Source organism: Schistocerca gregaria, chromosome 1, assembly GCF_023897955.1.
Source record: "Schistocerca gregaria isolate iqSchGreg1 chromosome 1, iqSchGreg1.2, whole genome shotgun sequence".
Classification (NCBI taxonomy): Eukaryota; Metazoa; Arthropoda; class Insecta; order Orthoptera; family Acrididae; genus Schistocerca; species Schistocerca gregaria.
The window spans coordinates 113,207,167-114,360,599 of NC_064920.1; the positions used below are offsets into that span (position 1 = coordinate 113,207,167).

General features: G+C 42.9%; 3 protein-coding genes, 2 non-coding genes and 1 pseudogene across 10 annotated transcripts; 5 read left to right on the forward strand and 1 right to left on the reverse strand.

The window, feature by feature from the left end:
• The first annotated feature begins 85,164 nt into the window (after nt 1–85,164).
• Nucleotides 85,165–887,837, forward strand: LOC126334712 (microtubule-associated protein futsch-like). 5 transcript variants are annotated; one of them, XM_049997227.1, is made up of 26 exons: nt 85,165–85,265; nt 222,057–222,114; nt 297,713–297,751; nt 474,062–474,139; nt 604,076–604,377; nt 612,628–612,832; nt 622,491–632,531; nt 634,642–636,763; nt 760,056–760,226; nt 769,200–769,454; nt 774,314–774,511; nt 777,768–777,821; nt 778,440–778,595; nt 783,187–784,449; nt 785,314–785,442; nt 790,234–790,401; nt 792,700–792,863; nt 855,489–855,566; nt 860,278–860,353; nt 861,679–861,804; nt 872,889–872,951; nt 873,040–873,099; nt 880,202–880,277; nt 885,492–885,621; nt 886,232–886,383; nt 886,783–887,837. In XM_049997227.1, the coding sequence occupies exons 4-26, from the start codon at nt 474,080–474,082 to the stop codon at nt 886,904–886,906; spliced, it is 16,173 nt and encodes a 5,390-aa protein (XP_049853184.1). In that variant the 5' UTR covers nt 85,165–85,265; nt 222,057–222,114; nt 297,713–297,751; nt 474,062–474,079; the 3' UTR covers nt 886,907–887,837. The 5 variants fall into 5 exon arrangements, with proteins under 5 accessions (XP_049853184.1, XP_049853213.1, XP_049853221.1 ...); XM_049997256.1 differs by lacking the exon at nt 785,314–785,442; XM_049997264.1 differs by lacking the exons at nt 885,492–885,621; nt 886,783–887,837 and having other exon boundaries at nt 886,232–886,341.
• On the forward strand, nt 301,664–301,778 carry Trnal-caa (transfer RNA leucine (anticodon CAA)). Its single transcript has 2 exons — nt 301,664–301,701; nt 301,733–301,778. It is a non-coding gene; the product is annotated as a tRNA-Leu (tRNA).
• Nucleotides 565,793–565,910, forward strand: LOC126289708 (5S ribosomal RNA; annotated as a pseudogene).
• Trnat-ugu (transfer RNA threonine (anticodon UGU)) lies at nt 632,692–632,765 on the reverse strand. The gene has a single exon. It is a non-coding gene; the product is annotated as a tRNA-Thr (tRNA).
• Nucleotides 887,838–966,857: 79,020 nt separating the features above from the next.
• LOC126334738 (transcription elongation factor SPT4-A) lies at nt 966,858–995,421 on the forward strand. 2 transcript variants are annotated; one of them, XM_049997298.1, is made up of 4 exons: nt 966,858–967,097; nt 967,203–967,309; nt 994,986–995,041; nt 995,146–995,225. In XM_049997298.1, exons 1-4 carry the CDS (start codon nt 967,029–967,031, stop codon nt 995,202–995,204), a joined length of 291 nt encoding a protein of 96 aa, XP_049853255.1. In that variant the 5' UTR covers nt 966,858–967,028; the 3' UTR covers nt 995,205–995,225. The 2 variants fall into 2 exon arrangements, with proteins under 2 accessions (XP_049853255.1, XP_049853245.1); XM_049997288.1 differs by having other exon boundaries at nt 966,862–967,097; nt 995,142–995,421.
• A 61,430-nt stretch (nt 995,422–1,056,851) lies between these two features.
• On the forward strand, nt 1,056,852–1,070,966 carry LOC126334732 (charged multivesicular body protein 2b). The gene is made up of 5 exons (XM_049997275.1): nt 1,056,852–1,057,012; nt 1,057,223–1,057,314; nt 1,065,752–1,065,868; nt 1,068,468–1,068,648; nt 1,070,586–1,070,966. The coding sequence occupies exons 1-5, from the start codon at nt 1,056,976–1,056,978 to the stop codon at nt 1,070,798–1,070,800; spliced, it is 642 nt and encodes a 213-aa protein (XP_049853232.1). The 5' UTR covers nt 1,056,852–1,056,975; the 3' UTR covers nt 1,070,801–1,070,966.
• Nucleotides 1,070,967–1,153,433: the final 82,467 nt, after the last annotated feature.

Sequence of the window (1,153,433 nt, forward strand, 5' to 3'; positions counted from 1 at the left end):
TCTAATTAACACCAAGTCCATAAGAAAGGTAAAGAAGTCAGAGGAAAGGCAAACAAAAAGAAGAAACCTATGCACAAACCTATAGAAACGAGACAGTCAGATGAAAACTTTAAGAAGAGTAAAAAAAATTGAAGGGACAGAGTAAACTGGTAATGTCAACTGTGTAAGTGACATCGAAAACAAAACATGATTCAGTGTATGAATTGTAAAGGTTGTGTGAATGACCTATGCGCTAGAGTGGAAAGTAAAATTAATAAATAGTTCTATGATACCTCTGTTCAAGCCAGTTGATTTTTGATGTGCCAATTTAAGCAACTGAATTTGTAAAGAACTTATATTTTGTTTCTTATTTGTAATTTCATTACCTCTAACTAAGGAAGTAAAGTCATATTTATAGTTTGTACTTCATTATTGTGTCGTTTTCTTACATTATACCATGGATTTAGTATGTCGTCGCTGTCTTAGTATCCTAAGTAGGACTTAGGCTATATTGGGTACGGATTAGGAAACGCCGGCGCGTGTGGCCGTTTGGTTCTAGGCGCTCCAGTCTGGAGCCGAGCGACCGCTACGGTCGCAGGTTCGAATCCTGCCTCGGGCATGGATGTGTGTGATATCCTTAGGTTAGTTAGGTTTAATTAGTTCTAAGTTCTAGGCGACTGATGACCTCAGAAGTTAAGTCGCATAGTGCTCAGATCCATTTGAGCCATTTGAGTAGGAAACCAGGTGCCTTAATCGCACCGAAGACACAGATGTGAAAAAGATTGTATATCCATTTTGAAAAAAAGACTTTTTTTATTTGTGAGGAAGCTCGTTGACAGCTTAAAAATAAAGATTCAGCGTACGCAAAGCAAAATGTATTATTTAAATCAACCTACCAAAAAAATTCTCCATTAAGGGTGCGATTTACCTTACGTCGTTTTCATAACACTCGCTCCCAAGGGCGAGGTAATAACCTACGTTTTGTCAACGTCGCTTATGTAAATGCATTTCTCCATTTTCCGTCCCTATCATCGACAGAATGATTCGCTTTTTGTCTTTTCTGTGCGTATACATTTTCCTTTACCGCGACACCAGAACGCGGCACCACCAGATGGCATTCACTCTCGCGACGAGCACTTATAATGTTTTGCCTCACCAGTTTATCTTGCTGCAGATTTGCCCTTACATGGGATAACAAGTACAGTAGTTCAAGGTCATCTTGTCTAAGAGTGTACATTTTTAACCACATTTACAAACATTATGGGTTGAAAATTCGCACTGGCCTTTCTGAAAAAGCTCTGGCGTACTATTGCCATGAATTAACAAGTTACAAGATTCAGATGTGTTAACATCTGAGATATACAATGTCTTAGGAAGTAAACCAACAACCAAAAGTTATTATGCTGGAAATCATCAGAGCATCCATTTAAAGTACCTTTGTATTCCACGCGTGTGCAGCGACCACTAATAGGATTGGCAGTACCCAGATTCCATGTTTTATTCATGGCACAGTGTTCGCAATTTGTTACGTTTTCCCTAAGGTATCACCTACACATGTCGCCGTCAGCGACTAAGCGATCGCATGCTAATGCAGCCTCTTGTGACATAACTGCAGCAGGCCGGAACAGCATCTGTGTGTGCCTTCAGTCGGCATCACGTCCTTATGCTAATTTCTCATTGTTCGTAATGAATGCCTCAGTCGCCGCCTTGTTTGGCAGAGAAGCGAGTGCTCTTTTGCGGTCAGAATATCTTTGGTGCGGAAGCGACTCCATAGCGCAGGAACGGAGGTGGAAGGCACAGCACGCTTGGGAGATGAAGGAGGGCAAGACACAGTGGCGTTCATTATCGTGACGAAAGAGGTACGCGAAATGCATGTTTCAAAATTATAGCAGTATTCTAGTAACTGTGGGTCATCCTTCTCCTTATACCAACTCTTATTGCACTATCACTATTCCGTACTTACAGAATGAATTACAGTAAGTTTCAATAAAGAAAAACAAAGCTTCTATGCTACTCAGTCAGCGTTGGGAACATTATGGGACAGTGTGGCAAAGGCTGAGCCTTTTACACTACCTAAGCGATTATAGTGAGAAGACGTGATGATAAACTATATCCACTACCACAAAAAATAGTTGTTTACACGAGGAGAACTTCCGTGCACATCCAAAACTGAATTTGACTAGAGAAAAGTTCCGGGATAAGACTTTTTTTACGATTTTAAATTGTAAACAAGGTAAAGATCGGCTTAGAAATGCATTTGACGAAGAAATCCCATCTAAAGCAATGATTTAGAATTTGCATGGAAAAATGAAAATTGACGGGTTTTTAGTTACAGATGAGTTTCGTAAAGAATGTCCCAGAACTGCTATCACTGGTGAAAATATCGCTGCTGTTCAAGCAATGCTTGAAGAAGATTGACGGACATCTTCTGAATTTATTTCTGCGACATTAGGCATTGGTGTGAGTCAGATCCAAAATGTTTTACATCACCAGTTAGACCTGAGAAAACTTTGCTGTAGACAGGTTCCACAGAAACTGTCCTCCGATCAAATACAACCCATTGATTGGTGCAGGAACACTCAGGAAATATTCCAAGCTGCCACATCAAATTTGGTTTGGAATATCGTTACTCGTGATGAAACTTGGATTTATTGTTGTGATCCTGAAAACAAAAATCAGTCAGATCAGTGGGTCTCTCAAAGAGAGACTAATCCTACAGAAGCCAAACGAATTCGCAGTGCTCTTAAGAAATTGGTTCCTAATTTTTTTTAAGTGTGATTTTTTTCATCAGTCTACTGACTGTTTTGATGCGGCCAGCCACGAATTCCTTTCCTGTGCTAACCTCTTCATCTCAGAGTAGCACTTGCAACCTAAGTCCTCAATTATTTGCTTGACGTATTCCAATCTCTGTCTTCCTCCACAGTTTTTGCCCTCTACAGCTCCCTCTAGTACCATGGAAGTCATTCCCTCATGTCTTAGCAGATGTCCTATCATCCTGTCCCTTCTCCTTATCAGTGTTTTCCACATATTCCTTTCCTCTCCGATTCTGCGTAGAACCTCCTCATTCCTTAACTTATCAGTCCACCTAATTTTCAACATTCGTCTATAGCACCACATCTCAAATGCTTCGATTCTCTTCTGTTCCCGTTTTCCCACAGTCCATGTTTCACTGCCATACAATGCTGTACTCCAAACGTACATCCTCAGAAATTTCTTCCTCAAATTAAGGCCGATATTTGATATTAGTAGACTTCACTTGGCCAGAAATGCCTTTTTTGCCATAGCGAGTCTCCTTTTGATGTCCTCCTTGCTCCGTCCGTCATTGGTTATTTTACTGCCTAGGTAGCAGAATTCCTTAACTTCATTGACTTCCTGACCATCAATCCTGATGTTAAGTTTCTCGCTGTTCTCATTTCTACTACTTCTCATTACCTTCGTCTTTCTCTGATTTACTCTCAAACCATACTGTGTACTTATTAGACTGTTCATTCCGTTCAACAGATCATTTAATTCTTCTTCACTTTCACTCAGGATAGCAATGTCATCAGCGAATCGTATCATTGATATCCTTTCACCTTGTATTTTAATTCCACTCCTGAACATTTCTTTTATTTCCATCATTGCTTCCTCGATGTACAGATTGAAGACTAGGGGCGAAAGGCTACAGCCTTGTCTTACTCCCTTCTTAATACGAGCACTTCGTTCTTGATTGTCCACTCTTATTATTCCCTCTTGGTTGTTGTACATATTGTATATGACCCGTCTCTCCCTATAGCTTACCCCTACTTTTTTCTGAATCTTGGAACAGCTTGCACCATTTTATATTGTCGAACGCTTTTTCCAGGTCGACAAATCCTATGAACGTGTCTTGATTTTTCGTTAGCCTTGCTGCCATTATTAGCCTTTACTTTTCCTAAAGCCAAACTGATCGTCACCTAGTGCATTCTCAATTTTCTTTTCCATTCTTCTGTATATTATTCTTGTACGCAGCTTCGATGAATGAGCTGTTAAGCTGATTGTGCGATAATTCTCGCACTTGTCAGCTCTTGCCGTCTTCGGAATTGTGTGGATGATGCTTTTCCGAAAGTCAGATGGTATGTCGCCAGACTCAGATTCTACACACCAACGTGAATAGTCGTTTTGTTGCCACTTCCCCTAATGATTTTAGAAATTCTGATGGAATGTTATCTTTCCCTTCTGCCTTATTTGACCGTAAGTCCTTCAAAGCTCTTTTAAATTCCGATTGTAATACTGGATCCCCTATCTCTTCTAAATCGACTCCTGTTTCTTCTTCTATCACATCAGACAAATCTTCACGCTCATAGAGGCTTTCAATGTATTCTTTCCACCTATCTGCTGTCTCCTCTGCATTTAACAGTGGAATTCCCGTTGCACTCATAATGTTACCACCGTTGGTTTTAATGTCACCAAAGGTTGTTTTGACTTTCCTGTATGCTGAGTCTGTCCTTCCGACAATCATATCTTTTTCGATGTCTTCACATTTTTCCTGCAGCCATTTCGTCTTAGCTTCCCTGCACTTCCTATTTATTTCATTCCTCAGAGACTTGTATTTCTGTATTCCTGATTTTCCCGGAACATGTTTGTACTTCCTCCTTTCATCAATCAACTGAAGTATTTCTTCTGTTACCCATGGTTTCTTCGCAGCTACCTTCTTTGTACCTATGTTTTCCTTCCCAACTTCTGTGATGGCCCTTTTTAGAGACGTCCATTCCTCTTCAACTGTGTTGCCTACTGCGCTATTCCTTATTGTTGTATCTATAGCGTTAGAGAACTTCAAACGTATCTCGTCATTCCTTAGAACTTCCGTATCCCACTTCTTAGAGTATTGATTCTTCCTGACTAATGTCTTGAACTTCAGCCTACTCTTCATCACTACTACATCGTGATCTGAGTCTATATCTGCTCCTGGGTACGCCTTACAATCCAGTATCTGATATCGGAATCTCTGTTTGACCATGATGTAATCTAATTGAAATCTTCCCGAATCTCCCGGCCTTTTCCAAGTATACCTCCTCCTCTTGTGTTTCTTGAACAGGGTATTCGCTATTACTAGCTGAAACTTGTTACAGAACTCTCTCCTTTTTCATTCCTTGTCCCAAACCCATATTCTCCTGTAACCTTTTCTTCTACTCCTTCCCCTACAGCTGCATTCCAGTCGTCCATGACTTAGATTTTCGTCCCCCTTTACATACTGCATTACCCTTTCAATATCCTCATACACTTTCTCTATCTGTTCATCTTCAGCTTGCGACGTCGGCATGTATACCTGAACTATCGTTGTCGGTGTTGGTCTGCTGTCGGTTCTGATTAGAACAACCCGGTCACTGAACTGTTCACGGTAACACACCCTCTGCCCTACCTTCCTATTCATAACGAATCCTACACCTGTTATACCATTTTCTGCTGCTGTTGATATTACCCGATACTCATCTGACCAGAAATATTGTTGCTATATCTTTAGAAGCTACGCGTACCGTCACTACCGATTGGTACAAAAATGTTCTCTTATAGCCAATTTTTGGAAAAGTTTGTCAAAAAAAAATTCCTTCAAGATACCGCATCGTCGCGCAGAGCTGATGTAAAAACTGAGTATGTGTATGCCCGACAGGTCAGCGCCATGGATTCTCTGCCATACAGCCATGAAATAGCATCTTATGATTTCTTTTTGTTTACAAAAATTAAATACAAAATGTTTGGAACCACTTTTTCGTCATCAGATGAAGTAGTGGAACATTATGAAAACCTGTTTTCTGAAGTGTCTCAGAAAGAGTGGCACCATTGCCTTAAGTGCTTGTTTCATCGAGTACAAAAATGTACTGATGTTAAAGGGAATATTTTCACAAACTATAAACTCATTTAATTTCTTGTAAATTGAACCTTATTTTATTTTCTAAAAGTTTTCCGTGTGAACCTCGTACGTAAGCACGTTCCACCTTTCCTCCTAAACCACTGGATCGATTTCAATCAAACTTTGTACACATATCACTTACTACCTGGAAAGAAGCGCTGTGGGTATGAGAACCATGTATCCCCCGTATGTGAGGGGCTGGTATTGAAGAGGAAAGTCTGGAGCAATTTCAACCAAATGCTGTGGGTGTAATACATCCCTGCCACGCCCAGTTATGAGGGTGATGGTTGAGAAGCCGTGACAAATGAAAAGAGTCGATGACGACCGATATCAGTGTCTAATTCGTAGTTTTCAGCGTCCCTAGGCTGATTGGAGGGGGGGAGGGGCAACGGATGCAAACACAGTGGACATATCAGCACATCTCTGTATATCCGGAAGAATGTTTGCCAAACTTGTCACACGTAGATCTTATTATCTGGAAATGTTATTGCGTTGAAAGAGACTGAAGAGGATTGTCATGGTAAATGCATGACATTAGTTGAGACACTGTGGGAATACCAGTGCTATGAACAGAGATGGGGATGGGGACGAGTAGATCTCTAAAAATATTCGAAAATGGCGTCAAACCCTCAGAGAATGGTTCACGAGCCAAACGAGAACATTGGGTTTCGGTGTATTGTCTGAATTCTGAAGAAAATGTGACTTGCAAAATTCATCGAATTTTCATTTAAACGCCTATTCTTGCGACAAACAGCTTTTTCAAAGAAAGAGAAATAATATGAGTGGACGTGAAGACATGTGATGAAAAACTTATCCTGTTACATTTTTTTTTAAATGTTTGTTCGATTTTCATACCTAAAACGCTGAGCCATTGCCCACGACTTTTGCAAACTCCCCTCCCTGTTGGAACTACGAGTCCCCTTAGGTCTCAGATGAAACCAGGGCAAAATCAGCTACAGACACAGACAAAATATGTGTACAAATACGTGTGAAAAATGTTATATGCAGTTGAAATATATATGCTTGTAAAATATATGTGACATATGTTTAAGCCAGAAAAGCGACAAACAAAAAGCTACTGTGGAACGAAGTGCAATGTTATACATATAACTAATTGTATACCGTATACAAACGTTAATTTATTTATAACTCATATTTCTTAAACGTGTATTTCTTCACTTTTGTCTGAAATGCACAAGCGACCAAACACCCCAAAGCTTGAATCTCCACAACAGCAGCTGTCTATACTGAAGCGACTGTAGCCAAGACGTAAGCAGCAGACATCATCTGCATTAAGGACGTCCCATTATTCAGTATTCTAGGGCTCAGCGTTCAAATTGTCAGCATAAAAAAATGGAAGGAGTCATAAAGTCTACGCAGAAAGCAATGATCACTTTTATTAATATTATTACGCTGTTTCGAAATTTTGTAAATACGTATTTAACGCTACACTAATTCCCGCCTTTGGCACCACACACCACTTGCCTGCGACCACACGCGACAAGATCATTGTACCAGATGTTGACATATGGGATGATCTCATGAAGACAAAAACTAGTAATTTATGAAATACCGTATTGATCTAAAAGCCAGTATACATTTGAAAACTTAATCAACCACGGAATGATGTAGATAGAGAGGTAAAAATTGACACACATGCTTGGAATGACATGGGGTTTTATTAGAACAAAAAAAAAGTATTGCTAGGCGCGTGAATGATCTCTTGCGCCCTTCGTTTGGTGATGATCGCGTGGTCAGCCGCCACTTTCGTCATGCTTGTCCTCCCAGGTCCCCAGACCTCAGTCCGTGCGATTATTGGCTTTGGGGTTACCTGAAGTCGCAAGTGTATCGTGATCGACCGACATCTCTACGGATGCTGAAAGACAACAGCAGACCCCAATGCCTCACCATAACTCCGGACAGCTATTGTTGAGGTATGATGGTAGACATATTGAGCATTTCCTGTAAAGAACATGGTCTTTGCTTTGTCTTCCTTTGTTATGCTAATTATTGCTATTCTGATCAGATGAAGCGCCATCTGTAGGAACTATTTGAATTTTTGTATTTTTTTGGTTCTAATAAAACCACATGTCATTCCAAGCATGTGTGTCAATCTGTACCTTTCTATCTATATCATTCTGTGATTTATTCAGTCTTCAAATTTATACTGATTTTTTGATCACCCGGTACATTTAAAAAATGATCGCCATGCACACTGAATTTAATAATAAACAAAATAATGAATTTCATATTCTTTGTGATGTATTATAAACTTAAAACAGAGATGTTTCGACAATTATAAGCCAATCCACAAACCATTTCTTAAAATGGAAACATACAATCTGTAAGCTGATGATCAACATGAAATCTACTGGAAAACTGTGCTCTTGAAGCACAGACAGCTCGCTAGCCAGTCGCTATCTGGCCAATATGAGTTCTCGTGATTGGTAACAGCTCCAACTTGTGCTCTCACGTCACAATAATCAACGTATATCGCGAAAGTGTTACGCGCTGCACGTCCTGTCTACTCGGGGAGGATTACCTTACTGACATACACTCCACAGTTCCATGTTACGTGCAGTTTCCCGCCTTGGAACTCTAAATAGTCCATCACCTTCTCTACAGCCATAAAAACGCCACCAAAGATTGATGATCCATGCTGCAACTCTCACCTACAAAAAGTTTGTGTTCCCGAGCAACCGAAACGTGCATGATGTTCCAGATAAGGTGTTCCTCCCGCAAAGTAAAAGGTTTAATGGATATAAGTGCAGATATTATTTATGTGGTACCTTAATAATTACACATATCGATATGTCGATTGTTTTTTCTCTGCACAGAACAGTGTTCCCACAGACGCATCACAAACCTTACGACCTGATGATTTCTGCTTGGCCATAACTGCACCACATAGTGGTCTACGCCTGTCTGTATAGGTAACCACTTTGAGTCCCCATGTTCACCACCTGACCCATGGGAAAATAAGCATTAATGCCTTGCTCTCGCGACATATATTTCCAGGTACTAATCAGCCTAAAACCATACTAATATCTATAAGTATTAGTCTGCAAATGAAGTAAATGTTGATGTAATGTTGTTCGGTACTTCGTCTTCAGTCACCAGGAGAAACATCTGAACTATACACGCTACATGTTGTACCTTTAGATAGCTAAACGTAAAAGATCCAAATGGTTCAAATGGCTCTTAGCACTATCGGACTTAACATCTGTGGTCATCAGTCCCCTAGAACTTAGAACTACTTAAACCTAACTAACCTAAGGACAGGACACACATCCATGCCCGATGCAGGATTCGAACCTGCGACCGTAGCATCAGCGCGGTTCCGGACTGAAGCGCCTAGAACTGCTCCGCCACAGCGGCCGTCTGGAAAATTTCAATTTAAATTTCCCGCTATGTCGTAGTTCCGCAAAAGGCTTACTTCAAAGCCATAGGCGTCTAGTAATCAGTGACGACCTCAAAATGGCGGAGATGCTGGGGACAAGTGCGAAGTCCAACCGAAGAGCCGCGATTATCGAAAGTCTTCGCGCTGGGCGTTTGGCCACTCAAATGCAGTAGTTCGATTCTTTGGCTACACGAAATCAACTGTTTACGATACCGTTGCCAAGTATAATGGTCCGGAGAAGTCTGGGGTTCACATCCTAGGTGTTGTGTCCAGTGAGAGTGATAAAAAGCCCCCACATTTCTTTGAAAATGACAAAATGACAAAATTTTTGACAAACGTCGTGAAACTTTGTATGGTAACTGTGGCCTCGGGAAGACAATATGTTTTTCAACAGGACTGAGCAGCACCTCATACGATTCATTTAGTCCCAAACTGGCTCTCGGATTGCGTTGACATGTTGTGGTGAAAGGAGTTCTGGCCCACGAATAGACCGGATTTGAACCCCATCGACTATTACGTTTGGAGCGTAGTCGAAAGAGTTACCAATAAGACGAGGAACCCTAATGTCGTATCTGTAAGCACTGCTATCGAATCAGCATTCGCGAATATGGACAGCACTGTTTTAAAGAGTGCGTGCGATCAGCTCAGAACGAGACAGGAGACTGTCATTGCGGCTGATGGTATATCGAGTAATGTTGCTCTTGAGAGATACCACTACTTACATGTAAAAGGATTTTCATTTCTGTTTTAATAAATTTGCTTTAAATTTTTTTTTCATTAGTCCTCATTTAAGCGCCGCACGGTGTATGTACTGGTGTAAGCAACCTGTTGAAACCACATTTTTATTTATTTAGTTAGATATGCATTTGTTTCACGTTGCATGATAATCGCTTTCAGTTCCCCTATCATACGAGGGTTGGAACTTAAGTAGTGGCAACTATTTATCCACAGCCTACACAAAAGAGTTACATGTTTGCACCTCTTGCTGTCCTTCAAAGTAGTCACCAGTGTTGTGTAGAAACCGTTGCCAGCGATGTGGAGGGCGTAGTAAACGGTTAGCAGAGCCTGTTCTGTTGATGGTGCGAATAGAGCGGTCTACTGTCTGTCGAATCTGTGGAACACTTCTGAAGCGAATGCCACGAAGCAAAAACTGAAACGCCAATTCAGCGAATGGCGTAATTATGGGTCGCCGCGAAAGCGAAAGTCCAAAGAGCGATGAAAGTTACGGTGAGTCTCGGTACCACTGTGATGGTGTTATCCTAACGCATTACGTTCCTCCATGGCAGACCGTCAATGCACAGTGTTACTGTTCGTTTTTGGAGCATCACCTGCGACCAGCTTTGCGAAAGAAGCGGCGACACGTCCTGCACAACCCACCCATCATTTTGCACGACAAAGCGCGGGCGCATACAGCGCAAGCTGAGGCTGCTCTGTTCGGTCAATGGGACTGGGAAGTATTGTACCATCCACGTTACTCCTTGTGACTTTGATTCGATTCGCTTCAGAATTGTTCCAGAGTTTCGAGAGGCAGTAAACCGCTCCAGTCGTACAATCAACAGAACAGGCTCTGCTAACGGTATATTACGCCTTCCACATCGCTGGCAACGGGTTCTACAAAACACTGGTGACTACTTTGAAGGACAGTAACAGGTGCAAACATGTAACTCTTTTGTATCGGTTGTGAATAAACAGTTGCCACTATTTAAGTTCCAACCCTCGTATCTAACTTCCTCAGTGAATAAATACTAAAATTTTTTTGGTACGTGAGAAGCATATAATTATAAAAATATACTGAGTATATAGTGCATTATATAATAATAATAATGATAATATGCATAATAACGGCACCAAACATCAGAATACTTCTACTTGCTGTTGAAATAATGCAATCCAGCCTACTACCAATATACACTCCTGGAAATGGAAAAAAGAACACATTGACACCGGTGTGTCAGACCCACCATACTTGCTCCGGACACTGGGCTATACAAGCAATGATCACACGCACGGCACAGCGGACACACCAGGAACCGCGGTGTTGGCCGTCGAATGGCGCTAGCTGCGCAGCATTTGTGCACCGCCGCCGTCAGTGTCAGCCAGGTTGCCGTGGCATACGGAGCTCCATCGCAGTCTTTAACACTGGTAGCATGCCGCGACAGCGTGGACGTGAACCGTATGTGCAGTTGACGGACTTTGAGCGAGGCCGTATAGTGGGCATGCGGGAGGCCGGGTGGACGTACCGCCGAATTGCTCAACACGTGGGGCGTGAGGTCTCCACAGTACATCGATGTTGTCGCCAGTGGTCGGCGGAAGGTGCACGTGCCCGTCGACCTGGGACCGGACCGCAGCGACGCACGGATGCACGCCAAAACCATAGGATCCTACGCAGTGCCGTAGGGGACCGCACCGCCACTTCCCAGCAAATTAGGGACACTGTTGCTCCTGGGGTATCGGCGAGGACCATTCGCAACCGTCTCCATGAAGCTGGGCTACGGTCCCGCACACCGTTAGGCCGTCTTCCGCTCACGCCCCAACATCGTGCAGCCCGCCTCCAGCGGTGTCGCGACAGGCGTGAATGGAGGGACGAATGGAGACGTGTCGTCTTCAGCGATGAGAGTCGCTTCTGCCTTGGTGCCAATGATGGTCGTATGCGTGTTTGGCGCCGTGCAGGTGAGCGCCACAATCAGGACTGCATACGACCGAGGCACACAGGGCCAACACCCGGCATCATGGTGTGGGGAGCGATCTCCTACACTGGCCGTACACCTCTGGTGATCGTCGAGGGGACACTGAATAGTGACGGTACATCCAAACCGTCATCGAACCCATCGTTCTACCATTCCTAGACCGGCAAGGGAACTTGCTGTTCCAACAGGACAATGCACGTCCGCATGTATCCCGTGCCACCCAACGTGCTCTAGGAGGTGTAAGTCAACTACCCTGGCCAGCAAGTTCTCCGGATCTGTCCCCCATTGAGCATGTTTGGGACTGGATGAAGCGTCGTCTCACGCGGTCTGCACGTCCAGCACGAACGCTGGTCCAACTGAGGCGCCAGGTGGAAATGGCATGGCAAGCCGTTCCACAGGACTACATCCAGCATCTCTACGATCGTCTCCATGGGAGAATAGCAGCCTGCATTGCTGCGAAAGGTGGATATACACTGTACTAGTGCCTACATTGTGCATGCTCTGTTGCCTGTGTCTATGTGCCTGTGGTTCTGTCAGTGTGATCATGTGATGTATCTGACCCCAGGAATGTGTCAATAAAGTTTCCCCTTCCTGGGAAAATGAATTCACGGTGTTCTTATTTCAATTTCCAGGAGTGCATATTATTCCTCTTCGAGGCGGGAACATACTATTAAACTATTGAATATATAAGATGTGTATTTAGTTTGAAGGAAACTTCGGACTGATATCAACAATTCTGCCAGATATGGCACTATTTTCCTAATTTTCTTCTCTTGGCACTACTTCTTGTGGTTTGCCGCTGGAGTGATTCTAGAGCGGAGGGAGTATTTATATATTTCCCCATTCCGCTCGCGTCTGCCCTGCACAAACCCCCCCCCCAAATCATGAGTCCGCTCCCTGTGTCGGTGTGTCGGTGTACGCAGCTCGTGGTCTTGCGGTAGAATTCTCGCTTCCCGCACCCGAGTTCCCGGGCTCGATTCCCGGCGGGGTCAGGGATTTTCTCTGCCTCGTGATGACTGGGTGTTCCGTGTTGTCCTTAGGTTAGTTAGGTTTAAGTAGTTCTAAGTTATAGGAGACTGATGACCATAGATGTTAAGTCCCATAGTGCTCAGAGCCGTTTTGAACCGTCAGTTTCCCCCCCCCCTCCCCTTTCGTGTTTCCTCTCCTCCCCCTTTTTCCCCTCATCTGTCCAGGTCCTCCCCTCCCCCCCCCCTCCCCCAATCTGCCCTTCACTGTGGTGTGTGATCTTCGTGCCGACTTTTTAGTGTAGTGTCTCCAGTGATAGTTAAGTGTTGTGCGTCTTTTTGGAAGTGTTGCGAACGGACATCATATTGTCGCTGGGTGTGATTTTTATATCAATCGCGAACAGAAACCAGACTGTCGCCGTGCTTTTTAATTTACTATTTTACCTGTCTGCTTCCTGTGTATTTTATTAGCTTCGCCCGCCCTGTGTTTTATGTTTTAATTTTCCACAATTTTCCACTGTTTTACAATTTAAGTCGCCGTTTTATCTCCTGCTTTTATTATTTTTTATCTTCTTACGTTTTAAAAATTCTGTAGGTTGAAGAGCAGCGTACTAAACTGCTGCCAGCCCGCCCCCGTCGGGGGAAATCGAAATTTAATAAAGGAAAAAAATAGAGCTATAAATTTAAGTACTGATTTATTATTAGAAATTCTGTTCATCAACAAGCTAGCAGCCTGCCTATCGCCCTTAGAGCAAAGCTGAAAGGAAAACAATGCACGTTCACGCTTGATGATAACCACTTTACTAACAGTGGTGACCTCTTGTAAGTTTCACAGTAAAACGTGTCCGATGGGTCCGTCGTTCGGTTTCGGCACATATCGAATTTGTCCGGAACGCTTCACGTCGGGTTCCCCGTTTTTTTCCTTTCTGCCAACGCCAGTGACGTAGCAGTTGTAGTTCCAAAATAGCGTGGTGAGGCTAAATGTTGCAGTTCCTGTTGGTAGCACAGATTACGCTAGCATTTCCCCTCTCACATTTCCGCCCACAGCAAAGACCGATCTTGTCATTCAGATTTTCGTCCATCATTTTCGGCAACTATTTTTGAAGAATGCCGATGTGAATTAATAACACAAACGTTCGTTTTGGATTGTAAGACAACAGGTGTGCCGTTTCCTCCCCAGTGCAATCCGACTTGTTCTTTGTGCCACCTATCTTGCTGCACGCTATCAGAGAGAAGGACTGGACGTGTTGAAAGCGGAAAAAGTAGTAAGACTCCTTGACACAGTGAAAGTAAAATTATGTTCTACTACAATTTCAAAAAAAAGAACTTCAAATATCTATGGATAATCCCCTAAACGTATAATATGAAACAAAAATATCGGCACTCGTTATCGCCATTTCGAAATCGATAAAATCGATATATGGATGAGTGCAGGAATTAGATATCACCGAGACATGTCGATATTTTTGGGAAAGAATGGAGATTTACCGACATATCAATATTTATCAACAGTCCTAGGCATATCACAATCCTTTCAAAACCTCAAGCGCTCATAGTAAAGAGGTGGCGCAGATTAACAATTAAATCTCACATTAAACCTTGTAGTGACTCAACGGAATTTGATTCATTTGCCACACATGTCAAAGATTCAGGCCCGTCCAGGGCGATATATAGTGCCCCACAAAAAGCAGTCATGACAAAACAGGTCAACATGGAGGCAAATCCCTGCCATCGCCAGTAAATTTGGGATAATCCAACGCCATACTCTGTTCCCGAAGCAGTCACGCAGAGTTCGGACGTGTCCGAAAGAACAGATACCATCTTCATATAGCTATACACCTGCCCGGTGCGATGTGGTCGGGCCTGCTTTTGCACGAACCACTCGCTGGTGGTCGATCTTCCAACGCTTGCTGCGTTCGAGAGTTACCTGTTCTCGCATGAAGAAAGGGCGCACGCATCTCGTGGTCGTGCGGTAGCGTTCTCGCTTCCCACGCTCGGGATCCCGGGTTCGATTCCCGGCGGGGTCAGGGATTTTCTCTGCCTCGCGTCTGGGTGTTGTGTGATGTCCGTGGGTTAGCTAGGTTTAAGTATTTCTAAGTTCTAGGGGACTGATGAACATAGATGTTAAGTACCATAGTGCTCAGAGCCATTTGAACCATCTGATTTGAAGAAAGGGCCGATAGTGCTTCTGCTGAACACCGCAGCCCAAACAGTAACATTGAAAGAATACAGTCTTCTCTCTTCACACAAATGGGAATTGTCAGAACCTTGAGTCACTAGTTTTGTTTATTTAGGAATCCGTTCAAGTGGAAGTGTACTTCATATGTGAAGCAGATTCAGTAGTTATTGCCAATGATTGTGAGAATCTGGTTCCCAAAGTCAACCCTTTGTATTTTGAATGGAAACATGTGCAGACTATTTCTCATCATCGTGTGCTTACTGGGCCGCTTTAAGCAAGTCTCTGATGCACTTCCTCGGACGGTCTTCCTAGGATTTTGCTGAATAATTCCGGAAGCTGTGGCCACACTTAATAGAAGTGACTACAGTTGGCATTAGATCACCAGCTGCGTCGCCTGTCCTTTAGAATTCGACCAAGGGCTCGAAAATGGCTTTCGCATCGCATCTTTTTGGAACGTTAAATTATGTCTGAATACAGCGTTTTGTTGCTGCAATACTGTGTTATAAATTGTGATATTCAAATACTAGGAACACTCGTTATTCTATGGAATGCATAATTTCAACAGCTTCCCTCGGTGTGCTTCCCTCGTTTTTCATTTCAGTGGTGGAGTTTATCACATCGCAGTATTGTTTATAAGCACTACGCATCTGTTCACACTTTTTGTAACTACTACTTCGACATTTCTATGGAAAGTTCTTACAGATTTCACAATAAAGTACCACTCGTTACATTCTTCTACAGGTTTTTGATTTCATGTTATTTAATTTTTGGTCAAATGCTTGAATGAAAAGAAAACAAAGATCCCCTATAAATTACGCAATGAATTTTTGTCCGAATTTTCACATCCAAACGATGAGTGGGAAATGGACTAATGGGGTACCCAATTGACCCAGCTTGAGGTCTAGTTTTGTTAAAAAGGGTTTATTTGGTTGAAAGTAATAATGATAATCAAGAAAAACTAGTGTGATTTAAGGGGAAATTCTTGTTTTTATTTTCAAAGTCAAATTAAAAGTGGGAAATGAACAAGTGGGGTATCAAATTGACCAGTGAGAGATCTAGTTTTCCAAAGAATATTGAATTTCATTAAAGTAATCAAGGAGCTAAGGAAAAAATAGTTAATAATCTGAGGAAAAATTCCACAATGGATTTTTATCCAAATTTTCATAGACAAACGAAGATTGAGGTATAGATGAATGGGTTGTCAAACTGACGAGCGTGAAGTCTAGTTTTGCAAAAAAAAAAATATTTAACTGCTTGAAATTAACCTGCGTAACTAAGAGAAACTGATCCGAGGGAAAACTGAAAGTGATCAGGGTAATTAAGAGAAAGTGGTTTGAGTAAAAATTGAAATATTTCACGAGCGTCTTTTGCTAGCAATGTAAATGAAGTGTCAAAAAGTTGATTTCTTCAAGACATAGTTTTTTTGCGCATAAGAAGCTTCGTTACTGTTCCCTGCACATCAAGTACTACATGTCAAAAATTTCCATATCAGACACACTACGTAGGCGAAAGAGGTATCACAAGTTTCAGTTCTAAGGCATAGCTAATTTACTCATAAAAGGGTGCATTGATGTAATATTTAACTCTCAAAATGGCTTCCTACGAATCAGATCATTTGAGAAGACGCCGCAACATGTTTCCCTGGTCGCACCCGTGTTTTGTTGGAGACATTTTGGTCGACCTATGCTGGGCAGTGTCTCAACATCACGCTTGCAAAGTGGCAGGATTACTTCATCTTGTGTACTTCTTATTCCTCGATGCTGAGGTCAACTTTACTGCTAATCTTACTTCTGCTGCTCTTCATTACTTTCGTCTTTCCTCGGCGTAATCTGAATTCATACTGTGTACTCATTAGACTGTTTATTTCATTTAACAGATTCTGGAATTCTTCTTCAGTTTCATTCAGGATGCAATGTCAGTAGCTAAATTTATCATTGATATCGTTTCGCTCTGGACTTTAGACCCACTCCTGATCTCATGTTACCGTCTCTCCTTCTTCGATGTACAGAAGGAACAGTAGAGGTGAAATATTGCATACCTTACACCCGTTTCAATCTGAGCACCTCATTGTTGGTCTTTCATTCTTGTTTTTATATATTGGTTGTTGTATAATGGACAGAACGGATGTATGGCGCCCTTCCCACCCGAATCACTGTGTGCATCCAGGACCAAAAGGATGCAAAATTCAAACGCCAAGAAACGAGGAGTACGTTCTTACTGCAAATTTCGGTCTTTGTGAAACTTTATTTTGCTGTATTGTAAACCCTCGCTGCGTATGTTTCATTTCAGTTGCTCCTCTCGTTCTTGGAGGTCCACGATAAACTGCAGATGCGCAACGAACTAAAGGTGATACAACACTGGATCAGTTTCGTTCTGGTATTCTGATTACACCTAACAGCGGCATGTAGCTCGTCGCGTCTACGTGGCTGGCTCTCAGGGCGATCTTACTTGACGTTCCGGCCCACTGACGCATCGTCATGAGTCAGATGCAACAGCGACGACCTGGCTGACGATTTCACGGAAACCGTCTGTCTCTCTGCCTGCTGCTGCCAGCAGGTGGCCTTGCGGTTGCCGGAGGAGCGTGCGCCCCAGTTTCGCAAACGGCCGCCCTCCCTCTCCGTATAGACGAATGCTTCAGTACTAGAAGAGACCTTGGCACTTTTACTAGTTGCTAGTAGCCCTCCAGACGCTGCTCTGGCCACAGTAGTTTTACCTTTCTCTGATATTCAGATAGGAAATACTCAACGGCTGGAGTAAAGATTCAGAGCGATGCATCAACTGCACAAACAGTAAAGTAAAGCTGTCATCAACCCATATGTTGGATTGACCACCACAGAGCTTCACTAGGCTTGACCCTATAAGAGGTTGTTCAAATGCAGTGTGTGAAACCTTATGGAACTTAACTGCTAAGGTCATCAGTCCCTAAGCTTACACACTACTTAACCTAAATTATCCTAAGGACAAACACACACACCCATGCCCAATGGAGGACTCGAACCTCCACCGCGACCAGCCGCACAGTCCATGACTGTATAAGAGGTCGTATTTCGTGGCCTTAATCCTAAGTCAGAACTGGTTTGCCAGACAGTTACAGGGGGACCTACATTGTACTGTGCATTCTGAACCATGTTCTATCAGAAAATGAGAATTCTCCAGTTAATGTCATACATTTATAGACATTTAGGTACTTACTAGCGAAGACACCCAGCATTGACCACGTTTGTAATTACAGCTGTGTGTCTACGCCAGTACCATGTAACTTCTATCCTTCCACTTAATATTTATGACGTCATATTTACTGAACTATGTGCCGTACGACGATATAATAATGTAGGTGTATAGAGTGACATTTATGGGCACTGCGATATTTATTGAGAATGGAGTTATTAGCAAAAATGTAATAAATTCAAACGTCGTACATAATGCAGGAAGTTTTCACGCATCTTATTGTTTATGACGTTATATCTCCTCAACTATGTGTTGTACCGCCAACGGCCTTGCCGCACTGGTGACACCGGTTGTCGTCAGATCACCGAAGTTAAGCACTGTCGGGCTGGTCTAGCACTTGGTTGGGTGACCATCCGGTCTGCCGAACGCTGTTGGCAAGCGTGGTGCACTCAGCCCTTGTGAGGCCAACTGAGGAGCTACTTGATTGAGTAGTAACAGCGGCTCTGGTCTCGTAAACTGACATACGGCAGGGAGAATGGTGTGATGACCACACTCCCGTCCATATCGGCATCCAATTACGCCCATGGTCTGAGGATGACACAGCGGCCGGTCGGTACCGCTGGGCCCTCATTCCCTGTTAGGACGAAGTTTAGTTAGTTATGTGTTGCACCATAATTTTTCAGTTTCATTCAGTGGTATACGTGAAAACTACCTGTAAGGAAGTGATAAATTATAAGATCATGCCTCCTTGGTGGTTTTAGTGCAAGTGTTGGCCGTGGTGGCCGAGCGGTTCTAGGGGCTTCTGTCCGGAATCGCGCTGCTGCTGCGGTCGCACGTTCGAATCCTGTCTCGGGCATGGCTGTGTGTGATGTCCTTACTTAGGTTTAAGTAGTTCTAAGTGTAGGGGAGTGATGACCTTAGATGTTAAGTCCCATAGCGCTTAGAGCCATTTTTAGTGCATAAGCGGAAAAGTAGTAAGTGATTAACATTTTTCTTTTCATCAATTTGCAGGAGCAAGCCGCTAAGTGCTCTCATTCTCAATTAAAGCCCTTCTCCCATACCTCAGAAAACCTTTTAAGTGTAACATTGCAGGACCGCTTTTTGGGTGACTGACGCTTTCCTGGGGAATACAGAAGGTGATGTACGGCGAATGTAACAAGACCGTTACAAACTCAAGTAAACACCAGCCATGAAAGCCTGCACGGTACGATTAAAAATACGGATGCTTTAAAGGAACTGTGTTTAAAGATAGCGATCTCAAAAAAGGCAAACAAGGCTCATAGCAAATAGCAGGTTTACTCCCACACTAAAATGTGAATGTGTTACAATCTACAAATTATTTATACATTGAATTTTTCTATAATTATAATGTAATTATGTGAAATTTTATAATGTGTGTTGTAAAACATGAGAAAAATTGAAAAGTGCCAGACTTCAAACCCAGAGGCCTAGGGTTAGTCCCCCAGTCAGTCTGGGATTTTTCTTTTCCCTCTCATGTTTCGCTTCTTCACTAATTTGTGGCAATGATCTGTAAATGTGAATGCCGCGCGGAGTGGACGAGCGGTTAGAGGCGCCATGTCACGAACTGCGCGGCTCCTCCCGTCGGAGGTTCGATTCCTTCCTCGGGCATGGGTTTGTGTGTGTCTTGTCCTTAGCGTAAGTTAAAGTAGTGTGTAGGTCTAAGGACCGAGGACCTCAGCAGTTTGGTCTCTTAGGAATTGGCGCACATTTGAACATTTTTGAATGTGAAACATGAGGCTTTCTCCCGTGGTACTTAATCCACGGTCAACTTCAAGTATCTGTTTACGTGTCTCGATAAATCAAATATAAAGTTATAACAGCGTGAAAGAATCCCACGTTCAACAGGACTGTTGTGACCAGACGAAACTACTTTCGTCCAGTCGTACCTGTGGGTTCTTTGAAGAGTGAAGTGGCAAACCAAACTAGCGCTCATGAAATATTAGTTGACTTTCTTAGGTGTCACATCAAACTGGAATAAAAGAAATATCAGTTCATTTTATTACATTAATGAATAAAAGAGTTACATGACTTAGACGCACTTGTTTGCCACAGGACCGGATAATTTTCAACGGTCATGGACTAGCAAAGCATCAACTAATGCACAAATTAATGAACTGTTCTCTTGAGGTACAATGTTCAAAATTAACAACAGTACAAGTTCATTCGAAACTTTAGCTACTCGTTGGTCCCAGTGGGCCCAGACGATGATGTCACTTGCTGTGTCTGAGGTTGTAATGGGGGCTAAGCTCCTGCATTCTTCACACTGTAATGGCCTTACCGTGAGGGCAATGTTGTTGCTGAGAGGGTGGCGCCTACCATATGTCGTTGCGGACTGCAGCCAGAACATCCGTGATATCGACTCGCATTTCCGCCTTTGGTGTGGCACCGCGATCTCTGGATTACGCCTCAAGGACCATGCCTTGTCAAGCACTGCGGTGTTCAATCCAACCGTCACAATGAGAACAGTTTCACTTTTTTATGTAGAAACCAAAATCATTTTTTTTTGTAAAGGTCGGTTGTTTACGTGGCTGCCTGTTTAATACAAGCAAAATGTTTCAGTACAATGCAACTAGCCCGCGCCAATAATTTTTTTCTTGCTACATACAAAAAATACATTTCGTTCTACTCAATTTAATTTTCTCGCATTCCGCTTAAACACTAACAATATTTCTATCACTTTAAATTCAGTGCTGATCTTCAAACCCTTCCTTCAGCTTTTGATATTTTCAGCCTCTTAGAGAACAACATCTCTTTATATCCTTCTAAACATTCAGCCAGTCTTGCACATAATTCACTGTTATGAATTTGATCGTTTTATTCTCATGCATTCAAAAGATAGCTGTAGATTTAAGACAATTTTCTTCTCCCCGAATGAGATTTTCACTCTGCAGCGGAGTGAAAATCTCATTCTGGAAACATCCCCAAGGCTGTGGCTAAGCCATGTCTCCGCAACATCCTTTCTTTCAGGAGTGCAAGATCTGCAAGTTTCGCAGGAGAGCTTCTGTAAAGTTTGGAAGGTAGTAGACGAGGTACTGGCAGAAGTAAAGCTACGAGGAGCGGGCGTGAGTCGTGCTTGGGTAGCTCAGTTGGTAGAGCACTTACCCGCGAAAGGCAAAGATCCCGAGTTCGAGTCTCGGTCCGGCACACAGTTTTAATCTGCCAGGAAGTTTCAATTTTCTTCTCCTCTGCATTTCTGTACCCTCTGAAGCGTGCACAAATACGACAACATCTGAAGATATTTGTATGCAAAGAAAACCTTCTGACGAAAGCACATGCTCTATCCATTATTTCAACTTACCGCGCTTTCTGTGCAACCGGAGAAAGTCGAAATCCAAGAAATGGCGCGAAGCCTCAGGCTACGGAGAATTCGTTCTGTGACCAACATTGAGATGAAGTGTAGGTGTAGCTTCAGTCGACAAAGGGAGAGAAATTTTCGCGTAATGACGAAAAAATATGAGGTGAGTAAGCCAACTTTTACATTCACCAATGTCAACCGTAACAAAGATACAATAAAAGCGACTTGAGTAACTTCCATGCAAACTGCAGCCTAGCGTATGCATAAGCTTTATGAAAGTTTGATGGTTGTTAGCAGACAGCTTGTGCATTGCTATGCTGATCCTTTTTGAGTGATGTAATCTTGTGTCAGTTATCTCAGAAAACCAGCGGACACAAGGTCCTATATGAGCATCGTCACAGAAATCGGATTTAGTAGCCGAATGTTTAACAAATTTTGTACCTTCCGAAACGACGTATACTATTCTTTCTCCTTCGCCGTTAAAACCATGAGAGGACGTGTGTACCTGATTGTATCTGATAAAGTCTGAAGTTGGTGCACGTAAGTGCCGAAAGTGGTAATTACAAAATGGTTCAAATGGCTCTAAGCGCAATAGGGCATCTGAGGTCATCACTCCATAGAACTTAGAGCCACTTAAACCTAACTAATCTAAGGACATCACACACATCCATGCCCGAGGCAGGATTCGAACCTGCGACCGTAGCGGTCGCGTGGTTCCATTCTGAAGCGCCTAGAACCGCTCGGCCACCTTAGTTTTTGATCGAGATTTCTCTAATATATTACTTGAAAGGTCACAAAAACGTTTCAAACATGCTCTACACCACTAGACTTCGAGGCCAATTCATAAAATATAAATGAAAAATATTATCACTGCCAGGCCACTACGAGCGCTACTGTCATTGCCTTTTTCAGTATTATAACATCTACAGTGCATTTCTCACATTTTCGGGTTCTGAGATCATGCCACACAGTGAGCCAGAATCCTGAAAAATGGACCGTAAAATAAAAATAAAAATGTTCGGATGTAAGAAGTTCCGTTTAACAGGTTGGCTAGAGTAATGTTGGTAGTATTCAATCCCGGTCTTAGAAGCGATCAGCTATATCTTCCCAAGGTTGAATTTCATGTCCAGCGCAGCATTCATCTGTTAGCCGCAAGTCCAGCTACCTGGATTGAAGAGACACTGCGTCCTAACGGTTGAAATACATACATCAAAAAATAGTTTTGTATCACCTCGGTTCCGAGAGTCTGGAACCTGTACAAATAATTGGAAAAGAGAGATCAACATAAACATAATTTCGGCCCTTTCTTATTGCTCACGAAAACCACACGTTGCATGTTGTACCACCATACAGCGAGACTTTCAGAGGAGGTGGTCCAGATTGCTGTACACACCGGTACCTCTAATGCTCAGCAGCACGTCCTCTTGCACTGATGCGTGCCTGTATTCGTCGTGGCATACTATTCACAAATTCATCAAAGCACTATAGGTGCAGATTGTCCCACTCCTCAACTGCGATTCGGCTTAGATCCCTCAGAGTAGTTGGTGGGTCACGTCGTCCATAAACATTTTCAATCTATCCCAGGCATGTTCGATAGGGCGTATGTCTGGAGAACATGCTGGCCGCTCTAGAGCGATGTCCTTATTCTGAAGGAAGTCATACACTGGATGTGCAGGAAGAGTGCGCGAATTGCGTCCATGAAGACGAATGCCTCGCCACTACGCTGCCGATATATTTGCACTCTCGGTCGGAGGATGGCATTCACGTATCGTACAGCCGTTACGGCTCGTCCCATGACCACCAGCGGCGTACGTCTGCACCACATAATGCCACCCCAAAACAGCAGGGAACCTGCGCCTTGCTGCACTCGCTGGACAGTGTCTAAGGCGTTCAGCCTGACCGGGTTGCCTCCAAACACGTCTCCGACGATTGTCTGGTTGAAGGCATATGCGACGCCCATCGGTGAAGAGAACGTGATGCCAATCCTGAGCGGGGCGCTATTCGGCTTGTTGCTGGGCCTATCTGCATGGTTTAGAGAGTGCAGAGATGGACCTCGCCATGAACGTCTGAAGTGAAGTCTCTGGAGTGAAGTTGCGCCTATTGTGCACAGTTTGAGTCGTAACACGACGTCCTGTCGCTGAACAAAAAGCATTATTCAACATGGTGGCGTTGCTGTCAATATTCCTCCGAGCCATAATGCGTAGGCAGCGGTCTCCACTGCAGTAGTAGTCATTGGGCGGTCTGAGCGAGGCATGTCATCGACAGTTACTGTCTCTGAGCATCTCCTCCATGTCCGAACAACATCACTTTGGTTCACTCCGAGACGCTTCCCTTGTTGAGAGCCCTTCCTGTCATGGTTGAACTACAGACAACACGAGACGTGTACCTCCTTCCTGGTGGAATGACTGGTACTGACCGGCTGTCGGACCCCCTCCTTCTAATAGGCGCTGCCCATGTATGGTTTTTTACATCTTTGAGCGCGTTTAGTGGCATCTCTGAACAGTCAAAGGGATTATGTCCGTGATACAATATCCACAGCCGAAGTCTATCTTCAGGAGTTCTGGGAACAGGGGTGAAGCAAAACTTTTTTTGATGTGTGTATTTTTGCTCAGAGAAATTAGACTGATTTTTTTAAAATGGAGGGTTTTCCAGTAAGCGTGTAACAATTGCGAACACTTATTATTTTTATTGCGACTGGTTCTGGTGCTGCAATGGAGGTTTTGATTCATTTCGTGATACCGTCAGCTGCCATTCTCTTCATTTTATGTACGATTGTACATAATCGCCATAGGCCATTTTCAAGTGCTGAAACGGGAGCGCTATACATAGGATACATTATGTTACTTGTGATTTCAACATTGGAACAAGTCATGTCTTCAGGCATACTGGTCGCATTGTAACTTACTTTATGGACGATTGTTTACTGGTGTATTAATGTCTTTGCTCCTATGACTGCTTTAATTGTCATAAAATAAATTAGAAAAGGTTTTTCGCTATTTTAGGAGCACTTTACTTTCGTGTAGTTGTTGTAAAGCTCTTATATATAATAGCAGAGGTACCGTAGGGAGATTAGAATTATTATACAGAAATTTGTTAATTAAAATATATATGTCTTTGTTCTTAATTACATTTAATTATAGTTCATCATTGGTGTAAATATGACTGTACGTTATTTCTTTAAAACAGTATGTAAATATATGTTCTGTAATTATGAAAGCACGTCATTTACCAAAACTCGTAACAAAGTATACAAAGTATAGTACACATAAAATCGAGCACAGTGCTCTAATGAAACAGTACTGGAAAAACAGTGCTGGAAACTGTGTGAATAAAGTGAAACCTGCTTTACGGTTCCGTGATCTGTCGCATTGCAGTCATATTTATTAATGAGAGTAGCAATGATTGTGCATTCTATGGTTCTGTAATATTTTGTCGTGAACTAATAAAAGTTGCGTAGGAATTTTCCATTGAGCAGGTCTTTTTGATCATTTAAAAACTCTGTCTAACTGGTCTTTTAGATCATTACAATTTTTTGCATTACATCCACTATTTTCCCTTTTTGTAAATAATATAATACAAGTAATTCACTTATATTATGTCGTGGTCGGTGTCTCTCAAGTATACAGCAAAAGTAGATGGGTTATTGTTGCTCATTATCGTGTGTGCTTTAAACCGCGTGCTAACTTTATTTCTTGTTTGTCCAATATAAAATTTTGAGCATTCTTCACAGTTAATTTTGTAGATTTCTGATTGCGAAAATGGCTCTGATGTACGTGGTATGTGGCTCAATAATCGTTGTAGATCGTTAGTGCTCCTGTAGCTTAAAATAGCGAAAAATCTTTTTTAATTTATTTTATCACAGGTACATGCAGTCACAAAAACAAGGCAGTACATGGCATAATGTACCACTGACGAATCGTGCATAAAGTAAGTTACAACGCGTCCAGTGTATCGAAAGACGTGACTTGTTCCTATGTTGAACACGCAAGTGACACTAATTTATGCAATGTATGATGCATCCGTTTTAGCACTTGAAAATGGCCTGCGGCCAAAATTGTACAGTCTTACATAAAATAAAGAGAATGTCAGCTGAAGGCAGTTAATAGTTTAGTAGTAATTCGTTTTTGTTAATTCTTCCACGAACAATAAGAGACTGGAATAGAAGGGAGGACCGATAGAGGTACTCAGGGTACCCTCCGCCACACACCGTCAGGTGGCTTGCGGAGTATGGATGTAGATGTAGATATAGAATGCAAGCAAAGAAATAGCAAAACGCCAGCGAAAAAATGAGGGAAGTTTTAGATCCCAAGACATTCCGCCTTCTACATTCCGTCATTAAACATGTGCTATTTACCTTGACGAATCTGACTAAAAATCCAACTACTAGCCACAACTCCAGCTTTGAGCCAGTATTTTAGCGACAGTTACGAAATGCCATTATTTGCACCGAGATAACTGAATTGAAAATTTTACTAAAATACGAATAATACACATATACACACATAATAATACAAGTGTTATTTCGACAATATTGCTATTAAGCTACTACAAAATAAAATGTAATTATTACAATTTTACCAATATTTCAGCTGTCGGAAGATGTGCAGGAATCAATAAATAATTAAGTAAGGCAATATCGCCCAGGCTTTGGCCGAAAGTCTTCTCACGTGATGGAGGATATGTTTCGGAGACTTCCGACAAAAAACAATCCCTGTATTTCTTCTTTGCGGAAACCATGTCCAAGGAAAATTAAATCTTTGTCGTCGAAAGCCGTTGCCCTCTTGGTACCTGCTGCATAGGATTACGAGAAATCAGATGCCGGGGGTAATTAGGAGGATACTTATGTCGGCGAGGAAGAAGGTGAAGAAAGAGGACGAAGAAAGAAGCACAAGTGGAAGAAAATTAAGCAGACATACAAAAATTTCAATTTTTGTTACTAATATACTCTAGGACATAAAAACGACGTACTGGAAAGGAGTTACGCAAATTGCTCAGAAATTAGTATTCTTTCAGGTATCGAAGGACAATCCAAAACTGAACATTCTGGCGGGTGATGGATGAATGTGTGGCACTGCAGCGCAATTTCACCGCGCATCTGGAAAGGGTAGTAAACAGGGAATATGTCAATACCAAAGTCTCTGAGAATTACATTCCGTATACTTAGTTGGACAACAAATATACCTCGCAGGCAGGCGCTTGTGCAATTTACACAGACGTCCACCTTTGACAGAAGACGTACAGTTCGGCTCAGTCGGCTGGTGTAATCGGAGAATCGCTCCACATCTGGGTAGAAGGGATGTCACTATTCGACGATGCTGGCAGGAATGATTGAACCCTGGCAGAACGCGGCGTTTAGAAGGAAGCAGTCGAGCTAGGCAGACGACAGAATCTGCGGACCGAACCATCGCCAAAGTGGCACTCGGAGCCCCTTGCTCATCATGATCGTCGATCCGACGTGCAGCTGGTGCTTCAGTGACGAGAAGAACCATTAATAGGTGTCTCATAGAAAGGGGGATGAGCTCACGGCTCACGGCACCATTGGCCCCTGTACTCCAACAAGCCCTTTTGCATCGGTGGCGGGCACATTCTGCCTGGAATCTTTTTGCCTTTGGTAGAACTGTCTTGTGTGGTGAATACCGCTTCAACTGAGCCCCGGGTGACCAGCGTGTGGAGACGCCCCAGACAGCGGTGGAATACCAACTTGACTTTCGCCGCCACAGACCACGACAACCAGGGTTTTTGGTTGTCATCCGCGGCGCCCTTGCAGCACAGTGGTACCTCGCCGATATTCTACGCCCCGCTTGGTTAACTTTCATGGTAAGCCATTGTGGGCTTACATTTCAGCAAGATAATGCCCGTCCTCACACGACGACAGTTTTTATTGCTTGTCTTCGTGCTTGCCAAACCCTACTTGGCCAGCAAGGTCACCGGATCTACATCTACATTTATATAGATACTCCGCAAATCACCGTAGGGTGCATGGCAGAGGGTACCCTGTACCACTACTTGTCCTTTCCTTTCCTGCTACACTAGCGAATAGAGCTACGAAAAGCGATTATTTCTATGCCTTTGAATGAGCCCTAATTTCTCGTATCTTATCTTCATGGTCCTTACACGCAATGTATATTGCCAGGCAGTAGAATCGTCCGCCAGTCATTTTCAAATATCGGCTCTCTAAATTTTCTCAATACCTTTTCTAGAAAAGAAAGTCGCCTTCCCTCCAAGGATTCCCATTTGAGTTCCCGCACCATCTCCGTAACACTTACGTGTTGTTCGAACCTACCGATAACAAATCTAGCACCCCGCTTCTTAATTGCTTCGGTGTCTTTATGCAGTCTCCCTTTGCAGGTAAACAAATCTTTCATAAAATTATGCCTATAAACCGAAGTCTACCTTTCGCTTTACCTACCACAGTTCTCACATGTTCGTTCGGCCTCATGTCGACTGAGAATGTTTGGAGCATTACTGGAAGGGATGTCCAACCAGCTCGGAATTTTGGCGATCTAAGGCGCCAACACAGTTTGGCACGATATCCCTCAAGATGATATCCAACAAATCTATCAATCAATGCCAAGCGGAATAACTGCTTGAATAAGGACCAAAGGTGGCTCAGCGTTTTATCGACTTTTTCAATTTGTGAAGCCTATTCTCTTGAAAAAATCTATCCGTTTTTTTCTGAAATTGTAGCCATTTGTTTGCCTGTACGTGTACATTACATCTACCGATTTCTGTCCCATTGGGATAATTCCTCCGCTGGTCGTCTTATTTTTGCCTTAGAGTGTACTTTATGTAATAAGGACAATGTAAGTGTAAATGTGTGACTAGGGCCTCCCGTCGGGTAGACCGTTCGCCGAGTGCAAGTCTTTCGATCTGACGCCACTTCGGCGACATGCGCGTCGATGGGTATGGAACGATGATGATTAGGACAACACAACACTCAGTCCCTGAGCGGAGAAAATCTCCGACCCAGCCGGGAATCAAACCCGGGCCCCTTAGGATTGACATTCTGCCGCGCTGACCACTCAGCTACCGGGGGCGGAATGAAGACAATAATAGAGATAGATTTGTTACAAAATTTTCCATTAAAATTATAAACGTTGACCGCAAAAATTTCTATGCCGACTTCATTAATTTTTCCAGATTCTTTTCGCCATATTGGATCCACCATTTTGAATTATTCAGTTTTGATATAAAAATTGATATCAGAACGGTCATGAAGCCCATTTTACCCATTTCTGGCCAGACTGGAGCAGATATTGAAGTTTTGTCCACGGCGTCAGGATTCTGGCCTACTGTGTGTCGCTCCGCAGGCAGCCGAGTATCATAACTACGCCCGCATCTCGTGGTCGTGCGGTAGCGTTCTCGCTTCCCACGCCCGGGTTCCCGGGTTCGATTCCCGGCGGGGTCAGGGATTCTCTCTGCCTCGTGATGGCTGGGTGTTGTGTGATGTCCTTAGGTTAGATAGGTTTAAGTAGTTCTAAGTTCTAGGGGACTGATGACCGTAGATGTTAAGTCCCATAGTGCTCAAAGCCATTTGAACCATTTGATTTGAAGAAAGGGCCGATAGTGCTTCTGCTGAACACCGCAGCCCAAACAGTAAGATTAAAAGAATACAGTCTTCTCTCTTCACACAAATGGGAATTGTCAGAACCTTGAATCACTAGTTTTGTTTATTTAGGAATCCGTTCAAGTGGAAGTGTACTTCATATGTGAAGCAGATTCACTATTTATTGCCAATGATTGTGAGAATCTGGTTCCCAAAGTCAGCCCTTTGGATTTTGAATGGAAACATGTGCAGACTATTTCTCAGCATCGTGTGCTTACTGGGCCGTTTGAAGCAAGTCTCTGATGCACTTCCTCGGACGGACTTCCTAGGATTTTGCTGAATAATTCCGGAAGCTGTGGCCACACTTAATAGAAGTGACTACAGTTGGCATTAGATCACCAGCTGCGTCGCCTGGCCTTTAGAATTCGACCAAGGTTCGAATCCTGCCTCGGGCATGGATATGTGTGATGTGCTTAGGTTAGTTAGGTTTAAGTAGTTCTAAGTTCTAGGGGACTGATGACCATAGATGTTAAGTCCCATAGTGCTCAGAGCCATTTGATTTTGAACTATGACTACAGGCAGCTTGACAGTGGGCGAGCGCTTTGCTCGCTTCGGCAAGGCAGTCACTCACCGCAAGAGACACACCTGTGGCGCCACATATGCAGATAGAGGTCTCCGCTAATGGTGACGCCCACAACGCAGCTAATAGTATTCTGCCGGGCCTCCTTGTAAGTCGGCACACGCAGAGATGCGGCAGAAGGCACGACGAACCTTGGAAGACTGCCATCCGCGCCTGCGCCACAATCGTCAGTTACTACAAGCGACCTGTAAGTGAACCAAGGACAGTATTCAATTAGATGAGTAATTGGAGATGCAACAGAGGGCGTTACGTACATGAGTTATTTGCTTTTGTTTACTTGGCTACTTGTAAATGTTGTAAATAATATTGTGTAAATTTTAACCATGCAATTGTATGTCTTTGCGTATGTATATCGAAGGTCTACCTCGAACCCACCTCCTACAACAGCAGACACAACAGAAATTTTCAAATTTTTCCAAGTATACTGTGTAAGTTGGCTATAATTTCGCACCTTATAAGAACTCATCCACATACCTTGCCATGATCTATAAACACAATTAGGTATCATGTCATAGGCTGTACATCGCATATATGAATATATAAAGGAGACTGACATTCTCACGTACGCCTTGTAATTAACTGTTAACGCTTATTGCATGAAAGGTGACGGAGTGTCTTTATTATCATACCAGTAGGGGAACAACAGTGGAAATGAAATGGCAGATGGAACTCAAGTCCTGAATGGAAGGCCCACACAGTTGTGTTGGTCCTGCTTAAACACAGGAAGTAGCAAGACGGACGTTGGGACACCTGAGCGCTGAGGCACAATAGAGTCGCGACCGGCCGAAGTTCTAGCCGTATGGGAAGGATTATACTTCGGAAAGTAGGAAAATCTTGGACGCAGGTGAGAGGAACGAAGAAACGTCACCTCATAAACCACACAGGCTGGGTTATTTCCAAGGATTTTTACTCAGAAGCGTACCATAGTACGAGTATAGGTTTTTCGTTGCAAAATTTCCGCGCTGGACGACAAAAGACTGAAATATGGTTGGTCGGCGCCCGGAAGAATCTGTAGAGAGGGAGAATATTCTGTGGTTTCCGGAATATGATTCATTTTTGCAATTACGAGGGCGGGGAGCCGAGCCTTGCTCTTAGGCCAACGGTGGAGAGCCGAGGTCTTCCGTTGTGAGCGCCTATGTGTGGCGGTCGCTCGATATCAGCTTTGTTGGTACGGACGGACTTGCTGTCTTTGCTCTCAGGAAAGTCAGAACAGTTCGGAACTGTACTGTTGTGAACCTATACGATTCTGGACTTCACCTCCGGGTTGGAAGTGGTCATTGAGTACGCAGCGTTCAGTAATTGAGAGCACTTCCTCTGCCTATACTTACGTTGAGACGTTATCTGAACTCCGTCCTTGTGGCTTGGAGTTCGCGTATCTCGTCTGTAGAACACAGAGATGAGAATACAGTAGTAGAGTATATTAATTAGAGGAACGCCGTCCTAGTGTTTGAAAGAGTTTATTTGTGGCTGGAGTTCTTCCATCGTCACAGACGAGTACGAGAACCATCACTTCGACGCACCAGACGCAGTACATACGGTGAAATAGCAATTTGCTTCGGATTATTAGGGCTGTAAAAGTTAAACAGCTGTGATCACGTTAGTTTATTTCTGCTGAGGTTCCACACCACAGTAGATCATCTTTGAAAGTAGCGTCTTCTATTGTTCGGTACCTAGATGATGTCAGCCATTTCGCGTGATTGATATTAGACCGTAGTGATAATAAAGGGCAGACTTGGGCAATTGATCAGTAATTAGGAAATGTAAACTTTGTAATATAAAGGTTTTTTTTCTACAATAAATATACAAGCTGGAACAACTGGGTAGGATTAGATTGTAATGTATAGAATTAAGAGATCCTAAGACTGCTTCAGGGGAGTAGTCAAACGGGGCCAAATCTTCATTTTAGCGTTTATTATCTTCTGTTGCACACATTCATTTTACACCCGCCTGGAACAGCAGCATGGAACTGCGAACAACGTAATAACCAGTTGGTAATATATCTACATCTTTAACATTCTCAAAATATATTCAAAAATAATTGTGTACTGTATGCAGTTTTGGGCCAAAATCATTTAATTAAATGAAAATAATAATTTATCATATTTAACTGACACACTAGACTTTTTTTCTGTCCACACTTCAATAAATTTGATGGTAATGGTTTTGTAAAGTTGTGAAAAGATAATAGAAATGTGAAACAAAGTAAAATGAAAAAATTTTTTTGATTGATCATTGTATCTTTTAAAGATTGTGGTTGCGGATATTCAACTTGAGGAGGAGTACACTTAGAAGTACTCCAAAAAGTAATCTTCCATGAGGAACGAATTCTATCCACATTGCAACACCGTAATGCTGGAAATGTGTAATGAGCCTAGAGTTGGATCGACTTGGAGCAAGGCAACTTTTTTGCAGTGCGCTGTAATCAATCAGCTCGTTGTAGCGGAATGCAGCTTGATAGGCATTCAACGCAACATTTGTTTGGTTTCTTGCACGATTATTCAGATTCATTGCCGCATGATTGATTTCTACAGTCTCATTCGAGGCATATCGTCGTCGTTTGCATTTTCTCTTTCTTCTCTCGTACGTGTTCTAAGAGTTTGTGATAACTGATTACGTTCAATTTCATTTCGCTCTTCACGTCGCTCTGTAGTTCGATTGGACAGAAAATTCGTTTGGTCTGTAGTTTTGCCGAGTTCTACAACCCGAGTTGCTCCGTCTTGTTGGCGACACAGCAGTGGCATAAAATTCTGTCAATTCAATTAAACTGTGTTGATCGCGACACATCATGTGATGCGCATAATCACAGTTGAATTGAAAATGGACAATTAATTCAATATTTTGTTACTGTATAAGCGTTAGTCACTTCAAACCTCACACTACGTCGTGGGGAAATCTGCAAATTTGTTTGAGATACAACGACGAAATCTAATTCATTTCAGGAAACGACTGCCATGAACTTACAACGCAATCACAGTTCCACTAAAAATAAACAACTGAATCAATTTTTCGTCACTATGTTCCCGACTGACTCGGTTCGCAATTTAACAATCATTTTTCAAACGACATTTTCGCACGTAGGAGACAAACAAATTGGAATTGGAATAGAAATAAAATAAGCAGATTTGTTGGACAGATCGCGAAACAACGCAAAAGTAAAATTAATCGTACTTTCATTTTAATTCAGGCTGGAATTTGTTTCTCCAAATTTTTCTCAGCTGGCCGCTAGGACCGAGCGGTTATAGGCGCTTCAGTCCGCTGCTGTGCTTAGAGCCATTTGAACCATTTCGAAATTTGTCTCTACACCTTCCATATTCTTTATTTAAACTGAAAACATTCAACTGAGTTATTTCCATCCTGAAAGTGTAACGAAGAAAACAGAAACAGAATCAACCAAATATGTCTTTCCTGTCATCAGTTATGTGCTTATAAAATTTTTCGGCTTTTTTTCGTGATTGTCCTTAATTTTTTCCTCGCTAATTTCCCAGGACCATAACGAGAAAAAAGAAAAAAGCTGTTCTCAATTTTTTCCCTAAAATTCTTGTTCGGACTATTACGAATATTTCCAAACAAGTTAGCGAAATTGGTCCAGTTGTCCTCAGTTGATGCGCTTAGTAACGAACAACATTTAAATTTTATTCATGTAGATTTAATTTGCTCTCACAGTTACATATAACCTTTAACGGTGATTAGTTTTTGCAAATAAAGTTAAGGATCTGCCAATCAGTGATGACATGCTACTAGCGTCATTTGACGCAGTATATCTGTATAGAAATTTATCGATAGGTGAAAGTATAAAGCCGGCCGGGCTGGCCGAGCGGTTCTAGGTGCTTCAGTCGGGAACCGCTCGACCGCTAAGGTCGCTGGTTCGAATCCAGCCTCAGCTTGGATGTGTGTGATGTCCTTAGGTTAGTTAGGTTTAAGTAGTTCTAAGTTCTAGGAGACTGATGACCTCAGAAGTTAGGTCGAATAGTGCTCAGAGCCATTTGAACCATTTTGAAAGTATAAAAATAATAAGAAAAATTTTGTATTCTATCCCGCCATTCGAAAAGGCGAACTGATATAATATCATGAATTATTAAAATTTGGTCTCACTTGAAATTACTTTGAAATTGATGGGATAATTATACGAACAGAAGCATTGTTTGCCTTGGCCAATGGCCTCTCTGAGTTATCAGCAAGTAAATTTATTAGTAATGTTAAGACAACGATTTATTAAAGCAACCCACTTTTGTCACAGGAGGTACTGTAATTAGGTACAGATGCTACGTGGATGATACATTCATCGTAATAATGATTCGATGAGGAGTGTTTGCACGACCTCCATATGACTTCTAATCGGTGTTGCATAGTATTAAGTGTACTTTAGGAAAAGAGTAATTAAAATAAGCGTAATTTCGCAAACCAATAGATGCAATAATGAGGGATGACTTCAGCTGTCAGCCACACCATAGAAGGGCGTATTTGTGTGCTGTGGTGGCTCACTTATGTAAGGTCTAAACTTCCGTTTCATGAAACAGAAATGCAATGAGATTTATGCATACTCAAAGAGATAGCAGTAGCGAATTGCTTCAAGAGACCATTAGGTACGCAAACACAACCGCTCGAAGGATAAAAGTTTATTGCACTCAGACTCGAGAAAATGGTAAGAGGCAAGGATGGGGTAGATATCGATGTAAACCAATGGTGTGGAAGGAAACTTTTTGGGTGATCTGCGAGATCCGCGCCCCATTTTGGTGTCCGCCATATTGGATTCAGCTCAAATTTCTTCAATGGAAGAGTGTCATGTTTTAGTGTTTAAGTGTAGAATTTGACGGTAAACTCAGTAGTGAAGTCCGTTTTGTAATACCTTTGATATGTGAAAAGTTATGCATCATGTGTTATAGCATGTTTACTGTGTCATGCAGCATGCTCAAACCTGATCACGTTTCGTTCCTGTCGTTACATGTGTGCCAGTTATGTGAAGGACAACATGCCACCGACCAGAGGAGACAGGATCGAAGAACTACCCTGCTCGCTGGTGGACGGAGTTCCACGACAATTACCAAAGGACTTCAACCAGCGACACCCCGGCAGGAAAGCGGTCACGGAAAGTACCGTCAGGAAACTTATTAAAAAGTTTGAAGAAATATGACCGGTGGCAGACAGGCCCCGTACAGGCCGTTCCCGAACAGCAGCTGATGAAGCTACGTCCACGGCAGTGTTAGCGTCAGTGGCCACAAGTCCCATCCAGGGTATTAAGCGACTCGCCCAACGGGTATCACGGTATAAATATACATATGTAAGTGGCCACTTATTACGGTATAATTACTTAGTCCAGTTGCGTCGAGTCCGTGCAAACTTTCTGCGACGGAAACGGAAATGTCTATAGGTATACTACGGACAACATGTAGAATACATTCCGTAAACTGCACCTTGTTTTGCAGTCTGCTGCGTACCCTTCGTGCCACGATTCATGGCGAATTACACATGTAATGACAAATGATGCATAACTTTTTACCTATTAAAAATTGCGAAACTGACTTCACCATTGCGTTTCTCCTCAAATTATATCCTTAAGACAGGTATTATACGACCCCCTTCTATTGAAGAAATATGAGCTGAATCCAGTATGTAAGATACCATGATGGCTGACAGCCCTCGCAAGTCACCCAGATAGATTCCCCCCACCCCTCTGCCTATATCAGTATCCATCCCCTCCTTCTCTCTTACCATTTCCGGGATATTTAACACTGTCCCGCCTTTTAGGATACCCTGTATTATGGCTGCATTACTGGTAAGTTAGCGTATACTTTCCCTGAGCATTTCGGTGAGCAGGCCAATTGAAGTTTCAGCTAAGACGAAAAACCGTAGGAAAGTATTACGCATCTGGCGTGTGAGATTACAATGAGGAATGTGTAATCTTTTTATACAGACCAAACTGATTGTAATTTTGTTACTAGATTGAAAGGACACATCAGCTGAAATGATAAGACTGCTTTTGGCTATCACGTAGTAAATAAAAAATCATGTAGCGTACTGAAAATACTATGGAAATTTTACATGTAGAAACTAATGGAATGAAACTGGTTATACTTGAGGAATGGGAGGTATATAACTGAAGCGTGAAGGAGCTGGTCAAATTGACGAAGGAACAGTCCGAATTTAAGTACAATAATTTTTATTCGTTTTTCAAAAATTAGTTATGATTAAGTACAGAAATCAGCAGGAGGCGGTAGCTCTGGGTCTTTTAACAGTATAACGTGACTGCACTTCATTTTACTTTATAATATCTAGAATGTTTTGAAAGGACAGCACTGTAGTCCGTATAGCAACGACGCGGCGTTCAATAACGTGCAAATTGCAGGCGTCAAGGGGGGCGAACGCTGACGCTCGCACGATCCTTGCATTTCCTGGAGCTGAACACTACTGTAAAGCAGTCAATACGCAGTGATTATATCTCCAGTACGACTGAATACACCACAATCAGATCACAGCGATGATAAACAAGGAAGTACGTGCCAACATACGTGGTGGCTCTCCCACACTAGCCTTGAAACGTCGACCACGAGTCGCATCTGATTGTAACGTATAGCTCTCTAACGAAGAATTACGAAACGTGACATCGGATACCTGACGCCGGATAACTCACGCACACTGTTATAAATCTTAATCCCGTATCAGTCACCGAGTATCCATCACCGTATATTTGCAAAACATACTGGACAAACTTTCAATGCCAGTCTCATTTCGATGGCGATTAACCAAAGAATAATTTCTTCCAGTCATCTGGAAAATGATGAGCTGCGGAAAATTCAGTTTATGTCACATATCTACATCTAGATATATAATCCACAGGCAACCTTACGGTGCTTGGCGGAAGGATACTGTACCATTTCTAGACATTTTCTTTCCCGTTCCACTAGCAAATCCATATAGCAAGGGAGAAACGACTGTATGCTTGCTTCCGTGAGAGCCATAATTTCTCTTATCTTGTCTTCGCGGTGTTAACGAGAGATGCAGGCAAGTGGCAGCAGAATCGTTCTGCAGTTAGCCGCAAACACCTGTTCTCTAAATTTTTTATCACTGTTTCGTGGAAACTTCTCTCCTCCGGCCATTCCCATTTGAGTTCCCAGTGCATTTCTGCAACACTAGTGTAGTGATAGAGCCGCAAGCCGGAGTGGCAGTGCGGTTCTAGGCGCTACAGTCTGGAGCCAAGCGACCGCTACGGTCGCAGGTTCGAGTCCTGCCTCGGGCATGAATGTGTGTGATGTCCTTCGATTAGTTAGGTTTAATTAGTTCTAAGTTCTAGGAGACTTATGACCTCCGAAGTTCAGTCCCATAGTGCTCAGAGCCATTTGCACCATTTGATAGAGCCAGTCGGTTACAAATCTAGCAGCACGCCTCTAAACTGCTTCACTGTCTTCCTTTAACCCGAACACGATTGCTTTCTTTTTCTCCTTATTTGCACTAACTTACATTTTCCTACATTTAGATCAAACTGCCCATACGAAGGCATATTCGATATATATCATTACGATTGTGAGGGTAAGAGGACTCTGTGACCTTAGTGGCAGTAAATTCGGAGGTCATCTCGCACAAAACTCTGTAACAACCGCTTGTGAAATCCAAAATTCTGCCTACATGCTGTACTCAAAAGGTGACAAGAACGAGTTAGAATGAAGACTGGAAGAAACCATAGATAGCTAGAGGCAGACATTAAAGGCAGACCTGGAAGTGTATGGGAAATAGTGCAAATTCGGGATAGATGGCCATGATTATTTTCAAAAGCCAGTTGCATAACCTAGTACACAAGAACAACTTGAAACTTTCCATAAATGGCTTTTCCAGTGGATAAAAAAACAAAAGTTGACTTCGTTTACAAAGATATACCAAATTTCATACTAGCTACAAGTTCTTAAATAATGCGTAACCCTTGGCCACCTTACCTGAGTATCAGTGTTAGATGGCCAGACATGTAAAGGATAGATGGCCATCAGACAAAACACTTTAAAATTAAAGAGAAAATTATAAAAAGTTTTTAACACTTTAAAAATGTTTTATTGAATCTCTCAATGTAAAAAATATTTTACAACGATATTAATTTTAGGTAAATTATAACTTAAACAAAACCTCAGTTGTAAAAAAGATTTTACAATTCTTGAATTTTTTCAAATTTTTATTAACCCATAGGAACGTACCACTTGTATGAGAAAAATAATGAGAAACCGTGTCAATTATGCAGTTAGTTTAATCTAGAAATATCCTTATTTTTCAACAGGAATGTCTTTTTTTAAATTGCATTACTACATCGATGACACCCATCAACATATGATGTGCACGATTCATGTAACCAACACTTACACCTGACTCACTAAATCCAAACACAGGCTTTATATGTTTTTTAGTAGTCTTCCCCACATCCAACGCACTCGTCCTCTTCTTCAAGGAGTTCGTCGATTGACTCTTTCTTCGAGTGAAAGTCATCTGACTAGTCTGAACTGTCTGAAGTACCTTTATCCTCACTGATCCGAGCTTTTTTCACTGGTTTTCTTTCATCAGGGTGAGTTTTTTTTTTCTCTCCTGTCGCCCCAAGTTTCAATCTTCACTTTTCAGTTTTCTCTTTTGACGTCTAGTTCACAGCTTTAATTTTTATAGGCCTACTTGTGTTCATTGTAGGTTCGGATATAGCTGGTGAAAGTGAAATATTGTTCAGAATTTTTGTAAGGGTGACTTAGGTCGTTTCGTTTGAATTAACAGGTCTTGTAGACCAATTCTTGGTGTAAGACTTCGCAAAAGAAACGTAAGGGCCGCTACTGAGAGACGACATGCGTCCGTTGTTCCTTAGTACAAAACGAGGTCAAGTAAATAAATGTGCAGAGGCCCATAACAAAAACACTGACAAGCGTAAAACATGTTCACACAACGAGTCACAAGGTCTCCCACTTTAAAAACCAGTCAAAATGAACACCAACAATTCTGAGACAAGTCATCCTCAACCTACAACAGGAATATACGAAACTAATATAAGGAAAGACGACGGCGAACCCTTAAATACGCCGGCGCACTCACGGGTAGGAATAACGAGATCATAGCAAACTAAAATCCAACCAGATAAGTACAATACTATGTCAGACACATCGCTCACAAACAACAAGTTCACATATCCCGCCACTAAGACGACATCTAACGAAAAATGGCTCCTTACTTAGCTTGCATTTATCGCGAATCTCTTGCCCAACGGAAAGTCCCGAAAGACTGGAAAAAAGCGCAGGTGACGCCTGTATATAAGAAGGGTAGAAGGACGGATCCTCAAAATTACGGACCAATATCCTTAACATCGGTTTGTTCCAGGTTTCTCAAACATATTCTGAGTTCGAATATAATGAATTTCCTTGAGACAGAGATGCTGCTGTACATGCATCAGCACGGCTTTAGAAAGCATCGCTCCTGCGAAACGCAACTCGCCCTTTTTTCACATGATGTCTTGCGAACCATGGATGAAGGGTATCAGACGGATGCCATATTTCTTGACTTCCGAAAAGCGTTTGACTCGGTGCCCCACTGCATACTCCTATCTAAGGTACGAGCATGTGGGATTGGTTCCCAAATATGTGAGTGGCTCGAAGACCTCTTAAATAATAGAACCCAGTACGTTGTCCTCGTTGGTGAGTCTTCATCGGAGGTGAGGGTATCATCTGGAGTACCCCAGGGAAGTGTGGTAGATCCGCTGTTGTTTTCTATCTACATAGATGATCTTTTGGATAGGGTGGATAGCAATGTGCGGCTGTTTGCTGATTATGCTGTGGTGTACGGGAAAGTGTCGTCGTTGAGTGACTGTAGGAGGATAGCAGATGACTTGTACAGGATTTGTGGTTGGTGTAACTAATGGCAGCTAACTCTAAATATAGATAAATGTAAATTAATGCAGATGAATAGGAAACAGAGTACCGTAATGTTTGAATACTCCATTAGTAGTGTAGCGGTCGACACAGTCACATCGATTAAATATTTGGGCATAACATTGAAGAGGGATATGAAGTGGGACAAGCATGTAATGGCAGTTGTGCGGAAGGCGGATAGTCGTCTTCGGTTCATTGGTAGAATTTTGGGAAGATGTGGCTCATCTTTAAAGGAGACCGCTTATAAAACACTAATACGACCTATTCTTGAGTACTGCTCGAGCGTCTGGGATCCCTATGAGGTCGGATTGACAGAGGACATAGAAGCAATTCAGAGGCGGGCTGCTAGATTTGTTACTGGTAGGTTTGATCATCACGCGAGTGTTAGGAAATGCTTCAGGAATTCGGGTGGGAGTCTCTAGAGGAAAGGAGGCGTTCTTTTCGTGAGTCGCTACTGAGGAAATTTAGAGAACCAGCATTTGAGGCTGACTGCAGTACAATTTTACTGCCGCCAACATATATTTCGCGGAAAGACCACAAAGATAGGATAAGAGAGATTGGGGCTCGTACAGAGGCATATAGGCAGTGGCATTTGAGAGTGTAACAGGGAGAAAATATGCTAGTTGCTAGTTGTGGTACGAGGTACCCTCCGCCACGCACCGTATGGTGGATTGCGGAGTATGTATGTAGATCTATACAGCAGGAAGAATTTTAACCGTGGACTTGCAGTGCACATCCGACTAATCCCTGTTCGCACCTCACATTAGAACCACTCCCCACACAGCTATACTCGATTCGCAAACCCACGACACAAAATAGACCAGAAACACATAAGCCTTTAACTCTTCTTACCAAAGCACACCGAGAATTTCGTGTGATTATTGTTAATATCAGCCAGCTACACTGTTCTTTAAATGGTTTTTGTTTTATACATTATTAACAAAGAGCCCATTTCGACATATTACCATCTTCAGGTGCTCCATAAATATAATGTTCTGTAACTGTGATCATAGAAGTTATAATAGATCGTTTGGTGTTTTACCTTGCATGTAATATCGTAGCTATCAAATGTGTATCTGATTTTAGCTGGTTTTTATGTTTGCAGTTGTTCTTGACAGCTTTGATGACAGTGGATCAGTGATATTACATGTTTACATAGTTAACATTATGACTAAGTAATGGATGCAAATTCGGTAACATTTTTATTACTTTTATAGGTTTGGTTCTAATTATGTTTTTTGTCTGGAATTTGGTTTTGGTTTTTTTGAGATATTCATTTTATACTTTTATTTTTTGGTAATGGTTTTGTTATTGTCCATGATTTATGTTGGTGCTCTGAACGTCTTCATTTGTCTTTGCTTTAAGTTTATTTGGGTTACATACTAACCGCTGTATCTTTGTGCTGAATAAAAATGGACGCATGTTATATGGCATTTTTATTGCAATGTATCTATACTGCCACCCCCTAAAATACTTACTATTCTTCCTGAAATACCCTGTATACCCCTAATGGCAAAAAAAAGAGCTGATCTCTTTTAGGCATCTATCAGATACTACACTGAATTTGCTGTTGAGTTAGCCCATCTTCTAACGATAATCTATAGTTGATCTCTAGAACCTAAAACAGTGCCCAATACTTAGAAGAAAGCACAGGTTTACAAGAACGGTAGTAGAAGCGATCCACTAAACCACCGTCCAATATTCTTGACATCAATGTATTGCAGAATTTAGAACATATTCTGAGCTCAACAGCCGGCCGCGGTGGCCGTGCGGTTCTAGGCGCTACAGTCTGGAACCGCGGGACCGCTACGGTCGCAGGTTCGATTCCTTCCTCGGTCATGGATGTGTGTGATGTCCTTAGGTTAGTTCGATTTAAGTAGTTCTAAGTTCTAGGGGACTGATGACTTCAGAAGTTAAGTCACATAGTACTCAAAGCCATTTGAACCATTTTGAGCTCAACTATAATGAGGTATCTCGAATAGAATGACCTCCTCCACATCAACCAGTATGGAATCCGAAAACATCGTTATGCGAAACCCTACTTGCAATTTTCTCACATAACATAGTGAAAGTTTTGGAGCAAGGCAGTGAGGTAGATACAGTATTTGCGAAAAGTAATGACTCAGACCACACCTCCGCTTAGTATCAAAAGTACGATTATGTGGGTTTCAAGTGAAATATGCGACAAGATTGAATATTTTTGGTAAGGGGGAAGCAGCATTGTTATCTTCAGTGGAGAGTCATCTTCAGACGTAAAAGTAATTTCGAGTGTGCCCACGGATGTTCGTTGGGATACTTGCCATTCATGTTATACATTAATGACCTTGAGAATAATATTAATAGCAACATCAGACTTTTTGCAGATGACGCAGTTACGTGAAGTGAAGTACAGTCTGAAAGTAGCTTCATAAATATTCAGTCATATCTGGACAAGATTTCAGAATGGTGCAAAGATTGGCAACTTGTTCTAAATATCCAGAAATATAAAAATGTGCTCTTCAAAAAGGGAACAAAGGTAGTATCCAGTGACTATAATATCAACGAGTCACTGTTGGTATCGGCCAAACACTTTGTAGGGGTATGAAATGGGATGATCACATGAGTTCAGTAGTGGGTAAAGCAAGTGGTAGACTTAGGCTTATTGGTAGAATACTGGGCGAAGTGCAATCAGTCTACAAAGGAGGTTGTTTTCAAATCATTCATACGACGAATTCTGGAAAATGGTACAAGTCTGTGGGAACAGTACCAAAGAGGAACTGACAGGTAATACTGAACGTATACAGAGAAGGGCAGCGCGAATGGTCACAGGTTTGTTTAACCCGTGAGAGCGTGTCACAGAGATGCTGAAGAAACTGAACTGACAGACTCATGAAGACAGACGTAAATTATTGCAAAAAAGGCTACTTACAAAGTTCCAAGAACCGGATTTAAATGATGACCCTAGGAATATACTACATCCTGTTACTAATCGTGAAGACAAGATTCGATTAATTACAGCACGTGTCTTTTCAGGTACGTATGGTCAGCTACTAAGGATCTGGCAAATTGGTTGAGCTCTTTGAAGCATCCTTTAATTCCGTTCCAAATACCTTCTTGGCATCTTTCACTGCTTGGTCAGTATACACAATAAATAAAATTGGTGAGAGGCTACAACCATGTTTCACTCTCTCTTCAACTACTGCTTCTCTTTCCTGTCTTTCGACTCATTAATTGCTGTCTGATTTCTGTACACGCTGCAGCTTCTCGCTTCATGTATTTTACCCCTTTACCATCAAAATTTCAGAGAGCGTTGTCTAGTACAAACTGATAAATATTTTGTCCAAATCTATAAATGCTGTGAATGTAGGTTCGCCTCTCTTCCGGTTATCTTCTAAGATCAGTCGTTCGATTAGCTTGGCCTCGCTTGTACCTACATTTCTCCCGAACCTAATCTGATCTTCCCCGAGGGTGCCTTCTAGCAGCTTTTCAATGCTTATTTAAATGCAGGACTATGCAAAAAGAAGAGATAGATTTCAAACATTTATTCCTTCCAAACTACGAAGGACAGAAACACAATTTCAAAGTTCCTGAAAAGATAAAAGTTCAAATTTTTATGCATTTAATGTGAGCACCATGTGTTACACGATAAATATCAAAGTGGCGACTCATTTCCTGCCACACACGAGGCACCTGGTCTCTCGTTATCGAATTCAGAGCTTCAACAATGCGATGTTCCTGACTTTCAAGAGTGTCACTCACAGGGGGGATAAACACGTGGTCTTTCACGTAACCCCACAGATGAAACTCACAAGGTGTGAGCTCTGCAAAGCTAGGCGGCCACCGGCAATGAAGTTCATTTTCTACTCCTCCTCTTCCAATCCAATGTCCTGGAATAGTGTCATTCAGCAAACGTCGGACGTGCTTACAGAATTTCTCTAAGCTAACAGATGCTAATAACTCTACAAACATGCAATAAATATGTACTGTCTCACCATAAATTGCTAAGCGACTCGAAACCGGTAATGGTAAATAAAAATTGAAGGATAAACGAAAGATGAGTTGTTGCAGTAATTTCTAGAAACCTTTATTCATCGCAGCCCCAGTATTCACATCGATTATGGATAAAAGTTAATTAACAAGAACAATGTGGAGATAACTAATGAAGCGATGTTAGTTGGAACGTTTGCATGAATGACGTAGTGGGAAAAGTGCAGCTGGTTGCGGTCAGTTCTGGTATTCTTGTCAGGCGGAAGAAGGAAGTGGCTTCCTTATCGTGTAGGATTGACTTACGAAACTAAAGCGTTCCAGAAGAAAGGCATGCAGTAGACGTATGCTTTACTTCCACAATTGTAAGAACACTGTTCGTATTTCCAATTCATCAACCTGTATCTAATGTAAAGTAAAATATACAGGATGACGAGGCTGATGGTAGGAAAAAACATTTCTTCATATTTCAGTACCTATTACGGTTTACAGTTTTATTTTCCCAACATTGCCCACAGGAGCTCAAATATTTTCATGCATGTTGGTACAGTTTAATGTGGGTAGCTATTCTAGCTCGATAGATATCGAAATAGTACTCCACTTCTCATCACATGTTCATAAGCATGCCAGATGTTGTGGCGTCGACTGTGGCTTAGATTCGTTGTTTGTAATCTACCAGATCTGAAACCTTTGTTCCGCAAACACCGTCCCTGATAAACTCTCATGCACTGAACTCCAGCGGATTCACGTCGGGAGGCCGAGGGAGCCAGGCAGTGGGAACACCCTTCCGAACGAACACTCACGAAACGTCTCATCGAGAAATGTGGTAACTTCCCCATAATAGTGGGAAGAGCGGTACCGTTCTCCTGGAACATTACATCGGGAGGTATCTGTGGAACTGCACAGATCGCCAACATGTCGAGATACGTGAAGCCTGTAACTGGCGCGCATGCACTGCGAGACTTTGCGCTGTTCGTGAAGTAGGCAGAATCACAACTCGGAGAGTGTCTCTACCGATTTACCCAACAACGTAAGATGTCGAGTTCTTTCGTTATATGAATTTCTTTCTGTATACCTCTAGCTCAGACCACCTGTATATACGGTGAAAAATGGCCCTCACAAGAAACTTGTACCTAATGGGTCTGACTAACGAGGTAACAGGTAGAAAAATAATGGAACTCTTCACTGGCATCACACTAAGTAATCTGTATGCTATTATGTCAACTCAGAAAATATGCGAAACCAGTGAAACAAAATACATTTAGCAAACACTTATTGTTCTCTGTAAGGTAGTAATATACAGGCCTGTACCTCCTTGTCCAATTTTGCTTTCCTTCCTCCACGTCGCCATTTCCGAATAATGCTCTCGAGTTCAACAACCCACTTGGCACCTGAAAAATTTGAAGCATCCTCATTATCTTCTTACAAAAATTTTGCAGTGATAGAGGTATTCAGATTTAAGGAAGGAAATCTGTTGCTGATTACCTCGTAACTGCCTTGAGAATGGACTGTGGATTGTCTGGAACTGAGTTAACAAATCTGGCATTTTAATTTGCTACACACATCAAAAAAAAGTTTTGCATTACCTCAGTTCAGAGAGTTCCGGATCCAGTACAGAAAATTGGAATAGAGATCAACATAAACATCATTCCCGCCCTTTTCATTGCTCATGAAAACGACACATTGCATGTTGTACCACCATAAAGCGAGACCTTCAGAGGTCGTGGTCCAGATTGCTGTACACGCGGGTACCTCTAATGCCCAGTAGCACGTCCTCTTGCATTGATGCATGCCTGTATTCGTCGTGGCATACTATCCACAAATTCATCAGGACACTGTTGGTCCAGATTGTCTCAGCCCTCAACGGCGATTCATCGTAAATCCCTCAGAGTGGTTGGTGGGTCACATCGTCCATAAACAGCCCTTTTCAATCCATCCCAGGCATGTTCGATAGGGTTCATGTCTGGAGAACATACTGACCACTGTAGTCGAGCGATGTACACGAAGGGGGGCGCGAATTGTCATCCATAAAGACGAATGCCTTGCCAATATGCTGCCTATATGGTTGCACTATCGTTCGGAGGATGGCATTCACGTGTTGTATAGCCGTTACGACGCTTTCCATGACCAACAGCGGCGTACGTCGGCCCCACATAATGTCACCCCAAAACAGCACTCGCTGGACAGTGTGTCTAACGCGTTCAGCCGACCGGGTTGCCTCCAAACACGTCTCCGACGATTGTCTGGTTAAGGCATATGCGACACTCATCGGTGGAGAGATCGTGATCCCAATCCTGAGCGGTCCATTCGACAAGCTGTTGGGCCCATCTGTAACGCGCTGCATGGTGTCGTGGTTGCAAAGATGGAATTCGCCACGGACGTCGGGAGTGAAGTTGTACATCATGCAGCCTATTGCGCACCATTTTAGTCGTAACACGACGGCCTGTGGCTGCACGAAAAGCTTTATTCAACATGGTGGCGTTGCTTTCAGATTTCCTCCGAGTCATAATCCGTAGGTAGCGGTCATCCACTGCAGTAGTAGCCCTTGGGCGGCCTGAGCGAGGCATGTCATCAACAGCTCCTGTCTCTCTATATCTCCTCCATGTCCGGTTTGATTTACTCCGAGACGCCTAGACACTTCCCTTGTTGAGAGCCCTTCCTGGCACAAGGTAACAATGAGGACGCGATCGAACCGCGGTATTGACCGTCTAGGCATGGTTGAACTACAGAAAACACGAGCCATGTACCTCCTTCCTGGTGGAATGACCGGAACTAATCGGCTGTCGGACCCCCTCCGTCTAATAGGCGCTGCTCATACATGGTTGTTTACATCTTTCGGCAGGTTTATTGACATCTTTGAAGAGTCAAAGGGATTGTGTCTGTGATACAATATCCACCGTCAACGTCTATCTTCAGGAGTTCTGAGAACCGATGTATATTCAAGGGTAAAAATTTCCTACATCTTGGGAAAAATGATAGTTGTACCTAGACTTCATGAAACGCCGCAGACGACCAAACCCAAGAAAGGATGAAGCAGTGAGCCTGACTCGTTAAAAACATTTTGTAGACAATGCTGAAAGGTTCCTCAACAATTTAGAAGCGGTAGTGGACAAAGTAACTTTACATGAGCCAGAAAAAATATTGGCAGTTAAAGGATGCAAGCAAGTTGGAGCTTTGACATCAGCTGCACGTGGTGGTAATGCTTCTATTATTGCATGTATTAATAGATTTGCCAACAGTTTGCCACTCTTGTTTATATTCCCAAGGCAGAAATTTAACACCCGTAAGTTGAAGGATGGACCACTTCGATATCAACCGATAGAGGTACTCAGGGTACCCTCCGCGACACACCGTCAGGATGGATGTAGATGTAGATGTAGTATCTAGGGTGTGTGCATCCAAATGGTTGGTCCAACAGCAGTATTTTTCTGAAATACTTGGGACACTTCACTGTCCATATGAAGCCAAACTAAAATGGAAAAGTGGTACTAATACTTCACAATTACGTAAGTCAAATCACTGCGGAATGTGTCACTCAAGCAAAGAAAAATGGTGTAATCTTACTTACATTGCCATCACATGGTAGTCGCAAGAACAGAAATTTATGATGTTGTTGAAACTTCACGTCGAACGTAGCCATTATAATACACACCTGTGGACAATCGAGCTAGATTTCGACCAACACGAATATGGCTCCTAAATCAGAACATATTTCAAGATTATAAATTCCTCATTTCTTATGTGACAGATTAATAAGAATCTGATTTGAAGACGGAAAATGCATTGAGAAAAGGATAACTAGCAGCAGCAGGAGAATGTGGTATTTCTACTCAGGGATCAGTTCAAATACATTCACCCCCAATAGAATCGCTACATCCCTTACCGAAAGCTCTTCCACGAAGTTGTGGACTTATAGAAGGGGAAGAAAACGTGCCGTTCATTATGACTTTTGACAGACACAGCTAAAAACAAAAATAATCAAGGCATACTGCAAGAGAAGAAGGATTCTTCAGCTGCTGAAATGAAATTATTTAGGTGACATGCAAAATTAAGTAAATTTAAGAAGAAAAGGTAGATGACTGTGTTTCAGGCAGTGATTCCAGTTCACTTAATGTGTGTCATAACAGTTACAATGGAATTAGTTTGAATGGTTTTCTACTGCAAATTCAGGCTGAAGAAAATAAACCAGGTGATATTTCATTTAATACAGACACAGAGTTTAGAAAACACAACGTTCTGGAAGTGAATTTTCGTGATATATGAGACAAAAGAGACAAGAAAACACATTCTGGGAATGACTGCTCTTAAAATTATGTGAGGATTCTGAGAGATGGAACATTTTTATGGCCTTTAGTAGATGTTGTAAGTGAACTTTTGCAAGAAAATGTTCTCATATAACTACCAGAATTATCACGAAGGAATGGTGAAATGAGATCCCTTCATCATTTCCATTCCTCCAACGTCAATTAATGCCTAGTATTATTACTATATTTGTAAATTAATGAATTAAATATGTCAAGCAGAAATGAACAGAACGTCGTAATAGAAAAAAAACACAGTGGTAACAGAAATTAAAAATATGGAAATTTTACATATTCTTAATACAATGAAGGTAATTTGTTGCTTTCATTCGTCTATTAATGCAAATTTTAGTCCTATTTTTTACGCCAGTAAAGTTGTTTTTATGTGTATCTATCAGAACGTTCAAATTGCTACCCTTTTTCCGTTCAATGGAAATGGGAATGAGCGTTTGGCGTCAGTGGCCAGGAGGCCCCTTGGGGACAGGCCCGGCCGCCTTCGTGCAGGTCTTAAGACATTCGACGCCACAATGGGTGACCTGCGAGCCGGATGGGGATGAAATGATGCTGAAGACAACACGACACCCAGTCCCTGAGCGAAGAAAATGTCCAAAACAGCAGGGAACTGAACCCGGGCCCGTAGGACGGCAATCCGTTACGCTGACCACTCAGCTATCGGGGCGGAAGGTTCAATGAATTACATTCATATCTTATAAATCACTCATTTTATGTTAAGGATCATTTTCCCTTGACCCAATCACAAAATTCTAAACATTTATCTCTGTGGTCACGAAAGTTAAAAAATCAGTCAAGAGGGCTAAGAGAGTGTTTCTGCTAGAAAGAGGAGATAAGCAATTGTTACCATCCCATTTGGACAACGAACGGCAATCGTTTGGTTACAAAATGTTGGCCATAGAGGCATTATGGGCAAATATTAATAGATTGTAAATCGTACTCTGGACAAGTATGTGCTAGTAAGTGGATTAAGGACGGAGAAGACCCACAACTGTTTAGTAACGAATGTCGGAAAATGATGAGGAATCAAAGGCTACTGCACTCTCAGACCAAAACAGGAAGCGCAAATGGCCACATACAAAGATTAGTAGAGATTAGTGCGTCTGTGAAAAGATCTATTCCTGAAGCATACAACAGCTACCACCATCACACCTTAGCTAAAGATCTGATGCAGAACCTGGAAAAGTTTTGGTCCTACGTAAAACCGCTAAGTGGGTCTCAGGCTTCCTTTCAGGCAATCTTTGACCAATGTGGTTCCGCAGTAGAGGATAGCAAAATCGATGTTTAAGAAATCGCAAACGTACTGTCGTTTGACCATCGCACAGAGTCTTGTACGCGTGACATAGTAATAAGTATCCCTGACGTAGAGAAACAACCGAAAGAGTTAAAAGGAAATAAGACGCCAGGTCCGGATGGGATCCCAGCTTGATTTTACAAAGAGTACTCTTACGTCATTAGTCCCTTACTATGTTTGTATTTATCGCGAATCCCTCGAACACCGCACAGTGCCAAGCGACTGGGAAAAAGAGCCGGCACCTCCTGTATATTCGGAGGGTAAAAGAACGGAAAAGCAAAATTACAGAAAAATATCCTTAACATCGGTTTGATTCAGAATACTAGAGCATATTCTGAGTTCGAATATCATAAATTTCCGTGAGACCAAAAAGCCTCATGTCCACGAATGAGCACGGCTTTTGAAAGCACCGCTTGTGTGAAACCCAGCTTGCTCTTTACTTACACGACATACCGCGGACTATGGATGAACGCCAACAGCGTGACTCCACATTTCTTGATTTCCGAAAAGCATTTCACACGGTACCCCGCTGCTGACTGTTTATAAAGGTAGGTGCATACGGAATATGCTCCCAGATATGTGGCTGGCTCTAAGACTTCTCAAGTAATAGAACCCAGTTTGTTGTCCTCGACGGCGAGTTTTCATTTGGCACAGGAGTCAGGAGTGCCCCAGTGAAGTGTGGTAGGACCGTCGCTATTTTCTGTCTACGTAAATGATATGCAGACAGGGTAGGCAGCAGTCTGCGGTTGTTCCCTGATGACGCTGTAAGGTGTAAAGGAAGTTGAAACTTCCTGGCAGATTAAAACTGTGTGCCCGACCGAGACTCGAATTCGGGACCTTTGCCTTTCGCGGGCAAGTGCTCTACCAACTGAGCAACCGAAGCACGACTCACGTCCGGTACTCACAGCTTTACTTCTGCCAGTATCCGTCTCCTACCTTCCAAACTTTACAGAAGCTCTTCTGCGAACCTTGCAGAACTAGCACTCCTGAAAGAAAGGATACTGCGGAGACATGGCTTAGCCACAGCCTGGGGGATGTTTCCAGAATGAGATTTTCACTCTGCAGCGGAGTGTGCGCTGATATGAAACTTCCTGGCAGATCAAAGCTGTGTGCCCGACCGAGACTCGAACTCGGGACCTTTGCCTTTCGCGGGCAAGTGCTCTACCAACTGAGCAACCGAAGCACTACTCACGTCCGGTACTCACAGCTTTACTTCTGCCAGTATCCGTCTCCTACCTTCCAAACTTTACAGAAGCTCTTCTGCGAACATTGCAGAACTAGCACTCCTGAAAGAAAGGATACTGCGGAGACATGGTTCATTCTGGAAACATCCCCCAGGCTGTGGCTAAGCCATGTCTCCGCAGTATCCTTTCTTTCAGGAGTGCTAGTTCTGCAAGGTTCGCAGAAGAGCTTCTGTAAAGTTTGGAAGGTAGGAGACGGATACTGGCAGAAGTAAAGCTGTGAGTACCGGACGTGAGTAGTGCTTCGGTTGCTCAGTTGGTAGAGCACTTGCCCGCGAAAGGCAAAGGTCCCGAGTTCGAGTCTCGGTCGGGCACACAGCTTTGATCTGCCAGGAAGTTTCATATCAGCGCACACTCCGCTGCAGAGTGAAAATCTCATTCTGGAAACATCCCCCAGGCTGTGGCTAAGCCATGTCTCCGCAGTATCCTTTCTTTCAGGAGTGCTAGTTCCGCAAGGTTCGCAGAAGAGCTTCTGTAAAGTTTGGAAGGTAGGAGACGGATACTGGCAGAAGTAAAGCTGTGAGTACCGGACGTGAGTCGTGCTTCGGTTGCTCAGTTGGTAGAGCACTTGCCCGCGAAAGGCAAAGGTCCCGAGTTCGAGTCTCGGTCGGGCACACAGCTTTAATCTGCCAGGAAGTTTCATATCAGCGCACACTCCGCTGCAGAGTGAAAATCTCATTCTGGAAACATCCCCCAGGCTGTGGCTAAGACATGTCTCCGCAGTATCCTTTCTTTCAGGAGTGCTAGTTCTGCAAGGTTCGCAGAAGAGCTTCTGTAAAGTTTGGAAGGTAGGAGACGGATACTGGCAGAAGTAAAGCTGTGAGTACCGGACGTGAGTAGTGCTTCGGTTGCTCAGTTGGTAGAGCACTTGCCCGCGAAAGGCAAAGATCCCGAGTTCGAGTCTCGGTCGGGCACACAGCTTTGATCTGCCAGGAAGTTTCATATCAGCGCACACTCCGCTGCAGAGTGAAAATCTCATTCTGGAAACATCCCCCAGGCTGTGGCTAAGCCATGTCTCCGCAGTATCCTTTCTTTCAGGAGTGCTAGTTCCGCAAGGTTCGCAGAAGAGCTTCTGTAAAGTTTGGAAGGTAGGAGACGGATACTGGCAGAAGTAAAGCTGTGAGTACCGGACGTGAGTAGTGCTTCGGTTGCTCAGTTGGTAGAGCACTTGCCCGCGAAAGGCAAAGGTCCCGAGTTCGAGTCTCGGTCGGGCACACAGCTTTAATCTGCCAGGAAGTTTCATATCAGCGCACACTCCGCTGCAGAGTGAAAATCTCATTCTGGAAACATCCCCCAGGCTGTGGCTAAGCCATGTCTCCGCAGTATCCTTTCTTTCAGGAGTGCTAGTTCTGCAAGGTTCGCAGAAGAGCTTCTGTAAAGTTTGGAAGGTAGGAGACGGATACTGGCAGAAGTAAAGCTGTGAGTACCGGACGTGAGTCGTGCTTCGGTTGCTCAGTTGGTAGAGCACTTGCCCGCGAAAGGCAAAGGTCCCGAGTTCGAGTCTCGGTCGGGCACACAGTTTTAATCTGCCAGGAAGTTTCATATCAGCGCACACTTCGCTGCAGAGTGAAAATCTCATTCTGTAAAGGAAGTTGTCGAAGATAAGTGATTGTAGGTTGATACAAAAATACCTGGACAATATTTCTAGTTAGTCTGATGAATGACAGCTGTCTCTTAATGTAGAGAAATGTAAGTTGAGTGGATCAGTCGAAAATACAAACCCATAATGTTCGGATACAGGGTTTGTAGCGTCCTGCTTGACTCAGTCAAGTCGTTTAAGTATGAGGACGTAACGTTGCGAAGCGACATAAAATGGAGCGAGCATGAGAGGATTGTGGTAGGAAAGGCGAATGGTAGCTTCGGTTTATTGGGAGCATTTTAGAAAAGTGTGGTTCATATGTAAAGGAGACCGCCTGTAGAAGGCTAGTGCCAACTATTCTTGAGTACTGCTCGACTGTTCTGGATCCGTACCAGGTCAAATTGAAAGAAGATGGCGAAGCGGTTCAGAGGCGAGCTGCTAGATTTGTTACCGGTAGGTTCGATCACCATCCAAGTGGTACGGATATGCCTCAGGAGCTCAAGTGGGAATGGCTGGACGGAAGAGGACATTCTATAGTCTTGTACTGCAATGCAGCAAGCGAGAAGATGTTTTTGTGGGTGGCCAGTATCCTCTCTCTACAACGTGGATTAACCCGGTTCGTTATTTACATGGTTTACTTAGCTTTGAATAGTGTCCATGTATTGTGGTACAAGCTTATCATTAATAGTCCTCTAGCAGACAATATCGGTAATCTTGCTATTACAAACTTTGATTGCACTGTTAATCCCGCGCTATAGGCACTACCTTCGTGCCGGCCGCGGTGGTCTCTAGGCGCTCAGCCCAGAACCGCGCGACTGCTACGGTTGCAGGTTCGAATCCTGCCTCGGGCATGGATGTGTGTGATGTCCTTAGGTTAGTTAGGTTTAATTAGGTCTAAGTTCTAGGAGACTGATGACCACAGATGTTAAGTCGCATAGTGCTCAGAGCCACTACCTTCGTCGCTATACACGGTGGTCCATTGATAGTGACTGGGGCAAATATCTCACGAAATAAGCGTCAAATGAAAAAATTACAAAGAACGAAACTCGTCTAGCTTGAAGGGGGAAACCAGACGGCGCTATGGTTGGCCCGCTAGATGGCGCTGCCATAGGTCAAACGGATATCATTTGCGTTTTCTTAAATAGGAACCTCCATTTTTATTACATATTCGTTTTGTACGTAAAGAAATATGAATGTTTTCGTTGGACCAATTCTTTCGCTTTGTGATAGATGGCGCTGTAATACTCACAAAGTATAAGTACGTGGTATTACGTAGCATTCCATCAGTGCGGACGGTATTTGCTTCGTGATACAATACCCGTGACAAAATAGACTGTTTACCAATTGCGGAAAAGATCGATATCGTGTTGAAGTATGGCTATTGTGATCAAAATGCCCAACGGGTTTGTGCTATGTATGCTGCTCGGTATCCTGGACGACATCATCCTTGTGACCGGAGCGTTCGCCGGATAATTACGTTATTTAAGGAAATAGGACGTGTTCAGCCACATGTGAATCGTCAGCCACGGCCTGTAACAAATGATGGTGACCAAGTAGGTGTTTTAGCTGCTGTCGCGGCTAATCCGCACATCAGTAGCAAACAAATTGCGCGAGAATTGGGATTCTCAAAAACGTCGGTGTTGAGAATGCTACATCAACATCGATTGCACCCGTAACATATTTCTATGCACTAGGAATTGCATGGTGACGACTTTGAACGTCGTGTACAGTTCTGCCACTGGGCACAAGAGAAATTGAGGGACGATGACAGATTTTCTTCACACGTTCTATTTAGCGACGAAGCGTCATTCACCAACAGCGGTAACGTAAACCGGCGTAATATGCACTATTGGGCAACGGAAAATATACGATGGCTGCGACAAGTGAAACATCAGCGACCTTGGAGGGCTAAAGTATGGTGCTGCATTACGGGAGGAAGGATAATTGGCCCCCATTTTATCGATGGCAATATAAATGGTGCAATGTATGCTGATTTCCTACGTAATGTTCTACCGATGTTGCTACAAGATGTTTCACTGCTTGACAGAATGGCGATGTACTTCCAACATGATGGATGTCCGACACCTAGCTCGCGTGCGGTTGAAGCGGTACTGAATAGCATATTTCATGACAGGTGGATTGGTCGTGGAAGCACCATACCATGGCCCGCACGTTCACCGGATCTGAAGTCCCCGGATTTCTTTCTGTGGGGAAAGTTGAAGGGTATTTGCTATCGTGATGCACTGACAACGCCTGAGAACATGCGTCAGCGCATCGTCAATGCATGTGCGAACATTACGGAAGGCGAACTACTCGCTGTTGAGAGGTATGTCGTTACACCTATTGCCAAATGCATTGAGGTTGACGGACATTATTTTGAGCATTTATTGCGTTAATGTGGTATTTCCAGGTAATCACGCTGTAAGAGCATGCGTTCTCAGAAAGAAGTTCACAAAGGTACATGTACCACATTGGAACAACCGAAATAAAATGTTCAAACGTACCTATGTTCTGTATTTTAATTTTAAAAAAACCTACCTGTTACCAACTCTTCGTCTAAAATTGTGAGCCATATGTTTGTGACTATTACAGCGCCATTTATCACAAAGCGAAAGAATTGGTCCAACTAAAACATTCTTACTTCTTTACATACTACGCGAATATGTAATAAAAAATTGGCGTTCCTATTTTAAAAAATTGCAGTTGATATCCGTTTGACATAAGGCAGTGCCATCTAGCGGGCCAACCATAGCGCCATATGGTTTCCCCCTTCAAGCTAGACAAGTTTCGTTGTTTGTAGTTTTTCCGTTTGACGCTTATTTCGTGAGATATTTGGCCCGGTCACGATCAATGGACCACCCTGTATACTGTCGTAGTCTGAATGAAACAATTAGGTCCTCCGGTCAGCAGTGGCGGCCTAAATACATGCCGTCGAAGGGGCGTTGGCGGGGTGTTGCTTACGAGTCTGTCTCTGGCCTGTCTGGTGATAGGAACGCTTGATCCAGCCCCTGCTATCGATCTTCGCGCTTCATCTTTGCCGACCAGTGTGCTGGCGACAGCTTACGCCAGCACACATTCATTTCGAAGAACAAAAGTGGTTCAAACGGCTCTGAACACTATGGGACTTAACATCTGAGGTCATCAGCCCCCTAGACTTAGAACTACTTAAACCTAACTAACCTAAGGACATCACACACATCCATTACCCGTGGCAGCATTTGAGCTTGCGACCATAGCAGCCGTGTGGTTCCGGACTGAAGAGCCTAGAACCGCTCTGCCACAGCGACCGGCTCTAAGAACACTACTGAGAAAGTTTAGAGAACCGACATTTGAAGCTGAGTGCGGAACAGTCCTACTGCTCCCAACATACATTTCTCGTAGGGACCACAAAGCTAAGATACGAGAAATTAGAGTATATACGGAGGCAAATAGACAGTTGTTTTTCCCTTACTCTGTCTGGGAGTAGAACAGGAAAGGAAACGAATAGGTGTGGTACAAGATAACCTCAGCGACGCGCTGTACGGTAGCTTGCGGTATATGTATATACACTCCTGGAAATTGAAATAAGAACACCGTGAATTCATTGTCCCAGGAAGGGGAAACTTTATTGACACATTCCTGGGGTCAGATACATCACATGATCACAATGACAGAACCACAGGCACATAAACACAGGCAACAGAGCATGCACAATGTCGGCACTAGTACAGTGTATATCCACCTTTCACAGCAATGCAGCCTGCTATTCTCCCATGGAGACGATCGTAGAGATGCTGGATGTAGTCCTGTGGAACGGCTTGCCATGCCATTTCCACCTGGCGCCTCAGTTGGACCAGCGTTCGTGCTCGACGTGCAGACCGCGTGAGACGACGCTTCATCCAGTCCCAAACATGCTCAATGGGGGACACATCCGGAGATCTTGCTGGCCAGGGTAGTTGACTTACACCTTCTAGAGCACGTTGGGTGGCACGGGATACATGCGGACGTGCATTGTGCTGTTGGAACAGCAAGTTCCCTTGCCGGTCTAGGAATGGTAGAACGATGGGTTCGATGACGGTTTGGATGTACCGTGCACTATTCAATGTCCCCTCGACGATCACCAGAGGTGTACGGCCAGTGTAGGAGATCGCTCCCCACACCATGATGCCGGGTGTTGGCCCTGTGTGCTTCGGTCGTATGCAGTCCTGATTGTGGCGCTCACCTGCACGGCGCCAAACACGCATACGACCATCATTGGCACCAAGGCAGAAGCGACTCTCATCGCTGAAGACGACACGTCTCCATTCGTCCCTCCATTCACGCCTGTCGCGCCACCACTGGAGGCGGGCTGCACGATGTTGGGGCGTGAGCGGAAGACGGCCTAACGGTGTGCGGGACCGTAGCCCAGCTTCATGGAGACGGTTGCGAATGGTCCTCGCCGATACCCCAGGAGCAACAGTGTCCCTAATTTGCTGGGAAGTGGCGGTTCGGTCCCCTACGGCACTGCGTAGGATCCTACGGTCTTGGCGTGCATCCGTGCGTCGCTGCGGTCCGGTCCCAGGTCGACGGGCACGTGCACCTTCCGCCGACCACTGGCGACAACATCGATGTACTGTGGAGACCTCACGCCCCACGTGTTGAGCAATTCGGCGGTACGTCCATCCGGCCTCCCGCATGCCCACTATACGCCCTCGCTCAAAGTCCGTCAACTGCACATACGGTTCACGTCCACGCTGTCGCGGCATGCTACCAGTGTTAAAGACTGCGATGGAGCTCCGTATGCCACGGCAAACTGGCTGACACTGACGGTGGCGATGCACAAATGCTGCGCAGCTAGCGCCATTCGACGGCCAACACCGCGGTTCCTGGTGTGTCCGCTGTGCCGTGCGTGTGATCATTGCTTGTACAGCCCTCCCGCAGTGTCCGGAGCAAGTATGGTGGGTCTGACACACCGGTGTCAATGTGTTCTTTTTTCCATTTCCAGCTGTGTAGATGTAGATGTAGATGCAGCCTTTTAATATGCGGTTCGTTGTGATGCATATAAATAAGAAATATAGCAAGTAATAAAATGCTAAGAGAATCAAACTATTATATCAAAAATCCAATTATTGCGTCTGCTGTGACTGTCCAAAAACATATGCCCAAAGATGTCCCCCATGTCTCAAGCAGCCCAGTTAGTAAGAAGTGTAGTTCTATTTTTCATGCAGACATTCCATAGCTTCAAAAAAGGCACAGCATTTTCTTGTAATTCTGAAAGTTTGCGTGAAGAAAGTCCTGTGGAAAGCAAAACCTGATGGCTTCAAATCTCATAACTGTTGGCATGTTATGAACATGGAACTAATGTTTACTGTTCTCTGCAGGAAAACACGCCGAGACAGCTATTTTATAGTAGTCATACTGTTGTGTATGAACATAATGCGCAAACACATAAATCCACAGCTAATAAACAAAGGCCGGCCGCGGTGGTCTCGCGGTTAAGGCGCTCAGTCCGGAACCGCGTGACTGCTACGATCGCAGGTTCGAATCCTGCCTCGGGCATGGATGTGTGTGATGTCCTTAGGTTAGTTAGATTTAAGTAGTGCTAAGTTCTAGGGGACTGATGACCATAGATGTTAAGTCCCATAGTGCTCAGAGCCATTTTAAGAAACAAAGTAGGGTGTTAATAATGGACTACAGTGTATCATCTGTAAATTCCAATACAGACTCTTCAGCATACAATACTTTACGGTGCTAAAACTGATCACTTGCGCCCCTTCTCTTTCTGTGTCTCTCTGTACGTGTTTTCTTCTTTACACACTAAATTAGCAGTCACTGCCGTTATTACCACAGCATGTTTCATTTAAAAGATTGTAATGCTAGAAACCAAATGTGCATTTATAAGAGTAGGAGTTTTAATATCGGAATGTGGCTTGTATTCCGTAAATGCTGATTCTCTGTAGACTGGGTGACGTCTGACGAAGGTGGCTGGCCGTACACGTCTAAAAAGCATCAGCCATCGTTACCAGTATTTTAAGATATCATCTCAAGGGCTCAGAAAACTGGCGGCGACAACTACGTGATCCGTGTCTGGCACAGAGCGGAGACTACTCTGTAGCGGAGATCCAGAGGTGTCGAAGGCAAAGTTTGTGACGTATTCCTAAAATCGCTCCCGAAAACCAACGAGAAGATAACAGTTAATGGAGGCTTAATTACATTCATCTTCGAATTGAGCAACTCTTTCTCATCTCCCCAACGCTGTGTTTTCCTTTCTTCTGTTCAGATAGTTCCCGATTTCTTACTTCTTCTGCTTTGAAAGCCTTCGGAATTTAGTACTTCATTATCAAAATGGCTTCTTTCTGCTGTGTCCCATTCTTTGATGTTTCTTTCCAATGCTTTTCTTATTTCTGTAATCCATACTACCGTCAGTTTCTTTTTGCAGAAATACAGAACTACTTGTTTCTTTCGCATGTTCCCATTCATTCGGGAGAAGAGCAAAAGAAAGTCAATCTTTGCATTGCCGTTACTTCTGATATTTTCGTAGATCTTCTCGTTACTTCCCATTTTCCAGCCATCTGCACATTGCACCTATCATTTTTCTAATAATCCGTTTTTCAAATACTTGTAATCTGTCTAGCTTACAGTGCATTGTTAAGCATTCACAAGTGCTGGTCTTATCACTGTGGTATACTGTCATGGCTTTGTTTTTCTAGATATGCTTTTCTTGATTTAAATAATTTTTTCAGCCCATACGCTTTTGCTATTTTATTAAGTTACATCCGTCGCCAATTTTTGTAATTCATTTTGCTCCGGCATAGCGGTAGAAGCAGTACGGGCCATGGCGGTGCTCTCGCTGCCGCTGGTTACTTTTCGTGTTTTACTGTCCCTGTCAATACTATTGCAGTGAACCAATTTGGGACCGTTCTATCGAACGTGAACGTAAATTTTCGCTTTAAAAAACACTTTGCTTCTAACGGAAAACAGACCGTCACTTTCTATCTACTTTGGACGTGGTATGTAAGACTTGATGAACAGTATTTGTTGGGCTGACTCCAGCTACGCATTTCAAAGACAAAATCACACATATCTGCGGGAACACCAAAGAAAATTCTCCTGACGACTCTCATGAGGGCATCCTGTATAATCTTGAGAGAGCCAGCCGTTACATGTCTGTTGTAACTGGTACATACGGTACACTATGAAGGGGCTCTGAGCACTATGGGACACATCTGTGGTCATCAGTCCGCTAGAACTTAGAACTAGTTAAACCTAACGAAGCTAAGGACATCACACACATCCATGCCCGAGGCAGGATTCGAACCTGCGACCGTAGCAGTGACGCGGTTCCAGACTGAAGCGGCTAGAACCGCACGGCCACACCGGCCGGCGATACACTACGTGACCAAAATCATCCGGACACCCACAAAAACTTACGTTTCTCATATTAGGTGGATTGAGCAGCCACGTACTGCTGGGTACTCCATATCAGCGACCTCAGTAGTCATTAGATATCGTGAGAGAGCAGAATGGGACGCTCCGCGGAACTCACGGACTTCGAACGTGGTCAGGTAATTGGGTGTCACTTGTGTCATACGTCTGTACGCGAAATTTCCACTCCCATAAACATATTGAAATGGAAACGTGAAGGGACGCGTACAGCACCAAAGCGTACAGGTCGACCTTGTCTGTTGACTGACAGAGACCACCGACAGTTGAAGTAATAGGCAGACATCTATCCAGGCCATCACACAGCAATTCCAAACTGCATCAGGATCCACTGCAAGTACTATGACATTAGGCGAAAAGTGAGAAAACTTCGATTTCATGGTCGAGCGACTGCTCTGCCGGTAAATGCTACACGACGACTCGCTTGGTGTAAGGAGCGTAAACATTTGGCGATGGAACAGTGAAAAACGTTGTGTGGAGTGACGAATCACGGTACACAGTTGGCGATCCGATGGCAGGGTGTGGGTACGGCGAATGGCCGGTGAAAGTCATCTGCCAGCGTGTGTAGTGCCAACAGTAAAATTCGGAGGCGGTGGTGTTATGGTGTGGTCGTGCTTTTCATGGAGGGGGCTTGCAACCCTTGTTGTTTTGCGTGGCTCTATCACAGCACAGGCCTACACTGATGTTTTAAGCACCTTCTTGCTTCCCACTGTTGAACAGCAATGCGGGGATGGCGATTCCATCTTTCAACACGATCGAGCACCTGTTCACAACGCACGGCCTGTGGCAGAGTGGTTACGCGACAAAAACATCCCTGCACAGAGTCCTGACCTAAATCCTACAGAACATAGAGCACCATTGGGACGTTTTGGAACGCCAACTTCTTGCCAGGCTTCAGCGATTGACATCGATAGCTCTCCTCAGTGCAGCAATCGGTGAAGAATGGGCTACCATTCCCCAACAAACTTTCCAGCACCTGATTGAAGGTATGGCTGCGAGAGTGGAAGCTGTCTTCAAGGTTAACGTTGGGCCAACACCACACAGAATTCCAGCATTACCGATGGAGGGCGCCACCAACTTGTAAGTCAGTTTCAGCCAGGCGTCCGGATACTTTTGGTCACATAGTGTACTTGAGTCAGGCAAAATTTTCTCAGATTTGAAAAGAATGTAGTAATACCAGTACCAAATAACGCAGGTGCTGAGTGAATATTATCGAACTATCAGTTTAATGAGTCATGGTTGAAAAATAGTACCATGAATTACTGATAGCAGAAAGAAAACGCTGGTAGAGGCCAACCCCGGCATAGATGAATTTGGGTTCCGGAGAAATGTAAGAGCACGCTTGGCAAAGCTGACACTGCGACTTGTCTTGGAAGAAATGTCAAAGAAAAGCAAACCGACATTTATATCATTTTGAGATTTAGGGAATGGTTGTGGCAATGCTGAGTGGACTGCACGCTTTGAAATTCCGCTGGTGGCAGGGATAGAGTAGCGAAAGGTTATGAACAACTTTTACAAAAACAAGACTGCAGTAGTAAGAGTCGAAGGATATGAAAGTGAATCTGTGATTGTGAGGGGGTGAGACCCTGTTCTACCGAATCCCTGGCGTTATTCAGTCAGTACACTGGGCAAGCAGTAAAGGACACCAGGGGTAATTTTGGAAAGGAAACTGAATTCGAGGAAGGAGGTATATATACTGTGAGGTTTGGCAGATGGCAGTGTAATCCTGTTAGGGCCTGCAAATCATTTTGAAGAGTAGCTGAACTGAATGGACAATGTCATGAAAAGAACTTATAAGGTTAACGTCAACAGAAGCAGAACAAATATAACGGAATGTAGTCGAACTACACTGAGGTAAAAAAAAGCATGGGATAGGCATACGCCAATATACGCATGGTGGTAGTACTGCGTATACAAGGTGTAAAAGGACAGTGCATGGACGGAGCTGTTATTTGTACTCAGGTGATTCATGTGGAAAGGTTTTCGGCCAGATAATGGCCGGACTCTGAACGTGGAATAGTAGTAGTTGGGGCTAGACGCATGGGACATTCCATATCGGAAATCGATAGCGAATTCAATATCCCGCGACGGACAGTGTCAAGAGTGTGCCGTGACCACATTTCAGGCATTACCTCAAACAACGAACAACGCAGTGGTCGACGGCGTTCACTTTGCACAGAGTTGTCAGTGCTGACAGACAAGCAAAACTGCGAGCAGTAAGCGCAGGAATCAATGTCGAACGTACGATGAAAGTATCTGTTGGGACAGCGCGGCGAAATTTGACAATGTGCTATGGTAGCAGGCGACCGACGCGGGTGTCTTTGTTAACAACACGACATCGCCTCCAACGCCTCTTCTGGACCCAAACGGTGTGGGTTGTACCCTGGACCACTGGAAAGCCGTGGACTGGTGAGACGAGTCCTGATTTCAGTTGGTAAGAGCTGATGGTAGGGTTCGAGTGTGGCACGGACCCCACGAAGCCAGGACCCAGGTTGTCATCAAGGTACTGTGTAAGCTGGCTGTGGCTCCATAATTGTGTCAGCTATGTTTACATGGAATGGATTCGTTCTTCCGGATGTTCGGCTACTTGCAGACCATTTGCAGCCATTCATGGACGTCATGTTCCCAGACAACGACGCAATTTTTACGGAAAATGATGCGGAATATCACTGGACCAGAGCTGTTCGCGATTGATTTAAACAACATTCTGGACAATTCGAGCCCAGATCGCTCGACATAAATCCCATCGAACATTTATGGGGTATAATCGAGGTGTTGGTTTGTGAGCAAAATCCTGCATCGGCAATACTTTCGCAATTATGGACGGTCATGGAGATAGCATAGCTCAGTATTTCTGCAGGCGAATTCCAGCGACTGTTGAGTACTACGCGAAAGCAGGTTAGACATGATATTAGAAGGTATCCCACGACTTTTGTCACCTTAACGTTCATCAGACGATAGTGACGAACTTGATTAACGACTGAAACGCTAAAAGTAGTAGGTACGTTTTGCAGTTTGGTCAGCAAAATAATTGACGATGGTCTAAGTAGAGAGGATATAAAATGAGAGCATTTCCAAAAAAACAAGAATTTATTAACATGTAATGTAGATTTAACTGTTAGGAATGTGGTATCGATAGCTACGATGCAACGGCGTAGGTGCAAAGTTCGTAGGTTGGCACTACGACACCGACCCAAACGACAGCGCCCTCTAGCCGGGGCTGTGCAGCTCAACGAGCTTCGCTCCAGATTGAGCCCATTTGATTCCGAGGAGACGACCAAGCAACATTGATTCTACTTCATAGGAGAGGGGGGGGGAGCAATTACAGACTGTGTTACTTCAATAATAGTTTGTCCAACTACTCGTAGCTGTTAGATTTGATGGATGAACGGCTTCGCACCTACGTGCTCATCTGTATGCAAAGTAAAAGAGTTATAACCTAATTGCAGTATCAAGCATTTAACATTTTCCTGCTCCTACTCACTTGCTACATTTGGCCTACCCTTCAGTTTACAGAAGCAGACAAGCGCCGCCTTCCAGGCGGAATACAAAAAGGAAGTTTCTTCTGAATGTGTTTTTCTGGTCTGTATGCCTCGTACAGAAGTGAAACGTGGATGATAAACTGTTAAAACAAGAAAAGAAAAGCAGCTTATGTAATGTAGTCCTACAAAACAATACCGAAGATTAACTTTTTGGACTGACTAACTAAAGAGGAAACAGAGAATCAGATTGGTAGACAGAGAAGTTATAATGTAAAAGGAGGGATCAGTAGATAGGCCACATTCTGAGGCAGCAAGGAACGTGCAGACCGTGGTGGCCGAGCGGTTCTAGGTGCTACAGTCTGGAACCACGTGAGCGCTACGGTCGTAGGTTCGAATCCTGCCCCGGGCATGGATGTGTATGATGTCCTTAGGTTAGTTAGGTTTAAGTAGTTCTAAGTTCTAGGGGAGTGATGACCTCCGATGTTAAATCCCATAGTCCTCAGAGCCATTTGAAGCCATTTTTTGGGGTATTAAAATCCATGCAGAAGAAATAAGAACTTTGTGATTCGCCGACGACATTGTAATTCCGTCAGAGACAGCAAAGGACTTGGAAGAGCAGTTGAACGGAATGGATGGTGTCTTGAAAGGAGGATACAAAATGAACATCAACAAAAGCAAAACGAGGATAATGGAATGTAGTCGAATCAACTCGGGTTATGCTGAGGGAATTAGATTAGGAAATGAGGTTTGCCTGGCCGAGTGGATCTAGGCGCTTCAGTCTGAAACCGCGCGGCCGCTACAGTCGCAGGTTCGAATCCTGCCTCGGGCATGGATGTGTGTGACGTCCTTAAGTTAGTTAAGTTTAAGTAGTTCTAAGTTCTAGGGGACTCATGACCTCAGAAGTTAAGTCCTATAGTGCTCAGAGAAATTTGAACCATTTTTTTAAGCAAGGAACGTCAGTTTCATAGTGAGTAGAAAAATGCAGTAAACAGGATGAAATGAGTATGCGTTGCAATAGAGATGAAGAAGAGTGCACCGGCTAGAGCAGCAATGAGAGGGACTTCAAACCTGACTTCGTACTGAATATCATAACAACAACAACAACCTATGTTGTATTCTACGGAGCATTTAGTGATAATTACAGAGTTTGAGTTGCGTTTCCTGGTAGATGTTTAATTTACTTTGCGACTGCCTGTCACAGTTGAAGGTAGCACGTGCGCAGACGGATCGAAGTCATCGCAGGCTGTCTTCTGCTGTATAGACGGGGCAGGCGGCGTTTCGTTGCCAGAGCGGCGCTGTGATACAGATCTCAGCCTCATTGGCCGCCTCCTTTTCCCAGTTTGTCAGTCGGTGTGCCCATATGCAGCCGCCGTCCTAACAAGTTGTTGTGTTGTGCAACGCTCGCCAGGCGCTGGCGGGCGTACGCGCCGCACATGACAACTCCGCCCGGCGAACCGGAAATAGCACGGCGACGCTCTGACATCGTGACGAGGCCGGTTACGGCAGGGGAAGGCAAAGCAAGGAAAGGCAAGGACGCTTTCCTGCCCCGCTGCTGGGGCGTGTGTCACCGCACGCCGGCACCACGCGGGAGCACTGGCTCCTTACAATCTTTAAGTTGTGCGCCACTGTTCTCAATAAGGCCTTTCTTGATACACCACCAAAACAAACTTATAAATGTTTTACGGCTAACTAGCCTTTTCGCCGCTGATTTATGGCAAGTTGCAGACATCTGTTTCTCCTCCCTCTCTATGTTCACCTGTTCTTCCCTCCCATCACTCCCCACCTGCTCATTCCCTTCTCTCTCTCTCCACTTCCTCCTCCCCCTCTCTTAGTCCATCTCCTCTATCCTATCTCCGACCACATCTCCTTCCCCCTTCGTATATATCCTACTCTCCTCCCTCTTGCCACATTCTCTTGCCGTCTTTCTTTTCCACCTGCCCAATATTAGTCTTTCCACCTTCCTCCTACATCTCCTCCCTCTGAACATACATCTCGGCCTCCCCATACCTCCGTCTATACCCAAGTACCCAAAATCTCTGTCCATGTCCTCTGGCCACTCTGTCTGCACATCTCCTCCTCTCCCCTTGTCTATCTAGCTCATTCTACCCCACTCTCACTATCCATCTCCTCCCTTCCCTCTTCTCTCAGCCATGACTGTTTGCAGGTGTAGCCCCTGTACAGCCTGTTGCTGCTACCGATATAATATGCCTCCTGCGCTCGCACTCTCTGCCTCTTCCTCCCCAAACGTTTTGTCTATCTCATCATCCCCCCGCCCTCTCTATCTCTCTCTGTCTTTCTCTCTCTCTCTCTCTCTCTGTATCAATCTCCTCCACCCCTCTCTGTCCTTTTCTTTGTCTCCATTTTCTCCCTCTTTCTCTTCCTCACTTACTAGCCATCTCCTTGGCAGTTACGGTCGCAGGTTCGAATCCGGCCTCGGGCATGGATGTGTGTGATGTCTGTAGGTTAGTTAGGTTTACGTAGTTCTAAGTTCCAGTGGACTGATGACCTCAGAAGTGAAGTCCCATAGTGCTCAGAGCCATTTGAACCATTTGTAGCCATCTCCTTCATCTCTCTGCTCAGCCATGCCCACGTGGCCCTCACAAAGGAGGTCGATAAAACAGGCTTATATTACTCCCACACAACGCATCTGTCAAGGAGGGCAACCTACACTTTGGGGCTGGAAAACTGTTTTTTTGTCCCTAACGTGTAGACCGCACTAGAAAGCAGAGCACTAAGGCAAGCCAATACTGTTCCCACATAACGTACCTGTTGTGCAGGGTAGCCTACATTCCATGGGGTTGGGAAAAAGACGTTTTTGCCTATAACTCCGCTCCTATTGGAGATAGGAGGTTATAAACTCCTGATGTGGAGCCTCCAGATTCTGTGGCAAATTTGGCCGAAATCAATCGAACGGTTTGGGAGGAGATTCTCGACATACATTCACACATATACACTCAGCCTCGTATATGTGGTGACAGACATTGTTTAAACTGTCATTAGTAGATGACAGACTATAAAGCTTAAGACTGAATATTTTATCTGAATAAAATAGTTCTGGGTAATGGACAGTGTAATTATGAAACACTAAAACAATTAAAATGCTACTGTTTCGACCATTGGAGTGTTCCTCTTCAGGGCGACTAACTGTTGGATTGTGGAGATGGCCTTCCCTCGTATACACTCTGATTTCGTTTGTCAGTTGGCTACCGACGTCACATTCTTGGACGTCATTGTATAATTCGAAGTAAATATTGCTATGGAAGGGTGGCTGCACTGTGGGCTATTGGCTGTCCTACTCTCGCAAGTGACTGCTATACAACAACGGATCGCCAGCTTCTATCCATGTTGTTGAGTTTCCCTGCAGCGAGACTTTAATGCTGCACAGCATGCTGTAGAACCCAGGTCCTGTGGAACAGACGCCTGGTGAACAAATGTAGGCCTAGGGACTGGGATCGATGGTAGCCTACTCGTCAGCAACTTGTAACCCCCCCCCCCCCCCCCGCTTCATGCTCTTTGGGAGTTTAATTAGTTCGAACGCCCCTCTTATTTTTCGCTACTTCATCCACGGCTGCAGCGCAAGTATACGAGGTTCTTGAAAATGAGTCGGTCGGCCACAGTCCCAGTGGTTTCCGGGCACAGCTGATCCGTTGCCCCAGTCTCACATAGCGTTCATGTCCTGACACACAAGTGATCATTCGTCTCGACGGACTTCGTAGACGTGTGCAGTGTGCAGATCATCTATGGAATCCGTGCGTCTCACCAGATCTCGGACATTGTATCCTGGAATATCGGTTTAATTCCTTCTTAGGCGTCAGTCTAAGTGATGTGCCACACAGTAGTTAAACCTATATCCCAGATCCGAGATCTGGTGGGGTCCACAAAGGATTTTGTTGATACTCTTCGTGCTGCAGGCGTCTACGAACTCCGATGCGAATGTGGCGAAGTGTACATAGCTGAAACTAGGAGACCGATTAGCACTCGGAGCATGAACTACGTTCGATTTATTTGCTTCTCAACTTCACATCTGATCACTTTATTGTCTTTATTGCATTGTCTTCGTGCCTTGTTATCTTTAATATTGACTGGTGTACTAAAATTTGAACAAACTGTATTTTGAAAACACTGCTGCTACGGTCGCAGGTTCGAATCCTGTCTCGGGCATGGATGTGTGTGCTGTCCTTAGGTTAGTTGGGTTTAAGTAGTTCTAAGTCTAGGAGACTGATGACCTGGGATGTTATGTCCCATAGTGCTCAGAGCCATTATTTTGAAAATTATATTGTGGATATGTGAAATCCAGGCCCAATATCCGGCCATATGAATGCGGAAAACCTTCCAAAACAATCCTCAAAGTGGCCAGTGGATCTGACAATTAGTAGTCTAGTACTGAACAAAGATGATCGTCGTCTAGCTAGTTTGACACGTTATGCTAACGAGACTGCAGAGTTCGTAACTATATGACTGCATGCTGTTGTGTGTTGCACCCAGTACAGATAAGAAAACCCAAATCACGCAGAAGACATCATCTCTACCCTGAAATTTGACGTGTTTCTTGCCCGTTTCTTGCCCATCTTCTTGCCCGTCGACCAAGTATGTATAAACATCCTTCAGCATTGCATGATCGTGTATTTCAGAAACTACTTTGTTCTACCACATAAACCTCAACGTGACGTCAGCAAATCTTGCAGGGTCATCCGTGCTCCCAGGCAAATGATAAAAAATTGCGCATAGGGGAAAAGGAGATGTCCTTGTAGGAAATGGCAACGGATGTGTTCCCATTTTGTACTGGTAACATTATCGCTGAAATCCACGAAGCAGAACTGTGCGCTTCCGCACCTCTGTGAGTGCCGTATGAGGAAGCTACAGAGAAAATATGGGAATGTTATGTAAAAGTTAATATCAAATGATAGCCAAAACCGCTGTAGCGCCATTGAAATGATATGATAAAATTCACCGTGAATAGCCTCACTTAAACAAACCCAAGTTACGAGTGCGCGCCAAGGCCGTGTCCCTTTGTTTTCGGGACTTTTAAAATGTTGCTTAATAGAGTCACAGAAAATCATTTCCACAAATGCTTGGTATATCTACATTTAATACAAATTCTACACCTGCAGAATCTGGCAGGGCGCAAGTGTCCCCCACGTGCCTCCGCTTGCGGATGCCTATGAAAGTAGGTTACATAGATGAATACTAGCAGCAGTGTTGTAAGTCAGCCATCTGGCACACTTTCTATGCTGGAGTACACTCCTGTTCAGAAAAAAAACAAGACACCTTGAATGAGTAGAGATAGGACATGTATTACAGAAATGATTAACATTTTAACTATGTCGGCCCACAGATTTAACGTCAAAACCGTTATCGCCTGCCGATCTCGTTGTCACTATAAACCGAAGGTAATGCACCAGTGTGACTTGAGCTGACGTGCAAGATGCTTCGCAGACGTATGCGCGAACCGTACCGTCAAATCAGTGAGCTTTAAAGAGGGCACATTATTGACATGAGAGAATGTGATGCATCCATCCGGGAAGCTGCTGATGGTGTAGGACTAAGTGTTTCGGCAGTGCAACGGGTGTGTGCAGAATGGTCCACGGAAGGCCATAGAACACGAGTCAGGTCAAACCATCCAGATCACCCCCCAAGAAGATCGGCACCTCATCCAAATGGCATGAGGGGACAGATTTGTATCCTTCTCTGCTCTGACACAACAGTGTAATACATCGTACACTATCGGGGGTGAGAGTCTATCACCATTTATTACGGCTTGGGTTACTTGCGCGTCGTCCACTTCGCCTATCTTTGAGAATGTGCAGAAACATGTTGGAAGACAATGGTATATGGAACGACGTCACTGTGGACAGGAATATAGGAAGCATATAGTGTTTCCGGACGAATCCAGGTTCTGTCTGGCCGAATTTTGGTTCTCCGGAGACAGGGGAAGCGGCACCACATTGACTGCATCCGCATAAGACATACAGGGTCACTCGAGGCCTTATGGTGTGGGATGCTTCTGGGTGCAACCACAAATCACAGATGGTGCGTGTGCAAGGCACTGTGACCAATGTGACGTACGTGGATGACATTCTGTGACCCGCAGCCATACACTTTCAGCACAACACCTAACAAGCCATTTTTCAGTAAGACAATGCACGAGTCTCAGGTTGCTTCTCGAATACGTGCCTTCTTGGTATCAGAGGTTGTCAGTCTTTTGTCATACCACATGACGCTATTCGCGCCTCATACGCGTCGATATCACCACGCGTGGGACAAGTTATCAGGGCCCATGGCGGACCCTCTGCCTACTAGGCAACAGGGGACATGCTGGACCGAGGTGACTGAAATGATAATTACTTCTACAGAACATACTAATGTACATGTCCTGTGAATATGAACGTAATATCTCTAGTCGTTCAAGGTGTTCTGTTTTGTTCTGAACATGACTGTAGTGCCCTTTTGCATTAAATTGTTTGGAAAGTCATTTCAGTCATAGACGACTACAGATAGTATGTTCCTATGGGGAATCTAAGCAAATTCGTGACAGGATCAAAAAATTTCCTGACATTCAGGTGCAGTAAGTTATCCTGGATGGACAGTTATCTGCAGACACTGAACTAATATATGGTAGCCCCTAGGGGAGTGTAATAGGTCAATCTCTGTTAATTTTCTACATTAATTGCAACGAATAATATCAAATAGAATCTCAAAATATATCCAAATGTCACATTTATCAATGAGGAAGTTCTACCTGGCACAAATTACAGTAATACACAGTTAGATATACAGAAAAGCGAAACCCACATTTATGGCACTTCTAGACTTACAAATATCGTGCGACAGTGTTGACTGAAACACTGTGAAGAATTTAGAACTTATAAGAAATAAAAGACGGGGAGTGAAATATTATTTGTGACTTATATAGAAACCAGACTGCAGTTGTTAAGATCGAAGGACATGAAAGGGAAGCAGTAGTTTGGCTACGGGATGAGACAAGGTTATTGCCTGTCCCTGTTGTTATCCAGTATGTACACCTAGCAAGCATTAAGCAACTAAGGAGAAAGAAAAGGAAGAAAAGGTCAATGAGAAGAAATTAGAACTATTAGATTTGTCCGTCACCTTGTGAATATCGCACAGGCGGGAAAGGACGTGGGAAGATCAGTTGAAACGAATGGATAGTGTCTTTAAAAGGGATTATCGGTTCAATATCAGAAAAAGTAATACAAGTGTAATGTAAGCGATCTTACATAGAGTATGCTAATGAAATTGAACCGTCTGCCGTATGTCGCTGGAGGAACGAAGTGATTGGTGAAAATCGCACGGCTTTCTCGTGACGAAGAGGGGTCGACGAAAAGACGCACACAACCTGTATCTCTGAGGTCAGTCTACGGCGTGATCCTCTATTGCGTCCCTGTACTTGGTTTACTGGTATTCTATCGGAGAAGGCATAAGATTAACAATATTAATGCTACATTACACTCTGTTGTACGCCACTACATAATTATATCCTACTTGTTCATACACAAGCTATCGTCTCTTTCAGGTCTCACGAATACCTAAAGACAGGGTCATACACTGGAAATTTATCAGTATACTCGATTTTCAGATACAATGGGCGCGTGACAATTGTACATAAATAGTGGAAGCAGGAGAAAGGCAGGTAAGCGACTTGAGACGTCCAAACAATAAACGGAATGCATGCGAAGTTCTTGCACACGTCTTCTGTTGCTCACCAGGAGGGTGCCTGTGTGTACATGTGTGTGTGTGTGTGTGTGTGTGTGTGTGTGGGTGGGTGTGGGTGTGGGTGTGCGCCTGTGTAAATAATGACAACTGCATCAGAATAAGAAATTATTTCTGTAAAAAGAAAATTGTATTGTATAAATAATGAAAAACCTATCATAAAACACTGATTCAATTTTTTGCTATGGGAAATTTGGTATATAGATTTTTCTTTAGTGGTACTAAGAAATAAATAGTATCTCTCTAAATATAACAAGTATCTATGTGCCTGCTAGTATTTGTTTAAAAATTTAAACATGATGGTCGGTAACAGTCTTAAAAGCTTGTAAGGGTGTTGTTGGGTAGGTTGTGCTGTGAAGAGTTCACAACGTTGCACCGTTTCCGAGTTCATTAACGTTATCCACTGAGGCAGCTGCGCGCAAATACAAGCGGCCCGCCTGAGATGCTATCGCCAAACAAATTTATTTTCCTAAAACCGAAAAACTGAGTGATACAAAAATTAAACATGGGACGGTAGCAATGACTGAACCTGAGCCAAAGACAGTGCAGTATTGTGCTCTATCATCTACGCTATGAGAACAACTGACACTAAGTATATATGAAAGGCTACTTGAATCTTCACATACAATGGCCTGATAGCCAAATTTCATCGCTAATTCAAAAAATGGCTCTGATCACTATGGGACTTAACTACTGAGTCCCCTAGAACTTGGAACTACTTAAACCAAACTAACCTAAGGACATCACACACATCCATGCCCGAGGCAGGATTCGAACCTGCGACCGTAGCGGTCGCGCGGTTCCGGACCGAAGCCCCTAGAACCGCTCGGCCACTGCGGTCGGCCATTGCTAATTAACTCAGAAATGAGCACCCTGTATATGTATATAAGTTTTCTATTCAAAGAAAAAAAAGTTAACAAATTCCATGCTATAAGATATTGTAAAACTGTTAGCGATAAAACAATCTTAGCAAAAATTTATTACAAAAAACCTTTGAAAAATATTGTCAGTAAACCATAAATTACAAAAAGTAATATACAAACTGTGAAAAAATATTCCTGATACACCAGAAATTAATTTGTTATTCACTTGAAACTTCCTCGCAGATTAAAACTTTGTGGCGGACCGGACTCGAACTCGGGACCTTCGCCTCTCGCGTGATCTACAAACATTTTTTTCGTTATTGATCATTGTACACTCCTGAAAATGGAAAAAAGAACACATTGACACCGGTGTGTTAGACCCACCATACTTGCTCCGGACACTGCGAGAGGGCTGTACAAGCAATGATCACAAGCACCGCACAGCGGACACACCAGGAACCGCGGTGTTGGCCGTCGAATGGCGCTAGCTGCGCAGCATTTGTGTACCGCCGCCATCAGTGTCAGCCAGTTTGCCGAGGCATACGGAGCTCCATCGCAGTCTTTAACACTGGTAGCATGCCGCGACAGCATGGACGTGAACCGTATGTGCAGTTGACGGACTTTGAGCGAGGGCGTATAGTGGGCATGCGGGAGGCCGGGTGGACGTACCGCCGAATTGCTCAACACGTGGGGCGTGAGGTCTCCACAGTACATCGATGTAGTCGCCAGTGGTCGGCGGAAGGTGCACGTGCCCGTCGACCTGGGACCGGACCGCAGCGACGCACGGATGCACGCCAAGACCGTAGGATCCTACGCAGTGCCGTAGGGGACCGCACCGCCACTTCCCAGCAAATTAGGGACACTGTTGCTCCTGGGGTATCGGCGAGGACCGTTCGCAACCGTCTCCATGAAGCTGGGCTACGGTCCCGCACACCGTTAGGCCGTCTTCCGCTCACGCCCCAACATCGTGCAGCCCGCCTCCAGTGGTGGCGCGACAGGCGTGAATGGAGGGACGAATGGAGACGTGTCGTCTTCAGCGATGAGAGTCGCTTCTGCCTTGGTGCCAATGATGGTCGTATGCGTGTTTGGCGCCGTGCAGGTGAGCGCCACAATCAGGACTGCATACGACCGAGGCACACAGGGCCAACACCCGGCATCATGGTGTGGGGAGCGATCTCCTACATTAGCCGTACACCTCTGGTGATCGTCGAGGGGACACAGAATAGTGCACGGTACATCCAAACCGTCATCGAACCCATCGTTCAACTATTCCTAGACCGGCAAGGGAACTTGCTGTTCCAACAGCACAATGCACGTCCGCATGTATCCCGTGCCACCCAACGTGCTCTAGAAGGTGTAAGTCAACTACCCTGGCCAGCAAGATCTCCGGATCTGTCCCCCATTGAGCATGTTTGGGACTGGATGAAGCGTCGTCTCACGCGGTCTGCACGTCCAGCACGAACGCTGGTCCAACTGAGGCGCCAGGTGGAAATGCCATGGCAAGCCGTTCCGCAGGACTACATCCAGCATCTCTACGATCGTCTCCATGGGAGAATAGCAGCCTGCATTGCTGCGAAAGGTGGATATACACTGTACTAGTACCGACATTGTGCATGCTCTGTTGTCTGTGTCTATGTGCCTGTGGTTCTGTCAGTGTGATCATGTGATGTATGTGACCCCAGGAATGTGTCAATGAAGTTTCCCCTTCCTGGGACAATGAATTCACGGTGTTCTTATTTCAATTTCCAGGAGTGTATTTGGTCGTAGCGGACGTAATATTATATCTATTGAAGTTCGCCAGCCGCGGTGGTCTCGCGGTTCTAGGCGCGCAGTCCGGAACCGTGCGACTGCTACGGTCGCAGGTTCGAATCCTGCCTTGGGCATGGATGTGTGTGATGTCCTTAGGTTAGTTAGGTTTAAGTAGTTCTAAGTTCTAGGGGACTAATGACCACAGCAGTTGAGTCCCATAGTGCTCAGAGCCATTTGATTCTTTATTGAAGTTCGTTGTTGATTCTTTCATTGAGATTATTTATTGCAGAGGCCAGGAAGCTCTGTGACCAAACACGCTGAGCCACCGTGCCTGCGGCATCTCAGCTACCCAAATAAGACTCACGTCCCGTCCTCACAGCTTTACTTCCGCCAGTACCTCGTCTAGCTCTCCTACGAAACTTGCAGAACTAGCGCTACTGGAAGAAAGGATATTGCGGAGACATGGCTTTGCCACAGCCTGGGGGATGTTTCCAGAATGAAATTTTCATTCTGTAGCGGAGTGTGTGCTGACGTGAAACTTCCTGGCAGATTAAAACTGTATGCTTGGCCGAGACTCGAACTCGGGACCTTTGCCTTTCGCGGGCAAGTGCTCTTTCATCGGAGCTACCCAAGCAAGACTCACGCCCCGTCCTCACAGCTTTACTTCCGCCAGTACCTCGTCTCCTACCTTCCAAACTTCACAGAAGCTCTCCTCCGGAAGTAAATCTGTGAGGACGGGGCGTGAGTCGTGCTTGGGTAGCTCAGATGGTAGCGCACTTGCCCCCAAAAAGTAAAGGTCACGAGTTCGAGTCTCGCTCCGGCACACATTTTTAATCTACTAGGAAGTTTCATACCAGCGCACACTCCGCTGCAGAGTGAAGATTTCATTCTATTACATACTTGTCATTATTTTTTTAAAAATCCCCACACCCCGACCTCAACCAGACTTAGTCCTTTCACTACAGAGCACTGAGCACAAATGGTGAGGCACATGCAATTCCTCTAGAGAGAAAAGGGGGAGGGGAAAGAGATATCTCGCCATTTTGATGTATTCCTATCGGTCTGGAGAAAAAAGGTTTGGGGTGGGGTCTCCCACGTTTTGTAAGCCATCCTACTGGCCTAGATCAATGGTGGAGGGCAGTCTTGATTTTGGCTCCAGAACTGGCACTGTAGGTGGGTCGTGGATTTGCCCTAGAGCCGTGGGTATGGAGGTTAAATGTACTACATACGACTGCAGTAGAGATGTGGCTGGGACAAGTGACTGGCATCAGGTTACATCCTGTCCTTGAACGTATCTCACTCATTTGCCCGAGATGCGTGGGTGGAGGGTAGAAGTTCCCCAGGAGCGTGGTCGTGACCTTAACGTAAGATTGTTATCTGGCCTCGTGCCCGCACTGATTAACTACCACGGTGTTACGCTACCGACGACCTGCAGGGCTGATATGAACGGGTATGTCGTTGATTTCGGCATTGTTCAACGACAGTGCGTTAGTATGTGAGCAGAAAACAGTTGTAACGTGGTATTTCTGAAAGACGCGTCTTATCTTCGCCGTGAATGCCACGGTGTACAGCACGAAAGCAATGGCAATACTTCGTCCCCATTCCTTCAGAGTATCAGTGGTGTGGATGTGGCACGTAAGGCTCGTCAGATCGGCCCTTCAGTGTAGCTGCTTGTACCGTCTGACTGGCTGTCTCAACTTGACTGACACTACTAGCGGATTCCGCATAGACCGCGGTTTCATTCACACAAACATCAATTTGACGGTGGAGACTGAAGTGGCCGGTGAATTCCCGTTTCTAAACGGCGAAGAGGGTGGAGAATAGAACTTCGAGCCACAGTGTATACATTTAGGGATTTCTAAAAGTAAATTGCAAATGTCGTCCACGCAAACAAGGGAACTAAAGGCAATCAGATTTTCGCAATTTTTTATGTTTATGGTACGCGAAGGTGAGAACTGAAATATCAATGAGCAAAAATAGTTAGACGCAACTCTCAAAAATTCTTGAAGAAATACCTTTTGAACTTCTCTGATCGTCTGTAATACGTCAAAGTAAGAGGATTTTTTTTCGACAAGTAGCATGGCTATGTGGTAGAGCATTCGCCGGTCATGTAGGGGACCTGGGTTCGATATCGAGTGACTTTAAGTTTTTGAATAATGGTGTATGTTGTAACCAAATTTCTGTGTCGCTTAAAATATGTAAGGGTCGAAAAAAATCGATAGCGCTCGAGACTCAGTTGGAATAAAGGTAATTTAATCTTAAAATTCATCAAATGAGTGCTAAGTAACACATATCTAATTGTTATTTTTGTGAATGTCTTCTTATTTCTGATTACATAATGCACACGAAAATTCATAGTTTGTGATAATATAAATTCTCAGTTACCGATACTGTATAAAAGATCTTTAATCAAAGGTGTTTTATTTTTAAAAAATGACACAATAATTTTTTCCATATTTATGTATTTCACGTTACATGCAAATTCTCGTAGAACATGCAGCTTTGTTCAATAACGTGAATTCGTCAAGAATTAAAACTACGCGTCTAATGTGGCAGGCGGGCGATCTACCACACAGCCACGTCGCTTGCCGAAAGAACGACCTCTAATATTGACTTATTAAGAGTGGTCGGAGAACTTCAAAGTCGATTTTCTCGATAATTTTGGCACCGAATTTCTTAAGAAGATTCATCTTTGAGTTATGTACTTCACATACAACAAATGCAAAATAATTCATAAATCCGATTGCGGTGTGGTGTCCTTGTAAGACCATTGCACACGAACAGCGCATTAACATAATGGAAGAAGCAGGCCTCAGCTTGATTTAGCTGCTGACGTCTCAAATCCAGAAATTGGTTTGGTGCAGTTCTCCGTGCTTGTTGGTCTTGTGAAAGCCTTTTCATCCCTACACAGCTAATGCAGCCTACATAAGCTTGAATTTATTTACTTTATTCAACCTTTTGTCTCCATCTACAACTTTTACCCCACGTACTTCCATCCATATCAAAACTGACTAGTCCTTGATACCTCTGTCTGTCACCCCCTTCTCTTAGTCATGTTGGGCCAAAAGGCTTTTTTCTCCTCAGTGTTTCCTTGGTTATCCGATCCACCCACATAACCCTCCAAACATTTCTGTAGTATCACATTTCCGACGTTCCTATTCCTCTCCTGTCTATACCGTTTACCTTCCATGTTTCCTTTCTGCCTCATGCAAATATTTTCGGAAAGGAGCTCCTAGGCCAAAATATACATTAGATGTTCACCAATTTCTTTTTTTACAGAATTTTTTTTCTTTGCTTAGTCAGTTTGCAATTCGTATCATCCTTACCTCTGCTGTCGTCAGTTATTTTGCTCCCGAAATAGCAAAACTTCGCTAAAATTTTTAGTTTCTCTTTTCCTAATCTAATGCCCTCAACATCACCTGGGCCTGGACTCTTACTACACTGCGTTACCCATGTTTTAATTTTGTTGAGTTTCATTTGACGAGGTCGTGCTGAAAGGTAGCGCGTCCAAATTTTTATACGAAAATTCTTAAAGCTTTTTAAACAAAACAAACATTATTAACATTCTGCACCTTAATTCCTCATATCTTCATATTTGTTTCTCTACTTAGTCACCCTGGCGACGAATACATTTCTCCCAACGAGAGATCAGCTTGTTGTCAGTTTGTTGCCACAACCTCACTTCTGCTTGAACTACTTTACCACTATGAAAGTGGAGACTTTTTTCTTTGTTGTTGTTTCATCCACCACGCCCCAAATGGGCGGTGGGTGAGCTATCAGCGGTACAGTACTCCGCTCGTCAGCCAAGAGTGTTCATAAAAGATTGTAGGTGACAGAAAAATAAAAATTTGAGGACTGTTTAGGTCGATGACGGATAGCTAAAATTACGAAGAATACATACAATTTAACAACACAGTTGCAATGAGATGAAATTTTTCTATGAAAGAGCACTGCACTTTAACTTTACATCTGAAGGATCACCACTGGGTGAAAAAGTATTCTGAAATGAAAGAATATGTTTCATAGAGGTTCAGGAGGTGTTGCGGATATGGAGATAGGAGTTTGTTGGGTGGGGAAACTATGGAGATAATAGGTAGGAGGTGAAGCAGGTAGTGGGAATACAGACAGTGGAAAGGACGAAGGGTGAGCAGGATTAATGATGTGTGAGGGGCACAAGCAGATATGGATGGCGTTGCGTCTAGAGGGAGAAGGAGAGAGGAGCCCTGGTGTGGAGTGGGAAAGCCGAGGAGGTGTTAAAGTTGGTAGGAGGGATAAATAGCTGGACAGATCTCATTACCTTGAAGGCGCAGCTGGTTGAAGTTGCGTTGGAATAGGATACAGAATGTGTGTAGGTTTAAGGATGGAGGGGTTTGTTTGTGAAGCTGAGGCAGCATACCAGCTTTGGTGATCAGAGGACTTGACAACGGTGTTATCGGAATCTAGTGTAGGAGATGAGGTCTCCGATGGGGTCAGAATTTGATCAGATGGTAGAGGATCCATGTGGGGGAAGGTAAACAGATCCAGAATGGGAAACAGAGCGCATGGCGTTCAAGGATCTGGAGCGACTTACAGAAATTTGGTGGAGCGGATATCCAAGCAACACTGGCAAGACAGAGGATGGGTCAGTTCATGATTTTGTAGATGTGGGAATAGTGGAGGGATGTTATTCCTGAGTTCGGTCTGTTAGTAGTTCTAAAGTACTATCTGATTCTTGTTGAATGGTTAGTAGGTGAGATTCCTGTGTTAGCTGCTGATCGAGAGATAGTGCAAATCAGTTAGCTGCATAGGAAGGTCGTAAATGGTAAGGTAGAAGTCATGGAAGCGGAAGGTGTGCGTGGTTTGTCCTATAATTATTGCCTGGGTTTTGGAGGGATTGATCTTGAGGCACCATTTGTTACGCCTGTAAGCTAATTGAGGTGGGTTTGAGGGATCATTAGAATTTCTGGAGTGTAGGATAGAGGCGAGGAAAGAGATGTCATCAGCATACTGGAGAAGGTGGAATGATGGGGGTGGTCTGGACATACCAACAATGCAGTGGAGATAAATGAGAGGAGACTGGACAAAATCTTGAGGCACTCCTGCAGTGGAAAGGAATGCACAGTAATTGGTATTGTTAACAGTGACAATGGATGGGCAATTAGATGGACATACATAGTTAATTGGAAGCACATATGTCTGGAGTCTAAAAAAAGATTGAAATACCATACACGATTTACTCTTTCTCTAGGTCAAGAGACACAAAAATAGCAGATTTCTGGGAACAGATCTGGTAGGATAGGAGATTGGTGGATGCAGGGTCAGGTTACTGGAGGAGAAACTGTAACAGAAGCCACACTGGTGAACTGGAAGAAGGTGTTGTTGGTTCAGCTGTTGATGAACACGTTGGGAGATTGGAAGATCTTGCTGAAACCTGAGGTGAGGCAGATGGGGCAATACAAGGAGGTATCAGTAGGGGATATGTGTGGTTTGCGGAATAGGAGGATTTTGGAGGTTTTGTAAGCTCAGGATAATAACCTCTGGAGAAGACAGTGGTACAAAAGGTTGTAAGGGTGACGAGAAGGGAGAGGGGCATTCTTTAAGGTGCCAGAAGGTGATGTGGTCATGTCCAGGGGATGTGCTGCATTTTCTGTGCAGTACGTTTTGTGTCATGTGCTGTGATTGGTGTATTTAATTCTGTATTTGGTATGTTGCCCAAGTAATGGAAGCTGATGCCAGGGGTGGGACAGCAGTGTTGGTACTTTTGTGAATGGTAGGGAAAAGCGAGTAATCAGAATGAGGGTAATCAGGGATAGAGAAGACATCAGAAAGATAGGATACAATGGGTCAGCTTTGCTCAGGTTATCATCTATGGAATGGTTGTGGCGGAGAAGCAAGTATTGAGTTGATGGAAGCTTTCCCATACTTGGAAGAGTTGATGAGGAGTGTAGTGTTGAGTCTGGTGCACGTCTGGCGCCAATCCTGGCATTTTTTGCATTTAATAAATTCCTGACACACCTCAGTATTTGTTGGTGGCATGTAAGTGTGCCCTGGCCAAAAGTGCGTAGGAAGGAGCAGTGCATATGACACAATTCTCAAAAGAGGAGTAAGGCCTGTGGAGGTGGGTGGCCCAGTGAGGATATATTGTCTCAGTAGGGATGTGCTTGGAGATAGCCTCTGACAAGGTCTGTTCCAGGAAGGATGTGGCATGAGGGGTATCATCAGGTTGTTGTAAGGTTTGGGGGTAGCTACCCATCTGGGTTTCTATGAAGTCCTAGTAGGCATTCCAGGTGGTATGGGAGTAGTATTGTATAAGTCTTTAATGGAGATTGGGATGGGATGCATGGGTATAAGGTTGTGTGCAGTAGATGGTGAGGAGTATACATAGGTGATAACTTCCAATCCAATCAAGGGCTTCTGCCATAACGTCTCCAAGGAGGTTGGGGGTGTTAGGATGACATTGAGGGTGGTGTTGATGTCAGGATGAGTGTGGTGTGGGATGGGAACAATGTCACCTTCCAGGGAACTGATGCCACCACTGGCGCTCTGCTGGGGATCTCCTATGGATGTCAAGATCAGTGGCAGTAATATTGGCAGAAAAGGTGCGATCTGAGTGAGCGAGGAAGTCATAAGGGATGGGATGATTACGTCGGATGTTTCTGGTTACTCAGGCAATAGTTAAGGTGCGAGGATAAGGTGTTTGGTGGGAGTACTGTACAAGGGTTGTGGCCAAGCAGGGACTTTTTGTGATGGCTAATTGCAACTCCATCTCTGGACAAGGGAAGGGGGCTATTTGTGCAGTGAAGAATATATTGGATGGTGTGATAGGGTTGGAAGAATGTTTCATTAAAGGTATGGAAATTGTGTTGTGGAAGGGTATGTTTCAAAAGACTTATGGGTGGATGGGGAGCGGATGTTATGGTACAAGACTTTGTAGTGCTGTCACGCCATTACAAGGGACAGTAACAGTGGTGCTTGTGGGTGGGGACTAGATGCACCTTATGCTAGTGTGTCGAGGCGAGTGAAGAGAAAGTGGGTCTGGTGGTGGGAGTAGGTAGCTTGGATGTTTACATGAAAGACAGAGCGATTAACAGGTGAGATTCGTCGAAGGGTCTGTGAATGTTGGAATTAATGAATATTTTGGAGAACAGCTGTTATGAATATGATGATGTCTTCAGTACTGGAGGTTGGGTGGAGACAAATGCTGGGTTGAATGGGGGTTTCAGTAGGACAGATAGAGTTAGTGAGTTCCACCTTGATTGGATGAGGATTAGCTTTGCATTTCATGTAATAGGTGGAGTGGGAGTCTTTGCGGGTGTTGTAAGCAGGAGAGGAAGCTAGGGATTTGGAAGGTTCGACCTTGTGGCAGTGGTGGTATATCAGAGCTCCCTCTTTAAGGTGAAGGTTAATGGTGGAAGTAAATACACTGACAATGTGGTTGGGTCTGTGATCACTGATGATACGAAAGTCTTGTCAGACTTCTAAATTCGGTGTGGTGTTCGTTTCGGATTCCTCTTCAGATCCATGGTGATCAGTGCAGTGAGGGAGAGGGGACGGTGAGGACGTTGGGGTTGTATGGCACAGGTATTTAGCAGGCTTAGGACCAAAGGCAACATGAAGGATTTTGAAGAGGAGATCACTGTGGAAATTGCTGAGGGACTTAGATAATAAAGGCACTTTCCTAGGGATGATTTGTTTCATGTTAAAGCTGAGTAGGTATTTTTTGATTTCGAGGGTGAAGGATTTGGGTTTGAGGAATTTTTGATCTGGGTTTGAGAAGGTGAGTACAGTGGGGGGGTAGGAGTTGTCTCCATATGCTGGGTGTCGTCAGGATCAATTAATGGATTTTTTTGTGTGGGAGCAAGACTGATACCAGTGTTTTGTCGTTTTGTTGGTTTTTTAAGAGCTTTTGTGGGGAAGAATGGTTGTGGGATGGAGGGTGGTGAACTGTGACGTCGTTGAGTGTTATCTTTGAGCAATGCAGGTCTTTTAGTATTATATGCATCAGTTGGTGCAGTGAGACTCGATGAGGCGAGTCTCATATTGTCATCTGGGGCAATTGTTGTTCAGCGGGCTGTCACGCATGTGGCAGTGGTGGATGTTGTGGCTGATGAGTCTTGGCTGAACGGTAAACTATAAGGGAAGCTGCAGAGGAAGAGAGATGCTTGGGTTATGGTTGTGGTGGAAGAGGTTACTGTAGGTAAGGGAGGATAGGTGTAGGAAGCTGATTGTGCTACATGTGGTGATGGCGGCAGCAGAAGAAGTTTAGATGATAATTGTGAGATGATCCATGATGGTGGACGGTGATGAGCAGCGTTGAGTGGGATGAGCGGCCGCGAGTGATGATAATGTCTCCAGTGTGATGCAGTGGCGGCGAAAAACAGATGGCACCCGCGGCGGCGACAAACAGGAGATGAGACTGCGGTGACTGGCTGATGGAGGCGAAGACTGGCTGCCATGACCAGTGGCAAGGCCGAGGTCGGGATGCGACGACGATGACTGTCAGCTTAGGAAATGTCAGGTAGTGAGTACTGGCAGTGAAAGCATTGATTGGCAGTGTAAACTCGCAGCAATGGAGAGGGCGACGGCGATAACGATAGGGTAGACATCTGGAAACACATCCATATCGGAACTGGAAACCTGAGAACAGCCCAAGCAGTTTTATTTACGAAATGAATAGGGGTTCCAGCCCTCGAATGTGACCAAGTGAAGTGCTTGGAGATGTCCTGTAAGTCTTGGGGCCTCTATGGAGGACGATCGATGACAGCGAACTCAAGGCATCGAATTACTGTATTTGTCGCAGCACGCTGCTTCTTATCCACCAACATAGTTATGGTACACATTGCCATGCTACACGCTACAATTCGGAGCTCTCTAGTGGCAGAGATCTGCAAGTACACTGCTAGAAAAAACAATTAGAACACACTTTTAGAGGTTTCCACTTCATTCTAGATTTATTGTTGCAACAGTGCAAATGGAGTATAAGAAATCATTACATGTGCAGATCAGTAGCCCAAGCGGGTTCCCAGGTACCAAGTATCAACCCATGATGAAACGCCCGTATTAGTACTTCGTGTAGCTTCCATGGCTAGCAAGGCAGGCGCTGACTCTGGCATCCAGGGGATCATACAGATAGTGAATACTTCTCGGGTTATGTAATACCACACATGCTCCTCCTGTTCATGTAGTTCTGTAAAACTTGATGGTTGGTGACTTAATGTCCCAGAAGTGCTCGATTGGAGACAGATCCAGAGATCATGCTGGCCAGGGAAGTTGCTGCACATATTGCAGGTCACCTGGAGTTTCAGGGGCAGTGTGTGGGCGAGCATCATAGTGCTGGAACAACACATCACCTACCTGTTGCAAGAAAGACAAAAGAATGGGTATAACAACTTCTGCTGGTTGGCGTCCTCTCCAGAAACACCAAAACTGTAGTACCCCAGACCACAAGGCCTGGAGGAAGGCCTTTGTGTCAGACAAATGGACTCTATAAGACAGCGCTCACCACGTCTATGCTGTAAGCACAAACGACTATCACTGGCATGCAGGCAGAATCTGCAATAATCGCTGTAGGCCACAATGCACCATTCCATCTTCCTGAGATATACTCTGACGGCACCACTTGAACCGTGCACGTCGATGTTGTGGCGTTACTGGAGGACGCTGCTCATAAACAGCTCGCAATAGTTCGTGTTGACACGTCTAGGCTCACAAGCCGTCTTACCTGTGCTGTGTTAACTGCGCGATCTGCCACAGCTGCCCTTACAATATGACAATCCCGGCGGGCGTCTATGCTGCATGGATGTCCAGAACCTCGTCTACGAGTGTCTGCATGTTCACGTGAGCACTGATGCCAGCACTGGCTCACAACGTGTGTGGTAATTCTCCAACAGGACCATCGCGTCGCTCTGAAGGCCACAATTTGACTCCTTTCAAACTGCTGAGTTGGCTGTAGGAAAAACGAATGTGTCTCACTGGCATTGTTATCTGCTTGCTTCAGATGTTTACACCACACTGAACCTTCTAGTTGTAAGCATTCCCTTCTAAAAAGCAAACACGGATGGCTCTCTGGAAGCTATGTTACTAGCTTGTCTGTTGGCGGACGACGCTGAAACCATTATCATTACATCTACCATCCCACAGGTGGCATATGCCGTCATCGGATAAAAGTCTTTCCAGGCGTACCAATTTTTTTCCGGCTGTGTATCTGGACGTGAGTAAAGAAGTAGAATCGTAATAACGTTTGTTTTATTTAAAAATCTTTAAGAGTTTTGATATAAAAAATCGGAGGCATTCTTTTCAAGCAAGCCCTCTCGTATAATCTCTTTTCCAAACAGTGTCCATCCGCTCAGCTGAATCTTCCAAGTCCTGTGCCATCTATAATTTATTTAATAAAATTGCAGCCAAATATCCATATACAGTTACTTTGCTTAACATTTTACATTTACATTTTACATTTTTGCATATTCATTTATAGATTTCACTCTTAAACTGCACAGTTCTACATGATATCGTTCACAGGCTTCGTTACACAGTTCACACACACAAGTTTTGAATTTGTAAGTTAGATAATGAAAGCCGTTAACAGATAATCCAGTTACGACGTGTCGCAATTTGGTGCTGCCCATGAGCGGTTCTTCATTGCTTCGGTGTCATAGACCTCCAGCCATACTTTTTCTCGTTTATCCTCCATGATCTTCAATTGATTTCTGGAAGACCTGGTGTGTGGCGTCATATATCGAAGCTTGATGTCTTCAATTAGGAATGTCTCTCTCGCTAGCAGGTACACTAGTCTAGATTCTTTTGTCTTTGAGAGACCTAGTGTTCTTTTTACATAAGTGGAATTTACTTTTTCTAGTGTTTCTAGATTTTTTCCTGTCAGGTGGTTCCATATAACCTCCATCCCATAGGCCGGGATTGGCAAGATTTTTGTGTTGAATAATTTCATGGCCGTTTCTAGAGTGAGTAGGCGGATGTTTTGATATCCTGTACTGCTATTGCATTCTATAATGGTAAACCGTAAAGTTTTCTATACTTTAAAAATAGCTGCACAACAGCAACGGTTTCACGTAATAGAATTATAAACAGCCGACCAGTTGCAATGGATAAAGAAATTCTTTACCTAGGTATCGACAAATATAAATTTGTCTTCTTCAGAAGGTAACAATTTTACATTAGTAAGGACTAATGTACCATCGCCGTTTTTACTATTGTAGGCATAGATCCATGTGTCAAAATTAAAATATAGACCTAGAATTAGGGTTTGTCACTTTAATATAAAATAGCTCATGGATCTTGCAGAGCTCACAACCGACTCTGCAAGATCGATGAGCTACTTTATATTAACGTGACAAACCCTAATTCTAGGGCTATATTTTAATTTTGACACATGGATCTATGCCGACAATTGTAAAAACGGCGATGGTACACTAGTCCTTACTAATGTAAAATTGTTACCTTCTGAAGAAGATAAATTTTGTTTGTTGAAACCTAGGTAAAGAATTTCTTTGTCCATTGCTACTGGTCGGCTGTTTATAATTTTATTATTGTAAAGCTTTCTTTTTTTCTCCTTGAATTTTAATACCCTTTCCAAACTTGCCATACGGCTAACTAGAAAAAGAAATGCTGTATATTGTCACAATTTAGAATTATCAAGTGACAGACGATGACACAGAGACTCATCCTCTCAGATCACTCCATTTTCTGGAGCAGAAGGTAGTTCCTGGTACTAGCGTTACCCATCGGAGAAGCTGAGAGACCAGACGTGCGCAAAAATCAGCAGCCGGTCACAGCAGGTCCGAGAAAATGCGTAAAGGGCCGAGCGGGTACGTATTTCGCAAGTGTCGGCGCCGCAGCGCGTGCCGTGCCGTGTGTACCTGTAAGGAAAGCGGCGGCCCGCGTGACGTAGCAGTCACGTGACCCGCGGCGGCGCGCCGGCCGGAGCGCCCGTGGCCGGCACTCAGTGTCCGGCGCTCGCTCCCCACGGACGTCACCGCCACAGCCTCACAGCCGCACAGCCGCTCCTCACACACGCCTGCCGGGCCGCCCGGTAAGTCCGCCCTGCTACCTGTTGCGAACCTCTGCCCGCCTCCCTGAGCTCGCGCGCCGACGCCCACCGACGCTGCACTCGCCCACCGACGCGTTGTAAACAAACGCGCGAGCAACAGGTGGGCGGCGCCCGGAGCACCGGGGCGGGAAGTTCGAAAGCGACGGCGTGGGCCGCTGTGGCGAGCAGCTGATCTTGACAGTCACCGCCGGCCGCGTTTCGCCTTTTTCTCTCCCGCTTTACCTCATTTCGTAATTAGCTCTCCAAACTCTTTAACCTCCTCTTTAATCTCACCTACCTTTCCACCGATGGTCACGTATCATGCTTACCGCGTGCAACAGTGAAAATGTAAATTCCATTCAACTAGCTAATTCTTACCATTTCAGTTGAACTGATAACTAATGTCACATACAAAACTAAAACTTAGCTCTGGTTTTCTTTTTGCAAAGATTCTCATCCACAAAGGAAAACAGAGGAAATTTGTTGCCAACTTACGAATAACTGTTACATATGACAGGAATGAAACAATATAACAAAAATAACATCCACCTCTCGAGTCCTACCAGTTCAGTATACTACATCATTTAGTACTGTAGTCGGCAGTAACTGTAACTTATCCTCGCGGTTTGTTTTGAAGTGTTTTTTTACAACTCATGAAAAATTTTGCAAAGATAATTAATCATCAACGCTAGGCCCATAAACACTTGAGGGAAAAATTACAACAATTCAGTGGATCGAATTCGATGCTGGTAAATTGTTTGGCCTACAAATTCGAGGGCTTGCCAGATACGAGCAAGACGATGAAATGTTACAATGTGAGGAGAAGGTTCCCTACGAAAATTTTTATAATGTTTGCTAGTTCGAGGCAATACACAAGTTATTGCTGCAGTGGTTAACGGTTTCGGCCTGACGCTCCCATCCTCAAACCACACACGCTGTTATCAACTGAAACTAGTTATACAACAGGGTGCAGAAAGGCAGCAGTATCTTTGTACAACAATGTCAAAACTGTGAGCGACAAATACTCACATTGATAAAAGAGCCTATGTGTGTACTTTAACAGCCGTTCACTTATGTAATAAAAAGGAATGCTTACAGGTGTCCTTTCGATGTTATTTATTATGTGGCTACAACTTTCGGTGATTAAGTACATCATCTTCAAAGCTTAACTGAAGCTGAGGGGGTTAACTCCAATCGTAAACTCCATGAGAAACCAGTTCACAGTTCTTGGCCACTGATGGAATCGTGTGTACTATTGGAGTTAACCCCCTCTGTGTCAGTTAAGACCTAAGGATGGTGTACTGCATCACCGAAACTGGTAGCCATTTAATAAGTAACATCGAAGGGATGGTTGTAGGTGTTCCATTTTATTACACAACCAAACACATCAATGAGAGTATTTGTTGCTCAGAATTTGACTTTCTTGTACTAAGCTGTTCGTGCTTTTTGCACCATTTTACATAACCAGTTACGGTTCATAACAAGGTGTGCGGTTTGAGAATAGACAAGTCAGACCGAAACCGGTAACCACTGCAGCAATAAACTGTATGTTCATGCAAATGAAAAAGACAAAACAAGAAAAATATAAAATTTTCCTTAAAAATATTTGTTTTTTACTTCTTAGCAAATAAGAGAGCACAAAATTATAACGAGGTGGTGATGAACTGTTGTCATACTATAAAATGTTTGGTGATAATATTTCAAGCATTTTTCGATTTCGTTCCTAAAAACTGCGATTCAATTTCTGACGAACACGGCGAATGGTTTCATCCAGTTATTACAGTCACGAAACATTGGTACACAGGGAAGTGACCTCCTGCTATTTTATAGGTGGAACATCCCGACGTAGCTTATAAGCGTGAGACAAGCGGAAACGCGCAGCCCATTTATATTTTGATCAAAAATTCTTCAAAATGTCAGATCAGAACATTGATGATGGTAAAAGTGTTGACAGTTGTGAAAGATAGGCACTCTAGAGGTGCCTACTGTCATTTCTTCGTTCATTATAAATTAACGGATTATTTTTATATGTCTGATAATTTCTATAAGGAACTGTAAAAAAATTATCAAATTGTTTTGGTTTAGTTTAATAGTTTTTTGAAATGAAGTTCATTGAATTTCATAAGTGCAGGTGTTTCCCATTACTCAAGTGACTCTTCAGGTCAGCGATTCATAATTGTTGGTAAATTACGTATAATAAACATTTTGTTGTGTATTACTACTTTAATAAATATGTATATTGGTGGCAGAGAGCTGGAAATAATTAGTTGTTTTGACGGACTTTTTTGTTCTGTTATGTCTAAATAAAGGTAAAAATCGTAATAAAAGAAATATACAAATTTTCAACGAAGATTGTTTGCACAGTGCTACTGGTCGCATATACAAAAACGTGGGTTATATGAATTACTGCTGGAAATGAGATATTTCTTATGCAGGTGGTAACAGCAAATAGGAAAAAAAGGGAACTTGCAGTTTTTTGTTTAAAGCACAATTTTAGTGTGTTCCCAGTGCGTTGAGAAGTTCGCGCACTCATCGAAAATCTGGAGGACTTTCTGATAGGGCAAATTTAAATCTGCTCTTTGTGTGCATCTAGGCTTCAATCAAAAGAAAATTATTAATTTAGTATTTCAGTTGCTTCTATTCTGAACACCACTTCCATTTTCAATGGTTATGCCATCACTATCAGATAGATTAAGATATTTTTGAGTCGTGGGATTAACTTTTGTCATGTCGCTGTGTTGTCTGTTTATCAGAGAGCGATGTGGCAAAATGACTGTATGTCGTCTTGCAACATTCATAAAATACTGTGATACTGAAATATGTAGTGACCACATATGTAGTATACTATGCCAGCATACAGGAAATGTATTCATCCAGATATGTAGGCAAGAGGATACACAACATTCTTTCCTCATCACAACCCGAAAAATGAGATGACGCATGTGCGTGTCTCAAATAAATCCCTAGATATGGAAATATGTATCGCATGATGATGGAATTACCACCGAAACGCTTCCTGGTCATTCAAATAAAAATGAATGAAGCTGTAAGTCCTTAATCTTTTTTGTGTGTTATCTAATCAACTGTAGCCGTAGATAAACAGTCCATTATAGACGAAGTATTTTGTATATCATTCGCGAAAGAAAAGAGAAAGAGGGGTGGGGATGAGAGAGTGTTACCAGAAGTACCTTCCACCACATACAGTTAGTTGGTGTTCGGAGTATGATGTATTTATTCCTGTTGGTCGTTAAATGCATTTTCGTTGCTGTACCTAAACACCATTGGTAAGACGGCTGTTGGAGAACTGCTCAAACGATTCGTAGCTCATACAAAATTCTGCAGGCAGAGTGTGACTTAATATTTAAAAAATGCTTTTCAAATTTTTGTTTTTTTAGTGTCAATTTTACGAAAGTGTTTCTCGAAAATGCACCGACAGCTACTAAATGAAATTCTTTACTGTGCTACCAGTCTCAATTCACAGATCGTAATCGGACTGTGAAACATACTTCATTCTAAACTCAAGCGTAACTGGCAGAGAACATCTGTAATTCATGTTTTGTGTGTGTTCAAACACAGAGTTAACATAATGTTCTGCAACAATTACGCTTATTTTGAGGTTAGAGTTAAGAGTTTTCCGCAGCTATATTGTTTATGGCCTGGTCAGTGAAATTTTAGTACAAGAAAAGAGATTTATTGGGCAACTATCTGCGAACTTTAGAAAATGTCTTTCACAAAAGGGTTACAGCAATGGAGCACCGCCTTTCTAAACCGTTAATGTTCACTGACATATGTCCATATCTAAGATACTGTCTCATAGGAAATTCCAGCCAGTTCATGTATATAAAATTAGGTTCATTCCACATTTTATGATTGTTCAAAAAGCATCTTAAATAACGTGTTATCCATATGGTCAAACACATTTCTTAAAGGCTGCAGATTCAGACGAAATACACAACTGGCTTCTTTGTAACGACGAAGTTAGCGCATTTGTCAAACTGTTAACATAGAATGAACGTAACCATTTTTATTGATTCCCGTGCATTACAACAGTTTCACATTTCGAATGTTCCCAATGGCCGTATCGAAAGTGACTCATTTATTTATTGTCATTGTCTTTTCTTTTGTCAGACATATCACCACGTTGATAGACTTGTAATTAGAAGCGTAGCGACAAAATGGTTTCGCCTTTTGCAAATTAACGTTTTAATATTTACCTGCATTTATCTTAAATAATCAATACTGAATTTGAATATTGATACCTCGAGTTCGATTTGAGCCTGAGTAACCACCAGACTGAAAGCTAGTGTTTCTGTAGGTGCCACCCGTCTCCGTTTCCATGTTTGTGCTCGCTTTTAGAAATTGTAAAACAGTGGTGTCAATAATTCTGTGTAACCAACTGTTTCCCAGATTGGGTACTCAATATCTGCAACGATGATCAACAATCATCCAACTGACATTCAACGACATTAATTCTCAGTCTACGTTGGACTGCTAGCAGTAACTTCGTTAGGAGCTGTTTACAAGTTTACGAAAACCTGTTTGCGACGAGAAAGTACCAACGACGGTGTGCGTATTTCTCGTTCATTAATCCATCGGAGATTAATTACGGTAGGTATTTACTTCTTCGCTGAAAGTTAACGGCCACAAAACCAAGCAAACAAACGTTAGGTAATGACGAAATAGTGTAGAGGATCATTTTCTAGCAATAAAATAACTGCGAAAAGTGAAAATAATTACTGTTACCAACCAGACAAACTGCACAATAGGCACCATGTTGTTGGAGATGACAAACTATCCGAACAGTTGATCAAAGTCCTACAAAGCCTAACAGACTGGTAGCTAAGGTAACAGATTTCAGTACTTAAATAACTGTTTTAGGTGTAATTTTCAGTGGCACGTGTTGTCGCGAAAATCTTGTATTTTCAAGTATCAGTAAAATAAGAACACATTGATGATGGCATAAACGTGCTGATGGATAATTTTGTAAGAGAAGTAACGCGAGAACAATTTGTTATTTACAAACAAAGGCGAAACTCGGTCCCATAAATTCTTATTCAAAAGAGGCGAAATTCAATCGTACAGAACCATCTTCTTCTTCTTCTTCTTAATTGAAATCATCTGTCCCTGGGTCGTCGTCTCTTTCCAACTGGTTTACAATTGATAACTTGTTTGACTAATCTGTCTTCCCTCAGTCTGTTGATGTGTTATCCTATGAAGTTAACGTACATTTATTAATTCCTCTGAAACAGTGCGAACTCCCTCGTGCCCTTCCCAGTAACACACTACTAACGTGTACAGGATATGAGTGTTGATTAAGTATACGGGTAGATGTGACGGATGGCTTGTAAAGATCTGAGCGGATTTCCCTCACTGAAATGAGGGCACAGCTCTTTGAAGAATATCCCAGTGGCGAAGACCAGCTGAACCTTGGGCCCGTGTTTACCCTGGCGTCAGTTCAGCTTCTTGCCGATCGTAGGGGCGTTTCCCAGAGCGCCGAAGAGGTGTACGTTCCTGACGCCACCAAAAGAAAGAAAGAGGCTCTACCTCACAGATCCGAGAACGTAATCGGCTTCTTCCATAAATGGAAAAAACAACGTAATTAAAATAACGTCGCGATCCCCAGGATAAGTAGCTTCTTGAAAAAAAAAGTAAGTGTTCTACTGAGTACCCTCTCCGACAACATGCTATTACCATGAGATCCATAAAATAAATCAAGTTATTGCACTTGACATAGAACGTGACGCCAATAATAAAATATAATCTGTGTGGTCCTTTTATACATTTTGTTATTGACGGCCCAGTATCATCTATTCTAAGTATACTGACTTAATTTTTTTGTAAACCCTACGACGTTCTGCGGTAGGGAAATTAGCGATCAGCAAACAGTTTTTGTTCAAGCTGAAGGTTATCCTCGTTATCATGGCGTTCTTTAAATATTTAGAAGCTGTGGGGCACCATTACATAAAATTTGCAACGAATTCAGATCGTGGGTTGTTTCACGATACCGAGGTTCGGTGATTCCGTCGGTAAATACTATACCGCGAGGTCTCCATTGCAGTGTGTTAGTCGCAACGCATGCAGCCTCCATTTTGCAATATCACGTAAAATGCGAGCGAAACTCTCGTAAAGTGCATGTTGATTCCGAGCGGTGTTCCTATTGTAAGCGATCTGCATATGAAGTGACAAATGGTCGTACGACTCAGTAAGGAAGCTGCTGCAAACACGGTACCTTTCCGAACAGTACATTTATGTTTTGCCACTTTGTCTAGAACACTACGTCGTTTCCCACGTTCTGTCTCACATGATTCATGCTCGCTATGTTGCAAAAATTTATCAATTTTTTCTCTTCCACACTTCAGGTTTTAAGCATTTGCCTGTTTCTTGTCCTTCCCAGACTTCTTTGGCACACCGGATTATAATTTCTGGCATTGTAATTTAGTCTGACACTCTTCCTTCTGTCGAGAGTTTCACGCCATTTTCACCTGTTCTCTTCGATTTTGTTTCTTGCGACACATTTGTTTAATTTCTTCTTAATGCCCCTGTTTATTAATCTGTCTACTCTCTTACAGTCTTTGACAGCGGTCAGAACTCTCATTTCACCTGCCTCGATCTTTGTCTCCTGTTGTCTGTAAATGACCCATAACTCACTTTCGTAGGACACTGTGGAGACGGACATTGATTTATAAAATTTCAGCCGTGCTGTTGTTTGTGTCTTGTTCCTAAAGCTGCTGTTTATTGTTCCATATATGTTTTAATATTTTGCTACTTTGTTGTCTATATCTTTGTGGTACTCGCAAGTGATATCACATCTCAAATAATTAAAATGGCTGACCTGTTCTGCTACTGTGTTGATCACCACCATTTTTTGTTATGGGTTCCTGACCTATAAAAGCCACTGTCATAGTTTTCTTTATGGATATAGTCATATTAACACTTCATACATCCAAGCTGCTGGCAAGAATAACATACAGAAGAATGGAAAAGAAAACTGAGACTGTGTTAGAAGGCGATCATTTCGCCTTTAGGAAAGGTAAAGGCTCCAGAGAGGCAGTTCTGTTGCGGGCGATAATGGAAGCAAGGCTGAAGAAAAATCAAGACACTTTCATAGGATTTGTGGACCTGGAAAAAGTATTCGACAATGTAAAATGGTACAAAGTGCTCCAAATTCTGAGGAAAATAGGGATAAGCCATGGGGAGAGACGGGTAATACATAATGTGTACAAGACCCAAGAGAGAATAATAAGAGTGGATGACCAAGAACGAAATGGTCGGATTAAAAAGGATGTGGTCTTTTGCCCCTACTGTTCAATCTGTACATCGGAGAAGCAATGATAGCATAGAAGAAAGGTTCAGGAGTGCAATTAAAATTCAAGGTGAAACGATTATCCGCTGATGACATTGCTATCCTGAGTGACAGCGAAGAAGAATTACAGGATCTGTTGAAAGGAGTGAACACTCTAATGAGTAAAGAATTTGGACTGGCAGTAAACCGAAGAAAGATGCAAGTAATGAGACGCAGTAGAAATGAGAACAGCGAGAAACTTGACATCAGGATTGATGGTCACCAAGTAGATGAAGTTAAGGAATTCTACTACCTAGGCAGCAAAATAGCCAATCATGGAAGGAGCAAGGAGGACATCAAAAGCAGACTAGCACTGTCAAAAAGAGCATTTCTGAAACAAGAGAAGTATGGTAGCATCAGACATTGGGCTTAATTTGAGGAAGAAACTTCTGAGGATCCACGTTAGCATTTTATGGTAGTGAAAACCGGAACAGAAGAGAATCGAAGCATTTGAGATGAGGTACTACAGACGAATGTTGAAACTTAAGTGGACTGATAAGTTAATCAATGGTTCTGTACAGAATCGGAGAGGAAAGGAACGTATGGAAAACACTGATAAGGAGAAGAGGCAGAATGACAAAAAAAACCTGTTAAGGCATCAGAAGATGACTTCCATCATACTAGAGGGAGCTGTAGATGGTAAGAGAACTGTAAAGAAAGACAGAGACTGGAATACATCCAGCAAATAGTTGAGGACGTAGGTTGCAAGTACTAATCGGAGATGAAGAGGTTGAAACAGGAGAGGCATTAAAAAAAAGGCTCTAAACACTATGAGACCTTACATCTGAGTCCCATAGACTTAAAACTATTTAAACCTAACTAACCTAAGGACATCACACACATCCATGCTCGAGGAAGGATTCGAACCTGTGACCGTAGCAGCAGCGCGGTTCCGGACTGAATCGCCTAGAACCGCTCGGCCACAGGGGTCGGTGAGAGTAATTCGTGGCGGGCCGCATCAAACCAGTCAGAAGACTGATAACTCAGAAAAAAATATACGTTTTGTTATCTTCGGCTATTTTGTTTGTTAAAATTTGGGGTTCAATATTTATGACACGAAGGTGGTATTCAAAGAACTCGATAGTCCAAGATGTACTAGTAGGCCTTTATATCGTTGATAATTGATTTATTGTTGCTATGTGTCATGGATCGATACAAACGTCGATTAACATTACATTCGTTAGTTCGAATAGTAGACGGTACTGGCCACGACGTAACCAGTCTTGCATTCACTTATGTGTCACCAAAAAAAAAAATTGAGCGGAATCCCAGAAGGTGTGATCAGCAGGCAGGAGGACCGCCCACGGTGCACCTACGTACATGACCGACGAACCAGCCGCCAGCCTCCAGCAGCCAGCTGCGAGCCGCTCACCTTGGTAACGGCGCGAGGGCCTTCGCCTTGGCCGCCACTTGCCGCTCGGTCCACGAACAGTTTCAGGCGCTCTGCATTGACAGCTACACGCAGGTTTGTTAACGAAGTGCGGATCCTCTGTACGTTCAACAGGACGGTCGTGAATATTCGGTTTAACGATTTATTATTAATAGAGACAGCAAAACATGAAAGCTTGGTTCAAATGGCTGTGAGCACTATAGGACTTAACACCTGAGGTCATCAGTCCCCTAGAACTTAGAACTACTTAAACCTAATTAAACTAAGGACATCACACACATCCATGCCCGAGGCAGGATTCGAACCTTCGGCCGTAGCGGTGGCGCGGTTCCATACTGAAGTGCCTAGAACCGCTCGGCCACATCGGCAACTTACCAGTCCTCTAGTAGCGACTGAGTAGCGCTGCAAGGTGGTAGCAGACAGTGCGCCGCCGAGAAACACACGATATCTACATCTGCATCTACATACATACTCTGCAAACCACTGTCAAGTGCGTGGAAGAGAGTGCTTCCCAACTGTACCAAGTATTAGGTTTTCTTCACTTTCATTTGCGTATATACACTAAGATGGCTTGCTACAGACGTGAAATTTAACCAACAGGAAGAAGATGCAGTGATATGCAAGTGACTAGCTTTTCAGAGTTTTCACACAAGGTTGGAGCCGGTGGCGACACCTACAACGTACTGACATGTGAAAAGTTTCCAATCGATTTCTCATATACAAACAGCAGTTGACCGGCGTTGTCTGGTGAAACGTTGTGGTGATGCTTCGTGTAAGGAGGAGAAATGCGTACCATCACGTTTCCGACTTTGATAAAGGTCGGATTGTAGCCTATCGTGATTGCGGTTTATCGTGTCGAGACATTGCTGCTCGCGTTGGTCCAGATCCAGTGACTGTTAACAGAATATGGAATCGGTGGGTACAGGAGGGTAATACGGAATGCCGTGCTCGATCCCAACGGCCGCGTATCACTATTAGTCGAGATGACAGGTATCTTATCCGCATAGCTGTAACGGATCGTGCAGCCACGTCTCGATCCCTGAGTCAACAAACGGTGACCATCTGCACGAACAGTTCTACGACGTTTGCAGCGGGATGGACTATCAGCTCGGAGACTATGGCTGCGGTTACCCTTGACGCTGCATCACAGACAGGAGCGCCTGAGATGGTGTAATGGACGACTAAGCTGGGTGCACGAATGGCAAAACGTCATTTTTTCGGATGAATCCAGGTTCTGTTTACAGCATCATGATGGTCGCATCCGTGTTTGGTGACATCGCGGTGAATGCACATTGGAAGCGTGTATTCGTCATCGCCATACTAGCGTATCACCCGGCGTGATGGTATGGCTTGCCATTGGTTACACGGTTCGGTCAACTCTTGTTCGCATTACGGCACTTTGAACAGTGGACGTTACATTTCAGATGTGTTACGACCCGTGGCTCTACCCTTCATTCGATCCCTGCGAAACCCTACATTTCAGCAGGATAATGTAAGACCGCATGTTGCAGGTCCTGTACGGTCCTTTCTGGATACAGAAAATGTTCGCTTGCTGCCCTAGCCAGCACATTCTCCAGATCTCTCACCAATTGAAAACGTCTGGTCAATGGTGGCCGAGCAACTGGCTGGTCACAATACGCTAGTCACTACTCTTGATGAACTGTGGTATCGTGTTGAAGCTGCATGGGCAGCTGTACCTGTACACGCCATCCAAGCTCTGTTTGACTTAATGCCCAGGCGTCTCAAGGCCGTTATTATGGGCAGAGGTGGTTGTTTTGGGTACTGTTTCCTCAGGATCTATGCACCCAAATTGTGTGAAAATGTAATCACATGTCAATTGTAGCATAATGTGTTTGACCAATGAATACCCGTTCATCATCTGCATTTCTTCTTGGTGTAGCAATTTTAATGGCCAGTAGTGTATGTATATCTTTAAAGACAATAGTACATGACTGCACTGCAGAAACGGTTACGTAACAGCAAGTGTAATAAACAGCCAACCAGTTGTAATAAATGGTGATTTTCAAGTAACCTTTTTCCCTAGTTCCGATGGATTTAAACCCGTCTTCCTCAGGACAACTTTCATACAACGCGATAACATAACTTACAACCAAATGTCATGGACCAATATTACGTGTCAAACAGAAACTACTTTCTACAAAAAGTACAGCAATGCCAAAAACAACATGATGTGTATCAATACAGGACAAGTCAAATAATGGAAAATCCAGGATGGAATGTAGCAATGTAATGAAAATGATAGTTGCTGCTGACCATATAGCGGAGATGGTGAGTCGCAGAAAGAAGGGCGAGTAGTACTTACAAACTTCACATTATCAATCAGTTAGTAAAGCTGTCTCAGTATGATGTGTGTTGGCAACAGTCTCTTTGTCCACGTATAAAAGTGAAAGCCCCTAGAATCAAGAGCTTGTCGCATCAGAAAAACGAATCTTTTAAAATAACAGACCATGTTGATAGCTACATGCCGACTGAGGGGAATGGAGAGCGTGGGTACCAGGAAAACAAAACCTGAGGCGCACGCCCATTCCTTGTATCGACGCTCTCCACTCTCCCTCAGTCGGCATGTAGCTGTTAACATGGGCTGTTATTTCAGGAGATTCGTTTTATTGATGTGACAAGCCCTTGAGTCTAGGAACTTTAACTTTGACATGTGGACATATAGACTGTTACCCACACATGTCACGTGGAGACAGCTTTACTGACTGGTTGCTAATGTGAAGTTTGCAAGTATTACTTGTCCTGTGTTGCTATACATCATGTTGTTTGTGACATTTCTACATTTGCTGTAGAGAGTAGTTTCTGTTTGGTACGTAATATAGGTCAAAGACGTTTTGATGGTAAGTTTTGCTATCGTATTGTATGCACATTGTCCTTCTGAGGTTTAAAACCGTAGAAACAATGGTAATGATTATTTGAAAACCAGCATGTTATCTATCGGTTGTTGGCTGTCTATTACAATAGTCTGCTACAATAGAGTCTGCTGCGACAGAGTGGAAGTAGGGAATGGTCCCCCTACCAGTGTTCCCTCCAGTTTCACACGTCAAGGACCACAAAAAACGCTTAATAGTGCTAATTTGAGAACTTGTGCCCTCTGGCTTCACCTGAAAAGTGCAGATGTGAGTGGAGGTTGGAGTGACTTTGTCAGGACAGAGTAGTGCTTGGAGGAGTTGGGTGAGAGGCGCAGGCACACGAGGCGGCAGAGGGAGGGAACCTGGGGCTGCCTGAGATAAGCCAGCAGCGGCGTGACAGCGTGCGGGGCGGACGTGGCCGGCGGCCGCCCACGCCTACCTACTGGCGCTGCGGCCTCTTCAAAAGGACAGTCGCCGCCGAGGCTGCCCCCAGCCCTGCCGCACCCACGGCTGCTTTCTGTTGTGGGGGAGGGGTCTCCGTTGGCTACCATAAAATTCAACCAGCTGCTGAAGTTTCGTGACCTGTCCGAGGCGATTCATTGTGTGGATCGTGGCGCTCTTTTGTAAAAGCTAAAATTTTACATAAGTAATAATTTTATGAACCAGTTAAGGAAAAGAGGCCACGTTTTTGTGCCGAGTGATTTTTTAAAAAGTGCTGGGCGAACCGAAAAATTTAATTACTGAGAGAGAAAATAAAAAGGAACTTCCATAGGGCTCAATGTTTGGTCCACTCCTTTTCCTTTATTGTGTGAATGATCTTCCACTCTACATTCAAGTGTTTCTTGCAGACGACACTAGCGTTATACACAACTTTGTTATAGAGAAAGCTGTTGCTCTTGTTGTGGTCTTCAGTCCTGAGACTCGTTTGATGCAGCTCTCCGTGCTACTCTACCTTGTGCAAGCTTCTTCACCTCCCAGTACCTACTGCAACCTACATCCATCTGAATCTGCTTAGTGTATTCATCTCTTTGTCTCCCTTTACGATTTTTACAATTCATGCTGCCCTCCAATACTAAAGTTGTGATCTCTTGATGCCTCAGAACATGTTCTATCAACCGATCCCTTCTTATAGTCAAGTTGTGCCACAAACTCCTCTTCTCCTCAATTCGACTAAATACCTCCTCATTAGTTATGTGATCTACCCATCTAATCTTCAGCATTCTTCTGTAGCACCACATTTCGGAAGCTTCTATTTTCTTCTTGTGCAAACTATTTATCGTCCATGTTTCACTTCCATACATGCCTACACTCCATACAAATACTTTCAGGAACGACTTCCTTACACTTAAGTCTATACTCGATGTTAAGAAATTTCTCTTCTTCAGAAACGCTTTCCTTGCTTTGCCAGTCTACATTTTATATCCTATCTACTTCGACCATCATCATTTATTTTGCTCTCCAAATAGCAAAACTCCTTTACTGCTTGAAGTGTCTCATTTCCTAATCCCTCAGCATCACCCGACTTATGTCGACTACATTCCATTATTCTCATTTTGCTTTTGTTGATGTTTATCTTGTACCCTCCTTTCAAGATACTGTCCATTCAGTTCAACTGCTCTTCCAGGTCCTTTGCTGTCTCTGACAGAATTACAATGTCATCGGCAAACCTCAAAGTTTTTATTTCTTCTCCACGTATTTTAATACCTACTCCGAATGTTTCTTTTGTTTCCTTTACTACTTGCTCAGTATACAGATTGAATAACATCGGGGAGAGGCTAAAACCCTGTTTCACTCCCTTCCCAACTACTGCTTTCCTTTTATGCCAGTCGACTCTTATAACTGCCATATGGTCTCTGTACAAATTTTAAATAGCCTTTCGCTCCCTGTATTTTACCCCTGCCACCTTCAGAATTTGAAAGAGAGTATTCCAGTCACAGAAGAAATTATTAACGCTGTTTTCTCAGAGAAATAGTTATTGGTTCTCTGAAAACAGATTTTACCTTAATCCTGGAGGGGGTAGGGGGTGGGGAGGGGGTGACGCAGTGTATTCACGTCTGTAAAATAAATAGGATAACACCACCAATGAATGCAACATATATTCAGGCGTCACTAAACAGGATACAATGTTCCAGAAACTGAATATAAAAATAGCACTGAGTCGCTTGAGCAAATAATTTCGGCATCTGTTGTTCTTAGTGTAATTGCTAGCCTTGCAAACAAACAAAAATGAACACATTATCATATATTGCTTGTTTTTATTCATTAATGTCACCTGGCAAAACTTTCTTGGATGACTCATGAGTAGTAATAATAATGCGTGGGGTTGCCCATTTCTCACATTGTAGACGGCTCTTCAAGAATGTTGGCATTTTAGCCATTCCTTCACAGTCGATCACATTCTTAGTGAAGTTGTGTCGTACATTTCTTTCTTCCAATATTCGAGTCCACAACTCCTCATTCGTTACTCGATTTATCCATCTCATCTGCAGCATTCTTCTGAAGCACCACATTTCAGAATTTCGTGTTCTCTACTTGTCTGAACTGTTTATGACCCAGTTACACTTCAGTGCAAGGCTACACTCCCGACAAACCAGAAAAGATTTTCTAAGGTAAAATTTATATTACAGATAAACAAACCGCTCTTTTCCTTGCTATTGCCAATTTGCATTTTACACCCTCTCTACCTCGGCCATTATCGAGCATTTTACAGCCAACATAAGAAAACTCACCTACTAGGATACTTCTAGTGTCTCATTTCCTGAGCATCGCCTGATTTAATTCTACTACACTGCATTCCCCTTGTGTTTTACTATTGGTGATGTTCATCTTATAACCAGTTTTCAACAAACAACATGTTCCATTAACATCTAACATAGATTTAAGTGTTGAGAAGTATTTTCTGAAGATATTTGTCCGGGGAGTAGCTATGTATGGAAGCGAAACATGGACGATAACCAGTTTAGATAAAAAGAGAATAGAAGCTTTCGGAATGTGTTGCTACAGGAAAATCCTGAGGATTAGATGGGTCGATCACGTAACTAATGAGGAAGTATTTAACAGAACTGAGGAGACCAGAGATTTCTGGCACAACTTGACGAAAAGATTGGATCGGTTGTTAGGACACATTCTGAGACATCAGTGGATCACCAGTTTAGTATTTGATGGAATTGTGTGGGGGGAGGGGAGAGAGGGGCATAGAGTGAGACCACGAGATGAATATAGTAAGCAGATTCAGAAAAATGTGGATTACAGTAGTTATTCGGAAAAGAAGAGGCTCGCACATGACAGAGTAGCATGGAGAGCTGCATCGGAATGAAGTCCACAACAACAAAAACAACATAGTTCCGTTCAGTTGCTTTGACAGAATTACCATGTTCTCGTCAAATTTCAGGATTTTATTTCTTCTCCCTGAAATTCAGCAACCTCTCCATTTCTTTGTGGCTTCCTTTGCTGCTCGCTCAATGTACAGGGTGAATTACATCGGATGGCAACATATAGCAATAAAATTACTATCTGACAGAAAAAAATGAAGCACGCTGAAGAGATGGTGGAAATGAAAAGAAATATCACGAGCTGATACGGTATGTGATGTTATTTCAGTGCTTACACGATCTAGTTGTGTCTGGTAGTCGTTCTATCTGTCAGAGAGGTTTACAACTCTAATAATTTACATACCCACCGGTTGTGTGCGTGTAACAAGCTGCATTAACATCCGATCATGTCTTCTGGATGTTTCACATTTTTGTCAGGTAGTAGATTTTAACACTATTCCTGACGCCTGCTTCTGCATGTGGAGAACACTTTGATCCCGATGTGGGTGGGAGTACAGTGTAATATTTCGGTAGAATTCCTTACAGTTGTAGAAGAAATTCTGTTGTAGTACGTCGAACAACGTTTTTTAACGGTAACAGTGGCAGAATCACTGGTTCAACATTCCATTAAGTCCCGTAGTGCTCAGAGCCATCAGAGAAACATTCCACAACATGAAGCCGTCTAGAACCCTAAATTTCATGGAAACTGACTTTCTCCAAAAAAATCCTACGGAACCAAGAACAGTTCAATAATTTTGAACTGATCACTGTATTATTAATGTAATTTCGGGCTTCACTTCTCCTGTCCTGGGTATACAAGAGTCAAAACGTACAGTTATCAGCCACACCAGCAGGTTTAAAGACGTTTGATTAACTTAATGAAAACAGGAATCGTAGTCTTCGGTCTGCCCCGGACAGGTGCAAGTACATGAGCTACTGGGGACAGGCCAGAAATCGGCACACTAAAAGGCCGACCGTTGCGCAAGCAGCAGGCGAAACGCCCAGTGTTTGCTGACAGCTGAGCGACGAAAGCCTGAGGCGCCAGCGAGTGTTTGGCTTACGCGGGCACTGGTGAGTGCTAGCTAGTCATGCAGCCGGCTGCACGTCATCCTCGTTGAAGATCAGCTCAATGGATACGACTACCTCCACCCTCGTCTTTCTCACTCGCTTACGGTCATTTTTCTCAATAGTGTAAGAACGTGTTCAGATACTATTCATTTTCGCGAAAGTCAGATATTCGACGAAACCTGTTTTTGCAGAGTGTCGAACTAGGCTAACGTGCAATGCAGAGAAACAGAGATAACATACTGCTACAATATACGAAATTTGTTGACACACGTATTGCGAGATAATCAGCAGCGTCCTGTTAACAAAAACAGTGTTATTCATCATGGGCGCTGTTTGTGACTTCGTGTATGTCAGTACTACCAGCTCACGAAATTATTGTACTTGTTATTCCGTGGCTGTTGACGGAAACATGCGCTGTCCTTACAGCAAACAAGTACAACGGTGACTATGGAAAACACATCACACTGTGAATGGTTTCAAGACGGTTGTGCATATACTGTACTATCTAGTGTTTCAGCGTTTCTTCGGGAAAGACCGCCATACAAACTCGCTATAAGCCGACCGGAAGGTCATCACTCCCAGGTCCAATAATAATGTGGTTGACTAATGCTTGCTTGCAGTTCATTGAAGTTGCTGACAGAGAAGACACCACAGCGTCCAGCTTTGGAAACATGTTCAATGGGTTGCCTGTCTGCAGGCGCAAACTTATTCGACTCGACAATATGAAGCGGACGATCAATCAGGCCTGACCCAAAGCGAGTATTACGAATCCCACCATGGTATGTCTTTGGATGTCTTGTAGTTCTGCGTAGTCGTCTTCTGGAACTCTGGTGATACTTATGAATAACCCTCCTCAGAATGAGATTTTCACTCTGCAGCGGAGTGTGCGCTGATATGAAACTTCCTGGCAGATTAAAACTGTGTGCCCGACCGAGACTCGAACTAGGGACCTTTGCCTTTCGCGGGCAAGTGCTCTACCATCTGAGCTACCGAAGCACGACTCACGCCCGGTACTCACATCTTTACTTCTGCCAGTACCTCGTCTCCTACCTTCTAAACTTTACAGAAGCTCTCCTGCGAACCTTGCAGAACTAGCACTCCTCAAAGAAAGGATATTGCGGAGACATGGCTTAGCCACAGCCTGGGGGATGTTTCCAGAATGAGATTTTCACTCTGCAGCGGAGTGTGCGCTGATATGAAACTTCCTGGCAGGTTAAAACTGTGTGCCCGACCGAGACTCGAACTCGGGACCTTTGCCTTTTGCGGGCAAGTGCTCTACCATCTGAGCTACCGAAGCACGACTCACACCCGGTACTCACAGCTTTACTTCTGCCAGTACCTCGTCTCCTACCTCTTCATTCACATCCGCATCTGTACTTTCCAAACGACTGTTTAGTGCCTGGGGGATCGGCGTACCATTATCAGCGATTTACATTCCCATTCCACTCACGTAATGAAGCAAACGACTCATTTCCTTTTTTTTATCCCTGCGGGAGTTACACGTTGGCGGTAGGAGAATTTTTGCGAGCCTTCCTTGAACAGTGGTTCCATAAACTTACTCAAAAGGGTTTTGCGATAGCGATGTTGCCTCTCCTCCAAGGATTCCACTTCAAGTTCCCCGAGGGCGTTACCCTTAATTTCGAACTGCACTGACCTGTAACGACCCTAACATCGAGGGCTTTGAACTGTTTTGATTTGTGCTGTCATGCATGCTTCAAACATCCTCCAAACTCTGCAACATTTGTCTGTAACTGGCCACACTACCGTCGTATTTACGATTTCCTTTACAGATGCGCCAGACTTTTTCAGAACCCTTCCAATAAATATAAATGGTCTGTTAGTCTAACGTATACCACCAGTCCATATGGCTAACTGCCGCACTCACTAATGGAGAAGATGCATCAAGCTGTTGTGTAGAAAGACCTTGTCTCCTACGAATGCGATGCTTTGTTAACTCTATAGAAGAAGGTTTCGGAATGCAATTATTTTTCGCTTGGAACCCTCGAAAATCTCCAGTGTTGTTTTTTTTGTATAAACGAGAAAAATAAACTGCAAATGTAAACTCATGTCCGAGACCGTCATCTACTGAGGCAACAGAGCATCGCATTCATAGGAGACGAGGCCCTTTTACGCAGCAACTAGCTCCATCCTCTCCAATGGCGATCGTGGAAATCAGTCTCGATCACTGAATAACAAACGGTATTGTGGGACATTCCGCCTGTGGTCCATCACAGTAAGTAGTTACGCCCGCCATCAATGTGGAGCGCTTATTGGTCTCACCGCGGAATTCTAGTACTCAGCCACACACAACTGATATCATCAAAGTGTACGATCCTTAATATAGCATTGACGCAACCTCGAAACTAACTACTGGCCATTAAAATCGCTACACGAAGAAGAAATGCAGATGATAAACGGGTAATCATTGCACAAATATATTGTACTAGAATTGACATGTGGTTACATTTTCATGCAATTTGGGCGCATAGATCCTGAGAAATCAGTACCCAGAACAACCACCTCTGGCCGTAATAACGGCCTTGATACGCCTGGGCATTGGGTTAAACAGAGCTTGCATGGCGTTTACAGGTACAGTTGTCCATGCAGCTTCAACACGATACCACAGTTCATCAAGAGTAGTGACTGGCGTCTTGCGACGAGCCAGTTGCTCGGCCACCGTTGACCAGATGTTTTCAATTGGTGAGAGATCTGGAGAATGTGCTGGCCAAGACAGCAGTCGAACATTTTCTGTATTGCAGCGAGGCCCGTACAGGACCTGCAACATGTGATCGTGCATTACCCTGCTGAAATGTATGGTTTCGCAGGGATCGAATGAAAGGTAGAGCCACAGCTCGTAACACATCTGAAATGTAACGTCCACTGTCCAAAGTGCGAACAAGAGGTGACCGAGACGTGTAACCAATGGCACCCCATACCATCACGCCAGGTGATACATGGCGATCACGATTACACGCTTCCAATGTGCGTTCACCGCGATGTCGCCTAACACGGACGCGACAATCATGATGCTGTAAACAGAACTTGGATTCATCCGAAAAAATAACGCGTTGCCATTCGTGCATCCAGGTTCGTCGTTGAGTACACCATCGCAGGCGCTCCTGTCTGTGATGCAGCATCAAGGGTAACCGCAGCCATGGTCTCCGAGCTGATAGTCCATGCTGCTGCAAACGTCGTCGAACTGTTCTTGCAGAGTGTTGTTGTCTTGCAAACGTCCCCATTTGTTGACTCGGGGATCGAGACGTGTCTGCACGATCCATTACAGCCATGCGGATAAGATGATTGTCATCTTGACTGCTAGTGATAAGAGGCCGTTTGGATTCAGTACGGCGTTCCGTATTACCCTCCTAAACCCACCAATTCGATATTCTACTAACAGTCATTGGATCTCGCGAGCAGCAGTGTCGCGATACGATAAACAACAATCGCGATAGGCTACAATCCGACCTTTATCAAAGTCGGAAACGTGATGGTAGGCATTTCTCCTCCTTACACGAGGTATTACAACAACGTTTCACCAGGCAACGCCTCTCAACTGCTGTTTGTGTATGAGAAATCGGTTGGAAACTTTCCTCATGTCAGCACGTTGTAGGTTTCGCCACCGTCGCCAATCTTGTGTGAATGCTCTGAATATCTAATTATTTGCACATCACAGCTTCTTCTTCCTGTCGGTTAAATTTCGCGTCTGTAGCACGTCATCTTCGTGGTGTAGTAATTTTTATGGCCAGTAGTGTAGTAGTCAAATAAATATGAAATCTTAAGTGCAGCTGGAGGAGTTTTATTTTTAATAAAAAGATATACAGCAGTACAAATGTTGTATGTGTGATGAGAATGAAACGACTTGTATGGGCCGATCGTGACGCTCTGATTTTCATAGTTTCATAGTTTTATTCTGCGCGGAAGAAGACCACTAGGTACAGGGGAAAAAACTGGAAGTCAGAAAAGTCGTAGCAGAAAGCAATAAATGCAGTCCAGTGGAAGAAGAGTGTCATAGCGGCAGGCTCTCCTCAGGGTCTGTTCCCTTAAGGTAAAATAAGTTTTACACACAGACAAACAAAGCTCGGGCTCTGCAGACAGATAAGTTTATTTGACATACAAGTTTTCTGAGTGTGGTACCGCGTCATAATGTATAAAACTACTGCTGCTGGAGAACAACCAACGTTTCGTCCTCCATCAGCTGAGGGACTTGACCCGTAGACCCAGAAGAAGGCAGCTGCAACCGTGGACGAAACGTTGGTTTTCCTCCAGCAGCAGTAGTTTTATAATTATGACGCGGTACCACACCCAGAAAACTTTTATGTCGACTGACTCTGGTCGCTGCGCGGGATTAGCCGAGCGGTCTTGGGCGCTGCAGTCATTGACTGTGCGGCTGGTCCCGGCGGAGGTTCGAGTCCGCCCTCGGGAATGGGTTTGTCCTTAGCACAATTTAGGTTAAGTAGTGCGTAAGCTTAGGGACTGATAACCTTAGCAGTTAAGTCCCATAAGATTTCACACACATTTGAACATATTACTCTGGCCGCGGAAGCTTACGCAATTTGATTAGTTTATTGTTCGTTTCTACGTCTTCGTTACCATGGCTGTCTTGAAGGACGAAATGAGCGACGACGGAACGATGGTGTCACTCTGGGAAGACGCCAGGTAGCAGTCGGCTGCCTCTGCACCCACCCACTCACTTTGTCCTCTGGAGACGACGGCTGCCGCAGGGGGCACATCTCTTAGCACAACGAGCGCCGGAGGACAAGTGGCTGCGCCCTGCCCTCCCTCAGCTGTTGGACTGCCTGCTGCGCCAGTCGCCTCCTACGAACGACCTCCCAAAACGAGCCACGCCTTATGAGTCGTAAATCGTGCAGAGCGTCAGAAAGTTACGCGAGGCACGTAGCTCCGACAGGTGAAACTTTGGCGTGCTGTCCAACAGTGCTCAGGTGTTTATGCGCCTATTGCCTTTGTTCTTCCGACCTTTCGGTACTCGCGTGTGCCTCTTCCAGGTCTCCATATGTATTACAGAACAGAGTCTGCAGTCCTCTGGAAAAGAACGTCTGCACGCATACAGACACTGGAACTTTCTTGTGGCTGGCATCCTTTCATGTTCGTGAAGTATCAGTGAGCGTACTGCCCATAATTGGAATGGGGAAGGCAAGCGATCTATCTGAGTTTGATCGAGGGCAAATTGAGACGGCCCGAAGGCTCGGCATGAGCATTTCGGAAACCGCATGACTTGTCGGGTCTACGAGAAGTTTCGACTTAGAAAAAGAGTTCAGCTATGTAAGCTGTCGCAATATGTTCAATCTTCTCAGAAAAAGAGGTGTGAGCTGTAAGAAAAGATACAAACTACACCGTCTTCAGTCAGAACATTATGACCACCTACCTAATAGCCGGTATTTCCACCTTTGGCAGGGACAACAGCTGCGACACATCATGGCATGGAAGCAATGAGACCTTGATAAGCCGCTGGAGGAGATTGGCACCACATCTGCACACGCAAGTCACCCAATTCCCGTATATTCCGGGGAGAATGAAGATGAGCTCTGACGCTACATTCAGTCACATCCCAAATGACTTCACAAGCTGCGACATCGTCGTGAAAAACACAGTGACCCGTTTATGTAATAAGTTTCCTTTAATTTACGTCTATGGTCAAAATCTTTTCTGTTTAACAGATTACCGGTTTCGGTCTTTACGCAGATCTGATGATGGTCATTAAAGACCGAAACCGGTAATCTGTTGACAGAAAAGATTGTGACCATAGACGTAAATTAAAGGAAACTTACCAAATGACTCCTATCGGGATCAGATCTGGCGAGTTGAGGGGCCAGCACATCAATTGGAAATCGCCACTGTGTTCCCCGAACCACGCCATCACACTCCTTGGCTTGTGACATGGCGCATTATCTTGATGAAAAATGCCACTACCGTCAGGAAACGATATCGTCGTGATGGAGTGTACATGATCTGCAAGCAGTGCACTTCTTGGCCGTCATGGTGCCTTGCACGAGCTACTCTGGACTCATAGATGCCCACATGAATCTTCCCCACAGCATAATGGAGCCGCCGCCAGCTCGTCTTCATCCTACCGTACAGGCGTCAAGGAGCTGTTCTCCTGGAAGACGACGCTTTTGCGCCCTCCAATCGGCATGATGCAGAAGGTGTCGGAATTCAGCATACCATGCAACGCTCTGCCACTATACCAACGTGCAGGGCCGATGGTCAAGTGCTCATTTCAGCCGTAGTTGCCACTGTCGTGATGTTTACATTGGCACATGCATGGGTCGTCGGCTGCGGAGTCCAATCCTTAGGAGTGTCCGGTGCACTGTGTGTTCAGACACACTTGCACTCTGCGCAGTATCAAAGTCTAATGTTAGTTAGGACACAGTTTGCCGCCCGTCCAGTTTCATCAGTCTGCAAAGCCTACGACGTCCGGCATATGTAACGAAGGGCCGCCCCACGCCACGACGTCTGGACGTGTTTTTACCTTGGTTTCCCCACGTGTTGAAGACACTCACCACAGCACTTCTCGAAGACACGACAAGTAATACGGTTTCCGCAATGCTCGTGCCTTCCGTCCGTCACAATTTCCCCTCGATCATACTTAGATAGTTACGTTTGAGTACATTGTGGGAGTGAACAGTGATCAATGTGTTACAAATATTTACTGTCAAAAACAGTCTTGATCACAATTTATTTATTACGGTGACCGGTTTCGACCACCACTGTGGTCATCTTCAGACCAATGAGTAAGAACCTCCTTCAGATGGTAAATCTTACTCATTGGTGTTCGAAACAGGTCACCGTAATAAATAAATTGTGGTCAACACTGTTTTTGATAGTAAACTCAGATAGATCGCTTGCCTTCCCCATTCTACTAATGGACAGCTTGCTCACTGATACTTCATGAACATCCGTTTGTCTGACTTGCAGTCATTCCCTCGCCAGTGACGCTGCTGTCGCCTCGACAGGTTTTTACGATAGTAAGCCGGTGGTCCTAATGTCCTAACTGATCAGTGTACATTATATACAAGAACCAAGGCAGAGCATGAAGAATGGAAGACAGTAGTCCTCTGATAAAAAAGGACGAAAGACTTTCTCTCCAACTGTTCAGTCTATGCATCGAACAGGTTACAGCAGAAATGAAAGAATGAAACAGGGGGGAGGGGAAGCGGGGGGGGGGGGGGGAGAACATTCAAAATATGTGTGGTATCACCGCCAGAAACCACACCCACACTTGCTAGATGGTTGCCTTTAAATTGGCCGCGGTCCGTTAGTATACGTCGGACCCGCGTGTCGCCATTTTCAGTGATTGCTGACCGATCGCCGCCACGCAACAGGTCTAGTCTAGAGAGACTCCCGAGCACTCGCCCCAGTTGTACAGCCGACTTTGCTAGCGATGGTTCACTGACTACATACGCTCTCATTTGCAGAGACGACATTTCAGCATAGCCTTCAGCTACGTCCTTTGCTACGACCTAGCAAGGCGCCTTATTCAGTTACTATGAATGTATTCTGAACAGATATTGTGAATCATTTACCGTCAAGAGCGACGTTCGTCATTAATGAATTAAAGTTAAGTATGAAACTAATTACGCCCGCTTTCTGAATTCTAATTCCCTGTCATGTTCCAGACCTCACGTCAGTATAGTTCTTCCCTCCTCACGCCAGCCTGCGTAAGCTAAAACGCGTGCATTTCGGCCTCCACTAGTAACACGGTGTTGGCTCTTCTGCCAACACAACAAAATGTGCCAGTGATAACATTCGTTGAAGAAATTGCTATCCTCTATGATGTTGAGAATGTATTACATGACGTGTTGAATGAACAGTATAACGAGCACACATTATGGATTGAGAATATACAGAGCACAGATTGAAGTAGAGAGGAGTAGCAGAAACGAGAATAGCGATAAACTTAACTTCATAATTAGGACCACATGGACTAACTGAAGGAATTCTCTTTTTAAAAATTGGCGTATTGTGAAATGGAAGCATGCCGCCTTACAAATGTTTTTGTAACAATTTATTATGTCACATGATGGAATTCTGCTATCTTGGAAGCAAAGTAACACATGACAGACTAGGTAAGGACGATATAACACGTAGACTAGGCTGGCAAAGAAATCATTCCTCACTAAATGAAATCAACTAGTATTGAATGTTGGCCTTAGTTTTAGGAAAATATTTCTGAGGATGTAAATCTGTAGTTCACCACTGTGTGTAAGTGACTGTGGGAAAGCCGCAAAAATAAGACATGCGAAGCGTCTGAGATGTGTTGTTACAGGAGGACGCTACAAGTTAATAGGAATGATAAGATGAGAAATGAGGAGGTTATTCACAGAAAGTCAAGTCACCGCTTCCTAGAACATACCGACAGAATCCTGTTTCCCCAGGTATCCTTGGTAAATCTTGCTCACCGTCACGGCTGAATCAACGCACGTACTCGTACCGACCTCCCCACTAAGTTCTCTAGTGTCCACTTACCTCGTCCAGTAACCCTAACTACACTAATCTGCGAGACTCCGAGTGAGAATTAAAAACTCGCAGAAAGGATGGCGATTAGCAAAGGATGGCGATTAGCACGCAGCGCTCCAGTGAGGGATCTGGTGCCGAACCCTGTCGCTCTTTACGAGGTCTCTCTGGAAGTGTCGTAACTGCAATTAGATTTACGCCGATAGCGAAACACAACTCACTGATGGCTGCAATAGATAGTTCCATGCACTTCTAACATTTCATGGCCTACGTGCTCCTGTTCGCTAATGTTACTTGACTTTCAAATGCAAACTTGCGAACAGTGCAGTTTGTATCTGCCAAGGAAAGGGTCTGAAATAGACCAGAGACGTCGAGGTCTGAAAAACGTTCGTTATGCCGACAAGGGAGATTAGTCTTATGATGAGTGAAAGTACAGCATACAGGCGAGAATGTTCTGCAACGTTTTCTTTTGTTCAAAGTATCAACAGCGTCCTGTTCTTCTCCCTCCCCCCCTTTATTCCTTGTTGCATGTTGTTGATTCCTATAACAACATTCGTTCAGCTAAGATTTTGTTTCAGATTAAATGTGTGTGGGTACGTGAGATAAGGTCTCTACTCCTCTGCGAAGTTAATCACTCCTCGTGCCAGAATTTCATATTGCGTCCTATTCCGTCCTTGACATTTGGAAGCAGGTTATGAAGCCTCTTGCCAATTTGCCGTATCTATTGTAGTTCGATCTCATCCCAGACAGCTACTTCGTGCTTGCTCCTGATTCTTCGCCCTGTGGGCACTACTTCATGACTTTAAGAAGCGGCTTCTACGTTCGTACATCGCATCCCGCTGTACAGACCAAGGCGGAGGGTATTTCGAATCAGTATCGTCAATTTCCTGTGCTATTCCTGTTCCGAGGCACGAACCATTACGTATATCCGCCTGTACACGCCCTAATTTCCCATATCCTATTCTCACGACCCTTGCGATGGATGTGCTATGGTGGCAGCAGGATTCTGAGCACTGTCTTTTCGATTACTGGTTCTCTCAAGGTACTCAACAGGGGTTTCGTTAGATTAACACTGCATCTCTTTCAAAGGATAGCATTTCAGTTACCAAGAACAACACCGATACACTTTCATATAGTCTACACTGACCACTTACGATGCCAGCAGCACACTTCTATATTTATTCGTTGTCTGAAGTCGTACCTTCTTGGTAACGACTCCAAACTGCTAAGAACAACGCCTGACAAAAATGGGAAAACAACAGACAAGGGGAGGAGAAAACGAAATGAAAATTTAAAGCTTTAGAGGACATGTGATATTATTTCAGTAATTAAAACAGTGAGTAGGATTATAAAGAATTCTGCGGTGTAAGCACACTTGTTAGTATGACATTCCACCCACTCATGCTTGGATAGGTCGGGTTGGGAAGGGAGTTTACGTATTGTCATTTGGACGTAGTGAGGGTAGCCTTGGACGCTAGAAAATTGGGTTCAAAGTGGAGAAAGTGGAACATTTTTGACATATTCCTCTGTTTGAGGTCATAAGAAGGGGTGACAGCGGCGAGCGCAGCAGCAAACATTTGCGTTGCATGAGGGGATAATGTAATTGGACAGAGCACGGCAAGGAAATGGTTTTCCCGTTTTAAGATGGATCGTTTTGACATTAGGGACTGTCCACGTTCAAGAAGATATTTGGGGTTGATGAAGACCGTCTAGACGCTTTAATCCACAGTGATTCACGCCACTGTACTCGAGAACTGGCAAATGTGATGACTGTGATCGTTCCACCTTCGTACGACATAAGCATGTGATGGGGAAGGTTCAAAAATCGGGTGTATGTGTACCGCGTGCTAAGCCAAAATCACAAAAATCAGTGTGTGGTCATATGTGCATGTCTGCTTGCTTGTCATCAATTGGCTCGTGGACAACACCGACCATTCCTATCCTTTATCGTTACTGGTGACGAGAAATGGTGTTTTTACGCTAATATAAGGAAAAGAAAGGAATGGCTGAGCCCAAACACAGCAGCAACTCCCTGTACTACGACCTCGAGACATCCACCAAAGATGATGCTATGCACTTGGTGGATAGAGACGGTGTGGTGTACTGCCAATTGCTTCCCTGAGATATAATCATCACTGCTGACATTTTCTGTCAATAACTCGATTACCTCGAAGAATTCGATTTATTGACACATATTCAGGACGGATTCAGAAAATATCTTCCTTGTGAAACACTACTAGCTCTTTACACTCATGAAGTAATAACTGCTATCGACAGGGGATATCAAATTGATTCCATATTTTTAATTTCCAGAAGGCTTTCAACACCGTTCCTCACAAGAGTCTTCTAACCAAACTGCGTGCCTACGGAGTATCACCTCATTTGTGGGACTGGATTCGTGATTTCCTGTCAGAAATGTCACAGTTCGTAGTAATAGACGGAAAGTCATCGAGTAAAACAGAAGTAATATCCTACGTTCCCCAAGGAAGTGTTATAGGCCCTCTATTGTTCCTGATCTATATCAACGACTTAGGAGACAATCTGAGTTGTCGTCTTAGATTGTTTGCAGATGATGCTGTCATTTACCGTCTTGTAAAGTCATCAGATGATCAAAACGACTTGCAAAATGATTTAGATATCTGTATGGTTACGCGATAAGTCACACAAATCTGCAGGCTGTAAATTCAGCTAAATACTTAGGGATTTACAATTATAAATAACCTAAATTGGAACGTGGGTAGATCCAACCAAAGACTGCGATTCATTGACAGAACACTTACAAGGTGCCACGGGTCTACTAAAGAGACTGCTTACACCACGCTTGTCCGCCTTACTCTGTAGTATTGCTGTGAGGTGTGGGATCCGCATCAGGTGGGACTGACGGATGACATCGAAAAAGCACAAAGAAGGGTAGCTCGTTCTGTATTATCGCGAAATAGGGGAGATACTGTCACAGACATGATACGTGAATTGGAGTGGCAATCATTAAAACAGGCGTTTTTCGTTGCGACGACATCTTCCCATGAAATTTCAATCACAAATTTTCTCCTCCGATTGCGAAAACATTTTGTTGGCACCCACCTACATAGGGAGAAATGATCACCACGATAAAATAAGAGAAATCAGGGCTCGCACAGAAAAATTTAAGTGCTCGTTTTTCCGCGTGCCGTTCGAGAGTGGAACGATAGAGCGACCGCTTGAAGGTGGTTCATTGACGCCTCTGCCAGGCACTTTATTGTGAATAGGAGAGTTAACACGTAGATGTAGATGCAGATGTAGAACTGAGCAGACGCTGTCCAAGAACAATGACCAGAAAGACAGCCTGAAGTGGTGCTACTCCACGGCAACGCCCGCCGTCAGTTTCCTAAACTGTCAAAAGCCACACTGAGAGGGAAATGGGTTAAGAAGTCATTCCGCGCCCACCTTATTTAGCTAATCTTGCGCCCTCTGCTTTTCACCTTTTCCGCTCTCTATCGAACAACTTTCAAAGAACTTGCCAATGTGCTCCGAGTTCTTCGCCTCAGAAGCATGTAATTTCTTCAGTCGCGGAATCCAAAAATTACCCCAGCGTTGGCAGATTGTTGTAAATAGGGAAGTCTCTGTTATGTGTAATTGCTGTTCAAAATGGTTCAAATGGCTCTGAGCACTATGGGACTTAACTTCTGAGATCATCAGTCCCCTAGAACGTAGAACTACTTAAACCTAACTAACCTAAGGACATACACACACATCCATGCCCGAGGCAGGATTCGAACCTGCGACCGTAGCGGCCGCGCGATTCCAGACTGTATTTGTTGTGTTTATTAAACTTACGGAAAAACGCTACGAACTTACGCACCACTTGAAACATGATCAAGTTGGAATCACACTCTCTCACAGACCAGAACAGCCACAGTGACCAACAGCTGTGATGACACTTCTCGAATGAAAACGAAACAGCTTGCATCATTCAAACGATATGGCAGCAGATAATGCCCCGTTAGTAGATCATTATAATTGCAGCCGACATGTCTACTAGAAGTTTCTGCTTCTGATCTGAGATCAGCATGGTGTAAGATTTTCTTCACTGTACACGCGGGTCGCTATTATGTGTCTGGCTTGCGCTGTTGTAGCGCGGCGCTTCTAGCGTTCGGCAGGTGCGATGGCCACGGGTCGAACACGCCCGGCGGATTAACGAAGAGGGCCGGTGTGTGGATCAGCTTGGACATGTTTTTTAGGCAGTTTTCCAAATCCAACTTGGTGAATACCAGGGTTTTACCCAAGTCCCGCCTCATCCACGTCATCAGTGACGATTTTGAATACGTTCGCACTCTTTCAAGAGCATACACGATTCCTCCCCAGGGTGGTAACGGGGTGGTGACATCTGGCCACCCCTTAAATGAAACATGCCAAGTCCAACAGTAACCGTGCAGACCTCTCGTCGATGTGGGACGAAGTCAAAGAAAATGAATATTATATATGGGTGGGTACTGGCTCAATGGAAATTGTGTCCTTTGCTTTACGCATCACGTAATTTTCTACTTTGTCCATGCTTACCGTTCTGTCGAAATCGAGAGCTCAATCTAACGGAATTATAAATCACTATACTTGGCGCCGGCCGTGGTGGCCGAGCGGTTCTAGGCGCTACAGTCTGGAACCGCGCGACCGATACGGGCGCAGGTTCGAATCCTGCCTCGGGCATGGATGTGTGTGATGTCCTTAGGTTAGTTAGGTTTAAGTAAAGTTATAGGGGACTGATGACCTCAGAAGTTAAGTCCCATGGTTCTCAGAGTCATTTTGAACTATACTTGGCGATTTGACGATTATAGCGTCCCATTTCCTTCTACGCACCGATGTCTGCTTCTTCACCACATGATAACTGTTTTCCGGTTGGCAGTGTCACAATGATGGTTTACCTACCCAATAACCATTGTCACAAATGGTGTCTGTTACCTGTCTGGAGGAAAGGCACCTCCGCACACACTGACACCACACAGAGCAGGCTGCCTTTCTAATGAACTCCACCCGCTACCACCTGAACCTTTGATGTCTTGTTATATACTGTTCTCCCGACATCAAATGCCATACCATTTGACTGAATTTGTCATTAAACTGGATCTCGTAATACTGTATACACAATGGGCACAACTATTCCAACCGACAATGTTAATTTTCCTACAAATTTCTTATCTTTATACTGATTTGCACTACACTATACTACTTGCACCTTTCAGCCTTCCATTGTTTGCTTAGTACGAGCTTGGCATTGGTACACTTTCTTCTGTTTTCTCCGAAGGTCTCTCTACTTTTCCTATATGCTCTATCTGCTCCTGTATTACATGAGTAATTTTGCATGTTCTTCCCTACTCACTATGCTTTCGCTGATGACAGGCAAACGCAGACTGAGAACCTTACTGCCGACACCTGGACCAGTGCTTACTTCACTGAGGCACGACCAGCAGAAGGAGAGAGGGAGAAATCGAGCGAGGTCAGTAGAGGAGCAATAAAGGGCCAGATAGCGTCGAACGCGGCCAGCCTTGTTACCAAGCCACGGGCAGATGCCGGACTGCAATGGCACTGTTGCCGCTGCAGCTTTGTCCCCCTCTGGAGAGCAGACCTGCCGCTTGCGAGCAGGTCGGTGAGTCTGCTACACGGACCAGCTGCTCTAGTCGAAGCTACCTTGTTAGATATTCAGCATACCAATGTCGCATCTCCATTGCAAACTGCGCGAGACGGATCACTTGCAGTGAGCAGTGTTCGTAGGCCGGTAGTGTCCTTCCATTACTGCCACAGAGGAGATACGGATCAAGCTAGTTCAGAGGCTAAACCACCAGACTCCTACTCAAGATGCTCGGGTTCTGTAATTCCACAACACACAACCTGATTTCAGATTATGTGAGAACATGCAGTGCTGAGCAATGAGTCACTGATGAGAATGATACACAAGCTGTAGATCTCTGACAATTCTACGGAAATGTTTAAATTGTATTTTGTTATTTTTTTGTGAAACGCCGAAAGTTGACCTTGTACCTTAACTGGAACTGAAGTGAAACTGTTCTTCTGATATGATTTTTGCATACAAAGAAATATACTGAAGTTTAATTACTGGATTCTTGGGTCATATTCGTATGTCTTTGTTTGGGAGTGGCAAAATTATCGTTCCATCACTTACAATACAGTAAGGGCTCATGAAGAACTTGGTAAAGCTACTCAGAGTCAGATGATTGGCATTACAAGTGCAACAAGAGCCCAGACTTGAAGTCTTTCTTCGGAAGACGTCATGCCGACCTCCCTGTTCTTTTCATTTCTGCAAACGACAGCGACCGAGCAGTTGTAGTGTCAAAATTGCGTGGTGAAGTTGAACGTTTGGAGTTTCTGTTGGTAGCGCCGAGCCCCGATTACGTCAGCCCACCTGCAAGGACCAATTTTGTCATTGAGACTTTTGTTCATCATTTTCAGCAACTATTTTTGAAGAAATAGCACGTTAGTTGCGTTAAAAATTGTTTCTTTTTTTAACGCAACTGGTGTGCTATTTCTTCACATCGGATATCTTGTTCCCACTCGCCCCCTCCTCCTCCTCCCCCCCTCCCCCTACTCCCAGGGCAATCAGGCTACTTCTTTATGCCACCTGTACTTGCTCCACACAGGAGGTGATGAGAGCTCAAGAAGTAGTAAGACTCCTTCACATAGTGAAACTAAAATTATGTTCTGCTGCAATTTCAAAAGAATAGTTACAAATATTTACCGAAAATAGCGAAAAAAATACAATATAAAATAAAAATACCGGCACTCGTTATTGTCGTTTTATATCGATTCATTGATATATCGAGGAACAATATACTTTAGAGATATATCAATAGTTTCTGATACAGTTTCGGTATATCAATATTTTATCAACAGCCCTAGTTCCTTCTTCATTCCACATTGTATAACACATCTTCGCTCAGCAAATGTGAAATGGGAAAGTAAAGCTTTGGCTCCAAGAACCAGGAATGTTACAATATGGCTTTACTGGCCAGAAGTTTATTGAGGTACCCCGTCGCAGCCAACATGGCTTTATACCATGAAACGCCGAGATGCGGCAAGTATCTGTATTGTTCGTGTTGGAAGTTGTAGATACTTTACGATAGAACATCTGGCCTCTTACTTTAATGCCTCGACTCTTTTATGCGTATCGTGTAGTCTTCATGGGACAGAGCTATAAAAGGCTTGTACCATGCAGCCACCATTGCCCGGGTTTCTGGCTCTGAGGATGGCAATACATACTGCCGAAACTAGTAATATAGTAATTTTGTTTACGTAGCGATCTTGTCAAGTAAACTGGTTTTCAAAAGAAAGCGACAATACAGAACTATAGATCGTCTCCTGCACTGACCGTGTCAGGTAACCATAGTTACCTTAGCAACTATGCGCTGCTACTGTTGTGAGTGATCACCAACACTAGCAGCGGTAGCAGCAGCGGCAGAGCCGTGCTACCTACCTCACGCGTTCCTGCAGTAAGAGTGTCCCTAATGGCTGGCGCCGGTCCTGCCCTTCTGGCGGCGATAAGGGCCTCTTGCGGCCGCCCTTCAGTGCGCCGGTCCCCTCTGGAAGTGGCCCTCGCGTAGCCGTGCCCTGCCGTTGGACTGCCGCAATGAACCGCGTCTGGCGTACATCTCGCACATTTTCATGTGGTGTAGGACGGACAGAGGATCGCGTCGCAAATACTTTCACTAACCGCCATCCCTACCATTTATGTAAGGGCCCGGTTTCTTACATGACCCTTCAGTGACACGCTGGTATAGCCGTTGTGAATCGCAATGTTATGCTGCGCATTAATATAGAGCTAAGATTCAGAAGGAGTACCATGAAGGATGGTATTTCAACAAAGTCTTCGAAGATGAGAAGGAGTACAGATTCTTCTTGTTCATTGAACTGCTTGGTTTTAGTAGAAGGATTGTACAGGCATTTGTTCAAAAATGGTTCAAATGGCTCTGAGCACTATGGGACCTAACATCTGTGGTCATCAGTCCCCTAGAACTCAGAACTACTTAAACCTAAGTAACCTAAGGACATCACACACATCCATGCCCGAGGCAGGATTCGAACCTGCGACCGTAGCAGTCGCGCGGTTCCGGACTGAGCGTCTAGAACCGCTAGACCACCGCGGCCGGCAGGCACTTGTTATGTCACTTTTATTGAATTAAGCTGTTTACACGACATGTGGCTCTTCTAGCTTCTCACTAGTATACATCAATTACTTCTTCAGAAGAGGCGCAATCCCTTTTTCGTAGAAGATATTCCACCATGTCTTAGAGCCGTGAAAATTACACTCGCATTGTAGAAAGGCGGACAGCAGAACTGTTTCTCTTCTCTTCAAAGTTCAAATGGTTCAAATGGCTCTGAGCACTATGCGACTTAGCTTCTGAGGTCATCAGTCACCTAGAACTTAGAACTAATTAAACCTAACTAACCTAAGGACATCACACACAACCATGCCCGAGGCAGGATTCGAACCTGCGACCGTAGTGGTCGCTCGACCCCAGACTGTAGCGCCCAGAAGCGCACGGCCACTCCGGCCAGCTTCTCTTCAAAGTCTAACCATCAATACCGTGTCTATCACTTGCATACGAATCGTTTCTTTCGCAGAGCGATTAGGGTACAACCTATAAAGGTTACGTGGACTGTTCTTCAGTACCGTCCCCTCTCGGTGACTGGTCGAATTTTTATGGCGGAAATAATTACGTCGGTATCGACTGTGGTACTGTGTGTCAATCCTCGTGTCACTGGCGTCAGAGAAATTACCTCCTTGGAGGGCAGGCACTTCCGGCCTTACTTGAGATGATCTTACCGAAAATTCACTATGTTTGACAGTCATACTGCTTACTTTTTTCTTATAGATGCCAGTGTAATCTCACTTAGCGGCACAGTAAAGTTGGAGTGACGACTTGTGAACCCAACGAATACGTCTTTGATCAAAATAATCTCATTTGTCCCTTAACGATCATTACAAACCTTACGCGAAAAAATATTGCCACAGACTCGCGTTATTTTCCAGATTGAAGTTTTTGACGTTATATAGAGTGGGACACAATGTCATGTATGTAACCATATATAACCCGTCCCGAGTTCGATTCCCGGCGGGGTCAAGGATTTTCACCTGCGGCGAGATGACTGGGTGTTTGTATTGTCTTCATCATTTCATCATCATTCATGAAAGTAACGAGACTAGACTGGGCAAAGATTTGGAATTTATACGGGCGCTGATAACCGCGCCCCACAAACCAAACATCATTATCATACATAACCCATAATTAAAAAGCCCTCCCCCCATGAACCATGGACCTTGCCGTTGGTGGGGAGGCTTGCGTGCCTCAGCGATACAGATGGCCGTACCGTAGGTGCAACCACAACGGAGGGGTATCTGTTGAGAGGCCAGACAAACGTGTGGTTCCTGAAGAGGGGCAGCAGCCTTTTCAGTAGTTGCAGGGGCAACAGTCTGGATGATTGACTGATCTGGCCTTGCAACATTAACCAAAATGGCCTTGCTGTGCTGGTACTGCGAACGGCTGAAAGCAAGGGGAAACTACAGCCGTAATTTTTCCCGAGGACATGCAGCTTTACTGTATGATTAAATGATGATGGCATCCTCTTGGGTAAAATATTCCGGAGGTAAAATAGTCCCCCATTCGGATCTCCGGGCGGGGACTACTCAGGAGGATGTCGTTATCAGGAGAAAGAAAACTGGCGTTCTACGGATCGGAGCGTGGAATGTCAGATCCCTTAATCGGGCAGGTAGGTTAGAAAATTTAAAAAGGGAAATGGATAGGTTAAAGTTAGATATAGTGGGAATTAGTGAAGTTCGGTGGCAGGAGGAACAAGACTTCTGGTCAGGTGACTACAGAGTTATAAACACAAAATCAAATAGGGGTAATGCAGGAGTAGGTTTAATAATGAATAGGAAAATAGGAATGCGGGTAAGCTACTACAAACAGCATAGTGAACGCATTATTGTGGCCAAGATAGATACGAAGCCCACACCTACTACAGTAGTACAAGTTTATATGCCAACTAGCTCTGCAGATGATGAAGAAATTGAAAAAATGTACGATGAAATAAAAGAAATTATTCAGACAGTGAAGGGAGACGAAAATTTAATATTAATGGGTGACTGGAATTCGAGTGTAGGAAAATGGAGAGAAGGAAACATAGTAGGTGAATATGGATTGGGGCTAAGAAATGAAAGAGGAAGCCGCCTAGTAGAATTTTGCACAGAGCACAACTTAATCATAGCTAACACTTGGTTTAAGAATCATGAAAGAAGGTTGTATACGTGGAAGAACCCTGGAGATACTAAAAGGTATCAGATAGATTATATAATGGTAAGACAGAGATTTAGGAACCAGGTTTTAAGTTGTAAGACATTTCCAGGGGCAGATGTGGACTCTGACCACAATCTATTGGTTATGACCTGTAGATTAAAACTGAAGAAACTGCAAAAATGTGGGAAATTAAGGAGATGGGACCTGGATAAACTGAAAGAACCAGGGGTTGTACAGAGTTTCAGGGAGAGCATAAGGGAACAATTGACAGGAATAGGGGAAAGAAATACAGTAGAAGAAGAATGGGTAGCTCTGAGGGATGTAGTAGTGAAGGCAGCAGAGGATAAAGTAGGTACAAAGACGAGGGCTGCTAGAAATCCTTGGGTAACAGAAGAAATATTGAATTTAATTGATGAACGGAGAAAATATAAAAATGCAGTAAATGAAGCAGGCAAAAAGGAATACAAACGTCTCAAAAATGAGATCGACAGGAAGTGCAAAATGGCTAAACAGGGATGGCTCGAGGACAAATGTAAGGATGTAGAAGCTTATCTCACTAGGGGTAAAGTAGATACTGCCTACAGGAAAATTAAAGAGACCTTCGGAGAGAAGAGAACCACGTGTATGAATATCAAGAGCTCAGATGGCAGCCCAGTTCTAAGCAAAGAAGGGAAGGCAGAAAGGTGGAAGGAGTATATAGAAGGTTTATACAAGGGCGATGTACTTGAGGACAATATTATGGAAATAGAAGAGGATGTAGATGAAGACGAAATGGGAGATAAGATACTGCGTGAAGAGTTTGACAGATCACTGAAAGACCTGAGTCGAAACAAGGCCCCCGGAGTAGACAACATTCCATTAGAACTACTGACGGCCTTGGGAGAGCCAGTCATGACAAAACTCTACCAGCTGGTGAGCAAGATGTATGAGACAGGTGAAATACCCTCAGACTTCAAGAAGAATATAATAATTCCAATCCCAAAGAAAGCAGGTGTTGACAGATGTGAAAATTACCGAACTATCAGTTTAATAAGCCACGGCTGCAAAATACTAACGCGAATTCTTTACAGACGAATGGAAAAACTGGTAGATGCAGACCTCGGGGAAGATCAGTTTGGATTCCGTCGAAATGTTGGAACACGTGAGGCAATACTGACCTTACGACTTATCTTAGAAGAAAGATTAAGAAAAGGCAAACCTACGTTTCTAGCATTTGTAGACTTAGAGAAAGCTTTTGACAATGTTGACTGGAATACTCTTTTTAAAATTCTAAAGGTGGCAGGGGTAAAATACAGGGAGCGAAAGGCTATTTATAATTTGTACAGAAACCAGATGGCAGTAATAAGAGTCGAGGGGCATGAAAGGGAAGCAGTGGTTGGGAAAGGAGTGAGACAGGGTTGTAGCCTCTCCCCGATGTTATTCAATCTGTATATTGAGCAAGCAGTAAAGGAAACAAAAGAAAAATTTGGAGTAGGTATTAAAATTCATGGAGACGAAGTAAAAACTTTGAGGTTCGCCGATGACATTGTAATTCTGTCAGAGACGGCAAAGGACTTGGAAGAGCAGTTGAACGGAATGGACAGTGTCTTGAAAGGAGGATATAAGATGAACATTAACAAAAGCAAAACGAGGATAATGGAATGTAGTCAAATTAAATCGGGTGATGCTGAGGGAATTAGATTAGGAAATGAGGCACTTAAAGTAGTAAAGGAGTTTTGCTATTTAGGAAGTAAAATAACTGATGATGGTCGAAGTAGAGAGGATATAAAATGTAGACTGGCAATGGCAAGGAAGGCGTTTCTGAAGAAGACAAATTTGTTAACATCGAATATAGATTTATGTATCAGGAAGTCGTTTCTGAAAGTATTTGTTTGGAGTGTAGCCATGTATGGAAGTGAAACATGGACGATAACTAGTTTGGACAAGAAGAGAATAGAAGCTTTCGAAATGTGGTGCTACAGAAGAATACTGAAGATAAGGTGGATAGATCACGTAACTAATGAGGAGGTATTGAATAGGATTGGGGAGAAGAGAAGTTTGTGGCACAACTTGACTAGAAGAAGGGATCGGTTGGTAGGACATGTTTTGAGGCATCAAGGGATCACAAATTTAGCATTGGAGGGCAGCGTGGAGGGTAAAAATCGTAGAGGGAGACCGAGAGATGAGTACACTAAGCAGATTCAGAAGGATGTAGGTTGCAGTAGGTACTGGGAGATGAAGCAGCTTGCACAGGATAGAGTAGCATGGAGAGCTGCATCAAACCAGTCTCAGGACTGAAGACAACAACAACAACAATTAAAAAGCCACACTTCTGTCTGCTGAAGATTAGTAACAATCGAAACTGGAAGCAATAATGAAGGTTTTAATGTTTCCGTAGGATATAACGGTGGGAAATAACGGAGGTAAATAACGGTGGTAATTATTTTCGGCAAATACATTTAATCCTAACCATTTTCTCATCCCATTCGTACTATAAACACAAAGGCTTCTATAACATACCAACGATACTGGAGCACCTTTCTGATGCACAGGAGCCCTCCGACAAAGTAAGGCAAGTTGAGGCTGTGGAGGAGCCAATTTAAACTCTGGAGCGTCCTGCGCGACATGGAAAGTTACAGCCTCCTTATCGCTGTCTTAAAACGCCGTATAATAAGTGGTACTAAACCGTGTCCGCTTCGTCTTTTCAGATGCGAGCTACACAGCGGAATCCGTTGAAACTCGACAACATAGTCCGTAAGTGTCCTTCCCACGAAACGTGAAGCAAGAGAGGCGACTTACAACGAAGTGTGTTCCCTCGCATTCTGGTATTCTCTTTTTCACGAAAGCATCCCGTAACTGCGTCGTCGTTCTAGGCGTTCGATTCCGTCAAGTTCCGTTTTGAAGAGGGATAATGGGGCAACGGAAAGAGCTTCCGTATAGAGCTACAGTGGACATTGTGCTACCCAATGCACACTACATCTGCTGTTGCACTGTGTTTTATACAAAGAAAAAAAAGCGCAAACAAATTTTGCAGATTTATCTCATTTTCTCTTGGGTCATACCACGTTTGCAGATGTAGAGATAACGAAAGACACACATCAGTGATTGCAACGCCGTCATCGCTTACCCGTCGATAACTCCGGTTTGGTGGGAAAAGGTAAACGTAAAGACGTAACGTAACGTAGACACATTAGTCCGGTTCGTACAAGGCAGTACGAGGAACGATAAATAATCGTGGGACATGTGATCAGCACGTGGCCAATTCCTCCAGCCCTTTATTGGCAGTAGATGAAGCCTGTTGATGCCGCTGCTTCCTTATTCAAGTAGCCCCTCTTTTGAACTCACAAGAGCTGATCGGACGCCGCAACAGACCTCACTACCTCAGAACTGAAGCCTGAAAAGGTACTGGGAATCGAACCCAGATGCTTCGGCAACAAAGGCAACGATGGTAACCATTTTTAAATTTTTTTGTTGTTTTAGGTCTCTATTCACTACCACAACCTGTCCTTGCACTCGTCAGGTTATGCCTTCATTGGCCGCCTTTCTTCAGCTATATTCGTATTTTCCTTAATGAAGTAAATTCTTTTCCTTTAAAATGAACTAAAACGTCTAGTTCCTCTTACAACAACAACTTTCTTCTCAAGTACATGTTGTTCTTTAATTTCTTGAATATTTGAAGACTTAAAAACGCAGTATATTCTTACTGTATTTGATATTGTGGAGCTGAACTACACTTGTACATGAACTCCAGACTTCTTCTTTTGACAAGTGAATTTTTGTGGTTTTCTTTTTAAATTTTCCTTCTGTTTATTAGAAGTTGTATGAATGGACCAAAATTTTCCATATTCCATTTCCAATTTTATGCCTTTCTTGATTCAAGTACTGTTTGAATTCACCATGCGGCTACAGAGGCAGTCAGTAGAACAAAGTATGACCAATAATTTCGTGTTGCACCGATTCACGACACATACTTGACTAGAAGAAGGGATTGCTTGGTAGTAGATATTCTGAGGCATCAAGGGATCACCAATTTAGTAATAGAGGGCAGCGTGAAGAGTAAAAATCGTAGAGGGAGACGAAAAGATGAATTCACTAAACAGATTCAAAAGGATGTAGCTTGCAGTAGGTACTGGGAGATAAAGCAGCTTGCACAGGATAGGGTAGTATGGAGAGCCGCATCAAACCAGGCTCTGGACTGAAGACCACAACAACAACTTGCTTTCGTGGAGAGCCTGCTGATGTGGCTGATCAAACTCCAACGTCCACGGTTCTGTGATAACAAGTAACAACCTGAAAAATGCTGCCTCGTAAATCTGAAAAAAGAACATTTGAAAGTCAACCTTTCCATCGCGCACACACTGCAACAGGCAGCTGCAAAAGCGACTCCAGAAACAATATCGGAATTGTTGTGCACAGATTTATGAGCAGATACTGCTGAAACATCAGTCTGAAGTGCGAAATAGCACAACGATTTTCTCCAACTTCTTTCCAACTCCCCTCGTAACTTGCCTCTTATTATTCTCGGTTAAAGCACTATGTTTACTATTATTATAACTATTATTATTATTGGAAGTCAGGGTTAATTATCACAAATATTATAGCCGCGCGGAGTAGCTGTGCGTTCTAGGGCGCCTTGCCACGATTCGCACGGCTCCCCCGTCGGAGGTTCGAGTCCACCCTTGGGCATGGATGTGTGTGTTGTTCTTAGCGTATGTTGGTTTACGTTATATTAAGTAGTGTGTAAGCCTAGGGACCGATGAACTCAGCAGTTTGGTTCCACAGAACTTGCCACAAATATCATAAATAACAACATTTTGCTGTATACCTGTCACGTTCTGCCAAGCATCCCCCTTGCGTACTCCGCAGATGATCTGACACTCACAACGAATTTCCATATTAATTTAATAATTTTCTCTCAGTCCTGTATATCTGTGTTTCATTTTGTTCCCATTCTAGCGCTTACTTCATTCCCAGCCTTTCTAACGATTCTTAACACTCTGGCGTTCCTTCGTGTATTGTCCGTTACCACAGCTGTCAGTCTTCTTTTCAGGTCAACTTCAAAATCCATAATTTCAGTCCATAGCATAGACTAGATTCCACTATTGGCTGCTCACTCGTTCCTTATTTTTGTTGGAAAACCAACCTATTACTTTTTTGCTATGTTGTAGTCCGTGATTTACTTCTGCGGGACCCACTTCACGTTTCTCAGTACATGTCCTTACATATTTAAATTTTCCTACCTGCCTCATAACTGCTCCGTACTTCAAATGTAGTGTCACTACTCAGTAACAGATATTCGGTTTTTCTTATGCTCCACTCCAGTTCCCATGTGTCATATTCCTGATACTAACGTCATATCGCAAACTCAAGATCGTAATCATCTTATACCAGAATGGCTTGTTCATGAGCAAATGTTAATGAACACACCTATGTATCATTAACGGCGCTTCCGTTCCTCTACAGTTGTTCTTCGATCTTCAGGGAGCCACTTCCTCATAGAGCAGACTATCTTATCTAAGAAATTCTTCCTATGTGGCATACAGCAAACCAGTGCTTAACAGTATTGGTTAAAAACAGTCTTGGTTGCAATTTTATTTTTTTATTTTTCAATGACGCGTTTCGCCTTATTTAGACATCTTCAGGTTATCTTTTCTAGATGGACGCGTTCCCGTTCACAGGATAGAGTAACAGAGTTAGATGGAGGCGCAGGTAGTAAGCAGTAGTACCTGAGCCCTCATCTAACTCTGTTACTCGATCCTGTGAACGGGAACGCATCCATCTAGAAAAGATAACCTAAAGATGCCTAAATAAGGCGAAACGCGTCGTTGAAAAATAAAAAACTAAAATTGCAACCAAGACTGTTTTTAATCAATACTGTCTTAACTAAATTACTTGCAGTAATAGGCGAGAGGGTTTGCGTGCTTCGTTGAAGATAAAGGCTATGCCAGAGGCAGCAGCATAGCTACCAGCGGGGACCAGGGCTACCCAAGCCGGACCGGCCTCAGCTAAGTAAAGGTCTCATTAGGCTCAGTGAAGCCAACCCTACTGGCGTCGGATCTTGTCGACGATGTGGTCATTTGAGACTGAGCACAAGACCTTTCAAAGGATGGATCCTGGCATTTGCCTTACTCGATTAGGGTAATAGCAACAAACTCCTGTTTCTACATAAATATCGTTGTGCGAGACTTCGTGCACAACAGTAAGGTGTGGTGCAGCAGCTGCCTTCGAAGTGAAGCTGGACAAGCCGAGAAATGATTAGCGAACACACAAATACAGTAAACGGAAGTTTACTTAACTTTTAGCTTTCCCCAGGCATTTGAGAAGAAACTTTGCAAAAGAACAAAGAGCAATAAAATCCAGCTATTATAAGGAGTGTCGTGCAGTGTGAAGCTCCCACTACTAATGCACGAGCAAAGTGTCGAAGGCTGACTAAGACCGAAGACTGTCGGATACTGCGACTGGGCGTGTAGCTGCCGCCGGCCATCATAAACCGCGGCGGCAACAGGGAGCGCTCAGAGTCGGCGCCGTTAAAGGTGTGGCGCAGCGGGCGTGCATCATTGGTTTCGCCAGGTCCCCGCGCGACCGCTATCGGCGTGTATCGGAAATGTGCATTTCCACTGCTAACTCTGAGGCGCCAGTACGAGGATGGTATCGATCTCTGATTCCGCAAATCCAATACGCAACTTAAAGAAGTTTGGAATGTGTCTTGGATGGTTTTGCAGCTTGTGATGCTCCCCAGAAATATAGGATGTAAAGTCATCTAGAGTCGATGATTAGTGGACTATGAAGAAGTGCACAAAAGTCCCGTTACAATGTGTAGCTGTTGTGTTTTGTACTTTGGATAATGGTTGCAGGTGTGATAGAGTCCTTCACTGTTATGGTAATCGCAACGGTTCTGCTCATAAAGGCTGTTTTTTTCCTGGTCCAATACAAGATTCGTATTTTGTCTCCGTAAAGAAGTAAGCTTCCCACGAACGCAACCACGTAGCAATGACGACAATGTGGGCCGGCTTGCAGCTTAATTTTATTGCGTCCTTCCACAGTAGGGATGGTCCCGCTGACGACGTCGTACCGAGTAGAGCATAAGCGTCTGAGTTATGGTTCAATTGGCTCTGAGCACTATGGAACTCAACTTCTCATGTCATCAGAACTACTTAAACCTAACTAACCTAAGGACATCACACATATCCATGCCCGAGGCAGGATTCGAACCTGCGACCGTAGCGGTAGCGCGGTTCCTGACTGTAGCGCCTAGAACCGCTCGGCCACTCCGGCCGGCTCTGAGTTATGCAAGCGCGACTCACGACTCGCCCTGACAGCTTTACTTCCTCTACTGCCACTTCTCCTACCTTCGAAGCTTCACAGGAGTTCATACCTTGTGGAACTAGCACACCTGGCAGAAAGAATAATTCGGAAAAACGCTACATCTGCAGTCTAAAGATCTGTTTACAGAATAAATTTTTCTGCACCTGATATCGTTCGAATCCTGGTCATGTAAACAGTTTTAACCTGCCAGAAAAGTTTCGTAGCCGGCCGGTGTGGCCGTGCGGTTCTAGGCGCTTCAATCTGGAGCCGCGTGACAGCTACGGTCGCAGGTTCGAATCCTGCCTCGGGCATGGATGTGTGTGATGTCCTTAGGTTAGTTAGGTTTAAGTAGTTGTAAGTTCTAGGGGAGTGATGACCACAGCAGTTAAGTCCCATAGTGCTCAGAGCCATTTGAACCATTTTTTGTCCTAAGGTATGTAACTTAATTTATATGAATACATGTTATATAAGTGGAATCCAAGCCCACTTTTATAGTGTTTTCTGTCCTCCCTAGATCCGATGATGGCGGGTTTAACTTCGCCAAAACCGGTAATCATGGAATCATGGAATCATGGAATTCCTGCGATCTTGGGTACCAGTTAATTGTTTTACAAGCATCTAGATCGCTCCCACATGAGGTCAATGTGCCCCCTACAAAGTAGTTTTATAACATGATCTGGGTCCTGTGGTCTAACTTCAAGGCAGGTAGCCGAATACTTACCTCGAATAGATTCCCCAATAGTGTTCATCACGTCATCCCAAAGCCATGGCACTGGAGACCGCCTTCTACTCGACAGGGCGAGCTGCGCGAAGCAGACAGCAAACAGTCCGGCGTGCGTGTCAACCCACGTGAGACACGTGCGAAGCGACAGGTGCAGAGCTAGCTGGGGCGTGTCCCGCTCTCCACCTCGGCAGCTCAGCAATGGGCCATCCGCGGTTCGCATATGGATTGCCCTACCGCAGTCGGGTCCGCCCACGACTGTTTCGTGTTTGTATCCAGCTTTAATTTTCCACCCAGTCCGCAACGGAGCACTGCCTTAAGGGCTTCAGCACAAGGAGAACCCTTGACTGAGTACACTGAAGATGTGCTGAGCTACCTGCATTCCATTAACTGGCGAGTAACTCTGAAATTCCGAGTTAGTCTCCTGAAGTCCGTAGGGTGCGACGAGTTACCGAAACCTGGATGGAGCAATCGGGACAGGTGGCTGTCAACTTGCCGACTAGTGCAGTCTGTCCGGATATTTCCGAGTCTGCGCTAACGAAACTGGAAAGTGTTACACCAAATTGAACGCTGGCCGAACGCTATCAGACTGATCACGCATGCGAGTGATATATGTTTACAAAAATTTGATCCTTTATGAGAGCTTATATTCGGTACAGAAAAAAAACACTCCTGTAGATAAAGAGTTGTCTTATTGCAACTTCTCAGCTACACATTGAAACATAGAATTCCGTAGGACTGTTACGTGTACCTTGTTGCCATATTTCGGACTTTCAGAAAGGTCGAATCATGGGCATAAGGGATTTGGGAGCAACATATGGAGATATCTCACAGCCAGTTGGATGTAGCACAGTGACAGCAGAACGATGGGCGGCTGCGTGGCAAGTAGAGGAGGCACGGGTTCTGCACCTTAGAAGATCATAGGATTGTGTCAGCACGAATTGTCGAGAACAGATGACTGGTAGCCGCGTTAATATCGCGGTTTGGCACATGTCTGTTACTGCTGACACGATATCACAAACAACAGAGACTTCCAAGCTTTAAAAGGGCCACACAGAGTGCGATACTATGTGGAATACTGTATTGCTCAGCGATGAGTCTCGTTTCTGTTTATGGCCTTCATATCGACCATGTGTCCGCATACGGCTTTTTGAAAATTCACACGAAGCAGCGACTCCGTGTCTCTGTCTCTTATAATGATCTCACACGTAGCGTTGATACTTTGTTACTACTGATAATACTCTAAATTTATTTATTGACTATGTACAGCTATTTGTAAAACACTACTTACTTATCCTCGAGATGACTGGGTGTTGGTGTGTCGTCTTCATCACCATCATTCATCCTCTTTACGGTCGGAGGAAGGCAATGGCAAACCACCTCCACTAAGACCTAGCTTACTACAGCGGTGCGGGTCTCCCGCATCGTCCCCTACGCTCCTCGGAGTATGGGACCTCATCATCATCACATATTTATACACAGGAAGAATCTCTTAAAACTTCCACCGCATATATTGCAGAAATGGTAAGGGCTATTGATCTACCGTTTTCACAGAATACATTGGTATTCGTATTCTTAGCCAATACGTAGATTATAGACATACTTAGAAAGTGTATTTTTTGTGCAAACATACACTTTTTTAAATGGAACAATGCCTATTGACTTAAAAAAGCTACGAGTAGGATAAATTAGAATGTTAGTAGCGCTTGTTGCAAGTTTCTAGTTCGAGTCGATTACGAGATACCTAGTGTGGAAAGTTCCCATAGCGGCTCTTGTACGGTACCTGTGGTCGCACACGCTAAAGAACAACACAAGTGCATACATTAGTTATGTGGATTCTGACCAGCATCGATCATCACAGATCGGGTTCAAAATGACCAGCAGCAGCGGCAATACACGCTTCCAGTCTGGTATGGAACGAGTGCTGCACACGTGCTAGAATTTCAGCGGAGAGGTCCGAGCGGACTGCAGTATTGCGCCGTTGAATATCATCGGGTGCAGTTGGTATGCCCTTGTTGATAGCGTGTCCGGGCAAGAAAAAAGTCTACAGGCGTCAAATCCGGGGAACGGGCCGGGCAAGGTAAAAGTCCTCTGCGTCCAATCCAACGATTTGGTATCAATTTGTGAAGACATGCAGTGGCACTTTGTGCACTATGGACTGGACAGCCATCACGTCGGTACCAAAGGTTCCTCCTAGTCGGGGAGCAACGCCTCCTAGCTTCCGTGGAAGATGGTCTGTTAGGAGTCTGCAATATTCTTCAAAATGGTTCAAATGGCTCTGAGAACTATGGGATTTAACTTCTGAGGCCATCAGTCCCCTAGAACTCAGAACTACTTAAACCCAACTAACCTAAGGACATCACACACATCCATGCCCGAGGTAGGATTCGAACCTGTGGCCGTAGGATTCGCGCGGTTCCGGACTGAAGCGCCTCTCGGCGCAATACTTGTGCACTTTCAGTGTTCTGTCTACCAGAAACGGCCCAATGAGCTGATGGTTCACTATCCCACATCACGTTTACGCTCCATTGACGCTGACGTTCCGCCTGCTGAAGCCAACGGTGATTGTCAACAGAGTTTCGGCGGTTTACCTGGCCATGACTGGTAAATGTGGCTTCGTCACTAAACAAGATACATGATACATCTGGAGTATCCAGTCTTAATTCCCAGATAAAGAAATTATCATCATCCTCATTTCCATGGAGCTCTTGATGAAGAGGTACATGACAGTGATGGAACGTATGTAGATGGAGAACGTGTAGGTCACTTGCCTCAGGCTACTTCCTCGTACGATGCGCAGGACTGTTGTCATTTCTGACACTTTTCATTACTTTCGTCTTTCTTCGATTTACTCTGAATCCAAATTCTGTACTCAGCAGACTGTTTATTCCATTTAGTGGATCCTGTAATTCTTGTTCACGTTCACTGAGGACAGCAATAACTCACGCCAATTTTTCTTAGAATTTGGAATATCTTGCACCATTTAACAGTGTCGAACGTTTTTTATAGGTTGACAGATCTTATGAAAGTGTCCTGATTTTTCGTCAGATCTGCCTCTCTGATGCATTTACCTTTCCTGAAGCCAAACTGATCGTCATCTAATACAGACACTGTCACTCTCATCTTAATTTTTTCCTTTTGGCCCATCCATTCCGCTTCTGATAATGCTAAACATAGCTACTAAGTTAATTTATACTATTCTGAATGGTCTTTACTATTATTATTATTGTCATTTGTTATTATTATTGTCATTATTATTGGGAAGGTTTTGTAATATGTTTGGTATGTGTTGCTCCTGGTCAGAGAGCCTTATCATCATAAACTAAAGGCTGTGCCTCGTCGATTTAGCCACGTCTCTCTCTCCATTGTCATCCTCTTCTATTCTTCATACGATTTTATCCCCATATCTTCTTTGATGTTATTAAAATACGTTCCTCCTGGCCTGTCTTTTGGTTATTTTTCCCCTAAAACTTTTCCTTCAAATACATTCTTTAGGAACTGGTTGTGTCTCATTAAGTGCCCTATCAGTTTTTATTTTCTTCTTCCTATATGATTTAGCAGCGTTCTGTACTCATTCACTTCTCTTAAGACCTGTTCATTACTTTTTCTATCTACCCAGCTTGTTTTCGTCATTCTTCTCCATATACACATCTCCATTTCTTCCAGTCTCTTTTTCCCTGCCTAGTGCCCTATCAGTTTTGATTTTCTTCTTCCTATATGATTTAGCAGCGTTCTGTACTCATTCACTTCTCTTAAGACCTGTTCATTACTTTTTCTATCCACCCAGCTTGTTTTCGTCATTCTTCTCCATATACACATCTCCATTTCTTCCAGTCTCTTTTTCCCTGCGTTTCCCAGAGTCCACGCTTCACATTCGTATGTTAAGACACTCGAGACAAAAGTTTTGGCAAACTTTTTCCTACTTTCTAGGCTTATATGATTGTCTGTTATTAAATTCCTTTTATTTTGGAAAGCTTGCTTTCCCAAGAGTACTCTTCTTTTTATATCTGTGATACATTTATTGTCGTCAGTGATTGTGCTCCCCAAATAACAGAAGTTCTCAACCTGCTCTAGAATATCATCTTCTAGTTTAATATTGACGTCACCATTTTATTTTGTCTGCCCTACTACCATAGTTTTTGTTTTCGTCTTATTTGTTTTTAGAGTAAATTCTCTTAGGATTATGGCAAATTTTAGCCACATGAACTCCCTTTACTGAATCAGCAAGTACTACTATATCATCTGCAAATCTGGTCAGGCTAAATAAGCAATAAGCATACAAGTAAAATCATCCCCTTGCTACGTAGGCACATCAGCTGTCAGCAAGAGGCTGCCCGCTGGTCCGGGAACCCGGCGCTGCAAGTAGCGCCCGGTGTGTGCTGTGCGTTGCACTCCGGCCCGAACGCCTCATTGGAAGCGCACGCACGCAGCTCGCACACAGCTGCTGGGCTGCATCCCTTTTGGAAACCTGCCTCCCTCTCGCCCTGCGGAGGGATTTATGAAGTACATTCCGCGCCGGCGGAATCGATACGTGACGCCGCCTGTCGCGGCCTTAAGCGCGTAAAAAATGTTTATGCGCCGGCCGATAGAGTATTTAGACAACTCTGTTGCGCGGATCGTGGAAGCTGTCTGCCGTATACAGAGCGCCCCGCTGGACCAGTTTCTCCTTTATAGGCTCGTGAAAGCCGCACAGCGTCGGTCGGAGAGTACCTTATGTAACGGCGAACGTGGGCAAGTGACGTGTCCCTGCCGGCAGGATTCATTTGTAGGCGGCGTGATGTCTGTGGTTACTGCCTCGGCCCATACTTCACCGGCCGACTACTGCAATTTTCCCCGCCGGCAAACAGGTCGTCCGCCGCTAACAACGGCAGCAGTATTGCGAGGTGCCACACAGAAGACGCCTGGCTGTATCTAGGTTTAGGTTAACTACACCAGCCCAGTACCCACTTTCACGGCGTCGTTAAGATGCAATTACAGCAACTCACTATAAATGTTTCTATTGTTCGGAGACAACTATCACACCGCCTGCCTACACCCACTTTCATTCCATTTTCATTTCATTATCACCCTCATCTACTTCATGTGCTAGGTTATTCGACCTGCTGCGAAGTTCAGACTTGATCTTTCCATTTCTCTTAATGGGAAGTTTACTATCTTCGGCCCTAAAAAAGCATGTTCTTTGAGAATTATTTTCAAGGGATGTGTTACAGATATCAGGTTCAAATTTGGTCAAAATGTTTATTGATATTTCCTCTACAAACTGGACTTTTACTATCGTCGGCCCTAAAAAAGCATGTTCTTTGAGAATTATTTTCAAGGGATGTGTTACAGATATCAGGTTCAAATTTGGTCAAAATGTTTATTGATATTTCCTCTACAAACCGGAATTTTTCTATCTTCGGCCCTAAAAAAGCATGTTCTTTGAGAATTATTTTCAAGGGATGTGTTACAGATATCAGGTTCAAATTTGGTCAAAATGTTTATTGATATTTCCTCTACAAACTGGAATTTTACTATCTTAGGCCCTAAAAAAGCATGTTCTTTGAGAATTATTTTCAAGGGATGTGTTACAGATATCAGGTTCAAATTTGGTCAAAATGTTTATTGATATTTCCTCTACAAACCGGAATTTTTTCGACTGGAAATGTCTAAGAGCAAAGGTGGAAGTGCCGTCGGAACGAAACAAAATGCGATGTACACCGCCACGCGCGGTGTGTCACATGTCATCCGGCTCGTCTGAAATCAAAATTGAGTTGATGTTAGCGAGGTGTATAAGATTCTTTAGGAGTTGTACCTCGCTTAGTTTATTTGGACCATAGGAAACAAAATGGCGGCTATTTGGAAAAAATAGGGTTTTTTTCGTCGATCTTTCAACTTCGTCGGCCAAGTAAAAATATTTATAGTTAGCTTCGTCAGAAACAAAGAATCATGCCAATCGGTTCAGTAGGTTTGAAAAGTTACCACACCGCGCGATAAAAAGAAAGTCATTTCGAGAAAAACGCGTTTGAAGTTTGAACTATATATAAATGCAATATTATGCAACGTACGTTCAATCTGCTATTCCGGGTCCATAAACTAGTCTTTCCTCTTCCTCACAGAGGGCGTTCCGCTCGATCTGGGCCATCCTGCGCTGCTCCACAGCCGCTCGCACGGCCGGTGACAAGCGGTTTTCCGCCGCTTGAATCCAGCGGTCGTCCGAATGCTTGGCGAACTGCGTCGTGTAGAGTCCCAGGGTGACGTCCATCGTTGTCATCGTCTCCAGAATCGCTGAATACCCTTCGTTGAAGCTGGTCACTGCCTGGAAAGTTGCAATCTCCACAGTATTCGCACCAGAATGCAAATGCTTCGGGGCTATCTTCCAAACACACGCGTTCAAACTTTTATTTGAATTTTGTGCGTTTCCACCTAATCACCGGTACAATTAACTCGTCCTCCGAAAGAAAAAAACTGGTTCATGAAAAAGGCCGATTTCAGGCAGGTGCATTTTTTGTTCAACCACGAATAACAAACATTTCCGTTCCGTATTCAGAAAAACCGTTTCAGGGGTGGATTCCAAACACTTTTATGGATCCAAAAATGCAATTTTAAAAAACTGATTATTTGAAGCAAAAGATAGTAAACCTCCCCTTATGTAACCCCAGTCTGCGAAAGCCTCTAGGCTAGTGGGTCCCAACCTGGGGCTAAAACGAACTTTCCTGAGGGTTGAAAGATAAGCGATTCGATTCTGTTTCAGTCATGAAACTAAATTATTTTCAAAACGGCATTACTATTATCACCATGGTGTAAGACTCTACTACTGATTATATAAGTTATCAATAATTAATTTTTATCAATTGTAGCGTTAATACGATGGAGGTTACAGGTCCATCACTTAGTCCACCCACTACAAACATATGTTGTGCTTTGTCCCATGCAACACTGGTGATAAAAGTGAGACATATACGAAAAAAATGCTAAATGTGTCAAGAAAATATCTTCTCCAACTTGTAGATAATACCTGCAGTAATCCAGAAATTGCTTCATCACACGCTTCAAGGTAGATAATTGAATTTATTGACAGCACGACACAGCAGTAACTACATAAGAGCTTCTATAATGATGTACACATTATTATCATTAGTAGTAGTAGTAGTAGTAATAGTAGTAGCTGTGGATACACACAAACCATTTACAGCCTGAGGGTTTCAACTTTTGCCAGTTCAGAAGTAAGAAGTGTACCAGTCAAGTGATTTACAAATAATAAGTTTAGTGCACACATTTTAACTTGGTTCATTCCAAATGGAGTTACAGCGTGCAGGCCAATCAAAAGCTGCAGCGGACAGCAGTAAAGCAGGGGAAGCATGTTTCGTAATAAATGTGTACCTCAATGTGGATAGCTAGCTCTCTTATCTGCGACAGAGTTGTGAAGAGCACTTGCGATGCACCACGAATTCCTGCGTCATTCATTCTAACACAAAAAAAAAACACACGCACACACGCACACACACACACACACACACACACACACACACACACACACACACACACACACACACTTAATACGATTCATCTTTCATCAATTTAAAAATAAAAGTGCTCCAAGAAAAGTTTTTCATTCTACAGTTTAGTTAGGTACTTAAAGTAGGTGATATTTGGGAGAGGGAGACGTCACAGACGGCCGTGGGGGTTGTGTAATAGCACTCAGGGGTAATTGTCTAAGACGTTCATCTTTCGTCCGATCTACATGGCATCTCCATTTTCGATTATATTGTGAGTTTTGTCATTTAAGCTGTGCAACGTTTAGGGTAGAATAGGATAACTGGTAGAAGCCTACCTCAGAGAAGATCATTTTGAGATAAATGCAGGAACACTGAGGCAATATCGATCCTACAGTTTGTTTTAGAAGACAGACTAAAGAAATACAGCATTTGTAAAATTAGCTTTTGACAATGCTGACTGGAATACACTCTTCTAAATTCTGAATGTTACACGGATAAACTGCAGGGAGAGATAGGCTATTTACAAATTGTGCAAAATCAGACTGGAGTTACAAGAGTCGAGAGGGATGCAGTGGTTGAGAAGAGAGTGAGACAGGATTGCAGCCTTGCCCGCCCTGTCATTTTATGCAATGATAAGCCATAATAGTGTGACCAGCTACTTACTAACATGATGACATAGCTACAGCGGCTACATACTTGGAAAGGACTACCAGTTGATATGTAAGCCGTCCTTGTGATGTCATTTATTGTACGGCTACCAATTTCAGTGCTTCAGTACACCATCTTCAGGCCTCAGCTAGTTGTAGCCACGATGTTGTCTCTCCAACCATCAAATACCAACGTTGATAGTTGATGGTTATAAAGACATAATTGCGGTTACAGGTAGTCCCCATAAACCAATTATAGATGTTAGCCACGACGCATCGTGTATACGGATGGTGTTAACCCCTTCAGCATCATCTAAGGCCCGAAGATGATGCACTGAAGCTCCAGATCTATGTATCCATACAACAAATGAGGTAGCACGGACATACAATAACTTGTTACTTGTTGGATTTCCTGAAATGTACGATACCAGATGTCTGCGGACAGGTTCCGTAGTGACGGCCCGGTGGTTTTTTGGGTGAGGAGGTGGCGCACGATAACGTCACAGATGTGTTCCCTCGGGTTCAGATCTGGAACATTCTGTGACCAAGTCATCAACGTGAGTTTACAGTCACGATCCCCAAAATAACGTAGCATGATTCTGGGCTTGTGGCACAGACAGTTGTCTTTTTAGAACATCCTATAGCTGTCGGGAAAGACGTCAGACGTATAGGAATGCATCGGCGATAATGTTCAGGTAATCTACAGCTGTCGTGGTGCCTGCATTACTACCACAGGTCCTATGGAGTCCCAGGTGAATGTCCCCCTCGCACAATGATGTCCCCTCCAGCTTGCCTCCGTAGCGCACTGTGTTTTGAAAATTAGCTGCCTCGCTGTAATAGACTGGATGTCTGCTTTAGTATCTGCAGAAATTAAATAAAGTATGCAAAACGTTCATCCACATCTACATGGATACTCTGCAAACCACATTTAAGTGCCTGGCAGGGGGTTCATCGAACCTATACAGGATTTATGACACGTGAGCAGTGAAACAATTAACAGATCTGGAGCAGACCGAAAAAGGCTCGATAGTTTATGCATCAAATACCCCTGTTGCAAGAACCTGCGAACGTTTGGCACCCGTTACTATGTCTGCATCTCTTTCATCTTTGAAAATAGTGTTTGTCCGCTGTACACAATGGAAACTCGTCACAGTGAAGGAAACATCATAGAAATGCAGCTCGTCATATTTACTATTTAAACGTCATCTACACATAGGGAAGCTGTAGCATATAAGGTATCTTAATATATTAAGTCAGATGGCGAATACAAGACTTTTATTTCATCGAGTAAACAACGGTCAATGAATGATGCAGAGAAATATAGGTTGACTCTTAGAGAAAAGATAACAGCAACCATCTACTTTTCAGAATGCTATTCATTTATTGAAATAGCGCCGTCACCAATTTTGAACTGACAGGTTCACCTTCAGACCGATCATTCACTTTTAGATACAGTTTACATTAGCTTTCACTTTTTGTTTTCCCAAATGATGAACTTTCCTTGGGGTAGTGCTGCCCTACAACCAAAACAAGATGAGACTAAATGTCATTTTAACAGTATTTGTGCCTCGCAGCGATTTTAAATGAGTGAAGATGTTTCGGTTGCTAGCGTTGAAAAATCCGCGCCATTACATCCCAGTGCTGACTGCTTGCTATCATACAGCAGCGAAGACTCTATGAAGCACTTTCTTTATGTATATGTATACATATAATCTAAACCACAGCTCACACTACAAGACGTTTCACCTTATGGAAGTATGTATACATAGATGGCGATATCACAACCATGACGTTGCCAAAAACTTTCTCTTTCAGACATTTCGGTATATACATGGATATGAGTGTAGTGACACCTTATAACAAACTGGGTCCTTTATTTATTTGTATTAGTTTTAATCACTTCTCTTTTAATACCAACAGTAAGTAATGGAATATTAATAATTTGTAATTACTTTTGCAATACATTGTAAGAGTGAACAGTGATCAACGTGTTACAAATATTTACTGTCACAAACAGTCTTGATCACAATTTATTTACTACTGTGACCGGTTTCGACCACTACTGTGCTAATCTTCAGACCAATGAGTAACAACCTCCTTCTGGTGGCAAATCACTACGAAACCGGTCACCGTAATAAATAAATTGTGATCAAGACTGTTTTTGATAGTAAATAATTTGTAAATTCGTACTGTCTTTGGCATTCTTACGGTTTTAATATCCCGTAGACGCCAAACACTTTGTCGCCTACTCGTAGTTTCCCCATTGGTCAACCAGTTTTCCAGACGCTGGGCTATAACAATCTGCCGTTCATTAACTCACTTATATCAATAGATTTCCTCGTCTGCGACTCATTTGTTGCTAGAATGAGTTCCTATTTGTCTCATCCCCACTTAGAAACTTTCCATGTTATGTACCCTCAACATTAACCTGTGGCACTCAGTGAAACAGTGGGTAGTTGTCTTAGTGTTTTGGTTGGCCATTGCACTTACGCAGTAACTTTGGCCTTTTGGTTTCCTGTATTCTAGTTACAAGCTCTTTCCAACTGCTGCTATACTTCGTTTTCATTTCCATTAAATTAGTGTTATTCTTTCCTGACATCATGGTTTCTCTTCGTATCAAGCTCTCAAAGTTTTTATCTCTGCACTTAATATTCTTTTGATCCGTTGTTTAGAAAGAGTCGAACATTTACATCCGTAAAATAATGTTGGCCCTGCCATTATTACATACAGGGTGTAACAGGTATAAGCGCTGGTATGCCTATTTGCGACTGAGGACGTTGCACTCAACATTACATAAGTATTCCCGTCATTTGCAGATCAGTAATTACAGCTACTATACGTTGTGTGTTCGTAGGTTGGTTAGTACCTCCACCTACATATGCCAAGAGCAAGCATTAACTCGTGTTTCCTCCTGGGCAGCAGGTCAGGTGTTAAACTATGATCACGTGGACGCAAAACAGTTCGTCTGTACTGACAGGCGTAATCTGCTTAGTGGTGCAGTAGCACTGTGCAAAAACTTCAGCCTGTAACGATCGTAACGCGCTTGTGGATCGACGGGCTGCCAAAGAGAAAAACAGCCAATACACTAATATTTGTACGTATTAAGGTTCCACAATAAAAATATCTGCACCCTGTTTAGTGGACGCTATCTTCAACTGCTTTAAAATTCCGTTCGGTTGTGCTACATTGATACTGGAGTATCTGTAGCTTTGTGCTCACATCAACGTTTGATATGAAAGTAACATCACACCCAAAGTAAAGTAGTGTGTTCACGTGGTCTAATGCTTTGTTATTAATTACTGTTTTCGCAGTAATCTGTGCACATGCTCTGAATGCTGTCACGTTTATTTTTGGTGCAGTGGTCGGTTTTTCTCCGCTCGACATTCAAGAGCTTGCAAGTTGCCCATTGTATTATATGCACTTGTAATGGCATTTTTGACTGCTCGATTAAATTTAGCGATATAGTCGCAGGATTGTGGTATGCCTTTGGACACTTAAAGGTTCCCCAGCACTCGAGTCTGGTTTGCTTTTCCGTCATCCGGGATCTACATGGTAAGTGCGTCGCTCGGTGCGGTAGTGTGCACGTCCGGTTGTCAACGGCGTACTTCAGCGAGGCGGACACGGCCCACTGCAGTTTGGGGACGCGTAGGAAAGGCGGCCTCTCTGCGTGCGGCGTCAGAGGCAGCAGAGGGAGCAGGGGACGGAGGCAGGGCGGCGACTGCGCTGACCTTGGTTCGAGTCCGGTTGCCGGCGCGGCGTGCCGGTGCCCGCGCGGTAAGACACGCCGCCTGCGGGGAAAATAAAAGGCGCGCTCCAGCCGGCAGAAGAGCCGGCCCGGCTCAAGGCTAGCCGCAGACGGCGCAGCCGCGCAGCCTGCGACTTCTCGCCTCTGCCGGGCGCAGGGGACGCGAAAACGGCGAGGTGTCGGCGCGCGCTGTCTTCGCACGGCGACCGTTTTGGAGTGACTGGTTTGTGGTGGACGGTTACGTATTGGCGTTCTCTTCATTCCCACTCGATTTAACACTACGATTTAACGAAGGCTCTGTTCCAAGTCAACTGATAATTTTGTCCATTGCTATCAGTGATGCTTCCGTCACTGTACTTCCTTCGCCGGCCGTTGTAGCCGAGCGGTTCTAGGCGCTTCAGTCCGGAACCGCGCTGCTGCTACGCAGGTTCGAATCCTGCCTCGGTCATGGATGTGTGTGAGGTCCTTCGGTTAGTTCTGATTAAGTAGTTCTAAGTCTAGGGGACTGATAACCTTAGATGTTAAGTCCCATAGTGCTTAGAACCATTTGAACATTTTTTTTTACTTCTTTCGTAAAATTAAAGACAAACGGTCTTCACCAGAAATCGTGTTTTACTTTAATGCAAGCTCATCCATCTGTTAACATATGCTGCTAGGAAACTCGATTCACTGCTCTGAACAGTAGCATAACTTATTCTTTTTTCTTTCGCTAGGTAGTAAAGCTCAGTGGCGACCGTATTATACAGTATTTAATTTATTTACGTCATACTCCGGCGTTACCAGTGGGCCGATGCTTTTCGAGTCCTGGTGGCTTATCGTCAGGTGCTTCATCAGTCAGCATTTTCCGAGTTAAGGTTACTACTGGCCCTGTTAAGCTCTGTTAAGAGTACACAGGTATATTAGAACGTGGCTCATTCTGACTACAGTTATTACAAAACTAAGGCAACACCAAAATGTCACTTACTGTTCCCAGCAACAGTTACTTGGTTTTTACGCACAGTGTGAACAGCTATATTTACATACATATACACACTTTTCGTTCCACAGTACATTTGTAAGGGCAACTGAAAAAAGTCAAAGAATGCCGAACGGTGGAAATGTAGCATTACATTTGGATATTCTTTAACTGTTTTGCATGTGTTTACGAACGGGCTGCGGGACGAAAATTGTGCATATGTCTACAAATACGCCTGTTCTTTCTTTCTTTCTTTCGCTTACGCCATAGTCCAGCAGCGATCACAGGGTTGGCGTGGTTAAAACGGATTTGGCAGTGTTAGTTTTAGGGATGGCCGAATGCCCTTCCTGCCGCCACCCAACATCCCCCAGGACGGAATCGGTGTACTCCAACTGTCTGTATCTAGTAGAAATCGTGAAATAGTGCGGACGTGGTTGAAATGTCTGCGACGCGTGTAACTGAGGCGAAACGAGGGGACCAGCCCGGTATTCACCTACCGGGATGTGGAAAACAGCCTAAAAACCACATCCAAGTTGGCCGGCACACCGGCCCTCGTCGTTAATCCGCCGGGCGGCTTCGATCCGGGGCCAGCGCGCCTACCCGAGTCCAGGAAGGAGCGCGCTAGCGCCCTCGGCTACCCTGTGTTTAAAAGCTGTATTACTAGTGCTGGAAAGAGTAATTGACTTTTTAGTGTTTTCTTAGTTTTGCAAAAATTGTAATCACAGTGTTCCACTTGGCAATATACTAATGTACTTTTAACAAGACCGGCACTAACGTAAATTCGAAAAATGATGCAGAGTGGGGACGCACAACTGGCGACTATAGAATACGACAGAAATAAATAGAAGCATTTTTAGATATAAAGTAATAATTGTAAAAAAGATTACACTCTGTAAAGAAAACTTTAGCTAAACTGACACGTCCTACATAATTACGAAAAGTTGTATTTACGACCGCAATATCAAATGGTTCAAATGGCTCTGAGCACTATGGGACTTAACATCTGTGGTCATCAGTCCCCTAGAACTTAGAACTACTTAAACCTAACTTACCTAAGGACATCACACACAACTATGCCCGAGGCAGGATTCGAACCTGCGACTGTAGTGGTCAAGCGGTTCCAGACTGTGGCGCCTAGAACCGCACGGCCCTATGGAAGAAGTATAAATGTAATGCAAATTAAATAGTGTGCAACAGAAATGCCACTAGAGGCTTTACTACTCTGGAAAAAAATAAGAATAAGTTATGCTGCTACTCAGAGCAGCCAATCGAGTTTCGTAACTCGCATTGGTTACCAGCTGGGTGAGCGTACACTCAAGTTGTGTCAGGTACGGTACAGATTCCCTGCAATTAATTTAAATAAACATATTCCTTCGTACTGAGAGGAACATTCTAGAATTTGAATCCGCGTAGATACCCGTCCACGTGTACTATCGCACTCCTGTAGAATTTTTACTCATCCTCGGCTGTACTCATCACCCAGTCTCGTACAGCACCTAAGGCGCATCCTTATTCTACCTGACCGCAGCGAAGGCAACAAACAGCCCTTGCCAGTGACTTCAGCGAACTGGCGTCCGCATTGTACTCTAGTGCTGAAGATTACGTAGGGGACAAATACCGAAGAGGCACTGAATCTATTCGCGCAGAAACGAAATTTATGGCACAGTTTGACTAAAATAGGAAATCGTTTGATAGGACACATTCACCCCTATCAAGGATTATTGAGTTTTGTTTTTTGTTTTATTCGTGATAGAGAGCGTCTTCCTGCCAACATAGTAAACATCTTGTTATTAATATTACGAATGTCATAAAGCAGCGTTATGTTTCCCTTGTATCGCTGGCACCATTCGGGATTGACAAGCGGCTGGCGCTCTTTGATTTTTTTCACGGTTGCACTATCTTCTGAAGTGTGCCCTGACATCAATTTCCCAAAGCAGTATGACGCATTTCGCTCTCCCCCCCCCCCCCCTCCAAAAAAAAGTCGACTTTGATGGTTGGAGGATTTCCAGCCACTGTTGAGTACAAAGCTTCCGCTAATGCTGTGATTATTACGTACAGGACGCTCAACTGCGATGTCATGAGCACCCTTACTAAGATAAATGGAGACAAATGTGGTGTATTGTAATCACGAAGTATCCATTTCGAATCTTTTTAGTAACGATCATGTTTTAAATTCTATATTTATTATCAAATGGATGTGTTAATTAATATATAATAAGTAATAATATAAGTATTAATATTTTAATAAAAATACATGTTTTCTTTTCTAGTTACCAACCGCATGAAAATGTATATATTCACTAGAAATTAAACTTTGACTAAAAAATGCGAAGTACCAAATAGAAAATACAATAATTCATTTCTAGAGATTCGACCGCTTTTATTGATATGCATCTATCCATTAGCCATTTCGCATGCCTGTATCAAATTTTACTATATTTTCGTACGACCAGTAACTAAAAATAAAAAGAAGTAACTTTTTGTTAAAAATTCATGATTCAGTATTTCTTAATTAACATTTCCATTTGGTAATAAACATGCAATTTAAAGAAAAGAAAAAATGGCTCCTTACAACTTTCGAACCAGCAACGTGGTGATTGCAAAACTTCTACTCTACGCAAATAGCTACTGGAGACTTTTCTTTAACCAAATATTTTACTGAATTGATATAAAATGAATTAGAATGTTCAAAAAATGTAAATCCATAGGGTATCCATTACCAGTGCATCCTTCAAATTATTTACATAAAAATGAAATTAATAATATCACAATAAAAAGGCTGTACTTCTTTAAATTTTACCAACTTTTTAGTTTAAGAGAAGTAAATGATATATTTTGCATTTTAGGTCTAATTTCATTAAACTGGCACACATTTCACTGTTAGAGAACCTTTTGAATGCAGAGGAACATATTATTTTAAGCAATATAAACTATTTTCACTACTTCTTGCTAACATTTCCTTTATGCTATGTTTATGTTCTCTTTACTATTTTAGGTGTAATTTTGAGAAATTAAATAACAGAATTGCAGCAACAGGAATTAAGTTCTCTTCGTAAAATAAAAATTTCACTTGCATTAAAAGATAATGAACAGCTGATATTTATATTAATGATATGAATCATTTCTTCACTTTATGTAGGTAAACGTCATCCGTCCAAGCATAATGAAATGTGTCCCAGTTTAATGAAATTAGCCCTAAAATGCAAAATATATCATTTACTTCTCTTAAACTAAAAAGGCGGTAAAATTAAAAAAGGTACAAGTTACAGCAAGGAATGATTTGTTTCTGCTGCATTCTCACATACTGCCTCATCAGAAGTACCTGGAGAACCCTACATAATGCGGAATTGGCCACCCATGCCCATGGCAGGATTCGAAACTGCGACCGTAGCGGTCGCGCGGTTCCAGACTGTAGAGCCTTGAACCGCACTGATGGTGAGATATCGGTCTTCTTGTGGTGTTGTACACTGTGGACGTCCCGTATTGTAGCGCCTGGACACGTTTCCTGTCTGCTGGAATCGTTGCCATAATCTTGAGATCACACTTTGTGGCACACGGAGGGCCCGTGCTACGACCTACTGTATTTGACCAGCCTCCAGTCGCCCTAGTATTCTACACCTCATAATGTCATCAACAGGTGTTCTTTGTGCCATTTTCAACACACAGTCACCATTAGCACGTCTGAAAACGTCTGCACACTTACTCGCTGCACCGTGCACCAAACACACCTCTGCGTATGTGGACTGCTGCCAGCGCCACCGTGCGACAACCGCAGGTGAAATGCACCGCATGGTCACACCCCGAAGAGATTTAAACCCGCAAACCGCCAGCCAGAGCGTTGTTTCACCATGTATCAGCATTATCCTTACTTTATGGAGTGCAGATTGGTCGAAAGTTGAGCGAAGGGTAGCAGTTTGAAGGACAGAGTAAACAAAGTGCCACGGCAAGAGCCAAGGGAAAAAAAACCTCTGCTATAGTCGTGTCGGGTAGAAAGAGCAGTGGCGGACTGCTTGCTGCCTGCGACATATCACGCAAAGGTTAGGTAAGTTGGTGGTGGGTATCATGCAGGCGGATACCTTTGACGTTGTGAGGCGTTGTTACTCGGTGGCCGCAGCTTCTTCTGCTAGTATCAGCGTACCAGTAACAATTGGGTTCATCACCGTTTAGTGTTCGATAGGTCATGAATCGGATTTACAGTGTAGGGTAGTGTTGGCGGTTTGTTTGTGCGTTAGTGTGCGAACTTGTCTGCTTCCCTGCTGTTGCCTGTCGGTCGACTGTGGTAGTTGCTGGAATACATAGCCAATGTTGCTGATGTGCAGGCGCTTGCCGATGCTCTCGCTTGTGAGTGTGGGCTAGCTCGCCATGGGTGGTTATGTCTTTGTCTTTGGTCGCTTGTGCTTACACTTATGGTTGGCTTTTAGAGTTTTTATGAGAACTGCATCGTACTGGTTTAGAAAATCGATGTCTGCGCAGTGAGCTTCGAATTCGATAATAAAGAAGAAAATCGAAGAGCACCACTGAGCGATCCTCCGCCCCCCCCCCCCCTCTCCCTTGTGAAAACAAGTGCATATCTAATGCAAATATAGGCCAGAGTCCCAGTTCATCTGAATGCACGTTCGCCTATATTTCCTGCTAAATTGATGGATATATTCCAATAGAATATTCAACATAATATAGTGCAATTATTCTGGAGAATTTATGACTTACTTTTGTGTTGAGATTCCGGTAACGAATAGTTTTCTTTGACGACCTGCGGTGAAACCTAACAATTCTTCCTACAGGAGGAGCGTTCAAAAAGTAACGGTGAATTTGTAATTTTGCGTGTGCGAATCAACTGAGTTTTTTGTCACTGTGTTGGTAAACATGTCTGAAAAGTATTTGTACAATGTTAGTCGCATCGCGTATGTAATCCTGTATCAGCCGTCAGAAAGCTGTTGCACAACCCGCTTTATAAATTAAGTGTGCCTTGCGTAAAAACCCAGCATTAGCTTCAATATTCGTCATTATAACCCTCATGCTTCCTTTAAGACTGCCTCTGATGCCGTCAACGCCAGGACCCTGCCATCATTTTCTGTACGTAATGCTGTTGTCCACCGAAGGTGCACTGATATAAAAGAACTTTGTGCCTTGCTGTCTTAATTATCTTACTTGTATCAAGCACGTATATCGTTAGTTAATAACGTCAGTTCCCTCCACCACAAATCTTTTCTTTTTTTTTTTACTTATAGATCACTTGCAGATAACTCAAAAAATGTTCAAATGTGTGTGAATTCCTAAGGAACCAAACTGCTGAGGTCATCGGTCCCTAGACATACACACTTCTTAAACTAACTTATGCTAAGGACAAAACACACACACACACACACACACGCACACACACACACACACACACACACACACACACACACACACACACACACACACATGCCCGAAGGAGGACTCGAACCTGGCGCGGGAGGGGCCGCACAATCCGTGACATGGCGCCTCAAACCACGCTGCCACTACGCGCGGCTACAGATAACTCCAATTTCATGTAGTGTCTTATGCCAAACATCTTCATGCCAAGGAATTTTGTTTTGTTTTACAGCAATAAATGAAACAGTTTATTTTTAATGTATGTATAAGGTGTCTATCGTTTGTGAGTTACAGATTCTGTTAAGTATCAAGAACTATTGATTTCCTGCCAAAATTCTTAGCGCTCTTTCTTGGAGATGCCAGTAAACCATACAGTGTATTTTAGCTTTTCTTTCTAATTCGTCCTATTGTGGCAAGGCTGACTTTTTTAAAAGTTGTTTGATTTGGACTGGCAATTTTAGCACAGTTCTTTTTATGTCGCCTCTTTAACACAAACAGTAATTACGTTAGAGACGACCGAACGCTCATTACACCACAAAAACCTCTGTATTGTCATTTACTTGAGATGAAGTATTGGAATCCATCCGTTCTGAATAACTAAGCTTATTGCGCAACATAAAAACCAAACTGAGAGTCACTGTAGCTACAGAGGGTTCCAAAAAAAGTATGCACTGTTTAAAAGTCCATAACTCGCAAACTAATTGACGGAGTTCTCTCATCTTTGGTAGTGTAATAGTTTGTAGTTCCGGCAATCGCCACACAAGCTTTGTATTGCGTTTTTTTGTTTTGTCAGATGACAGTCGCCAGATAGGCAGTATTTTGTTCTTAGTTGCACCTAGTTACTCAAGTAAACATGGCTGGCGCAAGGCTTACATACGATGAAAATGGTTCAAATGGCTCTGAGCACTATGGGACTCAGCTGCAGTGGTTATCAGTCCCCCAGAACTTAGAACTACTTAAACCTAACTAACCTAAGGACATCACACACATCCATGCCCGAGGCAGGATTCGAACCTGCGACCGTAGCAGTCGCACGATTCCGGACTGCGCGCCTAGAACCGCGAGACCACCGCGGCCGGCTACATTCGATGAAAGGAAGACAGTTTTGAAGTGGTATTTTAGGTACAAAAACATTAATGAGGCTCAACGGCAATGGCCAAATGAGTATCAAACAGAGTCACCGATACGTTTAACGATTTGTCGCATTCGAGACAAAATTGAAGCCGAAGACTGTGTTAAAGATGTACGCAAACAACGATCTGGACGACCTGTAAGAGTAACAAGTCCAGCTAACTCCCGTCGTGTGTTACAACAATTCACTCGCTCACCACAAAAGTCTGTGAGACAGTGTGCCCGTGAACCTGGAGTTAGTCGCTCAAGTGTTGGGCGAATTTTGAAGACAGCAAATTAGAAGTGCTACATCCCACGATTGCTACACGCAATGAACGAGTACGACCCAGATCGTAGAATGGAGTACTGCGAGTGGTTTACTAACATGGTGCGCAACGATGAAGAGATGATTGTGTGGTCTGATGAAGCACAGTTCAAACTCAATGGTACAGTACATCGCCACAATTGCTGAGCCGCCGAAAATCCGAACGTCCATGTAGACTAAGCCGCGGGTTTGCTGGAGTAAATGTGTGTTGTGGGTTGTCAGCCGCGCGGGATTAGCCGAGCGATCTAAGGCGCTGCAGTCATGGACTGTGCGACTGATCCCGGCGTAGGTTCGAGTCCTCCCTCGGACATGGGTGTGTGTGTTTGTCGTTAAGATAATTAGGTTAAGTAGTGTGTAATCTTAGGGACTGATGACCTTAGCAGTTTAGTCCGATAAGATTTCACAAGCATTTGAACTTTTTTTTTTCGTTACCGGGGCTTGATTGGGCCATTCTTCTTTCACGGCATAGAGACCGGTGAGGTGTACCTTGAGAAGCTTCAGATATCCATTTTACCTGCCATCTTGTATGGAGACGAAAGAGTTTACTTTCAACAAGATGGTGCCGCAGCCCACTACCAAAATCGTGTTAGGGTGTATCTCAACGAGAATTTACTAGGAAGATGGATAGGCCGTAGAGGTGCTGTGAGTATCCACCAAGTTCCCCAGACCTAACTCGTCTGGACTTTTACCTGTGGGGTACACTAAACGACGTCGCTTATCAACAAAAGCCACGTACATTGGATGAACTTCGAGAATCCATCGTACATTCATGTGCAAACATCCGACTGAACACGCTGCTGTCAGTAGTTCGTGCTGCAGTTCGGCGGCATCGTTTGTGTACGAATGTTAATGGTGGCCATTTCGAACACGTACAGTGATATCTTTAAGTTGGACTTAAGTCTCCATATTCACCAAAAATGACTCAACTCCGTCAATTAGTTTGCAAGTTTGTTGCTGTTGTTGTGGTCTTCAGTCCTGAGACTGGCTTGATTCAGTTCTCCATGTTACTCTATCCTGTCCAAGCTTGTTCATCTCCCAGTACCTACTGCAACCTACATCCTTCTGTATCTGTTTAGTGTATTCGTCTCTTTGTCTCCGTCTACTATTTTTAGCCTCCACGCTACCCTCCAATACGAAATTGGTGATCCCTTGTTGCTTCAGAACATGTCCTACCAACCGATCCCTTCTTCTAGTCGACTTGTGGCACAAACTTCTCTTCTCGTCAATCCTATTCAATACCTCCTCATTAGTTATATGATCTACCCATCTAATCTTCAGCATTCTTCTGTAGCACCACATTTCGAAAGCTTCTATTCTCTTCTTGTCCAAACTATTTTCGTCCATGTTTCACTGCCATACATGGCTACATTCCATACAATTACTTTCATATACGACTTCCTGACACTTAAATCTATACTCAAAGGTAACAAATTTCTCTTCTTCCAGAAACGCTTTCCTTGCCATTGCCAGTCTACATTTTATATCCTCTCTACTTCGACCATCATCAGTTATTTTGCTCCCCAAATAGCAAAACTCCTTTACTACTTTAAGTGTCTCATTTCCTAATCTAATTCCCTATGAATCACTCGACTTAATTCGACTACATTCCATTATCCTCGTTTTGCTTTTGTTGATGTTCATCTTACATTCTTCTTTCAAGACACTGTCCATGCCGTTCAACTGCTCTTCCAAGTCCTTTGCTGTCTCTGACAGAATTACAATGTCATCGGCGAACCTCAAAGTTTTTATTTCTTCTTCATGGATTTTAATATCTACTCCGAATTTTTATTTTGTTTCCTTCACTGCTTGCTCAATATACAGATTGAATAACATCGGGGAGAGAATACAACCCTGTCTCACTCCCTTCCCAACCGCTGCTTCCCTTTCATGTCCCTCGACTCTTATAACGGCCATCTGGTTTCTGTACAAATTGTAAATAGCCTTTCGCTCCCTGTATTTTACCCCTGCCACCTTTAGAATTTGAAAGAGAGTATTCCAGTCAACATTGTCAAAAGCTTTCTCTAAGTCTACAAATGCTAGAAACGTAGGTTTGCCTTTCCTTAATCTTTCTTCTGAGATAAGTCGTAGTGTCAGTATTGCCCCACGTGTTCCAATATTTCTACGGAATCCAAACTGATCTTCCCCGAGGTCGGCTTCTACCACTTTTTCCATTCGTCTGTAAAGAATTCGCGTTAGTATTTTGCATCCGTGACTTATTAAACTGATTGTTCGGTAATTTTCACATCTGTCAGCACCTGCTTTCTTTGGGTTTGGAGTTATGGACATTTAAACAGTGGATACATTCTTTTGGACCCCTCTGTAATATCAGACGAACAGGATCGACCTAAGTCACTGTATCCTGCACTGCACTGGTAGACAGGAAAGGTGCATCTGATTTCGGGTGTGCCTGTAGAGCAATTGCAGTATTCTTCCGGGAAAGCCACTTCCCCCCACCAAGAGCGCTGCTCGCTCATGAGTTTGCCGACAGGCTACATCGGTCGTGCTGCACAGTGGTGGCAGACCTGCTCGGTAGTTGAAGAGGAGCGAGGTAAGCGCACCGGGTTCTTCCAGCTGCGTGCTGCCGGGCGGCCGGACTTTAGGAGCAGGAGAGGCGATAAACGGAGACGGCCCGGCTGGCCCCCCGCTGGCTTCCGCGGGTCGACGCGGCCCGGCTCGGGTTCAGCAGCGGTGGGTGGGCGGGCGCCACAGGCGGCAACTCGAGAAGGCGGGCGGGCCGTGGGGCCGCCGCGGCTGGCGTAACCCGCGGAAAACCGCAGCCCGGCAGAGCCCAGGCGGTGCCGGCCCGTGACTTCCTCGAAGCGAGACCGCGACGCGGGCCCTCCTCCGGAACCGGGTGGCTGCGCCGCGGCGCGACACCTGGACGTCCATTCACAGCGTAAACATCACGCAGCGCAGTGGGACGTCACCGCCGAATGGCAACACGACGAACGTGAAACCGAACGTGGACGTGCAATTTTTGTGATAACACAACGTGGAATTTCACACTGCGGAGCAATCTCGAGGGTGAAAAACAGAATCGTGAACGTGAGATTTTGGTTCATCATGGAGAGGAAAGTGGCGAATGAGATGCTAGATCGCTTGCTACGTCACAAGAGGAACTCACCGAACACCATCCTTGACTGTGTCGTTTCAGCTGAAACCCGTATTTAGTTGCTCTTATACTACAGCTTGCGCAGGTTAGCCGGGAGCTCTAACGCGCTGCTTCCTGGACTCGTTTAGGCGCGCCGACCCCGGATCGAATCCGCCCCGCGGATTAACGACGTGGGCCGGTGTCTCGGCCAGCCTGGATGTGGTTTTTAGACGGATTTTCCACATCCTGCTAGGTGAATTCCGGGCTGGTCCCCACATCCCGCCTCACTTATACGATACGGAGACATTTGTAACACTTCCGCAGTATTTCCTGGTTTACTCTAGACGCAGACAGCTGGGGTACAGTGATTCCGTCCTAGAGGGTATGGGGTGGCGGCAGGAAGAGAGTCGGGCCACCCCTTTAAATTAACCTTGCCAAATCCGTTGTAACTACGCCGATCCTGCGAACATTGCGGGACAAAGGCGCAAGCGAAAGAAAGAAGAATACTATAGCTTGCGTGATTTGGCTATTTCCAGTTTAATAAGTGCCGGCACTTTGAGGAGCTCTCGAAAACGTCTCGTTTTCTGACACGATTTGTTAAAGTAAGGTAAACGAAATATTGGTGGTTAAGGACTTTTCGTATTACACTGAAGAACCAAAGAAACTGGTACACCTGCCCAATATCGTCTAGGCCCCCCCGTGACATTGCAAGACTCGAGTAGTGCTGGAGGGAACTGACACCCCGAATCTTGCAGGACTGTCCATAAATCCGTAAGACTAAGAGGGGGGTGGAGATCTCTTCTGAACAGCACGTTGCAAGGCATCCCAGATATGCTCAATAATGTTCATCTCTGGTGAGTTTGGTGGCCAGCGCAAGATTTCAAACTCAGAAGAGTCTTCCTGGAGTCAATCTGTAGCAGTTCTGGGCGTATGGGGTGTCGCATTGTCGTGCTGGAATTGCCCATGTCCGTCGGACTGCACAATCGACATGAATGGTTATACGTGATCATGCAGGATGCTTACGTACGTGCCACCTGTCAGAGCTCCAGCTGCACACACCCCACACCACTACAGAGACTCAAATGGTTCACATGGCTCTAAGCACTATGGGACTTTACATCTGAGGTCATCACTCCCCTAGACTTACAGCTACTTAACCCTAACTAACTTAAGGACATCACACACATCCATACCCGAGGCCGAATTCGAACCTGCGACCGTAGCAGCGGTTCCGGATTGAAGCGCCTAGAACCGCTCGGTCACAGCGGCCGGCTTACAGAGACTCCACCAGCCTGATATGCAGGGTCCATGGGTTCCTGAGGTTGTCTCCATTCGCGTACACGTCCATCCACTCGATACGATTTGAAACGAGACTCGTCTCGCTAGGCAACATGTTTCCAGTCATCAACAGTCCAATGACCAGTGACGGACCCAGGAGAGTCGTAACTCTTTGTGTCGTGCAGTCATCAAGGGTACACGAGTGGCTCCAATAGCCCATATCGATGATGTTTCGCTGAATGGTTCGCACGCTGACACTCGCTGATATCTGCAGCTGTTTGCTGAAGGATTGCATTTCTGTCACATTGAATGACTCTCTGCAGTCGTCGTTGGTTCCGTTCTTGCAGGGTCTTTTTCCGGCCGCAGCGTTAGCCCTATCGGAGATTTGATGCTTTAGCGAATTCCTGATATTCACTGTACAAAATGTTCAAATGTGTGTGAATTTCTAAGAGACCAAAGTGCTGAGGTCATCGGTTGCTAGATTTAAACTAACTTATGTTAAGAACAACACACACACACACACACACACACACACACCCATGCCCGAGGGAGGACTCGAACCCCCGGCGGGAGGGGCTGCGCAATCCGTGACATGGCGCCTCAAACAGCGCGGCCACACCGCGCGGCTATTCACGGAACACTCGTGAAATGATCCTACTGGAAAGTCCCCTCTCTATCACTACGTCGGAGATGCTGTATCCCATCGCTCGTGCGCCGACTGTAACACCACGTTCAGATTCACTTAAATCTTGATAACCTGCCGTTGTGGCAGCAGTAACCGATTTAACAACTGCGCCAGACACTTGATGTCTTATATAGGCGTTTCCGAGCGCAGTGCCGTATTCTCCCTGTTTACATATCTCAGTATCTGAATTCGGCTGCCTATATCAGTTTCTCTGGTGCTTCAGCGTATAGCTTACGTGCTTTGACTATTTCCTGACTGAAAGCGGCTGAGGGCCTCTGGAAAGAGCATTGTTTTCTGGTATCATCTGTAAAAGTACGGTAAGAACGTATTGGTGGTTAAGAGATTTTCGTATTATAATTTGTGTTTTATGGAAGTAGAAGGTACCCCTCCCTCCCCTCATATATAAAAAATGGTTCAAATGGCTCTGAGAACTATGGGACTTAACATCTATGGTCATCAGTCCCCTAGAACTTAGAACTACTTAAATCTAACTAACCAAAGGACAACAAATAACACCCAGCCATCACGGGCAGAGAAAATCCCTGACCCCGCCGGGAATCGAACCTGGAAACCCGGGCGCGGGAAGCGAGAACGCTACCACACGACCACGAGATGCGGGCACTTCATATATAAAACAACTTTAAACAACAGATTGCTAAGAAATCCAGACACGAGTAATTGTAATAATTCCGACGTTGGAATATTAATCATTTAATCTGCGCTTGTTCCAGCAACACAGAGAACTATTCCTTGCAAAGTTGTGAAAGTGTCGGGTACCATTCGCTAGAACCAGATTTTTTCATTGTTAAACTCACTCAGGCTTGCTATACAACTTCTTGCGCAACAGGGATTCCATTATTGTTCCTATCCGCGTACACCATCATAAGACGGCGGTGTATTAACCTCGTTGCTCCGTCCCAACACGCCCATCCTTATTTGTCGCAGTATCATTGTACCCATTCCTGATCGTAGCGAGTGATTTGAATAGAAGTTTAGAATCTGCAGGAAGTAGGCAACATCTCTCATAGTTAAGAATAAATAAATAAATATAAGCTGTTTTTAAGGTTCTACAATATTGCTACTTTCAGTTAGGAGTAACTCAAAAGTTATGTTCCATTGTGACAGCACACTATCGTAGTTGTGAGGCCATCGTACGTGAACAAATTAAATCAAACAGTATGCAAACAATCTTCCTCATGGTCGCATCCGTCCTTCACGATGTTTACCATTATGTAAAAATATCGGTTACAAATAGCATACCAAACGTTTTTATGACAAACTACGCCTCTGTCATTTGGAGACGACTGTGAGTACCAACGCATGACGGTGACCCTATGAAACGATCGAAAACCGTCGCTGAAAAACATAAATATGATTTTGGCTGATTTTGAAGAAGCACGTTAAGAAATGAAACCTTGGGTTCGTCATCGCGGTCACAAGTTATTCTACCTGCCGAGTGTAACGCAACCAATGGGCCAACAAACAACCTAGCCAGGACGCCACAAAGAACGTGACATATTGAGGCCATTCTGTGGGCCGACAGGCTTCCTCATGTTAGCGGACAAGCCAGATCGCTGGCCACCGAAGGTATCGCGATCGACAAACAGCGAAAGGCTGCCACTCGATTCTGACTCTGAATGCCTCACTCCTGTGGAATATACAGGTGCTGCTCTGTCACAGATAAACACTACTGTGTCACCCTGTCAGACAGGATCTCCCCGATAGCTAGCGATCTCTCTCTCTCTGTCTCTCTCTCTCTCTCTCTCTCTCTCTCTCTCTCTCTCTCTCTCTCTCTCTCTCTCTGTCTCACACACACACACACACACACACACACACACACACACAAAAGGCGCCAGGACTATATTCTGTTTGACGTATTTGAGTAACGCATTCCCTCAACCTTAGGACGGTCACTGTACTCATCTATCTCACCTGCCCACATACGGTTACACTACTACTGTGCAGTTCGCACTTACAAGTTTGCCAGACTGTTCATAGAACCACTTTGAGACTGCTTCTCGAGCGTTCAGCGAACGTGTAGCACGTGGGAAAAATTAACACCCAGTCCTTTCTCTGCGAGCTTTTCTTTCTCTTATTTTATTACGATAAAGATGGCAGTCAACAAAGTATATTTCATATCAGGAGGAGAAATTTAGTGGCTGAAATTTCGTGAAAATATTTCGCCGCGGCGAAAAGCATCTTTATTTTAATGATTACCACCACCATTCGTTATCATATCCGTGCACTCTCTCCTCTGTTTCGCGACAACACGAAGGCAGCTGCCCGTCTTTGAACTTTTTCGATGACCTCCGTGAGTCTTATCTGCTACGGATGGCAGACCTTGCACCATCACTCAGCAAGAAGACGGGCACGCGTAGTGTAGGCTGTCTATTTAGCAAATTTGTTACACCTTCCAAGAATTATGCCGGTAAAACGCAATTTATGGTTCGTCTTTCCCATAAAATTTTCTGTGTGATGGTTCCAATTTTTAATTTTATATGTTCGTAATTGCAACCCCTAGATATTTAGTTAAATCGACAAATTTTAATTTCGTATGATTTATCGTGTGATCAAACTCTTTCTTTTTTTTCTGCTCATATGGAGGTCCTCAGACTTCTTATTGTTTAGGGTCAACTGCCACTTTTCGTGCTATCCAGATATCTTGTCTAAATCATTTTGTAATTCTTTTTGATCTTCTGATGCTTTTTCGAGATGGTAAAAGAAGCGGTATCCGTAAATAACCTAAGACGACTGCTCTTATTTCCCCAGAAATAGTTTATTTAGATTAAGAACAGCAGAGGGCCTACAACAATTCCTTGCTGAACCCCCGAGATCACTTCTGCTTCATGCGATGACTTCCCGTCACTTACTACAAATTGTGTCATTTCTGACAGGAAATACCGTATGTAGTGGCGCATTAGACACTGTACTCCATAGGCATGCAGTTTGATTAGAAGCCTCTACTGGGGAATTGTGTCAAAAGCTTTATTGATATCTAGATGTATGGAATCAACTTGAGACCAATTTCTTTTCACAAGAACGATATCTTCTGAATCCGTGCTGGCTATCAGTCAATTGATCGTTTACTTCGAAGTATTTCACAATGTTTCAACACACAATATATGTTCCAAAATCGTACTGTAAATCGATGTCAGTGATATGAATCTATAACTCCGCAAATTAATTCTATTTCCCGTTCTATGTACTGTGGCGACCAGTGTAACACTCCAGTCTTTAGGTGCGGATCTTTCGTTGAGAAAGCGATTGTATCTGATTGGTGAAAATGGAGCTCTTTAATTGGCATTTTCCGAAAGGAAACTAATTGGCGTACAGACTGGAACAGAAAACTCACCTTTGTTGACTTCTTTGTTGAGGCAGTTTCTTAAAACCGTGTTTAGTAACATTTCCTTAGTGGTGGTGCACTCAGTAAAACTGATCCTCTTACCGCACCAGCCGAGCCGTGCACGTCGACGCCGTGGCGTGAGTGAAGACGGGCTCCAGGTGGGCGTACCCGCAGTGCCCGTGGTTCGTAAACAGTTCGTGTTAACACGTGTGGGCTTATAAGCGCTGTGACACATGTACGGTCTGCCACTGTTGCCTGCTGATTACGATGATCGCAGCGGGCGTCTGTGCTGCGTCGACGTCCAGAGCCTCGTCTATGTCTGTGAGAATGTTCACTTGACCATTGATACCAACGTTGTTGCACAACTGACGTAGCATGTCCAACGTGTGTCGCAGACCATCCCGCCACTCGGAAGGCTACAATTTGACCCCTTTCAGACCCGCTGAATTGGCTGTAAGAAGCACGAGTGCGTCTCCGTGCCAACCTTGCACCACACTGAGCCTTCTGATACAACTTGGCCCTCTGGTAGCTATGCTACTATGCTATCTACTGGTGACCGACGTTGAAGGCATTATCAGTACATCAACTATCCCCCATTTGGCATATGCTGTCATCGGATCGAAATCGACGTCGTCTTTCCAAGTGTGGTATTTGTTTTTCCGGGAGCGTACCTATCAGTAAAGGAGAACAATCTAGTATTTTTCCAAGAGAAAAAATACTGTACCTTTTAGTGAGAAAGAAAAGAGGGTGCCTGTTCCAATACTAAACACTGTTTTTATACCATTTCTGTCATCAGGCGCCCCTTCTGGGAGCTCTGACTGAAGGAAGGAACGTGTTTACGAGCTAGACGCGCGACCCATGTTTAATCGTAAGCTGGGAGCAAAACAGGTGCAACAGGAGGGACGCACCGGTTGTTGTTGTGCCCACTGCCCTCGACTGCTGTGTCAAACGCACCTACTGTGCACAGAGCGGTAACCGCTGGCCGTTTATTTTGGTTTGAAGGAGGCCGGGTAAGGCCCCGAGCTCAGTGACTGTACACTGCAAGCGGTTGTTATGGTAACTCTCTGCCTCCATCCAGCCCTTAAGGAGAAGCTGGCTGCCGGAGACTGCCCTTATAGAGGGGCCGCTGCCGCCCACGCAGCTCTGGCTGAGTAAACAAGTGCCGCACGCGCACCGTTTAGGCCAGCAACGGCTTTGCAGCGCCGAGGCGTCGTTTTCAGACTCGCCGATATAAGTAGCGACCGATCGACTAAGGTTGCCGCAATAAAATATCTCGACTGACACTCGACCGTACATTTCACATGGAAACCGCACCTGCCAACCATCCAACACGGGTAAAAGTGCTTATCAGCCCCACGTGGGGATTGCATATCTCTAGCAAACTTCACGTCTTGTTGTTGTTGTACTCTTCAGTCCAATGACTGGTTTGATGCAGCTCTCCATATTACTCTATCCTGTGCAAGCTTCTTCATCGCCGAATAACTACTGCAACTTAAGCCCTTCTGAATCTGCTTACTGTATTCACCTCTTGGTCTCCCTCAGCGATTTTTACTATACACTTTCCTCCCATACTAAACTCCTTATCCCTTATCTGTGCCACAAATTTCTCCCTAGTTTTGTTCATTCCTTCCTGATTAGTTATGTGATCTACCCATAATCTTCAGCATTCTTCCGTAGCAACACATTTCAAAACCTTCTATTTCTTCTTTTTTAAACTGTTTATCGCCCATGTTTCACTTACATACATACCATACAAATACTTTCGGAAAAGGCTTCTTAACATTTAAATCCATTACTGACGTTCAAAAATTTCTCTTTTTAAAAAAAACGCTATTGACAGTCTACATTTTATATCTCCTCTACTTCGGCCATCATTAGTTATTTTGCTGCTCAAATAACAAAATTCATCTCCTACTTTAATTGTCTTGTTTCCTAATCTACCTCACTATTACCTGATTTAATTTGAGTAAATTCGATTATCCTTGTTTTGTTGCTGTTGTTGTTGGTGCTCATCCTGTATATTCCTTTCAAGACACTGCTCATTCAGTCCAACTGCTCTTGCAAGTCCTTTATCGTCTCTGACAGAATTAGAAAGTCACTGGCAAATGTCGAAGTTCCACCTATAGAACCTTAATCTGATGAGCCCTATGTAACGCCAGTGCCGCCTGGATTTCCGTTCTTTCGTCGCAGTTTTACCACGCTGTTTTATCACACGGGTCCAGAAATAGGCAGCCTAGCTACACTGTCGATAAGTGTGGATCAGTGGGATGGCACTACTAGCCTCGGGAAACTGGAGGAAGCGATGCCGTTGGCGGGCCTTGCCTCCGAGCATCGTCCAATAGACCACAAGCAAGTAGCAGCTGCCTACACAGCCGCGACGAAATAAGCTAACACCACGACTTTTGTGGATGTGAACCAATGCCCGCTGTCCACGTAACACCGATCTACGCCTGTCTACGGCCTTGGACTTTAAAACTGATCCTACCTGTTCCTTTGTTGTGGACCCTGTGAGTTTACTTTATTCTCCATTGTCGTCGACCGAACTCGCGTACGTTTTACTGCTCTGTGAGCATTTCATGCTAGCCTGTGTAGCCGAGCGGTTCTAGGTGCTTCAGTCTGGAACCGCGCGACCGCTACGGTCTCAGGTTCGAATCCTGCCTCGGGCATGGATGTGTGTGATGTCCTTAGGTTAGTTGGGGTAAAGTAGTTCTAAGTACTAGGGGACTGACGACCGCAGATGTTAAGTCCCGTAGTGCTCAGAGCCATTTGAACCAAGCATTTCATGTAAACACTAATTTGCATGTGAGCTTCAAACCAAATGAAATGTAGTTCCTTGGCAGCCACAACACTCCATCCAGATCCTCGAACGCTATGCAGTTCGCTCGTTCCCACTTGCATCACGTATAAGCTTATTGATTTTCCCTCTCTCTTCTCCTACCCCACTGCACATCTTTGAATTTCCTACACTTCCCGCCTATCTGACACCAAACCCTAGCGTCTTTATGAATCCTTGTATTCTGCTACGCTTTTATCAACACTTCACCCCCAACCCAATGTTTCGACACTCTCCACATCCTGTACCAACCAAACTTCAACCGCGTCCCCCTACCTGACCATGAAATCCCCCAAAGAGACCTCTACAACTCCTTCCAGCTTCACCACAACACTCCTCTTGCTCTCCATGTCACGGCACCCGTTCCTTCCACTTCTTTCCCTCCCTTTCCAAGCTCCTGGTTCGAAGTCCCTCTCCTCAACTCCTCCACACCACATCCTTCAGAAAATCATTTCCTCTGACAACGTTCTACTTGTACTAGCCGCTTCCTGACCTGCAGTAAAGTGCATTATTCCATTTCTCTAAAGGCTATCCCAATTGCGCTGTGTTTTAAAAACGACGCCGATACTGTAATTCAAAATTTCAATGTAGGGGCCTACAATGTCCTCTATTAATCATTTTAAAAACATGTATGTATTTAACATTTTCAATTTTTTTTTCGAAACTGTTGTTGTGGTCTTCAGTCCGAAGGCTGGTGCCATGCAGCTCTACATGCTAGACAACCCTGTGCAAGTCTCTGCGTAACTGCTTCAACGCCCATCCATTTAACCCTCGCACTGTATTCGAGTCTCTGTCACCTTCAATTTTTGCACCACTCACTTCCCTACAATACCAAATTGACGAATCCTTCATGTGTCACGATTAGTCCTATTACTCGATCCCTTCTTTTCGTCAGCGTATGTCACAAAGTTCCGTCATCACTTATTTTGCTGCCGAACTATCAAAACTGCTCTACAACTTTTAGTGCATAAATTCCTAATCCTATTTCCTTAGCATCGCCTAATTTAATGCGAGTACATTCCACAACCCTCTATTATTGTATATGTAGGTCTTATAACCCCGTTTCAGAACATTATTCATTCTGTTCAACCGCTCTTCTAAGTCCCTTGCCATCTCTGACAAAATTATAATGTCAAATTTTATTTCTTCTCCATGAAATTCAATTTTCTTCTTAGTTCCTTTACAGCTAGCTCAGTGTGCAGATTAATTACATCTGGGAGAGACTACGACTCTTCTGACTCGCTTCTCAACTTCTCCTTCCCTTTCACATTCTTGTGAAACGTAGCAAAGCAGTTATTTTCATTCTGTTAATGTTAACTACCTTGCTAAAGTAAAAGGTATAACTATTCAAGTGCTACCAGATGAACGAGATTCTTCCCCTTTTGCCTTGTCTCTGAAAGCATTAAAATGACTGCAGAAAGTTATACATGTCGTCCAACGCTAAGACCATTGTGCAACAAGACTGGCGCGCGATCAGAACAGGTTACAAGTTCCGGATTTCCTATGAACACAGTTCTGCTTCGGTTATGGATAACAGGTACACCACAGGGTGCGAGTGAATGACAGGCACCTGTAAACTTACTCACATAGCTGCAGTACTCGGGACGGGACGATTCTTATGGACAAAACGTGTAAAGAGAAGAAATATTTGCCGTGAAATTCTGGCGATATAGGGTCATTATTTGCACCCGCTTACTTTTAGTGCTGTTTTGCAAGCTTTTTGTGTATCTTCGTTTTAGATTAGAAAATGTGTAAAGATTAGAAATTGAGCGTAGCGTACAACCAAGAATCTGACCCTGGCCGCACAGACGCTGGTGATGATGCTGGGAATGAAGGCCACCGACGACAGTGTCCAGGCAATCATTCAAGGAAGCTGAGAGAACAACTGGGAGAAAAGAGATTTTCCAACGATGAGCACCTCACACGGCAGTTCTGCAACGGCTCCGTGAGCAAGCAGCGGATTTCATCGTGAAGGGATTTGACGATTGGCAGAACTTTCCGATAGTTATTTGCAGAGACGTTGTTGAAAAAAAAAGTCATATATCCAATGTCTAAATTACTTTTCGCAGTCCAGTTGTATCTTTTAATTTAGCATGGACTTGTTTCACATTAATAGAATGAAGGTCTGTTTGCTGTAGAAGTTGCAAATAATCTTCCGCTCTGTGTATTTTAACCCTGCTGCCTTGAAAATTTCAAAGTGTGTTGAGCAGTCAACATTGTGAAAAGCTTTCTCTGATTCTACAGATGCTATAAACGTAGGTTTGCCCTTCTTTGACCTAAGCTCTAACATAAGTCGCGCGATCAGTATTGCCTCACGTGTTCCCACATTTCTCAGTAAGCCAACCTCACCTTTCCCAAGGTCGGCCTCTGTTACCGTTTCCATCTTTTTTAGAAAATACGGTTGTATATTCCATTCGCTTTGCCAGTCCCTCTTCGCTCTGACAGGCGAGGAAAAGAAATAACAATAAAGAGGAGAAAAGACCAAGGCGGCAGGTTTCCAGCTCAACAAGCTATCGCTGCGTCGTATACCCCGGTCATCGCGACCTCTCCATCGCAGCCGTGGTTAGCGGCAGTTGGGATGCGCGATCGACTCCATTACGTCATGGCGGTGTGACCTTCTTCTCAACATTCTGGCACGCTCCATAGTGTTCTTCCGGGAAGCAGGATTCTGATACTGGTGTAGAATGTTACAGTGCTCCCTTTCCTCGCTCCCCCCTCCACCCTCCTTCCCCACTCACATCCAGCCGGCCGGTGTGGCCGTGCGGTTCTAGGCGCTACAGTTTGGAACCGCCCGACCGCTACGGTCACAGGTTTGCATCCAGCCTCGGGCATGGATGTGTGTGATGTCCTTAGGTTAGTTAGTTTTAAATAGTTCTATGTTCTAGGGGACTGAAGACCTCAGAGGTTAAGTCGCATAGTACTCAAAGCCATTTGAACCATTTTTGGTTCTACAGTAAACAGCTCAGAAAGTTTGTATGAGTGGTGGGGCGCCAAGTGGGGAAACAGGCTACCCGCTTCGTTTTTACCCACGACTCGTTAACTTACGTCCGAAAGATATTGCTTTACTAGTTAACCCTGATACCAGTCTTGTTTGTGTTTCGTTGTTTGACGTTAATGGTCTCCTTGTTTATTTTTTATGTTCAAAACCAATGAGATGGAGGAAAATTCTGGTGAAACACGCATGCAGATATCAAATCAACATTATAAACAGAATCGGACGAGAAAACGCTGCCATTGGGGACGTTCTAACTGAATGAAACGAAACATATATCTTGACGAACGAATTTCAGTAGTTGCACACGCGGTAGCAGTATTAATTAATTATTGATACAGCAGTTTTTGATACCGTGTACATACAAATGGCAAAATTTCATTTTGGTTAGGAAGTAATAGATATGTAGTCCGATCTCATATAGTTTTTCGTTCAAACTTCTTCAGGTCGGTCACAGTTACAAGATTGGCATAACTACATTCATTGAAATAAGTTTAGAACACTGCGTACTAATCTCTCTAGACTACGTCACGAAATACACCCCAGTCTGCTGCTGGCCCCTGTCGCTAAAATCGTCCTCAGCTTCGTACAGTTCTTTCGCGCCACATTTAATGCACTTTACCATATTTAACGCTGTTTTCCTTAAAAAACTGAAAGTGGAAGGTAAATTCAGAAAACTTATATTGGATAATAGATAAGTCACTGGCGATTATACTGTTCCACATTATGTACTTATACCGTACATAAACTACAAAAAATGCAAGGGAGGGGGAGATACTACGTACTGGTGACGCTTCCCTAATAATGTCGCAACCAAAATGATGCAAACTTCTGATTTATCTGTATGCAATAAACAAAAGTGTTTTTCAGTCTTATCTAGCCTGCTCTCAAACAACAGAATGCATTTATTTGTTCCTTTCCTATTCCGCTATCCATCGAGGGGAAGCTTGTCGAGTCGCAATTGTGCCTATAATTTATGCTACCCTCAAAGCACACTAATTCATAGTTTACATGAAGGGCTTATTTCAGTAGTGGTACAAGTTCATTACCTCCACTTTTCTGTCTATAAGAAAGGCGTGGTCTACCGGGACCATCCGACCGCCGTGTCATCCTCAGTGGAGGATGCGGATAGGAGGGGTGTGGGGTCAGCACACCGCTCTCCCAGTCGTAATGATGGTACTCTTGACCGAAGCCGCTACCATTCAGTCGAGTAGTATCACGAGGCTGAGTGCAACCCGAAAAAATGGCAACAGCGCGTGGCGGCCTGGATGGTCCCCAACCAAGTAACGACCACGCCCGACAGCGCTTAACTTCGGTGATCTCACGGGAACCGGTATAGCCACTGCTGCAAGGCCGTTGCCTTTTTGTCTATAATGCTTCTGCAATTAATGAGCCAAACAAACAGAAAGAAAGGTTCATCTCTAGCAAGAAGCCATATGCTTGAATATTTCTGGTATCTCAACTGCAGATATTTCAGCGCTCGTTTAACTTTAGGACTCTGTATCTCAATATGAACAAAAATGGACTTGTTCCACTATTGAAATAAGCCCTTCACCTGTGCTTACGAAATCTAGATCTGGAAATGGGTCAGAAAATACATTGTATTGATCTCCAAAAGCGCAAAAAAGGTTTCAGATGACAAATTCTGAGAAGACCACTTTTACTCTCCGTATTCAGTAAACGAGGAGCGAACGATCCAAGCAATTTTACTTTCTAGATGGTTACAGAGTACACCTAAAGTGCAAGATACGCCAAAGGAATAGAGAAATGTGAAAATATGTTACACGTAGTGTTCTCAAAGACGTAGGAGGTAAAGGACAGGTCCTCGGGGTAATCTTACATTTAATATTAAATCGTCGACCAAATGAGAGACAGTTTTATTTGGTTTGAATACATAGTTTAAGTAACAAGGATTCAACTTAATTTCATATACAAATATATTTACATTAAGAATAGAAAAGTATTCTTGTACCAACGACAAAAAACCGTATTTATTCAATTATTATTTGTGTTATCACGAGGTGAAGCTATGTGCATCAGTTACATAAAAGTTGACTGAGACTAAACTTGTACCCACGATGAAAATCGGATAAAGATATCAACGCCACGTAAAATATCAAAATGATCAACAATATATGTCACAAAAGTAGATCTGCCTCATCTGGAGACACCTCAGATATCAAAATATTTTGCGCGAGAGGCATTCCACAGCTTCAAAATACTTAAAAACACCATTGCATTCTCCCAAAAACTGCTGCGTTATCTACTTTATTTGTTGACAGATAGACAATACAGTGGTTACTGACGGAATAATGACTTTTTTAAACCTCATAAGTTCCCGAAACTGTCGTTAACCCCTCAGTATTTCAACCTCTTAAGTCCTTGTTGCTTATGCGTGTACTTACCCTGTTGCGCAAAGGTCTGTTGTATATGTATTGTCTAGTTCCCTTGGGCTGAGTACTGAACAGTCATTCACTGTGTAAGATGCTATAAGTGACACCTCTCAAAAGGTTTTTATTATGATCACTGCTGGAGTCCAGATCAATGCACTAGTAAACTACTTGCTCTGATGTCCCTGCTGCACCACACACATGTCTTCTGTCTGTTTATTCTCTGTGAATAGGAGGTCTATGCTGCGTCAAAAAATTTGGAAGACACCTATGGCTGTGTGTGCTTCATTTTGCGCCGCGCGCCAGTAGTCAAAGTGTTGCCATTAATGAGAGTGCAGTTTCTTTTTTCATTACCGACTTATACTGTATTCCCTGAACGTGGGGTACAACTGTTGCTATTAGCACATTTAAGCAGTAGTTGTTTTTAAAAGCTTGAGTCCACAACCGAACTGAATTCCTTGTGAGAAGTCAGCTTCCAGGATTAGGGCGTTTATTTTAATCACTTTATTTAATTGACGATTTACTAATTTCGACATATTGTGCAACATCTCGTAAAAGTAGGCATAAAAAATGTTATGACCAGACAATAATGTGGAATATGTTGTCATGGCACTACGTCCCATATTACCGTCGGATACGGTAATATCCTAGGGTCACAGACCCAGGTTCTGTCTAGAGCGAAATAGTGGAATCCACTTTCGCGTCTAATCACCGTGCAAACATGAACACTATACAGCATAGTACAATAATTTGGCATGAATTTCTACGATCTCTGGAACACAACCTGATTGTGAAAGACGTGAAAATTCGACATGATGTGTACATTGGACCAAATATTACGGCTTTTCGTAATTTTGGCACTACGGTTCCGTTCCTTCTCTCTTAGACATCCATGTCATTTGCTCTGAATACATGGACCAAACTGTGTGTGTCTTTGTTTTTCTGTGAAGTACATGGTCAGTCGATCAGATGCTATTAGCGCGAGAAAAACATTGGAAGTTAAATACCACAATAGTGTATTAAAAATTACTTAGCAACAGATCAACAAAAAAGGGAAAATTATCGACATGCTCTTGCATGGTTACCAGTGAAATGAGATCTAACATTTTCCACCAACTCATTCCTATAAATTCTTGATTCTTTACGTATTACACCTCACTCCGCCTTTAGTTCTCAGTAGTATCGGACATAACGGATGATTCTTTCTGCATACATATGAGTGTAGTCTATTCCTTGCACAAATGCCTCAACTACGTACATCGCATGTCTCAAGTCGTCTTCTCAGTGGGTTGAAAACTATCATTGCAGTGCATGTCGTCGTTTTATGCTTACACACAGCGAGGAAGTGCATACTGCTAGAGATATTAAAACTGACAGATGTTAATACCGAGTGTCAAAGATGTTGCGTGTGCGACATTCCGTTACGAAGGCCACGGCGTATTGGAAGCAAACAATCTACGCGTTGGGACGGTACTAGATGCCTGTCTGCCGATTCATGCAGTCATTGTGCGACATTTTTCTTGGAAGCGAACTGAAGAGAGGACCAGATTTTAGGAGAGAACTGCTCTTACTCCAGATTAAACCATCTGCTACCAGTGTTTCCAAAACACCCTTGCTATATATGAAAATATGAATCTGCCATTAGCAAACGCGGACTCTGATTCTTTAATACCTAAACATGTTTCGGTGAAATTTCACCATCGTCAGTTGGTTCATGTATTTCCTGTGAAATAACATATAAAAATTGTGCATGGTAAGCGACTGACATCAATAGGCGGAAAATAGTTAATATCGTTAAAGCTGTTAAGCTGTTGCATGAGAAAGTTGGCTAATGAAGATGTAATTGGAGTGGAGGTGGTCTGCTTGCCTGCGTGTTACGCGATAGCAAAGGGCAAGATTACTATGAGGACTTGACAGAAATACACACCGACGCACTGGAGAGTAATCACAACTGTGGGTGTCAACATTTCTGAAGAAGTGAAAGACAAAATGGATGTGCAGCACGATTCCTAAAAATAGCTCTAACAAGTGTGCTACGGAGTAGTGAGAACCAAAATTAGGACAATATTAAGCGGATTATTACAACCGCAGTTACAGTTCTAATACGAAACTAACGAACGATTATACAGTGACTGAAATAGAAAGTGCTGCACCAGTCTGATATTTATAAAACATTGCTCAGATGTTCATTAGGTAATGGCTATCAAATGATTAAACATTAATTCCCTTCGGAACTGACGTTCATCATCAACATCAGTATCTAGTTTGACCCCCAGTGGCATAAATTTATTCCGGTAGTCGTTGAGGGGTGGAAGCAAAGAGCCTCCACATATTATTTTGAGGAATTTCTTGCACATGCCAGAAACGCATGAAGGTTTCTGGCAAGAAAGTGGTGTGAAAGTATGTCTTCATGTCTCATCCTAGATAATCTTTATGGGTGACAAATCAGGGCAGCAGGCACGCCATTCAACGATTCGTGAATTCAACAAGGCGTTTATGGTTGAACCGATGTATGGGGTCTTCCATTATCCTGCTGGAATATGGCATTTGGTGCCCTGGTCATTAATGGTACGACGACAGGATATAAAAATCTAATCACAAACTGGTGAACATTCAGAACTCCTTAAAACGTAATCGAATCAGTTTTGTTGTCACAGACAATAAATAGATCCTCACACCATGATTCCAGGAGATGGAGAGCTATGGGTATCGGGAGTTGCGGCTTCCTGTATTCATCCACCTGGTCGTCCACGGACACGCTGGTATCGATCTGATCGCAACAACAGAAACAACACAGAATGAAACTCTATATTCTAGTTTATTCTGTCTCTACACCAAGCAAGTCCCCGTTGTCTGTGGCGACTCGTCTCTGAACACCACAGAATGACACTCTATGTTCTAGTTGATAATGTCTCTACACCAAGCAAGTCCCCGTTGTCTGCGATGTGCTATCAGCGATAAACGAAAGGCAGCTTTCAGTAGTCTGTACTCGAAGGGTTTCGATGACCGTCTGCTGGTAACGTCGACCGGATTTGAGCTGTTGTCATCCTTCTATTTCTGCGATCCAGGCTAACAATCCGGCGATCTTCCCGTGGCGTACTCCTTCTGCAAGTGCCCGTGCCATTCTTCTTGCCACGCTGTTGTCCTGAGTACAACTTGTCACCATTAGTTTTGTATCCATTTTCTTTACAACCAACAGTCTGTGCCATCTTTCGGTGTCATGCTTTCGTATCAGTCATGCCAATCATTCTACCTTTCTCAGAGTCTGCACATTGACGATAAGCAGCACATGGACGTCCTTCGGGCATGCGGTGTTGCGATCTCCACCTGAAGAGTTCCAGAAACGTTAGACGCCATCACTCGCACCATTCTTCATCTGTAGGAATGACTTGTTCTGTACTGTAAATAAACTCACATAAGGATTAAATCATAATCAACATATTCCGCAGGCAAGGAAATACCAGAGTATATTTGGTAGCAATCGATCAGGGTTTTTCAGTGAACTGGTTGTTGTTGTTCTGCTGTTTAGCCCAAAAACTCGTTAAATGCAGCTGTGCATGCCACTCTGTAATGTGAAGTGTCTTCGTCTCCGCGTAAGTGCTGCTACCGACGCCCACTTGAACCTGTTACTGTGATCAAAAGTTGGTCTCTCTCTCTCTCTCTCCGAGCTTTTCTCCTGCCTACCCTCCATCAACTATCCCTTAATGAAATGATAATTAAATGGACACCCTAGCTGCAAAGAGGCGTTGATATACTTCACTGGGGACGTTTAAACCCGGGATCTCCTGCTTGCATGGCAGACGCTCTATCCACCTTTATTTTATTTTAACGCCACATTGGACGACTTGCGCGCCGACGATGAGGATGAAATGATGGCGAGGACAACACAACACCCAGTCCATGAGCGGAGAAAATCTCCAACCCGGCCAGGAATCGAACCCGGGCCCGCTGTATGGGAGGCAAGCACGTTACCACCCATTTTTCTTTTTCTTTTTTGCTTTTCTTTTTTCTGTTTTTTCGCTGTTTTTTCTTTTTGTTCTTTTTTGGTGTCCATCTGAGCCACCGAGAGCACAGAGGATAGTGCGACTGCAGGGACATCCCTTGCACGCTCCCCGTGAGACCCACATTCTCAACACTTCCACACCACTACATTCGCAGTGCGCCTAATAGATGTTTGCCCATCATACTCTTTACTCGTGACCGATTAAGCTACCAAGTCCCTTAATGCATTCACTCGAAGGTATAATGTAACCCACAAAAGGCGAATTTCAGTTAGCTTCAGGAAAAAGATAACATTACAATTGAGCATTTCTTTATTCATCTTTATCCGTCGGCCTGTGTGGCCGAGCGGTTCTAGGCGCTTCAATCCGGAACCACGCTGCCTCGGTCATGGATGTGTGTGATGTCCTTAAGTTAGTTAGGTTTAGATAGTCCTAAGTCTAGGGGGCTGATGACCTCAGATGTTAAGTCCCATAGTGTTTAGAGCCATTTGAACCATCTTTCTCCGTTTTAGCTCTGTTATTTCCCTCGAGAGAGCAGGCTCCAGTGCCCGACACTCGGTGGCAGCAGCGCTCTCGCTGAAGAGGACGGACAGTGCCCGGCGTGTGGGGACCGCCTTGTGCACCGTGTATCACAGATAACGAAACGACGGCGTCTCGGCCGCTGCGTTTTTGCGGCTGTGGCAGAGCGATGCGTCAGCCGTTGTCTCTCCTGTCGTGCTGCCCTGCCGCGGCTGTGCCGTCCCTCATTGTCTTCCTGCCTCCCCCCCCCCCTCCCTCACCCCCCCCCCCCCCCGCTCCCTCCACGAGATGAGACGTTCGCCGTCTTGCATAGTAACGCGTCGCCGCTAAAGGTCGCGGTTCCATAGCCGTCTGCCGTCGCAATGGCACAGGTCGTTCCGGCTTCTTCCACCCACTTCAGGTACAGGCAGAAAGCTTTCGTAGATGCGCTCGCTATGAGTGTTCTAAAACAGCACTTTGATTATCGTCAGAGGTCTACATCTACATCTACATGATTACTCTGCAATTCACATTTAAGTGCTTGGCAGAGGGTTCATCGAACCACAATCATACTATCTCTCTACCATTCCACTCCCGAGCCGGCCGCGGTGGTCTCGCGGTTCTAGGCGCTCAGTCCGGAACCGCACGACTGCTACGGTCGCAGGTTCGAATCCTGCCCCGGGCATGGCTGTGTGTGATGTCCTTAGGTTAGTTAGGTTTAAGTAGTTCTATGTTCTAGGGGACTGATGACCACAGAAGTTAAGTCCCAACGAACACCTAAACCTTTCTGTTTGAGTTCTGATTTCTCTTATTTTATTTTGATGATCATTCCTATCTATGTAGTTTGGGCTCAACAAAATATATTCGGAAGAGAAAGTTGGTGACTGAAATTTCGTAAATAGATGTCGCCGCGACGAAAAACGTCTTTGCTTTAATGACTTCCATCCCAAGACGTGTATCATATCTGCCGCACTCTCTTCCCTATTAAGTGATAATACAAAACTAGTTGCCCTTTTTTGCACCCTTTCGATGCCCTCCGTCAATCCCACCTGGTAAGGATCCCACACTACGCAGCAATATTCTAACAGAGGACGAACGAGTGTAGTGTAAGCTGCCTCTTTAGTGGACTTGTTGCATCTTCTAAGTGTCCTGCCAATGAAACGCAACCTCTAGCTCGCCTTCCCCAAATATTATTTATGTGGTCTTTCCAACTGAAGTTGTTCGTAATTTTAACACCCAGGTACTTAGTTGAATTGACAGCCTTGAGAATTTTACTATTTATCGAGTAATCGAATTCCACGGTCTGCACGAAACGGAGATATCCACAGCAAGTCCATGCTGATGTGGATATCCACACGTATATCTGTGGGTTTCCACAGTAACAATTGCTTTGTGCTTAAAAAGTAAAGGATAGTGTTAATATTTATTTATGGTCATTATTATTATAATTATTATTATTATTATCACTACTATTTTCTTTTCTGCTCGGATGGACCAACTAATGTTCAATTCCTTATTCTCTTTTCTTTTCTACCAGTTATCATCTGTTAACTACGGTTTTCTTCCTGTCTTCTAACCACGTCCGACCAGTTTTGTTTAACTCTGCAACTTTGGAATCCATAAATAGTTCAGTCAGTTGTTTCTTTAGCTTTTTTTTCTAAATCCTTTTCCTTAATCTCAAAAATGACATCGGCAGGAAGTGCAAAACGGCTAAGCGGGAATGGTAAGAACACAAATGTAGGGATGAGGAGGCTTACCTCTCTAGGGGTGAGAGAGATGCCGCCTACAGAAAAACTGAAGAGACCTTTGGAGGAAAGAGAACCACCTGTGTGAATATCAAGCTCAGATGGTAAACCAGTACTACGCACAGAAGGGAAAGCCGAAAGGTGGAAGGAACATATGAAGGGTCTATACAAGGGCGATATTAAGGAAATGGAAGAGGACGTAGATGAAAATGAGATGAGAGATATGATACTGCGTGAAGAATTTGACAGCCTAAGTAGAAACAAGGCCTCGGCAATAGACATCATTCCGTTAGAACCACCGGTACGCTTGGGCGAGCAAGCCATGACCGAACTCTTCAAACTGGTGGGCAAGATGTGTGACACAGGCGAAATATCCTCAGACTTCAAAAAGAATATAATAATTCCAATTCCAAAGAAAGCAGGTGTTGACAGGTGTGAAAATTACCGATCTATGATTTTAATAAGTCACTGTTGCAAAATACTAACGCGAATTCTTTACAGACGAATGGAAGAACTGGTAGAAGCCGACCTCGGTGAAGATCACTTTTGATTCCGTAGAAATATAGGAACATGCGAAGCGACACTGACCCTACTAGTTACCTTAGAAGCTAGTTTAAGGAAAGGCAAACCAGCGTTTATGATATTTGTAGACTTAGAGAAAGCTTTTGACAATAGTCTCTTTGAAATTCTGAATGTGGTAGGGGTAACATACAGAGAGACTATTTCCAATTTGTACAGAAAATGGTAGGCAGAAGAGTCGAGGGGCACGAAATGGAAGCAATCATTGAGAAGGGAGTGAGACAGGGTTGTAGCCTATCTTTGGTGTTATTCAATCTGTACATTGAACAAGCAGTGGAAGAAACCAAAGAAAAATTTGAAGTAGGAATTAAAATCAAGGGACAAAAAATAAAAATTCTGTCAGAAAAAGGAAAGGGCTTGGAAAAACAGTTGAACGAAATGCACAAAGTCTTGAAAGGAGGATTTAAGATTAACATCAACAAAAGCAAAACGATGATAAAGGAATATAGTCGAAATAAATCGGGTGATACTGAGGGAAATAGATTAGGAAACGAGACACTTAAGGTAGTAGATGAGTTTTGCTATTTGTGTAGCAAAATAACTGATGATGGTCGAAGTAGGATATAAAATATAGACTGGCGATGGCAAGAAAAGCGTTAGTGAAGAATAGAAATTAGTTATCATTGAGTATAGATTTAATAGTCAGGTAGTCTTTCTCAAAATATTTGTATGCAGTGTAGCCATGTATGGAAGTGAAACACAGACGATAAGCAGTTAAGACAAGAAGAGAACAGAAACTTCTGAAATGTGGTGAACAAGAGAATGCTGACGATTAGATTAGTAGATCACGTAACTAATGAGAAGGTACTGAATAGAATTGGGGAGAAGAGGAATTTGTGACACAGCTTGAATAGAAGAAGGGATCGCCGGCAGGAGTGGCCGTGCGGTTCTAGGCGCTACAGTCTGGAGCCGAGCAACCGCTACGGTCGCAGGTTCGAATCCTGCCTCGGGCGTGGATGTGTGTGATGTCCTTAGGTTAGTTAGGTTTAATTATTTCTAAGTTCTAGGCGACTGATGACCTCAGAAGTTAAGTCGCGTAGTGCTCCGAGCCATTTTAAGAAGGGATCGTTTCGTAGGACACATTCTGAGGCACCAAGGGATCACCAATTTAGTACTGGAGGGAAGCGTGGAGAGAAAAAATAGTGGATGGAGACCAAGAGACGAATACAGTAAGCAGATTCAGAAGGATGTAGGTTGCTGATTTTTTTTTTTTTCAGAAATGAAGAAGCTTGCGCAGGATAGAGTAGCATGGAGAACTGCATCAAACCAGTCTCTGGCTGGAGACCACAACAACAACAATTATTATTACTATTTCTTTTCTTCTCAGATGGGTCCACTAAGGACCTCTTGTCAATTTCAGTTCCTCTTCTCTTTTCTTCCAGTGCTCTTTCATCTATTCACTGTTTTTCTTTCTGACTTCTGACCACAGCAGACCAGTTTTGTTTCACTCTGCATCTCTGGAATCCTTCGATATTCAATACTTCTTCCTTAAACACTTCTATCAGTTGTCTCTTCAGCTCTCATATTTTTTTTAGAAATGCTTTCCAAATTTTATGTATCCAACGTGTTGTTAACTAATTATTTCACAAAGATTTGAAGATCTTTTTGGTTAATCTACTGTCTTGCATTCAATGTCTTCTTTTTCTCTTTACTTTTGATGCGTTCCTACGTTTAGATAAATGTCACCATCACTCGGTAATTTCCTATCTTCCGTAGGTTTTGTTGGGCCTAGTATTTTCCTAACAATTCGTCTTTCTATTCTTTCTAATCTATCTAACTTACAGTTCAATGCTACATATTCGCTTACATGTGGCTTCCCTACTGTATTGTAAAGCCTCGTTTTTGCATTTTTAGACAGGCATTTTTTGTTGTACAAGTCTTTAGTATACCATACGCCCTTCCCACTTGATATATCCTTTCCTCTATAATAGCCTTCAAATCATTTTCTAGGATTATCTCCGCAAGACATTGATAATTTTTAAACTTTCCACTGTGGCCAGTAGCTGTTTTCAGAAATGTCCATGTGTTTTTAATGTTTGCAAAAAAATTTTCTGTAGGTATTCTTAAGCCAGTCGTACTGGCAGCTTCTTCTAAAAGAAACTTCCTAGTATTGTTTCGAAAAGTTAGCCTGTCTAGAATTTCTGCATTCGTAGCTTTAATTTCTTTTAACTCCTTTTTCACTTCCCAGAACCAACTGATTTGCATTTTGCCATTTTATTCGAAATAGTCAAACACTTTTAAATCATTTTTCCTGGTTCATTCGATGCAAGTAACTACAAAACGAAACTCTCCTGTTCGGAGCGAATGAGAAATGATTCGGTGTAGATCTCTTTATTATATCTTCTCATCCCCTTACTCCCATCTTTTCTTGAGTATTTTGTGTAGTACCTGCCTTTCCTGTTTCATTAACTCTTCAGTTTTTCCCTTTTTTTTTTTTTAAGGACTAACCACTCCGCTCAATAAAGACACTCCGGTTTTATGACAGTGTTGCACTCTTGTGCTTTTGTTTTTACTGAGAGTGATTTTTTTAATTTTAAACGTCCTTCATTAATTGATAAGACTTTTCTGGCGCCTATCTCTGTTTGCTTCTTTATCCGTTCCGAAGCATAATTTCTTCTAAGTAATTAAATTTATTCACTCTGTTGATTCTACTGTATTTTGTGCTTTGACATTTTGCAGCATTTTTAATGTTTATTACAATTTCTGTATCCTCGAAAAAAATTTCTAATCCACACTTTTCCGCCGCCTCTTTCAACAGGTTGATTTGCTCAGTTGCGGCATAGATGTTTAAGGAATATGAAACAAGAAGATACAAAAATAAATTTAGTTTAAGATGTTCTGGCAAAAAATCTGAGGCTCGCATAAATTTACATTATCATCATTAAATAGCACGCAAACATGAAGTAATAACACAAACAGTCCGGAGTTTGTACAGATGTAGAAATACACTGCCTTGTGAGGTGAGGAAGCGTGACCAGTTTACACTGCGAATCTGTGCAGAAATTGCAGGGAGCACCCAATACAGCTTGAGGATCAGAGCACACATCGAACTAGATTTAAGGAACGCATAATGTCTTGATTTTTCTAACGTGAAGGTCTCCTTATCAAGCGCTTCGTGAGACCCGCCTGTCTGGTGTCTTTACCTGTCTTACATACAATCATCACTAACAGATTTTGCGTTGTATTTTCCACACTTAGATATGTAATTCTCGTCATCAGCTTTGATGCATAGCTCTACGTCCATTCGAACGTCGCTTCTGAAGCTACACTACTGCCCATTAAAATTGCTACACCACGAAGATGATGTGCTACAGACGCGAAATTTAACCGACAGGAAGAAGATGCTGTGATATGCAAATGATTAGCTTTTCAGAGCATTCACAGAAGGTTGGAGCCGGTGGCGACACCTACAACGTTCTGACATGAGGAAACTTTACAACCGATTTCTCATATACAAACAGCAGTTGACCGGCGTTGCCTGGTGAAATTTTGTTGTGATGCCTCGTGTAAGGAGGAGACGTTCCCGACTTTGATAAAGGCGACGTTTGCAGCAGCATGACTATCAGCTCGGAGACCATGGCTGCGCTTACCCTTGACGCTGCATCACAGACAGGAGCGTCTGTGATGGTGTAAGGTTTTGTTTCAGTATCATGATGGTCGCATCCGTGTTCGGCGACATCGTCGTAAACGCACATTGGAAGCGTGTATTCGTCATCGCCATACTGGCGTATAACCCGGCGTGATGGTATGGGATACCATTGGTTACACGTCTCGGTCACCTCTTATTCACATTAACGGCACTTTGAACAGTGGAAGTTACATTTCATATGTGTTACGACCCGTGGCTCTACCCTTCATTCGATCCCTGCGAAACCCTACATTTCAGCAGGATAATGCACGACCGCATGTTGCAGGTGCTGTACGGGCCTTTCTGGATACAGAAAATGTTCGACTGTAGCCCTGGCCAGTACATTCTCCAGATCTCTCACAAACTGAAAACATCTGGTCAATGGTCGCCGAGCAACAACTAGCTTGTCATAATACGCCAGTCACTACTCTTGATGAAGTGTGGTATCGTGTTTAAGCTGCATGGACAGCTGTACCTGTACACGCCATCCAAGCTCTGTTTGACTCAATGCCCAGGCGTATCAAGGCCGTTATTACAGCCAGAGGGGGTTGTTCTCGGTACTGATTTCTCAGGATCTATGCAACCACATTGCGTGAAAATGTCAGTTCTAGTATAATATATTTGTCCAATGAATACCGGTTTATCATCTGCATTTCTTCTTGGTGTAGCAATTTTAATGGCCAGTAGTGTACATTCGTAGTGACCCAGCTTGCTTTGTATAGACGGTCCTGGCGCAGTGCGTTTATCCTGATTTCACCTGCACGGAGTCCTTTGACGATGAGTTGGAAGTAGCAATGAGGATGTGTTCTGCTTGAACGAGTCGCTACTCGGGACGCCCGCAGCTGACGACGTTCCACTGCGCTACATACGGATGTAATGAAACAGCGGCCCCTACAATTACCACCTCGTCCACCCTTTGCCTTCGGCTCCGATCCTCGGCTAAACTGTTAGCAGTCGGCTTCTCTGATCTCCCTGTGTTCTCGATCGGCATTGTCATGGTGAGTACCAAGAGACGCCCCACGGCAGCCGCCGTAGTCCAGAGAGAGGGCGCGGCCCGCCACGGGAACAATGGGAGCTGCGGCCCGTCTGGCTGGGTCCGGCTTCGCAGCCCGGAGGGACCCGCCGACATGCTGACGTCACAGCTATTCCCGCAGGTTCCGCTCCACAGCGCTGACGCCGCGTACTTCGTACGATGCCCTTGTACAGCTGCGTCTGTACGGCTCTTCCAGCGCACCGCCGTGCGAGGAATTTACGATACGTCGATGACGTAATCGGGGTATTCTCGAGCCAAGGAAGACAATCACAACGACGGCCGCCATTTAAGTCTTTACAAACACAATTAAAGAAAAAAATGTTTCTTACTAATCACTTTATTGTTTATAAAAATATCCTCCCTTAAAATTTACACATCTTGCATGCATTCGAATCAATTCTGGAAACATTTAATTCACTCCGTCGCAGGTACCTCAAATAGGTGGTTTTGGAAGGATTCGACGGCTGTGCCAGGTGAAGAAAACTACTGTCCACGCACATTTCATTTGACATAAGGGAACAAAAACTAGTCGTTAGTCTATGAGTCAGGTGAACAGGGGCAATGCGTTATTAATTCGATGTTTCTCTGCGTTAAATAAGCAGTTGTTTGAGGCGCTGCTTGGCATCTAACACAGTCATAATGATGATTAATACGATGTTCTCGATTGTGTTTTTAAGGTTTCATCGACTGCAAATTGTCGTTAGCACTCAGCATTGACCGTGTGAGATATGCATACATATTATTTTGGTCACTCTCAAAATTCTGTTTCTTACCTAAATATCGCTATGCATAGGTCACAGAGAGCAAAACCATGTAGCTGAGTAATCTGTAACTATTGCTACAATATCTTTAGATGGGTAGATCACATAACTAATGAAGAGGTATTGAATATAATTGGAGAGGAGAGAAATTTGTGGCACAAGTTGACTAGAAGAAGGGATCGGTTGGTAGGGCATATTCCGAGGCATCAAGGGATCACCAACTTAGCATTGGATGGCAGCGTGGAGGGTAAAAATTGTAGAGGAAGACCACGAGATGAATACACTAAACAGATTCAGAAGGATGTAGGCTGCAGTAGGTACTGGGAGATGAAGAAGTTTGGGCAGGATAGAGTAGCATGGAGAGCTGCATTAATCCAGTCTCTGGACTGAAGACTACAACAACAACAACAACAATCTTTATGTGTTGCTACATCCTCTATGCCTGAGAACATTGGCAGTGTTAAGTAGCAGACATATTTTGAAGAATGGTCAGGAAATATTTTTTATAAGTGTTATACGAGAGTGATGGAATAGACGTGTGAATATTTTTGATGCAATTATGAAGAGAGAGAAGCTACGGACATTATTTTTGAGTTTTTCTGTAATGTTGAGAGATCGAGGTAAGCACGCAATCACGTTGCAGTGTTTTGGGTTAACTGAGATTGTAACAACTAAACTCAGATAGTAAAACTGTTATGTGGATTGCTGGGATAGGAAGCTGACATACACCTTGCTTAATGTTACTTCTTGAAGTCATGTTATGTAAATACTGGTGTCAACATAATTTTTAAATCATTACATTTGAATATAGAATTTCACTCGAATTTTGTCAGAAGTCTTTTCTTGCCAATTAAAATTCCCATCCTTCATTCAGTTTATTACGTAGGTGCGCACATTGCGCTTTGTAGCACGAAATTTTCAGTCATAGCTTTTTAATGTTGCTTTCCTGCCCTACGCTGCTTTTGAAAAATCTGCAATAATTGTCAAAACCGTGAAAATGCAAGTAAGGATCAGGAATTTCTTTGTAAATTCAGTTCTCATTTATTTAAGAAGTCAGATTATATTCTGGGTAGCATTTCTTTTTCATAGAAATAGTTAGCAAATTGTAGACAGTGTTGAGAGAAACATATTAAGTCTTTGTATAATTCAGTATATAGTCAAAGTTTTGCACAGTACAGGAGTTTAAGTTAGGAATCAGTTAGTTTGGTAATCTTTTTTGAGAAGTTTTGGTAGACATTTTTAGGAAGATACACTGAGCTACAGAGAAGCAGACAAGCGGTTATGTTACAACTGTTCATCGGTCCTCTATAGCTGTCGGCGATTGGTTTCTTGATGCCGCTGGAGTGTATGAGGAAATGTCGTCTCCGAGCTATTTTATTACTACACCGAATGACTCCAATAGAATTTGTGTTTGGTATGATGAACGTCAGCTTGCTCCGAATGTGGGAGAATGTAAAGTAATGCAAATGACTAGGAGAAACGGTTCTGTAATGTTGCATTACGGTATTATTGGCGTTCTGCTGGACAATCTCACGTCGATCAAATAAACAGGTGTAACGTCGCAAAGCGACATAAAATGCAACAAGCACGTATCGTTGAGCGGAGGGATTGATTTCCGTTTATTGCAATAATCCTGGGAAAACGTAGCTCATCTATAAAGGCGACCGCAAACAAAACACCAGTGCGAACCCTTCTTGAGTACTTCCCTACTTTTTGGGATCTCCATCAGGTCGGATTAAAGGAAGACATCGAGTCAGTTGAGAGGTGTGCAGCTAGATTTATTAGCTGTAAATTCGAACAACAGGCGAGTATGAGTATTACGGAAACGATGCGTCAACCACAATGGGAATTTCTGGAGGGAACACCTGCTTTTTGCGAAACTCTGTTAAGAAACTTTAGAGGACCGGCATCTGCATCAGACTGCCGTTAATCAACAAATAGAAAACAAATGCACGGTCTACGACAAAGAAGGGTAATATTATTTATCCAACAAAACAGCATTTTTAATTAAAATACTTAAGCAAATTTAAATGAAGAATTCCAACGATTGTACTACCACCAACGCGTAAGGACCGCGAAGACAAAGAAAGAAGTCAGTGTTCAAAATGAAGCACATTCTGTAGTTTTTCCGTCGCTCTGTTTGCAAGTGGAACGGGAGAGGGAATGACCAGCAGTGGTATAAGATACCCTCCGCCATGCGTTGTATGGTGGCTTCCGGAGTGTGTATGTAGATGGAGGAGTGGTGCTGGAAAATCTGTTTACGGCAAACATGCCCCTACACATTCTAAATGGGAACAACACGTTGTGTTTGATGTACAACAATTTAGAAAAACTATACCAACGTAATTTCAGAACCTGGAAAGTTTTGTTACTTGTTACTCAGGGGTTCAATGTCACAGGCTGAATGGGCATACAAGCCCGGTAGCGCTTTTCTAATTACTGTCTCCTATGCTTGCGTCAGTGAAGGCCTCATCCCGTACATCCCAACCGTGTTACGTGGGTGTGCTTCATGGGCGCTCCGCTGCCTCGTGTGTGTTTACCCAAGCGCTTGTCTGGCGCAGTTGCACCATGTGCCATGCTCACTCATGAAAACCTTTCTTATTTGATTTTACTTTATGAACCAAAACTAAAGTGGAATACGATCGAAAAGAATTCACTGATGAAGAGAATGAAACTTTTACATACACTACTGGCCAATCAAATGTATCACAAATTCAGTAAGGAAGTGATAAACTACACTACTGGCCATTAAAAATGCTACACCACGAAGATGACGTGCTACAGACGCGAAATGTAACCGACAGGAAGAAGACGCTGTGATATGCAAATGATTAGCTTTTCAGAGCATTCAAACAAGGTTGGCGCCGGTGGCGATACCTACAACGTGCTGAGGAAACTTTCCAACCGATTTCTCATACACAAACAGCAGTTTACCGGCGTTGCCTGGTGAAATGTTGTTGTGATGCCTCGTGTAAGGAGGAGACGTTCCCGACTTTGATAAAGCTCGGATTGTAGCCTATCGCGATTGCGCTTTATCGTATCGGGACATTGCTGCTCGCGTTGGTCGAGATCCAATGACTGTTAGCAGAATATGGATTCGGTGGGTTCAGGAGGGTAATACGGAACGCCGTGCTGGATCCCAACGGCCTCATATTACTAGCATTCGAGATGACAGGCATCTTATCCGTATGGCTGTAACGGATCGTGCAGCCACGTCTCGATCCCTGAGTCAACAGATGGGGACGTTTGCAAGAAAACAACCATCTGCACGAACAGTTCGACGACGTTTGCTGCAGCATTGCTATCAGCTCGGAGACCATGGTTGCGGTTACCCTTGACGCTGCATCACAGACAGTAGCGCCTGCGATGGTGTACTCAACGACGAACCTGGGTGCACGAATGGCAAAACGTCATTTTGTCGGATGAATCCAGGTTCTGTTTACAGTATCATGATGGTCGCATCCGTGTTCGGCGACATCGCGGTGAACGCACATTGGAAGCGTGTATTCGTCATCGCCATACTGGCTTATCACCTGGCGTGATGGTATCGGATGCCATTGGTTACACGTCTCGGTCACCTCTTGTTCGCATTGACGGCACTTTGAACAGTGGACGTTACATTACAGATGTGTTACGGACCCGTGGCTCTACCTTTCATCCGATCACTGCGAAACCCTACATTTCAGCAGGATAATGTAGGAACGCATGTTGCAGGTCCTGTACGGTCCTTTCTGGATACAGAAAATGTTCGACAGCTTCCCTGGCCAGCACATTCTCCAGATCTCTCTCAAACTGAAAACGTCTGGTCAATGGTGGCCGAGCAACTGGCTCGTCACAATACGCCAGTCACTACTGTTGATGAACTGTGGTATCGTGTTGAAGCTGCATCCAAGTTCTGTTTGACACAATGCCCAGGCATATCAAGGCCGTTATTTCTCAGGATCTATGCACCCAAATTGCGTGAAAATGTAATTACATGTCAGTTCTAGTATAATATATTTATCCAATGAATACCCGTTTATCATCTGCATTTCTCTTTGGTGTAGCACTTTTAATGGCCACTGAGAAGGAGCAGGCTGTGGATGGATATGCCCGGCGTATCCAACTGAAGGGTTAAATGGAGCAGTAAGTGTGATTCCCTTGTCTGACAAGATACGTAAAAAAAATCCCAGCTACCAATTAAGTCTCTATCTTACTAACAATGGACATCGGCCTGTGAGAGCTTTTTACAGCACGCAAACTACCAACTCACCGAACCACTTGGCTGCAGTGGAGGAGCCAGTAATTAGCTGGTGAGAGGGCTCCAGTCTTGCGTACAGGATAGCATGTGGCGTAGAGATAGAGCGGCCTCTGGCCATTAAGCCAAGTCTTGTGGTGTGGGAACCCGGCAAGAGACAGGCCCCAGACAGACGGAGGGGACCGCTTTGATGTGGCCGGCGCGCGTAGTGCATCTGCGCGCGGGGTCAGGGCGGTGATTGACTGCCAGGTCAGCCGCTTCAGGTCCTGCTGTGTGCAGGCGGCAGCCGCGTGTGTGTGCACATTCAGCGCTCACCAGTCCACTCCGCCCTCGTTCTCTTGTTCTTCTCCTCCTCCTCGTCATCTAGTCTTCGGTTGGAAAGGGGGCCGGGAGCGTGCTGAGTGCCCTGAAGCTTGCTCTGCAATTCCAGCTTGCTAATTCCGTGGTACAGCTGTCCCTTGCATTGCGTCACTCGTAAATTGATCTGAAAGCAAGGGAGAATTATAGGGTGTACTGATTTGAATGGTCAAAACACAGAATACGAATCGGGAGTAAACCGATGAAAGACGTAAGTAACGACGAGTAGCAGAAATTTGACTAGCGAGAAACTAAATTTCAAATTGTGGGCCACGCAGTGGAAATGAAGGAATCCAGAGTAATCAATAACGGACGGAACAAGGAGAATATAAAAAAGTAAACTACCACGGGCAAAGAAAGCATTCCTGCTCAAAAATAGTCTACTTTTCTCAATTTGAGGGAGATATTTCTGAAGAGGCCAGTTCTGAGCACAGCATTCTGTGGTAATGCCAATGGTCTTGCCCCCGCAGTGGTAATACCGGTTCCCGTCGGACCACCGAAGTTAATCGCGACGGGCTTGGCTAACACTTGGATGGATCGCTGTCGGGGTCTGTTGGCAAGCGGGGTACACGCAGCCCTTGTGAGGCAAAGTGAGGAGCTACTTGCCTGCGAAGTAGCGGCTCTGTCACGGCAACTGACAACGACCGGGAGAGCGATGTGCTACATCTACACTCCTGGAAAGTGAAATAAGAACACCGTGAATTCATTGTCCCAGGAAGGGGAAACTGTATTGACACATTCCTGGGGTCAGATACATCACATCATCACACTGACAGAACCACAGGCACATAGACACAGGCAACAGAGCATGCACAATGTCGGCACTAGTACAGTGTATATCCACCTTTGGCAGCAATGCAGGCTGCTATTCTCCAATGGAGACGATCGTAGAGATGCTGGATGTAGTCCTGTGGAACGGCTTGCCATGCCATTTCCACCTCGCGCCTCAGTTGGACCAGCGTTCGTGCTGGACGTGCAGACCGCGTGAGACGACGCTTCATCCAGTCCCAAACATGCTCAATGGGGGACAGATCCGGAGATCTTGCTGGCCAGGGTAGTTGACTTACACCTTCTAGAGCACGTTGGGTGGCACGGGATACATGCGGACGTGCATTGTCCTGTTGTAACAGCAAGTTCCCTTGCCGATCTAGGAATGGTAGAACGATGGGTTCGATGACGGTTTGGATGTACCGTGCACTATTCAGTGTCCCCTCGACGATCACCAGAGGTGTACGGCCAGTGTAGGAGATCGCTCCCCACACCATGATGCCGGGTGTTGGCCCTGTGTGCCTGGGTCGTATGCAGTCCTGATTGTGGCGCTCACCTGCACGGCGCCAAACACGCATACGACCATCATTGGCACCAAGGCAGAAGCGAATCTCATCGCTGAAGACGACACGTCTCCATTCGTCCCTCCATTCACGCCTGTCGCGACACCACTGGAGGCGGGCTGCACGATGTTGGGGCGTGAGCGGAAGACGGCCTAACGGTGTGTGGGACCGTAGCCCAGCTTCATGGAGACGGTTGCGAATGGTCCTCGCCGATACCCCAGGAGCAACAGTGTCCCTAATTTGCTGGGAAGTGGCGGTGCGGTCCCCTACGGCACTGCGTAGGATCCTACGGTCTTGGCGTGCATCCGTGCGTCGCTGCGGTCCGGTCCCAGGTCGACGGGCACGTGCACCTTCCGCCGACCACTGGCGACAACATCGATGTACTGTGGAGACCTCACGCCCCACGTGTTGAGCACTTCGGCGGTACGTCCACCCGGCCTCCCGCATGCCCACTATACGCCCTCGCTCAAAGTCCGTCAACTGCACATACGGTTCACGTCCACGTTGTCGCGGCATGCTACCATTGTTAAAGACTGCGATGGAGCTCCGTATGCCACGGCAAACTGGCTGACACTGACGGCGGCGGTGCACAAATGCTGCGCAGCTAGCGCCATTCGACGGCCAACACCGCGGTTCCTGGTGTGTCCGCTGTGCCGTGCGTGTGATCATTGCTTGTACAGCCCTCTCGCAGTGTCCGGAGCAAGTATGGTGCGTCTGACACACCGGTGTCAATGTGTTTTTTCCATTTCCAGGAGTGTACATCTACGTGATTACTCTGCTAATCACAATAAAGTGCCAGGCAGAGGGTTCAACGAACCACCTTCAAGCTGTCTCTCTACCGCTGCACTCTCGAACGGCACCCGGGAAAAACGAGCACTTAAATATTTCTGTGCCAGACCTGATTTCTCTTGTTTTATCGTGATGGTCATTTCTCCCTATGTAGGTGGCTGTCAACAGAATGTTTTCGAAATCAGAGGAGAAAATTGGTAATTGAAATTTTTTGAGAATATCCCGCCGCAACGAAAAACGCCTTTGTTTTAATGATTGCCACTCCAATTCACGTATAATGTCCGTGTCACTATCTCCCCTATTTCGCGATAATACAAAACGATCTGCCCTTCTTTGTAGTTTTTCGATGTCATCCGTCAGTCCCGCCTGATGCGGATCCCACACCGCACAAAAATACTCTAGAATAGGGCGGACTTGCGTGGTATCAGCAGTCTCTTTAGTAGACCTGTTGCATCCAACTGTTCTGCCAGTGAATCGCAGTCTTTGGTTTGCCCCACCCACAATATTATCTGTGTGATTTTTCCAATTTAGGTTATTTTTAATTATAATCTCTTAGTATTTAGTTGAATTCACATGCTTTAGATTTGTGTGACTTATCACGTAATCGAAATTTAGCTGATTTCTTTCAGTGCTCATGCGAATAACTTCACACTTTTTCTTATCAGGGTCAATTGCTTCTCCATATCTGTATCAAATGACGGCTAACAGCTGAGGATGACACGGTGGGCGGTCTGTTCTGTTGTGGCTTTCGAGGCCTGTTGGGACAGAGTTTAGTTTTTTATTGTATGATAATGAATCATGGAGGGTGGTGAAACAGGAAGAAAGAGAAACGAACCGTTTTAAATGTGGTTCTACAGGACGTTGAAAACTTAGGTGGCCTGGTAAGTTAAGAAATGAGGTGTTCCGCAGAATCGACGAGGAGAGAAACATTTGGAAAACGCTGTCGGGAAGAAGGGACAGGATAATAGGACAGCTCTTAAGACATCAGGGAGTAATTTCACTGGTATTAGACTGAGATGTAGAGGTCAAAATACTGTAGGGGGAGACAAAGATTAAAATATATCCAAAAAGTAATCGAGGATGTTCATTGTGCATGTTACTCTGAGGTCGGCAGAGAAGCGAACGTCGTGGCCCGCCGTACTGAACCAGTCAGAGTACTGATGGAAAAAAAACTGTGTATAAGAAACGACGTACCCAACCCCAAGACCTGCTAATAAACTCTTCTTTATTCACAAAGCCATTTATAATAATTTTTATGGTAATATTGAAACAATGCCTACAAATAGGCTTACGTCGTCCATGTTACACAGTGTTTTGGAAACTGCAACTGTTTATGGCATAAAACATAAATTAAAACAATTAATTGTGTAACCCATTTTTTATTCTCTTCAATGACGCGTTTCAAGTGCTTACTCTCTCCGTGTAACCCGCTGACCCGCCTGAACGTGAGGTGTAAGTCTTAGAAACGCTTCCTGGAATAAAATAAAGTGACCGACACAGGTAATTATTTTATTTTTCATGGCGTGAAATAGCACAAATTCCTTCCTAAGTCATTAGGTCCAATAATAAAACACATTACGCTGACAATAATAAAACATGCGCAAACTGTTAATCGTTTTCTACATTTTACAGTCGTGTGGAGATACCCTAAATAGTGTCGATAACACAGTTGATTTATGTTTCCTTAGAAAAGTCCTACAACAGGTGATGTATTACTGTTTGGGAGTGAAAATTTATTTCCTACATAAAAATCCCTGCTCCGAGGCGGCCACTGGGGCCGAGCCTTTCTAGGCGCTTCAGTCCGGAACCGCGCTGCTGCTACGGTCGCAGTTTCGAATCCTGCTTTGGGCATGAACAAGTGTGATGTCCTTAGGTTAGTTAGGTTGAAATCTTCCTGTCCTCTCTGTCTCTTTTGTTACGTAACCTTCCCTTCTACAATAACCTATGAAACCTTCCCTTAGATATCTGTCTCTTGCTTAATAATAACAAATGAAATTGTCCCTTTGCAATTAATTCTCTTTCTCAATAATAATAAGTGCCATCTTCGCATACAAATTTAAATGCTGTTTATTAAGAGTGATTTGCTGAGTATTTCAACGAAACATAGAATATGTCGTCGTCGTGACCCTCAGTCGTTACCTGCGATAACCCAAAACTGTTCCTTACCTTTTTTACTGTTACTGGATCGCCATCTAACTGCTACATCGAACTGCGACATGAATATACTTACTCTGTTTTACTATGCTCTATTAGCTCCTGGTGGGCTGTCATAATAAGTGGCAATATTTATTACCAAAGCTGACGTTATTCTGTAATAGCAAAGCTGACGTTATTCTTTAATTAATTTAACTGAAGTTACGTAAGTCATAGTTAAACTTTTTCGTGACAACAATAAGATTTTCTGAAGTTTTACGTTGATGGTTTTTGAGATGAATTATAATCAGTAATGCAATATTGCTGGCAAAATTAATTATATGCTGAATGAAGTGATTTTACAAACGTTCAAATGGGACTTGCTTTTTACAATAATCTTACAACCAGCATTGCGCAAACATAGCTTCAGTAGCCTTGAGTTTCTCAAAAAAATAATTCGATAATATTAGTTCCTCTTATGATAATAGTTAGCTGATGTCTCTGTACATCGGTTTATAATCTCTTGTAAATCATAGCTAGTGGCTGGCAGGCACACCGCTCCTCTCAACCTCTCGCTTCAGACCTGCTACCGACTCGCTTCACATCTCGCTTACTGCTGACTTCCTACGAACGCTAAAGTGCGGTCTCTCTCGCAAACAATGCTTTCTGGTGCAGACAATCCCTGCTACCATTACAAAATGTATCAATGCGCGGTCTTTCGCGCTCTTTTCTTGAAATGTATCCATACGCTCTCTCTCCCGCCGTTTTTAATATTATATCAATGTGCGGTCTCTCGTGCCAACAATACTTTGGTGCAGACATTCTCTGTTAGCACAATTATTTCCAACATGACAAATATTAATTATTCCTACTTAATCCTATTAATAAAATATAAACATGTTTCATAAATTGTGGTTTGACAATAGACAATAGAAATATACACGTCTTACAAGGTTTACGTAGTACTAAGACTAGGGGACTGATGACATCAGATGTTAAGTCCCATAGTGCTTAAAGCCACTTGAACCCTGCTCCGAAATGAAACACACTGAGCCTTACGCCGAAACTTTGTACTGATTATAGAAAAGAACATCTAGTTGACAGAGCCGTGTAGAATGGTGTAGAAGCACGGAGAGACGAATCTGCTGCATGTTAATCCAGATATTTGTCAGCATCTGACCAAAATCCACCACTCCGCTGCCATACTTGACGACAACGGATGGTATTACGTGACTGCTTGATACCACTGCCATCGGTGGAGATCACTTAACCAGTTGGTAACCACTGCTATTCCATATAGAGCGCTCCGAACCGACTACTGTGCCCTGTTACCGGGTGTGACTAATATTTTACCCGACATGCTCACCACTCCATCGGAGGTCTAGCTTGCACAGCACCTCAGCCTGTGGAAGAGAGAAGTAGACTTGCGGTGGCGTGCGGACGCGCGGCTCGTCGGCTGGACAGCAGCGCTGGAACACAGTCCAGGTGACGCCGCGGTGTCAGGAATGCGGAGCGCGCCTTGAATTACGAGCCGGCGGCCGCCTCAGCAGAAAACGCCGACTCTGACACAGATACGAGGCGTAGCCGCCCATGTTAAGCCCCCGAGGGCTCACAGCCGAGACACATGTCACTCGGTTGGCTCGCAGCTCTCCGAGCGCCACTTGGTTTTAGGGAGACTGTCTCCACCGCACCCCGTGCACAATAGTCGGTGACCTCTGCAAGTAGACTGTCCCTTAACATGAAAACACTATTTTATTTTCTTTATTTTTATTTTATTTTATTTACACGTCAAGTTCCGTAGGACCAAATTGAGGAGCAAATCTCCAAGGTCATGAAACGTGTTAGTACATGAACTTACAACATAAAAGTATTAAAAGATAAAAATAAATGTTCATGAACCTGAAAAGAAGTCAGTCCATAAGTTTAAGTAAACGCTGTCAGCAATACAGTAAGAATCAGCTTAATTTTTCAAGGTATTCCTCGACAGAATAGAAGGAGTGACCTATGAGGAAACTGTGATGTCACCGCCAGACACCTCACTTCCTAGGTGGTAGCCTTTAAATCGGCCGCGGTCCGTTAGTATACGTCGTACCCGCGTGTCGCCACTATCAGTGATTGCAGACAGAGCGCCTCCACACGGCAGGTCTAGTCTAGAGAGACTCCCTAACACTCGCCCCAGTTGTACAGCCGACTTTGCTAGCGATGGCTCACTGCCTACATATGCTCTCATTTGCAGAGACGACAGTTTAGCATAGTCTTCAGCTACGTCATTTGCTACGACCTAGCCAGGCGCCATATTCAGTTGCTATAATTACTTCAAGAATGTATTCTGAACAAGTAATATTGTGACTCATGTACCGTCAAGAGCGACGTTCATCATTAAATGGATTAAAGTTAAGTATCAAACTAGTTATGTCCGCTTTCTGAATTCTCATTTCTTGTCATGTGTCAGCCCTCACGTCAGTATAGTTCTTCCCTTCTCACGCCAGCCTGCGTGAGTTAAACGCGTGCATTTCGGCCTCCATTCGTAACAGGCTCTTCTGCTAACACAACAGAAACTCTTCAGTTTCGATTTGCGCGTGGATTACTTCTAAGATTCTTGAATTCGAGTGGCAGCTTATTGAAAATGGTTTTAGCAGTATACTGCAGACCTTTTTACACAAGAATTAAGGGAGTCCGATCAAAATGTAGGTTTGATTTCTGCCGAGTATTAAGCGAGTGAAAGCTGCTTATTCTTGGAAATAAACTAATATTGGTAACAAGAAATGACAATAAGGAATATACATATTGAGGTTACTATATTCAGCGCCGCACAGCATACACAGTGAGGTGACAAAAGTCAAGGAGCCGGCCGATGTGGCCGAGCGGTTCTAGGCGCTTAAGTCTGAAACCGCACGACCGCTACGGTCTCAGGTTCGAATCTTGCCTCGGACATTGATGTGTGTGATGTCCTTAGGTTTAAGTAGTACTAAGTTCTAGGGGACTGATTACCTTAGCTGTTAAGTCCCATAGTGCTCAGAGCCATTTGAACCAAAAGTCAAGGGATAGCTCTTAATATCGTGCCGGGCTTCTTTTGCCCGGCGCAGTGCAGCAACTCGACGTGCCAGGCACCCAACAAGTTGTCGAAAGTTTCCTGTAGAAATATTGAGCCATGCTGCCTCTACAGCCGTCCGTAATTTCGAAAGTGTTACGGGTGCAGGATACCTCGCACGAACAGACCTCTCGTTACGTTCCATAAATGTTCGATGCGATTCATTTCGGGCGATCTGAGTGACCATTTCATTCGTTCGAATAGTCCAAAATCTTCATGAAACCATTGTCGCCGTGTGACATGACATTGTCATCCATAAAAATTCCATCCGTTGTTCGGAAACATGAACTCCACGAATGGCTGCAAATCGTCTCCAAGTAGCCGAACATGACCACTTCCTGTCAGTGATTCGTTCAGCTGGACCAGAGGACCCAGTCCATCCCAATAAACACAGGCCACTCCACTATGGAACCTACACCAGCTGGTACAGTGCCTTTTTGACAACTTCGGTCCACGGCTTCGTGCAGTGTGTGCCGTAATCGAAGCCGTCTTAACATCTGGAATCGGGATGCATTGGACCAGGCCACGGCTAGGCTCCAACCGATATGGTCACAAGCCCAGGAGAGGTGCTAAAGACGATGTCGTATTGTTAGCAAGCCGGCCGCTGTGGCCAACCAGTTCTAGGTGCTTCACTCCGGAACGGTCGCAGGTTCGAATCCTGTCTCCGGTGTGGATGTATGTGATTTTCTTAGGTTAGTTAGATTTAAGTAGTTCTAAGTCTAGGGGACTGATGACCTCAGCCATTTGAGCTGTTAGCAAAGCCACTCGCATCGGTCATCTGCTGCCACAGCCTGTATTGTCTCTTGGTGCTCAGGTGTCCAGACTCTGAATCACCACACCTGTGTGGGCCTTCCACCTAGGGCTTAAGTTCCTTCTGCTGTTTCATTTCCACTGTCGTTCCCACCTCTACTAGTGTAGGCAATCATTCATTACGCCGTTCTGGTAATAAAGACACGCCGTCACCTTTCATACAATAAGCGTTAACAGTTATTTACAAGGCGTATGTTACAATGTCAGTCTCCTTTACCTATTCATATATATGATGTACAATCTACCACATGATACCTAACTGTGTTTGTAGATCACGGTTAAGTATGTGGATGGGTGCTTGTAAGGTGTGAAATTATAGCCACCTTACAATGGTTGTCCGTGTTTCTGACAGGTGGTCGCATTAATGTGACCGGACAGTGTACTTCCTGTAGGAATATACTCACTTGTTTTTAAACTCCCTATGTGTAGATAGATATATAGATGGGAAGAATGTTTAATATACGAAACAATAAAATGTACATTTTGCCACACGCCCCCATGTGGTTCGTAGAGTATGTAGAGCTAGTTCCTCGGAATTCTGTATTTACATAACTATTAGCAGTGTAGAGTGCAATTACTGTCACCAAAAACGCAGTAATTACAAAAAAAATGCCGTTATGGAACATGCTACGAAGTTCTCCATGTGGTAGAGACGTTTTAGGTCGTAGCAACTAGTCTAAGCCTCGCCAAAACTCCACTGGCTATCCGGTTGCGACAGTAAATCATCGAAATTCCATCCGGGTGTCCGACCTCATCATGCCAAGGCTGCGGCGATGTCACACTTTGATTCCCAAGCAGCTTTCTCGAAAACAACACAGACGCCGTTCAAGGACTCACTTCCTTAACGGGCAGACACCTCAGTGAGCCAACGGTTTTTGTCTGACTCACCGGCAACGCCCCCTAAACGGAGACGCAAAAAGCTAAAGAGCGTTCATTGTAAAATAAGAGGGGTTCTAGGTACGACGTCTGTACAGGGGAATGACGTGTCTTAGTGGATGCAGTTCACTGCCCTTTTAGTGTCGCTTTTCCATAGCTAAGAGCTTCAGTAAGACGGGAAAACACTTCTAATATGGCGGACAATCGTTGCTCCTTTCACACATCGAATCAGCTAAGTCTTCCAAGTGGAGAGTGAACGTTGGTATTTCTCGAAAATAACGGCTGTACTGTCAAAAGTAGCTAAGTTCCAACAGGGAAAAATAAATAAAAATAATTTTAAAATACTAAGATGGGGGTGTTCTACCACCCGTCAACGGCATTTATCTACTGTACCTTTCATTTGCGTATAGTCGACGTTCATAACGAGTCTAAAAGCTAAAGAAGCATAAATCGCAGGAAAAAACAGAACCGTGTAACGTACAATTATGTGCAAAAGATTCAGTAGATTCACAATATGTATTATTTGGCAGAAAAGAAACATTTGTTTGAAACGATACTACGCTGTTAGAATTAAGACGTGGAAAAACCAAACACACAACACATCTCCATGCCTAGAACGGTGTAGGAATACCGTTGGCATTCAAAACTGATTAGTCGACATGTCTTGTATGTTTTTCAAGTGAATGTGCTAAGTTCAAAATGGTTCAAATGGCTCTGAGCACTATGCGACTTCTGAGGTCATCAGTCGCCTAGAACTAATTAAACCTAACTAACCTAAGGACATCACACATATCCATGCCCGAGGCAGGATTCGAACCTGCGACCGTAGCGGTCGCTCGGTTCCAGACTGTAGCGCCTAGAACCGCTCGGCCACTCCGGCCGGCGCTAAGTTCAGGTACGATGCTGGAGGTGGATAGTGATGACGCACCCTTCTCTCCAAAAGAGGGCACAAAGATTTAATAACACTGAGATCTGGTTACTGTGGTGGTCAGATGAAATTTGACAATTCATCTTTGTGCGCACAAAACGAGTCCTGGAATGTGCGAGCTGTGTAAACAGGGGCCCTATCGTCTCGGAACGCAGCATCACCATTGGGGTACAGGCATCGTATGGCGAGATGGACCTCATCAAACAAGTGGTCACATAATCCTTGGCAGTAAAGCAACCTTGCAAATAGTCATGGGACCCATGAAATACCACGATATGGCGGCGCAGATCATCACCGAACCCCCGCTATATTTTACTCTTGGGACATTAGCTCGGCCAGAAGCTGGAAACATGTCTACGTAGCGTTTTAATTTACGTTCTAATTCATGGATAGCAGAGCACTGTGGCAGATTTGCCCGCACAGTACAATGTTGCTGCCGGCACAAGTGTTTCGCAGCACTCCGTTCATCACACATTACTCAATAGCAGACTTCCCCTTACGTCTTTCCATGTGGAAACATTACAGTTGCAGTGGGCACAGCATCACCGAGATTGGCTCGCAGATCTGTGGAAACGAGTCGCTTGGTCGGACGAATCACGTTACTGTAGGTCGATAGTTCTCTCCGGATACACTTCCATATGTGCCAACGGCTGTTCGAAACGTGCACAGCGGCACGCTCTCCACCGGTCACTGTGAAGTGGAGTGAACAGTGTTACAGTGGTCTGAGGAGCATGATATTGAGCTCAAGTTGATGTCTTGGTCACCAAATTCATTTGATATGCACCCAATGGAACTCGTCTGGGACAGTATATGGCGCCAATCCCGCTCCCATAATCCACCAGTCCTTAATTTATGGGAATTTCGTGACTTGTGTGAGACATCTGGAACCGCATACTTCTTGAAATCTAGCAAAGACCTGTGCTTCGTTACAGGATCGTTTAGTAATCGCGAAAGAGTTACGGAAATGACATATAAACTCCATTGGAAGACTCTGCAAAAGAGACGTTCAGTAGATTGATACGGGCTTTTGTTGAAATTTCTAGAACATACCTTCACCGAGGAGTGGTGGTGGCGGTGGTTAGTGTTTAACGTCCCGTCGACAACGAGGTCATTAGAGACGGAGCGCAAGCTCGGGTTAGGGAAAGATTGGGAAGGAAATCGGCCGTGCCCTTTCAAAGGAACCATCCCGGCATTTGCCTGAAGCGATTTAGGGAAATCACGGAAAACCTAAATCAGGATGGCCGGAGATGGGACTGAACCGTCGTCCTCCCAAATTCGACTCCAGTGTGCTAACCACTACGCCACCTCGCTCGGTACCGAGGAGTCAAGCAGTATATTGCTCCCTCCTACGTATATCTCGCCAAGAGACCATAAGGATAAAATCAGAGAGATTAGAGCCCACACAGAGGTATACCGACAATCTTTCTGTCCACGAACAATACGAGACTGGAATAGAAGGGATGACCGATAGAGGTACTCAAGGTACCCTCCGCCATACACCGTCAGGTGGCTTGCGGAGTATAGATATAGAAGTAGATGAATCTATGCCACGCAGAATCGCTGCCGTCTTGCGTTCCAACGATGGACTAAAACAATACTAAGGGGAACTATGTGGCTGTATTTTTAATAATTCCCCTTTCGAATTTTACGTCACGCCCTTCCTCTCCTATGACTGTATACAGGGTGGTTACAATTAAAGTTTCGCTACGAGAGAGCGCCCCCCTGAGAAACAAGTGACCGTAGTACAAAAAATCTGTGGAAACATTTGTAAGAACACGCTAAAGAAAAACAGCAAATAAACCATTGAAAGAAACACATTTTAATTTGCACATTAGTGGGTAACATTTGTTAAGAGTGTGCCATGTTTACGCTCCACGTTACAAACGTCGCTCACTGCATCCACGATATCCTGGAATAGCATTAAAGAATGCTCCGCTGCTGCCAGAAATATCTCAGATGGGACGTCGGCTGTTTCCTTCGCTGTGCTCACCTTTAACCTCGTTTTTGTATTGGTGATAAACGCTGTCCTTCAGGTAACCCCATAGCAAAAAATCACACGGGTTCAATCTGATGATCTTGGTGGCCAAGCAGTTCAGAACGATCGGCCAATGATTCAGTTTTCTCCAAAAGTGTTACGGAGTAATTGAGTGACTTCACGGGCAATGTGAGGTGGAGCTCTGTAGTGCATCAAGACAGCTGACTCCAAAGCACCTCTCTCGCATGTGGACACCATTTGGCCGCACTTTTAGAATGTTGGACCGTGGAATGTTCAGCTGTCGTGACCCAGACCGTGCACTGCTTTGAGATCACTCACTGTGCCCAGCATTCTCACCTGTGGCAACAGTGACTTCTTCAACAATTTCTGGAGCAACTGGCCGTCTGCCTCTCGTAGGAGCAATTCGCTAACCGCCAGCTAATTCAAGATTCCGAATCAATTTCTTCAACCCCGGTGCAGAAAGAGGTCCTTCCAGTATTCCTCGAATGCGCCGGGCCAAACTATACGATATTGTCAGGCCAAAAAAGTGTAGAGCCGCCGATAAATATACAAAAAAAAAGTTTTAAGCTAAAACACATTAGGGAGTATTAACTTGAACTAAGTTATCTCAGCAAAAAGCTTTTAAACTCCAAAAACGTTACAACAAAGGCGATTTCAGCTGAAAGACGGAAATATGAAAGGAAAAATAACATAGAAACTAAATATGCTGGAATAGCTTGGAATGTGGTGTAGTGATGTTCTTTCGTCTGATGTGAGAACAGCGTGGTACAAGGTAGTCAGTAACATCATCAGCACTAATGAGCGTCTTTTTACTATCGGTTTAAGTGACACTAACCTCTGCAGCAATTGCAACCTCGTTGATACTGCGTCTCATCGTTACACATGTGGAGATCGGATTATCAACTGAAGGTGGACCAGGGAGAAAATTACTCAAATAATAGGAACTTCAGCAAACAATGTACCAACTAACATTTTCTTCAGACCAGATGAAAGTTACTACCCTCAGGCAAAAAATAAAGCAGTGATTTGGTTAATGGGCAACTATGCAACTTATGTTTTTAACAATGTTGAGAGCGATGAAAATATTGAATACAAGATGTATGTGGAAAATGAATTCGATAAAATACTTAAATATCAGAATTACAATAAGAAATATGGAAACATGCTCCATATTGTCTTCAACAGAATGGATATAGGTTAGGAACTGGATTCCTAGTAGAGAGGGGATGGGTTGGGTCACGTTCCCGACCCTAACCTCACATATGAAAAATAAATCAGTAGTACACCAGATACAAGAATATGACGACAAACATCTGGTGTCTGATATAAATTCTTGAACTCCTTATGGATGCGTTTAGGAGGCTGCAACTGACAAAAATATCAAGACAGTGACGGATTTTGCGATGTCGCTGTTCGGGACTGCTCTTCTGTCCATGTAATTTACCCTGAAAGCAACACACATCAAGGTTTTACTGAATGATTAATTTGTGTCTGGGACTGATGACCTCAGATGTTACGTCCCATAGTGCTCAGAGGCATTTTTTTTTTTTTTTTTGTAATGCGCCGGTACTCTTGCTGTTATTTTGATCAAACAGCTTTACGAGTAAAGCACTGCTCACCTTGTCCAGATCCATGTTGACTGTCTGCAACTGTAATGCACACCGATGCTTGTTTTTCAACCCTACGTCACCGTACCAGTACCAAACCCTAACAGCAAGTCATGACGCTAACACTATTAACGACGCAATCCTGCAGCGCACACTGTAAATAGCTTTCCATCTCCACTTGCTTAAGTAGCGAAAGTTAAATTATAACCAACCGGTGCAGCATTTTCCCAACAGCGTGAAAGTGTGAGTGCATAATAAGAGTCCCGTGATATAATCAGGACCAACAACGTCCTTTCCTGGTCCTGAACCGTGAAAGTCGGCTCTGCTCTCCCGTTTCCGGGATTTACAACGCCATAAACCTCCCTCACGCGGCCCCCAAATACCCTGTTAGCGATGCTTATCCGGTGACAGGTCGGCCGACGTGACACATGCTGTAAACAGCAGCGCACTACCGCAAAGTGGTTTCCTCCCTCGACTTGTGAGGGCACTGACCTCATCTGCAGTTCTTGTAGTGGGCGGTCGCCCAGCACTTTGTGTGCTACTACCACAACAACTCTCTGTACTCTGAGAAATGAGTCTTTGGCACTTGAAGGTTCGATGCCGGTGTCGTATTACTGTTGTGGTGGGTGACGTCATTCATCAGAGATTAAACAATATCTTTGGTTCCTCTAGTAACGAGCAAAACCAGTGATTACAATCCACATGAACTTGGAAGTATTTACGAATACATTTTCCTTTGAAAATAAAAATTTTTGCCTGGTGTGCTGCTTGCTCTGAGACACTGTGGCTCAGTTTGTAGTTTATCATGATATGAAGTTATTAACCTTTTGTTTTATTTCGATACATTTCGTTAACTGATAGGATTTTCTGCTGTGTGTGTTGGCATCGCTTTTTGAACTTTTGTACTGTTCTTGGTTTTTGGTTTTTCGTATTGACATTGGTGTTTTAAGTTGAGCTATGTAGCTCAGGTGATGTTTCGACACCGCATTTCGTCAGTTCTCGCGATTTTTTGTATTTCTATCGATTTTTTTCGTAGATATCGGTCTTTTACGTTGAGCTGTATAAGTCATGTGATGTTTGTTTTCGATACCTGTCAAGGTTGATTCTCGCTTATTTTATGTTTTTTGCGTCTTTGAAACCAACCATTGTATCGCGTTTGTCTTGTTGTTTCGTTTTGTATACTTTGCCCGTATCGTGATTTTGCCCAAAAATCCCAATTTCCTGGAGTTGTCCCGATAGTTTCAACATCTGTAATTAAGAATGCGTACAATTCTGTATTTGATGTTTATGTTCGAATGGCTCAACTTTAACCTGTGGCATACAGTGAAAAAGTTGGCAGTGGTCTTGGCGTTTTGGCTGGTCAGTGCACTTACACAGTAACTTCGGCTTTTTGGTTCCCTGTATTCTAGTTACAAGCTCTTTCCAACTGCTGCTATACTTCATTTAAAAAAAAAATGGTTCAAATAGCTCTGAGCACTATGGGACTTAACATCTGAAGTCATCAGTCCCCTAGACTTAGAACTACTCAAACCTAACTAAACTAAGGACATCACACACATCCATGCCCGAGGCAGGATTCGAACCTGCGACGGTAGCAGCAGCGCGGTTCCAGACTGAAGGGCCTACAACCGCTCGGCCACAGCGGCCTGCTTGATGTTTATATCTCGGCGCAATGGTGACAGACAGTGTAATCGGTCGCCATTTTGAAATCATGTTTGTGTTGCATTTTGAAGCTTGTTAGGGTGTGATTTGTCAAAGTCAACGGATGTTACTGTAGGCTCTGGTATATCCGAGTCAGGTCCGCGAAAACATGTGATTGGTGACGCAGAGAAAAGGAAACTGGCGAGAAGTTCTTTCTTAACCTACCCTAATCTAATAGCTGCGAACATAAGAAAAAACCCTGTTGTAGAGAAAGATTTGCACAACAAAGCTACAGGCACCAGGAAGTCGCAAGGGACTGCTTTGGACAATTTCCGTCATATACAGATAGGTCGGAAACAGTCTGACACGCTTATAAGTGTGTTGCAGGGTAGGTTATGCTGAGAAATAATTGTTAAGAGAAAAAATTGATGTGTTGCACAGGATCCGAGTTAATTAGCTAATCAAGGCGTTGCTCGAAGAATTTCAAGCGTCGCGCCACACGCAGTCAGTGTCAGTTGTTCTCATAGTGTAGATGACGGCGCACGTGACTGCCCAGCTTTTGGCTCGGGTTCGATCCTTACTGCCATCCCATGCACAATTTTTGTATCGTTCTCATGTTCGGTTTTAGGAAACCAAACGAAGAACAACTTCAGCGACACGATCTCTGACGGGCCGCTTGAATTTACGCTTGCAGCGGCCCGACTGGGTAACTTAACACAACACAAAAACGGCGCTACATATCAACTTTTTTCGTAACAGTTATTTCTCAGCACGATATATCCTGCAACATCCTTACTAGTATTTCAGGCTGTTTCTAGCCACCCTGTATATAATGACCACACGAGAAAACAAAACATTCTAAGCTACTCGTGTCGAGTGTACCGTGAATATCAAGACTCCGGTAAAATATCAAATGTCGGACATCGCTGTGGCCGAAAAAAGATCCTGCAAGAACGGGACCAACGAGGACTGAAGAGAATCGTTCAACGCGACAGAAGTGCAAACGCTTCCGCAAATTGATACAGATTTCACTGCTGGGCCATCAACAAGAGTTAGTGTGTGAATCATTCAACGAAATACAATCGATATCGGCTTTAGGACCCGAAGGCCCACTCGGTACCTTTGATGATCATATAAAGTTGATTGTCGGTAAAGCAGATGCCAGACTGAGATTCATTGGAAGAATCCTAAGAAAATTCAATCCGAAAACAAAGGAAGTAGGTTACAGTACGCTTGTTCGCCCACTGCTTGAATACTGCTCAGCAGTGTGGGATCCGTACCAGATAGGGGTTGATAGAAGAGATAGAGAAGATCCAACGGAGAGCAGCGTGCTTCGTTACACGATCATTTAGTATTCGCGAAAGCGTTACCGAGATGATAGGTAAACTCCAGTGGAAGACTCTGCAGGAGAGACGCTCAGCAGCTCGGTACGGGCTTTTGTTGAAGTTTCGAGAACATACCTTCACCGAAGAGTCAAGCAGTATATTGCTCCCTCTTACGTATATCTCGCGAAGAGACCATGAGGATAAAATCAGAGAGATTAGAGCGCACACAGAAGCATACCGACAATCCTTCTTTCCACGAACAATACGAGACTGCGATAGAAGGGAGTTCCGATAGAGGTACTCAGGGTACCCTCCGCCACACACCGTCAGGTGGCTTCCGGAGTATGGATGTAGATGTAGATGTAGATGACAGCATGGCCCCGTCAACACCGAAAATGGACTGTTGATGATTGGAAACACGTTGCCTGTTGGGACGAGTATCGTTAGGAAAATTCTATGTAGCGACTTGACAGAAAATCCTAGGAAGTTCTGGTCTTACTTTAAATCAGTAAGCCGGCCGAAGTGGCTGTGCGGTTCTAGGCGCTGCAGTCTGGCACCGCGAGACCGCTACGGTCGCAGGTTCGAATCCTGCCTCGGGCATGGATGTGTATGATGTCCTTAGGTTAGTTAGGTTTAACTAGTTCTAAGTTCTAGGGGACTGATGACCACAGATGTTAAGTCCCATAGTGCTCAGAGCCATTTGAACCATTTGATATTGCGGTCGTAAATACAACATTTCGTAATTATGTAGGACGTGTCAGTTTAGCAAAAGTTGATGATGGCTTTGTAACAGAGGATGACACGCGTAAAGCTAAAATACTTAACACCTTTTTCCAAAGCTGTTTCACAGAGGAAAACCGCACTGCAGTTCCTGCTCTAAATCCTCCCACGAACGAAAAAATTGTTGACATCGAAATAAGTGTCCAAGGAATATAAAAGCAACTGAAATCATTCAACAATGGAAAGTCCACTGGACCTGACGGGATACTAATTCGATTCTACACAGAGTACGCGAAAGAACTCGCCCCCCCCCCCCCCCCCCCTACCTAACAGCCGTGTACTGCAAGTCTCTAGAGGAACGGATTGTTCCAGACGATTGGAAAAGAGCACAGGTAGTTCCAGTTTTCAAGAAGGGTCGTCGAGCAGATGCGCAAAACTATAGGCCTATATCTCTGACATCGATCTGATGTAGAATTTTAGAACGTGTTTTTTGCTCATGTATCATGTCATTTCTGGAAACCCAGAATCTACTCTGTAGGAATCAACATGGATTCGTGTGAGACCCAACTCGCTTTATTTGTTCATGAGAACCAGAAAATATTAGATACAGGCTCCCAGGTAGATGCCATTTTCCTTGACTTCCGGAAGGCGTTCGATACAGTTCCGCACTGTCGCCTGATGAACAAAGTAAGAGCCTACGGAATATCAAACCAGCTGTGTGGCTGGATTGAAGAGTTTTTAGCAAACAGAACATAGCATGTCGTTCTAGGTGGAGAGACGTCTACAGACGTTAAAGTAACCACTGGCGTACCACAGGGGAGTGTTGTAGGACCATTGCTTTTCACAATATATATAAATGACCTAGTAGATAGTGTCGGAAGTTCCATGCGGCTTTTCGCTGATAATGCTGTAGTATACAGAGAAGTTACAGCATTAGAAAATTGCAGCGAAATGCAGGAAGATCTGCAGCGGATAGGCACATGGTGCAGGGAGTGGCAACTGATCCTTAACATAGACAAATGTAATGTATTGCGAATAAATCGAAAGAAGGATCCTTTATTGTATGATTATATGATAGCGGAACAAACACTGGTAGCAGTTACTTCTGTAAAATATCTGGGAGTATGCGTACGGAACTATTTGAAGTGGAATAATCATATAAAATTAATTGTTGGTAAGGCGTTTGCCAGGTTGAGATTCATTGGGAGAGTCCTTAGAAAATGTAGTCCATCAACAAAGGAGGTGGCTTACAAAACACTCGTTCGACCTATACTTGAGTATTGCTCGTCATTGTGGGATCTGTACCAGGTCGGGTTGACAGAGGAGATCCAAAGAAGAGCGGAGCGTTTCGTCACAGGGTTATTTGGTAAGCGTGATAGCGTTACGGAGATGTTTAGCAAACTCAAGTGGCAGACTCTGCAAGAGAGGCGCTCTGCATCGCGGTGTAGCTTGCTGTCCAGGTTTCGAGAGGGGGCGTTTCTGGATGAGGTATCGAATATATTGCTTCCCCCTACTTATACCTCCCGAGGAGATCACAAATGTAAAATTAGAGAGATTTGAGCACGCACGGAGGCTTTCCGGCAGTCGTTCTTCCCGCGAACCATACGCGACTGGAACAGGAAAGGGAGGTAATGACAGTGGCACGTAAAGTGCCCTCTGCCACACATCGTTTGGTGGCTTGCGGAGTATAAATGTAGATGTAGATGTTATCGAGCTATGGGCGTGTACGGATATGGAGACTTGGAGTGATATGGGACCCCTGAAACGTCTAGATACGACTCTGACAGGTAACACGTACGTAATCAGCCTGTCTGATCACCTGTTTCTATTCATGTCCAGTTTGCATTCCGACGGACTTAGGAAATTCCAGTAGGACAATGCGACACCCCACACATCCAAAATTGCTACAGAGTGGCTCCGAGAACGCTCTTCTGAGTTTAAACACTTCCACTGGTCACCAAACTCCTCAGATATGAACATTATTGAACATATCTGAGATACTTGCGACGTGCTGTTCAGAAGAGATCTGCACCCCCTCCTACTGTTACGGATTTATGGACAGCCCAGCAGGATTCATGGTGTCAGGTCCCTTCAGCAACACTTCAGGCATTAGTCGAATCCATGCCACGTCGTGTTGCGGCACTTTTGCTCGCTCGCGGGGGCCCCACACGATATTAGGCACGTGTACCAATCTCTTTGGGTCTTCAGTGGACTATAGGAATGGAAAAAAGGGGAATGTGATAACTGTTACTCCAGTTACGCAAATGTATAGCTCAAATAGTCTTTGGACCCGACGATGGTATGATCCTAGACTGAAATCGATCGTCTGTAATATAATATAGTGCTATTGTAGTTCTTAACACTCATTAAACCTTTACAATCCTACATCGTTCTCGCGTCCCACTCCCGGGTTCCCGGGTTCGATTCCCGGCGGGGTCATGGATTTTCTCTGCCTCGTGATGGCTGGATGTTGTTTGATGTCCTTAGGTTAGTTAGGTTTAAGTAGTTCTAAGTTCTAGAGGACTGATGACCATAGATGTTAAGTCCCATAGTGCTCAGAGCCAACAATACATCAAAAAAATATTTGTAACAAATGACTTTAAAATAGTTGAGAACCAAGACACTAAACATTTGTTTCCAATTTTTCGACTTCATATAGCCTGTTCCAACTAGTAATTGTAAATAAGTTCACGTGTACGCATACGACCTGCATGTTTTCTTGTTATTTGCTTAAGCCGACACTGTATCTACCTACGCCACACCCGGCAACATGGCCAGCTGGCTGCGTGAACTATCAGTACCAGTGATTCGCGTCACAGACGAGACAGGGGGGGGGGGGGGGGGGGGGGGGGCGTGCATTATTGCCGGAGCCCATGGCTCTGGCCCTGCGCCCTTATCAGCCACACAGGACGGTGGCACAGCCGTTCCCACGAACTCCGACCTCGCCTACGGCCCAAGAGGACGTTTTAATTACAGGATTATAGCTTACGCAGTTTCCGCGCACTTCCTTTTGCTGACAACGCCGCTATTACTCCGTACGAAAATGCTCATTCTTTTATTTTTACGTTTCGCAAGCTCGAAATTACGGAGCCATTTTTTACGGAATAGGTCACCAGATTGGCTGCGCATGAAACGTAATTTCTCCCAAGTTGCTCGAAACTTATTAAAGTCTGAGGTATCGTCGATTAACCCCTGAGGAGAAATTTTAACCTGCAACGGTACAGCTACAAAGCGTCATAGTAGTCCGTCTGTCGCATTTTAAAGCATTGTACGACAGAACGTTTTACAACTTAATGCCGGCTAAATGCAGCATTCCACTACGTTCGTATGATTATTACCCTCTTTAGTTTGACTGGCAATCGAACCTTAGGTTACTGATGTCAAAATGCGTCCTCCGTAATGGTAACAGTGCTGGAAGAAGTCGGGCAGGTGTCTGTCTATATAAGAAGCTTTTCGAAAGTGTTTCATTAAGAAGTTATCAAGAAATAAAATAATATACATGGGTAGAAAAATTTATAAATGAAATATGAGAAGGAAGACCCATGGTTATATTTAAAAATGTGTCTTAACAAACTGTCAAGACAAGTGCCAATATTTCAAAAATTAAGAGTATGGAACGTCCCCTTACAAAAATTACTGAAATGCTGTGCAGATAAGCCCCTACGTTATTTGATATTCAAACAGCTGAGCAAAACTTAACGTACTCAGACATTACTCTCTTTACTTATTCTGATCAACACTAAACTGACACACAATATTTCAAAAATCCCTACAAAAGAACGGTCCTGACTAACAATAACCTATACCTTTCATGAATCACTTACCGCACAAAAATCTTTGGTACTCGAACTATTGCAATGCAGCAAGCGCCACTACTGCCAGCTAAATAAAGGATTCTAACTACTGAAGGCACTAACTACTGATAGGCATAGTTAGCAAATGATAGATTTTGATAGAGAATAAACAGCGTATTTACTTTAATAGTGTTCCGGACAGAGATGGCGGAGTTTTGAAAGCGGACGATCTGGACGTGTGTCCATAATATATATATATACTACAATAGCGAATATTCCAACAATACAAACCAGCCACAGACTGCGCTTCGTGGCGTTACCAACATAAAAACCTACTTACAAAGGTGATCTTAAATGACTGAGGATGGTAAATGAATAACATGAAACACTTTTCTAACGTTTTGCAAAATATTAATTATGGCCATGAACCGGCTTTTGGCTTCTTAGTTCATCGTCAGATGACAACTAAGTGTCACAAACACATACAAAATGACATGCAGTTTCCACATGTATTGCTTATACAGAAGATGCAAATAATAGTGACACATATAATGTTTACTAAGTCAAATATTACAGTTTTAAGTAACTCAGAAATAAAATTACATTCAATCAAAATTAAATCTTAATTTACAATTGTAATGTAATAACTGTATAAATGAAACTTGATTTAACACAGGAAGAAAAAAAATTACTGTTGTTGGAAGGGTTCTGGGAAAATGGGATGCACCAATATGAAAAATCGCTTACAGAATGCTAGTGCGACAATTTCTTTCTGTTTATATTTATTTCTACACTCATGGAAATTGAAATAAGAACACCGTGAATTCATTGTCCCAGGAAGGGGAAACTTTATTGACACATTCCTGGGGTCAGATACATCACATGATCACACTGACAGAACCACAGGCACATAGACACAGGCAACAGAGCATGCACAATGTCGGCACTAGTACAGTGTATATCCACCTTTCGCAGCAATGCAGGCTGCTATTCTCCCATGGAGACGATCGTAGAGATGCTGGATGTAGTCCTGTGGAACGGCTTGCCATGCCATTTCCACCTGGCGCCTCAGTTGGACCAGCGTTCGTGCTCGACGTGCAGACCGCGTGAGACGACGCTTCATCCAGTCCCAAACATGCTCAATGGGGGACAGATCCGGAGATCTTGCTGGCCAGGGTAGTTGACTTACACCTTCTAGAGCACGTTGGGTCGCACGGGATACATGCGGACGTGCATTGTCCTGTTGGAACAGCAAGTTCCCTTGCCGGTCTAGGAATGGTAGAACGATGGGTTCGATGACGGTTTGGATGTACCGTGCACTATTCAGTGTCCCCTCGACGATCACCAGAGGTGTACGGCCAGTGTAGGAGATCGCTCCCCACACCATGATGCCGGGTGTTGGCCCTGTGTGCCTCGGTCGTATGCAGTCCTGATTGTGGCGCTCACCTGCACGGCGCCAAACACGCATACGACCATCATTGGCACCAAGGCAGAAGCGACTCTTTATCCCTCCACGATTCCTTCTATTCCATCCTTCAATAAACAGTCCCTCCTCAAACAATGTCCAATCGAGTTTCGTTTTCTCTTTCTGATAAATTCCAGCACGTTTCTTTCTTCTCCAACTCTTCTGAATACTTCTTCATTCCTTACTCGGTCTTCTCATTTCACTTTTTCCATTCTTCTCCATATCCACATCTCTAGTGCCTCTAGTCTTCTTTCATGTCCCTTCCTCAATGTCCAGGTCTCGCACCATATAGTGCAATGCTCCAGATGTAACATTCGGCAAGTCTTTTCCTCAGACCTTTGCTTAGTGGTCCACAAAGTAATTTCTGTTTCCCCTTGAATCCTTCTTTTGCCATTGCAATTCTTTTCCTTAATTCTGTTGAGCAATACATATCATCCATTATTACACTTCCCAAGTAATTGAAGTTATTCTCTTGCTTTATTTCCTCTCCCCCTATTTTCATACTGCATTTCTCCCCTTTCCTACAATTACCATGCTATTCGTTTTCTTCTTATTTATCTTCATTCCATATTCTTCTAATTTTGTGTTTAAATCATCTAACATTTGTTCCATCTCTCTTGCACTCTTTGCCATCACAAACATGTCGTCTGCAAATTATACACACTCCACTCTCCGACCCCCTGTACAAACTCCTCTCCTTCCATCAAAACTTTCACTAATAATTTCCTCCAGATATATATTGAACAGTGTTGGTGATAAGTAACAACCTTGTCTTACACCTCTTCCCAGTTATATTTCTTCACTCATCACACCTCCTGTTCTTATTCTTGCTCTCTGGTTCAAATATGAATTTCTAAATAGCCGTCTATCACTCCAGTCAACTCCATGTTTCCTTAGGATTTCCATCAGTTTGCCCCATCTGACACAGTCAAAAGCCTTTTCAAGATCAATAAACACAAGATACACCTTTCTTTTCTTCTGCATGTACCTTTCCCCTATCACTCTCAGTAGCCCAATGTCATCTCTAGTTCCCACTCCTCGCCTGATACCAAGTTGTTCATCTCCTATTACGCAATTCAGCTTTCCATATAGCCTTCTGTAGAGCGTCCTCAGAAAGTCTTTGGCTGCATGCGATATGAGGCTCAATGTTCTATGTTCGTCGCACTTTTTGCTGTTCTTTTTCTTTTCTATGGGTATTAAGATACTTTCTGTAAAGTCCTTTGGCCATTTTCCTGTCATGTATATTTCATTACACAATTCAATCAACTCCTATTCCCCTTCTTTCTCCAATGACTTTAACAGTTCCGCAGGAATCTCATCAATTCCCATTGCCTTCTCAATTTTCATCTCCTTCATTCTTCAATCTCAATAGATAGTATTGCATTTCCTTTGTCATCATCTGCAACTTTATCTTCTTCTTCTTTCCCAAGGTGTTCTTACTTGGTCGGCTGTCTGCAGCATATAGCAATTCTATATATTCGTCCCATCTTGCCGGCCGCTGTGGCCGAGCGGTTCTAGGCGCTTCAGTTCGGAATCACGCGGCTGCTACGGTCGCAGGTTAGAATCCTGCCTCGGGCATGGATGTGTGTGATGTCCTTAAGTTAGTTAGGTTCTAAGTCTAGGGGACTGATGACCCCAGATGTTAAGTCCCATAGAGCTCAGAGCCATTTGAACCTGCCCATCTGATGCCTCTACTTCCATTAGTCCATTGTTGTTTCCCTTTTCCCTGAATGTCAAATCCATTGCTTTTTGTACATCAGATCATATTGTCCTTCTTTCTCTAATTTCTCTATCTTTTCACACTTTTCTGTCAGTCATTTCTCGTTTTTTCTGTCTCCCTTTTTAATTCATTAGCTAACCTCCTGTAGTTGCGCTTCCCTTCTTCTGTGTTTGCAGTTTTCCTTTTACTGCGATCATCCATCTTCTCCTTCCTTCCTTTTCCACTTTCCCTCATCTCTGGAGTCCTCGTTGTATTCCCCTCCCGGAGAAACGATTCAGCGGAAGCTTTACCTCCGAAATACGTACGTCGAATAGAGTATATGATCACTCATACTGGCTGTGACGCTGGGACCGATGGATGAAACGGGAGGTTCCTGTGTTCGATGACAGAGGAGTTAACGAAGTGAATGTGTAGCCAGAAGCAGAGTTCAGAGTGTAGCGAAAATCGCAGTGGATGTACGCAAACAGCCCTGGGAGCCACACAATCGAAAAAAGTAAACGTAGGCTAGGTCGATCTATCAATCACTGTACCATCAATGGCACTTATCGAAGGCTTCGGAGAATAGCGAGGAGTGCCGGACTGCGGCATTCCCGGATACAGTCGCGTAAGTGGACGGGCCCACATCGATACTCCGACTGGCCGGGGAACATAAATCACTAGCAGATCCTAAGCAATTGTAGAACATTCTTCCTGTGTTTGGAGAACTCATCAGACAAGCATGACAATAGCCATAAGTCTAATTCACGGAAGCGCTGCTAAGGTGTAACAGGTAAGTATAACCCACACGTAACTGTAACAGAAATGCTCGGGGAACTGAAATGGGAGTCCTCAGAAGAACAACAACGTAGTTTCTGTGAAACCCTGTTGGGTAAATTAAGAGAATCTGTATTCGAAGGAGACTGCAATCACTGTATATTTCGCATACCGTACTTTACGGTCTATAAGACGCACTTTCTCCTGTGAAAAATTGCCTCCAAAATTCAGATACTTATTACACTCGATATCAATATTAAAATGTACTCTATTTGATTTAAAATTCCCACCAGTCTTAAAAATGGCCAAATATTCGATGCCGACAGTGGATTCAATGGTGGCAACAGTGCACCGATGAGACGAACCACAAGTTCGCTAACAATGTAACAATGTGTCCCACCCGCGCCGCCATCACAAACCCGGAACACTGTCTAGCCCATGATGCGTCATTGCAGTCTACGATGCCATTGAACTTGAGTTGAAAGTGATTTGTGCAATCGGAAACAGTACAACATTTTTGTTAGTAGCTAATTTCGTAATGGAAAAGAATAAAAGGCGTTCTTATGATACGGGCTCTAAATTGAAAGTAATAGCATATGCAGAAGAACATGGAAGCAGAGCAGCTGACCAGCATTTCGGCTCTCTATCAACAAAAACAACCGCTCTTGATTTGCGAAATAGTAAAGAAGAAGTGAAAAAAATAAATAAGGCGAAATGTGCAGAGGACTGGATGCAACATGGGCAAAGCTAGAAGATGGTGCATTGAAATGGATTCGAGGACACCGTCAAAACGTCATTGGAACTAACACAAAAATTGTTGAAATAGACGCTCGTAAACTGGCGCTACAGTGGAACTTAACAGACTTTCAGGGTGGAGGTGGCTAGTGCCACGGCTTTATGAAGCGTCATGGACTTAGCATGCGAAGCAAAATCAAAATATCTCAGACAATGCCACAAGAGTATAAAGAGAAAATATTATCTCTCCATCGCTTTATTTTCAACAACGAAAGAAAACCAATGTGGAACTGAGCGATATAGCGAACACGGGCGAAACTCCTCTGACATATGATGTGCTGAATGACACGACGGTTGTCATGAAAGGTAATAAAACTGTAACTATAAAAACAAGTGGACATGAAAAAATGTACTACACTGTTGTCCCCTCACGTTGCACTGACGGTACTAAACGTAATGCGATGATGATTTTTAAGCGCAAAACTGTTGTGGTTGGCAGGAGAGCCAACCGTGTAACTGAAGGAGTCCGAAATGCACGCGTTCTAGCTCACGAAGGCTGGCGTGAGGTCTGGAACATGACAAGGGAATTAGAATTGAGAAAAACGGACGTAGCTGGTGGAATACTTAACTTTAATCCATTAATGGAGAACGTCGCTCTTAATGGTACATGATTCACAATATCAATAGTACGGATACTGGCGCCTTGCTAGGTCGTAGCAAATAACGTAGCTGAGGTCTATGCTAACTATCGTCTCGGCAAATGACACCGTATTTTGTCAGTGAACCATCGCTAGCAAAGTCGGCTGTACAACTGGGGCGAGTGCTAGGAAGTCTCTCTGGACCTGCCGTGTGGCGGCGCTCGGTCTGCAATCATTGATAGTGGCGATACGCGGGTCCGACGTATACCACCGGCCCGCGGCCGATTTAAAGGCTACCACCTAGCAAGTGTGGTGTCTGGCAGTGACACCACAAAAACAATGCCAAAACCTTCTGAAATATCACCAGGTGTTGGTTGGTTGGTTGATTCGGGGGAGGGGACCAAACACCGAGGGGTCCCACTGGATTAGGGAAGGATAGGGTAGGAAGTCGGTCGTCCTCTTTCAAAGGAACCACCCCGGCATTTGGCCAGGTGCTGTTATTCATGTACATGACATGGGTTGGATGGACGAGACTAGTATGAAATTATGGATTAACAGAGTGTGTGAGAGAAAGAAAGGTTTCTTATTGAAGAAGAGTTCTCTTCTTGTGCTAGATCAGTTTAGTAGTCATCTGAAAAAGTCTGCGAAAGATAAATTGAAACAGGGAAGTACAGAGCTTTCAGTTACTCCGGGAGGACTTACTTCACAACTGCAACCTCTGATGTCTCGACAAATAAACCATTTAAAGCGTACATGAGAGAGGCATGGAACAAATCGATGATGGATGAAGCCCAACATGAATTCACGCCGAAGGGAGCTATAAAACGACGTACAACCACACAAATGTGTCAGTGGATAAAACAGTCGTGGTCTAGAGTAAGACAAGACATTATTGTTAAACCGTTCAAGAAGTGCGACATAAGTAACGCTCTCTATGGCAGTGAAGACCATCTTATATATGAAGAGGACAACGACGACGATAAAGAGGAAGAAAAACAAGAAGCAGAAAAAAAGAAGAAAGTTCTTATGACGATTTTCAGAGATTTTAAAGGTCTGTTTGGTTTTATAAACTAAGATTTTTTTAAATATAACTTTATAATCTAATAATAAAAATGGTAAAAACGTTATTTTTAAAACTGCTTAAAATTAAAGTGCTTCTTACAGTACGCTGAGAAAAATATAGAGAGATTAGGGCGCCTATTAAGACATGCAGACAGTCACCTTTGCCTCGCTCAATATGCGAGTGGTAAAGGAACGAAAATCGATAATGTTGGTTCTAAGTCCCCCTGTCATGCGCTGTACTTTGTGTTTTGGAATACATCTGTAGATGCAGATGCAGGTCTTTACCGCTGCACACTGCAGCTTCCCCACCTTCTCCATTATGATCTCAAGGTGAACGTGGCGTGTTAATAACCAACGACTCTTAAAGAGCCAGATCTCATAAAGATCTTTTATGACGGCCACTGCCTCTGTCGCAAAGACTTCTTCCGAGGGATGAAGAATGAACCTTCTGCTTGAAGATTAGAACGAAAGAAAATCCTACTCACACATGGTCGATTAGTTGATGAATATATAAATCACATCTGGGTACTGAATTCGCATGGTTTTCTGCTTGTTCTCTTCTTCTTCCATTTCAAGGAGCGGCTGTTGGCCCGTTCAGAAACCAAATGAATTTAACAAAGCTGTTGCCTCCATCTCTTCAATGGTCGTCCTACATTCCGTTTTCGAGTTTGGTTGAAATGTGAAGCTTGCCATGTCAGGCGCTCATTCGGCATCCTTTTGATGTAATCATACTGTTTTTTGTAGTGTCTAATCTATTCCGTCATTGGTTCCTAACGTCTGCATCTTGTTTTATATCTGCACTCCACACACTGTCTCTTAGCGTTGGTCCAAGAAATGAACTCAGAAACCTCGTTCGAGCTGGTCCAGTTCTTCGTTCGTCTCCTTTTCTTAGAATCCGGTTTTCCTCCTAACACGTAGAGCAGGCTTAAATACCACGTTGAGTACCCTTAGCGCTACCTCATTCTTTATAGTTCTGCCAAGATAACGTTCTTATACAACTGCTTTTTGCATTATATTTCTGTATGTTCTGAACCACGTCTGAGGTAGTTTTGTATATTGATATCTTTGTCCCAAGATACTTAAAACATTTTATCTGTTCTATTACTTTATTGTTTATCAATATTTTGGCTCTTCTTATGTGTTTCTCTTCCACTTCCTTACTTTTGTTTTATTTACAGTTATAACCATTTGCTAAGTTTGTAAAACGTTACTCAATTTAGACATATTTTCTTGTAAAGCACATTCATTGATTGCCAGGAGAACTTGGTCGTCTGCAAGTACACAATGATTCAGATTTTATGCGACCTACAATGCCTTCAAAAATCACACACAAGATTTTCATATTTTCTTGTTCACAATGGGAAAACTAATAGTCTTATAGAAAAAAAATGAGCAGAATTTTAGGATCTTTAATGTAGTTAAATTTTATACTTACATACGTTTTTTCTAGAAGTCACAGATTGTGAGTTATTCAAGAAAAACGCATTTGGAAGTCACTTTTGTACGTTTTCCTTGAATAATCCGAAAACTAAGGCCTCTAGCAAATGTATCCCAAGAAGGTCCTGTTCATTTTTTCTATAGGACTAACAATTTATATGTAATGTGAAAGAGAATATGATAACCTTGTTTGTGGTATTTGAAGGTGTTGTGTTTTGCATAAAACCCAAAGGGGCAGCTGAATCACTGTGTATAAGAGTGTTAATAATTTTTTTCCTTGCACGTAAATCATAGGATTTTTAGAATTCCATTATTCTATAACTTTGGTGATTTAGACATCCATCGGTGACAGGCTGCATCCTTGTTTTGGCCCTGGTTTACCGTCAGTAAGTCATCGTTTATACTTATTTTAGTGATTTAATGGCATTCAACAAATTTAGACGTACATTTTAGTCACTGAGTATACCAATAATTTCATCCCCGCTACCTTATCACGGGCCTTTTCAAAGTCTAAGAAGAGCAGAAATAGTGGCCTGTTGAACTATCTTCTCTTTTCTGTCAATTGTTTCAAAACAAATTTTGCACCTACACGGAACCTGCCTTTTACGAAGTCCAGATTGCTCCTCTCGTAAAAATGATTCAGCTATTGGCAGAAGTTTCCTTTTAATAACATATGAATAGTTTTTACAATCAGCATTTAAAACGAATATATCCACGTAATTTGAACAATTTTTTACATCATTTCTTGTGAATAATTCTCGCTACCTTCATTTGCTCTGGAATGCGTTTTTAATGTTTGGCATTTACATTTGGAGAGAAGGCACATCTTGGAGGATGCGAGTAGGGGAAAAGGGAATGTGGAAAAACTCCACTGCAGCCATTACTCGCAGTGGGGGATCTGGAGGGAGTCTGTTGTGGGAGGAACTGAAGACATCGCTTTGCGGCTTTGCAGGTGTTGCGGCGCTGCATTCGCATTCATCTCTCCCGTTACCAAGACGGAAATCATGATTTCGGGAAGGACCGGGCAGTTGCCATGCAGACTGCAGGCTGCGAGCGCGTTGTCCGGAATGAGTTACGCGTAAAGCTGCGGTCCGCTGAGAATTTCAATGCGCTGCGTTTGGCAGCACACGCCGCTGCGATCAGACCCGCAACACGTCGCCGCATAATCACAAAACCGAGAGTATCGAGAACTCAATCCGTCCTCTAATCCCATTCACGCCTGTGAATTTATTCCGGATTTGTCAGTTTTCTCATACAATCTACCGAAGAGTCTGTGATGTGTCATAACGTTCAAACATGTAAACTACAAATATGTGCTCTACGTGTGACGTGTTAGTGATGAAATACTACCCATTGGGCAGAAAGCTTTTAGGTATACCGAGGAAAACGTAGGAAATTCAATTATATCAGCCAAGAGGGATTAACAGGCAAATACCTGATACGTGAAAAAGAACAAGAACATGAATACTTTATAATATCCTGTCCACATACGCGCATGTGTATTCACGCACAATTGTACAGTAATTTTGCAGCAAATATTTTTTTCTTTTTTTTTTTTTACAACAAGAGGTCAGCCACTACTTTCAGTAGGAGATTTTTGCACTTTCTTATACAAAGTTCGCATTTCACATGTTTGAAAATTTCCGCCACTGAATATAGTGATATAAAAACAACGATCTTAGCGTTTTACTAAAAACTGAGACTCATGAAATAATCTTCATCTTATGTGGAAGGCTATTGTAAACGTCCATCACACTATTCGCTAAGGACATTTTCAGAGCTGATGTCCTTACTGACTAGACATGTAACTTCCCTTTTTTCCTTGTATCATGTTGATGGATGTTGCAGAGCATTTAATTGTAAGGAGGAGACAAATGAGAATGAGACAGATGGAAAAAAGTAAGTTAACTTTTCATTATCTCAAAAGTAGTCCACATATCTGTCAATACATTTATCCCACTGTGAGATAAGACGGTCAGTGCCTTCATGGTAAAATGTCTGCGGTTGCCTATCGAATCATGATTGAACCTAGGCGTACACCTCTTCATCAGAAGACAGTTGACAGCTACGAATGTCTTTGCTCAGGGCTCCAGATGACTGTGTAAATCACACGAGGATAGATCGGGGCTGTGTGGAGGATATGTAATGACTTCCCACTGAAATTTCTGCTGCGTACTCGAAACAAGCTCACTGTGCTGCATAAGTTTCATTGGAAAACTCTTATTCAGGGTGGTCAGAAAGTCTGAAAATCTTGTAAGTATGTTGTAAGATAAGTTATGCTGGGAAATAACTGTTTAGAGAAAAATTTGTTGGGCCGGTTCCGAGTTAATTAGTATTGAAGTTAGCCAATCAGACCTATGCGCAAGCAAATACAAGCTCCCGCTAAATAGAAGTAGCATGTGTAGTTCTAATTACGTAGATGATAGCGCACGAGACTGCTTAGCCTTCAGCTCTCGTTCGTCCCCTTACTACCGTCGCATGTCTAATTTTCGTTTTACTCACTTGTTCGGTTTTAGGAAACGAAACGAAGAACGCGTTTGGTGACACCGTCTCTGGCGGGGCGTTTCGATTTACGCGGCCTGATTGCCTAACTTCACTGCTTATTACTCCGGAAACGGCGTAACTTATAAAATTTTATTCTTGAGAACTATTTCTCAACACAATCTACCCTGCAATATCCTTACAAACCTTTCAGGCTGTTTCTGACCACCCTGTATAAGGGGCGATCGAAAATTTTCCATTTAGGAGCCTTGCTGCAGTGTATATGCAACCCCGATGCGGATCACCCTTATACGAGGGTTGGAACTTAAATAGTGGCAACTCTTTATTCACAACCGATACAAAAAAGTTACGTGTTTGCACCCGTTACTGTTCTTCAAAGTAGTCACCAGCGTTGTGTAGAACCCGTTGCCAGCGATGTGGAAGGCGTAGTATACCGTTAACAGAGTCTGATCTGTTGATGGTGCGAATGGATCGTCTACTGCCTGAGGAAAAATGGCTCTAAGCACTATGGGACTTAACGTCTGAGGTCATCAGTCCGCTAGACTTAGAACTACTTAAGCCTAACTACCTAAGGACATCACGCACATCCATGCCCAAGGCAGGATTCGAACGTGCGACCGTAGCAGCAGCGCAGTTCCTGACTGAAGCGCCTAGAACCGCTCGGCAAGACATTGCGCGGGCGCGTACTGGGCAAGCTGTGGCTGCTCTGTTCGGTCGATGGGACTGGGAAGTACTGTACCATCCACCGTACTCCTCGGAGTTAAGTCCTTGTGACTCTGATTTGATTCCGAAAATTCGCTTCAGAACTGCTCCAGGATTCGACAGGCAGTAGACCGCTCCACTCGCACCATCAACAGAACAGGCTCTGCTAACGGTATACTACGCCTTCCACATCGCTGGCGACGGGTTCTACACAGCGCTGGTGACTACTTTGAAGGACAGTAGCAGGTGCAAACACGTAGCTGTTTTGCATCGATTGCGAATAAATAGTTGCCGCTATTTAAGTCCAACCCTCGTACATCCTCCGTACAGTGCCGATCTCTCCCCTTCGATTTATATTTTCCAGAGGCCTCAGGAAAGACATTTTTGGCCGCCGACGTCTTTCGCATGAAGGGATTGCGCGCCTGGAAACAATCCTGTTTCCATAGGCAACCGCAAACACTTTTCCCCGAAGGCTCTGACCGTCTTACCTCACAGCGGGGTAAATGTAGTAACAGTTACGACGATTACTTTTGAAATAAGAAAGAGTTTACTTTCTTGTTTCCAAGTCGTTTTCATTTGACTACTCCTCAGAGGAACATTACAGACAGAAAAATACGGCTAGCTTATGGCCAAGCCAAGGTAGACATTTTCGTAAACAGTGTGTGTGGTATCAAAGTTCGATACAACACTTGTCAGGGGTTGCAGTTGTCGACCGCGGTCCGTATTAGTATCGTTGGACTTGCGAGTCGCGATCAGCGCCGCTCCGCGGCTTGTATCGAGTTTCTAGCGAGCTCTCGTCCACTCTTGCTCGGGACGTCCAGTAGTTAAGTGGCACAGTCTTCAGTTGATAGGAAGCAACCTCTAACAAGGCTCTTAGTAACGTATGGCCTAAGTGAGGCCTCAATAGCTATCTGTTTATAATTATATTCGTTGCAGATCCAGACCATGCAGCCAGCACCTTATCGACGTTACTGAGAAACCTGCTGTGATTTACATGTTTCTATTCCCCATTGGCCACCAGCCAACTTTGGCGACGACTCGTTCGTCGTCGTCATACCAGTGCGATATGCGAGTCACAGCCGACAAGTGCCGCTGGAGAGTGCTGCGGTCGCAAATCGCGATGAGGAGCGCGTCCCGTGTAACACATCATCTCCTCTAGGAGTGTACCAACCAAACCGGAGACCACGTCCGAAGCAGTTCACGTCGAGAAACGCGCCCCGTGTGAGGTCGGCACAAGTTGTCTCGTAGATCGTAGATGTAGATGTAGACGTAGACCCACCATCGACAGCTAACAGTGACGGATCCTGGAGAACTGGAACTCTTGCGCCACGGCTATTTTTAGGCGGGGGAGGACAGCAGCCTGCCGTAAGCTGAGAGCGAGGCCCGCGGCTGCGGTCGCGGCTCCGCCATTTTCCGACCGTCGCCTCCAGCGCCACGTTACGTCAGCGCCGGCTCGGCTGGTCTTTCAGCAGTGCGTCTGCACACTGGGTCTCTTTCCGCTTGTGCACTCTGCCAGCCTGATGTCCCGCTCACGGGGAGCGTCATTCACGTCTTGATTGCCTCTTACAAGGGCCGTTTTCTTGTTGCAATCGACTACTAGAACAAGTGTGTCCCCTGCAGCGCCCTTTCATTATATTCCTCTACCGAATTTCGTCTAATGAGAATGGTCATTTTCTTTTACACGACAGATTGCGCATGTTGTGAGAGCTGCTGTGCAGTTCGCCATCTGGACTATGAGAGTTAGGCTATCAGGAGCCACTCTTCTTACGAAGAAAATGGGAGTTCTTGACAAAGGTCGCATTGCAAATTCTCCACACTCCTGAGGACTGAAAGAATAGGTAAAGTCTCGCCCAAACATTCTAAAAAAACCTTCATTTCTTTGGTCTATAAAATATATCAACTACAATAACTGACAAAAAAATTACCAGAGTGAAATTTTCACTCTGAAACGGAGTGTGCGCTGATTTGAAACTTCCTGGCAGATTAAAACTGTGTGCCGGACCGAGACTCGAACTCGGGACCCTTGCCTTTCGCGGTCAAGCGCTCTACCAACTGTGCTACCCAAGCACGCCTCACGACCCGCTCTCAAAGCTTTAATTCTACCAGTACCTCGTCTCCTAACTTCCAAGCACTTGCGCGCAGAAGGCAAAGGTCCCGAGTTCGAGTCTCGGCCCGGCACACAGTTTTAATCTGTCAGGGAGTTACATACCAGCGCACACTCCGCTGCACAGTGAAAAAATCTCATTTTAGGTTAGGCTTTACTGTGACGGTTATTTGACCTCGAATGAAACAACAAGTTTACAGTTAGCAGTGATTGTTTATTTATCTTCACGACGCGTTTCGAAGGTGTAAACTTTGTCATCTGGTTGGTTGGCTGATTTGGGGGAGGGGACCGAACAGCGAGGTCATCGGTCCCATAGGATTATGGAAGGATGGGGTAGAAAGTCGCCTGAAGCGATTTAGGGAAATCACGGAAAACCTAAATCAGGATGGCCGGACGAGGGTTTGAACCGTCGTCCTCCCGAATGCGAGCCCAGTGTGCCAACGACTACGTCACCTCGCTCGATGATCATCAATTGGATTTACGTTTATTAGTATGACGTATGTGTGTGATGTTACGATTTCTGGAGGAGCTTATGGCACTGGTCTAGTGGAGGAACAAAACACTATTTCAGTACATAGTTTTGGCGGTTTTCTGACAAAAAAAAAAAAACCAAACGTATGCCTTACGATAATAATAAAATAGGTACAGTAGAATACGTCCAGTGGCCTCAAGTTCCTTCCACTATCGTAACACATCACATGAATACCGTCATTTTTGTACACACATACGGTGTCAACCTCCCCCCATGAACCATGGACCTTGCCGTTGGTGGGGAGGCTTGCGTGCCTCAGCGATACAGATGGCCGTACCGTAGGTACAACCACAACGGAGGGGTATCTGTTGAGAGGCCAGACAAACGTGTGGTTCCTGAAGAGGGGCAGCAGCCTTTTCAGTAGTTGCAGGGGCAACAGTCTGGATGATTGACTGATCTGGCCTTGCAACATTAACCAAAACGGCCTTGCTGTGCTGGTACTGCGAACGGCTGAAAGCAAGGGGAAACTACAGCCGTAATTTTTCCCGAGGACATGCAGCTTTACTGTATGATTAAATGATGATGGCATCCTCTTGGGTAAAATATTCCGGAGGTAAAATAGTCCCCCATTCGGATCTCCGGGCGGGGACTACTCAGGAGGATGTCGTTATCAGGAGAAAGAAAACTGGCGTTCTACGGATCGGAGCGTGGAATGTCAGATCCCTTAATCGGGCAGGTAGGTTAGAAAATTTAAAAAGGGAAATGGATAGGTTAAAGTTAGATATAGTGGGAATTAGTGAAGTTCGGTGGCAGGAGGAACAAGACTTCTGGTCAGGTGACTACAGGGTTATAAACACAAAATCAAATAGGGGTAATGCAGGAGTAGGTTTAATAATGAATAGGAAAATAGGAATGCGGGTAAGCTACTACAAACAGCATAGTGAACGCATTATTGTGGCCAAGATAGATACGAAGCCCACACCTACTACAGTAGTACAAGTTTATATGCCAACTAGCTCTGCAGATGATGAAGAAATTGAAGAAATGTACGATGAAATAAAAGAAATTATTCAGATAGTGAAGGGAGGTGAAAATTTAATAGTAATGGGTGACTGGAATTCGAGTGTAGGAAAAGGGAGAGAAGGAAACATAGTAGGTGAATATGGATTGGGGCTAAGAAATGAAAGAGGAAGCCGCCTAATAGAATTTTGCACAGAGCACAACTTAATCATAGCTAACACTTGGTTTAAGAATCATGAAAGAAGGTTGTATACGTGGAAGAACCCTGGAGATACTAAAAGGTATCAGATAGATTATATAATGGTAAGACAGAGATTTAGGAACCAGGTTTTAAGTTGTAAGACATTTCCAGGGGCAGATGTGGACTCTGACCACAATCTATTGGTTATGACCTGTAGATTAAAACTGAAGAAACTGCAAAAATGTGGGAAATTAAGGAGATGGGACCTGGATAAACTGAAAGAACCAGAGGTTGTACACAGTTTCAGGGAGAGCATAAGGGAACAATTGACAGGAATAGGGGAAAGAAATACAGTAGAAGAAGAATGGGTAGCTCTGAGGGATGTAGTAGTGAAGGCAGCAGAGGATAAAGTAGGTACAAAGACGAGGGCTGCTAGAAATCCTTGGGTAACAGAAGAAATATTGAATTTAATTGATGAAAGGAGAAAATATAAAAATGCAGTAAATGAAGCAGGCAAAAAGGAATACAAACGTCTCAAAAATGAGATCGACAGGAAGTGCAAAATGGCTAAACAGGGATGGCTAGAGGACAAATGTAAGGATGTAGAAGCTTATCTCACTAGGGGTAAGATAGATACTGCCTACAGGAAAATTAAAGAGACCTTTGGAGAGAAGAGAACCACGTGTATGAATATCAAGAGCTCAGATGGCAGCCCAGTTCTAAGCAAAGAAGGGAAGGCAGAAAGGTGGAAGGAGTATATAGAAGGTTTATACAAGGGCGATGTACTTGAGGACAATATTATGGAAATAGAAGAGGATGTAGATGAAGACGAAATGGGAGATACGATACTGCGTGAACAGTTTGACAGAGCACTGAAAGACCTGAGTCGAAACAAGGCCCCCGGAGTAGACAACATTCCATTAGAACTACTGACGGCCTTGGGAGAGCCAGTCATGACAAAACTCTACCAGCTGGTGAGCAAGATGTATGAGACAGGCGAAATACCCTCAGACTTCAAGAAGAATACAATAATCCCGATCCCAAAGAAAGCAGGTGCTGACAGATGTGAAAATTACCGAACTATCAGTTTAATAAACCACGGCTGCAAAATACTAACGCGAATTCTTTACAGACGAATGGAAAAACTGGTAGATGCAGACCTCGGGGAGGATCAGTTTGGATTCCGTCGAAAAGTTGGAACACGTGAGGCAATACTGACCTTACGACTTATCTTAGAAGAAAGATTAAGAAAAGGCAAACCTACGTTTCTAGCATTTGTAGACTTAGAGAAAGCTTTTGACAATGTTGACTGGAGTACTCTTTTTCAAATTCTAAAGGTGGCAGGGGTAAAATACAGGGAGCGAAAGGCTATTTATAATTTGTACAGAAACCAGATGGCAGTAATAAGAGTCGAGGGGCATGAAAGGGAAGCAGTGGTTGGGAAAGGAGTGAGACAGGGTTGTAGCCTCTCCCCGATGTTATTCAATCTGTATATTGAGCAAGCAGTAAAGGAAACAAAAGAAAAATTTGGAGTAGGTATTAAAATTCATGGAGACGAAGTAAAAACCTTGAGGTTCGCCGATGACATTGTAATTCTGTCAGAGACGGCAAAGGACTTGGAAGAGCAGTTGAACGGAATGGACAGTGTCTTGAAAGGAGGACATAAGATGAACATTAACAAAAGCAAAACGAGGATAATGGAATGTAGTCAAATTAAATCGGGTGATGCTGAGGGAATTAGATTAGGAAATGAGACACTTAAAGTAGTAAAGGAGTTTTGCTATTTAGGAAGTAAAATAACTGATGATGGTCGAAGTAGAGAGGATATAAAATGTAGACTGGCAATGGCAAGGAAAGCGTTTCTGAAGAAGAGAAATTTGTTAACATCGAATATAGATTTATGTATCAGGAAGTCGTTTCTGAAAGTATTTGTTTGGAGTGTAGCCATGTATGGATGTGAAACATGGACGATAACTAGTTTGGACAAGAAGAGAATAGAAGCTTTCGAAATGTGGTGCTACAGAAGAATACTGAAGATAAGGTGGATAGATCACGTAACTAATGAGGAGGTATTGAATAGGATTGGGGAGAAGAGAAGTTTGTGGCACAGCTTGACTAGAAGAAGGGATCGGTTGGTAGGACATGTTTTGAGGCATCAAGGGATCACAAATTTAGCATTGGAGGGCAGCGTGGAGGGTAAAAATCGTAGAGGGAGACCGAGAGATGAGTACACTAAGCAGATTCAGAAGGATGTAGGTTGCAGTAGGTACTGGGGGATGAAGCAGCTTGCACAGGAGAGAGTAGCATAGAGAGCTGCATCAAACCAGTCTCAGGACTGAAGACAACAACAACAACAACGGTGTCAAATCTATTAGGCGAAGGAGCATACAGGAGAAAAGAAACTTCATCACAAAGACTATCCATCACAACAACATGATTCATAATAAGTTTTAAACAATTCTGGAGATTTTTGTATTCACGTGTTGAATACATGCTTTGTTTCGGATGGTATATAAGTATGATTCTGTCAAGTTTATATATCTTATAATTAGATTTATATACCACCTGAAACATTAATTCCAACGCATCTATTCAACAACTCAAAAGAAAATCCTTTAAAATGTATTCCGTATAATGTTGTTACAACGTATATTCTTTCTACTTTGTGATGATGTTTCTCTTTTCCTAAAAGCTCCTTAGGCCTACTAGTTTCCAGATACCATACGAGTTTACAAAAATGACGGTATTCGTGTGATATGTTACGATAGTGGACGAACCTGTGACGATTGGAGGTATTCAATTTTAATTATTTTGTTTTTGCCGTTAGATATATGTTTAGGTTTTTGTCAAAAAACCGCCAAAATCATGTGTTTCTCCACTAGACACTGTAACGAGTTTGTCCAGAAATCGCAACACAGCACACACATCTCATATTAACTAATGTAAATCCACCTAAAGATGGACGTTTAAACCTTCGAAACACGTCATGGAGACAAATAAACAGTGACTAGTAACAGTAAACTTGTTGTTTCATTCGATGTCTGCTTGTTGTTGAAGTATACCCATGGCCAACAAGATCCCCTGATCTACCCCCCATAGAACATGTGTAGGACCAGCACGGACATCACCTCCGTTCCAGTGTATCAAAGACCAGCTGTGGGCAGCTTGCGCCAGGAGATGTTATAACGGTCTTGTGACACCTTTACCTACAGAATAAGTGCACGTATCCAGGCCAGAGGGGGTATAACGCGGTACTTATAAATGGTTGGTAAATCTGTCTCAGTTTTATAATCACTGAAATAACGTCACATACCCTCTCAACATGTGAAGTTTCACTTTGTTTCCTCTTTTCCTTTTGGATGTAATACTCTTCTTGTCACACGCTGTAGTTACAAACGTAGAGGCGTTAATCTGAGCTTTTTTACTTTCTCGTTTGTATCTTTTTTCTTTCTGTTTTTTATTTAATTGTATGGTGATTTTATACAATACACAGTTGATACAAGACAAGTAATTTTATACAATAAACATATGCTGCGCGTGAGAGAAAACACGTCGTCGGGAATTCCAGGGTATGAATGAAGTGGACAGCGTTGGACTAGATGTTCAGTTGTCTGCTCTTCTTGAATACTTTCACACATTGGTGAACTGATCCAGCCCCATTTGTACCTGAAGTAGTTACAACAACAACCATGTTCAGTCCTCAACCTGTTGAGGCAGCACTAGAGGTTCCTCGGTATGTCAAAACCTTTTGGTTTCTTTGTGGGATCAAGGTGATGGGCTCTTGTTCCCAGTGTTTTTGTTGACCATTCATGCTTCCAGCTTTCATTTAGATTAAAACCATCCGCGATGGTCTTCTTAATCGCAATCGTTGCTCTGGCGGATTACAGAATTCCTGGTGCAGTGGTAGAGAGGGTGATGCAGAGATTTTCTTGGCCTCCCTCCGCCTTAAGTGAGATGGAGGGATGTGACTCAGTACAAGTAACCAGTGGCATGGGGTTGATACGATGGAACTAGTAATGCATCGCGTTGTGTCGTTCAGTTTTGTGCCTACCTTCTTCACATGCACACTTTCCAACCAGACAGGTGCGCAGTACTCGTCAGCAGAGTACACAAGACTGATGCCAGTTAAACGCAGACAGTCAGCACAGGTTCCCCAGGTGGTACCACTGAGCTTATGTAGTATGTTGTTACTTGCACCAACTTTATGAGAAAGCTCGGTGATGTGCTCTTTGTAGCTCAGGGTTCTATCTAGAGTGATTCCGAGATATTTTGGGAAATGATTGTACCTCAACGTTTGTCCATTGAGCAGAGGTCTTAGTTAGTAGTTCTCAGCACGATTCGCTAGATGGAAACAAGACACTTCAGTTTTTGATGTGCTTGGTTTCAATCTCCAGGTCTTAAAGAAAGTTGACATCTTCTCCAGATCCTCCGTAAAAATTCGTTCACCATCTTCGAAATTACTTCTCTGTGCTACCAGGTGCCAAATAATACTGAAAACTACATTTTTCCTTCAGCAGATCATATTTTTCATTTAAAAGTCTTAGCTATACATTGTGCAATCTTTTTTTTTTTTTTTTTGAAGTATTGTAAAACGTAAATATCTTTTTGCTTTCGGATATTTCTGGCGGAGGAACACTAGAAGGAAAAATACCAGGTTGACAAGCAACCTTTTTAATATGTCACGAACAAAAACAAACTAAAAAGTAAAAGTCAATAAGACACAAAAGCACAAAATTACTATCGTAACAGCAGTGAGCTCAGAGAGAAAAGGTCAACCTCCGATATCAGCAGGTGACGCCACCGTCCCCTGTTTCTGTTCATGTGCAATCTGCAGCATATTCAAAACCTTATAACTCCACACCCGGCGCATTCAGTTGATTATTGACGTCACTGATCTACTTGCAAAGTTGTTGTCGGTCGATATACCGTAATCACGTGACGCACGCCCTCAGCGAATAGCCAGTTTTTACGTGAAAGCCGCTCGTATACAAGGGGCTTTAGTGAGATACACTCGCTTTGAGCAGTACTGTCTCATGTAGGTATATGTGACGCTTCTTTATTAAAAACTCTGTAAATAATATAACTTCTGGTGCAGTTGACTACCCGACATACGAAAGCAGATAGCTGTAAATGAACAACACAATCTTTTCTGTTTCAGATGCAGTCCTCATTTACGTCCAAGCAGCTGTGACTCTTCATTCTGAAACGCATACGCCGTGAGTACTAGTAATTACAAACATTCTTGGCAAAGCGAGTAGAGAAATTCATTTTATTTTTCGTGTGTAGACAGGTACACTGGGCCGACTGTAGTAACTTACACGAGAAAAATGTTCCCATTTTCCTTCGCCTTCATTTGACAACTGAGTATTTATAATCGCTTGCGATAATTTGTAAATGTCAGCTTTAATCACTACAAATCCAACATTTTTTAAGAGGGACAGCTGACAAGGAATACTTCAGTAAAAAGTTCAGCACCCCGTTCCTTCCTTATTCTTTGCATTCACAACAACCACTCAACGGAATTCCTAGACTATACTGTAGAACTAATTGGATAACTGTAGCAAGTTATGAAACTTTATGTATGTTTGCAGGTAGGGATATTCAGCCGCCACACACTTGTTAAAATTGATGGTGAACCTTCAGATGTCCTTTATTTTGCACAATTCGCTTTGCTACTAGTTTCGGTCAAATGACTATTATCAAGCATAAGCCTAAACCGAACATAACAAATCAATAGAGATTACACAATTTACAGGTAAAATATAAGGTTAAATAGTGTATCACTTACTAGTATAAACGGCTGGAAAATTATACCGTAACAGCAGTATTTTGCTCTTTTTAGCACACCACAGAAGTTTTTTTTTGCTGTAATAGCAGGGTACAGTAGTTTTCGTGAAGAAGCGAAGTTCACAGTGACAGTTAGTAACACACTCACAGATGTAATCAGTCAAAACATTCAAGGATACAGTCAAAGACAACACCATATCAAAGACAAAAACTGCAGTACATGCTAGCAATAGCAGTATCAACTTAACAACAGATACATTATAATCTTTGGTTCCATGTAAACACTGTTCATTAGTGAGGTACACTAAATACGTACAAACGCAATACATGCCATACTGGCGATGTTTGTAATCTGGCAGTACATCGTAACTCCCGAATAGAAATCGCCTTAAACTATAGAAAGCCATCTATTGACATCAGATAAAGGCACATTGGCGAATTTTGTACATTACAAAACAGTCCGCTAGGACATATTATTGGGCTAAGATTTTGCTAAGTTAACAGAAACCAAAATATCAGCTCACAAAATGATGCATCGTAAAATTACATGTACAGTGTCAATAACAACAAAGCTAATCCCACATAGAGCGAGGTGGCGCAGTGGTTAGCACGATGGACTCGCATTCGGGAGGACGACGGTTCAATCCCGCGTCCGGCCATCCTGATTTAGGTTTTCCGTAATTTCCCTAAATCGCTCCAGGCAAATGCCGGGATGGTTCCTTTGAAAGGGCACGGCCGACCTCCTTCCCTAATCCGATGAGACCGATGACCTTGCAGTTAGGTCTCTTCCTCCAAACAACCAACCAACCTAATCCCACATACCAAACTACATTATGACAGTAACCTGCAGTCCTATTGAACAATGAGATTAAAACTTCAGCACACTTTCAATTCTATACACCCACTGGAATATGTGGGGGGAATACTTTTTTTTTCTTTTCCTTTTGACCTATGGCAGCGCCATCTAGCGGGCCAACCACACCGCCATCTGGTTTCCCCCTTCAAGCTAGTCAAGTTTCGTCCTTTGTAGTTTTTTCGTTTGACGCTTATTTCGTGAGATATTTGGCCCGGTCACGATCAATGGACCACCCTGTATACATATGGGCTTCAACTGAAAGCCAATATGGGGTCTACCGAGTCTGTATTAAGGAGTGATGGCGTGCGTGAGATGTAGGTGGCGTTCTTCCATCTCATTGGTCTACGTTCAAATGCACGTTCAGAATATCTGACATGCTAGGCATTTCTCTGCCTCTCCGAAAGACTCCCCAACGTGCTTTTTCCACGCTGTGACGTCAGAAACTCGGCACGCTCAACGCTCCACGTTCGAATGCACGGTCCCTTTGTCGACGGCTATAGCATGTTGGATTTGTATAACGTTGAAAGTAGCGATAACCAATACAAACATTGCCGAGCCGAGGCGCTTTACTGAATTCTGAAGTCGTAAAATTCATCAGCCCGGAATGCCAGTGCAAGTTTTCAAACGTGCATAACATTTCGTCGTTCGATCCTTCGACGTGACCACCGTTCCTTCGCGAGTTTCTCGGCTGATCTCCTCCGACACCATAACAGAAGTAAATCAGCTATTTTACGCGAGTTCGTTTTCGGTAGTGTGTCCGGATACAGCCGACAGCTGCCGGTGGAGTGCGCAGCTGCCTCACGTTCCGTGTGAGGTGCAGCGGCTTGTTTCTAAGCGTGCACCAACTACCTTGAGAACCACCTTCAAAAGTACTTGACGAGCCGTGCGAGGACGGCTTTACCTGCGAAGAAGGCGCGGCCGCAGAGCTTTAGTAGAACTCGCAGCGGGGCGGCGCTTACCTGCTGGCGCCGCTGACGTAAGCCGCGTGTGCCGGCAGCCACAGCGCTTGCCCCTCCCTCGCAGCCAGCTACGGCCGCCGCGGGGCGACAGCCAAGGGCGTCGTCTGTTGGTAAACACGACTGCGGCACTTGCATACAACACCGAAGTCTCTCTTTACCGACGCAAATTTCATTCTGTGAGGGGCGTTCAATAAGTAATAGCATTTTCTTGGGCAGTTTCGTTGGAAAAAATGCGGAATATGTTGTGGGACGTCATGTAATTTTCCCGCCTCAGCCTCTATAGTTTGCTGAAGTCCCGATAGGTGGCGCTGTTATACGTAACATTCAAAATGGCGTCTGTTATGGATGTACGTTGCAAGTAGAGAGTTGTCATTGAGTCTCCTTTGGCAAGAAACCGGACCGCCGTATATATTCAGAGATGCTTGCGGAATGTATACGGACACCTGGAAATGAACAAAAGCACGGTGAGTCGCTGGGTGAGGTAGGTGTCATCATCGCCACAAGGTTTTGCAAACCTGTCCGATCTCCTGTGTGCCAGCTGGCCACACATGGTTGCGACGCTTGCAATTTTGAAACATGCAGACATTGTCATTCGAGGTGATCGGTGGTTTACAATCAAATACCTCGATTTTGTTTCGATATATTGATACATGCATACTTTTCGAAACTATATAGCTGTATATATGAGATATTTTCTCCCAGCCAATATATCGATATCAAAATTACAATATCTGCTCCCGATATTTTTATCCCATATTGTATTTTTTCACAATTTTCGGTCAATATTTGAAGTTGTTCTTTTTCAATTGTAGTAGAACATAATGTTACTTACACTGTGTGAAGGAGTCTTCATACTTTTTGAGCTTTCATCACGTCCAGTCTTTCTCTTTGAATGTGTGAAGCAAGTATAGTTGGTACAAAAAAAAAGAAGTCCGATTGCACTGGATGGTGGTTGTGGTAACTTCCTATGATACCAGACTGCTGTGATCATCCGTACCTAGGCTTAAACACTACGTAATCTAACTGTAACTAGCTTATGCTAAGGACAACACAAACACCCATGCTCGAGGGACAACTCGAACCTGCGACGGGCAGGGAGGGGGGGGGGGGGGGGGGGGAGAGGTGGGATTACGCTGAGGAGTGGCAGTGTGAATGGAATAACAAGACTTACTTTTTTTACGTAACTAGTGTGCTACTTCTCTGCACTGGCATTCTTCAAAAACAGTTGCTGACAACTATGAACAAAAATCTGAATCACGAGGCTCGTCTTTGCGGTTGGCGGAGCTATATGACGGGAAACATAAACTGCAATGTTTAGCTTCGCCACGCAGTTTTGACAATACAACCGCTAGGTCGCTGACGTCCGCAGAAATGAAAAAAGCAGGGAAGTCGAGATGAAGAGTTCCGCACAAATCCGATATGTGACGAAACCGACCGACGTACCCATCGGACAACTTTTACAGAGCCATTTACATGCAGTTACCATTGTTACCAAAGAGGTTATCGCCGAGCGTGAACGTGCGTTGTTTTCCTTTCAGTTCTTGCTGTAAGGGGCTAGGCAAGATGCTTCCATGTTGAAGCACAGAATATCTAATAAAAATAAACTAAAACCGGCAGTATATTTACAATGTGCAGCCGATACGTCGACATTTCTTCTGTCGATGTCTCCCTATACTGATACGTTTCTCGATGCCAAAAGAGCACATAAACACATTTTTTTTTAAATATCGATACATAGGGTTTCCGTTAATTTTAAAAATAACGACAGTTCTGGTGTTGACACAGTCGTCCACCAGTTGAGATAGTGAAAGGTATGTGCCCGCTCGTTCCTCGGCGTCTAATGGATGGTCTCGCACCTTTCGACTTCCATCTGTTTGGTCCAATGAAGGATGCACTCCGTGGGAAGCCTTACATAGATGATGAGGAGGTTATTTATGCAGCAAGACGTTGATTCCGGTGTCTACAACTAGAGTGGTACCATGCTGCCACACAGACGCTGCCAATAAGATGGCTTAAGACCGTCGCACTGAACGGAGATTATGTTGAAAAACAGGGTTCTGTAGCCAAAGGAGTGGGAAGTAATATGGTGTACTGGAATCGTGAATAAAACAAAGAAACAAAATTTGCTGAATTACTTATTGAACGCTCCAGCGGAAAATGCTCCTGTAGGAGTACAAAAAACGAGACTACGGTCCTGTTTGTTAAAAGTCTCTAACTGAAAATTGGGGTACCAGCTCCTCATTCTGTCTTCCTCAACACGTTTAAAAATTTTCCCAAAAAATTTTTACATGTGAACATACCGCGCTCTTTTTAACTTGCAGCCGGCCGAGGTGGCCGAGAGATTCTAGGCGCTTCAGTCTGGAACCGCGCTACCGCTACGGTCGCAGGTTCGAATCCTGCCTCGGGCATGGATGTGTGTGATGTCCTTAGGTTAGTTAGGTTTAAGTAGTTCTAAGTTCTAGGGGCTGATGACCTCAGAAGTTAAGTCCCATAGTGCTCAGAGCCATTTGAACCATTTTTTTTTTTTTTTTACTTGCATCTCACCTTTACTTCACACAAGCTCCCCTGACAGTAGCTCGCCCACTTCCACCAGTCCTTCACATTAAGTTTTTCTGACTGTCCATCTCCTGTCTCATAGCCACAGTCTCCTTCTTTCTGTTCTACTACTACTGTCTTCTCTCATCATCACTGTCTCCTACTTGCTCTCTCGTACTGCTCTCTCATTCATTCCTTCTCACTGCTCTTGTCTCATTGTTACTACCTGTCTCATCCTCGTTGTCACTGTCATAGATTCACAGGCTCTCACTCACTTACACTTTCTCCTTCTCTTCACTCGTTTACTCTCTTCGTAGCAATGTTCTCTCACTGCCAACTATGTTCCACAGCCTGTAGAGTTGACACAAAACCTTAAAAGCTTTTGCCCACATGCTGTCATTGGTACATGTAAGCCAACTGAGGGCAGGTGTGTAAACTGGAAAACGGCAGGACGTGCACGCTTTACGGCACCGCTATCGCTCCGTCGCTCGTCACCAGAAACCCGACTTCCGCTTTCCCACTGCCACACCAGACAGCAACGTCAACACTATTCTGTGGCTACGTCACCAAGGGTCCAGCCGTCGCTCGCTCACCGCGCTGCAACACGTGATCCCAGTCACGCACGCTTGTCAGATAGGTGGCGGTCAGCTGTTGGTGTCTGCCGATAAGACACGTGTATTCGCTAATCAGACAGCTGCTGCTCACACTGCACTACTTCGTCCTGGTGGCCTTATATTCGAAACGTTAGTCGGCACACATCTGGAGCTGACATCACTGTGTCGCCTTTCGGACAAAAAGCACTGCATTTCTAAATAGCGCACATGGTATCTTGCACCTGTTTCAGTCAAAAGTGAAAGAATAATTCGCGGGTATACATTACTGGCCGAAAGTTAAGGCAAATGAAGAAACTGCAGCACTGTTCTGAAAGTGTTGTTTGCTGTCCCCTGTCCGAAAATTGGCTTGATGTAGCTCTCCATGTAAGTCCAACTCTTTGCAAGCCTGTTCACCTCGAACAACTACTGCAACCTATATTCAACGGAACATGTTTATGGTAAACAAGCCTCCGTCTCCCTCTACAACCACAAATCCCACTCCCCCAACACTTTCCTTTCTCTCCATTACCAAACCGATGATTCTTTGATGCATCAGGAAGTGTCCTATCAACCTACCATTGCTTTTAATTCACTACTATCAATATCAGCCAGCTAACCTGCTCTTTAAATGGTTTTTATTTTTTAAATCGCTCACGATGAGCCCATTTCGGTATACATGTGTCTAAGGTATGGGGAAAGTACAGGGAGGCGGGAAAAGTGACTGTTAGACCTCGCAGTGGTCGTCCTCGTATGACAACACCGAAGCAGGATCGTTTCCTCCAGCTGGAGCGGCTCGCAGGCGCCCAATATCAACAGCCAGAAACATTGTCAGTGACTTCTCCCACGCTATAGGGATTCGTATCACAAACCAAACAGTGCGTAGAAGAGTGCATCAAGGTTGCCTTCATTCTAGAAGACCAATGAGAAGTTTTGCATTGAATCGACAGAACCTATGCCATCGAAGGAAATTGTCTATTGCGCAACAACGTTGGGCCACTGCAGAATGGAGTGATGGCATGTTTTCTGAGGAGGACAGCATTGGTTTGCGAGAGGACAGTAGACGTGTTAAGGTTTGGAGAAACGGTAGACGACACCTGGAACGCCGAGATATTCAGGAAGTCCGTCCGTTTGCAGGAGAAAGTATGTTCTGGGTGGGAATAATGATGGAACAGAGACCCCTCTAATTCCCATCTATGATTGGTCCCCAATACCTCCAAGAAGTACTACAAACGATTGTAAGGCCCTAGAAAAGTGAATTTAGGTTTCATCCTAGTCGATGACAATGCAAGACTATACCGTACTCAAGCAGTGTCTCGGTATGTTCAAAGATTCAGCATCAGCCGAATGCATTGACCAGCTTAGTCCCCAGACATGAATGCATTGACCAGCTTAGTCCCCAGACATGAATGCATTGACCAGCTTAGTCCCCAGACATGAATGCATTGACCAGCTTAGTCCCCAGACATGAATGCATTGACCAGCTTAGTCCCCAGACATGAATGCATTGACCAGCTTAGTCCCCAGACATGAATGCATTGACCAGCTTAGTCCCCAGACATGAATGCATTGACCAGCTTAGTCCCCAGACATGAATGCATTGACCAGCTTAGTCCCCAGACATGAATGCATTGACCAGCTTAGTCCCCAGACATGAATGCATTGACCAGCTTAGTCCCCAGACATGAATGCATTGACCAGCTTAGTCCCCAGACATGAATGCAACTGAGCACGCATGGGACCTCTCGAGGGTGTCCGAACCCACGTGACAGTGTGCTGGGCCTCACTAAAGTTGCCATTGAGGAGTGGGACCTCGTACCACAACATAAAGAGTTAATGTTCTCATCCAGAGCATGCCTTGCAGAGTGGAAGACTCATACGTGTGCGGGAAGGACGTACTTACTACGAAAGACTGATAATCATCATCATGAGTTTCAGATTTTCACTGGGTTTTTTTTCCATGTTCTACACTTACGAGACTGCTTTTGTTTTGTAATGACTTTTTGTAACTAACCAAAATCTTTCTTGTTTTCAAAAGGAATTACGTTTAGTTTGTTAATAAGGTACTGTACACCTCCCTGGGTGTACTATAAGAAGTCATTGTAGTAAAGTCGACATTCCAACCTTTTGTTGAGGAGTGTAGCACACAGAGTTGTCCACTTCCGGCAACAACGACAGCTCCAACCCAGCTGAGCACTGAGTCAAGCTGAGCATGGATGAAGGACACGAATATGTCATTCAGTACTGCTTCGACTCTCTTGTTACAGTTCATCATCCGTAGCTGCTGGCGAGTAGCGGCGTGCCTGTCTGCCGGTAACCCGAGACGAGAAACTTTCTGTGGGTGAGAGATCTGGAGAACGTGATGGCCAGGGCAAAGGTCGAAGATGCTCTGTTCCCAAATAAGTCAGGGCACCACGGACAAGGCGTGGTATTGCGTTATCTTTTGTGAAGATAACGTCACAAAGACGTCAAAGGTAGGGCATAGCCGGCTCTGTGACCGAGCGGTTCTAGGGGCTTCAGTCCGGAACTGCACTGCAGCTACGGTCGCAGGTTCGAATCTGCCTCGGTCATGAATGTGTGTCTTGTCCTTAGGTTGGTTTAAGTAGTTCTAAGCCTAGGGGCCAGATTACCTTAGATATGAAGTCTCGTAGTGCTTAGAGCCATTTGAACCTTCTTTTTGGTAGGGCATACGCGTCAGAAATGTAACGGTTGCTGTCCACCTTAGCGGCTATGGGAACCAGAGGTGAGCATGTTGTGTACCCAGTGGCACGCCATATCGTCACGCCAGGTACTGGGTCCGTAAACGAATGCATTGCGGGAGCGTTCATTCTCCTCGGAGCCTCTACACACGGATATCCCCCATTGTGTTGCTGTGCGTACAGCCAGGATTTGTCTGAAAAGACGACCTGGTGCCTCTCGTGTGGCCATTGCTGTCGCTTAGCGCACCTTGGTCGGTACACTTTTCTCTGCTGCCACGTTCGGCAGCAATAGCAGTCACCATGCTGACAAACGGTGGTATTCCAAATGTCACTGTACTGTTCGTGTGAATACTTGTGTTCCCTTAAACAAGCTCATTTTCGGATTCATCTTACGCGTTGTGGCTCTGCACGGCCTAGCGAAAAATGTGTCTGTCCTCTCGGGCACTACTGTAGGCGCGTAGCGCCATTGACATCCCGTATGCCGTTAAATATGGTCTTCCTCGATTCCATATTCGCTTGACAGTCGTGCGGTCCCAATGAACGCGAGCTTTAATATCTAAAACTAAAACTAAACTCTTCGTTTAACCATTATGGATCATGGGACAACGGCTGGCGTGAACTTCTTGATGCAATAATTCACCAACAACCGTATGTATTGTAGAAATTTATTTTATTTTATGAACTTCTCTGTGCTACCAGTTTCGGCATTATATTGATGCCATCTTCAGGTCCCACTCGTCATAGTCGTATTCCGCTATACACGGAAGGACACAGTGTCGCCTGGCCACCAAGAGCTGTTGCAGGACGATTTGGTTCACGGATGCAGTTATATGGCTCCTTCCGTATACAGCGATTTACGACTATGACGAGTGGGGCCTGAAGATGGCATCAGTGCAATGCCGAAACTGGTAGTAATAGAAGTTCATAAAAGAAAATAAATTTCTACAATGCATACGGCTGTTGGTAAATTATTGCATTAAGAAAACTAAACTCCGCCTGAAGAGGCCATAGAGGCCCGACACTACCAACCGACCGCCGTGTCATCCTCAGATGACACACGTCTCTGGATGCGGATATGGAGAGGCTCTAAACATTCATGGTGGTGTCTGTTTGTTCTATATCGTGTCTCCCTACCACTTTCGCGCAACGACGCTCTGAGCGTGTTTTTTAGGGAATTAACTAGTTTGAACCTGGGACCTGTTGCTGGCAAGGAGACGCCAGACCACACATGACATGTACAATTCAGAAGAGTTCAGTGAGACTAGCGATGATATAACCAAATACTTAATGATGTCAGCGTCAGCTCCACTGCACTCCCTGTAAAAGAATCTTAATACTAACTAAATTTAGTGGAAGGGGTTCAAGGCTTTCCTATTTTTAGTTAGCTGGTAAAATAACGTCGAAAAAGCAGTTAAGTTTACCCTTGGAAATTTTATTCTACTCACAAAACATTGTTTATAAATTGCACTATTGATAAAAGGAGATGTTTTAATACAGGATGGTAAAAACCAACTGCGTTCAACAAAAATGTGAACGAATATTCCCTGAATGGGTTTCCAAGTTCTACAATCGATCGAAGTATGACCTATACCATATCACATCTATAATCTAGGTTTAATTTAAGTTTCACAAAAGAGAAAACTATCAAAATGGTCTACAGTGACCCTCAATTATCTTTAATTACTTATCTAACTTGCCGTAAATTACAGTGGCTGATGTGGCTTCTCAATAACGTTTCAGATCTGTTCTTCAAGTGGCACATGTGAACACCATGAGATTTAATTAACGATCGACACTAGTATTGCGCAAAAAGGGGGTGTAACAGATGAGTCCTCTGCAGTTCTGAGTGAAGCCTTATGCGCTCAAAAATGCGGCATCGCGTGCGTTCATTACCTTGTCGGTGTTTAGGCAGCGTCAGGGCGACAGCGGCCGGCGCAGCAGCCATCCAGCTCGCCGTCTCGGAACTAACTCTCTCCTTACTACTCCTTACTACAATTTACCGAAGCTGGTTTAAAAAAACTATCTGGCTGTGTTTTCATCTGACCAATAAGGGTCTCAAATGTTAACCTTAAGCTCCGCCTATCCAATGAGAAACGTTATACTTTTCGTGGTGGGGCAATGTTTTTAAAGTTTGCAACGTAACAGAGACGCTAAAAAGTCTCACTCTAAAACCTGCAACTGGTGTGGTCCTTTTAGCGTTATCGTAAGATCTATACTGTTCTTCTGGAGGGCTCTATCTTTTAACATGGGCTGGGGGGTGGTCCTTGACGTACCTGAGACGCGAAAAAGTCTCACGCTAAAACTTGCGGGTGGTAGTGGCCCTTTGTGTTATCGTAAGATCTATACTGTTTTTCTGGAGGGCTATAGCTTTTAACATGGGATGGGGGGGGGGGGGGTCCTTTACGTAACAGAGACGTGAAAAAGTCTCACGCTAAAACTTGCGGGTGGTGTGCCCTAGTGGTTAGCTGGCGACGTGGGTGTCCAGTCTGTCCCTTATCGTAGGGCCTTCTAGCTTAACACGGTTCTGCTCTCGGCTTCTGTTCTCGTTTCTCCCCTCGGAACTACGTCGGTCTCACGGTGGGAAGGTACGACATGCATTTAGGCATTCTTGTGTTAGTCTGTGGTATTCCATTTGCTCACTCGTTACTCGTATTACTTTGGTTAATTTAATGTCACGATTTATTCGGGGCTATGTGACATACTACTGGATTTGCTTATCATGTCAGGGTTTTCATGGAAGGTGTTGGATTTGCCTGACACCTTACAGGGCATGTGGTCCGCACACCGTTCTCTCGGCCGTATGTCAGTTTACGAGACGGTAGCCGCTACTTCTCAATCAAGTGGGCCCTCAGTTTGCCTCACAAGGGCTGAGTGCACCCCGCTTGCTAACAGCGCTCGGCAGCTCGGTTGGTCACCCATCCGATTGCTAGCCCAGTCCGACAGCGTTTAACTTCGGTGATCTGACAGGACCCTGTGTTACCACTGCGGCATGGTCGTTGGCGAACTGAAATATCGCGGAGCGATAACCAATAAAGGGCTCGTAGAAAAATATGAAAACATCACGCGAAATGAATGCTTGGACTTAATTGCACATATTAGGCAAGCCTGTAGGTTGTGATATTGTATTTGACCTCGAACGAAACGTGTGAATGTTTTCAATAAGTTGCAAGGGCCAGTCGAACTCAGAATAGTATTCTCTGTAGTTGTGAACGCATTATGTCGGACCAAAGTGAATTCGAAATTGATCGTGTTAGTATCACGTGGGCTCCGTAGCCAAGGTAGCAGAAGTGTATGATGTTTCAAGAGGCACCATACCGAAGATTCATAGAGCATACAGGGAAGACGGAGAAACATCATCCTCCAGGTCACAACGCGGACGCAGGTGTCTTTTGAGTGATCGTGACAGACGGTCATTGGAGATGATTGTGACGAAGAATAAAAGGACAGCTTGTCGCAATCGCAAATCCTGTCGGCATCAAAACAAGACGAAGGCAGCTCCATAAGAAGGGAATTGCAGGTCCTGGAGAAATCGCAGAATCACTCGTCAGTGACACGAGAACGTACTGCAGAAACCTTAAATCCTGGACTATACAGCAATGACAGACAGTCATTTGGCTGGATGAGTTCTGTTTCACACTTTTCCCTACTTCTGGCCCAGTTTTCGTCACAGGAGTGAAACATGGCGGGCGTTCGCCGATGATTTGGGCGTGGACCCCATGGTTACTCTGCAAGATGTAAGGTCACATTACTAGCAACTATTCTTTGACCATTTTGGCTAATCAGGTCCACCTCATCGTACAATGTGTGTTCCCCGACGGTGATGCTGTGTTCCGCACCATCCAGGACTGGTTTTTGTGAGCATGAAGAAAAATTGTCGTATCTCCCCATGTCACCACTGTCTTCAGATCTCAATACTATTGCCTTTGTGATCTACTTTGGAGAGATAGGTACGTGATATCTATCCAACTTCATTGTCGTTACCTGAACTTGGCACTGTTTTGCAGGATGTATGGTATAGGATTACCTGGAAAACCATACAGGACCTGTATTTGTCCATTCCGAAAGGACTTGGAGCTGTTTGAAATGCCATAGAATTTCCTACATCATGCGGGTAATGTACGAGTATGACTTCTTAAGTAATAGAACCCAGTACGTTGTCCTCAATGGTGAGTGTTCACCGGAGGTGAGGGTATCATCTGGAGTGCCCCATGGAAGTGTGGTAGGTCCGCTGTTGTTTTCTATCTACATAAATGATCTTTTGGATAGGGTGGATAGCAATGTGCGGCTGTTTGCTGATGATGCTGTGGTATACCGGAAGGTGTCGTCGTTGAGTAGCTGTAGGAGGATACAAGATGACTTGGACAGAATTATGATTGGTGTAAAGAATGGCAGCTAACTTTAAATACAGATAAATGTAAATTAATGCAGATGAATAGGAAAAAAATCCTGTAATGTCTGAATACTCCATTAGTAGTGTAGCGCTTGACACAGTCACGTCGATTTAATATTTGGGCGTAACATTGCAATGCGATATGAAGTGGGACAAGCATGTAATGGCAGTTGTGGGGAAGGCGGATAGTCGTCTGTGATGATGCTGTGGTATACCGGAAGGTGTCGTCGTTGAGTAGCTGTAGGAGGATACAAGATGACTTGGACAGAATTATGATTGGTGTAAAGAATGGCAGCTAACTCTAAATATAGATAAATGTAAATTAATGCAGATGAATAGGAAAAAAATCCTGTAATGTCTGAATACTCCATTAGTAGTGTAGCGCTTGACACAGTCACGTCGATTTAATATTTGGGCGTAACATTGCAATGCGATATGAAGTGGGACAAGCATGTAATGGCAGTTGTGGGGAAGGCGGATAGTCGTCTTCGGTTCATTGGTAGAATTTTGGGAAGATGTGGTTCATTTGTAAAGGAGACCGCTTATAAAACACTAATACGACCTATTCTTGAGTACTGCTCGAGCGTTTGGGATCCCTATCAGGTCGGATTGAGGGAGGACATAAAAGCAATACAGAGGCGGACTGCTAGATTTGCTACTGGTAGGTTTGATCATCACGCGAGTGTTACGGAAATGCTTCAGGAACTCAGGTGGGAGTCTCTAGAGGAAAGGAGGCGTTCTTTTCTTGAATCGCTACTGAGGAAATTTAGAGAACCAGCATTTGAGGCTGACTGCAGTACAATTTTACTGCCGCCAACTTACATTTCGCGGAAAGACCACAAAGATAAGATAGGAGTGATTAGGGCTTGTACAGAGGCATGTAGGCAGTCATTATTCCCTCGTTCTGTTTGGGAGTGGAATAGGGAGAGAAGATGCTAGTTGTGGTACGAGGTACCCTCCGCCACGCACCGTATGGTGGATTGCGGAGTATGTATGTAGATGTAGATGTAGATGTTTGTGGTCCAAACCCTATAGTCTCGTCATCAGGCCAGGGTCCCGACGCTGTTTTGGTAGTCGTTTCTTCTTCCAGAGATACTGACACGATCTTCTACGCCCAACCAACATTCAAATGTCTTCTGAATGAAAAATTCGCTATGTAATCTCTCCTCGTATACAGAAGACATTTCTCCCTCCTATATTGCACAACTGCACTGAAATGCTATTCATATGCATGTCCCACTATATGATACACTACATGCCAGTTTGGCGTTTTTTGCCACCGCCTTCCATGACAGATCAATTCTTTTTCCTGTCACAGGTACATTGTCCCGAAAATTAAGTACAAAAGCAATTTCGAGTGATAACACGGCCTTCATTCCTAATGGTTTTCGTTACGCAAGAGGTGTAAAAGTCGGAGTCTCCTTCCTGTCCTTCTGCAGATTGCCTGAGGCAAGATCCTTTGTCTAAGATCTGCGTTGTTAAGTAACCACCCAACAGTTTAGTTTTCATAACCCAAAGTGCTAGGTGGACGTTTCTATGGCTGCGAGCGCAGACGCAGATGTAAACTCGTAAAAAAGAAAAGTGTCCCCTCATCATCTTGCGAGAGTCTCGCTAAGGCGAATATTGACTTTCTCAGAGACAATATTTGCGAGAATTTACTGCTTTACCACGAAAGCAGGAGACTTCACAAAGGCAACGGCGTCTCATCCACCCAGGCATGCATCACCCCTTTGCACAAGTCAGCCGCCTGCAGCACCCAAACTGTTAATTTCCTCCTTGAAAAGACCTGTCACGGTAGACACCAAGTGGAGGACGACTTCAGTTATTAGATGTTGTGCCTCATCTTTCTTCACCAGGGGACTTAATTTATGAAAATATATCTTAAAAATTCCGAAGCTACGGCTCTTCTTAAGCAACATACTCCGCTGAAAGTTGACAGTTTTGAGACTAAGGTATGGTAGATTTTCACAAAATCGATGAGATGATGCTACAGGATTCCAACGTGACGACTTCGTAGCAGTAACCTTGGTTGTAAATAACTGAATAGTAAACTTAATTTTTCATGAAAAATGGATAAGTCAGAATATCACGAAAGAAGTCATTATACTGAATCACACTGCTTCTTATTAGTATGAAACATTTTATCCCGTGAGGGGGTAGTTGCCTTGTGAGGCAACAGCACGCAAAAACTACTGTACTCGTATATCTATTCCACGCTGCTACATGCCTCGGCACTTGGTGACCACTACAACAGAACAGCGTAAATTTCGTGAGACACCCGTAAAAGCCAAGGGAGCGAAACTAGTTTATTATCAAACAAATAAAACGTATATTTCAAATAAAATATAGCATAATGTAGGAAAATGATCACTTTCGGCATATTCTTGGTTTATCTCTTGAAAAAAAAAAGAAAGGCTACATAGAAATTTCTAGTATCAGCTGCGATATTGTGCTTAATTTCGAACAAAAAAGCATTAGCGAGTGTTCACCAACACGTCTGGCTTCCTATGAGTGTACGGAACTATCAATCACAGGTATCCATTTTGTAAGATATACTCGTATGTCAAATGACTACGAGGTTGTGGATAAGCTCTTAGACTAGGTTATGTTGACGGTTATGTTGAAGGTTCTACTCGAGGATGCAGTCCTGGGTGGTTTTCATTGAAAAATTCTGCACCTATCTGAAAGTTCGGCTGCATTTCTACAGACGTTACACAGTTTGTGAGAGGTAACAAAACAACCGCTTGTGGAACTTTTACATTTTAACACATCAGTACATGATTTTTGGGACCACTTATGCGTGTGGATCACGGTACATATCACTCGAGGTTATTAAATTTAAATATCGAGCCGAAGTAACCGGTGAACATTTAAGTAAACTTGTGCGAAATGGACTTACTAGTTGGCAGCCAGATTTTAAACAGAGAACACTCTACAAAGAATGTCACTGAAGTAAATTTTTATTCCTCGATGTGTAATGAACAATGTTATTTTTAAAATCTCTTCGAATGAGTTCCATAAATTTTGCTCCTCCTAAAGATAAGGCTGCTCGCCACCGTTGTCACATTACGATTAACACGGATGCAGTGTGATGTGCCTTGTTTGTGGAGGAAACACGATCCTTCCTTCGTGAAACCGAACAGGAAAATCCAAATATCTAGAATTTAAACGGGAACTGTTCACATATCCGAAAGCGGAGCTGGTTAATGTTTCCAGATACACACAGTAAGGCGGTGCTTCCCACCACACATTGCTCACAGGACTTGGAGTCCCTTCATTTCTAAGTGTGGCCAATAGACGATTTTACCGGCAGCAACAGGTAGAATTATAAAAGCGTTTACGACCATTCTTGTTTTCAGTCTTTCTCAAACTTTTTGAATAGTTTCGCTTAGGACAAGATTACATGAAAACGGATTCATGGAAGCTAAAGTGAGTAGACACTTGTCGTAGCTTTCAATTTCCAGCGTTGCCTATCGACACAGGATGAGAAATAACAAACCCCAGCTTGGATACGCGATATTTGGGGCACTCTCAATGTGTTAACAGAATGTGAGACTTCAGTAATTTAGTTCTTTTGCTCAGAATATCAGCGTTCCGTTCGGGTACGAATTGAAATATTGAAAAGGAAAGGTGCGTGAACATCGACCGATATACAGGGTGACAAGTATGAACTGTGTGAAAAAACGTAAATTAGCTACAAACTACGGCATGCACACACTTTATTCAACATGTAAACTCCACTGCAGATATTGGAATCACGACATGTTCAATGTACGTGCCATCATTGGCAAAGATGTGGCGTAGACGAATAGCGAAATTCTGCATGACCCGCTGAAGTGTCGGAACATTTATGCTGTCGGTCACCTCCCGAATGGCTGTTTTCCACTCCGCAGTTGTTTTGGGGTTGTTGCTGTACATTTTGTCATTAAAATAGTCCCACAAAAAGGAGTCGCATGTGTTCAGATCCTGAGCATATGGCGGCCAATCGAGGCTCATGCACTGGCCTCTGGGGTACCCCAGAGCCAGAATGCTGTTGCCAGACTGCTCCTCCATGACATCAAACACTCTCCCGCTTCGGTGGTGTCGAGCTCCGTCTTGCATGAACCACGTCTTGGGGAAATCAGGGTCACTTTGGATAAGGGGGATGAAACCATCTTCCAGAACCTTCACGTACCGTTCGGTAGCCACTGTGCCATCAAGGAACATCGCTCCGATTATTCCGTTACTGGCCATTGCACATCACACAGTAACCCACTGAGGGAGAAGAGACTTCTCGGTCACGAAATACGGATTCCCAGTATCCAAATGCGCCAATTTTGCTTACTGACGGCCCCATCCAAATGAAAGTAGGTTAAACCAGACCACGCGCATACTAATTCCCCTCATGCCCCGAGGCCAACCGTGGAGTTTGAACGTCCTAACGCAAATCGTTCGGAAGTTATGGCGATTTTATTTCATATACACTCCTGGAAATGGATAGAAGAACACATTGACACCGGTGTGTCAGACCCACCATACTTGCTCCGGACACTGCGAGAGGGCTGTACAAGCAATGATCACACGCACGGCACAGCGGACACACCAGGAACCGCGGTGTTGGCCGTCGAATGGCGCTAGCTGCGCAGCATTTGTGCACCGCCGCCGCCAGTGTCAGCCAGTTTACCGTGGCATACGGAGCTCCATCGCAGTCTTTAACACTGGTAGCATGCCGCGACAGCGTGGACGTGAACCGTATGTGCAGTTGACGGACTTTGAGCGAGGGCGTATAGTGGGCATGCGGGAGGCCGGGTGGACGTACCGCCCAATTGCTCAACACGTGGGGCGTGAGGTCTCCACAGTACATCGATGTTGTCGCCAGTGGTCGGCGGAAGGTGCACGTGCCCGTCGACCTGGGACCGGACCGCAGCGACGCACGCATGCACGCCAAGACCGTAGGATCCTACGCAGTGCCGTAGGGGACCGCACCGCCACTTCCCAGCAAATTAGGGACACTGTTGCTCCTGGGGTATCGGCGACGACCATTCGCAACCGTCTCCATGAAGCTGGGCTACGGTCCCGCACACCGTTAGGCCGTCTTCCGCTCACGCCCCAACATCGTGCAGCCCGCCTCCAGTGGTGTCGCGACAGGCGTGAATGGAGGGACGAATGGAGACGTGTCGTCTTCAGCGATGAGAGTCGCTTCTGCCTTGGTGCCAATGATGGTCGTATGCGTGTTTGGCGCCGTGCAGGTGAGCGCCACAATCAGGACTGCATACGACCGAGGCACACAGGGCCAACACCCGGCATCATGGTGTGGGGAGCGATCTCCTACACTGGCCGTACACCTCTGGTGATCGTCGAGGGGACACTGAATAGTGCACGGTACATCCAAACCGTCATTGAACCCATCGTTCTACCATTCCTAGACCGGCAAGGGAATTTGCTGTTCCAACAGGACAATGCACGTCCGCATGTATCCCGTGCCACCCAACGTGCTCTAGGAGGTGTAAGTCAACTACCTTGGCCAGCAAGATCTCCGGATATGTCCCCCATTGAGCATGTTTGGGACTGGATGAAGCGTCGTCTCACGCGGTCTGCACGTCCAGCACGAACGTTGGTCCAACTGAGGCGCCAGGTGGAAATGGCATGCCAAGCCGTTCCACAGGACTACATCCAGCATCTCTACGATCGTCTCCATGGGAGGACAGCAGCCTGCATTGCTGCGAAAGGTGGATATACACTGTACTAGTGCCGACATTGTGCATGGTCTGTTGCCTGTGTCTATGTGCCTGTGGTTCTGTCAGTGTGATCATGTGATGTATCTGACCCCAGGAATGTGTCAATAAAGTTTCCCCTTCCTGGGACAATGAATTCACGGTGTTCTTATTTCAATTTCCAGGAGTGTAGTTCAATAACAGTGAACCTGTAATAAAAGCTTAAAAGGGAGATCGCGTTCGCCGTTGCAAAGATCTTAGATAATAAGCTCGCTGTCCGCAGCAGTAGCTGCTATCTACTTTAGGTCAGAGATAAAAACGTATCACTCGGAAGCTCTTTATTAATTCAGTAGCTTTGAGTATGGTCTCGGGTTTCAAGCAGTTCCACCCATGAATCGAGAAAATAAAATGTAGCTTGTGTCAGCTGCTCCCGTTTGGCGATATTTTTCTCTCTTTTGGACATGCCAGGGCAGTTTATCTGCCAACACTGTAACAGAGCGTGACGTATACACAGTGGAGAACACGTGTCTGACCGCTGCTGCGCAGCCATTAGTCTGACGGGTTGTACGTACGCAGTGAGTGAGTCAGTGCCACAGTAGGTGATGGAGCACCGTTCACGCGCGTTCAGCCTCCAGTGACAGCCGGAGAGCTTGATGCATGGCCGCTCTCCAGCGTTCAACGCGAACGTGATCGTGGGATCGGCTGGCGGCGCCCCACTGGCTTTCTCCCGCCATTGCACTGAGAATGTGAATTGCTGTACGAGCTCAGGTGAAGGATAGCTAGTGTCCCTCGTCATTTCAGTAGACACACTATTGGTAAACAGACACGCATTTACAGCGTTTGTAGTTGTGCAAAAAAGGCTTTCTGCTATGTTGACTGGAATATACTCTTTGAAGTTTGGAAGGAAGCGAAAGGTGATCCACAACTTGTACGAAAGCGACACTGCATTTATAAAGGCGCAAATACATGAAAGGGAAGATGTACTTCAAAAGGGAGTGACACTGAGCTGTAATCTCTACGGTATTCACACGGCAAGCATTAACGGAAGCTATGGAGAAGTTAAAAAAACTAAATTTTTGGGAGACGGAACTGAGATTCTGCCAGTGACGGAAAAGGACTTCTTCGTTCAGTTGAGCGACACGGATTTTTTTCACGAGAGGAGATAGGCTTCAACAAAAGTAATAAAAGCGGAATGGGGAGCAGTCCAGTCAGACCGTGCTAGGAGAATAAGCACAGGAAACGGGACGCTGAAAATACTGGTCAAGTTTCACAACTCGGGCAATAGAACCACTGACGGTACCATAAATTAAAGAGGATATGAAATGTTGTCTGGCAACTGCAGTAAAATCTTTTTTTTGGGGGGGGGGGGGGGAAGAGGATTGTATTAAACAGTTTTCGATGTTGCTGAGCAACAGTCATACAATAATTTTTAAGCGAACACACCGCCATTTGACAGCACTGTTGTTTATTTAAATATGTCCCAGTATCGGCCTTTTATGCTATTGAGTTTACGTCACTAATATATATTGTAGGACATCAACCCCAAAATTGCCCATAAATTAAGGAAAATAGTGGTTCCCCACTTTACACTGGCATTTCGTGAGAAGCCAATGTTTTCCTTAATTTATGGCCAATTTTGAGGTTGATTTGCTGTAGTATATGTTAGTGACGTAAACTCTGTCACTTTGAAATGTCATAAAAGGCCGGAATACGGGTCTTAAGTAAATAAACAACAATACATAGAGCGTGTTCATTAAAAAAAATAACTGCATTAACATCGAAAAGACATTTAAAAGATAGGAAATACTTACTGAAATTGTAGCATTACAATGCAACAAACGGCGCTGATTACGTATTTGTTTATAGGTTCAGTTGTGCTAACAAAACTAACGTGGTTCCATTTAAAAAAACATACTTCCGTGCATTTTTGTATGGTTTGTATTAAACAATTACACTAGCCCCTCTCCTCACGTTCGGTCTGTGGAATCGGTTCGTCAGTATTTGATATGTTTTACGAAATATATCCAGCGGTAACGTTAGGTGACTCACCCTGTATATTGTATAACAATGACACTACGTAATGTTACTGAAATGTGTAAAAAAGCGATGAAAAATTACAAAGGAAGCTTTACTTCACGTCTCGTCTGCGGTAGAACAAGCACAAATTGTGCGAAGAACGAGGGAGGAAACCAGCTAGGGCCTCTCGTACCTTTCCGGCGTTTTCGTTAGCGATTCAGGGAAAAACCTAAATCTCTACGGTCAGAGGGAGATGTGGATGCCGGCCGCGGTGGCCGTGCGGTTCTAGGCACTTCAGTCCGTAACCGCGTGACTGCTACGGTCGCAGGTTCGAATCCTGCCTCGGGCATGGATGTGTGTGCTGTGCTTAGGTTAGTTAGGTTTAAGTAGTTCTAACTTCTAGGGGACTGATGACCTCAGATATTGAGTCCCATAGTGCCCAGAGCCATTTGAACCATTTGAGATGTGGATCACATCCTGTTACGTGCGAGTCGAGTGTCTGGCCATCTCGCTCTGTACTACGATCACAGAACCGGGAGACGTCAGTAATACTCAGCAACGAAGTGTCATAGAAAATTTTCTACACCTGCTACGGCACTGACATTTTATTTCGGGTGTAACAGGAAACATTTGTTCCAAATAGGTACGTAAAATTGCTCCTGTGGCGAAAATAAGGTGTAAATCACGTCTTGTTCTCAATGGAAATTAGAAAATTGGTAAATAAGATTTTGAGCTTCCGTTGTGAGCTACTAAGTTGCCCAGGGACACAGTTTATTTCCAGTGTAGTAAAAGTTTACAGGGTTGCACACAATCACTTAAGTAACATTGGAATTAACGTATTATGGAGAAACTTTTTATTATATATATATTATAAACTCATGAAATTGTGTAAAGCGACTGAAGCCCGTAACGAAATGATTGAGAACTGAACGTCTACTTACCTATATGGACTAGATATTCAATGTAAAACACTGGTAATTAAACAAAAATAAAATAGGAAAATAAAAATAAAAGTAAATAAAGAATAATAATAAAATAAAATAACAGAGAATCAGAAGTAATACCAAAGTGAAGATTAATCTTCTTTGAATAACTCTACCGCATGAATGAGAACAGGCTAACGGCGCAAACATTCCTGTACTTCGGTAAAAAGGAATTGATAATACTACGAATTACAGAATTAAGTAAAGAAGTTGAAAGAAACAACATCAAAGACAGGGAATTAACAAAAAGAAAACTTTCAAGGCAGTGAAGTAGAAAATCGGGAACAATGAGGACAGAAGAAATGAAAAGACAACGTGGAAAGAAGATGGAGTACTAGAATAACAGAAAACAGCAACAAAGTAAGAAGATGATGTGAAGATGTTAGGTGACCCAAGATGGTCAATACGGCGATAAGAAAAAGAACAGAGAAAACGCATCCGTATGACGACTACTAAGTCAGACTCCAACGTTAACCACGTAAATGAGGATAAATGGAACACACTCCAATTACGAAATTCCATTTTACAGGCAGACGTAGCTATTGTGCAGATTATTTTCCGAGTACAGCGATAAGCCTGGACCAGAATATTAGTTGTGTATTTGTACAAACTAACAGTTTTGAAACGAATAGAAAAACAACGTAACCAGCTGATATTTTACGTTCTAGAGAGGCATTCCGCCTATCGCTATTTTACCTCATTTTTTGTACTACTGTACAATTGGGCCTTAGGTCATTTCCAAGATCTGGGCATTTGTAGGCGCTATATTCGTCAAAAATTAGCGACGGTACTTCATGCTGTATTAGTCTCTTGCACATGTTTTATACGAAGCCAGCCACAGCCACTATGGCGTTATGACTGGTCTAGTATAGTATAACGCGCCGCCGCTTATTTTCAAAAAGGATTCTGTCTACAAATGTTCATCAACTTAAAAAATGGTCAAAAGTGTACATTTGTGAATATAGAAAAAACAGTTTCAGGCGGAATCCGATCATTTAAACAATTTATCACAGTTCTAGGCCTAAGTGGATTGAAAACCTTCGTTTCTTCCCTTTCATTTGGGAACAAGAAAATCAGGATGGAAATGGAAAATATACTGGGGAATTATGCTCAAAATAGCAGTGTCTTTTATCTTTGTACTACGTAAACGAGATATATTCTGTCGTAAAACGCTTTTCCGGAATACGAAGAGTGTTCAAAACCAAAGTCGTAAAAATACTTAAGAATAAATCAGTTTTATGTTCAAGGCTGTGAGATTGTATCTTTTTGTGGTATTAATCCCAGTGCTCCAACTAGAGGACGTGAAGCACACTTGGAGATAAATTGAAAACGCAGCTGGTCACGTCGCAGACGGCATTACTGCTGCAGTACAGTGCTGTTGCTATCTGTTGACAGTTACATTACCAGAGGAATGTTTCTAATAGCAGAGGCTGATGAGGTGGTGGCTACAAGAAACCGGCATCGAACAAGGAGCACTTGTAGGCAATTAGTCTGCTGTCAGGTTTTCACGTTTTTAGGAATGTAGAGTGTAGTGGCGAGTTCTGCCTGCTACGTGCAATTGGCACCTGAGTAAATTACAATTGCAGCACAGTACCGGCATAGTGGGCCGCTGTGTTCGTAATTTACTTGGCTCTCTTTCTCGAGAATCCGGCAGCACGTACCGGCCCAGCCATGTTGATTTAGGATTTCTTTTGTTCCACTGAACAACTTCAACCGAATACCAGATCTGCTCCAACGAGACTATGATCAGAGCCTCCTCACACCACTGTGCAAGTTCTCCGTCCCCACGGGACATCATAACGTAAAGCTGCGTTGACAGCGGACATATTTTATGGTAATGTGAGGGCGAAATTCACTGAGTTGACAAAAGTCATTAGATAACAATCTGCACATAGAGATAGTGGAGATGGCGGTAGTGTCACGTACACCAAGCATAAAAGGTCATTGCACGGGCGGAGCGTCAGATGAATCATGTGACGTGTGGTATCGATAGCTACGATGCCACAACGTAGGTGCGCTCTGCTAGGTTGGCACTACGACACCGACACAGCGCCCTCTAGCTGGCGCTGTGCCGCTGTACGAGCGCCGCTCCGGATTCCGAGTAGTTTCTATTTCCTAGTGGGCGAGCCACTACAGATTTTGCCTTTGTAACTTGATGTACAGCTTCTCACCTACGTGTCCATATGTGCGCACAGTTACGTGAAAGAGTTATAACCTACATTGCATACATGCTCCTCCTAGCTTCCTACATTCGGCCTACCCTTCAGTTTTCAGGAGCAGACCCACGCGCCGCCTTCCAGGCAGGATACAAAATGACGGTTTCTGACCTGATTATGGCCGCACGAAGAGAATTAACAGACCGAACGCTGAATTTTATTTGAAGCCAGACGCAGGAGACACTGCATTTCGGAAATCTTTAAGGAATTCAATATCCCGAATCCACAGTGTCCCGACAATATCAGATATCAGGCATTACATCTCACCACCGACAGCGCGGTGGCCGATGGCCTTCAATTAGCGACCGAGAGCGGCGGTGTTTGCGCAGGGATGTCAGTGCTAACAGACAAGCAACACTGGTTTAAATAACAGCAGAAATCAAAAATGGTTCGTATGCCTCTAAGGACTATGGGACTGAAGGTCTGAGGTTATCAGACTTAGAACTACTTAAACCTAACTAACCTAAGGACATGACACACATCCATGCCCGAGGCAGGATTCGAACCTGCGACCGTAGCAGCAGCGCGGATCCGGACTGAAACGCCTAGAACCACTCGGCCACAGAGGCCGGGTCCGTAGAAATCAATGAGTGCCGTACCATGGACGTATCCGTTAGGCCACTACTGCGATATTTTGCGTTAACGGATTACGGAACCAGACAACCGACGCGAGTGGCTTTGCTAACAGCACGACATCGCCTGTAACACCTCTCCTGGGCCGGTGACCATGTAAGTTGGACTGTAGACGACTGGAAAACAGTGGCCTGCTCACATCTGTCCCGATTTCAACTGATAAGAGCTGATGGTAGGGTTCGGGTGTGGTGCAAACCCTACGAAGCCAAAGACTCAAGTCGTCAACAAGTCACTGTGCCTGCTGGTGGTGGCTCCATGTGTTTACACGGAATGGACTGAGTCCTTTGGTCCAACTGAACCGATCATTCTGGAAATGACTATGTTTGCTACTTGGAGACCATCTGTAGCCATTCATACACTTAATGTTCGCAAACAACGACGGAATTTTTATGGATAAAAATGTGCCATGTCACCGAGCCACAATTGTTCGCCACTGCGTTGAAGAACATTTTGGACAATTCGAGCGAGCGGTTTGGACACCTCTATCGCTTGACATTAAACCCGTAGAACATTTATGGGACATAATCGAGAGGTCGGTTCGTGCAGCCCTCATCTCGTGGTCATGCGGTAGCGTTCTCGCTTCCCGGGTTCGATTCCCGGCGGGGTTAGGGATTTTCTCTGCCTCGTGATGGCTGGGTGTTGTGTGATGACCTTAGGTTAGTTAGGTTTAAGTAGTTCTAAGTTCCAGGGGACTGATGACCATAGATGTTAAGTCCCATAGTGCTCGGAGCCATTTTTTTTTTTTTTTTTTTTTCGGTTCGTGCACAGAATCCTGCCGCGACAATACTTCCACTATTCTGGACGGCTATAGAGGCAGCATGGCTCAATATTTCTGCAGACGTCCAACGACTTGTTGAGTCCACGCCACGTCGAGTTGCTGCACTATGCTGGGCATAAGGAGGTCCGATACGAAGTTAGGAGGTTGGAAGAATCCTAAGGAAATGCAATCCGAAAACACTTGTTCGCCCACTGCTTCAATATCGCTCACCTGTGTGAGATCCGCACCAGATAGAGTTGATACAAGAGCCAGAGAAAATCCAACGGAGAGCAGCGTGCTTCGTTACAGGATCATTTAGTAATAGCGAAAGCGTTACGGAGATGATAGATAAACTCCAATGGAAGACTCTGCAAGAGAGAAGCTCAGTAGCTCGGTACGGGCTTTTGTTGAAGTTTCGAGAGCATACCTTCACTGATGAGTCATGCAGTATATTGCTCCCTCCTACGTATATCTCGCGCAGAGACCATGAGCATAAATTCAGAGCGATTGGAGCCCTTTCCAAGAACAATACGAGACTGGGATAGAAGAGAGAACCGATAGACGTACTCAATGTACCGTCCGCCACACACCGTCAGGTGGCTTGTGGAATATGGATTTAGGTGTAGATCTCATGACTCTTGTCACCTCAGTGTTGTGTCACCGTCAACCTTCCTGCAATGTGGCTGCAATCTACGGCAATATTGTGGTACAGCCGAGTGAATATGCCTGAAGCAACAGCCTGTTACAGGTAGCTGTCAATTGTTGTCCACCAAAGGTGAAGAATATTTGGAAAGGCGGGACTTATCTACATCTAAATGTATGCGCTGCAAGCCACGTTTATACGATGTTTGGCGGAGGAGATTATGGGCATGTCTGTAACTCTGTAACGACGCTCTCACGCTTGGTAAATGATCACGTGGCGAAACGTGGCTCCATTCGTTTGACCTTCACTATCTCTTCTGTTAAACCTGTGTGGTAAGCAGACGTCACCTACGTGTTTCTGAGTTGGCTCAGCCACATCGCCGACCCATGTGGCCGAGCGGTTCTAGGCGCTTCAGTTTGGAGCCGCGCGACCGCTACGGACGCAGGTTGAAATCCTGCCTCGGGCATGGATGTGTGTGATGTCCTTAGGTTAGTTAGGTTTAAGTAGTTCTAAGTTCTAGTGGACTTTTGACCTCAGATATTAAGTCCCATAGTGCTCAGAGCCACTTGAACCATTTTTTTCAACCACATCCCAACCAAAGGTGGAGACTATTTGGAAAGGTGGGACGCATCTACATCTAAATGTATACGCTGCAAGCCAGCTTTATACTATGTGTGGCGGAGGGTACTTTTGGGATCGCTCTTAGTTTCCCCTTTCTCTGTTGGGAATATTGTGTAGAAAGATCGTCTGTAAATGAACTTCCGTATAAGCTCTAAATTCTCTTTTTTACTGCCTCGGTCACTTTGTGAGACATATGTGGGAGGAGGCAATATGTTGCGCAATTGTTTTTCAAACACACGCTGTCGGGATTTGAGTTGTAACCTTCTCCACGATACGGAACGCTTCTCCTGTAGTGAACTGGGCGACTGGAGTTTATGGTCATGTCTGTAACTCTGTAACGACGCTCTCACGCCTGCTGAATGATCACGTGGTGAAACGTGGCTTCATTCGTTTGACCTTTACTATCTCTTCTGTGTGGTAAGCAGATGACACCTACATGTTTCTGAGGTGGTTGAACCACGTCGTAAATTATTACTACCGCATTGGGCACGAGATTATCGGATTGGACCTTGGATCAATCGAAAAGTGTCACCTGGCCTGCTGACGAATCACGTTTGTCGCTACCTCAGGTTGGTGATCTGTCCGCATACGCTGTCATCCTCGCAAACGTCTGCTCGTAACACGCACTACGCCACAGGCGAGCTATTCCGTGTCAAATCGGACGAAAAATGAGAAAATTGAAATCCTATGTTTTTTTTTTAATTCACGTGTGAATTACTGTAAAAGAAATCAAATTTTTCACAAAGTTATCTGTCGAATGCTTGCTAGTTGTCGAGTTAAAATGCCGTCAATTTGACTCCCACACAGAGGCATACCGACAATAGCATAGCGCAAGAACCTTATTGGATTTCAGTGAACTACGATCAATTTTAAAGCTGAATGCCTGTTCTATAACAATAATTAATATAATTTTTGTGAGTCGTGCTTGGGTAGCTCTGACGGTCCCTCCAATCAGGTCGTCCACCTAACCCGACTGAACAAAAGTTCCCCGAAGTTCACTGTCGTCATGTACGGCGCGCGGTGTTCGCCTGTTACCTTGACACGAATGTTCAATCTGTCTGGTACCTAACTGACAATGGTAAGCAAATCAGCCAATTTCGCCTTCATCTTATCCACCTAGCCCAATCACCTCTATGTTCCACGAGTGCCAGACAATGACGAACATCGGTTTGTTTGCGGACCGGCGGCGGAGGTTTGGCACTTGATTCGTCTTATTGTGGCTTTTCTAACGCGGGACATTCCGGATCGGATTACTCCCCTTTCATTGTTATTTCCGGAACGTGACTATTTTCCTCGGACAAAGACCAATGCTGTGAATTGGATTCGCGGACATGCCATTCACTACCTATTTGGACAAACTGTAGACTCTGTACTCCATTTTTGGACATACCTCAATGACCGTCATTATGTCGTTGTCCGACACCCAATATACAGACAATTTTTCTCGAACTTCCTTGGGAGTGCTTTCCACTACCCGCCTCGCAGCTGGAATGTGTTAAGCCAAGAGAGAAGAAGGTTTCCTGTTTGAACCAATGTTCATTTCTGAACAATTGAACAGAACACATCAATTTCGAGAAGACGTGACTCAACATATTACCAGCGGCGCGCAGAAGGCCTCTGATCAATTACACAACAAAACTAAACAAAAAACAAATAAAAACAATAAAAATAAAATTAGGAAAAGGAAGATTTTGTTTTGTTTGTAAGGATAGCCCTAACCTTGATTTCCCATATTTCCCCTGGTATATAGGCAGCTCTCTGGGGTAGGTTTAGTCATGAGCCAACGCTTAAAAAAATTTTTTAAAAAAGACTATAGAGCACTTGCCCGCGAAAGGCAAAGGTCCCGAGTTCGAGTCTCGATCCGGCACGCAGTTTTAATCTGCAAGGAAGTTTCACATCAGCGCACACTCCGCTAAAGAGTGAAAATCTCATTCTGGATACCTTTCGCTTTCTAGATCTGGCGTCTTACGTGAAAAACAACGTTATGTTATGGGGAGAGGGCAGCCCTGTTAAAAGTAGGAGTGACACACTTTCGGATACCGCAGAGGAACAAAGGCGCTGTGTAGACCGGATTACTTTGCGGGGCCGCTGTAAGCCACGGCTCGCTGTCGTAATAGAAGAGGCGGCAGGTGTCTGCAGGTTTCGCGCTTGCCGGGCGCCGCCTGGCGCGCACAGCACGGCCGTCCCTGACACGCTCCCCTTGTCGGCGCCGCTGACACCTGTTGGCGTCGCGACGCCGGCGCCCGCCTCACCGCCGGCTGCAGGGGCGCCGCGCCCGCACGCGACTCGCCAGCGCCGGAAGCGGCCGGCGGGGGCGGTCTGCGGCGCGTCGCGACGCCCCCGCGACGCCACCTGCGCCCCCTGGCGCCGTCTCCTCTCGCACCGTATCGTATCGGGGCCACCGCCTGCCGGCCGCTCTCCTTGCGAAACGTCTCGGCTCGGCTCTGTTCGGCTATGCTTGCACAACGCCCACTCGCATACCTGCCGCTACCGGCTCCACTACTGCGACTACTTCTCTACTAAAACGTCCTACATGTTACGTCACCGTGACTTTGACTTTCACGTGACGCATTCACTTGGTACCATACACTGAGGTGCCAAAGTCGTAGGTTAGCGATATGCACGTATACAGATGGCGGCAGAATCGCGTACAAAATGTATTAAAGAACTTGGCATAGCAGTCATTTTTTACTCATGAGATTCCGGACTCGATTGCGGCCGCACGTATGGAATTAAAATACTCTGAATGTGGAATATCAGTTGCAGCTAAACGCATGGGACATTTCACCTCGCAAATCGTTAGGCAATTCAATACTCCGAGATCCACAGTATCAAGAGTTTGCCGAGATTATCTAATTTTAGGCATTACCTCCCACCACAGACAACGTGTAAGGTGCCTCTTACGTGAGGAAGACATTTTTACCAGTTTTATTAAATTATTGTCTCTTATTGATGTATTGACGATAGTTAGGAAGTGCTGTAGTCCGTAGCCGGCCATGAGTCGGACAGCATTTCCCACGCTGGCTGGCTAGGTGACGAAGCGACCATATGTCGCGCGTAGTGGGGTGGGGCTCGGCGCTGGACCTTAGGCCAGTATTACTGTGGTGTGCGTACTGTAAGACCTTCGGTACACACACCATCAGATTATTTGACTTGTCGCTCTAACGAAGCAGGCGAGTGTCAGCAATATGTCTCGTGGTCTTATCGTGGTGTGTTTATCTTCTGCCGTTAGTTCAAACGATAGAAATGCCACTTGCACGCTTAGAGTAGCAGATTGACGGTGACCAACTTAAAACAGAACTTGATTAATTTTCACACACATTTATTAAAATAATAAAAAGCATAGACATTACGTAACTTGATTCTGGATGCTGTTTACAATTGACAATCTGAAGTTCCTTTGGTCTTGGTACGTTAATCTTATTCTCACACATTTCTGATACTTGACAAAGTGTCTATTCATTTATCTTCATGGCTATGTACAGGAATATAGTAATTTTATTAGGCGCAGACTGAAACTTGACTATAGACTGCTGGAGACAAATTCAGACTGGTACAGACTAATGCAGACTGACTAATCGGAGGTTTGTACACTCGTTATAATACTTCGTGCATTCATGAATCACTGCGCGAGTGTGATCCGCGAGCAGAAAAGGTTCTACGTTAGCAGCAATCTCATTGGCTGCGTTACATATTAATACGTGGATCGGCGGAAGCAGAATTTGGTCCAAGGCAGCCCCATCTCGTAGTGAGAAGACGGACAAGCGCTGCACCTGCGCTGTTGTGCTTAGCGGAACGTGCTCTAGTGGGAAAGTTGTGTAAGCGCTGACTACGTGGAACTATGTACACAACAATTACACTGTGAAATTTCTTTGTCAAATATCTTTGTCAAAAATCTTTGTCAAAGATATTTGATGGTGTAATTAGGAACTTTGTCAAATGTCGTCCAATATTTGATCAAATCTAGGGCCTCGCTGCAGATTTGATCAAAGAAATCGCTTGTCTTCTGTTCACTGCTATGTGACATGTTACCACATGGAGCGCCCGCATCGCTGCAGCGTTCTGTCGTCTGTAGTGGTAGTGTTTTTATAAACATTGCCGGTTAATACAGTTGGTGTGTGCCGACAACTACAAAATTAATAGAGATGTATGAAGCTGATGAGGCGTTTTACAACGTGAGGCACCTTGAATACAAAAATAGATTAAGAAGATTGGAGACCTAACCTAACCTAACCTAACCTAACTCAACCTAACCCTCTCCTGTAGCAAGAAATCGGAGTGTTACAGCTAGCCGGTCTTCTGCAGATGTAGCAGTTCTTAAGTGAATACTGTTCAAATGGTTCAAATGAACTATGAGACTCAACTGCTGTGGTCATCAGTCCCCTAGAACTTATAACTACTTAAACCTAACTAACGTAAGGACATCACACACATCCATGCCCGAGGCAGGATTCGAACCTGCGACCGTAGCAGTCGCACGGTTCCGGACTGCGCGCCTAGAACCGCGAGATCACCGCGGCCGGCTAAGTGAATACTGTGCTTTGTAATATGAGGATACACTTCATTGAACACATACAGAAATATATGCTCATCCATTCTTAAGAAACTGATGTACGACTTGACGTCCTCCACTGTAAGCTCACGTAACAAGTTTTGTTGAATGTTTTTATCGTGTCGTCGTAAAACCCACGGCTTCACCCAGGTATGTTTCCTTTTTTCCCCGCTTCTCTTCCGCATGTGCACACAGTGCAATTGTGGTACAAGCAACTGCTGCGGTTAATAACAAGTTGTTGTTGTTGTCAGCCATCTTGAACTTTGACGAAAAATATGACGACAGTGTAATGCCCCTTCTAGCACCACGTCAAAGATCTTTGTCAAATATATTTGACGGAATACTTGATCACATCTTTGATCAAATCTTTGACAAAGAAATTTGACAGTGTAATACCGGCCTTAGCAACGAGCGTCAGTCTGGGAAATATAGATGACGGGAAGTACCGCCTTCTTGGAGCCAAGTTCACCGATTTTGTTTATTTATATTTATTAATGAAAGTCATTTATGACAACATAAATACTAGGAGGAGCCTCTGAATGTTTAAAACTATTTATCATAATTTTGCCTCGTTAAAATTCACACCCGTTTATTAATAAATGCAAGTAAGTACGAACTTGATCGGAAATCCACGAACTGTGACAAAACTAGTAAGAGATATGGACTGCGCGCCAAAGGCGGCAGTCGGCGTTAAGAGTTCTTCCTGTCTTGTTCTATAGTAGCCACGCTCTCGGTTACGAGTAGTTCATGACATGAGTGTTTCATTATTGATCTAATAGGAATAAAAGTGATATTACGGCATTCTGAATGTTAATTTCGAGTAAATAGGTACCCTAAAGTTGATCGACAGCAATTTCAGATAATTAGCTTCCACCGACAGAGACATCCAATGCACCAATGAAGAACCTGCACGGGATGACGTTTACAAGAGCTACACCGCGCACAAGTAGGAGGAAATCCGCCGACACGACCCACCTATCCTGACCAGTTATACTGTACATCACATATACCACCCTCTACGGACTCGCGGCTAAGCTAATAACAGTATCAATTTCGAAGCGACGGGATCTTGCAAACGGAGTGGCCGACGGGCTTCACTTAACGACCGACAGCAGCGGCGTTTGCTTACAGTTGTCAGTGCTACCAGATAAGCAACACTGCGTGAAATAATCGCACAAATCAATGTGGGACGTACGACGAACGCAGCCGTTAGGACGGCGCGGCGAAATTTGACGTCAGTGCGCTATGGCAGCAGATAACCGGCGCGAGTTCCTTTCTGACAGCACGACATCGCCGGACGTTACATGAGCGTGCGACGCAATGCGAATAGAGTCAGGTGTATTTGAAAGAGTGCGTGATTCACTCCGAAGAAGGGCTGCAGGGGGGTTCAGGACTTGTGGTAACCACATGCAGCACTGCCTATAATGTATACTGCTACCTAACGGATAGGATTGTGAGAATAGATTGGCCCATATGTCTACAGTTATTGGTTTCCCCACATATCATTATATGAACTTTTCTGCAAGTGTTGTCATATAATACTACGTCCTGTATGAATAAGTGATTTTTTTAGCGCCATGCACATACTGACGGAAATGGAAAGTGTGTCAATCCTACATTTATCAAACTCTGTGGAGATATAAATCACATAACGGGCAGTAAATCATTTAACTTTCATTCTATTCGGATTTGATGCCTATGGTTCAAATGGCTCTGAGCACTATGGGACTTAACATCTGAGGTCATCAGTCCCGTAGAACTTAGAACTACTTAAACCGAACTAACCTAACGACATCACACACATCCATGCCCGAGGCAGGATTCAAACCTGCGACCGTAGCGGTCGCGCTGTTCCAGATTGTAGCGCCTAGAACCGCTCGGCCACCCCTGCCGGCTACTGTAGAACCGTCGGCTACGCTCCGCATCAATCTCTCAGCGCAACTTTTATTGCCTATAGCCAACATTAGTAACAGGTGTGAGATCCACTGGCACGAATACACTCTTGCATGCTCTTGTATTCGTCGTGGTGAACTGAGCGAGATGGCGCAGTGGTTAACACGCTGGACTCACATTCTGGAGGACGACGATTCAAATCCGCGTTTAGCGAACCAGATTTAGGTTTTCCGTGATTTACCTAAATTGCCACAGGGTTCCTTGAGAAGGAGCTTGTACTCTGTTTCTAATGACCTCGATGTCGACGGAAGAGGGTATGGGGCTAAACCCTATCCTCCCTTTGTTGGTGGTGGCGTGGAAACTAAGAGTCTCGGAATGCCATCTTGGGGAATTTCTTTCTTCCCAGCCGGCCTGGATGGCCGAGCGGTTCTAGGCGCCATAGTCTGGAACCGCGCGACCGCTACGGTCGCAGGTTCGTATCCTGCCTCGGGCATGGATGTGCGTGATGTCCTTAGGTTACCTAGGTTTAAGTAGTTCTGAGTTCTAGGGGACTGATGACCTTAGAAGTTAAGTCGCATAGTGCTCAGAGCCACTTGAACGGTTTCCTTTCTTCCCAAGCCTGAATCACAAGCTCGTGAACATCCGTGGCAGGAAGCCGGTGTAAAAATATATTGTTCAATCTTAGATATCCAATTCCAGTCGCCCTGAGCTTTCCGGACAAAGGCCTTGCTGGATAACTTATCGCTGTAATCAGTAACTGGAAGTATAAGTGTTCATACAAGTGTCTTTTTTAGATCAAGACGGAACAGCTTTTTCCTGTTTTGTTTGGGCTTGGAGAGATGCTGATGCATTCTTCCACATTATAGTCATGTGCTGAGTGCAACTTTGATTTTCCTTTGTTATTACTCCTAGACTCTTTGCTGGAGGATAGAAGTTCATAATTGTCTCATTCAGGATTGAAGATAGTAGAGATTCCCGATATTTCGGGCTAAAAAGCCTGGAATGGCCAACCACAGCCACTTGGATTTTGGATGGGCTGAGATTTAACCGTATCCTACGTCAGTTTTCATAGTGCACACATAGTGCACATTCCCGATAGACGTATTTGCGTTTATTGGTGACATATCAGGTCATCGACACGCCAGTACAGTACTGAAGGTGACAAGTACTTCTGGGGTCTTGCATTACCCTGTTGGTTCAAATGGCTCTGAGCACTATGGGACTTAACTTGTGAGGTCATCATTCCCGTAGAACTCAGAACTACTTAAACCTATCTAACCCAAGGACATCACACACATCCATTCCCGAGGCAGGATTCGAACCTGCGTCCGTATCAGTCACGCGGTTCCGGGCTGAAGCGCCTAGAACCGCACTGTCACCGCGGCCGGCTACCCTGTAGGATTATGTCATTTCAACTATTACAGATGTGAGAATAGCTTTCGGCATTCTTCCCACATTCTGGTGAGCATTCAGCCTCCCATCAACAGTTGCGAAATCGGCTCATTTATGTCCAGTAGTTCTCCACAGCGTGATTACAGGAATTGGAGAGGTCTGTGCCTCTTGAATTGCTGCTCCCTGCGACCTTTACAGACGCACTGACGGTTTGTCTACCACAGACAAAAGTGAGGCTCATCGCCGAACACAGCAGACTGTAACTCAATGTCCCAGTTTATACTGGCTGTAAACCATGCAGGTGTTTGCTGTCTGTAAACATCGCACGGTAACCAAGCTTACAGTAATCGATTGCACTCGCTAACCTGTAGCCTCTGCACGGATTTCAGCTGTTGCTATCCGTCTGTTGATCAGAGCAGCGTGGCCAATCTAACGATTTTCTCGTGTGTACTTCCTCTGGAAGTGCTTTTCGTGTCAGACCGTCGTCCTAAGTCAATCTCGTTCTGCAGGCATTACTGCCAACTATGCAATCTGTCGTTATGACGCTCCTGCGACCACTTTGCCAATGCTTCGGCCTTTCTCAAATTCGGGAAGATGGCGATAAGCTGCACTTCCACGTCGTCTCCTGTGTTCGCGACCAGAAACGTTCGAGAAACACGTGACTAGCACCATGTACTCACACTTTCTCCAGTCACTGGAATGGGTTCTTTCAAGTATGAATATACTGAGTATAAGTTATCATAAGGACGGTACGTTAATCAACGTGTCGCACTGGCACGGAAATACTGGTGGAGTTCCGTCAAGGCGTTCTTAATGCAACTGAGTTTCTGTGAACGTAGTCGTACTTGCATTACGTATTCAGTCCGAAGAATCGTTAGAAGCAGGCAGGGTGCAAGTCTATTAATCTCCGCATAACTTCCGCTCCCGAAGTACGCTTGAACCTATTACTTTTGTCAAGCCTTGTCTCTCCCTACAACTTTTATCCTTCAGCTTTCCTTCCATTACCAAATTAACTATCCCTTAACGTCTCGGAATATGTCCTACCAACGTATCCCTTGTTTTAGTCAAATTGTGCTAAATGTTCTTTTGTCTGTAATTAGATCCATTATCGTCTCGTTAATTACCCAATCTAACAATCTAATCTTCAGTACTCTCCAGTGACAGAAGACTTCAACAGCTTCTATCGTCTGTACTGTTCTCCCTCGTCCACGTTTTACTTTTACGAAAGGTTACGGTTCTGACAAATACTTTTAGAAAAGATTACCTAACACTTAAATTTTATTATACGTGAAGACATTTGTCTATTTCCAAAATTATTCTCTTACTATTGCCATTTCGCCTTTTTATACACTCTCTACTTCTGCCATTGTGCAATAATTTGCTGCCCAAATAGTAAAACACATCTAGGACATTCAATGTCTCGTTTCCTAATCTATTTCAGCGCCGTCTAGCTATATATGAGTGCCCTTGTATTACTTATCTCAGTATTCACCTTCCTAGTGCTTTTCAAGACACTATACATTCGTTAAACTGATCTGCAATGTCCTTCGCCGCCTCTGACATAATTACAATATCATCAGCGAACCTCAATTTTTTTTGGTTTCTTCTCCCTGAACTTGACATTGATACCATACATGAACTGGGGTGAAATCAATAAAACAAATGCTAGGGTGGTTCCTCTGAAAGGGTACGTCCGATTTCCTTCCCCATCCTTAACACAATCCGAGCTTGTGCTTCGTCTCTACTTACCTCGACGTTAAACCAAGACTTCCTTCCTTCCACACCTAATGGAAGAATTTCTGAACTTATAGTAGTGTTGTCCATGGAACAGGAAAACAGCCAACTAGCTAGACCGTGTACACAGGAGTCAATGGGACAGCCACTTTCACCTGGTTACGTGTTTTTACGAGGCTCGCGTGAGGGAGAATTGCAGACGGTTGGCAGTATTTCGCCGCCACTTGCTACCTCCCTCTCTTTTATTTTTCCAGGTAATGATAGTGTGTCGCTTGCGTGGGATGTGCGTGTCCCATTACGTCTTCTTGTGCCGGGGCATACTTCTCTCTCGCGCAACAAATTACTGCCACCTCCTCCTTCCGCAGAGTGTCGTTCCTACGACCCGTTACCCCGACGCGTTACTTCCAGTGCCTTGCTCCTGTCGCTATTCTAACAACGCATCCCGCTGAGGTCAATTGCAGCGAGTCTGACTGCAAATTGCAGCGAAACTTGTCACTCTTGTTTGGGCGGATGTAACCCATAATTAACTAGGCATTGTGTTCTAATTATCTGTTCTGCTAAATATTTGGCAACCAACTAATCAGTAAGAATGAAGGCTTTCACTACCGGATGACACTGCTGCTGGTAAACCATTCGGGGTGCAAGATCGTGGCCCACGAAACTCTTCTGTTCCCAAAGCTTCGTCCATAACTGCTTTGGACATCTTCAGAGACGTTGCTCTTCCGTCTAATCTCGTCGATTGACTGGGCGGACGTCTGAGAGCAATAAATATATTCTAGAAAAGGGGGCGTGGCCGGTCATTAAAAGCCTTGCCGATAGAGCCAAAAGGATTTACACGCCATAATACCGGTACACAGAATTAAAACATCTAAAGTTGGCTTTCGAGAAAAGTGGATACTCGGGGAGAGAAGTGAACAGAATTCTGCGATCAAATAATGGAAGGCCGAAGAAGTATGAAGCACAACGATAGAAGAATACTGTTTCCCTCCTTTGTATTAAAAAAGTAACAGATCAAATCGGAAAGATTTTGCAGAAACATGACATTAGACCGGTTTTTAGACCAACAAGGAAAATAGGTCAAGCTCTCCGATCTGGGAAGGATAAACGTTCTCCTCTGTCGGCATGTGGCGTATATAAAATTCCGTGAACATGTGGTAGAGTTTATACTGGAACATTCCAGAGAAGTGTCAATACACGGCTAAGGGAATACAAAAGTCTTTACCGACTGGGGGAATTAGACAAATCGGCTGTAGCAGAGCAAGCTCTTCAGCCAGGATGTCACGAAGTTTTCTGAAACAAGAATTTTATCTACGGCGACGAACTATTATTCACGGCTACGTAGAGAGGCCATTGAAATATATAAACATACAGATAATTTCAATAGGAAAGAAAACATATAGACAGTAGCTCCACAGAATCGCTAAACCGCTTTTTATCTTTGACGATAGTTGATAGTTTAGTTTTATTTTTGACAAGGATCATCTCTGCTTATCATGTGTCTCTCTGGCCACGCCCCTTTTTCTACAGTATATATGTCGCTCTTAGAAGTCCGACCCGTCAGTTGGCAAGACTCAACGGAGAAGCAACGCCTCTGAAGATGCCCAACGCAGTTCTGTGTGAAACGTTAGAAACGGAAGAGTTTCGTGGACCAGAACCTTATATCCCGAATGATTTAACAACAGCAATGACCAGTGACAAGCAGCGAAACACTTGCTCCCATAACCCGACAAGCGCCAACGACCTTGCCTCGTTAAATACACCGGTTCTCGTCAGATTACCGAAGTTAGGCAACGTCGGGCGTGGACAATACTCGGATGCGTAACAGCCTGGGTATGCAACGTGCTGTTGGCTGCTTTGGGTAGGTGGTGGCGCAAAGTTCCTGACCACCAGATTTTGCGCCAATGTCCTGGATTAAATTCCAAACCTCTTACATACTATCATGAACTGAGGGCATGTCACACTGTTGATGGTGATGCGTCGAATACCGAGTTAAGCTCGGCGGATCCCTTGCCAGTTTTCTCTTCATTATCCAAAACAAACATAACAACCACACGACGGTTCAATCCCGCGTCCGGCCATCCTGATTCAGGTTTTCCGTGATCTCCCTAGATCATTTCAGGCAAATGCCGGGATGGTTCCTTTGAAAGGGCACGGCCGATTTCCTTCCCCATCCTTCCCTAATCCGAGCTTGTGCTCCGTCTCTAATGACCTCGTTGTCGAAGGGACGTTAAACACTAATCTCCTCCTACATGACAACCACACTACACACACCCATTCCAGTCACCTGCACGTACCAGATACACGTAAACACATAACTCTCACCCTTCATGAAGGTAAGGTGCAATTGTGTACGAAGCACAAAAAAGAAAAAAGAATCTTTCCAGTTAGGTGGCTAAACTTGCCCTCCCAGCAAACAATGTCGTACGATTTCAAAAAGGAAAGACCACGAATGGGCGAGAATTGCGAGAGTGTTCACAAATTTGCAAAGCAGCCGGCATACAGATACGTTTCGAAAATGAGGAAAAGTAACTGGATGGCGTGATGCATTATACTAAAGTTACTGTTAGAAAAGGTAAATAATCGCTACTAGGAACTAATTTAGTTTATTTAGCAAGTAGTGAAAAAATTACTGAGAAACCTTACGCTGCAAAGCAGCAGAAGAAAGAAGTTCCCCACCAATACTTTACATGGTCATGATGGAAATCCGCTGTAAACTAGAAAATGATGAAACATTTATCTTCCACATGCCGGTTGATTTCATGCCACTAACAGTTGCGGAATTTCGTCACATCATAGAAAGACACGGGGAATTAATGTGAGAGTGAATGAAATCAATTCCAGAACTTCCCACTTCGAGAAAACGTAGCTCCAGAATCGAACCTCTCATGTCAGCACCCAGCCACGATAATCACTAAGCAATTTCACAATAAGATAGCTGTCTTTGCTATTGTTATCCAGTATAAATGCTTCAAAATAACTCCTGCCGTTGAAATCACTGATTTCACGTCTTTCAACTAGAACGAAGCTAGAAAGTTTAAGGTTTAACGTCCCGTTGACGACGCGGTTATTAGAGACAGTTTTATCTAGCTCCGTCAGGGCCGAACTGGCCACTATACACGGTGATTCAGCTGTCCCTATATTTTGGTTTTATGCAACACACAGCTCTTCCGAACCCACGCGCGAGATTTTCATTTCTCTCGCTGGCTACATGAAAACTATCAGTCCTATAGAAAAAAAAATGAACAGGATCTTTTCGTAGGAAATTTCATAGACTTAAATTTTGTGCTGGGATACGTTTTCGCCGGAGGCCACAGTTTCGAGTAATTGAAGAAAAAAAACTTCGAAGGTAACTTATGTATGTTTTTCTTGAACTGCAGTCTCTGGCGAAAAAGGATGCCAGTACAAATTTTAGCTACATTAAATTTCGTACAACAAATTCCTGTTCATTTTTTTCTGTAGGACCGAGAGCTTGCACGTAGCGAGTTAAAGGTTATGAATATCTCACACCTGGTGTTTGAAGGCTTTGAGGATTGTTAAAATCCATGGGGGCAGCTGAAGCAGCCTATATAATGGACCAGGCCATTATATTTGACTGTAATTCGAATTATCTGTGGCTAACAAGTAGTGTATGGAAACAACATGCTGTGCTGCACTTCGTCTCTTAAATCACTGTCAAGAATTTCCTAAAAGATTAGTTCGTAATTCCACGCTAGGGAAGGCAGAAGAACACATATGACACACGCAGTGCATTGAAGAGTTCGTGCAGATGGAAAGAAAGTACGATTTCATCTAGATACACTAATAAATTTTCAGAACAAGAGAGCCTATGCTGTATAAAATTTTTCCTAGAGCACAGACATTTATTTAACGAGGAGCTTCCTTGCTCAACCAGCTCTTCATCATACTAGTGATGAATTACCCAGCTGTGTAAACATTAATGTGTCGCCTTTAGCGTGAGAATCATAACTCGAAAGATGAAAGCAAGTCTTAGCAGTTTTCCCGCCTTCTGATGACATCAGTCTCTTCAATTTCACAAAGCTCCAAAATGCTCAAATTCTTGTTTCATTTCCGCTCTTTTTAGATCTCTGAAATTTTTGCCTTCGAAAAAAAAAAAAAAATGCTTCAAATGGCTGTAAGCACTATGGGACTTAACTAAGTCGGCTAGACTTAGAACTACATAACCTAACTAAGCTAAGGACATCACACACGTCCATGCCCAAGGCAGGATTCTAACCTGCGACCGTAGCGGCCGTATGGTTCCAGACTGAAGCGCCTAGAACCGCTCGGCCACGGCGGCCGGCACCATCCTGCGTTACTATAATATTGGATTACAATTTATATTGACGATGAAATACAAAAGAACTCACTCGGACGCTAATTTGACAGAGCTGTCGTCACATTAGGTGATCGTTGAGTTACAGGTCCATGACGAGCTGCAACGTCTGTGGATGATAGTGTAAGTGCTGTACCAATATTCTTCGAACAGTTGAACTATGTCATTGTAAAAACGATGGATTAGTAAAACAGTCAAGACTGTGGACTCTATCATTTATTAAAAAATTTTCGTAAATGGGATATTCCGTGATCTTGACTGTTTTTAGTAACTGATCATCAAGAACAGATCTCTGTTACTTCCTTAATGTTGGTCAAAATTGTAAATACGATGCATGACGACGGAGTGAACAATGTGGGCTTCTTACTCGTAAGCCAGTTTCCGTATTTTCCTGTATACGAACGAGTCGCACACGGCCTGCAGATTCTCTTCCACAACTGAACCTGTTTTTTCCAAATTAAGTAACCACATGTTGATTGCATGTGGGGATGGAACGTGATTGTGGCGTTTTAAATTGAAGAAACGTTGAAATTCTGAACCCAAAGACTTAAATTTTTTTAAAAATAGGGAAAAACCGCAATTTGACTATTTCTTGTTTATTTAAGTACAATCCAGGTTTCAACCTTTTATGTTGTTTTCAAGCATTGGGTTTTATGTCTTTAACATATATTGCAAGACACTTAACGTGTTGTCAAGCTAAAAGTTGACAGCATGTTATGTGTCTTGCGACATATCTTAAGCCAAATACTTGAAAACGGCGTAAAAAGCCGGAATCTGAGTTCTACTTAAACAAACAATAAAACAGTCAAAGGCAGTGTGTTCCTTTAAAAAATACTGCATGACTGTTCGTCAGCAACATCAAAAACTGTTTCCTGCACGTTGTCCCTATTTTCGTTCAAGCTCAAATGTGTGTGAAATCTTATAGGACGTAACTGCTAAGGTCATCAGACCCTAAGCTTACACTCTACTTAACCTAAATTATCCTAAGGACAAACACACACTCCCATACCCGAGGGAGGACTCGAACCTCCGTCGGGACCAGCTGCACAGTCCATGACTGCAGTGCCTGAGACCTCTCGGCTAATCCCGCGCTGCCCTATTTTCGTAAAAACTTGGATGACAAAAATAAGTAGTTCATCCAGATTTGCACGTCAATTAAATGGCTACCAACACATATATCAAAATTTCCGATTTCTCTGAATCACCTTGCATAACGTGAACAGCAGCGGTTCTACTTCTCCCCCTCTGGGCACACCATATATTGACTTCACTACCTGCAGACGATTCTCCATGCGGGATAAAGTTGTGCACCCCACCCGGCAGGAAATTTTGGACCCTGTCGCAAACAGATGTGCTTCGCAATGCGTCACGCCAACTTTCACGCGGGTCACTGCCAAAGAAAGGAAACGAGGAGGTGGAGGAGGGGGGGGGGGGGGGGGGGAGAGGAATCGGAAAGGGAATGGGATCTCAGACTGCGGTCCGGCGCACACGTCTGACAGCGGCGCCCAGAAAGGAAAGCAAAGCCAACGGCGGGCAGCGCGCGCAGCCACACATCGCCGAGCCGTTGCGCAAAACGCGCTGCAACACACGAGTCACACATGTTCCCCAAATCGCGAGTTTCCGCGACGACCGCGCTGCAGCGAGCAACCTGCGCCGACGATGCGAATTCCGTCGTCAGAAAGTCGCGCCTTTGCTTCAACAATTACATTATTCTCACAAAAAAGAAAAAAATACATTGCAACTGAATCCGATTCAGAGAATTGTATCCATTATGGATACCGCAGGACTTCGTGACTGTTTCTTTATAGGGTGTAGAATAAGATCCGCTACAATACACAATTCAAGGTGACTGGTTTCGAGCTTGTTCCCGTCTTCATTTTATGTTGACGTGACGTGTTGAAAATGTATAAATAGCTCGAATATCCAAATCGTAATAGCATATTTATAACATTTTTTACAAATTTCGCCACTTCTAATACCTTCAGTTGGGCTACTGAGTCAACATCAAGTAATGTGCCTTTTATTTAAATTGCGAACTCCAACATTGAATGTGAAACATAAAATGAATGTATAATCACCTGAATATAAGCACAAGCCCGAAACCTAGCGTGTCTTAAATGAAGCGTCTTCAACTGTGATTTGCAATGGATCTTAGTCTACACCCTACAATTAAGAGAGTCAGTCATCAAATCGAATGTGAGTGCGATTCGCTCTCCTGCGTTGTCGTAGATGACACGTAAATGTCTCCCTTTCTATCTTTCTCTACTAAGATTGATGTCGTCTACCGTTTCTACCTGTGAACGAACGAATCAAAACCGAATTGTTTCTAACAGCAGGCGAGGTCAACCTGTAAATCGATACATCCAACCGGCTGTGATACTCCCTGCAGACGGTCAGTTAGCAAGCCTGTCCACATTGCTCAAATGACTGAAAAATATCCTGTCCTTAATGACAGCGTGCAATTCGTAAGTTTTCGAGACTTCTTGTTTTAAAGGTACATTTCTCTCCGCAAGTTAGCTGATAAATTTGGAACTACACCTATGTTTGAACATACTCTGAAATATACTGATATAAGCATGCGTATTCAAGTACAGAGATATATAAACAGGCAGAGTACGGCGCTGTGGTCGGTAACGCCTATATAAGATAAAGTGTCTGTCGCAGTTCCTAGATCTATTACTGCTGCTGCAATGCAGGTTATCAAGATTTAAGTAGGTTTGAACGTAGTGTTATGTTCGACGCACGAGCGATGGGACACAGCATCTCCGTGGCAGCAATGAAGTGGGCATTTTCCCGAACGACTATTTCACAATTGTACCTTGAATATCAAGAAACTGCTAAAACATCATATCTCCGACATCGCTGCGGCCGGAAAAAGATCCTCCAAGAACGGGACTAACGACGGCTGAAGACAATCGTTCAACGTGACAGAAGCCCAAACCTTCGGTAATTTGCTGCAGATTTCAATGCTGGACCATACACAAGTGTGAGGGTGCGAACCATTCAACGAAACATCACTCAATATGGGCTTTTGGAGCCGAAGACCCTCTCGTGTACCATTGAGACGTGCACTACGGAATGATTTATGCCTCACTCGGGTCCGTCAACACCGACACTGGAGTGTTGATGACTGGGAACATGTTGCCTAGTAGGACGAATCTCGTATCAAATTGTATCGAGAGGATGGACGTGTACAGGTATGGAGACAACCTCATGAATCCATGGACCCTGTGTGTCAGCACTGTTTAAGCTGGTGGAGGCTCTGCAATGGTGTGGTGCGTGTGCAGTTGGAGTGATATGGGACCCCTGATACGTCTAGATACGACTCGGAGACGTGACACGTACATGTGCATCCTGTCTGATCACTTGCATCCATTGATGTACTTTGTGCATTCATTGGGAGCCTTGCCACGGTTCACGCAGCTCCCCCCGTCGAAGGTCCGAGGGCTCCCTCGGGCATATGTGTGTGTGTTGTGCTTAGCGTAAGGTAGTTTAATTAGTGTGTAAGCCTGGGATTCCCGCGCCCGGGTTCCCGGGTTCGATTCCCGGTGGGGTCAGGGATTTTATATGCCTTGTGATGACTGGGTGTTGTGTGATGTCCTTAGGTTAGTTAGGTTTAAATAGTTCTACGTTCTAGGGGACTGATGACCATATATGATAAGTCCCAAAGTGCTCAGAGCTATTTGAACCATTTTTTTGTAAGCCTGGGGACCGATGACCTCAGCAGTTTGGTCCCATAGACCCTTAGCACAAATTCCCATTCCGACGGAATTGGAAAACTCCAGCAGGACAATGCGAGACCCTAGACGTCCATTATTGCTACAGAGTGGTTCCAGGAACACTCTTCTGAGTTTGAACACTTCCGATGGCCACTAAACTCCCCACACACGAACATTATTGAGCATATCTGGGATGCCTTGCAACTTGCTGTTCAGAAGAGATCTCCACCACCTCGTACTCTTGAAGATTTACGGACTGCCCTGCAGGATTCATCGTGTCAGTTTTCTCCAGCGTCAGTCAAGTACATTCCATGTCATGTAGCGGCACTTCTGCATGCTCGCGGGGCCTCTGCACGGTTTTAGGCAGGTGTACCACTTCTTTGGCTCTTCAGTGTAAAAGCTCTTACTGATTTTTTTCGGGGGGGGGGGGGGGTGGAGGGGAATGTGAGAAAGGGGGGGAGGGAGGAGGAGAGTATGAAGCGTCATGAACCTAACATGGAGCCGCACGTGTCCCGGGAAGAGAGGACAATAATTGTGCGGTAAACTGTACGCTGCGCATTGCACGTAGGTCGATCGATGAAACCACTTAATACGCCGAATTAGCAAATACACTCGTTTGCAAAACTTAAGAAGGAAAGTAAGTCTCGCACGGTGTGTCACTGCACAATAACACAGCTCGACGAAACTTCGACCACACATGGAAAGAACTGCTACAGTACCGGCACAGTATAGTACAGCGCAGTGCAGAAGGTAGCTGAGAGAAATACGTAATGAGAAGAACAGAAATGTCACTGTTATTCAGAGACAATAATTATGTGGAAGTCGCCACCATTTATGATGGTCCCGTCTACATTACAAGAGTTGGGACATGGTCCTCAATAGAGTGTGTGATCACCACGGACGACGATGAATGCTGTGCTCCCATGATGGCCACCAGTTTAATAAGGACTTCTTGTGGGAGAGGCGTTCCTTTCCTCCAACAGCCCAGTTGACGACTGCTAGATGGTCGTTGGTGTAAGTGGACGTGCTGCTCAAAACATACCACTTGTGATCGATGAGAATTAAATCGGGGGAATAGGCAAACCATTCCATTCGCCGAATAGCTTCTCGTTCCAAGAGATCATCCACATGTACTGTTCAATGCGGTCGCGCATTGTTACCCATAACAATGAAGCTACGGCTGAATACATACTTGAAAAGACGGACATGGGGTAGGCTTATAATATCGTAACAGCCGTGACCGGCGTGTGTACTGTTTTCAAGGATTAGGGGGCCATTGGGGCAATGCAACATTGTGCCTCCCTAGACCGTAATGGTTCAAATGGCTCTAAGCACTATGGGACTTAACATCTGAGGTCATCAGTCCCCTAGACTTATAACTACTTAAACCAAACTAACCTAAGGACATCACACACATCCATGCCCGACGCAGGAATCGAATCTGCGACAGTAGCGGTCGCGCGGTTCGAAACTGAAGCGCCTCGAACCGCTCGGCCACACCGGCCGGCGCCATAAGAGGGTACGCCCACAATTGTCCATGATCATTATTTTGGACGACCAGATATACATCTACATCTACATCTACATCCATACTCCGCAAGCCACCTGACGGTGTGTGGCGGAGGGTACCCTGAGTACCTCTATCGGTTCTCCCTTCTATTCCAGTCTCGTATTGTACGTGGAAAGAAGGATTGTCGGTATGCTTCTGTGTGGGCTCTAATCTCTCTGATTTTATCCTCATGGTCTCTTCGCGAGATATACGTAGGAGGGAGCAATATACTGCTTGACTCTTTGGTGAAGGTATGTTCTCGAAACTTTAACAAAAGCCCGTACCGAGCTACTGAGCGTCTCTCCTGCAGAGTCTTCCACTGGAGTTTATCTACCATCTCCGTAACGCTTTCGCGATTACTAAATGATCCTGTAACGAAGCGCGCTGCTCTCCGTTGGATCTTCTCTATCTCTTCTATCAATCCTGTCTGGTGCGGATCCCACACTGCTGAGCAGTATTCAAGCAGTGGGCGAACAAGCGTACTGTAACCTACTTCCTTTGTTGTCGGATTGCATTTCCTTAGGATTCTTCCAATGAATCTCAGCCTGGCATCTGCTTTACCGACGATCAACTTTATATGATCATTCCATGTTATGGTGTTGGGAGACATACTATTGCTGGGCTGTACTAGCCTCGAAATATTTGAACACCGAACACTTACTGGTAGACACTGCTGTGACGCTGTACTGCTTCCCGATGTGCATCTTTTCAGCTTTTCATTCGACCCTAATGATGTTTTGATTAATGGCAATGCGCGAACGTGTCGAATATCGCAGGTGAAGGAACTCTTGTAACGAGACAATACTCGGGAAACGCATTGGCTGGCCTGTTCCCCTTATTTACACAGTCCAAAAAGTATTCGTCTTTTGGAAAATAAAGTCTGTGTGACATGAAAAGAAATGTACACAAAATCTAAAGAGCCATAAGAAGTACATCGGTAAGTCATTTTTGTTGAAAAGCAAGGAAAGAAAAACATTCAAATCGACAGCAAGGTTAACAGAATAGAAAATGTATGAGGGTCACTCCAAAAGAAATGCACGCTATTTTTGTAAACATACAGTTTTCATTCTGAATGTGTGAAAGTTTTACATTGTGTAAATACATCCTTCCCACTTGTTTTCAAACTTAGTTCAACCTGTTTCCGTGTGTGGCACCGTCACAGCATGTCTTCAAGATGGCTGCTACACTGGACGTTCGTCAGAAGCAACGTGCTGTCATAGCATTCCTGTGCTGTGAAAACGAGACAGTGGGAAATATCCACAAGAGGTTAAAAAAGGTGTATGGAGATGCTGCTGTCGATCGCAGTACAGTTAGTCGGTGGGCAAGCAGGTTACGTGATGAAAGCGGGCACGGCAATATTGAGGATTGTCCTTGCCGCGGCAGGCTTCGTACCGCACACATTCCAGACAATCTGCAGAGAGTTAACGAATTGGTGACTGCTGACAGACGCATCACAGTGAACGAATTGTCACGCTACGTTGGGATACTGGAAGGAAGTGTTTGCAGAATACTGAAAGTGTTGGCATAAGAAAAGATTTGTGCCAGGTGGGTTCCTAGGATGTTGACAGTGGCTCACAAAGAAACAAGAAAAACGGTACGCAGCGAACTTTCGAAACAGTACTTGAATGGTGGGGATGAATTTCTTGGAATAATTGTGCCAGGTGATGAAACATGGCTCCATCATTTTTCACCAGAGACGAAGAGGCAAACAATGGAGTGGCATCATGCAAATTCACCCAAGAACAAAAATTCAAAACCACACCTTCTGCTCGAAAAGTTATAGCTACGGTGTTTTTCGATTCCGATGGACTCTTGCTTGTTGACATCACGCCAAGTGGAGCCACCATAAATTCTTATGCATATGTGACGACACTGAAGAAACTTCAAGCTCGACTGAGTCGTGTTCGACCACATCGGCAAAAACGGGAGGTTTTGCTGTTGCACGACAATGCATGACCACATGTCAGTCAAAAAACTATGCATGACCACATGTCAGTCAAAAAACTATGGAAGCGATAACAAAACGCAGATGGACAACACTGAAACACCCGCCTTACAGTCCTGACCTGGCTCCATGTGACTATCATCTCTTCGGGAAACTGAAAGACTCTCTTCGTGGAACAAGGTTTGAAGACGATGACTCCCTTGTGCACGCTGCCAAACAGTGGCTCCAACAGGTTGGTCCAGAATTTAACCGTGCGGGTATACAGGCGCTGGTTCCAAGATGGCGTAATGCACTTGAGAGGGATGGGAATTATGTTGAGAAATGAAATTATTGTTCATAAAGGATGTATCTACACACTGTAAAGCGTTCAGACATGTAGAATAAAAGATGGATATGAAAATGTAGTGAGCATTTCTTTTGGAGTGACTCCCTAGTACAACAGCTAGTTCATAAAGTATTCGTCCACCATCTAAACATGCAGAAATTCTGCGTGCAGTGATTAAACCATAACGCTGACCCATGGCACACACTATAGTCAACTGTACGCGGCCCCACTCTGTCGCCTGTTGTGGTTCTAAACGGCGCCGATACAGTGCAGTTAGCGCCATGGGTCGTAAGGGTAGTGAGACGACGCTGATCGAAAGGAAACTTATTCTACGCTTACATAATGAGTGCAAATCTTCCTACGAGAGTGCTAAAGTAGTCGTTAGACCTATAACGACAGTTCAGTCGACAATAGATCGATTTTGCGCAACAAAATCATCAAGAAACCAACTACGTACCGGACGCTCTCACACTTTGACTGATGCAGACGCGAGATTGAAGTGAAGGGGAAACTTAAAATCAGCACTCCTAAGTTGGCTGTGGAGTTAGAGTCTAGGTGAAAGGGGGTATGTGCCAACACAATCAGAAATACCTTCAAAACGTATGGGTATCACGGCCGCGTAGCGCTCAAGAAATTTTGTGTCAGTAAATAGAATCGAAAGAAACGTCTTCATTTTGCGATGGAGCATAGATTCAAAAAGCAAGACTTCTGGAACAGAGTAATATTTTCTGATGAGAGTAAATATAACGTATCCGAGTCGGATGGCAGGCGAACGGTGTGTCGTAAGAGGAATGCGGAGATGTCGCGTAATTCTGTGCCAACGGGTAAACCCAGTGGTGGCTCCCTCATGGTGTGGGGCTGTATGAGTGCTGCAGTTGTTGGAAAATTACTTTTCACAGCAGGCACAACAAAAATAGTTCAAATGGCTCTGAGCACTATGGGACTTAACAGCTGAGGTCATCAGTCCCCTAGACTTAGCAGTACTTAAACCTAACTAACCTAACGACAGCACGGACATCCATGCCCGAGGCAGGGTTCGAACCTGGCCGGCCGTAGTGGCCGAGCGGTTCTAGTCGCTACAGTCTGGAGCCGAGCGGCCGCTACGATCGCAGGTTCGAATCCTGCTTCGGGCATGGATGTGTGTGATGTCCTTAGGTTAGTTAGGTTTAATTAGTTCTAAGTTCTAGGCGACTGATGACCTCAGAAGTTAAGTCGCATAGTGCTCAGAGCCATTCGAACCTGCGACCGTAGCAGCAGCGCGGTTCCGGACTGAAGCGCCTACAACCGCTCGGTGAGAGCAGCCGGCTCATAGAAGGTACAGTGGATCACCGTATGTATAACAACATTTTAAAGGACAGTCTGAATCCTAGCGCCGAAAAATTAGGCCTGCAAATAAATTACATTTTTCAACAAGATAACTATCCAAAGCGTACGGCTCTAAATACAGGGCCGTGGCTCCTGTACAACTTAACACCCCTCCTCAGAGCCGAGACATTAATCCTATTGAACACCTTTGGAAAGTACTGGAAGATAGAATCAGGAGAAGACATATTTCTAACATGAGAGACCTAAACGAAGCACTTCAAGACGAATGGGACAAAATTCCACCCTCTGTGATGTAAGACCGCTACAAGCAGTAATAACTGCCCAAGGAAAACCCCACTAAATTTTCGTAATTGAAATCATTTTTTTTTTCAAAATATGAGAGGACGAATACTTTTTGAAGTAGCCCTTGAATAAATTCTCCATTTTGTCAAATTTGTTATCGCTTTGAATGTATTTATTTCTTTGTCCATCTAGAAAAATGGCTTACCAAGGTTCGTTGCGTATGACTGGATGTTCACATTTTATGTTCCCTTCCTTTCACGTGACATATCTAGTTTTTAAAAAAATTTCAACTACAATACTTTTTGGGCTCACTGTAAATCCCATCGAGCACTTGTGGAATGCGTTAAGGGAACGTATTGCAGCACTGCTACATCCATCGACGACCATCCAATAGTTGTCATCCGCGCTGGTTGAGGGAAAGGAACGACCCAGCACAAAACTCCTTGACAACCTCATCGCCAGCATGGTAGTTCGTAGCAGAACATGAATTGCGTCCTTGGTGATCGCACACCCTATTAAAAACCACATCCCACCTTTTGTAAAGTTCAGGGTACCATCATAAATCACGGTGACTTCAGTGTAATTATTGTCTTTGAATGAAAGTCTCATTTCTGTTCGTTTCGCGGCGTATTTCTTTCAGTTGCTATGCTGTAGCTCTTGTTCCTATGTACGGCCCAAGTTTCACCGTGCTGTGTTTTCTTGACAGTGACACATCACGGAAAGTTACTTTCGACCTTAACGTTTTGCAGACCAGTGTAATTAAGTGCGTAGCGAACCGCATGCTCCGTGGCTTTTAAGTCCCGCCCCATTAACAGACGAATTGAAATCAGCACACTGAGCGTCCGCTTCCATCTCGCCTCGTTAGGTTTTCTGCCGGTGGTTCTGGAGGCAGCAATTTTGCGCCAGCCGGCTGTGTAAACAAGCCGACGGGACTCCTCGAGACGCTCAATTAACGGCGCGAGTCGAGTCGGGTCGGGTCGCCGCGTAGCCAGACAGACGTAGCTTTTTTCTGACTCCCCGCTCAGCGCCCGTCCAGTCACTGGATACTCAGCCGACGCTGGATGGACACTTGTCGGCGCTCTGCGAGTCGCCTGCAGAGTGACGTCTGCGGCGTCAGCTCGTCACACTCGCTGCTGAAGACGTCGCGGTCCGAAACGTGATTAAACTACGGAGCGGGTGAAAAGCGTGCCTTACACAAGGTGACATATATTAAACCCTCGTCCTCTGTTTGTTGTTACGTGGAGGGGGGGAGGGGGGAGAGAGGGGGTGGAACACATCATATTTTCGACAGGACTGAACTGTGGTGTGCGTACTGTAAGACCTTCGGTACACACACCATCAGATTATTTGACTTGTCGCTCTAACGAAGTAGGCGAGTGTCAGCAATATGTCTTGTGGTCTTATCGTGGTGTGTTTATCTTCTGCCGTTAGTTCAAACGATAGAAATGCCACTTGCACGCTTTGAGTAGCAGATTGACAGTGACCAACTTTAAGCAGAACTTGATTAATTTTCACACACATCTATTAAAGTAATAACAAGCATAAAAATAACTTAACTCGGTTCTGGATGCTATTTACAATTGACAATCTAAAGTTCCTTTGGGTCTTGGTACGTTAATGTTATTCTCACATCTCTGATACTTGACAAAGTGTCTAGTCATTTATCTTCATGGCTATGTACAGGAATATGGTAATCTTATAAGACGCAGACTGAAACTTGACTATAGACTGGTACAGACAAATGTAGACTAGTGCAGACTGACTAATCAGAGGTCTGTACACTCATTATAATACCTCGAGCGTTCATGTATCACTGCGCGAGTGTAATCCGCGAGGAGAAAAGGTTCTACGTTAGCAGCAATCTCATTGGCTGCGTTACATATTAATACTCGGATCGGCGGAAGCAGAATTTGGTCCGTCTCTAAGTCAGCGCCATCTCGTAGTGCGGAGACGGACCAGCGCTGCTCCTGCGCTGTTGTGCTCTGCGGGGCGCGCTCTATTGGGAAACTTGTGTATGCGCTGACTACGCGGAACTATGTTCACAACATGCACTATCCAGTCATTTCGTGAACGAAAAGAAAAAACACGAGAAATACATTATCTTTGTTAGCAAGCTGTGATGCTGCATTAACAGTAGTGCTGCAGGCTGATCTTTTCGTGTACTTCGGACGAAAACTCCCAATCATCCGGTTGAGCAAAGAGGTAATTCGAAATTTTTAGGCACCTCTACTTCACTATAGACAGATTTTCGTACCATAAAGATATCTTGTTTCGCTTTGTCAAATAAGCACTGTGGCGTCGAACACCAAGGTGACAAGAGTCATGGGATAGCGATATGCACGTATACAGATCGCTGTAGTATCGCGTGCACAAGGTATCAAAGGGCACTGTATCGGCGGAGATGTCATTTGTACTCTGGTGATTCATGTGAAAAGATTTCCGATATGACAGAGGCTACACGACGGGAATTCACAGACTTTGAACACGGAGTGGTAGTTGGAGTTAGACGCACGCGACATTCCATTTTGGAAATGGTTAGGGAAGTCAGTATTCCGAAATCCGCAGTGTCAAGAGTGTGTCGAGAATTCCATATTTCATGCACTGCCTCTCACAGCGGCCAATGGCCTTCACTTAACGACCGAGAGCATCGCCGTTTGCATAGAGGTTTCAGTGTTAACAGACAAGCAACAGTGCGTGAAATAAGCACAGAAATCAATGTTAGACGTACGACGAACGTACAATGCATTGGCCGACGGCCTTCAGTTAACGACCGAGAATAGCGTAGAGTTGTTAGTGGTAACACACCAGCAACATTGTGTCAAATAACCGCAGAAATCAATGTCAGATGTAGACGAACGTATCCGTTAGGGCAGTTCAGTAAAATTTGGGTTAATGGGCTATGGCAGCAGACGACCTCTGCTGACACACGACATCGCCTGTAGTTCCTCTCCTGGGCTCAGGGCCATATCGGCTGGACGCTAGATGACAGCAAATCCGTGACTGGATCAGTTTATGTAACATCTGATGGTCGAGTTCGAGTCTGGCGCAGACGCCCACGAAGCCATGGACCCAAGCAGTCAACAAGCCACTGAGCTAGCTGGTAGTGGCTCCGTAATGGAGTGGGCTGCGTTTATATGGATGGGCTGGCTTCTCTGCTCCAACTGGGTCCCTTACCTGGAGACCATTCATGGACTTCATTTAATAGATGTCATGTCCCATGTCGTTGGGCCACAGTTTTTCGCAATTTGTTTTGCAAAACATTCTGGAAAATTCGAGCGAATGATTGGCCATCCACGTCGCCCGACATGCATCCCATCTAACATTTATGAGCCACAACCGAGACATCATTTCATGCGCAAAGTACTGCATCTGAAATACTTTCGCAATTTTGCAAAATTGCAGCATGGCTGAATATTTCTGCTGGGGACTTCCACCGGCTTGAGGCCATGCCACGTCGAGTTGTTGCACCATGCAGGGCGAAAGGAGGTCCGGCACCCTATTAGGAGGTATACCATGACTTTTCTCAGCTCAGAGTACAACAGTGAACAGCGTCTGAAGGCGACTATGCTCTTTAACTTAAATACTCAAGCTAAAAACCTCAAACATCTCTTAACTGATTTACAGACCTTTTCAGGCACTCCTTTACGGTAACGTAATGTGACTCAAAATTACTCAGTGATAACGATTAGCTTTCGTAAGCACAATGTAAAGTTTTTTTTCAGAAGAAAACATATTAGTTTATACTCCCAGAGAGATTTGCAAAACTAATACACTCTTAGTCCAAAGAAGTTCGTGTTATATAGAAACACTCGTGCATGCATATCTCTGTGCAGTCTCTGGAATCTAAAATGGCGGTGAAATCTGAATTCTCGTGATTTTTTCGGCAGACTTCATGAGAGAACTGACCTGAAAATCGAGCTGCCAGCGAAACTGCATTTATCAGCAAACTGCAACACAAGCATTTCCCGAAAAACTGGAAGACTGCATAAAACACGGGAATAGCACGTAGCGCTACAAAGCGTCCAATTTAAAATCACAGTTATAGCTGAACGTCAGCTACGTGTACTGTGGTTGTAAAGGCCTATTTACAACCACAAATGATTTTATCATCTATGGTTGTGTTCTCTTTGACATTTATGCACTTATCTGATTGACAGTTGTAACTGTGATTTTAAACTGGCCCGACTACATGTTGCGCACTGATACTTGTTTGGTTCTGTAGATATTTCACAATTCAGATGGGGCAGTAATTATATGATTTGATATACTGATACTATATGCTCTGATGTGTGGTTGAGATTTGATCTCGTATACCATGATGACTAGAGACCGGATTATATGCATTTGCATGTTGCATGTGCATTTGCATATCTGGCTCCTTTTCACCGGTTTGTTCATATTTTAACTAAAAACTAGTGACGATTCATATTTTCGCTCTCTGTTTACAATATTTTAAAAATTTAGACGGGCGGCTTCTAACTCGGTTGTTTCAATGTCTCACAGATGGACCGCGACCTAGAACTGCCTGCAATCTTTATCGAAGTAGCAACTGCCTAGCGAAGCCATTACGGAAGAGGAACGGGAACAGACAAACGGAGTTAATGTTCCTGCGCCCGCGCGCCCGGTGAAACCCTTCCGCTCTCATATCGTACGCGTCGGCAACAATTAAATTAAACTACGGAGCGACTAGTCGCACGTCCATTGTTTCAGTTTAGCAATCTATTTACTTGTACGCAGTTGAATGTGTTTACGACGTGTAGTGTGTAACGTATTGTGTGCCATGCCACCCGAAAATAGAAACGCCGGTTCGTGGATAGTTCACCATTCAGGAACATTTCCATATGACGGAATTTCTTTATATTGTCGAGTTTGCAAGAAAAACATTTCGTGCAAAAAAAAGTTTCAAATACTCCAGAATGTCAAGAGAAATCTTCATATTGTAGGAATGCAGAAGAAATGCCACGACAACAACTTCTGACAACAGCAAGTTGCAGTATTTAGGATTTGTCCAAAGGTAACCAAAAATGTCGGTTTAACATGGATCTCTGTGAAGCATTCTGCTCATAAAAATTTTTTGAGTGATCGAAGACACAATGTTATTACCAAACATTTGGAACAGTACTTGGTCTTCTATGTTTACAATAGCAGGAAAATGTAAAATAAATTGTAAATGATGCTATGGTCCAATAGTGTTAGTTAAAAGTTAATACTCTTCGAAAAATTCATAATTTTAAATAAAATGCTACGGAGTTTTTAAGCGTGACCCTCTGCGTGCGATATATCTCGAAGTCGGTCCTGTCAATATCGACTGTTTCGCTGCGACTCAGTCGTATCGCATCCCCTTGTTACTGAAAACAATAGCAAAGAAGGAACAATTCTTGACACACTGTATCCGTCCCCATCTTGTAAATCTTTAGAAAATAATCCTACAAGGCCCTCTTCCTAACCTCTACCAGAAAGTATTCAGAAAATGATATCAGCGTTTTAAATGTACCAATTTTTCGCGTGGCTGGCGCTCTTCCTCGTAATTGATAGGCACAGGTTCGGCTTTGAGATATAATGCACGCAGTAACTACCATGTTATTTATTATTTGATCTTGCGTGTTTCGACACTTTTCATGCATTTTTAAGCATTTTTCATGCATATTTGCATGCATCGTTTAAGGTTTTAAGATGGATAAAATCCGGTCTCTAATGATGACAGTTTAAACCGAAATCGATAGTTATAGTAATCAGTTATAACCGTTGAGTCTCGCGCATATGGGAATAAAAGTAATAGGCAAGGTTCAAAAAAATGCAGCATGCATTCAACTTAGCTTTACCTAATGGTTAAGAAATTAAGGACAAAGATGTCGAGAAGTAGTAGAGAGGGGAATGACGCCATGCTTAACATTAAAATTTGAGACTACACAGTTATGGAAGAAAAATAAATCTCATACTTAGGAAGCAGAATTACACAGGCTGTCCGTAGCAAGGAAAATGTGAAAATCAGAGCTGTGTTGGTTGATATCAGATACTGATGTGGAAAGGACGATGACATTCCTCGAAGTGTACAACGCCGTGTGGTCCATTGGAAACTCGGAAAAAAGAAACTGGAGGAATCGTAAAAATAAAGTGGATGAAGGGCGAATGGAATAAGTAGTAAAGAGAGTGGGAAAGGAAATGAGGTTGTGAGAAAACATGGAACAGAGTGAAGGGACTGGTTTATGGGACACCTTCTAAGGTATTCCAAGACTAGATTACTCGGTGCTGAAAGAAGCATTAAGAGGGCGAAAAGTACGGAGGTGAGGAGGGAGGACAAACACCGCGACGTGGAAAACCCAGCATAGAGCTAACTGAGTGAAATGAGCATTCAGACATGAAATTGCACTGACAGAAAAAGTCGCATCGCCAAGAAGGAGTTGTGGGAATGATAACCACGAGAGTGTTTCTGCTGTCATACGAAATCACACCCCAGACTATAACTCCAGATGTACTTCCAGTGTGTCTAGCACCCAGACAGGTTGGGTGCAGGCCCTCAACTGACCTACTTCTAACCAACACACAGCCAGCATTGCCACTGAGGCAGAACCAACTTTCATCAGAAAACATAACAGAGCTCCACCCTGCCCTCCAATAGGCTCTCGCTTGCCGTGTCTGATTTCAAATCTGTACGCCAGTCTTGTGGTTCGACCTGTTGAGCCGCCATTCATGAGGGTAATTTTCAGCAGGATAACGCTCGTCTACATACCACTGTTGTAACCCAACATGCGTTGAAGAGTGTCGACATGTTGCCTTGGCCCGCTCGATCACCAGATATGTCTCCAATCGAGCACATATGGGACATCATCGGACGAAAACTCTAGCATCATCCACAACCAGCATTAACCGTCTTTGCATTGACCGACCAAGTGCAAGAAGCATGCAACTCCAACCCACGAAATGACTGCCGGCACCTGTACAGCACAATGCATGCATGTTTGCATTCATCATTCTGGCGGTTACACTGGTTATTAATGTATCAGCATCGCACATTTGCAGTGGCTTAACTCGCGCTTACGTTAACCTGTGATCTTGATATGTCAATAGCTTAAATATGTTACCTATAATTTCATTACTCCACATTAATTATTTATTGGTGTTGCGATTTCTTTTTCCGCCAACACAAGATCGCGAAAGATGAAGAACAACATAAAACGAGTCGAAAGAACGACGTCAAATGAATTCCCATAGCATCTCTCGAAACACAGGGCACCCTCAGACGCAAGCAGAATGGATGAACACTATGGCCGAACTGCACTAATCATTTCCGACTGATATCAACGATACCGACCAGTTAACTGAGTAAAACCACAGTGAACTGACCACTAAGGTAGTGAATAAATAGTAATATCTTCCAATGTGGCAGGACTAACGTCCAGGTATCTCGCTTCCCGACAGCTACCATTACGGTTGTTCGTATTTCAGCCAGCAGCCGCTTCGCCACCGTACTCGGCGATCCTCGGGTAATAACTCTGGCGAGCTAGTTTGCCGCGTTCTTCATCAGCGCTGCTTCATCATTATGCGCAGGCAGCACTGCTCCACATAGCAACGGTCTGCCTGAACAACCGGCTCCCACCGTTTCGTCCGCATTACAGTCTGATCTCCTTACATGTCTGAGAGCGTACAGGTATATGTCCACAACGACTCTCCAGGTGATTCAGTCGCCTCACTACAGTCTTTGCCGCAAAACGTGACACAGCGCTGCGGGCACGCTATTTGATTTATTCAAATATGACTTTACTTGCGACCCAACCCGGCTTCGCACGGGCGGCATTAAGACTCTACGGTCAGACGACTTGCGTGGCGTAGCTCTCATACACTACTGTCCATTAAAATTGCTACACCACGAAGATGACGTGCTACAGACGCGAAATTTAACCGACAGGAAGAAGATACTGTGATATGCAAATGATTAGCTTTTCAGAGCATTCACACAAGGTTGGCGGCCGTGGCGACACCTACAACGTGCTCACATCAGGAGAGTTTTCAACCGATTTTTCATATACAGACAGCAGTTGACCGGCGTTGCCTGGTGAAACGTTGTTGTGATGCCTCGCGTAAGGAGGAGAAATGCGTACCATCACGTTTCCGACTTTGATCAAGGAAGCCTATCACGATTGCGGTTTATCGTATCGCGACATTGCTGCTGGCGTTGGTCGAGATCCAATGACTGTTAGCAGAGTATGGAATCGGTGGATTCGGGAGGGTAATACGGAACGCCGTGCTGGATCCCAACGGCCTCGTATCACTAGCAGTCCAGATGACAGGCATCTTATCCGCATGGCTGTAACGGATCGTGCAGCCACGTCTTGATCCCTGAGTCAACAGATGGGGACGTTTGCAAGACAACAACCATCTGCACGAACAGTTCGACGACGTTTGCAGCAGCATGGACTCTCAGCTCGGAGACCATGGCTGCGGTTACCCTTGACGCTGCATCACAGACAGGACCGCCTGCGATGGTATACTCAACGACGAACGTGGGTGCACGAATGGCAAAACGTCATGTTTTCAGATGAATCCAGGTTCTGTTTACAGCATCATGATGGTCGCATCCGTGTTTGGCGACATCGGGATGAACGCACATTGGACGCGTGTAATCGTCATCGCCATACTGGCGTATCACAGCGTGATGGTATGGGGTGCCACTGGTTACACGTCTCGGTCACCTCTTGTTCGCATCGACGCCACTGTGAACAGTGGACGTTACATTTCAGATGTGTTACGACCCGTGGCTCTACCCTTCAATCGATCCCTGCGAAGCCCTACATTTCAGCAGGATAATGCACGACCACATGTTGCAGGAAGTGTACGGGCCTTTCTAGACACAGAAAATGTTCGACTGCTGCCCTTGGCAGCACATTTTCCAGATCTCTCACCAACTGAAAACGTCTGGTCAATGGCGGCCGAGCAACTGGCTCGTCACAATACGCCAGTCACTACTCTTGATGAACTGTGGTATCGTATTGAAGCTGCATGGGCAGCTGTACCTGTAAACGCCATCCAAGCTCTGTTTGACTCAATGCCCAGAAGAATCAAGGCAATTATTACGGGCAGAGGTGGTTGTTCTGGGTACTGATTTCTCAGGACAATGCACCCACATTGCGTGAAAATGTAATCACATGTCAGTTCTAGTATAATATATTTGTCCAATGAATACCCGTTTATCATCTGTGTTTCTTCTTGGTGTAGTAATTTTAATGGCCAAAAGTGTGTAACTTACGCGATGTAAGCAGCGTCTGGCACAGAAGTTGTCTGAGGGCATGATTGTTGTAAGACGGCTATTTTTTGATGATGTCGTTGGATGTGTTAATATTTGTAAAGCAAAATGATATATTTGGAGAATTGTGGTCGAGAAGCAGTTGCTAGGCAACAGCATCTGTGTCTGCGATGGCAGCACTGTGGAGTCGTAGAATCTTTGACAGTCAGAAGAGGATAACTGCGGTGTGCAGCAGGCGGACGTTTCGTTGAGGGTACAGTGTAATGCATGGACGCATTTTTGCGACTATGTGAGCTCCAAATTATTACGATCATTTAATCTAATAACTTTCATGTCACAGTAGATTAACTCAGAAGATTATATATATATATATATATATATATATATATATATATATATATATATATATATATATATATATAAGTTCCTTCCTAATCGAAATTTCAGAACGTAACGTTGAGTCAAGTACTCTATGTAAACGAAGCAAAGCTGCTGGTGTTACCTGCAGCCAAAAAATAAAGCACTATCTATTTTGGATTCGTATGTGTTTGCACTTTATTATTATTCTCAAAAATTGCAGAGAAAGTGTCGGTTAAAAACATTTCATTATTTCAAATTGTAAGTCTCATATCGCAGCCTGATAATGAGGTAGTTACTTTTTCGTTATTGGGCGTATTTATTACGATACCTCAAAGATAACTCGCTCATTGCCCATTATCCGAAGAATCTGCAGTGAATTAAGAGCGCAATTGTCGATTGGTAATCTGAGGGAAGTAATAATTGGCAGTCCCAAATTGTCACATTTCGAAATGCGTTTGTCCACATCACTGAGAAGTGAACGCTAGCTTAAAAGGCAGAATCTTTTGTTCACCGAAATACAATGATTTACAATGTTTTACGTACGTTGATACAAAATTAATCGCTATCAAACCATTAGATTACCACACCAAATTTGAATTATATCTGTTTGCTGTGTTCTCGAGGCACTGCTGGTCTCTTGGGTTATGGGGGCCATTCGTTAGATGGCAACGGCATCGATTTCACAGCTTAACTTCAGTTCATCATAATTCAGAGAATTCGTATGAAATATTTATAAGAATGTGTAGTGGATCCTTTTCTATGAATCGATGTATCTATTAGTCAATTCCTGAGAATAACCTGCATATGCAGACAGAGGCGAGGAAGGGACTTATATATAGAGAAAAGAGGAGATGAGATTAAAATTGCCTTGATAGCTCTGAAAATAGCGACAGAATATAACGAATAAGGATGTTTGTCTCACATTTTCTGTTCAGCGATTTCTGTCAGTCAGCAATTTTTTTTCTTAATTTTCATTAAGTTTCACAGATAATTTTTATGTCATTATTTTTAAATGCCTTGTCAGTATTTATGTGTTTCCATTCGCATAGAATGCTAAAGAGTGAGATTTAAATTCGTGACGGAAGATATCAATAATAAGATTCGATGATGACATTGCTGTCCTCAGTGAAAGTGACAGGAATTACACGATGGGTTGAAAGTAAATGAACAGGCTAATGAATATACAATATGGACTGGGAGGAACCGAAGAAAGACGAAAGTAACGAGGAGTAGCAGAAATGAGATTAGCGAGAAACTTAATATCACAATTGGGGACCACTAAGTAGTCAAAAGTTCAGGAATTCTATGACCTCTGAAGCAAATAATGTACAGCAAGGAAGATATAAGAAGCAGACCAGCATCGGCAAGAAGGGAATTTCCGACAAGAGAAATCTGTTAGTATTAAACATCGAGCTTAATTTTAGGAAGAACTTTCTGAGAATGTAGGTTTGGATCACAGAACTGTTCGGATTGTGGGAACACAGGACAAGAAGAGAATAGAATCGTTTGAAATGTGGTGCTATAGAAGGATTATGAAAATTAGGTGAACTGATAAGGAATGAGAAATAGTTCAAATGGCTCTGAGCACTATGGGACTCAACTGCTGTGGTCATCAGTCCCCTAGAACTTAGAACTACTTAAACCTAACTATCCTAAGTCATCACACACATCCATGCCCGAGGCAGAATTCGAACCTGCGACCGTAGCAGTCGCACGGTGCCGGACTGCGCGCCTAGAACCGCGAGACCACCGCGGCCGGCTAAGGAATGAGAAAGTTCTTCGCAGAATGGGTGAAGAAAGGCTCGTATGAAAAACACCGAGAAGAAGAAGGAACAGGATGATAGGACATGTATTAAGACATCAGGGAATAACTTCCACAGTACTAGAGAGAGCTGTAGTGGGTAAAAACTGTGTGGGAAGACAGCGATTGGAATGCGTCCAGCAAGTAACTGAGGACACAGGATGCAAGTGCTACCCAAAACGAAAAACAACCTACTAACGTACTAGTGCGCCCTCCACAGAGTTAACTCGACTCCTATAGATGTGGCGTAGAAGCGGGAACAGCAGTTCGTGTTGTGTGACATATTTGCAGCCGTGGCTGTGAGATACAGCCTTGTAACACACCGGATGAGCACTTCCTTTTTCATATCTGTGCATTTTTCAGTTTTGTGTTTAACAACAGCTACTGCATTTTTATCTTCAGCTTATTTTTAATTTCGATGATGACTGCTTTGCAGCGGAAACCTGTCAACGTTTTCACTGTATTAAATGCGATGACGTCAATTTTAATGAAAGCCTGTGCGGACTTTTCCACCGAATCGACTTGCATGTCCGTGCAAAATGTAGCGAAGTTGCGCTAAGTCACGGTCCGTCTCACCTGCAACCGGGTATATACATCATGAGAATCACAAAAGCTACACATACGTACGCCAGCCGTGACTTGCTCTTCTAATAAATTTCAGAGGAGAGATTTTTAAGGCTTTTTTCTCCCACTTATCACATCTTCACCTAGTAATTATCTGTCACTGTGAAAAATGCGATGTTGTACTGTGAGCGATACTTCGAATGAAAAGTGTTCTGGTAAGGTGCAAGTTCTGCTGTCTGTACTAATATATTCAGTTTGCGATGTAGACGCATCTCTTATTGCGTTCTTCCCCTTTACATTCGGCTCCTTTGACAGTGGCGAAATCCCGAAATCGGTATGGAAGAAATTAAATAAAATATTTTGTGGTCGAGACGAGAGGTTCGTTAAAAATTGTACCGCTTTACCTCTTCGTGTGTAGATTATGAGAGAAATTTAAATTTTTAAAGTCGCTCAGTAATTACATAAGATAATGAAAATCAAATTTGTGTGGTCCCTGGAAGTTGGTAGACAGACATCTGGGCAAACCTGTTCACTGATTTCGTCTGACGTGAATCACACAAACATCTCTCAGCAAAATTGTTAAACATTTCGTGTTGCTCAAAGGTCGGGTACATGTCTTTCAATTGGGCGTCATTTTGGTCACTTGCGTGTCCCTAACCTACCCCTGTTACCCAACCATAGAAAGGGGACCCACAGCTTAACGTGGAATCCGAACCAGGAGCTGGTAATGGGGAACCTTCACGTCACTAGGTGTGAAAGCTACGTTCAATGCAGACGGCAAAATTACCATGGTTTTACCAGGATTCGAATCCGCAGCTTTTCCACGCGCTTTACCACTTTTTTTCTACGCCACCAATACCTTTTAGAAAATTTGTACAAATGTATAAGCATAGTTAAGCAGTCAGCGCTATATTCTCCTACGAAGGCAAACAATTCAATAAGATTAAAAACCTTTAATACGGAACCAATTTTATAGGTCCTGCTACTTGAAGACAGTTTCACTAAAGACATTAGTTCTACAACTTTCGGACAAAAGTAGACTTCAATAATAAACAATCATTGATAAACCTCCTTTTCTTTCTTCTCGGGTAGGCCAAGTAGGAACTACGTGCCACTTTCGACTTCTTTTTGTTTTTGTTTTTTGTTTTTTTTCCTTCCAGTACACTTTCATCTGTTCGCTATGTTTTTTTCTTGAAATCAGTCCATACTTTCGCCCTAAACACTCCTCTATCAGTTGTTTTTTCAGCTTTCATGTTTTTCCTGACAAGTCCTTTCTTACTTCGTGGATCCAACTTGTTGATGCTTCTCATCCAAAAATATTTCAAACTCATTTTGGTTACTCTACTTTCTTGCACTCGATATAAATCCCCAGAAAACAACGGTTTTCTTTTTCTCATTACGTCTGATATGTTTTCTTTGTTTAGAAGAATTTTATCGTTACTTCGTAATTTCCATCTTCCATAGTTTTCCGTTATTCTGATATTTTCCTAATGTTTCGCGCTTCTAGCAATTCTAATTTATTTCTAATTTATTTATATTATAGTTTAATATTAGGCATTCCCTTGCTTATAGGCATTCTGATTTCAGTACTTTAATGTAGTTCCTTATTTTTGCATTATTGTTGTTGCATTATTACTATTATTATTTTAGAAACAAAGTGCATCGCGTCTTAATGGGAAAAAAATAATTTCTTTGAAAAAGGAAAAGACGTCTTTCTCCTACAACATTTTTACATACAATTTCCAAGCGCACATTCCCTTTCCACACTTGGGAACACAAATTCTTTCATAATTTCCATGACATATTTTTCCAGCCCTGTCTTCATGAACATAAAGGAGGAGAGCTTGGTGCATATCGACTGAGTCATTATTGAGTCAAGGACGATCGTCCTTCGTCTCTAAATGAGCTCTGTGCATTCAGTACTTTGGTCACCGTTTTCTGAGTCCCATCATAGTTTTTCCTGGAATGTTTCAAGAATTTTTCCCATACATGTTATCGGGTCGAGCATATTGGTATCACCCGTTCAACTTTCGGATTCGGATTCGTCTTGTCGACTCAAGCATCTGTGTACACGTTTTTTATTTTTGTGCGTTCCAGAGTTATATTTCAGATGTCTTTCACAGTTTTCAAGAGATAGCACAATGGATTGTAGATTGCTGAGACTTCCTGTAGTGAAAGTTCCAAATAATGATTATTGAGGAAATATTGCACCTCTTCGGTTGTCAACAAGGATTTCCTGTACATCTTTATTCCGCGCACAAATATTAGCTGCACCATCGAAATAATAAGCGCGTAGAAACCCTTTTTCTCGTGAGAGTCTTAGAAGTATGCATTTATTGGCCCTTGATTCCGGCTGACTTTATATATAAAAAAAATTACTGAGTTATTCAAAAATAAGTAACAGTTTTCAAACATTTATTGCTTCCAGACTATAAAAGAAACACAATTCCATCGTTCCCGGAAAGAAAAAAGTTCAAATTTTTATCCATTCAATGTGGCCTCCCGTCTCCAGATCTCTCACCTTGTGACTTTTTATCTGTGGGGTTACGTAAAGGACCGCATTTTTATCCCCCCTACTCCTATGCATGATGCTCTTGAAAGTCTGCGACATCGCACTGTTGAAGCTGTGAATTCGATAACGAGACACCAGTTGCTTCGTGTGTGGCAGGAAATCATAGAAAGCATAAAAATTTGAACTTTCTCCTTCCAGGAACGTTGGAATTGTGCTCCTGTCTTTTGTGGTTTGGAAGCAATAAATATTTGAAATCTGTTCCTTATTTATGAACAGATTTGTAATCTGTAGTGTCACGATTGTGGTTGTTCAAATGTGAACAGTACTAATTACTTTTAACTAAACGACAGGAACATCACGCCAACACTTTCTCGTTAACGAAGAAGAATCTGGTGGGTTTTTTGTCCCTGCTGAAGCCGACACCATCTCCAATTTACACTATCGTCATAACGGTTAGACTTTTTTTAGACGTTATGGTATCGTTGACGCTACAGTCGGATAGAGAGTGAGCTGTGTCGGTTGCTGCTAGATGTCGCGCCACCCCATGCCGCTGCCGTGCGCTCATCACGCCGCGTCAGCGCCAAATATGGAAGCCGGCGTGGAGTGGTGCCGCGAGAACTTTCTGCTGTCGCGGACAGATGGCGCGCAGTGCACCTGAAGCTTTATCGCGGCGCAAGCGCTTCACTTAATCTCCGATTGCTGTCACGCAAAAGCCGGCATCTGATAGTTGAGTACAAAATATCTTGTGCTCACGGAAAAAATTATGAGTTGTCTCACAAGAAGACATACACGTCTTTTTTCTATTGTCTGGGGCAATGGACAACGTAAGATCTTAGAAGATACTCAGAGCACATACATTATAAGTTATGTGGACCAGAATTACCTTAATTTTGCCAATGAATATAAATCTCGAAAACATTGATCATGCAAAAATCAACTCCCGCTTTTCTCACTTGTAACCTGTAGAGTTATCAGTCAAGGCAGTCATATCTTGACTTCCAAACCGTTTCTGAACCACTACCACACCAACGTTTATTGACTGGACAGAATGTGTAGATATGGCCTTGCTGCGTACTGTGCTGTTTGTATTTTAATCTGACACATTTACCATTTCTGTTTTATTCGTGCTGCAAGGTTAATGTTTTTCGTGTTTTCAGTACTGAACTTTATTGAATTTCGTATGTGCTCATTTGTGCTGCGACTGTTAGTGTGTCGAATTAGTGATATTTGGCTGAGGTCAAAATTCCTGTACTGTGTTTGGCTGATAGAAGCAAACCGAGCAGCCGCTATGTAGATTCAAGTGTCTGCGAAGCTAAAATGTCATATTTGATGGTTTTCGTATTTCAATTTGCGTATTTAAAAAAAGCTGCAGTTTCAGTGATACACCGCATTAAAGACGTTTCCAAAAAGCATCACTTTTAGTGCGGTTTGTTGTGATAAAATTTTGGGAAATGCGACGTCAGTGTATTAGTACAATATGCCATGCCGTTCATTTACATGTTTGTGATCGTACAGCACTGAACACATAAAACGGTGTTAACTACGTAAGTCTCACATAAATCTGAATTTTAAAACTAGCTACACAGTTGCAGTGCAGTATGATTCTGATTAATATTTTTCAGCCACAAAACATAGAATCCAGTTTCCAATAGCTAATTGTTTAAATGTTGTTGTTGTGGTCTTCAGTCCTAAGACTGGTTTGATGCAGCTCTCCATGCTAATCTATCCCGTGCAAGCTCTTTCATCTCCCAGTACCTACTGCAACTTACATCCTTCTGAATCTGCTTAGTGTATTCATCTCTTGGTCTCCCTCTACAATTTTTACCCTCCACGCTGCCCTCCAATGCTAAATTTGTAATCCCTTGATGCCTCAGGACATTTCCTACCAACCGATCCCTTCTTCTGGTCAAGTTGTGCCACAAACTTATCATCTCCCCAATCCTATTCAATACCTCCTCATTAGTTACGTGATCTACCACCTAATCTTCAACATTCTTCTGTAGCACCACATTTCGAAAGCTTCTATTCTCTTCTTGTCCAAACTATTTATTGTCCATGTTTCACTTCCATACTTGGCTACACTCCATACAAATACTTTCAGAAACGCCTTCCTGACACCTAAATCTATACCCGATGTTAACAAATTTCTCTTCTTCAGAAACGCTTTCCCTGCCATTGCCAGTCTACATTTTATATCCTCTCTACTTCGACCATCATCAGTTATTTTGCTCCCCAAATAGCAAAACTCCTTTACTACTTTAAGTGTGTCATTTCCTAATCTAATTCCCTCAGCATCACCCGACTTAATTCGACTACATTCCATTATCGTTGTTTTTGTTGTTGTTGATGTTCATCTTATATCCTCCTTTCAAGACACTGTCCATTAAGTTCAACTGCTCTTCCAAGTCCTTTGCTGTCTCTGACAGAATTACAATGTCATCGGCGAACCTCAAAGTTTTTATTTCTTCTCCATAGACTTTAATACCTACTCCGAATTTTTCTTTTGTTTCCTTTACTGCTTGCTCAATATATAGATTGAATAACATCGGGGAGAGGCTACAAACCTGTCTCTTTCCCATCCCAACCACTGCTTCCCTTTCATGCCCCTCGACTCTTATAACTGCCATCTGGTTTCTGTACAATTGGTAAATAGCCTTTCGCTGCCTGTATTTTACACCTTCAGAATTTGAAAGAGAGTATTCCAGTCAACACTGTCAAAAGCTTTCTCTAAGTCTACAAATGCTAGAAACGTAGGTTTGCCTTTCTTAATCTTTCTTCTAAGATAATTCGTAAGGTCAGTATTGCCTCACGTGTTCCAACATTTCTACAGAATTCAAACTGATCATCCCCGAGGTCGGCTTCTACCAGTTTTTCCATTCGTCTGTAAATAATTTGCGTTAGTATTTTGCAGCTGTGACTTATTAAACTGATAGTTCGGTAATTTTCACATCTGTCAACACCTGCTATCTTTGAGATTGGAATTATTATATTCTTCTTGACGTCTGAGGGTATTTCGCCTGCTCCCGGGGCCTTGTTTCGACTCAGGTCTTTCAGTGCTCTGTCAAACTCTTCACGCAGTATCTTATCTCCCATTTCATCTTCATCTACTTCCCCTTCCATTTCCATAATATTGTCCTCAAGTACACCACCCTTGTATAGACCCTCTACATACTCCTTCCACCTTTCTGCTTTCCCCTCTTTGCTTAGAACTGGGTTTCCATCTGAGCTCTTGGTATTCATACAAGTGGCTCTCTTTTCTCCAAAGGTCTCTTTAATTTTCCTGTAGGCAGTATCTATCTTATCCCTAGCGAGATACGCCTCTACATCCTTACATTTGTCCTCTAGCCATCCCTGCTTAGCCATATTGCACTTCCTGTCGATCTCATTTTTGAGACGTTTGTATTCCTTCTGCCTGCTTCACTTACTGCATTTTTGTATTTTCTCCTTTCATCAGTTAAATTCAGTATCTCTTCTGTTACCCAAGGAGTTCTACTAGCCCTCGTCTTTTTACCTACTTGATCCTCTGCTGGCTTCACTACTTCGTCCCTCAGAGCTACCCATTCTTCTTCTACTGCATTTCTTTACCCCATTCCTGTCAATTGTTCCCTTATGCTGTCCCTGAAACTCTGTACAACCTCTGGTTTACTCAGTTTATTCAGGTCCCATCTCCTTAAATTCCCAGCTTTTTGCAATTTCTTCAGTTTTAATCTACAGTTCATATCCAATAGATTGTGGTCAGAGTCCACATCTGCCCCTGGAAATGTCTTACAATTTAAAACCTGGTTCCTAAATCTCTGTTTTACAGTTATATAATCTATCTGATACCTTTTAGTATCTCCGGGATTCTTCCATGTATACAACCTTCTTTTATGATTCTTGAAACAAGTGTTACCTATGATTAAGCTATGCTCTGTGCAAAATTCTATCACACGGCTACCTCTTTCATTTCTTACCCCCCCCCCCCCCCATCACTATTCACCTACTATGTTTCCTTCTCTCCCTTTTTCTGCTCTCGAATTCCAGTCAGCCATGACTATGAAATTTTCGTCTCCCTTCACTACCTGAGTAATTTCTTTTACTTCATCATACATTTCATCAATTTCTTCATCACCTGCAGAGCTAGTTGGCATATAAACTTGTACTATTGTAGTGGGCATCGGCTTTGTGTCTATCTTGGTCACAATAATGCGTTCACTATGCTGTTTGTAGTATCTTACCCGGACTCCTATTTTTTATTCATTATTAAACCTAATCCTGCATTACCCGTATTTGATTTTGTGTTTATAACCCTGTAGTCACCTGACCAGAAGTCTTGTTCCTCCTGCCACCGAACTTCACTAATTCCCACTATATTTAACTTTAACCTATCCATTTCCCTTTTTAAATTTTCTAACCTATCTGCTCGATTAAGAGATCTGACATTCCACGCTCCGATCCGTAGAACGCCAGTTTTCTTTCTCCTGATAACGACGTCCTCTTGAGTAGTCCTCGCCCGGAAATCCGAATGGGGGACTATTTTACCTCCGGAACATTTTACCCAAGAGGACGCCATCATCATTTAACCATACAGTAAAGCTGCATGCCCTCGGGAAAAATTACGGCTGTAGTTTTCCCTTGCTTTCAGCCGTTCGCAGTACCAGCACAGCAAGGCCGTTTTGGTTAGGGTTACAAGGCCAGATCAGTCAATCATCCAGACTGTTGCCCCTGCAACTACTGAAAAGGCTGCTGCCCCTCTTCAGGAACCACACGTTTGTCTGGCCTCTCAACAGATACCCCTCCGTTGTGGTTGCACCTATGGTACAGCCATCTGTATCGCTGAGGCACGCAAGCCTCCCCACCAAGGGCAAGGTCCATGGTTCATGGGGGGAGGATTGTTTAAATATGACACTAATAATGGCTCATGCTATGTACTATTATCCAAGACAGAGGAACAGACGTCAGGCATGTATAAAAAATTCGTATTGAAGCAAAAAGTTAATATTCATTGCAATCACTGTAGTCCGAAATTAAGTAGGCAATTATTGACTGTTCAGTGTTCGCCCCCGGTAGCTGAGTGATCAGCGTGACGGAATGTCACGAACTGCCTAACAGTGCACATTTGTGCACATGTTCACTTTTACGTGACATGGTTCCACAGCCTTGGAAGTACATAATTCTACTGACTGACCGCAATGCAAAGGCAAGACATGTAAATAACCGCAGACACTATATGGATTTTACATAATCAGATTGTACATTTAATTTCATTTTATTTAAAATTACAAATTTCTTTGAGAACAGTACTTTAACGCTTGAAACTATACTGATTTTTATGTAATAAGAGTTTATACACGTCTACAAATTTCCTTTTTACAGTAATCACTATAGATACACTCCTGGAAATTGAAATAAGAACACCGTGAATTCATTGTCCCAGGAAGGGGAAACTATATTGACACATTCCTGGGGTCAGATACATCACATGATCACACTGACAGAACCACAGGCACATAGACACAGGCAACAGAGCATGCACAATGTCGGCACTAGTACAGTGTGTATCCACCTTTCGCAGCAATGCAGGCTGCTATTCTCCCATGGAGACGATCGTAGAGATGCTGGATGTAGTCCTGTGGAACGGCTTGCCATGCCATTTCCACCTGGCGCCTCAGTTGGACCAGCGTTCGTGCTGGACGTGCAGACAGCGTGAGACGACGCTTCATCCAGTCCCAAACATGCGCAATGGGGGACACATCCGGAGATCTTGCTGGCCAGGGTAGTTGACTCACACCTTGTAGAGCACGTTGGGTGGCACGGGATACATGCGGATGTGTATTGTCCTGTTGGAAAAGCAATTTCCCTTGTCGGTCTAGGAATGGTAGAACGATGGGTTCGATGACGGTTTGGATGTACCATGCACTATTCAGTGTCCCCTCGACTATCACCAGAGGTGTACGGCCAGTGTAGGAGATCGCTGCCCACACCATGATGCCGGGTGTTGGCCCTGTGGCCCTGTGTGCCTCGGTCGTATGCAGTCCTGATTGTGGCGCTCACCTGCACGGCGCCAAACACGCATACGACCATCATTGGCACCAAGGCAGAAGCGACTCTCATCGCTGAAGGCGACACGTCTCCATTCGTCCCTCCATTCACGCCTGTCGCGACACCACTGGAGGCGGGCTGCACGATGTTGGAGCGTGAGCGGAAGACAGTCTAAGGGTGTGCGGGACCGTAGCCCAGCTTCATGGAGACGGTTGCGAATGGTCCTCGCCGATACCCCAGGAGCAACAGTGTCCCTAATTTGCTGGGAAGTGGTGGTGCGGTCCCCTACGGCACTGCGTAGGATCCTACGGTCTTGGCGTGCATCCGTGCGTCGCTGCGGTCCGGTCCCAGGTCGACGGGCACGTGCACCTTCCGCCGACCACTGGCGGCAACATCGATATACTGTGGAGACCTCACGCCCCACGTGTTGAGCAATTCGGCGGTACGTCCACCCGGCCTCCCGCATGCCCGCTATACGCCCTCGCTCAAAGTCCGTCAACTGCACATACGGTTCACGTCCACGCTGTCGCGGCATGCTACCAGTGTTAAAGACTGCGATGGAGCTTCGTATGCCACGGCAAACTGGCTGACACTGACGGCGGCGGTGCACAAATGCTGCGCAGCTAGCGCCATTCGACGGCCAACACCGCGGTTCCTGGTGTGTCCGCTGTGCGGTGCGTGTGATCATTGCTTGTACAGCCCTCTCGCAGTGTCCGGAGCAAGTATGGTGGGTCTGACACACCGGTGTCAATGTGTTCTTTTTTCCATTTCCAGGAGTGTATTTTAGTATTTATTTTACTATATTAGAATCATATGAAAAGCATATTAAGTACATTATAAGGGGTGAACATTAACAAAACTGCAAGGACGAATTCCTGACAGGAAAAGGACCAGAAGTGGAGGAAAAGAGGTCCTATGAACATATGTTTGGGAATGCGTCGTTGCTACGGAAGATGACTCTGACGAATGAAAGTTTCTCTAACTATGTCTGTAACCCACAGATGACGATTATGCACACTGATAATGCCAGTTCTGGTAAAGGGTGCTTCGTCAGTAAAGAAGACTGATGACAGAAATCTCATAACTGTGTTGGTCTGGTGCAAAATACATTTGCAAAATCCGCAGCTGATAATCCTTGCACTCTTTGCAGTTGATAGGGATAGTAGCGGTTGTCACGCAGGATACACATAATAGTACTTTGGCTTAAATTATGTTGGAGGGCCACTTGCCTGGAGCTTGTTGTAGGGTTCGCCTCAGCATCTTGTAGAACCTGTTCTTCCAAATCTGCGGTACGCACATCCCGCCGTCTCCCTCCACGTTCGTTGGGCGAGAGGTAAGGACACACGATGACACAAAACGCCCAAAAAGAGCTTGAAATGTTGTATGATGTGGTTGGCGTCTATGAGGGTACGTGTTATGCACAGCCGAGCTGCCTCTCGACCGTTTGCATCTGCTTGGCCACACACAAACACCAACTCCACTCGTTCCCAACAAGAACACCCGACCATTTTGCTCCTAACAGTACGCTGCGTCAACCACACAGCCTGCAAGACACTCGGAACACTCAGCATGTGGTCACAGGAACTGTAGTTCGTCAGCGCCATCTGCCGTGGCAACGATGCATTACCGGACACATGTTCATAGGAACTTTTTTCCCTCCATGTCCAGTCAAGAATCCGTCCCTGCAGTTTGTCGGTATTATTAATCTTCACCCCCTATATAATAAACTTTACATATGGCAGTTTACAACTGAATAATTTACGTATTTTTGAACAACTCCACGAGCAGCGAGCACGTCACTGCAACCTTACCAAGTATGACCTCTGGCCAACAAATTTCGAGTGCACACTTCGCCAGCTATGAACCGTATACAATTTAACACTTATGGTGTTTCTTTTTCTTCCGTTCTTCCCAGTACTTCTTCATTTTCTAACCAACTGCTTGTCTCTGCTCATCTGTCCACACTCTCTTGGGTCGAGGTTTTGGCTCATCTTCTTCATAGTTTGCGTTTTCCTGTCACGTATTATTTCTTCTGTAACACCTATTTTGTTGGCGTCTTTCTTTACTGCTTCTATCTATCCTACAGTTTTTTCAGCTTACTAACGTAATTAAAAATGTCCATAAAATTTTAGCCGTCTCTTCATCAGTGTATCTGCAAATCTTTTCTGTATTTTTGTATAAGTCTTCATTTCTCCTTTTAATCCACCTATTTTCCTTGTTTTTCTCAAGATCTAGAATTGTTCTCAGTATTTTTCTCTCTTTTTTTTCTAGTTCTCTTAATTCGCCTTTCTAATTCAATGTTATGCACTGTGATCCATACGTTGCTTGTTTCCTAATAACTGAATTATAATGTTTAACCCTCGCTTTTATGGATATTGATTTCTTATTGTAGTAGTTTTGTGTTAATTTATATGCAAATTCTTTTTTATTCTTTCTTTATTTGTTGTAGTATCCAGTCCATTGGCTTGGATCCACTCCCCCAGGTATTTGAATCTATCAACTCTTTTAATTTTTCCATACTTTGGTTTCATAAACTTTTCTGTATTATGTATGTGTTCTATATACTCGGTTTTTCATAGGATATTTTTAGCCCAGTCTTTTCAGAAATCTCGTGTAAGAGACCAAGCATAACTGTTGCGTCTGTTCGGTTTTCAGTTATCAGTGCCATATCATCTGCAAAAGCTAAACATTTCACTTCAAATTTGTTCTTTTCTTGGCCCATGCTTATGCCCTTTGTGCCTCTGTTTTTTAATGTGCTTTCACATGTTTTTGCTATTATATATATATATATATATATATATATATATATATATATATATATATATATATATGTATGTGTGTGTGTGTGTGTGTGTGTGTGTGTGTGTGTGTGGGTGGGTGGGCGGGTGGGTGGGTGGGTGGGTGGGTGGGTGTGTGGGTGTGTGGGTGTGTGTGGGTGGGTGGGTGGGTGAAGTCATGCTGAATGTGCATAACGTCAGTCAGTTACCACTCAGAAATAGTATTCTGTTATTTGTTGAACATATGAACATATAAGTACTGTCAAAGACGTTGTAATTTGTCATTAACTTGTCATTTGTGCTGCACGCTCTCACAAACAGGTTGCCCTCTATTTCTCCCGACGTTGCACTAAAGAGGTTTGTCCGAAACTTGGCACATGCGAAAATGTAAATTTATACGAAACATAGACAAAATGTTCCTGTTTCAGCCCAACTGAGTCAGACGTTTATGCAACTGGTGTCGGGCAAAATTCTACTGCGAATGATCGCGAGCATAGTGAACGTAGAGAAGGCGGTTCTGCCGGGACACTTTCATCCTGAGTGGAGAGCTGCTTATGTGGAAAGCAGCTGCGGCACGGACTGGTATGGCACATTTGTGTCGCATACGGCAGTCGCAGAAGCTGGCACCGCCAAAAGCGGGAATGAGTCCCAGGCGCGGCGATGTATAAAACATGAGGCGAGGCAGCCGCCGGTACTCTTGCTCCCGTGCTGGGCTGCCCATTAGCGGCCATGCGAGGAAAGTGGTCCCATGTCCCGAGTCCTGTAACTGATACCGATGCCGGGGACTCGGCCGCTACTGTCAGGGTCCCCCAACAAGCTGCGCATATACGTAAATGATGTGGCAGACCGAGTGGGCAGTAATCTGCGGTTGTCAGCTGATGATGCCGTGGCATGCAGCAAGGTATCGAAGTCAGGTGACTAAGAAATGTTCAAATGTGTGTGTACTCTTATGGCACTTAACTGCTAAGGTCATCAGACCCTTAGCTTACGCACTACTTAACCTAAATTATCCTAAGGACAAACGCACACCCATACCCGAGGGAGGACGACGCAACGACTGAGGTTAAGGTCTTACGGTTTTCTGTCCTGTCCAATTTCTTGCCTCAGATTTTAGGGAGAGGATTTTAATGTGCTGCTGGGTGACTGGCTCACCCAGGTTTTAGGTAAGAGGTCCGCCAGTCACGATTACCTACTTCTTTCACTTCGATTTCTGTTCTCTTTCCCTTGGGTTTCCTTTCCTTTTTTAGTGCGTTTCTTCTCCTCTTGTTTTGCCTCTGTATGTGAGACCGTCCTGTTTAGCGCCCGAAAACCTCAAACCACACACACACACACAACGACTGATTCATGTCACAGAGCTTCCTCATAACTGTTCAGTATGCAGTTATCTCAGTGTTAATTAGACTGGACAGTTTCCTAAAATGGTTACACATACATAGGAAATCAGAGATAAGAGGTGTTTAAACTTTTTGCTGTTAGATCGAAGATAGCTGGTCAGCTATATGTGGGGATGCGCCTTCTTTACTCCTGCTCTCATAGTTGGAACCATTGTCTATCCCCCTCCTCTATGAAACGATGGCAGATTAAGGCGGATTGTGCAAGATCTCTCTTTCACCAGGTAGCAACAACTGAGCCAGATCCTGTGTGTTTTCTTCCCTTTTTTTTAGTACGTTTCTTCTCCTCTTGTTTTGCCTCTGTATGTGAGGATTTGGAACTGCGTCAGGTTTGTGCCTCTTAGCCGTTCTCCTTGTTCGCTGTCCGTCTTCGTCCCTTCACCGCATGTGTTCCTGTTTCTATGCGTTTGGACGCTGATGACCATGCTGTTTAGCGCCCGAATACCTCAAACCACACACACACACACACACACACACACGAACCTCCGCCGGGACCAGGTGACACAAAACGACCTAGACAAAATTTTTACTTGATGTGATGAACTTAGAAGAATGTAAGTCAGTGCGTATGAATAGAACAAACAAACCCGTAATGATCGAATACAACATTAGTAGTGTTGTAAGGCGGCTATAATTTCGCACCTTACAAGCACTCATCCACATACTTTGCCGTGAACTACGACCACAATTAGGTATCCTGTGATAGGTTGTACATCGTTTATATGAATATATAAAGGAGACTGACATTGTCACGTACGCCTTGTAAGTAATTGTTAACGATTATTGCATGAAAGATGACGGAGTGTCTTTATTAACAGAACGGCGTAATGAATGATTGTCTATACTAGTACAGGTTCGAACACCAGTGGAGAAGAAACGGCAGGTAGAACTCAAGCTCTGGGTGGAAGACCCGCACAGGTGTTGGTCCTGCTTAAAAACAGGAAGTATCTAAAGGAACGTCGTATCACCTGAGCTCCGGAGCACAATAGGCCGGCCGCTATTGTAGGACCGAAAGGATAACCGGGAACTCTGCAAATCTTGGACTCAGGTGAGAGGAACGAAGAAGCGGCACCTTGTATACCACGCAGGTTGGGTTATTTCCAAGGATTTTTACACAGAAGCGTACCATTGTACGAGCATAGGTTTTTCCTCGCAAACTTTCTGCGCTGGACGACAAAAGACTTAAATATTGTCGGCGTTCGGAAGAACCTGTTGAGAGGATGAATATTCCTTGGTTTCGGGAATATGATTCGTTTTCGGAATTACGAGGGTGGGGGAGCCGAACCTTGCTGGGAAGCCAGCGGTGGAGAGACGAGGTCTTACGTTGTGAGTGCCAGTGTGTGACGGTCGCTCGGTATCAGCTTTGTTGGTACAAACGGACTTGCTGTCTTTGTTCTCAGAAGAGTTTATAGTTAGAACAGTTAGGCACTGTACTGTTGCATACCTATACGATTCTGGACTTCACCTCCAGGTTGGAAGTCGTCGTTGAGTACGCAGCGTTCAGTAATTGACAGCATTTCTTCTGGCTATACTTACGTTGAGACGTTATCTGAACCCCATCCTTGTGGCTGGGAGTTGGCGTTTCTCGTCTGTAAACACAGAGAGGAGAAGACATTATTAGAGTATATTCTGCCGTCCTAGTGTTTGAAAGAGAAATCTCGTAGCGCCGATCTGCGAACTGTCTTGCACCTGTTACAGGTATCTTTTTATTTGTTTCAGGCTGAGGTCGCAGCAGGCGTCTAACAAGATTCCGAGAAGGTGAGTTAGCAAATTACGTTCTTCATACGTCATTTACTTGAGTTCTCTCGAAACAAGGTAGACCGCTTTAGGTTACAGGCTATGTACAGCCCTCCACACTTTATTTGCTTGTGTGCATGGGCGCGCACGAGGGTGTATGTGTGTTATGCCTTCGCACGATACTAAAGAGCACAACGGGTTAAATTTAATTAAAACGAACTTACTACGCTTTTGTTATCACTCATGTTACAAGCGAAACACAAAGTAACAAGAAACGTAGCACGATTGTTAATATACTACAAATACTACCACTATTTCCATTAAATATTTGTCTATACAGCTGAAGGACTCGTGCAAAAGAAATTATTTCAGATTTCATTCAATGTTCTCTGCTACCAGTCAAACATTATCTGTTACTGGACAAATTATCAAAGATTTTTGTGGCTGCGTATCTGATTTCTCTCTTGAGGCACAACTCTTCTAATAACTACCGGAAATCTTTGTTTTCTTCTAGAGTTGTAGTCAGGACCAGTTCGAGATTATTTTTCCACACAAGCGACTTACTGTTTGGCGCCATTCCCGCCCCCCCTTTCATCCCCCTTTTCCTTCATACACTTCAATGCATGTTCATTTCCGTTGTTAATTGTGGTACGTCCTGTATAGAAATCTCACAGACGCTTTGGCCGTAAACCATCCCTGGCTGAAGTCGTGGCAATTACTACTCTTCTCAAATTGCGATGGATTGTTTATAATGAATTTAATTAACAAATGTACAGTATGTATATGTTGATCGTGCACACTGAGAATAAGTATTATCAATATTTCGAAACTGAGTTTTCACCAGACATGTTTCACCTAATCGTGTGAGGCATCTTCAGTGATCTACAGATATGTAGGTGTGAGGTCAGCAGTGTTTGGAGAAGACACTTAAAAAAATTCGGATACAGTCGTAAGAATGTCTAGTATAATAATATAAGGGACATGTTTGGAGTAGCAACTGAGACGAATGACAGCATTAATTTCTCTTTACTTGTGTTCTACCTCTACCACTTAAGTAGACATCCTGTCATTACTGTCAACAGATGAAAATCTCCTCTCCTGCCTCATTTAGTTTGTATGAAAATATCTTTCCAACGTCCAATCTCCAGATAAAACATTTCATCTAGCAATGCATGTTCGTTTTTTAACTTCTTTGTTATTACTATATAGCGTTATTATATGCATGCACTGGCACACACATTCAAATATACAGGATGTTTATAAATTAGTTACATAAAAGTAACCTTTGATTGTGAAAAAGGCAAATATCTTACAGATATCATTGATACAGCCCTGAGTGCAGTATATCTTGAATTTTTTTACAAGTGATCAATACGTGATACGACAAATTTTTTACCTATAATCAGTTTACTGCCAAATCCTGTGAAGCAAATCTTGCTATATGGCAGCAACCGCTTCTGTTAGCTGTAAACGGAGGAACAAACTGTCTGTCTTTAATATAACCCCATACACAGAAGCCCATTGTGATTAAATCAGATGATAGTCATATGTAATACACAGCTAGATTCGGTGAAACAATTGCACCAATTAATAACAGATTGTCTTTGAGGTGATTGTTTGGGACATAATAATTCCGAATTGTTTCTGAACTGTAATGGCAGAATTGGAGTCATCAAATAATACACAACACTCCGTACACACTGCACTCGATGATGACTGTTGCATTGACATACTCACAGATGCCACCTAGCGGGAACGTCAGGAACTAACAGTGTCAGGCAGGAATAAAACTTAAAGATCAAACTTTTTTTAAGCTATTTACCCTTTACGCAATTAAAGGTTATTTTTGTATAACTAATTTATAGACACTCACATAAAGAAAATGCTCATAACTGGAACAGACATAATAGAAAACACAAAAACAAAACTAAAGTAAAATTGTATCTTTTTATTAAACTCTTAATGTGAAACAGTTCGTATATAAGTTTTGTTAACAGATTTTCGTATGCTGTGAGAATACATAAAATTTGGAAATATTGAAATGTATTTTTGCGTATAATTTTCATTTTCTAGGTTAAGTGGCCTGTCTGAGTAATGGTCCATGGTGAGCATCCGGGACTTTTCAGCCAAATGCCAGAGCTGGTAGTGGTGTATAGACTATAGAGAGTCCCAATTCGGAACAAATGGGAAGAATCACCAGATTTGCATTTAGCTTACAACAATGTGAAATCCCCATAGAACCTTAAGTCGTGGGAAGTTGTAGTTTCTAGTTCTTTATTGACAACAACACACAATTATTGCAATGACAGTTAACCGAGCACCGGAATTACACAAGGATGAGAGAACGTTAATTGAAGAATAGAATTCCACGTGAGTCCGATCCAATCATGTTCATTATATTATTGTATTACACGTCTTTTGCACTGCTGATGCACAAGTCAGCGAGGTTGTCTTTTGTTGTGTCGTTTAGCCTACGAAAGAGTTGTAATCATTAATTTGTTTCGCCAGATTAAAGGAAGAAGCTTTTCTAATTTTATATTGTCTGTGTCTAGTATGGCCACTCTGAATTTATGGAAATTGGTGGTTATAATAATGGATATTACTTTCTGTGTGTGAAGACTCTGAAAATTCAGAGCTCTGCAGTAAATAAATACATTCAAGATGCCCGGGATGAAATGCGTAAGGCCGGACTGACATGAAATGTTCACATGTTTCAATGGATCATAGCACGTCTGATTTATTTTTTTGGTGAGGGCCGATCGTATATTAAATAACCACTTAATGAAGTCAATAAGCTATGTATTTAAAAATGTCACTGCTTCTTATTTTTACTCGTGCAGCTCTGTTTACACAAAATAATGTCCATGTAAATTTCCGTTCACATGTCCCATAAAGTCAAAAAACTCGGTGTCATTCCTTTAAAATGAACCACTAACCACCTAGGCTCTATTTACACACATTCCTCATAGACAATTAAACTTCGATACCCTAGGGCCTAGACTACAAAATTCTAGAGCAGTGAACAAATATCGACAAGCGCTAATGCAACCTCCTCTGAAAACTGGTTGTTCTTCGATTGGTCACATACCATCTGACCTCTATTCGACGCATTCCACCACACAAAAGAACCGATATCATCTCTGCCAGTCCAGCTTGGTAAACCCATTCTTATAACTTATAACTTTATCCATTTTCACTTCACTGAATTTACGTCTTCACTTTCTATCCGGGCATAGCACCTCATTACAAAAAAAGATATGCGTGTACCAAACTTTGCACAAACATAATTTATATATCTCAGGTAACATAAACAACATTGCTAGTAAGATAAGTACTTTAAAATATAAATAAGCACGAAAGGAAAATGCCGACTCAAGTTGCCCAAAATATTAATTTTAAATATGCTACTGACGACATTGCAACATGGTTTTCGGCGGGCTGCAGTATGCAGAAAACAAGTGTATTGCTGCATAGTGAATACTTCTGACTTTGTTATTTAAAAAAGTCTGATGCACGTGTAATCTTCCGCGTTTTACCGGCATTCAAATGCGAATGTAAAGAAGATTGTAATCGTAATGCGCAAGTCTTTTTATATTCTGCAGTAGCACTTTTCACTAAAGCGGAAAGGAGACGGATTGCTAAATACGAAGGCCAATATAGCAACCAGAGCGTAATTTCACATGCTTCGCCATGTTCGACATGATAAACCATTGTCATGGTTAATAATTCACCGAATGGTCGTCAATAATGCGTTCAGTCGTCTAGTATGGTCGTTGTTCTGCACTAGTATTTCATTAATTAGTGGGTCGCCATATGCCGGACATTATTTTTATCTTTTTGTTAAGACGTTCTATAGGTTTGCAACACAGAGAAAATTCTACAGAATGGCCGGAATGAATACTAGTACCGTTAGTAGAGAAACTAACGCTCGTTGTCAGGATGGCCGAGCGGTCTAAGGCGCCAGACTCAAGGTTAACCTTGCCCGCTCAGCGGGTGTGAGCATTCTGGTCCTCGTCTGAGGGCGTGGGTTCGAATCCCACTTCTGACAAAAATTTTAACATCTCTGCAGGGAGAACTCGTGTCGACTGAAGTACTCTGAGAGCATTCCTAAAAGGTTAATCATCACAGGAGCGGCAAATGCAATATGTGACAAAATGTCATTTAACCATCAAAGGGAGCAGATACGTCAAATGCTGCACTTACACCAAAATTAACCTTTAAATGAAAATCGACTACGAACAAACTTTATTGTTTTGTAAATAATGATAGTAAGAAACTGATTTAACTTCATAATGCGACAGGTTTAATAATTAGAAAGATCAACAAACAAATGAAGATTCCTCGTGACTATTAATGTTTCTTAGATCGCTGATGAGCATTGTGCTATTAAACACAGTGACCGTTATAAATTAATGTTTAGTATATTGCCACACGCAGTGTTGCTTGTTTCGATCTGCCAATGAGAACATCTGCGGAAATTCACTGCCTATCAGGGCCATCTTTAGACTATTGGAGGCCCTGGGCACTTTATGATAATGGGACCCCTACGGCCTTGTCAGAGCATTATTCTGTTAGAACAGACAAAGAAAGCAGATTGGCGAGGTTCTAGATATATTTTTTATTTCCTTGCAGCCACATTAAATGAATAGATAGTGTAATACAATCCACAAAAGTAACTCTTTCAGCATTCACAGATTAGAGCTCAAAAATCTACCCCTCTAGATTCGAGATAGGCAAAATCGTTAATCACTTCTTCAAAATCCACATTTTTGAGCTTATCACATTTTATGGACATCGGCGGTAAACTAGTTCATCTCTCTTGAAATACTGTACTTCTTAATTCAGTTTTTGTTCTTTTCAATTTGGAGAAGGTGCGTTTCGCACTGCAGTTGATTACCATCATGCTTAAAAAGATTCTCAATGCGATTTCTACATGTGGAAATGTGTTGTCTTCAATTTTGTTTTCTTTCAAAAGGTGATATATTTCCAATGTACTATTAGTTCCCCCATTTTTACTATGAACAATTTTTAAGTATTCTGTTAACTGCAGACAATCCGTTGCCAACTCTTGCTCGTTAACGTCTTCATAATAAATTACAGCAAATTATTTGCAACTTTGTCTCATCTCTTCGGAACTCAGAGTTTTGAAGCGAAAAATAAACCAAAACGTGAACTAACGTTCTCATACAAACTTAATCGTCGTTTTACATGAACACTCAGGGAATCAACAACAAGAAAAAAGGTTTTTACTTTGAATTTCTTTTTTAAATCCAGTTGGAATGACGGTGCAGAGCCATAAAAAAAACTGGCGTGAGCTTCTACGTTTTGTTCTTTGAACTGGGTCCTTGTAATCAGATTCCGGGTTTCTTTCCTTGGAAGACGATTCGAAGTCATCGAATTTATTCCTGAGGTTAATGATAAAATCAAGTGAAGCGAACAAATTAGTTGCAACGTGTAATGTTATTGTTTCTTTCTGAAAATAATTATTTGTTTTGTCTATTCTTTCCAATATAGAGCTCCAAATTTCCGTTAGTATAATAAATTTTAGCTTTCCCATTTTTATGGGGAGACCAAGGGCTTCGTTTCTAGTTTATCTTGCGTGTTCTGTATCTTCTGCGATGGACATCAAAGTTTCTGTAATTTATGAGCTTCGTGCAAGACGCTAACTGCATCATCTCGGGCTGACCATCTGGTTTGTGAAAGACTTTCAACAACTTTTTTTTGAACCTAAATGTTTTGTCAATACACTCCATCGGTGGGTAGAGCTCGACAAAAAGTTGCACATTTTCTGAACCATTTTAAAAAGTCTGTTGCCTCTGATACACGCCCAGCAGCTTGGATACCTATAATTTTAGGAAATGTCCCGCACGTGGTACAAAGGTGGCAAACTCACATTCCTTGACCCTTGCTTGCACACCACTATACTTCCCCGACTTTTTGAACCATTGTTGTAGCTTTGACCTCTGCAATCTTTTAAGGGAATATCATGATTCTCAAAAAATTCAAGATGCTTTGCGCTAAATACTCAGATTTATCGTATTTAATATGAATGCACTAAGCAGATTCAGAAGGATGTTGGTTGCAGTAGGTACTGGGAGATGAAGAAGCTTGCAAGGATAGAGTAGCGTGGAGAGCTGCATCAAACCAGTCTCAGAACTGAAGACCACAACAACAACAACAACAACAACAACAATATCGTCTTTAATAGGTATAAATTTTAGGAACCTTTCGACAGGAAGACGGTCTTTTACGTGTCGAATTATAACAGTTAGTTGGTCAAATGAGACAAATTGGGCGTACTGTCAAAGCTAATGGAAAAATATTTTGCTTACTTAACTTCATTTATAATTTTTTTGGACCTGTTTTCCCATTACACCAATAAAAGTATCACAGATATTCGCTGATAAATGAGAAATTTTACCTTTTCCAGGATTTCCAAATTTTTGTAAGTGATCTGGAAGAAATGGATCGAATCCGCTCAATAATTCCACACATCCCTAATAATTTCCATTGTTAGGAGATCCGAGGATTTCACTGTCACCGCGAAATGGAAGCCCTTTCGATGCCAAAAATTTTAGAACAGCTACAATCCTTTGAAGTACGTTCTCCAGTAATCCACTTATTTTTGATGTTGAGATGGTAAGTATGTATATATCTACCAACCGCTTTACTTCGTGCCAGATAAACCATCATAGATTGCCTGTGTGCTGGGCTATTTTCATGTGTTAAAATTATGCGATTAATGTGCTTCCAATCATTACATCCAGTCTGAGAGCATAGTTTAACACCATAGTTTAACACTAAGTCAGCTCGCTTGGTGAATGTTTTCGGGAGTCGTGTAACGATTTGTTTCTCGTAGTTCTTCATTGCCTTCACTTTCGACAACAGTGTTAACATACGCTTATTTACCAGTAGAAGATGAAGGACTGTAACCATTGACTGGTTACAGCCATTGATTTCAGTTTTTCATATTTTATTGCAAAGAGTTACAGTAGGCAGTAACGGCAAACGTGCAAATTCGTTTGGTTTGTTGCGTTCGGCCACACTGTTGCCTGTATTTTGATCAAAGCTGTGTTGATGTTTACTTCAATTTGTGAGCTTTTGTGTTCACCGCTCCAGCTAGATTCAGAGCCATAATATCTAAAGAAAAGTAGCCGTAAAATATTTAAGTTTTGTGCGGAACGATCCGAAATTTCTTTGTCTGATACAACCCGGACACATCATCGTGATAATTTTTCATTCCATCTTTATTACTTGGGTTATACATTGTCGCAGCCTAAAATACAGAGAATAATAATAAGAGATCCAATAAAAAAATTTTACTTACTTGCAAACAAAACTCGACACTACAGAGTTAAGTTCGTGCACCGACATACTCACTGCGAACAGAAGACTTGTTGCCACTCAGAAGGCACTTTTGTTTTGATTCAAAATCGCATGAGTCTTTGTACCATGCAGTCCGCTGTGTGATGCTACCCGAACCTCCTGTGTTTCTAGAGTTTGTAGCGAACAATGTCGCAAACGAGACAGTTAGTTATGTCGACTACAGAAAAACGCGGCAGCTCGTGTAGCCATTGAGAGGACAGTTTTAGGTAACTAATGATAGCAAAAAGTTTGCTTTCAATGGTGAAAATACACTATTTCTGCCTTGAATTTGCTCGTAGAGGTTAGCTTTTTACCAGCCGTGAACAAGGCGATTGTGATTTTAGTTATGCCGCAGGTTGTTGACACGGTTTTCTCGGATGCATTGCACATCATGAGATTGTGGTTAGCTTAGGACATACTTTAATTTCAGGGCTACGAAACGCGTCTCGTGCTGCAGATCAGTCATTGGTCACTGAAAATCAGCTGTCGACAGTTGTTGTTGTGGTCTTAAGTCCAGAGACTGGTTTGATGCAGCTCTCCATGCTACTCTATCCTGTGCAAACTTCTTCATCTCCCAGTACCTACCGCAACCTAAATCCTTCTGAATCTGCTTAATGCATTCATCTCTTGGTCTCCCTCTACGATTTTTACCCTCCACGCTGCCCTCCAATACTAAATTGGTAATCCCTTGATGCCCCAGAACATGTCCTATCAACCGATCCTTTCTTCTAGTCAAGTTGTGCCACAGACTCCTCTTCTCCCCAATTCTCTTCAGTACCTCCTCATTAGTTATGTGGTCTACCCACCTAATCTTCAGAATTCTTCTGTAGCACCACATTTCGAAAGCTTCTTGTCCAAACTATTTATCGTCCATGTTTCATTTGCATACATGGCTACACTACATACAAATACTTTCAGAAACGACTTCCTGACACTTAATTCTAAACTCGATGTTAACAAATTTTTCTTCGTCAGAAACGCCTTCCTTGCCATTGCCATTCTACATTTTATATCCTCTCTACTTCGACCATCATCAGTTGTTTTGCTCCCCAAATAGCAAAACTCATGTACTACATTAAGTGTCTCATTTCCTAATTTAATTGCCTCTGCATCACCCGACTTAATTCGACAGATCGTCTCTCATTTCCGACATTGCTCCGCGCCACACATTAACAGCATTTGTGAAGTAGTTTGCCGTGTTTGTTTTTTTACCTATAACAGAGCTGTTAGAGTAGCATGGAGAGCTGCATCAAACAAGTCTCAGGACTGAAGACCACAACAACAAACAGAGCTGTAGCCGGCGGCCGATGTGGCAACACTGTAGCGGCAAGTGACAGGTGTCAAGTATCAACTAATTTTAAACGGACTATAGTAAAGAGCATAGCATCACAGCTTTACTGATCTATGATCGTGTATTTATTCGTGCGTTTTACTAAGGTACCTGAAGAAGAAAGAATCCATTTTTGAAATCGATAGCGTCTAAAACCTTCACTAGACTATACAGTTAAAGGAAAACGAAAGAAAATGTCTTTGGTCGACGTAGAGAAATGGGCTGGGACAAGAGAATGTGAACTGTATTTCAGCGAAGGCCTGAATCTTTCCCAAGGTCGCCCGTAGCAGAACACGGCGCACCAAGTTCGAGCCACGACTCGCAGCAGCCAAGGCCACTGGGCGCCCCAGGCCGTCCGAAAGAACGCACGCCAGTGGCGAATGCCGAACTCGTACACGCGTTGGAACGAAAACGAAATGGTCAGGCGTGACGTTCTCCACCCGGCGCTTCGAGAAGGGTGCTGCGCAGCGCCCAACGGCTGACCTATTCCATTCCAGCCGGTTTCCTCCTGTTTGTTTTGGTTTGTGACGTCACTCGCAATCGTGCAGCGCGCTGCCACGTCATTAGATTAAACTGAGCTGGCCTCTTCTGTTTAATGGCTTCACGCGGTGCAGCCATGGAGCAGAGATATCTGCGGAGTGAGCAAAGAGTTCTGGCCTTATGTAAATATATTTTCCGTACTGATAACCTCCAACATTACTGCAATTCCAGTGACCTGAACGTATCAATGCAGCCGTCGCTATGTCTTCACTGTTTGGATGGCCGCAACACTTGAATGTATGCGTCCGCAAGGGAAAAGAGGGGGGGGGGGGGGGGGAGCACTTTCCTCCCCTTCTACGAACATCTACATTCACATCTAATCATACTTCGCAAGCCAAGCCACCTAATGGTGTGTAGAGGAGCATACTTTCGGTATTACTATCTGATCCCTCCAACGCTGTTCCACCCGTGAACAGTGCATGGGAAGCATGGTTGTCGGTAAGCCTCTGTATTGGCTCTAATTTCCCGAATTTTCTCCTTGTGATCAATACGCAAGATGTTTTTGGGGGGGAGAAGTATTATGTTGCTAGACTCCTCCTGAAAAGTGCTGTCCCGAAACTTCAACAGTAAATCTCTCCGTGATGCACAACGCATCTCTTACAACGTTTGCCAGTGGAGTTTGTTTAGCATCTCAGTAATGCTCTCTCGCCAGCTAAACGATACCGTGACGAAACGCGCTGCAATTCGTTGGATCTTTTCTATCGCCTCTATCATCCCTACCTACTCGTACGGAGTTTTTATTTATATATTGAACGCATGATTATCAACATTCTGGAATGTAATAAGTTTCTTGTGTCACCTATAAAATGGCGCAACTGACCAACTCACTTACATCAGAAATGACAATTTTAGAGCCGCAGAACTATCAGTACCCTGAATTTAATTCTACCTGCTTCACATTTCACTTTGTTGCTTTAATTTTTACGAATGAATTAATATTTCTTTTTTGCTGTAGTTATTATAGTTCACAAAATGTATGTTCTAATCATTTCGAAGACCTGGTTTTCGCATTAAATTTAAGACTTCTTGTAACACGGATATCGTAATGAATGTAATGTGAAATACACTACCTGAAAAAAAAACTGCAGCTACTAGAAGGGAGGAGGAAACGAAATGAAACTTCACCGGGTTGAGACAGTGTGCGATGTTATGTCAGTAATTACAAAATAGCGTCCAATTTACAAAGAATTTGGCAGTATGAGCCCACTTGTCAGAGTGACGTTGCGCCTGCTCTGGCCTAGATGTATGCATTGATTCGATTGAAAGGATGTCACACAACCTTCCTATCTCGAGTCAAGCTAGATCACACGAAAAAGACGATCGTGTGAAACCCAGCTCGCGCTATTCGTCCACGAGACTCAGAGGGCCTTAGACACGGGTTCACAGGTAGATGCCGTGTTTCTTGACTTCCGCAAGGCGTTTGACACAGTTCCCCACAGTCGTTTAATGAACAAAGTAAGAGCATACGGACTATCAGATCAATTGTGTGATTGGATTGAGGAGTTCCTAGATAACAGAACGCAGCACGTCATTCTCAATGGAGAGAAGTCTTCCGAAGTAAGAGTGATTTCAGGTGTGCCGCAGGGGAGTGTCATAGGACCGTTGCTATTCACAATATACATAAATGACCTGGTGGATGACATCGGAAGTTCACTGAGGCTTTTTGCAGATGATGCTGTGGTGTATCGAGAGGTTGCAACAATGGAAAATTGTACTGAAATGCAGGAGGATCTGCAGCGAATTGACGCATGGTCCACGGAATGGCAATTGAATCTCAATGTAGCGAAGTGTAATGTGATGCGAATACATAGAAAGGTAGGTCCCTTATCATTTAGCTACAAAATAGCAGGTCAGCAACTTGAAGCAGTTAATTCCATAAATTATCTGGGAGTACGCATTAGGAGTGATTTAAAATGGAATGATCATATAAAGTTGATCGTCGGTAAAGCAGATGCCAGACTGAGATTCATTGGAAGAATCCTAAGGAAATGCAATCCGACAACAAAGGAAGTAGGTTACAGTACGCTTGTTCGCCCAATGCTTGAATACTGCTCAGCAGTGTGGGATCCGCACCAGGTAGGGTTGATAGAAGAGATAGAGAAGATCCAACGGAGAGCAGCGCGCTTCGTTACAGGATCATTTAGTAATTGCGAAAGCGTTACGGAGATGATAGATAAACTCCAGTGGAAGACTCTGCAGGAGAGACGCTCAGTAGCTCGGTACGGGCTTTTGTTAAAGTTTCGAGAACATACCTTCACCGAAGAGTCAAGCAGTATATTGCTCCCTCCTACGTATATCTCGCGAAGAGACCATGAGGATAAAATCAGAGAGATTAGAGCCCACACAGAAGCATACCGACAATCCTTCTTTCCACATACAATACGAGACTGGAATAGAAGGGAGAACCGATAGAGGTACTCAGGGTACCCTCCGCCACACACCGTCAGGTGGCTTGCGGAGTACGGATGTAGATGTAGATGTAGATGTTTGTTGTAACTGGATATCGATAGCCTAGATATTGACAATGTGACGGAGTTGGCGTCCGAGCTGCTTCCATACATGTTGTATCGAGGACAGAACTGGGAATCTTGCTAGTTATGAGAGTACATCATCACGCAGAGCATTGACCTATTGAAAAACGGCAGCACGATACTATCACATGGAAATAAATCGAAACCTAGTCTCATAACATTTCTTACACGTGACAAAGAAAGTGTAACATAAACTTACAACCAAACTGACATAATGCTTATGGGCTTATGCCTCCCGTTCTTAGGCCAAGTGGCTGGCGCTGTCAGAATTTCACCCTCTATTGGTTGTTGCTGACTGATCACCGGAAATGGAGTCTGAAGTTTTGATAATGCCTGCCAGTCGTGCTGACAATACGTCAGAAAATCCGTCAAACAAACGTTGACTAACCAACGAGAGACAGAAGCCAACATGCAAAATGTCGACAAGTGGCCACTACAGCCCCAACAGTCCTGTATTAGAACAAATAATAGAAGTATTTCCTGTTGGTGGTGCCGTATGGTAAGAGACAAGTTGATTCTTTGTGAAAAGTGCAGTAAAGGTTCAGATAAATCTCATACATAAGATACTTCAAGTGCATCCATCGTCAGTTTTTGGTAAGCCATTGTCTTAAAATGTTACAATTTTATTCTTGAAAATACGGCAATGGGTACTCAACATTTGGTAGCTGCAAACTGAGTGCGCGTAACATGGGTTAGCATTGACTTACAACTGTTTGCTTGCTAGGCGAATTAACGAACATTGCCGTGAAACCTCTGAAAAACACAAATTATAAAGTCGAAATTGTTTCCGTTCATGATACTCTGGCTTGAGCTACAAATTTTTGCTTTAATAAGTATGACAACCTTAAAAATTAATCTTTGATTCAGCACAATAAAAAATTAAGTTTATAATGCAGCACGAGAACAATGTTAATTGTGAAGCAACACATTTCTGCCATCACATAAAATTTACGTGCACTACGGAAAAGGGCACAACTTAACGCTGTTTATTTGCTTAAATAGTTATTCCCATTTACGAGATGAGTAACATTTTTTAAAGCGCATTTGCGTTCAGAAATATATTCAGGATTTTTACCTCAATCGTACTTATCCATACGGTGCTCGGATTTATACAAGTCGTCCCTGAAAAGAACTTTCCTAGCACGAACACGGCACTTGCCACTGTTTACATGCACACATCCTGACAAAGTTGCCATTAGTGATAACCGGAAATGAGAGAAACAACTGCCATCTATCCGTTTGTCACGGAACTATCAACTAATATGAATAAATCACATCACGTACCATGTTTTACACACAATAATTGTGTTTCTTAATGACAGTCCCTTGCCACTGTAAACAGCCGAAGTCTTCGTATGAAAAAGTGAGCGAACGGTAATGGTCCCTCACAATACGGAGATTAGCTGACGGAGGGAACACTTTGCAATTGGATTTTTGTATTTTTTTATAGTATGGTACGTATACACTAGAACTCAAATACCAGCCAGCAAAAGTAGTTCGATACAACTATTGAAAATACTCGAAAAATATCTTCTTTGGATTTTTCGAGCATGTTTAATATGCTAAAGCAATATTAGTTTTTCTGCCAAATTTTAAAAAAAAGGTGCTTGTTCCATGAACAATTCCATGAAACGTAAAACAGATAAGGATCAAAAATAGTTTAATTTGTAATGTTTTCTTTTTAATTTAAACAATCTTTTATAAAATATCAGTCATTAAGAATACGCTTTTGCAATTAGTTAGCATATGTTGACGAATTTTATATTTAAATGACATAGGCATTCGAACCTAACGAAAAGAAAAACAAAAAAAATAATGACTTAATCTAGACTTTAACAGCGATTACCAGTCTCGAGCGTTACTGATTTTTCCCACTGTTTTCACGAAATTGCTAGTAGGGCACTCGCGGCTCTCTAAATAAATTTCATTAGTCAGGATCTAACCTAAAATCCTACGTGGCATGTGAGAATTCTACCACACAGCCACCCGGCCTCTTGAGAAAAATCGATCTTGCTTCAGCATATTCAAGACAATCGGAAAACTTTAAAGTCGATTTCCTCCAGAATTTTTTTAGAGTTACATCAAACTTTTTTTTTAAGGAGGAGTGGAATCGATATTTGATTTCTGAACTTCACGTACCACAAATACGGGGTGCGGTACGTAAAACCGCTCCGTAAAATCAACACATGATCATAAAATGAAATGTAAAGTATTGAATGTGATTAGTGACCCTCACAGTCGGTGCTGAAAGTGTCCTCCGATCCGCACACATGTGAGCAAGCTTGAGGAAAGTCATGTACACCCTTGTCAGTTCTTGTGTTGAGATGTTATTGATGACATCCTGGATCTTGGTCTTGAGTTCTTCAATTGTGTGTGGGTTTGTTACGTGTGTTCTTTCCTTTAACAGCCTCCACAAGTAAAAGTTACAAGCGAACAAGTCTGACTGGTGACCGGGGAGGTCGCAAACCTTTGTTGGTCGATCTCTGTGATGTAAACATCTCATGCGCACGAGACAATGACGCAGTTGATGTATGGCATGTTGTACCGCCCTGCTGAAGGTAACACAACTGACGCACCTCTTGTTTCAAGTTTGAATGAAACGCCTCCAGGATTCCCAAAACACGTCACTGTTGTCTCAACGAATATGTGCCCCATAACGCGTTTGGCGGAAATGGCACACCAAACACCAATCTTATCGTCATGCAAGGGTACCTGGTGGATCGTGTGTGGATTTCCTGTCGACCAGTACCCGTTCTTTTGGGAATGTATCTATCCAGATAGGTGTTACCACGCCTAGTCACTCATGATGAGCCTTAGTGGGTCCAAGACGCGACTGGCAACATTTCTCAACAGCCACGAACAGAAATGCACTCTCTTCTGCAGGTCAGGCTCCTTTAGTTCTTGCGCAACTTATCTGCTACGGTTTTAACTTTAGTTCCCTTAAAACATGTCTACAACTTCTCTCGCCCGCATGAACCTGTTGACTCAATCTCCTGGGTGCCTTACGAGGACTTCTTGTCATTATCTCCTGAACCTGCCTCTTTAAGTAACGTGTGCAGACAGGTGGTGGTCTGTTCCTGGGAGCATTTAGAACCGATCCTGTACGCCCCCATTATCCAATCAACTCATGTATGGTGATTTCTGCTGGCACTGAGCGTCCTTGAAAATTCTCCAGAAACAAATTCTTTGTTTCCACAAATGATCCAATGTGAATGATCGCTTCAACAATGGCAATACGCTCGGGTAACGAATACGGCAGTATCACACGTTCACACTAACCCCGCTTCACATAGCGAGGCCTTTTTCTCAGCTGGTTTCGACGCGTTTCACTGGCTGCTGCTGCAGCTGCCTTACACAACAAAGGTCCGCGCAGAGTAGGTACATCAGAGGAAATGGTTAGTTCATGCGCGACTGTCGAACGGCGTTTCTCGTTTCCCACTATTGTTGGCGCACTGGAACATTATCGTTGCGTACGACGGTCCGGCTCCATGTGCCGCAGCCTGTATACAAAATTACAAAAATCCGATAGCGTGTCGTCCCGTTGTGGGAGTCATCCATCCCGCGCGCCATCTGCGAATGGAACAGGGAAGGGGGAAAATGGTAGTGGCACTAGAAGTACCCTCCACACACACCGTAAGCTGGCTTGTGGAGAACTGAGCCAGATGTAGGTATAAACAGAAGAGCGAGAGGGCAGGACGAGTGTTCCGGCCACCCGCCACTAGTTGTTTTCCTACATGAAGCAGGTTGTGCGCCACGCGCCCTCCGCGCTGCCTATGTAAAGGTAGCCAGTAGGGCCCAGGAACCTCCTCCGTCGACTTAACTGCCGTAAAAATGGAGCGGGAGGGTCGCAGGTCAAGGCGGCGGAGGCCTCCATACCGCTTTCAGGGACACGCCCAGGCCGTGCTGAGCTAACACCGACTCAAAGGAAAGCTTCGGCGCTTGTTGGTGACGTCAAGTCAGCTGGGCACGGCGAACGCCAGGTCCGTTGCAGGCAGAAACGCCTGGGCGTGCTTATCACTATAAATCTCTCATTTTTGGCCAAAATGTTTGGTATTGTTTTGGGTTCTGCACTTTTATTTAGATGAAACATTTTCTCACTATCGTAAAGCTACAAATGAAGATCATATTACTGAATCCTGTATAAACAAACGTAGATCAATATGAGAAGATGCTTTGCCCCATTGCAAAGTTTCGGAAATTTTACATTCAAGTAACTATATTTACTTGATCCATTTTGTTATCGAAACTTACCCCAACCCCATTCCAATGAACTCGTTTCTTTTATTTACTTATTTATTTTCGTTTGACATCGTCACTGGAAATGTGAACTAATTTACATGTGTAAACGTCCAACTGTTGCCCGTCATTAGATTACAGTCGTTTTCAAGGAAAGGAATTCTAAACAGGAAACAAAATAGCTTCATACATCGAAAATACTGCTGAGCTTAAACTTTTTTAAACATGCACATTAGAATAGACTCTAGCAACTGAAAGGAGAAACTTTATAAGACAAAAAAATTTTATTTGTTAAAACAAGTATCTCTCTTTTGTCTCTTCTTTTGTCTCCCACCTCCTCCCCTAACGTGTACAATCGCAAGATATTTCGTTAACTTTCAGTGCTCCTCACCTCATAGTCAACCTAGATACCTAAAGAAGAGCACCAATACGCTCATAGTTTCTTGTAAAAGCAACCCAGTAGAAACGTAACTTCCTCAGATTTTAAAAAAAAGGTAAAGAAGCACGAATTCTGTTGCTGCTGGACCATGAAGTTGTTTTTGTATGTCAATCCTTAAAACAGGTGGAAATTTAAGTTCAGATGTACACTATTTGTTAAGAAGTGTAATGAATTGCACAATTAAATGATTGCAGAAATCTCTCAGAACAATGTGTGTTGGTCAACTACCGCCAATAGTTTCACATTTTGCTGTGTCAGAGAGGGAGACACCATCATTATGAGTATGCCTGCAACAGACCTGGCGTTCGCCTTGCCTAGCTGACGTGACGTCACGAACAAGCGCCGAAGCCTTGCTTTGAGTCGGTGTCGGCTGAGCCGAGTTTCAGCTGCCCGCTGCTGGTCTGTCTGTGCAGACGGGGCACTCGCAACTGCGCAACAGCCGCTGTGTGGACCTGGCGCAGTCTTTAACACACACGGTCGCGACACTTCACCCATCAGTTACCGATTTAGGAAAACCAAGGAAATGGCCGGAAGGGAATCTGAAATATCGTCCTTGCGAAAGCATGTCCGCCTGCAGTATACCTACACTCCGCAAGCCATTTTATGGGATGGAACGGAGGGTTCTTTTCCACCTCTTCCCCCCCCCCTCCCCCCCCTTCCGCCGGTTTCCCTGTTGGCACCCGAACTTTCCTACCAGGATAAGCTAAATTTACAAACATGACGTCATTTTGACGTCACACACGCTCATCGTAGACCGCAGGAACTGAGCCGTTCTAGGCGCTTCAGTCCGGAACCGCGCTGCTGCTACCGTCACAGGTTCGACTCCTGCCTCACGCATGGATGTGTGTGATGTCCTTCGGTTAGTTAGGTTTAAGTAGTTCTAAATCTAGGAGACTGATGACCTCAGATGTTAAGTCCCATTGTACTTAAAGCCATTTTTGAACAGCAGGAACTGCTATCGTCTTTCGTTGACATACGATGCTGCATGGGTGGGAAACACCACATTTGTCAACGTATTTTCGTGTCGTAACTTGCGTGCTGCGGAAGTATGACATTTTAAGAAAATGGCGCATTGATTCCTGAGCTACTCTTATGGAAAGGAAGAGCTTGCAGGAGAGGTTACACTACTTTATGACACCAAAGTACACCCAAACGGATTATTTACTGGCAACGTCCAATTCTCACAATCGTTCCACATTAGACGCTCTGTTGAGAAATACTATCACGCAACCTCTTGTAGAGCCCTCGCAGGCAAACGTGGCGAAACTTGCTCCTGATTCTGTCAGCTTTTAACGAACCCTACAAGGTAACCGAGAACACAGCTTCAACACTTCGATCAATCAGTCGTGCTGAGGTACGTCACCTCATTAGCCATGTGATGTCACGTCTACGATAAAACCTCGGCCAAGTAGGCCTCTGGCCTGAACGTAGCGGTTTCCGAACAATGACGCGAAATGCGCTGTGCGTAAATTTGTGGCTTATGTCTGCTGAGGCAACAGCTCAAACCAACCCAATGTAAATGAGTTCCCGTTTACGTGGTTTTAGCAATCCTGCGTATACAAAATTGCACAGTTGGTTCAATGCATGCCGTAGGTTTTCTGAAAATTTCGGGTAAACATACCTGCGGAATAATCATTTCTTGGAATTTTAGCTCTTCTTAGTTTCGAGCTTGCACAGAAAAAGTAGATAAAAAATCCGCCCTATGTAAGACACCGTGCGATTAGTCTTGTTTTACCTACACACATTTCAGCACTTCCTGTGCTGTCTTCATATGGATTTATTTGGTATCTCGATCTAAAAAAAAAAAAAAAGGTTCAAATGTCTCTGAGCACTATGGGACTTAACTTCTGAGGTCATCAGTCCCCTAGAACTTAGAACTACTTAAACCTAACTAACCTAAGGACATCACATACATCCATACCCGAGGCGGGATTCGAACCTGCGACCGTAGCAGCAGCGCGGTTCCGGACCGTAGCTCCTAGAACAACTCGGCCGCTTCGGCCGCCTATCTTGTTCTAGCATGATGTCTATTTATTTTGGTAGTTTTGTATTTACCAAGAATTCTACAGCTTTATGATGCAAGACTACAGAATCGGGAACCATGACGCTTTTGCACATTACTGTGTTCTTCTCTAGTAGACGTGGAAGTGGACTACACCTTGCATCAGAGGCCTATGGCCGTTATATCGATAGTACTAAGAAATAACTAGAACAATAAAGGAAAAAAGCTGCAAGGAAGAATGTTTATACAGTGAAGTACGCCATTATTTGATGGCAGTACTGTCACCGTATTAATGAGACGCAACTGCAATCTGAAAATTGTCAGGGTCTTACGTTGTTACTGAGCTTACTTTATTGTCACATTTTCCTACCGTACATCTAATGTATCTGTCTGGAGAAACTTGTAAAGTAGACCTTAAACCAGATATATTTAGACGTATTAAATTCTACTGTCAAGCATTTAGATAAAGTACACTCGTCAGTTTCGAAAGCTAAGTTGTTAACTGAGGTGGGTGAAACAGTTTTTGTCCAATGTATGCTGTGAATACTAACTTATGGCTGTGAGAATGGACATTAAATGAATTCATTGTTAGAAAACTAATAATAGCCCAAATAGGAACGGCAAAATCAGTGTTGGACTACACAAAGAAAGACATAAAGGAAGCAACTGCCATCAAACCGCCAAAACAGGTAAGTGACAAAATGCAATGAGTGAATATCTCGAGATGACAATGGGCTGGTGATGTCGCTCGAAGAAAAGATGGCAGATGGTTAAAATAACTTATAGACTGGAGCCTGATATACCAAAAAAGACCAAGGACAAGACCACCGGGCAGACGGGGCAGAGATTACATAAGACTGCGGGACTGAAATGGCAACAAGAAGCTTAAGAACGGCATAAATGTAAGAATCTGCAGGTTTCCTATGTTGCACGCCAAGTCAAGGAGGTCTCATCAGTAATTAATCGAACTGGATGATGATGAAGTTGATGAGATCGAGTAATTCCTTTCAACGCTATTTCAGGAGTCTTTTCTTTCCTTTTCCTTTTTTAGCGTATCTAGAGATATAGATTCACAATTGCATTTTCTATAGTGTAGTTTGGCATCGTCTGAGTTTTATATCTCCTATTCTGTGTGTCTTTCACACCTAACATTTGCTCTTCCTGGAGTACAGATCGTCCACATATTTATTACAGAAGTCTCCTTCAACTTTAGAAATGACTATCTAGACTTTTCGCAACCTCAGGTTTAATTTATACTGGCATTAAGTTCCGAGCATTATCAGAAATATTGAGGCCTTCGCAAACGCTACATAGTTTAGTTTTTTTGCTGGTCGTAATATTCATGGTAAATTACGTCGTGTCCTTTCCCTTGGCGGTGGCACTATCAATAATAATGTTTTCTACTTAATATTTTTTATATTTTTTAATTTTCAGTCACCCTAACATTATTGATGATAAAAATTCCTTTCTGAGTAATCTGTGCTCTTATTTGGTAACGTATTGATCATTATGTTGGATAATCGGTACATTTAATGATACGAAACTATGATTTCAACACAAAAAGTTAAAAATGATGACGTCAGTAATTACATTAATAGTATAAAAATTGGTACTTAGTATGCACCTATACCACTGATGCATGTATGCGTGTTAGGTGTCATAGTAATCTAATTGTAATAATTTTGAATATAATGAGCTTCAAAAGATATGATTTTGCGAGAGCAATTTGACAGGCCGCTGAAAAATCTACGCCGAAACAATGCTGCTGCAGTAAATTACATTCCCTTAGGATTACTGAGATCCTTGGGATAGTCAACCAGGCTGAAACTAGTGCGACTGACGTGCAAGATATATGAGACTGGCAAAATAAACTCAAACTTCAAGAAACTTCCATTTCCAAAGAAGGCAGCTGCTCATGGGTGTGAATATTTGTGAACTCCCAGTTTAGTATGTCATAATTGCTAAATACTGAGACGAATTACTTACAAAGGAACACAAACGCTGCTAAAAGCCGACCAATCTCTAAAATTCTGATGGTAGCAGGAATAAAATACCGAGAACGAAAAGTTAGTTACAACTTGTACGGAAACCAGACTGCAGATACAAGTGTCGAAGGAGATGTAAGGGGAGCGCTAGTTAAGAGGGGAGTGAGACAGGGTTGTAGCCTCTCCTCAGTGTTGTTCAATCCGTACGATGAACAAGCTGAGAAGGAAACCAAGGAGAAATTTAGAAAGTGAATTATTGTTTAGAGGGAAGAAAGAAAAATTTTGAGATTTCCCAACGGCATTAAATTCTCTCAGACAGTAAAAGACTTGAAGAGCACTTGAACGGAGTGGATAGTATTTTGAATAGTGATTATAAGATGAACATCGACGAAAGTTTAAAAAAAAGTGCAATAGAATGTATTCGCATTAAATCAGGCGATTTCGAGGGAATTATGCTAGAAAATGAAACTAGTAGATAATGATTGCTATTCAGGCAGAAAAATAACCGATGATTGCAGAAGTAAAGAGAACGAAATTTCAGAGTGGCAATATCGAGAAAAGCATTCCCGAAGAAGAGTACTCTGTTAGGTTCGAATATAAATACTATTACTACTTTGCTGAAAGTGTCTTTGTGGAGTGTAGCTTTCTTGGAAAGTGTAAAGTGGGTGATATGCAATTTAGACAAGAAGGGATAAAACCTTTGAAATGAGGTGCTTCAAAAGAATGCTGAAGATTATGTGGATGGATCGAATACGCATTGAGGGAATACCGAATAGAACTGAGGAAGAAAGAAATTTATGGTATAACTTGACTAGGGCAAGATTTCGGTTGATAGGACATATCCTGAGGCGTTAACGAATCGTAAGCTTGGTGATGGAGGAATGTGTGGAGGAAAAAGCAATAGTTGATGGAGGCCAAGGACTGAACACAGGAAACAGGTTGAAACGGAAATAGGATCAAGCAGTTAATTAGAGATTAAGAAGGTTGCATAAAATAGACCAGTAAGGAGAGCCGCACCATATCAGTCTTCGCACTGAACATTCCAACAACAACAGTAATAGGATTGTTGTGTCTTTTGGAAAATATATTTCTGGCGGCATGACACATATTCAGACTCTCTGACTCAACTGAGTAAAAAAAAGGCAGTGTTAAAATCTCGCTCCTCAAAGCATACATTTTCATGGGAGCCTGTGCCTCTGAGTCACTCATCTATGAGCGAACGCCTACAAAGCCGCCCAAGATACAGCTTCCACACTCTGATCGATCTCTCGGGGTAAGATACGTCATCTCATTAGCGGTGTGACGTCAGGTTTGCGGTTAAACCAGCACCTGGCCCGGTTGTAACGGTTTTCGAAATAATGACGCCGTTGCGAAAGGACACCCTACCGAATGCAGTCGGCTCGCTTTGAAGCTCGCGATCCTAAATCAGGCGTGCCTCTTTGGGAAAGCAGTGACGTGGTTCGCTGTCCGTATACGGAGCGCCAAACTTATTGTCCTTTCACGCGGAGGAAAGCGCCGCTTCGCTGGTTTCGCCAGGCGCATGCGCTTACACATCTGCCTCTGTCTGATCTGTGCCCGAATATGTCGCACACGTCGCCATCTTCTTTTTTCGTGGAAAGCGTACTGCGGCTTCCTGCCGTCGTGGTCTGTACTGCAGCTCACGAGAGAGAAAAGACAAAGTTGAGCATGTTGGAGGCAGTGTTTTAGTGAAGTAGAAATACTTTATTCTGGTACGATTCTATACTCCTAAGGCGAAATACTTGCTCCCCTTCAAGAGGCTATTTATCGTACGTCGCAGAAGCAACGGAGGGAAACTGACGAGTGTAAAAAGGCTCAGGTCTTTGTTGTTTCCAAGATGGTCCGCAGCACAGACGCACATAATTATAGGCCTATGCCGCTGACATCCACCTGCTATAGATTTACGGAACACGTTTCATGCCCACGTCTTACAACATTTTTGGAAATAGAGAATCTTCTCTGCAGGAAACAATACGGTACCTGCCTAAAGAGATCTCTGTTCGTGCCTCGCCGTAGACAAGGCGCCGCGTTACCTTTCTCCCGGAAAGCATCCGAAACACTTCTATACTGTCGCTTAGTGAACGGCATAAGAGCTTACTGGCTGTAGGACCAGATTTGTCACCGCATTCTGCACGACTTCCTAGCAAATAGTACTCAAAGTGTCGTTCGTAATGGGACGCAATCGCCAGATACAAAATTGCCTTCCGGAGTTCCCCAAATGAGTAACATTTGGTTCTTACAGTTTATGGTCTTGTGAGATTGCTCACGGACGCCAGATACAAAATTATCTTCCGGATTTCCCCTAATGAGTAACATATGGTTCATACAGTTTACGATCTTGTGAGATTGCTCACGGACGATTTTACTCAGCATAGGAAAGTTACAATGGATCAACGAAAGCTACAAGGACTCGCAGTTGACCCTGAACATACAAAAGTGTAACGTATTTTGCTTAAATAGGCGAAAAGCTCCATTAGTGTTCAGTTGCACTAATGGCAATAAATCACGAAAACGGTAGCAACCGTAGTATCAACGAGTGTTTATTTTAGAGACACAGCCACTTTCTATACAACTGGAAAAAAAGAACACCAAGAATTTATCGACCCAGCAAAGGGAAACTTTATTGGTATGGCTGCCCACACCATGATGCCGGCTATTGTCACTGTGTGTCTGTGCCTTATACGAGGTCCTTTCTAAAACTTCTAGAGCATTCATAATTTTGCACCAACGGTGTTTTGGAGCGTTCTGCGTTTGGCATCCGTGCAGACGCCTGCGTTTAATGTGTAACTGCCGGAAGTTTCATTGTTGCATGTTAAGTTATTGTTCAGTAGAACGTCGTGTCGCACAGTTTGCGAATTTCGAGATAGAGGAGCAACGCGCCTGCATTAAATTTTGCGTGAAAATCAAGAAAACCTTTACAGAGACACGCCAAAAGATGCAGGAAGCTTACGGTCATGAGTGCTTAAGTTTACTCGGTCTTACGAATGGTTCAGACGGTTTAAAATGTTGAAGATGGCTCTCGTTCAGAATGCTCGACGACGTCCACCGACGACGCTCATTTCAGGAACGTCACTATCGGGACGTGCTGCGACACCTGCGAGAAAATGTGAGAAGGAAAGGGTGCGAAATATGGCGAGACAATTCATGGCCGTTGTATCACGAAAACGCATCGGCACATGCATCACTGTTGGTGCGGGACTGTTGTTGTTGTGGTCTTCAGTCCTGAGACTGGTTTGATGCAGCTCTCAATGCTACTCTATCTAATGCAAGCTTCTTCATCTCCCAGTACCTACTGCAACCTACATCCTTCTGAATCTGCTTAGTGTATTCATCTCTTGGTCTCCCTCTACAATTTTTACCCTCCACGCTGTCCTCCAATACTAAATTGGTGATCCCTTGATGCCTCAGAACATGTCCTACCAACCGATCCCTTCTTCTGGTCAAGTTGTGCCACAAACTTCTCTTCTCCCCAATCCTATTCAATACTTCCTCATTAGTTATGTGATCTACCCATCTAATCTTCAGCATTCTTCTGTAGCACCACATTTCGAAAGCTTCTATTCTCTTCTTGTCCAAACTATTTATCGTCCATGTTTCACTTCCATACATGGCTACACTCCATACAAATACTTTCAGAAATGACTTCCTGACACTTAAATCTATACTCGATGTTAACAAATTTCTCTTCTTCAGAAACGCTTTCCTTGCCGTTGCCAGGCTACATTTTATATCCTCTCTACTTCGACCATCATCAGTTATTTTGCTCCCCAAATAGCAAAACTCCTTTACTACTTTAAGTATCTCATTTCCTAATCTAATTTCCTCAGCATCACCCGACTTAATTCGACTACATTCCATTATCCTCGTTATGCTTTTGTTGATGTTTATCTTATATCCTCCTTTCAAGACACTGTCCATTCTCTTCAACTGCTCTTCCAAGTTCTTTGCTGTCTCTGAGAGAATTACAACGTCATCGGCGAACGTCAACATTTTTATTTCTTTTCCATGGATTTTAATACCTACTCCGAATTTTTCTTTTGTTTCCTTCACTGCTTGCTCAATATACAGATTGAATAACACTGCTTCCCTTGCATGCCACTCGACTCTTATAACTGCCATCTGGTTTCTGTACAAATTGTAAATAGCCTTTCGCTCCCTGTATTTATCCCTGCTACCTTCAGAATTTGAAAGAGAGTATCCCAATCAACATTGTCAAAAGCTTTCTCTAAGTCTACAAATGCTAGAAACGTAGGTTTGCCCTTCCTTAATCTAGCTTCTAAGGTAATTCGTAGGGACAGTATTGCCTCACGTGTTCCAACACTTCTACGGAATCCAAACTGATCTTCCCCGAGGTCGGCTTCTACTAGTTTTTCCATTCGTCTGTAGAGAATTCGCGTTAGTATTTTGCAGCTGTGACTTATTAAACTGATAGTTCGGTAATTTTCACATCTGTCAGCACCTGCTTTCTTTGGGATTGGAATTATTATATTCTTCTCGCCTGTCTCATATATCTTGCTCACCAGATGGTAGAGTTTTGTCAGGACTGGCTCTCCCAAGGCCGTCAGTAGTTCCAAAGGAATGTTGTCTACTCCAGCGGCCTTGTTTCGACTCAGGTCTTTCAGTGCTCTGTCAAACTCTTCACGCAGTATCGTATCTCCCATTCCATCTTCATCTACATCCTCTTCCATTTCCATAATATTGTCCTCAAGTACATCGCCCTTGTATAGACCCTCTACATACTCCTTCCACCTTTCTGCTTTCCCTTCTTTGCTTAGAACTAGGTTTCCATCTGAGCTCTTGATGTTCATACAAGTGGTTCTCTTATCTCCAAAGGTCTCTTTAATTTTTCTGTAGGCAGTATCTACCTTACCCCTAGTGAGATAAGCCACTGCATCCTTACATTTGTGCTCTAGCCATCCCTGCTTAGCCATTTTGCACTTCCTGTCGATCTCATTTTTGAGACGTCTGTATTCCTTTTTGCCTGCTTGATTTACTGCATTTTTATATTTTCTCCTTTCATCAATTAAACTCAATATTTCTTCTGTTACCCAAGGATTTCTACTATCCCTCGTCTTTTTACCTACTTGATCCTCTGCTGCCTTCACTACTTCATCCCTCAAAGCTACCCATTCTTCTGCCACCGTATTTCTTTCCCCCATTCCTGTCAATTGCTCCCTTATGCTCTCCCTGAAACTCTGTACAACGTCTGGTTCTTTCAGTTTAACCAGGTCCCATCTCATTAAATTCCCACCTTTTTGCAGTTTCTTTAGTTTTTATCTACAGGTCATAACCAATAGATTGTGGTCAGAGTCCACATCTGCCCCTGGAAATGTCTTACAATTTAAAACCTGGTTCCTAAATCTCTGTCTTACCATTATATAGTCTATCTGAAACCTGTCAGTATCTCCAGGCTTCTTCCATGTAGGTGCGTGACTATCGCACAAGAAACGAAATCACTGTGCTGCCTTATCTTGCGTACTCTGCACACCTGGTCCCTGCGGACTGTTTAAAAATTGACAACCACTTTGAAAGGACAAAGATTTGCAACAATAGACGAGATAAAAGAAAACCTGCATCCAGCGCTTCATGCCGTCCAGCAAGAGGTGTACCAAGACTGCTTTCGGAAGTGGAAGCGGCTTTGGGAATGGTATATTAGGGTAATCCCCAAAGTAAGGTCTCCTGTTTTTTATAAGTACATAGACCTGCTTATTTCTACAACGGTTTACATCAGTTTACAGCTTGAACATTTCGCTGTTTTTCGACATAATCTCCATTTCTGTCGAGCAATTTTTGTAGACGCTGTGGACGTTTTCGTATGCCCATGTTATACCTGCTCGCCGCCATGTTGTTCAGAAAGTTATGATCCTCTTCTTTCACCTCGTCGTCGAAGCTGAATTGCTTTGTTCTTTTGACCTAGGGAACAGGTGATAGTCACTGGGCTCCGAGTCAGAACTATAGGGTGGGTGGGTCATTATGTTCCACTAAAACTGTTGCAGGAGAGCAACGGTTAGCCGAGCGATGTGTGAGCGAGCGTTGTCATGGAGAATGTGTACGCCCTTGCTCAACATTTCTCTTCTGCGATTCTGAATTGCCCGTTTGAGTGTTTTCAGAGTCTCGCAGTACCTGTCAGCGCTAATTGTGGTCCCAGCGATTCAGCTCCGACGACGAGGTGAAAGAAGAGGTTCACAACTTCTTGAACAGCATGGCGGCGAGCTGGTATGACATGGACATACAAAAACTGCCACAGCGTCTACAAAAATGCATCGACAGAAATGGTGATTTTGTCGAAAACTAGCGAAATGTTCAAGCTGTAAACTGATGTAAACCATTGTAGAAATAAGCAGGTCTATGTACTTATAGAAAACAGGAGACCTTTCTTTTGGGATTGCCCTCATACCAATAACGGAGGGGAGTATTTCGAAGGGCAGCATGCGCAACAAGTAAAAGGTAAGCGTAGAAAAATTTCGTAGAGAAATTTCCGGAATTTTTTGAACAGACCTCGTATATTCTAGACGTTGGCTCTCCCCAGGACGGCGCCACACACACGTACGACCATCATTGGCGCCAAGGGAGAAGCGACTCATGAATGAAGACAAGAAGTCTCGCTTCGTCCTTCCATAACTGCCTATCAAGATACGACAGGAGGCGGGCTGCACGCTGTTGGGGCGTGGGCGGTAGACCCCCTGACATCACGCAGGATCGTGGTCCCGCTTCACGTAGACGGTTGCGAACGGTCCTCACTGATGCCCCCTTTGCAACAGTGAATTGGTTGTGAAGTAAAATGCCCCAGTTGTGCTGACAGGTCGAGTGGAAGAAAGAGAATATCGTCTCGATTATGTGAATGGATTTGTGATTTCCTGTCAGAGAGGTCACAGTTCGTAGTAACTGACGGAAAGACGTCGAGTAAAACAGAAATGATTTCTGGTGTTCCCCAAGGTACTGTTATAGGCCCTTTGCTGTTCCTTATGTATATAAACGATTTGGGAGACAATCTGAGCAGCCGTCTTAGGTTGTTTGCAGATGACGCTGTTGTTTATCGGCTAATAAAGTCATCAGAAGATCAAAACAAACTGCAAAACGATTTAGAAAAGATACCTGAAGGGTGCGAATATTGGCAGTTGACCCCAAATAACAAAAAGTGTGAGGTCACCCACATGAGTGCTAAAAGGAATGAACCCCCTAAACTTCGGTCACACGATAAGTCAGTCTAATCTAAAAGTCGTAAATTCAACTAAATCCCTAAGTATTAGAATTACGAACAACTTAAATTGGAAGGAACACCTAGAAAACGTTGTGGGGAAGGCTAACCAAAGACTGCGTTTTATTGGCAGAACACTTAGAAAATGCAACAGTCCTACTAAGGAGACTGCCTACACTACGTTTGTCCTTCCGCTTTTAGAATACTGCTGCGCGGTGTGGGACCCTTGCCACATATGACTGACGGTGTACATCGAAAAAGCTCAAAGAAGGGCAGCACGTTTTGTATTATCGGGAAATATGGAAGGGAGTATCCAGAATGAGATTTTCACTCTGCAGCGGAGTGTGCGCTGATATGAAACTTCCTGGCAGATTAAAACTGTGTGCCCGACCGAGACTCGAACTCGGGACCTTTGCCTTTCGCGGGCAAGTGCTCTACCATCTGAGCTACCGAAGCACGACTCACGCCCCGTACTCACAGCTGTACTTCTGCCAGTAAGGTAGGAGACGAGGTACTGGCAGAAGTAAAGCTGTGAGTACCGCCCGGGCGTCGTGTTTCGGTAGCTCAGATGGTAGAGCACTTGCCCGCGAAAGGCAAAGGTCCTGAGTTCGAGTCTCGGTCGGGCACAGAGTTTTAATCTGCCAGGAAATTTCATGGAAGGGAGTGTGACAGAAATGATACAGGATTTGGGCTGGACACCATTAAAAGAAATGCATTTCTCGTTGCGACGGAATCTTCTCACTAAATTCCAATCACCAACTTTGTCCTCCAAATGCGAAAATATTTTGTTGACACCGACCTACATAGGGAAAAACGATCACCACGATAAAATAAGGGAAACCAGAGCTCGTACGGAAAGATTTAGGTTTTCGTTCTTTCCGCCCGCTATACGAGATTGGAATAATAGAGAATTGTGGTGGTGGTTCGGTGAACCCTCTGCCAGGCATGTGATTTGCAGAGTATCCATGTAGATGTAGATGAATAGCTCATGATCGTTTCACTCATAGCCATTTATTAAATTAAAAAGAAATCCTGCAGTCTGTTACAGACGCGAAGACGAAGAACGGAAAAATGGTTATACCAAAATTTGAACCTACTTCACGCTTTCTTCCGTCTGATAATCTGTCGGCCTAAGCAAGACACCATAGCGAATTCATGCACATCGGAAGGTCGTTGTCACTCGTGTAAGTTCTGAGGGCTTTCACCGCAGTTTCGTCAATAAATGACATTTAATGTACAACGGTAACGAGTCTGAGAGAAAACTTCAATGCGCCTTTGCCCTCAAACAGCACTCTAGTTACTATTACACAGTGGGGCCTTTGCAACGGACGTCAGTATTGGAGATCCGAAAGAACAGACACCATATCCATATACTTATATACTTCTGGCAACACCGGCGATGACCTTCTTCTTCTGTGCGGATGCACACATATTCCCCGAACTCTTACGGGACTTGGTAAGACTGTCTTCCACGAGTAATAAGTGTGTTGGGATGCGATTCCACGAATGTAGTGGGTGGAGATACAACGTGAGAATGTGGGTCTCGCGGGAGGCGTGCGCGAGATAGTCGCTGCACTCGTACTTTCCTCTGTGTCCTCTGTGGCTCAGATGGATAGAGCGTCTGCCATGTAAGCAGGAGGTCCTAGGTTCGAGTCCCGGTCGGGGCACACATTTTCACCTGTCCCCATTGATATAGATCAACGCCCGTTAGCAGCTGAAGGAATTAATATGATTCTACTGACGTCAGTATTGGCGTTTCCAAGTTGTCGAGTACAGCAAAGATGATCGGCGGAAATACACTCCAGTTTTCGTGAGGAATGCACCAGGCCCCAGCGTCAAGTCGGCCCGGCGCCGCCCTTGGCGTCCGGTGCATGCCGGGACACGCGCGGGCCGCATTCCCGCCATTGAGCCCGCTCGCCCGCACCGGCCGCCATTGAGCGGAGAGCGGCACCTCCCGGCTCCCATTGAGTGCAGGATCTCCAAGGTCCGCGGCAGCCCCGCCACAGCCTTGTAAGGGCATTGTTTGTCCGGCTCAGGCGCCGCACAAAAAACACGTCTGTGCCTGCGAGTGCGCCTCTCGGCGGAGACAGCCGGGGCGTGTGAACTCACTCGCTGTCGCCGCAGCTCCTGACCTGCAGTCAAGCTGCGAGCTAGGGCTGTTGATAAAATGTCAAGATATCGGTATTTCTTACCTCGTCTAGCATGAAGGGGGACACCAAATGGCGCTATGGTTGGCCCGTTAGATGGTGCTGCCACAGGTCAGATGGATATCAAATGCGTTTTTTAAATAGGAACCCCCATTTTTATTACATATTCGGGTAGTACGAAAAGAAATATGAATGTTTTAGTTGGACCACTTTTTTCTCTTTATGATAGATGGCGCTGTAATAGTCACAAACGTATAAGTACGTGGTATCACGTAACGTTCCGCCAGAGCGGTAGGTATTTGCTTCGTAGTACATTACCCCTGTCAAAACGGACCGCTTACTAACTGCGGAAAAGGTCGACATCGTGTTGATGTATGGCTATTGTGATAAAAATAACCAACGGGCATGTGCTATGTGTGCTGCTCGGTATCCTGGACGACATCATCCAAGTGTCCGGACCGTTCACCGGATAGTTACGTTATTTAAGGAAACAGGAAGTGTTCAACTACACGTAAAACGTCAACCACGACCTGCAACAAATGATGATGCCCAAGTAGGTGTTTTAGCTGCTGTCGCGGCTAATCTGCACATCAGTAGCAGACAAATTCCGCGAGAATCGGAAATCTCAAAAACGTCGGTATTGAGAATGCAACATCAACATCGACTGCACCCGTACCATATTTCTATGCACCAAGAAATGCATGGCGACGACTTTGAACGTCGTCTACAGTTCTACCACTCGGCACAAGAGAAATTACGGGACGATGACAGATGTTTTGCACGCGTTCTACTTAACGACAAAGTATCATTCACCAACCGGCATAATATGCACTATTGGGCAACGGAAAATCCATCAGCGACCTTGGCGGGTTAATATATTGTGCGGCATTATGGGAGGAAGGATAATTGGCCCCCATTTTATCGATGGCAATCTAAATTGTACAATGTATGCTGATTTCCAACGTGATGTTATTACAAGATGTTTCACTGCATGACAGAATGGCGATGTACTTCCAAAAAATGATGCATGGCCGGCACATAGCTCGCGTGCGGTTGGAGCGGTATTGAATAGCATATTTCATGACAGGTGGATTGGTCGTCGAAGCACCATACCATGGCGCGCACGTTCACGGGATCTGTGGGGAAAGTTAGAGGATATTTGCTATCGTGACCCACCGACAACGCCTGACAACATGCGTCAGCGCATTATCGGTGCATGTGCGAACACAACAGAAGCCGAACTACTCGCTGTTGAGAAGAATGTCGTTACACGTATTGCTAAAGCATTGAGGTTGACGGACAACATTTTGAGCCTTTTTGCATTAGTGTGGCATTTACAGGTAATCACGCTGTTCAAAATGGTTCAAATGGCTCTAATCATGATGGAACTTGACTTCTGAGGTCATCAGTCCCCTATAACTTAGAACTACTTAAACCTAACTAACCGTAAGGACATCACACACATCCATGTCCGAGGCAGGATTCGAACCTGCGACCATAGCGGTCGCGCGGTTCTAGACTGAAGTGTCTAGAACCGCTCCGCCAACCCGTTCGGCAATCACCCTGCAACAGCATGCGTTCTCAGAAGTGATAAGTTCACATGTATCACATTGGAACAACCGGGATAAAATGTTCAAACGAACCTACGTTCTGTATTTTAATTTAAAATACCTACCTGTTACCAACTGTTCGTCTAAAATTGTGAGATGTGTTTGTGACTATTACAGCGCCATCTATCACAAAGAGAAAAAAGTGGTTCAACTAAAACATTCATATTTCTTTACGTGCTACACGAATATGTAATAAAAATGGGGGTTCCTATTTAAAAAAAACACAGTTGATATCCGTTTGACCTATGGCAGCGCCATTTAGCGGGCCAACCACAGCGCCATCTGATTTCCCCCTTCAAGCTAGACGTGTTTCGTTGTTTGTAGGTTTTTCGTTTGACGCTTATTTCGTGAGATATTTGGCCCGTTCACGATCAATGGACCGCCCTGTACATATACGCGATACTTAAGGTGAGAAATTTCGATATATCGATATCAGTTGACAATATCGAATGCCGATATTTTGATTTTTTCACAATTTTTGGTAAATATTTAAAGTTGTTCTTTAGAAACTGTAGTAGAACATAATTTTGCTTTCACTGTGTGAAGTGGTCTTACTACTTTTCAAAGTTTCATCAGATCCATCTTTCTCTTTGACTGTGGCACAAAAGAAGTCCGATTGTACTTGGGAGTGCCGGTGCGAGTGGAATAACAACTTAGTAGATTTCCGATGGATAGAGCGTCTGCCATGTAAGCAGGAGATCCTGGATTCCAGTCCCGGTCGGGGCACACATTTTCAGCTGTCCCCCATCCAGGTATGTCAACAACACCTATCGGCAGCTGAGGGTTTCAGTTAATTATCATTAATACTGTAGTAGCTACGCAAACTAGTGTCTTTCATTCACAATAACCTTTTAAATTGCCCTAAACAGGTTCCACGTACTCTCCTGTTTTAGTTACCTGTATTTGTTCTCCCTTACCTTTGCGGAGTTCGCAAGCCCTCGTGTCGCATTAGTCTGTGAGAATTTTCCCTGAGGACTCACGAGATCACAGAAAGCAGCGCTCACAACGCGTCGCCGTGCTCAGAATGAAGCTATTGTTCCTGGTCTCCTCAATCACCTGCTACGGCTGAACAGTACCGGCGGTCAAATGCCGGCGCATCTCAGCCCGCTTTCCCGGAGCAATTGTTCGCGACGGAATGCGGGGAGATGCGAAGCGACTATCTGCCGCCGCCCCCCCCCCCCCCCCTCTTCCCACAAGCCACCACAGGTGGTACCCGCCAAGCATCTGGCGAAATCGGTGTCATCACATGCAATCTCGCGGCAGATAGTACCTACATTGTTCCGGGTACTGTTTATGCAAATCTCGAGCGGCAAACCGCCTGTTAAGTGCGCCGCATCGCAGTTCCACGGCTACAATGCCCTCCAGTCCACCGCGAGCTAACGTCGTCTACTCGATACACAGGTCACATTACTTCGTTGTTGTGTTAGATAGAAGCTTCCTGTCAGCTGAAACTGGACGGACTTTGAAAGTGGCATGTTCGTTACATCTGCAGTTGTTTTAGACCTTTAATGTATTGCTACTGTGTGCTCATGGCTTCAGTGCCCTAAACCATTTACTTCTCGTCTTGGTGTTAGCCGAGATGGACGAGCTGGGAGGTTGAATAAGTGTAAAGATACGTAGACATTGATTAGTCGGCGGCTATGAGAAGCTTATTAAGTGACTGCTTAGAATTCCTGTGGCTGTGACAGTAGTCAGTGCCACACTGCGTCCTTCAGTTCGTCGTCCGAGTTGAAACGCTTTCCTTTGAGATGTTTTTTAGGTGAGCAAACACATAGAAGTCGCAAGGCGACATGTCCGGGCTGTAGGGCGAATCCTCAAGCCGCTCGCACTTGGAACTTGTGGCTATTAGACTTTGTGTGATGTGGGAGACGTGTGGACTCTCGTTATGGTGGAGCGGGATCGCTCTCTCCGCGAGCAGCCCACGCCGTTTGCTCTTGATGGACTTGGTGCGTAGGATAAGGAGCGTCCCACAGTACACGCCACTGCTAATGGTTTTCCCGTGTTCGATGAATTTGATGAGTATCGGACCTCGAACGCCGAAAAAGACTGTGAGCATCACAGTCTGAGGGCACAGCTTTAAATTTATTAGACCGGTGATGACGACGCGTGCTTCCATTGGCTAGATGTCTGACTACGTTATAGCAACGCGGCATAGGTATATTTCGACAGGTTTCGTTTTTGCTGCACTTTATACCTTTTCACTTGCCCACTCCTTATATACACTGAAGAGCCAAGGAAACTGGTAGACATGCCTAATATGGTGTACGGCCCCCGCGAGCAATTAGAAGTGCCGCAATACGACGCGAAATGGACTCAACTAATGCTGAAGTAGTTCTGAAGGAAGTCGACACCATGTATCTTGCAGGGTTGTCCATAAATGTGTAAGAGTACGAGGGGTGGAGATCTCTTCTGAACAGCACGTTGCAAGGCATCCCAGATGCTCATTGATGTTCCTGTCTGGGGAGTTTGGTGCCCAGCGGAAGTATTTAAACTCAGAAGAGTGTTCCTGGAGCCACTCTGTAGCAATTCTGGGCGTGTGAGGTGTCTCATTGCCCTATTGGAACTGCCCAAGTCCGCCGGAATGGACAATTGACATGAATGGATCCAGGCGATCAGACAGCATGCATATGTACGTGTCACTTGTCAGAGTTGTATCAGGAGTCCCATATCGCACCAACTGCACATGTCCCACACTATTATAGAGCTTCGACCAGCTTAAAGTTCCCCACTGACTTGCAGTGTCCATGGATTGATGAGGTTGTCTATATACCCGAATATGTCCATCCGCTCGTTCAATTTGAAACGAGACTCATCCGACCAGGCAACATGTTTCCACTCGTCAACAGCGCAATCTCGGTGTTGAAGGGCCTAGGAGAGGCGTAAAGCTTTGTGTCCTGCAGTCATCAAGGGTACACGAGTGGGCCTTCCGCTCATATCTATGATATTTCGTTGAATGGTTCGCACGCTGACACTTGTTGATGGCCCAGCACTGAAACGTGCAGCAATTTGCGGAAGAGTTCCACTTCTGTCCCACTGAACGATTCTCTTCAGTCCCCGTTCCCGCAGGATCTTTTTCCGGCTACAACGATGTCAGACATTTGATGTTTTACTGGATTCCTGATATTCAATGTACACTCGTGAAATACTTATACGGGAAAATCCCCACATCGTTGCTGCCTCGGAGATGCTGTCTCCCATCGTTCGTGCGCTGGCTACAACACCACGTTCTAACACACTTAAACCTGTCATTGTAGCGAATTAATTAAATTGAATCCATTTTTTCAATAACCCTGTATAGTAGATAATCAGAAGGTACAGCGCGTCTTTCGTGCGTAGGTGGACGCTAGGATTAGCTAAGGTCTTTAATGTGGACCCGCCCGGTAGCAGGCGCATGCGCAATGCCCAGCTGAACCGTCTAACAGCCAGTGACGTCAGCACAGCCTCAGTCTGGGAGTGGGCATGCCGTCATTACGCGAGAGGAAGCGATCATCGGGTAGGTCGGCCTACCTGCCTCCGAATGTGATGGTTTACGACTGGGCGGACAAGCGACCTACTGTGATCGTTAGTAACGACCAATACAGAGTCCAGGCCGCGGGAGCGCCACCCTCGTACTTCCCGAGTGAAATATCTAATGGCCTGTTTGGGAACTCGGCTCAATTGCCTGAGCCTCTAATACGTCTCAGTTATAAGGGTGATTGTAGCCTAACGGGAGCCAGCTTTCACTTCAGTACTCCTCCCAGATCTAGCGCCGTCGTCAGTTTGAGGTATACTTACTTAAGTGGCGTAAACAGTTATTTGCAGCCGTCTGAAGGATCGAGGCCAAATCACAGCGGTTATTTCTGACCCCGAACGTACTGAACATTTGTGCCCTACAGATCCTGGCTGGAATTATGACTGCGTGGGAGCCGGACACGCTGGTTATGCGGTGAGGAAAACCGAACGGCTTAATACATATCTGCAACAAAACAACGTTTTCACTTCGCTCGGTTTTTATACCGGCCTGTGTAAAACACAAATGCACAAGGTAACCTCTGTCAAGATTCGAACACAAACTGAAACTCATTCCTATAAAACTGGTCTAGGTCATGGAAGCAATGGACTTCTTTTATTTTTATTTTCCGTGTCCGTTCAGATAAGTTTTTCTCAGAAAATTAAGGCCGAAATCGCTATTTTGGACGGGTCATCTGTCATCCTATTGGTTTGATGGGGCCTGCCACGCATCCACTTACTGTGAAAGCCTCTTCATCTCAGCGTATCATTTACAACCAATGTCAATATCCGTCTTCTCCTATACTTTCATACTCTGCAGCTCACTCTAGTACCATCAAAGCTATTCACTGGATTCTTCTCTTTTTCTTGTCAGTGTTCTCCAAATGTTTCTTTCCTCGTCGATTCCACGGAGAATCTCTTTGTTATTAAACACTATCTAGATTATCCTTGCAACTGATAATGCTAGAAGGATTTAGGCTTTAAAACCTTCCTGTATAGTAGCACCTACTACTTTCTAACCTTAGCAACCGATGTCAGACAATATTGATATCGAAAATATAGAAAGTACTTCCGAACATGTTTGCTTTGGTGGCCCATGTCTTATGGTGTGTGGAGACATAATGTTGCACGGGTGCACGGACATCCATATCTATGGACATGGCACACACTCTGGGCAACGTTATTGTGACACTGTACTTCTTCCCCATGTGCGTCTTTTTAGAGGCGCATTCGGTCCTGATTTCATTTTTATGAATGGCAGTGCCCATCTCCTTTAACAGTGCTGATTGAGAAGCTCTTGGAATGAGACGATGTAAAGCGAATAGATGGGTCTACCCATTGCATGACTTAAATCCCATCAACTATACGTGGGATTCATTGGGGAGACATACAGCAGCATATCCACATGCACTAACGATCACCCGTCAGTTGTCAATTGCACTGGTGGAGGAATAGAACGCCCCACCACAAGAACTCTTTATCAGCGTTGTGGCCAGCATGGGAGCACATTGCAGAGTATGCATTGCTTATTATATACCCTACAAAGGACCGTGTCCCACCTTTGTAATGTGCAGGGGACCATCATGAATCGTGGCGAGGTCAGTGTACCCTTGAATAAAAGTGTCATTTCTGTTTGTCTCATTGTGTACTTCTTTCTGTGCTATATGGTTCAAATGACTCTGAGCACTATGGGACTTAACTACTATGGTCATCAGTCCCCTAGAACTTAGAACTACTTAAACCTAACTAACCTAAGGACATCACACAACACCCAGTCATCACGAGGCAGAGAAATCTGTGCTATACTGTAGCAGTTCTTTCCAGGTATTGCCCAAGTTCCATCAAACTATGTTACTTGGCAGTGACATGTCATGGAAAACTTATGCACTATCCTTAAGTTTGACATAACAGTGTACTTCGTTGTGTGCAAGTCACCCATGAAAAATACACACATAAAGAAACGTTTTGCATCACCACAGTTCCCAGAACTCCTGAAAGTAGGTGTTGACTGTGGATTTGGTATCACAGACAATCCCTTTGACTGTTCAGAGATGTCATATTCCCGCCCGCCGCGCGGGGTAGCCGCGTGGTCTAGGGCGTCTTGTCACGGTCCCCGTCGCAGGTTCGAGTCCTCCCTCGGACATGGGTGTGTGTGTCGTCCTTAGCGCAAATTTCCAATTTTTTCCAAACCCGCCAAAAGATGTAAACAACCCTGCATGAGCAGCACCTGTTAGACAGAGGGCGTCCGATAGCTGATCAGTTCCAGCCAGTCCACCAGGAAAGGGGTGCACGGCTCATGTTGTCTGTAGCTCCACCATGCCCAGACGGTCAATAGCGCGGTTCGATCGCGTCCGCATTGTTACTTTGTGCCAGAAAGGGCTCTCGGCAAAGGAAGTGTCCAGCCGTCTCAGAGTGAACAAAAGCGATGTTGTTCGGACATGGAAGAGATACAGAGAGAGAGGAACTGTCGATGGCATGCCTCGCGCAGGCCACCCAATGGCTACAACTGCAGTGGATGACCGCTACCTACGGATAATGGCTTGTGGGAACCCTGAAAGCAACGCCACCATGTCGAATAATGCTTTTCGTGCAGCCACAGGCCGTCGTGTTACGACTCAAACTGTGCACAATAGGCTGCATGATGTGCAACTTCAGTCTTGACGTCTACGACGAGGTCCATCTTTGCAATCACATCATCGAGCGCCGTACAGATGGGCCTAACAACATGTCGAATGGACCGCTCAGGATTGGCATCACACTCTCTTCACCAATGAGTGTCGCATGTGCCTTCAACCACACAGTCGTCGGAGACTGTTTGGAGGCAACCTGGTCAGACTGAAAGCCTTAGACACACTGTCCAGCGAGTACAGCAAGGTGGAGTTTCCCCGCTGTTTTGGGGTGTCATTATGTGGGGACGACGTACGTCACTGTTGGTCATGGAAGGCGCCGTAACGGCTGTACGATACGTGAATCCCATCCACCGAGTGGTAGTGCAACCATATCGGCAGCATATTGGCGAGGCATTCGTCTTCACGGACGACAATTCGCGCTCGCATCGTACACATCTTGTAAATGACTTCCTTCAGGATAACGACATTGCTCGACTAGAGTGGCCAGCATGTTCTCCAGACATGAATCCTATCGAACATGCCTGGGATAGATAGAAAACTGTTTATGGACGACGAGACCCACCAACCACTCTGAGGGATCTACGCCGAATCGCGGTTGAGGAGTCAGACAATCTGAACCAACAATGCCTTGATGAACTTGTGGATAGTATGCCACGACGAGTACAGGCATGCATCAGTGCGAGAGAACGTACTACTGGGTATTAGAAGTACCTGTGTCTACAGCAATCTGGACCACCACCTCTGAAGGTCTCTCTTTTTGGTGGTGCAACATGCAATGTGTGGTTTTCATGAGCAATAAAAAGGGAGGAAATGATGATTATATTCATCTCTATTCCAATTTTCTGTACAGTTTCCGGAGCTCTCGGGACCGAGGTGATGCAAAACTTTTTTAAAGTGTGTGTATGCCCAATTATGGTAATTTGCCAAGGCTGCCAGCACATGAACGACACGTGTCTTCGTTCTAGATATTAAAGTGGCTATCCATTAGTATAGAAGACATATTCTGAGTTAGAATGCTCGAATTTTTATTTTTCAGTTTTAGCCTCCTTGATACAGGATGTCGTCAAATGGTTCAACAATGCCATTATTAATTTTGAAGTCCTATAGAATGAAGATAGGATGAGAGCAGAGAGAAATATTTTGTCGGAAGTCGTAAATCGTTACTCCTAAGAAGGGGTTAAGCACTCAATTAGCGCAGACATAAGCTATACCATAACAGGTGCGAAGAAAACTTATTGTAGGTTACTTTAAAAGTGAATAACTTTTACCGATCTATTCAGTGGTGCCGTGCAGATCTTCCACCTGTAGAAGGAGAAATGACGTAGAGTGCTATAACTTACACTCCTGGAAATTGAAATAAGAACACCGTGAATTCATTGTCCCAGGAAGGGGAAACTTTATTGACACATTCCTGGGGTCAGATACATCACATGATCACACTGACAGAACCACAGGCACATAGACACAGGCAACAGAGCATGCACAATATCGGCACTAGTACAGTGTATATCCACATTTCGCAGCAATGCAGGCTGCTATTCTCCCATGGAGACGATCGTAGAGATGCTGGATGTAGTCCTGCGGAACGGCTTGCCATGCCACTTCCACCTGGCGCCTCAGTTGGACCAGCGTTCGTGCTGGACGTGCAGACCGCGTGAGACGACGCTTCATCCAGTCCCAAACATGCTCAATGGGGGACAGTTCCGGAGATCTTGCTGGCCAGGGTAGTTGACTTACACCTTCTAGAGCACGTTGGGTGGCACAGGATACATGCGGACGTGCATTGTCCTGTTGGAACAGCAAGTTCCCTTGCCGGTCTAGGAATGGTAGAACGATGGGTTCGATGACGGTTTGGATGTACCGTGCACTATTCAGTGTCCCCTCGACGATCACCAGAGGTGTACGGCCAGTGTAGGAGATCGCTCCCCACACCATGATGCCGGGTGTTGGCCCTGTGTGCCTCGGTCGTATGCAGTCCTGAGTGTGGCGCTCACCTGCACGGCGCCAAACACGCATACGACCATCATTGGCACCAAGGCAGAAGCGACTCTCATCGCTGAAGACGACACGTCTCCATTCGTCCCTCCATTCACGCCTGTCGCGACACCACTGGAGGCGGGCTGCACGATGTTGGGGCGTGAGCGGAAGACGGCCTAACGGTGTGCAGGACCGTAGCCCAGCTTCATGGAGACGGTTGCGAATGGTCCTCGCCGATACCCCAGGAGCAACAGTGTCCCTAATTTGCTGGGAAGTGGCGGTGCGGTTCCCTACGGCACTGCGTAGGATCCTACGGTCTTGGCGTGCATCCGTGCGTCGCTGCGGTCCGGTCCCAGGTCGACGGGCACGTGCACCTTCCGCCGACCACTGGCGAAAACATCGATGTACTGTGGAGACCTCACGCCCCACGTGTTGAGCAATTCGGCGGTACGTCCACCCGGCCTCCCGCATGCCCACTATACGCCCTCTCTCAAAGTCCGTCAACTGCTCATACGGTTCACGTCCACGCTGTCGCGGCATGCTACCAGTGTTAAAGACTGCGATGGAGCTCCGTATGCGACGGCAAACTGGCTGACACTGACGGCGGCGGTGCACAAATGCTGCGCAGCTAGCGCCATTCGACGGCCAACACCGCGGTTCCTGGTGTGTCCGCTGTGCCGTGCGTGTGATCATTGCTTGTACAGCCCTCTCGCAGTGTCCGGAGCAAGTATGGTGGGTCTGACACACCGGTGTCAATGTGTTCTTTTTTCCATTTCCAGGAGTGTATTTCACTCGGAGCAGGTGGCGGAAATTTTTCTCGCGTATTGTTTTGTTTGCGGCAGTGCTACCGTCTGATTAGCAGGTCATAAGTACGGAGCGATGGGCTGGCACCGTTGCACCGTTCTAGCTTCCTCCTCTTTCTTGCAAGTGTCTGGAAAGGAAAAGGGTGAGTCTGCCGCAGCGTTAAGCTTCTTTTATCGTTTTCTGCCGAAGCCAAGGCGGGAAATCTTAGATTAGGCCCGTTATAGGGTTACGCTCTTTTTAGTTCACTACTAGTGCAACTGATGATAGGACCAAGGAGAATGTCATTGGGTACAATCGGAAGTGGTTAACCACTCGCAACATTTGCCTCATACTGGAAGGAAACCTCCTGGAAAAGCTTGATCTGAACTGTGGGACTGGAACTATACATGTTGTAAGCTAAGGGGGATGTAATTGGCAACAATTGGGAGCGGTTTACCAGTTGCAGCGTTTGCCTCATACTGCAAGGGAACCTCCAGAGAACCCTTGCTCTGAACCACGGGATTGGAAATGTACGTGTTACAAGTTAAAGCCCCTGCCAAGATTTTTCTGTCTGTGTTGTAAAGTATAACCTCAGGAACTAATGTAGAGATCCTGACATGGTTGTCACTATAGCTCAGGGGTGGGTAAGAACTTGGCTCAGGTGCCATGCCCTGGGCGTGAGTGCCATAGCGCTCAGTCTTGTTGCACACTTTCCCCACCACCATGTCACACTGTCTGGGCGTGACTAGGGCGAAGAGGGGGAAACTTCAGATGTGCCGCATTTAAATGGCAGTGCAGTTGCACTACATCAGACTTGGTTTTATGTTTAATATAAGTTGACAACATAGATAACAAACAAAGCGTTTTTTCAGTATCTAATATTTTTGGTGCGCCGAATATAATTTTCATCTGGTATAAACTGCCTGCATACAGATAGACATAGACAGTTCACAGATTTTTTACTCATAGGTTGCTACATAGTATTCACCTTTTGTAGTAGGGGATCCACTTCTCGTGACACCTAGTGTTCTATAATGCATTGCATAGAGTTGTCCAGATACTGTTGATAAGATAATGTATTTCCTGTCCCTCCCCTCTTTACACCACAGTCCAGTCCACACCTCCAATCCCCTTCTCCATTTCTATTCCCTGCTATCCACCCCACACCCCTTCATACCCATCTCCAGGTAACGCACCATACTACATTGTTTTCAACAGCATGCTACTGTCCAAGGTCAAACTATATTATCTGCTGATAGTTCCAATTTTAGTGCAAGTGCAATGGCTCCTTTTGACATAATCTGTGTTTCTGCAATATTTTTTTAATGAAGATAAAACAAACACATACTTTTTAAACTCCATACATGAAAAAATCTTATTACTGTCTCGAAAACACTATTTAAATCTTTCACTGCTGTTATATTATTTTATGTACAGAAATCTCGCAGTTATTTGTGTTCATGTGTGGGCCCCAGACTGTATGCATAACCGTAAAGCGCAGATAATCCACAGTACAAATGTTTATACTATTGTACTTGTGAAACATGCTGCACGTCACATTTGACAGCGCAGTCCATTACTTAAGCGTAACTCAACGGTAACAGAAAATATGTTTAGAATATTACTCCTAAAACACATTGAATTTCGTTCAAATGATTCAAATGGCTCTGTGCACTATGGGACTTAACGTCTGAGGTCATCAGTCCCCTAGACTTAGAACTGCTTAAACCTAACTGACCTAAGATCACATACATCCATGACCGAGGCAGGATTCGAACCTGCGACCGAAACAGCAGCGCGCTTCCAGACTGAAGCGCGTAGAACAGTCGGCCATTTGAATTTCGTGTCACTAGCTCTCAATTCACTTTCAGGAAATAATCATCAAATTTTTTTTGCTTATTTTTGTCATTCACGTTTTTGCTGAAGACGCTCCTCGTTTTTTGGAGAGTTAAAACGTCGGTAACTATAGTCGCAGGAATTTTTCTGGCATACTCCAGCAATAAATCAACGCATTTCAGTATGATCATCTCTGTAATGCTCATTCAGGATCCAAATTGATACTTCCTGGGAGTTTAAAACTGTGTGCTGGACCGAGACTCGAACTCGGGAACTTCCCGAATTCGAGTCTCGGTCCAGCACATAGTTTTACTCTACCAGGTAGTTTCATATCAGAGCACACTCCGCTGCGGAGTGAAAATTTCATTTTGGAAGGAATCCAAATTTCTTTCGTGCCACAATTTATACTACAGCAGCTTATTCGCACGAGTCGCACACGTTCGTGAATTGTCAGTACTGGAAGGCAAACAACAAAACGTTTCCCCTCTAACATTTTCTAGTCCCGCTGTAGGAAAACGGCCAACTTGACTTGGCTCACGGTGAATTCACCAATGCCAGTTAAAATCAGGTTCATCTTAAAATATTGGTGTCTCTGTAAGTATTCTTGTTTCTTGCTGAGCTGGAAGACTACACTCTTAGGAAGCTCTCAACATTAGTTGGGCTTTTGGTTTCCGTTATTGGTTGCTAGAACTGTTATAATATTCGACTGAGAACCGCGGGCCACAAGACGAGGCAATAGTGAATAAAAAAGTGAATGACGAAATTGTTGAGCGTAACGCGCGCACTGGTAGACGATTGGGGCGTTTTATTGCAAGTAGCCGGCCGGAGTGGCCGGTTTCAAGGCGCTACAGTCAGGACCCGCGCGACCGCTATGGTCGGATTGGTTCAAATGGCTCTGAGCACTATGGGACTTGACAGCTATGGTCATCAGTCCCCTAGAACTTGGAACTACTTAAACCTAACTAACCTAAGGACATCACACAACACCCAATCACGAGGCAGAGAAAATCCCTGACCCCGCCGGGAATCGAACCCGGGAACCCGGGCGCGGGAAACGAGAACGCTACCACACGACCATGAGCTGCGGACGCTACGGTCGGAGGTTCGAATCCTGCCTCGGGCACTTTGTCTTTTTTAAATCGACCTACTGCAGTTTGAATTTGCTTCGATAAAAAAAGGTTTCTTCATTGAGAGCGGTAGCCTTTCTACAGTCTCGATTTGAATATTTTAATAAGGTTTTCATGAAGCGACAATAAAAAAATGTGTTATGTATTTATTTGACATTTATTTATTTATTTATTTATTTATTTATTTAACCTGGCAAGATTAGGGCCATCAGGCCCTCTCTTACATCTAACCAGGCATTCTACTTATTTTACAGTCATATGTTTCAGTAGGCATGTTAAACTACATCTAATACAAAAAGTGAGATAAACAATTAGAAAGGTACACCTCGAAAAATACATTATTGAAGAGAAAGATTTAAGATAGGAGTGCTGGCAGCAGGGAGTATGAGGGAGACTCATGGTGAAGCGAGGAGAAGAATAGAGAGACATGATGAAACATAATTAAGGAAAATATAAAGGAAAAGGAGACTGCGTGTCTAATAGAGATAGATGAAGAGGAAGGCATCTCAGGAGCAAGATAGGAGACACTAGCTTTGCTATTTGACAGATGAGAGGATTTGCCTTGCACATTAATTTTGTGGAGAATTTTATGCGGATGATAGTAGGAAATGCTTCAACTTCTTCTTAAAAGCAACAGGAGATTGAATTTTCCTCAAGGTAAGGGGCAGTTTGTTCCAGAGGCGGACAGCGGCAACTGAGAAGGAGTTTGCAAAAGTTTTTGTTTTGTGAGTGGGCACAGTTAGGATACCAGATAAGAGTGACCTCGTGTTTCGATTATGATGGTATGACAGGATTTTAATCTCTGAAGCTAGGTACTGGGGTGCTTGCGCGATGAGGAGTCGGTGAAGTAGACATAGAGTGTGGTAGTCACGCAGTTTGTCCGGCCGCAGCCACCCTAGCTCGGAGTATGAAGCACTAACATGATCATATCGGCGAATGTTGCAGGTGTAACGCACACAGGCATTCATGGTTAGCTCTAGCCGTCTTTTGTTTTCACTACTCATGCCTTGTTGAATCACATCACAATAGTGGAGGTTCGGTAGAACGAGTGCTTGCACGAGCTGGTGTTTCAAGTCCTGTGGGAATATGTTCCGAAACTTTTTGAGAGCATAGAGACAAGCAGACGTTTTTCGGCACACTGCGACTGTATTCTCCGCCCAGTTGAGATGCTCGTCCAAAGTTACACCCAAGTTTTTCACTGTTTTCTGATATGGTATTGGAGTACCTTCGAGCAGAATAGGAGGTAGCCGTTCGCGGAAATCTGAACTTATTAATATCTGATGGGCTATTAAGATTACTTGCGTCTTTTTTGCATTTAATTTAAGCCCCAGGTTTTTCGCCCATGTCACTACTGAAGACAGATCATCATTCATCAGAGCGATTGCAGTGTTCACGTCTTCAGGTCTGACGCTGAGATAGAGCTGGAGGTCGTCGGCATAGAAATGATGTTTACAGGAGGACAAAACCGACGAAATATCGTTGACATATAAAGAAAACAAAAGTGGTCCTAAGACTGATCCTTGTGGCACTCCCGAAGAAACATGTTTCCAGGAAGATTTTTCATTTGCGCAGACAACACATTGCTGTCTGTCTTTTAAGTAGCTTTCAAACCATCTCATTGCACTATCAGAGAAATTAAGCTGTTGCATTTTTCTGAGTAATATGTCAAAGTTAACAGTCTCAAAAGCTTTGCTGAAGTCCAGTAGCGTCAATATTGTTGCCTTTCGATTGTCGATGGCATATTTCAGGTCATCAGTTACTTTAATTAGAGCAGTGTTTGTGCTGTGATGTTTACGGAAACCGGATTGAAATTTGTCATATAGACTGAATTCATGCAAGTGTTCAGTGATTTGGTCATGAACAATATATTCCAGTGCTTTGGAAACAGCAGGCAGTATGCTAATTGGTCGGTAATCACTAGGCAGTTGCGGGTTTTCGACCTTAGGGATGGGTCGAATTATGCTTCTTTTCCATGCAGTGGGGTATATTCCGTTCACGAGGGAAAAATTAAATATGTCAGTTAAGACAGGTACTAAGATATCGGCAACATTCTTAATCATGGTTATACCGATACTGTCGTTGCCTATTGCATCAGAAGAGATTCTCATTATTGCTTTTCTTGCCGTATTTGTTGTTACATGTTTTAGATGAAAGGTATCGTTGTTAGTTATCCTGTTTGGGGATTCTTGTGGACGGAAATCATCAGCCGTGCTGGTATTCAGAGGTGCAGAGAAGAATTCATTTAATTCGTTAGCTGACACATGAAAAGTAGTTTCCGATTTTGCCTTTCCGACCCCCAAGCTACGGAGATTCTTCCATAGAGTCGTGGGTGTCAAATCGCTGCATACGAGGGAGCGAGCGTGCCTGATTTTGGCATTGCGAATGCATTGTTTCACTCTGTTCCGTAGCTTTCTATATTCTTCAAAACGTTCGGGTTTCGGATCTGCCTTGAAACGCCTGTGGGCAGCATCCCTATTAGTCATCATTTGACGTAATTCAGCTGTCAGCCATGGAGCAGGAGATTTTCTTACACGGACTGTGCGCACAGGTGCATGTTTGTCATAGAGGGCAGTGAGTTTATCACCAAGTTCATTAATTTTGCCGTCGATTGTAGGTTCTCTGATTATTTGATGCCATGAGATTTCTGAGCAATCGGCTGTTAGAGCGTCAAGGTCAATACGTTTCATGTTCCTACAAGTTATGTAACGCGATTTGATCCTTGGGGGCTGCACAGAGTAGGCCAGGAATATTACATCATGTGCTGAGAGGCCAGGGGCCGATGATTGACCAACATCTCTTACTTTGTCAGTCTGTTTCGTTGCGATCACGTCTATAAGAGTATGACTGTGCGCCGTATGGTGTGTAGGTTGTAATGGAAGAATGTTCATGCTATTGCAACTAAACAATCTTCTTAGGTTTATTGCGGAGGGAGTGTCTCTTAGCAGGTCTATGTTCAAGTCACCCATTACGATGACATGTTCGTATTGACACTGAAGTGAATGTAATTCCGACTGGAAGGAACTCATTGAGCTTATTTTTGGCGGCTTGTACACGACGCCAGTCAAGAATTTCCGACTTTGTATATTTATTTCAATGAACATGAATTCAGCCTCTTTTTCTTCAGCAGGATTTGACGTACATAAGACTTTCGCTTTTAGATCTGTTCGTATATATGCGCCGACCCCGCCACCTCGCTTTTTTGATCTGTCTGCCCTAAGAAATGTGTACCCTGGGAGATGAATAGATGCAGAGGATATGTGTGGTTTCAACCACGTTTCGGATAAGAGGATTACGTGGTAGTTTAGTTGGTGGAAGAGGAGGCTAAGTTCTTCGTAATGCGCAGGTAAAGACTGAATGTTGCAGTGAGCTGCTAAAAGCTCGGACGCGTTCCGCTGAGCAGCCTGGAGTAGGGTGGCAGACTGGTTTGTCCCTTTGTTAGGCACTACCTGCCGCGAGGGGCACTGACCGGTGTTTCCGCCAAGTGACATATTCCAGGGGTGTCCGAGATTTTGCGCGCCCTGTTTGTGACTCCGCGAGAGCCGAAAGAAAAGCGACTGCAAGAGATTTCCTGAGGTTGCGGGAGTATAGAAAATGGATTAGTGGTATTCGGTGCAGGGAGAATATGACCAAAATGGTGACAGCTGTGTGTCACTGAGTATCCTATGTCGTAAGAGGAAAAGTGTAATTAGAGTATTTGAAACAGCTTAGGGTGGAAATAAGGGAAAGAGGAGTGATTTAAGAGGCCGATGCTGCCAGCAGAGAGAAGAAAGCTTAATATTTAATAGAGTATCGGGAACTAAGCCCATACACTCACTCATACTGTTTGGAGATTTTACTTCTAATAATTCTGGAAGCTTCTCTCTCTCTCTCTCTCTCTCTCTCTCTCTCTCTCTGACACACACACACACACACACAAACACAAACACAAACTTGCTTGTAGCCTCACACATTATTTTGTTGTATGTTTCACTCAAATTATGTTATTCTATTACTTCATCATATACATTACAGAGGATGCTCTCCACCATACATAACTATCAGCCCGCATCTCGTGGTCGTGCGGTAGCGTTCTCGCTTCCCTCGCCCGGGTTCGGATTCCCGGCGGGGTCAGGGATTTTCTCTGCCTCTTGATGGCTGTGTGTTGTGCGCTGTCCTTAGGTTAGTTAGCTTTACGTAGTTCTAAGTTCTAGGGGACCGATGACCTCAGATATTAGGGCCCATAGGCTCAGAGCCATTTTTTTAAATTTCAAGTACCTGTCACTATAATGGTAGCCGCTGCGCTGTCGGTAAGTATGAAAGTGTTATGAATACTAGCTGTCTTCATCTGTCGTCTCGTAATTTTCCAATGCCATTGCCTGGCTCGAGTGTGTGGAGCAACGGTGCAGTGCCGACTCCTCGTGCACGAGTGGGTCCAACGATGTGGGCGGCTGCTCGCCTTTTGCGGAGAGGCTGGTTGGCGCGTCTGCTCCGTGACGTAACGCTATGACGCCGGGGGAGGGGGCGCAGGTCAAGCGGCAGCCACCAGGTGGCTCTGCGCGTATTACAGAGGTAAAACAATGGGTGTGTGCGTTAGGCGCGCACAACAGAGAGTTTATCGAGGCCCTTACGTAAAATTACATTCACTCTCTTCCAGTTTCAACCGTGATTACCTGCACATCAGACTATTCAGATGCAATGAAACGTTAAAATGATCAGATCTTCGAAAACTGACAGTGAAAAAACAAGTAAGATAAGAGGAAAACTAAGATACACAGGAATAGGTGGCAGTCTGATCACTTACAAAACACGCGCGTGAGCCATTCACTTTGATAACACATTTAAAACGACTCCATAACATTTTCGGAAATACGGCGGACATTGCGTGGGGTATAACACGGAACCCATGCCCAGGGTTACGGGTGAAGACCTTAATGGTAGCGACGGCGGAGAAGGAAGACTTCGGAACGGCGTAGCTGGCAAATGAGGCAACCCTCCTTTCTGGGGATTAAATGAGAAGGGAACCACTGCCTTGTGGTGGAGGAAAAACTCCAAAGGCTAAGGGAGACAACCCCAACAGAAAATCCTTCCTTGCGTTAGGCCTAGCAAGCCAGTAGGAAAGTCTTCATATATTGCTTTCAAAACACAGACGAGCCTCGGGACGAACCACTCAGGATTTGACCCCACTGCTTCTTCAAGTACAGGTGTACTGGTGCAAATGATGGGAGACCTGATGATATTCATCAGTACAAGAAGATGAAACCAACTGGACTGAAAAATAACCTAAATATTGGCACCCTTAATATATTAACCCTCAATGGAAAAATGGAAGAAATGACAGATGTACTAACAGAGAAGAAGTTAGATATATTGGGATTAAGCGAAACAAAGTGGAAGGGAAAAGGTGAGAAGAATTTGAGAGGAGGAGGAAAACTGTACTGGAGTGGGAGTAACAGGTCTGGAAGAAATGGTGTGGCAGTGATGGTGAATAATAATGTACAAAGCTGTATTGAAAATGTGAGATATATATCAGACAGGATCATAATATTAAACCTGAGATTCCAAAAAGTAACACTAAAAGTAATCCAGATTTATGCACCTCAAGTGGGATGTAGCGAAGAAGAGAAGATGGACTTTGAAAATGTGTTAGAAAACCATATAGAGAGTGCTAATATAGTGATGGGAGATTTTAATGCACAGGTAGGCAAAGACAGAAAGAGATTTGAGCAAGTATTGGGATGTTTTGGATATGGAGGCAGAAATGAAGAAGGGGAAAGACTCCTGGATTTGTGCCAGAGGAATGGAATGAAAATAGCAAACAGCTGGTTTATGAAGAGAGAAAGTTATGTTATCACCAGATACAGTTGGGATGGAAGAACGAAGAGTGTAATTGATTATATTCTAGTAGATAGGGAATGGGGAGAGAAAGTAACAAATGTGAAGGTAATTCCAAGTGTGAGTGCAGATGGAGACCATAGATTACTGGTGGGAAAATGGAAAATGAATCAGTGTGTAAAAAATAGAAAACAGAAGAAAGTGATGGGGATACGGGATTGGAAATTGAAGGAGAGTGAATGTGCTGAGAAGTACAGAGAATTAATAACACAAAAATTTCCAAACGAAGTTTTCTGCGATGTAGAAAAAGAATGGAGTTTATTCAAAGACACTTTAGTCGAAGCAGCACAAAAAGTATGTGGCAGAACATCTGGAAAGGAAAAAATAAGACAGACAAGTTGGTGGGATGATACCACAATCCAAGCAGTTAGAAGAAAAATGGAGCATGGAGAAAATGGTGGAAAACTAAAAATGACGAAGACCATAAAAGATATATAGAGGAAAAGAAGAAGTGCAAAGAAATAGTGGAAACAGCAAAGAAAAAAGGCATGGGAAGAGTTTACAAAAACCTTGAAGATGTGAAGAGCAATAGGTAAATGTTCTATAAAATGATGAAAAATAAAAGGAAGGCTTCTGAAGTACCAGTAAAGATGGAAACAGAAGACGGTACCATTATTGAAGATCCAGGGAATATAAAAGATCTCTGGAAAGAACATTTTAAGAAGCTGTTAAACGCTGAGAAGCAGGTACTTGAGAAAACAACAAATAATGGAAAAATTGTGAGAAGTTGGGAAGCAGAATTAGGACAAACTACACGGGAAGAAATGGAAACAGCTGTGAAGAAGAAGAATGGGGGGAAAGCCCCAGGACCTGATGAAGTATCAGTGGACATGATAAGAGCAGCAGGTCCAGTGGGAATGCAGTGGCTGTATAGAGCACTATCAAGCATGTGGAGAAATAGTAAAATACTTGACGACTGGAGTACAGGAGACATTGTTCCCATCTTCAAGAAAGGCAATAAAAGACTTTGTAAAAGCTACAGAGGAATAACCCTCATACAGCCAAGATTTTTGAAAGAATTTTAGTAAATCGAATAAGTGAAAGGATAGAAAAGGAACTGTGAACAACAGCATGGGTTTAGGAAAGGAAGGAGCACAATCGACCCGATATTTTCTATCCGCCAACTGATGGAAAAAAGTTGGGAGTATAACAAAAGGGTGATAATGGTTTTTATAGACATAGAAAAAGCATGTGACTCAGTTGACAGGGAAAGACTCTGGGAAGAACTGAAGAAGATAGATATAGAAGATAGATACATTAATGTTATAAAGACAATGTACAGAGGCCACAATTGTAGAATTAGAGCACCATTGGGAAACTCTGAATACTTCGAAATAAGACAAGGACTTAAGCAAGGAAGTATTCTATTTCCTGCGCTATTTAATGTTGTGATGGAGGGAATGAATAGGGCAGTTAAAGATATAATATAAGAAAAAGACAAAAAGATGATTTTTGGAGATGATATGGTAATATGGGGTGATAAAGAGGTAGATGTACAGTAACAGCTTGATGCGTGGAAGGAAATAACGAAAAGGTATGGATTAAAAATAAATAAAGATAAGAGTGAAGTAATGGTATTTGGAAGAGAGAAAGGAATCAATGGAAATATTACCTTGAATGGAGAACCACTCAAAGTGGTAGAAAGTTTCACTTATTTAGGGAGTGTAATATCTAGGGACGGAAGAATAAGTAACGAAATTAGTAGGAGGTTACAGAAGGGAGGCAATTTCTACCAAACAATAAAACATCTGATTTGGAATAATGAAGTTTCAGAAAGAGCAAAACTCCTTATGTATAAGAATTATTACATCCCTATTGTCACCTATGGTGGAGAAACATGGACAATGACAGAAAGGGACTGCAGCAGACTGCAAGCAGGGGAAATGAAATTTCTCAGAGCAGTTAAGGGAAAAACAAGAATGGACAGAGTAAGGAATGTAGAGATTAGAAAGGATCTCAAACAAGAAAGTATGAGAGAAGAAATTGAAAGAAAGAGATTAAGATGGTATGGGCATGTTAAGAGGATGCATCGGCAGAGACTCCCCAAAATTATGGAAGAACTAAAGATGGATGGGAAAAGACCTAGAGGGCGCCCAAGAACACGGTGGAAAATGGGAGTGAGAATATCTGTTGAAAGGAGAGGTGTGACCTGGCAGCAAGTGGAGGAAGAAAAGTGGCGGGAGGACCGAGCCAAATGGAGAGGACTCGTCAGCACCCATATCCGACAATAGCTGGAGCGGGATTCGGATATAGATAGATAGATAGATTACACTAAACTGTAAAACAGGCACCACATTCGTGACATTGTCTGTTGAAATAGCGGGCAGGTCCATCGTCTGAATATAAAATGCAGTCTACGAAAAAGTAGCGAGCTGTGAGTCTGTACCGCACAAATACTGCACATTGTAAGGTCTCTCGCCGGAGCAAAAAGCCACGTGTCACCTGCCTGTGTGTTGTGTGAAGAAGAGGACCTCACTTTGTGTGGCTGGAAGGAGATACACCACGGCCGAGGTGTTGAGTTTACCAGACACAGCTACTGTCACTTCCAGCCACTCTTCTTCCCAACTAACATGACACTGTACCGCAACAGAGAGGTGACAGCAAGTTAAACGATGGCACACTCCGGTATCAGATTATCTCGACACACCTCATGGCTGCACAGCTGCCATTTCGTTTCCCGTAATACTCACGTGCCCTTGTGCCCAGTACAAAGACCCTTCCTTCGCTATCCTTTGTGGTGGTGAAGAAAGCCCTCTATACGCAAAGTGTGGTCGTTCTTTTCCTCTGCGCTTGTCGCCGTCTGCGGTTCGCGATTGTATGGACACTTCTGGCAACACTACACCCTCCTGAGGACGTGTTGTTTATTTTCAGAAGCCTCCTCTTAATTATTGCAACAGTGCCGTGCTTCCCTCTGTACTCTTAGAAGTCTGAAGTAGGTAAAACTGTATTTTAGTTCTGCTGAATGTAGAGATATGACAAGTAACAAAGAACTGTAGTGTTTTTAAGTTGAATAAATTGGTGATTGGCGTTGGTGTGTAACGACGCGAACCCTAACCTAACCTAAATTCTTAGTGCGTCAGTCAAATAATGTTCAAATGTTTGTGAAATCTTATGGGACTTAACTGCTAAGGTCATCAGTCCCTAAGCTTACACACTACTTAACCTAAATTATCCTAAGGACAAACACACACACCCATGCCCGAGGGAGGACTCGAACCTCCGCCGGGATGAGCGACACAGTCCATGACTGCAGCGCCCTAGACCGCTCCGCTAATCCGGCGCAGCGTGTTTTTATTTGTCAACAGCTGGTTCAAACACTGTAGAAGAGATGGCATTCAATTAGCATAACACTTTTGATTATTGTTTCATTTATTTTCGTAATTAATGTTTAGTTGAAGAATACTGTTGCAAGCGTTTGTCATTCGTTTACCTGCACTTAATACATTGTCACATCAAGCAAAGAATTAAAGAAAATAAGAAACATATTAAAGACACATAAGTGTAGTCAGAAGAGTAACAGTCGATTCTTTTTTATCCTCGATATTTACAGTTGTTTCTAAGCAATGTCAGTCGCTAATACTAGGTACAATATGTTTGTCAAACAGCGTTTGTTACATGTGTTTGCAGAAATTTAAAGTTTTAAATACAGTATAAAAGTTTTGAAATTTTTGGAAACGTAGCGATCTTAAAATTTGTTAAAATTAAAATTTAAAATTGTCTTGATCGCAATTTCTTATTGGAGTGAGTGACCGGTTTCGACTGTTCTGAGCAGTTACACGAGCGTCGAGGGACGACGGAACACCTCTAGCAGTGTCCATCCACCGCTCTGGAGTCTGAAGATGACTCTATGAAAGAGTCGAAACCGGTCACTCACTCCAATAAAAACATGCTGCGATCGAGACTGTTTTAAAATTTAATTATAACTTGTGTATAAGTTACGTTGCAGTCAAAATGTGCATGTATGATGTGCTACATATTAAGCAAGGGTATTGTTAATGCATCAAACTCGGGTGATACACCTTTACAGAGAATTCAGTTCATTGCGTGCCTATTATCCCTATGGAATTCATGTTTTGCACAGTTTTCTTTCAGTGAAAATTCCGTGACAAAAATGCACTAATACAGAGTTTTATAGAAAGGCTGCATTATACACACAGTGGCCAAATCTCCAGCGGCGCATGTTTCTCCCGGACGTTGGCTGGCTCTGCGCACTATGGGACTCAACACCTGAGGTCATCAGTCCCTTAGAACTTACAACTACGTAAACCTAACTAACCTAAGGACATCACACACATCCATGCCCGAGGCAGGATTCGAACCTGCGACCGTAGCGGTCGCACGGTTTCGGACTGTAGCGCCTAGAAATGCTCGGCCACAGCGGCCGGCCTCCCGGACGTCACGCGCGGCTTACTGTTGTATGTTCACAACGTACTGAGTGAAGGCGCCGTACTTCTGGATAGAACGAAGCTCATAGATGTCGGTGGACCTTGTGCCTACATTTTTTTTGTGTCTAGCCGCTGCCAACAGCGGCGATCTAATAACACAGTATCTGTGTGTACCATAGGCAGTACGAAGCGATTGCCTTTTCGTGCCGTGACTAACCAGTAAGCACACGTGTAGCGCCAGAACAGCATGACGAAAGCGCAGCCTTTGCCCTCGCACTGCGTCCACCCACCAGCCCCTGCCCCCCGGCTGCTCGTGTGCTGGCAGTCGGTGGGCGGAACTTGCTTCCTCCGCTCCCCCCCCCTCCCCCCCTACCCACCCATCCACGCCCCGTCCACCAAGAACTTGTTCAGGACGTTGTGAACAAACTGTACAATTACGCGGCGTCCCAAGGTGAAATTCAGTCGCCTGCTGGCTTTCACAAGACATGGATCTAATGAGTGACAGCAAATAAGCCCTTGTATCTATTAAACTTACTGGCAGATTAAAATTGTTTGCCGTACTGGGACTCGAACTCGGCACCCGGGTTCCTCGTTCGAGTCTCGGTCGGGCACACAGTTTTAATCTGCCAGTAAGTTTCATATCAGCGCACACTCCGCTGCAGAGTGAAAATCTCGTCCTTGTATCTATTATTTGATGGCAGATTAAAACAAACACCACTCTTCGTAGAGTCTCCCACATGAATCCTTTACCATTTTGTCAAATCCACGCATATCTTCTTTCATACTCAACACCTCTTTACATCTAACACTATGCACAAACTTACTATGGCAATCCAATTATTTCCCCCTTAATTTGCGCCTGTGCTGACACACCTTACCAAATCTGCACCTACACACACTATGTACCCTCTTCCAGGGAAACTTCAATAACTGTCTGTCCCACTAAAATCTGCTCCAATATATATCCATCATACCAGCTATAGCTCTTCCCCACCTATATCTTCCCACATCAGGACTACCCCATCACTTTCCATCTTTCGCTAACGCTTTCCTCTTCATACTACCGACCTGTCAACACTCCAGTCTCCTGTTCTGTCTTCCCAAAATCTGTCGCAATACCTACAATCATCTCTACTTCGTGTAAAGACGGCGCAGACAAAATCAGATGCGAAGCAACTCACAGAGTGACGTGTAGAATAGGAAGACACCTTGACACTCAGTACAATCAAAAGTCTCCTATACCACAAAATATTACAGTGATTCTTAGAATTGTATGTATTGTATTGTATGTTAACTGGGGAGCTAGAAACGACTGAGAGGCTCCATCTCCGCCGCAGCCGCAGTGGTCCACAACCCCACGACGACTACCGCAGTCCACTTTACCCCTCCGCCGCCCCACACCGAACCTAGGGCTATTGTGCGGTTCGGCCCCCGGTGGACGCCCCACGAAACGTCTCACACCAGACGAGTCTAACCCCTATGTTTGCGTGGTAGAGTAATGGTGGTGTACGCGCACGTGGAGAACTTGTTTGCGCAGCAATCGCTGACATAGTGTAACTGAGGCGGAATAAGGGGAACCAGCCCACATTCGTCGAGGCAGATGGAAAACCGCCTAAAAACCATCCACAGACTGGCCGGTTCACCGAACCTAACCCAAATCCGCAGGGCGGATTCGTGCCGGGGACCAGGCGCTCCTTCCTCCCCGGAAAGCCGTGAATTAGACCGCACGGCCAACCGGGCGGGCTGTTTCTTAGTACAGATTTAGATATAAATATTTCTTAGCGACATCTGTTAGCAACCTCTGGTATCAGTGGAATTACGACTGTATAAAGATTGCAAAGAGATGAACCAACGCCGTAAGAGCATGCATACCATTAGAATATGTGTATAAAGTGAAGAACCACAACGTTGTGACTATTGACCAGCGCAATAATAAAGGCCGTCTTGAGGTGTTGCACGCACGTGTCGTAGCAGCTGTCCCCTGAGCAACCTTGATAAAGGGCACATTTTTATGGCCCAGCGCCTCGGAACCAGCGCCTCTGAAGAGGCGAAGCTGCACGGCTGTTTGGGTGCCACTATCAAGAGCATCTATAGAAAGTGACTGAAGGACGTGAAGCCGTCTGGTGTGGCCGAGCGGTTCTAGTCGCTTCAGTCTGCAACTGCGCGACCGCTACGGTCGCAGGTTCGAATCCTGCCTCGGGCATGGATGTGTGTGACGTCCTTAGGTTAGTTAGGTTTAAGTAGTTCTAAGTACTAGGGGACTGATGACCTCAGATGTTAAGTCCCATAGTGCTCAGAGCCATTTGAACCATTTTGGACGTCCGCCCTTCATCACAGAATGTGGGGTCTGAGTCTCCAGTTAGGATGAATCGCATTTATCGTTACACCTGGTCGATAGTCGGGTCCCTATACGTTGCCATCAAGGTGAATGGTTGGTCGAAACACGCACCACGTCACGGATGCAAATCAGCAGAGATAGTAGTAAGCTGAGGGGACCTTTGTATGGGCTTCCATGGAATCAGCGGCACTAATCGAAGGCACCGCGACAGCTGTGAACTTCGTGAACATTACTGTGCACCACCTGCATTCTTTTCTGTTTCATGTCTTCCTTTACAATGATGACATTTTCCAGCAGGACAATTTTCCGTGTTAAGGGGCAGTATCGCATTAGAGCGGTTCACGTGAATATCTTGGCCTCCAAATTCGCTTGATAAGAAACCCGACAGAACACATCTGTGCGCCCACAAACCGCCGGCCAGTAATGTAAGAGAACTGCGTGAGCTGCGCTTAGACATCTAATGGCACGTGCCTCTGGAAAATTACAAGGACTTGTCCGAGTCCACGCTTCGCACAGTAGCTGCTGTATTGTGTTCCAAACATGCGTAGGCCAAAAATGCTAGTAAACAGATGGTCAAGAAGGTTCGCTTCATCAGAGGATATCTATATCTGCACGTTACGTACACTACTGGGAATTAAAATTGCTACAGACGCGAAATTTAGCCGAGAGGAAGAAGATGCTGTGATATGCAAATGATTAGCTTTTCAGAGCATTCGCACAAGGTTGGCGCCGATGGCGACACCTACAACATGCAGACATGAGGAAAGTTTCCAACCGATTTCTCATACACAAACAGCAATTGACTGGCGTTACCTGGCGAATCGTTGTTGTGATGCCTCGTGTAAGGAGGAAAAATGCGTACCATCACGTTTCCGACTTTGATATGGGTCGGATTGTAGCCTATCGCGATTGCGGTTTATCGTATCGCGACATTGCTGCTCGCGTTGGTCGAGATGACTGTTAGCAGAATATGGAATCGGTGGGTTCAGGAGGGTAATACGGAACGCCGTGCTGGAGCCCAACGGCCTCGTTATCACTAGCAGTCTAGATGGCAGGCATCTTATCCGCATGGCTGTAACGGATCGTGCAGACACGTCTCGATCCCCGAGTCAACAAATGGGGACGTTTGCAAGACAACAACACTCTGCGCGAACAGTTCGACGACGTTTGCAGCATCATGGACTATCAGCTCGGAGACCATGGCTGCGGTTACCCTTGACGCTGCATCACAGACAGGAGCGCCTGCGATGGTGTACTCAATGACGAACGTGGGTGCACGGATGGCAAAACATTTATTCGGATGAATTCAGGTTTTGTTTACAGCATCATGATGGTCGCATCCGTGTTTGGCGACATCGTCGTGAACGCACATTGGACGCGTGTAATCGTCATCGCCATACTGGCGTATCACAGCGTGATGGTATGGGGTGCCACTGGTTACACGCCTCGGTCACCTCTTGTTCGCATCGACGCCACTGTGAACAGTGGACGTTACATTTCAGATGTGTTACGACCCGTGGCTCTGCCCTTCATTCGATCCCTGTGAAACCCTACATTTCAGCAGGATAATGCACGACCCCATGTTGCAGGTCCTGTACGGATCTTTCTGGACACAGAAAATGTTCGACTGCTGCCCTGGTCAGCACATTCTCCAGATCTCTCACCAACTGAAAACGTGTGGTCAATGGTGGCCGAGTAACTGGCTCGTCACAATACGCCAGTCACTACTCTTGATGAACTGTGGTATTGTGTTGAAGCTGCATGGGCAGCTGTACCTGTACACGACATTCAAGCTCCGTTTGACTCAATGCCCAGGCGTATCAAGGCCGTTATTACGGCTAGGTGGTTGTTCTGGGTACTGATTTCTCAGGATCTACGCACCCAAATTGCGTGAAAATGTAATCACATGTCAGTTCTGGTATATTTGTCCAATGAATACATTTCCTCTTGGTGCAGCAATTTTAATGGCCAGTAGTGTATATTCCACAACCCACCATCTTGATTGCGACGAAATGTACGTCGTTATTTACATTCTTTTCTATTCCAGTCACTAATGTTGAAGAGACGGCGGTAAATCTTCGTACGAGTATGAACTGTATTCTGCATGTTGTTTTTCACGAGATAGATGAAGGACAATTAATCAAGCAGAGATACGTGAGTAGAATCGAGCAGCATACAGTGGTACGGACCGACGACGTGAGCGTGTCAGCTGCCGTCACACAGTAGCCGTGTGGCGAACAGCAGGTGTGTCGCCGAACAATGGCTGCCAGGTGCCCTGGCGACGGACGGAACGCCGCGGCAGCTTTCTCGCTGGGCGTGTCCCCGCCTCTCACCCGGCTCTACCGAGGAGCACACAGTGTGTCGTTTCCAAACTCGTTTGCATCGCAAAAAAGACCAGCGCACTTGTCAACGCCTCCTACCGCAGCCCCGCACCTTAAAAGACAGTCTTTTGTTTTGGGGTAATCTGTTTCCGATGGAGTGGGGCGTGTGTAGTGACTAGTGAGGCTCCAGATAATCGTACTGTGACATTACGGCTTCAAAAGCTGCTTTGGAGTGAAAGAGAACCTCGTAAGAAGGACGGCAGCGTGCAACCAATCTAAATGACGATCAGTGTTTGACAGTATTGAAATTGCCGACAGCTACTATATTTTAGTCGGTGATTATTTTACGAGGGTGAGTCAAATTAAAACCTTAAATATTTTTTTAAATATTATTTATTGTGCAGAAGTGGTACAAAGCTATATCACTTTTCAACATAATCTCCCCCACGCTCAAAAGTCCGCCAGCTCTTACAAAGCGCATAAATTCCTTTAGTAAAAAATTCTTTTGGTAGTCCGTACAACCACTCATGTACCGCGTGGCGTACCTCATCATCAGAACGGAACTTGTTTCCTCCCATTGCGTCTTTGAGTGGTCCAAACATATGGAAATCACTTGGGGCAAGGTCTGGTGAGTATTGTGGATGAGGAAGACAGTCAAAATGCTGGTTGTACAGGGAGTGTGGAGCCTTGCATTGTCATGTTGCAAAAGGACACCTGCTGACAGTAATCCACGTCGCTTTGATTTGATTGCAGGCCGCAGATGATTTTTTAGGAGATCTGTGTATGATGCACTGGTGACAGTGGTCCCTCTAGGCAAATATGCTCCAAAATGACGCCTTTTTCGTCCGTAAAGAGAGTCAGCATAACCTTCCCTGCTGATGGTTCTGTTCGAAACTTCTTTGGTTTTGATGATGAGGAATGGTGCGATTCCTTGCTCGCTCTCTTCGTTTCCGGTCGGTGGAAGTGAACCCAGGTTTCGTCCCCAGTAACGATTCTTGCAAGGAAGCCATCACCTTCTCGTTCAAAGCGCCGAAGAAGTTCTTCACAAGCATTGCTCTCATTTCAGGAATCAACTGCCGTGGCACCCATCTTGCAGACCCTTTGTGGAACTGGAGCACATCATGCACAATGTGGTGTGCTGACCCATGACTAATCTTGCATGCTGCAATGTCATTCAGTGTCAGTCGGCCCTTCACTATAGCTTCAACTGCTGCAATGTTCTGTGGAGTCACAACTCGTTGTGCCTGACCTGGACGAGGAGCATCTTCCACTGAAGTCACAGCGTCTGCGAACTTTCTACTCCATTCGTAGACTTGCTGCTGTGACAAACATGCCTCGGCGTACTGAACCTTCATTCGTCGATGAATTTCAATTGGTTTCACACCTTCGCTACGCAAATACCGAATAACAGAACGCTGTTCTTCCCTGGTGCAAGTTTCAAGTGGGGCGGCCATTTTTATACTGATTCTGCGACGGTATGTGTGCATCTGCACTGTGCTGCCTCCTACAGGCCATTCTGCACACTGTTTGTAGCACGCTTACCATCTTACAGGATAACACGCGAAATTTCAAATGGTTCAAATGGCTCTGAGCACTATGGGACTTAACATCTTAGGACATCAGTCCTCTAGAACTTAGAACTACTTAAACCCAACTAACCTAAGGACATCACACACATCCATGCCCGAGGCAGGATTCGAACCTGCGACCGTAGCAGCCCCGCGGTTCCGGACTGCACCGCCTAGAACCGGACGGCCACCGCGGCCGGCCGCGAAATTTCGATTTATTACAAATTTAAGGTTTTCATTTGACTGACCCTCGTAATAACAAAAGACGTTATCCAGGAAGGGGATATGTAGCCACGTGCATGTATATTAAAGAAATTGTAAGCAGATAGCTGTCACCAAACACTTATGAAATATTTCTTTATTTTCGTGATCTAGTTCCCATGCCTTTTCTCGCTCACCTTCAGACGACGTACGCCGAAGTTTGCGTATTCATACTTTTCGCATGACACGGGGCACTGCAGGTAATTTCACTGCGGCTTGTGTGTCAGTCATGTAGCAAGTATAACCGTTATTGCTGCTATCATCTAACTGTGATCTGCAAAAGAGTTAAGCGCTATTCATAATGAGCCAGGTGGCGTAGTGGTTAGCTCACTGGACTCGCATTCCGGAGGACGGCGGTTCAATCCCGCATCATGCAATCCTGATCTAGGTTTTCTGTGATTTCCGTAAATCGCTTTAGGCTTGGTCTCCTCCCTCAAATCAATCCAACCCGCTAAATGTGCCTTATGTTATTACTCCTCTGTGTCTCTCGATGACACCATTGTTTTAGAAATACATTCAAGCGCCAAAGAAGCTGACATAGGCATGCGTACTCACAGATGTATGTAAACAGGCAGAATACGGCGCTGAGGTGGGCAACGCCTGTATAAGGCAACAAATGTCTAGTGCAGTTGTTAGATCGGTTACTGCTACTACAATGGCAGGTTATCAAGATTTAAGTAAGTTTGAACGTGGTGTTATAGTCGACGCACGAGCGATGGGAGACAGCATCTTCGAGGTAGCGATGAAGAGTGGATTTTCCCGTACGACCACTTCACGAGCGTACCGTGAACATCAGGAATCTAGTAAAACATTAAATCTCCGATGTCGCTGCGGCCGGTGGAAGATCCTGCAAGAACGCTACCAACTACGACTGAAGAAAATCGTTCAATGTGACAGAAGTGCATCCCTTCCGCAAATTGTTGCATATTTCAATGTTGGGCCATCAACAAGTGTCAGCGTTCGAACCATTCAACAAATCCTCATCGATATGAGCTTTCGGAGCCAAAGGCACATTCCTGTACCTTTGATAACTGCACGACATAAAGCCTTAGGCCTCGCTTGGGCCCGTCAACACCAACATTCAGCTGTTGATGAATGGAAACATGCCTGGACGTGGACGTGTACGAGTATGGAGACAAGCTCATGAATCCATGGACCCTGGATGTCAGCAGGGGACTGTTCAAACTGGTGGAGGCTCTGTAATGGTACGGGACGTGAACAGTTGGAATGATATGGGATCTTTGACGCGTGTAAGTACGATTCTAATAGGTGACACGTACGCGTACTTAAGCATCCTATTTGATCACCTGCATCGATTGATGTCCATTGTGGCCAGCCGCTGTTGCCGAGCGGTTCTATGCGCTTCAGAACCACGCGGCTGCTACGGTCGCAGGTTCCAATCTTGCCTCAAGCATGGATGTGTGTGATGTCCTTAGGTTAGTTAGGTTTACGTAGTTCTAAGTTCTAGGGGACTGATGACCTCAGAAATTAAGTCCCGTAGTGCTCAGAGCCATTTTGAACCATAGTGCTCAGAGTCATTTGAACCATTTTTTGACAATGCGACACCCGACACGTCCATAATTGTACAGCGTGGCTCCAGGAACACTCTTCTGAATTTAAACACTTCCTCTGGCCACAAAACTCCCCAGTCATGAACATTATTGAGCAAAAAATGGGATACCTTGCAATGTGCTGTTCAGAGGAGATCTCTACCTCCTTGTACTCTTACGGATTTTTGGACAGCCCTGCAGGTTTCATGGTGTCAGTTCCCTCCAGCACTACTTTAGACATTAGCAGAGTCCATGCATGTCGCGTTGCGGCACTTCTGCGTGCTCTCGGGGGCCCTACACAATATTAGGCAGTTGTACCAGTTTCTTTGACTCTTCGGTGTACATCTGTATAAGTACATAACATTGCCCCGATAGCCAAGTCCAGACGTTTGGTGGTGAATCAAAATATTCGTATCACTGCAAAATTATGTATGGCCTCATCCGAAGATAAAGTGAAAAGCCTCCAAAGTAGTTTATATAAGAAAAGGAATTCAGAGTGCCTGGGAATTTCCTAACGATTTCTTGAAAGAAGCACTTTAATTGAAATGACATGTTTACAGAAAGAAAAATACGAATTAAACCACTGCCTTTCGAGAAATTGCCTACATATCCAAGAAGATTTGCCATCTGTCCTTGGTACACTCTGCAACATTGCTAGGTAGTTGCACGCTCCACTGCCGAAATACGCTCAAGCAGATGCTGCAAATCCTTAATTTTTACCTTGTACACCTGACTCTTGATTTTACTCCATGCAGATAAGTCCGGGGGCGTTAGCTCAGGCAAGCTTGGTTCCCAGAACCGTGGCGAACCTCGTCCAATCCAGCGTCCTGGGAAGGTCTTGTTCAGCTAATTGTGCACTATGTCCGCGAAGTGTGTGTGTGTGTGTGTGTGTGTGTGTGTGTGTGTGTGTGTGTGTGTGTGTCGGGGAGGGGGTGGGGGGCATCATGTTGTTAACAGCACCGAGTCCAGAATGTTGTTGACAAACAGGAGGGGCTGCCGGAATCTCTCAGACATGTTCAGGTGCGATGTTAACATGATTATTGCTTCAGCGAAAAAGAATGGACTGCAAATGAGCTGTTGATTGAGCGCCAGCCACACATTTACGTCTGGAGCGTTACGTACCAATTCCATAGCGATGTGTGGTGGTCCATCAGCCCATATCATGCTGTTGTGGTGGCTGAGGAGGCCATAGGTGTGAAAGGTAGCCTCATCATTGAACAGGACGTGTGCCAACATATGTACATTGTTTAGTGCCTCAGTTAACTCGTAGCAAATGACCAAGCCTGCCGAATAGTCCTAAGGTTCGAGATGATGGAGCACTTGGGTGTGATAAGCCTTTTTCTTTAGTATGAACCTCAAGGTTTGACACACAGTGAACTCTGGATGTCGTGTCCCCGACATGTCGACGCTTTTGAACTCTGCTCGATGGCCTGTCGTATAGAGACAGTCTATCTGTCAATCGTATGGTCTCCACAGTTTCCTGCGATGTAGTCGGCCGGTCAGAATTTTCTAGTCACAGACATTCCCATTCTGCTGGAACTTGTTCGCCAAACCTCTAATGGTTGTTCGCTTCTGTACACTAGCTTCGACGGAACTGCTCTTTAAATTCAACAAACGGCAGTCCACTGTCTCTCCAACTTACGACGCTAATTCGGTGTTGTCTGGTCAACGCCATTCAGATTAAAGAATTAGCCTTCTTCCAGAAATGGTTAGCGATGGATGTGCAGAACTATAGACCTATATCTCTAACGTCGATCAGTTGTAGAATTTTGGAACACGTATTATGTTCGAGTATAATGTCTTTTCTGGAGACTAGAAATCTACTCTGTAGGAATCAGCATGGGTTTCGAAAAAGACGGTCGTGTGAAACCCAGCTCGCGCTATTCGTCCACGAGACTCAGAGGGCCTTAGACACGGGTTCACAGGTAGATGCCGTGTTTCTTGACTTCCGCAAGGCGTTTGACACAGTTCCCCACAGTCGTTTGATGAACAAAGTAAGAGCATACGGACTATTAGATCAATTGTGTGATTGGATTGAGGAGTTCCTAGATAACAGAACGCAGCATGTCATTCTCAATGGAGAGAAGTCTTCCGAAGTAAGAGTGATTTCAGGTGTGCCGCAGGGGAGTGTCATAGGACCGTTGCTTTTCACAATATACATAAATGACCTGGTGGATGACATCGGAAGTTCACTGAGGCTTTTTGCAGATGATGCTGTGGTGTATCGAGAGGTTGCGACAATGGAAAATTGTACTGAAATGCAGGAGGATCTGCAGCGAATTGACGCATGGTGCTCGGAATGGCAATTGAATCTCAATGTAGACAAGTGTAATGTGATGCGAATACATAGAAAGATAGGTCCCTTATCATTTAGCTACAAAATAGCAGGTCAGCAACTGGAAGCAGTTAATTCCATAAATTATCTGGGAGTACTCATTAGGAGTGATTTAAAATGGAATGATCATATAAAGTTGATCGTCGGTAAAGCAGATGCCAGACTGAGATTCATTGGAAGAATCCTAAGGAAATGCAATCCGACAACAAAGGAAGTAGGTTACAGTACGCTTGTTCGCCCAATGCTTGAATACTGCTCAGCAGTGTGGGATCCGCACCAGGTAGGGTTGATAGAAGAGATAGAGAAGATCCAACGGAGAGCAGCGCGCTTCGTTACAGGATCATTTAGTAATTGCGAAAGCGTTACGGAGATGATAGATAAACTCCAGTGGAATACTCTGCAGGAGAGACGCTCAGTAGCTCGGTACGGGCTTTTGTTAAAGTTTCGAGAACATACCTTCACCGAAGAGTCAAGCAGTATATTGCTCCCTCCTACGTATATCTCGCGAAGAGACCATGAGGATAAAATCAGAGAGATTAGAGCCCACACAGAAGCATACCGACAATCCTTCTTTCCACGTACAATACGAGACTGGAATAGAAGGGAGAACCGATAGAGGTACTCAGGGTACCCTCCGCCACACACCGTCAGGTGGCCTGCGGAGTATGGATGTAGATGTAGATGTAGACTTATCGGGCACCATGTATTTCACAAGAGACTGGTGGAAGATATCTTTAGTTATATTTCAGTACAGTTATCATCTAAAATCAGGGTTTCTGAATATTTCGTGAGCCCTCCTTAGACGGACAGCGCAACAGACCTGGTGATGGTGGGTGGGTCGCTCAGACACACCTGGAGATGTGGTCAACGCAGGCGTTCTCGGCTTCTGTTTGCCCACCCGTCCCACCGGAAGCGCGTGTTTGCTTTCCGATGACGTCACGTAGGAGGCGGCTCGGGGCTCGTCCATGTGCAAGGTCACCATTCGACTCACGGTCCACGGCCAATTGGCATACTTGAGCATGTGTATGCCTTAGCTGTACCGGCTCTGATCTAAACCCAACAGCGATATTGTGTATGCCTTAGCTGTACCGGCTCTGATCTAAACCCAACAGCGGTATCATGAATGTGGGAATAGTATATAGCGACTCAGATTTATGTATTCTTTGCACACTGTAACACTTTTTCTACTGCTCTCGACCTACTAAATGTAATCCGACTACATTCCATTATCTTTACTTCACTTTCGTTGATATGCAAAAGCTCTTTCTATTCTGTTCAATTGCTCTAACAAGTTCTTAGTCGTCTCTGTCAGAACTGCAATGTTATCGGCAAACCTCCAAAAGTTTTTGTTTCTTCTCCCTGAGGTTTAATTCCCTTTCCACATTTCTCCTTGGTTTCCTGTACTAATTGGTCACTATACAGACTGAGTAACACCGGTGACAGGTTAGAAAATTGTCTCAGTCTCTTCTCAACAGCTGCCTCCGTCTCATGTCTGTCGTCTCTTATAACAGCAGTCTGGTTTCTGTACATGTTGTAAGTACCCTTTCACTCCCTCTATTTTACCCCTGCTAGCACAGGATACCACAGGCCCCTTAACCCAATAAACAGAAAATATCCCTGAAATTTTGTCGGTGTTCGGATTCACCATCTGTTTCCACATTTAGAGTATATCCGGCTTTGGAAATAGTGTCAACAATTTTTTCAAGGTGGTGATGTCGTTGTAGAGCTGAAATAGAATATTTAAGAATATATTTTTAGCCTTGGATAGATGATATCATGCGATTACGTAATTGTGAACGCTCTTGTTCAAGACGTAGAGGATATTCTCTTGCATAATAGCGAAAAAATTATTGCGTTTCCAGTTGTCAAATTATTTTGTATTGTGCTTTGTGTAAATGGAATTAGTTCTACTGTTCCTCTATTATATTTGGGCGTGTTGTTTATCCTCAGCGACAGTATTTTTATAACGGTTATACGCAAATTCCTGATTATTTGATTGCCTTCGAATGTGCTACAACATCTTGAAGGTGTATGTTCTTGAATTTTCGACATAAGCCGCATAAACGCTTTATGAAATGTATCGGTTATTTCGTTGAACTATAATAACAATTTAGTTTTTACCACAGTTCTCTATTGTTATTTAAAAGTCCTCACGGGTTTTGACGTTCTACAGTTTTCAAGGGATCCAACATATATAGACAGCATATGCAGTTACGCTTCACGATAGTAACATTGATGGCGGGTATCTCTCCTAAAAGTTGCCAGGGGAATCTTCTCTGGTGTTTCTGAGGGTATCTTCAATTTCGTTTTTACAGTGCGCATCTGGAGTCAACCCAAACAGTTACTGCTCGTCACGTTTTTCATGCAACGTCCAGTGTCAACAGAAAGTGCTGGTTTATTTCCCCTTTACAAACAAAATTATACTTAAATCGGAATTTTACGTCCCATGCGATGCACAGTAAAACTCCAGGAATAACAAGAACTTCAGCGGCGACAGCACTGTCCTGGCCCGACCTGAATGCTACCGCCAAGCATGAAGGGCTACTGAGTCGCTGCTAGAGTGTTTACTCTTCGTATTTCGCTGTCCGTGTTAAAACATTTCGATAAAACGAATATCACACTAGACTAATTTTGGAGCGGTCTATTCAGTGCGCACGTAAACCTCCGATTTCAGTATGATTTTGTTTGTAATGGGAAACAAACCAACGCTTCTGTTGACACTGAACGTCGCATGTAAGACGTGACAAGCATAACTGTTTCGGCTGACGCCAGCTGCACAGTGAAAAAACAAAATTGCGAATATCCGCCAAAACTTCAGAGAAAATGCGCCGTCATCTCTCAGGAGAGACCCTCTGTGTGAGATAGCTCCTTTGAAAATGTGTAACGTTTTGTAAGCATTAGTAAAGAACAGTGGTCAAGACTAAAGTACTACAGTTTAACATTTTCAGTTGATGGCAAGCGTTTTCAAAATTCTATAGCGATTCTTATGTTCAGACTTCTTCCAGTACTGCCTGCTCTGATTGCAAGTCACAATCTCTTACGTTCCACAAATCGATTAGCGAGCTTGTACTGTCACGAGCCATCTCTGAAAACTTGTTTGCATGAAAAAATGTTATTTGCTACAAGCAGTACTGCTTTTTTCGCCAAAATTGACGATATATGCTTTTTAACATCGGCATCAATGATGGAACATCGATGGTCAGATGCCAAGTAGCGAAACTTCTGATCATCAATGTCTCTGACACTGCAGCTAGTGAGACATCAAACAGGAGGAATTCATAATTGCTAAACCCCTAACTTCAGGAGAGCAGGTCGTACGGTGTGAATGTAGATTCCTATTCTGACGTATCATAGAGCGTCGTAAACAGGAAGACGGACAAATGGCGACCCCGCCAGGACGGGTGTAGGCTGGCGCCTTTTACAGTCACTATGTTCTAGCATAGCCGTCACTCCGCTTCCTGCATGTCATCTAATTGAACAGTAATTGCAGACTTGTGTCAATTACGAGCGGCACGACTTGAGCGCCAATCACTGTCAACCGCTGACGACTTAAGTAGCACTTAATGCTCACTACAGGTTGTGAAAATAGTTGCCTTATATGCCGGCAGTCGAGGGAAAGGACGGCTGTGTAGCGACGGTGTGTGTGGCTGGTCATCCAGGAAGAGCGCTGCAACATTTCGGGGAACTGTCTCTAATGAGTCGGGGCCGAATATCTGTGCCAAGGCAACCTCCTCTGCAACTGCACAACTAAAAACGCCTCGGCGGTCCCCCACAATGGACTCGGAAAATGGGTCGCGTACAAATCAGTGGAGTGCAACAGCAGCCAATCGCCTCGGGATGCCGAACGTTTCCACACGCGTCCGAATTTCAGAAAGTTTCACCCCGTATAAGGAAGAGGGCCAGTGGCCTGTGTGTGTTTGTGTGTGTGGGGCATGCGTTGCGCTTCGCCTCCGGTCGGCCGGCTCCAGGTGGTGGCGCGCCTTATATGGGGATTAGCGGCACTCGCGGCCGCGCGACGGGATGCCTACCGAGCAGGGACGGCGGTCTCCGATGGACGCGACGCGACTCGCATGCGTGACGAGAAGGAACCAGCAGGCGACGCATCGTTGGCCCAAACAAACGCAAGTCCGCACTACGCGACTGCGTCAGCTCCCGCCAGACACTGAGGCGATTTAGGTCTCCTCCAAGAAAACAAGCGCTCATTACATCTGACCAAACCGTACGCAGGTGGTCCTGCGCTCATGGCAGGACTGCTAAAGAAGCCTTGCCAACTCCGCCGCCTCCACGCTGCCCCCTTCCACCCCCCCCCCCCACGCCCACCCTCTTCTTGCAATGTTGATTTGGCAAATTTTATAATTTTGTAAGTAGGCTTAATAAAACTAAAGCATTGTTTAGAAATATTACTTAAACGGACGATATTCCTCATAACAAATTAAATGTATCAAAAATGGTTCAAATGGCTCTGAGCACTATGGAACTTAACTTCTGAGGTCATCAGTCCCCTAGAACTTAGAACTACTTAAACCTAATTAACCTAAGGACGTCACACACATCCATGCCCAAGGAAGGATTCGAATCTGCGACCGTAGTGGTCGCGCGGTTCCAAACTGTAGCGCCTAGAACCGCTCGGCCACTCCTGCCGGCCGGTACGTTAATGTGGTCTTCTACAGTGAGGTGACCAAAGTTATGGGATACCGATATGCAAATAAACAGATGCCGGAAGTATCGCGTACAAGGTGTAAAAGGGCAGTGCAATAGAGGATATGTCATTTGTACTGAAGTAATTCATAAGAAAATGCTTCCGACGTGACTTTGGCCACACGACGGGAATTAACAGCGGAATAGCAGTTGGAGCTAGACGTATGAGAGATTCCATTTCGGAAATCGTTAGGGAATTCAGTATTTCGAGAATACCAAATTTCAAGCATTACCTCTCACCACCGACAACGCAGTGGCCGACTGCCTTCTACATCTACATCTACATCTACATCTACATCTACACTTACATCTGAATTTATACTCCGCAAGCCACCCAATGGTGTATGGCGGAGGGCACTTTACGTGCCACTGTCATTACCTCCCTTTCCTGCTCTAGTCGTGTATGTTTCGCGGGAAGAACGACTGCCGGAAAGCGTCCGTGCGCGCTCGAATCTCTCTAGTTTTACATTCGTGATCTCCTCGGGAGGTATAAGTAGGGGGAAGCAATATATTCGATACGTCATCCAGAAACGTACCCTCTCGAAACCTGGACAGCAAGCTACACCGCGATGCAGAGCGCCTCTCTTGCAGAGTCTGCCACTTGAGTTTGCTGAACATCTCCGTAACGCTATCACACTTACCAAACAATTCTGTGACGAAACGCACCGCTCTTGTTTGGATCTTCTCTATCTCCTCTGTCAACCCGACCTGGCACGCGTCCCACACTGATGAGCAATACTCAAGTACAGGTCGAACGAGTGTTTTGTAAGCCACCTCCTTTGTTGATGGACTTCGCCGAACGACCGAAAGCAGAGCAGTTTACGTAGAGTTGTCAGTGTTAATTCTAAACATTCATGGTGGTGTCTGATTGTACTATATCGTGTCTCCCTACCACTTTCGTGCAACGACGCTCTGAGCGTGTTTTTTAGGGAATTAACTAGTTTGAACCTGGGACCTGCTGCTGGTAAGGAGACGCCAGACCACACATGACATGTAGAATTCAGAAGAGTTCAGTGAGACTAGCGATGATATAACCAAATACTAAATGATCTCAGCGTAAGCTCCACTGCACTCCCTGTAAAAGAATCTTAATTCTAACTAAATATAGTGGAAAGGGTTCAAGGCTTTCCTATTTTTAGTTAGCTGGTAAAATAACGTCGAAAAAGCAGTTAAGTTTACCATTGGAAATTTATTCTAATCACAAAACATCGTTTATAAATTGCACTGTTGATAAAAGGAAATGTTTTAATACAGGATGGTAAAAACCAACTGCGTTCAACAAAAATGTGAACGAATATTCCCTGAATGGGTTTCCAAGTTCTACAATCGATCGAAGGATGACCTATGCCATATCACATCTATAATCTAGGTTTAAATTAAGTTTCACAAAAGAGAAAACTATCAAAATGGTCTACAGTGACCCTCAATTATCTTTAATAACTTATCTAACTTGTCGTAAATTACAGTGGCTGATGTGGCTTCTCAATAACTATATAAAAGAAAAATGATCGCGTTTCAGATCTTTTCTTCAAGTGGCAAATGTGAACACCATGAGTTTTAATTAACGATCGACACTAGTATTACGCAAAAAGGGGGTGTAACAGATGAGACTTCTGCAGTTCTGAGTGAAGCCTTATGCGCTCAAAAATGCGGCATCGCGTGCATTCATTACCGTGTCGGTGTTTAAGCAGCGTCAGGGCGGCAGCGGCCGGCGCAGCAGCCATCCAGCTCGCCGTCTCGGAACTAACTCCCTCTAACTTCTCCTTACTACAATTTACCGAAGTTAGTTAAAAAAAAACTATCTGGCTATGTTTTCATCTGACCAATCAGGGTCTCAATGTTAACCTTAAGCTCCGCCTACAAAAATTCTGTCTATCCAATGAGAAACGTTATAATTTTCGTGGTGGGGCAATGTTTTTTAAAGTTTGCAACGTAACAGAGACGCTAAAAAGTCTCACGCTAAAACCTGCAGCTAGTGTGGTCCTTTTAGCGTTATCGTGAGATCTATACTGCTCTTCTGGAGGGCTCTATCTTTTAACATGGGCTGGGGAGTGATCCTAATGTAACAGACACGCGAAAAAGTCCCACGCTAAAACTTGCGGGTGGTAGTGGCCCTTTTTGTGTTATCGTAAGATCTATACTGCTTTTCTGGAGGGCTCTAGCTTTTAACACGGGCTGGGGGTTGTCCTTGACATACCTGAGACGCGAAAAAGCCTAACGCTAAAACGTGCGGGTTGTATAGTTGTACAGGTAGGCTCGCGGCGTGGGTGCCCAGCCCCTCCCCACGGTTCTGCTCTCGGCTTCTGTCCTCGTTTCTCCCCTCGGAACTGCGTCTGCCTCACGGTGGGAAGGTACGACATGCATTTAGGCATTCTTGTGTTAGTCTGTGGTATTCCATTTGCACACTCGTTACTCGTATTACTTTGGTTAATTTAATGTCACAATTTATTCGGAGCTATGTGATATACTACTGGATTTGCTTATCATGTCAGGGTTTTCATGTAAGGTGTTGGATTTGCCTGACACCTTACAAATAGACAAGCAAAGCTGCGCGAAATAAGCGCAGGAATCAATGTGGGACGTACGATGAACGAAATTTGGCGTTAACGGGCTCTGGAAGCATACGATCGATGCTGGTGTCTTCGCCAACAGCACGACATCGCCTCCTACAGTGCCTCTCATGCGCTCACGACCGTGTTGGCTAGACCCTCGACTACAGAAAAAGCGTTGTCTGTTGAGTGCCGGTTTCAGTTGGTACGTGCTGATGGTAGGGTTCGAGTATGTGTGAGACACACGAAGCCACGGACGCAGGGTGCAAGGAAAACACTGTGCAAGCTGGTGGCGGCTTTCTAATGGCGTGGGCTGTGTTCACATGGAATGGGCTGGGTCCTGTGGTCCAAATGAATAGATCACGGACTGCAAATGATTACGTTTGGCTGTCTGGAGACCATTTGTTGCCATTCATGGACTTCATGTTCCCAAACACTGTGGAATTTTTATGAATGACAATGCGCTGTTTCAATGGACTGGGCCACAAATGTTCGTGGTTGGTTTGAAGAACATTCTAGCGAATGTTTTTGGCACCCAGATCACCCAACATGAATTCCGTAGAACATTTAAAGGACGTAATGGAGAGGTCAGTTCGTATGCGAAATCCTGTACTGGCATTCTTTAGCAATCATGGTGGCTATTGAGGCAGCATCACTCAATATTTCTGCAGGGAACTTCAAAATACTTGTTGAGTCTAAGCTACGTCGATTTGCAGTACTATGTTAGGCGAAATGAGGTCGAATACGATATTAGCCATGGGATCATGGCTATTGTCACCTTAGAGTATTGCCAGTATGGCTAAATTTTATGACTAACGACGCACATAATATTATTAATCAGCCACAGTACCTTCATTGTTGAATCTTTTTTAAACAGCAAAAGAAAAAGTAAGTGAAATTTGAGAGCAGCAAAACTACTGGTTGTAGGGGCAAATAAATTATGTATCACCTCCCCTTTTTTGAATTTTTCCTTCACCGTCAGGTCTCGCTCCATTTGTCAGACGGCACAAGTTGGCAGAAATATTAAACCTTCCGTCAAATAGAAAATTTGCTTCTGCACCTGCTCGCCAAAATTTGTGATCTTTACAATACCGTAACAGGAACTGAACATCGCGAGCTCTGCAGTCGACAGCTGTGTGCACTTAGTGCACTGTTCAATAGTGGTAATTTCTTTCTGAAGTTACTTGGCAGAAATGTTATTATAGAAGTGACACAGTGACAACGTACGTATATAGTCGTTGGTTGAGGGAAATGGTTCGTCCGGTAGGTGAAAAATGGAGACACGAGGGATAGGAAGACTCACGTATCACTCCCGGTTAATTCTTATAGAGTCTTAACTTCTAGTGTTTTTTTTTCTTTTTGGACGGTTTTTGCACCAACTCTGTGTCTGAGCCATTGGCGTAGGACCATCAGCTCGCCACCCCCTCAGTATGGCCCTGCATTTAGCTTGAATTTGTGATCAGTGAACCATAAAAGTTATCTGTATCAGATAATTTTTTTTCTATAACGCATGTTTACTAGCCATACACACACAAACAGCACGCTCAAGTTTCAAGCTCCGAACGAACGTACGAATATTCTTGCGAGAAAGTATATTACTCGTATTTTGTAATGTAATCGAAACTGAATAACGCACGAACTGCCCCAATACGCTTAATTTGTCTAATAAAAGAGTCACTAAAGAAAATAAATTTCAGTAGCGTAATTCTATACGTCACATACGTATAATTAGAGCTGTCAAGATTGTTGTGCACTACCGAAACCAATAATAAAGTAATGTTATATTGCAATATTTACATTTTAATTAATCTTATGAATCTAAGAAGAAACCGAAACTGTTTACAGCAGACACAGTTTCATTATGTTTTCTGCGACAGAGAAATAAGTAAAGGAACGTAGACAAACGGAAAGAAATTCTAGTGATGGAAAACAAGATCAACACAGACTGAGCACTGACTGGGAATGGGAAAGAAAATCCGTGGAGTCATTTTCAGGGACCCGCCTCTGAATTCGTCTAACACGACACAGGGAAACCATGATAAACATAAATCTGGATGACGTGAAATATATTTGAACCACATTCCTGCCGAAAGTAAGTAGAATGTCTTAATTCCGCACCACTTCTTCTCAGCATAGGTATCACATTGTAGAAATCTGAGCAAGAGGTAATTCCATCGGGTGTTCCAACGGTTGTATACGCACTTGTACATGCAGAGAAAAAACAAAACCAGGGAGCAACCATTCAGAACCATTTGTGGCGTCCACTGAAACACAGAATGCGCAGAACATACCCCGAAACACGTTGGCAATGAATATGGGTTTTCTGTTCTCAGCAATGCAGTTATTATAGCAATTTTTCGTTGTTGACGACCGGTCACCTTCTTCTGCATTTTTTCCTGCTTCACGCAGAATCTACATTTCTGCCAAGTTTCTTCCACTTTTCCGGTTTCATGTGTTGTCCTCTCAGTTGTTTTTCTCTCTGGCCCTCTCGAATGCAGTTTGCCCACCTGTTTCTAGACCTTCCACTTTCCCTGGAGCCTCCCACTGCCGTCTCCATGACTGTCTTTGCAACGTGTCTTTAGTCTATTCTCATGATATGCCCACTGGAGTCTTTACTCCTGCACTTTCATGGACGCTCCTCAAATCCCTTTCTACTTCCTACATCCAGGATCTCACAGTCCAAATCCAATTTTCCATTACTTTCCACAGCTGATCCGAGGTATTTGATCTACCCTCTTTACGCTCTTCCCGTTCGTTACAACTGTGTCACCTCCGTCGTTTCGCAGGCACGTACAAAGTATACTCCGATTTCTTTCTGCTTGATTTCAAGCCTTATGTTCTCCAGTGCTCGCTTCCAGTCTTGTACTGTGCATTCCACACCATCATTGCTGGTGCTGCAGAAAATAATATTGTTGAAAGTAACATGCAGCATGAAGCTTGATCTCGAATTCTTTCTGACAGGACGTCCTTAACATTCTCAAAATTTTACGGGCTGAGTACAGATCCCTGACGCAAGCCGACGTGCACTGCTATCCCGTCTGTCACGCTTACACTGCTTTTTATCCTTGCTCTTGCATTTTCATACATATGTTTTACGAGGCGTATATCTTTATCTGTTATTATCTTCTTTCCCATACATCTACATACTTGTTGCCGTGGTACCCTGTCATATTTTTTCGGTAATCTATAAAGAGCACATGGTACTTCCTTATCTTTCTCTCGATTTTTTCCAGAAACTGGTGGAGGCGAAGCTCGCATTTGTTGTTGCTTTTCCCAGCATAAATCCAAACTATTTCTCTCTTACTGGTGTTCCATCTCCAGAGTTAAAATATGTGACATAAATGACAGAATCGTTTGACTGCATGTACTCAGAAGTTAAAGTTTTCTACACCGCTAATGGTCAATAGACTTTAGTATGTGACATAAATTTGAACTTGATGTGCCAGCCTGTTACACAGAAAACGGAATTGGTAAGTATGCAGCTGTTGCATCAGCATAATTGCTATACAGTCTGAACCAGAATACTTGCTTGTATCAAGTGATTTAACTTGCTTCAATACTCCGAGGATGTTTACTTCTAAGTTACTCATGACAGCTCAAATGGTTCAAATGGCTCTATGGGACTTAACATCTGAGGTCATCAGTCCCCTAGACTTAGAACTACTTAAACCTAAGGACATCACACACATCCATGCCCGAGGCAGCGCGGTTCCGGACTGAAGCTCCTAGAAGCACTCGGCCACAGCCGCCGGCTCTCATGTTAGCATCTCTTCTCGATTCGAATTCCTTCGTCTCCTTTGGTGAAGGAATTTCGGGAAGTTGTGTTTAGTAACTGTGCTTTAGCAGCGCTGTCATGGAAATGTCACACAAATGGCAGTATATTTTGATTGAACTGACGTAGAGGCTTAAAATTTTTACACTTCCGAGGGACTGTAGCCCTTAATGTGTGACATAAATCTGAATGTGAACCATTCCTGAGGAAAAAGGTTCGCAACAGAGGAACAACAAAGCGATCCCATAGGGGTTTCATTTTCACAGATTGAGGCACGGTGCAAAAAAAAAAAAAAAAAAAAAAAAAAAAAAAAAAAAAAAAAAAAAAAAAAAAAACCACGAGATTCTAGCAATCACGGTCACCTTCAGGTTATATAAAATAATGTCGTACTGTGTAACCAGGTGATTTTTTTTAGTATAACGTTACGATGATTACATTTACATCTTCTCCAGATGCGACATGCGTATTTTCAGTTCTGGATATATATTAGCAGCAATAATGGTTGGCCGTAATTCTGTCGCATGTGGAAGGGATGCGTGTCCTGATAAGACGCAGTAGTAACTCGGCTCGCTGGCTGCTAACATCCCTAACCTGCGATAAGCGGTGAGGAGGCAGTGGGTGCAAGCGACCCACGCACCTATGGAACAGCTCCGGCGTGGCGCAGCGCGATCTGTGTCGAAGGTCACGGGGTCAGCCGGCGCCCACTCACAGGCTGGCGTTACGTGTGTCCTCTGCTGTCCCCCCCCCCCCCCCCCCTCCCACTACTGCCACGTCCTCCTCTACAACCGGCCGCCTGCCTACTTGTTGCGCATCGCAACAGCCACGCGGTATCCGAGCAAGCGTCACCTCCGGCTACCACAGGTCTCCCTTGAGGAAAACATACACATCGCAGCCTACAACAAACAGCCGCGAAAATTTATGGGGCAAAAAAACAGTTACAGTGATGGTAGCTCTTCACAAGTATAGCCTGTAGTAACGTATTTTATTTCGTTTTTACTTACGGTGGCTTCCGTTTGATTTCTCGCCTGCATCGGGAAATGCCGTCTCCTAGACATGGTTGTACTTTTCTTCTTTAGACACTGATAGTTATGGTCTAGTTTTCAGATTCTCTGCAGCACTATGCATCTTTTATGTTTTACACTGAACACTTTATGCCACACCACTGTTTTCTATTTGTTTTCATATTTCTAAGTATGTATTTGCGGTTTGTGTTTTGTAGTGTTGCCAACATAACCTTGCCACTAGTTTGCCTTTGGCCTATACCCTTTTTTTAATTGTATGTGTGTAATTCTATTTTACTACGTTGCTGTGTATTTATATGCGTGTAAGAGTAGGGAAGGAATAGTGATGGAGGGTTTTTTGGGATGGGGGAGGGAGACGTCATGATGAGCGGACGTAAATCTGCAGAAGTACAGTAGTCAATTCACTCTTGCTCCTTGTCTTCTTCTCCAACTCACATTCACTACCGTACACTTACGTCCACTCATCACGAATTCTCCCTTCCCAACCCCAAAAAAACCTCCATCACTATTCTTTCCCTACTCTCACACGTATATAAATATACAGCAACGTAGTTAAACAGAATTACACACATACAGTAAAAAAGAGTATAGACCAAAGACAAACTAGTGTCAAGGTTATATTGGCAACGCTACAAAACACAAACCGCAATACATACTTAGAAGTGTGAAAACAAACAAAAACAGCTGTGTGCCGAAAAGTTTTCAGTGTAAAACATAAAAAATGCACAGTGCTGCAGAGAATCTAAAAACTAGGCCACAACTATCAGTGTCTACAAAAAGAAAAGCATCAACCATGTCTAGCAGACGGCATTTCCTGATGTAGGCGAGAAATCAAGCGGAAATCACAGTAAGTAAAAACAAGCATATTGTCAACGAACTGTTTTTGAATCTAAAGCAAATCAAAATGTAAATAATTTAATTACAGACCAGTGATAATGTTTTACCTCATTCAAGTGAAAGGCGTCTGGTGCAGAAAACACGCATTTTTTTTGTAATTTCAACGACGAACCGAAAATACCCTCAACAATATTTGCATAATACTTCACCTGAAAAACTGCTTCTCTTATTAGTGTTACTGGCTTATTTGCCAGTCACTAAATGGATCAATGATTTTTCCAAGTCAGTTATACAAATGTTGTGAAACTAATAGCCACTATCCCTGCTAATGTCAACGTATAAGAATAAAACATGAGTGCAGTGTATGGGCTATTCGGAAAGTAAGGTCCGATCGGTCGCGAAAATGGAAATTACATCGGAAATCAAAAATGTTCTATTTGCAACAGTTAGCTATACCTTCCAGCTATTCCACTACGTAGTCGCCAATCCGACTGAGGCACTTGTCGTAGCATTTTACCAACTTTCCAACACCCTCGTCATAGAACGCAGCCGCTGATATGCAGCTCATTGTCTGCGGCAAAATGTTGTCTTCGTAGCCAGCGGTTCATGTGGGCAGAGATGAAAACCACAGGGAGTCACGTCCGAGCTGATCGGTGGTTGATTAAACACTTCCAATCGAAAACTGGTGCAGGAGCGCCTCACTGCCCCTGCAGAGTCCGGCAGAGAACTGTCATTAAGAGGGAGACGCATGACAGTTGCATTGCGTGGCTGCATGATATCAGGAGAAATCTCCCGCAGGTACTCACACTTGGCAGGAGAAACTATTTTATAAGGTCCTTTACGTGCTCACACGTTGAGGAAGAAAATATGTTATATGGACATGAGTCCTGAAACGCTTTATTTACATGCTACAGATCAGTTTCTGCACATGATACGAATACAGCAAGTTCTCATGTAACACTCTCCATAGAGTCATGTGGCGTGTTGCAGCTAAATGTCTTATGCTGACACTACGGTTTTCCTCAACTGCACGAAGAAGTTCATCCTGCAGGTGTCCTCGTCCTTTTAGGCCTCCCCTCAGTTGCAGTTAGTAGGCTTAAACGTGCTGTACTCCCTAAGACGACAATCAGCGATTCCAAACCGCCTCCTGTCGCCCCACCATCGTTCAGGAAATCTCTCCCTATAGAAACGCTGAGCGCCAAGGCCCTTACCATCTGCTAATCGGTACAGCAAATGGGTATCTGCTAACTGCGCATTTCCATTGCACTGCACCGGAAACCAAGTCCGCGGTGAACACTAAAAAACTGATCTCACATGCTTGATGTTAGTAGAGCAATTAAGTTCGCAGTATGTCAGCACAGGCAATGAAGTGAATCATGCCAAGGTTATCTTCGTTCAGTTAAAACGACAAACAGTGGCGACGAACCGAAGAATTACATCTCACTGTACATTCTAACCGCCGGCCGATGTGGCCGAGCGGTTCAAGAAGCTTCAGTCTGGAACTGCGCGACCGCTGCGGTCGCAGGTTCGAATTCTGCCTCGGCCATGGATGTGTGTGATGTCCTTAGGTTAGTTAGGTTTAAGTAGTTCTAAGTTCTAGGGGACTGATGACCTCAGATATTAAGTGCCATAGTGCTCAGAGCCATATTTGAACATTCTAACCATACGTAACCAAGAGGGTATTTTTAACATATTACTTCAGAAATCGTCTCACGTTACGCTGGCACGATCTGTTGCTATGTGTTTCCCATGATTAATCTAATTATGCAGAGACAGAAAGCATTTCCGGACCCACATCCATATAATACCCCCTCCCCCCTTCTCTCTCTGAGGAATGTTGCCTGGAATTTGGCTGCACTATTTTGTTACACCCTGTTTATACTACAGTTCATAGTATCCGACTCATACACGTATCATCGAAAATCCTTGAAGACGAGAAATGAATTGTAACGTGATGTGTTTGACTTCAAAATGATATACCAGCTTGCAGCTCCCTGATGCGTTGCGCCGATTGTACCTCGTTATGCGAATATTGTACCACAAAATATTTTTACGCTGTCCGTACATTATTAGTTATATCTGTTCGTTTTCATGTCGATAATGAAATGCAATGGAAAAAGTATCCTTGTTTTCATGAACTTTCTTGTAATTTGCTAATTTGAAAAGAAATGTTGACATTTTATACACGGCCGCATTAATTACTTGCAAAAGCAGACGTGCATTTCCTTATTCAATCTAGTAGGTAACGACAAAAATATAAATATGTGTTTTTGAGATTACTGAGACCAATTACTGAAAAACTTCGTTGACTGTAATGCATATTTCTATTCGTGAAACGTTCTGACACTTACATTCCAGTGTCATCATGAAAATTTGGTTAAAATTTTGTCTGTATCATTAAGAGCAGAAGCTCTGAAGACATCTCGAATAAATGGAAAAGTTAAACATGATCTCGTATTCCTGAAATGTTCAACTAACCAATCTAAAATTAGTATTTGTTATTCATAGCTCTAAGAATCTTTGGAAAACGAAAAAGTGATATCTCCCGATTTTATTTCTTATCGATGCTACAACTGACAGTGGTACGTTAAGCTCCGAAATAGGAATTCATATGAACGTGCTTTATCACTACATATAGTTAAAGTGTGTTTATACGAGGGAGCCGCTTGGCAGCAATGCAGTAGCGAAGTTGCACAAAAATTGTGGAACCTTTGTGCCTCATTTTCTTGGATTCAGGACACCCTCATCATGTGGGATAAGGTGGCATCGCAGTTGTACAAATTAAAATGCAAATCTAACTTTATCAAGCAATCAGTGACAACAAGTGATGCGTTACCGTTTGGACAGGTAAAGCGAGAAAACAATTATTTTAAAATTATCAGATTATTCTGTTTTTTTTTCAGATTATACTCTGTAGCTTCTTTTTGGATACGAGGGGATGCACACAACTGCATAAATCTGAAGATGATCAAAGACTGATCGAAAAAAGTCGTATGCAAAAAAAAAAAAAATTGCTAATGAGACGGAAAAATAAATGACGCAGTTGAAGAATCTCTCGCAAAGAATATTTCGACTCTCTTTCAAATTCTGAAGGTGGCAGGGGTAAAATATAGGGAGCGAAAGGCTATTTACAATTTGTATAGAAACCAAATGGCAGTTATAAGAGTTGAGGGCCATGAAAGGGAAGCAGTGGTTGGGAAGGGAGTGAGATAGGTTGTAGCCTCTCCCCGATGTTATTCAATCTGTATATTGAGCAAGCAGTGAAGGAAATAAAAGAAAAATTCTGAGCGGGTATTAAAACTCATGGAGAAGAAATAAAAACTTTGAGGTTCGCCGATGACATTGTAATTCTGTCAGAGACAGCAAAGGACTTGGAAGAGCAGTTGAACGGAATGGACAGTGTCTAGAAAGGAGGATGTAAGATGAACATCAACAAAAGCAAAACGGGGATAATGGAATGTAGTCGAATTAAGTCGGGTGATGCTGAGGGTATAAGATTAGGAAATGAGACACTTACAGTAGTAAAGGAGTTTTGCTATTTGGGGAGCAAAATAACTGGTGATGGTCGAAGTAGAGAGGATATAAAATGAAGACTGGCAATGGGAAGGAAAGCGATTCTGAAGAAGAGAAATTTGTTAACATCGAGTATAGATTTAAGTGTCAGGAAGTCGTTTCTGAAAGTATTTGTATTGAGAGTAGCCATGTATGGAAGTGAAACATGGAAGATAAATAGTTTAGTCAAGAAGACAAGCTTTCGAAATGTGGTGCTACAGAAGAATGCTGAAGATCAGATGGGTATATCACATAACTAATGAGGAGGTATTGAACAGAATTGGAGAGAAGAGAAGTTTGTGGCACAACTTGACGAGAAGAAGGGATCGGTTGATAGGACATGTTCTAAGGCATCAAGGGATGACCAGTTTAGTATTGGAGGGCAGCGTGGAGGGTAAAAATCGTAGAGGGAGACCAAGAGATGAATACACCAAGCAGATTCAGAAGAATGTAGGTCGCAGTAGGTACTGGGAGATGAAGAAGCTTGCGCAGTATAGAGTAGCATGGAGAGCTGCATGAAACCAGTCTCAGGACTGAAGACCACAACAACAACAAGTGAAGGATATCTTACCGAGATTCCATCTGCTGTCTAGTCTATAGATGATGCACGTAGTGGTACTGAGTCGAAACTACTCAACTGTCATGCACAGCTGTGTGAGGAAGACAAACTGACGATGTGGCCGCAAAAAATCACATGACAAAATTGAGAAGCACTATCTTGAAAGCTCGTCAGAATTTTACCAGACGAGGCTGGAAGTTAGAGGAGATTATATTCAGTCGTGGCACCATTCTGTAACAAATTCTGTAACACAACTACAGTTGCTTCCAGACGAGCTCCAAAGTTTCCTATAACTGTGACAACACCAATATCACCGCATAGGCCTGTTTGTAAACTTGCCAACAGAAAATGCAGAATGGGGTGTTTATTCACTTTTCACTATACGCCAGTCTTAGTTAATGTGCTGTTTCCAAGAAGTACAGCTTCAGAGAGATAAATGTGCAGTCCATTTTACGCCAAACTGACGACGCTCTCACTCGGATCGCGTGCCAACACTTAGTCACCAGGAACCGTATGTTTCTAGGTCATCCAGACGAGGAAGAATAAGTTCCGCTTTAATCGAGCAAGGCAATTTACAGATAGACCCGCGCCCACTCTGGGCTGTAGGCTAATTGTGACGGTCAGTTATTTCTGGCTGTAGTCTCACGAGTCAGGTCACGCGGCAGTCCCACGACTGATTTCCTTCATTGTCCTTTTTTTAGACTCACATAAGCCGTAACGCCCTTTCAACGTGCTCCAATGCGCACACGTGACGAAATAGTGCTGGCGCAAAGTACAGCTTGGAAACCATCAGGCTAGCTATAAGAACTCGCACGGGAAGTCTTCATTTATTTATTGTAAATATTCCGATCTATGTCTTGCCCTATAATCTTTACCCTCCTTGACTCCCTCTAGTACCGTGGTAATTATTCCCGATGTTTTAACACATGTCGCATCAGTCTGTCCTTCCAGATAGTGTTTTCACTTACTACTCGGTGTTGCGGACAATCTATTTCTTATCAGGCGAGTTCATTATCACCGGCCTTCTGTTACAGCACCTCTCAAACCATTAGAAACCACATTTTTCGGATGCTCCCATCGTCCATGATTCACTCCTATAGAAACTTCTGTTCCACATATACATCCCCAGCCATTTCTTGAAGTTGAGGCTTATGTTTATATTGGTAGGCACCTTTTCCTCACTTTACACTTGCTAGTCTCCTTCTTCTGTATTACTTGTGTCGTCTGGCATGCGATATTTTGCTTTCAAGGTTGTAGAATTCCTTAACTTAATCTGCCTCATGCTCCTTAGGTTTAGATTTTGTTATTAGTCCCATTTCTGCTCCACCTCAATATTTTCGCCTTTCTTTGGTTTACCGTCAGTCTATCTACTGTGCACTGTAGACGGCTCATTCCATTCAACAGGTCTTGTAATTCTTTTTGATTTTTACGAAGGACACTAATTTCTTACACGAATCTTTTCATTAATGTCGTTTCACTCGGAATTTTACTTTGCACTTATGGAGCGCTCTTGTATTTCTTTTAATCCCTCAATGAAGCGCTCTTCTATTTCCTTCGTTAATATACAAGGTGGAGAAAAACAGCCTCGTAACCGCAGAACACAGTAAGAGACGGTGAATCCAAATTTTTCCGAAAAATGTTCAAAAGCCATAGATTAGAAATCCATCCTTGAATTGCGGCCGTAAAACGGCAGCCAGTCAGCCAACGAATGCGCTGTGTGTCCATTTAAGCTAGCTTTCCCAGGCTAATACCTGTTACGCTACATGTTTCTAATTAATGAAACCCAAGATCATGGTCTCAGCTGAACAGTCAAAGTTAGTTTGCTAATGAGTTAGTTACATGTTCCACTTATCATGTGAACGTTTCTTTTACCGAAATTATATGAAACGAGTCTGTTTGTAAGATGTGCGTTCGTGATTAGAATTAACTGTAGTGAACATTTTTTTGCCATACTCATGCAGCTTGTTGTTGTGGCCTTCAGTCCAAAAACTGATTTGATGCAGCTCTCCATGCTACTCTATCTTGTGCAAGTCTCTTTACCTCCGACTAACTACGGCAACCTACATCCCTCTCAATCTGCAAAATGTATCCCTCTCTTGGTCTCCCTCTACGATTTTTACCCTCCACGCTTTTTACCCCCCCCCCCCCCCCCCCACCCACCCACCCGCGCGCTTGCCTGGAGTGCTGAAGTAGTGATTCCTTGATGCCTCAGCGCGTGTCCCACCAACCGATCCCTTCTTCTAGTCAAGTTGTGCCGCAAACTCCTCTTCTCCCCAATTCTATTCAATACCTCCTCATTAGTTATGTGATCTACCCACCTAGTCTTCAGCATTCTTCTGTAGCACCACATTTCAAAAGCTACTATTCTCTTCTTGTCTGAGATGTTTATCGTCCATGTTTTACTTCCATACATGGCTACACTCCATACAAATACTTCCAGACACTTCCTGACACATAAATCTATACTTGATGTTAAAAAATTTCTCTTCTTCAGAAGCGGTTTTATTGCCATTGCCCCATATTTTATATCCTCTCTACTTCATCAGTTACTTTGCTTCCCCTAATAGCAAGAAACACGGGATCTACCTGGGAACCCGTGTCTATGGCCCTCTGAGTCTCGTGGACGAATAGCGCGAGCTGGGTTTCACACGATCGTCTTTTTCGAAACCCATGCTGATTCCTACAGAGTAGATTTCTAGTCTCCAGAAAAGTCATTATACTCGAACACAATACGTGTTCCAAAATTCTACAACTGATCGACGTTAGAGGTATAGGTCTATAGTTCTGCACATCTGTTCAACGTCCCTTCTTGAAAACGGGGATGACCTGTGCCATTTTCCAATCCTTTGGAACGCTACGCTCTTCTAGAGATAGAGGGCGTGGTCGCATGTATTGAAACCGTGGGTATGTGTCTGTCGCACGCTGCGTCCCGTCCCTTACAAAGACTGCTTCCAACTCGTTTTGTTGTCCTTGGTCTGAAGGAATCCAGAGAATTACCATATCGTTGCAGCTCACCTTTTGCGTCATGTTCATACGATGAACGCTGTTTTCCCCCCGTATTTCTGGGGTGCCGAGAGCAGATTTAGAGCCAGTGAGTCACAGAAGATGAAGATCACATTCAATCAAAGCGGCCTAATGAAATGGAGAACTTGCATGATGTTCGCTTCCTGTGCCATAAGCGTTGACGTGTCTTGAGATAGGGGAGATGGCTGTCCTCCTTGGAGACCAGCAAGGTGTTACACACATGTGATCTGATGAATTGCCAGGACAGGAACGTACAGGCTGAGCCTACCAGAGCGCTTTGGTTTCAGTCGCAATAGGTAACATATTCTAATACGGACGGACTGGCTAGAGATACTGGCGTTGTAAAAGCGCCGCACCTCGTATCAGGAGCCATAAAACTGGAACCCAGCCGAGCGGCGCGGCCACTTGGAGTTAGATAGTTACGCAACACCAGTACCGAATGCATTCAGCTGCTTCACCAGGACGCTCTCGGCCAGTTTCGAGATGATGCGCTCACAACACTGTACATCAAAGTGGGTGGTTGCATAGTAAGCCAGAGCAGGAGAGACAGAGAGAGAGAGAGGGAGAGAGAGAGAGAGACCTGAAACAGGCAAGATATACGCTGGCCCGATAGGGAAGAGGGTAGCAGTGGAGAGGGTGGAAGGCAATGGGAATTGCGAGTAGAATCCTAATTTCGCAGTTGCGTATCGACTGGAACGTTTCATAGCCGCTCTCATCATCAGTGCTGTGTTCTTCTGTAGCATCACATTTCAAAAGCTTAAATATTTTTTTCGTGCGAGAACAGCTAATCGTCCATGTTTCGTTGCTGCACAAGGCTACACTCCAGACAAATACCTTCTCAAAAGATAAATAACCTTTTGCCCAAATAGCTTAACTCATCTACTACTTTTAGGGTCTCTTTTGGTAATCTAATTTCTTCAGCTTCGCCTGATTCAATTATACTAATTTCCATTGCCGTTGTTTTACTTTCATTGATGTTTTCTTACAACCGCTTTTCGAGACGGTATCGATCCAGTAAAACTGATCTTCAATGTCCTTTACCGTATCTGACAGAATTACGTGGTCATAGGGAAACTACGCAGTTTTTATTTCTTCTCCCTGTTCAATAATTTAGTTTCCAGTTTCTCCTTGGTTTCCTTTACTGCTTGCTCCATGTACCGGGTGATCAAAAAGTCAGTATAAATTTGAAAACTTAATAAACCACGGAATAATGTAGATATAGAGGTAAAAATTGACACACATGCTTGGAATCACATGGGGTTTTATTAGAACAAAAAAAAGTATTCCTAGATGCGTGGAAGATCTCTTGCGCGAGTCGTCTGGTGATCATCGTGTGCTCAGCCGCCACTTTCGTCATGCTTGGCCTCCCAGGTCCCCAGACCTCAGTCTGTGCGATTATTGGCTTTGGAGTTTCCTAAAGTCGCAAGTGTATCGTGATCGACCGACATCTCTAGGGATGCTGAAAGACAGCATCCGACGCCAAAGCCTCACCATAACTCTGGACATGCTTTACAGTGCTGTTCACGACATTATTCCTCGACTACAGCTATTGTTGACGAATGATGGTGGACATATTGAGCATTTCCTGTGAAGAACATCATCTTTGCTTTGTCTTACTTTGTTATGCTAATTATTGCTATTCTGATCAGATGAAGCGAAATCTGTCGGACATTTTTTGAACGTTTGTATTTTTTTGGTTCTAATAAAACCCCATGTCATTCCAAGCATGTGTGTCAATTTGTACCTCTCTATCTACATTATTCCGTGATTTATTCAGTTTTCAAATTTATACTGACTTTTTGATCACCCGGTACATATTGAATAACATCGCAGGTAGTCCAAAGCCCTATGTAACTGCCACGACGACTACGGCTTCCATTCCATGTTTTTGGTCTCTTGTAACTGCCGTCTGGTTTCTGTACAAGTTGTAAATAACCTTCCGCTCCCTCCATTTTACACGATGGGAGTTGAATAAGTGCTGCAACATATTTTTTTCTTGGCGAATTCGGAATTTGTTGTGCGATATCGTGGAATATTCCCGCCTCAGCATCTATAGTTTCGTGAAGTTCCGATAGGTAGCGACGCTGTGTGTAGCCTTCAAAATGGCGTCTGTAACACAGGTGCGTTCCAAACGTAGAGCTGTCACTGAGTTTGTTTTGGCGGGAAACAAGAGCATCGCACATATTCATCGGCGCCTGCAGAATGTCTACGGACACCTGGCAGTGACAAAACCTCGCTGAGTCGTTGGGCGAGGCGTCTGTCGTCATCGCAACAAGGTCGAGCAAACCTGTCCGATCAACCGCGTGCCAGCAAGCTTCATACAACAGTGTTGGAACGTGCGAACACACTTATTCGACGTGATTGACAGACCACGTGCAAACGAAACACCTCGCTACGCAACTGGACGTCTCTGTTGGTAGCGCTGACGCACTCCTTCACCAGTTGGAGTACTCAGAGGTGTGTGTCCGTTCCGTTCCTTGTCGCCTAATAGAAGACCGTAAAGAGCAACCAAGAACCGTCTGTGCGGAATTGCTTGCATGTTACGGGGGTAAGAGTGACTATTTTTGTCGGACATCGTCCAACCGGAAACAAAACGGCAATCCGTGGAACGGCGACACATCACCTCTCCTCCGAAGAAAAAGTTCAAAAACGCGCCCTCAGTTGGTAAAGTCATGGCGACGGCCTTCTGGTATTCTGAAGGGGCTATTGTGTTTGATGTCCTCCCTTTCGGTGGAACGACCGACTATGAGGTGTATTGCGCTACCCTTAGGAAATTGAAGAGACGGTTTCGGCGTTTGTGTCGCCACAAAAATGCAAACGAACTTCTCCTTCTCCATGGTGACTCAAGACCTCACACAAGTATGAGCACTCGAGAGGAGCTCACAAAACTTCATTGGACTGCTCTTCGTCAACCACCCAAAGCTGCGATACCTCACCTTCCATCTTTTGTCCCAATGGAGGATTCACTCGTGGGAAGCAGTGTGGTGATAATGGGAAGGCCACTGATGCAGCGCGACCCTGGCTTCAACTTCGACCAGTAGAGCGGTACCAGTTAGGCGCCGTTAAGGCCGTCGCATTGCACGGAGATTATGTTGAAAACTAGGGTTTTGTGGCCGAAAGAGTGGGGCATAATATGGTGTATTGGAATCCTGAATAAAACCGACCTTACAGAAAAGAAGTTTTGCATTACTTATTGAACTTCACTCATTCCTGCTACATGATGTGTTTCTAAGAGTCTGTTCCAGTCAGAATTGTTAAACTCTTTCTCCGCCGAACAGGATCAACGGTACTGACCGACCGCCGTATCAGCCCTAGCCGATACATGACTGTACATAATGGGTGTACGATTACAGGTGTCGACATATGAAAGTTTGGGTCTAGCCGTGAGTCACCCTCGGACAGTGAAATGGTAAGGCAGCCGCTCGCGGCAAGCGGGGAACCCGGGTTCGAGGCCCTTTTAGGCACAAATTTTCATTGTCGTCATTCCATTCTACAGCTGACAGTTGTCCATATTCGCAATTGCGAACACATATAAAGTATTTCATAAGGGCTATAGTCGCCTCATTGTCTGTTCCTGGATGTCAAAAGACATTTTGCATCGTATCCGGAATAACACAGCCAGTGCAATATTGTATTGAGCCGGTAGACTTAAGTAGATGCGGGTATGAAGGAGAATGTGATCAGCATACTCTTCTCCCGGCCGTTGTGTTTTCGTGAGCGGATCCGCAGCTACTCATCTAGGCAGCTCCTCAATTGGTGTCACAAAGTCGGTGTGCACCCCACTTGCCGACACTGCTCGGCAGACCAAAACGGTAACCCATCCAAGTGCTAGCCAAGCTCGACAGCGCTTAACGTCTGTGAATTGACGGGAGACGGTGATACCACTCTGGCAAGGCTGTTGGTCAATATTGTTGCTTTCGCCAAGTCTACAACTGCTATAAACGTAGGTCTGCCTTTCTTTAAAGTATTTTCTAAGGAAAGTCATAGCATCAGTACAGCTCCGCTATATTTCTCCGGAACCCAAAGTGATCTTCCCCGAGATGGCCTTCTCCAATTCTTTTTTTTTTCTCATGTAAATAATTTGTGTCACTATTTTGCAACTTTGGGGAAATTCACATCTGTCAGCACCTGTCTGCGGCATCATTATGTAGCACATCTTAATATCTATGGACTGGCTAGAGATACAGTCGTCGTAAATGAGCCCGAAACTCGTGTGGTTGAAACATAGAACCGCAGCCCAGATGAGCGATGGGTAACACCTGGAGCTCTTCAGTTACGCAACGCAAGTGCTCATAGCGTTGAACTGCTACTCCACGACGTGGCCCGAGCAATGTGATGACGCACTCCAGACACTGTATGTATACATCTGTGTTTTCAGAGGAAGGCAGAGCAGAAGAGACGGAGAGAGAGAGAGGGAGGGAGGAAAGGAGATGCGGAAGAGGCAAGGAGACAGACACTGGTCAGAGAAAGAAAGAGGAAGTTCTCGGGTAGAGGTCTGTGTTTATACTTGCACCTCTTCGTAGCGTGACCAGTGTTTCATTGGCGTTCTCATCATCAGTGACAGAACACATACTCATCCGGATTGCGAGGAGAGTAAAACTGTCGTTAAGCCGCTGCACCGTGACCGCGGCTTATAGCTACCCATCTTGTCCCAGCCGCTGCCTCGCCTGGCTCCGCAAATAACTGCCGGCTGATTCACCCACCCCTTGCCCGTGTCCGCGCCGCCGCGATTGCAGTCCCGTATACGGTGCTGGGCAGTAATTTCCCTACGCGGCTGTCGTTAGGAACCGGGTCATACGTCTCTCTTAGCCTCGCGTAAATTTGCGTGCGCGCGCATGCACACACACACACACACGCACACACACACACACACACACACACACACACACACACACACACACGCCTTCGCTATTTCTGCGCCGCGCTCAATTTATCGTCCGGACAAACAGGTAATGAGTCGCTGGCGCCAGGCGGACGCGCACTTGCATGAGAGCTGGCGCGCCAGCTGTGGCATCCGTGTAGTGCAGAGAGGCTATAAATACACGCCGCCGGAGGCGCGCGAACAGCTAATCGAATGCCTGTCGCCCTGTGTCGAAGTAAAACTCATCCTAACCCTGCCCTGAATCACATTGCGAGCTGAGTCGGCAGATGGTCTTTGAAGTGATAGCCGTAGCAAGCAAAAATCTATGGATACGTTTCTAAATGATGGAACATAGCCGGCCGCGGTGGCCGAGCGGTTCTAGGCGCTTTAGTCTGGAACCGCGCGACTGCTACGGTCGCAGGTTCGAATCCTGCCTCGGGCATGGATGTGTGTGATGTCCTTAGGTTAGTCAGGTTTAAGTAGTTCTAAGTTCTAGGGCACTGATGACCACACATGTTAATTCCCATAGTGCTCAGAGCCATTTGAACCATTTTGATGGAACATACAGGGTGACAATTATTGAATTATATGAAACAAGATCGTCATAATTTCTGAACGGTTTGCGTTATGACGTCCAAACTGTACGGTTGACCGCCGGGCATGATGAGACTTAGTACGCGCATTATTGTTTGGTTTAGCGACGAAGCGCTGTTTCATTTGCATAGGTTCGTCAGTGAGCAAAATTGGCGCATTTTGGACACTGAGAATCCGAATTTTGCCATCGAGAAGTCTCTTCCCCTCAACTGGTTACTGTGCGGTGTGCGATGTCCAGTCACGGAATAAAATGGTTCAGATGGCTCTGAGCACTATGGGACTTAACATCTGAGGTCATCACTCCCCTAGAACTTAGAACTACTTAAACATAACTAACCTAAGGACATCACACACACATCGATGCCCAAGGCAGGATTCGAACCTGCGACCTTAGCGGTCACGCGGTTGCAGACTGTAGCGCCTAGACCCGCCAGGCCACACCGGCCGGCAGTCACCGAATAATTAGTTTTAGTTTTTCGTTTTAGTTATGTCATGTTCCGTAGATCATTTTCCCGATTGTTTTATGGATATGATGTGGAACAAGTCAGATTACAAGATGTATATACACACATGAATAGTGCTAATATTAACATTACTGAAATTCTTAGTTCTACACGTGCAACTACATTTAGAGGTACAATTTTTTTTACCATTTCTGATACAGAAATTCGTCCATCAAGTAGGAGTTGTCCAAAAGAAATCATTTTAAGCTAGATCCGATCTGCTACCTGCCAGACACTTTTTGTTGTTGGGCAAAAAATGCAAATAATTGCTGAATAATGTACTCCTTTTTGAGCAACTGACAGCTTCAATAACGTATAGGAAAGGTCCTTTTTCCCTTTAGTGTTGTACGTATGAACATCACTATTCTTCGCGAATTGAGTCGATTATCTGTAATGAATTTCATTAGCGAATGTTCTCTGATGGTGCAATTAAAATACCTAACTCCTTGGAACGGTGCCTACATGATGTCCTTGGGTGAACACCACTAATTATTCTCACCGCTCTCTTTTGTACAATCAATACTTTATGTCTAAATAGTGAGTTATTCCAGAAAACTATTCCATAAGACATTATTGAGTGGAAATATGCGAACTACTTTAGGAGGCTGATCTGTTAATCGATGCGATAGTCCTTGAGCTAACGGTACGTGACGGTTTTGGAAGATGATTTCATGACATTATGCAAAGTGACTCTGATTTCGACAAGATGCGGTTCACGAAAGACGGAGCAAGAGAACGTTTCATGTCCCGAAGGAGCGCTTTGGGGACCGCATTCTGCCTCTGGGGTACCCAGAAGCCATTGGCATCAGCCTCGATTGGCCGCCAGTTCTTTGGACCTGAACACATGCGACTCCTTTTTGTGGGGGTGTATTAAAGACAAGGTGCATAGCAGTAACTCCTAAACCATTGGTGTGCTGCAAACAGCTATTCAGGAGGCCACCGACAGCATCGATGTTCGGACACTTCAGCGGATCGTGCAAAACTTCGCTAACCGTCTGCGCCACATCATCGCCAATGAAGGCAGGCATATCGAACATGTCACGACCCAAATACGAATATCTGTAGTGTCGTTTAAATGTTGAATAAAGTGTGTGGACGCCGTAGTTTGTAACTAATTTACGTTTTTTATGTAGTTCAGTAACTGTCATCCTGTATCTGGACTCAACTAAAGGTGGGAGTCTTGCTATACATCGGTAAGGGGGCCTGAAGATGGCGTAATACATCGCCGAAACGCGTAGCCCAATAAAATAGCAATTTGGAAATTTAGAGGGCTGAAAGGTGTTTGATTTGACATTCTGTCTTGACATTCTGCGAGCTGTTGATTCGTAATGGAAAAAAAAAATTAATAATCGGTGACAGCTGATCACCCTACAGTGGTGCACCTTAAAATTTCATCCTTTTTCAGTCTGCCTGATCTGTTTCAATAGATTTTTTTAAAAACTGTTATACTATCTTCTCGTCCTAAAAGCAAGGACTGGTCTGCTAGTGGTCTGTTTCCACTCTTCAGCTTAGAGCTTTTATAAAAGAACACAGTATTATTTTTTAAATGAATCAGTATGCATGTAAACATTATTTAAAATTATTAAAAAGGGCGGTCGTTCAGTGAAATAGATAAGAAATTATAGTTTAAGAAATGTAAAAGTTAATGGCAGTCTTTATAGCTAAAAACACCACTTCACTAAATTGTAGGATCTGCATTCGGCAAAGGGCCAGTTTAGGAGATTAAGTGACGCAGTGTGGAATGTATCGTTAATGGTAACGAGTTGGTGGTGGTGGTGGTGGTGGTTAGTGTTTAACGTCCCGTCGACAACGAGGTCATTAGAGACGAAGCGCAAGCTCGGGTTAGGGATGGACTGGGAAGGAAATCGACCGTGCCCTTTCAAAGGAACCATCCCGGCATTTGCCTGAAGCGATTTAGGTAAATCACGGAAAACCTAAATCAGGATGGCCGGAGACGGGATTGAACCGTCGTAACGAATTGGTATGTGAAGATGTGCAGTGTGGCAGATTGTGTGGTAAATGATGTTGCATATGAGGATGGGAGCGAGTAAAATGGATGCGATGTTATGGATCTGAAGAGGATAGAAAAGGATACGGTGGGAAAGGAGAAAGCAGCTCGGATGTGAGAAAGAATAGAAAAATCAAAGGCAGGTAGTTATCAGAAATGGGGGAGGCTGTGAAAGCTGTATTGGGAAAGAATACGAAACGTGTGAACATGCTTGTCGGTGGGATGTGATGGCATTCGTTCGACACTATGCCACAACTGGTAAGATGCGAGGAAGTTTTTTAGGTAGGTTTGTTATAGTCAAGGGTCTGGAAAGTATAGGAAATGTGGAAATTTTTAGTGTGGATGAGGAAGGAGGGAAATCTGATGAGTTTACGACAATTTCGAGTAGAGGAGATAAGCGGTTATGTGGTAAGTGAGGAGAATTGCATGGAGTTAAAGGATTTTGAGAGTCTGCTACGAGTTAGGTAGAGTAGATATCCAGGATACATCGGCGTAGAAGGGGGTCGGTAGATTCTGTACCATTTGAATTGACATATCTTCATTTATCATCTCATGAAGTAAGTAATAAATATGGGAAGAATTCGTTCATGCAGTTGAAAACCAGAGTTGATAAAGAAACTGTTATTATTGTTTAAAAGAGTCACATGCTTGGGAAACTTACTCGTATAAATCGTAAAAAGGACAATGACTATTTAAGCATCAAAATTTTAAACCAGTTATTTCTGGTATGGCCTTCTAATAAACTGTTTCTACTCGCCAGTAACGGTCCTCATACCGAGGAAGTCGTCGAGAACCTTTGCCTCGCGGCTCGTCCTCAAACTTAGCACCACCACAGTAAGAGAACCACAGTCTAACCCCCAAAATGAGACAGAATTTGTCACCTATTGGTATGTTCAAACCTTCGATGCAGGTATCCCGCAACGATCTACTCTAATGCCAAACAGTGAGCTCTTCACAGTAAATGGCTAAGCTGCAGATGACCGATGACGTAAGATACTTTAGGAGCTCAGAAGAAAAAGCAAAACTCACCTCTTTTCCTGAACGCGAAACGTACGCTCACGTCGGCGATCATGTTGTGTCGTCTTACTTCATTTCGGGTTATATCCGTGAGTTTACAGCCCAAGTGTTACGTTTTCTGTATAAAATTTCGTATTATGTCTACATTTTTCAGAGCACGAATACCTTTTCTGCCGTTTTAACAATTAACGATCAGTGAAATTAATAATTTTGAAAACGAAATGCTCAAGCTTTGTGCATATAATTTCTCCATGGTCTGCTGCCGGCGTGCTGTGGTACATCATCTTCATCGTCACATCAAGAGTATCATTTATAGCTGTCGCCGTTTCTTACTTCCCGGTTTGCTCATCTTTCTTCTTTGTAAGATACTTTAGAAATACCGTATGCTAATTTGTTTAGGTGCTTCCATTGATGAGCTTTCCTAACGGCTAAGTATGTTTGGTGTTCAGTGGTTATGTTGTATATCGGCGAAGTGACTGATATATCTGTAATTCCAGCAGTATATGACTGTGTTTTCCAGGGTTCCTCATTTCGCACAGGTGCAGACCCGCACTGTTTACGTGCGTGCGGTAAGGTCAGTGTGGAGCTAACAAGTGCACCATGCCGCAGATGGGATGGACACGCGTCATTCGCAATTGCTCCGAGATGTCGGCGAAAAATGTGTACACTCTTCGTCTCTTATCGCCCATTCGACATCTTTCATCTACAACTACATTATACTCCGCAAGCGTGTGAAGGATGATTGTTGGTAAACCTCTGTACTGGTTCTAACTTCTCGAATTTTCTCACGTCATTGCGCGAGACTTATGTGTGTGTGTCTGTGGGGGGGATACGTTCCCCGATTCTTCCGAGAAAGTGCTCTCTCAAAATTTCAGTAGTAAATTTCTCCGTGATGCACAGCACCTCTCTTGTAACATGTGCCAATGGAGTGTGGTGAACATCTCCGTAACGCTCTCGTGCCGACTAAACGATCCCGTGACGAAACGTGCCACTGTTCGTCGGATCTTCTCTATCTTTTCTATGAGGCGTGTTTTTCTTTAAGTGAGTACCGTTTTGAAACTAAAAAAGTGGTGCTAAGATATCTCAATAATTTTATTTTTACATGAAAGCCTGTACCTTAATTTGCGCACTGACACCATTACAGTCTGATTCTTCCTTGTTTACGTTGTGTACTGAGTGTTTAGGGTGCCTCTGATAGTCCTGAGTCCCGTCGACTGTGAAGTACGGGCTGATACTAAAATGTAGACTTTCACGGCCCGAAATGTCATGCCCATCGTAATTATCCGGGCTGTTATGCCGTGGTCGGTTGATGAATTCTGTGTCAATTCCCAACGTCACTCAGTCAGTAGCGAGACAGTGGGTGTGTTGGACCTTCCATCGAGCTACAGACCCCCTTGAAGATGTCTCCCGCAGATGGGGACGAAATGTTCATCAACCGACCACGGCATAACAGCCCGGATAATTATAATGGACATGAAGTACAGGTTGTTATAAGTTTTCTTAGTGCTAAAGGCCTAAAAGCGATCGATATTCATCGTGAGATCTTTACAATTTACGGAGAAAACATTATGAGTGATGGAATAGTAAGAAAGAGGGTAGAGCATTTAAAGATGGCCGCACAAATGTGCATGATGAACAACGGAGTGGGTGTCCTTCGTTCGTTAATGAAAGTTTGGTGCAGGAAGTGGACAATAAGGTGAGAGTAAACAGACGCTTTACAATTTCCTCCTTGCGGAATGATTTTCCTAATGTTTCTCGTAGTGTTTTGTATGGCGTTGTGACCGAGCACTTGAGCTACCGAAAATTGTGCGCACGTTGGGTACCGAAAATGTTTACGTAGGTGCACAAAACCAAACGTTTAGACAGTGCATTGACTTTGCTTGAGCGGTACCACAACGACGGTGGTGAGTTCTTAAGCCAAAACGTTACGGGGGATGAAACATGTGTGGCCTACGGCACAGCAGAATCAAAGCAACAGTCCATGGAAGTTGAGCAAGGGCATCGTTTTGCTGCAAGACAACGCCCGTCTGCATGTGGCGAATCAGACCAAAGATCTCATCACATCTTTTCGATGGGAAACTCTAGATCATCCTTCGTACAGCCCCGATCTTGCACCCGGTGACTACCATCTGTTCCTGCACTTGAAGAAACACCTGGGCGGTCAGCGTCTTCCAAGACGATGACGAAGTCGAAACAGTGGTGATGCAGTGGTTAACAAGTCAGGCGGCAGACTTCTATGAGGAGGGTATTAAAAAACTGGTACAGCGTTATGACAAGTGGCTCAATATTGACGGAAATTATGTAGAAAAGTAGATTAAGGTACAACTTTCATGTAAAAATAAAATCATTGAGATATCTTAGCACGTCTTTCTTAAATTTCAAAACAGTACTTACTTAAAAAGAAAACACGCCTCGTATCAGTCATATCTGGAAGGGATTGGTCGAACAAGCACCAATTCCTTCGCGAATGAGTTACATTTCCTTAAGATTCTTCCTATGCATCTGACTCTGGCATCTGCTCCTCCCTCTGTTTATTTTATTTGGTTTCATTCTTAACTGCTCCGATACGTCCGGGGGAAATGTACACTCTCTCCACCTCTTATCTCTGGCCTCCCATTCACCTTGCCAGACCCCCAGTCGCCAGAGTACAAAGTGGTGGTTGTTGTTACTAGGACAGAGCCCGTTGCAGTGTGAGGAGAGGTGAGGCGAGGTTGGGAGGTTGCAGCGGCTGCGCGGAGTAGCGCAGCGAGGAAGCAGGCTCACGGTCGCTTATGTCAGCTCTATTCCCGGCGCGACCGCGGGCGCGAGCACGAGCGGCACGGCGGCCGCAGGTTTTATGTAAGAAATGGCGACCGGCCGCGGCCGTAGGTGTCGAGGGGAGTGGTCGGTGACGTCACGGCAGCGCGACGCCCACGCCGCCGGCCGACAGCGGCGCGGGTAGCGACTAGCGAGGCGGCCGAGCAGGCGCGTCCATCAACCACCACCTCGCTCTCTGGTCCCAGCACAGCTCAGGGACTGTCAAAGCACCTTCAACACTGCCATTATCAGACGATCCGCCATTCGACGGCGGGATCACTCTCTTATCCAAGCCTGGGGATTTGAACATGGCGTCACATGTAGGCAGTGACTGAGTTCTTACGTCACCTACCAGGTTGATACATAGCTCACGAGCCGAAACGTTATGACCACTGCCACCGCGAGATTAAGAGCCGCATGACAAACTTGCGGCCAAGTGACGCGGTAGGGAATATACACTGAGATTGCGAGGTGCCGGTGTGGAGAAGAGTTTGTACCTCTTTGATTCAGACGAACTTTGCTTGAGAACGAGACATGCACTCGACCTCCTCCTTATCTACCAGCTAATTAATTATGAGCACAACGGTAACGGAAGGAAATGATAGTCGACCCTGCTAGTTAGTAATATAAGGAGTGCACACAATAATTTAATAAAAATTGTAATCTACTCAAAAAGAGAGAACTTTCTCATAATGAACAACAGGAAATGGGATTCTGCCTGTATCTACTGTTGTGTTGGCAGAAGAGTCAATACCGTGTTACTAGAGGAGGCCGAAATGCACGCGTTTTAGCTCACGCAGGTTGGCGTGAGGAGGGAAGGACTGTGCTGACGTGAGGTCTGGAACATGACAAGGAATGAGAATTCAGAAAGCGGACGTAATGAGTTTGATACTTAACTTTAATCCATTAATGATGAATGCCGCTCTTGAAGGTACATGATTCACACTGTCAATATCAATAGTAAATGAATATGGCGCCTTGCTAGGTCGTAGCAAATGACGTAGATGAAGGCTATGTTAAACTGTCGTCTCTGCAATTGAGAGCGTATCTAGTCAGTGAACCATCGCTAGCAAAGTCGGCTGTCCAACTGGGGTGAGTGCTAGGGAGTGTCTCTAGACTAGATCTGCCGTGTTGCGGCGCTCGGTCTGCAATCACTGATAGTGGCGACACGCGGGTCCGACGTATACTAACGGACCGCGGCCGATTTAAAGGCTACCACCTAGCAAGTGTGGTGTCTGGCGGTGACACCACATCTACGAAATGATATGCTGATTAAATATTACAACGAGATTTATTATACATCAGAACATAAATGCACATGATTGTCGACACACACAGTAGGTTAAAGGATAGGGTGTACTGAAATATTATGACAATAAGAGTTGGCTCGGGAACAAGGGCTCCTACTCTCTGTGATGCAATAGATTGACGATAATGACTGGAAGTCCTAATGAATCGAATAGTAATCTCCCACCTATATAGCAGTATCGTATTAATAGTGAGAGCTCAAATGGGATCACATGGAGAGAGAAGCAAGGTGGACTTGCAGCAAAGCGAGCCCGCGTGCTGGTGAGGGACTCAGTACAAAATTGATTACGTCCTACAATGCCGGAGCTCCAAAATACTGTACCAGTACTGAAATCTGCAGCACGTCGTCGGTAGGCAGCGTCCTGATGATGTAAGCGCCGACTTCTGCCGTGCAGCAACTCTGTGTCATACCCTGGCCCCAGACCGCGAATCAGCATTCAGTTCTGATTCCAGAATTCCTCCACACTGTCTCAGAACATTATCCGCACCAATAGCGATCTTTCCCTCCAATTTCGAGTAGGGCTTTATGACGTCAACTATCCTCAGTTTAAGTTGACCAATCAGGTCTCTGCTATTCAGCTGAGGGCACTGAACTTGCCGTCTGACCGGCTACGAAAACAACCTGCCTAGACCACAGGCCATCCGGCGCCAGACAGTCGCACCCAGCAGGGCACAGTCCACAAGTATTCTGAGAATCAAGAGGACAATGCAGTCAGTCGGTGCCGGGAATCTTCGTTCTGGACGCGCCGCACCGGTAAACACACAAACTGCGGCGACGCTCAGACGTCTCACAGGTCGTTTCGCCCTGCATGCAATAGGCGAAACTCGACCGACGTCAGTGGTTTCGCCAGGCGCTTAAGCCTATTGTACGAACCACTCAGAATGCAGGGAAGTGCAGCCCCCAACCGGAAACTCAGTGTGCCGCGTCCTACGATGCTCGCCTCGCCAAGGTCACGCACGGAAGTAAAACAACATGTTCAGGAATCAAGTGAAAAGTTTTTTTTTTTTTGAGCTCTCAGTGCAAATACTCTCATTACAATAACCTTATTCGGTCTGTTACTAGCGTGCAATGACATAGAACATTAATAAAATTGATAAAAATGAGAGGAGGCATGCAAAAGAGGGCATGGAACTTCTCAAGATGGCAAAAGTCAGGGGTTTCCTCCTAATATCGTGTCGGACCACCTTCTACCCAGCGTAAAGCAGCAACGCGGCGTAACATGGACTCAACAAGTCGTTGGAAGTCCCTTGCAGAAATAATGAGCCATTCTGCTTCCGTAGCCGTCCATAATTGCGTAGTCTGGACGGCGCAGGAGTTTGTGTACCAACTGGCCTCTCGATTATGTTTCATAAATGTTCGATGGGATTCATATCGGGCAATGTGGGTGGCCAGATCATTCGCTAGAGTTGTCCAGAGCGTTCTTCAAACAAATATTCCTAATTTTACAGCCGGCCGGAGTGGCCGAACGGTTCTAGGCGCCACCACTACGGTCGCAGGTTCGAATCCTGACTCGGGCATGGATGTGTGTGATGACCTTAGGTTAGTTAGGTTTAAGCAGTTCTAAGTCTAGGAGACTGATGACGTCAGATGTTAAGTCCCATAGTGCTCAGAGCAATTTGAACCTTTTTTGAATTCCGGGCGCCATGGCGTGTGAGCGCTCGAGTATGAGTCACGGTTGGTAGTGACTGAAGGCACAACAACAAAAGTAGACAAGTCAGCAGACGGAAGGTTTCTGTACTGCTGGCACCGAAGCTGAGAGAACATGCGCTTCATTTGAAGCGGAGGGGACGCTAACTTCTTCTGACGGACCGACAACCGGTGCAACACAAGACCAGCGAATCCGAACCGAACTCGACCGAACGCAGTTGGCTCGCTCTCGCCAACCGTTTACACCAGAGAGAATTACAGTTCGCATGATGTTCGTTCGCTTGTGTTCGCTCCGGTTGGAACCAGGCTTCGGAAAGACAAGGTAAATTGAGGCCTCAGTTGTCAGTGAAGCGCGTCGACATTGCAGTCCGCCAACCTCGCGTGATCAATCAATGCTGTGATTGGCGGAAAAGGTCACGGATCTGAGGCACCTTAACTGACAGCCGTCTGTGCAGACGTCGTGATTGCGAGAGCGCAGAGGTAGCACCTATGGCGGATAATGACCGGGTAGAGGATGTGATTGGATGCTTGCTGGGTGCCTTCTGGTGCGGCCTCCAGCGTCATTCCACAAGTAGTCGGTGGCGTGCAGGGCCGAGAATGGGCGACCGGACCTCGGCACGGCAGGTATTAGCTGTGCTGACGTCACCGCTGCACGTTCCGGCGCCGACTGGCAGACCCCATTCACGAGCGTAACGTTTGCCTCTGTACGGAGAGCTGAAATGAGCTCTCTGCTTCAATGAGGCGTCCAGCTATCATTACGTCTCTCCAGTTCTTCGCGGACTTCACTGGAACCTTTCCGCACACGTAACTAGACTAGTAGATTAACTCGGAAAAGGGGTGCTATGACGTTTGTCTGAGACACAGCCTGGAATGTTCCTATCCTCCGCGTGGTTATGCAACTGATTTACACCACAATCGGCCAATATGATATTTACTGCGCATCCCTGCAACCACACCGTCCTCCACTAAATTCAACGAGAAAGGGTCGTCAACCTCGTTTTTATCTGTGACTCAAGGTTAAGTACGTAGAGCTTCTCCCTTAGCGTATTAGAGCGCTGTTGCTATCTGACTGCCTTCAGAAAGCCCCCAGATCGGACCACTCGATCAATACCCAACTCAGCTTACCGTCTGTACTTAGCCGCCTCCGTAGCAGAATCGCCCTTCAATCTCTGCGTACAAAAGTCTTGAAGTAACAGCGAAAATTAATGAGAGGTCCCAGTCATTCAAAAGCAAACCCGCTAGTGCCCACCGAGACTATACATTTCTCTCACTTCAATCATTCTCCTACTGTAGCCTTCTTGAATTGGGTGTTAGTACTACAACCTCACAAGGGATTTTACCGTATAGACTCATGCCGTTAGGCTAAACTGGCACCAGTCCTCTCTCAACGCTCCTTACACGTTATGTGCTGCTTACTGGGCACTTCAACTGAAATCCGTCGTCCCACGAATCGCAACTTTCCCATTCAAAAAACGTGAGAACTGCTCTGCATAACGCCCCTAAGCCGCGTCGGACTCATCATTCGATTCACCGATTCCTGCACGTACGACGAACTTTTGTCATAGACGCTCCAACAAATCAGCACTATAGTAACAGGTTGTCAAATATGCATTTCACTGTCTCAAGGCAAAGTCAAAAAATGTTGGCCGGCCGGTGTGGCCGAGCGGTCTGGAACGGCGCGACCGCTACGGTCGCAGTTTCGAATCCTGCCTCGGGCATGGATGTGTGTGATGTCCTTAGGTTAGTTAGGTTTCATTAGTTCTAAGTTCTAGGGGACTGATGACCTCAGATGTTAAGTCCCATAGTGTTCAGAGCCATTTGAACCATTTAAAAAAAAATGTTGTGGCCTTGTTACGTGCCACAATGCAGTTTCACTCCCCAAATTAGTATTCTCCTAGATGATTTCACCGAGATAACTGAAATTCTCAACTCGTCCGATTTTTCCCAGACTGGTGATCATCCATTCAGGTCCATCACAGATGTTTGTCATATATTTTGTCTTTTGAATAGAGATCTGGAGTCCAACTTTTTCAGCACTTTCTGACAGCCTATTGATCTTGTTTACTGCTGACTCTATGTTGTTAGCAAAAATGGCCAGGTCATCCGAAAAGGCCAAGCAGTCAATGTACACCCCTTTGTTCTTAGAACCAAGTCTGAATCGCTCTTCATTTGTTTCTTCTTGGGCTATCAACTTTCCCCACTCCAGAATGACCTTTTCCAAGACGCAGTTGGAAAGTAGTGGAGATAGTCCATCTCCTTGTCTTACGCCCGTTCTGATTGTAAAGGGTTCTGATATCTCACCCACAAATTTTATTTTTGACACTGTGTTAGTGAGAGTTTGTTTAATCAGCTTTCTTGATGTATCATCCACCCCAAACTCTTTGTGTTTTTACTTTACATGAAGAACTTTTTTTTCTTTTTTTTTGGTCATCAGTCTTCTAACTGGTTTAATTCGGCCCGCCAGTAATTCCTCTCCTGCGCTAACCTCTACATCACAGAGTAGCACTTGCAACCACAGTTTTTGCCCTCTACAGCTCTTTCTGGTACCATGGAAGTCATTCCCTCATGTCCTAATAGATGTCATACCATGCTACTCCTTATCAGTGTTTTCCACATATTCCTTTCATCTCCGATGCTGCGCAGAACCTCTTCATTCCTTACCTTATCAGTCCACTTAATTTTAACATTCGTCTGTAGCACCACGTCTCAAATGCTCCGATTCTCTTCTGATCCAGCTTTCCCACAGTCCATGTTTCACTACCATACAATGATGTGCTCCAGACGTACGTTCTCAAATTTCTTCCTCAAATTAAAGCTGATATTGGATATTAGTAGACTTCTCTTGGCCAGGAATGCTATTTTCGCCATTTCTAGTTTGCCTGTGATGTCCTCCTTGCTCCGTCTGTCATTGGTTATTTTAGTACCTAGGTAGCAGAATTCATTGACTTCATCTACTTCCTGACCATCAATCCTGATGTTAAGTTTCTCGCTCTTCCAATTTCTACTACTTCTCATTACCTGCGTCTTTCCTCGATTTATTCTCAATCCATACTCTGTACTCATTAGACTGTTCATTCCATTCCGCAGGTCATGTAATTCTTCTTCACTTTCACTCAGGATAACAATGTCATCAGCGAATCGTATCATTGATATCATCTCGCCTTGAATTTTAATTACACTCATGAACCTTTCTTTTATTTCCATCATTGCTTCCTCGATGTAAGATTGAACAGTAGGAGCGAAAGGCTACATCCTTCTCTTACGCCCTTTTTAATACTAGCACTGCGTTCTTGATCGTCCACTCTTATTATTCCCTCTTGGCTGTTGTACATATTGCATATAACCCGTCTCTTCCTATAGCTTACCTCTACTTTTCTCAGAATTTCGAACATCTTGCACCTTTTTACATCGTCGAACGGTTTTTCCAGGTCCACGAATTCTATGAATGGATCTTAATTTTTCTTCAGTCTTGCTTCCATTATTAACCGCAAAGACAGAATTGCCTTTCTCGTGATTTTACCTTTACTACAGCCAAATTGATCGTCATCTAGCCCATCTTCAATTTTCTGTATAATATTCTTGTCAGCAACTTGGATGCATGAGCTGTTAAGCTGATTGTGCGCTAATTCTCGCACTTGTTAGTTCTTGCCGTCTTCGGAATTGTGTGTATGATGCTTTTTAGAAAATCAGATGATATGACGTCAGAGTCATACATTCTAAACACCAACGTGACTAATCGTTTTGTTGCTACATCCCCCAATGATTTTAGAAATTCTGATGGAATGTGATCTATCCCTAATGTTTTATTTGATCTTAAGTCCTCTAAAGCTCTGTTAAATACTGATTCTAGTACTGGATCCCCTATCTCTTCTATCTTTTTCTATCACATTAGACAAATCTTCCCCCTCATGGAGGCTTTCAGTGTATTCTTTCCTCCTATCCTCTCTCTCCTGTGCATTTAACAGTGGAATTCCCGTTGCACTCTTAGTGTTATCACCCTTTCTTTTACTGTCACCGAAGGTTGTTTTGACTTTTGTGTATGCTGAGTCTGTCCTTCCGACAATCATTTCTTTTACGATGTCTTCACATTTTTCCCGCAGCCATTTAGTCTTACCCTCCCTGCACTTCCCATTTATTTCATTCCTCAGCAACTTGTATTTCTCTATTTCTGAGTTTCCCAGAACATTTTGGTACTTCCTGCTTTCATCGCCCAATTGAAGTATTTCATCTGTTACCCATGGTTTCATCGCAATTACTTTCTATGTACCTATGTTTGCATTCCCAACTTCCGTGATGGCTCTTTTTAGAGATGTCCATTCCTCTTCAACTGTACTGCTGTAAGTAGGATGTTTAGGATTTTTTATTGGTAACGCCGCCGCCACGTAGCGCTCTGTATAAAAATTACTGGCTGTGCCGTGCGCAGTCTGTGTTTAGTTTGCATTGTTGTCTGCCATTGTAGTGTTGGGCAGCGGCAGCTGGATGCTAACAGCGCGTAGCGTTGCGCAGTTGAAGGTGAGCCGCCAGCAGTGGTGGACGTGGGGAGAGAGATGGCGGAGTTTTGAAATTTGTAAGAATTGGTGTCATGAACTGATATATATATATATATATATATTATGACTATAAAGGTAAATACATTGTTTGTTCTCTATTAAAATCTTTCATTTGCTAACTGTGCCTATCAGTAGTTAATGACTTCCGTAGTTTGAATCTTTTAGTTAGCTGGCAGTAGTGGCGCTCGCTGTATTGCAGTAGTTCGAGTAACGAAGATTTTTGTGAGGTAAGTGATTTGTGAAACATATAGGTTAATGTTCGTCAGGGACATTCTCTTGTAGGGATTATTGAAAGTCAGATTGCGTTGCGCTAAAAACTATTGTGTATCAGTTTAAGCACAGTCGTGTATAATTGTTCTAAGGGGACGTTTCATATAGACCAGTCGTGTATAAATTCTTCTAAGGGGATGTTTCACTGCCTACTGAGCTATTCCTTATTGGTTTCTATAGCCTTAGGGAACTTAAACCGTATCTCGTCATTACTCAGTACTTCCGTATCCCACTTCTTTGAGTATTGATTCTTCCTGACTAATGTCTTAAACTTCAGCCTACTCTTCATCACTACTATATTGTGATATGTGTCTATGTCTGCTCCTGGGTACGCCTTACAATCCAGTATCTGATTTCGGAATCTATGTCTGACCATGATGTTATCTAATAGAAATCTTCCCGATCACTTGGCCTTTCCCAAGTATACTTCATCCTCTTGTGTTTCTTGAACAGAGTATTCGCTATTACCAGCTGAAACTTGTATTAAGAACATACAGGATGACAATTATTGAACTATTTAAAAAACGTAAATTATATACATATTACGCCGTGCACGCACTTTATTCGACATGCAAAAGTCACTACAGATTCTCGGATGTAGGTGATGACTTGTCCGACATGCGTGCCATCATTGACGACCATGTGGCGTAGACGAATAGCAGAAATTCTGCATGACCCGGTGAAGTGTCGGAACATCGATCCTGTCGATGACCTCCTCAGTGGCTGTTTTCAGCTCAGCAATGGTTTTGGGCTGTACACATTTTCTTTAATGTAGCCCCAGAATAATAATTCGCATGTGTTCATATCCGGAGAATGTGGTGGCGTCTGGGTACCCCGGCGACAGAATGCGGTCCCCAAAGTGCTTCTCTAGGACATAAAACTCTATCCTGCTTCAATGGGGTCTAAATCAGGGTTACTTTGGAAAATGGGGATGAAATCATCTTCCAAAATCCTTCACGTGCCGTTTGGTAATCACCGTGCTGTCAAGCAACATCGTACCGATTATTCCGTCACAGGAGAGTCACTCGTTGAGGGAGGAATGACTTCTCGATTGCGAAATGCGGATTCTGACTCCCCCAAATGTGCTAGTTTTGCGTATTGACGATCCCCTGCAAATGGAAGTGGAATTCGTCGCTAAACCAAACTACACTCCTGGAAATTGAAATAAAAACACCGTGAATTCATTGTCCCAGGAAGGGGAAACTTTATTGACACATTCCTGGGGTCAGATACATCACATGATCACACTGACAGAACCACAGGCACATAGACACAGGCAACAGAGCATGCACAATGTCGGCACTAGTTCAGTGTATATCCACCTTTCGCAGCAATGCAGGCTGCTATTCTCCCATGGAGACGATCGTAGAGATGCTGGATGTAGTCCTGTGGAACGGCTTGCCATGCCATTTCCTCCTGGCGCCTCAGTTGGACCAGCGTTCGTGCTGGACGTGCAGACAGCGTGAGACGACGCTTCATCCAGTCCCAAACATGCTCAATGGGGGACAGAGCCGGAGATCTTGCTGGCCAGGGTAGTTGACTTACACCTTCTAGAGCACGTTGGGTGGCACGGGATACATGCGGACGTGCATTGTCCTATTGGAACAGCAAGTTCCCTTGCCGGTCTGGGAATGGTAGAACGATGGGTTCGATGACGGTTTGGATGTACCGTGCACTATTCAGTGTCCCCTCGACGATCACCAGAGGTGTACGGCCAGTGTAGGAGATCGCTCCCCACACCATGATGCCAGGTGTTGGCCCTGTGTGCCTCGGTCGTATGCAGTCCTGATTATGGCGCTCACCTGCACGGCGCCAAACACGCATACGACCATCATTGGCACCAAGGCAGAAGCGACTCTCATCGCTGAAGACGACACGTCTCCATTCGTCCCTCCATTCACGCCTGTCGCGACACCACTGGAGGCGGGCTGCACGATGTTGGAACGTGAGCGGAAGACGGCCTAACGGTGTGTGGGACCGTAGCCCAGCTTCATAGAGACGGTTGCGAATGGTCCTCGCCGATACCCCAGGAGCAACAGTGTCCCTAACTTGCTGGGAAGTGGCGGTGCGGTCCCCTACGGCACTGCGTAGGATCCTACGGTCTTGGCGTGCATCCGTGCGTCGCTGCGGTCCGGTCCCAGGTCGACGGGCACGTGCACCTTCCGCTGACCACTGGCGACAACATCGATGTACTGTGGAGACCTCACGCCCCACGTGTTGAGCAATTCGGCGGTACGTCCACCCGGCCTCCCGCATGCCCACTATACGCCCTCACTCAAAGTTCGTCAGCTGCACATATGGTTCACGTCCACGCTGTCGCGGCATGCTACCAGTGTTAAAGACTGCGATGGAGCTCCGTATGCCACGGCAAACTGGCTGACACTGACGGCGGCGGTGCACAAATGCTGCGCAGCTAGCGCCATTCGACGGCCAACACCGCGGTTCCTGGTGTGTCCCCTGTGCCGTGCGTGTGATCATTGCTTGTACAGCCCTCTCGCAGTGTCCGGAGCAAGTATGGTGGGTCTGACACACCGGTGTCAATGTGTTCTTTTTTCCATTTCCAGGAGTGTATATTCACATCAAAGTCGTGTTCATCAGTCTGTGTACAATAGTGTTGGCGAGAAATGGCTTATGGGTTTGAATTTTGTATGGGAAGAGATGCAGGTCCTCAACAACAATTTGTCGCAGTGCCCCCCGTTGATTTCCACCAGTTTTGCAGCTCGTCTGATCGGTTTCCTGGGGCTGGTTTGAAACTCAAGAAGTGTCTTCTTGATGTTTTCCGGTGTTTTTGCCCTTTTTGGACGACCGGCATTGCCAACGCTGTCATCACGAACACTACCCGTTCTCATAAACATGCGAATCAAATTTTTGATTTTTAACACACTCGGACCGATTGTCTTCAGCTTTAAATCTGTCGCAAACTTTCTTTGAGTCGCAGTTTGGAGGCCTTCAAAAGAGCTATCCTCTCAGGAACGCTGTACAGTGACATTTCCACGTGCAAATGGCCGACAACTACAAGGCGCGTGCATACTAATTCCCATCATCCCCCGCGGCCAACCGTGCAGTTTGAACCTCCTAACGCAAACCGTTCAAACGTTATAACGATTTCAGTTCATATAGTTCAATAATTGTCGCCATGTACCTTTGTAAACGACGACTTCTGTTGTAAGTACCCGTGGATGTCATTCTTCTCTGGAAGCGGCACACTTCGAAACCTCGGTGGTAATTTTTTTTTTTTAGTTCATATAACGGCTTTACCTTTGCAATTTCTAACAATACCATAGAAAAGTATATTAGAAATCAGATTAATAATTTTGCTCACGCAACGTATGTTCGCTTTATCGGGCAACAACAAAGTTATTGACTGTGGATGGTATCGTCAGAATGGAAATACTGAAGCCACTGTAAAAAAGTCATTGATTTTGGCACTGATCTTGAATGGATTCCCACGTAGATTTCGTCGAAGTTGTTGTGGTTCATCTTGTTGATTCTAGGGCGATTCCACTTTGACTGTTAGAAGGTCCAGATTTGTATTTTAGCAATATTTGAAGACGTAACAAATGCGTTTTTCATGAAATTCTTAATGGTCAAACAATCCCAGATCAGGACAATGGTATGGCAAAAATAATTTTTGACTTGATGTTCAGGATCCACATTTTTATTAAACTTCTTGTAAATTCACATATACTTCTTCTACATTGTTACATCACCAAGAAAACAGTTTTGTATCAACCTTGATATATTTAATTTCCACTTTAACCAAACACAAGACTTGACTTGTTCTTTTACAAAGCGAAATAACAACTTAACTTCTGCATAGTGAAACAAAGACTTCTATGTGCGCATTCGCGCCAAGACGGTTACAAGTAACTCAAATATTATGACAGCCTCACAGAAATGAAACGCACCAGAAACGTATCACTGTAATATATCGATACATCGGAGTACCTATACATTAATAAAACCAAATGTGAATATTGTCACAAAAATATGTCTGTTACTTCGCAGAAAAGTAGTACGATATTACTGGTATCGAGAACTGGGGTTGGAGTGCCGTAATGGTCACGTAAATAAAGAACCATTACAAGTTGACGGTCTTATCATGGTTGTATTGTGAAAATTGCACTGATGTTAAATTGGCCTGCTGTAGCTACTGGTGTTCGTCTTTTGGATTTTTTGGTTTTACATGAAGAACGTACGTTTGTACATCGAACTCTTTTTATTGTTCTACAGTGGAAATTATAGCTACGTTAATGTGGCACTCTTGTTACTATTGTTGGGTGTATGGTCTTTGCTGCCAAAAGCCAAAAATAGACAAATAAGTGGCCACAGGGAGATGGGCATGTGAGTGGCGTACAAATCACGGCCGCTGCACGGACGCACCGCCTGGTGCAGCAGAACAAAGGGCCCGTCCACCCAGTCCGGACAGGTGCTGATCGTAAACAAGCCAGCCGCGAGCGACAGCTCCGTCTGCTAATTGCGCGTAACGGGACTGTCGCGAAGCGTCATAAACACCAGCCTCTGCTGCGACTGTTTTACGGCGGAGACCGATGGGCCACATCATCTGCACGTACCTCCCACACCTCCTCCCCACAGGAGTCAACGCCAAGTCGACCGTACTGCCAGGTGCTAGTAAGAAGTAGGAGGATTGGAGATGGAACCCAAGCAAGAGGTGGGGAACGAAATCGGTGTGTCCTAAAGGAAAGGAAACGTTCCATCATTTGCCTTAACCCTTTCATGGCTGATGCGTCACGTATGTGCCACTAAAATAAAACGGAATTTTGAGCTTTGGGACGATTGTCGCACACAGAAAAAAGGAAGGAAGGAAGATTGAACTGTAACGTACCGTCGACAATGAGGTAACCGGAAACGGAGCTCAAGCTCGGATTGTGTCAAGGATGGGGACAGATATCGGCCGTGCCCTTTCAAAGGAACCGTCGCGGCATTTGCCTGGAGCGGTTTGGGGAAATCACGGAAAACTTGAACCTGGATGGCCGGACGCGGGGTTGAACCAACGTCCTCCCGAATGCCACATACAAAGGCTAGTGCTACAATCTAGCGAGAAGCTGTGGAAACTTGGAGACAAATGGGATTGATTACATACAGAAGGCTGTGAGCAGTTAACTGGGGCGGCGTGTGTTTATAGCTGGCACAGTGCATCTGTTTCACGGAAATCAAATCACCATCTTGTGCGTTTCCAAAAATATATGGATGTGTAATTGTGTTTCCTTATACGTTACACACATTGTTTTGAAATATTGCTACGCTCCCAAGTAATTTTGCTGGTTTGTACTTCATTCGCTCTTAGTGGGACGCGTATACTCCAGCACACAGAAATGATCCAGAAAATATGAGAGTCCAGTGTTAAATGAAAGGAAATGAAGCTATAAAGAGCACAGTATGAACAATCACTGTGATACGGTATACATTAATAATAATTATAATAATATACAAGGTGCTTCCGTCAGAGCGTGCAAAAATTTTGCAGGACATAGATTATACTCCACTGAACAGTTTGAGGTAGGGAAGCTAGGGTCGGAAAGGCCAGCTTAAGGAGATAATAGGAATGAAATCACATTACTGTGTACTTCTTTTATTTACATTAGTTACAGCTAACTGCAAATACCATCATTGACACAATGAACGTATCATTTGTATTTTTTTTTTTTACGATATCTGCTAAACTAACGGCCATCAATCTCAATCCAAGCATGGCATCGGCGAACAGATTTCTGACGTACCCTGATATGTATCCCTGGTGTGTTTCGGATCACATCACGGGCAGAATTCTGGCAACTAATTCCATCTCCTTATCCACTGGAGACTCATACCCAAGTGACGTTAGATATCGCCACAGGAAATAATCAAGGTGATTCAGGTCAGGTGAACTCGCAGACCGTGGAATAGAGCCTCCTCTACTAATCCAGCGACCAGGAAAAACAACATTGAGATGGTTGCGGACATCCACACTGAAGTCAGGCGGTGCACCGTCACGTTGTATCCACATCCTCTCACGTACAGCCAAGGACACGTTCTCCAGCAACTCAGGTAGAACTCTTTGCACTAACCTCAATTAGAGGTGGCCATTCAGACGACCAGGTAGACTTACTAATAATCGGGCCCGTCCTCCTTGTTTCCTTGCAGGAGATACAGAAAGTACCTGTGAATAAACGGCACAGTAGGTATAAAATTGTACGTGTGTTAGCTGTAAATAAGCCGGAAAACAGTAATGCTAGACAAAGCGGTAGACAAGTTTTCTTCCATATGTCATTCAGTTTGCTTCTCCGACACCATTTCCCCTACATCAACTTGTTCAATGGAGCACTCTCGATTGTCTCTTACATTTTTACACGCTCTTACTGAAACACTCTATATACATTAATATAAATACGATAAAATTTATAATAATAAAACACCCTCCAGTCACACATACAAGTGAAACACTCTCATTGAATTGAAAACTATATTTACAAGAAATTAAGAAAGTAGACAGAAAGATTATTAGAAATATTCTGGGACCATGATACATACAAAGGTGGTTATAGACTGCAAACCATTGAGACAACAGAAAAAGTGTGAAACATCGAAACTGACATCAGAAAGAGATGAATGAAGTTCTATGAACACCTAGACAGATTACCTGGAAACAGACTGACTAAACGTGGCATCCCTCGAAGCATCAGCAGCTTGACTGACTGAAGTTAAGGATTTGACAAAAGCAAAAATTGACGTAACAAACACATCAGACAGGGATACATTCAGAAGCAGAATGGAAAAGTGGAAGTTTATTGCAGAGGTGAAACCAAAACCATACCGACCAAGGTGGACCGACGAAAGAAAGAAGGCCTTCGGGGAGAAAATGAAGAAATATTGGGAAAATAAGAAGCATTCAATCTGTATATTGAGCAAGCAGTTAAGGAAACAAAAGAAAAACACGGAGCAGGTATTAAAATCCATGGAGAAGAAATAAAGACTGTGAGGTTCGCCGATGACATTGTAATTCTGTCAAAGACAGCAAATGACCTGAAAGAGCAGTTGAACGAAATGGGCCGGCCGCGGTGGTCTAGCGGTTTTAGGCGCTCAGTCCGGACCCGCGCGACTGCTACGGTTGTAGGTTCGAATCCTGCCTTGGGCATGGATGTGTGTGATGTCGTTAGGTTTAAGTAGTTCTAAGTTCTAGGGGACTGATGACCATAGATGTTAAGTCCCATAGTGCTCAGAGCCATTTGAGCCATTTTTTGAACGAAATGGACCGTGTCTTGAAAGGAGGATATAAGATGAACACCAACAAAAGCAAAACGAGGATAATGGAATGTAGTCGAATTAAATCGGGTGATGCTGCCGGAATTAGATTAGGAAATGAGACACTTAAAGTAGTAAAGGAGTTTTGCTATTTGGGAAGCAAAATAACTGGTCGAAGTAGAGAGGATATAAAATGTAGACTGGCAATGGCAAGGAAAGTGTTTCTGAAGAAGGGAAATTTGTTAACATCGAGTATAGATTTAAGTGACAGGAAGTCGTTTCTGAAAGTATTTGTGTGGAATGTAGCCATGTATGGAAGTGAAACATGGACGATAAATAGTTTGGACAAGAAGAGAATAGAAGCTTTCGAAGTGTGGTGCTACAGAAGAATGCTGAAGACTAGATGGGTAGATCACATAACTAATGAGGAGGTATTGAATAGAATTGGAGAGAAGAAAAATTTGTGGCACAACTTGACTAGAAGAAGGGATCGGTTGGTAGGGCATATTCTGAGGCATCAAGGGGTCACCAGTTTAGTATTGGAGGACAGCGTGGAGGGTAAAAATCGTAGAGGGAGACCAAAACATGAATACACTGAACAGATTCAGAAAGATGTAGGATGCAGTAGGTATTGGGAGTCGAAGAAGCTTGCACAGGATAGAGTAGCATGGAGAGCTGCATCAAAGCAGTCTCTCGACTGAAGGCCACAGCAACAACAAGAATCCTAAGAAGGACTAAGAATCACCTGCTTATCGTTCTCCAGTGGGGAGATTCGATAATAATAATAATAAAACACCCTCCAATTACTCAAATATTCTCAAATTACATGAAAAGAGCACGCGGAAGGACCTACGGCATTGAGCTGTTTCGCTCGTCTCATTCACCTTCCGACCAGGTGCAACAGTTTTGTCACGGCTAACCGGACTATGTTGCCGTCCACCCGCTGCAGCACGCACCGCCCGCCGCCGTGTCTTTAATAACCCACCCGCGCGCACCTACCGCTGGCTCCTGCGCTCTCACCTTGGCACACAGCCGGCCGACCGCGCGCCTAATTGTCCGCTACGTCACGGAGCGCCGTGGCGCCGCCGCCGGAACAGATGCCGGCCGCCGTGGGCGGCATGGGCGGCGGCGACAAATTTGCGCTGCCGGCCGCTGCGCGCCTCACCGATCCAGTGGAGTACACGCAGGCCCACGCACAGCCGTGGGTGGCGAGAACAGAATGCGGCCGCCGCCGCCGCCGCTGTTACCTGCGACGAGAATAATCGCTCACGCGTCGAGTCCGGAACGTCCGCGCTCAGTCTCCGCTCGCCGTAGAGGCCCGTGCTGTTTGTTGCGTTCCATTTGCGTCACAGTCCAATTTGTCTCCGCGTAAGTGTGAGTGATAGACGAGATAGTCATATACATGCCTACACAGCCCTAATTTCTATACTGCCATCGCGTGTAGTAATTAACTGAACGATTGCGCCTTTTATTTTGGTCTTTTATTCTGACGTAGCACTCTGCTTTCAAAGGCAGCTTCTACTGTACATTGGCATTGTACTTCAAGCACAAATTTAAAGTGTGAAATTGTTGTTGTAGGGAGCTTATTTCACGAACACAATACATGATCTACCTAATGGAATGAAGAGTCTAATGAGTACAAAATATGGATTGCCAGCAAATCAAAGTAAGACGAAAATAATGACAAGTAGCAAAAATGGGAACAACGAGAAACTTCACATCAAGACTGATCTTTACGAAGTAGATGAAGTCAAGGAATTCTTCTACCTAGCCAGCAAAATAACAAATGACGGACGGAGCAAGGAGGACAAAAAAATGGTTCAAATGGCTCTGCGCAATATGGGACTTAACTGCTGTGGCCATCAGTCCCTTAGAACTTAGAACTACTTAAACCTAACTAAGCTAAGGACATCACACACATCCATGACCGAGGCAGGATTCGAACCTCCGACTGTAGCGGTCGATCGGTTCCAGACTGTAGCGCCTAGAACCGCTCCGCAACTCCGGCCGGCTGGGATGGTTCCTTTGACCTTTCCTCCCTCCATCCTTCCTCTGTCCGGGTTTGTGTTCTGACCGTAATCAACTCGCCATTGATAGGACGCTGTACCGTAATTTTCCTTGTTTTAAATATGAGGTACAATGATCCTTATCGAAGTCATGATGCATTCTACATCCATGTGTTAAGATGATATCTTGTGTAAGACTAATCAATGAGTTAAAGTACTGTGCCAATTATGCTTACTTTCTGGCTATAATTAAGAATGTTTCCTTCTAATATGATTCAAGGTCCGATGGTGATCTTGTAGATTGGAATCATGGAACACAGTACATTCACTCAGGAGCTGTCAGTGTGCTTTCCAACATGGCTTTGATACACTACTGGCCATTAAAATTGCTACACCAAGAAAAAATGCAGATGATCAACGGGTGGGTATTCATTGCAGAAATATATTATACTAGAACTGACATGTGAGTACATTTTCACTCAATTTGGGTGCATAGATCCTGAGAAATCAGAACCAGAACAACCACCTGTGTCCGTAATAACGGCCTTGAAGCGCCTGGGCATTGAGTCAAACAGAGCTTGGATGGCGTGCACAGGTACAGCTGCCCGTGCAGCATCAACACGATACCACAGTTCATGAAGAGTAATGGCTGGAGTATTGTGCAGAGCCAGTTGCTCGGCCACCATTGACTAGATGTTTTCAGTTGGTGAGAGATCTGGAGAATGTGCTGGCCAGGGCAGCAGTCGAACATTTTCTGTATCCAGAAAGGCCTGTACAGGACCTGCACCATGCGGTCGTGCATTATGCTGCTGAAATGTAGGGCTTCGCAGGGATCGAATGAAGGGTAGAGCCACGAGTCGTAACACATCTGAAATGTAACGTCCACTGTTCACAGTGGCGTCGATGCGAACAAGAGGTGACCGAGACGTGTAACCAATGGCACCCCATACCATCACCATGCCGGGTGATACGCCAGTATGGTGATGACGAATACACGCTTCCAATGTGCGTTCACCGCGATGTCGTCAAACACTGATGCCACCATCATGATGCTCTAAACAGAACCTTCGTTGAGTACACCATCGCAGGCGCTCCTGTCTCTGATGCAGCGTCAGGAGTAACCGCAGCCATGGTCTCCTAACCGATAGTCCATGCTGCTGCAAACAATCGTCGGACTGTTCGTGCAGATCATTGTTGTCTTGCAAACGTCGCCATCTGTTGACTCAGGGATCGAGACGTGGCTGCACAATCCGTTACAGCCATGCGGATAAGATGCCTGTCATCTCGACGGCTAGTGATACGAGGCCGTTGGGATCCAGCACGGAGTTCCGTATTACCCTCCTGAAGCCATCGACTCCACATTCTGTTAACAGTCATTGGATCTCGACCAATGCGAGCAGCAGTGTCGCGATAAGATAAATCACAATCGCGATAGGCTACAATCCGACCTTTATGAAAGTGGGAAACGTGGTGGTACGCATTTCTCCTCCTTACACAAGGCATCACAACAACGTTTCACCAGGCAACGCCGGTCAACTGCTATTTGTGTATGAGGAATCGGTCGGAAACTTTCCTCATGTCAGCACGTTGTAGGTGTCGCCACTGGCGCCAACCTTGTTTGAATGCTCTGAAAAGCTAATTATTTGCATATCACAGCATCTTCTTCCTGTCGGTTAAATTTCGCGTCTGTAGTACGTCGTCTTCGTGGTGAAGCAGTTTTAATGGCCAGTAGTGTAAACAGAAAAACACCTGGAAATAATGCCAGTTATTTTATCGGTAGCTGTGGAGTCCATTTTGCGACTCATTGACGCGGCGGACCAGTGTGCAGGAAGGCTCGCTTGTGTGGGATGCAGGACACAGCATGGCGGAAGAGTGGCAGGCAGTGACGTCATTCTGCGGCGAGCCGCGACAGGCGATCCGGCTAACGGGCAGTTGCAGTGGCTGCAGGATCAGCATCAGGATCAGGATCAGGATCAGGTGGCGGGCGGCGATGACGTGGCGCGGCGGCGGCTGCTGCCGTGTCCACCAGAGAGCCGCGTGCGAGGGTCCAGTGTCAGCGACACCCGCCCCCACCTGTGGCGCTCCGCAGTTTTGTCGTAGGGTGAACGACACTGCGGCAGAACCAGCAGAACAAAGCGCCACTGCCACATTTCGAATAGAATCTGCATTTATTTCGTGGGTGCTGAATCGTGAGCTGTATCAAAACAATAAAGGGAAGTCCAGAATGAGATTTTGACTCTGCAATGGAGTGTGCGCTGATATGAAACTTGCTGGCAGATTAAAACTGTGTGCCGGACCGAGACTCGAACTCGGGACCTTTGCCTTTCGCGGGCAACTGCTCTACCATCTGAGCTACCCAAGCATGACTCACGACCCGTCCTCACAGCTTTAATTGCGCCAGTGCTTGGGTAGCTCAGATGATAGAGCACTTTCCCGCGAATGGCAAAGGTCCCGAGTTCGAGTCTCGGTCCGGCACACAGTTTTAATCTGCCAAGTAGTTTCATAAAGGGAAGTGTTTGAAATGTGGTTACAGAAAGATGCTGTGATTTGGGTCGACTCTAAAGACAACAAATGAAACTTTCCGTGGGGTCACCAAGGATAAGAAAACGCTAACTAGAACAAGAAACACAATGATGAAATTCGGTTGAGACATCGGACTTGGCTGGTCGGTAAAGGGTGTCAAATCAAACATGTTTCAGCCGTCTAATTTACAAACAGTTGTTTTATTTGCCTACCAGTTTCGGCGATTTACTAGCCATCTTCAGGCCCCCTGACCGACGTGTAGGAAGATTCACACAGATACCACATACCAGTCTTTGAATACTGGCCCCTATTTTGACCGGAACCGTCTTTGGAATCTTCCTACACGCCGGTCAGGAGGCGTGAAGATAGCGTAGTAAATCACCGATACTGGCAGCTAAACAAAATAATAGTTTGGAAATTGGACGGCTAAAACATGTTTGACCTGACATCCTGTAACGGAGAATACGTTCGGTAGTTCTAGAGAGAGCCACAGACATCAAAAATTACACGGCACGTCAGAGACTGGAATATCTGTTCTGAGATAAAAGGAATGACAGATGAGAGAAAGTTATAGCTTGCTGTTTGAAACCACTCAGAACACTTTAAAGAAAAATCAGATTCTTATTTCTTTAACTTATGCTGTTTCTCGGAAAATCTCGTTCCTACTAAAGACAAGAATCTCTAAAGACAAGAATCTCTACCTGTTCATTCCCTACAGGATGTTTCCGTAAGAGCGTGCAAAAATGTAACAAGACATAGAGAATGTAAATAACTTAAGATAGGGAACCTGGAGACGGAGAAGCCAGCTTAAAGAGATGCGCAAGAAAACTACTCTACCGCTTTGTCTAGCATTACTGTTTTCCAGCTTATTTACAACTAAAATGCGTACAAGTTTATACGTACTGTACTGTTTATTTGCATGTACATTCTTTATTGCGTGCAAGGAAACAAAGAGGCAGAGCCCGATTACAAGGAAGTCACAATGTAGGTTTTGATAATGTACTTGTCCATAAGGTAGCTCTGTCGTACCGTATTTACATTGTCCCATGACAGAGCGTGCTGTGAATAAACGACAGACCCTTTCATTACTCAGTGCTAGCCGACCGGTGTGGCCGTGCGGTTCTCGGCGCTTCAGTCTGGAACCGCGTGACCGCTACGGTCGCAGGTTCGAATCGTGCCTCGGACATGGATGTGTGTGATGTCCTTAGGTTAGTTAGGTTTAAGTAGTTCTAAGTTACAGGGGAGTGATGGCCTCAGATGTTAAGTCCCATAGTGCTCAGAGCCATTTGAACCACTCACCGATATTTAGAGGCGTACAGAGCAATGCGGAGGAGCAGTAATGGTACAGGATTTCCTGGTCTATGGGTTGGAAGTGGCGGTCCTATTCCATTGCCCACTATATCATCTGACCAGAATTCCCTGGATTATTTCCTATGGAGACATTTAAAGTCCCTTGCCTATGGATACGGAGATGGAATGAGTTGCCAGAACTGCAGTTGTCTGTGATGTGATTCGAAACATAACAGGGATATTTGCCAGGGTGCGTCAGAATCTTGTTCGCCGATGTAATGCTTACATTGAAGCTGATGGCCGTCAGTTCCTGCCCATTTTGTCAGATAAAGTACAAATGATACCTCCATTGTGTCAATGATGGTATTTGCAGTTAAATATAATTAATGTAAATAAAAAATACACGGTAGTGTGATTTTATTCCTATAATATCCCTAAGGTGGCTTCTCCGACCGCAAGTTTCCTACCTTAAGTTGCTCAGCAGAGCATCCTCTACGTTCTGTTAAATTTTTGCACGCTGTTTCGGAAACACGCTCTATAGCTAAAATGCCAATTGCATTGCCATAGTAGTACCCCCAATCGCTCTCAGATCACCGAAGCTGTCTAGTACCTGGATGGGTGACCGTGCAGGTCTCCCGAGCGCTGTTGACAATTGGGTCGCCCTCAGTCCTTGTGAGGGAAACTGAGGAGCTACTTGACCGAGAAGTAGCGGCTGCGGCCTCGCAAACTCACAGCGGTCGGAGAGCGGTGTATTGACCACGGACTCTTCTGTGTCCGCATCCAGTGACACCTAGGGTCCGAGGATGACACCCCTGTCGGTCGATATCTTTGGACCTCCAAGTCCTGCTTATCATTAAACGCGTAACACCGTCCTTTGGTCGAAGTTGCAAGCTGCCTGTCTAATACACTCCTGGAAATTGAAATAAGAACACCGTGTATTCATTGTCCCAGTAAGAGGAAACTTTCTTGACACATTCCTTGGGTCAGATGCATCACATGATCACACTGACAGAACCACAGGCACATAGACACAGGCAACAGAGCATGCACAATGTCGGCACTAGTACAGTGTATATCCACCTTTCGCAGCAATGCAGGCTGCTATTCTCCCATGGAGACGATGGTAGAGATGCTGGATGTAGTCCTGTGGAACGGCTTGCCATGCCATTTCCACCTGGCGCCTCAGTTGGACCAGCGTTCGTGCTGGACATGCAGACCGCGTGAGACGACGCTTCATCCAGTCCCAAACATGCTCAATGGGGGACAGATCCGGAGATCTTGCTGGCCAGGGTAGTTGACTTACACCTTCTAGAGCACGTTGGGTGGCATGGGATACATGCGGACGTGCATTGTCCTGTTGGAACAGCAAGTTCCCTTGCCGGTCTAGGAATGGTAGAACGATGGGTTCGATGACGGTTTGGATGTACCGTGCACTATTCAGTGTCCCCTCGACGATCACCAGAGGTGCACGGCCAGTGTAGGAGATCGCTCCCCACACCATGATGCCGGGTGTTGGCCCTGTGTGCCTCGGTCGTATGCAGTCCTGATTGTGGCTCTCACCTGCACGGTGCCAAACACGCATACGACCATCATTGGCACCAAGGCAGAAGCGACTCTCATCGCTGAAGACGACACGTCTCCATTCGTCCCTCCATTCACGCCTGTCGCGACACCACTGGAGGCGGGCTGCACGATGTTGGGGCGTGAGCGGAAGACGGCCTAACGGTGTGCTGGACCGTAGCCCAGCTTCATGGAGACGGTTGCGAATGGTCCTCGCCGATACCCCAGGAGCAACAGTGTCCCTAATTTGCTGGGAAGTGGCGGTGCGGTCCCCTACGGCACTGCGTAAGATCCTACGGTCTTGGCGTGCATCCGTGCGTCGCTGCGGTCCGGTCCCAGGTCGACGGGCACGTGCACCTTCCGCCGACCACTGGCGACAACATCGATGTACTGTGGAGACCTCACGCCCCATGTGTTGAGCAATTCGGCGGTACGTCCACCCGGCCTCCCGCATGCCCACTATACGCCCTCGCTCAAAGTCCGTCAACTGCACATACGGTTCACGTCCACGTTGTCGCGGCATGCTACCAGTGTTAAAGACTGCGATGGAGCTCCGTATGCCACGGCAAACTGGCTGACACTGACGGCGGCGGTGCATAAATGCTGCGCAGCTAGCGCCATTCGACGGCCAACACCGCGGTTCCTGGTGTGTCCGCTTGCCGTGCGTGTGATCATTGCTTGTACAGCCCTCTCGCAGTGTCCGGAGCAAGTATGGTGGGTCTGACACACCGGTGTCAATGTGTTCTTTTTTCCATTTCCAGGAGTGTAGCTTCTAGTAGCAACAGAAATTTGATTTTCATTATTTCAGATAATCACTCGGCGAATTAAAAAATTGAAAATGCTGTGATAATATGTTTATTATGAGCTATAACACATCGTTGGATGTTAGAAACTATATACCAAAATATTTTTCGAGGCCTCTTAGTTCACGGGGCGCAAACATCCAGACTATATTCACCCAATATTTGAGTATGAGAGCATTTAGCTACTTTCAACTGTAACGTCCCCTTAGAAAATTTATGAATGACTGAGCTAGTAAACCTCTTACGTTAATCGATTTTCAAACAGCTGAACAAAACTGAACGTACTCAGACATTTCTGTCTTTACTTACTCTGAACATCACTAAACTGACACACAATATTTTTAGCGCAACGCAATCTGACTTTCAAAAAATCCCTACAAAAGAATGGCCCTGACTAACAATAACCTATAGCTTTGATGAATCACTTACCTCACAAAAATCTTCGTTACTCGAACGACTGCCATACAGCGAGCGCCAATACTGCCAGCTAAATAAAAGATTCTAACTACTGAAGGCACCAACTACTGATAGGCATAGTTAGCAAATGAAAGATTTTGATAGAGAACAAACGATGTATTTACCTTAATAATGTTTAAACTCTCAGAACTCTGGCATCTTTCTCCGCTAAAATATTGTGTGTCAGTTTAGTGATGATCAGAATAAGTAAAGAGAGAAATGTCTGAGTACGTTCAGTTTTGCTCAGCTGTTTGAAAATCGATTAACGTAAGAGGTTTACTAGCACAGTCATTCATATTTTTTCTAAGGGGACGCTACACAACAAACGTCACACATAATTTCAAGCCTTTTAGAATAATGAAAGGACCAACGTCGATGCCTTACTGCAGTTTCGCTGTTGACGCAATGACACTGTAGCATCTGCCATGACTTTTTACTTTGTTACTTGTTTTCTACTAACTCCAATCGCAACACATTTTGCAGCTAGCAGCAACACATATACGGAATGTACCTGCAAAATTATATCATTGTAGGACAATTGCTTCAGGAGACACGATGTCATAAGCATAAGGCTGCGTCAAAACCTAGCTTTCGCTTAAAACGGAGAGCAAATTATTCAGACAATCCTCACCCAGTGTCTGATAATGAGAGCCCTCACAGAGTGACAATTATAGAACTACACGAAATGAAATCGACGTAACTTATGAGCGATTGCGTTAGGACGTTGAAACTGCACCGCTGGCCGAAGGGAAATGATCCGAATTAGTATGAACTTGCGCACGCGCCTTTTGATGTCGGCCATTTGCACGTGAAATTGTCACGGTACAGCGTGCCTGAGCGTACAGCGCTTTCGAAGGCCAACTATCCGAGCAATGACAGCCCAACTGAGGCTCAAAAGAAGTTTGCCACCGAGTTCAAGCTGAAGACGACATGTGCAAGTGTGCTATCAATCAAGAATTTGAATCGCAACCTTGAGAGAACAGGTAGTTTCGTGATGACAGTGTTGTCAATGTCGGTTGTCCAAAAAGGGCGAAAACGCCGGACAACATCGACAAGACACGCGCTGTTTTTCAACCAGCCCGAGGAAATCGATCAGGCGAGTTCCAAAACAGGTGGGAATCAACTGGGAGACACTGTGACAAGTTGCTGTTGAAGACCTGTATGTCTTCACATACAAAATTCAAGCCCATCAGCCATTAAGCCCCAGGGCCATGGAACAGCGGTTGTGTTTCGCCAACACTATTGTCCACAGATCCGGCGAACAGGACTTTGATTAGAGTATGATTTGGTTCACTGACGAAGCCCACTTTCATTTGGATGGGTTCGTCGATAAGAAAATTGGCCCATTTGGCGGACTGAGGATCCACATTTCTCGATCGAGAAGTCTCTTCACTCTCAACGGGTGACTGTGTGGTGTTCAGTGTCCAGTCACGGAATAGTCGGTGCGATATTCCTTGACGACACGGTGGCTGCCAAACGGTATGTGAAGGTTTTGGAAGATGGTTTCGTCCCCCTTATCCAAAGTGACCCTGATTTCAGCAAGATGTGGTTCATGCAAGACGGAGCTCGACCCCATCGAAGCAGGAGAGTGTCTGATGTCCTGGAGGGGACCGCAATCTGGCTCTGCGGTAACTAGAAACCATTGGCATGGGCCTCGATTGTCCACCATATTCTCCGAATCTAAAAACATACGACTCCTTGTTGTGGGGCGACATTAAATACAAGGTGTACAGCAATAACCCCAAAGCCTTCGTAGGGCTGAAAACACCTACTCAGGATGTGATCGACAGCATCGATATTGCGACATTTCAGCGGGTCATGCAGAATCTCGCTATTCGTCTGCGCCACATCATCGCCAATGATTGCAGGCATGTCGAACATGTCATAACCTAAATCCGACTATATGTAGTGAATAAAGCGTGTGCACGCTGAAGTTTGTAACTAATTTACGTTTATTTCATGCAGTTCAATAATCGTCACCCTGCAACAACTTCAAGCAAGCTCCATACATAATTTAAAAGCTGTCCTAAATCCTTCTCGCTTGCAGCCCCACAAAATAATGACATTTTATCGATTTCTAAGTGTTCGTTGTTCATGCGGTAAAACATCATCATCAAGTGTGACGATTTAATTTACTCGTATTATTTCTTTACTGGCCGAGCGGTTCTAGGCGCTTCAGTGTGGAACCACGCGACCGCTACTGTCGCAGGTTCGAATCCTGTCTCGGGCATTGATGTGTGTGATGTCCTTAGGTTAGTTAGGTTTAAGTAGTTCTAAGTTCTAAGGAACTGATGATCTCAGATGTTAAGTCCCATAGTGCTCAGAGCCATTTGAACCATTTCTTTACTATTAATTCTGTCCGTTACCCATTTTGCATATTTAACACATTAACTCATTTGTAAAGTGATCAGACTTTTGAAGTAGCTATATACATGGGAGTTCGATTCTTTAAAGACTCAGAGGCAGGATGTTACAGTTACGACTCTAATAGTATATCTGATGTCTACCCAAAACCACTGTGAGATTACTACAGGCTAATTACGATCTCATAGATAGTTAGTGATTATATTATTCCTTTTTGAATTTATGATAGGACAGTGATAATGGTAGTGGGAAATTGTTTCTTCTAGTTCACATAGCCAGTTGCGTCATGTAACTTTCTCATTGCCATAACATTGCCAAACGAAGTGAATTCGCTTTCTCATGTAAGGGCTCACGCACACATGGGGGAAGTCTCTGACTGGGTAAATTCCATAATACAGAAGCATCGTTTGCCACCTAATATCATGTCTCGCGTGTCCAACCCGCAAACCACGGTCTTCCGGAAGGGGAACAGGTTTCGAGTTACAGTGCTGGCACAGTTTTTGCCGTCACGTTTCTCGCTACTCTTATGTGCATGTGTTACATGCCCTCTTTTTAAAGATGTGGTCGGATGCATGGAAATCGACGACGAGCCAGTGCTTGTTGAGGGCTGAGTCCTTTGCGAGGTTTCTACGACTTTAGAAACGTCGTCTTTACAATGATCTGGATACGTGGTGTTGTGGAGGTACATATATAACATACCTTCAAAACATCACGTAGCCGGTGTTAATCATTGATCCTTCTGAAGAGGGCGTTTTTAAAGACGCCAAAATCAAGGTCATGGGGTTTTCAATAAACCTTGTACGGAGTTGGGTGTTTTTCCAGCTTCCCATTCGCGAAGCGTACATTCAATTGCTGCCCCCAGCCATGTCGTAATTTAAAAGTCTTGACACTTTTTGTCGCAGTTTAGCAATAGGTCTTGCAGCCTCTGGAGAACGAGGTAGCTCTCGCTTCATCATGTTACACACTTGTTCAGTTGGCGAGACATCTGATGATCTACCTGGCCAAGGCAGTTGTTGTACACCACGATCGCACCAGAGCAGCCGTTATGTGGACGTGCATTGTCCTGCTGAAAATGCACATCACGATATACAGGACATAAAATCCCGTCTGAAGCTTGCGATCATTTTTATGTTATTAATTGCCAACCAATTCTGTACAATCGCAATAAAGTCATGAGGTATTCAATCGAGTCTTTTATTAGACGCAGACTGCTTGTGTCGCAGTTATAGTAATATGTTATTGGAAACTTCCTTTGAGTTGTCAAGCCTGTACGCCTGGTTTGTTAGGAAGGAGTTGAAGTTTGTGATGTCTGAAGATGGGTGTAATCCCGAAACGCATAACATGTTGTAATAAAAGAGTCAATTGAACATCTCATGACTTGTCTGCAATCTCCTTCCTCATTTCTTATGAGCCCACTCAGTGTTCAACGTTCTTCTACTTCTCATGCGGTTAGAATCTCTTCTTTACTGTTTGTCCCTTAGTCCGAGCTTCATTTCCACACAGTTCGTCCTCAAATGAAGGCCTATGTTTGATGTAAGCAGACTTCTGTTAGCGAGGAATGCTCTCTTTGTTGTGTTAGTATGTTTCTTACACGTTATTATTTGATGATACTTGGAGTGGTCAAGTTTGTGGAAACACAACATTCAATAATTTTTTTTTCACTATCTGAATATTATACAAGAACCCTTGTATAAATTTAAGAGCAAGACATTATTTTCTTTTTATTTTACGAGGCCTGTTAAAAAAGTTACGAACCTTTGTTCATAAAATTTTTCTACGCTTACCTTTTACTTACTGTGCATAGTCTCCTTCGCACTACCTTCCTGCACAATTGATACACCGCTCCCAACCCCATTTCCACTTCGGGAAACACACGATACGCCTGCTGCTGGATCGCACGAAGCGCCGTCTGCGATTTTTTTTATCGCTCCTGTCGCTGCTAATCTTCGTCCTTTCAACCGTGTATGCAAGACCCATGAATCGTCTCGCCACATTTCAGGCCGTTTCCTTCTCAAATCTTCTCGCAGGCGTCGCAACACGACCCGATAGTACCATCGATTAACAGTTTGTCCCTTCGGCACGAATTAATGACGAACCATCAGCATAGCTTTCACATTTGACCTGACCTGATAAGCTTTCCCGACCCACTGTGAAGACCGAATCTTGGTCTCAACATCATAACCGCAGATCCTCGTCTCATCACCAGTTATGACTCTCTTAAGAAACATCGCGTTTTCATTTGCGCGATCCAAAAGCTCTTCACAGATAGAGAGGTGGAGGTCTTTCTGGTCTTGACTCATGAGCTGTGGGACGAACGTGGCGGCAACACGACGGATTCCAAGATGCTGTGTCAGGATTTCATGAAATGATCAGAATGAAATGTTACTTTCTTCTGCAGTCTCTTGGACAGTCAGTCTTGGACTGGCACGCACAATTTCGTACACGTTCCTCACATGAGCATCGTCGATAGACATCCTGAACGTGGGTCGTCTTTAATTTCCGTCCCGCCATTTTTAAATCGTGCAAATTATTCGTAACACCTCCAGTACGGCTTAAGCTCTCATCACCGTAGGCTTCCCCTGCGTTGTTTGATGTGTTTCTACTAAACTTTCCTTGAGTTTCAAAATAAATAAAAAATTAAGAAAATGTACAAATGGCTCTGAGCACTATGGGACTTAACTTCTGAGGTCATCAGTCCCCTAGGCTTTCAACTTCTTAAACCTAACCTAAGGACATCACACACATCCATGCCCGAGGCAGGATTCGAACCTGCGACCGTAGCGGTCGCGCAGTTCCAGACTGTAGCGCCTAGAACCGCTCGGCCACTCCAGCCGGCCCTTGAGTTTCACGCAAAATTTAATGCAGACGCGTCGCTCCTCTAATTCTACAATCTCGAAGTTCGTCAACTGTGCGACACAACATTCTACTCAATACAACCCTGAACAATAACTAATAGACATACAACAACGAAAATTCCGGCAGACATTAAACACAGGCGTCTGCAGGGATGCCAACCGCATTTCGCTCCAACACACCATTAGCGCAAAATTAAGAATGTTCCGGGATTATTTGAACAGACCTCAAATCTTACGCCCTTTCTGCCTCGTCCATCATTCTTCATTCTATTCCCAAGGCAGCAGAATTCCTACATGCACGCCAATTTTCGAGTTTATCGCTTATCTCATTTCTGATAATGTGTCAGCTACGGCATAAATGAATGTTCCCACTTTGTTGTGGAACGGTTTATCTGCCTGGAGCATCGTACCCAGCTGAGCCAACAGAATACGTGGCACGCAGTGAAATGCCGGGAGTTTAAACGCGACCTTAACGAATGACACATCTGAATAGCTCAACATGCAGCGGATTGTGGTGAAAGCGTATAACTTATCTAGACGACGACGAAAGTTGCCTCAGCAACGTGTTCTGGGCAAACAGGGTGGAGGGGTTGGGCATTAGGGTCGGCCCGTCGGCGAAAGCCGTCTGATTTACGCGTCGTCTCTGTCGTCGTCACAGCCGCCGCCGCCCGTATATGTACAAGAAACGCAGCTCGTTGCGTAACGGCCAGCTCTCGGTCCCTGTGTTCCCTGGAACCGAACGCCGACCGCAAGAAGCGCAGCGCAGCACGACATCTGCACCTGGTCCGCCAGGGTGGGGTTGCGACACTGAGAGGTGAAACCAGCCGGGACCTCCTCACGTTTCCTCATTGCCTCCATATTCGGGTGCTCTGTCCGCGAAGGGGGTTGAAGAGGGGGCGCTGGCCCCTTCCTGGAATTAGGATAGGGCGTTCTTATTCATTGCAGAGTTCTCTCAGATTTCCAGCAATCGAATCTGCAGATTTAACACTGCCAACGGCGACGAGAAATATCACAGGAAAACAATCTGACCACCAAGAAGAAGTTGTGTGACAAACGATAATTGGTAGGCTTCTGTCTACATCTGAGAAATGATGTCTAGTCAAATTTCGCATCAGACATATAAGAGCGGCGCTACTAGAACCACTACGAAGATGCAAATCAGGCTTTAAATAGAGGCTGTAACGATCGAGAGCGTAACTTACTTCTGAGACTGGACGTAGTGGGTTGATATCAGTCAATGACACAATTAACATCTCACTAAGTTTGAACGAGGACGAGTAATAGGACAAAATGTTCCTTCTGCGATACTGCAGAAAGACTTGGCAGAAATTTAGCCACTGTGCATGACTGCTGACACTTAAATCCCTGATACTGATATTTTAAAAAAATACTCTGACAATCGCTGTTCCTTACAATGGACACTATCTTGGATGGTAATTAAATGTATTGGCATACCTACGCGCACGGAACGCTCGTCTGCTCTGCAACCTGTCGCTATTGAGAATACTGATCTGACTGTCCAAAACCAAATTTCATTTACCGTGCTTGCGATGTGCTATGCAAGACGGTATCTTACCAATTTTCACAAAATGTATGTCAGACGGAAATCGTGATGTGCAATGCGAGTGTACAAACAGGGTCATGAAAGTAAAGAATGAAAAATGAGGAACTAAACGACTGATAAATGAGAACAGAGACTCCAAGTATAACTATGCTTCGTTAACCCATAAAGATAATGCACCTTTTCATAAAGTTCTCACAACTAGACAAATTAGCAGAATATTTTTTTAATAACTTTCTTGCATTTATTTGCCTTCTTTGACATTTATTTCAACTGTCAGACAAGTGCATGTGCTTCGCTGTAAAATATCTACAGCGAACTACAACAGTAAGAAACTACACAGTTAGAATACATATTGCAAAATCTTTTTTTCAATAATGCTGCCTTCACACTACACGGCAGGTTAGCTTCCATCCTTTTCAAACCAAGTACATTGTCAGACTAACACCCACTACACACTCCTACTCTCTGACTTACTCTAACAAAACTCAGAAATACAGATACTGTGGTAATATCGGTACTACAGAGGTTGAATACATTTATAAGATTCGCAATTTCAATCACAGTTATGTCCAAAACTTTTCGTAAATCGTCATGGCAAATGAGACAGCTACGTTTCACAGCTCAAGTCATTGCGGATGGAAATTTCTAGATTCTTCATATTGTCACACATTCCTGTGACTGATCGCTGTCCCCGTAGTCAAAAGATATCAGGTACTTTCACCTATCTACGTGCAACACATTATACATACTTTTGTTGACGAACGGCTGCCAAACTTTGTACGAGTCACTGATCAGTTGCAAGTCTGTCTCCATTTCGTAACAAATTTGTAACAATATTCCCATCCTACACACAACTGATTCGTTTGCTAAAAGTCTCACAAGGCCACAGACAATATGAATGTATCCGCTGAACTACATTCCACAACACTGCCCTTCACTGCACTCAGTCTTACTGACAGGTTCAGAGCCTTTTACGGCCATCCAGATTTAGGTACCCCATGATTACCCTAAATCGTTGGAGGCACTTGCCGGGATGGCTCTTTTGGAAAGGGTAAGGTCGCATTCCTTCTGTCACCCTTTCGAAGTCGAAGCTTGTGGTGGGTGACCGCGCCATCTCAGGAATCATAGGAAGACCTGAATAGTCGAGTGTGGCAGTGGTGGTCACCAGAATGTACTGTCGCAAAAAGACCGGGCTCCAGACGTCACGTGGCAGTACCGAGAGGGAAGACCATCGCGTTCGGCATGTGGCTCTTGCGCATCGTTATGCATCTGCAACAGTAATTAAGCGGCAGTTGACACCAGTGACTTACAAATCAGTTGCTTCAAGGACATCTCCGCGCCAGTTGCCCTGTAACATGCATGCCACTGACGCCAAACCATCGCCATTTGGGACTCCAGTGGTACTGAGCGAGAGCTCGTTGTAGGGAAAGAAGGAGATCTGTTGTGTTTTCTGATCAAAACTGGTTCTGCCTCGGTGCCAGTAATGGCTGTGTGTTAGTTAGAAAGAGACCAGTTGAGAGCCTGTAACCAACATGTCAGCGTGGTAGACTCATTTGACCTCTACCTGGAGCTTTGGTCTGGAGTGCGATTTCGTATGACAGCAGGGACGCTCTCATGGTTATCCCATGCAAATCTGTACGTCAGTCTGGTGATTCGACCTGTTGTGCTGCCATTCATGAGTAGCATTCCAGGACATGTCTTCCAACAGGATAACACTCGCGCCTGTTGAGACTTGTACCATAGGAATCAAGGGAGAGATGTTGTTTGGTGGCCAGTATCCTGCACAACTGCATGGATGTATTAAGAGGGTTCTTTATTTACATAAACAGGAAACTACTTATCTTAATAGAGTCCATGTGGTAAAAGTTCTTCCGTAATAGTCCACCTTAGCCTCACTGTTGGTGAAGTACAAGTCCCACTATAAATACTACTACAGTAGCTAGCTGTACAATCTCGTAGCCAGTGATGTGAAGTGACAGACGCCAACTAGAATAGTGACTAAGATTGAGCCCTCCGGTCAGGAATGGCGATCTAAATACTCGCAGTGGAGAGGGCGTTGGCAGCATGTTGGTTGCGAGTCTGTCTCTAGCCTCTTTCCTGATAGGCATGCTTGATCCAGCGGCTACTATCGATCTTTCTACACCTTTGCCGACTGGTGTGTTGGCGACAGCCTTCATACTGCTGTTGTAATGCAACAAGCACTACCGAGTCTCGACATGTTGGGCCTGCTCGATCATCAGATCTGTCTCCAATCGAGCACATATGTGACATCATCGGATGACAGTTCCAGAGTCATCCGCAAACAGCATTAACCGCCCCAACAAAATGGTTCAAAGGGTTCTGAGTGCTATGGGATTTAACATCTGAGGTCATCAGTCCCCTAGAACTGAGAACTACTTAAACCTAACTAATCTAAAGACATCACGCACATCCATTCCCGAGGCAGGATTCGAACCTGCGACCGTAGCGGTCGCTCGGTTCCAGACTGAAGCGCCTAGAACCGCTCGGCCACACCTGCCGGCTTAACCGCCCCTACATTGGCCGATCGAGTACAACAGGCATGGAACTCCGTCCCACAAAGTGACATCCGGCTCCTGTACAACATAATGCATGCCATTGGTGTTTGCATTCAATATTCTAGCGGTTACACGGGTTACTAACGTACCAGCATTTCATATTTGCAATGGCTTATCTCGCGCTTACGTACCTGTGACCTTGCAATGTTAATCAATGAAATATGTTACCTAGACAAATGTATTCCCGAAGTTTCACTACTATACATTAACTATTTTTTTTATGTAGCTATTTTTTGACAGCCAGTGCGTTTTACGTTTTCTTTGTCGTCACTCTGTCCACTGGAATTTACGCCGATTTGGCGGTGATCTGCATTCACGGCGCATACGAATCTTCAGAGAACTGTGGCGAAATAACGTCTTCAGTCATTCTGTGCTGCTTCCTCAAAATCGCTCTGAGCAGTATGGGACGTAACTTCCGAGGTCATCAGTTCCCTAGAACTTAGAACTACTTAAACCTAACCTAAGGACATCACACACATCCATGCCCGAGGCAGGATTCGAAACTGCTACCGCAGCGGTCGCGCGCTTCCAGACTGTAGCGCCTAGAACCGCTCGGCCACTTCGGCCGGCTGCAGTTCTGGAACCACCATCGTTTTCCCCTTCTTCTGTTCCCTCCGCGAACGTGGGGAAGAAGGCTTTGACACTGATTACGGTCTGTAAAGCCACGAAGAGCGAAATATCGAAACCAAAACTACCTCGTTTCCCACAATAATCAGGTGTATTATCGCCGCCACGATCGCTATATGGCGCGGAGTTACCGTTAGATACCTAGTAGACTCTTGTTAACACGAATCGTAAAGTAAGATGAAACAAGTGGGACAAACAGGGTCGGGCAGTGCTATTTGCGGAGTGCTATTGTTTGTGAATGCGGGCAGTAGCGAGCTATCGCGGTCTCCTTCCGGCAACTGTGCGGTCAACACTGCAGCGTTAGCTCAGTCGTCTCCCTCGAACTACCACAGGGATACGTCACAGCTTCCTGCGAAAAGCTTGTCTACGTACAGAACGACGAACCGTTACAGTGCCTGATTTAGAAAAACAACGGAAAGCCTGAATCAGAAGATCATATGGGAACTGAAGTCGGTACTACGCTACGGAGATCACTGCATCAGATCGCTCAGGATGACTTCTGTTTCGTTGTCTTCTGAGTCATCTTTTTTATTTTCAGCACGTTCGGATGGCGAGCTACCTGCACCAGTAATAAGATATTCTGGCCGTGTTAGACACCTGAAATGAAAACTCTTGCATTACAAGTAGAGGAAACAATTTAATAACTGAAATTGTATTTATTGTTCCGCTACAGATGAAAATTCTCCTTTCTTTCAGTCAAAAGAACGTGCATCGCTTATTCCTGCGATTAGGACGGTCCTATAATACTGTAATTACACCTGAATCAGAGGTTAATGAGTCCAAACACTTGCAGCGGTTGTATTGTATCTTTTTACGTTTTTCGTTCACGGATCGAATGCTGAAGCAGCTGCTGACTGTCATGAAAACTTCTATTATCTAGTTTACTTCACATCATTCTTTCCTCTTACTAGTGTCTTCCAATTTAGGAACGTAAACACACACACAAAATATTGATATAGATGAGAGGTGTGCATGTGCCAGTTGGTTCTATAGAATCGACGTGGAGCTGTGACAGAAAACAGGAAGGAGCTATCCGTGTTTGGACTTGTACATCGTGATCTTGCTTCGTCATTGATTGGGAATACAAATTTCTTTTCGTTTGCAGTTTCTACTTCCTATCGCGTGAGTATGAAGTGAAATTAAAATATGTAGGGCAGGCACCTTACCAGCAACTGCCCGATTCAAATTAAGACGAAGTTTCCTCCATTTCTCAGATACCCTCACTGAACAACCTTCAGCATGCAGACTGAATTCCTGGAGTAATCGAGATCGCAACATCATAGAATAGCTACCATGTTCGAACTTACCTCCTGGCCGTGAAGATAGCTGGCCGACATGGAAAACTTTCAACAAGCTGCGATCAGGAGTCGGCAATTGTAACCCCAAGTAGGGATTTTCACGTAACTCCATACTGCGCGAATGCGGAGAAGGGCAAACTATGGATCTTCTCATAATCTGGAAGCGGTGTCCAACTAAGTTCTCGCTAAAAGAACTGCTGGCAGTTCCCATGAGGTAGGCGAATCGAAAATTTGTGTTACTATGTAACGTCTGTTTGTAGATGACTGATAATGTTTATAGAGAGCAGAATGGAATTATCTATGTATTGTTTTTTATTAACTAATTTACGTTTTCTAACGCAATTAAATAAGGTATACGGCTATTATGTTTCCGCATAATTTTTTTGTAAAGTCTACCTCTGAGTTCGAAGCTTGTAAAGAAAGATATTTCACTTGACACAGTGAAAATAATCAATACAAACACTCGATAAGAATAATCATCACCAACACTCACTAAAGTTAAACTTTTATTCTCTTCGAAGTTAATCTAACAACATCTCAACAACATCAGATTACCAACTCGATTCAGAATCATTTGCAATAACACAATAAACAAAAATTTTGCTTAAAATTTCACGGAATAAACAGAAAAAACACTTGAATGTTGCTCTGAGGAGTCCCTCGGCGCGTTACGATTTGTAACCAGATATTAGACAGGGAGGCCTGTATTCAAAGGCGTCACACATTTTATCCGTCATCATGCGTTTGATGAAACGAGAAAAATACTGTTTCAGTAATCATGTAACAAAAAAATATTTTGACATGTATAACAACTTGTAAAACGGCTTGTATGTACACTGGGTCGGCGATTATACAGCTTTTTAGGGTTATAAGTGCAGATATTTCTCGTTATGAAAGCGGGCAGTGTACTAAACAACACTACATCAGCATTTACTTCAGTTTTGGTTCTGCCGTTTCCCGAGTAATCTTTGAGGATTATTCGTTCGTAATTCTCCCCCCCCCCCCAAAAAAAAACCATGGCCATTAGCTTACTAGCTGACAGATTGGTCTTTCCCTTCTTCGGTGCACTTCCAGTAGCCTCTCTTCATTGTTTTGACTGCCGTTTTGATTCTGTTGTGTAACGACGGAGCCCAGGTTTTATCAAAAATCACAAATCGGAGCAAAAAATCTATACATCGCCAGACATCGTGTTGAAATGTTGTGCCAAATGCGGTTTTGGTCGCCCGAGAGCAATCGCGGCACCCCCATTGCTTCTTCATAGCCAAATCTCCGCGCAGGATATTATGCACTTGCTTAGCTGAGATGCCTACAGTCTCAGCAATTTTACGAATGTTTATTCAGTGGTCTTGCAATACCATATAATGGACTTTTTCAGTGACCTCAATTGGACGGCTGGAGCGCGCTTGGGTGTTTGTCCGACCACGTTTAAATTCATTAATCGAAAGGTAAATTGCCTTCAGTGATGGTGAATAATCCCTGTGAACTTCCTCCAATTCTGGTTTGATTTTTTTTTAAAAAAAAAGATGTTTAATAACAGCACGAAACTCGGTTTTCTCAATTTTCAATCGTAGTCGACGCACTGACCAATTCTGACGGTTGTCAACAATGAATTGTACGCTGTACATTCTTGAAATTCTTGTATACGATCGTTGGAATGAAGGCGAAACTCGGTTTTCTCCATTTTCAATCGTAGTCGACGCACTGACCAATTCTGACGGTTGTCAACAAGGAATTGTACGCTGTACATTCTTGAAATTCTTGCATACGATCGTTGGAATTAAGGCGCAACAAAATTCCATTCTTTCATGGAAATTTATCAGACCACAGTTTATGCCCTTGCCTATATTCCATGCGTTTGGCAGATGACGGCATCAAACTAATGTAGGCTCTTACACCTTCATTTTATAGCGACGACTGTTTGGTCCGAGAAATGTTCATCGTGAGAAATAAAATTTTATAGAGGAGCTACAGGGATCTGTTATTTAGTTTATGAATATATAATTTTGGCTAACAGTACCCCTCCCTTGATAATGAGAACTTGTCGAAAAGTAGGAAACAAAGCGCTATATGCCTTCCTGAAAGTGTGCAAATACTGAGAATCTTATTCAGATTTTCAGGGAGTCGGGACATAGTCGCTAGAAGGTTAGGCATTACAGCACTTCTGCCTCTTTGTTAATTCTCGCGATTGTTCCCAGAGAAAAGACTTCGACGCATTCAGCGCATAACGCAGCCTATGAAAGGTTCGGCCTCTACGCTTCAGCCGATACCATACAACGCTGCGTCATAAGTCCTGTTGCGTCCAGAGAAAACAAAACAGTCGTACCACGCTACGGATTGCCCAAGAATGGATCGTTACTGACCTCAGGGGTAATTTAATTCGTCGGGTGGACGTGATAGGTCGGAGGCTCGCCGTTGGATTACACTGTCAGAAGCACCCAGGCTGTAATCTCCACCCGCTTATCTCAGAACCAGAAGAGTAAATAATAAACTGCTTGCTTCGTGACTCCCTTGTTAATCGAATCTGCAATCCATGACCGCTACCTCTTACTTGTGTGCATCATGGCCATGGCTACAGCTAGGCGAAAGTAGAGGAGGAAAAGAGCTTCTATGCCGTGAGACTAGAATACACTCAATTGTTAGGCACATTACTGACATCACATATTCTCCCTTTCAACCTCAGACTTCCTGATCATTTCCACTATTTGCTCTTCCTCACTTAAATTCCGTTGAAAAATTCTGTAATCTAAAGCTTGTAATATCGCATTCACTCTGTAGCCGACTAGAGATGCTATGCATCTCGGCACTCTACAATACATGTCTCTTATGCAAGCACAACGTTAAGTAGTCAGTAATCAACACTGAATATGCTACACTCTTATTTCACAGACCAGAGTATTTCACTCGCTGTATATGTCACCTCGGATCATGTGCTTCACCTTCCTCATTTCTGGTAAGATGCCCCACCACCTTAGAAAGTTTCTGATATAACTCCATCTTCACCTGGTGCAACACATTCATTAGAACAGCAGCTGAAAATGTATAGGTGGGACAAATAAGTGACCTAGAGAACAGAGTTGCAGGGCTCAAACAAACACAGGAGAGGTAAGGAAATACAGTAGTAACATGACTATAGCAGATGTTGAAAGTGACTACCTTTTGCCCGTCGGCGCTTTTGTCGCCTGGTCAGCAAGCTGTTGAAGACAGATCGAAGCTGGACTGCTGGAATTGCTGTAGTCTTATCCGAAATATTTTGCTGCAGTTCTTGAAGACTATTAAGGTTATTGCGATACACTTTAGACTTGAGGGCTCATCACACAAAGCAATCGCACTGTGATAGATATTCTTCATTTATCAAGATAATCAGTTTCCAAGCTACGTACTCGTAACCCCTCAGCATGCATACTTCGATTTCAGAGGTAGTGGAAAACATACAAATTTTTGCTGAAATTAAATGAAAAAATTTAAAATGTTGTGGGGCCGTGGTAGTCCAACTTCGAGCCCTCGCCTTATTTTGTGTACACGAATTGGAAACAATAGATCTGGTTCCGCTTCCATTACACTCTCTAACCCATCAGGAACGAAATTCACATCCGTACTTGACCCAGGTTAGTTAGATGCAGTCCGAATTGCGAAAGCGCGCTAATGTTGCATGCACTCGTTAAAACATGTTTCGGAATAGAAGACAGTAGGAAATATTGAATATGTGGTGATACACAAGGCTGTTGAAAATTAAGATAAGAAATGAGGACATATTCTGCCATATCGGCGAGCAAAGGAGTATTTGAAAAACTCTAACGTTAAGAAGGAACAAGACAATAGGAGGTGCGATAATGCATCGAATAACTTTTGTAGCATTTTGGAGCCGCGATTCTCGCTGTAATTTCTTCTTATCTATCAGTAGAATTTTAAGAAAAAGTGTCAATCGTTTTCGAATGTCAATCGTCACATCTCTTTGAATTTTTTTATGTTCGCCTCTGGGATCTCATGTTAAACTGTAGCATGTTCACTGCGTTTCAGAACAACATTCGCTCAGTCGATTCAGTTCATCTCTAAAGACAGGGTCCCAGGTACAGATAGTTGTTGAAAGCGTAAAGTCAAAAGCCGAGTATGTACACAGCTCGTGAGTTCCGACCGCCACGAAAGTCGAGGAGGTACGGGCACAAAATTTAATCCTTCTGCTTCAAAACGAGACCAAGATGGCAGCACTTCGTTTTTTTAAATCGACCTCCTGCAGTTTGAATTTGCTTCGATAAAAAACGTTTCTTCATTGAGAGCGGTAGCCTTTCTACAGCCTCGATTTTAATATTTTAATAAAGCTTTCATGAAGCGACAATAAAAAATGTGTTTTATGTATTTATTTGACACTGGGAACTAAGCCCATACACCCACTCATACTGTTTGCAGATTTTACTTCTAATAATTCTGGAAGCTTCTCTCTCTCTCTCTGACACACACACACACACACAAACTTGCTTGTAGCCTCACATATTATTTTGTTGTATGTTTCACTCAAATTATGTTATTCTATTACTTCATCATATACATTACAGAGGATGCTCTCCACCATACATAAATATCAGCCCGCATCTCGTGGTCGTGCGGTAGCGTTCTCGCTTCCCACGCCCGGGTTCGATTCCCGGCGGGGTCAGGGATTTTCTCCGCCTCCTGATGGCTGGGTGTTGTGTGCTGTCCTTAGGTTAGTTAGGTTTAAGTAGTTCTAAGTTCTAGGGGACTGATGACCATAGATGTTAAGTCCCATAGTGCTCAGAGCCATTTGAACCATAAGTCCCAAAATAACGTAAACCATTACACGGGGTGCTCTTAACGTAAAATAACAGTTGATGGCAGATGTGAAGGAGGTATGAATTGCTTACAGGCAACAGGAAGAAAAAGGTTCCTCACACAGAGAACAATGCTGAAGTGTAATATAAATTTAAGTGAGTCTTTTTCTGACAGTTTTTATCTGGTGCGTAGTTTACAACGGAATGCAACGTGGACGAGAAACAATGCAGACAGGAAGGAATAGAAGCTTTTGAAACTTATTTTTACAGGAGAACTCTGAAGTTGGCTAGCTTGGTACTGACTCGAATCGGAGAGAAAAAAATGCCACACGCAGTCCTGAGACATCAAGGAATTCTCGTTTTGGTAATGGGGTAAATGGGTGGAGAGTAAGAATTATAGAGAGAAATGCTTGAATAAAGTAACCAGGTTCAAATGAATGTAGGCTGCACGAGTTGTGCAGAGGTGGAGAAACTCGCACAAGATAGACAGATGAGGAGAGCCACATCAAACCAGTCTTCGAACCGAAGACCATTACAACAATTAGGTTACATGTATACTAAGTTTGGCTGAAATTATAAGGCATTCCACGGAGATGCTGCAACATAGACACACACTCCACTGAGACTGCGTTACGCTACGTGTACGCCCCGTAAATAATGGACGAGTTTTTGTCTTGGACGAATGAGGGGACCAATCTGTTTTGTGTATATGAATCATACAAGTGCAAGGGATATCGAGTAGCTTCGGAAAGCGTGAGTCGGCGTGCAGATGTGCATTCCGCGGCGTGACGCCACGTGACATGGCGTTGTCGCGGCGCCAACGAGACTTGGATAGGCCGTGGCAAGGTGGGGAGCGCTCAGTGAACGGCCGCCTACGCGCATGCGCGTGGCCCGCTGCCAACCAAACCCGCGTGGGTGGGTGCACGCGCTGTGCGCGATTTAAATCCGTACGGGCCATCTGACAGCCTGGGCACATTTAAACCGCGCGCCGTGGGGTCACCACGTCACGGCGAACAAGGAAGTGTGACGCGCTGCGCTCTCCTCTAAGCCAAACTCAGATTGAAACGTTCGCCCTGATTGTAGCTAATCTACATCTGCATCCATCCTCCGCAACCCACCTGACGGTGTGCGGCGGAGGGTACCTTGAGTACTTCTATCGGTTCTCCCTTCTGTTCCAGTCTCGTATTGTTCGTGAAAAGAAAGATTGTCAGTATGACTCTGTGTGGACTCTAATCTCTCTGATTTTATCCTCATGGTCTCTTCGCAAGATATACGTAGGAGGGAGCAATATACTGCTTGACTCCTCGGTGAAGGTATGTTCTCGAAACTTCAACAAAAGCCCGTACCGAGCTATTGAGCGTCTCTCCTGGAGAGTCTTCCACTGGAGTTTATCTATCATCTCCTTAATGCTTTCGCGGTTACTAAATGATCCTGTAAGGAAGCGCGCTGCTCTCTGTTGGATATTATCTATCTCTTCTATCAACCCGATCTGGTACGGATCCCACACTGATGAGCAATATTCAAGCAGTGGGCGAACAAGTGTACTGTAACTTACTTCCTTTGTTTTCGGATTGCATTTCCTTAGGATTCTTCCAATGAATCTCAGTCTGCCATCTGCTTTACCGACAATCAACTTTATATGATCACTCCATTTTAAATCACTCCTAATGCCTACTCCCAGATAATTGTGTGTGAAATCTTATGGGACAACTGCTAAGGTCATCAGCCCCTAAGCTTACATACTACTTATTATCCTAAGGACAAACACAGACACCCATGCCCGAGGGAGGTCTCTAGCCTCCGCCGGGACCAGCCGCATAGTCCATGATTGCAGCACCGCAGACCGCTCGGCTAAAAACGCGCGGCGGCCCCATATTATTTATGGAATTAACCGCTTCCAGTTGCTGACCTGCTATATTGTAGCTAAATGATAAGGGATCTTTCTTTCTATGTATTCGCAGTACATTACACTTGTCTACATTGCCGGCTGCGTGGTTCTAGGCGCTTCAGTCCGGAAACACGGGACTCCTACGGCCGCAGGTTCGAATCCTGCCTCGGGTATGGATGTGTGTGATATCCTTAGGATAGTTAGGTTTCAGTAGTTCTAAGTACTAGGGGACTGATGACCTCAGATGTTAAGTCCCATAGTGCTCAAAGCCAACTTGTCTACATTAAGATTCCATTCCCTGCACCATGCGTCAATTCACTGCAGACCCTCCTGCATTTCAGTACAATATTCCATTGTTACAACCTCTCGATATACCACAGCATCATCCGCAAAAAGCCTCAGTGAGCTTCCGATGTTATCCACAATCTTCATCTTTAGTCTTGTAAACAATTATTGTACCAGAACTGTTATGTAACTATACAGCAAATGAACATAAAAATTAGTGCATCTGATTTTCTGATAAAACTGCTTGAAAATCCATAAGATAGCACTTTACCGAAATCTTTTACTGGTATTAAGCCTCTGAACTGATACTGGTGTTATTATTGTTGTGGTCTTCAGTCCAGAGACTGGTTTGATGCAGCTCTCCATGTTACTCTATCCTGTGGAAGCCTCTTCATCTTCGAATTACTACTGCAACCTAGACCCTTCTGAATCTGCTTACTGTAGTTCAAAATGGCTCAAATGGCTCTGAGCACTATGGGACTTAACTTCTGAGGTCATTACTCCACTAGGACTTAGAAGTACTTAAACCTAACCAACATAAGGACATCACACACATCCATGCCCGAGGCAGTATTCGAACCTGCGACCGCAGCGGTCGCGCGGTTCCAGACTGTAGCGCCAAGAACCGCTCGGCCACTCCGTCAGGCGTTAACTGTGGTCATCTCTTGCTCTCCCTGCACTATTTTTGTTATGTATTAGGCGGAACTATGGGTCTCATGGAAAAGGGTGACCGGGCTGAGTCACGCAATTTCACTCTTAGTCTGATCACTAGGCGTGGCCTTTGCACGCGTTGATCACGTTGGCTGACGTGAGGACCAATGAACTGTACTTGACGGGATGTATCTGGAACATCTTAGGTGATTGGAAGTTAGTACACAGGAATAGCATTAAATACCTAGCTTAATTGAGCATCAGTGGTGAACGTCGATCTTGACTTTGTACAATAATATTTACAAGTGCAGTTATAGAATGAACTGCTAATACTTCTTTACAGTTCTGATTGCTTCACACATATACACTCCTGGAAATTGAAATAAGAACACCGTGAATTCATTGTCCCAGGAAGGGGAAACTTTATTGACACATTCCTGGGGTCAGATACATCACATGATCACACTGACAGAACCACAGACACATAGACAGAGACAACAGAACATGCACAATGTCGGCACTAGTACAGTGTATATCAACCTTTCGCAGCAATGCAGGCCGCTATTCTTCCATGGAGACGATCGTAGAGATGCTGAATGTAGTCCTGTGGAACGGCTTGCCATGCCATTTCCTCCTGGCGCCTCAGTTGGACCAGCGTTCGTGCTGGACGTGCAGACCGCGTGAGACGACGCTTCATCCAGTCCCAAACATGCTCAATGGGGGACAGATCCGGAGATCTTGCTGGCCAGGGTAGTTGACTTACACCTTCTAGAGCACGTTGGGTGGCACGGGATACATGCGGACGTGCATTGTCCTGTTGGAACAGCAAGTTCCCTTGCCGGTCTAGGAATGGTAGAACGATGGGTTCGATGACGGTTTGGATGTACCGTGCACTATTCAGTGTCCCCTCGACGATCACCAGAGGTGTACGGCCAGTGTAGGAGATCGCTCCCCACACCATGATGCCGGGTGTTGGCCCTGTGTGCCTCGGTCGTATGCGGTCCTGATTGTGGTGCTCACCTGCACGGCGCCAAACACGCATACGACCATCATTGGCAACAAGGCAGAAGCGACTCTCATCGCTGAAGACGACACGTCTCCATTCGTCCCTCCATTCACGCCTGTCGCGACACCACTGGAGGCGGGCTACACGATGTTGGGGTCTGAGCGGAAGACGGCCTAACGGTGTGCTGGACCGTAGACCAGCTTCATGGAGACGGTTGCGAATGGTCCTCGCCGATACCCCAGGAGCAACAGTGTCCCTAATTTGCTGGGAAGTGGCGGTGCGGTCCCCTACGGCACTGCGTAAGATCCTACGGTCTTGGCGTGCATCCGTGCGTCGCTGCGGTCCGGTCCTAGGTCGACGGGCACGTGCACCTTCCGCCGACCACTGGCGACAACATCGGTGTACTGTGGAGACCTCACGCCCCACGTGTTGAGTAATTCGGCGGTACGTCCACCCGGCCTCCCGCATGCCCACTGTACGCCCTCGCTCAAAGTCCTTCAACTGCACATACGGTTCACGTCCACGCTGTCGCGGCATGCTACCAGTGTTAAAGACTGCGATGGAGCTCCGTATGCCACGGCAAACTGGCTGACACTGACGGCGGCAGTGCACAAATGCTGCGCAGCTAGCGCCATTCGACGGCCAACACCGCGGTTCCTGGTGTGTCCGCTGTGCCGTGCGTGTGATCATTGCTTGTACAGCCCTCTCGCAGTGCCCGGAGCAAGTATGGTGGGTCTGACACAACGGTGTCAATGTGTTCTTTTTTCCATTTCCAGGAGTGTAGATCCATTATCAATGCAGAAACTGTATGTGGCGCCTGGCTAGGTCGTAGCTACTGACTTAGCTGAAGGCTATGCTAACTAGCGTCTCGGCAAATGAGATCTCCGAAGTTCTAACAAGTGAACCAAACCTGTTAAAGTCGTATGTAGAACTGGGTGGTGCGCTAGCTTGTCTCGTAAGATCAGCCGAGTTTCGGCGCTCGGTCTGCTAGCGCCGACAGTGGCGACTCGAGGGTCCAATGTGTACTGACGAACCGCGGCCGATTTGAAGCCTACAGCCAGTGTGGTGCCTTGCGGTGACACCACAATTTTTTCCCTCCACACTTCCCTCCAGTACTAAATTGCTGATCTCTTGATGCCTCAGAACATGTCCTACCAACTCATCCTTTCTTCCAGTCAAGTTTGGCACAAATTCCTCGTCTCCCCAGTTCTATTCAGTAACTCCTGATTAGTTATGTGATCTACCCATCTGATCATCAGCATTCTTCTGTAGCACCGCTTTTCGAAAGCTTCTATTATCTTCTTGTCTAAACCGTTTATTGTCCATGTTTCACTTCCATACATCGATACACTCCATGCAAATACTTTCAGTACTTCTGACACGTAAATAGCTGATACTGATATTTTCACCAAAATACAATCGCTGTCCCTTACAATGGACACTAGCTTTGATGGTAATTAAATTTTTTGGCATACCTATGCGCACGAAATGCTCGTCTGCTCTGCAACCTGTCACTTTTGGGGTTATTGATCTGACTGCGCAAGACCAAATACCATTTACCGTACTTGCGATGTGCAATGCAAGACGTTATCTTACCAATTTTCACAAAATGTTTGTCAGACGGAAATCGTGATGTGCAGTGCGAGTGTACAAACACAGTCATGAAACTAAAGAATGAAAAATGCGCAACTAAACGACTCATAAATGAGAACAAAGACTCCCAGTATATCTATGCTTCATTAAGCCATAACAATAATGCACCTTTTCATAAAGTTCTCACAACTAGACATATTAGCAGATATTTTTTAATAACTTTCTTGTGTGTATTTGCCTTCCTTGACATTTACTTTAACTATCGAACAAGTGCATGTGTTTCACTGTAAAATTTCTACAGCGAACTTCAATAATAAGAAACTACACAGAATACATTATTACAAAATCTTTTTTTTTTTTTCAATAATGCTGCCTTCACACTGCACGAGCTTCCATCCTTTTCAAACCAAGTACATTGTCAGACTGACCAACACCCACTATACACTGCTACTCTCTGTCTTACTCTAACATCTTTGGTCTCAAAACACAAAAATACAGAGAATATGGTTATATCGGTACTACAGAGGTTGAATACATTTATAAGACTCGCAATTTCAATCCCAGTTATGGCTAAAACTTTTCGAAAATCGTCATGCCAAATAAGACAGCTACGTTTCACAGCTCAAGTAATTGCGGATGGAAATTTATAGATTATTCATATTGTGACACATTCCTGTGTCTGATCACTGTCCGCGTAGTCAAAAGATATCAAAAAATGTTCAGATGTGTGTGAAATCTTATGGGACTTAACTGCTAAGGTCATCAGTCCCTAAGCTTACACACTACTTAACCTAGATTATCCTAAGGACAAACACACACACACCCATGCCCGAGGGAGGACTCGAACCTCCGCCGAGACCAGCCGGCCAGAAAAGATATCAACTCCTTTCACCTATCTACGTGAAACCCATTATATATACTTTTGTTGACGAACGGCTGCCAACCTTTGTAGCAGTCACTGATCACTTGCAAGTTTGTCTTCATTTCTTAATTTGTAACAATTTCCCCTCCCTAGACACAACTGACTCGTTTGCTAAAAGTATCACAAGGCCACAGCCATTATGAATGTATCCACTGAGCTACATTTCACAACAGTGTCCTTCACTGTGCTTAATCTTACTGACAGTTTCAGATCCTCTTACGGCCATTCAGATTTAGGTATTCCTTGATTTCCCCCAATCGTTGGAGGCACATGCCGGGGTGGCTCCTTTGGAAAGGGCAAGGTTGCATTCCTTCCGTCACCCTTTCGAAGTCTGAGCTCGTAGTGGGTCTCTAGTAACCACGCTATCTCAGGAATCGTAGGAAGACCTGAACAGTCGAGTGTGGCAGTGGATTGTGGACGTGGGGGGTTGTGGGGGGAGGGGGGGGAGGAGGCTGTGTGGAGTGGTTGGGGGCACTCTTGTGGTGGTCAGCGCCGCCAGAAAGGTCACCTCGCTTCCTGTGGTGCGGCTTACGCTTGTGTAGTCTCTATGGCCACGTCAGCTCGATGAATGTTTTCACTCATACTCAGGTCTGAGTGATTTCACTTAATGTGAGACAACCGACTGAAACAACGGTCTGACAGTCAGTGCGATTATGTGAATGTTTTCACACTGTTTCATTCTTTTCAGTTATACAGGGAGCACGAGGAGGGTTACCACCTTTTTTTTTTTTTTTTTTTTTTTAGACAAATAACGTACCTTATTTCAAGGAGATCTGAATACAAAGTAAATTTTCAAAAAATTTGTATTTACAACATTCATTTATTTATTTACTTAAATACGTATTTTTCGTACTATTCGCATGAAATATGGATTTTTGGTTGCATTCAAAAGGTCAGTAACTGGTGGTACTTTGTAAACTTTTGTTTAAATAAATGAACAATTACTTTTCTATTTAAATTTATTAAAACCCTGTCTCACTTTAACCGCGAATCTGCACTAACCTCCGATAATTCTATTTCCGTAAATGATCTAGTGACGTGAACAGAAACCAAATATGAAGTTCTTTTCAATAATGACTTAATAATTTGCTTCTTGAACAAGCACTGTCGCTTGCTGAAAGTATTATTTTCGCGAGGATACCTGTTATCATTTGTTAATTTTCTTCTAATTTCTTTCAGTAATAATATAGTTTTGTAGTATGAATTCATCCTTGCAGATACTGAATATAGCATCGAATTTATCTTGAGGATAATTTTTTTACATGTGATTTCTTCCGTTACCACGTCACTAAGCGTTTCGGCATTCCGATTCAGACACAAAGATCACTATTAAGAAAGCGCCTACTAATAAACATGGACGAAAAACTGAAATAAAAACTGTTTATTGACGCTCAGCAACACACAGTAATCGGAACGGCAATAAGAGAGACGACAGACAACAGGGTGCAGGCAACAATAATGGTTTAACAATGCCGAAACGCTCGAAAGCTTCCCCTCAGATCTGAAGGTACCCTACTTCATCGGCTGTTTTCATTCGATTGTACCTATAGATTGGTCAATCGGAGGAATCGATGAATAATTCAGCCGATACATAAATCTACATTCTACTGCAGGGGTGTCCAACTCGCGGCCCACGGGTAAAAAGAAATGAACATTTTCAATTTGAACATTGCCGCCCGTACTGTACTTGAACCTCTCGAGTTTCGTTCATATAACTGGCAAATCCGTCAGACGCTCCAGTCTGCTGTTACCTTCCCAATACTTGAGTTGCAACTGCGGAACTACAGATTTAGAGACGTACACTGATATGTGCCCCAGAACCTGACGATGCCAACTGGGTGGTAGATTTAGCAGTTTTGGTACATTCTTCATTTAGGTGACTTTAACAGGCGTCGTCTACGTAGGAACCTACTTCCCAGTAAAATGTTTCAAACAATAAACGCGTTACAAATGAAACTGAAATTATGGCAAGCGTAAGTAAATGCACGTTGTCCAAATGTAATCTGAATTCCGGTTTGAAATTAGCATCAATACTTTCAGATGTGCAGGATATTCGGAAAAAATAATCACAATTTTTATATTTATGCGACACCTTTTTCAAACAGTATAGATACGTTGCCTGAAGATTTCCACATGAAATGGCTAGGGTTGCAGTCTGACATCTATCTAAAAGATAAATTTGATCGTGTGTCTTCGTTGGACTTTTACAAGTCTTACTTGCCAGAGACAAATATCCCTTGCTGCACGGAGAAGCATTATATATGACATCTTTGCTTGGAAGCGGTACATTTGTGAGCAGCTGTTTTCAAAAGTAAGGGACACAGAGAGTAAAAATAAAACCAAAATCTCAGATGAACACGTTCAGAACTCCCTGAGAATTGCAACCACTTCGATCGAACTTGATACTGATATTTTGGTTTCCCAAATTCAGAGTCAAATGTCAAATTAATTCTATGAGCGCAATTATTTACACAGAGTGGTCACAAATTCCCGTTACAAACTTCTAGGCCTTTTAGATAACATTTTGAGTTATAACCCACGTCCGGAAACGTATCGTTCCAACCATTTGGAAACAATGAATAAACTTGTTGTAGCTGGGATTCACAGTCATAAAATTTTTATTGAAGGACATCATCTTCACCCCAGTGACTGTTATAAGTTTTTATTACACTATTGCAATTTCGGCCTTAGGCCATCATCAAGTGCTGTTGAAAAATACAGAATGTTTAGAAAATTATTTTACAGATTCATTGTGTATCTCAACGTTACGCCCTTGTCAATACTATTTAACAGTATTGACAATGACGTACAAATGTGTCAGCTTACATTACATTGACATGGCTTAAAACCATAATATGTTAGTAACATTGCTACATAGTTAAAGTGTGTTGTATAATCGGCACAACGTCGAGATATATAATGAATCTGAAAAATAATTTCTTAAATTGCAATAGTGTAATAAAAATTTATAAGAGTCACTGGCGTGAAGATGATGTCCTTCAAAAAAATATTTGGAAACATGTTGGTAACGCAATCAAGTAATTTGTTATGCGTACATCACTTGTTCCACAGTTCCACTCATTAACAACGAAAGAAAAAATGAAGCATTATCGGTTTTCAGAAACACTGTCCTTTATACCCCATTTCGGGTGTGCGGCGTCTCCTTGGAGCACTGCAGTCACTCCTGCTGCTTTCTCAAAGGTGTTGCGTAATTGTGGCGAAAATGGTGTGCGATAGAGACGGACATTACGGCTAACTATCCAGATAAAGGCGACGAGCAGATAATCCATTATCGTGAGCTTCGCCATACAGAAGGATTACGTCTGGTTTTTTTTCAGCAGACGTATAATTAACCATGTTGTTCTAACACTGACAGACACGTGAATGACGCTCAGAGAAGTAGAACAACCGTCAAATGACATCAGCCGTTCCGACGTAAACACCACTTACCTAGCAAACATGTTTTCAAACGGCTGTAGTTCGGGAACGGTACTTTTCCGGACGTGGGTTCCAATTCAGAGGATTGGTTAGTCAGTCCGCAGTACAAGTTCTAGAATTTGTTACAGGCATTTCAGAAAAACTTTTATATAAAACTATCAATGAAAGCTCATCTATAAAATATCAAATTTATTTCATCTTACTTTTTTCAGTACCAAAAACCGTAACTTGATAAATTCCGAATTTATATTCTCGAATCAGAAACATACAAATTTACAGTAGCAATATACATCAATAAATATGTACATATATATATACACAAATTTTATTTACATTACACGTACCCAGTACTTTGCAACCTCCGAGGCACTTGGAGTGGCTTGCAGGAGATCAATCTTCGTGCAGGATGCACAAAAGGCACTGGAGCATGTGGCTTGTGGTTTGTTCTTGTCCACAATCGCAGGACGTATCTTCTGTTATGAAGCCCAAACTCTTCAGGTTGTCTCTGGATCGTCCAACTCCTGGTCGTAATCTGTTTAAAGATTTCCACACCAGCCAGCTCTCGTTGTGTCCAGGTGGTAGTTCTTCAGCTTCTGGTGTCTGCAGGTGAGGCGTCGACTTCTTCCATAACTCCAGCCCTGCCTTCTCTGTTGAAATGGCGAGCTTCTCCGATGTTCTCAGGAAGCTCTTTCGCGATCTCAGTCGTTGCTGTGGTGGATTATGTCCGTGCAGTGGATGGGCGCTGTCCTGTTCCACTTTCAGTCTCTCCTTGTTGGCAGCCACTGTTCTGCGTATCCATGGTGGCGCTATTCCAGCCAGGCAGTAGAGCTTATCAGTTGGGGTAGGTCTTAAGCAACCTGTGATCAACCTGCAGGTTTCGTTGAGAGCAATGTCTACTTGTCTGGCATGAAGACTGGAGAAGCATATTCAGCAGTAGAAAAGCACAGTGCCATTGCAGAACAGCGCATAGTTTGTGGATGTGATCCCCACAGTGTCCCCGCTAGTTTGCGAACTAGGTTGTTTCGAGCGGAGATTTTCATTTTGGTGTTCTTGCAGTGACTCCCAAGTACACTCCTGGAAATTGAAATAAGAACACCGTGAATTCATTGTCCCAGGAAGGGGAAACTTTATTGATACATTCCTGGGGTCAGATACATCACATAATCACACTGACAGAACCACAGGCACATAGACACAGCAACAGAACATGCACAATGTCGGCACTAGTACAGTGTATATATCCACCTTTCGCAGCAATGCAGGCTGCTATTCTCCCATGGAGACGATCGTAGAGATGCTGGATGTAGACATGTGGAACGGCTTGCCATGCCATTTCCACCTGGCGCCTCAGTTGGACCAGCGTTCGAGCTGGACGTGCAGACCGCGTGAGACGACGCTTCATCCAGTCACAAACATGCTCAATGGGGGACAGATCCGGAGAGCTTGCTGGCCAGGGTAGTTGACTTACACCTTCTAGAGCACGTTGGGTGGCACGGGATACATGCGGACGTGCATTGTCCTGTTGGAACAGCAAGTTCCCTTGCCGGTCTAGGAATGGTAGAACGATGGGTTCGATGACGGTTTGGATGTACCGTGCACTATTCAGTGTCCCCTCGACGATCACCAGAGGTGTACGGCCAGTGTAGGAGATCGCTCCCCACACCATGATGCCGGGTGTTGGCCCTGTGTGCCTCGGTCGTATGCAGTCCTGATTGTGGCGCTCACCTGCACGGCGCCAAACACGCATACGACCATCATTGGCAACAAGGCAGAAGCGACTCTCATCGCTGAAGACGACACGTCTCCATTCGTCCCTCCATTCACGCCTGTCGCGACACCACTGGAGGCGGGCTGCACAATGTTGGGACGTGAGCGGAAGACGGCCTAACGGTGTGCGGGACCGTAGCCCAGCTTCATGGAGACGGTCGCGAATGGTCCTCGCCGATAACCCAGGAGCAACAGTGTCCCTAATTTGCTGGCAAGTGGCGGTGCGGTCCCCTACGGCACTGCGTAGGATCCTACGGTCTTGGCGTGCATCCGTGCGTCGCTGCGGTCCGGTCCCAGGTCGACGGGCACGTGCACCTTCCGCCGACCACTGGCGACAACATCGATGTACTGTGGAGACATCACGCCCCACGTGTTGAGCAATTCGGCGGTACGTGCACCCGGCCTCCCGCATGCACACTAAACGCCCTCGCTCAAAGTCCGTCAACTGCACATACGGTTCACGTCCACGCTGTCGCGGCATGCTACCAGTGTTAAAGACTGCGATGGAGCTCCGTATGCGACGGCAAACTGGCTGACACTGACGGCGGCGGTGCACAAATGCTGCGCAGCTAGCGCCATTCGACGGCCAACACCGCGGTTCCTGGTGTGTCGGCTGTGCCGTGCGTGTGATCATTGCTTGTACAGCCCTCTCTCAGTGTCCGGAGCAAGTATGGTGGGTCTGACACACCGGTGTCAACGTGTTCTTTTTTCCATTTCCAGGAGTGTATTTAGGTGCGTGATGGTGCTAGAGCTGGATGCCTGACCATGCAATATGTAGCTCACGATTAGCCTCCCTGTTCCTTAAATGAAAGGCACACACTTGAGTCTTCGGAGAGCTTGGTCTGAGTTGGTTCCGATTGTACTAGCTTGACGGTGTTGTAAGTGCTGTTGTCAGTTTTCTTTCTACTCTTTCAATGCATGAGCTCTCCGTAGCAAGGGCTAGGTCATCCTCATATAAGAATCTCCTTGTGCCTGGGGTCAATGGCTGGTCGTTGGTATAGATGTTGAATTACTTATTGTTTTCTCTTGGCGATTTTGTTGTTATGTGCGACCCGAAAATACTCATCTTCTTCCAATGTGGCCCGGGTAAGCTACAACGTTGAACACCCCTGATCTAGTGACACGATTGTTCTCCTGGAACCGATAGAATAGATTGTTTTTCCACTTGTTCGATTGTTGTTCCAGTAACTAGCGTTTACATTCGCACCATATGCCCCACCCAGGCGCAGCATTCTGGCGTCACACACCGCACATCCCCTGAGGGAACAAGCCTACCCTGCGGGAGCTGTGGGTGTGGGTATCTACTAACGGGAGCACGGCTAAAAGTCGGAATATAAACGCTGAGCCGGTCGCACCACAACAACCACCGCACCGCTCAGTTTGCGTCGCGGCACACGGAGATCGAGACGAGGAGATGGAACAGGTAGGGACGCCGCGACGGCTGGCGAGACGCAGGTTGCGGCGGCGTGGGCTGCTCGGCGGCCGTGGGCAGCGCCGGCGCGGCTGTGCCTCTGTGCCCCCCCCCCCCCCCCCCCTGCCTGCCTCCTCCCTCCTAATACGGCAGCTTGCAGCCCGGCCGCCCGGCGGCCCACGTTCGACGCCCGGACGAACCGCCTTCCAGGAGCTTCGCCGCCCCCGTCGCCCGGCCGGCTGCCACAACACATTCCTAACCGACGACGTGTGAAGTGATGTCCCGGAAGACACTGCGCAACCCCTCCTACGTTCTCAATACGCACTACTGTGCTTGGCGGAGGATACCTCCTACCACTTGGCTAGCTAATCCCACAACTTTACCTGTACCCAGCAGTGACTTTGTCATAGAATTATTTAGTTATTTATTCATTTAGCCTGGGAACATTAGGGCCGCCACGGTCTCTCTTACATCTAACCAGACGCTCTACATATTTTACATTCTATTCATTACCTCAAGCCGATTGTAACCACATCCAGAATACACTGCCCCGTCACACTAATGTTACCACCTCTCAAAAGCCTGAATAACCTACCTCTGCAGCGTGAGATGTGCAGCAAGGGAGTCATTGAGCTTCTGGTAGGTAGCGACACGTACGTGGAGCCATGCCGACTCCATGCCGTAGCCAGCTGCGCAAGGTTTCTCGCCTCAGGATCCGTGGCACGGAAAGCCCAATAGAGGTGGTCCCAAAGACTCTCGACTGGGTTAAAATCCGGGGAGTTTGATGACCAAGGGAGTATGCTAGCCCGCCGGGGTGGGCGAGCGGTTCTAGGCGCTACAGTGTATTGTGGACAGCTGAGATACAATACGCCATTCTCCAGGGCTGCATGAGCGCATCAGGGATTCCATGCGACGGAGGGTGGATGCATGTATCCTCGCTAACGGAGGACATTTCGAACATTTCCTGTAACAAAGTGTTTGAAGTCACGCTGGTAGGTTCTGTTGCTGTGTGTTTCCATTCCATGATTAATGTGATTTGAAGAGAAGTAATAAAATGAGCTCTAACATGGAAAGTAAGCGTTTCCGGACACATGTCTACATAACATATTTTCTTTCTTTGTGTGCGAGAAATGTTTCCTGAAAGTTTGGCCCTACCTTTCTGTAATACCCTGTATATATCTCCTGCTTGCAACTATGATATCTGTAGTCCTACTATTTCATTTTTTCTATAAATATCGTGTTAAATCACTCTTTGCATAGCATCAAATAGTTCTAAGCTGTCAAGGACACGTTACTGAAACAGAATTACCACAATGATACGCGAAGTCACCTCCGTTAGATGCTAGTGCCGACGGACTTTTCAGTGCGCTAAGTCTCAGCACATTATTTACATAATCTTCGTGATAACTTCGAGTTTATCTGGACTGGAATATCGCCAGCAATTGTTTCATAAAATATCGGTATCAGTGTAACTGAAAATAGTAATAACACAATAATTACAGTATATAAAGAAATTTATCCGTAGGCGAGCACAGGCTCTAAGGTAGTAGTTATCTGTTGTTAACTCGTTTAAGAAGTAGGCACCTTAACAGGCAGAGGAGTAATATTGGAGGAACACTTCTCGCTGCAGTCCGTTCCAGTGGAGCCTTAAACAGCCCACGCTCACCTGTACGTCGGAATGGCTAGCCGCTGATTCTTAACTGCAGCCATACTCACGTATCTTCATGACAAGGTTCTGTAACGCATACGGAAATCTAGCTTCACAAGAAAACAAATACATAAAATTTCCGACACCCTGAGTTGGTTACCATCGCAATATCCCCCTTCCCTGATCCAGTCGCGAAGTTGCGAGGAACAAACGACTGTTGGTAAACATCTGTGTGAACTCAAATCTGTCTAATCTTATCTTTGTTGTCTGTTGAGGAAAGGATGAATACTGATCATGTACTATAAGCTGAAACTGCGTCTCAACGAAAAATATTTATACATGTGGACAGCACGGTTCAGATATTAAATTCTCTTACAAAAGTAATTTAGAAACGTGAAAAACTACGAAAAAATAAAAGTATTTTTAATAAACAATTTGCTGTTTCTCTGCAATCTGCTGGGCACGAAAAATATTTACATGAGACAAAAATGGGATATTACTTGCAAAAAGCTAAAACATCTGTTTGAAACAATATACGTTTAACACAGGCAGTACTCATGGTATCATTTCCTAGATAGGAGATACCGTCTTTTACGCTCTTCCCTTAACCGTCGGCGGAGAGGAAATGTGGACTTTCGAAGGAGTGACTAGAACACAACGGAATAGGGCGGCTTGTAGAAAACACCTGAGGCCTTCCATATTGGACCATTCCGGTGAGGAAATAGCAAGAACGATACAGAATGACCAAGTATTCTTTAAGCGTGCGTATTGCTCCAGTCAGGTGTGTTTTAAACATGGGGTTAAAACTAAGCATTTGCAGTTCGATGAAGAATAAGTGAAGGACGTACGACAATACAGCGAATATTTTGCACGTTTTGTTTAAGGTATGTTGTTTCATGCAAATGTTGAGTCTTTCAACAAATAATGCGTTATTTTTTAGTCTTGTAAGCCAATTGGTCTCACCCCTACAAGTAACAAAACATTTTCCATAACGTGCATTGCCAAGGGGTTCTTTGTGCCCACTCAAATTTTTTAAAAAAAATCACTATTTGTTGAATTATGTTAACAATATACTTTTTAAACAGGTACTGATGTGTAAGTAAGATCCGCAACCTGAAAATACCTTTTAGGACACTCTTAGCAATATCAACACTCTTTTAATTATGTGTACTGTTTTCATGAATGCCACAAAAAAATTTAAAAATGCAAATTTGGTTCATTGTTCTTGGCTTATACTATAAACATTCTTTCGAAGAAATATTGATGTGTAAATAAGGCTCCGAACCACGAAATACTAAATACGACATTCACTGAAAACTGCTACTGAGGCTTAAATTTTTAGTTTAAGTATAAATGAAAAATTTAAAAAGATACATGAAATCTGGTATAAGAATTCATTAGAAACAATAAATATTTTTTTCAAAATTTTAAAATATAAAGTAACTGACTAGATAATGTTTTTTTTTCACAAGTTAGCTGCGTGGATAGCAGCGTTGTAACGCACGCCGGAGACTGCTAGAAGTTTTCGATAGCTTGCGTCCCACTCACTGGTGTCTCGGGTTCCCGGACGACACTTTCCTGCCTGTTCGCAGAACTGCTTCCTTATATAGCGCCGTTACGTTGTGGGATTTCTGCACACAAACACACACACACGCACACACACATACACAAACACGTGTTGAGTCACTAACTTGCAAGAAAACGCCATAAAACCTGAAAACGCTACATAAACGCAAAGTTACTACTCGGGCGTACAGCACATAAATTTGCATTCGCTTAAATCCCTGCAATCTACCGCTTTGTCGGGGAAGAAGTACCAGCTCGTGCAGCACCAAGCTTTGCACAGGTGGCGTATAAATAAACACACAAGCTCACAGCTGATTGTTAAACAAAATATTAATTTCGTCGCCGATTGTACCTTTGCTCACAGTTACCACGCGAAAACAAAAAGAAATATTGCTTTGCACCACAAAACTAAGGGATCTAAACAAAACGGTTATAAACAGCGTACGTCTTTTTTATTTTTTTAAGTCACTAGTATTTCTACAAATCTGATGTTAACCTAGGTTTTCGTTAATCATGCCTTTTGCGTTGTTGTGTCGACATTTCCATAGAAACTTCCACCACGTAACACGTATTGGTTTTTATCCAACCGAGAAGCGAATACAATTTACCACAGATTTAGCTTTAAAAATTTACTAATGTAACGAAATATCTTCTTAAAAATTTTCGCACCCTATTTCACCCCTTTTGGAGTTGAATTTCGAAAAACACGCAATTTTTTATTTCTAATACAGTAGCCGACACAGATTTTCATAGATTTAGCTTCAAAAATGTTTGCATAATGAAATATTTTCATACAAAGTTTCATCCCCATAGCCGCGCGGTCTGGGGCGTCTTGTCGCGGTCCGTACGGCTCCCCCCGTCGTAGGTTCGAGTCCTCCCTCGGGCATGGATGTGTGTGTGTTGTCCATAGCGTTAATTTTGTTGTCCATAGCGTAAGTTAGTTTAAGTTAGACTAAGTAGTGTGTAAGCTTAGGGACCGATTACCTAAGAAGTTTGGTCCCATAAGATCGTACCACAAAAATACAAATTTCATCCCCATAGGAGTTAAATTTCTAAAAATGCTGAAAAACCTTTGATTTTTATTTCTTTAATTCTGACCAAGAAACCAAATACCAATTTTCGTAGGTCTAGCTTCAAAACTGCCTTATTGGCGGCATATTTTCAAAAAACCTTACATCTCCTATTAAACCCACTTATGGGTGGAATTCCGAAAAATCTCTACTTACACGACGCCTGCAGTACAAGATAAACATCCTCTCCAAATTTCAAGTTTCTGTCCTTAGCGTTTAGGGGGACGATAATGAGTCAGTCCGTTAGGACATTGCGTTCGACACAGATTACGTCGGTTACTACGCGAGCTGTCGGTATCATGCACTCAACCACACTAACGTGGTTGAACTGTCGCTATATCCGCCGTCTGTGTCCGTACCCGATATTTCACATGGCAAGCCACGTTCTGTTTTGTTGTTTACTACCGGTAGCTCAATTCGTTTCGTTGACACCCAAAGCTCCAGATGTCAGTCACTCAGCTCATATCAAAACTTGCATATCTGTAAAGGCTGAATCAAAACAGCATGTTTACGTAATTCTGTGAGTTGTCGTCCAGTAGAACATGCATAAACGGTAATTAAGATTAGCACCAGAACAACGGAGCACAGGGAAAGCGTATCTGTGAATAGTTGTATTGTTGACCTCGCGTGCATAGGAAGGTAGTAGAGCGTTCAAACCCCACTGAACACAATTTTTTTAATCTGTTTTCGCGTGGAACTATTACATGAGAGAACATTTTTATGACATGTAAAAGGATCTTCGGAGTTCGTAGCAATGTTCTATTGGGAGTCCGCTTTTTCTTTCTTAGTTGAACGTTACGTGCTTTTTTTAATCTTATTATTTTGTTAATTCTTAATTATTATTATTACTATGACCTCCGCTAGTAGTATGCATCTGTTGCTACATTATTCTATTGTGGTTTTACATTCTGTGAAACTAAAAATGTACTCTACAGGTTAACTGATTTCAAAGAAACGAACCGAAAGCAGACAGCGAAGAACACATTGCTGCAAGTTCCAAACATCCCGTTTACGTGTCATAAATACGTTGTCCCACAATACAGTAAAAAAATTTGTCGCCAGTGGGGTGTGATACCCTTAGTACAAGTATCTAACGCTCTACCAACTTCTCCACGGAAGCAACATGTGTCAGTTACTCACAGTTACACTATATGATCAAAAGTATCCGGACACCCTCGGTGGTCTCGCGGTTCTAGGCGCGCAGTCCGGAACCGTGCGACTGCTACGGTCGCAGGTTCGAATCCTGCCTCGGTCATGGATGTGTGTGATGTCCTTAGGTTAGTTAGGTTTAAGTAGTTCTAAGTTCTAGGGGACTAATGACCACAGCAGTTGAGTCCCATAGTGCTCAGAGCCATTTGAGCCATATCCCGACACCCCCAAAAACATACGTTTCTCATATTAGGTGCATTGTACTGCCGCCTACTGCCAGGTACTCCATATCAGCCTTCTCAGTAGTCATTACACATCGCGAGAGAGCATAATGGCGCACGCCGCGAAACTCACGGACTTCCGGCGTAGTCACTTGACTGGATGTCACTTATACGTCTGTACGCGAGATTTCCACACTCTTTGACATCCCTAGGTCTTGTGTTTCCGATGTGATAGTGAAGTGGAAACGCGGATGGACACGTGCAGCACAAAAGCGTACAGGCTGACCTCGTCTGCTGACTGACAGAGACCACCGAAAGCTGAGAGGTTCATAATGTGTAATAGGCAGACATCTATCCAGAACATTACTCAGGAATTGCAAACTGCATCAGGATCCGCTGCAAGTCCTGTGACAGTTAGGCGGGAGGTAACAAAACTTGGGATTTCATGGTCGAGCGGGCTGCTCATAAGCCACACATCATGCCAGTAAATGCGAAACCATGCCTCACTTGGTGTAAGAAGCGTTCGATTGAACAGTGAAAAAACGGCGTGTGGAGTGACGAATCACGGTACATAATGTGGCGATCCGATGGCAGGGTGTGGGTATGGCAAATTCCCAATGAATGTTATTTGCCAGCGACTGTAGAGAACAGTAAAATTCGGAGGTGGTGGTGTTATAGTGTAGTCGTGTGTTTCATGGAGGAGGCTTGCTTCCCTTGTTATTTTCCGTGTCACTATCACAGCACAGGCCAACATTGATGTTTTAAGCATCTCCTTGCTTCCCACTGTTGAAGAGCAATTCTGGGATGGCGATTGCACCTTTCAGCACGATCGAGCACCTGTTTACAATGCACGGCGTGTGGCGGACTGGTTACACGACAATAACATTCCTGTAATGGACTGGTCTGCGCAGAGTCCTGACCTGAATCCTATACAACACCTCTGGGATGTTTTGGAAAGCCGACTTCGTGCGAAGCCTCACCGACTGACATCGATACCTGTCCTCAGTGCAGCACTCCGTGAAGAATGGGCTGCGATTCCTCAGGAAACTTTTTAGCACCTGGTTGAACGTATGCCTGCGAGAGTGGAAGCTGTGATCAAAGCTGAGGGTGGGCCAACACTGTACTGAATTCCAACATTTCTGATGGAGGGCGCGTCACGAACTTCATGGCCACAAGTCATTTTCAGCCAGGTGTCCGGATACTTTTGATCACATAGTGTGTGCTTTTGATGTGTTCCGTAGTTCTGATATCACTTTTAATTAACTTTTTCTCCCGTTCTGCTGGACGACTGCACGTAATGCATACTAAATCGGAGTTCTGGTTGATACTCTTTGAGCGTACAACGTTCGGTACCGATCTGAGTTTCTGACATCTGGCGTTTTGGGTATGACCAGTCGCTGTGGATAAGACAATCTATCATTCGTTGTTATACATTACTTCTGTGTTATTAATTTTTCCTACAGGATGATGATGATGTTTGGTTTGTGGGGCGCTCAACTGCGCGGTTATCAGCGCCCGTACAAATTCCTAACCTTTGCTCAGTCCACATTCGCCACTTCCATGAATGATGATGCAATGATGAGGACAACACAAACACCCAGTCATCTCGAGGCAGGTGAAAAATCCCTGACCCCGCCGGGAATCGAACCCGGGACCCCGTGCTCGGGAAGCGAGAACGCGACCGCGAGACCACGAGGTGCGGATATTTCCTACAGGAGAACGGCTTAGCAACGAGTAATCCAGAATTGTAGGTTACAGGAGAACGGCTTAGCAACGAGTAATCCAGAATTGTAGGTTAATTTCATTGTATAGTGAAACAAGGATACCTCGAGTTTAATCTTTTTTTCTTGTCTGTTACTTGTTCATGGCTTCCCCTCTGTCCCTTTCATATCTGTACTACGAAAAGGGGTCGTCTGCACGGACAGAAGATTTGCTAGTAGGAATTCTTTTACATGGTAAAAGGTAAATTGTAACAGTCACGGCAGCTGATTATAACATCAATTTGCATCTCTTCAGAGTAATGACAGCGCTACAAGCTGCTTAACGAATCTCGAGAGGACACGAACCAGAGGCGAGGCGTTTCACCCTGCAACTCGGAAGGTAAACGCAAGTTCGCCGGCCAGTAATAGTGGGTCTCCAGGCTGGAACTGGAGAACGGAGCGGATCGAGAGCGGCGCGAGCATGGAGCCGCGTGGGTAGCACGGCGTCACGGGCCGGGTCGGGAAACAGGTCACGGGTTGTGTCCCCACTGCGACCGAGCGGCCCCCACGCGAGGCGGAGGCGCCCTGGTCTTTCTGCATAAACACCGCTCTGGCGGCTCGTTCCGGGGAGAAACATCTAGTCGAACCTGCAAGCGGCGTCACTGCCAGGGAGGGGCTGCTCCAGCGAAACTGACAGAAACCTCAGGACGCACCGTCGGAAGAACTGATGACCAGAAATTACTGGCGCCGCCCATATGCAGATACCTACTCAGTTATTTACTTCCATCTGTTTGCGCAGAGCTTTATTATCGTCCACCTGCGACTACGAGAACATACGTGTCTATCTGTACGACGCCTCCGCATCATCAATGGTCCTTTAAGATGGATTTCTTTCTTGAGCGTTGCTGTCTCTGGATCACGGGGTCCCGGGATCGATTCGCGGCCCCGTGGGGGATTTTCTCTCCCCGGGGACTATGTTCAAATGGCTCTGAGCACTATGGGACTTGACATCTGAGGTCATGAGTCCCCTAGAACCTAGAACTTCTTAAACCTAACTAACCTAAGGACATCACACACATCCATGCCCGAGGCAGGATTCCGACCCGCGACCATAGCAATCGCGCGGTTCCGGACTGAAGCGCCTAGAACCCCTCGGCCACTGTGGCCGGCGGGGACTAGATGTTTGTGTTGTCCTCATCATTTCATCATCATCATCATCATCATCATCATTCGTGACGGTGACACAACTGAACTGTGTAAAATTGGGACTTTGTATGGGCGCTGATGACCGCGCAGTTGAGTGCCCCACAAACCAAGCATCATCATCATCATTATCCTTGATAAAGAGCGTTGTCATATTAAAGAGCTCCTGGTTGGTACACGTGGACATGTTGTTCTGCCCCTATTAGTATCTAAATCTGTCTCGTCAGCCAATCTGTCGCCTTTAGTATTGCATTGTAACATACCAAGTCTGTTCAAAAAGTCCCGAATTTTGTCCACAACAATTTTCTATGCTTACCTTTCCTTCAAAATACTCTACTCCACAATTGATACACCGCTCCCAACGCCATTTCCACTTCCGGGAGCAGTCCTGGTACGCCTCTTGCTGGAGCGCGTTAAGCGCTGTCTGAGAATTTTCTTTTATCTCGTCTATAGTTGCAAATATTCGTCCTTTCAGTGGGATTTTCAACTTTTGGAAATTAAGAAAAGTCTGCAGGGGCTAGATCTGGAGAGTGCGGAGAACGAGGCAGCGCAGTGATTTTCTTTTTTGTGCGATAGTCACCCACCGATAGTGATGAATGTGCGGGTGTGTTACCGTGACGCAAGAGCTGTGAATTGTCTCGCCACATTTCAGGCCGTTTCCTTCTGGTATTTTCTTGCAGGCATTGCAACATGTCCCTGTGGTACGAATTCATGATGAAATACTCCTTCAAACTCAAAGAAAACTATCAGAATGGATTTGACATTTGGCCTGACCTGACGAGCTTTTTATGGTCTCAAGAACGGTTCGCAACCCGTTGTGAAGAGTGAATCTTGGTGTCAACATCATAACCGCAGACCCACGTCTCATCACCAGTTACGACTCTCTTAAAGAAAATCTCGTTCTCATTTGCGCGATCCAAAATCTCTTCACAGAATTCGAGGCGAAGTTCTTTGTGGTCGCGACTTACGAGCCGTGGGACGAACTTAGCGGCAACACGACGCCTTCCAAAGCTGCTGAGTCAGGATTTCGTGACATGATCCGACAGGAATGTTACATTCTTCTGTAATCTCTCGGGCAGTCAGTCTTCGATCGGCACGCACAATTTAGTTGACGTTCCTTACAGGACCGTCGTCGGTAGACACTGAGGTGTGTTCTGAACGAGGGTCGTCTGGCAGGCTATTTTTAAACAGTGTGAATCAATTGTAACACCGAGTACGGCTTAAGCACTCATCACGGTAGGCTTCCTGCAGTATTTGGTGTGTCTCTGTGCAGTTTTTCCCGAGTTTGGCTCAAAATTTAATGCAGACGTGTTGCTTCTCTGACTCTGCCATCTCGAAATTTGCAAACTGTGCGACACAACGTTGTACTTAATACAGCACTGAACAATAACCGACGGACGTACAACAATGGAACTTCCGGCAGTTACACAATAAACACAGACGTGTGCAGGGATACCAATCGCATTTCGCTTCAACACACTATTCGAGCGAAATTACGAAGGTTGCGGAATTTTTTGAACAGACCTCGTAAGATAACGACGATAACTCAATTACGCTGGTGTGCAAACCCTAAGGATTAAAGTAACTTTCGCATGATGCATGATGTGTCAGTGCCAAGTAATATAGCTCGATGAAACTTGGAACATACACAGGAAGAACTCCTAGAACATGGTACCGAAAGTAACTGAAAGAGATACGAAATGAGGCGAACGGAAACGACACAAAATCGCAAGCATCATTTCTCTACATAAGTGCCCTCACCCTTTAGGCAGTTTGTCAACCTCTTGACAAGCTCCCTACTTTCGTTCTGAAAGAAGCTTCCTGCAGTCGTCCACATCCATTCCTGCACCGTCTGCACAATCTCGTCATTCGACAAAAACTTGGCTTCATGTGTGAGCTCCTTCATCGGACCAAAAGGTGAAAATCACATGTGGCTAGGTCAGGACTACACTGTGAGTCGTTCAGAACCTCGAAACCAGGATTTTGCATGCAGTGGATTGTTTTTCCAGCTCCATAAGGGCAGCCATTGACATGGAACAAAGTTGCACCTTTTAAAATCTCCCCTCTCCGTTTTCGATTTTGGCTTTCAGACCCCGCTGTAGCTCACAGTAAAATTGGAAATTTGTGGTAAGTTCTATGGGACCAAACTGCTGAGGTCATCGGTCCCTAACTTACACACTACTTAATATAACTTAAACTAACTTACGGTAAGGACAACACACACACTCATGCCCAAAGGAGGACTCGAACCTCCGACTGGGAGAGTCGCGCGAACCGTGGCAAGGCGCCTGAGAACGCACGGCTACCCCGCGCTGCAGCTCATAGTAATTGTCACTGTACACTATTTGGTCTTCTTGGTGTCGGTAAAGGTGGATGTTTCCACACCGTGCTCTGCCGTTTACTCTCTGGCTCACAGTGGTGGAGTCACGTGTCATCAGCGGTTCCTGTGCGACTGAAAACTTCTTCTCATTCCCTTCAAAACGCCTTTATTATCATTTTGATCTTTCCAAACTTTCATGTTTGTATTTGTCCCTCACTTGACATGGTACTCAACGAGGACGAAGTGTGGAATGTTGACGGTTTCATAGATGACAGATAATGCTGAACTGTTGGCCAGTATTCAACCAGTCCACAGTATCGTCAGTTTTCGTATGATTGTCATCACGGATCATTCACTCAACTGTTCCTGTGCTCTCGTGCGCTTTCAAAGTGGATGGCTTAGCCTCAGACTCTTCGTCGCAGACAGACATACACCCACTTTTAAAGCGACTTATCCACTGGTAAATTTATCGTTCACTACGGCAGGTATCCCTGTATTGCAGCTGTATTCTGCGGATATTCTCCGCGGCCATAGTCCTTTCATAGCACAGAAAACAAATAATTCCCCTCATTTCTACCATACTGCAATTGAACAGCAGGGGACTCGTAATAAATTACTCTAAACCAGTTTAGGTGAAGCGTCTTTACGTGCAATGGCACTGGCGTCATACAAGTGAGCGAATTTCTCTGTAGCCACACAACTTTCAGAGCCTGCTTCCACGCACCACTGAGATCATAATCACTGTCAGAGGTAAGGTTATTTTCGAACATTCTGATCTCCTGCCCCTTATGTCAACCTAATGGGACTTAGTCACCAAAAACAAATTTCCAAATAGAAAGACGCAGATTAGCAGTAAACTGTATGAGGAAATGTCTACATTAAGCAACTTGATAAATCTCAGAGTCCGAAAGTAGAATGTTACCTTGGCCCTCAAGACTCAGTAGGTCCTTTTTTCGTTCCCAGTTCTTTTAATGTCATTTCGATAAATGATTTCCTTTGCACCATGAATAGTGGATAACAAAGAACTGAGTACATTCAAGACAGCGCTAAACCGCTTGCAACGTCCGCGGCCGCTTACCGATCTCTGTCAGACCTTTAGTACTAGTAAATCTGGTGCTGCGTCACTCAATTCCCGGAAGAATGCAACATTAACTGTACCGCGTATCAACGCTGCTCTCAGCTTCTCTTCTAGACTTACCTGGCGTCGGCGGAAGATCGAAGCATAGATCGCGTACCGTGATACTATCCTCTGGCTGATTGTCCCTTCAGCCTCTCGTCTGGGGGCTTAGGTAGTCTCTCCCTCCCTTTTTCACGTTCACATTATTTGATGATCTCTATTTCTATAGTTTTAATGCTGTGTCAAAAATCTGCTGCTATTAGTGGCGATCTTTCGAAGCCCAGGCAATATTTAGTTTTCCATGACGATTATACTGTAACAGGAACATTTTGCAACTCAGGGTGGCACTTCATTGCAAGGATGCGTCCCAGAACAGAAATTACGCATTTCCTTCATCTTCATTAGTATTCTATCACCCGGTTTCTTTAGAAACACACTCCAGGACGCAAAGCTCTCCATGTCACCACTTTGTTTTCTTAGCCTGCCCTGGAACGTTGCATAACGAAATCCGTACATTAAGTAAATGCCTGACCATTACGAAAACTTGAAATAAAAGACCGGGAAAATTTTGAGAAAACCTTTGGCCCTATCAAAGAAAACGGAGAATTCCGCCGAAGACACAACTATGAATTATACGTACATACAGAAGACATTCATCAATTTCAAAAACAAAATCGTATTCAAAATGGGCAAGCCAAGTTAAAAAGGATTTACAGGAAACTGAAATTTTATTTGATGACATTCAGGATCGAGAAGTTTTCAGAGAAAAACTCAAAATTATTAAATACCTTATTTTGCTTACTACGCCAGTTCCACGTCCTGCCTGGAAATGGTCAAAACAGAGAAAAGAACCACAATCCGTCAAAATGAAAATCTACTGGCAAAAGAGGAAAACACAATCAGCGGAGAGATAGAAATCTTCGTGGTCCACAGCAGTCCGAAAAGATACAAAAAAAAAAAAGCCTGAATGGGTCCATTTCGGCTACTAAAATGGTTTCATCTGCTAGGATACCAATTTAAAATTGTAATGTTGCTTTGAGAATGAGAACATGGCCCAAGCAGGGTGTATTCTGTTTACCATCCACACAATTGTCAGTTTCAATAGTGTGTCATTTTCAAACATCTGTAACATTCAAAAAAGGTGGCACGGGTTTATACATGAATCATCCATAAGCTCTCATATAAACATAAAGTTTTTAACCCAAAATTACATATTTTGAGCTTCGCGGCCCATTTCACATTCTAATACATCGCTGGTACCTGTGCGTATGTGACACAAAAACAATAGAATAGTGTACGTAAGTACGTCCATTAGCCGACGCATAGCAAAAGCTGCCATATCATAGTATAGGCACAGCTGTTATAGTATGACTAAAGAAGTTTAGAATCCTGTCTATCGATGCTCGATAGTATTAACTAAGCTACTGGCGTGTTGTTTACTGGCATATTATGTTCGTTATTCTCACATGATCTATTTTACTAAGACTAAAGGATCGAAACTCAATATGTCATATCGCACCCCGGCAAGAACAGTGTGAACGCAAACACACAACACGTGAAAAAACTCGACTTTAATAATTTGTTCTATAAAACATTTTGAAATAGTACTAACTCGCTTTAAACCTCAGGCATGTATTGTTGTCAGTGAATTACACACACTTTTCGTGCTCGTTGGGGCACTTAAAACGTATTTTTCATTGACAAAAGATCCCAATTTTCGACGTATGTCACTTTTCTTCCCGAGTTGCGATATGTCACACCACATGTAATTTGTAATGGTACTTGTGGCAAGACATATCATGTTGGAGTTTCGATCCTCTACTCTTAATAAGATAGCACATGTTAGAATAAAGAACATTATATGACAGTGAATGTTACGCCAATAGCTTATTGTATGTTATCGACCATCCACGTATATGATGCTATAACATACTTGGTCCTATCATAACAGCTCTGCCTATACTATGATACGGCAGCTTTCGGTATGTGTCGGGTAGTGGACGTAATCATGTATACTATTATGATGTTTTTGTGAAATACGATGTATTATTATACCTGTCCACAGGTACCAGCGATGTACTAGAATGAGAAATGAAGCGTCAAGCTTAAAATATACAAGTAGCTTGGGTTTAAAACTTTAGGTATCTGCTAGAGCTTGTAGACAATTGATGTACAGGGCGATAATTATTGAACTATATGGAAAAAAAACGCAAATTAGTTACAAACTACGGAGTGTACACATTTGATTCAACGTGTAAACGCCACTACAGATATTCAGATTTAGGTTGTGACATGTTGGACGTGCCTGCCATCGTTCGCGATGATACGGCGCAGACGATTAGCGAAATTCTGCATGACTCACTGAAGTGTCAGAACACCGACGCTGTCGATGACCTCCTGAATGGCTGCTTTCATCTCAGCAATGGTTCTGAGGTTATTGCTGTACACCTTGTCTTTAATATAGCCCCACAAAACGGAGTCGCATGCGTTCAGATCCGGAGAATATGGGGGGGGGGGGGGGGCTATCGAGTCTCATGCCAGTGACCTCTGGGTACCCCAGTGCCAGAATGTGTTCCCGAAAGTGCTCCTCCAGAACAACAAACTCACTCCTGCTTCGATGGAGTCGAGCTCTGTCTTGCATGAACAGCATCTTGTCGAAATCAGGATCACTTTGGATTCGGTAATCACCTTGCCAGCAAGGAATACCGCACCGGTTATTCCATGACTGGACACTGCCACCCCATTCAGGGTGAAGAGATTTCTCGATCGCAAATTGCGGATTCTCGGTTCTGCTTATTCACGAACCCATCCAAATGAAAGTGGACTTCGTCGCTAAAGCAAACAACAGAGGGAATCCTAATTCCCAACGTGCCCCGCAGCCAACCATGCAGTTTAAACGACTAAAGTAAACCGTTCATAAGTTGTAACGATTTTATTTATAATTCAATAATTGCTACACTATACATCTACGGCCAGCGGGCAACGGCCTTGCCGCAGTGGATACGCAGGTTCCCGTGAGATCACCGAAGTTAAGCGCTGTTGGGCGTGGCCAGCACTTGGATGAGTGACCATCCAGTCGCCATTTTTTGGGGTGCACTCAGCCTCGTGATGCCAATTGAGGAGTTACTCGACCGAATACTAGCGGCTTCGGTCAAAGAAAACCATCATAACGACCGGGAGAACGGTGTGCTCACCACACGCCCATCCTATCCGCATCCTCCTATGAGGATGACACGGCGGTCGGATGGTTCCGGTAGGCCACTCGTGGCCTGAAGACGGAGTGCTTTTATACATTTATAAGCGCCGCCGCCTGTAACTTTGACGCTCTGTAACGTCGTTGGATGGCGCTTAAAGACATGGGTTTCTATGTTGAACGTGATCTGCTATATCCTTTCTACAACCTCTGGAAGTGTGTAACATGAATTGTGAAACATCCTGTAAAATTTCTGGTTGCATAAAATTGCATCGGTAGCAGGAAGTGAATCGCGGTGTATATAGGGTGTTACAAAAAGGTACGGCCAAACTTTCAGGAACCATTCTTCACACCCAAATAAAGAAAAGATGTCATGTGGACATGTGTCCGGAAACGCTTAATTTTCATGTTAGAGGTCATTTTAGTTTTGTCAGTATGTACTGTACTTCTTCGATTCACCGTCAGTTGGCCCAATTGAAGGAAGGTAATGTGACTTCGATGCTTGTGTTGACATGCGACTCATTGCTCTACAGTACTAGCATCAAGCAAATCAGTACGTAGCATCAACAGGTTAGTGTTTATCACGAACGTGGTTTTGCAGTCAGTGCAATGTTTACAAATGTATGGATTTGCACGGGACAATGGCCGTGGCGCGGTACGTTTGTATCGAGACAGATTTCCAGAAAGAAGGTGTCCCGACAGGAAGACGTTTGAAGCAATTGATCGGCGTCTTAGGGAGCACGGAACATTTCAGCCTATGACTCGCGACTGGGGAAGACCTAAAACGACGAGGACACCTGCAATGGACGAGGCAATTCTTCGTGCAGTTGACGATAACCCTAATGTCAGCGTCAGAGAAGTTGCTGCTGTACAAGGTAACGTTGACCACGTCACTGTATGTAGACTGCTGCGGGAGAACCAGTTGATTCCGTACCATGTACAGCGTGTGCAGGCACTAGCAGCAGCTGATTGGCCTCCACGGGTACACATCTGCGAATGGGTCATCCTACAATGTGTAAATCCTCATTTCAGTGCAAATGTTCATTTTACGGATGAGACTTCATTCCAACGTGATCAAAGTGTAAATTTTCACAATCAACATGTGTGGGCTGACGAGAATCCGCACGCAATTGTGCAATCACGTCATCAACACAAATTTTCTGTGAACGTTTGGTCAACATTGTTGGCGATGTCTTGATTGGGCCCCATGTTCTTCCACCTACGCTCAATGGAACACGTTATCATGATTTCATATGGGATACTCTACCTGTGCTGCTAGAACATGTGCCTTTACTAGTACGACACAACATGTGGTTCATGCACGATGGAGCTGCTGCACATTTCAGTCGAAGTGTTCGTACGCTTGTCAATAACAGATTCGGTGATCGACGGATTGGTAGAGGCGGACCAGTTCCATGGCCTCCACGCTCTCCTGACCTCAACCCTCTTGACTTTCATGTATCGGGGCATTTGAAAGCTCTTGTCTACGCAACCCTGGTACCAAATGTAGAGATTCTTCGGGATCGTATTGTGGACGGCTGTGGTGCAATACGCCATTCTCCAGGGCTGCATGAGCGCATCAGGGATTCCATGCGACGGAGGGTGGATGCATGTATCCTCGCTAACGGAGGACATTTTGAACATTTCCTGTACCAAAATGTTTGAAGTCACGCTGGTACTTTCTGTGGATGTGTGTTTCCCCTCCATGATTAAGGTTATTTGAAGAGAAACAATAAAATGAGCTCTAACATGGAAATTAAGCGTTTCCGGACACATGTCCACATAACATATTTTCTTTCTTTGTGTGTGAGGAATGTTTCCTGAAAGTTTGGCCGTACCTTTTTGTAACACCCTGTATTGATATGGACCGTCACAGTATATGTCCTTACCACCACCGGCCGACCTGCAGAATCGCCTGGCCGGTACGTGGCCGAGTGGTACTTGGAGATGACCCGGCCCGTGCAGTGAGCTCGCAGAAACACGAGCGAGGCAAGGTCGCCGGCGCGGCGGCGGTGCCGTCTGGAGTCGAACCCCGGGGCCGCCGCCACTGTTGCCAACACCGCGCCGGCCGGCGGCGGGCCGAGCGACTGCGCCGCGTCCCGTCCGTCCTTCTCCAGGGCGAGTAGCGCGGCGCGCAGAAAGAAAAGGCGCTCTGTGGGCGCCCAAGGACCCGCTAAACGTGCCCGAGCCGCCGGGCCCGGCCGCCTCCCGGAACCCTACAACACATCCCGAAGCTTTAGCACCTCCGTCACACAACGAGCGCATTGTCCATTACGTAAGCATGCCGTCACTGCTCCGGGCTGGCGCGTTACTCACGCAACTAATGCTAGCGCCAGCAGCGCCCATTTCTTTTCACACTCGCACTGATTCCGTATGGTGTTCAGCACCTCATGACACTCGCGCATTTACACACACACACACACACACACACACACACACACACACAGTGTGTGTGGTGTATGTGTGTGTGTGAGTGTGTGTGTGTGTGTGTGTGAGAGAGAGAGAGAGAGAGAGAGAGAGAGAGAGGGAGGGAGGGAGAGAGAGAGGGAGAGAGAGACAGTGGGTGTGCAGTCTGTCTCTACCTCCCCTCCTCCCTTCTTAACATATCTGCGCGCAGAACAAGCAGTGAAGAAAACCTAGGAGATATTTGCAAAAGAGATTACTGTTAAGAGGGAAGAAATGAATTCTATGTCTGCAGTTCCGGTCCAAGCCGTAGATTTTCCGTGAAAAGTTCGCGATAAAATCATAACAAGAGTTCCGTATTAATATTTTTGTGTTGGCAGAAGGGCCAACACCGTGTTACGAGTGGAGGCCGCAGTGCACGCGTTTTAGCTCACGCAGGCTCGCGTGAGGAGGGAAGAACTATACTGACGTGAGGTCTGGAACATGACAAGGAATGATAATTAAGAAAGCGGACATAATTAGTTTGATACTTAACTTTAATCCATTAATGATGAACGTCGCTCTTGACGGTAAATGATTCACAATATTATCTGTTCAGAATACATTATTGAAGTAATTATAGTAACTGAATATGGCGCCTTGCTAGGTCATGGCAAATGACGTAGGTGAAGGCTATGCTAAACTGTCGTCTCTGTAAATGAGAACGTATGTAGACAGTGAACCATCGCTAGCAAAGTCGGCTGTACAACTGGGGCGAGTGCTAGGAAGTCTCTCTAGACTTGCCGTGTGGCGGCGCTCGGTCTGCAATCACTGATAGTGGCGACACGCGGGTCCGACGTATACTACCGGACCGCGGCCGATTTAGAAGCTACCACCTAGCAAGTGTGGTGTCTGGCGGTTACACCACAAATGTATAATATAATTATCAGTCTCTTTAATACAGTGTGTATCAAAAAGAATCATCCGATTTGGTACGTCTATACCCCTGAAACTAGTAACCATATACAATGAATTTTGTTTTTTGATGAACGGGAAACTGAAAAGTTTTTTTTTCGTACTCTTCTGTAGGTGTTCAATATGCCCTCCTTTTGACGCACGGTATATGTCAATGAGGTACTCAAATTGTTCCCACACTGCAGCGAGCACGTCTTGAGTTACAGCTTCCATAGCAGCTACTACGCGATGTCTCAGTTCATTCGCTGTTGTTGGTAACGGAGGTACATAAACCGATTCTTTTATAACCCCCACAACAAATAATCACATACACTCAGGTCCGGTGATCTTGGAGGCTGAATCATTTGGTCCAGTGCGACCGATCCATCGTTCAGTAATTCTTCCTGCCAGGAGTGCTAGTTCTGTCAGGTTCACAGAAGAGCTTCTGTGAAGTATGGAAAGTAGGAGACGAGGTACTAGTGGAAGTAAAGGTGTGAGGAGGGGGCGTGAGTCGTGCTTGGGTAGCACAGTTAGTAGAATGGCAAAGGTCCCGAGTTCGAGTGTCGGTCCGGCACACAGTTTTAATCTGCCAGGAAAGTTTCATAACAGCGCACACTCCGCTGCAGAGTGGAAATCTCATTCTAGTAATCCTCTGATTTAAAAATTTCCACACTTCCAGAGGCCAGTGTGGAGGTGCCCCACCCTGTTGGTAAATGAAGTCGTGCAATCAGTCACCAACTGTGGAGAAAAGAAAGTTCTCAAATATCGAGATATGTGCTTCCTGTAACAGTGTTCTCGGCAAAAATAAAGAGAATGGACAGTACACCTTTACTCAAATAAAATAATATTTGTAATTTTTTTATAAAAAAAAATTTTTAGTAGTGCTCCGCAAGGTCTAAAAATGGCGCCCGAATCCACGCTACACCAGTTTATAACTTATACAAAATTAATTCATAACAACCACGCACATGCGCCTACAGTACTACGATTACATCACCAAGCAATACAAATATTGTGCGACAAACATGTACGGCCAAGATTTATCCGTGTGCTCTCAACCATTGTTTGTGTATTATTAGACTCGTAGTTAGTAGCCATTCGAATATGTCGTATACTGTCACCCAAGAAAGTTCGACCGACGAGCGAATACACGTTTTTACGTCAAAAATCTTTAAGGTATGCTGACGACATTGTAATTCTACAAGAGACGGCGGAGATAGAGAACAGCAACAAACGCTTTTCTGAAAAAGTGAAATTTGGTAATATCTAACACAAATTTGTTAGTCACGAAGGCTTCCCGTCAACTATTTGAAGTGAATCCTCGTTGGTATCGAAACGTAGACAGTAAGCAGTATAGAAGAAAAGAGTGCAATTTAGTGAAATGTGAAAATATAGAAATATACTGCAGACTGGATGGACAGATCGAGTGGCTAATTGAGAGGTGCTGAATCGACTTGGAGCGAAAAGGGTTTATGACGCATCTCGACAAAAACAAGTACGTAACCTAAAGTGTCAGATTACTAACGGAGAAGAGTATGGTGGGGTAACAATTGTGGAGGGCATCCAAGGTTTGACTGCAGTAGATATGTTCTGATGGATATAGGGCGTAGTAGTTACGCAAAGGTAAAGAGCCCTGCATAGCATATAGTAGCGTGGATAGCTGCATCAAACCAGTCTTCTGAATGAACAACAGTAAAACTTCTTAGTTTTCCCAAATCACCCACTCTTCAACGATTTGTTCCTTCTGCAGAGTTTGGACAGTTGTGGGTACTGCGACATTGAAAGCATCCCTTCTGTTATTAAACCTGACTGCGTAATCCATTGTTTCAACGCTCCCTTGTTAATGAGTGGAGCCGAGGTGAACGTTAGAGCAGACGCAACAAGCTTTTGCGGGTATTTAACGACACGTCATAAATCAGCGCCCACGATGTTATGAAAATCCGTCCTACAGAGAACTAAAAGCGAAATGAATTGGTGTCTGCATGCACGACCAATAAGACTAAGCCAGCAGGGTGAGGTAAAATGACAGTTTTACTCTCCTGGCGCGATTTCAATTGGTTCGCCGAACGATCCCGCCTACGGGATTTTTTGCAGACCTTCAATAGCCGCGTTCCTGCACGAGCTGTGCCCTGAATTTACATGTCTCCTCCCTGTTCGACATAATTAACATGAACCAACACCCATACGTATAATCCGATATAGTGGAGCAATGTGCCACATTTGCTGTCATATTATGTGCCTGCAAGCTGTAAAGTATCTACATTATTACACGTTGCGTGCGTCAGATTGTAGCGTTACTTACGAAGTACTTCCTATGCTTCATCTGTTTGTCGCTTCTATTTCAGCAGTATATTCTCGGCTTTTATGTGACAGTAGAGTGATTAGCTACTGCTAGAGAGGTAACCTAATTGGAACGTCTCTCAGGTCACATGAATGTCAACGTATGCACGGCAGTAAAAGTAATTGGAAACACAGACTTGAGAGTCAAGCTACGTGTGTTTCTGTTTCATCGCTGGATGGTGCGAAGAAACATTGTCGTTTCTCTTCCGTATGAACCTGCATTTTTCTAATTTTAGTGTCGTTGCCATTACACGAGGTAAATGTTGGACGAAGTAATATGTGTCTTGACTCATGTTTGCCAGTGGGCTGTTGCTGTTTTGTCAGTAAGGTTTCCGCGATGCATAATGTTCTTCTTGTAACGTGTCGCAAGGCAACTTGATGAGCATTTCTACGCCACTCCAATGCTGTCTAAACAAATCCACGTCGAACCGCGCAGTTGTTCATTATGTCTTTTCAGTCCCTCCTGGTTAACCCAACTTGGTAAGGGTCTCACATCAGGTTAACGAACAGTCTATATTACTAAATCGCTACTCCGGTTCATAGTTTACGGTGCAAGGTTCCGTTTCAGGAGACCTATCTCGCGGCTTTCGGAGACAACGAAAATTTGATTTTCAGTATTTCATACAATTACCGATCAACTTTAAAACTTTGCAAAGCTGTCATCACCCACTCATTAAGAGACATAATCTTGTGTTACAAGTTTTACACAGTAAGACAAGTATGAAAGTTATAAACCGTGTCCATGCCTTGAGGCAGGTAACTCACGGCGCGCAAATTACCCAGACTATATTCATCCAGCATTTGACAATGAGAGCACCTAGCGATTTCTAGCAAGCTTTGCACATAATGTGAAGTTGTTTTACACAAGTGATTGGGGTGAGGTCACTGCTATTCAAGAAAGGATCCAACAAGCTCCGTGATGCACGAACTGCAGTTTCTTAGGATTGATATAATCATACCTGAGTTTATCACCTGCCTTTTCTAGGCCTTGTTTTATTTAATGTTAAATCTTAAACGAATCCGGGCAGTATATCCTTCATCCCTGAATACTGCAACTGATTCTAGTGACTGACAGCAGATCGCTTTGTCATATGACATCGGATGCATTTGTCTATCGACGCGCTTTACATTACAGGTACTTATGTTGACAGTCAGCGGCACTTACTGCAACAGACACCGTTCATCTGCAGCTCTCCCTGTATTTTGTGGATAAGTTTTTGATTGCATCACCTTCCTGAACCTTCCTGCATCGCCTATGGAGAGTCGCCAGGACTACAGACTTAATCCGCCACGTTAGGTTGTGAAACAGCGTTTCAAATAAGAAAAGTATCCAAACTCAAATAAACAGATATTAAATAGGTAGCAAAGATGGCTTGAATAGTTGAACATACACATATAACAAATTCAGCTATCAGAGAAAAATAACAAGAAATAAAGAAATAATGATCCAAGCAAGAGAGAGATGGTCAGATAATGATATGACGGCAGTAGCACATTTAGTGTTACCTGAGCAGTGGCATAGATGACCATATCAGCGAAAGGATGTTAAACACTAATCTTGCATCCTTCTATTGTCGGAGCTGACAATGTTATTGACCTGTACTAGTTACCGCGACTAGTGAAAGCCGGCCGCGGTGGTCTAGCGGTTCAGGCGCTCAGTCCGGAACCGCGCGACTACTACGGTCGCAGGTTCGAATCCTGCCTCGGGCATGGATGTGTGTGATGTCCTTAGGTTAGTTAGGTTTAAGTAGTTCTAAGTTCTAGGGCACTGATGACCACATATGTTAAGTCCCATAGTGCTCAGAGCCATTTGAACCATTTGACTAGTGAAAAACAAGACGATAAAAATTACACAAAAACTGGTAGCCGTGCTTAAGCTTTGAGGCTTCAGTACACGGTGAACTTCTAATTGTGTTTCGAAGGCTGACTGCAACCGGTTACGGATGAGAGTGGTATTCAATGCAAAACAAGCCCAATCGTGAGAGCCTGCTCATCTTTGGCATTATTTAAAACGACTGACACTCTGAAAAACTGTCTTCGGACCAAAGTAGCACTATTTTCTTACGGCCAACCAATCTGGGTCTTCGCAACAAGTTTTGAAAGGACCATTGTAGGATGTTTAACTGACAGGCTCTAGTGACACTTTACAGCCGACTTCACCTTGCAGATGTGTAGAAGCAGGCTTTATTTTATCAGAAGTCGCCCTGTTAACGATTATTTACCACTCCTTAATCCTATTACATATCGACTCGGAAAAATCAGGGAAATTTACTCTTGTACCTGTGGCACATCAGTATATTAATGGTGAGCCTTGGGTGTATTCAGAGGAGCTGTCGATTCCATTGTACCCGTAGCACAGGCCGTATCATGTGAATAAGGCAGGGTCGGTCTTCGAAATACCGTGCAATAAATGGAATCAACAACTGGGCTGCACAACCGACAACACAGCACTAGCCATGCCGAGAAAATTTACTATATCACATCATTATATGGTTATCACAATCTCTCACACTCGAAACACACACAAAAGTAATATTCAACAATTTTCACTCTTTCATTAACAAGGCTGTTCCATTCATTTTGGACCCAATATCATTTTTTGGAATGTAACATATCACCATACCACCTCTTATTAGAGTGACATCACATCAGATGTCTCCATTGACTTACTTGTTACGTACTCGTCTATGTATTGCCAGAGTTTTATTTCCAGAATGAAATTTTCACTGTGTACCGGAGTTTGCGCTGATATGAAACTTCCTGGAAGATTAAAGCTATGTGCCAGACCGAGACTCGAATTCGGGACCATTGCCTTTCGCGGGCAAGTGCTCTACCAACGTTTTGTTCGTTATAGCTCGTTGTACTTCTCCGGATTGGACATCCCATGACATCCATTCAAGTCCATGTTTGATCCGTTCACTCACTTTTTTTTTTTATTACAGAGGGCAGTTAATCCTCTGACCGAACACTCTGAGCTACCATGCTGGCATCCAACTGAGCTACCCAAGCACGACTCACGACCCGTCCTCATAGCCCTATTTACGCCAGTACTTAGTCTCCTACCTTGCAAACATCCAAAGAAGTTTCATATCAGCGCAAACTCCGCTGCTGAGTGACAGTTTCATTTTGGAAACATCCCCCAGGCTGTGGAAAAGCCGTGTCTCCTCACGGCTTTAATCTGCCCGGAAGTTTCAGAATTTTATTTCTTGAACCTACTATCCTGGTGCTCCCTTATGTAGTGCTATGCTATTATTTCAGCCGCGGTCATATTCTGGCACGGAACCTCCATGCCTGCAAATAAGTGGTGGATCCAATTGCCAGAAGCTTTTGCGAATAATAATGGCAGCCAGCTGACACAGCTACGTTTGCTTGTTTTTGGGGGAGGAGACCAGACAGCGAGGTCATCGGTCTCATCGGATTAGGGAAGGAAGAGGAAGGAAGTCGGCCGTGCCCTTTCAAAGGAACCATCCCGGCATTTGCCTAGAACGATTTAGGGAAATCACAGAAAACCTAAATCAGGATGGCCGGACGTGGGATTGAACCGTCGTTCTCCCGAATGCGAGTCCAGTGTGCTAGCCACAGCGCCACCTCGCTCGGTGTCCCAGCTACGTGTATTGAGAAGAAACGAAGACATTTTATAGCGATACGCATATATACAGATGGCGGTCAGTCCTAACAGACAAGCAACACTGAATGAAATATCTGCAGTAATCACTGTGGGATGTACGACGAACGTATCCGTTAGGACAGTGCAGCGAAATTTAAGCGGTAACGGGCTATGGGGGCAAACTACCGACGCGAGTGCCTTTACTGACAGTACGACATCGAATGCAGCGACTTTCCTGGGCTCGTGCCTGGTCAGACGATCCCCAGTACCAGTTGGTAAAAGCTGATAATATGATTAGAGTGTGGCGCAGACCCCTTTAAGCTATGGACCCACGTTGTCAACAAGGCACTGTGCGAGGTAGTGGTGGCTCCATAATGGTGTGGGCTGTGTTTACGTGGAATGGACTGATCCAGGTGAACCGATCGTCGACTGGGAATGGTCATGTTCGGCTACTTGGAGAGCATCTGCAGCCATTCATGGACTTCATGTTACCAAACAACGATGGAATCCTCACCGGGCCACAATTGTTCGCGATTACTTTGAAGAACATTCTGGACAATTCGAGCGCATGGTTTGGCTACTCAGAGCACCCGATATGAATCCCATCGATCATTTGTGGGACACAATCGAGGTGTCAGTTCGTGCGCAAAATCCTGCAGCGACAACACTTTTGCAGTTCTGGCCGGCGATAGAGGTAGCATGGATCACTATTTCTCTAGGGGACTTCCAACGACTTGATTCGATGGTATGTCGACTTGCTGCACTCCAGACGGACAAACGGAGGTGGTCCAACACATCAGGAGTTATTACATGATTTTTTGTCATCTCAGTGTAGGTAATATTCTCGTTAGGTTTAAGTAGTTCTAAGTTCTAGGGAACTGATGACCTCAGAAGTTAAGTCCCATAGTGATCAGAGCCATTTGAATCATTTTTGAATTCGAGCGAATCATTTGGCTATCCAGCTCGTCCGATATGAATCCTATCGATCATTTGTGGGACACAATCGAGGTGTCAGTTCGTTAATAAAATCCTGCAGCGACAACACTTTTGCAATTCTGGACGGCGATAGAGGCAGCATGGGTCACTATTTCTGCAGGGGACTTCCAACGACTTGGGTCCATGCCATGTCGACTTGTTGCACTCCACGGGACAAAAGGAGGTGGTCCAACACATCAGGAGTTATCACATGAGTTTTTGTCACCTCAGTGTAGGTAATATTATCGTTATTAATTCAAGCAATGCCCAATTCAATTATGTATTGGGAATCGTCTGATCCGACGACGTTTCCCAGTCGTCTAGGGTGCAATCGATGTGTTTACGAGCCCAGGAGAGTTGCTGCAGTCGATGTCGTACTCTCAGTAAAGGCATTCGCGTCGATAGTCTGGTGCCACAGCCCGTTATCGCCAAATTTCGCCGCACCGTCCTTACCGATACGTTCGTCGTACGTCCCACAGGGATTTCTGCGGTTATTTCATTCAGTGTTGCTTGTCTGTTAGGACTGCCCGCTACTTGTATATATGCGCATCGCTTTAAAATGTCTTCGTTTCATCTCAATATATGTAGCTGGTTCAGCTGGGTGCCATGGTTTTTTGCAAAAACTGCTGGCAGTTGGCAATCGGATCCGTCACTTATTTGCACGCATGGAGATTCCGTGCAAGAATATGACCGTGGCTGGAATAATAGCATCTACATCTACACCTACATGACTACTCTGCAATTCACATTTAAGTGCTTGGCAGAGGGTTCATCGAACCACAATCATACTATCTCTCTACTATTCCACTCCCGAACAGCGAGCGGGAAAAACGAACACCTAAACCTTTCTGTTCGAGCTCTGATTTCTCTTATTTTATTTTGATGATCATTCCTACCTATGTAGGTTGGGCTCAACAAAATATTTTCGCATTCGGAAGAGAAAGTTGGTGACTGAAATTTCGTAAAAAGGTCTCGCCGCGACGAAAAACGTCTATGCTGTAATGACTTCCATCCCAACTCGTGTATCATATCTGCCACACTCTCTCCCCTATAACGTGATAATACAAAACGAGCTGCCCTTTTTTGCACCCTTTCGATGTCCTCCGTCAATCCCACCTGGTAAGGATCCCACACCGCGCAGCAATATTCTAACAGAGGACGAACGAGTGTAGTGTAAGCTGTCTCTTTAGTGGAGTTGCTGCATCTTCTAAGTGTCCTGCCAATGAAACGCAACCTTTGGCTCGCCTTCCCGACAATATTATCTATGTGGTCCTTCCAACTGAAGTTGTTCGTAATTTTAACACCCAGGTACTTAGTTGAATTGACAGCCTTGAGAATTGTACTATTTATCGAGTAATCGAATTCCAACGGATTTCTTTTGGAACTCATGTGGATCATCTCACACTTTTCGTTATTTAGCGTCAACTGCCACCTGACACACCATACAGCAATCTTTTCTAGATCGCTTTGCAACTGATACTGGTCTTCGGATGACCTTACTAGACGGTAAATTACAGCATCATCTGCGAACAGTCTAAGAGAACTGCTCAGAATGTCACCCAGGTCATTTATATAGATCAGGAACAGTAGAGGTCCCAGGACGCTTCCCTGGGGAACAACTGATATCACTTCAGTTTTACTCGACGATTTGCCGTCTATTACTACGAACTGCGACCTTCCTGACAGGAAATCACGAATCCAGTCGCACAACTGAGATGATACCCCATAGCTCCGCAGCTTGATTAGAAGTCGCTTATGAGGAACGGTGTCAAAAGCTTTCCGGAAATCTAGAAATACGGAATCAACTTGAGATCCCCTGTCGATAGCGGCCATTACTTCGTGCGAATAAATAGCTAGCTGCGTTGCACAAGAGCGATGTTTTCTGAAGCCATGCTGATTACGTGTCAATAGATCGTTCCCTTCGAGGTGATTCATAATGTTTGAATACAGTATATGCTCCAAAACCCTACTGCAAACCGACGTCAATGATATAGGTCTGTAGTTAAATGGATTACTCCTACTACCCTTCTTGAACACTGGTGCGACCTGCGCAATTTTCCAATCTGTAGGTACAGATCTATCGGTGAGCGAGCGGTTGTATATGAGTGCTAAGTAGGGAGCTATAGTATCAGCGTAATCTGAAAGGAACCTAATCGGTATACAATCTGGACCTGAAGACTTGCCCGTATCAAGCGATAGCATTACATAAGGGAGCGGCAGGATAGTAGATCTTCGTATCTAAATAAAGTCGTGGAACGCCATTTTTCCACCCACGCCGCCATTTTCTGCGTATGTCGTTCCTCCAGCAGCCTCCGCTGGGGCAGACGGGGCTCTCTGCCGGATCAGATCGGCCCCGCTGGAGCGGCCCAGCCCACACACGGCAAGGCACGGAACGGCGGGACGTGCGTCGTTAACCGGCGTGACGTCACGGCCGGCCGCCCTGTGGATCCGCACGCGCTGTGCCGCTGCGGTCTCAAAGCTCTGGCCGCCCCGCTGCTTCTGCACGACCACCTCTCACTCCTCTCTTCTGCCTGTTGCAGGTTCGAGAGGCGATAAAGATGGCCGACGTGGGCACCGACGTGACGCTCATCCAGGATGAGGATCTGCTGCGCCGAATGGTAAGTCAGCGCGTCTCCCGCACCGCCGGCCTACGCCACTTGTTGTTCCTCATCTCCCACAGGCGGATTTTTATGGCTCGTAAGGTCGACGCCGGCGAAATTGGCTGCCGCAGTAAATCCGCGTGTCTGTGATTTATTTTGGGGTTATTTGCGAAAAAACTGCTCTCTCTTCGCTTCACGGTTATTAACTCCGTGACATGTGTTCGCACAGTCTCTCTGGAATGGGTTGGGCGTGTCCGATACTACATTTACGTGACAAGTATACTTTTGTGCTCGGCACTTTATATTATTTGTATTAGCTCACCTGGTCAAGCTAAGTTGTATATCACATGACGAACATGACAATAAAAGTTCAGACAATTTTGCAGCAAAGAAAAGTACTTTCGTTAATCAAGACTGGCTCAACGCAGTGATGTGCTGGTCCTGACGACTTACTCTGCTTACTAGACTGAACAAAGAAATTCAACTGAAGAACTAGAGCTTCTCTCGTATTTTTCCTGCCAGTAGATGATCCATATTCTTGACCAAAACGAGAACTGAAGGAGGGGATACGATTACAAGAAACATCAACAATTGAACAAAGAAGGGGATACGATTACAAGAAACATCAACAATTGAACAAAGAAGACTACCGGGAAGTATAAATAATCACAAAAAAATCAGCACAAGAGCAGTGCGATTTAATGGTCCCCTCAAAGGAATGGACTGGAACATGGTGACTCGAACAGTCTCGCTTCCTCCACACAAAAAAGAAAACTCTAAATGTCCTAGTCTAGTGACGCCAAAGAAGACCTCCAAATATTAGAAATGAAGCCCAAGGACCTTTTGGAGAGAGATTTTTTCATCAATAAGTGACCGAGCGGTTCTAGGCGCTTCAGTCCGGAACCGCGCGACCGCTACGGTCGCAGGTTAGAATACTGCCTCGGGCATGGATGTGCGTGATGTCCTTAGGTTAATTAGGTTTAAGTTGTTCTAAGTTCTAGGGAACTGATGACCGCAGATATTAAGTCCCATAGTGCTCAGAGCCATTTGAACAATTCTTTCATCAAAAAGATAAGATAATGACGAATGGGCTAAAGCGAGTTGAACAGTCAAGGAAAAAGGCGGTGACCCTTGGACAGAGGCCATCAAAGAAATTAGCTAAAAAAAAGAAAAGGAAGAGGCTTTGGATGGAGAAAAAAGCGGAGCCTACTGCCACATGTAATGATGCTGAACAGCCCCAACGAATAAATAATAACATGAAATTATGTAGTCGGTTATCTAGAGTTTCTGTGAGTGAGCGGAACGCAGAAAATTCTGATAGCTACGTCATTTCTGTTAAGCTGTTCTCGCAGCGTAGCCCTTTCTCGTGAAGCACGTGGCAGTTCATTGATGGCTATCTGTCTAGTTCACTAAATGGAAATGATCGTATGGTATTGTAGGCCGGGAGGCCCCATTCGTGGAAGTTGGGCCGCCGTATTTCAAGTCCTTTTTAGGTGACGCCACGTTGGCGATTTGCGAGTCAATGATGAAGGAGGACACACAACACCCAGTCCCCTGCCGGGAAACGAACCCGGGCCTCCTGCGTGCTAGGGGGTAACGCTACCGCTACACTACGGAGGAGGACATCTAGCCCACTTAACGTTTGCCATGTTTCGTCCTTCCGCACCCACTCCTGCTAGTATTTTCCGATATCACCAGCTTTGCAGAATGAATATCAGCAGCAGAGTATGAAATAGGTAACGGTAATCTTCATAAAGTGAGCTGGTTTCGGTATATATTTTAGAGGTTTCTCCAATATTTGCGAGAGGAGTGTCGTGTTAAACTTCTCGCCACACCTCACTTCTCTATCTAAAAGACACTGTTTCTGATGCAGTTCAATATAATCACATTTCCAGGCAGCACGTCAGGTGTTAATGGTGAGTTATAACGCACACAAGCTGTCAGTTAATGGAGATTACTGGCTGATGGCTGATACGGATGCATACACCTTCCCATTGCATCCCACACATTATAGGTGACACATCACGGGACCGGACGGAGCAGTCGGTATCTGTATCACATTTATCGAGGCGTTTAAAGTACAACTGCAGTTTGGGGTCTTACAGGAATATGCCATCCGCAACAGGAGTCATTATTCTTGCCATATACTTGCCGGCATTCGACCTTCCTTCAACAATTACCACCGCATCAGTACTGTTCCATAGCTCCCCCACGCCATGACTCCAGAAGTTGGGGAGGATTCGATCTCGGTAATCGTTGATTCCTGCAGGTCGTCTACGGAAACGCTGGCGTCAATCTGATCCCAACAGATACAAGCAAGACTCTTCGCTGAACCACTCAGTGCCCCAGTTGACTGTGGATCTGTACAGTGCAAGCCTCTGTTGTGTGTTTTGCCAGATCAGTTAAATGAATGGCAGCTCGAGATATCGGCCCTGCTTGTAGCAATTGGCTGTCGACGGATCATGGAGATACACTGCATGCAATCTCTGCCCATATTTTAGCTTTTGTCATCAAACTGTTTCCAATCCAGTGTAAAAATTCTGCAGTGTTCTCGTGGTGTTGTCTTTCTGGAAGAACCCGCCGCTACCCTTCTTGCCACACTATTGTCCCGTGTCACCACTTCTTGGTTGGTTGGTTGAATTGTGTGGTGGGGACCAAACAGTGAGATGCCTGGCCCCATAGGATTAGGGAAGGATGGGGAAGGAAGTGGGCCGTGCCTTTTCAAAGGAATCATCCCGACATTTGTCTGAAGCGATTTAGGGAAATCATGGAAAACCAAAATCGGAATGGGCAGACGCGGGTTTGAACCGTCGTCCTCTAAAGTGCTCCCCCAGTGTGCTAACCACCGCGCCACCTCACTTCGTAGCCACCAGTTCTGCAGCCGTGCAACTGTGTGTGCCATCTGTCGACACGACGCTGCCTTGCCCATCATGCCAGTAACTCTTCTCAAAGCCCGAAAAATAGTGGTAAGCTGCACGCTCACGTCCTCTTGGCGTGTTCTGTGCAATCTCCATCTGCAAAGGTGCAGTAACGTCAGAAACACTCGGTAGTTATCATGTACTCACACCAGTCTTCACCTCTAGGAATGGCTTTTTTCTATGCTCACATTAGGATGAAATTTTAACCAACACATCTCATTGGCATAGAAATAGGGCAGTACTACTATGAGCGTCCTCTGAGGGTGTTCATCGTGCAACAACCAATTTCAACCAGTGTATTTCCAAACGAATTGATACTGAGCGTAATGTGTGGAGATGACAGCGAGAGTAGAACACTTCTCTTTTTAAGTTACTTTGATATCAGTTTACAGCTTAGATCGCAAAATGGCAAAACAATAAATTTAGCCGGCTAATTTTGTGTATGTGTGTGTGTGTGTGTGTGTGTGTGTGTGTGTGTGTGTCTGTATGCGTGTGTGTGAGTGTGTGTGTGTGTGTGTGTGAGAGAGAGAGAGAGAGAGAGAGAGAGAGAGAGAGAGAGAGAGAGAGCTTGTGTACCCGTAACGTGACTGAGAAGCTTCGTTTAGCTGGATACTTGCAAATGAACGATCTATCGTTATTGTGTTCCTTTCCCTGCATTTGATTGCTATATCTGTATTGCATGACCTGTAAGTCCTATAGCAGCTTTCCACGAGTAGGGCTATCGTGGCCGAAATGATCAAACGTACTTCGCAGTATGGACGTTTCGCTCTGATTAGTTTCTGTTATTGGTTATTCACTTGTGAGCGAGCCGTGACTAGCTATGCCATTTAATTTGCTTATCCTGGGGAGTATTTCCCTTCGGGCTGCCAATTTCTGACGGTAAAGTGACCGCCCGTACGATTATCTTAACGAGGCTGTACGCGGTACTTCGCTGAGAGAATAATCCGCAGCTATATTTAGCAAATTACATCACGCTTATACTGGAACTGCATTTCATTGCCGTGGTAAACAACGACAGCGTAGTCCAGAAAGTATTCCAACTGCTGATGCTCATGCTCGGAATAATGCTTACCTTACTTGTACTCCTGTCCCCTACTGCTGCAAGATGACGCATTCATTTTCACTTTGCACTGACGCAAAAGATAGATCAGCAATGGACTTTAATATTAAAAAATTGAAGGAGTGCGAACAGGGGAGTCGTCTTCCAAGACGTAAGGTCGTTGCACACCAAACGCAATGTTCTGCGTTCAAGTTCCGGTGTGACACGCATTTTTAATCTGCCAAACAGTTTAGACCTACTTGTTAATTAACACCTCTACTGACCCAAAGACGCTTGCCCCTTCTTGATACGGATCCTTTACAGGAACAGTCAACTCTACTCTTTGACGTGTCTATATCATGTTACATCCCGCTGTTGGTAGTGTCGTAAGCATCGACAGAGCTACCGCAACGCTTAAGAAATGGAACACGAATTCAGAAGGGACTAACAGCGCTGCCATTGGAGTGTAAAATCCTTTTGTAGACCAACATTGTGCCAATGGTCCACCTCTAATAGTTTCTTTAGGTTAACATTCCAGCTTTAACCATATTAAAGAAGTCGACATTATTTGTTCGGTTTAAGATACTTCGGCAGTTGAAATATTCATATGACGGATTTCACACTGGGTGCAATGTGAAATTACTACCAAGATAAGGTAACTTTTCTTGGAATTCCACTTCTTATGCTTTACAACATGCAAAACTGACACTGAATCTGTTAGTCTGAACCTTGTAAACCTGAAGATATCTTCCATATTTTAAAGCTTCTACTATGTTTACAGTTTCAGTAGGAAAAAACGAAGTCTCATTTCGCAACTGAAACATTTTGGATACACATATTTGTGGATAGAGAAATGCACATACCAAATCTTCTTCTCTCATATTTTGGAATCATCGATGTAAACGTGTAAAAAGTCGAGCTATTTTTCATATATTTCGTACGCTATAACAAGATAGAGAGGCAAACTTACAGTTAGTGGTGCGCAACTTACTGAATGATTCAAAAGGCTGCGCCCAAAATAAAAGTTGCTGACGGAGGAGTCGATACACAACTTCGGAATACGAACTTAAGGTCTTGGGTGTGATCCTGAGCCAGTGAAAAATGAGTAACGTCAGGAACAAAACGGACAATCAGTGCACATGCGCCTTAAGTTGAGCAAAGATAATATACTGGCTGTTCAACAATATTGTACATTACAGGCATTCAAAAAGGCGACCACCTCATTCACTACAGAAAAATCATGTTCGTAGAAAATTCTGGCGCATCTTACCAAGGATGCCTGGTACCGCAGGAACCGTAAAACTATCCTGACGCGAAGGATTTGTTTGTCCAGAACCGCTGGGGTGTAACCGAGTCTTTTAATTTGCCTACACACACAGACACAAACACACACACACACACACACACACACAAATCTTCAGATTGGCACTTAGCACGATGGAACTTAACATCTGAGGTCATCAGTCCCGTAGACTTAGAACTACTTAAAGCTAACTAACCTAAGGACATCACACACATCCATACTCGAGGCAGGATTCGAACCTGCGACCGTAGAACCGCTCGACCACAGCGGCCGGCTATTCATGAACGTTCTCACCTTTAAAGACGACTGACAGAGTTTACAAGCTCGTACGGATAATCTAACGGACGCTCTTTCTTACAAACCAAGCCACTCTCATTTACTTTCGTTTTATTTAGTGACTTCCCCGTATTGCATATATCTGAGTGTCCCTCGTTGTGATCCCTTTAACGACTTCATTCGTCAGGTGCCCATTTGTCAACAAGATTCGCCCCATCTTATATTGTCACTAGCGTAGTTTTCGTGTCCAAGCTGAAATGTGCCTCACGGACTGCTTTACATCTTTTGGGGAATGTAACTGAATGATTAATTCAGGAGAAAGTGCCTCACAAATTGAGCAAATCAGTGATGCGTTGGTCCTCCCATGGTCCTTATACAATCAGTTAAGACTGCTCTGATGACAACCATAGGAGTCCATAGGAAACGGTCAGGTTGGTATCCCGCAGCTGTCCGTGGTGTCTCCGGACACGTCTTCGGCCTTGAATCTCACTCATTGGAGTATAATTGTCTTCAGCGGTGCGTTCCAGCTCGAACTGAGCCCCGATGACCAGAGATGTGTCTGGAGACGCCCACGGCAGCGGCGGAGTACCAACCTGACTGGTGCTTGCGGAAGAAGTTCCAGTAAGGATTCCAGTGCTCCTCCAGCTTCTGTCCGACCGTGCTGCAGCAGGAAGTGGCACATCCCGCTGACAGGTACAGGGGACGCCCGCGGCTACGGCTGTGACGTCACCGGGTGTTGGCGCGGAGGCGGGGAACGCCCCGGAGCTGCAGCCAGTTCCTTCGCCGAGCGGCGCCTTTCTTGTGTGAGCTTTTTTTTTTTCATTTGCGCTTGTAGAGGAAATGGAATTGTTTGTGCGCTCTGGAGAGCCGGCGGCTGCCTTTAATTTAGCGTCGGTAGGCGTGATGGAGCTGACACAGCGAGTAGTGGGCCACTGTGTGATTACGGAGCCAGCGACTGCGCTGACCTTCGCGAGCGCTGACAACTGGGTCTCCCACCGGCGTCAGAAGCCCTCTTGTTTGTCTCATTGTGTTCTCCTCAGACAGTCTACTGGTTGTCTTGTAGATAGGAGGCGCTGTCCGATTAAGTAGTACTCTGTTATCAAGTGCAATTAAGATCTCAGTGCTCAAAACGTCTGCGGATCGTAATAACGAAGTCGCGAACGTAAACGGTTTTGACTTCGAGGTGTTGCGTAAGTTATGAGGGTTTCAAGGACGACGCTAGATTCGTAACACAAGACATTGCTTCTTTTCTAAAAGCGCAACAAAATTTATTGACAGGTTTAAACACGGTCACAATACAAATCCACATTCCTGGAGATCACTGGCGGCAATATCAAACAGAGTCGAACAGAAGAAACCGACCAGAGATAGTGAAAAATGCCAAGTCTCTAGTATATAGGACATTTCCAAAATCCAACTCCGATCCGCTCGGTGCAGCGATCTAGACGAGGTGATGAATTGTGGCCTGTACACTGGAATCGAGAGTGACCTGCGAAATGCTCTTGAAGGCAATTCTCTTTTCCCGGTCTTTTATGACTGCTTAACTCTCCAGGCTGTTTCCCCAGTGTATAGTGTTGTAACACCTCACCCGTCACTTATCTGGTTTTGGCGTGTGTTCACCCCAGCTAATTGACTAACAGATCAACAGAGAGTGCAAAACTGTACCGGATAACGCAAAGAAAGTAATAAGGCCCTGTGACTCCAGATTGAACTGTGGTGGCAGTGTTGACGTTAATTGATTCAGAATTGATCACTTTAAATTAAAAAGGGGTGCACATTGATGTTATACGCAGCTATTGAACACCAGATGGAAATGTTGAACATAAAATTAATTAAGAAAATGACTTGGGATTTCACCTACTTGATTGAAAACAGATGCAGTCGATTATCACAAATTTATTCTAACTCACGACCTTCAATCATCACATTACATCATTTCTCCTACCAGGTAGTGGTAATAAATTGCGTTTGCGTGGAGTAAAGTGCGATAAATCAAAAGTAATTCCTATCGACTGCCCCAGGCGTAATGCGAAGTGCGAGAAGAATTCTACAGTACATGGCCCATGAAACCCTCCTGGCAACTTTGCCAACGTGATCCAACCAATTAATCAGTGGCCGGTGCGGTTGCAATATCACCGAATACAGTGTAGCAGAGCGTCGTCGTTGTGTGGACGTCGGCCGATCTCGTGGTGCTGCAAGGCTGCGCTCGTCTATTCACTCCTAGCTATCTTGTTCAGTACATAGCTGAACCAAAACTTTCTATCTCCAAGCTCAATCGTTCGATTTGCTAAGTCCTAAACTGCGGAGATGCGCACTCTTTCTCAAGCAAGCTGAGTAAAGAACGCCACGTCTTCACTCTAGGCAAGCTGGGAATGGAAGACCTCTACTGAGACTTCTGCCAGTCCGCTCTTCGCCTCAGTTTCCCCTCCAGCAAAATCACTTACGCCAATTGCAGCACAAGTCAGGTTAATTATGCGTTGCTTCCCAGTGCCGACCATTGCCTGCTCTGGGAAGTGAACAAATTCCCACAAAATTTCCCTTCCTCTCAACTTCTTCTATTGAACTCCCCCCAGGCCACCCATCAAGGTTAGCATCTGCACAAACTCCAAGTTTTCTGGAATTCTGACTCCCAGGAGAGTACTTCAAATTACTTGGTCCTACGATCCCATTGGAGGCTGGTGTATTTCATGCTGTCGCTCTTCACCTGATTTACTTCAGGCAGGACCGTGAATTCAGCATGAAGTTGCTATAGTCATGAACACGCATATTTTGACCTCTGTTGACCACTCCACCATAGCTTTGCGCGGCTTTGTCGCATGTTTCACAGAAAACGGGACACGGACATTTATCAACAGGCATACAAGTTCTCTGTCTGTTTCCCGGTACACCAGCAAGGTGTAGGGGTCAACCACCCACTCACTGTCACTCATCTTAAGGCGGCTGGAGGCTGTGCTGCGTTACCACTTTCTCAGAGCTTGAGCCGCCTTAAGCTGCCTATTGTCACTTCCCTTCGCCATTCCCCAGCCGGCCATGGTCAACTCTAAATGTTCCCTGGGTAAACTAGCGTCCAGTAAATCAACTCATTTCCACAAAGTTTTCATGACATGTGAATTACTTTAAAACCATCACCCAACATTAATTATTCCAATACATCCATACTATACCTTCTACAAGATGCATTGTGCCTTGTCAGTCATTTTTTGTTCAGTTCTACTGTACGCTCAGCGTGAGTTAGGTGATCTTTAATGACTTCATGTAAGGAGCATAGTTCTTGCCATCTTACACTGTATAGTATCCACGCACCTGAAACACTGCTTGCCTGCTTAGCTCAGGTTGCTAACAGATGCCTGTGCGGTGATGCTAGATGGAGGTTTGCCTATTTGAATTCTGGTGGTGGAAAATTTTCAATGCCTTTATTAGGCCGGCAAGGAGGGAGAGGTGGTCCTGTCCTTGCACCATTGTCCTGGATTAAATTCCAAACCTCTCCACAGAGTCTAATGAAATGAGGTCATGTGACAATGTTGGTGGTGATATGTCCTTCAGATGGGTACATTAAGCTCAGAGATCCCCTTTGTGCTATTCAAGCAGTGTAGACTGATCTTTCATTCATAATGACACAGACTAGACACTTCATAACAGGTTGGAGGTAGGTAACAGCGAACCACCTCCAGTAGGACCCTGCCTAGAACAGTGACAAGGGATTACTGCATCTGCACCCCTAAGATGAGAAGAAGAGACACTAGGTTTGGATCAGTGAAGATCTTTACACCCCAACACATATTTTACAATGCTGCTGATCACAGAGAATCTATCACACAAATACTTCACCATTAATTGAATGCTGGTGACATTAAACAATACTGAGTGAAAGTAGTGGGATGGACATGCTCTGATTGTCTTCTCAGCTATCATGTCCGTTGTTGACCTGAGTCACATGGTAAAAATTAGCTTAGATGTGTAAAATCCCCACTATATTTGTTTCTGTTTTAAATTTAGCACAACTTTGCCTTCCACCCTCTAAAGGTCTACGTATTACCAAAACTACGTACCCACAAACTGTTATCCTCCTTCAATTCGTACGCTAATCTTTGACTAAACAGAACCTTATTTGAATATCTGAATGCAGCTTCTCTTTACATTAAATGCGCAACTGAAGTAAAATAATGGTCTCGCTATTGTCAAAATTTCGGCTTACGTCTCATTTTGACAACATTGTTGCAGATATCTCGAAAGCACGACACCAAACAGCAAGCAGACAGCGGTTAAGCCAGATTTATGTTTCTAAAAACATATTCACTCTGCTGCATCTGGTAATGCGTAATGATAAACAGTGGAGTGGGGAGAGTAACCGTTCCTATGAAATGATATTCCAAAACAACTATTTTAGAATGAAGTACCTATTCTAAAAGACAGAGTAAAATTTCGCGTGATCTAGACGCATAACACTGGTCTGAACAATACTATGCTTAACAAAGGAACAATTATTTAAAAAGGGTACAATGTTAACAGAGAGTTTCTATAAAAATCAACAGCTTAATCAATATGTTAACGCATGGCCCAGGGAAGTGGAGTGGTCTTTCTCTCAGCCCTGAGCAACTCAGTTAACTAGCTGACAATAATCATTCGTAGCTGCGCAGTGCTGCAATCCTACCTCAAACTTCTTCTTTTCAAAAATAATAACATTATTCAGAATTTATGTACTTTTCGCCTTCCAGTACATACATCGTATTGATCCTTGCTCTCCTTTAGAATCAATCTTCCTTCATTTAATAGATATAATCGCAAGTCCACACAGCACTACTAAAGAAGTCCATCACCTACCACACTTCAACCAAGAATATATCAGACTGCATAGAAGCAGAGACTATGCCATGACAAGACCAAACTAACAATAACGTAACTTGCTGTCTCTCTCTCGCTGACTTTCACATCAATACTCGTAACATACGAAAACCAAAATGACCAAAATAACCACCTTACATGTGTTATAACGAACCTGCTGTTCTCCCAGCAAGTGCTTACACACAGTGGGAGCCATTTTGAGGGAATATCGGTTCTCTGATGTCCTACAGTTGTCGTAGAATTCACCGGCTGACCACCTACAACTACCTGCGAGGGGAGGCATTCCGACTACCTGTTGGCGTTCTGCTGTCGGGAGACCCCGAGGTAGTTACAAAGCGAGTTTGAGTGCTTGATTTTGCACCATCTCTAAGCGATCGATATGCTGTGGTCACACCCGACTTCCAGAACAGCAGCCGAGCTGACAGGGCTGCACGCATGCGTTCCCGGTTTGAAGAACATTCAGGCAACTTATTGTACCTCGATTTTCCTGCCAAATCACCCGCCCTTAATGCCACACAAAATGTCTTGGAATATTTGGAACAGCCAGTGAATCGTAGCAACCAAAACCCCCGCCATTTTGGTATCTTTACGGAATCAACTCATCAGCGAATGGCGTCAGTTGAATGTGGCACACGTGAAGAAACTTATGAGCTCTCTCCATCGCCGAAATGAGACCGTTATGATGGCTATAAGCGGTGTTAGCGTGATGTTTCTTGAAGATGACAAATTTTTCGTCCAGTGTGTGTTTCTATTGGTAGTGTCTATATGGACGTAACGTGCACAATATATCTTCAAAATGTGTGCTCTTTGATTTGCTTGCTGGATCCCATAGTCGACCTAATGGACAGTGTTACACATGTCTGAAGATGAAATTATATAACTCTGAAATCCGGCACGTATTGTGCATATAAACTGCAAAAATAAAGACAAATAAGAGCATTTTATAAATTCAAACAATTCAGTTCAGTTCACAGAATATGGTAAGTAATGAAATTACATCTAAGTATACATACATACTCCGCAAGCCCCCGTACGGTGAATGGCGGAGGGCACTCTGCACCACTACTAGTCATTTCCTTTCGTGTTTCACTCGCAAATAGAACGAGGAGAAAAGGGCTGTCTATATGCCTCCGTATGAGTCCTAATTTCTCGTATCTTCGTGGTCCTTACGCGGAATGAATGATGGGTGCAAAAGAATCATTCTGCAGTCAGTTTCAAATGCCGATTCTCTAAATTTTGTCCATAGTGTTCCTTGAAAGAACGTCGCCTTCCTGCCAGGTATTCCCATTTGAGATATCGGAGCATCTCCGCGACACTTGCGTGCTGTTCGAACGTAACTGCCCGCCTTTAAATTGCTTCTATGTCTTCCTTTAATCCGACCCGGTGCGCATCCCTAACACTCAAGCAGTACTCAAGAATAGGTTGCACAAGCGTCTTATATGCTGTCTCCTTTACAGATGGTCTAAACTTTCGCAAAATGTACCCCAATAAACCGAAGTAGACCATTCGTCTTTTCTACCACAGCCCTCAAATGCTCGTCCCATTCAGAACGTTCTGCAGTGTTACGCCCATATATTTAAACTACGTGACTGAATCAAGCAGGACACTGCTAATACTGTATCCGAACATTACGGGTTTGTCTTCCTACTCACCTGCATTAACCTACATTTTTCTACACTAAGAGCCCTCTGCCATTCATCACACCAACTAGAAATTTTGTCTATATCATCTTGTATCCTCCTACAGTCACTCAACTTCGACACTTTCCCGTACGTCAGAGCAGACTGCTGCCCATCCTGTCCTGCAAATCAGTTACGTATATAGAAAATAACAGCGGTCCTCCCACACTTCCCTAGGGCACTCCTGACGATACCCTTGTCTCTGGTGAACACTCGCCGTTGTCGACGACATACTGAGTTCTACACTCCTGGAAATTGAAATAAGAACACCGTGAATTCATTGTCCCAGGAAGGGGAAACTTTATTGACACATTCCTGGGGTCAGATACATCACATGATCACACTGACACAACCACAGGCACATAGACACAGGCAACAGAGCATGCACAATGTCGGCACTAGTACAGTGTATATCCACCTTTCGCAGCAATGCAGGCTGCTATTCTGCCATGGAGACGATCGTAGAGATGCTGGATGTAGTCCTGTAGAACGGCTTGCCATGCCATTTCCACCTGGCGCCTCAGTTGGACCAGCGTTCGTGCTGGACGAGCAGACCGCGTGAGACGACGCTTCATCCAGTCCCAAACATGCTCAATGGGGGACAGATCCGGAGAACTTGCTGGCCAGGGTAGTTGACTTACACCTCCTAGAGTACGTTGAATGGCACGGGATACATGCGGACGTGCATTGTCCTGTTGGAACAGCAAGTTCCATTGCCGGTCTAGGAATGGTAGAACGATGGGTTCGATGACGGTTTGGATGTACCGTGCATTATTCAGTGTCCCCTCGACGATCACCAGAGGTGTACGGCCAGTGTAGGAGATCGCTTCCCACACCATGATGCCGGGTGTTGGCCCTGTGTGCCTCGGTCGTATGCAGTCCTGATTGTGGCGCTCACCTGCACGGCGCCAAACACGCATACGACCATCATTGGCACCAAAGCAGAAGCGACTCTCATCGCTGAAGACGACACTTCTCCATTCGTCCCTCCATTCACGCCTGTCGCGACACCACTAGAGGCGGGCTGCACGATGTTGGGGCGTGAGCGGAAGACGGCCTAACGGTGTGCGGGACCGTAGCCCAGCTTGATGGAAACGGTTGCGAATGGTCCTCGCCGATACCCCAGGAGCAACAGTGTCCCTAATTTGCTGGGAAGTGGCGGTGCGGTCCCCTACGGCACTGTGTAGGATCCTACGGTCTTGGCGTGCATCCGTGCGTCGCTGCGGTCCGGTCCCAGGTCGACGTGCACGTGCACCTTCCGCCGACCACTGGCGACAACGTCGATGTACTGTGGAGACCTCACGCCCCACGTGTTGAGCAATTGGGCGGTACGTCCACCCGGCCTCCCGCATGCCCACTATACGCCCCCGCTCAAAGTCCGTCAACTGCACATACGGTTCACGTCCACGCTGTCGCGGCATGCTACCAGTGTTAAAGACTGCGATGGAGCTCCGTATACCACGGCAAACTGGCTGACACTGACGGCGGCGGTGCACAAATGCTGCGCAGCTAGCGCCATTCGACGGCCAACACCGCGGTTCCTGGTGTGCCCGCTGTGCTGTGCGTGTGATCATTGCTTGTACAGCCCTCTCGCAGTGTCCGGAGCAAGTATGGTGGGTCTGACACACCGGTGTCAATGTGTTCTTTTTTCCATTTCCAGGAGTGTATTACTGAAGAAGTCTTCGACGCTCTGAAATATGTGGGAATCTGTTCCATATGCTCATACATTCCTTAACAGCCGGCAGCGGGGCAACGTGTCAGATCCGCAAATCTAGAAATATGGAATCTGCCATTAGCCCTTCATCCATGATGATGGTGATGTCCCATATTCCGAGGAGCGAAGGGGACGATGCGGAAGACCCGCATCGCCGTACTAGGCAAGGATCCATAGTTCGCAGTATATCACATACGATACTTTCTAAAATATTGCTGATTCGTGTATGCAAGCTGCTCTGTCTCAAGAAAATTTATTATATTCTAACTGAGAATGGAATGACTCCAACCATGGATCGGCAGTACCTAAATTTCGCAAGTACATAACCTTAATACGCAAATCTCTGTCAGTGAATCGATTATAAACGAACTTCTGAAACTACCAATGTACTGTGGAAGGGTTGGGTTGCCCGACAGTGATGCCATAATCATTATTTGATTATCATACATTATTTTTCCGTTACATATCCCAATATGGTGGTGACCTTTAGGAAAAGCCTTTTCCGTTCAAATTCTTTTCGTGACCCACCCGAGCACGGAGGGAGACGTTTATCTCCGTGTCTTCTGTTGGAATCACGTGGAGAGAACAATCCTGAAGCTAAGAAAGTCCTTGCTCCCCATATAAAGACGTAACAGGGGTAGGTCAGTGCAGTCTAGCCCTAAATTTAGTAACTTGGACCACATTTTTAGCCATGTAGGCACACCACACAGGCTGTAAAAGTGGCAGAGACATCGCGCACTCGGCTCACTCACTCAGTTCGGCCAGTCCATTCGCCTCATTTGTCGGATTTGTTTCTCGTTAGTTGTCAACGTGTACATCGGCGCAGCAATCTCCCGTCATACTAGATAAAGCATGCTCTGCAATTACCTTGGAGTCACTCTTGCAGATTTTCTTACTCCCCTCGCTTTATGGTATCGAGAAAAGCCGTAGTGGAGATCACGCACCTCTGGGGACCATGCTACGTCGCGCCGCCCACCTTCGTGCTGTTGATGCGTTGACAGACGTTACAGTCCATGCTACCACTCACAACGAATGCCTGGTACTGCCATGCCTAATTAACAACTGCGATTCTCTTTCTGTATAACTTTCCCCCGAGTGCGATTCAAATTCGAACGTTTTTCCTTGTTTCTTACGCAACCGTGGTAGTTAATTGGTCTGCCGCCATGCCGTCGTTCCCTTTCTTAACACTACGGGCTGGAGTAAGTGAATATCTTTGTCTTCCTAATCCGTTTTCTCTTCTGACAATTTCCCGTGTTTTATGGGCTATTTTCACTAATAATCCGCTACTGTGGATTAATGGCTCCCAAAATGGAAAGGCTATCTCAAGGTTCATGCTTATTAAAGAATACATTCATATTAAGTTGAAATTTTACTAAATATTTCCTCTGTGTAACCATCGCACCCGTCCTCGTATATATGCGGAACCTTAACAAGGTCGACAAACGGCAGGGACAGATTTCTGACTGGAAATGGAGCAAATAAGGTCCCACTAACGTGTGTCCGGAGATGTATCGTTGCTACGGTAGATGGCGTTGACGAATGACAGCTCCTCTGACCACGTGGAGTGTGTTTTCTGCGTGCTGCAGGCTGTGTGAGTGACACAGTGTTCTGTAAGCAGCAGAATGGTAAGGTATTCGTGTCGGGACTAAGCCGAGATAGTACAGCAAGCAGATGGAAACGGTCGAGAGGCAGCATGGCTGTGGCAAAACAAGTGCCCTTACACACACCAGCCATATCACACAACATTTCAAGCACTCATCGGCAGTTTGTGCGATCATGGGCCCTTTCAGACAGACCAACGTGCAGGGAGGCGTGTCGGACTGTGCATACGCCGGATTTTGAAGACCAGGTTCTTCAGGATATTGAGACGAACCCTAGTACAAGCTCCAGGAGAGCGGCCCGAGAAAATTGTGGAAGCCAAAATACTATTATGTTTATCCTGCACGACAACCGCCACTACCCTATCACCTGTAACGAGCGCAAGGATTATCAACAGCGGATTTCCCTCTAGAGGAGCCGGCCGCAGTGGCCGATCGGTTCTAGGTACTTCAGTCCGGACCCGCGCGACTGACCTCAGTCCCTTAGTAATCAGAGCCATTTGAACCATTTTTTTGGCCTGCTTGAATCAAAATGGTTCAAACGGCTCTGAGCACTATGGGACTGAAATTCTGAGGTCATCAGGCCCCAACATCTTAGAACTACTTAAACCTAACTAACCTAAGAACATCACACTCATTCATGCCCGAGGCAGGATTCGAACCTGCGACGGTAGCAGTCGCGCGGTTCCGAACTGAAGCGCCTAGAACTGCTCGGCCACCGCTGCCGGCAATGTGTGCCTTTGGCAATCCGACAGGTTATGTGGTTTCTGCATGGCAGGTCACCACCTCACTTCCGCGTTAAACGTCAACAGCATGTTCCCAGGACGCTGGATATGACGCAGATCCCAGTGGCACTGACTGCTACACCACCGGTTTTAAACCACCTGGATGTTTGCCAGCCGGCCGCGGTGGTCTCGCGGTTCTAGGCGTGCAGTCCGGAACCGTGCGACTGCTACGGTCGCAGGTTCGAATCCTGCCTCGGGCATGGATGTGTGTGATGTCCTTAGGTTAGTTAGGTTTAAGTAGTTCTAAGTTCTAGGGGACTGATGACCACAGCAGTTGAGTCCCATAGTGCTCAGAGCCATTTTTGATGTTTGCCAATGGTGGGATCTGGAAAGCATTGTGTATACTGAACCGGCTCCTGACGTGCAGACTTCTCAACAGCGTGTTCACGCCTATCACGTTATTCGGAGAGAGACTGGAACGTGCGAAAGAGTGCGACAATCCATGATACGAGATATGAACGCCTGCAGTACATTCCATGGCGGCCACTTTGAATACCTGTTGTGACGTCAATGCGACGCATATCTGTACTGGGACGGTTTTGTTGTCGTCGCACGCTCACCGTCCATTTCCGAACATACGTTCATGGATCCTTTTTTCCTCCATTTTCAGTCAGGAATTCGTCCCTGCAGTTTGTCGGTTTTGTTAATGTTTACCCCTTATAGATACAGCAATTTTCGGCAGAAACACCTGTTGTAAGATAGGAAGTCCGACGCTGACACCGTCATGATGACAGAGGACTTTCTCTGTACACAAGAAACTACTTGTCTGCGGGAAGGGAAGTGACAGGTAGACAACGAGTACAGAGTTTGGCTGCCCATAGAAAGTGCAACCCTGGGTGCACCACAGATGGCGGTCTAAGGTTGGCAGTAATGGCCGTGTCCTGTCCTATCCGCTCCTCTGCCCTCGTGCGCCATTTCTGTCCTCGGGGACTGCGGCCTGCAGGTAACTCTGCCTGTTGGCTAATGGCAGGATGCGGCACGGAGCATGGCGCAAGCCGCCAATTAAACGGACGCCTGCCGGGCGCGCTTCAGCAGCTCTGCTCTGCCGACCTGCAAAAAAGGAGGAAGGAAAACGTTTATTACCGGCGTGGTGGTGGTGGTGGAAAAGGGGGGGGGGAGGGGGCCCGTGGGGCTGGGTCAGGCTCCAGGATAGCCCGAGGCGGCGACCTCGTGCCGGCCGGTTCGCAGCATCAATCTGCAGGAGCCACCATCTCCACCGGCAGCCACAGCCCCGCAAGCGTTAATAAAACACTCCACAAGGTCACCGGAGCAGACGTCACCGCGTTCTCGGAGTCGTTTTCCTCGTGGCACAAATAACAACAAAAAAAACCGTAATAATAAAACTGAACTTGAGACCTAGGACTCACTGGGACAGCCTACCATCAGAGGAGATCCAGATGGGTATTTACACGAACTCAGATCCAACAAAGCAGACTAGGTGGCAGTCCAGGCTATTCACAACATCGTACAAGTGATTGGGGAGACACAGGCTTCCAAATAATTGGTCCTCTAGCATACAAGAAAGAAAATAGCTCAGACCTTAACTAGCTGTCATACCTCAATAAGCAGATTTTGTATTTGTGGTGTGCGTACTGTAAGACCTTCGATACACACACCATCAGATTATTTTTCTTGTCGCTCTAACGAAGTAGGCGAGTGTCAGCAATATGTCTCGTGGTCTTGTCGTGGCGTGTTTATCTTCTGCCGTTAGGTCAGACGATAGAAATGCCACTTGCGCGCTTAGAGTAGCAGATTGACGGTGACCAACTTTAAACAGAACACATTTATTAAAATAATAAGAATCATAAACCATTCCATTCCATCCATTGATTCTGGATGTTATTTACAATTGACAATCTGCAGTTCCTTTGGTCTTGGTTAATCTTATTCTCACATATCTCTGATACTTGACAAAGTGTCTATACATTTATCTTCATGGCTATGTACAGGAATATGATAATCTTATTAGGCGCATACTGAAACTTAACTACAGACTAATGCATACTCGTACAGACTAATGCAGACTGGTACAGAGTAATGCAGACTGACTAATCGGAGGTTTGAACACTCGTTATAATACCTTGCGTGTTCAGGTATCACTGCGCGAGTGTGATCCGCTAGGAGAAAAGGTTCTATGTTAGCAGCTATCTCATTGGCTGCGTTACATAGTAATACGCGGATCGGCGGAAGCAGAATTTGGTCCATCTCTAAGGCAGCGCCATCTCGTAGTGTAGAGACAGACGAGCGCTGCACCTGTGCTGTTGTGCTTAGCGGGTTGCGTTCAAGTGGGAAAGTTGTGTAAGGGCTGACTACGCAGAACTATGTACACAACAGTATTCTACATCTACATCGACATAGATGCTCCACAAACCATAGTACGGTGCGTGGCGGAGGGTATACTGTACCACTACTAGCTATTTCCTTTCCTGTTCCACTTGCAAATATAGCTAGGTAAAAACGACTGCCTATACGCTTCCGTATGAGCTATAATTTCTCATATCTTATCTTCGAAGTCCTTACGCGCATTGAATGTTGGTGGCAGTAGAATCATTCGGCAATCAGCTTCAGATGCCGGTTCGCTAAAATTTTCTCAACAGAGTTTCCCATCTAAGTTCCCGAAGCATCTCCGCAACACTTATTTGCTGTTCCAACCTAGCAGTAATGTCCAGGTATTTAAACGAATTGACTGTGTCAAGCAGGACATTAGTAATCTTGTATTCGAACACTCACAGTTTGTTCTTCCTATTAATCGGCATTAACTTACATTTTTCCCCATTTAGGACTCGCTGCCATTCATCACACCAATTGTAAATTTTGTCTAAGTCGTCTTCTATCTTCTTACAGTGATTCAACTTCGGCACCTTACCGTACACCACGGCATCATCAGCAAACAACTGCAGATTGCTGATCACACTGTCTGCCAAATCATTTATGTATACAGAGGACAACAGCGGTCCTATGACACTTCTCCGGGGCACTCCTGACGATAGACTTGTCTCCGATGAACTCTCGCCGTCGATGACATAATCGTTCTCTTACTTGAAAAAAGTCTTCGAGCCACTCACATATCTGTGAAATTATTCCATATGCTCTTAGCTTCGTTAACAGCCTGAAATGGGGCACTGTGCCAAATGTTTTCCAGAAATGTAGAAATATGGACTCTGCCTGTTGCCCTTCATCCCTAGTTCGCAGTGAATCATGTGAGAAATAGGCAAGCTGATATTTAATCATAAGGAATTTTTTTTTAAATTATTTGCTGATCTCTTTTTGTTCTATTTGGTTCGTGGTATATGATCAGGGCGGACGTCTCATGACACCCGTTCAGGTTGGTCGTTGAACCGTTCACTCAGTTTTTTTGTTAGAGAGGGTAGCTAAACCCTCTGACCGAACACGCTCGGCTACTACCGCCCGGCTTTACGTGTTAAAAATATTAATAGCTGTGAAAGAGTCGAATTATTTTCTGTAATTCCCTACTCTGGCCTTGATCTTGGATGAGGACAGAAGAGAGAGACATCGTAAGTGCACTTTGTTGCATTTTTTGTTAAACATACTTGTGCATTTTTCCAGATTATCAGAACACGCAATACAGTGCGAGCCTACGACTGATTGTTGTCGGCCATTTGCACGGTCGCAAAGTCTTTTTTGAATATTGCTAATATCAAGCGGCACAGAGCTGCAGAAACAATTTGCAAAGTTTGTCTTTTAATTACATTATTTAACTTCTGTGTCATTTTAACTTACCAGCAAAGATTAATAGCACTTTTCGTTAAATTCTTGTGGTTGGAGCATAACGGATATCTTTTATCTCAGTTACGTAAATTCAAAGTAATTAAGTTACCCCGAAATAAACAGTGATAAACATGCCGTACAATAATATTTCTCTACGCAAACACATGATATTAAAGCAGTATTGATTTCAATGAAATTGCAATGTAAACAGAACCAGAGATGTTTTATTAACACACGAGCTAGTAAACGGTGCTTCTGTCGCTATTTACGTGTTTCATATTGCGGGCATTCAAACCTTCAAATAACACTTCCATAAAGAAAAAGACTGTGTAATTTGACCGTGATAAGTTCTGTTGTCACTTTAGTATGTCTGGCGTCATCTGATGTGTAACTAACCGTAGATGTGCGTACATATCATACAGTTTAATGAACTGCACATGGGCCGGCCGCTGTGGCCGAGCGGTTCTAGGCACTTCAGTCTGGAACCGCGCGACCGCTACGGTCGCAGGTTCGAATCCTGCCTCGGGCATAGATGTGTGTGATGTCCTTAGGTTAGTTAGGTTTAAATAGTTCTAAGTTCTAGGGGACTGATGACCTCAGATGTTAAGTCCCATACTGCTCAGAGCCATTTGAACCCTTTTTTGAACTGCACATGTATACACAATTAAAGCACACTACTTGACGTGCAGAACGTAACACAACATACCTATTAAAATCAACACAGGGGGAAGAGGTAAGCCTGAACGTGGAGAACGGTCCACTCCTATGACAAGTAGACCGTAGGATTACACACAGTGTATCCGTCTTTCTCGCGATGCAAGAATAGGAACAGTGTCACTCTAAAGCTAGTCTGTACGTAGGGTAGTGATACACGCAGGCAGCTTTGCAGTGCATCTAGGTCGGCAGTGAAAGTACGCGGATGCATAAAACAGCGCCGGCGTGTCACAGGTGCTCAGTATCCGTGATCCGAGCGCAGCGGCGGCTGCGTTTGACAGGTGGTGTGCGGCGGGTGTAGCTCACCTTGTGTCGCAAGCATTTTTAAGCGTAGCGCGCCGCGGCGCAGTATAGTATAGTATAGTGTGTCGGGCGGCGTGGCTCCTCGGGGTAAGCGGCGTTAACGTCACAGGCGCAAGAAATCGATACTCGGTCGTTACGCAAGGCCGCTCTGCGAAAAATGGATCACCAGGCGGGGACAGGCTGGCGTAGAGACCGGACACCGCTTCATTGCTCGTACCTGTTTGCAGTTCCTCGTGCTCGCAGCGTGAGAGTTTGCTACTGGAACTGTTGATATTTTTAAACCCGACACATCGATGTTCATAACAATATCATCAATGGCTGTCTACCTATCGGAAAAGTCATCGATATCTCGACATATCGACTAATAGAAATATCGACGAACTGGCCTATAAAAATATTGGCCACCCATTGTAAATATACTACCGGTCTTCTAGCTGTACATTTAAGTATTGATTTATTATAAGATATTCGGCACATCAATAAGCTAGCATCCTGCCTATACCCTTTAGGCTGGTATTATACTGTCAAATTTCTTTGTCGAAGATTTGATCAAAGATGTGATCAAATATTCCGTCAAATATATTTGACAAAGGTCTTTGACGTAGCGCTACAAGGGGTATTACACTGTCATCATATTTTTCGTCAAATTTCAAGATGGCTGACAACAGCAACTTGTTATTAACCGGAGCAGTTGCATGTACCATAATCGCACTGTGTGCACATGTGGAAGAGAAGCGGGGGAAAAAAGGAAATATACATGGGTGAAACCGTTGGTTTTACGACGACACGATAAAATCATTCAACAAAACTCCTTACGTGAGCTTATAGTGGAGGACGTCAAGTCGTACATCAATTACTTAAGAATGGATGAGCATTCATTTTTGTATGTGCTCTGTGAAGTGTATCCTCATATCACAAAGCACAATATTCACTTAAGAACTGCTACATCAGCAGAAGACAGGCTCACTGTAACACTCGCATTCCTTGCTACAGGAGAGAGTTAGGTTAGGTTAGGTTAGGTCTCCAATCTTCTTAATCTATTTTTGTATTCAGGGTGCCTCACGTTGTAAAGCGCCTCGTCAGCTTTGTACATCTCTATTAATTTTGTAGTTGTCGGTACAACCAACAGCGAGGCTCTAGATTTGATCAAATATTGGACGACATTTGACAGAGTTCCCTATTGCACAATCAAATTTCTTTGACAAAGATATTGGACAAAGAAATTTGACAGTGTAAAACCGGCCTCAGAGCAGGAATTAAAAGGAAAACTGTGGGGTCCTGCCCATTCGTCTCGTATAGGGTGCCTACAGGATGCTGCGTTCTCGGAGTGCTATACAACGATTCAGTCAAATCACATTAATAGTTTTTATTACAATAAAGAAGATACACAATACTTAACTTCATATTACAAGAACGTGTCGCAAGCGTTGGGCGACAGGCATACAGTCAGTGTATTTCTCTATATATACTATGCCCATACTAGCAATGTATATGGCTCACTAATAAGTGCTATCGTAGTGCTGTCCTAGTGCCGGTCTAGCACTGTGCGGCCGAGGCTGGCAGGAGCGGCGCTCGTGTTCTCTTCTTGTAGAGGCCGCTCCTGTCGTAGCGCGGTCCCAGTCAACGGGCTACTGGCTGATGTCTCCCAGCCTTCTCTGCTCTTGTGTTCCTCGTCTTCATGCCGGCGCTTGTCTATACGCCGGGACAAAAACAATACGCGTTGGCACTTGGCGGTAACCACTTTGCTAACAATCGCAATTGCATGTAAAAGGTGTCAGATGGGTCCGTCGTTAAGTTTCGTCACATATCAGATTTTTCCAGGATTTTTTTTTTTTTTAACGCCGGCGACATAGCAGCTTCTGTGTCAAAACTGCGTACTGAAGCTAAACGTTGCCGTTCCTGTTCGTAGCGCGGAGCGCCAATTGCGTCAGCGTTTCCCCTCACACGTCTCCACCAGTTGCAAAGACCACTCTTGTTTCCAGAATGAGATTTTCACTCTGCAGCGGAGTGTGTGATGATATGAAACTCCCTGACAGATTAAAACTGTGTGCCGGATCGAGACTCGAACTCGGGACCTTTGCCTTTCGCGGCTCTACCAACTGAGCCACCCAAGCACGAATCACGACCCGCCCCCACAGCTTCAATTGTGCCAGTACCTCGTCTCCTACCTTCCAAACTTCACAGAAGCTCTTCTGCGAGATTATCCTTTCTTCTAGAGGTGCTAGTTGTGCAAGGTTCGCAGAAGAGCTTCTGTGAAGTTTGGAAGGTAGGGGACGAGGTACTGGCACAATTGAAGCTCTGGGAACGGGTGGTCAGTCGTGCTAGGGTAGCTAAGCTGGCAGAGCACTTGCCCGCGAAAGGCAAAGTTCGTATCTCGGTCCGGCACACAGTTTTAATCTGTCAGGTAGTTTCTCGTCTCTTGCTATTTAGATCTGCGTTTATCATATTGAAAAACTTCTTTTGGATAATGCTGATGTGAGGAAATAGCACAACTGGTGTGTCATTTCTTTGCATCGAAAATCTTCTTATTATATCCACACCGCCACCCCCCAGTGCAATCGGGTTTCTTCTTTTGTGCCATATACAGGGTGTTACAAAAAGGTACGGCCAAACTTTCAGGAAACATTCCTCACACACAAATAAAGAAAAGATGTTATGTGGACATGTGTCCGGAAACGCTTAATTTCCATGTTAGAGCTCATTTTAGTTTCTTCCACCTACGCTCAATGGAGTACGTTATCATGATTTCATACGGGATACTGTACCTGTGCTGCTAGAACATGTGCCTTTACAAGTACGACACAACATGTGGTTCATGCACGATGGAGCTCCTGCACATTTCAGACGAATTATTCGTTCGCTTCTCATAAACAGATTCGGTGACCGATGGATTGGTAGAGGCGGACCAATTCCATGGCCTTCACGCTCTCCTGACCTCAACCCTCTTGACTTTCATTTATGGGGGCATTTGAAAACTCTTGCCTACGCAACCCCGGTACCAAATGTAGAGATTCTTCGTGCTCGTATTGTGGACGGCTGTGACACAATACGCCATTCTCCAGGGCTGCATCAGCGCATCAGGGATTCCACGCGACCGAGGGTGGATGCATGTATCCTCGCTAACGGAGGACATTTTGAACATTTCCTGTAACAAAGTGTTTGAAGTCACGCTGGTACGTTCTGTTGCTGTGTGTTTCCATCCCATGATTAATGTGATTTGAAGAGAAGTAATAAAATGAGCTCCAACATGGAAAGTAAGCGTTTCCGGACACATGTCCACGTAACATATTTTCTTTCTTTGTGTGTGAGGAATGTTTCCTGAAAGTTTGGCCGTACCTTTTTGTAACACCCTGTATAGTTGCTTCACACAGTCAAAAGTGAATGATTGAACGTGATGAAAGCTCTAAAAGTAGTAAGACTCCTCGTTAAACAGTGAAAGTAAAATTATGTCCTACTGCAGTTTCAAAAGAACAACTCCAAATATTTACCAAAAATAATGATAAAATACAAATATCTGCACTCGATACTGCAAATTTCATATAGATGTATCGATATATCTTTGGTAAAATATCACCAACATGTATACATATCATTTGCACACAAATAGCGATATATCGATATTTTTTAAACAGCCATATTTGCTACCGCCATCTCCACACAAACAAGTGTCATCAAATAAAAGGATGTGCCAGGTGCGAGAAGTACTCGCGTACTCAGGGTTCCGTAGAAACTTAATTATATTTATAAACAGTTCATCTACTCCGGGAATGGAGGATTCCAACGATTTTTGCCTGTATCTGACATTGATATTGGCACGGTATTGGTCCCACGGATTCCAGGAGTTTTCAGAATGCTTTAATTTCAAGTTCGAAGTCGGGTAACAAACGACGAAATAATAGTTTTGTTCATGATGTATAATTGTAACTTAACAATTATCTGATTTTTTTCCCTTTACTTTTACTGTGAAACCTTTATTGTTGCCAAATTTCGTGATTCTACTTCAAGTGGAAGTTCCCTACACGTTTTAATGAATGAGTTTGCGACTATCAAAATATGTGACATAAATGGCCGTATCATTTAATTACATTGTCTTAGAAACCTAATATTTTTACACCACCAAAAGACTGCAGACCACAGCATGTGACAAATTTTGATACTCAACCCGGTCTTAACAGACCGACCAATAAAGAAACACCCATCTTTTCGCAGATTATGTAAAGGCTTTTGATAAAGTAGATGTACAGCTATTGTGGAAAGTTTTAATAAGAAGAGGTATACCAATACACATTGTGCAGGTAGTTCAAAAGATGTATGCTAACACAAAAATCCAAATAATTGGGGATAGTGAATAAACAACAAATGTTTTTAATTTAGAAGACCGACAAGGTTGCACCCTCTCTCCACTACTTTTCAATATATATACTGACGACATTATATGGCAATGGAGAATCCAACCGAAAAAATATACATATAACTTCAACCAAAAAGATTACATTATGGTTTTGTTACTCGGAGATGACCAGGTGATAATTTCGAATAATGAAGATGGACTGCAGAGAGCTGCCTACGAACAATACCAAATATGTCAGATATATAATACGTCAAAAGCCAAAAAAAAGAAAAAAAAGTCTTTCTGTGGAAAAAGTCCAGTAAGAACAAAAATAATTATAGACAACAAGATTATAAAGCAATTAGATAGATTCAAATTTCTACGAACCATACTGTCGTACTGGGGAGACCTAGATCAAAAAGACAAAATTGAGAAATTCAGCCGGCCGCGGTGGTCTAGCGGTTCTAGGCGCTCAGTCCGGAACCGCGCGACTGCTACGGTGGCAGATTCGAATCCTACCTCGGGCATGGATGTGTGTGATGTCCTTAGGTTAGTTAGGTTTAAGTAGTTCTAAGTTCTAGGGGACTGATGACCACGGTCCCATGGTGCTCAGAGCCATTTGAATCATTTGAGAAATTCAGCTACTTAAATGGCACTATCAGATGAACCCTCCAACGTAAAGTAAGAGCAGAAACATATCTAAAATTTTATAAAGTTATGTCAGTACCAACATTACTATATGGAAGTGAATACTGGGTAATGAAAAACAAAGATAAAATAAGATTACAAGCCAATGAAATGAAATTCTTCACTTACGTACCAGGATACACCAAGCTAGACTACAAGAGAAATACAGATATCAGGAAGGAATTAAATATTTTTCATATAAACAGTAAGGTTGACGAATACTGACAAAAATGGATATCCCATCTGTTGCGAATTGACAAATCAAGATTAAAACTACATTTTTGGCGATATACTCCGCAAGGTAAAAGATGTATTGGAAGACCTGCAAAACGATGAAAGGACCACGTGTAGCTGCAACAGGCTGAGGGAAAACCTAATGCATCATGGAAAAAGAAGAAGAAGAAGACAGACCGACATAACAAATGACAAAATTTTTTTCATGTGATATAATAACAAATTGGCAGTTTTCGGATTTTTTTTCCATTAGGTATACTGTGAAACCTTGCTTATTACCAAATTTTATTATTTGTGGTCAGCGGAAAGTACACTGTAGGTTTTGATGAGTGTATTTGTGAATATCAATATATGTGACATAAATGGCCGTTTCTTTTGACTGCATTGACGTAGATGGCGCACTTTTTTACATCACCAAGGGACCACGGACCTTAATATGTGATATAAATTTTAACTTGATACGTCTACTCGTTCCTGATAAAAAGGGTTTCAACAGTTGGACAGACAGATGGACAGCAAACTGCTCCTATGAACCTATAAGGGTACCGTTTCAACCGACTGAGTTATGAAACTCTAAAAAACCGCATTTTTTTAAAGGATCTAATACGAGAATGGAATACAACACATATTTAATTTCCACCGTAATTCCTCTCAAGTCCCATGTACTTCCGCCAGCGTTGGACAAACTTCTCAGTTATACGAGCAAAGAATTCTTGAGGCGTGGGTGTAACCAGTTACGCACTGCTGCCTGGCTTCCTCATCATAAGTGAGGAGCCACTAAGGGCTTTTTCAGTGTGTTAAAAGTACACCCACCTTTCATCTCCCCTTCAGGCTCGTACTGTCGCAAAAGCTCCCTGCACACATCCATGCGTCCTTCTGACCTCAAGTATTTTGCAACGCACTTCGCACACACTTTCTTGAACATCAGTACGTCATGACCAACAAGATGGGCTGATCCGGTACTAATGATCATCGTTGCTGCAGTATCGCTCACCATGTCAACTCATCGACTCTCGCTAAGTTGAATTCCGTGAGTGAACAGACGGAGCGTCCTGGGCGAGGCGAATCTGCAACGTTTGTTACACCCCGTTTGAACTTAACTGTCCACTCGTACACTTGTATTCGACACAGATAACTTTCACCATGCTGCGCTGTCATCCGATTGTGCGTTTCAACCCTTCAGCTAATAGGAATTTGGTGACACTCCGCTGCTCCAGATTGGTGCAATCCTCCATCGCTACCGTCATCTTCTTTCACTAATTCCCAACATCCAATTTGCTAGCGGGGCGTGCCAGGCCCATCTAGGTCTAGGACACAGCCAAAAAAATAACAAAGAAGAACAAACTTTGTCTAAGTCTTGTACATTTATAAAAGTTTTCCGTTTATTTATTTAATGGATCAGGTGCTACTGTACTTTCCCACTTCTGTCCTTAACACATCCTTCGTGTGCGTAACCATCATACAAACCGTCTTACAAACAAATATGATTAATTATTCATCAATTCCCCTATCACTCTCTCTCTCTCTCTTTCTCACTTTCTGTTCGCACGCACACATTCTGCCACTTCTCTCTGCCCTCGTTAGGCAACACCGCGTTTGGTCAAGAATCTTGTCACACCTCGTCACACTTACTCTTACCGACGCACGGGAATCTGCTATATACACTCCTGGAAATTGAAATAAGAACACCGTGAATTCATTGTCCCAGGAAGGGGAAACTTTATTGACACATTCCTGGGGTCAGATACATCACATGATCACACTGACAGTACCACAGGCACATAGACACAGGCAACAGAGCATGCACAATGTCGGCACTAGTACAGTGTATATCCAACTTTCGCAGCAATGCAGGCTGCTATTCTCCCATGGAAACGATCGTAGAGATGCTGGATGTAGTCCTGTGGAACGGCTTGCCATGCCATTTCCACCTGGAGCCTCAGTTGGACCAGCGTTCGTGCTGGACGTGCAGACCGCGTGAGACGACGCTTCATCCAGTCCCAAACATGCTCAATGGGGAACAGATCCGGAGATCTTGCTGGCCAGGGTAGTTGACTTACACCTTCTAGAGCACGTTGGGTGGCACGGGATACATGCGGACGTGCATTGTCCTGTTGGAACAGCAAGTTCCCTTGCCGGTCTAGGAATGGTAGAACGATGGGTTCGATGACGGTTTGGATGTACCGTGCACTATTCAGTGTCCCCTCGACGATCACCAGAGGTGTACGGCCAGTGTAGGAGATCGCTCCCCACACCATGATGCCGGGTGTTGGCCCTGTGTGCCTCGGTCGTATGCATTCCTGATTGTGGCGCTCACCTGTACGGCGCCAAACACGCATACGACCATCATTGGCACCAAGGCAGAAGCGACTCTCATCGCTGAAGACGACACGTCTCCATTCGTCCCTCCACTCACGCCTGTCGCGACACCACTGGAGGCAGGCTGCACGATGTTGGGGCGTGAGCGGAAGACGGCCTAACGGTGTGCGGGACCGTAGCCCAGCTTCATGGAGACGGTTGCGCATGGTCCTCGCCTATACCCCAGGAACAACAGTGTCCCTAATTTGCTGGGAAGTGGCGGTGCGGTCCCCTACGGCACTGCGTAGGATCCTACGGTCTTGGCGTGCATCCGTGCGTCGCTACGGTCCGGTCCCAGGTCGACGGGCACGTGCACCTTCCGCCGACCACTGGCGACAACATCGATGTACTGTGGAGACCTCACGCCCCACGTGTTGAACAATTCGGCGGTACGTCCACCCGGCCTCCCTCATGCCCACTATACGCCCTCGCTCAAAGTCCGTCAACTGCACATACGGTTCACGTCCACGCTGTCGTGGCATGCTACCAGTGTTAAAGACTGTGATGGAGCTCCGTATGCCACGGCAAACTGGCTGACACTGACGGCGGCGGTGCACAAATGCTGCGCAGCTAGCGCCCTTCGACGGCCAACACCGCGGTTCCTGGTGTGTCCGCTGTGCCGTGCGTGTGATCATTGCTTGTACAGCCCTCTCGCAGTGTCCGGAGCAAGTATGGTGGGTCTGACACACCGGTGTCAATGTGTTCTTTTTTCCATTTCCAGGAGTGTACATACTTAGACTGAAACCTGAGCTAGCGATGGTCTGGTCGTTGTGACATACGTACCACATGTTTTTCTTCTTCTTGTCTCTTGCGAAACAAGTGCTCGCTGGCTGTAAAGTTCCTACGTCGCTGCGTCATGCTAATTGCTGCTTCGTGTGCGTGTTCTAGTGCAGTCCTTTTAAAAACAATAGAGGATTGCCATGTAAATGACGTTTGTTAGTGGCAGGCATCAATCAGAACTTCAGCGCAGTACAATCATCTTTTCATCGCGGCCCTACTGTTTGTAATGCCACTATTCCATTTGTACAATAAACGACCTATCGCCTTGTAAATACATTATCCTAAAACAGCATTGTCACAAGCGATACGCAGTGACATCTACCAGACGCTAGCACTCGCGTCTCCGTGAGCTTAATTTCAGTACAGCATAGTCCTAAGTGTTTATTACACTTTCGGGTCATTTGGATTGACATAGTACCAGGCATAGTTTCAACGTAATTAAAAATAGTAGCAGTGCAATGAATAAGTAAATATACAACGAGATTTATCCTTCGACCCTCGTGATTGGCCATTGCCTAAGACGATTGTTTTATTGTGAAATCATTTCGTTTTGAAGCCTAAACAACAAGCATCTCTTGCAACTCAGTTCATATGCACACTATACAGGGCGTCTCCGGAGCAACATTAAATATTTCGGAAGGTGTTAGTACTGACTAATTCTCATAATACATTCCATATATGCATAATACATTCCACATATGCTTCCAGTTTTTTACAGATTAAGTTTTCATTTCATGTGTTGGTACTTCAGTTGTTGTGGATTTATGTATGGATCGTCATTTCTGTTATGAAATTCAAGTTGTAAAGTTGTCCTTGACTTTATGTAATTGATATTTCGAATAACAGTTTAATTTTTTGGCAAAGTGTACGGCATCGTTGAAGCATGCTGACTATGGCGACATGGCTTTTGCGTACAGGTTTTGTAATTGTTACAGTGCTGTTGTTGGTAGAGAATACGGTAGACGATTCGCTAACCGCAAAGTAAAAGATCCAAGAATGTTTGGTGGAGTTTTCACTGAACTGTGTGAGACTGGAACAGTGCTTATCTGTCATATTTCATCTGAACATGTGAATGAACAGTGTGGATGAAGCAGAACACATTATTTATTTGGTAGAACATAGCCCTTCAACAACGAATCGCAGAATTTCTGCACGTATCGGTGTTCCACATGCAAGAATAGGGTGGAAATTAGGATTATGGTTCAAATGGCTCCAAGCACTATGGAACTTAACACTGAGGTCAACAGTCCGCTAGACTAAGAACTAAAGGACATCAAACACATCCATGCCCGAGGGAGGATTCGAACCTGAAACCGTAGCATCAGCGCGGTTCCGGACTGAAGCGCCTAGAATCGCTCGGCCACAGTGGCCGGCAAAGCCTATGTCCTTATCATTTGCAGCGTATTCAACACTTTCAAAAAGGAGATGATGTTAGGCGATTGGAATTCTGCCATTAGTTATTTACAAATCGCCGAGTAATAGCATTAGTTCTATTTGCTGATGAAGCTACTTTCTCTCGATCTGCAACCAGTAACACTCGCAACATACATCCGTTGTCCGAAGGAAACTCACATGGATTTGTGTGATGAGGTATGATAATCGTCAGGCAATTGTGTTACCGCACCGTCTTGCACGGCTCCGTTATCGAGATTTTCTTCAAAACAAGCTTCCAGCATTATTGAAACAGGTTCCTTTGGATGCAAGAATGGGATCCCTGCACATTCTAGACGTCAAGTGATGAATCGTCTAAAACTACCATTCCGCAGGAGACGGATCGGCCAAATGGTCACGAATCTTGGCCATCAATGTCCCAGAACGCGGCCTCTTTCGATTTTTAGCTGTGGAAATTGTCCAAAAACGATGCCTGCAAAGAACATGTAAACACAAGAGACGAAATGAACGCCAAGAGGACCTGATCAGAGCTAAATGTGGTGTTGTGAAGAGAATTCGCAAATTCACTGAAGACGTAGGTGCTGTTTGTGAGAATCAACTTTGAACGTAATAATTTCCCCTTGCTTAACGGAGTTAGACAGTACTGTATTTGTTTGGGTTACTTCTGACAGCTGTATCTCTGTAATCGGTAACAACTGGGCACATGTTATATGGAATACTTATTTCGAATAACCAGTCTATAGTACCGTCTCCTAAAATATTTAGTATTTGTCCTTAAACGCCTCGTGTAGCTGGGCACCTTTGCAGTGCATTCTGCGCACGTAAGTACGCGGTCGCCGCCAAGTTTATGGACCGCTTTGGGCGGACGAGAGGTATAGGACAAACAAGCCCGCCTCATTCTCGTAGGGAGGCAGCGGATTGGAATGAAGGCTGCATTCGCAGTGCCCAGTGTAGTGCAACGGACTGTTGTATTCTACACTCCTCGTAGTTGACAATGGCAGAAACATTCCGTACCGGTCCGGAGGCATCCGGCTTACTCCGGCTCCTTCTCTGCCGGACAACAGTCGAGTTATATTGTGCATATAGTATCCCCATCAGCAACTTTTCCTGACCAAATCATTCCACTGTCCTCGGCTACAGGACCTCCTCTATATGCCACGACGTGTGCTGCCTTTACTCGCTTGTCTATGGGATGGGCCAGTCACTGCTGCAGTCCTTCTCACGTACCTTGATGAGAAGTCTCTATGACAAAATTCCGAAATCTAATTTCACATGATCAAATTAACACTGAAACTCATAAAACGTGACGGGAAGTCCCACACCTCCTTACCACTGTGGTTTTAACTCCTCGAGTCTGCTACTCTTCAGTGGAAACTGCTACTATACATTTGCACTGACCACACACATTTTATTTTTCCTTTCTCTCCAACTGTGTTTACTGTTATTTGTTAAACTAGACAGCTTCAACCTTAGGTGCATCGACACGCCACGCGACTCAATCGAATGAATCTAAATAGATTCATTGGGGCCATTTTGTAAATGGAAATCCTAAGATCACTGGTCGAACTGCTGTATGATTTTCGAGATTTTAGTGGCCAGCAGTTTTATGAATATGGAGCACTACAGGAAGCAGATGCGTATCACCCACACAATGCCATTCTCTGTGTCGACGTCAGCTGACGTTCTGCCTTGCGACAGGACAAGGCATGGCACTTGGTCACGTCTCCTTGTTTTGCGCTTTTCCCTTTAGTTTCTTCCAGTTACCAGTTTTCTCCTTGAAACTGTCCGTTAGCTGGTATCCTTTTCTCCTTCTTTCCCTGTACCACCCCTTCAATTCCTTCCTTGCGTAAGCACTGGCGTCTCAAGAAGTGTCCGAACCAAGGTTTCTTTCTTGTTCCTATGGTACCTAATTGGGTTCTGCGCTCCCCTGAGGCTTCTAGATAGCTCCTATTTCCTCACCTTGTCCTACCAATTCACACACACTGATTTCCTGCAAACCCACACTTCAAGTACCTGCAGCCTTCTTTCTCCATCTTTTCGCAATGTCCAGTGTTCTGCATCGCATAAAACTGTGCTCCGTATATACGATTATTATTAACTCTCGTGTATGTGAAAAATATTCTATAGTAGTATTAATGAGCAATCCATTTAATTGCCAGCACTTCACAGATTTTCTTTTATGAGCTTTATCCAAAATTTAATCATTAAAGAGACTGATAACAACTCTCAAAATGGTATTACAACACCTCGAGTACCAACGGTTTTAATATAGTTCTGTTGTTAGCTGTTTTATTGATAAAAATGGAAATTAATGGAGCAATATAATTAGCAGAAGCAGGTATGAAATATGCAACACCGTACATGTCTCTCTTTCACCCCCAAAACCAGGGGCATAAATTTATTTCTAATCTGCAGAGATAACACTAAAGAGACACGTAATTACGAAATACGATAAGTTTCTTAGAAATAATGTAAATTGGTAGAAACGCCATTTTCTGGCGAACATTAGAGAGGTCTCTTAAAATATCTTTATGAAAAAAAGGCCTAAAAACTGGCGCACAGAGGGCAAAAAAAATTATCGCCACTACCGGCTTGAGATCGATGGTTCGTAGTTACTGCGACTGGTTGTCAGGACGAGTTTACCTACCCGCCAGCTGGTGCCTACCAAATGCCAATCCACGCACCACTTTCTCCGCAGCTACCATGGCCACGAAACCTCTCATCGGCGCTCAGGTGTCCCTCTGGCAGCTGACCTTTCGTATGAGGAAATCCCCCAGTGGAGCCCAAACCTAACTCGTCATCCTGGAACTCCAGCATAATGTTGTGCCTGAATTTGGAAAAGACGCAGCGACGGAAACGGTTGATTGACACGTGACAACCACGGATTGAGATAATCAGATCTGCCTGTCTGTTAGCGCCAAGTGACGAGACTTATCGTCGGCCGCTGTGGCCGAGCGATTCTAGGTGCTTCAGTCCGCAACCGCGGTGCTGCTACGGTCGCAGGTTCGAATCCTGTCTCGGGCACGGCTGTGTGTGATGTCCTTAGGTTATTTAGCTTTAAGTAGTTCTAAGTATAGGGGACTGATGACCTCAGATGTTAAGTCCCATAGTGCATAGAGCCATCTGAACCGTTTTGAACGAGACTTATGGACAGGGGATCTTGACCGCATGTTTCTGCATTTAGAGCAGGTAATCTCCCGTTTACTCACGTTGCTGTCCTGCAGCATTTTTCCCCTTGTTACGATTGCGATTTCGGCAACTGTCCCATTCTGTAGTAACGGCTCGGTATGGAGTGTCTCAGTGCATATTCATTCAAGTTAGGAACACATCGCCCTCTTATTAACCATTGATATTCACTTTTTAGCGTACTCATTTTGAGCCGCGTGAGGTGATCTGTGATAATACATTAGAGAAGATAAACTTCTTTGCCAAGATCGCTGATAATATCCTTTATTATTGAGAAAGAGTACTTCTATTGCCATTTTAAGAAATACGCAATAACCTTGTTATAGGAGCTATGTTCCGGCTTTTTGAAAAACACTGTTTTTTTTTTCTTTTTACCAAAACATGTTTCGGCATGTCTGTGCCATCACCAGTGGGTTTTGTTTATTGAAAGCTGTAAAAAGTGAACACACTTTAGGTTGTAACGGATCTGACAAAGTGAGAAATAAAGAAAGTTTTCGTTCGTTTTGCTTCTTACCGTGATTTTACATTTAATGGTTCTGCAGGACTATCTGTATGGTGTTCTACCCTGATAGTTTATCATCCATAAACCAAAAGATGTAAATGTTAACTTCATTGGCGCGTTAACATATCCCTTAATTTAAATATAACCTGATTTTGATTTTGATTAAAAAATCAAGGGATGTGTTAACTCGTCGATTAAATTCACCATTTATATCGTTCGATTTTGCAGATGACAAGCTATCAGTGCAGGACACCATACCAATGGTCCTATAAAACGATATAATGTACAATCACTGAAAGAAGCAAAACGAACAAGAACTTTCTTTACGCCTCACTTTGTTATACCAGTTACAACCTAAAATCTATTCACTTTTCACAGTTTTCAATAAACAAAGCGCACTGATGATGGCACAGAAATGCGGAAACATGTTTCGGTAAAAAGAAAAATCAGTGTTTTTGCAAAAAGGCGGACCCTATATACTACAGTTTAACTGCAAACACGAAAAGAAAGACAAGAGCTAGCGATCCAAAAGATGAATATGTAATAACCTGTCTGTCCAAACCTGCAGATGGTAACACTCATTACCGAATCGGTTATCGAGAGTAAAGGTTGTTATCAGCGATGTCTGCAAAGAGGTTTATCTTCCCTAATACAGTGATATATATTCCATCTCATATTTAGACAGGATTCTTCATCATCTGTATAAAAAGGGAGATTAACACGTCATATGGGAACTCCTATAGAATCCACGTCGGTACTACATTTTTATTTATCATAAGCATCACCAGGTGTGGTATTCAACAACTCAAATGTCAGACGGCCTCCATCATTATTAGGTCAGAACATTCGCGGAAGGTAAGAAATCGCAAAGTCAGCATTCCTTCCATGTCAGTTTTATTTTATTTCTATCAATTCGTCAACTTATTTTTTTAAAGAAGAGGAAGGCTGCTAGCATTGGATTTTTTACAATAATATGGTGACGTTCCGCCCATGTCACCATTTCTAGACCCTACTTCCGTTCGATATTTGCAGAGCAACAAGAAACAACCATTCGGCCAAGTCATCATCCTAAATCACATTTTAAGTGGCTACTCTCTGCGGAGTAACCCCGAAGACAAAAAAGGAGTCCTTTTCCTCCGCTTCACGAAGAAAGAACCAACATATTATACAGTGATGAATAGTAATTTAGAAGCAAACAAAGGCGAGGACAAGTCTTCGTATTTCTTTTTAAATTTCCAGTGTGACTCACGGCAAATATTGTGCAATTCTGTTCAGCCTCTCTCACCGCTTGGCCTTCCGAAATGTAACACACCATCACAAACTAACTTCAGCTTACGGACAACATCAGAGAGAGTCCATTTTTTATTTCTCTGGTACAGTCAGAACAGTAGTGTTAGGCGTTGATAATGACTGTTTACTATTTCTCATACACGTTTTCATTTTCTGACGCAACCTTTTTCACAAGTATATATCAATTCCATTGTTTCTATGTTTGGTTCACTTAGCAGTATGTCACTACATCTCGAAAGTATTTTAAAGTAATAACAATAGTGTCTAGTCGATCGCTATTTTATTGCTTTCCTCAGCTGCAGAAGCACATAGTAAACAACGATTAGCTCCAACAGAAGGAGTAATTAAATGGCCCATAAGAGGCCTTGGCCACACAAAAGAAGCACTGGAAGACATCAGGTAGTATGGCTCTGTGAACTGAAGAGATTGGTTACATGACGGCGCAGAAGCGAGAGAAGCGAAAAAATCGGGTGGAAGCCTTCATTCACAACTGGGTGGATACTGCCTAAGATGAACAGTCGTGTTTGGCGAAAACGTTGTCATTTAAATAAATCTGTACACACGACTATGTTATTCATACGACAGGAACTCGTTTTTACGAGGGTTGGAACTTTAATACTGGTAACTATATATTTACAGCTCATACAAAATAGATACGTGTTTGAAAGTTTTACTGGCCTTCAAAGTGGTCACCAGCATCGTCTATAGCCCGTTGCCAGCGATGTAAAAATCGTAGAATACTCTTAGCAGTGCCAGTTCGAACGGGGCGGTCTATTGCCCAACCAATTTGTATCAGTTCTGAAGCGAATGGTTCAAATGGCTCCGAGCACTATGGGACTTAACATCTGAGATCATCAGTCCCCTAGAACTTAGAACTACTTAAACCTAACTAACCTAAGGACACAACACACATCCATGCCCGAGGCAGGATTCGAACCTGCGACCGTAGCAGCCGCGCAGTTCCGAACTGAAGCGCCTAGAACCGCTCGGCCACACAGGCCGGCCCTGAAGCGAATGCCGTGAAGTGTTTCCTTCAGTTTAGGAATCGAGTGTAGTTCACGAGGGCTTACGTCAGGAGAGTGCAGTAGGAGGTATAGCACTTAGCATCGCCATCAGTCCTACAAATCAGTAACAGCTTGCACTGTACGTGTTTGAGCATTGTCCTGCAAAACGATGGTCAGGCCCTGCAGAAAGTGTCGTCACTTCTGTCTCTATGCTCTTCATTTTTGGAACACAGCCTACTACTATCTTAAAGACAGAAGTGATGACACTTTCTGCAGGACCTGACCATCGTTTTGCAGGACAATGCTCAAGCTCGTACAGTGCAAGCTGTTACTGATCTGTTTGACTGATAGGGCTGCTAAGTACTATACCACCTACTGCACTCCCCTGACTTAAGACCTCGTGAGTTCAACTCGATTTCTAAACTGAAGGAAGCACTCCAAGGCATTAGCTTCAGAACTGCAACAAATTCGTCGGGCAATAGACCGCGCCGCTCGAACTGGCAACACAACTGGCGCTGCTAAGAGTATCCTACGACTTCCACATCGTTGGAAACGGGTTATACGCAATTGCTGGTGACTACTTTGAAGGTCAGTAAAACTTTGAAACACGTATCTATTTTGTATGAGCTGTAAATAAATAGCTGTCACTATTAAAGTTCAACCCTCGTATTTAATACACGGCAATTTATTAAAGAAATTGTTAGCGAGTATCGAGAAACAGATATAACCGTCTTTCTATTCCCTTGGGACACAACTGTGAATATGTTTTGTCGCTTTCCACAACTTTTTCGCCGACGGTACGTCAGATGTACAAATATACAAAATGAATCACTGAAGAGTCAAATGTTCATAAACTGAATAAAATACTGTATGTTATGAGTAAAGGGTGAAACTGAACATCGTCGATAAAAGCTCATAGGTGCCTCAGGGATATTTTCCGAATATTTTTCCGGCCGTTATGGCCGAGCAGGTCTAGGCGCTTCAGTCCGGAACCGCGCGACTGCTACGGTCGCAGGTTCGAGTCCTGCCTCGGGCATGGATGTGTGTGACGTCCTTAGGTTAGTTAGGTTTAAGTAGTTCTAAGTTGGGGACTGATGACCTCAGATGTTAAGTCCCATAGTGCTCAGAGCCATTTTTTGAACCGAATATTTTGGTGTAAGGCATTCGTGGCTCCGGTGGCTTGTTACAGATTAAAAACGAGTTTAGATTTGTAACCGCATTACCTTTACTTTTATGAAAATATTGCAGTTGATTTCGAGAGACCGCTATGAGTGGTAGGCAACTTGTTGCATTCGTAAGTAACACATGAAATTCAAAATCCTTTAACTATTCTAAACCACCAAATGCGACCAAGACATCTGTGACTAAAAGTTACTTTTTGAAATAGATCGCGTGCTCCAGCTTGAGAACGTCAAAATTTACTCGTCCAATTCGGAATAATATTGTGGTTAACAATAAAATAATGAAACAACCAAACACTTCAGATATCTGCCTTATCATATAACATAGGATTATGATAAAGTCGTATAAAATACAGTGAATACGTTTAGTCATGAAACTGCTAGTCATATTTGAGAAATGATCAGCAGATAACTGGCTGGTTCAAATGGTTCAAATGGCTCTCAGCACTGTGGGACTTAACATCTGAGGTCATCAGGCCCCTATAACTTATAACTACTTAAACCTAACTAACCTAAGGACACCATACACATCCATGCCCAAGGCAGGATTTGAACCCGTGAGCGTAGCAGACGCGCGATTCCGGACTGAAGCGCCTAGAACCGCTCGGCCACACCGTCCGGCAGCAGATAACTAAAATTACTTATCACGAACTATATACCTTGCCTTGGTAGGGTCGCTTGCGTGCCTGTACGATACAGAAATTTGCTCCGTAGGTTCAACCACGTCTTTGGAGAGGCCACATTAATATACGGCTCCTAAAAAGGAGCAGCAGCCTTAAACTTAATTGCAGGACACCAGCGTGGATGATTGATTGGTCTGGCCTTTTAACACTAGCCAAAACGGTCTTGCTAAGCTGCCACTGCGAACGGCTGAGAGCAAGAGGAACTTAGAGCCGTCATCTTTTCCAAGGGCGTGCAGCCATAGTGGACTAATTATGATGACAGTCTCTTGGGTAAAACAGCCCAGAGGTAAAATAGTCCCTCCCCCCCCCCCCCCCCCCTCCCTGTCGGATCTTTGGGAAAAGCATACGCGGATGCTGTGGTTCCTAGGAGAAACAAAACGTTTGGTAAAACACATAAGAACTGACCCGATATTCCTCTCCGGATCTCTGGGTGAGGACTACTCAGAAGGTGGTGTTACTAGGAGAAACAAAACTGGAATTCTACCGGTCGGGCTGTACAATGTTATATTCGTTAACCGGGTAGGTAGGTTAGAGCATTTCAAAAGAAAGATGGATACGCTGAAGTTAGAAACAGTGGAAATTTGCGGTTTTCTGTGGGTAGTAGAACGACACGTCTAGTCGGGTCAAAATACGGTTATCATATCAAAATCAGCGGTATTAAAAGTGGAAAGACATAAAAGGAAAGCAACAGACGGATTTTACTATTTGGACTGATAAATAAGTAATAACGACCGATGTGGAGCTGATGCAAAATGTAGACTGACAGTAGCAAGAAAAGTAACTCTGAAAAAAGAGAAGTTTGATAATGTCGAATATAAATTTAAATGTTATGAAATCATATCTAAAAGTATTTCTCTAAAATGAAACGTGCACGATAAAGATTACAGAAGAATGGTGTAGATTAGGTTGATACATCGAATAACTAATGATGTGGAGGTCGTGAATCGAATTGGTGAGAAAGAAATATATGGCATAGCTTGACTAAAAGAGGAGATCGGTTGATAGGTCACATCCTGAGACATCAAGGAATCATCAGTTTGGTAAGGGGAAGTGTGGCGAGTAAAAATAGTAGAGGTAGACCCAGAGACTAATATAGTAGGTGGATTAAAATGGATGTAGGTCGCAGTAGTTATGCAGACAGGAGGACTGTGCAGCCTACACAGGCGTGAAAAGATGCATCAAATCAGGCTTCGGAACAAAGACAAAAAAATCTAAAAAAATAAAACATTCAACCGTGCACATTTAAAGTTTTGTAAGACTGTTCCTCTGTCAGCTCTAGTATATAGAAGTGGATGATTGACGGTGAAGAGGTTAAGGAATCCGTATTCAGAATACTGGGTTTAGGTTCCTAAGAAATGACCAGAGATGTAAAACAGAAAAATATCACCGTCAAAGAATTGATCCTGACGGGTTTCCAGTAATAATAAATAACCACAAACTAAAAGAAAACAAGAGGCTGGAAAGGAATCGTAACGTGGCGGGAACGGCATGGCGGCCCGGACGGCCGCCCATCCAAGTGACAGCCACGCCCGACAGCGCTTGACTTCGGTGATGTGACAGCAACCGGTGTATCCACTGCGGCAACGCCGTTGCCCGCTGATTCCCGCAACTGATGTTTATTTAGTGAAAAGCCGCTACAGGTGCTTTTCACACGATCGGTTTCATTAGTCCAGTATCAACTGCGTCTGAAAATTATACTATAGAGAGGCAACTGCATTTGACGAGTTGTTTACTTCTAGAACGATCCTTGTACTAACTGCAGCAAAGTGTCTATGACGTGAAAGCCGTACGATGGGACAAAATGACCGAGAGCCGTTGGTTGGTTGGTGACCTGGTGGAGGGGACCAAACAGCGAGATTAAATTTAGATTAGATTAGATTAGTTTTTTGTTCCATAGATCCGTGCTGAGGAGATCCTTGTGGATGTGGAACATGTCAATTTTTTTAAGCTGAAATAACAATACTAATAGTATGAATATATACAATACATCATTTGTTTCTGTTTTAAAAATTCGTCAATGGAGTAGAAGGAGTTGGCCACTAGTAATTCTTTCAGGCTCGTTTTAAACTGATCTTTATTTGCAACTAAATTTTTTATGTTTGCTGGCAGATTATTGAAGATGAGTGTTCTTGAATAGTGGACCCCTTTTTGAACTAAAGTAAGTGCTTTTAAGTCCTTGTGCAGATCATTTTTGTTCCTGGTATTGTATGTATGAACTGAGCTGTTTGTTGGAGAAAGAGATATATTATTTACGACAAATTTCATTAAGGAGTAAATATACTGAGAGGCAGTACTTAGTATACCCAGTTCTTTGAAGAGGTTTCTACAGGACGTCCGTGAATTTACTCCACGAATAATACGTATTACACGCTTTTGGCCTCTAAAAACGTTTGTTTGACTTGAAGAGTGACACCAAAATATTATACCATATGACACTATGGAATGAAAGTAGGCAAAGTATGCAATCTTTTTTATTTTTATGTCGCCTATGTCTGCTAACACACGAATTAAAAATACAGAGTTGTTAAGGCGTTTCTGCAGTTCTGTAGTGTGCTCCTCCCAACTGAATTTATTATCAAGTTGCAATCCCAGGAATTTAAGACTGTCAACTTCCTCTATCTGCTCTTCTTCATACTTTATGCATATGCTGGGTGGAAACCTCTTACACGTTCTGAATTGCTTATAGTGAGTTTTTTTCGAAGTTGGCTTTAAACCTTTTATTAATATCCATGAAAATATCATTAGCAGATCTTTCTAGAACTACACTCGACGTACTATTTATTGCAATACTTGTGTTATCTGCAAACAAACGAAGTCAGCTTCTGGCATTGTAACTGATGAGAGATCATTAATGTACACAAGAAAAAGCAATGGCCCTAAGATGGATCCTTGTGGGACACCACATGTAATTTCTTTCCATTCTGATGATGACTGATGAATTAATTCACTAGTCCCTTGCACTGACACCCTTTGTTTCCTATTAGTGAGGTGACTTGAACCATTTTGCAGCACTGCCCATGACACCATAGAATTCTAATTTATTTAAAAGGATGTTGTGGTTCAGACGATCGAATGCCTTTGACAAATCACAGAAAATACCTGCTGCTTGTAACTTGTTATTTAATGAATTAAGTACGTTTTCACTGTAGGTGTAAATAGCCATCTCGATATCAGAACCCTTCGTAAATCCAAACTGTGTTCTTGATAATATGTTATTTGTGGTCAGATGGTTGAGAAGCTGCCTGTACATTACTTTTTCTAAAATTTTTGAGAATACTGGCAAAAGTGAAAACGGTGTGTAGTTTGATGGCATCTCTTTATCCCCTTTCTTGAATACAGGCTTAACATCTGCATATTTTAGCCAGTCAGGATCATCGGTCACATCAGATTAGGGAAGGACGGGAAAGGAAGTCGGCCGTGCCCCTTCAAAGGAACCATCCCGGCATTTGTATGAAGCGATTTAGGGAGGCCACGGAAAATCAGGATGGCCGGACACGAGTATGAACCGTCGTCTTCCCGAATGCGAGTCCAGTGGGCTAACCAGCGCGGCACCTAGCTCGATCGAGAGCCTTCCAAGCACTCGGGAGAGTTTCATACGGGAGACTTGGGTGCCTCAGGCGTCGGCTGGCTCGGCGCTATGCGCGGTGCCCTGATGCACGGCGACCAGCAGTCAGTGTGTGTGTGTGTGTGTGTGTGTGTGTGTAACGTGAGGCGGCTCTTTGCCTGGCGGCACTTGTCCCGGCTGAGCGAGCCGCAGCGACGCGGCGCGGCGCGGCCTGGAGCTAGCTGTCTGGCCGGCTGGCTGGCTGTTGCTGGACTGGCTGTCCCCGTCACGGGTCGCGTTGCCCGAGCGCCTCCACCGGTGCCGCCGCCGAGCCACGTGGCCTAGTCGCAGTCACACGTGGCTCCCACCTCACCTTCCTCGTCCCGTGATCAATGCGTGCTCATACGAACACGTGGTGTCAGTTCTTTTGGACACCACGCACTCATGTAACTGATTCACCTCGACAGGCAACGAATCCACAACCCTAAGTGCGGTTGCACAGTGACATTCGGCCTTCTGCGGGAACCTCAAAGTAGCAAGCGTGGGGGACATGGGCGGCGACAGCGGACAGATGGCTCTCGGTGGGAGTGCGGGGCGGGCCGAGATCGTCCATATATTTGCGATAAACGCTGTGTGTGGGTGGCGCAGAGGTTAACGTAGTTGCCTGGTAAGCGGGAGATCCCAGTCTAGAGTCCTGTTCTGGCATACATTTTTCACTCGTCGTCGCTGATTCCGCATAAAGTCCTGATGAAGCTGACATCAATAATTCCTTCCCTTTCCTTTCTCCCATCCCCAACCCCAACCTTCACTTCACACAACTCGCGCTTACCGATTGTTTTTGTTCCTGTGTTTAGCTTTGGGTTACAAGGACCAGGCAGCCAACAAAAGTTATAAAATAACAAATAAGCGCAGTAAAAAAAAGCAGAGTAGCATGAAGTAGTTAGCATATGAACACACATGACAAACAAACATAAGCTCCTGTAGAAAAGACAGAACATTAAACGACAAACACAGTCCATCATAACAACAAGTACAACAATAGCTGAAGAGCAGAATTCCAAATTACATGTGCGTTACCGACCACAAAAATGGTTCAGATGGCTCTAAGCACTATGGGACTTAACATCTGAGACCATCAGTCCCCTAGACTTATAACTACTTAAACCTAAGGACATCACACACGTCCACGCCCGAGGCAGGTCAAGCGATTAAAGACGTCGTCTGCACTGGCATGACGCAGCTGGAACATTGCCGCTGCTGCCTCGGTTCGGCATGCTTTTACCAACAGCTGTGAGGAGTCGCGCAACCCAACGGACGGCGACCTTTGTCATGATCACAAACTCGTGCGAGATGTTCAAAACTGATCGCGACTGAGTTTCACTTCTTCCGCTGCCGCCTCGATTGCGATACGCCCGTGTTTGAACGTCGGGGCGTGCACTTCTCTCGCGATTCCCGGTTTTTTACAGGTATGTTGTCCGTCATCCAAGCTTGTTTTGACCGCAGTGGAAGCGTCAAACCACTCTGTCGCATGATCGTGCATTGTTTCTGTACCTCTGCCATATTGTTTTCAATCCTCTGCCGGTGTGCTACGGTATTTTGACGGAGCTTCACTGTGCACTAGACATTAATAAACCTACAAAAACAAAACAATAAAAATTACGAAACCTTTATCTTTTCGAGGCAACGATTAGAACTTCGTGACTACCCCTTTCGCAATCGGTTGTAGGGAAGGCGAATGGAAGAATTAGATTTGCAGGAAGAATTCTGCAGCACATACAAGATGCTACTGAGATGAAGTCAAGAGAGCACTATGTCAGCGATTGGAGTTTGGAGTCCTCATCAAGAAGAAATCCAACGAATTTAGAGACGAATTGCTAGAGGTCACCAAACAGTAACGTGGAGAACTCAAATGTGGAAGAAAGGCGACGTTTTTCTCGCGAAACCCTTTTGGATTTCCTTAGAGAATCGGTAACTGACGAAAATTATTCCACCATTCTGCTGCCTGCATCATACCTGTGCCATAGGTATCACGTGAATAATACAAATTAGCCTACACACAGAGGCCTACAGGTATTCACTTTGCCCCACTCAATACGCAAATGAATTACGACAGAAATTCATCAACAGTGATACGAAATACACTATGCACTGTCACCTCCCCTTCCCTCGAATTATCGACAGAAATTCGAATGTGCCGTCACACCTGACCTGAGTTCACTGCTATAGACTGCCCGGCCAATCGAAGGAGCAAAAAATATTTTTTTTTCTTCTCAGTGACCCAGTAGAAGTCGAAGCTGCTTAGTTAGCATCTCCAGTTTCGTAGTTGCAGGTTTGCAGAAAATTGCGTATCGGATTTTGTTAGTCGCGACAAATTAAGAAATGGTCGTTAATTTCTGAAAAGGGCACGGACGATTTCCCTCCCCACCGACCTTGTGTTCTGTTTTCAATGACGTCTCACTCAGCGGGACATTAAACTCTAATCTTCCTTCCATTTAACTGCTCCTCAAGATGTTATCTTTATATATGGTCGCAAACGTGGTTGTTATTGTGATAAGTTAGAAAACTTTCTTTCTTTTATCAACACGCGAGTGTGTAAATTGAACATTATAAAAATCTAGAAGTATAAATACGAAGTATAGTATTCTGACATGTATTTGTTCATCTACGGGTTTTATTTGCCCACATTTGAGCGTGGAGAACTGAGTTGTTGTAATACTTGACGCTCGGCAACGAGTACTGCAGTACCCGGTACACGGCTTGAAACGTTACACCTCGTTTGTACACACTGGCTTGCGGAGTATTTACGTAGCCGACGACTGTCGCTCGAAGTCATACACTGCCAAGGACGCAACACAGTGACAGCTTCTCGCGACAGCAGATCCCTCATATTCGTGTCACAGCATCCTTACCCTTTAGCAGAACAGGCGGTACCTACTGCCCACTGAAGCTCACGACGTGCTTCGTTGTCACGACGCTGAAAAGCGACCCGGGCCCGCTTAGGCAACACTTGTCACCATCACTGCTTCTCCGCTTCCCCAGATGTCACTTACATCCCTGTCAACTGCTGTTAGATAATCAGGGGGGCAGAGAATAAGACAGAAGCAGCAGTCTGGGGGAAGCAAACAATGTTTATGGAAACCTAAGAGCGAGGGAGACGTGGCGCTCAGGGAGTCGACGCGCCGACGGAGCCACGCCTACTGCAGCTGCGCTAAAGAGGCCGCGGCCCGGCCCACGGGAACACGTCTTACCCCTCCCACACTACGGCGGCAGTGCAAACACCGCTACGTTTCTGTGACAACAGACACTTGGCCTTGGTATCACTCACTACTGTCATTTACCTTTCCATCTCAAAACGAATGACGCCATCTTGCTATTCTGTGACTCACTGCCAACACAACGTTACGTCGGAACTGCTAGCACCGTTTACATTTGTTGCCTTTCCCGCTTTTAGTCTGTTCAAAAAATGGTTCAAATGGCTCTGAGCACTGTGGGACTTAATATCTGAGGTCATCAGTCCCCTAGAACTGAGAACTACTTAAGCCTAACTAACCTACGGGAATCACACACATCCATGCGCGAGGTAGGATTCGAATCTGCGACCGTAGCGGTCTCGCGGTTCCAGACTGTAGCGCCTAGAACCGCTCGGCCGCTGCTGCCGGCTTTTTAATCTATAGAATTGATACAAATTTCACAAATTTTCCCCCAAAAAATAATCGTGTATAATCAGTTTCCCTCTGTCAAGCAGTAAAGTCATTACTGCCCTATTCTCCTCATTACGCTTCTTCCTCTCTTCGTTTCTCACCCAGTAATGCTGCTGTTTTTTAACTCATCCTCATAACCTCTCGTTTATCTCACTCCTGTATCTTTCCCAGCCTCTCTCTTATGTTGAATGCAGCCAATGGTCATACGCTGACGAGCGGAAACACTGTGATCACCTGGTTAATAGCGTATTGGTCCGCTTTTAGAATGCAGTACAAGAGCTATACCGCGTGGCATATTTTCGACAAGTCCTTGGTAGGTTTGCGGAGGTATGTGGCACCAGATGTCTTCGCACTGGTCACGCAACACCCGTAAGCTACGGGTGAGTGGTTGTGGGCAAGGAACTGGCACCAAATAGCGTTCCAGATGTGCTGCATCAGGCCTGGATCAGACGAATATGGTGACCAAGTGAGTTCACTTTCATGCTCATCACTTCAGTACGATTCTACCTTCGTAGTGAAGACAGTTATCTTGCTGAAAGACGACGCCGTCGTCGGGGAAGTCAGCAAGAATGAACGGAAGCTGCTGACCAGCAACTATATTCGCGTTCTCCACAGCTGTCACGACGCCTTCGGTTACTACCACAGGTCCCGTGGGAACAGAAGTTACCTCCCATCATGTGTAGCGCCAGCAATGGGATACGGAGGAGGTGATGTTACGGTATAAGAGTGTCTTCTGTAGTTACGGCGTAGTCCCCTTATTGAGCTTAAGGGACGTTAATGAGCAAGTATGTAAACACAGTTGGCAGCATTGTGTACTGCATACACAGTCTGGAGACGATGACTGTATGGGCATGACAGTGGCCCTTGTCGCAAAGCAGCGTCTGTTAGGTAATTGTTTGTTATCAGTAACATTCCGGAAATGGATGGGCTTCCCAGAATCCCGAACTGAATCCAGTGGAACACCTTTGGGACGAGTTTGAACGTCGATTTCGTTCCAGACTTCAGCGTCCAACATCACAAACTTGTCTGGTTTCGGCTCTTGAGGTGAAATAGGGTGCCATTCCCCCACAGACACTGGGACAGCCCACTTAAGTCCCCAGCAGAGTCCAAGCCATTACAGAGGAGAAGGGTGAACACATCCCATATTAATGTCTGGTAATAGCGTCAAGATTCGCAGACATCCCTTGTTAGATAGAGCCCATCAGTCCGGTGTGTGCCAAGCTGCTGTGGCCTGGTACGTTTCAAAACACGCCTAATGCGGCGGTAATGCTAGCATAGTACTTGGAGGCCCATTGCTGCTTCACGTTATTTCACGCTGCCTGCTGGTGTTATTACTCTTTCCTGCAACCTTTTAGGAAGGTCGCAGTGTGAAGGAGGTGACCTCAAAGCGGGCTGCCTCTGGCACTTGGCTGTCAGAGATCCCACCTACGTTAACGTAAATAAAGCGTCGCTAACAGCAAAATTGCTCACTGCTCGTGTAGTTAAGAACGAGGAAAACGATTTCTTATAGTTCCGCGCCGAACGCATCCACGTATTTCGATTGCGTTGCAGAGGAAGCAGTCAAAGAATGAGGTAATGGAACAGGTTCATCAGCTACACTCAATACGTTCCAGTGGCTTTCACAATGTGATGCGTACTGCATATTAAAGAGAAATACAACGTTGCCTCGTTTGGTTTCTACGAGAAACAGTCCTAGCTCCATCCAGTGTAGAGTGTTGAATGTGCTTATTATGAGTAGCTCCAACATTTTTCCTCACCCGTTGAAGCGTCAAGCTTTAATATTATACATAATGACTGATGACTTTAGAATAACGATTCAATTCGGAACGAGTTCAGAGTTGTATGCAGTAGATACTAAGTGCGACCTATCGCAACAGCATGATGCAGCATTAATTAGTTTCGCTTAGCAGTTGCCATTTCTGTTCTTTCGATCTGAGGTTCTGCTCACTTACTATTCAAGGTTCGCAGTCACAGGTCAGTGTACGTAACTGAGACCTGATAGTCAAGGGAAGGCAGTATTCGGTTACGATTGTGGACGGGGCCCTAATCAGTTACTATTGGTTGCCTTTTACAGTTGCACACAGTTTATTTTAAACCAATAATTCCAGACTCAACAATAAATAAAAAATACCACACGTTATTAATGAAGGAATAAACAACTGTGTAAATAATAGTGTTTTCAGTGCGTTACAATTTAGCAAATCATCATTAAATACAGATACAGCAGATAATGTTTTAAAAGCAAGCCAGTGTGATCTGGGCAGAAGGACTTACACGCCAAGAGTGGCAATAAATTAAGAATTGTTTAAAACTCGCTGCAACTTACAAATTACAGGTATTAAAATATTAAACGCAAGTCGCCACAAACACAGCAGAAGGCATCAGACGCCAGGAACGGCAGTAAATAAAGTTTTAAGGCTTACCGCTAAAATATAAATACCAAATTAGAAATTAAAGGCAAATCCCCACAATCACGACTGAAGGCCTTACACGCCAGGAACGGCAATAATATAAAAATGTTTTGAAACCTGCTGTAAAACAGCAAGTAAAATAGCAAAGGTTAGTTAAAAAAACAAGCAACTGATCCAGACGGTGCTCCAGGAATCGACCTCTGAGAAGGTCCAGTTACAAACACTTTCGCGAGTGATGAGATAGGCAGCCAAGAGTTACATTCACTTCACAAGATGGTAACTCAGACTAGTGGCAGTCTAACGAATGACTAATGATAATCTTGCTGAAGCTACCTGCAACGATTGAACAATACGCCAAAGCCAGAACCGGCGGTCTGTACCACGTCCAGAATACTGTTTCTAGAGCGCCCGGAACGAGAAAGGAATCATTACCACCCGAGTCGAAGAATCAGCAACCGGCCTATAATCAAGAAAGCTGACAAAACTACAGTTCTTACTGGATAGCAGCCGCAAGGCGAGGAAACGTACACTGCCGTTACATACACTAACCTCCAGGGCAGGTAACTGGGGCGTTAGCGAAAACCACACAAGAAAAATTACCGCTGTTCGAACTTAACAAATTGTAACAAGTTGAACGCAGTAAATAGTAATAAGAAGTTGAGGAAAGCTAGTCAGATCTGCCTTCCCAAGCACTCCACTCGCTTCTCTTCCCCTCGGCGTCACTACTAGCAGCAACATGAACCCAAGTCACTGGAGAATCGCGAGATTTCACAATGGTGGAGGTTTCTCTACTTGGATTGAAATGCACTCAGCGTAAAGCTTGCTGGATCCGGTTTACGACGGTGTGCACCCTCCTGACCACAGCCCTTCCATCCGGCAGTCCATGCGTGCCGCCAGGGTCCTGGTGTGTTCTCGCACTGCGCGGACCTGTCTTCTACTGAGTCCCCAACCAAACTCGCCCACTCACACGACCCGGCGAAAAAACGACTTCGTCCCAAAGATAGGGCAACAGTTCCTACGAATAGATAACTGCCGCTGCTGCCACTAGCGGACAGGCAACGCTTGCGACACCGAGTGGCCCCAGTCAACACGAGGAGAAGACAAGCAACCGCAACCATACCAACTAAACGATACTGTCTGGCCTCCAACAGAGGGCAGAAACCTACAAACAGCACCAACGTGTGACGCAGCACGGCTCAGTAACTTTGTCCTTTATGATCTCCCTTTCTTGTCGAGAAAATTCCGTCCGACCGCGTTAACTATACGGCCTGTTGCTCCAACTAAGAACTACTTAAACCTAACTAACCTAAGGGCATCACACACATCCATGCCCCAGGCAGGATTCGAACCTGCGACCGTAGCGGTCGCGCGGTTCCAGACTGTAGCGCCTAGGACCGCTCGGCCATCACGGCCGGCCTCCTTTCTTCCTTTTTGTTTATAACCGTTGTTTTTTTTTTTAACTTTTACTTCCAGTAATTTTGACTCCTGCACACAGACAATGATGCTGAGTTGCACGTATAGTTCACAAGGGGCTACTATCAAGCAGCATCGCAAAAAAGCTAAGGTTAACAATTGAAGGTCTGTCATCAGACAGCTTTCCACAGCCAAGTGTTTTACTTTGAAGCTACACGTCTTCATACTCCTTGCTTCTTACTGAATGCGGCAGCTCTCTTATATTCCACCACCATGTACTTCCTGGAAGCTCTACTCAAAGCCTGGCTACCTCCACGTTCCTCTGTGGACTTCCACAGTTAAATTCAAGGTATCCACTCCACCATGTGCTTCAGGTCCAGAGTTGAAGGTGTTTTTGTCCCTACAAGCAAGCATTTGATTGCCCACCCTAGGAGTGAAGATGCGAACCTGCGTATGAATGAAACTGACGCTGCCCTTCTTCCAATTTGTCTTCGATCTTTACTCAAGTAGCTCTGTGTTCGCTGAGCTCACGATTATCTCATTTGCTAACCACGAGGAAGGATATATCGTGTTCCCAATTTCTAGGTGGTTACTTTGTGCTCCACACTGCCACCACAATATTAAGTACCAGGTTTTCTGCTTTGTATCATTCGGAAAGTTTGAAATGTAATGCTTTTCGATAAGACTAAGCATTGTTTTGGATGCATCCAGTGAATGTCGAAAGGCGAACTTCCAAGATTAATAAAGGAGAGAAGTGATGACAGCTCCTGCTAGGGTATTTTTCTTATCGTCAGTCTTGTGACTAGTTTGAAGCGGCCGCCACGAATTCCACTCCTCTACCAACTCCTTCGTCTAAGACCAGCAGCCAAGGTCGTCAGTTACTTGTCAGATGTATTTCATTCTGTCTTCCCGTACTGTCTTAAGTCTCAACAGTTCCTTCCCTGATGTCATAACACGTGTTCTATCACCCTTTCCCTTCCTCTTGTCGTTGTTTATCACATGTTCCTTTCTTCGTCGATTGCGCGGAGGATCTTCTCATTCATTGTCTTATCAGGCCACCTCATTTCCAGCGCCCTCCAGTAACACCAGTTCCCAAACGCTTCGTATTTACGGTGATTCACTCGCATACACGCACGTTGTCACAAATTTTTTCACCAACTCAAGGCGTTCGTCTGGCACTAGTACAGCTCTTTGCCTGTGCTGGCCTGCTTAGTCCACACTCCCTGCTCTGTCTGTAATGCGTTATTTTGCTTCGAAGGCAGCAGAATTCCCACAATTTGTCTACTAAGTGATCCTAAATTTTGATGTTAAACTGATCCTTAATCTCATTTCCGAGACTTCGTTACATTCGTCTTTCTTTGCCTTACAGCCAGTCCATATTCCGTGCTCATTAGACTGTTCATTGCATTCAGCAAGTTCTAAAATTTTTCCTCACTTTCGGAGAGAATAGCAGTGTGATCAGCGAAATTTATCATTGATATTATTTCACTCTGAATTTATATCCTACTTCTGAATCTCTGTTTCATTTTCGTTATTGCTCCTTCGAAGCGCAAGTTTAACAACAAGAGAGACAGAAGGCACTTCAGCCTTATGCAGGGTGAGTCAGAAGGGAAGGTACATGCTTTGAGGGGTTACGGTATCAGTGAATCTGAACAATAAACTTCATATGGACGTATGTCCTATTCCGAATGGTTTCAGAGATAGAACACTTTTAATATCACTTTTGTACGTTTTTGTTGAATAACTCGAAAACCGCATCCTCCAGCGAAAACGTGTGGCAGTACAAAATTAAACTATATATAATTTCCTACAAGAAAGGTCCTATTTATTTTTCTCTCTAGAACTAATGGTTTGTGCGTAGAGAGCGCGAGATTGTTGAAAAACTTGCTCGACGCGCATGCGCTGTAGCTTACGTAGTTTTTGTAGGCCAAGTTGAGGTAGCAAGTTGAGACGAACAGCTTGATACGGGACACCTGTAGTCTATCAAGTCGGGAAACTATCTCAAATTGGCCTAGAAAAATTACGTAAGCTATAATGCAAGCGCGTCGAGCGAGTTTTTCAACATTCTCGCGCTCTTTTCGCTCAATCCATCAGCTCTAGAAAAAAAAAAATGAATAGGACCTTTTTTGCAGGAAATTGAATATAGTCTAATTTTGTTTTCGAGTATTAAAAGAAAAACGTACAAAAGTTATATTAAATGTGTTCTCTCTCGGAAGCCATTCTGAATAGGGCGTACGTCCATATGAAGTTTTTTGTTCAGAATTACTAATTCTGTCACGCATAAAAGCATGTACCTTTCCTCCTGACTCACCCTGTATACTTTTTATTCGTAGCACTTGTTTCATTCTCGTTGTGACCTCTTGATTCTTTTACATATTGGACATTACTCAAGTCTCTGTGTAGATTATATATATATATATATATATATATATATATATATATATATATATATATATATATATATATATATATATTTGTGAGAATCTGAAAGATCTTGCAACATGTTACGCAGACGAACGTTTCTTTTAGGTCGACCTATCTGTAATGGCGTCTTAACGTTTCTACTCTTGCCTCCATTATCAAGGCAACGTCAGAACTGCATCTCTGCTTCCTTTACATTTCCTTAACGTAAACTGGCCGTCATGTAACAAATACTAGGTTTTATCTGCCGTTCTCGTCAGCAACTTGGATACGTCAGCTGTTAGCTGATTGTGAGACAGGTCTTGTCTTTGTAATATATGGAGGGAAAAAACTGAAGTAGCACAGGGAAGTGTTTGTAGCGAACTTTATAAACTGAGAGATCGAAAGTCACGGGAACGGCGTTCTCATCTGAAGACGTTCCGTGCACAACGCCTGAATTTTGCGGCTACGTGCAGCATACGGTGTGAGTGTAGACAAGTTATCTGAATAGTCTGTTACAGACGCGTGTGTAGTGAACAAGACAGCACCTCGCGTGGGATGATAAGGCGGAAGACGCATTTGTCATAGCATATCGGAGATTGCGCAAGAACTCAGCTTTTCGAGGTCACTGCTGTGTGGAAAGAAACTTGAGCATTGCGGAGACAGTGTTTTCCACAGGCGCAAACTGCCGCATACGACATCCACGCCTCCCTAGAGCCATGCTGTCGATCAACGGTCTGCTGTCATCATTTCACCGTCGATTTGAAAGTGGGGCGTTTGGAACAATCCCTACCACAATTGTACAGGGAAAAATGCTACTCATACGCTTCATCAGCAGAGGAGCGACTGCTCTGTTCTGACACCTCGGCACTGCTCACCGACTAGAATAATCCCGCCAACATCGCCACTTGACCATGGAACACTGGTGGCGTGTAGCATCGTCTGATAAATCCCGGTTTCGGTTGTGTCGAGGTAATGGGGGCTTGAGAGTTTGGTGAACGATCCATGAAGCTATGGAACCAGCGTGTCGATAAAGTTATAGATGGGGAGCAGTAACCTCATTTATAGCCTGGACTGTCTTCATATGGCCGCAATTAAGCCTCATTATTCAGCTGCAGGGCCCAATGATTAGCTTACGTTATATAAACATTCTTGCAGACTATCTACACCTTTTTCTGGCGCTACAGTACCCTGCTAAAGATTTCTTATTTGAACAGGTCAGTGTGGCATTTCACTGCTGTTTGGTCGCATGTTCAAATGGTTCAAATGGCTCTGAGCACTATGGGACTTAACATCCAAGGTTATCATTCCCCTAGACGTAGAACTACTTAAACCTAACTAATCTAAGGACATCACACACAACCACGCCCGAGGTAGGATTCGAACCTGCGACCGTAGTAGCAGCGCGGTTCCAGACTGAAGCCCCTAGAACCGATCATCCACAGCGGCTGGCTGGTCGCATGTAAGTGGCTTCATAAACACTCCAGTGATTTGACAGTTGAGGTTTACCCTCATCGCCATACCCAATCGAACACTGATCGGATTCTGTCTATGCCCATGTACGCACTGCAAGTTTCGCGGGCCTCAGCAACACGATTCCAGCACCTCGCAGAGCAGATGCCTCGACGTGTCAGACGCACTGTTTTGTTATGATCCCTCTAGTGACTTGTCACGTTACTGTTTCTTTTCTTTGTTTTGAGTCTTCTGACTGGGTCGATAAGGCCAGCCGTGAATGCCTCTCCCGTGCCAACATTTGCGCCCTACGTTCTCAATTATTTGTCGGATGTATTCCACTATTTCTCTTCCCCTACTCTTCTTACGCCCTACGGCTCCCTTAACTGCCTTGGAGGGCATTTCATGATGTCTTAAATTTCCTATTATCCTGTCCCTTCTTCCTGTCAGTGTTTTCCGTAAGTCCTTTTCTCCGCTGATTCTACGGAGAACCTCCTTACTCCTTACTTTTCTAGTCGACCTTATTTTCAACATTCTTCTGTAGCATCAAAACTCAAATGCTTTATTCTCTTCCGTTCCGGTTTTCCCACACTCCATGTTGCACAACCACACTCGCACAACGGTTGTGCTCCAGGCGTACATGACCAGACATTTCTTCCTCAGACTGGGGCCCGTATTTTATACTAGCAGACTTTTCATGGCCAGGTATGCGTCTTTTGCCAATGCTGATTTGCTTTTTATGCCCTCCTTTCGTCGTTCGTCGTATGTTATTTTGCTTCAACGGCAGCAGAATTCCTTAACTTTGTCTACTCCGTGGTCTCCAATTCTGATGTTAAGTTTTTCGCCAATCTCATTTCTGCCGCTCCTCATTGCTTTCATCTTTCTTTAGTTTACTCTCAATTCTTATTCTGTACCCATCAGACTGTCCATTCCATTCAACAGATCCTGTAATAAGAATTACCTTCACTGAAGATAACAATGTCACAGTGAATCTTATCATTGATATCCATTTACCCTGAATTTTAACAGCACTCTTGAACATTTCTTTTATTACCATCATCGCTTCTTCGATTTATAAAATGAACAGTAGGAGTGAAAGCCTGGGTCACTGCCTTAAACCGTTCTCAATCTGAGCACTTCGTTCTTTGTGTTTTATTGTTATTTTTCGCTGTTGGTCTAGAGCATACTGTATATTACCCGTCCCTCCCATTAGCTTACACCTATACCCTGAGAATTTGGAACATCTTCCGCCATTTCACATAGTCAAATGCTTTATAAGTTAAAGTTCACATGAACGTGATTTGATTTTTCTTCATTGTTGCTTCCATTATCTACTTCTACATCTACATGGATACTCTGCGTATCACACTGAAGTACCTGGCATAGGGTTCATCGAAACATCCCCACAATACTTCTTGATTATTCTATTCTCAAACAGAGTGCGGAATAACCAACACCTACATCTTTCCGTGCGAGCTCTGATTTCCCTTATTTTATTGTGGTGATCGTTTCTCCCTACCTAGGTCGGCGGCAACAAAATATTTTCGCATTCGGAGGAGAAAGCGGGTGATTGAAATTTCCTGAGAAGGTTCCGCCGCAACGAAACATTCGTTTTAATGATGTCCACCCCAAATCCTGTATGATTTCCGTAGCGCTCTCTCCCACATTTAGCGATAAAACAAAACGTGGTGCTGTTCTCTGAACTTTCTCGATGTAGTGCGTTAATCCTATATGATAAGGATCCCAGACCGCGCAGCACTACTACAGAAGAAGACGGACAAGCATAGTGTAGGCAGTTTCTTTAGTAGATCTGTTACATTTTGAAAGTTTTCTGCCAGTAAAACGCAGTCTTTGGTTAGCCTTCCCCACAAAATTTTCTGTGTGTATTTTCCAATTTAAATTGTTCGCAATTGTAATTCCGTGGTATTTCTTTGAATTTACGGTCTTAACATTTGACTGATTTATCGTGTAACCGAAGTTTAACGAATTCCTCTTAGCACTCAAGAGGATGAGCTCGCACTTTTCATTATTTAGGGCCAATTTCCAAATGTCGCACCATGCAGATATCTTTTCTAAATCGTTTTGCAATTTGTTTTGATCTTCTGATGAGATTGCTTGACAACAAAAGACGGCATCATCTGAAAACGATCTAGGACGGTTTATATAGATGAGGAACAGCAGAGGGCATATAACACTACCTTGGGAAACGCCAGATATCACATCTGTTTCACTCGATGACTTTCCGTCAGTTACTACGAACTGTGACCGCTCTGACAGAAATTCACGAATCCAGTCACATAATTGGGACCGAAACGTCAGAGATGGCTTAAAAATTAGATGATTATAAAAACAGTATCTTCATTTTTTGGAGGTGATAAAACTTTGTGAGTTCTCCCCCCCCCCCCCCGCCTCCCAATCCGTCACTGCGGCTCTCCGCCCCCATTACAGTTATGAGGGTTGGTGGCCGAGCGGTTCTAGGCGCTACAGTCTGGAACCGCGCGACCGCTACGGTCGCAGGTTCGAATCGTGCATCCAGTGCCTCTATATTTAAGAGGAGTAGGACGTCAAACGGGCGGACTTGGAGGAGGAGAGGCACCACAGAACATTTCAATTTTCCACTGTCTATACTTTTACAAATAAATTTATAAAACTTTGACAGCATGACCAGGAAGGATTCAGAATTCACACTCTTAGCAGTGGAAGTTGTAAAATACAGCGAAATATTTTTTTGCGTGTGAAATTTCATCATTTTTTCACTTACTAATGGCAGCATTTGTTGCTATGGGTACACTTTTCTTCATAACTAAGAGAGATTCTTCGATGAATTTTGCACAGCATACAAACCATACTTAAAGGTGTATGGATCTCTAGAATTTTCCAAATGTATTAAAAACTGTGGTAGCAATTGAGGTAATTAACTACAAAATTTGTGTTTTTTCTAAACATGAAGTTTAAAATACAACAGCTCATTCGTTTTTTCATAAATTACATAAATTATAAAGTTTCATACACATGTAAGTATGGTATGTATGCTGTGCAAAATTCATCTAACTTATGAAGAAAAGTGTACCTTTAGCAACAAATGCAGCCATTACTAAGTGAAAAAATGATGAAATGTAACACATAAAAAAGTATGTTTGTTGTGTATATAGTTCCGCGTAGTCAGCGCGTACACAACTTTCCCACTAGAGCATGCCCCGCTAAGCACGACAGCACAGGCGCAGCGCTTGTTCGTCTCTGCTCTGCGAGATGGCGCTGCCTTAGAGATGGACCAAATTCTGCTTCCGCCGATCCGGATATTAATATGTAACGCAGCCAATGAGATTGCTGCTAATGTAGAACGTTTTCTCCTCGCAGAACACACTCGTGCAGTGATACATGAACGCGCGAGGTATTATAATGAGTGTACAGACCTCCGATTAGTCAGTCTGCATTAGTCTTTACGAGTGTGCATTTATCTGCACATGTCTGTAACAGTCTACATTAGTCTGTACCAGTCTATAGTCAAGTTTGTCTGCGCCTAATAAGATTACCATGTTCCTGTACATAGCCATGAAGATAAATGAATAGACACTTTGTCAAGTATCAGAGATAATTGAGAATAAGATTAACGTACCAAGACCAAAGGAACTTCAGATTGTCAGTTGTAAATAGCATCCAGAATCGAGTTAAGAAATTCTATGCTTTTTGTTATTTTAATAAATGTGTGCGAAAATTAATCAAGTTCTGTTTAAAGTTGGTCACCGTCAATCTGCTACTCTAAGCGTGCAAGTGGCATTTCTATCGTCTGACCTAACGGCAGAAGATAAACACGCCACGATAAGACCAAGAGACATATTGCTGACACTTGCCTACTTCGTTAGAGCGACAAGTCAAATAATCTGCTGGTGTGTGTACCGAAGGTCTTACAGTACGCACAATGTTGTTATGTTTTCGAACTTCCACTGCAATGAGTGTGAATCCTGAATCCTTCATGGTCATGCTGACAAAGTTTCATGAATTTATTTGTAAAAGTATAGACACTGGAAATTAAAATGTCCTGTGGTGCCTCTCCTGCTCCAAGTCGGCCCGTTTGACGTCCTACCCCCCCTTAATGTAAATCGCAGGCACTACCTCGTCGTACAGAGGCACGCCAATTCCCGACAGGAACCGTTCGTCGTCTGTTTTCCAAGATGGCGCCGTGGGCGGCGGCCCGTTAGCCGCTGGCTGCGGCGCTAGGGGCGAGTGAACCGCGGCCCGCTCTAATTAGTTAGGGAGGGCGCGCATAGTGCCTGCTACCTACTTACTAGCCTCTAGCCGCTGGCCGCGCTCCGCTGCAGCAGACAATGAGCGGTGCGCGTCCTGGGCGGCGGCCATATATGGCCGGCCCGGCCGCCCGCTCTCGCAGCCGCTGCCGTTGCCGCTGCCGGCTTCATGCAATGCAGATGCCCGCCGCGTCATTTCAGCGGATGAATGCAGGAGAAAGTACTCGGCACTTAGCCCGGCGACAATTCAACTTCCCACGCACCCGCGTCGTTGCAGTTCACTTAAGAGTGAATTCCAAACTACACAGCGCATTAGGGAGCACTGCGAGTTAATCGATCGTTGTCACTGTCTATGACGGTATTTAGAAACTGCATCTTCAGCTGTGTAGTCACAGTGCTTGTCCGTGGATTTTCGGGTTTGATTATTATGTTGTTGTTGTGGTCTTGAGTCCTAGACCGGTTTCATGTAGCTCTCCATACCAGTCTTTCGAATACGTGCGCCGCCAGTTACGCCTCCGCGTCTCCTACAGCCTCCAACGCGGTACGAGAGCGCTGCCACGGACTATTACATCGTAGCCAATGTGATGCAAGCATCCCCTTTCCGTATATCCAGCGGCGGGTGTACTTATCTTCGAACATTAATATAATGATCCCCATTTTGTGTGTTTACCAACTGAATAACATTTGTAGACTTTCACTGTGGTCTCGGCTCGTCATTTACTGAATATCCATACTACTGAAGACAGACTGAACTGCAAATCATTTGTATCGATATGAATTTCAACATTAGAATCTATTATTGGGAACTGGCGCTGCAAGTAAAGCAACAAAGTTTTGTATTATTTTTACTATCTGATATTAGATGTAGAAGGAATTACTGTGTCAACTCTCTTCATGAACGAGATCTGTTCCTCTCCCCCGTTGCCACTAAAGAACCACACAGCGTGCAAAAGAAGTCGTAACAGTCTATTTCATGCGTAACTGCTCCAATCTAGATCCATTTTCAAACCATAACCCCCCTCCTCCCCCCCCCCCCCCCCCCCCACACACACACATACTCACTCTCTTTTCCCTATTAGCACATTGACGAGTCCTTGACGCCTCAGGACGTGTGCCATTAATTAATCCGTTCTCTTAGTCAAGTTGTGCAATAAATTTTTCTATTCCTCCCTGTCGATTAGGTATCTCCTCATTAGTTATTCAATCTACCCATCTAGTCTTCACAATTCTCCAGTTAGTATTAAGGTAAAACGTCTAAAAATATCTGAATTTTTTGTACCCATCTAAACTCCGCACAGACCATGAAGGCCTAACGGTACCGACCGGCCGCCGTGTCATCCTAAGCCCACTAGTTTCACTGGATGCGGATATGGAGGGGGATGTGCTCAGCACACCGCTCACCCGACCGTATGTCAGTTTACGAGACCGCAGTCGCTACGTCTCATTGAAGTAGGTCCTCAGATAGCCTCACAAGTGGTCAGTGCACTCCGCTTGCCAACAGCGCTCGGAAGACCAGGTGGTCACCCATAAAAGTGGTATCCCAGCCCGACAGTGCTTAACTTCGGTGACTGACGGGAACCGGTGTTACCACTGTGGCAAGACCGTTATTTATACCCATTACACTCTGTATATTTTCTCTGCTGCGGCCATCGTCATTTATTTTGCTAAATTTATCTACTACTACTACTGCATGATTTCCTAATCTAATACTATCTGCCTCACCTGATTTAATTCGACTACATTCTATTACCCTTGTTATATTTCTGTTAATGTTCGTCTTATAACACTATGCATTCTATATGATCTGAGGCTTTCCCGGCGTATGTGTTGTTTCCAGGGCTGTCCGGTGTCCAGGCGGGTGCGATCCTTGAAGTCCCACGATATTTCGGCGAATAACCTTTCCGTCATCATCAGGTGGTTCTGATGGAATTCCATCGACGATCGCATCCGGCTGGACATCCGAGAGCCCTGAAAACACCACCATGCGTTCTGTTCAGTTACTCTTCCAAGTCCTTTGCCATCTCTCGCAGAATTACAATGTCACAAGCAAAAATGTAAAAGTTTTCGTTACTTCACCCTTAACTTCAGTTCCCTTCCTTTCCAAATTTGTCCTTGGTTAGCTTTACTGTTTAGTCACTCTAAAGATTGAATAACGTTGTGCGCAATCTACAAATATGTTTCACTCCTTTCACAGTTATTGCTTTTTCTTCACGGCCTTCAATTGTTACAACTGTAGTCTCGTTCATGAACTACAATCTGGTTGCTGTACAAGTTGGACGTAACTTTTCGCTCCCTGTATTTTACCCTGCTATCTTCATAACTTCAAACACTGCACTGCTGTCAACATTGCGAAAAACTCTCTCTAAATCTACAAATAGGATAAACATAGCTTTGTCTTCCTTCATTCTGTCTTCTAAGGTAAGTCGTACGGCCACTGTCTCCCCACGCATTCCCACATTTCTTCGGAACCCAGACTGATCTTCCCCGAGGTGGGTTCGACCAGTTTTTCTGTTCTTCTCTAAATAGTTCGATTAAGTTCATGTATTTTGCAACGATGGCTTATTAAACTGGTTCGATGATATAACATCTCTTAGAATCTGCCTTCATCGGAAAATGAATTATTATATTTTCCACAATCGGGCGAAAAGAAAGTCCCTGTTTGGTGAAGCCGATATTGAACCTCATGTTGACGGGTTTCACATCATCTCCTTCAAGAATGCCCATCGGACGTGTTGAATACACACGATGTCATATACCCACCTCCGATATCGAAGAAGAAAACAATCGATAAGGTCTTCACCTGACACCAGAGCAATTGCAAATACATTTTACAACTTATTTCCAGTGATGTTAGGTCGTATTACATAACATTTCGCTAAAATAGCCTGAACCTCTATGCCTACAATTTAGCTTCTAATTAGCCGGCCGCTGTGGCCGAGAGGTTCTAGGCGCTTCAGTGTGGAACCGCGCTGCTGCTACGGTCGCAGGTTCGAATCCTGCCTAGGGTATGGATGTGTGTGATGTCCTTAGGTTAGTTAGGTTTAATTAGTACTAAGTTTAGGGGACAGATGACCTCAGATGGTAAGTCGCATAGTGCTTAGAACCATTTGAACCATTTTTAGCTTCTAATTAGTTTGGATTAGATGGGCAATACACACACCACACAAAAGCTTACGATATAATAAAATTTAATTAATTTACCTTATCAGAGGATCGATTGCTGGTAGATGGAGTGTCAACTGACCTTAAATGTACATAGATAGAAACATCTATTATTGTATAAGTACACGGTTGCAGAACAGTCACTGGTAGCAGCTATTTTCATAAAATATCTGAGAGTAGGCGCACGGAGCGATTTAAAATGAAACGGCCAGATAAAACGAATCGCAGGAAAGGCAGATGCAAAACAGATTAACTGTAAGAATCCTCAGGAAAAGTAGTCCTTCAACAAAGGAGGTGGCTTACGAAACCCTCGTTCGAACAATACCTGAATATTGCTTGTCAGTCTGGGATTCGTACCAGAAAGGAGAGGAAACACAGAAGATCTGAAGAAGAGCAGAACGTACCGTTATAGGTTCATTTGGTGAGCGCTAAAGTGTCATGGATACGATCAACCTACTCCAGTGGCAGATGCTGGAAAAGATGTGTGTTTTACAGTTAAAATTCCTGGCGCTTACGTTCCTAGAAGAGTCAACAGATATATTGCTTCCTCCTTTGTACACCTGGCGAAAGGAACATGATGACAAAATTAGATATACTCGAGCCCACGCAGAAGCTTACCGGCAATAGTTCTTCTCGCGGACCATTCGCGACTGGAAGAGGAAAGGGGGCAAGTGAAGTTCTATTACGATGTACCCGCCGCCACACACAGCAAGGTGGTTTGCGGTGGATAGATGTAGAAGTAGACCTATATTAGTTCACGACTAGTCTTCACATTACAGGAAGATCTTTGGAGCAAACGTCTTCTCTGTGTGCACAGACTGCAGTCACTTACATTTGATTTGTCAGCTGTTCACTTGATATTACCTCCCCCCCCCCCCCCCCCCTTACTCCCTTAAACTTCATCTCAATACTATGTTTCCCGTTGCTCGCTTTCCCGTATGTATATTATAATGAGGAATCTGTGGCGTCTTGTTAGATAAGTAATAGGTTGAATTGCTACTTATATGACGTGTGGAAGTCAGTCCAAGTCAGAAGATTTGTGTTTTGAAGTAGTGAAATTTGAAATATAAATCATGGCAATTATTTGTATTTTTGGGTACGGTGCTCTTAAATGCAACTAGGTGCGAGATGAGGTCGCCAAGTTAAGGTAGGTTTTCGAATCTTTATTTTATACCTTTATTTTCTGACATAGGTGTTTTTATTTGTGCATACGTAACTGTTTATAACACGTGCTTTCCGCACTGGTGTTTTAATTTTTTTCTTGGACAGAACAAGTGTTGAAAGTGGACTTTGGTGCGAAACATATTCATTGAGAGAAATAAAAGTTCACAGAACAGCCACAGGTGACTGAAGGCGGTTCTTTTCAATAGTGTCTGTCTAAATGAAATACAAAAATCACTGTGCCGGCGCATGCGTTACTTCGGTTGGAGTTTTGTTTACGTAAGTTTTAATTCAGATGTGGAAGAACAAGTTCTGAATACCTCATCGAACATTTTCCAAGAAACCATCAGTCGATGTAATGAGTGCGCACATTAGATTGTAATACCTGGAAATGAGACATGTCTGAAAGGCATCGCGTGATGGATGAAGCTACATTTTGCAGAAATAACAACTGGAGTTTACTTTGACACAGCAGGGGATCTCTGACCTCGAGTGAATTAGACGTACTCCCCCCGACCCCCCCTCTCTCTCTCTCTGTCTGGGTCCGCCCCCCCCCCCTCTCTCTCTCTCTCTCTCTCTCTGTCACTCCCCCCCCCCCCCCCCCGCCCTCTCACACACAGTTTTCCGCTTGCCGGGAGAACTTGACCTTCTGGCTGCAGTCTTCTAATCACGCCTCTCGCCCGCTGACCTCCACACGGGCTGTCCTAAGGAGATCACGCAATGCAGGCCACGGTGGCTCGTTAAGTCGGCGCCCAGGGCGGGTAGTACCGTGTAATTGAAAGCCTCTCTCGGCTCCACGGACCCTGCAACCTCGCACGCACGTCAAGGCCTGGCTACAAAAAAGAAAAGTGCCACACGGAAACAACACGTCCTCAATGAATATCGTAAATCTGTTAACCGCCATAACAAATACTTTGGAAAAAATGCTACGTAGACGACCCTCCACTCTTGTTGTTATGATCTCTCCAAGTTAGTCTATCCCATGCGTGCCTATCCATCTTTACGTAACTGTAGCAACATAAATTCACTTCAACCTGCTTACTACAGTCAACATTTGGTCTCCATCTGCAAGTTTTACCCCTCACACTCCTTTTCATTACCAAACCGACAATTCACTGATGCTTCAAGACGTGTCCTGTCAACCAACCTCTTCTTTTAATCAAGATGTGCTACACATTTATTTTCTCTCTGATTCTGTTCACTACCTCTTCATCAATTACCAAATCGAACCACCTAATTTTCAGCATTCTTCTGTAGTACCACGTGGATCTACTTTCAAAATCTTTTCTTAAAGAATTGACTTTATTTACTAGCGATTCATCAGGAATATTAACACATTTAATCACACGATGTGAGCGTGAAAGTAGTTGCTAGTGGGTAACTGATGAAAACAAATTTCTTTCAACAGATGGAAATTTTATTCCTAATAGCCCTTACTTTAAAAAAAAAACAGATTTAAAAATTATAATCAGAAAGCACCCTCTAAATATCAAGTTACAATTTATTCAGAGGCAGAAATAACAATTTTTTTATTCGGTATGAGCTTTCGGGCTGAGAAACTTGCCGCTCCCTTTTAACACAACAACCTCTGAAAGACTAAGCTGGTGCAAATCTGCAACACACCAGATTACTTTAAACTAAAATTTTAACAACTCACACAAGCACATAAACTATGCACCCCATAGGAGGGATGGAAATGGTAGAAACAGCCGGCCGGAGTGGCCGTGCGGTTCTAGGCGCTACAGTCTGGAGCCGAGCGACCGCTACGGTCGCAGGTTCGAATCCTGCCTCGGGCATGGATGTGTGTGATGTCCTTAGGTTAGTTAGGTTTAAGTAGTTCTAAGTTCTAGGCGACTGATGACCTCAGAAGTTGAGTCGCATAGTGCTCAGAGTCATTTGAACCATTAAAAAAAATTACTTGCTACCGAAAGTGCAACTTGTTTTCAAAAGAAAACTCTTACGATGGAAAGGTGGCAACTTTATATCCTAAAATGACCATTTAAATAAAAACCCATGAAATGCAGTCTTACATAAAATGTACAAACATGCTCTACATTACACATATACCGCCTCGCAAGATGATAGATAAGATAAAAACATATTTCAGGAATTCGGCCCTTACCTTAATTCTATAAATTCGTTAACACCGAATCCGACAAACATATCAGAGGCAGCTATTAAAGTATGGCAGATTGACAGGGGGATTACTGAACAACCCGAACCGCAGATTGCTCTAACCCGCCCCTGCTCCACAAGGAAAAAACGGACCACCCAATTAATAAATAACCACCTTCCCGCGGGTGGGCAAAAAGAGAAGAATGGCGGGACGACCCCAAAACAAAGCAGCAAATTTTACCATGGCTCACTGTTCTTGTCTTTTTTACGTTTCATTGAAGTTAATAATAGGTGTTGCAATATTTGCCTTTCTCAGAAAACTTTCTACGCTATTGAAAGTCCATTCTTGCTACGCAATAAATGTTTCCTAAGTATTTAGCAAGGAGACAATATTCGTGTCCTCTCTTCCCTTTGGCTATCTTTCCTTTCCCATCCAGAATATTGACTCACTATTCATCGCTGGAACTGCGCCCGTTAAAACATCTTCTTGTATCTACATCATATATATTCGACGGTAGCACAGCAGATTGCGCTCCATGCTCTCGTTATGAATGTTCAAATCTTCCAAACGTCTTCAGAATTATAATAACTTTGATCTGGTTTTGTTGCAATTTTGTACACATACCACCTAACCGGCAGCATTTTAGTACATAGAGAAAAGACAGAAGCCGATAATTCTATAGGATGAAACACCGAAAACAGATCACCTCAAATATTTCCGGGATTGAGAAATAAATCGAGGGGCTGTTTTCGCTTTTTCAGTGGCAATGAAAAGAGCCTTCGAAGAGGTCTTTGAACGGCCTAACATGCGTTGAACTTGATCAAACAGCAACGAGACAGCAGCGCCGTAAATCACAGCCCCGCCGCAAAGAGAAGAGACCTCTGAAATGCCTCCGAAGCCGACGTCCGTCCGACGCTGCCGTCTGTAGTGTCGAACTGCAAACAAAATAAAATCGCTGCAGTACGGATGGACAGATAGATTCAATTATGACGCACGGTTCTAGATCTTATACTTTTTTGTTTCATGCTAGTATTGTTAAGTAATGTGTTATAAGACACGTAAGTGCAGTTATACATGACGATGCTAAAAAGCACATAGGCCTAATGAAGAGCTCTTGTGTAAACCCCTAACAAAAGAAACGTGAAATAATACCACTCAAAAGTGTGAATAAAATTCTAAGTTACGGAAGGGTATGTGTTAACTAGCCGCTTTCGAAGACTGCAAAATTTCCAGTTGTGTCTAATACCTGGAAGAAATCGATTTATGTACATATTGTCAGCACGGATTCAGAAAATGTCGTTCTTGTGAAACACAGCTAGCTCTTTATACTCATGAAGTAATAAGTGCTATCGACAGGGGATGTCAAATTTATTCTATATTTTTAGATTTCCAGAAGGATTTCGACACAGTTCGTTACAAGCGTCTTCTAACCAAACTGCGTGCCTACGGAGTATCGCCTCAGTTGTGCGACTAGATTCGTGATTTCCTGTCAGAAAGGTCACATTTCGTAGTAATAGATGGAAAGTCATCGAGTAAAACAGAAGTAATATCCGGCGTTCCCCAAGGAAGTGATATAGGCCTACTGTTGTTCCTGATTTATATTAACGACATAGGAGACAATCTTAGTAGCCATATTAGATTGTTTGCAGATGATGCTGTCATTTACCGTCTTGTAAAGTCATCAGATGATCAAAACGAATTGCACAATGATTTAGATAAGATGTCTGTATGGTGCGAAAAGTGGCAATTGACCCTGAATAAGGAAAAGTGAGAAATTCACATGAGTACTAAAAGACATCAGTTACATTTTGATTACGCGATAAGTCACACAAATCTGAAGGCTGTAAATTAAATTAAATACTTAGGGATTGCAATTACAAATAACCTGTATTGGAACGATCACATAGATAATATTGTGGGTAGAGCAAACCAAAGACTGCGATTCATTGGCAGAACACTTAGAAGGTGCAAAATGGCTACCAAAGAGGCAGCTTACACCACGCTTATCCGCCACATTCTGGAGTATTGTTGTTCGGTGCGGGAGTCGCATCTGGTGGGACTGACGGATTACATCGAAAAAGTACAAAGAAGGGCAGCTCGTTTTGTATTATCGTGAAATAGGGGCGATAGTGTCACAGACATGATACGTGAATTCATCTATATCTACATCTATATTCATACTCCACAAACCACCCAACGGTGTGTGGCGGAGGGCACTTTACGTGCCACTGTCATTACCCCCCTTTTCTGTTCCAGTCGCGTATGGTTCGCGGGAAGAACGACTGTCTGAAAGCCTCCGTGCGCGCTCGAATCTCTCTAATTTTACATTCGTGATCTCCACGGGAGGTATAAGTAGGGGGAAGCAGTATATTCGATACCTCATCCAGAAACGCACCCTCTCGAAACCTGGCGAGCAAGCTACACCGCGATGCGGAGCGCCTCTCTTGCAGAGTCTGCCACTTGAGTTTGCTAAACATCTCCGTAACGCTATCCCGGTTACCAAATAACCCTGTGACGAAACGCGCCGCTCTTCTTTGGATCTTCTCTATCTCCTCCGTCAACCCGATCTGGTACGGATCCCACACTAATGAGCAATACTCAAGTATAGGTCGAACGAATGTTTTGTAAGCCACCTCCTTTGTTGATGGACTACATTTTCTAAGGACTCTCCCAATGAATCTCAACCTGGTACCCGCCTTACCAGCAATTAATTTTATATGATCATTCCATTTCAAATCGTTCCGCACGTATACTCCCAGATATTTAACAGAAGTAACTGCTACCAGTGTTTGTTCCGCTATCATATAATCATACAATAAAGGATCCTTCTTTCTATGTATTCGCAAGACATCAGATTTGTCTATGTTAAGGGTCAGTTGCCACTCCCTACACCAAGTGCCTATCCGCTGCAGATCTTCCTGCATTTCACTACAATTTTCTAATGGTGCAACTTCTTTGTATACTACAGCATCATCCGCGAAAAGCCGCATGGAACTTCCGACACTATCTACTAGGTCATTTATATATATTGTGAAAAACAATGGTCCCATAGCACTCCCCTGTGGCGCACCAGAGGTTACTTTAACGTCTGTAGACGTCTCTCCATTGATAACAACATGCTGTGTTCTGTTTGCTAAAAACTCTTCAATCCAGCCACACAGCTGGTCTGATATTCCGTAGGCTCTTACTTTGTTTATCAGGCGTTTATCAATTGGAGTGGTAATCATTAAAACGAAGGCGATTTTCGTTGCGACGAGATCTTCTCATGAAATTTCAATCACCACTTTTCTCCTCCGATTGCGAAAACATTCTGTTGGCACCCACCTACATAGGGAGAAATGATCATCAAGATAAAATAAGAGAAATCAGGGCTCGCACAGAAAAATTTAAGTGATCGTTTTTGCCGCGTGCCGTTTGAGAGTGGAACGGTAGAGAGACAGCATGAAGGTGGTTCATTGAACCCTCTGCCAGGCACTTTATTGTGAATAGTAGCCTAATCACGTAGAAGTAGATGTGGACGTAGATGTAGATAGTTTCACAGAATCAACGAACATGTAGAACTTTAGACAGTAGGTCGCTAGCCAGACGAATGTCTGCTTCTTTTCCCGAATCCAGAAAGCAATCAGTCGAGATGCGGCACGCCACAAGAACCACAACCGCGGCCTCTCCATGTAGGGGATGACCGTGTATCATAGGGCAGTGCCCTGCTCTCGGTCTTGCTGGAGCCAGCTCTTTTCATTTGCGTGAGTGGGATGAGACGAATTTCTGCTTCTTTTCCCGAATCCAGAAAGCAATCAGTGGAGATGCGGCACACCACAAGAACCACAACCCCGGCCTCTCCATGTAGGGGATGACCGTGTATCATAGGGCAGTGCCCTGCTCTCGGTCTTGCTGGAGCCAGCTCTTTTCATTTGCGTGAGTGGGATGACGACCACCATGACCTCAGCCTGCACTGCGTGTTGCTTTGCGTCTACATCTGAGCGAACACAAGCGAACGAGTGGTGATGAGACCCGATAGCAAGCCAGATGAATTCCACAGGATTTATATCTGGCGAATTTGGTTGCCGAAGTTGTGTTCAATATAAGTGTAGCACGCTTATGGCTCCGAGACATGGACAGTTATCCTGTTGAACGATGACATTGTCGCTGGGGCAAGACATCAAGCATGAATGGATGCAGGTGGTTCTATTACTCCCACAGGTCCCATGCAAGCACAGCACAATGTCTCCCGTAGCACAAAACTGCTCCCACCAGCCTGCCTTCGTGTAGCGATGAGCGTTTCGAGCAACCGTTCACGTCGATGACGGCGTTTGTGGAGACGAGCATCGACCTGCTGTGGCGAAAATGTGATTCACATGAAGAGACGACACGTTACGATTGATCGACGGTCGAATCTCAATGGTCCCGTGCCCACTGCAAACGTGATTGACGATGTTGTTTTGTCAATAAGTGAACACGTAAGGGTGTCTGCTGCGTGTCTCCATTTTCAACAAGTTCGATGGACGTGTGCGCCGAAACACTTATGCGAGTACCAGCATTGTGCTGTTTCGGTGGAGATGCCACAGATCGCCATCTATCGTACTTTACGGAGCAGGCAAGCCTCCGAAACCCACATTCTGTGAAGAGTCGCGGACGTCCCACCATTTAGCAGGCAGTTTACTGTCCTTCTACCTCTTTCCGTAGATGCTCATGACAGTAGCACGTGACCATTCGACCAGTTTCGCCGTTTTTGAGATATTCGGTAACGAGCTTTGCGTAATAATAATCTGAGGAAGTCCCTTATTTCAGTGCATTTCTCCATTTGCAAGCCATATCCTCGCTAACGGCGATCACCCATCCATCTCTGTTGCTTTTATGTACTTTTTATAGCACGTCACGTGTCCATAACTTCACCAGTTGGTATCTAACCTCGCGGTGGGCAGCGTTCATACTGTTTTGGCTTATTACTGTATTCTGTTCACACTTTTCGCGGGCCTCTCATTACAACTGAGGACAAAATTTAAAAGCAGAAGAGAAAATATGACCTGGAGGAGGACTAGGATTAACACACTGATTATTAACAACTGGAGATATTTACGTTAGTCTAATGATTGTTTCGTATTTCAATAGCTGCTGTATCTCAGATTGTTTCTCATGTCTGCAGTGACACATGCGAAGCCCTTCAGTTTGTTCAAGTGCGTACATGGAAGATAATGGCAATAAGCCGTGATTAACGAAATGTGGAAAATAATACATGCAACCTGTCGCATAGGCTACATGATAAAAAAATTACTTTGTGGTTTGTTAGAGAGCGGGTAGCGTGATCCGAGGTAAAACTATTTTTGTGTAGCATCAAATATCTCTAAACATACCAGTGACACATCAGCCATGTCATTTCATCTACCGTAAACATAAGCAACATGAGCGTTCAGGATTTTTGTATACTTGTAATTTTAACCAGCATAATATACATATTTGTCATTGGCTTACTTTCATGAAATTTATTGTGCATTTTCCTTTTAATAAAAAGAAATGCAAAGCTTTTCCTTATTCGCTCTGTTTCCCGCTGATACAAGCATCTAATGAATTCGTCTGTCTCATGACCTTTCGGTGCTTCTGCAATTTTCTACCAATGTTTCTTCTCTTCCTTCGGCATTTGTGCTGTGCATCTCTCGGATATGACAAATATCTTCCACCAGCAACGTTTCATTCTCTTAATATCAGTCCATCGCTCAAGCAGCTCATGTTAACAAGAGAAGCTGGCAAGATAGAAGATGATAGCGTAGGACCCCGACTCCGAGCGAACACCAGCGAGTTCGGACCGAACACGACCGAATGCAGTTTGCTCGCGCTTGCCTATCGTTTACACCAGCTATTGAGCAGGTGGTCACAATGTTTTGGCTCGTCTGTGCTTGTGCAAAGTACTGGATTAATCCTAAGGAAAGTTGAAGCTGCAATTCGATGACAAGCATACTACTTACAAACATTTCACACTTAGGTACAAAATCAGACACCTACATTCTTCTATATCTACGACTTATTGCTTACTTCGTCAGTAACAGGGCACTCGCGATGCGAAATAATCCTCTAAGAATATCGAGGTTTTGCATAGCGGCTCTCGCTATACAGTGTTGTACCCTATGTGCTCAATATGGCGCCAAAAAGAATAACGAAGCCTTCACAGTCTATGCTCGTTATCGCGTATTCTCTTCCGTTCCGTCTAGTACAAATGCCAGTTCACGAATACAAGCGAATAGTAGTACACAACGGCGAATTTTTTGCCGGTACTCGTCCGCTTGAGTTCGCTTCCATTTGGACAACTGTAAACCGGGATTTTCTTCTAAGGTGTGAGATGTGGCATGTACTGGCGTGACTCAATTAAAATCCAAATTCGCGAGTTGTTCCCCCGAATTAATGTGTCAGCAGACCACTTGACGCAACAGGACTACACATTCCACTACAGCTCCGGTGCCCAAACACTTGCTGTGACGTAGCGCGCACTGCCTCTGACCTGCGCCCGCGCGCCTGCAGCTGCGACCTGAGCGCGGCTCCGGGCGTTCCGCTGCGCCGGCGTTGCGACAGTGCTGGCCAAATGGAGGAGCTCTTCTGGTGCCCCTGCACTCATTTGCATGCCGTTTTGGCGCTGGAAAGCTGAGGCCTCGCGTCTTTGCCAGGCCGCCACCCGGTGCCAGAGACGAGGAATTTCGCTTTTTTTTCTTTTCTTTCTACTGAATCGGCAATAACTTGCGTTTCCTTTTATTTCCCGCAGTGCACTTAGTCTGCGGGAAAGGATCAGGCTGTTGCACACGAAATGTTCCCTTTCCGGCTGGCGCCAGTTACATCTCCCAAAATGCTGCCAGATGGCACTACTATTTCGGGAAGTGGTGGTTGTGTGTTGCTGCACGAGACGAAGGAACCAGCTAAGGATTCTTTTTCTTTTCTTTCTACTGTCTCGGCAATAACTTGCTTTCCATTTTATTTTCCGCAGTGCACCTAGTCTGCTGGAAAGTATCAGGTCGTTGCACACGAAATGTTTCGTTTCCGGCTGGCGCCAGTTGCATCTCCCAAAATGCTGCCAGATTGCACTACTGTTTCTGAAAGTGGTGGGTTGTGTTGCTGCACGAGACGAAGGAACCAGCTAAGGATTTTTTTTCTTTTCTTTCTACTGAATCGGTAATAGCTTGCATTCCCCTTTATTTTTCACAGTGCACCTAGTATCTGCTGGAAAGGATCAGGTCGTTGCACACGAAATGTTTCCTTTTCGGCTGGTGCCAGTTGCATCTCCCAAAATGCTTCCAGATGGCACTACTGTTTCACAAAGTGGTGGTTGTGTTTTGCTGCACGAGACGAACGAAGCAGCTAAGAAATTTTTGCACGTCTGTCGCTTCTTTTTTTTCCGCGAGGGGAGTGTTTACTATCTTTCCTGTTATTAACACTGCCGTGTTGAATAAAGTCAGCCAAAAATCCACAAAGTATTCATTATCATTTTATGCTTGAATCTCTTTGCTTGCCGGCATTTACATACGACACAGAATATTCATTCCTGCACAATGCCCTGTTTTGCTCATCGTCATCAGTCTGCTACGTCAGTATTGTGTTTGGTGCTGTTCTCCTGTGCGTCAAGAGCTGTGATTTTAGTTGTGTGCTGGACATGTACGCCGTCCGCCGATACTTTTGTGCCCTGGTCATACTTTGCCTTGTGTTCTTTAATTGTCCCAGTGTGTGGTTTTTTGTGCTCGATACCTTTTAAGGTTTTTGTCTCCATTTTACAGTCGCCCCCTTTTTGTCTGTTCTCGTCCATTATGTTCCCCCCTTTTTATATTTTTGTCCCCCATATTTTCTCCTCTGTAATTTTAAATGTCTTCTGTTGTATCATTATTGTCTTTTGGCTAAAGAGCAGCCAGCCAGCCCCGATGGAGAACTGAAATTCAATAAAGGAAAAAAAAACTGCACAGTGCTTTTGATAAGACTGTGTGGATTCGTTTTCAAATGTTGCATTAGCGTTTCATCATTTGTGGAATTGTTGAAAAATACTCTTGAATTATTATATTTTCTTCTACTTTCGTACTTCAGTTTAAGGGCATATTTGAAATTGATGTAAGAGGGTAGGACAAAAATGTTTTAGTATTGAATTCCGCCTTCTCCACTACGATACGTTGCCGTCTTAGTTCAATGACAACAGGGTAAATACCCAGTAGTTAGCAAAGAAGTAATTCGACAAGTGTCGCATTTTAAACGCGTAGGTTGGAATACGAGTTGCGCTTATGATAATGATGAAGATGAAAATCTGCACAAATTTCCAGCGCTATGTGCTGCAATAAAGAACACTTAATGTATAAAAAAAATCTGAAAAAAGCACAGAAAAAGAACTCTTTAAACTACAGCGATATTGTGCGCAAGCAGAGTTGGATCAAGATTTAAGAAAAAACAAGCAGCAGAGACGAGATATTTGAGGAGTGTGAAGGACCGCAACAGAGGAGAGCTAGAATTGAAAAACATTACGAAGGTTCATGCTATTTATGAGGAAATAAGTCAGTATCGAGGTAGGTGGAAATAGCATGTACACAGAACTTCAGGTGAAAGACTACTCAAGTATGTCTCAAAGGCTTTGAAGGTTGCTCTCAGATAAAATTAGCGCTGTGGCTTAAGGAGTCAGGTTACCTCCGCGTCGATTTTGTGACCGGGAAAGCACTTTCTCGACATCCCGCACTCTTGGCATCAGTGACAGCGAAAGACGCTAAATACTGCTGCAAGGCTGGCATCCTTGCGTCCGTATATTTATCTCAGTCCATAAAATGAGATCACGCTAATCGTACTGGCGATTAAGAAGAGCCTTCAAGACCCCAGCGCTCTTAGTAAAACTGTCTGTGAATGGCACTCGGTGTCGCTGCGAGGTTGGCATTCTTGAGACCGGTGCGTTTATCAGTCCATAAAACGGGAAATATCACTGCGCCAGCATTCATGTATAAGAGAGTCCTCAGTGTTCCAGCTACGACAACTCGCATCTTGGTCAAGGTTTTGGAGATAACCGCCAACCGACCGGCGAGGAATGCATCTGCGCGTGCCTCCTTATATGCTCAGTGGCCCTGTTGGTCGTTTCTTGATGACGCCAACATGAGAAGGCGTGATTTGCATGCGTACGTGACCACGCGCGGGCCTTCTTCCTGCCCCCCTCGTCCCCTCGCTACACACGGCAAGTGGGAAATGGTCCGCCGGTGAAAGAGTGGTGGGGGAGGGAGGGGTGCTTGGGAGGGGGGTAGAGTGTGCAGACAAGTTCTGCTTCTCTGCTTGTTGCAACTCCTGTCCACTCAGCCACGTCATGCTGACGTCATCAAGGTGTGACGACGGGGACAGTGCATATATAAGGAAGCACGGACAGCGTCACTTCCAGTCAATTACACCTACTCTTGACGGACAGAATACACGGTATTCTGGAAGCGTTGACCTTAACTTTCGGATTGACATGGTCACAGCACAGAAAAAATTACACATTCAAGAAACGAAGGCGCCTTCATGAGCACACACTGAATCCAATTCGGACTTGTATTAGAAAAAACTTTTCAAATGTGGTGCTGACCTGTTCAAATCTAGACTCCTGCATCTGCATACTTATTATGTAATGGTAACATAATCCCCAAAAGAATGGGGCGAAACAAAACAACCCAAAAACTGTAACCTTCTTTAAGAAAGGAGTTTTGTCCGTTAGAGAAGCATTATCTTCTTCAGTACTGGGTGTGAGAGACATGCAGGGATAATAGCTACAAGATTTCGAAACGAAACGAAGGCGTCTTCATGAACACGCAATTCGGGCTTGTCGTGTTTAAAAAAAAAAATAACAAAATTCAAATTTGGCGCTGACCTCTTCAGATCTAGATCCTTGTATCTGCAAACGCAACATAATCCCCAAAAGAATGAGGCGAAGAAAATCGCCTCTAAACTTGTAGCCTTCTTTAAGAAATTAAATTGGTCCGTTACAAACAGTTACAGAGGTATTAGCTACTTCAGTACTGCGTGTGAGAAGAAGACCTCTTAATAACAAAATGATTTCCATAGAGGTCGCTCATGCATAGAAACAGTCCTTGCCACACATCAACTGATAAAGAATGAACGCGAATTTAATCTTGACTTCGTCGACTATACCAAGGCGTTACATAAGGCGATAAAAAGTAGAATGAGGGGAATACTTGAAAGCAATGGCTTTCTGGAATACGTGGTGTGCATTGTTGAAAATCGATACAAACAAACGTCCTTTCTCCTAGGCATTTCCAACGACGAGAAGATGAACTTTATAATAATAACCAATCAACGAGTTAGACATGTTTGCTGCAGGTCCACAGTCTTATTCGTTCTGTGTTTGATGACATGGTGAAACTGCTAAAAATAACATCTTCAGCAGGTATTCAGCCTCAACAACGTACAGCTACTGATACTTCACTCTGTGGCGATATCTAGGCTGTTATCGCCTCCTCTTCAGATAACTAACAGAAAGCACTCCATCTGTTGCCCAAAACAGCCAAAAAATACAACTGAGAAATCTTAAAAGTTAAATCTAAAATTCGCTACAAAGCATTGTACGTCGTTGTAAAGATTGGCCATCATTTTAGCTGTTACATACAAATCTAGATCGCGATTCTTTTGACGTGTTTCTGTCATAGCCATCATCATATCAAAACAAGATCTGAAGTTCTGATATTGTATTTTGCATTGATAACAGCCTTCACAAGTTATCCATGTGATGTATCGTATCTGGGCATCAGCTTTTATTTTGATCATCTGATGAAGGCTGTCGTAGAAATGCGTCAGACGGAGGAAATAAGACAAAAAAAACTGTGTTCATTATTTGGCTAAAGAAAACCACTATTATGGTCCTTGCAGGAAAATAAATTGTACCTTGACGGTGCGTCCTGAATTTCTTTTTTTTTTTTTTTCATTAGTGTTATATGACGAGTGCGCCTAGGCGGCATCTATCTCGAACAAGTGTGAAACTTCAATTACCTGTGCAGGAATATGACATATGAATACGATCAAATATGAAGTTTCCTGGTATCTCAAGGAAGAGCGACACAGCTGAGTGCTCCGGAATTCGCAGCACAGACTCAGATGAAATCGCACAAGACAGTGGCAGGCTCAGCTCTCCTTTGTGACAGCGAAGTATGGATTCTGAAAACTACCGCCACGCACCAAATTTGAGCGGCAGAAATAGAGTTTCTGGGAAAAAATCAAAGGTTGTAGAAGACTGGATCAAACACGCAATAAATATATCACAAAGGAATTCAAGCGTTTCTCTCTACTAGGAGAAATGTAAGAAACAATTGAATATCTAACGACAGGCAAAAGATCTGTGGCAAAATCAAGGAATACGATGGATCAGAAGAGACCCGCAGATCCTATCTTTGAAGTGGTTTACGGTGATGATATATTAAAGCCTTACACCGGTAGGGTATGTGTTGAAATTCCACTTTAAGTTCTCCGCTTTGGTAGTGGTATCGAACGAATGGGCTTGTTAAACCAAAGATCTTTGTCAAATGAAGAACAGTTTATAACGCCACATTTTACTCCACTGATCTTGGTTCCTCAAATAACGTTGCTCACTTCTGCAGGTGGCATACTCAGTGGCTCCACTCGGAACAGTTACATCATTCGATGTGAAGCCTACTTACGCTGCCGAACGAGATGGCGCGTTCAGATTAGAGTAACTGGCCTTCAGATACCACTCAGCCGCTCTGTGTGACTTCTACGCACGGACTGTGATTTGTCAGGTTTTTCGGTATTATTGATTAATAATGTGCTTTTGGTTGTGCAGCTAAGTTGTCGATTCCATTTATAAGCACAATATTTCGACCACCGACTCACTAGTCTTCTTCAGATGCTCTTTGTTGTGGGTTTACAATGGCGTTTGAGCCCCGACAGCCAGAAAACATAACGACATATCTCGCAGCAACAGAAGAACACGACTAGGTTGACTGTGGAAATATTGTGCTTAAAATGGAATCGACGACTCGGCTGTACTCCTTATTCCATTCGCATGTCGAGCAAGAGAAATATGTCTGTCTATATGCCTCTACACGCGCCCTGGACTCTCTTGTCTTAGTATCGTGATCTGCAAGAGAGATGGCGCCGGAAGAATGGTCCCACATACTTTTAGGACTACAGCTTCCTTAAATTCACTCTATACGTTTGCGCGAGAGCTACTGAGACTTCGAATGGGCTATATCGAACTGTTACGATCGTAGCATTGCGATTCCCAGCTCGTTCGGTATCCATAGCTACTGTCGTGTGCACTCGATAAGAACTCCAAACATTGAGACAATACTCTGCAATCGCTCGTACTAGCGTCTCGTATGCAGTTTCCGTTACGGATGCACTACAATGTTCCAGAGTTATTCCAACAAACCTAACTCATCTATCGCCTTCCCTGCTAACGATTTTACGTGTTCGTTCCATTTCATAGCGGTTCTTGGTATTATATCTGATTCTTAAACGATGTGATGTGCTGATGATGTTCAAGAGTGATCTTGTACTCGGCTATTATCAGGTCCTATGTTATGTTCACTATATTTATGTTGCCGTGCTTGTGCAACTCACAAAGGGCGCGGATGACATGAATAGAGAGTCCATTAAACACCTCCTCCTTTCACTTCGTTGTGCACCGGCGCCGCGTTATTTCTTTTTCTTGCTACCATATTTCGCGATAGAGAGAGAGAGAGAGAGAGAGAGGCGGCTGGGGGGAGGGGGAGGGTGGAGGACAGGAAATGCCGACCCCCTTTCCAGCTTGGCCGCCCACCTGTTGGCTGTTACGTCACGAAGTGCGACTCGGATCGCCTTCGACGTTAATCTCCTCAGAGACGGGTTAAGGGCTGAGCACGATTTGCGACCTGACAGCTATAAAACAGTGTGACAGCCAGGTTTTACTGACTTCCCCCAACCACCCAGTCACCCACCCCTGGCCCGCACGTGGCGTAGGCAGACGTAGACGATACGAGGAAGAGCCGCCTCTCTCAAAACGGAAAAGAATAAAACCGTGCTGTCATTCTGGCCCCCTCGTGTTACTACCCAAGCAATCGTTGTGCTGTAATGTCGAGTCATCTTAGTGTTGTTATTGCTAAGTTTTTGACTTTGATCTAAATACGTTCTTGGCTGCTCCGTCACCATCTCTGTTATCCCTGCAGACACGTCGACGTGCAACAAACCTCGCATATTTTTATAACATAAGACGATGTTGTTGTTGTTGTGGTCTTCAGTCCTGAGACTGGTTTGATGCAGCTCTCTATGCTACTCTATCCTGTGCAAGCTTCTTCATCTCCCAGTACTTACTGCAACATACATACTTCTGAATCTGTTTGGTGTATTCATCTCTTGGTCCCCCTCTACGATTTTTACCCTCCACGCTGCCCTTCAAAGGATGGAAGAACGCCAGAACATAATTGATGTAGGACAATGAAATTTCAGGCATGCATTTGTCTGGGTAACATGAGTTAGTGATCAAAACAGCATAATCAGTGCATGCATTGTGTTGTACAGGTACTGGACGTCAGTTTGCGGGCTGGAGTTCCATACCTGTTCCATTTGATTGGTAAACACAGGGACGGTTCATACTGTTGACGCTGACGTTGCCCTCCGATGGTCCCCCGTGCTCGGTTGTAGACAGATCTGGTGATCTAGAGCATGCCAAGGCAACATGCCGACAATCTGTAGAGCATGTTTGGTTAAAACTGTATGTGGGCGAGCGTTATCCTGTTGGAAAACTCGTCCCTGAATGCTGTTCATGAATGGCAGTACAACAGATCTATTCGCCAGACTGGCGTATAAATCTGCAGTCAGAGTGCGTGGGATAACCAAGGGAGTGCCCCTGCGGTCATACGAAAACGTACCCCAGACCATGGCTACAGGTTTAGGTCCAGTGCGTCTACGCCGCAAACAGGCTGCCGTCCTTGTAAGTATCACACAGCCATCAGTGGGACAGAGGCAGAACCAGCTTTAATGAAAAACATAACAGACCTCCACACTGCTCTCCAATGAGCACTGAAGTGTCTGGTGGTGGTTTGGTGTCAGTGGAATGCACGCTACAGGGCATCTGTCCTTGCAGTAACCGATTCGTAACAACAGTTTGTTGTGTCACTGTGGTGCCAACTGCTGCTCAGATTGCTGATGCGGATACAATACGATGAACCAGAGCCATGCGCCGAACACGATGGTCTTCCTTCTCGGTAGGTTTCTTTGAGGCTGAAAATTAAACATCCACTGAAGACTTGACAATTTGTAATGTAACTCCACCAATTATCGTGAAAGATGAGTACAGGGCTATTTATTAGTACCGCCAGGGTTTCAGAAGACGAGTGTGCTAAACCTAGAAGACATATGAAACCAGACACACGGCAGTGGACAGAGCATGTCTCCAAATTCTTAGCTCACCTTTCAGGTGCTCAATATGGGCACTATTTGTGACGCAGCATGTGTCAGCATGTGAGTGCAGTTCACTGAAGTCTCTTCTACGAATTGCTCGCCAAGGTACGACAACAGCTCCCTTTGGAAATCCGTTTATTTGGTTACCTATTTGCAGGCGCGAACTAATTCGTTGCGACAATACGGAATGGATGATTTTTCTGTGCTTTCTGACACGTCAGTCCTTTAGTGCAACAACGCCACTGCGGCTATTACGAGTCGAAAGTAGGAGAGGGGCTGCATCCACAGATGTGTGTCATCTGTCTCTACGTCTTGTAGTCTTTGCTCATAAGTCTGCTGAAACCCTGGAGGTACTTACAAATAACCGTTTATGAAAGGATACATTAGGCAAGCAGTAACGAAACGATACTGACAAGCTTCCACCTTGCTGAGTGCGTCCTGAGGAGCAAAGTGAATTCGGGAAAACATGTCCAGAAACACCACACAACGGCGCGGCAGTGCGTCGAAGCTACAGAGCCCAACACCTGTTGCTAGGCTACACCGTCGGCAGCTACTGTGAGATACCTACTGCCTCCGGTTGTTTACCGTTTGTGGTGTGAACGTGCACTAATGGATCTCTTCAGCTGTTTATAAAAAATACTTACATGTATCGACGCACAAAGTCAACTGCCACTCCTGAGTCTTCTTACGTTTCGCTACAGTCTTCTGACGTTGCAACCAGTCTATTGATATTGGCATCAAGCGACAACAGACTGATGGAGCTAGCGACGGTATTGGTGTAGGGGAGATAACCGTTGCGGGTTGCATCCAACCAGTCAGAAGTCTGGTGACGACCAGATTCCTGACTAGCTCTCACATATATATAAACTCCTCTAAATCGACATCGACACTCGCTACGCCAGTGTCAAGTGCATGGTAGATGGTAATTCTCACACTACTAATAATTTTGGATTCTTCCCGTTCCATTCAAATATAGAGCGTGTTAAGAATGACTGCTTAAATACCCTGAGCGCACTGTAATTAATCTAATATTGTCCTAACGATCCACACGGGAGCAATGCGTTGGGGACTGTAATGTATTCGTAAATTCCTCATTTAATTGTGCTTCTTGAAACTTCAAGAGAGCCTCCACGGGACAGTTTGCGTCTGTCCTCGACCATCTACAAATATAGTTCTTACACCATTTCCGTGACGCTCTGCTGCCCTTGATATACGTTCAACATCTCCTGTTTGTCCTGCTTGATTCGGGACCCACACACTTGAGCAATGAAATGATCGTATGTCATCGATGGCCGGGATTCCCCACCTGTGGAAGTTCGGCTGTCGAGTTGCTTTTCAGTTGACGCCACAATGGGCGACTTGTGTGGTGATGAAATGATGATTAGCACAACATAATACTCTATCTCGGAGTGGAGAGAATCTCCGATCCGGCCGGGAATCGAACCGGGCCCACTGTATGGCAGTCAGACGCGCTGACCACTCCGCTAAGGCGGCGGACACTTGAGCAATATTCTGGGTTAGGTCGCACGAGTGTTTTGCATGCAATCTGCTTTGTAGATTGGATTTCTCTAGCACCCTAGCAACGATAAGCAGCCTGCCACCTGCCATCGCTCCACTTCTCTTCCTTATAAATATTTACACCTAGGTATTTGTATGAATTGACCGATTCCAATTGTGACTCGTTGATATTGTAGGAATAGAATACTACGTTAATCCATTCCGCGAAGTGAACAATTATGAACACCTAAAGCAAATTACCAGTGTCTGCACCGCTTCGAAATCTTATCAAGATCTGACTGGATATTTGCGCAGCTATTTTCTTTTTCAGGTAATTCTTCATTGCAGATAATTGCGTGATTTGCGTAAAGTGTCGTGTAACTGTTAAGAATTCTCACAGGTTGTTAGTAAACAACGAGTTCAGCAAAGATCCTAATATGCTTCCCTGGAGCAAGGTTGAAGTTCTTTGTGTATGTGTCGATGATATATTATCCAACAGCGTGTTGCTTCCAACCTACGAAAAATTCTCGATCTAGTCGTCAGCTTCGTTTGATGCCCTGTACGACGGCAGTTTCGTTAATTCCCATCTGTCATTCCCGATAATGGTGCAGATGCTCGCCGCTCGTAGACGCCTCAGATGATACGATATGCTGGTGTTGCAATGCGCGAGGTCGCTCGGTGCGGGTGTGGACAGGTTGCATCTCCAAATCGAGCGCATTCGGCAGTGCGCAAGGCGCCAGCTGCAACTGCGAAGGCGTACAAAAAAGAAATGCACCATTGAAGCGGCGGCCATTCCCGGCACATACTGCACGGAAGGGGCGAAGGCCGGCCGGAGAAGGGCGGCTCGGCTTCCTTTAGCGGCGTGTGCGGGGCGGCGGCGCGGCGTCACCGGCGTGGGCCGCCGCGTGTTGGCGTCGCCCGCCACGTAAAGCACTCGAGGAGGCGGGGGGCGGGGAGGGCGCACGTAAGGCACCGGCCCCGGGGGGCGGGGGGTGGGAGGGAAGGCCAAACCTGCTCCAGCGCCGCGGCTGGAGCCGGGCTGGAGGCGGCCAGCCTTGGTGCTCCGCAGTCGCAGCCCCAGCCGCAGCACTCGACGTCTGGACGGCAGCGCGGCCGCACCCAGCGCTCCCAGGTTCGTACCTTGTGCTCGCCCCTCGGCGCCGGACCCCGCGGGACTCCTCATGCTGTACAGTGCTCAGTGTGCCTCAAGTGCTCAGTGCTTTCCGTGGTGACCACACCTGCTGAGGACCCGCTTCGCTTTGCTGCTTACAGAGTATGGCTTTTAGCGTGTGTAGCGGCTGAAATACCTGCTGGACGCTCTCTGCCTCCGCTTCAGGTTGGTACTCCGCTCCGTCCGGAACTTTTTAACATCGAGCTGTTCCTAAATTTCTCTCTTGCTAACGACGTTCTTCCATGACGGTTCTTCCTACCATTGCGCACCACAATTCTCATAGCGTTGGACGGAATGTGAGCTGGGTTGGGACCGTCGTGAAACAGCTTAGTTTTACCCTCCTGATGACTGAATCATTGCGGTGATAATACTGCTCAGTACAGGAGAACCACAGATCGGATATTTGCTCCACTCATTCGCTAAACTAGTATACGTGAAACTTAACCTCAGCGCCGCTAAGTCAGAATGCTGCCTAGCCACTGTGGCAGTTGTTAAATTGGTAGCAGACTACCATACCAGGTTAACTGACACTTCAATCATTTCTATATTCCTTGACCTTTGTAATGCGTGCAATTCAACGCCCAGTTTCCACGACAATAGAATTTTCCAGTTTAAATTCTCTTTTCAGGATAAATTGCAGCAATTTATATTAGTGCACTGCACTGCTGCACTTGTGGCTGTGCGTTTCACAGAGGCTTCTTACACTGCTGCAATTTTTAAGCAGCCTCCTAGAAGTGAAGTTATTCACACTTTTTCGTAGAGGAACACTGAGTTTACACATGCAATAACTGAGCCCTCAAACAGTCGGATTTAACTTTTCATTGCTACTTTCAGCAGATCCTTACAGAATAGCATTTTAATTTAGTAATGTTACTGTTAGTAGATCCATCTCTGTTTTCTACTGCACTGTTAAAAGTATTCAAAATTGATATAGTACCAGTATTCGTAGCATTAGTTGAGGAACGCAATTCTTGACGCCTTTGACATCCGAATAAGACGCACGAGCCCAACAAGGTAGCTCCAGGTCTCCAGTCAATATGGAAAGCCACACCTTACGTTAAAACTACGAGTTTTACCCATTCGATTATCCGGCAACAGTATTCGCACCCTTTATATAAGCATTTTCACAGTTTAAGTCATTCCCCTGCAATCTTTGCGTAGCTTAAGCAGTTTCTAAATTCCTCGTGTACTCACTTGCTTATTTCAAGACCTGAAGAACAAGCAGGGACCCGACAAAATCGCTCTACTTTGTGCGCAGACAGGTTCTGTTAAGTTAAAACAATCAACTTGTTCGGTAGATATAAAGAAACAAATGATAACCAACGTCTCCATTCACAAATATTCGTGTTTTTCGTTTTCATGTGTATACAGCTCCAAGCATTGCAGGCTTAATTAGATTCTTACAGCAGCCACGTAGCTCTTGAGAGAGATGAGATCGAAGAAATGTTGTCAGGTGTTTCCATGTTAGTCTTCTTCATATTTTCCGTTTTCTTTGACTAGTGATTTTGCGAAAATTCAACATATCACCTTCTGATAATAGGAACGTATATTTCTGCGATGTCACCTCTCACAAGAGCGACAGAATTGACGTAAGAATGTAACTGCAGCTGCTGATTGATCCAGAGAGCCCGGGATATTTCCTGCAACACAACAAATTACGAATTTTTGCAACTCAGTGCGTTGTTTATTATACTTACCATGTATACAGCCCCACGTATGCAGACTAGTTCACAACTTAGAATCATGGATAATATTAAATTTGTTTCGCACTCGAAGAACAGGATTATGACCATCCCTGCTGCAGTTCTAACTCTTTGATATGGCTCGCCTTCCAGGTTTACCAGACTAATATGCTACGAGGAAACAACGTTCCGATCATAACTATCAGCAGCTAATAGCAAACGTCAAAAGAGGACACCTCCTACAAAGTAAACCCCTTACAAGCCATTGTAACATGAATTCAGAGTATGGACAATATGTTACCATTATTAGCTCAATCCTTTTTGGCCCGATTACGAAGCTCATTTCGGGGACAATTGGATTGTAGTTTCCTGCTAACGGAATTAACCTACTATTGCCACAATAAAGCAAGTCAGATCGCAAAGGTAGAGATTTGCAGCTGGTGTCTGATGAGCACGAGTTCCCTTTCTCTTAACCTCTTCGCCACCTCACTTTGTTGTTAGCCCACTCCTCAGAGAAAAATCTTAACGTATTTCTGTGCAAGCCTTTCCAATGGTGCAGTTCTTTCAAAGTGTCTGACTCACGTCGTTAGTTGTCTCTTCAAAACAGAATTGTGGTCATGGTGACGTCATGGCTTGCAGAGACCTTTCGTGAAACTGCGTCTGCGCCGCTAAACAGGTTTTCTGTGTCGACAGGGCTTGAATAGCAGCTAAAATAGAAACGAGCGAAGCGAAAACAACATAACTATTTATCATCTGCAATTTTGGATGATGCTACACTCACAGTTTTACGCGTGAATTATAAGAGTTTACTCCGTTCTCTAGAGAAGTACTAAGAATGGCAGATTTCCCTTGCTGCACCAGATTATTACTAAGCGGATGGTCTCAGTGTAGCTTCAGAATAAAACTTTCCCGCAAAATCTCAGTCTTTTGAACTAATCGTACCAGTTACTTAATACCGGTAATGTCATCCAGACATGCCGTATCCAGAGCAGGCGAGTTTGGCGCTCTGTCATTAAGTTGTCAAAATCAGCTGACATCTTGTAGCGCTTTCTTGAATGTCAAATTCGTCTTATTCTGTACTCTTTACGAAATTAGAAGTCTTCCTTTATTTTCAGCTTCGCCGTTTTCTGTCCTTTTAAAGGTGTGATCCATTTTTACATGGACCATACAATTAAAAATCAAGCAGTTCAAAACAACTGTCTTCAGAATTACGTAACGAAGTTTCCACCTTTCTTCAATCGTTCTGGATTTCACAATTCGTATGAGGTTCAGAACAGTCCTAAATCATTCAACAGTACCAATGTTTGAAACGTGAATGTCACTAAAGTCACTTCCTCTGTCCACAGCCGCTTTGCGTGTAATCTAAAAACTCGCCGGAAGTAGTTTCACTATTCCTCGAGTGGCATTTACTTTCAGTTTCTTATTTGGTAGTGACGAGGAGAAAGGACCAGCACTCCCTACGCCTGTCAGCGTGTGGCATTTTCCAAGAACAGTTATTTCCCTAAGGTTTCTAAACACGATGTGGTTTGTATAGATAATAATCGACCTGTAATGTTATCGGTGACCATGATAAGAGGAAACTAGACAGCCAGTTCAGTTAAGGTACACAAGCAACTGTAATCAATCACTTCTATAGATCCCTCCACTATGCCTTTTGTAACATCAGATGTAATCTTTGCTTATTTACATCTCTGATAGTGAGTGAAAGAGCGTCCAACAGGTTGGTCAAAGAAGTAGTCTTTAACTTGTTAATTGAAATATATCCACCTCATGATGTAGTTACAGTCCTAGGAAATGCGTAGTGGGAAAGTAAATGAATGTGACTGATTACAGTTCCTTGCTTGTATATTTCATCTGATGGAATTACATTTTCCTGGAGACGTATGAGTCTCAACTTAATCTTCTATAAGGATACAAGCTGAAGCAATGGATTAAAATTTGTGCCATGGCCTTGACTTGGACTCACAGTGCTGTGGTGGTGTTGTGGTTAGCACATCTCCCTAATAATCAGGAAGCCTTGGTTCAAGAACCCGCCGTGGCACAAATTTTAATTCATTGCGTCAGTTTCTGTCCTTATTGTATATTTCAGCTAATAGTTGTGGCTGTCACGTTTATGCCTAACCTAACATGTCCACATTTAAAGATGAAGCGTGTGGGTAAAATCTCGAATTAGAAGACAGACTACGCAAAGGAGGCATAATAATCTTCATTGACCTTCTACTTTTGCAAAATAGTGCGAATCGGGGAACTCTGGTGTAAATGTGGCGTCTGGGCGCTTATAGGAACACGACGGACCCATTCCATTCGTTTGGATTTCTTGATAAACATAGCCCTAAAAATAAACAAATTTTGTTACGCTTGGGTTCACTGCGTGCCGAGATATTGCGACTACACGCAGAAACTCGTGTATGAAATTCAGAATTAGACTTTATTAAACACCTGAACATTGTTTGCGGTCAGGGTGTCACTGAATTATTAGAAAAACTGGGAAAACAAGATAAGGGTCTGAAATACCGTGGACAATAAAGACATTAGAAACAGAGCATAATTTCAGCTTGTATAAAAATGATGCAGGAAACGGAGCGTGTAGTTTTCCAAGGAAGTATCTCAGTACTCGCATGAAGAGAGTTAGGAAAACCTAAATCTCATCTCTGAACTGTCGCGGAGTCAGAAAACCAGACACCTGGCCACGGATTTAACAGCGTACTTATGTTCAGTAACTCATACAGTAGAAGCAAACTAAAATCAACTAACTGTCTGCATGTGACAACTTTTTCCAGTCAAGGACTTCCGATAAACAGCAGTCGGTTCTCACATATCTACATCTACATCTGTACTCTGCAGATCACTGTGAAGTATGTGGCGGAGTGTACTTTCTATTCTGCCACACAGTAAGCTTACCGCTCGTTTCATTCATTGATTGAGCGCCGGAAGAATGAGTGTTTGTGATCCTCTGAGCGAGCTGTTTTGTGCCTGATTTTATCTGCGCTAGCCCTGCCTGACAGATACGGTGGCGGCTATGAAATTGGTGATCTCTGCTCTGAAAGGTGGCTCTTTTAGTTTTCTACGCGGGCTGTGATGAGATGTACGGCGTCTTTCTTTAAGTGTCCGTGAGTTAAGATTTTTTTTTTATATTTCTCTTACTCTCTCTGCACAACCAAACAAACCATGACCATTCGCACTCCCCTTCATTGTATACGCTCCACCTCTCTACTTACCCCGATCTGATATATCTGACCATTACTGTAGAAGTAGTTTGTGTACAATGTATTTTGTAGACAAACTGCAGTTTCCCGCTATCCTATCAATGAACCTCGACTTTTTTCCCCAAACGAGTCCGGTAGTCAAAAGGTGCCTAACATTTACATTCAGGCACAGCTTTGCAGTTAACTATATCAAGAGCAAGTTGCCAGTCTTCGCATAAGGTTAATTTTTTTTTTAGATATGACTGGATATTATTATAAATTTTTACCGTATGAAATTTCCCCGTAGGTAATTGGGTCATCTGCTAAAAGCTTGCGATTACAACTAATAACTAAGTATAACATGAACAGCAACGGTGTCATTGCAGTACCCTGGTTCAAAATGGTTCAAATGGCTCTGAGCACTATGGGACTTAACTTCTGAGGTCATCAGTCCCCTAGAACTTATAATTACTTAAACCTAACTAACCTAAGGACATCACACACATCCATGCTCGAGGCAGGATTCGCACCTGCGACCGTAGCGGTATCACGGTTCCAGACTGTAGCGCCTAGAACTGTTCGGCCACTCCGGCCGGTGCAGTCCCCTGGGGCACAACAGATATTACTCTGCCGTTAGTAGTACTTCAGCTACTGTAAGATGGCTTTCCATGCAGGATAAGGGCTGCCTCTTGCCTACAAGGAAAATTTCGAACCAGTCGTAAGCCTGGTCTCGCAAGGTGGTCCTCGACTCCATCGCTAAAATTTCGAAAGCTGTTCGAGGATACACTTTCTTTGTACTTTGGTACAAGGGACCCGTGGCCGGCCGTGTATCATTTCATAACGTAATTATGATTTAATCGGTTTCTTACCACAGTTACTTTCCTTTCTGTGAAAATTCCTCAACAGTGAAGAAGCCTGTTTTTTTTATAAAGATGGAAACTTACAATGCAAAAGACAGAGTGATGCAACCATCGTCAGGTGAAACAAAAGTAGCGTGATGTGGTTTCCGTCATTTCGGGAACAGTTCAGCATAGATCGTTGTGTCGCTATTCAACTGTTCAACTGTTCGTGACTTCCTTAGACTTACACACTACTTAAACTAATTTATGCTAAGAGCCACACAGACACACATGCCCGAGAGAGGACTCGAACCTCCGGGGGGAGGGGCCGCGCTATCCGTAACGTGGCGCCTCAAACTGGGCGGCCAGTACGCGCGGGTTGTCGCTATTCCATTGCGCCAGCATCGGCCTCCTCTTCGTCAGTAAACCTGTTCACATTGCTTTGTATCACTATTGGCGAACAACCAGTTCTGCCAAAAAAGCAGACCAGAAACAGCGCCTAGCAGTACTCAATGCAAAAATTAGGGGGAAGACTAAAGTGGACAATAGTTTATAAACAACAAGTGGCGCGAGTGAACGGAACAAATTTGTTTCCGAACAAGGCACACAGCTTGCACCGCAGACGTCAGCTCTGTTGTACTGATATTTCCTGTGCAAAGCAGGTGCAAAGAAGACAATCGAATGAAATGTTGTTTGAATATCCTTGCCAGATAGGATTAACGGAGTACATCGAAAAAGTTCAAAGAAGAGCAGCACGTTTTGTAATATCGCGAAATAGGGGAGAGAGTGTCACTGAAATGATACAAGTTTTGGGATGTACACCATTGAAACAAAGGCGTTTTTCGTTGTGGTGGAATCTTCTCACGAAATTTCAGTGACAAACTATGTCCTCCAAATGCGAAAACATTTTGTTGACACATAAGGAGAAACTATCACCATGGTAAAATAAGGGAAATCAGACTTCGTACACATAGATGTACGTGTTCGTTTTCCACGCACGCAGTTCGCGAGTGGAATAATAGAGAATTATTGCGAAAGTGGTTCGATGAAGCCTCTGCCAGGCACTTTAGTGTGATTTGCAGGGTATCCATGTAGATATACATGCAAATATCATTTCTGTTCGTCTCATTGAGCAGTTTTTAACTACCTTCTGTACTACACTGTAGCTGTTCTTTTTATGTGGTCCACGTTTCACCGAGCTGTGTTACTTGGCACTTTATATCGAGTGAAACCTATTTTCATTCTTAAGTTTAGCACACCTGAGTATTTTCTAGAGAAGTCAGATGTGCCGAATCAAAAGATTTTCAGTTGTCTGGAAAGACTGAATTAACCCGTTGCCCACTGTCAATACCACTGATGGTGTGAAGAACGCGAGTTGGACTTAGCATTACCGATGTTTCCGGAGGAAGCCTTACGGAACCGGGAGGAAAAATTCGCCGTCGAGGGCAGACGCCTACTGACACCTGTAGCTTCCGGTCGAGACCGCCGTTGCAAACGCTCGCAGCCATAGTATTTACCGCGTATTTGCGACAAGCGGGCGCGCCTGCGCACAGCGTGCAGTGTGAGTTTTCGCAACAGGTGTGGGTCTGCGGCGGCGGCGACTTCCTGGGCAGACCTGCGAGATAACCCCTCGCCGCTAAAAGCATGGCGCCTCAGCACTCCACACGGGCTTCCAGTTAGAAGCGGCCGCCCGCGGTCACTCAAGCGAATAGCCGGTGAGTCGGTCGCGCCCACCACATCGGCCTTCTTCCTCACAAGGCGCAAACTGCTTGCTGGGAATACTGCGGACTTTTAAGGCGAAGAAGCACTATTTTAAGCGGCTCATTTGCATGAGGGGGACATTTACTGTCGGCGGTTCTATATGGAATCTTGTCTCCCCCCAGCCGTTTGACAGGTGTGTGGGCCCGTAACTCTAGCGGCGCCTTTGTAAATACCGACAGGCGCGTGAGCGCATGCGGGCGTGGCCACGATAGCACGTCTCGCTTGAGTCCGACCCGTCCGGCCTCCAAAATCAGCCTGCAGCTCTTGTTGTTTCGCTACACCTCATCATGTTCGAGTAGGTACCGGCTCACGATGACGGCTGTAATTCTTCACAACTCTCATGTGTGAGCCTTTCAGACCATCCGAAAAGGTGCAGTTTCCTTCAGCTAAATACAATATGAATCTGTCTAAGACTAAGCTACTAAAATACCGCTTACAAAAGAATTTCTCTGATTCCATATTTCTAGATTTCCGGAAAGTATTTGACACGGCGCACCACAGCAGACTGTTGACGAAGGTGCGAGCATATGGAATAGGTCAGAGTGAGTCGAAGACTTCTTGTCCTCGACTGCGAGTGTTCGAGACTAGGGCATCTTCAGGAGTCCCCCGTGGGAAGTGTGATAGCACCGGTATTATCTTCTATCTGCGAGGGTTAGTCAAATGAAAACCTTAAATTTGTAATCACAAATCGAAATTTGCGCAGTTATCCTGCAAGCTGGTAAGCGTGCTACAAACAGCGTGCAGAATGGGCCTGTAGGTGGCAGCATAGTGTAAATGCACCAAAGATGGCCCCCTCACTTGCTACTTGCACCAGGGAAGAACAGCGTTCTGTTATTCGGGTTTTGCGTTGTGAAGGGGTGAAACCTATTGAAATTCATCGACGAATGAAGGTTCAGTACGGCGATGCATGTTTGTCACAGCAACAAGGCTACGAATGGAGTAGGAAGTTCGCAAATGGTGTGACTTCAGTGGAAGATGCTCCCCGTCCAGGTCAGGCACCATGAGCTGTGACTCCACAGAACATGGCAGCAGTTGAAGCCATTATGAAGGAAAACCCTCCGAGTGACACTGAATGATATTGCAGCATGTTTACAGATTAGTCATAGGTGACCACACCACATTGTGCATGATGTACTCCAGTTTCACAAAGTGTCTGCAAGATGGGTGCCACGGCAGCTGACCCCAGAAATGAGAGTACGACGTGTTGATGCTTGTGCAGAACTTCTCCGGCGCTTTGAACGAGAAGGTGATGGCTTCCTTGCAAGAATCGTTATTGGGGACGAAAACTGGGTTCACTTCCACCAACTGGAAACGAAGACAGCGAGCAAGGAATGGCGCCATTCCTCATCACCAAAACCAAAGAAATTTTGAACAGAACCATCAGCAGGGAAGGTTAAGCTGACTCTCTTTTGTGACGAAAAAGACGTCATTTTGGAGCATTACATGCCTAGAGGGACCACTGCCACCAGTGCATCATACACAGATCTCCTAAAAAATCACCTGCGGCCTGCAATCAAATCAAAGCACAGGAATTGCTGTCAGCAGGTGGCATTTTGCAACATGACAATGCAAGGCCCCACACTGCCCGTACAACAGTTGCAACAATCACAGACCTGCATTTTTAGTGTCTTCCTCACCCGCCATACTCACCATACCTTGCCCCAAGTGATTTCCATATGTTTGGTCCACTCAAAGACGCAGTGGGAGGAAAGAAGTTCCGTTCTGATGAAGAGGTACGCCACGCGGTGCATGAGTGGTTGCGCGGACGACCAAAAGAATTTTTTCTAACAGAATTTATGCACTTTGTAATCGCTGGAGGACTTTCATTGAGCGTGGTGGAGATTATATTGAAAAGTGATACAACTTTGTAGCACTTCTGCACAATAAATAATATTTTTAAAAAATATTTAAGGTTTTCATTTGACTCACGGTCGTACAAAAATGATCGCACCGACAGTCTGGGCAGGAATCTGCGGTTCTTTGCTGATGATTCTGTGGTATACGGGAGGTGTAGAAGTTGGGTTACTGTAGGAGGATACAAGATGACTTGGACTAAATCTCTAGTTGATGTGATGAATGGCAGCTAGCTCTAAATGTAGAAAAATGCAAGATAATCCGTATGACTAAGGAAAACAAACGCGCAATGTTCAGACACAGCATTAGTAGTATCCTGCTTGCCAAAGTGACGTTCACTTCGGTTTATTTGGAGAATTCTGCGATGGTGTGGTTCACCTGTGATGGTGATGGCATATAGGACCTTAGTGAGACCTGTTCTTGAGTGCTGCTCGAGTGTTTGGGATTTGTATCAGGTCTGATTAGAGGGAGACATCGAGGCAATTCAGAAGTTAGATTAGTTACCGGTAGGTTGAACATAACGCAATTGTTATGGAGATACTTCGGGAACTCAATTGGGAATCCATGGAGGGAAGGCGGCGCTTTTTCCCTGGAATACTATCGAGAGAAAAATTTTGAGAACCGGCTGACGCGATGCTACTGCCGGCAACATCTATTCTGTGTAAGGACCACGAAGATAAGATACGAGAAATTAGGGCTCATACGAGGCATACAGACAATCGTTTTTCCCTCGCTCTATTTGCGAGTGGAGCAGGAAAGAAAATGAGTGGTAGTGGTACAGGGTACCTTTCGCCACGCGCCGCAAAGTGGCTTGTGGACTCTGTATGTAAATGTAGATTTAGAGAAACACTGTCTGATCAAAAGTATCCAGACATCCCTATGTGCTGTGGAACTGAACCACTAAATGTCACAAGAAGCGGACCCGCCAGTATAAAATGATCGGGGAGTGTTGTCTTGCCTGTAGAGTGGCAGAAACTGAAGAATAGATCGCGCAGAATATCTCGGTGCGATCACCTGTCGTAGGTTCGAGTCCTCCCTCCGGCATGCGTGTGTACGTCGTCCTTAGCGTAAGTTAGTTTAAGTTAGATTAAATAGTGCGTAAGCCTAGGGAACGATGACATCAACAGTTTTTTCCCATAGGAATTTACCACTTACCTTACCTCAGTGAAGGTAACGGCCTTGCCGCAGTTTATACACCGGTTCCCGTCAGATCACCTAAGTTAAGCGCTGTCGGGCGTGGCCGGCACTTGGATGGGTGACCATCCGGGCCGCTACGTGCTGTTGCCATTTTTCGTGGTGCACTCGGCCTCGTGATGCCAATTGAGGAGCTACTCGACCGAACAGTAGCGGCTCCGGTCAAAGAAAACCATCATAACGACTGGGAGAGCGGTGTGCTGACCACACACCCCTCCTATCTGCAGCCTCATTGAGGATGACACGGCGGTCGGATGGTCCCGATGGGCCACTTGTGGCCTGAAGACGGAGCGCATTACCTCAGTGACTCGGAACGTGGACTTGTTACTGGATGTCGCCTGAGTAGCAAATCGGTCACGGCCTTTTCAGGCCTTCTAATGGTGCCCAGGTCGGCTGCCGCTGTCTTGACTCTGAAGTGAAGTGGAAACGCACTGGGAGCACCATAGCTAAACCAAGGCCGTGCACACCTCGTGTACTGACGGATGGCGACCGTCGACCATTGCGGAGAGTGGCTGTGAAATATAGCGAGAAATGAGCGGAAGCAATCACTCTTGAGTCCCAAAGTGCTATTCCAGCTAACTCAACAACTGTTCGTTGCAAGTTCAGACGAACGGGTTACAGTGATGAATCAGCTCCTCGTAAGTCACACATTTCTGCAGTCAGTGCTTAGCGACGCCACTGGAAAATGGATGACTGGAAACAATTGATTTTTGGTGATGAATCACACTGTACCCAGTGGCAATCCGATGGAAGCGTTTAAGTTTGTCACATGTCTGGAGGACGTTATCTGTCATCATTTGTAGTACCAACAGTGAATTGTGGAGAAGGTATTATTATGGTATGCGCTGTTTTTCGTAGTTAATACACTTACATTGGTACTCCACAACCACCGTATGGCGCATGGCGGTAGGTGCCTTGTGCTCCCACTAAGTGTCTAGGTATCTCCTTTCTTGTTACTGCGCAATACGTCACATTTATTTACGTTGAGGATCCTGAGACAACAGAAAACCACATTCTACCGGCAGTCTTGTCCATCAACCCCCCCCCCCCCCCCCCCGCCCGTCCCACGTCTCCACTCGCACTGCAAACCATAATTTATACAATTGTACTACCCTTTTCGAGAACTTTAGAATACCCTTAACGATTAGATATATTTTATTAACGTTTTGTAGGTTACGTCTGCCAATGTAGATCTGAATATATGCGTTTTTAGTGAAGCCCTGTGCTTTTACCCTTACTTTGTAGGGACATTTTCAGTTGCCTGAAATATCGTACTTCTTCTTACATAGTACAGCACATTTAATGTAAATTTTGTGACATTGTAGTTATAACCTATGGTTACGGTTAGGCACGTCTTTACCGAGCGAGGTGTCTCAGTGATTTGCACACTGGACTCCCATTCGGGAGGACGAGGATTCAAAGCCGCGTCCGGCCATCCTGGTTTAGGTTTTCTGTGATTTCCGATGGTAACTTTCAAAGGGCAGGGCCGACTTCCTTCCCTAATCCGATGAGACCGATGACCTCGCTGTTTGGTCCCTTCACACCGAATCAACCAACTAACCAAACACATTTTTGTTCAACACATTTTTATTTGCGTGCTTGATTAAGTGAGGATATATATTTCTAGCCAGTAAAGATGCCTCAACAACAACAAAAAATGGGTCAAATGACTCTAAGCACTATGGGACTTAACATATGAGGTCATCGGTCCCCTACACTTAGAACTACTTGAACCTAACTTAAGCTAAAGACATCACACGCATCCACGCCCAAGGCAGGATTCGAACCTGCGACGGTAGCAGCAGCGCGGTTCCGGACTGAGGCGCCTAGAACCGCTCGGCCACAGGCCTCTACAAATTACGGCGTAATGAGTTTGGCATAGTGGCAACATTTACTCTGCACATAGACAGACGTAATTTAAAAATAGTTTATATTGTAGTGCTAGCAATCGAAGTGGACAGACCGAGAACATTAATCATGGAGACAGTTATAGCTGTTTCCGAATCAGTAGACAAGAGATAGAAGAACACTTAACATACGGTAGACTGACCCCATCGCACTGACAACGACTTGTTGAAAGCGCCCTTTCGACGTCTTTATCGATTCCGGAAACTTAGGACCCATACGCCGTTGAGAGCTAATGTGAGTAAGCCAAACTATTTTCAGAACATTTTATCGTACCTCCGTGGAGAGCTCTCTAGATTATCTCTATTTATGATTGGAATCCAGCAGACAACATTCTTTAAAGAACATATTTTCGGAAATGGGCGGAAAACATGTACCTCCGTTGTCATTCGACTTATTACATCATCCACCGTAAATCTAGAAACAGCAAATCTTTCTGCACGCAACTTCGAAGATGTGACCTCCTGTGATAAAACTGCGAATTGTATTTCACGTGCTCACTGTAGTGATCAGCACATACAAGACGTGTTTTGCTGGTAGTGCACATTTATCCGCAAAGAAGTTATGAATTTATTTTTGAGGAGAAATTAGTGTGTGTCCTGATCGATGCGCACTTGACAATGGAACAAATTCCGAAACCTATCGAAGGTCCAGACTAGAGAAAACTTATTTATTTTAGTTGAAAACCTTGGCGAAAACGAAATATTATAGAAATTTATCGAGGTTATGGTGACCCATTGCAAGAAATCAGTCATGTGAGTGATGCTCCTAACTCTTCGCTTGCTTTTAGAGATTAATCTCAACCTCTCTCTCTGTCTGTCTGCCTCCCTCTCCCTCATTCGCTTCATCTCTCTATCTCTCGCTCTCTCTCTCTCAGTACAGGGTGGTTAAAACTGAAATTCACCTACTTACGGAGGTCTAATGTGGGCTGCGTGACAGCGAAGTTTGATAGATACGCTAATGCAGTAATGCGGAACCGATTTATGCTGGAACAAATTAGTTCCAATTTGGGCCGCCAGGAGCAAGTCTGGCGCTGTACAGCATCTTGTCGCCGTCTCCAGTACTCATATTGAACAAATTGTGTAAGAGGCAGTTAAAAATAAAACCAGCATTATGCCTTTCTCACTTGTTTGACCTTTTGTGGCCACGTGCGGTTCCTAACCGATTACAAATGGGATCATTTCTATACATCTTTCTTGCGTTTACAGCGCCAGATTTACACCTAGTGGCCAAAATTGGAACTAATTTTTTTCCAGTGCAAATTCGTTCTGCAGTAATGCATTAGAATATCCACCAAGATTCGCTGCCATACGATTTACAGCCCCAATGTACCTCTGGGAGTAGCTGCACTTTAATTACAACCACGCAGTGCGTCACTACGTTAAGAATTTATTCTACGATGCTCCAACAGACAGGCGTTAATGTTAGTGGTCTGTAACTAAGTTATTGTCTTCATCAAAACACTGGTTTGGTGCAGCTATCCAAGCTCGTTTACCCTGTGCACCTCCGCATAGTTGCTGCGCCTTACACCCACTCGAACCTGCTTGTTATATCAAGTCTTGGTCTCTCTTTACAGTTTTACCTCCCCATCCCTCATCCCCTCCCCCCCCCCCCCAGATGCCTACTTTTCCCTATTAAGTGCCCCTACTGCCTATCGTCCACATTTCACTTCCAGATAGGATACATTCCAAAGAAACACTAGCAGGAAACACTTCCTAACTAACGCCGGTCAGGCCCTCCTGATTTAGGTTTTCCGTGATTTCCCTAAATCGCTTCAGACAGATGCTGGGATGGTTCCTTTGAAAGGGCACAGCCGACTTCCTTCCCCATCCATCCCTAATCCGATGGGACCGATGACCTCACTGTTCGTCCCTCCCCCAATCAACTACTTATCTGTTAAAATTGCATTCGACGTTAACGTATTTCGCCCTTTCGGAAATGATTTTGTAGCTATTGCCAGCCTACAGCTAGCGTGCTTTTTCTACTACTTTCAGCGTCCCATTCCCTAATCTGCTCCCCTGGACATCACTTCACTTAATTCGACTACGCTGCATAAAACTTGTTTTATTTTTACTAACGTTTATGTTATAAGTTCTTTTCAATACACTATCCATACCTTTCCTTTGCTGTCGCTATGTGAATTACAAAGTCATTTTCAAATCTTAGAGCTATTATTTCTTCTCGAACTTTGGTATTTTTCCAAATTTCTCCTTGATTTTCTGTGCTGTTTCCTCTTAGTACTGATCGAATAATATGTAGGATAGACTATTATCCTGTCTCAACTATTGTCCCCCATTTCGTGACATTCAACTCTTTTTTTCTCTACTGGTTTCTGCACAAATTGTAGATAACCTCAGGCTTCCTGTATCGTATCTCTGTGAGGGTCTATGGGTAAGTGCCAGACTGCAAATCCCAACGCGTGAGTTCTATTCCCAGTCGATCACAGGATTCTTTGTCACTTTCTCCTTTGGCAATGATTTGCTAATGGGAAAAGCGCCAAGTTGGTTCGCAGTCCACGTAAAACTGTGGGTCCCTACTGGAAGCGGCTGCAAAAGTTAGTTCAGGGGTCGGAGAATGTAGAGAGTCCTACAGCACCGTATATAATAAAACACTGTAGAGTTTCAGCTAGGAGAACTTTACTTGCATTAATTGTTGATAACTACAATTTTAGATAATTCACTCCTGTCAAAATTGTAAAAACATTTTGGTAAATCAATAACTGTACACGCTGTTACTTTTACATACACTCATTTCCTTGTGGTTTAAGAACGTTTACACATCTTAGCAGCTCATTTGAATACATAGTGTCTCTCTTTTTCTCTACTCTTCTCTTCTATAATATTATTCTCCTTTATCGAAGGAATCCCATCAATACAGGTGTTAGCTGGTCGCCTCTTTTTTTTCAGTTGGTCATTCATTTCCGCAGGGATTTCTTCTTGCATCCTTTTGAAATGCCCGATAATTGTTATTGCTATTGAATAAAACCAGGATTGAATTTTGACTCTGATTACTTCGTTACTATTTCTTCTTTCCTGGACGTCATTGTCGAACCTCTCCAGGACTTCGTCTCTGCAGCTAGTAATTTTGAATTTTGTTGTCATTTGATTGCTTAAACTTCTGATCCAATATTATCATCGATTGTTTTTGTAGCTCTAACAACAGTCGCGTTTGCAGATTAAGTTATGGGAATTCAGATCCGCCGGCCGCGGTGGTCTAGCGGTTCTAGGCGCTCAGTCTGGAACCGCGCGACTGCTACGGTCGCAGGTTCGATTCCTGCCTCGGGCACGGATGTGTGTGATGTCCTTAGGTTAGTTAGCTTTAAGTAGTTCTAAGTCCTAGGGGACTGATGACCATAGATATTAAGTCCCATAGTGCTCAGAGCCATTTGAACCAATTCAGATCCGCGCTTTTATGCAAAACCTACTCTTGCTACTGTCGTAATATGTTTCGGCACCTCTATGCCATCGTCAGTGGGTACTTTATGGAGCTCTGAAAAGCAAACATTTGTAAATAATAATTTTCATTCCAACAGTTTACTTAAAATGTTTGCGTAAGAGTAGTCAGTGTTAGCACATCAAAAAATAATAACTGTTTACATAATAGGTCGACCTCAATTCCTATAATTCTGAACTATATGTAATAATGCTTCTAAATACCGTTTTAAATATTCTTGTTTTAGTTCACTCTTTTATTCCCAAATCCATTGATCGTATTTGGTGGATTTATCACAGTTAACCAGTTTCGACACTAATTAGTCGTCATCAGAAATAGATACTTGTTACGAAAGTTACACATCTAGCGCTCGTTGTTCTCACGTAAAAGAAGCTGTCGGTTTTATGTGATTACAATGAGCGCTATATGACCAAAAGTTAGTTTTTAATGACAGTAGTGAACTCTATATGATGACTTGACATATTACTCTCGTGACAGGTTACTGGTTTGATGGTGACAGCTTTGAGTCGCAATCTTTTAACTGTCAAAAATGCAACAAATGCCATCAAGACCATTCGGGAGGACGACGGTTCAATCCCGTCTCCGGCCATCCTGATTTAGGTTTTCCGTGATTTCCCTAAATCGTTTCAGGCAATTGTCGGGATGGTTCCTTTGAAAGGGCACGGCCGATTTCTTTCCCAATCCTTCCCTAACCCGAGCTCTCTAATGACCTCGTTATCGACGGGACGTTTAACACTAACCACCACCACCACCACCATCAAGACATTTGTGATTAAAAGACTATTTCAAACAGACCGCGTGCTCCATTATGACAATAGCGGATTTCCTTAATCTCGTTTTAGTATCTTTCTTATTTTCTTATACCATAACATTCCACGTACTACATAAATAGTTATGTTTCCCTTATTTATTCTTGACCTTATTTCTTAATTTGGTTTTCGACCTGTTTTTCCTGTCTGTTCTTACGTACAGAAGCAACAAGTGCTCCCTCCAACCACTGAGAAGAGATAGCTGTTGCAAGAGAGATCCGCGATAAATGTAAGCTAATGAGAGGTTAGACCGGCAGTTTAGTGTTCTGTAGAAGCCGACAGGAACTGCCTCAGGTCCTGGCGCCTTCACTGCTCGGCCTGAACGACACTGAGAGCAGCAAAGAGGACGCGGCTGCACGGGGGATAATCACTGGTGTCCGCTCTGCAATCTTGCGGACGCCCAACGCTCAGCCAGTTATGCAAAACGCGTCGCCCCTAAACACTGTGTTGCCAATGAGACCCCTCCCGGAACAGACGCCTCGCTCACTACCTACCTCCTGCCGTCTCTCCTCGATCCGACGTGGTGGCTTACAACGCTGCGCCATTGCCATCGGAATATTTTAATATCCGTGACCTAACTCCGTAATATTTACACAGAGTTTATACTTGTTGGTCATACACACTGCAAAACTGTTACGATATTGCCGTCTCGTGTATAGTGTGTTTTACGTGCGACGCAGGCGCCGTGTCCGATCGCTGCATGCGCTCCGGTCCGTTGCTCGGACTGTGAGGGGGAAAGATGACGGAAACTGGGAATGGCCTTAGAAGGACGTCCACGAATATCGGTGCGTCGTTCAGAACTTCATCTGGTCACATTGCTGTGTAGAAACTCAAAAAACCGAAACTGTACAGAGTAACAATAGTACAGCGACTAACCAAGTGAGATACTGTTGCTCGACGTCAGCACTGTAGCCTCGATTCTGGAATGCTATTTCTCGAATTACGTGGCTACATTTTTACGAGTACATAAACTGAACAATGTACGTTGGAGTCCCGAAATTTCTCATCATTTGCCTCAAGATCTACAACCATACTCCGCAATCCACCATACGGTGTGTGGCGGAGGGTACCTCGTACCACAACTAGCATCTTCTCTCCCTGTTCCACTCCCAAACAGAGCGAAGGAAAAATGACTGCCTATATGCCCCTGTACGAGCCCTAATCTCTCTTATTATATTTTTGTGGTCTTTCCGCGAAATGTACTGCAGTCAGCCTCAAATACTGGTTCTCTAAATTTCCTCAGTAGCGACTCACGAAAAGAACGCCTCCTTTCCTCTAGAGACTCCCACCCGAATTCCTGAAGCATTTCCGTAACACTCGCGTGGTGATCAAACCTACCAGTAACAAATCTAGCAGCGCGCCTTTGAATTGCTTCTACGTCCCCCCTCAATTCGACCTGATAGGGATCCCAAACGCTCGAGCAGTACTCACGAATAGGTCGTAATAGTGTTTTATAAGCGGTTTCCTTTACTGATGAACCACATCTTCCCAATGAACCGAAGACGACTATCCGCCTTCCCCACAACTGCCATTACATGCTTGTCCCACTTCATATCGCTCTGCAATGTTAAGCGCAAATATTTAATCGTCGTGATTGTGTCAAGCGCTACACTACTAATGGAGTATTCAAACATCACAGGATTCTTTTTCCTATTCATCTACATTAATTTACATTTATCTATATTTATCTGCAATATGTAAAAGTAGGAGTGCGACGCGCAGTTAGTTCAAGTCGAATTACTGGACCGATCTTTTTGGACCCAGCTATAACTTCCGTTAATAATGTGAACAATACGTAGCAGTCTGTTTTCAGAGAACTAGTAACTAACGAAGAATCCTCAACTCCTGCAGTTAGATTCAAAAATGGTTCAAATGGCTCTGAGCACTTTGGGACTTAACTCCTGAGGTCATCAGTCCCCTAGAACTTAGAACTACTTAAACCTAACTAACCTATGGACATCACACTCATCCATCCCCGAGGCAGGATTGGAACCTGCGGCCGTAGCGGTCGCGCGGTTCAAGGCTGTAGCTCCGAGAACTGCTCGGCCACTCCGGCCGGCAGTTAGTTTCAGTTTTTCTGAAATAAAGTTGCAGTAAACTGCTCACATACCTATCAGGAGCAACGGTTTGGTGGAAAAAAGACTGGAGCGATAATTCTTGTTGCACTAATTGCACATTACTCACCTGGTTTCTCTTCAGCCACAGGCTCTTAATGTAGCTGACGATAGGATAGCTCCGAACTCCTACGGTTACTGATGTGCGAGTTCACCTACTCCGATATAAACAGCCTCGCTGTATCAGAAGAAAGGGGCGTTTCAGTATCAAAGCAGAAGCCAGTTGCAGTCCTGACGTCGGACAGTATCTGAATTAACCGTCACTTTATGAGGTCTCAGCTAACACTTCGCAGAATTTCCAGTACAACCTTCAGTCATGCACTAATTGTGCTAAACCACAATGACCTTTCTCTGTATCACAAATGTTGAACTTTTGCATACTTATCGAACATAGTATGGTGAATTTAAATCATACTTGTGCGATTTCCTCCATGTGTTTGATTTTAATAACCGGCTATACAAGTAGCTGACAATCTGTTTTCTGTCTAATTTCTCCACAAAAGTTATTGCGCCTTCCATACAGTTTTTGTGTGCTCAAGAACTATTGCTACTCCCACAACGTAATGATTCCCATGGCTATGAATATTCCATAGCTGTTGTCTGTTTCGTAAAAATGGTTCAAATGAGTCTAAGCACTAGGGGACTTAACATGAGATCATCAGTCCCGTAGAACTTAGAACTACTTAAACCGAACTAACCTAAGGGCATCACACACATCCAAGCTTGAGGCAGCATTCAAACCTGCGACCGTGGCAGCAGCGCGGTTTCGGACTGAAGCGCCTAGAACCGCTCGGCCACCGAGGCCGGCTGTATTCCGTACAATTATCCAATGTCGTATCGTCTACAAGACCACAATTTCATCTCAATTAAGCTCTGGAACTCGCATTCGTCAGCTAATGTCCCTTCGGCATCCATTTCTATTCTGTTACATGTTGTTTTATTGCACAACTGGTCGTTGGGGATGTAAACTGATAGTGTTAGTTCTGTTTAAGCAAGACGGCAAAGCTGTTACGTGAAACAGAGCCTCATATCTCGTGCCTTAGCTTCCCTCCGTCAGACTGAATTACCTTCCTGCACCTCATCTAGTTTTATTGCCTCCTTCGAATAGCAAGGTCAGACAGATTGCGGTAATAATTCTGAGTCTTCCATTCCCTCCGCATTAAATCATTTCCAACTCCTTTCATACTACTGGACAATGCGGTCTTCTATAGCGTTTCTCTATCACATGCTTTTAGGAGTGTTAACTTATTTTCTGCCTCGTCACACTGCTTCTTTTCATGTTTTAAAAAATTTTGCTTTCATATACCATTTTTAATGCAACTTTTTTTATGAATTTGCTGATCATTGTGCTTTTCAATTTATATTCGTCCAATTTACGAAAAAAATTCAAACTTGTGTAAGATCAAACATGTTTATTGTTAGATAAAGCATCTGCTGGAAATTTGTAACTGATTATGTAAAGCAGACACAGTTGTGATGTAATGCAGTTGATTACGGGACCTTCATATCTTTTTGGAATGGGTACAGAGTGATACATGAACTTCATCGCCGAGGCTGTTTACACCGTAACCAAGCTGGAAAGATCAGAAGATTGCAAGTAATGGTGGAAACCTTTAATGAAATGGATTATTCTGGAGTAATATGATTTTTTTCGGGCAACGGCCTTGCCGCAATGGATTCACCGGTGCGGTGTGCTGACCCTACGCCCCTCCTATGCGCATCCTCCACTGAGGATGACACGGCGGTCGGCTGGTCCCGGTATGCCACTCGTGGCCTGAAGACGGAGTGCTTTACTATGATTTTCTGCGTATGTTAGTTGTAGTACTGAAACAGATCACAAAATATTTCTTTGCATACGCAAACAGTAAAATGTTAGTTGCATTTACTTTCTACTTGTTAAAGTACACACAAAAAAATTCAACGCGAATAAATGTCGCATTTTCTTGTGTGTAGCGGAAGTGGACTGCTTAACATTTGAACACAGAAACTGTCAAGATAGGCGAAATGAACATTATATGATATTTTACTACTTGTTGATGCGAAAATTATGGTGAGACGTACGAGTATTACAAAGCTACAGAAAACAGAGTTAAGCCAACTATACCTTATTCCAGAGAAACCATTGAAGATGTCATTAATATGAAAGACGAAACGGGTATGGAAACTAAATACTAATATAGCAGTAATCTTCAAAGGAACATTTATATGTTTGCTGCGGGGAACGTCCACGAAACAAATTTACATCACGTAACATTATGTGCTGTGCCCGTACGGCGACGTCTGGAAGAGCTAACTTTCGTTTCTGGGAGCTGTTACGTAATGAGGAAAATTAAATGTCGCCCTCGAGAAATAGTTCGTGCGCAGAAGTGAGTGGCGTCTTCGGGACCCGTAATTAAATCGTAATTAGCTCGCAACATCGCGTGTCGCGCGGCGGACGGGGAGGCCTTCCAGACGTTCGCCAATTGCGTCTGAAGAACGGAGTGCGGTGTGTTTTCACTAACCCAGTTCAGTCGCTCCGGAGCTAATTTTTTGCTCGCTCTCGGGAGAAAGAAATCACCGCGTAAACGAATACGGCGGGCGCAGGAAACGGCACACACACACACACACACACACACACACACACACACACACACACACGTACATTGGCGGCCTGTGGCGGAAAAAGAAAACATGAGCGCGGCGGTAGGAGGTGGCGGGGGGTGGGGGGGGGGGGGGAGGGGATTGAAGGGGGCGTTAGGTTGCGACCGCACGGCGTCCATCCGAGACGGTCGGCTCGGGTGGCGACCAGGCACCGCCGCGTCCGTCAGAGAGTACACCGCTTGTCCTTTGGCGTCGCAGGGCCACCGTGTATGTATGCACGACATCGCGTTAGGTACTGCGATGTTCCTAGTGTCGAGGAAAGTCCGCTTGCGGTCAAGCTCGCGACGAGGAATACCGTCTTCCTTGACCAAGGAAATGCTTGTCAGCGACGTTCTCTGATTTACGTCGCGTGAACAGGACTTCAGTGTGGAGCGAGTGTTCCGAGTTCATCTAGCACAGTGCTCATATGTAAATCAGGCTGTCACATGTTCAGCAGATGATGTAATGGTGTTTCATCTTCACAACCCTCTTTTCGTCCTACGTCAACGTCTACATAGCTTGTCGTACAGTGCATGGCGGAGGGTACATTTTAGCAATAGTAGCGATGTTCAACATCCTCATATAGGGTGATCAAAACAAAACTAACGCTCAAAATATGTGATGTGCCTCGAGGCAGGCAACCCGGCTTACATCACCTGCTGCGGGTGCGGATAATGTAAGTGGCCTTGCACATCTCAAGGCGAATTAAACGTTTTCCGGATCAGTATTATTTTACCCATCCTGTACACAATAGCAAGCCGCTGTACAGAATATGGTGGGGAGTGTTCTGAAGCAATATTTGCTAGTCTGTGTCCAGCCCATTCGTGTATTCAGTGAGGCAAATGTAACTGTCTATATGTCTCTGTAGGCACCCTAATTCGCCCCCCCCCTCCACCCCATTTTGTTCTGCGGATCCCTACGCAACGCATACCACGACGGCAGCAGAATGGGCTAACAAACTCCTGGAGTACAGGTTTTCTAAATATTCCCGACAGGTTTTCGGGGGAACTACGTCATTTTTCTTCCATGGATTTCCACTGACGGTCCCCGAGCATTTCTGTTATGCTTTCATAAAGACTAGACCGTCTGTGGTGAACGTGTGCGTGCTATTCTGTCATTCTGCGCACGGATTAATCTGAGATGCACCCAAACCTGTGGCTCCTGCAAGATGCAATTTCCACCTCCACACTACTACAGAAGTTAGACAGACGCTCCTAACGGTCTAAAGAGAAATGCCTGAAAAACTTTAAGCAATAAATATCTTCTGGAGTCGTGTGCTGTAAGGAAATACATAAATATTCACAAAATTTCTTACGTAACTAGTGGGATACTTGTGTACTGGAGTAGTGCTAGTTAGTGAAACTAACGAAAATTATTATTTTTTTGCAAAAATTCTGAGAAATCATAATGGCACTTTTAGTTATGAACTGCACAAGTTATTTCCGGGTTCTTTTCGGAATGTGAAGTTACCTCTTAAGGATAGGATCCGCTAATGAAATTTCTACACAAAGCTTAAAATTGTTATTGACTTGGCAGAATGGCTGAGAGCCGCACCTACTCAGCTTCGAGGCTGTCACGTGTGAAATGCAGTGAAGTGTACTGTTATGGAGGAAATATGGGGCTCCCAAGAGCTGTAGCGCACAATACCGTAAGCTGCGATGACCGCTGTCTGCGCCGCTCGCTGCTGACAAATAAGATAACTCTCGTTCTATCTGGATTGACCTTCGCCAATCAAACTCTCCCTATGCCTTGATGAAGTCAAGGACTACTATTCGCCCCTAGTCTAACTATTGGCGTAGTACACCGGTCAGATAACCAGTCCACAGCGATGCCACTCAAAATTCGCTCACATGCATTTAACTATAACTCTGTCTGTTCACACCGCACAATAAGTGTGGCAGCCAACACAGTGAAAAACGCTTAATCACAAGGACTCAAAATAGAGTCGCACTCTGATTCGCTGTCGACGCAGGTCTTCTCCCAGTGAAGTACTGAGGAGAGACTTGGTCCTCACTCTTTGAGTACACGTAGGAGCACACACGCTCTCGTTACGTGTTCTCGCTCCAAGAGCGACAACGGAACGGCCCTCTCCACGCCAGACGTGAAGGGGTATATCTTTCGGTCTCTTCCATTAAACCTTCAGCTCAAGGCGTCAGAAATATCGTCTGCCAATCAGCACTGCTCTACTAAAACGGGAGAATGGCGTTTCGTTTAAAGTGCCCAATCCGGAAACCTGTAGCATTGGCGTTTGCTGTCTCTCTGTGAAAATCTCTGAAACTGCGTGCTATGTGTAAAGATGGTGTAGGCTGGCCGCTCCCACACAATGTAGCGGAATTTGCTTTTAAGCCAAACGCGGGGTCGTTCCCCCTTTCACTCGGACAAACACTGTCTACTCTTCGGGCGGTCGCCGGCCGACGTACATAGGTTGACTCGTCCTCTAAAGGGGCTGGCCTCCTGGTGTGCGGTTTGCCTCTCCCGAACTAGAAACTTTTGTGACCGTCGTGTCTTGAATGTATGTATGTACGCCAGCCTTGGGTATTTCAATCTCGGTGCGCACTTGCGATTTACTTGTTATTTGCATATCGTTTACATGAATTCATACAACATTGACTTTATCTTATCGAGTCTGGGTTCGAATGAAGCGGTTTGATGTGCGGAATATGATTGTGAGGGCGGATTATGTAAGCAATGAAGGTCAGGAGACCACGATGTCTTACAGCCGTCACGTTGAGATCCCAGATGGGCGTCTCTGAATTCGTTTGATTCGTACTTGGTAAAGACGCCATAGGCTGTAAAGGTCCTCTAGAGCTGGTCGGACTAGTGTCTTGCATGAAACCACCTCTACAGATGCCCTTTATGGTCCCACAACTCCTACAAGGAATCTAAGTCTTCCATACGCCTTACCTGACACCAACTTTAAGTGATGGTCCCATTTCAAATCTCTTCTTACAAGGAAAATTCCCTAGTGTTGGGGTCGACTTTTTGAAATTGCCTGTTCTGTGTTGTAGGCAAGGATGCCATATGCTGCAGCCAGCAGCCACGCGTGCTGTTGGGTCCTCGTTTGCACAAATGACAAAAAGAATTTCACAATTTCTTGCGCTCCACTGGAGCCTAAAAATGGCAAAGTTTCCGAAAAGCGCGATAGTGTGGCGGTTAAATTGTTTGTATAGTATGCAGAAGGTTTTGGGTTCGTGTCCCATCCAGTGCTATATATTATTTTTACATCTTTATCTAAATAATTCTGAACATTATTTTTATCTAGATAATTGATATACATGTAATTATTTAAAAGGCCATAAGAGCAACAGTATCTAAATTAGAGAACGTATCGGTAATAATTAATCACCGGAGAAACCGATAATCTTATTGATGAGAAGTGATAATTATAGATTGATTTTTCTTTCTACTTTAATCTGATGATGGCTGTCTGAGGAAACGCGAGATTTTACAATTGGTGTGGACAATTAAAATGAGTACCGCACTGTTCTTTAGTTGTGTAAGTGTACCACTATCGCTTGTCCCTTTCAAGATTTTCTGTCCCATTATAATCTGAGTCCTGTAAGCAGTTGGCGCATCGTATATTTGCTACTCTCAAGAGCAGCTGACGGCGACACGTGGGGAATTTCCACGCCACGGAACGCTCTGGAAGCTCCGTCACGGAGCCGGTCGGTTCTCTGGTGGGTGGCCAAGAAACCGTGCGTGGGCTTCGAACCGGTGTGCTCTGGGTGACATTCCAGCCGAGGCGCGTGGGCCACGCGGCCGGTGGCTGCGGGCGGCAGCAAACCTCGGCACGGGCTTGTCGCCTCATTCCTGGTCCTCCGTGAAAAGTAGCGAGGAAGGTTTAACCCTAATATCCAGTCAACAACGTGGCCATTAGAGGCGGAGCACAGGCTTGGTCCCGGGAACGATGGGGTAGGAAAATTCTTTTCAAACGAATCACCCCGGTCTTTGACTTACGTGGTTTTGGGGAAACATAAATATGTATGGGTAGAGTGGCATTTAAACCACAGTCTCCCAAATGAGAGTACAGCGTGCTGGCCGCTGACCCGCCTTGCTCGGTGTTCTCTTCCGCATCTCAGTTCACATAATACACTACTGGCCAGGAAGATGACGTGATGCATACGCGAAATTTAACCGACAGGAAGAAGATGCTGTGATATGCAAATGATTAGCTTTTCAGAGCATTCGCACAAAGTTGGCGCCGGTGGCGACACCTACAACGTGCTGACCTGAGGAAAGTATGGTTCAAATGCAGTCCCCTAGAAATTAGAACTACTTAAACCTAACTAACCTACGGACATCACACACATCCATGCCCAAGGCAGGATTAGAACCTGAGACCGTAGCGAGGGAAGTTTCAAACCGATTTCTCACACATAAACAGCAGTTGACCGGTGTTACCTGGTGAAACGTTGTTGTGATGCCTCATGTACGGAGGAGAAATGCGTACCATTACGTTTCCGACTTTGATAAAGCTCGGATTGTAGCCTGTCGCGATTGCGGTTTATCGTATCGCGACACTGCTGTTCGCGTTGGTCCAGATCCAATGACTGTTAGCAGAATATGGAATCGCTGGGTTCAGGAGGGTAATACGGAACGCCGTGCTGGAGCCCAACGGCCTCATATCACTAGCAGTCGAGATGACAGGCATCTTATCCGCATGGCTGTAACGGATCGTGCAGCCACATCTCGATCCCTGAGTCAACAGATGGGGACGTTTGCAAGACAACAGCCTTCTGCACGAACAGTTCGACGATGTTTACAGCAGCATGGACTATCAGCTCGGACACCGTGGTTGCGGTTACCCTTGACGCTGCATCACAGGCAGGAGCGCCTGCGATGGTGTACTCAACAACGAACCTGGGTGCACGAATAGCAAAACGTCATTTTTTTCGGATGAATCCAGGTTCTGTTTACAGCATCATGATGGTCGCATCCGTGTTTGGAGACATCGCGGCGAACGCACATTGGAAGCGTGTATTCGTCATCGCCAAAACGCAGCACTAAGCACCGCGCTTAGAATGTATGCAGATGATGGTGTCGCCTATCCTGTAGTAAATATAAGGTCTAAACCAATTGAAAAATGATTAAGGCAATGTATCTGTCTGGTGTGAAAAGTTGAAATTGACCGCAAACTATAAAAAGCATGAATTGCTCCATATGACTACAAAAAGGAATCCGTTAAACTTCGGTTGTACGGTATGTATGCATATATGTATGGTATGTTAACCGGGGACCTAGAAATGACGGAGAGGCTCCGTCCCCGCCGCAGCCCCAGTGGTCCACAACCCCACGACGACTACCGCAGTCCACTTCACCCCTCCACCGCCCCACACCGAACCCAGGGTTATTGTGCGGTTCGGCCCCCGGTGGACCCCCCCCCCCCCCCCAGGGAACGTCTCACACCAGATGAGTGTAACCCCTATGTTTGCGTGGTAGAGTAATGCTGATGTACGCGTACGTGGAGAACTTGTTTACGCAGCAACCGCCGACATAGTGTAACTGAGGCGGAATAAGGGGAAGGAGCCCGCATTCGCCGAGGCAGATGGAAAACCGCCTAAAAACCATCCACAGACTGGCCAGTTCACCGGACGTCGACACATATCCGCCGTTCGGATTCGTGCCGGGGCCTAGGCGCTCCCCCCCCCCCCCCCCTCCCCCCTTCCCCCCCTCCCCTCCCCCCAGAAAGCCGTGCGTTAGACCGCACGACCAACCGGGAGGGCTCGGTTATACGGTACTCACACAAATTTAAAGTTTTTCGATTCAACTAAATACCCAGCGATTAGGATTACAAACAACTAAAAACTGGAACCATCAAATAAAAAACGTCGTGGGGAAGGCGAACGACAATCACTCATTGGCAGAACACATAGATCCAAGAGATTTACCAAAGAGACTGCTTCCTCTTGTAGAGTATTGCCGCGAGGTACGGCATCATTAGCGGATAGGATTGGTGAAGGACAGTGAAAAAGTTCAGCTAGGCAGCTAGTTTTGTATTATCGCGAAGTAAGGGAGGAATAGTCGCGGTTATGATACGCTATAGGGTGGCAATCATTAAAATAAAGTTGTTTTTCTTTGCGTCAAACTCCCACCACGAAATTTCAACCACAAGTTTTCTCCTCCGAATGCAAACTTATTTTGTCGATTCTCACTTACATAGGAAGAAATGTGCATCGTAATAAAATAACAGAAATTGGAGCTCACACGAAAAGATTTACGTGTTCTTTTTTCCCACGCGCCAGAGTAACAGTCTGAATCCTGTTCTGTCATCGCTCAGCCAAGCACTTAAATGTCAATTACAGAGTTCTCACGTAGGTATAGATGACTGATCTAGTGCGCAGCGTTGGAAGTTGCATGTGGCTGTTCGCGGATAATGCTGTTGTATTGAGGATGGCCCAGGAGTACTTGTCGGTACTCAAGAGATAAGGCAGGCACGATCATTCGAAGCCAAGGAGTGTAGTATACATGCGCTCTGAATCCATATCCTGATTGTTATGAGCACTTGTTCATCTTCGATGCTGTGAAACAAGCATCTTCTACTGAAAGCTGTTTGCTTTCCATATTTTGAGAGGTGGCATTATGGAACAAAACAAGAAAGAATGTCTACTAAACATGGACTCTGAGAGGCATGTGTTAAGAACTATGAGCATCTGTTCATCTCCGCTGCTGTGAGAGATATCTTCCTCTTGAGGTATGCATTTTAGAGCGCATGTTTTTCGGATTTTTTTTTTGTTTTGTTTTGGTCCAAGCTATCTCCTCCCAATATACGGTAGATGTTTCACAGAATCGAAGTAAGGTGGAGTTCATAGGTCTTAAGGTATCCATCGAACACCCCCTGTTTGGTAGATTTTTTACTTGGAATGGTGGACCCTGTCATATCCATGAATATTGACTGTTCCTGCTGGGACACCCTGCATAGGGGAATCGCAACGCTAGAAAATTTCAGCGATATACAAGAACACCTGCAGAAGACCGACGCTTGGGGCTGGCATTGGCACTTGACCCTCGACAAAAACAAGTGTAATGTGTTAAATATAAAAAAGTCAGAGACACTACACATTTGCCGGAACACACTGGAAATAGCCACATCCGTTAAACAGCAAGGATATGCGTATACACGGATTTAAAGGTGGACGACCATTATTAGAATAGTCAATCAATATACTGCTTTCACATGCGTATACCTCTGACTTCATTATAAGAATAATGTCCACCATCTCTGATACTGAGACGCGAAGGCGTGTTTATTTATTTCGCTTTAGTATCTCGTATCGTGTCGTTTAGGATGTTGTTAAGATCTGTCTGTATTCTCTGTTATCCTTATACAAAAATTTCATTGTGAGATTTATTGAGGCAATGTTGACTCATTTATAACGACCTGCAACATTCACTCAGTCAATACTGGACGGAAAAACGATAGGCTCACGGAAAACACTTCCTAGAGATTGTATAAAAAGATGTGCACTCTCCAGCAAATTTCGTTCACATAGGCTTCCAGCAGAAAGGAATGATATAGTAACTACTCAGATCCATGTTGAAAGACTTGCTTGTGGCATTCGTCATACATTCCATACTAAATATTCCCCACAGTACATGTAGGGATAAAATTTGACTAGTTATAGAGCGTATCGAAATTTTAAGCAACGATTTCTCCCACACTGCCTGCGAGAATGGAACGTAAAAGACAGTAATATTTGGTATAAAAGGAAGTACAGTCTGTCAAAGAGGTCACAGTAGTTTGCAGAGTATGGATGTAGATATAGAAATGGAATTAATTAATCTACATATGAAAACAGCCGTTCCTGTGGTACGATCAAACGTATTGGGTTTCAAAAAAATAATTCTTTGACTCATAACTGGCGTCTCTCCAGTAAAGGGAGCGTCCCTTTGTATGTTATCAAGGTTCAAAAGAGCCAGATATTAATGTTCTTTTATCTGTTAGGAACGAGAATTAATGATCAGATAGATCATACCTGTGCCGATGCATTCGTGCATTCTGTATGCAGTATTGTTGAAAACCAAGTTGTGCGCATTATGGGTTCAGTAACATTAATGACTCACGCTACACAGACGACGTTCACAAAAAAATGGTTCTCATTTTCCTAGCTTTCATAGGTCGATATCTTGCTGGATTTCCCAAAACGTCTGTTCGCTTAGCTGGTAGACATTTATTACAGTTCACAAAACTGTTTGTCATTGTTCGAATAACTTAACGCAAATGCAGCAGGGTAAAATGCTGGAAAACCGCTGATGTTTCAATAGGCTAAAACCCAGTTATTATAAAAGCATAAATGAAAGGAGAAATCGTGGAGCATGGCAATTTAAAGCCTCGGTGAGTGGGGCTGAGCCAACGCGAAAGGTGAATGAAGGCGTAATCTGAAAGACAATACACACAACAAACATAAAACAAACAACACCACCACACAACCAAAGATGGGAAACGTCAGACGTTATCGCTAGTGTAATGAGTATTAATTAATAACGAGTGAGCCGGCCGTAGTGACCGAGCGGTTCTAGACGCTTCAGTCTGGATCGCGCGACCGCTACGGTCGCAGGTTAGAATCCTGCCTCGGGTATGGATGTGTGTGATGTCCTTAGGTTAGTTAGGTTTAAGTAGTTCTAAGTTGTAGGGGACTGATGACCTCAGAAGTTAAGTCCCATAGCGCTCAGAGCCATTTTCTTTTTTTTTAATAACGAGTGAGCCGTTATCGGTAAATCGGTCCCTCTGTTGTTTAACTAGGGAAAAAGCATGCTTCCAAGCATAATACAGGAAAAATCCACCATCTGTTTATAAGATGACACGCTAGTTTAATAAGACTAGTTTCCTTAATCTTCGAGTATGGCATCTGGTCGTTACATTCACATGTTTATATGCAAGAAACGGTGCGAATGTCACAAGGGATTTCCACACAAATTACGTAACTCGGTGCAGTAATCCTTGCTTTCAAGGTATCCTGTATCCGTCCTGGACTGATTTGCTTACGCTGAAGCCTGAAGAAAAACTTCTCTATAATTTAGTTGACCTCCATTAAACTGCCAACTGAAATATTGACATTGACATGTCTGGAAATACACACATATACGGTGATTATGCTGCCCCATACCGATGTGTTATGCAACCTCAGATGATGGAACAATGCTGTTGGCCAGTTTCTTCTGGAGATAGTAAGGGCACTGTCCGAAAGACGCAAAATAACTGCTAAAGTTTTGAAGAACATATTAGACTTACTGTACCAATTTTGATCACGAAACTACTTGAGCACATTAACGCGTCGAGTTATATATTAATCTTTTCCTCAGGTCCTCCACTTCCCATTTGATATCTCCTGTTAATTTCGTTGTTTCTGATGGTGAAACACCTTTTATAAGGCAACTTTTCTGCATTATTTATGAATGATTAAGTATTATGAACAGAATAAGCTTATAGAAACATCCAAACCTGTATGATTACACCGTTAATTACAATAACAACAAAAAAGACTGGAGGCACCTGGATAAGGATAGCAGAAATTAGATATATTTTAGTCCAAAAATACCGTATAACTCATGGACAATCCTCACTTGTATGTTTTACAGTATGAGTCGTTTTGCTAACAATCGCCCAAAACTCTGAAAAGACACTTATAACGATTACGTGGCTGTTTATCGTTCCTGGTTCAGACGTTGTCCAGGTTGCATAAACCGACATCAGTAGGGGTAGCTGAATAACCTCGTATATTTCTTCAGCAGGAAACAAAATTGATGACGTGTAATTAATCAGATGACTCATGAATTCCGAGAAAAGCCATGGTATGTTTGAGAGGGAAAAATATTCGCAACACATTTGGACGTCGTTTCAGTTTTCGTTGGTCACTAGTCGGGCGAACATTTAAGCGTTCCAATAATTTGCGAAGTCATGTCTCATACTTTGACCTACTGGTCAGCTCGCGAACAGTGAGAGGGCTAAACCATTAGTGCCTTCACTCCCACAGGAGATTGCTCCCTAAATAAAGCTGTCTGCGGGTGAACTGTGATTACGTCATGGCGGCCGCACGACTGCGTGATGCGAAAGCGGCCAGTTGGCGCTTCTCACGCCTCCGATGTTCCTAAATCTCCCAAGATCAGAACGAATGAGGAATTAGTCTTAAGCACTGAACGCTAAATATCAAGCACGGCTTAATCAGCGACCAGCAGACACCTCACTCAGTTCTCTTGGTTAACTAACTGTACTTAACAAATGCTAAAGTATTAAGCAATGTAAAAAAACTGAGCAAGTATGATTCAAAGGCATGCAGAGTAATCCAAAAGGAACGCTAACATCTATTTTTACATTTGACAAATCAAGTTATCCCGGCTAACTTTGTGTACTTGTTATTCGTATTTTGTCGCAATATTTTGCTTAAATTTCGCAAACTACTTCGGGATAACAGTGGGACTTATTAAGAACGTATTTTAGTATTACTGTGGAAGGGCGATTTCTGTTTACTTTACTAAATTGATCTTATTTTCTATTACCGCTTATGGATGCTTTCACCCCCTTCTAGGAAAGGGGCACACTTAGGACCTAATGTAAACCCGACAGTGTGTTTCATATTTGTTTTAAACCCTCGCATTCTCTTCTTCGTACGTGGCTATCAAAATATGAACACGATGCATCGTAAACACAATCTGAATATCTTTTACATCTGAGTTTTCAGCGTAGTAGCACATACCTGATAACATTGGTCCATTATGAAAAAAACACAATTTCTTCTGGTGATCGAAGACCTGAAGAAGTCGAGCAGTTGTCTACGTGAAACACCGTGGAAACTCACGCATTCTGATTCGGCGTCAAGACAGGAGAACTACACTGATCAGCCAAAACACTATAACCACCTATTTGATAGCCTGTTGCTCACCTTTGGAACGCATTACAAAAGCGATTCTGCGTGGCATGATTTCGTAAAGTCCTTGTTAGCTTTCCGGAGGTATGTAGTAACAGATGTCTACGCACAGATCACGTAATTATCGTAAATTATGGGCCAGTGTAAACGTAGGCTTCCGCGGCCGTTGTCACAGCCAATAAAATTCTTCTGGGTTGCATTGTCAACTATAACATTCCGATGTTTCGCCGACTGTTGCAAGGCGCCTTTCTCAAGGTGTACTGCTAACTGCTAAATAAGAACTAGTTTGGTTACTTATATACTATGGAAGAGTGCTGTCATTGAATATCAGTATGAGGAGGAAGGGTATTAGGTGGTCTTTTACTGGTCTTTGCACTGACTGTTGTCACTGGCGGAAAGAGGCGTTTTCCATTGGAGCTTTCTTTACTGTTTGCTATATAACTAACCAAACTAGTGCTTATTCAGCAGTTAGCAGTACACCCTGAGGAAAGCTTCTTCCAACAGTCGGAATTTTATAGTTGACAATGAGGCCTCAAACCCAGAATAATTTTATTGACTTTGGGCGAGTGGCTTGTTGGTGTGGATTTGGCGCTAGATAGTGTCCCAGATGTCTTCCATCGGGTTGAGATCGGGCGAATTTGGTGTGGAATACATCAACGTTTGTTCACTAACATGCTCCTCAAAACACCGAAGTACAATTCTGACCTTGTGACACAAGCAGTTAGCCAGTTGGAAGACCCTGTCTGGGAAGACGACAATTATAAAGGGACGTAGATGGTTCCAATTATGTTGACGCAGTCACCAGCTGACGTGACGCCTTCGACTACTACGACAGGTTCCATGGATCCCATGAGAATGTCCCTCCATCGACCTGCGTCCTGGGCGCAGGGCATGATTCGAGTACCTGTTCTCCTGGGCGATGGAGTATATGGACATGGCCAACCATCTGGTGCAACAAGAAACATGATTCATCCGACGAGATGACACGATTCCATTGATCCGCTGTCCAAGCGATGATCACACGCCCTCTGCAACAGTAATTAACGATGTCACTGGGTCAACATGAAAAACGTAATGGGTGTCCACTGTGGAACCGCATGTTCAACAATGTGCACTGCACGGTAGGCTCCGGAACTCTTGTGCCTGCACCAGCACTCTACTCTTGACATCAGATCCCCCTGTCCCGCTTTGCAGAGTGGACGAGTCTCCGACCTCCACATTCCATTATGAGGCTTGGACCTCGTACAGTCTGTCGCCTATTCTTTGTTTCACCACCTTTCAACCACTTTCCATGTGTGCTTACTACACCAGCACACGAAGAATCAACCATATTACCGTTTCCTAAATGCTCGTTCCCGGCGCCGGGCCATAACAGTCTGCCCTGTGACAAAATCACTTATGACAGTTGATATCCCATTTTCGGCCCGTATCGAAGCTAGAATGATTCCACATTCTTCTCCCCTCTACTTGTAGATTTTTCTCGCCGAATCCATAGAGTATATATACCTATGGAGTGAGCATAGCCTGTTGCGCATGTTCTCAACACGTGATTTTGGGATGGCGCTGCTATCTTCATTTTGCGGTAGTAGCGAAACTTGAATATTACACGTATTCGTCTTGTTCTATACAGATTCGGCACGTTTGAGTATTAACAACAGCTATGGTGCGGTATTGCTGTTGCTACAGATATAAAGAGAAGTATGTGAAAGGAGGACCAGTTACTTTTCATAGGTACAACGAATGTGTAATAGTAAATATATCGATAGGAGGCACTTTATATGTTGGAAAAAAACCGAGATACGTTATTATAAGGTCTTGTACTGTACAGCAAATATCTGGATTTTTTTTTGGCCACGTGCTTACGAGACAAGTTCAAAAATGGTTTAAATGGCTCTGAGCACTATGGGACTTAACTTCTGAGGTCATCAGTCCCCGAGAACTTAGAACTACTTAAACCTAACTAACCTAAGGACATCACACACATCCATGCCCGAGGCAGGATTCGAACCTGCGCCCGTAGCGGTCGCGCGGTTCCAGACTGAAGCGCCTATAACCGCTCGGCCAATCTAGCCGGCACGAGACAAGTGTTAGATAAATTTGCAAGTGTGTTTGGGTAAACTGCCACTAAGTGCATACATATTCGTTGTATGTTCATAAGCAGATAAAATTTTTACGTTACAGTGTAATTAATTTCCTCCAGTTTATGGAGGTTCTCAGACGGTTGTGTGTGTATACAAGTAATGCCTCATAACAAAGTTCATATGGCTCTGAGCACTATGGGACTTAACTTCTGAGGTCATCAGACCCCTAGAACGTAGAACTACTTAAACCTAACTAACCTAAGGACATCACACACATCCATACCCGAGGCAGGATTCGAACCTGCGACCGTAGCGGCAGTGCGGTTCCAGACCGTAGCGCCTAGAACCGCTCGGCCAGCCCGGCCGGCTTTCGAAGTGTGTTACTTACTCCTTGCTGTAACAAGAAGTGATTATTTAGTGTTAACTCTTTACGTCTGTAACGAAAGTTAAGTTCTGATTTTAAGACGACATAATTTATATGAACTAGTATGACAATTTGAATTGTCATTAAACTTGACAGTGCATCACCGTAAATTTAGGCTTCCGCTGTCGTTGTTGTTGTCAATAAAAAAAAAAAATCTTCTGTGCTGTTGACCGCTTTGTCATTTTGATTGACAGCGACATCCCGGTGAACTTTAAACCACAAAAAAAGACGAATAGAGAACCAGAGATAAGAATTCGTATCTGATAACAGCAGAAGAATTAGTCAAATGCGAATATGCAACAAATGTAAAGCGATCAAATGACAAATCTTGAGTTGGAAAGCGAAATAACAGAAGAGAATGAAACAATAAAATACATAAATAGATTCGTTTAGTTAAGATGCAGACTCAAGACTAGACGAATAAATATTTCTACGATGAGTAAGAACGAAATAAGAATCAATATTACACTCGTGCAAATAATGTTCGATACGTCTTTGCTACGGATAACTGGAAACGAACGATAAAGAACAAACACCATATTTTCGAAATGCTACAATACATGTTACATGTAAAACATAGATAGCAGAGAAAAAAGGCGAAAAAGTTTCATAAATTCCTGTTATAAAAAAAATCATGATCTGAACAAACATTTGAGCCAAGACTACAGGAACAATGAATACATCGATTTGTATTTGCAGCCTATGAAAGTCAAAGTGGAATATATTTAATATGTACCTGATGTGATTATGCAAAAGATAGGCTTTTTGAAAGCTAATATTTTCTAATCTCTATATCTCTGTTCTTGTAGCTAACACAAAATAAAGAACAGTGTATGTTGTTTTGTGTTTCGTGTTTAATGTCAAGGTGAGACTCGAGTTACTTACCCCGTTGTCAAGAAAGTTATTATAAACGCATTAGCGTCGAACGCGCCGTCTGTAGTAGACTGGGGGGCAGTCAGTAATAAGAGGCTACGGATGATTAATTTGAGGGAAACTTATTAGTCTGTTTGAAAAAACTACAACAAAAAATATAGGTTACGCGGCGAGGACATGATCAGTTGAGTTTTGGAAGACGTCTAGCCAACCGACATATACAAGGATTCATATCTTTTTGCACATGCTAACAGTACCCGAATGTAACTCTGTTTTTCGGTTTGTGGCAGCTTTACTGCTTTTCATTACGTCCCGTGAAATGTCTTATGTGCGGAATTAACTGTAGGAGAAAACCAAGAAGACTCTTCATGCAGCGCCACAGCCGCATCAGTTATTTTTGCTTCTTACAACATTGTGTGGGTGGTGATGACATAATAATCTTTCGCAAATTCTGACTGGATAATAAATCGTATTATCAAATTATGTATCGTATGACTGAATACTAGGTGCTTCAGGTAAGAGAGAGAGAGGAGTATGGAGAGAGGGAGAGAGAGAGAGAGAGAGAGAGAGAGAGAGAGAGAGAGGGAGAGAGGAACGAAGAAAGTGAAAAACACAGGGGAGTTGAGAACCGCCTTTGAAGGAAGTCTGAGAGAATCGTTGCTTCATTTATCACTTCAGATCGGTGTGCCATGTGTCAGTAGAACCAACTGTGCGCAAACTCAACTGAAAACCTGACATAGTGACGGTGGTATACAGAATGAGCAGTTCGAATATTCTTCCTCATCGTCAGTACTGCAACTGGCTGCTGTTTGTGCGTGGCTCAGAGGCTGATTCTAAAATATTCTTTTTTTGTGAAACACGCAGAAAAATCCAAATCGGCTAACCATTCCAACAAATCAAAGTCCAGTTCGCCTTCCCAAGTACTAAACCCTTTATTACGCTTCGTTGGCGTAAACGATGTTCCTTTAGTCTACGTTGAACATTCTCTCTGCCACATTCTGTTAGATATAAATTCGTCGAGTCAATTGCATGTCTCTCAACATATGCTGTATGGAATTTTGGTTATGCTTTGAAGATGTGGCACAACTTCTTGAAAGACAGATTATACACTCAAATTTGTTAGAAGAATCTTATAGAAGCGTAATCCATGCGGGAAACAGAACGGCTACAAAACTCTCTTTGGACTTATTCAGAGTATTGTTCTTTGGCGTGTGACCGTCACCAATTTCAAATAACGAAGAAAAAATGGGAACAGATTCAAAGAAGAGTTGAACAATTTGCCGTTGGTTTGTCTAGTCAGTGTGGGAGAGCCACAGACATTCTCAACAAACTGCTGTGTGGGGCAATGCAGGTGATGAGAATCACAAGGAGTCATAGTTACGAACTATTGAGAGACCACGTTCCAAAATGAGTCAATAAACATTACACCCTCTTCTCCTAGATACACATGTGATGACTACACCTCGAGTAATGACCACACCTCATGTAATGACCACGTATCGTATAATGGCCACGTCTTTGTGTAACAACCATGTCTGATGTAATGACCAAGTCTGCTGTAATGGAATCGTGTAATGACCACCAACATTAAAATTAGGGCCGGCCGCGGTGGTCTCGCGGTTCTAGGCGCGCAGTCCGGAACCGTGCGACTGCTACGGTCGCAGGTTCGAATCCTGCCTCGGGCATGGATGTGTGTGATGTCCTTAGGTTAGTTAGGTTTAAGTAGTTCTAAGTTCTAGGGGACTGATGACCACAGCTGTTAAGTCCCATAGTGCTCAGAGCCATTTGAACCATTAAAATTAGGATAATTCGGAATCATATGAAGAGGTTCCGAAAGTCTTCCTCCGTGCTTTGTACCATTCACGAATGGAATGTGCTGAGGCTTGAGGAGCAAAGATGTAGGTGCAGATTCAATTCACAGTCACATCATGTAGATGCTATATTTCGTGATAAAAGAAACAGGACTTGATGTCCCATCAACAACAAAGTCATTACAGACAGAGCACAAGTTCGCTCTGGGGAAGGATAGGAAAGGAAACTGACCACCACCTTTCAAAAGGATCATCCCATCATTTGTCTTAAGCAGTTTACAGTAACCATGGAGAATCTAAATGTGGATGACTGGATGAAGATTTCAATCGCCGTTCTCACGAATATAAGTCCAGTGTTTTCCCACTCTCTCGGTAGCCTCTTGGAATTCTAGAAAGATGCAGTCTACACATCCGCCTGGATGTAGTGTTCGCTGGCTATGAATAAAGCGAGCTGTTAAACTTCCTGAGAGATTGAAACTATGTGCCGAACCGAGACCCGAGTCCGAGTCTCGGTCGGGCACACAGTTTTAATCTGCCAGGACGTTTCATATCAGCGCACACTCCGCTGCAGAGTCAAAATCTCATTCTGGCTAAGCCATGTCTCCGCAATATCTTTTGTTCCACGAGTGTGTTCTGCAAGGTTCGCAGAAGAGCTTCTCTGATGTTTGGAAGGTAGGAGACGAGGTACTGGCAAAAGTGAAGCTGTGAGGACGGGGCGTGAGTCGTGCTTGGATGATAGAGCACTTGCCCACGAAAGGCAATAGTCTTGAGTTCGAGTCTCGGTCCGGCACACAGTTTTAATCAGCCAGGAAGTTTCATGTTATGGGACACTCCGCTGCAGTGAAAGTTTCATTCTGGAAAGCGAGCTGTGTTTGACACGAGCCTTTTTTTTTTTTTTCCTCCCTGAATCTGTGCTGATTCTTTGTCGGTGCGTGGCTGTATTTCTTGAAGCCCGTTTTACACGAGAGACATTCCGGTCAGAGTGGACTACTCGTGGTGCAGTGGGTGTCACGTACCTGCGTTTAAATTAGCCGCCAACCACGTCTCAGATGTTTCAGTGGCGTTAATGACTAGTTGACTGTGACGAGTGTGGAGTTCTTAAATCTTCAAGTGCAAAAACAGCAGATTGTGACGTCGCCTGCTTTGTGTCTTCTTACTCTTTCTTTCGTTCCTGGAATGATCAAAACTGTTGTAGAAATAGTTTAAAAGTATGAATATTGGCATATTGGCCAAATGCTGATGGACAGCTCGGTGTCCTAACTTCATACACGTCAGCTACTGCTTGAGCGTCGCTTAACAGCCGAAACCGGTCAATAGAGGAAAATTTAGTCTAAGGCGGAAATTTTGACATTCGGGAATTTTGTACAATTACTCTACAAACCATAAGGAAAGTAATTCTTATTTTGACGTTTCCTTTCTTTTTGTGTCATATTTCAAATACTGCACGACGACCTGCTATTTTTCCTGCTTGTTTTCTCCACACCAAACATTCGGAAGAAATAAAGAAAGGTATTTCCGTTTTACAATATCTGGGCAAAGAAAATGTTTACAGTGTGCATAAATATGAATGTAAGTGGAGGGACGTCTTTCAGTAAAAAATTGTTTCAACAGTAACAAAGTTAGAGCTAACGAAGGGAGAAAAATTCGACGTTATTTTGCAATTACGGACAAACCAAGAAACAGAGGTGCTATAAATATTGATGTATTTGTCCGTACATGTTCTCTCCAACAAATAAAGAGGTCATCGACAGCATCGATGTTCTGACACTTCAGCGGGTCTTGCAGAATTTCCGTATTCGTCTGCGCCACGTCATCGCCAAAGATGGCGGGCATATCGAACATGCCGTAACCTAAGTCCGGATATCTGTGGTGACGTTTACATGTTGAATAAAGAGAGTGGATGCCATAGTTTGTAACTAAGTTTTTCTTGATATAGTTCAATAACTGTCACCCTGCATGACACTTACTGTGAAACCCAGTGGTAATTTTACAATTAATATAACGCTCTTGTCTCCCGAAGCTTGATAGGAAACGTTGTGCAGTAACGTTCTATGGACATCGGTAGAGAAATGAAAAAATAAAATGCAATAAATGAAAATCAGGTTTCGAACAAAGACGGCGAAAATGAGAGGGAACGATGCTAGTCACTGTGCCATCATTTCGACTCTGAATTACGTCGTAACTTTGACCGTCGTTTTCTCAGAGACGGTCGAGTTCTACGGACAAGCCTAGATACGTATTCGCTTCTTTCGACTCCTTTCCCACTGAGAGAAGTTTCTGAGAAATCTGTTTATGGCACTCGCCGTGTTGTCCTCGTGAGTTCAAGCGTAGACCGCCAGGAGCGCAGCAACAGACTCAGTTGCCGCGAATAGTCGATTAAAACGAGAAAGTCGCTCGTCTGAAAGGGGCTCTCAGTTCTCATAACAGCGCTGGGGTCGCGGAATTGCGTGAGCGAGAGCGCGCCGCTGCGCCGAGGTGAGCCGGCCGTGTCTCGGAGCCTGCTGGCCCCTTTTCGGCGGCGCCGCGAGCGACCGGGGATAGGCAGGCGTACGTATCGGCCGGCGCGGCGTATGTCACGGGCGAACCGTGCCAAGGACGGGCCTGCGGTCTCCGGTTGCAACGCGATAGCGCGCCGAGGGGCCGGTTCGCAGAAGCCGCCGTGAGCTCACGCACCCGCTGCCGCCCTGGAAAGCGAGGCGTGCTCCTTATACGCGGGCTGACCTCTCGTTTAGCCGGAATCCGCGGGTCTCCCACAGCCGCGACAAAAGAGACGAGCTCGACGCTCGCTCGGCGCACAGTGCCGTCTGCCGCCTCTCGGCCACTGGCCCAGTGTTGACACGGCTCTCGAGACGGACACAGTACCCGCCGCTCCGTCCTCTCATTAGCTGCCGGACAGCGTACGTCATCTAGCCTCTCGCGTGTAGGTAAGTGCCCATTACAGCTGACGTTAGCACTGGCTCGAACGCTTTGATGTTTACCGAGCAGTCGCTTGCCGGGCGGCACAGTGGCCGCACCCACGCAGCGATCGTGTGAAATCCAGCTCCACCTGTTCGTCTACGAAACCCAGAAAGCAGTAGATACCGGCACCCGGGTTGATGCCAGGTGCCTCGACATTCGAATGGCGTTCAATACGGTTCCGTACTGTCACATTGTTGGGTTGGCAGAAGAGCCAACACCGTGTTATTAGAGGAGGCCGAAATACACGCGTTTTAGCTCACGCAGGCTGGCGTGAGAAGGGAAGAACTATACTGGCGTGAGGTCTGGAACATGACAAGGAATGAGAATTCAGAAAGCGGACGTAATTAGTTTCATACTTAACTTTAATCCATTAATGATGAACGTCGCTCTTGACGGTACATGATTCACAATATTATCTGTTCAGAATACATTCATAGTAACTGAATATGGCGCCTTGCTAGGTCGTAGCAAATGACGTAGCTGAAGGCTATGCTAAACAGTCGTCTCTTCAAATGAGAGCGTCTGTATAAAGTGACCCATCGCTAGGAAAGTCTGCTGTACAACTGGGGCGAGCGCTAGGGAGTCTCTAGAGCAGACCTGCCGTGTGGCGGCGCACGGTCTGCAATCACTGATAGTGGCGACACACGGGTCCGACGTATACTAACGGACTGCGGCCGATTTAAAGGCTACGACCTTGCAAGTGTGGTGTGTGGCGGTGACACTACACACATAATGAACAAAATATGAGCGTACAAAACATCTGCCCAGCTGTGTAATTGGGTCGACGACTTCCTAGCAAACAGAACAGAGCATGTCATTCCTAACGAGGAGAAATGTTTAGACGTAGAAGTAACTTCGGACGCTACCCCAAAGGAGTGTTCCGCTACCATTACTTTTCACAGTGTATGAAATGACCTATTGGATAAAGCTTTACGCGAATGATACTGTGGTAGAAGTCGTAGTGTTAGGAAACTGGTAGCGGTTCGTCCTCTGGCGCAGGGCTTCGCAGTTAACTTCGAGATAAACGGGTGTAAAGTATAGTGGTTCAAGTGGCTCTGAGCACTATGGGACTTAACATCTGAATTGATCAGTTCCCTAGAACTTAGAACTACTTAAACCTAACTAACCTAAGGGCATCACACACATCCATGTCCGAGGCAGGATTCGAACGTGCAACCTTAGCGGTCGCGCGGTTCCAGACTATAGCGCCTAGAGCCGCTCGGCCACAGCGGCCGGCTAACAAGTATAAGCAGGCAGGATGTCTCGTTATTGTATGATTTACTCGACTGCAGTACGATCACTGGAAGCAATCACGTCCATAAAATATCTAGCAGTATGGGTACAGAGTGACTTAAAGTGGAAGGTTGACATACAAGTAACCGCTGTGAGCCTCTGCCATTTCTTTGAATAGGCTGCTTTTGCTGTCCAGTCCGACTTGATGTTCATGCTAGCTATGTCACTTACGGTATTGTCTCGCAACCTAATTCTGAGTATTCCTCATCCTCTCGCTCTTGGTATTGTCCTGTAGAATGCTGTATGTAGCTTGCCTGTTTCCAGCATTCTTGACATGTGACCAGCCTAGATCAAACTACTCTCTTTTAGCACTTCGCCAGTGTTATGGCGTTTGTGCAAACTCCCTTTCTCCCTTTTTTCTATTCTCCATACCATGTTGGTTTATTGGATCACAAGCTCAAAAAATATTCTCAATTTTTTTTCTTTCAGGTATTAACAGTTTCTTTTCGTCTAACAATAACAGCTATCCCAGAAATGTTGGGACAGGCTTATAAGTCTTCTGGAGGGTGTTGTAGGAACAAATCGATGATAACAACGCGTGTCCGGAAACGTTATCCAGTGTCGCTGCAGAGCGTCGAACGTATAGACGCCGGCGCTTGCCACAAGGCCACACCCCTTCGGTAGCAAACGTGACTTTGTACGCTCACGGACCGTAGACGGAACGTCTCGCAATGTTCAAATGTGTGTGAAATCTTATGGGATTTAACTGCTAAGGTCATCACTCCCTAAGCTTACGCACTACTTAACCTAAATTATCCTAAGGACAAACACACACCTATGCCCGAGGGAGGACTCGAACCTCCGCCGGAACCAGCCGAACATTCCATGACTGCAGCTCCCTAGACCGGCCGACTAATCCCGCGCGGCGCGGAACGTCTCGGAATTTGTTATTCAGTGATCGCGACTGATTGCAACGATCGCCACTGGAGAAGATGGATGAATGCCATGCTCTTTTGTCTTGGTGGGCGAGGCTGCGGACACGGCTTTCCATCCGCAGTTTTTTTTCCTCCTGTATATAGAAAAACATTGGCGATTTTAGAGGCTTCCAGAAGAAAAATAAACTGCGGACGGAAACCTGTGCCCGAAACCCTCATTCACGGAGACAACAGAGCACCGCATTCATAGGAGACAACGCCGTTCTACACAACAGCTAGCTCCATCTTTTCCTCTGCGATCACGGCGCGATCAGTGAAGAACAACAACATTGCGAGACGTTTCGCATACGGCCCGTCAGCGTGCAAAGCTACAACCCGTCGAAGTTTGTCGCAACATTTCTGGGACAGCCTGTGTATCAAAGCTACTCATACATATAATATTAGTGAAAACGGCGGATTTTGTAGTTATTGCTAAGTGATCTTTTCTCCAAGATATTGATACAAATGTAAACTGTTCTGTTAGCTGCTTCTAGACGGTCATCTATTTCTATATTCGTGCTGTTGTCGTTATGAAAAAGACTCCCTGCGACAAACTCGTAAAGGTCAGCTGTCTTGAAAGTGAATCCATCTACCCTCAAACCTGCAGCACTTGGGATTTTCTTACTTATGACCCCACATTCTGTTTTGTTTTCTGTTTGTTTGCTTTTTCAGCCACTCTGTAATAGTTCTGCATCATTCTGCTGTCTTGAAACTACTTATTAATACTACATAGGCGACTCTAGTAACGCTTACACACTGCAGCTGCATCCCATGTGGGTTAGCTTTAGTGAATTCTCTATTAATCTCTGACACTTCCTTATTCCTCAGTAATTGTGATTAATAGCAACACTAAATACAGACATATCACACAGGACAAAATTTTATCGCTAATTAAAGTACTGACTTTCCGGTATTCCAGTACAGTTATATTTACAGAACGAAGGAAATTTTGAGTACCTGAACTTCTCAAAAAATGGCTCTGAGCACTATGCGACTTAACTTCTGCGATCATTAGTCGCCTAGAACTTAGAACTACTTAAACCTAACTAACCTAAGGACATCACACACATCCATGCCCGAGGCAGGATTCGAACCTGCGACCTTAGACTTCGCTCGGCTCTAGACTGTAGCGCCTACAACCGCATGGCCACTACGGCCGGCCGAACTTCTCAGCACGATTCCTTGTATAGCAACACTACAAACGCGCCTGTAATAAAATTTCCTCGAGGTCATATTTTCAGTAAGAAAACGACGTCAAAGAAAAGTATTTTGGCGTCACTACATTCATGAGTAAGTTGTGTACTTTCATTCAGTTCAGTATAACAACGTATTTCAGTTAGTACAGTGTGCAGTATGTTGGCTTAGAATACTCGAGGTGGAGGATTTGATTAACGATGTAGGACTCTTCGTTTTCATTGTATAATTTTACTCTGAGCAGTATACTAGTTGACCTCATAATTCTTGAACAAAAATTACTCCACATATTGTGTAAAACGTATCTAAATACAAAGTACTAGTGCTAAACGAGAATACAATCGTTTTTATTTCTTCACTTTTAGAGACCTATTTTACCTCCACACGCGCAGTCACTACGATGCGCCACATTCGTCCCCGCTTTATGTTCCATTGTTACCATTGTTGCCGTTTTTTTCACTTATGCCCCTTCCCCCAAAGCAATAAACACCAACTCTATCTGTCTCCGTTTTGGTCTACCCCTCATTTCATTACCTTCCCCTATTAAGTTGATACTTCTCCTAGGAAGGCCACCTCAGCAATAAAAATCAGTCATTTCATTGAGTGTGTTCTTTTACACACATTAGGTCCACTTCATTCGCTGCCGCATTCAGTGAAAATATTTGACATGCATGCAATAACAGCGTTGGCAAATTCACATTTTTATGTCCATTTACTATCGAAAATAATAATACTAAATTTTGTTTCGGACATTTTTGCTTTGCTAGGAAGGTAGTATGTATTTTAAAGCTTCCTGTCGAAAGCATACCAAACTGAGCGATGTCCAAGGAGATGAAAATTTTTTTTTATCGTATTGAAAATAAACAGCCAGAACTTTATAAATTTTTCATTTCCTGTGCGCGAAATAATAAGTATTACTATGATAAACATAGTAAAATCGTTTATTTTCGTCAGTACTGTGAGTTGACTTGTAATGACTAATGGAACCAGTACGTGAAATTACATTGCATTGGTAACGATGAAACACTTATTGTTCAACCAAGTCGTATCACTGTTTGAGTGTCTGAAAGATTTCAGGTTGGAATCTTGGCAGATACTCGGACCTGATCTATAGTTAATGAGAGTTTTATAACTGGTAAACTTCCATAGCGCTGATACAGGAATAATGAAGTATTAAAATCGAAACTCACGTTATTACTAATGAAAATAGTTTACCATAACATCCCACTTGTTTGTGGATGAGGTTTCAAAAGTGTAGCTCTGGCGCGGTAGGAGAACGGCTGCAGTGCAGTTTACCTCTCTCGGAAAGCACCAGTGGGATTAACTTTTCCACTAGGGGGACCACCATCAGCAATGTCTTTCCCCTGCATTTTATAGAACGCTGCCATGTGAGGTGGAGCAATTATAACACTTTGGACTCGAATTCACGAGCACTGCAGTTCAAAACCCTGTCCGGTCATCCAGAATTAGATTTTTTATGATTTTCCTAAATCGCGTAAGATAAACACCAGAATGATATCATCGAAAGGGCAGCCCATGATTTTCCCACAACTTTCCTCAGTACGACATTGTCCTCCATGTCTTCGACAGTGACGGGGCATTAAACCGTATTCCTCCTACTTAATAAAACGCTATGGGAAAGTCTGAAATGTAATCCACATATAAGCTCTTGATTGGCCATTTTATGCTGCCTTCTGCCTTTCCTATACTGGCTCCATCCAGCTAATGATAGTTTCTTCTACCGTCAGCTGACGCAACAGCTACATATGGGTCCAGTGCCACCACGACACCTCTGCTTGCAGATCTCAAAGGGGGAAGGAAGACGACACATACAGTTGCAGATTTTTCATTTTAGGTAGATCAGCCAAATAGCTAGTCCAAAAAGACCAATTTTTCAGTAACTTTAATTATGGTCCTTCATCCCTTTGTAGTTCTTTGGTATGGGGGCCCATCTATTACGAGATCTGTTTACATTCCACCTCTTGATATAGTTCATTAATTAACAATGATGTTAACACCCACCGAAATTATTAGGCTCAAATTAAGTCAACCACGTTTACTTGTGTTTCATATTCTGTCAGCACACTGATTCGAAACTTTCGGGTAATTCAAGTTTATCTGTTTTCTGCGCCATGTCTCCTCTCCGCGACGCGTGGGAGAACAAATAGCTTCCGTTCTTGTAAATACGTTCGCGATCTGCTGGATTCCGCAGGTTACAGAATCCACACCCCCATGTCCAACAACAATTTTCAAAATCTCTAATGCTACAGGCTGATAATACTCTCGTCGGTACCATCAGTCTGGTATAGATTTCCAGCTATGCATATTAATCGTCTCAGAAGAGAGCGGGGATCGTTGATTCAGTAACACCATGGCCGGTTGCTTTCCCCAAATATCCTTCCTTAGCTAAAGAGTGTTTCGTCCGTAACGAAAGACGGAGTGTATATTGTCGTACTCAGATGCGATATAGTTTCTAAATCAAAGCAGTCTTTAACAGAAGCATCAATTCGAGATCAACTGTATACTACTAAAATTATCCAATATTACCACAACCAGAGTATACTGTTGCGTCTTTTCTACCTCGTTGTGAATGTACCACACCAACCTGGAAGATTAATTGGTGTTTTCCTTTTCTTTTCTTTCCAACGCAGAAGCTCACCCACTAGGTAGGGTGGTCTGTGTGGTTGTGATGACCACTGTGTCAGGATGGCATACTGGTCAACGCAGCGCGTCTCCCTAATAAGCTGCACACCCAGGACGAAACCTGGTCTAGCACAAATTTTCAACTTGCTCCATTGATATAAATCAGTGAGCACTGGCAAATAACGTCTTTAATTTTTTTTGTGTCTTAATTATTAGTGCTTTTAGTTCCACAAAATAGGCCTAGTTCGGATCACACATATCTTGACTGTAGTAGTAGTAGTTGTTGTTGTTGTGGTCTTCAGTCCTGAGACTGGTTTGATGCAACTCTCCATGCTACTCTATCCTGTGCAAGCTTCTTCATCTCCCAGTACCTACTGCAACCTACATCCTTCTGAATCTGCTTAGTGTATTCATCTCTTGGTCTCCCTCTACGATTTTTACACTCCACGCTGCCCTCCAATATTAAATTGATGATCCCTTGATGACTCAGAACATGTCCTACCAGCCGATCCCTCCTTCTTGCCAAGTTGTGCCACAAACTCCTCTTCCCCTCAGTTCTATTCAATACCTCCTCATTAGTTATGTGTTCTACCCATTTAACCATCAGCATTCTTCTGTAGCACTACATTTCGAAAGCTTCTATTCTCTTGTTGTGTAAACTATTTATCGTCCGTGTTTCACTTCCATACATGGCTACACTCTATACAAACACTATCAGAAACGACTTCCTGACACTTAAATCTATACTCGATGTTAACAAATTCCTCTTCTTCAGAAACGCTTTCCTTGCCATTGCCAGTCTACATTTTGTATCCTCTCTACTTCGACCATCATCAGTTATTTTGCTCTCCAAATAGCAAAACTCCTTTACTACTTTAAGTGTCTCATTTCCTAACGTAATTCCCTCAGCATCACCTGACTTAATTCGACTACATTCCATTATCCTCATTTTGCTTTTGTTGATGTTCATGTTATATCCTCCTTTCAAGACACTGTCCATTCCGTTCACCTGCTCTTCCAAGTCCTTTGCTGTCTCTGACAGAATTACGATGTCATCGGCGAACCTCAAAGTTTTTATTTCTTCTTCATGGATTTTAATACCCACTCCGAATCTTTCTTTTGTTTCCTTCACTGCTTGCTCAATATACAGATTGAATAACATCGGGGAGAGGCTACAACCCTGTCTCACTCCCTTCCCAACCAGTGCTTCCATTTGAAGTCCCTCGACTCTTAAAACTGCCTTCTGGTTTCTGTACAAATTGTAAATAGGCTTCGCTCCCTGTATTTTACCCCTGCCACCTTCAGAATTTGAAAGAGGGTATTCCAGTCAACATGGTCCAAAGCTTTCTCTAAGACTACAAATGCTATAAACGTAGGTCTGCCTTTCCTTAATCTATCTTCTAAGATAAGTCATAGGGCCAGTGTTGCCTCACGTGTTCCAATATTTCTACGGAATCCAATCTGACCTTCCCCGAGGACGGCTTCTACCAGTTTTTCCATTCGTCTGTAAAGAATTCGCGTTAGTATTTTGCAGCCGTGACTTATTAAACTGACAGTTCGGTAATTTTCACATCTGTCAACACGTGCTTTCTTTGGTATTGGAATTATTATTCAGCTAACGTCTTTAATTGGGTTCAAATGGCTCTGAGCACTATGGGACTTAACTTCTGAGGTCATCAGTGCCCTAGAACGTGAAACTACTTCATCCTAAATAACCTAAGGACATCACACACGCCCATGCCCGAGGCAGGATTAGAACCTGCGACCGTAGCGGTCGCGCGGTTCCGGACTGTAGCGCCTAGAACCGCTCGGCCACCACGGCCGGCTGTCAATAATTCTATAGTGTCTTCATTATTAGTGCTTTTAATTCCACAAAATAGGCCTATTTCGGATCACACCTACCTTGACTGTAGCTAATCTTTGCAAAAGCTATTCTGCAACAAACGCCACGTTTCTGTCACACACTAATGTGAGAAGGCTGACGCTACCATATCTATTTTATTGACAAAAATCTCAGGATTGCTTTCCTGGGTGCTAGTTCTGACTCAACTGGAACACTTGTAGGTGGTGTTTAATGGGACTGCTACAATGCATGTTATTACCGGGAGATACGTCAATGATATAGTGGCGGTGAACAGCACGCGCTATGAGCAACGGGGGAGAGTATTTCCAGGTGGTGGACTCTTTTTGTATGAATGCGATGGCTGCCGATGTGTGTGTTTGTGTGTCTCGAACGTTCAGTGCTGCAGCGTAACAGCCTCTTTTTGGCTCGCCACTGACCGAGTTTGTTGCCGGCCTCTTGCAGTGGCAGCAGACCGACGACTTTGCGCGCAAGAAGGAGATCCGCGCGCGCATGTACAAGCTGCGCGAGCAGCGCCTGCGAGAGTTCTACACGACCGGCGAGGTCCTGCGCGACGTTCTGAGCGTCACCGGCGGCTCGCCCCCGCCTCCGCCCCCGCACTTCGGCGGCAGCGCCTCCGACCTCCGCCAGCAGGAGACCAAGAGCGCCACCATCCGCCACGCCGACTCGCTGGCCGACGAGGGCTTCCTCTCGCTCAAGTCCAAGGAGATCCGCGACTCCGAGTCGCCCACCAGAGACATCCACAGGTAAACAAACAGCCCCACTGTGCGACGTGTGGCCTGTCCACAGGGCTATTGCAACCGGTACAAAAGTCGACAAAACACGAATAAAAAGTTAAAAATCCTTTCCATTAAGACCAACATGTACAGTGTTGTTGGTCTTCTACATTTCGCCGACCCTGGTCTACCGGGTGATCAAAAAGACAGTATAAATTTGAAAACTTAATAAGCCACGGAATAACGTAGATAGAGAGGTAAAAATTGACACACCTGCTTGGAATCACTTGGAGTTTTATTAGAACCGAAAAAAAACAAAGTTCACAAAATGTCCGACGGATGGCGCTGGACAGCAAAACTGCTACCGTGACGTATGAGAGGTACGCCGATATGTTACAGAATCGCATCATCCCCAGCCTTGCTGATAAACACCTGCTGGATCGTACGATGTTTATGCAGGATGGCGTTCCACCCCATATTGCTAGAAGCTTGAAAGATCTCTTGCGGGCGTCGTTTAGTGATGATCGTGTGCTCAGCCGCCACTTTCGTCATGCTTGGCCTCCCAGGTCCCCAGACCTCAGTCCGTGTGATTATTGGCTTTGGGGTTACCTGAAGTCGCAAGTGATCGACCGACACCTCTAGGGATGCTGAAAGACAGCATCCGACGCCAGTGCCTCACCATAACTCCGGACATGCTTTACAGTGCCGTACACAACATTATTCCTCGACTACAGCTATTGTTGAGGAATGATGGTGGACATATTGAGCATTTCCTGTAAAGAACATCATATTGGCTTTCTCTTACTTTGTTATGTTAATTATTGCTATTCTGATCAGATGAAACACCATCTGTCGGACTTTTTTGAACTTTTATATTTTTTTGGTTCTAATAAAACCCCATGTCATTCAAAGCATGTGTGTCAATTTGTACCTCTCTATCTACATTATTGCGTGATTTATTCAGTTTTCAAATTTATACTGACTATTTGATCACCCAGTACTACCAGTGTGATGAGCAGCTGGACAGGTCTGGCAGTAATCCGTTCTATCTGGGGTGACTGGGGTGACAGTTCAAGACGGTCGATCTCCAGCTATTCCTAATTTGTTTTTTAACCTAGCCTTTTTCTACACGGTTTGAGGAAGGACGTCCTTTCGCAAGAGGACGATGTCATCAATTCGGTTTTCAGTGGTCGACTTGGAAACTCTGGAGCGAAAAGCACTCTTTACTCTAACTGTTCCTAATGCCATCGGCTATCTTCTGCAGAACTGTAGAAGCTTAAAATTCCTCACCGGTTGTCTGTGGATAGGACAGAAAATTTCCCCACGAAAAAGTAAGTGCGCGGGGATTTCAGCACCAGAAATAATTGCTACCAGCGAGTTGCAAATGGCTGAAAGAAGACGAGGCGCGCACTTGAACCAGTGTGCTTGGTCAGTCACAAGGTCATCCTTGTACAGGATCACAGGCGTCGTACTGCTGAAGCACCATTACCATACAATTAAACGTTATCCACAGCTATTTCTCTAGTCGCTGTGATAGAAGAACCTAAAGTGCGTGTCGCGTCAGTAGTCGGGCCAGTCTTGAAGCATTCTGGGCGTATTCTTCCGCGAACTGCCGGTAGCTAATGATATTAATTATCCTTCCGGGCGTTGGCTAGCTCACCTACAGACTGCAGTGCAGCCACAAGTCAGTAGTCTCAGCATTATGAAAGTGTCTGCCCCCTCTCTGCCCCACTTCAAGCAGATCCCACCCCCTCTACGTTTCATGCCTGCTCTCTCTCTCTCCCTCTCTGTCTCTCTCTCCCTCTCCCCCTCTCTCCCTCCCTCCCTTTACGTCCCATAGTTCTCAGAGCCATTTGTTCCCCCTCTTTTCTCTCTTTCCCCCCCCCCCCTCTCTCCCTCCCCTTTAATCTACCTTCAGATCTGAGATCAATTGTAATGGCTTCAAAGAATTAGTCCCCATGAATTGTTTTCTTGTAAAGCCTCACAGCACTGAGATACAAACCCCTACCTGGCCATCTACATTTATCTTCCTGTGATCTCCCACAAACCGTTTAAACAGAATGCTGGAATGGTACCTTTCAATAGGACACGACCAATCTCATTGTCTACACTCGCCAGTTGCGAGCTTCTGTTCTGTCTTCAATGATCCCGTCTTCTATGAGACATAAAATCCCAGTCTTCTCTCCTCTCCTTTCTCCACAACAACACATCGTTTCAACAACGTTGACTGTCTCGCTGATGTAAGAAATATTATTAATATATCTCTCATTGAAAAATGCACTGCAAAGTATTGTCAGCCAAGGTATTGCCAAGAGCTGACAAGAAAACTATTTAAACATCTCGTAAGACGTGGGAGTTACTAGACAATGTTGCTGCGTAACACTGCACTACAATACTGAGTATCCCTCCGTCCATTTTGATGACTTTCCCTGCATAAAATGTTCGTTTTTAACTTTATAGCTTGATGTAAACATTCACAAATTTCTTACAATATGGCAGACAACACTATACTGCCCTGCAGTGCTTTAAATCAATATATGGTGCTTTCAGAGAGAAACACGGAGCAAATGAAGCTCTGAAACGCCGAAACAGCTTTGCTACTCTACTCGGCAAACAACGAGAAGCACAATTATGGCTCTACATAATAACAGCAACAACAATTGATACCCAATGGACGTAAATTTCTTGCTTCCACCGACCCTCACAATCCCACTCTCCAACTCTGCCAACAACTACGACATTTATAAAATAGTGAATTGAAGCTGTGTATTTTTTTGTCAGTTTTAGACAAATTAAGTGAATGTTATATACTGTTTTAGTAATGCGTTTCAGTAGTCATACCATCATCGCCAGGTATATTAAAACATTTTTACGTTGTGTGATTTAGTCGTGACATACACATGTCTGTTTGGCAGACAGCTATATGTACTGTTCAACTAGTGAAGAATCATTAACTTTACTTACTACGCTGGTAGGTATACACATTGCTACATTGCCAGCTGTACTAACGGCATATCCAGATGAATCAAGCCGTAGTACATTACACACGTTTCTCACATATCTCAAAATCATATTTTTTGCAAGCCTTACAGCGCAAAGATGTTAGCTGTCACGGAGATTCTGGACAACGGTGAGAGATACCTCCGATATGCTCAAATATATTACCGTTATGGAATTTTTAGTTTATTATAACAGTACAGAAGCCAGAAATTAACTACTTTAATTTGAAAACAGAAGCAAGCTGTCATAAAAATTAGTAATAAGGCCCTACAGATTCTGGCATATTTATGTTACTGCGTCACATACCTTAATCCAATAGCAAACATTATTTTTGTAATAGCTACAGCTGAAAGTGGACTACATAAATATTGTTAACAGTTTACAGCAATCACATCAATATTTTTGAGTAACATCTAAAAATATTCATTGAGTTGTATTCAGTTTTTTCACACTGAGTGTTTTTTATGATCTGCTTATTAAGTAAAAAATCTCAGGTCCCTCATATATGCCCATCCTATGGCCGTTCGCTACTTTAAGCGATACTTTCAAGCTGTTGTTTGTTTCTATGTTCTGTATCTTTTATATGTGTTGCTGCTGATATATTACGTATATTGCATATTGAATATGGTTGGGGATCTCATCTTTAAACAGGGTATGAAGTTACAACCCTTTTAACCTCTGTATTGAACAGGAAATGCAGCATGAACAAATTTAGACATTCCAAAGTTTGATTAGATGTCTGGGCTGCTTTCAGTATTGTAGGATAACCTGTAGCGTAAATAAGTGTAGTGGAAAAATCTGTTCCAATGTTATAACATTAATACCTGTTGGCAATTGATTGAGAAATGTTTCCTAAAAATACCATAAATACAATCAACAAATAATTTTGTTGATTACTGTTTTTTCTTTCAACTTTAGCTGGAACAGTTTGCTTGATGCTATGTGTATATATGTTTTTGCTACTGCTACTCTGCATTTTGTATCCTCTCTACTTTGGCGACTGCCAGTTGTTCTGCAGCCCAAATATCAAAATTCATCTATTTCTTTTGGTATCTCTTTTCCCAGTCTAATTTCCTCAGCATCATCTGATTTAATTAGACCACATTCGATTAGTTATGTTCTGCTTCTGTTGACATTCATTCTGATCTTCTTTTCAAGATGCTATCCCATTCAGTTGATCTTCTAACTCCTTTGCTATTCTTACAAAATTAGAATATCATTGCTATACATTCTAGTTTTTATTTCTTCTCTCTGAACTTTAATTATTTTTTTCAAATTTCTCCTTAGTTTTCTTTATCGCATGCTCAACGTACAGACTATGTAACACTGTGGATATTCTACAACCCTGTTTTACTTTCTTCCCTACTACTTCTTCCCTTTCATGTTCTTCAACCGTTATGACTGCTGTCTGGTTTCTGTACGTGTTAGAAATTGCTTTTGGCATGCAGTATTTTGTTCCTCCTATCTTGAGAATTTAAAAGAGTCAGCACTGTTAAAGGCTCTTTTCTAAATTTACAAATGCTATAATGTGGGTTTTTCTTTTTCATTCTGTCTAGTAACATAAGTCTTGGGATCAGTGTCGTCTTGCCTGTTTATATATTACTCTGGAACTGTAACTCATCTTCCCTGAGGTCGGCTTCTACAGATTTTGTCATTATTCTGTACATTCGTGACGGTATTTTACAACCATGACTTATTATACCGATCGTTTTGTAATATTCCCAAATATCAGCACCTGTCTTCTTCGGAATTAGGGCTATTGCATTCTTCTTGAAGTCTGAGGGTATTTCGCTCGGTTTATATATCTTGCATATAAGATGGAGTAGGGTAAATCTGGGAGAGATGGCGCACATTTTCATAATTGCATACCCAAAGTCAAGTTAGGTTAGGTTAGTTTAGATTAGGTTCCCATGGTGCTTTTTTAATAAAACATTTTTTTGGTCAGCTAAACACATTAGTTGTCTATGACAAACAGTTTTTTTTGTTTTTTCCATGTAACATTTAAACATAATATTTGACCTTGAAAATATCTATGCCTTTGCTATGGGCGATATGCCACATACTAAAAACCGCAAAACTACCCTTTTTTTAAGTCAGAACTGTATATACATTTTTATAAATACATTTTTGGTTATAAATACATTGTAGTATGCACAAGAAAAGATGAAATGTTAAGAATAGATTTAATGATATTTATATATCAAAATAGTTCACTGGTTTAGATAACTAATTTACTTGTTGATAGTTGAAAACATTAAAACCAAAACATATAATCCCTTTATCTTTAGTTAACACGCTCAATAATTCATAGTGAAATATTAAATCAAAAACAAAAGTAAGATTTACAAACTTGGTTCATTTGCTTTCATTCTAGTTCCTCAACACAAAACATATCAAAAATTGTGTAGTCTTCATGTAATCAAAACTTAGAAGTTGTTCAACATAACGAATCTTTTTTTACTTTTTCCAGGTATAATTTTCCACACTTCTCACACATATCTGGTGATGCTTTTCTTGATTCTTTCGTGTCGTCATACGGGTCGTCGAGAATTTAAAATGTTGTGCATACTATGTCATTTAAACGAAAGTACAAACAACAGAAATTTTTCACTTATTGAAAACTGCTATTTGATTTGTGTGGCAACTACCCCTAACAAAAAGTGTGCGGCAAATGTACGGGATTTTATTGCGGCATGCATCCCGATCTGTAGAGAAGAGACGCCGCACCTTATAAATTCTTGACCTTGGTAGCCAAGACGGGCGCACTAGAATCAGAACACGACCAACGGAACTCACTGTTAATAAAACTATTCAAACAGTGGGAAATAACTGAGTACTCAGCACACACTAAGACCTGATCGTGACGCTGAAAAAGGTTTTGAAGGGATATTTACAGACTTACCTCAGTTATTCCCCCAGAGCTTATGTAAAACTTCCTCGACAGAAACGTAAACGCTTTTATTATGGCCTGGCGCCCGCTGAGCAACTGCAATGCCGATACCCGCACACTCTGTCAGAGTTTTCCGAAACGACAAGGGCTGTGCAGCCTGTATCACATGTGGTGCCTCTCCCGGATTTACCCTGATTAGGTCATAGCATGCTCTGCCAAGGATCTCAGTTAGTTTGAGGGAATGTCGATTACTGCTGGTGCCTTGTCCCGTCATAAGTTTGTCGGTTCTCATTCTGATTCTTCTCACAGTATCACTTCTCACATCCAATTTTCGCGTAGTTCCCCTTCCTTTTTGTGTGATGTGAAACTTCTCGGCAGATTAGAACTGTGTGCCGGGCTGGGATTCGAACCTGGGACCTTTGCCTTTCGTGGATAAGTGCTCTACCGTTTGTGCTATCCAATTTCATTCGTCTTGTTGTCAGACTTCTTTCTTAAGTACCACATACATACAGTATGGTACATCACAATCTATTCCAGAAACTACACTCCTGGAAATGGAAAAAAGAACACATTGACACTGGTGTGTCAGACCCACCATACTTGCTCCGGACACTGCGAGAGGGCTGTACAAGCAATGATCACACGCACGGCATAGCGGACACACCAGGAACCGCGGTGTTGGCCGTCGAATGGCGCTAGCTGCGCAGCATTTGTGCACCGCCGCCGTCAGTGTCAGCCAGTTTGCCGTGGCATACGGAGCTCCATCGCAGTCTTTAACACTGGTAGCATGCCGCGACAGCGTGGACGTGAACCGTATGTGCAGTTGACGGACTTTGAGCGAGGGCGTATAGTGGGCATGCGGGAGGCCGGGTGGACGTACCGCCGAATTGCTCAACACGTGGGGCGTGAGGTCTCCACAGTACATCGATGTTGTCGCCAGTGGTCGGCGGAAGGTGCACGTGCTCGTCGACCTGGGACCGGACCGCAGCGACGCACGGACGCACGCCAAGACCGTAGGATCCTACGCAGTGCCGTAGGGGACCGCACCGCCACTTCCCAGCAAATTAGGGACACTGTTGCTCCTGGGGTATCGGCGAGGACCATTCGCAACCGTCTCCATGAAGCTGGGCTATGGTCCCGCACACCGTTAGGCCGTCTTACGCTCACGCCCCAACATCGTGCAGCCCGCCTCCAGTGGTGTCGCGACAGGCGTGAATGGAGGGACGAATGGAGACGTGTCGTCTTCAGCGATGAGAGTCGCTTCTGCCTCGGTGCCAATGATGGTCGTATGCGTGTTTGGCGCCGTGCAGGTGAGCGCCACAATCAGGACTGCATACGACCGAGGAACACAGGGCCAACACCCGGCATCATGGTGTGGGGAGCGATCTCCTACACTGGCCGTACATCTCTGGTGATCGTCGAGGGGACACTGAATAGTGCACGGTACATCCAAACCGTCACCAAACCCATCGTTCTACCATTCCTAGACCGGCAAGGGAACTTGCTGTTCCAACAGGACAATACACATCCGCATGTATCCCGTGCCACCCAACGTGCTCTAGAAGGTGTAAGTCAACTACCCTGGCCAGCAAGATCTCCGGATCTGTCCCCCATTGAGAATGTTTGGGACTGGATGAAGCGTCGTCTGACGCGGTCTGCACGTCCAGCACGAACGCTGGTCCAACTGAGGCGCCAGGTGGAAATGGCATGACAAGCCGTTCCACAGGACTACATCCATCATCTCTACGATCGTCTCCATGGGAGAATAGCAGCCTGCATTGCTGCGAAAGGTGGATATACACTGTAGTAGTGCCGACATTGTACATGCTCTGTTGCCTGTGTCTATGTGCCTGTGGTTCTGTCAGTGTGATCATGTGATGTATCTGACCCAAGGAATGTGTCAATAAGGTTTCCCCTTCCTGGGACAATGAATTCACGGTGTTCTTATTTCAATTTCCAGGAGTGTAGTTCCAATTTTCGACTGTTGTCTACTTTAACATCATTTGTTTACAGAATTTAAATCCAATTAAATTCTATTATATTCAGTTTCTTGGCCCTTTTCATTACTGACTTTTTCCATATTTTTTGCTTCCTACTTTTGAGTGATGTGCATTAAAGTACTAGTTAGAATATATTCTTTACTATTAAATTATTCTATATTAGTGTCTTCCACCTGGTTTCCTTTGTATGGCAGTATTCAGGGAATGCTGTTGCTACCGAACGTTTATATTGTGCTGCTTGACAGGTGCTTGTCTTCCGGCATGCAGACTGCACTGTCCTTTTTTCTATAAATTACAATTTTGTAGTGTTGTTTGTAAGTGTGAGGGTACTTTGCTACATGTAAATACGTCTGACTTGCCTGTTGCTGAGTGTGATTGCCGTTGCCGCAGGCAGAGCAACAAACAGCATGCGATGGAGCCCCGCGACGACAGCGGCGTCTACTGGAAAGTGGTGCAGGAGTCGTCCTCTGGCGAGTACAGCTCCTCCGCAGTGACGGGCCCGGACGGCCACACCGTGCTGAGGGAGGCGTCCCGCAGCCAGCAGCTGGGCCTCGCCGCCGACTCTCAGCACGAGGGTGTGTCCAGGACGTCGCAGGTACACGGCTCCGTACTGCACACAGCACTCACGCGATCCAAGTCTGTCCGTCGACCTCGGACACAGGGGGTGGATCTGTATTAGAGCTCCGGAATGAATAGCGAAAGCAACACAATCTACTGTCTAGGCTACTCATGCAAAAGAACTGATAACATTAGAAATCTTGATAAAAACGTCATATATCTTTAGTGTATTTCAATGAACAACGTATGAAAATAAAAACACACAGAAATACGACGAGCGTGGGAGAAAACAGAGGAACAATTGCGCCAGGATTCTACTACGCACGGAGAGTTTACGTGCATACTGCAACGCGCCAGGCTGCCGCGATCATGACCTCAATATCGCAAGGGCCATTCTTCACGGAGACTACGGAACGGTACGTCTCCTCTGTAACATTGGCCTTGTAACACTGAGCTCTTTTACTAGCCTGAAAACAGTTCCCCTTCCTTCGGCGGTCGGTTTCAGTGAATTAGTCGTAGTGGCCCCTCAGAGTCTCCCACCATAATCGCATCTTGTAGGCACCCATCTCCAAGAAGAATTTGTTCGGAGGTTTTAATGAAGTTAGTACTAGGCACTGGGAACTGAAATTTGTCAACGGTAACAGGTGAGAATGTGTCCCAGACCGGGACTCGAACCCGGATCTCAAGCTTTACGCGTGCAGAAGCCTTGGCTCCCTTAGCTGTCCAAGCACTCTTCCTTTTCGGCCAAAATTCCGAGCCTGTTATCCACTGCTGACGCACCAACACTTATGCATGGTTCCCGTACTTTCAATCGCTGATTAGCGCATGAGATCAGTCATGGCGCGCTTCCGACTAGATCGTTGGTCAGCGTCACTATATATAGAGTGGCCCATTGATAGTGATCGGGCCAAATATCTCACGAAATAAGCATAAAACGAAAAAACTACAAAGAACGAAACTCGTCTAGCTTGAAGGGGTAAACCGGATGGCGCTATGGTTGACCCGCTAGATAGCGCTGCCAAAGGTCAAACGGATATCAACTGCATTTTTTAAATAAAAATAGGAACCACCATTTTTATTACATATTCGTGTAGTACGTAAACAAATATGAATGTTTTAGTTGGACCACTTTTTTCGCTTTGCGATAGATGGCACTGTAATAGTCACAAACAATGGCTCACAATTTTTGACGAACAGTTGGTAACAGGTAGGTTTTTTAAATTAAGATACAGAACGTAGGTACGTTTAAACATTCTGATTTCGGTTGTCAAAAATATTTGCAGGACTGAATTTATACTCGTCCATCAGCTCGACCAATTTGTCAAAAAATCTACCAGCTTATTCCTTGTTGAAAATCGCTGCCCGCGACGAACTCGTGGATTCAGTTGTTCTCAGCTTAACTACTTCATATCGCTTCACAAAATCACAGTAAAAGTCTTCAACCGCTTTCATTTTTGTCTTATTGAAACGATATTTTATTTTCAGCAACTCTCCATACTTGCACTTACTCAGATACATAACTTGGCTAAGTATTTACCAGGATCGTACAATACAATACTCTTTTCTCTTCATCACTGAACGTTCTCCGAAAAAACTTGTTTTTTTTCTAAAACAGTTTTCATGGTCACCTCTTTGTTTTCGTTTCAAGATATAAGTGTATCACTAATGTATTTCTTGGAACTGAATATTTTTAATTCACTTCTCTCATTGCATTTCAACAATTCAGACATTTTCCTCAGTTTCCTTCTTGCTCTTTTCATCTCATTTATGTCGTATTTGATCCATGTTTGCCTGTTAGAGCAATAAAAACGTAAAAATTTCTAGTTTTATGCCATCTGTTTTGTCTGGTACAACCCGAAAGTACTGCTGTGGTTGTTTAACATTCCCATGGTTATTACTTGAGCCTGACATTATCAAGGCCCACGACTTAGATAATATTATCAGGTGTATCTAAAGACACAATAAAAATGTAATATTACTTAGTGGCCAACGAAACGCAACATTCCAAATTTAAGTTCGTGCACCAAGAATCTCACTAGAAATAGAAATTTGTTGTCACTCACCTTTAAACGCTCTGTTGTTTTGATGCAAAATCGCGTGAGGGGCCTTGTTCTTTCATGGACCACATTTCACCGACACCACACGAGCTGCCACTAGCGCTAGGATATAGAAACAGCTTTGTCCGATACAGCGTTACCGGACCTCCCTTAATACTTAATAGGGAACTCAGTAGAAAAATGACCTCTCTTGGCAAACAAAAAGATTCTGTCTCAATCTGACTTTGCAATCACTCGTTTGGATGCAATATTCATGGCGACATTTCCCAGCTGCCACTTCATTCACCCAGTTCATATTTAACGCTTTCTGACTGCATTCTTTTTCAAGGCTTCAAGAGAAATGCTGGTAGGATTAAATTCAGGGCGGATGAATAATTATGGAGCTTACGAATATCTGTTTTTCAGGACTAGAGAAGTAGAATTTTTCGAAGGTTTAAATAGTCGGTTTTTTTACAATTCGAGCTACAAGTATTCAAGTCTATAACATAATTTTGTTACAAATCACTAATTTTGCAATCGCCCCGTCTGTAAACAACTCATGTGAATGCACCAGCGGTTTACATGCGTTTTGCAGTTCATGACGATCCCAGTACAACAAAGACGTCAACATGAACTGTGAAACAGCGAACATTGAAACGTGGCTCGATACTGCAAGATTTCAGAGATCCATTATTATAGGATCAGAATGAATTGCTTGTGAGACCACATCACAACTATCTACCAAGAATTTCGGTAGAATAAGCCGTAGTATTTATGTCGTCTCACCACTGTATGAAAGACGCGCTATGACTGTTACCGAGTTCGCCTGCATACATAGACTACCCTGCAACGCTTCTACTCACAATGCTTACTTCTCAGTCTGCAGTTCAATATTATTCCACGCAAAGAAAGCGACAATTTAGCATTGTAGCAGGTTTGTCGTAGCATCCGAAAATACGACAAAATAGCGTACGCATCACACACCAAAATCCAGGTGAAAATGCTAGCGGGATTGTAAATAAGTTACTTATTGCTTGACGGAAAGCTTCCAACTGTGTCTGCCTGTTGCTCAATTCCATGCCTTTATTTATCTGACACGTCATTTTCCCGCAATACTACGCTCAGCTCCAATGCACTTTTTCCTCATACGTGTCATGGATTTTCAATTATCGTCCGCAACACAATTGTTTCATTTATAAAGAACGATGTTTGAAGTAACACAGTTCATGTACCTACCAAAAAGCCGTAAAATTTAACATTCATCTACTGTCATGTTCCGCTTTCTATATATAAGATGAATTATGTGTTCTCTGGAGACAAACATCAAACAACAGGAATTTCATACATGCACCCATTCACTCAAAATATTGTTGGTGGAAGCATAAAAGAAAACGTATTTTGACTGAAAAGAAGTGGGCATTATTCTTCTGTGATAATTACCTAAAAACTACTTGTCTAATCACGTGGCTACATTTTTTTTACTCTAAGAAACAGGCACGAATTTGCAACAATTATTCATATGCAGTTCTGAAGCGGATTCTGAACTTCGAGTCTTCTTATCATTTAATTTATGTGGTATGCTTTTTGCAGTTTTTTCTTTCGTGCCTGACAAACTGGAAGTTTTTCAATCATACACGAAAACAATTCCACATATCCTCAGCATTATGCCTTTCAGTAGCGCCTCCACTACATAACCCTCTTTAACACTTTCATGTATTCTCACCTCCACTCATGTTTTTTCTCTAAATTCATTTGCAAAAGCAAGTCCACTTTTCCAAAGAGGGTGTAATATATTCCTCCAGCTGCTCATCCTGCGTCTACAATTTCTTCACTTTCACAACATAAGTGAAATTAAACGAAATTTGGCGTATAATATGATCAGTGGCAACTACGAGGTTTCGTTTGATGTATAATTCTGTTATCTTGTGTATAAGTGTACAGGATGCTTCTCGCAGACGTGGATACTAACGAGCTATTCAAAATCGTGATACAATCTGACACTTGAATTAATATAGAGGGGAAAGTTATACCTCGATCAGAAAAATCACTGTACGTTCTTGAAATTTATTTGAAACTTCAGTAGCCGCCAGGTTTCATTTTTGATTCCCTAACTATTTTGACACCTTCACTTTTTTAGAATGTTTGTGTTGTGTAGATTACTATACCTGTGGTAACATTTATGCACAAGGCGACCATGTTTAAGAACAACAAAAAACAAGTAAAATACTGAAAGGAGAACCATAAAAAACAAGTATAATATTAAAATGAGATTATGCATTTTGTAGAAATTGGCTCGATGTCGCTGGCTGTGAATCCAGTTCTCTCTTTAATATCATTTGTGTTGTTGTCACACTTCTTTCTTAAGTACTACATATATACAGTATGGTACATCACAATCTATTCCAAAAAGTAGTTCCCATTTTCAACTGATGTCTAGTTCAACATCATTTTTCTACAGAATTTAAATCCAATTAAATTATATTATATTCAGTTTCTTGGTTGTTTTTTTACTGTCTTTTTCCGTATTTTTTGCTTCCTACTTTTGAATGATGTGTATTAAAGTACTAGTTATAATATATTCTTTGCTATTAAATTATATTAAAAATTTCATCCTTCAGATATCAAACTCGTTCTTACATAATAGTCATGTGTATACAAACAAACACCTGTCAATACGAGAACTCATTATTCTGTTTCTATTGATCTTCCTTTATTCTTCACTTTTCTTTGACGCATATTGCATCAAAACGCATAAGGCTTGTTGAAAATACTTTAGTTTCTCTTTTTCTTATTTTAATTGTTTTTTAACAAATTTCTTAAATGTGTTCATAAAAACTGTTACTAAATATGTACGTCCCAATCGCACCTCAGTTGACCTACCAGAAAACCAAAACTCATTTCCTTACATTATTATAAGCATTCTATTCATATTACATTACATTAAGATAGGTATAAATGGATTATATTTCCATTGTGAATTGTTATTTGGATTTTTTAGTCTCTCTTAATCCCAGCGCCATGAATGATAACGATCGTGTAAAAAGTTCTTTTTCAATGACATGTGTTGTCTGCATTTCCTGTAAAGTTTATTACCATATCGTTTCATACCATTTTTAATATTTCTTTGTTCAAAACTGTGTACCTAATTATATTTTTAACTGTAACCATTCAACAGTATTATCAGTACTGTGCATAAACTGATCATCACAATACTACCTTTTATGTTCCTGGGTTATTTCACATTCTGCATGATTACAACTGGACTCATCCATCATTGTTGCATGAATTTTATTCTACCACAGCGGACTTGACGAATTACATTTTTAATTATTCTTATTTTGGATCCACTGTGAAAATAACTAAGTTTCCTGCAGCTCTGTTCAGTTTTGTTGTAATGCTAGGTAGTGCAGCTGAGTGCTTGATAAAATAGTGCATGAAAATTGTCACGTGCATGTCACTTCCACTCACATCTTTATGCAGCTCTGATAGCCCCACTTCACACAGTCTAAATTATCTAACCTTGGCAATATTCAACCCAAGAATGTGCAAATCATCACGAGACAGTTTCTCAAAAAATTGATCATTCGCTAGGTAGGGAGATAGTTCCTTATCGCATAGACCAAATCTTATCATATGTAAAGTGCAAGTTGAACAAAATAATCCTCAGACAATTAAGAACGATATCTACATGACAATATGTTGGCCACTTACTGCTTTGAGAGTTCTTACGTCTATTTAAGAATTTCTCAATTGCACAGAAGACGTTCTTAAGAAGAAAAAGCTTTAATAAACATTTGAAGAAATTTCTGCACTCGGTCAGTCTTTTATTTTCTTTATCAACGAGTTTCATAGCTTTGTATTTCAGGTTTTTTCCCTTTTAGTATTTGCGAATACTTCTATTATTCTCAAACTTATGTGGGCTGTTAACAACAAATATCATCAGTGAATATATGTGATGGGAGGTTGTCATTAATATTCCAAAGTGCTTAAACAGACACCAAAAATAAGTAATTTTTGAATAGCACACACAATAGTAATTATTTTCTTAACTGCAAAGAATTCTTTGTATCTAATGCAGGAGCTACCCCACAATATTAATCCGTAGGATATCAGTGAATTAAGATATGAAAATCATTAACTTCTTAATTTATGTTCCCCCAGAGTTGTCACTTACTCTGATAGCAAAAGTAGCTGAACCTAAAAGTTTTGGCAGGTATATCATGTGGTACTTTCAGCTTCACTTTTCATCAAGACGCCCACCCAAGAATTTTGATAGTTCTAAAGTATAAAATTGGGTAAGCAATGTTTCTTCAAAATCAATAACAATGTGAATTCGACTGAGGATGAGAAGAAAACCAATTTCAACACAGACTAACCACAAATATAAAAGTTCCTATGGAACTGGTGATAACACACTAAACATCGTGGCATTTTGTTGTTCGTCACATGTCTAAATACATGATTAAGTTGAGGTGTTTCCCCAAGACGACTAAAATACCCCATTTTTGGTCTTTCTGTAACAATGGGACTTTACAGATGCCAGTAACTATCGAGCAATGCCACTCCTTGCATCATTTTTTCGCAAAATGTTTGAAAAGATAATCTATTCGAGAGTTGTCGCCCATTTACTGCACACATAATAATTTTTTTTAATTTGGAAAAATCGTTTAAATTTCTGCCAATGAGTATACTTAAAGGTATTACTGTATTACACACCAGTAAATTCCAGGCTTAATATATTGAATGACAAGCTGTAGTATAAATATCAGATGGAGAAACTATGTTTATTCCAGGTAAGGGAGACCGTGAGCATATTCTAAGCATCCGACAGCTTACAGAGAAGGCAAAGGAGTATAATACTGAGATGTTCACGTGCTTCGTGGATTACAAGAATGTGTTCGACAAGGTAATATGGCCAAACTTATGGACTATTCTCACAGAGATGTGTATGCCAACTTATCGAACACAGCAAAAATATGAATCACTAACACTTTCGAGGACATCTTTCCTGCTGATGCTGGCGTGAGACAACGTAGCATTGTCTTTCCACTAGTGTTCAACGCTTATAGTAAGCATATTATGATGGATGTTCTTGAAGACTGTCATCGTTGAAGGAGGCAAAAAAACAGCAATCTCAGGTACGCAGATGACACACATAATTGCAACAGACAATCATCAACTGGAAGCCATCATGCGAAGGCTGGCCGAACGATGCAGAGAATATGGTCTTGAAGTCAACAATACAAAGACCCAAGTGATGATTGTAGATCATTAATGGCTCACTAATGACAACAGACCTGGCGTTACAATTATTGCTAGCAACGAGGTCGTCAAACGCTTGGAATATTTTGATAGCGAGCCTGAGATTCTTAGGCGCATTTCGATTGCGATAAATTCTACAACAAAACTCACTCGCATCTGGAAAGACACCTCCATCTCTGCCAAGACAAAGCTCACGCTCGTCCCAATTCTGATCTTCCCTATCGCGACCTATGCAGCAGAAACTTGGATGAAGGAGACGGCGGATCGTCGCAAGATTATGCTCTGGAAATGCTGTGCTATAGAAGATTACTTCGAGTACCATACACAGCACATAGAATTAATGAATCGACCGAGTTAGATCGGCATCAGAACAACGCTGTCGACACTTGTAAACCAAAATCATCTGAAATATTTTGGTCACGTTACCAGAAGGCATGAGGCAGTGGAAAGAACAATGATAGAAGGAAAGTCGACGGCCGAAGATCTAGAGGAAGCGCACTATTATGATAGACAGACGATATTAAGAGCGTGACCAGGATGGGCTTGCAGCGGGCAGGTCACCGTGCCCAGGACATCTTCGTGGAGACAAGTCGTCAAGGCCTCACCACGAGATACCACTACACTCTTGCGTACGGTTAGGCCAAAGACAGAGAGACAGTACTCCATACTCGTCGACTACATGTGCAAGTAACAGGGCATGTGACCCATGCATGTGACCAACTCTGAGGGCAGCCAGGTGTTCATGATTGTTTGAGGAGGCCTGAAGGATATGTAAGAGCGAATAGTAGCCACAGTGAGTAACTCCTGAAGAGTCAACAGATGGCTGTCATAGGACAGAATGTTCAAATGGTTCTGGGCACTATGGGACTCAACATCTTAGGTCATAAGTCCCCTAGAACTTAGAACTACTTAAACCTAACTAATCTAAGGACATCACACACATCCATGCCCGAGGCAGGATTCGAACCTGCCACCGTAGCAGTCCCGCGGTTCCGGACTGAAGCGCCTAGAACCGCACGGCACCGCAGCCGGCGGACAGAATGTCCCATGATGTCTACAAAGTATTTGTTTCGCACTCATGTTTATAACGCTTTTTTAGATTTGACCAGTATTGTCTCCTAGAGGTGATAGATCACGTCATGGGGAACAACTTTTGTTCGAAACATCGCTGATGCTGCCTAGTGATACTAAGCGGCCTTTTGCGTAGTTTATGCACCCGAGAGGCGGCAAGGCATACTTTATGTCGAGCATATGTCGTGTGTTTTGTCTATACACCAGTCATGCGCTCTGTATGAAAGAGGGTAGTCACAGCGAAATTCAAGTTCCTCATTTGCTTCTAATGTTTTTCCCTGTGGTGTCACCGCCGACACCACACTTGCTAGGTGGTAGCCTTTAAACCGGCCGCGGTCCGTTAGTATACGTCGCACCCGCGTGTCGCCACTATCAGTGATTGCAGACCGAGCGCCGCCACACGGCAGGTCTAGTCTAGAGAGACTTCCTAGCACTCGCCCCAGTTGTACAGCGGACTTTGCTAGCGATGGTTCACTGACTACTTACGCTTTCATTTGCAGAGACGACAGTTTAGCATAGCCTTCAGCTACATCATTTGCTACGACCTAGCAAGGCGCCATATTCAGTTACTATGACTCCTGAACAAATAATATTGTGAATCATGTACCGTCAAGAGCGACGTTCATCATTAATGGATTAAAGTTATCAAACTAATTACGTCCGCTTTCTGCATTCTAATTCCTTGTCATGTTCCAGACCTCACGTCAGTATAGTTCTTCCCTCCTCACGCCAGCCTGCGTGAGCTAAAACGCGTGCATTTCGGCCTATACTCGTAACACGGTGTTGGCTCTTCAGCCAACACAACACTTCCCCTCTTAGAGACACTCATTCTTGAGGTTTTATAGTTTAAAATTACTGTACCAATTTACTGGATCAGGTAGTATGCAGATGGAACACTCCTGGTTAGTAGACAACACAAACTGAAACTTCGTCGTCTCTGGGTTGACAAATGCAATCAAAAGACGTCTAGCGAACATTTTGTCGCTGAGAACAGTTGATCCGCATGACGTGAAATGTCACCCCTAGATGTTTTATGCAAAGATATTAAGACACTCTGTATACCACACACCTGCAGGAGAAACCATAAAAACTGCATATGAGCCTTGCTTACATGCGAAAGTTTAATGGTACAACGCTAGTAGCACCCGAAGGAAGCGGCATGCCGTCAGATACCGTAGGAACAATAGTTCCGTTACTATTGGTACAACTGGTGTGGAGTATGTGATCAAATTTATTTAACAATTCTTTTAAAAAGTCATAGATCTTTGGTACGTCACGTTAAACAAAGAATAGCATCCTTTAAAGGAATCACTGTTTGTGCCACAGGTGAGCGCCTCTGACAACACGACGCACATCCCTCGGGGTGAAGGAGGCGCCATCGAGTCCGGCTCCCGGCTGATCCTGCGCGATGGCACCACCAGCGCTTTCGACTCAGTCAGCCTGGACGGCGACCTCGGCGCGCTGCCCGGAGGCACCGTGCTGGTCTCCTCCTCCAGCACCGCGGGCGGCGCCCGCTCCAGCAGCAAGTTCGCCACCTCCTCTTCGTCCGTGTCCAGCTCCTCCCAGATGAGCAGCAGCCACCGCCAGCAGGAGCAGTACCAGCAGAGCTTCCAGTCCTCCAGCTCGAGCTCCAAGCAGCAGGAGATGCGCTCCTCCTCCACCACGGAGTTCGTGTCCGGCGGCGAGGTGGTCTCTGTCGGCGACTCCAGCTTCTCGACCTCCGGCGACGTCCTGGAGAGCTCCACGTCCTCCTCGTCGACGGTAGTCCAGCAGGGCAGCAGCTCCAGCATGAGCAGCAAGAAGTTCAGTCAGCGCTTCCACGCCGACGACCTTGCCGGAGGAGACGTCAGCATCACTCTGCCGGCGGACAACGCCGCCCTGATCACTGTCACCGCGGGCCGCGACGTCATCCAGCGCATTCCGGCAGGGTCTTCCGCGGTCGATGTGAGCCTCACGGGTGGCACCACCGTCTCCAGTTCGCGCTCCACTACGGCTGAAGAAAGGGTGGCCTCGTCTACGACTTCCACGAGCAAAGTGGTCGAACAACGAATCATGAGCGAGCTGCACGATCTCGACTCCTTCCTGTCGACGCAGCACACTGGCGAATCGACCCCTGCGAGTCCCTACAGCGTAACCGAAATGCGCGACGGCGGCAGCTGGACCGTCGTCTCTTCGACTTCTGGCACGCAGCAAGATAACAGGAGGATCGTCACGAGCAGGGACGACACCAACTCCAGCGAGTTCGTCTTCCGTTCGGGACGGAACGTGAACGAGATTGACACGACCAGTACGCAGCAGACGGACACTGCGGTGAACAGAGACCAAATCTCCACGACAACTACGAAATCGCGCACTGCAGACGACAATCGAAACGAATCTTTCATCAACAAAGAGAAGCTGACGACAGTGACCTCCAGGCGAGACAATGTCGACGACGTGCGCAGTGATTCTTTCATAGACCAGGAACGAGTTTCGTCAGTCAGGTCCAGAACTGATGTTGTGGATGAAACTGACCGTATGTCTACTGTTTCAGAGAAACTCATTTCAACTACAGTGGTGGAAGATACAGGTAACAAACATATTGTGAAGGAAATAACATCCATAATCGTCGAGGACACCGAAGAGATGAAACCAGCTCCAGAGAAGCCGTCTGCACGTGGAGATAAACCGTGCAAGCCAAGCGATGGCATTACCGACAGGCCCGCAGCAATGAAAGAGACGCCTAGCGTGGACCGTCCGGCTCCGTCGCCAGAAACGACGAGACCAGAACAGAGGAAACCATCGTCCCAGGAAACACCCACGACGAAAGAGCCCACAGACTACACGACCACATATCAACAGTCGTACACCAATAAGAGAATCAGCGTCGATGTGAGCCCCACACACGATGCCTTTGCGAGGTCTCTCAGGGCCTCACCAGAACGTGCGACTCCGGCGTCTTCTACAAGGTCGTCCAAGACTTCGCTCGACAGGTCTAGCCCTGCGCGCTTCACGAAGCACACGACATACCGCAATAGAACGAGTCTCGACCACAGCTTAGCGCACCACGTTAAAACCAGTGCGGATAAGACCATCAGACGCCCGTCTCCCACAAGAGAAAGCCCAGAGAAGACTACAAGAAGAACGACACCGACAAGGACAAGCCCTGAGAAGATGACCGGTAGACGTTCTCCCACGAGAACTAGCACTGACAGGCTTACAGACAGGTTCTCACCTTCGCGAACCAGCCCCGACAAGACGGGAGCGAGACCGTCAGCACCCCGCCAGAGCCCAGAGAGGTTACTGAATGGCTCAGCACCCAGGACGAGTCCAGAGAGGACTGCACCAACCAGACGGCCGTCAGACAAGACGCCAGGTTACATGGCCCCTATCGGCAGGAAAATTTCCGACAGAACCAGTCCTGAGAAACATTCTCCCGCCAGAACTATACCAGACAGAACACCAGGACACATGACTCCTGATGGGAAGGTTCCGTCAGACAGAACGAGTCCCGAAAAGTCTACTCCATCAAGAACATCTCCAGACAAAACACCAAGTTACATGGCACCACTGAACAGGACAACCACAGAGAAAACTACACGCAGACGATCATTTACTTCACCCACCAGAGATAGCCCAGAAAAGAGAAAGACCTCAACGACCTCACCTGAAAAGCCTACACAGAAGCCGGACAGAAGGGTCAGTTCTGGAGACAGACCGCGTGATGTTACATATTCTCCATCGAGGAAAACGTCTGATACTACCACTACCACAACGATCACAAGGGATACTACTGTGAAGAATGCAGTAACCAAGGATAAACGCAGACTCTCGTCTGGACTGTCGCGTGCAGTTACCAAGAAACGTTCGTCAACTCCTGGCGCATCGCCACACACCAGTCCAACCAGAGATGGTGAGGTTCCCCACAAAGAACGGCAGAGCAGGCCGCGTTCTCGAGGCAGCTCACGCTCAGGGACCGATTCAGAGGTAACAGACGATGAAACAAAGACCACTGAAGTTCCAGATGCCAGTGACAGTGAACCGCGCATTGACGACAGACCAGAATCCAAGAGAAAACCCCTCCCAACATCCACAGATGATGAGCCGCAAACTGACGACGATACGCAGAAGATCTCAGATCGCAAAGCTCCACTTGACGATGATGAAAAACCTGAAAGTAGAAGAAAGTCGATTCCTGGGTCTACAAAAGATGAACCACACAAAGATGATAAGCGAAAACCTGAGGCGAGAAAGCCAAGTGTTACAAAACCTAAAGACGATGAAGAGAGTCCTGATGACCGTCGAAGACCACAATCTGGCAAGAAAGCAGTTCCAGATGCAGGCGACGATCGTCCTGGAACTCGTCCACGCGAGGAACCTTCTCCAGAACGCACTACAAAAACAAGGCGTGGTGACATTAATGTAATTACCGATTTCCTCGATCAGGAGCGTCTTCAGTTATCAAAACCAGATGACAAACATCCTACGAGAGAGCAGACAACTCGAGACATTCCAGACGATAAAAAGAAATATGGTGACACAGTAAACTTAATTGAAGCTGAAGCAGGGCGCCAAGTGTCACCATCACTAAAAAAGAGACCTACAAATGAAGATTCTTCTCCTGAAAGGAAGGAGCCCATGAGAAAAACTCCAGGGGAAACAAAATCTCCACTGTCAACAGATGTTAGTCCGTCTAGCAGGACATCACCAGACCGTAAGAAACCAACAGCTGACGAAATATCACCGGGAAAGAGGCCTGATGGCCCCTCTGGAGAAATAGTATCGCCTACAAAACGAAAGCCTGACGATGAGAAAGTGAAACCTGATGACACAAAAGGAACGAAAATTCCAGTGAGAGGATCTCCTGACAAGGAATCACCTTCGCACGATAAAGGAACACCTAGAGAGAAATCACCAGAGTACAGCTCAGAAGGATCTGTGTCTAAGGAACTACGACCGAAGAAGGATACTGGTCGAAGGTCTCCAACAAGGCCTGGAGACAAATCTGAATCACCAGATTCGAGTCCTGAAAGACGTGGATTTTCACCAATAAAACGCTTCAGGACAACACCCGACGGCAAACTGACAAAACCTGGCACTATTCCTGGTACAGACGACCATGAACCGGTACCATATAATGAGGCTCCAGAAAATGAACCGAAAGAGACGCCGAGTTCCAGGAGAGAACCTATTAAACCTAGTAAGCCTATATCATCAAGACCAACTGATGAGCGAAAATCTGGCATACCAAAACCTACCCCGTCTCCCATTGACAGCACAGATATAAATGACCGATCTGTGTCGCCTTCGAAGGGAAGACCATCTGAAGAGCGACCATCTATGCTGCCAGTCAGTAAACCAGTACATGGACAGCCTAAAACAGGGAAGTCGCCAGCCACAACACCCTTGGAAGAGAAGTTCCCGAAGGATGAAATTACCAGGTGGCCTGATGGTCAGAAACCTAAGGACAGATCACCTGACACTCAGAAAAAAGAAACAGAACGACCTCGACAATTACATCCAAGCGACTCGCCGAGGTCACTGAGCCCTGTTAAAGACAGCCCTTCGGCGCTTACCACTGATGACACGAGGGAAAAACTGAAACCTACAGACAGGGAACAGTCGCCTAGTGATGGGCGTAGCCCCAGAAGCAGTCCAGAACGAAGCAGTCCAGAACGTGACTCGTATATAAAAGGACGCCCCACCTCACCAACCAAAAAACCTGGAAGAAGAACACAAGGAGGAGAGTCACCAGATAGAAGTCCAAGTTCAGAGAGCAGCCCAGAACGCAGAAGCCCTCAGAGGCAGCAGACAAAGTCAGGTTCAGATCGTTCGCCTGGAAGCAGTCCTGAACGACAGACAAAACCCAGAAAAGCTCCTGAAACACCTCTGCAAAAGAAACCCTCAGATGATGTAACTAGGGGTTCACAGATAAAGAGGCCAACACCAGGAGCTGGCAGGCCCTCTTCAATACCGAGGACGAGCTCTGCACCACGCAGTGATTCGCCTTCTACTGACAAGAGAGTTCCTCGTAGACCACAGGACAAACAGGTTCCTTCTACCGTGAGACCTACGTCTGAGCCAGCGAGAAAACCGGAGAAACCGGGAAGCCGATTCCCACAGGCTCCAGACATCAGCCACAGGCCAGCTACAACTGTCAGGCAGCCAAAGGCCTCTCTACCGTCTTCTAGGAGACCGGAAAGTGGAACTTCACCAGCGACGAGTCCTGCACGTAGACGACCCGAAAGACCCGAGTCTCCCACTGACACAAAGAGGCGCCCGAAGACGTCTCCTACCACGTACTCCCCCTCATCCAGTCCTGAGAGACACCAGCCGAAAATGGCGCCTGTACATCCTCGGGACGACAGGCCGTCACAATACAGTCCAGAAAGGAAGGCGCCAAAAGATAGCTCGCCTGCCACCAGGCGACCAGCCACTAAAGTCAGACCAACAGAAAAACCAACAGAAAGAGTTGCTCCAAAACCATCACCCAAGTTCGGTCCTCAAACTAGTCCTGAGCGACAACCAAAAAAACCAATCGTCAATGGATATGACAGAATAGCGAAGTCTCCATCTGGACCAAAGTACCCAGATGACAAGAAGCCACTGAAGCCTAATGAAATTCCAACAAAAGAGCCAATGTCTACAAAACCAGGCAAGAAGCCACAACCGCGTCATGATAAAGACCAACCCAGGAAAACAGAAAAACCAGAACAGACGAGATACGCAGCAACAGCTAATTTCATTACACACCTTAGGGAATATGAAAATGATAAGGACGTTAAGAGGCCAAAGCAGAGAAAACCGGATGACGAAGACGATAAATCAACCGACAGGTCGTCGACTGTTTCGAGTCCTGAGACAGTGAAAACAGCAACAGACGCGCTAAATGATACTGGTGATTTGCATGTGACTTCATCTGACTTCATCGATCATGAAGCTACTCACACAACCACAACGAGGAAAAGGACCGAGATACATGTTCCTCAGGTTACAGACGAACCATATTCTGACAATGATGATGACCTTAATGAAGATGCTCCAAGAAGACCTCGCGACCACGACAAAACAGCGCCGAAAACTGCTTCAGTATCTATTACTATCTCTTCAAATAAGTCTTTCGACAGACAGAGAACGTACGATAAGACAGATCGGCAGGGAGATTACTACAGCGACGAATTTCCGGATGATTTTCCGGAAGAAAATCCGCCTGATGAATTCCTTGTTGATGACTCTGACACTGACTTCTCTGAACCTACAAGGAGACCTAAAGGACGTAAACCTAACGACATAAGCAAAATCCAAGAAGAGGAGCCAGGTTTGAAGAAGCCTAAACAAGGCCGGCCTGCTGAGAAGCAGCCGACAACAAAGAAACCCGCAGATACACATCTGGCACCTAAACGAACAAAACCATCTGCTGTGAAGCCAGCGGACTCGCGAAGGCCAACTGGAAGACCAGACGGGATGTCGCCTAGTAGCGCCCAGAGGCGACCAGATGCTCACAAACCAACAATCCAATCATCTACTAGACCTGAAAGACCAGCAAAGCGTATGCCCAGAGATGGTGACGACACGCGGCCTACACGAACAAATTACGAGAAAAATATTATTGTCAGATCCAGTTCTCCCGGTGATATCAAACCACACAGACCAACTACCAAAAAGGAAATAACTGTTTCCCGTGTTACAGATAACAGCCATTCAACCCGATTGACTTCTGTGAAGCAGCGAGTAACGGTGGCCTCTGCTACCACCAGAGTGACTGGCTCGAAGACAGCAAAGGTGACTACGACCATGGTCAAACAGATTGGCAAAAGACCTGTTCCTCTGGATGAGAATAACAGGCGAAAGCCTAAAACAGATCGTCCATCTATGACTACGGTCATGAATCTCAGAAATGCAACTGTGCCTAAAAAGACGGTACCTGCCAAGAAAGGCGCGACAAAACCAAAGAAAATGGTGAATGGTGTCAAACCTACAGATGAAACGACTACAGATGAAGAACCTGAAGCCCCTGAATTCATCACAGATGACGAGAAACACAGTATTCTCATGTACACAGAGGATGAAAGCGATATAAATGAACTCGATGACGTGAGGCACAACGAACTGCATTACATATCGAAGATAGAGGAGACAACAACTCGAGAAGATCGTCTAATATCATCCACACAAGACAAATTCAGAGGTGACACACTTACCACTCTGGAGGTTCACCACCCCAAATCTTCCCGTGAATCTTCTCCAGAGTATATAAAGCGACCTTTGCCCGTCACTGATGATGAAGATGGGGGCAGGCCTCGTTTTGCTGACAAAATCAGCGAGCCAGAAGATGATGATGAAACTGCAAGGAGACCATCAAAGACAGTATTTCAGAAACCCATTTTGCAGCCTGAGCCTTTGGATGAAGAAATTACCGATGATGAAGATAAACGTGCCCCAGAGGTTCCAGGACAGCCTAGACAACCAGCAAAGACACCTTATCGCTCTGAAAAGGTGACTGATGTGAGGGAACTGGAAACAGATGAAACCACAAACGTCAGTGTCGCTGACAGAGTGACTCAGTTCATAGAAAGCCAGAAAACAGTCACTTCACTTTACCAGCCCAAGCCTCAAGAACCAACGGACGATGAACCAAAAATTGATGACAGTCCAAGTTCAGTGAGTAAAGCAAAAGCTTTATTTGAAACTATAGCAAGTACACAGAAATCGCCTACTTCTCCAAGGCAGATCGATATTCTAAGCAGGCCATCAGTCTTTGAAGCTAGACGAGGTAGTCCACGAGTGACTCCAACAACAGACCAAAGTGGAACACCAAAATCGCCTGGCCGTCCAATAGAACCAAAGCGGGCAACATGGCCCCCTCAGAGGCCTCCTTCTGATAATGAAGAAGATTATCCTGAATTGCAAAAGCCTGGAAGAACTTTGCCGACAGGTGGCCAACCCAAAGATCTTGACCATCCAGTACAAGACAAAGAACCCAAGAAAGGAACATGGCCTAGCAGGAAGGAGCCTTCTGATTTAGAGGGTTATCCACCATCACAACAACCAGACAAGTCACGACCTGATGCTGAAAAGCCAGATGAGCCAGAGAGCCATCTCCATCGTCCTAAGGAACCCAAAAGAGCTACCTGGCCTCCTCAAAGGGTAGAAAGTGATAATGATGACGATGACATTCGTCCTTCACAAAAACCAGACAGGCCCTCTTCTCCTGTTACCCAGACACGTCCAAATGACCGTAAAAGTGGCACCTGGCCCTCTCAGAAGGAGCCAGACGAAATAGATGACGATCATTCTTCAGCACATCTGCCTGACAAGAGATCGCCTGACAGCAAGCGACCAACAGATGACAGTCGTTTGGTGCATCCCAAGGAGCCGATAAGAAGTACCTGGCCTCCTCAAAAACAGCCATCTGACATGGACCGACCAAACGATAAACCTCAACCTGTGCAACCAAAAGAGCCAAAGAGAGCTACGTGGCCTCCACAGAGAGAACCATCTGATGTAGATGATAGCTATCAACCATCTCCACACCGACCAAAAGGCGATGGTCCTCAAACCAAGCGTCCAGATGACGACTATAGGAGGGAGCAACCAAAAGAAGCCAAGAAGACCACATGGCCTCCACAAAAACAGCCTTCTGACGTTGAGGACGACTATACGCCTTCACGTAAGCCTTCTAGAACCTCGCCTGACAAGGAACAACCGAAGAGATTCGACGGAAAAAGACCAGAAGTACCCCAAGATAAGTACCCTAGTGATGAGGATTCTGAATACCCAGTTGGTTACAGAAGACCATCTAAAGATACTCCAACATACATTTCAGAGTCTCCGTATGATACATCACCAGCACGAAAAATTTCGAGGCCAATGGAAGAGCAACCTAGAGACGAACCAACAGTTAAACGGCCTACCGATTCGTATGTCACCACCACAAAGGTAGACTTAACACCAAAACAGAAACAACCATTCCATCCATCTGACAAAGAGACATCGCCAGAAAGGAAACAGCCTGTACCCACTGACGAAAAGCCTCGAAAATTCTCGACAGATACATACACAAAAAGCAAAACACCACAGCGGACCTCGTCGCCAGACGAAAGACACGTTGCTCCATCTAGAAAAGATAGTTCCCCAAGAAGGCCACAGCCAGAGACATTCAGTACAGGGACGTATCCGAGGAAGAAGACACCAAGGGAAAGCTCCCCAGAAGATCGAGTACCGTCGCCCACGCGCGGCAGGCGTCCTTCCGGCAAGGATGAGCCGGAGCGCTTTTCCACCGCTACTTTCCCAAAGAAAACAGCACCGAAAGACGAGGAGCCGTCGAGAAGAAGCCCACAGAGGGAACAGCCTCGCGGAATTTCAACCGATACGTTCACCAAGAAGAAATCACCTCGAGGAGAATCACCCGACCGCGAGACGTCACCACAGAGGAAATTTTCGACAGACACCTACACGAAAGATAAGTCGCCCAGGGACCGGAGGCCAGACGAGCGCGATAAGTCTCCGACGAGAAAGTATTCTTCTCCTACTAGAGATCGTCCACACGAGCAAACACCTGGAAGAAAGCCGTCGAGTGGAGCTCACCCAGAAAGTGACGGAACGTCACCGACGGCGAAGAGAGATTTTACCAGACCAAAACGTCCAGAAGACTCTCCAAAGGACACATCACCGACGAGAAGAGATACGACGATCGTGAGAGAGAGGCACGACGATTTCTCGAGTGCCACATACACAAAGAAGACATCGCGCGACGTTTACACTGAGGAGAGGGTGTCGCCCACTAGGAAGGAATCAGTACCGCGCCGCGAGTCTCCACGCGAGGTCAGCCCGACGAGGGCGTCGCCTACGAGGAGAACAGCTCCTGACGAGAGAGACCACCCGAAACGGCGCTCGCCCGACAGGGCGCGATCGTCGCCCTCGGCACCACGCTCTTCGCCGACAGACTTCAGAGCGTCGCCCGAAAGAGGCCCCAGGACTTCCCCAACCAGGCGGGAAGAGGACTACCCGAGGAGCAGGGAGTCCCCAGACAGGAACCGTTACTCGCCGGACAGGGCAGAACGCTCGCCCGAACGGAAGGAACAGACTCCAGCCACCAAGTCCTCGCCAACTCGCAGGACCTCCGCGCCACGGGAACCTGCTGAGCCGGTCAGGAAGACGTCGACGCCCAAGGACCGGAAGGAGCCGACGCCTCAGCAGCCGGGTGGCAAGTTCGGCGTCGCACTGCGACAAGTCAAGGCCAAGACGGCCACCAGCGCCGCCACCACCACCACCACCACTACAACAGCGCAGACGCGACGTCGCAGCGGGGAGGTCCCTAGGCCCAAGGCTCCGGAGGATGAAGAGGACATTGAGCAGATCTTCGACATCGTAGTTCTCGAGAGAATGGTGAGTGTGGCGGAGTTTTAATGTCATCTTATTTCCACGCTGCACGAAAATAGCCGCTAGCTAGAAAGATAAGGAAGAGTTGCACACGCAGTACTTAAAAGCAGTAAATGACAATTAATTGAAACCCTCAGCTGCCTCGATGGGGACAGCTGAAAATATGTGCCCCGACCGGGATTCGAATCCGGGACCTCCTGCTTACATGGCAGACGCTCTATCCATCTGAGCCACCGAGGACACAGGTGAATAGCGCGACTGCAGGGACATATCCCTTGCACGCTTCCCGTGAGACCCACATTCCCAACTGTCCACAATCTACATACGTAATGTTCCTAATAGATATTTGCCCATACATTCATTACTCGCGCCCTCTAAGGTTTCAATTCCCGTAAGAGTTCGGGCAACCTGTGTACATTCGCACAGACGAAGGTCAATGGCAGGGTAGCCTTTAACTATATATATATGAAGATAGTAACTGTTCTCGAAAGAACAGATACCATTGATGACCGAGCAGCTTCTCTAGAATAAACGATAATTAATTGAAACAGTCAGCTGCCGACAGGTGTTGTTGATATACCTCGATGGGGGCAGTTGAAAATGTGTGCCCCATCGAGACTCGAACCCGGGATCTCATGCTTACATGGCAGACGCTCTATGCATCTGAGCCACCGAGGACACAGATGAATAGCGCGACTGCAGGCACTTATCCCTTGCACGCTTCCCATGAGACTCACATTTCCAACTGTCCACAATCTACATACGTATTGTACCTAATAGATATTTGTCCATCCACTCATTACTCGCTCACACTAAGGTGTCGATTCTCGTACAACAGTTACTATCTTCATATACTTAAAAGCAGTACTCAGATGCTTGTCCCCCCCCCCCCCCCCACTCGTTCAGTCACCGATCTTATTACTGGTGTGAAGCTGCCCATTCTTTACTATTTCGTACTTTTTTTTCATGTCATCATTTCAGAAAACATCCTCCATAAACATTGTTCTTCTTTTTTTCTTCCATCTTCTTCTTCCCTTTCATAGAATTTTAGCCCGACTCGCGCGCTGTGGCTCCCACGAATCCTATTTCTTCCAAGGTCTTCCAATACTCTTTCGATCAAATAGCTTATAGTTTCAACCTATCATTGTTATTCTGTTGCTTCCCGTTCTATTTAAATGATCCTGCCACTTGTTTCACCCATATTTTATTTTAATATTGATACTATAATTTGTGCACAGTAGGTTGCGCCCAGTTCATTAGACACTGCGTTAGACATTGGCGCAAAGGCTGGCGATCAGGTATCTAATGCCGCCACCTCTCCTCTCCTTGCCAGCCAAACACTGGCGGTGAAAATTTCCATCGCCACGATTCGAAACGACTTATCTCAGAGTCCTTGCGTTAGCGACCTCTGCTACGGAGGTAAATACATTTCACTGTTTCTGAAAAACTTTTCTTGCTTTTGCAGGTCTGCATTTTGTATCTGTTTTGGCAATCGCCACATACTTTGATGCCCAAATAGTAAAAGTCGTTTACCGCTTTTAGTGCATCATTTCCTGACCTAATTCCTACAGTATCATCCGATTTAATTCCGCTGCACTCAGTTACCGTTGTCTTACTTTTGATTGTGTTCATCTTATAATTTTTTTCAAACACTATCTATCCCATTTAAGTAATCTTCCAACTCTCTTGCCAATTCTGAGACCATTTCTTAAAGTTCTAATTTCTCTCCACTGATATTTAAATCAGTTTTAAAAATTTCTTCTAGGTTTTGTTTACTGCATGCTCAATTTACAGACTATAGAAGGGAATTTGCTACGACTCTGTTTCACTCTCTTCACAATTACTGCTTCCCCCTTATGTCATCTGACTCTTGTGACTGCAGTCTATGGTTCGTTATGTCTTCACTTGTTCAGAATAGCTTCACGACACTTTCATTTGTTGTAGTGGCAAGAGGCCACAACGGAAATTATAAAGTTCACATCCCATTTGTTTATTTCTCAGATTTTATGCTGCCTTTGTCCATAATTCTGGAACCTGCAACTTCATAGAGCCTGGTAAGGTGAACTTGGCACACTGACTGGATTTTCTAATTTAACTTGGGCGTTCTCGTTCGCAGCTGGAGGTCGCCGTGGCCTACGACATCCGACGGCGCCTCCGTGCTCAGATCCGAATAGTGCGCCGCATGATGTCCGAGTCGAGCACGACCACCACCACGACGATCAAGACGACTCGCACGCTGCGGCGAGAGGATAAGCTCCACCCTCAGGATTCAGAGCCGGAACACGATTTGGAACCGGAGCCCACGAGCGAAAGTGACGCAGAGACTGATCGGCGCCGACCCGATGAGCCGGACCGCAGGAGACCCTCCAGAGTAGAGGAGAAGCCGTCCGGCAGGCAGCCCTCCACACAGGAGGAGGAGCGGCCAGCTGGCAGGAGGCCATCCAGGCCAGATGAGAAGCCGACGGCCAGGCGACCGTCGTCACAGGATCAGGAACGCCCGGAGGCGAAGCGTCCAGAAGGAAGGCGCCCATCAGGGCAGGACTACGAGCGTCCAGAGGGACGACGCCCCGCACCACAGGACACTGGCCGTCCCGAGGGAAGGCGTCCATACTCGCAGGATTTCGACCGTCCAGAAGAGCGACGTCCTTCGTCACAAGACTACAGCCACCCAGAAGAAAGGCGACCGTCGACACAGGACCACGTGCGTCCTGAAGGGCGAAGACCGTCGTCTCAGGGTTACGAACGTCCAGATGACGTGCGGCCAGAATCACCAACTGGACAGAAACGACCTGAAGGCAGACGCCCTTCCGCGCAGAGAGACTACGACAGTCCAGACCACAGGCGCCCCTCACCAGAGAGACAGCAGGCGCCTCACGGTGAGCGAGAAAAGCCGTACGGGAGGACTCCATCGAAAGATGTACTCCGACCTGTCAGCAAGGCTCCTCAGGAGTACGCACCGACTGAAAAAGGAAAGGGCCCACGTGACACAGATAGGCCGTATGGTAAAATCCCCTCTCAGGACATTCTGAGACCCACTTCACAAAGTCCGAAGCGTCCGGAGGAACGGCGACCGACTTCCCGAGATTACGACCGACCTGAAGACAGGCGACCGGAGTCACCTGCCCGGGACGAAGAGCCGGACGACACTTATCCATCCACGCAGCAGGACTACGACCGTCCAACGTACAGGCGTCCGTCACCTGAGAGGCAGCAGGCCCCACATGACGATAAACCTTACGGTAGGACACCATCGCGAGATGTACTCCAGCCAGTAGGGAGAACTCCTCAGGAAGATTCGCCAACTGACAAAGAAAAGAGGCCGTACGGAAAAATACCATCCCAGGAGATACTCAAACCCACTGGACAGCGCCCATACCAACCTTTAAGGACGAGTACGCCAAAGACACCTCGAGAAGACGAATCCAAACCTTATGGTAGAATCCCATCCAAAGATATATTACGCCCAGTCTCGCAGAGACCTCAAGAGGCTAAACCGTTCTCGCCCAGAGAACCTGAGAAAGAGAGTCCTTACAGATCGACTGCAAGGGTTCCACATGATGAGGAAACCAAGCCCTATGGCAGAGTACCATCTCAAGACGTTCTAAGACCAACTTCTCAAAGACCGCAGGATGACACTCCAACTTCCAGGACACCTGGAGAGGAACACACTAAACCATACAGAAGAGGACCATCCCAAGAGATACTGCGACCAGTGTCTCAGAGACCAAAAGAGCCAGAATCTCACACAGACTCTCCACGGGACAGTGACATTACTGGACCATACGAAAGGACTCCGTCCAGGGATATACTGAAACCTACGCCAGAGAGACCTCAGGATGTGAAGACAGTACCAAGAGAACCAGAGCGCAAGCCTTCCAGAGATTCTCCAGTCGAAAGTGACAAGAAGCCCTACGGTCGAATACCGTCGAAGGATATCTTGAAACCGGTGTCGCAGCGGACGCCAGAGGGCAAACCCTTCTCCCCGAAGGATACTCCGGACTATAGGACCGGAGCAAAGGTGCCTCGTGAAGATGAGACGAGGCCGTACGGGCGGGCACCTTCCAAGGACGTGCTGCGACCTAAGGAGCTGCAAGACTCACCACGTCTGGCAACGCGCGACGATGGCCCTTCACCAGTCGACGACGTCTGCAGGCCATCCAGGGACGGACAGAGGCCAGCCGAGTTCGACAGGAAGCCTTCGAGGACAGAAATTACCGTCGAGCTGAAGCCATCTCCTGGTAAGTCCAAGCGAAGCTCTAACTTCAATAAGGAACGAGTCACATAAGACGTAACATACCTTTTATTTGCTCAGCGGTGCAAAATATAGAAACGAGGTTTTCAGCAAAAGACAGCACTGTGTTTCGATCCACTGTTGTGTCAAGGCCTTTACAGCCAAGTACTGGGCAGCTGGTGCTGGGCCTGAGGGAACTGTAGTTGGGAATATTTTGAAATGGGATTTCCAGCGCCGTCATTTGTCTTACAAACTAGAGAAACCTCTCGAATACCTTGGCCAGAATCGGCGTATTGTAATTTAATTACAGGATAATATGTCCTAGACAAAAATATGAAATCTCAGTTTTCATGTGTCAACAGAGTAAAATTGTTGACGGGTATGCTAAACGAGAGTTGTTCTTAATACAGGATGAGTTGCGTAAGACATAACATCGCTTTTATTTCCTTACTAGTGCAAGATGTCAAAACAAGGTTACTGGAATATGAGAGCACGTAAATGATCATGTAATTTTCTTACTTAATTAATACTTTTAACTACTGTATCAGTCGATATAATGAAGGAAGTATCGTTCCTTAGATAGACCGCTATAGTTTTATTGGCTCCATCATTTCGGACCGGATTGGAGGAGTTAATCGTATACTATTAGGTTGTTGTTGTTCAGTATTTATCCTAATAAACAAACGGACAAACATCAGAAAACGAAAGTGACATATTAGAGGATAAGGCAACAAACAGAGTCGGTTGAACTGCAGAAAGAACTACAACTTACTATCAAGAGGATCATAAAACTGAGGATAGAGGCTGTAATAAGGATAAATATAAGCAAGACAAAACTGATAAGAATCGTTACTTAATCAAGTCAGCCACTTCACCCACTGACACCTTAATTTTGATACTGTTTGTTCACGCCTATTCATTAGCTTAGTCTGTGTTTAATTTTGATGCATATTAGATCTCAAAAAATTTTCTTCTGAGTATATCTTTGATTTACCATGAGCTGTGTGATGCACACATGTCATAACAGTTCTTTTATTCGAAAAAGATATATTCCGATCCTTTCTCTCTGAGTAAACTACATTTTAGACAGATCAGTAATGTCGAACTCAATGAAGATCATCTTGTTGCCTTGATTGTTCTGAGGACCGGCGAAAATAAAGGCAGCTTAATAATATCAATTAGGACTTTCGTGAAAAATCAGTGCCGTCAAAGGGAACAGTCATGTTGCGCTGAAATCATCAGATCAGTCTTTCTGGCGCTGACAAGTCGAGCAACGGTTAAGGAGAGCTCTATAAATCTTGTACAATAAGAGATAAGCTTAAAAAAATGTTTGAAGTTTTAGACTGGAGAAACTTTTTCTTTCAATTTGTATTTCAAAAAAACATGTTTCCCCCATTTTAACATTAAAAATTTACGATAAGATGTTCCCATGTTGGCGATGGGGAGTCCTCCACTGTACAGTAAATGTTAAGTCTTTTCTTAATACCAGTAGTCGTCAAAATACAAGCTCTAACGTAGGCCACGTGGATTTTTATACCAGTGTTTACTTGTTACTTTTGTGTGTGGTATTGAAACTGTAAAAACTATTTTTGTAAATCGAATTTTGAATTGTACTTGACACGCTTATACGGAAGTGTTACAAAAGAACACATTCGTTTTTTACTTTGTGCTTAAGCACTTTTATAGCCTATCTGCATACACTTCGGATATCCCAAAAAACATTTCCTGCTGGCAGCGACCAGAATGCTTACCGGATTCGTTCTGTCATCTCAGCCATTGTAGCAGCTACTCTTTAATAGACAATGTCTTTCAAGCGTCCCATTCTACTGTATCAGCGTCTTCCTTATTACACCAATAAGGAGTATAAGCATATCCATAGCTATGCAAAAGCTGTAAATTCTTCCTTTTTCCTGTTCGATCCATCACTACCACTAATAGTGCTTTGTTGATATTAACGAATCTGAACACTGAGTTATACCTCTTTTCGTACAAAAATTTTTTTTCGAGAACATTATTCGACACTAACTTTAAAGCAACTTCTATCTGAAGTCATTGAATTCCCCTATTTTCTACGAAAAGGATTCATACGATAGCTCTAAGACATAGTTGGTTGCAAACAAGTTTTCAAGTTGCCTGTCATTGTTGCGGTTATTCTGCAAAGGAAATCTTTAACCTGTGAATTTCCGGTATATCTTTCGCGTATATTGCCACCTTTCTAAAGCTACGTGAGTTGATGCTGTCGATTACCTAGCAGGCCCAAAACCGCTTGGCAACGAAAATAAACATTAGAATTTTTTTATTTTCGTTCTTAAAATTGCGTTTATCCCAAAATGGATTTTGACAGCTTGCAGCAAGGCGCAGCGGCTGCAAACGTTTGCATCATTTGAAATAAGTTTTTTCTGGAGATGGCGACAAACGTAAAAACGAGTCCTTAATTGCCTACGAAATTTCGTGTAACATTAATTCGCGCACTGAATCTTATCGCGAAAACGCATAATGCACTGACATCGATCTCTGTAAACTAATGCAAGGTGTTTAATATACAAAGTGAAAGCAATGGTCGCAACGCACTTCCCTGGGCCACACCCAAAGTTAGTTCTACATCTATCGATGATTCTGCATTCAATATAACTTTATGCGTCCTCCCTACAGAAAGTGTTTGGTCTAGTCACAACTTCTGCTTCACATCCCATACTACCGTACTCTTATTGCTGCCAGTTTCGATTGTTACCCATCATCACCATACTGAAGAAGCTTTTCAGTTACAGTATGTGTGTAAATACATACATGACGTCCGAAGCCACTCTACGTAATGAAAAAAAAAAAAGAATACTGCGTATGAACGAATTTTATGTATGGAGTTCTGTTGAAATACCTCTTCCTCCTACTGATGATTAGTAGCAATCGAAACTGTTAGCAGTAATATAGGTTTGTTATCTCACAATCGCAGGTATTTACATCCTTGGTGACATTCGTTTCAAGAATATTATGCTGTCCTCTGTGGCAGGTACCTGACGTTTCCTTTCTTACAGTGGGAAATGTCCTCAAAGTCTGCATAGCTAACTTATATCCTAAACTTCAGTTCGTATCTTTACCGTGGTTCGGTTACCAATAAACAGTTCGGAAATTTCGAGCAGCTGAACAAGTGTACGTTTGAATATTAACAAACTACACTTTCTTGCCTTTGAGGATGTCTCTTGCAGTACGAGACTAAACATTACGAACAGGAACATGCCTCTGACCATGACCTACAGCCTATGAAACCATTGTCACAGAGAAACTAAGCAGCTGATGCAGGTAGAGCATGATATTCGATAACTGCAATTTCAATAGCTCCGAATTCAATCATCAGTCAGTTATTGGTTTGATCAATCGCTTGTTCCACCTCTTGCTAAGCGGCATTGAGATTTCGACTCTCCCTTAAACTTTACGTACTATTATAATTTGTTTGGTAAGTCACCTCGAAGTTAGTATCCAGGAAAGGGCATACCATCTATAACGGTGCTAGTAAATCTCTGCATTCAAACCAGTTTTTGAGTTGACGACGATTTGAGTTGTTTACTACCTACAGCCCGGAAAGTCTGGGTAAATTCATAGTGGACAAAATCAATGAAGTTTTTAAATTAAATGTCAGCATTAAAGTATCGGTGACGTAGGTTCGCTCGGTTCAGGTCCGGCTAGCGTATCTACCAGATCGCTCCACCTCTGCCGCAGAGACGTGTTAGTTTGACTGCTCTCCGCCAGAGTGCTCTTGCAGTACAATCGCAGCCATACAACGGTAAGGCACAGCGCTACCTCAGACCTCGGAGACACACAAAGGTTGTAGCAGGCATCGCCCGCAGATACGTCTCCTGTAATTGTATATTACTGCACATTGCACAACGACAATCGAAGCTGTCGGATGCTTTTGCTCCGCCTGTGAACGCCTACAAAATTTCCCTTCACGTGCTGGAAGTCCCTGTTAAAGAGTATGCGTCACACGACAAAAAAAAAGTGCTAACGCATGCACAGGGTGAACCCGATTTGTCAGAATTTCGGAGGTTTTTCTGAGGAACATTTTCTGAGTATATTGTTATAAAGGACTCGTCCTCTCAGGCGGTACGTTCCAGAGTAATTGCCCTTCGTTTTCATTTCTGATTCCCCGTTTGTATTAGTATTCCACTGAATCAGATTTGTTCCATTCACTTACGGAACGTGCTGTTGACGAACAATAATGCTTAATTCGCTCTTCACCCTCTAGCTTGTGTTCCATGCGGCTCGGTTTCATCTCGGGTTGTTTTATCCGGCCGAGTTAAATATCCATTGACGTAATAGTGCCGGCTCTTTTCATAGTTGTATTTTCACGGAAACAAAAGGTAGCTAAATTGAATAGATCATAATTATTTTATTATTCTGTAACAATCTGCGGTAGACCACAGGTCCCTTATACCACTTTTTTTCTTTTTTTTTTTCACAAGCACACTCAGCTCTACCTTCACAGCGATTATATGTACTCCAGACATAGTATTACCGATTTCCCATTACTTATGTTACTGGAAAAGTGCTACCGTCTGTTTCTCCTCAGCTTTCATTGTCTTTTCACCGTCACCATTCAACGGTACTAATTTAATAATTCTGAACAGTGATATGCAGCTCTGAAACTCACGCGCACCCGAGACAAGAAACAATGGCCGGTCACCCATGCCTCAGGAACAGCGACTATTCATCATTCACTCATGCTACGGTTCCTCTACCAATTCCCCTACGCACAGCAAATGTTTGTACTTGTTTTTGTTACTTATGTGAAATTGGATCCGTTGAACACGTACTCTGCCAAAAACGTAGAATGGTGTGGGCTGAAAGAGATGCCAGAGAATTTAACAGCGCTGACATAGTGTACATGCCAAAATGTGTTCAAACTTTAAAATGTATCACACACATACCCGATGAATTCGTCACATTTCATACTTTGATAACTTTGAAGTCACTGCATAAGTGTTTTTGCGAAGGTGACGAATGAAAAACATACATCATAAGTTCTACATCTACATCTATATCGATACTCTCTAAATCACATTTAAGTGTTTGGCAGACGGGTCACTGAAGTACCTTGGCCGGCCGGAGTGACCGAGCGGTTCTAGGCGCTACAGCCTGGAACCACGCGACCGTTGCGGTCGCAGGTTCGAATCCAGCCTCGGGCATGGATGTGTGTGATGTCCTTATGTTAGTTATGTTTAAGTAGTTCTAAGTACTAGGGGACTGATGACCTCAAAAGTTAAGTCCCATAGTGCTCGGAGCCATTTTTTAGAAGCACCTTCACAGTTCTATTCCAATCTCGTATATCACCCGTGAAGAATTAAAATCTACATCTTTCCATACGAGCTCTGATTTCCCTTATTTTATCATTGTGATCGCGTCTCCCGGCCGGCGTCAACAAAATATTTTCGCATTTGGACGAGAAAGTTGGTGATTGGAATTTCGTGAGAAGACTGCTCCGCAACTAAATACGCCTTTGTTTTAATGATGTCTTTACCAAATTTTGAACGAAAAACTTTTTGTTTATGTTAGTGCACAAAACCAATAATGACTAAAAAAATCGAAGCCCCTGTAGGAAAGGAAAGGAATCTATAAGAGCCATTTGAACGTGGATTCGCAATAAATCCAAAACCACTAATGGTTTGTTTTAATCCATACTTGTGGGTGGTTGCTGTTTCACATTATAAACAGTAGAAAAGTACAATAAATGATGTACCTCCATGGCATATTTCGCGAAGACTATGAATAAGAGGGAATGAGCACATACGCAGACGTGTCGCAATGTTTTACCTTCGCCTCATAGAGCAGGCAGTGACTGATGCTGGTAGCAAGTACCCACCCCCTGCAATATACGTACGTTGACTTGCCGAGAAAATATCGCGTATGTAGATGCAGAATATGTCAATAATAAAAATGATCTTCGAATTCCAGCAACACTTAGCGAAAAAGGCAACCATCAAATTAAATCAGATCGAAGAAATAATAAACTGAGACAGCAATAAATGTACGATTGCGCTATTGTTTTTCATATAGAGGTTTGATGCACTAAAGTTTCTACTAGAACACTAGCATCTTTTCCGCATTCGAGACCAACGGATGTGAACTTTCAATCGGCTACACTGCTACCAAAGTCGGAGTTTCCAGTTGGAGGTGATGCCATAGTGTGAGACTGATTTCCCGCTAGCTAACGGAAGACATTCATTAAACGCACAACAAACGGGACCACGTAATTAAGGAGGTCTGTAGTGCAAGGTGCTTTAATTCACCTCGAGAGGTACTGCCAGACACTGCTTTTGGTTGTTCCTGACACCGTACGCATCGCCGCCGTCGGGACTTCCGAAAGTTCAGCCATCTCCACAAACTAGCATAGCGGTTCTCAAATTTCCTAACTACCTTCGAACGCGATCCGATATCAGCCACCACCCTAACAAAATTCAGTAATAACTAATCAAACTTTAAACTGATGGAGAAGTGGAACGCAATGATTTACAAATTACGGAAGACAAATAAGATTTGGTTAACGTTCAATAATAATGACAAGTATTTACAAATTGCGGAAGACAAATAATATTGGTTAACGTCTAAATAATAATGACAAGTTTTATAATAAAAAAACATAACAAGTCAATTAGATTGTTGTTACTACAGGGGGATCCAGGGAGGGAGAGGACAGGGGAGGAAATCAACCCCCCCCCCTCCCCCAGCAGCATAATGCTGAAAAAGCCCGGGTCAAAACCTAAATGTCCTCAATCTGGTTATTGGTAAAGAAAGCACGATAAACAATTTAAATAAGTGAGAGCATAAAACAGCTTCAGTGCACTGAAACTATATGTCATTGACCCCTGCCCTCCTACAGTCTATCCTGGAACCCACCACTGGCTGTTACTGCTTATTTCCGACAACATTCGGTCTGGTCTCACCTAATACGTACCTTAAGTTATGCTTCACATTCATTCTGTTCATCACTTCTGTTTCCATAGGCGGCAACCGATCTTCCCACTCGTACCATGTAGGGAATGGCTTTTCTCCGTATTAAGGCGTACTCGTCACCAACTATTCGCAAAAATATTTCCAATTCTACCAAAACTCATTTTTTGGGCGTTGTCTTCGCGGAGCCCAAGAAACTTCTTTTGCTGGAATTTCATTACCTGAAAATATTTCTCCATTCACTGAAAAATGAAGTAAAACACAGCCATTTTGTCGTCGGTTTTCCAAATCAAGAAAATAAGCGCTAACAATATATGGCAATTGCAGATTTTCTTTAATCTGTAAATCAGTATGATTCATTGCTTGCGTCGAGTATCCATTTCTGTCGGCAGCTTCAATCTTGCATTGAGAAAGCACCGATATCCAAATAAAATCAGCGTCTTTGTTTTGAGCTGTCAAAATATTCACTGTATTTCCTTACAAGTCGAGGTGAAGCGGGTTTATTTCTTAAAGGAAAAAAGAAAAATCAGCCGTATCAGTTTGTAAAAAATCACGCTATCTTTTACCTTGGTTTCGTCGGCGAGCAAACACCTGACCAGTAAAACGAGGAGTGCGACGTGCTTGCTCGAACCGCAGAGCAGTTTCGAATGACGCTGGGCAGCATCCGAACGAGATGGCGCAGTGATTAAACACTGGACCCGTTTTCGGGAGAACGGCGGTACGTATCCCCGTCCGGCCATCCTAATGTAGGTGGATTTCCGTGGGTTCCCTGAATAGCTTAAGACGAATGCTGGGATGGCTGTTTCCTACATCTACATACATAATCCGAAGGCTACTGTTCGGTGCGTGGTGGAGGGTACCCTCTACGACTACTTGAGATTTCCACGCAAATAGAGCGAGCGAAAAATGTCTATCTTCTGGGTGGTCCATTGATCGTGACCGGGCCAAATGTCTCACGAAATAAGCGTCAAACGAAAAAACTACAAAGAACGAAACTTGTCTAGCTTGAAGGGGGAAACCAGATGGCGCTATGGTTGGCGCGCTAGAAGGCGCTACCATAGGTCAAACGGATATCAATTGCGTTTTTTTTTATAGGAACCACCATTTTTATTACGTATTCGTGTAGTACGTAAAGAAATATGAATGTTGGACCACTTTTCTCGCTTTGTGATAGATGGTGCTGTAATAGTCACAAATATATGGCTCACAATTTTAGACATCGATTACACCCGTACAATATTTCTATGCACCAGGAATTGCATGGCGACGACTTTGAACGTCGTGTACAGTTCTGCCATTGGGCACAAGAGAAGTTACGGGACGATGACAGATTTATTGCGCGCGCTCTGTTTAGCGACGAAGCGTCATTCACCAACAGCGGTAAAGTAAATCGGCATAATATGGACTATGGGGCAACGGAAAATCCACAAGTGGAACATCAGCGACCTTGGAAGGTTAATGCATGGCGCGGCATTATGGGAAGAAGGATAACTGGCCCCCATTTTATCGATGGCAAATTAAATGGAGCAATGTATGCTGATTTTCTACGTAATGTTCTAGCGATGTTACTACAAGATGTTTCACTGCATGGCAGAATGGCGATGTACTTTCAACATGATGGATGTCCGGCAAGAAGCTCGCGTGAGGTTGCAGCGGTACTGAATAGCAATTTCATGACAGGTGGATTGGTCGTCGAAGCACCATACCATGGCCCGCACGTTCACCGAATCTGACGTCCCCGGATTTCTTTCTGTGGGGAAAGTTGAAAGATATTTGCTATCGTGATCCACCGACAAAGGCTGACAACATGCGTTAGCGCATTGTCAATGCATGTGCGTACATTACAGAAGGCGAACTACTCACTGTTGAGAGGAATGTCGTTGCACGTATTGCCAAATGCATTGAGGTTGACGGATGTCATTTTGAGCATTTATTGCATTAATGTCGTATTTACAGGTAATCACGCTGTAACATCATGCGTTCTCAGAAATGATGGGTTCACAAAGGTACATGTATCACATTGGAACAACCGAACTAAAATGTTCAAACGTACCTACGTTCTGTATTTTAATTTAAAAAACCTACCTGTTACCAACTGTTCGTCTAAAATTGTGAGCCATATATTTGTGACTATTACAGCAGCATCTATCACAAAGCGAGAAAAGTGGTCCAACTAAAACATTCATATTTCTTTACGTACTACACGAATACGTAATAAAAAATGGTGGTTCCTATTTTTTTTAAAAAAAACGCAATTGATATCCGATTGACCTATGGTAGCGCCTTCTAGCGCGCCAACCATAGCGCCATCTGGTTTCCCCCTTCAAGCTAGACAAGTTACGTTCTTTGTAGTTTTTTCGTTTGACGCTTATTTCGTGAGACATTTGGCCCGGTCACGATCAATTGACCACCCAGAAGATCTGTCATCGTCCCGTAACTTCTCTTGTGCCCAATGGCAGAACTGTACACGACGTTCAAAGTCGTCGCCATGCAATTCCTGGTGCATAGAAATATTGTACAGGTGCAATCGATGTTGATGTAGCATTCTCAACACCAACGTTTTTGAGATACCCGATTCTCGCGCAATTTGTCTGTTACTGATGTGTGGATTAGCCACGACAGCAGCTAAAACACCTACTTGGGCACCATAATTTGTTGCAGGTCGTGGTTGACGTTTCACATGTGGCTGAACACTTCCTGTTTTCGTTAAATAACGTAACTATCCGGCGAATGGTCCGGACACTTGGATGATGTCGTCCAGGACACTGAGCAGCATACATAGCACACGCCCGTATTGGCAGTTTGATCACAATAGCCATACGATATCGACGTTTTCCGCAATTGGTAAACGGTCCATTTTAACACGGGTAATGTATCACGAAGCAAATACCGTCCGCACTGGCGGAATGTTACGTGATACCACGTGCTTATACGTTTGTGACTCCTACAATGCCATCTACCACAAAGCGAAAAAAGTGGTCAACTAAAACATGCATATTTCTTTGCGTACTACACGAATATGTAATAAAAAATGGGGGTTCCTATTTTTAAAAAACGCAGTTGATATTCGTTTGACCCATGGCAGCGCCATCCAGCGGGCCAACCATAGCGCCATCTGGTTTCCCCCTTCGAGCTAGACGAGTTACGTTGTTTGTAGTTTTTTCGTTTGATGCTTATTTCGTGAGATATTTGGCCCGGTCACTATCAATGGACAACCCTGTATGTGCATCCGTGTGAGTCCTAATTTCCAGTATCTTTCGTTCGTGGTCCTTAGATGAAACATATGTTGGTGTTAGTAGAATCGTGTTGTTTGAATCTACCGGTGACAAATCAAGCAGCCCGCCTCTGATTTGCTTCATGTTTTCTTTTAATCCGACGTGGTGGGGATCCAAAACACTCAAAGAGTACTCAAGAATGTCTCTCACTAATGTCCTATAAGCGGTCTTCTTTACAGATGAATCACACTTTCCCAAAATTCTCGCAATAAACCGAAGTCGACCGTTCGCCTTTGCAACCACAATCCTCACATGCTCGTTCCATTTCGTGTCGCTTTCCAGCGTTAGGCCCAAAAATTTAAACGGTTTGACACGTGTGCTCTCGCTGCCACCTCGCTGGTTTTTCTTTGCCCGATGCCTGATAATTTAGTCACGACGAAGTACATTTGTAGCTACTGTTGCCTCGCCGACGTTGTTTACATACGCCTGCGAAATAAGTAAGACATTTGCTCCTTCCTTATATATTCATAATAAAAGAGATAAAGTTACTTAGTAACATAACAGTCAGGTCTGACTGAAACTGCTGAGCCGGCCGGCGTGGACGTGCGTTTCTAGGCGCTACGGTCTGGAACCGCGAGGCCGCTACGGTCGCAGGTTCGATTCCTGCCTCGGGCATGGGTGTGTGTGATGTCCTTAGGTTAGTTAGGTTTAAGTAGTTCTAAGTTCTAGGGGACTGATGACCACAGAAGTTGAGTCCCATAGTGCTCAGAGCCATTTGAACCATTTGAAACTACTGATATGTGAGAAGGTTCATCCTTCGGCGATCTCCTTGGCCTTCCCACAGATGGTTTTAGTTTTGGCTACATGCATCTTCCTAAAATCAAGTCCGTAGACGTGAAAATTTTGGCATAACGCCACACATAATGCCACTGGTTTTAAAACATATACGCCTTGATTTCAATCAAGAAGTTGTTGTCGTAATGCAAATGAGTAGCGATACTCCTGCTTTGATTAATGGCGAATAAAGTTTGTCACACAGTCCTTCGAATCTTGAGCATCCCATGGTTGCGATTCACAGGTCCATATGGACCTACACAACACAAGAGCAGAGATGTCAATTTTTGCATCCTGTACAGACGAGTTTTTGCAGAAGTTTGGCGTTTCCATTACCGGCGAAATGTTGATTTTTTTTATCCCGACGAAATTCGAAGCAGCAGTCTCTAAACTGGCCGTCGTCCTATCAGCGAGGGAAATGGCCACTTAAGTTCGACGACGCTCAACATAGCCTGCCGCCGGTGCGCAGCAAAACGCGAATGTTGGACAAGTGGGGGCAAGTGTGAGAAGACGAACAGCTGCCGCCCTTCACACTGGGAACTGGCCCGGTGACTAATGAGGCCGGACCACACTGTGTTTTGCGTGCTGTCAGCGGCCTTTGTCTCGCGCTCGCCACAGCCGTCTTGGCAGGCCGTGACGAGGAATTTAATTAGCACCACTGCCGCGCCCGAAATAGGGACTCCCAGGCGCGCAACAGGTGGGAGAGGGGCGGGTCTGTGTGATGACACAGGCGGCGTGAACCGGGAGACACGCGACAGCGATGCGTAACCCACCTTTCATTGAATTTCGGCGGACTCGCCATAGACGCCTCAGTAGCTTTGTGCTCCATCCTCCGCTGCCACTACCCAGATTAATGACTGGAGATAGTTTGGCACAGATACGAGGACACTGAACGGCGTACTGCTCTACGACTCTACCTTGTGTTACAGCTGGACTTCGTGTTATTGTTGCCAGGGAAGTAGTGTGGAAATAGTGTTGCCAAACGAATAATGCCGGAGTCAGAATGAGATTTTCACTCTGCAGCGGAGTGTGCGCTGGTATGAAACTTCCTGGCAGATTGAAACTGTGTGTCGGACCGAGATTCGAACTCGAGATGTTTGCCTTTCGCGGGCAAGTGCTCTACCAACTGAGCTACCGAAGCACGACTCACGCCCCGTCCCCACAGCTTTACTTCCGCCAGTACCTTGTCTCCTACCTTCAAAACCTTACAGAAGCTCTCCTGCGAACCGTGCAGCACTAGTACTCCTGAAAGAAAGGATATTGCGGAGACAAGGCTTAACCGCAGCCTAGGGGATGTTTCCAGAATAAGATTTTCACTCAGCAGCGGAGAGTGCGCTGGTATGAAACATCCTGGCAGATTAAGTTTGGAAGGTAGGAGACGAGGTACCGGTGGAAGTAAAGCTGTGAGGACTGGGCGTGAGTCGTGCTTGGGTAGTCAATTGGAAGAGCACTTGCCTGCGAAACGCATAGGTCCCGTGTTCGAGTCTCGGTCCGGCACACATTTGTAACCTGCCAGGAAGTTTCAATGATGGAGTCGTCTGCTAAAATCGGAAGTTAATCCCGCGTCCCCGAGATCACTCACGTTGTAAAGGGTTTATCTTCATATTATTGCTTGCTTTGTTTTGATGACAAATGGTTCAAATGGCTCTGAGCACTATGCGACTTAACATCTGTGGTCATCAGTCCCCTAGAACTTAGAACTACTTAAACCTAACTAACCTAAGGACATCACATACATCCATGCCCGAGGCAGGATTCGAACCTGCGACCGTAGCAGTCGGGCGGTCCCGGACTGCGCGCCTAGAACCGCTTGACCACCGCGGCCGGCTGTTTTGATGACATGTTGCGGAGGTTGCACTAAAGCTTGCGCACTTTTCCTGTGAGTGATTTCCTACGAAAACGGTCAAATATACGAAAGCAACTAATTATTTAGTTTTTTTTTTAAACCTGGACAAAAAAAGACACTAACACCGTACATAAATGTGAGCGCAAGTTCTTTAAATAACTTTCATTTTGGATATATACAGAGTAGTCAGAAACAGTCTGAGAAGCTGTGGCTGTTGTAGAGTAGACAGTGCTGAGAAATAACTGTGGCGAAAAAAAAATTATATTCGTTGCGCCGTTTCCGACTTTACTAGCAATGTAGTTAGCCAATCTGGCCGTTGCGCGCTCAAGTTCCAGCGTACCGACGGAAACGGTTAGTAGTCAGAATGAGATTTTCGCTTTGCAGCGGAGTGTGCGCATATCTGCAGAGTGAAAATCTCATTCCCGAGACATCCCTCAGGCTGTGGCTAAGCCATGTCTCCGCAATATCCTTTCTTTCAGGAGTGCTACTGCTGCAAGATTTGCAGGAAGGTAGGAGAAGGTAGGAAATGAGTTACTGGCAAAAGTGAAGCTGTGAGGACGGGGCGTGAGTCGTGCTTGGGTAGCTCAGTTGGTAGAGCTAAGGTGCCGAGTTCGAGTCTCGGTCCGGGAAGTTTCAACAGTTAGTAGTGCCTGTCGTTGTCATACTGTGGATGCTAGTGCTCGAGACTGCTTGGCCTTTGGCTCGGTTTTGATCCTTACTACCGTCCGAAGTCCAAATTTTGTATCGCTCTCGTGTTCGTTTCCAGGAAAGCAAACAAAGCGCACTTTTGGTAACACCGTCTCTGCTGCGCCGCTTGAATTTGCGCGCGCCTGATTGGCTAACTTCAGTACTAATTAACTCGGAAACCGCGCAACGTGTTAATTCTTTTCTTAGCAGTTATTTTTCAGAAAAATCTACCCTGAAACCCTCTCACAAGCCCATAAGACTGTTTCTGACCACACTTTATATACCTTTCTACAGTTGAAGTTACTACCCAAGGAGAAAAATTGTTTTTGTATACTACGAGGGTCAGTCAAAAAGTAATGCCTCCTATTTTTTTCTACGTTTAATTGTCAGGAAATTTAAATGCAATTACATAGGTTGAAAACCACAACATTGAGGATCATTTTGTCATTTTTCAATGTAATCTCCGCCCATCTCTACAGTTTTGGTCCATCTTTGAACAAGGGCATGTATCCCAGCACGGTAAAAATCACAGCTCTGCTTCCTAAGCCATTGACGCACGGATGTTTTGACGGCCTCCTCATCTTCAAAATGAATCCCACGATGAGCTTCTTTTAGTGGTCCGAACAGATGGAAGTCTGATGGTGCCAGGTCAGGGCTGTATGGGGGATGAGGCAAAACTTCCCATCCAATTTTCACAATCTCGTCAGAGGTGTGACGACTGGTGTGTGGTCTTGCATTGTCATGCAAAAGAAGAACATCTGCCATTGATTTTGTTGGGCGAACTCGCTGAAGACGTGCTTTAAGTTTTTTGAGGGTTGTGACGTATTGAACACAATTTATTGTGCATCCCTGCTCCAAAAAATCAACCAGAATCACACCCTCTGCATCCCAGAAAACTGTTGCCATAACTTTCCCTGCCGATCGCACAGTTTTGAATTTTTTCTTCCTCGGCGAGCTTGTGTGACGCCACTCCATTGACTGCCTCTTTGATTCGGGTTCAAAAAAATGCACCCATGTTTCGTCCCCGGTCACAATTTTTTTCAGAAACTCATCTCCCTCCAAACGGAAGCGCTGCAAGTGTGTGGAGTCACTGCACTCACCGGCCTGCCGCTCCGCTTTTCGTCAGTCAACGGTGTTTGCCCTTCAGCTTCCTTACAACGACGAACCCATCGTATAACAGTGCTGACATCCACTGTCACAACACCATACACCTTCTTCAGTCTTTCATGAATGCGTATGGGCGTTTCACCTTCTGCATTCAAGAATTCAATCACACAACGCTGTCTCAAACGAACATCGATGTCGGCCATCTTACAAACTTCTGCTGTGCTGCCACCTGTTGACACAGAAAGTTACTACTGCAGTGGATTGCAGAAGAAGGTTTGAGGAATGGCGCCAAATTCAAATTTTTCACTTAACTTAATTTTTTTAAGTAGAAAAAAATGGGAGGCATTACTTTTTGACCGACCCTCGTATTTGCTTTTTGGTACAAAGAAGGAAAACAAAAGAGAAACGCTAAAGTAAGAAGTGCATTGTGAATATTGTTTGACATGTTTTGGAAGTATACATTTCCTCGACATAATAAAAGTCGATGTCTTGAAATGGTGTGGCGACATTTTTCCTATTCTTTCTGCCTAGCAGATCATCTCACCAACCTCGCATTGGTCATTAATACACTCTACTACTATTACAAATTTGTTAAAGCTGATACTAAGCACACTGGACAAAGAGTTATTCACCCCCATGCTAAATCACGCTAATACCTCCAGCTTTGATAAAAACAAAATAGTGCTACCCATTTTGTGTGAATTAAGATCCGCAGATTTATCGAGTAAACACGGCTGTCGTCTTGAAAGCCGGTAGTGTTCACAACATACTCACCACGAAGACGTAGAAGAAAGAATTGCACCTGCTCACCGAAAATGTTGAAATAAGTATCGAGTTATTGTTCACGGTTACACATCACACAACCATCGACGGCCTGAACCGCGCCCGCTACATAGAGCTTTTTAAATGACACATTGGGCCGTCTGTGTACTTGACACTTTGCCGCATTTGACAAGAGGCAAAAACGCGACTCACTGAATCACACTACACGTCTCCGGGCAGATTCTATTCAATTGGTTGGTAGTTTGCCCCAATGACGACGTTTGGTTTAGCGTGCCAATTGAGCAACAGCCATTTATGAGGTATCCGACTCCAAACGTGCAGTCCTTGCAGTTCCCTTCGTAGTGGTCATCCGAACACTGGCTGAAACGGACCCGCATTCACTCACACCACCAATTCATGTCGAAATATAAACCAATTGTCTTTGTCAAGGTGTGACAGTCACCTCCGGCCATTGTCACTTAGCAACTTTTTTCAGGCACTGCCTTACGTAATAGCAAGTAGCGCATCATTGCTTGTAGTCCAGGTTGATACCCCAATAAACTGGAGAACATCTATCACTGTGAGGTCATCAGCATGTGAAAACACGGTAGCTCCTTCCTCCCATTCTGTCACGTCTCTACGTCGACTCATCTTGCTGCGCGCTGATTCCATCCACCTAGCTGGCACATTCACACCAATTAACTGCCATGACGATTTCTACTTCTTCGGCGTTCCAAAGCGACAATTGTGCTCCGTTCAAGAGACTGATTAATAATTTTCCTGGTAAGCTTATGTTGCGGGCTGTCCCTGATAACCTGAATTTCACCATTCAGTGCTGGTCTGAGCTAGGGCCCACGAGAACTTGTGACGTCACATTAGTCGGCTTATCCGCCGCACATCTCCAACGCTCAGCTCCGCGTAAGAGCGACGGCACATCAACAATCGAAAAGGTACGCACTGAAGGCCTTAATTTAGTCTTGTGCTGTCGAGAGCTTGCATGTATTTAAACGCGCAGTGAAGAATTTTTAAAGCCGTCTCAAATAGAGACACAAAAGAATCATGACATTTAACTGGAAGTGTGCATCGATTTACATCAATGGGTAAAGTTGGAAATTTGTGCTCGACTGGTATTCGAACGCGAGTCTCCTGCTCGCTAGGCAGATCCTCTCACCATTGGACACAGTGATCGTGGAAACTGCACGGAGCACCCTAGCACGCCTTCCGTCAGACCCAATTCTCAACTTCCCCACCGGACACTACTGACGTAATGCCCTTGCGCATTATCCCCTTCACTCGCGGCATTTTGGCGATTCCCTTAAGAGATCGACTGTGGTGTGCATCTGCACTGAAGGGATCACTCGCCAGTATCGTCTTAATTACACATGCGGTGTCTGTTCTTTCTGACATGTCCGAAAGAACATACGCCGCATATATGAGCGCCTGACCTAGTTACCGGTTCCCAGCTGGAGACGGCTTCTGGCACTATTGTCTACCGTGTTACGTGCTGTGACGTCTGCACCGCGACCTGTCGTTCTCGTAGGTCTTGGTCTGAGCGATGCGACGCTGTGTTTACGCTCCGTCTAGTGTGAGCACACGCCGCCGTTTGACAGTGACGTTTCCTCCCGTTCACCTCTGTTGATTTCCACTGTGTATCGACCTTGAGCGTATCAAAGAACATATTACGGCACGTCTTTCTGCAGCCTCCATCCGTGACGGCCGAAGTTACTGAACAGCCTAGATCGTGAACAGAAGACCTGCACCTCAGGAAAAGATGCTCTACGTCCCCGTGTAAAGCGACAAAGTGTGGGCGGCAGTCTGTGTCGGAGGAGCAACTGAGCATTCCTGGGAGACAGGAAGCTGAGGGCCCCGACGGTCGCTATCAGAGCGGGGGCGGCGGGGGCGGGCAGCCCGAGTGACAAACCTGGTTCTGCGATAAGAGGCGGCAGCGGGACCGCTGCTACTCCCGCTCCTGCCCCACTGGGGGCGGCAGCTCTGGCCCAACGAGGCCTCTGCAGCGCCGTGCTGCCCCTAATGACCAGCTACACTACAAAAACGGCCCAAGTGGCGCTGTCACTGCAACACTGCTCCGCCATTCGCCCCTGTCATAGCCCCTGTCCTTGTAAAAGGCCCTTCCTCTCAGTAACAGGTATTTTCTTCCGCGGATTCTGCGAAATGCGGAACATTTCCGTGGCACCCTCCGAGACGTCTGGAACGGCTGTCAACACGCTATACAGTCATCTCGAATTTTTTAAAGCTCTGTATTCTAGCTTACATGAAAGGGATGCAACATCTAAAAATCACCGTTATACATTTGTGTTTTCGCGAATATATCTCACCACAATTGTAGCGTCCTCGGCGGGCGTTTGTTTATTCCTTCTGCAAGTATTACAAAAATTCTATGCGTATCCTTTATGTGGAGTTTAATTAATTCCCCAAGTAGAAGCAAGGAAGGAAGATTGGTTTAACGTTCCGTGACATCGAGGTCATTAGAGAGGAAGCACGAGCTCGGATTGTGTCAAGGAGGGGGAAGGAAATCGGCAGCACCCTTTCAAAGGAACCATCCCGGCATTTGCCTGGAGCTATTTAGGGAAATCACAGAAAACCTAAATCTGGATGGGCGGACGCGGGTTGAAACCGTCGTCCCTCCAAACGCGAGTCCAGTGTGCTGACGACTGCGCCACCTTGCTCGTTAAGTTCAAAAATGGTTCAAATGGCTCTGAGCACAATGCGACTTAACTCCTGAGGTCATCAGTCGCCTAGAACTTAGAACTAATTAAATCTAACTAACCTAAGGACATCACACACATCCATGCCCGAGGCAGGAGACTGATGACCTCAGATATTAAGTCACATAGTGCTTAGAGCTATTTGAACTAGGAGACTGATGACCTCAGATATTAAGTCACATAGTGCTTAGAGCTATTTGAACCATTTTCGTCACGCTGCATACCACCCTATGACTGACAGGGTAAGAGGTACAAGGTTGGAGAGAGGCAAGAGGTTACTACGTCCACAAGCATCCTGCGTAATGAAGCTCTGTGGTGGTCATACTGACCTTGGACTGCTTTGCCGTGCGCACACATGACATGCGGCCTCGGTCGCGAGGCTACGGTTCTGCGTGTTCCGGAGCTGCCGTGGTTCGGCGCCAGGTGGACAGGGCAGGCGGAGCACATTTCCTGCCCGCTGTGCGGCGCTTCCCGTCGCTTCCTGTGGGGCCAAGTGCGAACGTCCGTTTCCGCTGTGTGCTGGCTGCCGCAGACTCACGTGCCTCACGCGAACGAGTAAACTGTTTTGGAACGGGGCTAAAGTGAAGGCACTGGAAACACATCTTCAGAAAGCATGTAGGAGTCTTGTATGAGTCACGCCTGCATTACTTGCCGTTAAAATTTCCAACATTATAGAAACGACGTACAGCAAAGGGGCAAGTTGGTTCGAGGGTACTACATGCTTGGATACGCAAATGATTATCATTTCAGCACACATAGGTAGGAGGTACTATTGCATCCCGCCTGGAAGACGGCGCGTGAGTCTACTCCTGTAATTTGGAGGGTAGGCATAATGTAGGAAAGTAGGAGGAGCAGGTAAGGTTGAAATACGTCGCTACTGCAAGTAAAGTAATTGACGTTTACTCTAGGTAAGACAAGTAATAAAATATGGTTTCATAACTTTGGCTATGATGAGCGCGTAGTTGCGAAGCATGATGTATCAAAGCTAACAGCAGTTTCACAGGCAAAATATGATAGCCGACTATGAAAAAGAGACAATGTTGCTTGGTCGTCTCCTCGTGATCAAATGGGCTGAATATGGAGTGGCGCTCGTCGAGGTGCACAGCGACGGCTAGAGGGCGCTGTCGCGTCGGTGTGGATCGTCTGCTCTCGTAGTGCCAACCTAAGAACTTGTACCTACGCCGTGGCATCGTAGCTATCTATACAACTGGTATACTTTCTATTTTTTGTACAGTATATGATGAAACACTCCTGTGAAGCGCCAGTATAAAAGAAGGCGATGACTAATGTGGTGCCAGTAGAGAAATAGGAACAGTAGAACTAGTCGAACGGGAGAGTTCAGTGACTTCGAATATAGACAGTTGATGTATCCTGTGTAACAAAAACATTACTGATATTTCAACCCTTCTAAAACTACCGAAATCGACTGTTGGTGACGTGATTGTGAAGTGGGGGTATGAAGGGACGACCACAGTTAAACGGAGACCAGGCGCACACCGTGCCCTTATGGACAGGGCACGCCAGGCATTGTGATTGAGGACAGTAGTTGTACAAAATCTCATGAGACCAGCGGGAGTTCCAAAGTGCTGCCAGCAGTCCAAGTATCACAACGCCTGTGCGCAATGTAATGTACCCCTCCCCCCCCCCCCCCTCCTTTCTAGTTCCATCTATTGCCCACATTCGTCTTTTATGAAGATTTGAGAGAAACGAAGATTACAAAAAAAAACTTTCTAGTTTACTTATCTTTTCATGTACAGTTCGCACCAGTTCTTCTTGTCTAGGTGTCTGATTCTTGAAACTGAAAATGTCACGTTTTAGGTCCTCATGGTTGGATTGAACTAAATAATTTTGAAGATTGTTGTTGCGGAAATTTTGTTTCTACGCAAATGTATTTTCTCACATTTTAGCATATCATACAGTCGTTTGATTTTTCACGTTAACAAAGCCGAAATTATATTGTTCGCACAAAACACAAAAATACGTGCGATCGCATCAGAGGCACGTTTACCACCCTCACACTCTACGGAAATATCCATACTGCAAAGGGTTTACAATTTTTCTTAACAAATGAATTTCTACTAGTTTCTGTTACGTTACAGGCTTGCGAATGTAGCATAAATTTCCTTTCAGTTATGACGCAGCACTTTATCGCAGATAGAGGGTCACCTACGGACACTGAAATGGTGTCTATTGTGTCTCAGGGGAGTGTAATATGCAGGCCTATTAAAATTTACTATCCACACTCTACTGATAATATTATATCTTTGTTAATGTTTCACGCTGTCTAAGAATTGTGTTTCACAATATCATTTGAGTGACGTTCTCGTAATGAAACAAATCGAAAAAGTCATGCTTCTCTCTGGTAGGCGGACGTGCTTTGTAGGTTACATAACGGTTTACCAGGGCAATATTTCGTCCACGCAACGACAGTGATATATTACAGCGCAACTTTACGACCTACGCCGATCCATGGACACCCATTAGCTTGCCGATGAAGGAAGCGCACGACCACGTTACGTCATTCCTTTGGCGCTTGGAATAAATCTTCCGTCCTCCAGCCAAGAAAAATACTGTGTATAAATTACTTTAGAACTCGGAAAACTGTTTTGAAATTTAAACTACTGACACGTGGAAACGTCGCTGTTACCTGTTTCTGTATTCCAGAAGAGACAGTACGGTGTGTAGCATAGGGTACAAATTGTTGCAGGGTCACTCCATAAGTCATGGCAACTATGGTACATCTTGCAACAATACGACAAAATGAGAATTCCATTATGTGCATTGAACTGTATGGCACTGTGCATCTGAATGCCAACGTAAAATATGGTTTCAGCACAGGAGGTTATGGCAAAGGTTGAAGTGGAACACACGCATTTGCACCATGTGTAAATTTACTGTGCACGCGTACAAATGGAACGAAAGTGAATCAAAATCAATTACTGTCCTTCAAGATAGTGCCCAGTGCATCCATACAGCGTTGCCAAAGATAAATAAGGCGCTGAAAGCCATTACCTTCGTCACCCATGTGTGCCACGTGTCGCCGAAATTCCGTGAGGGTATTCGCCCTGTTTGCAGAGTGCCTTCCACGCAACGGTTTCTTTCAGCTGTGAAATGAGGTTGAAGTTGCAAGGACTGAGCTCTGTTGAAGTAGCATGGAGCATCATGCATCTTGTAGTTCTGCCAAACTGAATATTTCAGGCACTGGTATCGAGTCATCTTCTTATGCGGTGGCATTCTGTCGGTTGATTTCGGTACTGCTTGCTGCTGGCTTTCAAATGTATTTACTGCGGTTACGGCGATGTCACACGTTCACAAGATATACCATAGTTGCCATGGCTTACGGAATGTCCCTCGTATAAGCATGATAATGCATCCTGTCATAAAGCAGCGTCCGTGAGGCAATGGTCTGCAAACAATAACATTCCTGAAATGGAATGACATCTTCAGAGTCTCGATGAGAACCCAGTGGAAACCTTTGAGATGAGTTCGCTCCACACCAACGTCACTATCTTCTGTAGTTTCGGCTCTTGAGGAAGAATGAGCTGCAATTCCTCCACAGACATTCAGATACGTCATTGACCTTAGCAGAGTTCAGGCCATCATGAAGGCGACACAAAGGTGGACACACCCCACATTAATGACGATTAATAGGTATTCGAATACTTTTGATCAAATAGTGCAGATGAAGATGGTGCAGCAGATTCTACTGCACCGAATGGATATGTCAACAAAGTTCAAAGAAACATTGTTTTGGTCTCTTATTTAAGTCCATTGGTTATTAGTGTGGTATACTTCGTTTATCCGCAACAGCCGAAGGTGTTTACCTTCCTTAGTGCGGGACAGCTACGGCAGGTGTCACATTTATCGGCCGTCCCTCCTAAGGAAACTACCAGTAAGCGGGAACGGGCTTCCGGGAGCTGGTAGGGCGTAGTATACTCCTCCAAACACAACTGTCGCCAGCTTACGGGCGCCACGTGCTGCGTCTTCTTAACGAGCCCTAACAGAGAGCATGTTACACACGCCACCCCGTGGTTTACAGTGCGCTCTCTCGCGCCCTTCTCCGGGCCCAGTGTAAACACGGCCCCTGAAATATTCCATAACTCTGACGGAGTAAGCGACGCGCTGCAGCCACCTAAGCCTCAACGCATCCGAGAATAACCTCAGCCACAGTGGGTTTAACACTGCCATCACACAGTAAAGTGGACGACAGTTACATTGCAACCTTAATGTGATGGCGACGGCTTCCACCAAGCGCAAGGTGCTACCTGCGGATGCGTCCTTAAATTAAGTGTCATCAGAAAAAGAGTAAATGAGAGCAGGGAAAGGGAGGATGCATTGAACTCGGCCATTACGGTTTTCTGGCAAACGGGATCTGTACTATCTGTAAAGGAAATAAGAAGTACCTGATTTTAAACCCACTGAAAAGTGGTGTGTTAAATATTGTAGTTGCGATAGTTACTACATTTGCTAGCCCACAGTTGAACGCTTCATCACGTAATGGCACACATGACTTGCTTGCCTTAGCGATTGGTGGCGCCAGACAGCTACCATATTTATATGTATGTGACAGAATTCTTACAACAAACAAGTGGATTACGTTACCTCAGAGAATCTTGGTCCGGCTGGGATACAAACTGTACATTGATTAATCTACGTGAGGCTGTGAATGCATTTACCTATGCCAGTATATATCTTATAAATGTTTCCTCAGCTTGGATTAGTTACCCCTGGTGGAAAGCGACAGCCCTCCCCACTGACAGCAGGTGGGATTGTCCACGTCGCCAGAGTCGAAAAGATATTAGGCAGCGAGCTGCTTGACGCTCCGCGTCTCTCCGCAGAGGCGAGAACTGTCACTTGGCGAAGATAAACGCAGGCATTAAGACAAGTGAGGCAAGAATCTGCGGATCACTAACGTGTAACACTGCAGCTGACGTCCCAGAAGTTGCAGTAGATGGGAGACTAAGTTATTAAAAGCAGCTGCAGTGTTACTCATCAGTGACCCGCACATTCTTTGCTCACTTAATTGTCTTAATGACTGCGTTTATCTTCACCAACTGACAGTTCTCGTTGTAGTGTTGGCAGAAGAGCCAACACCGTGTTACTAGACGAGGCCGAAATGCACGCGTTTTAGCTCACGCAGGTTGGCGTGAGGAGGGAAGAACTATACTGACGTGAGGTCTGGAACATGACAAGGAATTAGAATTCAGAAAGCGGACGTAATTAGTTTGATAACTTTAATCCATTAATGATGAACGTCGCTCTTGACGGTACATTATTCGCAATATTATCTGTTCAGAATACATTCTTGAAAATAGTAATTATAGTAACTGAATATGGCGCCTTGCTAGGTCGTAGCAAATGACGTAGCTGAAGACTATGCTAAACTGTCGTCTCTGCAAATGAGAGCGTCTGTAGTCAGTGAACCATCGCTAGCAAAGTCGGCTGTACAACTGGGGCGAGTTCTAGGGAGTCTCTCTGGACTAGACCTGCCGTGTGGCGGCGCTCGGTCTGCAATCACTGATAGTGGCGACACGCGGGTCCGACGTACGCTAACGGACCGAGGCCGATTTAAAGGCTACCACCTAGCAAGTGTGGTGTCTGGCGGTGACACCACACTCGCCTCTGCAGAGAGACACCGAGCGGCAAGCAGCTCGCTGCCTAATAGCTCTACTGTATAAACTTGTACAGATTGATTCTAGGAAATTAGACAGCAGAGTGAGAGATGGAAATGATCTTCCAGCGTCAGGTTGTGGGCGTTGAGGAGAAATGTGTACTCTGCGACCTCACAACGGAGCAGAGCTTGGCCGGGCAGGAAGCCGCTTCTCGGGGTTGTCGCCGGCGCCCCTCACCGGCCCCCTCTATTTCTAGGGGGCAGCCGCGTAGAACAAGTGGTCTGCTAATAGCAGAGCGCTCCGGCAGATTAGGACCACTAATAATAGACGCGCCGGACGCTCTACGATAGCCTCCGTGGGCGGCTGACGCCCTCCCGTCACCCTGGCACTGGCGCGGTTCTGAAGGGCAGCGTACTCGCCACGTTTCTAGTGGCGGACCTCCGTAACACAGCAGGGAACGGCGCAACCGGCAGACCTGTTCGAGATTAGCAGTCGGTACAGCTACCCTAACTACAAAGCAAATCGTAAGAAAGCAGGGACCGGCGCACCAGGCAGGCTGTTCGACTAAGCGGTGGGTACAATTGTGATGACTACAAAGCAAATCAGTTGAAGGCTGAAACGATGATTCCACCATGGCTTTTTGTCAAAATTTAAAAATCTGTCAATAAATGGTTCAAATGGCTCTGAGCACTATGCGGCTTAACTTCTGAGGTCATCAGTCGCCTAGAACTTAGAACTAATTAAACCTAACTAACCTAAGGACATCACACACATCCATGCCCGAGGCAGGATTCGAAACTGCGACCGTAGCGGTCGCTCGGCTCCAGACTGTAGCGCCTAGAACCGCACGGCCACTCCGACCGGCCTCTATTATTCCAATCTCGTATAGCACGCGGAAAGGATGAACACCTATATCTTTCCAGGTGAGCTCTGATTTCCTTTATTTTATCTTAGTGATCGTTCCTCCCTATGTAGGTCGGTGTCAACAAAATATTTTCACATTCGCAGGAGAAAGTTGGTGATTGGAATTTCGTGAGAAGATTCCGTCGCAACGAAAAACGCCTTTCTTTTAATCATGTCCAGCCCAAATCCTGTATCATTTCTGTCACATTGTCTCTCATATTACGCGATAATGCAAAACGTGCTTCCTTTCTTTGAACTTTTGCGATGTGCTCCGTCAGCCTTATCTGGTAAGGATTCCACACTGCGCAGCAGTATTCTAAAAAGAGGACGGACAAGCGTAGTGTAGGCAGTCTCCTTAGTAGATCTGTTACATTTACTAAGTGTCCTGCCAATAAAACGCAGTCTTTGGTTAGTCTTACCCACAACATTTTCTGTGTGTTCCTTCCAATTTGTTCGTAATTGTAATAACTAGGTATTTAGTTGAATTTACGGCTTTTAGATTAGACTGATTTATCGTGTAACCGAAGTTTAACGAGTTCCTCTTAGCACTCATGTGTAGTACGTATTTCTGCCGCTTGGCGCGTACAACGCAACTCATTGGGAGTTCAGTGCTGCCTGTGTCGTCGACCTGGCTTTTCATCTGCAGCGATTGCTTTTGCTGGTGCTTTTTTTTTCTTGTTCCGTATTTTAAGATAGTAACTTTAAGTGAACAAGGTGCAGCTGTGAATTTTTGTTTTCTATTCGATAAAAATGCCGCTGAGTGCATTTTAATGTTGAAAACAGCTTACGAAGATGACGCTATGCGAAAAACTCAAGTGTACGAGTGGCTTACTCGATTTAAATATTGCCTCGTTCTGGACGTCCATTGCTGAGCCGACGAAAATATTGAAAAATTTTATTTGGACGTTTTACGAAGATTGCGCATCAGAGTTCGTGAAAAAGACCCGATTTGTGGCAGACAAGTGACTGGGTCTTCCACCACGACAACGCAGCTGCACACACAGCCATATCTATTAGACAGTTTTTGGCGGGGAATGGCATGGTTCTGCTGCCCTACGCACCTTAGTCGCCTGATAACTTTACAACTTACAACTTTTTCTTATTTCCACGAATGAAAAATGGCATGAAAGGAATGTGCCAGTATTGGAGAAGTCAAGAAAAACACGAACAGTCGAAGCACTGGTGGAAATCTGTCAGTTGTAATGGAGAGTAATTTGAAGGGGATAACGTTGATTTGTAAACAATTTGAAAATATGTAGCTTTTAAAACAATAATTACGTCGTATGTCGCAGACTGCGCATCACCAGAAACGGCAGAGAACTGCTACAGTCGCATCTTCGAACCCTGCCTCGGGCATGGGTGTGTGTGTGTGTGTGTGATGTCCCTAGTTTAGTTAGGTTTAAGTAGTTCTAAGTTCTAGGGGACTGATGACCTCAGATGTTAAGTCGCATAGTGCTCAGAGCCATTTGAACCATTTTTTTGAATAATAGAGAATTGTGAAGGTGGTTCGATGAACCTTCTGCCAGGCACTTAAATGTGATTTGCAGAGTATCCATGCAGACGTAGATACATAGGCTCCACACATGGCAGAGTTATTCTGGTTTTTTTTTAGGGGGAGGGGGGTGGTACCCCCTCCCCTCGTACTTAGGATTTTAGGATTCGATAGTCGACACAGCTGACCATAGACGTCACCGACCTCAGCGTACGGGACCACTGACGTACGTGTCGCACCGACCCCATCGGTGACTGTTACGACGCTGGCGTGTGGCGCGCACCCGCCACGATCAGTCGGTTCTGACACAAAGTTGCTCGTGTAAAGCAGGCCTTACGCCTTCGTATAGCGGAGAGTATCTCTAATTTTACTAGCGCGGCCGCTAAGCGCACTCCCTGGTGTAAGGTAAGACGCTACCGCTGCTGCCACCTGTTTGTTGACAAACGCCACGGCCGCGGCAGATGCCTCCCTCGCGATCGCCGCGACTGACGCGCGCCGCTCTTTTATTTTTTGCTCGTGCCGTAAATCTCTGTGCCCACCACAGCTGCTGCTGTTTCTGGGACGGGAGTGTATTTCAGTTCGTTTAGCGCGCTTTTTTGTAGAAAGAAAATAACCACATTCTGCTCCGCCGTCCTATCTATAGCGCCATAAAAGTTGGGTCCTGTGACGGCCGCCTGAAAGGACGATAATAAAAGGCGAAGAAAAAGAAGTCCCCGTGACGTAAGGCGGCCACCACTCCTCGCAGCCAGCCGGCGTCTTGTAGCTATGATCGCTGCCTCACTCCGTGGCCGCGGGACTTTTGGACTTCGCGTAATAATAGACAGTCGCCATCTGCCCGCAGCAGCTCATGTGGTCAGGTCGTTATGCTGCTCTATCTGATAGTCTACTACTTGTTCGATGTAAATAACATGCGAACGTCACAGTGGTGGCTACTTCCTCTTCTCTCTCTTTCGGTTAGCGGCCAAACTTCACACTGTTGTTAGCGGGAGCTAACTCAGTGCCACGGTGGCCCATGCTGCAGACGTTGTTTCTGGTCTGAACAATGCCTTCTAATACTGTTGTTTCTGACTTCAACCCAAAGCAGCTGGTCCTACGACTCTTCCCTTCCACCATCATTTTACGTACAGCTCGTATAGCTGATGGTAGGGCTCTAGTGTGGCGCAGACTTCACGAAGCCATGGACACAGGTTGTGAAGAAGGCTCAATAATGATGTAGGCTGTGTTTGCATGGAATGGAGTGGGTCCTCTAGTCCAACTGGACCGATCATTAACTGGAAACGTTTACGTTCGGGTAGTTGGAGCCCTTTTGCAGCCGTTCGTGATGTTCCCAAATAATGATGGAATTCAAATGTTTCAAATGGCTCTGAGCAGTATGGGACTTAACTTCTGAGGTCATCAGTCCCCTAGAACTTAGAACTACTTAAATCTAAGTAACCAAAGTACATCACACACATCCATGCCCTAGGCAAGATTCGAACCTGCGACCGTAGCGGTCGCGCGGTTCCAGACTGTAGCGCCTAGAGCCGCTCGGCCACAAAGATGGAATTCCTGCGGACGTTAATGCGCCATGTCGCTGGGTCACAACTGTTCGCGAATAGTTAGAAGAACATTCTGGACAGTTCGAGCGAATGATCTGACCACTCACATCGCCTGATATGAATCCCATCGGCATTTATGTGACATAATTGAGAGGTCATCAGGTGCACAAACTCCTGCACCGGCAACATTTTTTCAATTATGGACGGCTACATACGCGGCTTGGCTAATTATTTCTGCAGGAGACTTCCATCGGCTTGTTGAGTCCATGCCACGTCGAGTTGTTGCACTACGCCGGACAAAAGGAGGTCTGACACGCTATTAGGATGTGTCCCATGTCTTTTATCATCTCAGTGTATGTCCGGTGTGTTCCGTAAGCTACAGAATCTGCACGCAATAGCACAACACTGTTACATCATTTCACCTCTTAAATACAACACCCAACTTCCACCATCGTGATTCAGGGGTGGGCTCCAGACATGGCCTTTAACGAGTCTTTTTCTCGTCTCAAGATATATGTTTTTGAAAATAAGCTTCTCTTTCTTTTTATAGAAAATCGTTTAATCTGCCAATCACCTTCCCTACAACTGGCCTACCCCGCGCGGTCTGAGGCGCCTTGTCACGGTCCGCGCGGCTTACCCCGTCGGAGGTTCGAGTCCTCCCTCGGGCATGGGTGTGTGTGTTGTCCATAGCGTAAGTTAGATTAAGAAATGTCTAAGCTTAGGGACCGACGATCTAAGCAGTTCGGTCACATTGTACGCTTATTTGTCCGTCACTGAAATAGAAGACCGCTAACCTTCTTTTCTTCCCGTCTGGGCAACCTGTGCAGAGACTAGAGTACATATAAAGCTTACTGGGACAGGGTAAATGCTAGCTACAAAGAAGTAGATAATTCGATTGTAATATTGACATTTTAATTTGATATCCCCCACACACTCCCGAGAATGGCACATTAACAATTTGCAATTACCGGCAGCTACCTTGTTAAATACTCGACACCTCGCAAGGATAACTACCACATCAAGAATATCAGGTAAGTTGTTGGAAGTGGCTTAGCGTTGGTGAAAATCTCGCTTCTGAGGCACAAATAGCTCTAACCGCAGAACTCTGCACGGAACCCGCGTTGGTGCAGTGCTGCGATACAGACCGAATATCTCCCTTCGAAGACGATGGCTAAGACGCCGTCTGCAAGTCCGTACCGCTCGATGGCTGAAGGCGAAGTCCTCTCTCTCCGTAAGTCTCCCGTCTCCCACGCGTACTAAAACGCGGCGGAAAAGTACTCAGTTTTGGCCAATGTCGAACGCTCTATCATCGCCGAAATCCCTCCACTGAGATCTACTCAATGATCGAGTAGGTCATATCGCCCCTAGGCAAACGAAAATCCCGTCTTCGCCACATGTTGCCCAGCACAGGTGGCTCCCTCCGGTTGCCGGGCTAGCCCCGAAAGCGCCGTATTGTCCCTCGTTTCCGGTGGCCGCTACCTGCCGCCCACACGGCCCGGCGTACTACGGCCATCTGCAGATTTTACATTCCTCAATTGTCAACTTCCGACGCTTTTCACCAATGCTTTAAGTTAGTGACTTAATCATGCAGACATGCAGGGAATACTGCTCGAGAGTGCCTCATGTTGTTGTTGTTCTTGTCAGTCCGGAGACTGGTTTGATGCGGCTCTCCAATGCTAAATTGGTGATCCCTTGATGCCTCAGAACATGTCCTACCAACCGGTCCCTTCATCTTGTCAAGTTGTGCCACAAACTCCTCTTCCCCTCAGTTATATTCAATACCTCCTCATTAGTTATGTGATCTACCCATCTAATCTTCAGCATTCTTCTGTAGCACCACATTTCGAAAGCTTCTATTCTTTTCTTGTCCAAATTGTTTATCGTCCATATTTTACTTCCATACATGGCTACAGTCCATTCAAATACTTTCAGAAACGACTCATGACACTTAAATCTATACTCGATGTTGACAAATTTCTCTTCTTCAGAAACGCTTTTCTTGCAGGTGCCAGTTTACATTTGATATCCTCTCTACTTCGACTATCATCAGTTATTTTGCTCCCCAAACAGTAAAACTCCTTTACTACTTTAACTGTCTCATTTCCTAATCTAATTCCCTCAGCATCACCCGACTTAATTCGACTACATTCCATTATTCTCGTTTTGCTTTTGTTGATGTTCATCTTATACCCTCCTTTCAAGACACTATCCATTCCGTTCAACTGCTCTTCCAAGTCCTTTGCTGTCTCTGACAGAATTACAATGTCATCGGCGAACCTCAACGTTTTTATTTCTTCTCCATGGCCTTTAATACCTACCCCGAATTTGTGTTTCCTTTACTGCTTGCTCAATATACAGATTGAATAACATTGGGGACAAGCTACAACCCTGTCTCACTCCTTTCCCAACCACTGCTTCCCTTTCATGTCCCTCGACTCTTATTTATCATAATTGAATAGAGTCATGATCTGATGCCCTTGCCAGTCCCTTTATTATTAATACTAATGTTGGTAAGCTAGCGAGTAACTGCCCATGTCCTGCCACCTTACACCATAAGCTCTTAGCACAAATTTACATTCATGTCGTTCAGCATATAAATTATTCAGAATTAAAATTCACTCATCCCTCGAGGATAGTTTGTGCGATAAAGCTACGTTATCTGGTTGTGCTACTCGCTCTGGCTGACCTACCCTTCACGCTTTATCAGACTGGGGGTGGCCCCGTCGCCCTCGCTTGGAGCGCTCCCTATTTTACTCCTGTTTCTCATGTCAATTAGCCGCCCGATGTATCACACTGGCTTCTATCAGAATGATAAAATACCACTGAAGTGAGCGCGGCGGTGAGAGCTGCGTGTGCGAAATAAAACTCCAGACGCTTACTGATGAGCCTGGAGAACGTGTTCCGCACTGGCGATTTCAATCGGCCGCCGCCGGTATGTCAGCTGGTCACGTCGCGCCTGCCCCCGGCTCCTTCCTGGTCGGTATCTCTCGCAGAGAGTATTGGCCTCGCACTGGACCTGTTGCCGCCGGACCTCACGCCCAACGCGTGATAGCTGGTGTTGACCGTCCCGGCGGCAGCGCCGAACTATCTGCCGTCCTGTTGCCCTCAGTGCAGCCTAGTGGGCGATACGGGCAGCTAGCTGCAGCTGGGTCAGACGCTCGCGGGATAATTAAAGGAGGTCAGTATCTGCCCAGCGGCGCGAAGGCGCGTCAAAAAAGCTGCACGCTTTCTGAGAACGCCGGCCGCTGTGGCCGAGCGGTTCTAGGCACTTCAGTCTGGAACCGCGAGAGCGCTACGGTCGCAGGTTCGAATCCTGCCTCGGGCATGAGTGTGCGTGATGTCCTTAGGTTAGTTAGGTTTAAGTAGTTCTAAGTTCTAGGGGACTGAAGACCTCACATAGTGCTCAGAGCCGTTTTACTGAGAACAGATGTGAAAAAATCCATAGTAGCTTCGTGTGGCGAGCGGTCGGACTTGGTGGTCTTGTGGTAAAGCGCGTAAGTGGACACAGAGGTCGCGGGATCGATTACTGCCCAGACCACGGAAATGTTTATGTCTGCGCTGAATCTAGCCTTCAGTTCTCAATGAGGTGAACAGTCACCAAGAGCGGCACGTGGTTCACATTAAATTGTACATTCCCTTTCGTCGGAAGGATTACTGAGATAGGCCAGGGACACAAAATCACAATGGTGGCGTCCAATTGGAAGACTCACTCCAGGCCGTTGACCCGCACGTAATTATTATTATTACTTGACGTAAGAGTTGCGTTCTACAAGAACTGTAAAAAATGTATGTGAAATCTTATGGGACTTAACTGCTGAGGTCATCAGTCCCTAAGTTTACACATTAGTTAACCTAAATTATCCTAAAGACAAACACACACACCCATGCCCGAGGGAGGACTCGAACCTCCGCCGGGACCAGCCGCACAGTCCATAACTGCAGCGCCTAAGACCGCTCGGCTAATCCCGCGCGGCACGAGGACTATAGTTCGGTGGTGTTGGTACACTACATAAATGATGTGGTAAATGTTATGTTTACCGATAGCATTGTTAGGGAAAGGAATATTAATGATTGTGTAAGAGAGAAAATGGAACGCGACGACTTCTCTCCCCCCCCCCCCTCTCTCTCTCTCTCTCTCTCTCTCTTTATTTTTTTTATTTTTATTTTTTCATATGGTCAGAACCGCACAACATTCAGTGTTAGTCCAATGTATATTTTATCTCCTTACAGAATATAAACTGCATTTTGTAAGTAATAAAAATTAGTTGATCACGTAACTTCGGCGCTTTTATGTAACCAAAGTAATTACTTTTCATGCAAGCACAATTTACATGCTCAAACATAAATAGCTATACATAATGATTGTTGTTGTTTTCTACACAGTAGAACGTTCTTCAACACGATTGAAGGCAAGAGCTTCCTGTCATTATTGATAAATGCAAAAGTTGTTTATAAATAGTTCAAATGGCTCTGAGCACTGTGGGACTTAGCTTCTGAGGTTATCAGTCCCCTAGAACTTAGAACTACTTTAACGTAACTAAACTAAGCACATCCCACACATCCATGCCCGAGGCAGGATTCGAACTTGCGACGGTAGCGGTTGCGCCGTTCCAGACTGTATCGCCTAGAACCACTCGGACACTTCAGCCGACTGTTTATAAATGACAGAAACATATTTTATATAAGTTCAACGAAGTTTTGAAGCGATATTTGATACATATTTGTTTTGTGGTTTTTTTTTATTTTACCTTTTTGTTCACGAAATTACTTTTTTCTAGCGCTATATGATAAATCGGTTTTGTTTCCTTCATTTCGTGTTACAAACCAACAATTTTCGAATAAAATCTGAATTAAACATCGGCAAGTTCAGTTTTGCTATAAATACTGTTTATTTTAAATAACGGACAGGAGGATTATGTAGAAAAAAGTTTTCCCCTTTACATGTCCTCACTCAGTTTATAGGGGAATATAGTTCGACACTTGTCGCATGCGTGAAGAAAGCGAACGTTATGAAGTAACGCCCGATGGATATTCAACAAACATTACATACACGTATCGTAGGTACGACCTTAACTGCCGAAAGCTACTACGAAAGCTACCGCAGCTTACACTTACTTTTCTAGTCAACAGTAAAGTATGGCCTACGGCAGTGTTACAACTCTACCGTTGAGCAACAAGATATTGTTATCATTACTAGACACACACACACACACACACACACACACAGTCAGTGCCGTATGATAGCGTGGTCTTCATTCTAAAAGGTAGCCAACTCCTACCTTATGGCTAGGTCATTTTTTCGAGAAATATTTTCTTGCCGCTTCAGCACAGTTTCCGTGAGAGCTTGTGTGAAGTTTGGAAACTAGGGGAGAGAGCTATTGGCAAAAGCTGGAGCTCTCACGTCGGGCATGAGTCATGCCTCGATAGACGATCATTTATTCTCCTACACCATTTCCCGGATTCACAAGTTTCGACTGCGGCTATTCGTCATTGCCGGGTGTAGCAGTCGTACTTGAAATTCGCTTCATTGTTAGTCCATGATGAAATTCCTCCACGTTACTTCACTATGAAGTAATAGTTTTCGAGCGGATAAGGTTCAAAATGGTTCAAATGGTTCTGAGCACTATGCGACTTAATTTCTGAGGCCATCATCGCCTAGAACTTAGAACTACTTAAACGTAACTAACCTAACATCACACACATCCACGCCCGAGGCAGTATTCGAACCTGCGACCGTAGCTGTCGTGTGGTTCCAGACTGAAGCGCCCAGAATCGCTCGGCCACAACGCCCGCCAGTAATGCAAGGGAAGCATATTTTGTAACAAGTATATACCCTCAATATGGATAGTTACCTCTCTTTTCTGAGAAGTTGTGTGCAGCACTTGAGACGCACCACGAATTACTTCGCCATATATTCTAACACACACACGCGCGCACACACATACAAACTACGTATCTTTCATCAATTTGAAAATAAAAGTGTTCCAAGAAAAGTCTTTGTTTCTTCAGTATAGTTAGTGCGGAGGAAGGGAGAGCAACAAATGGCAGCGAGGGGGGGGGGGGGGGGGGGGGAGGTATTGAAGGTGTTAGCTAATTCAGAGGTAGCAGTCTTAGAGGGAATATACTTCAGCGCTCTGCAAATCTTTCCCAAAGAGCCATAGACACGGTGAAGACTAATTACAGGGCGCACAGAGGAATTTAAGCAGCCACTCTTGTCACGTTCCGTACGCGAATGGAACTGGAAGATAGCGTAACATTTGGCACAACAGGAAGTACCCTCTGCCTCGCACTTCACAGTGATTTGCAGTGGAAAGGGGGCAGTATCGACGGCGAGGCAGAGCGGATAGGAGCGCGACCTGCGAGAGCGGCCTGCCTGCCGGAAAGTCGCAAGCGCTGAGTCAACCAACCGCTACGCGAGAGGCAGGGAGGGGAAACAAACGAAGCCCGGTGTGGGCGGAACAAAGGCTGGCGCCCGGCTTTCGGCGGACGCCTGCCGCACGCTCCCTGAACCGGTCCGTCCTGCCTGTTCACCAGGGTCGCCGCAGCTCAGGTAGCTAGCGACCACTGCAGCGGGATCGCGACACAAATATCAAGGCTGGCACCTACAAGGGTTACCCCTCAAGTTTCTACGGCGGACTAGTAGATGCTACTACTTAGCTCTAACATAGAAACATTGCTTTACGTAATGGTAGTTCAGAAATTGCCCCAGTGCTTTGTTTACAGCGAACGCTTTTGGCGGTACTAGTCTTTTACCCTAGCAATACTTCCGTTACTTTGCATAACGCGTGCTACCAAGTGGCTGTGGGGGAAGGGCCATACTTTACGGCCCACCACAAAAAATTTAAAAAAATGAAACAAATGTCTTTATTTGTTATTAATTTTTACTGATAGCATCCTTTTTATATTGGTACTGATATATAAAAAGGGTCTGGAACCTGAAGACACCTTTTAGCACAATTTTAGCAGTACCAACGCATTATCCGTAATGTGTTCACACAGAGGATGGGTACTGCATGACAACCATAAAAGATTTTTAAATACCATGTTGTAAATAAAACTTAACAGTAGTTCACGAAACCTATATTTAAAATTTTTTTGTGGTTCTCATGTAGTGCCCCTCCTCTCTGTGAACACATTGCGGAAAATGCGTTGGTACTGCTAAAATTGTGCTAAAAGGTACTTTCAGGTCACAGACCCTTCTTATATATCAGTACCAATAAAAAAGGATGCTATCAGTAAAAATTAACAGCACATAAAGAAATTTGCGGAAAGTGCATTGGTACTGCTAAAATTGTGCTAAAAGGTATTTTCAGGTCTTGGACCCTTCTTATACATCAGTACCAATTTAAATTTTTTGTGGTTGTCATGAAGAAATCTGTAGTTGCAAAAAGTTAATTTTACTACTAAGGGTTAAAGTTTTGGTTTTACATTTCATTGAAAAATTCAAAACATTTACGGAATCTGGCATAAGAAATCATTAAAAAGGCTCATTTTTTAAAACTTTTTAAAATACAAAGTACATGACCAGATTAAGGTATTTTTCAAGAGGTGGACATAAAGCACCCCCTCGGACCCCTTGGTACTGCGAGGGTTAATAGCTTGAATCTTTGAGTTTTACTGAACGCAGGATGTTTATAAAGTAGTTATATAAAAGAAACCTTTAATTGTGGAAGAGATGAACAACTTACAGAAATGTTTCATACAGCACTGACTGAACTGTACCCTCAAGTTTTATTTATAAATGTTCAGTGAGGGTACCTTTTGTAACACGACAATTGTGCCATCTGTAATCAGTTTCCTCTCAAACACTATGAAGCAAGTCTTGACGTATGGTGGCCACTGCGTGGTATCATCCGTTGTTGCAGCTCGTTGACGTTACCCGGAAACAGAGCAATAAATACTCTGTCTTTAATGTAGCCACACACACAGAACACCACTGGAGTTAAAGCAAACGATCGTTGTGGCCAGGATGAAACCATGAACACCACTGCACCGTTGTAAGACTTCATGATGACTGTTGGTATAACTCATTCGCGCATGTATCGTCGGGAACCAACAATGTCAGGCGGGAATAAAACTTGAAGATAAATTGCTGTCAGTGCTGTAATAAATTTTTTTGTTAGTTATGTTTCCTTTTCAGTATTAAAGGTTACTTTTGTATAACTAATTTATAAACACCCTGTGTCTCCAACTTCTAGTCCCCGAGCACTCACTTATAGCTGACTATCAGTTATCTTAATCTGTCTCCGGTGAACCAACCATAAAAAGGGGCCTAACACAAAAATCCCCGATTATGCGCAGCGGATAAGTACTTAAGAGTCTTACTGGGGCCGTAAATCCGCATCTGACTGCTTAAACACACTTAATTCCTACAGTAGTAAAGATCCTACCGTTCCACACGAGTACCAATTCCACTACATGCAAAGAGTAAGTATCTCTCCCTACAATATAAAAAAGTGTGTGAAATCTTATGGGACTTAAATGCTGAGGTCATCAGTCCCTAAGCTTACACACTACTTAACCTAAATTATCCTAAGGACAAACACACACACCCATACCCGCGGGAGGACTCGAACCTGCGCCTACAATATATCTCAACCATCAAAATGAAAAGTAAATTCCACTGTATTGTAATAAAGTCAAAATAATACCGTAATAGTCATTCTCAAACTACGCAAAAGAAAAATAGTTGAATACTGAAGACTAATTTCCGAATACGTTCTCAAACCACAAATACAGTAATGGCACCTTGTAACGCCTTTCTTTCACGCAAGTCAAATAATGTTAAAATCAGTATCAATCCTGACTAGTCTGGCCTGGCACAATAATGAACTGAATCCCACGGCTGATACTTCACAGTATAATTCATATCTTCTTTTCAATCACTGTAGAACCCTTCACGCTGCCGTGTTTCTTGTCAAGCTGTCATCGCCACTCACAGTTTCTCTGTCCACGCCATCTCTCTGCTGGTGAATTTAATTACTGGGTAGCGGCTCGTTACTGGACATGAAACACATTTTTAAACAATTACTAAAATGATTTTCTCCCATTTGCTGCCCTAATTCCATCGCTCAGCAAATAACTGTACATCTCGGCTTAGCATTACCACTTTACAGGAGAAATAAAAAAAATCTTTTCTACGGGCGATATACTTAGACCAGTAAATGTTGAAAATAACAGTGCTGTGAAAAAACGGAAATTTTACGTGAAATTTACTTACTTATAGTTGTTGTTGTTGTTGTTGTTGTGGTCTTCAGTCCTGAGACTGATTTGATGCAGCTCTCCGTGCTAATCTATCCAGTGCAAGCTCCTTGATCTCTCAGTACCTACTGCAATCTACATCCTTCTGAATCTGCTTAGTGTACTCATCTCTTGGTATCCCTCTACGATTTTTACCCTCCACGCTGCCCTCCAATACTAAATTGGTGATCCCTCGATGTCTCAGAACATGTCCTACCAACGGATCCCTTCTTCTAGTCTTGTTGTGCCACAAACTTCTCTTCTCCCCAATCGTATTCAATACCTCCTTATTAGTTACGTGATCTACCCACCTAATCTTCAACATTCTTCTGTAGCACCACATTTCGAAAGCTTCTATTCTCTTCTTGTCCAAACTATTTATCGTCCATGTTTCACTTCCATACATGGCTACACTCCCTACAAAAACTTTCAGAAATGACTTCCTGACACTTAAATCTATACTCGCTGTTAAAAAATTTCCCTTTTTCAGAAACGCTTTCCTTGCCATTGTCAGTCTACATTTTATATCCTCTCTACTTCGACCATCATCAGTTATTTTGCTCCCCAAATAGCAAAACTCCTTTACTACTTTAAGTGTCTCATTTTCTAATCTAATTTCCTCAGCATCACCCGACTTAATTCGACTACATTCCATTATCCTCGTTTTGCTTTTGTTGATGTTCATCTTATATCCTCCCTTCAAGACACTATCCATTTCGTTCAACTGCTCTTCCAAGTCCTTCGCTGTCTCTTACAGAATTACAATGTCATCGGCGAACCTCAAAGTTTTTATTTCTTCTCCATGTATTTTAATTCCTACTCAAAATTTTTCTTTTGTTTCCTTCACTGCTTGCTCAATATACAGATTGAATAACATCGGGGAGAGGCTACTGCCCTGTCTCACTCCCTTCCCAACCACTGCTTCCCTTTCATGCCCCTCGACTCTTATAACTGCCATCTGGTTTCTGTACAAATTGTAAATAGCCTTTCGTTCCCTGTATTTTACCCCTGTCACCTTTAGAATTTGAAAGAGAGTATTCCAGTCAACATTGTTAAAAGCTTTCTCTAAGTCTACAAATGCTAGAAACATAGGTTTGCCTTTCCTTAATCTTTCTTGTAAGGTAAGTTGTAAGGTCAGTATTGCCTCACGTGTTCCAACATTTCTATGGAATCCAAACTGATCTTCCCCGAGGTCGGCTTCTACCAGTTTTTCCATTCGTCTGTAAATAATTCGCGTTAGTATTTTGCAGCTGTGACTTATTAAACTGTTAGTTCGGTGATTTTCACATCTGTCAACCCCTGCTTTCTTTGGGATTGGAATTATTTATATTCTTCTTGAAGTCTGAAGGTATTTCGCGTGTCTCGTACATCTTGCTCACCAGATGGTAGAGTTTTGTCAGGACTGGCTCTCCCAAGGCCGTCATTAGTTCTATTGAAATGTTGTCTACTCCCGGGGCCTTGTTTCGACTCAGGTCTTTCAGTGCTCTGTCAAACTCTTCACGCAGTATCGTATCCCCCATTTCATCTTCATCTTCATCTACATCCTCTTCCATTTCCATAATATTGTCCTCAAGTACATCGCCCTTTTATAGACCCTCTATATACTCCATCCACCTTTCTGCTTTCCCTTCTTTGCTTAGAACTGGGTTTCCATATGAGCTTTTGATATTCATACAAGTGGCTCTCTTTTCTCCAAAGGTCTCTTTAATTTTCCTGTAGGCTGTATCTATCTTACCCCTAGTGAGATAAGCCTCTACATCCTTACATTTGTCCTCTAGCCGTGCCTGCTTAGCCATTTTGCACTTCCTGTCGATCTCATTTTTGAGACGTTTGTATTCCTTTTTGCCTGCTTCATTTACTGCATTATTTATACTATGGCAATACATATACAGAGATTACGAAAGTATAGGACGTGAACACGTAAGCACAGCTCTCCAGCTTAAAATAACACAAATAACAGCTATAGATGGATATCAAGGTCTTTCATATATATCTGGCAACATCACTCATCGCTGTGTGGGAATCTTCGAAAGGTCCCTTGTAGGCACGTGCGGGGCATATCGATGCAAAATGAGCAACTGTCTGTCGTTCCGCGCCACAGTCACACGATGATGATGAAGATTTGGTCCACTTGTAGATAGTGTCTACACATCGTCCGTGGCCCGTTCGGATGAGGTTCAAGATAGTCCAAATAGCCCGAGGCTGGGCGAATCCAGGGGGTTTCTTCTGGATGCAAGGCAGCTTCAGGCATTGTGGGGAACCATTCAGTTGCAAGCAGCGTTGCCATTCATCGATGGGACTGAATTCAGTTTCCATGAGAGTCCTGTCCGTGATGAGAGTGGTATGTCTTGTTCTTAGTCTTTTTCGTTCCGCAGGGAATTCGTTGTCCATTATTGTAAGGTCGTTCTTATTAGCTGTCACCTGGTATTCACGTAGTAGCGCGCTCTTCCGTCTAATATCACCAAGTGGAATGTGGCTCAAGACAGGTAGCCAGTATGTGTGAGTAGATCGTATTGACCCACTAAAAATGTACGTCTATCTATTTTACGTGTGGACTACTAAGCCTCATCCTGAGTGTACCAAACAGAGTGCTCATACCCGGAGTGCGTCTGCTGACGATCCCCAGCTAGAGCCACAGAGTTTACGGAGAATATTGTTTGTGCTTTTGAGCTTATCAGATGCTCGTATCAAAAAAAGTGTCGTATCTAATGTGATCCTAAGGTATTTTGGGTGCATATTATGATGAAGTTTGTCTTCTTCAAAATAGACTTGGAGGGCTCTGTGTGCCAATCTATTGGGCAGATGAAAACATGGAATTTCTGTTTTATTTGAGTTTAGTTGTAACTTCCATTTGCGGGGCTTAAGAGTTGTCGATCAGAAGTTGGGATTCCTTCAGTTCTTACAGAATTTTTGTGTTGGGTAGCTATTGCCCAGTCGTCTGCATACCCAAACTTTCTGACTGTGTTGGTGGGACATCAGATTTGTAAACAAGAGAGGAGCAAGAACGGATCCCTGTGGTAAGCTGTTATTCAGTATTTTTGGGCAGCTATTGTTTTTCTTATGTAGTTACAGTAAATGTCCTTCCAGTTAACATGTCGTCAATTAGTTTTGTTGTCCGTCTGCATGGGACAAGTTGCAATAATTTATAAAGCAGTCCATACCTCCAAATTGTGTCATATGCTGCACTTAGATCGATGAAAGCAACTAATGTTTTCTGCCTTATGGGGTATCCTGCTTCAATAAATATTGTTAACGATAAGACTTGATCAGCGCATCTCCGTCCTGCATGGAATCCAGCTTGCTCAAGAAGAATGTTCTGAAAAATTACTGGTCCAATCCGACAGTATAGAATTCCTTCAAGGAACTCGAAAATAGCGCTCAATATTGCGACTGGATGGTAGTTCTTAGGTTGGTCTGGTGCCTTGCTGGGCTTGAGTGTTGCTATGAGTTTTGATTGCTTCATGTTTTGTGGGACTGAACCAGATATCACGCCAGAGAAAAAAATCCGCCAGACAGCTTTTTGCGTAGTTCCCACTATGGAGAAGAAATTCTGGTTGGATTACGTCACTTGCCGATGCCTTTCCGGGTTTTACAGTTTTAAGAGCAGCAGAAATTTCAGGTTCTAGAGAAATCAGATTGTTCATTCGTGTTCTTTTTGAGCAATGTAAATTTGAGTGAAGATACTCATTCGATTACTCTTCACGATTTCCGTAAAGACTCGGCTCAACAACACCCCTTCTAATCGCTTCGTTCAGCTTTTGATAATCACTCACTTTACTATTGGGGATTAAACTCCGCCTTCTGCAAAACACAAAGTGTTTGTTTTTCTATTTACCCAAACATGTTTCGACACCAACATGTCGTCTTCTGCAGGTCTTGATCTTTTACTGTGAAAGTATATAGAAATTATATGCTTGTTTCTCTACAGGACGATCCAAAAAGAAAGTACATATTTCAGTTGTTTATTACAAAAAAATTGTGAAAGATAGAAACACCTTGCGCATTTGACTGGACAGAGGAAAGTTCAAAGTTTTATGTTCGCACAGATCCTGTACTACACACTCAACAAGAGCACCATGCGTTGCTCGAGAAACATTCCAAATGCGAATCAACATGTTCCTGTTTGTTCGAACGATAACTTCAACACTTCGATTTCTCATATCTTGAAGAGTAGCTGTCATAGATGGGGCAAAGAGTCTTTTTTGTTTTTGTTTACCCCACATAAAAATTGCAAGGTGTAGGGTCTGGTAACATGGGAGGCTAAGAGCAATTAACAAGATTTTGTTGTCCATCTCTTCCACACCTTCTTTGTGGTCACCGGGACGCAGTACTGCAACTTGTAAGCCTTCATATGCAAGCGTCGTTTCAGAACATACCACACGATTATTTAAGGAAGCTGAAGTTCTTGGTACACCTGTCTTGCGGACTTCCGAGGGCTCCATGTGAACGCATCTGGGCTATGCTCATTTCCATCAGACATGCGTAGCCGACCATTGCTCTTCCGTTTGCATATGCAACCAACTTCTAAGAACTTGTCATGTCAGTCGTAAATCTGCTTGGGGAAAGGCGGCCTCTTGCTGGATCAACGGCGGAATGCACGTCGCGCTATAACAATGGACTGACTTCGCGCGAATTCCAACACACAAAATGATTTCTCTCGTGGTGTAGTTGCCATGTAGCTACAAACGAACAGCAGTGCAGCTGTATCAAAACTTTGAACCTTCCTCTGTCCAGCTAAATGCGCAATGTGTTTCTATCTTGTGTAGTTTGTCTGTAACAAATAACTGAAATCTGTTCTTTCTTTTTGAATCACCCTGTATTTTAGGTCTAGGAGTTATAACATTTGCATTTGATTTTGTTTTGTTTCAATAACTCACCTGAATCTACATTACTTGTGAAAGTAGATTCGTACAGGTCGGCCTGCTTTTATGCCTTTTTATTGTTCGACAGCATGTTATCTCCAAAACAGTCGGAAGAACGTACTTAGAAAATTATTAATAAAATCACCTTACTATTGTTTTGCAGAATTTCGCCGTGGTCGCATTTCGCTTAGACTTTCGTGTAGATGACGAAAATCTCTTGTTCCGAAACTTGGTTAAAGAGATCAGCATGTGACTTGCTATCGAACACAAGTATAATTAAGCATATCAAAGACTAAGTACATTCCATTTTGCACACGAATATTTTAGTATCGTAATCACCTGTCCCCGATGGATCTCGCACAGTACCATCAAAGCTCAAAAACACGTTCGTTTTAGCTGAAGTAAGGAAGCACTCAACATATGTGACGAAGGAAATGGCAAATCCGTATATTTCTGTTGTACTAATTGATTTATTCCACCTGGGAATCTAATCAAGGATTTTGTAAATTTTACATTACATCTATTACGATAAGCCTGCTTACACGTTACAGCTACTACGGAATTCAATATTTAGAAATTATTAGAACATAAACAGCCCAGAAAAAGAACGGAGTTTGCATGCATTCATTAGAAGTACAAAAATAAAGACAAGTAGATTTGAACTGTGAACGCTAGCAGGAATGCATACGAGAGAAGGGATGTAAGACGGAGACGAACCTCGGACATATACAAAGCGGTAATAGAGCAGTAATCAACTTTTGGGTTTCTCAAGATGAACCGAAGTTAACAAAACTGTACCGTTCGAGAAGTACCTGTAGAAAAACTAGCGCCCGTTCCTTTGGTTATACTACACGTGATGTGACAGTAGCTTCAGAGTCTTGAGCAGCAGTTACTGAATGAATGGAACACTAACAATTTGCTTTTCATAAGTCATAGACGCTGTCCGAAAAACAACCGGCGTCGTATCATTTTGCATCACGACAGTGGCAGCTGTTACAAGACACATCAAACAGTTCATTATCTGACGGGAGATAAACATCGAAGTAATGTCTCATTGCCCGTTTCCAGGATAGACAGCATACTCTCTCTCCTAAGAGTCCCGTACAAAAGGTGGAAAGAAGAAATGCCAACACAGAGGTGTAGAAAGACTGTCCACGCTCCATGCGCGATTAGCAACGTGCAACGTCATAGCAATTTTCGGGTTCAACTGTCTTCAAAAAAAAAAAAAAAAAAAAAAAAAAAAAAAAAAAAAAAAAAAAAAAAAAAAAAGGAATCTCTTTCGAAGATACAAAACGATATTAGATTTTCTTTGTTGATGAAGATTGCGTGCCCGCATCTCGTAGTCGTGCGGTAGCGCTCTCGGTTCCCACGCCCGGGTTCCCGGGTCGATTCCCGGCGGGGTCAGGGATTTTCTCTGCCTCGTGAAGCCTGGGTGTTGTGTGATGTCCTTAGGTTAGTTAGTTTTTAGTAGTTCTAAGTTCTAGGGGACTGATGACCATAGATGTTAAGTCCCATAGTGCTCAGAGCCATTTAAGATTGTGTCTTCTCTCAGAAACTATTCAGCTCGCGTGAGGAACACACCGCCGTAGCAGAAGTACCGTTTTACGATCCGGTTGATGTAACAGCGAAATGGGTCGTCGAGTACTTCTCTCTTCTCACGTCATTTGTACCAGTCCGCAAAGTGAATCCGTCGCTAATGGGACGTGTGTCCAGCGCGGTCGCATCCATAAATTGAGCGAAATGCAGCAGCGGGTAGCAGCTGCAGCGACTACTTCCGCCCATTTCTGCAGACCGGAGCACGTGCGCATAAAGTTCTTGAATTATTGGGGCCGCGCTAAATATACGTTCCAGAACGCCGCCTTCTATACCGAAATAAACGGGGCGCCGGGGTTGAAGTATTTTCTTTCCTTCTGCCTGCTTTTTCTCTCTGTTCTTCTCCGCCGCCCCAGCGCAGTGCCATCGCGAGAGTGAGGTTTTGGAAGGCCGCCACGCGTCGGCCGTCGTTCAAGAGTCGGCGAGCCGCGTGACGGATTGACGGACGGCAAATAATAAGGCGCGCTGGGGGGCCGGCTGCCGCTCTATCTAGGCCGCCCGCTCTGCCTTCTGCGAGGCTGCCGCAGCACACTGCAGAAGACTGTGGCCCGCCAGGACCGCAACCGCTGCAGTCCTCTTACAGAAACACGTTGTTTTTAAATGTATTGGCCTCTTTGTTCATCAACACAGCCAGTTCAATCTTACGGGGCTACATTTCTGTCGAAGGCACCATTCTACACCACTGACCATTAAAATTGCTACACCAAGAAGAAATGCAGTTGTTAAACGGGTATTCATTGCACATGTATACTATACTAGAACTGACATGTGGTTACATTTTCACGCAATTTGGGTGCATAGATCCTGAGAAATCAGTACCCAGAGCAACCACTTCTGGCCCTAATAACGGCCTTTATACGCCTGGGCATTGAGTCAAGCAGAGCTTGGATGGCGTGTACAGCTACAGCTGCCTATGCAGCTTCAACACGATATCACACTTCATCAAGAGTAGTGACTGGCGTATTGTGAAGAGCCACTATTGACCAGACGTTTTCAATTGGTGAGAGGTATGCAGGATGTGCTGGCCAGGGCAGCAGTCGAACATTTTCTGTATCCAGAAAGGCCGGTACAGGACGTGCAACATGCGGTCGTGCATTATCCTGCTGGAATGTAGGGTTTCGCAGGGATCGAATGAAGAGTAGAGCCACGGGTCGTAACACATCTGAAATGTAACGTCCACTGTTCAAAGTGCCGTCAATGCGAACAAGAGTTGACCGAGACGTGTAACCAGTGGCACCCCATACCATCACGCCGAGTGATACGCCAGTATGCCGATGACGAATACACGCTTCCAAAGTGCGTTCACCGCGCTGTCGTCAAACACGGATGCGACCATCATGATGCTGTAAACAGAACCTGGATTCATCCGAAAAAATGACGTTTTGCCATTCGTGCACCCAGGTTCGTCGTTGAGTACACCATCGCAGGCGCTCCTGTCTGTGATGCACCGTCAAGGGTAACCGCAGCCACGGTATCCGAGCTGATAGTCCATGCTGCTGCAAACGTCGTCGAACTGTTCGAGCAGATGATAGTTGTCTTGCAAACGTCCCCATCTGTTGACTCAGGGATCGAGACGTGGCTCCACGATCCGTCACAGCCATGCAGATAAGATGCCTGTCATCTCGACTGCTAGTGATACGAGGCCTCTGGGATCCACCACGGCCTTCCGTATTACCCTCATGAACCCACCGATTCCATATTCTGCTAACAGTCATTGGATCTCGACCAACGCGAGCAGAAATGTCGCGATACGATAAACCGCAATCGCGATACGTTATAATCCGACCTTTATCAAAGTCGGAAACGTGATGGTACGCATTTCTCCTCGTTACACGAGGCATCACAACAACGTTTCACCGGGCAACGCCGGCCAACTGTCGTTTGTGTATGAGAAATCGGCTGGAAACTTTCCTCATGTCAACACGTTGTAGGTGTCGTCACCGGCGCCAACGTTGTGTGAATACTTTGAGAAGCTAATCATTTGCACATCACAGCATCTTCTTCCTGTCAGGTTTAATTTCGCGTCTGTTGCACGTCATCTTCGTGGTGTAGCATTTTTAATGGCCAATAGTGTATTTAGCCTTGGGTGTGACTGTGTATTTCCAAATGCGAGAGAAACCAAACATATCGCCTGCGAGACTACACCATAATTAGGCTCTGTTTTACAATCTTTCCAAAAAATGTTCACAGAGATTAAATCTGAACATTACCATTAATCTCTTCAATTAAACAAAGTGATCCCTGTGCTTTAATGATCTGCGTGGTATTGCTGTTCATGAAACCGTCCCTGTGCGTTAGTAATTTTCGTAGCAAACTGATCCTGAAATAAAATATTTTTCCTAGAAATGTAACTGCTTGGAAACGCAGTGCTTGCTACTCTCTGTGCGCCAGCTGCAATTGTCTAACTACAGCTACTGAGAGCTTAGTGCAATGCTGCATACATCAAGCAAACTATTTTATACACATCACTCAGTGAGACGCTCTTTAAATAAAAATGTCTTGGATCCAGGATGTCGACAATGATATTACGTGAAATATTTCATTAAGAAACTGTTTTTAAATTATCTGATGTATTATTATTTGTTTGAAATTCATGTTAGAACGGCCGGCCAGAGTGGCCGAGCGGTTCTAGGCGCTACAGTCCGGAACCGCGCGCCCGCAACGGTCGCAGGTTCGAATCCTGCCTCGGGCATGGATGTGTGTGATGTCCTTAGGTTAGTTAGGTTTAATTAGTTCTAAGTTCTAGGGGACTCATGACCACAGAAGTTAAGTCTCATAGTGCTCAGAGCCATTTGAACCATGTTACACTCGTTTACATTGACAAAGAGCAACATTGATGTCGAAACTCCTACCTTCACAAATGTTAGTTTATTGATAAACATAAAAGTAACTTACAGCGAATATTACAGAATCTTTAATGAAAAGTCTCAAGTTGCCTGATAGACAACAGTAGTTATAAACTACGCGCAACTGCAGTTCCACTAAATAGAAAATATGACCTTCATTCCTCTTCACACGCTTTTCTAATCTCATTACAATCTACATCACTAATCGAATCTTTCTCCTCTGTTGCACAACACTCAAGCACAAATCATATTTCTTAAACAGAGATGCACTTATTTTCCACGAGTCCTATGCACGGCGTCTGTCTCACTACTACCCAAACAATAGAACTCCTGCGCTCTTCGCTGCCAAGCAACGATGACAAAGCAAACACATCTTCCAGCGTCACAGCTACTCTCACCAAAGACGGGCGCAAATGATAAGGGATTCAAAATTGTTGCATAGCGTTTGAGACATCCAAAATATGTGAAAATTCCAGAAATTCAAACGCTCAGTAGGCCTGTTTCAATATTAACAAACCTTTTAAATAAGTAAATAAAACGCACACACAGCCCTTTCGGATTTCATATAAAGGTCGTTTCCTATCCGAGTTGTTCTATATCAAATCCATGACTGAATCTTTCTGCCAGATTAAAACGATGTTCTGGATCGGAACTTAATCCAGAACATTGACTTTCGGAGGCTCTGCTCTTGCCTACTGAGGTATCCACAGTTGTGAGGGCGAGTCGTCAGTTGCATCTGGAATTGGATAGATCGGCTGAGTAGGTTTCATGCCCGTGAACGCCAATAATACAGGTTCAAGTCCGTGTACATCATAGACTTGTCCAGAGCATACAAAGGAGGAGCATGTTATAAAGCAGTACAACTAAATTCCTATTACACATTCTCACAGCTGATGAAATTACGAATCAAAATACCACAGTCAAGGACCGATAAATAAATATACATATGTACTTACATATACTTAACATGTGAAACTTTCCCAACAAACTAATCTTGCACGAAACTCTAATGTGCTGTAGGAGGACAGAGCAGCGAAGTCAGAATAACCACCATAAATAGTACAGTGACTTCGAGAGGAAACGTACTAGTATAAAGTTTGATTAGGGTCGTGAATCTTGAGGGTGTGATTAGAACTGACGCAAAAGCGGCGAATTAGGGAGTGTAATGGGAAAAACAACAAAGATTAAAATAAGCATAATAAAAGTGACCTCTCTTTTAATTTAAGATACAAATTATATTTAGGCCACGAACAATTGTGATCATTTAGAACTAACAGTTAACTAACGTTTTTACGGATACATTTCTTCATTTTGATAGTATCGGGTAAATTGTTTGGTCAGGTTGTTCGCGAAATTCTCCAATGTCCTCGGCGAATTGGTTTTCAAATACAGTACATCTGTCGTAGGAACGCGGCTGTTGTAAACGTTTCAGTGGAAAACGACCTTAGAAACAGTACAGAATATTAGCATTACCGAGCGAGGTGGCGCAATGATTGGATCACTGGACTCTGGTTCGGGAGGACCACAGTTCAAACCCACCTCCGGCCATTATGTATTAGATCTTCCGTGATTTCCCTAAATCGCTTCAGGCAAATGCCGCGGTGGTTCCTTTCAAATGTCACGGCCGACTCCCTTCCCTCATCAGATGGAACGATGACCTCGCTGTGTGGTCCCATCCCCCAACCAAATAACCAATTAACCAATACTTGCACTACTCACCAAGCCGTGGCACGTGCTGCAGATTAGAACAAGCTTGTTCTACGGACCTAACACTTATAAATCTTGAATTTCTTCTTGTCCTGTACTTTCTCCTTTTTGTTTACTTCTTCCTATTCGCGTGCGAATTATTTTGACAGCTTTAAAGTTAGCTCATAAAAAACGTGTTTTAAACGTTAACTTTTGTTCCACTGCGAATTATATGTCTTACGATTCGTCATTACCGCAATCGTGGTGGACTGTAAATAAAATACTAAGGTCATGTTTTGTAGCCTGATAATGCTCCAGTATATCAATACTGATAGCACAACAAAGAGATTACCTTATCAGCTGTCGGCGCGTTTTTCAACACAACTTTCATAAAATACTATTTTTTCTAAAGTATTTAACTTAAATGACAGTTACTTCTTCAATCCGTGCTTCGGCGTCGTGTGGATAGCCTCTTTGCCTCTAGACAGCGGGGTCCCGGGCTCGATTCCCAACCACGTTTGGGGTTTTCTTCGTTCGCGGACTGGCTGTTTGTGTTACCCTGACCATTTCATCTCACCTTCACCACAAAGACGCGGTAGTCGCCGAAGTGACATCAGTGAGAATGATTTTCACCAGGCGACCGAGTAACCGTAGATGGGGATCTTCCGGCCAATGATCCTATATGATCATTTTCTTAATAACAAGTTTACCTCTCAAACACTGCACAAGATTGAATGACCCAACCAGTTTTCGTTCTGAGTGCTGGAGGAGGAGGGGAGGGGAAGGTGGAGGGGGGGGGGGGGGGGAGGGAGTGCAACATTAGGTTGACATTTGGCTCGGTAACTCAGTGATCCAAATGCCCGAAAAAAAATTCTGGTAAGGACTATGGGACCAAACTGCTGAGGTCATCGGTACGTAGGCTTACGCACCACTTAATCTAACTTAAGCTAACTTACGGCTTTCCCGCGGGGCCAAACCGTCCGAGGTTCCATTCCTGGTCAGTTCTAGGATTGTTGCCTGTCAGTTATCATTTGTTTCACCTCTGCCAGTTAATGTTCATACTGCTGCTTGCGCAGTGGTTCGTAGTGCACGTTGAACAGAAGATCCACCTACAACTGGCTGGATGAGTCAGTTCAAAACTTAGAGGAGTCAAAGAGACATCACTTCCAGTAGGGTCATGCCTAAAGTGCTGGTGTCCAAACCAACCTTCAAGCTGATGACAACTATTCTTGACGCGGCACGCGGCAAGTAGTTCTTCCGCAGGCGGAAGCTGTTGCAGAGCTGAAACAAAATGATGTGGTTTCTGACAGAGAGGGAAAATGTGTTCCACCTTATCAGCAGTGATAAAGCGTTTAAACACGGTCGCAACTGAGTGTGTTCTCAGAGACTTTCCTTGTAAGAGCAATATAGCCGGGTGGAGCCGTAATTGGGAGAAAGCCGATCACGGCAGCGATATTATGACGTAAGGGCATGGGGAGGGGGGGGGGACCGGAGGGAGGAGAAGGGGCAGGGGGTCTCGGGCACTCCCTAAGGCGTCTCTCTTCCTCGGCTTTTCAAAGGTGTTCAAGGTCGTACACGCCCCTCCGCGACCGTTTCTCCTCTCTTTGAGCGGCGGCACGCACAGTTTTTAAGTCCGCCGGCCAGGTGGAACGTTACGTTGTAACCGAATAGCGCGTGGCAGAGCCCAGGGTCCTTGTGAACTGCTCTGTCCCTCTGTTCCAAGACGTAGAACGAAAAGGGGGAAAAACAGCTAAGTATGTTCCTGTGCAATGCTTGTAATTTTCGTGTTTAAGCTCATAAACAGGTTATCTACGCGGCGGAAAAAAATCCACACTCTCTCTGTTTGCTGCATATCCGCTTGTAATCACGGTGCATGTCATGTTCCTTGACTTCTGGACAACAGTCGTTACAGTTCCGCGCTCACGTCCAGTGAACAAGTGTCGAGTGAATAAATGATTTCCGTGTAGGCAGAACGTATCACGTCGCTCTTAGCGGGAATAAATTGTCGCATGTAAAAATAACTTGGTCAGTACAACAAGAGAGTGTTACAGGGCCGTCACTGACTGATACTGACAGTACTATAGTTACAAGTACCGTGGCTCTGTTCGCTGAGCCACGCGGAGTAGCCGCGCGGTCTGAGGCGTCTTGCCACGGTCCGCGTGGCTCCTCCCGTCGGAGGTTCGAGTCCTCAGTTGGGCATGGGCGTGTGTGTCGTCCTTAGCGTAAGTTGCTTTAAGTTACGTTACGTAGTGTGCATGCTTAGGGACCAATGACCTCAGCAGTTTGATCCCATAAGGCCCTACCACAAATTTTCAAGTTTTTTTTCTGTTCGCTGATGCTGCTGCTGTATGTTGGAAAGTTCCGACGCCAGAAGGCTGCACCGAAATGCGGAAAGACCTGGAAAGTTGTTGGAATGATTGACGGCTGATCACTGACGTAAACTAACGTAACGTATTTCGTATAAATTTGGGGCAGAGATCTGTTAATGTGTAATTTTACTGCCTACGCTAAATTCGTGGAAACAGTAACAACCATAAACAGCTGGGAGTAAACGTCCGAAGCGACCGAAAGTGGAACGAAAGCAAAAATTAGCGCGTGTGAAGCTGAGATTCATAAAAAATGGTTCAAATGGCTCTACGCACAGTGGGACTTAACATCTGAGGTCATCAGTCCCCTAGACCTAACTAACCTAAGGACATCACACACATCCATGCCCGAGGCAGGATTCGAACCTGCGATCGTAGCGGTCGCGCGGTTCCAGACTGTAGCGCCTAGAACCGCTTGGCCACCCCGGCCGGCTGAGATTCATAGGAAGAACGCAAAGGAAATGTAACTCACCAAAGACTAAACACTCATTCCAGGATGTTCGTACGTGTGCAAGGTTCAAATGGCTCTGAGCACTGTGGGACTTAACATCTGTGGTCATCAGTCCCCTAGAACTTAGAACTACTTAAACCTAACTAGCCTAAGGATATCACACACATCCATGCCCGAGGCAGGATTCGAACCTGCGACCGTAGCAGTCGCGCGGTTCCGGACTGAGCGCCTAGAACCGCTAGACCACCGCGGCCGGCGTGTTCAAGGTCATACATGCTAGGCAACCTGTGACTGTTCCCTTGCAGGATTAATAGTGAAAATGTCATCGACGGGCGATCGGAAACACTGAACCTCATACGGGTTCCTCCAAAAGTCGTTTTTCCCGAGAGGCGCCGGCGGTATCCTCCAGTGCACCTTAGTGCGTATAGCTGTAGGTACTCCCCCTCTTTTCTTCCCTGTTCAATTTGTGAAGGGTACCTGGAAAGAACGATTGTCTAAAAAATTGTCATGAGCTGCAATGTTGAGCTCCGTTACACGTCCTAGAATATGTTCCTTAGTATGTATGCAGATGACATTTTATAACTCAGTACGTCTTTGGGAGAAATCGTCAGTCCATTTTCTGTGATCTGCACTTGACATTTGGTAGTATTGACAACTGGATTTGTCATATTCATATTTCTATTCCGAAGTCAGCTTAGCTCAACTCCCTGACTTCATTACCATCTCTTTATAGCATTTCTTAGATCCCCCCGCTCCCGACCCCTTCTCCGTATTTCTGTGTGTGTGTGTGTGTGTGTGTGTGTGTGTGTGTGTGTGTGTGACAGAAAGAGGGAAAGAGAGCGAGAGAGAGAGGGGGGAGGGGGCGAGGGTGGAGGGAGTGTGTTCGGAGAGGGCAGAAAGAGAGAGAGAGAGAGGAAGAGAGAGAGCAACCTGCTAACTTAAAAAGATATATTATAGACTTGTTTGTTTACCAAATAAAGTTACCTTTATGTGTAAGTCGAACAACATCAAAGCGTACTTTGGATAATAGACCGAATCTTGGTCGCTTTACAGCCACACTTACTTGCTCTTTCCGGACGAGGCGTTATGAAATGTGGCGCATATAAATATATTCGTTGGGCGCTGGCGACTACGACGCTGAGCGCCCCATATATCTCGTCATCATGGTAAGATATCTGTGTTAGCCTGGGTGTAGTTTCCACTCTTGATTACACGGTCGCCAACTGGCCTAGTTATTCATCCGTATGTTGCTACCTCCTCCGTGTCTTCAAAAATATAAAATTACATTGAACTTGGCGCAGCCACATGGCAGCCTCATAATTCACCATTTGTCTTCATATCAGATGATACTCAAGCTGCGCACAAACACATCGATGTACTTGATGTAAGCGGCATCTTACGCTAGTAGCAGTGTATGTGTGTAGTGCGAGTTGCGAAGCTTTCTAAAAGCTGTATGGCACTCACTTGACTTCACATTACGTGAACAAAGCTACTCGCTTTATCTTCACTGACACACGAGTGATAACACCACTCGGACCATGATGCGCTCTATTTCCCGCGAGTTATCGCAGGCGCCATATATCTCTGCCTCCTTTGACAGCAGCGAGCGGCTGCTACCTCGCAATTTTCCGTTCATTTGTACACAGAGCGCTCTCATCCCAAAACATCGCGTAGCAGACAGGGAGACTGTGGTTGGTGTGCTAACCTGTCAACGCGTCTGAGCGGATCGCCATCGACTAGGCAGCTACAAAATAATACTGCGACGAAAAGAGCGTAGCGTACTTCTGAGGCTCATCGGTGCACTACACCTGTCGAGGGACTACTGATGATTCTGGGCATGTGTGTGATGCGTATCGTAGTACGTTACAGGGCAGCGATGTATTGGTTGGGGCATGGATAATATCGTCGTTTGTACGACATCCAGGAAAACATATTACTGATAAAAGACATTTACGAGTCGGGAAGTTAGATGTAGGGTAGTCTGACTGGGACACTAGGAGCACTGCAAGGCGTGTTTACAATATATTCCCAGCCATAGCGAATACGTTCAAATTGCGCGACATTGCTCATACTCGAGGTACAGTGTGCCTATTAACAGGTTGCGGTGCGTGTGCCAAACATTAGCATCGAGGGGGATGTAGTAAAACACCAATCTGTGAGTTTGGAGAGGAAGGGTCCGCTGATCATGTCGATTTCAGTTGCCCGCTTTTTCAGATACATATAGACGGCAGACAGTTTGACTACGATCTGCAAACAATTGTAACTGACCAAAACTTGTGGGCTTCAGTTAATATGATGGCACATAGGACACCTAAAAACCACCTACGTGATAGGCAATTGGCGAAAAAACGTGACGCTTAGCGAAAGACAAATGCACAGCACTATTAAATACCTTAACTTTAAAAAAAAAATCTGGTTGGCTGTTTGTAGAATAAGTTCAGCGTGAACAGATGACTCACTTTTACTCATATAATATAGTGAGTAGTTTACTATTAACGGTAGTATCGACTACGCACATATTACACGTGTGTTATACGACTGATACAATAGTGTCTTGATATTTCGAGTCTCTGAATTACCAGTTTTCCATAAATCCGAGTCTCGTAAAGAAACTGCTGTACAGCGTATCGATCCTTGAACGGTTTCCCCCGCCCCTCACAGCACAACAGTTGTCGAACCACTCGCTCCCCTTCGCTGTGTCTGTGTCAACGAGCCAATGCACACGTCTCTTCCTGTTTTCAATTGTTTACAGACGCACATCTTTACTTGAAATTGGTGTTTTAGATTTGTCGGTGTAGTACAGTGTCGCGGTTCCTTTTCTTTGTTGATTCTTTTTGATTGTACGCCTAAAAATGACTGCTGCAAAAAAACAAAAGCAAATTTGTGCCTTTGAATGTCAAGTTAGAAGCATTGAAACCATTGACGAAGAAGAAACAATAAAACAAATTGCTCTCGAATGCGGTGTCGACGAAGTCACCCTTGATGAATGGTGCAGTGTCTGGCAGTTGACCCTGAACATAGATAAATGTAACATATTGCGCATACATAGGAAAAGAAATCCACTACTGTATATCTACACCACTGATGACAAACCGCTGGAACTAGTATCTGCCGTAAAATATCTGGGAGTAACTATCAGAAACGACCTTAAGTGGAATGATCATGTAAAACAAATAGTGGGAAAAACAAATGCCACATTCAAATTCATAAGAAGAATCTTAAGGAAATGAAACTCATCCACGAATGAAGTCGCTTATAAGGCGCTTGTTCGATCGGTTCTTGAGTATTGTTCATGTGCCTGTGATCCCTACCAGGAAAGATTAATAGAAGAAGTCCAAAGAAGAGCGGCGCGTTTCGTCCCGGGATCGTTTAGTCGGCAAGAGAGCGTTACGGAGATGCTCAACAAACTCCGTTGGCATTGTACATCACGGGAAGATATACTACTGAACTTTCGAGGGAGCACTTTTCGGAGAGAGTCGGACAGCATATTACTTCCCCCTTCATACACCTCACGTAATGACCATGAGAAGAAAGCTCGAGAAATTGGAGCCAATACGAATGCTTTTCGACAGTCATTATTCCCTGGCGCTGTTCGCGAGTGGAACAAGGTTGGAGGGCTCAGTTAGGTAGCCTGCGGAGTAGATGTGGAGACTGGCGAAGGAACCGACTTAAACTGAAACAGTTTTCTTCAAGAAAAATCTCTGAAGAACGTCTCAAAAAAAACCTATAAAGAGGTCGGAGTTTAATTTCTGTAGCCACATAAATATCGATAATGTGAGTTTCCAACAGTTCGGCGTTCTCCCGATCCCGTTCACCTCGAATTACCGAGACTACTGTACTTGCTGATGCCGGCCGCTTTGGCCGAGCGGTTCTGTCGCTTCAGTCGGGAACCGCGCTGCTGTTACGGTCGCAGGTTCGAATCATGCCTCGGGCATGGATGTGTGTGATGTCCTTGTTGTTGTTGTGGTATTCAGTCCTGAGACTGGTTTGATGCTGCTCTCCATGCTACTCTATCCTGTGCAAGCTTCTTCATCTCCCAGTATGTATTGCAACCTACATCTTTCTGAATCTGTTAAGTATATTCATCTCTTGGTCTCCCTAAACGATTTTTACCCTCCACGCTGCCCTCCAGTGCTAATTTGTGATCCCTTGATGCCTCAGAACATGTCCTACCAACCAGTCCCTTCTTCTTGTCAAGTTGTGCCACAAACTTCTCTTCTCCCCAATCCTATTCAATACTTCTTCATTAGTTATGTGATCTATCCATCTAATCTTCAGCATTCTTCTGTAGCACCACATTTCGAAAGCTTCTATTCTCTTCTTGTCCAAACTATTTATCGTCCACGTTTCACTTCCATACATGACTACACTCCATACAAATACTTTCAGAAACGACTTCCTGATACATAAATCTATATTCGATGTTAACAAATTTCTCTTCTTCAGAAACGCTTTCCTTGCCATTGCCAGTCTACATTTTATATCCTCTCTACTTCGACTATCATCAGTTATTTTGCTCCCCAAATAGCAAAACTTCTTGACTACTTTAAGTGTCTCATTTCCTAATCTAATTCCCTCAGCATCACCCAACTTAATTTGACTCCATTCCATTATCCTCGTTTTGCTTTTGTTGATGTTCATCTTATATTCTCCTTTCAAGACACTGTCCATTCCGTCCAACTGCTCTTCCAAGCCCTTTGCTGTCTCTGACAGAATTACAATGTCATCGGCGAACCTCAAAGTTTTTATTTCTTCTCCATGGATTTTAATTCCTACTCCGAATTTTTGTTTTGTTTCCTTTACTGCTTGCTCCTTAGGTTAGTTAGGTTTAAGTAGTTCTAAGTCTAGGGGACTGATCCTCAGATGTCAAGTCCCAAAGTGCTTGGAGCCGTTTGAACTTACTGAACTCAGAAAGTACGTAAGTACGGCACCAGTCCACTTTCCTCGGTGCTGAAGCTTCGCTGGGACAACTGAGAAAGTTTCGGGTATCTTCAGAAGAGACCGCATGAAACTATGCCTTTCGGGCCCATTAACTAGTTTACTAAACAATGCTGTCCACAGGTGATTAGTTACTAAAAACACGCGCCACTGGACTAAATTACTGGCCGCGGCTCTTTAACAGCACACTTCCAGAGCGCACGCTAATAGCCAGCTGGTCCATCAGAGGCGGCCGTCCCCCCAATAACGAAGCGCCTGGCGGCCGGCCAGTACGACGTTCAAGCAGCGACACCCCCGGCCTTCCCCCCCCCCCCCCCCCCCCCCACCCTTCGCTTCCCCCACCATCTGCCCGGCCGCGCCACGGCGGGCTGTCACGGCGTCCCGGCGGCGCGGCCGCAGTCGTGTGATGGCCCGCTAGTCGCAGTCTGCAGGAGCGACGCGACGCCTCCGTAACCGACCAGCCAGCACCATGAAACGTACGGCCGGCGGCGGCGCCCGACAGCGCGCTGGTGGCGGGGTAGCAGTTGTCCCGGTGGCGGCAAGTAGTGCGGTGTCTCGCCTCTTCTGCTCTCTGCTGTGCTTTTGCATGCTCCTGTCCGTCGCAACTAACACCTCGTGCCAGTAATGTTTGCTAACGTACCGACGTCGCCAGTACGACACGTCTCTAAGGCTGTCGTCACGTGTGTAAAAAACGTTTCGACCGTAACACTTCAAAAAGACTCTGTCTTATTGCTCAACATCTTCTCTGAAACAGGTCCATCTGAGCAATTTTCAGAAATAAAAAACGACGACTTGTGAAGCATTCGACAAAAATTGTACGTGTGAAGTTGTTTTCCCTCGCTTATTATACGCGATGTATCATAATAACGAAAACTGACGTGGTTCAAAGTATAGGATAGTAGAAGCAAAATAGTTATTATTCTTACTTGCTATGCATTGAATACATTCACGTCCCCACCTGTAAAATATGTATAAAACTAGATTTAAAACCTTCTAGTATACACGGGTCAGCCAATCTACATCTACGTCTATACTCCGCAAGCCAACCGACGGTGTGTGGCGGAGGGCACTTTACGTGCCACTGTCATTACCTCCCTTTCCTGTTCCAGTCGCGTATGGTTCGCGGGAAGAACGACCGCCGGAAAGCCACCGTGCGCGCTCGAATCTCTCTAATTTTACATTCATGATCTCCTCGGGAGGTATAAGTAGGGGGAGCAATATATTCGATACCTCACCCAGAAACGCACCCTCTCGAAACCTGGACAGCAAGCTACACCGCGATGCAAAGCGCCTCTCTTGCAGAGTCTGCCACTTGAGTTTGCTAAACATCTCCGTAACGCTATCACGCTTACCAAATAAAAATAACACTGTGACGAAACGCGCCGCTCTTCTTTGAATCTTCTCTATCTCCTCTGTCAACCCGACCTGGTACGGATCCCACACTGATGAGCAATACTCAAGTATAGGTCGAACGAGTGTTTTGTAAGCCACCTCCTTTGTTGATGGACTACATTTTCTAAGGACTCTCCCAATGAATCACAACCTGGCACCCGCTTTACCAACAATTAATTTTATATGACCATTCCACTTCAAATCGTTCCGCACGCATACTCCCAGATATTTTACAGAAGTAACTGCTAGCAGTGTTTGTTCCGCTATCATATAATCATACAATAAAGGATCCTTCTTTCTATGGATTCGCAATACATTACGTTTGTCTATGTTAAGGGTCAGTTGCCACTCCCTGCACCAAGTGCCTATCAGCTGCAGATCTTCCTGCATTTCGCTGCAATTTTCTAATGCTGTAACCTCTCTGTATACTACAGCATCATCCGCGAAAAGCCGCATGGAACTTCCGACACTATCTACTAGGTGATTTATATAACTTCTGATTAGCAATGATCCGTTTGCAATAATAATTGCTAATATATTCTCATGAGACATCCCTAACTTCACTATCCTAGTTCCTAGTTGCTTCAAATGTATTCGAAATGTAACCTTTTTCGATCAAGTCCCGACTAATTGGCCTCAAATTTCAGCCATTACCTATGGTTGAGGAATGTGATACACGCATGATGGACCAACGGTACACTTTCCGGCTGATGTAAGACGACGTCTAACGCACCAGCATGGTCCGAGGTGGATGGGACGAGCAGATCCTCTCCCTCGGCCTGCAAGATCACCACACTTAAATCCTCTAGGGTTTTCAGACAGTTGCCGTCTCAAAAAGAATTTACAGCACTCTCGTTGATAAGGTTGAAGTATTGGAGCAGCGATTTATACCGTCTTGTCATGATTTACGAGGCGATCCGGTGGTGCTTGAAACAATTCGTAAGTCTGTGCAAAGAGTAGTGCTGTATCGCATCCAAATGTGGAGACGACGCGTGGAACATCTCCTTCAACAGGTGCAAGAGTACAGTAAACTGTAAAATACAACGTGGTGAAGTAGCACTGTATTTCTTGCTAAGGCGGCCATGAGTGAAATTTAAGTCCAAGTTAGATGGCATCAAATCGAGAAGTATACATTTCAACTACATTTGTAAACTTTACGTACTGTAGTCAGTGCACCTCGCAACAGCACATTAGCACTTATCTCACAACGGTTCATTTGAAAACCAATGTTTACTGGAACTTTATTACTTCTATTGTCATATACTTTCACCCCTGTCAATTTTCGCTGTTACTTTTGATACACCCTGTATATTACCCCAAAGACTTGATCTCGCTCTTTTTTCAGTCTCGCCGCCTGCTTTCCGCTTGTCCGTGTCTGCGACACCCAAGACCGCTTGGCAGTAGTTGCGAACATATTATTTTGCGGTTGATGTCAAACTGTCCACTGTTTCTCTGCGGATTCCGTCGCGTCTTCTCGTAAAATTTATAGGATGTTTCCACCACAGACAGACGGCACTCGATCAGGGCACTTTTCTTATTGCCACACTGCTTATTCTAAGGCCATAGCATCTTCCCAGAAGCAGGCACATTCTTGGATATCTGCTAGCATTTTCTCGTGTCTACAATATGTAAGCCATACGATATTCCCTGTTAACTCACCAACATTTAGCGACGTTTGTCTACGGTTGTCTTTTTGCCTTGTCATAAACTTTCATCTGCCGGCCGCGGTGGTCTTGCGGTTCTAGGCGCGCAGTCCGGAACCGTGCGACTACTACGGTCGCAGGTTCGAATCCTGCCTCGGGCATGGATGTGTTTGATGTCCTTAGGTTAGTTAGGTTTAAGTAGTTCTAAGTTCTAGGGGACTGATGACCACAGCAGTTGAGTCCCATAGTGCTCAGAGCCATTTGAACCATTAGAAACTTTCATTTGACGCTCCGACAAGGTGCTACTTCTCAGAACATTCCTCTCAGTGATACTACTACCACACTACCAAACTTAAGTCCAAGTTAGATGGCAGTCGAAGTGAAGTGGTTCACTGGCACGTTTTTGGCGTAGCTAACGGTCGTTGAGAAACCTTGAAGAATGTTGACAAGAGACAGACTACTCATTTAGACTTACTGTGTTCGTGACAACCAAAGTGAGAGGACATAGACATCAACTATAGGTGCGATTATTTTTTCGACAACAGCTAACCAGAACAGTTGGTGAGCTTAACAAAACCTCTCCTGCGAGCTCTGAAAGTACCTACATGACCAGTAGAAATATCGAGAGAGGTCCTCGTATTAACGTGCTGTCTAAGATGACGTACGACCAAGTTTGGCAACAAGTATGTTTTAGCTACCACTCCTTGTCATCTTACTCGTTTAATACTCTTAAACCCTGGCATATGGCGAAGAGTTTAAAAGCTGTTGTATGTTACTGACTGCGCTATTATTTAACAATATTTATTAATGAAGCTGTCGATCCCATTGTCGTCGTTACCTTTATCTTGTCCCTAGAACAATCGACCTAATGGATGGTAAACTGTTAATTCCATGTATTTGTCTGATTTCTGTATCTAACGACTGTATCAGCGACTTCGATATCGACAAATGTCTGATAATACGAATGCATTTTAGTGTGAACTTGAAGTGAGTGCATTAGTCTACGTTCTTTTGAAGAGTTTGTGTGGATACGGGAAAATTAATTACATAATGCGATGTTGAAACACTAATACTGTACTGTGTAATTCATATTAAAATCTCGCGCAGAACAAGTGATCTCCAGTTTACTTGTGAGCCTCTCAAGGGAAACTGGACCGCCAACTGTTGCTACTGCATATGGTATTCTATGGTTTCGTGGACTTAAAAGATACCACGGCACTTGTTTTACGCAACGTCGACAGAGTGTAAGCGATATTTTCTTCAGCACTTAACTTGTGTTATTAGACTCTCCATCCAGGGTGTATTAAAAATAACTAAAAAAAGAAGCCTAGATCCATCGCCGGGTGTTGGAAAACAATGCGTCGTCGAAAAGTACCGCGCCGATCGTAACTACTGAAATTAGAAAATAACGGGGGCATTTTCTCGCACAAAACATCAGTCATTCTCCGTTGTATAGAAATATGAAGCGCAATCTACAACGTTCCGAGACCGGCTTTGTTCCTCTACATCCAAGTCATTAATCTACAATTCACACTTAAGTACTTCTTGGAGCCTGCGCCGGCCGGAGTGGCCGAGCGATTCTAGGTGCTACAGTCTGGAACAGCGCGACCGCTACGGTCGCAGGTTCGAATCCTGCCTCGGGCATGGATGTGTGTGATGTCCTTAGGTTAGTTAGGTTTAACTAGTTCTAAGTTCTAAGGGTCTGATGACCTCAGATGTTAATTTCCATAGTCCTCAGAGCCATTTGAACCATTTGAAATGCTCACTGTCGAATAGTGGATGAATATAGTCAAGGCAGTTTGCGCTCCATAAGACTCTGCCTCAAGACATACGAGTTCACAGTTTCCAACATTTTTGCTTGACGTACTGAATGAAACCTTAGTGAATAGATTATGACAGCATTTTGAATTTTTAAATTCGTTCAGTAACTCTACGAAGTACTGAAAATGAAACTTTTGTTGCCTTTGGAAGTCGTTAGAGTGACCTTTTAGCCGTTCAGCAATACAGGTAGCGTCGCCTGTGTGCCTCTACGTACGCTGGTAAACTGTCCACTTGCTGTAGTGAAGCGTGTGAAACCTGCGCCGCAGCAGTCGGTTCTCAGCTGGCTGCGGGCAAACCGCCGCGCCGTTCCCCTCCGTGGGACGCGGCAGGAGATTCCGGCGGCGAGCATGCGCATTCATCCGTGACAGCCAGCCAGCCCCCTGCCGCAAGTAAGCCAGCGAGCAGCCGGTGGAAACCTGCCGACGGCCACCACAGCTCGCCCGCGCCTCGCGGTTCTCCACACAGCTCTGTAGATCCGTCCCTCTCATACGCAGAGGCTGCTGCAGCACTCGAAACGCGGACTTACCGCCGGTTTCATCGCTCAATCTGCCAATATCCTCCAAACCGCCCCATTCTCCCAAAACAGAGCGCTCGAAGATAAAATTACACATACAAACGAGTCTGGTGCGCCATGTACCCCGCCATCACAGTCACACACCGTGCGGTGGTTTGCCAACTACAGAGGTAGGTGCTGCACTCGCCAGTCTCCCGACTGGTTTGATGCGACTCTCCACGGCTTCCTGTCGGAGCATGTAGTACCTCGAAGTAAACGATTTACTGTCAAAAAAAGTGGTTCAAATGGCTCTGAGCACTATGGGACTAAACTTCTGAGGTCATCAGTTCCATAGAACTTAGAACTACCTAAACCTAACCAACCTAAGGACATCACACACATCCGTGCCCGAGGCAGGATTCGAACCTGCGACCGTAGCGGTCGCGCGACTCCAGACTGTAGCTCTTAGAACCACTGGGTCACATTTATCACATATACTGACATACAGCACGGATTCAGAAAGTATCGTTCATGCGAAACGCAACTAGCTCTTTACACTCATGAAGTAATGAGTGCTATCGACATGAGATGTCAAAGAGATTCCATATTCTTAGATTTCCCGAAAGCTTCCCACACCATTCCTCACAAGCGTCTTCTAACCAAACTACGTGCCTATGGAATATCGCCTCAGTTGTGCGACTGGATTCGTGATTTCCTGTCAGAAAGGTGACAGTTCGTAGTAATAGATGGAAAGTCATCGAGTAAAACAGAAGTAATATCGGGCGTTCCCCAAGGAAGTGTTATAGGCCCTCTATTGTTCCTGCCTAGTCTATATTAACGACATAGAAGACAATCTGAGTAGCCGTCTTAGATATTTTGCAGATGATGCTGTCATTTACCGTCTTGTAAAGTCATCAGATCAAAACGACTTGCAAAATTATTTAGATAAGATATATGTATGGTGCGGAAAATGTGAAGTCATTCACATGAGTACTAAAAGAAATCAACTAAATTTCGTTTACGCGATAAGTCACACAAATCCGAAGGCTGTAAATTCAACTAAATACTTAGGGATTACAATTAGAAATAACCTAAATTGGAAGGATTACATAGGTAATGTTGTGGGTAGAGCAAACCAAAGACTGCGATTCATTGGCAGAACGCTTAGAAGGTGCAACAGGTCTACTAAAGAGACTGCTTACACCACGCTTGTCCCCCCTATTCTGGAGTATTGCTGGGCGGTGTGGGATCCGCATCAGGTGGGACTGACGTATGACATCGAAAAAGTACAAAGAAGGGCGGCTTGTTTTGTATTATCGCGAAATGAGGGAGATAGTGCCACAGACATGATACGTGAATTGGAGTGGCAATCATTAAAACTAAAGCGTGTTTCGCTTGCCACGGGATCTTCTCATGAAATTTCAATCAGCAGTTTTCTCCTCAGATTGCGAAAACGTTCTGTTGGCACTCAACTACATAGGGAGAAATGATCATCACGATAAAATAAGAGAAATCAGTGCTCGCACAGAAAAATTTAAGTGCTCGTTTGTCCCACGTTGCCGTTCGAGAGTGGAACGGTAGAGAGACAGCTTGAAGGTGGTTCATTGAGCCCTCTTCCAGGCACTTTATTGTGAATAGCAGAGTAATCACGTAGATGTAGATATAATCATTTGACACTCGAGGTCGTCTGTGCCATACTGAATACATTCCTCGTCACTATCGAGTACCATGCAAGCTACTTGTTGTATGTTCTCCTAGCCAGTCGCAGACCCCGCGGAGACCCTTCTCGTTTCTCATATTATCGATCTACTTAATTTTCATCTTCCTTCAGTTGGACCATATCTTAAAGCTTAGGATTCCCATCTTTTCGGGTTTACCACTGTCTCCTCCATGCGATGCTGTGCTCCAGACGTACATTCTCAGAATTTTTTTCCTCAAATTAAGGCCTATATTGGATCGCAGTAGATATCCTCCGTTCTTCGTCCGGCAACAGCACTAGAAATCCATCACATTGCCAACTTTTGTTCCAGAGCTTACCGCCACCTTAATTTTCCTGCTCCTTCGTACTTCCGTTATCCTTTAGTGTGTTCTAAATCTATAATCTGTGCTCCGTAGACTTTTCATTCCATTCAACACATCCTGTAAATCTTTATCACTTTCATTTAGGACAGCAACGTCATCAGCGAATATTATCATAAACATTCTTTAATCTTGAAATATAACTCTAGTTCTCAACCTCCCTTTCATCTTCTTTATTGCTTCTACAATAAACAGAGTGGATAATATAGGAGAGAGGGTTTCCTTCCCCGTTACGCCCTCTTCCTGATCTTTCATTCTAATTGTTCCCTCGCGTATCTGCTACATGTTGTATATTTTCCCAGTTTGCATACAGTACACATCATTTTTTTTTTTTTAAGATTCCGAACACCTTGCATCATTTTACGTTTTCGAATACGTTTCTAGATCGCCAAATACTATGGAAGTGTCTACTTTTCTTAAATATTGTCTCCATTATTAACTGCGACGTCAGAACTACCTCCCTGGTGCCTTTAGCTTCCTTAACGCCGAGCTGATCTCAGCAGCTTTGGTGAATGAACTGTTATCTTGGTTGTGGTAGAGTCCTCGCATTTATCTGATTGTCATTTGTGTGGATGATATTCTTTATAAGGACGGACGCTATGTCTCCAGCCTCATTGCTAGACAGTAATTTGGGTAGTTATTTTGTTGCCATTATTCCCAATGGTTTTTGAAATTCTGCAGAAATGTTATCAGTAACTTAGGTCTAATTTGATCGAAAAACTTTGTGAAACTCTGATTTCAATAGTAGATCACGCAAGTCGTTTAAATCGACTCCCGTTTCTTCTCCTATCACTTGAGGTAGTTTCTCCATTTCGTAGAGGCCCTAAGCGTCAAGCTGTTCGCTATCACCTCTATCTTTAACAATGGCATTCGTTTTTAATATTACGTCTTTACTCTTGATCCAATCAAAAGTTATTTTAAGTCGATCCTATCGGGGAAAAAAATTCATGTGGACAACAGTATATGCACGCGAGGAAACTTGCGGTATCACATATTTCTAATAACTTATACGGATATGGTGTCTGTTCTTTCGGACATGTCCGAAAGAACAGACACCACTTACGTAAAGTACATAGTTCTGGCAACACCGGCCATGACCTTCTTCTTCTGTGCAGATGCACACATATTCCCCGAATTCTTACGGGACTTGGTAAGAATGTCTTCCGTGAGTAATGAGTGTGTTGGTGTGGGACACTACGAATGTAGTGTATGGACATACAAGGTGAGAATGTGGGTCTCGCGGGAGGCGTGCGCGAGATAGTCCCTGCAGTCGTGGAATCCTGTGTGCCCTCGGCGGCTCAGGTGGATAGAGCGTTTGCCATGTAAGCAGGAGATTCCGGTCGGGGCACATATTTTTACCTGTCCCCGTTGATGTTTTCAACGCCCGGTAGCAGCTGAAGGTATTGACGTTTGTTTGAGGGCGAATACACTAATATCGTCCGAACGTCTACGGAAATTAGTAGTTTGCGAGTGGGGAGCTAATGGACGAGGGACGCTGCATTGCAGGGTGCGAGAAGTTGGAAATTTGAGTCGGTCGCAGACCGTTTCCAGATGTTCGAAGCGGTGCCGGCACGGTAGCTCAGCGTCTTCGGTTAGAGGGCTGCACGCCCTCTGTAATAAAAAAAACTGAGTAAATGAATTAATGATCAACTTGATCGTATGTCTTGTGACGTCCGCCCAGACCAAACACAACGAACAATACCGAAAAAAAGACGAACGTAGACGAAAGAGTGTTCGACTCCTGCTCAAACTTAATAAAAAAAATAAAAATAAAAAAGCTGTTAAGGCAATTGCACATGAGAAGCCGCATATAAGGATTCTAGTCCCGGTCAGACACAAATTTTCGATTTTCGCCCTTGCATTACCACAATGCCCTGCGCGGCAGAGAATCACGAATTCCCACCCATCCCTTCCCTTCTTTCCCCATTCTCCGCCTTGTCAGGACGGACATTCAGATAAGAGGAAGGCCGTCTTTGCTTCAAAGGAGCGACGTGTGACCGCGGCAGCACAGTTAAGCCCGGCTGTGGGGCAGGTTAGAGGCGAACAAGTGGGAGAGCAGCGAGCCAGCGCGGCGTGCTTCCGCCCGGCTTTGTGTTGGAAAGCGTGTCCAGCCTGCGAGCGTGTGTGAGAGGGCTGGTTCCGCTTGGCGGTCACCTATGTGTGTCACAGGAGCAGAGCAGAGCAGACCAGACAACGCAGCATACGGCGGGGGGGGGGGGGGGGGGGGGGGGGGGCAGTTCTCCGAAGACGGCAGGCGGGCGCCGTCGAAGTAGAGTTTGCCGTAGACGGCGCAAAACACTCACCTAGAGCTGCTCGGGATTCCTTGCATCTCTGGAGGGTCGCCGGGCTCAACATGAAATACATAAAGGACCTTGTGGATAACACCGGAAGTTCACTGAGGCTTTTTGCGGATGATGCTGTGGTATACCGAGAGGTCGTAACAATGGAAAATTGTACTGAAATGCAGGAGGATCTGCAGCGAATTGACGCATGGTGCAGGGAATGGCAATTGAATCTCAATGTAGACAAGTGTAATGTGTTGCGAATACATAGAAAGAAAGATCTTATATCTTTTAGCTACAATATAGCTAGTCAATAACTGGAAGCAATTAATTCCATAAATTATATGGGAGTAGGCATTAGGAGTGATTTAAAATGGAATGATCATATAAAGTTGATAGTTGGTAAAGCAGATCCCAGACTGAGATTCATTGGAAGAATCTTAAGGAAATGCAATCCGGAAACAAAGGAAGTAGGTTACAGTACACTTGTTCGCCCACTGCCTCAAAACTGCTCACCAGTGTGCGACCCGTACCAGATAGGGTTAATAGAAGAGATATAGAAGATACAACGGAGAGCAGCGCGCTTCGTTGCAGGATCATTTAGTAATCGCGAAAGCATTACGGAGATGATAGATAGCCGGCCGCGGTGGCCGTGCGGTTCTAGTAGTTCTAAGTTCTAGGGGACTGATGACCTCAGCTGTTAAGTCCCATAGTGCTCAGAGCCATTTGAACCACTTTTTTTGTGATAGATAAACTCCAGGGGAAGACTCTGCAGGAGAGACGCTCAGTAGCTCGGTAAGGGCTTTTGTTGAAGTTTCGAGAACATACCTTCACCGAGGAGTCAAGAAGTATATTGCTCCCTCCTACGTATATCTTGCGAAGAGACCATGAGGATAAAATCAGAGAGATTAGAGCCCACACAGAGGCATACCGACAATCTTTCTTTCCACGAACAATACGTGACTGGAATAGAAGGGAGAATCGATAGAGGTACTCAAAGTACCCTCCACCACACACCATCGGGTGGCTTGCAGAGTCTGGATGTCGATGTAGATGAAATACTCACACAACATCCAGCGGTAGGAGCGCTTCCGGATCTTTTCCTCTGAAGAGGACTGACGTGATTTATTTTAAAAAAGTAAAGTGGCTACGTTTGGAAAGCTGGTAGTCATTCGTGATGTTTGTGGGATATAAATGATTGTGAATGTGCCACAGTACCGCATTATAATTGTCTGAATAATCTGGTCTAGAACACAGTTATACAGCGTGTACACAAATTATCTTTACAGCTTAAGACTTTAAAACTTTTAAAACTATACTAGATATTAACAATTGGTGGTAAGATAACTCATAAAGTTTTGTTTCCTGGTTCATACAAGTCAATGTGTGCACCCATAGTGTCACGGATAATGTCTAGTGTGAATTCTATTTCGCTCTAGATACGATTCTAGATCCCCACGGTGACATGTTGTAATGCATTGCAGATGCGTGCCTTCAAGTCCTCTACGTCTCTAACCTCGGTTCGGTACACCTTTCCAAAATCACACAGGAAGAAGCCAAATCGTGTGAGGTCAGGGGATCATGGCGGCCATCGAATTGGACCGTCTCGTCCAACCCACCTATCTACATCTACATCTACGTTTATACTCCGCAAGCCACCTAACAGTGTGTGGCGGAGGGCACTTTACGTGCCACTGTCGTTACCTTCCTTTCCTGTTCCAGTCGCGTATGGTTCGCGGGAAGAATGACTGTCTGAAAGCCTCCGTGCGCGCTCGAATCTCTCTAATTTTACATTCGTGATCTCCACGGGAGGTATAAGTAGGGGGAAGCAGTATATTCGATACCTCATCCAGAAATGTACCCTCTCGAAACCTGGACAGCAAGCTACACCGCGATGCAGAGCGCCTCTCTTGCAGAGTCTGCCACTTTAGTTTGCTAAACATCTCAATGTCTCTTTCCATTTCACGAGGTTGGTGTGAACCCCACCTATAAACGTTATGACGATTCAGTTTGCCGGATACATGAAATGTGGGCCCTTTGGAGAAACAAATCTTTTCCAAAAAGTCATTGTTTGCCTAGTATATACATTGCAGACTGTTCGCGCTGAGGTTTGTCCGAAGACTTTAACGCGTGAAGTAATTGCACCTTATAGGGATATATAGCCGTAACCCCTTATGTAAAACATTGTGCACTGTTGACTGTCTCATTTCCAACTCTCTGGCCGCAGTACACACAGGTTTTGTAAGACTCGTTTTCAACGCCTGCCGTATATCTCCACGTCGGCATCTGAAACAGATGGGGACCTACCCCCTTTTTATGGAGAACACTACCTCTTTCCATAAGCCAAGCCCAAATACGTGATCGGGATGGTATTGCCTCCATACCATGTTCGAAAGTTTCGTTGCACTTGGGTATCGGACGTCGTCTGTACGAACTAGGCCATACAATAAGTTTTCTCCCGTCGCGTCCACATTTTATCAGGTTCTCAAGTTCAATGTCGCGTCAGAACTGCGTCCCTTGAAAGGTAAATAAACGTTGTGAGTTATCACATGTTGAAAACTATTTGTTAACCTCTAGTATAGTTTTATAGTTATTAAAGTCTTAAATTGTAAACATAATTTGTGGACACCCTGTATTGCGATGAACGGCTTCAGCCAGTATACCCCATTTTCAGATTTGCGACAAAAATTTTTTAGGGCTGAAGATGGAATCTACTGGCTGAAACTTGTCATCGAAGATATAGTAAAATTATAACGCTAATAACTGGTACCAGTCAACCGTTATGTGACTGTTTTGTGACCAACGCGTAGCTCAACAACATCATCTCAACATCTTGTTCAAAAATGGTTCAAATGGCTCTGAGCACTATGGGACTTAACATCTTAGGTCATCAGTCCCCTAGAACGTAGAACTACTTAAACCTAACTAACCTAAGGACATAACACACATCCATGCCCGAGGCAGGATTCGAACCTGCGACCGTAGCGGCCAACATCTTGTTGTCAGACTCACCTCGTGGGGTTAAAAACACTACAAAGAACACCAGCAAATTTCTGGTGTTCATACAATAAAATGAATAAAAACACACTGGGCTGTGAGACCTCGTCTTACATGAAAATTGTCGATTTCAGTCGGTAGTTGTCCGATCTCGCATAGCGTCGCTTAATGGCCGCTTCCGCTTGACTGCTGTGGGCTCCAAAAGTGTCCAGTCGATGCCTTTCCAGATGTCTAGGAGATGCGGTGAACTGATGTCCATGGTTTACCGCAACGCAGGATAATGAAGGGAAACAGTTCATCGCTTACCAAATATTTTTTATTCAAGAGGTAAAACTTAAGGATCAGCCACGACGTTTTATTTCATTATTCTTTAGCACTAATTCCTTTCGCCGCGTATTTTGCAGACAGTATCCACTTATACCACAAAAGATATCTGCAATATTATTTTGTTGTGGGGCACGTATAAGTTGCATTCTTTAAAGCATTGGCAGTGGGGGTGTTACTGGTTTTATGCGAGCAGTGAGGAGAAACTAATATCTGTGGAAATCCTGTCGGGTTATCGGAAGAGTCGTGTTGAAGTAATGTTCCGACGAATTCCTACCCGTCATCTTCAGGCGTAGTCTGTCTCTGTCATGTGATGTCGTTGAACCGCTCATGACGACGACCTCGCAACGCCGTACCGGGGAAGCGCTGGCGGATGTGAGTAACAGTAGACGTCAGAGTGTCTGCGGTGAGCGGACCCCGTTTGTTACGCTGGGCACGAACGCAGTGCATCGCCAGCGGAACGGCGAACAGCGCAGCGGCGGCAGTGGCGCGCCATATCCCGGCATGCACTGCAGCTGTCACCTGGACCAGCTGTTCGGCGCTCGCGACATTTAGCAGTCGGGGACAGAATATTTCTGCTCGCAAGTAAGTAATTAGTTCACTTTTGGGCCAAACCTGATGTCGACTCAACAGTTCGAGCGTAAGGCGTACGGTTGGTTACACCCGGGAATCAATGCTTCATTCTACCGCGGAGTGACATGTGAGTAGTAACTTCGGGCGTTCCACAGTGATTGTTGTAGGACCGTTGTTTTTTAAAACATATAGTATATAAAATATATAGTATATACTGAATAAAGTCGGAAGGTCCTTGAGACTGTTAGTTGTCTATAGGTACTTTTCAATGCTAGAAGAAGGTAACAATATGTAGAAAGATCTGCGGAGCACGGTCTGGCAGCTTACCCTGCATTGCAATTCGATTACACTATTGCCGTTAAATCACTGGAAACAGTAATGAGGAGTACCCATCCAGAGTGACATAAAGTGAAATGACCGCATAAAAAGATTTGTATGGAAAGTAGACGCAAGGCTGGTACTCATTGGAACAACGTTGAGGAAATGCGATGCATCCGTGAAAGAGGTAGCTTGCAAAACACTTGTAAGGCAGATACTGCTAGTCAGACACGGACCTTGAATAAGTTAACTAGTACAAGTGGTTGAGAATATCCAATGAAGAGGGCGCGTTTCGTCACGGAATCCTTCCGTAGATCTGTGGCAGATGCTACAAGTTAAGCATTGTGCGCCACAGTCAGGTTTACTTCTGAAATTCCGTGAGCGTACCCAGCAAGAAGATTTGAACGACTAATTACTTCCTCCCATACAGTCTCGCAAAAGACGACGACAACAATGGGAAATTAGAGTTAATACGGAGAGTCACAGACAGTCTTTCCTCCCACTACCATTCGTAAATGGACCAGACAAGGGGGAAAATGATAGCGGTACCAGTAGGCCGTCCACCGTACACCGTAAAGAGGGTTTAGGAGACTGCACTGCCTGGATAGCTCAGTCGGTAAGAGCATTAACCGCGAAAGGCAGCTGTCGGTGTTCGATTCACAGTCTGAAATCTCAAAACAGCGTCCATACACCGAATCTTGGAATGAAACCGTTATAGCACCCTCTAGGCCCTGCTGAAGCCATTTTCGCAACTTTTTTTCCCTTCAGAAATGCTACTCCAGCAAACTGCTTCCGTGATATTAGAGAAGTATGAGAGAGGTACTGGCGGAGTTTAAGCTCTGAGGGCGGCTCGTGAGTCGTGCCTGGGTAGCTCAATTGGTAAGACGACTGCCCTCGGAGGGCAAGGTTCCAGTTTCGAAAACCGGTCCGGATCACTCTTTCTCTTGCAACAACAAGATTTACCAGTGTAACATACTGGACGGACTTTGGCGGCGAATCTGCTCGGGACTTCTCGCACTTCAGAAGCTGAATGAAGATCTCATTGCTACACTATGTGATCAAAAGTATCCGGACACCCACAAAAACTTACGTTTCTCATATTAGGTGCATTGTGCTACCACCTACGCCAGATACTCCATATCAGCGACCTCAGTAGTCATTAGACATCGTGAGTGAGCAGAATGGGGCGCTCCGCGGATCTCACGGACTTTGAACGTGGTCAGGTGATTGGGTGTCACTTGTGTCATACGTCTGTACGCGAGATTTCCACACTCCTAAACAGCCCTAGGGGCCACTGTTTCCGATGTGTTAGTGAAGTTCCGGCCTGTGTGGCCGAGCGGTTCTAGGCGCTTCAGTTTGGAACCGTACGAGCGCTACGGTCGCTGGTTAGAATCCTGCCTCGGGCATGGGTGTGTGTGATGTCCTTAGGTTAGTTTGGTTTAAGTAGTTCTAAGTTCTAGGGGACTGATGACAGATGTTAAGTCCCATGGTGCTCAGAGCCATAACTTGCAGCAATAAATGTTGAAGCACTGATGTACTACGTGTGAATAAGGAGCCATAGTTTCTCAGTACGTGTTAACTGTGTGTCAGAAGATCGTTTTCTTCTTTCACGATTTTCGAACGCGGTATATGTTCCAAAATCCTACTACAAAGCTTAGCCAGTGATATGGGTCTACAACTGAGCAGATTACTTATTCTTTGTGTACTTGTGTGGCCTGGGCAACTTTCCAGTCTTTAGGTACGAATCTTTCGGCGAGCCAGTCTTCTTGCCGAGATGCGAACTGGAAGAGTAACACTGCGCCATTGCGAAATAACGTTTCGTCCTGTCTGCATGTTCGCTCAGCTACTTCTGCTGCAATATTTAATCGACCTTCATCAGTTGAAGATCACCGGCCAACTGCCACTTAACGGCATTATTGTCTAATTGGCGAGGCCGGCGTGCAGTAGGGACGGTGATGGACGTGGTACCGTATACAGGCTGTGGGAAAGCCCCCGCAGTTGTCCAGGCCCGGACCACGAATAGGCTGGGCAAGTGGCGCAGTCAGCTAACTACAGGAACAAAGGCCCCGAGAGTAACGGAGCGAAGACACTAACCAACAGTCCGCGACGCGCAGCTGCGCCCGAAATTCCCCAGCCTGCTGAGTCAGGCGCGCCAGATGAATGGGGGCGCCGGGCTCGCCCTGTTTGCACAGCAGGGGGAGATAACCGGCAGGCAGCCAGGACGGCCGCGGCGTGCGCAGTCTTCAGAGCCCCCAAAAACAGCAACTCTTCTCTGTCACCTCCTACAGAAGCCATGTACGGCCACGAAACAGTGTGTATTTGTACATGAAATACCGCTTTCGTGGCGTTATCAAATTATAGCAGCTCTCAATTCAACAATTATCAAATGTCGTGTTGTCGTATCCTACAGTCGCCCACACGATGACTCTATGAGAATTGGACTCGAGAGTCGCTTTCCCTGGTGAGAGATGTACCTTGTACCCACATTCGTAGCATTCTCCGGAACCAAGAAGTTCATCAAAGACGTTGTTTTGAACGCTGTCATCAAGGCTAAGGGTGGGTCAACACCATAGTGAATTCCAACATTACCGATGTAGGGCGCCACGAACTTGTAAGTCATTTTCAGCTGGGTGTCCGAATACTTTTGATCACATCGTGTACATCCATTGTGTGCAAATACTGTCAGCTGGCGCAATAAGAAAAATGGCTCTGAGCACTGTGGCACTTAACATCTGAGGTCATCAGTCCCCTAGAACTTAGAAGTACTTAAACCTAACTGACTTAAGGACATCACACCCATCGATGCCCGAGACAGGATTCGAACCTGCGATCGTAGCGGTCGAACGGTTCCGTACTGAACCGCTCGGCCACAACGGCCGGCAAACTTAGAATTACTGTCAACTGTTGCTAAATTCTTGTAAACACACAATTTCAGCTCTTGCTATTATTAGTAGTATTGCAGAAATGAAAATGGATTATGACTGTGAAAATGTATGTCGGAAATCAACCCAAAAAAGACGTATATGATGCAGAAAGTTTTTGTTATAGAGAGAAACCTATGAAGCTTATAATTCTCTATTGAAGACAGGCAAGGTTTCGAGAATTTTGTCAGAACGACATGTGGGCATTTCGAAGAACTGTTAAGGCCAGGCTGTTATGGCCGAGCGGTTCTAGGCGCTTCAGTCTGGAACCCGCGACCGCTACGGTCGCAGGTTCGAATGCTGCCTTGGATGTGTGTGATGTCCTTAGGTTCTGGGGGACTGATGACCTCAGCTGTTAAGTCCCATAGAGCTCGGAGCCGTTTTTGTTAAGGTCAGTAGCTACACATATTCAACAGAAAGATGCAGATTTTAGGGCTGCATCACGACCAGCATCACCTTCGATTTTTGGCAGCATTTGACGGTTTAAAGTGTATTAATATACTCTCATCGAATGTCGCCGTCCGCGATTAGTGAAACGACGCCTAGAGTGTGCTGGATGATCGTGCATGTAGACAAGGCTTTTGTAAAACTACTCGGGAGTCGTCGTTTTATAAACACAAGAAAGAAACAACGCACACGACACGACGGTGCCTGTACGTCAGTCACTCAAGTGTGCCGTGTTTTTACTCACTGACTATAAACTACCTACTCGACACGAAACTTCCCTCACCTAGTTTCGCGAACTCACTTTTTCGAACAGTGTTGACAACAGCTGATACTAAACCAGACTTCGCCGGTCGTTGTGGCCGAGCGGTTCTAGGCGCTTCAGTCTGGAACCCCGCTGCTGCTATGGTCGCAGGTTCGAATCCTTTGAACCAAAGACTTCAAGTCGACAATAGTTGTCAATCGAGTTTGTTGGAGATGCTTTCCAGTGTGGATGGTACGTTAAGACGGGTACAGTTGAACGTTACGTCCACCACTGAGGGGGCGCTCTTCTTTCTCGCACAACTGAATGTTTACGTTTTGGTCGTAAGCACGGCGGCGTCCCTGACACGGCGACTCAGCCACATCACAGCTTTAGGACCGAGGCCCACGCGAAAGACAGGCCGCGGCGCGTACGTCACGGAGGTAGTGCTGAACTCGCCCGCTCGCACATCTCAGCAGATAACATGCGTTTCTGAGCATAACTCGCAGCTTGGCGTGTAAGTACTAACGAGAATTGCATGTTCCACTGGAATCTGCTATTATGAAGTCTTACTGACTAACAGTAATTTAATTCACTATCAATGCTCGATATAAATGGTATAACGGCTTGTTTATAGCATTTAGTCTCTTCTGCTTAACAGTACTCATTACATGCTGGAAGTGGTGCCTTACGCAACTGATAATCAATTTAGCATTGTTTTATTTTATTGTATGCCAGTACAGCTGTAAGAAATTATAAGTAGACCCATCATTGTAGGACTAATAACAGTAAGATTCAATAATAGCGGATTCCAGTAGAAGGTTCAGTTTTCGTTTGTACGGAGACGCCTAGTTACGAGTTAACAGGTATAGGAACGTAGTTTGTCTGCTGATTTAAGCGTGCGAGCGAGCGCAGGACTATCTTCGTGACGTACGCGCCGCGGCGTGTCTTCCTCGTAGGCCTCGTCTAGGAGTCTCAGACTCGAAGCAAGCCGTGACTAGGTGAGTTTGTGGTCTCTAGGAAGGGCGGGCGCAGTTTGGGCGTACGCGGCTGCGGCGGCACGGACACGGCGCGTCCTTGGCGGGGCGGCTGGGTCGTCGCCCCGCCCACCGGCAGCAGAGCCGCGCTCGTGGGAGCGCGGCGCGGATTCACGGGCGCCAGGAATGCGCCACACCGCGGCCTTGAACCCCCGCCGCCCGCACACGTATTTATAGACCGACACGGCTCCACACCGGCCGTGCTCGCCCGGTGCGTCGGGGCGCCGCCGTCACAATAGTGAATTGCACGCAGCTGCAGTGCGCTGCGGTACAAAAATCTTCAGCCGCCGCTCTTCGCGCGTTCCACATGCAAACAGGACGCTAAAGGGATGCTTATACGTGGTGCAGTGAGTTATATCCTCCGCCGTGCACTTCACGTTGGTATTCCAGGGTGCGGATGTTAATGTAGTAGCCGTCCTCACACGAGACGTTTACGTGAACGCCGACGGGTGTGGTTAGCGAGAGCTCATGCACTATCATATACAGGGTGGTCCATTGATAGTGACCGGGATAAATATCTCACGAAATAAGCATCAACCGAAAAAACTAGAAAGAACGAAACTCGTCTAGCTTGAAGGGAGAAACCAGATGGCGCTATGGTTGCCCCGCTAGATGGCGCTACCATAGGTCAAACGGATATCAACTGCGTTTATTAAATAGGAACCCCATTTTTATTACATATACGTGTGGTACGTAAAGAAATATGAATGTTAACATTCCGCCCGTGCGGACGGTATTTGCTTCGTGATGCATTACCCGTAGAGTTTCTCAAAGAAGCGAGTTGAATATGCGATAGGAAATAGTGGGAGTAACAAACCGCTCAAGAAAACTTATAAAGAAAAGCCCGTACATATGGTAACCCTGTTCGCTATTGTAGTCGCCCGGGTCTGGTTCAGATTGCGGAGGGAAGGGCTATCTACTGCACCTTGGAGCTGACTGTCCAGTCTTTTCCTAATCCTCATAAATGGGTTATGGTCGGAGCCTACATGGCTCGCTCGCAGGAAGATTAATTTTCCCAGGATAGCAGATGTTTGCAACATTTATTGCACCAGGCAGCACGTCACAGAACCGCTGTAACTAGGAAGTGGCCAACGAGAATGTATTCTGCAGCTAATTCTGGAAGGCCTATAAGTTAAATAATTTTTTGTAGCAATCTGGAGCTCGCGCAAAGAGGAATCCACTGGCATACCTCTCGGTGTGCGGCAGCAAGTCGCCGCGTTGATGTTTTAAACTGGTCATCATTTCGGACGTCTGCAGTTCGTCGTGCTTATGACCAAACAAGTTACTTTTCTGACACGGAAAGTCTACAAAGCATTCGGAAATATGCTCGCGTGCACGAGCTTCGAGTTGTGCTAAAGCACATCCGTGTTTACCTTTATCTTTTCGAGTCTTGAAAAACAAAATCGTGAAAAAATCTCGCCGCAACGAACAACGTCTTTGCTTTAAAGCGTGTCATCCCAAATCGCTTATGATACCAGTGACACTCTCTCCGCTACTTCGTTTCCCGTCAATTAACCACCTTCGGTAGTGGCCAGTACTTGGATGGGTGACCAGGCACTCTTGACAATCATGTTTCCTTTTCGCTTCGGTATAGGCGACAGGAGGGTCTGTGTCGTGAAACCCCTGATCACCATTCCTTCCACCAATGTCCTGGATACAATTCCATACTTCTGCGTAGTGTCTCATCGAGCGAGGGCATGCGACACTATTGTTGGTGGTCCGTTCATCGGATGGGCACGTCAAGCTTGGCGGACCGGTTGGTGCTCTTGCAGAGGAGTAGGCTAGGCCCCGTGACCGGATTTCACCCTATTCGTTCCCTCATCACCTCCAGTACCAACAGAGCGGTCGCAGGTTCGAATCCTGCCTCGGGCATGATCTGTGTGGTGTCCTTACGTTAGTTAGGTTTAAGTAGTTCTAAGTTCTAGGGGACTTACGACCTCAGAAGTTAAGTCCGATAGGGCTCAGAGCCACTTTTTTTTTTTTTTTTTTTTTTTTTTAACTATACTATACACACCGTGACACCGTAACAGATACTTACACACGAAGCTCTCTTACTTTGCGGAGGGAAGATGCCTGCGGGCGCGGACGATAAGAAACTTTTCCACAATGCTGGCTCACCCTTGTCTTCGGGGACTCTCTGTCACTTATGACACACTACTTTTCTTATTTTCTTATTTCTTGTTAATACAAAACGAGCCGCCCTTCTTTGAACTTTTTCGATGCCTTCTCATTTCCATCTGGTAAGGATCCCATACCCGCAACATTACTCCAAACGACGAGAGGCAAGTGTAGTGTAGGTAGTCTCGTAAGGAGATTGTTGTATCTTCTAACTGTTCTACCAAAATAGTTTTGGTCTGACAGTCCAATTTTAAATAGTTCACAAATGTAATCCCTAGACATATAGAATCAATAACATTCAAATTTCTATGATTTAACCGAAATTTAACGTAGTTTTTTTTTGAGTACTCGTGTGAAGGTGCTCGCACTTTTCATTGTGCAGTGACAAATGCCACTTTTGCACCATTTCGGTACCTTGTGTAAATCATTTTATTATTCGTATTGATCTTGGGACGTGTTTACTAGACAGTAAACGACAGAATTGTGTGCAAGCCATCTACGAGGGCTGCTCAGTTTGTCTCCTAAATCGTTCATATGGATTAGGAACAACAAAGGGCCTGTAACACTTCCTTGGGAAACCCCAGAAATCACTTGTGTTTCACTCGATGGCTACACGTCAGTTACTACGAACTGTGATCTTTCAGACAGGAAATGACGAATTCAGTCGCAGAACCGACAAGATATCCCATCTACATGCTATTTGTTTAAAAGCCGCTTGCGAGGAACCCTGTCAAAAGCCTTCTGGAAATATGGAAATACGGACTCAACTTGAGATCCCATATCGATAGCTATCATTACTTCGTCTTATCCAGGTGTGTTCCACAAGAACGATGTTTTCTGAGTTCATGCTGGCTATGTGTCAATAGAACGTCTTTGAGGTAGGCCGGCCGCTGTGACCGAGCGGTTCTAAGCGCTTCAGTCCGGAACCGTGCTGCTGCTATGGTCGCAGGTTCGAATCCTGCCTTGGGCATGGATGTGTGTGATGTAATTAGATTAGTTAGGTTTATGTAGTTCTAAGTCTAGGGGACTCATGAACCATTTGCACCATATTTGAGGTATTTTGTAATGTTCGAACATAGTATACGTTCCAAAACCTTTCTGTCAAATGGATGTCAGTGATATGGGTTAACAATTCAGCGGATGACTTCTGTTTCCTTTCCTGTGTGTATTGGTGTGACCCTGGCCACTTTCCAGTCTTCAGGTATCGAGAACTCGTCGGTTGTGTACGATTGTCCAGCCGGCTGTACATAGTGATTCCGTGTGGTCAAATGGATGTTGAGAAACAGGTTTCGATCACATACACATTACACTGATGCAAACCTTATTTCTAGCAGTTTACCATAATCGATTTCATGGTTGGTTACTTCTATTAAAACTTCCGCGCTGAGAGACCGTGTTTGATACATCAAACTATAATCCATAAGTGACTGTCAATTGCCGATGATGATCACGATTGTGATAATATTTTCCTTCATCTCGGAATTTGTCAACTGCGTTTATTTGATAGTAAATGTTGCTACTAGATAGTACACCATTGCATGTAATAGTTCTTGTTAAAATTGAAATTCAGCATCGTAGTCGGAGTTTAGAAACTACGCTCGCGACGTAAAGACAAAAGTACCTAGGAAAAGAAATACTAAGGTCAGTTTCAGATTACAATAGGGGCTTGATCTACTCGCGGGCGGTGACTTCAAAGTGAATCGTACGCCCGAGGCAGCTTAAAGCAACAAAGTGCGACTCTGAGGAAACCGGCGACCACCTTGACAGCTAAGCTTTCCCCTGTCGTTGTCACAACATCTGCAGTCGTTTCTTTGTTGCTCTTACACTGCTCGCCGAAGAAAGCTCATCACGCTTCGCTTGTGCGGAGTATTTTCTCACATTCTTCGTAGGAGGCTGCGAGTGTTTGGACGGTTGTCACTAGCACCCACTGTTCGTCGGCCACACAGGCCTTTCTGCCGAAGAACGGCCCAAGCGACAGTCCTCAACATGTAGGCTGCCCAGTATAATTTGTTTGTGTCGGTCTCTGTAGCGACAGGGACAGGAGTCGAGAGCAAAATAGTGCGCTCTTCTGTGAAACATCGGCGATGACAACGGGAGAGTTGCTACTCGTTGTTGACGATGTTACTTTGAAGACTGTCTTGTCTACATCCCGTCTGCTTGTTCCGTATTTCGAAGCTACAAGCCAAATATCGTATACACATCTGGCTGCTACTTCTTTGGTATTATTAACAGCTGCACCAGAATTCCATATGGCAACACACTCGTGTGCGCTCGTATACAGACAGACAGAGAGAGAGAGGGAGAGAGAGAGAGAGAGAGAGAGAGAGAGAGAGGGGGGGATGGAGGGAGGAAGGGAGGGAGGGAGAGAGAGAGAGAACGGACATTCGACATTAGCATGCTGCTTTGACAACCGTAAAACAGCAGCTCCTCATTGTCGCTGGACAAGACTTCATTTCACATACAGCAATGGCTACAAGGGAAAAGTAGCGTGTTAAAAAGAAAGCAACCCGTTCGCCGTTGGGACTTAATATGAGGCAACTGTGTTGGCAGGGACGCGTGTACCGCACCAGGCCGGTTTGTTAATTCAAGGTGCGGACGGAGCTATACGGGTACAGTGATCGGGACGCTGCGTGGCGCGTATCCAGACCGGTGTCGGACCGATGCCAGCGCCGTAATGAGCGGCTGCCAAGAGGGCACCAGGCGACACAATGGACGCTGAACCCTGCTTTCAAAAGTCGTTTATTTACACTGCACACAGTGACACGGACTGCTGCTGAGGAATCTCGCACGTACCAATAGTGTTCTATTTCACCTTGAATGCATCTGATCCGAGAACTTACACATCTTCAAATAATTTGCCACAAGTTTTGATCTACGAATGAACATTAATCCAACAAGCTATCGTAAAATTAATAGTAAAAAAAATGTAACCATAATTGCTTATATTAACTGGCCATTAAAATTGCTACACCAACACTAAATTCTGATATAAACGGATATTCGTTGGACATATATATTATAATAGAACTGACATGTGATTACATTTTCACGCAATTTGGGTGCATAGATCCTGAGAAATCAGTACCCAGAACAACCACCTCTGGCCGTAATAACGGCCTTCGTATGCCTGGGCATTGAGTCAAACAGTGCTTGGATGGCGTGTACAGGTACAACTGACCATGCAGCTTCAACACGATACCACAGTTCATCAAGAGCAGTGACTGGCGTATTGTGAAGAGCCAGTTGCACGGCCACCATTGACCAGACGTTTTCAGTTGGTGAGAGATCTGGAGAATGTGCTGGCCAGGGCAGCAGTCGATAATTTTCTGTATCTAGAAAGACCCGTACAGGACCTGCAACATGCGGCCGTGCATTATCCTGCTGAAATGTAGGGATTCGCAGGGATCGAATGAAGGGTAGAGCCACGGGTCAAAACACATCTGAAATGTAATGTCCACTGTTCAAAGTGCCGTCAGTGCTAACAAGAGGTGACTGAGACGTGTAACCAATGGCACCGCATACCATCACGCCGGGTGATACGCCAGTATGGCGATGACGAATACACGCTTCCAATGTGCGATAACCGCGATGTCGCCAAACACGGATGCGACCATCATGATGCTGTAAACAGAACCTTGATTCATCCGAAAAAATGACGTTTTGCCATTCGTGCACCCAGGTTCGTTGTCGACTACACTATCGCAGGCGCTCCTGACTGTGATGCAGCGTCAAGGGTAACCGCAGCCATGGTCTCCGAGCTGATAGTCCATGCTGCTGTAAACGTCGTCGAACTGTTCGAGCAGATGATAGTTGTCTTGCAAACTTCCCCATCTGTTGACTCAGGGATCGAGACGTAGCTGCACGATCCGTCACAGCCATGCGGATAAGATGCCTGTCATCTCGACTGCTAGTGATACGAGGCCTTTGGGATCCACCACGGCCTTCCGTATTACCCTCCTGAACCCACCGATTCCATATTCTGCTAACAGTCATTGGACCTCGACCAACGCTAGCAGAAATGTCGCGATGCGATAAACCGCAATCGCGACAGGCTACAATCCGACCTTTGTCAAAGGCGGAAACGTGATGGTACGCACTTCTCCTCCTTACACGAGGCATCACAACAACGTTTCACCAGTCAACGCCGGTCAACTGCTGTTTGTGTATGAGAAATCGGTTGGAAACTTTCCTCATGTCAGCACGTTGCAGGTGTCGCCACTGGCGCCAACCTTGTGTGAATGCTCCGAAAACCTAATCATTTGCATACCACAGCATCTTCTTCCCGTCTGTTAAATTTCGCGTCTGTAGCACGTCATCTTCGTGGCGTAGCAATTTTAATAGCCAGTAGTGTATTAGTAATGAGTCGAGATTGTGGCAACAGTGTCCAACTACGTGCTCGCTCCTCAAGCTACGTTACTATTTGTAGTTAAAAGTACTTCCGTTAACATTGCAACCCCTCTCCCCTCACCCCCTCTCCTTTTGCCCTTCTTTCCTCGAAAAGTGCCCGAGAAGTACAGCTGTCAGTAACCTTTTTTGTAAGCTATGATTTCTCTGATTCTTCCTTCGCGTTCATTCATCGAGGTTTAAGTGGGAAGAAGTAATACATTGCGTCACTGCTCACGGAGCAACTCCTTCATTCTCGAATGAATCTTTCAGTCTGCAGCGGAGTGATCCCTGCTATAAAACTTGCTGGTTGATCACAAGATGGTCCCGTCTAAGGACAATAAGCTAGGGACTGCTGGTAACACTGTCAGCTTCTAAAGAGAATTTACGGCTGTTCTGACCATACTGTATTATAGATTCACTGGACAAAAAAATGCGTTCAGTAGCTGTAAGACAGCACAAATGCACACTTCTCTGCAAGAAACGTAGTAGAGGTAATACTCAAACCTAGCACCCACTTCATGGACACCGATCTGTTGTAGAATCCTACGACGTATACAGAGCTAAAACTTAATAAGACACCTCGAGTAAAATGACCCCCTCCCTGTCAGGGATCCAGAATACAGTAGTCGTGCGAAAACCAACTCGCACGCTTCTCAAGTAACATCGGGAAACCCCCGAATAAAAGTTATCAGGTACATGCAAGATCTCCTGACTTTCGAAAAGCACATGATTCAGTGCCACGCCACAGCTTATAACAGGAAGTACAGTCATGTTGGTACTCAAACGAAACTTGAGAGTGGACTGAAGATCTCTTGGTAGCGCGGAAGCAACGTGTTTTCTTGGATGGAGAGCCATCGACACATGTAAAAGCATCTTCTGACGTGTCCCAGAGAAAAATGTTGGGAGTCTTGCTGTTTATGCTGTATAATAATGACCTGCCAGACAAATTTAATAGTGATTCCAGAGTTTTAACAGATGATGAAGTTATCTATAACGAAATATTATCTCAAAAAAGCTCCACAAATAACGAGGCAGATTCTGATAAGATTTCATTCTGGTGCAAACACTGGCAGCTTGCTTTAAATGCGCAGAAATTATGCCCTTCACAAAACGCAGAGAAGTAGTATTCTATTATTACACTCAGTCAACTTATACAGAGACTGGGTTGTAACAATTCGTATGAAATAGAAACATCACATAGACTCATTCGTAGAAAAGCAAATGGCCGACCTCGGTTCATTGGTGGAATGCTAGCCAAATGCGGTAAGTCTACAAAGGAGACTGCTTACAAAGCACTTGCGTTACAGAAGGGTGTCTCGTCCATAACAAATAGGAATAACGGGGAATATTCACAGAAGGGTAGCACTAATGGTCACAGGTTTGTTTGACCCATGGGACAGTATCACGTAAATGCTGACAACAGTGAACAGATAGACGCTTGTAGAGAAACGCCAACCATTCAGCCAAAGCCTGCTTAGAACGATTCTGGAACTAGTATTAAGTGAGGAATCTAGATATATAGACAACTACAACTTCCTAATTATTGCTCCCGTAGGAACCGCGAAGATAAGATTAGACCAGTTACTGCGCTCACATAGAAGCATTTACGATGTTATTGTTTCTACGCTCCAAATGCGAATGGAACGAGTAGAAATACTAATACGTGATATAACGGGGAGTATCCTCTGCCACGCAGTTGACTGCGGTTTGCCGGGCACGGACGTAGAGGTAGAACCCTGGCTTTTTTTCCAGCAAGATATGCAGGAGACTTCCCCCTGAGACGTCTGCAAAGTAGTAGAGAAGTCATGACAGAGTTTAAGCTGTGACGGAGGGTCGTGAGTTCGGGCTGCATACCTCAGTTGCTGAGAGCAGGGATCCGTGGCCGCATCTCGCTCTAGCACACAGTTTTAATCTGTCAGGAAGTTTCATCCTTCACTGATGTTTCTCAGCCGTAGGCCGACACAGACCAGGCAGGTCACAGCCGCTAACCACGTAGCCTGCAGAAACCAAGGTCGATGCATAAACGATGGCTGAAAACTTAGTAGTGAGGAAAAAGTTATGACGGCACATACCGATACTTAAAATCAGTAATAATAGCAAAGACAGAATTTTTTTAAAAGTGACCCCCATGAACTTTTAGTAAGTCTAGGTACATCGAGGTAACGTTTGTATTTGGAGGCTTCAAACGATGCGCCGCAACAGCAGACGGGCCTCCCGTTTACTTCGTGTAGTGAACCACTGGTCATCGCCAGGCGACTTGTATGTCGCGAGCTCCGGAACTAAAGCTGCCGAATGAGGAACTTTCTGCTACACAGATACTGCCGTTGGAATACTCCGAGTCGGTATCCATATCGCCGGAGAACATGGATGTGAAAGTTTCGGAGTGCAATCTGACCGTAGCTGTAGAATTGCGAAGAACTACCAGAATGTGTAGTGTTTTGTTGTAATTCAGGTTGTCTGTAGTGCTGTTCAAGTATTGCCTTCAACGCTTTGATCGTTTTAGGCCCTGTTCGGATGATCTAGAGCCTTCGATACCATCGGTTGATCTTGACCAATTACGGCATGACAAACTGCAAAATGCAACAGAAACATACTTCCAAAATGGCGACCAGTGTCATTACTCGTTCCCATAGCGCCGAAATATAAACATGAAATACAGAATTGTACAAATTATGATAAATGTCGAATCTAAAGTGACAACTGCAGGAAATTGGTGATTTTGATCGAGAACAAACTAAAAAATGGTTCAAATGGCTCTGAGCACTATGGGACTTAACATGTATGGTCATCAGTCCCCTAGAACTTAGAACTACTTAAACCTAACTAACCTAAGGACAGCACACAACACCCAGTCATCACGAGGCAGAGAAAATCCCTGACCCCGCCGGGAATCGAACACGGGAACCCGGGTGCGGGAAGCGAGCACGCTACCGCACGACCACGAGCTGCGGACAAGGACAAACTAAAATAACTGCAAAATCGTGATGACGCAAAATACACCAAAGGAAACAACTAGAGAACGACGATACAATGATTGGTTTCAAAAATGAAAAGTACACAAAAGTAGCGCGGAACAACTTTGACAGGTATCACGGACACCGTCTGAGCTATACATCTGAACTTAATACGCCGATACCAATACAGAAAAAGCGAAAAACTGATAGCAATACAAAAAGACGAAGGCGGATAGACTAGACTTGATCTCTGTAACTCAATTTAAAACGCCGACACCAATACAAAAAAACAAATGCCGTTAACAGCATAAAAAGTTATACAAATACAGGTAGGCTAAAATCACGGCCGTTAACGGAAGGCAGTATCGAAATAAAACAAAGGATCATAAGACACAAATATAACATCGATCTCTGGTAACAGGCACCTCGTCGAGCACGAATTTTTTATTTGAAAGGAAAATGTATTCATAATTAATTCCAAGTTCATGTAATCTGTGATCGCTCTTTACCAGCATAACCAAAGATAATATTTAAAATCTGCCTGATGACGTCATCCACCATAATAGTACTCACAGCCGATTGGCTGTTTCAAAGGCTCAGGTTGACACCTCTGTCCCCGTTTAACCTACTGTTGCCTTTGCCGTTGCGTGCGTTCCTGACCTCCGTTTCCTTTTTTTTATTCACCTTCGCTGAAGATGACTGTTTAATTTGCACCTCCAGTACACAGTCACGTTCTTCACAACTTTCCCCCGCAATTGCGTGACATTTGTAGAGCGGAGAAGGCGGCGGGCGTGGAAGCGTGCCTTTTAGCGCAGGGGTCGCGGTGCAGGGAGCAAGTGGAGGAATGCGTCTGAATCAGCGGACTCGTTCGCACTGCCGAGAGGCCAACGGCCGGACAATTGAGAGAATAAAAGCGGCACGAGTGTGGCGTGCACTGCGCGCTGTCGCTCTGTGTCAGATACAGCGGGGGCTGACAGCTAAATTACAGCCCCCGTCTAACGATCGCTTACCGAAGATCGCGCGAGGGGAGAAAAAAAAAATGCTCTTGTCGGGACCCAAGATCACAATGCTCTCGTGTTCCTGTTGTAGTCATTACTGCCGCGAAAATTGTCTCCGCGCTTTTAAAAAAAAAAGTACTGTTTATGGCTATATTCATTACAGCGAACTATAATTAAAATTTCTAAGATACGGGCTGTGTAAGAAGAGTAGTGAATTGAAACGCATGTTACCAAATGGAGAAAGAACGTAACAAACACGCTGTGTAGCTGCTGGGAAATAATAGAAATTGAAAGAAACGCCTCCTTCTACTGTAAACTGCTTCACTGTGGTCCGTTTCATAAATGTTTCTCGGCTCCGTGGTGCCAGATTTGTCTTAAACATAATGCTGTTTACAGGCCAGGCAAGGTCTCGGTAGATCTACTCAAAATTATAGTCTTTTTATTGATGGTCCTCGAAACTTGTTCTTAATCAGATCAAAAGAACTGTGTCCTTGAGAGTAGCAACATGCCCTGACCCAATTCATGTATTTGAGACAAATGCAAAATTGAACTGTAATATAGCCCGTATTTGAGAAAATACGTTACAATTAAAACTACTTGGTAGGATACTTTAACAGGTAAAAATCTATATCCAAGATGACAGTTGTGCCGGTCACGCAAAATTACATGGAAGTACTATCATGCTTTCCGCGCCATATAAAAACGTCGATCTATCACAGTTGTGCGACGTAGATCAATAGATCTAACCTTTGTAAACAGAGCGTCTTAAAGCTATTGTTACTGCTCTGAGAAAAGTACCAAAGAATAAGAAAAAAGGAAGGAAATAACTGTGGAAAAATTATTTCTTGGAAAACATTAATCAGCTACGGGCCAACAACAAAACTCTCCTAGAAAGTAATAGAGCAGAGTAAAATGAATGTGTAAGACAGAAACTGGGAGCCGACGATTTCCCTCTCTCTCTCTTTTCTTCTCTCTCGCTCTTTTGTGCACATAATTAGAATTGCACATCAGTCAGTGTCAGTCCACTGTTATTTAATATTCTTATCTTGACAGAATATAAATTGCATTTTATAAGTAATAAAAATTAGTTGCTCATGTAGCTTCTTTGCTTTTATGTAACCAAAACACTTACTTTTCAAGTAAGCACAGTTTGCATGCACAAATTTAAAAGTATATTTATAATTATTGTTGACTTTTTTGTACTCGATAGAATGTTCTTCACCACAATCAAATACAAGAGTTTCCTGTTATTACTAATGAATACGGAAGTCTTTTATGAATAACAGAAATTTGTTTTATGTAAGTTCGATAAAGTACTGAAGCAACGGTTGATACCTTTTTGTTTTGCTTTTTATTTTATTTTACCTTTTTGTTGAGGAAATTGCGTTTTCTAGTGCTGTGCGATAAATCGGCATTGTTTACTTGTTTCACATTACAAATTAACAATACTTAATAAATCCTGAATAAAATATTGACAATTTCAGTTTTGTTATAACACCGCTTATTTTTACGTAATAGACAGGAGTATGATGCAGAACAAAAATGTTCCATAGATTACCTGGCCCGTTATATGTACTCACACAGTTTCTGGCATTTTAGCACTTCCGGTTTTCAGAGGAATCTAGTAAGATACTGATCGCATACGTAATGCCCAATAGATGTGCATCACACCTAACATACAGGTAATGCGGGTGCGACCTTAACTGGCCAAAGCTACTAGGGACACTACCGTAGTCTACACTTACTTACACTATATGACCAAAAGTAACCGGACACCCCTAAAAACTTAAGTTAAATTTAATATTTTGATCCTCCATGTCAGCGACCTCAATAGTCATAAGACATCGTGAGTGAGCAGAATGGGACGCTCCACGGAACTCACGAATTTCGAATGTGGACAGGTGATTGGTTGTCACTTGTGTCATACGTGTCTACGCGAGATTTCCACACTCCTAAACATCCCTAGGTCCACTGTTTCCGATGTGATAGTGAAGTGAAAACGTGAAGGGACACGTACAGCACAAAAACGTACAGGCCGACCTCGTCTGTTGACTGACAGTTGAAGAGGGTCGTAATGTGTAATAGACAGACATCTATCCAGACCATCACACAGGAATTCCAAACTGCATCAGGATCCACTGCTAGTACTATGACAGTTAGGGGGGAGGTGAGAAAACTTGGATTTCATGGTCGAGTGGCTGCTAGCTGCTCGTAAGCCACACATCACGCTGGTAAGTGCCAAACGATGCCTCGCTTGGTGTAAGGAGCGTAAACAGTGGACGAGTTGTGTGTAGTGACGAATCACGGTACACAATGTGACGGTCCGATGGCAGGGTGTGGGTAAGGCGAATGTCCGGTAAACCTCATCTGCCAGTGTGTGTAGTGCCAACAGTAAAATTCGGAGGTGGTGATGTTATGATGTGGTCGTGTTTCTCATGGAGGGGGCTTGCACCCCTTGTTGTTTTGCATGGCACTAAGGCTACACTGATGTTTTAAGCACCTTCTTGCTTCCCACTGTTGAAGAGCAATTCGGGGATGGCGATTGCACCTTTCAGCACGATCGAGCACCTGTTCATAATGAACGGCCTGTGGCTGAGTGGTTAGACGTCAATAACATCCCTGTAATGGACTGGCCTGCACAGAGTCCTGACCTGAATACTATAGAACATCCTTTAGGATGTTTTGGAACGCCGACTTCGTGCCGGGCCTCAGCGACCGACAACGATATGTCTCCTCAGTGCAGCACTCCGTGGAGCATAGGCTGCCATTCTCCAAGAAATCTTCCAACGCCTGATTGAACGTATGCCTGTGAGAGTGGAAGCTGTCATCAAGACTGAGGGTGGGCCAACACCATATTAAATTCCAGCATTACCGATGGAGCGAGCCAGGAACTAGCAAGCCATGTGTCCGGATACTTTTGATCACATAGTGTATGATAGTTTGTGGTAGTGTACGGTAGTATTACAACTCCAGCTGAAAGCAGTGACAATGCAGCTTTCTTCTGTGTGGCAGTTAGAAAAATGTTTAGCCGTTCCGCCTGGCACATCAGTCAGCATTGGAATGCAACCTAAATTGGCGCCTCATCGCGGTCTAGAAAAACGGAACTCATGGCCACGTTTCTAGTACGATCACCAGAGATGAATACGGTGAGTTCTAAAGTGCACTTCCGCTACTAACAGCCACCCCCCCCCCCCCCCTCTCACTCTAGACCTCCCTTCTTGAACCATTTATTGAGGGGGCGAAGCTCTCGCGGCTCGGCCTCACAGTTCCAGAAGAGTGCCGCGGCGAGTTAATCTGTGTAACTGGCAGCAGCCTACTTGTGCTTATAGTAGTGGTAATTATAGCCGACCGACTGTAGGCGGCGAAATTCGTTCGACTCCGCTGGCGCTCGCTATAATGCGGCGGCGCCTGTGAGGCCATCCAGAGCTCTTCGCCAAGTCTGCTGCTGCCGCCAGATCCGCCAAAGACTGCGGGACCTGGCAACTCGATATCGACTGGAGGTAGTGGGGAAGCATGGCTGCATCCCCCAGCTACTTCAGATAGCTCGACTGCTAAGCGAAAAAATAACAGGTGTTTTCTATTTTTTACTAATAATCGAGTAAAAAAACCACACAGTTTTAATCTGCCAGGAAGTTTCATATCAGCGCACACTCCGCTGCAGAGTGAAAATCTCATTCTGGAAACATCCCCCAGGCTGTGGCTAAGCCATGTCTCCGCATTATCCTTTCTTTCAGGAGTGCTAGTTCTGCAAGGTTCGCAGAAGAGCTTCTGTAAAGATTGGAAGGTAGGAGACGGATACTGGCAGAAGTAAAGCTGTGAGTACCGGACGTGAGTCGCGCTTCGGTAGCTCAGTTGGTAGAGCACTTGCCCGCGAAAGGCAAAGGTCCCGCGTTCGAGTCTCGGTCGGGCACACAGTTTTAATCTGCCAGGAAGTTTCATATCAGCGCACACTCCGCTGCAGAGTGAAAATCTCATTCTGGACACAGAAATACCGATTATCCTTAGCTGCGGTGCTATTTTTTTGTTTTTAAATGAACATTTTTTAAAAAAAAGAGTAATATTTATTCATGAAATTTGCATTTGTTTGAAATATTGCGTTATTAAAGAAAATGAGAAAAGCGATCAGTGTTATTTTAATAAGTGTCGATAGAAACGAGCAAAAAACACATGCCATAAGAATTGGCACAGCTTTGCTGAGACAATAATGTCCCTGTTGCCATGCATCGTGGTTTATGCTAGTGTCTGTAATGTACAGTATTTGCCCCCATTTTGTTTATACGGTAGCTCCTCGTCCTCGTCGCCGGACGTCCGTTGTATTGCAGAATGGCACCAACCCTAATGCGGAAATATTCTTTCGAAGTGACGTAGCAATGAAGTACAATGCTTCATTTGCTTTAGAAGATTAAAGGTTTGTATGCCAGTTCTACAAAATCAAAAAGAGGAAGGAAATTACGGTAACAGTAATAAATTAAAAACTTAACAATTCGTTCGTAGCATAAAAATAGGGAGTAGCTGATTTACTGTCTGTGCCTACATTATATGCCGTCATCTGGTTGTAGCCCTTGAAAACGCACAAATTAAGACGAAAAACAGAGTTCTTCAACCTCAGTTTTACCCTTTGGGATTCACAATTCGTAAGGACCAAATAGTGGTACGATTACAGATTATAACATGGTTTTTGAGCAGAACTTCAAAAAATTACAATAAATATTAGAATACTGGTGATTTTTTGTAGTATTCAACCACTTATCACTTTTTTTTTGGGAAAGCAGCAAACAGTGCATGGATTAAGTTCTCTTTTATTTGCCTATTAAATTTAATATTTTGATTCTATGTGTCTTAAAAACGAGTGAGTGAGTTTTTTCAATCTTTGTTCGATCTGTTTATTACATGATATAATGGGAATAAAAACCGAAAATATGTTATTTCAGTAACCGCTTGTAACAGTCTGCTTAAACTGACGTAAAAAAAAAAAACAAAAAAAAACGATGTAACCCAAGACCGCTTGTTTCAGCAATAACCGCCATCCCTAAGTGTCTGTATGGACGAGTGGTGAACCTCATGGAAGCAAACGTCACAGTCAGAATGTATTCACACTATGCGGTATATCAACATCAACCTCGCTCTGCCCAGCAGTGAACGGTGAAAGTTATGAAGGAACGCCCACCTCACAAAAAGGCGAAATTAGTATCAATTGGCAATGATACTACAGTTTATTAATGGAGGAAGCAAAGTTCGTTAGGAAGTTCTTGAAGAAAAACGTATCGTAAATTGTCCACACGACTGAAGAAATAGCAAAACTGGGGTCCAAACACTTCGAAATACAATCATTTATCAGTTAGAGAAAATATATACAAACACATCAGAAAATATTTAGAAGTGCTATTCACTTGGAAACTGACATGATGAGACCGTAGCTGTACGAAGATACAGGTTTATTCTTGCAATAAAGTAAAAACTGCAACAAACTTCTGATAATAACGCTCTTTATTAAGAACAAATGGCGCCTTTACAAGTTTCGAACAGACATGTTCCTCTTCAGGCCGCTGCTCACATTTCAAATTACATTTTGCTGCTCATGTGGGGGTTCGTTGATTGTGGCGAAGGTTGTTTGGGATAGTGGTGGCCTCCACCAAAAGGAAGAATTTTGTTATTACACTGCTGATTATTTGTTCTTCGAGAACAGTGAGTAGTGCAATAAAAACTTAGGAACTACGATATAACACAAAAATAATTTAGTTCTTACTATAGGAATTTATTCCTAGGTCAATTTACGTTAAAATAGTAGCTTTTCGTGCATCGTTTTTTGCTAATGCCGCCACCACGCAAAATGAACTTCGCCACGATCGTCGAAAATCACACGCACAGCATAATGTAGTTTCAAATGTGAGCAGCCGCTTGAATATGAACGTATCGGTTCGAAAGAGGTAACGGCGCAATTTGTTCCTAATATAGCATTATTAACAGTGGCTGGTGGCTGTTTTTACGTCATTGTGACAATAATCTTGTAATATTCAGAAAGCAATCCCTACGGATATAACGTCGGAAAGACTGTCTTCTTCTTGTTCTTAAATATAGGTGACTTTTTCTCAGTTACGTTTAACGAAAATTGTTTAATGTATTTATGTACCTATTAAAGTACAATTTAGATATTTCCTCGATCTTGGTAACTTATCATTAAAGCCTAAACCATTTTCCGGCTTCATATATTTGGCTTCTTTAGTGGAAGGACGTCCTCCTCAAAAATGTTCCCAAAGTATTGCGAAAACAAAACAAACAATAAAATAAACATTAAAACAGCACGATATCTACTGCTACAACGCGACCAAACACAGAAAGAATAGGTGAACTTCAGATATCAGAATACGACGCCACAATACCCTTGCAACGTCAGGTTCAGAACTTTCTTCCCGAGGATCCTGTTCGGCTGACAGACTGTGTGGATGCTGTCACTTGAAATGCGTCTTGGTAAATGGTTTAGACACCCGATAAGCCCGGTTTACATATGACTGATTGTCTGGTCAAAATCGACTGCTCGATGTAGGTGCCCGCCACCTGGTTGTATTTAAATCGCCGCCAACCACGCGGCGAGTAGATCGCTAACGTCAAAGACTGACTGTGCCGAGAGTGGCGTTCGAAAAATCTAGAGTATGCTGTATACTGCGCAGCGCTGAAACAGGAGACTATGCCGTCGTCTGCTAACGTCGGAATTAAACCTAAATTCGCCGAGCTCAATTCTGTTATCGGAACAGATTTTGTGCGCTTGTGACTTCTTAATATTTATTATGTTTTTCGCTTCTTTTTCGTGACATACTATAAAGTTATTTTTGATTTTAGTGTTATCCGGCGGGATAGACGACATGTCTCAAAGCGGAAACGGTAGCCGATACCTGGATAAAGAAAGCCTACACTGTCATAAACGAGAACATATATCAAAACTGTTTCAAAACTGAGAATGACACATATATTTAAGGAAAAACATAAGATAGCAAAATAAAGTAAAAAGGCGCTGTTTACTGGCTTCTAGATATTTTTAGTGTGTTTCTGAGTATATATTTTCTTGAGGAAATAAATGTAAAGGTTTGAAATGTCTGGACGACGTATTTTGTATTTTTCCGTTTCTCAGAAAAGTCGAGAATTGATCATACGACCTTTTCAAGGACATTCATTATGAAATTTGCTTTTGTCATTAATAAAGTCTACTATCATTGTTTGTTCCTACATTCTGCTACCGTATTTCAATTTTTTCGTAAAAATGATGGTTCCATATGACCTCACTTTCACCGTTCAGGTGCACAGCAAACAGCCGTCACAATAAACTCAGTTTTGGTGCCGACGTGTAAACGAATACGAATACAAGGGAGACTCAGTACAGGAATAAAACGTCAGCGGCGCTGCAGTAGACTCACTTGCCACGAGTAGTCGACTGAGACAACGTAAGTCGCTCGTGTAAAACAGGCGTTACCGCGATGTCCAGTGTGAGTCGACATTTAAACGTCTTTCAACTTTTCTGAACGTGTGTCACGAGCGGAAGCGTGAGTGGCATACACGTGCAAGTTTTCCGTGCCCGTGGTAACGCGTCTTGACGCTACGTGTCCTGCGATGGTAGGTAGCGGAGTGGAGGAGATTGCCGGCAGTCGGTGGACGCAGGTAGAGACGAAGCCTGGAACCCGATAGGGTAGGAGCAGCGCTCCGGCGTCTCATGTTACGCACACACACACACACACACACACACACAGGGAGCCTGTCCTCTGTCAGCTTCACGGCGTTTTACCCACAGACCGGAGCTCTTGGCACCACAGATGTCTGCGGGAAGAGGACACAAAAACGTCGCAGTCGCTATCCCTGCTTTGTCGAACACAGGTGTATTAAAACGTAAAGTTACTGGGTGGGTGTTGTAACGTTTCAAAAGTTTCTGTATTAATATGGAGACAAGTTGCTGCCATTATCTTTATACAGTGAAGACAAATAACCAGGTTGCATTCGATTACAATATTAGTGGTGAAAATGTTGAGCACGCCGGATCGTACAATTATTCTACAACTACATGAATATTCACCAAGCCACTGTACAGTGAATGGCGGAAGGTATATCGCACCAGTATTATCGATTTCCATTTGCGCATTTAGCGAGGGAAAAATGACTCTCAATATGCCTCTGTACGCGACCTAACAGGGTTTCACGAGAGCTACGTCGTGATAATGTTGACTGGAATGCTCCTTTCAAATTCTAAAGGTGGCAGGGGTAAAATATAGGGAGCGAAAGGCTATTTACAATTAGTACAGAAACCAGATTGCAGTTATAAGAGTCGAGGGGTATGAAAGGGAAGCAGTGGTTGGGAAGGGAGTGAGACAGGGTTTTAGCCTTTCCCCGATGATATTCAATCTGTATATACAGCAAGCAGTAAAGGAAACAAAAGAACAATTCGGAGTAGGTATTAAAATCCATGGAGAAGAAATAAAAACTTTGAGGTTCGCCGATGACATTGTAATTCTGTCAGAGACACCAAAGGACTTGGAAGAGCAGTTGAACGGAATGGACAGTGTCTTGAAAGGGGGGTATAAGGTGAACATCAACAAAATCAAAACGAGGATAATGGAAATTAGTCGAATTAAGTCGTGTGATGCTGGGGGAATTAGAGTAGGAAATGAGACACTTAAAGTAGTAAAGGAGTTATGCTATTTGGGGAGCAAAATAACTGATGATGGTCGAATCAGAGAGGATATAAAATGTAGACTGGCACCGGCAAGAAAAGCGTTTCTGAAGAAGAGAAATTTGTCAACATCGAGTATAGATTTAAGTGTCAGAGAGTCGTTTCTGAAAGTATTTGTATGGAAGTGAAATATGGACGATAAACAATTTGGACAAGAAGAGAATAGAAGCTTTCGAAATGTGGTGCTACAGAAGAATGCTGAAGATTAGATGGGTAGATCACATAACTAATGATTGATTAGAATTGGGGAGAAGAGGAGTTTGTGGCACAACTTGACTAGTAGAAGGGACCGGTTGGTAGGATATGTTCTGAGGCATCAAGGGATCACCAATTTAGTATTGAAGGGCAGCGTGGAGGGTTAAATTCGCAGAGGGAGACCAAGAGATGAGTACACTAAGCAGATTCAGAAGGATGTAGGTTGTAGTAGGTACTGGGAGATGAAGAAGCTTGCACAGGATAGAGTAGCATGGAGAGCTGCATCAAACCAGTCTCAGGACTGGAGACCACAACAACAACAACAACGTCGTCTTTCTTCCAAGCATTCAAATTTAAGCTCCCCGAGTATTTCTGTTACACTTTCGTATGGAATTTACCGACATATTACGATCCTGGCTGCGGTTCTCTCAATTTTGCCGACGTCTGTTTTGATGCCTGTTTGACAAGGACACCGAACACTTTGACGGTACTGTACAACTAGTCACTCTAGCGCCTTCTTTGGGTATTCCTTTACAGAAGCATTACACCGTCCATGTACTCTTCCAGCACGTGTAAGTTTTCCATCCATGTCCGTAATATTTATTATCGTCCCCGCAGCAAAAAGTCCCAGGTAATTCGAGGAAGACAATTCTGGTGCCACCGTCGCATAAGGATCGCAAAAATAAGGTGACAGAGATTAGGGTGAAGCCTTCCTTCTTGCTACGTACCTCGGAAAGACCGTGACTGTAAAACCAGACACATTTGAGTTCACACGGACCCCTTCCGGGACAGGAACGGGAAAATAAGGTGGTAGTGGTGGAGGAGGAGGCGTCAGTGGTACATAAACTGCTCTACGTCGCACTCCAGAAGGCGGCTTGCTGCGTATAGAAGTATAGGTGTTGTAGGTCTATCCGATATTTTTTTCTCACTCAGTACGCGGATGGAAAAGGATAGAAAATCGACTGAGTTGGTACGAAGTGCCCTCCGTCTCGCATTGTACGTAGAGTTGCAGTACGTTTATGTAAATTTACGTGTAGACTGTAGACTGCAATACTAGCTTTCACATGCCTCCCACGTCGCCTCTTTGTGTGTTAGTAGAGACGCACTTTACAGCTGCCAGCACATGTACCGGGTTGCGTTTGAGTCTTGTATGCTTCGCGCGAGAGTGCTTTCCCTTGTAAGCCCCAACGTGGGGGAGGCTTCTGAGTAATGAGCAGCACACAGGTTGTAAGGAGCTCCCTTCACGACATGAGTGACGCCAGCCCTCTTCGTCTCATCCCCTGAGACATCGGCCGTGGGCCTGGAGTTCCCCGCGAGGGCCACGTACGTCAGAGCTGATTGTGTTTGGGGCGTCTGAGCTAACGGGACACAACCTAACCCTCCAGCGCAACAGCCAGACAGCCTCTCCTTCGAAAGCCCCGAGACGACGACGTCCTTTGCCGCACAACTCCTGTCTGGACTCCAAGGCTGTGAAAAACTAACACATTGTAAAACTGTGACGCGTTCTCTATCTGATAGCTAAGGAGTTACTATGGTATACAGTATCAAACGGACGGAAATTTGCCAGAGCTGAGGTAATATTGTAGATTGGACGGGCGTCGTCGAAATAAGTAGAAGTAGCTTCAGTTACGCGCCAGAGAACTGCGTTGGGACCTTTGCTGTTCGTGTTCTATAGTAATATCCATGGAGGCAATGTTAATAGTAACCTAATACTTTTTACATGTGATGTAGTTATCTGTAATAAAGTACCATCTGAAAGAAGCCGCAGAAATATTCAGTCAGATCTCGGTAAGGTTTCAAATTGGTGCACAGGTCGTCAACATGGCTTTAAATACTCAGAAATATAAAATTTCGCACGTGACAAAATGAAAATATGTCGTATCTTATGTGTACAATACCAATGAGTCACAACAGAAATCGGTGAACTCTTACAAATACCTTGGTGTAAAAATTCGAGGGGATGTTAAATAGAATGATCATATCGTCTCAGTCACGCGTAATACGGGTGGCGGACTTTAATTCATTGGTACTATACTAGGAAAATACAGTCTGTCTACAAAGCATGACACACATATGAGCCATATCAGAACGTCCCTTACGTGTTTGGGACCTAAACGAAACAAAGCTAATAAGGAATATTCAACGGATACAAAGAATGGTAGCACGACTGTATCACAGGTTTTTAAGACTCAAGGGAGAGAATCACGGAAATGCTCAAAAACCTGAACTGTCAGAAGCTTTAAAATAGACGTCAGTTATCGTGTAAAAACATACTTTGAAATTTTCGAGAGCTCATATTAAGTACAGAATCTGGCAATATTCCACAGCTCCCGTACTGGGCATGTAGGGAAGATTAGACTATCTGCAGTGTACAAAGAGGCATCTAAACAGTCATTCTCCATGCGTGAATGGGGCGGGGAGAGTCTACAATACTGATACAGTGGGAAGTATCCTCTGCCATGCAGTTGACATTAGTTTGCAGAACATGAATACGGATATAGACGTCAAGAAACACCTCGTCTGCACCGTGGCAAAAGGATCCATTGTTAACTCAGATGAAGAAAACCGTTTTCCATTTGCCGCTGAACGTACCTCACGTGTCATCCAGTGTACAATGCCATTCGACTCTTTATTACATGTACACTTTGGCGAGGTAGAGTGCACGCTATAGATGTGTTTTGTTATCTATCTGATGATGCTGACGCTGCAACGTTTCTCAAGTGAAATCATAAAACAGAGTAACTGCGCTAAAGGCAAAAATACTATGTGTAAATGTTCCGGAACTTGATTGCTATTTCGGGAGGGTAGAAAGTCAGCACAGTGCCAGATAGGAAAGCTGAAGCTTTCTGCAATTCCAGCGTCACGAATTCGAATCCTGGCCAGTGACAGGGCGCTTCTTTCCCAGTCACGCACGAGGAGAAACTGCGGTCTACATTTGCAACCCTGCGTGTGGGTCCGCTGACGTGTTTCTTCTTTCACTAAGAGCCTGGCGGAAATGAACGCTTACCGCTGCATCTCGTCACGAAACACTTACTCCTTATTTGGATACAGACACGAAGCACTAGATAATGCTTACAGGTACTGATTATGGAAGCGAGGAGCAAAAACTTCAGTTTTTTTCTTTTTGTACAAACATATGCACGCTTCCAATACTTTCCAATTCACTTAGAATACGCTAGAAGCGACACAATTAAGTTTCAACAACTCCAAAGTATTTCCATGAGTAAAAAAACCGGTTCTTCAAGATTTTGTATTTTCGCGTAACGTTAACACTGTAGACGCGTGTGCTGTTTGTTTATTCCCTTTGTTTTTAATGGCAGAAATACGCGGTAGCTAACTGGCGCCACTTGAGCCGTGTACGCTGTCGGAAATTTCCGTAAGCCAACAGGTATTTGTTCACGCGACATTTTTGCAGCTGGAAAACTGTGTAGCACCCAATAAACTGCAAAATAACTAGTAAATACTGTCCTACCGGTAAATAAATATTCAAGCGATGTATAGCCTCCCCAAAGATGCATTTCTTGACCCAAAAGAGGGATACGAACCTTCTGAATTTGGTATAAAAAGAAAGGTAATTGGATTCACTAATCCGTTGTAATGTTTGCAAAAAAACGAAGTACATCTACGTGTACATCTTCACTCCGAAAGCCACTTTTCAACGAGTAGTGGAGGGTAGTTCCGGTACCACCATCATTCTCCCTCTTCAAGATGGATTCCGCACAGAGAGATCTTGCTAAACTGAGAACGCTCTGTTCGTCGATGAGGGCCAGAACGCCGCCCATGTTGGTGCTGTCTCACTAGATTTCCAGAAGACATTCGAAACATGAAATTTCCTGGTAGATTAAAACGGTGTGTCGGACTGAGATCGAACTCGGGACCTTTGCCTTTCGCGGGCAAGTGCTCTACCAACTGAGCCACCCAAGCACGACTCCCGCCCCGCCCTCACAGCTTTACTTCTGCCAGTACTTCGTCTCCTACCTTCCAAACTTTACAGAAGCTCTCCTGCGAACCTTGCAGAACTAATACTCCTGGAAGCAAGGATTACTGAACGATGGATCGGTCGCATCGGACCCAATGATTCATCTGCCAGGAAGTTTCATATCAGCGCACACTCCGCTGCAGAGTGAAAATCCCATTCTGGAAACATCCCCCAGGCTGTGGCTAAGCCAAGTCTCCGCAATATCCTTTCTTTCAGGAGTGCTAGTTCTGCAAGGTTCGCAAGAGAGCTTCTGTAAAGTTCGGAAGGTAGGAGAAGAGGTACTTGCAGAAGTAAAGCTGTGAGGGCGGGGCGTGAGTCGTGCTTGGATAGGTCAGTTGTTAGAACACTTGCCCGTGAAAGGCAAAGGTCCCGAGTTCGAGTCTCGGTCCGGCACGCACTTGTAATCTGCCAGGAAGTTTCATATTAACGTGAAAATCTCATTCTGACATTCGAAACAGTTCCGTCTTATGTTTTAGTAAACAAAAATACATACAGGCTTGTAACTAGATTCACAACATGCTTGTTGACAGAATCGTGGTAGACTGTAGCAAATGCAGCAAAACCTGCGAGGAGTCGACAGCTGGTGCAAGGTTTGGTGGTTGACACTGCACGTAAATAAATATAATGTAATGCGTACACAGGGTGATTTAGCTGTCCCTGCCTATGGGTTTTATGCAACCCGCAACACTATCAAAAACCATGTGCGACATTTTCCTATTCTCTCGCTCTCTACGTGCAAATTATTAGACTTACAAAATTAGACAGTACAACATTTAAACACATTAATTTTCCTTCAAAGAGGTCCTATTCATTTTTTTTCTGTTAGACTTCGTGTGTAGCGAGGGAGAGAGTATGAAAACCTTGCTCGTGGTTTTTGGAGGCGTTGTGGCCAGGTAGGGGCAGCTGAATCTGCCTGTACACATAAAATTCCGTTCGAAGGCCGTACAGTCCAGAATCGGTATGCAGATCATGCAAGACTGCCGTGAGCATTGAGGCCGTCATCCCACCGATGCACCAGAACTCAGTGCCTGCTTTACATCCTCGTCCGACAGGAATTGTCGACCCTTCAAGGCCTCTATTGAGGGACAGAAGGCGTGATAATCGCATAGGGAGAGATCAGGATTATAAAGCAGGTGCTCGAATGTCGAGCGTAAGGGATGAGGATGATCTCCCAGATCGACTGGAGTCTTGTGTCCAGTCGCAATGTTCCATACGCATTCTTTATTCCCAATGGACGTCTAGCAGTTTTTTATCCTTCGGCGGCCAAGAAAAGAATAGTAGAACTTTGGTCCTGTTTGGACGCACTTAGTAATAACGTCGCCACAGTTCACGTTTCCGCACGTCGGAAAGACGAGAATGCCTCACTAATCCCTTGCCAACATGTTGGTGCTTATACACTCGCATCGGAGTCGCGCTACGTTTCATATACGCTACAGCAAGGCGAACAACCTGAAACTCTTTGATCGCCCCTTATAACTGAAGAGCTCCTTTAGCGTTCGGTTGTGCTGTTGGTGATTAAGCAGTAAATACCGTGAATATGTAGGACCAACCATCCGAAGCAACGTAAAACAGAACAACCGCATAAAACCAACAGTAGGGAAATCAGAGGCTGAGATCAATTGGAAGAATGTTAAGGAAATGAACAAGTGGCTTACAAAACACCCGTTACAACAATGACTGAATATTGTTCGTCAGTCTGGGATCCTTATGAGACTGCATTAATAACACTCGAAGAGAGGCGCGTTTCGTCGCGGGATCGTTCACTCGTCGCGGAAACACTACCGCCATGCGCAACGAACTGTTAGTGGTGGGTGCTGTCAGAGAGGCGTCGTGCGTCACAGAAAGGTTCACTTGAACCACGGAGAGCGCTTGTTCCAAGAACAGTTGGGCAGTTCGCTACCCAGACACTTCTCGAAAATTGAACACGGCGAGAAAACTAGGGAAAGCTTACCAAACAGCAGTTGGTTGTGTTCGGAAAAATGAAGAGAAGTATCAGTGATCTCTCTCCAGTTTTATGCGTGACTGAAGAGGACTAAGCAGTGCTGTGTATTGGTGACTGCCGCGTAGCGCTTGGCACGTGGCTTTACTCAGTTTCGAAGACAGGTGGAATTACCCGAGGGGAGATAGCGCGACAGGAGCTGTCCCGTCCGACAAGATGACAGACAGCGCGACCCGGAAGAAAGCGGTCTTATCTCGCGTCGGGAGTTCCACGCGTCTTTCGGAAGAGTTCTCACGACGGCTGCGGCTTCCCAGAAGGACGCATCTGGGCGATCTCCGAATACTGGGAAAGAGACAAACGGCGGTGACGCAAGCTTTCGTTTCGTCAGCGCGGAAGTACGTGAAATATACTTCCACCAGAAAACTGGCAGCGCTCGCTTCCCCTGCTGTGACGCAACATCCATCTCAAGCAGGTGTGTTCTTTCGCTATGGGAAACTAGTGGCTCAAACCAGCTATCAAAGCAAAGCTGCTGACCTGCACGGTTTTGCCATAAATCTGCGCACATCTTCATTCGTAAGCTGTAGTGGCGCCACCGTAGGCTTTCAGTGGCGTAACAGACACACCGAGAGTTGTCGTGTAGATAATACACTTACTTCTACTGAATTATGAACAGGTCGTGAAAACATATGTAGCACTCCATTTCCTTCACGTTGACCCTCTCAGAAGTAGCGCTCACGGGCTGTAATAAAAGTGTTTACGTAGGTGGTAGATACTGGAAGAGTCGGTTCTTGTGCAAAATAAGAAAGGAACGCCACCTGATACTACAAGGGCTATTCAGAAAGTAACATCCGATCGGTCGTGAAAATAAAAAAAAATTATTTGCAACATTTTGGTACACTTCCCCACTCCGACTTCAGAAATTTGTCCTAGCGTTGTACCAATTTCTCAATGCCCTCGTCAAAGGAGACAGCCGCTTGTGCTTTCCGCACTTCTCTACTCTGGTCTGCAGTTCGTTGTCTGCGCCAAAATGTTGTCTTCATAGCCAGTTGAGCATGTGAGCACAGACGAATATCAGAGGGAGCCAAGTCCGGGCTGTATGGTGGGTGATCAAAAACTTCTCATCGAAAAAGCTGCAGTGATGTCCTCATTGTCCCTGCAGTGCGCGGCCGAGAGCTGTCGTGAAGAAGGAAACGAATGACAGGTACGGTATGTGAGGTTGCATGAAATCAGGTCAACCACCCAACGGACATCCACACTTAGCGGGAGATACTTATATTGTAGGCATCTTAATTTGCTCACTGTGTGCTCTGAACTAAAACGCGATCGGCAGGCATACTAGACACACCAACACATTTGTGCAAAGCTTCATCAGATTTTCACTATCGTTTCCATTTCGCTGTCTATCCGACCACACTTTCCAAATAGCTCTCATATTCGTGGTGGCAGGCAAACTTTATTGTTTCCCGAACTTCCATAAATACAGATAATTTATTCTTACACCGAAACTGTTCATAATACTGATCTACTATCATCAGCAATGGAAATCAAACGTGAAGTGGTGTACATCAAACCTCGCTTCTCCCGAAAACAAGTGACATGTGATGTAGACTAACAAACATGAAACTACTGATTACACCGGATAGTAAGACTCACGTTATGAGGCACCTAAGAAGCTTCGGCGCAGCCTGTGTAACCTCACCGGACGAAACATTGGTAGCCCCCTTCCAAGACGCTGTACGTAGTGTAGAATTGGTACCAGGTGGTCATGTGAGCCTACACCACTGACGTTCGTCTTGGCAGTGTCGTGCATGTGCCAGGTGGTTCATGGAGTCAGCGCCGTTAAGATGGATCGACAAGAAGACGCGGTAGAATGGCAAAAAGGGCCTGTCGTGTGTGGTCATGTTCGTGACCACCGGTTTGCTGGTGTATCAACGGGGGCCATCCAGCCTATCTACGAGCAATGGTGTACCAGTTGCTGGTCCCGGCTGAAGTTCGAGTCCTCCCTCGGGCATGGATGTGTGTGTTCGTCCATACGATAATGTAGGTTAAGTAGTGTGTTTGCTTAGTGACTGATGACCTTAGCAGTTTAGTCCCATAAGATTTCACACACAGGCACCAGTTGCTGCCACGCAACACGGCGAAAGAAAAGTGGACGTAAAGGGATCCCAAGAGACAAGGACCGGAGACAACTATCACACCTTGTCACTGATAATAGGTTTTAAACCTGACAAAGATTTCAGAGAAAGCAGGTGCATCTCAAACAGTGTATGAGCGTAAATTGCGAAGGGAACTGCATTCAGACGACATTTATAGTCAGGAAGCCAGCTACAGGCCATTGCTCAGGGATGCATGGTACGTCTTCAACAAGCCGAACAATACAAAAACTGAAATCTTACTGATAGTGTTCTCCTAAAAGTCGTCATTTTTGCGCCTTTGCAAATGATGCAAGTTGTGGAGTGCACCGACCGTCGAATGAGGTGTGTAACCCATTGTGTGTAGAGGGGTCAGTTTAGGTCGGAGATGGTCCTGCGATGTTTTGTAAATGTGATTCGTACCATGACTCGGTCCCCTTCATTCAGGCTACCGTGAATGGGCCAGGATGTTTATTTCAACGTCATCAGGAACCATATTCCTTGCCTTCCGGAAAGCTTTTGACTCGGTGCCCCACTGCAGACTCCTAACATCATCAGGAACCATATTCCTTGACTTCCGGAAAGCGTTTGACTCGGTGCCCCACTACAGATTCCTAACCAAGGTACGACCATATGGGATTGGTTCCCAAGTATGTGAGTGGCTCGAAGACTTCTTAAGTAATAGAACCCAGTACCTTGCCCTCGATGGTAAGTGTTCATCGGAGGTGAGGGTATCATCTGGAGTGCCCCAGGGAAGTGTGGTAGGTTCGCTCTTGTTTTCTATCTACATAAATGATCTTTTGGATAGGGTGGATAGCAATGTGCTGTTGTTTGCTGATGATGCTGTGGTGTACGGGAAGGTGTTGTCGTCGAGTGACTGTAGGAGGATACAAGATGACTTGGACAGGATTTGTAATTGGTGTAAAGAATGGCAGCTAACTCTAAATATAGATAAATGTAAATTAATGCAGATGTATAGGGAAAAAATCCTGTAATGTCTTAATACTCCATTAGTAGTGTAGCGCTTGACACAGTCACGTCGATTAAATATTTGGGCGTAACATTGCAGAGGTATATGAAGTGGGACAAGCATGTAATTGCAGTAGTGGGGAAGGCGGATAGTCGTCTTCGGTTCATTGGTAGAATTTTGGGAAGATGTGGTTCATCTGTAAAGGAGACCGCTTATAAAACACTAATTCGACCTATTCTTGAGTACTGCTCGAGCGTTTGGGATCCCTATCAGGTCGGATTGAGGGAGGACATAGAAGCAATTCAAAGGCGGGCTGCTAGATTTGTTACTGCTGCTAGATTTGCTACTGAGGAAATTTAGAGAACCAGCATTTGAGGCTGACTGCAGTACAATTTTACTGCCCCAACTTACATTTCGCTGAAAGACCACAAAGATAAGATAAGAGAGACTAGGGCTCGTACAGAGGCATATAGGCAGTCCTTTTTCTCTCGTTCTGTTTGGGAGTGGAACAGGGAGAGAAGATGCTAGTTGTGCTACGAGGTACCCTCCGCCATGCACCATATGGTGGATTGTGGAGTATGTATGTAAATGTAGATGTAGATGTGTTACTCTTTCTTCTACTTCTTCATGGTGGGTACGCTGCGGACTTCTCGCGTTCTGAAGACAACAGCTGTGTTCGCAGTACTGTACATAACTGATCCTGGTAGGACGGACACTCAAGCGTGCTAACTGCATCGCTAAATCACCCGAGCATAATCACATAGAAAATGACTGGAACTATTTGCAGTAAGGGTTAAACGTAGTTAACCAACATTCCCACGATTTCGTAGCTGTGTCTGATATAATCATCAATGAGTCGCCTCATCTGGTTGTGGTAGACCTAAAAGCTTTTGGAGTAACTTCCTACCCGAGCTATGGCTGTTGGCATGGCTACAGACTCTGTTACACGGTATTCGTGTGACGTCTTGACAAACGATGCGCTGATTCGTCGTACGCGACCAGTGTTCCCGTGAGGTGCGGGCGGGAAAGCCTCGCGACGCACAGTAGAGTATACGAGGCGGGCGGCGAGGCCGCGGCTGACGTCACAGGGCGGCGCGCATCGCCGCTATTGGTGTCAACCGGCTGGACGCGGCGGTAATTTTAGAGATTGACGCCAGAGCGCCCGCTACCAGATTTCGCGCACTGATGCGGGCGCGGACTGCTGACCGTATGGCTGGCTGGAGGACCGCCGACGTGCGGCAGACCAGATACGCTGAGGCCCACGACGCGGGCCGCTCGCCGGCCCGAGCTACATATTACACCCGACAGAATTTGTCCCTCTACTAGATTATAACCGCCTAGGACCACTTGGCGCAGTGAACGGTCTCATGTGTCTGGTACAGAACCGAGAGCACTCCTGTTTACAGAATTACAGATCGATGTTGGTATTGTCCAACTAATGCAGGATCCTAACTGAGATGGTAAAAGTCATGTAGGACCTCCTTTCGCCCAGCGTACTGGACCAACTCGACGTGGTATAGACTCAACAAGCCTTTGGAAGTCCCCTGCAGAAAAATTAAGCCGTGTTACGTTCATAGCCGCCCATAATTGCGAAAGGGTTGCCGGTGCACGATTTTGTGCACCAACTGACTTATCGATTACGTCCCATAGTTGTTCGATGGGATTCATGTCAGGCGATCTGCACTACTGGCCATTAAAATTGCTACACCAAGCAGAAACTCAGATAAACGGGTATCCATTGGACAAATATATTATACAAGAACTGATATGCCATTACATTTTCACGCAATTTGGGTGCATAGATCCTGAGAAATCAGTACCCAGAACAACCACCTCTGGCCGTAATAACGCCCTTGATACGCCTGGGCATTGAGTCAAACAGAGCTTGGATGGCGTGTACAGGTACAGCTGCCCAGGCCGCTTCAACACGATACCACAGTTCATCAAGAGTAGTGACTGGCGTATTGTGACGAGCCAGTTGCTCGGCCACCATTGACCAGACGTATTCAATTGGAGGGAGACCTGGAGAATGTACTGGCCATCGTTGTTTGGGAGCATGACGCCATGAGTGACCTCCAAGTAGGCGAACATCCAGTGGACCCAGTCCATTCCATGTAAACATAGCCAACACCATTATGGCGTGCAGTGTTTGTTGACGACTTGGATCCATGGCTCCCTGGCGTCTGGGACACGCTCGAGCCCTACCGTGAGCTCTGACCAACCGTGATCGGAACGCGTCTGACCAGTCCAGTCGTCAAGGGTCCAACAGATGTGGTCACGAGCCCAGGAGAGCCGCTGCAGGTGATATCGAGCTGTTAGCAAAGGCATTCGCGTCGGTCGTCTTGTGCCATAGTCCATTAACTTCAAATTTCGCAGCACTGTCCAAACGGATACGTTCGTCGTTAGTGCCACATTGATTTTTGCGGTTTATTTCATGCCGTTTTGCTTCTCTGTTAGCACTGACAACCCTACGCAGACACTGCTGCTGTCGGTCGTTAAGTGAAGGCTGTCTGCCACTGTATTCTCCATGATGAGAGGTATTGCCTGAAATTTGGTCTTCTCGGCACACTCTTAACACTGCGGATCTCGGAAAATTGGATTCGCTAAAGATTTCCGAAATGGAATGTCCCATGGTTATAGCTACAACTACCATTCCACGTTCGAAGTCTGTTAATTCCCGCCCTAAGGCCATAATCACCTGGGAAACTTTTTCACGTGAATCACCTGAGTACAAATGACAGCTCCGCCAATATACAGCCATTTTACAACTTGTGTACGTGATAATACCGCCATCTACGTATCTGAATTTCGCTATCGCATGACCTTTATCAACTCATTGTATGCGTAGAAAACAAAAATTGATATGGGTAATGTAAATAAGAAAGAAGATAATGTTGATAGCTTCAAGACCTAGCTTTAAGCTAGAGTGTAATTTCAGAACGTATACAAGGAAGGGGAGCACGAATTGTGACATGTTTGTCTGAAGCACAGGCCGCCGTGGCCGAGTGGTTCTAGGCGCTTCAGCTGCTGCTACGGTCGTAGGTTCGAATCCTGCCTCGTGCATGGATGTGTGTGATCTCCTTAGGTTTGTTAAGTTTAAGTAGTTCTAAGTCTAGGGGACTGATGACCTCAGATGTTAAGTCCCATAGTTCTCAGAGCCATTTGAACCATTTGTCTGAAGCATGGGAGGTCGACACGGCAACGTTAAATGAACTGAAATGACAGACGCTTGAATAAGCCTGATTTTCCCGATAGTCTACTTCACAAAGTTTCAAGAACCAGTATTGTGTGAGGAATTTAGTTGTACTCTGCAGGTCTGCTACATACTACTCGTGCAGGAACTATAAAGACAAAATTAGGCTAATTACTGCACATTTAAGTAGTCATTCGTCATGTACTCAATACGCGAGCTGAACGGCATCGAACCGTAATACGTGGTGCAATCGGAGTGCCCTCTGCCGTGCACTGCGCAGTAGCTTGCAAAGTGTGGATGTAGATTTACATGGACAAATAAGAGTCGCTGTTCCGGAGAGAGATACTCCATTCTCGAATGCAGCTTGTTTTAAGTACAGGTTGATTCAAAAAGAATACCACAACTTTAAAAATGTGTATTTACTGAAAGAAACATAATATAACCTACTGTTATACATCATTACAAAGAGTATTTAAAAAGGTTTTTTTTCACTCAAAAACAAGTTCAGAGATGTTCAATATGGCCCCCTCCAGACACTCGAGCAATATCAACCCGATACTCCAACTCGTTCCACACTCTCTGTAGCATAACAGGCGTAACAGTTTGGATAGCTGCTGTTATTTCTCGTTTCAAATCATCAATGGTGGCTGGGAGAGGTGGCCGAAACACCATATCCTTAACATACCCCCATAAGAAAAAAAATCGCAGGGGGTAAGATCAGGGCTTCTTGGAGGCCAGTGATGAAGTGCTCTGTCACAGGCTGCCTGGCGGCCGATCCATCGCCTCGGGTAGTTGACGCCTAGTCAACAGCGCCTCAAGCGAACAAATGTACAACTAAATGAAACTTTATAGCTCCCTTAATTCGCCGACAGATAGTGCTTAGCTCTGCCTTTTGTCGTTACAGAGTTTTAAATTCCTAAAGTTGAGGTATTCTTTTTGAATCACCCTGTATACTAACGACAGTAAGATAATAGTGTGGGAAGCGGTTTAAAGACAAAATCGGAGGGACACGTACGAACTAATGAAAAGTTTGTCATACTGAATCTAAAGGATGTGTGGAACTGAGCCGCCTTTCGCCAGTTGAAGTGCAGTCACCGTCAGCAGATCATTAGCAGTATTAAGGCATTCCACATTTCTAACAACGACAATGAGGCACCAATCTTGACACAAAGGAACGTTAAGTGGCAAGCGACGTTTCCCTACTCCCACATGCGGTACGTGTACCTGTTGGACGGCGTAGTTAATCAACATAAATACATAGACTTGTAGCTGCGTCAGAACAGTTTTGTAGGCTTTCATTATTTGTCGCACGTCTAAGAGAAAGCGTCCAGAGGATGTTTAACCGCCTACATATTTTTGAATTAATGACTAGCGCCTGAATTTTTCTGCAGGAACGAGATTTCCTAACAAGTGGGTTTTTTTGTTCTCAGCTGAGCGAAGAACCGGCTCGTAGTTTTCCCGAGAACAGGTTCGGGCGAGATTAAAGAAGAAACTTCGGAATGTAATTAACGCGCGAATTTTGTCGGTGACGGCTACAGAGCGTATTGTGTTCGACTCTTGCCATCAGCTATCGTTGATGAGTAGTTTTTATCATACAGAAGGTATTCTGGGTAGTTAGACGCTACCTAATTGAATGCCTGGACGTCCATTTCCAATAAAATTCTATAGCAGCATGCAAGTCTCCATACAAGTAAAAAGTCTATGCTCTTTTGTGACCTCTGCTGCACTTCCGTGTCCTATTAATGGTGTGAACGTCAATCTTCAATTTCATGAAACCTCTAACGATGCTGCGGACTTGACAGTGTAGTTGAACGCCAGCCATTTTGTGCTGATCATGGAACGGTTTTTCCGGAGGTGGAGCTTTCTCGCTGTTTCAGTCTAGTTGCTCCTGTTAAATATGGAGCAAGTAAATTTCAAACAGCCAGCCTTCGTTTTCGAGTTGCGATACTTTCTGATACGCTCAAGAGGTATTATATTTTTCCGCTTAACAAACAGTCACTATGGCCCCGTAAAATACCCAACAGCGTGTTATCGTAACTATATTAGCCATCGAGATGTTGGTGCCAAACTCGAATTTTCCGATCACTATGCGGTTTCTTGATTCCGGAATAATAGTTCTAAACTAGTTTTTTTGCTCTTCGTGGATTCTCTTACCATTACTAAAAATCATCGTAGATCTAACGAACATTTACAAAATGGTACCGTTACACAAAAAAATTACGAGCAGCATAAAGTAAATAAAATTCGGCATTTGAGTCATGAAGGCTGATTTAAGCAGACTCTGATTCGACTGTAATTCATTCATATCTTCTAAAAGACAGAAAACCATTAATAGAGCATCTCCTACCTCAAGGAAACGTAATAAAATTCCAGGTTTGTGTATTCAACCAACCACTTGAACTCTCAGAAAACCTAATTATAAATACATTTTTACTACATAATATCTTCCTAGATCTGCGAAATTACTATATCGTTGAATTATATACATATATACCTCCTGTTTCTGCTAGAATTTTTCGATGCGTTTGCCTACAATTATCATAGTGTCCGTACTTCAAGAAATGTCTTATTTATGTCCCCTAATAATCAAATTAACTTTTGTCGCATCATTTAAATGATGGTAAAGGTTAGACTTTCCTCCTCCTTTGGCGTAGAACCGACCACTGCACTATCAAGTAAATAATCGGGAAGAATCACTGAGATCGCTAATTTCCAAAGGGTAATGCGCAATCTTCGTCTTTTTTGAGGGTTTAGCGAAAATTGTATAAGCTATTATCAAATGTTATTCCAGTGACTTTCGTGCTGATACTTTTGTTTCGCAAGCGCGCTAATGCAGATACTGGTGACCGTATGTATTGACTCACTGCCGCCATGTTGTCTTGCCTTAATTTAATAAATAGTGAAGTTATTGTTGGACTCAACCATGACACTTAGAACTGCTTTAAATCTTTTCTTTTCAGAAATTAAATCCTCATTTACTTGGTTTATAGAACTTGCGATATAGAAATGAAATCCGATGTAAACGAAATAATCAGAGGAATTTATTATTATTATATATTTAATTTTATACTAGACAAGCTACATATAGTCCATCGCTGTTTCAAAAATCAGCTACACGTTAGATCTCCATTTTCAAATATATAAAAATTGTCCTATTACAAATTTAATAATACTCTCAATTGAAGCTCTTTAGAAAGTAGAAACTGCGAACATGTATAGCCGCCTACATCCCTGCTTCTCTGTATGGTACGTTAAGTGTCATATGTCTGTCTTCTATCTTTGATCAAATGGCCGCGTATCCAGCTCCTAAATGTTATGTGATAGGGCTGTAGATAATCGGACAGAGAGCAATAGTCGAGAAAAGCTTTATTTCCCAAATCCGTTAACTACTAACGAAAAGCTGTTGTCAACCCGATGTTGGTTTGAACAGCACAGTGCTTAAATGGGCGGTGCCTTAGTCGAAGTGGGATCCCCTTGCCTTCCTGCGAAATTTTAACTGACTTTACTCAAGGGTATCTACAGTTTAACGTGACTCCCGAGTATTTCATGCCGCGCGGGATTTGCCGAGCGGTCTTGGGTGCTGCAGTCATGGGCTGTGCGGCTGATTCCTCGGGCAAGGGTGTGTGTGTTTGTCCTTAGGATAATTTAGGTTAAGTAGTGTGTAAGCTTAGGGACTGATGACCTTAGCAGTTAAGTCCCATAAGATTTCACACACATTTGAACTTTTTTTTTGAGTATTTCACATTAACAAACAATTCCAGAGGTGAAACAGTAGGTGACAGTTGGGAACGCTGACCGAGAATCAATCCATAAACCTTCCGATACGTATTTCTTTGGGTCATCACTCATATAACTGATATGATGCGGTCCGCCGCGATCCTGTCTCCTGCACCAACCTCTTCATCCCTTAGTTGCGCTCATATACAATGTTCTGCATTATTTGCTGGATATATTCCAATCTCTGTGTTCCTCTATAATTATTAAGCTCTACCGCTCCTTCTAGTACCATCGCAGTTGTTCTTTGATCTCTATGATCCTGTCCCTTCTTCTTGTCAGTGTTTTCCTCGTGTTTCTTTCCTCGATGATTTTTCGGAGAACCTTCTTTCTTATCAGTACGCTCGGTTTTCAGCATTTTTCTGTAACATCACATCTCAAACCCTCATATTTTCTTCTTTTCCGGTTCGCTCATAGTTCACGTTTCACTTTATAAATTACTCTGCTCCAGATGTACATTCTCAAAAACTTCTTTCTAAAAATAAGGCATATATTTGATACTAATAACGAGCAATGGCATTTCGCCCTTGCCAGTTTCCCTCGTACACCCTCCTTGCATCGTCCGTGACTTTTTATTCTGCTTGCAGTGTATCAGAATTCCTTCACTTCGTTTACTACGTTGTCCCCAATTTCGATGTTAACTGTATCACTAACCTCATTTTTTCTACCCGTTATTACATTCGTCTTAGTTTTCTTTACTCTGACCTCATACGATGAGTTTATTGTACATTTCATTCTGTTCAGTAACTCCTATAGAACATCTTCACATCATCTGAGGATAGCAATGCCGTCAGCAATTCTTATCATTGGTAACTTTACACTTGAACTTTCATCTCAGTAGTGTACCGGCGAATTAATTTTCAAATAACTTCATCCGGGTAATGACCTCGGAAATCGTCTGTATTTAGACAACTGAAGAACCCGTCAATTTCAGGCGCAGATGAAACAAGACACCGCACTGATGCCATCCACAGCAATCTCTCTTTTCATTGGTGCCTTGAAAACGACAGAGTGTTCACCTGTCGAAACATCGACGATTTCGAAGACGTTGCCCAGATGCATTCCCGTAAGCTATTTAAACCTACATCTATATCTACACTTCCCAAGTCGCCTCACAGTGTGTGGTGGAGGGTACTTCGCGTACCACCCTCACTTCTCCCCCCACCGCTTACCTGTTCCAGTACCATATCGTTAGCGGGAAGAATGATTGCTGAAAAGCCCTCGCATTAGCTTGAATTTCTATAATCTTACGTTCGTGGAGAAAGTAATATGTTGGTTGATTCCTCTAGGAACTTACGTTCGGGGAACTTTTGACAGCAAACTGCACTACGATGCAGAACGACTTTTTGCAGCGCCCGACACAGGAACTGACTGAGCATCTTCGTGACGCTTTCACGTTTACGCGTTACAAGGAAACGCGGTGCTGTTCTTTGGCTCTTCCCTATTCCTCTATCCATCATACCTTGTACGCATTCCAAACTGACGGCCGGCTCATCAGGCATCGATCCTCTGCAGGTCTTCCTGCATTTCGCAACAGTTTTTCTAACAATGCGACTTCTCTGGGTATGACATTATTATTCGCGAAAGCTTAATGGAAATTCCAGCGCTATCAACTATGTCAGTTATACGTATATTGTGAAAAGTAATGGCCCTGGAACACTCCCTTGACGGGCACGCCCGAAGTACTTTTGCCTCTGAAGGTTTCAGTCCGTTCAAAATGGAATGCTATGATCTGTTTGCTAGATAGTCTTGAATCCAGTCATACAGCTGGTCTGATATTCCGTACGCTCCCATTTTATTCGTTAGGCGGCATTGCGGATTTGTATTGAACGCCTTCCGGAAGTTAAGGAACATGGCATCAACGTGGATGCTGATGTCCACAGCCTTCTGCGTCTCGTGGACGAACAGATTCGCAATCTGGTACTTAACCACTTAGTCACGAAATTACACTACTGGCCATTAAAATTGATACACCAAGAAGAAATGCAGATGATAAACGGGTATTCATTAGACAAAAATATTATACTAGAACTTACATGTGATTACATTTTCACGCAATTTGGGTGCATAGATCCTGAGAAATCAGTACCCGGAACAACCACCTCTCGCCGTAATAACGGCCTTGATACGCCTGGGCATTGAGTCAAACAGAGCTTGGATGGCGTGTACAGGTACAGCTGACCATGCAGCTTCAACACGATACCACAGTTCATCAAGAGTAGTGACTGGCGTACTGTGGAGAGCTACCATTGACCAGACGTTTTCAGTTGGTGAGAGGTATGGAGAATGTGCTGGCCAGGGCAGCAGTCAAATATTTTCTGTATCCAGAATGGCCGGTACAGGACGTGCAACATGCGGTCGTGCATTATGCTGCTGAAATTTAGGGTCTCGAAGGGATCGAATGAAGGGCAGCGCCACGGGTCGTAACACATATGAAATGTAACGTCCACTGTTCAGAGTGCCGTCAATATGAACAAGAGGTGATCGAGGCGTGTAACGAATGGCACCCCATACCATCATGCCGGTTGATACGCCATTATGGAGATGACGAATACACGCTTGCAATGTGCGTTCACCACGATGTCGCCAAACACGGATGCGACAATCATGATGCTGTAAACAGAACCCGGATTCATCCGAAAAAAAGACGTTTTGCCATTCGTGCACCCAGGTTCGTCGTTGAGTACACCATCGCAGGCGCTCCTTTCTGTGATGCAGCGTCAAGGGAACCGCAACCATGGTCTCCGAGCTGCTGCAAACGTCGTCGAACTGTTCGAGCAGATGATAGTTGTCTTGCAAACGTCCCCATCTGTTGACTCAGGGATCGAGACGTAGCTGCACCATCCGTCACAGCCATGCGGATAAGATGCCTGTCATCTCGACTGGTAGTGATACGAGGCCGTTGGGATCCAGCACGGCGTTCCGCATTACCCTCCTGAACCCACCGATTCCATATTCTGCTTACAGTCAATGGATCTCGACCAACGCGAGCAGCAATGTCGCGATACGATAAACCACAATTGCGGTAGGCTACAATCTGACCTTTATCTATGTCGGAACCGTGATGGTACGCATTTCTCCTCGTTACACGAGGCATCACAACAACGTTTCACCAGGCAACGCCAGTCAACTGCTGTTCGTGTATCAGAAATCTGTTGGAAACTTTCCTGATGTCAGCAGTTGTAGGTGTCGCTACCGGCGCCTGCCTTGTGTGAATGCTCTGAAAAGCTAATTATTTCCATATCACAACATCTTCTTCCAGTCGGTTAAATTTCGCGTCTGTAGCACGTCATCTTCATGGTGTAGCTATTTTAATGACCAGTAGTGTAGCTATACTCTGGTCAGGTGGCTGCCCTCCTCCGTTTCCTTCCTGCTGAATCCGAATAGCTCGTCACCTCTTACGGCAGTACCTGAGGTAATCGGAGGAAGCACGCAGTTCGGGAACACCGAGTTATCTCGTCGTTTAACCGGATAACCGTTGACCAGCTCGGAGGGCCGCTACTACGCTGCCCATTCGTTCCCGTCTCCTTCGGCGGCCGCGGAGATCGCCCAGTGCTGCGCCGGGCTGCTGGCAGAGTGAAGGTTAGCCAGGAGAAAGTGATGGCCGGGGGAATTGAGAGCGGACGCGCCGCCAACGGGCCACGGGGCCGGCGCCGACCGCCATCCGGGTCACGCACGCCGCCCGCATGCCCAGCAGCTGCACCGCGCGGGGGAGTGGCTCGCGGCGCCACCATTCCCGGTTTACCCCACGGTAGAGCACTCGCAGGCAGCCGGATGGCCTCTCCATGGTGGAGGGGAAAGGGATCCAACGCCCCGCAAACGACGAGGTCTGCACTCCGCAAGCCACCTGACGGCTTGTGTGTGTGTGTGTGTGTGTGTGTGTGTGTATTACATGTGCCCAGTACTTTGCAACCTCCAAGGCGCTTGGAGTGGCTTGCAGGATATCAATCTTCGTGCAGGGTGTAGGGCACAAAAGGCACTGGAGCATGTGGCTTGTGGTTTGTTCTTGTCCACAGTCACAGGGCGTATCTTCTGTTATGGAGCCCCATCTCTTCAGGTTGTCTCTGGATCGTCCAACTCCTGATCGTAATCTGTTTAAAGATTTCCACACCAGCCGGCTCTCGTTGTGTCCAGGTGGTAGTTCTGCAGCTTCTGGCGTCTGCAGGTGAGGCGTCGACTTCTTCCATAACTCTAGTATTGCCTTCTCTGGTGAGATGGTGAGTTTCTCGGATGTTCTCAGGAAGCTCTTTCGCGATCTCAGCCGTTGCTGTGGTGGATTATGTCCGTGCAGTGGATGGGCACTGTCCTGTTCCACTTTCAGTCTCTCCTTGTTGGCATCCACTGTTCTGCGAATCCACGGTGGCGCTATTCCAGCCAGACAGTAGAGCTTATGACTTGGCGTAGGTATTAAGCAACCTGTGATCAACCTGCACGTTTCGTTGAGAGCAATGACTACTTGTCTGGCATGAGATGACCTGTACCAGACTGGAGAAGCATATTCAGCAGTAGAAAAGCACAGTGCCATTGCAGAACAGCGAATAGTTTGTGCATGTGATCCCCACTGTGTCCCCGCTAGATTGCAAATTAGGTTGTTTCGAACGGAGATTTTCATTTCGGTATACTTGCAGTGAGTTTTGAATGTCAGAGTTCTACCGAGGGTGACTCCCAAGTATTTAGGTGCGTGATGATGCTGGAGTGATGCACACTAAACGCGTGTGATACAAAACTCCTCACTTTTGGCGACAGCCACTGGAGTTGGATGGCCAATCGCTGTGGCGCTTACGCGGTTACACAAAGCCACGACGAAACGCGCTGCCCTTCTTTGAATCTTTTGTGTATCTTCTGTTAATCTAACTTGATAAAGGTCCCAGACTGACTAAGCAACTTTAAAAAGCGCCTGTAGAACGACTGTTTCGCAAGCTGCCGTCTTCGAAGGTGGACTACACTTGCTGAGAATGCTTCACATAATTCTCGAACTGGCATCTATTTTTACTGCAATTAGTTTTCTGTAGTCCGCAGCTCGTGGTCTCGCGGTAGCGTTCTCGCTTCCCGAGCACAGGGTCCCGGGTTCGATTCCCAGCGGGGTCAGGGCTTTTCACCTGCCTCGAGATGACTGGATGTTGCTGTGTCGTACTGATCATCATCATTCATCCCCATTACGGTCGGAGGAAGGCAATGGTAAATCACCTCCACTAGGACCTTGCCTAGTACGGCGGTGCGGGTCTCACGTATCGCCCCTACGCTCTGTAACGGAGTATGCGATTTCATCATCATCAGTTTTCTGTAGTGGTCACATTTTCAAGCCGCTTCGGAAGCACACTTCCAGACATGTAATATAACGCGACTGGTTCCGACTGACTGGTAATCGTATAATCAAGCAACAAGGGTTTTTGCGCCCAATTTTCCTCTGTCGGGTAGTAAAGCCAGTGCTCCAACTTTCCCCCAGTTACGCTTCTTTCTGTTTTTCCTCGTTTGTGAATTGTGCTCCTTTCTTTTTCCTTCTGTTCATTAACTGTGTCTTACGACGTTCCTCTTTTTCTTTCTCTTCCACCCCTTCCTTCTAGCGCTCATAATTAAATCCTACCTACTTCTACCTTCTATTTATTGTTTTAATTATCGTAAACGAATATTAACTGTTTGTGTTTTTTACCTGTACTATTGTAATTTTTATTTTTGGAGTATACACTGAGGTGGTATGCATAGGAGACTACGGGAAACGTAAATCCGGCTGGCTGAACGGGGATTTCAAGTGCCGTCCTCCAGAACGTGAGTTTAGTGTGCTGGCCACTGCGCCACCTCTCTCGGTCTAATATCGGAAGAAATTTTTAATTTCTGCAGTATACCCGACAAGGTCGTAGCAGGAGACGACACTCGATTTCTTGTTCACCTCACAGTACGCCAGTGTGCTCGCGTAAAATCAGACCTCATCAGATGTCTCTCAGTAAGAAGAAACAGTGACCAATCAAAGTCGCGGATGCAATGTCAGCAGATCGTTTCGGCCTGTGAACTCGAGTGTAATGGATCGCGGTCACGATTTCCGGTGGCACTTTTAGCGTCTCTTCTCTGGCGTCGCATCTGCGGACGGGAAGAACCTGTGCATGAAAAACCAGCAGCGTCTCGATGGGCACAGAAGAGCGAAGCCACTTTCCCGCGGCAGCACACATTGCCGAGGAGGGAAATGTCGGTGGAACGACACGGAACGGGCTGATCCGATGCTACGCCTCATTCGCGACGGCGGCGGCGTTAAATACGTACGGCACGACTGGTCTCCGATTCTCTCGCCGGCGAGTAACACCTCGGTCGGTCGCCTGGGGAAAGCCAAGGACAGCAGTGGGTTCAGAGTCAGCGCACGTGAATGTAATCGAATATGAGTATCGAGTCCACAAAACACCCAAAACACCTCCAGTGCGGGAACGAACCGCGACAGCTTTCAAATTCATTATTGTATATTTTTGTTCTCCAATGTAACTATTTACGACTTATCGCGACTTTACATCAGCATTTTGCGTCCTATCGTTGCGTGATTCTGTGAAAACCGAAAAGACACTTAAAATACGCATATGGACTAAACAGCGTATATAGCTGGGCACTCGAGTATATTCGAGGACGTCTCAAGAAAGAGTGAGACTGATTTTTTTCCTTTTTCAAATATGTTCACTGCTTTGTGTTAGCACGGACCGAAGGTTAAACAGGCTACACCTCCTACAGCATTGCTGCTAATCCCCGCACACGCCATGAACGTTCTGAATGTTTTAAAACTGTCGACCGTCGGTGATACGTAGATGATTGTCAAATAACAAATCCAAAAGCCCGAGTTTAATCTTCGTTCAGTCCTACGACTTACGTTTGTCAGTCACCGCTTCTTTCATTTCTATCAATGATTTATTGACGCGATAAATTCTAATCTGCATCGTAGTTTGAAGTACACCTGAAACTGTAGGTATCCATATAGCTGTCTGACTAAATCATTTCAAATGTCGAAGGTAAGATCATACCAGCTCCAAGTGGACTGCTGACGAGTTCAAACCAGTCTTCAGGTTGTAGACTATTTTAACCTTAATTGTCATTTTCCGACAATGAGGCCGGGCGGAATGGCCGAGCGGTTCTAGGCGATTAGTCTGGAACCGCGCGAACGCTACGGTCACAGGTTCGAATCCTGCTTCGGGCATGGATGTGTGTGATGTCCTTAGGTTAATTAAGTTTAACTAGTTCTAAGTTCTAGGGGACTGATGACCTCAGAAGTTAAGTCTGATAGTGCTCAGAGCCTTTGATAATAAGTCTCATAACTTTACATCTTTTCCAAGTACGCTGCGGGTTATCCTACATGGCGTTCAAAGAAAAACGCCCCATTTTCTTGCATGAGGTAACACTGCTCAATTCTAGGAAAAAAATTCCTGTAATATGTATAGGATGGCCAGCCAGTTGGGATTATTTCTGGGAATTCCATTGTTCATTTTTATTTGCTATGTCTCTGTATTTTGTCGTTTGATCCTGCTGTCAGACGTAGCATTTACGACTGAGCAGCTTATCTTTAGGGCTTGAAATGTGAGTGACAAAATCATAAGATCACATACTTTTTACCTGGAAGGTACCAGTCTCATGTTTCAGAAATTTCTCAACGTGGCTACTCACAGTGGCGTACGAGCCCGGTGGAACCTTTAAGCGTGAGCATCGCGTCGGTCTTCCCGTCGTTGAGCAAGTTAACATCCCGCCACCCTGTGCGCCTTTGTTGACAAAGCTGGCTACTAGAGCTACCCAGGCGACCAATAAGGAACGTGTGAGACTCGTCTCGTCTGTGGTTGTTAGCGCAGATTCCAGCGAGAGTGAACGGTTCCTACCTCTGGCCCTGTTCACCACAACCACACACCAACCACACGAACTTGAGCAACCACCGCTCATGATCCTTTTCTCTTTTATTCTTTTCAAGTCGCACCTACACTGGCAGTCTCCTTTACTCCTGCCCCAAGCGAACCCTTCGATACACCGTAATTTCAGAATATACTAAAGTTTCAATCAATTCAACTCATTCCTGATCAAACTCCTCATCTTTCACGCTTGCACAAATATACTTGCTGAGTTCCGGGTCGCTTTACTTATCTACTCCACGAGCCACTGTAGAGCGCGTGGCGGACAGTACGTTCCGTACCATAGCTCCTCATTCTCTTATATGTTCCACCGAAAATGGAGCAAGGGAAAAATGTTTCCCTGTATGCCTCTGTACGATCCCCAATCTTATTTTGTCCTTACGCGAGATAAACGATCGTAGAAGTAGAATCGTTCTTCAGTTTGTCGTGTGTGCTGCTACTGTAAACTACCTTAAGAGAATTCCCCAAAAATGTATTCCTTTTCCAACCAATTACTCCCATCCAACCAGTAATGCTTTCATACTGATCTAACAACCCGCTACCAACTGTTTCGATGCCTTCCTTTAATCCGATCTGAAGGAGGTACTGAATCCGCAAGCAATTCTCAGGAAGGCGTTGCACAAGCATTCTGCAGTTAGCTTTTATTTCTTTTCTACCTTTTGATTTATCGATGTATATTTATTTATTTACATTAACCTTTATTGGGCCACATTAGACAATACTATAACTAAGATTTTTTAGTTACCTCTTGTCTCAGAACTTCTTCACTCTCCCGGGTTTCAACTTTCTTCTTTCGACCTACTTCATCCTTCTCATAGTCCATTTGGTGATCGTTGTTTTTAGTTTGGTTGGCATGTCACTGAAACTGTTGATTTTTATGCGTTTCGTTTTTTTTAAAAAAAAAAGCTTCTGTCGTAATTAGGCGTTCTCATATTTCTTCTTGATTTCTGTAAGCCATCTAGCCGCCCACTGTAGCCGAGCGGTTCTAGGCGCTTCAGTCCTGAACCGCGCTGCTGCTACGGTCGCATCTTCGAAATGTGCCTTGCGCATGGGGGTGTGTGATGTCCTTAGGTTAGTTGGGTTTAAATAGTTCTAAGTCTCGGGGACTGATGACCTCAGATGTTAAGTCCCATAGTGCTTAGAGCCATTTGAACCATTTTTTGTAGGCCATCTAATGTTTCTCTGACTGTTTCACAATTTCTCTGGAGATTCTGTTTGCTAATGTCCTGATTAGACGCTCGGAAAATGTAACGAGTTTGTTCCTCGTCGTACTCATTATAGGCACCATTTCCTTGTAGACTTTTGCGTCAGACTCTAATCCCCAGTGTTCGATCTTTTGGATTTTTTTTTTGGCACTTTCTTGTTGTTCTCCTTTCTCTCTTCAGTAATTTTCTACATTCGTTGGATAGGTTGTGATTTATTGTTTTGAAAACCAGTACTCATAAGAGTTTTGCAGTTTTCAGTTTTCTGTCCGTTCAGTGTTCTTTCTTTGTTGTAAGTATTTTTGGTTACATATCGTGCTTTGGTCACTTTGGTTATTTAATTAACGATGCATAGTTCTGAATTATTTTAAAATTCGCAATACATAATATAGAACTATAAAGAGAGACTGTTGGTGCAATAAACAAGACACTGAAATAGCTTCTTAATACGCGATTGGGCAATGATCTGTCTGAAGAAAGCGGGCTGGGAAGTGGAGGCAGTCGCAAAAAGTTACGCTTCTAAACGCCGCCAGACGCGCTGCGAACCAAAAGCTGTCTCCACAGAGTTAGAATGTGTGGACATTTGTGAAGGGCCTTGGGAAATTTCTTGTTGTGTTAGTATGTAACTAATAACTACCAGTCGTAGGTCTGAAGTAATACGTGCTCTAACTGAAGTAACTGCTGGTAAGAATGAAACCAGAGTGCGTTGGTGGAAGCAGGGCAGCTGTGGCACAGACAAAGATATGCTACTCTGTGGCTGTGGCTATCCCGTTTACTGCCGGGCGTGGGGCGAATTCTGGGCGCTACGTAAAACTCGTCCCAAGAGGCAAGCGCGGATTCCTCAAATACTTGGCTCGCGGCCGGGGATCAGACATTACTCTAATGACTCTTTTAAAAATAATTGGCCCGAAAAAACACGAGTGGCCGAAATTGCATCTTGTGAACACAGTTACTGTTGTCTCGCGTACATGCAGTCGTGCCTAATTAATCTACGATTTTACATGCCCTCCATTCTCAGTGCCACCCGCATTGAGTGTGTCTTACCTATTCTCTACATTCGTTGGATGCATTATAAGTTCTTAAGCTTTCAATTCTGTAAATATGGAGTCTATGTAAACATGATTTTTCGACGGCTAAATGCAGTACAAACTCTGCAGATCAAATAAAACAAACAAATAAACAAAAAGTTCTTGAAATAAAGTGTCGTATGGCAGCGTTGGATGGGAGATCCTTAGGGGTAGCGTCAGCCATCTACCACGAAACGGTTTCCTCCTCCACACACAATGACCCCTTTTCACGCGATAGTAGTAGTAGTAGCTTTATTCAGCCATAGATTTCTTTTTACAAGCATATAGGACATGCCACAATATTTACAAGTTTGGACCAATTTAAAATAAGCTAATTCGTATACACATACATTTACAGGCTTCTAGTTAGAGACAATCATTATATTTACTCCTGATGTACAATACATTTTTTTACAAATAACTTATTAAATAATGTAACGCCACACTGCTCACTCATATCTCACTATCTGTCAATGTACGCACTATACACACATTGTTTCGTAACACTTTACGCACTACACACACACACACACACACAAACACACACATACACACACACACACACACTCACTCACTAACGCACACACCGGTTATCCCTGGGCAATTTTCTGTACCACAACGTCCCATTTGCTATCCCGAAACACTGAGTCTGCATCCCTCTGTAATGAATGAGATGTTGAGCTCAGAAAGAGAAGAGCTGTTAGTGTTGTGCTATGCATACCTTGGGGGTAAGTATTTAAAGAAAAGGAAAAAAACATAGTGTGATGGTGTTATGTGGAATGTTGGATGTTTTATAATCATTATTATTATTTATTCGTATAACGTTTTTTTTTTTTTTTTTTTTTTTTTTTTTTTTTTTTTTTTTTTTTTTTTTACCAAACCCCTACTCTGTTTCATCAAAGTAATCATCCAATGTATAAAATTATACGTAGAGTTACGTGCTACATACATCTACTGAGTGTAGGCGACTGTATTGAGTTTGTGCATAGTATACTGTTATGTTTGTGTTTGAAATGTGGTATAACAGAAGAGTGCTGAAAGTTAGCTGGGGAGACTGAGTAACTAATGAAGCGGTATTGAATCTAATGAGGGAGAGAAGAGATTTATGGGTCGAAATGACTACAACAAGGGATATATTGATAAGACGTATGGTTAGGCGTAAGGGATACTTAATTTAGAATAGGCCAGACACAGGCCAAGGTGCATGTACGTTGCAGTAGTTATGTAGAAATGAAGAGACGTTCTCAGGATAGAGCTGCATCAAACCTGTTTTCGGATTGAAAAATCGATCGAGGTGGCGCAGTAGAATGGTACTCGGAAGCCAGCGGTTCAAATCCCGGTCCGGCGATCCAGATTTAGGTTTTCCGTGATGTCATTAAGTAGCTTAAGGTGAACGCCGGGTTGGTTCATTTGAAAGAGCACGGCCGATTTATTTCCCCAACTTAGCACATGCTAAATCTCTAGCGACCTCCAGTCATGGACTGTGCGGCTGATCCCGGCGGACGTTCGAGTCCTCGTCGTCGACGGTATACTAAACGCTATTTATCCTTTCCTTCCCTCACGTGAGGTCTTAATTTAATAGCTATCTTTTTATTTCATTTATTTTCCGGCTGTGCGTGAAAAAGACAAATTACTTATCACGCGTCATTATCTATAAAAGGAGGTCCGAATTTGTGCGATATTGTTCTTGGTATTCAATGTTTACTAGTGAAGGCAAAGTTTGTTAACGGGTGGTTGTTGAGGCTGAAATGATATGCTTTGCCCTATGGTGTATGTGGAAGAATGTTGTAGTTTTTCTTTTCGAAAACGTTAATAAGAGAGAGATGAAGACTGCCAATAAGCATCCTGGATCCGCCCTTGTTGAAAAAACAAGCAAAAGAGCAATGAGGAACATAACACATCGTTCGTCGTAAACAACGTTACTGGCGCACGTGACGTAGAGATGCTTCCAGGATTTCGTTTAGACATGTATTACGCTACCGAAAAGTGCAATACTCCCTGTTTTGTTTCCTGTGAATTTGACACCAGCTTTTTTGTATTAAATAATTCTTGTGTTAATATGTATACAGAGCTATCAAGAGAAATTTAAGTTCCTCTGTGTTACAAGGAACTGGGCAAGGTCTGGGACTGTCTTATGAATTTTGTAAATAATTTCGCTACTTCATTCCCGTTTTAATGCAAAGTTTAATTTTGCGACTCGTGTTCCGGTAGAACACTTTCTGACTTAGTGTTGTTGGACGTGGCAGAGAGTTTAGGCTGCGGAAGTTCGTTGTTTCTGTCCAGAATATATTTTCAGTAATATTTTGTTTTCTATGAACAGCAAGAAACGGAAAAACGACATGGGCGTTGTTGCGAATTTGGCAGTAACCGTGGTTGACTTTATATAAATTACTATCAATGCTATTGGTGGCGAGAGTGATTGCTGTGGTAGTAGTAATAGTAGTAGTAGCGTTAGTATTGTTGATGGTAGTAGTAGTAGTAGTAGTAGTAGTAGAAGCAGTATTAGTAGTAATTGTTGTTGTTGTTTTGTTTTCGTTTTTGTTGGTATAGTCTTAGTAGAACAGAGTCCATGTGGTTCCGGCTGACAGCTGTAAATGTTTTGCTTTCGTAGCTTTAATATGAATTGCATACTACTTCATTTGTTGTCTGTATGGTATGTCACACAAGAGTTTCGTCATTTATCGCCTGTGTTAAGCACTCAAATCTGTACAGTATGCATATGCTCTGTAGAAACCTCTGGTCCCAATTACGTTTCACGAGAGAGTTACTTCACAATTACTGCAAGCGACACGCAGATTTATCAGACAGCGGTTTGTTAACTTCGTGGCATAGTTGCCGAGGAGGAACAGCATATGACAATAATGAGACTAAAGGTCCTTAGTCTGTGAAAACAATTTTCAAGGCTATTTTTAGAGGGAATTTCCGCCTCATGCGAGGTACAGTCTATATATTACCCTTGTATGTTTCAACACTTTATGTGCTATCTTCATTTGGTTACTGTTTGTTATTCTATCGCAAATTATTGTGACGTGATAATATTTTGTGTAGCAGCACTGGTAGATTTTTATGTATAAAGTATGGTAAATATAAATAAAACTACTGGCGTAAATAAATTATAGCGTTATGTGCAATAAATACAACTGTGTATCTACGTCCGTTTACAAAGTAGTTTTGTAGGCCTACTTTCTAGCACACTATAGCATTTAAAAGCCCTACTGTGTAACTCACCAAAGAGTTTAGCTATATATCACTGTGGTTTAAACCTCGCGACTGATAGGAACTTACTTTCTGAACAACCCTCGTACAGTTTAAATCCTTCGGCAATATGTCCTCTGCTACTGCCAAGGCTTTATGTTAGACAGCCGTTGCGCAGACATAGGCGCATCCGAACTTTGTTTACGGCTTACCGGAAATATACAGACTGAAAAGAATTGGTACTAGAGCTGATCCTTGAGGGAATGAAGTTTCGTTCGTTTGCCCCTTCCATGTTGATGAGCATCTCGTTCACTAGGCGAGGAGGGAATGAGGGCGCCTTGCACCGTAGTTGCAGTGGTGGTGCGCCAACAGAGCTCGACGTGTAACGGCGGTGCGTTGTGTCCGCAGTGAAGTCCCCGGTGAAGAAGTCGTCGGGGGGCGAGCAGCGCGAGCCCTGCCCCACGGACTCCATCACGTCCAGCTACGGCGTCGGCCCCACCGACGAGAACGGCCGGCCGCTCTTCGGTCTGCGCGCCCTGCGACGCACCAACACCGGCACGCAGCCTCTGCAGCCCTCAGGTACAGTCGCCTCGCCAATGCAGCCCCCTCTTATTTTCCCTATCTGCCACTCGTCACACGGGAAAAAGAAATTTATGAACCGACACACGCTATCTAGTCAGAAGTGTCCGGACACCTACAGCAGTTACGTGTGTCCACACTTTGCCTGTATGATGACTTGAACTCGCTGCAGACACTTTCACTGAGGTGTCTGAAATTCTGTGGAGTGATTGCAGCTCATTAGTAGTAGTAATAGTAGTAGTAGTAGTAACTTTATTCAGCCGTAGATCTCATTTTATAAGGATAATGGACATGGCAAAATATTTACGAATTTAGATCAATTTAAAATAAACTAATTCGTATACACATATATTTACAGACTTCTATAGTTGGACGCAATAATTAGATTTACTCCTGGCATACAATACCTTTTTTTACGAATAACTTATTAAATAATGTAATGCCACATTGTTCACTCATATCTCTCTATCAGTCACTGCACACACCATACACACATTGTTTCATAACACTTCACTCACTACACACACACACACACACACACACACACACACACACACACACACACACACACACTGGTGATCTCTAGACGATTTTCTGCACCGCAACTTCCCATTTGCTATCATGAAAAACTGAGTCAGCATCCCTCCATAATGACTGAGATGTTGAGCTCAGAGAGAGGAAGGGGTGTTAGTATTGTGCTATGCATTGCTTGGGGGTAAGTATTTCTAGAAAGGGAAAAAAGAAGGAAAACACATAAAGTGAAGGTAGTATGTGGAATGTTGGATATTTTATAATGATTATGACTATTATTTATTTGTATAGCATTTTTTGTCAAACCTCTACTCTGTTTTAGCTAACTAATCCTACAATGTGTAACAGGTGCTTTTTAGCTGCCTTTTTAAATAAGTGTATTTTTGCAAATTCTTTAATCTCTTTTGGTAATATATTGTACAGTTTTATTCCTTGGTAGAAAATGCTGTTTTATGTTTATTTTTTCTTGGTAGATGTAAGTTGAGTCTATCTCTTGTTGCATGGTCATGGACAGAGCTGTTTGTGCAGTAATTACCAATGTTATTTTTGATGTGTACAACGGACTGGTAAATGTATTCACACGGAGCAGTTAAAATCCCCAGTCTTCTGAACAGATCTTTACAGTGAGCTCGAATAGTATTTTTGGTTATTATTTATATGGCTCTTTTCTGGAGTTTGAAAACTGTGTTCATATTTTATGCATTTGTTCTCCAAAAAACAATGCCATAGCTAAGAATTGGGTGTACACATGAATAATATGTAACTAAAAGACAGAAGAAAAGGCATAACCTGCTGATGCCATTCTGATTGCAAGTACCTTTGTGTGTTCACACCACTTCAACTGAGAATCAATATTCATTCCTAGAAATTTTGTATTTGTTACACAGTCTATAGAGGTGCCATCTACATTTAATTTAACATTGTCATTTTTCCTCTTCAAACTGAAATTCACGGCATTAGTTTTCGTTGTGTTCAAAGTCACTTTATTACTTACTGACCAATCATAAACTTCTTTGAGAGTTTCATTTGGTTTCTCGGAAAATTCTCTTGCTTTCTCAGTTACTATAATATTGCTGTCATCAGCGAAGATGATTTTTTCACCATGAGTAATACTACTTCCTCAAGACCCGAAACCAGAGAAGATAGTGATATTGAAAGTTAGAGTCTGGAGTCGACGTTCTAGCTCATCCCAAAGGTGTTCAGTACAGGTCAGGTTGGGATTCTGGGCAGGTCAGTCCATTTCAGGAATGACCATTGCCTCACAGATACTGCTTTATGACAGGGCGACGTAAACGATCATCGTCTCCGGACTGATCCTCTATTGTACTCAGTACACAATGCTGTAAAATGTGTTCATATCCTTCCGAATTTAGCGTTTTTAATCGCAATAAGGAGATCACACTTTAATCAAGGAAAACTCCCCCGTATCGTACCACCACGTTTTGCGTACTTCACCGTTGGCACTACGCATTATGTCAAGTAACGTTCTCCAGGCAACCGACAAACTCAAGCCCTTCCATCTGATTGCCGCGGGGTGTAGCGTCATCCACTGTCCAGTGGTGTTACTCTTTACACCTGCTCATGTGTCGCTTAGCACTGACTACAGAAGTATGTGGCTTATGAGGAGCTCTTCGGCCTTTTGTAGCCCATTCTTTTTAACTCTATTCATTGTGCTAGCTGGACTGTTCAATATGTACATCGAAGAAGCAATGATGGAAATAAGTGGAAGATTCAGGAGTGGGATTAAAAGCAGTCCGGAACCGCGCGACTGCTACGGTCGCAGGTTCGAATCCTGCCTCGAGCATGGATGTGTGTGATGTCCTTAGGTTAGTTAGGTTTAAGTAGTTCTAAGTTCTAGGGGACTGATGACCTCAGTAGTTAAGTCCCATAGTGCTCAGAGCCATTTGAACCATTTGGGTTTAAAAATCAACGTAAAAGGATATCAATGATACGATTCGCTAATGACATTGCTATCCTGAGTGAAAGTGAAGAAGAATTACATGATCTGCTGAATAGAATGTACAGTCTTCAGGATTGATGGTCACAAAGTAGATGAAGTTAAGGAATTCTACTACCAAGGCAGCAAAATAACCAATGACGGAGGGAACAAGGAAGACATTAAAAGCAGCATTTTTTTCAAGCACTGGAAAAAAGGTATTCCTGGCCATGAGAAGTCTACTACTTCAATCATAGGCCTTAATTTGAGGCAGAAATTTCTCAGAATGTACGTTTGGAGCACAGCATTGTATGTTAGTGCAACATGGACTGTGGGAAAACCAGAGCGGAAGAGAATCGAAGCATTTGAGATGCAATGTTACAGACCAATGTTGAAATTTAGTTGGACTGATAAGGTAAGAAATTAGGAGGTTCTGCGCAGAATCAGAGGGGTAAGGAACATGTGGAAAACACTGACAAGGAGAAGGGAGAGGATGACAGCACATCTGTTTAGACATCAGGGAATGAGTTCAATGGTACTAGAGGGAGCTTTATAGGGCAGCAACTGCAGAGGGAGACAGACATTGGAATACATCCAGCAAATAACTGAGGACGTAGGTTGCTAGTGCTACTCTGAGATGAAGAGGTTGGCCCAGGAGGGGAATTGGTGGCGGACTGCATCAAACCAGTCGGAAGAACGATAACTCAAAAACAAAAACAAAAAGTTAAAAGCAAGCTGGACTGCTGGCATCACTTTGAAACTCACAAGTGACTCCTTCAGCTGATTTCATGCTATTTTCTATAACCAGCCAGCACAATGTTCGACGGCTCATGTCTATTAATACTTGAGGTCCGTTTGGTCTTGATTAGCAGTGGTTGGTCCTTCGCGTTTCCACTTTACGACCACATACAAACAGTCTACTTGGGGTACTTGAGAAGGGTTGAAATGCCCTTGACAGGTTTGTTCCTGGGGTGACATCTAAGGTCTAGTACATATTCGATGTCACTGAACTCTCCTGACTGATTCATCCTGCTGTTGCCACTTTTCCAATGATAACGCAATACTCCTTTTATAATAGTGATATCTAGTGGTCAATTTCGCATTACATAGTGGTGTCCAGTTTCTAATGGACATATACAGTATATTAGTCCGTCGGTAAGAGCGGTGTTGTAGTATCAGAAATATTTCCAGAATGAATTTTCACTCTGCAGCAGAGTGTGCACAGATTTCTAGCTTCGTAAAAGGTTTAAACTGTGTGCCGGAATCGGGACCTTTGCCTTCCGGAGCCAGGTGCTCTACCTACCGAACCATCCAAGTTCAACTCACGATCCTCTCTCGCAGCCGTACTTCGACCATTACCTCATCTCCTCCCTTCCAAATCTGTTGATAAAATATCGATATGTCGATGTCTTTACCTGGAATAGGCGATATTTTTCTATCTGATATATCGATATAGAGATGGCAATACCGACTGCTGATATTTTTATGTTATATATTTTTCGCAATTTTCGGCAAATATTTGAAATTGTAGTACAACATAATGTTACTTTCACTGTGGTACAACATAATGTTACTTTCACTGTGTGAAGGTATCTTACTACTCTTTGAGCATTTATCACATCCAGTCTTTCTCTTTGGCTGTTTGAAGCAAGTGTACGTGGCACAAAGAGGAAAAGCGATTCCATTAGGGTGGGGGGGGGGGGGGAGCGATTCCATTAGGCTGGGGGGGGGGGGGGGAAATATAAAATAACAATATTTCCTATGTGAAAAAATAGCACACCAGTTGCGCTCAGAAACAATTATTAACGCAACTATTGCGCTATTTCTTCACATCGATATTCTTCAAAACCATTTGCTAAAAATGATGAAGAAAGATTTAAACGATAAGATCGGTCTTTGCGGTGAGCGGAGACGTTCGAGAGGAAATGTTGAAGTATTCGACGCACGGCACTATCAATAATCACTGCAACGTTTAATTTCACCACGTAATTTTATCACTGCAACTGCCAGGTCGCTGGCGTTTGCAGATATGAAAAAATAGTGATGTCGACATTAAGTGTTCCGGACGAATCCGATATATGACGAAACCGGAAGACTGACCTATCGGACACCTATTATTTTGCTACTTATATGCAGTTACCATTGTCAGCAAAGTGATTATCGCCATGCGTGAACGTGCATCGTTTTCCTTCCAATTCTTGCTGTAAGGGGGATAAACAGACTGCTAGCTTATTGATGTACAGCATATGTAATAATAAATCAATACTTAAATATACAGCTGTAAAACTGACAGTATATTTACAATGTGCAGCCGACAGTTTAATAGGCCGGTGCATAAATATTTTCTCCACCGATATATCGATACAGTTGTCGATATATTCGTTTCCCGATAATTTTAAAAATATCAACAATCCTACTACCTTCTAACCGTCGCATAATTTTTTCAGCATACCTTGGAGGACTAGCGCTTTTGGAGAAAAGGACATTGTTTTCAGATGGAGTGTAGAGTGAGTGATTTGAAAGTTCCTAGCGGCTTAAAACTATGGATTTCTGGAAAAGAACAAAATTAATTGTTTCGAAACTGCAAAAAAAATTGATTCTGCTTTATTTTACATATGCATCTCCTAAACCGTTCTGTTGTCGCGCAGAATCACGTCATGAGATGCAATAAAAACTATAGGTTACGTACTAAATCAGGCAAACTTTAATGTTAGTGACATTCGTAAACTCGAGTTTCGGCAACAATGCACAAGCCTCTTGTGATTGTTAGCTCAGACATTACCACTATTAATATTAAAAAGTCACAATCAGCTCGCTAGACAGTCAAGGCAGAGATCGCAGGTTTACACCGTGAAGCGAAGGCCCGACCACATATCGCCCACAGTAAAACAGTGATTCTTTCCACTCAGCACGCTCACCTAGCTCGACATCGGCTGAAGCTGTGTGGGTTACGGGCACGTACCAAATGGTTCTCCAGCGATAATCACTAGTGAACTGTGCACTCGTATCGGAGCGTGCTGTCAGGCTATCCGACGGAAAGACGTCTAGTGTTGCTTTGTGTGCCCAGATGCGGAGCACCTCTTCCTGCATCGCCAAATACTCATCTTCTGCCGACAACGTGGGTGCCTCATACTGAATATATCTTGACATTTCCTAAGGCAGATACGGCAAAGAGTACATTCATCGGACTTAACCAGGATTGTACGAAATTACACACACACACACACACATGATAAGGCAGTGGTGAGTTTTCATATGCAGGACAACTTCCAGAAGACGAAAATCGAATGTCTGAAACAGATTTTCGCCAACGAGTTTACATGCTAAGACCTGAATCGATCTGGTTAAGCCGGTTAAACATAGGTTGTTTTATAGCAATAGACCTACCCGGATAGCCGCGCGAGTTTGCACACCGCTTCTCAGATTCGGAGGCGCTGGCCCCAAAGCGAATCCGCCCTGGGCGTTAACGACAATGGCTGATGTGGGCCGATGTGCCGTCCACCCTGGATGTGATTTTTAGTCGGTTTCGCACATCCGAATTGATGAATACCGGGCTGTCACCCACACTGTGACTTGGGATAACACTAGATGCAGATAGATAAGGTACACTAATTCTACCTCAGAGGGGGAGGGGGGGGGGGGTCGACATGAAGGTCATCAGGCTGCCCTCTGCCATTATCGTTGTCAAATCCAATAATTAACGTGCCGACCCCTTCAAGATACGGGATAAAGGACTGGGAAAATTAGTTGTTTTACACTAATGGCTTTTTGAAATCACGTTTTCTCTTTATGCAGCAGGTTATTTGCGCCTCTTCAGATTACATGTAGGATAACTTCTTACTCAGTTGAATATTTCTTTTTCTCTTTCCTGCAAAAAAGTGTCACTCCGTCCAGATTGGCCGACCACTAGGAAAAACACAAGCACGTTTCAAAATGGTTCAAATGGCTCTGAGCACTATTGGACTTAACATCTATGGTCATCAGTCCCCTGGAACTTAGAACTACTTAAACCTACCTAACCTAATGACATCTCACAACACCCAGCCATCACGAGGCAGAAAAAATCCCTGGCCCCGCCGGGAATCAAACCCAGGAACCCGGAAGCACGTTTCAAAAACGGAAATCGTGTACATGGGTGAGAATATCGATTGTCGAAGAAGAAATATGGCTGCTAGAACCGCATTTTCAGATTCAATATTAGAGTGTTTACGTAACCAATTAGAGAAGATTATTGCGAAATTGGTTTATGAGCACCGTATCTGCGAGACCTTCGTAAATGTAGTGAAGGGATTTTAGTATTATTATCCAGGTAGATGCGGGTTTTCTTCTTTGTGATGCTCAAAGAACAACACTGTAGCTGCTGTATGGGATTAAAAATTGAGTTCTTATGGAAATGGAAGTAAAAGCGGTACCTTAGATGAATTGCAGAATACCAGAAGTAAACGAAAAATTTCCTTGTCTACCGTCAACAACATTTTCAAATGTGGTAAATAAAATTTATTACTGAACGTCATTTATCTCTCCTCTCCCAACCCCCATCACAATCCATATATACATGAACATAAAAACTTGATATAATATTAAAGAGGGGACGATTATTACAAATCAAACGTTATGTTGCTGCCATATCATCTTCCTGATTCGCGGAACTTAGTAAATTGTGTTTCTAATACTACATTTCACATTCTGCTTACTAAACGTAACACATGAAATTTCAAATATCATAATAAACATTTTAGAGGAAATTATTGGTTTCTTTAGATTTTATTTAGAGGTCTCTTACGGAAAATGAAGACCCACTTTCTTCAAAATTATCTACATTTTAGTTAACTGAGCTAGATTTTTTGCCCTTCAGTGCCAGAAAAGGAGCACTCTCGTAAATACAAAGTTTGAATAATGAAAGTAAGCCCATACTGACCGTATTTTCCAGAAGCTCTAGCGACGAGAGATCACGCAAAACGTATATGGAGTCCGAAGTCTGCAGTGGAATAGTTTTCAATTCTGTGACTTAACCTAATGACAGAAAAAGGCTATTTTTAATTTTTTCAGGTTCTCCTTTACCGCAGCTGGTAGAAGATATGGTTTGAAATTACCGTAGTTCTTTAATAAATTTAAATGTTTCTGACCTTACAAGAAAAACTGCTTGTTAGAAATTACTTTTGAATGTCACAGTATATGCGCACGGTTGAGAAGTCAGAGACAGTGTTCCGCTTGCTGCCCACCTATTTTTTACTACGTTAATAATTGAAGTCTACACGACTAACAACAGAACGAAAACGAAATCCGCGGGAAACGAAGTGTGAATGAAGCAGTTATCAAAAACATTTCATTCCTGTCTGTCGTGGTAAGGATAATTTCGTTAATTCTTGGGTAGACATCAATTCTCCCCCGATTCTTTAAAGAATCGAGCTCCCATGAATAAAACAGCTCCAAACGTCTGATTGTTTCACAAATAAGTTATTGTGTTAAATATTTGACGTTAAGCGCTGAATGAGAATAACCTGGATAATTTGCGCCACACTCGCAAGAAAAATTAAGTTTTTCATGCCTCTCAATGTTGGACGTCATATCAAGTAGTCATGCATCTCAATGTTGGACGACGTATCTTCTGTGTCGTACAATAATATGATGTTGCAGGTACGTTCGGTGGTGTATACGGATCCTGTCTGCAAAGTGAGTTGCGAGTAGAGTTACAAGTAAAGAAGTACTAAATTAAAACGTCATGCATCGTAAAGCTTTACTGCATGAACAGCGAAAATGTAGCAAGCGAGAAAACCAACTACTTCATTACTTTGTGGAAAGTGTTACCGAGATGGTGTTCCGTACAGGTCTGAAACTGTGTGTGAAATTTGACGGAAATGGCTAAGTGATCTCATTCTCAAATACTGGATGAATAAGTCTGTGTAATTTGCATGCTGTGAATTACGCTACCTCTAGATGTGCACACAGTTTACGACTTTCATACTTGGTCTATTGTGTTTCACTGCACAGTAAGATTATACTTCTAAGCGTGTAGGTTATGACAACATTTTTATTTTTTAAATTCAGTTGGCTATTATATGAAATGTTGAAAATCAGATTTTTGGAGCCCCTGGACGCCGATAGGCAACCTGCAGCTGGATTTTTGGACAACATGTTTATGGAGATGAAGCAGCGATTAGTATGATTAATTAGTTATTCAAAAACAGTCTTAATCGCATTTATTATTATTATTATTATACACCATTATAATACACCATTGGTCGACCGCTGGTGGTGTCACTCTTGTCTAGATGACTTCATGTAGACAGGAGTGTAAACGCCCAGAGGATGACCCCTACGTCGGGTTGAAACCGGTTGGCGGTATAATAATAATAAAATAATAAATGCGATTTAGACTGTTTATGAATAATTCATGAACGTGCAGCTGGGACTGTGCACTATGCACCGTTTTAGCTGCGTAGCAATTTAGATGACAGTAGTGGCTTGCCCAGCGCCAGAGGTGAAACTTGGCGGTGTGTCTGCAGACTCGCCGGACAGCCAGGAACCGTCGGCGCCCGCAGAGCAGTCGCCCGCAGAGATCCGCGATTCCAGCGGCCGTCCTCTGTTCGGCGGTCTGCGCGCCCTCAAGGCCGTGCGGCCGCAGCCCGAAGCTGAGCCGACGCCGACGCCGACGCCGGAGCGCCAGCCCCGCGACGACGCCGACGACGATATGCCTGAGCAGAGCGCCCCCACCGCGCCGCACCTGCGCGAAATCGTCTCCCGCCACGAGCAGCACGTTCGTGAGTAACGCCCCCACCCCCTCTCTGCCACAAACTCCTCTTCTCCCCAATTCTATTCAATACTTCATCATTAGTTATATGATCTACCCATCTAATCTTCAGCATTCTTCTGTAGCACCACATTTCGAAAGCTTCTATTCTCTTCTGGTCCAAACTATTTATCGTCCACGTTTCACTTCCATACGTGGCTACACTCCATACAAATACTTTCAGAAACGACTTCCTGACACTTAAATCTATACTCGATGTCAACAAATTTCTCTTCTTCAGAAACGCTTTCCTTGCCATTGCCAGTCTACATTTTACTGCTCCCCAAATAGCAAAACTCCTTTACTACTTTAAATGTCTCATTTCCTAATCTAATTCCCTCATCATCACCCGACTTAATTCGACTACATTCCATTACCCTCGTTTTGCTTTTGTTGATATTCATCTTATATCCTCCTTTCAAGACACTGTCCATTCTGTTCAACTGCTCTTCTAAGACCTTTGCTGTCTCTGACAGAATTACAATGTCATCGGCGAACCTCAAAGTTTTTATTTCTTCTTCATCGATTTTAATACCTACTCCGAATTTCTCTTTTGTTTCCTTCACTGCTGTAGGAAATGAATTATTTTTACAACTTAATTTTATTTAAATGACGCTCAAGTTTACTCAGCTGGCACAAATTATTCACTGGGATCGGAAGTAACAAAATAAATACTAAGTTGGTGCATAATTTCTTAGGTTTTTATTTTGCATGTAGATATTGTGGTTGCTGTTGGTTTATTTTTCGATTTTTCTTTTTTTATATGTAGATCACTGTTGCTGTTTGAGTTTACATACTGTCATTTTGTCATATGGAGACAGTGAGTGGAGCTGTGGACACTAGAAAAAAGAGTGGCAAGTGGAGAAATCAGAACTTTTCTGAGACATTCTTGTGTCTAAGTTCAATAGAAGGGTTACAGCAGCAGAAGCAGCCAGAAACATTTGTGCCATGTATGGTGATAAAAGCACTGGAAAGAGCATGGAAAGAAAATGGTTTTCTTGTTTAAGGAGGATTGTTTTGCCATTTGTGGCTCTCCATATTCAGGAAGACATTTGGGGCTTGATAAAGAACATTTAAACACATTACTCCAATATTATCCACGTCAGGGTACTCAAGAACTGGCTAATGTGATAAACTGTCATCATTTCACCATCATGTGACATTTTTGGCTGTACAGATATCGCGAGCTCTAAGCTAAAATCACAAAAATGAGCAGGTGGTCATATGTGCATCTCTTCTTGTTCGTCATTAGTTGGTTCGTGAACAACACAAACCATACCTATTCTGTATCATTACTGGTGATGACAAATGGTGTCTTTATGCTGAGATAAGCAACTCCCCAACAGAAAACTGCACTTATCCACAAAAGATAATGTTATGTGTCTGGCGAAACACCATGGGTTGGTGTACTACGAATTGGTTCCTCAATGTTTAACCATCACTGCTGACATTTATTGTCAACAACTGAGGTGTCTTGCAGATGCAGTGTGAGAACAATGTCCAGTAAGACTGTGTGAAGTGATGCTACTCCATCCCATCCGCATTCTGCTAGACTGACAAAAAATGCAACACAGGAGTTGTGTTAGGAAGTCTTTCCACAGCCTTATTCACCTGATCTTGTACACTCAGATTTTCATTTTTTCTGCTCTCAATAGAGCAGTCTTTGAGAAACTTCCTTTCTGGATGGACCAAGCAGTGGTTAGCACACTGGACTTGTATTTGGGAGGACGACAGTTCAATCCCGGGTCTGGCCATTCTGATTTAGGTTTTCTGTGATTTCCCTAAATAGTTTAGGGTGATTGCCAGGATGGTTCCTTTGAAAGGGCATGGCTGACTTCCTTCTCCATCCTCCCCTAATCCGATGCAACCAATGAACTCGCAGTTTGGTCTCCTCCCCCAAATCAACCCAACCTTTCTGGATGAAAATGCACTCCGAACATGACTTGATGAGTTCTTCACCTCAAAACCATGTGATCACGGAATCCAAGAGTTATCACTGCATTGGCAGACTGTTGTAAATAGTGAAGGAGAATATATTACTGATGAGCAAAGTTTCTGTTACATTTATTTGTTGTGTTTATTAAAGTAATGGAAAAATGTTACAAACTTATGCACCAACCCTATAATATGGCATTTGTGGGTCAACCTTGACACAAACGCTTTCTTTTTACCCAAACCAGTATCAGCAATATCTCATCACCATCATGTTGTTATATTTTTCCATACCTCACACAACATGAACAACGTAATAGTTATATGAGATTTCTTTATTGAAGAGCTACCAATTTAGATCAAATAGCAGACCATCCTCTGGCATTAAGTACGACATTAATTAAATTCCTTACACCAGACACAATCATTTCTATTAAAATCATCATTATCTATTTGCTGTATGAAAATGTGAAATTAAGGAAGGTAACAGATTTGCATGTGGCCAATATGTTGTCAGGCAGGAGCAAAAGATGTGGCTTATTTTCTCTATTTAACTCTGCATTTGACATATGTGAGAAAATACCACTCCAGTCTTTTGTCTGACAAAATATTGCCTCATTTATACCTCTGTTGCTTTTCTACATTTGATTATTTTGCCACAGCAAATGGATAACTGTGGCTTTAATACAAACAATCATGATTAGCTGTATGACATTTTATTACTGTTATTCTTCATGCCAGAGTATGGTGTGTTGACTGACAAACTAGTATTGTTTCAATAAAGAAATATTGTACCACAACATGATTTTTGAAAAGTATTTAAAAGCTGTAGATCATTTCTTCCTCTTAATAATAACCTGTCTCAGTTTCACTAGGTGACTGCTTTGAGAACTTAATCTTTGCATGTAAATACACAGTTAATCATTCCTGCAGAACTGCATGATAGCATGATGACAGTCCTCTCTGACAACTGAGATTGAGTTGTTGTGAATGTCAATGGTAATCAATATTTCACTGACAGCCAAAAATCCCATATTGTTTATTTGAAGACACAGATCAATAAGGAGAAGAATGATGTGTAACTCAGTCATGTGTCTGCTTGTTTGCTGCAATTTTGCAAATTCTCACTGTACCTTTTCTATTTGAGATATATCATTCATTGAATCGCCAGATCTCAGGCAGACCCAGGCATATAACAGAATGTGGTTCCCACTGTGCATGCTAAAGTGAGTGTAACATCAACAGCCCCTATTACACACACCAGAAATTTCCACGTGCAAGCAAATTGCACATTTCAAGAAGTAAAACTGACAGCACTCTGCATTATGCCATTTTTGGAAAGGTTGTGTACCATCTTCTCCATCTTTATAAAATATATGTGATATACACACTTCTCCTAGTATAAGATGGAGGATAATTAACCTCAGTAGAATTCACTGGTTATGTTGACAATCATTTCTGGTGGGGGGTTCCACATTCCATTGTTTAACAGCTTTGTCCAGTAGAATGAGAACAGTGGTAACAGCCATCTGTAACTGTTTTTCACAATAATAATTTATTCCACCACAAGAAGAACATGGTCATAAAGGAAACATAGGTATCTTCTTATGTTACATTAATGGAATTGCTCTAAAATAACTCCTGGATTACAAGAAAAAAGCAGAAGAGCTTTACAGTATGTCAAATAAAATTGCATCAGGTGTATACAGATTGTAAAATAATTTAGAGCCATGAGTACATGTTCAGTAGGAGAGACGTGTTCCATATAGCGAAGATGCTCTTAGCTCTTGAGGTATTCATTTTAGAGCCCATGTTTACTGGACATTTTTTTCTTATTTTGATCCATTCTACCTACTTCCAAAAGATGGAAAGCAAAGAGCTCACAGTAGTAGACACGCATTTCACAGCACCGAATATGAATTAGTGCTCATAGCTTTTAAGGTATGCATTTTGGAGCCCTTGTTTGCTAGACTTTTTTTCTTGTTTTGGGCTAAGGAACCTGTGATTATAGATTGTAAATGGAATTTGGTCACACACCGTATATGTGATAAACCCATTCGTGTTTGAACTCGAGGTAGGCAGTTCAAATCCTGAGGAGAAACAAATTTTTCATTCGCAGTACTTGGTCAGCAGTGGGGAAAATAAGTAATACAGTTTCTCATCACCATACTGCACCAGTGTCTTAGGGTTAAATTCCAGTTTACCAGCAGTGACTCATGGGTGGTTTCTGCCCCTCCCCTTTATTTCTCCATTCCTTATTCACACATAGCAACACAAATATGCCAATATATTTCATAAGCACTCATCTTAACAACCTACACAACATAGATACATAGTTAACATTCCATAACAGGTCAGAGGAAGATACCAGCAAACCACCTACATTATGACTTTGCCTAATACATTATTATCGGATTTCTGTGTTGCCCTTAATGACTGATGATGATTAGGAGACTAATTGGAAATGACCATGGTGATCCATGATAATTTCAAAAACAATGCTCTCTCTGCGTGTTTTTAATTTTTATGTCTTCTTTTGTTTATCATTTGATGGGTTTACTTATAATACGGTATCCACTTTTTTCCTTCAGAAAAGCCCTCTTCGACCTTCCTTCAGAGGAAGGTAACAGAAACTTACCTCCCATAAGACCTTCATACCAGTGAAGATTCCTTCATTGTTTTGAGCATTTACAGACTACGTACACAAGCTCTATCTGATTATTTTTGATATAGAATCAATGCAAAACCCTGAAGACAACAAATATTGCAACAGTGTCATCTGCACAAGCACCATAAAGATGTTATCTGACAGGTCTTCCTGTTAATTGGTTGGGAGACCAGAGACAAACTTGAAGACATAGAATTTAACTTACACAAAGAATTATACTGATTTTTCAGGTGGGAATGCTGTCTCACAGCCAACAGCTCCCCGTGAGAAACCACGAGCGAAGCTGCGAGACAGTTTTATTCTGCCCCAGGATCAAGCTGAACAGCCCTCAGCACCTAGTGAGCACCTGGTCGAGGATACTCGTGTCCTTTCACAGCGGCAGCAGTCACTGAGAGCACTTATACAGAAGCATGAGCGCATCGCCACAAGTAAGTGTAGACTTGAGTAACAATATTAGTAGTATCTAATTAATATAGGCTTTAGTGTAATGGTACACTTGCTATCACAAAATCTATAGCATTCATTGAGTCCAAGTACATACTATAATGGCATCGGTAACATAGTAAACCTTGAACTTCTAACCAGTAGAATGTTAAGAAACTTAACACCTCAACTAACTGTCTCTTTCCCACCACTACTCTTCTGCTGCAATAGCAAATATGTTAAAATTCTGCCCCTTTATACTGACATTTTAGTAGCATCTGCAGGGCATTTCAGGTGGATATTTTAGAGTCAATTAGTTCTGTAATTACTGTAATAAGGAGGTGCTTTAACACGTTGACTGCTGCAAACATAGTGATGATGTCTCATCACTGCACCAGTGAGCACACTGTGTATTACGTTGTACAGAAAATAGAGTCTTGTGGAGATGATCAATTAAAGAAGTGTCCATTTTTGTAAGTACTGGAGTATATTTTTTCATCAGCCTTTAGAATGACAGTTATTTCATTTTTGGCGCCTTTTGCATTTTTTCCTTGAAAGATTTGATTTTCAATTGTTCATATTTATAGTACAGTGGAAAGTAAAAAATAATTGAAATAGTGTTATCTTTTCCCATGCATATAAAAGTGGTGTTGAAATATGTTACAGTACTTTTAGTGAATTTTTGTGTTGGTGTCAGCAACATGGCAACCTCATTAAGACTATTTTGACTATTTCAGGAAAGAGTAAAATGTCACAGCATAGATTGTATGTCAGAATTTCTGCTTTAGGAAGCTTTTGTGTTGGATATTTAAATGACTTTAGAAGAGTATATTGCCATGAAATGGCCTTGTTAATACCACCTTGTTATGTATGTACCAGAGAAACAAACTCTTAATTTTCATTAACTTTATCCTTCAGAGTTAATGCAAATTTCTTTTCAGCTCATATGCACAATTTTGGGATCATAATGTTGTTTTTGGGACAGACACTCTCGCATCAATCAGTCACTGAATGCTTCAGGAAATAAATCAACCACAGGTGTAGTAGACTGCTAATTTATCCTGTCATAATGTTATGGTAGAATATAAAATAAGTAAGTTAACTACAACAGTGGAAGATTTATTTTCTGAAATTTATTACACCTACAGACCCATAATAATTTTCTTTGCAAAACTGGAGAATATCATGAATCACAGAATAAGCTATGTCACAAGTTTTACACTGTTTGCCACTGTCAAATTGCTCTGCTGTCACCACAGTCAGCTGTAGCCGTGGGCAATAGAACAAGGTTCATTCAAATGAAACGTGGTCAGTGCATCTGCCTTTGCCTGACACATAAGGTGGCACTATGTAAGTGCAAGTATAGTGACACCATCCATTGGTAGAGTGCTTGTGCACCATTTGATGTTGCATAGCACCAGTGTGGTTTCACACTGAAGAGAAGGTGGTCACACAAGTTATCGTCCACTACCGAACAAGCAGGCGAGAAAGCAGGAACAATGAGGAGAGATTTGATTTTTGGCGGCGGAGGGAGTTGGAGGCCGTGAAATGTATCAACAGATGAGGGCTGTGTTTGGTGAATACAGTCTGAGTCATCCAAGTGTTGTGGAATGGCACAAATCATTCCTGAGGGGCAAGAGCACAGGAAGACGATGCTCATCCTGGACAGGCTCATCGTGTCATCACACTAGAAATGGTTGTGGAAGTGAATGGTTTAGTCTTGGACAACTGCAGAATCACCGCAGATGAGATCCATCAGTTACTGGGTATTAGCATGGACACCTCCCACACCATAATGCATCAACACATTTTTTCAAAAAAATTGTGCACAGTGGGTTCCCCACCAACTGACCACCGAACAGCGCAGTATTCGAATGGTGCTGTCTTTGAGTCATCTGCGACGTTATCATGAGGAGTAATACAGCTTTCTGTTGCATATTGTCACAGGTGACAAAACATGGTGTCACCATTGTGAACCAAAAAACAAGTGCCAGCATCAGAGCAAGCAGTGGAAATGTAGGACTTCACCACCTCCAAAGAAATCAAAGGCCATGCACACCAGTTCTGGTAAGGTCATGATGTCCTTCTGTGGTTACTGCTTGTCGAGTTCCTGGGACGGGAACCACCATCAGTACCCAGCTTCATCAAGCCACTGTACAGAATCTTAGATGAGCCATTAACCTGAAACACTGAGGCATGTTGTCCAATGGTGTTATCCTCCTGCATGATAATGCCCACCCACACACGGGAATTGCTGTGCCCAGACGACATTGCAGCAGTTTCAGTGGGAAACCTGGAGCACCTACCATACAGTCCCGATCTTTCACCATATGGCTTTCACGTGTTTGGACCTCAAAAAGAAGCTATTCATGGACAGTGATTCCCAACGGACAACAAAGTATGTGAGTGGATCTAGACCTGGATCTGACAGCAGCCTACTAGCTTCGTCAAAGATGGAATTGACTGGCGAGAGTTTCAGTGGGATAAATGTGCCATCAGTTTTGGCAACTATTTTGAGTTTGTGTACTCTGTGTACTACATAAAAATGACTCTGAGCACTATGGGACTTTACTTCTGAGGGCATCAGCCCCCTAGAACTTAGAACTACTTAAACCTGACTAACCTAAGGACATCACACACATCCATGTCTGAGGCAGGATTCGAACCTGCGACCGTAGCGGTTGCACGGTTCCAGACTGTAGCGCCTAGAACTGCTTGGCCACTCCTGCTGGCCTGTACTACATATTTGAGTTAATAAAATCATTAGCGTTACTTTATACTAGTGACTGGGATTCATTTGAATACCCCTTTTATTACTTTTATGATTCATTTCCATTGCACAGTTTGTTTCTTTGTAGACTGTGGTTACTGTAACAACAAAAAGTCTGACACTAGCAGCAAAGGTGCACAGGATGAGAGGAGACTCTTACAGTCCTAAAAAGTGAACTTAGAATTGTATATTAAAGAGTGAATATATTCAATGCAGAATAGAACAGCTGTTGCTTCCACAGCCATATAGCCTGAGCTAAATGCAAGCTGATAAACTACCCCCTGTCAAGCCAAACTGTGCTTGGTTGCCCATTGCTTTGTCATTTTGATCCAATTATAAGGTCAGAGTCCATCTTGATAAGACTGTGCAACATCCCTTTATACTCGTGAACCAGTGCATAATTGATACTTTGACTGAAATGTTGTGCATAATATGTAAAGTGTAATCTCTGTTTTGATATCTATTACAAATTTTTCTTTTCTTTTTTACAGGTGAGACTGAAGACAGAATACACCAGAAACAGAAGGATGAGCCACAACAACCAGGTAACAGAGACATACTGTTTGCTAAAGCATTCAGAAGCAATCCGCAGCAGAATAGCCACTAGCAACACTATGTCTCTTAGAGCTATCCTGCTCCAGCTGACAAATTGTGTCTTCTTCTGTATCTAGTTTCCATCTCACATCTCATTTTGCTTACCACAATTGTCATCATATGTTGAATAAACGTATTGTTATAAATTATGTCTCCTGAAATTGTATTAGTCTATGTAGTTAAACTTTCACTTGGTTTCATGATACTATTCTCACCCATCGATGTAAATTATGAAGCAAGTTTCCTAAAGATTTTATATTATTTTCACTGTGTACAATAATTGTACTGCTTGTGATGCACAATGCATTAAAAGTACATGTGATTTAATAAGTCTTCAAATGGTGTCAGGGTTAAATGATGTATCGTTTTATTACTGTAACCTTTGTCCCATAGCAACTGTAGTGCTTGTGATGCACAAGGCATTAAAAGCATTATATATCCTATGTAGAACGTTTCCTTACATTGTGTCTCCAAGATCAGTCTTTGTAGGGTATAGAGTTGTCCTAATTTACTGTACAAACTGCAGAACAAATTTTCAAATCAGTGTAATCGAGTGTGGTTTTAAACAGGCGATGGTGGCCGCAGACCAGGTATTCTGAAGAAGCCTCGCGATGATCAGCAGGTGGTAACGGAAACTACCAGCAGTTCCACAACAACTGTAGTGTCAGAAAGGGGAGCTGTTCGCTCTGACGGGACTGTGTCACTGACAAGGGATGTCATAAGAGGTCAGTAATTTCCCATGTTATGATGCTCTGTAACAAACTCTACTACACAGCTGCTCCAGAATATTTGGATCTTGAGTGAGAATAAATTTGTGAGATACCAGATTAATAGCATAGTAATGATTCAGAGCAACATTTCAAAAAAAATTCTGACTGTTACTCATTCATAGTACAATATAAAACTGTAAACTTCCTTGGAATTCAGTGTACTTTTGAGCATAAATAGTAGAGAAATGTCTCAGATGCAATAAATTTCACGAAGCAAAAGGGGAAATCCAATGCTATAGAAAATAATTTGCAGTTCCTGAAATGCTATTTGATGATTCAGTGATCTACTGTTATACCATTGATACTACATTTGTGACATTTTGTGTAAAGAATTTTGACATGTAAATATTTGATAGCTAGACGAAACTTCCAAAATTCTATGTGTGGTCTTTGTTGTTGTTGACTGTCATATGACAGTCTATAGTCATAATTAGCATCATAAACATTAAGAAGAAGACTTAGCTAAGTAAGAATTAAAGTGCATGAACAGTTTCAGTATGTTTTATAACTACAAAAGGGTGTTAACTGTTCTGGCATTCTTGTTTGTGCAAATAAAGTACTACAGTACCTGTGCAGGGCTGCCAGTACATATCATAACTATGTAGTGAATACATTTCCAGAAGTGATATAATGAGTGGATGTGTGAATTTCTAGTATATTTATTAGTTTGGTAGGATGTAAGCAGTTCCTGCTGATAATTCTTAGTCTAGGCCCACTGCCAAGTTCTCAGAATAACTTCCAAAACATTTTGCAGAGCAGTACAGACAGCATGTGCTCTGCCAGAAATAACTCAAACCATCCATGTAGCAAGTAGTATATGGTGGTTGTGTTGACTGTATGTTAAAGAGTGATGGGCATTGGTCGCATTGATCAGATAGGAAGTGCTTCTGCCCCCACTCAAGGCTGTTGGTCAGGGGTTTTTAAACCTACCAATCTGGAGGCACTCTGGGAGTTGGCTGTGTGCCCGAGCCACATGCTGCAGCAGTTTGGAAGCAGTCAGTGACTGCCTTCCTGCTACTGAGAGCAGCAGCCTGGGTGGATATGTGAGCTGTGTCTTAGTACAGATACATAATCGAGGATTACTTTCTTATTCACATTCGAGTTAACATACAGACTATTCTGAAGGAGAAATGATTTGTTCCTTTATGAAATTTAGACCAAAATTATGGTTTAGAGAACCCTCTGCTGACAGCAGAAAAGTGAAAACAAATTTTCCTCGCAATGATGCTGTAAGCAAATGCTTATTAAGTCATGGAGCCTGATGTGGAGAATGATTACACAAAAAGTTCAACTTTAGAACTACTTGTTTTCTTGATATCTGCTTCAACTGTTTTGATTATAACATGGATGGTTGTTCCAAACGTATTTGTTGTCACTGTTGTGTTGGGAACACTAAGTTTTGTGCATTACAATGGAAATCATAAATCTGTTCACCTGCAGGAAGTATACAAAAAAGGTGAGCCAAGAAATATTTATACATTTAGTAGTTTGCTTTGTGTATAAACTGTCATATACTAGAAAATTGTTTTCAGTGATCATTATCATTAGTGATGTATTTATTCATTCCAACAATTGATACTCTTTTGTCTCAAAAGTATATTCAGTGGCACACCATTAAAATTTTTTGTAGCTATTGTGGGAAGAACGCCAAAACTTAAAAAAATTATTCTCATGTTCATGTATTTATATTAGTGTGTGCTCAAAAATAACTGTTCAGAAGTGAAAAAGTTTGCTGATGTGACTAATGTTGCACTATTCTACTGTATAGAAGCTGCCTTCTGTGAAGATATGTTAGTTTACTTCAAATTTACTGCCACAATCTATTTTAATTTTCTTTGAGAGATCCTTTTAATGATTCTCTGAAGAGTTAATAGCTATAACAATGTGCATGGCTCTAGGGAAACACATTCACACAAAGTTACATTCTTAAATGCTGCCAAAAATTTTGAAACATCTGAGTGTCATATTTAGCTTTGTGAAATGTGGGATAATTTTCCCTCGTCCTATTTTTCCTTTGGTATTCACCAGAAAGACTATTGTATTTTCTTTTCATCCTTTCCTGTAGCACTTTTCCTGAAACTCTATAGAACTGATAAATCTTGTGGCTGAAGGACTCAAAATTTTTGGCCATTTTTCTTATTATATGCAAAGTTAATTATGCAGTTTACATTTATTAACAATTTGTTTTAGGAACTCTGTGTATTACTGAACATATCACTTAGAGATAAACATTTGCTTATGAGACAGCTTGTTATCCATGCAACTAGTTCAGTGATGTGTTAAATATTTCATTGACAGGTTTATTTTGCAGGCTCTGTGAGATGTATCTGAATAGTTTTATTACCCATGTGCAGTGTGCTCTAGGAAGAAGTTCTGTTTATGAATCAAAGCATAACAAAGTGTTATTAGCAGCAGTTGACAAGCTCAATTGTATTGGGGGTGTAACCAAATAATTTTTAATTACTGCAAATAAAGGAAAACAAATCACCTTTCATTCAGTTCAGCAATGAATGAAATCTCATGATTAGGAATAACAATTAACAGCAATACAGCTATTTGCCTTTTTTTCTGGTGAATATGTAAAAAGAAGATTCAGAGTAATTACTGTGTGTTGAAGGAAGAAAGTTTCATGAGACTCTTACTGTCAGAGAATTAAATAATATATAATGTTAACTATACTGTGTTAACACAAAAGAAACAAGACTGGTCATGTTACTGGGGAACAGTTTGACAATGCATATTAGTACACAATGTTTTTTGACCTTGAACTTCAATTGTGACAAGTGTCACCAAAATCAGTCAGCCTAAAGGCACTGAATGGCAAATGTATACATACCAGCTGCAGACGGTAAAAATGACAAAGTACCAACACAGAATCATGAAAAATGACATGCAGAAAAAATCTGAACAGCAGATTTGTTAAGTTTGCAGTTTCAGTGTTGTTTATTTTGTGTCAAACTTCATCTAAGAAATTTTCTGTAGAAGAGCATGATGTGGTATGTTGTAGACTGTTCATTCTCTGCCACTGAGTTGATCAGTTATGATAAAAGAGGTTACAGAGTAAGGAGAAAATTTAAACTGAGGGAAGAAAGCTGTGCATTAATACGTCACAAAAAAATTGTATCTTAGTGATGTGAGCAATCCTATTTCTCTGATGTCAAGGTAGTATTTTACTGCAAAGAAAATGGACGAAGAAACCAACCTGATGATAGTCTGGAAGATACATTGAAGATAAGTATTAATGATGAAAGACAGACATTGCAAGTTTTAGGTGCAGTGTGGTAAGGAGCAGAGAGTAGAGAAGGCCAATGGTGGAAGAAGACAAAGAAAAACAAAGTTGATAGTTTTTGCACTCTCTCTCTTTCTCCCCCCCCCCCCCCCCCCCCCCGCTCTCTCTCTCTCTCCTCTCTCTCTCTCTCTCTCTCTCTCTCTCTCCCTACTATTGTTGTATTTGAAAGGAAATTAACCTTCATTTCTGGTATTTATTTGATCATTTCAGTCACTTATGGAATATGGTAACACAGTTGCCATCACTTTTTAAGTTCTTTAGCGAATATTAATTTATTCTCTAACTAAGTTTTGTTGCTTTTCTTCGAAAAATACTCTCTGTGTTGTTCTTAATTTCTCATTGTATTGATCCACCACACCCACTATTACTACTCTGAATTTCTCACTGTTTCATACATCTTCTTTCTTTATACTATGTTTCCTTAGATCCTAATGTACTTCTTTCACAAATGGAACTTGCTTCTTCCTGGTCACCTGGCAATTCAATATCTTATGTACAACCCTTTATGGTTTCAGTTTTTGAAATATGTTCATAGAATGACAGGCTTCTCGTCTTCCTTGTGGTTGAATTATTTTTACAACTTTCATATATTCCTTGTATGATCTTGGTAAAATACTTGCTGATTTTCTGGCTTAAACGTACTTGCCATATTCCTGTAGTGTCGGGAGCTCATTAAACCATATTTAACCTTTGATATAAGGACTATGGTCTGTTATTCTTAATTTAATTCTGTCTGAAGCAACTGCTCTTACTTTTAGTGTTGAAGTCATGAATGTCACTGCACTTGCTGTACTTTGATTTGGTACAAAGAAATTATACAATTACAAGGAACATATTGATGGACATTTTTGTTTTACAAATAATTCATAGCAGGAATTCATGCACTAGCTTAATTTCACTTTTCTGCAGTATTCATACTATATTAAGACTTACTGTAAAGCATCTTTGCGTGCTGGCTAGTCCTCTGTCTAACAGTTGGTACCTGTTTATAGGAAGTGTGTGCAGATGTGTTTTTAAAATGAAAATCATCCGTAATGGTCTGCTTGCTGTAGAGGAATTAATTAAGACTGTGCACTGTGATGGACAAGACATCAGAATGCATTTCCTACTGGCAGTTGCGATTATTCCAGATGCATAATTTAACACTTATGACCAATACAAGTTAGCAACATGAAAATTGTGCAGCTTCAAATAATTTATCATCTATTTATCTAATGTCATCTATTTATCTAATATCTTCATAAATCTTACTTTCAGGTGAAACTGTCTGTCGTCCTGGTGAAGAACCTGTTTCAAAAATAACAAAATCTCACTATCAGTATAAGACACCTGAAGATAAGGAACCACTGTCAATAGAAGATTACAGAGATGGAGACGATGTTGATCAAGAATATGACTCTCCAGAACCCAGCAGAAAGCCATCGGTGGGTAAGGGCACATCACCAGATCGAGAATACTCAGCTGATGGCACTGTGAGGTTAGCAAGCATTACGACCTCAGCTGTTAGCAGTAACAGTATTAGACGGTCAAAGCTTACAGAAGATGATGTTAAGAAGACTGATACAACTAGAACTGAGAAGGTTTCTATTGACAGTAGCAGGAAGCCTAAAGTAAGAGATGACCTCAGTTACAGGAAACCTCAGTCAGGTGTCAGAGTTACTGGGTCAGGTGACAAATCTGCAGAAGAAACACAGAGATATGTGAGCTCCACTACCGTTACAAGCAAGACATTTAAGACACAAGATCAGGAACTTGAGAACAGAAGTGTCAGGCAGAGCTTCGGAAGAAGTTCCCCCTCCAGAAGTTCACCTGAAAAGACTGTCCCAGATTATGAAGATGACAGTCAACAGCCAGTCTCTGGTGGTCAATATTATAGCACCACTGTAACAACAGTCACACGAAGACCAAGTGGAGGATCACCACATCCAAAAGATAAAACTCCCGCTTCTGTGCGGCGACAAATTTTCACTAAAGATGATGAAGATGATGATCACCAAGATGTTTCCCGTAAGACAAGCTATGGAAAAGTCACTAGAGGATCAAGTGAGACAACCACCTACACAACTGGGAAAGGGCAAACAGTATTCACTACTCGTCTGCAGTCATCAGGGGATGATAGAGATTCCCCTAGACATGACATCACTACAGAGTTTGACGATGGTGATGACAGTGATGGCTACAAAAGGAGTAGCTACTATGTCACCAGTTCAGTCACAGGCTCTATGCGATCCAGTCCTGACAGAACTAGTGGGCATTATGAAGATGAAGAAGCGTATAGCAGCAGTCACAGTCGACAAACGGAAAGCAAATATTCTAGATCTTCAGTGCAACAAAGCTCTGTTGAGAGGTCTTCCACCACAAGTACGTCACAGTCAGGAACCACATCTGCTAGCAGAAGAAGATCGTCAACACCGCAAGATGACAGGGAAGGTTCTCCGTCACCTTCCAGTGGAGGTTTCTCAAGAGTTGCTCGAGGAGGATCTGTGAGGGCACTCTCACAGAAGTTCCAACAGGCTGCTGGTATGTACTGCATCTATTTGCTTGCAATTGGAAAGGCATTTCTATGCAATGTTCAGCACTTTCACATACATTGACCTTTTATTTTGGTTGCCAAATAAGCATCCCACTAATAGTGTGTTGGCATAACCATCTCCTTTGTTGTGTGGTAGATGTTCATAGAATATTTTACTGTGCCAATAGAGTGTACATAAATAAAGAAAAGTGGCTAGCATTACTGCAATTTATTTCTTTTTTTCAAATGAGGAAGAGATATCATTTCTAATGCCTCATATTGTTCAGTTAATTAGTATGCTCAACATATTATGCTCCTACTTGTTATTTAGTGTGCTTTTAAATATTGCAGTGGTGGAAATTTCCAAAAGGTATAAAGGTATTAACTGTTATTATAAAGATTTTGTGAAGTACATAATGGTTGTCTAACATTGCAAATACTTACACATTACAAGAAGCAGTGGACACTGGTTACTCGGCAAGCTTAATGTATAACCTTCTGATTTACCCTGCTTGTATCCTGAGAATGTGCTGTTTATTAATTCAGTTCAAGTAAGTTGATAAATAATAGCTAGCTTGACCTACCCTTACTTTTTTTAAACACTATTAACACACATGAACATATTTCAAAGCTGCATTGCTCTTCTGAAATTATTAAATTGCTTGATTGAAAAAGAACCCAAAACAATCCTTACATCCTAATACAGTACAGATAAATTTAACAGCATTATAAATGTTCTGGAAATGGCATCATTCTGTACTTCACATTATTCTTCTATTGACATTGCTGGGGGAAGCTTAATCATTTGTACATTATTGTTGGTGAATGTTTTGCTGGGAGACTTAACAATGTAACATCTGGCAATGACACAGCTGAGGCCAACAGCAGCGACAACTCTCGGTCACAGAGGTGTTACCCAAAGGCAGGTCTCATCTTCCGTTCTGCAAGCTTCCGACTTAACAATGGATGTAGTCCTGTCACTACACCCAACAGTGACCCAGGTAACTAACAATATTAACACAAAACTCACAAATTCTGCTTGTCCATTTATTATTGTGTTCAGTGCTGAATCTATAATACATATTGAGATGTATTGATTTTATGTTTGTTCTCTCACAGCTCGCACTTTATTACCACCATCTTATTGTGTACAACCCTCAATTTTTGCTTCCTGCCATATGTATCATGTAAGATAATATGACATTTATTATGATCACTTTGTTTAATAGTTACATGAAAGCATTACTCTGTAACAACCAAATTCAGTAGTGAAAGCTGCACTACAAATAGAGTGGCTCAAATTAGAGTAGCTACTCAAGGTTGTTTTCATATTTGTTAAATTAAACAAGCATGTCTCTGTATAAAGATTTTGGCTTGGATAGCTGGTTTTCATAACTCCTGTGTGGATAACAATTATTACAAAACAAATCAAATGTTTACTCTTAAAACATAAAGGAATGGGTTATACATGAAAAAGACAGCATCATTTGCATATTGCATATATTTTTTTCTGTCCGTTCACTTAAATGGAAAACAACAGTATATTTTTACTAAGAAACATCGTCATTCAGTATAGAGTGAATTTTTGTCACATACGATTAATTGTCACATCTAATAGTGAAAAATAAAAATTTTTCTAAACCAAATCAGAATGTGGCAGCAAATTTTACTCACTCTGGATCACAAGATAAGATAAGGAGATATGCACAAAAGCAGTGAACTCAGTAAACAGGTATAATTATGGACAACAGACATACCCTTAGTTCCATCAAGAGAGCATTTAACTTTGTATGGTTGGAAATGTGAAAACATTCTTTACTTGAATTTAAATATTTTAGTGCTCTCTATAAAACAAGCATCAGATGTAACAAAACCAACACAACATGGACTGCTTCTTGATGTAATGGGGTTTCTATATATGGTCTGTAACATCATTGTCAACATCAAATTGGTAAATATTCTCACTTATTTTAGATACTGATTTTATAGACACTATTCTTCATCTTAATTTCAATCAGTAAATCTTAGTTTCAATTAATATTACAGTATTCTGATCATATGTGAAAGCTGCCAGACCAAGTCAATGTTCAGACATCAGGGGTGACAAAGGAACCGAAATTGAGGGTAGCAATAAAAATTTAAAATGCTAACCTCCATTTTCAATCTTTCTCTTTCAAAGGAACACTCAGAAGCACTGCTCCATTTTCTCATGCCACTGCAAAGATGAACGACACAGATATCAGAGCCAGCAATGTTGAGAAACAGTGGAAATTGCTAAAATTACACAAGGCTCCAGGACTTGATGGAATCTCTGTTTGTATAGAATTTGCAGCTGAGTTAGCTCCCATTTCAACCATGAAGTATCATAGATTCCTCAAATAAAAAACTATGCCCAGTGGTTGGAACGAACCACAGGTCATGCCAGTCTAAAAGAAAGATAACAGAAGTGATCTGCAAAATATAAATATCATTTCATCCATACTATAAACTCAATTCTAATGAGTTGTCTCAAACAGAATGAGCTCCTCCATGCCACCCATCATAGATACCAAAAGCATCATTCATGTAATACCCAACTCATGATTATCTCATGTGACACCCTGAAAGCCATGAATCAAGGCAGTCAGGTAGAAGCAGTACTTTCTGACGTCCGAAAAAATTTGACTCTGTACCACACCAACATTTATTAACAAAAGTACAATTGCATGGGACCACAAACAAAATTTAAATCTGGGTTGAGAATTTCTTATAAGGGAGGATGCAGTATGTTATATTAGATGGAGAGTCCAACAAAAATTGAAGTAACTGCTGGTGTGTTCTAGAAATATGTATTCAGACACTTGTCGTTCATGTTGTATATTAGTATCCTAGCAGCCAATGTTAAAAGTATCCTAAGACATTTTCCAGATGATGTAAATAATTTACAAGAAGTACTGTCTGAGAAAGCTGCACAAATATCGGGGAGACCTTGATAAGATTTCAAAGTGATGCAAAAATTTCCAGCTTGTTTTAAATGTTCAGATATGTAATATTGCGCACTTTAAAAGAAGCAGAATTGTAGTATGTTATGACTACAATATCGCTGGGTCACAATTGGAATCAGTGAACTCTACAAAATCAGTCTAGGTAAAGCAGTTGTCAGACATTGGTTCATTAGCAGGATATTTGGAACATGCAGTCAGTGTACAAAAGAAACTGTTTACAGAACAATTGTGTTCCTCATACCAAGAAGGACTAACAGACCATATTTAATGAATGGAAATAAAAGCAGTAACGAATGATCACAGGTTCGTGACTCATGGGAGAACGTCACAGAAATGCTAAAAACCTTGAAGATAAGACATAAACCATCCCACAAAAGCCTACTTATGAAGTTTCAAAAATCAGTATTCAGTGAATAAGCCTGAAATGCACTTACCCCCCCCCCCCCCCCCCCCCCCTATATACTGCTCCTGTAGGGACCACAAATACAAGATTAAACTAATTACAGCACACACAGAATAATTTAAGCTCTGTACATGTTTAGAACTGAAGATACCCTAAAAATGATAAATATGCTCTGCTATGCATTTCATGGTGGTTTGGAGAGTACAAATGTAGAAATACAGTAAAAATAGATTCAGCTTTGTATCATTATTAGTCCATTTACACAACAGACGCCATCTTCAGAATTTCAGTATACAGTAGAAGTTATGAAATCTCCCACTTGATTATCAGTTATAAAACAAATTGCTGAAGTCAGTATGAACTATTTCCTGCTACAATTTCTTTCAACTAGGGTAGCTGTAATTTCATAAACTCATTCTTAAATTGTGTGAATCAGTTTAAGTTGATCAGTGCCATATGTACCATAGTGTAGTTCATTATATGTGATTTGATTAATGTTACATTTTTTTATGGTAGTCCAATGTGAAATGTGATTTATTTGTCCCAAGGTGAAAATCTTTTGAAACTACTGATTTGTTATACACAAGGCATGACATGTTTAAAATGACACATAATTGCTTGGATCTTCTTAAACACTATGGTTCTTGAAGTATATGCGTTGCAGTCTGGTACAACATCCAGCCACACAGTTATGAGTTCTGTAGACCACATGTGTTGGCGACACAATAGCATGCCACACCAGAAATATGAGACCCATTTTGATTCAGCCCTATGTTTTTAAGAGTTGGTTCTGTTGATCAATTAGATGGTTGTTCCCAAAGGTTTCCTACATCCATATTAGTATTAATCACATAAAATGATGTGCTTTGGATATACTAACAAAATAAGCTTAATGTTAAGGTATCACAGTACCCTACCTTCAAAAAATACTGACTGGATAACTATCAAATGCTTAACAGACAACAAGCCTTGCATACTTCCTGTCAGATTTATTTCTTGAGGCATGACAAGTCATTTAAAAAAAAAAAAAAAAAAAAAAAAAAAAAAAAAAAAAACCTTATATAAAAAATGGCACTTTTGGAATCCCTTGGGTAAAATTCTGCTACCACTCACAGTACACAGATAAATGTGCAGTTTTCCTATTCAATACATAAAATTGCCCTTAGTAGATCTGTAATGAAGCAGTGACAATTGTCCATCAAAAGATTACAGAGGGAACTCTTTCCCATCAATTTTGATGAACCCATTTTCATCTGAAATTATCTGTGGATAAGACTAGATATACAGTGATAGTGAGTGAATGGTACAGTACTTATGTACACAATAGGAACAGACAAAGATCCAGTACTGTACAGTACCTTAAAGTTGATGTTGTAATTACATGTTGTTCCTATCCTGTCAAATATAAGATGATCCCTGTATGAGTCTGTTCTGGATCATGTATTTCTATAGTCTCTAAATAAGTAATATGTGTGGTTCAGTGATTCCCGGAAAATTCTTGTAACCTTTCCCCCATCATCAAATGCTGAGCTTAACTTTGCATTTTCAGTGATTTTTCTTTCTTTCTGTAACAGCTTTTTAATAATTGCATTATCTGTAGGAAATTTTTCCATTTGTTTCATCACAACATTTCAATGAGGAAGATATGGTACAAATGTCCCATATATTTTGTTGATTACTTTTTAAGCAATGGGTTTTAAGCACATTTCAAAAATGTGTTCCAATTCTCAAGTGCTTTGGTACCTATTTGACTCTACATGTGCCGTACTGTGTGAACTGTAATATTAACTGTAAAATTACCAACAGGCAGATGGCTTGCAAGTACTTACTTTCAGGAGACAAAACTCCAAGTACTACTAACACCAATTTTAAAAACTGGGAAAAACCACAATTAGCTTTTGGAACCGTTTATTTCTTCCTCAGGGAAGAAAGAATAATAGCATATATTTGGTTAAAGCCCAAACACTCCAATTTGAGCACTAATTGTTGCAACAAACAACAATATTTCAGAGATTTCTTTCAGTTAAAATGCAGATGTAAATTAATTAATGAGAACAATAAAATGAGGACAGATTCAATAATTACATCATCTGAGTATAGGTACAAACATCTGACATCTGCTGTGCGGTAATATATCTCCTGACGACTTGTATAATAACACAGTTACCAATTTTGAAGAACAGTTATGGTGGACAGAGTTCAAAAGTTTGATCTGCTGCCCATCAGCTTACATACAGCACTGAAATCCATTTATAGCTGTTCCATAGATAAACACTTAAAGAAGTATTTTATTCATTGTTAACATTTAAAAACAGATTATAACTGGTTAAATTTTGAGTTGTAATTGAGTATTACTGTTATTTTAATCATTAAAAGAATCTGAAGACAAGATTTCTTACTGTCAGGCTCACCAGGTGTCAAACAGTCATCAACAATAGAGGTCCGTGTGAGCTCGTCAGGCAGTAATCAGAGTACACCAAAGGCTGACAAAGACAATAGGTCATTTCTTGACAATCAGTCTAAAGTGACCGATGTACATGATGTACTGAATCGAATGAGAAACTCTGAACAGGGTAAGTTGTAATTCACCTCCTATAGTTCCTTTGTACCATTAGAACTAACAAACATTTTTATTTAGCTTATTTATCTGCTCTCAGAGATGTCAGGATCATTGATTTTAAGTGTTTTAAGCACTAGTTAATCAGAATAGTAGTTAACAGATACAGCTTTACAGAAATGGTACACTTAAACAAATAGAATTAAGAAAAACTAGATTATTGTATAGATAATTCTAAGTACTTGTGACATTCTTGTAACAAAAAAAAATGTTTCAGTGTATATTGTTGTGCACAATTGGTAGTATATGTTGTATTTAGGAGGAGCAAGTTAAAATACCTGTTCCTGCCATCCATATTCCTTATTAAACTTACAAGCAAACAATCTTCTAATTTCTATACTAGAAGGTCAGTCAGATGCAATTTGGATCCACTGGATGCAAAAGTGGTAAGAACATGTGATGATGTTTACAACAAAGTTTTGTACAATTTTCCACAACCAAGCTAATGAATGCTCAAATCGAGTCCCTTCCTCTTAAAGTAAACCTGGTTTGCAGTGAAAATTGTCATGATATTTCACAGAGACTAAATACAAATAGATCTATTTTATAGACTACTTATCTTCAATGTTTAAATATCAAAGTTATGTTGCAAGGATTTATAGTTCCCTTGCTCATCAGAACTTGCATATAAACTAATTACAAAAAATTAAAGGCTAGGAGCCAACTGCTAGGATGTCTTTCTGGAGAATTCCTTAAAAATGGTCTTACAGTGTTAATGAACAATAAAAACGTTTTTCCTAAACATAATTTTGCTTTACATGGGAAGTGCATTGATCCAATTCTCCATAATTGTGTCCATAATGCATGCTAGTGTTGAGAGGGTAATAAGTTGCTAGTGTAAGCAGTAATAATGTGTCTGATTCATGACAGTAGAAGAACTGTGTCCCCGGAACGCTGTTGGTAATGATAAGGGAGGTGGCGACATACGGTTGTTGATCAGTAGGCTGTACAAAAATGTGCGTGACTAAATTCCAAAACACCAGTGTCTCATAAACTGAAAAGCTAACAGTGTTAATGGTGATCTTGACTGACAGATCGGTGATGCTACTCAGCAGTGGTATGCTGTTTTCCAACACTTAGTTTTATCTTCCCTTTTTCTGTCATTTGCATAAAAAGTTATAAAGTTGAAGCATTCGTGACAGCCATCCACAGGATGGAGATTAACAAGTGACACATAGAGAAGAACTTTACATGTGGTAATGTCAAACCAACTCCCCAATACCCAATAACAGATGCTACATTAATTTTGAGTTAAGTGGAGAGCTTCTGAGAAACTATTGAAGATGGGTACAAATAAACATTTGGCTCTCTGATACCTACCTACAAATGCTAGCATCACCTTCTGGATATCACAAGAGACAAAAAAAATAAGCCACTCTCAATAAGCTACCCTCTTTAGATTGCCTTCATTGACAGTAGTGACATATTTAATATGTGAATACACACACACCTATATTGATTTACTTGCCTGTTAAACACTTGAATAGTCCACTTCTTGTAAGTGATAGCTTGTCTACAAGCATTTACATTGCCACTCATCGTCGTACAGCAGCAGACTGCATATCTGACAATGTATTTCCCTAACAGGACATTAATTATTGAGTTTCCAGGAAGATTGTGCAGGTTGTTCAAAAATTCCCATTACATACTTCTAGGACTTTTAGAGGGGAGTGAGTACATAATATTTTGAACAGGAACCAACATCTGGAAATGCCCCATTTCTGTTCTAAAACAGTTTCTATTCAGTTGTGTAATGCTGAGGGAAAGAGAAAAGTCTTAGAGTTGCACATCCTGATATGCAGAAATGTAGCAATAGGGTAGTAATGCAAAGTTTAATTGATGAGACTCCTCTAGAGACAGAGAAAGATCTGCTGGCATGAGTTCTGGCTGCTGCACTAGAAATTAAATTACCAGTTAATTTCTTTGGTAGTTGTTCATAGTACATCAGAAGCAATGCATAATCTCTCTGAAAGATTAACACTAGAAACTGGGCTTGGAATGCAAGACCTAGTTTGCATAAAGCAAAAAGTGAAACTTGCAAAAAAGTGTGTTATCTACAGTAATAATTAACATGTCTGACTTCACATAACCTCATCAGCCTCTTCAAAAAGATGACTTACGTACTACAGCAGCTCTTTCTATTTGGTCAAGATGTGTTCTTAGGTAGAATTATTTTAAAACTATTGATATATTGTATTGTAACATTGCCTATACTCTGATTTTTTTATAAATATAAATATTTATTCCATAACAGGTGCACAAGAAGATGACACAGAGGAAGATATTGAGGCACGTTCCTTGCTGAATAAATTTCTGGGAGCGCAAGTAATAATGCAGGGAATGGAGCCCTTAATGAAAGAATCTCATACCCAGAGTGCAGCCCTAGTCAGTCAGATTGAACGGCAGCGAGCACAAAAGGTAGGAAAGACCTAGTGTCCTGTCAAATTATGTTAATGTCTCTCTCTCTCTCTCTCTCTCTCTCTCTCTCTCTCTTTCTCTCACTATCAATAATACTTATGAATGAGAATTATATCAGAAATGACATTAAATATTTTAAGAAATATTTATTTAATTATTTCACAAAGTTACTGGTATATAAATATGTTAAAAATATGTTTAAAATAGCTCTTACTTTCAGCTAATCATAATTATTCAATTCAGAAAGACCTCTTTAAATAAAAGTATTGATAACCGAGCAAGTAGATATAAACCTGATGATCCAAGAAAACACAAGGTTACCCACAATTCTAGATAATTCTTGGCATATTAGCTCTTCAACATTATTCTGATATTTGTCAGTACTGACTCTAATGGTATTTCCAGAGATCATCTTACGATGATGTTGGATTTGTCATCATAATACAATCAAAATTAATATCTCAAAAAATATACAAATACATATAGTATGTATGTATACTTTTTGAGAACATGTGATGTGGTTGGATGTGGCCTTGGTGAAGGACCTATACCAGACTTGCCTGAAATAACTTACAAAAATCATGGGAAACTTAAATCATGATTTCCAGACAGAGCAAGCCCTGTCTTTTGCATACATCCAGTGTCATAACAGCTGCACTGCCTCCTTTGGTTGGTCCCTGTTGTATAAAGTTCTTTGGTATAATCACAGTTTTACTCTTTATCACTTTACACATCAATGACACTCACTGGTCAGGGCAGGACCATGAACTTGCAGCTGTATGCCTTGCATTAGCTCCAGTCCATTAGGAAAACTGGCCTCAGGCCAATAAACATGCTACTATTACCCATGCTCATCTTCATGTACTCCTCTCAGTCCACTTTAAAAAGTCAGTCAGCACTTTTCTATTGGCATATCTGAACAAAAACAAACAGCATTTGACTCAGAAAATTAGAATACCTGTGTAAAACCAGTCACTGGTATGAGATATCCAAGGCACTTTTGCTAGGTCCTTTCTGGGATGATTATTAAATAGTGATTATGTGTTCTACATGTTCTCCAAATAAATCCATGAAGCAGCATTTTCTGAGTGTCACAGACAAGTTGATAATTTCTAATAGATCCTCAATCTAACAAAGGTGTCACTAAAAGAAAAGGCAAGTAAAGTCATTTGGCGCAATATAAACTAAAATAAAGAATATAGTCAAACTCAATCTAAAATTGGTATCATTGTCTTTAACTAACCTGTCTAATTAAATTCACTTCATGAGTGTTCACTAACCATATAACAACATTTGGGGGGGGGGGGGGGGGGGGGAGAGGGGGGTCAACAAAACAATATCATTCCCTCTGACAACCATGCCTCCATCCTTGCTGCCCTCCCTGTTTCCCTTTCCATTTTGCTTCATAACCTGGGTTGTGAGTAATTAAATCCACTTTCCCTTCTTCCCTTTCTTCCCCTCTCTCCTCCCTGATGAAAGAACAAAGTTCTGAAAGCTAGGAATGTAAATTTTCTGTTCTGTTACGTGTTATCTATCAGCTGTACTGAGCTGAGGTAAGTACTGGCCAGCCCCTCTATCTCTTTTTTAGTATTTGTTTCAAAATCATAGAAGATGTGCCTTGACCTTTCAGATCAATCCACTGCAAACAAACCTCCAAATAATGCCTTCCCAGTACCATCCCATAAATCCATGGCTGGTACAGGATGCAGCAACCCAAACCATTTTCATTTCTGTCCCACATCCATAGCTTTTCACATAGTCATTCAACAATGCAGACTTTTAAAGAAAATGTATGTTAGATGTCCTGCACAAATTTCTTCATGCAACATGCGACTGTTATCCTTAATAATCTCTGTGTATCGAATAAACACCCAAGAAACACAATGGTTAAGCTGCACTTATGGTGTCAGCAGCTCCCCCACTGCATGTTGCAGTTGGTGACTTTTTGCATGTTGACTGATGGCAAGTGAACATGACAAATCATGAGTCAGATGATTAGACAATATAGCAGAACCAATGAGAAAATAGTGTTCAATAAATGGCATCAAGATATCAAGTGCTCATATCAAATTATGTGGTGGCAAATGGAATATATTGTACAAAATACTGCCATATAAAATGGAATATTCTGTAAACTTGAAATTATAGTCTTAGGTTCCTGCCTAATCACCACCTCAGAAATCAAGACATTCTGAAAATACTGCAGAAAGTTTTTGAACTGAGCATCTAGCTAAGGTACAGATCTGTCCGTCACCACAGCCAGCGTTCCTCAGCCCCATTCACTGTTTTTGCCAAAAATTACAAAACAGTATTCCAAGAACTTCTGTCACATCTGAGATACATACAATAAAAGAAATAAATACGAAAACCAATAATGAACCTTACAAACCATAATAGCCAAATCAATAATCGTGGTCTGGTGATGTCAGTGTCAAAAATAGAAGTAATCAGTTTGTATCTGTCACCCACACAAGTCATTAGATTCAACTGTTCTCATTGACTACTGATACTGTCAACCATTTGGCTATGGCAAATGGTAATGAACTGCCAACAGCAGCGTGCTGCGGAAGAACTACTGACACTGAAGTGCACTTTAAGCAGAGACAGCACTACATAAAATAACACATACTTCAAAATGCCTTGTCATCTGCTTATAAATACACCATGCAAATGTGATGGCATACACCTCATCATCATTATGTCATGAGTTAAATATGATGGTTCGGTTACCACAAATAGCAAACAAGCAAAGTGAAACTCATGACAAGATAAGTAGCACGAGCCCTAGAAGTAATATTTATTCAGAAGCTCTTCTTTAGCAGTATCAGAGAAGGAGAAATGAAAATACTAAGTGTGTGGGTAAAATGGAAAAGGTAAGTGTTAAATCACTTAAAAAGTAGTATCAGGAACAGAACAAGGTCTGCAGCCTCATTTTTTGGAGGTTGGATTCAGATGTTCCCCCTGACTTAAATTTTGTGATATATCCCTATAGGTGAAAGTGGGATAGTTCCTTCCACATGGCCACAGTTAATTCCACACCTACACTTTGTCCAACAGAGATACCAGTTTCCAAAAATGTTCACACAGGTAAGGCACACAGTTTTTAAGAACTACCTTTACCTGTTTCACCTCTATGACAGATGAAATAGATCAAGAGAACTCTCCAGTGACAATGCTGGTGTAATGAAATCATGCAGGTGTGAATCACTATTTTTTTGGGGGGGTAGGGACTTCACTACATGTGAAGGGTCAGTTCCAGTGTGCGATTCCAGTTCTTGGCTTTGAACCACGACATCACGTGTGGCATCATGTGTGTCGCATGATGCGAAGAATGTAAACAGCTTGTTACGAAATGTCATCTTTGAGTGCCTTAATAGCTATCATAAACTACTCTGTTTATTTCGGAGATGTCACAATTTCTGAGGGTGTAGTTAGGCAGGAACTTAAGAGTGCAGCTTAAATTTCTACAAGAGAAACAATTAGCAATCATATTTAGAAACTTGGTTCTCATAGATATTTGGCCATCTTTTCCCAATGTGTCACAATTTCTTTGATGATTTTTTTGGTATCTCTCTGTGTACTTTAGCTACATGGCTCAATAAATTCAAGTTATGGGTCCATGTTTCGTGATTTTTTGTGGTTTCTCATTAGGTGTGTACTGCATTTTCTTTTAGGATTTAATTAGTTTGGTATAGCTCTGTGTGCTCAGCTCAATTCTAGTTGCCGATACCATGTTTTGTTGTTTTTCGTGATCTCCCATTAGGTGTGAAGAGTAATTTTTTTAAGGATTTATTTAAAAGTATCTTTGTGTGTTTACGAGTATTGGTCACCATTTGGGAATCTTGCATATGTTGCATCTTCGTGAACAGTATGATGGCTTTGGTCAAAGCTCACAGATGGAATAGTGTGCTAGAATTTATGGGATGTGGAAAGCTGATGTTCTTGTTTGTCTGAAGTGCTTTATACAAGCAACAGATGTGTGAATCAGGACAATAAGAAGTTTACAGAAGGAAGGATGAAAGTTTGGTATCTTTAAAATAACAGAAGCACAAATGATCATAAACTTGGAAAGAAAGGCCAAAAACACCAATAGAAAACAAAGAAAATGCCAAGTGAAGGAATGTGTGAATAATTTTTGAAGAATTGGTGAGTCAATGGAAGCGTCCGATTCCACCCGTCTGCTTTGACCTGTGACGTAAGGGTGTTGTGATGTGTGACGTCATTACGACACAGTGTTTATGAGTTGGTTTGTTGTAGGTGTTGTTTTTTTTGTGTTTCATGGTGCTCTCTGGTAGTGTGTGTGTGTGTGTGTGTGTGTGTGTGTGTGTGTATGTGCTGAGTATAATGTGTTGTAGTGGGTATATTTGAGTCTTGGTGTTGGAGTTGTGAATTCATTGGCAGCTAAGTTTGTAATTCCAGACATAAGGTTTGGAAGTTTTTTCAGTGAGGTTTTTTTTTGCATTTTCATTAGGCGTTATTGGTTTGTTGTTTGTAGTGTGGTGGACTTTAATGTGTGTGTGTGTGTGTGTGTGTGTGTGTGTGTGTGTGTGTGTGTGTGTGTGTGCGCGCTTGTATATGGGGGGGGGGGGGGGGAGGAGGAGTGTTTGGGGTGGCCGATGTAGTTTGAAGCACCGGAATTTGCTGGTGGTAAGTAATTTTGTTGTTGTTGTTCTTCTCAAGTTGTAATGTTTTGTGTATTTATGGTGTATTGAACGTGTTTTAATTTTTGTAGGGCTGTTTGAATTGTGGAATTTTGAGGTTGTGATTTTGGTTTTAAGTTTTGTAGTTGTAGGTGTTGTTGTTTTGGTATTGTCATTTGTGATTGACCTATGTAGGTCAAGGAAATGTCCGATTCCGGTTCCCATAGTTTTAGTTGTAGGTATTAGTGCCGTCACCTGTGGTTGACCTATATAGGTCAAGGGAAGTGTTCGATTCCTGCATATTTTGTTGGTCTAGTTGTAATTTTTTTTTTCGCCATGTTGTGTTGTGGGATTGTGGTGTGTTTTTTTCTATTATATTTAGCTTGTCCTCTCCATAAAACCCCCAATTTTCCGAGGTTGACCTGCTAGTTTGGTTGAATTTTTGGTGGCAGATATTGTCTTAATTATATGTATTTTCGTGTTTGTTGCCATGTGTGTGTAGTGATGTCAAAGGCGCCATATTGGAGACGCTTAGAATAACCATTTGCGCCATATTGATGACGTCATGGGTAAACGCAGACGGGGGGAATCAAACACTTCTGTAATCCCCCTGAATAAATATGATGGATCGTAAGGAGAGTAAATAAACAGGAATAAGAAATACGTCTCAGTAGAAAATGGCAGCAGTGGGTGATGTTTTGTACGGAACATTCCACAGGCAGAAATGCAATATTTATTTCATATTTGTTCGGGTGAGAAAGTATAATGTGAGCAGGAGAAATCCTTGAGACTGACTGAATGGCACAATTTAGAAAATCACAAATTACCATTTCCTACGAAAATGGTCAGGTGCTGGTGAGTTCAAGCTGTAGCCCAATACAGTCACGTGATATACGGCCTCAACAGCAGCCAAATCACTCCTCCCGTGTTCGTTGACCTAGTCAGCGAGCCAAGTTCCCCCTATTGGCGGAGAAGTGTCAACATCAACAACTCGTGCGTCGTATGGATGTGCTCCTGGATTGCAAAGTAGTGTCATGCAGATGTTGCTGTAACGTAGCCAAGAAGGCACAATTCTACGTCTTAGTTCCGGTTAAGTTCAGTGTCCACGTGCATCAAGAGTGTAGCCGTTGTATAACAAAGAAAACCATCATCAGTTTCACTGAAATATATCTCACAATAGTGGAAATATTATAGGGCAGAAACTTCGGTGTTCGATGTTTCATAAGACGGCTCACAAATTCGTATCGTATTTTCACGTTCGTCGAAGGTTCAGAAGAAGCAATTTATCACTTTTTTTTATTTTCCAATCAATTAGGCAGGAATTAAAATCACTGGTACCATTGGCGTTCGGTGCAGTTTTTTAATCCACATTCCAAGTAAACAATGCGTGGTCGTGCGGTAGCGTTCTCGCTTCCCGCGCTTATGTTCCCGGGTTCGATTCCCGGCGGGGTCAGGGATTTTCTCCGTCTCGTGATGACTGGGTGCTCGGTGATGTCCGTAGATTAATAAGGTTTAAGTAGGTCTATGTGAATGATGACCATAGATGTTAAGTCCCATAGTGCTCAGAGCCATTTTTAGTAAACAATGAAACTTCGCAGATAATGAATCCGACAAGCACTTTATGCGACAAACTAACGGAAGCTATCGATCATTTCAAACTATCGAATGACTCGAGTGACTAAACAATTGAGCATGTATTTGCTTCATTTTATGAATAGGGCAGAGGAATACTTTTGCGATGTGAAATGATTGTTTTGCGTCTCTTTCGCCCATAATTCATAAATCCAACAGCAAGTGCGTATTGCCCTTTTGGTTTTTGAATTCCCTATTCTGCTGTCGCAGCTTTACAAGTAATGTGGGAGTTATGCCGTATTTTGCGACTAAATAAAGTCTTACCTGGCATACATGCGTTTCGGTTTATTTAACGTATCTACAGTGATCAGTTTACATTATATCCACGCGTTCTTCTGTACACAGTCGTTCGATTTGTTACACGCCGAGCTTACACAATATTTTCTCGTTTGCATGTTTTACATATCCACATTCACCTCAAGTACTGTACTTTTTTTTCGAAGTGTGTTAAAAATCGATCATTTGTGTACAGAGGAAGGCATGGAAATCTGCATCTATATCATTCTCTGAACCGGTGTGTGGTAGAGGGTACTTTTAGTACCACTTAAGTTATTTCTCCTACCCTGTTCCACACGCGAATGTCGCATGAGAAGAAAGATTGTCTGTAAGCCTCTGTATTAACTGTAATTTCTCAAATTTTCTCGCCGTTGTCACTTCGCAAGATCTATGAGAAAGTAAAATGTTGTCCGACTCTACAGGAAAGTGCTCTCCCGAAATTTCATTAGTAAACCTCTCAGTGATACACAATGCCTCTCTTGTAACGTCTGCCACTGAAGTTCGTTGGGCATCTCTGCAGCCCTCTCGCGCCGGCTAAACGATGCCGTGATTAAACGCGCTGCTCTCCATTGGATCTATACTCAAGAACTGGGCGAACAAGTGCCTTATGATAATGTAGGAACAAAAAAAAATCATAGAAGTTGTTGCAAATAAAGCAAAAAGCATTTAGTCCAAATAAGACATTATAGCAGTCGCAAAAGACAGCATAACTGTCTCATTATTCACAATAGGCAGGTGAAATAACAGCCTGACAGCATAATTGTATAATTCTTAACGATGGTGAAACCTTAAAAACAGGTATCTGGAGCAAATTAAATTGATACCCAGTGAGTAAACTGGAACCTGGCCGATTTCGGTCAGAATGAATAATCACACTTGTGTGATTTAGGGAAACAGAATCCAGTCGACAAACAGAGGCGAAGGATAATCGACTGAAAATACAGTGTTCAAAGAGTTTTCAAGAATTATTTCAGGTGAGATGTATTTGCTAAACGATTCATGTTTCTCAGGGATATTTCATCTGTACATCGATACATAAAATTGTAGTGTGGCCATAAGACTACATGATTTGCACAGGATTATTTTACGAAAGACGCGCACGATATCACAAACTGTGTGGTTAGTGTAACAAAGAACAAATGCGATAGAAGAACTTACGAATATTACATTTCGTCTTCGAAGAATATGTTCCAATTACAGGGATCGACGCTCCATATGGTCTAACTGTGTGATAGGATACCCTGCAGTACTGGAGCACGTTGCTGAAATTATTTTCTATGAACACAGTATCTGTTATATCACCGATAATTAGACTACTCCACTGCAGTTGTAAAAAGTGACCTTAATGAAAGTGAAGACATCTTGTAAACGTTTTCGAACTAGCACGATGCTGTAAAATAATTTCGCCTCAGATTTTATGCAAGTTCAATAATTTTTTGAAAAGAGATATATGTTTACTTCGTCTCTATCATCGTTATGAAATTGATCAATAAGCTTCGGCAATCTGTATGAAACACTGAGTTATTTAAACAGAGAATCAATTTACATATTTCCGATCTATTCTGTTTGCTCTTCAACAACGGTATTACGATGCAGTTGACAGACACATTGTATTGTATTTCCAGTGATTAGCGGCGAATCTGTCTGAACATATTTACGTAATTTATAAGCGAATGCAACTAGAAATTAACATGTGCGAAGATTACTACTAGTACTCTAATTTGTTATGGTTAATATTTCAGTGTAAGGAGTATGTGGAATGCCCAGTGTTCTACTCGGTCAATACTGTAACTTCGAGAACTCTACACGAAACTACATCGGACGAGTTTTGACTCTTCACTTTTAACAGTCTGTAACGTGGAATTAGCCACCATACCATCACCAAATAGCGTTGACGGACGACGAATATCCATGTAAATTCATTGTGGAGTGAAACGCTATACTCACAAAACTGGTCATCACACGCTCCTTCACGTATCGTATTTTTTTGTAAATGTTTCGTACTTTTTTATAACAGTATGATAACAAAATAGACTCCTGTAGTTGGTAAAGACAGGGCACATTTTTTATTTAGATAAAGGCAATTGAAGACCATCTTAGGTAACACACATTACTACTAGCCTTCTTCACAGCCCAAAATATTCTCTGACATCCTGTCTTCTTTTCTTTGTCTATCCTCTGCTCAGTTTCTGATCTTTACGAAAACCTTGGAACGTGTCGTCCGCTGACATGTATTTTGTCCAATCTACCATGTCACCTTGATGTAATTCAGCCTTTTCAAGATCCTTTCTCATCTCCATGCACCATTTGTCAATAACTTCAGGTCAGCTTTCAAGTATCTTAAGAATCTGTTTGTCAGCCTCTTCCCATCCATCCTTAATAGATGTCCATAAAATTCTGCACTTCTTGTTCTAACTGACTCGATTAGTCTTTCATTTTCCTGGTGTAGATCTCACTTCGTCATAATCCGTACAGTACATCAATTTTATTACGGAAGATGTTTATCTCGGATCTTATGGCCTGGGCCGGTTCGAGAATATATTTGCTGATAAGCGACTCATTATTTCGTGACCTTCCCCTTCCCTTCCTCCCTTCCTCCTTCCCTCCCCCCTTTTCCCTTATACCCTTTCATCTGCGTCAATTATTGCTACCAATAATGATATGCACTGTATGCAAATTAAACACTTAGGGCCCCCTGGCGCCCGTCGCTGTTTGTGGAGTACGTCCTGTATAGAAATCTTATAGTTGGGCTTCTTCTGACGGCTTGTGTAACTTGGGCCTTTAGACCGACTATGCTTATAGTCGTGACATTCCTGTCATTCAGCGATATTCACTGGCATACAGAAACTCTGTTTTGACTGTCGTGTTATACTCTCTTAGTTTAGTTCGTCCTGAGATAGCTTTTCTCTCGGATAAATCACGATTTTTGTGAAAAGCAGGGGCCATCTTCTGTCGCCTTGTGTTGTTGGCATCTGTTTCGCTAGATTCACATGTACGATTTCCCAGAGAGATAAAATGTAAACTCATCCAGTTCTACCATACCCTTTCTTCGACTGATGAGGGGCTTCTGTGATATTCGTCATACTTTTTGTTCTTTCAAAGGAAATTTCTGCTTACTGTCTTAGTATATTTGTGTGCTCGGTAGCCGTGTTGCAATTAATAGACAGGATTGCGAAGTCATCGTCGAAAGCAAAACAGCTGACATGATACCGCTTTTAGATCCTCCAGTACATACTTAGTTGAGGAGCACCTTCCTATGAGACCTCTTGTTTCGCGGGCGATAATCTTAGAAGTTGAATATAAACGGAGACAGCTCAACACTCGTCTGAGACGTATTTTAATGTCAAACTTCATGATAAACTTCCCCATAAATTTTATTTTCAATTAAATCCATAATGACGCTTCCTCTTTATAACAGAAGGAGATATCTGTCCTTCAAACTTGCCATGAGGTAACGACATGTATGGCGAAATACCATGCTGGTAAGTTTTAAGTCGCTAATATTTACGAGGTGTCTTATATGCAGATGATGTCTCAATTATAACAGAGAACGAGAATGGCCATCAAAACGGAACTTAAAGATACTAAGTAAAATAACCGAAGACTACAATACGATTATATTCGCAGAGGAATCTGAATCAATAACTTTTATAGCACGGGACCTCCCAAGAACAAAAATAGCGGGAAACAGTGTTGTAGTAATCTGGACTGTGACGTCACATACGAATACGACAAGGTGTAGACAACAAAGTATCGAAGCTTGGAAACATATAAATAATACGTACTTTAGAAAAAGACAAAAAATAATACGAAATTTTATAAAGTAATGGCCGTTCCTACTCTACCCTACGGGAGTGAGTTGTGGGTCATTTACAAACACAAAAAAGGTAAGGTCCAGGCAGTTGAAATGAGATGTGCTAGGACTATGAAAGAAAAGGCTCTCTTAGAGTGGAGAAATTAAAGAACAACGATATTAGGAAAGAATTAAACATATTTAACCAAAGAAACAAAATTGGAGACAACATAAGAAAAGGGACTGAACATATCAACAGAATGAACAGTGGCAGAATATTTTACACAATCAGAAATTATAGTCCGCATAGGCTGAAGAAATCTCGGAAGGGCAATGAAGGAATGGGTAGAGTAAAGGGCAAATGCCTAATACCCGAAGTGCAGAAAAAGAAGACTATTTATCAGGTCCTTTTTTTAAAAAGGATTTCGTCTTGCTTTCAACTGTTACGATTTTATTTTCCGATTGCAATTTCAGCATTAACCCAATTTCATGGATCTACAAAACGTCATACAACGCAGTGAGAATAATTTACAGTGCGATTGACAGTGGGCACATCCAGGTTTATAGCTTTTTGACATTCATGTACCGTACTTGAAAGATTTCAACATGTCGGTTTTTGTTAGGCAGACATAACAATGTAATATGCACAACCGTAATCAAAGAACGACTAATCAGCGTTACTGTTCAAAACGTACGGCATATGAACGTCAAAAAACTACAAAATTGGTTGCACCTACTGTTAATCCCATTCTAAATTGTTCTTTTTTATATTGTATTACAGTCAGTTCCACCAGAAAGTGCACGCCATAATTTTAAATGTAACGTCCACAGCGACATCTCTAGTAGTGGTCTCGAATCTGTGATCAATGCGCTTTTGCACAATGTGTAGATAAACAGTGTGAGAGTTGAACATTTTGTCAATTACAGTTTAAAATGAATGCAAAATATATGAATCTTCACGAGGCAGTGTTCCTTGTAAATCATCCAAAGGGACCAAAACTTTCATATGGAGCTCCGGCTAAAATTCTTAGAAAGTCAAAGACATTCGTTGCGAAGTGGGTCAAATGATATTTAGAGGATGGAAACGTGGGTTGGATTGACTATTAGGTAATTGTGCAATTAGTAATAACATTTATTTTCATGTAAACTTACGTTTATAATAGTGTCTTTTATTTCATACAGATAACGGCGTACACTTTCTTTTGGAACCGACTGTATGTTTTGTAGATGTTTGAAAATGGCGTAATGCCGAAATTGCATTCTTAAAACAAAATTCCGCCAGCTGGAAGAAAAAGGAAATCCTTTAAAAAATGTACGAAGTCTGTGGACCCATACTACAAAAAATAATATCCAAAGGGACCAAAGCTTTCATATGGAGCTCCAGCAAAAATTCTTAGAAAGTCAAAGACATTCGTTGCGAAGTGGGTCAAACGATATTTAGAGGATGGAAACGTGGGTTGGATTAACTATTAGGTAATTGTGCAATTAGCAATAACATTTATTTTCATGTAAACTTATGTTTATGATAGTGTCTTTTATTTCATACAGATAACGGCTTACACTTTCTTGTGAAACCGACTGTATGTTTTGTAGATGTTTGAAAATGGCGTAATGCAGAAACTGCATTCGTAAAACAAAATTCTGACAGCTGGAAGCAAAAGGAAATCCTTTAAATAATGTATGAAGTCTGTGGGCCCATACTACAAAAAATAATTTACTATGTCTGTCTGTGGCGCGAAATATTTAATTGACGAGTTGCTTATGTCTATAAGTAGAGAATGTCGAAACGTTTCGGGGACAAAGCAACAAAACGAGGAAGAACCGAACTGAAGCAATAGTCGAGACCATCAGCTTTACGTTTCGGCGTCACAGGAAGTGCCATTGTCCTCCGGAAACGTTCCTGGCAACCGTCCGTGGCGCCCATTTATGGCCAGATTTCGCAATGAAGGTCGTCCGCCGGTGCCAAAAACGCTATAAATACCGCCGCGGGTTCCCCCCGCCGCGCCTCGCGCTGAGCGCCCCTCGACCCTGTGCGTTTATTTCTCCGGGCGTTTTTCCGGCGCCCCGAGGCGTCATATTTCGAGAAGGCGGTGGGTTGAGCTAGCGGGCGCAGCGGCTGCGTGGAGCGGTGTGCGGAGCTATCGGCCGTGGCGCGGGGCTGCCCTGTGTTGTGCGCGGAGTTGGTCTGGGGTGCCGAGTGGCCCACATGTGCTGCCGCCATTGTCGCCGGCTAATTCGGTCCCCGGCCAGCCGGAGCGGCGTCTGCGTCCGAAGACTGACCGCTCGCGCCAGTGGCTCTGCTGCTAGCACCGCAGTCGCCGCGTCCCTCGGCAGTCCGTAGGCCAGCAGCTCCGCGACAACCAGGTGAGCGCACACTCTAAGCACTCACCGTACCAGCTCTGGGAAGGCCCAGATTCAGGCACATCGGTAGATTCTTTGGCCTCAACGGAGACTGATTTTTTTTTTTTTTTTTTTTTTTTTTTTTTTTTTTTTTTTTACATAAGCTCCGTACTCCTTTCTGATCCGATGCAAATCACGTGGCTTGATGGGACTCCCAAATATCTTACGTTGGTCATCGCCTTGAAGCACAATTTGGCCAGAGATGGATTGTTCATGGTGGCCCTATTCGATGGCCAGTTGAGTTACCAGGTATGGCCTCTTCCCGAGCCATTTCAACGGCTTACTCCATGAGAACTAGTAGTCAGTACTTGCACAGGCTAAACTGCAACTGCCACAGTCGCCAAGTGTGTGCGCTCTCTCTTCGGGCGCAAGAAGGCCGTGCGAAATTCACTGGCGCGTTGCTTCATACTTTGCCGCGATCATACAAGTCGACGTTTTGCACCAGGTTTGCCCAAGTCTACTTCGCTACTAATGTACCAAAATTTTGTATATGGCGCATGTTCAGAGACCGTGAATAGTTACAATTGAAAGAGAAAGAGCCCTCGGTCACTATATTTTTACCAAATTAACCTGGTTTCAAACAGTGCTTCAGAATTTAAAACAGAGAATGATCTATATTCTGTGACCATGTTATAGAATATAGATCATACTTATGTACCATTTTGTAATCCAACCGTCGACTGTAAGCGTAGACTTCATCCCCGCTTTCTAAACCACTGCGAAGAGCACTGCAGAGCGTACACCCCATTCTACCACGTATTAATGTTCAGTCGCGCCTTGGTGTAATCTTACCGTTGGGGTCCTCACTGGAGCGTTACGTAATGGGATTGTGGTACCGGATGCTTCAAAATGAATATGCGAGTTTCAAGGTTTTCTAGCGTTTACTACATTCAACTTACTATTATAAATAGTGCAACAAATGAAAGAGCAACTCAGTTTTTCTTACAAGTGTTCAAAGACTCAAAATGGCTCTGAGCACTATGGGACTTAACTGCTGAGGTCATCTGTCCCCTAGAACGTAGAACTACTTAAACCTAACTAACCTAAGGACATCACACACATCCATGCCCGAGGCAGGATTCGAACCTGCGACCGTAGCGGTCGCGCGGTTCCAGACTGTAGCGCCTAGAGCCGCTCGGCCGCTCTGGCCGGCAGTGTTCAATGTGAGCACCATACGTCACACAGAGTCGATAGGGTCTTCTCGAACCTCGATCAGTTTGTCTGAAGTAATCGTCGCAACAGTGCTGTACCTGAAGTCGGATAGATCAGCTAGTGCTTGAGGCATATACGCATGATCCTTTATGAAGCCCCAGAGCCAAAACTCGCATGGCGTCAGATCGTGTGAGAGCGTGGATATCACCCAACAGAAGCTTTGTCATGCGACCCCTTGCGGCTAATTCAGCGGTCGGGTACAACGTCGTTTAACCAGTCGCGTACTAAATTATGCCAGTGCGACGGTGCACTTTCTTGCTGCTAAATAAAGTCGTGTGGTTCAGCGTCATCCAACTAAGGAAAGAGCCATAGTTCTAGCACGTCAAAGTAAGAAACACCAGTTACAGTTGTTTCACCGCAAAAGAAAGGCCCCTAAACTTTCCGCTGGGAAATAGCTCAAAAAACATTCAGTTTAGGGGAGTCGCGACACTGCCATTTCGTGGGGGTTTGATAACCCAGAAATACTCACGTTAGTGTGTTGACGTGTCCACTTAGGTGAAAGGTCCAGTCATCACTGAAGGCAACACGACCCAGAAAATCTTCGTCATGGCAGCAACATTTCGTTGGCAAAGTTGGCTCGGAAACTGTAGTCTTTAGGCTTCAGAGCAGGGGTGTCCAACCAGCGTCCTGCGGGTTGCATGCAGTCCTAATCGAGTATCAATGCGGACCAAAAAATGAGCATCTATCACACGATCGGTAAAAAAAATCCATAAAATTCCGTTTATGCAAATTTGTGATAAACTGAATATTTTCAGTCTGAAATTCCCGTCGCACGATACAATTCCCTCGTCTCTCATTGGTCCAGCCCATTCTGACCCACATCAACATTTTTTTTTCAGAAGGTATTGTTAGTGTTAAGTACATTATGTGCGACCCAAAAGTTACCCAGGTAAGCTGGAAGGCTGGATACCCCTGCTTTAACGACAAGGGCGTAGTTGTAAACTCCTCCTTAATAGGTCCCCACACAGACGTCACTGGAATTGTTAATTCACGATTAGCCCTTCATGGGGTTACACGTGAAAGACTCTCACTCGTTTAACACCTTCTTCTGTCATTCTTCGTAGTTCCATACTCTTCCCTTTGCACATAGGTATGCAAACAAAACGTTGTGAGTTGCTCTGTCATTTGATGTATTATTTATAACTGTACGTTGACTGTATTAAATGCTACATATCCATTTGAAACATCCTATGTATTCCTAAATTCCTCATTTAACACTGGCACTTGAACTATGTAAGTAGGTTCTCGCCAGTTATAGTTGGAGTCAATAACGATGGCGGCCGAGTTTAGGCTTGTTCTGAGCACCTATGTCACATATGCTCCGACAGCCAATGAGCGATCTGCTGTGAATGCCATAGCTAATGTGAGCATTAAACGTGATCGTAGCGTGTTGTTCAGTGAATTTGGATTCCATGTGTTGCGAGTTGTCATCGCTGATGGTGGTGGTAAGTAATAAGTTCTGCATAAGTAAGCAAGAGACGTAATTTGCAGGATATTTGGTGTCTTCAAGCGGAAAGCACGCGCATGCGCGTACCGCAACTGTTTCTCAACAATACAATCCCAGTACGTGATTGGACATGCGCGAACCGCTATCGTTCGTGGATCGTACTATAGTCGATGTCTACCTCCAAGCCTCTGCCATTTCATATTTCCAGCCCACCCATGACGCCCTCCCGTGAGTCAATCAAACTTGTGCGCAGTGTTACTGTCCCTCTTTGTATATGTTTAACATCCCTGTTAGTCCGCCGACCGGGTGGCCGAGCGGTTCTAGGCGCTGTCGTGTGGAACCGCGCGACCGCTACGGTCGCAGGTATGCCTCGGGTATGGATGTGTGTGATGTCCTTAGGTTAGTTAGGTTTAAGTAGTTCTAAGTTCTAGGAGACTGATGACCACAGTAGTTAAGTCCCATAGTGCTCAGAGCCATTTGAACCATCCCATATTGCTCAGAACCATTTGAACCATTTTTGAACCTGTTAGTCCCGTTTGGTATGGGGCGCATGAGTGTCTGCTACAATTCCAGTGCGTGATTCGACATGTGGTATCGACATCGTTCGTGCATTGTACTATAGTCGACGTCTACCTCCAAGCCTCTGCCATTTTATGTTTCCAGCACACCCATGACGCTCTCCTGTGAGTCAAACAAACCTTTGTGGAGTGTACTATTCCTCTGTATATGTTCAACATCCCTAATAGTCCAGTTTGGTACAGAGTGTCATTTAAGTAATGTGGGTTAGAGGGTGATTCTGTTTTTCCAGTATTAGCAGTCAACACATGTGTGCCACTTGTTTCACGTATGACTGGGTCCACGTGATATTCTTCCCAGTCCTTTCTTCTTCTTTCTTTCCTGTTCCCATTTATGTATTGGGTCTGTATTTTTATTCATCTTTTGGCAATTTTACTGACAGCTGGTGGCCGGATGTTCTTCCGGGCGCTACCACTACCTCATCCGTATGCGTCTACAGTAAATCTCATGTGCAGGAGGGAGTGGACAAAAATATGTAAACAACCAAAAACACTACATATAACCATGCCCAATACGGTGTAGGAAAACCATTCACATTCAACATAGCTGCCAGTCGTCTCGGAATGGATAAGTACAGGCCCTGTATGATTTTCAAGGAAATCTTATACCCTTGTTCCTGCAAAATAAAGGCAAGTTCGGGTAACGATGGTGGAGGTGGACAGCGATTACGATCTCCAAACAGACCACAGACGCTTAATAATGTCGAGGTTTGGTGACTGTGGAGACCAGGGGAGATTCGAAAATTCATCCTCATGTTCACAAAACCACATCTGGACGATGAAAGCTGGGTGAAAAGAGGTCCTGTCGTTTTGGAACACGTCATCACCACTGGGCAACAAGCATTGCACTATGGGTGGATCTGATAAGCTAAAATCGTCACATAATCCTTGGCAGTAATGCGACGCTGCTGAGAAACCATGGGGTCCATGGAATACCAAGAAACGGTTGCTCAAATCATTAACGGACCACCAGCCATGTCTCACTGTTGGGGCATAGCTCGAAGCCGTAAACAGTGCGCAACAAGACCATCCTACGAACTTCCAGTTCAGGTCCTATGGCTTCGTCACGATGTTGTCCTGTCACAGGCATTTGCAACACTGGTGAGTGATTTTCGAATTCCAATTCGCTCTACAGTTCCCTGCTTCTGGTGCTTCCTTCGTGTTGTTTTGCTGCTGACAGGATTCGCGAGTGCGGCATACACTTCTGCAGTGACCTTTGCAGCCGTCGTCCTCTTATGTTTCGTCACAATGCTCGTCAACGACCATCCGTCACAATTACTCAAAACACACTTGCATTGTGACTTAGCGGATGATGTTCCTTTGCTTTCCCTCTATGTGGTATAAATAATTGGTACAGTGCCTCTTGAAACAATAAACACTTCGGCTACCTTTGTTACGGCAGCATCCATCATAAGGAGCACCAAAGATTTGCCCACGTTCGTTTTCACTTAGCTCCAACATAGTGCACTCACAACTACACAAAAAGACTCTTCTGACCACGACTGACGCTTGCAATGTGTTGAGGACAATGCACAGGTGTTGTTCGTGATCAAACATAACAGTGCAGCCTGTAGGCTTGGCCAGCATCTGCATTCACGTTCAAGCATGAATTTCGCTTGGCGTTTCCATATTTTTCTCCAACGGATGTATCCAAGACGGGACGAGGTAACAGCCCTGTATTTACCTAATTGGATGTGGGAAACAGTCTCAAGAGCACACCCAAGCTGGCCAGCTAACCATCCCTCGTCGTTTGATCCGAGGAAGGCTCGCCTCCCCGAAACCCGGAATCGGCGCGATAACGCTCTCAGCTGTCCCGATGGGCTATTGAGTCCACGTGATCATTATAGTTCATATTCCCACAAACTGTTACATTCAAGTATGTGTATGATTTGTCTGAATCCACTTATGACTCACTGGTTCAAAAATGGTTCAAATGGCTCTGAGCACTATGGGACTAAACTTCTGAGGTCATCAGCCCCCTAGAACGTAGAACTACTTAGACCTAACACACACATCCATGCCGGAGGCAGGATTCGAACCTGCGACCGTAGCGGCCGCGCGCTTCCAGACTAGAACCGCTCGGTCACTCGGCCGGCGACTCATTGGTATTGTGGTCACAGGATATTACGTTTTTTTTCGTTTTGTTGAGTGCACAACTTTACATTTTTGAACATTTAAAGCAAGTTTCCAATGTTTGCATCACTTTAAAATCTTATCAAGATCTGACTGAATATTTGCCCAGTTTTTTTGGTAGCATTTGTTAACTGCATCATGTGCGAAAGATTATTAATATTGTCTGCTAGGTACAAGTGATTCCTGTACCAGCAAGCTGTCTACATCTGTCAGACAACATCGACGATGCTGCAGACGTCACCATGCGTCTCGCCATATCAACAATCAGGCAACCACTGTTGGGTGAACTTCCTACGAAGAGATTTTAGAATTCAACGAAATCACTGATCAATAAGCAAGAGGTTTGAAACAGTACCTCAGCATTAAGTACACACGGAGAAAACAACAGTGATGAACACTACTTGCTTCGGGATTTGATACAGGGCTCTCATTTCCTTAACATCAGTGCGTTCTACCAAGCAGCTGGCTATAAGCGAAAATATATATGTAATGATTTGAAACAAGTAAGTTACATTTGTAGTTCCAAGCTAAGATATTTACACAACAGACATAGTCCATTGTTAAAAGGGAGTACATGTCCGAGGTTTCCTGCAGACACAGTTCTACTGCGGTACCGATAGTAGGTGCATCGTAGTGTGCTAGTGAAATCGTGTATTAGCAAACGCACTCCAAAGTTGAAATACGTAGGACAATGGGAAATTTGTAGGCAAAATATCTAAACTGTACACAGATTCATTGCGAAATTTTGGGTAAATACGGACAACATGCAGTGTCGCGTCCAGCCATAATGAAATGGTGCCAACTGTTTCACCAAGGCTATACAGACGTGGCTCATGCTGATAGGGAAGTTCAGATCGTGCACCAGGCTAACTGAAAGGAGATCCGGGGGTGAAAGAGGTTTTCCGACCATGGTGACTTCACACGGCAGGTCCCGAATAACTCCGCACCAAGGACTGCGTTTCTATCGTCGAGCAACTGAATGATCGGCGGAACGTTCCGGCCGTTGTTTATCGAGACTTGTTGTTGTTGTGGTCTTCAGTCCTTAGATTGGTCTGATGTAGCTCTCCATGCTACTCTATCCTGTGCAAGCTTCTTCATCTCCCAGTACTTAACTGCAACCTACATCCTTCTGAATCTGCTTAGTGTATTCATCTCTTGGTCTCCCTCTACGATTTTTACCCTCCTCGCTGCCCTCAAATACTAAATTTGTGATCCCTTGATGCCTCAGAACATTTCCTACCAACCGGTCCCTTCTTCTTGTCAAGTTATGCCACAAACTCCTCTTCTCCCCAATTCTATTCAATACGTCCTCATTAGTTATGTGATCTACCCATCTAATCTTCAGCATTCTTCTGTAGCACCTGAAAATAGTGTCATGCATCTGTGCCACTTTGCAGCGTAGTTCAACATTCGATAAAATTTATTTGGAGTGCCATAATAATGTGAAACCAATTTTTTTTCAAGCTCCCCTCGTAATATGCACTTCGATGAAACACATATAATGTGAACATGATTGGGGAACATGAACAAGTCCTTCTAGAAATGATGCTATTCAGCTGAGTTTGGAAAGTAATGCATTTCTCTGAGTGTGATTATTTTAGCAGCTTCTCTCTTAGGCCGTACCCCACACAAATTCTTGCTCAGTTGACTCATCGTGGATTGCAGAATGCCTGAGGCGCTTGGCTCGCATGGCCTCTACGGCTCTCTAGGCTAGAGGCCGTTCAGCTTCATCGGCTGACCACGCAAAGCAGACAAAGGCTCTAGCGCTGCCAAGAAAATCTCAGTCACTCATTCCGCCACCCCTGTAACACGTCCCTCTCAAGTCAAACGCTGTACTGATCGTGAGAGAGCACGTAAGGAATGACAACCACTTTGTCGCACCAGTTGGAACGATGGTGGTCAACTGGTATGCGCGTAGCTTCCGCCACCTGATCAGCAGGCGTACCCTGTTCCTTGCATGGACCTTCAATACAAGTAAATCTGGTTTGCGCTGCCTTTTTATCATGTTGTATCTGAACTGGTCACGTGACATCATGTACACCATCTTCAGTAACCAGGGATTTGCGACCGCGCTTTGAATTCTTAAGCCGATATTTTCTTAATCGAGAATCTAGCTGCGTAAAGCTTGACACAGCCGACCCCCTTTTCTTGGGAGCAGAAGCCCGTAGCCCCATCTCAGCGTCGCTTAGCTCGGTGCACACGCCAGTAAACAGAAAGCCGTTCCAATCTGAGTTCTAAAATAGCTTGACAGCCTCTCGGGCGGACGTCATCTTCCGTGCTAGTTACTTACGTTTTGGCGGGCTTTGCAGTTGCCTTTGAGCCAACTCCTGAGCTGTATAGAAAGGCTGTGAATTTTGGTTTTGTATTGTGCGTAATTTCGAGAGGGTGGTGTATCGGAGAGGCGCAACAGGAAATAAGATCGTCACAATCCTTCCAGTTCGGCCACATGTGTCATCTAACACCCAGACCTCCAGACGTCAGAAAAAAAAATTGTTCAAATGGCTCTGAGCACAATGGGACTTAACTTCTGAGGTCATCAGTCCCCTAGACCTTAGAACTACTTAAACCTAACTAGCCTAAGGACATCACACACATCCATGCCCGAGGCAGGATTCTAACCTGCGACCGTAGCGGTCGCGCGGTTCCAGACTGTAGCGCCTAGAACCGCACGGCCACTGATGTCGGACACTCAGATCGGTACCCAACGTTGTATGTCGACAGAATATCAATCATAACTCAGATTTAGTTCGTACTATGTGCTGTCGTCCAGCAGAACGAGCGTAAATCTTAATTAAAAGTAACATTAGAACTACAGACCACGGGAAAAACATGGCATGAGTAACTCATGTGTGTAGCTATCGTGGGGAAGTTGGTAGAGCGTTACATCGCCGTAACAGGTGTCCTATGTTCAAACCCCAGTGATAACACTTTTTAACTGTATTTTGCGTGAAAGTGTTATTGTTGTTGTTGTTGTTGTTGTCTTCAGTCCTGAGACTGGTTTAATGCAGCTCTCCATGCTACTCTATCCTGTGCAAGCTGCTTCATCTCCCAGTACCTACTGCAACCTACATCCTTCTGAATCTGCTTAGTGTATTCATCTCTTGGTCTCCCTCTACGATTTTTACCCTCCACACTGCCCTCCAATGCTAAATTTGTGATCCCTTGATGCCTCAGAACATGTCCTACCAACCGATCCCTTCTTCTAGTCAAGTTGTGCCACAAACTTCTCTTCTCCCCAATCCTATTCAATACCTCCTCATTAGTTACGTGATCTACCCATCTAATCTTCAGCATTATTCTGTAGCACCACATTTCGAAAGCTTCTATTCTCTTCTTGTCCAAACTAGTTATCGTCCATGTTTCACTTCCATACATGGCTACACTCCATACAAATACTTTCAGAAACGACTTCCTGATACATAAATCTATATTCGATGTTAACAAATTTCTCTTCTTCAGAAACGCTTTCTTTGCCATTGCCAGTCTACATTTTATATCCTCGCTACTTCGACCATCATCAGTTATTTTACTTCCTAAATAGCAAAACTCCTTTACTACTTTAAGTGTCTCATTTCCTAATCTAATTCCCTCAGCATCACCCGATTTAATTTGACTACATTCCATTATCCTCGTTTTCCTTTTGTTGATGTTCATCTTATAGCCTCTTTTCAAGACACTGTCCATTCCGTTCAACTGCTCTTCCAAGTCCTTTGCCGTCTCTGGCAGAATTACAATGTCATCGGCGAACCTCAAAGTTTTTACTTCTTCTCCATGAATTTTAATACCTACTCCAAATTTTTCTTTTGTTTCCTTTACTGCTTGCTCAATATACAGATTGAATAACATCGGGGAGAGGCTACAACCCTGTCTCACTCCTTTCCCAACCACTGCTATTGGACTATTAATACTCCAGCACCTGCGATACAATTGTTTCTTTGTTATACGTACTGTGCCAATTGTTTATGTTTATTCTGTGAAACTACATATGCACTCGCTGCTTTATGTCCGACAGAACACCACACCTATATATACAAATGCGTTCTATAAGTTTGCTACATGCAACTATCGAAGCGATAGCAGACTGCTAAAAGAACATTGCTACAAGCTCCTAAAAGTGCTTTTACATGCCAGGAAAATGTTCTCTCGCATCGCAGTTTCACGCGTAAACAGTTAAAATATATTGTCATCAGTTTGATTTGAACGCGGGGCCTTTTGTATGATGACCTCGTACTCTACCGACTCACCCACGCAATACTGTCACTCACATATACGCTTTTACTGTGCTCCGTAGTACTGGTGTTACGTTTAATTAACCTTTTTCGCATTCTCTACTGAACGACGGCACATAGTACAAACTAAATCGGTGTTTTTGTTGATACTCTATCGACATACAACGTTCGTTACCGATCTGAGTGTCTGGTATGTGGAAGTTTGGGCGTAAGAATGACACCGTAATAGGTAAGAAAACTCGCGATGCAACTGCACAGTGGAGGAGGAAAGCTCGTACTGCCACTAAGGTTAGTCGCCTTTCCAGTTCTGTCCACGAAGTGGGGCTGGAGTACTATGTCCATGGCCGCGCTTGACTCTCTTACATTTTTACCCGTATGTTCCATACGCGTAATATACAATCGTTTTATATGTATCTTGCTTTGAATATTACTTTCTTAAAATTCTTTACCAATCAGTCAGGAGAGGAATGTTATCTGTCCTTCAACGATACCCATCTATGTTCCAAGGTCATTTCCGTAACGCTTGCACCGTACACAAATAACACAAGGTTCACATTTGTACGTACAAACCTGTTAAGCGTACTAAAACAGTAACTGGTTACAAGTCCTACGGTCCGGGAATGAGTACCAAGTCGAACCTAACATTTTTCCTCCCGCTAATCGATTATTCCACCTCTAGTAATGTGAAAAACGTACCCTCGGGCTCAGGGGAACTTCACTGTATAGCCGCGATAGGTGGCGCGATGGTTAGCACAGTGGCCCCGCATTCGGGAGGACGACCGTGCAAAACCGCGTCCGGCGATCCAGATTTAGGTCTTCTGTGATTTCCCTAAACAGCTGCACGCAAATTCCGGGATGGTTCCTTTGAAAAGGCAAGGCCGATTTCCTCTCCCATCCGAGCTAGTGTTCTGTCTCTAATGATCTCGATGGCGACGGGACGTTAAATTCGAATGTTTCTTCTTTCTGTTCGTAAAGCCACCCTCTAGCTAGATGGAACAGCGCTTGAGACACTGATATGCATTCGAGAGGATCAGATTCCATATCTTCATTTATGCATCACCATTTTTCCATAGACTCCTTAAGTTACTTAAGGGGAGCGCTGGAATGTTTTCTCAGACAGACCACGGTTGTCAGTTCTCCCCATCCTCCTCCAACTGCCCTAACGGCCTGCCTTCAATGACCATGCCGCCGACGAAACGCTGACCTTTAACCTTACTTCCTAACTTCCCTGTGGACGTTACACACGTTGTTGATTGGCGTTTTCTGAAAATAAGTTCAGTTCCAGTCCTTCACCACAGTTTTTACATCGACGTGCAACCTTTCAAAAAATGCTCAAATGTGTGTGAAATCTTATGGGACTTAACTGCTAAGGTCATCAGTCCCTAAGCTTACACACTACTTAACCTGAATTCTCCTAAGTACAAACACACACACCCATGCACGAGGGAGGACTCGAACCTCCGCCGGGACCAGTCGCACTGTCCATGCATGACTGCAGCGCCCTAGACCGCTCGGCTAACGTGCAACCTTTGGCGAACAATATTCTGTGCTGGACACTGTGTCTTACTGTAGCATTTATTTTAACAGAGATTATAGTGTGTGTCCTGGTTGAATATCATTATTATTTTAACTGACTCTTTGCTGGAAACAATGGAACCATTTACAAATACAGCTTAACATTCACGTCTTAATTATTACATAGTCATTCATTTTTTAACAACTAATTTTTATCTAATATTTATTACAAATGAAAAAAGTGGGGCTAGTAATTAAAACGCAGACCTCAAAGTAGATTACATTCGTGGTAAATTCCAGTAAGGTGACCTGTGCCTTCTAAGATCAGTCAAAACTGTCAAATGTGAAGCAGACGCTTTTCTTGTCTTCGCGATCCTCATGCGAGGAGTATTTTGGTGGCAGCTGGATTGTTCTGCTGGTGGGGATCTAAACTTTTTAAACAGTGTGTCACGAAAAGAACATCTTCCCCTCTCCTGGGATTCGCATTTGACACCATGAAACATTTTCGTAGTACCCGTGTGTTTATCGAACGTACGGGTAACGTATCTAGAAATACGCCTATGAACTGCTTCCATGTCTTCCTTTAATCCCCCTACGACTGATCTTACGTGCTCGTTCTCTATGCAACATTACTCTTAGATATTCTGACAGGAAAAAATCGCAACATCAAGAAGGAGCTGTGCGTCATAAACCAAAGTTGGTAGTCCTGTTCTGAAAGATGATATTTGTTCAGATTTCGCGCCAGTCACATCAAGAGTGGCACCAGTACTGCCACTATGCAAATCAGGTTTGCTTTAAATATACGCTGTAACGGCCGTGAGCGTGGACGTGGTGAGTTGATATTAGTCAAGAATGTCTTAGGCGACAAAGGCGCCATTATTAACATCTCACTGAGCTTGAACCAGGTCGTGTAGTAGGGCTATGAAAGGCTTTTTTTTTCCTTCTGCAGTGTTGCAGAACGACTTGGCAAGAATGTAGCCACTGTACATGATTGCTGGCAGCGATGGACACTGGAATGTACGGTCGCTCTGGACGGCCACGTGGCACTACCGAGAGGGAAAACCATCGTGTTTGGAATATGGCTCTGGCGCATCAGACTTCATCTGCAGCAGCAATATGAGCAGCAGCTGGCACCACAGTGACACAACATACTGTTATAAATCTGTTACTTCAAGGGCAGCGCCGAACCAGGCGCCCTATAGCGTGCATTCCATTGATCCCAAACCACCGCCATTTGCGACTTCATTGGAGTGCAGGGTGGAGGCGTGTTGCGTTTACTGATAAAAGCTGGTTCTACCTCAGTGCCAGTATTGGCCAAATGGAGTCCAGTTGAGCGTCTGCTACCAACCTGTTTGCGAGCTATATACACTGGACCTACACGTGGAACTATGGACTGGAGTGCGATTTCGTATTACAGAAGAAGCACTCTCGTGTTATGTTGCGATTCGTGAACAACACTTCAGGGGGTGTTTTCCAACAGGATGAGGCTCACCCACATACCGCTGTTGTAACCCAACATGCCTTACACAGTGTCGACATATTACTTTGGCCTACTCGATCATCAGGTCTGTCGAGCACTTATGGTCATCATTGGGCGACAACTCCAGCGTCATCCACAACCAGCATTAGCCGTCCGTGTATTGACTAACCAAGTGCAACAGGCATGGAACGCTATCCCACAAACTGACATTCGGCACCTGTACAACACAACGCATGCACGTTTTCGTGTTTGCTTTCATCATTTGCAATGGCTTGTCCCTCGCTTACTTTACCCAGCGATCTTGCTATGTTAACCAGTTAAATATGTTGCTTAGACAACTGTATTCTCGTAATTTCATTAACTACATTAATTATTTTTTCGTGTCGCGATTTTTTTCCGTCAGAGTATTTAATGGACCGACTACTTCAACCAGTACAACACTAATGCTGCATTGGGACATTACATGATTGTTTTTATACAAGTATGTTTAGTTTTTGTAGCACATGTTTCCAACCAAATAATTTATTTTTCGTACGGAAGGCGAGAATGAGTTTTATTTGCTGCTGACGCGTGACTTGTTTCCACCAGCAGATAATTTGAGGGGGCACCGAAATCGTAACTCCCACGCCGTTGGCTCTGGTCCACGTGAGGCATCAGCATCTCCTCCCCTCCCCTCCCCCCCCCCCAACCATCCCTCCTTCTTCAAGGCGTGGGCAGCACACCTACCGGGTCTGAAAGAGTTCTCTGAGACAGATGAAAACTATGCGAAATTCGAAGACGTTTATCGAGCTGTGTGTGCGTATATGGGAAAGGTGCCTTTTGGTGCCTCTGGCATTTAGTACGTACAACATGCGACTGTACTTAACACTCCTCCTCGTTTGTTTGTAAACACTGAATATGAGTTTTAAAAAAAGAGAAGCTGAATCAGTGCGCCATTTCCCATCAGCGCCATTTATAGTACGAAGCGTGCAAATTTTGCTAAGAAAACAAGAATTCGTTTGATAATATAGCACGAACGGCAATCGAATATAATAAAAATTCTTCTCCAGTATCAATTTGCTACCTTCGACAATATGCAGTTTTACGAAGTGCAGTAGACAGCGTGTTAGCAGAGGTTTCATCTACATCTACATGACTTCTCTGCAATTCACATTTAAGTGCTTGGCAGAGGTTTTCGTCGAACCACAATCATACTATCTCTCTACCATTCCACTCCCTAACCGCGCGCGGGGAAAACGAAAACCTAAACCTTTCTGTTCGAGCTCTGATTTCTCGTATTTTGTTTTGATGATCATTCCTACCTATGTAGGTTGGGCTCAACAAAATATTTTCGCATACGGAAGAGAAAGTTGGTGACTGAAATTTCGTAAAAAGATCTCGCCGCGACGAAAAACGTCTTTGCTGTAATGACTTCCATCCCAATTCGCGTATCATATCTGCCACACTCTCTTCCTTACTACGTGATAATACGAAACGAGCTGCCATTTTTTGCACCCTTTCGATGTCCTCCGTCAATCCCACCTGGTAAGTATCCCACACCGCGCAGCAATATTCTAACAGAGGACAAACGAGTGTAGTGTATGCTGTCTCTTTAGTGGACTTGTTGCATCTTCTAAGTGTCCTGCCAATGAAACGCAACCTTTGGCTCGCCTTCCCCACAATATTATCTATGTGGTCTTTCCAACTGAAGTTGTTCGTAATTTTAACACCCAGGTACTTAGTTGAATTGACAGCCTTGAGAATTATACTATTTATCGAGTAATCGAATTCCAACGGATTTCTGTTGGAACTCATGTGGATCACCTCACACTTTTCGTTATTTAGCGTCAACTGCCACCTGCCACACCATACAGCAATCTTTTCTTAATCGCTTTGCAACTGATACTGGTCTTCGGGTGACCTTACTAGACGGTAAATTACAGCATCATCTGCGAACAACCTAAGAGAACTGCTCAGATTGTCACCCAGATCATTTATATAGATCAGGAACAGCAGAGGTCCCAGGACGCTTCCCTGGGGAACACCTGATATCACTTCAGTTTTAATCGGTGATTTTCCGTCTGTTACTACGAACTGCGACCTTCCCGACAGGAAATCACGAATCCAGTCGCACAACTGAGACGATACTCCATAGGCCCGCAGCTTGATTAGAAGTCGCTTGTGAGGAATGGTGTCAAAAGCTTTCCGGAAATCTAGAAATACAGAATCAACTTGAGATCCCCTGTCGATAGCGGCCATTACTTCATGCGAATAAAGAGCTAGCTGCGTTGCACAAGAGCGATGTTTTCTGAAACCATGCTGATTATGTATCAATAGATCGTTTCCTTCGAGGTGATTCATAATGTTTGGATACAGTATATGCTCCAAAACCCTACTGCAAACTGACGTCAATGATATAGGTCTGTAGTTAGATGGATTACTCCTACTACCCTTCTTAAACACTGGTGCGACCTGCGCAATTTTCCAATCTGTAGGTACAGATCTATCGGTGAACGAGCGGTTGTATATGAGTGCTAAGTAGGGAGCTATTGTATCAGCGTAATCTGAAAGGAACCTAATTGGTATACAATCTGGACCTGAAGACTTGCCCATATCAAGCGATTTGAGTTGCTTCGCAACCCGTAAGGTATCTACTTCTAAGAAACTCATGCTAGCAGCTGTTCGTGTTTCAAATTCTGGAATATTCCATTCGTCTTCCTTGGTGAAAGAATTTCGGAAAACTGCGTTCAATAATTCCGCTTTAGCGGCGCAGTCGTCGGTAACAGTACCATCGGCACTGCGCAGCGAAGGTATTGACTGCGTCTTGCCGCTTGTGTACTTTACATACGACCAGAATTTCTTCGGATTTTCTACCAAATTTCACGTCCCGCAAGCGAGATAACAGTGCTTTGTTCCAGCTGAGTTTATTGTTGGCTGTCCGTTTTTAGACGCCGTCTTTTGTCTTAGTCAAGATCGTAACGTCGTGCGCAGCTGGAACACGTCTTCGGCTATTGCGTCGATTCACGATCTGCGTTTAAATTAGCGGATTAAATGCGCTTGGACCTCGTTCAAGACGTCAAGAAAAATAAACGGTTTAGCCTTTACCAGTGTGCCACGTTCTATCCACCCCGCGTGAACAGATCTTTTACCTTGGAAGATTAAATTTCGTGATGATGTTGTCTTTCATTCCCCTCTACATTTTTCATTTTTCCATTCGCCTGTTTGCGGATTCAAATCAACCAGACTTACCGAGAGTAGAAGAAAACCTCTGAAAATATGAGCAGCATAACTTAGGTGAAACGTACTACATCGAAGTTTTCGGGCAACTGTCATTTTGAGCAAACGGAATACGATGATACAAAAGAGATCTGTTTGTTTCTTTGTGAAGAAGCAGAGGAAAGAATTAGCGACCGTTCATATACGGCCAGAAAAGACTGAGTAAGTCAAGTACATGGCTTAAAAGGCACTATTCCAAGCTTTCTGTTGCTAGCGTCTAATTACCCTCACCGGAAGATGGCGTGGATAGTGAAGTGACATTATTGCCATGTACTCTTCCGCATGCCCCTTTCATGCGTGTTAGTTAGTGAAACTGCTGAACGGTACTGTATGGGCTCAGCTCATTCTCGTGCTTTAGAAGATATAGCCTGGCATTCACAAGGTGAACAATGTTCGTACTGCGTCTCCTATGTTTCCTTCGTTGCAGCCAAAAACGGCACCTCGCTTGTATGAGCAACATGTGGTCTGTTACTGTCGCGGATATGTACAATGAATTCATGGTATTCGAGTAATTCAAAAGTGAATATTAATCAGTGACATTCGAATACTAGAAATTAACAGAGCTTTTATTCATTGTGCCCATTTAAGCATGACGGTTTTATTTTATGTGTTTTGTTTTTGCAGTAACATCTTCGGTTCTCAGTTAACAATGCAACTAATGCAGTTGCACTCTAGTGTTGTAAAATTGAGATATCCCGATCCCATGAATGTATGAAATCCGCTCTCGCAGCTGATACGACAGTAGGCATATTCGTGTCGATCGACTCTAGAACTTTTCAACTGAATCACCATATTAGTGTTTTTTATTATCCGTTTTGTAGCAATGTAGTCTATGAGCAAGCCAAGATAAACGGTTAATGATATACTGGAATATAAAAAAAAGGGATACATTTTCGATGTTTAGAACACCTATGCTGTGCATGTAGTTTGCGACGCTACAGTTACAAAGAATACAGCACAAACTCGCGGTTATCACACACGTAACATCATAGTTTTGTCCGTGGCTGAAATATAAGGGGCAGTCAAATGAAAACGAGACAGATACTAGAAAAAACTAAGTAAATTGTTTATTATTAAGTAGTCGCAGTAGCTGTTAGTACATTTACCCCGCTGTGAGACGGCCAATGTCTTTATAGAAATCTGTATGCCGTTTCCTATGGAACCGTGATTATACCCAGGGGTGCACCTCTTCGCCGAAGCAAACCGGCGGCCACGAATGTCTTTCATTAAAGCTTCAAAAATGTGGAAATCGCACTGGGAGAGATCGGGATTTAATGGAGGATGTGTAAGGGCCTTCCAGCGAAACTTTGCAGCCCACTCGAAACAACCTTAGTGACATGTGAGCCCGTCCACGTGAAAGACATATGTGACTGCCAATTTGCTTCTGTCGAAGAGGTTCACCCCTGGATATATCTGTACGACTTTTAAATCTTTACAAGATCTGACTCAACGTTTGCGCAGTTTTTTTTTTCCTTCAGTGTAGTTGACTGGTCATCCGCGAGAAGTCAGTGGTTGTTATCAATATTGTGTGCAATGACATTAACAGAACGTGAAAAGCGTAGATCCCAACATACTTACCCGAGGCACACCTCAAATTAATTCTACATCTGTCGTTGTTATATTCAATTTGTCCGCTCTATCCTCAATGGACTTTCAAAGAAGCTGGGTACTTCTGCATCTGTCGGAATTATCTTTAAATTGTCTACAGTATCCTCATTGCTGCACTGCGGATACTAATTTGTTCTGTTGCAGTACCAATTTTGTAACATTCATTTACACAGTATTCATTGTTCAGCGCGCTTCGCTGCAAGTGCGCACTGCTCTTTGTGTCAAACACTGGTGTGCAAAACTTAAGGACGAAAGTAACTTTCACATGACGTGAAACTGAGAAGTTAGATAACTCGATGAAACCTGACCTTTACATTGAAAGAACTACTGTACTACAGTACAGAAGGCAACAGAAAGAAATACGAAATGAGGTGTAGAGAAATGACGCTTATACTTAAGGGCAATAATTACACTGAAGTTGCCGCGATTCATTATGGTCCTCTGGACATAACAAAAGGTAAGGCATGGTTCTTAGCCGAAGGTGTGTTCACTAGGGGCGACAGTAAATACTCTGCAGCGTGTTCCAGTACTGTACACAAATTGGTAAGGAGCTGTTATGGTACGGTATACAGTCCTCCACAACTGTTGACAACGGCTGGATAGTCATTGGTGTATTTGGATGTGCTGCAATATGTCTGCCCAATGCGTCCCACACGTGCTTGACGGTATATATTGGGGGAACGGGCGCTGAATATCCTCTTCTTCCAAGAGCTCCACCAACTGCGCATTGTCCTCCATTAAAATGAGGTCATAGCCCAATGCTCTTCTGAAAAGGCGCACATGACAAAGGAGAACATTTTCACAATAACACTGACTGGTGAGTGAGCCGTGTTCAAAGATTTGGACGTCGGTTCGCCCATGCAACATTACGTCTCTTTACGCTGCAGCACGTAGACCATCAAAACTATCGTGTTCGACAATGCTCTTGGGAGCACTGTGTGTTCCCACCTCTCGCCATATGAAGGTACGGCCGAACAAGGATGTTTTGGTGGTCCCGGTACGATGGTGTGGGGAGGCATAATGCTGCATGGGCGTAGTGACCTTCTAAGCTTTGAACACGGCACTTGCACCGAACAACTTCGTTGCGTCACAGCACTTTTTGCCCATGTACGGTTTCTCGGGGCAACTTCGGGCCTGACTTCATTTTTATGAATGAAAATGCGCGATCGCATTAAACAATGCATTGGACGAGAGGATTCGGCGAATGGACTGGAACCGCTTACCACAGTAACTCCTTACCAGCCATGTTGCCAGCATGGGAACACGTTGCAGAGCGTGCACAGATGTCCGTGGCGATCAGTACGTTAAATGGCAGTGACAGGTAATAAGCAATTCCTTACTTTTTGTGCACCAGTGTACGAGGGTCATTCCAAAAGAAATGCACACTATTTTTGTAAAAATACAGTTTTCATTCTGCATCTGTGAAAGTTTTACAGTGTGTAGATACATCCTTCCCGCTTGTTTTCAATCTTAGTTCAACCTGTTCCCGTGAGTGGCGCTGTCACGGCATGTCTTCAAGATGGCTGCTACGTTCTTCAGAAGCAATGTGCTGTCACAGAATTCCTGTGCTGTGAAAACGAGACTGTGAGAAACATCCACAAAAGGTTGAAAAAGGTGTATGGAGATGCTGCTGTCGATCGCAGTACAGTTAGTCTGTGGGCAAGCAGGTTGCGTGATGAATGAGGGCATGGCAGTGTTGAGGATTGTCCTCGCAGCGGCAGACCTTGTACTGCACACCCTCCTGTCAATGTACAGAGAGTTAACGAATTTGTGACTGCTGACAGACGCATCACAGTGAACGAATTGTCACGCTACGTTGGGATAGGGGAAGGAAGTGTTTGCAGAATACTGAAAGTGTTGGCGTTAAAAAAGGTTTGTGCCCACTGCCAGGTGGGTTCCCAGGATGTTGACAGTGGCTCACAAAAAAACAAGAAAAACAGTATGCAGCGAACGTTTGGAACAGTACGAGAATGGTGGATATGAATTTCTTGGAAGAATTGTGACAGGTGATGAAACATGGCTCCATCATTTTTCACCAGAGACGAAAAGGCAAACAATGGAGTGGCATCATGCAAATTCACCCAAGGAAAAAAATTCAAAACCACACAATCTGCTGGAAAAGTTATAGCTACGGTGTTTTTCGATTCCGAAGGACTCTTGCTTGTGAACATCAAGCCAAGTGGAACCACCATAAATTCCGATGCAGATGTGATGACACCGAAGAAACTTCAAGCTCGACTGAATTGTGTTCGATCACATCGGCAAAAGCAGGATGTTTTGCTGTTGCACGACAGTGCACGGCCACATGTCAGTCAAAAAACCACGGATGCGATCAAAAAACTCGGATGGACAACACGGAAACACCCGCCTTACAGTCCTGACCTGGCTCCGTGTGACTATCATCTCTTTGGGAAACTGAAAGACTCTCTTCGTGGAACAAGGTTTAAAGATGATGACTCCCTTGTGCACGCTGCCAAACAGTGGCTCCAGCAGGTTGGTCCATAATTTTACCATGCGGGTATACTGGCGCTGGTTCCAAGATGGCGTGAGGCAGCTGAGAGGGCTGGAAATTATGTGGAGAAATGAAAATATTGTTCTTGAAGGATATATCTACACACTGTAAAACTTTCAAACATGTAGAATAAAAGATGGGTTTTTTAAAAAAAATAGTGTGCATTTCTTTTGGAGTGACCCTCGTATTACTGGGCTGCGCCCCCTCGCCCCCCACCCCTCCCCCCCACCCCCTCATCAGAAGACGGCGATGCGTAGTTCTCGGGCAACAGCGTCCAAAGCGCACTGTTTGCGGAACTGTGCTTTCTTCGAGGCGCTATATAGTTGGCGGGAGTCAGCATCTCCGCGGAGCGGCTCTCGCCGTGATCCCGAGCCAACGGCATTATTTATAGCAGCCGACCTGGAATGCAACCTGCTGCCTTCTAACGCCAGGTACAGAAAAAGAGGCGAGTGTGATATAAACAGTTCGTTAACCCAGACTCTTTCACAAATTACTAGTCGCGTCTTGGCCCCGAGGCTGCTCTCCAGAGCGGAGATGCGACCTAAAGAAAGCACTCTTGGCGCGGCGGGCGCGTTGACTTCAACTGTCACGTTTCTCATCTCGCACTGCCTGCGGCTTCTGTCTTGCTGCTTTTAAGTGACGTAGAGGAGTACTGCAGTCTCGCACCTACGTCAGAGATTAAGCTCCCTTACACATGAGCGGCTTTCTTATCTCAGTCGACTACTCGTGGCAAGTTCGTCTACTGGAGCGCTCTTGGCGTTTTGTTCCTATACTGTCACGAATACTGGTTTTCATTTATACTTCAGCGCCACAATAGCGTGTGTTGTGCGAGATACGTGCGAGTTATCTGGCATGCATTTCGGCACCTGAACAGTGTTAAGTGAGACCATGCTTTTTTCGAAAAAATCTAAATATAGTGACAGAATATAGGAACAAGCGATGAGAGATTCATTAATGACAATAGCAAAATTCATAGTGGAAGTTCTTGACCAAAATCATTTGCTAAAGTCTCCAAACTCCTCTGAACTGTGTGACGGGACATCCTCCTCTAGCATTACTTTTTCTCAACAGTAGTTGTCGATACTAGTATTATTTTTCGAATTTTGGACAGGTCAGTATTATCTTAATTGCTTTTCTGAAGACTTTCATATAATTTTATACACAATGTGAGGGTACTGGTGTGTAGTATCTGTAAGTGGTTGGAGGGCGACAATGCCCAGTAGCGCAGAGAGCCTCAAGCAGACGCAGTTGTTGAGAGCCTGTGGAAGGTGTAGGCTGCGTGAGCCAAAGGCGGTTGCGTAGCGAAGGATTTATCTCTATGTTTAATAGTAGTGGCACACAGTTTGAATAACAGTGTGTTTATGTTTGTGCAGTGTGATAAAGGAAATAATTAAATTTTACCAGTTCTTAATGCGTCTCCATCAGTTAGTACCACGCCATTGCAATTAATAATGAACGAAGTCTCAATATACACGATCAACTACAACAAGAGGATAGTAACATAGTAATCATTAATTAACCCATATAATCTCCAAAGACGAAGGGAGCTTATAACAGTATGTTATATTTCAAGCTAAAATTTATGAAAAGGAATTACTTTATAAAATATTTTAGTTTCGATGTTATAATCGATAAGTACTAATTCTGAATGTACAGTTAAAATAATTTTTTTAGAAACATTTCAAATTACGGAATATTTGCACTCTTAACATTTATATTATTAATTACGCGATCCTGTGCTGTTTACTATGTTTATTTCTGGATTCATTTATGAAGTAATAATCGAAAATAATAAAGTTACGAAAACTAGTAAGAATTCATTTGTTAAGAAAAATTGTAAAACCTTTTGAATATTGTTATTTCCGCGGAGTGTGAGAGTCGTAAGCTTGCCTCTGATGTGATCGGACGTATTTTTGTATAATAGGTGCGAACAATGTCATTTCGGCTTTGTTAATGTGAAAAATCAAAATACCATATGCTACCCTAAAATGTGAGAAAATCAATGGAAAATATATTTACGTAAAAAATTCTACAACAACAATCTTCCAATTTATTTAGTTAAAACCAACCGTGAGGACCTCACGTTAGATTTTCAGCTTCAGGAATCAGACGGGTGACTGTGTGGTGTGCAATGTCCAGTCACGAAATAATCGATGCGACATTCCTTGATGGCACGCTAACTACCGAACGGTACGTGACGATTTTGGAAGATGATTTCATCCTCATTATCAAAAGAGACCCTGATTTCGACAAGACGTGGTTCATGCAAGACGCAGCTCGACTCCATAGAAGCAGGAGAGTGTTCGATATCCAGGAGGAGCACTTTGGCTCCAGGGTAATCAGAGGCCACTGGCATTGGTCTCGATTGCCCGCCATATTCTCCGGATCTCAACACATGCGACAGTGGAGGAATTATATTTGCGCTGCTCCATGTCCGAAATTTAATGGACTATTCATTACGCTGCAAGAAGTTGAAAATGCACACACGCGACGCTGTTCTGTAAGGCTATATTACAGACGAAGTGTACAGCAATAACCCCAAAACCATTGCCGAGCTAATAAAAGTAATTCAGGAGGTCATCGAGAGCGTCGATGTTCCGACTCTTCAGCGGGTCATGCAGAATTTCGCTATTCGTCTGCGCCACATCATCGCCAATGACGGCAGGCATATCGAACATGTCGTAACCCAAATCTAAATATCTGTAGTTACGTTTACATCTTGCGTAAAGCGTACACGCCGAAATTTGTAACTAATTTACTTTTTTTTCATATAGTTCAATAATTGTCACCCTGTTTGTAGCACGTAAAGTGGACCGCAACATACACTGCAAAAGACTCTTCACACTGTTTCATGAAATGAGCAGCGATAATTTTTGACAGGGCTTTAGGTGCACACTGCTGAAGAACTCCGCATCTGCTGGCTGGCTCGGCTCCGGTCAGATGTGATACCATTGTCTGCTCCGTTTGCTCCGTCGGGGCGCTGCTTGGTAGTCGCCTCCTACGGTTACACCGCAGATCGCCGGTAGATAGCGCACAACGCGGAAAGTACGATTTACCCGTCGGTTAAGGTGGAGACGGATTTCGTCGTATTTCGTTGTTTTTGTATTATAACTGGAGTAGTATGGCAGTATGTCGTTCCAAAGCAATGGCACATAGAAAATTTATTACAAACTCGTCGCCCCTGATACAGCTGTTTATAATTTAATATCAGTTAATGACGCATCAGGCTTAGGAGGTCCTAAGATGAGTGATAAAAATATCCGGAGTTGAATGTGTTCGCCCTCGTGACGATGCCGTATTTTAAAAAAGGAAACGAAATGAGGTCACTGCTGATGGGGGAAGGGATGATTCCACCGACGATGTCAGTGAGGGAAATTATAGTGAAACCCATCGAACATACCAGAACGACCTTTATCACGCCTCGTCCAATTAACATGACCTGTCGTCTCTGAGGAAAACAGTGTTTGAAACGTCTGGCGACCAACTGCAGTGTATTTCTGAAAACTATCTCTCGCTGAAAAGTGAAATTCACAATCAACAGAGCGATGTAATAGAGTGACACACTCACTGCTAGTTACTCCTCGATATTCACTTGCAGCCCACATGCGATTATCGTATGAGACTCTTAAGACGTCGCCGGCCGCGGTGGACAAACGGTTCTCGGCGCTTCATTCCAGAACCGCGTGACTGCTACGGTCGCAGGTTCGAATCCTGCCTCGGGCATGGATGTGTGTGGTGTCCTTAGGTTGGTTAGGTTTAAGTAGTTCTAAGTTCTAGGGGACCGATGGCCTCAGATGTTAAGTCTCATAGTGCTCAGAGCCATCTGAACCATTTTTTATTAACAGATCGTACTTACGATTATTTTCTTCACAGATAGAGGGAAACTGTAGCAAAGATTTAAGTTTGCCTAGTACGCAGGAACCGTAGAGACTTGTATTCAAGATTCACATATAATGAAACATTTATTAACCACTAGGAATCTAACTTTTGAAAATTCTCATGCCATTACATAAATAAACTCAGGATAGAAATTCTTTCTTACGTAAAATCACCAGTTATTCTTAAAAACAACAACGTCTACATGTTTATATATAAAACTTTTTGCCTTGCATTATTTTGTGACAGTCTTTTCCGACTGATTTTCTTTGATTTTAATTATTTAGTTTTTATGTTTTCCACATTAATTCACTTTTGATCCCTTGCTGTGTTCTATTGGCGATTTTTATAACTGCCACCTGCTCTCTGTTTCATATCATTGTTCACATATAGCGCTTTCTTCGACTGCTAGATGCATCTGACAAAAGTCCATTTTCATGACGCTGCAGGTTCAAAGGAAAAGAAACTTTAGATTCTTACTTATATTGCGTTTCTAACACGGTGGAAAGAAAAGAATGCAAACGGAAAAAATCACATAGCAGCTGAATATGTCAGGGCCAAATATGACTTGTATGACTGGAGATGATTCAGAACATCTTGTATAACTGATTGGTTCGAAAATCTAAAAGATGGATACGAAGCTAGGAGAAGGTGCTACTGATTATCGTAACAGAAAATTGTGAATTTCCGGGCTGTGGAACGAGGTGAAGCAGGTCGTGTAATTTGCTTCAATCGTAACTAGAACCGTGGAACTTAGGTATTACGGGTGCAGTCGCTGAGAGAGTGTTCGAGTGGCTACAACACTACGATTCCTTGCGAGCGGTGATTCATACACAAGTTTACACTATCATTGTCTCGTGCGCAACAGAGAACGACGTTTATACTACGTGTGACTTGCCTCGTGAAACTGCTGCGCGGGGCTATCTTGCGTACTACAGACGCAGCTGTAGCTGGATCTGCTAGTCTGTGACAACAATGCTCCTCGCACGGAGAGGTCCTGCCCTACCCGGCATAGGCCCCTGTACTTGCCCTCCCCTCTGCAACTTGCTGGCGCGGACCGCACCGATGACGTCAGCAGCCGCGCCGTAGAAATATCTCGTCACGAGCGGCAGAAGCAGCCGCTGCTACAGGGGCTGCACTTTGGCCACAAATAGGCCCCCGTGTCTGGCCGCCCGAAACGATGCGGGAAATTGCTCTAGCGAAAAACCGTGCACCCTCACGCTGCTTGCACCATTAGCACTCGTCAGTAGTGGCAACCGCAGAGGCCATACTCTTGTCTACATTGTCGAATACTTAGTACTGAGGTGTTGATAGTAATGGTGGTATTGGCGGTGGAAGGATTCGAACCTGCGACCGTAGCGGTCGCGCGGTTCCAGACTGAAGCGCAAATTCCTGTTGTATTTCAATTAATTTACAATAAGAGTTCTTATCTAGTAGTTACGGATACTGCACATTAACATTTATGGTGATTTTTATGGAAATTAACAGAGACGAAAGCATTTTCTCTCAAAAATATTACTCGACGGTGAACGAAATAAATTGCTTTATTTAGTTATTACAGATAAAAATAATTTACCAAATGAGCTGCAAATGAGCGTTTAGATCTCTGGTTACATATCAGAACAATGTGTAAAAATGTTACCAAGTTTTAATCAGCTGATAATATTCAAATGAGAGAAGGAAGAAATTAATTAGGAATTGAATGCGTAACGAACGAAATAAATCATATTAAACTGACTGCAGTTGCGATCGCGAGAATAAGTAAAAGTGCCAAGATCCACTGTGTAGATGTTTATATATGAGATGCACTCTGTAAGGACTGCAGTACGCGTTTCACTCTTATTTTTATGACTAAAATCTATTATATATTAATAACGCTGTGTCACGTCATGGAGACGGTATAAACAAAAGTCGTTAGATCTTGCGACGATACAAAGATGGAGCAAAGCCCCCGAGATTTCTCCAGCTGTGACATTACCACATCGAACAGTTCGAGACGAGTTCAAGCACAACATTAGTTTGCAGATTCATACAGCAGTCTAAACAATGAAAAATGAAATGATCGTATGGCATCGTTGGCCGGGAGGCCCCATTCGGGGGAGATCGGTCGCCGTATTGCAAGTCCTTTTTAGTTGACGCCACTTCGGCGACTTGCCAGTCAATGATGATGAAAATGATGATGAAGGGAGTACACATCCAGTGCCCTGCCGGGAATCGAACCCGGGCCCCCTGCGTGGTGGGTGGTAACGCTACCGCTACAATGTTTCCCACTCTATACACTTGCGAGTGTGACCTCAGATAGGGAAAGTTTTCATGCTGTAACGGGAAGATTATAGAAAAGGTGTCACCGGTGACAAAGCCCTAACGCTTACGTCTTCAAACGCTCCATACAAAGCGAAGAAAACAAAATACTAAAAGCAACCGACGGTGGCGGCTTTTCGTAGCGCGTGCAACGAACTCGGCTAGAGTGGGAGGAAATGATGGAGAGCAGAGGACACTTATGAAAGGCGCCGACATGTGTAGGGGGTTTACACGTTGCGCAACGTGGACTCCCACATCTCGTCTTCTTTAAGACCGCTCTTCTGCCCTCTCCCATTCCCTCCCCGCCCACCCGCGTCGCCTTCCTCTCATCTTTAATAGCTCCCCTCTTTCCTTTCCTCTGTATACTGCTCTCGGGCTGTTTACGAGGCAGTTAGAGGCACTACATATTCGGCTGGCGCTCGAGACAGTTTATGACGCTGTGCGGTTAATACAGCAATGTGGTCCACGCGTTGGTAGCTATAGAGAGCCGCGCAACAGGTTATGCGGTGTTCCGCTGAGATTTTAAGAGTGCTGAAACTAGCATTGGCAGTAGCGAACGGATTCTACACCTACATCTACATGACTACTCTGCAATTCACATTTAAGTGCTTGGCAGAGGGTTCATCGAACCACAATCATACTATCTCTCTACTATTCCACTCCCGAACAGCGAGCGGGAAAAAAGAACACCTAAACCTTTCTGTTCGAGCTCTGATTTCTCTTATTTTATTTTGATGATCATTCCTACCTATGTAGGTTGGGCTCAACAAAATATTTTCGCATTCGGAAGAGAAAGTTGGTGACTGAAATTTCGTAAAAACGTCTCGCCGCGACGAAAAACGTCTATGCTTTAATGACTTCCATCCCAACTCGTGTATCATATCTGCCACACTCTCTCCCCTATAACGTGATAATACAAAACGAGCTGCCCTTTTTTGCACCCTTTCGATGTCCTCCGTCAATCCCACCCGGTAAGGATCCCACACCGCGCAGCAATATTCTAACAGAGGACGAACGGGTGTAGTGTAAGCTGTCTCTTTAGTGGACTTGTTGCATCTTCTAAGTGTCCTGCCAATGAAACGCAACCTTTGGCTCGCCTTCCCGACAATATTATCTATGTTGTCCTTCCAACTGAAGTTGTTCGTGATTTTAACACCCAGGTACTTAGTTGAATTGACAGCCTTGAGAATTGTACTATTTATCGAGTAATCGAATTCCAACGGATTTCTGTTGGAACTCATGTGGATCACCTCACACTTTTCGTTATTTAGCGTCAACTGCCACCTGCCACACCATACAGCAATCTTTTCTAAATCGCTTTGCAACTGATACTGGTCTTCGGATGACCTTACTAGACGGTAAATTACAGCATCATCTGCGAACAGTCTAAGAGAACTGCTCAGATTGTCACCCAGGTCATTTATATAGATCAGGAACAGTAGAGGTCCCAGGACGCTTCCCTGGGGAACACCTGATATCACTTCAGTTTTACTCGACGATTTGCCGTCTATTACTACGAACTGCGACCTTCCTGACAGGAAATCACGAATCCAGTCGCACAACTGAGACGATACCCCATAGCTCCGCAGCTTGATTAGAAGTCGCTTATGAAGAACGGTGTCAAAAGCTTTCCGGAAATCTAGAAATACGGAATCAACTTGAGATCCCCTGTCGATAGCGGCCATTACTTCGTGCGAATAAAGAGCTAGCTGCGTTGCACAAGAGCGATGTTTTCTGAAGCCATGCTGATTACGTGTCAATAGATCGTTCCCTTCGAGGTGATTCATAATGTTTGAATACAGTATATGCTCTGAGCGTTCCATACGACAGTATCCTCAATCGAGCAATGTACAGTGTCTTGTTGTTTTTGTCATCTACTGTAAGCCTGACCAAAACCTCGATAAATTTAGAGAAGGACATGGGTTCCGTCAAGCTGGTGGAAGTGATGTCGTTCAAACGTGTGTGTAAATTCCTAAGGGACCAAACTGCTGAGGTCATCGGTCCCTAGACTTACACACTGCTTAAACCAACTTAAATGAACTTACGCAAAGGACAACACACACGCCCATGCCCGAGGGAGGACTCGAACCTCCGGCGAGAGGGGCCGTGCAATCCATGACAGGGCGCCTCAAACCACGCGGCCACTCCGCACGGCTGTGATGTCGTTCTTTATATCTTAAGTTTGCTTTAGATGAAGTTGACCATTCCTACCGCTTCCCACCAGCCCTCTTTTCAGCATAACGGCTGCGTCGTACATCACTGAAGATCAGAGGATAATGGTGACATTACTAGAGAACCACAAACCACTCTACCCCAACCCCAGTCCTTTCACGAATTTGACTACCTTGTATAAAACTTCCTTTCATTATTTTGTGGGTATGTAAACGAGAAAAAGTGTAGAAAAAGTTACCAATTATGTGTAAATTTTGGTGGAAGTAGGTAAGTGTTCTCATTGTCAAATGATGGGGAATATAGTGTGAGTAATTTGCGCGCCAAGAGTTACCCTGCCTCAAGACAAATACACTGTTTTTAACTTCAATACGTGACTTACTGTGTTAAATCTTTAACGTACAGTTATAGCTTTAATGAATAGATTATGACAGCGTTTTAAATTTCTGAACCTGATCAGTAAGTATAGGAAATGCTGAAAATCAAGCTTTAATTGCCCCTGGCAGCCATTAGATAGGTGACCTTCCATCTAGGAAATGAGTGACCGTTTTAGCCGTTTACTAATATAGATGTCCTTTCAGTCAGAGTTAGAGTTGTAGACTGAGATAGTTTTTCTAGCAGGTTTGGTCAGTTAAGGTCGTGCCTGCGTTACCTGTATGTTAAGTATGTTGCATACCTGTCGGGTGTTATCTCATGACGATCGTTTTCTTTATGTGTGACATCGGTGTCTTACCATATTCCCATAAACACCAGAAGTAGTAAACGGTCTTGAAACTGAGTGAGGGTATATAAGGGGGCGCATTACCTACAGTTTATTTTTGTTCTACATTGTTATCCTCTTGTCTGTTACTTAAAACTAAACAGCGTTTATAGCAAAATTGAGCTTGCCAATGTTTAATTCAGGTTTTACTCGAAAATTGTTGATTTGTGACGTGAAACAGAGGGACGTTATGGTAAAAATAAAGAAAACATATAGATGTATCATATAGCTCTAAAAACGCAATTCCCTCAATAAAAAGGTAGAATATAAAAGGCACATAACAATAATATATCAAACATCACTTCAGTACTTCGTGGATCTTATATAAAACATGCTTCTCTTATTCCATAAACAAGTTTCGCATTTTTCAATAACTACGGCAAATTTTTGCCTTTGATTGTGACGAAGAACGTTCTATTCAGGACAAAGAACAACAATAATATATATATTTCTTAAGTTTGTGCATGTAAAACTATTCTTGCGTCAAAAGTAATTGCCTTGGTTACATAAAAGTGCAGTAGTTACGCGATCAGCTAATTTTTGTTACTTCTAAAATGCAATGTTTTCTGGTACAACAACCGAGTCTGGTTGACCATCATGAAATTCATCACTCACGGGATCACGACCAGCTCTCAACAGTCTTTTCTGGAGGTGAAATGAAATGATGTACGGCATTTTTGGCAGGGAGACACCATCTGGGCCTGTTCGACCGGCTAGTGCAAGTCTTTTATTTGACATCACTTCAGTGACTTGCGTGTCGGTGATGACGAAATGACGATGAGGACAACACAACATCCACTCCCCGAGCAGATAAAATCTGCGACCCGGCCGGGAATCGAACCCGGGCCCCCTGCATGGGCAGTCAACCGTTTTCTGGAACTGACTGAGCACCAAAAGCTGACTGGAGCGATTCGAAGCATTGTTGGAGAAGGACTTTCACGGGCGCTCAACACCGATAGCGTACAGTTAGAGTTGGGCTCTTACGAATATTGGGAAAAAAAACAAAAAAAAAACTTTGACGTAAATTTAGATTTTTTCGCGACCGTCATTATAAGTTGCCGGCGCGGTAGCTCAGCGATGAACATACTGAATACAAGAAGTATATGAAAAATGAATTCGAGAAAATACTTAAATATCAGAATCACAATAAGAAATATTGTAACATGCTCCGAATTGTCTCCAACACGATGAGTAAACGTTAGGGAATGGGTTGGGTCACGTTCCCGATCCTAACATCACCTGCATGTGACACATGAAAAATAAATCAGTAGTACAGCAGATACAAGAATATGACGGCAAACATCTGGTGTCTGATATAAAGCCCCGCGCGGGATTAGCCGAGCGGTCTATGGCGCTACAGTCATGGGCTGTGCGGCTGGTCCCGGCGGAGGTTCGAGTCCTCCCTCGGGCAAGGGTGTGTGTGTTTGTCCTTAGGATAATTTAGGTTAAGTAGTGTTAAGCTTAGGGACTGATGACCTTAGCAGTTAAGTCCCATAAGATTTCACACACATTTGAACATTTTTTCTGATATAAAGGAAGATCTTGGAACTCCATAAGGATGCGTTTAGAAGGCTGGAACTGACAAAAATAACAAGGCAGTGAAGTATTTTGCGATGTCACTGTTCGGGACTGCTCTTCTGTCCACGTAATTTACCCTGGAAGGAACACACAACTGAATGATTAATTTGGGTCTGGGAAATGATGATGCGGAACCTCAGGATGCAGATGAAGGAAATGTGCTGCTGAACTGCCACCAGTTGAAGGTGACAGTGAAGGTGCTAAATTATTCTTTGAATGCTGTAATTCATGACTGCAATTATCTGTCACCTTATTTATATCATTTTATTGTAGCCATTTTTGTTACTGTTTTTGCAGAATAAAAAAGAAAGTTGCCGTGGTGGAAAAAAAAGCATGTTCGATCAGAGGGTTAACTGCCCTCTGTAACAAAAAAAACTGTGTTCACCTATCAACTACGAACTAAAACGGATGTCTTACGATGTCCGCCCCGAGCAGATGTAAAGAACGAAAGCGAAAAAAATTAGATTTTTTTAAAAAAAAGCGCTCACTGCAAACAAAGTAATCGATCAGAGTTGCCATTGTTTCCACAGTGACAAATGACAAATTTTGAAACAGTAGTAATGTCACATGTCGATAGCCCCATGCGGTGGTCATTTGTAAAAACTTTCTTTCACGCACGGTGGAAGGCGATAGCCAGCAGAACGTTTATGTGTTGACTTGTCTCTGGCCGACGACCGACGGATTAACGGCATTACATGTTTGACTCGCGGCGCCTCCCCTTTGTGTGCTGTATACAGCGCTACAAGATAGGCCTCGTGTTTGGAGAAGACAACTTAAAAGACACAGCACAAACTGTGCTAGAAAGAGGTCCCAGCTGTTTCGTAAATCAGCGGGGCTTTACGCCTAGAACTGCAAGGGGAGCCTGGTGCGGGCGCTGGCAGCAATCCGCGACCAGAATTAGCTGCGGAAGAGAGGCGTGCGCACAAAGAGGGCGTCTCTTTGCGCGTGTATCTGCCGGGTGAGTACCCACCGCCGCCGACCCGGCGGACGCACGCAATTACCAGCATCGTGGTAACATGGGGAATCTAGGTACGCAAGTAGTGGCGCAAATTATGACACCAACAAGAATACCTCTGGCTAGAGCTATGCTCTACCAAAACTACGGTTCAGTAGTTCTGGTACACTACATAAACGACGTAGTAAGTGGTTGCATTACCGGTAGTATTGGTAGCATTGGTAAGGAAAGAAACATGAATGACTGTGTGAGAGAGAAAGTGGGAACCGACGATTTCTGTTAGTTTTTGTGTGTTTGTTCTGTTTGTTTTGCACACAATTAGAGCCGCAGATCATTCACTGTTAGTCCATTGTGTGTTTTGTATCCTTACATTTGATTGCGCTGGACATATCGCGGCGATTGCTTTAGTGGGGCGAAGGACAGATAATACCAAATGGTGTACAAAAAGTGATACATAGCCAGAGTTCTGATGTACGTACTGCCGTTTTGGACTCTTGCTTTGATTAACACAAATTTTTATGTACCGTAACTATCTTAAAATACGCGCCGTCCCGTCCACACACGCCTACAATATGTTAAAAATGCTAATGTGGCAGCGAGGAACAGCGGCGCGCACAGCTGTGGATAAGTAAATTTTAAACCGAGGTCACATAGTTGCAAAGAACTTAAAGCGCTAATATACTACTAGCGTACACATAGGCTTCTTGGCTGAAAGACGAAAGCCGAAGCTAGGCCCTTGAAATAGAAAACAGTCTCCCAGAACTGCTCATATCCTTAGGGGAAGCCGGCCATGACAAAACTATTCCACTTGGTTGCCAAGATACAGCAGACAGAGAAAATGCCCTCAGGCTTCAAGAAGAATGTAGTAATTCTAATTACGAAGAAAGATGACGTTCACAGGTATGAATATTACCGAACTATCAATTTAATAGCCCACGGTTGCAAAGTATTTTCAGGAATTACGTACAGAAGAATGGAAAAACTGGTAGAAATCCAATGTCGGGAAAGATCGGTTTGGGTACCGCAGAAATGTTGGAACACGCGAGGCAATATTGTACCTATTACTTATGGTAAAGATAGGTTAAAGAAAGGCAAACCTACATTTATACCTTTTGTAGACTTAGGAAAAGCTTTTGGCAATATTGACTGGAATACACGCTTTGAGATTCTGAAGGCAGTGGAGGTTAGACAGAGGGAGCGAAAGGTTATGTACAACGTGTACAGAAACCGGAAGTCAGTTAAAGGAGTCGAAGGACATGAAACGGAAACAGCGGTTGCGAAGGGAGTGAGACAGGGGAATTAAAGTTTAGAGGCAACAAATAAAAACTTTGAGGTTTCTCAATGAGATAGTAATTCTGTAAGAGACAGCAAACGATATCGAATACAAATTTAAGTGTTAGGAAGTCTTTTCTGGGGGCTTTTGTCTGGAGGATAGCCATGTATGGAAGTGAAACATGGCATATAAAAAGAGAATAGAAACTTTTGAAATGTGATGCTGCAGAAGAATGCTGAAGATTAGAAGGGTAGGTCGTGTAACTAAGGAGATCTTGAATAGAACTGGGGAGTAAAGAAATTTGTCGCATGACTTGATCAAAAGAAGGGATCGGTCGGTAGGACACTTTCTGAAACATCAAGGAATCGTCAGTTTAGTATTGGAAGGACAAAAATTGCAGAGTGAAATCAAGACCAGTAAGCATCATCAAATGGATGTAGACTGCAGTAGTTACTCGAAGTTGAAGAGGCTTGCACAGGATAAAGTAGCGTGGAGATATCCACTAAAACAGTCTTTGGACTGGAAACCACAACAGCAACAACATTGCATGTGTATGCGCGCGTGCGGGAATGCCAGTTTATTTGACACGTGCGCTTGAAGTGCGCTGCAGTGCTCTTGAGTAGGGAGGAGGGGGGTGGGGTGGAGAGGGAGAGGTTCTTAGTTACAAATTTGTGGCCAGTGTGTACCCAGAGGTTGCGCATAAATCAGTCTGGCTGTTGACTTTCCGATTCGGCGAGGTGCCAAGTGAAACTCACCCGAAACTGGGCGCTGAGACCCAGTCGCGACGCCACCACAGAGGCATTCGTCGCTAAGTGCGCGGTCTGCCCCTTACTGCAACTGGCTGCGTCTCGCAATTGCTCTGATAGAGGTCAATGCAGAAACAGCAGATGTCGACAGATTGTGCTTGTTACGCACGTTGTGTCGCATTGCAAACCCCCTCTCAGCAGTTATTGCGTCGGTGAGACAATAGCACCCGACACTCGGAGCCAACACAACAGAGTCTAGTAGTGTTCTGTGATAACAATAAGAACGTGTCACAGTTGGAATCTGTCAACCCACAGAAGTACCTGGGTGTAACAATTTGTGGAGTAGTGGTCAGTCGCAGATAAACTAAGTGGAAACTTCGGTTCATTCCTGTACGCTTCTGGGTAAAATGCAGTCGGTCAGCAAAGGAGATTGTTTACAAGACACCCGTCCTAGATTACTGATCGAGAGTGTGGTATGCATACCAAACAGGAACCACAGGGTATATTAAACCTATGCAAAGAAGTGCAGCGCGAACGGTCAGGGGTTAGTTTGATACACTGGACTCACGAAAGCGCTGAAAAAAATAGAACAGGCAGACAGACGCCAACTATCCCCCGAATAACCTGTATTAAGCTAGGAATGTAGAAATACACTGCAGTCCCCTACATATCTTTGGGATCACGAAGATTAGGCTAATTAACAGCGCACACGGAGACGTTTAAGCAGTCATTTTTCCCAAGCTCCAAACTCTGATGGAACTCGATGAAACCATTACAGTGATACTGTAGGAAGTACTCTCTGCCATTCACTTCGAATTCGTTTTTACTTTCCAGTATATGGGTGTAGATATAGAGTAAAACACGCAATAATAATATTCACCCTGGTATCACCTACCCAAAGCGCTGAAGTTCTAGCAATAAACAAACTCGTTTAGGCATGGCGTAGCATTCCATTCGACAAGGCGTCTCAACTATTAAAAAAAGGTACAATTTAAAACATTCACTTGTGCGGCCATGGTGTTCGTAGTTACTGTATAATTACCTAAGGTATTTCAAATCGTCCATGCAACATATTAAAAACGCTGTATATTCCTGAAATTGTCAGTCTGACGGCGACGTGCAGTGTGTGATGACTGAAGAAAACTCCACAGGTCAAGATCGCTGAAAAAAAGCAATTTATTGGATGACCCGTTCCGACAGAGCCGAGCTGTCACCATGGGATCTTATGCTTCATGGTAGTGGAAAGTGTATATGCAATGTGAAGCGACCAGCAACAAAAAAATTGTTCAAATGGCTCTGAGCACTATGGGACTTAACTTCTTTGGTTATCAGTCCCCTAGAACTTAGAACTACTTAAACCTAACTAACCTACGGACATCACACACATCCATGCCCGAGGCAGGATTCGAACCTGCGAGCGTAGCGGTCGCGCGGTTCCAGACTGTAGCGCCTAGAACCACAGGGCCACTGCGGCCGGCGACCAGCAACACATGATGGACAATGTGTTGTAAAAGTTTGAAAGTATAAGATGCGATGATGGCAGCACAGCTCTGTCAAAACTGGCCATCCAGTAAAATGCTTTTTTAGATAGCTTGGCTTGTGAAGTTTTCTTCAGTTACCATAATTTAAAAATATGTACTTACTTTGTCGTAAGCTTTCCGTTTAATTCATGTAAAGCATCGTTAGTGGTCTCGACTTAAACACATTTAAAATTTTGGTTTGGTTGTGGATCTAAAAACAGTTCGTTTCACAAATTATTTAAGTACGTATTTAAAAAAAAAATCACTGGATGTTGTGTGCTGTCCTTAGGTTAGTTAGGTTTAAGTAGTTCTAAGTTCTAGGGGATTGATGACCATGCATGTTAAGTCTCATAGTGCTCAGAGCCATTTGAACCATTTTAAAAAATCACACTTCATTAATTTATGACACGACCAACCAAAGTGAAACTGTAAAAGTTTGATTCCAAACCACTGGTGGTGTTTTCAATCAGTAAAACGAAACGTGCATGATAAAATATATACCCATTTTTGGCAGTTGCTTGGTCGGATTTCAGATACCTTAAGTAAGGTATAAATTAAGTTGGGGAAGCTTTGCAAAACTGAAATAACTCTAACGAACGGGGTTCGAGGCACGAAACTTTCATCCAAACGCCCAGTTATTCAATTTTCGACATTCTTCCCTTGCACAATACATACAATTCTTTTATAGCCTTCAGTTGAGCGATAAAATAACGCTCTTTACAGAGAAAGGTCATCTTCGCATCAAACACAAGGAACTGGACTGAAACACACGTATGAACGTAAGGGATTCATGAGCCATCACACCACCCACTGTCTAAACACATTTTTGTCACTGCTGTCGTGGGTAACGGAGGACATTTGCATGAGCTCCAAACGCTGGTGCTGTTTCTGATATGCTGATGTATATCGACTGTTCGCGTGATACTGTGTGATAACGTTTGTAATATATTGTATCGTTATGAATTAGCGTCGTGAAACTGTTGAGGTCCAAGCGCCATTCATTTTAGACCTGGATATTTACTTCCGTGGAGCGTCAAGGCCATCGCACATGTTTCAGTGGTATAGCTCATCCTCTTAATTTAAATAAATGAAGGTTTAACAAAATACTTCTACAGTTCGCAGCCGCTGCTTATCATTTTCAGAAGCGGACGGCTTGTACCTGTATTCATCCCGCCAACCGTGCATCACAGTCGCCTCAATAGCCAAAATTTGATTAAACTGATTGGCGACAGATAGACTGGCTCTGATGAGAAACACTATGCAACTGTTGCTAGACGAGAACTAGGGGAGCGGAAGAGCTTTTTGTTTTTGTTTGGGATTATTTGCTGGTGCAGGGCGTCCTATGCGAAATTAGGCTTATCTGGACTCTTGTGGTAAACTGACGCTAGCTGCTATGTCAACCAGTCTCGATGGGTACGAACTTGGCACAAGAAAAGCTTTGTACTAGCCTGTAGTTGCCTCGTGGAGGACAAACTCACGCTGCCACGCTGCATTTAGCGGGCTTAGCAGCTCGCCTTGGCGTATTTCTGTTTTGTGACATTTGGCAGGAGCTAGGGTGCCTCCACGTGCACGGAGCACGTCTTTCCCAGGGTGGGCTGCTTCACACTGAGATGCACACGTGTTGCAGTCCAGGCTATTGGAATTTGTTGTGACTACAGCTTACTGTTGAGATATTAAGTTTTTGTAAATAGGTGCAACAACTAGCGGCACGGATAGTACACAGTTTTTCCGCCCTCTAGAACTGTCATGTTCTGTAGAACTGTAGTACGTTACAAATTTCATCAGGTTTCTGTTGATGGAACGTTTGATGATATTAAGTACTACATCCGCAAGCCCTCATTTCCGTGTTTTCAGCGTGGCAAACTCATACTCTATTATACACAAGTGTCATGCTTTGAACTATTATTGCTAAAGAAACTGTGCGTGAGTTTGCGCAGAAAAAGTTGATGACTGACATACAAACATTCGATCTACATTGACAAGACACAAAACGCTCAAAAAAATGTTTTGCACCATCTTCATATCTGCGAACATCTGTGGACCTAAATTCAACGGGAGTGAAGAATGAAGGAATAAGCTTTATTCAGAAATAAAACGAAACGATAACCAAAATAAGGGCAGTCTGTTCCAAAGTTCAAATCTGTGCATGATAACGTTCAGTACTGATACGCTTTTGTTCGTAAGTTGCGCACATACATCCACCTGTTTTTGTCAGTTGTTTGTGAGTTTGTTGCGTTCAGCATTGGAGAAGTAGACAAACGAGGTTTTCACAGACGCGATTCGTCTACGACCATTGCTGGGGACTCGAAAGAAATGTATACGTAGATCGCAATTTTAAAAAGAACAGCCGAAGTTGTTGCTGATGAGCTCGGAATCACGCTTGATGAAGCATAAAAAAATCTGAAAATTTCGATCCAAGGCCAAATAAGAGAAAAAAAGGTGCATAGGAAGAGTGGAAGCGCACGTGGCTCTTCATCCACATAGTTTGCATCTCGTGCAATGAATTTCACACTGTTTCGAGGCGTGTCTGAAGCAGGAATTGATAGTATAAACAATGGTGTGCGCTGGTGAACAAAAATAAAATATAAATAAAAAGTGTTTTTATTTCCGACTTAATTCAATGAAATCTTTCAGTCATTCTAGCGAAGCATTTCCTACTTCTGGTACGAAGACGCTTATTGCACTTTAAGTGGGTACTTTAAATCACCAGTAGCTAAAAACCGAAGGGTTATCGCCTGTTGGGTTCTAACTGATATAACCTCTTTTACATTTGTATCGGATCTAGCAGTTCTCGACCAATTGCTTGTGCGAGATGTCTGAAATCATGTTTCGACATTATGGTAAAATTCTGGGATAAAAAGATTCGTTCTACAAAAAATACAGCGGCACTATAACATTTGTATTCTTCGTTTTGTAACTAACAACAGTTACTAAGTTTTATGAAATACATAATTATCATTTTATTTTTTGCTTTTAGCGGAAACATACACTGTCCTCACAAACCAAGTTGACACCCGGCTTGCCGGCTGATTGGACTGACTGCAAAGTGTTTCCCATTATTGGTCGCTCCCATCAGCCGCCGCGCCGAGTGTCAACTTGGTTTGCGCGGGTAGTACACAATTAACATTTATCATGAAAGCTAAGTAATATTGTTTTTAACACAGACACTGTCGTCAATATACTTATAAGCACCATTTCTTTCGGGGAGTGTACTGAGGCATACTGATTTACAGGGTGACAATTATTGAATTATATGAAATAAAATCGTCATAACTTCTGAACGGAATTAGTATACGCATCATTGTTTCGTTTAGCGACGAAGCCCACTTTCATTTGGATGGGTTCGTCAGTAAGCAAAATTTGCACATTTGGGGGACTTAGAATCCGCATTTCGCGATCAAGAAGTCTCTTCTTCACCCTGAACGGGTGACTGTGTGGTAAGCAATGTCCAGTAATCGGTGCGTTATTCCTTGATGGCATGGTGAATACTGAACAGTATGTTAAGGTTTTGTAAGATGATTTGATCCACATTATCCAAAGTGACCCCGTTTTCGACAAAATGTGGTTCATGCAAGACGGAGCTCGACCAAATCGAAGCAGTAGGATGTTTGATGTCCTGGAGGAGCATTTTGGAGACTGTATTCTGGCTCTGGGTTTCCCAGAGGCCACTGGCATGGGCCTCGATTGGCCGCCATATTTTTCGGATCTGAACACATGCGACTCCATTTTGAGGGGCTATATTAAAGACAAGCTGAACACCAATAACCCCAAATTCATTGGTGAGCTGAGGACAGCCATTGAGGAGGCCGTCGACAGCATCGATGTTCCGACACTTCAACAACTCGTCTGACGCCAAGTCATCGCCAATGATAGCAGACGTATCGAACATGTCACAACCTAAATCCGAACATCTGTAGTGAATAAAGTGTGTGCACGCCGTAGTTTGTAACAAATTCACGTTTTTTTATATAGTTCAATAATTGTCACCCTGTATGTAATCATTTTCCATTGAGTCTCGAACGACAAGCTCTTGCTTTGTTCCCTGCCTTAGAAAACAGTCTTTCAGAAGGTCCATTAAATTTCAGAGATGCAGCTGCGAAAACAAAATTTCTTCCACTGAAATTTGGGCAGCGTATCGTCCGGCCACCTCCAGAGTAAATCGGAAGACTTGCGACTTACTCTGAAGATGGCCCTACGATACGCGGCCGAAAGGTCAGTGAAAGATATTGTGTTTGCGTGGCTGCATGTCCGAAATTGAATCGACTATTCATTACGCCGCAGAAAGTTGAAAGTGCACACAGTCTTTCAGAAGGATCAATTTTCCAAGAGATTCATCAGATTTGTTGTATCTCTCATACATTTCAAGGCCTTGAAACACAGCTTACATTTACGTAAACGTCTGTCACCTTTCTAAAGTTATTTCAGTAGATACTTCGTGTAACTTAGAGCGCATCTGCACACTATAAGTCGGAAAGTTGACAAATCAATAGCTTTGTTACGGATGGAGGTGCGACTGGGACTGCCGCCACGTTGGGGGGGGGGGGGGGGGACGTGAAAGGTGTAATGTTTACTATTTCCGTTTTATGCTCACAACTGACGGGTTCGGGCGCCTCGTACTGATCAGCAGTGGGGATGGGAAAACCGGTCGGTTAAAACCGATACCGGTATTTTAGTTCTGAATAACAACAGGCGTTTTTATTTTTTACTAGCAACCGGGTAACGCAGCGAACTAAGAATTAGCCGTAGCAGCGGTGCTAAAATTTTTCGTTTCTAAATAAACTTTTTTAAAAAGCTAGTAATTATTCTTCGTAAAATTTAAATTGCTATGAGATATTGCGTTATTGTAGAAAACGGGGAAAATCGATCAGTGCTGTTTTAATAACAATGCTGACACAAACGAGCAACAAACACACAACATAAAAATTGCAGCATTGCTGAGACATTAATGTACCTGTTGCCATGTAGCGTGGCCGATTGGATGGTACGCTCCTGGTCTATATGGTTCTCACTGTCGTCGTTGGACATCAGTTGTATTACAGAATGACGCTATCCCTAGCCTGGGAGTATTTTACGAAGTGTGGTATCAATGAAGTACAATGCTCCGTTTGTTTTAAAAGATTAAAAACGGGAGGAGCCACAACAAACTTGCGTCAATAGACAAGGAGGAAACTTAAAGCTTAAATCTTCATTCATAGCTTACAATAAAAATAGAAAGCAGCCGATCTGCTGCCTGGTTCTACACAATATGCTTTTATCCCTTGAAAACGAACAAACTAATACCAAAAATAGAGTCCTTCAGCCTCAATTGTCACCCTTTAGCACTGACCGTTCGTAATGTCCAAGTGGTGTCACGATCGCTGATTAAAACACGGTTTTCAAAAAAACTGAAATCAGTAGGAGAATACTGGTGATTTTTTTGTAGTAGACAAGCACTTATCACTTAGAAGAAAAGCAGCGAATGGTGGGCGAACTACGTTTTCCTTTATTTGCGTATTGTATTTAACATTTGATTCTATGTATCTTGATACTGAGAGCGTCAATATTTTTCAATCTTAGTTCGATCTCAGCTTTCATTACAGGATATGTAGGAATAAAAAACCGAAATCCGTCATTTCAGAAATCGGTTATTTTGAGCAGTTTTAATAGGCCGGTTAAACTGGCGCTGAAAAAAAGAACTACACTCCTGGAAATGGAAAAAAGAACACATTGACACCGGTGTGTCAGATCCACCATACTTGCTCCGGACACTGCGAGAGGGCTGTACAAGCAATGATCACACGCACGGCACAGCGGACACACCAGGAACCGCGGTGTTGGCCGTCGAATGGCGCTAGCTGCGCAGCATTTGTGCACCACCGCCGTCAGTGTCAGCCAGTTTGCCGTGGCATACGGAGCTCCATCGCAGTCTTTAACACTGGTAGCATGCCGCGACAGCGTGGACGTGAACCGTATGTGCAGTTGACGGACTTTGAGCGAGGGCGTATAGTGGGCATGCGGGAGGCCGGGTGGACGTACCGCCGAATTGCTCAACACGTGGGGCGTGAGGCCTCCACAGTACATCGATGTTGTCGCCAGTGGTCGGCGGAAGGTGCACGTGCCCGTCGACCTGGGACCGGACCGCAGCGACGCACGGATGCACGCCAAGACCGTAGGATCCTACGCAGTGCCGTAGGGGACCGCACCGCCACTTCCCAGCAAATTAGGGACACTGTTGCTCCTGGGGTATCGGCGAGGACCATTCGCAACCGTCTCCATGAAGCTGGGCTACGGTCCCGCACACCGTTAGGCCGTCTTCCGCTCACGCCCCAACATCGTGCAGCCCGCCTCCAGTGGTGTCGCGACAGGCGTGAATGGAGGGACGAATGGAGACGTGTCGTCTTCAGCGATGAGAGTCGCTTCTGCCTTGGTGCCAATGATGGTCGTATGCGTGTTTGGCGCCGTGCAGGTGAGCGCCACAATCAGGACTGCATACGACCGAGGCACACAGGGCCAACACCCGGCCTCATGGTGTGGGGAGCGATCTCCTACACTGGCCGTACACCTCTGGTGATCGTCGAGGGGACACTGAATAGTGCAAGGTACATCCAAACCGTCATCGAACCCATCGTTCTACCATTCCTAGACCGGCAAGGGAACTTGCTGTTCCAACAGGACAATGCACGTCCGCATGTATCCCGCGCCACCCAACGTGCTCTAGAAGGTGTAAGTCAACTACCCTGGCCAGCAAGATCTCCGGATCTGTCCCCCATTGAGCATGTTTGGGACTGGATGAAGCGTCGTCTCACGCGGTCTGCACGTCTAGTACGAACGCTGGTCCAACTGAGGCGCCAGGTGGAAATGGCATGGCAAGCCGTTCCACAGGACTACGTTCAGCATCTCTACGATCGTCTCCATGGGAGAATAGCAGCCTGCATTGCTGCGAAAGGTGGATATACACTGTACTAGTGCCGACATTGTGCATGCTCTGTTGCCTGTGTGTATGTGCCTGTGGTTCTGTCACTGTGATCATGTGATGTATCTGAGCCCAGGAATGTGTCAATAAAGTTTCCCCTTCCTGGGACAATGAATTCACGGTGTTCTTATTTCAATTTCCAGGAGTGTATATGACCGAAAACCGGTTTCAGCGTTAATCACTATCCCCAGTCAGCATCTACAGTACGGTATAGTTTTAGCAAACAAATAACAAAGCTTGCTGTAAACACATCAAGAGAAGTTTATATTCAAACTCACGTGTTATGTTATTTTTTTCTGAACTGACAAACAAAATACAAGACTTTGCCATGTTACTTTGCCACTGCTGTTACGTAGCTGATGTCAACAATCGTAAAAGGGATATAACTTGATACGAAATGTCCGACTTTCCGACTTGTGCTGTTACTTCACGAGTATTTAGGCACACTCCGACTGCTCCCTGGAATGAAGCTATAGACAGCAAGTCGACACTAAACAGGCTTTAAAACATAAAAGTAAAAGCCGTGGGAAAGCTGAAATGACTAATAGTAAGGATTATCGATTAGTTGCAATTAATCGCCCACCCTTAATCGTTCGCCCCCGTGAATATACTGCTGGCACTTTGCGCAATGAATTCGACGACTGACGTTTTGCCGAGTTTTAATGTGACAGTATTGTCACGACTGGTGTATTGGTTGCGATACAATACCAGTTGTTGCTTTAAGCTGCGGCGACAGTCTACTGCTGAGCTAGCTGCTAACTGACGGGGAGTTGGTTTGGGGAAGCCAGTATTCCATAAGAAGCGCGTTTCGCCCTGGAAACTTCATAGCCTCATAAGAGCGTGACTGTGATCTCATTAAAGGCAGACGTGTCATCTAATTTTTTTAAGTTGTGTGAGTTCGCATTTGGTTTCATAGTAATCGGTTATTGAATATATTACGTGCTGTTATCTTGACTGCTAAAAATTCCTTAAAAACGTGTCATATTACTAGAATGAATGTGACCACAAAACCTGCTGAAGCAGATTGTCAGTTCGCGAATATATACATGTACGTATTAATGAACGAAGAGAGTATTTCACTCCACCTACAAAAACTCAACCCTTATCTATTGTTGCCGTAAGTATTGCTGACAGCGCAACAGATCTTTTTTGTCATGGCTTACCGGTAGGTATTGCTTGGCAGATTTTGCAGATAAGATAATCCTTTGTTTCCTCGTTTTATGTATTTCCCTCCGCCTTACGGTATCGGACATTTCGTGGCGCTGTCGTAGTAAACAGCAACGATTCCAAGAATATTAACACAAACATTGCGGTTTGATTACATTTACAATGCTAAATTACCAGCTTGCAACCTTTCTAACTATAGGTCCTCATTTATCTTTTTTTTTCATGTGGAAACGTCATGAAAATAAGTGGGGGCTTCTGCAGTCATTGTTGGAGTAGTTTAACTACTTTCATGTGACGTACACGGTTTGTATGAAAATAAGTTAACCTGTTTAACTACTACACTAACATAAGATCTACTGCAAATTTCCTAACAATACGTGCGACCGTTAATTGCACTAGAAGTGATTTTGCAACAGTAGTGCTTTCACAAGTGCCTTCGGTAAGGAAAGGCGCCTGAGATTACCGGAAGCTTGTTAGAGACTATGCTTACGTAAAGACGAGGGTCATTCAATAACTAAAGAGACAAATTGGTTTGGGGAAAAACCTGTTGGTAGGGTGAGTATGGCACTTTTATGGCTTTAAGTTGGCCTCACTGGGATGAGCCCTGATCTGCTGATCTAACAACATTGTTTTCTATAACCTCAAAAATACATTTCAAGATGGCGAGTTCGCTTAAAACGACCACATTAATTGAACAACGTTATTTTATTCGTGAAGGTTGTATGAATCGTGCAAATTTTTACGAGTGGGTACAGCAGTTCAAAAATGGTCGCGACTCAGTGACTGACGAACACCGTTCTGGCCGACCAGTTGCAGTTTCAATTCCCTCACTTGAAAGTCGAATTGATGACATTATTCGTGCCGACCACCGTGTGACTGTGGAAATGATAGTTGATAAGGTTCAAGTTACAGTTCATAACATTATCTTTAACAAGCTGAAGTACCGCAAAACATGTGCAAGATGTGTCCCAAAGTAGTAGATGCGGCTACACAGGGAAACAAGATTGAGAGTGTGCACAGAGCAGAAGGAATATTATGAAAGGGAAGGTGAGCACTTCCTTAACAAAATTTTAACTTGTGACGTAACTTGGGTTTACTATTATGAGCCAGAATCAAAAAGAAGAGCATGGACTGGAAGCACACCAAACCACCTGTCAAGAAATAATTCAAAACCCAAGCATGAGCAGGAAAAGTCATGTTGACGGTGTTTTTGAATTTATTATCTCGAAGAACAGCGTACAATGAACAGCCAGTACTATTCGGCTTTGCTTTTAAACAAGGTGAAGAGATGTCGTGGGTTTCAGAGGAGAGGTATGATTCTCCAGCAAGACAACACACGTCCTCATATTGTTCAACCAACCCGTGAAACCATCGACGAAATGGGCTAGGAAGTACTGCCCCGTCCCCCCTACAGGCCTGATTTAGCACCTAGTGATTTACATTTGCTTGGTGCACTGAAGGAGGCATTACGTGGGAAGAGGTTCCAGAACAACGAGGACGTGAAAAAGTTTGTGGGAAATTGGTGCAAACATCAAGATAAAGAGTTCTTTGCAACCGGAATAAAAAAACTTGTCGCCCGCAGGAACAAGTGCGTAAATGTTCAAGGGGATTATGTTGTAAAGTAGAAAAAGTATTGTTATGTAAAAATAAACGCATTTTACTCCAGACCAATTTGTCTCTTTAATTATTGAATGACCCTCATACACTTCGTGATAAATTAACCTTTTGCTACTATTTTCGTTCAAATCTCTCCGATAAATAAAATCATTTTGGTCACGTGATCATCACTGGTGACCATATGACTTAAAAAATAGTTGCATCCAATGTATCAAAATGATTTTTATTCAATTGCTCATCCAACAATACACACACCTTAAATGATAACTGATTCATGCTTGTAGATTAAAAAATATGTAACATTTCACAAAAAAAATTAATGAACAGATGTGCGTGGCTAGCCGATCATTCGGTGTGTAGGATGAAGCAAGCACTTCTGTCACACATTAAAACATCCCCCGTATTACAGTTGAGAGAAGTTCAGTCAAACGCGAAATTTTAAAATATTCGCTACAGCTCCACACTTAAGCAAGTGCCGTCTCGCTGACAGCATGTTTTGATAAACGATAGAACAGCCAGTTTGGGAACCGTTTCAGAGTCCTTGATAATGTTAGGCCTATCTGCATGTTTCTTGAACGAAAGTGGTAAGAGAATTTCTCGAGTGAACGAAAGTGGTAAGAGAACTTCCCCAGTGCGCAACATGCTATGCGCATTCTATAGGTCACCTGCCTTACAGATTTCTATGATTTTACTTCCGTTTATTACAAATATAATTCGCATATCCAAATATTACATAGTTCGAACTGAAGTTTATGAAACAAGAAATACTACACTTTCGTAACTGGGCCTCCACGAAATCCCCCTCATGATTGGAAGAATCGCTGATTACTGAAATAAGTATTATTATTTATTTAAAAGTTGTTCCACAACAAATGGTGCTGTGGCATTTGTGATAATGGATTTCGTTTAAGTCTGAGAACAAAAACTATCTCATTGAATAAAAGTTTTGACAGCAGTTTCTCCCTTGGCCTACTCTGATTTTGATTGAGAGCATAGTCTGCTTTTGAGATCAGTCTTTCAGGAGCTAAATATCAAGTCCAGTTTTTTGTAGCTTAGTACAGGTAGTACAGATCATGTGATTCCATACTTCTAATGGGTCTTGTTTAACACGTAGAAAGCGATCTTTCAGATAATAACTAAACTTAGGTCCGTTTGCTCATTATTCTTTTCTTGTGGTATTTTATAACGTTCAGATGGCAGCAATCGCTTTTTGATATCTGATATGAAGTTCCTCTTCAGATTCTTTCCAGTTGGTTACATGCCCCAGGTATTTTGATATTCAACACACTAGTTTTTGGGATTACTGTAGGCCTACTACTTCCAACGTACTTCCCTACGCAAATTTCACGATGAACTACTTCCATAGGTCACAACTATCTCCTTAGTTCAGCACTTGTTAATACACTTTGTTTAAACCACATTATAATCCTTTTCACAGCAGTAATAAACGCAGATAGTTTGCCAGTGTTTTCAGTAGAATTTTTTGCTTACAAACTGAGCATGTGGTCAAAGCACAATATATGACTTTCTCTTCCAAATGTTATTTCCTCTGCTCCCTTAGCCACTGCACTGGTGCCGATAAAAGTTCAGAAAAAGATACGTTTGAATGACCACTGGTGCCGATGAAAGTTCAGAAAAAGATACGTTTGAATGACGAAAAAAAATGACGGTTGTAACAAGTAATCTGGTTTTCTGCCACCATCGAGGGTTAATATTTTGTGTTCAACATCGATAATAAATTTTCTTTACTTTACGTCTATGGTCCCAAATGTTTTGTCTTCATATTACCGGTTTCGGTTCCTTTACATCTATGGTCACAAATTTTTTGTCATCATATTACCGGTTTCGGTCTATAATGAGTATCTTCAGATCTATTTTATATAAAAAACATGTTCTAATATAAAACAGATCTGAAGATGACAAAAAAATTTGTGACCGTAGATGTGTAGTAAAGGAAATTTTGTTCTACATTCGGGTCACTGTTTAGTACGCGACCATGTTGCAGCTTGTTCATCATCGATGTTACAATGTTCCAAAGAATTCAGTATCGATATTGAAACATTCATTTTTACTCATCCATCATTGATACCTTGTAAATATCGACCATCATCACGCATCCGTAGTTTAAATAGGAAAGCTGTTCACTGCGTGTTCACGGTGCGCTGTAGTGTCACACCTCTGTTGTCTTTGAACATTATGTTGAAGCGTGATGTCAAGAGAAATTGTGACTTTAGGGGTAGCAGCTGTCATGCTGATGTGCCGCCGGGCGTTCGGCGCGCCGCTACAGCAGACGCGCGCCGCAGCTCTGCGTTGCTTGCGGAGAGTGGTGGAGGGGCTAGCCGCTAGCTGGTAGCGACAGAAATAGCGAGCCTGCCGCAGAAGCTGCCTCCGTCTTTTTCACGCTGAACCGAGCCTATTTTGGACACACCTCCCGCGCCCTCTGTCTTTAGTCGCCGTTCGGCAGTTGTTCGCGAGTGCACGTGTTGATTGAGAGCGCCGTTGTTGACCTAGGGCAGGGCACCGTGGGAATTTGACCAGCGAGCCGCATTATGCTACCTCCTACGGCCCTCAAAGTACTGCGCTCCAGAGGAAACCAATTGTTGCGCAAACTGGGGAGGAATGGCCGTTCCCAGTAATTACTTGGATCCAACAGAGTGAGAATGTGTAACTTGTGCTAACACCCAACTATATCACAACTGTGTTTCTTTATACTCGTAACACATTGCTTTTATCACCCTTAAGAAATTTAACCCCGAGCGTGATTATAGCAGTACGCATAACGGGTAAGAACTTCGTAGTGCACACTTGAACGTAAATTCAGAAGCACATCTGGCTATTCGCTTCATAGTTTTCAGTTCGTTGCCACTTTGGTATTGGTGGTTATTTATCGAAGAATCATTCCGTGTTACCATCTACAGCTGGAAATAAATGAGGGAAATGGCGATGGCACTGTTTGTATGTGTTAGGAGTGGAACAAAAGTACACCAAACGATAGGTTTTCCACAATAGCCCTCAATCACTTGTGATAACTTCTTATAGTTCCATATTACGTTATGAATGAGTGTGTGAAGCATCAACTCAACTGCATGTTTGTACTGTGCCCGGTGTATAACATGCCTAATGGCAAGCAAAGTTGAAGAAGGACTTTCATGATCATATGCCAGTTCAGATGCTAGGTACTTCTCCCGTGTTGTTATCGTTCACGTATTAGTGTAAGGTGTAATGTGGGTTTAAGGCTTTGGCTAGTAACGCACTACCCCCTCGCCACCCTACCTTTTTTCATTCTATTAGACCATCATTTTCAGTTACAGCTAGTGTCCCAACTCTAATGACATTACTGTCTGTAAGATGGTACACTCTAAACTTCCTTCTGTGACCCACTAAAGCTAACTTCTAGGCTAGTGCCAATAATACAGAGCCAAAAGTAAGTTTCCACTCCATGAAGTTGTGTAGGGAGCTACGAGAACCATAAACCTGCAAGAAACTTGTGACATAACAGTCAGCAGTGACATTATTTGTATAGTTCATCTCTTATATTTCTGTTCTGCTGCCCGCTGTTCTGATGCCGTTCACTCTTTGCTGACAACAGTTTCTGATGCTGTTGCTGCATGTCACCATTATCATTTACACAACTGCATACCCTTTGGAGAATGTTATTGCCATTCCAGGTTACTGATTCAGGGGCCTTCTGATTTTATGCCTTTACAGTAATTGAATTTTAAGCTTATGATGTACTCTGTTGTGGCAGATGGTGCCTTTGGTAGACAGGTACTTTGCTAAAAGTGTACTGTAATGTGACTGATACAGTTATTATGGAACATCACTCATGTCATATGTAGTGGCTGGATCAGTAATTGTAGAAACTGTACAGTGTGCCAGTTCAAATGGTTGGAAGAAAAGTATGGTAAACCATCTCTCACATAGACTTTAACCAGTTGGCATTAAGGAACAAACAGTACTGCTTATCTACACTGAGGAATAAAGTAGAGCATTAGTTTGTCTTTTATCCTAGTTTCTGTATATATGAAAACAAAGATAAAACACATATGAATCCCCTGGTTCTGTATGTTCAGAATACATACCACACCAAATGGTGAACTTTAGGAAATGGTGTTGTTAACACACCTAAATCAGTGTCACTGGAAGGCATTTCGCTCAGCCTCCTCGTATGGCTTTTTTTGCCATGAATAATTTCACTGTACATGTATGATATCATTTACATTATCTGTAAATTATGATAGTTGGCTACTCACCACATAGAGTAGGCACTCAGGACAGAACAGGCACATTTGTAATGCAGCACTTTTATAATGCAAATAAAGGACTGATATACAAATAATTTATGGAAAAGCAGCTGGGTGACATCATTGATGACCAGTATTTTGGCAGTTGACCACCCTGTCCTTTTCTAAGCAAATCTGCAGCAAATAAGTGCTGTGCTAGTGAATTTAAGATCTCAGTTTGCAGAGCAATTCTGTAAAGATGAAACACACACACACACACACACACACACACACACACACACACACACACACACAGTGTAAACATTAGTGCTACCTTACAACCAAATATGACTAACGCCTGAAGTTATCGAGAGTGGAAATTACTAAACAATGGGAAAGGGTGATATAGAATTGATTCTGCCCCTCTGTTTTTTGACAAGGGAGGGAGCAGAATACCATGCAGAATTTATGCTGCCTCACCCATTGTTTAGTAATTTTCACTTTTGATAACTTCTGGCATTGGTCACCTTGCTGCAGGTTTGCCTTGACAATGACAGGGTGGTCAGCTGTCAAAATATTGGCAGTTGTTGAGGAAGTCACCTGTCTGTATTCCCGTAAATTATCTGAACATTATATATTTGAGGAGAAACTCAGGTCTCACACAACTGATATAATGTATGATGTCTATTTTATTGTAACTTGAACTTGCATGTTTAAAAAATATATTATTATGTTTGAAAATTTGCACTTGAAATTCATGAAAATTATTTTCTTTCTGCAGACTGTCTCATCGAGCTACAGTAAGAATTTCGAAGGCGATATTGAAGACGTCTGGGACGAAGCACTGTTGAGACATCTTGTAAGACAACTTTTGTTTAATTTTCCAGTTGTTAGAGTAGTAACAGATACTCACAGATAAAACAATCTGTTACCTTATATTTACAAAGTTCTTTTTTCTGTTTCATCTTATTATACTTGAACTGTCTGAGTACAAGGCATGGTATGCCATGATTGCTTAATAATGGTCTGTTCCAAAATTAAAACAATGAAAATTCTTGCCTGGTACACTTATTTTCTGAGATGTGATTTAAAAAGTGAACTACATCTTGCACTTGTAAGAAAATGCTTTATTTCAAATATAGCAAAATAATGTAGACCATTCACAGTGAATGACATGATCACATAAGAGTCTAACCAAGTGAAATTCATCATTTAGTTAATTATTACAAGGAATACTGTGTAATATAGCGGCAGTAGTCTTATAGCTTAAGGGCAAAAGTTAGCATCTTACTGGTATAAATTATATGATTTGTGTCAAGTTATTATTTCTGCAGTAAAGACGACATGTTAAGCTGCAGACAGGTGCAATGAAAAGACTGTTACACATTGAGCTTTCGACCAAAGCCTCCTTCAGAAATGGGAAGACACACACATTCACACAAGCAAGTAGACTTCATGCCCACGTGGCTGCTATCTCTGGCTGCTCCAGCCAGAATGCAACTGTGTTGTGTCAAACTGAAGTAGCAGTCTGTAGTGTAGTGGGAGGGATAACAATGTGTGGGTGGTAGTAGAGAAGTCACCACTGCCAGATGGAGTGTGCTGCCAGGTGCAGTGTCTTGGGGCTAAAGGGGGAAGTGGGGGGGGAGGAGAATGGAAAAGGGGAGGTACAGAGAATGGGAAAGGACCAGTGGTTGTGTTTGCAGGGAGCAGTACACAATGAGAGTGATAGGGCATGGATTGGGAGGAGGTGATAGGACAGAGGGGATGGAAACTGTTGGGTGGAGAGTGTGGAGACCGTAAGTTACCATAGGCTGAGGGCAGGCTGATTTCAGGACTGGAGGATGTGTTGTAATGATAACTTCTATTTGTTCAGTTTAGAAAAGCTGCAAGTGGAGGAAAGGATCCAAATGGTCCAGGTGGTGGGGCACCAATTAAAATCAAGTATGCTATGTTCAGCTGCATGTTGTCTCACAGGCAGGTCCACTTTGCCCTTGCCCAAAGTTTGGTGGGAGCCATTCATCCTGGTGGACAGTTGATTGGTAGTCATATCACTATAAAAAGCTGTGCAGTGGTTGTAGCAGAGATGGTATATGATATAATTGCTTTCACAGGCCTCTAATGGGGTAGGATAAGCCTGTGACAGGACTGCAGTAAGAAGTCTGGGCAAGTGGATTTGGCATGCCTTGAACCTAGGTGTGCCACAGAAATATGTGTGTGGCAGCCTGACATCTTTCCTCCTACCCATACCCTGGTATCCCTCCCCCTTCCCCATCCCACTCTGGATTGGTGCTTCAGTCCGACATGTTGCGGTTGCATTCCGGATGGAGCAGCTGGAGACAGCAGTCATTTGTGCATGAGATATGCTTCCTTGTGTGAATGCATGTGTGTCTTTCTTTCTGAAGAAGACATCGGCTAAAAGCTCTACATATAACAGTCTTTTCATGGTGCCTATCTGCAACTCAGGATGACATCTTCATGGTGAGTAACAATCTATAATATTGTTGATGTTCCTGTATGGAATCCTAGTGCATATGATGACCACATCTTTGGTATTTGCATTATTCTTTATATTGTTTATAGACTGCACCTAGTGTGGAGGTTGTCCGTGTCAAGGATGGGAGAGGGGGCGCTCTGAAAGGGAGCCAGAAATATTGACTATATTCTGCCGGTACAATGTACACAAGGGCCGGTCCATGTTCGACTGTAATTATATCTGTCAGTTTGAGTGATAGTAAAATGCAGGAATAGGAAGGGGAGAGAGAGAGATTGTTCATGTCTGACCCAGCCATCGGCCAGTTGGAAAGAGCAGAGATGGAGGCAGACAACATAAGGCAGTCTGCTCTATCTGAAAACTTGAAAATCAAGAGAACCTTCAGTGCCCTCTACCACCTAGGACATGGCCAACAGCAACTGCAAGACTTCTTTTTCAAACATACCTGTTGGGTAGCCAATGGTATGGGTATGTTAGTGCATTCAGCAGATAGATGAAAGTGTGCCCCGTCAGCAGCTTTTACTGGAAAAAAGTGTGTGGCTTGGTATGTAGGCCCTGCAAGAACTCATACTGAGAGGCTACGCCTGTAGCATGATTGCAGCTATGTGCTTAAAAGAAAAAATAAATTCTCGGTAGAGTATTAATGAATTACTTGCAGTAACCCAGACTGGCTATCATTCTGTACATTTGTGTGGCATATTTGTTTGTGAAATGCTTAACACAATCCCTCTAGTTTTTGCCACTTGTGCAACTGGAAACACCATCTTCTCAATACATATATATACTGTTAAAGGATACAGAGAGTTAAACTTGTATGATCTAGTGCTATCTCTGCATCACAGTTAAATGTCACTGTATAAAAAATAAATGCAATAATGCTTATAAGCCATTATTGAAATCCACAAAAAAAATTTTAGTCTTACGGTATGGTAAGGACGATACCATGACAGGATAACATAAAAATACACTACAGCCATGGTACAGCATTGCATTGCTGTTCAGTGCACCTGCAGTAGTCCATGTGAACAGATGCTTTGGCCACAATGGCTCTGAATTTGTGCATTTGACATAGGATATTAATTCATATCAAAACAAGTATTAGGTAATATTATTCATGGCTGCATAGTTTGCAGATTGGAGACTGACCCCAGCCAACATGGAGTGGGCACAGAGTTTAATGTTGCCTGTAGTCTCATTTCACAGCTGTGGAAAAGATTCCAAAATATGGAAAACAATCAGTGGCAGTTCAGGAAAAGTTCACCATATGCCAAATGCCAGTGCCAGGATAAATACCTCACCCTAAGTACCCAAGACACTTCCCCAAGCTTGAGAGACCACATGGTAGCATCTGTGTCACATGTTTCCTGTCAGACTGCATATAATCAGTTTGGAAAGTTCGTTCTCAATGCTGGGTGTTCACTGCACATTAAGGCCACTGTGAGTGGATCCAGGAACATAACGCTAGTGTCCATTCCGTGGATGTGTCGCACTTCAGGTCTGTGTGGATCTTGGCATCTGCTCCTCTGGGCATCTCTTGAGACATGTTAATATACTGCCAATATTCTGGAAAGGGACCTATATGCCAGCATCTCAATTCTCATCTGAGACACTAGCATGTTAGGCACTCATAGTCCACTGCTTGTGTTTCTTTGGAGTACTGTAATGACTGTGTTTATATGACGACATCTGTCAGTGGCATGTGTGGTTTTTTTGAGAGGGTAGAGTTGTGGGCATTGGAATTGGGTCCCATCTGATGGATAGTAATGTCCGACCACATTGGACTCTTAGTGGGATAGTACTTGAACATGGAGGGAACACACATCTGGAGCATCCAGTTGGTTCCTTGGGTATAAATACAAATGATTACACCTGGGACACACTAGGATAAAAGATTGCAACCTGAACTCTTTATCACCACTGACTACTTTTTTTACTTCAAGAGGACATTTATCCAGAAATATGAGACACCCTGTTGCATACCTAATACATAATATGGCTGCCATTTGTTACAGTACTGCAAGAGCACAGTTTAGGGAGCATATTGTAATTGTCATCATGTTTTTTGGGCCTTTAAGATCCCTTAGATTATGGACATTAGTGTATTACAAGAACAGTAAGAGATGTTTAGTCTATTGTCTATGCTATTGTTCTTGCAACTGCTTAATCTCAGTGTTCCAGCCGGCTACTGTGGCCGAGTGGTTCTAGGTGCTTTAGTCTGGAACTACGCAACCGCTACGGTCGCAGGTTCGAATACTGCCTCAGGCATGGATGTGTGTGATGTCCTTAGGTTAGTTAGGTTTAAGTAGTTGTAAGTTCTAGGGGACTGATGACCTCAGATGTTAAGTCTCATAGTGCTCAGAGCCATTTGAATCACTATCAGTGTTCCAGATATGCTCCTTAAATGTTGTATTTCTGTAATACTTTGCTTTTCTTCAAACAGCTCATATGGGGCTCATAAACAAGTATTTACAAAAGATTAAAAATTGAGAAAAGGTGTGTGTGCCTGTGTGTGTGTGTGAGTGTGTTTGCGTGAAGTATTTATACATGTTCATAAAAACAACTGTAAAGAGAGGTACATAATGCACAGTTGCACATTCCCACATGTGTTAAACAACCTTATACAAGTTGTCTGAAGGGGCTGGTGTGGCATGTTCTCTTTTACATTTTTAATGCCTAGCTATTTTTTTAAAGATGCCGTATGTGTATTTAATTCCAACAAAGAAATTCCATATTTAGTTTTGTTCTCCCAATTTATTTACTTCAAATGTGAAACATATTGATAAAAGTAACTTTGCTTTTTAGATGTGTCATGTATATTTCCATTGTAATACTGATTAATTATTACTAGTGCACCTGATTACTATTGTTAGAAGCATAATGAGTTTTCCTATCAGAACTTCAGCATCCATCAAACATTAACTTCATTTCAGACTCTTTATAACTGTTGACGGATTGAAAACATTGCACAGATTGCGATACTTACAGATACATCCCTGTAGACCAAGTATGTTTACATATTGTGTGGAAATGGAAGTATGGTCAAGTCTTGTATTAATATACTGCTACTTTTAAATTTCAGCTTGAAAGCTGCACAGACTACGAGGGCCGAAGACAAATAAGAGCGAGGTTACGCACTGTCATGGCTGAACAGAAAGGTATGCCTGATCATCAGTTGTTCTTATACAGCACTTAAAAGATAATTGTACAGTGTGAGATTCAAATCTGGGATCTCTGCGAATAGTATAGGCAAAGTGAATTTTGGAACAGAAGAATAATTAACTTCTTTGAAATAGCAGATGCTGTATAAAATTAAAACACAAAATATTCATGTTTTGTGATATACGTATATTTTCTGGGATGATTTTGCACTCAAATCAGAGATACCAAAGTTTTGTTTTTAAGTGTTTATTTATTGATTCAAAATCTTTTCCAAATTTTAGGGTACCAGTACATCATTAGTCTATAAATATTATGTATGCAACACACAGGCACACATAATGTGCCGAAAATTTAATATTAGTATTGCAATAAATAAATGACATTTTTAACTTTATCTGCAAAAGAGCTTGCATTACTTGCAGTAGCAGATTTTAGACTTTTTTTATTTAAAGTCCCATGTATTTCACTTGTGATGAAAGTAATGCTACTAAATTGAAATAGTAATCTGTGATGACAGCATGTTTGTTACTCTGTTGAAAGTGCACAGGAGAAATACTTACTTTAATGCAATTTATTTAACATTTCAATGAAATATGTGTCAATAGGCCTGTCAGTGGATGTAATGTAGTAATTAGCTTTTTGTTTTTAATGTTGTTCAGCAAATTCTGACCCAACCATTGTATTTAGAAAGCAAATCAGGGACAAATAAGCCATATGGAACTATTTCTCAACACAGTCCAGTCAGAATCTTATGATTTTCTGTCAATACATACCTGTCTCCTTCCCAATTTTAGTAACCCCTAACCAGTTTCCTTCTTCTTCAACTTCCTCTTCTTTTTCCCTCTCATGCATCGCCTTCCATCCTCCTATTTTCTTTTGCATTTTCTCATTTTTTTGCCTGCCACAAAACAGCACCTCGGCTGCTATACCCTAGTTATGCCACTGAAAAAGGATAAATATAATCAGAACTATTACACTGCCAATAGGAATATAAACAAGGACATAAACATTTTAAGCCAGCTCTTAAACCACTACTTCAGAGTATTATATGACTTTGTTCATTAATTACATGGCTTTTTTTATTAATGCAATAGATTGAGTAGGGCTGATCTCTGTACAGTATGTGTGTGCTCTGAAGGGAAAAACAAGATCAAAAGCTGAGTTACAGTATTAAGCTCCTTCTTTGTGTGTCTGTTAACTGTGGAATGCCTTGTTTATACAGTGAATTGTTGTCTTTCTTCTCCATTTTTATCTATAATTATTGCACTTGTCTTTTTATGATTGTTTAAAATAGGACATGATTTAGTTTATTGTTTTCCAGCTTGTGCAAATGTTGTTGCTGAAGTTGCTGCTGGTGATGATGACAACAAGACTTCTTCTGTAATGACTTCAGAAGAAATCATAGAAGGCGAGGATGGAACGAGAGTGCACCGCAGAGTGCAGCAGGGTGAGTCCTCACTTCTGCCCTTGCTGGTTGAACAGCTGCGGTCTTCCCTGCTTACGGACAGAGCTGCCCAGCAGAAAGTTCAGGGTGCTACACCATGTGCACAGCAGGGCACTGGAGACACAAACGGTAGTTCAGTTGCGGGAGTGGAAGACTCTGGCACCGAGTCAGGAGAAGATTTGAAATACATTGCAGTTGGACTAAGGGACTCAATAGAACAACAGAGACATCAGTATTCTACTGGCAGAGAAACCACTCAGTCATCACAATCAGTTTTAGGACCTGGTCTCTTAGCAGAAGTTCAGACAGCACTTTCGCGTTTGCAGGCTTCTCTGCAGTTAAGTGGCAAGCTGGGTAGTGTGGGTGATGCGGCATTAGATCCTGGAAGACGTGAAGCCCTCCTGCAACTTGTTTCTAGACTTCAGGCATCATTAAATTTACCACCACCACCCTGGAATCAGAACACCGGGACAGTTGTACCCCAGGCTCCCCAAATTTCTGAACAGCAATCAAAAAGGTTTTCAAATAAAAGAAGGTTAAGACAGAATAGGCATACTGTTGGAGTCACAGAAGAAGAGCTGGCAGATGCCAGGAGATTGATGGAGGAGAGTGCCCTAAGCTCACCTGTCACTGCAGGACTATCCAAAAATGATTCTGCAGACACCATTTCACCCAGTGATCATAATTTTCACAGTAGGCTGAAGAGAGGTTCTGCAGGGGACATAGATACTTCTCTCAAAAGTCACTCAGTTCCAGTGTCAGAAGCATCACCTGCCATCCGTGCTTTTAGACCTGTCCACTTTGCTCCCCAGCGATCTAAATCAGGAACAGGTCTTGCTAGAAACATTACAGCTAAACCCTTTTCCTCTATTGAGATAAACAATGACAATTCCTGTCCTATACAGACAGAGAATGTGAGACATTTGCAGAAGGTTCAGGGACACCCACCACAAGGAGAGTCAGATGAGGCAAACAAAGACAGCAAACTTGGTTCACAGGTTAATGATAAACCCTCTGAAACCAGTATGAAACAGGAGACTGAGAAAGTTGGAACAGCCACTGAACCAAGCAGTCAGAATGATACAAAGCAAACTTCTAAAATTCTATATCACCCACAGATGTACCAAGGTGTTGGAAGACAGCCCATGAAGGCTGTTGTCAGAGAATTTAAGCCTGGTAAAATGGGTCCAAGGCCACTTGGAAAACATGCATCTGCATCATACCGGGATGCAGCTTCGCAGAATGTTGATGCCGAGAATACTCCTTCCCAAAATACATCTCAAATGAACACATCATCTCCACCTCATAGACAAACACAAGACAGATCACTACCAAGAACAGGATCACAGTCATCATGTGAAAGTAGCACTAATTCAAAAGCATCAACACCACAAAGGTCAGATAGCGGTAATATAAATAAAGATTATGTCCAGAACAGGAAAGATTCGTCAAGTGATAGTGTGAATTCAAAGGCTAGTGCTCCACAGCTTTCTTTCAGCGGTAGTAGCTTACAAGACGGTAGTAGCTTACAAGATAGGGCTCAGGGAAAGGCTCTGTTACAAGAAGGTAATGTCACAATTACTGGAGATACTGCTCACCATAGAACTGTCTCGCATTCTTCCTCTTTGGACAGCACAAGCAGTGACTATGACCCAAGCATTCTTTTATTTACACCTGCACAGTCCATGCAGATAGCTATACACAAAGCAGCTATAAATAAACAGTTGTCACAGGAAGAAGACAGAAGGAAAGGCTATTCAGAACACTCAACTGACAAGAGGGGAAACAATAATCAGAGTGATACTGAAAGCAGCGATGCTGACGCAAGCAGTGATGACAGTTGTACATCAGAATCAGAAGATGAAATCAGTACTGTAAAATCTGCACAACAGTCTGCAGAACAGAAAGGTGGCATACAGCAAACAAATGTCCAGGTTGGCAGTAAAAATCCCACTTATTCTAGTCAATCGAGTGTCACACACACAAATAATACTACATGTCCGATCCAGTCATACAGTTCTCCCAATTACAAATCACAAAGTGACCAAAACAAAATACACAAAATCACAAGTGAAGAACATGGTGATAAGTCAAATAACATGCCTCAGGGATCAAAATGGGTTGGTGATGTCAACAGGTATGATGAACACACAGTCACAAAAAATAATAAACCATTTGATAATTTATCTAACAATCAGCAGGCTGTTCCACATGGTGGTCCTGTGTGGCAAAGCAGTGGTTCTGACCACATACACGAACCCGTGTCATCAGCCCAGAGATTATTGCAAATGGCAAAAGAGGATAATAAAACTCCAACTAGATTTCGTACACGAAGTGACAAAAAACAAAAGATGAAGAGAGCAAATACTATCGATATACCAAAACCTCTTAATTTCTATGCTGTTGATGAATCAGACTACTCCTCAGACGATGAGTATGAAGTAGATCAGAATTACAACAGTGGTAACTCACAATCAACTGATAAACACCGGGCAGCTTATCTTGCTTTGCGTGGACCTATCAGGGTTGGAAGCAGCAACAAAACAGCAGTCAATGGAAAACCGGTCCCACCAGCCTTGCAGCCAAAGACAGAAAGTGACAGAAAATTTCTTGCCTTCTTAGAACAGCAGAACAATAAAATGGACCAATCTCCACAAGAAAAAGTAAAGATTAAAAGCTACAATCCATCAGCAAGAGGTGGACACCACTGGAGCAGTAGGTTTTCCAACATTAAAACAGTATTTGAATCCTCAAATGACAAGTCTCAGTCACAAGTGGGGAGGGACTACAGATCAAATTCTGGCCCAGCTGCTGCTCGACTGTTTTGGCAATCGGCGGATGATTCGGCAGCAGTAGTCAAGTCCACCACTTCCAGATCCATGGCCAATGGCCCAAGGCTGAGCAAACAAAGCAGCATATTCTTAAGAAAACTTTTTGAACAGAGAGATCAGGAGCAGAAGGAACAGCAAAGTAAACTTCCTTGGGCTGAAAAGAACACAGTTCCTGAAGAACAAGTTGTTGTTGGTTCACTTACAGTTGCTAATGCTAGGACTCCTGCTGGAACTGTGTTTTCAAAAAAACAGTTGTTTTCTCCCCCTCAAAATGTGCCTGTAACACAACCGCCAGTAAAAATAAATAAATTTTCCCATGCCCCTATGTCAGCATTTCGTCCAGTTGAGAAAAAATCAGCACAGAAAGAAGAATCAAGAGATGGAGGATATAATCCCTGGGCTACACAATCATTTACTGGAACTGTTAAACAACTTGCAGCACAAAAGTTTTCACCTTCCCAAACACACCCATCAGACATACAGAACTCACTAATCCAAAATACACCTCAGAACAAGCCAGTGTCCTCAAATATCCTAAGGCACGCAAACTTTGTGCCCTCAGCAGAACAGCCTAATAATGAGCTCCTGTCACCAGTCAGTCAATTTCTTCCTTGGACTAAGGACAATAATTCTAATAGTTCAGAAAACCGAATTTTAAATACAGCTGTTGCAAAATTTGAGAACATGTCAAGGGAGACATCACCAACACCTATACCACCACCTTTACCCAGAAGTAAAAGTATGGAAAAAATTGGACAGGCAGGTCTGACCGTGTTTAAGCAGACTCCACCAGATCCTCCTCCGAGGATGTACTTGCCACCTCCAGCTGCACCTGGCATAGTGCAGGCTCGTTTGCAAGAAAACAACATTTTTCCAAATGCTGGTCCAGATGAAAAGATTTCCACAGCACCCGTTATGCCAGCACACATACCACAAGACCTTGTGCAGACATTTGACAACAGTAAAAAGTACAATAAAGAACATCTAAAGAAACAACAGGAAATTTTGTACAGCCATTTGTCTAAGAGTGGCAACAAGAGCAAAGAGTCAACTCAAATGAGCAGTCAGCTTGGGGAACCAACCTGCTATGAATATGGAATACGACAAAGTGCTCAGGATACTAGCAGTTCCAACACAGCACAGCAATATTTATTTCAACCTGACTCTCAGAATATCCACATTGAAGGACCAAAGACATACAGTGCTGGTGTAACAGCAACAACAGCTATATACCCAAATGCTTTTGTTCAAAACAGATGTGCCCCACAAGCTCATCAAATTTTGTCTGAAAAGCCATTAGTTCAGAAAACTACAAACAACTCTAAGAATCTTCCTCCACTGTCCTTTTCTGAAAATGCTACCCATTTGGATCCAACACTACCTTCTCCAGAGGCTTTAATGGCTGTATCTCATATAATGACTGGACCTGTGTCACATCAGGCTGTTACTGTAACACAGAAGACGAGGCATAGGTACGATGAGCAAGACTACGAACAAAGAAACATGGCTGCAGCTAATCTGAGCAGTGTGATTCAGAGATTTAAAGGGGGTGAAAATGATGCAGTCACAGATAATAAGCTGAGAAAAGAATCCTGCAAATCGCTATCTGTGGAAAGTCGGTCTTGCGAAAGCACTGGGAAGCATCCAACACAGATAAAAACAGTAGGAAAGGAATTAGTTTTTGACAAGAGGAAACATCAGATACCTAAAGATTCACTGATAACAGCAAGCACAGAGGAGACTGATGAAGCTGGAGAATCTGTATTAACTACCCGTCTACAGATTCCAGTGTCCAGCAACGTCTCAAGCACTAAACGTCAGGGTTCACCGTCATATTCGTCATCCCCCAAATTTAGTTATAAGCATGAAGTGTCTCCAGGACCAGGAGATGAATTAACTGTACCTCCTCCATCAGTCTCCCCATCAAGCCTTTTGCAGAAATCTGAATCGTGGCACCAACTCTCACCTGGTCAGTCTCCAAAGTCACGACGACCACAGAGCTTGGCATTACCTGACCTGCCAACTGTCCCGAGTCCTAATTCCAGACGTTCACCAGGGTTAGTCAAAGCAAAATCTAGTCATTCGTTAGCATTCCCAAAGCAGTTTGAAGCTGCCTTAGAACCTGAGAGTGTAGAAGTTAAACAACGTAAAGTGGAAGCGTACCTGTCAAAAAAATCGAGTGAAGGAAGGACAAAAATTGGTGAAACACATGCAAAGGCAACGACAGCAGTGAGTGATCTAAGAAAAACAGTTACCAAACAAACATTCTCCAATGCACCCAGTGACATTGCATTACTTGATGACAGTTTAGAAAATGTGGATGAAGCATTTGATAACTTGTTTCATGAAGCTACTAGCAGTTCTAGTGTAAATCAAAGTGGACATAAACACAACACTACAAAAGAACTAAAACAAAGTTCAGGGAAGTCTCAGATGCATCACAATAAACTAAGCCGGAGCAAATCGTCATCACAATTTCTGCATAAACAGAAAGCGTGGGAAGAAACAAGTGGTGTCAAGATGACACTAGCAACTAACCTGGCAAGTAACAGTGCCAGTAAGTAAGACACTCATTTCCTTGCACATTGTCGTGGCATGAATGTAGTGAATAACTTTTGCCAAGACAATTTTTTTACAAGTGTCTTTATGTAGCTAAAAATAACTGCATTTTAACTACTTACAATTGAGAATGAATAGTATTTAGAACTTTAAATCTGTAATTATTGTTATTCCACAAATGTTGACCTGTTGACTAAATTGCCAGATATTTTTGTGCTGTAATAAAAAAAGAGAAACTGTAACAGATATTTGAGATAAGTCACGTGATGCATTAATGGCATCAGTGGATTGCTTGAGCAAGGAATGTGCATCAACAATTAATACATAAAGAAACAAGAAAAGTAATAGTCAGTTTTAACAGCTTCTTCTGTGTGCTGCATATGAAAATATGGTTACTTCATTCAGTGCCTCTTGCTAACATGTTTTCATGTTATCACCAATGTGAAGAAAAATTCATCTGAGTTTCTGCATCAGTGGATCAAGAGTTATCCAGATGACATGAGATGGGAAATCGTCAAAACACGCGGTCAGAAGCTGTGAGTTTGAATAAAATTTTTTATGTGCAGCATTGGGAATGCAGCCTGACGTGAATGTTTGCTGCTTACTTAGAATTTGAATTTTTTACTGAGTGGCCCTCCCTATTTTGTTGCATTTTTAGCTCATTTACGTCTAACTTTACCAAGCATCCCCAGAGCAATATCTTGTTTGACCATTTCCTTGATTTACAGTATGATTTTTGGCGTGCATTATACGGCATCACATTTTGTGCATCAACATCTGAATTAACAACTATCTTATAGTAATTGGTACTGCAGCTTCAGACAACAAGGAATTTGATATTTACTCCTTTCAGAGCTGTAGTAGTAAAACCCCAGATATCGTGTTCCATATAGACGGTGATCTTTGTATAGCTGCAAGTAACTATACAGAAGTAAGAAACGAGTTAATATGCTAATTTTGCTGCAGATTTTCCTTAGTTTTACGTACCTGTAGTATAATACGGCACAAGTAGGATATTATGAACTAATGCACTTGAATAGTGCTTTAATAGTATAATTTTGGAATGCAGTAGTTGCTTTATATGGAACTGATATCTGTACCCCTTTTTAAGTGCTTGCAATGTGACTTATGTGAGTGTTTTTTCTGTACATATGCAGTGTAGTTTGATGACAAGTATTGCAGATGCTGTACAATAGCTGTGCTGTTTGTTGTTTGTAAAATATTTGAAAAGTTGTGTGCTGGTTAGTTATCACACATTTACATAGTGGAAGAACTTGTTCCATGGTAGTAATATAACACTACAGAAATGAGGATAAACTACAGATCACTTGTTCACAGAAGTTCATAAGGTGACAGATGTATGCTGTTTCACAAATGGTCTTTGACTGAACATAAAGGACTCTTCACACAGAAAAAATGTTGATTTGCTTTTTTTCCCTTGGTTGTTTCATTTTATCATTAACCTGAAATATATTAGTCCTAGAAGGACTCTTACATGTTTTGTTTTTATAAAAAGAGGAATTGCATTAAATTAACACATTTGATAAACCCTAGAAACAGTCCTACAAAAGTCACAACTTTTCCAGTTTTTGCCATTTACATGTTGCAGTTCTTCCTCCTTTTTTTCTATAATTAACAATAGCTCTGTTTTCATCATAAAGTTGTGTGGATCTTGTTTCAAACCTTTGTACTTTAATGAGGAAAATTCAAGCTCTCTCCTATGGCAATAACTCATACTAATTTATAGCATGTGGTGGCAGTCATTGATGATCTTGGAAGCAGTACATGAACTGGATTATTTCATAAAGGCAGATGTAATTATCATACTACAACATGACAGTCATGACCTTGGTGCCTGTTTCACCATACATGCCATTTCAATCTCTTCCCCAGGCACTAGTTTCTCAGAATTTCGCAGTTAGGAACTGGTGCTATGATATGCTGTAAAGCATAGTAATTTACTTTTCCTCCCTTAAATCATTGATATAAAATTTACCTGCACTCCTAATACGACTATTGTTAGTTGGAATTGCTATTGTCTGATTGCCAATGAATACAGTAACTGAAGTTACAGTACAAAATGGAAAACTGCATCCAGTGGTGAATCAAATGATAGACGTGAATTATTCTTTTCTTCATTCTTGTTGCTATAGTTACATAGAGAGTGGAGATATGATGTTAACCCTTCAGACTTTGTCTTCAATTGATAAATTTTAATTTTATGATCCACTGTGTTCTCAATATTTAAGAATAAGAACTTCGTCAATGTGACACCAGACCTCAAAACACCATTATATAAAACAACTGAATGTTTGTCAGTTTTTTTTAAAAAAGAACTAGTACAATTGGAGTAGGAATACAAATCTTTGTTTGTTGTGTAATGTAACTCATAAAGGTTGCCCAATGTTTGACACAGATTTTTTTTCCCACATACCTTACAAATGCTCAATGCATGTGTGCCCTTTACCACTCAACAAACATCACTATGGTAATTCCTTTGTTCCACAGACATGGCAACATGTCAGAGGCAATGTTTAAGAAAACAGTGTGGAAGGGTTGCTTCAGTTCCAGAATAATCACCACCTCTTCCAAAGAAATTAAATGGTATGAGGTATGAAGAATGTGCTGCCCAGGGTAATGCTTCTGAGCACCATCTCTTCCTCATTGGATCCATTGCTTTAGCTGTTTCTGATGAAATGAGGTGGCACACCATTCTGTCATCATTCAGACAGGGATTACAACCATTTAAGCATTCCCACTTACAACATCTGTGACATGGCACTGTCTGTTAAGTGAAGAAGTATGGGCTGTAGACCTTTGTTTTTGCAACAATGCTGAACACAATCATTTTACAGGCGTTATGTACATATTCCACATAACAATGGATGTTTTCTGCTCCTGAAACATGAATGTTTAGTTCATTTGCCTTTCCAATCACATGAAGGGTCACTTCGTTGCTGGAATCTAGTCTGCCAGAAAGGGTCACTTCGTTGCTGGAATCTAGTCTGCCAGAAAATGTCGGCTTCTAGATGCGGTACTAAACTTCAAACATTGGCTTTTGTTATTATCTATTAAAGCTTGACACAAATGCAAGTTCTGTAGTTTTACCTTCATAACAAATGCCATAATACTGTTTGATAAAAAAATCTACTCACCCAGTGGTGCCAGGAGAGCACACATGTAAAAGGTATTAGTATGCAGATTTTGGAGCCAGTGCCTCCTTCTTCTGGCATAAGAGTTGAAGGAGCAGGAAAAGACTGGTAAGAGTACTTCGACGGGGCCATGGCTTCCTAAAATCATGTCCTGAAATGAGATCCATTTAGTTTGAGATTTTGCCCCCCCCCCCCCCCCCCAACTAGAATAGCTTTTTGTTGCCCTCCCAATCTCTGCAATATCCTTGTGAGACCCTATGCTCCTTCTGCACCCATCTCCCTACCCTATGGCTCCTACCAATGCCACCATCCCCACTGCAAGACTTGCCCCATGCACCCTCCGACTACCACCTATACCAGTCCAGTATATGGCAGAACATATACTATCAAAGGGAGAACCACATTTGAAATGGCAAATATCATATACCAGCTGTTACATAAACACTGTGTGGCCTTTTACATTGGCATGGCTACTACCAAGTTATCAGTTAGGATGAATGGACTTAGTCAGAGGACGTATACTGGCAACACACAATATCCTGTTGTGGAGCGTGCACTACAACATTACTGTTGTGATCTTAGTGCCTGTTTCACCATATGTGCCATTTGGATTTTCCCCCCAGACTCCAGTTTCGCAAGAACTCTGCAGATGGGAACTGGTGCTACAGCATATCCTCAGTTTCCACCACCCAGCTGGCCTTAATTTACATTAATTTCTTCGGTTTCAGCATTTCTTCACAGTACTATTTCCTTCTTCACTTGGTTTTAGTGTTCTAATTCTTTCATTTTCTGATCTGTCCATTTTTCACCACCCCCCTCCCACCTCTATCATGTACAATGCACTTAGCTTTTCATTTTTATTATCTCATGCACAATGTTTTAGCAGTAATTTCTGTCTTGCATATTACCATATCTTCTGCCTTTAAGTTCTAAGATTTTCAAATTTTGTTCAATGCAGTCCCCAACAATCAGTCTTTCCTTCTCACTCTGTCCTGTAAGTTTCCCCTGACCCGAGGTTCTTAGTGATTTTTCCAAATTCTAGCCCTTTTCCTAAGCCTCACCAGTCCTTTTCCTTCGCCACTTCTTTCCCTTCAACCCTTCTGCCAGAAGACAGAACCAGTGGCTCTGAAAGCTTGCATATGTAATACCTTTTATATGTGTGTTCTCCTGCTGTAGCCTGGTCAGCTGATTTTTTTATCTATACAGTTACGTTATACTGTATTTTCGAAAATTGATTATTTTTGTTGATATAATTTGGTTTGAGGTAGAGCCCGTTTCCTGCTGCCTCATGTAGTCAATTTCTTAGAGCTGTGGTGATAAATTTCCCTGATACGATTCTCTATTGCTTCTGACACAGAAAGTTTCTCTTTATAGAAACAACCCCTGTCTCCAAATTTATTATATTGTCTCCAAATGGAGATCTCAGATGGAGGATCTTTCCACTATTTCTTAGTAAAATGGAGGCAGATAATACTAAAGAGCTGATGTTGATTATATTCGAGAGTATAAAGTGCTCTGGTCTTACTGTAATTTTATGAACACTGCTATGACTGACATCTGTCCAGTAACTTAGGCTGCCTGCAATTGTTGCACAACTAAACTTTCAGAGTTTACCTGTGTTTTCCATTGCATCTGGATAAAAAGAAATGAATCTGTGGCAGTCATTTAGAATAACACTTATGATTAAATATCTATCATTCAGCAAAGCTCACTTCAGCTACAAGTTCCTTGTTTGTTGTCAGGGAAGAGAATAAAGAATCACAAGTCACTTCCATTATCTGCCAAATGATTGGTACTTCACTCTCAGGCATTCAAGCCCTAAGTTGACCAGGGGAGATCTATGCTCAATTTGAACCTGAAATGATTTATTGTTTATTCTGCACAGATAGAGTATATAAATGCCTATCATGACTGTAATAATAATTTGGTACTTAATCTGTGGACATTTTGTATAGTCATATTATATGAGACTAAAAGTGAAATTATTCATAGGTTTTTTTAATGTCTTGGATGCTAAACTTGCATGTTCAGGTACTACACACATGTCACTCTACATATCTGATCCTTTATTGTGGTTTGTGGAACTTTAACTTCCATGTTTTGTGTGGAGACCAAAAACAGCCTGTACCTATAGGTACCAAATAATAATTATGCATGGAGAGTCGTGTTTTACGTTAGCCGCATTCATTTTACTTTTGATATAGCTGAGCATTTGCCAATCCTGTGTAAATAATCTGAATGACACACCATAAAAACTACTAGCAGAGTGATCAAAGATTTTTCTTCTAGGATAGTTTTGTTATGATATAAACTTCTGAAATACCAGCCCTCAGTCAGTTGAAAGGCATTACTGGAAATCTCTGCATTAAGGACTAAAGTGTTATAGAGTGGCTATAACTGAAGGAGCCTCTAAATTATGTGGAACAATGACAAAAAGTAATTTGTTATTCTATGCATACAAGTTTGTTTAGTCTTATGCATTAGTTTTGTTTTATTATTTTTAAAGTTATGAACACAGCCTAATTCTTATCCTTTTTTCACATAGGCCAGTCTGAATCCACAATCCAGTCATCATCAGTAGAAGACAATGTCGTCACTCGAACTGAAGGTATGAACAATGAATTATTCCATCTAGTTTTATTATTCACAATGAGTTTAGTATTACTGTTTTATAAATTTTATGTTTCTGTTTGCAGTAACTACCAAAACGTCAAGTTTCTCTGCCACTTCTGTGGGAAAGAGTAAAACATCAAGAGGTAATAAACTACAGATATTTTTCAGTGTAATTTAGTAGCAGTTACATACCCATAACAACTGAGTACATAAGGCTTTAGGGCTCTGTCTTTTTAGAATTACAATATTTATGCATTTGTTTGTACTTGACAGAATATCATACAGTGTTAGTTTAATGGTCTGCTGGAATGTTAAGATGTATTCAATTCAGAAGAGGAGTTCTTCATATACTGGTATGGAAGAAGCTAAAGTATGGTAAGAAAATGAGGGTCTCATTTATAGATGGTATTAAACTTTCTACTTTATATGTGGATACCAGTGGTGATTCATGCAAAATAATTTTACCAATGTGCTACAATGTGAAATTCAAGCTTTCGCAACCAACGGTTGCTTCTTCTGGAAAGAGGGAAGGAGAGGGAAAGGCGAAAGGATGTGGGTTTTAAGGGAGAGGTTAAGGAGTCATTCCAATCCTGGGAGCAGAAAGACTTACCTTAGGGGGAAAAAAAGGACAGATATACACTCACGCGCGCACACACACACACACACACACACACACACACACACACACACACACACACACACACACACACACACACACACACACATCCATCCGCACTTACACAGACACAAGCAGATTGCCAGCTCCTGCTTTTAATCACTGGGCTATCACTGTTAGGTGACCTACTGTGAACTTTTGGAGATCAACAGACAGTGATCTGTGGCAAATGATTGACTTATTAAATATTTGTTCAGAACTCTATCTGCACTTCCTTAAGCCACCTTGATATTCATCTAAATTACTCTCTAGTGTTTTTTCTATTATGTCCTATTCAGCTGTTTACAAAGAAATTCCTCTGAAGTTGTTAACATTTTTTTATTGCCTTTCTTATGTAGTGGATGTATGAAGGCCACCTTCCACTCCCCTAGAAATTTTTTCTCAAAGAAGATTAAATTTAGCTCATTTTTAGGGTTCTGTTCCTCAGTCAGTAGAAACAGAACCCTTATCAAATGGCTTTGTTGTCCATCTTCTTGTCTGTCTGTCCGGCTCTTAAAGCCCTTTTTCCTCAGGAATGGGTAGACATATAAAGCTGAAATTTATGTCACATACTAAGGTTTATAGTCCCCTGGTAGTGTAAAACATTCAAGCTACTAAGTCACTACCATCAATAGATATGGCTATTTATGTCCCATATATTGACACACTCAAACTCACTCATCAAAAACTATAGGGTACTTCCTGTTGAGCTAGAGCCATGAAATTTGCCAAGAAGCAAAGTTTCACACTACAAGTAAGGGAAAAAATCTGAAAATTTTTAATTTGTAATTATATCACATGAAAAAATATTTTTTTGTTCTTTTTTGTCCAATTGTCATTCTGTCCCTCTGTTGAGACCCATTTTATCTGTAATTACAATAACAAATTCAGAATCATACAGAAAATTTAAATGTAAAACTTAAAACATTCTCAAAGTCTTGGAATTTCTGTGACCAATATCTTCCCAGCATTGATATCGATAGCAATAAAAAATCGTCAGATTCTCGATTCCTGAGATCTATATGTATATAATTTATATAATTAAATTTATGTGGAACCCTCAGAGTGCTGGTCCCACTTGCACTTGGCCAATTTTTACTTTAGATAGAGGCCATTTCAAAAGTTCTTCTGAGTTATAGTCCTCTCCATTAGCTTTGTTACGTTTTAATAACTTCTTCTATTTCTTTGGTAGTTGGGGTTAATTCTTATTCTAGATTTTCATGAGTGTGTGAGTATTCAAGCATATAGACTGGCTTTAGGTTATTAAAATGCTGATCAAAATATTTTGCAAGTATTTCAAAATTTTCAATTTTGTGTAAGCCAAATTGGTGTGCTTTGTCCCACACCCCTCCGGTAGATTTACATTTAAAGTAGATCTGTCTAACTCTTTAACAACTTGGCCCTTTCTCCTTCAAAGATATACTGGGCAAAGGCCTCTTTAACAGATCACCTGTAGATAACATTTCATACTAAATTTCTTCATACACTCACTTGTTTTTACCACCATCTAGCCTATAGCCTTTTGACTTATGTGGGTAGCAATTGTAATTAAATTGAGTATATTAATTTTATGTATAGAAATTGAACTGTTTAAACATACTGAATTTTATAACTAATAGTGTAACATTGTGAGGAATCAAATAAACTGAGGAAAAAAAAATGTTGCCTTCAGTGCGAATTGAAAATGAGCTGACAAAGTACTAGTCCATGCAGTAGACCACTAGGCCACAGTGACATTTTGAGAACAGCTCCACAAAAATTTCTCATACTCTTTGCTTGCACATGCAGTTCAAGGAAAAATACTACCCTGGTGCTCTGAGCACCATCATGCCAGAAGTGATCGGAACTGTTAATGCTACTGTAGAATAAAGTTGTGTTCAAACTATCAGTCATGTTGTACTTATACCTCTTTACAACAGTTCTGTCCATTGTGCGAATTGTTTGTAGCTGCTTCAATCGGAGAGATATTTACTATTCAGTTCTGTCTTTTGCAACAATTTCATATAATGGAATGGAATGAAATAGACATCACACTATTAGAAAACAATTGCTATGATCTGACTGAGTATATCTGGCAATGCAAATACAATCTTTAGAGAAACATCAGACATACACCATCGTGTAACCAAATACAGGGCAACAAATCGATAATGCTTACTCTTACTCTCAACCAACAACCTCTTCAATGATTCTATCTGCTCATGCTTAACATGTTCCACTGCAAACTTGTTACACAGTGACAGAGTGGCACAACCTTCATATCACTGCAATAAGCATAGTGAGAGGCTTGTGCAGTTTGTGTATATGATGAATGCTGTTGCTTTGAGAACCAGCAGTAGGTACATATCACTTCAATGGCTGAATATGAGTGAATGTGTGTATCGTTATATCCCATGAAAACAGTTTAGCCACTATAAGTGCTACAGAGTTTGCTACAAGCAATAAGCATTGCAGAAATCATCACAATGACGTATCCAATTGGACTCGAGAACAATCTCACAATATAAAAATATCGGAAATCTTGGCAAATTATAAAATTCAGCAGAGTGTTGCTAAGAAAAATGTGATTGGTTCCAAGATTGAGCACTGCAATGTGTGTCATATTCTAAAGACCAAAGATGAGGCAGAGTTTCTACAGATGTGTTGCATTCTATGGCTCAATGTGGTGACCCAATAGAACAAAAGGGTAGGAACTGCCATGTCTTCCTAGGTCATTCTGGAATACAGAAGTGACAACACCATTACCATATTTACTCGAATCCAAGCCACACTCGAATCTAAGCCACACCTCAAAAATGAGACTCGAAATCAAGGAAAAAAATTTTCCCCCAATCTAAGCCACACCTGAAATTTGAGACTCGAAATTCAAGGGGAGAGAAAAGTTTTAGGCCACACCTCCAAATCGAAACAAATTTGGTCCATTGTAATATGGGACACAATTTAGGTCGAATAAATGACGATACAGCTACAGTAGTTTGGTTTGAGTCACAAGCTTAGCAGTTAAGCTTTACCATGTAGCCATTGCTATGCGTCAGGTGCTCCGTCCATATTTATATGGGTACCCTACCTTTTTTACGTGCTTTGTCTGGTTTAAATTGATTGCTTATTTTTCTTTGATCTGATAAGTGCCATTCTCTTTGTTATATTTGTTTACGTCACTCTTTAAGTTAAAAATGCATTACCATACTGTGTCATGCATTGTTTGTCACATTCTGATAATGAGTGTTTACGGCCTGTCGCCACTCACAGCATGGCTTGCTTTTGTGCACACTACCATAATTTCTATAAAAAAAAGAGGAATTGTCTCATTAGCAAAACAATGGCATGAAAATCTTTGCAGACGCCTCTTTAGTACATTACATTCTGCACAGAAATTAGTCATTTTAGATTTAAAAATCTAGTCAATTTCCGTGCTTCATTTATGACCTTATCACTATTAGGCATAAGAATAATACGAATATAAACATGTCATGATATGTATATTTTTCCATGTTTGCTGTTATCTCACTCTAGTTTTGTAGTTTATTAGGCAGATAGGATTTAAATGAGATAGCAGGAAACACGAAAGAATACATGGCGATATGTTTATATTCGTATTATTCTTATGGTGAAGAGAATACTGCATGTGATTCACACATAAAAGTTCCTATTAGCAACCATCTCTTCTGACAGGTAGGAAAAAATTCAGAACGTAGAGTTGGCCATATTGACAAACATCCCAAACAGTCTTGCCAGTCAGATTTTCGTAGTACATTGAAATGCTGCTACATTCGAAGATGAACAATATGGAATTTGTATTTACTTCGTTGGATAATGTATGAAAATGCAATGGTCGAAACTCAGGGCGGAGAAAAAAAGCTCATCTTCCACCTTTTTTTAAATTTATTTACTGACGCAGGGGTTTTGGTGCCAGTATTTATCTTTGTGCCTGCAAAGCATGCCTTTGTAGCGCTACATATATTCGACGGCAGAAGTTAGTTGTGGCGGCACCTACCAACATTTTTCAGAACTTCCGCTTACTTTGCACTTGATTCTAAGCCACAGACAGTTTTTTGGATTACTAAAACCAGAAAAAAGTGTGGCTTAGATTCGAGTAAATGCGGTATATCGTGAACTATTTTCTAAGTCAGGTTCCAAGATGTGGATTGTATCAACCATTGGTGACTGGTTATCATGTGCTAGTGGTCTATGGCACACTGCAGATACTGCACTAAAATTATGCCATTTCTCTTTGAAAGCAGGCCAGAAGTGGCACTAAATAAATAAATGTTGTAACACTAGGGCCTCCCTTCGGGTAGACCGTTCGCCAGGTGCAAGGCTTTTGATTTGACGCCACTTCGGCAACTTGGGCATCGAAGAAATGACACTAAAATTACATCATTTCTCTTCAAATGCAAGCCAGAAACCTCTGTAAAATTAAACCATGTCTCCTTGAATGTGTGCTGGTATGCAAATAAAATGGACAAAAATATATTTGGTAGTTCCCCTTCTGCGATAACTAGAAGCCAGTGTTGAGTGTTGAAATGATATCAGCTGTGCTACGATCAACACAGAGAAGAGACACAGCTGTCTGTTTTCACCCTGAACACAGTATTTAAGTAACATTACAGTGCATTATTTAAGTAACATTAAGCAAGAATTGATTACGTACACAACAAAGAGCCATAACGGTACACACACACACACACACACACACACACACACACACACACACACACACTAGCTGATAATGCCAAAAATATTAAGTCAAATACACCATCATTATCATTACTAGTTACTGTGTATGTTACATGCACTACACATATAAGCTTTCAGTCCGCTTCAGAATGTGTGTGAAACTGTGTGATTAATCAAGATTCAGACTTGCCTTTCATGGGAGAAGCTTGTATGGTATAAGCACCACCTGCAAAAAGCAGAGATGTACATTTGAAAGCCAGTTGGATACATAGTTTTAATTTCACAATGTTTCATAAAAGGTAATGTTGTATAAGATTCGATACTATATCTGCTACAGATCTTACCATACACAAAAGACCTGCTAAAGTCATTAAAAGTTTTTTAAACCTTTAAAGTTTTTGTAATACAGTCATATGAACCAACCCAAGCATAAGAACAGATTGGTAACCATCAGTCAATGCTTCACTTGCTGCTGAGGGAACTTCATCGTAAAGTCAAGGTGATGGAAACACGATTTGTGATGGATACGCTCCTTGCAGCATTTGTAATTGTGGTGCAATTTCTTCATTTTTGTCTGTTGGGTACGCTATAGACATACTGTTTATGTATTACTGAATACAAATACTAGTAACAAGGTTGGCTGTTAGAAGAAAGGAAGCCAGATTAGTGTTTCACATCCTGTTAATGATGCCAGGAGACTGAGCACTAGCTTTGTCTCGGGAAAGATATAAATATCCTTTTCAAAGAAACTATCACACCATTTGCCTCATGATTTGTACAAAGCATGGAAAACTTAAATCTGGATGGCTGAAAGGCAGTTTGCACTCCACTCCTTCTGAAAGTTTATTCAGTATTTTAATTATTGTGCCACCTTGTCTAGCAGTAGGTTGCTGGGTGTTGACATGGGGGTAGAGCATTCATATAAGGAACCTCAAAAGTCATGATCACTGTAACTTGACTTTCAAGGCATATATTATTTTGAAAATAGTTAAATCTGTCACTACTAACCTTCCAGAAATTCATCAGTTAAATGGGGTTACACATTTGTAAATTGTCCTCTATCCCGATTGTAGTTTTCAGTTGCTTCCTTTTAACACACTGAGGAAATTTGTAAAGAATTTTCCATTTTGAGAGCTGCAGCTGTATGTATTATTTATTTCCATTTACTTAAAAGGGCAGTGGATCTATCTTCTGTTACATGACATTTGCCCACATTTTGCTTATTTATTTCTTTAAATGTCATCTTTTGATCACACTGATTGCATGTAAAGATGTAAATAAAGCATTTTTATTTCTATGACAACCCAGCTAGTGACAAACATATGCAGGTGATCAGTACTTGCTCCAGCAAGTGTAATTCCATTAAATTCATTCATTAAAGTACGTTTTCAACTTACACCCTTTTGGATGTTAAAAAAGAAGGCTATTCAGTATCTAGCTTCCTGAACTTTCAAATAGTGACTGTCAAGAGAAAATGAGAAATTGTATGTCTGTTGCCTGGTTTTGGCATTTGACAAGTGTATTTCCTCCTTCTGCCTAAAACATTTGTTCAGACATGGTGATGTTGTTTCAATCCAGTTTTTATTGCTTCTCAGTCTTAGAACTGCTACATATTTTGTAACATTCAGTTTTATTTAAACACTGTTTTCTTTTATACATATTGTTTATCATTTGTTACTGAATACTTTCACATGCTTTGTTTCTGTAAAAGTGAGTGATGATTTAGAACCAACTGGAATAAAATACAGACACTCATAATTCCTGATTATTATGTGCATTCACGTCCATTGAGATACATTGTTTTAAGCAGTTTTTATTAATGTTTCAAGCTTTCAGTGTAAAAGTATGTATCTTCCACTGCTCTCTTGCATCTATTTTACATCTAACACTCATGTTCCTTTGTCTCAACATAGCTCCTCCTGGGAAAGTGATGTCCCCTTTTGCCAAGTTCCAGGAAATGGATCGCCAAAACTCACAATCTGCACCAAGGTAAGAACTGTTGTTGGCATTCAAGTACTTATTTATAGTTAGAAATATCACAGCAACATATCACTTTCAAATAATTTGCAATGTTTAGTGCAGTTTGAGACATTTGTTTGTACTGTGTGTCCTTTACAGGTGAAGTTTCTGATAAATGAAGTAGCACATGTACATTAACTTGTTGCTGTGGGGCAAAAACATCTTTAAACTTTATTTCATGTCAAACATTTGTCTTGACAAATTATTTACTTTACAGGAGTTACTAAATTTAATTGTATCTTTAATTGTGCAGTTTAAAAGTAAAAATTTGTGACAACAAGTGAGGACAGTACAACATCAATACAAATACCTTACTTATGAGAAACTGAGTTGGGATCAGTGGCAACACTATAAATCAGTACCATGCCAGAGCTTTTAGAATCAAATGTTTGTTCTGTTTGCTTGCAAGAGGGGAGCAAAGGTGTAGAGAATTTGTGGTAGATAAAGTAGTAAAAATGCTAAGTCATTGCTGGGTCTACAACTGAAAAACACGCAGAAGATGCTAAAAAAACTAGTTATCTACAGAATGTTTTTTTTTTTTTTTTTTGTGGTGCAATTGACTGCTATACATATTATTTGTGGATACTTCCCTATTGTTCACATTGTTTGAGTCTATAAAGGGAAATATTTGTGAAGAGAAAAGAGTTATTAAATTTTAATTGTAGTCACAAATCAGCAATCAGCTTCTTTAAAAGTTAGAAGAGGTAAGCAAAGAGACACATATATAGATGCAGTTTCATGTTCACAGAGGTCAATAGTTCTCAATAGTTACTGTTGGCTTCTTCATAAATCAATTGATAAGTGAAATTCAGTTTTATATTTCTTTTGTAGGCTAAACAGTTTATGAATACATATTTTCTTTTATGGATGATTCATTCTGTTTACTACTTCCCACCAAATGAGAACAAGATTAATAGAAAGTGGGAGCAGTAGAGTTGTAATACGTATCAGGAATACAAAAGGATAAGTTCAACACAAGAAGTATGAAATAAAAAATGGAAAGAAAGGCACTGCAATCTGCAGATGCAGACTTACTGTGCTGAGAATAATTAGCTGCTGACTTGGTACAAGATATTGGAGAATTTTTTGTTAAGAATGGATAATAGATACATAGAGATAGTTACAATGTGATTAACAATATTTCATACTACTTTCACTGTTAAAAACATTAAGAGTCTTTCGTATTTGAGATCACAGTTACTCAACAAAATGAAATCTAACCTCAGTGTGCAGGTGAACCCCCCTCCCCAAACACACACATGCTTACTACTGACACAACATATGGATACTACGGATATTTAATTTTGAAAAGAAAATACCACAAATAAAGGAATAACAGCAATTAGACAAGTAGTGAGGGACAGATTGGGTAAATTGGTGGTTGCCATTGGATGAGATGAAGACAAGAATGACAGTTGTAGCAGAAAAATATATAGTCCGAAAGGAAGCAATATGTATGCTTGGGAGACAGGGTGAAGTGCAGGAAAGTAAATGTAAAATCCACTGAGGTCTTTTGAATCATTGATACTGACAACTCAGAGTGAAAATGCAAAATCCTGGATCTACCCTGCTGTTAAGAAAGTAGAGGATGAGACAGTATTTTCAAAGGTTACAGTATAATTGTCTTCTTCCAAAATGTGTACCTCTGTTTTGACTTTTTTTATCTTTTTCATTGAAAACAATGCCATGTGTTACAAGGTTCTGAAATCTAACACAGTATTGCTGGCCCTAAACTACACAAAATTACATTGCTCATGAAGTAATACTGTTCAGAAGTTCACAAGAGGGTAGATCCATACCTGTCTTCTTCCATGCTGCCATCACTTTCAGTAGTTAAATAAGGACCATTTCTGTAGTATGCTAGCAGCAGTCAAGACATTTTCATGCTTGTTGCTTATCACTCTTTATCACCATAAAGAATTCCAGATCTATAAACTGAATTATATTTCTGCAAACTTCACATACATTCGACTATCGTTTTCTGGTGATGCCAAAATCTTGTTCTGCAATGACCCATGCAAAAACAATGAAGTTCATGAGTCGCAGATAGTGAAAAAATATTCCACCATATTTAAATTTATATAATTATGTTATTATTGTGTTCATAACAGATAGGTAGAATTCGAGACTGTTCCTTGATCTGGTATTTAATGGATGACAACAACCAGTTATTAATTAACAATTAGTGATTGGTTTATGTGATTAGTCAACTACCTTATTACCTAAGTATGTTTTCTCACTCAACACTCTGCTGCTTAGCCCATTAACTGATTATTTCTGTCAGATATTCACTTTTAAATGACCTTCTTGTCCAACACAGCCCAATTTCACACACAAAAAAGCCTCAAATTTAAGTTTTCCCACACTGAAATGTACTGCAAATTCTGATTTCCATAGCCCTAGACTTGTTTGTTATTGTATGCAGATTCCATAAACTTCTCTTCTACCTACTGCATTTTATAGTGCTTTGAGTCCCATTAAAAATAAGAATTGTTAATTTGACCGTGTTTGCATCAAATCTTCACAACCCAGAAGACAAGCAAATTCCAAATCCCCCTCTACTGAACTTATAGTAAGATTGTAAGTCTCTTTAGAACCCCTCTCTCCTACTATCACACATGTGATCCCGATACATGAACTTGCTAGTCCCCCTTTACCTATTTATTATATCTCTGAACCTAACATAAACCTCTGTTTGAGTAGTGACTCAGCATGTGTCCAATACGTAAAGTTCCACCTCCTACTACAATCCAAAATTTCAACAGAAATTGTTGATGAAACTTACATTAATGAATTCTTCCATCACTTTGTGTTTGAAAAACTTCGTGTTTAAGGGTGAAAAGTGCACAAAAGGTTTTAACTGATATTTAAAGGAAGGCTTCCTTCTGGTGTGCCAGCAACAATATCATATATCCTGAATTTAACAATATTCTGAAAAGGAAAGTTGCTACTCACCATATAGTGGAGATGCCGAGTTGCAGATAGGTACAACAAAAACACATATGTCTGTTGTCTATCATTGACAAAAGCCTTAACGGTCGAAAAATTTTATTGTGAGAGTATTGTTGTTGTTATTGTGAGAGTATTGTTGTTGCGCCTATTTGTGACTCAGCATCTCCACTATACAGGGTGTTACAAAAAGGTACGGCCAAACTTTCAGTAAATGTTCCTCTCACACACATAAAGAAAAGATGTTATGTGAACATGTGTCCGGAAACGCTTAATTTCCATGTTAGAGCTCATTTTAGTTTCGTCAGTATGTTCTTCCACCTACACTCAATGGAGCACGTTATCATGATTTCATACGTGATACTCTACCTGCACTGCTCGAACATGTGCCTTTACAAGTACGACACAACATGTGGTTCATTCATGATGGAGCTCCTGCACATTTCAGTCGAAGTGTTTGTGCGCTACTCAACAACAGATTCGGTGACCGATGGATTGGTAGAGGCGGACCAATTCCATGGCCTCCACGCTCTCCCGACCTCAACCCTCTCGACTTTCATTTATGGGGGCATTTGAAAGCTCTTGTCTATACAACACCAGTACCAAATATAGAGACTCTTTGTGCTCATATTGTGGACGGCTGTGATACAATACGCCATTCTCCAGGGCTGCATCAGTGCATCAGGGATTCCATGCGTTGGAGGGTGGGTGCATGTATCCTCGCTAATGGAGGACATTTTGAACATTTCCTGTAACAAAGTGTTTGAAGTCATGCTGGTACGTTCTGTTGCTGTGTGTTTCCATTCCATGATTAATGTGATTTGAAGAGAAGTAATAAATTGAGCTCTAACATGGAATGTAAGCGTTTCCGGACACATGTCCACATAACATATTTTCTTTCTTTGTGTGTGAGGAATGTTTCCTGAAAGTTTGGACGTACCTTTTTGTAACACCCTGTATAGTGAGTAGCAACTTTACTTTTCATAATATTGTTACATTCCATCCTGGATTTTCCATTGTTTGATATATCTTGAATTTGCTTTGCGTAGTTCCGTTTCATTTCAGGGAAAACTGGAACAGACTATTTTTAAGGAGAAGCAAGAACAGGACAATTATTTTCTAACTTGCAAATGCTTTGTTCCATATATAGCAATGGTTAACTGGGAAGGAAAGTACCAGTGCCCCACCACCAGATCTCCTCATAGCCTAAGACAGATATTGAGTTATTCATAGGTGGAATATAATTTGGTGTAGTCAGTCAAATGGAGGCTACATCTACTATGTTTCTGAATCGTTTTTACTATCCTTTGCACATAAATCACAACTGTTCCAGACTATCACTTGAAAATTTTAGTGCCAGAAATCAAGTTTGTCACAATGAACTTGGCCTATATTTACTGTTACAGTTGCCATATTGTGACCTACATAACCTATATTAAACACATGATTAAGGGATGTTGGTAGTAATCTATCTCTTTTCAAAAACAGTTTGGGCTTTGAAGATGTACAATGTACAGAGAAACATATCTTGACTTTTACAGTAAATGGTCACACAACTTGTGTAGCTAACAGCATACAAGCAATGTCAAATATACCGCATTGTATCACAATTAGGGAGCATAAGATTTTTTTCCTCTTCTGGTGCAAACAAATTTTTGATAGCTCAACAGCAACTTAAGTTTGAATGTGGGCTTACATGAAGATAGTTAAAGTAATTCTTAAAATCATTTCTTTCTACTAACATAAGTGATCTTTTTCTTTGAAACTGGTCTTGTATCTCATAAATAAGGAAATTAAGACTGATGCAATTCATATCATTTTCCTAGCTTCTATGTACTACTTCTAAGTTTTTAACATGCATTGAAAATTGAGATTTAAGTTCTTCAGATAATGAATAATGTACCTTTCAAATTATATGATTCAGCTTTTATACAATGACAAACTGTAAATGCTTAAAATGTATGTATCAAATCACTGTAGTCAATGGTACTTGTAAAGCACTGGCATGTAGGTTTATAACATCAGTTACATTTTACTGTACTCAAAGTTTCAAGCCTAGATCTTATCCTTAACTAACGTTGTAATTTCTGTGCCAGTTCTGTTGAGAAGCAACGGTGGCCTTATTAATTATGGTGAAAAAATTATCATGCTTCTTTATGCTTTCTTTTGCTTGTACCCATCCTCTCTAACTAACCGAGGGCAGTTCTTGACATTATATCTGTGCGTCCCCTGCAGCTCCCCTAAGACCCCTGGGGGCACTGCAGCCCCCATTTTTAAATTCACGGATCCTAAGCTGTGTCGGAGCGCTTCAGCGGTCAAGGACAGACTTCTGTTCTGGTGTCAGAGCAAGACCAAGGAGTACAAGGTACAAAAGCAACACTATGCACTTGCATGGTCTGAATTATTGCGCTTGTTGTTAGTGACAGCACTTGAACCCCTTACTTGACTGGGTGCATTGTGGTGGTCATTTGTCTTACCTGTTGTGTGCTTTATTAACACTTGTGTGTCAAATTTTGTAAAGATATAAACAGTTTGGTGTGTTGCACTATCATGATAGATTATTTATGTTACAAATTGTATCTGTGTTATGCCTGTAGTAATGTGAACATTTTTAGCACTCGTATATATCATGGCCTGTGAGTGATGTGTATATAACATTTGTGGTTTGTTTGGTCTTGTGAGTGTCTTTAATGAAATTCATGCACACATATGTGAGTTAAGTAGTGGTTCTTCAGGCTATGTATTTTTTCTCTTCTACAATGGAAACAAATAATTGTTTTACATGTATGTTCATAATATAATTTAGTGTGGCATTTGTTAATGGTCTTGCATCTACAAGCATTGTTAAATCAGCTGCTATTGCTGAAGCATCATTGGTAAATGTAGTGATTGTAGGATATAAAAGCAAAAATAGTTCAATTTGATAATTACCTTGACTAAAAACTTTATCAAAATTTTCTTACTTTTTGTTATAGAACATTCAAATAGACAACTTTTCAACAAGCTGGAGCAATGGGCTAGCATTCTGTGCCCTCATCCATCATTTCCTTCCTGATGCCTTTGACTACGATTCATTACGTCCTGAAGAGCGGCGAAAAAACTTCGAACTTGCTTTCACAGTGGCTGAGTAAGTTCTAGTTTTATTTTTTAAATGATTGATTGAAGATGGAACTATTGGGGAAGCCATATGTCATTTAATTTTATAACTGGAAAAATATTATTCTGAAATGACTGATTGATCATTGCCATTTATGTAAAGTAATATATAATCCTAGTGTATCTACCTGTCAATCTTTTGTTAACTATAACATTTCAAGAACTGTGATAAAATATTATGTTTGCACTTGAATTATAATCAATTTCTAAAGGAAACTGACATGTTTAACTGTTCTTCACCAGCTATGTACACATGTGTATTCTATTAGTATACTGAATTTTGAACATCTTTTTTTCAAAATCTGTTGTGTTGTCATCAATTTTATGTTCTCAACAGATGAACTAACAACAGACTGTTTCTCTTTTTCAGTGAAAAAGCAGGCATTGCACCATTGCTTGATGTTGAGGACATGGTAATGATGCGTAAGCCTGATTGGAAATGTGTATTTACATATGTTCAGTCTGTTTACCGCCGCTTCAAGGATGAAGACTGAAAACCTTAGTTTATGAGTAGAATCAATGTTCCTATCAAAAGCTCTGTTTGTTTTCTAATATTTTAAAATGTGTTTTAAGAGTGTTATAATGTTTTAAGTTCCATTAAAAAGAAGTATTCTGTCTGTACATTGTTGTAAAGTAGGTGTTTAATTAATGGATATTGTCTTTGTTATGACTGACTTTCTGTTATAGCAATTTTTGATGTTGTACCACTGCACTTGCACAAACTCTATATTTTATAAGATATTTCTGACTATTTAAAAAATAATAGATCATGTTTGTTGCAAAAGAAACAATGGTACAAATCTATGTTAAACATAGAAGCAAATGATGGATGAGATTAATAATGTTGTTAAGATTTTTTTACGCTAGCCATGAGCTCCAGTAAGTTAAGTATAATCACCAAATATCATAGTTCTTTTGTACTTAACTCATTTACAGTTTTATACATTTTATATAAAAATATTAATAGTTGCCAGTACCACATAATTACAAAATTTACTATTTTATGTTTGTTTGTTTTTTTCATATTCTACTAAAAAGCTTCAACAGAAGCAGACAAGGGAAAATATTTCCACATATATTTAAGCATTTGGTGCTTCTAAAATGTACTTTCTTGGTGCTACATTTTACACCCAGCCTTTGCAGGTAGATAAGACATATGATCTAACACAGCAGTAATTAGCTGGGGCATAATTTGCAGTGGATGCAATTAACATTTTTTATTTCTAATTTAAAACTATAACATCATCACTGTACAAGTCTGGCAATAAAGTTGTGTTTTCAGATTTTTATTTTCAGCCAAACAAATTGGTGTAGTTATGTCTTTCGATTGTTAATTTTGTATCTGAATTTTAGGGCTTACTAATGAATAAGATGAAATGAAGCTTTTTATTAAAAAAATAAACAGGTTCAACTGTTTGAAAGTAATGTCGCTGTTTCTTTTATCTAACCTTCACATCCTGTGAACAAAATACCACAACACACAATGCAAGTAAAGAAATGGTCATAATGAGGTGGAAGAACTGCAACTAGGGCAAGAAAGGTAGGTACTGGACACAGATCTTTAGTCATCTATCATCCATTCACTTATTTATTAATCTTTGCACCTAACTTTCTTGTTTCACAAATCCATTCAACTTTTTCTGCATATTTCTTTCAAGCCTCTGTCAAAACCACAAGTAGAACTGTTACCATTGTTAATTTGTGAATCACCACTGGTGCCACATTCTTTGCCTTGCAGTAGGTGTGTCATTCCAAACATGTGACCAAGTGTGATTTGTATCAGTTTTAAATCAAACTTTTCTGCACTATTCTGCTTTTGTAAGTAGACTCTCTTACCTGCATCAAGCTGTAATGCCCCATGGGCCTGAGGTGACAGTTTTGTGTAGCTACACAATCTTCCAAATAAGACAAAAATCAGTTTTGTGTTCAAAACAGATAAAGCATAATTTATAAATATTGTCACTTTTACAAAATTACTAATTGGGTTTTCAAAAGTAAAACACTGTTGAAATAGTCTGTTTTAGAACTATCAATACTAGATTAGAAATTACTACAGTTTCAGTTGAAAAAGTGAACTTAATACCGATATCGTTGTAATTAATATAACTATGAAAAGAGACTATACATCCTCTAATGAGAATTTTTTCACAATTAGTTTGGGCAGAAGCAGAATTATGATATCTTAAATGGTTCATGAAATCACCCTGTATACGCGTCACATCTGATGACGATGTTTGGTTTGGGGGCACTCAGTAGCACAGTTATTGGTGCCCATACAAATTCTCAGTCTCTTCACTGTCCAGTGTCACCATTTTCCTGAATGATGATGAAATATGAGGATTACAGAAACACCCAGTCCTCAGGCCAAGAAAATTCTCAACCCAACAGGTAATCGAACCTGGGACCCCATGATCAAGAGGCAGCAATGCTAATGACTAGACCATGAGTTGCAGACACATCTGATATAATACTGAAGTCAAAACACTTGTGGGATTCTTAGGTCAGTTGCTTGTGTGTTCAAAACATTAAAAGAAGTTATCAGGAACCAACACATTCCAAATAACAATATACAAATGATATTAATATTATATTTCTAACTCCAAGAAATTTCAACATTATATCTTATACTGTAGCAGTATTAACAGTAGTTATTACAGTGCAGATAAATCTGAAGTCAGGAATGTCTTATATATGATGAGAGAAGGATAACTGAAAGCTAGGCTTTCACCAACAATTTCTGTACCACCAACACTACTATGAAAGTGTCATACATAATTGTCAACCTTCCACTTTGCATTGATCGCTGTTATTGAGTTAAGATGATGACAAACATTTTATGTTAAAAGTTCAAGATGGCAATAAATAAAAACAATTCAAAAATTTTATTTCAGTTTTTCAACGAAAACAATACAGGATTTAAGGTACTGTAGTGGGTTGTGGTTTTGTGGCACTAGATATCGAGTGTCAGTGACAGAGGGGAGCAAAGGCCATTATTTTGTAAGGAACGGCGAGAGGTAAAGCAACACGTTTGGGTGATGGACTGGGTTCTTTACTTGGCTCAGTGGGTGAGGTGTGACTGAAACATTGGTGGTTCTACTATTAGTCATTTATTGACATGTAAGACCCATTAAAGAAACAGAGTAATATAGTGTGTTTTAACTCACTCAATTCCTCATGGCAGTGGTGTGGTGGATTCCAATGATCGTTAATAAGATGATGGCTCGTGTTGTAGTGATCACCAGGCGGCATATTCTTCCATTTAGTACCATGCCCGTGACCCTCTGCAGCCGTTGTGCAATCTTCTCCTTATGAATTCGCTCATTACTTTATTAACAAGCAGCTACGGCATGGTGTGGAGTGCTCCGTCCTGGAATCGAACCAGCAACCCTCAGGTTTGGCATCTCCTGGTGGAGTTCATCAACCTTTAGGTTTACAGGTGACCCTTTTGGTTACCTGTGAACCTCACCAGCCACCTGGGTAAGTACCACACAAACTTCTTTCTGCTAACATCTGGGATGGAACCTTATGCACTGACCTATTGGTGCGGTACTGACATCTTCTGTCGAGCAGCGTTGCAGCAAAGTATGACGTCCACCAACTAAACATCAGTTCGTCTGTCCAGGCAATGTTTCTTTTCTTCTTCTTTCTTTCCTCGAAAGACTGTCTCATGCCCGTTTGTTGGAGGTATTTATTTGGTGTTCTCACCAATGTCATGAAGTTTCTAGGGCAGTGACTGACTCTTTGGTCATTGATCTATGCTTCTCATGCTGGGCAGAAATGTGACCAATGTCGACACATGTGCCAGCTTTCCTTGTTTTATCTCTATGCTGGTGAGGTCAGACATTACCTTGTCATCCTCCGTATCACCAGATATGTCACGCATGTGAGTTCAGTACGCTGACAGCATCTGGAGCATTGACTGCTGTTGTGTGAACTGCACTGGTCGTTGTTCTCCTTGGAAGCATTTCCTGTCTGCTCAGTCATTGATTTTTCAAACTGCTGACTACTGCTGCGCAAACTCCACTGGTCATCGGCCTCCTTGTTCAATTGCTGCCATTTCTGAATATTGCGTGCACAGTCATTTATCTGTCAAGACTGCTGCTGTGCAAACTCTGCTGGTCATTCACCCCTTGTTCGAATGCTGCCACTTACAAATTTTGAGGCTTAATGTGTCAAAGTCTCTAAAATGTTCACTTAACCTATAACAAGTTTTTACATATTTTTATGCCAGATTTCTGCTTTGAACAACCATAAATAACATAATTATTATACACAACCATAAATAACACATATTTATCATACACCCTACATTCCTTCCCCATCTGGAAAAAATCATCCTCGAATTTTCTCCTATGTTCATCTACAAATGACTAACAAACAAGAAACAAAAATGAAGTGGAAATCTCAGTACGTCAGGAAAATTATATAATACATTCGTGCTGTAATAGCTTGAAATACATCAGCATTAAAAGGCTTCTGAAAGTAATGTTAGAATAATGATCAGTAACAATACAATGAAGTAGCAAGCTAGCAGTGGCACCATGGTCGAAACAGTGTGCAATGATATCGTTTGGTTGGTTAACTGCGTAAAGTCAGTGTTCGCCTACTTGCTCGAAAAAATATGGTGTAGAGTTAGTATGTCGCACAGGCAATTTGAGGCTTTGTTTTTCTCAAAAAATAGCTGTGATTCACAATTATCGGTGTTCACATGAGTGACACGTGATGGGCATATGGTAAACTGCTCATGTACGCAATGACTTAATTCCGCAGCTGTCATTACTGCAGTAGTACTCCATATTTTGGAGATTAGGAATACTTGACTTGTTTGAAACTGTACAAGTTTGTTAAGTTGGCCTCATTTCACTGGGAAGGAGTGCACTGTATAACAGTCATAGACATCTGTTTTGCCAGTCACCGAGAAGAAAATATGAATTTGTAATTTTATGTCATTTATGTGCACTAGTACTGCAGCAGGTGCTCCTTATCTGGAGGGAAGATTAACTGTAGCGTCTCCAGTAACTTATGGATCCGCATCAATATGAGTACAGGGTTTGTTGGCAATAGTAAAATTGGTGGTAAATATCCATGTACTCCATAGTGGATGGCTTCCTGGAGATCCTTTGCTGTTAGCCGTGCATCCACTAGCTGATCTGTGAGTAATCAAAGTAACCTAACTGCTGAGCTCTTCTTATCACCTATATCTAGTCTGGTTTGCATTATCTTTAAATCAGTATCAGGGACACTGTGGTAGCTTGGAGATACTTGTTTAGTTCTTGTATAACATTCCTAATGGCCTTGATGTTATTGAGTATTGCTTGTTCTAAGTCATTTAACCTCGAGATGTGCCAGGCAATAGTGGCCTTGTTGAGACCTGCTGTAACTGTAATGTCCTGTAATGCACTATTTAACTGTGTGATATTGACGTCATCTGCTGTGCTGAAAATGGTTTTCAATAATTTACCCCTGTGTTCATCCACCCTCGTTTAAATCATTCGACTGTATGTGGCATTAATCCATCTATTTTATGCAATTGGCCTCGTAACTGGCCATATGAGTACTGCAAAGTTTTATATTCGTAAGGTCTATTTTCTTGCTGCTGAGTTTAAGGTGCAAAATTCTAGCTTTAACCTCCTGTGTTCATTACATGTCTGCTATACATTATGTTACAGTACTACTGTCCACTGATGATTAGTTAGTACCACTGTGTCCTGTCTAACAAAAATGACATCACTCCTCAACGGGTGTACCTGTAATCCATAGCTCATATTATTCATACCTGCAAACAAGAAAAGTAGGGCTGCAACAATGTAGGACACCACTGTGGTAGAAGGCAATACCTGTCATATGAAAAGTAGTATCGTTATACACATCTTACACAATTGCAATTTTGCGGCAACAGAATAATTATTTTGCACTTTGTATGACCCAGACACCCTTTTCAGTACATTCTACTGAATGACTTAATACTGTTTTAAGCACATGGTGTCTAATCATATGTTGGTACTTCCTATTATTTAACATCCAGGATTCCCCTTCACCTAGTTTGCTAATTCCTTTTTCTGCACCTGATTGCCTGTTAGTACATTATCACTAGAATCTGTAGTTGTTGCTGTTATGGTCTTCAGTTCTGAGACTGGTTTGATGCAGCTCTCCATGCTTCTCTATCCTGTGCAAGCTTCTTCATCTCCCAGAAACTACCGCAACCTACATCCTTCTGAATCTGCTTAGTGTATTCATCTCTTGGTCTCCCTCTATGATTTTTACCCTCCACGCTGCCCTCCAATACTAAATTGATGATCCCTTGATGCCTCAGAACATGTCCTACCAACCAATCCCTTCTTCTAGTCAAGTTGTGCTTCAAACTTCTCTTCTCCCCAATCCTATTCAATACTTCTTCATTAGTTATGTGATCTACCCATCTAATCTTCAGCATTCTTCTGTAGCACCACATTTCAAAAGCTTCTATTCTCTTCTTGTCCAAACTATTTATCTTCCACGTTTCACTTCCATACATGGCTACACTCCACACAAATACTTTCAGAAATAACTTCCTGGCACTTAAATCTATACTCAATGTTAACAAATTTCTCTTCTTCAGAAACACTTTACTTGCCATTGCCATTCTACATTTTATATTCTCTCTACTTCGACCATCATCAGTTATTTTGCTCCCCAAATAGCAAAACTCCTTTACTACTTTAAGTGTCTCACTTCCTAATTTAATTCCCTCAGCATCACCCGACTTAATTCGACTACATTCCATTATCCTTGTTTTGCTTTTGTTGATGGTCATCTTATATCCTCCTTTCAAGACACTATCCATTCTGTTCAACTGCTCTTCCAAGTCCTTTGCTGTCTCTGACAGAATTACTATGTCATCTGCGAACCTCAAAGTTCTTATTTCTTCTCCATGGATTTTAATACCTACTCCGATTTTTTCTTTTGTTTCCTTCACTGCTTGCTCAATATACAGATTGAATAACATCGGGGAGAGACTACAACCCTGTCTCACTCCCTTCCCAACCACTGCTTCCCTTTCATCTCTCTCTACTCTTATAACTGCCATCTGCTTTCTGCACAAATTGTAAATAGCCTTTCGCTCCCTCTATTTTACCCCTGCCACCTTCAGAATTTGAAAGAGAGTATGCCAGTCAACATTGTCAAAAGCTTTCTCTAAGTCTACAAATGTGAGAAACACAGGTTTGCCCTTCCTTAACCTAGTTTCTAAGATAAGTCGTAGGGTCAGTATTGCCTCACGTGTTCCAACATTTCTACGGAATCCAAACTGATCTTACCTGAGGTCAGCTTCTACTAGTTTTTCCATTCATCTGTAAAGAATTCGCATTAGTCTTTTGCAGCTGTGACTTATTAATCTGTAGTATGCCAAGCTTATTTACATTTGCATTAGAATGGTAGATTTTGTACTGTGTATGCGTAATTGACTGTGCACTGCCAAAGGTTATATGGAGCCAAGTGTGTGTTCTCCTTCGGTGGACCACCCATCTTCTGTTTCTGGAGTCCAGCACATTTCGGAACAGTACTTGCTACCATTAGTGGCATTACATCTGTTACCCTCAAAACGTTTCAACCAGCTTGCATGAACAATAAATATTTTTGTGGGTAACTGTAACTTGATGTTAACAGGTGATATGATTTCGACAACTTGGTAAGGACCCAGGTAATTTGTCACAGATTTTTTCATCCTTCCTTGAGCAACATAGGGAGTGGATAGAAAAACCCATTGTCCAATTTTGAAATCCAGATTCTTAGCGTGTATGTTGCTTAATTTCTCTTGCCGTTCTAATGCTCTTGTTATTTGCTTTCTGTACCTTTTTCCATATGTCCTTAATGATTTCCTAACTGCTTCTCCATTCTTTCTTTCTTTGGGCTTAGTAACATCAAATGGTGATGGTATCTTTTTTCCATAAATAACTACATAAGTCGACATGCCCATTCCTTCTACATCTACGTCTACATCCATACTCCATAAGCCACCTGACGGCGTGTGGTGGAGGGTACCTTGAGTACCTCTATCGATTCTCCCTTCTATTCCAGTCCCGTATTGTTTGTGGAAAGAAGGACTGTTGTTATGCCTCTGCGTGGGCTCTAATCTCTCTGATTTTATCCTCATGGTCTCTTCGCGAGATATACGTAGGAGGGAGCAATATACTGCTTGACTCGTCAGTGAAGGTATGTTCTCGAAACTTCATCAAAAGCCCGTACCAAGCTATTGAGCATCTCTCCTGCAGAGTCTTCCACTGGAGTTTATCTCTCATCTCCGTAACGCTTTCGTGATTACTAAATGATCCTGTAATGAAGCGTGCTGCTCTCCGTTGGATCTTCTCTATCTCTTCTATCAATCCTATCAGGTACGAATCCCACACTGGTGAGCAGTAATCAAGCAGTGGACGAACAAGTGTACTGTAACCTACTTCCTTTGTTTTCGGATTGCATTTCCTTAGGATTCTTCTGATGAATCTCAGTCTGGCATCTGCTTTACTGACGATCAACTTTATATGATCATTACATTTTGAATCACTCCTAATGCGTACTCCCAGATAATTTATGGAATTAACTGCTTCCAGTTTCTGACCTGCTATATTGTAGTTAAATGATAAGGGATCTTTCTTTCTCTGTATCCGCAGCATATTACACTTGTCTACATTGAGATTCAATTGCCATTCCCTGCACCATACGTCAATTCGCTCCAGATCCTCCAGCATTTCAGTACAATTTACCATTGTTACACCCTCTCGATATACCACAGCATCATGTGCAAAAAGCCTCAGTGAACTTCCGATGTTATCCACAAGGTCATTTATGTATATTGTGAATAGCAACGGTCCTACGACACTCCCCTGCAGCACACCTGAAATCACTCTTACTTCGGAAGACTTCTCTCCATTGAGAATGACATGCTACGTTCTATTATCTAGAAACTCTTCAATCCAATCACACAATTGGTCTGATATTCCATATGCTCTTACTTTGTTCATTAAACGACTGTGGGGAACTGTATTGAACGCCTTGAGAAAGTCAAGAAACATGGCATCTACCTGGGAACCCATGTCTATGGCCCCCTGAGTCTTGTGGACGAATAATGCGAGCTGGGTTTCACACAGTTGTCTTTTTCAAAACCCATACTGATTCCTACATAGTAGATTTCTAGTCTCCAGAAAAGTGTTCTAGTGTTCTAAGCACCTGACTGATTTGATTTGATTTGATTTTATCAGGGAAGCAAAAACAGTGTTGGTCAAGTCCACTGCTGCCCACACCAAAACAGAGTTTATTGTGTGGTATCATTCCCTGTGTCTCTAGTAAAGCCAACCAATGCCCTTGAACAGTGCAAGGAGATCCTTTACCAGTGCTTTGCTAGACACAGTTTCTAAAGGTCTGGTTGATCTGAATGTTCTGTGTCTTTCAATCTCCAATGACTTGCATTTGATGATCAAATGTGATTCAGTTTCCTCGCCCACACCACACATGCTGCATTTGGGATCTTCTATTATCCTCATCGAACTACTTACACAGAATTGAATAATGATATCCCAGTTGTTGTTTTGGTTTTTGATAAAATAATTAAGCATCTTTCCTATAGTGTGGTGGACCCTTTTTGTCAGTTCATTTGCCCGTGGTTGTGACAGGGTGGTGTCTAATTTATGTACTTTCAGCAAGCAGCAAAGTTGTTTCATGAGGTTGGACATGAAGTTACTACCTTAAATGGTTACAAGTGCTTCTGGTACACCAAATTTTAAAATCCAACTATTGACCACAGCCTGCACAATGATGTTTACCTGGTGATCAGGGAGACTTACCATAGAAGTCATCTATAATCATTAGTATGTACCTATTTCCAGTTTGTGTTTTATTAAAGGGGCAATAAATGTCCAATCCTATTATCTTTCTAATGGTATACATTGACAGCAATAGTCTGCTCACTGAGTGCATGTTATGTAATTGAACATGTATTGTGCTATATTATGCTTTCTTGTCTCCCACCAGAAAGGTTCAGCAATGCATCATTAAGTAGTTCTTTGATCACCTTGATCTGAAAGAATGTATCATGGGCGTCTTGTATGACTTCCTGTCAGAGGTGTTTGGGAACCATGATTCTTGGTTGAAATCTAGTTGTTTGACACAGGACCCTATCCTGTAGGCAAAAGTGCTGTTGTGTCACACATCTTTTTCAATTAGCATCTGAAGACTGTGTTTTTTGCCATTCTTCTGCGTCACAACATACTGCTTCTAATACCCCTATCTTTCTACTAAGACAACTTGCATTGGAATGTTTCTCCGTGGTATATGAATGACTTCAAAGTCCACTTTGGAGAGGCATAGGGACCAACACATCAAACGACTTGATGAGTCCTTAAGTCCAAGTAACCACTTGAGAGCACCATGATTATCTTAAATTTATTCCCATACAGCTAGCACGTGAAATATTTTGGACCATGGATGACACTCAGTAACTCCTTTTCTATTGTGGAGTAATTTTTCTGCCATATTTAATTTTCTGGATGTCTAAACTGTTGGATGTTCTACACTGTTAATGTTTTGACCCAAAACTGTTCTGATAGCATGTACAGAAATACTCCAGGACAGGATGAATTCTGGATAGATTAATACAGGAGTATGTGTTAATTTGTATTTCAATGTTTCAATAACTGCACGAGAGGTCATACATGGTTCTGCATGGTCTTTCACAAATTTTCGATAATAATTTGATAGTCCTAGATATTGCTATCCCCCCCCCCCCCCCAATGAACCAAGGGCCTTGCCTTTGGTGGGGAAGCTTGCGTGCCTCATTGATACAGATTGCTGTACCGTAGGTGCAACCACAATGGAGGGGTATCTGTTGAGAGGCCAGACAAACGTGTGGTTCCTGAAGAGGGGCAGCAGCCTTTTCAGTAGCTGCAGGGGCAACAGTCTGGATGATTGGCTGATCTGGCCTTGTAACACTAACCAAAACGGCCTTGCTGTGCTGGTACTGTGAACGGCTGAAAGCAAGGGGAAACTACAGTCGTAATTTTTCCCGAGGGCATGCAGCTTTACTGTATGGTTAAATGATAATGGCATCCTCTTGGGTAAAATATTCTGGAGGTAAAATAGTCCCCCATTCGGATCTCTGAGCGGGGTCTCCTCAGGAGGACGTTGTTATCAGTAGAAACAAAACTGGAATTCTACGAACTGGAGCCTGGAGTGTCAGATCCCTTAATCGGGCAGGTAGGTTAGAAAATTTTAAAAGGGAAATGGATAGGTTAAAGTTAGATATAGTGGGAATTTGTGAAGTTTGGTGGCAGGAGGAACAAGACTTCTGGTCAGGTGAATACAGGGTTATAATTACAAAATCAAATAGGGTTAATGTAAGAGTAGGTTTAATAATGAATAGGAAAATAGGGATACGGGTAAGCTACTACGAACAGGATAGTGAACGCATTATTGTGGCCAAGATAGATACGAAGCCCACACCTACCACAGTAGTACAAGTTTATATGCCAACTAGCTCAGCAGATGACAAAGAGATTGATGAAATGTATCATGAGATAAAAGAAATTATTCAGATAGTGAAGGGAGATGAAAATTTAATAGTCATGGGTGACTGGAACTCAATAGCAGGAAAAGGAGGAGAAAGAAATGTAGTAGGTGAATATGGAATGGGAGGAAGGAATGAAAGAGGAAGCCACCTGGTAGAATTTTGCACAGAGCATAACTTAATCATAGGTAACACTTGGTTCAAGAATCATAAAAGGAGGTTGTATACATGGAAGAAGCCTGGAGATACTGGAAGGTCTTAGATAGATTATATAATGGTAAGACAGAGATTAAGAAAACAGGTTTTAAATTTAAGACATTTCCAGGAGCAGATGTGGATGCTTGACCACAATATATTGGGTATGAACTGGAGATTAAAACTGAAGAAACTACAAAAAGTTGGGAATTTAAGGAGATGGCACCTGTATAAACTGAAAGAACCAGAGGTTGTAGAGAGCTTCAGGGAGAGCATTAGGGAATGATTGACTAGAATGGGGGAAAGAAATCCAGTAGAAGACGAATGGGTAACTTTGAGAGATGAAATAACAAAGGTAGCAGAGGATCAAGTAGGTAAAAAGATGAGGGCTAATAGAAATCATTGGGTAACAGAAAAGGAGATGATGAAAGGAGAAAATATAAAAATGCAGTAAATGAAGTGGGCAAAAAGAAATACAAACGTCTCAAAAATGAGATTGACAAGAAGTGCAAAATGACTAAGCAGGGATGGCTAGAGGACAAATGTAAGGATGAAGAGGTGCATGTCACTAGAGGTAAGATAGATACTGCCTACAGGAAAATTAAAGAAACCTTTGGAGAAAGGAGAACCACTTGCATGAATATCAAGAGCTCAAATGGAAACCCAGTTCTAAGCAAAGAAGGGAAAGCAGAAAGGTGGAAGGAGTATATAGAGGATCTATACAAAGGCAATGTCCTTGAGGACAATGTTATAGAAATGGAAGAGAGTGCAGATGAAGATGAAATAGGAGATATGAGACAGCGTGAGCAGTGTGACAGAGCACTGAAAGACCTAAGTTGAAACAAGGCCCCGGGAGTAGACAACATTCCATTAGAACTACTGACAGCCTTGGGAGAGCCAGTCCTGTCAAAACTCTACCATCTGGTGAGCAAGATGTATGAGACAGGTAAAATACCCTCAGACTTCAAGAAGAATATAATCATTCCAGTCCCAAAGAAAGCAGGTGTTGACAGATGTAAAAATTATCAAACTATCAGTTTAATAAGCCACAGCTGCAAAATACTAACACGAATTCCTTACAGACGAATGGAAAAACTGGTAGAAGACAACCTCACGGAACATCAGTTTGGATTCCGTAGCAATGTTGGAACATATGAGGCAATACTGACCCTATGGCTTAGCTTACAAAATAGATTAAGGAAAGGCAAACCTACATTTCTCGCACTTGTAGACTTAGAGAAAGCTTTTAACAATGTTGACTGGAATTCTCTCTTTCAAATTCTGAAAGTGGCAAGGGTAAAATATAGGGAGTGAAAGGCTATCTACAATTTGCACAGAAACCAGATGGCAGTTATAAGAGTCAAGGGGGATGAAAGGGAGCATTGGTTAGCAAGGGAGTGAGACAGGGTTGTAGCCTATTGCTCATGATATTCAGCCTGTATATTGAGTATCACTAAAGAAAACAAAAGAAAAATTCGGAGTAGGAATTAAAATCCATGGAGAAGAAATAAATACTTTGAGGTTCGGCGATGACACTGTAATTCTGTCAGAGACAGCAAAGGACATGGAAGAGAAGCTGAAATGAATGGACAGTGTCTTAAAAGGAGGATGTAAGATGAAGGATAATGGACTGTAGTTGAATTAAATTGGGTGATGCTGTGGGTCAAAGTAGAGAGGATATAAAATGTAGACTGACTGACAATGGCAAGAAAGCGTTTCTGAAGAAGAGAAATTTGTTAACATCGAGTATAGATTTAAATGTCAGGAAGTCATTTCTGAAAGTATTTGTATGTAGTGTAGCCATGTATGGAAGTGAAACATGGACGATCAATAGTTTAGACAAGAAGAAAATAGAAGCTTTCGAAATGTGGTGCTACAGAAGAATGCTGAAGATAAAATGGGTAGATCAGATAACTAATGAGGAGGTATTGAATAGAATTGGAGAGAAGGGAAATGTGTGCCGCATCTTGACTAGAATAAGGGATTGGTTGGTAAGGCATATTCTGAGTCATCAAGGGATCACCAATTTAGTACTGGAGGGCAGCGTGGAGGGTAAAAATCATAGAGGGAGACCAAGAGATGAATACACTAAACAGATTCAGAAGGATGTAGGTTTCAGTAAGTACTGGGAGATGAAGAAGCTTGCACAGGATAGAGCAGCATGGAGAGCTGTATCAAACCAGTCTCTGGACTGAAGACCACACAACAACAGATATTGCTGTACTTCCTTGACAGATTTTGGTGGTGGAAAATCTTTAACTGTGGTCATTAGCTATGAATCAGTTTTGATTCTGTGTTCAGTGATAACATGGCCTAAATTAATACTTCATTTAATGGAAAGTGACACTTTTCCAAATTTAATGTTAATTTAACATCCCTGAGATGCTGGAAAACTTCCTGTAATGAATCACATGCTCCTTGATGTCTTTTCAAAATATGATTATGACATTGAGGTATATCATTTATTGTCGAAGTTTTAAGTCATGTAACACACAATCTAGCAATCTTTGGAATGTTGCAGGACCACCTTTTAATTTGACAGTGACCTGAAATATTGTAGAAAGCAGTTTTCTACCTGTCCTTTGGTGCAACTTCTATTTGGTGGTACCCACTCCTCAAGTCAATTGTGGAGAAATATTTACTGTTGCTGAGATGGTCAATGGTATGTATGATATTTGGTAATGGATACATGTCCGATATTTTTTTGATATTTAAATGCCTGTAATCACAACAGAATCTATAATGATTTGCACCATCAGCAGATTTCTTTGGCACCATTACATGTGCTCTGTATAATGAATCGGTATGTTCTATTATACCGTCCTTTAATTGCTGATCTATGAGTTCATCAAGTAATGGTTGTAATTGGTGAGGAACTCTGTATGGTCTCCTATAAATTGGAGTGTTTTCTCTTGTTGGAATCTTGTGTTGTGTGATGTTTGTTGCTGGTAATGACCCCTGTGAATTAAACAGATCCTGAAACTGGTCCAACACTGCTTCTATCATATCTCATTCATTATTTTCTTGCACAATTCAGTTTTGTAGGCAGCTGGTTTGTCGCTGTTGTCTATGTCTGACCAATCAAATTCATCTCCCTCTAAGGTGCTTATGTTAGCTACTAACATTCCCTTTTGTAACTCCTTGTCTTCTGTCCCAAAATTATTTATATGTACTTGTATCGTCTATACTCCATCAATTGTTATGACATTAACTATACTCCTGTGAACAAAACAATGTACTATGTCTAATTCATCATTTTCCTCTAATGTTCCACTACGCATAGTGTGTTTGCATTAATGTCCATCCATAGCAGCATTCCTGTACCAAATGGTATTTTATCCTGCAAATCTACCTTCAAGGACATTTCTCGCAGTTCAGTTGATTCCTCTTTCAGGAGAGAGGGGTCTTGTGGCAAAGCGTCCTTAGCAGCTGTGTCAGCTAATTGAAACAATGACCTGCTAAGCTCCACTGTTTGCTGCATGAGGTTGATTATGGAGTGATATTTATTCAGAAAATCTAACCCTGGGGTAATATCATATTTGTTGATTACCCTTGATACGACTTCCACAATCTCCTGGAATCTTACAGTGGAAGGTCAGTGACATACAGCTTATGGAATGTATGTCACCTCTGCCTATACCAATTAACTTATATCTTGGTGGGTCATATCTCCTGACCTCTCTGCACTGTTTACTTATGACTAGAGACTGGATTATATGCATTTGCATGTTGCATATTTGGCTCCTTTTCCCCAGTTATTGCATATTTTAACTAAAAACTAGTGACAATGCATATTTTCACTCTATGTTTACAATATTTTAGAAATTCTGAGGGGCGATCTCTAGCTTGATCTAGTTTTGATGTCTCACAGATTGACCGTGATCCAGAACTGCATGCAATCACTAACTGAGAGGCCACTTCCTAGCAAATTCATTACAGAAGAGGAACAAGAACAGACAGACACAGTCAATGCTCCTGTGCTTGTATCCCCAGTTAATCCCCTCCACTGTCATACTATATGCATTGGCAACAATTAAATTAAACTACGCAAGCCTTTAGTCACACATCCATTGTTTCAGATTAGCTTTCTACTTACTTGTACACAGTTGAACATGTTTACAACGTGTAGTATGTAACATGTTGTGTGCCATAGTGCCAGAAAAAAGAAACATCCTTTCATCGATAGCTGACCATCCTGGAACAATTAAATATGACAGAATTGTTTTATACTGTCAAGTTTGCGGGAAAAATGTTTTGTGAAAACAAAAAGTTTCAAATAGACCAGCATGTCAGGACAAGACTTCATATCACAGAAATGCAGAAGAAAGGACCATGACAACTTCTGACAGCAGCAAGTTGCAGTAGCAGGGATTTGTCCAAGGGCAACCAAAAAAGTCAATTTAACATGGATCTATGTAAATCATTCATTGCAAGCAATATTCTTCTTCACAAACTTACAAATACTGTCCTCAAAGGATTCCTGCTCATATATTGCTTGAATCAAAATATACCAGATGAATCAACAATGCATAAAACTTACATACCGACAATTTACGTAAATGTTCTGGAAGAAATACACAATCAAGAATCAAGAATTTTATTCACCACAGATCATTTTACAATGATATTGGCTTTGTCATGCAGGATATACTAGTACATACAGAATAATAACATAAACTAGAGTCAGTAAATTATAGAATATATTTTATGCATGGCTTTGTATAATTTTTTGCATTTCAGAAATGACCTATGAATGTTCACACTCTGTTCTGTCCCTTGGTTAGCAGCTTGTTTATACATCTGCTACAGCATACACATGATTCCTGTAATTTCTGCTAGCTCTTCTGTAAACCAGTTCAGACTTTTCTTTTTAATTTCATTTAGATATCTATTTTTTAATTGCTGTGCATGAATACCATGAATCTGTGTACTTTTTAAAGAAGTTATCAAAGGTAATTTCAGCTTCCCTTTTTTCAAGTCCCAATCTGCACTTCCTAATCTATCAACAAGCATATTTAAATAAAATAGAAAGAAACTTCCACATGGGAAAAATATATTAAAAAATATATTAAAAACAAAGATTCCAAGACTTACCAAGTGGAAAAGCACCGGTAGACAAACACAATAAAATAACAAACAAATACACACACAAAATTTCTAGCTTTCGCAACCAGCAGTTGCTTCTTCAGGCAAGAGGGAAGGAGAGCAAAAGATGAAAGGATGTGGGTTTTAAGGGAGAGGGTAAGGAGTCATTCCAATCCCGGGAGCGGAAAGACTTACCTTAGGGGGAAAAAAGGATAGGTATATACTCGCGCGCACACACACACACACACACACATATCCATCCATACATGTACAGACACAAGCAGACATATTTATGCAGCATATTTATGTACTCTTCCTTTTGTCCACATACCATTGCTACTGTAGGTTCTTCAATTTTAACTGGCTGCCACTTATTGAGTGTAAGGAGTAGTGGTTCATGATCTGCAAGTCCACTTCCTGCAAGTCTGACTGTAAAATCTTCCCTATGGATATTCACAAATATTGTCTATGCAGGCATTCTTATGTGTGGCATGGTGATTTGTACAATAGAGGTCTAATGACCTTAGCATATGCAAAAATGTCCTAGCAACTGGCCTCTGTGTGTTTGCCATTTCTATGTTGAAATCACCACAGATAGCAATTCTTATCTTACTCTTCCATATCTTTTTAACTATTAATTCACATTTTTCAGTAAACAAATTTACATCACCATCTGGTGACCTATATAGACCAACTACCACTATATTTTCATTCATTAGTTTTACACAACTAAACTCCCCATCTAGTTCTGAGGAGTAAATAGATACCTCAATTCTGGAAAACTTTATTCCTTCTTTGACAAAAATTCCAGTCCCACCATTCTTTCTCTGTTTTCTACAAATCATGTCTCCCACAACATACCCTTGGGGAACAAATATATTTACTTGTTCTTGGGTTAATCAGTGCTCAGATACACATATAACATCAACATGCTTGGTGTTAGAAAAATGGTTCAAATGACTCTGAGCACTATGGGACTTAACATCTGAGGTCATCAGTCCCCTAGAACTTACAACTACTTAAACCTAACTAACCTAAGGATATCACACACATCCATGCCCGAGGCAGGATTCGAACCTGCGACCGAAGTGGTCGCCCGGTTCCAGACTGAAACGCCTTGTACCACTTGGCCACACCAGCCAGCTTGGTGTTACATGTATGTTCTAATTGTAAAATCTTATTTCTAATACAACATATGTTAACTTGTAGAAAAGTATGTAGTTTGTCTCTGCCTGTATTCCTCTGAGAGCAATTTGAGTCTATATTTGAAGTTGTAGGTTCTGTTAATGTCTTTAATCTTGATGCACTGTGATCATCTGTGTTATGATAGTCGCATACCTGTTCATCCACTTGAGAACTCACTTTGTTAACTGCTTTCTTCTGTAACACCACTGCTGATCCCACCAAAAATCCTGTTCCCTTGGTTGGTTTTTTTTTTTTTTTTTTGGGGGGGGGGGGGGGGGGGGGGGTTGACTGCTGTATTTAACTTGCTGGTATTCTCACTCCTTGAGCTTGAGTTGCTATTCTTCTGTTTGCACATAGGTCTCTCTTCTTATATGGTGTCTTCTCTCCTAGGACATCATTTGCTGCTTCTTCTAACTTTTGCCCTGATCTCTTGGGTCTGTTTATTTCTTCAGTAATTGTACTCTCCAGACATACAGAATTCACTTTTAAGGATACTGTTGTTATTTGTGGTGGAGTTATGTCAGTAACAATTCTCACTGATTCTTTATCTGAGACTGCAGTATCGTTCCATTTAAGTTCTATTGTTGTTTTGTACACTTCCCTGTTTGTTTCCACTGATTCATAAATCCTTGTGGCAATTAGTTCTTTACCAGTTGTTCTTAGGTGTTGTCCATGTGCTGTATATAGCTCCCTGTTACTAGGAGTATTAATAAAACAAGTGTTATGAGAGCCTTTCACTAGTTTTTTTTTGTTTTTTGTTTTTTTGAGGATTGAATTTTTTGGTTCACACAAGACCATTCAGGCAGGTTATGCCTGTGTGGTACACCAGCTACAATCACATTTGTATTTTCTAATGCTGACAAGGCATTATGTAGTGAACGAATTGCCAAGTTGGCTTCATTCTTTGCTACGTCATTAGCCCCTGACCAAATAATTGCAAAATCTTCATTTGTCAGCTTATGCAGATCATGGCATTTTTTTAAAATATTACACTATTGGGGCACCTGGTATCACCTTCCCTTCAACATCATATTTATTTGAAGGTAAGTTTAAAATGTTTCTTGCACAGTCTCTGCCATGGCTATCAGAGCCAATGAATATTTTGGGTCTCCTACTCACTAACTGACTCTCAGGAGTAAAGGTTTGCATTTTCATTGCTGCACCCTTAGATTGCTTTCCTTTTTGAAATGTGTTCTGTGTTGGGGTATGCATGCTGTGTACAGTGAATTGCACTTTCTGTTGGACAGCTCAAATCAGTAGTTTTTACACATTTCTTTCTTGGCTGATTCTCACTTCTGTAGTTTGTTTGTTAGTACACATATACACTCCTGGAAATGGAAAAAAGAACACATTGACACCGGTGTGTCAGACCCACCATACTTGCTCCGGACACTGCGAGAGGGCTGTACAAGCAATGATCACACGCACGGCACAGCGGACACACCAGGAACCGCGGTGTTGGCCGTTGAATGGCGCTAGCTGCGAGGCATTTGTGCACCGCCGCCGTCAGTGTCAGCCAGTTTGCCGTGGCATACGGAGCTCCATCGCAGTCCTTAACACTGGTAGCAGCCCGCGACAGCATGGACGTGAACCGTATGTGCAGTTGACGGACTTTGAGCAAGGGCGTATAGTGGGCATGCGGGAGGCCGGGTGGACGTACCGCCGAATTGCTCAACACGTGGGGGGCGAGGTCTACACAGTACATCGATGTTGTTGCCAGTGGTCGGCGGCAGGTGCACGTGCCCGTCGACCTAGGACCACACCGCAGCGACGCACGGATGCACGCCAAGACCGTAGGATCCTACGCAGTGCCGTAGGGGACCGCACCGCCACTTCCCAGCAAATTAGGGACACTGTTGCTCCTGGGGTATCGGCGAGGACCATTCGCAACCATCTCCATGAAGCTGGGCTACGGTCCTGCACACCATTAGGCCATCTTCCGCTCACGCCCCAACATCGTGCAACCCGCCTCCAGTGATGTCGCCACAGGCGTGAATGGATGGACGAATAGAGACGTGTCATCTTCAGCGATAAGAGTCACTTCTGCCTTGGTGCCAATGATGGTCGTATGCGTTTTTGGCGCCGTGCAGGTGAGCGCCACAATCAGGACTGCATACGACCGAGGCACACAGGGCCAACACCCGGCATCATGGTGTGGGGAGCGATCTCCTACACTGGCCGTACACCTCTGGTGATCGTCGAGGGGACACTGAATAGTGCACAGTACATCCAAACCATCATCGAACCTATCGTTCTACCATTCCTAGACCGGCAAGGGAACTTGCTGTTCCAACAGGACAATGCACGTCCGCATGTATCCCGTGCCACCCAACGTGCTCTAGAAGGTGTAAGTCAATTACCCTGGCCAGCAAGATCTCCGGATCTGTCCCCCATTGAGCATGTTTGGGACTGGATGAAGCGTCGTCTCACGCGGTCTGCACTCCAGCACGAACGCTGGTCCAACTGAGGCGCCAGGTGGAAATGGCATGACAAGCCGTTCCACAGGACTACATCCAGCATCTCTACGATCGTCTCCATTGGAGAATAGCAGCCTGCATTGCTGCGAAAGGTGGATATACACTGTACTAGTGCCGACATTGTGCATGCTCTGTTGCCTGTGTCTATGTGCCTGTGGTTCTGTCAGTGTGATCATGTGATGTAATGTATCTGAGCCCAGGAATGTGTCAATAAAGTTTCCCCTTCCTGGGACAATGAATTCACAGTGTTCTTATTTCAATTTCCAGGAGTGTATATCATGAAAACTCAAATGTAATTAATATTTTTTACACTTGCTCTACACAAATAAAAAGATTACATGCATGTATAATTTGTAGTTATTTTATTCTCTGCAAAATCCTGTTTATGGCTAAAAAAATAAAATTACAAAATCAGTCAGTCAGCAGAAAAGGTATCTTGCTTTGGTTCATGGGACATGTGTGCCCCACTTCCTGTTGTGAAAAAATGGAGAACTTAAAAGATATTTTGGTGGTGAAAATATAATAATGGGACTGAAAAGAAACTGTTATCACCTTAATATTTTAAAAATCTGTAAGAAATGTATTTTATCCATGAAAGGGTTAAATTTCAGCCTACTCTTCAACGTAGGTGAATTGTGACCTGAGTCTATCTGCTCCTGGATATGCTGTATTACCCAGTATCTGATTTTGGAATCTCTGTCTGACCATGATGCAATCCATCTGGAATCTTCCAAGTATACAGCCTCCTTTTGTACTTACTGAACAGTGTGTTCACTATTACTAACTGATAATTAATGCAGTACTCAATTAGTCTTTCACCTCTTTCAGTCCTATGACTAAGCCCATATTTCCACATAACCCTTTCTTTTCCCTCCCCTACAATCGCATTCCAATACCCTATGACTATTAGATTTTGCTCTCCCTTTATATACTGAATTACTCATTCAATATCCTCTTATATTTCCTCTGTCTTTTCATACTCTGTTAGTGACATCAGCAAGCACGCGATGACTCAGAATGTACATGAAAAACCAAAAATACTATATAATACTATACTATACTAAATACTATAAATACTATATAATATGACACTTGAGAAACATGTAGAGAAAGGAAGACCTACACACAAATCATCTTCCATAAGTTCAGTGTCAGGGACTGCAAAAACTGATAATAGGCATAGATGATGAGCAAAGAGTGCTATTTGGAGAGAAAAGGGTATGGTTTCATTTAGGAAAAGTGAAAAATGGCACAACAACTGAAAATATAATAAGATTTCTCAAGAAAATATGTCCAGGTTACAACAGCTTTCTAGTAGAGAAACTAGAAATAACAGCTTCAAAATTGGTGTCTACTTCCATCTAAAAGATAAGCTAATGGACACTGCCATATGGCCCAAGAATGTTGTAATAGGCCATTTTTTATTCCAGATATCAACCAATGGCCCAGTAAAATAGACTCATTCAGTACAAAAACAGTCGCTGCATTTCCAGCTTTTTACTCTATTTGTTGCATTTACACATGAGTAATGGAATTTACTCTTACACTTTGCACAACTCACACCTTTTCTTGCTGTTTTGTTGCAGGAACATGGTTTATTTCAAGCTTCCTCACTTATTTAAAAAATAGTATCCAAATTTTCTGAACTGGTTGTGGCCATTGTGCTCTAGTTAGTTACAAAATACAATATGTCACTGTTCTTTCAACAGATCACTGTATTTTTAGTTACACACAGAGAACAATTACTAATCCACATGTACACACCGTAATATGTTTAGCTTAAGCTCATGAAACTATCAAAATAACTTATTTTATCCACATCATTATCAGTACACAGCCATTCTAAAGACACTAGACTAAGGATCTCAAGGACAGCATTACCTGGATTTCAGATGACAAAACTATAGACACTTGTGGCTGTTACATTGCAAATTTAATTGTTGGTGCTTTAAAAGAAGCAACCTGCACATAACTTGAAAAAGTAAATCATTCTAATATCACCAGATTTGTGAATGATGGTATCAGAAAAATATTTCCAGAATCTTCTGCAGATGAAAGGGTGTTTGTGTTTATTTCAGATGCTGCTCCCTACATCATCAAAGCAGGAAAAGCCTTCCAAGTATTTTATCCCAATTTGATTCATGTGATCTGCTTTGCTCATGGAGTACATCGCCTTGCTGAACAAGTAGTTTCCACATTTGTGAATGTAAATAAACTGATTTCATCCACAAAGAGAGAGTTTCTAAAGGCTCCTGCTTGCATCAAGACCTACAAAACAAAAACTACCAAATGTACCTTTACCTCCTGAGCCAGTGGTAACGCGCTGGGATATGTGGGACAAAGCTGCGCTGTTCTACAATGAACATTTTGAGGCCATTAGAGGGGTAGTAAACAATTTCGATAGTGCAGAGGCTTTGGCAGTTTGCCAGTGCAAGAAAGCTTTTAATGATTCCGGTAGTAAAAAAGACATTGCTGTGTTTAGCACTCATTTTTCCCATATACCTGCAAGAATTAAACAGCCTGAAACTCAAGGTTTGGCTTTGAATGAATCTACTCAGTTAATGAAAAAAATTATTCTAGAGAGCTCCTCATTGTCAGAGGTATTCCCAAGAAAACATAAAGAAAAGTCTGATAATATTTTACACAGTAACCCAGGCTTTGAACCCTTGTGCCTTGATAGTTTTATTAATGCAATAGGTGAACTTTTACCAGAAACAGTAAGTGCCCCATAGCACCCAAATTCAAATTCTGGCCAGTTACCTCAGTTGATGTAGAATGCTTATAAAATATTTTAAGTGATCAAAGACACAACCTTACTACCAAACATTTAGAACAGTACTTGCTCATTTTTGTTTACAATAGTAGAAAAATGTAATATAAATTATAAATGTTGCTGTGGTGCAATAGTATTAATTAAAAATTAATGCTGTTCAAAAAAATTCATGATATTATGTATTTTTAAATAAAATATTACAGTGGTTTTGAGTATGCCCCTCAGCTTGCAATATATCTTGAAGTTGGTCCTGTACATATAGTTGTTTCGCTGCAACTCACTGCATCACATCCGCTTGTTACTGACAACAATAGCAAAGAAGGAACAATTCTTAAAACATGATGTGTGTCCCAATTTCAGAAATTTTTAGGATATAATCCCAGAAATGCCCCCTTCCTCACCTCTGCCAGAAAGTATTCAGAAAATTATATCAGTGTTCTAAATGTACCAATTTTTCATGTGGTTGGGGCTCTTCCTTGTAACTGATATTCACCACAGGCTCAAGTTTGAGATATAATGCACGCAGTAATTACCATGTTTTCTTTTATTATTTTATCTTGTGTGTTTCAACATTTTTCAAACATTTTAAAGAATTTTTCATGCTTATTGGCATGCACATTTTAAGGTTTTTATGATGCATATAATCCAGTCTCTACTTATGACTAACATGTGAGCCTTGATGTTGACTAATAGTCTACGTGTTTTCCCATTAATAGTACATGGTAACCAGCACTCCGCCTTTGCATGTGCTGTAATAGTATGGAGTTTTAATGGGAATGCCTGGTGGTGGCTCCAGGCTTCCTGTTTCTGTTTAACAGACCCCTGTTTGCAAATTTCTTTGTATCACTACACTCATGATACGTATGGCCCACCCTTTGACAATTTGTACACTGTGGTTGGCAACAGGTTTTTGCAATGTGCCCCTGGCGATCACTTCCGAAACAATGAACCCCTGTGGAAAATACATTTTTTCTTTGCTTGTACCTCATCACAGTATCTATTTCCTCTAATGCTATAGCATTGTTGACTGCATCAGTTAAGTTCTTCAGAAATTCTGCCCCAACACAGCATAATGCTTCAAACCTCCCAAAACAGTTTCTAAGGCATTATTCTCTGCTTCTTGTAGAAGATACTTATTGGCTTCATCACTGGCTGACAATTGGTAAGTGTCACTATTGAATTTTCATGTTCTATCCACAAAGATTTCCATTGTTTCATTGGGTCTTTGGGACATGCCGTTCAACTGCTCCCTATAAAAATGGCAACTGTTCTTCTTTTTAAACCTTTTGAGAAAACCTTATTTCAATTATTCAAAAGTTAATGCATTTCATAACTCCTCATAATACGTGAACCTAAGTTTCCCTGATTAAGCTAAACTTTGTTGTTTGAAACATGTGTTCATCTGACCAGGAACCAAGTTTTGCGGCTGCTAACAAATCAGAAAAAAGTGCATATATATCCTTGCTTGACTTCCCAGAGAAGGGAGTCATAAGGGTGGAAGGCGTTGCGCTTGATGTCACCCTATACTCGGATAATCGATTCAACAATCCGTTATTGTCAGACGACAATTGGGCTACCTGATTAAATAGGCTCTGAAAAGCCTCATGGGTGGAAATTCCTTGTGTCTTACTGTCTGTCATTGTAATGCTTTTCTGTTTAATGAATGGTTATTTCCACGAACATAGACTCAGCTACATAGCAAGTAACATTGGAAATTTGATTACAGTTCTAATCAAAATAAGAAGAACATCTAACACCACCCAAAAAGAAATTTTCCATTGTCAAATTTCTTTGAAAGAATGAGAGCTTTACAACATCTGTTTTTTACTCTGCAAAAGTGTTACTTGAAAAGGAAAAACCTCTGGGACCAATTTGCTCTCACCAATGTATTGAAATGCTCTCCTATGATTGCAGTTGTCATCTGCTGTCTGTAGGTTGTTTGCAGCCCGTTACTGGTGATAGCATCATGAATTCCTTGTACCACAATTTCCGTATGAAGTACACCTCCAATACATCCAAGGTTATCTGACACCAAATACACCTGGATGGATTAACTGATGGTTAGTCAATGGATGTCATACTTCGCTGCAACGACTTAGCTGCTATACTGCTCGACAGAAGAAGATGTCGATATCACGCCAATAGGTCAACGCAGAGAATGCCATTCCAGATGTTACCAGAAAGAGATTTGTGAGGTACTTGCTCAGGTGGCGACCAAAGGCAATGTACAATTTAGAAAATCAAAAATATAAATACAGGGTGGTCCAATGATAGTGACCGGGCCAAATATCTCATGAAATAAGCATCAAACAAAAAAACTACAAAGAACAAAACTCGTTTCGCTTGAAGGGGGAAACCAGGTGGCTCTATGTTTGGCCTGGTAGAGGGTGCTCCCATAGGTCAAACGGATGTCAACTGCGTTTTTTTAAATAGGAAGCCCCATTTTTTATTATCTATTCATGTAGTACGTAAAGAAATATGAATGTTTTAGTTGGACCGCTTTTTTCACTTTGTGATAGATGGCACTGTAATAACCACAAATGTATAAGTATGTGGTATCATGTAACATTCCACCAATGCATACGGTATTTGCTTTGTGATACATTACCTGTGTTAAAATGGACCATTTACCAATTGCAGAAAATGTCGATATCGTGTTGATGTATGGCTATTGTGATCAAAATGCCCAACGGGCATGTGATATGAATGCTGCTTGGTATCCTGGATGACATCATCCAAGTGTCCGGACAGTTTGCCAGATAGTTAAGTTATTTAAGGAAATAGGAAGTGTTCAGCCGCATGTGAAATGTCAATAATGACCTGCAACAAATGATGATGCCCGAGTAGGTGTTGTAGCTGCTGTCACGGCTAATCCACAAATCAGAAGCAGAAAAATTGCCTGAGAATCGGGAACCTCAAAAACGTCGGTGTTGAGAATGCTACATCAACATCGATTGCACCCATACCATATTTCCATGCACCAGGAATTGCATGGCGATGACTTTGAACATTGTGTACAGTTCTGCCTCTGGGAACAAGAGAAATTATGGGACAATGACACATTTTTTGCATGAGTTCTATTTAGCGACGAAGCGTCATTCACCAACAGCGGTAATGTAAACCGGCATAATATGCACTATTGGGCAACGGAAAATCCATGATGGCTTTGACAAGTGGAACATCAGCGACTTTGGCGGGTTAATGTATGGTGTGGCATTATGGGAGGAAGGATAATTGGCCTCCATTTTATCGATGGCAATCTAAATGGTGCAATGTATGCTGGTTTCCTATGTAATGTTCTACAGATGTTACTACAAGATGTTTCACTGCATGACAGAATGGTGATGTACTTTGTGGTGTCACCGCCAGACACCACACTTGCTAGGTGGTAGCTTTTAAATCGGCCGCAGTCTGGTAGTATATGTCGACCCGCTTGTCGCCACCATCAGTGATTGCAGACCGAGCGCTGCCACACGGCAGGTCTAGAGAGACTTCCTAGCACTCGCCCCAGTTGTACAACCGACTTTGCTAGCGATGGTTCACTGCCTTCTACGCTCTCATTTGCCTAGACGATAGTTAGCATAGCCTTCAGCTACGTTATTTGCTACGACCTAGCAAGGCGCCAGTATCCATACTATTGATATTGTGAATCATGTACCATAAAGAGCGACATTCTTCATTAATAGATTAAAGTTAAGTATTCCACCAGCTACATCCATTTTTCTCAATTCTAATTCCCTTGTCATGTTCCAGACCTCACGTCAGCCTGCGTGAGCTAAAACGCGTGCATTTCGGCCTCCTTTAGTTATACCGGTTGGCTCTCCTGCCAACCACAACATACTTCCAACATGATGGATGTCTGGCACATAGCTCGCATGCAGTTGAAGTGGTATTGAATAGCAAATGTCATGACAAGTGGATTGGTCATCGAAGCACCATACCATGGTCCCCACCAAAACCCCTGACAACATGCATCAGCACATTGTCAATGCATGTGTGAATATTATGGAAGGTGAACTACTCGCTGTTGAGAGGAATGTCGTTACACGTTTTGCCAAATGCATTGAGGTTGACGGACATCATTTTGAGCATTTATTGCATTAATGTGGTATTTACAGGTAATCACTCTGTAACAACATGCATTCTTAGAATTGATAAGTTCACGAAGGTACATGTATCACATTGGAACAACCAAAATAAAATGTTCAAACATACCTATGTTCTGTATTTTAATTTAGAAAACCTACTTCTTATCAACTGTGCATCTAAAATTGTGAGCCATATGTTTGTGACTATTACAGCTCCATCTATCACCAAGTGAAAAAAGTGGTCCAACTAAAACATTCATATACTATACGTACTGCACGAATATGTAATAAAAAATGGGGGTTCCTATTTAAAAAACCGCAGTTGATATCCGTTTGACCTATGGCAGCATCATCTAGTGAACCAACCATAGTTCCATCTGGTTTCCCCCTTCAAGCTAGCCAAGTTTCGTTCTTTGTAGTTTTTTCATTTGACTCTTATTTTTTGAGATATTTGGCCTGGTCATGATCAGTGTACCACCCTGTATATATAATATAGTGATTCTTTCAGTATACCTATCTACCACTCAACCTTTCTCTTTATGGGGAGAAGCACTCTATGTTGCTTCATATCATTGTTATTCCAGCCCAGAATTTACATTTTTAATTCAATGAAATGTAATGGTAGACAAGAGAATTCATGGGACTGGTTACATAAATGCCAGCATTTTGATAAATTATTGTTACATAACATTTATAAAATGAACTGCTTGACCAGGAACATCAATCTGACCATAACATCAATAACACAGTAAGTATGTTACATTTCCTTACATCTTCCAAAATTAGATATCTCTCCCCCACCCCCCTCCATCCAAAAATCAGTGTAGCCTTCAAATGGATTTGATGAGGTATGCCACAAATTCCTCTCCACAGTGAACCTTTTCATCTCAAATCAACCTACATCCTCAATTATTTGCTGGATGTGTTCCAGTCTCTCTCTTCCTCTACAGTTTTTATCCTCTACAGCTCCCTCTAGTCCCATGGAAGTTTATCCCTGATGTCTTAACAGATGCATGAGCTGTTAAGCTGATTGTGCAATAATTCTTGCACTTGACAGCTCTTGCTATCTATGGAATTATCTGGATGATGTTTTCCTGAAAGTCTCTAAGTGTTTTCCATATATTCCTTTCCTTACCAATTCTGTGGAGAACCTCATTGCTTACCTTATCAGTCCACCTAATTTTCATCATTCTTCTGTGGCACCATATCTTCTTGTACATATTGTATATTACGTGTCTTTCCCTATATCTTAACCTTATTTTTAGCAGCATTTTGAATATTTTGCACCATTTTACACTGTAAAATACTTTTTCCAGGTCGACAAATTCTACGAACATGTCTCGATTCTGTTCAATTTCACTTCCATTATCAATAGCAACATCAGAACTGCCTCTCTAGTGCCTTTATCTTCCCTAAAGCCAAGCTAATTTTTACCTAACTGATCCTCAATTTTCTTTTCCATTCTTTTGTGTCTTGTTCTTCTCCGCAACAGATGCATGAGCTGTTAAGCTGATTGTGCGATAATTCTTGCACTTGTCAGCTCTCAATATCTACAGAATTATCTGGATGATGTTTTCCTGAAAGTCTGATGGTACATTGCCATTCATGCACGTTCTACACAGCAATGTGAGTAGTTGTTTTATCACCACTTCTCCTAATAATTAAAGAGCTTCCTTGTACCTTATTTGAAGTTAAGTCATCCAAAGCCCTTTCAAATTCTGATTCTAATACTAGACCCTATATTTCATCCCTGCTGACTCCTGTTTCTTTTTCTATCATGTCATCAGACAAGTCCTCCCCCTCATAGAGAAGTTCAGCGTAGTCTTTCATCCTGTCCACTCTCTTCCCTGCATTTAACAGTGGAATTCCCATTGCATTTTTAATGTTAATGTCTTTGTTTTTAATTTCACTGAAGGTTGTTTAGGCTTTTCTGTATCTTGAGTCAGAACTTCAAGTGTATCTCTTCATTCCCTAGTATCCCCATCTCCCATTTCTTTGCACATTGATTCTTCCTGACTAGTCTCTTAACCCTTTCGTGGTTGATGGGTCATATATGTCCCACTAACTTTGAGCGCCAGTTCGAGTGTTGGGATATATGTTACCCAGCTCTGCACAGTGATGCCATCTAGGGACGACTGTACTGAACCTAAGAAAAAAAATCGAGACTGCACTGCAAAGGCAACAGAGAAGCGGTGACTACTTTTGTTGACTGGCGTGTATATATGGCCGCTGCAACGCCACTTATTTGTGTCATTCTTCAGTTTTCATCATTTCTCACTTTCCAGTGATGTCTGAAGTAAGTAATTCATCTTATTATTAACTAAATAACCATTTTTTAGTACAAATACAGTGTGGAATGTACTTCTCAGTGACTGTAGTATCTTATGATCGAAATAAAATTAGTGGGACACATGTGTCCCAGCAGAAATTATTTGTAAAGATTAGCAAGACAATTGATTAATGGGTATTCATCCAGGAAAAAGAGGGGATCATTGTCCATTTTCTTCCCAGCGAAGAGAGGAGTCTCCAGTGTGCCAGATGACGTCCGGCTCGTGAACGTAGGCAAATGTGTACCGAAAGACAGTGGCACTAGGAAGTGATGCAGATTCTGCAGCACAAACTCTAAAGAGACGAGAACAAAAGTTGTTTGCATAGCTTGTGGTGTACCACTCTGTGCCACACCATGTTTTTCCAAGTTTCATGGAATGTAAAGTTTTGTAAGTATTGATCATACACTCCTGGAAATGGAAAAAAGAACACATTGACACCGGTGTGTCAGACCCACCATACTTGCTCCAGACACTGCGAGAGGGCTGTACAAGCAATGATCACACGCACGGCACAGCGGACACACCAGGAACCACGGTGTTGGCCGTCGAGTAGCGCTAGCTGCGCAGCATTTGTGCACCGCCGCCATCAGTGTCAGCCAGATTGCCGTGGCATACGGAGCTCCATCGCAGTCTTTAACACTGGTAGCATGCCGCGACAGCGTGGACGTGAACCGTATGTGCAGTTGACGGACTTTGAGCGAGGGCGTATAGTGGGCATGCGGGAGGCCGGGTGGACGTACCTCCGAATTGCTCAACACGTGGGGCGTGAGGTCTCCACAGTACATCGATGTTGTCGCCAGTGGTCGGCGGAAGGTGCACGTGCCCATCGACCTGGGACCGGACTGCAGCGATGCATGGATGCACGCCAAGACCGTAGGATCCTACGCAGTGCCGTAGGGGACCGCACCGCCACTTCCCAACAAATTAGGGACACTGTTGCTCCTGGGGTATCGGCGAGGACCATTCGCAACCGTCTCCATGAAGCTGGGCTACGGTCCCACACACCGTTAGGCCGTCTTCCGCTCATGCCCCAACATCGTGCAGCCCGCCTCCAGTGGTGTCGCGACAGGCGTGAATGGACGGCCGAATGAAGACGTGTCGTCTTCAGCGATGAGAGTCGCTTCTGCCCTGGTGTCATTGATGGTTGTATGCGTGTTTGGCACCGTGCAGGTGAGCGCCACAATCAGGACTGCATACGACCGAGGCACACAGGGCCAACACCCGGCATCATGGTGTGGGGAGCGATCTCCTACACTGGCCGTACACCTCTGGTGATCATCGAGGGGACACTGAATAGTGCACAGTACATCCAAACCGTCATCGAACCTATCGTTCTACCATTCCTAGACCGGCAAGGGAACTTGCTGTTCCAACAGGACAATGCACGTCCGCATGTATCCCGTGCCACCCAACGTGCTCTAGAAGGTGTAAGTCAATTACCCTGGCCAGCAAGATCTCCGGATCTGTCCCCCATTGAGCATGTTTGGGACTGGATGAAGCGTCGTCTCACGCGGTCTGCACGTCCAGCACGAACGCTGGTCCAACTGAGGCGCCAGGTGGAAATGGCATGGCAAGCCGTTCCACAGGACTACATCCAGCATCTCTACGATCGTCTCCATGGGAGAATAGCAGCCTGCATTGCTGCAAAAGGTGGATATACACTGTACTAGTGCCGACATTGTGCATGCTCTGTTGCCTGTGTCTATGTGCCTGTGGTTCTGTCAGTGTGATCATGTGATGTATCTGAGCCCAGGAATGTGTCAATAAAGTTTCCCCTTCCTGGGACAATGAATTCACAGTGTTCTTATTTCAATTTCCAGGAGTGTATATCATGAAAACTCAAATGTAATTAATATTTTTTACACTTGCTCTACACAAATAAAAAGATTACATGCACGTATAATTTGTAGTTATTTTATTCTCTGCAAAATCCTGTTTATGGCTAAAAAAATAAAATTACAAAATCAGTCAGTCAGCAGAAAAGGTATCTTGCTTTGGTTCATGGGACATGTGTGCCCCACTTCCTGTTGTGAAAAAATGGAGAACTTAAAAGATATTTTGGTGGTGAAAATATAATAATGGGACTGAAAAGAAACTGTTATCACCTTAATATTTTAAAAATCTGTAAGAAATGTATTTTATCCATGAAAGGGTTAAATTTCAGCCTACTCTTCAACGTAGGTGAATTGTGACCTGAGTCTATCTGCTCCTGGATATGCTGTATTACCCAGTATCTGATTTTGGAATCTCTGTCTGACCATGATGCAATCCATCTGGAATCTTCCAAGTATACCTCCTCCTTTTGTACTTACTGAACAGTGTGTTCACTATTACTAACTGATAATTAATGCAGAACTCAATTAGTCTTTCACCTCTTTCAGTCCTATGACTAAGCCCATATTTCCACATAACCCTTTCTTTTCCCTCCCCTACAATCGCATTCCAATACCCTATGACTATTAGATTTTGCTCTCCCTTTATATACTGAATTACTCATTCAATATCCTCTTATATTTCCTCCTTCTTTTCATACTCTGTTAGTGACATCAGCAAGCACGCGATGACTCAGAATGTACATGAAAAACCAAAAATACTATATAATACTATACTATACTAAATACTATAAATACTATATAATATGACACTTGAGAAACATGTAGAGAAAGGAAGACCTACACACAAATCATCTTCCATAGGTTCAGTGTCAGGGACTGCAAAAACTGATAATAGGCATAGATGATGAGCAAAGAGTGCTATTTGGAGAGAAAAGGGTATGGTTTCATTTAGGAAAAGTGAAAAATGGCACAACAACTGAAAATATAATCAGATTTCTCAAGAAAATATGTCCAGGTTACAACAGCTTTCTAGTAGAGAAACTAGAAACAACAGCTTCAAAATTGGTGTCTACTTCCATCTAAAAGATAAGCTAATGGACACTGCCATATGGCCCAAGAATGTTGTAATAGGCCATTTTTTATCCCAGATAACAACCAATGGCTCAGTAAAATAGACTCTGAAATTAAAATTGGGATCATGGACTATCAGATAAAAAGAACATTAGTAATAACAGTAATATGCCATTAGTTACAGCGAGTGTAAATCTACAGTGCTTAAGAACTAAGATGGACTTTTCATCATTCTTTGTAGAAGAAGTGAAACTAGATGTTTTATGTATCTGTGAGCACTGGTTGACTGAAGCAATGGGTGACTATTACAGATCTGTTGAGTAATTGGGCATGGTAAATTCTTGGTATAGAACTACTGCAACTCATGGTGGTGTGTCCAATAACGCAAACAAAAATCTTAGTGTTACAGAAACTGATTTAAAAAACTTTTCTACAGATGTGGATCTTGAGCTAGCTGCATTAGTGTCACCAAACAGTGTTATCTCTGTATATCGTTCACCTGATGATAACTCTGAAAACTTTATTGCACTGATGGATAACTGTTTATCTTACCTTACACACTGTGTGGTGACTTCAACATACATATAGGAAGTGGAAGTACTAAAGAGAGGGTCTTCATTAACTTAATGAACAGCTATGGGTTGTTGTAGCAAAACAGCTCCCAACAAGAGACGTTGCCTGCCTAGACACAGTTGTCACCAACCTCAGTCCTTGGGAATATAATATCAGTGTAGTTGAACCAATGATTGCAGACCACAGTGCATTAGTAATGGAGTTTAGTATGGAGAGTAAAAGTAAACTGCAACCAATCACATGGCACTCAAGTTACACTTTCAGTAAAAGGGTTATCAAAGAAGAAAGATTTAGTGACATTAAAGCAGCATTGTCTAGTGTAAACTGGCAACATTTTCCCAGAAATGCCCAAGAAGAACCCTGCAAGCAAGTCACAAGGAATGGAAAACCCATTAAATGGAAGATATTGTGTACACCTGAGCTAAAGAAATTACCATGATTCAGCAAAATATTCAGAGGCTATATGAAAATAGCCATAGATCTTCCAACTAAAGACCTGCTTCACAGTAACTATTTAACAGCCAAAAAGTCTATAGAAAGGCAGTGAAGGATGCAAAAAACACCTTGCTCAGGTTGCAGAGTGTCAATGCCACACAAGTTCATTAAAAAGGCTCATAATCCATGTAACGCAGCATGGAATCTGGTAAATGAGCACAGGAAGAAGCCTACTTCCGTCTTAAATTCCAGCAGTTCTGATGTCTTCAACCAGTGTTTTGTTAGTGTAGTGTAAAGTATGGTAAATGAAATTCCAGTTTAAGGCCTAGATCCCACAACCAATATAAAAAGTGTAAGCTGCACATTTAAAAAATGGGAGGAAATATGCCCTGAGGACATTGGAAAAATAGTGAAGTCCTATAAGGAGACAGAGAGTCCAAATATTTATGGTATGCCCAGAACAGTACTGAAGAAAATAATACCAGAGCTTGCTCAGGTCCTAGCCATAGTAATTAACAAGTGTTTATCTTCTGGTGTCTTCCCAGATTTCCTAAAGGTGGCACGGACAGTACCAGTCTACAAAAGAAAGGTGACACATGCAAAGTGTCCAGCTTCAGGTCTATTTCAGTAATACTCGTTCTTGCTAAATTCAGTGAGTCTGTAATGAAACATCATGTACAAAATTACTTTGAAAACAATAAACTCTTCCAGGACACATGACATGGTTTTTTATAAGAGAAAGTCAACAGTTACAGCAGTACTGGACTTAATCATAAAGCTAAGGGAGGGGTTTGAAGATAGAGAGAGTGTGGCATTGACACTCTGCAACCTGAGCAAAGTGTTTTATTGCATCTCACACAAGATACTGATTAATAAGCTCAAGTGTTATGGTACTGAAGGTGTGGCCCTAGCTACTCTTCAATCCTATCATGAAGACCAAAGACAAATAGTATCAGTCCATGGAGAAACCTCCAAAGAGCAAAAATTGAAGCATGGTGTACCCCAGGGATCCATCATAGGACCTCTCCTGTTCCTTATCTATGTCAATAATATAGGTTCTATCTACAACATTCTATAGTTTGCTGATGATACCACTCTCTTTGCCAAGTAGAAAATGGCCGAACAAGCTCTGTTGGCAGCAGATGTACTCTTTGATTCATTAAATGAAAATGAATCAAGAAAAAACACATGATATGCAGTCTCAGAAATGTTGGCTATCAGGATAATGTGGAGATTATCAAACTACTAGGCTTCATGCTAGACAGCAAACTGTCAATGAACAAGCACATAGAGAGCTTGGAACACACACACTCTATGTTGTTGTTGTTGTTGTTGTTGTTGTTGTGGTCTTCAGTCCTGAGACTGATTTGATGCAGCTCTCCATGCTACTCTATCCTGTGCAAGCCTCTTCATCTCCCAGTACCTACTGCAGCCTACATCCTTCTCAATCTGCTTAATGTATTCATTTCTTGGTCTCCCTCTATGATTTTACCCTCCATGCTGCCCTCCAGTACTAAATTGGTGATCCCTTGATGCCTCAGAACATATCCTACCAACCGATCCCTTCTTCTAGTCAAGTTGTGCCACAAACTCCTCTTCTCTGCAATTCTATTCAATACCTCCTCATTAGTTATCTAATCTTCACCATTCTTCTGTAGCACCACATTTCAAAAGCTTCTATTCTCTTCTTGTCTAAACTATTTATCATCCATGTTTCACTACCATACATGGCTACACTCCATACAAATACTTTCAGAAACGACTTTCTGGCACTTAAATCAATACTCAATGTTAACAAATTTCTCTTCTTCAAAAACGCTTTCCTTGCCATTGCCAGTCTACATTTTTAGGTGTGTACATTGATGAGAAATTAAATTGTAAGAAACACATTGATGATCTGCTGAAACGTTTGAGTTCAGCTACTTATGCAATAAGGGTCATTGCAAATTTTGGTGATAAACATCTTAGTAAATTAGCTTACTACATCTATTTTCACTCATTGCTTGCATATGGCATCATATTTTGGGGTAATTCATCACTGAGGAATAAAGTATTTATTGCACAAAAGCATGTAATCAAAATAATAGCAGGAGTCCACCCAAGATCATCCTCCAGACATTTATTTAAGGATCTAGGGATATTCACAGTAGCTTCTCAGTATATATATTCTCTTATGAAATTTGTTATTAACAACCAAACCCAATTCAAAAGTAATAGCAGTGTGCATAACTACAATACTAGGAGAAAAGATGATCTTCACTATTCAAGATTATATCTAACTTTGGCACAGAAAGGGGTGAATTATACTGCCACTAAAGTTTTTGGTCACTTAACAAATAGTATCAAAAGTCTGACAGATAATCAACAAGTATTTAAGAAGAAATGAAAAGAATTTCTGAATGACAACTCATTCTACTCCATAGAGGAATTTTTAGATATAAATTAAGAAATAAAGAAAAAAAATAAAAAATTAAAAAAAACAAAAAATAAAAAAGTTGTTATATTAACTTAATTATGTTGTTAAATTAACTTAATTATGTCATGTATTGGAAAATTTGGCTCATTCCACATCATTAAGAAATATCGTATTCATGATCCATGGAACTAGTATTAATCTAATCTAATCTAAATATCCTCTCTACTTTGACTATCATCAGTTATTTTGCTCCCCAAAAAGCAAAACTCCTTTACTATTTTAAGTGTCTCATATCCTAAGCTAATTCCCTCAGCATCATCCGACTTAATGCGACTACATTCCATTATCCTCGTTTTGCTTTTGTTGATGTTCATCTTATATCCTTTCAAGACACTGTCCATTCCGTTCAACTGCTCTTCCAAGTCCTTCGCTGTCTCTGACAGAATTACAATGTCATCGGCAAACCTCAAAGTTTTTATTTCTTCTCCATGGATTTTAATACCTACTCCGAACTTTTCTTTCGTTTCCTTTACTGTTTGCTCAATATACAGATTGAATAGCATTGGCGAGAGGCTACAACCCTGTCTCCCTCCCTTCCCAACCACTGCTTTCCTTTCATGTCCCTCGACTCGTATAACTGCCATCTGGTTTCTGTACAAATGGGTTAATAGCTTTTCGCTCCCCGTATTTTACCCCTGCTGCCTTCGGAATTTGAAAGAGAGTATTCCAGTTAGCACTGTCAAAAGCTTTCGCCAAGTCTACAAATGCTAGATACATAGGTTTGCCTTTCTTTAATCTTTCTTCTAAGATAAGTCGTAGGGCCAGTATTGCCTCATGTGTTCCAACATTTCTACGGAATCCAAACTGATCCTCCCCGAGGTCGGTTTCTACCAGTTTTTCCATTTGTCTGTAAAGAATTCGCATGAGTATTTTGCAGCTGTGACTTATTAAACTGATAGTTCGGTAATTTTCACATCTGTCAACATCTGCTTTCTTTGGGATAGGAATTATTATATTCTTCTTGAAGTCTGCGGGAATTTTGCCTGTCTCATACATCTTGTTCACCAGATGGTAGAGTTTTCTCAGAACTGGCTCTCCCAAGGTTGTCAGCAGTTCCAATGGAATGTTGTCTACTCCCAGGGCCTTGTTTTGACTTAGGTTTTTCAGTGCTCTGTCAAACTCTTCATGCAGTATCATACCTCCTATTTCATCTTCATCTACCTCCTCTTCCATTTCCATAATATTGTTCTCAAGAACATCACCCCTGTGTAGACCCTCCATATACTCCTTCCACCTTTCTGCTTTCCTGTCTTTGCTTAGAACTGGGTTTCCATCTGAACTCTTGATATTCATGCAAGTGGTTCTCTTTTCTCCAAAGGTCTCTTTAATTTTCCTGTAGACAGTAGCTATCTTACCCCTCATGACATAAGCATCCACATCCTTACATTTTTCCTCTAGCCATCCCTGCTTAGCCATTCTGCACTTTCTGTTGATCTCATTTTTGAGACGTTTGTATTCCTTTTTGTCTGCTTCATTTGCTGCATTTTTGTATTTTCTCCTTTCACCAATCAAATTCAGTATCTCTTCTGTTACCCAAGGATTTCTACTAGCCCTCGTCTTTTTACCTACTTGATCCTCTGCTGCCTTCACTATTTCATTCCTCAAGGCTATCCATTCGTCTTCTACTGTATTTCTTTCCCCCATTCCTGTCAATTGTTCCCTTATGCTCTCCCTGAAACTCTGTACAACCTCTGGTTCTTTCAGTTTATCCTTTTTGCAGTTTCTTCAGTTTTAATCTACATTTCATAACCAATAGATTTTGGTCAGAGTCCACATCTACCCCTGGAAATGTCTCACAATTTAAAATCTGGTTCGTAAATCTCTGTCTTACCATGATATAATCTATCTGAAACCTTTTAGCATCTCCAGGGTTCTTCCATGTATACAACCTTCTTTCATGATTCTTGAACCAAGTGTTAGCTATTAAGGGGTATTAACTGACCAGTGCCTATTAACAGTTTATTATGCACTTTTTCATAGCCATATTAATTATGGACTACTGTCATGGGGACTCTCTGCAGCAGGTTTTAAGGAGGTGTTAATGCTTTTTTAAGTCTCTGTCAGGATCATTACACTAAGTAAAAAACAGGAGTACTGCAAACCTATATTTACCAGGTTAGGGATAATGAAAGTATTCAGTTAATATGTGTTCCTATGTCTCAGCAGTGAAGAGGAAAACCAAGATGACTTCAGCATGAGACAAGACAGTCATAATCATAAACACTCCTAACAACAGGAATGTTGACTGACTGGAATTCAAGACAGTTTTCCAGTGGTAGTCCTCAAAATGTTCAATAGTCTGGACTGAGAATTGCAGTCTCTGCCACTAAGACTGTTCAAAAGGACAATTGCACAGGACTTAAAGAACACTCATTATATTCTATTGGAGAATTTTTCAATATTTACCAAAGTGAATGGACAAAATAATATTGTTTTAATATGTTATATCTGCCCTTGCTCTGAATAGTTTTCCATATGTTGTATAAATTTGTAACCAAATCTTATATATGTAATCCTGACGCAATCTGTCCAGTCACAACTGGTAAATGACACAGACCTAGTAATAAAGTAATATCTGAACTATTGCTTTCTATGTTGGTTTGTTGTTGATTCTGATGAGAACAACCCTATCACTGAACTGATCACAGTGAATTATTCTCTGCCCTACTTTTCTATTCATAATGAATTCTATTCACATTATACCATTTCCTGCTGCTATTTATATTACCCTGTACTTGTCCCAGAAATCCTTGTCTGCTTTACATTTCACTTCATTGATCCCCTTTATATCTATATTGAGCCACTGCATTTCCCTTTTCAGATTTTCAAGCTTCACTTCAATGTTCAAACTTCTGACATTCCAAGCCCTTTCTCATATAGCATTACTCCATCGTTGTTTATTCATCATGGTCGTCTCCCCCTTGGCGGTCGTCTCCCAGAGATCCGAATGCTGTACTATTCTGGAATCTTTTGCCAGTGGAGAGATCATCATGACACTTCTTTTTCAATTGCAGGCCACATGTTCTGTGGATACATTAATGAAGGTTGGGAGACATTAGAAAACATCATCTTGAAAATTCCCTAATGCAATGTTAAAATTTTCATGGGTGATTTTAATGCTCAATTAGGTGAAGAGAAATGATATAAGAAAACAGTGGCTGGATTTCCTGTGCATGAATGGCCAAACCAAAATAGCCAAAGACTTGTTGAAACATGCAAAAATTTTAACCTTAAAAGCATGTCAGCACATTTTAAAAAGAACCCTTCTAAACAAAATATTAGTGAGCACCCAATACATTTATTGGGGTCTTTCAAATAAATCATTCAGTAATTTAATACCCTAACTACACAGAAATTTTAAATGTCCAAGTTAGGAAAGGGGCTATTATTGATTCTGGCCATTATTGAACATGAGTAAAAGTAAAACATTAACCTCAAAAATTATTCAAAACAAAAATATTATCCCAAAATTTGACACTGCTAAAACCCTAGTTCTACCAAGTGAACCTAAAAAAAAAAAAAAAAAAAAAAAAAAAAAAAAAAAAAAAAAAAAAAAAAAAAAAAAAAGGGGGGGGGCAAAGACTAACAGAAAAATTCATAAATCCATCAAAACAGCACAAAATTTAATTCTGCTTCTAAAGAAACAAAAACACCCTTGGTGGAATGTGGATTGCATAACAGCAGTTAAGTCGAGCCATGAGAAAATCAAAATTTGGAATAGCAACAAAACTGAAAATAGTACAACACCTTTCTAAATTAATGTAACGAAGTAAAAGAAACTATGAATATATCCAACTTTTAGAAATCAAAAAAAGACTTCCAAAAGAACAATACAAGAAACTTTTATAAAACACTCAAAACGAAACAAACTGGTTCCAACCTCAAAGTCTTAGCTTCAAAAATTAAAATGGCAGTTTTCCCCTTAACAATCAGGAAAATTTTAAGGTACTTGTTAATTACGTTGAAAAACAAACTGTCCAGAAACAGCAAATAAATTCCAATGACAGCAGACTCATAACACCAACCCTAGCTCTAAGGAACCTGATGAAATTGAAATAACTGAACAATTTAAGAGACTTAAAAACAATAAAGCATCTGAAGAAGATGGTATAATTGCAGAACTACTAAAATCTGTTGGGCCTAACACTACAGAAGACATATCAAGTAGATTGTGAAAATAACTGAGGACTGGAAAACCGCTCTAATTCTTCCATTGCATAAAAAAAAAAGAGCCTAGAACTGATGTTAATAAGTACAGAGGAATCTCTCTTCTCCCAGTCACATACAAAATTCTTTTGCAGTGTTTACTTATTGGGCCCAAGAGCAGTTAGGATCTGAAATTGGTGAATACCAAGCAGTCTTTAGAGCCAAAAGATGCTGTCTGGAACAAATTCTTAATTCAAAACTAATCCTTAGGCACAAAAGGATAACTAGTAACAATACCATATGTACATTTGTGGATTTTAAAAAGCTGTATGATTCAGTTGATCATAAATCTCTTTTCAAAAATTTAATGGAACAAGGGCTAGATAACAGAACTCAAACACTGATTAAGTAAACATTAACTGACTTTAGAACTAAAGTTAAATCCATGGAAGAAATTTGTGAACCATTTGATATAAAGACTGGTGTTAGAAAGGGAGATGGAGTCTTCCTGTTAGTATTTAACTATGTTTTGGAAAAGATACACAGAAGAACAAAAGTTCAGTCAAAATATAGATCAATAAATCAAGTTAGGTATTAGTAATATTAGAGTGGATTGCCTAATCTTTGCAGATGATCTGGCAATTTTAACTAGGGTTATTACCACAGCTCAAAAACAAATTCAAATTCTTAAAGAAGTTGCGGAAAAAGTAGGACTACAAATATCATTTGAAAAATGGAATATGTGACATGCAACAAACAAGCACCAAAGTTTGTGAATGCAAAATATGTAAAAATATAAAGGGTTTCTCAATTTAAATACTTGGGGGAAATCATACAAAAAAATTGTCTTGAAAAAGCTCCAAACAAAGTTTGCTGTTAAAAAATGGCGACTGTATAGAGATTAACACAAGATATTTATAATAAAAAAATCAAACCTGAATGTCTTTAATTTTAAACAGAAAGAGGGATTTGAAGAAATTCAAAAGAAAGAAAGAAATATTATTAGGAAAATATTAGACCCCAAAACTATGGCTGGAGAAAGTTATAGGCTGAGAAGTAATAATAAAATAAAAGAATACACTGACATACATGGTGAACAAAGGAAAACAAAGACTTAAATTTTATGAGCACATTAAAAGAATGACATCCACTAGATTGACAAAACAAATAGCAGAATTCTACAAAAACAGAATTAAGGCCAAAATTGATCCAATTAAATGGATCCCTGCAGTTAAGGAGGATCTTAAAGTAGTGGGTACAACTCAGGCAGATGCTGCAGACAGAAAAACTTTCAGACAAAACATATGTGATTGGAAAGTTGGTCAGAGGGAAATTAGAAAACTGACTGGAATACAGTGGTCTGATAAAAGAAAGAGACTTCAGTCTGAAAGGATGAAACAAATTTGGACACAAAGGAAGGCCAACCATCAAAAGAGACTTGGATTGATTGTACCTCATGTGATCCTATTGGACACGTACATGAATTATTATAATGTTAACTCCATGTTGTCACTTTATATCAAATAGTCAAAGATGGAAAACATTACTTTGTCTACTAATCACTTCCTTATGTTCACATTTGTGTCATCTACATAAATACTCTGCAACCATTGTGAATTGCATAGCAGAGCATAATTAGTGTGAAACCAAGTGTCAAGACATCTTTATACCGAGGCAAACACAAGCAAACACTCAACAGCAAACTGGTGCAAATAACACTCAGTCATATGTAGTTCTCATTTGAAGTTGTTTGCTTGTTTTCTACTGGTTTTCTGTTTTTCATTGAAATATCAATAGAAGTTTTCTGCACTCGTCTGGCAGTACAGAAAGCTTTTGACTGCCATCTTGACATGACTTATTTGAGCAACGGAGTGGTCCAAAGAGAATGTGATACTGCTGATAAAAGAATATAGATATCATAAACTTCTGGGATCCAAGGCATCTCCAGCACAAATATCAAAGAAAAAGAAGTATGACTGGTAAAACTGCTGAAACACTCAGAGATCCTACTGATAAAGTGAGAAAAACAATAATTTCATTTGATGCTTGCATTAGGCGGGAACAGATTGATTAAGCCAAGCTTTGTAATTATTTTTACTGAAATGATAAAGCACAACGGATTATTTGAAAGTAAACATGTGCAAATGTGTATCTATTATGCTGATTAAAAGTAGAAACATGCAAAAGATCTGATTATGCTCATTGCTTATCTTCATGGCACCTTATCTGTAATCGTAAGGCTGATGACTGGGAGACTTTCCATGATAAATAAAAAACAGTTTACCTGGGATTACAATGTATGCCCTCTGACAAACGATGTAGCAGATTTTTATCAAGTAGCCTATGTGACAAGCTGTATGTATAAATTCACATCCCATTAATCATATTTTGTTGACATCTTCCTCATCCATACTTTAATAAAATCCTTGAAGCCCTTTGCGTTTGTCACTGCTGATATAAGAAACTATCTGATATAAAGCCACTATTATAATGAAAAAAATCATCTACATAAATGTCTCTGGTTGCTAATAACTAGAGCCTAAATGCTAGACTTTTTTCAGGTTATGTTGGTGGCCAGTAATTAGTGATCTACTTTTGAATTTCCTCCTCAGCTGTAATTAGCAGCCAGCAAAAATCACCAATGTGAAGTATTGGACTAATATTAAGAAAAACTGTAACAGCAATTTAGTGAAAGTGCACTACCTCCTTGCATTTCACATTTACATATAAATTGAGACACCTAAATTCCTACTTTTCTATACCAATTTTCATGTTTCTGTTCTCCACCACAAATACGTCCAACTCTGATAGCCGAGTGGTCAGAGTGACAGAATGTCAATCCTAAGAGTCCGGGTTCGATTCCTGGCTAGGTTGGATATTTTCTCCGCTCAGGGTCTGGGTGTTGTGTTGTCCTAATTATCATCATTTCCTTCCCATCAATGCGCAAGTCACTGAAGTGGCGTCAAATTGAAAGACTTGCATCCAGAGAATGGTCTACCCGACAGAAGGCCCTAGTCACATGATATATATTTACCACAAATATAATGACTTGTACAGAATAATGACAATGTTACTGCCAAAAACCAATAAACAGTGCATGCTTTGATGTTCGTTCCCTAATATTCTCTTCTGTTCACTTGAGTATAAATGCTTATTCACAGGTACAAGTCAAAGATGGTGTGCATTAGCGAAAGCTGTGCATTAGCAAAAGCTCTGCACACTGTTTGTGAACGTGCATTTACTTGTATTCACTTCAGTGTAAAGAGGGTTTAGGGATTTTTCTCATTCCAGTTGTGTACAGAGCACAGATTATGATGGCATAAATTATTTATTTTAACAACTGATTGGCCAGTCAGTTATATATTTTTCAGTCAAATGAAACAACTGAATGAAAATAGTCTGCAGCCATGTCCACTACATGAATGTTTCTCACTCACTTTCTGGGTGAGAGTAATTCCACTTACATACTTTTTCAGCCTTTTTAGTTATGTGTGAACCAGACTTAGGGTTTCCAGTGTTTTTATTCCAAGAAAAGGTGAATAAAAAGTATGCAGTGGAACTTTGTATAGTGACCATAATTTCTTCCAGAATCTTATTTGTAGTGTGAAAGACTCATTAAGTGAAACAATTTTTCCCATGTAAATTAATGCAAAATATGATAATGCATTCCACACAGAAAAAGTACTAGAAGTTTGATCTTATTCATACCATTTACTCAAAGAAAATTATACATATAGTATTACATACTTTATTATTCATGGACATAACTAATTATGGTCTACTAGGAAGCTATCTATAATCATTTGTTTCTGCTAGTGCTTCAACAGTTGGCAAGAATGCAATGCAGCATTATCGTCAAACAAATTTGTAGTGCACATAGTCACTGCTTTACTGAGGTGATGATTTTCAATGTACGATGCAACCAATTCTCATGCTTTCAGCATTTCTCTTACTACACCAGACGTTTGCTGCTTTGGTGTTACCGGTTCCTCCTCCTCCTCCTCCTCTGAAAAACTCCTCTCCATAACTTCCTGCTGTGAAAACACACCGCAACTCCATAATCTCTTCGGTGGTCATTTCTTGGCTGTGATCTTCCTCAAGCTCATCAGTATCATTGTTATCCATTTCTAGTCTCATGCTCTTGGCAAAGAACAATCTCATTGACTACGGGCTCTACATGTACTGACTCAAATGCTTCTGAATCACATTCAACAATGCACTCCAGCCAAAGCTTCTTCCAAACAGAAGTGAAAGTTCTCTTTGTAACCCCTTCCCATGCCTTTTTGATCATCTTGATGCAGCCAACGATTCTGAAGTGATATTTCCAAAACTCTGTGAGAGTGAGATTGGCTGCTTTAGTCAACTGAAAGCAATGCTCAAAGAGTGCTTCAATGTAGGGCTTCTTAAAGTTAGAAATAATCTGCTTGTCCATAGGCTGGAATAACGGAGTGGTGCTGTCAGGCAGAAATTGGATTGTCATGAACTGAAATTCTTTGAGGAGGTGGTCCTGCAGGCATGGAGAATGGGCAACAACATTGTCCATAATAAGTAAGATATGGAGTGGCAGATTCAGCTCAAGCAAATATTTTTTCACCGAAGGACCAAACATTTCATTGATCCAATCACAAAAAAGATCACATCCGCCCAAGCCTTGTTGTTGGACCTCCTCATCACATTCAACCAGCCCTTGAAAGCTTGTGGAGTTTCTGATGGTAAACAATCAGTAGTTTAATTTTCAAATCACTGCTTGCATTGGCACAGAATAGTAGTGTGAGATGGCCTTTCATTGGCTGGGCAAAGTACTCTTCTCTGCTGTTATAAAGGCATGCTTCGGCACATTTTCCCATAATAGACCCATCTCATCACAATTAAAAACCTGTTGCAGCAGATAACCCTCAGAATCTTCGAGCATGTTGAAATTGCCGATGAAGTTCTCTTCTGCCTTTATGTCGAACCTGGCTGCTTTGCTGTGCCTCAAAATGCTGTGGAAGCTGGTTCTTCTCTTAAACTTCCTGTACCATCCACAGCTTCCCTTAAATACTTCATTGGCTGCTGATGATCCTGGTGTTTTCTTAATGAGATTGCTGAAAATCATTCCCACCTTCTCACAAATGGTGTTCACATGAATAATGTCACCTTGCAATTGCTTTTGATTGATTCATTTAAGGAACAAACTCTTAGCATTGTCCAGAACACAAAACCATTGTTTAGATACTCTTGTCACTCTCTTTGAATCATCTTCTCCTTAATCTTACCCTTGTTCTTGAGGATAGTGCAAGTAGTTTATGCAGACTGATTGTATGTGTGTGCTAAATCAGCAACACACACACCACATTTGTATTTTTAAATGATTTTATGTTTCATTTCTAAGGTCATTTTCTTTCTCTAATGGACGTCTTCTTGCGGCTTTATCTCTGAGGATATTTCTAGAAAATATATTAAAATTTGCACACAAAAAAACGCCATGTGAACACAAGTTTTAAAAAATCTGTGGTCACAAGTTGCACTAAGATGGTAGCAGAAAGAGTGCTAAACCCAGATTGCAGCATGTAATAAAGATATTGTTCATATGCTGCTGCCAACAATGACAGGTTTTCATATTGTTGAATGATCCCCATGCTGCACATAAACAGATGGTGATATCACACTAAAGCATCATCACTCGTTACGCAAAACATCGCTTGTTGAGTGAGTCACTGTTTTACAATTTCTTTTGCTAGTTACGCGAATTGCACATTATGGGAGGTGCCTATTAAGTGAGATTCCACAGTATTTTTCAAAATGATGTACTTTTAAAATTCATGTATTTATCTATTTAAATAGAAAATTTCCACACTTTTGGTATTAAATATGGATTTTATTTTTGGTTTTAAAAGATTAATAACTGGTGCTACATAATAAACTTATGTTTAAAAAATGAACAGTTACTTTATTTAAATTTATTGAAACTCTGTCTCTCTCTTCTCACTCGTTTGCACCTATCAATGATGATTCTCTTCTGGTAAATTTCATGGTGGGTAAAAGCTGAGATCATGTAAGCAGAAAAAATATATGGTACAATTTTTTGAATTGTTTGGTGACTTGGTCATTTGCTTTTTAAGCATATACTGCCACTTGTCAGAAGTATTTCTTTTCATGAGAAATATTTGTCATCATTCATTAATTTTCGTTGTATTTCTTTAATTAATATAGTTTCAGAATACATATCATCCTTGCAGATACTGTATATCACATTGAATTTATGTTGAGAATTGATTTTTATCCCGTCATATGATTTCTTTCATCCTCACACCACTGACTTCAGCATTTTCATCCAGACACAAAGTTTGCTGTTAAATAACCCCCCAATTCATAAACATGGATGAAAAACTGCGCTGAAAGCTACTTACTGACACTCAGTGAAAAGAAAATATCAGAACAACAATAACAGTGATGACAGGCAATAATGGAGTGCACAAAGCAGTAATAATTTAACAGTGCCAAAATGATCCAATTTTTCATCTTGGAACAGAATGTGCCAAGCACAGACTGTAGGTAACATATGGCCTTTGGCACTGAGAATTAGGCAACTCCAATTGTCACTCCCGCCAGTCCAGAGCCATGCAAATGTGGCTACAGGGTGCTTATAGTGATAGCTGCAGATAGGTTAAACTGAGAGAAACTGAAGGACCAATGTGAAAATGAGAATAGTACTTCTTCATGCCCATAAAGTTTTCAAGAACGGTAAAATACATATGGGTTTGTGTGCATGAATACAACTTGTATGTATGCAGCTGCTAAGATATTTTTTCTGAACAATATATTTACCTTCCGCATGAATAAATGGCTGAATAAGCTTTTAAGGGTTAGGTGCAATGGATTTTTAATTAATGGACATCACCACATTTTTCTGGTATCACAGAATGCAAACAGTCAATAAAATTTGACAATGTTCCTTTTTTCTTCACTTACCCCTAAGCAAACTTTTATGCTCAGCTTCTTACCACCAATGATATATAAGCTTAATTAGTCACATGTTAACTGCATCTGGACCAACTTATTCCTTCTGGAACATATAAAACAGTTTTAAATAATGAAAAGAAGAATTAGCCTATGAATTACATAACAAAAATAAAATGTATAATGCTTATACCCCTTGTGATGTACCGTTGGAGGAAGGGGTACCTTCTAGGGTATGTGTATCCTGATTGTATGCCCCTGCTTTGGTTCAAATAATGAAAGTACTATAGACTGATTTCACTCAGGAGAATGAATGGACACATCAGTTGACTAAAACATTAAAGACTGATTTCAGGTGAAACATGTGCAACTGACAGAAAAATTACATATTGGTTTCTCTTGAGCTGAGAAAAAAAAAATCAGTCAATATTCAAAACTACAATGGACTCTGCAGAGCGTTTTCATTTGGTTGCTCCTACAGACTTGTTTCATTAAGTGCAGTTACAATGACTGCTTAAATGCCCCTGTTCATGGTGGGATTAGTTTAATTCTGTCTTCATGGTCCATGAGGGAGTGATACATTTAGTAAGTAGGGTTTCATGGGATAATTTGTGTCTATCTGGTAGTGCAGTGTTTTCAACATTTCCATGATGAAGCTCTCTCATGACTCAAACAAGTCTGTGACCTATGTGGTGCAGGTTCCCCATGCTTCAGCAATGGGATTCACATGTAAACTGATTGATTTTCTCATTATCATACCAACAGACCAAAGTCTACCACCTGCCTCACCTATTACTGAACCTATGGCATTATTCAAATGAGTACTTATACAACTGGTATGTAAGACTGCAATGAAGTGAAATGACTGTTTTCATTTTGTCGCTTCCATAGACTGGTTTCATTCAAAAGAACAAATGAATAACTCGGCCAGTACATAAAAGTACAACTGATTCTATCTATTGTTTTCATTTGGTTGTTCCCACAGATTGCTTTCACACAAAAGAATGAATGAATAATTCACTGCATAAGTTGATTGTTTTCCAGCTATCAACTAAATTGATTGTTTTCATTTGGTTGTTCCTATCATTAAGTGCAGTTACAATGACTGCTTAAATGCCCCTGTTCATGGTGGGATTAGTTTAATTCTGTCTTCATGGTCCATGAGGGAGTGATACATTTAGTAAGTAGGGTTTCATGGGATAATTTGTGTCTATCTGGTAGTGCAGTGTTTTCAACATTTCCATGATGAAGCTCTCTCATGACTCAAACAAGTCTGTGACCTATGTGGTGCAGGTCCCCCATGCTTCAGTAATGGGATTCACATGTAAACTGATTGATTTTCTCATTATCATACCAACAGACCAAAGTCTACCACCTGCCTTACCTATTACTGAACCTATGGCATTATTCAATTTCATATCACTACAAGTTGTTATGCCACTGATTTTAAATGAGATGACTGATTCTAATTGTCAATCACTGATATAATAGTCACAGGATGTCTTGTGAAGTGCATAATTTTACATTTCTGTACATTTAAAGCAAGCTGCCAATCTATGCGCCACTTTGAAAGCTTATCAAGATCTGATCGGATACATCAACAGCTTGATTACAGGTAATAGCATCATGCTATGCTGTAAGGTCATTAATGTACAACATGAACAAGAAGGGTCCCAGAGTTCTATCCTCAGGCATGTCCGAAGTTACTTCTACCTCTGTCAGTGTCACTCTACCCGAGACAACATGTTCTATCCTGGCAACCAAGAAATCCTCAACCCATTTTCATAAATTTTGTTTGATGTCCTGTATAATCATAATTTGGGTGATAAAATATATTGATGTGGTACCAAATCAAATGGTTTGCAGAAATCAAGAAATATTGCATCTATCTGATATCTTTCATCTGTGGCTTTCAGGAGTCATGTGAGATGAATGCAAGTTGGGCTTCACATTTGAAGTGTTTGGAATACATACTGGTTGTTACAGAGGAGGTCATTCTGTTTGAGATACTTCGCCATGTTTAAGCTCAGAATATATTCTGAGATTCTACAACAGATGGATGTCAATGAGATTGGACAGTATTTTGTGGATCACTGCTGCTACATTCTTGTAAGCAGATGTGACCTGTGGTTTTTTTTCCAGTCGCTGGCACAATTTTTTGTTCAAGGTGTCTACAATATTTATTGGTTAAAATAGGATCCAGCTCAGCTACTTATTTGTATAGAATCTGACAGAGACCCCATCTGGCCTAGGAACCTAGTTTAATTTTAGCTGTTTCTCTATGTCACTGACACTAATGTTATGCAACTCATTTTAGCAATGGTGCAAAAATTAAACTGCAGAAGTGTATTTGTATCTTACTTTATAAGGGAACAACATTATGAAAAGAACAGATTGTTACTCACCATATAATGCAGATGTTGAGTTGCAGACAGGCACAAGAAAAAGACACTAAACAAGTAAGCTTTCCATCAAAAGCCCTTCTTCTAAATCAGACAAGATACACACACACACACACACACACACACACACACACACACACACACACACACACACATATATATATATATATATATATATATAAGAGCAACTCACACACACATGACCCCTGTCTCTGGCTCCCCACCAGACTGCAAGCAAGATGGGAGAAACAATGTGAGTGGTGGGAGGAAGGAGGAGGTTGTTGTGTGGAGGGAAAGTATGGCGGGGTAGGAGTGGGGCATTTTAAAGTGCTGAGGAATGAGGTGCGGAGAGGGGAGGTGCAGTAGAAAAGGAGAAAAAGGGAGCAGTAAAAAGACTGAGTGCATTGGTGGAATAGAAGGCTGTGTAGTGTTGGAATCAGAACAGGAAAGGGGATAGTTTGGTGAAGGACAGTGACTAACAAAGGTTGAGGCTAGGAGAGATTCGATAATGGAGGATATATACCTAGCCAATTCAGAAAAGCTGGTGTTGGTAGGAAGGATTCAGATGGTACAGCCTATGAAACAGTCATTGAAATGAAGAATGTTGCGTTGGGCAGCTATTCCAACTGTTTCTTGACCACAGATTGCTGGTGGCCGTTCATGGAGACAGACAGTTTGTTGGTTGTCATACCCATGTAGAATGCAGCACAGTGGTTGCAACTTAACTCATAGATCACATGACTGGTTGCACAGATAGCTCTGCCTTTGATGGGATAGGTGGTGTTTGTAACCAGGCTGGAGTAGATGGTGGTGGGAGGATGTATGGGACAGGTCTTGCATCTAGGTCTATTACAGGAATATGAGCATGAGCCAAAGGGTTTGAAGCAAGCTAAAATAAAAAAAGTGTGATCCTAAGGGACCAAACTGCTGAGGTCATTGGTCCCTAGACTTACACACTAAACTATCTTATGCTAAGAGCAACACACACACCTATGCCAGATGGAGGTGCCGTGCACTCCATAGTCCATGACCTGGCACCTCTAACTGCATGCTCACTCAGCGTGGTTTGAAGCAGGTGTTGAGTAGGGATGGATAAGGATGTTGTGTAGGTTCAGTGGGTGGCAGATTACCATTGTGGGAGGGGTGGTAAGGGTAGTGGATAGGGCATTCCTCATTTCCGGACACATTGAGAGCTAGTCAAAACCATAGAGGAGAATGTGAGTCTGTTGCTCCAGTACAGGGTGGTACTGGGTACTGGGGAGAACACTCCTTTGTGGCCAGACAGAGAGACTTAGGGAGGAGGTGGATGACTGGAGAGATAATGTACAGGATGGGATGGTAATTACAGTCTATGAAAGTCTAGACCTAGATGTAAGATCTGCCCCATATATTCTCCCACCACCATGTAGTCCGGTGCGTCACAAGCTGTATCTATCCCATCAAAGGCAGGGCTATTTGTGGAACTAGTCATGTGATCTACAACCTACGTTTCTACTACTGTGCTACATTCTACATATGCATGTCAACCAACAAGCTGTCTGTCCACATGAATGGCCATTGATAAACTTTGGTCAAGAAACAGCTGGACCACCCAGTCACTGAGCATGCTGCCCAACACAATGTTCTTCATTTCAATGACTGCTTGATAACTGTGCCATTCTCAACATTTATTAGTTAGTGTCCTTCACCTGCCTATCCTCACCCCTGTATCGACCCCCACCAGTACACAGCTTTCTGTTCCACACTCACAGTCTTTTTACTTTACATAAGACAAAAATTTATTTGGATTCCCTGAGAGATCTTGCAAAAAAATTCTGCTGCTGCAGTCACTGAAAGTTTCACACATTGTCTTCTTGACAGCCAAACATGTGTCATTTAACATCTCTATAATTTATATATGAACCTATGCTTTTTATACACATATTATGCAGAATTTGCCGTCTGTTTAGATGTCCCATCGTAGTAACTCGTGCCATGGAGGGTACCTCCTATCATAAACTGTTCTACTAGGTACATATATACTTAGCGTATGCGGAACTATTCTTTTAAACCTGAGCCTTAGTTATCCTCCATTCACCTACTCAGAGAAAAATGTTTCAAGATCCTCTTTGAGATATTGCACAGCTGCCTAAAATCCTACTAATCGTTTTCACTGCCCTTTGTACCTCAACAGTCATTGTTTCTGCAACTGTTCATGGTCACAGACATGAATTTCAATATGGGCACCCTCAGGGAGGCCGTATCTATTTGTTGATTCAGCTCTAATATATTTTCTGGAGGTGGTGCCCAAAAGTTCATAAGTCGTTAAAATCTGTCAGAGTTCACTGCCAAGAGTGTCTAGTAACTGCTTCTTTATTATGAACATCTTTAGTCCTCAAACCATCATCAAGTATCCTGTATAACAACTGTGATAATACATGAAATGCATTTCATATTTAATTGTCTTTGTATTTGTATTTGTATTTCTTTATTGGTCCTGTAAATCGTGTTTAGGTACATATTTTGCACAAACGATGTAGGACAAGTCAGGTTAGTAGAATATATACAACATCATACACATTGTTATTTTGAAAGGATAAATAATTAAAAACTATTCAATACATGTTGAATATCATCATCATCATCATCAACATCATCATCATTATTTAAGACTGATTATGCCTTTCAGCGTTCAGTTGGAGCATAGCCACCTTATAAAATTCCTCCATGATCCCCTATTCAGTGCTAACATTGGTGCCTCTTCTGATGTTAAACCTATTACTTCAAAATCATTCTTAACCGAATACAGGTACCTTCTCCTTGGTCTGCCCTGACTCCTCCTACCCTCTACTGCTGAACCCATGAGTCTCTTGGGCAACCTTGCTTCTCCCATGCATGTAACATGACCCCACCATCTAAGCCTGTTCATCCTGACTGCTACATCTATAAAGTTCATTCCCAGTTTTTCTTTGATTTCCTCATTGTGGACACCCTCCTGCCATTGTTCCCATCTGCTAGTACCTGCAATCATCCTAGCTACTTTCATATCCGTAACCTCAACCTTGTTGATAAGGTAACCTGAATCCCCCCAGCTTTCACTTCCTTTACAACAAAGTTGGTCGAAAGATTGAACGGTGCACAGATAACTTAATCTTGGTACTGACTTCCTTCTTGCAGAAGAGAGTAGATCGTAGCTGAGCGCTCACTGCATTAGCTTTGCTACACCTTGCTTCCAGTTCTTTCACTATGTTGCCATCCTGTGAGAATATGCATCCTAAGTACTTTAAACTGTCCACCTGTTCTAACTTTGTTCCTCCTATTTGACACTCAATCCGTTTATGTTTCTTTCCCACTGACATTACTGTGGTGTCACCGCCAGACACCACACTTGCTAGGTGGTAGCCTTTAAATCGGCCACGGTCAGTTAGTATACGTTGGACCCACATGTCGCCACTATCAGTGATTGCAGACCGAGCGCCGCCACATGGCAGGTCTAGAGAGACTTCCTAGTACTCACCCCAGTTGTACAGCCAACTTTGCTAGCGATGGTTCACTGAATTCTATGCTCTCCTTTGCCGAGACGATAGTTAACATAGCCTTCAGCTACGTTACTTGCTACAACCTAGCAAGGCGCCAGTATCCGTACTATTGATATTGTGAATCATGTACCATATAGAGCGACATTCTCCATTAATGGATTAAAGTTAAGTATTCCACCAGCTACGTCCGTTTTTCTCACTTCTAATTCCCTTGTCATATTCCAGGCGTCACGCCAGCCTGCGTGAGCTAAAACACATGCATATCGGCCTCCTTTAACCATACGGTTGGCTCTCCTGCCAACCACAAGAATTACTTTCGTTTTGGAGATGCTAATCTTCATACCATAGTCCTTACATTTCTGATCTAGCTCTGAAACATTATTTTGCAAACTTTCAATTGAATCTGTCATCACAACTAAGTCATGCGCATATGCAAGACTGCTTATTTTGTGTTCACATAACTTGATCTCACCCAGCCAGTCTATTGTTTTCAACATATGATAATATGAACAACAGTGGAGACAGGTTGCAGCCTTGTCTTACCCCTGAAACTACTCTGAACCATGAACTCAATTTACCATCAACTCTAACTGCTGTCTGACTATCCATGTAAAGACCTTTAATTGCTTGCAAAAGTTTGCCTCCTATTCCATAATCTCGTAGAACAGACAATAACTTCTTCCTAGGAATCCGGTCATATGCCTTTTCTGTTTCCATGTTTAAAGATTGGTGTGATTACTGCTTTTGTCCAGTCTTATGGAACCTGTCCCGACTCCCAGGCCATTTCAGTTATCCTGTTCAGCCATTTAAGACCTGACATTCCACTGTATTTGATGAGTTCTGACTTAATTTCATCCACGCCAGCTGCTTTATTGCACTGCAATCTATTGACCATTTTCTCCCTCAAATGTGATCCTATTTCCATCATCATTCCTATCCCATTCTACCTCGAAATCTGAAACATTGCTGATCATATTTTCACCTACATTGAGCAACTCTTCAAAATATTCCCTCCATCTGCCCAAGGCATCCACAGGATTCACCAGCAGTTTTCCTGACCTGTCCAAAATACTTGTCATTTCCTTCTTACCTCCCTTTCGAAGATTGCTAATTACACTCTAGAATGGTTTCCAGCAACTTGACCTATAGTCTCCAATCTGTTTCCAAAGTCTTCCCAAGATTTCTTCTTGGATGCTGCAATTATCTGTTTGGCTTTGTTTCTTTCTTCAACATAACTTTCTCTGTCTACTTGAGTTCTAGTATGTAGCCATTTTTGATACGCCTTCTTTTACCTTTTGCAGACTGCCTTGAGTGTGTCATTCCACCAAGCTGTTTGCTTCATCCTACTTTTACACACTACTGTTCCATGACATTCTTTAGCCACTTCTAGTACTGTGTCCCTGTACCTTGTCCATTCCTTTTCCAATGACTGCAACTGACTACATTCAACTAACTGGTACCTTTCTGAGATTGCTGTTATGTACTTGTGCCTGATTTCCTTATCCTGAAGTTTCTCCACTCTTATCCTCCTAAATATGGACCTGACCTCCTGCACTTTCGGCCTCACAATCCCAATTTAAATAATGATCAGTGTCATCAAAGAATCCCCTGAATACACGTGTATTCCTCACAGCCTTCTTGAATTCCTGATCTGTTATTATAGAGTTAATGACAGATCTGGTTCCCCTGCCTTCCCAAGTATACCGGTGAATGTTCTTATGTTTAAAAAAGGAGTTTGTGATTACTAAGCCCATACAGGCACAGAAATCCAAGAGTTGTTTCCCGTTCCTGTTGACCTCCATATCCCCTCCAAATTTACCCATAACCTTTTCATACCCTTCTGTTTGATTTCCAATCTTGGCATTAAAATCACCCATGAGCAGAACACTGTCCTTGTCCTTTACTCTAACAACTACATAACTGAGTGCCTCATAAAAACTACCCATCTTATCTTGATCTGTCCCTTCACAATGTGAATATACTGACACAATCCTAATTTTCTTGCTAGACACTGTCAAATCTATCCACATCAGTTGTTCGTTTACATACCTTACTGCAATTACGTTGGATTCCATTTCTTTCCTGATGTAAAGCCCTACATCCCATTGTGGTATTCCTGCTTTGACTCCTGACAAGTAGACCTTGTATTCTCCTACTTCCTCTTCTTTCTCACCCCTTACCCGAATGTCACTAACAGCTAAAACGTCCAGCCCCATCTTACTTGCAGCCTCTGCCAGCTCTACCTTCTTCCCAGGGTAGCCCCCATTGATATCAATAGCTCCCCATCTCATTACCATTTGTTTTCCAAGGCGTATCTTAGGAGTCCCTGGTTTGTCAGTTAGAGGTGGGACTCCGTCACCTCCAAAGGTCTGAGGCATTTTGCTCTGATTGTTTCCAGCATCATATTTAAAATATCGGGGAAGCAGGTTGCTAGCCTTACTTGCCACGAGTCCCATTGAGTTTTACCTCTAACGGTTGAGGGACTAACCGGTGGATTTGGTAGTCTTTGCCGTATGGGCACAAAGGTGACCACGACTCAGAATATGTCTGAGATGCCCAGCCTTATTCCAAAGTAACTGGATCCCGACTGTCGGGACCACTTACTTGGCCACTCATATGTTGCCCGTGGTTCATGAACTAGGACATGACTACAGGAACCCACACCATGTTGAATATTGATGACAAATTTAATGTAATGAAATAAAATGATAGACTTATTAAGACTATTTGAGCAGTTACACTACAATTTTCTGGTGCTCAAAAAACTCGGAAACAGAATAGAAGCAGTGGTCAAGCAAGTACTCTTTCAGTTTCACTTTAAACTTTTGTAAATTTTGCATCTGCTTCAAATAGGATGGCGTGTGATTATACAGCATTATGCCAGTATGATACATTCCTCTCTTACAAATGTTTGTACTTACTGTATTGACATACAAGTAATGCTTCTGCCTAGTATCATGAGGGTGGTAATCACAGTTACACTTGAAGATATTTCAGTATTTTAAAATACTTCCTTTTGTGAAATTTAATATTTCATACGTTTATAAGCAAGGAAGAGGCAGTATATGGAGATTTTTAAATACTGGTCTACAGGAGTCTCTGTACTTAGCATGGTTTATTATTCTAACAATCTTTTTCTGTAGCCTAAATGTTTTTTTGTACCTACAGAGTTCCCCCAAAAGATAATGCCGTACATCAGCAGTGACTGAATACTTCCATGGTACAGATGCACGGCTTGTATTTTGTGTGAGGATTATTACTGCATACATTAGTGTGTTTAGTTTTTTATTTACATGATTAAGATGTGTCTCCCATTTTAGGTTTTGCTGAATACGTATACCGAACAATTTTGTGTCCCTCACCAACGAGACAGTTTTTCCATCAATTTTAAAAATTGGGCTTGCAGGATGTAGTTTCTGTGAGTTGTGGAAATTGACTGTCACTGTTTTTTCATTATTTATTATTAGCTTGTTTGTTCTAAACCATTGTGCCAAATTTTGTATTATACCTGTAACTGTTTTTTGTAGGCTTTCCTCACTACGTGATTTGATTAGGATATTTGTGTCATCTGCAAAAAATACTATTGTCCCATTAGTTATTTTTTCTGACAAATCATTAACATAAAGAATGAAAACAATTGGCCCAAGAACTGACCCTTGAGGAACTCCATATGTAATGTTTTGTGCATTATTGTAAAAATTACATTTTTTTGTGTTTTTATGTCTTTGTATTTTATTTGAGTGATCTGTTGATGGTCATGAAGGTAGGAATGTATCCACCTGTTTGGCAGGCCTCGTATTCCATAATTACCTAGCTTCTGCAACAGACTATTATGATCAATTACATCGAAGGCTTTACTAAGGTCAAGAAATATGACAGACACATGTTGCTTATTATCTACTGCAGTTAGAATTTCATTTAAGAAGGTATAAATAGCTGACTGTGTTGATCTGTCAGTTCTGAATCCATGTTGCGCATCACTTATTATGTTTTCTTTATTTAGAAAGGCTGTCAGCCTTCTAAGAAATAGTTTTTCAAGAATTTTACCAAAGCCTGACAATACTGATACAGGTCTATAGTTTGCAGCTTCATGTTTGTCCCCTTTCTTGTACAGTGGTGTCACTTTTGCCATTTTCAGATTTTTCAGGAATATACCACTCACAAATCATGGATTGAAAATATCCGTTAATGGTTCTACGATAGATGTTACACTTACTTTGATGATAATATCTGGTATTTCATCAGTAACTGCTGAATACTTATTGGGTAACATTGACTGGAGTGTATTGCTGTCTGGTTGTGAGTTGTAACGTTTGGTAATCAGGTGGTGTGCCACATTAGAAAAGTAGTTGTTAAATTTATTAGCCACTACTGTGGGGTTGATTATTTTATTGTTGTTTTCATGAAGTTCTATATTTTGTGGGCTGATGATGTAGTACCTGTTTCTCTTTTTATGATACTCCTGGTTGCTTTAGTCTTATTCCTGGAATTTTTTGTTTGTTTGTCGTTTTCCATTTTCTTAGCTTTTGTTATAACTTGTCTAAGTGTTTGTTTATATTGTTTAAAGTACTTGACAAATACAGGGTTTGTGGTTTCCTTTGAGTATTCATGTAAGTTCCTTTTATTCTGGAATGGTATTTTTAATCCTGTTGTGATCCATTTATTCGGTCTGTGCACAGAATTTATAAGTGACATTTGTTTAGGAAAGGCTATTTCAAAACAAAAAAAAAAAAAAAAAAAAACAAAAAAAAAAAATGTTTGTATGTGGCCATAAATTTATCAAACTTGTCATCTGTGTTGTTTGAACTGTAAACATCAGTCCAGATCTATGTTTTCATTATTCAACTTCCTCACAATGGCTCTAGTTTTCTGGGTTTCCGTGTTTCCTGGAATATAAAATTACTGGTGTACATGATCACAAAAACTCACATAACAAAATGTCACATATTATCTTATGTGTGGTTTGGTGAGCATGATGTTATTGTTGTTGTTGTTGTTGTTGTTGTTGTTGTTGTCGTGGTCTTCAGTCCTGAGACTGGTTTGATGCAGCTCTCCATACTACTCTATCCTGTGCAAGCTTCTTCATCTCCCAGCATTTACTGCAACCTACATCCTACCAAATCTGCTTCGTGTATTCATCTCTTTGTCTCCCTCTACGATTTTCACCCTCCACGATACCCTCCAATGCTAAATTTGTGATCCTTTGATGCCTCAAAACATGTCCTACCAACCGGTCCCTTCTTTTTGTCAAGTTGCGCCACAAACTCCTCTTCTCCCCAATTCTGTTCAATACCTCCTCATTAGTTATGTGATCTACCCATCTTCAGCATTCTTCTGTAGCACCACATTTCGAAAGCTTCTATTGACTTCTTGTGCAAACTATTTATCATCCATGTTTCACTTCCATACATAGCTACACTTCATACAAATACACTCCTGGAAATGGAAAAAAGAACACATTGACACCGGTGTGTCAGACCCACCATACTTGCTCCGGACACTGCGAGAGGGCTGTACAAGCAATGATCACACGCACGGCACAGCGGACACACCAGGAACCGCGCTGTTGGCCGTCGAATGGCGCTAGCTGCGCAGCATTTGTGCACCGCCGCCGTCAGTGTCAGCCAGTTTGCCGTGGCATACGGAGCTCCATCGTAGTCTTTAACACTGGTAGCATGCCGCGACAGCGTGGACTTGAACCGTATGTGCAGTTGACGGACTTTGAGCGAGGGCGTATAGTGGGCATGCGGGAGGCCGGGTGGACATACCGCCGAATTGCTCAACATGTGGGGCGTGAGGTCTCCACAGTACATCGATGTTGTCACCAGTGGTCGGCGGAAGTTGCATGTGCCCGTCGACCTGGGACCGGACCGCAGCGACGCACGCATGCACGCCAAGACCGTAGGATCCTACGCAGTGCCGTAGGGGACCGCACCGCCATTTCCCAGCAAATTAGGGACACTGTTGCTCCTGGGGTATCAGCGAGGACCATTCGCAACCGTCTCCATGAAGCTGAGCTACTGCCCCGCACACCGTTAGGCCGTCTTCCGCTCACGCCCCAACATCATGCAGCCCGCCTCCAGTGGTGTCGCGACAGGCGTGAATGGAGGGACAAATGGACACGTGTCGCCTTCAGCGATGAGAGTCTCTTCTGCCTTGGTGCCAATGATGGTCGTATGCGTGTTTGGCGCCGTGCAGGTGAGCGCCACAATCAGGACTGCATACGACCAAGGCACACAGGGCCAACACCCGGCATCATGGTGTGGGGAGCGATCTCCTACACTGGCCGTACACCTCTGGTGATCGTCGAGGGGACACTGAATAGTGCACGGTACATCCAAACCATCATTGAACCCATCGTTCTACCATTCCTAGACCGGCAAGGGAACTTGCTGTTCCAACAGGACAATGCACGTCCGCATGTATCCCGTGCCACCCAACGTGCTCTAGAAGGTGTAAGTCAACTACCCTGGCCAGCAAGATCTCCGGATCTGTCCCCCATTGAGCATGTTTGGGACTGGATGAAGTGTCGTCTCACGTGGTCTGCACGTCCAGCACGAACGCTGGTCCAACTGAGGCGTCGGGTGGAAATGGCATGGCAAGCCGTTCCACAGGACTACATCCAGCATCTCTACGATCGTCTCCATGGGAGAATAGCAGCCTGCATTGCTGCGAAAGGTGGATATACACTGTACTAGTGCCGACATTGTGCATGCTCTGTTGCCTGTGTCTATGTGCCTGTGGTTCTATCAGTGTAATTATGTGATCTTTCTGACCCCAGGAATGTGTCAATAAAGTATCCCCTTCCTGGGACAATGAATTCACGGTGTTCTTATTTCAATTTCCAGGAGTGTACTTTCAGAAACGACTTCCTGACACTTAAATTTATACTCGATGTTAACAAATTTCTCTTGTTCAGAAACGATTTCCTTGCTATTGCCAGTCTACATTTTATATCCTCTCTACTTCGACCATCATAAGTTATTTTACTCCCTAAGTAGCTAAACTCCTTTAGTACTTTAAGTGTCTCATATCCTAATCTAATTCCCTCAGCATCACTCGATTTAATTTGACTACATTCCATTATCCTCGTTTTGCTTTTGTTGATGTTCATCTTATATCCTTTCAAGACACTGTCCATTCCATTCAACTGCTCTTCCAAGTCCTTTGCTGTCTCTGACAGAATTACAATGTCATCGGCAAACCTCAAAGTTCTTATTTCTTCTCCATGGATTTTAATACCTACTCCGAATTTTTCTTTTGTTTCCTTTACTGCTTGCTCAATATACAGATTGAATAACATCGGGGAGAGGCTGCAATCCTGTCTCCCTCCCTTCTCAACCACTGCTTCCCTTTCATGTCCCTCGACTCTTATAACTACCATCTGGTTTCTGTACAAAATGTAAATAGCCTTACGCTCCCTGTATTTTATCCCTGCCACCTTCAGAATTTGAAAGAGAGTATTCCAGTTAGCACAGTCAAAAGCTTTCTCTAAGTCTACAAATGCTAGAAACATAGGTTTGCCTTTTCTTAATCTTTCTCCTAAGATAAGTCGTAAGGTTAGTATTGCTTCACGTGTTCCAACATTTCTGCAGAATCCAAACTGATCTTCCCGAAGGTCCGCTTCTACCAGTTTTTCCATTCGTCTGTAAAAAAATTCGCGTTAGTATTTTGCAGCTGTGACTTATTAAACTGATAGTTCGGTAATTTTCATATCTGTCAACACCTGCTTTCTTTGGGATTGGAATTATTATATTCTTCTTGAAGTCTGAGAGTATTTCGCCTGTCTCATACATCTTGCTCAACAGATGATGGAGTTTTGTCATGACTGGCTCTCCCAAGGCCATCAGTAGTTCTAATGGAATGTTGTCTACTCCCGGGGCCTTGTTTCGACTCAGGTCTTTCAGTGCTCTGTCAAACTCTTCACGCAGTATCTTAACTCCCATTTTGTCTTCATCTACATCCTCTTCCATTTCCATAATATTGTCCTCAAGTACATCACCCTTGTATAGACCTTCTATATACCCCTTCCACCTTTCCGCCTTCCCTTCTTTGCTTAGAAATGGGTTTCCATCTGAGCTCTTGATATTCATACAAGTGGCTCTCTTTTCTCCAAAGGTCTCTTTAATTTTCCTGTAGGCAGTATCTATCTTACCCCTAGTGAGATAAGCCTCTAAATCCTTAGATTTGTCCTCTAGTCATTCCTGCTTAGCCATTTTGCACTCCCGGTGGATCTCATATTTGAGATGTTTGTATTCCTTTTCTGCCTGCTTGATTTACTGCATTTTTATATTTTCTCCTTTCATCAATTAAATTCAATATTTCTTCTATTACCCAAGGATTTCAATCAGCCCTCGTCTTTTTACCTACTTGATTTTCTGCTGCCTTCACTACTTCATCCCCCAGAACTACCCATTCTTCTTCTACTGTATTTCTTTCCCCCATTACTGTCAATTGTTCCTTTATGCTCCCTCTGAAACTCTCTACAACCTCTGGTTCTTTCAGTTTATCCGGTCCCATCTCCTTAAATTTGCACCTTTTTGAAGTTTCTTCAGTTTTAATCTACAGTTCATAACCAATAGATTGTGGTCGGAGTCCACATCTGCCCCTGGAAATTTAAAATCTGATTCCTAAATCTCTGTCTTACCATCATATAATCTGTCTGAGACCTTTCAGTATCTCCATGATTCTTCCATGTATACAACCTTCTTTTATGATTCTTGAACCAAGTATTAGCTATGATTAAATTTTTCTCTGTGCAAAACTCTAGCAGACGGCTTCCTCTTTCATTTCTTCCCCCGCTCCATATTCACCTACTATGTTTCCTTCTCTCCCTTTTCCTACTGACGAATTCCAGTCACCCATGACTAGTAAATTTTCGTCTCCCTTCAGTACCTGAATAATTTCTTTTATCTCATCATACATTTCCTCAATGTCTTCATCATCTGCAGAGCTAGTTGGCATATAAACTTGTACTACTGTAGTAGGCGTGGGCTTTGTGTCTATCTTGGCCACAATAATGCGTTCACTATGCTGTTTGTAGTAGCTTACCTGCACTGCTATTTTTTATTCATTATTAAACCCACTCCTGCATTACCCCTACTTGATTTTGTATTTATAACCCTGTATTCACCTGACCAAAAGTCTTGTTCCTCCTGCCACTGAACTTCACTAATTCACACTATATCTAACTTTAACCTATCCATTTCCCTTTTTAAATTTTCTAACCTACCTGCCCGATTAAGGGATCTGACATTCCACGCTCCATTCCGTAGAACGCCTGTTTTCTTTCTCCTGATAACGACGTCCTCTTCAGTAGTCCCTGCCCGGAGATCAAATGGGGGACTATTTTACCTCCGTAATATTTTACCCAAGAGGACGCCATCATCATTTAATCATACAGTAAAGCTGCATGCCCTCGGGAAAAATTACGGCTGTAGTTTCCCCTTGCTTTCAGCCGTTCACAGTACCAGCACAGCAAGGCCGTTTTGGTTAGTGTTACAAGGCCTGATCCGTCAATCATCCAGACTGTTGCCCCTGCAACTATTGAAAAGGCTGCTGCCCCTCTTCAGGAACCACACGTTTGTCTGGCCTCTCAACAGATACCCCTCCGTTGTGGTTGCACCTACAGTACGGCCATCTGTATCGCTGAGGGGGGTGGGGGGGGGGGGATGTTAAAAATGAAGTGCATTTCATGTATTTCCAAAAAAATTAGATTGACAGAAAATGCACAGTAGCTAAAAAAAATATGGCCAGAGGAAACTTGCTACACTCTAGAAACATGCATGACTAGGGAAAAGACAGATGGCACCAATAGGAAAAATAGAGACTTTCAGAGAAAACAGAAGCAGCTGTGAGAATATCAAGAGCTCAAATGGAAAGCCAGTACCAAAGATGGGCAAACTAAAAGGCAGAAGGAATATGTACACTGATGTGACAAAAGCCATGTTATAGCAATATGCATCTATTGGCAGTGCTGCCATTTGTATTCAGGTGTGTCAGAGACAAACTGACGTGACATGGCAGCACGATGGGAATTAACAGACTTTGAACACAAAGTGGTAGTTGGAGCTAGAGCGGGCGTCACGTATCTTGGCGGGTGGTGAGAGAGTTCTGCGCAGCCAGCAGTTAGTGGTGGGGCAGCCAGCTACCAGCTGCGGCAGCGTAGCCACACTATGCGTAAACATTCCATTCGACTGTCAGCTACTGGCCGCCGTGCATCGAAGTACCAGCGCATGCAGGTAAGGTGACGAGCGCAATAATATCTATACGTCTTTGTGAGAAAGGCGTTGTTAGCGAATCGTCTGCCATTAAAATATGGAGTTGTATAAAATGTGTAAAAATAAAAAAAATATGAACATTGACAAGAGTAATAGACGGACTTGCACTGTTTTTGAGTAAGTGGGAAAACTTCTGCGCATTTAGGCCTATTTATCTTTCCTATTCTAACTCAGAAAATGCGATCTTCTTGTGATGCCTTGAAAAATAAAATTTTAAAAGTAGAAGGAACCTCGGGAAAAAATATAAACCTACCGTTACTGATAATCAAACGATTTTTATAATACACATAAAATGTTTTGCAATACGTGTGAGTAACTGAGAAAAATCTCGACACATACAGGAGTATATCTGTCTCCCTTTCGAACCCAGACAATACGTTCACACCGTGATGGTTTGCCATCTGTAGTCAAAATTACTTATTTGGATTGCAGGGGAAATATTCACACATTTGAAATTTTTACGTGTCAGTTTTTAGGTGAGCTAAGCAAACGTTGAGCAGTCTACATGTAGAGCATCTTTTTGGCACATAGCGGAAAGAATCATATTTCAGAAAACATGAAAAGAGCCTGTTATAAATCGTTATTAAAAGAACCAAAGGCATTTTCTGTTTCTAGACACCTCACAAATGATTTATAATTGTTGATATTGTGTCAATTGTACATAGTTATTGTCATACATAATATAAAACAAGTTTCTACGTGCTGTTTGTTGGTACTAATTTTCGGGAAAGCAAGAACAATTACTTTTTCAAAAATGAAGTCAGCAGTCCGACTAGCATAAATAGAAACGAAATTTTACATATTTTGAAGGATAGTTCAATAAGAAAATCGACGTGTGTAATCACTGAAGACAAGCTTCAAACAAAGTTTACCACGAAACTGCGTAAGAAACTAAAATCTTTTTGTAATTACTTTACCAGCCAGGCAAACCTAGAGTCAAGTTACATAATATGGGCTTACGATTTACGATGTATGTTTAAATGCTTACCGCAGCATTGCAGTACCATCACAGGCATCCCAAAACATCTTCTTCATCCTTGCTGTCTGATAAAGACGAACCCGAATCGTGAAGGTTAATTATGAAAGGCTCCATCACCGAGTCTCTGTCGATTTCATTTTTAAAATATTCTTCTTGGAGTGTTTCCGTATGTCTGACGCAGTTTGCCCATGCAGATATGCTTACATTGTCCACAGCTTCATGTGTGAGTCTTCCTACATCAGCAATTCGGAAGGTTCTGTTTCTTTCTGAGATATAGGCTTTAAATTGTGCCCATACCAGCTCAACAGGATTGTAGTGGCAGTGATATGGTGGCAACTTGATTACTTGGCGACCATGATGTCTTGCCAGTTCATCTATCTCGTAAGTGCGGTATTTAGGTTTGTATGCATTTACGAGCATGAATAACTCTGCTCTGGTCTGTGACGCTGTGTGAGGAATTCCATTAGACGAAAACCATGAAATAATTTCATCCTTCCTGGCATTTGAAGTAGGAGCCTTATTCCCTTGTACACAGTGCACGCTTGTGTTGACAATGACAATAACAGAATTCTCTGTCATGTTCGCAAGTAGCTGTTGCACAAACCACCGCTTGAAGACAGCGTAGGTTATTTCAGAGTGATAGTCATCTGTTTCCTTCGTCTTTGATGCTTCAAATATTGATTTACTCTCTGGTATGAAGCCTGTCTCTGCAGAACCAGCGTGAAGCACAATAAGGCGTCTCCCTTTTCACACAGGAACTTTCAGGCCACCAACACGTAACTTGTCTTCCACCACATTGGTCTTTAATGGTTCTGGTGAATGTATGATTCGTCGAGATAATAAATACATGATTTTCTGGTTTCTTTTATCTCGTGCATTTCTCTCAAGAACACAGTTCTTGCTGATACAGTATCACTTCTCTGTAAGACCAGTTTTCTTCCGTCATTGCTCTTTCCGTGTTTAAATCCCATTTCCTTTAATATTCTGAGCATGGCAGATTTGCTGCCATTTAAACTTTCGTCTTCTCTCATGTAGGAACATAATTTATTTGCCGTAGGCTATTCACCTTGGCTATACAATGTCGAATATTTTGCGCCGTAACACATTCTTGCTGTAATCGTTGAGCTCACTTACGAATTTCTTTCGACTTCGATGCTTACCAGGCGTCTTAAAAATAGGTGATTCGTTCTATTTAGTAAATGCTTTATCTTCTCTGGCGATCCATTGTACAGTTCTCAAACCGATACCACAAGCCTCTGCTGTTCGGTCTTGGCACTTGGCAACACTGGGCGACGCTTTTTTGTCAGCTGTGGCTGCCGCTTCCAGCTCCTGTCTAAAGAACTGATACATGCAAAATATTATTATCTCGTCTGTCTGTGTAATACTGGGTGAGATTTGCTGTTGCCACTCATATTACTACAATGCCTTGCAATAACTTCCGAAAAAGCACCACACACAACGCTAAAACCAGTCGTAAACTTGCTCCGCACAGAACGACATTAAATCGGGCTGACTGACTGACTCCTATTGGTCGGAACGTCACGTGACTTCCATGCTACTGTGCATCCAGTCCTCAGCTGCCAAGTTACATGAAGCCCACTCTAGATGCTTGAGACATTCCATTTCAGAAATAATTAGGAAATAAAGTATTCTGAGATCCTCAGTATCAAGAATATGCTGAGAATGCCAAATCTCAGGCATTACCCCTCACCAAAGATAATGCATCAGCTGACTGCCTTCACTTAACAGAGAGCAGCAGCATTTGCGTAGAGTTATCTGTGTTAGCATACGAGCAACACTGCTTGGAAGAACAACAGAAATCAAGTGGCATGTGTAACGAACATATACATTAGGCCAGTGCAACGAAATTTGATGTTAGTGGGCTACGGCAGCAGATAGCTGATCCGAGTGCCTTTGCTAATAGCACGACATCAACCGCAGCACCCCTCTTGGACTCGCAACCATATCGGTTGGACCCTAGATGAATGGAAAACAGTGGCCTGGTCATATAAGTCCTGACTGCAGTTGGTACTAGCTGACAGTAAAGTTTGAGTGTGTGGCAGATCCTACAATGTCATGGGCCCAGGTTGTCAAGAAGGTTGTCAAGCTAACTGTGGCTCCATAATGGTGTGGGCTGTGTTTACATGGAGCAGACTGGGTCCTCTTGTCCAACTTAACAATCATTGACTGGAAATGGCCATGTTCAACTGCTTGGAGAGCATTTGCAGCCAATCTTCGACTTCAGTTTCGAAACAATGATGGAATTTGTATGGGTGACAATGTGCCATGTCTCTGGATCAAACTTGTTAGCAATTGGTTTGAATAACATTCTGGACAATTTGAATGACTGATTTGGCCACACAGATAGCCCAACATGAATCCCATTGAACATTTTTTTTGTTTTCTTTCCCTTTTGATCAGCCAAGTCCCTAAGTGGCCCCATAACGCACCTAAATTTGGAGCTCCCAACTACCAATAATTCCACCCTCTGTGATTGCCCAGATCTTGCAGGCTAAGTGGTTTCCTCTGAAACTGAACAGGCGACAGCATCTGTCTTAGCGACAGTGTCAGCCACAGACAGCACCTTGAAGCTGTTTGTCAGACAAACAGGTGAGGCCTTACGTGTGACCGCCTGGGAAGTCTTTTTGTCAACCTCAGTGAGAGCAGTAACTGAGTTGGCCACCAGTGAGGAACGATCGGAGGACTCGGACGTGTTGGGCGTCCGTTGGATTCCCACGGCCGGCCCACAATAGTGGTGCCCACCCACTGCAGCCTCAAGCTGTGTAACCGAAGCTGTGAAGGTGAGAGCGAAGTGTCACCAACTCAGCTCGCATCCGCACACAACAATCACAGTCCCTGTCCACACTAAAGACAGTGGAAAACTAACCTATGCAGATAAACGGACTATCAGCACATGCTGCGCAACACTAGTGTAGACCTTGACGAAAACGCAGGAACTATGTCTAATAATACACAGAGATTCAAAAACGTAACTACTGAAGCACTCAGGTGAAAATATATAATTCGCCCCTGATTGGGAACTTTTAAAATGTCACAAAATCAGTTTAGTTTCCGATGAAAATGAAAACGCGAGAACTGTGGCTATAGATATTACATTTACGCAGAGAAACACAAGAAACTAAACTATTAAAGCACACAGATGGTATTATAAAATTCGCTCCTGGTTAGGAACTCGCAAATGCCACAAAAGCGGTTACTACCCTGTTGTTACGTCTGTCTCGGTCGGCTACTGCTGCCTGACTGAATGCGTGACTAACGCCAACAAGCAGTCACTAGTTTTCAAAGCGAGCAAACAAACGACTATCAACTCGCACTATGGAAATCTACTGTAGGCACTGATGAAAATGCAGGATCTGTGTGTAATAATATGTAGAGATCTCAGAAACTTAACTACAAATGCACTCAGGTGAAACTAAATAATTCGCCCCTGATTAGTAATTTTTAATATGTCACAAAATAAGTTTACTTTCCAATGCAAACGAAAACGCAAGAACTGTGACTATAGATATTAAATTTACACAGAGAAACACAAGAAACCAAACTATTGAAGCACACAGATTATAGTATAAAGTTCGCACCTGGCCAGGAACTAGTAAATGTCACAAAAGCGGTTACTTCCCTGTTTCTGTGTCTGTCTCGGTTGGCTACTGCTTCCTGACTGACAATTTTGTTAACAGAAACTAAGAACTGCCTCTTTCAGAGCCTGGTGTTGGTGATTTCGGAAGGGGTAGAACAAACAGGACATATGAAAACTATGTATCTAAAAGACAATCTGAAGTGAACAGAATAAATTTTGATAGGAAATTTTGGGAGAATTTTCTATCTGAAAACAAAATCTGAATTTAAAATAGAGGAAAACATTTTGACAAATTTCTTTGATAGTACTAATGTAGTAGTAGTTACTGATAGTGATGGGAACAGATCTGATGAGAATGGTTTAGTGAAAATGTTGAGTGCTTGTGATGAGTGAAAGAACTGATACTGATGTTGTATATATGGATGCTGATGATCATGTACTTAAGAAATGAAAGTGAGAATGACAGTGTTATTTCAGATAAAATTTCAGCAAGCAATAAGCAGGAAAAAGATGATGTGATAGAACAGAATGATCATAGTGTTGAAGTTGTTGGTATATTTGAAGAAGTGTTGGTATATTTGAAGAAGTGTGTGAAGACGGAAATGAATTTAATGTTGAGAATATATTAAGTGTGATGATAATGTTTCTGATGATGATGATGATGAGGTTGATGATACTATATTACTCACAGAATTGGATGGAATCATATATGCAGAAGTTAAGGTTGATGATTGTAAGCTGAAAGATTTTGGGAAGTTTGATGCAAGTTTGAGTGATGGTTTTGAAACAAGTAGAAAAGTACATTATAGTTTAATCTTGCCAGTATATGTTAGTAATATTGTTGTGAATGTAGTGACTATAGTAACAAATGTAACCATAGTGACCAAAGGTTTAACTTCAGAAATGAAATTTGTCAAAATGTGTATTTTGGGGAAGGAAAGTTGTTTTGAAAATTTGGAACAGGCATCTAATAGTAATTCAATCAGTGAATGTGTGCAAGTAGTGGAGGAAGGGAGTGTGTGTGTTGAAATTAGTAGCTTGCAGACAGATCTGAGGGACATTTGCAAAAGTAATTATACAGTTAGTGAAATTACTACAAAACCAAATGAATAACCAGCAAATAGTGAACATGTGCTGAAGAATTTATACTCTATGCCACACAGACAAGTCTGTGTTGTACACCTTGGCTTTCTACGCTATGAATATTTTGACCCAGTAGTAATGAAAGTACTAATTGAAAGAAAATTACAACTCATAAGAAGTGCAATTAATGTCCACTGCTTTCTGTAAATTCAAACACTGAGAAGTGAAAAATCGGATAACTTAACACATTTGAAGCTAATACAGTAAAATTTTGTTTTGTAGTTCACATTTATATATTTTTTTCTTTTGTGTGAACATTTGAATATTTACCTACATTTTGGCTATTCATAGAGTGGGGGTTGAGAAGTAAATATCTGCACATTTGTGTATGCTTTTACCTGGCATAGATTGGAGGTTGTGTAATATTTACGTAGGACCATTTAAAATTGTTAGAAACCCATATCCAAATGCATGCAGACTTATATAGTTCTTTAATATTTGACACACCATTGGGAATTTATTTGAAATACATCTTACAATACACTGTCAAGATCACACTGTATACTTTAGCAAACCCTGCAGTAAGTACTTTAACCCAGTGAAAGTGAAGTAACTCATAGAAAGAAATTTATTCTAATCTCTGTCCTCACTGAATATTTGTACGTTTCTCTTTAAATTCTTATATCAATTATGAATTACAAATTAAAAAGTGATTTGAGGAGTTGAAATAGTTGAGATTACATTCTGTGCACAGTATAGTAAAGGCAAAATCTGGGGGTGGAAATCCTCTCAGAAACACTTTTCAGTAATTTTGTGGTGAAATTTAACAGGTAGGGGATCTGTGGTACTTTCATAGATACACCATGTGGCATATGGTGGCTTTCCCCAGCCAGTGACTCCATATTTATTTTCTGGAATCACTCCCCTTATACTATCCTAGCTTGTTAGTAAGAGCAGTTAGGATCCTTCAACAATCCTAGAGTATACAGTGTGCAGCGTGTAAGACACAAGACTATATCTTGACCAGGCACTTAACTTACAGTGTGGAGGAACAAAACAACATCAATTTCAATCTTTTTAGTAACCAGTAATTTCAAAATGATATCCATTTTTCCTATTAAGATTCATCATGTAGTGATTTGCTGCTATACACCAGTAAAATATGAACAGAGTAATTTAGTAAAAGGTCCATGTTGCAATCCAGTTATTGTAGAAAATGAGAGCAACCATGATAGGGTTTGACTGACTGTTCGCATGGTATGGATATTAAATATCTGACAGATGTTGCCCAAAATTATTGTGTGGTACCCTGAATAATGTGTATTGCTACCAAAGCATACCCAAACATACATACCACGACCACTTTACACTAAAACCATGTAGAGTTCCATTTTCAAAGAAGGAGGCAAGATATAAATACAATCTCGATATTTATTCTTTCAAAGCTATGAATTCTGATGAAACATATAGTGATGGGCATAACAATTTTATGAGGACAGTAAGAACATATGCTATTTCAAATGATGACAACCTCAAAATATCCTGACGAAACTTCCTCAGGAGGTTGCGAGCTCTTTTTTGCAATCTGGGGGTGGTGAACCCAAGGCTCTGAGCTGGTGTGACTCTTTCTTTTTTCAAGTCACATCTTTTCTTACTTTTCTGTCCAAACTGACCCTCCTTCCACTATCCATGTCCTCCAGTAGTTAATAAGTCAATGATTAGTTAATAGAGAGAAAATGTTTTTTAAATTAATACAGCTGGTCAGAAAATGTAATAATGCAACACATGTATGATTTTTGAGGAGAGTTGGTCTGTAGTTTACTTATGATGTCTGTAAAGTTATAGTGAAGTTCTGTTACTTTACATTTTGGATATGATACTCTCATTGTGCTGATAATTTTGTGAAAAAATGAGAAGATGTTTAGAGTTGGTGTGAATTTTATTTATGATGTCTATGCAGTTATAGTGAAATTCGATCACTTTACATCATGTATCTGATTACAATTGGGTTAGACTGTTTATAGTCTCCTATATGTTTTCTGATTTAAACATCAAGACTGAATAGGCATGCTAGTTTGTCTGGTTACTATACCAATTATGTGTAACTCACTGGATATGATATTGCCTCACTATCAGATATGAAAAATATTCTGTGTCATGGTCTTGTCTATATTTTCATTGGAGCTACTGTGTACATGGAAAAGGAACATTCCTCAAAAATAAATTTATTATGGTTATATAATTGAATGGCTCTATCTGTGGAGCACGAGGATAATGGAAATTTATGTTGGAGATAGTTATTGGGACAGAAGTGTTTCTGATTCCCAAGTTTTGAGATTCATACAGTTTTTATTTTAATGCTATTTCTAACACCTCAATGAGCACTAAGGTCAGCCATTGGAATTCTTGTTTAATAATTCTTTTACCTTTGATAGTATAAGATAGAGATGATGTTTGATACATGTCTGGTATCAGTATATATTATACTATCTGTTTGATATAGATTTAAGGTGTTATGTATATTACTTTTGTCATAATATCTGCTCAAATTGGCAAACTGCTCAGCTATAAATCTCATGTAATAAAAATGTTTGAATTGAAAATTTATGGTGGTGAAAAAAGTAAATTAGGTGCTGTTCAATGTTGCTGTATGTTACAGCAGGCCAATTCTTTTCTCATCCATTAGCTTTCCAAATACTTTAACTTGAGATTGCCACAGGCAAGTGTTGGCCTATAGTCTGAAATTGAAAATTTTGTTCTTAACATATTAGTAGATTATAGGATTTTAAATGGTTACGTTCTTGTATGACACCAATCTAGAAACTTGTATATTTTTTTCTCTAACTGAAGTACTTTGGGGACTTAGGTTTATATCTGATGTGATGTACTTAATGAAAACCAGTTCAATATGTTATTATATCACTTGAATTCTGATGGTCATCAATTCCTATGTAATGAGTAGCAAAGGCAAAGCTATGGCATGAGAATTTGTATTCATAGAAAAGCTGTTGTTCTTGCAAACATCTGCTTTCAAATGGAGTCTAGATTCTTCATTATTCCTTACCTGCCAAGGAAATGTCTAAATCATACCTTTAGAATGGCTGAACTAAACATTGTTAGTCCTAACTTTTGACCCGTTCAGTTGTAACCTGTGATACTTCACCCATTCTCCTAACCTATATTGGAACTTACTCTTAAATGTGCCCAGTTTTCTTTGCTGTCTGATCTGATGTTGCTGCATCATGTCTAAGGTGGTGACGATCAATGTAAAGTCTGTCAACTGGTTGCTATGCAGTATGTGTTCTGCAAGCAACCTGCTGGTACTTAATTTACCAATGTAAATCTGATACTACCATTGCATGCAGCCATATTGACTCACAGTCTCTACTGGAAGATGCTGAAAATTTGGAATGACAACATCTAAGCTATGAAAACATGATGCCTTTGACAGTTACTGTGGCCAAATCCCTCTATCTGTCCTTGTGGTTTCCTGACCTGAAATGTTCATGTTGGTTCAGTCGCTCAAAAATCTGACTTTACTTCTAAAGAAGTAAGGACTTTTGGTCCCCCAGGTGGTTCAGTCATTATGTCTTGGTGTATTTCAACAATTGAAAACTGATGTAATTTTTCCATGAAAATTGATGTCTGAAAGGCTAACAATTACTGTTTCTTGCCCAGCATGAAATAGGAACTGGATTAATTTCCTCTTTAACATTTCATATTTGTATAGAGATGAACTTGTTTTATTCCTGTGATTAGTCTTAGATTTTATGGTATGCATACTTGTTAGGAAAGATAACTAATTAGATTAAATTTTGAAAAGGGAGATTACTGTAGTATCACGATAAGGATGGATGTGACATATAAAAACTCTAAGTAAAAAATGTTTTTTGCACTTGGATGATCAGCCAACCAACACTGTTTTCTATATTTTCATGTATAAGTAATTAATTATGTTCGATCTAAACCAGATATTAGAGGAACTGCTCATATCTTGAATTAACCAACACAGTGTCTTGCAGAATGCTAATTGTTTACCCTTTGTCGATCAGTCAGTAGAGAGTGTTGGGGTTTATTTTCAGGGACTGGGAAAGTGAAGCTGTGGCAAGTCCGTTCTGCAGGGAATGCCAAACACACTTCTCACTCCAGTGCCACTGTGAAGTACTGGAACAGTGGGAGTCCTGTAAAGGGGGATTTCCTGTCTTTGGGGTCTGTCATCTTTTCTCCTTCAGCTCCAACACTCCAAATCTTCTATTTAATATCTTACTTCTCATCAGAGTACCAAGCTATCCTTCCCTCTGTCCACATGCATATGTCTCTATTGCTGAGACCCTCCTCATTTACCATGTCAGCTCTTGTCATTGTTGACTAAAGCCTAATGTATAGGAGGCTGTGGGAAACAAGCCAGCAATCTGCACAATTAAATATACTAAGTTCCAAAAATGTCACATGTATAGATAATCTATGATATAATTTATGATACACTTTTGCTAATTTTGTTTTGAGATGGATGATTTAAAAACATATTTCTGTCATGATGTACCACTTACGTATGATTGAATTATTGTGTATTGACACCCCAAGTGGTGAACACTTACCAATGTATAATGCCTAACCATATTTTTATAATGATGTACCGCTCACTTATGATTATTTATAGTGGATTCCTGAAGAGGGGCAGCAGCCTTTCCAGTAATTACGGGGGCAACAGTCTGGATGATTGGCTGATTTGGCCTTGTAAAACTGAATTCAACCTAAACAGGCCTTGGAAGGCCTAAAGTGGTGAACACTTACCAATGTGTAATGGCTAACCATATTTTTGTCATTACGTACCAGTCACTTATGATTCAATTATTGTGTATTGACACCCAAAATGGTGAACATTTAATGATATACAACCGTACTTTTATGTTTAATTCTGTTATCTGTTGGTATTTATTGTGAAGGAAAAAGCAACAACTGTGTTGCGCTAATGTTCCTTAGGTAATATATTAATCAATGTTTGAATGATTGTAAAGGTGGGAAGGAAGTATTGGAAGTATTCTATGAATCCGCTCTTGGGATTGGAATGACTCCTTACCCTCTCCCTTAAAACCCACATACTTTCATCTTTCCCTCTCCTTCCCTCTTTCCTGACGAAGCAACTGTTGATTGTGAAAGTTTGAATTTTGTGTGTATGTTTGTGTATGTTTGTGTGTCTATCAACATGCCAGCACTTTCGATTGGTAAGTCACATCATTTTTGCTTTTAGATATATTTTTCCCACGTGGAATGTTTCCCTCTATTATATATACATTTAATTTTGCTTTATGTACATTTATTCATTTGGTCACTGTAATTAATCATTTTTATTTTTATTCTTGTATTTGTAGCACTGATGATGGCTGTTAATCAGTTGAAATCGATTTGCAAAATTAAATAAAGAAAACATGATCTTGCAACTGGTTGCTGCTTATTTGGTAATTTTATGGTTTACAGTTGCTGCCCAACTTGGGAACCATATGAAGCTCCCCATTCATATATATTGTTGTTGTTGTGGTCTTCAGTCCAGAGTCTGGTTTGGTACAGCTCTCCATACTACTCTATCCTGTACAAGCTCCTTCATCTCTAAGTAACAACTACACCCCACATCCTTGTGAATCTGCTTAGTGTATTCATCTCTTGGTCTCCCTGTACAATCTTTACCCTCCATGGTGCCTTCCAATTCCAACTGGGTGATCCCTTGATGCCTCAGAACATGTCCTACCAACTGATCCCTTCTACTAGTCCAGCTGTGCCACAAATTCCTTTTCTTCCCAATTCTATTCAGTACGTCCTCATTAGTTATGTTATCTACCCATCTAATCTTCAACATTCTTTTGTAGTACCCCATTTTGAAAGCTTCTATTCTCTTCTTGTCTAAACTATAAATCGTTCATGTTTCACATCCATACATGGCTACACTCCATACAAATACTTTTAGAAAAGACTTCCTGACACATAAATCTATACTCAATGTTAACAAATTTCTCTTCTTCAGAAATGCTTTTCTTGCTGGTGCCAGTCTACATTTTATATCGTCTCAACTTCAACTGTCATCAGTTATTTTGCTCCCCAAATAGCAAAACTCATCTGCTACTTTAAGTGTCTCATTTCGTAATCTAATTCCCTCAGCTTCACCTGATTCAATTAGACTCATTTAGTTTTTGTTGATGTTCATCTTATATCCTTCTTTGAAGACACTGTCAATTCTGTTCAACTGCTCCTCCAGGTTCTTTGCTGTCTGACAGCATTACAATGTCAGAAGCAAACTTCAAAGTTTTCATTTCTTCTCAATGGATTTTTATTCCTACTCCAAATTTTTCTTTTGTTTCCTTTCCATTTTTCTCAATATATAGATTGAATAACTTCAGGGATAGGCTACAACCCTGTCTCACTCCCTTCCCAACCTGTGCTTCCCTTTCATGCCCCTTGACTCATACACTATGTGATCAAAAGTATCCGGACACCCCCAAAAACACATTTTTCATATAAGGCGCATTCTGCTGTCACCTATTGCCAGGTGCTCCATATCAGCAAGCTCAGTTGTCATTAGACAATGTGAGAGAGGAGAATGAGGCACTCTGTGGAACTCACGGACTTTGAGTGTGGTCAGGTGACTGGGTGTCCACACTCCTAAACATCCCAAGGTTCACTGTTTCCAATGTGATAGTGAAGCGGAAACATGAAGGGACATGTACAGCACAAAAGCGTAAAGGCTGACTTCATCTGTTGACCAACAAAGATCGCCGACAGTCGAAGAGGGTCATAATGTGTAACAGGCAGACATCTATCTGGACCATCACACAGGAATTCCAAACTGCATCAGGATCCACTGCAAGTACTATGAAAGGTAGGTGGGAGGTGAGAAAACTTAGATTTCATGGTCGAGCGGCTGTTCATAAGCCACACATCGTGCCAGTAAATGCCAGACGACACCTTGCTTGATGCAAGGAGTGTAAACTCTGGACAATTGAACAGTGGAAAAACATTGTGTGGAGTGACAAATCACTGTACACAATATGGTGATCCGATGGCAGAGTGTGGGTATGGCGAATGCCTGGTGAACATCATCTGCCAGTGTGCGTAATGCCAACTGTAAAATTCGGAGGTGGTAGTGTTATGGTGTGGCGTTTTGCATAGAGGAGTCTTGCACCCCTTGTTGTTTTGTGTGGCACTATCACAACACATGCCTACATTGATGTTTTAAGCAACTTCTTGCTTCCCACTGTTGAGGAGCAATTCAGGGTTGGCGACTACACCTTTCAACATGATCAAACAGCTATTCATAATGCATTGCCTGTGGCAGAGTGGTTACATGATAATAACATCCCTGTAGTGGACTGGCCTGCACAAAGTACTTACCCGAATCCTATAGAACACTTTTGAGATGTTTTGTAACACCGACTTCATGCCAGGCATCATCAAACGACATCTATACCTTTCATCAGTGCTGCACTTCATGAAGAATGGGCTGCCGTTCTCCAACAAACCTTTCAGCACCTGACTGAACATATGCCTGCGAGAAAGGAAGTTGTCATCAACTCTAAGGGTGGACCAACACCATATTGAATTCCAGCATGACCGATGGACAGTGTCACGAACTTGTAAGTCATTTTCAGCCAGGTGTCCAGATACTTTTGATCACATAGTGTAACTGCCATCTGGTTTCTGTACAAATAGTAAATAGCCTTTTTCTTCCTGTATATGACCTTTCCACCTTTAGAATTTGAAAGAGAGTATTCCAGTCAACATTGTCAAAAGTTTTCTCCAAGTCTACAAATGCTAGAAACATGGGTTTGCCTTTCATCAATCTATCTTCTAAGATATGTCATAGGGTCAGTATTGCCTCACGTGTTTCCAACGTTTCTACAGAATCCAAACTGATTCTACCAGTTTTTCCATTCGTCTGTAAAGAATTTGTGTCAGTATTTTGCAGCCGTGACTTATTAAACTGATAGTTCGGTAATTTTCACACCTGTCAACACCTGCTTTCTTTGGGATTGGAAATATGATATTCTTCTTGGAGTCTGAGGTTATTTCGCCTATCTCATACATCTTGCTCACCAGATGGAATAGTTTTGTTAGGGCTGGCTCTCCCAAGGCTATCAGTAGTTTTAATGGAACGTTGTCTACTCCTGGGGTCTTGTTTCGACTTAGGTCCTTCAGTGCTCCATCACATTTTTCATGAAGTATCATATCTCCCATTTCATTTTCATCTACATCCATTCCATTTCCATAATATTGCCCTTGAGTGTGTCACCCTTGTACAGACGCTCCATATACTCCTTCCACCTTTCTGCTTTCCCTGCAAACCCTTTGCATAGAACTGGTTTCCATTCTGAGCTCTTCATATTGATACAGGTGGTTCTCTTTTCTCCAAAGGTCTCTTTAATTTTCCCTTTAGGCAGTATCTATCTTACCCTTAGTGATATATGCACCTGCTAGCCATATCTGTTTAGCCATTTTACACTCCCTGTCAATCTCATTTTTGAGACATTTGTATTCCTTTTTGCCTACTTCATTTACTGCATTTTTATATTTTCTTCTTTTATCAATTACATTCAATATCTATTCTGTTACCCAACGATTTCTAATAGCCCTCGTCTTTTTACCTGCTTATAGTCTGCTGCCTTCACTACTTCATCTCTCAAAACTACCCATTCTTGTTCTACTGTATTCCTTTCTCCTGTTCTTGTCAATCATTCCCTAATGCTCTCTCTGAAACTCTCTGCAACCTCTGGTTCTTTCAATTTATCCAGGTCCCATCTCCTTAAATTCCCACTTATTTGTAGTTTCTTCAGTTTAAATCTACCGTTCATAAACAACAGATTGTGGTCAGAGTCCACATCTGCTCCTGGAAATGTCTTACAGTTTAAAACCTAGTTCCTAAATCTCTGCCTGGCCATTATATAATCCATCTGAATCCTTCCAGTGTCTCCAGGCCTCTTCCACATATAAAACCTTCTTTTATAATTCTTAAAGCAAGTGTTAGTTGTGATTAAGTTATGCTCTGTGCAAAATTCTACTAGGCAGCTTCCTCTTTCGTTCCTTACCCCATTCCATATTCAGCTACTTCTTTTCTTTCTCTTCCTTTCCCTACTATCGAATTCCAGTCTCCCATGACTGTTAAATTTTTGTCTCCCTCCTTATCTGAATAATTTCTTTTATCTCATCATGCATTTCTCCAATCTCTTCATCATCTGTGGAGATCATTGGCATGTATACTTGTACTACTGTGGTAGGCATGGGCTTCGTGTCTGTCTTGGCTAAATAATTCGTTCACTATGCTTACCTGCACTCCTATTTTTTAAATTCATTATTAAACCTACTCCTGCATTACCCCTATTTGATTTTGTATTTATAACCCTGTATTCACCTGACGAGAAGTATTGTTCCTCCTGCCACCGAACTTCACTTATTCCCACTGTATCTAACTTTAACCTATCCATTTCCCTTTTTAAATTTTCTAATCTACCTGCTGGATTATGGGATCTGACATTCCAAGCTCCGATCTGAAGAACGCTAGTTTTGTTTCTCCTGATAAGAACATTCTTGTGAGTAGTCCCAGCCTGGAGAATCAAATGGGGGGCTATTTTACCACCAGAATATTTTACCCCATCGTCATCTAACCATACAGTAAAGCTGTATGCCCTCAGGAAAAATTACGGCTGTAGTTTCCCCTGGTTTTCAGCCATTCGCAGTACCAGCACAGCAAGGCTGTTTTGGTTAATGCTACAAGGCCAGATCACCAATGGGCTTGCTGCAGTGATAACACCGGTTCCTGTCAGATCACTGAAGTTGAGCACTGTCAGCCTGGGCTAGCATTTGGATGGGTGAGCATCTGGTCTGCCGAGCGCTGTTGGCAAGCGGGATGCATTCAGCCCTTCTCAGGCAAACTGAGGAGCTACTTGATTGAAAAGTAACGACTCCCATCTTGTAAACTGACATACAGATGGGAGAGCAGTGTGCTGACCACATGCCTCCCCATATACGCATGCAGTGACGCCTGCGGGCTGAGGATGACACGGCGGCCGGTTGGTACCATTGCGCCTTCCAAGGCCTGTTCGGATGGAGTTCAGTTTTAGAAGGCCAAATTAGCCAATCATCCAGACTGTTGCCCCTGTAACTACTGGAAATGCTGCTGCCCCTCTTCAGGAACCACACGTTTGTCTGGCCTCTCGACAAATACCCCTCCATTATAATTGCACCTGTAGTACAGCTATCTACATCGCTGAGGCACACAAGCCTTCCCACCAGCAGCAAAGGGGAGGGGGGGGGGTTAATGTGTATTACATAAATGATGCTACTTTGTACCTTTTGAATAGTATGCTGTCAGTGTAAGCATGAGATTACCATCTATCTTGTTGGCTGCTGCTGTGTGAAGAGAGACACTATATGTCTATCCTTACAGAACAATTTTACTTATTTTGTGCAATGCATATTTCTATTTATTGATTTTTATTATTTACCATGACAGTTCCCCTACCACTGTCTGATGATTCTTGGATGAATGGAAATGAAAACGAAAACCGGTAAATAAGTTATGAAATGCTTCCTCTGCCCATGCTACAATGCATCTCAAGCGTGTGGGTTACATCCCAAGTTGGACTGCCAGTGGGGAAAGTAGGAAAGGGCAGAGGGTCGAAGTCTTTGTCTAAAAAATGGTACGAAATCTGAATTTCCGTACATGCAGAGGTGGGTGACTTCTCTCTTACTAGAAATCTCGTCAGAAAAGCCATTTTATATATGGAAAATACTGATATCCTTCAGTTCCTTCTTTCACTTTAGATTTAAATGGCACCACTGAAGTTATTTATTTTACCGATGATAATCTTTTTGGGTGTGCAGCCACCCAATATTATGCCAACATAGTCCCATATTTAAAACTGTTTACCATTACTTAAAAGCTATGTGAAAAAAATCGTCGTTTTTGTTGTAAATGTCTTTGACTTTCACCGTCTGCACTCTATACTGAAACATTTCTGTTTGAAGTGCGTGTATGAACACTTCTAATTCATTCTAATTCTGTACTTGGCTGTGATAGGAATGCGTTTAAAAAAAGACTATTTTTAAGTACTAATAGTATGCAAAATGGTAAGTTCATTGCAAACGGATGCATATATTGTTTACTTTTTATGTACAACTTAACTCGTTTCACAATCGTTAAGTTTCTCCCTTGAAATTAATGATCTTTATGCAGATTGCCAAGATAATGACAATTTTTATGTAACAATTTACACCTTTTAAAAAAATGCTAAGTTACGTACTGCATGCAATCTGTTTAACATGTGCGGCCTCCGCTAACATCTGCTTTAAGCTTCTACAAAATGTTTCCCGAGCCGAAGCTATTTCCCCACACTGCCATAAACGCCTCACTGGCGCGTGGCGCAACTGACCTTCATGTCGTTTTCTCTCTTTACTTGTACGAACTTTGAATTTATGGGAAATAGATCACCATCACTGCAACAACTGAGAGTGCTAAGAGCTTTGGCGAACTGTCGTAGTATTGTTTTGTTGTGAATTTATGCTTAGTACTGCGGAAAAGTTGTGATTTTGTGAATTGTATTGACGTGTGGTGCGGGACTGCAGACACAATGTCTCTTGAAACAATTCCAAAAGATCTGAGAAATCTCAGAGCGTGTCTAGTGTGCTCGCTCATAAAGGTCAGTTTAGTATTGGTTGATATTTAATTCACAGTTTATTTCTGTATTTACATTTGTAAGTAGTCCTATGATGTGGGTATATGGCAAGAGATTTCTCTTTTTCAGACATTAGATCAGTTTGAATTCGATGGCTGTGACAATTGCGATGAATTTCTGCGTATGAAAAACAACAGAGATAATGTATACGATTGTACGAGTGCCAATTTTGATGGGTAATCTTTTTAATATATCATCTTGTACCTCTTGTATAATACGTCACGCATTTCTATTATGTATCTGTGCCACTGTTCTAGAAATGAGGCACTGAGAACCGCAAGGGCCTAAAGCTCACCAGAGTCGGGCCCATATTGAAGCGAGTCCCAGCGAAACTATTGAAACATTTTCTCGTAGCAGCACAGAACAGCCGGCTCCACTGAAAGATGTACAGCTGTCAGGCGCATACATACATGCCACAACTAACTGATTGATTGATATTTATCTGGCCCAATTTGATTACATTTCGTACAAAGTGTTTACTTGTAATATAAGAGAAGTCGGCTTAAACCTATTTTCTTACCATATGTAACCTGTTTATTATAATTTAATACATCAAAGTGGCAATATTTATAACAACATTGCATACATTTTTTGGGTTCTGAAAATTATTTACTTACTGCATTGTACTCATATTTACACTTTTCTCTCAACATTCATGTCCTCATGTTATTTAGATATAATATGTTCATTTAGTTACAGCACCTCTATAACAGTAACAGTAGTACTTGTCGTTCATTGATACGTATACTCTTCTACACTATGAAATTCCTTTTCCATTAAATAATCCTTTAAAAGTTTTTGGAATGTCTCTTCATTTTCCTGCAAACCCTTTGGAAGGCATTTTTCGAGTTTGACACCCTAGTATCGAGGAGCTTTTTCAGCAACCCTCGGTCGGTGTTGTATACTTCTCAGCTGGACATTATTTTCTTGTTTCATATGTATGACCATCTGCATTTCTTTCTAATACTGCAAGTCCTTATATTAATGATATTATTGTTTTGTAAATTATAGAGGTGGAAATGCCAGTATTTTTAGACTGGATGAGTCTTTTTGTACTTTTGCTGCTGCAATTTCCCCAAGCAGTAATTCCATATTGTAGGTATGGCTCAAATAGAGTATGGTACACTATACATAAAGGCTCCTTGTCAGCATAATGTAGCTAATATTATCCATATGTTGACTCCACTGGTGCTTATTGTCAACTGTAATCCCCAAAAATTTAATAGTGTTGACTTTTTACATTCTTGTTTCATCTATGAATATATCTGTGTGTTCTTCCTATTCTCTATTTGTGAACATCAAGAACATTCTTTTTTTAGATTTAAAATTGGGTCATTTTGTATAAGCCACTGTGCTGTGTTGTGTGTTATTTATTGGTATAAATACTCTTCTTTCCAGTGTTCCTAGATTTTTTTCTACAGTCGTTAGTGTCATGTCATCCCCATATATTTTTTACCTTTCTCAGTGTAATCAGTATTGGGGAATATGGAAGTGTCAGATTCCACCCATTTGCTTTGACCCATGATGTCATCAATATGGCAGAAATGGCTGTTCTAAGCATCTCCAATATGGCGTCTATGATATGACTACATACACAAAGCAACAAACACGAAAATACGGATAAATAAGACTAACATCTCCCTCCAAAAATACAATCAAACTAACGGGACAACTGTGGGAAATTGGGGATTTTTGAGAGGGTCCAAGCTAAATATGATAGTTAAAAAAACACATCATGATCCCAAAACATACAAGATGACAAACAAAAGAAATAATTACAAAATCTACAGGACTCGGACACTTCGATTGACCTCAACGGCAGTTGACAATACCAAAACAACAATGCCTACAGCAAAAACTACGGAAATTGGAATCGGACATTTAACTTGACCACAGCTGATGGTACCAAAACACCTATACCTACATATAAAAATACGAAAATTGGAATCGGTCATTTCCTATGTATATAGGTCAACTACTGATACGAAAAAAACCAACACCTACAGCTATGAAAAACAAAACAACAACACTTCAAAAAGTAAAAACTCAAACATCCCTACATAAATTAAAACACGTTAAATATAAAATAAATACACAAACCATTACAACTTGAGAAAAATAGACCTAAAAAAACAATTACTATGAACAAATTTCGGCGGTCATCACACACACTGAGGACACAAAAAGACAACATCTAAAAACACAACCAACTCAAACTCTGCGCCACAATGGCGTCACCCACCACAACACCTTTACGTCATGGTTCAAAGCAGAGTGGTGGAATCTGATGTTTCCATTGACCCCAATATTATTTACAAATAGGTTGAACAGAAATGGGCTAAGTACATATCCTTGAGGCACTTCGTACTTAATATTTCTGATCTCAGGTCTGCATCCAGTTTCTATTTCCACATACTCCTTTCTGTTGCTGATGTATGATGTTATCCGCTTGGCTGCATGTCCATGAATAACATAGCTTTCAAGTTTTTCAGTAAGTGTAGTATGGATGATTGTGTCAAATGCTTTAGACAAATCCAGAAACATAGCAGACACAGAGTTTGTTTTGTCTGATGCATCTCTAATCTATAATGGATTCTGTGAGGCTTGAGATGGCGATTTCTGTAAATTTTCTTTTTCGAAACCATGTTGCCCTGGTATCAGAATACTCTGTTTCTCCAGGAATGTGGTAAACTTACAATGCATGAGCATCTATAGTATTTTTGAGAAATCAGAGATTAAAGACACTGGTCTGTAGTTGTTTGGATCATTTTTGCCTCCTTTCTTAAGTATTGGTACCACTTTGCTTACTTTTAATTTTTTTTGGAATACTCTTTCTCTAACTGAGCAGTTTGCAATATCCGAAAGAGATTTGATTATTTCTTCATTCTCGTGTTTTATTAAATAATTTGATACTTCATCATCTCCTGCAGACTTTTTGGGTTTTAATTTCTGGATTATTTTTATGAGTTCTGTTTTTGTCACTGGTTCCAGGAAAATTGAGTGGGATGGTTGGCCAAGTGTTTTAGCCTGGTTCGACCACTAACGAATTATTTCCCAGCTTTTAAATTTTGTACGGCGTCTATAAAATTGTTGTTTAGTATAGGCCTATTAACAATTTTTGTTACGTCTGTAACTATGTTGTAATCAATTCTAACTGACTTAATAATATTGCTGTTTTTTACACTTTTTTGACTACAACTTTAACTGTTTATTGTATCCCTTGTTGTTTTGCTTTTTAGATTTGAATTTGATATGGCTTTGTTTATTGACATAGCTTTTGCTTCTCTTATTAATTGCATGTACTTCTGATATTGTGTGTACATCTCCATATTCCTTGCTTGTCTTAGTTCTTTCACACTGGCCCTGAGTTCAATTATTTCTTTCATAATCCATTTCTTACTGTGACCCTGCTTTTTGTGATTGGCTGATTTGGGGAAGACTACATGAAAGTGATGCATTAATGTGTTAAGAAATGCATCATACTTATAATTTGTACTTGTGCTTGAATTGTTTCAGCCCATTCTTCTTTCCTCAGTGCTGTTTTGAAAATGTTCATGTTTTGTACATTGATAATCTTGACTTCTGTCTTATATTGCATTTCTTCTGTTTTTAAGCTCCTGTTTATGTGGATGTGAATTATTAACCCATGATGGCCAGGGATTGCTGTCTGTATAACTTTTGCTTCACATTAACTATTTTCAATATTTCTGGTTATGTTGTCAATGATAGTCTATGATGAGTCACTTCTAGTTGCATTTATTGTTTTCATGTTACACTGTAATAATGCCTCAGTTTGTTTTCTTTTGGTTTTGGTTCTTTATCTGTATCTATGTTATAGTCTCCACATATTACAAGATCTTTCATTTTAATCTTCATTAATAATTTTTCTGTTTCTTTTTCTTTTCTTTTTTTTTTTCTTTTTTCAGGAATGTTGTAATATTACCACTTGGGGACCTGTATACACAGATAATTCTGAGTTCTTCACTCATTATGCTAGTAATTTCAAAATCTTTTTCATTGCAAGCTGGAAGGTTTACATATTTACAGCATTCAGTATCTTATAAACTGACAATTTTCTTCTTATATATAGCAACACCTACACCTTTGTTTTGATCAACAGAAATAATCAATCAAATCATAGTCTCTTATTATTAGGCTACTAAATTCTGCTTCATTTAGCCCATGATCGTTGATGCATAATATATCCGGTTGTGTTTCATTCAAGACCATGTCCACTTCAAGTTTTTTGTTGCCTAAGTACTGAATATTTTGTTACAAGATTTTAATGTTTTCATTCTCTTTACAAGGCCTGGGTTGCTGACTATCTGTTGTAGTTGGAGCGTGATATGTAACTATGACTTGCCCTTCTTCTCTTTTGTTGGCTGTGGAATAAAAAATCTTTTGCTGAATAGTGGGGAACTGCTCGTACTATCTGTGAAGTCCACATTTGTTTCCTTTCTACTTGAACTTTCGAAGTTGTTGGTTGTATGCTTTGATGTATTTCACAATCTTTTTCTGGTGCTGTGTGTGTGTGTGTGTGATGGTATCTTTATTACATTTAATCCACTATCAGTTGTTTCAGTTGACCATTGTGATCTTCCTGTTTTTTACTGTGTGTTTGTTACGATACTGCTGTTAATGGCACATCTGCTTCTATTTTTGTTGGTTCAGTATGGTCTATCTCATTGTTGGAATGTGATGGTCCAGTTTTTCCATCATCCTGGTTTTTGATTCTATAGAAGATTTTTATACTTCTGGCATGATGGTTACTGTCATGTTGATTCCCATGACTATGGTCTGCTTTTTGGTTGTTATTGCATAGTTCATTTCTTCCTCTTTTGTTTACATGCAATCCTTGCCATGTGAAATCGTGTCTCCTTACATATCTGGTTACACCAAGTACTGTGGCATGATTGTATTGTTCACCTGCTTTTACAATGTGCTTGTTTAGCTGATATGATATAATTTGTCTGTTCCCTGTCTTGCTGGTATGGGATTGTACTCAGTATTATTCTTGTGTGTAATGTATTCCTGATTAACTCTTCTACAGCATTTCTGAAATTATGGGTCTTCTTCCAGTTTCTGCTGTCGTTCAATCCAGCACAGACTAATAGTTTGTCTTCTCTTCTTAGGTGTTTGATTTTGCTGCGAATGACTCTAGTAACTTCATTAAATAACACGTCTGGTTTAACAAAGGACCTTACAGAGAGCTTTTCTTGTGATAATTCAATTAAAAGGCTGGCACAGTTTCTGCCATTTTCGTCAGTCAACATAAGAAATTTAGCTTGTGGAATAGCTGTATTACAATGATTCCTGGTTCCTTTCACTACTAATTCCATTTCTGTGTGTACAATATTTACTTTTACTGTGATGTATGATGTAACACAATTATCAAAACATTCAGCATTGTCTCTGTTTTGTTGTTCCTTTTGTAATCTTGGTCTACATTTTCAGTTGTCTGAATGAATTGACACATTGTTTGTCGCATTCATACAGTTTCATTGTTTTTGTAGAGGCTCAAACTATCAGTAAGATGGGCAATTAGAGCATTCACTTGCAAAATTTCAGCTTTGTGTATTATTTTAGTTTCGAGCCATTGATTTCGTTCTGTGCCTTGCGCTGATCAGTTCACATACCGTGCATCATGATGATAGTTGTTTGCTTTTTTCCACTATGCTAAAAAAAAAAATATTGGAGTGAGCATACCTGGAATACAGGTACCGTATTCATTCATTTCATTTGTGCACTTTAAAAATACAGTTCAGAATTGTACTGAGCACTTATTTGAAAGATTTTCACTAGCACATACACTGATTTATAGTTACACTGCGTCCACACTTTATACAAATTTCACTGGCTTGATATTGTAACAAACTCTCGTAACAGCAAAAATTACACCTGAAGCCTTGATTCTTCTCTCGTTTATTTTCGCAAATTTGATTATATTCACAGGATTATTTCGCTAAGCATGTGCTATCTTGGTTTGTTACACTATGTTTAACTGTTCCACAACCTCCTTTCCTCTATGTTTGTGATAATATGATGTACAATATACTTAGGAGCGCTATAAAATCCACGGAATCTATATATTGTACATATTTTTCACTCTTTACGTTTATAGCGACATCCGTTTGTCTTAGGCCCTTATGGTTCTCAGCGGCTCAAATGTTTAAATTATGTCAGGTAAATCTGCATGTCTTGAATGATTAGTATTTGTACTAGGTTTTATGAAATTTTAGTAATTCTACCCATACTCTAGTACTGCATACGAATTATTGACATGTCTTTTTAATTTGTTTATTAGATTGTGATGGAAATGTTTTACTATGAAAAGTAAAGAAGTAGATAATTTATTTGTAAACTCTTATAATGTGGTGCTACAGAAGAATGCTGAAGATTAGATGGGTAGATCGCATAACTAATGAGGAGGTATTGAATAGAATTAGGGAGAAGAGGAGTTTGTGGCACAACCTGACAAGAAGAAGGGACCGGTTGGTAGGACATGTTCTGAGGCATCAAGGGATCACAAATTTAGCATTGGAGGGCAGCATGGAGGGTAAAAATCATAGAGGGAGACCAAGAGACGAATACACTAAGCAGATTCAGAAGGATGTAGGGTGCAGTAGGTACTGGGAGATGAAGAAGCTTGCACAGGATAGAGTAGCATGGAGAGCTGCATCAAACCAATCTCAGGACTGAAGACAACAACAACAAACTCTTACAAGCAGTTTGTAAACCAAGGGGATGTTAGAACAGCACCAATATCGCACTCTAGCTGAACAACAAAATCTTTGATTGTAAGGTTAGTTTTGACTTAGAAAATGGAAGGCTTTCCAGAATAGCCAAATACAGTACATTTTGCTTATAGCTTTGGATATCTCAAAAGGCAGACACTCAAAAAGAATGTGTGAAATACCCATATATTCCTCATTATATGCTTTGCTGGAGATCCTTCTCCGATGATAATGTCTTTCTTTCAGCACTTAATATTGATTTGGGCAATTACGTAATTGGTTACATACCTTTATCATCTGACTGTATTGTTCCAAGACTTATCCAGCCTCTGAAGTATTCAGTATACGGCAATAATGACATATCACCAAGAAGCCATGCAGATAACCCGATGTAATTGTACTAATTGTGAAGAAATTCACTTTCCATGAAAAAGGATGCCTAGTGATGTACACAATTTCAGGCTAATGCCAGGATGATTTAAACTAATAGGTTATAAGTGACAGCATCCAGTTTCTTTGCCTGTTGTTATTGCAAACTAAACTAATTTTGGTGCTGTACTTCATTATTTATTCACAGACTGCCATAGTCTAACATTTTTTAAACCTGATATTTTTTCTGTTACTAAGTTTTGAGTGTGTTTTGACATATATAATGACCTTGGCAATGAAAAGGAATGAGGGTATATGATAGAAATAAATATATTACTCGTGGAGAATTTTCTAAGATCATTTTGCAATCTTCCCTTGTGTAATGCCTTTCCATTTTATAACTGTATCACCACATTGTACTTAGGTTCCTCATTTGTTTGTTGTGTCTTATTGTTCTGTTTTCTTGTGCAATATTCAAAATGTGTCGCAGCCATGAAATGAAGTATTTTGTCTCCATTAACAGAGAGAAAATTTTTATTTATCAAACTATATAGACTTGATTTTAAAAAAATTATATATACTGTTTATTCATACGAAAAAACCAACTTATCTTTGTGATAACTATTTTTGTCTTTGTACAGTTGTAGTTCCCAGAATGGGAGCTCCTTCAATATAATATCTAATTATGTACACAATAGCGTAATATATAACTGTTAAAGGTGTGTTCTGTTGTCATATGAGCCTTAGGAAAACTGCTCAGGTGACTGATCATTTTGTTACTATTAGTAACATGTACTATTTTAATCACAGTTTCCCATTACTGTACTATCACATCTAAATCTCTATTTTGCAAGCCACCTTACAGTTTGTGTTGGAGGGTACTTGGTGTGTGTGTGTGTGTGTGTGTGTGTGTGTGTGTGTGTGTGTGTGTAATTTCCCCCCAGTCACTATGCCAGTAACAAATGAAGTGATGGGAAAAACAATTGTCGGTAAGTATCTGCGTAAGCCCAAATGTCTGTAACTTTTCTTCCTTCCCCCCCCCCCTCCCCCCCCACAAAATTCATGTAGGAGAAAGAAATATATTGGCTGGCTCTTATAGTAACATACACTTTGGGATATTCATGGCATTTAGTCCAATCGAGAGGAACTAAAATTGCTCTTTCGATGCACTGCTCGCTTGTCCTAGGTCTCGAAGGAACGAAGTTACACCCATGCGATCGTATTGACCTGGCACACTATACCTCCGTGCATTTTGACCTACCCCCTGTGGCAGGTATTCCAGCTCACGGAGGGGTCATGTTGCTGGATCGGGATGATGTCTACTATGATCCAATCACATTGCACACAGATCTGCAGGCAGTTGCCGTCCGAATTACTCTCCCCATTTGAAGTGCAGAGGTTAGAGAAATGGGCTGCAAAGACAGGTTTTGAATTTTCTGCAGATAAATGTGTGTGTGCTCACTTTAATAACTCTCATTGCATTTTTAATTTACCTGACTCACCATTCTACATTTTAAATAATCTGTGCAATTTTTGGGCCCCAAATTGTGTTAGTGACCACACCTGAGAGATCTGAAAGGCACAAGCCAGAACACAGAAGGCATTGAATATCTTAAAGTGTCTTAGCCACAGGACTCCAAGAACGGACAAGGTGCGTCTACTCCAGTTTTATACAGCTTACGTGCGATTGTGTCTGGATTATGGGTATATGGGTTAGTGAACCCCATCTGAAGACTATTGATGCTGTCCACCATGTAGAGATTCAGCTGGCCTAGGTCCCTACAGTTCCACCCCCTTACTGAGTCTCTATGCTGAGGCTGGGGAATTGCCACTCACCATCTGGCAGCAGCTCTTGGTTCGTCAGGCATGTAACTTCCTCATTGCTCCGAATTCATTAGCACACTGTACTGTTCTTGTCAATCTCTGGGCTGCCTTTCTCTATTCGTCCATGAGCAACAGGGTGGTTTGGAATTCGTGTGCAACATGTGTTGGAGTCACTTGGTGTGGAGCAAGTACAACCCCAACTCCAGGGTTTTAACTGCCTGTCACACTGGTTACTGCAGAGGCCAAGAGTGATTTTAGATTTAGCACAGTACAGGATAGATTGCACTCCTGCTTATGTTTCTAATAAACTGGGCATCACAACTCAGTAGCTGTTTTTATGGATGTGTCTAAACAGGTGGACTCCATTGGTTGCTCTTTTATTTTGCCCAACCATATCCTCATGATCCAACTACCCCAAGGCTTAACTGTTTTCAGTGCAGAATTATGCACATTCTTACTGGAAATGGAGCAAACGAGACATGTCTCAAGTGCTAAATTCCTTGTCTATTCTGATTCTCTTAGTGCCCTCCTTTGACTACAAAAGCTGGGAAACGTGGTGTGTTCCTGCTAGGTGCCAGGGCACAGGGGTATTGAGGGAAACAAAAGTGTGGATATAGCACACAAGGAGACATGTCACGATCCTCAATTAGTTCATTGTGCCATCCCCTTGCATGCTTTTGCTTGCAGTTGAGGCACAGGGTCATGTGTCAGTGGGAAGGAGAATGGCTGAAATTCACAGATAATTAATTGTGTCTTGCTAAGTCCACAATGCAGCCATGGCATACCTCCTTCCAGTCACGCAGGCGGAATGAGGCTCTCCTTACTTGTCTTCTCTTAGGTCATAGTCCTATGCTGCATGGCTCCAGCAAGAGGACCCTCTAGTGTGTGATACTTGTGGTGTACAGATCACAGTGCACCAAATTTTACTAGACTTTGTTTTATTTTTTGGATCAGAGGGCACTGGTGACACTTGCAGACAGATTTGCCATCTATCAAAATGCTCAAATATTGGCTTAAAGTCAAAAAGCATAGAAAGTCAAATCAAACATGTGCACATTGCGTGATGTCTCCAATGAAAAACAGATTTCACACCAGATGTCCTGCATGGTGTATGGTTCATGATTGGAAATGGAAGTGGGAATGTGGAGAGTTAACGTCTGTGAAAGAGAAGTACAAGCATATTACAATGCATGTGATGGAAATCTTCAAACTCTACCATCAGGAAGGTCATAGCAAAACGAAAAGTGAGACAGTTAAATTTCTAATGATCTGACACCAGTGCCATTTGGGTCTTGCACTGGAAGCATAAAAGCAGTACGGTAAGCCACAAAGGCAAGCATTTTGTTACAATGAAAATGTGCCACAACAGAGACGACATCCAGAAAATGGTAGAAGACTGGCAACAAGCAACTTGTCCACTCATGACAGCCTACCACAGATTCAAATATCTACAACACCAACGAAAGTGGGTTCAACAAGGAGATGTCTATGGGCCACACTCTTCGAACTAGGTGTTCTAAAGATATTGTGGGTGTTGTATATTCCGTTACGCAACAACCCATACATACACTGTTGTTCCATTGCTTTCACAGATGGTCAAACTGGCTCCAAAGCTGTTTTTTGTCCTTCAAGAGCCTCGTTTTTGGAGTACTCATACACGTCTGTCCATGATTCCAGTGCCAAATTTAATCATCCACTTGGCAAAATGACCAAAGAACTGTTCAGGACATTTCTACAAGGAACTGTTGTGAAACAAATGAGTGGAGAGAAATTTCTGCTAATACTGGTTACTTATGGGCCCCACAAAGACACTGGTGTTCTTCATGACCTGCAAATACAAAAAAATCTACTGGAAGACAAAGTCACAGTTCACATAATTCCAGCAAACACAACCTTGATTTGTCTATCATTTGATCTTCATTTCTTCAGAATGTACAAGTCTATGATTCGTAAAATATCCAATGCTGCTCGAGATTCTTCAGAAGAGATTAGTTTGCATCAGTGAAATAATCTTCTTAAGCTGCAATCCAATGATCAGTTGTGTTCTCCACATTTCTATTATTCTCACTGTCACAGGTGGATAATGGCTAAACTCGTTGAAACTTCAACAAAGTTCTGTTCAGACAAAAGCTTTCATTCTACAATCTACAGGGTGGATGCGCAAATGTGGGATTCATTAAATGCGCTTGGTGTCCAAAAGTAATTTGCATCACACACTGCTTCGTATGCAATCTGTTGTGTTCTGCCCATTCGTCTGATATAGGGTGTCTAGGAAGCCTCCTTTCTCGTATCGCTAGACAACAGTTCAAGCAAATGGTATTAATAGATTTTGTTACAGTAGGATAAATGACAATACTTAACTATGCGTATTCACAAAGGCAATGGCGACTTGCAAATAACCAGTATCCTTCAGCATTATATAATTCCAATGCAAGCAAAACAGTACCATTCGTAAGTCACTGCTGTTGCATTCGGAGGAAGTCTTATCTTCAACTTGGGCCACGGTCAGGCAGAGCAGCACTTATATTCTCACCTAGATGCCGCTCCTGTCTTGGTGTCATCCTCGAGAGAGGTCTGTCAGCATACTATTGGCAACATTGTCTCACAGCTCTCTGCGCACTTCTTGCCCGATTTGCCGGCGCTTGATGTTACGCCGAAACACAACTATTATAGTTGACGCTTTCTTTTGCTGTATGTATGCTTGGATAGATTACAATACTAGCATCATTTGCAAACAGAACTAATTCTGCTTGTCGTATGTTAGGTAGATCATCATTTACATATATGAATGACACATTGTGTGTAGTGTGTGTGTTCTTATTTTGTTTATTATTAGTACTGTTAGTTTTATTGTTGTTGTTGTTGTTGTACTACTACTATTACTATTACTTCCACACATGTGCTGCAATTCTTTCTTTATTTTGCAAGCAGACTGCCAAGAGGACATAGCTGTAATCTTCAGACAGCCTTTACATGTCCCTTATAACACTTTCAGACATAACAGTAAAAAAAAAAAAAAAAAAAAAAAAAAAAAAAAAAAAAAAAAAAATAATTCTAATTTGGGGGTTTTGAACCCACGACCTTTGGCACAACAACCTACCACTCCAGCAACTCACATACGGAAGTCATATGAATAAATTATTCTCAGATATGCTTTTGCTGTGCTTTGGTAGTTCTAGTGTTACTTTTAGTTAACATTTACGCCCATTCTGCTGGACGACAGCGCACAGTATGAAATAAATTGGAGGCTTGATTGATGCTCTATCAACATACAATGTTTGGTCCAGATCTGAGTGTCTGAAATGTGGAGGTTTAGATATAAGTGCAAATGTGACTGAACTAATTGGTTTTAGGAGTTCCAAAATGAGCTTTTTCAATTTAAAATCCTCATCCATATTGACACCTATGATTTTGAGGTATGTGCCCTATTTATTATTTCCTCAACATGTGTTACACTACTCATGGGTGTAGTCCCCCTAGATGTGAATATGATGCGTCTTTCTAAAATTGAATGTGAGATCATTCATAGAAAGCCGGGCAATGATACTTTTAAAAACATTGTTTACCATGTCGTCTTTTGCTGTATGTATGATTAGATTGATTACGATACTAGTATCATCTGCAAAAAGAACTGCCCCCAGGGGCTCAGCATTCACTTGCTGAGTACGGGCTTGGCGACCCCGGGGTCCTGAGCTGGGGACTGGTCTGCGCCGCCAGTGTCCTGTCACCGTAACCCCCGGACATGCTTCAGCGACCACCGTACGGCGCGGCGGTGAAATGTTGTGTGCTGCGGGGAATGGTAATCTTGGCTTGACCGCCTGGATTGCGAGGAAGGCCAACCTCTATAAAAACCCCTCAATCTTACGGTGTGCTCCGCGCCTAGAAGATGCATGGCTGTTGGGGTGGAACAGTCGCAAGCGGGCAACCTCTGGGGCACCTGCCGCACCCCAGTTGTATAAGGCTTACTCAGGCACGCGGGGCTCTGTCTGAGCGGACTTTTAGTTCCCTAGCTGCTCGTGGGACCGCAGTGGACCCTTCGACCTCTAGATTTCCCCCTACCAGTGGCTTGGGTGGGCCGCTGGTAGGAAAACACACCCCATCGAAAAAGCGGCTACGCGCTGCGAGTCCTCCAGCGCCTGGTGTTGCTAGAGATTTAACAGAATGTAGTAACGGAGCACATGCTGATAATCAGAATGTGTTTTTGATTATTAAAAGGAAGGAGGGTAGCTTTGAGAGGGTTTCTCCCTTTTACATCCACAAGGGTCTTGAGGGAATTGCAGGAACACTGAAATCTGTAAAGCGACTGTGCAATGGGACTCTGTTAGTTGAAACTTCTAGTTCCCGTCAAGTCGCTGCCCTTCGGAAAGCAAATTGTCTAGGAGAGTACGCTGTTGAGACCGAGCTCCACTCCACTTTGAATTATAGTAAGGGTGTTGTGACGTGTAGGGACTTGGTGGATATCCCCATAGACGTGCTAAAATCTGAGTGGGCTGACGAAGGAATTGTTGACGTGCAGCACATTATGAAACGAGTCAATGGGGACCTCGTCAAATCTGACTCGTTTATTCTCACATTCAGTTGCCCGAGACTCCCAGAGCATGTTAAAGCGGGGTTCTTACGTTTGCCCGTACGGCCATATTTCCCCAACCCAATGCGCTGTTTTAAATGTCAGCGCTTTGGGCATACTACGTTGGGGTGCAATGGGATAGCCACTTGTGGTAAATGTGGTCAGCCTGCCCATGACGGAGCCGATTGTTCATCGCCTGTGAAGTGCGTGAATTGCTCTGGGAGTCACCCTGTCTGGAGCCGGATCTGCCCCATCTATCTCGAAGAACGGAAGGTACAGGAGATTAAAACATCTAAGCGCGTGAGGCCAAGAAGCTCTTTAAGGCCATGCAACCTCCTGTGTTTTCAACATCTTTCGCTTACGCTCTCAAAAAACCGGTACAACTGGCCACTGTTGCTACACAAACAGAGGTTGCTAGTGTTAGCACTAAAACCTGCGCTTGCCAGTGCACTTGTGCTGCTGCGGTTGTTTTGCAATCTGCGGCTCTCCCCGCTACATCGGACAAGGCCGTGGTTGCTGACATTGAGGTACTTCCAGCCTCCCCCCATATGGCGCCTTCTGCCCAGGCGAGTCAACCTCCAACTGTTGACAAGGCTCTGCATTCCAAGCCCCCCAAGACAAAGCCTCAGAAGATGAAGGTTCTGCCACCTGAGGAGACTAGTCAGCGTCGGTCCGATGACGAGGCCATCGTACTGTCTGACATCTCCCGTGGGTCGTCATCGGAGCTTATGGACATTGATGTCGACCGGGGGCGATCTTCTCGCCCCAGGAATAAATCTCTGGCCAGTACGGTGTCTCCTCCAAAGCACAGAGGCAGGGTGAAAGTTCAGCCATCCTGATCACTGGCTCCCATATCACAGTGGAACCTGAATGGGTTCAGGACGCATGTGGCCGAATTACAACTCCTTATACGAGAGTGCCCCTTGTGCTTATGTCTCCAAGAGACACATTTTCGGGCCACTGATTCTCCTTCTTTACGCGGCTATACCGTATATCGAAAAGATGATCTGACGGGGCAAAGGGCAAAGGGTGGTGTTGCGGTTTTTGTCCGTAACATGCACCCATCATCTGAGCTCCCTCTCGTCACCGACTTGCAAGCAGTTGCAGTTGACATTCTTGTGGGTCGGAGGCTCACAGTCTGTTCTGTTTATTTACCACCTCCGGATGCGATAGACTCTGAGGCTCTCACGGACCTTATTAGCCAACTCCCCCGCCCATTTCTTCTTCTGGGGGACTTCAACGCTCATAATGTCTTATGGGGCTCTCGGACTACTTGCCCCAGGGGTCGCATTCTGGAAAGCGTCATGATGTCTGCAGAGCTGTGCCTCCTCAACTCTGGTGCTCCCACTCATTTCTGTACTGCTTCCGGATCGTCATCAGCTATTGACCTTTCCTTTTGCTCTCCAGCACTCGCGGATTCTGCTCTGTGGGAGGCTGCAGCTGACCTCCATTCTAGTGACCACTTCCCCCTCTGGATTCGCCTCCTGGATGAGGCTGTGACATTACCAGTGCCGCCCCGGTGGCACCTTTGCAGAGCTGACTGGACACTTTTCAGCCAACTGGCTGTTTTGGAACACCGTGCCAGCGTCCACGAATGGGTAGACCATGTTGCAGCCGTGATCTCACATGCTGCTGCATTGTCAATCCCACGGTCATCCGGTCATCCCAAGAGGCGTCCTGTCCCTTGGTGGACCACTGAGTGCCACTCAGCCATCCGCGCCTGCCGTGCAGCACTGCGCCGCTTCAAGTGCCGTCCCTCAGCTGACAGTCTTGCGGCCTTTCGGGTGGCAAGGGCCAGAGCGCGGCGAGTGATTAAAGAGAGCAAACGACGGTCATGGCAATCGTTCTTGAATTCCATCTCTCGCTCCACTAGTTCTACGAAAGTATGGGAAGCCATCAGGAGGATTTCCGGGAAACTCAGCCAGCTACCTGTCACGGCATTGCTGCATCAGGGATGTCTCCTCACGGCGCCGAGAGACATTGCCCAGACACTGGCCATGCATTTTGCGGAATCTACCGCCACTATTAACTGTGATCCAGATTTCTGCCGCTACCGCACTGCCATCGAAAGGGGTCACTTGGACTTCCGGTCTCTAAATTCTGAACCCTATAACTGCCCCTTCACAATGTGGGAACTGGATTCTGCGCTGTCTGTGGCTCATGATACTGCGCCTGGTCATGATCAAATCCGGTACAGCATGCTGCGGCACCTGTTGCTGCCATCCAAGGAAGTTCTCCTTAACTGTTTCAATATGATATGGTTATCTGGCACGTACCCTGACTCGTGGAGGGAGGCAATTTTGATTCCCCTCCTCAAACCAGGGAACGACCGAACGCATCCCAGTAGTTATCGGAGTATTGCCTTGACGAGCTGTGTTGGGAAGACGTTGGAACGCATGGTCAACCGCCGCCTGGTTTGGCTGCTCGAGACCAGGCAGCTCCTTAGCCCCTCTCAGTGTGGCTTTAGGAGATGTCGTTCCACTATAGACAACTTGACCCTGCTTGAGGCCGCCATCCAGCAGGCCTTTCTACGTAACCAGCATTGTCTAGGGGTCTTCTTTGACATTAATAAGGCGTATGACACTACTTGGCGCCGCCTTATCCTCAATCAACTCCATGAGTGGGGCTTTCGTGGCCGTCTCCCCATCTTCATTCGGTCCTTTCTTTCTCACCGCCTCTTTCGGTATCGGGTTGGTAATGTGCTATCGGATTTGTACGTGCAGGAGAATGGTGTTCCTCAGGGGGCAGCGTTTTAAGTGTCACCCTCTTTGCCGTTGCTATTAACAGTATCACGTCCACTATCCGGAGTCCTGCCCAATGCTCCTTGTTTGTGGACGATTTTGCTGTTTTCTGTTCTTCCTCCAGTCTTGTCAGTGCTAGTCGGCAGTTACAGCTTACGATAAAGCGCTTAGAGGCATGGACTGCAAAGACGAGTTTTACCTTTTCTGCAGACAAATCTGTGTGTGTTCATTTTAATCGTTCTCGGCGTCTTTTTACCTCCCCTGAATTGCGTCTGAGGGACACCGTTCTTCCTTTTAGAGACACTGTGAGGTTCCTGGGCCTCACTTTTGATTCCAAGTTGTCGTGGTTGCCTCACCTTAAAGACCTCAAGGTGCGGGCCCTGAAGGCACTGAATATTTTGAAGTGTCTGAGCCATCGGTCCTGGGGAGCAGATCGGGCGCGTCTGCTGCAGTTTTATAGGGCTTTCGTCCGATCGCGTCTTGACTATGCTTGCACCGTGTATGGGTCAGCAAGGCCTTCGTATCTGAAGATCCTTGACGCAGTACACCATGAGGATATCAGGCTGGCCAGTGGTGCCTTCCGTACCAGTCCCATCCCCAGCCTGTGTGCTGAGGCAGGGGAACCGCCGCTCGCCATCCGGCGGAAACTCCTCATGGTGCGACGGGTGTGTCATTTCCTTGCCTGTCCTACCTCCCCTGCGTACCCTACCGTTGCCCGACCGCCTATGGAACGTCTCTTTTCCAGTCGTCCCAGGGCAACGAGACCATTTGGGATTCGTGCCAAGCATTTGCTTGAGTCCCTTGGTGTGGAGCGTGTGGCCCCCCAACGACAAGGTTTTACTCGCCTGCCTCCCTGGTTGCTCCAGAGGCCCAGCATCCTTCTAGACTTGTCGGAGTACCGAAGGAACTGCACTCCGGCGTTTGTTTTTACCTCCTTATTTTACGATATTTTAAACCAGCATCCGGACCATGTACCTGTATTCACAGATGGCTCTAAACAGGGGGACTCTGTTGGTTGTGCTGTTGTTTTCCCTGATCGAGTCGTCAAGTTACGGCTTCCTGCGGCGTTTACCATCCTCGATGCCGAATTTTTTGCAATCTTGCGGGCATTGGAGCAGATGAGATGTGTTACCATTCTTAAGTTCCTCATCTTTTCTGACTCCCTGAGTGCCCTTCAGACCTTGCAACACTTGTACCCAGCGGATACGGTCGTCCAGAACATCCATGATGCCCTACTCCACCTGCAACGGCAGGGGAAGGAGGTTTCTTTCTGCTGGGTGCCGGGGCACGTGGGTATTAGGGGAAACGAACTGGCGGATGTGGCTGCCAAAGATGCATGTTCCCTCCCTCACGTTGTTGAATGTGCCGTCCCCCTCCATGCTGTAACCTCCCTTTTGCGTTTTCGTGTTATGCATCAGTGGGAAGAGGAGTGGTTGGCAGTTTCGGACAATAAGCTGCGTCTGGTAAAGGCCACTACGCGACCATGGCATACGTCCTACCAGTCATACAGGCGGGATGAGGTTCTCCTCACTCGCCTTCGCATTGGACACAGTCCCTTCACGCATGGTTTTTTACTCCGGCGGGAGGACCCCCCAATCTGCAGTGCTTGTGGCGTCCAGATTACTGTCCGCCACATTTTACTTGACTGTCTTTTATTCTCTGACCAGAGGGCGGTGGTTTCCTTGCCACCGGATTTGCCCTCTATTTTGCAAGACGACGCAGCAACTGTGGTTAAGGTCTTACGGTTTTGTGTCCTGTCCAATCTGTTGCCTCGGATTTTAGGGAGAAGGTTTTAATGTGCTGCTGGGTGACTGGCTCACCCAGGTTTTAGGTAAGAGGTCCGCCAGTCACGATTACCTCCTTGTTTCCCTTCGGTATCTGTTCTCTTTTCCTTGTGTTTCCTTTCCTTTTTCAGTGTGTTTCTTCTCCTCTTGTTTTGCCTCTGTATGTGCGCATTTGGAACTGCGTCGGGCCTGTGACTTTTAGCCGTTCTCCTTGTTCGGCGTCCGTCTTCGTCCCTTCACCGCTTGTGTTCCTGTTTCTATGCGTTTGGGCGCTGATGACCCTTTTAGCGCCCGTAAACCTCAAACACACACACACACACACACACACACACACACACACACACACACACACCGCAAAAAGAACTGATTCTGCTTGACATATGTTAGATAGAATATCGTTTATGTATATGAGGAGTAATAGTGGATCTAAAATTGAGCCTTTGGGAACTCGATGTGATTTCTCCCCAGTCAGAATAAAATAATTAGAAAATCATTTACAAATACAAATTTTCAAGAAACGGTATTTTGTAAAGAATCTAGTTGTATTCTTCAGTCCCTATATATCACTCTCTTAGAGACCATAAAGATGGAAGTAGACTATTTAAAGCACAAACAGGAGCATTTGAGAACTCTTGCTTCCCGCACTTCATACACATTTGTAATGGGAAGAAGCCATACTAATGTGTGGTGCCATTCTAAGCACCCTCTGCCATGCACTTCATAGTAGTTGACATAAAATTTACTTAAATGTAGGTGGTCATGACTCTGACACTTCTTGAATATGGGAATGTCCTGTACATTTTTGCAGTCACTTGAATACTTTATCCTTCAATGACCTATCGTAGATGGCTGGTAGCAGAATTTTATAGAGTTGTATAGGTATCCCATGTATCAGGTGACTATAGTTAATTTTCTGTCCCGCAATCACTTTTTTCAGTATGTCATTTTTTATGTTTGTATAACAATTTAACGAACAAACTTCAGTACAATCTTCCTCAATAAAACAACAATCTCAGTACAGTCTTTCTCAGTGAAACAATTTCAGAATAAGGAATGCAGTGTTTGGATTTTCTGTCATCCTCTGTTTTGATGCCATTATGGTCTCTGAATATGCAGACAGATGGATTTGTTCCATTTATTGACTTTACATAAGACCAAAATACTTTGAATACAAATACCTCTTAGGATTTTCTATTAAATCAGTAAACAGAATTTTACTTTAAAATTCATTGAACATTTGATGCAGGGCTCTTCTTAGGCTAATTTTGACTTTGTTCAGTGTTTGTTTGTTGACAAGGCTTTGGTTATGGTAAATCTGCAGTGATCCTCACTTTTCTTTTGGTGCTTTTTTCCAATGCATTTCAAACCACAATGTGCCTTTCCCACCCTTCATAACTTTGCTCAGCACATACCTATCTGAGACGTATTGTATCATACCTATCTGAGACGTGTGGTACAATGTCTGGAATTTTGACCATGTATATTCAAGATTTTCAGTTTCGAAGATGAATTTTTGATGTTGATTGCTCTTGTAATGTAAAATGGTTCTTGTTGCATTTATGTGGTGTAAATATTACCCTACGTTCTTTACTTTTCTATTACTCCTGTAGTCATTGATGCTATAATGGCTTTATGGGCCTGATTTCCTGCTCTACACTAACTGAGTTTGAAAGTTTGGACCTGTTTCTAACCAGATCTCAGAAGTTACCCTGATTAAATGCTCAAGATAATTTTTGGGTAAGAGATTTAGAACACATTCACACATTTACCTGTCATAATCATGTGGCTAACCCAGCCAATAGTTGTTAAGTTGAAATTTTGCTCTAAAACTATAACGTGACCATTAAGTAAATGCACAATTTACTACAGGCTATCCCTCAAATGTTCCTTCGCTACTGACCTTGAACTTTCTAAAGGTTTTCCCCGAAAATGTTATGCCAATACTGATTGTGAAGTGGGGTGGGGGGATGTCAATAAAAGCAGCCATGTATTATGTTTGATCTGTCGTGAGCACTACCCATTTTTTTTGTACATTCAGAATCTGTACTTACCTCACTGGGCACCAGTAGCTAGGTGCTTGTAACAACAGGATCGCCACAGAACTCGGGTGTCGGGCATCTTTGCTGACAACACGAGTCACGATTTGCAGCGTGGTGCACCCAGTGTTCTCCATAGTTAGCAGCAATCTCTTGCCCTCACTCGTCCTATCCAAGCAAGCATACAGAGTGGACCCTAGCCTTCCTTCCCAATCTAGCTGTTTGAGAAACTAAGTCTGAGATGAGAGATATATTTCTGTTTAGGCACAATGTGTACATGTTAGTTCATGAGAGAAAATCTTATTCAGCACATACCCTTGATCTATGTAGCGACAAACAGTTAAAGAGAAAAAATAAAAGCAAGGTGTTCAAAAAGCAAGTCATGTAAAATCCAGTCGTATTAATGTCTCATCAACTTCTCCTTCTGAAATAAAAAAAAAAATATATATTCTCTTGAAAATGAAAGATCGTCTGGATTTAACAGTGTTTTTAACAGAGTACAAGACTTGTTCCCGTATAGTAAATGCTGTTGTTTCTGGAATATGCAATGCATCATTAACTCACAGCCTCTTTCCAGATAGATTGAAATATGTCATTGCTTAATTGGCTGTAAGAAAGGTATAGGAGACATGTCAATAACTACCGACTTGTTTCACATTGTTTTCCAAAAGTTTTGAGAAGGCAACGTAGTTTAGCAACAATAGTGTCTTCAGTGAATCACAGTTTTGGTATAAGAAGAGTTGCTCATCTGAAAATGCCATTTACTGTTCACTCACCAAATTTTAAAAGAGTTAAAAAAACAAAGTAGCACCATTTGTTATTTCCTGTGACCTATCCAAGGCATTTGATATTGTGAATTAAGATATTCTCTTAGATAAAATGGGCCTTCATGGAATTCATGGTACAGCCAACCAATGGGAAGTTGTACTTAATAATTCAACCAATGGAAGCAGAGGAGATTTGTGTGAATGGGAAGAAATCACTTATAGGGTTAACAAGGCTCCATCGTAAGGCCCCAGTTGTTTCTCATAATATGTAAATAACTCTCCATCTAATATATAACAAGCAGAATTAGTACTATTTTTGCAGACAACACTAACATTGTAGCCAATCCAAACACAGCTACAGCAACAGAAGAAATGATAATTAATGTTCTTAAAAGTATTACTGAGTGATTTTTAGCAAATGGTCTCACTCTCCATTCCAGAAAGACACAGTATTACACAAATGATAAGTGTAACACATGATGAGCAAATAATAACTGGAGTGGAAATTTTAAAATTTTTGGCACTCTTATTGAGGAGTATGTAAATTGGAAAAATCACATTTTGGAACTCCTAAAACAATGTAATTCAGCCACATTTGCACTTTAAATACTTTCAAATCTTGGAGAGAGAGAAATCAGTAAGTTGCCATATTTTGTGTATTTTCACTCAATAATGTCATACAGAGTAGTATTATGGTTTAATAAAGAAAGTCTTCATTGCTCAAAACTGTGTTGTATGAATAATATGTGGTGTTCACCCATGATCATATTGTATATATATCTGTTTAAGGCATTGTGCATTCTGACTACAGCTTCACAGTATATTTATTCCCTCATGAAGTTTGTTGTAAATAATCCACTGCACTTCAAAAGGAACAATAATGTACATAACTACAATACCTGAGAGAAAAATGGCATTAATTATTCCAGTTTAAGGTTGTCTTTAGCACAGAAAGGGGTGCCCAAAGCTGCAACTAAAATTTCTGATCACTCACCCAGTGATATAAAATGTCTGACAAACAGCAAAGTAAAATTTGAGAAAATACTGAAAAAGTTTGTCCTAGACATCTCTTTATCTTCTGTGGATGAATTTCTATTTCTGTAATCTTAAAAGGTGATGGACATTAATTACTAAATTGCTGCTGTATATAAAAATGTAATACATCTTGTAAATGATCATCATGTATTGATATTTACAAATGAATGTGTAATACGAATGTAAAGTGACTCATTCGACATCACTATTATCAATCGTGTTAATGAACCTGAGATCAGCCCGTAATTTCTTCAAACAAAACACTCCCATTTACATTTATTTTTGTCTTCATATTTATTAGACTGCCAGTTAGTGCTATGAAAGTGCAATAAAGGGCTCTTTTGTCAGGGTAATCCATAGCCAGACGTGGAGGACTTTCTTTGACATTCATAGTGCTGTTCACTAGACAGTGCTTGTTGTTTGGACTTACTGCTTGTTATTTTTGTCATAGTGTTGTTTAAATTTTTATTGTTCCAAGGAACTTACAGCAGTTTTAAAAGCCACATTGTATTTGGGTTGCTTATTGCTGATGTGCATTACCAGGTTCACCATTGCTTTGTGATATGAAATAGGTTTGTCTTTCTGGAGTTTACTGGTACTGAATCGTGTGCAACAAACTGAATGTTCATAGACATAAACTGAAATGTTTTGACATGAAGTACATTCAGTAAAGATTTTCACCGATCCTGTATTGTCATTTTATATAAGTAATTATAGCAGTAGCATTATTGAATGTTGTTGTGGTCTTCAGTCCTGTCTGTGCACTCCTGAATGCTGACCCACACGTCTGACATGTAGTAAAAGGTGACTGGATAACACACAATTCCCAGTACCGGGTCAACTCATAGGGCTCGCACGCACCCCCTGCTACATGCCAGGCCCAGAGAGGAGTGATTGCCTGAGCTGGCACCTTCCCAAATTGCCAGTTGGGCCCTCTGTCAACAGTTTGGGAGGTATGATCCAAGGTGTGAACAATCACCTAAGGTGGGTGAGGCCGCCTCTGAGGTGGCCCCCAGTTGGAAGGAGCGCACTATCAGAGCTGCTTGCAATTATGGGAGATTTTGTTGCAGTTAGCCAATCATCAACTTGGTCTTTGTGTACTAAATGAAAACAGAGTGAGGCTGAAAATTCAAAGACTCTCCCAGCTGCATATCAGTTCATTGTGGCATTGCATACTAGAGGTGGCCAGTCCTCTGCTACAGTTAATCCATTTATTATTTGTTTATGCAATGCCCTTTGTTTTTGGAGACTACTTGTGCTTCTCAGGCACAACAACGGCTTGCAGCTTCGCTCCTCCATGGCTATACCATTAATGTCGAGGCACATCAAAAGCTGAATTCTTTGCATGGTGTTATTTACACTAGGTTGCTTGATGGTGTGACCAAGGGAGAAATCCAAACTGTCCTCTCTGATCAGGATGTCAGTGCTGTCCTTAGAGTCATGAAAAATGTTGATGTGACCTTTGTGCCTACATGCACTCTTTTTCTCATGTTGGACAGAGTAGTGCTTTCATCAAAGGTCAAAGTAGGCTATGAAGTAACCCAATGTGCTGCTACCAGTGTCAATGTTACAACCATACTCGAATGTTCTGTCAAACCCTGGACAAATGTGCTACTTATGGTAGGGATACTCACAAGGGTGATTGCCATCTGCCTCCTCCCTGCTGTGTCAATTGCAGTGGCGACCTTCTAGCCTCCTCCCGAGACTGTCCTGTGTATCTTGATGAGGTAGCCTTCCAGGAGATACGACTGAAGGAAGAAGTGCCTTATCCTGTCGCTCACAAGCTGTTGGATTTTCGGAAGTCCTGCGTTTTACCATCTGGCATTTACAGTACTGTTCTCACTACACCTCACTCCAAAAAGGACGCGGCCATGTAGACTTGTGATCTCAAATTCAGCACCGCAAAGTAAAATCGCCCAGTGTCGTGGTAGCACCCCATCTCCTCCTCCAGCTATCTACCAAGCAACCAAATTTTTGCTTCCGACAGTGAAATCACATGATACACAACTGGCAGGCCAGAAAGAACAGGAGTACTCCTGCAAAGACTTCTTATGTCCCTCCAGCCAACAAACACCTGAGTCTTCATCTGCCAACTGCAAAGGCTCCAAGAAACCAAACAAAGAAAACAGTCCTCTCATTCACTGACTCGGACATCCTCTTTGATGGTGTCCCCCGTGATAGCCTCATCTGGCTGACCTCTGTTTCGCTGGTGCGCACTGCCAACTGTTTTTCTGAACTGGAATTCACTGGCTGGCCCAGTGCAAATGCTGATGTTTCTGTAGATCTCATGGAGTAGGATTCTCCAACCTCTGAACACTGTAGGCTGGTACTAAGCAGACGCTGAGATGACACCCCTTCATTTTTTACTTATCTTTCCTCATCATGACTCCTCCAATGGAAGATTCGTGGCCATAGGTCCAACAAAGATGATTTACAGCTGCTCTTGGAATTGCAGTGTCCCCTTGTTCTCCGACTCCAGGAAACATAATTGTGTCCTCGTGATCGCTTTGACCTCTGGCATTTCGTTCCAGTGCACTTTGAAACACCCCCCCCTCCCGAGGACGACATTCCATCTCATGAGGGAGTCATACTGCTCATCCTGGATGATGTTCATGGTCAAACCACCTCACTGAACACCTGGCTGCAAGCTGTTGCATTCTACATTTTCCTTCCTCACTTCATCATTTCTCTTTGTGCCTTCTACATCACTCCACCACTCAGTGTCGCCAGGGTCCCCTTTCTCCGGCTTATTGGGCAACTCCCTCACCCCTTTTTGCTGCTTCATGACTTTAATGCGTACCATTCGGGGTTCTACCAGAACCACTCCAAGAGGTGCCCTCTTGGCTGACCTTATCAATCAACTCAACCTCATCTGCCTTAACACTAAAGCTCCCACATTCCTTTCAGACTCCACACTCACACCTGTTCCCAGTTGGACCTCTCATTTTGTACTGCCCAACTTGCGTATCATCTCAATTGGTCAGTTTTCTATGACATGTATTCAAGCAACCATTTTCCATGCGCTGTCCATTTGCTGACTCCTACCCCACCTATGAGCAAATCCAATTGGCTGCTTTCTAGAAGCAATTGGAGGCTTTGCTCCTCACTGGCGACCTTCGATGAACAACATTTTCCCAGTTGTGATGATCAGGTAGAATACCTTACAAACGTTATCCTTACCACCACAGAATATTCCATTCCTCGCACTTCATTTTTACCGCGCCATATTAAAGTTCCTTGGTGGACTGGGTCATGCTGTGACGCAATTCACGTGCGGAGACATGCTCTCCGTTTTTTTAACAGTGATCCTAAGATGGTGAATCACACTTGTTTTTAACAGTTGCATGCACAGTGTCATCACATTCTTTGGGTTATCAAAAAAAGCTAGCTGGATTTCATTTACTAGTTGTTTTAACAGTTCAACCCCCTCCTCGATCGTTTGGGCCAGCCACTAACAGCTCTCTGGGATCCAAGGTCCATTCTCAAATTTCGAGCTCGACTGTAGCCTATGTTGTCATAGTGGGCTATATTGCTGTCTCCAACACCTTGGGCTGCTATTTTGCAGAGATTTCGAATTCCACTCACTATCACTCTGCCTTCCCCACTCGAGAAATGAGTTGAAGGGACTTGGGTGACACCCCTCTGCTCTCAGAATCATGAATGCTACAATGTCATCTTTGCTGCATGGGAGCTGGATCACACTCTCACTTCCTCCCAATCTTCTGCCCCAGTGCCGGACAATGTTCACATTCAGATGTTGCGGCATATTTCCCTCGGGCAAGCACTTTCTCCTTCATTTGTACGATCGCATCTGAGCAGATGGCATGTTCCCCAGATACTATCATGAGGTCACTCTCATGCTCATACCTAAGCCTGGTAAGGAGAAACACCTTCCTTCTGACTACCACCCAATTTCTCTCTCCAGCTGTGATTCCCAGGTGAAGGAACGTGTAATTCATGCCCCTCTGGTATGGTGGCTCAAGTCTCGCAACCTACTAACCATTGCACTTTATGGATTTCGAGTGGGCTGTTCTGCAGTTGACTATCTCATTACTTTGTCAACCCATCTCATGAATGGTTTCCTGCTGAAATCCCAGACTGGCCCTGTTTTTTGATTTGGAGAAAGCCTACATCTGCTGGAGGAGTGGTATCCTCCATACACTCTATACACGTGGCTTCCATGGCCACGTGCCTTTCTCCTTCAGAAATTTTTAAAAGACAGAGTTTGCAAGGTATGTGTGGGTTCTGTCTTCTTGGACACCTTTATCTGGGAAAATGGTGTGCCTCAAGGTTCCGTCCCGAGTATTGTCCTCTTTGCTATCGCCATTAACCTTATTATGGCCTGTCTCCCACCAGGCATCTCCAGCTTCACTTTTTGTTGATAATCTTGTGACCGATTACATTTCTCCATGCATTTCTCTTCCTGTGCAGCTTCTTGAACGATGTCTCGATCATCTTTACTCATGGACATTGAGAATGGATTTTGCTTTTCCACTGACAAAACTTTTTTTATGGATTTCTGGTGGCACAATGGGCTTTTTCTGCTGTCTTTACATCTTGTGCCTATTGTTCTTCTATTCACTGTAACAATGAAATTCCTGGGGCTCATGCTCAATAGGAAGCTTTCTTGGTCATCCCACGTGTCTTGCCCGGACCACCCGCTGTACCCGGTCCGTCAGTGTCCCATGTGTGCTAAGCAGTACTTCCTGGGGAGCAGATTGGATCACCCTCCTCCATTTGTACCGATCCCCTGTCTGTTCGAAACTAGACTATGGGTGTTTTGTTTATGCATGTGCACATCCATCCATCTTATGCCACCTAAATACAATCCATCATCGCGGCATCCATTTGTGTAACCTCTGTGTACGCTGATAGCTCTTGGACTGACTGTGGTGTTGGGTGTGCCTTCGGCATTGAGATCAACCATTTTCGGTATTGGCTTCTGGAACATTGCTCAGAATTTACAGGGGAGCTCTTTGCCCTGTATCAGGCCATGCAGTACTCAAGCAACACATGCTTTTAAATTGTCATTTGCTCCAACTCACTCAGTGCCCTTCCAAGCTGCTGTATCCTGTACTCAGTCCATTCGTTTGTGCAACAGGTCCAAGTAAGCTTTCACTCGCTGCTTCTTGATGGAGCCACAGTGATGTTTATGTGTGTCCATGGTCATATCGGTCTGACAGGAAACGAGGCTGCTTACACTGCTGCCCTGTAGTCCTCCTACCTCAGCCCACTAGTTCTTCCATTATTTCTGATGATCTCTGTGTTGCCATCTGTCTGCAGGTGGTGTTCCTTTGGCCTTACCCCTGGTCTTTCCTTCATGGGAACAAGCTCCAGGGAATTAAACCTTTCACAGCTGTTTGGCCGACCTCCTGTCAGCCCAAGGAGATAATTTTAGCTTGGTTGTGTACTGGTCTCTGTTGTTTTAGCCACTGCTGTTTAAGTGGTGATCCACTGCCTCTTTGTGCTCATTGTCACCAGTTTTTGATGGTTCACCATTTCCTGACGGAATGCCCTTTTTTTTTAACCACTTATGTTCTAATTTGTGTTTGCCACAGAGTTATTGGCTGTTTCAATGAATGATGTGTGGACTGTTGACCGCTTTTTGCATTTTTCCATCATAGCAATAAGGGGAAGGACATTTAATCTTCAGTTCAGGACCTCTGTTGTGTCTGTGGCGTATGTCGTGGACCTTATTCCAAGGGGAAGTCCTTGTTTTTAGCTACCTTCCTTCCGTCATTTAGGCTTAACAGATAGTTGCATTTAACTCCTTTTTCATCTTATTGCTCTGTGGTTCTGACATGGATGCAAATGACCTTAGTTGTTTTTGTGCCCTAAAACAAAACGCAATCAATCAATTGTTGTAAAATGCCTAAACACAGCAAGGCAAGGACAGTATTTTTCTGCTCTCTAGCTTTTGTTTTAATTCATTTCTAGCTGTTACTTGATGTAATGATTTTTATATTAATATTAATTTTCATTTCTATGCGTGCAGGATGATTGCTGCAATGAGTCCTGAGGACAGCTGGGTCTGTAAATGGCAGCGGATAAGTAAGTAATATTTAAAATTACATTACAGAAAATATGTTGTTGTTTATATTTAGTTTTATTTATTTGACCTAGTAATCTGCTAAACCAATTTTTTCTGCAGATAGGTTCACTAAAGGAGTATATGCGATATCAGTGTCTGGTCGCCTGCCAGCTGGTATTGTGAGAGAGATGAAGAGCCGAGGAATCACATACAGATCTCGAGACACCAGCCAACGCTGAATTTCTATCCTTCAGCTGGTGTGATTTGGACTTCTGACACTTTGTATGGACAATGAAATTATTTTATTTTGATTGTTTTCACACATGTATGACCAAAAAGTATGTAAATTTATTCATTTTGTAAAGTTGTTACTAGAATAAATGACTTTCTGGAAAATGCACTGAGCTTTTGTATTCACTATACTTCTATTGATCTATGGGTTGCCATCTCGTGTGGAAATTACAGTTCGATAGAATGTAGAATATTGTTTCTTGTCTGGTTACCACCGACTTTGCAGATCAAACGATGACAATTTTATTTGAATAGCCTTGTGGTAATTGTTGCATAGTGAAAATTGTGTTGTGCTGTCAGTTTGTTTACCTCAAAATGACTGCTAAAGCAATTTCAGCGATGAAGCTTATTGTCTCGTGTTGTTCTCACAATAGCTGACTTTCTGACCGACTAGCCTTCCTTGTAGCCTTCCCCAATTTATCCTTCCCTCCTCCCCAGGGGAGGAGTTACTAGTTTCAAAAGTTGGATTGTGTATTTACTGCTGTACCTCCCATGGGGAAATGATTCATAAGGAATAATAAGACACATGTAAACAAGAACAAGAGTTTATTACAACCACAGTAGAGAGATTTAATAATGAAGGAAAACTTCTCAATAAAAAATAATACAACTTCCCAGACATTGACAGGCATATGCCTGGAACACACAGTGAGTAAACATAATGGGACGTGAAGATTATGCCACTGATAATCCCCAATGACTAGGACATTTAGCATAGTGGGCCAAACAGGTATGTCCTAAATTGTAGCTGGAATGTCTTAGGTTCTGTTTGCGGTGGATTCCGACTGGGCTCTGACTGATGGGCTGCTAAGAGTCAGTAGATAGATTGGCCCAGACCTCCAGTGAAGCGAATTGCCAACATGTTGGCTTGAGCCACCCTATATAGCCAGGGCACAGTGAAATTTGTGCCGATGCAGTTCTGCACACGTGGCATGGCTGAGGAAATAGGTACCTGGCACAGAGGACCTCTGGTGGTGCTCCCCCTGCAGGTCTGGGGGCTAGAATAGGCCCACGGTATTCCTGCCTGTCGTAAGAGATGACTAAAAGGAGTCTCGTACGTTTCGGCCCTATAAGTTCAGGTTCCAATTTATTGTTTGACCTCCCACTTTCCAAATTCTACAGAAGTGCGGGCCATATGGGGGAGGACACATTATGTGGTGCAAGAGTTATCCACAGTGCCCTTAGATTCGTTCTCCTGAACCTCTTCTCGTCATGGCTTTGCATCTTCACCTGCAATTCAACTATCTGGGCAAGGACACTTTTTAGGGTAGGTCATCTTCTTCCATTGTCTCCTGTCCTCTTTTTCCCCATGACAGTATTGGACTTCTCTGCGCCCAGTATCCAGTACGGTAACCAGTCCATAGTTTTGGGGCCGTCATGTACCCATTTGGTGATAGCCCTCGACAACACAAGGATCGCACAGCTGATACCTGAGCTGTAAACTGCCTATGTATGCCCAACTTTGAGGGGCATCTGGACTCCCAGCAATGGCTATCATGCCAAGTGGTCTTTGCTGTGGCTGGGTGGTGCCTGGGGAGAGCACCTGATTGGAGTGGGTGGCATCAGGGCGGATGACCCGCAATGAAGTGGACAAGGTCATCTGTTGCTGGTCACTGAACGGCGCCAGCAGTCTCTAAGAAAGGCAAGTTCGAATACAGTGCTGACAGGTATGACCTTAAATTGTTTGCCTCTCTTGCTACACCATGGGAGGAATGTAGGGCTACAGAAACAAGAGAGCCATATTCGCCTCGGTATTTAGTCTGTAGCAGAATGGATGGGGACTCCTTTCTACCTATGAAGCCTCAGTTGTTTGTTGAACACCTTGAGGATAAGTTTGGGGGAGTGACAGTGCTGTCGAAGATGAGAAACAGTGCAGTCTTGATTCAGACAGCATCCCCAACCGTGGGCGTTACTCGCTTGTCCCCATCTGGATGATATTCCTGTTTTCGTCACAACCCCATAAAAGCCTCAGCATGGTCCAGGGCATTATTTTCCATCGGGACCTCCCCTTGCAGTCTGACGATAAGTTCTGCACCAATTTAGAACGACGAGGTGCTCATTTCATCTGGCATGTTCACAGGGAACGCAAAGACAACAGGGTTGCCACTGGTGCCTTCTTCTTGGCCTTTGAGGATGATTCATTGTCTGAAAAGATTAAGGTGATGGTTTACTGCTGTGACACTAAACCATACATCCCTTCCCCTATGTGGTGCTTTGTGCTGGAAATTCGGGCACGTCTTCCCTCTGCATATCCAGTGCCACACATTGAGAGTGCAGATGTCCACTGCATCCAGATACTCCATGTGTGCCTTCTCCCACTTGTGTCAGCTGTGGAGAGCACCACTCTCCCTACTTGACAGACTGCACAGTACTCCAATGGAGTAGTAAATTATGGAGTATAAGACCCTGGACCAGTTGACTTACCAAGAGGCTAAACGAAAATTTCAAAGATTACACCCCATTTGATTGACGTCTACATATGCTGCAGCAACTTCTACATCACCATCACAAGTTCCACACTGTGTCGTGATCAGGGGGCCCTATGGGCCACCAGAATCTATCCGCCCCTTTGGTGGTAGGGGGCACATCTTCTTCCGTTGCTCACAAAGCTCCTACTTTGGGAGCAAGGGCCCCCCCCCCCCCCCCTGCCAAATGCAGGGGACATCGATCCCCTACCCCCGCCCCAGCTGGCCAGTGACTAAAGGAGCCAAAAGCTGCTGGACGAAGAGCTTCATGGTCTTCGTCTGTGCCTGGAACAACTTCGGAAAAGTCCTCCCAGCAAGCTCCTAAAGAGAAGCAAGATGGCAAGCAAACCAAGAAGGTGTCTGCTAAGAAACAGGACCCTCTGGTCACCCCAACACCATCACTCCCTATCAGTTCTGCATCTGAGGACGAGATGGAGATCTTAACATGCCCTTGAAGACCTGGATCTCACTGATACCTCATCCGCAATAGGATTGGGTACATATACTCAATTGGTGGCAGCAGGTGGCCCTGAGGCATAATCTGCCTCATTGCTTGCTTCCTGCCTTCCCAGCCTCACGATAATGTCATTCTCCAGCGGTTTTTTCCACCACCTGGCTGAGCTACGATAACTGTTAAGCTTTACACCTGCTTTCTGCATTGCCCTCCAGGAAACCTCGTTCCCAGCAATGCAAACCCCTGCCCTCCATCACTATAGGGAATATTACAAGAACCATAAAGAATATAATAGTGTCAGGTGGAGTTCACTTGTATGTCCTGAACTCAGTATGTAGTGAACTTGTGTCCCCTCAAACTCATCTTGAAGCTTTGGCTGTCAAGATAAGGACGACACAGGAAGTAACCGTCTACAACATATATCTTCCTCCAATGCTGCAGACCCCGGAATGTGTTGGCTGCACTGATTCATCAGCGCCCTTAACCTTTCCTACTTTTTGGAGATTTAACACCCATAACCCCTTGTGGGGTGGCACCGTGCTTATTGGCCGAGGTAGAGACGTCAAAAATTTACCTGTATGAAGTCGACCTCTGCCTCTTAAATACTGCCTCCCACATGTCAGTGTGGCTCACGGTACTTACTCGGTCACTGATACATCCCTCTGTAGCCCAAGACTTCCCCCATCTGTCAAACGGAGCACCCATGATAATTTGTGTGGTAGTGACCACTTTCCCATCTTCCTGTCACACGCCCAGTGCTATTCCCCAGACGTCCACCCAGATGGGCTTTAAACAATGCAGACTAGGAAGCTGTCACCTCTACTGTCACTGTTGAATCTCCGCCACATAGTGCCACTGATGCGGTGGTTGAGCAGGTCACTAGAACAGTCGTTTCTGCGGTGATCCCTCGTTCTTTAGGGTGCCCTTGCCGAAAGTCAGTACCTTTGTGGTCGCTAGAAATTGCAGAGGCAAATTAAAGTGTGTCAGCAAGCTCTACAGCAACATAAATGGTACCCGTCCCTAGAGCACTTAATAGCTTTTAAACGGCTCTGTGCATGCATTTGCCAGCTTATTAAAAGACAGAAACATGAGTGCTGGAGAGGTTGGTCTCAACCATTGGGTGCCAAATGTCACCTTCCTAAATCTGAATGAAGATCAGACATGTTTTGGGACACCAGACCCTGACAAGTGTCTCTGGCATTAACATCAATCATATGTTATTTACAGATGCAAATGCAATTGCAGAGCTCTATGCTGAGCACTATTCTTGTGCCTATGCATCAGAGAACTACCCGATGCACCCTCAAATGGCAGATTGAAAGGGAAGTCCTCTCATTCACTGAACATCACAGAGAACCCTGCAGTGCTCCATTTACTGAGTGGGAGCTCCTCAGTGTCCCTGCACATTGCCCTGACACAGCTCCTGGGCCAGATCGGATCCACAGTCAGATGCTCAAAACAACTCTCATCCAACTACAAGCGACATCTCCTCGTCATTTTAACCAGATCTGGTGAGATGGCGTCTTTGCATTGCAATGGCAGGAGAGCACCATCATTCCAGTGCTCAAACTCGGTAGATACCAACTTGACGTGGATAGCTATTGTCCCATCAGGCTCACCAACATTCTTTGTAAGCTGTTAGAACGTATGGTAAGTTGCAGGTAGTGTTGGCTCCTGGAGTCACGGGGCGTACTGGTTACATGCCAGGATGGTTTCCGCCAAGGTCGCTCTACTACTGATAATCTTGTCCCTGAGTCTGGCATCAAGGCAGCCTTTTCCAGACACCAGCACCTGGTTGCCGTCTTTTTTGACTTACTTAAAGCTTACAACATGATCTGAAGACATCATATCCTTGCCACATTTTATGAGTGGGGTCTCTGGGGCCCGCTCCTGATTTTTATCCAAAAATTCTTGTCGCTCCGTACTTTCCTTGTCCAAGTTGGTGCCTCCCACAGTATCCCCCTCCCCTGTATCCAGGAGAATGGAGTTCTGCAGGGCTCTGTATTGACTCTCTCTTTATTTTTAGTGGCCATTAACGGTCTAGCAGCAGCTGTCGGTCTCACTTTCTCTGTATGCAGAGGACTTCAGCATTTTGTACTGCGCCTACAGTACTGGTGTAGCTGAGCGGCACCTTCAGCGAGCCACTCACAAGGCATAGTCATGGGATCTAACCCACGGCTTCCAGTTTTCAGCCGCTAGGTTGTGGGTCATGCACTTCTGTTGGCATCGTAATATTCATCTGGAACCAGAACTTTACCTTAATGACGATCCACTCACGGTAGTGGAGACATATTGATTCTTAAGACTGGTTTTCGACACTTAATTGACTTTGCTTCCACATCTTCATCATTCTTGAGACGCCAGACAAACCTGTGATTCCTGAAGAGGGACAGCAGACTTTTCAGTAGTTGCAGGGGCAACAGTCTGGATGATTGACTGCTCTGGCCTTGTAACACTAACCAAAACGGCCTTGCTGTGCTGGTACTGTGAACGACTGAAAGCAAGGGGAAACTACAGCCGTAATTTTTCTTGAGGCATGCAGCTTTACTGTATGGTTAAATTATGATGGCGTCCTCTTAGGTAAAATATTCCGGAGGTAAAATAGTCCCCCATTCAGATCTCTGGGCGGGGACTACTCAGGAGGACGTTGTTATCAGGAGAAAGAAAATGGGGGTTCTACAGATCGGAGCATGGAATGTCAATTCCCTTAATCAGGCTGGTAGGTTAGAAAATTTTAAAAGGGAAATGGATAGGTTAAAGTTAGAGGTAATGGGAATTAGCGAAGTTTGGTGGCAGGAGGAACAAGACTTTTGGTCAGGTGAATACAGGGTTATAAATACAAAATCAAATAGGGGTAATGCAGGAGTAGGTTTAATAATGAATAGGAAAATAGGAGTGCGAGTAAGCTACTACAAACAGCATAGTGAACACATTATTGTGGCCAAGATAGATAAAAAGGCCCATGCCTACCACAGTAGTACAAGTTTATATGCCAACTAGGTCCGCAGACGAAGAAGAGATTGATGAAATGTATGATGAGATAAAAAAAAATATTCAGATAGTGAAGGGAGATGAAAATTTAATCGTCATGGGTTACTGGAACTCGATAGTAGGAAAAGGAAGAGAAGGAAATATGTAGGTGATTATGGAATTTGAGTAAGGAATGAAAGAGGAAGCTGCCTGGTAGAATTTTACACAGAGCATAACTTAATCATAGCTAACACTTGGTTCAAGAATCATGAAAGAAAGTTGTATACATGGAAGAAGCCTGGAGATACTGAAAGGTTTCAGATAGATTATATAATGGTCAGGCAGAGATTTAGGAACCAGGTTTTAAATTGTAAGACATTTCCAGGGGCAGATGTGTACTCTGACCACAACCTATTGGTTATGAACTGTGGATTAAAACTGAAGAAACTGCAAAAAGGTGGAAATTTAAGGAGATGGGTCCTAGATAAACTGAAAGAACCAGAGGTTGTAGAGGGTTTCAGGGAGAGCATAAGGGAACATTGACAAGAATGGGGGAAAGAAATACAGTAGAAGAAGAATGGGTGGCTTTGAGGGATGAAGTAGTGAAGGTAGCAGAGGATGAAGTAGGTAAAAAGATGAGGGCTAGCAGTAATCCGTGGGTAACAGAAGAAATATTAAATTTAATTGCTAAAAAGAGAAAATATATATACGCAGTAAATGAAGCAGGCAAAAAGGAATACAAACGTCTCAACAATGAGATTGACAGGAAGTGCAAAATGGTTAAGCAGGGATGGCTAGAGGGCAAATGTAAGGATGAAGAGGTGTATATCAGTAGGGGTAAGATAGATACTGCCTACAGGAAAATTAAAGAGACTCTTTGGAAAAAAGAGAAACACTTGCATGAATATCAAGAGCTCAGATGAAAACCCAATTCTAAGCAAAGAAGGGAAAACAGAAATGTGGAAGGAGTATATAGAGGATCTATACAAAGGTGATGTACTTGAGGAAAATATTATGGAAATGGAAGAGGACGTAGGTGAAGATGAAATGGAAGATATGATAGTGCATGAAGAGTTTGACAGAGCACTGAAAGACGTAAGTTGAAACAAAGCCCCGGGAGTAGACAACATTACATTAGAGCTACTGACAGCCTTGGGAGAGCCAGTCCTGACAAAACTCTACCATCTGGTGAGCAAGATGAGTGAGACAGGCAAAATACCCCCAGAATTCAAGAAGAATATAATAATTCCAGTCCCAAAGAAAGCAGGTGTTGACAAATGTGAAAATTACCGACCCTATCAGTTTAATAAGTCACAGCTGCAAAACTCGAATTCTTTACAGATGAATGGAAAAACTGATAGAAGTCTACCTCTGGGAAGATCAGATTGGATTCCGTAGAAATATTGGAACACATCAGGCAATACTGGCCCTACGACTTACCTTACAAGCCAGATTAAGTAAAAGCAAACCTACGTTTCTAGCATTTGTAGCTTTAGAGAAAGCTTTTGACAATGTTAACTGGAATACTCTCTTTCAAATTCTGAAGGTGTCAGGGGTAAAATACAGGGAGTGAAAGGCTATTTACAATTTGTACAGAAACCAGATGACAGTTATAAGAGTCGAGGGGCACGAAAGGGAAGCAGTGGTTGGAAAGGGAGTGAGACAGGGCTGTAGCCTCTCCCTGATGTTATTTAATCTGTATATTGAGCAAGCAGTAAAGGAAACAAAAGAAAAATGTGGTGTAGGTATTAAAATCCATGGAGAAGAAATGAAAACTTTGAGGTTCGCCGATGACATTGTAATTCTGTCAGAGACAGCAAAGGACTTGGAAGAGCAGTTGAACGGAATGAACAGTTTCTTGAAAGGAGGATATAAGATGAACATCAACAAAGCAATACAAGGATAATGGAATGTAGTCGAATTAAGTCGGGTGATGCTGAGGGAGTTAGATTAGGAAATGAGAGACTGAAAGTAGTAAAGGAGTTTTGCTATTTGGGCAGCAAAATAACTGATGATGGCTGAAGTAGAGACGATATAAAATGTAGACTGGCAATGGCAAGGAAAGTATTTCTGAAGAAGAAAAATTGGTTATTATCGAGTATAGATTTAAATGTCAGGAAGTCATATCTGACAGTATTTGTATGGACTGTAGCCATGTATGGAAGTGAAGCATAGACGATAAATAGTTTGGACAAGAAGAGAATAGAAGCTTACAAAATGTGGTGCTACAGAAGAATGCTGAATATTAGATGGGTAGATCACACCAATAATTAGGAGGTATTGAATAGAACTGGGGAGAAGAGGAGTTTGCGGCACAACTTGACTAGAAGAAGGGATCGGTTGGCAGGACATATTCTGAGGCATCAAGGGATCACCAATTTAGTATTGGAGGGCAGCATGCAGGGTAAAATTGTAGAGGGAGACCAAGAAATGAATACACTAAGCAGATTCAGAAGGATGTAGGCTGCAGTAGGTACTGGGAGATGAAGAAGCTTGCACAGGATAGGGTAGCATGGAGAGCTGCATCAAACCAGTCTCAGGACTGAAGACCACAAAAACAAGCAACCCTGTACTCATCTGACCAGAAGTTCTGCTCCTCTTACCACCAAACATTACTAAGTCCCACTACATCTAACTTCAACCATTTCATTTCCCTTTTTAAATTTTCTAATGTATCTGCCCAATTAGGGATCCAACATTCCATACTCCAACCTGTAGATCACCATTTTTATTTCTTTCAATAGTGAATCCTCCTTGATTAATCCCTACCCAGAGATCTGAAAGGAAGTCTGTCTCACCCAAGAGGATGTGTTATCCATAGAATAACATGTCAAAGCAAGGTTGGCACCTCACAACGAAACCACAAAACAGGATAGTCACTGCATGCCACAATGACAAATGAGAAATGTCAGCACAGCCACACCTCTTAGAGCTTCACTAGGTCACTGCAATCGATGGTCTGTTTGTGGATGGGCAGAGAAGCTTGGCCCAGTTAGCAGTCAATGAGCAAGACAACAGTATATTAAATGTTTTACGCAGAAGATCATGTCAGTTATTCTTCAAGTGAAGGGTCTTGTAAAATTGTCTGTATCAAGTGAGACTTTAATATTTGTTGTTGTTGTGGTCTTCAGTCCTGAGACTGGTTTGATGCAGCTCTATCTATGCTACTCTATCCTGTGCAAGCTTCTTCATCTCCCAGTACCTACTGCAACCTACATCCTACTGAATCTGCTTGATGTATTCATCTCTTGGTCTCCCTCTATGATTTTTACCCTCCGCACTGCCCTCCAATACTAAACTGGTGATCCCTTGATGCCTTAGAACATGTCCTACCAACTGATTCCTTCTTCTAGTCAAGTTGTGCCACAAACTCCTATTCTCCCCAATTCTATTCAATACTTCCTTATTAGTTATGTGATCTACCCATTTAATCTTAAGCATTCTTCTGTAGCACGACATTTCAAAAGCTTCTATTCTCTTCTTGTCTAAACTATTTATCGTCCATGTTTCACTTCCATACATGGTTACACACCATACAAATACATTCAGAAACAACTTCCTGACACTTAAATCTATACTCGATGTTAACAAATTTCTCTTCTTCAGAAACGCTTTCCTTCCCATTGCCAGTCTACATTTTATATCCTCTCTACTTCGACCATCATCAGTTATTTTGCTCCCCAGATAGCAAAACTCCTTTACTACTTTACATGTCTCATTTCCTAATCTAATACCCTCAACATCACCCAACTTAATTCAACTACATTCCATTATCCTCGTTTTGCTTTTGTTGATGTTCACCTTGTATCCTCCCTTCAAGACACTATCCATTCCGTTCAACTGCTCTTCCAAGTCCTTTGATGTCTCTGACAGAATTACTATGTCATCAGCGAACCTCAAAGTTTTTATTTCTTCTCCAGGGAGTTTAATACCTACTCTGAATTTTTCTTTTGTTTCCTTCACTGCTTGCTGAATATACAGATTGAATAACATCGGGGAGAGACTACAACCCTGTCTCACACCCTTCCCAACCACTGCTTCTCTTTCATGCCCCTCAACTCTTATAACTGCCATTTGGTTTCTATACAAATTGTGAATAGCCCTTCGCTCCCTGTATTTTTCCCTTGCCACCTTCAAAATTTGAAAGAGTGTATTCCAGTCAACATTGTCAAAAGCTTTCTCTAAGTCTACAAATGCTGGAAATGTAGGTTTGCCTTTCCTTAATCTAGCTTCTACAATAAGCCAGGGTCAGTATTGCCTCACGTGTTCCAATATTTCTACGGAATCCAAACTGATCATCCCCAAGGTTGGCTTCTACAGGTTTTTCCATCCGTCTGTAAAGAATTTGCATTAGTATTTTGCAGCCATGACTTATTGAACTGATAGTAATAGTAATTGTCGGAGGTATTTCGCCTGTCTCATACATCTTCCATTTCCATAATATTGTCCTCAAGTACATCGCTCTTGTATAAACCTTCTATATACTCCTTCCACCTTTCTGCTTTCCCTTCTTTGCTTAGAACTGGGTTTCCATCTGAGCTCTTGATATTCATACAAGTGATTCTCTTTTCTCTAAATGTCTCTTTAATTTTCCTGTAGGCAGTATCTATCTTACCCTAGTGAGATAAGCCTCTACATCCTTACATTTATCTTCTAGCCATCCCTGCGTACACATTTTGCACTTCCTGTCAATCTCATTTTTGAGACGTTTGTATTCCTTTTTGCCTGCTTCATTTACTGCATTTCATATTTTCTCCTTTCATCAATTGAATTCAATATTTCTTCTGGTACCCAAGGATTTCTACTAACCCTCATCTTTTTACCCACTTGATCCTCTGCTGCCTTCACTACTTTATCCCTCAAAGCTACCCATTCTTCTTCTACTGCATTTCTTTCCCTCATTCCTGCCATTTGCTCCCTTAGCTCGCCCTGAAACTCTGTACAACCTCTAGTTTAGTCAGTTTATCCAGGTCCCATCTTCTTAAATTTGCACCTTTTTGCAGTTTCTTCAGTTTTAATCTACAGTTCATAACCAATAGATTGTGGTCAGAGCCCACATCTGCCCCTGGAAATGTCTTACAATTTAAAACCTGGTTCCTAAATCTCTGTTTACCATTATATAATCTATCTGATACCTTTTAGTATCTCCAGGCTTCTTCCATGTATACAACCTTCTTTTATGATTCTTGAACTAAGTGTTAGCTATGATTAAGTTGTGCTCTGTGCAAAATTCTACCAGGCGGCTTCCTCTTTCATTTCTTAGCCCTAATCCATATTCACTTACTACGTTTCCTTCTCTCCCTTTTCCTACAACCGAATTGCAGTCACCCATGACTATTAAATTTTCCTCTTCCTTCACTATCTGAATAATTTCTTTTGTTTCATCATATATTTCTTCAATTTCTTCGTCAGCTGCAGAGCTAGTTGGCATATAAACTTGTACTACTGTATTAGGCGTGGGCTTCGTGTCTATCTTGGCTACAATAATGCATTCACTATGCTGTTTGTGGTAGCTTACCCGCATTCCTTTTTTTTATTCATTAAAAAACCTACTCCTGCATTACTCCTATTTGATTTTGTATTTATAACCATGTATTCCCCTGACCAAAAGTCTTGTTCCTATTGCCACCGAACTTCACTAATTCCCACTAAATCTAACTTTAACCTATCCATATCCCTTTTTAAATTTTCTAGCCTACCTGCCCGATTAAGGGATCTGACATTCCACGCTCTGATCCGTAGAATGCCAATTTTCTTTTTTCTGATAAAGACGTCCTCTTGAGTAGTCCCCACCCCGAGATCCGAATGGGGGACTATTTTACCTCCGGAATATTTTACCCAAGAGGACGCCAATATCTTTAACCATGCAGTAAAGCTGCATGCCCTCGGGAAAAATTACGGCTCTAGTTTCCCCTTGCTTTCAACCGTTCGCAGTACCAGCGCAGCAAGGTCATTTTCAACCGTTCGCAGTACCAGCACAGCAAGTTCGTTTTGGTTAGTGTTACAAGGCCAGATCAGTCAATCATCGAGACTGTTGCCCCTGCAACTACTGAAAAGGCTGCTGCCCCTCTTTAGGAACCACGTGTTTGTCTGGCCTCTCAACAGATACCTCTCCGTTGTGGTTGCACCTACGGTACGGCTATCTGTATCGCTGAGGCACGCAAGCCTCCCCACTAACGGCAAGGTCTATGGTTCATGGGGGGGGGGGGGGGGGCGGGGGTACATTAATATTTAGACAGTCGTAAATAGTCACATCACCATCATTTAAATGCACAGTAGAGTTCCAAATTCTTGGGGCTTCAGTTTACCTTAGCAACCGGCTATTTGCAGGCTGATGTTACAAGACCAAATCAGGAAATCATCCACGCTGTTGCCCCAGCAACTACTGTTAAGGCCGCTGCCCCTTTCCCTCAGAGCCACATGTTTGTCTGGTCTGTCAACAGATACTCCTCTGTTGTAGTTGCATCTATGGTATGGCTGTCTGTATCATTGAGGCACACATGTTACCAAACCATGGGAAGGTACACAATTCATCAGGGAGCTTCCAATCCACATAATAATATCCATTAATTCAAAAAGTGTGGTCTTTTAGACCATGTGAGAATTTTCAAAATCACTCCCCCAGATAAATTCTGGTAGGGTGTTTCTACACTCCACGTACTCACCTTAAATCTCCAACTCTAGAAAGTTTTATTGTCAGTTGCATATTTTCTTCTTTGTTTGTTGCTGACATATGTTGTTGACACATGTTGGTGTCTCTTAGACTGTATCTTGTGAGCTACCTAGCTGTTTTCTTAGTATAGCACAAAATGTGTTCACAGCTATGTATCAATTTTAAGGATCCTAAGTTTGATGAAACTGTTAGTCAGTGATACAGAGACAATAGCCAGTGATCACAGTTCTGCTGCTGAACAAAGTGTCATGCAGAGGGAGAACGTCAGGACAATGGTGCTGGGCTTCGTGTTTCTCCAATAAAATTCTTGAAGTGTTTATTAGCGTCAAATGTGTTCTGAGTTGTGGTAAAGGAAGATGTAGGTCCCAGCAGTGAATGCCAGTTCTGCAAACTTCTTTTTTGTTCTACTGAGTGCAGTTTTTATCTGCAAGCCTAAATCCTGAAATTTAGTTTTTAGTGAAAATTTACCTGCTACAGAGATACTATAATTTTTCAGAATGTAAAATTCAATTCTCTAACAGTTTGTTTATGTCTACTATTTTTTTTAAAAAAAAGTAAAATATTGCAGGTTTTACATAGTGCAATAAAGCCAATGAGGATAATCTAAACAGCAATTCATAAATTGTAAAAATAAATGTTATACAACGTCTACGAAATTTTTAAAATGATGGATCCCCAAAAACTCAGTTTAAACACAGGAGTCCAAGAGACCATACCTTGTAATGTACATTACAGAAATGTCACCTCACGAGTTCAGAGGTATATTCAACTCCAGTGCACTGTATAAATTCCCTGCCTCCTGCATGTCCTGAGTGTGTCGTATGACATTCCAGGTCCATTCAAGTTTTCTTATTCATGTTATCCAATTTAAACAGATGATTAAGTTCAGTTTCGAGTTTGTTGATCTGGCCTATTAACCAGCTGTGAAGTAGTGCTGAGTGTAATGCATGATGTTTAATTTTATGAGCTGTCTGTTGATATTTGTTGCTGAAAAATCATTGTGTCTCCATAATCCACACTTTCATCAAAGCGTTACTCAATCAATTTGTTGGTTTTCAACAAGATATAAACTATTTTTCTTGTTGCTTAAGATCCAGTTCTTCTCACCTTGCAACCCGAGTTCCTCTGTCTGGTACAATATTCTTAATACAACTTCCTAATTTAAATGGAACTGTGGTGGCCCATTTACTCCAGTGGGACACTTATGTACATTCATTCCAATACAATTTACCTTAAAAACAAAAACACTATATACCACGGACCTTACCTCCATGAGAAAATTTTTAGTTCTTTATAAATTAGGAATATATCTGGTTTGTTCTCTTGTGTGTATTCAATCAGTTGTGCTTTTGGTGACAAACTTCAGCACAATGGGAACACAAGTGCACATCAAGTATACAAACATTTGCTGTCGGCCTGAGATCTCAGCATTTGTAGCATGTGTACCTACAAGATAGTCTTTAATTTGAAGCACTTAAGATCTACATTTGAGGTAACTCAGGGGAAAATGCGACATGTAACACTTATGTCTGTTTACTAGCAAAAAGAAGCAATAGACAAAAACACCAAATACATCACCATCCTGGTTGTGTTTTAAACCGTTAATCAAAGATATACTATTATGTTTAATGAAATGTCTAACTGAGAAATACACATTTACATGGAATGCAGCAAGACTGGTATGTTTCCCTAACATGTGGGGAAGATGCGAGTTAATGTGGGGGAAAATGCAACATATCTTAAAATAACGATTGTGATCAACAAAACTATAAAATCATGCGGGCATTGGAGCAGATGAGATGTGTTCCCAGTCTTAAGTTCCTCATCTGTTCTGACTCCCTGAGTGCCCTTCAGACCATGCAACACTTGTACCCAGCAGATACGGTCGTCTAGAACATCCATGATGCCCTACTCCACCCGCAACGGCAGGGGAAGGAGGTTTCTTTCTGCTGGGTGCCGGGGCACGTGGGTATTAGGGGAAACGAACTGGCAGATGTGGCTGCCAAAGATGCATGTTCCCTCCCTCACAATGTTGAATGTGCCATCCCCCTCCATGCTGTAACCTCCCTTTTGCATAGGACCACCATTGAAGATTAACTTGCTTCTGCAAGTAAAGTCTTATTCCATTTTGTCAACCAAATTCTGCTTACACGTGATATCCAGAATCCATTTTTTGGGGGCACTTTAAGAAACATTAATTATAATCAGTGCAAGACACTTCTTCTTAGGAGAGACACTTCATCTGCATTAATTTGCTTTTTCAGATGAACAATTCCAATCATTTTTAATTCCATTGTCTTCAACAAGTATAAGGGTTGGAGCAAAAGTCATTGCAACTATATTTTTTTCCTGCAGATACCAGTCCAGCTGGGAAAATATGACATATACAGATGACAGAACGAAGTGGTAACTAAATTTGTGGACACTGAAGAACACACAGACATTGTGCCCCACATATTGACTATGGTAGTGTACAGGACGGTACTGGTTTCATTGTGCAAAATGATTGTATCACAGCACACATACAGTTAACATGAGAAAAATAGGTCTAAAGTCTCTAAAGTAGTCCTCTATAACATTCAACACATGCCACCAATGATTTTAGAGGCACTAAATACCACCTGCATCACCGTCTGATGCACTGTGTCTGAATTTGGCAATCTGTTGTCACACAGCACTGGCAATGTCCTCTCTCTAATTCCAGTAGTGTCCATTGTCCATATTATTTCAGGAGCTGCTTGATGACATCACGTGCCACATCAGTCTACATACTGACAATCATCCTGGGCATTGCTGATTACTGGTTGCCACACATCCATGCTGAAATTTTCCTACCCCCTATACTACTTTATGGTATGGGAGGGCATTATTCCCTAGGGCTTCCACCACTTCACTGTGACATCCTCTTTTTCCCTCAGCCAGTGGCTGTTTTGGTGTATGCACACATGGGTAAACATGGGTTACTTCCATCTTGTATGACACTCGCCACACAACACACAACTGATTTCGCAGTGCACTCTGTGCTACTGCCAGTAATTACAGAGCCACCTGTTGTTATGCTTCCATAGCTTCCAAGTGGCAAATAGCAGTTTTTGATCTGCTCTCTCTCTCTCTCTCTCTCTCTCTCTCTCTCTCTCTCTCTCTCTCACACACACACACACACACACACACACACACACACACACACACACAAAGAAAAAACTGCTACTGTGACTTTTGTCCCAGTCCTCATGTGTTGTTTGTATTGTGGATAGATCTTTTGTATTTTATCTGTTGATTATTTCATAGTGCACTGCCCTGTGTCTCAGACATATTTTGTATTTTAAATCCCATTAGTTCGATGTTGTTGTTGTTGTTGTTGTTGTTGTGGTCTTCAGTCCTGGGACTGATTTTGTGCAGCTCTCCATGCTACTCTATCCTGCGCAAGCTTCTTCATCTCCCAGTAACTACTGCAGCCTACATCCTTCTGAATCTGCTTAGTGTATTCATCTCTTGGTCTCCCTCTATCATTTTTACCCTCCATGCTGCCCTCCAGTGCTAAATTGGTGTTCCCTTGATGCCTCAGAACATGTCCTACCAACCGATCCCTTCTTCTAGTCAAGTTGTGCCACAAACTCCTCTTATCCCCAATTCTATTCAATACCTCCTTATTAGTTACGTGATCTACCCATCTGATCTTCAGCATTCTTCTGTAGTACCACATTTCAAAAAGTTCTATTCTCTTCTTGTCTAGACTATTTATTGTCCATGTTTCACTTCCATACATGGTTACACTCCATACAAATACTTTCAGAAACAACTTCCTGGCATTTAAATCTATACTCGATGTTAACAAATTTCTCTTCTTCAGAAACCCTTTCCTTCCCATTGCCAATCTACATTCTATATCCTCTCTACTTCGACCATCATCACTTTTTTTGCTGCCCACATAGCAAAACTCCTTTACTACTTTAAGTGTCTCATTTCCTAATCTAATTCCCTCAGCATCACCATACTTAATTCGACTACATTCCATTATCCTCATTTTGCTTTTGTTGATGTTCATCTTATACCCTCCTTTCAAGACACTATCCATTCCATTCAGCTGCTCTTCCAAGTCTTTTGCTGTCTCTGACAGTTGAACAATGTCATCAGCGAACCTCAAAGTTTTTATTTCTTCTCCAGGGAGTTTAATACCTACTCTGAATTTTTCTTTTGTTTCCTTCACTGCTTGCTGAATATACAGATTGAATAACATCGGGGAGAGACTACAACCCTGTCTCACACCCTTCCCAACCACTGCTTCTCTTTCATGCCCCTCAACTCTTATAACTGCCATTTGGTTTCTATACAAATTGTGAATAGCCCTTCGCTCCCTGTATTTTTCCCTTGCCACCTTCAAAATTTGAAAGAGTGTATTCCAGTCAACATTGTCAAAAGCTTTCTCTAAGTCTACAAATGCCAGCAACATAGGTTTGCCTTTCCTTAAGCTTTCTTCTAATATAAGTCGTAGGGTCAGTATTGCCTCACGTGTTCCAACATTTCTATGGAATCCAAACTGATCTTCCCCGATGTCGGCTTCTACCGGTTTTTTTGTCTGCAAAGAATTTGCGTTAGTATTTTGCAGCTGTGACTTATTAAACTGATAGTTCGGTAATTTTCACATCTGTCAACGCCTGCTTTCTTTGGGATTGGAATTATTATATTCTTCTTGAAGTCTGAGGGAATTTCGCCTGTCTCTCTCATCTTGCTCAGCAGATGGTAGAGTTTTGACAGGACTGGCTCTCCCAAGGCTGTCAGTAGTTCTTATCGAATGTTGTCTACTCCGGGGGCCTTGTTTCGACTTAGGTCTTGCAGTGCTCTGTCAAACTCGTCACGCAGTATCATATCTCCCATTTTATCTTCATCTACCTCCTCTTCCATTTCCATAATATTGTCCTCAAGAACATCGCCCCTGTATAGACCATGTAATACTCCTTCCACCTTTCTGCTTTCTCTTCTTTGCTTAGAACTTTGTTTCCATCTGAGCCCTTGATATTCATTCGAGTGGTTCTCTTTTATCCAAAGGTCTCTTTAATATTCCTGTTGGCAGTATCTATCGTACCCCTACTTCAATATGTTTGATTCATGGTTCAGCAGTTGCTACGGCAGCAACAGAAGGTATAGCCTAGAGGGTGTTTGCCTTCAGCTTGCCACTTGCTGATTCAAGATACATATTTTCAAACTGCAAGATCTGATAGCTGGATGTCAGTTCTTCCCGTGGTCTTTATTTTCTCTCTTTAACTCATCTGTCTGACTGGTTATGGAGATCTATGTCATGAGTTTCTGTTTCAGTTCACTGTTAACTCCCATAGGCAACTTTTTATTTAGTGATATCATCTTGTTTAAAATTTATAGTGCCTTCATAAAAGTGCCATGCATTATCAACTTTTCCTTTCTATCTTTTCTTTTTCTGTGGCTAATTCCCGGACATCTGAGGCAAAGTTCTGCAGTTATTTGTGCCTCCTGTTACACTGCAACTTGTTTCGCAGCCATCTGTTCATCCTCAGGACATGGTGTGAGCAGGGACCACTGTGATACAACAATAAATGTGGTAACCATCTCATCTATGTCAAACATGATTAACAACGTAGATACTACTAAAGAATTTACTTTAAAGAAAATAGTTGAATGGAGAAGCACTACAAAAAGATGATAAGTTTCTTTTCAAGTCGGGAACCACTTCCTGAGCAGCAACTTGCAAATTTCTGAGAGACAACTCGCAGTTTGATCAACAGGTTTAGTGATGGGGAGAACATTAAATACTGAGAATGACGACTGTAGCACAAATAGTGACCACATTTTAAGCTTTAATATATCATCAACACTACATATTCCATTGTTGAAAGTTGGTTTAATACAAGGATAAAATTAACTATGCAAAAGTTGACAAGCACTATTTGAAGTTGCAGAAATAAAGGTACTCACACAGAGACAAAGATGGAAATGCCAATATAAAGTAGCATTTGCTAGAATTTTTTTTAAGTAGGTGACTCAAAATTACATCTTTTTTAAAATAGCTAATCCCCATGAACTGATAACCTGAGAACAAAAAGTAAAAAACAAAAGCTTTATTAAAACAGTAGGACAAGCGGCAGCCTTTTTCGTTGTCTTCGGTCGGCGTGAATACGCACCGTGTGATAGTCAAATTATTTCCCGACGCGACGTAGCAATTCCTTCTACAAAGATATTTTGTCTGCATTAGATGCATATTTCAAAGAATCAGTCAATGTAGTTGCGAAAAGGTATACCTTCTTTCATACAAAACGTACGGCAGGTCAGACTAATCGGGAGTGGATTGCAACCTTGCAAGGCCTTACTCGGGATTGTGCTTTTGAGTGTCAATGTGGACTCCCTTATTCAGATACTATGGTACGTGACGCAATTGCACAGAATGTTTCTGATGTTCGTATAAGGGAACAGATTTTGAAACTAGTAAATCCCTCCCTTCAACAAGTGATGGACATATTGGATTGGCAGGACACACTTGACTTTGCTCAGGACTCATTTGAAACTTCGCCCGCAGTGAGTCAGGTTAACTGGACCGCCGGGTGAGCTGCATGGAGCAGTAAACAGCCCTCGTGCCCGGCCGTGCCGCTGCCGCCAGGCTCTCAGCCACGTGTGCCGTGCCGGCAGGAAAATGCAGTGATCAAATCATGCCCGCGGTGTGCTACTAAACATTCACGTGAGAATTGCCCATCACGCCAAGCTATTTGCTTTTATTGTAATAAAAAAGGACATGTTCAGAGTGTTTGACAGAAAAAACTCAGATCGGAAGCTCAAAACCGTTCCAGGCCTTTTGCTTCACGCCAGAATTGGAATCGAACCAAGGATACTCAGGCTCGCGAAACGTCGCCCATGGAAATTCATGTAGTTCATTCCACTCCGCGCAGTGCCACTCTCTCTAACAGTGACTGTGTTTATCCCGAAAATAGTGTGTGTCGACATCGCCGGAACTCCCATCAAGTCGCAAGTAATTATGTACCAGTGTCAGTTCACGTTGCACGAGACAGTCGCTCTTGTTGTCAGCAGGACAATAGACTTTTTGCAGACTTGGACATTAACGCCACAGTGATAGCATTTCAGCTCGATGCCGGAGCTGCAGTTTCACTGATTAATCAACACACTTACAAACTGCTGGGCACACCTCCGTTACATGCCGCAAATGTTAATTTAACTAGTTATTCCGGTCAAGATATCCCTGTGTTAGGACAGTGCAGCCTTCTTGCAACATACAAAGGACAAACAAAACTTGTGTCATTTTACGTCCTTCGTTCTTCTTCTGCAGTGAACTTGTTTGGTTTCGATTTATTTCAGTTGTTTAACTTGTCTATAGTAAATCAGGTCCTATCAGTGAACCAGACGGTGCCTTCAGACAGTCTTTCTCGTCTATGTGAAGAATTTGCAGACATTTTTGCACCGGGCCTCGGTTGCACTAAGAACTATAAAGCACATTTGGAACTGAAAGTAAACGTGCAACCGAAAGGTTTCAGAGCGCATAATGTTCCCCACGCATTGCGTGATGAGGTCGCAAAAACGTTACACGATTTGGAATCACAAGGTGTAATTGAACGTGTGCAGGCTTCTCTCTGGGCATCACCCTTAGCAATTTTGCCAAAACCTTCTGGCAAATTGAGACTTTGTGTGGACTTCGTGGCAACAGGGAATCCACAACTAGTGATTGCAACTTTTCCTTTACCCCGCCCAGAAGATCTTTTTGGCAAACTGTGCCCGGGTAAAATATTTTTCGATGTTGGACTTCACAGATGCATACTTGCAAATACCGGTGGACAAAGAATTCCAGAGCGTTTTGGTGGTTAACACGCATCTTGGGTTGTATCAATTCAAACGACTGCCATTCGGGTGTGCATCTGCCCCTGCATTGTTTCAGCAATATCTACAAACTGTTTGTGCGTCGGTCCCTACTGCCGCAAATTATCTGGACGATATTGTGATCTCCGGAAAGACGGAAGGAGAACATTTGGCCAATCTCAGAACATTATTTCAGGTCTTGCGACAAAATGGTCTTCGCTTGTGGAAGGACAAATGTGTGTTTTTTGCTCAGGACTTGCCATACTTGGGACATACTTGGGACATACTTGGGACATGTACTCAATGCCCAAGGCATACATCCCAGTCCCACGCACTTTCGTGCCATACAAAACTTGCCGTTGCCGCAGAATTTGAAGCTGTTACAGAGTGTGCTGGGAAAAATCAACTATTATCATAAATATGTGCCGCATGCCTCTTCCATTTCAGCTCCGCTTCATCGCTTACGCCGTAAGGGTGTTCCGTTCGTCTGGACGATGGAATGCGAACACGCCTTTCGCCAGTTGAAATCGACATTGCTTTCCAATACTTGCCTTACGCCATTCGATTCCCAGAAGCCCCTCTTGTTGATGGTGGATGCATCGGATTTCGAGATCGGTGCTGTGCTTGCGCACAAAGATGGTTCGCACGATCGCCCTTATTGCCTTTGCATCCAAATTGCTCTCGTCTGCACAAAGAAATTATTCACACGTCGAGAAAGAAACATTGGCTCTCGTATTTGGTGTTACAAAGTTTCATGATTTCTTGTATTGTCGTCACTTTACCATAATCACAGACCACAAACCTTTGACATCACTTTTTCATCCGACCAAGCCTGTACCTCCACGTACAGCACAGAAATTCATTCACTGGTCTATTTTCCTCTCGCAGTACTTCTACGATATCTTGTATCGGTCTCCTGCTAAGCATGGAAACGCTAATGCGATGTCCCACTTGCCTGTTGCTGAGGATAGGGCATTCGATTCCTCCGAACTTGCTTGCATGTTCATTGATGCAGAAACAGATGACGTGGTCGAATCGTTTCCAATTGATTTTCGTCGTGTAGCTACAGCCACAGCTGCTGACCCTGTCCTTTCTCCCTTTCTGCATTTTGTTGCTGCGCAACGGCCCTTGTCAAAGTCATGGATCAGGGACCCGTTGGTTCGCCGGTTTTTTGCTCACAAGGAGAGACTTTTTGTTCGACGTGGTGTTTTGCTGTTGCGTTCTGACAATGATCAGTCCAGGGTCGTAGTACCACATTTCAGTCCAGGGTCGTGGTACCACATTCGTTACAGTCCTCTGTCTTACAGCTTCTCCACCAAGGACATTGGGGTATAGTGAGAACGAAACAACTTGCTCATCAGCACTGTACTTGGTTCGGAATCTATGCTGCGATTACGAAAATGTGCTCTTCTTGCATGGTGTGTGCCGAACAACAGTCAGCATCACAAGGGAAATTCTTTGCATGGCCAAAAGCCACTTCCCCTTTGCAACGCTTACACATTTTGCTGGTCCGTTCTGGAATACTCGATGGTTGGTTGTGGTAGATTCATTCAGTAATTTTCCTTTTGTTGTCCGGATGTCTTCCACAACATCATCTGCCACCATCCACGTGTTATCTGCTATCTTTTGCATAGAAGGTCTTCCACAGACAATTGTTTCCGACAATGGCCCACAATTCATGTCCACAGAATTTCAGTCATTCTGCAAGGCCAATGGTATTCAACATCTGACGTCCGCGCCGTTTTCGCCACAGTCAAACGGTGCCGCTAAACGATTGGTCAGGACTTTCAAGTCACAGATGTTGAAGTTGAAAGATACGCATTCTCAGGAGAACGCGTTATTGCTCTTTTTGTCCTCGTATCGCTCTCAGCACCGAGATGGCCCCTCGCCGGCTGAGTTGCTCCACGGTCGCCCTCATCGAACCTTCATGTCCTTGCTACATCCGCCGCATCAGGTTCCTGTGCAGTGGCAGACATCTGCTTTTGCTCCAGGCGACGTTGTCTACTATCGCCACTACCGAGGTTCACGGCGTTGGCTCGAAGGGCGCATTCTTTGCTGCCTCGGACACGCTATGTATCTGGTTTTGGGGGCCTCTGGTGAGGTGCACCGGCATTTCACCCAGCTGAGCCTCTGTCGTCGCATGGAATCTGCCGCTCGCCATCTGCTTTCAGTGACGGTGCCATCCGGTCAGCGCCCCGGGGACCCATCTACTGGGTCGCCTCAGCCCCAGGTGTTACCGATGCTGCCTCCCTTTTTGCCCCATGGTGACGCGCCGCCGCCACCACCGCCACCTGTTCTCCTGCCGGCGACGCCCACAGTGGACGCGTTGCTGCAACCACCGGGCGCCTCCCTGGGTCACGCGCTACCGATTACTTCCCATGTCCAGTTGTCCTCCGACATGGAACTCTTGCCCGCTCCAGACCATATGTCGTCTTCGCCCATCGGATGCCCCGGCCCAATGGAGGTCGACCCTTCGGCCCCTCCTGTCTCTCTATGGGTGCATACACCGCATGTGCACCCTGGAGCAGGTTTTCAGGCGTTTCCTAGATCCCCAAGGTCCGAATGGCAGGGTGCGGGTGGCACAGCCTCGCCTGTTGTTAGGCTCCCCACCTCGTCGCATACGTCAACATGGGGTCCTCACTACGGCGGGCGAAGCCTTATTCCGCAACTGTACGCCGATTTGCGGGGGAGGAATGTGGTGTCACCACCAGACACCACACTTGCTAGGTGGTAGCCTTTAAATCGGTCGCGGTCCGGTAGTATACGTCGGACCCGCATGTCGCCACTATCAATGATAGCAGACCGAGCGCCGCCACACGGCAGGTCTAGAGAGACTTCTTAGCACTCGCCCCAGTTTTACAGCCGACTTTGCTAGTGATGTTTCACTGACAAAATACGCTCTCATTTGCCGAGACGATAGTTAGCATAGCCTTCAGCTACGTTATTTGCTATGACCTAGCAAGACACCATATTCAGTTACCATTGATATTGTGAATCATGTACTGTCACGAGCGACATTCATCATTAATGGATTTAAGTTAAGTATTCCACCAGCTGCGTCCGTTTTTCTCAATTCTAATTCCCTTGTCATGTTTGAGACCTCACGCCAGCCTGCGTGAGCTAAAACGCGTGCATTTCGGCCTCCTCTAGTAACACGGTGTTGGCTCTCCTGCCAACCACAACAGACAGCATTTTAATTTTTAAATGTGGTCAATAATAAATTATATATTGAAAATCAAATGTATGTTCACCTGGAAGCTGATAGATAGGCAACCTGAACTGGTACTGTGTTCTGGGTTAATCATTTAGTAACACATGTACAGTACATCAGTCCCATTCAGAAGAAATGGAACTGTCATTGTACTGTGCAATTTCGTCTGGGTCTCTGATCACCAGGGTTTTGACAATGTTTCATGATCATGCGACAAATCTGGGAGAAGTAGCTAATTTTTTCTCAATGTCTTGGTCATATTCATAAGTGATATTGCAGCACAGGTGATTAAAGTTAGTAGTTTTTCGGAAACGGATGCCCACTAAGCACACTTTTCATGTTATATTCTTTTCCTTTAAAGCCCGTAACTAATTTGGTATCTGAGATTTTATAACTGAGTGTTTTGATTATGTTATGCTACAGAAAGACTACTTATGTAGCTATCTTCAGAGGAGGGAACAGCAGCATGGTCATCACAAAAGTTATGTAATATTGTAACAAATGCAAATTTCACTTTGTAACGTGTATGTGTTTCAGGGGCAAAGACTGAATACGGGGATGCTGACAGCAAAAAGACTCTTATAGGGCCTTCCTGTTCTTGGAATGTATTGTTTTGCCCACACAGATTACAGATTCTGTAACTTCATACATCTATGTATGGTTTTTATATAGTTGAGACATGTCATTAGTCTATAATTACTGGTGTTCTCAGCAGCTTGACTGTTTCCTAACAAATACAAGTTGTTTTTTGTTGGGTATTGAGGAATTTTTGGAATGTTTCATATTCCCTCTGCAAAGTGTTTCCCTAGTGCTACATATATTTGTATCAGGTATTTTAAATGGGAATGTTATGTTTTATCAGGGCCTGATGCATTTCAGTTATGCAACAGATTAATAACTTTTAGGTTTTATCTCTTCTAGTGTGGTGCATTCACCTTGCATTTTAACTGCAACATTATTACGATTCAGTTTATGTAATTATTATTCTCTTAATGCAGTGGTATTTTTAACAATCCTAAATTGCTCTGGGATGCCCTACACATTGCGGGTGCTAACCAGGTAGCTGATTGTGTGTGGGGCATACAACAGGTTTCTTTTAGATTATGCAACTCTCCATCTCCTGCAGACAAGGACTGCTGTTGGAGAGTACAAAGTATTGGTGCAAGATCAAAGAAACATACTTTACAGATGAGACCATTAATGCCATATTGATAAAGTACGAAAACAGTTGCAACAAAATCCCAGAGCACGAAGCACCCCTAAAAAGCAGTGGAACTCATGTAACGCTTTGTACAGAAAAATGGCTAACACCCAGCAATGAGAATTTTGGGATAAATTGAAAGGGTAGGCTTGATGTATTTGTCACAGTAGAAAAGAGGCCCATGTTGTTAGAGGTAAAAAGTGAAGCTGCATGTGAGATGTTTTGGGCAAGACACAGTACAAGTGTAGGCACAAACTTATAACTGAGGTCTTGCAACCAGATTCGCCCCAGATGCAACCAAAAACTTTACAAAACCCTCAACTCACTAACAGATACAAAATTCATGTTCTGGAGAAGAGTGAGCCAAGTACATGGATTAAGGATGGAAAAGACTTACTCTAGTTCAATAACAAAATTTGTGGAATTGCTTTACTCTTGGTTGAAACAGGATTTCAGAAACATCAATAGGCAAAAATTAGTAGAAATTTGTGCACCTGTAGTAAAAAGATCAATGCACAAATCATACAACAACATCCATAGTCACATATTAGTGAAAGATCTAGCTGAGGCAATGAGAAAATTATGATCCTATGTAAAACAGCTAAGTGGGTTGAAGGCTTCTACTTGGTCACTTATCAACCAGTCTGTTATGGCAAAAGAAGACAGCAAAAGAAGGCTGAATTTTTAATTGTCATGTGTAAAAAAAATCGTGCTGGCAGGAGATTCATACAGAATTTGACCACCACCCAAACTCTGATACGGAGAACATAAAAATATGCATCCCTGGCATTGAAAAGCAACTAAAGGGAGTTGAAAACAAATAAATAGACAGGTCTGGATGGAATACGAATTTGATTTTACAGAGGATTATTTACCATTGGCCCCATATTTAGCTTGTTCTTATTGCAAAATTTCACCCACCACACAGCTGCAAGCAATGTGAAAAAAGCTCAGGTGACTCCTGTGTATAAAGATGGTAAAGGAATGGATTTGCAAAATTATGTACCAATATTTGTTGCAGAATTCTTGAGCCTGTTCAGAGTTTGAATATAATTTCATTGAGAGAAAGAGAGAGAGAGAGAGAGAGAGAGAGAGAGAGAGAGAGAGATGGTTTCAGAAAGCCTTGCTTGTGCAAAAAATTCAACTTGCCCTTTTTTGCACAATAATACATCTATCTATTTTAAATAATGATTTAATAAACTTTTGGAAACACTCACTTGCTGTGTTTTTTAGAATTTTCTGCGTGTTTGTTGAAGCCTTTTAGTAAATTACATGCTTTAGTTTTCAGCTGACATTTGTTATTGTTTCTTATAAAATATTTCAGTAAAATTTTCATTCAGTGTATTAACTTCATAGAGTATTCCGGTGACAGCTTGAAATTTTGATTTTAACTAGTAATTTTGAGAAATTTTGTTGGTATTGGTATTAGCTGTGGAGTTGTAGTATTAATACAAGTAGTTGCCTTGTTAGTAGACAGAGAATTTCAAGACCACTATTGTTAGTTCTATAAGTAGTTCTACTACTGGTGTAATGGAACTTAGGTAACATAGATGTGTAGTTTTTTTCAATAACTGTAAAATTTACCATGAGTGAGAACTGTGGGCTCTGTCGTAGGTTTGTGAGTAGTGGGTTACAGTGTGGGATTTGTTCAAAAATTATTTTCATTGGGGGGGAAGGGGGGGATGCAGCTGGTAAGCGAGTGGGTATTCTAGCAAGATTCTTTCCTGGGAACACAGAACCTGTGGTAGAAATAAGTTGATAGAGGAACAGGAGCATAAGATCTGTGCCCTTCAGGGGCAGTTACAATACACAAATGAGGTACTAAATAGGTTGAGGAGAGTGAAGGGTGGTGGGGAATGGGAACTGACAGTTGACAAGAAGGCAGCTAGGAGGAGGTGGTATTCAGACAGTTACACTTTGCGTATATGCAATAGATTTGACCAACTGTCAGAGTTGAGTGGAGAGGAGCCTCTTGTAGCTGTAGATGTAGGGAACATGCAGCAGTCCTCACCAGTTAGGAGGCCTAGGTCAACTGCAAAGTCTAACAGAAAGAAGAAGGTTCTGTTGCTAAGTAGTTCGTATGGTAGAGGGTCAGCAGTTGCAGGAAGTGTTGGGGAGTGAGCATTGTGAAGCCTAGTGCAGGGCTGGCTCAGGTGACAGCATAGGGGAGTTACATAGGAACTTTACGGAGGATCAGGTAGTGATAGTGGGTGGAGAAGGGAACAGTTTTGACAGGGACAGGGAATATGATGTAGGAGGTGACCTGGTAAAGATATCTACTCAAAGTGGTGGCACTAATGTGCATTTTGTGCAACTGTTTCAGTGTCATGTTCAGCCTCATCTTAATGTGGCTGTGAGGTGCATTAACATGGGGCTCACAGCACTGCACTGAACAGATATTTGAGTGTTGTGCAGGGACAGTTGAATTTAGTGAAACTAAACTTCTAATTGTTGCTGTTTATAGATCCCCTAACTCTAACTTCAGAGCATTTCTGCTCACACTAGAGAGGGTTCTTGATTCACTTTGTAGGAAGTATCAGAAATTAGTTATATGTGGTGGTTTCAATATAAATTTTTTATATGATGGAGCAAGAAAAAGGATGTTGGCAGATCTCCTAAATTCATATGATCTAATGCAGACTGTATTTTTTTTCAACTAGGGTGAAGGGGAACAGTTACACAGCCATAGACAATATTTTTATTCATTCTTCATTACTAGATGGGCATTCTGTTGGTAAAAGGGTGAATGGTCTATCAGACCATGATGAGCAAATTTTAACACTAAAAGCCTTTTTACTCAAAAAAAATGTCACATATAATTATAAACTATGTAGGAAAGTTACTCCAACAGCAATAGAGACTTTTTTAAACCTTGTCAATGAACAAGAGTGGCGAGATGTTTATAGTGCCGTTAACATGTGTGATAAATATAATGCTTTCCTTAATGCATTTCTCATGCTCTTTGAGACTTGCCTTCCATTAGAACGTTCTAAACAGGGCACTAGCAGTAATAGGAAGCCCGGGTGGCTAACTAGTGAGATAAGGATATCATGCAGAACAATATGGCGCCGAGTGAGGCTCACGAGTGTGTAAAGTCCAGAAAAAAGTGTAAAAATAATGAGGAAAAGTGTTTATCGTGCAGTACAGTCAGTGTGTATAGTGAAAACTTCTGCATGCCATGCTACATAATAAAGAAAGTCGCAGAAAAAAACTGTGGAACCACAAGAAGTAATAAGGAGAACTACACATGTGGAGCATCTACATTGTCTTTCGGGGAAACAAGTGTAATATGAAGTTCGAATCCCTGCCACTGCAAGAAACGTGCGGTTAAAGGTGTAATGTGTACAATACGTAAAACTGCATTTCATTATTCATGTGTTAACGTAAATCCTAAACGTAAGATTTGGTTCTGCGCAAAATGTAGCAGAGAAGATCCTGTGCAAAAACTTAATAATGTGGATTACACAAACAATATCATTGCAGTGTTAGTGTAAGAGATACGCTCATTTTTACAACACGAGTGCAACAAAGCCCCGCAGCTGAACACAACAGGCGTAAATAAATCGCACAGTGAACTCCACTGAGGAACCATTAACTATAGTAGCAAAAGTATATGTCATAACTTGTGTAAAAAGTACGGGAGAGTAAGCAGTATTGGCGTAAGCGAAACAAAGTTCCGTTCTTGGTGTGCAAAAGTTGATCCGTCGCCGAAAAAACACAAAAATTCATCGTCAGAAAGGAAATATGATACCAATGTCTACAGGGCCAGACTAAACCAACCTATTCAATTACGAAACAGAGACGAAGTGCTAAGCGAAATAAGTGATGATAGTGCTTCAGAAAATATTTTTGAAAATACGCAGGTACGTGTTTCAGCCGTTGCTGCTCCCCTGAATAGGCCTACATGCAATTCATGTCAACATATGCCTAGGTCACAGCAAAAAGTACATAATCACATGGGAAAACTGCACATTCTAGCTGTTAGCCACGTGTGCGGAATAGCCTCTCTTGTTAATGAGGCATCAGTTGTGAAATCTACGAGTTATGTCAAGCCTGGGGCTTCCCTTTCGGAGGTAATTAAGAATGTTTACACTGATGAAATTATCAAGTTGACTTCAAAAGATTTTGTAGCTTTGTTTGGTGGCTCTAACGATGTATATAAAAATGAAACCTCTAAAGCCTGCTCAGAATTGAAAAAGCATCTGGCTCTTTTGTCTCATACAAACATTCTCTTTGTCAACATTCCACATTGCTATGATCTGCCACGCTGGTCTTGTGTGAACAAAGAGATGAGTGCTGCTAATGAGAGTTTTTCCAGTATATGCAGTCAATTCGAAAATGTTTGTGTTGTTGATATTAGTGGCATTGGTCGGAGATTCCACACTTCTCATGGCCTTCACTTGAATGGCCTAGGGAAGAAAATTGTAGCACAAAAAGTATTGTATGAAATAAAAAGGCACCAGCAAACACCTGCAGCACCAATAACGACAATAACAGTAACACCACAAAAATCAATAACAGTATGTTCATCCCAAGTAGCAACAACAACAGAAGCAACAGCAACAACAAAATCATCACCATTAGCAGCAGTAAAATTACCACAAATGGTCAAACCACAATCAGTAACTGCAACTAAACCTTCGTAGGAGACAACAGCAAAACCAACAGATACAACAACAACAGATCCACCATCAACAGAAATAGTGCCAATAAAAGAATCAAAGGCAGCAACAGCACGAAGAATCCTGTCAGAACCACAACCACCACCACCACCACCACCACCACCACCACCGGCCACAGAAACAGCAGCAGCAACAGAACCAAGAACAACAGTAGCTGCAGCAACAAAACCATCAACAACAGTTGCAGCAACACAACACTGCTTGAGGAGGAGTCAAAGACAAGGTACATCGACATCATTAAATAAGGATTTTTTATGGCTTCAGGCAAAGAAAAGGAAAAGATTGTGAAAGATCAGCAAGAAAATTTGCAGATAAGTCACAACTACTATGGAAAAAGCAGCACATTACCAGGTAATGACAAAAGAAAAAATATTTGCAAAACAGTCAGGATAATGTGTCAGAATATTCAATGCCTCAGCAACAAAGTACTAGATCTAGAAGTAGCTGTAAATAATCTTGCTGATGTCTCTTGTATTTGTTTATCTGAACACTGGTGCAAGGCTAGTGAATTAAGTCTCATAAATATAAGCAAGTTTAATTTAGCATCACATTATTGCCAAAGTGTTTTTAAAAATGGTGGTGTATGCATTTACTCTAGAATAGGACTGCAGTTCAAAGTGAAAACAGAATTGGACCATCTAAATATAGAAAAACATTTTGAATCTTGTGCCATAGAGTTAAAAACTGAGGAGAAGAGTGAAAAACTAGTTGTCATTACAATATATAGATCTCCACTGGGTGACAAAAACATATTCTTCAAAAAAATAGAAGCAGAATTAAACACTTTTTATAGTAATAAAGTGAAATTATTTTTATGTGGAGATTTTAATATTAACCTGTTAATTGAAAGCGATGAAAAAAGACAGCTTTTGAGTATACTCAGCAGCTTCCACATGAAACCACTCTTTACAGATGCCACCAGACTAACAGAACTGTCATCTTCTCTTTTAGACAATATTTTCACAAATATGGAGAATGGTATCACTGAGCCACTAAACGTAAACTTAGGTCTTTCGGATCACAATACACTATTAACACACATAAATTACTCTATCCCCAAGGCAGTAAAATATAAGTGGGGATACAAAAGGCACTTCTATACAGAAAAAGTGAATACTTTCATCCAGTTGTTAGCTAATGAAACCTGGGAAGATGTCTTTGCACAAACAACAACCGAGGAATCTTTCAATGCTTTTTCTAGTACATTCATGTTCATATTTGAGATGTGTTTCCCAAAAAAGCTCACAAAGATCAATGTCATGCCTAGGAACACAAGCCAGTGGATAACACCTGCTATTAGAGCATCTAGTAAAACACTAAAACATATCAGTCAACTCAAAAAAGATAACAAAGATGAACACTTCACAGATTATGTTAAGACATACAAGAAAATTTACAGGAAGGTTATCAAAAAAGCCAAGACAATGCACAATGACAGTGTAATTGCTGGGTCAGTAAACAAATCGAAAGCTATATGGAATGTAGTAAAAAATGAAATAGGCTCAAGCAAAAATGTTAGAAATCCAGATGACTTTGTTTTAAAAGATAATCAAGGTGTGCTAGTCAGAAATCTTACTTTAGCAAATTACATTAATGACTACTTCATAAATAGTCCAATCAATCTCAGTAAAAATTGTTCTAAGATTAGTAGAACATCAATCCCAGAAGAACAAAGTGTTAATTCATTATCGCTACCTCCCACGAACAAATTGGAAGTTAATCGAATAATAAAAACAATGAAGAATAAAATGTCCTCAGGGATTGACGAGATACCTTGCTCAGTCATGATGAGATGTGCTACTGTCATATCAGACCCACTCACACACATCATAAACATATCATTTTCAGAAGGTGTCTTTCCACAACGATTAAAAATTGCAAGAGTAAAACCATTGTATAAAAAGGGCAATGTACATGAAGTGGGAAACTATAGACCAACAGCTTTATTATCGGTATTTTCAAAAGTAATAGAGACAGTAATGAAAAACAGAATTACAAATTACCTCGAGAAATTCAATCTATTGTCTGTAAACCAACACAGCTTTCACAAAGGAATGAGTACAGAGTCAGCCATCACCCAATTCATTGAAAATATTGTAACGGGGCTAGATAAGAACAACAGTACAATAGGAATTAATATGGACCTCTCAAAAGCATTTGATACTGTCCAACATATCCTGCTAGACAAATTAGAATATGTCGGTACACGAGGAGTACCTAAAAAGTGGTTTCAGTCATATCTCCATAATAGGAAACAAGTAGCAGAAATTGCAACAACAAACAGTAAAAACCAAAGTATTGTTTACAGATCGGATATTCAGTCTGTGCCAGTTGGGGTACCGCAGGGGAGTGTTTTAGGACCTCTCCTATTTCTTCTTTACATAAATGATATCAAGATTCCACTAAATGGTACTCATATAACCCTGTTTGTGATGACACAAACATTGTAGTAACTGACATAAACCGGGTATTGCCAACATCTGCAACCAGACACACACAGAATTACTAGCTTTCGCAACCGATGGTTGCTTCTTCAGGAAGGAGAGGGAAAGACGAAAGGATGTGGGTTTTAAGGGAGAGGGTAAGGAGTCATTCCAATCCCGGGAGCAGAAAGACTTCCCTTAGGGGAAAAAAAGGACAGGTGTACACTCGCGCGCACGCGCGCGCGCGCGCACACACACACACACACACACACACACACACACACACACACACACACACACACACACACACACACACACATCCATCCGCACATACACAGACACAAGCAGACATATTTAAAGGCAAAGAGTAAGGGCAGAGATGTCAGTCGAGGCAGAAGTACAGAGGCAAAGAAGTTGTTGAAAGACAGGTGAGGTATGAGTGGCGGCAACTTTAAATTAGCGGAGGTTGAGGCCTGGCGGATATCGAGAAGAGAGGATATACTGAAGGGCGAGTTCCCATCTCCGGAGTTCGGATAGGTTGGTGTTGGTGGGAAGTATCCAGATAACTCGGATGGTGTAACACTGTGCCAAGATGTGCTGGCCGTGCATCAAGGCATGTTTAGCCACAGGGTGATCCTCATTACCAACAAACACTGTCTGCCTGTGTCCATTCATGCGAATGGACAGTTTGTTGCTGGTCATTCCCACATAGAAAGCGTCACAGTGCAGGCAGGTCAGTTGGTAAATCACGTGGGTGCTTTCACACGTGGCTCTCCCTTTGATCGTGTACACCTTCCGGGTTACAGAACTGGAGTAGGTGATGGTGGGAGGGTGCATAGGACAGGTTTTACACCGGGGGCAGTTGCAAGGGTAGGAGCCAGAGGATGGGGAAGGTGGTTTGGGGACTTCATAGGGATGAACCAAGAGGTTACGAAGGTTAGGTGGACGGCGGAAAGACACTCTTGGTGGAGTGGGGAGGATTTCATGAAGGATGGATCTCATTTCGGGGCAGGATTTTAGGAAGTCGTATCCCTGCTGGAGAGCCACATTCAAGGTCTGAACCAGTCCCGGGAAGTATTCTCCACACCGGCTGTACATAGCATCCTCCTACAGGCCAACCGCAAATTAGAACAACATGCCACCCTCCACCTCAAAAAACTATCCAATCTCCTGGTTTCCCACCTCCGGAAAGGCAACTCACTCACCCTCCACAACCTTTCCAACAAACCTCAACCTCCTCTCATTGCACACAGACCCAGTCTCTCCCATCTACTCAATCTCCCACTTCCAGCTCCACTCCCCCCAACACCTCAAAATTCTAGTCAACACAATCTGGAACCACAACACCCCAATTCAGTAGTTAACCTTTCCTCCAAACCCCTCTCCCAATCCGAAACCTCTGTCCTATCCAAAGGCCTCACCTTCAGCCCCACTCCCAGGTTCAACCAAACTGCCCTTGTCAAAGATTTACTGTCCTACACTCGTAGTCTCTGCTGGAAATATCACTTTGCCACGAAGAAAAATAATCCTGATCCCACTCCTAATGATCCAACTTCCCAGGACACTATCCAGATTGAACCCTGCCTGCAACAGTTCCGTCCTCCATCACAGCGGGACCCACCTCCTCTTCCTCAAAATGACCCTCTCCAAACCTTCCAGGAATTTCTCACTTCCAGCCTTGCCTCTCAATCTTTCTTGAAAAACCTTAATCCTACTCCCAACATCACCACAGCCGAAGCCCAGGCTATCCGTGATCTGAAAGCTGACCGATCCATCATCATTCTTCCGGCTGACAATGGTTCCACGACCGTGGTACTTGATCGTCGGGAGTATGTGGCTGAGGGACTGCGTCAGCTTTCAGACAACTCTACATACAAAGTTTGCCAAGGTAATCCCATTCATGATGTCCAGGCGGAGCTTCAAGGAATCCTCAGAACCTTAGGCCCCCTACAAAACCTTTCACCTGACTCCATAAAACTCCTGACCCCACCAACACCTCGCACTCCTACCTTCTACCTACTTCCTAAAATTCACAAACCCAAACATCCTGCCCACCCCATTGTAGCTGGTTACCAAGCCCCCACAGAACGTATCTCTGCCTACGTAGCTCAACACCTTCAACCCATTACATGCAGTCTCCCATCCTTCATCAAAGACACCAACCACTTTCTCGAACGCCTGGAATCCGTACCCAGTCTGTTACCCCCGGAAACCATCCTTGTAACCATTGATGCCACTTCCCTATACACGAATATCCCGCAAGTCCAGGGCCTCGCTGCAATGGAGCACTTCCTTTCATGCTGATCACCTGCCACCCTACCTAAAACCTCTTTCCTCGTCACCTTAGCCAGCTTCATCCTGACCCACAACTTCTTCACTTTTGAAGGCCAGACATGACAACAATTAAAGGGAACAGCCATGGGTACCAGGATGGCCCCCTCGTATGCCAACCTATTTATGGGTCGCTTAGAGGAAGCCTTCTTGGTTACCCAAGCCTACCAACCCAAAGTTAGTTACAGATTTATTGATGACATCTTCACGATCTGGACTCACAGTGAAGAACAACTCCTGAATTTCCTCTCCAACCTCAACTCCTTTGGTTCCATCAGATTCACCTGGTCCTACTCCAAATCCCATGCCACTTTCCTAGACGTTGACCTCCATCTGTCCAATGGCCAGCTTCACACATCCGTCCACATCAAACCTACCAACAAGCAACAGTACCTCCATTATGACAGCTGCCACCCATTCCATATCAAACGGTCCCTTCCCTACAGCCTAGGCCTTCGTGGCAAACGAATCTGCTCCAGTCCTGAATCCCTCAACCATTACACCAACAACCTGAAAACAGCTTTCGCATCCCGCAACTACCCTCCCAACCTGGTACAGAAGCAGATAACCAGAGCCACTTCCTCATCCCCTCAAACCCAGAACCTCTCACAGAAGAACCCCAAAAGTTCCCCACTTGTGACAGAATACTTCCCGGGACTGGATCAGACCTTGAATGTGGCTCTCCAGCAGGGATACGACTTCCTAAAATCCTGCCCCGAAATGAGATCCATCCTTCATGAAATCCTCCCCACTCCACCAAGAGTGTCTTTCCGCCATCCACCTAACCTTCGTAACCTCTTGGTTCATCCCTATGAAGTCCCCAAACCACCTTCCCCATCCTCTGGCTCCTACCCTTGCAACTGCCTCCGGTGTAAAACCTGTCCTATGCACCCTCCCACCACCACCTACTCCAGTTCTGTAACCCGGAAGGTGTACACGATCAAAGGGAGAGCCACGTGTGAAAGCACCCACGTGATTTACCAACTGACCTGCCTGCACTGTGACGCTTTCTATGTGGGAATGACCAGCAACAAACTGTCCATTCGCATGAATGGACACAGGCAGACAGTGTTTGTTGGTAATGAGGATCACCCTGTGGCTAAACATGCCTTGATGCACGGCCAGCACATCTTGGCACAGTGTTACACCATCCGAGTTATCTGGATACTTCCCACCAACACCAACCTATCCGAACTCCGGAGATGGGAACTCACCCTTCAGTATATCCTCTCTTCTCGATATCCGCCAGACCTCAACCTCCGCTAATTTAAAGTTGCCGCCACTCATACCTCACCTGTCTTTCAACAACTTCTTTGCCTCTGTACTTCCGCCTCGACTGACATCTCTGCCCTTACTCTTTGCCTTTAAATATGTCTGCTTGTGTCTGTGTATGTGCGGATGGATGTGTGTGTGTGTGTGTGTGTGTGTGTGTGTGTGTGTGTGTGTGTGTGTGTGTGCGACTGTACACCTGTCCTTTTTTTCCCCTAAGGGAAGTCTTTCCGCTCCCGGGATTGGAATGACTCCTTACCCTCTCCCTTAAAACCCACATCCTTTCGTCTTTCCCTCTCCTTCCTGAAGAAGCAACCATCGGTTGCGAAAGCTAGTAATTCTGTTTGTGTGTTTTGTTCATTGTGCCTGTCTGCCGGCGCTTTCCCGTTGTTTTTAATATATATATGAAATCCATGCAATGTACTTTCTCTCTGGATGAATAAACTACTACTACTACTACTACTACTACTACTACTACTACGTGGGAGTTATATCAAAATGTTAGTAGTAGTCACAATCAAGCTACAGTACCCCATTACAAACAGTATTATAAGGTGCTTAAAAATGTTATTAGGAAGGCAAAGAGTATGTGGTATGCAAATAGAATAGCTAAATCACGGGATAAAATTAAAACCATATGGTCAGTTGTGAAGGAAGTACCTGGTCAGCAGCATGAGGTTGACAATACAAAGTCAGTTCTTAATAAAAAATATTTCTGTTAATGATAAATCTAGTGGTTGGGAAGGGAGTGAGACAGGGTTGTAGCCTATCCCTGATGTTATTCAATCAGTATATTGAGCAAGCAGTGAAGGAAACAAAAGAACAGTTCGGAGTAGATATTAAAATCCATGGAGAAGAAATAAAAACTTTGAGGTTCGCCGATGACATTGTAATTCTGTCAGAGACAGCAAAGGACTTGGAAGAGCAGTTGAACAGAATTGACAGTGTCTTGAAAGGAGGATATAAATGAACATCAACAAAAGCATAATGAGGATAATGGAATGTAGTCAAATTAAGTCAGGTGTTGCTAAGGGAATTAGATTAGGAAATGAGACACTTAAAGTAGTAACGGAGTTTTGCTATTTGGGCAGCAAAATAACTGATTATGGTCGAAGTAGAGAGGATATGGCATTGGGTAGGAAAGCATTTCTGAAGTAGAAAAATTTGTTAACATCGAGTATAGATTTAAATGTCAGGAAGTCATATCTGACAGTATTTTTATGGACTGTAGCCATGTATGGAAGTGAAACATAGACGATAAATAGTTTGGACAAGAAGAGAATAGAAGCTTTCAAAATGTGGTGCTACAGAAGAATGCTGAATATTAGATGGGTAGACTACATCACTAATGAGGAGGTATTGAATAGAATTGGGGAGAAGAGGAGTTTGTGGCACAACTTGACAAGAAGAAGAGACCGGTTGGTAGGACATGTTCTGAGGCATCAAGGGATCACAAATTTAGCATTGGAGGGCAGTGTGGAGGGTAAAAATCGTATAGGGAGACCAAAAGATGTATACACTAAGCAGATTCAGAAGGATGTAGGTTGTACTAAGTACTGGGAGATGAAGAAACTTGCACAGGATAGAGTAGCATGGAGAGCTGCATCAAACCAGTCTCAGGACTGAAGACAACAACAACAACAACAACAACAACAACAATGATAAATCAGACATATGTACAGTATTTAACAATCATTTTTGGTGAATTAAACAAATTTCAGTTTCTACAGGGAATCATATAACTTTCTCAGCAAATGCCTTTCTGAGATTGATGTCTGAATTATTCCTCTGTGATATAGACAATGGGGAGATTCAGTCAATAATTAAATCACTGTAGACTAAGGACTCTCATGGATATGGTGGAGTGCCTATCGGAATATTAAAGTACTGTGCTGCACATTTTAGCCCTGTATTAAGCCATATTTGTAAATTTTCCTTTAGGAATGGTCGGTTTCCTGAACGATTAAAGTACTCAGTTGTAAAACCACATTATAAAAAGGGAGAAAATGACAATGTAGACAATTTTAGACCTATTTCAATGCTATCAGTGTTTGCTAAAGTTATTGAAGAGGCTGTGTGTGTAAGGTTAACTGATCATTATATATCACCCGATTTGCTGTCAAATGTACAGTTCGGCTTTGCTGAAAATGCAACATTCTCTTTTCTCTGTGAGATACTGGATGGGCTAAACAAAAGGTTTCGAATGTTAGGTATATTTTTTGATTTAACAAAGGTGTTTGATTGTGTTGATGACAAAATATTGCTCCAGAAGTTGGGCCAGTACGAATATGGGGAGTACGTCACAATTGGTTCACCTCTTACTTTAGTTACAGACAGCTAAAGGTCATTATTCACAATGTTGATAATGGCTGTGATGTGCGGTCTGAGAGGGGTACAGTCTAGTAGTTGGTGCCCCAGGGACCAGTGTTGGGGCCACTCCTGTTCCTTATTTATATAAATGATATGCCCTCTAGTATTACGGAACTTGGTATTAAAGGATGTTGTGTTGAACATTGGCCCAGTTTCAAATAGTGCAGTTCATGACCTAAGTTCATGGCTTGTAGAAAACGCTAAATCACAGCAAGACTCAGTTTTTACAGTTTGTAACACATAATTCAACAAAAACTGACGTTTTAATTTCACAGAATGTGCATATGACTAGTGAAATGAACGCTTCAAATTTCTAGTATTCAGATATAAGTAAACAGTCATGAAAGCCCATGTCCAAGATCTTGTTCAAAGACTTAATGCTGCCATTTTTACTATTCGAATGGTATCTTAAGTTTCTGATTGTTCAGTACGAAAATTAGTCTACTTTGCTTATTTTCATTCACTTATGTCATATGGAATTATATTTTGGGCTAACTCTTCCCATTCTAAAAGGATATTTTTGGCTCAGAAACGGGCGGTTTGGGCAATAAGTGGTGTAAGTTCACTAACCCCTTGTCGACCGCTGTTCACGAGTCTTGGTATTTTGACATTGGCCTCTCAATATATATATATATATATATATATATATATATATATATATATATATATATATATATTACTTACTGTCATTTATTATTATTAACAATATTAGCTTATTCCCAAGAACAAGCAGCTTTCACTTAGTTAATACCCGGCAGAAATCAAACCTGCATTTGTATCGGACTTCCTTAACTCTTGTGCAGAAAGACGGCAGTATTCTGCTGCATCCATTTTCAATAAGCTACCACTGAATTAAAAAATCTTAGCAGTAATCCCCGTGTTTTCAAATCAAAACTCAGTAGTTTCCTAATGGGTCACCCCTATGCTGTCGAGGAGTTCCTTGAAAAAGTAAGCTGATTCTTGTTGTATTGTTGATTGCCTTTATTTATGCATTGACTTTTTTCGGGTTCATAAACATTTTATTTTATCTGTTATTACTTTTATGTTGTAATACATGTACTGACACATTCCATGACCTTGGAGATTAGCTCCTCAATTTGGAACTTGACATGTAAATAAAAAATAAATAAAAGTAAATCTGATGGACAGAGTGAGCAGCAATCTGTGACTGTTGGCTGATGTTGCTACAGTGTACAGGAAGGTATTGTCATTTAATGACTGTTGGAAAGTAAAGGATGACTTGGATTGAATTACTGTTTGCTGTGATGAACAGCAGCTTGTGCTAAATGTAGAAAAATGTAAGTTAATGCAGATGAATACATAAAACAGTCATGTTATGTTTGAATGCAGTATTATAGGTGTGCTGCTGGACACAGTCAAGTCAATTAAAAGGCATAATATAAGGTTGGTTGTAAGCAAGGTGAATAATTGACTTCAGTTTATTGGGAGAATTCTCCTTTTCAGTTCTTGCCCCTGCTTGGTTCAGTACTTTCTCATTATTATTTGATCAACTCAGATAATTTTCAACATTCTTCTGTTGCATAATATTTCAAGACATTCTATTCCCATCTTGACTGAACAGTTCACTGTCCACATTTTGCTCCCATTCAGGATTGCTTTCAGAAGAGACCTTTTATTTATATTCATTTTTAACAAATGTCTCTTTTTCAGAAATTTTTTCTCACTATTGCCAGTGTGCATATTATATCCTCTATACTTTACCCAAATAGCAAAACGCATTGACTACTTTCAGTGTCTCATTTCTTAATCTAATTCTGCCTGCATCACCTTACTTAATTTAACTGCATACCCTGTCTCACTTGTTTTACTTTCATTGAGCTTCATATAATAACTTTTTTTTCAACAGACTCTTATTTAACTGCTCTTTCAAGTCATTTTTCATCTCTGACAAAATTACTATGTCATCAGAAAACCTCTAAATTTTTGCTTCTTCTCTCTGAACTTTAATCCCCTTTCCAAATTACTCCTTTGTTCCCTTCACAACTTGCTCAATGTAGGCCAAAGATGAAAAAACATCGAGGATTGGCTACAATTCTGTTTCACTCTTTAGTCTTTGCCTTTCATGTCTGTCAACACTTATGACTGCAGCCTGGTTTCTTGCACAAGTTGCTTATAACCTTGTGGACCCTGTATTTTATTCCCTCTACATTCAGAATTTCAAAGAGTGCCGCCCAGTCAATACTGTCAAAAGTATTTTCTAAATTCACAAATGTTAACTATGTTGGTGTTGATACAGAACTGCTGGCCAATTGTTATCTTCAGGTGGCAAAGTGAGGAGTGAGGGCAGACATCTTTGGTGGGTCCCTCTCATCCTGAGCTTGGAGTGGTGTGCCCTTCTGTTTTAGCTTTCCCCACACATCCTTCTGCCCTCCCCATCAAAGGAACTACTGGTTCTGAAAGCTGGGTAATGTGTCCCTTTATCTTTTGTGTGTGCGTATCGGCAGACTAAGATTCTTAAAGTAAGTACTTGTCAACATTTCTGTTTTATAATTTATTAGTTTTCTCAACTGAATTTGCCCTTGATACAAAAAACATAAGTTGAGCCTCTTCGAAATGTTGTCCGCTCTATCTCTCTGACAGAAAACTTTGTCCCTCAGGTCACGCTCTCCTGTAAGATGGGTAGCAGAAATGGCCTGATGTCATTGATATCTGCCTGTTGGAGAATGACAGAACATCGAACATTATGGCCTATCTCAAACCAAATACATGGGTCATGCTAAACCCAAAGTGCACTTTTTTTTAATATGACGTGCTGAAAGTTTTGTAACAAATCAGGTAGATGCAGTATTTCTTAACTTTCAAAAAATACTCGACTCAGTACCACACTAACACGTATTGGTACGCACAGTCATACTGGGTATTGGTACGCACGCCTCAGCATATTATCTTGGTTGAAGAGTTATCAGAGGAAGGAAGGAAGATTAGGATATAACATATCGACAGCAACGTGGTCACTAGAGACACAACACAGACTTGGATTGTTTCAAAGATGGGGAAGTAAACTGGCCGTTTCCATTCAAAAGAAGTACCCCGACATTTATTTGGAGCTATTTATCGAAATCACGGAAAACTTACATAAGGATTATGCATATAAGAAAGTATAACAATTAAAACCATTGTTGTATACCGCTACATAATTTAATATCTACTCGCTTTCGCACTGTGCAAATTGTTGATCTATATATCACAACCAACAAAGAGTTGAAAAACATGAAAAATAAATGGTCAAACTTCCATGCTGTCCAGAGATTAAACAATGTAGTTAACGTACATCAATTCGCGTGACGATACAAATGGCATCAGGTTAGTCGGAATTTTTATCGTATTTTTCCACCTTACTTAAGCGGTACAGTTCGCGCGCAATCAATATGCATGGACGTATACATTTTTATGTTCACGCCTGAGCCATGTTCATCGGTATAGACCATTTCTTCTTGTGGAGTTGTTGCGCGCCGCTGATCGTCTATTGCAAAATTTACTGCACAGCAACTTCCTCTCCATCGTATAACAGTGTGCATAATGTAATATTTTTCGTCCAGAACTTGGGCGTTTTTGGGCTCGGATGACTCTAAAACGTAGAGTTTATATGTTTCTGTAATTTTTTCATTCATTGTGGGTTAAAAAGTGATGAAAGTGGTCATTGCAGATATCACTATAATTTTGAGTGTGTAACAGATACATCACAAACGTAATACCAGAATTTTTTGGTATTTTTAGCCCTTTCTAGGACAGCTCTGACTTAAATATTGACGTTTCCAGAACACAACACTACGATTACTAATTTTTGTTGGTTTTTGTGTAGTTTCTAATAAGGAAAACTTACCGACGCTGGGGCCATTGTACGATAGATGCGTAAGTCGATAGAGGAATATGGTATTTGAAAAAGGTATGATTTCTGTGTTCATACCGTCTAATTCCACACGTCAAGGTCGCAGGCAGGGAACTGAATTATATTTTTAATAAAAAATGGTGTTCAGGGAATGAGCCGCTGTTTAATCTCTTTCTAGAGTTAGCTTGTCGAGGTCTGTTAATGAACTCAAACCACGGTCTGTCCGGAATTTGCTGTTGATTTAAGCGTAATAATATGCTCTCATACGTTAGTTCTGAGACTATTCGGCTATCATATCGTCTCTCTCTCTCCCTCCCTACCTCCCTCCCCCCCCCCCCTCTCTCTCTCTCTCTCTTCTGGGAATGCGATAGTCAGTAAAACGAATACGTCTGGTGATGTTCATCATACCGAGCTCCCACAAGCATAAACTATGTGCAAGCTGGTACCTTCCGAATGTGCCGATTGGTCTCTCCGTCCGTTTCTCGGGAGGTACGACCCGAGATGTGGACAATCACCTAAGGCGGCTGAAACTAAAAACAAAATTCTAAGAATGTATACAGTTTTAGAAAAACTCGTAACTATTGTACAATACATACTCGAAGCAACGATACAAAAATTCCGCACACTGCATCACCAAAAATCACGTTTTAACTAATCTTTAAATTTTGTAAACAATATTTATTGCTTTTATTACAAATGTAATGTATTCTAAAATAAGATACAAAATTTCTGCAAGTTATATCACCAACAGCTTCTCTTTTAACAACTCTTCGATTTTTGCAAACATTACTTATTATAAATGTAACGCATTTATGTTTATGCTGATATTAAAAAGGCAGTTATAATTTAAAGATGTCTGTATTGCTATTCTACTTCCCTTTTGATGAAACGAAGTACCAGTAATTAGTAAATTCATTTCGTATGTCCTTGGTTGATGGTGGTCCACGTCCACCTACTGTTTTGCCATTCGTTTTTTGCCATTCTCCATTTCGATATATATTCGTATGGTACTGAACACACAAAACTTCACGTATGAAAAAAACTTCCAGAAACTTCGTAAGTTCAACAATTTCTTGCAGCAAGATGCAAGAAACTGCTTCCACTAACTTGTGGAGGCTACTTCTGCAAGTCGGCGAAACATGCAGAAATCGACTTGTTTGGTGTGTTTCCACATCAAATAGCTTATAGAAGTAGCTTCTGCAGGCGACTTGCGGAAGTTTACTTGCTAGTGAGCATGCACCTTTCATGGTGTCGCTTCCCCCACCATTGCCTCTGTGCTTCAGCAGCTGTCGCTAAGTGGATCTGCTATTCGTTCGTTGCACTGTATGTGTCTTGAGTCTCCTGTTTTTATGTATGAACACTTATTGTCATGAAAGGAATGGTACTATTTTTCAGTTAAATAAATAAATACTTTATGGAGTGGCATAATTTTCTTAACCCAAGCGACATTCAGTAGTTGAGATGGTGTAACAAGACCCCGAAAGCTAATACTACTGTTGCTAGCTTTCAACTGCTAAGCACTAATGACTGCAGATGAAAACAGTAGTTCTTTACAGAGCTGTGACACCACTGGGACATAGAGACATTTACAAAATCTCCTTCCATTACGGGGTAGGCCTGTGGCTGCCGCACCCAGCACATTGCAACTGTCAGTGATCAGCTATAACATTCACCAATTCCTTATAATCTTTTATTTGTAATAAAGTAACACAGCACTGTTTGAAGTGACATACATATTTGAGGAACATTTTAACTGAGAGTGTGGATTTGTTGAGACTGATATTACTGTAGAACAATCAACACTGTTGTTGTAAAGCTATTTTTTATTCCAGTGTAATGACAATCATTTTTGACTTAAGTCAGTGAGTGTAAATATTGCAGTGAAGTAGATATACATAATTTATTTGTGGCTTTAGGGTGTGGTTAACTTCTGAAAAGATTTATTTTCAAGTATAAATAAATTATACAGAAGTATGCGTTTTGCATGACATTCAGTGCCAACGAGACAAAACAAGGTGACTATATAACCAAAAGCAAGGAATAAATACTATGCCTTATGTAACCATGGCACGTGGCACTCTCATGCAGTCTACACCATTATATCCTGGAATGTATATAGTGGGAATTATTACACAGTTCCTTACCACAGTATCAGCGATACTTCTCGTTAAATTTTATGTCTTCCATATCATGTTGTCACACATTTCTTGAAACCTGGGGCCTTCTCATTGCGATCGGTGTGTTCTTGCAGCTGTAGCTGTGGCGTGGTAGCACCTGTCGATGATACCTACGTTGCAGCATCCGATGTTCATCAAGGCTCCTCTGTAGCTTTCCATCTGGGAAGATCGTTAGTTGCTGCCTCTCCTCTTCCATACTTCTCTTTGCCAGTTCACTTTATGTTGGCTGTGAACTTGAAACGCTGGTTTGATACAGTCAAGATCAACCGTTGTAGATACACCATGGAACTAATTACTGTATATCGAACTTCAATAGGGGGCTGTAATGGTCTTTGTGTCGAGTCGTTACATAATAGCACATGTGAACAGGTGGCTAAATCTGCAAAGACAAACATGTGGTATCCACTTTGTTCCCAAGGCTGTAATGGACGAAACTGATGTATATGGGATCGAAACTTGATCCTGACGTCTGACGCTGGTGGTTTCGTCTCCCATATCATGGATGAGCTCTCCAGGAAGACATAATGATTGGTCATAAACCAACTCTGCCACTGTAAATTGGAGGTCAAGCTTGAAGGCTGTTCGCAGTACTAGTAAAACAATCATTGGTGTTACTGTCCTCTTGTCTTTTGTCTGACACTGAAGGGCTGATTTCAGTTGTCGGTGTTCTCCTACACCATTTGCTGCAGGATGAGAAGTGGTGGTCCTTGTTCGCTTGACACTTAACAATGTGACAAGAGTCTTAAAAAGGAATGTCTCAAACTGGCATCCTTAATCTGTCAGTATTCTCAACTGTATGTCAAAACGCGCAATCAAGCCTTTGAAAAACTGTTTTGCCACAGTCTCTGCAGTGATGTCTTGAGTATCTGTCCATGATCGTAAAGCAGTCACTACAGCCTTTGGACGCTGATAGTTGGCTGGCAAATCCATGTCGGCATTGTCAAATCGCTGGTTAGGCGATTGCCTTAACACGTCATGTGATTTCGTTCTTTTGACAGGCTGTACATTGTCAGACATACAATATACAGTCGACCTTCATGCTGGGACTGCTTCTTCGTGGTTCCTCAGATTGCGGAATGTGCTAGATAGTGAAATGAAGCGATTGCCTGGGCTCGAAATTGCTGCAGAACAAATGGTCGAGGCTTCAGCTTGGTGACATTGCAGTATAACTCATTGTTTCTATCTGGTATTGTCACTCTTTGTAGTTGGAAACCTGATTGTTCCACAGGCAGTATATGCAGCTCCTCATTGTATTCTGGCACTCATGCCACGGCATCAAAATTGATAGCTGCAACTATGGGCTCAAAGTGCACTGATGTATCCTTAATTACATTCATTGCCTCAATCCGAGAAAATGCATCAGTGGGTGCATTACAGTTTGCCTTGCACATATATGATGTTGATTGTAAATTGCTCAATGTAGTCAATATGCTTCAGTTTTGTTGGTGATACCTTGCTTCGCATCAGTTTGAAGGTGTAAGTCAAAGACTTGTGGCCTGTGAAGATACTGAAATGGGGGACTTCCAAAGCATGCTTGTAATTTTTTACTACAGCATAAGCTGAGGACAGCACACGATTGTATGTCACCCACTTCTGTTGTGAGGCTGGCAACTTTTGGCTAAAAAAGCAAGCAGTTGCCAACACTGGTTTATCCTCTGCTGCAATCCTGCTCCAGCTACTTTAGCAGAAGCATCGGCCATTAATGCTAATGGCGCATTTGATACAGGGTGTGCTAGTAGAGGTGCATCTGCTGTTGCTGTTTTGTTGACATTGAAAGCAGAGTCTGCCTCATGTGTCCATTACAGTTTATCGTTCGGCCTATGTGCACCCTTCAAGGGTTCATTCAGTGGTGCTATTATCGATGCATCATGCAACACAAACTGGTGGTAGAAATTTATTGTACCAAGGTAATGCCACAACACCCGAATTGAAACTGGCTCTGGGTACGAATGTTTGGCTTTGATCTTGTCTTGTGGTTTTCAGAAGCCATGTGCCTCCTCTGTGTAGCTAAGAAATTGGACTTCCTTGAAACCAAAACAACATTTTCATTGGTTCACTATTAGTCGCCGGTTGGAGTGGCCGTGCGGTTCTAGGCACTACAGTCTGGAGCCGAGTAGCCGCTACAGTCGCAGGTTCGAATCCTGCCTCGGGCATGGATGTGTGTGATGTCCTTAGGTTAGTTAGGTTTAATTGGTTCTAGCTTCTAGGTGACTGATGACCTCAGAAGTTAAGTCGCATAGTGCTCAGAGCCATTTGAACTATTAGTCATTGTGCATGAAACGTTCAAACAGCTTCGTCGAATGTTGCATATGTGTCTCTTCGGATGCAGATATAACGAGAATATCATTTATATATCCATAGCAAAATTCTAGAACACACATTATCTGGTCCATGAATCACTAAGAAGTCTGCAGTGTATTATAGAACCGGAATGCCATTCATGTGAACTCGAATAAACCAAACGGCGTGTTGACTGCTGTCTTGGGAACATCTTCAGGAGTAACTGGAATTTGATAGTATGTTGTTGAGAAAATCGTTTTGCCTTGTGTCCCAAAAGAGAAATCCTCATATGTAACACACAATATCTGTCTAGAATGGTTCTCACATCTAATCACTGCAGGGGCATCAACCGTTCTTCTGTTTGTGCTTCACTTACAGAGCAACTGCCCAGCTGCTACTCGAAGAGCGGCATGTACTGTGATCTAACATGCTACGAAAATCGTTCGTTGTTTCATTGCTTAATCACAGCCGACATAGGTCCGATACCAGATTCTAGGGCACCTGGAAGTCTGCTCCTAGTATAAGGTGTGATCACCAGCCACAGTAAACCGCCACTGAAAGGTATGACACAGTCTGAGGTTGAACAGTAAAATGATATTCCCACATGTTGTAATCTTCATATCATTTGCAGCTTACATGCAAGCATCATCCTGACTGTGACATGGTAACTTGGTCATGGGACGTACTGATATTTCCACTCTGGTCTATTAGGTACTGCACTTCAGTGCTGTGGTCCATAATAGACATAGTTGTATCTGCGACCGTATCAGCATCATGATTTGCTTCATTTGGTGGAATACACTTCTGTGCATCTTTCCCAAATTTTCTGTGGTTGAGACTTTGGTGAATGATTTTCACTCCTTCATTGGAGATATGTGCAATGCTTTTTGCGTGTTTTTTGTAGTGCAGCCACTTGTATTGTCAGCTCAACTAGTTGAGACTGAAATGTCATCAAAGTCGCTGAGATGTGTTCTCCTGTGCAGTTGTCATCGTTGTGATGTTTGTTGTCTGGTACATCTGCACTATCCAATCAGCTGTTTTTACTGTTGCATTCAAATCTCCGCGGCGTACTGTTGAAATATTCTGCACATCCTCCAGTTGCCATATACTGCGTAATACATAGTCACTGATGATAGTATTTGCAAGCGTACACAGACGATAATGCAGTTGTGGCTGAGTTCTTTCGCCTAATTCCTCTGTTCATGAAAGCTTTCCCAGACGTTTAGTTTACGACTAGGGCAGTCGCATAATCAGTGTATTCTGTATGGCAGCGTATCATTCAGTTTCTGGAGGCATAGCGAGAATGTCTTGGACTTATGCAGCAAAATCTTCCATTAAGACAGCTCCCACATAACTCTACAGGGCGTATAAAAAGAATCATCCGATTTGGCACGTCTATATTTCTGAAAGTAGTAAGCATATATACTGAATTTTGTTTTTTGATGAACAGGAAACTCAAAAAGTTTTTTCATACCTTTTTATAGATGTTCAATATGCCCCCTTGAGATGCACAGCATATGTCAATGAGGTATTCAAATTGTTCTAATACTGGAGCGAACATGTCTTGAGTTACAGATTCCACAGCTGCTGTTATGCGGTGTCTCAGTTCATTCATTGTTGTTAGTAATGGAGGCACATAAACAGAGTCTTTTATAAACCCCACAAGAAATAATCACATATAGTCAGGTCTGGCGACCTAGGACGCCAATAATATGATATATGTAATGCTTCGCTGGTTTTACAGGGAATTTGACCAGGCAGATTGAAATATGCAATTGTCAAACCTCTTCATAAGAAAGGGGCCAAGAGTGACTTAAATAACTATAGACCAATCTCATTGCTGACTTCATTTTCTAAAATATTCGAAAAAGTTATGTATTCAAGAGTCACATGTAAGTGAAAATAATTTACTCAGCATGTCACACTTCGGATTCCAACTGAGAATGCTACTACACATTTACCAATCAAATAGTACAAGCCCTAAATAACAAATTATCTCCAGTTGGTAGTTTTTGTGTCCAAGGCATTTGACTGTGTGGATCATGTCACACTCTTAGAAAAACTCAGGTTTTATGAAACTGAAAGCTCTACACACAGCTGGTTTGAATCATACCTACCGAACAGAAAGCAAAAAGTTGTGCCGAATAACACAAATTATGTTGGCAGGGTGGTAAATTCTAGCGAATGGGGAGTTATCACAAAGGAAGTCCCACAGGGTTCAATTTTGGGTCCTCTGCTGTTCCTTATTCATGTGAATGACCTCTCACTTAACGTTCAGCAAGCAGAACTTGTACTTTTTGCAGATGACACGAGTGTTATAATAAATCCCATTCCAGAAAAAAGAAGCTGAAATATTGTTAAGGATGACTTTCAAAGAATTATTAAGTGGTTCTTAGAAAATCGGCTATCCCTTGATTTTGAAAAAAACTCACTATATCCAGTTCTGTACACCGAATAGGGTCATACCAACAATTGCTGTAGCATATGAACAGGGCTGAGTTAAAGGGTGCATTTCTCCAAATTTTTGGGTGTTCTCATTGATGACAACTTGAACTGGAAGAAGCATATTACAGAGCTTCAATTAAGTTGAGCTTCTTTTGCTCTTTGTATAATCGCTAGTCTAGGTAATAAACAAACCAGCCTCCTAATGTACTTTGCATATTTTCACTCAATAATGTTTTATACAATAGTTTTCTGGGATAACTCACCAGTTAGACATAAAGTATTGAATAATTAGTGATGTTCACCCAAGGATGTCATGTAGGCACCTATTCAAGGAGTCAGTTATTTTAAATGCACCATCAGAGTACATATATTCACTTATGAAATTCGTTATAAATAATCCATCTCAATTTGCGAAGAACAGTGTTGTTCATATGTACAACACTAGAGAGAAAAATGACCTTTCCTATCCATTATTGAAGCTGTCAGTTGCTCAGAAAGGAGTACATTAGTCAGCAACAAATATCTTTGATCATTTGTCCAACAACATGAAGTGTCTGGTAGGTAGCAGATCAAGTTTTAAATCTAGCTTAAAATCATTTCTTTTGGACAATGTACTTACATGCATAGGACACAAAAATTTCAGTGATATTAATATTATCACTATTCATGTGTGTGTAAATATATATCTTGTAATTGGACTTGTTCCACATCATATCGATAAAATAATCGTAAAAATGATCTATGGAATATGACATAACTAAACTACTTGAGAAACATTGATGTGACTGGATGTTATTGACGAAATAGTTCATTGACAGCCTGTGTGAATGCCACCGTTTGAAATACATTGTAGAATGTTGTATCATGACCTGATATGATGGTCAGAGTGAAGTGACCTGTACATGATGCCACTTCTCCCACCATCACCTGTGAGTTTCAGCAACTGCTGATGGGTTGATCTGCTCTCATTCATTGGGCTGTACACATCTTAATTAGCTTGTTTACATATGTGATCAGTTAGTTAAATAAATAAATACTTTGTAAAGTGGCATAATTTTCTCAAACCATATGATAGGAGACCCCTTCTGGCACTCAGCAATTCCTCATACTCACTTATTTGCAATAAAGTAGCACAGCTTTATTTGAAGTGATATGTGGATTCGAAGGAAACTGAGAATATCTCTCTCTGTGTGTGTGTGTGTGTGTGTGTGTGTGTGTGTGTGTGTGTGTGTGTGTGTGTGTGTGTGTGTGTGACAATCAATATCATAAAAGTATATTTTTAAGTAGAAATACAAACTTTATGTGTGCCTTTATGGATTTACATACATCAAAAAAGTTGCAATAACCTCGGTTCTGAGAATTCCAGAACCTGTACAGAAAATTGGAATAGAGATCAACATAACCATCATTTCAACCCTTTTTATTGCTCATGAAAACCACATATTGAATGTTGTGACACCATACAGCGAGACCTTCAGAACTGGTGGTCCAGATTGCTATACACACTGGCACCTCTAATACCTAGTAGCACGTTCTCTGGCATTGCTGCATGCTTGTATTCGTCGTGGCATACTATCCACAAATTCATCAAGGCACTGATGCCCCACATTGTCCCACTCTTCAACTGCGATTCAGCATATATCCCTCGGAACGGTTGGTGGGTCACGTCGTCCATAAACAGCCCATTTCACTCTATCCCAGGCACGTTCGACAGGGTTCATTTATGGAGAACATGCTGGCTACTCTAGTCGAGCGATGTCATTATCCTGAAGGAAGTCATTCACAAGATTTGCACAGTGGGGGCGCAAATTGTCTCCACAAAGACGAATCTCTCGCCAATATGCTGCTAATATGGTTGCACTATCGGTCGGAGGATGGCATTCACATATTGTGCAGCTGTTACGGCGCCTTCCATGACCACTAGCAGCATACTTCGGCCTCACATAATGTCATTCCAAAATAGCCGGGAACCTCCACCTTGCTGCACTCGCTGGACAGTGCGTCTAAGGCGTTCAGCCTGACTGGCTTGCCTCCAAACACGTCTCTGACGATTGTCTGATTGAAGGCATATGCGACACTCATCAGTGAAGAGAACGTCAATCCAATCCTGAGCGGTCCATTGGGAATGTTGTTGGGCCCATCTGTACTGAGCTACATAGTGTCGCAGTTGCAATGATGGACCTCGCCATGGACGTCAGGAGTAAAGTTGCAGATCATGCAGCCTATAGAGCAAAGTTTGAGACGTAACACGACGTCCTGTGGCAGCACTAAAAGCATTATTCAACATGGTGACATTGCTGTCAGGGTTTCTCTGAGCCATAATACGTAGATAGCGGTCATCCACTGCAGTAGTAGTCCTTGGGCGGCCTGAGCGAGGCATGTCGTCGACAGCTCCTGTCTCTCTGTATCTCCTACATGTCCGAGCAACATCGCATTGGTTCACTCTAAAGACACCTGGACACTTCCCTTGTTGAGAGCCCTTCCTGAAAGAAAGTACCAATGAGGACGCGAACGAACCGCGATATTGACCGTCTAGGCATGGTTAAACTACAGACAACACGAGCAATGTACCTTCTTCCTGGTAGAATGTTTGGAACTGATCGGCTGTCGGACCCCCTCCGTCTAATAGGGTCTGCTCCTTCATGCTTGTTACATCTTTGGAGCCGGTTTAGCGACATATCTGAACATTCAAGGGAGTGTGTCTGCGATACAGTATCCACAGTCAACGTCTGTCTTCAGGAGTTATGGGAACTGGGGTGATGCAACGTTTTTTTGTGTGTGTAATATAAGCTGCTACTGACACCAATCAAAATACTATGTAAATATTACAGTATTCATGTAGGCACAATCACTGAGCAATGAGCAACGACTGTAATGCACTGTAATAAGAAGCTTGGCACAAAATTAAGTACTGTATTGGTGAAGGAAGCATCATATTTACAAAACTTGTGACCTTTCAGAATCTTATCTAATTCTAAAAATAAAAACAAAGTAGAACTGCTGAGACAAAAATCTTACTTTCCAGTATACCGTTGATGTTTTCTAGAGCTTGATAGCGTATAAGTACTTAACACAATATTTTAGTAATACTGCTCTTTAGAATGTGTTGGATGTATTGCAGTGATGAAAATCCTTGTCAGATAACTCCCTTCATAGTGAATTTGGTGTCTCCAAACGATTTCGGCTTCTCATTTCCGTACCCAACGTTTCTTGATCAATTTTTTCTTAGTTAATGTCAGAATAAGCTCTTTGGCTAAAAGGTACTCAACTATATTAATTACCAAACAGGAAGAAGCTACTTTCATCTGAAGGTTAATGATAAACTTTGGGTGGCACTAACTTCTCCTTAGGAAAAGTTTCACTTTTCGCCGTCTTGAAAGTTGTGTAAATAGCATTTTCGACTTTGGCTTGTGGAAATGATAACTTGCATGTAAGGGTAGCAGTGGAGGGATGCACATGTAAGCAACTCAGTCTGTAGAAACATGGCTTTATGCACAACTTGCTTAGCAAAAACATTTGCTTTCTCAAGTACTTTAGTTCCACAGTAAGCTGTAATCCATGTAAATGTAATTTGCTTTTGTGTACTTAGGCATCCATAGTTCATGATGGAATTTTGAGTAGATTTTCATTAGCAGTTTTCGTAAATCAAACAGTAAATAGCACTTGTAGCACATCCTTGAAGTCTGACAGAATTACAATGAATGAGGACTTCAGACTTATGCAACACTGTATCACTTTCAGGACTGTGTCAGTCAGTTGTGGGAATTGTATCGCGATAATGCTGCCATTGACGCCTCAATGCTTGTTCGTGTTTTTTTTTTGGCAATAATCGATACCATAATGTTGCCTCAGCCACTGTATTCGTCCGACATAGCTCCTTACAACGTCTTTCTATTCCCGAGGCTGAAGAGAACCACGAAATACCGTCCTTTTGCCACCACTGACGAGAAGGAGCTGAACACCATAACAAAAACTGAGTTCCAGAGGTGCTTCCAACATTGGAAAAAGCGTTGGCACAAGTGTATTATAGCTGAAGGGAATGGCTTTGAAGGGGAAAAGATTGATGTTGATAAATAAATAAAGATCCTTTAAGGAAACCAAAAAGTCTCATTACCTGTTGACTAGACCTCATATATGAATTACGTGGTTCCCATGTTTGTCCATTTGTATTTACTGTCGTTTGTTTACCTAGAAAAAGGCATCATGTGGAACCAGATGTAGTCTCTGAGAATGAAGGAGCCATATAAAGAAACAAGCCACAGTGTTCCCAGAATGAGATTTTCACTCTGCAGCGGAGTGTGCGCTGATATGAAATATCCTGGTAGATTAAAACTTTGTGGCTTACCAAGACTCGAATACTGGACATTTGCCTTTCACGGGCAAGTGCTTTACCATCTGAGCTACCCAAACATGACTCACGCCCCGTCCCCCCAGGCTGTGGCGAAGCCATATCTCCGCAATATCCTTTCTTTCAGGAATGCTAGTTCTGCAAGATTTCCAGGAGAGCTTCTGTAAAGTTTGGAAGGTAGGAGACGAGATACTGGCAGAAGTAAAGTTGTGAGGACGGGGCGTGCTTGGATAGCTCAGATGGTAGAGCACTTGCCCACAAAAGGCAAAGGTCCCGAGTTCGAGTCTCGGTCTGGCACACTGTTTTAATCTCCCAGGAAGTTTCAAGCCATAGTGTGTTTGAGGCAATACTGGTCCACAGCACTGCAAGTTCATTGCGCATAAAAATGAAACCATAGCACGTCTTACCCTCTTTTTATGAGGGCATAGTAGTCGAAGCACTGCACATTGTGCACTGGGATAGTTTCTCCACTAGGAATTGCTCCATGACCATCTCATGTGCTTCAGTGAGTGGTGTATTGATTGGCGTATATTTCATTGCTCCCGAGCAAGTGCATATTCAGTAATACTGAAAGCTATGTAATTTCTTTAACAGCCTGCTCATTCAGTATTTGTAGAGTATGCATCTGTAATTCAGTCTTGATGGAATGAGACAATGGTACAAAGAAGCAACACAAATGTTTAGCCTCCCTCTCCTTCTCCAATCATGTAGTAGTGAGATATTTAAAAATATTAAGCTACTTTCAAGTTTGGTGCAAATATGTGCCTCCCAGGTTTGTTTATTGTCCAGTATCATTTATAGGAACCGAATATGCGTCTTCACCTGTAGAATGATTTCTCCTGTCTGTATTAGACAATGACCTGGTATATCGCCATGTTTAATAAATGTTGCTTCTGAAGATTATTCTGTCGCCATCATCAGATAATTGTTGCAGAGCCACTGACTTACATTAGTTACTAATGAAGTAAGTTTTTTATGGCATCCTGTAATATTTGGTGGGGAGTGGAAAAATGTATGTCGTCAGTGGTCTAGAGATACTGTCTAACTGAGTTAAAACTCTGTCCATGTCATATGCATAAATTGCATATAAGAGTGGTCTGTGAACAGATCCTTAGGGTACGTCATTGTCTACTATATGTGGACCGTCGAAAGCATTGTCCATTCTGTTACATGTAGTTCATCCATTGATAGAAGTAGATATTTGTTTTACAGACTGATTAGAGCTGTTAACTGTTGTTACTTGCATTACAGAATATTCAGTTATATATCATCCTAGGCCTTCAAAATATCTAAGAACAGGGCAGCTCTGTATATGAGTTCACTGCAGCCAGTTAACACTCAAGATACTAATATATGCTAGAGATATTGTCCATACATCTTCTACAGGTTCAAAGTCCCTGTATGTCTAAGTGCACTTAGTTCTTTGTTTAAAGAATAAGCATTAGACATGTCTGCACTGAACAATATCAGGTGAGCTACCCTCTTTAGTCATGGCTATTGTTGTTGTTGTTGTTTTATGGTACTAGTGAGTCTCTTCTCTGTGTGTTCTTATTTCTGATCCAGCATATATTTTGTAGCTGATCTTGTTGTTTGGCCATCAGCCATACTCATGTCAGAAGAGCTTCAGCACCCTATAGTTCCTGAGCATGTAACTCACCACCAGGAGAGGGAACTTCACCCTCCCTGAAAGGTCAACTTTAGATATTTAGTACACCAGTAGCTTTTCAGATTGTGTAATATTCTGATCTTGTTCCAAGGATTCCATTTATGTGACATATTAGTTTATTTATTTATTATAATCCTGTATGATATTATGGAAGTGAAGTAAGCATAGTATGCTAGCTTTTTCATTTTTATACCACCTATGTCTAACAACATTTGCATGGCAGATAGAGTTTTTGTTAGGTGCGTCAGCAGTTCTGTGGTATACTCCCCCAAGTTATATTTATTATCAACCTGTAGTCCCGCGAATTTAACACTGTAAACTTTTTCTATCGGCTTGTTGTCGTATTTTAGACATATATTAGCAGGAAACCTTTTACCAGTTCTGAACTGCATAAAGTATATGTTTTCAAGGTTTAGTCTCAGGGAGTTTGCTAGGAACCATTTATTAACATGCATGAAAATTTCGTTAGCAAATCTTTCTAAGGTTACACTTGATTTACTGTTTATTGTAATGTTTGTTTCATCTGCGAAAGAAACCAAATATGCCATCTGGCAATCTGATCATTTAGCCTGATCAGATTCCATAAGATATTACACCTGTCAAGGAGTAGCACATACAAAACGCATTGCAAAACTTTCTGATAATGACAACAGACGCTAATAGCAATTATAATAATTATTAAAATTGTAAAAGGGGTTTAGAACGATGTAGATTTACTTAGCACATTTGAAGCCATGTTTAATATAACCAGAACCAGAATGGATAAAGGAAAAAGAGAAGATTAAGTGGCAGTGACAGTTGCTGTTAGAAAAGAACAGAGTATAAATAAAGAACTCTGCTGACAATGGGAAGGGACAAGTTCTGGCGAAAGGGGACTGACGAAAATGAGATGCGCATAATGTAGGAGAGATGGCTATTGTGATAGACTGTAGCCAATTAGCTATATTTTGAAGTTTGGAAGTAATTTAATTTATTTAATATTTTGAGGAATAGTGTTCCAAAGTCGAGTTTCTGATCCAGAAAATGATTTAGAGATCATGGCAGTGTTATGTAATACAGAGAATTTTACTTTATTGAGAATGAGTATTTCTGTTATACGGTTCAGATACCAGAGTAAGAGTTGACAACAAATAAGGGAGTGTAATGATTGGGAAGACGCTAGTGCAAACGTGAATTATGATAGACTTATTGGCCCATAGCTATGCTAATCATTTGTAGACTGGCGCAATATGGTTGGTAAAGTGTACATCACAAATCTATTGTACTCAAGCATTCATTGTCAGTTCCAGCCTGAGTGAGCCTTTGTATGAAAGCTCAAAAGGAAACGTTTTCATATTTCTGTAGTGAGAGAAGTGACGCTGACACTTCTTTACAGCCACTAGCTGTGTCTTCAGTCCAGTCTAAATGATGGTCCAAAATTATCCCTAAGATCTTTGCAGAAGAAGAAAAGTTTATTTATGTGCCATTTAGGATCAGTGTTGGAAGAGATACTCTGAACTTAGGGGTATTAAGTCTTTTGTGAGCTTTGCAAAACAGACATAATGTCTTATGCGACAACAGCAATCAGTGAAATTATAATGTTACTTAAAAACCGTCTTGATTGCAAATATTTTTATTCATAAGACCGGTTTCGGTTCATTCAGAACCATCTTCAGATCTGATATTTCAGTTACAAGAGTAACCCATCCAAATCCAGCAGTCACATAGCATGTGAAAACTGCTGGATTTGGACGGATTACTCTTGTAACTAAAATATCAGATCTGAAGATGGTTCTGAATGAACCGAAACCGGTCATATGAATAAAAATATTTGCAATCAAGACGGTTTTTAAGTAACATTATCTTTTGTGAGTAACTAAGATTGCTTGCATCTTAGAGGGGTTAAGTTTTAGAACTATCCTCTGTACTCACACTGATGGGGCAAGTAAATTGGCATTTACGTGTTGGATGGCCATGAATGGGTTTTTTGAACCTGTACTTACTGAATGTCATCATATATTTGCAGTGGGAGACAGTAGCTGATACATTATTAACAAATAATGACAGGTATAATCGTGCGAATACTGATCCTTGTGGGAGTCTCGATACCACATCCCTCCATTGCGACCTTTTGCTCCAATGACTGATTACACCGTTTTGGTGTGAGGAAAGGTATGAGTCTAACCACTGTGCAGCACTTGAAGAAAAATTTTGAGTTGTGGGTTTAGCAAGTAGAATGTCAGATTCGACAGTGTCAAAAGCTTTGCAGAATTCCAAGAAGCGCCTAATAGTCGCCTGTTGTTTAAGATAGTTTGTTTCAATTTATCAATAACTTTTATAACAGCAGTCAATGCCTTACAATTTTACTGGAAACTGGACTAGTATTCATCTAAAAGATTATTTGCTGTTAAATAATTAGTAAACTGTTCGTGAACTATGTATCCTAAAGCCTTGGGTAATCCTGGTAGAATGCAAATGGGCCTGTGGTCAGAGGGCAAATTTGACAGATTCCTTCTTGGGTAAAGGTTTTATGAGTTCCTGCTTCCAAGCTACTGGAAAAATGATGAAGGTCAGGGAATGGTTAAAATGTCCATTATTTTGGGTAGTAGAGGACCGACAAGAATTCTGATAATTTGCATTGTAGTATTATCTTGCCCTGCAGCTGCCAAACGAATTCGCGCAATTGGCTTCTATACCATGTTAGGGCTTACTGGCTGTAGAGAATTTTTTTTAGTTTGTACCAACCACTGATACTTTAAGGGAGTCGATGTTTTGTGCCCTTCTTCACTGGTCGAGTAAAGTTATTGGCATGGCAGAATACTCATTTAGATCTTCAATAGGATCTAGAGGTTCAGCTGCAGATTTGCGTTTACCCATTCCATGACCTCATAAGTTTTTCCACAGGTCAGTCTATTAAAGTCTTCATTTAAGGAATGGGCATACCTGAGCTTTGCACTCCTCACAGACTGACTAATTTGGTTATGTGGTTGCTTCTAGATGAGATGATTATGAGAGGTCAAATGCCATTTGTATATCCTTTGTGTTAAACCTCTGGCACTCATAAAGTGTATGTGGTGACCTGTAAGCCATGGTGCAGTTTTTCTCCATACCCTTACCATTTCAGAGTAGCATGTTTTTTGTATAAATTATTGAAACTATTAGTTAAGTTGGATACTTCAGGGTGCCTTGCAAGACTGTTTTCATCATTTATCATTAAAGAAAGTGGGAAACTTAATTATAATGATTCTGTTTTAAGGTGCAATATAAATTGGGATCAAGACAGTTCGTAATCTGCAGTACCTACTTCTGTATGCTGAACAACTGTTCACTTCTAGTAGACTAAATTGTAATAAAAGCTGATTAAATAAACTAATTGAATAATTAAAACTACAATGCAGCTGATTAATCTGTCGAGGTTACAGTTGTGTTCAAAGGCCGGAGTTAACTATGTTTCAACATTTCACTTATTGAACACCCACTTGTACGTAGAGTGCAGTTTTATTCCAGTGATATATTATTGTAGCATTTCAACGTGATAAACAGCATCAGAAAGAGGAAAATGTCTAGAAGTTGTCGAAAAACATAGAGAAAGCGGTGCCTTTTGCATATGTTGGTGCTAAAGTTGTGTGCTTAACTTAAAAGAATACTCTTAGTTTGGGAAAGCACATAATCTCCCAATGAACTTAAGAGGTAAAGGCTTTCCCCATATTTACTTATATCCAAAGAGGTGTCGGTATTGAGTTGGCAATTTGTGTTGACTTCATTGACTGTGGACAGTAACAATATTTTATTAATGCATGATATATTATAACAGATAGGTTGTACTCAGATAAGGCTGGGATGGAGCACTGTAGGTGGGCCATGGCTAGTAGGAAGCATGCTGAGAATAATTCCATCAAGTAGGTTAACAGAAGGCAGGTGCAAAGGTTTATGGATTATGTGATATGTGTGTGAAGGCACAGCAGAGTACCTGGATATAAGGTAGATTATTGAGTGCTGGGACTTGCAGGGACAAAGGGAAAAGACCAATCTGAGGGAAATGAGTTAGTTGGGGTAGGTCATGAGTTGGGGAAAGACCAGCAGATGTAAAAGTGAGGCAAAACGTATTTGTTTCTAGTATTTCAAGGGATATGTAACATTTTTGTGATGAGATTCAGAAAACTTTGGCATAAGTTGGAATGGGACAAATGAGGATTTTATTGGTGAGGACAATGGTAGAAGGACGTAGAAACTGAGAATTATCAGAAAAGGATAGCCACATCAGACAACAAAATAAATACAATATGGGATATGGTAAAGGAAGAGACTAGTAGAACCAGAGATGAAGAGCAGTACATAGCATTAAGTGTAAATGATATGTGGGCATCAGACGTGTGTAGTGTTGCTGAACTTTTGAATAAGCACTTCATAACTGTTACTGGAAAGAAGGGGTTGGCAGGTTCAGTAGATTTTTTTTTTGCACTCCATCTTCAGGCCACAAGTGGCCCATCGGGACCATCCGACCGCCATGTCATCCTCAGATGAGGATGCGGATGGGAGGGGCGTGTGGTCAGCATACTGCTGTCCTGGTCGTTATGATGGTTTTCTTTGACTGGAGCTGCTACTATTCAGTCGAGTAGCTCCTCAATTGGCATCATGGGGCTGAGTGCATCCCGGGGTTCAGTAGATGCTCCCATGGAATATCTCAGACCAGACACTACAAATAATTACCTTAATATGTATATGACCATTACAACGCCAGTAGAAGAAATGTTTACCATATAATCCTTAAAATCAAAAAGTTATAGTCACTTTGATAATATATATAAAAAAAATTGAATGGTCATATAGCGTTGCTTGCCAGGAGGCCCCATCTGGGGAAGTTTGGGCGCCAGGTGTGAGTCTTATTACAGTCGATGCCACATCGGAGCACTTGCGTGCTGGCGATGATGAAATGATGAGTACAACACAACACCCAGTCCCAGAGTGGAGGAAATTTCCAATCCAGCTGGGAATCAAACCTGGGTCTGCTGCATGGTAGGCAAACATGTAACCACTCAGCTAAGCAGGTGGGCAATATATCAGCAAGTGTAATGGAGCAGTGTTCCTCTGAGTTTAGTGACATTTTAAGTTATTTGTGTAACCAGACTTTTGACATTCCTGAGTGGTTGAAATATGCTGAAATTAAGCATTGGTGCAAGAAACGAGATAAAGAAATACTATAAAAATTCTGTCCAATTTCCCTTTTGCCTGCTGTGTCAAAAAATTTAGAAAAGATAATATACAGACGTCTTTTTAGCCATCTGACCACAAATAAAATATTATCCAAATCTCCATTTGAACATCTAAAGGGTTCGTATATTGAGGAGGCTATCTACACTTACATTGAGAATGTACTTAATTCTTTAGACAATAAACTACAGGTTACTGGCATGTTTTGTGATCTGCCAAAAGCATTTGACTGTGTAAGTCACAGTATCCTTTTAAGTAAATTAGAATATTATGGTGTAACAGGAAATGCTGAAAAATGGCTCAAATTCCAAATCTACATCAGATAACAAAGGGTGTCATTAGGAAAGAGACTTGTATAAAGCTATCAGACATCATCCAACTGGGAACCAATAACATGTAATGTCCCCCAAGGTACAATCACAGGGCCCTTACTTTTTCTATTGTATTTCAATTACCTTTCATCGGTAACATTTCCAGAGGCCATATTTGTTTTGTTTGCGGATGATGTAAACATTACAGTAAATAGTAAATCAAGTTTCATGCATGTTAATAAATGGTTCCCTGCCAACCCTCTGAGACTAAAACTTGAAAACATATACTTTATGAAGTTCAGAACTAGTAAAAGGTTTCCTGCCAGTATATGCCTAAAATAGGACAACAAGCCGATCGAAGAAGTTTGCAGCGATAAATTCTTGGGATTACAGCCTGGTAATAAATATATCTTGGGGGAGTATACCACAGAACTGTTGACACACCTAACAAAAACTCTATCTGTCATGCAAATGTTGTTACACATAGGTGGTATAAAAATAAAAAAGCTAGCCTTCTATGCTTACTTCCATTCCATAATGTCATACAGGATTATTTCCTGGGGTAACTCACCAAGGTGAGCGAAAGTTTTCAAAGCATACAAACATGCCATACGAATTAGTTATGGTGTGAACTCAAGCACATCCCTCTTAGGGATGGGTAAGGAACTGGGTATAGTAACTGCTCGTTCCCAGTACATTTCTTTTTCCTTAATGTAATTTGTCATTAGAAAATTCGGTTTTTTCTCAAACCAACAGCTCAGTTCATGAAATCGGTTCTAGAAATAAAAATATTTTGCACAAAGATTTAAAATCACTTACTTTGGTTCAGAAACGTGGTCATTATTAAGCAATACACTTTTTTACCGATTCCATACCCACAAGCGCTGTATCACTGGGGATCACTGGCAGGTACATTTGTATATCTGGTCTTATTTTGTAAATATGTATTGTGTATTCCTGTTTTCTGACATGTTCCTCATCTCAGAGGATTTCCTCACTTCAGATCTATTGAAACGTAAAGTACATCTAATATCACAATATATTGAGTTATAAAACTCCTGAGTATCATAATAATATTCTAGCAGTATATCAGTTTTATTGAAGACATTGATAGCATGTAGAAACGTTAAAAGTTACAATAAAGAAATGTGCTGCGTTATAAATGTGCTAAAAGAAATATTCTTTGTTATAACTGTGGACATGTCAGTAGATTAGGTAATAGAAGTTTCTGTGATCAGAACGAACAGAAGTTATAAGTAGCAACAATAAAGAGTTTTTATATTCTTATCTTTTGGCTTTTATGTTACTCGTGCGGGACCTCGTTTTTTGTAGGATGTAGTAATCTGGGCCGCTTGGCTGTTTTATCTTTCATTTGTAGCGACTTACGAGTTCGTCGACTATTTTAAGTATCTCTGGCCTAATGGAAATAAACACAATGATTCAGTGACAGGTGACGAGCCGAATAAAGTGCACATGATTAACATTTAACGCATAACAAGTCACGTCGGTCAATAAAAATGTTTAATTTTTTTGGAAGTAAACCAACTGTCAAAGGTCTGTAAGATCAAACACTTAACGTTGGATTCAATGCTTCGATCGCCTAGTGCTGATCGGGAAAGATCACTGGCTATGAAAATAAAATTTAAAATCTTGCCAATAAAGTAAATATTTTGTGTAGTATTTCTGCTTAACTGGACAGCGGCAGAATTGATGATATCTGGTGGTTTGATGTGTCACAAGCATGGTGTTTGTCTTTTTTCACAGAGCAACAACGCGAGAATGACAGGGCACTTAGAAAAGTCGGTCGAGATGTTGAGAGAGAAAGAAGACAACTTGAAAGAGAAGAGAAGAAGCTTGTGAGTGTCTATACATGTTAGTGTTATTGTTTTATCTGCTGCGCCAGTAGTTATTTACAGTTGAGTTACAATTGGCTGCAAGAAAAAATTTCAGCATGAAACTCACATTGTGAGTGATATTTGTACAGTTTTGCGCTAGACCTCATCTATCATATTAACTAGTGTGCTCTGAATACTGGAAGGCACTACGAGGAGTACTGTTTAAGACATTTGCCTTGTATTCTAGAGGAAATGTTAATCTGACCCCTCTGATTTAGGTTTTCTATGAATTACCAAAATCACTTCAGCTAAGTACTAGGAATGACCCTTTCATCCATCCTTATTTAACAGTTGGTGCACTTTGTTCTATTTCTTGGTATAAATATCATGGTCTCATAAAGTATGAAATAAAAGCAAACTCATACTGTAGCTTAGCCTATTTGGACAAAATTGCCACTGATATTTTGTTACAGTCACTATGTTGTTTACAACTTTGTTCCTACATCCTTGATCAAAGCCAATGAGTAGTGTCAAATATTCCTCTTTCGCTTTTCATCCAGCTTTACAATGAAATCTGCTACATCCTTGTAGTTCCTAGAACTTATCAATACTTGAATCTTGATAGTCAGATAAATTTTAGAAAGATTGACTTCTGGCAAATGTCTTTCATTTGAATTGGTTGGTATTTCCAATTTTTTACTTTGTTAGGTGGAGGTTTGTTGAATACCTATGCAGTAGAATACATGCTCTGCTCTGAACACTAAAGTAGGAGGCATCATCTACACCATAGTTTTAGTCTGTGTATTGTGATTGTGTGCACCGCAGTTCAGCTGAAATTGATTATTGTCAGCAGAAAAAACTGTTAAGAAGTAATTACGTTGAAAAGTGAGTACAATACCATTATCTCATAATAATGAATTGCTGCATGCAGGAGAATTTCATTCTCTGAATCCAGAATACACAATCCAAGTTAACCTAAATAATGCTTAGATTAGATTAGTACTTGTTCCATAGATCATGAATACGACACTTCGTAATGATGTGGAATGTGTCAGGTTAATAAAAGCTGTCTATAAAAGAAGATATTATATGACACTTAATTTATTTTTTTGTGGGGATGGAGAAATTACCCACTTATTATATCCAAAAATTAATCTAATGAGTAGAAAAAGTTGCCATTCAGAAATTCTTTTAATTTTCTTTTAAATGCTATATGGCTACCTGTCAGACTTCTGGTGCTATTAGGTAAGTGACCAAAGACTTTAGTGGCAGCATAATTTACCCCCTTCTGAGCCAAAGTTAGATTTAACCTTTAGTAGTGAAGATCATCCTTTCTCCTAGTGTTGTAGCCATATACACTGTTACTATATTTGAATTTGTTCGGATTGTTAATAACAAATTTTGTGAGGTTACAGTGAAGATCCTTAGCTCTTTAAATAAGTGTCTGCAGGATGATCTTGGATGAGCACCAGCAATTATTCTGATTACATGCTGTTGTGCGATGAACACACTTCTACTGAATGAGGAGTTACGCCAGAATATGCCGCCATATGAAAGCATAGAATGAAAATAGGCGTGGTAAGCTAATTTACTGAGGTGTATATCACCAAAATTTGCAATGACCCTAATAGCATAACTAGCTGAACTCAAATGTTTCAGCAGATCTTCAGTGGTTTTTCTTTTTCCATTTTAACCCCTCATCAATGCATACCCTTAGAAATTTTGAATATTCTACCTTAGCTACCAATTTCTGATTGAAGTCTATATTAATGGTGTCATTCCATTTAGTGTGTGGAGCTGTATATACCATGTTTCGTTAAAGTTTAATGAGAGCCCATTTGCTGAAAACCACTTAATGATTTTCTGAAAAACATTGTATACAATTTTATCAGTTAATTTTTGTCTGTTGGGTGTGATAGCTATACTTGTATCATTGGCTAAAAGTACCAGCTTTGCATCTTTGTGATTGTAGAATGGCAAGTCATTAACGCATATTAAGAACAGTAGAGGACCCAGGACCGAACCTTGCGGCACCCCATTCTTGATTGTTCCCCATTTTGAGAAACCACCAGTTGTTTGCATATAATGTGAACTGCTTATTTCAAATTTCTGCACTCATCCAGTTAGGTATAATTTAATCCATTTGAGAGCTGTCCCATTCATACCACAGTATTTGAGCGTATCTAGAAGTATTCCGAGATTTACACAATCAAAAGCCTTTGAGAGATAACAAAAAATTCCAATGGGTGATTTCCGGTTACTCAGAGCATGTTCAGAAATGATTAATTCTATCTCTTGATTCAAATAAACTAGTAGGTTATTAATATTCCATTCTATGACAAGAACGACAGTCGAATACGAAATTCAAAGTAAAAGTAGAATGAGACGTTAGATCAAGCTCTAGTAGGCAAAGGTCATCACTGGCATCGGAACATAAAACTGTTCACCTATTTTGGTGTGACAGCATGTGGGAAAATTGCGAGATGCCGACAGATGGAGAATCTCCATATTTGCAGCTGATAACTTATTGTCCAGCTATAGCTACAGCTGCCTCTACATTTGTGCTCTGCAAGTCATCTTTTCGTAATTAATTTCTTGTAGTGCTGAGTCAAAGCTCATATAAATTTATATATGTGTGGTGTCTGCTCTTTTGGACACTTACTTGGTTCCGCAACTATCCATGCGCATGATGAAAGGAAATATTTTCTAACATCGGTGTGATTGGGCATTGAAATTAATTCAGTAGCAACAAGTGAAAATTTTTGCCAGACTGGGACTTGAACACGAATTTCCCACTTAACGCAAGTGGTTGCGTAACCACTCGGTTTCTACCCGATCCGAATTCCCAACGTGTAGGACACTTCTTACGTAGCACCCGCTGTCCACCGTAGTAGGGTTGGACGGAAAGTGTGCTATGGTGGCCGAAGCAGTTAAGGTGACTGCTTGCATAAAGAGTCATTCCATGTCAAATCAACACACTTTAAATAAAAATTTTACCTCCCCCTCTTAGATTTTGCTGAAAGTTGGTATACTTATAGTGGGTGCTGAAACTAAGAAAAATACCAAATTTCAATTTTTTACCTGAAACCATTCCTGAAATATGGTCATGTAAACTTTTCAAAAACTGGCCAAAAATGTGTGAACAGAATTTTTATTAAATTGCCGTAGGAGCTGCCCTTATTGAGCTAGAGAACTGGAAAAGGTGTCAATTTGCAGCATTTTTCATGTTCTTTCCAGTGATAGACAAAAAAGATAGCTTCTAATTAATAACTTTTTCAAAATGGTAATTAATATTTTGATTAATTTTTTTACAAGAAGTACATAATTGAAAATTTTCAAAATATTTCCATAACTACTTTATACTGTTGTAAATCACTTGACAAAATATAAATGTGGGATGATGATGGGTTTATTGTTTAAAAAAAAATTATTCCGGACTCTTGCTTTTCACTAACGGCCCTAGTTTGACCAAACTGACCTTTGAGGTAGTACATCAGTAGAGACTGTATACATAGGGCTTGATGTGTGTACATTAATTCAGAGACTGGAGCCATTGTTGAGGTGATGTAGTCTTCTAAGGCTTTGCGTGCCTACAGCATTATTGTGCACTGTGGTTTTAGTGCAAATCAGTTGTTATCTCTGTGTTGACCAGTCTGTATCTATTATTATAATTAATAGTTCATTTTCAAGTAAATCTATTCATTGAAGGACAGTTTATAAGTGGTTTTTGTATAAATATGGAACCAAGTAAAAAGTGCAGTGCTGTAAGAGTGCAGTGTTGTAATTCATTGAAGTCAAATCATTTTATTAGAGATAGAAAAAACTGAGAAATGTCACAACATGGATGCCCAAATTATTTCCTCAGATACCAAGTGGTGCCAAGATTTGTGATAAATGTAGGAAAGATATAACCAAATTGAAAAATACACCAGAGCCCATCAGTGATGAAAGTGTTGAAGAAGAATCTTCTGGATCAGAGATGATCATCCGAGACCAAGACCCTGACTTCACTCCAACTTCAGTAGGTGTTAAAACATTTAACACAACACTTCAAGAACTAGGGGAGTCCCCAATTGACAAGAGAAAACTAACATATAGGTGTTACGCCAAATCAAAAGTGAAGAAAATCTCATCAATGACACGTAACCTTTTTGTTGCTCCTGAAACTTCTCTGTCAGATACTAATACTGATGAATCCGTTCTTGAAAATCTTAAAAGAAACTTTAAAAATTCTACAAGTAGAGGAAAGAAAACTAATGATTCTTCCAAGTTTACCTGAAAAGTGGAGTGTCAGGAAAATAATGAGGGGATTTAATGCTCCTAATAACATTGTTCGGCAGTCCAAAAAATTTTTGAAAGAGCGAGGATTCATGGAAGGTTCAAACCCAAAACCAGGGAAGTGTTTACCGACAGAAACTGTCAAAACTGTACATTCATTTTATGAAAATTATGAAGTTAGCAGGGCAATGCCAGGTATCAAATATTGTGTGACAATTACAGAAACAAGTGGAAATTAAACAAAAATATCAAAAAGACTTATTTTGTGTAACCTTAAAGAAGCTTACAAACATATTAAAGACAAGTTTCCTAACGTAAAAATAGGTTTCTTTAAATTTGCTGAGTTGAGACCAAAACATTGTGTATTAGCTGGCCAGAGTGGCACACACACACTGTCTGCGTGTGCACAACTCAACAAAACATAAAATTAACGATAGAAAATGCCAAACTAAATACAGTAACAAACAGCAGCTTAAACAATTATCAGCAGTGCACTGCAAAAATGCTTTGCAACCCATCATCACATGGGAAACTATGAATACTGCCCACGAGAAACTGTCATACATAAAATTTCAAGAATCTTTTCATGAAAACTTAATTCAACAAGTTAGTTCCGACAGTGGATGTCAGTTGACCAATGTAATCTGGAAATTGTTTAGAAAACTTCTGAAGAATTCATAGATTTATTTTGTAGTAAGATGTCGACTTTGATTCGGTATGACTTCATTGCCAAGCAACAATGAACATTCCTTAACTCCACAAGAAAAAACCTTATGGAATCTGAATTTGTTGTCATATGTGATTTTTCAGAAAATTATAGTATAGTTCTACAGGATGAAGCTCCGAGTTTCCACTGGACAAGACAACAGATTACATTACGTAGGCAGAGTTGTGGACTGTTGGGAATGTGAGTCTCATGGGAAGCGTGCAAAGGATAAGTCCCTGCAGTCACGCTATTCATCTATGTCCTCGGTGGCTCAGAAGGATAGAGCGCCTGCCACGTAAGCAGGAGATTCCGGGTTCGAGTCCCGGTCAGGGCACACATTTTCAGCTGGCCACATCGAGGTATATCAACAACACCTGTCGGCGGCTGAGGGTTTCAGTAAGTCATCATTTATTCCAGGGAAAAGCTGCACACTCATCAACAGTATCTGTTCTTTCGAGAACAGTTACTGTCTTCATATAGATTACCATTCATCCTTTTGTTATATATTACAAACAGGAAGACAAAATTGAGCATATGAACTTTGTCATTGTTTCTGATTGCCTGGAGCACAATACAACTGCGGTTTACACATTTCAAAAGAAGCTAGTTTCATATCTAACAAATTCCAAAAGATTCCAAAAAAGCTATACTATTATTCTGACGGTTCTGCCACTCAGTATAAAAATAAGAAAAACTTCCTGAACCTTTGCCTTCAGGAGGAAGACTTCAACATAAAAGCTGACTGGCACTTTTCAGCCACAGCACATGGGAATGGGCCTTGTGATGGAGTAGGGAGTTCAGTAAAGAGACTGGCAGCTCCTGCAAGTTTGCAAAAGCCATACCAAAATCAGATCCAAACTGCACGAGATCTATTTGAGTGGGCAGTATATAATATCACAAATGTTGATTTTGAATATTCCACTCAAGAAGACTACACTGCTTCAGAAATATTCTTAAAAAGCTGACTTGAAGACGCATTGACAATCAAAGGAACGCAGCAATTTCACGCTTTCATTCGCAACGCTACTTCAAAATTAATAGTCAAATACTTCTCAGGTGATATGCAGAGTTGGCAGAGGGAAGTAACTACATCACCAGACAAACTGAAGTTACAAGATGTATCAGGATATGTCACCACTGTATATGGCAGAAACTGGTGGCTTGGGTACATTTTAGAAAAAAAAAAAAGAAGAACTTGATGAAGTGAAAATAACTTCCTTTCATCCACGTTGACCAGCTAAGTCATTCTCTTATCCTGCACATGCAGATGTCCTGTGGGTGTCAGTTGTGGATGTTCTCACAAAAGTGAATCCATTTACTCCGACAGGAAGAACATACATTCTTAATGAAAGTGATGTAAACCAGACCCAGTCGGCTTTATTAAAATGTAATATGTGAAGTTCCAAGACAATTTATTGGGAAACTGCTTTCAACTCAAAACTTAATTTTTGTCTCAGGTTAGTGTTAATGTATATTTTATAGAAAGTTGTTTCAAAATTATTGTTAGTACCTATTGAGTTAAATTTAGCTATGTACAGATACCTGTTACTCAAAAACAAGCATTACGTATTTAATTTGTTTAATAGTTCCATTTCAAACATCATGGACCAGAACTATTATGTAAATACTTGTACTTATTCCTACTTTATTTCAGTTTGTAGTTAAATGCTCAATTTCTTGTTTTTGTTATATCGGTTAATATGCTGTTAGTGAAGTTGTATGAAATTAAAATAAGCAATCAACTTAATTATAAAATATGCTGATTAGTTTTGGTTTAATAAGGTGATGTTTTGATATTTCTAATATTTTTTTTGCCTACATTTCAGTATATTTTAAAGAAATTCCTGTTTCTTAAAGGTCAATTTGGTCAAACTATGGCTGTTAGTCAAAAACAAGAGTATGGAATAATTTTTTTTAACAATGAACCCATCATCATCCCACATTTATATTTTGCTGTGAGATTTACAATAGTATGAAGTAGTTATGGAAATATTTTGAAAATGTCCAATTATGCACTTTTTGTAAAAAAATTAAATCAAAATATTGATTAGTATTTTGAAAAAGGTTATTAATTAGAAGCTATGTTTTGTTGTATATCCCTGGAAAGAGCATGCAAAATGATACCTTTCCCAGTTCTGTAGCTCAATTAGGGCAGCTCCTACGACAATTTAAAAAAAGTCCGTTCACACATTTTTGGCTGGTTTTTGAAAAGTTTACATAGCCATATTTCAGGAATGGTTTGAGATAAAAAATTGAAATTAGGTATTTTTCTTTGTCTCAGTGCCCACTATAAGTATACCAACTTTCAGCAAAATCTTAGAGGGTGAGGTAAAAGAGGTGTGTTGATTTGACATGGAATGACTCTAAAGTGGATATGCTGTTTTGAGCCCCAGTATGGCACAAATTTTAACTTTTAGCCTTTGAATTAATTTCAATGCCCAGTTGTGGCCAATGCCAGAATTTATTTCATTACATACTTTATAAATTTGTTAAATGATGATGTGTTCACTATTAGCTTCAACTATTTTATTATACTATTGCAGTTACAGTTTCTGTATCACTTTCAAGCATTTGCAAAGCCATAACACAAGGTATTAAGAAAAATGTAATATGCTAATAGAAGCACATACAACAAATTTGCAGTCTGACATTTAGATGCTTAAAAGATAAGATTTTAAACTATAAAATGGAAATGTGTTAAATATAGTGTTCTTGTTGGACTGTGCCATTCCCTGATCATAATATAGTCAACTAATGTTACCAGTCACATGAGTAGATTTGTTGCTCATATGCAAGTACGGCTGACTAGTCACTTTTTGATATACATATGTCTTAACTTATCTCTGCCCCACATTGATTTCAACCTGCATTTCTATGCCTTAATGTAATATCAGATCATGTAAGTATACATATGTTAACAAGCTGAAAATTTATTGTGCAAATATGCACCTCAGAATCAAGCATGATGCCATTGCTTATACAAAGAATAAGTGTGACATAACAAATAGTGAAATGAAGTGGATAGCATCCTGTCATCCCCTAAGGTCTATATTACATTCTACCATAAAGTAACAGTGCGTCCCATTTACTTAGATTCACACTGGACTCGCATTCGGGAGGACAACGGTTCAATCCCGCGTCCGGCCATTCTGATTTAGGTTTTCTGTGATTTCCCTAAATCGCTCCAGGCAAATGCCGGGATGGTTTCTTTGAAAGGGCACGGCCAACTTTCTTCCCTGTCCTTCCCTAATCCGATGAGACTGATGACCTCTCTGTCTGGTCTCCTTCCCCAAAAAACAACAAAAACATTTACTTAGATTGAAATAAATTACCTTAGAGAGAGAGAGAGAGAGAGAGAGAGAGAGAGGTTGTAACTCACAACCATCAATTTATGGGCTTGGAAGAGCTTGTGTTGTGACAAATATGGCAGCAAGCACTTGAAGCTATGTTCTTAATAAAGACTTTTTGCCACAGGAAATGGAAATTAAAAAAATGGCCAGAGAAGGAAACAATGAGGGATGTAAGTTGCTGGCGAAACAGTTGATTCAGCTACGAAAGCAGAAAACTAGGACATACGCAGCAAATAGTAAGGTATGTGCTGTTATGCTAATTTTTCCTAAATGATAATTAAATTCGTATACTATCACAGAAATGTCTGTTGAGTTCCTAAAAAATATGTTGGGAACTGAATATATAGAATCTTTTAAGTGCAGTATTTCTAAGAATTAAAAAAGAGGCTACATCGTTGTCTTTAGTCTGAAGACTAGTTCGATGGAGCTTTCTTGGCTTGTTTATCCTGTGTAATTATCTTAATATCAGCATAACTACTGCAGCAAACATCTCTTTGAACTTGCTTGCTGTGTTCATGCCTTGATTTCTCTCAAAGTTTTACTTCCCATACCTCCAGCTATTTCAAAATTAACTAATTTTTTAATGCCTGGCCTAAGTTTTATCAATGTATGCCTTCTTTTTGTCAAGTTTGTTCTCGCCTTGATTTATCATTTCATTAGGTATTAGATTTGCCAATCCAAGCTGCAGAATATTTCTATGACACCACATTTCAGAAGCTTCTATTCTCTTCTCGTATGTACTACTTATCGCCCAGATTTCATTCACAAATAATGTAAAACATACTTTCTAACACATCTGTTTATTTTTTATGTCAATATATTTCTGTTTTCAGAAAAAAATTTCTTGCTCCTTCCACTCTGCAATTTCTATTCTCTTTATTTTCGCCATTATCAATTATTATTCCTCCCAAATAACAAATTCATCCTCTACTTTTAGCATCTATATTCCGATTAAAATCATTTTGTGTCTAACAGAATGCAATGGCAGGGAACAATGTTACCAGCATGCAGCTAGTCACACTACAGAAGATGCTGCACATACTTGCAGAATATGGAGCACACCTATCATTTGGTACTTCAGAAAGAACTGAGATTAAATACTGGCTGGCCCCTACCACACAGCTTGCTGAAATGTGAATAACAAAGTATTTTTGGTTCAAATACCCATCCAGCCATGAGGATTTAGATTTTCTGTGATTTTCCTAAATTATTCCAGGCAAATGTCAAGATGGCTCCTTTGAAGAGGGGAAGATTTCCTTCCCTATCCTTTCATAATCCGAGCTTATGCTCCGCCTGTAATGACATGCTGTTGATGGTGCATTAAAATGTGATCTTCCTTCTGCCATTCCAGTTGTTTCAGCTTCTCCAAGTTCTATCTTTTTAAGTTCCAATCTTCTTGAAATTTCTTCATCTTTAGTCTGCATATCATAACAAATAAAGGTGAAAGTCTGCATTCCCATCTGGCTTTTGAAACATCTGGTTTTGTGTTATATATTCTGTCTGAAGCCTTCTGGTATCTCCAGGTCTCCATGTATACAGCCTTCTTTCATAATTCTTAAACCACATGCTAACATAAATTAACTTATGCTCTCTTTGAAAATCTACTAAACTGATCCCTCCCTCACCCCTTTCCACCATTCCACAGTCTCTTGCACTTTCTTTTCTTGCCTTTTGTCCCTATCAAATACCACTTCCTCTTCAAGGTAAAATTTTTGTCAGCCTTAACATATTGAATAATTTTTTAATCATCATCATAATCATCGCCATATTGTCCTCCACCTTTTCCTCATTTTTCATCTGTAAAGTAAGGTGTAAGGTTATGAAACATCCTCACTGTGCTGCCAGTAGTAATTCACCTACATCTCTTGGATTGCCCCTATTTGATTTTGTGTTGATGAAACTTCGCTCACCTGACTAGAAATCACAATACTTTGTGTTAGCACAAGAGCCAATACCGTGTTAAAAGTGGAGGCCAAAATGCACACGTTTTAGCTCACACAGGCTGGTGTGAGGAGGGAAGAACTATACTGACGTGACGTCTGGAACATGACAAGGAATGGGAATTCAGAGAGTGGGCGTAATTAGTTTGATACTTAACTTTAATCCATTAATGATAAACGTCACTCTTGACGGTACAGGATTCACAATATTATCTGTTCAGAATACATTCTTGAAGATAATACTTGTAGTAACTTAATATGGCGTCTTGCTAGGTCATAGCAAATGACATAGCTGAAGGCTATGCTAAACTGTCATCTCTGCAAATGAGAGCATACGTAGACAGTGAACCATCGCTAGCAAAGTCGGCTGTACAACTAGATGAGTGCTAGGGAGTCTCTCTAGACTAGACCTGCCATGTGGCGGCGCTCGGTCTGCAATCACTGATGGTGGCGACTCGCTGGTCTGACGTATACTAACAGACTGCGGCCAATTTAAAGGCTACCACCTAGCAAGTGTGGTGTCTGGCAGTGACACCACTTAATATTCCTACTACCACACTTCACTGTATTTAACTTCTTTTAGGTTTCCATAGCTTAGTATCACAATTAAGGGGTCCAACTCCCCCATAGAAAGGCAATTTTTAATGATATGTCCTTGAGTAATCCTTGCTGGAAATATGAACAGGGAAGTATTTTAACTTTAGAAAAACTTCACCAAAAAGTGTGCAACCCGAAAAAAGAAATTAATTTGCTGTCTTATATAGGGAAATGTTAGTTTTCTCGTATCAGTAGCATAAAATTATTTTCAGGACTACTGTAATTAATATATGTGACAAACAACTTGACTGTCATTCTCTAATGAAGAATTGTGTAATCAACAAATATTTGTGGTCTTTACAGATACAGAGCATTGGTATACAGAACAAAGCTATGGGAGCAAACGTTGCTATTGCAGATGCGATGAGTAAAACAGCAAAAACCATGGGTGCTGCCAACCAGTTAATGAAACCAGAACAGGTGGCTGCGGATATGAAGGCCTTTGGCCAAGCATCTATGAAGATGGAAATGACTGAAGAAATGAGTAAGTATAAATGTTAACTTGCATATTTCAAGAACAGCATTTTTTTAAATGTTTCAGTTCAGCTGAGCATTTAAGATGGAGGACGTTGCTCAGAATTTAAGAATTATCCTTTCACTTTTCTGGTGTTCTTTTTCTGGTCAGCAGTGGTAAATGAAGGAAGCAATATGAATACAAAACTGCGTACTGCAAGGCAATATTAAAGAGTAACATGTACACATGTTAGAAACACACCAGTTTTGCATAGCCAGTGGGAAAATACTTCTAGAGAGCTAATGAGAGATGTAAGGGAAAAGAAAGTGGAAAGTGTTTTTAAGCATTGAAAATGAAAGTTTTTGAAATTGTTTGCATTTTGTTCCATGTGTCCCAACAGTGTTTGGAATACATAATGGAGGATACAGGTTAACTACATTTGAACATTAGTGGTTTGCTTAAACTGCTGTTACCAAATAGTGTTCAGTAGTATGTGCTACACATCATTGGCCTCTATCTTCTTTAAATACTTTCTGCTTTGTGAGATTGTATTATGATCAATTAATTGCTGAAGAAAAATCTTGTTACTTGTTGTTCTACTTCAGACTAACTGTAATCACATCCTTCAGTGCTCCCATCATGCTGATGCTGGGTAATGCCAATGTTTAGTGGTTGGTGATAAAAGAAACAGTAGTATGTTTCATTTCAACAATTTGTGCATTGTGATGTGGTATTTATTTTCCCACTGAAAGGCTTTGTCTTCCCTCTGTGTGTGTAATATATTTGAAATTCCCTCTGTGTCTCTAATATATTTGAAACCATTAAGAATGTGTACATCACGACCCAAAACCTTCCCGTAACTGCAGGGGTTCCAGTTCCATGACGTCATAACCGTGGCATTGTTTAAAACTAAACTAAACTAAAGTCCACCCAAACAGGCCATGAAGGCTGCTGTGTCGTCATTAGTCCACAGGTGTCACTGGATGTGGATATGGAGGGCAAGTGGTCAGCACATTGCTCTCCCAGCCGTATGTCAGTTTATGAGACCAGAGCCACAACTTTTCAGTCAAGTAACTTCTCAGTTTGCCTCACAAGGGTTGAGTACATCATGCTTGCCAGCAGCACTTGGCAGACCGGCCCAACAGCGCTTAACTTTTGTTATCTGACAGGAACTGGTGTTACCACTGTGGTAAGGCTGTTGGTGTGGCATTGTTTATCCAGTGCTAATGGATAGTTGGTGTGTTGATAGCATAGTTGGTCAAAGATGACTTTTTTTTAAATGAGGTTCTGGTAAATTTAGCAATGATTCCACAGAGACTCTCCCATTATTTCAGGGTTACAGGGTGGTCTTCATATATGTAATAAAAACAGGAATATAAGACAACATTTCTTGCAGGATTTGCAAACTCCATTGGTGCAGCGGTTTAGAAACATTAAGAAACCATGTGGTGCTGACCAACTGCAACTCTGTCATATGCTTAAAACATCCTTAAATGCAAGTATTAGAGGGGTGTTTATTAACTCTTTTGTGGTCTTTGTCAACTTTTGAAATTAAAGATGTTATTTCCCTTTGGGTTACACCTTAGTTGTCATCTTGTTACGAACAGGACCTTGTTTAAGTCAATCTGCCAAGGCAGATTGAAGGGGGAAATAGGTGGTGGTGGGGGGGGGGGGGGGGGGGGGGAGGGGAGATGGAAGGGGAGGGGGAAGACTGTCAGTGTGTTACAGGGAAGTTGGAAAGCAAGTTCTGGAAGTAAGGTGCTCCTATATTTTGTCCAGCTCTGCCATGTAGAAATTAATTAAACCAGAGTGTTTTACCATTTTACCAAGTTTAGGGTGCCTTTTCTGGAAACAAACATATAAAACCCTTGTGTTTTATGTATAGTTTTATTTTGTAAATTAAAGGCTGCCTTGATGACATATATAGGCTACATGTGCAACATTTTCTAATTTTTTTATTTTTCTAGTTAATGATACCTTGGATGACATGTTGGATGAATCTGGAGATGAAGAAGAAAGTGAACAGGTTGTGAATAAGGTTTTGGATGAGATTGGCATTGAAATATCTGGAAAAATGGCACAAGCCCCATCAGCAATCCGTGGAAAAGTTGGGGAGAGCTCAAAATCAACATTGCCTACGGATGAGGAAATTGAAGAGCAGCTTGCAAAATTAAGATCCTAACATGCAAGAAGTTCTGAATATTTGTGCTTCTGCTTGTGTACAGCTTTCTAATATGTTGCCGTCCCAGCCATGTTGCATGTCTGTTATGTTTCAGAGTCTGACAGTTTTGTAAATGAATGTAAATATCACGGAAGTTTTGCAATAAATTTAATTTTTTAATAAAGATTTTTTTGTGGTTTAGTTTTTAAGGACCTGTAGAGTAATTGTTTGTTAATTATTGATATAGAAAACACTTCTTGAACACAAGGGTGTGAAATTTTGTCCCCCTCCCCCCGTCTCCCCCTCTCACAGACACTTTTTTTTTTACTAGTTCATAATATAGCAACCTACATACTTAAAAGATGCTCCTTTATCCTTATGGACTCAGAGTTCAGAAGTGCTTCTACTTTTGTCCACAATATTTTTCTCTTTCCTCAATTTTTTTTATCATCTTACTTTTTCATTTTTAGCAAAATGCCACAGATCCTTAAACTGAGATAGACAAATTTTGTTTTTATTATATCATTTAGAGATTTCAATAAGATGCTCCAGCTTCCTGTCACATGAGCTGATCATACTATGTAGCATCAATCTTATTTTTTCTCCACTTGTCTTTAAAGTTAGCTATCTTGTATTTTTAAATAACTTATTATCTTTAGTTCTGGTTTATGTTTCAAGACTGTTTTCTGGAGTGGAAATTTTCGCTTGGAGAAGCAGTGCCCTTTCACCTGGCAAGCACAGACAGGTGATGAGTCTGCCACCCCGTTGTAAAACTTAGAAAATGTATCATGAATAAGCAAGCACAAGTTTTGTGATCTTACAAGTAAGTTGACAGAATTGCCCCACCTCATCCCCCTCCCCCACCCCATTTGTTAAACGGTATAGACTCTATATAATATATTTAGTAAAAGAGAAGAATCATTTTTCCATTGGGCTGTTTCATTGGAATGAATGGCTTTTGTTGTACCACGGAGAAATTTCGACCATATGTTTTTGTTCAGTGCTTCTATATAAACAATGTCTTCTGTGTCCGGTCTTCATCTTATGAAGTTCTTTCTGGGTGCTTTCCTGCATCACGCTATAAAATACTTGAAATGTTTAACACTAAAATAAGTGAAGTTTCAGCGATGTGGGAAACAGTCGTGCTCAGGGTCTTGAGAAAGGCCATTACAGCACAACCAAAATATTGGTTATTTTAGGGTGCTAACATTTTAAGTATCTTATAATGTGAACTTGTAGTATGAGCAGAAGGATTTTAATAAGTGCTCCTGTGTCACTGGAGCAGCACTACTGGTTACTGTGAGGAAATGTACGTAGGTTGGAGCTTAAATAGTGGCAACACTGCTGTAGGTACACAATGCAATGGAATCTAATGTTGCTGCTGATAGCACATGTTGTTGACATACCTACCTTAACTGTCCCACGTCACTGCCGTGCACACAATTGAGGGAAACACAGTCACGCGTGAGCGAGCAGTCTAATGTAACGGTGTCACTATGTTTTCAAAACAGGAACAACGGACCCTGGCAGACTGTCAGTGCACAGTAATACTGGTTGTTTCTGGAACATCACCTGCAGCCAGCTTTTGAAAGAAGCGGCGACACTTTCTGCACAACTCACTCATCATTTTGCACGACAATGCGCGGGCGCATACAGTGCAAGGTGTGGCTGCTCTGTTCAGTCGATGGGACTGGGAAGCACTGTACCATCCACCATACTCCCCAGACTTAAGTCCTTGTGACTTTGATTTGATTCCAAAGATGAAGGAATCACTCCATGGCATTAGCTTTAGAACTGTTCCAGAGATCTGACAGGCAGTAGACTGCTCCATTTGCACCATCAACTGAACAGGCTCTGCTAACGGTATACTGTGCCTTCCACATAACTGTCAACGGGCTCTACACAGTGCTGGTGACTACTTTGAAGGACAGTAACAGGTGCAAATGTGTAACTCTTTTGTATCGGTTGTGAATAAATAGTTGCCACTATTTAAGTTCCAACCCTCATAGAACGATGTATTTTGGGAACTTGTGTTAGTAGTTAAACAAACACCTTCTCCAACATAAATGGTTTCAATCACAAAGTGGTCAGCTTCAGCCACTAACTGCACCTGTCACATACAATGTCACCTGGTTCATGAAATGCATTAACATACATTAAGACAGGACATTGTGTGCCCCTGATGTCACTGTGTGTGACTGGTGCAGTTAGTGCCTGAAGGTGATCGGATTATGGTGGAAATCAGTTTCATTGTGAAATGTTTTCTGATTATGTTGACATTAGAATAAAAACAAAAATACATTTTGCACCATATGTGCGGGGGGACTGAAATGTGGGGAAAGATTAGTCAGAAATTTACATAACAAGATGGCAAGCTTACATACGGTACCGCATTCACTTTCCAATATCGAATGTAAGGACTGAAAACAAACAACTTTCTCCTCATAATATTCTAAAGTGTATCCATCTGTAGGTGACCATGTCATGTTTGCTCTGTATTTACATTATGATTTACACACAGAGTGGTTGCTATTGATTTTTTGCCCTTCACCATCCATTTTTTATTATCCTCAATTTCTATCAAAAGGGCAGAGATCTCTTTACCTGCAAAGTCAGGCGTATCTGTTCATCTACAACGTTCGTATTTATGCTTTTCCTTGAATGTTCCAGTAAATAAAATATGCACTATTTTTCTTATTATTTCAAATTACTATCTTTGAACTAACTTTTTAGGGGAGTTAATAATATTTTTCCTTGCCTTACAATTCTTATTTTAATTTTAAGTGTGTGACTAATAAATTTCTACAATAGAAACAAACTCAATCTATACTTTTCTTTCAACTTTGCAGTGGACATATCTTTAAGGCCCTAATGAACTGGATATACTTAAGCTGCTACTTTATGACATGTGAGAATTTATTTTATTTTACTTTAATGTAAGTCGGGTTTTTAGTCACCAATAAAGTCTGTTACATGTTGGCTGTAATAAAGTCCCATGTAAGTCATACTACAGACATTTAATCATTCAGGCATCTCTTTTGCGCTCTAGAAATTGCCAGTTAACTGTCTATATCTCCTCTACATGTCACAGAATTTTCGGGTAATCAATAAAGCTTCCATAGAAGTGAATACCAGTACTAAATGCTGTTCAAATTAATGGTTCCTTTGGCACAAAATGAAACCTAGAATTACATTAATTACATCACATTTATGGAAAATAGGACTTGCTAACAAACAGTAAAATTTGCATAGTGCCTTCTAACAAAAAATTAAGCACCTGAGTTGTGCCTGCAAGGGCTTAGCATTCATTTGCTGCTTAAGGGCTGGTCAACTCCAGGGTTCGTGAGCTCATGACTGGTAAGCACCACCAGTCCTCTGTCACCATAAGCTCTTCAGCAACTACTGTGTGGTGTGATAGTGGAATGCTGTGTGTCACAGGGAACGGGGACCTTTGTTTGACCAACCAGATCGCGATGATGATAAAAAACTGTATAAAAACCACTAAATCTCAAGGTGTGCTACCCACTGAACATATGCATGGCTGTTGAGGTGAAACAGTCATTAGTGGGCAACTTCTGGGGAACCTACCGCCCCTTACTTGTATAAGGCTTACCTAGTATACGTCTAGTGAGACTGTGATGGAACTCACAAAAATTTTCTCTTCTTCCCAGCAGAATGGATGGGCCACTGGTAGATACCGATACCCAGTCTAACAGGAGAGCTTGGGTAGTCAGTCCTCCAGACTCAGTTAATAGTGACAGAATGCATACTGGTTGTCATAATGCGTTGTAATACTTAAATGGAAAGAGGGCAGCATTGGCAGTGTTCACTGTTTTATATTCAAAAAGGTTTAGAGGGCATTGCTGGAACTTCAAGATCTGTCAAGCGCTTGTGAAATGGCCTTGGGGAATGTGCAGTCAAAACTAAACTGCCCAATACCTTGAACTAGAACAAAAGTTGAGAGTTTCAAAGATCTGGTCAAGATTTCCAAAGGGGAGCTGAAAGCTGAGTGGGCCAATGAAGGCGTTGTTGGCTTGCGAAACATTGTGGAAAGGGTGGGAGGTGATTTTGTCAAATCAGACTCTTTTTATACTTACTTTTAACAGCACCAACCTTCCAGTGCATGTCAAGGCAGGTTCCTTCGCCTAAGCATGTGTCCTTATTTTCCCAATCCACTGTGCTGTTTTAAATGCCAGAACTTTGGCCATGGTGCTCTCAGCTGTAAGGGAGAAGCCACTTGTAGGCAAATGTGCTAAGGCCACCTGTGAAGAAGTTGGTTTTTCATCTCCTCCGAAGTGTGTCAACTGCTCTGTGGATCACTTTGACAGGAGTGTGGACTGTTGTCTTTCTCGAAGAATGGAAAAGCCAAGAGATCAAAACAATAAGGTGCATCCCTATGGTGAAGCCAAAAAGAAATACAAGGCCGTGCAGCTGCCCACATTAGCTGTGCCCTTTTGCTTCTCTTCCCAAATGGCCAGTGCAGAAAGCCAATTCTGCTATACAAACAGAGCTTCCTAGTGTCAGCACTAGTACTTGTGTTTGTTAATACACTCATGCTGATGCGATTACACCGAGGTGCCAAAGATTGTGGGACACCACCTAATATCATGCTGGACCTCCTTTTGCCCAGCATAGTGCCACAAGTCGGCGTTGCATGGACATAACAAGTTTTTGTAAGTCCCTTGCAGAAATATTGAGCCATGCTGCCTCTATAACTGTCCATAATTGTAGAAGTGTGGCTGGTACAGGATTCTGTACACCAACTGAGCTCTTGATTACGTCCCAAAATGTTCGAAGGGATTCATATTGGGCAATCTGGGTGGCCAAATCATTCACTTGAATGGTCTAGAATGTTAATAACCAGTGTAATGCAATGTCATCCATAACAATACCATCATGGTTTGGGAACATGAAGTGCACGAATAACTGCAAATGGTCTCCAAGTAGCTGAACACAACCATCCAATCATTTATCAGTTCAGCTGGACCAGAGGACCCAGTCAGTTCCATATAATGACAGCCCACACCATTATGAAATGACCACCAGCTTGCACAGTGCATACTGGGCAACCTGGGTCCATGGCTTCATGGAGTCTGCACCACACTTGAAACCTGGCATTAGCACTTGGGGTTTCTGACCAGTCCATGGTTTTTCAGCCTACAAGTGTCCAATTGATATGGTCGTGAGCCCAGGAGAGGTGCTGCAGGTGATGTGTTGTTAGCAAAGAAAAAAAGGTCGATCGTCAGCTGCCATACCCAAATTTTGTTTCACTGTCCTAGTGTAAACATTTATGGTACATCCCACATTGATTTCTGCTGTTATTTCATGCAGTGTTGCATATCTGACTGGTGACAACTCTATATAAATGCTCCTGCTCTCAGCCATTGGGTGATGGCTGTCGGCCACCCCATTGTCTGTGGTGAGAGGTAATGCCTGAAATTTGGTATTCTCAGTACACTCTTGTGAATCTCAGTATATTGATTTCTATAATGACTTCTGAAATGGAATGTCCTGTGGCTAGCTCCAACTACCATTCAATGTTCAAAGTCTGTTAATTTCTATTGTGTGGCCATAATCATGTTGGAAACCTTCTCATATGAATCATCTGAGTACAAATGACAGCTCTGCCAACGCATTTCTCCTTTAGACTTTGCGTATGAGATACTACCATTGTCTTCATATGTGTATATCACTATCTCATGACATTTATTATCTCAGTGTATTCTGAAGCCTGGCCCTCCACGTAGAAATGCAGTAAAGGCTGTGGATGCCATTGTTGCAGAGTACCCTTTCTCTCAAAGATTCAGTCTGGTCCACCATCCAATGTTGCCACTATCACTTCTGCAATTGTGGCTCCAAAGCCTCCTCAGACCAAAAAAATCAAAGTTAAAGGTGAAGAATCACCACTGACAGAGCAAGGAAGCAAACAATCTGACAATGTCAACGTCATCCTCTCCGATGTCTCTGTCGAATCTCATTCAGAGCCCATGGACCTTGTTGTCTGACTGTGGCAACCATCTTGCCACAAGACTTATGCTTCACCCATTTTGGGTTTCCCTCTCTGATGGAAAGGCAGGGTGAAAGTGCAACCCCCATTATAGATGGCTCATATATTATAGTGGAACACTAATTAGTCGAGGACAAATGTGGAGGAACTGAAACTTGTGGCACATGCACATCGCCTATGCTTGTGTTTCCAAGAAACATACTTTAAAGCCACTGATATCCCTGTGTTACGGGGCTATACCCTTCACCAAAAGGATGACCTGACTGGGAAAGAACCAAGGGAGGGGTTGCAGTGTTTGTCAATAACATACATCAGTCCTCTGCTGTATTCTTTGTTACTGACCTAAAAGCAGTTGGATGGCCAGCAGGGCTAACTGGATGCTGTTCAGCCAGCTGGCTGTGTTTGAACACTGCAACAGCATCCAGGAATTGGCAGACCACATCACACCACTTACCCATACCATAGTACCCAGTTCATCTTAGAAGGCAGCCAGTGTCTTGGTACCCTGGTGATCAATCCAGGAAGGGGATGAGGCTCTGAAGATTTAAATACCACCCAACAGTAGACAACCTCACAACCTTTTGGGTTGTGAGAGCTACTGCTTGATGCATAACTGAGGGGAGCAAGAAAAGGTCATGGCAGACATTGCTGGACTCAATAGTTCCACTTGTTCTACAAACGCATGGGGAGCCATCAGGATGATTTCGGATAAAAACAGTCATTTACCAGTAACAGCAGTGCTGAAACAGGAGTGTCTTGGGTCTTTTGCAATGACTGCTGCCAATGTCATCCAGGAATAGGCATTGAGCCACTACTGTGTGATTTTAGAGAGGGGCAAGTTGGGCTTCAGACCCAACAGTCTTAAAACTGCCCTTTCTCCATGTGGATGTTAGAACCTGCACTCTGTGAAACTTATGATGTGCACCTAGTCACGACCGAATCTGATACGGCATGCTTAGACATTTGCCAACTATCATAGGAAATCATCCTTGAATGTTTTAATTTGGTATGGCAGACAGGTCACATTCCCAACTCTTGGATAGATGCAATTTTGATCCATCTCCTCAAATCAGGAAAAAACCTCACATGTCCCAGTGTATCACTTTAATGTGCTCTGGTGGTAAGACCCAAGAGCAAATGGTGAATCATTGTCTTGTCTGGTTGTCAGAAATCAGGCAACTCCTTAGGTGCTCTCATTGTGGATTCTGGAGATTTTCGTCCACTGTCACAACCTGACCCTGCTAGAGGCAGAGCAGACTTTCCTGCATGGACATCACTGTCCCAATACTATTCTTTGACATCAGTAAGGCATACAACACTACTTGGACACACAATATTCTAGAGCAGCTTCATCAGTGGGACTTTTGGGGCCACCTCCCTATTTTCATAGTGTCTTTCCTATCTAAGCAGTTTTTTAAGCCCTGTGTTGATGTGCTGTCAGATGGTTTTGAGCAGGAGAATAGTGTTCATCAGGGCAGTGTTTTAAGTGTTATCCTCTTTGCCATCACCACCAGCAGCATGTCAACAGTAATGAGTCACATAAAATGCTCCCTATTTGTGGATGATTTTGCAATTTTCTGTTCCTCCTCCAGTGCTGCTACAGCAACATGTCAGTTGCAACTCACAGTGCAGAGGTAAGAGGAGTCAGCTCCAAAGAGCTTCTTCACTTACAAAGACTGGGAAAGGAAGTGTCTTTCCACTGGGTTCCAGGACACATGGTTATTGCGAGGAATGAAAGGGTGCATGTAGCAGCCAGGGAGGTGTTTTGTGAACCTCAGTGTGTTACACCTTACCCCTGCATACTATCGCCTCACTGTTGATGTATAGAGTCAAGCATTGATAAGAGAATGAGTGACAGGAAGTGACAGACAATAAGCTTTGTGTAGCAAAGCACACAACACTGCTGTAATGTACCTCCTTCCGGCCACATAGATGGGACAAAGTCATCCTTACTTGGCTTTGAAAAGCCACAGCTCTATGATGCATAGCTTTTGGCTCCAGTGAGAGGACCCTCCAATGTGTAGTGCGTGTGGCATACAGATCACTGTGCACCACATTTTATTAGATTGTGTTTTATTTTCAAACCAGAGGGCAGTGGCAGATTTGTCGGCAGACCTGCCCTCTATTTTAAGTGACTTTCAAATGAATGTCGTCAGAGTTTTAAAGTTTTGTGAATTGTTCAACATTTTCCCTAAGATTTTAGGGAGATGGTCTTCATGTTTTAACAGGATGACAGGCTCACCAACATTTTTTGTAAGTGGTCAGGTGGTCATATTTCCCTGTCGCATTGTTTTAGCTCCTCTGTCATTTTACTTGTGTTTCAATCCATGATATATGTCATGGTGCTGATAACCTTGCCACTGAGTGCCTGTTAACTCAAAATACACACACACACAAACACACACACACACACACACACACACACACACACACACACGTGCACAAGTTGTACCCATAAACTCAAAGCAGTTCATCCCCCAGTACCAAACACACAAGCAGTAACAACTCTTTTGCAAGAGGGTTGTGCACAGGACCACTATTGCAGATCAGAACAAAATCAGAAATTTTACCGATCACAAAAAATCTTCAAACACCCAAAAGCTCACGCCTGACAATTTGTTAGCAGCCAATGATCAGGTTACTGTCCCTAAGGTTCAACCAGTCTGCCCACTGCACACTAAGTATGCCTAAATCAGCCTGATACTTGAACTCAGTTCACCACTGAATAGTCGTTCAACAAATCTCCAAAGATCTAAAAGAACCTGTGCTAACTCAACTTTGGAAACTTCCTAAAGCCACATGGTAACCTTTGGTATCCTCCGGTAGCCAACCTCTCACATTGACTTACTTAGCCTAGGTCCATCAGTCTGACTGCCAAGATCTAAACAGACATGCACAATTGACAACTTTAGTATGCCTTGCCCAAAATTGACTGCCATTAAGACTCTACTAAATATGAACAAATGAGTAGTGCTACCACCACTTTTTAACAATTAAATATTATGTGTTATGGCTGTCACCGAATTTTGCGGTGGCCGTCTGCCACTCAGCACAGACTCTTTGCCACTCATGTTGCTACATGGCTGTAACCACTTAACACACTTAGCTTGCTGTATCTTTCTGTTCTTCTTCTATCTATAAGAACTTTTTTGCAACAATATACATTAATGCATTACAAATAAACATAAACACAACCAAATTTTTACTTACATTAAGCATACAGCCGAAACACAGACGAGTTAAGGTAACTCATTGTTACTGTGATGCCAACTACAACATATTTTGGTCCATCACAGTGGGGGAATGGCAAAGTAAGTACAAGGTTTGGACAGGAAAGGAACTCTGTGGAAAATGACAGGAGAGGGAAAGTCAGCTGTATTTCATGATAACAATCTCATATTTGCATAAGAACTTCACATTTAAGTACCATGAGCATCTTCTTCACACTTTTGTGAGGGCTGCACTCACCTGTTTTGATCAAAGTTATGTTTGTCTGAATAACTTTGACACCTAACATCAAGCCTGCTTGGTAAGGACTTCACATTCTGGAGTAGTACTAGAGAATAGATTACTCATGCAGACACAACTCACACACACATGATCACAATCTCTAGCTTCAGCTGCCAGAGATTGTAGTCATCTCTCTCTCCCTGTGTGTGTGTGTGTGTGTGTGTGTGGTCTATTTTTGACAAAGGCCTTGTTGGTCGAGAGCTTATTTTGTGACAGTCTTTTTTTGTGCTTATCTGCAACTCAGGATATGTCTGCTATATTGTAACAACTATCCTTTTCATAATATTGTTATTTCAGAATAAAAACTTGTGTAATGTGATGGATGACTTGGTCCTCATGATGAGCAATGAAGCTCATTTCCATTTATCTGGTTACATTAACATCAGAACTTCTGCTGTTAGTCAGATATAAACCTTAAGAACTTGTATTTTCTGAAGTGGCTGTGTGTTATGGAGTGGAGTGTTTTAGTATTTTCCTTTGTATCACTCTAAGTGACATATATTGCATCAATAAATATGTTAAATGGGGTAGTAACCAAGATATTCAAGATCATCAGATCCTTTTGCTGCACCATGTATTTTCCCAGAATTTTCCTAATAAATGCCAGTGTTCTGTTTGCCCTAGTCCTGCTGATTTCACTTGTCCATTTCATTTCATTTTATTTCATATCAGTTTATATTACTCCTAAAAAGGCTCAATAAGTATACCAGTAACCTTATTGGGTACTATCTGGTGCTTTCTTGCATTCATCAATATTTAATGATAGCTTCCATTTGATCTACCAAGTGGAATTCCATCTGTCATTCTGAATTTCCTTATAGCCAAGCAGTGACAAGACTCCACTTTAGACAACAGCATTGTTGCTTATAAACTCTGTGCACTGAGGACACTGAAGGAATCATCTTAAAAATGATTGAGGAGTGCATACCTAATTCATGAAATTATTAATTTAAAGTGTTTATATTACTGAAGCTTCCTGGAAGATTGAAACTCTGTGTGCTAGGCTTGGACTTGAATCCCAGATCTTTGCCTTTTTTAGGCAAGTGCTCACCAACTGAGATATTCAAGCATGACTAAGGACCTACCCACAACTTCACTTCAGCCAGTACATCTCCTAGCTTCCAAACATCACCGAAGTTCTCCTGCATATCTTGTGGTATAAGCACTCTCGGATGAAAGGAGTCGTGAGTCATGCTTGGGTAGCTCAGCCAGATGAGCATTTGCTCATGAAAGGCTAGTGTCTAGGTTTGAGACTTAGTTTGCTGCACAGTTTTAATCTGCCAGGAAGTTTCAAATCCATTCTAGTAATATTATTTTCAGAAATCCAGTATTCACAGATTTAATGGTAATAACAATACAGACATGTGAAATAGAATGGAAGTTTCTTAATTCTGGAGATGTATGTGCTGTAGAAATAGAGGAAAAGAAATGCAACAACACAGAATTCATAGTAGCAGAGTATAATGAAAAAGTGGGATTTCAAATGGCTACAATAAATGCTGTCACATAAAATCACAAGAGAAAAAGATACACTAAGAAAAGAAGGAATGCAAGAAGATGGCAACTCAGTTACATCATGGCTAGAAAGATCTATTCAGCACCCATTGCATTTGGGGTACACCTTTGTAAGTGCCACCTCAGGGTGGTACGGCCAGGTGGAGACTTTGTGACTAGTGCAGCATCTAAGACTGCAAACTGTGAGTAACTGTGTATGGCTGCTACATTATTCCATGCTAAGCACTTCAAAAGGATCCAGGAGTAGCCTCAAAGGGGTGCTATGTGAGACCCTGTTCAATCACAATACTGTTCCTGCTCATGTGTCAGACAAAGTTTGAGCATTTCTTCAGAAAACCTCGAGAGAAAGTCATCATTTTATTTCAAATCCTGAAACAGTGCATCTCTCTATCAATATTCATGAACATTGAGAACCAAGGGACAGGAGTTTTATCTTTATGTTGGCTGACACATAATGAGGGAATTAGGGGCAAAAATATTTTTATTTATTTATTTATTTATTTATTTATTTATTTATTTATTTATTTATTTATTTATTTATTTATGTTCCATAAATACAGTATACAAGAGAATTGTATGGATGTAGTGTATGGATGTAGAATGAGTCATAATTATACATGTGAACAGTAGCATACTTATAGTGACAATAGATACAAATTGCAGTATGTGTAAAGGAACAAAACATGTTAACAATTACAAGTGTAGACACTCCCTAAATTAAAATATAGGTATAAAGCAATACAATAATAAATTACAATTATTTCATATTAAGTTATAACTTTCCTAGAAGTGAAGTACATTGTTTTTCTGAGATAGGTCGTCATGTTCAGTTATAAGTGGTAACAGCAAATATTACAAGTCGATGTGCCATATCTGACTTACAATACAGGTGTTTATGTCAAAGAACTCATCAAGAGAGCAAAAAGAGTGTTCCAGAAGATATTCTTTTGATTTACTTTTAAACTGTGGCATTACACCAGTAAGAGTTTTTATGTCCATAGAAAGTGCATTAAACACCTTTTTTCTTGAGTAGTGTAAGTCTTTTTGTTCTAGGGTCAAGTCTTTTGTATCGACATGTAAGTCATGTTTTCATATTGTCTCATAGTCATGATAGTCACTGTTGGTTTTGTGCATGGGTTGGTTCTTAATTAAAAAGGCCATATGGGATATTGTGAGGTCACTGTTGATATTTTGTGTGTTTTAAAAAGATTTATGCATGAATGATTTCTACTCACTCCATTTAGAATTTGGATTGCTTTTTTCTGAGTGACAAATACTTCATTTACCATTGGTTGATTTCCTCAAAACATTATGCCAAATGACAACAATGAATGAAAATAGGCAAATAGGGGACACAGCTGCTGAAGAAGTCTATAGACACAGCACAGTGGAAGACAGTCCTGTCCCCCTCATATTCTTCATCTTTCTGACAAAAAAGAAAAATTATGAGTCAATGGGATGAAGAGTAATGAACTTCAAGCTACAATCAACAAAGCCAGGCATTCACCAATGTTGCACATCTCCCAGTAAAAAGCTTCCTAATGCCACTGTGAATGGCTTTCTCTGTGTACACAAATGGTACAAGATATTTTGGTTTTTCTTTATTGTACATTTCTTTACTAAGTGCAAAGTGAGACCTCAGGTATAGAATGTACTCAGTAACAGACTTCAAAAATACTCATCTCATTCATTCTACATATTTTTTCCATCTAACTCTTAACAAACAGGAAATAGCAAAGAGCCAAGGACATGTGAAGTAAGGGGGAGGGAACTGGGCAGGGAAGGACAATTCTCCTGCCCCCCCCCCCCATCCCCCACCGCCACCACCACCACCACCACCACCACTATCACTATCACTATCACTATCACTATCATCACCAACCACCACCACACACAAAAAACTTTGCAAACTGAACTGGAATTCTGCAACCACTCTTTTAAATTGCCCTCCAGCTGAGATCATGTTCATACACTTACAATGAGCCATAAGGAAAAGCTTGGCAAGGATCTCGTAAGTGACTCCATGTTTTACATTTTTAAATCTGCCTTATTGAAAATAATGGGAATGTAGTGTAGGAACTGGGTATAATTTTATTAATTAGATATTTGGTTCCATTAATAATCAAAGCAGAGAATGATTTCAATGAAGTCTGAAAGTAATGCCAGACAAGGTGTACAATACCATTCAATGCATGAAGAAAGGAAAGGTATGTACAGTCTTGGTGTTTTAATAAAAATGGTTAGAATTAAAAACTGTAGACAATGAGGGCACAATTTCAATAACTCCTAAAAAACTTAATATAAATAGCATGAACACATACCTGAATGTTCCCTGCATTGTAGCTACATACTATGTACAAATGTCATAAAACCTATTCTCTCTCTGTGAAGTATGTTGTAGGCAGTTGGTACCTGTTATATTGGGGTAGCATTAGTATGTTCGGTAGTTAACAAAAAACTGTTTTGCTATTCCACCAGCCTGAGCCCCTGAGAGAGCAGGTGCTGCCTGTCACAAGCCAGAACACAAGAGGAATGCTTGAGGAGTAATACATCATTAAAAAACCTTGGTTCATCTAGCTCCAGGTTATAGTACAATGCGAGGGCTCCTTACCAGGATTACGGTGAAGATCTCAGCGGCAATGGAGGTATAGTGAAGGTCATCAATATGGCAGTCCTGGAAGAAGAGGCAACCCTCCCCAAACAGGGTTGATCAGTTGAGGCCAGTCCTTCACGTGTACAGATTCTCAAAGGCATGGTGATCAAATTTGAGACAAAAAGGCCCAGGGGCATAGAACCTCAGTTCCATTTTTTAAAACAGGATATCCTGTTTTCGCACCAACCTCAGCAGTTAGCATAGAGGAAACTACTTTGGCGAAAACTTCTCTAGGGGGCAATTGGAAACATAAATCCCACACCACAAATGGAGGATTCAAGAGAGCCACACACAGTGGCAATACGGTTAGAGGCACCATGTCACAGATTGCATAACTCCTCCTGCCAGAGGTTTGAGTCCTCCCTTGTTCATGGGTGTGTGTGTTGTTCTTAGCGTAAGTTAGTTTGATTAGTGTGTAAGTCTAGAGACTTATGACCTCCGCAGTTTGGTCCCTTAGGATTTCACACACATTTGAACATTTTCTTTTATTCAAGAGAGCCTGGAACATTGTGTAGGGAAGAAACAGAGCATCCAAGAATGCTGTCACAAAAAATAAGCCATGAACAAAAACATCTTCTGGGAACATTGAATACTGATACACTTCACCAAATGGGAAAGGTTTAACAATTGACTAAAGTTGTAGAATAAAGGAACACACACACTGAGATGATAGAAGTCATGGTATGCCTCCTAATGTCAAGTTGGACCTCCTTTCGCCCAGCTTAGTGCAGCAACTGAACGTGGCATGGTCTCAACAAGTTGTTGGAGTCCCCTGCAGGAATACTGAGCCATACTGTATATATAGCTAACCATAATTGTGAAAGTGTTGCCTGTGAAGGATTTTGTGAACACACTGACCTCTCAGTTACATTTCATAAATTGTTAATGGAATTCATGTTGAGTGGTCTCAAGGCGTAATCATTCACTTGAATTGTCCAGAATGTTCTTTAAGACAAATGTGAACAATTGTGACCTGGTGGCATGGTGCATTGTTATCCATAAAAATTCCATCTTTGTTTGGGAACATGAAGTCCACAAATGGCTGCAAATGGTCTAAAAGTAGCCAAAATAACCACCTCAGGTCAAAGATGGGTTCATTTGGATCGGAGGACCCAATCCATTCCATGTAAACACAGCCCACACCATTATGGAGTCATCACTGGCTTCTTGACAACTTAGGTCCATGGATTCATGGGATCAGCACTACACTCAAACCCTAGCATCAGCTTTTACCAGCTGAAGTTGGAACTCATCTGACCAGGCCACAGTTTTCCACTCATCTAGGGTCCAACTGATATGATAAGGCAATGTCATGCTAATAGCAAAGGCACTCACATCAGTCATCTGCTGCCATAGCCTACTAACACCAAATTTAACCATACGTGCTAATGGATACATTTGTTGTATGTCCCACGTTGATTTTTGTGGTTATTTCATGGAGTGTTACTTGTCCGTTAGCACTGGCAACTCTATGCAAATGTTGCTGCTCTCAGTCATTAAGTGCATTGTCCGTGTGAGACGTTCTGCCTGAAATTTTATATTCTCAGCACACTCTTGACTCTGTGCATCTCAGGATATTGAATTCTCTAATGGTTTCTGAAATGGAATGTTCCATGTGTCTAGCTCCAACTACCATTCCACATTCAAAGTGTGTTAATTCCCATTTTACAGTCATAATCACATTGGAAACCATTTCATATGAACCACCTGAGTAGAAATGACAGCTCCACCAATGCACTGCTGTTTTATACCTTGTGAACATAATACTACTGCCATCTGTACATATATGAGTTCTAGAGGAAGACACAATGGAGTTAGACTGTTTTGGAGTATACATGGTAACAGAATCTCCAAAAGGTGACTACCAGTTTTAGGTACGTCTTCATAGTGAAGAAATCTGTAATGGAATCAACCACAAATTTTAGGTCACCCTTGTAGATAATTTCATTTCTGTCATTCAGATCTAGAAATGAAGTCAACACGATCATTAATGGTGACACTCCCCTAAATCAGGTCAATAAAAGGAACAAGGAGAAAGTAGTAGATTTATGAGAAACACTAGAAAGAGAAATATTCAAAATTCCCCAAGAAAATGCGAAAATTCTGATTGGGACTTTAATGTGCAGATAGCATAGAAGAAGAAATAGCAAAAAATTGTTTGAGAGTATCCAGTACATATGAGAATGAACAGAAGTGGGGAAGGATTAATTGATTTTCACAATTGGTGCAATCCAAGACTTTGCCTACTGATTTCAGAGTCATCCCAGGGAAGAAAAAATGTGGACCTGCCCAAGTTCACTGATAGCATAATCTCATATAAACCGTGTTGCAGTAACAACCAAAAACAGAAGGGAGATATTCAATGAGAGTAATTCTGAACATACATTTCAGAACTGAAAGTGAAATTTCAGCTGAACATACTACAAAACAGAACTGGAATAGAAAACATGAATACATGCACAAATTCTCAAACAAAACAAGAACATCTATCAAGATAACCTATCAAGGCTGAAAATTAACAACTGAGAGGAAATGAAGGAATCATTAACAAAAAGAGCTGAAAACCTGGGGGAAAGAAACAAGAAATGTAAACAAAGATGGTGAAAAAAACTGTGTGATGATGTCCTAGGTAAGAGGCTGAGGACTTGGAAGAGATGGTACTCCAGCCAAACTGAGGAAAAATGGAATTACGTCAGTCTGATAAGAAAACTGCTGCAAAGATTATTACAGAGAAAAAAGAAAGTATGGTAGTTGTTTAGAAAATCTGAAGGAAGACTTCTAGAAGAATAATGCCAGGGGATTTTATAGAACATTCAAGGAAATGCTACAGTAGTACCAGTCCCCAAGTTTCTGTTTCAGAAGGCAGGATGGTACTTTAGTACTGAGTGATGAAGGAGAACTCCCAATCTTTAGCCAACTATTTCAGCACTCTTCAAAACTGTGAGAAAGAACTTCAAGAGATAATCAAACATAAATCCATACTCAACATAATCCTGGAAAACATGACGAGGACATGGAAGGAAGTCACAAAAGGAGGAGGAAGAGGAGTCTTCATGGAAGTCTTCATGGAAGTAAAAAGAATTGACAAAAGAACTAAAAAGCAATAAATTACCAGAAAAGAATGGAATAGTAGCTTAAATTTGAATGGAATAAGACAGCAGAAGACTTGCATCATGGAATTTGTGATATTTGGGACAAAGAAACAATATGCAGTGACTGGAAATGTGCCCTATAGACCCCTTCTACACAAATAGAGACCTCTCCATTCCTAACAATTACTGAAGAACTGTGTTGTTACCAGATTCTTAGAAAGTGTTTTCCATGGCCTTGCTGAACACATCAGAAGAACAAGCAGATCATGCATGGATGAATATCAAGAAGGGTTTAGAAAAGAAAGAGCCTCTGTGGAACAGATTTTCTATCTGAGAAGAATCCTTAGAGTAAAGCAATAATAGGTAGAAATACAATAGTTATGTTCATTGACTTAAAAAAAACCACAAGAGTCCATAAACTGACAGACACTCTTCTGTGTTTTCAAATAATTTGGAATAGAGGAGAAAACCATGGAAACTGTAAATAGGACACTAATGAAAATCATCTTCAAATAAAATTTCATGGGGAAATTTCAAAACCCAGAAGTTAGGCAAGGAGATGGACTGTCATCCTTTTTGTTCAACATAATCCTGGAAAACATGATGAGGACATGGAAGGAAGTCACAAAAGGAGGAGGAAGAGGAGTCTGTTCAGGTTCAGAGATATAGGGATTGAGAGTGGAGTGCCTGGTGTTCACTGTTGATTTGACATTTGTAGCCAACATAAAGGAAAAGCTCTAAAAATCCCCAAAAAGCTGTTATACATGATAGCAACAAGGACAAGACTCATGTTCTCCCATGAGAAAGCAGAATACATGGAACACAAAGAGGATGGAAAAAAATCTCTGAGTACAATGTTTCAAAAAGTCAAGAGCACAGATAAATTCAGGTATCATGATGAATGGGTCCAACCAAATAGGCCTGATAAAGAAGCAACCAAGGATGTGCCAGAAAGACAGAACTAGCATACATGTTACTACAGAATAGATATATGAGAGCAACTTAAAAAGTTCATAGAATCACCACCAGATGCACTGCTATATAATGAGGTTCCCACACAATAACATGTCATCCTTTATGAGGAAACATGTGACTTGTCAGTGTTCTGGGTAGAGGTCTGTGCTACAGACATCTCTATTATTGTTATCTTGTAGCAATTAGTGAAGATAGAAAACCTGAGATTCATGTAGCGATTAAGTGCTTTTTAAAAGAAAGGTTGAAAGCAAAGTAAATTCAGGCAAATTTTCAGACCTCACTGGGGGACTCTGTACCCTGATATTCCAATGTCACCAAGTAGATAAACAAGTTTAAATTTAATTTGGACAGCTTAGATAATGATGCACATGGTGGTTACCCAAAATGAGCGACTACCCAAGAAATTATTGCAAAAGCACAAAAATGCTCATGAAGGAACACCAACTGAATGTGTGAGACATTGTTTAAGTGGCAGGGATATCATCTGAATTGGCATATCACATTTTAACTGCAGAATTGGATATGAGAAAATTATCTACTAGATGGCTGCCACGACTCTTAAAGTAGGATCAGAAACATATCAGAATGGAAGTGCCTGAACAATGTTTGATCAGTTTTCAGAGCAACCAACACAATTTTTTGCTTCTGTTTGTGGCCACAGGTTGGTCCACTGCTGCACCTTGAGACAGAACAATAGTCAAAGGAGTAGCAACATGTTGATTGAATCCCACCAGCACCACCACCAAAGAAATCAAAAGGCATTATGATTGACTGGAAAGGTCGTGGCATCAGTTTTATGGGATGCAAAAGGAATATCTTCTCACTGGTCAAATAATTATGGAGAACTCCTATGCTAAGCTCAGATCAACTACAGCTAAAGATCAGTGGAAAAAAGGGCCAGATTTGACAAGGAAGAAAGTTATATGTCCACAGGATAATGCATATACACACACAAATGTTATCATCATGGTAAAAATTCATGAAATAAGATACAAATTACTGCCACACCTGCCTTATTAACTTGTGGACCAAGATTCTCTTCAAATAAAGGATTGACAGCTTAAGTTATTGGTATTTTGCAGGATGGGTATTTTGGAAGAATCTAGTTTTAGGGATGGGATCAAGGCATTGGAACATCACTGGACCAAGTGAATTAGTCTACAGGGGGACTACACTGAAAAATAAAAATAAAAGTGTTACTGAGATAAGTTGTTTATTTCTATTCCAGCCTGAGAACTTCTCAAACTATCCTCATAACAGAAGAACAATCTCCTGCAATGCAAAGATTAGGAACTACACCATGGTTGTTAAGTCAGAAACACTTTACAGTTCAGAATGTCTGATACCAAATAAGAAAAGAGAAATAGAAGAACTAAAAAAGAAATAAATAAAATTTTCAAGGAAAATTCATGGACTGAAAAAAAGGTACTTGGAACAGGAGGAAAAATCAAGAACTTTATAAACAGGTGGAGACACTACATACAAGAGGGCATTGAAGTTTCATGGGTGTAATGCATTGAGGAAATAAGAAAAGAGATGAGAAACTTTGGCTCAATCAGAAAGATATCTAGGCTACAGATGTATTTAAAAAGAAGTTTGACAAATTTAATTGGTTCCAGGAACAGCAAAGTACAAGTACCAACATCAGCTGGGCAGAGGAAAGGTGGTGGTACATTATCAAATGAATGAAGATATTCTGAGAAGAGAAGACGAGACTAACCAGCAAACCATTTATTTCCCGTAGACTACAAGATGCTGAAGTTGCTACAAATAAGAAGCACAGTTTTGCAATATTTATGAGTTTTCTGTGAATTTCATTTTATATGCATTAGGTCATGGTCCAAACTACATTTGAGCACTTCATTTCCTCCACATATCCACCCTTCATTAGGCTAATGAGTCTCCCTTCAATACACTTTCCCCCTCACCCCAATCTCATATCCTGAGTATTGTAATACTTTTCTGAGGGTACTCAGAGCAGAAAGGACTCCACATAAACCAGACGTGGATATAGAGGGATTTTCCAATAAAACTGGACAGATATGATTGAAATGGAGTGTTTGCTGAAAGGATTGGCCCTTTTAAAGACAAATTGACAGCAGAGGGTCAGTGGTGAGTCTAAAATGCCTGGGGAGGCCGAGTGAAGGCTTATGAACATTCCCATTACAAACAAGTAGGTCTGTTGTTGGGTTGCAGACCTCTTGACATCTCTGTAATGCAGACAAACACTTGAAGTAATTCCTAGCAGCACTCATGAAACAAAGTGAGATCAATGTTGGAGTTCCCTTGCTACACATCAGCCATTGCCCAGGGACCTTTCAAGTCACAACTGCGGAAAATTTATGACCCCCCAGGAAGAATGGCAGGCATGGTCACATGGTGTCAATCATTCATTGAGTGATATTGCAAACTGACCCCCACCAATGACAAAGACTACATGATGGGAAATCAGCATCCTAAAGGACAGAATGGGGGTAATGAACGAAATTGCTGAACAGGGACAGTCACATGATCAGACAGTGAGCAAGAAATAGACAGTCAGTGAGCAAAGAATGATCAATGAATGAGTGAGAAGAGGATCCAGAGACATCTGAGAAGAAGTGGTTTGTGTGCTAGTTCATATATTATGTTCTAACTTTGTCTCCTGGAGGCTGTAAGCCTATTGCTGACTTTGGACAGGATTCCTGCATTTATTCTGATGTTTGTGACCACTTTGTGACATACTCATTTTCCATTCTGTGTTGGACAGGCTTTCTCATGTTCTGGTGAGTCAACTTTAAGCATCTGACTGTGTATCCCCTCTCAGACCTCAGGATCCAAATACAAAAGGGACACTGCCTGAGAGCGCTGCAGAAAATAGACATTGAGTGCAGGAACAGTAACACAACATTAGCTGCTGGACAGCACACTACCTGGAAATGGATTAAAGGAGAACTGTGGAGTTAAGTCACCCAGAGCACTGCATCAAACTTGTAAAACATGGGAGATGAATGTTGCCACCTGTCAACCTGCAGCCACACAGCACCAGATGATGTAGACACATTGCACTGACATTGAATCAGCCATACAATCCAGAAAGCAGTGCCAACCCTGTTGAGTGGCAAGATGAAGAGTTTTTTCCCCCCTCTTCTTGCTCAACCACTGAAACATGTCTAGGCACAGTCAAACTGGCCCTGAGAGTGTATTTTTACTCTCGATCTGTGAATGATAATAAAAATAAATGTAAGTTTTCATGTATTTGTCATTTTTGAATTCAGTTTCATTACATTTTTGGTGCACAACATGGTCCATTGCATATCATTGAAAAGATGACTGAAACAGATATTGCTGTGAGTGGCATTGACAAACAATTGAAATCATTAAAACTGAACAGAGCTTCAGGGACAATGGAATCCCTATCAGATTCTACACTTTGCAGTTGAGTTAGACCCTCTTTTAACTGTAATCAGTCAAGTATCTGGGTGCGACTATTTGAAATGATCTCAAATGGAATGATCAGATTACACAAGTAACGGGTAAGGTGAACTCCAGATTGTGGTTTGTTGGTAGAATCCTGAAGTGATGCAGTCCTTCAACAAAGGAAATTGCTTACAATATGTTAGTTCATCCAGTCTTAGAGCATTGTTCGTCTGTAGTCATAGCTTACCAGTTGGGTCTGATTCAAGAGATTGAGAAGGTCCAAAGAAGAGTGGCAAAATTTGTGACTGGTGAATTTAGCCATACAAGTCTCGCAGAAAGTTTGAAGTGGGACACACTTGCAGATAGATGCTGTGCTAAACGGAAGGGGCTGCTCACTAAATTCCGAAATCTGATCTTCACCAAGGATGTAGAGCATATATTATTGCCACCAACTTTCAAATTCTGCAATGATCACCATTCAAATATAAAGGAAATTAGAGCTCATACTGAGGTGTTCAGTTGTTTTTCCCTTGCGCGATCCACGAGTGGAACAGAGGGGACGATATGTCTTTGCTGCAAATTGTGCCCTCTGCCATACACTGCTTTGTGGCTAGCAGAGTATATATGTAGATGTAGATGTAAACAAAAAACTGTACTCAGTAGCTAGAAGAAAACACAGGTCACACCTATCTGCAAGAAGAGAGGAAGAAGTGACTCTCAAAACTACCTTCCAATACCCTTGATATCAATTTGTTGTTGAATCTTGGAACATATTCTGAGCTCTGACATAATGAGGTATCTTGAACAGAACGACCTACTACATGTCAGCCAGCATGGATATGGGAAACCCCAATCACACTTTTCTCACATGATGTACAAAACAGAATGACATACTACATGCCAACCAGCGTGGTTTTGGGAAACCCAAATCACACTTTTCTCACATGATATACAAAATGCCACAAGTAAAGGCAGTCAGGTAGATGCAGTAGTTCTTGATTTATGAAAAGCACTTAACTTGGTACCACACCCACACTTTTTATCAAAAATACAATCATGTGGGGTATTAAGTGAAATTTGTGACTAGATTGAGAATCTTTTGGTAAGAGGATGTAGCAAGTTATCTTGGGATGGAGCATAATCAACAGTAAGTAGAAGTAAATTTGGGTATGTCCCAGGTAAGTAAATGTGTTGGAATTCTTGCTGTACATGTTGTATATTACTGACCTTGAGGACAAAATTAATAGTAACCCCAGTTTTTTCACAGATGATGTAATAATCTATAACAAAGTACTGCTTGAAAGAAGCTGTGCAAATATTCAATCAGATCTTGATAAGATTTCAAAGTATGCCAACATTGGCAACTTGCTTTAAATATTCACAAATGTAAAACTCTACACTTCACAGGGCAAAGAAACATAGTATCCTATGCCTATAATATCAGTGAGTCATAGCTGGAATTGTTTATCTTGCACAAATATCTGGGTGTAGTACATTGTAGGGATATGAAATGAAATAGTCACATAGGCTCAGCTGTGAGTGAAGCAGGTGGCAGACTACAGTTTTTTGGTAAAATACTGAGGAAATGCAATCAATCTACAAAGGAGATTGCTAACAAATCACTCATGTGACCTATCCTAGAACATTGCTCCAATGTGTGAGACCTCTACCAAAGAGGACTAACAGGGTATTTTAAACATATACATGAATGGTAACGTGTGTTTCATGTATGGGAGAGCTGAAGAAACTGGACTGGCAGACTCTTAAAAGAGAGACATTAACTATCCCTAGAAAGTTTCAAGGTCCAGCTTCAAAAGATGACTCTAGGAATACAGAGTGAAGAAAAAATACTGCACTTCATCCAACTGCAAGACAAAAACATATCTAACAGAACTTAGTCCCATCAATAGATTTAATAAACATGTGGTTAAAAAAAATGAAGCTCTGGCAACACTGTAACTACATGCCGCATTGCCCTGAATAGCTAGTGTGAACTCTGCACTTTGCCAGAGCTGTTCTATTGCCTCAGCAACATGAGGCAATGCCATGGCGAATGAATAGGCAGACTCACCAATGTTCGAGTCATGTTCGAGCCAAACATTATTTTTTTCAGTTGAAGCATCAAACTGTATCTAATTTACACTTCCAGAATGTGGTATCTTGTGTATTTCCTTCTGTAGCTGTTACCTTTATTGAAACATTAGGATATAACATGAATTTCTTATGGATGTAAATGACCACATTGTTTCATCCATGATGCAAAAAAACCAATAGAACATAATAGTGGAAACAGTAACATCTTCTGTATCCAGTGAGGTACAAATGACACAATAGCTGACTATATCAGATTGCACATTATGCTACACACAGTAATTCTATCCTGTATGTTTGACATATGGGCTTATCTCACGGAGCCAGCATTACAAGTACAAGCAATGTTCACTTCAGAGATGATGTTAAAAGTGACCATCTCGCATTTGCAAACAATTCACTACTTGATGAACCTTACGCAATATACCTGCACCCACCATCGCTGAAGTGGCATGCACACAAGCCATTAGGTCATGTGCATCCGTGGATGGAGTACTATAAACTTGTTCCTTTAAATGTCCCCACAAATAAAAGTCTAGTGGATTAAGGTGCAGGGTATGTGGAAGCCACAACATAGGACCACCATGACCAACCTGTTTCCTGGAAACACTTCATTTAATTAGTTATGCACATTCATTCCAAAGTGTAGTGATGCACCATCATGCTGAAATTATAGCTGTCACTAAACATCAAGTGGAATGTTTTCTAATGAACAGGGCAAAGTATTGCAAAGAAATGTATGATACAAGGGCACATTCAACATGTCCAGCTATAGGTAATGGCCCAAAAGTACTCCTCCCACAATTCCAGCCCACAGGCTTATGCCAAAGCAAGCCTGAAAGCCATGTTCACAGGAGACATGTGGGTTGTGCTCTGACCAATAATGGCTGTTGTAGAGTTTGAAAATACCTTCACAAGTTGTTTATAAAATGTTCATTATCTTCCACTTGGTGCAAAAACCTTACAAGAAACTGTACTCATCAAATGCAGTCTTCTGGCGACTGGTGTTGAGTTAATGTGTAATGATATGGACACAGTGCTTCATTGTGAAACTACTTCAACAACCTTTCTTAGAGATATCTGGAACTGCCTTGCAGTATCGTGAGTACCTTGCCAAGGTGATTGGTAAATGCTTTCAAGAACTTTGTCCTCTGTTTACAGAGTACATCTAGCCCTTGGATGACCTCTGCCTATTACTTGTGGATGAAGATCACCAGTTTCCTAAATGCATTACTCTAGGCAATGAAAAACATTCTTTATAGGATTGTGTCTTTGAGGGTACCATGCAACAAATGCATGGGCAGCAGCAGCAGCTTGTTTAATGGATGCAGCTTTTCAACATATTCATCATTTGTGTACTACATTGGGAAACCACCCTACATGAACTTGACAGGACTAATGACAGTTGTGCACTGCACAGTTAGCAGGCACATGCATGCAATTTAATTGATCCCAGTGTTATGTGATAGGCTATTGTTATGTGTCAAAGTGATGTCCTGCTTATAAATGACAAGAAATAGGAGATAGTTGTCGAAAAAATAGAAAAGGAACCCGACAAGGATTCTAACCATAGCTCCATGGTGGACATGGGTTTGTTGTCCCAGCAGTCCACTCAATGAGCTATGAGGGCTGGTATGGTAGTCCACTGTGATACATATTCTTCTGTACATTCAGATGTGCTGCATGATGTGACAGTTTTGGCAGCTCCTCATTTTCATACATGCATTTTTAAAATGCACCCGATCTGATTTAGCGAGATAAACTTTTGTCTTGAATCTGGACCAGGAATTGGATGCCACCCTCTAAGTGTGGCATTTTACTTCACTCTGTATAGTAAAACCCCCTATGTATTGCTCATTCATGGAGTGCGAGGACAAGATTAGGATAATTACAGCACACATGGAGGCATTTAAACCATCATTCATCCTTAGCTACATATGTGAATTGAATGAGAAGAAGGTCTAGTAAGTGGTAAAATGGGACCTACCCACCACCATGCTCTTCACAATTGGTTGCAGAGTACAGATGTAGATGTAGATATGGACATAGATCAATTGATCAATCAATTAGATTCACTACATTTTGGTGTCCATTGTGGACCAACCTCATTAATAATTAAATTTCTGAATCAATGGTTCATTTTCACTACATATTGTACTTGTCAATACAGCTAAGAAGAGGGTTACTCCACGTACAGAAATAAATGGACTGCTCAATACAGGCAAAAACATGGAGGTATGCTTAGATGACTAGGTCACCCAGAACATTTTTTTGGAGATCATAAAAATATTAGCTTCTTGTCTTTCTGTAAACAGGAAATAAGCTGCTATATATTTATAATCAATTATGAAAATGTAATTGTGCTAAAAATATTTTTCTAAATTTTGGAAAGATATTTAAAATTATTATTATCATTATTATAGTCATTATTGTTTCTGTAATTTTTGATACATAACTTAAAAATATTTGTGATATATGCTATTAATCACTTATAAATTTATGTGAATGTAAAAAAATCAGGCTTTGAAAATAATCACTGATGTATTACAAATTTTGTATCTTGGTACACTTTTGATCTTTGTACTGTTTGCCTGACAAGTTACTGTAGGTATTCTGTGGATCAACATGTGTTGATTGGTTTCATTTTATGTACATGTGGAATGTGTTGGAATAAATAAGTGCAGAAACACCTGTGACTTTTATCACTAATTATTACAATCAGGAGTAAAGCTGTACCAGAATATCTTTCCACAGCAAACAGGAATAAAAAACACTTGTAGACAATAGCACCTACAAAATGAAGAAACTACAATGGATTTCAATAAGAAAATGAAGTCAATCTATCTATGTTCAGAAAATACTTAATACATGAGCTCTATAAGTTAAGTCAACCTAACGAAGTTCAGAAATTATTATGTACTTAACACATGAAGTCTAATGTTTTATCTTTATTCTTTCGGGCATTAAAACATTGGAGAAAGTCAACCCAAACAAAATCATTGTATAAATGATGTTTTGAGGATATATTTTTGAGTTTTGATAAAATTAAGCATTATTAAAGGTGGAAAACATTAGAATTCGTGACATCATCCACGATGTTAATACTGTATATGTAAATATTACGAAATGTTGCAGGAATTGTATTAATGAAAATAACAACATTATATCCATGACTGGATGTTGCATGCACACTCAAACAAAGGACATGCAAAGTATTGATGGAAATGGCAATAAATGAGCTAGCAAACAATGGTAATGCAAAATGGACACACGAAAATAAATAGAAAATACTTTTTTTATAATTCAGTGTTTTATTCAGTTTGTGTCATGTGAAGAGAAAGTATAAGAACAATGGCCATTGGTGAGAAAGAGGTTGAAGTAGAAGTGGGTGGGGGTGAGAATTTAATAGAGAAGGTAAACTCTGACAAAACAATTAAACGAGAGGACAAAATGTGTTACCCAGTGAAATCAAGAGACTCAGATTTGTAACGAATTTTTTTGGGGCTTTACGGGCACTCACAATTAGAAAATCAGGAATGACTTAGACCTTTCATGCAATTAATGTTAAAAAATGAACAATAGTCAAGAGGCATGGAGCACTCAGCTATGGTTATAAATCAGTCAGTAGCTAGTCTTGAACATTAATTGTCATAGGAGGCTGAGAATCTGGGGAAGAAAATATAGTATGTTGAATCAGAAGGGGCATTCCCACAGAGATTAAAAATTTCAAAAATAAAACCAATATAATAAAAAATATATATATATGAAGTAGGAAACTATAGACCAATAGCTTTGTTATCTGTATTTTCAAAAATAGTAGGGACTGTTATGAAAAATATAATTACAATTACCATGAAAAATTCAATTTCTTGCCTGTAAACCAACATGGGCTTTGCAAAGGCATGAGTACAGAAACAGTAATTACCCAGTTCATCGAAAACATTTATTTATTTATTTTGTGTTCCATAGATCCATATGGGAACATATCCCTGGATATAGAAGTAGTCAAGGGTTTTTTTTACAGATTATTGTTTTGTGCACAGATACATTGATCTTATCATTAGATTAAATAAACTGTGAAGTTTAGCATATACCCTTACATATTAGTTAAGGAACAGGACATCTGAAAGTATATACAATCATACATAAATTTGGGTATTGTATTAAGTTACACTGTGCTTAGAGAGTATGATTAATCAATTGTAGAGGTCACACAGAAAGGTTTAAGCACAAACAAGAGATTCTATGCATTTTTGCTAAGAAATTCATCAATACTGTAACAAGATTCAGCTAAAAGGAACTGTTTCAGATTTTCTTTAAACTTTGGCATGTTTCCAACCAATTCTTCAATGTGCGGTGGGAGGGCATTAAAAATCTTGGTGCCACTGTATAAAACCCCCCTATGGACCATGCTTTTCGTTTTTAGCTCATAATGGATATCCAGTTTCCTTCAGGTGTTATAACTGTGGTATGAGCTATTGATTTTGAATAAGTTGCTATTTTTTGAAACAAAGCACACCAGGGAAAAAATATATTGGGCAGGTGTTGTAAGGATTTGTAGAACTCTAAACAGATCCCTGCACGAGTGCCTAGGATGTACTCCACACATAATTCTTATTGCTTGCTTCTGTGCACGGAACACTTTTTTTGCTATTGGTTGATTTCCCAAAAATATTATACCATAGGCCATAAGTTGTTGGAAATAGCCAAAATATGCAGTTTTTATTGTGCTAATTTCCCTAGTGTCTGAAATTATTCTTAAGGCAAACGCTGCTGAGCTTAGCCTTTTGCACAGATCTTGAATATGGCGGTGCCACTTCATTTTGCTATCTATATGCAGACCCAAGAATTGGGAGGACTCAACCTTCAAAATCTCATGCTCACCCATTTTTAGGTTCACTTAATTAGTAACATTTGTGTTGGAATAGAAATGAATGTAATTTGTCTTTTTTAGGTTGACTGTAAGACGATTGGTTTCAATCCAGTTTGTCAAATCTGCAAAAGCTTTATTTGCAGCCTCCCTGAGAGATTACATGAGTATTTTCCCATATTCTGTACATCGTGCTAAGTCATTTACAAATACTAGAAAGAGCAGTGGGACCAATACCGAGCCTTGAGGTACTCCTGCAGTAATGGTGCCCCATTCTGAAGATACCTGGCTACCATGCAGTCCTTCCATGATTACTTTCTGCTTTCTACCTCACAGACAGGAGTCAAGCCATGTGCCTAAGGTTCCACCCATTCCTACGGTCTTGGCTTTACTCAAGAGAATATGGTGACTTACAGTCAAAAGTTTTTGACAGGTCACAAAATATTCCAACCATCATCATATTATTATTTATGCCTTCCATAACTTTGTCAACAAAGGCATGTATTGCATCCACAGTTGATACCCTTTTCCGAAAGCCAAACTGGCTACTGCTGAGGATGTTATATTTACTAAGATGCTCAACCATTCTGCTATGCATCAATTTCTCTAGTACCTTGGAGAAAACTGAGAGTAATGAAATTGGCTGATAGTTTGTAGCCTCAGTCTTATCTCACTTTTTATAAATTGGTCGTATAAGCCCATATTTTAGGCTGTCGGGAAAAAAAACCTTCATCCAATGACTTATTACTAATGTGGCAGAGGGCTGTACTTATTTCTTTACAACAGTATTTCAGTAACTTACTGGAAATGTTGTCAACTCCAGCAGAATTTTTACATTTTATAGACATAATTATTTCTTCTAATTCTATGACTGTAGCTTTTCGAAGATGTATCTCATCTATTTTGTTAGTTAAGGTGTTGTGCAAGTATTCTGTAGCTTTCTTTACAGAACCCTGGCATCCCATTTGGTTGGTGACTGTTAGGAAAAGATTGTTAAAGATATTAGCCACCATTTCGGGAGCATCCACCAAAAGGCTCCCAGTTCTTAAGCTAATCATTTCTTTGGCAGATTGGCTCTTCCCCGTCTCGCTTTTAACATATTTCCATATGGTTTTCATTTTGTTATTTGATTTGTCAATTTCCTTTTTAGATACATACTTTTAGATTTCTGGATCACCTTCCTTAATATCTTAGAGTACACTTTATATTGTACCACCACTGAAAACATCCCACAGGCTGTGGCTAAGCCGTGTCTCTGCAGTATCCTTTCTTTCAGGAGTGTTAGTTCTGCAAAGTTCGCAGGAGAGCTTCTGTAAAGTTTGGAAGGTAGGAGACAAGATACTGGCAGAAGTAAAGCTGTGAGTACCAGGCGTGAGTCATGCTTCGGTAGCTCAGATGTTAGAGCACTTGCCCGCGAAAGGCAAAGGTCCCGAGTTCGAGTCTCGGTAGGGCACACAGTTTTAATCTGCCAGAAAGTTTCATATCAGCGCACACTCCGCTGCAGAGTGAAAATCTCATTCTGCATACAATACTCTTTTTGTTTTACATGAAATTTTGATGCCCTGGGTAATCCATGGCTTAAATGCAGGGTTACATTGATATTCTCTGACTCTTTTATTTGGAAACACCCCCTCAAAAAGATTTGATGTTAAAATAATAAATACATTAAATTTTGTGTTTTACATCTGCTGAGTTGAATACTACAGACCAGTCTACCAACTGTAGCTTCTGCCTGTATGTCTCCATTGTTTCTTTATTTATTGGTCTCACATTTTTCCAGATAGCTTTTGGTTTTCTGTTAAGATTTAAATGGGGGATTGTCAGAAGTATAGCATCATGGTCTGACAGCCCATTTAGGACTTGACTGACTGTCAAGCTACTGTGCCTAGTCTTATCAACAAACACATTATCAATTAGAGTACTGGAGTGGTCAGTTACCCTAGTGGGAAATTCAACTACTTGCATTAGATTGTAACAGTTCATTAGTTGCTCCAGCTCCATTCTAGCATAACTTTCTTTCAGGAAACTTACATTAAAGTCGCTTAGTATTATGACTGAAATGGTTTTTCTGTACAATTTTGATAACATTGTTTCAGTCTGTTTGAGAAAGATTCCAAGATTCCCTGAGGTGCTCTATAAACTGATAATATGACTAGTGATACACTATTTGTTTCCGGTGCTATTACACACACTCCAAAGTGCTGCTTAATACAAAATTTGCTTACATCAAGAGGTCTAAATACTACATTATTTCTAACATTAATCACTGTTCTGCTCCTGGATCTGCAATATTGAGATGCTAAACTGAATCTGTCTAAGCACAATATCTGAATACCACAAGTGACGTGATGTTCAGTGAAGCATAGTGTATGTGGTTGCTTTTCTCTTTCAATATCATTTATGTTTATTAGTAGCTGGTCTAGTGAATTTTTAAGTCCTCTTAGGCCAATGTTCTGATAGAAAATTGTGAGTGGTTTAGTCTTTCTTAAATCTGCACCATTTTTACAATTAGGCTTACTTAGTATCAGGGTACTTTCACTGTGGACACGTAGGCCTACTGCTGTTTTGAGCTTTGGAACTTCTGCTATATCATCTTCCTCTGCATTGAAGGATACCAAAAATCCTCCTGGAGCCTGGAAGTTATCTTCCTTCTTGACTGCTTCACCACTTTTATGGTCCTTGCTGGAGATTCCAATGGTTCAGTCTGGCTGGTGTGTTGAACACTCTGTATGTTGCTGGCACAGGATACAGTATTTAAGTGAGTTGGAAAATCAGTTGAGAATGAATTGTTTTCGTAAATTGGGGTACTTAGTTCGATCTTTCCTGTAATCAGTTCGTTTAATCTTTCACACAAAAATCACTTCCCCTCATAGTTCAGATGTAATCCATGTACAGTATGTATGCATTTATCTAATGCCCCTATATCCAAAATTGAACATTTTTCATATCTTGAACAAAGCAGTTTAATACTTGCATTTGTTTTATGATCTCTTTGTTAACACACGAATGTTATGTTAAATCATGCCAATGTGGAATGGTAGCAACAACAGTATTTTTAGATTTGTTTTGTTCTAGAAACATGGACAAGCCTTTGACACAGATCTTAGCTTCATTAAATGCCACATTGTAATAGGACTTGACAGAAATAAAAGTACAGTGGGAATAAACTAGGACTTATCAAAGGCATTCGATACTGTTGATCATGATATCTTGCTAGACAAACTAGAAGCTATTGGTATATGAGGAGTTTCATTCGGGAAACAATTAAAACCAAAGCATTGTCTACAGATCGGACATGCAGACTGTACCAATTGGAGTACCTCAGGGAAGCATTCCAGGACCGGGTATTGCCAACATCTGCAACCAGGGTTTTGGAATACATGCAAAACTGGTTTGAACAGAACAGGCAAAACAAAGTCTCATCATGATGTGAACCTCAAAATTCAAAATAAACAAATTGAAAGGGTAGCTGCCACAAAAATCTTAGGTGCGCAAATTGATGAAAATTTAGACTGGAAAGCCCACATTCTCTATCTCACTAACAAGTTAAGCTCTGCTTGTTTTACATTACGCATAATTAGTACTGTGACTAGTAGAGAGTGTAGCAGAACTGTCTACTCTGCCTACATCCATTCTGCTGTCACCTATGGCCTAACCCTCTGGGGTCATAATAAGGCAAACATGAAAACCATCTTCACCTTACAAAAACGAGCTGTTAAAATAATTTCAAACAGTAAAAGGCTAACACCTTCCAAACAGTTATTGCTACCCTTGCCATGCCTCTATATAAAAAAAGTGTTGTTAATATAAAAAAACACATTGATAATTAAAAAACCAACTCAGATCTTCACTCGTACAAAACAAGAATGTGCAATGACATCCACATAAAAGAGTAAAGAAGACTTTAACACAAAACAAACTAACATTCAGGGTACTATTTTGTACAACAAACATCCAACTCATCTAAAAGAAATAAAAACATTATCTACATTCAAGGAAGCAATATTTACATTCTTAATGACCAACTGCTATTATAGTGTAAGTGAATATCTGAAGTAACCTTGTGGAAAGAATCTACATTCATTTACTATATATTAACAGTACTATAAATCAAATGCTTGCCACAGCCTCAATGTTAATTTTTCTGAACAAAAGTGTTAAATCAATTATTTACTTGTAATGTATTTCATGTAAAAGGCCCTGAACAAAAGTGTTAAATCAATTATTTACTTGTAATGTATTTCATGTAAAAGATTTTTCTCATACTTTTGTATTATTATAGTAATCAAAGTTGTATTGCCCAAAAATATCGTGATGGGTACAATGAACCATTGTATTATGTAGGAAACTGTACGCCCTTATCTTATTTTTGTTATACTGTGTTCTTTGACAAAATCCATACAATGTACATTGTTGCTGGATGAGTGAAGTACTACTACTACTACTACTACTACTACTACTACTTACAGTACTGTCTATTGAAACAAGAATGGGAGAACTAGAATCTAGACTGAATAGCAAAGTCAAAGTAGTTAAAGAAAAACTAGTTGCTGATAGGGAGCAAAATAAAATTTCTTTTGAAAATGTTTATGTTGAAATTAAAAATGTGGACAGAAACTGAAAATGTTTGTTTTGTAAAAAAAAAAAAAAAAAAAAAAATGCCTTCTCTTGCTGCACTGTATTTTATTCTCCCAGAAGTGTCTCACCTTTTTTCACTTTAAGGCATCATTAGTGGGATCTATAATGATACACTTTTGTTTTGATATGCATTATTCACAGATTATAAAACAGTTCACTTCTCACTATTTATATAAGTGTTCTTCCCGTTTTTAGTTGGCATCAGTTTGAAGAACTGTAAGTAACCACTTATTTACATAAATAGCAAGAAGTGAATTGTTTTATAATATATGAATAATACATGTTGAAACAAAACTGTAACACAACTGTATCATTATAGATCAGTGCAGCAAGAGCAGGCGTTTTTTATTTACACAACAAATATTTCCTTGCTTGGTGCAGAGGATGGTCACACAAACAAACTCATCAAAAACTGAAAAACTTGTATCTTCCCATATGTAGAAACTAATACTGAAACAAACTTAGCTATTGTTGAAAATAGATTTGTGAAAAATTCAGACTTGTTAATGAAACTGTAAACTGTAAATAGAAATATGTAATCATTTTGGAAAATACAATTTCAGTGCTTGCTAAGACAATTGAGTAATTAAACAGTGAGAACTTAGCACAAATTTTTTCAGAAGCTCATGTACCATGTTGTCTAATATTTCAGTGAACAACTTTGCACATGGTGTTAATTTGCATCTGCTTGACATTTCACAACATTGTAAAGAAAATTTTGAACCTATTATGAATAGCAGCAAAAAGATTAAGTTTGTGAAAAAAGTTTTTAGGAAGGGAAGCTCTGTCAATGGCCAATCAAAATTCTTCTGTAGACATATAATATGCAGATCTTGAAATTTTTTAAAAGTAAGTTCTGGTCTGAAATAGAACTTTGCAAAAATCAGATAAACAAATTAGCTCATTTAGCCAAACAATTTGATGAAATAATCTGGACAGATGCTCTAAAAAGATGGCTGCCTACCGAAATTGTATGGTATTTAGTGTATGGTCCAGTATACATTGTACACACATCAAAAAAAGTTTTCCATCACCCTGGCTCCCCAGAACTCCTGAAGATAGACATTGACTGTGGATATTGTATCACAGACACAGTCCCTTTGGCTGTTCAGAGATCTCACTAAACCTGCCCAAAGATGTAAAAAACCATACATGAACAGTGTCTAATAGATGGAGGGGGTCTGACAGCTGATCAGTTCCAGTCATTCCACCAGGAAGGAGGTACATGGCTCGTGTTGCCTGTAGTTCAACCATGCCGAAACAATCAATAACATGGTTCAATTGCATCCAAATTGTTACTTTGTCCCAGGAAGGGCTCTCAACAACGGAAGTGTCCAGGCATCTCAGAGTGAACAAAAGCGATGTTGTTCGGACATGAAGGAGATAGTCAGAGACAGGAATTGTCAATGACACACCTCACTCAGGCCACCAAAGAGCTACCACTGAAGTGGATGACCACTAGCTATAGATTACGGCTAGGAGGAACCCTGATAGTAATGCCACCATGTTGAATAATGCTTTTCGTGCAGCCACAGGACGCCTTGTTATGACTCAAACTGTGCACAATAGACTGCATGATGCACAACTTCACTCCCAATGTCCATGGTGAGGTCCATCTTTGCAACCATGACACCATACAGTGCTGTACAGATGGGCCTAACAACGTGCTGAATGGACCGCTCAGGGCTGGCATCACATTCTCTACACTGATGAGTGTCACATACGCCTTCAACCAGACAATTGTCAGAGACGTGTTTGGAGGTGACCTGATCAGGCTGAACGCCTTAGACACACTGTCCAGCGAGTGGAGCCAGGTGGAAGTTCCCTGCTGTTTTGAGTGGCATTATATGGTCCCAGCGTACATTGTGGTGGTCAGGGAAGGCACCGTAATGGCTGTATGATACGCGAACGCCATCCTCTGATGAATAGTGCAACCATATCGGCAGCATATTGGCGAGGCATTTGCCTTCATGGACAACAATTCGCATCCCCATCGCAGACATCTTGTGCATGACTTCCTTCAGGAAACAACATTGATGGACTCTATCGAACATGCCTGGGTAGATTGAAAAGGGCTGTTTACTGGCGATGTGACCCACCAACCACTCTGAGGGATCTATGCCGAATCGCCATTGAAGAGTGGGAAAATCTGGACCAACAGTGCTTTGATGAACTTGTGGATAGCATGCCATGATGAATACAGGCTTGCATCAATGCAAGACAATGTGCTACTTGGTATTAGAGGTAGTGGTGTGTACAGCTATCTGGACCACCACCTCTGAAGGTCTCACTGTATGGTGGCACAACATGCAATGTGTGATCTTCATGAGCAGTAAAAAGGGCAGAAATGATGTTTATGTTGATCTCTATTCCAGTTTTCTGTATAGGTTCTGGAACTCTCAGAGCCAAGGAGATGTATTTTTGATGTGTGTATATTGAGAAATTAGACAGAATTATGGAGCAAATAGGTAATCATGACTATCAGCAGAGAGGAAGGAATCAAAAGTGCCAAAATGCTAATCATGAAAGAAGAGAACATGATAATCATAATGATCAAAATTTTTAGTCAAGGGGACACCAGAGAAACCATAGGTATAAGAACATAGGTATGGACACAAATACACGAGGTAAACAAGAACACTCGACAAATCAGGTATTGGGAAACTGATGGTAACTCCACTGACAGCCTGAAATTTAGGCGTGAATCTACTGAGTAGTAAATGGATCAACTGTAGCAATGTTGCACATAAAGGCTCAAGTGAAATATTCAGTCATCGTTTTTAAAATCTGGTCTATTCTATGAAACTGAACAAAACAAAACTTGTCAAACAAATGAGCTGTAAGATGCTTGTAACAAGGAGGACATGAAGAAGTAATTAACTTCACAGAATTTTACGACTGGGTAGGAACTTTTCACTTGTCAGAAAATGAGCAGGTAACTGATTTAAACAATGACAGGAACTGAAGAGCTAGTGAAGAAATTAGGTAGTTACAAAGCATGATAATGAAGACACGCTACTTGTTAAAATTGGAAAATGCAAATTATTTCTTTATGTTTTGTGGCTGGATAGTAATGCCATTAACAATATATGAACTTCAAAAAAGTAATTATCAGTGTGTGGAAAACTTTGTATTCTGGTTGGTTATGTAAGATAAAGCATACTATCGTTTAGCAACTGAAATGTAAGTGTCATAGTGGTGACAGTGTCAAGCATATGAAAATAGTTGAGTTGATTAAATTGTTGGTAAGTATGAAAATGATGACATTTAGATTAATCCAATGAAAGTGTGTGATGTAGACAAAGATAGTAGATGTAACAGTAAATGAGGATGTCATAGTCTCAAAGAAGCTGCAGATGATTTGCTACATGAACAGGTTAGTTCTGAAGAAACTGATGACATTTGTAATACATTTATAGCATACAGGTTTATGCTTGTGAACTTAGGTGCCTTATAGACAAAGGTGTATCTGAGGTATTATTTAAAATCTGAGACATGAAAAAGTTTATATTGAGATGCCTGTAGTTGGTGTAAAAATAAAAGGTGCAACTGTAAGATACTGTAAAGTGGTTAAAAACCAAACTTTTATAACTTTTTCTATTGGGGGAGTGACTTTTACATATAGATGTTTCATTTTACCTGTGTGGTACAGTGTATCAACGCTACGCTGCCAGCATCATGAAGCTGGCAATGAAATTGTAAGTTTCTGTTAGACACCAACAGTGAGCATGTGGGATCTCATGGACTCAATGTTGTATGCCCACTGAGTCATGCCTCCAGCAGCTCTGGATTACGAACACTCTCTGCTGCCACAGTATGGGGCACCCACTAGGACTTGGAGCCAGTTTGCTAAGGGCGCTAGGCAGAACACCTGGTTATGGCTCTGACACCATGCTTTAGTTCAGAGAGCCTTATCCTTGTTGCTACTGTATTAACTGGACTCTTATTTCTTGCTGCATTATTTTTAATGGCTCTTTGTATGCTTGGACAAACAGAAGTTAAGTACTGGTACATCTTCTGTTTACTGTGTTAACTTGACCACTAATCATTTCTTCTCCTGTCCAGCTTTCCTATGATGACAGTTGCCACACCACTCTGTATCCCACCTCGCCTTACCACTGCGTACAAAGCCATACACAGTAACCTGAATTTAAGGAAGACTTTTCTCGGTATGTTTTGGATAAGAAGTGTGGAGTGCAGGGTTTGATGGAGAAGGGCATAATTTTTACATAATAGTACCAAATGGAGAATGTACAAGGTGTACAACTTTGCTTCTGCCATTTTTTCCCCAACATTTGAGGCTTTAATGAAATAAATTGGGTACACATTTATCATTCATAGTATTTTCCATCACTGGCCACTACTTTATCCCATCTTCCGGGCAGTGTACGAATCCCGTGTCGAAATAATTGTGGAGGAGGAGGAAATTAGTGTTTAGCGTCCCGTCGACAACGAGGTCATTAGAGACGGAGCGCAAGCTCGGGCGAGGGAAGGATGGGGAAGGAAATTGGCCGTGCCCTTTCAAAGGAACCATCCCGGCATTTGCCTGAAGCGATTTAGGGAAATCACGAAAAACCTAAATCAGGATGGCCGGAGACGGGATTGAACCGTCGTCCTCCCGAATGCGAGTCCAGTGTTCATCTTTTGAAGCGATCCATGAATCTATCCAATTTGTGACTTCTTCATGAGATCGGAAGTGTTGGTCAGCCAGGCCATGTGATATTGTTCTAAGCAGGTGATATTCAGAGTGAGCAATGTCTGGAGAATATGGCAGGTGGAGTAGGATTTCCCATTTTAATGTTTTCAAGTACATTTTGACCTATTTTGCAACATGGGGTCGAGTACTGTCGTGCTGCAAAATCACTTTATCGAGCCTCTCGCTGTATTGTGGCCATTTGTCTTTTAATGTTATGCTCAAACGCATTAATTGCATTCGATAATGAGCACCTGTAACTGTTTCACTTGGTATTAACACCTCATAGTACACGATGCATAGCTGGTCCCACCAAATGCAGGGCATGATCTTGGAGCTGTGAATATTCGGTTTGGCCATTGACATGGAAGCATGGGATATCCCCATGATTTTTTGTATTTAGGGTTATCTTAATGAACCCATTTTTTTGGCCAAGATGGCGCCGATAGGAAAGTGTAGTGACGCTTCTCTCTCGCTAAAAAGGCAAAAAATGAACAGTTCTTCGTGCAGAGAATGTAAAAAGCATGTGATGGAGGGTATTCTGTGTATCAAATGCAACTTCTGATTACACGAAAAGTGCGCGAAAGTAGATCTAAAGTTCGTCAGCGATGATTTTCCGTGGACATGTCATTGTTGTTTACGTGACGAAACGGCCGATCTGGTAAGTGCAGTTGATACAAAAAACGAAATTATAAAGATACTACGAAGTGAAATTGAGTCATTAAAAACCGAACTTTCGACCATCAAGAAAGAAAACGATACATTAATACAAGAAAAGAAGTCCTGTGTGTGTAAAAGCCATCAAACGGAAAAGCAAGAAGATGGCGAAAATACGAATGACTGATCATACTTAAAAACAACATTTCAGGTGTTACCGTTGATGTCTCGGTAAACTCAGTAAGCCAAAAACCGGAAGATAAATATAAATGGAAGGTGGCGACATACAGCAAAAGGAAATACAAGGCGACAGATACGCAACAAAAGGAAAATGACTTTTTAATAATTGGCGATTCGCTGCTGAAGAATATCGCTGTCCCCAATTGCAAGATCGACGTACGACCTGGTATTAGAACGCATCAACTCGATAAACATTTTAAAAATATGGTAAATGCAAGACAAGATACTTCAGAACCTGATTCTGAAACCAGACATAACTATAATGGGGTGTTTATACATGTTGCAACGAATTCGTTAAGGAGCAGCAGTGAGGAAGAAATGGCAAGGGAAACAAGAAACATGATCCGTTCTGCAAGAAATATGTATGCAGGATCTCGTCTGATACTTAGCTGAATCATAAACAGAAGGTCGGTGAGTGAAAAATATATCGAAAAAATAAACTGTGCTCTTAAAGGGCAATGTGATCGTCTTGGGGCAAGTTTTTATAGACCCAAACAAATCCCTATGTGAAAACTCACTAGCGAAGGATGGCTTGCATTTAAACAGACTGGGGTCTGTAACGTTCAGCAGAATGTTTGCAGATGTCTGCAAAATCATTAGATGCAAGGGAAACTAATATGGCCTGAAGGGGGTGAAAAATCATACACTCCAGCTGGAAAAGAAAAATATAAGCACCATGCAAAAAAAGATGATACTAAAGAATTTGCCCCAGAATACAGCTCACAACATGTAAACCAACGAAAGAAAAATTACATAAAAGTACTTCATCAAAATATTCAGTACTTTGGTAACAAAAAATTAGAAGCAGAAGTACTCCTGAGTGGAGTAAGACCAGACATATTATGCATAAGTGAACATGGACTAACTGAAAGTAAAATACATAATGTGGCAATAAAGGACTACAAACTAGCTAACTACTTCTGCAGATCTAAATATAAGGGTGGTGGCGTTTGTACAGGTTTTGACAGGTACTCTATCAAAGAATGTAAACAGGAAACTGCTACATTTCCCATAGCTAGAGAAAAAGACTTTGAAGTTACTGGTATAGTGGCAGAGGATTTTAGAGTGTTTTGTGTGTACAGGTCACCATGTGGCAATGTTAGCATATTTCTAAAAAAAATTGCTAGCTTATTGAGAATGAATATGAAGAGAAATCTTATTACATGCGGAGACTTCAACATTGACATGGGAAAAGACACAAAAATAGGACAGGATTTTGAACAATTCTTAATCCAGCATAACATGAAAGTGACAATAACTGTACCAACAAGAGTGACCTCACAAAGTGAGACAATTATTGACAATATTATTACTAATATGGGCAACTATGAGTCACATGTAATTCAGACAGAAATATCTGTTCATCATGGACAACTAATCAGCTTTTGCAGAAGTAATGACTCAGTATCAGAACCAAAACAAACAACCAAAGAAATTAGGATCATCAGTGAACAAAATATCAACATCTTTAGAACAGTGTTAAGTAAGGAAACCTGGAGTGAAACCCTACAGGCCCAGAGTGTAAATGAAAAATATGATGCATTTATTTCAACAATTAAGTACCATTTTAATGTAGCATTTCCCAAAGTAAAGAGACAAGAAAGGCAGCAAGATCAAACACAGTGGATTACCAGTGAAAGACTAGAACAGCAAAGGAAGCTTCAGGACGTGAGACAGATGGGCAAAGCTGAAAACTATAAAATGTTAAAAAAAGAAGTATAGAAAAACAATAAGAGAAGCGAAAGCAAGAGCAATTGACACCACTATAGCGAACTCAAAAAACAAGGCAAAAGCAACTTGGAATGCAATCAATGCTGAAAGAAAGGAAAAAGATGGGCCAAACAAAGAAGAAGGTATTAGGTCAATTAAAATAGACAACACAGTGGTCACAGATGGTATGAAAATAGCAAACATACTGAATAAAACTACAGTATATCAGTGTAGTAGAAAACCTAAAATTGGAAAGAAATAGTCAGAAACAGAAGGGTATTAAGGTACCAAAAACATCATGCAGTACTATGTTCTTAAGACCAGTCACAGAAGATGAATTACAGAAAACTATACAGAAACTGAAGTCCAAGAAATCAGCTCGTGATGATGAAATATCAAATCATGTAATAAAGCTGGTATGTGAGGAGATAATAACACCACTGAAGAACATAGCAAACTGTTCTTTCACAGATGCAATTTTTTCCAGAAAAACTGAAGATAACGCAGGTAGTGCCAGTCTATAAGAAAGGGTGTAGGGATGATCCCAACAACTACAGACCAGTTTCACTGATATCAGGTTTCTCAAAAATTCTAGAAATGCTTATGTATACCAGATTAGTTAACTATTTGGACAAACATAACAATCTCATGCCCTCACAACATGGTTTCAGAAAGGGTAAATCTACAGATCAGCAATTGTCAGTCTAACAGAATACATTTTACAGTCCTTGGATGAGAAAAAGGTTGTCTCTGCAATGTTTCTGGATCTTTCAAAGGCATCTGACACCATTGACCATGAAATCCTGATACAAAAATTAAGCAACTATGGCATTCGAGGGCCACCAGGTGAATGGATAAAATCATACTTGTGCAACCGCAAGCAGTATGTATCATTATGAAACTCGTACCAATCAGAAACCAAATACATCAAATATGGAGTGCCGCAGGGTTCGGTAATGGGGCCATTGTTATTTAATGTACGTATTTGTTAATGATATAGGTGTTGAGGAGGAAGAAAAGAAAATATTGTATGCTGATGACATGACAGTACTAAATAGTGACCAAAATATGGAGCAGCTTGAGAGAAGAGCATACATATCTGCAAATGTCACAGCTCAATGGCTGTTGGAAAATGAACTGGTTATCAATCTAAAAAAGACTATGTATGCAGTGTTTAAAAACAAGGAAAAGGCTGTAGACATGGGTTTAGAGGTTGATGGAACAAGGCTGGAAGAAGTAGAATCTGCTAGATTCTTAGGTATTCTTGTGGATAATGAACTGAAATGGAAAAAACATATTAATAATGTCTGTAAGAAACTGAGCTCTATCATATTCTTAATGATGCAGCTATCACAGTATTCAGACAAGAACCTTCTGTGTACAGTGTATCATGGACTTTTCGAACCATACTTACAGTATGGAGTGACTGTGTGGGGAAACTCAAACAAACAAGAGACAAAACGAGTGTTCACATTACAAAAAAAAAAAAAAGCAATTAGGACCATTTTAAGAAGAAAGACCTCTGAAACATGCAGAAACTGTTTCAAGAATTTAAATATCTTAACTTTTTCATCGTTGTATATATACAAAACAATAATGTACATCACAAAAGGTAGTGAGGACTGGATTACAAATGCTAGTGTACACACCCACAATACAAGAAAGAAGAATGAAGTACGGAGCATACCCTACCGACTGGCAATGCTAGAAAAAGGACCCCAGTACTCTGGTATCAGACTACTAAGAAGTCTGCCCAAAACCCTGCGAGATAGTGTACTTCACAATGACTTTCCAAAGAAACTTAAAGACTATCTCATTGAAAAAGAGTTTTACAGTGTTGCAGAATACTTATGCCATTAAATTTGAATATATTGTTACTCATTATCAGTAATGTAAAAATGTAAGCTAAAGGTGTAGAAAAATAAGTGATAAGGAATGTTAACACTTTGACATGTCCTATATTACACGTACATTTACTGTACACAATGTAATCTTACAGGATCAAATAAAATTCAATTCAATTCAATTCAATTCAAATGAAATGCAGAAATCCCTTCCATTTTTGCCTCTGAAGCAACAGTTCACAAACACACGAACACCGTTCAATGTCTCTTAGCTTCAGCTCACACGGGGCCCAAGTTCCTTCTTTCTGAATCATGACCATAGCCTTGAGACATTTTGAAATGGCTTGCTGTGCCACTCCTACTAATAATGCCAATTCTTCCTGAGTTTGACTCTAGCCTTCACTCAGCAATGTCTCCAATTCTGCATCTTGGAAAACATTCTCTCTTCCACCACTATGCTGGTCTACAACATTAAAATCACTGTTCTTGAATCGTTGAAACCACTCACGACACATTCTTTCACTAATAGCGTTCTTACCATATGTACTTGAGAGTGTTCAATGAGACTCAGCCGCTGTTTTCTTCATATTGAAACAAAACAGTAACACCTCCCACAAATAACATGAATTAGGCTTGTAAACTGATATTTTCAATCAAGAAGAACTTTATGATGCAGACAAAGTCGACTAATGTTTGAATGAGGTTATGTTGACTGAGATCCAAGCTAACTGCCTGATGTCTTGGACTATCAGCATGCCTAGCTGTCTTCAGTTGTCTATAGAGCCACAAATCCAGCTGGAAGGACACTGCAGCTGCCAGTTGGGCTGCCAACTTCCAAGACAAAGCTGTTGGGACACGAAGGCTGCCATCGCCTTTCAGGCCTGCTGGAGGCTTGACCTGCATGACCAGGATGCTGTCTGTCATCTGTTTTTTGAAGCGAGGGCCACTGCTGCTCCTCATCCCATTCCTGAGGCCAATACCAATGCTGCTGGCCCCTGTGTCCTAAACGGGAGCTGAGAGCCAACTCCTGTGAGTCAGAGAGCACTTCAGGTGGACCTGGGCACATGACTCCTGTGAGCCAAATTTCAGTGTCAATGAGAGCACTTTGGAGATTGATACATAGAGTAGGTAGCCACTGGTGTCAACGGGTCAGTAGCTTCCCTATGAGATAAATGATGCCACGCGATGTTTTGCTGAACTGGCAGCACTGCAAGTTGAGTGCATAATGGCCCTCTTCTGTTGATGAGGCCACTACTCTACAGGCCCAGCTATGGCACAGCACTTTGGAAGACAATACTGTATTGCCACTTAATAAATATGTTATTGTCAATAATGTTGTCTTGGTGCTCTCGAGCATAGCTGGGTCCTCATCACGCATCCTGCCAGCTCTCTCCAGATGACTGTAGGATTCTGGGGTCAGACTCCTATAGTATTCTTACTCTTTTGCTCAGTGAGGCCATTGTTTATTTCTCCTTCTGTTGATGTGTAGTATTTTGGCTGAACTCCACAATCAGTACTGGATTTTCTATCTTTCCTTCTACCCATGAGTTTTGAGGCTTTATGCTTCCCTTTGTTATTAAGTCCAATCGACACTTTTCTCTTGAGTTTTAGCTGTGAGATGCAAATTTTTTTGTTGAAATAATTAGTATTGTAATTCTTAGGTTACTCATACTCAATGAACTGCTATCTGTAAGCAAGAGTGGAAATTCATTAAGAATGTGAAACAGTATATCACATGCAAAAACCAGTACACTTATGATGCTGTGCACAATCCACAGTTTTTGCTATTCTGACTTTGCTGTTTTAAAAATTCAACTATAATGATGTTTAACTTTTAATTTCTTGTTTGTATATTTTGACCATTTACTGAAACATTCGATTAAAAATGCGAAAGAAATGACAGAGTGCAATGCATTAGTTGTTGTGTGGCATCAAGATGAAACTGCCTGATGAGATGCAATGATTTGAGAGAGCAGTACTTAAAAAGATTTTTGCACCATGTTCGTTGTGACGTACTGAACATGCAGGTAAATGCAAAAATAATCATACACCATGGAAAATATGTGCCACTTTTGTGGCACTCCATGGAAAAGTATGCTGATCACTTTATCGACAAAATGACAGATAAGGAATGGTGTATTGCTGCGCTGTGTGCTTATTTCCTTGTTCATGTATGGCATACATTCATCAGGACACTGTTGAAAGAACAGGTTCTTATATTTTGAGGTTATTGAATGACATTTAAAAGATAGTAAAAAAATGCAGTCATTTGCTCACAGAGGATGGAAAATAGTGTAGCACAAGCAGTTGGAGATAAACATTTCACTTCCAAGCTGCTACTGAATGTTAAAACCAGCCTTTTCTTGTCTGGAAAGACTGATCACTACAATGTGAGAGTGTCAGCTACTGAACATCCTCATGAAAGTCTGCTGCATGGATGAAATTCACTGAAGGTTGGTGTTTTTTGTGCAGTGTCACAGATGAAGTGGTGTGGGTGGTTTTTCTTCTGTGAAAAACTATGATGAGTATCTCTTACCATTATCTGTTGCAAAAATTTCATCTTCTCCTTATTGAAGCATTGATGTTTGTCAGTGTAGTGTATCACTGTGTTTACAGTTTGTGCACGAGGTCCTGTTCTGCACTGCTATGCCTATCACATTCAGGAGATAACCTGAGATGCCCTATTTGAGCAAAATGTGTCATTCTTGAGTTAATAAAGAACATTGTGCAACCTATGACTGTTTTCTAATAGTACAGTGGAGAACTGGTTGGATTTCTGAAATATGTCCACTGTGACAGCATTAGTAGGTGGATAAATCTGACAGCTGGTGGAGTCCATCCTCCAGGTAATTCCTAGAGTTCAAATTCACAATGCTGCAGCCTTTGTCAGCAAGTAGAATCATAGGGTTGGAATCGGTTTTAGGTGATGGACTGTGGTTCTTTTTTTAGGTGTAAGGTATGTTGAAGGACTTGGCGAATGGTGGTGAGGCAAGGTTTGAGGTTAAGAAAAATCTGGAATGTTAATGGGGGTGATTTGAGGGCAGTGAGTGTGGACCACAGTTAGATGAAGCAGTGAACTGACTCAGGCAGGACTGAGTCTCATTGGTATGGTTGGTGCCAAAAGGTACTCCCACTGTGGAGATCAGTAGAGAGTGAGATGGTCTTTAGCAAGTTTGCCGTGACTGAATTCAGGAGTGGGACAACAGGTAAGGCCTTTGGAAAGGACTGACACTTTTGTGGGACTAAGGCTTATGGAACCTAGGTTCATGACTGTGTTTTGGGTTTGTTTCAGTTCTGGATTCTGTATGGTAGTGGGAGGAAGTTTATGAGGACATGGTAAATGTGGTAAGTCTGTACGACAGGGTTTGTCAGCTATGAAGGGTTGTAGGGGGGATTTGGAAACTGTTGTGGAGGTGGTGGATAGTAGCAGTACAAGGCAGAAGTAGGAGGTGAACAGGTTTGAGAGTTTTTTGAGGTGGTGTTTTGCATGCTCCTCTAGTTCCTGGAGGGCAAGAGTTGCAGTGTGAGAGATGTGGTACAGAAATCTTGATTCACAGAGCAGGACAATTTTACAGATGGGTAGAAGCTATTACAAGGAGGTTTGGGGGGATGTCATGAGCCATGCAACAACCCAGTAACAGCATGTGGAACTGGGTTGCAGCTAGGAATAAGGAAACTTTTCTGTAAGGGTGCACATGGATAGAATGGAACTGAACAGAATAGAAGTTTATTGTCTTGTAACATACAATATCAAGCCACTGACTTAATGTACAGGAGACTCATCAAAACACAAAAACTGGTTTTCATTTTCCATTTAATATCAGTAATACAGTACACGGTACTGAATAATTACTTAATTAAGCAATTAAATACTTGCCCTCTCCTGCTCAAAATTTCAGGTTGTCATTTATGAATTCTTCTATGGAATAGTAGCATTCCTTGAATTAGCCCAGAATGCAGTTCCATACATTATCACTGACTCAATGTAGTTGTGTTATACTACTTTTCTTATGCCCAAACTGGTAGCATTATACAATATCCTCATCTCAAATGCTAGGCTACTTAACTTATTTGCAAGGTACTGTATATGTGATACCCATGATAGACTTCTATCTAGTTGAATTCCTAGGAACCTGCAAATCCTGGTTTCTATGACTGACCTGAATACCATTTAGCGTTGCGTGTTTTGTTTTAAACTGCATTAGCTGAGCCTTTTCCATGTTTAATTTTAACCCATTTAAACCAAAGTAGGTATATAATTCTTTTAAAGTACATTACTGGCCATTAAAATTGCTACACCAAGAAGAAATGTAGATGATAAATGGGTATTCATTGGACAAATATATTATACTAGAACTGACATGTGATTACATTTTCACGCAATTTGGGTGCATAGCTCCTGAGAAATCAGTACCGAGAACAACACCTCTCGCTGTAATAACGGCCTTGATATGCCTGAGCATTGAGTCAAACAGACCTTGGATGGCATGTACAGCTACAGCTTCCCATGCACCTTCAACATGATACCACAGTTCATCAAGAGTAGTGGCTGGCATATTGTGATGGGCCACTTGCTCGGCCACCATTGACCAGACGTTTTCAGTTGGTGAGAGATCTGGAGAATGTGCAGTCCAACATTTTCTGTATCCAGAAAGGCCCGTACAGGACCTAGAACATGTGGTAGTGCATTATCCTGTTGAAATGTAGAGTTTCGCAGGGATCGAATGAAGGGTAGAGCCACTGGTAGTAACACATCTGAAATGTAATGTCCACTGTTCAAAGTGCAATCTAGGCAAACAAGAGGTGACCAGGATGTGTAACCAATGGCACCCCATACCATCACACTGGGTGATACACCAGTAGTGACGAATACACACTTCCAATGTGTGTTCACCACGATGTCACCAAACACGGATGCGACCATCATGATGCTGTAAACAGAACTTGGATTCATCTGAAAAAATGTTCGTTGTTGAGTACACCATCGCAGGTGCTCCTGTCTGTGATGCAGCATCAACGGTAACTGCAGCCATGGTCTCTGAGCTGATAGTCCATGCTGCTGCAAATGTCGTCGAACTGTTTGTACAGATGGTTGTTGTCTTGCAAACGTCTCCATCTGTTGACTCAGGGAACGCGACATGGCTGCACGATCCGTTACAGCCAGGTGGATGAGATGGCTGTCATCTCAACTGCTAGTGATACGTGGCCATTGGGATCCAGCACAGCGTTCCGTCTTACCCTCCTGAACCCACCGATTCCATATTCTGCTAACAGTCATTGGGTCTTGACTAACACGAGCAGCAATGTCTCGATACAATAAAACGCAATCATGATAGGCTACAATCTGACCATTATCAACGTCGGAAGCATGATGGTACGCATTTCTCCTCCTTACACGAGGTATCACAACAACGTTTCACCAGACAACACTGGTCAACTGCTGTTTGTGTATGAGAAATTGGTTGGAAATTTTCCATATGTCAGCACGTTGTAGGTGTCGCCACCGGTGCCAACCTTGTGTGAATGCTCTGAAAAGCTAATTATTTGCATATCACAGCATCTTCTTCCTGTTGGTTAAATTTTGCATCTGTAGCACGTCATCTTTGTGGTGTAGCAATTTTAATGACCAGTAGTGTATTTAATACAGTTTGCGGAATTTGAACAGTAGTGTTATTTTCAATTATTTGCAAATAGAACTGAATAATGCTCAATATCAAGTGGCAGATAATTTATGTAAAACAGAAACAGAATGAGACCTTGTTGTGCTCCGAGTGAAATGGTTTTTCATTTTGAAGTACAAGTTCCTCTCTCTGATGTTATAACCACTCTTTCTCTTTGGTTGGTTAGGTATGACTTAAACAATGCTAATACTATCTTCTCATGGTTGGGATTCACATTCATATAATATTTTTTTCAGTCACATAATATTTCTTTAAGAAATTCTAATACTGTGCCCCTAATTCCATACTTTTTCATTTTATAGCGAGGCCAGGAGTAATTCACAGTGTTAAAGGCCTTTGGTAGGCCACAAAAAATTCCTGTGGCATGCAGTGAGTTGTCTATAGATGAACTAATTTTATCAACAAAATGATTTATTACCTTTATTATTATTATTACCTTTATTACCAATTTTATGTCATTCACCAACCACAGCCTGACAGACTGCGTCAAGATACAACATTATCAACATAGAAGAATACAACTCCACTATGATAGTAATTTAATACCGCAACACATATTTATGTTACAAATTAGATTACAATAATATCACAACAATAAAATAGATAAAGTATATAATGAAATCAAATATAATGGTTGCTGTTGAAGTTATGGAACTGAGCTGCAGCTCAAGTAAACACTATGCTATTAACAGAGAAGAATTCTTCAATATTGTACATGGGTTCCTCTTTTAGTTTACACGAAATGGTAGTTTTGAACTGCTCCAATGGTAAAGACTGAATGTCATCAGATAGTGCATTAAACAATTTTAAGGCCACCATTGGGAAACTGTTTTGTGTCTTTGCTAATCGACACCTTGGCACGCCGATACTGTCTCTGTGGCGAGTGCTGTATTTGTTAACTTCATTTCTCTTTATGTAGATATAATGGTTTCTCATTATGTGGAAGAGGCAGTTCAATATATACTGGCTGTAATCAGTCAGAACTCCTAACCTGATGAAAATTTGTTTTCAGTTGTCTTGTTTTTTGCTTGAAGTAATGATCCTCCTTGCTTTCTTTTGCAGTAAAAGCACATTCTTGCAGCTTACAGAATGGCCCCGAAACAACAGCCCATAACTGATGTGACTGTGGAACATTACATAGTACACCAAGACTTCCGCTTGTTGGACTGCCTGTACAACACTCTCTCCTTTTGAGAACAAGGTTGTATCATCCACAAACTGCAAGGTGTGCCCATGGGAGCCCATGTCATTTACAAAGATAAGGAACAGCAGGGGTCCTATTACATTACAATCTGTCATCTGTTTCTCAGGTAGGATTCAAGAGTTTGCAGGACAGATCCCCCTACACCATATGTTTTTAGATTTTTGAGCATGGCCTTATGTGGGATGCAATCAAATGCCTTACTAAGGTCACAGAGTACTAGTAGTGATATAGACTCTTTGTCTTCAAAACCCAGACTTATGTTTGTAGTTAAGTCAAGTATAGCTGTTGTTGTTGACCTGCCCTTCCAAAAGCCATGTTGCACATCATAAAAGAGACTATTTTCTTGAAAGTAACTTAATAGTTGTTCTTTCATTATCGACTCCATCACCTTCTCTAGTACTGGTATTATAGATATGTGCCTGTAGCTTGACACTTCATGTTGACTGCCTTTTTTGTAAACAGGCACTGTGCATGCTACTTTCAGGAAGTCTGTAAATTCCCTTGCTCAGAGGCTTTTATTTATTACTACTGTAAATGGCTATGCAATTTCACTGATTATAGTTTTTAACATAATACAGGACATGCCATAAATATCAGGGCTCCCTGAAGATTTGTACAAATTTCAGAGCAGCTGCAGGATCTATTCCAAAGTCAGGAATTTCATCTATTGTGTTCTCCACTATTTTTATAAAATAGTCATTGAACTCATCTGAACTGCAAGAATTAGAGCAAGAGGTGGGTTTTTTTCTGTTCTCACTAACCAGGTCCTATGGTGCTTTACAAGGATTGTAAGCTTCTTCAATCTTCAATAGATCTGGCATTGATTTCCTTCTTTGCTTTTTCTACTTCCTTTCTGTAGATCCTTTTAGTCTGTATATAACTAGAGTACAGTCTATTCTTAATATCTATACCTTTAGCAGCTTTGACCTTGTCATTTAGTATTTGGACAATACATTTTATTTTGGCTAGTCTACTAGTAGCCTATACCACCTCTTTACTTTGTTAGTTTTTTTGTCTACATTTTGATTTAGCATTTGAATATCTCTTGGGTTTTAATGGAAAATTTTCATCAGATTTCACTTTAAGGGTCTGGAACATGTGACTGAATGCAGAATCTGGTGGCAACTCATTAATTATTTGATGCCAATTTATAGCAGACACTGTAGTTTTGAAATCACCGAGGCTTTTCTTTGTAATAACTCTATTTTTGAATACATAATTTGAATGCCAGCTGGCAAGTTATTGTGTACATATTGAGTTTGACCACAACTTCATGATTACTGCATGGCGATCTTCTAGTATAGGGTCCACCACACTTACTTTGTAGTCCCAACTATTTAGGTTTGTCACAATTGTGTCAAGACAAATAGCTCACCTTGTTGGTAGAGAGTTTCCTACAAATACTGTAGCCTGTAGCTGCTTACTAAGTTCATGAAAGCTCCTTCTTTATCATTACCTTCTCCAATATGAATGTTGAAGTCCTCACATAAAGCAATTTTTGTCCCTATGTGCACTAGATGTCACAGACAGCTTTCCAACTGGTTGAGGAAGTTTATAGAAGATAGACATACTGATCACCAGATCTGCGGAAAATTACGAGTTTTTGAATCCTGTGTGTGTAAAATGTAGTAAGAAGGTGAGAAATTGTGTTAAATTATGCCCATGGTCGCAAAAATGGATACATCGACAACGTTCAAATACTTTATAAGAAAGAAACATGACTGTGGAAATGTGCACTGTAGTTATCGTGATATATTGTGTTTACAAAAGGAATATCGAGAAGACTGTGTGACTGCTTCAGTAAAATACGATCTTATGTTAGCCAAACTGTATGTACAGAAGACTGAAGTGATAGAAGTCAATTCAGAGTGTAGCAAAACGATAACTTCATATGGCCTGAAAAGTTCCATCGTGTTGACCGTGACGAGAACAACTTCAGTCTCCCAGTAGTAAATAATTTTGAACTTTTAACCTGTGATGAGTCTAAAAGATGTTAAAAAAGCGAAAGAAACGAAGTACTTTCACCAAATAGAGATAAAAAACCAGTCAAGTAAGAAGTCTTGTAATAACAAGCAAGGAAATACCGGTACTATAATTTGCAGGGAACATACATATCATGAGAACATGACAACTACAAGTAAGAAGAACAAAGAAGATATTTACATGATCTCAGACAGTCATGGAAAGGGCTTAGCTGGTATCATATTTTTAAGGTTAGTGGAATAACAAAACCAGGCGCTCCCTTGAGTGACATTCTAAATAGCTGTGAACGTTTTTTGGAGCCTGGAAGAAACTGTTTAATAATCGGGGGTGCTAATGACGTTTATAGGAATGAGGGTAAACTCGCCACAAGAGTGCTAAGAAGCAAACTACAGAAAATTGCAAATGTGAACTTCTATATTGCAAGTATACCACAAAGAGATGATCTGATGTAAAAACCTTGTGTCAACAAAGAAATTGCTGTAACTAATAGAAAATTTGAAAAAAATATACCGAAGCTTTCCGAATGCCACATATGTGAATGTACCATCTTCAAAAGATGTCATTTTACCATGCATGGGCTACAAAGAAATAAATTTGGAAAAGCATTCATTAGTCGAGAAATACTTAATGCAGTATTAGCAGTTGAAGACAAGAATTGCCATACCATACCACTACCACCAGCCACCACAGCAACTGAAATTTTCCGACATAAAAATGAAACTGATTCACCGGCAACAGATCCACCAGTAGAATCTTCAATTACCACAAAAGTAGCTGAAACAAATGAAGCCTCCACAACAGTTTCAACAGTATCAGAAGCAGCTAAAGACTATACAGCAGCATCACTGGCAATAAATGTGCTTACATCTAGTGATTCATCAGATACAATAGGAATTCCAGCATTAAAATTTGCAGCACGTCCAGAAGAAAGAAAGACAAGATGCAGGAAACCTGTGTCCCTAAAGGATGTTTTATATCCTGCCTCAACACAAAGAAACCATTGACATGAGACAATAGAAGTAAGAGTTCTTCTCAACCGAGTTGCAACCGCTTAAAATTACTTAGGAACCCTTAATATACAATATCTCAAAAATAAAATTGTAGACATCGAGATTGAGGCGAGTGAATATTGTGTTGATTGTATTTGTATTCAAGAGGATTGGTGCAAAAATTATGAATTAGAAAACATTAACATTTCCCCATATACCTTGGTTAGTCATTTTTCTAGGAAGGAAGACAAGAATGGGGGTGTCTGCATTTATGTAAAATCAGATATTGAAATGAAAAACAGGTGTGAAGCTGAACTCCTGAGCATAGAAAAACATTTTGAGGCAGCAGCAGTGCAAATGAATGTCAAAAATAGGAAAATAACAGTCATGTCAGTGTATAGACCACCATGTGGTGACCCAGAATTTGTTTAAATAAGACTGAAGAAATGCTGAGCATCTTACACGATGAAAAGTCATCAATAATTGTATGTGGGGACTTTAATGTCAATATGTTGGTAGATAGTTCATTTAAAATTAAATTCCTCAATATTCTACACAGTTTCAAGCTATACTCTAATATACACAGTCCTACAAGGGTAACAAACACTTCAAAAAGTCTGACAGATAATATGTTTTCAAATATAGAAAGCCCAAATACAGAAGTTTTCAATATTGACATAGGAATATCTGATCATAACGCACTTATTTTTAAAGTGTTCACAGTTCCAATACATACGAAAACAGTAAATCATATGTGTAATCGAATTTTCTCTCCTGAAAACCTCAACCAGTTTGGTATCACAGTGACTAACCAATCTTGGGCAGAAGTATTGTCACAAACTGATACAGATGCTACATACAATGTTTCCTCCTCTCTTTTCATGACAAACTTTGAAATTTGCTTTCCAAAAAGATTAGTTAAAATCAACTCATCCAGCCATAGACACACAAATTCTGGAATCACATCTGGCATTAAAAAAACTTCCAAGACTATGAAAAGGCTAAACACTGAAATGAAAAGTAATACTGATCCTAATTTTTAAAAATATGATAGTAACTATAAAAAGTTATATAGAAGGGTAATTAATCTAGCAAACGTATTAAGTAGCGATAGACTAATAAGGAAGTCAGACAATAAATCAAGGACCACATGGGAAATTGTTAAAAGAGAAATAGGAAAAAGTTCTAAAGACCAGGATATTGTACTTAAATCTAGTGATAACATTGAAATGAAGACGGAAGTCTTGCTCAATTACATTAACAACTACTTTCTAAGTGTACCTGATAAATTAAGCAAGAGCTTTACAAATAAGAGAAAACAACAGCATCAAAAATGGTCATTAGCATGATAATAAGTCCCACTAATAAATACGAAATATTGAAAGTAATTAACAGTATGAAACCCAAAATGTCTGCAGGGCTGGATAAAGTGCCAGTGACAATAATAACAAAAAGTCGCCTCACATATCTTAGATCCATTGGTATATATTGCCAATTTATTGTTCAATGTAGGTGTGTTTCCCCAAAGGCTGAAAATTTCTAAGGTTAAACCATTATTCAAAAATGGGGATACACATAAGATAGAAAACTATAGATCTATATCCCTCCATCCTTCTTTATTAAAAAAGTTTTGAAAAACTGATGAAAATCAGAATCATAAGCTATCATGGCACCTTCAATCTTCTAAAGTGTAATCAACATGGTTTTCTTACAGGTCACAGTACAGAAACAGCTATACAGGCCTATACAGAAGAAATTATTAGAAATTTAGACAGTGACAAATGTGTAGTAGGAATCAACGTGGAGCTTTCCAAGGCCTTCGATACAGTAGATCATCAAATTCTCCTTGACAAACTGGAGGCAATAGGCACCAGAGGAACTAGGAGGAAATGGTTTCAATCCTATCTCCAAGACAGAGTTCAGGTTGTGGAACTCACCTCATCTCAGAATAATCAAAAAATAAAGTGGATATCTGATGCTAAGAAAGTGGAAGTAGGTGTCCCTCAGAGTAGTGTTCTTGGCCCCCTATTATTCCTAATATATATAACTGACATTGAAAGGCCCAACAGGTCATCAAAAATTATGTTATTTGCAGATGACACAAGCATAATTATAAGTGATGACAGCAAATCCTTATTCACTACAGATGAAAAAGTTCTGAAGAGTGTGTAACAGTGGTTGTATGCTAATAAGTTAACACTCAATTTAAATAAAACATATTACATACAGTGCAGTAAAGTAATTGAGAAGGATGATCACCATTTATCATTGAGTGACCATGAAATAAAGGAAGTCTGGTCTATAAAATTTTTGGGCATGTGCATTGATCAGCACTTGTGCTGGAAAGACCATGTCACATACATATTCAAAAAACTCAATTCAGCATGATTTGCAATGAGAATAATTTATAGAGTTTGCAATTCAGAGTGTACAAGATTAATATATGTGGCTCATTTCGATTCTATTATATCCTATGGAATAACATTCTGGGGTGCAACTAAATGTCGCTTGAGAGAGGTTTTGAAACTGCAGAAAAGGGCCATAAGAAATATTACACACAGTTCACCACAAACACACTGCAAGCCTTTATTCGTGCAGCTAAACATACTTACAGTACCATCTTTTTACATATTAAAAAGCATACTGCATACAAGAACACGCTTGAGTTGTTTACATGTAAATTCAGATCTTCATGACTACAATACATGTATCTGTAAGAATCTGCATGTAGAAAGAACAAGAGAAACAAGAACTCTAAAACACATGATCCGCTATGGAATAAAGCTTTGTAATGCTCTGCCACTCTCCCTCAGGAGAACAGCAAATGAAGGAAAACTTAAGTCAGAGTTAAAAAAGTATCTGATAAATAAATGTTTTTATAGCATAGAGGAATATTTTGAATCTTTGAATCACTAACTGATAGTTGTATTCTCAACATCATGTTGTTGTCAGTGTCAGTTCTATGTCTCATTTATACTCATTTAACTCTAAATTATGTGTAATAAGTGTTTTCCAAATGTACTAAATATATATATAAATTCATCACTTACAGTACATGTTCAAAGAGCATATGATAGAACAACCCATTAATTCAATATTTTAATTTTCAACATATTATATAATGTTAGTTTTATGTGTTTGATAGAAATCTGTAATATTCTGCTGTGCATATTCTGGACAGTATTGTGACAATTCCTATATCATGTAAATGATGCAAAGGATGATAAAAAATGAAATTCAATGAAAAACTGTGGTTTTGCCTTTTTGAAATCTGTACTGATTTTTTGAGACTATTTTAAATTTGTCTATGACATTTTGAATTTGTCTGGTGACTACCTTTTCAAATATTTTTGATAGTGATGGAAGATGAGAGACAGGGCGATAGTTTCTCATATGTTCTTTTGTGCTTTCTTTGAACAGTGGCTTAGCTACTGTGTACTTAAATAATTCTGGAAAATAGCCTTGTTGAACAGACTGGTTAACTATTGTAGTTAGTTGCTGTGTCATTATTTTAGAAAGTGTTTTTAACACTTTTGTTTGTTTTCTATTGCATCCTGCCAATGTTCCACTTTTTATTGATAATATCACATTTTCTATATCTTTTACAGTAGTTTTGGTAATTGTACTTAAAAATTCAACTTCACATAGCTCACTGTTGAAGAAATTTACATGGCCTGGGTAATCTACAACATTGATGTTTGATTTGTTTACATTTATAGAGAATTCATTAAATAATTCGGAAATTTGAGTGGGATTTACAATAGTTTTTTCCTGTATCTTGATTTCAGTGATATCATGGCCTCTGTCTGTGGTACCTGTTTCATTTTTGATCACTGACCATAATGGCTTTGATTTATTTTCACTATCTAATATGAATCTATTATTTGCCAGTTCTTTATCTGCCTTTACAACTTTTTTAAAAGTATTTGTGTAATGTTTCTTACTTGGGTAACAAAATCAGGACTTTTGTTAGGTTTTAGTTCTCTATGTAGCCATCTTTTTGTTGCACTAGAGATTTTTATTCTTCAGTAATCCACTTTACTTTATTTCCTACTTTTTTATGATACACAATAAGTGGGAAGTTTCATTAGAAACACATAGGAAGTTTTCCAAGAAAGTAGCAAAATTTTCAGAGCATGAAATACTATGATCTTTCTTCACTCAACTGGCGTTTGGTGTAGTCTTTTTCGCGCAAGGTTCTATTGTGTTTGGCAATCCCACAAACAGAGCACAATGATTGGAAAGTCCTGAATCTAAACAAAACTTATTAGCTTTGTTAAAATATTATCTAACCATGTTCACTCGAGTAAAATCAGTGAAATTTGCGTTGACACCCGATCTTTTGATCATATCAATGAGTTTTGTTGAGTTATTGGCTTCATTGTCTGGATCTCTGTTGAAATCAGCAGTTATTATGGCTTTTCTTGGTTCGTTTATGAAGTTTTTGCAATAGAAACATGAATTTCGATAAAAAATGTATCGTTATTTTTTCGCCTTCTACACACAGATAAAATATTTTGTCCTAACTTTACGCAGCAACTTTCAAATATACGTTCTTCATTAAGGGAATCGAAATCGAATCTTGGTCTACATTCCATTGATCTTTCCACAAGCATACAGGATCCTCCTCATTTTAAATTAGACCTAAAGAAGCTACTGTGAACAATAAAATTATCAAGATTAAGAATTTGATGGTATCCTTTGAAAGCCAGTGTTCATTCAAGCATAAAACTTTTATGTTTGGTATTTCTGATAAAATGATTCGCAAGTCGTTAAGTTTTGTTTCTCTGGCATTTGTGTAGTTTGAAGTTAACCCATTTATGTTCAAGTGCATGACGGACATATTGTCACTTTTTTGAATATTCCTAATGGCATGTGTTTTGCAACGTTATTTTTGTATTTTCGTTTCAACTTCGTTATCAATTTTTACATCTCCTCTCTGCATACTAGTTTCTCTTACTAAGTATGATCTTACAATTATCGCTATACCGAATTCTGAATGTTGTCGATCCTAGCCTGATAAGACGCAACCCATCTTGTTGTACACATTTATCACTGATAAATTTATTCGAATCCACGAAAACTGCACCAAGTCTGTTGCAGTACTTTTTGGTGCGATTGTTTATCCTGTTTCTGTGTTTATGAATTACCCATCTTCTGTGCAGAATACTACCAATAATTAACTTTGATGCTGGGTATACGTTTTTCGCCATCCGCATTAGATTTATTGCTTCGTTTACCATCTCGTCTTCACTGCTGTTTCGCAGCTAGTTCGTTCCCATGTGGATGAATACACCTCTATAGTTTTCAATGTGATGTACCAGCAGGAATGCATTTTGTTTCGTTGCTTGCATGTTCTTGAAGTGATTATTTAATTCATGAATACTTATCCCTTGGCGGTCATCAATTTTAGTGTTCGGTAGTACTTTTTTAATTAGTGAATCTTCAATTATGAAGAAGTCATTTTCAGTGCTTTTTTACCACATTCTTGATGTTTCCTTCCTTTTTTTGTATGTTATTGCAAAACACTTATATTTATTTCTAAGTTCGACACTTTTTGGACTTTTTTCTATGCGATTTTCGCCATTATCATCACTTTTTTGGGTTTGCATATCACTTTTAACACTTTGAGTTTGAATGTTTTTTTTTGCCTTTTTCCTTCACTGATTCACTGTTTCCACAGATCGGTAAACGTTTTTCATTTAATAGTTTCCCGTTTTCTTGCTTCAAGTTAACAATTTATTTTCTGGGAGTCTCAGTGTCACTATTCAGTAACTTGATAATTTCGTCTTTTGAATTTATCGTGTTGAGAAAATCTTCACGTTAAACAGTAACACAGTTACAAAATGACCACCTAATATCGTCATTTACGAGCATGAGATTCACATTCGAACACATTTTGTGTAACTAGAAGTTGCATATCACACACAGGCATGGAATACCACCCACAATTACTTCACCTTTGAAGCTATCACCTACAACTAAATCTATGGTACAACAAAGGGCACCAGTGTGGTTCCATCCTATGCCAACCTACTCATGGGTCACCTACAGGAATCCCTCCTAACAACACAGAATCTCAAACCCCTCACCTGGTTCAGGTTTACTGATGACATCTTCCTTATATGGATAAAGGTCGAGGACATCCTACCCACACTCCTCCAGAAGCTCAATAACTTCTTCTCCATTCACTTCACCTGGTCCTCCTCAACCCAATAAGCCATCTACCATGATGCTGACCTCCACTTCAAAGATGGCTACATCAATGCCTCCATCCATATCAGACCTATCAACCATCAGCAATACTTATACTTCCTCAGCTGCCACTTATTCCCTACCAAGAAGTTCCTTCCAACAGCCTAGCCACCCATGGCCATCGCATCTGTAATGATGAGCAGTCTATCTCCAACATACCAAGGGTTTCACTGAGGCCTTCACAGATCGAAATTACCCTCCCGACCTTTTACAGAAACAAATCTTCCGTCCCTTATCATTCTAGCTACCACCTCCTAAAGTTACACTGTCTGGCCACAAAGGAGTATGAATGTCCAAGAGACAGCTGGATCACCGGGTTGCTGAACATGCTGCCCAGCACAATTTTCTTCATTTGCTGCTTCATAGCCTGAACCATATAGATCATTCATGTCAACACCATCTTTTCAGAGTACAGGTGGGAACTGTCCCTGTAATATATCCTATGTTCTCATAACCCTCCTGGCCTCAACCTTTGTCAGACTGTGTCCTTCACCTGCCTATCTCCTTCCTTGCTCCAATTCCAGCACTGCACAGTCTTCTCTTCCAACATCACAACCACAGTCTGTTTGCTACTCTTCTTTTGTGTCCCCTTCCACCACCCTGAGCCACCCATAGAACCTCTGCCCCCACTACTTCCCCGTATGCTCTCACAAGCAGCACTTTACTGTACCCAACCCTTACCCTGTTATCCCTTCCCCCATCCCAGCCAATTCCTTACCCCTGACTGCTAGACAGACACATGGATAGTACATGTAGTATGAGTGAATGTGCTGTTCGTGTGTAGAATGGAGAAGGTGTGCTCTACATCTGAATTTCACTGAGGACAAATTGTAATACCATGGAGGCTCAGCACAAACCTTTCGAAAACTGTACGACTTGGGTTTTGAAGCATACTGCTGTGAGTGTCTTCAACACGTGGTGAAACCAAGGTGAAACTGTGTCCAGACGTTGGGGGCTATGGTGGCCACCACTCATTACAGATGTCAGACATTGTAAGCTGAGCAGAATGGTAAAATAGGACAGGCAGCAAACTGTGATGGAACTAACATTAGATTTTAATGCTGACCAAAGTACAAGTGTGAACACACAGTACACCAAACATTCCTAAAGATTGTCCTCCACAGCCTATGGCCCATTCATGGGCCGATGTTAACACCATCGTCAAATGTGATTGATGGTTCAAATTGCTCTGAGCACTATGTGACTTAACTTCTGAGGACATCAGTCACCTAGAACTTAGAAGTAATTAAACCTAACTAACGTAAGGACATCACGCACATCCATGCCAAAGGGAAGATTCGAACTTGCGACCATAGTGGTAGCTCGGTTCCAGACTGTAGTGCCTAGAACTGCACGGCCACTCCGGCCGGCAAATGTGATTGAAATGGGCATATGACCATCAGCACTGGATGATGGCGCAGTGGCAGAGCACTGCATGGTCTGATCAATCCCAATATATTCTTCATCATGCTGATGGGATGGTTCGAATTCATGGTCTTCCAGGGGAGCAGGTCCTTGACACCTGTCCTGTGAATCAGAGATGAGCTGGCAGCGACTCCATTATGCTCTGGGGAACAATCACATGGACATTCACGGGTCCAGGGCGGCTCATGGATGGCAACATGATGGCCAACGGGTATTATGCACTGGATGCAGACTATGTACACTCATTCATGATGATCACGTTATCCAATGGCAGTGGCATTTTTCAGCGAGATAATGCACCATGTTGCAAGGCCAGGAGTGTGATGGAGAGGCTGGAGGAACACAGTGGCGAGTTCCAGTTGATGTGCTTGCCCCCCAGACTCACAACATTTGAACCCATCAAAACACATCTGGAATGTGATTGAACGCGGCATCAGAGCTCATCACCCTCCTCCCCAGAATTTACGAGAATTAGATGACTTGTTTCCAGATGTCATGACAACTCCCACCCGCCACCTACCAAGGCTTCATTGCTTCCATGCCACGCTGCCTTTCCTCCGTTATCCAAGCCAAAGGTTGACATACTGGCTATTAGGTAGGTGGTCATAACATTCTGGTTGATCGGTGTATGTTTACATATATATCAGTCTTCACGATAGTTAGAAGTATTACAGTTATTCTTTTTTTGCTATATTCTGCAAATAATTATTTTCTCTATGCTAAAAATTCACCTTGTATTGTTTTCAACGCCGGCCGTGGTGGCCAAGCGGTTAAAGGCGCTACAGTCTGGACCCGCGCGGCCGCTGCGGTCGCAGGTTCGTATCCTGCCTCGGGCATGGATGTGTGTGATGTCCTTAGGTTAGTTAGGTTTAAGTAGTTCTAAGTTCTAGCGGACTGATGACCTTAGAAGTTAAGTCCCATAGTGCTCAGAGCCATTATTATTGTTTTCAACGATATAGGCGCAACAAAATACATAGGTACTCCATCGGTAAATTCTGCCTCCATGGATATTATACTTATGGGGGCGACAGTTGCATGCTTTGGTACTGCATGAACACAAGAATTTGTAGTGTTCTACCTCACTCATAAGTGCACTATGCTCCTGTAAATAACTTACGAAATCTTGGAATACTGCTCTGACAGATGGGCACCAGAGATTTATCATGTCTGTAGCGATTTCTGTGTAGGCTATACAGGTTCACAAGTCTTGAACCTTTAATGCAAATGCACTTGTCTGCTGATGTTAGCTTCAGCATTTTTTTCTCCATACATATCAACTGTGGATACCTTTCTGCCAAAAATAAGTATTTCAATACGTGCATGATATGGGTCATAGCTGGTCATCATCTTCCTTTCAATGTACCCATTTGTGCTTCACTCGAAATTATGTATACTGCACTTTAGCACCAACATGTTGAACATTGTCATTCTAAACTATTACATCAAAGTCACAATCCTGCGTGAAAGTCACTATCCTGCGTGAACCTCACATTCACATGTTTGAGTCTGCTGGTAGTCGTGTTATATGTGTTTACAAAGAGCAATATTCTGGGACCACTTGAACTGCAGTCAACAGGTTCAGGAAACTCCAATGGCTTCTGCTACAGCTGCTGCTGCTATCTCTGCTGTGGTGCAGGATACTCAACTGGCAGATCTGGTAAATACGTGAGGCCAACTGTGGGATGCTGTTGTTGTGGTGTCACAGATGATAGAATCTGTAGCACCTAGGTGTCCTGATCCAACATTTCATGAAGTGCTGCATCAAGGGGGCACTGCAATGTTGAAAAAAATCATAATTATTTGTAAAAAACACACAAAACTTTAATGTGAGACAGATGGATGGACTAATATTTAGTTCTTATATTTTTATGCTGGCCAGAGGTGGTGGCTGATTCCTTCTGGCACTTCCAGATGATGATGATGATCCTTTCACTATAGTGATGGATCTCAAATGACAAAATTCATGCATTTGGAACAATAATAAAAGGATGAAGGGGAGGGGGGCTTGATTTAAGTCATCCTGTTGGCCTAGAAAAGGGGATTGGGGGAAGGGGGACGCTGATCTTGATTTTGGAGCCAGCAATGGCACAATGGATTTCCCCACCGTTTTTATGTCACAAAATACCCAAGAGGCGTGGGTGACCTTGGAGGGGACTTTAGATTTTGAATGTTCAACTTGCCTGAGAGGCATGGGCAGTGGCCCTGAGACAAGATTGTTATCTGAGTGTGTATCAGTACTGTTGTACTACTTCCAATCTAACTGGCGTTAGTCTAAGAACGTGTATAATCCATTTTTACTGATGTGGGTTATCAGTTATTTGGGTGTGCACCCACGTTATGTGCCTACATTTCCTGTGGCAAAACGCCGCAGACCGCGCAGTTACCCCGCGTGGCGACAGCTTACATTGCTGGCAGTATAACGAGGAGCAATAACATACGTATCCTTCCCTGTCACAAATATTTCGCTTTTTATTTCCTAGCATACACAAACATCGTGAAGAGACAGGTACTTTATACATGCTACAACCAATGACACTTCGGGTTGGTATATTTCTGTCGCTGGCGAGATGTCATGTTAAAGCGCACATGTACAGGGAATTTTCCACAAGCTAGACAGGTATGATTTAACTGCAGTGCTTGCTTTGCTCTGAAAGGGTTGCCCCAATTACAGACAGACTGACAGCAGAGGGCCACTGGCGACAGCCAAACGCCTGCAGACACTTTAGTAAAGACTTACTGGACAGGTATATAATCACAAAACACCTGCACTGCAAATATTGCGGAAATGGAAAGTGCTATTGATGTGCGTTTTTCACAGAATGGATTCGTAGTCAGGAGCTCGTACTGTTATACAATAAACAGTTTGTAATACTTAGAACGTGTATTTTTTTGTATAAAATGCATTTATAATGGAACAATGCCTACTGACATTACCAGACTAAAAGTAGTGTAAATTAGAATGTCAGTGGTATATGTTACAGGGTTATAGTGCAACCTGTTTGCAAGATATCATATTTTGAAAAGATTACACATGTACACTTGGTTGTGCCATTCAACATGCATATTTGCTAGGTATGATGTTATGTTTGCTTACAGTGTGATTGTGTGTTCCTTGAGAGCACTGCGACTTACTAGTCATTTAATGTGTGACAGTCCAAACCGCAGGCTGCGAGTGGATGATGGGATTTGCCAATCCAGAAAAAGGTGACATGCTCACGATATATAGACAGTGTAGGAAGAATATACTTTGTTCTTGTACAGTGCATGTGGAAAGATATTCCAATAGATGTCAATCATCTTGGCAAGTTTTTATCAACCTCATCAACCACTTACTTACATCATAGCAAAGTTTCCACAATACTTGTGTTGATTTGTCCTCCATGTGTGTGTGTGTGTGTGGGGGGGGGGGGGGAGGGAACGCGCGTGCGTGCGTGTATGTCTGTGTGTATGTATGTGTGTGTGTGTGTGTGTGTGTGTGTGTGTGTGTGTGTGTGTCATCTGTGGTGCTACTGTTAAGTGAGTTGCCTACATTCTAAATTTCCTCAGTTATTTATTCGATATATCCCAATCTCTCTCTGTCTTTCCCTACATTTTTTACACTCTACAGATTTCTACAACCAAGCTAGTTATTCCCTGACGTCTTAACACATTTCCTATAATCCCATACCTTCTTCCTGTAAGTGTTCTGAACATATATCTTTCTTCATCTATTATGCAGAGAACCTCCTCATTTCTTATCAGCCCACTTTATTTTAATTGTCTAAGATGGCTCAGTTCTCTTTTTTTCTGGATTTATAAGAATCATTGTACTGGAATGTTCTGTAGCTGTATATATACTGTATGTATTCTGGCCAGAGGCAGTTTGCTCAGCACTCTTGTATGTGCAAGTGCAGAATAAACCTTCGTTAAGTGAAGTTAGTGTTCGTAGTTCATCTAATTACACCATCTTCTATGTTCACACACTTATCTGCTCTTGCTGTCTTCACGATTGTCTGAATGTTATTTTTCTAAAAGTCTGGTAGTATGTTTGCAGTCTCAATAGCAGTGACTGCAGCATCTTGTGAATGCAGTTTCAGCAAATTAAGGATAATATGTGGAGTAGGGCAGCAAGCAGACGGTTTAATTTAGCTATCTAGCCGACTGAAAACAACAGAGTTGGTAACCTTGGCTTCCACGATATAATCAATGAATCTGCTGTTTCAAAGCAAGGAAATTCAAAGTAAAATTATAACACAAGAACAATTCTTGGAAATGGATATTTTATCAACTCTTAATAATGGCCCTTTTCTTTCACCTCTAATTAATAATTTTGCGCACTATTAATAATTAATGAGTTTAACACAAAATCGGTTTTGTATTATACATCATGCTGCCATAAACAATAAACAGATTTCGTTGTAATTTCAGTTTTTTTAGAATGTTACCATAATTTGTAATTTATTTACTACAATGATACATTTAGTTTGCCGTGTGCAAAATTTTTTATCTGCGTAGTTATTAAGTAACATTTTTAACAATTCTTCAATTTTTAAACTTACTTACAAACTTGTAAAATTTACTAATTCTGTGTAGAAAACTGGAAACCTTTTTTCTGGGGGAACGGGGTGGTGGTGGGTGGAGGGGGACTTCTAGCAGTTCCACCAGAGGTGTAGGACCACCTTGCTATGCCACTGATACTAGCTGCTGCTAGATTTCAACACAATAGACTTCTGTCACCAAATGTCCTTGTATTTTACTGACATTCGTTCATCTGTTGCATATTCTCCAGCCATGAAATTTGGTGTCATAAACTGAAAGCTCACGTCCTTGTATTTTGCTGACATTCGTTCATCTGTTGCATATTCTCCAGTCATGAAATTTTGTGTCATAAACTGAAAGCTCACATGAGGTCTTCCTGATGCCACTTCGTTCATCTGTCGTGAACTGTTCTTTTCCAAGGCAGCAACTAAATAAAAATGTCCAAGAGTTGTTTCTTCTTCTTATTCTACTTTGTCTCATGGTTTACTCATATGGGTTCGTTCATTGTACATTCTACATCCAGTAGTATTTGACAATATAAACCTATATCTTGCACTAATTTTAAGTGTAATTGGTGCCACTTCGTTCATTTGCTAAAAAAGTCATAATTTTCTTTGTTTAGCTGCTATATGCTCTACGCCTTCTAGGATAGCCAGATTCCCATTAGGGACTGGTGATGATGAAAAATCATCGATGCTGATATCGATTTCATCACTGGTAAATAAAAATTGACGACTGATATTAATAGGCCAAAAATATCGATTTTTTCAACATGGATGTTAAATGATGAATACATAGAATGGTGTAAAACTGAACACAAAAATGCAACTAATATCATATTTATTAATTAATAAAAAATTTTTTGTCTACATGATGCAATGCTTTTTTATTACCTATAGACAGTTCTCAGTGCTTACTCCAAACTTAATAGAGCATGGAATTCTAGTCCAGTTTGTAATGCATTTCGTATCAACGTAAATGTTGAAGAATAAGTTGTCAACAACTGCTGAAATCGGCAATCGGCGAATACAACGTTCTTACACTGTTATACCATCTCGTAATCATCTGTAATATTAACATAGACGGCGTGAAAGTGAAAGACAGTTGAAAGTTTTTATTATTCATAATAATTAGCTTTCAAGGTAACAAACGAATAAAGTCAACTTGGAGAATATTAGGGAGGCTCTAGTAAGATCCGATCCTGTGCTGAACAGATCCTCAACCTTAAAACTGTACTGGCATACTCCAAGATGAGAAACTACAAGCTGGTCGTTACCTTTGTTGATCTCAGGAAGGCCTACGACTCCGTTGATAGAGAAACACTTAACAAAATGCCCCAGGAACTAGGACTAGACAACAAAATCTGCAGACTCATTTTAGAAACCTTGAGCAACACCCATACCAAGATCAAATTTAGAGATGAGGTCTCAGAAAGCTTCGTGATAAAAACTGGACAAGGGGATGGACTCTCCCCACTTCTCTTTAACTGTATCCTTGGAAAGGTTGCGAGAGAATGGCGCAAGGAACTGACCAGTTTGGGTGTTGAGAGTGGTGTCTATGTGGGCCATACGAACGATGGACTGATTGTAGATTGCCTGGCTTTTGCACATGACATCGCATTGATTGCTGATTCTCTTGAAATGACAACAAGAAAGGTAAACTGCCTCGGAAAACAGGCAGCCAAAGTGGGTCTTCAAGTGTCGCTGGAGAAAATAGAGTCCTTCACCAACATCAAAGAAGCTAACAGAGATATGTTACTAGACCAGGGAAAAATCAAAACGACTGAGAAGTTTATCTCGGCGAATGGATTGAACCCAACGTATCAGAAAAAATGTCATTATCCATGAGAGTCAACAAGTTGCAACTGGCCTATCGACTATGGACACCTGCAACAAGAAATGCCCGTCACTCAACCAGAAACGTAAGTACTACACATCATTCATACGACCAGAATCCCCGCATGCCATGGAACGTCTTTCGATGAACCGGAGGGGTCTGATGGAGAAATTGAAAGTCAGAGAGAGGAGAATCCTCAGGTAGATCCTAGGCTCGGTAGAAGAAGATGGGAAATTCAGAAGGCGGCATAACTAGGAGCTCTACGAACATATCGAGAGGCTCTCTGACTATCCAGGAAAAAGGAAGGTAGCTTTCTATAGCCACGTTGCAAGATTGCCTCAAAACAGATTGACCAATCGTCCGTTCACCTTCTGGCAAAACAAGTATGTTCGCACCACTTGGCCGACAGAAAATAAAAGGACGTTAAAGAACTGTGAATAACTGAATCTCCAGATCAGACAGTCTATGAGACGTATCCTGAAGGAAGCCTATGGATTTCAGGAAAAGCCCCGAAGGAAAGGAAGCAGTTACATCGCCAGCGGATGCGACGGTAGTGGGCAAAGATCAAAGCCCAACAATTGAACAAGCGTGGTCCAAAGTAGGCCCATTCGAAACTCGAAGAAGAAGAAACTAAAAAAGCGAAATTATTCGAGAACTGATAGGACACAAGCATGTGAACAATCTCAATTGTGGAAATGTTTCCTTTGAATAAGTACATAAATTTAGGCGGATCAAGTGTAATCTTACGCATCATCAACGAAAAATGTTTATACATAATTCGAGGTATCGTTTTCAGCAAAAAAGAAAAGGAACATTCCAGAAAATACAAGAGATTATACTACTTGACGCCAGGAAAGCATGAACTGATAGAACACAAGCATGTGAACAGTGTTAATTGTGGAAGTATTGGTTTCCTTTATATAAATAATTGTATTTACATGGATCGACTGTAATATTACGTATCATAAATGAAAAATGTAGATACAAATCGGGAGCGTTTTCAATTTTCTTCGTGAAAATTTTAACATTTCGGTAAAAATATACCTGTAAAAGTGGGGGGATAACTTCTACGGTGCAGGTGCACACTTTCCTCTCATCTACGAAGATGTGATCGTATACGGTCAGATCAGTCTGCCCTCCCACCGTATCAATGATGTCTAGAAATTTTTCCTGTCCCACGTGTTGAAGAATCACCGATTTTTAAAAGTCTTCATACCCAGTTTCGTGCACTTTCCTGATTTCGTGCAGGACACAATTACGTTTTTAAACTTGAGGGTTACTTCATCCACTCTTTTCTGAACATTATGGCCAAATTTTCCCGGCAGTTCCTGCGTACATAAAAAAAGGTATGGGGTCATCTTTCCTGACGCAGTTAGAGTGTACTGTGCTGTGTACGAATGATTTATCTTGTTTAAATCTTTTCTCTGCACGAGAACTGTTCTCGCCCTTTCCTCCGAGAGGCATATATTGTACGTTGAGTGATAATGACAGACTGTTTGATCGGTGTTGACTACGTAGTCGAGGTTAAAATTACCAATAAGTATTTCCGTTTGTGTGCGGAATTCTTCTGCAGCTACTAATATTTCTTCCATCGTTGCACATTTTTTTGGAACTTTGCTTAAATCGTTCGACCCACGAAATTAAAGGTATACGATAAAAGTAGAACAGCAGCTTTTTTCGCCGATTGCTGTAAAGTTCTGGTTATCACCTGCACGCGGAAAAAGTTATATTATTTTAACAAGCCAGTCTCTTTCTTACAATGTATTTGACATTTATTTTGATATGATTCACCTTTTCCAAATTGTGCATCGCTTCTACAAACCGTTCATACATCACACGATCGATAGAGTTCCATTTATTGCGACGAGCTCCATCTCGCTTCGCATCCTCTTTCCATCGACATTGCATTGATCTATGTTTTAATCGAGAGACGTCGTGGGACTGCAAACTCTTTTGGCTCCATTTAAGACGAGCTACCGCAGGAGCAACTGCTCGTTCTTTGTAGGATAGAGGCACATAATCTGCTGGTTCCTGTGCGAATTCGTCGGCAACGAAATCGCCATCTCCCTCTACTCCCGTATACTGCAAAGTAAATACGCTATGTGATCGAAAGTATCTGGACATTCCCAAAAACATACGTTTTTCATATTAGGCGTATTGTGCTGCCACCCGCTGCCAGGTACTCCGTATCAGCGACCTCAGTAGTCATTAGACATCGTGAGAGAGCAGAATGGGGCGCTCCGTGGAACTCACGGATTTCTAACGTGGTCAGGTGATTAGTGTCACTTGTGTCATGCGTGTATATGCGAGATTTCCGCACTCCTAAACATTCCTAAGTCCACTGTTTCCGATGAGATAGTGAAGTGGAAAGTGAAGGGACATGTACAGCACAAAAGCGTGCAGGCCGACCTCGTCTGTTGACAGGCAGAGACCACTGACAGTTGAAGAGGGTCGTAATGTGTAATAGGGAGACATCTATCCAGACCATGACACAGGAATTCCAAACTGCGTCAGGATCTACTGCAAGTACTATGACAGTTGGGCGGAGGTGAGAAAACTTTGATATCATGGTCGAGCGGCTGCTCATAAGCCACACATCACGCCGATGAATGCCAAACGACGCCTCTCTTGGTGTAAGGAGCGTAAACATTGGACGATTGAACAGTGAAAAACGTTGTGTGTAGTGACGAATCACGGTACACAATGTGGCGATCCGATGGCAGTGTGTGGGTATGACGAATGACCGGTGAAAGTCATCTGCCAGTGTGTGTAGTGTCAACAGTAAAATTCGGAGACGGTGGTTTTATGGTGTCATCGTGTTTTTCACGGAAGGGGCTTGCACCAGTTGTTGTTTTGCGTGGTACTATCACAGCACATGCCTACATTGGTGTTTTAAGCTCCTCCTTGCTTCCCACTGTTGTAGAGCAATTCGGGGATGGAGATTGCATCTCTCAACACGATCGAGTACCTGAATGCACGGCCTGTGGCGGAGTGGTTACACGACAATAACATCCCTGTAATGGACTGGTCTGCACAGAGTCCTGACCTGAATCCTATAGAACATCTCTGAGATGTTTTGGAACACCGACTTCGTGTCAGGCCTCACCGACTGTCATCGATACCTCTCCTCAATGCAGCACTCCGTGAAGAATGGGCTGCCATTCTCCAAGAAACCTTCCAGCACCTGTTTGAACGTATGCCTGCGAGAGTAGAAGCTGTCATCAAGGCTAAGGGTGGGCGAACACTATACTGAATGGAGGGCGCCACGAACTTGTAAGTCATATTCAGCCAGGTATCCTAATACTTTTGATCACATAGTGTAGCTTTATGTTATGTCGATTCGTCGGCAAGAAAGAGAACATCCACACAAAAGTCAAACTTAGCGACTCATCGTGTACCTGGCCGGCCGGGGTGGCCGAGCGGTTATAGGCGCTTCAGTCTGGAACCGCGTGACTGCTACGGTCGCAAGTTCGAATCCTGCCTCGGGCATGGATGTGTTTGATGTCCTTAGGTTAGTTAGGTTTAAGTAGTTCTTAGTTCTAGGGGACTGATGACCACAGATGTTAAGTCCCATTGTGCTCAGAGCCATCGTGCACCTCGTCTTCTTCGTTGGTGTTTATTAATTTATCGCCATCGATAATCCGTCTCTCGGCCAACGGGTCTTGTATTGCGAGACGTATCTCATTGCCAATTGTAATTGAATTATCAGAGATCGTACTGGGCGGTGTATTTGTTAGAAGATTTAAATCACGAAGGAACGTTTCGTCGTATTTGATGGCGTTAGTGATTTCGCATCTCGATTGTTCATTCAACTCCTCTACCTTTGATGTATCTTCTTCTGGCTGCGCTTCTGTAGAGACCCTTGGGGCGTCCATTTCACTGTATTCTTCTAACACGCACGGCACTAACAACGCGTTGCGAACAACGGACGTTTGAAGACAAACGCAAACTATCGGTTTAGCAGCTGGGTCACCGCGGCTTGTTTGACCACGGCGGTACATGTTCATAATACACAGAGCACTGTCCGTGCGAACTCTGTGTATTACGACATTATACAGGGTGTTACAAAAAGGTACTGCCAAACTTTCAGGAAACATTCCTCACACACAAAGAAAGAAAATATGTTTTGTGGACATGTGTCCGGAAACGCTTACTTTCCATGTTAGAGCTCATTTTATTACTTCTCTTCAAATCACATTAATCATGGAATGGAAACACACAGCAACAGAACGTACCAGAGTGACTTCAAACACTTTGCTACAGGAAATGTCCGAAATGTCCTCCGTTAGCGAGGATACATGCATCCACCCTCCGTCGCATGGAATCCCTGATGCGCTGATGCAGCCCTGGAGAATGGCGTATTGTATCACAGCCGTCCACAATACGAGCACGAAGAATCTCTACATTTGGTACCGGGGTTGCATACACAAGAGCTTTCAAATGCCCCCATAAATGAAAGTCAAGAGGGTTGAGGTCAGGAGAGCGTGGAGGCCATGGAATTGGTCCGCCTCTACCGATCCATCGATCACCGAATCTGTTGTTGTGAAGCGTACGAACATTTCGACTGAAATGTGCAGGAGCTCTATCGTGCATGAACCACATGTTATGTCGTACTTGTAAAGGCACATGTTCGAGCAGCACAGGTAGAGTATCCCGTATGAAATCATGGCGGTGAATCGAGGAAGTACAGTACATGCGGAGGAAACTAAAATGAGCTCTAACATGGAAATTAAGCGTTTCCAGACACATGTCCACATAACATTTTTTCTTTATTTGTGTGTGAGGAATGTTTCCTGAAAGTTTGACCGTACCTTTTTGAAACACCATGTATAGTCGTAGCCAAATAAAAGGCGATGGCCAGGGCCAAACGCTGTCACAATGCACAGAGTTCGCACGGGATGTCCGCGCGGACAGTTTGCTTTCTGTTTAATCCAGCCTACACAATGTAAACTTCTTTCACACAATTTACACTGTTTGTTGTTATTCTGTGAAATAAAATAGAAAAACGTTGGACTATTGTGATTGAAAAAGAAAAGAAAAGAAAAAGCACGGGAAGAACCCGAACACGGTACCTCCAGCGTGATAGCTGTAGACCTTAACCGCTGCGCCACGCTCATTTGGTTGGAAAACGGCTAACGTTAAGCGTATTACAGTACGCAGTGAACTTCAAAACTCGAAAACCAAGGGTCGTCGCTACAAAAACGGATAGCCTCATACTCTGGGCATGTCCCTCTACAACATATCCGAGACCCATCAAAATCCGTTACGAAACGTCAAAATCGGTTAAACGAACAGCAGGACGTTATAGATGTAGGACAAGGTGAACTTACCCTGCAGGAAGAGTACGTGGTCAGACTGTCATTTGCAGATCGAGCGATACGAGCACAGATACCGCCAAGTCGTACACTACCAATGGCGAAGGAGACGCACGGCCATCGCGTCGTTACGGAAGTAAACAGAGAGCACAAGAGGCGAGACAAATTCAGAAAGAGGCGTGCGATGCAGTACATAGCATGCTGAGCAACATAGACAATATCCCACCGCGCCATAATTTGGATCTGGAGAGATTGTTAAGAGAGAACGCAGATCTATTTTTGCCAAAGATAGATGCAATTAGAAATTTCGAAAATGCGTGGCGGATAACTTTCTGTCTTCCTACTCGATACCACCGGCAGAAAGTCTACTTGGAGATTAAGAAAATCTGCACGATATCGAACCAACGACATCCACGTACAGTAATCCAATCACTGTGCCTGAGAAACAAGACGGTTCGATTCACTTGATGCTAGATTCGCATCACATCGACACAATCATTGAATCGGAAACGGATCGATCGAAAAAGCTAGGCATCATTTTTTCCGAGACCGATTTAAAGTATTCCGACAAATAACCTGCCGCACAGCCAGAAATACACGGCATTTTTTGAATTCGCTAAATGCTTGGTTACCACGTGGTTTGAATGTCTCTTCGGCTGCTTTCGTTGGGGGACTAGACAGTATCCTCAGTGACTCTGTTAAACAAAGGATGATCTACTGATTGCGGAACCGACGTGGAGGCAACAGAATATGACGTTAGGGCAAATTCTCCGTACCTTCAGAGAGTTTGGGGTTACTGCAAATACTATCAAATCATGTATCTGGACGTCCACTGTCAAATTACTAGGCCACATTATTAGGCCAGAGGGAATCTCGCCGGATCCAGAGAAAATAGAAGCAATAGCGAAATTACCTACCCCAACAACGAAAAATCAACTCAGTGGGTTTCTTGGAATTGTAAATTTCTACAAGTGGTTTATTTATACACATAAAACAGTTGCCAACACCATGCCTTTGCCATCTCACTGAAAAGAAGTCTACGTGGGTATGGGACGACGTAGCTGAGGATGGGTTTCAAACGCTCAAAAACCGCGCTAGTTAACGTGCCAGTCCTGTCTAGCAGAGGAATTTTATATCGTCGCTGATAGCTCCTATTCTGGGCTGGGGGTTATGATCTTCGACAAGTACCAAGACGGTGGTAATATGGTACACAATGCCATAGCTTTTGGAAGCGAAAAAATTATTCAGTCACCGAGTTGGTAGCACTGGCGATCGTGTGGGGCTTCGAGAAATTCAGACTCTTCTCGTATGGTTGAAAAACGAGAGTATACACCGACCACAAGGCATTAGAGTTTCTTCTCATAGCAAAACCCTGCAATAAGAAGCTGACAAGATCGGTTCTCGCATTACAAGATTTTTATTTTACAATCAGTCACATAACTGACGAAGAGAATATAATTGCTGATGGGTTGTCACGATCATCTAAAGTTTTGGTGATAAATAGTGTGAATCCACCGCAGGGGGAGCACTTCAGCCTATACTGTATAAAAAGTGTAACATTTGAAAATTATGTGACCGCGAGCTTTTCAGAGATCGGCAAAGAACAGGAGAGACCCAGCTCTGTCAGTCTTGATGGAGAGAGTCAAGGACCGCGCAGAAGCAAAGATTAGACACTTAAGGGGTGCTTTTATACCGTGGCGTAGGGGAAGATTCATTGTGGTTCGTTTGCGTCACTGACGAATTCGTAAACAAGGTATGTGGCATACGCCCACTCCGGTGCTAGAAAGTGTTATCTGAAAACTGTGCTATTTTAAAGATATGGAAAAGAGGATAAGGAGAGTGTGTGTTTTGTGTGGTGAAACCGGGGACCCAGAAGCGACGGAGAGGCTTCGTCCCACCGTAGCCCTCAGTGGTTCACAGCCCCACAACAGGCCACAGCAGTCCACCCACCCCACCGCCGCCCCACACCGAACCCAGGGTTATTGTGCGCATCCCCCTCCCCAAACCCTGAAGTTCAGTGACCCACTGACGGCATGTCTGTTCTGGTTTTTTCCGCAATCGAAAGAACTTATAACAGCAACGTGTACCTGATCCTCATAATACTTAGTCAGGGCGGAAACTAAATCATCGAAGACTAGCAATTCTGGCCTACTAGTCGGGAATAACTTCTGAGCAAGGTGGTAAACTCCTGTGCGGGCCTAAGACAAGAAATAAGGAAATTTTACAGTACCTCGCACTTGATCTGTAGCACAGTTAGCGTTGAACTGTGTGTGGGCAGCGTCACACCTCCAGGAAGACAGAGTTCAATGCCCCCCCGTCAACGATGGTTTAACCAGCCGCCCATCGCTGGTCGGCCCAGTTCGGTCGCAGTCTTTGAGACATGAGTACTGAGTAATAGGAAGACGATACATAGCCTGAATTCTGCGAGTGGTAATAGATTGTCAATGTACTTGCACAGAGAAGGCACAATAAGTTAAGTAATGGTAATCTTCTTTGTAGAAATAAAGTGTTACATTAAACGTAAAGTTTAATGTACAGATCATTTTGGATTCCTGCTAAAAGCCATCACAACTTCTCTCCTTTCTTGTTTGTGTCGGTGCTGACTCCCACAATAGCAGACACAGCATTGGCATCAGGAGAAGTGTCAGAATCTAGATTATTATAAAGTAGAAGAAGTTAGAGGTATCTGGACTTGGTAATTAGAAGTAAGGGTGCTTGCAGTATGAATATGCAGGCTGTGTCAGCTTTTAGCCTATTGGGTTGCGTGAATGATGTTGAGAAACTACAAAAACGTTGATATACTCTACAGCAACATGACCATCACAGGGAAATGGTTTGAGTAAGTCTTTTAGTCTACAAATGAATGATCGTTGTTTATTATAATCAAAAAAGAACTGTACAATATTGCAGTTTTTTAAGGAACCTTAGCAGTAACATTGTGTAAGTAAAAGAAAGCAGTAAAGCAGGGTTCAATTCTTTTTCTTTGCCTAAACGACAAAGTTTCAGCTTTCTTATGACACTGTGTTTTTTTAAATATTCATTGTAAAAACTCAGCACTAAAATAAGTGCCAAGTTTTCTGCAGAGGACTGTGGCGTTCCAAACGGTGAGTGAGAAGCATACGCACGGCCATATGCAACTGGGTGCTGGGCAGGCGGCAGCCACCACAATGAGGTTGGCAGGACTGGCATGGCGTAGAGCGTCCTCACCTGATGGGCAAGCTGCCTCAGGCACAGCTGCTCACTTGACGTCACCACATGATCATCAGCCGGGACGAGCTTCCAGCTGACTTGACATCACACATGGCCACTCTGGGAGCTGTCAGCTACAGGTGACTCATCCCCGCCCTCACTCCGAGGCGGCAAGGTAGGTAGCAGCTTGACACGACTGGAGTGGGGAGCTTCACAGGTGATAGAGATGCGCAAAGAGTCCCACTCATTCCTTTCACTAGCGCCAATGGCGAGGGAAAGGAATCCCAGGTGCAGCAGCTCATCAACAGGGGAGCCTTGCCTGTAGCCAGCAGGTAGCGGAGGCTTGCCCATGATGTCACACGACCACCTGGGGCCGTCGCCGTTTGATTCGACAGTCTTTAGGACCAGACCTGAATGTAACGCCGCTGCAGACGAAAAAGGTGGGACTAGAAAACGCCGAATCAAGTAATTAGCATCTCCAGACACTCCCAACTCTGAAAACTGTTGCTGAAGGACTGTCTTCAACAAGAGTGACCAACTGTAGCTTCCATGTACAACATACTACACATCTCAAGAGTGTAGTGCTGTGCTCGTTCATGTGACTAACGTAAAGTTAATTTTTGGTCTACTGGTGATCACGTGTGTGCCTCCGTAACAGTCCCTCAGCCCTCAACTTCCACGTCACACGGGGGCGGCAGCCAGTAGCTGGAAATTGGCAGTAGTTTGTAATGTACAATGCCGCTCTGAAGGCGTGCTTTGTTGAGCATCTACCACGAACAATAGATTTGTTTTCGAAGGTTAGCGTCTTCCTCCACGGCTCTGTTCTAACGAAAACCGCAACATGTGTTTCGAGGGATGCAGCTGACATTTAGTGTGTCTGAGAATGAACAAAGGGTGTTTTTCTAAAGACAGCAAATATGTCCAGTTTTCCATTCACTTGCCGGCAAAAAAGGACGTTTTCAGAAGGGATCTCTACATTTTTCACAGAATCTCTTATCCCTGCTTGAAGAAGAAAGAGAAGGTGAAGGTAGCATCCTCACCCCAAAACTAAACCCTGACAAACAACAACATTCATTTCGAAAGATTCTGCTGATGTCTGAAATATCAAGCTATCTGTTTGCTTCAGAATTAACAAAGAGTGTTTTTCTAAAGCCAATGTTTCAATCACTTGCCAGCAAACAAAGGATCTTTGTCTCAGAATTTTTTTTTCTCCCCCACAGATGTCTTCTGTTTCTCAAACACCTGCACCAAGCCCGCTCGAAAAGATGGAAGGCAAGTTATAACTTGCTGGTACAGCATTCTGAGTTCCTATTGGTCCTCTGAAAAATAGAGATTCGAGTCTGGTTGGTTGTTTCGGGGAAGGAGACCAGACAGCGAGGTCATCGGTCTTCTTCGGATTAGGGAAGGACGGGGAAGGAAGTCGGCCGTGCCCTTTGAGAGGAACCATTCCGGCATTTGCCTAGAGAGATTTAGGGAAATCACGGAAAACCTAAATCAGGATGGCCGGACGCGGGATTGAACCGCTGTCTTCCCGAATGCGAGTCCAGTATCTAACCACTGCGCCACCTCGCTCGGTTCGAGTCTGAAGGTATATAAAAACTAACACCCACCACAATCATCATCAGTCTTTGATAGTGCCCAGTTGTGTCAGTGTGATTCCTGCAACATGAAACGGTCAGCCAACAGTGATGCCAGCGGTGGTGGTGGTGGTGGTGGGAAATGGCCAAATTTGGAGCAATTGTCATGTAGGTGCTTATTAAAAAAATATGGGGTCAAATTGCGGCAGTTGCAAAGTATTTAAATTTGTGGTACATTTTCGTAACAAGAGGTTATAAAAGAAAGTTCTTTCTTCTTGTTATTGAAGCATTCATTCCCGAAACGTTGGCTGAACGAGAACACCTCGAAGCTGAAAGTCTCCAGAAAGCGGTAGAGCTTGTGGGACCATCATGTAAGCACATCTCCAAAGACTGTGTGACAGTTTACATGTTCAAGAAACCAGCCCTTGGCGTATTCAGATCGTAACAAGTCTTCATAAAACTTCTGATCTCGCTGTTGCAGCATTAGAGCAGCACCTGATGGACACTGAATTGCTGCTGCTGTAGGCTGAAATACAACAAGGACGTAGGTACAGTTGTAATATATTCCCATTAGACTTTCTTTTTTCATCTTCTACAGTTGTGTGAGGTATATACACTCCTGGAAATTGATATAAGAACACCGTGAATTCATTGTCCCAGGAAGGGGAAACTTTATTGACACATTCCTGGGGTCAGATACATCACATGATCACACTCACAGAACCACAGGCTCATAGACACAGGCAACAGAGCATGCACAATGTCGGCACCAGTACAGTGTATATCCACCTTTCGCAGCAATGCAGGCTGCTATTCTCCCATGGAGACGATCGTAGAGATGCTGGATGTAGTCATGTGGAACGGCTTGCCATGCCATTTCCACCTGGCGCCTCAGTTGGACCAGCGTTCGTGCTGGACGTGCAGACCGCGTGAGACGACGCTTCATCCAGTCCCAAACATGCTCAATGGGGGACAGATCCGGACATCTTGCTGGCCAGGGTAGTTGACTTACACCTTCTAGAGCACGTTGGGTGGCACGGGATACATGCGGACGAGCACTGTCCTGTCGGAACAGCAAGTTCCCTTGCCGGTCTAGGAATGGTAGAACGATGGGTTCGATGACGGTTTGGATGTACCGTGCACTATTCAGTGTCCCCTCGACGATCACCAGAGGTGTACGGCCAGTGTAGGAGATCGCTCCCCACACCATGATGCCGGGTGTTGGCCCTGTGTGACTCGGTCGTATGCAGTCCTGATTGTGGCGCTCACCTGCACGGCGCCAAACACGCAAACGACCATCATTGGCACCAAGGCAGAAGCGACTCTCATCGCTGAAGACGACACGTCTCCATTCGTCCCTCCATTCACGCCTGTCGCGACACCACGGTGTGCGGGACCGTAGCCCAGCTTCATGGAGACGATTGCGAATGGTCCTCGCCGATACCCCAGGAGCAACAGTGTCCCTAATTTGCTGGGAAGTGGCGGTGCGGTACCCTACGGCACTGCGTAGGATCCTACGGTCTTGGCGTGCATCCGTGCGTCGCTGCGGTCCGGTCCCAGGTCGACGGACACGTGCACCTTCCGCCGACCACTGGCGACAACATCGATGTACTGTAGAGACCTCACGCCCCACGTGTTGAGCAATTCGGCGGTACGTCCACCCGACCTCCCGCATGCCCACTATACGCCCTCGCTCAAAGTCCGTCAACTGCACATACGGTTCACGTCCACGCTGTCGCGGCATGCTACCAGTGTTAAAGACTGCGATGGAGCTCCGTATGCCACGGCAAACTGGCTGACACTGACGGCGGCGGTGCACAAATGCTGCGCAGCTAGCGCCATTCGACGGCCAGCACCGCGGTTCCTAGTGTGTCCGCTGTGCCGTGCGTGTGATCATTGCTTGTACAGCCCTCTCGCAGTGTCCGGAGCAAGTATGGTGGGTCTGACACACCGGTGTCAATGTGTTCTTTTTTTCCATTTCCAGGAGTGTATTATTCATTGTTGTAGATATTTCTACAGATCAAGAGGAAAATGAGATTCTAGTAGGGGTATGGGTCGAGAGTGATGACCAGGAGTCATCACTTCCATCTGGCATGAACTTCTTATTTCTTTTTTTTTTCGCAGTTATGTATAATCAGTATCTCGCTTTAGGCAATTTCAGTACAAATTCGTTGTTGTTGTTTCTTATAAACAATATATTGTTGTAGACGACTTCCGTCAGATGGATCGGTGGCTCCACAACAACAACAATTCCAACGGGGGTGAAATACCGGAGTGGGAGCGTGAGATGGTAGCTGCTGAAAGGCAGTATGATCTCTCTCTTCTGGAACAGGAGATGAAGATATTTGACTGGGTGGGAGAAATACCAGGAGGATCGACTAAACTGCTCAATACTGGGATCCAGAGCGTAAAAGATGCTTATAATGTGACCGTCATCGTTACAGCAGATAATTATTATTCTGGAATACTGATGTACTTAATTGTCATTTGTTTAGAGCATATATTAAAAACATCTTGAGCAATGTGCTTAATTTTTGACCGTTATTCGTATGTTGCAGAGGTGCCACCAACACTGCCACGACAACAGCTTGCTGTGGCACGTGCAACTAGAGCGGTGGTTGTGGGGGCAGGTATGAAACTCACATCCAACCGGCGAGCACTGCCGTGCAAAGCGCCGCTCGTTGCCACACGAGAGGAGGCATCGGCTGCTGCAGTGCAGGTGTCCGTGGGTTATTCAGTCAGAGCAACGATCTCCCACTCCTCAGGCTGGCAATATTGAAGGCTCCATTAAGCAGCAGCGTCAATGAACGTCCTCCCCGCAGCCTGGGTGCTCCCACGGGATCTCACCGCCACCACGTTCTCCTACCCGGGCTCTGGCTGTTCGCCCAAGCTGGCGACGAAAGGTATGTGTGCCTCGGCGCATACCCCTCCGCCCTGAAGGCGCCTCCTCCCCAGCGGTGGTGCTCTATCCTGTCCTGACAGTGAAGGACATCAGACTAGCAGCGTCATGACCCCTCTAAAATACTTGGCGGTTGATAGGGCCTTTTAGTGGCGTATCCCGTGCACTAGAACTGAGAATCTGGCTGGGGGGGGGGGGGGGGGTATCGCGACCGAACCAGGTTTCTAGAAGCATGCCTCCCAATGCTGGAGGCGGAGCTCCTGAAAACCCTTGATGATCTGAGATATAATGCCAATAAATACAATGCAGTACTCTGCTGCGAGTTCACTCACCACCCTAACCAGCAGGGTGCTCCTGCAATACATCTGTGGCTCTAATATCGTTATGTCTCGGAGCACATCAATCGCCGAGTGGTATCGTGAGTTCACCTTGGGTGTTATACTGGTCCAGTTTTCGGAGATGGACGTAAGGGGATCAAACAAACACCACACCTCGACAGCCATATTCATGTCTGTCCCTTAAATGGAGAGTCCAGTTATACCAAACTCCCTGAGGAATTTAAGAAGAAACAGGCTTGCATTAACATTCAAAATGAAAAGGATAACACTTGTTTTACATGGTCAATCCTGGCTTGTGAAAGAAAAATTAAACACAATCCAGAGCTCACATCTCGATACGGAATAGATCTTAACATTTGTGGATGTTTCAACTTGTGACGGTCGTCTGTGGTGGATGACTGCCCGACCTTGCGAGAAATATTTAGTGCTGTAAGGAGTATATACAGTGCATGGGCTTATGTTATCTGTCTTCGCAGTATATGTTCGAGTGTCTGGCGGTAGATAGCTAATTGCATGATGTAAAAGATGCAATTTTGTATGGCACAGAATACGAATTGTATGTTTACTACATCGACATGGTATGCGGTGATATATTTCCGGATTGGAGGTCGGTTTTACGCTGTAATATTCAAGCTTCGGTCCTCAGTGCCGCATTAGTGTAATTGAGCAAGTGTCTTTCCATATTCGACGATCTGCAGCCCACTTTTGCAGGATTTAACTGTCAGTGCAATATGGCGATCTGTACAAAATAGTTTAGCTGCAGAAAGTCTCGTGTGATTAAAAAAATGGCGGACAGTGCTCCCGCACTGGCAGCAGCAACAGTTTGGTGGGTAAATTCAGTAAGAGCCGATCAGATTGCTCCATTCATTCGCAAGACATCCTTTGATCTGGAACATAGGAGCCTTTCCATGGCAGTGAGAACATTTGCATTTTGGAGATGTTTGTTGAAAGCAGGACTTCCCGACTTCCAGGTAGGGGATGACGTGATGGACGCTGTGACACGTTAGGACCATTAGGAGGATTGCATTCGGCGTTATTCTGGGCTATTTTCGTAAACAGGTTCTGTTAGGAGAAGAATTTCCATGCAGACAAGCTGAGACATCACGAAAGCTCCTTAAAAGCGACCGTTAGCTATTTCTACGGCACTTTACGATTTCCGAGAGGTAGACTTGGCTCTTATTTACATAGCCATGTGACGTCAATATAACATTGAGAACCTTTTAGCTGCGCCTGTGATGGTGAGTCACTACATCGATATTTTACGGCGATGCGTCAGCCATGCTACGCAGGTAAACATGCGCACGGCTAGATGCATCTCACATGTACCATTAGGATTGCTAGGAAGAATGCACCCTGTGCTACTCTGGGAAGCATTGCAACAGATTTCTATAGTGTGTTGGCTGTTATTTACATAGACCTGTGACGAGTATAACACTGACTACCTTTAATCTGTGCCACAGGTGTTTAGGCCGTGCAATGCATAATTGTGACAATTGATGATTAGCAAGTGTGTTTGGAGAGCCTTTTACATGTATTATTTTGACAATTTACAAGTTGTTTGCTTCTCTCCACTTCAGTGTACTGCTTTATTTCGAAGATTTACGAGTAGTTTGCAGGTCTGTAGACTATTTACTGTAACCCCAGGCATGGCAGGGTGAGTGTTTTGTGTCTGTGTAATAAAGAAGCTATGTGAAATCCGCCCCTGCACAAATTGTATGCATTATTTAGACAGTTCATAATTAGTGAGCAAGTCTGCAGAGCGCTTTACATGCATTATTTTGACAATTTACGAGTTGTTTGCGTTTCTGCACATCAGTGAACTGCATTATTTCGGTAACATGTGGGTAGTTTGCAGGTCTGTAGGCTGTGCAATGCATTATTTCGATAGTTTACAATTAGCAAGAGTGTTTGTGGAGCATTGTACATGCATTATTTTGAGAATTTTTGAGTTGTTTACGTGTTTGTACATCAGTGTACAGCATTATTTCTGGGATTTACGAGTAGTTTTCAGGTTTGTTGACTATTGACTGTGACCCCAAGCATGTCAGTGTGAGTGTTTTGTGTAATAAATAAACAACCTGAAATCCATCCCTAAATAAATTGTTCTGAAATGAACAAAGTACACTCCTTCCTCTCTCCAGCAGCCCAGCAGAGGCTGAGTTCTTTCCCGCCATTTTCCTCCTGATCGCCATGGGACGATAACGCCCTCTGGTGGCAGTACTGTGTACCAGGTCAGTTGGACTCCAGACCTCTTGGTGAACACACAGGATGGAGTTACTGCCTAAAATTATTTAAATAAAGACTGCCTGCAAAATACAGACTTTCATTCATCCTATCCAGCAGCACAGCAGAGGCTGAGTCCTTTTCCCAGCAATTACAATGAAGAGGTGCCAGTTGGATGACTTAGGTTAGTAGAGGTAGCCCAAGTGCCCTTTTCTCTGCTAAAATTTGAACTTCCCAAAGGTTTCTGCGGGAGGAGAAGGGGGAGGTCAGGGAAGGGGGTTAGGTTATTGGATGTAGCCCAACTGACTTATCTTCCTGCCAAAATTTGAACTTTCCACCATGACATCATGGCGACATTGCGATATCTATCGCCACCTTCTTGGATCTGCCATCTTGAATAAAATTGGCAACAATGCAGAGTGCATACTGATGCACTCACCTCTTTTCATGGCTATATATATATATATATATATATATATATATATATATATATATATATATATATATATATATATATATATATGAACTCCTGGGAGTTCTGTCTGTACCTACCATCATGCAGTTATCTTGTTTTATCACTAACTAGAAATCCATACTGTGTGTGGTTCCAACAATTTGCACAGATCTTTACAAGATCATTGAACGACATATAAATTCCTACATGAGCATGATAAACACGTTTTGAATTCAGATCTTCCTGTTTGAATGCTATAATTAGGTTTGCATTATCCCTCACTAGTTGTTTGGCATTCTGGAATACATCTGGCTCAGATAAAATACATCAACAGCCGTATGCCGACAGAAACAGAAATATCGCCAAATTTGATCTTGGTTTTCCACAGCAACACCGTCAGATATTAATACGGTGTTTCGCTTTAATTTTTCTGGTGGAGGGATATCACTGCTCTTACTGAATGTCTTGTATGTCACAACATCTACACTCTCCAGTATCTCCTGTAGTAGTCGGTATTTGGGCTGAAACAGTGTTTTGAAAATACGCATACATGCTCAAAGCAGACTCCATCCAGATGTCAATAATTCAAGAACAGCCTTAATCGCATTTGTTATTGTTAAAATTCCGCCAACCGGTTTCAACCTGGCGTAGGGGTCACCTTTTGGGCGTTTACACCATTGGTCGACTGTTGGTGGTGTCACTCCTGTCACTATCATAGTTTCCTGCCGCTATGTAGACAGGAGTGACACCACCAGCAGTCGACCAATGGTGTAAACGCCCAGAAGGTGACCCCTACGCCGGGTTGAAACCGGTTGGCGGTATTATAACAATAATAAATGCGATTAAGACTGTTATTGAATTACTGATTAATCAT

Excerpts from the sequence above, each read along its gene's own strand:
- LOC126334712 (XM_049997227.1), top strand. The coding sequence starts at position 474,080 with ATGGCCGACGTGGGCACCGACGTGACGCTCATCCAGGATGAGGATCTG. Across the intron at positions 474,140-604,075 it reads AGGATCTGCTGCGCCGAATG|TGGCAGCAGACCGACGACTT; the intron begins GTAAGTCAGCGC and ends GGCCTCTTGCAG. Across the intron at positions 880,278-885,491 it reads AACTCACAATCTGCACCAAG|CTCCCCTAAGACCCCTGGGG; the intron begins GTAAGAACTGTT and ends CGTCCCCTGCAG.
- LOC126334738 (XM_049997288.1), top strand. The coding sequence starts at position 967,029 with ATGTCTCTTGAAACAATTCCAAAAGATCTGAGAAATCTCAGAGCGTGT. Across the intron at positions 967,098-967,202 it reads TAGTGTGCTCGCTCATAAAG|ACATTAGATCAGTTTGAATT; the intron begins GTCAGTTTAGTA and ends TCTCTTTTTCAG. Across the intron at positions 967,310-994,985 it reads ACGAGTGCCAATTTTGATGG|GATGATTGCTGCAATGAGTC; the intron begins GTAATCTTTTTA and ends CTATGCGTGCAG.
- LOC126334732 (XM_049997275.1), top strand. The coding sequence starts at position 1,056,976 with ATGTTTAATTTTTTTGGAAGTAAACCAACTGTCAAAG. Across the intron at positions 1,057,315-1,065,751 it reads AAAGAGAAGAGAAGAAGCTT|GAAATGGAAATTAAAAAAAT; the intron begins GTGAGTGTCTAT and ends TTTTTGCCACAG. Across the intron at positions 1,065,869-1,068,467 it reads CATACGCAGCAAATAGTAAG|ATACAGAGCATTGGTATACA; the intron begins GTATGTGCTGTT and ends TGGTCTTTACAG.